The sequence below is a fragment of the Ictidomys tridecemlineatus genome, chromosome 7 (genome assembly GCF_052094955.1).
Source record: "Ictidomys tridecemlineatus isolate mIctTri1 chromosome 7, mIctTri1.hap1, whole genome shotgun sequence".
Lineage (NCBI taxonomy): Eukaryota > Metazoa > Chordata > Mammalia > Rodentia > Sciuridae > Ictidomys > Ictidomys tridecemlineatus.
The window spans coordinates 152927905-154081337 of record NC_135483.1 but is presented as its reverse complement, the minus strand read 5'-3'; the positions used below and the strand labels follow the sequence as shown (position 1 = coordinate 154081337).

Sequence of the window (1153433 nt, the reverse complement as noted above, 5' to 3'; positions counted from 1 at the left end):
CAAATTAAATTACTTCCCTAGAATTCAAGTTCTTTATATTTCTAAAGAATGAATTGGATGGTATATTTATTATCTCTTAAAACTTTCTTTTATTAAGTCTTGGCTTTTATTGTTTATTTTGGTTATATATATATATAACCAAAATAATATATATATCTATATATATATATATATATATAGATAGATAGATATAGATATAGCCAGGGTTTTATAATAAACTATGCTTATGAATCTTATCAATTTTTAAGTAACAATTTTTTAGTTATCATTTCAGATGCATACCAAACCCTGTAGAATTCGTCCTGACCATCTGAGCCTAACATCTTTATCTATCCTCTAGCTGCCCCTGCTGTTGCTGCTAAGGCTACCCCAATACTGATGCTTGTTCCTGCAATTATCTGATTCTAGCCTAATATCCTTGTCTCATAAAGTTAATTTCAAATTTCATTTCTAGTTGTTATCTGTGAAGGAAGTGTATTCTGGTAATGCTACTCCTAACAAGGCTAATGAACAGTGGTGAGAGAATAATTCTCCATAAAGGGTACCATAGAGCTCTTGGAAAGAGGATCAAATACTGAGTGCCAAACTTCAATGATCAGTGTTCCCTCAAGAGTTTATTCTGCTAAAAGTTAAAATGCTGTAATTTTAATATAAATTTTAAAGTTTTTATTGCTGTAGTTTTGTGAGGATTAAATCTGAAAATGAATTTGCCTATTATACTTATGTAATAAATGCATGACCGAGAATTCTACAGCTAACATGCAATTCTACCCTAATGCAGCAGTTTTCCAGTGCAACAAAGAAAGCACAAAAAGGAAAGTACAAAAATCTATGGGAGCACAAAAGACAAACTGAAGACCAATTTTTAATTAACATCAGAATAGTTGTCCCAGAGGAAATTACACTAGCATGTGATTATAATGAATTTTAGCCCTTCCACAATTAGGCAAGGGTCAGGTAAATTATTTACAGGTGGTGAGGATAGCATGTGTTGAAGTTGGGGAATTTGACATTACTAGTGGTCCTCAAAAAGGGAAATCCAGAGAGTGCAGAAGCTATAAAAGAGAGAATGGACAAGAGAAGTTGTTTGGGAGATGAAAACATAGGCTTTTTGATGCCATGCTAATGAATCCACACTTTGTCTTTAAAGCCCATGTTCGTAATGTTCCATGTGGAAGGTTATGGAGAATTTTTAGATAAGAAAAAACATGATAGAGCATGTGCACACACAAGCCTTTCACAGAGGGAATGAAGGTCACAACATACCTTATTACAAAAATGTTAACCAAAAAATTAATGGATGTACAAAATTAACCTACTCAGCAGAATTTGGCTCATTTAGTTATATTGTTATTCTCATTATTTTCTCTAGTAATGGTTGATAAAGTTGCTGTGCACATGCGATTAGTGAATACTGCACTCCTAGGGAAAAAGCAGGGTAAGTTTTCTGTGAGCCTCTGGTCACAATATTTTTGATAACCAATCAATTAATAATCATGTTTTTTTTTCTGTGTTTCTGTTTGAGGAGGCACATGATTGACTCATTAGCATTGAAATCAGGCACTATGTATAATTCATTCCTGAACTAAGCTTATTCAACACTTTCAATTTTCTGTGCTTTGAAAACTTGGGACAGCACTATGCTTGGAGGCTGTTTTAAGTAGTGAAGTATCTCTCTCTCACACACCCCCCCCCACACACACACAGTACAGAAATGTAAAAAGTGTTGCACCAAATACACGGAAAAGACCCTTGTTTACAGTGTGAGAGCTGTAGAAAGAAAGCAGAGCCTTGCCTCCTGTGACCTGAGCCAGGGATATGTATATTGCTGTTCTGCACATCTCCCTAAATGGACGCCAAATTCCCCCAAATACTGAATTTGGGATTACAAATAAATGTTAGAATTGTTAGAATCTCAGTGAATTTCAACAATATGGAATCTGTGAATAATGTGGAGTGATTTATATTTATAATTATTAGTTTTAAGTAGTCTCTAGTAGAATTTCTTCAAATTCAACAGGCAGACTATTGAAGAACCATTACAAAACACAAAGTAAATTTGTGTTAAACTGACCATTCATTTTCCAAAGCCTACAGTTAAAAAGTAAGAGTTTGCATAACATTCATTTATATAAAAGATGTTTCTGACATGAATAATATGTTGAAAATATAAAGCATGAATTTTCATTCTGAAACATTGAATTCAATCAGTTTTCATGAGATACTTTACATATTCAGCATTCATCTTCAAACAACAGATTTTTCTCCTAGATAAAAATCTTCCAAAATTATTGCTATGAATGATGTTTCTGATAGACAGGAAAATTATTGCTGAGTATGCTTTTTTTATAATTCTAAAACTTACAATAAAGACCAAAAACACTGAATAAATTAAAGTTTTAAATAAAAGATTATATGTTAATCAATGATTAAATTGATTAGTAAAGCTAATTCTTAGAAGAAAGTTAAATGAAAAGTGAGCAATAATTCTCATTACTTTTTCTCCAATTTTTTTTTATTCTTGCAAATTTTAGTCTGTGAAGCAATGGCTTAACTGAAATATATTTCTCCCCGTCTTCTGCATAATAGCATGCATTTTGCTATTGCTACAGTAAGAACACTAATGATACAAATTATATAGACATTAGTACCAATTAAGTAGTGTACTTAAGTAGGAGATCTTTCCCTAAAATACTGCAAAATAGCAATCATTCTGCTTAGCTGTCAAAATATTTACATTATCAAAGTAAATATTTTGTATGAGTCTATTTTTGCAAAATTCATTGTAAATTTTGGAATGCACTCAATATCCATAAATGACAAGGATGTAACAATTTCTTATTGACAATTTACTATGTTCATTGACATGTCACTTGTAACATTCTTTTATCCAATAATGATGTAAGTCCTCTTACAAAAATAATTATAAGTACTGGGAAATAAAGAATTGAAAAAAATATGAAGAATGCATGTTTATATTTTAAGACTGTTGCTTCAATTGGGATTTGTGTTTAGCTTTTAATTTTAAATCAGAAAAGAGAAATGCAAAAGCTCTTATCACTGTAGAGGAGTAGATATCCTGCTATTTCAGTGGGTATAAATATGTTCTTGGAAGTAAATCCATTAAGGAATTTTTTAAATGGGTTTTCATATAGAAGTCAACAAGTATTCTCTGCAAATCATTTCTCTCTTTATATTAGAGATTTAAAAATAAATTCAATACTTTTGTCTTCAAAATATTTATTATGTAATTCAATATACTTAAGCTGAGAAAAACAGAATAGAAAACACAAATATGAAGATTTTCTTCACTATTTCACTGTGAAACTATAATTTCATCCATATTTCTTCCTATTCCATGTAAACTATTTTTCTCTGAAAAATAGCATAAAAAATATAAATCACTAGTGCAAAATAGCTAGAGTTCCTTGAAGGGCTCTGGAAGTGGCTTCAGCAAGGAGGGGGGCCTAACTCTGAAGTTTCATCAGCTTTCCTTCAGCCTCTACATATCTTCTTTCCTGCCCAAATTAGAATTGGAATGCATCACTCAGACACATTCCTGTGGAATCTGACTCTCCATCTCCTCAAGCTCCACTGACAGACAATGAAGCCAACATGTCAAACATTATATAACCTTAAAAACCGCCAGATTAGTGATTTATGATCAATAATCTTGTTTGAGTTTGTAATCCTGGCTGTGAGTTTCACGGTATTTCTTTAGTTAGCTCTTCCCTAGTTTTCATGGAGATCATTTCAAGCATTTCTGACAATCCTTAAACCTCTAACCTTCTCCGTTTTTCTCTTTAGTCTTAGAGGGAAATCTTGCCTCTTATGTTAATAGGGGGAAAAAAAAACTTCAAGAAATTAAGCAATCTGTTTCTTTTCGCCAAGACTACTTACACAGTTGGTTGCGTACGTAGCAATTTGTTTTCTCTCTTATTACAGTAGTGGGCCTGATCCTCTTGCTGTGCTTTAGATCGTTCTCTGTGTTATTAGTGATCCCAGTCTCTCTTTCACTTCTTCCATTCCTTGTATTTTCAGCTTCTCTTTCCCCTTTGGTTCTTTCCCATTCTGTATAGGTATATTAAGGCCATTATTTTCTCCTTTTGAAAGGATTATTTGTCTTTACAACTACAAAACTCCTTCCATGTTACCTGAGTGCAGTTTAGCAGTAATTTTTGTTACTAAATGATAGGGACACTTTGATTTGTATCTTATTTACCTTTCTAGAGCTCTTTAATAGTTGTACACACTATCTCTTTGTTTTACTTGGCTTCTGTCCTCTTATCACTTTGTCCACTCCATTGAAATCTCTCTTGTAGAATCAACATATACAAGAGGAAAATATATATATGTATGATGTAAGTGTGTGTGTGTGTGTGTGATGGTGTAAATGAGATGTCCTACAAAACCTCATATGAGAGTCAACATAATCACAGGATTAATCCCTTGATCAGGATTAACTGGACAGTAACTGTAGGCAGGCATAGTGTGGCTGGAGGAGGTAGGTCCTAGGGGCATGACTTTGGGGTTAAACATTGTTTTCTTGAGTGGAGCTCTCTCTGCTTTCTGGTGCTATGTTTCCAGCTACTTTCCTCTGCCATAATCTTCTGCCATGACATCCTACATCACCTTGGGCCCCAAGGAATGGAGTCAGCCAACTATGAACTGAGATCTCTGAAATCATGAATTTTAGGATAATTTTTTCCTCCTCAAATTGTTCTTGTCGGGGTCTTATGGTCACAGCTGTGAAAAACCTGGCTAAAACTGTGTGTGTGTGTGTGTGTGTGTGTGTGTGTCCTAAGAAGATTTATGAGAGTGAAAGATTCTTCATAACATATGTTCTTTATAGAAAAAAAAAGTAAAAACCATACATTCATTTGGTTGAAGAGGCTATACAGATGTTGTTTTTTAAAAAAAGAAGATAAAAAAGATAAATTATTGCAGAAGTAATCGTGTAAATATTCATGCCAAATTTGACAGAAGTAAAACAGGTAACTTTTAGGCAGTTGATTCCAGGAAGATGGCAGCATTGGAGATCCCAGCATACATATTCTCCCCAAAACTCAAGCAGGGTTATACACACACCAAAAACAATCCCTGGTCTGTGAATTCCCTTCATAAGGAAAAACAGAGCAGGGTGAACAATTAGTCTTCCTAACTTTTAGGACACAATCCAAAGGATTGTTTTAGGATTCTAGTGGCCCATATTTCTAAAGAGACTGCTATGATTTAAATATGGTTCATCCTCTCAAAAAACTCATGTTAAAATCCAATGTCCATGGTGAAGTATTAAGAAGGTGGAAACAATCTAACTATGATGTTAGGAGGTGGGGGTTTCTGGGAGATGATTACAGTTAGATGAGGTAATAAAAGTGAAGCTCCTGTTATTGGGCACTGGGGCTTTGTAGGAGAGTCCAACACTTACAAGTGTTTCTTGCAATCTGATGTCTTGGCTACTTTGGGATTTTGTCATCAAGAAACCCATCAGCAGATGCAGGCCTTCAATCTTGGACTAGAACCATGAGCCCAAATAGACCTCTTTTCTTTATAACTTTACTCAGTCTAAGGTACTATGTTATTAGCAACAGAAATCGGGCTAAGACACAAGCATAGCTGAAATATCTGGAGATGACTAAAAACAAAGAGAAAGAACAGAGATTATCATTATTAACCACACACACAGGTACTGCTGTGGTCTGCAGTAGTCTGCTCGGCAAAATACCCCAGCAACTTCTATTACTGATAACTTCAGCACTCCTGCACCAGCTGCAAGCCTGCAGCTTTTACCCTGTGAAACTCTGTTATTTTTACCATAGAAGACCACAGTTTTGTGGGATTTTTTTTTTTTTTGCCTTTTCTGACTCCATGTACCTAAGATTTAACCTTTTCTCCATCTTCCCTGGAATTGCCTCAACCAGTGCTGCTAGCTAGTCCCATGACCTAGCATGGCTCACCATATGCACACCCCCATATGGTCCAGGCTTTCAATGAATATTTGCCTATGGTTAATCCCTCAGTTGTGCATGTACATGCAACACTAACTTAAAAACTCAACTTGAGCCTACACTTGTCCCTAGGTTCTCCCACTGGTTTTGGCCCCTGCCACTGCACTTGTGCCCACAGCTGACCCCTGAGACCACATACATGCCCACAGTTGACCTTGAATCTGAGTATGCTCACACCACCAGCAAAAACCTCCTCTGCTGCCACCTCAGTATCTCACTACTGGACATGGAGGTGCCTCTGAAAATTCCAACGGTCCTTGAACCCAGCACAAGTCGTCCTAGTTCTGGCTTTCAAGGCCCACACAGTGGCTGATATTATGGAACCCAGATGGCTGAGATGGCAAGAAATTCCCGAGGCACAAATCTTTAGCTACACATCCCTGCACTTCGCACTCCATGCTGCAGTATGATCCAATGGGGCCTTGCTTCCTCTCCCAAGAGATGAAGGTTGTATTTTTCCAAACCAGTTCATAAACTATGAAAGATGTGTCTGTTTCTTCTAATGTAAAGAAGTATATTCAAAGCTATAAGGATCACAAAGAATAAGGGCAAACTTGTATCACTAATGGAACACAAGTTTCTAGTAACCAACCCCAGTGACATAAAGATCCATAGATTACAAGATAAAGAATTTGATATAATTGCTCTCAATAAACTCAGTAAGCTATAAGAAAATACAAAAATAGTTTAAATTAAAAAACTAAGATGAAAAGTTCAAAAAAGAAAAAAAGTATTAAAAAGAACGAAATAAAAACTTTGGAGCTTTCTCAACAAAACCCTACTGGCCAGGAGAAAATGGGATGATATATTCAAGCATTGAAAGAAAATAAATCACAAATCATAAATACCTTACCCAGAAAATTGTCTTTCAGAAATGAGGAGATGAAGACTTTACCAGAGAAACAAAAACTGAGGGAGTTTATCACCACTACACTTAGCTTACAATAAGTGCTAAATAGAGTTCTCCAAGTTGACATGAAATGATGATAATTAGTAACTTAGAAACAAATTAAAGAAAAGTCACACTGATCAAGTAAAATATATAGTTAAGTTATAGCTTCTTTAATAGTGCACTGGTAGTGTGTAAATCATAACTTTGACATAAAGGTTAAAAGAAAGAGTAGTTAAAAATAACTATAGCTACAATAATTTACTCTTGGATATATAATATGAAAATGCAAATTGTGGCAACTAAAACAGAAAATGTTGAGGGCGGTAAAAGTACAGAGCTTTTACATACAATCACATTTAGGTTGCTATTAGCATAAAATACGCTGTTATAACTATGTTTTTTTTTATGAGCCTCATAGTAACCACAAAGCAGAAACTTATAGAAGATACACAAAAGATAAAAAGAAAGTTGTCAAGCACAAAACTACAGAAAGACACCAAATCACAAAGAAAGACAGCAAGAAAAAAAATTAATGGGGAAAAAATAGCTATAAAACAACTAGAAAAAAATTAACAAAATGACAATAATAAGTTCTTACCTATACTTACTTAAATGTAAATAGAGTAATTTCACCAATTATTAGGCAAAAAATAAACAAGTTAAAAAAAATTTCTCCAATTCTATACTGCCCCAAAGAGATACATTCAAAGTTTTAATGACACACTGGCTTTAAAGCAAAGGGATATGAAAATATTTCATGCCAATGTTAACTAAGAGAGCAGAGACAGCTATACATATGTTAGACAGTGTAACAGAATGGAAAGAATTCATTATATAATCATAAATGAGTCAATTTATAAAGAGAATATAACAATTATTAATGTGTGTAACATCAGAGCATCTGAATATTTAAAACAAATATTCACAGATATGAAGGGGGAAATATACAACCATATACTAACAATAATGGACTTCAGTACTCTATCATCAGCAATGGATAAATCATTTAATCAAGGAAGAAAAAGATGGACCTGAACTACATTTGATACCAGATGGACCTAACAAATACATATACCACCAACAGGAAGAAAATACACATTCTTTTTAAGTGCACAGGAAACAGTCACCCAGGGAAGGTCACATGTGAGGCCACAAGACCAGTCTTAAAAATGTATGAATATTGATATCATATCATTTTATAACACAGTAAAATAGAAATAGAAGTCAATATAGAAAGGAAAATTAAAAATTCAAAAAATATGTGGAAATTAGACACCACACTCCTAAACAAGCAATAAGTCAAAGAAGAATAAAAATCAAAATAAAAAATAATCTTTTAAAACGTAAAAATTGAAATACAACATGCCAAAACTTACAGGATGTGGCAAACGCAATTTTAAAGTGAAATTTATAGCAAAAACTTATATTAAGAAAAATGAAAAGAGCTCAGATAAGTATAACTTTACATTTGTAAGAAACCTTTTCTTCCTTGACAAAAGGAAGGACAAAGTAAATCCCAAAAATGTAAACCCCAAAGTAACAAAAAAAGGAAATAACAAAGACCAGAGAAGTCATAAATGAAACAGAGACTAGAAAAACAATAGAAAGCATCAATAAAACTAACAGATAAACAAATTTGATAAGGTTTAAGTAGGTTAACTAAGAAAAAACCAGAAAATTATTAATAATTTTAAAAATTATTTATTTAATAATTAAATTTAATAATTAAATAATTTATTTAATAATTAAAATTATTAATAATTTCAAATGATATCTCAGAAATACAAAGGATTATGAGATTGCTGCTTGAATGTCCCAAACTGGATAACCTAGTAGAAATGTATACATGTCTACAAACATAAAACTTATTAACACTAAAGCATCAAGAAATTTTAAAAGTCACAAATAAGTGGAAAAATATTCTGTGTTCCTGAAGTGTTAGAATGGCTATATTACCCAAAGCAATCTACAGACTCAATGCATTTTCTTTCAAAGTTCTAATGTTCCCACAAATAGGTGGGAAATAAGAATCCTAATATTTGATATTTGATTCACTTCCTGATACAGAGCTGGTGCCAAAAAGACCCCATGTAGCTAAAAGAGTGTTGAGCAAGAACAGATCTAGAGATTTCATTCTTTGTTTAAAGAAATCTATATCTGTAGATCATGAAAAAAAGAATTGTCAGATTAAACAACAACAACATCAAAATCAACAATGTAAGAATATAATTTTATATTATGTGACTTTACATTTTTAACAAAATTATCACATATTCAAAAGCTCTAAGACCAGCATTTTAGTCTCTAAAGGTTATAAAGTTGGTTTGTTGTCATTTTAATTATTAGAAGTCTGTAAAAATAACTTTCTTAAACAGTATTAAAGACACTAATGCAACATCATGTCTGAAGTTTCTCAAATGGAGAATAGGGTTTTCTGAATTTTATCTGACTTTTGTTTAAAACTCACAGCAAATTTTCTTCAAAGAAATTCTTAAATTACTGCCACTCAGAATTAAACAATAGGGTGAATACATAACACAAAGTGAGTTATGCTTGGTACATAATTTAGTGTAGTTTGGGGATGTGATTGACATGACCTTCTTTTCTACACATTTACATAAATTCATCTGTGAAGAAGCTACCGTGATTTATGACATATAGCATGAAGATTTTATGGTAATGTTGAATAAAAATTAGGATTTGAAGTTGCTCTGTGTCTTGATTCTTTCAAAGACTTAATTGTCATAAACATTTTGTAAGGCTATGATCAGGAGTGAGGATTCTGGCTTCCTACTTCAAGGGCAGGATTTTCTAAAAAATTTCTACTTGATAATGCAAGTGAATGAAAGTGATGGAAAACTTTGACCTCTGGGGTAATTTCAAAATTATTATAACTAATTACATAGATTATTTATTTTTTATTTTTAAAAACATTTATTTAGTTATACATGGGCACAATATCTTTATTTTGTTTATTTATTTTTATGTGGTGCTGAGGATCAAACCCAGGGTCTCACATGTGCTAGGCGAGCCCAGCCCGACATAGATTCTTAATTCTTAATATCACATATAGAATGAAAAAAATATTTATTCATTTCAAATCAACCTAGTAAAATGCTTAATTTTAGTCCATGTGATCCCCAAATAGTTAGAATATGATGTGTTTCTATTTTTTTTCTTAACCTATTCTTTTAATGACACATGAAATCGAGGTCCAAATTATTATTTCTAAATCTTCAAATATTGATCATAATACTAAATATAACTTTAAACTATAATGCCATTTCAAACTTGTGTATTTCGATCTTGTGAGACATTCTTTTAGACAACTTAATTATAATTTAAGTTTTATTCAGACCTTGAAGTATAGTGTTTAAGAGTGGGGCTTTGTAGACAGAGATGCCTGGATTTAATGTCTTGCTTTATCACTTAGCCTTAGCTTTGCAATACTGCAGTGGTTTTTAAACTTTTCACTTGTAAAAAAAAGAAAATAGTTCTTACTTTGTGTATTTGGTTGAGAAATAAGTGATAATTAGGTAAGATATTTGATTCACTTACTAATACAGAACTGGTGCTAAAGGGGAGTTCAGCAAATAAACTACCTATAAATTATTAAATTACCTATAGAATGAATGTACCTTATAAATATGTACAGTTATATGTCAGTAACAAAGAAAAACATTTTTGAAAGGGAGCTCAACAAAGTTGTTGATGCTATCTACAATTCTAACGTAATTAATTGATGTTTAGCAACTAAAAAATATTTAAATCAGATACTGAGACTAAACGTTTTCTTGTGTCATGTATTTATTCATGCTCTTGAGACACCTACTGATTATACCAATTTGCAATTCAAAACTTTAAACTCAACAATCACTTTTTCCATGACTACTTTGTATGAGAACTTGTATTCATCTGGGTGAGTATAATGATGGCAAAGTACACTTCTGCCATCAGACAACAAACCATACAGCAGTAATTTATAATAAAAACAAAATCTTAACATTGACTCATTTATGTAATGAGAAATAGAGGCAACAACTAAAAGAAGTAGATGATTTATTGAGGGAGTGTTATCCACTTATGTGATTTATATTAAAAAGTTTGTTTTCCATAACCATGACTTAAATAATAATAGCAACTCTCATATTTCAACTTTCATGGATATTTCAACATTCCTACTGTATCGGATATAAATTGAACACCTGAATCAAATTAAGTGCTGTAAATGGTTTTACTATATCCCTCAAGTATAGCTCCTATTCAGGGGGAACCTATGCCTACAGAATGATGAGAGAGAGGTGACTGGTAGACTGGGTCTCACAATGGTTTGGGAATCCATCTCACAGGCTCAGTGAGTAAGAATATAAATCATTTAGGCTCCAAATTTGCAGCAAACACTTAACTATCAGAAAGATATTTATCTGGTTTACATGTAAGACAGAACGAAAATTCAAAAATGCTTTAAATTTTCACTTACCTGCTCCCAAAACTTGTTGCAAAGAAGTTTAATAATAGAAGATGTTTTATGATTTTTGTTAAAATGGTAAATGTTAAAAAAATCCGCAGAACTCCTTTGATGGTCTTACTGTGAAGAGATGAGAATTGGAAAGAAGAGTGTTTGATTTCATTAGTAGCAGGCATTGTAAATCAAAAAATATTTACACTATTTCTTTCCCCTCCTAAAGTCAAAAGGCAGTGATGCCAAGAGAATCACTCAAAAAGGTTGGAAGTATTAGTGAGAGGGAAAAGACACTATTTGTTTTGTTTTTGTTTGGTTTTCTTGGTCTGAATGTAAGCTCCATCAAAGACTTACTGGCTTGCTTGTTTGGGAAGGACAAAGAGTTTTGAAGGGGGTGAACTACCTCAAAGTCAAGTCTTTCTCCTGTATCAACAATCCCCAGATCTGGGGCCATGATAATTGATGCTACTGAAGGAGGAAGCCCAGCCATAGATTTTCAGCGTTTTGAAACAGAAACCTACACTGGGCTTGGATTCAACACTCAGAGTCACCAGATAAATGAATACCACCAGAGTTTACAATGGCAGTTAGAGATCACAGTTTGTTTGTTTACTTATTTATTTATTTTGACCAGAAATATTGTGATTTATTGATAGCATGTAAATAGTTTTTTTTTTGTCTAAAATATTATTTTAATGTCCATTTTTTTTCTTTTTAAAAATGTTTATACATTCTTTTTAGTTACACATGACAACAGAGTCAGTTTTGAAACAGTTATACAAGCATGGACTATATCTTGTTCTAATTAAGATCCCAGTCTTATGGATGTACACATTCACTGTAGAGTTTACACATATGTACATAGGAAAGTTATCTTAGATTCATTCTCTTCTCTTTCCTATTCTGTTGAAGCTAGAACAAAGGTCAGACAGTTAGTGTAGATAGATGAATGGGGTCTGGTAGGGAAGTTGAATAGTATTGGAAGGGTAGAAGCTGGTTCAAAGGAGAATGAAATATTGGTACCTTCAGGACACATCCCCCTCAGTCATGATGAAAGTCACCTGTCTCCAGGGATATTGTCCCTCCCAGAAGGGAATTAGTGAGCATTCCTTGGGCAGCTCCCCCTGAATTGATCCCTCCTGCTTTTTCATCAACTGGGTGGAATAAAGGGTGGGGACACAGAAAGTAAGAAACTGGATATTATAAAAAGGACAAGATTCACCCCTCCCACAGATACCTAGCTCTGGGTCCACTTCTCTGAGGAGAAGTATATGTTACTATTCTTTAAATAAAACTTGCTTTCTACGCTTGCCTTGGTGTTTCCAAGGTGTCCAATCTTCACATCTGGAGAAATGGATCTATTGTCACTGGTAACAGGCGGTAGGTAACACTATCCCCTCTCCCTTCTTTTCATTCCCTTTTGTCTAATCCAATGAATTTATAATCCCCTAATTTTATATATATATATATATATATATATATATATATATATATATATAATGTTCAGAGAGAACATTCAATCTTTGTTATTTTTTTGTTTTTTGGTTTTTTTTCCCCCCGGGATTGACTTATTTCATTTAGCATGACAGTCTTCTGCTGCATCTTTCCACTAACAAAGGATATAAAGTCACTCTTCTTTATGGCTGAGTAATATTCCATTGCAGATATACACAGTTTCTTTAACTGTTCATCTGTTTAAGGCCACTGAGGTTGGTTCCATAGTTTGGTTATTGTGAATTCAGCCACAATAAACATTGATGTGGCTGTGTCACTGTAGTATGATGATTTTAACAGCTTTGATTATATACTAAGGATTGGTATAAGTAGGTCAAATGCTGGCTCTCTTCCTAGTTTTTGGAGTAATCTCCATATTGCTTTCCAGAGTGGATGCACCAATGCACAGTTCCACCAGAGTGTACCGTTTTCCCCACATCCTCGCCAACATTTATTGTTACTTCTATTCTTGATAATTATCATTCTGGCTAGTGTAAGGTGAAATCTCAGTGTAGTTTTCATTTGCATTTCTCTAATACCTAGAGATGTGGAGCATTTCAAAAATATATGTTTGATGACCATTGGTATTTCTTCTTTTGATAAGTATATGTTTATTTCCTTTGCCCATTTACATATTTATTTGTTTGAGAAAAAGTAAAAAAAAAAAAATCATTGCTTTGCTAGCAAAAGAGAAACACAGGGGACTCCGGTCTCAAAGTCTGTGATTCTGCCCATCAGTAGGAACAGGGGACTTTTAAAGAGGTTCTTCAAAAGCTACATTCCACATGTTCTCTTTTGGAATTGTAATTCGCTTGTTAATTTGGTGTCTTTTCTGAGTTCTTCTGGTACCACCACCAAAGTCTGGATTACTTCATTCTTGTTATGGATGTGTACTCAAGGACAAATAAATCTACCTAAAATGGGGGAGAAAGATAATTCTGTTTCCCATGAAATTAGGGAGGGGGAGATATTAGGGAGGAGCAGGGAGAGAGAAGAAGAGAAAGAAACATGTTCGTTTTAAAAATAAATTATAGTGGCAAGCAGCAAGGGCTATATTCAAAGCACGAAGTGGACCACTGTTACAGGGCCCCACTGTCAATTTCTACACTCTACTTCTATGGAAAAATGGATAACAACATCTCCAAGATGCTCCCTGTGAAAGAGAGTGAAGGTGGTGGAAATAACACAAAGTCCTTATTGTCTATGGGGTGAAGGGTGTGGACAGTTAAGGGTAATCAGCCTCAAAGCAGTTCAGAGGTCCACAGTAGCAGATGGCAGGTAACTGATAAGGCATACATAGGGCAAGAATCATGCTAAGACAACAATGAACAAGATAGTAAAGCATTACTTTTTTGTAAACAATTTGCACAAAAGCAATTAGTATTTTAGCCAGTCTTTGAAAACTATGAAGACAGTAAGTTATAATCATATCAATGAAAAACAGATCAAGGTTTTCGATGTAGGAGGTTAGGAGATTTGTAGGTTTATGAGATCAGGCTCAAATTAACTCAGGACAAACTTGAAACTCTAGAGTCCTTTGTGATCATTAATATTAGGCACTCCCACACAAGAACTCTTCCTTTATATCCTTCATCTTTACTTACTTTTGGTATGAGGGACACAAATGTACATATTAAGCTACAGTTAAAAAACAACAACATGGTTTTTCCTTTTAAATGTCCATGTAGGACTGAACTCCTGCCAGTTGTTTAGGAACAAGTTGGTTAAAAGTGACCTTGTTCCTATCTACACTTAAGGTCAGCTGAGATTCCTCAGAGATCACTCATGGGGATGTGTATAAAGTCTGTTGGCTCCTTTAGCTTTCCTCTACCAGTTGTGCACCTTCCAGGATGAGTCAAGGTCTTAGAAGCATCAAGAGCATTGTCCTCTCTAATGACCCACCTCTTTGCAGAATGTGGACTGGTTGGTTTCCTTTTCTCTAGGATCCTCTTGATCTCCCTGATTGGATTATTTACCTGGGTTTCAGGGCCCAGAGAGGGGTCCCTTCATTCTCTGGGTTCTAGGCTGACCTTAGATGACAGAGACCAAATTATTTGGTTGTTTTTTCCTTGGACAGTTTACTTTCTTGATTTTGGTCTCCAAGTTTTTGGTTGTCAACATCCAGCAGGCCAGTTTCACCAGTGTTAAAGTGTTTTTAGAACTTCAGTATCTATAATATTACGGTTATCCCTCTTATTTAGTCGGGGTCAGTATTAGTACTGGAAGTCAGCATTATATCCTACCTGTCCTATAGGTGATGGCTCATTATCTCAAATTAACTCAAGTTGTTTTGTTAGACGAAGTGCCTCTGCAAAACACTAACAGGCAACAGTTACAGAGTTTACAAGGAAAATACAAAATGAAATCAACAGAGCAAAAATATGTTCAGTCTGTATAATAGCTATTAACCAAGAAAAAAATGAATTTTTAATAATCTTGAATCTTTACCGAGTTATGGATAATATCTCCTGTTTATTTTGAGATCACAGTAATCTTTACAATGAAAATCTATCTTTGGAATACAACTTTAAATAATTATAACCTACTGTAGAGCCATCCTAACACGGAGAAAGATGAGAGGCAAAGCCTTAACTCGGGTCAGGCTGCCCTCTTGACAAATCTTAAAAATAATTTTATTTCTAAATCTGATCTTTGCCCCCTTTTAAAACATCATTTTACAAAGTTCTCATGCATTATTTTTTTGAGTCTCTGAATATCAGTTAACATAATACAAAATTACATCTGACACATAATCAAACAGAAAGGCTAAGAGAGCTTTTAATTTCCCTTTTGTGAAAAAGATAGTAGAATGTTTTCATGTTACATATTGTTAACCTTTGAACAAATCAAGAGCTCCTTAATACTTCAAAAAATGCATTTTAATTATTTCCATTCCACTGTAAAGAGTAACACTAATTTTATATATAACTTATAAAACACTAAGTAGCATAAATGAATAGCAATTTTGTTATTTCTATATAAATCTGAAGGGGACTATTGCTACAGACAATTTTTTAATTTGGAGGACACTAACTTGGCAAAGTGCTCTCCAAAGCTTTATATTTAACTAAGTTTAACCTTTAAAGTACAATTTAGAATCAATAGTGTATGGCAAAAATAATCACAAGTCTGCGTGGGTTAGCAAAAAACTCAAAGGACAGCCTTAAATCTCTTATACATTTAGGAAACAGTGTTGATGATCAGAAATTCACTTAATCAAAGCAAACAAATATAAGACAGGTCTTCAAATGACAAGGTGGCTCTTCTATGTCAAATACAATGTATAAAAGAGAGCACTTATTGCATCTCTTGCAGGTAAACTTACATAACTTTCATTTTATAAACTTTTACATAACACTTAGACAAGGCTTAGACAAATATAGTTCTCAGATATATACATATACCTAGTCACACATATTTAGGGTGTCAACTATATTGTTTTAACCTAAATAACAGTTGTTTGTTTAACCAGTTATAAAGTAATCATTTAAGACTTTAAAACAGGGACAAACCCTGATTCCTTTGAGATTTAGTTTCTCCAAGTAATAAAACCTAACAAACACAAGAAAATTATCTTTGTAGAGAAGAGCAGAACAATGTTTCAGATTTTGCTTCATATCAGTACATTAAAGTTCAAATAACTTTAACTGTGCTATTTACAGCCAATTTAACCACTAGAAACTTTTTGAGATTTATCTTCCACCAACCTTCTGCAACATATTTAAACATTAAAAACTTATTTATATCCTTAGTTTTGTCCTCTTTATCTTGAACTTTTGTACAAGAATGTTACTTTACCAGACAAAATATTTTTCACCCAGAAACTTTTCTTTTTACCTTCTAATTTTTCATACTAAAATATTTCCATAATTTAACTTTCTATTTCTTAAGTTTGACACCCTTTCTTAAATTCATATCCTGAAGTAATCATTATGAATGTAATCTGTGCATTTAATTTACAGAAAAAAAATTCATCCCAGGAGAGAGTTGGACAGCCCAGCATATACAAACACTGTACCTTCATCTTTTTTTCTCCCAGGTGGCATTCAAGCATTTGGAGCACAGTACATTTTTGAACATGATCTGCCTGCTTTATCATTGTCATGATGCCATCAACTTTCAGTAAGTTTCCCACTGTCAGTTGTACTCAGAGACTTCTTTCTTATACTAGGCATATTGATATGCAAGGGAGTAGGCCCTTTCCATCCTTCTTTTTAGGCTTCCTTGAAGATCCTTTTGCAGAGGCAGCCTACAAAACAAGTCCTGGCCTTAGTTTCTATCTTTTTCTTTTCTGGATTCAGTTGTTTATTTTGTCAGTCTCCCCATGCATGTAGTTTGATGGGATACTGGTACAGCAAGAATTGCTTTACCCCATTGGGTCTTCTGTGGGAACTTAAAAGGGGAAACTATTCTTGCCCCCAGGTCATAAACTAACAGTGCTGGCACCCACTGTCACATCCTTTGTGGCCAGAAGACTTCAAAGTCTTCATCTCCATGGGAAAAAGGGGCTGGAAGGTATGGCAGGGGCCAGGTTCTCTGTCACCATATTTCTACAGCCCAGGCAGCTTTTCTGGGACACCCTCCCCCCTAGTTTAGGGTTAGTGCCCTGGGCCCCCAGTGAAGATGATCTAGTGTTGCCAGGGGCCAGGGTGAGAAACAGTGCTGGGAGTGCCAACTTAATTCTTGACTTTTCCTACCTCTTGTAATGCAACTCTGTAAATGCCTGTGCATACAGAATCTCTTTTATATACTTTGCCCCTGACAGGCCAACTTTAACTTCAAGGTTATATAATAATCCTGAAAAAAAAAAAACATTTAAAGTTCAGATTGTGTCACAGTAAACTGTCTTTGTTTTAGACAGGCTTACACCTATAGGTGGCCCATTCAGCCAAGACCTCTGTGCTCAAGAGACTACTAGAAAGATCCATGCAGCATGGCCCATGTCTTAAAGGGCCAGTAACAGGTCCAAAGAACCCAGACAGTTAAGAAAGGATCACCGAAACCAGAGCTGACAGATAAGAAATTTAAAAACAGACACATCAGCATCTACAAATTTCTTCCATTTACATTACCTTTGACAGACCAACTCCAACTGCAAGATTGTATAATAATCCAGAAAGCTATTCAAAAGCCAGAGCATTACAGTAAAACATTATCTTAGACAGGCTTATTGGCAGGTTTATACCTCTCGTTGGCCTTTTCTTTAATTTACTTTACCTCTGACAGACCAATTCTAAGACTATACAAAAAGAAACAGAAAGAGATAATCAGAGAGGAGCCACAAACCATGGCCAACCAATGGGAAGCTTTAAATTGGGCAGCCAAAATCTTTCCCAAGAGAGTACCTATAGGGTCAATGCATTATTGGCCATGTCTTAAAATGGGCAGTAATAGTTACAAACAAAACAAGTGAAGGGAATTCCCTAGCCCAAGGACAACAAAATATGAGAACCTAGAACAGACCAGAATGGAAAAAATATCCCTAGGTTCTCCAGTAATGATTAAACCTAGTTCCCATTTAATCACGACTCCTACACCCAATGGTGCCGCAGATGTACCCACAAAGAGGGGTCAGATGTTCCTATGAAGAGGAAGCAAATGTGTTGAATCAAAGGTCTAAGTAATCCATACCCAAGAATTTGTCAGATGGCCAAGGGTGTCACGATTTTACTGAGTTCATTTTCCTTTTTCTAAAATTGGACCATGATGGAGAAAACTGTTCCATTCAGCAAGAGAAATTGGAGGTTCCTTCAAACAAAATGAGGTTTGGCAGCTGTTAAGGTGATCCATCAGTTTTCCCCTTGACACACAGGAATAGCTCCTGCACTTCAACCCAAGTTTCACCCACCTCCTAACTCTCCCGCAGTTGGCTCTCAACAAGCTCTCCAACAAGTAATAAGAAATGGAAGAAATTTGTACAACCTCAGCATGAAAGTGGGGCTGGTTAGAGAGTCAGACCTGCTCAAGAAAGCTGGAAGGGGTCTGCTCTCAGATCCCACCTGGGGAACCAAATTTGTTACCAAAATCTTAGTCTTTTTCCATGATGCCAACCAATAACAAGAACACAGTTTTGAGAAAAAGGAAGAAGAAGATTTATTGCTTTGCTAACAAAGGAGAAACACAAGGGACTCCTGTCTCAGAGGTTGTGATTCTCTCCTTTGCCAATTTATTGATTGGGTTATTTGTTGATTTATTGGTGTTAAGCTTTGTGAGTTCTTTGTGTATCCTGAAAATTAATGCCTCACCTGAGGTGTGGGTAGCACAGATTTTCTCCCATTCTGTGGGCTTTCCGTGGTCTTGATTGTTTTCTTTGCTGTGAAGTTGCTTTTTAGTTTGATACCGTATCCCATTTATTCATTTTTTTTATTTTACTTTTTACACTTTAGGAGTGTTGTTGAAGAAATTGTTTCTTAAGCTGACATGTTGGAGTGTTGGGACTACATCAAAGTAATCCACTTTGAGTTGTTTTTTTGTGCAGGGTGAGAGATAAGGGTTAAATTTCATTCTGCTTCATATGGATTTCCAGTTTCCACATCACCATTTGCTGAAGAGGCTATCTTTTCTCCCATACATGTTTTTGATGGGGATTGCAGTTCTTTATCATTTTTTGTTGTGAGTTGTCTCCCTGAGCCTACTGACAACATGCTGGATTACCACTAATGGTAAGCAAAGGAAGAAGCACTGAGACTTTGCAGTGTACCATGATGAAAGTGAAAGTCTAGTTTCCCTTCTGTTCCTCTTTCTTCAATACCAATAAATATGTTCAGAAGACAGCAGATCCCAGATGTCCTTGTTTTTACCTCATTGACTAAAGTCAGTTGTTTAGTTTTCCTTGAATAGTAGAAGACTCTTTAGTTGAATGAAATTGCACTGCAAAAACAAATAGAACTAATAGTTAACTGAATAGACACAGTTTTTTTTTTCCCCCTTACAGAATGTTACTGTAAAGTTTTGGACTCAGGCCAGAATTATTAAAAGAATTGAAGGACAATTCCTCCCCACACTACCCCAAGAAAAATGGTTCAACAGATCATATTTGGCCATAATTATTGTAAAACTAAAACATTCACGTTTCTCTTTAAATGGTTCTCTTTGTCTTTTAATACTGTCTCTCCAGTGTCAGCAAAAATGTGATGGACTCTCGATGGACTTCTGTACAGGGAGAGGGGAAAGAAAATGAAAACTCTTCATAAGTTTTAGTTTTAGTGAGAAAATGAGTTCTTTATGTTTCTATGTAGTCCAGTATATAATAAGGTAGGAGAGCAAAAGTCCTGGGTAAAAGATGTTTCTGGAGCATTTTGTTTACCCTCTTCCCAGGGACTTCAGCTTGAAGTCGTGTAATGTAGGTAGGAAACCAAGTGGGAATCCTAAGAATGCAAATTTTAAGATGTTATTTTGGGTACTAATGTCCTGGATCTAAATTATACCTGTGTAAATTATTTTTCCTTTCTATAATTAGAAGAAGAGCAGTTAGGGAAATTGTTTTAATACTGTGAAATTACCTTAAAGTTGCATTTTTTTTATCTTGTTCATATTAGGCATACATTCCTTCTGTGTGATAGTCTAGTTGTTTGTCTCTTCAAACTAACTAGTTTGTTTCTTCAGCTTGTGTGTGAATTGAATTGATCTTCTCCGAACCAAATAAAAGACCAGCTTCAAAGCAAGTTGAATTGCTGATTACTGTGTCACAGCATTAAGCCATTACTTGGAATTGGAAACAGAATGCAATAGCGTCTGCTTTCAATAATTTAACTGTGGAGTCCAAAGCAATGAAAATAGCCTATGCAGATTAAATTTTTCTCCCGGGTGTTAAGGGGTTATTTGTCATAACCACATCAGCTAACAAGAGAAAGACAGGAGTATCATACAAATCATGATGATCAATTTTTAATTTCACAGCTTTTAATTATCTGGAGTCCCTAACATAAAGTGAGAATACATATGTTCCTTTCATTACTGTGGTTCAATCACAAGTGACAATGTGGCTAAGTTGAAGAAATGAGTCACCTGTATTGCAATAGAACCAATTTCCATTTGCTAATGTGTTGTCAGGAAAGTCCACTGGCTAGCCTGACTGCTGTCATACCTAGAGCCAGGTGTCAGGCTAAATTAGTGGGGCCATTTTTCTCCCCTTGTATGAACTGTTGATAGCTTATAAAGAGGGAGAACAGCATTTAGATGCATCATGTTTTAATGGAAAGGAGAAAGGTAGGAAGCCAGCAGATCTGAATGCACCAGTGTTTTCTTTTGCCCTTTTAACACTGAAACATGAAAATGATGTGAAGTATAAAAACACATATATTATAATAAAATAAATAAACACATGCAATAAAATAACACATACATAAACACACACACACATACACACACACACAGAGTGAAAAACGAAAACATTTATTCCCATTATTTCTTGATGAGCCCAATCTTCTTCCTAGAAATGATCATTGTTATTAGTTTCTGGTCTTACTTTTTTTTTCCTTTTCTTTCTTTCTATTTTTTTTTTTTTTGGTCAATGTTTCACTTTGACATGTTTTGATTGATATTTTATGACAGTTTTCTAAAATTTTAGTCACTGCATAACCCATTGTTCTACTAATACCACATCAAAATTTAACAATAATCCTCTGGATATTTAAGGAACAGGGAACATATTGATCTAAAAGTAGAAAATTTTGCCATTCCTTAGATATGTGATTTTGGGTGAGTTACTTTAGCCCTTTGAAAACTCAATTTCCTTATTTTCAAGTATAAAGAAAATAATACTCACCAGTATTGCAGCAAGAACTAAGTGAGATTATGTGAGCACACTGCCTCAGTCTAATTTTAGTATGAAAACTATGAAGAACAAGAACACAGACACAAAATCTTTAGTACTATGGTCATAGTTTTGATTTTCCAAAAATAATAAAACCACACATTTTAAAAAGAATTAAAACTGACATAATACTATCAATTTTAGGGAAGAGGAGAAAAATGAACATAAATCATTAAATGAACTGATAATTTTTGACCATTCTTTTGAAAATGAAATCTTCATGTGAGTATTAACACATCCAAGCTAGGTGTGGTGGATAAATGATATTCATGCATTTCTGATGAAAACCTTTAATCATATTAATGTTCTTTCAAAATGTATGAAGAAAAATGTTTGAAGGAGAGAGGACACAAAAATTTCCAAAATTAAGCTTAAGCAGAAATATATATCCTGCACAGGTTCTGCTCTTAGATAGGATGCACATATTTATCAGAATATTTTTATAAGGTATATTTTGCTCATTTTGAAAACAAAAATGCTTTTGTAACTAGACAGTTATAAAATGCATTATGTATAATACATTTAAATATATGTAGTTGGATAATATGTGGCATAATGATAAATAACTGCATTGAAGCCTGGCTGAGTAACAAATTCACATCAAAATATCAGTTGTAGGTATAACTCCAATATCTTTCCAAAATGTAATTTCTTTTTTCTCTAGAACAACCAAAATCTCAGTTAAAGAAATATGGTGGGTAAATATAAATCTTGTTTTTATGTCTGGGCTATGTGTATCTATGTTCAGCAATTATCATATGTATGCCACAAAAACATTTGTATTTGAAGTATAATTGTATTAGATGAGGTGCAATTACATTTTAAGGGTGATCTCTTGTTTGAAATATTAAGGTATAAGTACTATTTGCATGGATGGCAAATTGTTATTATGCAGAAAATTCTTTATTGCTTTCCATAATACAATGACCAAAATGTCTGCTTAAGGAGCTAGACTCCAAATTCCAGGTCTTTTATGGAAGATGAAAGAACACAGCGCATATAGTATACCTCACAGATTCATAGCATTTATTTTGCATCCCTTCCTGATGTCAGTAGGGTTTTGCTTGTTTCTATCCTGCTGACACTCTTGCCCCTCCTCCTCGGAATCTCTTTCAGGCCTTCCTTTTCACAAGAGACTTTTTGCTGCCTCCCATCGCAGTGAGCTAAGCCTATTGTGGTTTTGACCATGAATTGGTTTGGAAATGTAAGCACATTTGAGGCTGAAGCCTAAGAAGGAAGCAGGTGCATCTTTAGAAATGGCTTCTCAATCCTGTATTTCAAAAGTCCAAATATGTGCGTTGGGGCCACTTAAGAAACTTAGGTTTCCTTAGTATATTGCCTAGGGTGAAGATAATTTTAGCATCCAAATGTGGCTACATTTAGAGTAAAAGGAAACATAAAATACACAGGATATTGGGGGAAGTGGACACAATCCAGGACTGTCTAAAGAAACTGGAACATGGGTTCGACCTAATTTTAACCTTAAAATTGCTTTTCAAAAATTATTAAATTAAAATATATAAAACAGTAACCTTAAAACTCATAGGGAATATCATTATTGTTGGCAAGGCAAATCTGTGGCAGCATCAATTTGCCTTTCTGAAAAATAGAGTATCATAATTATTCGATTTCATGTTAAGAAAAGAATACATTTCAGTATTAAAATCAGTAATGCAAAAGACAGCTTAGTAAATTTGGTGCTTAGGAAAATAATAAAGAATGTTGAAGCATTGAGGAAAATTATCATATATTTCTAAATTTTGATTTAAATAAAAGTTGGTAAAGGGTACTTTCTTATGGTACATTTTATGAAAGTCAATCTTTAGCCAAGCCACTAAGGAATTTATGTGTTACCTCTTGAAATTGTATTGTAAATTCCATATTTTGACATTTTAGCACATTTAATGTGATGTACTCACACTGAAACTTATTCAACTGAAGAAAAAATAGGAAATATTTAATAAATGGAGTGCAAACCTTGCATTTGCAATTGAAATATGGAGTCAATGTGATTATTTCTAGAATTAATCTTTAAAAATTAGATGCATTTTATGATTGCCAATTGAGTTTATATTGATTGATTTTTCAGATTTGTTCCTTTTTTAAAATTTCCTTTTTAAATGTTTAATGACTAGTGCAGTATAAAATTAATATAATTTTAGGACCCAATAGTGCATATGTAAAGTAATGCTAGTTCATCCTTGAGAAATTCATCTCTGAGACTAGGACTCTGTGTATCCCTAGCTGTGTGTGCGTGCGTCTGGGAATTATGCAGACAGACTTAGTGAGAGCCCTAACTTTACCAAGAATTCTCTCTGAGACCCTTTGGACCACCTCTTATCCATCAGTAATGTCTTATCCATCATACTTTGTGTGCTAGAATACCTCTCACTCTTCAACCTCTACCAAACCCTTCCATGATACCCAGAATCATTGACTTCTTTAACTTACGCATCTTTAGTCTCTTAATTTACATGTAATTCAGGATCTGGAAATGTGGTTGATCTCTTTTAGTGAAGACAGTTGTTATTCCTACTTTGAGAAAAACTCCCTAGCTCTTTCATTATTCTTCCTACTCATTAATTACTGACCTCTCAATCAGTTTCATGGCTGTGTAATGATGGCATATTTAGTATTTTTAAAGCATCTTTCTTTAAGCCTAGAGATGAATGGTTTTATATGCATATTAGCCATCTGCAAGCATTCTTTTGTGAAGTGTTTGTTGATATCATCTATCTTTTTTACTAAAGTGTTTCTCTTTTAATCATTGATTGTAAGACTCTAGATCCTTTGCACTTACACATACATTTCACAAACAGCTTCTCAAATTTCACTAAGAAAAGCTGCTGGGGCTTTAGAATGGCATTCAATCTACAGACTCTGGATAATTTTACCCTTATATGGTGCTGAGGATCAAACCCAATGCCTCATACATGCCAGGCACACGCTCTACCTCTGAGCCACAACCCCAGCTTCTATTGTCAGGATTTGATATGAGTTTTACTGTCTTTATAAAATGATTTTGGAAGAGATCTCTTTCATCAGTTTTATGGAAAAAGTTTGCATGAAATTAGCATCATTTACTTACACACTTCAGAGAATTCAACAATAAAATAATCCATCCTAGTATATTCTTCATGTAAATGTTTTTAATAATGAAAAATAGGTATAAGGTCATACATACTGCTCTGTAAACATCTGTTAAGTCAAGGCGATTTGTGGTGTTTTTCACATTGTCCTTACTTACTTTGACTTTTTGGTGTAGCTGTGCCATCAATTGCTTATTTAGCACCTCTATCAATAATTGAAAAATTGTCTTTTTCTTCTTATAATATTGTTCTACATATATTTTGAACTGTTTTAAACATATTTGTAATATCTTTGTTCTTTTGTGTATCAATTTCATTATAATTAAATATTCTTCTGTATTTCTTATAATGGTTTGTGTCCAAAAGTTATTATATCTGTCATTAATGTGGTCATTTTGTTCACTGAAGGACTGGCATGATATTCTGTAGAACAGCAAAATGATCAAGTCCTCTATGCACTATATTGTGACAAAGCAGGGGATTTTGTTTCTCTTGGGCACTATTCAGGTATCCTTTTGACTTTTTAATGAAAAAGTATGCTGCTTTTGATTTTTTAAATTGATGTGATTATGATAAATATACTTACACTTCATAATAAACACTCTATATTCAGTGTCAGGACTGTGTTCATCTTTTAGTAGATGTTAAAACTGACTTGGAAAGTAAGCTTGAGACTAACACAAAATCAAATTCTAGAAAGACATCCTTATTCACCCATCATTTGTTGCTACAGGTGCCAACAGAAATAAAAACATTATGTAACTAATACCTGTAACCCCTGCACAAATTTATCCCATTCCATGTGGGATTCCATATTGCTTTATATTAATTGTGTTGGTCTCTAGGAGACGTGGGGTGTTTTAGGGACTTTGGTTTGGCCTTTTCTGCTTTCATGGCTTTGCTTTATAAATCAGAGAACCAAAATGAAAGAAGCTTTTGCCAGTTGCTATGATATATGGATTCAATGATAAGGAGAAAGATAACTGAGTAAATTTGAGGACTCTCTGTATTTAGTGTGAGATGATATTGAGTCAGGACATCATTTATCAACTGGCTGCCTTTTCCCTTATTCAACCAGGTTTCCAAGACAGCATTCAAGTTTTCCTGTTACTCAGTCACTTAGATACTGTATCCGACAGCCCTCAAAATGTCAAAAAGTAACCCTTTTCTAGGTAAATGGTAAATGCTCAGACATGCTTTTGGTGAAAGGATTCAGAGTTTATCTAATGCAGTAATACTGGTATTTTTATCTCCTTTCTCAAGGGGACACAGATTTCCTTTAAATGAATGGATATCAAATCTGTGCTGTGAATTGTAGCTAGAACCTGGGTAAAAAACTGATTTTCCATCTCTGTGTCTGACATCAGTCTTTCACTTGCCAGAACACTTTCTTTTTTCCCCTTATTATGGAGGTTGCATAACGCCCTATCAGCTGAGCTTGGAACATCATGCTCTTTCAATCATCCTCACAGATCCTTGAGGGTCAGGACACCCTGATTGCTACTCTACTCTTGCTGGCCATTATAGTAATTACAATTACCTTGCCACTGATGGTTAAGTGCTGCCACCTGGCCTCTGACATGCCAATTCTATAGAAGGATGCCTAGCTCTATCTGCACACACCAGCCTGCATTGGAATCCTCCACTCAGCTTCACGGATCCCTGTGCACCCCCTCCCACCTCCCCAATGCCATCCCTCCCCCAACAATATATTCCTTACTGACTTAAAACAGAGCGTTCTGTGGATTTTCCTAAAGCTGTGGGAGATGGGCACTAAGGTAAGGTCATGAGTTCTCTGTTTTTACATAATAAATCCATCTTAACATTTTTTTCCCCTTTCTGAAACTTTTGACTTCTTTCTTATTATCCTACCAAGGCAGTTCTCAAACCTTTGCCTCATTTACTGTTGGCTATTATTTTGTACAGACTTCAAAGGGATTATCCCAGCATGGTATTATGATTTGTACCAGGTGTCCCTTTCAGGTCACTGAACCTTAAATCAAGGGTGAGTGTTCTCAGGTTATTAAATTCTTCCTTTTTAGTCTTATATTCTTTATTCTAAAATATATTTCCTCTAGCTTTTGCCAGCATACATGAGATTTATCCTACAGCTTCTTTAGGGTGTTTGCTATTTCCATCTGGACAGGGACCCACATCTTTCTGCTCAGGTTCTGCTGATGTTGATATATTTCATGGTATATGAGCAATAAATCCTGTGGACAGGAAGGTACTGATGAAGACACTGTATGGTGTATCTGCTTGCCTACAGTGGCTTTAAATAGGGGAAACTATTCTGCCCTGATGGGGTAGAGATCTGCATTCACAGTACAAAGAGTGATGGCTTCAGAGAAATGTGCAGTTGTGAGCTTAAGTACCTGTCTCACATATAAAGGTTTTAATCTTTTCCTTTAAGGCATTGACTTTAAAATTGGAAACCTGCCAGGTGCCCTAGTGCATGCTTATAATCTCAGCAGCTGGGGAAGCTGAGGCAGGAGAATCTCAAGTTCAAAGCTAGGAGGATCAAAGTTCAGCAACTTAGCAAGACCCTGTTCCAAAATAAAAATTAAAAAAAAAAAAGACTGGGATTCATTTCTCTCCTTGTTTATTTTCCCATTCCCCTCACAACCTCTTATATGTAATTTTGTATAGCAATGAGGGTACAGTAGATGGGGTAGAGAGAGAAGATGTGAGGGAAGGGGAGGGGGGATAGTAGGGGATAGGAAAGGTAGCAGAATACAACAATTACTAATAGGGCATTATGTAAAATTGTGGATGTGTAACCGGCGTGATTCTGCAATCTGCATTTGGGGTAAAAATTGGGAGTTCATAACCCACTTCAATCTAATGTATGAAATATGATATGTCAAGAGCTTTGTAATGTTGTGAACAACCAATAAAAAAAAATTAAAAAAAATTAAAAAAGGACTGGGAATGTGGCTAAGCACTTCTGGGTTCAATCCCTACTACCAAAGGGAAGGAAAATTGGAAACCTGTTGAAGAAATGTAATGTCCCTTGCCTTGCCCTCTCTTATTCTTAGATCCTCTTCCTAATTTTTCTAATTTTTTAAGGGTCTCCTTAAACACCTTCATTACTGTATAAACTTTAACTTTTATTGTTTTCCTCAAGTTGATAGTGGTTCATCTGTACCTGTCATTTAATTTTTTCAAAATTTTAATGCAGTTAAAAATTTTAAATATTTTATGGTACCCGCCCTGTTTATACGTGAAAGGTGACTAACTACATACTTCATATTCTATGGCACTTCACCCCACCATAAATTATAGCACCAGTAATTTTAATGCAACTGCGTGACAGGGTTACTATCATTCTACTTCATACCCAAAAAGTGACCTTCACTTCCTACTGACCTGAGAATGATCTAACACCCAAATCCCATCCTGGGATCCAATTTTTAGTGCTGCTCCAACAAGTGTAACCTATTAATTTAGAATAAATCTCTCTGAAAATACTGCCTGAAACAAAATGAGGATAAAAGATGCAGAGAGGAGAACAACAGAAAAAGAAACGACTTGTTCTTTTTCAAATTTCACCATGGATGTGAGTCTCCTTTTCAGTAGACTCGAGAGGTTGGTTTATTAATTTATCTTCTTTTTAAAATAGGTGTATGCATTTTAGTCAATATAACTCTCAGTCCAGTTACTTGGAATTTTTATGTAAATCCTAGAATTAGGTAGACTATTTGCAGATTCATTCGTATTCCTTTGGCAAGTGATTTTATAAATTAGGCAAGGAATGCCTGCCTGGCAAGCTTCCATTTCATCTTCTTTTCAAAGCAGACATTGATAAAAGATCATGGTGTCTAACTATGTGCTCACATTATTTCTCACCATCCTGCTTTGGAAAGTCTTAGTTAGAACATGAGATGAAATATGATTGCTAGGTATAGAAACATTTTTTAAAAAACTCCCATCTTCTCTTTTCAATGATTTCTAAGTCTATATCCTACATTTTATTAGCCAAAATTTATGTACTACATACCTCCCTATTCAAAATTTCTAAAACATAGAATGATTAAGTCATTCATCAATTGAATAAGTAACGACTATTCAGAAAAATATTGTTTGTGAAGTATTACAAAAGCATGGACTAAAGATAAATAAACAGTTATTCACATTTGGTTACGATTTCAATAAATTATGAGAATACTTTTGACAAATCTCACTGAAGCACTAAATGACAGTTCAGTTATTATTTAAGAGGAAATAAATGTTATCAGGAGTGGAGTTTTGTTTAAGTTGGAAATAAGTTTTGATGTAAATTATATATTAGTTTTACAGCAGAGGTTACGGGAGATTTTTGAAGTCTGTAATGTATTCAGCAAACTTTTCCATATAGATAGACATACCGGTTTGTGAAGTAGGAGGTTGTATTAGAAGAAATTGTGAAACCCTATGGAATCGAGACCAGCAATAATGGGGCCATACAAGTCCCAAATTCAAAATTCATAAATCATTGTATTGAAGTATGGACCCTCTCGTGAACTTTGTTACATCTTCTTAAATTTTAGAAACTTTAATAATGTTTGGAATGTTTTTAGATTTTTCTCAATCACAATTCAAGATGAGTAAGAAACAGGTAAAATTATTAAAAAAATGTTTTTACTTATAGTTACAACAACGATTTTTCTTTTCTCTTTTTTCCTTAATAGATGTCATGGTTAGAATATAAGATGTCCTCCCAAAGCTCCTGTTAATGTAGGAAAACTCAGAGGTAAAAATCACCAGATTTCAGGAGCTGTAACCTAATGAGTCCCTCCTAGTTTAATGGACAGAATGGCTGATAACTATAGGAAGGTGAGGTGTGACTGGAGGAGGTGGGTCACTGGGGCCATGCCCTTGCAGGGTGCATCTGCCCTGAGGCCCTTTCCCCATACCTTCGGCTTCCTGACCCCATTATGAGTTGAGCAGCTTTCCTCCACTGGACCTCCGCCATGATGTGCTGTATCATCTTGGAATGAAAGAAATGGAGTTCAACATCTCTGGACTGAGGCCTATGAAACCACGAGCCTCAAAACTTTTCCTCCTTATTTTGCCTGTCCGGTATTTTGGTTATATCAACACAAAACAATAGATGTTTTAGTCTGTTTTGTGCTGCTAGCACAAAATACTTGAGCATGAGTAATTTGTAATGAACAGCTTCCAGTTTGGGAGTCTGGGGAATCCACAAAGTGCCAGCAGATGGTTCAAGGGAAAGTGCCCTCTTGCTGTGTCCTCACACGACAGAAGTGGGATAGCAAGACAGTGACAGAGGGGTGAATTCATCCTTTTACAATGGTATTATATCCACCCATAATAGTGGAGTACTCATAGACTTTTAAAGGTCTCACCTCTTAATATTGTTAAATTTTAACCTGTGTTTTAAAGGGGACAAACATTAAAGCCATAGCCTTGGTTATTGGTAAAATTTTGAAACAATGTGGATTAGAATTACTCTGGAAAATTTATAAGTTATATAACTTTATATCTATTGTCTGCCCACAGTATTCTAGGTGCAATTTCTAAGGTTTTTCAGGTTCAAGAGAGATCCACAATTTCATCTTTAAATATCTTTTTAAAAAATAAAGCAGTATATTTCACAAGACTGCAATAGACACCGATTTGGCTCCTTTTTAAAAATGAGAAAAGTAACAAATTAAAATCTACATTTTAAAGCAAAGTTGGTGATTTAACCTGTTATTCTAATCATTCAAATTTAGAATAATCTTTAGATATGAATATGAATATATATTGAATTTAAATTGACTTATTTCTATTCAATATGTTGTTATCCACATGTACTTCTAATGCTTTTCTGTTAGAATGTGGAATGTATACACAATGGAGTTTTGTTCTGTCATAAATAAGAACAAAATTATGTCATTTTCAGGAAAATAGATGAAACTAGAGAGATTCATGTTAAGCAGAATAAGCCAGACTTATAAAGGCCCAACTGTTTCTTATCAGGTGTGGAAGTTAAAAAGAAAAGAGGAAGAAGAAAAGATCTTTTGAAAATGGAGGGAAGACCAGTAGGGTGGAAGAAAGAACAGTAAGAGGGAGGAGGGGAAGGGAAAGGGAGAAACTGGGGAATACAGTTGATAAAAGTATCTTATGTGCATTTACAAATATGCCACAGTAAAACCTCCCATTATGTATAATTATTATGCACCAAAACCCAGTAATATAATAAATTATTTAAAGCTAAATAACAAATAATTTGATTTGTATTTGCCCAATCTATATTTTTATGTAAAATATAAAATAAAAATCAATAGACAAGTGAAGGATTATAATGAATTGTATTTTAATTTTTTTAAAAGAGAGAGTGAGAGAGAGAGGGAGAGAGAGAGAGAGAATTTTAATATTTATTTTTTAGTTTTTGGCGGACATGACATCTTTGTATGTGATGCTGAGGATTGAATCTGGGCCGCACGCATGCCAGGCAAGCGCGCTACTGCTTGAGCCACATCCCCAGCCCTGAATTGTATTTTAAATGCACTATTATTATTATTTTTTTTGGTTCAGAGACATAGTTCATAACCTACGAGGAATAATCTTGTGTAAATTAAAAAAAAATTCAATATGACACAATGGCTAGGTTTTGAAATTTCTTAGCTAGTTTCCTTTCTCTTTTATCATAAATTTATTTTTTTTCACCTTGTTCACAAATTATTCAAGTTGATTTTGAAAATTTATTATTGGGTCAATGAATGAATTCAGAGAAAGGAACTTTTTAAATGTCCACACTGGAATTCCTTACATCAGTGAGATTCGGGGCTCATTTTCTTGGAGTTAACCCTCCTGTTGTTAAGTATGAGTGCAGTGACCCCTTCTCCAGCCACCACTGTGAGAACTAATTGGTTTGTGTGCTCCCACTGCCTATGAGAAGTAACTCAGGAACAAATTGAGGAGGAGCAGCCCCTGAACAATCTGAAGGTAAGCTCAATTCCTGGGACATGGAAAGGGTACTGCTACCCAAAGGTTTTTTCTTTAAAAGTAAAACAAAAGGTTTGTTCAAATGCAAGACAACTTAGTACCATATTTTAGACACTCAAAAATCCAGTAAATTACTTAGTAGAGAACAGTCTAAATAACTTTGTAAGAACAAAATTGCTAAATTAGAAATAATTAATGCCCTGATTATAAGGCTAGCCAATTACAAAATTTGGTGGCCTATTTACTCACATAAACACTATTCTTAGTTTGTTTTCTTGTTTTCTTTCTAGGATGCCCAGTAAGAACAAGCCTTAGCAAAACCTAATGCTTTTCCTAGTGCCTCCAAGTTTGCCTGCTCTGTATTTTAACATGTTGGCAGTATATTCTGTTACACTGTCTGTTACCAAGACAGTACATACTAGTGCAACAACTGTGGCCCAATTTCCTTTTTTAGATAAAGTGTTTTAGCTGAAAGAAATTAGCTTTAAAATATCAAAAGAATTTAGACATACTTTTTATTGGTAAATGTTTTTCAACCATAAAATACCATTTCTTAAATCCATATATTGCTTGAAATTTGTTATCAAAGACTTCCTCATTTGTAATTTGTCCTGAGCAAAAAATATTCAGTGATGACCAAGACTGAAAACTGAGTTTGGATGACCTACACAATTGACCTAAATTGTGGCCCATATACCAGATCTGGGAATAGAAGCTACCTATATTGGATTTTGATGATCTGATGGAAGTACATCATTTAATTCCATTCTGAGTCTCTGTATCTTCCTTCTAGGAATCACGTCTCTTCTCTCAAAGCCAAAAGCCCCCAGTTTTCCCAACCAGCTGCTGTTTCAGTCAGTGCTGATTCACACCATCACTGTGGTAGTTAAGGCAAAGCATCCAGACTGCCTCTCAGCTGTGACTGTTACTAAATTTCCTGCTGCCATAACCTTCTGGAGGTTCCCACAGATTCCTCCCATTCTCCTCACCAGTTCTTCATACTTACTGTGAGATCTGTCCCCACAGACTTTCTATCCCTTTCAGTGAAATTTCCACTTGAAGATAACAGAATTTATTTCTACCTTCTGTGTTGAAGAACTGAGCTCCTAATGAGAGAAGTTATAGGAAGAATGGTAATGAAGTAGATTGATAGGGAAAGTGGATGATATAATTCCCAAGAGTGTACTGTGGGTCCAAGGTCAATGACTAAACATGCCTAGAGAATTGGCCGTGGAACTTTATATGCAAATCAAAGAGTAGGTGAGCAAACTCAGTAGCTCTGTTCTTCAGGGATTACCTCCTAACTGCATAAAATCTATTCCTATAATTAAAAAAAAAATTTGTTACCTTTTGGCTAGTGATTATGAAAGTGTTGGGGAAAGGGTCAAGAAAAAGGAGCATAACATTTTTAGATAGAATTTTATTCTCACTATAAAAAGTTACTTAAGCTTTCTTAAGATTGATATCTATGAGAAATGTTATGACTGAGAAACCTATGCTTTGAGTTGAGAATCTGAACAATAGTCTATATTAATTTTAAGTATAAAATTATCACATAATCCATATCGATATTACCCCAAAAGTAGAGGCAAGAAAACTATTTTTCTGTGATTTTTTAAAAAATTTAACCCTTAAAAAGCATACAATGTGGAGCAAAAGTAATTAATCACTCATGTGGTATAACCCCTCATTTTATTGATGAGGAAATTGGGGCACATCTCTGTGTTTTAGACTGCATATTAAGGACATTTTAAGGATCTCACCTTTCTATGCAATTGCTGAATTATGTCTATGAGAAGAGGATTGCTCTTTTTGCATGTTGTTGATGGTGTTTCTTTTTTTGGTCAAAATTATTTCTATGTGCTAAGAAGTATAGTGTATTTATATAAAATAATTTGTTTATAATATCCTAAAGGCTCTTAAAGTTTAGGCCCTTGAGTTTGGTTCACTTACTAATATCCATAATTGATTGTCATAATGCAGATAGACAACTTAATAGAAATTTTAATAGAAGGAATCACAGCAGTTTTCAGCAAAATATCGCTTCCTGATAGAAATTACTACTTTTAATATTCTCCTTTATTTTTGGCAAAGTCAATTTAAATGTCATGTTGGCTTAAAAATAGTATAATTTCAGCATCACAGATTTACATCAAAATAAAAAGTCATTTCACTTCTTTCTCACTGGCCAGGGTAGGCTCAATATTATTCTTCATTGATTGAGAATTTATATAATTTATTTTTAATGCAAAGAGATTTTACTGTGTAGCAAAGTGATATTTACTCCTGACATAATGCTAATTTCCTAAATAACTAAGAGCAATATAATACCATCTTGCCTTTCCTGATATATAGAAATCACAGTTTTTTAAAAAATCTGATTATAATCAGTTTTTGTTGATTTGGAAATAATGAGTATTCAGTTTTAATCTCATTGCAGGTTTAAAAATTGGATGCCAGATGCCAGTGATTTATTGACAAGATTGGTGCATCAGGGTGGATGGGCTCACTAGTCTTTCCATTACATCACTTCTCTGGGTTGTGTCTCACAGTTGGAGGTCTCCATAGAAGGCAGGTTGCCTGGAAAAATATTATGAGAACATTTTATGGCACAGTTGAAATTCAGTCAAATTCTCTGCCACTTTGTAAAGAAGTTGTCAACACACAAAAATTACCCTCTTTAGTGTGAAAAAAATTGGCTGGCAGTGATTTAAACATGTGTTCTTTAAATTAAATCACTCTTCAATGTATATTTTAAAATAAAGAGAATCCAAAAGATATAATTACATGATTTAATTGACTGTTTTAAGATTATCCCATTATCAAAATATTCCAAGATTATTGGGTTCCTAATGGTGATCCCTTAAGTTTTAAAGTATGAGAATATTCCCAGATTACACTATAAGATTATACTATGAGAATATTCCCAGAGTATACTATTACTAATGGTTTACTAATAGTAATAGAATGCTTTGGGGATGAATGTATTTGAATCAATCAAAATAAAATAAATTGAATTTAATATAGGAGTCTCACATTTTATGGTTTACCATAGTTTGGTGGAAAGTTGCAGCAAAGTGAAACTTTCTTAGTGGATTAAAAACAAACAAAAATATTGACTATTCAGACAGCTTTTCAATCTTTCAAATGTATAGATGAGAATGAATATATGAAGTGGGAGTCCAGGTAAAGTTTAAAATTTGTTCCCCAGTCAAGTTCAGATCTATCCAGCATTATATGGACTGACTCAGTGTACCTCAGACAGATCAGAAGAAAGCAGTGGTCTTGCACAACACATGGTTACTGGGATTGGCTCCTTTACCCACCTTCCATGGGCTCTCATTTCAGGCCTTAAAAGGGATAAGGGTTCATGTAAAAATTGGAAATATTTGACATGTTACTGTAGCAGATACTTGGTACATAATACTAACTGATCCTTATGATGCTGGCTTTCACATTTAACTTATTAAAGCTAAGCTGATAAGCAAGCTACGAGCATTATGTACCATCAATGAATTACAGACAATTAGCACGAGAGAAATTTAATTTTTCTTAAAAGATTAAATATTGGTTACACAGTTAATAAAATCCATCTCAACTTAGATAACAACATATTTATGTGACTATCAAATAAATATTCACTTAAACATATCATAAATATAAAATAACAAAACAAAGACATTATAGCAAACAGATATTAACTTAATTGTACTAGACTCTTAATTGTATTAGTAAAATTGGCTCATTTTCTTTTTTGCTCTGCACTTGTTTTATATATACTTTTAAAGCTACAAAATTCTTATTTTGACTGGTCAATACTCTTACAAGATGGAAAATAAACTAGAACATAATCATGATCAACATACGCTAAGTAAGATTTGGATATTTGCCCAATCATTTTGTGTTCACATCATTTTAATTTGTTGCATTTCTTGAAACGATTCAAACTTGAGCTATTGATCAGTAGGCTAGTCTCATTTTTTCTTGATAAGGATTGTTGTTAATTTATGGATTTTTAAATGCACATTTCTTCTGTAGAGTTAGTTCTTTCTTCTGTGGAGTGAGAAGAAGAATGTCAGAGAGCTAAAACTCTATGGAGGGTTTCTAACAAAGGAGAGATGTGATCCAATTTCTTTCCTAGCTGCTCTGTGGAGAAGCAAGAGAGCTAAAAACTACTTGTCTTAGAAAAAAACTGAGAATGAGCTGGGGAACACTAAGCTGAAACCACAAGTCCCACACAGACCGGATTGCAAGAGGAATTTGCAAGTTTTTTAGAAAAAGAGAAAAGAAGAACATAAGGGTAAAAAGGATTAAAGGTAATGAACTAGAACAAAAGTTTGATATAATTATGATTGGAATCCTGTTTTGGCATTCCTTGAGAATATTTTATGAAGACTTAATCTGCTTTTCAAATATTTTTGCTTTGTGACTGGTATTTCTTAATGTGATACCTTGCCAATTAAAGTCACATGTATTTTTAAACCTTTGGCGTTTGGAGGAAATTGGCATGAATTGAAGAATTTCATTCCTAAGTAAATATTTTGGAGGATAATTTTAAGTTGTTAGTAAAAATAAGTTCTGTTTTTGCTTTCATGATATAAATAAAATTCCTAACATTTAGCTACTATGACATTTTCTATGACTCCATTGTTTTTATAGATTATGTAGTGTAATGCATATTTGGAAATTTTTGTTATTAAAATAAATATGTGGTAATAAAATATTTCAATAATGAATGTATTTCAAGTTTTCTTCTATATTTTACTGTGACTGTCAACCAGAAAAAAAAAAAAGAATATAAACCCCAATCAGCATTAAGCCAGTTGAGCAAAGAGTGTTTGCAAAAGGTATGTCACTATAAAATCTGGGAAGAAAAATAATAGAATAATTTAAGTCCATAGCATGCAAACTGTCAAATTATTTTAGGAATATATTGCATTAAAAAATAAACTTCTTATAGATGAGAGCATGAAAAGACATTTCTAATTTCTGTTGCTCCCTTTTCATTTTGCAAAGTCAAATTCTATTTCCCAGAATGAAGTTTTCTCAGCAATTTACCACAACTCTTCTAAGTGCTCTTTTATACATTTGCACAGACGTATATGCTCATAGAACAAAATTTACACAACCTGGGCAAAACTGCAGTGGTTTGTGACAGGCTTTCTTATGTTAATAGTTCTTTCAGGTTCTCCACATTAGCTTGTGAGAACAGATGTGGCTACACAGAGGAGCATGTGGGTGCTCCATTCCCTCTCATTCTTCTCTTTGGGTTGTGCTTTTTCTATGCCAATTTCTAAAAATATAGAATAAAATTAAATTACTTTGACTCTTGAAATGTAAAACTAGATTACTACTCCTATTTATAGTTTGTCTTTCTGGTTAATCATTAGACAGTTGGAATTTTTAAATTATGAGACGAAATAAGAACATTACCTTATTTTATTAAAAGGTAGCCAATTAGAACATCATTTTAAGTGAAATAAACCAGGCTAAGAAACTCAAAGGCCATATGTTTTCTCTCATATTGTGGAAGCCAGAGAGAAAACGGGGGTTGGGGGGAGATCTCATGAATATAGAAGGGAGGCAAGTAGAGTATAGTAAAGAGACAGGGGGAGTGAAAGGGAAGGAAAAGGGGAGGTCCTGGGGAATAATATTGTCCAAATTATGCTATTCCCATGTACAGAGGTATCACAATGAATGCCACTATTATGCATAATTATTTTGCACTAATTAAAAAAAAAGAAAAAAGAAAAAGAGGTAGCCAACTTGACCATTTGTATTGTTTAATAGTTGTGATTTGAACATATTCCCCTATAAACACGGGTTCTATTTCTATATAAACCACTTGATCAATTCATTCATTCCTACACAAAAAAGCAAACACTACCTTATAAGATTGATTGCTATAACTGTTATTAGAAAGAAAATGCCTGTGCATTGTTCTGCTTCAAGATATTTTCTTATGTCTTCTCATTAATTCTTCACATTTGTCCATTAAAATAAAATTCAATTAATAATTGTATTTAAATTGTAATTTGTTACTTATATTAAACTAAGAAGAATTAAGTTCTATACAATATTGTATCACTTTACTCAGGAATATGAAGCCTCACACTTAATTAGTCTCTCTTTTTTTCTTTAAATGACTCAAGCTATTGAGGAAATTATATATTATTATAACAATATTATATATTTAATATAATATGTAGTAGGAATGATATAATAAATAATGTATAGAGGTGGAATGCTAGAAAGAGAATATATTAAGAATGGATCCCTATTTTATGAATTCTAGAAAGAGAATATTTAAGAGTGGGTCCCTATTTTATGAATTCTTGTCATTTTTGATAATTTTCTTTTTATTTTGTGTTTGATTGGTTTTCCATGATTACTATATAGGCAATAATAATTTGGAAAAACTAGTTATTTTTTTCTTCACCATTACTTATTCTCATATTCATTTTAAATGCTATCATTTTATTGCCTTAAATTTGCATTATAACTTTTTGTAAGGCCTGTTGTAACATGCATCCTCATTTTTTTTGCAAATATTATATTGGTTCACTTTTTATTTTGTATTACCAACAGTGATGCTTATCTTAAGTTTCTGTAGATATTGTTTCTCAAATTAACAAAATTAATGTCTTACCACAGCTTATATGTATATTGACATAAATACGCATGTAGAGCATGTAGAGTATGTCCTTGGCTCTTTCTAGCTCTCTGGTGGAGGCCCACAATCTTTGGTTGTTCCTTGGCTTGCAGCTGCAATGTTTCCATCTCAGCCTCCATTGTCACATGCTGATTCCTCATGCTGTGTTTGTGCCTTCACAAAGCCATATCTTTTCTGAGTACCTCTCCTTTTCTCATAAGGACCCCAGACATACTGGATCAGGAGCCTCTTCTACTTCAGTGTGAATTTACCTGAACCAGTTATATTTGCAGACTGTTTCCAAATAAGGACACATTAATGTTCAGGGGCTTAGGAATTTCACATATCTTTTTGGAGGGACACTGTTCAGTACATAACATCTGCTATTAATTTTCCCATTCTGTTTCATTTTTACATGATTTACAATCGAATTACATTGTCTGCCAAAAACCTTTTACCTTCTCCTTTCATTTTTTCTTAATTCATCACATTGGCTAGCTCTGTAAAAACTGTATTTTAATGGTGACAGTGTATGACTGTTTCTATTTTTTAATCTTTTAAATTGTTTCTTTATTGTCAAAGTACTATTGGATATGTGCGAAATCATAGAAAACAGCAATATTTGTTAAACACCCGTAACATGCAATACTATTCTCTCTGTTCAGATCCAAATGTTCCCACCTATTAATGGCATACCTTGGTCATGCACCTTTATCATCATAACAGTGGGGAGCGGGTAGGTACTGCTGCTAAGGAAGAGTTTACCCAGAGGAGAATCAGTGATCAAATGCAGAAATTCAGACTTAAATTTAGGTTCTAACAATTATGCTATTATTGACGAGCACTTAAGCTCTTTCAGTATTTTTTTTTTTTACCATTGCATGCATCTACATTTAGTTTTTAATTTCAAAATAGAGTTTGTAAGAGGAGTTTTTCTCCAAGGAAAAATTAGAACTTGAGTTTCCACCTAACTCTTTTCAAATATATATTATTATTAAAGAAAAGAAAAAAGAAAAACTTAAGGACTAATTTTTTCTTCTTTGCATTTTTTTAAAAATACTTTTACATTTCATGTTTAAAGCTTAATTTTTCATTTGGGTGGTGACAGCAGGAAAGGTAGGGATTCTTACTTAGTTTCTCTACAAATGTTGCCAAATTATATTACTCTAGTAAATACTAATTTTTGGCAAATTGGGAGGCTTAGTTATTCTACAAAAATATAGCAAAAACCAAAACATGTTCCTGAATGCAAATTGCAAACTATAAATGCAGTTTACCTGGGTATGAGACTATTTAATAATTGTTTATTGTTATCATAGTTTAATCAATCTCTCCTTCATATTATCAGATTAGAGCTGATATTTCTTAGTATATTTTAAGTTCAGAGTGTATTAATCAACTTTTTAGTTATTGTGACCAAAAGAACTAATAACAACTTTCAGGAAGAAAAGTTTATTTTTGGCTCATGGTTTTAGAGGATCAGTCAGTGGTCGGCAGATTCCACTGCTTTGGGTCCAAGCTGAGGCAGAACATCTTGGCAAGAAGGCATAGAGGAAAGCATCTAACACCATGGCAATCAGAAGCAGAGAGAAAGCTCTGCCCATGTCTCCAAGTGACACTCCATGTGACTGACCTCCTTCAGTCACACTCTAACTGCCTGCAGTTACTGCCCTAATTGATCCACATCAGTGGATGAATCCATTGATGGGGTTAAGGTTCTCGTAACCAATCATTTCACCTCGAAAATTCTTGCATTATCTCAAGTGAGTTTTAGAAGACCCCTCACGTCTTAACACAAAGACAGAATGATCATTTATTGGACTTTCTTTTTGCAAACATAGTTGCAATCCACAGCTAAGCTAATAACTTTGTTATCGTCATTTTTCTTTAATTTTTTTCAATTAACATAACAAAATTATTACAAGCCAGGTGTCTTAAAACAATAGACATTTGCTGGCCCACAAATATGGACAACAGAAATCAAAACTTAAAAATCAACAGGGCTACAGCCTCTGTGAAGACTGTACTGGAGAATCCTTCCTTGTCCTCACCAGCTCTAGTGGCCCTGGACCTTCTTTGCTTGCCAAGGCATAACAGTCCCTGCTGCATGTCTCCATGCCCTTTTCTCCTGAGATGCTCTGTACCATTTTCTGCCTTTTATAAGGATATTTTTATTGGATTTAGGCCTAAATCTGATCCACTATGATTTCTTCAAGTTTCTTATCTTCATTATATTTGAAAAGAACTTAATTCCAAAAATGATCACACCTGAGATTCGGGATTGACATAAATTTTAGGAGGATACTATTTGGACCACTATAATTGGTAGAATGAACCTAGGAAAAAATCAAAAAGGAAGTTAATAAGTTGATTTTTATCAAAGTAGTATGATCATAGATAATTTAATATTTATTTCTTTTTATCTCATAACTAATATATCTAGGAAAAAACCCTTAAAAGTAGCAATATTGTTACCAGAATTATGTTATATAGTCAGTCCCTCTCCAATCATAAAACACAGGACTCGACCCACTGCCTCATACATAGTTTTCAAAAAGTTAGATTGCTTTCCCTTTAGAGTAAATAGCCCATTGCACATTTAATCTAACAGACATTCCTCATTCACGTCTATAATTTGTCTCACATTTGAGGAGCTAATGATCTTTTAAATGTGCAATTCCTCTGAGAATTACTCTGTGACCTCAAATCACTTAGCTTTTTTAGTACCCTGGTTTTCTCATTTTGAAATGGGCACAATAAAAATTATTGCACAAAGGCATTTAATGACCAAATGAGATAAAATACATGATGCTTTATGATAGGCACTATAAATGTGTGGTGCACATGTCAGTGCCCTCTTGAGCAAAGGAAATAAAGTTTAAGAAGTTAATTTATTTCAATTGTTTAATATTAAAAGAGTAACCATTTAGGACTGGGGTTGTGGCTCAGTGGTAGAGTACTTGCCTAGCACGTTCGAAGCCCTGGGTTGGATCCTCCGCACCTACCTAAAAATAAATAAAATAAAGGTATTGTGTCTAACTACAACTAAAAAATAAAATATTTAAAAAGAGTAACAATTTAGTTACCCTATTTTTCCTGTTAGTATACTGTCAAATTTTTCATATTTGTAAATATCTCAGCAAATTGGTGGTACCATTTTTATTTCAAATTGGACAATTAGAATTATTAATTTGCATGAACCAATAAAAAGAAAATTTTCAACTGATTAATTTACTCTTCAAAATTAATTTGTATTCTTGCTCCTCTTTCCCTTGCTTTTATGATACCATTACTTTTATATTATACCCATTTTCCACATAAAACAGTTGATGAAATTTCTCTTGGGCAGTACATGATAATGGTGTAAGCATGCTGTTCATCAAAATGAATTTCTCAAGAGGCACTGGGAAAATGGATTGCATGACAAAGTTTGTGACACCCTATAGTACACATATTGTAAAAGGAGACACATTTGGAGCTTTACATAAGAGGTATTTGAATCACATCACTTGGGAACCTGATACTCATCATTAATTAACTAGGTTAAACCTGCAGGGCTCTTAAGTAACAAATTCAGGCACAGCAATAAGAGAGAGAGAGAGACAGAAAAAGAGAGTGAGGGGGAAGAGAGAAAGAGAGGGAAAGGCCTAAGGGGAATCAGGAGATACATATATACTTGAAAAAAAAAATGGTAAGTCAGTAGTCATGATTTAAAGAAAAACAGTGTTTATGTGTGTACCTATACCCGTTTTGCATAATATATGTTCTCTCTCCCTCTTTCTCTCCACAAGCAAACAAACATATACACACAGATGCACACACATTTATTCCTTTTGGCCCAGAATCACTATTCTCTGTTGTCAGTACTCATTACTAACAAATCCTCTTTCCATAGGACTAATTTCTTTTTATAGAAAAAAAAATTATCAGGAATACTGAAGCATCAGTGTGAAGTGAGAGAGGTATGAGCAAGGCAAAATATAGAGTACATTTCCCTTCCCTAATCAGGACAGTTTCCAGTGCAAACTACTATTTTTATGCAAATAATTTCTAGAAGCATGTATAAGGGTTCTCCAGAGAAGCACAACCAATAGATCTGAAATCAATAAAGAGATTTTTTTAAGGAGTTGGCTCACATGATTACAGAGGCAGCAAAGTACTGAGATCTGCAGTTATCGAGCTGGCGATCCAGGCAGCCAGTGTGCAGTTCCAGTCTTCAGTCTGAAGGCCTGCAACTGGGAGAGCTAACTGTACAGCTCTAGTCCAAAGTCAAGATGAAACCTAAGAAGAGCCAAAACTTCAGTTTGAGTCCAAAGCCTGGAAGACTGATCTCAGTTTAAGGCAGTTGGACAGGGAGGAATTCCCTTTTATTTTCAGAAGGGCCAGGCCTTTTGTCCTTTAATCTTAAAGAGAACTTTACATAAAGAAGCTCAACTGGCTTTACTTAGTTCAGTCAATCAAATGTTATACCTAATCAAGAATACCCTTTGAGACACACTCACAATAATGATTAACCAAATATATGGGTACCCTGTGTCTGAGCTGACAGATAACACTAACCATCACAGAAGGTTTTCATAAATAAAGAAAAATTGAGGGCTGGCATTGTGGCTCAGTGGTAGAGCGCTTTCCTAGCATGAGTGAGGCACTGGGTTCGATTCTCAGAACCACATATAAACAAATCAATAAATAAAGGTCCATCAATAACTAATACAAATTTATAAAAAAGAAAAGTTGAGAAAAGAGTTAAAATTCAAACAAATTAATATAGTAGCTTATTAGGGGGTTTGGAAAGAGTAAGGCAAAGATTTACTTCATTCATCAAGTTACCAGTTGAGAACAGTGGTTTTGTTATCGGAATATAGAAACTGATTTTCCAATTGGTGAGAAAAATCTAAAGTTTAAAAAAAAATCTAAAGTTTCAATTAGCAAACTGGAGATTACTTACAAACTCAAGCCTTTTGTATAACCATGGTAATAATGATAACAAACAATATGATTATATCAACTAGGGGCCATTGTTCTAAATATATTCATCTGTTGTTTAATTCCCATGACAACTCTATGGAGTAAATAGTATTACTATCTACATACAAGAGTTCAAAGTGGTTAAAAAATCTTTCTTAAGATTATGCTACTCATTGTCCATATATTAAATATATGACCTTGACATAAGTAATCTAGAATCTGTGCCCTTAACCTCTCCCCATAGTGTCCTCTCCTTACTTATGCTTCAGTTTTACTTTCAAAGTTTGGATAGTTTATTTAAAAATGAAATGTATTGGGAGGCAGTACAATGTTAAGATAAAGTTAATTAGAGTGTAGCTACATACAACACATATAAGTACACTTATAAGTGTCTGCTGATATAGATGCACTGAAATCAGTGATTCTCAGTCTCTGGGTAGAGGATTGTCAAAAACATCTGAGGATCTGTCATGCTCAGTCAAGAGGTTGTGAAGAAAGCATCCATTGAAGAGAAATGGATCATCAGTGTAATCTCCATGGAGGTAGAAGGAAGGGCTTAGGAACTATGCTAGAGTTTCCTCAACTCTAGTCGTTTCACTTTCCCTTTAGTATTCTCATCAGTTCAAATTTTGTCTTGTGCTGTGCTTCTATGGAGGACACACTGAGGTGCTCACTGCCCAGAACCTCCTTCAGGAATGAAGGATGTGCACAGCTCCTGAGAATGTTCCCAGCCAAGTACAAAGAGAACATCGGGGATTGCCTTGGGTTAAGAGGGCCTCTTGTCAAAAGTCAAGTTCTTTCCCAGGACAGCTAGCATCCGATTATGACTCAACTACTGCTAGAAAGGCTTGGCCTCCTCATCTCACTTAGCACAACTCAGGTAGTTCATTCTAACCTCAGCACTCTCCAGAGGGTGAAGGTCAATGTTTTCCTGTTCTCAGTCTTGTATTCTTCACTTCCTTTCTGAAGGTGTTGACCCTAAGAACACATTTTAATATATCTCTGGTACACTAATATCATCTCAAATTTGGCTATCAGGAGAACTCTAGTCTGAGTCACCTTCCTAGAAATTTCTGCATCAGAGCTTAGATTCATCCCTGTACTTCTCTTTCACTCTAATTCTCTCATCTTTCAGATATTTCCTATTTTTCTTTTTGTTGAATACCTCCTTGCCTTTATTATTCAAATCAATTTACCTTTTCTTGGCTATGTATTATTCATTTCTCTGTGTTTTCTTCCTGATCAGCATAAAGAAGTAGAGACTTCTTTTTGTTCCCATTAAACACACACACACACACACACACACACACACACACACACACCCTTTGAATGTAAGCAGAGGAAAGATGATGAATAGTTATACCGTATAACTTACACTTTAGAATTTTGTTCTCATATACTATCTTGCCCTTTGGACAATTACCATGCACCAGAACTAAATTCTTACAAGAATCAATTGGGTAGGTAATGTATTATTATGAATGAAGTAACATGGGCTTAACATAGTTTCATCATGCTTGGGGCTCTACAGTTAATATTTGGTAGAGAAAAAGTCTATCTGCATCTTTTGGACTTCAGGCCAGGGAACCTTATCATCATGCTGCACAGGTAAGCTTGAATGGCTTCAGATTTGATCTAAACTTGCTCATGCCATTTCCAAAGTCTATTTGTTATTGAAACAGCAGTGCATTCTATAAAGATCTTGTTTACAAAAGGACAAGCAACTGTCCCTCAAGTATCTCTTTAAAGGTGGGAGGTACAGGAGAGAAACAAAAGATGTCCTTATAGTCTTGAGATGTTGAGTGTATATGTATTTTGTATGTATATAATCAATATGTAGTGGACCTATAGCAAAGCCTCAGGAAAGTGTTCTTATTTGGAGAAAGAATACATTTACATTGGTAGTTCAGGGGATGATATGTGAAAATGAAAGATTAGGTCAATTACATAGCAGGGGCTATTGAATACTATGGAAAGTTTTCTGGACATTATACCTTATATAGATATTATTTTCACATCAAAACCAGAAGGTTTTGTAAATGAACTTTTCCCTAAACTGAAGCTATAAAAAGATATTGTAGAGTGAGGATTTCAAAAACAACATGCATTGGCTTTGTTGGCAAGGAGCAAACCAAATAATATCTCTAGTAACTCCCACATGTAGAAATGGGGAAATCTCTCTCTCTCTCTCTCTCTCTCTCTCTCTCTCTCTCTCTCTCTCTCTCTCTCATATTTCTTCATTTACACCTTTGTATTTAAGTTAGGGATTGTCATATGTAAGGCTAATTAATGAATTACTGAGACAATGACTGAGAATTTCATGATTCAGAATATCCAGTTAATACAAAGAGAAACTAATGACACATGGATAAGTATTTTTACAGAAAAGAATAACAGAATATAGGGACAAAAAGAAAACAAAAAATAGAGCAAATAAAGAAGCACAGTGAAAACCAGTTTTCATTATACCACATTTATAGGGGTCTAAGAATTTAGATTTTATGATAACAGATGGTTCCTTAGAAGACTTTAATTTTTTTCCCCATCTTTTGGTATTTTTTTACCAAAAAAAAAAATTAAAGTATGAGTTAGAAAGCCACGTTAGGTTTTGATAAGAAGTATTTGTATTAGGTCATCAAAGTTAATAACCATACCAGAATGATATAGCTTATTTTATGACCACCATCTTGGTTCCCAGAGTTTTCAGTGTGGTAGACAGCCTTCCTCAGAGAGCAATACAGTCAGGACTCTTTCTGTTCAGGTAAATTAGCCCTGCACTCTAAATAAGGCAGTATAAAGTACTCCTAAAATTTATAGGTTTTCTTACCTCAGTTATTAGAAATTTTAAATATCAGTGCTATTTTTTTTCTTGATCCTAAGATTATCCTTTAAACTTCCTATTCGTTTGGATCTTTTCCAAGAAGAGAAAATTCATTTAATATCCCATTGTGTCATCAGGTTTTTCATTTTTTACCGTTTTTTTTTTCTTATTTACCATAATGATATCCTGCGGTGTTTCAAAAAACTGGGATTTATGTACTGTGGGAAATTCACAGGTATTTTCTTGAGGGATCTATAGGTTTGAAGAAAGACAGTTTGTACTACATGAGGGAAATGTTTGAAAAGATAGTTATATTTCCACTTGACAACCTTTCAAATATCCTCATTGTGTCAATTTTAATTAAATCTTAGATGAAAATGAAAGGTTATTTTTGATAAGAAACAGATTATTTTTTAAAAGAAAATATATGTTATTGAATCTACTGTTTTTCTTTTGCAGCAGTCTTCCTAATACAGGTTTTATATGTCTTAATAGTTTTGTAAGGATAGTATGAAATAGAGTAATTATAAGAGTCAAATAAAGTGGCAATTCATAGGACCTTGAAAATCATGTGACAATACTGGTATTGTTTCTTGAAATTGCAGATTAAGATAAAGGGGAAACCAACTAAATGAAATATATGTATAGATATATTTATATGCGTGAAGAAAGAGACAAAGAGAGAAAAAATATGATAAAAAATAGAATATTCCATTCATTTTACCAGGTGTACATCTGCTTGTGACTGATCAAGTGTTTTTCCTGGTTGGCAAAACTGCAAATAATTAACAGTAATTATGATGAATCACAAGAACTTGACTTGTGCATTTTTATAAGGCAGACATATGGCACTGGAGAATAACTGTGGGTAGAATCCAAAAGTCACATTTTCTGGAACCAGTGAGCACATGTCACTGCCAAAGGTACACTTTTCTAACAACTTCCCTTACAAGTAGAATTCACAGTAAGATATGAGCATGTCAAATGCTTTAAAGGGGCATAGTTACTGAAACACTAAAAGACTATAAAAAACAATGCAATGGCAATTCAGTGCACAGCAAAAGATATTTAAATTGGCCAGAGAAAATTTTCTGTTGAATGGTCCTTCAAAAAAATTACTCTCATTTAGAACAGATACTAAACAGTGAGGAGAATATGGTCACATTTGTGGTGTTTTCTTTTTTTTTTTTTGACAAAAGGGTGTTTTAATTATTAAAACATTTAAAAATTCAAATATCTTTTGTAGTAGAATGAAAGAGTAGTCTCAAAATCTGCAGTTCCTTTCATTTAGAGATTGAGTCTGCTTGCTTAAGACACCAGGAAATATGAGGCAGAGATGTTTGAGAGGAGTTCACTCAATCTTGCTGCTTTCAGAACTCAACTGTCTGGTGAAGAATCTGTTATTAGCTTAATATTTGGTGAAGAAAAATAACTCATATTTACCACAACGAATAGCAACCTCAAATTAGAAATATGATATGTTTTACATAACATAAACAACTAGTTAGGAAGCAGGTGCCCTATAATTGTGTCTTAATAGCTAGTATAAAACCATGATCTCCATAAACTGAGACAGAAACGGTCAGAATATATCTATAATTTGTAAATAAGTATTAGAATATTTTCAATAAGATTATCAAAAGTATGGCTAGTTAAAATTGTCTATGTAAATGAAATATTTAAGTTTAAATATCAACTGCTCTTCAAATACTTTATAGAGTTGAATTTATTTTTCTGAACAATATAGGTTTTTACTTTAGTCTATGGTAACCATTAGTAATTTCTCCAATCTTACACTACTTTACTGTTTGATCAGCACAATATTAAATAATTTTTATATCTTCATTTTTTTGGGAAGAAGCTGAGTAATTATTTTAGTGAATAATAAAAGACTGGTGAAGATTTTAAAAAGCATTTTTTTGTGTGTGTGAAGCATGATGATATGCTTCTTTGCCAAGAGTGTTGAGTTTTATATCCAAGTATATATATACAAGGAAATACAACAATAATATTTCATTGACTCATGATTATTTGAACTTTCAGGCAGCAACATTAAAAACACAGCAATGATATTAAGAAATTATTTTTACCTTCTATTCTGCCTTAGTAGTTATTCTATAAAAAATTTATATCTTAGAGTCCTTAAAATTTTGGTGTTACTTAATAAATATTTTTTAAAAATAATTATTTTAACTTGGGTTTGCCATTTCATGAATACAAGCCATTCATTAAGGAAACATAAATTGTCATTCTATTGAATTTCTTTAATCCAAGTATAAATTTTAAAATACTGCTGACAGATAGCTGTGCTGTTTCCATGGCTTTGTAGCTTTTAAAAGTGATCTTCTTTTCTTCCTCCTTTTGATGGAAGAAGTGCTGAGAGAATGACATTTCATTGTAATGTCTTATCCCCAACCCCAGCAGCAAAAATTCAAAGACATTAAGGATCAGTTATGTTATTCTCACAGGCTCTGAAATGAACATGCATAAGTGGTGTTACTAGGAGATAAAAATTTGTTTTAAGAAAGTGAATGCATAGGTATGGGTCACATAATTTATTAATTATGTTATTGTGAATAATAGCAGAAGGTTATCCTATAGACATGTTCACATTTTGAGCAAGAAAAATCCTCAAGGACACATTTATTATTTTTTTCTCAAACAACTCAGAGATAGGAGAATATGGTTTGAATTAAAAATAACAGTTATAACCTACATGTCAATAGCCTCAGTTAGGAGATAGAAAAGATGATAAGTGAAAATCACCAAGAAATTTCGCAAAATTACAGATTCCTATGCTTCCTCCCCTCATGGTTATGACATCCAGTGACAGAGACTGATTAGACCAGGAATGAGGATTTCTCTGCTTTACGTTATGTACTTTGTACTAATCTCACCCTAATCATGGGGTGGGGGTTGAAATTAAGTGCTAATTAGTAAGCAAGTAACCCTGTAGGATGTTAGGGTTCTATAATACTGTATAAATTCGTAAAGAATGATGTGGAGATACTCTTTTGAGAACTGTCTTTGCACTGTACTAATGAATGTCCAAAAGATGTTCACTCATTAAAGTCTGGGATTGATCTCCAAATCAAGCAAATTCTTGCATATGCTACACACTACCACCTTAAGTAGCCATCTAATTTCAAATGTTCACAATCTAAGAAGGAGTAGTGTTCTATTCCTCATTCTGTCATGCTACTTAATTTTCATTGCAAGTTCTCTCAGACAAGGTGGCTTCTTCTAAATATAACATTAAAAAATAAAGAAAGGCTAACTTTTCATTGCAACATCTCTTGAATTGAAGAGTTCTCCTCTGATCTATAAAGAAGGCAAGGTCCTTCAAACCATCTGTATTGTCAAAGATAAAAGAGAATGCCTCTAAATGAAAAGGTAGAGGATAAAATGAATGTTATCAGTAGATTTCTGACTGATTCTTTCAGTAGCCTAGAATCACTTCTCTTTTCGTGATAGAGTCTAATGATTGGAGCTCTTCAAAAATGAAAGAAGCTCTCCTTTAACACAGTTTTTGAGGTGAAAGGCAAAAATGCTGTGTAAGGAACTACTGCTCTGGGGGAATCAGAATCATTTTGGTGGATGGAGACCACGTCTACTTCACCTATCATTCAGCACCCTGGGAATTACGAAGAACCTGTAAGACAGATTGCAGAATTGGAATCCTATAAGGACCAGAAGAGATAAACTTCAGCCTAAAACAAACAAAAGAAAAAGGCTGGCAAAGGAAAGAGTAATTCTCATCATAAATGTCAGGAGGGGAGAAAGTCAACCTGGAGTGAGAGGGCAGCAGTCATCCGAGTAATGTAATAGTGTTGCTTTCAGAATAATTACATCAGAGGGTCAGTCCCACTGTCCATCTATACTAAGTGATTGGCATCAGAAAAAAATTTGTCCTTCACTAAAACTCAAGCACTGCTTTCTGACGAATTGGACTGATGTGTCCGGAGGCAGTGCTTAATCTGGATATTGGAACAGAAAGAGAAGCAGGCCAGCAAATAAGGGTAAAATAGGGGAGTAATAAAACATTGGATTTGACATTTTATGCAGGATAAAGCTGTACTTATAGCTTTGTACATAAGAAGTCAGAATTTAAAAGATATCAGGTGTTGGTTTAGGGATTATCCCAGATAGGGAAGGAAGTGTCTCCCCCTCCCCCCATTTTATAAGCTCCCTATATTACATGAAGCTACATGCCTCAACCTTTCTCTGAAAAGCCCAGAGCTGGGCTCCTATAAGTTTGCTTTTCCTCAACAGGGCAATGAGGATTCTTATTTGGCGTGAAAAAATAAAATCTGCCATCTAAAACTTCTGCCAGAAACATAAATGCACAACCCAGTGCTACCAGATATTTGTATTAAAGCCAGGCAGTGAAATGCAGGCTTCAAAACTAATTTAAAAAACTAAGTCATGAGGAAAGAGAGTTGATAGGGATCAACAATGTAATTTAATATAATTGCAGAGATAAGAAAGGACAATTTATTTTGGAAAATATGCAAGTTAAAAAAGTGAATATTTATTGGGGCAGGGGCACGGTGACACACGCCAGTAATCCCAACAGCTCAGGAGCTTGAGGTAGGAGGATTGCAAGTTCAAACACAGCCTCAGCAAAAGCGAGATACTAAGCAACTCAGTGAGACCCTGACTCTAAATAAAATACAAAATAAGGCTGGGGATTGGCTCAGTGGTTGAGTGCCCCTGAGTTCAATCCTTAGTACCCCCCTGCAAAAATTGAACACTCAAAATTCTTTACATATATGAAAATACCTATTATTATTATTATTATTATTTGTATCTATGTCGAAACAGAATGGAAATAGCTGAAGACAGTAAGCTAGAAAAGTCAGAAAGGAAAATATGATAAACCAGAAAAAAATGAAATAAAGAAGAAGAGTCCTGTGTGTGTGTGTGTGTGTGTGTGTGTGTGTGTGTGTGTGTGTGTGTAAAATAGCCATTTTTTAGGATTCTAGGTTCCAAGTTCCAACCAAAAATTACAGAGAGGAGTGAGTGAAGTAACTAATCAAACAATCAAATAAATGAGTCTCAAGTTTAAAATGAACAACTAAGACCTGAACAAAGTGAATAAAAATAGGATAAAACCCAGGTAAATGTTAGTGACATTTAAGAACTGCACAGATAAGATAGAATTGTTAATATTTTCAAAGAGCAAAGTGTGTCACATGCAAAGAAAAGAAAGAGACAGAGAGACATCAAGCTCAGCTTGAGCTAAGAATATAAAGGCAATCAATCAAACCCTCCAATGTCATGAGGGAAGAGTGATGTTGACTCCAGAACTGTGTTGCTAGTCAAATGAGCACTTGATTCAGAGAGTGAATTTTGGATGTGCAGGAGTTCATAGTCTGTTAGGAATAAGTTCTTTCTGAAAATAGGGCTTGCTGCAACAAAACTAATACAATATGAACCAAATCTAAGAGACTAGAAGTCAGAAAAGCAATCAGTGGTCTATAATAATATCAATTAAATGTGCATAATTCTAAATAAATTTTATAAATAATGTAATAGTAGAACATTTTACTTGAATTTTAAAACAATTCAGCAGAAGTCAGGAAAAATAAAAGCCAAGAAAGCAACAAAAGGTGTCAAAGTTGTTGAGATTAAGGACCATGGGTAAATTAATGTCCCATAGAAACACAGACAATTTCAAACTGTCTTTTAGTTTCAGCATACATGAAATGACTGCAAGATATACACATATTTATAGAACAAACGTAAAAAAAGAGAGAAATACAGATACCCTTGACAGATGCTATTAAAAAGAATGTAAATGAGGCCATGTTGTTGCTGGAAAAAGTAGAAATTAGAAATTAAGGTAAGATATTTAATCCACAAAGAGGATCATTAATAACCAATAAAATAATGAATTACCAAGATATAATGGACAGAATTAATTAACTACTTGACAGCATCATTTTGAAACAAAGAGAGAAAGAATTCTTTGAGACATTTAAAGAGAAACTGAAAAATCTACCAATGATTTGTGGGGATATTTCAACATCCTTTTCTTTAGAATAAACAGATAAAATCATTGGGGAAACGATCCAAGGACAAGGGCAATATGAACAATCATCTACCTGTTCGTATAGAAATGTGCGTGTATGTTTTACATGCATGTGAATGTCATATATGTATATGTATCAGTATGGTACCAAAATATTCAGATGCTTGTTTCTGTTAGATAAAATGGTACAGGATTGACATATCACCATGTACAGCCTCCTGTACATCAAAGTATCTCGAGACTACTTCTAATGCCTCATAAAGTATAAATGACATGTAGATAGTTGTTATTCTGAATTGTTTAGGGAATAATGACAAGAATAAGGTCTATACATGTTCAATAAAAAAGTAACTCTTTTCAAACTTTTGTGATTTGTGATTGGTTGAATAAAAAATGCAGAAAACATGGACACAGAGGGACAACTGTAAATATATATGTAGTAATGTAAATCCTTACCCAGAAATGAAAGATTTAAGTTGTTGTTCAGTCACTAATATTTTCAATATTAATTCTACTTGAGAGAATAAAGAAAAATCTCTTTTCTAGAGTAGAAGACTTAAAAACATTAAATATCCTCAGCATGAAAATAAATTTAGTAATAAACAAGAAAATAACAGCTAAAATTTAGCATTGTTTCACTACACCGTGTGGTATAGAGGTCTGCTCATCAGCAGCTCTCACATGCAGAGACTGTTTCTTAGATTAGTTGGGAAACAGACCAGGTGGCTGCTATGTTACTAATACCTAGGATCCAAGTTTTGATATATTAGGAAGCCTTCCTTCCTTCCTTCCTTCCTTCCTTCCTTCCTTCCTTCCTTCCTTCCTTCCTTCCTTCCTTCCTTCCCTCCCTCCCTCCTTCCTTCCTTCTTTCCTCCCTTCCTCCCTTCCTTCCTTCCTTCCTCTTCACTACAAAGTCTGTGGTTTAAGGGAAAACAACAACAACAACATCTAGGAGACAACTTTCTGAGCTAGATGTTAGGTTTTTTTTTCTTTTTTAAATCACAGTGAGACTAAATTTTACTACATTAAATGATAGAAAATAATTGAAGCTGATTAAATAGTCACTTCTAATCATAAACACTGTTTACCTTGCTGAGGAGTGATTTTCTTAGTGGCATCTCTCTATCTCACATAGAAATTTTAAGCTACAAGCAAGAATAATTTCTGAGCCAAAGGAGGCTTCTCTGATGGCTTTTGAAAATACTATTGTCCTCTTTTTTTTGTTGTAGTAATGACACACATACATATACACACAGAAATTTTTAGCAAAATAAAGATCATTTTTCTTACTCATAAAGATATAAGAATTCTAAATATTAATTGTAAAATTACAGTAGGTTAAATGACCTCTTATTACTAATTTATATATTGTAGGTTATAGACATTTTATTAATAATTTATATTTTCTTTAGAAGCCAAAAATGCAAGGAAAGAAAAAAGAATAATAAAGAAAGGAAAAACAAAGACAGGGAAAGAAAAACAGAAAGGCAATTTTGATTTAAAAAGAAACAAAAAGATATACTGACATAAACTGAGAAACACAACACCAAAGTGATCAGACTTACCTTGAATTCTGAATCTTTGGGAAATCTATTTTCAAACGTCAATAAATAAAAATATTAACTGACCTCTACCGAATGCAAGACAATAATACTAGAAAATTGGGAGTGTGGGAAGAAAAGTAAAACATACAACATAAGGAAGATTATACACAGAATAATGTTAAGACACACATGGAAAAGAAAAAATACAAAATCAAAAATAAATGCCTCTTTAATAAAGATACCAACTACAACAAAATTAACATTAGGAAGTAACCTGTGCCTAACCTATTTAAATATTTTATTCTAAACCTCAGTGCAGTGCAAAAAAAAAAATGTTGCCTCAAAATATTTACAATAGCTTTTGCTTGTCTACTGAAATATTAAGGGGAGGTTCAAAGTACAAATTTGGGTTGCCTTTTGCTGTGTTTTTACCTTTCATGGATTTGTATTCTGTCTCTTGAATATTCTTTATAAAATGGTAGCAGGTTACGGGGCTTCTCAAATGTTTCCAACTCTGTCCACATCACTTTTAAAAATACAAATTCTGGAAACTAATATGTAATGAATGACATCAGCAAGATGGGAGCATAAGAGAGCCGAGGTTTCAATATCCCTGGCTACAGACAAGATCACCTTGGTGAAAACTTCCAAAATTGTAAATAAGTTTGAGTCCCTGCATTGTCCACAGATAAAATTAAAAGGGAAAAAAAAATTGGTCTCACTTTGGCTGTATGACCCCTGTACACACACTTCCCCCAGGCTGGCTCAGTGCAGAACAGAGAGCAGTCCCTAACCGCTACACATTCTGCAGTGGGAAGGAGAACTAGAGGTGGCCATCCAGCTCGCCTAGCACTCTGAGGTACTTCTTGGAAAGCCCACACTGATCTCATCTTATGGGGAATGTAAAGGAAAAGCACACAACTGGATCACCTGGGGTCAGGTAGGCACAAAGCTGAGGCAGAGCTGCCGTCTTGGTGGTAGCTCTGCATAACTGCTAGTGATAGCATATGATTAGAGCCATCAGCTAACAGCAAGTCCCTCACAAATCTGAGCTGGTCACTTTCTTACCTGCCTGTATTCCTTAGGTGGTAGGCCTCCAGTACCAGCTTACCTAACTACCCTGCCCTGGAGATGACCACCAAAGAGGATTTCAACAAAGAGCAGGGGCAAGTTCTGCGATACTTCTTCAATAGCAGTTGGCTGGTCGCAAAACCCACTTCCACACTCAGGAAGACAGACAACCAAGTTACTAAAAGAATAAATTTCAGTGTTCTTACAACAAAAGTATTGTTAATTACTTGAGACAATTGATATGTTAGATTTTTTAATTTAGTCTACATCGTATTCATAAATGGATCCTAACTTTTACTCCAATAATATATACCTATATAAGTATGCTTATTTGATTTATAACTGAAAACACAAAAATGAAAAAACACAAGACAAAAATAACACTTCAAACGCTTTTTATGTGAACTTTAGGTTTGAAACATTTTAAATATTTTCATAAGGTCAAAATACAGACCCAGTTTAGTAAAAGTTATCAAACATAAATTTCACCATTAATTATCTATAATGTAAATAAACTTTGAGTGAGGACAGTCATTATTTTTTTATTTTCCTTCTCCCTTATCAAACTGAGTTTTTGTTTATCAATATAACTTTGATGAACTATTTTATTTATTTTTTAAACTTAAAAAATTACATATAATATAATAATTAAAGTATACATAATAATGACAAATATTTAATTCAGTGTAATTTACTATGAGAAGGAAAAACTTGTAGGGATCAAAGAGTTCTCTAATATTTCTTTGCTTAAATAATACATTAAGTAAATATTATAAAATATTTACTTAGCAAAGTTAAGTTGTGTGTAACCACATGCTAATTCCGTTTCTATCTGAATGTTTCAAATATTTCATAAAAAGTAAAAAAAATATATTGGCTGGCAACAAAATCCTGCTTTTAATTAGCAAAGAATGCAAGACTTTTTTTAGCAAATTATATATTTGTAATATATATATGCATATATATTATATATATAAATGATATAAAACAGGCCTGCATAAATGGAAGAAATAATAAACATCCAGATAAGTTAACATTTTAAACATTTCTCTTAATCCTTGCCAGTGGAGCTTGGGGGAATAAGGCAAATTTCTTTCAAAATGTGTCTGGAAAATAAGTTTTATTTTTAATTTTTTAAAAAAAGGACATAATGAAAAAGTATAGAAATGAAATGAAAACAATGAAGTATTCACACAAGAACCATGAGACACAGGAACAGAGAGACCAGAAAGCAATACCCAAGGGTTATGTCTATAAGAATTTCACTTAAAAATAAAACTGCTATGACAAATCATTGGCTATCTATTTTTGATAAAAGGCTCACCAAATGGAGAAAAATAAACTTGAATCTTTTCAGGAAATTATGTACACAAATACAATTTAAAATTAAGTTGCCACACCTCTGAATGACCAGACTTCTAATAATACAAAGTTTTTACAAAACTCTAGGAAAACACCCTCTTGTTCTTCTGGCAAGTGGGTGAATTACTAGTCATTGCAGATTCTATTACAGTAGCACTGGTGCAAGGAAGTGTCTGTGACTCAGCAGAAGCATTCTTGGGTGTACATCCCATTCTCACTGACTTTTTCAGCCTACATGTTGCAATGACCAGAATACTCTACAAGAACAACTTAGACAAAGAAACGTTCATTTGGGGCTCACGCTTTAAGGCATCTTTGTCAATAGCAGCTCCACTGCTCTGAGCTCAAGGTGAAGCAGCACATCATGGGGGAGTGGGGGAAAGCTGTCCATCTCATGGTGGAGTCAGGAAGCAGGGGGGAGAGAAGGGGCCACAGGGAAAAGGCACCCTTCCAGGGCACACCTCTGGTGACCAATCTCCTACAACCACCACCCCCACTTGCCTACAATTACCACCCAGTTCAATTAGATAGGGTGGGCTGATTAGGTTACAGCTCTCACAGTCCAATCACTTTTCCTCTGAATATTCTTACATTAATTGGACCTTTAAGGGAACACCTCATATCAAAACCACAAACACATTCCAAGGGCTCAGGAGGCTGAGGCAGGAGGAATGAAAGTTCAAAGTCAGCTTTAGCAACTTAGTGAGACCCTGCCTCAAACAGACTGGGGATGTTGCTCAGTGGATAAGTATCCCTAGGTTCAATCCCTGGTACCAAAACAATAACAACAACTACAAAAAGCCAAAACACAGAGGTCAATATGAGAAAATGAATGAATGGATGTTTAATTTAATCTTTCTATCTCCAAAGGTATGAAAATGTCACAAAAAGAATGCACACAATAGGATTACTATTTAACATTTAGAATCGATCAACTACTTTATGGAGAGCAAAGCTGATGGATCTCAATATAGACTTAAAGGGACTTTCAAAAATACAAATACAAATTCTGGAAACTATTATGTAATGAATGACATCAGTAAGATGGGATCATAAGATATCCAAGTTTTCAATATCTTTATTTGCATTAAAGTTTTATTTCATAAAAATGTTTTGAGGGCTGGGGATGTGGCTCAAGCAGTAGCGCGCTCGCCTGGCATGCGTGCGGCCCGGGTTCGATCCTCAGCACCACATACCAACAAAGATGTTGTGTCCACCGAGAACTAAAAAATAAATATTAAAAATTCTCTCTCTCTCTCTCTCTCTCTTAAAAAAATGTTTTAAGGAAACACATACATATGTAAGACCATATGGTATTAGCTTAATGCATTTGTCACAAGTGTAGATATATATGTATGTGTGTGTATTATATATACACATAGTATTTAATTATACAAATAACTTCAACTTCAGAACAACCTAGAAGCAGATATTATTATATCATGTTACAGAAGCATAACTGATATGGAAAGAAAGTGACATGAATGATCACATGTTGTACACCATGGAGTTTTACTGAGTTGAAAAAAAATGAAATTATAGCATTTGTTGGCCAATGAATGGAACTGTAGAACATTCTGTTAAGGGAAATAAGCCAGACTCAGAAAGTCAAAGGTTGAGTGTTTTATCTCATATACTGAAGCTAGAGGAAGTGGTGGAATCTCATGGAAAAGAAAGGGAGATCAGTGGAGGAGAGGAAAGGGACTGAGGGGGAAGGAGGAAGATAGAAAAAGGGAGGAACTGCAGAATGAAATACTACATGCAATATGAGTATATCACAGTGAATTCACTTTAATGTATATCTTTAATTTAAACCACCAATTTAAAACAAACAGACAATGAATAAATAGAATAAGAGAGTAGAGCAGAGAAAGAACAGGAGGATGTACTGGGCACTGAAATGAAGCGAATTAGATTCCATGTACATTATTATGACAAAATGTACCCCACTCTTATATGTGACCATGATGCACTGATAAAAACATTTTTTAAAAAATGCATGTTAGTGAGCAGTCATTAACACAGCTAGTAGGTTGAACCCAGGATTCAAACCTTGGCTTTCTGGCTCCAGAATTTACAAGCTTTACCACGATGTGTGTTTCTTTGCATATGTCAAATATGTTAGTGTGCCTCAGAGAGCTTGAAAATATACACAAGGATGGACAATATTATAAAAGCAATCAGTACCTTGAATGAACTGATGAGAATCCTATGATGCAATTAACTAAACTCTTCAAGCATAAAGAAGAAAGAGAGGAGGAAGAGGAGCAGAACTGATGGGAGAAAGAATAAAAACATAAAATATCCTAATGAACGGAAGAGTCTAATTGGCATGAATTCTGCTGGTAAAAAGAACAAAATCTATTTGTGTGTGTGTGTGTGTGTGTGTGTGTGTGTGTGTGTGCATATCCTTATTCCCTCAAGAAAAAAGCTCCCAATGAGAAAATGAATAAATGTTTGCCATTTCTTAAAAAAATAAAAAATAAAAAATAAAAAACAAAGACCAGACCAGAATCTAAATTATCTGCCTTTTATTCATGTCATCAACACTTGAAATAAATAAAAATATTAATACATTAAAATGTTTTTAACTTCAAGTTGTAGTTAAATTGCCGAGAACTTACTGCACATCCGTTAAGCAATGCTAGGAGATTAAGCAAATGCTTTCTTATTTCTATGTGCTTTTGAACAAAATATTTAGCATACCTTCTAAATTTTTAAGACTAAAATGTACCAACGTACTTTAATAGTCACTGTATTTGAAATAAAATACCATATTTTAATTTTTAAAATAGTGACTAGATTTTTCCATTTACTAATTAGTGGGTATTGAATGCTTAATTTAATGTTTTGTTTTTTCACTCTCAGGTTGAGGAGTGAAGTACTCAGAATTGCCAAGAAGAGAGGAAGAGCTCATATAAACAAATAAATAAGCCAATGAAAACTGGAGATCAAAGAAAGAACAGATTTCCTCATCATGTTTAATTTGTGTGGCTAAAGGATTATTATTTTGCTTTTTAATAGCATGTACCCACTTGGTTAACTCTAAGAACAATCAACTAATCCAATATCTATTTAATTACACGAAATCATAGACTTTGTGGTTACAAATTTTGTTTTATGAATAGAGAACAGAAACTACGTAACGACAATAAAGAAAGAGTGAGTCCTACTTCTGAAAAAAGAATTTTAAACAATGCATTAAAAAATGAATAGAAATATATAAGAACAAAAGCTTAATTAAACTACGTTAGCCTTGTGGGAACATTTAATAATAGAGAGCTTGCAATAATGATGTCAATTTTGTTATTGCTTTACTGATTCTGTGTGCTTCTATGAGCTTAAAATGCAAATGTAAAAATTATGCACTTTAAAACAGCTTGATCTATCCTGTCTTGTGGCTCTATGCCATATTTTTATATTGAAATCACTGAGTTATGAGATTTTTCAAAAAAAATAGTAAATCTAGAATATTACCTCCTCTAGGACTAGTCAGTAGCTCTTTGGCAGTATCAGAAGCCTAAGGGAAATAATTTTCTATCTGAAAGGCTAGGTGGGGATTAATGTTTTCCATTTCATAGCTCATTATCTTGAAATGGTTCTCTCCAAAGTCATGAAATATCCAGAGATTCATATGAATACTTTTCAAATAAGGCGCTTTCCCCAGAAAACATTAGTTATGCTGTGCTGGTTTACTTTGGAAGACTCCTTGATTTCCAAATAATATTTTTTGTCTTATGAAAATAAAATCTAGTTTATGTTGCTGGGAATAATTATCTTCCTATAATATTTCAACCAAAGTGTCACTTTTTTTAAGGATGATAGATCCAATTATTATTATAATAGCAACTAAAAAGACATATGTAGTGGCTAAACTGCTTTCCAGGGGTTAAATTCTTCATAAATAGAATTTTATATTCCCACTTGCAGGCATGCACACACAGTTGAATTTCCCAATTCTGTTGAAATACTTTCAAAATATATTTTACACTGTATTCTTTAATACTTAAGTTGATACTTCAGGGAATAATCAAGTATTCTTGTCTGCCAGCTTTTAGAGTAAATGATCACATTATGCTTTATGCATTCTTGAGGATTATTTCCATGATTTTCCTTTCTTTCCTATGTCTGGATGCAAGCTATCAGAACTAGAACTAGTTAGTACATCTAGTTATACGAGCTACTGCACATTTTCTAAATATTTTCCTATTCTTGAATTCTAAAACAAATATGATACAATTTTTATCCAAGATACTAGAGGATATTAGAGAGTATGTTGTTAATAAATTGCATGTTGATTGATGAATAAAGCTAGTTAACTTTCCAGGGAGCTCAGAAGTCTTTTTCACTCTTATCTCATTGACTATGGATGTTTGACAGTTTCACATAAGTGGATTCTGATTATTATTTGTCTGACTTTTATATTGAGAATGTTATTTTTTTCCTTAATGTGAGAGCAATAGTGAACGTGTTGAATATCTGAAGAAAAGCAATATATAACAAGTCACTCTATTGATGCATTTATTCACTATTCTCCCTGAGGGAAACCAGCAACAAGGATGTCAGCATGTGTGTAAGATGTGAAGGTCAATGGGATGAAATTGACATTTCGGAAGCCAAATCAGACATGTTCCCCACCCTTGAGGATATTGCACCAATTGGAGATGTCAATGCAAACTTATTCACACTACAAAATGCTAAGAACTATAAGACCTTATATGTATGGCTCAGCATGAAACCACTGAAGAGAGATACTCAAACTGCCCGAGAAAGAAAGCCTTCAAAGAGAAAATTACTTTTGACTTTGGTGTCTCTGCACCACAGAAAGAAAAGCATGTAAGGCCAAACCAGAGTGGAGTAGGACCAGAGTGAAGAGTGAGGCTGAAGAGCACGTTGGAAGTAAACTTCAAAGGGCACTAACATCTTTCTTTCTTTCTTTTTAATAATTCTGAGTTGTTTGATTGAAATATGACACATACGATGTGTTGTCCTCAGTGTATTACATCAAAACACATCATTTTGCAATATTTGTCTATTTGTTTTAGTACCAAGTTTATCAAACAGTAAACATAATTAAGCTTTTTATGTCACATTTTCAAAGTTTTTTTTCTATTCAAATCTACTTTGTGTCCATTAGAATTACATTTAAAATTGTAATTGATTTCATTTACAAATATTTCACTTAGAAGCTATTTATTTACAAACATTTTACTCATAAATATATTTTTTAGTTATAGTTGGACACATTACCTTTATTGTATTTATTGATTTTTATGTGGTGCTGAGGATCGGACCCAGCGCCTGGCACATGCTAGGCGAGAGCCATAACCTATTCCCCTATATTCATAGTTCATTTATAAGCCAGTCATTGTTAGGGGCTGGAGATGGAGTACCCCCCCAAAAAAATCTCTGTGCTCTGGAGTTTATATTTTATCTAGAAGAAGAGACAAATAAGTAAATAAGCAAATTAAAAATGAGCATGTATGATGATGTTGATAGGTAATAAGTGCTGTAAAGAAAAAGGAGGTTAAGAAATAGAAAACTGACCATGAAGCTAGAAAGTAGAAAATTCAGAAAAACCCTATAGGAGGAGATAAGATTCGAGCAGAGAGTTGAATAGGTAGGACAAAAGCATTTTAGAATAAAGGGACAAATACAAAAATTCAGTAGAAAGTACATGCTTAGTATCATGAATAACGTGAAATGAGTACAGAGAGAAGTCAAAGAAATGAAAAGGAGGAGGCACCTAGGGACCATGTTGTGTAGGGACTTTATAGCCTATGGTATGTTCTGGAAAGACACGGGCAGAATATTTTTTCTTGGTAAAATTCACTTTTAAATAAATTTAAACCTAAAAAGATACAAGGGTATTATGGGAAATTCACATGCATCCTCTATACCAGAATTCATCAAATGTGTACAATTGGTCCCATTTGCTTTTTCTCTCTCTCCCTGTCACTCAGGCTCTCATTCTCCTTCCTTACATCTGGTCTATCTATATATCTAGCTATATATATGTGATTTTATTTTTCTTATAAAATTGAGAGTAGGTCAAAGATGTTCATCCAATTTAGTTCTCTCTTTTTTTTTCATGCAGTTTACTTCTAAATATTTCAGTGTGCTTTCCCAGCAAATGAGAGAATTCGTTGATCTAATGAAATTTATCATTATGAGGAAACTTAGTTATTGATGCTATGTGATTATCTATTCCATGGTTTGTATTCAAATTTAGTCAGTTGTCATATAAAGACCTTTAGAACTATTTTTTTCCAGTTTAGAATCTAATCCACGATCATGTGTGGCACTTAGTTGTCCTGACTTTTAATTGTCCTTTCACCTAGAGAAGCTCTAAAGCTTTCTATAATCATTCTCACTCAGTTTTTAAAAACTATAGGTCAGTCATTTAATAGAACATCCCCAATTTATTCTGACCAAATATTTCCTCATGATCAGGTTCAAATTGCACATATTCTTGGCAAAAATACATGGTACCAATGATGTGTTGTCCTCAGTGTATTACATCAAAACACATCATTTTGCAATATTTGTCTATTTGTTTTGGTACCAGGGATTGAATCCAGGGGTGCTTAACCATTAGGCAACATCCCCAACCCTGTTTATTTCGAGACAGGGTCCTGATAATTTGTTTAGGGACTAGCTAAGGTTCTGAGGATGGCCTCAAATTTACAGTCCTCTCATCTCAGCCTCCAGACTCACTGGAATTACAGGTGTGTGCCACCACACGTAGCTATATCAGTATTTTTTATATGAGCTTTAGTCAATTTGTTAGATGGTACTCACCTCTTTTCCTGATTGCAGATTATGTTTCCCCCATGAAAATTAGTCATTTATTAAAGATTCTTTGAGACCATACAAATATCTCATTTCCTGTCAAAATTTTACCACCAAGGTCAGGAATAAATGAATTCCTAACTTCATTATCATTTCTATATTTATTGAGTCATAGTTTCCTGAGATATGGAAGATATTTTGCTTCTTCATTCATTCATTTACATTAGCACTGAGTTGGGAATTCCTATTTTATTCAACAAGTTTTAATGTTTGACTATCACTATTTAATTTGATGTTCAAAATATCTCCCCCTTGGCCAACGGGAACCACTTCAAGCTGGGTCAGGATCTTTTATATATATCTTCATTATTCTTTAAGCATTTCCTTTCTTTTCACAATCTTTCTTTCTTTTGTTGTTTCTTTCTTTCCTTTCTTTTGTTTTTTTCCATTTTATTAATAGACTGTATTTTTATAGTAATTTAAATTTTAAAGAAAAATTAAGCAGAAAATATAGACAGTCCACACATGTTTTCTAACTCCAGCTTCTCCTATTATTACCATCTCCCCACTGGGGAAGTATATATGTTGGTTTTTATTATTCTTAATGTTCAAAAACTCCTTCTATTTTATTTGTTCGAATTATACATGACAATAGAATGCATTTTGACACATCATAAGTAAATTAAGTATAATTTCTCATTTGATTGTATGTGATATAGAGTCGCATGGTTCATGTAATTATTTTTATACACACACACACACACACACACACACACACACCACACACACACACATAGTGTAATAAGGTCTGATGCATTCTACTAACTTTCCTATCCCCATATCCCCTCCTCTCTATTCACTCCTCTCTGTCTACTCCAAAGTATTGCTATTCTTCCCTAGCACCCTCCTTATTGTGAGTTAGCATCCACATATCAGAGAAAACGTTTGATCTTAGTTTTTTTTGTGATTAGCTTATTTCACTTAGGATGATATTCTCCAGTTCCATCCATTTACCTGAAAATATAATTTCTTTCTTCTTTAAGGCTGAGTATAATATTCCATTGTGTATATGTTCCACAATTACTTCATCCATTCATCTGCTGAAGGGCATCTACATTGGTTCAATGGTTTGGCTAGTGTGAATTGAGCTGCCATAAACATTAATGTGGCTACATCACTGTAGTATGCTGATTTTAAGTCCTTTGGATATAAACCAAGGAGTGGGATAGCTGGGTCAAATGATGATTCCATTCCAAGTTTTCTGAGGATTTTCCATAATGGTTATACCAATTTGCAGTCATACCAACAATGTGTATCTTTTTTCCATATCCATGTTGTTGCTCATATTCTTGATAATTACCATTCTTACTAGAGTGAGATGAAATCTTAGAGTGGTTTTGATTTGTGTTTCTCTAATTTCTAGAGATGTTGAACATTTTATCATATATTTGTTGATTGATTGTGTATCATCTTCTGTGAAATGTCTGTTCAGTTCCTTAGCCCATTCATTGATTGGGTTTTTTGGTTTTTGGTGTTTAGTTTTTATTACATTTCCAGTTTTCCCAGTACCATTTGTTGAATAGGCTATCTTTTTTCCAGTGTATATTTTCAGGGCCTTGGTCTAGTATGAAATAACTGTATTTATGTGGGTTTGCCTCTGTCTTCTATTTTGTACAATTGGTCTACATTTCTATTTTTGTATCGATATTGTTCTATAGAGTAGTTTAAGGTTGGTATTGTGATGCCTGCTGCTTTATTTTTCTTGCTAGGAATTGCTTTGGCTATTCTAGGTTTCTTATTTTTTCAAACACATTTTGTGATTGATTTTTCTAGTTCTGTGAAGAATGCCATTGGAATTTCAACAGAAATTACATTAAATCTATATAACACTTTTGGTAGTATGACCATTTTGACTATTAATTTTGCATATCCAAGAACATGGGAAATCTTTCCATATTCTAAAGCCTACTTCAATTTCTTTCTTTAGTGTTCTGTAGTTTTCATTGTAGAGGGCTTTCACTTCTTGTTAGATTGATTCCCATGTGTTTCATTCTTTTAAAATCTATTGTTAATGGGGTAGTTTTCCTGATTTCTCTTTCAGTGGATTCATCACTGATGTATAGGAACATGTTTGATTTATGGGTGTTGATTTTATATCTGGCTACTTTCCTGAATTCATTTATTAGCTCTAGAAGTTTTCTGGTGAAATTTTTTGGATCCTCTAAATATAGAATCATGTCACTGGCAAATAGTGGTACTTTGAGTTATTCTTTTCTATTTATATTTCTTTAATTTCTTTCATCTGTCTAATTCCTCTGGCTAGAGTTTCTAGGACTATATTGAATAGAAGTAGTGATAGAGGGTATCTTTGTGTTTTTCCAGTTTTCAGAGGGAATGCTTTCAATTTTTGTCCATTTGGAATGAGATTGGTCTTGGGTTTAGCATATATAGTTTTTATGATGTTGAGGTATGTTCCTACTATCCCTAGTTTTCTAGTACTTTGAACATTAAGGGGTACTGTATTTTGTCAAATGATTTTTCTACATCTATTGGGATTATCATGATTCTTATCTTAAGGTCTATTGACATGATGAATTACATTTATTGATTTCCATATGTTGAACCACCCTTGCATCCCTGAGATGAACCCCACTTGATTGTGGTGCACTATCTTTTTAATATGTTTTTGTATTTGATTTGCCAGAATTTTATTGAGAATTTGTATATCTGAATTCATCAGGGATATTGGTATAAAGTTTTTTTTTCCCTTGATCTTTCTTTGGTGTTGGAATTAGGGTGACACTAGCCTCATAGAATGAATTTGGAAGGATTCTTTTCTATTTTATGGAATAATTTGAGAAATATTAGTGTTAATTCTTCTTTGAATGTCTTGTAGAACATGGCTGAGAATCTGTGTGGTCCTGGGCTTTTCTGGGTTGGTAGACTTTTGATGGCATTTTCTACCTGATAATGATCTGTTTAAATCATGCATGACCTCCTCATTAAATTTGTGTAGGTTCTATGTCTCTAGAAATTTGTTAATGTCTTCAAGAGATTTTCTATTTCATTGAATTATAAATTTTCAAACTAGTTTCTAATTATCTTCTGTATTTTAATAGTGTCATTGTGATATTTCCATTTACATCACGAATTTTAGTAATTTGAATTTTCTCTTTCCCTTCATTAGGATGGCTAAAACTTTATCAATTTTATTTGTTTTTTTCAAAGAATGAATTATTTCATTAAAAAGTTGTGTACATTTATGGTGTACAACATAATGTTTTCAAATATGTGTACATTGTGAAATAACTAAATCAAGCTAATTAACAGGCATTATCTCACATGCTTATTTTTTTTGTTTGAATGTTTAAAATTTACTCTTAGCAATTGTCAAGTATGCAGTACATCTTTATTAACTATGGTCACCATATGACATATTTTTTTTGAATTTTTTCTCCTGTTTAGTTGAAACTTTGAAGCCCTTGACTAACATCTCTTCAACTTCTTCCCACCTATCAGCCCCCAGTTACTACCATTCTGTTCCCTCTCCTTCTGTAAATCCAACACTTTAGATTGCATATGTAAATGTGATCATATGACATTTGTCTTCCAATGTCTAGTTTATGCAGTTAACATAAAGCCCTCCAGCCTTATCTGTGTTATTTCAAATGACATGATTTCAGTCTTTTTTAAGGTTAAGTAGCACAGGCAGTCCTTGACTTACATGCTTTGACTTAGCAATTGTCAAACTTGATGGTGTGAAATCAATATGAATTCAGATACACTTCATCTATGTCAAGACATATCTATATTCCAATGCACTACACATTTTGTCTATTCATCTGTTAATGGACATTTAACTTGATTCTGTATTGTGGCTACTGTGTAGTAAAGCAATAAACACAAGTTTACTTCCTTCCTTTCTAATGCAAGATGTCCCAGACTTATCTCGAATTTTTCCAATCTCAGCTCTAGAATAAGTCTCTTATCCAAGATTTCCTGGTTGCTCTTAGTGATGATCACTATTACAAATACAGACTGGCTTCTTGGCCAAGTGTCAATTAACTTTTTCTTTGGAAGGCCAGGTATTTAGTGCCTTCAAATTGTTGAGTTAGAACAGTGACTGACTTAGCCCATTCAGGCTGGAATTTACAAAAACCATAACTGGCTTGGTGAAGGAGTTCCTGCACCCACTGTCTGACAGAATCACAGCATGGGGGATGGTGCGGCATGGCTGCACCATCTGAAAACCAGAACCATTGGGAATGTCAATGTTTTGTTTATGATATATGCCAATCAATATCTCTCAGGATACAAACAATAGTATTATTCTTCAAGAAATTCAGGGGGAAAAAATTGCAAATCAGGGTTCCCCAGTAAAGCTTAACAATTTCCACTAAGCACCCCCGCTCCATTCTAAAGCCACAACCTGTACAACAGCCTAGCTACAGGAAAACAATTGCTGTGCCAACAGTACAAGGACCACTGTATGTAACTTACTTAATTAAAGGAAGATTATGGTATCCTCCTCAAGGACAAGAAGCTAATAAAAATACATTCTCCCCACTAACAGACCCTCCTTTGCCTTACACAGGAATTCTTGATGATAATGGGAAAAACATAGTTAATATAAATGAAAAATGGGTTAAGGTGCAATGCCTGCCTTTTAGTTAAAGATTACAAAGATATAAGAATTGGTGTGCTTTGACCAAGGATCAAGGGAACTCTCTAAGAAAGCTGTTAACTAGGTCATATGAAAAAAGGGATTTACCTTGGAAATTAAAAACAAAATAATGTAAAATTAATATAGATATATTTTAGAGACACTTCAGAGTAGTAGGCTTTTAAGTAATAGACTTTCACTATTTTAAGTGTGTTTTAGTGGGCTTTTAGTTTAGAAGTAAGAAAGCTTACCAGTAATCATAGGTATGCTCTAAAGTTAAAGGTTAATGAGACAAGTAGAGATATGCTTTAAAGTTAAAAATGAATAACAGGTCCGGAGACACATAGTCTAGTTGTGTTGCCTAGGACTTAGTGCTTGAGGCGAAAATGTAAAAGCTTAATCATGATAGGCTAAGGTTATAGAAAAATGTTTTGAACAATGTACTCAATATCTTAGGTAATCAATATATGTCAGAAAAGATTGTAACTCTTGAAAATCATGTAAATTAAAGAAGTTTTGGGCTTTGAGGCTATTCATTAACTACCTAAAAAAAAAACACCTGTAAAAAAGGTATAAAAATAAAGGCCCCTCCGGGGGCAGCAGATTTTTTTCTGGAGGCTGCTCATAACTTGCAACCTGTCGTCCCATCTCTTCTTCTTTCGCCAACACCACTTTTCCTTCAGGACCCCTGGATCCCCGCTGGGGCTGGACCCCAGCGTTGGCTAGCATATAAACAATAGAAATTCATTTATCTCAGTTCTAGTTGTAAGAACAATCAAGGCACTAGCATATTTAGGGTCTGGGAGGGTTCACTTCCTTAATAGATAAAACTCTTCCCACTTTTTCCCCACATGGCAAGAAGACCTAACTTCCTGCTACATTCTATTTTATAAAGGTATTAACCCAATCAGGAAGGCTGCATCCCTTCTCCTAAAACCATCACTTGTGAATTTGGAGAGGATATAAGCATTCCGTTAATTGCAGAGATATTATGTCATTAATAATTTTAAAGATCTACACTGTCTTTCCTCTAGAGTACAGATTACAGTAGGCATCAATATGAAAATATAAAGATTAGTTAGGAGTTGATAGCAAAAGTTTAGGCCAGTAGTGATTGGAAGAGATAACAACAAAAGTTTTTTTTTTTTTTTTTTTTTGACACTGTCAGATAAAGCAGGCATTTAAACTGTGGAGCTGAAATCATCTACTCATTAATTGAATATATGTTATTAGAGATTTTGTAGAATCAAAGATGACTCCCAATTTTTGTTTATTGCATTTTTTTTCATGAGGTATGCTGATGCCAAAAACTATGATTTGAAGCACTGTGAAGAGAAAAGTAGAGTTCGGAGGTTGAATAATATTTCAGTTTAGATATAAGATTATGATGTGTATTAAATATTCCAGCCTGAATATAGGGAAATTGTTGACACTGGCTATATGGAGGTCTCATCTTTTTAATAGATGCTGTTTTAACATGTATCTCTGAGATCACCTAATTGCGGCTGAAAATAAAGTATAAATGAAACCTATGAGTGTTTCATTTCTATATTTTAGGAAGAGGAGAATGATCCAGATCATAAGAATGAAAAGGATCTGCCACTGAAGGAAGAAGAAAACCAGAAAAAGTTGTGTCTTTGACACCAAGGGGAAAAAAATGCTTTTTCAAGAAAGGACCCATGAAGTCTGTTAAATATTAGAGTTACAGCAAGTATTCTACCAACCATAATAGATTAAACATATTTGGGTACATACATTAAACATAAAATAACAAGCTTCCATACTGCTAAGTATAACCATTAAAAATTTTTCCCAATAAGGAGTATCATGCAGATATACTATTCCATGAAATGACCCCATGAAATTCTCATTTAGAGTCATAATGAGGCTTGTAAGCTTTCTGGAATATGGAAGTTTGGGGTCTATAAAGGCAATCTTATTTTTTTTCAGTACATCTTCTTTATTAATATTAGGATTTTTAAATACATCCCAATGTGAAATAATGACTCTTTAAAAATATTTTACTCTTTTTTAACTTTTTAAAACTTTTTTGGAGCTGTACAACTTAGAATATTTGAAATTAGTAGAGTGATTTCACAGTTGTAAATTTACTTTGTGCTGGGGGCCAATTCAATTAGCTTAGAACTTACTTTCAAATTGTTACCGATTGGATCAATGGAGTATGACAGCTTTCCCCCTTCATTTCCATGTTTCTAGGGACGAGATGTTGAAAGAAACATACTGCAAGACTAATTATGTTTGAGAAAGATAGGTTGCTCTTCTCCTTTTTAAACGTTAGTAGGCAAAAGGGATTTATTTTTAATTTACAATGAAGGGGCTACTGATTGCATTAACCAGGGACACAATGTGAACTGTTCCTGTGCAAGCTGAGTTCTTTAGCACATGTTGATTCCAGCAAAGCTTTAATTTCTCTTTTGTTTTCAGGAAAAGAATATAGATAACAGACATGAGCATTGCCTGCTCAGGGTTGAAGCTCCTAGTCACATCCACAGCAGAATCTCCTTAAATTGCCATGGTGACTTAGCATATATTAACATATTAACAGCACTGTCTACAAATGTCATTTCCATGCCTTCTTTTTAACGTCAATCAAAAAAAAAAATACTTCAAAGACATTTGATCTTGTTTTTGACTATCTTTTTCTTTTTTCTTTTTTTTGTTTTTGTTTTGTGTTCTCAGCATGGCAGTTGACCACAGGGGAGAAGTACTTTTCCTTTCATTATAATATCAAGATCACTTTGGCAGATACAATATTCCCTACAATATTTGGAAGTGATTTGGAACTACAATCTGACCCAGAAATACTTTGGGATGAAATATCATCTCTGGTAATATTTATCCAGGTAACTTCAAGAATCCTTAAATTCTATATTTATAGCTGGTAAAAGATTAATAGAAGGCACAATTTAAGATTAACAAAAATTCAGATGTTCGCTCCAATTTAGAAATTTTAGAGATTTTATAGGTCATGTGGGACCTATTATTTCTAATTACTTCTAGGAAAAGTATGTGTAAAAATCCATCTAAACTTGGCAATCCTAAGTAGTAAGAAAAGAATAGATGTCAAAAATGGAACTAAAACATGGAATTTGTTTTTCCCCACTTTCTGAAGACTATTTGATCTGGTCTTTAGAATCTATATTCTCTGGAAAAGAACCAGACACCATTTTGTCATTTTGGCCCCAAACCAGCCTGAGACAGGGAATGACTCAATGAAGAACCCACTCCTCTGAGAGAAAATGATGAAAATCTGCCTAGATGCAGAAATTTATCACATGAGAAGTGTTTTGTGAAGTGAGAAATTTTTAGACTTTTAATTTTTTAGAACTCGAATTACAGAGTAATGAGTCTTGACAAAGGCTTGATAATTTTGTGATTATTCCACTAAACCACCTAGTTTGGGAAAACATAAATTTCTTAATGTATTAAATATAACAACCCTTCATTGCTAAAAAATATATCATAATTTAGTAACATATTTGTATAGAAAGAAGTATTAAATTTAATGTATCCATTCCCAAAAATATTGACCTTGATTTCAGGAATGGTAAATGTGGAAAAATTTGTACAATTTAGAGTTTAAAAACTACTATATTATACACAAGGGCTATTTTCAAGAGATTAGTCAAAGACCTTATAGATTTGTAGACTCCTTTAAAAATTATGTTCATTAGTTTATATATGTTTTTAATTTTAGTTTAAAATATTCCATTAATAGATTCATAAATCTACTTAAATTATTCACTCCAAGAACATACCTACTTTACAAAGTAGGGATTCAAATAGCCAACTATTTATGTCTCAAAAGATTAAATTCAGAGGCATTACTAATTTTGCAAAACCACAGAAATGTCTCTTTTCATGTATGTTAACACTTCGCTTATATATGAAATTCCATTCTGTGAATATCTAAATGTTTTCTAAGAGTATATTTGAATGTTTGGAGGTTCCTGCTGTTTTTGAGTGTGTATCAGTAGGTAGTAAAGAAGCAGGATGCATTAAAGTATTGTCTCACTGACAATGTTATAGATGTTCTTTTTCTATCACTGATTGCCATTTAAACTGTGATCAGTGTGTCTGTATAGCATTTATTTGCACTACTTCAACATGTTTGTGACATTTTATATATTTTCATTTTTTATATTTTATTTGTCCAACCCAGTAGGTTTTATTTTGAATATGCATGTACATTTGCTAAAATTCCTTCTTGATTGACAGACTTACAAAAATGAGTTTTGTGTGATTTGTTTGTTGATTAGGTATGAAGTAAAAGATTCACATTTGAAATATGAAAATAAAACATTTATGTAGTGTCAAATCAAATTTGAAATAGTATGTTGAACACTGTTAGTTCTACAGAGCAGAGCAAATTAATAGCATAGTGAAGCAGTGATCATTTCTCCAGAAAATCTACCTTTGGATAAGATTTTCATGCCTAAAATATACATATTCTTAATAAATATTTACCCAAATATCCAAGAAATGTTAATTTTTTTCTATCAAATTAAATTTGATTCAGACAAACGCTCCAGTGCAGGAAATCTAATACTGTTATCTTGGATAGTGGAGGGAAGATATTTTTGTACAGAAGTAACTCTAAGATGTAGCATGGTTATTGATATTATGTGTTGACTTGATTGGGCCATGAGATGTCCAAATATAAGGGTGAACATTATTCTGGGTGTGTCTGTAAAGATTTTCCTTCTGAGATTAATATTTGAATTGGTAGACTAAGTAAAGCAGATTGCCCTTACCAAGGTAAGCAGGCCTGGAAGATAAGGAAAAATTTGCTTTCTCAGCTTTACAGATTATTGACTGGGATATTATATTCTTCTATGCTCAGCCTTGATGGTTCTCAGATATTCAAAACCAGACTGGAATCTATGCCATCTATACCATTTAATTTGCAATAATAATAATAATAATAATAATAATAATTATTATTATTAGTTTCACTTCTATTTGTCACACAATGATGAATGGTATAATTCAGAAGCTCTGGGCCATCTGAATTATACCATCAACTTTCCTGCATCTCCAGTTTACCCATGCAGAGTGTAGGACTTCTCACCTGGCATAGTGACATAAACCAACCTTGCATAATAAATTAATAAATTTCTCTCTTTTTAAATATACGAGTTGGTTTATGTGGAGTTTCTTTCTTCTTCATTCAATAATAATCAACTATCTTTTCCAAGTTCATATGGCCTATTGAAGACAGTTCTTTTGACAATAAGAACTTTTGACAAATTGACAAGTTTCGGAAGTCCATCCTCCTTGGCTAGGTCATGTGACCATTTCCCTCTGAAGACTTAGTAATGTACTGGAGTCTGCCAGAAAACAAACAAACAAACAAAAAACAAACAAACAAAAAACAAACAAACAAACAAAAAACAGCATTTCAAGTTTAATTGGAATTTCAGATAAATGGAACAAGTTTTAAAATGTAATTGTGTTAAAAATACATCAGAGTACATTGTGAAATTAAAAACACAATCATTTTTTATTAAAAAAAAATTAAAACATCTGAATGTCTATCATTTTGTGTCCTGAATCTGACAACTTTGTCTTGGACAGTCAATGAGTGGTCCAGATTCTTCCTCTGGACAAAAATGCTGCCTTCCTCTGAAAGAGGAGAGAAAACCTACCCCTCTCTATGTATGCCTTTCCTCTTTGGTAACCATTTCCTACTGAAACACAGAAATAATACCCTAGATTAAGTAAGGCCAAAATCATAAACCTCAAAGGTGTACAGATTTCACAATGTAACATATGTAAGTGCATTAGGTCCGGAGGGGTCTAGGGAAAATATTTTAAATCAGTTAATAGGGACAGCTGGTATTTAGCTATAGCCAGGTATATCCTGTGAATATGTGCCTAGTGTTGCTGGGTTTTCTGAAATTTGAGTCCAGATATTTTAATGGAATTATTCTAACAATTAAATGTTGAAACAATTTTAAGAACTAAAATAAATAATCAGCAAATTATATTCAACCCAAATACTATCAGTTTTTGACTTTCAGTGCAAAATTTTTCTGGAGACAGCAATCAAAAATTGTCTCCAAGCTGCTGTGACTGCCAGTTCCCCAACAGAAGCTTTGCCTGAGTTATGAGAGGCCAAGCTCTGTTACAAAACAAAACATAAATAATAATAAAAAAACCCACATAACACTTGAGTGCCTTGGTAGTGGTTTGATGAAGTATCTTATAAAGGATTCACTGACTTGAGAAGTTGAAAGTGATTCATGGGGTATCAAAGCTTTACTTCCAAATTGGTTAGTACTTGCATTATACACCTGGAGGAAATCAATAACATTGTGATGTTCAGGTAATGTCCCAGAACAGTCTACTTTAATAAAATAAAGATAAAAATGAAAATAAGTTACTATAATCTTTAAATCATATATGCGTGACCATCTTTTTTGATTCAATAAAATGTAATTTTCTGTTTCCAAATGTCTTATGACAATGAAACTGAAGTTTCTGATATTCATTAATTTGTTTTGAACACTTATTTTTCTTATTAAAATTTGTTTATATAGTAACATTAGTTTTGAGTGAAACTCTACCTTTGTCACTCTTTCCTCTGATGTTATACCGCTCATCATTGTGTGACAAATAGAAGTAAAACTGATTTTTTTTTTGCAAAGTAAATGAAATGTCTACTTTTCTATGTAGGTGCTAATCACCATGTTTAGCAATTTCCGGGAGAAAGTGAATGCTTTTAAAAGCATTTATCTTATTTTCCATTCAGAGTAAAGGGTATTTGATAACCGAGGTGAATTATTCTGAAGAAATGGAGGCTGGTTAAATATTTATGTGTATTTAGAATTCTGCTTTGAAATATCTCAACAATTTTATCTAGCACCACAAACTAAACAAGTACCACATACATTTCGAAGATAACTGACTTTCCTTAAGCATGAGGCAAAGATTTACTTGAAGAAAATCAATACCCAGCAAATAGGATAATAGTCCAGTAATCTGTATAACAAGGAGGTAAAAAGTTTAAGTGTGATTTATTTCATTCATGTTTTCATCAAATATCATTTGGTTCAGATTATATTGTAGAAAGAAAGTAAGTGGACACATTATCACAATCATCTGGTGATGTCAGAAAAGAGCTTTGGTACTATGCGGGCACATAGGAGGCATCAAACACAAATTATGTCTCTCATCTTTATGATGGAATCACATCTCTCTGGACACTCAGGAAAGAGTAAGAGGTTGTCACCCAGAACAGGTGAACAGGATATTTTATCCATGATAAGACACTTTTCTGAGAGGGGCACTATTAGTGTTTATGCTGGGACCTCAAAATTAACATGAAAGGCCACAGGAAAAATAGGACATACAACTGCCTGTGGATATTCCATTCTTGATGAGCTCCTAGAAAAGTAGTTAAATCATTTCCTACATGCCAGATTTATTCCCTATTTTACAAGAAAATGGTTAATTCGAAGTTTGACATTTAAACATATGCTGTTATTACCCATGGGATGTCCCTTTCAGAAGTCTTTGATATTATTCAATCTCAGTCAGAATATGAAGCACTTGTAAGGTGAGCAAGGGGTTACTTCTAGCTGAATAACAGGGCAAGGTTTTCTCATCTCTGCAGACACTGACATTTTTTCTCAGATGCTAGATCAAATCTCTACTTCTTGTTTCAGATGTGTCTAAAATGTAAACTTACTCTTGGAGTGCTCTCCATTTAAGGTTAAAGTGGGGGAAAATGTAAATGTAGCTCAAGATTGCAAGAGAAAATGAAATGGGCTGACCCTGAGTAACTAAAAGGGAAAAAAATAACAGAAATGTTATCTTTGTAAGGAAAAGATTCTGCTAGCTGTTCAATGCACCTGAATAGCACAATAAAATTGTTTTATGCCTTTTTTTTTTATCTTTTGGAAATCTTGACAAGTGTATCTGAAACATTTACTGTCCTACAAAGGAAAGAATCATGTACAGCAGTTTCCTTACACTGGTCATGTTTTTGTTGTTGGTATTTTCAGTTTGTCCTGCGGTCAACTGCAGTCTGAAATGTTAAATGGAAAATTCCAAGAATAAATTGAGTTTTACATATATTTTTGCAGTGTAGTGTTATAATTGTCTGTTCTATTACTGTTATTGTTAAAATAATTTATTAATTGAGTTTTTTCATTGGTATGCATGTGTCAGAAAAAAACGTGGAATATATACATGGTTTGGTCCTATTTATGGTTTCAGGCAACCATAGGGGTCTTGGAATGTATCCCTGCCTGAAAAGGGGAACTACAGTTTTAAACAAAATATGACAAAAATTAAACTTGGCAGAAATACAACTGTTCCATTATATTTGACACATTGCTTAGGGATGTGATACTTGCTATAAAGGCTAATAAGACATTAATATTTAATTAGGAAAATGTGCACTTTATTGCAGTTATTCAAAGACAATAGAATAATTTTAGTCTAATTTCTACTTTTAATAAGTTAATTTTAAATAGAATTGTATAACAGTCCTACTCAAATGGATTTCATGAATATTCATTTTTTTTTTCTTTGTGATACCAGGGAAGGAACCCTGGGTGCTTAACCATGGGGTCACATCCCCAATCCATTTTTATGTTTTATTTTGATACACAATCTTGCTAAGTTGCTTAGGGCCTTGCTAAGTCACTGAGGCTGGCTCTGAACTTGTGGACCTTTCGCCTCAGCCTCTTGAGTCACTGGGATTACAGGTGTTCACTACCACGCCTGGCATCATGAGTATTCTTCATAGCATGTTAAGGTTTACTTTAATATTCATTTTATAACCACTATAAAGTGGCTATAAATAGCTTCTATTTATTTAATAGGAAAAATGAGTCATTGAACACTGCTTGATAAGCTTACGATTCACTTACTAGTCATTCTTTGCTACTGGATCATTTCCAAAACTTCTTGTGGATTTTTTTTTAACCTCTACTTGGTAGAGACCAAAGTTTGGTAGTGAAGATGACACTGAGCCATTATAAAAGACAAACAAAAGTAGTTTTCTTAGAAAGCACAGTTGAAACTGAAGAGATTTAAAACTTAAAAAAATACTGTACTAAAAAACTTAATTTGTTGATGCTAAGCACTTGATGGAATTTTCATACCCTACTTTGCATAAAAATTTTCCAGAAGGAGCACTTACCAAAATTTCAAGGCTAACATATATAGGTAATGTGTTGTGGTTATGGTTTGGATGTGAGGTGTCCCCCCAAAGCTCATGGATGAGACACTGAAAGAAGGTTTGGAGGAGAAATGATGGGGCCATATATTTAACCTAATCAGATAATTAATTCCTGATGGGATTAACTGAGGGGTGACTGGAGGCAGGTGTGGTGTGAGTGTAGGAAATAGTTCATTAGGGGAGTGGCTATAGGGTATATATTTGTATCTGGATAGTGGAATCTCTGTCTCTGCTTTCTGATCATCATGTGGGCTGGTTCCCTCTGCCACAATCTTCCACCATGATGTTCTGCCTCACCTGGAGCTATGAGGAATGGAACCAGCCTTCTATGAACTAAGACCTTGAAATCATAAGCCGTCAAATAAACTTTTTCTTTTCTAAAATTGTTCTGGTCTGGTCTTTTAGTCACAGCACACACACAAAAAAGTAACTCAAACAGTCTACTTGTATTTTCCATGATTAAGCCCTTCAGAAGTTCTAGAGTTAAAATATTTTCAGTGCTTACCCTAGTGTTGAAATTTCTTAGTATATAATAATTCTAAGAGCAGAATATTGTTGAGAGCCACCGTGAAATGTGCATGGACCCTTTCAGCATTGAAGCCAGTAAATAGGAAAATCTGGTATCTGGGAACTTTCAGTGGCAATCCTGCTCATTACGACTGCCCAGATACACGTGAATTTCTAGTTAGCTCTGCCAAAAAGGTCCCACACAGCACTGGAGATGGGGTGACCTGCTGTAGCCACAGTCTCTCACAGATGGGTGTGGCCTGCCAAAATGTCAATCAACTTGTTGATTGAAAGACACCATGAAGCAACCCCTGAAACCTTATTCCTGCCTTTGATGTATCCCCTTAAACAACCCAAGCCATTGTCTAAGTGTTCTGTTTCAGCCCCTCCCAGAATTGGAAGAATCAATCTGGTGCTCACTTAAAAGCATAATTCTGACTTTGTCTTTTATTTCTTCATAATTACTTCAGATTTTATTTTCTCAAGTGGCTGGAAAAATTATTCTGGTGAGGCGCTGGCCTCCTTGCGAAGAATATTAGTCATTTTATTGGAAAATATTTCACGTTTTTGAAAAGCAATTGTGTAGGCCAATCTACTAAACTTTATAAAACTTTATAAAAGCAAAGCTCACATTGGCAACTTTGCAAAATGTATGTGGCTACAGGATGCACAGATGTTTGAGGAGACATATTCTGGTTGTGTTTCTGAGGGTGTTTTTCAATGACTAACATTTGAATTTGTAGACTGAGTTAAAGTAAATTCCCCATGCCAACGTGAGTGAGCCTTATTCAATCTGCTGGAGGCCTGAAAAGAACAAATGTTAGGGAAAGGGAGAACTAGGTCTCAGCAGATTCTGGGGCACTGAGCAGCAGAGCTCTGCAGGCTGATGGAAGCTCATTAGCATCTGCTCTTCAGGTCCTCAGGTTTTCAGATTTAAGTTGCAACTATACCAGAGACTCTTGCTTTCCAAGTTGCAGGAAATGGATCTGGGACTTCTCATAATCATGTGAATCAATCCCTTATAATAGAAGATAGATATATAGACACATGGGTAAATAATATACCATTGCTTCTATTTCTCTGGATAAGTCAGACTAATATGCATTGATATATATCCTCTTTTAATTAGTTTTAAGTTAATAATCTGTATTAAAATAAATGGTATAGCTCTGGATCCTAACTAGAATCTGACTGAGACAGCCCCCTTTTATCTATTATAGAGTATTAAAATTAGTTTTTCTTACCAATTTTAAGAACATTTTTGGTTCAGTAATTACAATTATTTTACCAATATTAGAAAACTTTACAGGTGTTATAGAATGCTTTGCCTGCATTGCTTTTTACTTTCTTTTTTCAAGGTATTGATTTTTATATATTTTAAATCATGTAACATATCATTTTGTTTTGTATAGTCATTAGCCTTTTATATTTATGCACATATTTACGCTTTTTTCTTCCACCAATTCTGTGTTTCCTGTGTGTTATACCTTTCCTTCATTCTTAAAATCTTCATTTAGCCTATTTTTCCCCACCTAAGTATTGATGGAAAGGAAATCTTGCTGCTTTTTTTTCCTAATCATTATAATTTACTTCTTTTTGGAGAGATACTTTTTTGGGGTACAGAATTTTAGGTGAGTTGCTATTTTCTTTGACAACTTTGAAGTGGACCTTTCATTGTACTCTGACATCTATAATTTCTGTCAATTTTTTTACTCCCTGGAGTCTCAGCCACATTTTTCACTTCTTCAGTGATACTCCACTACAATTTAAAATGGCATATTCATTTTAACCAAGTCTTATAGTTATTTCTTTAATCAAATATTTCAGCTCATGAACAATAACAACAAAAAATACAGAGTAGATTCAGTATGAGTGGGTAGTGTGAAGTGATTAGAGCTTGACATTTTCCTAATTTTCTGATCAAAGTATTTAAATTATACTGAATAGCACCAAGTATATAAGGTTCCCAATTAATAAGAGAAATCAATAACATTTATATACTTTTTAGTAAGTACATTGGAAACTTACTTTTGTCTTGATGTGTAGAACTTACTAAATATTTTCTCTAAGTAAGATGTGCTCGGGAAAATTGTACTAGCTTTTCCCCATCATTACACTGGTTAAATGTGACATGCCTATAGTAAATACTAAACAGAAAAATTGAGAACTAAATAACTGCAAACAACACAGCACCTCCATTATTACAATTGACACAAAAGTACACCAAGAGCTTTTACTCATGTACAAAAGGAAATTGTCAAGTAGGTGAGTAGTAATGACTAATGGAAATGTGTTTCTCAGGAAACATACATTTTTGGATTTCCATTTTCAGCTTTGTTTAGAAAAATCTATCAAACTTTTTCTATAATAAAGATGATATCCTCTCAGGCTGCATAGCTAGTGGTTTTGGCAGACAATGATGTCAGGAAGTTTGCAGGAATTCTACTCAAATCACTCAGCCAGGGCACCTTCTCCCAGTAGAAGACCCTGTTACAGAAAATGACAATCACTACCATTATATGGCCAGGGAAATAAACTTGAAGTCATACTAACTCTTGTCTTTTTCTTACACTCTAAACCTAATGCATCTATCTACTAATCCTAGAGGTAAAAGATTTTTGGATATTGGTAAAAAGAGTTAATGTTACCATGTGTCTTTAATAAATATAGACATTATGTAAACTAGAATAAGTAAATTACTTTGTAGCTGGAACCTTAATATGACTCTTCTAATTTACTATGATATCACTTGATAGTGTTTTAAAATAATGCTTTTCTTTTTCAGGGAGGTGAAACAGTTTATTATTTTCTTTAGGTTTCAAATGCCCCCCTAAACAGCTTATATACACATGAGTCCCTGTTCATGAAAAATGTGCATATGTCATAGCCCACATAAAACTGTTAAGTTGTTCTGTTTTAATTAGTTCTACTCTTAATTCAGAAAACACAACACGCACACACACACTTGGACTGTCCAAGAGCCATAGTAAAAGTGTTGGTTCAGGAATAAACAATTTATATCTCAAATAAAACATGTAGTTTAATTTCTCTCTGATTTTATACTTCATTAAAACAAGTTCTCATAGTCTGAGATGTCTTATAATTATTGTTTAATGAGTTTCTTTGTTTTTTATTGTGCTTATCACTAATGACAGTAACTTCTCATTTGCACTTATAATGTACTTCTTTTACAGGTTGTAGACTGTTTAATTGATTTAGCACAATCATTAAGGTCTCTTTGCTTTGAGTAGGATAAGTTTTCCAGTGAATTAAATTTCAATTCAAAGATTTAATAGTCAGAGGGGAAATGTGTACATTTAAAAACAACCTTAAATGAAAAACTCTATCATATTTCTTAACATGATAAAAGAAACTGAAAGGTATATGATATTTTTAATGAATAAAATAATTGATAAACAACCAATATGATACAAAAATGATTGAGTCTTGTCTGTTTGTATGGAAGGGAAATGAAAATGTGTACAAATTTAATGAGAAGTTCATCTTTCTTATGAAGTATATGAAGATCATAAAGATATCATCATAATTTATATAATGATAGTGAAAGTATATTTTGCTGTGACCAAGAATACTATAGTTAAAACAAGAAATTCAAAACCGGAGATCTCACCTTTTTAGATGACTTTAAACTTACATTGCTTGTCTTCATGCTGACAATTATTTATGATCTCTACAATAAACTGAGGCATTCCCTAAAAATGTATACAAAAGAACAACAAAATAAGAGGTATAAAAAAAGTTAGGCAACATGGATGGTTTTGTGAATTTCAAAATTCACTTAATAAATGTCACAAAGGGTAGAATTAGCAAATACAAAAGAGAAAAAAAATGTGTAGAGTGTAAAATATCCTGAGCTAATGAAGGATATCAACCTTTGAATTAAGACACACAGAAAGTGGAGTAGATTTAAGGTTTAAAGATATCCATCTAGCAAATCCTGATAAAGTTTTAGAACTCTAAAAGGAAAAATCCTAAAAAATCATTTCATAGAACAGAAAATTATATGTAAGTTATATATATAATTTATATCTTTTCTGTCTTTATAACTTCATATTTCTGAGGAGACAATTTTGAGTGTAGAAACACAATCAGTATGAAAAAAATATATAGATCTCTTCAGACACATAAGGAACTTGAGAATTTAATTCCAGAATAGTCTTTGTAAAGAAATTACTTAAGTTTTGAGAGATAAAGAAAAGAAAAACAAAGATGAGAGGTGTTTGCCAAAACTAGAAATAAAAAATAAGACCTTACTAAAAAATATGAATTTCAGGGACAATCGATTGGCTGTGTGGTTGGCAGAGGATATAGTGGTAGTGATTACTCTAGCCTAAGGTAAGAACTGTAATTTCAGCATGAAGACATCTTTGGGGTTCATTTTTCCCAGCTCAAGGTCTAACCAAGATGAGATTTGGGATCAGAACCAAAGGCCAAATTGTTAACCAGAAACTCACATTTGCATATGATCTGTGTTATCCCTTCCTTGAACCCCTTCTTGGTAACAGAAAAAAAAAATGTATAACATTAGAATAGAAAAAGTGAGTCTCAATCTCAATTGTATAAGAAATGATACCAATACTAGGCTAAGTTAATTATATAACATGTTCCACCATGTGAAAGGTTTTGTAAATGTTTATAGCCACTGAATAAAGAAGGTTATAGCTCAAACTTATCAAATAACATTGGTTGGGGCATTAGGCAAGCAGACTATAGCCAAGTGGGGAAATCTTTTCTACAGGTTTCAGCTCTTATAGCATTCTTGGCTTTCAGGTTGTTAAAAGCTAGAAATCTGCCAACCTTAGTGACACATTCTGAGAGTTTTACCCTAATGTTATGAGGATGTTAGCTCAGATGCAGAGGTTGAAAGTGAATAGCTATTAGAGGAACTAAGAAAGCTGGAGATAAACATGGCTTTCCACCTGCACATTTCCATGTCTTCACAATGGTAATATTCTACTCATCCAAGGTCAGTCTGTGGAATTGTTAATACAGATGAAACTTCCTCATAGAACTTTCCACCACTATACTACATTTAAATTTTGTTTACACCAGAATCCAATTCTGTTTTATTCATTACTAGATCAAGTTTTCCTCAGTAATAGGTGAGTAAGACTGGGTTTTACTAAATATACACTGACTCTTGGGAAATTTGTAGAGTCAGAACGTGTGTGCCTGGAGCTTTTTCAAACATATGTAGTAGCAGAGATGAATCCACCTGAAAATTAATTCCATATAAACCCTATCTTTATTCTTCATGTTGTAGCAATGATAACGGTGAAAGTGCTAATTCTCAAAATATAAAAATAACAAACTTCTTTCAAAGACCAGAGTGAAAGTTTTAGGAGGACATCTTTGAATCATATTAAAGTTCTATTTATTGGTAAATAACATTTTAATACTTCATAACTAAAACTTTCCATATATTTCTCACATATTTCTTTGGCTGGTATATTACTTATGATTTAAAAAGATCTAAAAGTTGTATGCATAAAACTATAGAAGAAATTATATGTATGGCTTAAGTTTTATGTAACATTTAGAAATTCCTTGGAAATAATGGATAACAGAATGCATTCTTATTTTTTTAATCTTTTTTTGAAAAGAGTTTATGAACAATGTGGTCAGCTGTGTCTTATCAGCACCACTCTAAATAGCTGAATTATGATCTCTTTGCACCATAAGCATATATCCTGAAAATCTGCTGAATTATAGTTTTGGTAGCTGTGTGTATATTTGCTTATGTTTGATGTGGGAAGGGAGGATGCATGGATCCTCTTAGTGTTTTCTCTATAAAAGATCATGTAATTTGTGAAACAGCCAGTTTTACTTCTTTCTTTCTGATGTGGATGTATGAACACTTCTTATTTCTTTTACTTGGTTGATTGTACTGGCTAGAAACTCCATTGCAATACTGAATAAATATGGTGATAATGGACATCCTAGTCTTGAATTTTATATTTGAGGGAAAGCATTTAGATTTCTTGACCATTATATATACTCACTTAAATATTCTATAGGCTGCCTTTATCAGATTCTAAAAATTCTCTTTGTAGGAGCTAAGGAAACCTCCCCCATTCTCTGAAGGTTAAGTAATTAACTCTACTTTCAACAAACTGACAGTTGACAGATTAACAGAAGAAAATGATGATATGAACATGGCCATCTCAGGAAAGTGAGAACCCAAAGAACTGATGAGATTTAGAAGACCATGAAGAACCTTATTCACATGGGACAGGGGAATAAGGGCTGTAGGCACTTTTGGAAGGTGGTATAAATCTTAGGAGAGATGAATGTGTGCAAAAAATAGCCTGGAGTGGATATATTAGCTCTGGATGTGGTGTCCTAGTTCTTACTGTGAGTTAATATTCTGTAAAATCGCAGAATTTGTATAGACAGGGAAATTTCAGAGAAAGCCCATTTCCTGTGTTTCTAGTGGGAAATGGGAAAAAACAGGAGTCAGAGAGAAGAGGTAGGGAATGCAGGTCAGAGAGCAGATATGATTCTCCTTTAGTTTAAAGCTTTCAGCTTGACATAGCATCTTATTTTGGGGTATAATTTTCTAAGACCAACACATTCCATTTCTTGTCCTTTGTGAGAATTTACTATAAATGGGTGTTGGATTTTATCAAATAATTTTCCCTTTAGGAATTTTCCTGTGCCTATTGGAATGATCATGTGTTTTTTGCCCTTTATTCTTCCAATACGGTGCATTATAAAAGTTGATATTTGAGGATACTAAATTGACCTTTCATGCCTGGAAGAAATCCCTTTGGTCACTGTGTACAATCCTTTGTATGTGTGGCTGGATTTGCTTTACTAATACTGTTGTTGAAGTTTTGCATTTATAGTAATGGAGGATAAAATATATATAGGTATTTTTGTAATATCTTTGGCATTTGTATCAAGGTAATGCTAGTCTCAGAGAATAAGTTAGAAAGCATTCCTCCTTTTCTGGAAGAATTCATGAAGAGTTGGCTTTATTTCCTTTTAAATTTTTGATATTCTTCACCAGGAAACCATCCTGGTCTTGACTCTTCCTTGTGAGAAAGTTTTAAAATGTTCGTTAATTTTATTATGTGATTTTTTTTTATTATAGGTTTGCAGGGCTAGAAGGAACTTGTGCCAGAATATAAATCACATTATTATTTCCTTCTTTGAGAAACTTTTGACATGAAAAGTGTTTTTACATCAGATGAATTAAAAAGTGTGTTTAGTGAAGTAGTTGCTTCATAATCTGGTGCTTGGTCCTTATCTCATCACTGAAAATAACAAGTGCTTCATGAATTAGTACCTGCCCATGGACTGCATTTTGATAACAGTGGTCTAAGTCACCTCCTGTAATATGAAGGTAGGGTAAATCAAAACACTTTGACAATACATGTACTACTTAGAGTAATATAGAAGGGATTTGTTATGTTTCAATGGAGTGTGTCAAGGAATGTGAGAAGTGGGGTATGTCCTGGTCTAAGATGAAATCTGCAGCAATGACCAGGAAAGTTCTATTAAGAACCCAGCAAATATATTTTCCTTATTTCTCTCTCCATCCCTCCCTCCCTAACTCAATTCTTTCTTTTCTTTTCTTTTCTTTTCTTTTCTTTTCTTTTCCTTCCCTTCCCTTCCCTTCCTTTCCCTTCCCTTTCCCTCCCTCTCTTCCTCCCTCCCTCTCTCCCTCCCTCCCTCCCTCCCTCCCTCCCTCCCTTCCTTCCTTCCTTCCTTCCTTCCTTCCTTCCTTCCTTCCTTCCTTCCTTCCTTCCTCTCTCTCTCTCTCTTTCTTTCTTTTGCCAAACAACGTTGATAGATTTTCTTTTACTTATTAGAACATAGCCACTACACGATTTCTTAAATTATGAACTTGGTTTCAGCTGGGCATGGATGGGTGTTTGCTACTATAATGTTACTTTTTAAAATCTTTTTTTGTTGGTGCATTGTAATTCTACATATATCAGGATTCATTATGTCATATTCATATGAGCACATAATAACTTGATCAATTTCATTCCCAGTACTTTTCCTTTCTATTCTCTCCCTACCTCCCTGATCCCATGATGTTACTTCTTATAAAGAGGTACAGTTATGTAATACAATCATGATGTTTAGGAGCCTCAACTATGGGTATATAAGAAGCATGTAGCATAGACATGATCTGGCAAACTATGCCAAGTGTTTTCTCTTAAGCGCAGTATGATTGCTTTTATAACTCATTTTGGGATTAACCTCCAGAAATTGTAGTATATCAATAAAGGACTCCAAAGTAGGTGAATCTTCCAGGGGTAAAATTTCCTTTCAAATAAGCCATATTTAATTTTGTTTGAATTTGTTATTTAAGTCATTGGGTTACCAGGCTGGGTGTGTAGCTTTTAGCAAACAAAACAAAACAAAACAAAAACAAACAAACAAACAAAAAACAACACAAGAGGGTAAATAACCATTCTGATTTCCTATGTTGATCATAAATCACTTGCAAACCTTATTAAAGAAGAATCTGAGACCTTTTTTAGTAATGAAAAATGTATAATGTCCTAGATATATTGTTTAAAAGTATAATGTTTGTTCAAATATATATTCTTGTTTGGAAAGCTTAATAATTCATTTGCACTAATATTTATCATTTATTATGTGCATGAACTTCAAGGCCACAGATAGTGTTTGTGAAAAACTAGTATTCTGTTAACAAAAGATAGAATTTTTTAAAAACTGTATTCATGCTATTATGTGTTTATATATATATATACATATATATATATATATAATTTAATCATATGTGTGTTTGTGTTCTCATTAATATAGCAAAGACATTTCATTCAAGAAATTCTATAGGTTTTAGGTGGTCAGTGCCAGGAATTGGGGACAGAGATGAATATATACTTTTTATTATAGCACAGATATCCATTATAATTCTTATCCTTTTTTTTTTTTTTTTTTACAAATAAGGGGTGTTTTTTTAGGTTCTTGGAAAACATTCTTTTCCTGAGGTTTCTGCAGTTTGAATATGATATGCTTACCTGCAGGGTTTTGGGTCTTTATTCTGCTTAGTGTTTTCTAAAGTTCCTGCATACTGTATGGTTTAGTGTCTTGTCATTAAGTTAAAAAATTTCTTGGCTATGAGTATTTCATTTTTTTTTCTTCTCTGTTCTCACTTGCTTTTCTTTCTGGCATTACAATTACATATATATTACACCTTTTGAAATTGTTTCACAGTTATTGAACATTTTGTTCTCTTTTGAGAATTTTTCTCTTTCTCTTTCAGTTTGTGAAGCTTCTATTGATTCACTTTCAAACTCCCTAATCATTTCTGTGTTGCTTCTACCTAAAATATAGCAAAGGCAGTTCTTATTTTTGTTGCAGTTTTGATTTCTAGCATTTATTTTGATTCATTCTTATTGTTTTTATTTTTCTGCTTTTATTAACCGTCTATTTTGTATGTTGTCAACTCTTTCCATTGGAACCCTTAATGTGTTGAGATAATGTCTGATTATCTCAGGTATTTTGTTGCAGTAACAGAAAGTAGCCTTCTACCCTCCAATAAAACTTTTTTATTTCCCATTATCTTTGGGCCTAACTTAAGTTTTACTAATGATTCATATTCATCAAAGTACAAATTAAGCAGTTTGGGAAATATTTAATGTCCCAAAGAATATTATATTAAATCAATATCCTCCAGAAGTTAATATCACATAGTATGTATAAACTTACTCAAAGGTCTTTTTAAATTCTGAGAAAATATCAACAGCTTATCCACTCTCAGGTAGAGTACTGTATTTCACTGCATAATCATTGCCACTGCATTAACATATATTCGTAAGTATTCCATGCATCTTAATGTTGCACCAAAGACAATTCAGTGATAAATGATGTTTAAGTAATACCAGAACAATGTTTTAAATGCTTCCCTTAATTGTCACACTTTATGTAAAAAAAAAAAAATCAGCATAAAATTCACTATGATCACAGTGAAATACAGTAACACCAACTAGAAGCAGCTTGTGGGTCTAGATTGTGTGGGGTTTCCTTTTATTTAAGAAGCTTAACATTAAGCCACATTAGTATTAAGCCACATCACTTTCACTTCTTTATTAGAGCTACTACACAAAATACCACAGAACTATACTTTCTCGTGGTTCTGGAGGCTAAAGATCTGAGACTAAGTTGTTGACAGGGTTCTTTTTTCTGAGGTCTCTTTTCCTGCTTATAGAAGGCATTCTTTGTGCATTTCTACGATCTTCTTTCCCTGTGTGTCTTTTCCTATGTCTTATAATTACCCTAGTCATATTGGATTAGGGCCTGCCTTAATGACCTCCTTTTAGCTTAATTTATCTTTTTAAAGACTTTGTCTACATATACAGTCACATTTGATGTTTTGTAGCTAGTACTTAAATACATAAATTTGGTGTGAACACAATTCAGCCAATACCAGCATCAAAGTAAAGATGTGTCTGTTCATTGAGAACAAAAACTAATCATCTTTTTATCTTAAGATCTAAACACCAATTGGGGGCATAGTAAATATCTTTAGGAAACAAATTCATGAATTCACTAATTCCATGCATTTATGCAGAAAAAAAAATAGATCATTGTAGTATCGCTCCTTTATATCCTTTGTTTTCTGTCTATAAGGAAAAAAAAAATCCAAAAACTACTGATTTGCTCCATGTACTAATGGGTTTAGAAAACTAAGTACATTAAAATTTTTCATACTATAAATGATTATTGTACATTGACAGTGTAAAATATTATTAGTGTTTTCAGGAGAAAATCTATAGCATGAAAATATAATAATATATCTATCTGGCTTTTTGTTTTTGTCCAGGTCAGGGGTCTTTCACAGGTTCTTCTTGAACTTGTTATCTCAGCCTCCCAAGTAGTGGAGATTAAAGGTATACACCACTATCCCCAGCTTGACATTTTAATTTTAATAAATTAAAATTAATATGCATATAAAAAGCAAACACACACACATTTCCTAACTAGATTTGTTTATGTGGGAAAGAAGATACTTCCAAATTTGGAACCCAGCAAATTTAGATTCTTTTTGTAAAAGGTGTATAGTCTAGAGTTCTTTTTCTGTTTAAGGCTTTTTAAGAGCCTTTGGATTAATTCACCTTTTAAAAGGTCAAAATAGAGTGGATTTTATTTATTTATGGTATGTCATAGCAGGAAAGTTCATGTTGGGGAAAAGAAAAGTACTAAGAAGAAAGTATTTTCAGATGCTGAACAATCAGCAATTTAAGCAAAATCTGTCAAAACCAGATGTTGTTTTGACAACCCATCCTAAATAGACTTGTTTTGCATTCCTATCTCTGGTTTCAAAATAACACTACACTGGAACAATGTAGTCTTCTGTAAAAGATAGATTCTACTGCAGTGTCTAAAGTTGGAACAAAAAAGTTGGAAGTCAACAAATGAAATAGGATGATTCCATTGTTAATGAATTGAATTAAATTTATTTATCAGTAGTATAGAACACAATTATCATGATTACTTCAAAAGGACAGTACTGTACTTGAATTTTAAAATTCCATTTTTAGAAGACTTTTTTAGAGGGCAATGTTTTTCTTTTTATGTTTGAAAACTGGCTAATATGAATTCTTAGTTTTATATGTTTCAAAAGCCTGAACCCCTTAATTTTTTTTTTCAAAATAAATTCTACTCCATACCATTTGCTTTAGAAATTAAAGTTTTGGCAAAGAATGTGAACAATAAAAATATTCTGTTATGACCCAAGGAAAAAAGTTAAGAGAGAACAGCTTCCTATGTGCAAAGCAGGTATCTGATAGGTTATCATTTACTGAAGTGCAAATCATTTTGGGTGAAATAAATATCAGAGAATTGACCAGGATACTTTAGAATGAATTTTGAAATTGAAAAGAACCCAAGAGAGTAGAAAGGGCAATGTCACAAGGAAAAGATATAGCAATCTATAGTTAGGCGATCAAAGCTGGGAAATCCAAAGTGATAGCTTTCCTCGGTGTGGAAAAAGCAGGCTAACCTAACAAGAAGCATTTGCACTTCCAGGGAAGGAGCAGTAGGTGTGATTCTGCTGAGCAGGTTCATAATTAAACTCAACAGCAGGTCCCAGGTCTGATCCTTCTTCCTGGGCTATAGACAAAGAGATGATGACTAAAATATTTACAACAAAAATAACACTGAAATATGCCAGACTCTCTAGAACAGTTTAAGAACTCTGAAGAAATTCAGATTTTTGTATGGCTTGGAACACAGAATTTAAAATAATAAATAAGTTTGGTGAAAAAAAATAATAGCTTAGTAGTAAAGTTTGAAGGATTTTTTTTATCAGAGAAGTATTGTGCCAATGAATACTTTAGTATTATCAATTTTAGCTATTCAAGTTATCCTGCTACATTTTAATGAACATGGACATTTTTATGTCTTTACAAAATAACTACATGTGACTACTACTCATGGAATTCAGTTGATTTTTTTCTGTCTTCCAAGCACAGATTTTTATATATTATTGGACTTGTTTTTATTTTATAATATTTATTAGATTGAAACCCCCAGCTAGATGAAAAGCTCTGGGATTTGCATTCAGATAAACACACACTTATCCAAAAACCCTGCATAATAATTTATGAAGTAAATTCAGTGATACAACTGTTGGTTGTTATAGCATTTGTCACATTTAAAAGTTCCTGTGTATTTGCCAACTCAGAATTATATTAAATATTGCTTATAGAGTCCTGGAATAGACCTATATATTTGCAATAAAATGATAAATATCTTCAAGAACGTGTATCTTATGCTGATTTCCATGATGTAAACCCACCCATTGTGGCCAATTTTAAATGAGTCAAAATTGCAATCAGCATTGTGAAGAAATATACATGCAATTGAATACCACCATATAGCCTTTCATCCTTATAGTAAGCATAACTAAGTGTAAAAACTAAGTGTAAATAATCATCAAATATAAAGTTATTTTTGTAAATGTAAAATAATTAGGAACCTCTGACATTTGAGTATGTATGATTATAAGCTTATGTCATCAATATTCTACATAATAGCTATATTTAACAACTAGCTAACCAAATTCCTGATAATTCAACAAAAAGCTGTTCCAGTTCCTGAAAGCAGATCTCTCCAATGACCTGGGTGCTTTCTTGTCCTTTCCTTATTTTTTATATGTGGATTTTGATTAGTTGGAATTTTTCTAAAATATCCATTCAAATCATCAGCTGTACCAATCATGTCCTCTTCATTTTGTTATCCCCAGTACGAAAAATTGATTTTAATAATTATTGAGCAATCATGATTTGCTGATATTGCACTAAGCCAGCATAGTCACACATATCAACTAATTAAGGTTGCTCAATGATTTAGACAGCTGCTTCTCATGAATAATCAGCCCATTGAATATTGATTCTTTGCCAATAGAGGGTATAAAAAGGCACATCTTGGAGCAGGTTTTTTAGTAAATATACAGCTCATTATGTACATATAAGGAATTTGAGGGACTTGATAAAAAACAAACAAGGGGCCACAGAACTTTAGTTGGTAGCTAAGAGTCAATCATTAATAGAGGAATGGGATCTGTCCTCATACAGTTGTTTATTTACTTAATCAATTTGTTTCTGGAGTTCTCCAAATGATAAAAACATTCACAGCAGTTTGGCTAATAACCTGCTGCTTCAGCTAAATAACAGTGTCAGAGTCTATGAGTTATAATGTAACATTAAGGAGTATAATGACAGTTATTCTCCAGAGGATGTTTCAAAATCACAATGAAGTAACAAGCAATTTGTTGAGGATCCTTCCCTGCCAGTTGCCAAAGCATTAGCATTCCATCTGCCAGATAGTAGGATTAGCATATCCCTAGTGGAGTTGTTAAGGGCAACTTTCAAAAGACTAAATCAGTACTTTGTAAAATCTTTAGGAAATCATGTTGAAGACTCTATTAACTTCTTTGTTTAGCTATATATTGTGTTAGCCATTTTTGTTCTTTTTGATTATTTATTTTAATTCGCTTCTGTTAAACAACAAATAGCAGCTAGGAACTAGAACATTTTGTTTCTACTTGAGCAATTGGAAGCATTGTTATGTCACTTTATTCCTCTTAGAAATAGCTTGAGGGTCAGCATTGTTGTAAATCAAATTTTTCAAAAGTTTATCCAAATTGAAGCATTTTGAAGAATAGAACAATACATTATGCATATTTTTCTGAGCATCAGTGTTCAAAATTCCTGATATTTTCATCAATCTGCATTGATAAATAACTGGGATCTTTAAAAGTAATTTGCAATGTAAGAAGAGATATCTACTTTCTGAAGGTGTTTTTATTCCCTGCTCTCACAATACTTTTTTTTGACAGACACTTGGTATTAAATCAAATAGCCCTTATATCATTGGTTTACAAACTGAGCAAAAATCAAGCTGCTAAAATAGTTCATATCTTCTAACACATGGGTAGAATATTGGTTTGCCAAGTGTACTCCTGTAAGATTAATGTGAGAATAGAAAGAGAGTTTCGAATGGTAGATGTATGTAAATAAATAATCCCAGGTAGCCCTATTAGGATTTTGTGTGGACACAGTCTGAGAGAAATGATACTTTCCTCTTGTTTAAATAAAAAAATTATAAACATATGGCAGTTTATAAAGATCTGTACTACTATTTCCTCATCCTCTTGCCATATCAACCTCCACCTTTGTCCCAATTTACTGTGGATGTCATTTTATCTAAAAAAAGTTCTTAATATTTGTTAATCTAAACCAACTTTTGCAAAAACAAAGTGTTGTTTTAAAACTATTCCAATATAGACACATAATTTATAGCAGTAGATTCAGGTTAATTTCTTTTAGATTGAAGACATGCTTATTTAATTGTGGATTTTTTTTCAAGTAAGCAATAACATACTATATTTTTTAATGCAAAACCAGCTTCAGTGACACCAAAGTATATAATGGTTTAAACAAGATAGTAGTTTGTTTCTTATTTTCCTAAAATCCTGATCTTTGATTGTTTTTTCCCTAAAATATTACTCAACGATGCATACCCTTCCCATTTTATCGTCTCTAGCACATGACTTCCAAGACCATTTTGCCCATCTACATCATGCTAGCTCAAGAGGAAAGCACCCTATGAAGAATCCCATGAAGACTCAGAAGTGGCACTCATCGTCTCACATTTCATTGACTAGACTATGTCATATGACTACATACAATTAAAAGAGATGTTTGAAAAGTTACTCAACTTTGTTCACATGTTAAAAAGGAACTGGATCTGATGTCAAGCCAGTCATCTCTCCCATGGTATCCTATAGAATAATATTAGTACAGTATTATGTGAAATGATGCATTCCACCAATCTATGAGACTTAAATTATTAATGTTGGCCAATGTAGTGAAATATTTCTTAATACAGTTCTAAATAAGAAATATAGTCAGAGATATTGATTACTAAGGACAGTAGAGAGAGTATATTTATCATTTTGTCTTAAGCTTCTAATATGGACACATAATTACTGAAATGTATTTCATGCATTGAGAAAAATGATGCTGAACCACCCACTATATCATCCTTCTTCAGAGGACACTCTAAAAGTCAATAAATTAGAAAGATAACTAAGGATGAAATCATTTAAATAGCCATGCAGGAAGATTTTCTTCCTATCTTCTTTTTGCTTCAGTGTATCAGGAAGGATACATTGTGTGTGTGTGTGTGTGTGTGTGTGTGTGTGTGTGTGTCTATTGGAAGGCATTTCTTTCAATCTTATGAGATGCTATTATATTTGGAACATATGATGTCCCCCAAAAGCTCATGAGAGACAATGCAATAATTTTCAGAGTTGAAATGTTTAGATTATGAGAGCTGTAAATTAATCAGTGGATTAATCCACACATCTGGATGAACTGGGTAATAAATATAGGCAGGTAGGGTATGGCTAGAGGAAATAGGTCACTGGGGGTATGACTTAGTGATTTTCGATCTTTTTCTGCTTCTTTATTGCTTTATCCTGAGCTTTTTTCCTCACCCGGCCCTTCTGCCATAACGTTCTGCCTCACTTCAGACCCAGATTAATGGAGTAGGCCATCTATGGAGTGAAATCTCTGAAACCATGAGCTCAAATAAAATTTCCCTCCTTTAGATTGTACTTGTCAGGTCTTTTGGTTATAGCAATGAAAAAGCTAACTAGAACAGAGAGTAACAGATAATAACAGATGAATCAATTATTATCACCAGACACCAGAGTAAAGTAAAAAAGTTCACTGGAAAACTTAACTCCTAGCTATTTTTTACAGGCTGAATAATCACCCCCAAATTATTTTCATCTAAATTCATGGAAACTATGACTCCTGCATATATGGTTGGGGGTGGGTCTTTGCAAGATGTGCTTATATTAAAGATCTCTAAATAGGAGTTACAGTGGATTACATGGGTGTGCCTAAATATGATTCCAACTTTTCTTATAAGAGGGTGGCAAAAGATTTGACTACAAAAAAAAATAGAAGTTAATATGATGACAAAAGCAGTGGAAGGAAAGGAGAAAATTTTGAAAATGCCAAATTACTGACTTTGAAGATAGAGAAAGGACTATGATTTAAAAAAAGAAAAAAAGAAAAGAAAAAGAGAAAGGCAGGCAGCCAGGCAAAGCAAGGAAATGGCTTAAGTCTCAAAGAACTCAAAGAATTAGCCCAGCTGATATCTTAGCTTTAGATCATGGAAACTGATTTGGGATTTCCGAATTCTAGAACAAAAGATTAAATTTATGCTGAGGTTTTTTTTTTTTTTTTTTTTTTTTTTTTTTTTTTTTTTTTTTTTTGGTGTGTGTGTGTGTGTGACTAAATTTGTTACAGAAAAATTAGGAAATGAATAAATCAGTATGTGAGCAAATCTATCTATACTACCCACAGAACAAACCAACTCAGGCTCCTTCCTACTGTGAAGATTTATTTCTACAGCAGGTGCACTGTATATGTGAAGTAGAAGTTGACGGCATCTGCTTCTTCTATATTTAAACATTTTCATAGTCAAGTGTTAGACAACAATAAGACTGAGTAAAAAGAAGCAGGAGATTACAAAAGAAAATCATGGGCAACAAATGACTAAAATCATGTTCTCTTCCTGAATAAGATTTCCTACCTTGTTTTCACTGCCTACAGAACCATTGTCTTTATAAAACGGCCATTATTTCCTCCCTAAATGTCTCTGTCTTTTGTTTCCTTCTCTGACAAAGACTCTCTCTCACACTTGTACACACTACATCTGTGGGAATGTAAGAACTGGCTGAAGTTTCCATGTTTAATTTTATGAATGTAAAATTGACAGTTCTTAGAACTCCACTCCATAACATATCAGATATGATAGTTGGCCACCAAATGTGCCCACCATTAAAATAGTATTTAGAAACTTCTAGAATTATTCAATCCTGAACTCTGTACAAGATGGGCTCTCTCTATTTTTTTTATTCATCTCTATTCTTATAAACAAACAAAACCAACCAAAAAACAACAATGAAAACCTGAGTTTACAATGCCATAGATAATCTTCAAGTATTTGCAATGACAAAAATTTGAAGACTGCATTGCATCATTTACTACTAAACAAGAATTATGGCACCTGGTAGTTTTTTTAGGTTGTGAAGATGACATACTCTATACCTAGAAGTTTGGATAAAATAGAAAGCTTCCATCCTTGGCAAAGGGCTGAACTAGAAAGGGACACTGTAGCAGGTCAAGACTGCCATATAAGCAGCTTCAGCTTACTGATAGGAACACAAGAAAGGTGGTTTATATAGAAGTCGCAGCTTATTCCACTGGAAAGAGAAACTGCCTGAGTTGAGAATATAGAGATTTCTGGGAAGTTGTCAATGGCCTGACTGTTTTGTGAGGAACCTGGAAAGAAAATAAATGGAAAGTTGGAGATATAGAATTCTGTAGGAGGCATATGAGTAGATATTTACTTACTGGCTCAGGATATGAAGATTTCTACATACCTCCCAGAATATATCCACTGTGGAAGTGGCACTGAACAACCAAATAAAATGGCTTGGGCAGTTGATGTTAGGCAGCTTTTATTATAGATGTCCAATGAACTGACATATGGGTAAATTAATAGACCAATGACATTGATCAAAATCAATGCTACAAATGGGCTTAACAGCACTGACTTCCACTGATATAGCTGCCATCTAAAGCTGATCTAGCTACTGAATCCTCTGAGTGTCTAATTATTCAGGAATAGAAAATAACATCGAACCCTGAATAGGTCAGCATTCCTTAAGACCTACTTGGCCTAGTGAAGGTATAACAATTTCAGTGGTTACCTTCTGTCTTGGAAGGGTCAGTTCTAACAAGAATAGGTATGTTTTTCCTATATGGATTTGCCTTTTTTTTTTTTAACCCACAGGGCCTAATTAGTACCACTAATATTGGATTACAGAATAGCTCATCCACAGCTTTAGAATTTCACACTCATACCATTTAACCAAACTATCCACCTCTAAAAAAAGAAAGAAAAAGGAAAAGGAAAGAATTGTAGAAATGGGCCCATGATCATGGTATTCATTATTTATGTTACATACTGGACTAGAAGCAGACAGGCTCTCAGAGCACTGTAATGTTCTAATGAAGACACAGCTGAATTGCCTTCAGAGAAAATATTATACAAGAGTAAGCATTATTCTTAATTTTGCAGTGGTTTGAGAATCAAAACTAATTTACCTTCTATATTAGCATTAGTTTAGTAACTCACTATCTTCATCAATTCAACTTTATAATTCCAGAAAGCACTTGCCCAGGAAGAAAAGTAGCAAATTAGTTTGTTAATTGTTCCTGAAATTTCCTGAAAGACCTGATGCATCATCAGTACAAAAGTACTAAACAACAATTTACACTTCTAATTGGACTTCACGGATTGTAAACCAGCAGATTACGATCCTTTATTCTAACCAAATTCCCTATTGTAAGACTTGACTTAAGGAAGACTGTAATATCTCAGTATCCAGCCTTTTTACTCTTCTCCTCTGAGAGGCTACTAAGATTCTCTTCAAGTAGTCCTCTTTCTGGTGAGAATCAATGAGGTGAATTTTGTCTTTTTAACAGGTTGTTTTAATGATATGTGGTAGCTGGCTTTCAACAGATGTTTAACTGTACAGAAGTTCTGAATACACCTCATAATGAAATTGAGCTATGTAACACACACACATACACAGACACACAAATTTATTATAATTTCTTTAAAGTTTTCCTCTTATTCTATAATTGTAGCTTAGGTATAAAGTACATAGATAAATGAATCTCAAATCCTCTGTTTGGGTAGTTGGAGACTCTAATCTTGCCCGACTGATTCTGTTTCCTCACAAGACTTTATTGGCTCTAGGAGATACTACTGAGGTAAAAACTCTGGCTAGATTTACAAATGATACAACTAAAGCAATCTGAACATATGTGGAGAATAAAAATAAACAAAAATAACAGATGCCAGACACAGCTTTTCTATGAACAGTGATAGAAAGCCTGCATTAGTCACCTGCCTAATAGCATTGCTTTTGGAAGATAAATGGTTTTCTTCTGAGATGTACAAGGACTTTACAATTCGATTAATTAATTTTTAATAAAAGTAAATGACAAAGAGTAGTATGAATTTGATACATTAGCCACAAACATTCCAGGGATGTTCATTCTCTTAATGTGACCTGAAGTCACTTCTGCTAGATAGGTTCACTTATGCACTGCTGTGACTGAGAAAATCCTCTGAGAAGGTCCTGACAGATATGACATTCCATCTGCTTGGCAGGTTTCTCCTGGTGGTGAGGAATGAAGAACTATTACTAAACAGTTCTGATTAATGACCTTTATGTCAACATCATCTATTTTTTAAAACTTAAGCAAGGATGAATTTTATTAATATTTAGTAAGCTGAATTTTTCATAGCTAACATGAGAAAACAGAATAACTCAGATGTAGCAAAAGAGTGCACATAAATGTATTGAACTAATAATTTATAAAGGGAATAGCCACTATTTTTACATAAAGAATTAAGTATACCAGGCTGGGGCTGTAGCTCAGTGGCAAAGCGCTTGCCTAGCATGTGTGAGGCACTGGGTTCGATCCTCAGCACCACATAAAAATTAACAAATAAAATAAAAGCATTCTGCCCATCTACAACTACAAAAAAAAATTAAAAAAGAATTAAGTATACCAAAATCAAAATGATATATAGTAAATATGATTTTTTTTCTCCTGAATTATACCAATGCAAATTACACTGAAAAATAAAGAAAAACTAAAAACAGAGCTATTATTATTTTTATGGCATGTTGGAATATTAACCAGTTTAAAGCCAAGTCCAGTTGTTCTCAAAAGGTGGTCTTGTAAGGAACAGCTACAACATTACCTAAGAACTTGTTTAAAAGATAAATTCTCAGGCTCTAGCTAAATCTGCTCAACTAAAAAAAATTCTGGGATAGGAACAAACTGATTTAAGAAGCCTTGCAAATGATTCTGGCATAAGCTAATCTAATTATATATACATCTATATCAATAGATAGATAGATAGATAGATAGATATGTATTGATACTGACCAGTTACTATCTATTTGGCAACTCTTACTGACCTAGACACTAAACTTATTTTTCCAAGTATGTATGTATCTAGAATCAATAGAGCCATGTATTAAAATAAAAACCTCAGTACAAAATGTCCCAGGTTCCACTCTGAAACGTGTAGAGCATTTCTTTGAATCTGGAATCATATGACTGAAGAAATCATCAAAATAAAATGTATCTGTAATCATAATTGGTGGGAAAAACTATGTGCAGTTTAACATGAAATGCTGAATCTTTGTGGGGAGAGGTTAAATCAAGGTTTGCATCAAGAATCAAAGAAAAGGGCTCAGTTTGAACACATTTAGAGAAGAGGGGAGCATTTCTCATGAGAAAAACATGTGAGCAAACCCAGAGCAAAGGCAGGGAGCAGACCAGTATTCTGGCAGAGATAGTCGTGGGACACAGTGGGAACTGGAGGGAGGCTGGATTACCAGGCCCTGAAGAAAAACTAAGAAGTACGCCTTCTTTTCAGAAGGCACATTTTGTTTTCCAGCAGAGGAGTGAAAATGCAATGCTGGTATTTTTCCAAACTTGGCCCTAATAGGATTGATTAAAACAAAGGAATGGTAGGAATTTGTTAAAACCAAGCAAGAGAGTAATAAAGCCTAAGCTGCACATATTTTAATAAGGATTGAGAATTAGAAAAGCAAAGAGAGAAATCAAAGAACAAGTTATTTTGAAAATAGGTGCATGGGGAAGTAAAGAGTAGGAGGCTCCAGTGGTCCTCTAGGTCCTCTTGACACTTGTTGTTAGTTTGATTTGTACAACCAAGAAGATAAACGTATTTGATTTGAAACACAAGTTAAAAATCTAGTATATGAACCATATAAAATTATTATTTCAATGATTTTTATACTCTAGTGATTTGGAACACATAAAACATATATTCGTATATACATGTGTGTATCTATATACATATGTGTATATATAGAGATAGGTGGGGGGCAGGGGGGAGAAACACAGAGAGGCATTTTCTCATCAAATAATGTCCTTTTATAACTATGAAAATAGTTAAATGTGTTGACACTGGAATCAAATTATAAAATTCAACTTGTTGCTTAGTCTCTAGCCAGCTACATAATCATGGGCAAGTTACTTTATCCTTCTTAGCCTCATTTTCTAAATTCTTGAATGTGAAATAATACCTACATCATTGTATTAATAATATGGTAAACAAGGAAATCAATGTAAAATAGCATGGCACATAGTAAATATTCAATAAATGTAACAGGTATGTTTGGATAAGGAAACATCAAATCAAGAGGCAATTAAATACACTCTTATTAAAGTAATAAAGCATCAAAAACTATATACAAATTATTGCATGAAACATTACTGATATCTACAATTCCCCCAAGAAACCTTAAAAAGTATATGTTAAACATATAGCATTCTGTCAGTATATATACACTTGTGAAGTATATTTTGCAAAAATTAACTTGTTTTAAGGAAATAAATTTTGAAAAAGATTTCTAATCTGTTTTAGTTATAATTCATATTTTCTCGCTCCTCAGACTGCTTTAATTTTTCTGGAAATATACTTCTCAAGCATTGAAATGACTACCCCTACATATAGCAATGTGGCATATTGAATATTTAAAGTTGAAGGAATTTAAAAGAATGGTTGAAGCAAATAGTCTCTCTTACCTACATCTTCCCTCTCCCTCCAAACAGACATAAAATCGAGGAAGGATTGTTTAATCTTCCCTTGAAGCAGGTTTGTTCCTCATGTGAGGGCTCTCTTCCAAAACCTGAAGAATAGAACATCCTTGTCTCCACAGATACCTAAATATCAAGAAGAATCTGAACAGCCTTTGTTTCTCAGTTTGTTACCTAGATCATACTCTCTCTTTCACACAGTTCTCCACAATTCTGCATTTTTCATCAAACCTACCATAATAAAACAATGAGTCTTAACTTTCTTGAGTCTTCCTTTCCTGGTGAAGTGTTCTTTGACACATAACTTATGTTAAATAGAATCATAATTTTTCTCTTATTAAATTGTCTTTTGTTATGTTTCTCCAAGGAAACTCACATGGGAAGAAGGAAAATATTTTCCTCCCTAGAGTACCACATATGTTTAGAAAATAGATTTATGTTGTTCAAAATGTTTAGTTTAACGGGTCTGAATGTTCATCCTAACGCTGTTTTGTTATTTTGAATTAATATCTATTGATACAGATTTAAAAATGTTGTTTCAAGAACATTTCTGATATTTTAAAATATTTTATTCTTTAGTAGTAGCTACATATTCAATAATTTACATCAAGTTTGTCTCAATAAATACATTAATTCTTGATTTTATTTTCCATTAACATACCTTTTAAAATGAAAAAAGGTACAGAGAAGAGATTTCTATATGATGATCATGTCACTCTACTAGTTGAATCTTTTTCTTCAGGCAAGAGATCATTCTTTGTGTATTTCTAATACTTTATAAGCCAGCAGTTTACCTGGTATTATATAATAAATCTACTTTAACATGCACACTTTTCTAAACTTTCTGTCTGCTTTTTCAGTACTCTGTGGTAAACAATTATGATGTCTCTGCCATATTTTTATTGGTGCTTCCAAACTTCAGAGAACAATTCTTGAAACATATTAGGCCTATCTCTAATATTCTAAATGCATTATTAAATTCTGAATGAGGAGAGAGGACTTCTATATATAACAATTTCCTGTCAGGAAATTTCACTGTCCCTAGTTGTATATCTTCCAAATTTATTTTCCAGCATGTTCTAGAGATTCCTGCCAAATTATATGAGCCAGGATCTTTGGTGTGCAATATTCTTCCCATGACAGGAGTTATACTTTTCCACTTGAGTTGCGGTGAGATATGCCTCTAGTTATTGATCTAGAAGCAATGAACAGAGATGGAAACACATCAAAAGAGGCCAAGGATCATTTTGCAGGGTATTAATTTCTGAAGAAAACTTTATATCTTCTCCAAGTAATGTGAGGCTGTCTAGGAAGAAGAATGGTATTTTTCTAGGCTTGTTAGAGTATACAGGGACACTTATGGGTTTAAAGACCTCTGTCCTTACCAAACAGCCTGGCCTCAGGGTCTTATTCATCCCTTATCAGGCCTCTCACTTTACATAAAACCCCTGTTAGTGCTGCTGCAATTTAAGCTTCTTTTGTGGTCTGTATCTCTGACAACTCTTATAATTAAGACCTTCATTGTCAGTGTACTCTTAACTCCTAGATATAAGGATCTCCTAAAATGCTACCAAGGACACTCCCTGTGTTTCTCAATTGTGCTCCAAGTGCTTTGGTTGCCAATTCATGTTATTTTTCTTCTTTGGGATTTTGTGATGTCAGAATCACCAAACAACAACTGCAAACTGTGCAATTAGCACCATGCTCATTCCTTTCAGTGCTAGAGCTATTATATAAACCACTGCTAACTTTCCACCTGTCTTCATCTTAACACATGATAGAAATTACACTGTACAAAATTCTATGGATTATTGTTATCCTAGTTACTACCAACAATGGAAGGCTTTGTTGACATCTGAAAGACAAGGAATCTTATTTTAGAATCCCATCCTTAACTAACTGTCTTAGGCTGAGTTCTCTAAATGTGTATCTGAAGAAAGTGATTTGGAAAAGAGTGGGAGATAAGAAAGGGAAGAAAATAGTTAACTAAAGTGACATTATATAGGTTACCACTAAAGGCAACAGGGTTTCGATTTTAAGGGAAACCTTTGGCAGGTGTCCCGATTATCTGATATAATCTTCAGGAAAATTAGCATCTTAATTCTGAGTTCACTTTTATCAGTGAACTAAGAAAATCATTTAGGGTTTAACCTCAGTTATTTTCAGCGTGTACAGCAGATGAATGAAGAGGAAGCTCTCAGATAGGGAGGACATCTTCGATATGTGTAGGTATGGCATGTGCCAAGAGGATGATGTATAAAGTTCCTATTGCACACACTGTACTAGTTACATCAAATCCAGTAGTTTACAATCTGGAGGTCATCTGGTATGACATTTCCCAAATTAGCAGAAACCTCTCAAAGATCCCAGAAAAAAACACAAAAAACATAAAACACTGATTTTAATGCTGGTTACAAGAGAAAATTTGCATGATCGTCATAACAGATTACCTTTAAGGCACTACAGTTATTAAAGAGGGTGGTGCCAATGCTCAATTAGCACAAATGATGTGAGGGATAGCATTGGTATTCAGTGATTTGACATTAGGGATTCTCACGATATCCACACAAAATAATTGTCTCAATTTCCACAGGACTTTCAAATGGCAATATGCCAACATTTAAATAGAAAAAATCTGTTAAAGAGAATCAGAGTAGAACACCGGTTTTATGATTCAATTTTAGGTTTAACATAAAGTATGCTTAAGTTTCAATTTTCCAGAAATTAGTTTAATTTTGTTATTCAAAATTTTACTAAGTTTTACTGTTTTGGAAAATTTCACCACTGCAGGCTAAGCTGCTCTTGGTGATTTAATTACTGTAACCATAAACTTATATCAGTCTGTAGTTTAAGGTTATAAGTTCACAACTGTTTTTACTTACCTATAACCATTTCAAGTGAGAAGAATCAAAGAAAAAGTCAACTCTTTCCTGTTCAATATAGTTTTTCTCGAATCCAAACATGTTCATTGTAAGTACAAACATATCACATTGATTAATGTGATATGCAATCTCATGTAGTACTGCCTAAGATTAATATTCTGGAATACATCTGAATACATAATATATAATGAATATATATTGAATTATGATTAGAGCATGTATAAATATTTTCATTTTCAGCCTTTTTTTAAAGAGAGAGAGAGAGAGAGAGAGAGAGAGAGAGAGAGAGAGAGAGAGAGAGAGAGAGAAGTACTTTTAATATTTATTTTTTAGTTTTCGGTGGACACAACATCTTTATTTTATTTTTATGTGGTGCTGAGGATCGAACCCAGCGGCTGGTGCATGCCAGGCAAGCGGGCTACCGCTTGAGCCATATCCCCAGTCCTAATTTCAGCATTTTTTAAAACTACTTTTTATTAATACCTTTACCATACAGATATGAAACTGGTCTGTTGGGTTGAAAAGTATTCCTTTGAAAGAATGCTCATGAGTTTTACTTGTGAAAGTAAAGGGGGAAAAAAAAAGAAAGAAAGAAAAGAAAAGAAAAGAAAAACACTCCGGACCAGATTCTGTCTCCTGGAAATTCTGACTTGCAAATCTTGGGCTGTGGCTTGGGTGATTGTGACTGGAACAACTGATAAAGGTAGCTTTAATATCATGATGTATAAAATTATCACTGATGATTTAGGCAAAAAGAAAATTTAAAGCATTTTTACCCTATAAAATTAGTTTGTAAGTACAATCAACAACCTCATATTTTTCAGTAAATCATAAGTGGAACCAATTGCTTTATTGAAATTAATTACCAAAGAGAACTATCAAATTCAAACTTTTTACAATATAAGTTCCTTTAGGAAAGATTAATAGTCTGTATGTTATTGAAGTTTTGAGCTGGGGATGTAGCTCCTGGGTAGAATGCTTGCCTCCCATGTCTGAGACCCTGGGCTAGATCCCCAGTACCACAAAAATTTAAAGCCTTAAGTTATGTCACTAAGAAAAAAAAAAAAAAAGCTCAGAGTTTAGCTGGTTAAAACTAGCACTGTATTATTTTTATGATCACATTTCTCTCATAGCTTATTGTAAAGAAAAGGAAATTGTTAAAATTTTAAACTAAATGCTAATATTTATTTTAAAAACAGGATTGGGTTTCTATCATTAGTGCATAGTAGTGAAAGAACAACATGAAAGAGTTCAAAAGTTCAGTTTGAATAAACATCTAAGATGTTTGAGTCTTGGTTGACTCTCAGCCAAACCACCCAAATCTTTCAAGTAGGCAAAAGTTGACTAGAATTTGTATAACACTCTGTCTTCAGATATTCTTGGCAATTTTTAAACATTGATTCTGTTATGCCAGGAAAAAAAATTAAAAAAAGAGAAAGAGAAAAGAAAGCAAACAAGAAAGTAAAAGAAACAGTAGAAACACAGCTTTGTTTTGGCTTCATATTTCTGATATCATTTTTTTATTATCCAATCAAGTTAAAAACAAATGTAAGTAATTTAAGTTAAAAGCATATACGCACATACATAAACCAGGAAATATTTTGGCTCCATGTTTTAAACAAACTTTTATTTCTCCATTATTGCTTGCTATTTCCCTCTGCCAGCATTTCTAGAAGTAATGACCTTCTTGCTTGTCTTTTCCTACCATTCATACCCCTCCCCCCAAGGAGAGAAAGCTGGGGATGTGACTCAGAGGTAGAGTGCTTGGTGGACACATGCAGACTCTGAGGTAAATCTTCATCACTGAAAAGTGAGTGAGAGAGAGAGAGAGAGAGAGAGAGACAGAGAGAGAGAGACAGAGAGACAGAGAGGACAGAGACAGAGGACAGTTTTAGTTTCATTCTTTCCTAAATATCACTGAGTAGGGTACGCTGATCAGAAGTGTGCCTCTGCTTCCAAATCTGTAGAAACTCCTTAATCATCTGTCCAGTCTTCTAAAACAACTATAGAAGTATAAAAATGCCAATAATGGTAATAATTGCAAATATTTATAAATGCTTACACCAGGAACTATTCTAAATGCTTCACATATTAAAAACAGTTAAATTTTAAAACAAATGCTGAATTAGATATAACTATTGTCCCTATTTTGTAGATGACACAAAACAAAACATAAAACCTGTTTGGAAAACCTCCTCCAATACTGCTGTACATTATAGCCATTTAAATTTCTATATAGTTTGTCCCTGAAGCCATTATCCTGGTTTTGTTTCTTTCCCAATTACCACAGATGGAAGCCCTACACCTGCAGAGCCTTTCCATCAGCACCTGGCTAAATCCAAGGCAGGCATCCTATTATTAATTTAATGTCCCTACCCAGTTTTACTTAGGTGCTCATACTTTGTTATTGAAAAGTTTTTTGAAGACACCTCTATTATATCTTCTTCTAATAGTCTGTGAACTCCTCCATGGCAGAAGCTTTTTTTTGAGGGGGAGGTACCAGGTATTAAATTAAGGGGCACTCAACCACTGAGCCACATCTCCAGCCCCCTCCCTTTTTAAAATTTTATTTAGAGACAGGGTCTCACTGAGTTTCTTAGCGTTTTGCTTTTGCTGAGGTTGGCTTTGACTCACAATCCTCCTACTTCAGCCTTTCGAGCTGCTGGGATTATAGGCATGTGCAGCCACTCCTGGTCATAGAAGAGATTTTAACTTTAACTTTTATATTTGCATTCCTAGACTCTAGAACTCTCCAGTATAATATTCTGTGATAATGGACATGTCCTATGCCTGTGCTGGCCAGTAAAATGCCCCTAGCCACATGTAACTGAAGTACTTGAAATGCGATTGATGTGTCTGCTTAAATAGATGAATGGCTGAAGGAAAAATTAATAAATTGAAATGAATGTAAGTCACTTGGGTAAATAATAGAGATGGAAAACCTAAAAGTAGAGAGATTCTTAAGAAAATTGCTTCAGCCTTTTTATCTGTCAGTATCATTTACATGAACAATTGTCTTATGGGGGAAGTAATAATAAAAGCAAAAAGTTAAGTTCAAATAGAGACAGCAGTACAATTTCATAGGCACTGTAACCAGGTTATTTGCCTCTTTTAGGAATGATTTCAGGTTAGAAAAAAGCCATGTATATGACTTCCTATATTTTCTAACATCAGTATTCATGCCTACTTGTTTGTATAAATAATTTGTATTAGAAGTTCAGATCATTATTTCAAAGTATATTTTCCATCGCACAATAACTTTCTTTCTTTTCCTTTCCTTTCTTCATTTTTGTAACAGAGATTGAACTGGGAGCACTTAACCACTGAGCCTCATCCCCAGTCCTTTTTATATTTTATTTTGAGACAGGGTCTCCCTAAGTTTCCTAGGCCCTCGCTAAGTTGCTGAGACTGGCTTTGAACTCAAGTTCCTTCTACCTCAGCCTCCTGAATTGCTAGGATTTCAGGCATGAATCACTGCACCTGGCCGACTTTCAATACTTTACATATGTGTGCAATTGATTCATTGCCTCTTGTTAGAAATCATTTCCTCTGACTTAATTATTATACAAATTTTAAATAATAAAGCACTTAAAGAAATATTCCCATTTGACATTTCTATTAATATAAAATTATTATAAATATTATCACTATTACTTTTAATCAGAACTATCTGATTCCATATTAAAAGAAAAAATGATGCATATAGAAAATAAATCATCAGCATGATGGTTTTCTTTTCTTTTTTTTAAATTGTCCAAGGTTTAGTCATTAAAAAAGGCAGATTTTAAGCATACCCTTATATTTCCATGTTCTTTGTAGTAGTGCCAATGTTGAATATTTTGTTTGATTGTTTACAAATTGCATTTACAACAAATACATATGTCAAAGAATGTGCTTGGGTTTGGGTTCAGAAAGCATGGTCCTCTTAACCTGCATCACCTCTGCTGCATTTATTGGACAAATCAGCCAGACTCTGGCCACCACATTGCAGGTGAACCTGTGGATTGGATACATCTTTGGGGTCATCTTTGGAAAATACAGTCTATTAAGCATGCCACGTGAGGGAAATTCTTTTTTTAATAGCAACAATATTCTCGGGTTTTGGGAGTTAAACACTCTATGAGATAGATTGCAGAGGGACAATTCATAAGAGCTCTGACTCTCAAGGCAGCCTCTGGGTCCAGTGCTATCAGTACATTGAGGGTTTCTTTTTTTTTTTAATTTATTTTTTATTATTAGTTGTTCAAAACATTCCAAAGCTCTTGACATATCATATTTCATACATTTGATTAAAGCATATTATGAACTCCCTTTTTTACCCCGTATACATATTGCAGATTCACATTGGTTACACATCCACTTTTTTACATACTGCCATATTAGTGTCCGTTGTATTCTGCTGCCCATCCTATCCTCTACTATCCCCCCTCTCCTCCCCTCCCCTCCCCTCCCAAGCAGCATGATGGTTTTCAAGTTATACTCTGCTTCTTAATTATTTTTTTTGCTTTGTTATAATTGCTTTTTTGCTTAGACACTTAGAATATCTAAATTGGAGGATTAAGAGGCTTCTATTTGAATAAAAGAAAGTAAAATATAAAGTTATTTTACAGGGATTTTGATTATACAAATTAAAAAATAACATCTAACTCTTGTTTGCTGTTTATCTTCACCCCTTAGCACTGTATTAGTCTTCCATGTTCTATTTTTCCACTTTTCATTCGATGTTCTGTTTTTGTTACATTTGACATAACATATTCATACCTTGCCAATAAATGATTCTATCCACTTATGATAGAATATAGCAATAACTAAACTGCCAGCAGCCATGTACAAAGGATATTAAACCATTCATTTTGATCATTCCTACTTAATTAAACATGAGTGCAGTGATAGATGGTAGATTAGTACTATGGTGCTGATAGATCCTTCTTCAAGGATCTGCTTTGCCTGACCTGTGGAAATGTATTGGGAGATAACTGTTAGCTCCCAGAACATTCAAGGAGTGCTTCAGAAGCAGAGGTTCTGCCTGGCCCAAGGTTATATCCCTTCTAGGGAGGCTTCCATCAAGTGATTGTTCTGAATAACAATCAAGTGGCCCAAACCAGGGTCACAGTAATGGGCCCTGTGAGCTTCAGTGCTCTACCATAGGGGTCAACCCAGGCAATCATACAAACTCCATCCAAACCTCCTCTGTCCAATCGAGCTTCCTTCTCCTCCCTGCCAGAGGTATTTATGCCAAGGGCTTTCTAATAATCACTTTTCACTTTAAACTGCTTCAGAGTGGTCTGTTCCAGAAGCCCCAGCCTGCCTCAATTTAAGAGCTGGCAGTTTCTTCCAATGGGCTAGTGTCCAATATGAAATGAAATCCTATAGATAGTTCCTACTTCCAGAGCAGTAATCATAATAGGAAAAAAGAGGGAGGGGATAATGGTCATTAAAGTCAAAGTAACATAGATGCTATGGTTTGCATTGTTTGATTACTAAAATAAAGAAAATAAAAAGAAAAAAATCACCTTTTTTTTTTGTGGTATCAGAGATTGAACCCATGGGCACTTAACCACTGCACAGCCACAACTGCATTCTTATTACTTAATATTGCACCACTACTGAAGATAATTTAAACTCAGACAATTCTATGTGCACAAACTGTTATATTTTCAATCTGCCTTAGTTCTTCCCAGTGCACATATTCTTTAACTCTGTTGAGTCCCCAGTTCTATGTTTCCTTTTCATTCCATAGTCCACTCCTCTTTTCTCTTTATTTTATTCCCTAGTTTCCACTAACAAATACTCCAATTTTTCAATTCCTAAAATTTAATTTTTCATCATATGTACTACCTTTCAGTGCTTATTTCCAAAATGATTTAAATACTGGAGAAAAATTGAGTAAACATCTGCATTTATACAGATATTAAATGATCTTCTTAATTTTAATCTGTTCCTCAATGCTTTGTTTGAATATTTCTCTATTTTCCAGTTATTTTTCCTGCCCTCCTCAGTAAACATTTTAACATTTTTTTATCCTCTTTTTTTAGTTCTCTTTCAAAATATTCAGTCAGAGCTTTCTACAACACTGACAAAATAGGATTTCATATTACCCCACAGACATCTCTTTTCCTTCACTCCCATTTCAATGAAAGAAATACACCTACCATCAAGACTGCCGCATCCTCTACTTGTGATCTGTATGTCATCTTGTCTACCATTTTCAGGGAACATAGTTCCTGAGTTAAATCCTCCTCTTTACTCCCCTCCTCTCCTCCCTTCCCTCCCCCACTCTCTCTCCCTCTTTTTCTCGCCCCTTCACTCTCAAACCTCCTTCTTCCATCTACACACACACACATACACACACACACACACTCACACACACACTACTGCAGTCTTTCAAGGTACTCCTCTGTTTGAAATTATCCTCACTCTTTCAATTACCATTTACTTTCTCAAATCTATCTGTTTTAGCTCACACCTTCTGAATCTGTTCTACATCTAAGTTCACAACTTTACTTCACCTACTCCTCAAATTCAACAGGTCCAAAGATGAATTTTTGCTTCTATCTCCAAGGAAACAACCCTATTACCATATGTTGCCTTCTGGCTTAAATGTGAAAGTAGGTATTCATTGTGACAATTCCTTTTTCCTTTATTTTCTCATTCAGTCTATCACTATGACATGTCATTTCTATCTTTTAAACACCAAAGACATAATTTCACTTTAGGTTTTTATCATCTATCTCCTGGGTTTTTGAGTTTAGTCCTCTTCCAAGCTGCATAATGTATTCAAGCCTTACTGCTTCTGTTTCTCTAAAAGCAACTTCAATAGTTCTACTCTTAGGATGTTTCCTGAAGTTATTAACTTGTTCCCAGTGGTGCATAGGATTTGATCTCTACTTTTCGCCACAGTGTAACCTACTTCCCCATAGTTTGCATCTTTCTGAATGTATAATACTAACTTTTCTGTTTTGGTTTTTGAACTTGTTCTTTCTGTAGCATCTCCTGGTTAACTTTTACCTATATCAATCTAAGCTTCAGATTTGTAAGTTGGATGATCATCTTTCGAGGAGTCTCAGCCACTTCCTTTCTAAGCTATGGTTAAATGATCCACATTTGTGCTCCCACAATGCCCTTCACTAACCACATCGAAGGGATAATTGCTTTAGATAATTATTGTCCATTGACTTGAGGATTTCTCAACGTATCTATAAACTTTGTGAGGGAATGAACCATGTCTACCCTATTTACAATTATAATCTCAAAGCCAGATTTATGTTTGGATTTATGATTGGTACTATTATGGTGTGGATATAAGGTGTACCCCAAAAGTTCACACGTGAGACAATGCAAGAATGTTTGGAGAAGAAATAATTGGATCATAGCCTTAACCTAATCAGTGAATTAATCCCTGATGATATTAAGCGGGTGGTAACTGAAGGCAGGTGGGATGTGGCGGGAGGAAGTGGTTCATTAGGGGCATGGCTATGGGTATATTTTGTATCTGAAGAGTTGAGATCACTCTCTCTGCTTCCTGCTCACCATGTGAGCTGCTTGCCTATGCCACACTCTTCTGCCATGATGTTCTGCCTCACCTTGAGCCCTGAGGAATGGAGCTGGCTTTATATGAACTGAGACCTCTGAAACCATGAGCCCTCAAATAAACTTTTCCTCCTCTACAATTGTTCTGGTCAGATTCTTTAGTCACAGCAGTGAAAAAGCTGACTAAAACAGGTACAAAGTAATTATTTATCAGATAATTGAATAAATTGAAAAGTGAAGAGAGACTGGAGTCTACCCAAATTAAAAAGGCACGAAGACACATGAAAAATCTCTGACCTGCCCACTTCTTTCTTTGCATAAAAAATGAATGATGTGGTTATAGAAGAAGTAGAGTGGAAAGCATCAGATTATGAAAGTACATATTTTTAGGATACTATTTTTACTTTATTTTTTTATGAACTTTTGTTGACTGGCAAACATTTGGAGGTTTTAGTGCCAGTTTATAATCAGTAAGTGTTCAAGATCTGGAGCAGCAGATTTACAAGTGTTTGGGTTAAAAAGGGATAACACAGTCAGTTTCCTTTTCTTAAACATAAATTATAGTTCAAGGATAGTAACAAAAATTACTTTGCTTGAAGAAAAACAAGAGACATTTCACCGAGAACAAGGTTATACAGAATTTTTTATCCACCTGGATAGGATACATATTGTCAATTCATCTTTCTTACAATATCTCAGCACTGCAACACACAAACACATAACTCACTTCCACATTTGATTCTTTTATTGATGAAGAGTGATAGCACTCAATGTAGGTGGAAATTTGGCCTGGGTATACAGTTCAATCTTTCCTCTTTGTTTTCTTGGGTAAACATCATATTTATCTTCACTTTGATAAAGATCTGGACTGTTGGAATATATTGAGTGAAACAGGATAAAGAAGAGGTATTCGGCAATGCAAACATATCTATAATAAATTCCACAAAAATGAAAAAATATGTATTTTTCCATTATTCCTCTACACTTAATTTTGAGAATACACATGGTATACAATAATGCATTATTTCATGTCTACCTTCTTCTTCCCTTTTTTATGTAGTTTAAATAATTTTTTAAAGTTATAAATTATACTTTGAGAAGTGGAGTTAGCAGAAAGTATAATATGAATTGTTGGAGGGGATCAGAAATGTTGCCCACTGATTTTTTTTTTTAATGGAGAGTGACAATGACAAATCCCAGAGGTGATGCTCATAATGAAAATGGTAGCAACATGTAACTCTTCCCCCAAAATTGTAAGTCTCTCTCTTTTATTTCCCTCAGGTCTGCCACCAAATGACACTATCAAGAGGATCTTCTGTAGTCTCTCTGTATACAAAAGCCCTCTCCCTGTCCCTCCAACTTTGACACACCTTTTTGTTTTTTACTGTGATTCTTCAAGTGATCAGAGGTACACACATTCACTGGTTGCTGCCCATCTCTCTCAGCTACAGATGAGCTCTAGGAGGACAAAAACCTTGTAAGGTCCTAGTTTCATATTTAGTGCCTTTTAGCTCTTGGACATAGTAGATGATTAATACCTGTAGGTTTACTAACAGCTCTGAATCTGAAAGATGAGAAGGTTAAACACTCTGTGAAAGAACATGTAGAGTCCACACAAAGTCCAAAGACCATGCCACACGCTGGAATCTCACGCAAGAGATTTATTGTGGGTAACAGGAGACAAACCCACAAGGCTGTCCCTCTGAGAAGAGCAACAGCATGTCAGCACTCACAGAGCAGCTTTCTGGACCGCAAGAGGAATTTCATAAGCTGCTTATGGGTTGTGTCATAAGCTGGTGTGGGGTTTATCCTTTGGCAGGCACATGTTCTTACAGGAAGTTAAGCAGCATTGTCTCAGCATCGAAACTTTGGAGCCTCTAGATAAATGGCTCCCAACCTAAAATGGCAAATCTGATGCCAATATTGATCTGATGCCAATACCCTGTAGACCTCCAAAATGTTACTTCCAAGGACATAGAAATATAAAAACTATAAATAGATTTTATAACAATTTTTAATCCATTCTGCATTCTTTTAAATTTTTGATTTGAGCAAAGCCAGAAAGAATTTGAAGTTATTTACTCAGTTAGCATGTAATGTTTAAAAAGTAAGTAAGCCATTTGGGGAAGAATAAACTCTACAGAGTGGTCATTGCTTTAGCCTTCAGTTAATATACACAACTTTTCAATTTTACTGTCACTCTCATACATGTTTAACATTTTCAAACTTAAAAATTGTTTGTTATCCTCTACATTTCTAAAAATATTTTGCCTAAACATTTTAAACATTATTTTCTTGAAATGTACTTTTCTTGAAATTTGATGTTCATACATTTCTGAGACTTTATCAAAATTTGGAAAACTATTGACTAAAATTTAGAAAGGACACTTTCTAGTATTTCTAGCCAACTCTTTGAAGTGAAAAATAAATGTAAAATGTTTGACCTATCTTTTAACTTTTATGTGGTTGAAGAAATTGGGTAATAAATTGACATACTATATATTGAGAATCTTGTTTTAATTATGTAATTAATTTCATTTGAAATGGCCAAAAGAAGCTATAGAGTTTTCGCACTTTAATTTTCATTGTTTTGACCAACAAACACTTAGAGATATTTTACAAACATTTGAGGAGAAAGAGAAAGAAAGAGAAGGAGAACACCTTTGGCTAAAAGAGTACAAAATGCATTTTGAATGTGTATAATACGTGTTAATCTAAAAAAATGGAAGAACGATTCATCACTATTTTCTGAAAGAAAATGGAGTGAAGCAGAGCTAGTAAGGGATACAAATTTCTGGATATATCTTGTTGCTTCCTAAAGTAGACCCTGAACCAGTTCTATCTGGAGGCTGCCCTGTGGAACCATTAGTTCAGATTTACCAAATATTCTGCTACATTTTCCAAAAAAAAATCTCATCTAATACCCTTGCATTTGTAATCTTAAAATGTTTAAATATTGAAGTTTTAATTTTTAGAAAATCTTTTGAATTGTAAACAGAAAGCATCTGAGTAGTGTCTGTCTCATCAGCGATTAACTCAAAACCTCTAGTATATATCTTCATGATCTTGCTCTGAAAGAATTCCTGATCAAAGATAATGAACTCACTTAGATTTTCAGCTTTATTCTTAGCACTGACAGGCTTCTTTTCATTTTCATCTCTTATGAATCTTGGAAAATAATTTGGGTTATGTGTGTAAATTATTTTTCCTGTAGTTAGCTAACTGTATCAGCTCCATTTTTCATTGTTTTTTTTCAAATAGCTCTCTTGCCAATTCCCATATTTGTAGAATTGCTTGTGTATTTGCTCTTTTATTCCCTTTATTTATTTGTATATCCTGAGTGAATATCCCACTGTAATTTTATAGTATAAACTTTATTTTAGAGGGTCAATTTATTAACTATCATTTTCAACAAATTTATGATTATTCTTTAAAATAGACCCTAAAATTGCCTTTATATTAATTCAGTGATAGTATTGCTTTGGAACAAAAATTAAAATGTTGTATGAAATTGTCCTGTTATCATTTTCACACACACACACACACACACACACACACACACACACACAAACATGACACACTTTTTTTGTCTTTTTCTTATATATCCTTAAGACTTCTTTTGAATTGAGTACGTAACTTATCCTCAAGATTATAAGTAACAACAGGCAACACTTAAGAAAGGGAAAATTGTATGATCACATGTTACCAAAAATTAGAGCCAACAAATTCAAAATCTTAAAAAAACTTCTTGTGAAATATTTCAATTTATGTAGAGTAGGGAACTCTTAGCTTCTAGATTATATACTGCTAGTATTCATATATATGAGCTTCAGAAATTCTATGATTTTTTAATGATATTTTCTTATATATTGTCCTGACATCCATGGATTTCATTGCTCTGTCAAAGAGTATTGTGATGTAAAATGCTTAATGTCTAAAGTAAAAAATTTCCCAGATTTGTGACACATTAAAACATCAAATTCAACAGAAAGTTTCTAATACTTCTTAGAAAATTGACAATGGAAAATTACCAAATGTTAATCACTAATGGAAGGCAGTCTATTCTAAAGATAAGAGCAACTTAAAGCCTTAATTCATTAGATGAGGTGGTAAATATAAAGTAAAGCCTCTTTTCCCTTCCTGTAGGTGATTGTACTCTTCCCCTAAAATAATTATGTGTTAATTATACTAAAAAATTATTATGATTTCTCACATTGCTACAAATTAATGAGTGCTCATCATGTATTAACCACTGTGATGAGCATGTTAAACACAATATATCATTTTGCCCTCAAAAAGTCTCAGGTGTTTCCTATCATCATCATATTTTTTCATACAGAAAATGATCTTAGAAAATTATAGAGATGATTAGTGGCTTAATCAGAATTAGAACTCTGATTCTAATTTTCTCCCCTCTAAGTTGCATACAAAAAATGAGCCTTTTTTTCCCTCTGCTTTTTATCCCCTGCATCTTGGATATAAAGCATGAGCAAAATCTTGACGAAGGCTTTCACTACTAGACATTGTAGGGCTATAATGAAATTTATTATTGCTTTTCAGGAATAGTCATGCTTAACACCAAGCATGTCAATGTTTAAGCTCCTTCATTAATTGTCACTTATGATTATTTTTCTTATTTACTTCAGGGGACTTTAGGATTGGTAGACCATAGATGAAAATAAATAGTCAATATTCATGTCTGGAATCCAGAAACATTTGTGGAGTTTGAAGAAAATGAATATTTTTAAAAGATACTGTTATGATTTAGATATGAGATGTTCCCCAGAAGCTCATGTGTGAGTTGATACAAGAAAGTTTAGAGGTAAAATAATTGGGTCTGAGAACCCTCACCTAAGCAGTGCATTAATCCTCTTGAATGGATTAGCTGGGTGGTAGCTGTAGGCAAGTAGGATGTGGCTGGACTCGGGTCACTGGGGGCATGCCTGGGGTAAATATTTTGTACCTGGTAAGTGGAATTCTGTTTTCTTGATTGCCATGTCTGAGCTAGTTTTTTCCTCCACACCCTTCTGAAACAGAATGCCAAAAGAGATTTTCCTCCTTTAAACTTGCTCTTGTCAGGTTTTTTGGTCACAATTGTGAAAAAGCTGACTAAAATAGATATTGTTGAAAAAGAAAATATAAAGTCAGTGTTGTAAACTACTGTTTATATATCAATAACCAGATATAGTGGCTTAGTTTTTAGCCCCTAAGGTGGAGAACTCAGGGCATCACGTGAAGGAAAGTTGGATATCCTTTGTAGCCCAAAGAGTTTGCAAGTTTGGAAGAAAAGAAAAAGATAAGGTGTGGAGGTGATATCCTGACTCTTAATTTTTCTTTTTTTTTCTTTTTGCAGATTAGGAATAGCTGTATTATTATGAGAAATGTTGACAAGATTGAAATGTGTTTCTTGACATAATCTGGAGATGGAGGCCTCTAAGAGAAGTCTTCAGATAATGGTAAGCTTTATTAAGTGCCAAGTGGTTAGTAGAGAGTTCTATGTGGTGATGTACATTAACAATAACCATAAAGGGTATAGGTAGCAATATTTTACGAATTAAGAAACAAGTGCACAGTGATATTCCCAAGTTAACAACACTAAGAACCCTAGAGCTAGAATTTGAAGCATAGAAGTCTGAAACTGGAGTCTATTCTCTATCCATGAAAACATGCCATCTTGAAAGGTGAATAGTGATGAAGCCTTTTTTAGGTAGGTAGCATGAAATCATCAAAAAGGTAAAGAATATAAGTGACATTTTAGAACTCAAGTAAACCTTAACCAATTAGGTGAATTAAAGGGTACAACAGGATGAAGAAATTACTGTTACTGAATTCCATTGTAATATTTTTCTTTCAGCATGCTAAAGTTATTGCTTTGTATTCTGCTATTATACACATTCTGCACAACTAAGGTAAAGAATGTGTGTCATAGGAGTTGGTCACATGACATTAGTAGAGTAAGGTTCTATAGGGCGTTGAAGCTTGCTTTGGAAAACAGAGATGATAGGAATAAAGGCAGAATGCCAGACATATAGCCCCTCACTGATAAAACTCAAGAAACTCTAAAATGATGTGCCCCCTCCAATTTCCTTACAAATTATAAATATTAAGGCAGCTTTTAAAAAATATATGGCTGACATCAAAGACATCATCAATGAAAGAAAGAATGGCAAGCTGGATGTCATTAATGTTAAAACTTTCTGCTTTGTGAAAGACATTGTTAAGAACATGAAAAGATACTGTACAAATTGGGAGAATATTTTGCAAAAGGCATATCTAACAAAGGACTGTTATCCAAAATATACATTAAAAAAACTCAAAAAATAAAAAAAAATAAAATGTGAATCAAAGTTTTAAACAGACATCTCACCAAAGAAAATATATAGATGACAATTAAACTTATGGAATGATGTCCTATATCATGTATGCAATCAAGAAAATACATATCAAAAAACCACAATGATATATCTACTACTTAGCATTTTAAAATGGCCAAAATCCAGAACATCTACTGCCAAACACTGGTAAGGATGTGGAGCAACAGAAATGCTCATTCATTGCTGATTGAAGTAAATTGGTGCAGCCATTATTGAAAGCATTTTAGCAATTTTTTTCACAAAACTAATCATATTCTTACTATATGATCTGGCAATTATACTACTGGCATTTATCCAAAGTAATTGAGAACTCATATGCACACAGAAACCTGTATGTTGATGTTTATAGCAACTTTATTTTTAATTAACAAAATTTGGAAGCAGCCAAGATATCCTTCAGTAGGTAAATGAATTAATGAACAGTGTTATATCTAAGCAATGGATTATAATTCAGTGCTAAAAATTGTATGAGCTATCACGCCATGAAAAGACATGGAGGAAAGTTAAATACATATTATGAAGTGAAAAAAAAGTCAATCTAAGAAAACCATATAGTGTATAATTCCAACCATAAAATATTTGAAAAGAGGCAATACTATGAAGATGGCAAAAAGTTCAGTGGTTGGCAGAGTTTACGGGTTGGGAGGGATGAAGAGGTAGAGAACAGAATTGTTAGGGCAGTGAACTTACTCTGTAGGATACTATAGATGGTGGATGCATTGTCCGAATAGTAGAATGTCAGCATCAAGAGTGAGCCCTAGTGTTAACTAAGAACTTTGGGTGATGATGATATATTGGAACACATTTACACAATCTAATAAATATTCCACTTGGTTGGAGGATGTTGACATTGGATAAGGTTATCCATATGGAGAATATTTTGGAAATCTCTGTATCTTCCTCTCAATGTTTCCATCAATCTAAGCTGCTCTAAATAAAGAATTATTTTTAAAGTACAAATTTCATTATGGAGACAATAGTCATAATACCCGAGACTAGGTGCTAGGTGCTAGTAATTTTATGTGTCCCCTGGGAACTCTAATGAGAAGTTGAGCTCTGTTTCTTGGAGACGGTGTTATACTCTTTGCATTCTTTTCTACTCATTTTGAGAATAGCACAGTGATTTTCTTCCATGGAATATGAAGTCGGGTAGAGGAGTAATTTTTTTTTTTTTCAAATGCAACATGTCCTTACATGCGCTCCTGCTAGCACCACCAACCCCCCCATACCCCCTTACAGGGGTGAAGTACAGGACAAATGATTTGCTCATTTGGCTGGAATCTGAAATCACAGCATCTGTTTGGACAGAAATTTTGTCAGCTCTGGGTAATAAAATCTGACTTTGGAAGAAAGATGTATTTTATTTAACTACTGACCACAAATAAAAAATTTAAGAAAATAAATTTTCGTTGGCAACTTCTTTAAAAATATCTCCCTAAATAGAACAGCTTGACTGGTCATTGGCCAGTCTTATGTGATCATTTAAAATTATTTTTGCAAAGAGGAAAAAGACAGCAAGGGATTTCAGTAAATGAAACAAAAACTGTCACAATGTAATTCCATTCCAAAGCTTTTGGAAAGATGCATGTTATTTTCTAAAACTTTTACTCCTACACATGGTTTTCATAATATTTACATTTCTCTTTTTAACTTTTCCATCTTGAATCCTGAGTACAAATACATTTCTACCCTGGAGATATTCTTTAAGAAACTTGCTCATTAATATTTAAAACAAACTAACTGTGACATGCTGCTTTTGAAATACTATAACCTGGGAGTACTTAATACTGCATTTAGAAATGGTTACTACATATTTTGATTTAAAAAGACTACACCATGCCATATGATTGTAGATTTTCTTTTGACTGTGGCAGATTTCTGTTGTTATTAAATAGGGATCTAAGATATATTGTGGCTTTCAAGATGTGATGATACATATGACTCAACTAAATGATTACTAAAGTCTATTTCTGTCCTGAAACTGTTTGAGTCTTCTAGTCCAGGAATACTGAAGATAAATGGCATTCAAGAAGATGAAAAGAAAAATTGGAGTGTTTCTTTATTTGTGGATTTTAAGCATTGTCTTAATGGTGCAATAATTCAATTTCCCTGGTTTTAATTTATAAATAATCAAATCAAAATCTAATTAGATGAGCATTTAGAAACAATTCTGGTATTTTAACATAGTATGTCAACTTAAATAAAAGAAAACTTAAAATTTCTTTTTTAATAAACACAAATTTCAGTGCAATATTTCATGATAAGTTTTTTTGTTTGCTTATTTGTTTGTTTGTTTTATGAAGAGTTTTAAAGTACTTTTAGTTACTGAGTTTTGTCCATGTAGCCACGTTTATACTCAGATCATTTGTTTCTTGGCAGAGCTGCTTGAGAAAATGTGAGATTTATATTTAAAATATTAGACACTGCTAATTGACTATTAATACATAAAAACCTTTGTATTTATAAGAAGATGCATAAGAGGGAACCAAAAATATGATTTAGAAGCATTAGTTTGTTTGAAACTTTGAAGAACATTTCCTTGTACAAAATGAAGAATAGCTATACATTATTTTTGTTTGTTTTTCAGTAGTACCAGATATTGAACCAAGGGGTGCTTTGCTACTTACTACAACTTTATACTGTTTTATTTTTATTTTTTTGAGACAGGGTCTTGCTAAGTTGCCTAGACTGGCTCAAAATTTGCCATTCTCCTCACTTATTAGGATTATGGACATGTGCCACCATGCCCTATTTTAAGAGAAATATTAGCTATTACTTAAAATTACTATTAATTAATATTAACTTACTGAGGGACAATTCTGTGCATAATATTGCGTTATGTATCATGGTGATTTCAAAATAGGTAATATAGCCTGGGTGACAAGATGTTTACTGTTAGCAAAGGAAAAAACAAAAACATCACCATATTATAAAGTCAGAATATTAAAACAAAATATAACAAAATGTAAAATAAATACTTTAAAGAATAAAGAATATGGGGCTAGAGTTGTAGTTCAGTGCTAGCATGTGTGAGGCACTGGGTTCAATTCTCAGCTACACATATGAATAAATAAAATAAAGGTCCATCAACAAGTAAAACAAAATTTTAAAAAAGAATGTAGAATATGCTGCTGATTTACTATGAAACACTTTTTTGCAGACACATTTGATGGCCAGACTAGCAATCATTCTCTGATCTCCTCTCATTTCTCTATTCTACTTTTTTTTTTTTTTTTTTTTTGGTATAGAACCTCAGTTGTTTTAAAATGTTTGATATCCAGTAAAGACCCCTGCATAACAAATTCACATTAAATCATGGGATTTCTTCTTCCTGTTACTTTTTGCTTTACAAACAAATATCAATTTTGCCTGACCATTGACAAATGAGTTTTGATGCAAAGCGGTAGATCTTGAAAAGTTTCCTTATTTTTAGAAAAGGTCACAAACAAAGGGAAGTACCTTCTTTTCTCCTTCCGGTTTTGGGCTAAAAATCTTAGAAATATAACAGGCTCTATGTGCCAGGAGAGTAGGAACATCAGGATAAAAATCTACATTCTGACAAAAGCAAAGTAAGAAGATGGAAGAATCCAGAGTTTTTCTGAAAATTCTCCAATTACTAAATCAACTGACCCTGAGAACAGTAACAACAATCATCATTACAGCAATCCCTCCTTCTGTTAAGCATTCTCCAATTGCAGATTGGGTATTGCAATGTGCTCCCATGCTATAGTGGAACTCAGGAATCCTCATCAACCTGTTAGGCAAGGAAGTCTGAGATTTCCAGAAGGCTGACTTGATGCTGTTATTTTTATGAACAACATTTTACCGACTTGCAAGTTTAGAGTGCAAATTAGTTCTATGAGCTTTCACTATAACTCTGCCTTAGAAGAATTCTCTTTATAAAATTAACTCTAGGTGTTCTAGGTCACCAATTTTTCTACCACTCTATTTTAACAGCCTGTAAATCTGTTCAGATTTTCTTCCGTGATTTCCACTTTCACTGGCCAGTTCATGTAACAGGTTGAAACCATTAATTCTGCCTTTTAGGGCTTTTAGGGTAATTTCCATTAACATGCTATTGCCCTGTGATTCATTCATCACTCATTGCTTCCCCTCCCTACCATTGCTCAGGAATAAAATATTTTGACTGGTTTGTACCATTTCTGTCCCCACGTTTCAGGGATGAGATTGTTGGAAAGTCAAAATTAATTTGTCCTCAAATCTTCCCAGAGAAATTGGCTTCCTGAAAATCTCTGTGGAAACTTTTTATAGCTAAGTGCTTAAAGAAATCAATATTGGTCAACAAAAAGAATTATACAATAGTACAAAGACCAGATCAAGGAATAAACTGGTGTTATCCATTCTTCAGAGCTGATGGGTAGAGCAAGGCATAGGCCAAGTATTTGCCTTGGCTTACTGTTGTTGCATGCAAATGCCTGATACTAGTAGGGGACTGGCTGGTTCACACAAATCACACAGCCCATGGAGTAAGAATAAGTTTTCCTCTCCCTAAGTCTAACACCCATCCCTGTTGGTTCCCAGTGTGCTTAAACAAAATGCAGTGATCAAGGGGAGGCCCACATATTTAATGCTATTCCTTTTCTTTGGATTTTCCTGGTAAACATTTCTGTTGTGTGTTCTTGACCAGTTGCTTTTTTAAAAAATTTTTAGTTGTAGATTGACACAATACCTTTATTTTATTTATTTATTTTTAATGTAGTGCCGAGACTTGAGCCCAGTGTCTCACATATGCTAGGCAAGCACTCTACTAGTGAGCCACAACCCCATCCCAGCCATTTGCTTTTGATTGTTGAACATTTCCCAAACTGTTCACTCATTTATGAAAGTAGCTTCAGCAAAGTCTGAGGTTACTTGGAAGGACAGTTGTCTGATGCCCCATTCAGAATACCCCAAATGTCTTTTCCTCACTTTGTCTTTTTGTTGCACTTATGCTATCTGCAGGCTATAAGTCAATCTTTCTTGGTACGTGTGTTCAAAGGAGCCTGCCTAGAAGGGCTGGGCCCCGTGTTACTCCTGCTTTTGTGTCATTGTGCTGGTGTGCAGCTGTCTCCTCTCCTGTTATCCTGGCGTGGCTCACATTCCTTTCTTCTGTACTCTTTGTACCAAAGGAGCATCCAAATTGTTCTCTTCAAATCCTTGGTTCTGTTTATGACTAGTTAGATTGGAATTAGATTATAAATAGTTCTGGTTTCTGTAAACAAACATCCGCTTGGGGTCACTAAAGCACAGTGGCTTTTAGATTAGGACATTGATTGATTGATAAATAAGTAACATTTCTCAGTAGACCTAAGTTAGTTTGCAGGTGTTATCTGAGGGACACGTGCCAAACTATGGCCCAAGAGTAAAATTTGGGTGGGTGAGCTACTATTGGTGACAGAGGAGTCCTGCCACAGCAGGTAATAAGGCAGTGGGAGGGGAAGGACTTGAAAACAGCAGTGCCTGGCTTTACAGGTTCCCAAGGAATGGCCATGATGCCCACAGCAACTGGAACTCTCAGGAATATCCATTAGTTAAAATGCTTTGATGTTCAAAGAACATAAAGACTCGCCTGGCAAATATGTAGCTAGCAAGGAGCAGAATGGCAATAGCTAAGGATGACAATAAAAGGGATCAAGAATAGCCTGTGCTTGTAGATTAAGATAAAGTATTCAGATTGCAGTTAAGGCACAGTGAGAGCCATTAAGAAAGTGTTGATCGGTTGGCTTGACTTGATTTGATTTGTTTCTCTATACAAAATTCAATTTTATTGATTTACAGTTGGTGAATTAAAGGACATTTCTTCCTTTCTTGCTCACTTTCTTCCTTTCTTACTTGCTAGCATCCCCCCCACACACACCTGCCACTCCTCCCCACCCTGCCCTGCCCTTCTCCTCTCCTTTCCTCTCCTCTCCTCTTCTTTCATTTCCTCTCCTTTTTTTTCATGAGTGATGAACCAGACAGGAAAGAATTAATAACACAAAATGGAGAGGAAATAATCCTCAAAGAACAAGAGTATTCTATTCATAACATGAGAGAAACAAACTGCAAGTGAGCATAGAAGCATTGGCCTTGGAGAGGGGAGGCATGTCTCCTGCATGCACGTAGGAAGAAGAAAGAATAGGTGAGTGCAGACACAGGTTCACTTCTGGAATTAGCCATATGCAGTTGAGGGATATCCGACCTGATTAATACTTCAAGGGACTTGTACAAGAAAGATGACTGAACTGGAGAACATCAATGACTTTTGGGATAGTACTTTTATTAAAATGCGAATCTGCCTGGTTTTGTGATTTTCTTAATAAGCATTCATCTCTGTGTGCAGGAACAATGAAGGTGATGTAAGTCCATAGGTGACCTTTGGATTGTTCAGGCAACTAAAGACAGAAATGCCCAAACAAATCAAATGGAAAATAGAATTGATGAAAACTAACATTAAAAGAAAGGTAAATAATTACTGGATGGGTTTCCTGATTAATGAGAAATTGGTACAGTAGATTAACTGGAAGTTTCAGTAAAGTGAAAGAGGATTTCTTTCAAATACTTCTGAGTAAGTCAATAACCAGTAGTTAAGTTATTTTACAATAAATTTAATACGTTCATAGGGCAGAGCTGATAATCAAAGTAAGGCTTCCACCTTCTATGCTGCTGTCCTTGATCATGTGCATACTCTGAGGCAGTGTACTGCTTTATTATCTGTTGGGTTCCCTTCCTTTATTTCTCATAAGGTTTTCTGAAGAAGCCGTTACTCTTCCTAGAACATCTCTGAACTGCTTGAAAAGAATCATATCATCTGTTTTTCCAGAAATTTGACCGTAGCTAGCAGTCTTTCATTTTCTTCTTCTGATTTGAAGAGGAGACAATTTATTCTGTTAAAATGCTCAACGTTAGAGAGTTTCTAGTGGCCTATCACATATGACTTAGTGTTCCAGGATAGTGTCTAAAGTAAAGAAGCATCCTCCAAAGGGCTTTTAAAGCAAAAGTTTATAAAACGCAACACCATGTTTTGCTTAATTCAGAGGATGTAGGATATTCTATCTGTTAAAGCTTCCACTCCCACGAATAATAAAATAAATAAATAAATAAAAATAAAAGTAAGTGAAAGCATAGAATGTGTTTACATTTTTTTTCTTCTTTGAGCAAAAAGAGAAAAAGTGTTTTATTGCTTTGCTAGCAAAGGAGGAACACAGGGGATTTGATTCCAGTCCCAGAGGCTGTTATTCTGCCCATCAAGGGGAACAGGGGCCTTTGAAGAGGTGATTTAAAGGGTACATTCCACATTTTGTCTGTTGTAATTCACTTGTCAATTTGGAAAATGATTGGTTCTGAGATTTTCTAGTGCCATCCCCAAAGTCTGAATTACTTTGTTCCTGTGGTGGATGTGTGCTCAAGGACAGATAACTCTGCCAAGGATAGGAAAGAAAGGTAATCTTGTCTCCTCTGAGATTAGGGAAGAGGAGAAATTAGGGAGGTGGAGGGAGAGAGGAAAAGAAACATGCCCTTTTAAAAATAAGTCACAATAGCAGAGCAGCAAGGGCTACATTCAAAGAATAAAATGGGGCACTATTACATTTCACAATTGTGAATTTCTACATTCCATTTCTATGGAAAAATGGGTGAAGACATCTCCAAGTTGCTTCCTACTGAGAGAGGACTAAGCTGGGGTAAAATTTTAAAGTATAAGTTTAAAGAGAAAATAATTTGTTTTCAATTTTCAGGTAAATAAATATTACACAAATGAACACATATAAACTGAAGTGAATGTAGTGAAAATACAGGGCTAACTCTGAAAGTGGTCTGTGATGCCCTATGTTAAACACGAGTAAAACTGCACAGTTTGCAAAAATACTATTTGAATCATTTATTTGTACAAAAATATGTGAATATGCCAATTGGTCCATTGATGCCTGAAATCTGTAGGAAAAGTCATAACCCATAACCAAGTTAATCCTAAGTTAATAGTTACACTGCTATAAATCTATTTTAATTTGTAGGCACATTTCAAGACTTTGTTGACTCTAACAATGATAAGGTATGTGAAGACCAGTGAGTTATTTGACATGAGTAATATAGAGAAACAACTTCATTTCTCTATAAACCTTGTTTGGAAAGTCAATGCTGTTACAATTATGGTAAGGGCTTCTCTAGGATCTACATCAACATCATAATTGCAGAGGTTAAATATTTCATTGCAATTACAATTATTTTCATGTAATAATACTACAACGATATTCCATCTAAAACACCATGTGTCATAATTTATATGTTTAGCCAACTTTTTGATCATGGACTTGATATTTACAGAAGCCACATTGTAAATGCTCAAGAAATGTCCTGTGTTCATTTCTCAGTGTTACTTTAATGTACGATCCCAAACTTTTTAACTTAAAATAACACATATTTAGTATTTTTGTTCAGAGTTCAGAAACCTAGTTGAGTTTTATTTAAACTCAGATCAGGCTGTCTGCAGGGTTATGTTATTTCCGAAGAATTCAGAGGAGAGCCTTTACTTTCTACCTTCAGAAGTCACCTGGATCATTGCTCCTTCCTCCATCTCCAATGTACCTTCAATATAACCTCAGCTTCCATAACCACATCTGATTTTTCTTCTTTGATCATCTTGCCTCTCTGTAGAAGATTTCTCTTGGACATACCTGGGTAACTTACAACAATCTTGCCCCATCTCAAAGTTCTCAACTGAATCATATCTGCAAAATCATTTTTTATATATGTAAAATAATTAGACACAGATTTTGAGGAATATTTGAAGCCATTGTTCAGTCTACCACACACCCACACTAGAGAACATGGTGTTATGCTTCAGAATTAAGCAGTTTTTTTATAAAAAGATTTGATGATGAATGACTATCATTACCTGTCTATATTGTAATTAGTGAAAATTGTTAATGTTTTCCATGGTGTTACAAACCTTATTCAACCTGATATTGTAATTCGTCTTGTTGCTAAAATCTTTCAACTGAGCTAACTCATTTTGAATATGAAATACTATTAAAAGTTTGCAAATTAATGTACTCAGCGTTTATTCAATTGAATGACATTCTTTGTGTTAGACATTTTGGAGAGAATGTAGATCTACAAAGATGAATAAAAAGTGATCTCAGAGATTAACAAGAAGAAACTTCAGGGCAGACATTGTACATGTAAAGCAAGGGTGGTAATGCAAATAATTACAATGTAAAGGAAATGAAAATATATGAAGGCTACAGAAAAGACAAGCAATTTTCAATGTGGCAAGACCTCACAGAGCAATGAGAAATAGGTTTTGATTTTTGAAAATGGAAAGGATTTTGACTAGTGGACATGAGGAGGAGAGAGAAAAAAAGACAATCTACAGAATGAGAACTATTAATGAGAGTCAGAAAGCACATGGTTAGAGAAGTTTTGGCAATAAGAGTAAAAAGTAAAGCCTGGGTGATGTGGATGACCAGATGTTATGGCTTGAAATGCAGGTTAGGATCAGAGTATAGAGAAATTTAATGGCATAACAAAGAGTTAGAACTCTCAGAAAAGAAGCTACTAAAAGAATAATTAAGGGAATATAAGCTGGGAATTCTGGTGCACGTCTGAAATCCCAGTGACTCAGGAGGCTGAGGCAGGAGTATTATAAGTTTAAGTCCAGCCACAGAAACTGAGACCCTCAGCAACTCAGAGAGAACTGTCTCAAAATTAGAAAAACAAAAATGAACTAAAAAGGGTCAGGTATGTAGCTCGGTGGTGAAGTATCTGTGAGTTCCATAACCAGTATGAAAAAAATGTGATTATTTTGAGGATATGCCATATTAAAGGCACTGTTCTAGGTGCTAGAGAGACAACATGGAACTTCTACTCCAATGGCAATTTAAGGGCCATGTATGCTGATCTTTTAGTTCACCACTCTTTGGCCTTACTGACTTAATTCTCTCAGTGTAGAAAGATTCTATTGTCTGTCGGTCTGTCTGACTATCTATTTATCTATTGCCAATCTAATGATATAGCATGGTATGGCATTTTATGTGCATCTGAGTTGGGTGAAATTTAAATTTCTGGACAATTTTCCTTTATCCAGAAGGGGGAAGCACAGTCCTTGTGTAAGAAGGTAAAGTAGCATTTCCCAAAATGTCTCAGTAGACAAGTGCTTGGAAAATGAGAGGCTAGTTTTATCATATTTCTTCTCAACTTTACCAAAACTCCTTAAGAGAAGTTGCCCATTTATAAATACATGAATTCCTTCAGACCAAGGATCATCTGACACTAAAGTAATTCAGGCTCACTTCCTCATCAAAGAGCATTATGGAAAATTGTTTTCCACTACCCCTTATTCCCCAGGACACCATTCCTGTGGTTTAGTCCTCCACGTGGATTTCCTGAGATACTTAGCATATTGATATTTTTCTCTTTTTTTTTTTGTACCAGGTCACTTTCACTGAATTAAACCAGCATACAAAGCCATTTGGATATAAATGTATAAAATGGTACATAAGCTTTTCTTTCTCCTATCAAATCTGTGATTGATGTAAAGGTATGCACCATAGAATGTATTTTTCTGTTTATTCTAATACATGTTCTGATTTCACAGACTTATAAATTAAGATTGATTATAGAGTTTCCACATGGAATTGATGGGATGATTCCAGGTGGTAATTTTAACTAAAAGTCCTATTTTGCCTCCATTCAAAATCAACAACTAAACCACTTATATGTCTTTCAATTTTGCTTGCAGAGTTCCTCTTCGCTTTGGACATTTTATTTCTGTTATTCTGTTTAGGTCATTCAAATCTTTCCTTTCCAATCTGTCCTTGAAATGTTTTTTCCTTTTGTTTTGTTACCAGAAATTGAACTCAGGGTCCTTCAACCATACACCCAGCCCTTTTTACTTTTTTATTTGAGACAGGGTCTTGCTAAATTGTTGAGGCAGAATTGAACTTGTAATCCTCCTATCTCAGCCTCCCCAGATGCTGGATTACAGGAGTGCCCCTGGCCTTGAAATTTTATGACTAGGGTTCTCAACCTTTTCCTTTTTCACATGGAGCTAACTGGTATATGTTTCTAATTCAACTGATTTCTGTTTCTATAATTATCCAGTATTTTGCTTTTAAATTTAATAATTATTTTGCTTGGTTACTCCAGACCTGAGGATTCTACAGAATTCTACCAGCATATACAAGCAGGTAATGCAAAATAATTTGTGGTTTAATGTGAGGACATTTGAGAGATTCCAGGTGCATTGTACATTACTTTAAAGTACTTTCGTGATGCTAGTGAAGAGACTGAAACTTGAACTGTTTCAGACTTTATTTTTTAACATTATCTAACATTATCCAGCTTCATGCTAAAGCCAGGCTTTATATATTCAAGAATTCATCATTTTCATGTATTTTTCTGCATAATGAATGTGCAAAATCTTTATGTAGATAAATATATCTCAATATCCCACAAAAACTTGCATTGTTTACTTTATTCACATCAAGATGAATGGAAACTTCTGTGCTTTCTTGCTAAATATGTGACTTACATATTCATTCTACCTTTCTGAATTTGAGTCAACTTCATATTACAATAAACAGACACATTTTTATAGGTGGAAGTAATAGGGACATCACTGAGCATTAGAATCTATGATTATTCTGTAGATGAATATCAAAGGGTCTACTAGTTAGTAGAAAATAATATAGAATGTCTTTTCCTGTTTATTCTCATACATGTTCTCATCCTTCACAAACTATAAATTAAGGTGCATGTTGCATGTTTTAATTTTTCCTTGCTCATTTTTCCACCTTATAGTCATATTTTTTTTAGTGAAACTTATTACACAATGAAATATTACCAAACATTTTAGCCAAAAAATTCTCAAATATTTATTAATACATGTATTAATTTATTAAATAAACTTAGAATAATAATATATAGAAATAATACGGATAACATTTAATAATATCTAGTATAAAAGAAAGCATTTCTGCATATATTTATATATTTCACATAAATGTATGGAATATTGATTTTAATAGAATTAGAAATGTATTTTATTAAGATTCCTTAGGCCATTTTAAAGTCAGCAAACCAAAAACATAATTAGAATTTTTCAACTATAAACATTTCTTGTGAAATACAGAATACAGTTTTAGTATTTATGCATTGATTGGCTTAAACTGTTGATTTATATTATTAAAAGGCAAATATGTTCCAGGTAGAAATGCTTATTCATTAAAATTCTGGAGAAAACCACATTATATTATGTTCATAGCTCTAATTTTTCTGTAATAGTGTATAAAGGATTAAGACAAAGAAAACAAATTATTTAATATATTTTATGCTTTAGTTAGTGATCATTAAAATTATGTGATATTTTCTTCATGTTAGCTTGAGTTCTTAGGATTGACATAAAAGTAATAATTACCAAACTGTCCAAATCTGAAAATCAAATTAACTACTTTCTCAATAATTTCAGATCTTTAGTGATTTCAATTTTAATAAATTAATATGGTTTTTCTAGCCAAAAATGAATTTCTATGAAAGTTTGTTGTATTTTTGCTATTATGACAGATTACATTGATCAGTTTTTGAATATTTTAATCAGTGTTTCAGTCCTAGAATTAACCTCAATCATAATATACATGATACATATATGTGTGTGTGTGTGTATATATATATATATATATATATATGATTTAATTTGTAATATTTTGTGGAGATATTTTTATCTCTATTTTCATGAGGGATTCTGCACTCTGATTTTCTTATCATTTTGAGTGTGTGTGTACCCTGCTGGTACTGCTGGTGTTGTCTAATCCTAGCCTCATATAGCCAAGTGAAAGTTCTGCCTTCTCTTCTGCTTTTTCTGGAAGAGATTATATAGAATTGGTGCCAAATTTTTGAATGTTTGTTAGAATTCTCTAGGGGAATCATTTAGTGGAAGAAACTTTTTTTTTACAAATTGTTTTAAATTTAATTTTTAATTTTAATTGACAATTAAAAATTCTGTGTGACATACAGTATATTTTTAAATATGTGACATCATGAAATGGCTAGTCAAGCCAATTAACGTATGTATTACCTCACATACTTATTTTTTTGTGGCAAAAATGCTTAAAATCTACTCCCCTAACAATTTTTAATTACCAAGTATATTTTAGTAGACTATTCTGATGATTTAATTTTGGATGAGTTTTGGTAGTCTGCAATTTTTGAGGAATTGGCTCATATCTCTTAAGGTCAAATTTATGTGCATTGAGATGATGATGGCATTCTCCTATTATCCTTTTAATATCTGCAGCTTCAGTCATATTTCCCACCCTCCTTTTTTTCATTCCTGTTATTGGAAATTAATGTCTTTCTCTTGGTTCTTTGTGTTGTTAAAAGCTTATCAGATTTTTTTTAAGTAACCAACATTTTGTTTCATTTACTTTCTCTTTTGCTTTTTTGCCTTTAGTTTCATTCACTCTGTTCTTTTCGGTATTATTCTTTCCATGTTTTGCTTTTCTTTTGATTCTATTTTCTAGTTTCTTAAAGGGCTATGTGAAAACATATTTAAAACTGAGGCAAAAGAAAAAATTAGCCATATTTATTATATCTTTAATTAAAAGAGGGATACTGTTGACATCATGGATTTTTAAAATTTTTAATGGTTGCACTAAAGTATTATTTATCTAAATTACTTGGATTTTGGTGGCCATTGTATTTTGTCCCTGAGACAAATGATTCACTAGCATAACTATGGGATTCGTCCTACTTAATTCTGACCTCTTTTATTAAGAAGTATTAGAATATAATATTGCTTCTGTAACATTTTTAAGCACCTACCCAATCATAGAATTAGAAACTATTTTCTGATCATTTTAGGACACTTAATGTCCTTAGTTTCCTCAGTGAGCAAACTGAGGAATGGCTCCACGGGCAAGTAATTTATTTAAAAATTATTCCCACATATATATGCAATTATTGTTTTTCAATTAAAATTAAATAATTAAAAATATTTTCCAGTAGAAAAGTACAGGATGAAGGACTTGTGGGAGAGGATGAATCCAAGGGAAAGCTCAGTTTTAGCTTAATTTACAAACTGAGGTTGCAGGAATATAAATTGGTGTTCAGAGGTCTCTATTTGAAAGAAAAAAAACAGAATTTTCATAAACTTGAACCTGTCTAAGATCAAAGTTGGATGAGGTGGATCAGGGATAAATTCCCAGCCACATTTACTCTTTCATAAACTTGAACCTGTGTAAGATCAGAGTTGGATGGAGTGGATCAGGGATAAATTCCCATCCACATTTACTCTTTCTGGCTTTCAGAGAAAACAGCTCCATTAGCTTAAGGCCAGTTTTTAGGAAAAAAAGGTGAGAGGCTGACCTGTTCATAGGAGGCAAAAGGGCAGCACAGCAGGAGTAATGTGTTAAAATGGTAAAATGTGAGAACTGGACAGAACTGACACTGTGGGCTATACCTGCTATGTTAGAGGATGATAATCACCAGCACAAAAAGAATTTCAGGCATATATATTTACTGAAATACAGACTAACATGAATACATTTGAATATCTCTCAAAGCTCTACTTTATACATATATGTGTATATGTTTGTACACACTCTAAATCTACATATGGACACATGTATATGAACATTCTCTGGCTCTCTCTTGATTGTCCTTTTGTACTATTTGTTTTTAAATTTTGATACCATTTGAAGGGATAGAAAAGCTAACAGTAGTATGAATAAAGAATAGAAGGGTGGCCAGGAGAGATTTTAGGAGGATTTTCTATATGTGACATGACCCCTTCTTAAACATATAAGAAAAATTGCTTTTATGTTGTTTTCGAACAGTTTTTCTCTTGAACATTTCAAGTAGATTTTAGAAACTGCACAATGGTGTCAATCATTTTAAGTAGATGTCTGTATCTTATTACTACAAATTTAAAATAAATATTTTATAGAACATTTAAATGAATTTATTTAATTTATACATATTTGTATATGCGATGCTGCATATTAATTTAATATTATGACTATTATATAAATATAAAAACAATTATGTTTTAATTTTCATATCCATATACCTATGTATAATTGTGACTTGTTATTCACCAACATATACATAAAAACACATTAAAAAGTTTTTCCTAGAGCTGGGGATATAGCTCAGTGGTCAAGCACTCACCTCGAATGGTTAAGAGCCTGGGATCAAGCCTATGCACTACACAAGAACAACTTCTTCCTTAACAGCCAAACATTTCACTTTGTTCAATTTCCTTTATGTTTGAATATGAATTTAAGTATTTCCATTCCAACTGAAGATAAAAATTTATACTAATAAATAAACTATTATGCTTGTATTTAAAAATTTATTCTCTTAAAATTATATGTTCCTTTGCCAGTCAGGGTATATATAAAATAGTTTGAACATCAAGGTTACATGATTTTTAAAAAATGTAATTCCATTACTGACTTTAAATCCATAGTGTCAATATGTTAAAAAATTATATTATAACTATGAATTCATTATAAAGATTTGAAAACAAAGTCCATGTATTAAATTTCTCCTGGTTATGTTATAAAAAAAAGTACCTACCCTCTTCTCATCTTTAGAAAATTATATTGTCATAAATGACTAAAATTTTTTATTATTTGAGCCTGTAACCTATACTTCAAATAAAATCTTAAAAAAATTATAATAACAAAAAATAAAACGTGGGGCTGAGGTTGTGGCTTAGTGGTACAGCACTCGCCTAGCATGTGGAAGCCCTGGGTTTGATCCTCAGCACCACATAAAAATGAATGAAAAAAAAAAAATAAAGCTGTTGTGTCCAACTACAACTAAAAAAAAATTAAACAAAATGTAAATTATTCATAACCCATGAATTTATGTAAAGTAGCGTGTATATATATTTACTTTTTCTCAAACCAACAACTAGCATCCCAGAAATAAAGAAAAATATCATCATTTAAAAAATTAAGGGAATAATGGGTACTAAGAGCTATAACATAGATGATATGATTTTTTACTAGCTCCCTGGTGAAAATATTGTGTTATTTTCTTTGTAAGTTAGAAGTCTTTTTACATACCGTATTTAATTTACAATTGTTAGCATGTTCTAACAGCTCCCCCAAGGAATACAAATATTTTCAAGGACAAGTACATATGTAGGATATAAACAACTGATATTTGAGCCTGCAAAAAAGTACTAAAATTTTAAAAGTGTGTTGACTGTTGGCTGTAATTAAATTTATGTTTAAGAATATATGCATGACTCAACTATTATGGAAAATCCTACATGCTTCCCAAATGCTTAATAGAATCTCTTAACAAAATAAATTATTCTGTGAAGATATAAGATGAATATGATTGACCTTTCTTTAGAAGATTGATTCTTTTTTCTTTATGTAAATTAATAATTTAAGTTGTCTAAAGTATAATATTTATTTTAAAATATTTTGATGAATGGAATTAGTTCTATTTATTCAAATATAATTTATTTTAATTATTTCCAGGAAAGTGGTATCATTCTCAGAATTCATAAAAATTAAAAATTGAGAATATCATATTTGCTCTATCTGAACATTTTAGAAACAAATCAAAATATTTATTATATCAAGTGTTTTACATTCACAAAATGTACTAAGGGGAAAACTGTAATAAGATAAAATAAAACAATTAACTTTCCAATATTAGAATGTTATTGAGTTTCCTGAATATAATTAAGGTGTCAAAGGAAAACACAACTTAAACTACTAGATCCTAAAATAATTAAATTTGTAATTTTGTCTGAAAAAGAATATGTAAATGGTATTTCCATCTGAATAACAGAGTAAATGTAATTATGTTTATTTTTAAATGAATTTAGAAACATGCAAAATCAATTTTTAAGAGTTCATTTAAAAACAAATGTCTGAACATTCTTGTAGAAACACGGATACTATTTGGAAAGAATGTATTTTCATGTCATTAGATTATAAATTTCTGAAAATGTTTCTGCCATACATTAAGATATGTCTTCTAATTAAAAGAGATCTTTTTGTAAATTATTAAATCATACGCCTATAATCAGTTATTTTAAAAATGAGAAGATGCAAATAAATTATGTGGAGAAACGAACAGATGTTGTGCAGAAAATTTAGCAGAAGAAAAGTTCATAGAACAAATATTAAGGGAGAAAAATGTTATTGGCATAGTCATTGTGATGGAATCAATAGAAATAAAGGTTATGTGTTTTCAAAACAAGTGAATCTTTTTATGGGAAGAATAAAAAGAAATGAAACCTTTTCGCAGATACACATTAGAGAATCTCACACAGAGAAACTTGAAATAATTTCATGTATAAGCATATTAATTGCAGCATTGTTTATGGGAATTAGAATTTGGATATAATTGGAGAACAATTACTGTGACAAAAGTTAAAATATTATGCAGGTATATTTTGACCTTTTATGTAGCAGTTGAACCTATGAATTTATGAAGAAGAGAGGTAACATGTCCACTCCTATAATCCCAGCTATTCGGAAGGTCAAAGAAGGAGGATTTTAAGTTTAAGGGCAGCCTTAAATTTAGACCCTGTCTCACATTAAATTGTTTTTAAAAGGCTGGAAATGTAGCTAAATGGTAGAATGCTTGCCTAGCATTCAGAAAGCTTTAGATTCAATCCTCAGTGGTAATAAATAAACAAAGAAATACATAAATTCCTTAGCATCATATTTAATTAAATTAAACACATCCACACATACACATACACCATCATCAGCCATGTTGTGTTTGTTTTCCAGATACATAGATAATCAGAGACATAAGACAGTTTCATTGCAGTGCAACTTCACACAGTAAATTGGGAAATAGATACAGGATATATTCTTGATGTAAGAAAAATGTCTATATACTTATAAATACAACATAAACATTCTATAAGCTTATGCTATTATGGGTGTGCATGTATATATATTATATATACTATTTGAAATATTTATAATTTATAGATATAAATGTGAATAAGTATGTGTACATATGAGCATTTCTGTGTATGTAATTATGTACATATACAGGTATATATGTGTGTGATTTTAACCCTAGATCCACAATATTTTTGCATTGTTTTTACATTCATGTTTAGATTTGTTACTTTAAAATATATCTTTCTGTATATCCTGATCCACTGTGATTGTTGATTTCCTGTTTTGCCTTGTTTAGCTGAACCCTTGAATCTTTAAGTTGATGTGTGCCTTGGATAATTGTAGTAGACTGAATTATTGGTCCCACTTCTTCCTATTCCTTGTCCTTTGAGAGCTGACATTGCTGTTCCTTCTCTTGAAAGGAGGCACATCCTTCTCAGATCCTTGACTAGAGACTCTGCTCTGCGACTCTGAGAGTGAAATGTGGAAGAAGGAGCAATGGCAGTTGAAAGTCAGGCTGTAACAGGCATCTGCTTTTCTGTTTCCCTCTCGGGCCTCTTACAATGCTGTAAGCACCTTCCCATGGAAGCTTAGCAACCAGGTCCTAAAATGAGTGAATATGAAGCAGACTAGACTCCAACACACAGGAAGTTGCAAAAGCTAATTTTTGACTCAGAATCTGAAACATGACTAGACAGTCTAGATTAGTTAAGTACAAGCTAAACCATAGATGCACGAGGGATACCTACTGTGGGATGACTCTGAGATTATGTTGTCTGCTATGAAGTGAAAATTAGTATGGTAGTGCTAGTTTGCTGGGCATTTTCTTCCATCAACTGTTGAAGTTTCTGCCATAACTTCTGACATAGCTAGTTCTCTAGGGTATGTACATGCAAAAAGAGTTTGGGTTCACCTGCTAATGGCTAAAAGAAATTCAAATGTGTGTGGTATTTAGAAGTAAGGCTAAACTTTGTTCATATTCAAAGATGTCTTTGATATCAGTTCTTTTGGTGTAAACACAGAAAGATTTTGCATAAATTAAACAAAGCATAAATATATTGGAAGGTCTCTAACAGATCAGAGAATCATGGAAAACTTCAGAATCTGTTTCAAAAACTGGCAGAAGGCAAGGCGGTAAGATATCAAGAGGAAGAATCATTATCACATCTCAGGAGAGAATCTTATTATGATGATGCTGTGAAGAGCACCCACACAGAATACTTAAACAAAGTGGAAGAATGAAGTAAGATAAATGAGAATAAGGAGAAGAAACTCAGAAGTGTCACAATTTGGTAGGATAAAGTAAGCACAGAGCTAAATGACAAATGGTGTGTCACTTCAGGACTGCCCTGGATTGAATCAGGTAGAAGTATACTAAAAAAGAGTCAGGGCCCCTCATTTTATGAACTGTGGCCCTTCTGCCTCAGAAGACCCACATGAGAGTATAACTAAGTTATTCCTTCCTGGTGAGAATCCCCATATACACTGCACAAGATTACAGAACCCCTAATCTTAACCCCTAATCTGACTGAGTGAACAGTAATATTGGGTACTTAACAGGCAAGGTGATAGCTATTCCATCCCTTCATTAAACACTCCCCTTCAATTTTTTTCACTAAAAATTTTAGCATGTCAAATTAAGGTCAACAAAAATACATTTAACTTTACACATGGGGGATAGTTAATAGTATATAATTATTCTGTATTTAAAAATTCTGTAGTATCCTTTGCTATGCTGACAGTTTATAACGAAGGTAGTATATATCTATTAAAGTGTTTAAAATTTTTTTTAAAAATAAATAAAAATTGGAGCTTAATCTATTAATTTTTAAAAACTTGTTAGATTAATAAGTCATAGGTTTCTTTAAACCAAAAGAGAAATAAAAACATCCTTTATTTGAAAGACAAATTTATAAGGCAAGTAAAACTTGACAGTTTTGATAATTAATTATTAGTAAATTTGGGGAGCATCTGGGTTCAGAGCCAAATTTGTGTATTTGTACCACATTTTCTTTATCCATTCATGTGTTGATGGGCATCTAGGTTGGTTCCATAGTTTAGCTATTGTGAATTGAGCTGTTATAAACATTGATGTGGCTGTGTCACTGTAGTGTGTTGATTTTAAGTCCTTTGGGTCTAAGTTGAGGAGTGGGATAATTGGGTCAAATGGTGGTTCCTTTCCAGGTTTTCTGAGGAAATCTCCATACTGCTTTCCATAGTAGTTGCACCAATTTTCAGTTCCACCCTCTTCCTTAAAGAAGAACAAAATTATGGCATTTGCAGGTAAATGGATGGAGCTGGAGAATATCATGCTAAGTGAAATAAGCTAACCCCCCCAAACTAAAGGTTGAATGTTTTCTCTGACAATTGGATGCTAACCCATAATGGGGGTGGGTAATCATACATGTATATAGGGTAGTAATGTCTGTCTCATTCTACCATTCTTCCCATCCCCACATCCCCTACCCTCTCCTCACTCCCCTCTGTATGATCCAAAGTTCCTTCATTCTTCCCCACCCCACCTCCATTATGGATTAGAGAAAAGAAGATAATTGAAATAGTCCAGGTCAGAAATCTCCCTGAGGTAGATGTTTAGAATGACAAGATCAACTAATTACATATAATTAGTTCAACCTGCATGAGATTATTGACATAATTAATTTAGATTTTGAAGCACCCATAAGGGAATCAATATTTATATATTTGCAAAGAAAATGTGTACAGAAATGAAAGGAATAAAGTACATAGGTTTTAATTTTAGAAAAGGGTCACAAAGTAAAATGCATAAATACCTATTTAAAGGTATTTCAGATAATCTTTCCCTCTAAGTTCTGGTCTGTTTTAGGATGAGAGTTATATTTATTTTCTATTTAGGAACTGAGAATTCACTTTGATAAATATATTGGGATAATGAATAAACATGTTACATGGAATATTCCCTATTCTGATTTTATTCAAGGGTATAAATTAATTGTACTATGATTTCTTCTGATAACTTTTTGTTTAAATATGCTACACAAAATAAAATGCAATAAAATAAATAGAAATCATTAAGCAATTTGAACTACACACCCACATTATAATGATTCCAGATAAGAAAATGATCATTGTTACTTTAAAATCTTTTTTTTTAGTTTTTCCCCTTCTTTTAGATATGAAACTTACAACATTCTTCTTTTTTAAAAAATTTTATCACCCTGTATGTTCTCTAGAAGCTATAGCTTAGTTTTACCAGTTTAACACTTTAAAAAGAGATATTTACTAAATATATTATTTGTTTTGCTTCTTATTTTTAATGTTGTGACATTAAATCATGTCTTTGAGTGTACAGTGCAAATAATCTTCTGAGAATGTTGTTTTTCTGGTGATCCATCAGTCCCCAAATGCTTTCATGTTTATTTCTACAACAAGGACATTTTCCAGTTTACACACAATACACCCAATAAAATCAGCTATTGACCTGAAATTTCCAGTCCTTGAGACATGGTCTGGCTAAGTTGCTGAGGTTGGCTCTAAACTTGCCAGTTTCCTGCCTCAGCCTCCGAAGCCACTAGTGGCTTTTAGTTTTCTTATCCTTGTCTCCTTAATTTCAAAGTTATTTAGCCAGCACCTTTTTTTTTTCATTTTATAAATTTCTTCTTTTCATAGATTTGTTTTACAGATAAATTGATTGACCACATTTGCCAATCTATCAGGAATCCCCTGACATTATCAATTAAACTTCTATATATTTTTTGGCATTCTGGTGTTGTATAACATCATATATTTTCAAATCTATTGGGTAAATACCTAAGAGAATGATTGGTGTAGTACATTGTAAGACCATGTTGAGCTTTGTAAGAAAATGTCAAACTAAATTCAAAGTAGCTATATCTATTTGCATTTTAGTTAGCAATAAATGAGAGTTCTTGCTCTCAAATCTTTCCAGTAATTGGTATTATCATTAATTTAAATTTTTTCATCATTTTAATGTTATATTACATATATCCTTATTTTAATTTGAAATTCCTAAAGGCATATATTGTCAAGGGTTTTTTCATATACTTCTTTGTCATTTTTGTAACTTGTTTGGTGAAATGTTGTTCAGATTATTTACCCATTTTTCAATTGCTTATTTTTGTTGTTATTGTAGAGTTAAGATTTCTTTGTATATTTTAGATACAAGTCCTTTATCAGATATGTGCTTAAGATATTTTCTCTGAGTCCATAGTTTGACTTTTGTTTTTTGCCACAATGTCTCTTTAGAGAACACAGGTTTTTACTTTTAATAAAGTCTAAGTTGTTAATATTTTTCTTTCACAAGTTATGTCCTAGTGTTGTATCTAAAGACTCATTGTCAAAATAAAGGTCACACCTGCTGTCTCTAGAAGTTTTATAGTACTGCATTCTATATTTGTATCTATAACCCTTTTCAAATAGTTTGTAATTCTAAGGCCTATATCTAGATATAGTTTTCTGCATATCAACTGAAATGTTCTTTACATACTAAAGCTGGTATTTAAAATGTGTCCTGAAATACATTTTTAAAGAAAAAAGTAAACTCTGGAACAATGTTGATAGTTTTCTGATTTATGCATAAAAGGGGGAGGGAAAATATACGTAGTTATATTTGTTTCTTCATACATAATGAATATAAAACAGAATAAATGTTAAGGAAGAGGAGGGGAGAGTGAGTTATGCATATATGAAAGGGAGAGATGAAACATTTTTGCTATGTGCATATGTACAATTTTGAAGCTTTAAATTCTAATTCATTCATGAAAAATATTAACAATAAAAAACTGGATATTTTATATTATTTTCTAAATATTATTTTCATTTTGTGTGAATATTTCTCAAATTATCTGTATTTCCTTTCTCACTATCATTCCTTTCCTCAGTAACAATTTCAGTTTGAGATACTACCATGATATTCTCCATGCCAACAGAAGAGTCACTGGAGATGTCTCTGTTTTGAGTCTCTCCTGCATCTTGCACATGATATCCTGACATCAGGGACAGACTTATAGAATTTTCTGTTTTATGTATAGTAACTTCACTACAGTGCAATGATAAAATTTTGGTAGATGTTCCTAAATGGACCTGTGCTCTCCCTGTAAAATTAAGTAACACTAAGGGAGACCTAATTACTTGTATATGAATAACACAGAATATGTCCATATGTCCTAGTAACTTTGAAATTTCTAGAAAAGGTCGTATATTATTGAGATATAATAACTTTATAAAGAGTAAACTGATTTAACTTTATATTTTAATGTTTAAAATAACAAAGACTAATTTTGGGTTGTATTATTGAAATAAATAATTTTATATATTATTATATTGACAAGTAAATCTAAATTTCACTATTCAGTACAGCTGAACATGCTTCTAATACTCATTATTGATACCAATCCTGATAATTATGTGCTGACTTTCGAATTTCAGTAATAAACAATACATTGTTTTATTTATAAAGATAGACATGAATGGGGCATGGGTTATGGCTCAGCGGTAGAGCACTCACCTCGCACATGCAAGGTCCTGGGTTTGATCCTCAGCACCACATTAAAAAATAAATAAATAAAATAAAGTTATTAAAAAAACAATGTTACAAAAGTTACTTAAAATAGACATCAATTGATCACATTTTTCCAAATTAAATTTTAGTTTGTAGAAAAAGATTCAAGTACAAAGAGTTGAAGTGGAAACGATGATGTTTTAGATAACAAATCCTCATTCCTATATTACCCTGATCAGACCAAGCTGCCTTACAATATAAAATCAGAACTGTGGGTGTGCTTGACAATTTAACAATACTTAGCAACAAGTATATCTCCCCCACCAAGTTTACAGAGCTCATAATTATTCCTTTAATTCTATGGTAAAACAGTAAGAGACATAAAAGTTGATCACAACTTAAGTAGCTCTCTTCAAGAGTGTTAAAGTAACATCAATCTAAAAGAATATTTTCAAGGTTATCTTGTACAAGAAGACAGGACATTGTAATCCCATACTTTTTATCTATTAAGTAGGTCTCGGGAAAGATTGCCTGTAGTGCACACAGATGAAAGAGCTAAACAGCCTTTCAAAGAGATTCCTCAAAATGTGGTGAAACCGTCATCTTCAAAGTCCTCTTATTCTCAGTGTTTGAAGCTATTATTTGTAGTTTGAACCATTTATTGTGAAAGTAGTTACAGAGTTCTCTACTTTCTGTTTGAAAGACCATTGTAAAGTCCAACGATCACTAACTTAATTCTTTTCATTTTTGTAGCCTTTGTTTGCAAGCTCTATGTATTGGATCTGAAAGACAGAACTGAATGACACACACGTAATCCAGTAAATATGCATCAAGCAATGACTACAGGTGGGACATCAAGTGCTACAACTACAGAGCCCAACATGGTAGAATCTAACTCTGCATTCTGGTAACTCTAATACTGGTAAGATACATATTGGAATTTTTTTGAAAGTATGGAAAAGAGAGCAATCATTCTTTCTAACTCAGGATTTTTTCAATTTGAGCTTTGTTTTAAAGGATGAGTTAGTATTTGCCTTGCAAAGAAGAGAACTGAATAATAGAATTTCATCCAAACTCTTGTAATTTTTTTTGATCTCTCCCTTGTCTCTTAATCCAAGCACTTGCTATTTATAATTTAGAATATAACTGTACTATTATAAGTCCTAACTCATCGTCTGATTCTGTGCATCTATAAGTAAATATTCATCCTCTGGCAAAGGTTGATGATTTGCAGTTACCAGAGAGAGTTAATTGTTATACAGGTCATATCTCTTAGGGGACCATCAATCACTCACATTGTACAGTTTGTTTTAAACTATTTCCAGCTGAAAAGCCACTATTTTTGATTTTCATTTTAGTTTTAACTTTATTAGGAGACATTCCTCCTAGAATGAATCCAAGGGCACATAACCATTGAGCAGCATTCCTATCTCTTTTTCAGTTCTTGAGACAAAGTCTCATTAAGTTGCTTGGAGCCTCACTAAGTTGCTGAAGCTAATTTCAAAATTATGATCCTCCTGCCTCAGCTTCCTAAGCCACTGTGATATTTGTGCAAGCACCACTGCACTCTTAGACTTTTAAAAATGATTGATATAAATTCACATTTTTGAAGTTATTCCAATTTTAAGTCTCATTTCAAGAGTATTTTATTGGATGTTTGGGAAAGGAAAGATTAAACAAAATTAGACATGATGCCATCTTAAAGCAAAATAATATATACAGTACTTAAAAACTCCTGAATAAGTTTATGGTGTCTTCATGAACTCTTCATTAATTGTGCTTATTGAAAAAGAATTATTAAGATCATTTGACAAATTTAAGGGAGAAAAGAATATAAAAGAAGAAATACGGAAAAAAATTGAAAAAGAATATGAGGAAAAAAGGGTAACAGACTAACTAGCTTTTCCACCTACTACTTTTCCCAAGAGGTTCATTATCAATGTTGGTCTAATAATAAGAATTTTATGATGGTAATGGGCAAATACAAACATGAATAATTTATTCCAGATATTATACATTTCATGTGAAAGTGGTCCATATCCAATTCCATCTCTGTTTCTACTGATGGATCTTTTATTAAATTGATAGGTCTCTAAAACAATTTACTTTGAAATATTTTCCAATTCACGACTTACTCTTTTCAAGTGGCTCTCCCTTGGCTCTTCATGGCATCAGTGTAAATGCTATTATTTTTCTGTGTTATTGTGTAAAATGCATAGAGATCTGGCAGACCTAACGCAGATTCCTTCAAAAGTATCACAGATACTCACAGGGTGTAAAATGAATTCATTCAGTATCTTGCCCACTCCTTCATGGAGCAAAAGAAATAAAGGTTTGTGACTGTTAGTGAAAAAGCCTATGTATTTAGTAAATGATTTGCTTTAATAAAAATATGATTTATTTTAACATTGGATTTTTATTTGGAAGAGTATGCCATGCATTCCTCTTAAAGACAGATAAATTAGTATCAATATTCAAAGTTTTCAAGCTAATCTATGGCTTGGCCCTTCCTCAGGAAGATGTAGATCACTACACCTGTCAGGAAGGTAATGAAGTCTTCGAATCCATGATTATTTATAAGCACTTACAGCTTATTCCTAAACAGAGTCAGTTTCCATGGAAACAGGAATTATCTGCTTAAGTCTGACCTTTCCTTTGCATAGTTAAGGTTTGACAGTTACGTGAGCACTGTTTTAGAAAGCACATGTAATTCTGAGAAGCTTACACAAGATATACAAAGTAGAAGGTGACTGAAAATGTTAAACTTTAAAACTGCCATTGAGGCTATTTATTTTTTTAATAATTATTATTGATTTGTAAGGGTTATGTTTAAAAATTTATTCTAATTTGTTATATATGTCAGTATAATGCATTTCAATTCATATTACACATATATAGCACAATTTTTCGTATCTCTGGTGGTACAAACATAGAGTCACACCATTTGTGTCTTCATACGTGTACTTAGAGTAATGAGGTCCATTGCATTCCACTGTCTTTCTTAACCCCATTCGCCCTCTTTTTCTCCTTCCCCTTGCCCTATCTAGAGTTGGTCTATTCCTCCCCTGTCCCCACCCCATCCCCCACCATCCCATTATGAGTCAGAATCCTTAGATCAGAGAAAACATTTGGCATTTGGTTTTTTGGGATTGGCTAACTTTGCTTAGCATTATATTCTCCAACTCCATCTACTTACCTGTAAATAAGGCTATGCAATTTTAATGTGACTTTATTTCTTCAAGTGCATGACCTTATTTCAAGCAAGTTTATCATTTAATGGTCGTCAGTAAGAGCTGGAACAAGATGGAAAGTTATTATTGCTATTATTTTTATTACCTATAAATTCTACCATATAAATAAATATTAGCAGGAACGAATGTCTATATAAAGAAACCTCTCTCAGCATATAAGAGGCACCCAATAAAAATCTAAATGTGTAAACAAATATTGGCAGTGTACTTCACACACATTACATTGCTACAAGAATCTCATTATAACTCTGGAAAGTAGATATCATTATAATATTTTTCATTCACTAAAGGATTCAGCATTCTAAATGAAAATACATGCAATGTTTAAACACAAGATTTTATTCTAGAGATTCTGGAGATACGTTTTGTCAGTTTCAACCTTTAAAACATGAACAAGAAATAAAGTGAGATACAAGAAAAATTTTAACAAAAATATTGGAGACTGTCTTTTAAATTTAGTTAATTATTATTAGGTCCATTTTTTAATGACTATCATGGTATCTTCTCCATTGAAAAGGTTATTTTTTAAAAATGTTTTTGTTGGTTTTCATATTTAAAATCAATAACTACAGTTTCAGCAATGTGACAGTAAATGAGAGAAAATGGTTTATTAAAGCTTGATGGACTAGAATTTTGTGAGATAGAATCTCAGAAAGAAGATGATTATGGTAATCATCATTAGAGCTTCATGTTCAATAAAATTTACCGTCACAGGTACCTGAAAGGAAAGTATAAAGTTTTTTAAGGAAAAGCTATTTAATTGTATTTACTAGTGTTAACTTCCAAAATGGTAATAATAGAAAACGGCAGCTATTAGAACTTGAGGGAAACAAAAGTAGATCTAAAATGAGCACCTCAAACACAAGGGCAAAAGAACCAAAATAAAATTAAATAGCAAATCAGGTGTGAAATAACTGAAATTCTAATTGTTTGACAGAATTATCTTAAAGAGTCTTGAAGGGCAACAAAAACATAATTTTATTTTTTAAATAAATATATTTTTTAAATCCCTCGTTATATAAAATGTGAAAACACATACTGCTTAACTCTTTATTTTAATAATTTGAACATCTTAAAGAATTCTATCTTTTAATGCTATTCAAAAAATTTAGACATTGTACTGACATGTTTTCTTTCCCTTCCAAGGCTATTTATGATTTTATGACTTAAGTAAATATGCTCATATATTATCCTTTATAAAGCTGAAAACATATATAAAATAAAAACTATTTCTACATTTACACATTTTTGATAATGTTTTCCCTGAGAAGAATAAAGCTTAACAATTTTAAACTTTAGTTTCTGTTTTATCTCTCTTAACTCTGTTAACATAATCTCTGAAGGAAGTAGATTTCATTGTTATAAGATTGAAAAGCTGGAAACCAGTGGACTATTTTAGTGAGGGTTTGGTTGAAATGTGTGGGAAATCTAAGCTACATGGGAAAAGAATCTGTAGTCAGACTCAGAAAAATTTATGCAAGCCTATTCTGGCTCAGATAAATTTGGAGTGGATGATAGAAAATTACTTTACCAAAATATTTTAATAAGAAAGAGTGAAAGGAAAATTCCATTAACCTCCCAAGTTTGGGAGATTACATTTCATACTCTTAAAACTACTTTAGAAAAGAACCAGGACTCCTTGGAGAAATGTGATTCCAGAACTGAGATGTGGAATAAGAACATGGGCATAAAACATCTTTTTTGTGCATGTGCTGGAAAGAAAGAAAATATTCAAAGAATGATGGAGACATACCAAAACGATACAGGAGCCAGCTTGAACAAATCTCTCTCCAAATCTGAGAAGTTCTGAGAATCAAGTAGGCAGCAAGGAAAAGATTCCAGTTGTAAGAATGGACAGGAGAGGGGATATTTTGGACAAGTCACTCTTAAATTGAGGTGCTCAGTGCTACCTTTGAATTAACTCTGTATTCCTGAGTAAAACACTCTGAATTAAATGCCTTCATTTCTATATAAAAATGTTGGTCTACATTGCCAAACATGTTTCCAGTTTTTAAAATCTACAGAGATGACATTCTGAATAGTGAGTGAGGGATACCTGAGAAACTGTCCAACAAACAGCCATTTAAGTTTAAAAAATAGGAAAAAAGCCAATTGTTTAAAGTCTCTGAGAATTTTCTTAGGGACATACAATGAAAGGAGAACGATGCATTCAAGAAAATCTATCTTGTTAAGACAGTGATCTACCACCAGCCTCCTGCCCATCCATCATAGGCTGCACCTTATGTAAAGGATTCCAGGAGCAAAAAGATGGAGACTCACCTGTAAGTCTCAGCCTGAATTGTGGTTTCAACCTAGGGGTAGAAAGGAGCAGGCTGCAGGAATTTCTCTTTCCACCTCCAGCCATCCAAGTATTATTCCAGCCAGGTGGGTGATAAGATCAGTGTTCTCTGGCTCTACCCAACCCTTACTCCTAGGGGTTTACTCTAGGTGCAACAGACCAAGAATACCTTGTCCTGTTGTCTTGTACCATAGCTCCAAGCTCACTCATATGGCCTAGATTTCACAGCAAACAGGACAAGGTAGGAATACTAGGGGACCTGCTAGTACCTACTCTTAAAGCAGAAGAGTCATTCTAGGATAAGATCACTGTCCCCGTTCCCAGTGCTCATGAAGATGTACACAGGTTCTGCCCCTGCAAAGAAAAAAGGATGGAGAGGCAATTCTCACTGATGAAGAGTTCCACAGCTCTATGTGAAGGAGCTGACTATATTTGGAGGAGGGAATAGAGCATTTCATGACCAAGTGTTATGGTTTAGATGGACTGAGACTTCTGAAACTGTGAGCCTCCAAATAAATTTTTCCTCCTCTACAATTATTCTGATCAGATCTTTTAGTCAAAGCAGTAAAAAAAGCTGACTAAAACACCAAGCATATTAGCAAAACCAATGGAGTTCATCATGGAGAGAAACTGAGGAGAAACATTCATAACTTCAAGATGCAAGTAGAAATAAGAAAAACTGATGAGCATTGAAAATTACAGAGAATTAGAGGCTGAGTGAACTAAGTGGGGCCCTCCTGTGCTCACAGCCAATCCCCAGGGTTGTATGTAAGTTCTAAGCTGCAACTACTCAGGAGCAAGTAGGGCAGAATGTGGAGAATACTTAAAAGCATTTCTTAACCACATAGAGGGCAATCAACAGAGGGTGGAAATCTCAACAGCACTAGGGCCTTATACATAGCCTATGACCAAGGACTTTGACATAGAGACAATTCCTAGGAAACAAGGTTTAAAAATATAATTACATGTATCCCTGGAAACCTGGAAGATTGTGAGCATGTCCAAGTCTATGCTTTCTCAGGAATAAATGGAAAGGGAAAACCTTCTTTACACATACTTGTCTGAACACCTGTCAAAAATAAACTCCTTTAACTCATACCATCCTCTGAGTCACAGACACATCCAATAGTGCAGTTTAAAAATCTTACTGGCTAGGGGGTACTAAGCATGACCTTTGAACAATAAATGGATTATGCTGGTTTGGGCAAATCCCTAGATAGTGAGGCTAAAAGATTAAAATTAAAAAAAAAATAAGCCAGGATACAAAAGGTCACACAATCATATTTAGTGAGAAATAAAATTTGCAGGAACTGTTCAGCTAAGTCATTAATCCATGTATAAACAGACAAGTCACAAAACTGTAACATGTCCAGTGGGTGAAGAAGATCAGCATCATGAGCTGCTAGAATACAGATCTCAAATATTCCATCATTGACACAAAGTTATGACATGCACAGAAACAAAGTCATGGTCTTAAGTGTGTGGGGGGGCAAAAATAAAAATTGTTTGGAATGATCTTGATGCTGTAGTTACCAAAGACTTCAAAGCAGCCATTATAGATATACTTGAAGAATTAAAATAGGTCATGTCTAAAGAATTAAAATAATGTATAATGACAATGTTCCAGGCATAGAAAATATCAATAAACAGAGAAATTATTTTTTCAAAGAGCCAAATGAAAATTGTGCAGTTGAAAATGTAGTAATCAAAATGAAACAGTCACTAAATAGACTCAACAGAAAATTTGAGTTGTTAAAAATATGCTCAAACTTGATGATAGATCAGTAGGGGTTATGTAATCTGAATCATGGAAAAAAACAAGGAATGAAGAAAAACAGAGTCACAGAGAAATGGAAGGGACCAATATGTTCACCAGCATGTATAGTGGGGAAATCTCAGAGAAGAGAGAGGAATGTGTGGGACATTGTATTCCTGAAAACTCCTTATATTTGATGAAAAGCATTAATCAGCAAATCTGAGAAGTCTGATGTGCTCCAAATGTGATAAACATAAAGGGATCCCTTCCCAGACACAGTGTAGTCAAATTTTCAATTCCAGAAACAAAGTCTTAAAAGCAGTGAGGAAAAAAGTGACTCATTATTGATAAAGGAAACAATGAAATAATAACTGAATCCTTGCCAGTAGCACTGGAGACCAAAGTTCATAGGTATAATATATTTAAAGGGCGGATGTTAAAAATACCATCAATCAAATATATTATATCCATCCACCCTCTCTTTCAAAAATATAGGTAAGGGGCCGGGATGTGGCTCAAGCGGTAGCGCGCTCGCCTGGGTTCGATTCTCAGCACCACATACAAACAAAGATGTTGTATCCGCAGAAAACTGAAAAATAAATATTAAAAAATTCTCTCTCTCTCTCTCTCTCTCTCTCTCTCTCTCTCTCTCTCTCTATATATATATATATATATATATATATATATATATATATATATATATCTTTCTCTCTTTAAAAAAATATAGGTAAAATGATAACATTCCTAGATACACAAAATATGAGAGAACTTATTGCTAGAAAACTTACTTTATAGGAAACAGTATTAGGCAGGTTTCTTCTGGCTGAAATCTAGTGAAACCAGGTAATAATATGGAAACAAATGGAAAGGTTTTAAAAATATTTCTAATAAAGATAATTACATAAAAAACTATAAAAGGCAGTACAAATGATCTTTCTTCACTCCTTCTTTCTCTACCTCATTTAAGAGTAGTTGCATAATTGGTACAGCCAATTTGGAAAGCAATATGGAGATTTCTTGGAAAGCTGGGAATGGAACCACCATTTGACCCAGCTATTCCCCTTCTCGGTCTATTCCCTAAAGACCTAATAAGAGCATGTTACAGAGACACTGCTACAACGATGTTCATAGCAGCAGAATTCACTATAGCAAGATTATGGAATCAGCCTAGATGCCCTTCAATAGATGAATGGATAAAAAAAATGTGGCATTTATACACAATGGAGTATTACTCTGCATTAAGGAACGACAAAATCATAGAATTTGGAGGGAAATGGATGGCATTAGAGCAGATTATGCTAAGTGAAGCTAGTCAATCGTTAAAAAACAAATACCAAATGACCCCTTTGATATAAGGGGAGTAAACAAGGACAGGGTAAGGACGAAGAGCTTGAGAAGAAGATTTACATTAAACAGGGATGAGAAAAGGGGAGGGGAGGGGAGGGGAGGGGAGGGGGGATAATAGAGAATAGGACAGACAGCAGAATACATCAGACACTAGAAAGGCAATATGTCAATCAATGGAAGTGTAACTGATGTGAAACAGCAATCTGTATACGGGGTAAAGTTGGGAGTTCATAACCCACTTGAATCAAACTGTGAAAGATGATGTATTAAGAACTGTGTAATGTTTTGAACGACCAACAATAATAAAAAAAAGGGTAGTTGCATGAAAGACATGTATATAAAATATATAATTGAACTGTATAATATAGAGCAAGGGTGTGGACAAAAGTTTATCAAATTAAGGAATGAACCAAGATGATAATAGCATAAAGAAATGAAAGAAATGAGACCACTAAAAAGGAGGCAAATATAACAAACCCTACAAACATTTATTATCTTCTTTTAAGTTCTTTAAAAGATTAAAATTTTTAAAAGTAATAATTATAACAATGTTTTGTTGAGTTTATAACATGTATAGACCTCGTGTAACTCCTTAATAAATTATTAATAGAAGGAAAATCCCTTAACTCGATAAAAAACATTTGGGAAAAATATATAGGTAATATCATACTTAAGGTGAAAGTTTGAAAGTTTCCTTTTATGGATTGGATGTACCCCCAAATTTCATGTGTGAGACAATGCAAAAAGTTTCAGAGAATAAATTATTGGGCTATAAGAGCTTTAATCCAATCAGTACATTAATAACCTTATGGGATTAATTGAGTAAGAGCAGGTGGGTTGTGGCTGGAGGAGGTGGGGCATTGAGGGCATGACTTTGGGGTATATATTTGTATTTGGCAAGTAGATCTCTCTCTCTCTCGCTCTCTCTCTCTCTCTCTCTCTCTCTCTCTCTCTCTCTGCTTTCTGATCATCACATGAGCTGCTTCCCTCTGCCACACTCTTCCACCATGATATTATGCCTCACATTAAGCCCCAAGCAATGTTACCTACTGTCTATGGACTGGCACTTCTGAAACCATGAGCCCCTAAATAAACTTTTCCTCCTCTACAGTTGTTCTGGTTGGATCTTTTGGTCAGAGCAGCAAGAAAGTTGACTAAAATAGTTCCTAAGGTCAAGAAGAATTTTAAAAGAAACTCTGGCAATTCCTCAAAAAAATACATAAAGGTAGACCATTTGTCCCATCAAGACTATTCCTAGATATATATACCCCAAAGTAAAAATAGGTGAACAAACAAAAACTAGTATGTGAATGTTCATAGCAGCTCTATTGGTAATAGTTGAAAGATGTTAACAACACAAGTGTCCCACTAAGGAATAGAGAAATAAATTGCAAAATATGCTTATAATATAATAAAAGTCTTCCATAAAAGAAATAGTGGACTGACACAAGCTATAACATGGGAGAAAGTAAGAAACTCAAATAGAGCGTTTTAAGTAAAATACTAAATACATTATGACTTCATTTAATTGAAAAGTCCAGAATCAAATTTATAGAGAAAGTATAAATAGATTAGTGGTAACAGGGCTGGGGTAGGGGAAATGAGTAAAGACTGACAAAGGATGGATTTCTTTTGAGGATGGTAAAAATGTTGCAATCTTAGATTCTGTGGCTGACTACACAGCTCAGTGAATATACTGGAATTACTGAATTGCACAATTTAAACAAATGAATTTTATGGTATGTGAATTATACCTTCAGAAAGATCTGTGGGAGTCTATGAATAACAGCCAATTAGTTTATTTGATTAATTATAATATTTTTAGTGAAACATATATATCACTAATTCTGTGCCAGACATTGTTCTGAGAGCTTTGCATGTGTGAGTAGTTTCTCTGTTCTTTATAAGAACTCAATGAAACAGGTAATAAAATTTTATTCCCATTACCAATATGAAGAAACCATGTTCAAAAAGATTTAAGTACTTGCCTAAGATTGTGCAGGCTGAAAACATGGAACCAGAATTAAAAGCCAGGCCATTTCGCTGCACTTTGTGTGGTTGTATTATGCCACTTCTTCAATTAGACCAATGTATGCAATCTCTGCAAGGAATTAAAGTCCCTTGCTAAGGAACTTCTTTAAGGTATTATCAATAATAATAATTAATAAAAATTATCAATACTTGTGTAAAGCAATTATAGCAATAACAATTATTTTCCACAATGTAAAATTTATAGCAATATTAGCATATATCAGAAAAATTAAATAAATTTAAAATAGTCTATGCTTTGTCACAAGAAGATTATTTGCTGTGTATAAAAGAGAATTAAAAAACTCAAAAGAAATGAAGGTGACCAATTTTAGAAAATAAAACTTTGTTAATAATAATTGTTAGCTTTTATAAAAGGTTAATAAAATTGAAATATTATAAGCATCACACACAGATTTCGCATTCTAGGACTTTTTTAAACTATCACTACATTACCCAAGATATTTAAAAGGTAATAAAGATACATTGAGTATCTTTATTATAACAAATTTCATAATATAAATTAATGGTCAAATCATTTGAATAAACAAATTAGCCAAATGGAATCAGAAATAGAAATAATAGCCAACTTTCAGCCCATTATAGGGTGCTATTGCATGAGACCAACAAGCCACATGGTGGAAGGCTGATTATACTGAATCACTTCCTTCCCAGCAATACTGTCTGTATGGGACATATCCTGAGCACAAGCTTGTCTTTCTAGTCATTAGTATCTCAGTCAGAACCACCATCTATAGCATTAGACTTCCATTATGGGATTCCACATAATGCTCCTCAGAGCTAGGTATCCATTCTAGTGCAAGTTCTGTGGGCACATAATTAAGGTATGCACAGGCCCCAAAAATATATTATATGCCATATCACAGATGCTGACAGCTGATAGTGGTGGGGTAGTTTTTAAAAGTAATCTCTGAGCAATAGCTTGACTGTGGCACTCTAAGAAGATGGTCTACTACCCTCTGAATACAGTGTAAACCTTAAACCAAAATTCATTGCACAGTTCTGTTTCCCAATACGTAGATGACATTTGTCCAGAAAACAATACTCTTTGCCGCGACATGCAACTAAATCATTCAGGGTCACTCAAGGAGAATTTGGGTTGGCATGAAATAATTACACAGACACAGAAAATACCTTTTTCTTGGGGTCCAATGAGGGTTTTCTACCTTAGGGATCCATTATAAAGAGAGAGATTGCACCTGAATTCTTTATTTTTATAGAGGAGGATACAGAGGGAGATTTGATGGAATGTTCTTTGCAAATAAGGCAAAGGTCAGGTTTCAGGGGGTTGAGTCTAGCTTTGTGATGTCTTGTGGTCAGTAGATTGATTGACATCTTGGCAAGTCACACCCATCTCAGTTGCTGTGTGGGAACACAGGCAGAGCAAGAGGAAAGTACACATGTGTGTAGTACGGCCCAAAGAGCACACAATACCAGGCCAATCCTCCCATATGCTCAAATGCTCATAGTTCACACACACCGACCATGGCTGGCCCGTGACAACTCCTGAAAATACTTGGGAGAATTTTTGTTTTCTTACCCCTTCAAATTAGACTCTCTACATCTAGGGGATCTGCTTTTCAGAGCAGTACCTATTGCACCAGGGCACTCAGCAACATCCCTACTGAATTTAAAAACTTCCCTTTGCCTTGTATTCCTCATGACTGTTAACTGGCAGGAAAAGAAAAGAGTTAACATTATTGGCAAATCCATTAACTCTCATCACAAGAAGTATGTCTGCTGTTACACCATGAGTGCCTGAAGGAAAACTTGGGCAGTTTAAGTAATCAACCAGGTGATCACTTTATTTGACAATTTTATCTTTAAATAGGCAAGGTGAACAACAATGGCTTCATGCAGACATGATAAATGGAGATTCAGTCACCTCAGTTAAGACAGTCTGGGTCACCCTTTCAGACAAGATACCTACAGTAATAGAATTTTTTCTTGAAAAATTGGGAATCTATAAATCGTGGTAAAGTTGGCAAAAGTTGGCAGCAGTCTTAAAATTATTTAAGATTGGGGGTATGGTGTCTTCCCAAAATTCTTTTCTCAAAACTATTCCCATATATTGTGTCTGGAGACTCCTAGCAAATGCATGTCCAGGTGGTGAAGTAATGTGAGAAATGAATTGAGCAGGGACTGCAGAAGATGCTGTTCAGGCCCTGCCTGTATCTCCCTCACTGCCAGTGCTCCCATCTCCCAGCTGCCATGCGTATACATGTCTCATGGCTCACAGGTTCTCTTCTGTCTGAAAAACTGCTTTGATCTAAGGGAATCACTTCACCAGAACAGGCATGGAAACTTATGCCCTTTGCCTAGTAACGAGCTGCAGTCAATGACTTGCTAATATGGAGTAGAAAGCCTGTCCTTATCTGGAGCTTAGACAAACCTATGAGTCAGAGTTTTTTATTCAATTAATTTAATAGAAGTACATCTTTAGATGGCTCCTGGCCCAATTTCTATCCTGCTTTTTACACATTTCTTTAATAAATCACTTGCACCAGGATTCCATGTCAAGCTCTGCTTCAAGAGAATCCTGGCCTAGGACAGAACCACTCAAAAAGGTTGGGTCTCTTAGTTTAACAAAGAAATGACAATAGTTGGTATAGTAAACAATCTTTTAAAGAAATGAACGCAGTGTTCAGAAACAAAGTAAGGCAAAATGATAAACCATACAAATGTGAACTGAAAAAGAAATTTTTAGAACTGGTGTTGTAGCTCAGTGGTAGAACCATAGCCTCTCATGTGTGAAGCCTCAGATTTGATCTCCAGCATGGGGAAAAATACATATATTTTTCTAACAGTGTTTAATTCCAGTAAAATAATAATAGACATGGATGGACAAATAAATGGTGGTGTATCCACACATTCACCAAACAACATATTACAACTCAATTTAAAATGTCTATGAATAAAAAATCAGGTTAAGTATAACCAATTTGATGTTTATTTGTGAAATGACATTGGTGCTAATTATTTTCTCCTATACAGGCTCTATTTCTCCACTTTCAGTAAAAAAAAAAAAAAAAAAAAAAGGAAGTTTCCATACAGATCTGTAAGAACATGCTGAAGCAAATTATAGAATCTCTTTTGTTTTTAGTGATTCATGATGTTTAGACAATTGTTTCATTCCCAATTATAATGTGAAGCCTGCACAATTCTTTTCCTTACTCATCATGTCAGGTTGAACTAATTATCTCATCTGTTGAACACTGCTTGAACAATCTTTGAAATGGAAAACAAAATTCCTGAATTGAAAGGTGTTGAAAAGCACACATGAACTCGTTCAAAGGCATATTTTGTTCTCTCAGTAAATGATATCCGCTCTCTTCATCTTCTTCCCTCTCTTCTCTTACCTGGAATAAAAAGTAGCCATTTAATCACACATGATTTTTAACCCTATAATATTAATATCCCCAAACGATTTTCTAAGATAGCAATGAGAAAGAACAAAATAATTTAATTTTATTTCAAAAAGAGTTTCATTATTAAAGTTGTCTTCATCAATTACCAGTTACTACTCCAGATGTTGGCTAAAACATAAGAGCAGAGCTGCACACACAGATGTAATAGAACAATTTCTTTACACTTCAAAATAGAAACACATCAAAGAGAATGTTTAGATTTTTTGTCATATCTTCAGAAACATAATGAATTATAATATAAATGTGTTCATATTATAAACCTATTTTCTCCAAAATCCTCAGAGAAAGATAGGATGGGAAAAATCATTTTACATCCCCAAATGAGAATTATGTAAACTAATGGAATAGCACTCCCTTTGTTATAAAAGAATGCATGATCATGAACATGTTTTGGAAAAATCCTTTTAGGAGACAACATCTCTCATTGCCCCTGCCCCTTGTCAAAAATAGCAAGAACAGCAAATACCAGCCCTCCAGGTAATTCTAATGATAAACAGCATCAGAATTTTGATCAATCACTTAACTCTTACCTTAAGGAATAACTTAAGCTCCCCAAATACCAAGTTTCTGTGTTAGAAATAACTAATGACTACCAAGATACAGCTCTTATTTTTCCCCTGTGGTAATCAAACTTCCTAGTCTTTTCAAAATTTAGACAAAATAAAACTTTTTGAACGTATTCATATGTGGAAGGAAATAAAAGAGTTGTTGAAATCACTTCACTCCCCATTTCCTGGGCTTTTTTGATAGAGGATGGTATTCATGGGCTTTAATTAGAAGTAGTCACAGATTCTAAGGAGAGAGGAGGCTACTACAGTTAAACAGTAGCAGCAATAGCTGTCTTGCTTCCATTTTGGAAATAATTTACTGCTATTTCTTAACTCTCATCATGAAACAAAAGGAAAATATATATTTACATTGCAGCAGATATGATGAATTTTAATGACAAATACCTGAGTTTGTATTCTGGTTCTGACCCTTTTAAATTGACTGGTGTAGGTAAAATTTAAATTAACCTCTATAAAGCACAGTTTTTTTTTCCATGGGAAAAATGTCATCAATTAAATATGTAGTAATTTGGGGAAAGCAAATGAACAAATAGAGGAAAATGCCTACCATAGTTTTGCAAATAATCTACATTCAATAAATATTAGTTTTTTTCTTCTATACTAAAATCAGCATATGGCACCTTACAGGAAAGATTTTAAATCACAGATCTATTTGTATTGTGCTGTTCTGTATTATAATTAAAAGATATATAATTTAGATGAGAAAATATAACAGATGGAAAACTCTTCCCACTTTCTTTCTTTAGCTCAAACCTCTCTTCCAAGCTGTATACTTATATTAATTGTCTTTTACAAACCTCCACCTGGCTGTCACTAAGATATTTCATGCTTACTATAACTGAATTAAATTATTGATTTCTCCCTTTAGCCCTTCACAATATCTTTTTTTGTCTCCACAGACACTACCAAATCAGTAAATGCCCCCCATCCACTCAGTTATGCCAGTTAATACTGAGAATTTTGACACCTTAACCTCACATTTGACCTGTTCAATACAAGACATTTTCATTTCACCTCACAAAAACACTTACTATCTATTTCTGTACTTCATTTTTGGTCACCATCATTTTTCATCTGAAGTATAGCAATCTTCTCCTGAATGGTTTCCTCTCTAATTGGCATTTTCCATTTTGTTTTCCACATAGCAGATATGATGATAATGTTAAAACACCTCATGCTGTTTTACTATCTTTTCTAAAACCATTCTATGGCTTACATCTCCACTTTAAAATAATGTCCATGCTCTATGCAAGACCCACCAGGCACTCTGTATTTCAGCTCCTCCCTGGATTTCAAAACTCATATCTTGCAGGTACTCCCACTACTGGTAGTGTATCACATGAGGGTGTCTCAGGTCCTCAAACATGCCAAGCACTTTTTGATGTCAGGGTGTTTATTATGTGTGCTTTTCTTAGGCCTGAAAATTGTTATTATTCCATTCTTAATATAATTGGCTACTTCTTATCTTTTAAGTCTCATTTTAAATTTCTCTGAACAAGACCCTCTGGCAACTCAAAACAACATTGTTATCTTCTATGGCTTCCTCTTAAAACATACTGTTACTCCCTTTGCTTAGGGATATATATTATTATAAGCATGGAAAAGTAGAACATTTCATCCTATCTTCTTTCTCTTCCAGGTAAGGATGGATCCTTTGGTATGACATAGTAAAGAGAAAAAAATTGATGACATACTATGTTCATTCATTTATTCAAACAAAGCGTATGTGAAGGGCAGAAAAATAAAACACTTGTTGGGCCACAGTCATTTTGTGGAGATGAATCAGAGAAAAAAACTTTAAAATAAAGTGAGAATTAGTAGAGATATGAATGAAACAATGGAAGGTGGTCAAAGGAAGTGTATTCTACACAGGAAGTACCAATACAAAGTACCTGAGAGAGGGATGTTTAGTGTGTTTGGGGAGGGTAGAATGAGTAAGAAAGAGAGAGGGAAGAAAGGAGGAATAGGTTTGGTCCAAAATGCATAAGGTTGTATTGATTACAGAAGAGACTGATTTTCATTCTAGTGTCAACATTACTTATTAGAATCAGTTAATTTTGTTTTTATTTTTTTAATAAATTCTCCTGTCTGATGAAATTGAAGATAGTATATTCTCCAATATGAAATAACCACTGCTATTGGACACTCTAATCAAAAGTGATTCCCCAAATTTTAGCATATGCAGGCTGAAGCTGGGATGCTAAAGTGGTAAACCAAAACAGTTAAAAATTGAGAGAAGATGGCCATAGAAGAGGTTGTAGTCTAGAAGAGATTTTTTAGACTGTATAGAATCTAGGACAGCTTTGGGGTGGTTGGAGGGTCATTTACTGTGAAGATTAAAGTGATATCTTGAATTATTCTCCTAACTCATTGTGAGTTCTTAATCATCTAATGATGATGATAATCTTTCTGTGTGTTTTCTAGTAAGTGCAAGAGAATGAAAGTAAATACACTTGGCAGAATTATGTGATGTTTATTGATCTGTGTTGAAATGTCTGACTTTGAATGTATCTTGACAATCTGTATAACCAAACTAGGAATATACTCTTCTCCCTACACTACAGGCAGAGTGGTGCAGAGAAGGAGTAGAACCAGGAGAGTCAGTTCTAGAGTTAGAAACCATCTTGGAGGAGTCCTCTTGTAGTAGAAACTGATATGACCATACCACTGAGGCCCACTAAGGGAACAAAACTATTTAAAAAGGGACATTTCAGAGACTTTTGTTTCAGCCTTGACATTTAAAGGACATAGAAGGTGTTACTTCCATTCTTACAAGATACTATCCGAAATAACTGAAATCAATAACTCTTCTTGGATACATAAGTGAATTGAGGTTGCAGGGCAAACAACACCCAGAAATCTGGAGAAGCAGCAAAACCCAGAGATTCACATCTAAACCAGCTGCACAGAGCAGAAGCCTCTGGGGCCATAATTTGGAAGAAACACTTAAATGGCAATTTTGACAAATTGCTGAGGCTGAGTGCACATTAGAGCAAGATCCCCACAGGAGTTTCTCATTCTCAATAACAAAACCCAGCAGAATCAAAATCTGGCATCACTTTGAAAAGATCAATAAAATTGATAACTTCAATCCAAATTAACCAAGGAGAAAAAGAGAATACTGAAGATACTGACATTAGAAATGAAAGATCTGTCACCAGTACAGAGTCCATAACATTTAAGGATAATTTTAAGAAGAGAACAAAGAACAATAAAGTCACAAATTTACTAACAGATTAAATGGACCAATGCAAGAAAAAGAGATGACCTGTATAGAGTTTAGCTGTGAAAGGTATTTGTTATGCTTGCAATAAGGAGCCAGAAGTACATCTCAGAAATCAGGATTTGTGAAACAAGGGTTAATCTTCAGGGCATGGAAAGTACAGGATTTCTGAGAAAATAAGGGAGACAGATATCAATAGGACACACCAAGCAGCTCAAAGAGGCTTCCACTGAGTAAATCTGCAACTGTTTAACCATTAAAATACTTAATGATACCAATAGATGTTAAATCATTGGATAAAATTAAAATTCATGAATAGATAAATTTTGTAGAAAAGAACTAACAAATTACAACTTAAGTTGGATACCATTTAATAAATATAGAAAAAAACAATGACAATATGAAGTCATCAATGATGATAAAGCTATGGATCAAAAGCTTAATAGAACTAGAATATTTACTCTAAGAATATGGATCCCCAAACTGCTTACTAATTAAAAGGAGGAAACAGAATCTTCTTATTGGCAAAAATCCTGACAGAGAACATTTTAAAGTTGAAGTCAGCAAAGTGGTGGTAGTTTTACATCACTAATACCAGGTTCTATGCACATCATGTGCCTCTGATACAGCAAGGGAGCAGAGCACATCCACTCAGAGGCACTCCTTCCAGAACACCTCCCTGGAACCCAGAATCCAACCATAGGACAACTGAGCAAAGTCTACAAAATACCAGGTTTCTACTTTTTAAAAATTGTACTGCCAAGAAGGTTAGGAAAGGCTGAAACTATTTCAGATTTTAAAATCCCAAACAAATATGACAACTAAATAAATTGTTCAATTCTAGATTGGTTCCTGGATCAGAGAAAAAGGTAACTGGATAAAGAATGTCCTGGATATAGTTGATCATATTTGCATATAGAATGTCAGTTATAGTATGAATATCATCAAGGGTAACATTTTCTGATTTTGATAATTAAAATGTGTCATTTAAAGATGGCCTTGTCCTTGTCCATAAAGAAAAAGTACACACGTGAAAATTTACTGACAAAGAAGTAAAATATCTGGAATTTTTCCTCAGTTGTTTAGGAAAAGTTATCCCCCATCCCCTGTGCATGTGTATATATATATATATACATATATATATATATATATATATATATATATATGTGTGTGTGTGTGTGTGTGTGTGTGTGTGTATAATACATATTTATGAACATATTATGTTTTGTTAATTCTATTACTATATTTATATAAGAATTATATAATGGGGAAAATGACATCAAATTATGAATATAAAAATATGTGGTAGTTCTCTGTACTTTTCTGTTGAAATTATATGAATATCAGAATTTAAAAGAAATTAAACATTATATATTTTAACTATGTGAGGATCAATAAGGAGGATATCAATTATCAGTAATTAAGTTCATGTGGGTTTTTTCAAAAGAAAATTCTTCTTGAATGAGAGGATATAAAATTCGGAAATTGATGAAATATATCTTAAGTATTTATTGTTAATAATGCATCCCCCAGTCTGAAGTTCAAATATTTTTATCTTTAAAATTATTGTTTTTACTTTTTGTCTATACTAGTATGAACATGAAGCAAGGAGTTTTATTTTTATTGTTGTTTAGATTTACTTTTCACATTTTCTCTTTACATATTTTATTACCTTTTTTTTTTTAGTCATCAATGAATGGAAATGTTTTAATAAACCAAGGATTTCAGTTTTTAGAGGTTATGGCTTATGTTAGGTTTTTTCCCACCTGAAATCCTTGGACTTGACATCACTAGGATTCTTGTGAATATTGTTTACTATTTCTAGTCAAATATTTTGTCTATTCATATTGACATGTTTTATAAAATTGATGAACACCCTACTATTAAAATATCAGATGGTTTGGTTTGGAAACAAATCTGCTTATCAAAAGAATAAAATCTTATTATTATTGATTATGTATAATCAGCTGTAATAATAAGCTTAGCTAAGTATAAACCAAAGACTGATTAAGCTCTTAATTAAATTCATGTTTGAAAAATTTATATTTGAGTAAGCTTATGTGGCTATATAACAAATGGAGTATAAACCTTCTGTTTGTACACAATCTCAATGGCAGTTCAGAATAAAGGCCATGTTCTGTAAAAGGGACTAACTGTGTAGCGCATGCTACACCCTGGGCTCCAGAATTTGCTATAATCTTGAAAACTTGTATTTGTGTGAATTATCCAATCAATGTTGTGTAACAACTTTCAAAAATATTGCTTATAATAATTTTTCTATGATACAAGAGTTTTTGAGTCATCTCAACATTAAGTTGTAGGTTTTCCCTTCATACTTCTGAAAAGGTGGTATTTTTTTTTTATTTCTTATTCACACTGGAATGTAGCTATTTGACCATGAAATATAGTTTTCAGTCCATATGCTGAGGGGAAAATTTGAAGATTAATCAGTGAAATCCACAGTGCAGCTCGCACATTTTTTAGTACTTTTTGATACTTTTATATGTAAGAATATAATTTCTGTTCATTTATATTTTCTTGCAAAAATCTTATTTTCATATAATTAAGGAAGTCAATATAAACTGAGCAGATCTGACACAGGAAATAAAATGCAGTTTCAATGGGCTTCATCAGTTATCAAACGACACTTATATTACTGTAGATAAACTTAAAGACATTAAGAACCAACACTGTGGTCTTAATTTAAGTCATAATGAACTTCATTGTTTAATAAAAAACAACTTTCTCTATGTCATAGTTTGCTGTTGAAAACACACTATGGCAGTGATGAGTGTCAGGCCATTTAAGAGCGTCGTTGAAATGTTGACCCAAGCTCCCTTTCCAATTTCTTTTTGGTGAAAAGAAAAAAAAATAAAGATGCTGAATCTTTTCTCTAGAACAAATAAAAATTTTCTCATAAATACAATAAGATCAATATGTTTCTAAAATTAAGAGAAAATTACCATACTATTTGTAAATTTTTTGTATAGATTTTGGTTGGCTTTAATTTAAATGTTCATATTTCCTTTTTTTTAAATTGAATTCAGGGCTCTTAACCACTGAGCCACATCCCAGCCCTAGTTTTGTATTTTATTTAGAGACAGAGCCTCACATAGTTGCTTAGCAGCCTTGCATTTGCTGAGGCTGGCTTTGAACTTGTGATCCTCCTGTCTCAGCCTCCAGAGCTGCTGGGATTACAGGCACCATGTCCAGCCTCATATATCTTTTATTGAATGAAATATGTGCTTTGCCTTGGATTAAACAATAAATCTAGACAGAAGAAGAAATATTCTATATCATATTACTATTAAGATACAAAACATACAGGTATTTAGTAATTTTAAGTCTCATGAGTCCTAAAGAGCAAATAGCTATTGGTTTTGGGAATCCTCTGACGTGTGTGCAATCTAAGCATATTCAGAACACATGCCTGGTAATCAGGAACATTCTTGCTTCTTTGCCTCTACAGCAGCAGCCACACACTGCAAAGTCTTCTGAGGTTGCTGTATGAATCCTCTCCTATCTGGCTACCTTGTTGAATTTGTGTCCAAACAGTTAAAAACATATGCTTTCTTTATTATTTGTGTCTATCCTGTCAATGCCAATGTGTATATGTAAGGGCCTCTCACAGTTGTTTCCGGTTGTGTTACTCAATAGAGGCATGAGCTTCAATCTTTAATTATCTCATGTTTGTGTTTTCTTGTTTGTTGTCCATTGTCTATAGGATTAGTGACCTTTTTTTCTTTTATCCATGGATATATCTGTATATCTCAGTAGAGTAGTAGATGTTCAACAAATGACTGTAGAATAGTATTTTAAATCATTCATGCAACTGCTCAAAGAGAACTGAATTGAAGGAAAACATTTTGTAGATGAATGACACATTTTGATATGGTATTTTAGTGTAATAGTAGTACTAGTAAAACACCAATTGTTTTCCATTGCCTTAAAGATAAAATGCAAATTAATTAGCACTAAATAGGCATTTTATAATCGAGGATGTGCCACCTTCTTGGTCCCTCTCAGGTTACAACTCTTCCTTCAGAGCAAACTGAACAGTGTTTCCAGAGCACCTCAGCACTTCATAGCTTCAGATATTTGAACAGAGTTAGCTCTATTGGTAACATTATTCTTATTACCATTTCATGCCAGATATTATTTATAGACAGAGTCTCACATAGTGTCATGCAAAATTCAAACCAAAATTTTTCTCATTTTTAAAAAACAATACTGCATGCTCCAAGTACAATTTATTACTGTTCACTCTGTGGTCTTCTGGTCTATTTTATTTGTCTTTTGGTCAGTTGACAGCTACTCTATCCTGGTACATAGTCTGCTCTCTTCACTATGATGGTAGCTGTGTTCCCACCTGTGTGTATCTGGGGCCCAACAGAGTACTTAACATGTCCTATATATCATGTTTTGTTGAATGAAAACTTTAATCACAATAAGCATCTTATTTTACCCCTTAGAATATATATTAATTATTGACATCTTTAGTATTTCCCTAAGTTCCCAATTGACAGAACATAATAATGTCCCTTAATTTCTTATAACAGAAATTTTATGTTGGATTTTAGTAATTGAGGGTAGCAGGTTTGTAAAGGTGACCCAAAACAGTAATCTTTCATTTCTCACACACCATCTGGGACACTTTTCATAACAGCTTATCTCTAGAACATAGTGTTTAAATTGCACACAAATGTTATAACCATTTGAGAAGTATTTGCAATTTCTCTAATGAAATTGAGATGAAGGAAGACACTTTGTAGATGAAGAATACAGATTTTTAATGTAATATTTTAGTTTTTTTTGATATTTACAATTGAGACATAACAATACTTAACAGATTACGGAAAGAGCAATGTAAGTGATTTTTGGAGAATTTGGGGGGCAGCATTGAGGTTTCCTTATTATTTGAAAACACCTATGTACTTCTCACTGGGGAAAATTCCTGAGTTAAAATACCAGAATTTCTTTCACAGATATTTTCTATTCTTCATCAATATCTCCTTTGTATTCTGAATGGATCACTTAGTTAGATATAGACAACATATATAAGGAATTCCATATTGACCATTTTATCTTAGTGACTGAGTAAATGTTCTTCGATAGCACACAAGTTGAGAAACATTTATGGAGTACATTGCTTGATCTCCAATGTCATCAAAATGCCATATGTTAGATCTAATCCAAACTGCCATTTTGACGGACATATTTTTGGTGGAAAAGTAATTTATAAAAACTTAAATCTCATTTCCAGAAAGTAATAATAAAATTATTTGCATAAACTGGGTGTTGTGTTTCATGCCTGTAATCCCTGGGGCAGGAGGATCACAAGTTCAAAGCCAGTCTCAGTGACTTACCAAGGCTCTGAGCAACTGACCTATACTTTGTCTCAAAATAAAAAATAAAAAGGGCTGGGAATATGGCTCAGTGTTTAAGCACCTCTGGATTCAATCCCTGGCACTAAAATAAATAAGCAAGTAAGTAAATAAATAAATAAATATTAACAATATTTGCAAAACTCTAAAAGAAAATTATTGTTTTGATCTGATTCCTAATATAATATTTCATTATTCAATTACATGTCATGAGTTAAATGGTATTTTCCATATCCTCCTAAGGAGAGAGATACCCAGTAACACAGAAAAACCCAAGGAGAAAAAGTATGTGACAACACAGACAGGCAAATTTTGCTGACTGCTACTGAAAGCTAGGAAAAGGAAGATTCTTCCCTAGATCCTTCAGAGAGAGAGTGTGTGACCCTGCTGACACCTTATTTCAAATGTCCAGACTGTAGGACCAAGGCAGAAATCACTGCTTTTTTAAAGTCCCTCAGTTGTGGTCCTTTATTAAAGAAGCCCAAGCAAACTAATACAGTGCTCAGGATCCAGGATGAAAATACTATTAATAAATTGTTTTATGTTTCAATTTCTTAAGAAAATTACACAGATAATTGTAATAAGTAGGTCATTTTGGATACTCTTTTGTCTGTACCTGCTTTAATGACAAATTCTGTTTCCTTCATATCCAAAAATATCCCATATATCCTTCTTCGAAATCATCAATGAATAATATGACTTTCAAGTGTCAGATGGCATATGAATAAAAAATTTATTTTGTGCGGTGCTAAGATAAAAAGAAATTTCTTTAAATCATCTCTTATCATGTTACAATACCTAACCTATCCTGCGTGTTCCCCACTGTTATTCATAACTCTGCCACCAACCATCTTTCTCCTGCCTTACTCCTGCTGTATGACATTTCTGTCCTTGGCTTATCCTCTTGACTTCTGTCACCTCTTCCATCTCACTTTTCACAGGTCTCCAATTTTTCTTACAATACTCAGTTTATTCCTGTTTCAACATTTCTCCTTTACTACCCAAACATTAGCTCACTCTTAAAACACAGTGTGTTCTAAAATGAAAAAGAGAGTGAGTAGCAGAATAGGAGATAGAGTGTAATTAATAAATAAATGACCAAACTTTTTAAAAAATCACCTGAGTTTAATAATATAAAATAATATTATTTTAGTTAATTATTACTTTAGTTAATAATAAGATATGATTGTATTCTCACTTAGTACTTTTTACTGATGAGATTACATACTTTATATACAGAGATATGAAATATTGTGGTATTATGTATAATAAAAATTATAATGCAAAATAAATAAATACATATATTAAGACATGCATTGACATGAACATACTTTATATACAAAGTTATAAAAAATTGTGCTCTATATATGTAATAAGAATTGTAATGTATTCTTCTGTCATGTAATCAAAAAATAAAATCATTTAAAAAAAGAAACTTAAAAATATCCCAAAACTAACTGATAACCTATAAGTTAGACATTTTATGAAGATTATTAATACAGATAGAGTCCCTGGGCTAATTGTTAAATCAAGGAAATTGCTTAATACATAGATATATTACTATGTACATTTTCCTATAGTATTATATAAGTGGGTTTATTTCCATTTCTCATCCTGCACTGGAAACTATCAATCTTCTGCATCTTTGGTAGAGTTGAAAAGAAATAATATATTGATAACTAATTTATACAAACTTTGTTATTTGGGAGTTTAATTTTCTAAAATATATTGTTTATAATTATTTTTATGCTCCTGTTTGGTTTTTTTAATTAAGTTGCATATTTTTGCCAATATCTTGTATTCTAGAGTCTTCAGACCTGAATTTCTATCTCTATCTATTAGAGAACTGAGTCTTAATATTTTTATTCATAAAGTGTGTGTGAGAAAAGCCACCTTTTAAGTTTAGTATTAGCAGCACAATATCTACAGATAATTATTACGTAGTATAGAACAGATCCTTAGATATAATAAATGCTTTATCTTCAATGAAAAAGAATCATCAATGATGTAATAAATGAAGATCTAATGAAAACATTTGTTGTATTCTAGTAATTCATCAATTAAAATTTACTAATTACAGAAGGTAAGATATATTCCTCTTACAAATCTTCATGGGCTGTGAGTGTGGCTAAGCAGAAGAGTGGTTGCCTAGCATATGCAAGGCCCTAGGTTTGATCTCTAACACTTAAAAGAGAAAAAGAAATAATCACAGAGCATCATCCTGCTTCAGTTGCAATTATTTTGGGACCCAAGTATATTATACTCATGTTCTTTCCTTTGCTCACTTTGTTAGTTCATCTAGAATGTCATTTGCTTCATTATTTAATAGCCCATGAACTATTTTGAAAATTCCATTGAATAATGTTCAGATTATTCTCTTTAATATTTTCTACTTCCATTCCATTCCTTTAGTTTCCATTAATTTTCATTATTCTACCTAAAACCTTTATAATTTCCTCAATAATATTTGTCTATTCTACCTTTACTTTATCCACCAACAATTCATTATGTTTTATCTCTTCTATAACAATGTATGTACTCTAAATTATCTCCATGACATTGTTCAGATTCTCTCGCTTCATATTTAAGGTCCAGTTACACAGCAACATATACCTGATCTCTGTTTCACTATTCTTTAATATGATTCTTCCACTCTCTAAGGTCTACCACAAATTTCTTATCAAACAAGTTAATATAATTTTTAACATTAAGCTTTCTGAGAGCATTTCCTGTACTTGAAAATATTTTTTCCTTACTTAATAATAAATCTAATTTATCTACCCTTTCACAAGTTCCCTTATATACAATAATATTCATCAGAGAACATAGTTTTGTCTTACCTATTGCAATTTGCTGAATGACTAGCAGGATGTCTGAAATCTCATAGGTGCTTAATAATTATAGGCTGAATACTCCATAATATCCTTTCAGGTCATGCTAAGATTTATTTACCTTCTGTTTATTTAAATTTTATATTGCTGCAGCCCGGCTAGCTGGGCAAAATAGCCGGGGGGCGGGGGGTGAGTGACAAGGAACTTGTGAAGATTGATACAGCAGGAGCGGGAGCCGTTTTATTGTAGGACAGTAGAAGTATATATACATTACTGAATACACAGCTTATCTTAATTAACATAAACTAGATATAGCAGTCAACCAATAAGGAATCATCATCTTAATGATTACACACAGCTTAACTTAATTGACATAATCTAGACACAGCAGATTCCTTAAGTCATTAAGGAATCTCTATCATCTCAATGGCTCACTGGCGTTACTTCTCAAACCACTCCCTCTGGCAAGATGCCAGGCGCCATCTTGACTTGTCTGTGGCTCTCAACATTATATGACTTCTTTGTATGTATCACTTCCTTCTGGGAATTTATGTATGCTGATTCGCCAGAGAAAGCTCCATCTAGGCTGCCTTTTATGTTCTTGATTTGCATGTCCAACATTTGAGTACTCCTCTGCTGGGATCCAGGAGAAAGATAGGCTTGAGAATATAGATACTGGGATCTAGGAGAAATACAGGTACTGAGAATCCTGGCTCCATTTCCTATCAGAAACTGTGTTGGTAATGTATATGAGTGTGTATGTTCACTGTAATCACTAATGACAGAAGAAGAAATATGTTTTCAAATGACTCATGTATTTTGAAGAGTGAGAACATGCAGTGGGGATGTTGTGAGTACTGTCAGGTATTTCCTTTTCTCTTGACTGATTGGCTTAATAGAACCAGCTTTTAACTTTCCTGTTCCCCAATTTAGAAGTGCATATGCAACACAGCTCAATTCTCTGTATACTTTATGCAAGGAGGGTCTAATTAACAATATTGTGATGTGAGCAGATGGAAAACTCTAAAGTTTCACATTTCTCACAAAGGTATGTAGATTCAATATTTCCTTGCTTTATTTCTTCTTTTTTTAAGTTAAAACATTTAAAAATAAAATATATTGTATATATTAAAGATATACAACAAAAGCAAAAACTGAGTAACTATATGAGGTGATAGTTTCAATAATTAATTTCACTGTAGTACCTGTTTTACTATGTATATCAAAATGTCATGATCTTATTTTTTTTAAATAAAACAACAGCTCATAACTACTGTTCAATTTTGTCTTATAAAATTCTAAAAGTGACTAAAGTTTGAGGGTGATAATTTGAAAGTCAAAATGTTGCTATTTAAATAAAAATATTTGTTAAGTTGAAGGACTTCTTTGGATTGCCAATTTTTAGAAGAATTAGAAGATTAGAAGAATAGTTCTTTTTTTTCTTTCTACTTCCCCTGAATGTTAGATATCTCATTCTGATCATTTCACAAAAGATCTAGAATTAGTGATGTCTTCAATAGGTAAAAGGATATGGCTCACTTATGCAGGATTGAAATCTTTTTAATGATCATTGCAATTTATCATTACTTCCCAGCAAATGCAATTTCTAAATATAGATATTTCTGTTGATATTGTTTCTGCATATTTAAATTATTATAATTAAAATTCTGAGTTTCATGGGACTAGTCACATTGCAAAATACCCAGAGAATACTTGGAAAATTATGAATGATAAATCAAGGCATTAGGAAACAGGGATCCCAAAGGAAGAAGATTTTGTGTTCTTTCTGTTATCTCTGTGCACCTTTGAGAAAATCTCTTAAATGGAATCATATCTATGTAGACATTTTATTTGCTTAAAACAAAAATAATATAGGAATTTTCTTACAAATATATGTTTGGTATCCTATTTTCCCAAATGCCACATAATTTACTCCTTAATACAATGTTTCTTTCCCATTACTATAAATATAAATTCTTTTTACTAATTGAAGTATTTTATAATCATTTTCGTTTTCTTTCTTAATTGCTTAAGGTACAAAGAGACTCTACTTAACTAGAACTTTGTGAGAAACCACATGGAATGAAAAGTGTCATAACTAGCACTTCAGCCTTCGAATACAACCCAATGTACTTCTGTCCCCCAGAATGATGTTGGCACCTCATTTCCAACATCCCATTAAATAACAGACTCTTTTTTCTTTCTATTCTATATAATCATTCTTGTGAAAAATTTTTTAAACGAATATGGAACACTTCATTTATTGCTAGATTTATGAAAAAAAGACTCAATAGCTATTGATTTTTCAAAGCTATTGAAATAGTAACGACTGACTTCTAAGGGTGATTTTGTGGTTCAAAGAGAGTTTTAACAATCATCCAGGCCCATTAAATTCTAATACTAAAAAGGAGTTTAACACCTTAAAGATAAACACACTTGAGTTTTGATTATCTTTGGTTGATATGGTCCCTGATTAGCCTCTTTTGAATCATGCCTTTATTCTCAAAATTTTAAAGGAAGAATATTCACACTCTTATACATTTTTGTTATAGTTTCTTGTTATCTGATTATTATGGTCACTTTTAGAAGTTACTTTTATAACATCATTTTTTTAAAAATGTGGTTCCCAGAAGTAAAATACACTATGAGTGATATCAGCAAAGCAAAATAGCCTTCTGGATTTAGTGAACTCTGGCTGATTCAAGGGAAATAAGAAAATCTGTTAAAGAAATACAGAGTAACTGAAAAGTCTACGTGGCACCAGAAAACAAGAGAGAAATAATTTTAATAGAGCTTTTTTTAGGAGTTGTCATCAGGTAAACTCAGTTTCATTTATTTTTTGTTTTTGAGTCACTGAGCTGGAGATTCAATAGCAATGACTGACAGTGCAGTCTGCATTCATTTGGCAATCCTCTTAGTTTGAAGAAGTATTTCAGTCAAGAATTTTGGCAGTAATTTTGCAGAGATTTTTGTAAAAGGAATGGTTACCAAAGAATATTATCAAAGGAGAGGAAAGTAATGTTACAAAGGTGAAGACAAGTAATATCTGATTCAGGGAGCCCAGAATTCTTCAGCCATTTTGCCTGTGACTAGGTGTTAAATCAGCCTGGCTTTCTGAGCCTGTATCTGTTGATGGCAGACTACTGACTCCACTTCAGATGAAAATCCAGTGATCTAACCCTTTAATATTTATGTAAATTTTTCTTCCTTATTGTACATTTATCAGCTTTTTACCACTAAGAATACTGACACTAAACTTATAGGCAAATGTATATATAGAGATATGCATATAGACATATATAAAATCATGTGGTTGGCTAAGAATCTAATGTCATTACTCTGTGCTTTTATAGCTTTCCCAAATCTTTTTCAATAAATATGCATTTTAAATTTTATGCTCTGTGGCATAGTAAAGCACCCTATAATTTATATTTATATATGTATATACATTTATGTCTCTGTGTATACACACACATATATATTACATATTATTTCCAGAGATGTTAATAGATATAAAATAAAAAGGATTTCATGAAAAAAAATACTTGTGATGTGCTGCATATTCTTCCTGGAGATCCATAATTTATATTTCCATATTAAAGTCTTTGCATATCCCTGATGTCACACTTTGCAAGTCAGATGAAATTGAATTTAATTCTACTTTACATGTTTTTAAATGTATGTGACTTTGGCCTAGTTATGCCATATGTTTAAACTTCCATTTTCTCAGCAATTAAATTCAACATCCATACCTTTAGTTTCAATAATAAGAGTACAGACTTAATCATATGGCTGTTTCAAATTTTGAATTTTGAACTACATCTCTGTATGATTACCTTCCCACATCTTAATTTTTTCCTATGTATGTAACAGAAGTGAAACTATCACGGTATTCTTGGGAGGATTAAATTACATGATTATATACAGATTTTAACACTGTTCCTGGCACATGTGTCTTTATTATTTGGTTACTACTAAGCTTGTCCTTATTATTGAGCCATTTGGGATACTAACTGGATACTTAATGGATACATAAGTTCTTAGCAGGTGGGGTAACATATTAAAAGTTCATTGAGTCAACAGATGATGTAGCAGTGGTAGATGAGGAGAAGGAACAGGAAATAATAGAAATGTTTCACTTATTGAAATCATTCCACATCAAACTTTTGCAATCATTCTATCTTGCACAGAAATTTGGGGACACAATCAACTATTCGCAGATAAGCTGGAACAGACACCAGGCTTTTACTTTTTGTCATGAAGCTTGGTTGGAATTATCATGGTCCACCTCTGTGTGAATATGCCCGGGCCTTCTGGTCAGGCACCTGTCCTTGCCAGGTTCCTCATATTTCACAGGGGATGTTAATCTTACCTTCTGTTTCACTGATTGTTGTAGCATATGGCCCAGCACAAACTGGCAGTAAAGCGTAGTTGCATTCCAAATGCTTGTTAGGGAGTGTGACCTTGACAGTGATGATTGATAAAAGTTGGGTTAAAAGAAATTATGTTGAGTACTTTTTAAATGATATATGTAAATCTCTCACTATATAAGTCAAATAAACTGCCTTTTAAGAAATTGAACCATGAACTTTGTTTACTCCTTCTCCCTCTTTCTGTATGTATTTTTCTTTTTAGTTATTTGAGCCATGAGTGCTTTGAAACTCATTCCCATATTCTAAGGTTATGTTTGAAGATAACGTTCAGCACATTTTTTAAGAGGATGAACAAAAATTATCTTGTGGTCTCTGTACCCAGAATATTTATTTATATTATTCTGAGCCACAATTTATCTTCAACTCATGAACACTCTGCATCTTTTATTTGATCATGTGCAACTTTAGTTTTGGTTGCAAAAATATTCAAGCCAATTCTTTGCCACCTATTCTTTTTATAAATGTATTCACTTATATTACAGGCATTTTGTGTGATATGCTAACATTACTTCTGGCACTGTTATCTTTGATAAGCTAGTTTTGAAATTTCTATTATTTTAATATATTTATTTAACAAATAGATTGAATGTATAAGGTTCACAGCATGATAATTAGATATACATATGAACTGTGTAGTGATTACCACAGTCAAATTAATTACCACATGTGGTGCATGTTAGATCCCCAGAACTTGTTCCCTTTATAAATGAAAGGTTGTATGCTTTGATCGACACCTCCCCATTTCCCCCTTCCCTAGGTGATGGCAAACACTGTTGCTATCATCTTCATCTTCAGCCCCAAACAGTATCCTGGTTTTTCACATCATAGTTAATTATTCCTGTTTCTGAAGAGAGCATGGAAATAGAACTATGATTGTACACTTCATATGATGATTATGACATTCATCTGTGCTATTTGTAAGTAGCAGTTCATTGACTTTTATAAAGTACATATTTTTAAAAATACCCTCAAATCTCTTTAGGTATTCTTCCACTGAAAGAACATGGTACCATGTACCTTTCTGTCAAATTGACCATTATATCATTGTTCCATTTTATTTCCAGTATTATGTTCTACTTTAAAGTTTGCTCTTTTGGACAGCTTTCTCTTGATTAATTTTTGCATAATATTTGTTTTGTTTGGTTTTTAATTTTCATCTTATCTGTGGTTTTCCCTCCCTCCCTCCCTCCCTCCCTCCCTCCCTCCCTCCCTCCCTCCCTCCCTCCCTTCCTTCCTTCCTTCCTTCCTTCCTTCCTTCCTTCCTTCCTTCCTTCCTTCCTTCCTTCCTTCCTTCCTTCCTTTCTTTCTTCTTTCTTTTTGGTACTGGGGATTGCATCACTGAAGTCATTTCCCCAGGCCTATTTTATATTTTATTTAGAGACAGGGTCTCACTGAGTTGCTTAGAGCCTTGCTGTTGCTGAGCCTGGCTTTGAACTCTCTATTCTCCTGTCTCAGCTTCCTGAGCCGCTGGGATTGTAGGCATGTACCCCCAAAGCCGGCTTATCTGTGGTTTTCTTAGAATTGATATATAATTAGTTCAACATTTTCTGAATATTTTTATCTTGTATTTTCAATGCTTCAGTCCTTCACATTTTATTTAATTACTCATTTTACATACATAATAATAATTACACTTCTAACATATAACATTTTAAAAAATTTTATCCATCTTCCCTAAATCCTCTTTTATTTGTTTACCTTTTTATATTATTTTTATGTCACTTTATTTTTCCTTTATTTTAAAGGTTTTCATTTTTGTACATCCAAATGCAAGTTCAAGTCACCAAGTCTGACTTATATGAGTACTTTGTTCACATCATAGATTATGCAAAGATATTAAAACTCTTCAATGACATTGAGTACCTTCTCAAAATTTATGCTATTATTTTTAATGTATGTTGACTCTATAATTTAAACTGCATAAGATATCATGTTATTTTCATTTACTATTTACCTTTTTATTTCATTCTCTTTATCTCTGAATATTCATGTTTTCATCTCAAAATATTTGTTTTCTGCAGCTGTCCTTTAGTTTTTCCATTAATATGTGGCCACTGGTGAAAAAAAAATTCACAATTTGTTTGCTTAAAACAGCTTCTATTTGCTTTCTTTTATTAAGGGTAGTTTTTGCTTTATATAATAGTCTATATTGGAAGTTGTTTTCTTGCATTTAAAGCTATCATTGTATCTTGGTTTCTAGTGTTCCTCTTGATAAATAACCTGGAATTTCTTTCTTTGAAATTTATACGTTTTCATCTTTTATACTCCTTTTAAGATGAAATGTCTAGGTATATTTAAGTGTTTAGATATATTTTTAGGTGAATTTATACTTGTTGGTTTTCATAACCTTTCTTGATGCCTGGCAACAGTTTTAGAAAATTTCCACCATTATATTTTAAAGGTGCTCTATCTCGTTCTATACCTTATCTCTCAATCCCAAGTTTCTTGATTGTAGTTCTTTATACCTGTCTCTTGTGTGTCTTATCTTTGTTTTCCTATTTTCCATCTTTTATTTTAATAATTTCAAGTTAGAATCCTAAAGTTCCGTGTATTTTTAAATTTCTATTTCTTTTCTTAAATTCATCATTTAAATTTGTATATGTAGTAGTTTAAATTTCATATCTAATAACAATATGTACCTGCTTTTGGCAATTTCCCATGTTACCTTTTCCTTTTGATTTTTATCCAAGTATTGTCTTTTTCCACATGTAGTTAGTTTTATTTAATAGTGTTTGTAATGTGTTAAATTTTTAGAGATAATGTGAATCTGCTTTTAAGAAATCTTCTCTCTGGAATTTATTGATTTTTCCTGTTCTTTATTCAATTGAAAATTGAGATGATTCAAAGATGAGACTTAGATTTTTAAAGGGTTTGTCTGTTTCTGCTTTATCTTACAGTCAGGTGTAGCCTTTTAAAGATCCCAAACAAAAATTTTGGATGTCTCCCAGGGCTCTTTCTCTTTGGTAGAATTCAATTTTCAATTGCTGTCCCCTACAGAGATTTGTAGAGTCTGTGTAGAGTCTGAAAGTAATACTCAGACATTTTGTATTCTTAGTTTCTTGGCAGTTACTTTTGCATTTGTGAATGCCATAATGAAAAAAACAACATCTAATGTTAAGTTCAACTCTCTGGATTCTTCCCCATTGTGGTACCTTGGCCCTTACTTCTCTAATGTTGCCTTCTAGTAGACTGTGTGTGTGTGTGTGTGTGTGTGTGTGTGTGTGTGTGTGTGTGTGTGTTTGTGTTGCATGTTTTACATTTTTTCCATATTTTCTAATTGGTCTAAGTAGGAAGATAGGTCTTAAATTTACATATTTATTATTTCTAGTAGATACATACTCATCAATTTATATTCACTTAATAAAATTTTATTTAAGTCTTTTAGCTTCCTAAAATCCTTCTGGGATATTACTAGTATTTCCCATCTTGGTTATTAGTATACCTTAATCATCTATTTAGAGCATTTTCTAAGATGAGAATGGAGAAGCAAAATAGGAGTCCTAATACTCTTCTGTCTGGATTACCTATGTAGTGACTCACTCTTTATTTTCTTCTGTCTCTGAGCATAGAATAATACCTAAAAAAAAAAAAAAAAAGGTTTTCTTCATGTTTTACTCCTACAATTTTTTTTCTTACATTATCTGTCACTCTACTCTCTTGTTTTCACCCTGCTACCATTGTCTCTTTTCCATTTATTTTCTGTTGTCTCCTGTTCTGGAACATTTTCGTCTCTGGTTTGTTTCTTTACCAAGTTGAAAGTTCTTATGGAGGCCCTGGTTCAGTTTCTGAAACACTTATGCCAAATGAAAGAATTTTTTTAAAAAAAGTTTTTTAAAATATCAATTGTAAAACAGAGGTCAATGAAGATCTATGAAAACACTATAAAGAATGTTTAAATTTTTTATATTTCAATTATTATATGGTCATAATGAAAATTTTGTTTCTCACAATCAGCAAACAGTTATTGAGGCTGACTCAAACAGTGTGAATATCATTTGGAAGTCAAGGAACAAAGTTAAAGTCCCTAACATTGAGAAACCCATATCTTGTGTGGAACTGGAGCTGGAGCTCCGTGGTAGAACACTTGCTTAGCATGCATGAGAGCTGTAAAAAAAAGAGTAAATAAACAAATGAATGAATAAAAAGGAAAAGAAAGAAACTCATCATGTAATGTCAGCCACAGGCATGTCCACAAATTTCTCTGAAGTTCTTACGTAGGTATTGAGTATATAAACTGTCATGGGAATGAAGAAGATGTAGAGGCTAACTGGACCTCAGAAGAGGGTAAGGCTGTATAAAGACAGAAATATTGGAAGTTTCAAAGGAAAAATGCAGAGGAAATTTCCAGAGTCAAGGTGATATCACAGAACATGTTTAGAAAATTGTCAATATAAATGTGTGTGTGTGTGTAGTGGGTTGATGGTGGCCTGTATGTATTTTTCTTGGAATATTAGATATTAGATAACTGAGAGCTATGGGTGAAATGTTAGGACAGATCATACCACTGAATGCTGAAAGTGTCTGGGAAAACTGATAAATTTTAAGGTAAAACATCATAAAGCATTTTTTATAAGTATAAATTTTCTATGATGTGATAAGTTGAAAATTACTCTTAAAATCCTCTAATGTTCTTTTTTAAAATGTATTGTGCAAGCCTAACGATGATGAATGTTACCTTTCACAGCTACTTCAGACAGTTTAATGATATGATTAGTATCTCTAAATGTTTCCATCACTTTCACTTCACCTACCAGAACTTTCTTTTTTGTGTGTTAGAATTGTTCTCAGGGCAGTTCTCAACTTTTGCTCACTCTTCAGAGATAAAATTGTCAGCAAAGAAACACCTGCACTTATCAGATTTTCTATTTTAAGAGGGATGAGAATTGTAGCACTTATCTAGATTAAGGTTCTTATACATAGGATAAGGGGACTAGTATACAGGGCTTTTCAAGCAATATGATACCAATGTTATAGGTTTTGCATGGATTTGATAATAATATCCAATAAAATATTATATTGACTAAATGGTATCAGTTTTATTCTTGCTCTAACATGGTTATTCAATGTGAGAGAAAGCAAAAAAGTAATTAAATGCTCAAAACCTGCAACCAATTTTGTCCAGGTCACAGCCAGACCCCAGATGCATATACCATGTGAAGGAAATACAAATTATAATTCGCAAAACTTCCCAAGAGTAATTTATGGGGTTTATTAAAGCCTGAAAGAGTTTTCTCATTCCCTCAGTACTTATATATGTATTAGTTCTCAGATTGTTTAAGGGAAACAATCTGCTTTTTGCATTTATTTATTCAAGAATTCTTCAAGTATTTAGTGTGATAAACTCTACTGAAGGCACTGTTTCAATCCAGTGTTTCTGTTGTCAATAGCAAGTCATTTGACAGATATAACTAATATGTCTTCCTTACTTGACCCTAACACTCATAATATACTACTTATGTGGATTTAATACCAACACACAACTTTTAGTTTTTACTTATTTATTTGTACCATGGATTGAACTTGGGAGTGCTTAATTCCTAAGCCACATTCTTGGCCCTTATAAATATTTTATTTAGAGACAGAGTTTCACTGGGTTGCTTAGGGTCTCTATAAACTGCTGAGGTTGGCTTTGAACATGTGATCCTCCTGCATCAGCTTCCCAGGCCGCTGGAATTATAGTTGTGTGCCACTGTGCCAAGCAAAACTTTTATTTTTTTGACTGATCTTTTAAAAGGATCAGAATGAGATTTATCTTTGAGATTTATCTTGAATAATGTTCCTTTAGAAATATTTTTTTTTTACAATCCCAGTTGACTATGATCATTCCTTCTGCTAACTTATATGGCTATATAGCTGCCTCTGTATTTCAAAATTTTAGACATTTTCCTCCTATCATCTTGTATGATTAGTGTTTGTGTTTAGGAGTTTATACTGTGCATTTCTGTAAGATTAGATGCTCAGTGAAATGTAGCACATACATGGTTTTAATAATACTCCCAAACATCCTTGCATGTTGAATCTATTGTGTGGAACTCAAACCCCAGAAATTCATTACTATTCCCTGCACATATTAGTTCTACAGTTTTTAACTTGAGACCAATTAAACTTAAGATGCAAAACAGAATATTTCAATATAAATAAAGTTATTTTAATAAAGAAATAACTTTATTTAATATTTTTGAATATTTTATAATACTTATAAAATTATAAGTAATATTTTATATATTAATATATTAATATAATATTTTGAAGTATTTCACAAGTCACATGAGGTCATCAACTGTAAATGCCTCTTAACTTTAAATCTTATTTCATATTATTAACTGTATGAAATTACTTTTTTTATTGTTCATTAAATTCTGACAGCCTTTAATTTTTCTGTGTCATCCTTCAAATTTTCCTAGTTTTTTCTACTGTCTTTTTATCACCAACAATAAAATCAATATTGTCGCAACCCCTCGCCAGGATTCTTCTTTCAGCAGTTTATTCAGGCCTTTACTTTTGTGTCTCTGGAAACTTCTCTCTCCCAACCCGCATCCACCAGCCTAATAAAGCATACCAAGCCCCAATGCAAAGCTGCCACGTGGACCTTTCTCATAGGGTGTTTTACAGCAACGTGCCATCTCTCCCAAATAAGGAGTTGTTTATCACAGGCCACGGCGGAGAACAGCGCCATCTTGTAATGGCGACCACGGTCCGCTGACACAGCTCACCACACAATATAATCACTTGAAAAACAAAATCAAGGACAGCAGCTTATTAAGAGGAGGGACAAAGCATTGCCACATGATGCTAACCCACCTACTCTTGATTTAGAAAGCTTAGAAGTTAAAGAAAATCATTCATGTTCCTTAATCCTATTTATTGTCTTGTGAGTTTATTAGTTCCAAAGTGACTAGATTACTTTGAACTATTTTAAACTGTAGGACATTTTAAAGAATTATAATTATGGATATCTTCACTGTAATCTCAGAAAAATAATATGACTTAAAATTTTGAAGATACTGTGTGGGAGTAAAATTTTCAATTTAACCTCTGTGATTTATAAAACTACTTTAAATAACTATCTTCCTTTCTTGTCCAATTTCATCTTTTTATACCACATTACATATGAAGTTATAATCTTAGACAAAACAAAGTTATAATCCTAAAGTTTTAATCCCAGACAAACTTACTTATATCGCATATGACAGCTTTCAGGTTTCATTGACCTTCATGGAAAAAGTAAATTGAGCCTTAATGTTGTCATTAGATTGTTAAGTTATAATTAGCAGTCTTGTCACAAGACTCTTATCCTCTGTGTCAAACCCAAAAACTTGAGCCTTAAGAAAGGAAAATAAGTTCCAAAATATGCAGATTCATACCATTCAATTACTTTGAAATAGTAATTCAATAGGAAATTGTTCTGTGACATAATCATTTTGTTAACTTCATTTTTGTCCCTTGAAAATCTTTTAAAAACAAGCTTTAGAATATACTCAGTAGTCTTAGTGAATACGCTCTATGAGAAAAGGCACTCTTCCCCAAGAGTTAATTAAAAATAGTTTTGTCTACTTATTCAAGGTCCTATCTCTGATATAAATTGATCAGGAAATTATTTTTCAACCAATGTTTAGATTATTTATTAGGTTTTATTTAATATCAGTTCTAATTTAGGTTTAAAAAATTGATAAACATACAGTTCATTATTTATTCCTGGTTTCATTTTCACAAATATCTCTTTAGTATAAGAAAGAAAATGTTAAATTATAAATGTGGCTCTATCTTGCCAATTGAGGTAAAATGTAAATGGCAGAATAGTTTTTGAATATTACCCGAAAAAAATTATTATAACAAATGAAACACACACACACACACACACAGCTGCAATAAGTCTAGGCAATAAGGCATCTCCAAAAACCTACAAAATGAATAAGTGGCCTTATATCACCAGTATCATTAGCTGCATGTGAGATTAAATTAAAGATAAAAGAAAAAGAAAGCTTTATAAGCCAGAGAATCTAGAAGTAATAGTAAGAACTTATCACAAAGGCAATATGACAGCTATCTCCTGCAGAAAGTGACAAGAAAAATTTCAGATATTTCAATTTGGCATTGAATGCAAAATATTGGAGGAAGATTAAGGATGCTGAGATGGCTCCAAATGTAAGGATCGCAGACACATTCATAAACTATGTGTCTTGGAGAGTATCTGCGAATGTTCCCAAACACAACACCAAAGAATCCAAATAGAACAGAACAGAAACTCTAGAATAAAGGAGAGAGAATTTTAGATACGAGAGAGAGAGAGAGAGAGAGAGAGAGAGAGAGAGAGAGAGAGAGAGAGAGAAAGAGAGAAGCAGCAGATAACAGAAAGTCCTGCAATGTCACTAGAAAGAGCAGAAATATTTTTAAAAAGTAACTTATAATAATAAAAAAACACAGTAGTAAAGCTATGAAAGTAAGTATATACTCCCTCTGAAGAAATATTCTAACATTTGCAGTAAAGAGAAATCAATTAAATATTAGCTACAGAAAAGGGTTGCTTTCAAATTGAATTTTAAAAGTGTTAAAAAACTATAATCCAAAAAAAACCCTGTTACTATTTACAAGGTTATTAGTGAGCTTTTTCTACTATTTGTTTCTCCTCCCTATCCCTTCATTTTGTGAGAGTTGTCTTATAAAAATCTGCCTATATAAATTTTCATAATGCATAATAAATGTAAACTATTTTGTCATTCTAAAATCCTTAGCCTTGTGTTATTTGTACAGAGAAATATATTCAATGCCCAAGAGCAGTCTTGATGCTGAAAATTCTCAAACATGTCATGGCTATTTGAAAATGTCTTGATAATAGACTAATGAGAAAAATACTCACTGATTTATTGTTTATTGATATGCAGCACTTTTCCTTTTGATAGTCTGTCTGGGTCAATATAAACTCCTGTTTTCTTGATAATTTTCCTGGATATTTCCAGTACATTTGCCTTTTTGGCTTTTGGCACAACTTGTGACTAGGTTTTTTTCTTCATATATGAAGAGGCTGTGTTTTCTCTCCCTATTTGAATAATTTTATCAAGTCTGTCTTTTTTATTATCTGAGCCAATTTCCCTTTAAAATATGCCCTTAGATTTTTTTTTTGGAATATTTTCTGCTCATTGTTCAATGTTTCTTCTCTACCCCTTGCTTCAAGAAATTCCAAGTTTATTCATGTTGATCTTCTTTGCTTTCTTCCTATTGTTTTAATCTTTTTCTTCATTGTTTTATTCTTAGCTTTATTTTTTCGTTTCATTACATTGCCTTATTAAAGGTTTGATGTTTCTGTTTGTTCTTTGCTTTCTTTCCACTTTTCACAGATTCTCTTTTTCTCCAAGCCCTGTCAACTCTTTTTGATTCTCCTTCAGCCTCACTATGCCATTTTTGTATAACCCTATTTCTGTTTTTGAATTGTCATTCTTTGAGATTTTTACTTACATATTGTTTTAGCTAGTTTATAAATAATTGGCTACATCTTGTGACCATTCATTTGTACTATTGTGACTACAATTTAAATTTAATTTTTTTAATTGTCAATTGACCTTTATTTGTATGCAGTGCTGAGAATCAAACCCAGTGCCTCACACATGCTAGTCAAGTGCTATACCACTGAGTCGAAACTCAAGCCAATACATTTTTGATAATTTTGTTGGAAGCAATAATAAACAAATACTGTGGTAAAGCTAGAGATCCAAGTATCAGAGTGCAGTTCTCTAAACTCAAAATTATCAGTTCTATGACATTACTGAATTCTATGAAATGAAAAAAATTAACTCTTTGGTCTTCACTAGTGAGTTTTAGACTGCCTTCATACCTAAAATAAACATAACTTGCATGAGAAAGCTTATTAATATAGATTCAAACTGAAATTGATCAATTACACTTGTGGCAATTTAATTTATTAAACAGAACACTTAAATGTCTACTATTTGAAAAGAGGATTTTTAAAATTGCACATGATAATTTCGTTTTATTAATTTGTAGTTAATGATAGGAGAAAATAAAGATTATTTTTTTCTTTTTGGTCATTGCTATTTCTAATATTTTCTTATTGCTGTATTGATTTTCTGCTTTCAATTGTATTGGTAAAACTTGCAACATCTAGAATTTTAACTAGGGTACCAGATTGCTTTTTACTTTCAATACACATTTTTTGCTTCTTGTGCATAATTTTAGATTATATTTAAATAATTACTTTAGAAATGTAATCTTAATACTTACCTAATTGTACCCTTCTAGGAAACAGAAAGCAAATTGATATTTTAGTGTCTGATAATTTTTAAGGTGCTCCTACCTTAAAATCAGTTATCAAAATTAAGATATCCCATTTAATTCCAGAGTATGTAGCTTACAACTAGAAAACATTCTCTGACCATGAAAACGTTTGGTAAAATATGACAAAGAAAAATGCATTAATGTTGGAAGATACTAATGTCGAGAGACCGTTAACTCAGGTTGCCAATACCATCATCACATATGGTCTTTGGCTTATGTGGTCTACAACCAAAGAAGAACTTGTTCTAATTTCTGATAATAAACTTAATTCTGCTTTCTTTTAATTTACACTTCATTTCCTGGTACATTGTAATACTTTTGGTAGCTACACTGTGATTGTGATTCAGAAGGGTAATTAAGTTTATATGGTAAACTTCTTACCCTATAATCACCCTATTCTCACTCAGTATACTATGGAATCAAAAGATAAGACATTGATTCATAAACATAACAGGATCATGTTAACATTTCCTTTCTTCTAAATAGAGTAAGTAAAATTAAATGAAACAAGTAGCAGTGGACATTTTTATCAAATAAGTCTAGAGTATAATATCTTTATTTTTAGTGCTCTGGGACTCTGAAACTCAGTTTTTATATGAGATAATCCATAATAGAAAATCAGTTTATAAAATATTTTTCTTTTATAAGGGAGACTAGAGAGCTATATGAAAAGCACTAAATCAACTATAACATAATAATAGTAAGTTTCATGAAACATAAAGTCATATTATTAATGTAAAAGAATATTTTTCAATAAGTGTAGACTTTACAATAAGCAAAAAGGAAGAGTGATACATTTATATAACCAAGCAAGTAGCAGCAAATTATCCGGAGATTCTTTCTTCCTAATTTTAATCCCAGTCTCAGTCTCACCAGCACAGGTTGAAAAGTTTAACCCATCTCTATTTGAATATTGGACTGATAAAGAACTGTTTAGTCAGCTTTTACAGCAAACAAGAGACCTAACAAGTCAATTGTCTTTTCTAATTTAAATTATAATTTTCCTGAAGCTTGCCACCTTCTAGTGGATAGAGAGATACATACTACATATTGTATACATACAGATTAATATAATACATGTTGTATACAAAATATTGAACATAAAACAGATGTACAATTTTTTTAAATTATGTCCTAGACATGTTGGGTGTTATGTTAGGAGATTCTTCATTCTATTTACATCCTCTGTTTTAGGAGGCAACCACCCTACTTAAATGCAGTGTATAGGTTCTGACCCACTTTGATGAACACTTTGTAACACATGTGTGGCAAGAGTGAAGTCTTCAAAGTCGTGGCCAAGCTCTTGAGGTCTCCTTCATTCTCCCAGAGGCACTGAAGCTCCAGCTCAACACCAGCTAGTGCTACTTAGGCTGACAAGTGCTGCTGGGTGGAAATTGCAGGGGAAACATGCATGTAGCTCACTTGCTGCCACTGGTAAGAGGACAGGGAGATGCAGGCTTTTTGTGTTACCATGCCAGTATCATGTGTTGTAGGATAGGGAATCTTTGCCCAGAATCCACCTATGCTGTTGCAGTTTAAACCAGGCTCAGCACAGACTGTAGTGTGGGTGGGACATTGCTGCTGCCTCTACAGATCTGATCTGCAGCCAATGGGTGGAGTTGGGAGACAATTTCCCTGACTAGGTTTCTGGCTGCTTGCTTTTTTCACTAGAGGGAGCAAGGTTTTGTGTGTGTGTGTATGTGTACAAGCTAATTAGCTAGCTACTGGTTCAAGTTTGCTGATTTCTCCAGTGCCCAATTTAATATATATGACAGATTAAAGGAAAACTCACACAGTTGACCACACTGTAATTCCTCCCATCCTGATGTTTCTAAATCATCAACCTTCTTCTTTTTAGCTTAAAGTTCTTTTATATTTGTTTAATTATTTGAAGAATATATAAGAGAATATGTAAGAGATCTGTAAGTGAGCAGAAATGAATATGTAAGAGAGCAGAAATGAATATGTAAAAGAGAAGGAAAGTTTGAGTCTATGCCATCTTGTCCCTGAATTGGAAGAACTGACAGTTCTCAAGGGAGCAATCAAACTTAACTGTTTAAGGCATTGATCCTTAAAGCATATCTTTTATAAAACATAAAGTGAGATTATTCCTTTGTTCAAGTCATCTCCTGGGTCCTATTTCACCCATATTAAAAACCCTTGGCCCATAAATCTTTGATGATCCAGCTCTAACTTGCCTCCCCGTCTTCACTCTTTCTACTTCAGTGGTAGTCACCTTCGCCTCTGCACCTAACCCACTTCTGCACCCTGAGCTTTGTATTCCCACCAGGCACCGTGTGATGGCAGCCTCACCTCATTCAAGTCTGCTTACAGGTCACCTTCTCAATAGGTCTTCTTTAGCCACTCTGTATAAAATAACATTTGTTATCTTTTACTGAAGAGGGCCCTCTGAAATTTCCTGAGCTCTACAATGTTATCTCTGGTTAAAAGAAAAAGAAGTCTTTTAAAACTGAAGATAAAATCTATATGGGCCTTAATCCTCTTTTACAACAAGAATTGCTTGAACAATTAAATCAATAATACAGCTTATTTGTTGATGTACAAATTTATGATTGTTTAAAACATAAATTCTCTTTTAACATGTGTGTACTGGGAAAAGAAACATAGTAATTAAAATTATGAAATGAAGCACAATAAAACACAGTGAATGCTGACAATCCTGGTGGTGTTTCTTCAGCTATGCAGAGGTTATTTGTGGACTGCAGAGCTGTTTTAATATAGAGGATACTCTTATCTCTGCCACAGCTTACCCTTGCTCATTCTTTCATACAAAATCAGTCCCAATTTCCTGTAGCTTATTTATGAACCCTTTTATAAAGAATAGATAAATAATTGAGAATGAAATTACAGGTTAGAAAATTTATCATGCATTATTGTAAGATGTAATTTTAAAGTATCTCTAAACATATTTATTATACAATTTATCAGACTTTATTATAAAATGATATAAAAATCTTTGAATATTTTTAGCTATAAAATTTATACACCTTATTATAAAATGGTATCAAAACATCTATCCTTCTCCAATTTCCTCACCACACTCCTGGTTAATTCCTTAGCATATATTTCTTAGTCTACCGCAGTGGCCTCTACAAAGACTGTGCCACTGTTTTCTCTCAGTACTGTTTATAATATTAAATACAATGAATTTAAATAAAGTTTTAATGCATAATTAAACTTTCAAAATACTTTGACATATTTTGTCCTCTTATTCTATAGAAATTCAGCTTATTTTTCACAAATATATCGAATTTTTTTGCCTCTATTCTGTTACATTATTTTCCCTGTAATATCAAATTTCCTTTACTACAATATTTGTAACATCTTTGTTGTCATATCCATTATTGATCTTCCATTCATATTTTACATATCATTATACTATCTTGTGGTTTTAGTGAGAATTTTACTATGAATATTTTAATTATAGTTAAACACTTCATTCCTAGTCAATAAAGTCTTTGATCAAAGGTATTATTGAATTATTTATCTCTACCATTCCCTCAGAATATAATATGTCGTCTCCAACAGAAACTATATTTGAGAAACTTAATCATCATATTCTATTGAAATCTACACTTGCTTATTTTTTTAAACACTTAACATTTAAAACGTTTTTAAATGTTTAATTTTGTTTTAAATTACATAGTAAAAAATTCCAAATAATGTGAAATTAGACAGAGGATATTTTAAAAAGCATATCTTCTTGATTTTACTTTAGCTTAATACATACAAACATAAATAGGCATCTATATACATACACATAAGCACACACATGCATATATACCATATGTGTGCATATTCATATATACACACACACATATAAACACATATACCTTTTATGTGAATTCTAGCTATGTAAGAAAAAATAAAATTCTACTATAAAATGTTTCTCCATGCCATATTGATATGATTTGTAGAAAATTATGTTTTTTGTCTTCTGTGTTTTTACACAAATTGAAATAGCATTTGAATAAGCATTTGGCATAGAAAATCCTGCCAACTTATTAACTCATTTTTTAAAATTTTTACTTCTTTTATTAGTGCATTACAGTTTTACATAATATTTGGATTCATTCTGACAGAATCATATATGCATTGAATTTAATTTACTCCCCCATTTTCCCATTTCTCTCCCCTCTCCCCATCCCTATTCCCCTTCCTGTATTCTACTGGTCTACTTTTAAATCATTTGTTTATTTATTTTTAATTGATACTTTATAGATATACATAAAGGTGAAATTCACTGTGGCAGATTTATACACACACATGCATTGATAGTATAATTTGTCAAATTCATTCCGCATTTTGTCCTATTTTTCTCCTCCTTTGCACTCAGTTTCCTTATACTACACTGATTTTTTTTCTCTATAATCATGGTATTCAACATCCCCTCCCTTTTTGCCATTATTTTGATCTAGCTTCCAGGTATCAGAGAAAACATTTGAGTCTAGAGGTTTTGAACCTCTGCAATTTGTTTTAAAATTTAAAAAGAAAATTGTTGAGATATGATCAAATATAAATAGAAGAAAAAATAATAGTCTAAAATTTCATATGACCACCTGTTTAGAAAAATTATGACATTATCCACCTTCATTTCATAGTATGTATTTGTCAGTTGGGATAAAAGTACATACTAAAAAGCATACCTAATTAAGGTTCATCTAAATTTGAATTATAACTATTAAAAGTAGCTCATATATCTTCATTTTCTCCTTAATTTACTTTAAGGCATAGAATTATCATTTATGGGCTGTAGTTAGAAGAAATTAAATTTTTTTAATAACTCTTAATAGGAATTTTCCTGTTAACTTTTCATAGGAGTTCCTTGAAGAGTTATTAACCATTATCAGACCTACACTTAAATCCATGAGAATTTTTAAATCCATGAATATTTTAGAATAGACTTTGTTATAAATTTATCAAATTTCATTATAAAATGACATAGCAATGAGTATGGCTAGAGATTGAGTATATGTAAATGTTTTTGTTATAGCCTGCCTACTGTTCTCTGAAAGGAGGAATATAGCACATTTACTAATTGCCTTCTGGTTTATTCCAGAACTGAATGATTTATTTGTTAAGTCTCTTTCTCTTATCATAAGTCTCTGTTAACTATATATGCACATTAGAAAAACATACATAAAACAAAGTACATTTTTAAAATTTATGTTTGTTAAGAAATTTCAAGTAAAATCTTCCCATAATTAGAAAAGAATTTGAATCCTGTGGTTTTTATTCCTTAACATAATGTTATGGTTTGGATGAGGTATCCCCCAAAAGTCCTGTGTTGATGTAGAAATATTCAGAGGTGAAATGATTGAATGATTGGGAGCTATAAACTAATTGGTCTTTCCTACTTTGAATGCACTAATAGGGTACTAACTGTAGGCAGGTGGGCATGGCTGATGTTTGACTGAGGGCATAATCTGGAAGGGTTTATATTTTCTGTGGCCCTTTCTCCTGCTTCTTGTATGCCATGAACATGAATGGAGCAGCACTTCTGTACCATTTCCTTATCATGTCTGTCTCACCATGGCCCCAGAGCCATGGAATCAGTCCATGGTGGACTGAACTTTTGTGAGCTAAAATAAACTTTTCCTCCTCTAAGTTGTTCTTATCAGGTAATTTGGTCACAGCCATGAAAAAGCTGACTAACATATATATCTGGTTGCCCATAAACCAAAATTTTCTAGTCTTTTGAAGCAAACTAATACTACCAACTCTGAAAAAAATATGGAATGACCAATAAATACTGGATTATATAAAGTAAAATAGATTTTTGTAGTAATGGAAAGTAGAGTTTTTAACATGAAAATAAAATTTATGAATGTCTAATGATGCATTCTATTCTCCAAATGCATTTAGCCAGAGAAACATTCACCTTTTATTGCTTTCTATGCACCTAACCATGATTCTATTGAACAAATATTTTCTGAAAAACTAGTTGCATAAATGCTACCCTAGAAAAGTAATATTCCTTAAGTTAGTGAACTTCATTGGTTTTGCTTTGTTTTATTATTCATTTTGGAAACCATAAGAAAGCCTTAAAGATATTTTTTTCAGCAAGTAAATGTCTGTTAATGGTTAATCCTTTCTTCTTGCTTGCATGTCAAAATTGTACATATGATATCTAACTTATTAAACTATGATTTACATTGCATTTAAATAGTAAACTTTTTATAAAGCTTTGATTTCTAATTCACATTTTTTTTCTCTTAATTCTGAAGAGGGCTCCCTATCCTAATATTTATGTGCTTCTTGACCCTGTATTAAAGAGTTCAAAATAATCAAAACATTTCTGTGCTCTTATTCGTTCCACCAAGTTCTCCAATTTAAGGAGCCCTCAACCATCCCCTGTGGCTCTGGCAGAATGAGAGGAAGATTTGTCTTTGTGAAGTAGCCTGGCAACTGCTCTATAAGGAAAGCCTGCTCTCCAGGAGAAAACACATCACTTAGTTTTGTCTCAACAGAAGGAATGAGATTCCTCTGACTCAGATCCTCTCTGGCCTTCCTGTTTCACCAAACCAGGGTGGACATCACAGTCAGGAGGAGTGAGGAGTTTCAGTCAATTGATTAGAGCTCTGTAGCCCAGGAAGAGAAGAGAAGAAACTCAGGGGTGGGAGGATTCCTTCATCAAGAAACACCTGTGAAGTTCACAGCACAAGGCACAGGCCCATGAAAACTCTGAGTTCATTTATTTATTTTTATCATTGTTGGGCACCAACCCCAGAGCTTCACATGCTCGGTAAGCTCTCAACTCTTATGCTACACTGACAGCCCAGAAAAAGACTGAGTACAATCAGAGGATGACAGATCTTTCCTCTACCATATAACACCATATCAAGAGGACTCCCATGTGTTAACAGTAGATTAAGCCTGACAGAACTACAAAACACAGATGTCCCCTGAGTAGATGTATTTTCTGAAGCCCCAAATCAGCAGAGACAAATGTAAGGACAACAATGTGAGGCTTCTAATGTTTATAAATATAAGAAACATAAAAGAGAGCTCAGCTGCTACCCAAATTAACACAAATCTTTACACTAAAGGCATATTTTCCTCAACCTGATACAACAGGTCTAGCTCTCAATTAAAAAAAAATTGCAATGGATAATAAAGGCAAGATAAAACAAAGAGACAAAGCATCAGAACTGGACATAGAAATGACATAGATACTGCAATCATCAGACAGGGATTTAAATAGCTATCACTACTACTCTCAGTATTGTAATGGAAAATTGTATGTAAGCAGAGAGATGAGAACTCTTAGGAAATAATCGAAAGGAAGTGGTATAAATTACAATCATTGTGGCAGAAATGAAGAATGTCTTTGATGGAACATCAATAAGCACAAAATTGCTGAGGAAAGAATCACTGAGCTTGGAAGTTAGGTCAATAGACTCTTTTCAAGCTGAAATGAAAAAAGTAAAGGAATGAAGACCAAGCAACACAACCATGAAATGTAAAATACAAAGAAATGTGAAGCGTACACATAATTGGAATACCACAAGAGAATGAAGAAGGCAACAGAAAATGTGATAGAAGTAATATTGACCAAAAACTTTCCAAATTAGTGATACACACCCAACTTCTGATCTAGAAAGCCCAGAGAACAGGAAAAAAAATGCACCTGCACATATGTGTATGTGGTGTGTGCATGCGTACACACTACACACACAAACACTCTCCTAGGCACAGTCTAAATTCTAGAAATAAAAAAAAATAGAAAATTTGAAAGAGGCAGAGGAAAACACCTTGTCTGCAAAGGAAGAAGTGAACTCACAAGATTGGAAACTGCACAAGGAAGAGGGATCTAAGTTAAGTATTTGAAGTGCTGAAAGAAAAATGATATGAAATAGATATAACCTGGAATCCCATATCTGGCAAAACTCTCTTTCAAAAGTGATAAGTGAATTCCCCAGAAAAAAACAAAACTAAGCAAATTCATATCTAGCAAACCAGATAAAGGGATCAAGTCTTTAAAGAAGCATGTCAATATTACACATATATGCTCCTAACATGTCAAAATATTAGTGGTTAAAAACTTAAAATAGAAAAAGATAAATTAACTATTATAGTTGGAAATATTAATATCCCTATGTCTATATACATAGACCTAAGGTCAGAAAATCAGCAAAGATAAAGACAATCTATATAGCATCGTAAATTTACCTGGTTTATTTAATACTAGAACAATGCTAGCTTCATATATCGAATCAGCAAGTGTCCTCTGTTCTTTTTTTCTGAAAGAGAATATTGAGAATCGATAGCATTTCTTTTTTTGATGTTTGTTATAATTCATTATTAAAACCATCTAGGCTTGGTGATGTCTGTTTTGGGAAGGTTTCTAATTGTTGATTTAACTTCCACAATGAATAATGAAGATCATCTGTTTTTCCTTTTGGTGCTGGTATTTGTTCAAGAAATTAATTTATTTCATCCATATAACTATCTTTGTGGATATATATTTGCTCATATTATTCCTTTATTATCTTTGAGTTTCCACAAGATTAGTAGAAATGATGTCCCTGTCATTTTTTTTATATTAGTAGTTTATATCTTCCTTTTTCTTAGTTTAACTTAGTTCCAGTTTTCCTACCATCTTTGTATCTTTTGATAGATTTGGGTTTGCTGTTATCCCTATATATTTTATGTATTCATCATTATTGATTTCTGCTATTTTATTATCTCTTTTCTTCTTCCTTTGTTAGGTTTAATTGCTCTTGTTTTATCTAATTTCCAAAAGAACAATATTATGTTTTTGTGCTTCCTCTTTTTCTGAGAGAGGATTGGAAGTGAATGATATACCATAAGTTCATTGGGCAGAGACTCTGCCATTGAAACATGCCCACAGTGTCAGCACCCCTCCCCTACAAACTAACCCTGTTTTGCTTTATTAATACTTTAATACATAGAATACAGGAGGCAAAAACTCCAAACCAAAACTAGGCTCCAAGCAGAAACAGCTAGAGGGGGACAACAGGTCCCACTCGGGGACAACTATTTCTACATAAAATCAGAGTAAGATTCCAAAATGATAGCTTAGAAAAACTCAAGCTTATGGCAGCTCTATAAGTGTGATTAAATCAGAAGTTTTACAGTGGCAAACTGAGAGGCATTGGTGGTTTAAACTAACACTTGGATTACATTGAACTTTTGTGTTGAAGCAAAGAGAAGCTACAGAGAAAAACATGGGATTAAATGGAGAGGTAGACCAAAAGGACTAGCTTCAGTCTTTTGACTCAGACTCTAAAACCCAGGAGGGCTTGCAATGAGATCATCCAGGCACAGAAAGAAAACAATTGCCACAGTTGCTCTATCCAGCAAAGCTATCATTCAGAATTGAAGAAAAAATAAAGACTTTCTACAATAAAAACAAACTGTAAAACATCTGTATAAATTCATGCATTTAGTGCTATAAATTCCAATTTAAGTACTATTGTCACTGCATCTCATGAATTTGAATAAATTGTTTTATTGCCATTTAGCCCAAATGTTTTGTCTTCAGACTTCTTTGACCTATAGGCTATTTAGAATTGAATATAAAAGTTTTCAACCCTTGGGGATTATTTAGCTACCAAAATATGATCTGCCTAGTGAAGATTACATGTGAATTTCAAAAAATATGTAGTTTCTATTGTTGTGTAAAGTGCTTTATAATGACAATTAGATTAAGCTAACTTCCCATTTCAGCTCAGGTATATAAATAATTCAGTTTGATTCAATTTACTTTCGCCATGTAGAACACATCCTGAATCTTAACAAACTTAAAGAATAAAAAACTAACAAAATATGCTCTCAGATAACAATAAAACTTAAATAACAGAAACCTAGGAAATCTTATACTATAAATATCTAACCATCTGTAAGCTAGTTTGGCAATTTCATTTTTCAATCTTTTTCTGTCCAAATCCACTAGCTCCAGTTTCAAATGACCTCCTTAAAAAGAGAACAAAGCTCATTGTTTTTTTTTTTCTTTTTTTTTTTGTGTGTGTGTGTGTGTGTTTTAACTCTTGGCACTCCTCCAGAATAGTGTTTGAAAATTACCTAACACTGAATTTTAAAATCTCTTATTTATTTATCTTTATTTCTTTAAAGTCATGAGTCTATTTTCTACCTTTAAGAAAAAGACTTTTTAAAATAAGACTTATGCAATGTATGCTCTATTTTTCTTCATCTCTCATGATAATTTGGAAGTTTTAGAGTTAAGTAACTTAAACCAATCTCCTGCTGGTTTTGACCATTTCTCTAAATAAGGTAACTTAAAAATTAACTGAAGTGGTGGGTGAAAATTTGGCTATCATTAAAATCAGTACAAGAAAAATTCAGAGTTCTCTTATGTTATGGTTTAGATATTAGGAGTTCTCTCAAAGCTCATGCATGAGACAATGCAAGAATGTTTAGAAATGAGATGATTGGGTTATGAGAGTCTTAACCTAATCAGTGCATTAATCTCCTGATAGAAATAACTGGGTTGTTTCCATAGGTAGATGGTGTGTTTTTGGAGGAGGTGGGTCCCTGGAGGCCTGCCATTGGAATATATATTTTGTCCCTGAAGTGTGGAGATCCCCCCCCCCCCCCCGGCTTCTTGGTGCCCTGTCCTGAGCTGCTTTCCTCTACCACACCCCTCTGCATGTTGGCCTGTTTCACCTTGGGCCTAGAATTAGGATCTATGGACTGAGACTTCTGAAACTGTGAGCCCCAAATAAACTTTTGCTCCCCTAATAGTGTTCTTGCCAGGTCTTTAGATTATAGTGGCAAAAACTGATTGAATCGTCTTGTAAAATTCTATCATTCTACCTGTAGTTGATTAGGGGGAAAGAAGTTCTTAATTCATAATCTCTAGCTATTTCTAAATCATAATAACAATTTAGCTTCTATAGATATTTTCTTCTGATCGATTTGCAATGTAGTACTACTTTTTCCTGAGAAATCAAGGAAGAGTAACAAATTTCAGAGTTAGGGGGAGGAGCTAATGGAAGAGAAGTATTTTAAGATAGAGGGAGAGAGCCAGGGAGAATTGACAGTTTTGAGCAAGGTCATTCCTTGAATTGAAATTCGCTTTTGAGGCCTCACTATGCAAGTTATACAAACTGTCTTTCTTTCTTTCTTCAGTTGATTTATAAGTGCTGCTATGGGCAGTTACAGTTTGTTTACAGCATGGAGTTATCTGACTCTAACATACTGCACTTGGTAATTAGAAGTCATCATGGACAGAGAAAACCACAGCTGGCCTGCTCGGGCCAGCACAAAATCCAGAGAACAGAAGGGGAAATGCAGAAAAGAATTCCTTAGGAAACTTAATAAAGAAATAAATATTTTAACTGGGAGTAAAGACACTAGAATACAACATTACAAGTATTTTACTCCAGCCCTGGCCTCAACTACTCTGAGAGAATTTTGTAAAATTAGAGAATTTTGTACAGACAATTTTGTAAAATTAGAAACTAATTTGATTAATGCTCTAAACTTATTTTGCTTTTTAAAAAATTTGATACATCAAAAGGCCTAATTAGTGACATGCTAGTTCCACCAGAAAATAGCCCATGCCCCTGCCAGGAACATTCTCACTTGGGTCATCCAAGTCCCTCCTTGAAACCTATGTACCAGGTGTGTCTCTTAAACTCACCCCACAGGCAAGTGATCCATACTCATGGACATTCACCTTCTAGATTTCTGGGGTCTACCTCCTGAAGAAGAGTGACCAGTACAGGGCAGCCCTCAAGTGGTGATGAGGAGTATGAACCCCTAATAACTAATTTTTCTAGTACCACACTCCCCACTCCTGCTCCAAAGGATCTTCTTTATTTCTAAGCCAAACTACTTGCCTCAAATTTAGCACCCAGTGACCAGGATGGTTCCTTTTCTTAGAAAGCACATACACATACACCCACATAATTTTTGTTTTTATATTTAAATATAAATACTACTTTGTATTGTATTTTAAATGAAGGACCAAGCACTAAGAACTTTCTCTTTTCAGGTAGGGCTATATATCAGTTTACAAAGATTTGTGTTCCTGGGAACACATGTAGCACCAAGCAAGGGAAGTGCTGTAGCAGGAGACAAGGATATTTCCCTCCATGTATTAGGGTTTTCTAGAGGAACAGAATCAACAGCAAGTATGATTATAAAAAGGGCATTTGTTAGATTGGCCTCCATGACCAGAAGTTGCATAGTCCACAATGGCCATCTGCAGGCTGGGATCAGCAGTGGTTCCCTAGGCTTCTTAGACCAAAGGCTTCTGGAAACTCCCTGGAGAATCAGTGGTAGAGTCTGCTTTGGAAGAGTGAGGGAGCAGGAGCTTGATATCCTCTAAAGATCGAAGCAGCAACCAAGAACCTGTTCAAGAAGAGCTAAGCTTGCAGATGCTACTGCTTTCTTACTCTTCCAACTTATATTCCATCCAAGCTACCATCCTATTGGGCAATGTTTCCCATGCTTAGGGAGGTTTTCCACTTCAGTTCTCTATCCCACATGCCAATCATTCCTAGACAGACCCTCACTGACACACCCAGAAGTCTCTTCATCACCCTCATCTCTTAATCCAATCAAGTTGACAATTCAAATTGACCATTACATTCAAGGACCTCCACCACCCCATTGTCTATAAAAAGTTGGTTATACCTTAAGAAATAGACCTTTCCACCACAAAGGGGCAATTCTAACCTAACCACACAAGGGACCCTCCTTCAGCTATTTGAAGAAAAATTTCCCACTCCACAAATATGCTGGGTCCCACAGCTATGCCTGACAGGCACACCTGAGTGGGCACTGCTCAGCTTCCTCACTAGCACAGTAGAAAGCTTTAGAGATGGGAAAAAGAGTGGCTGTATATGGAGAGAATAAGAATTTAATGCCTCTATCCTAGCCAAAGAAAGCAAGATTAATTCGGCATGAAGAATTTTAAAAAAAAGACCTTGATATTTCACTATTTGGGTTAGAACCTGAGCAAGCATGAAAACTGAGAGGGTGAAGAGTTGGAGTGGGATGCAGAACTAGGAGGGACTTGATGGTTGAGGTCTAGTCCTCTTTGTTTTTGTACTGGAAGTTCTCATCATGGTATCACTGAGAAGATAAATACCTAAGAAGGCTTGTGTCACTGAATAGGGGTCACAGTTGTTAGAGGGAAATTGTCTTCAAAGTAACCCTTCTTCTCCTGCCCTACAGTTCAGTGAATGTGGATACAGGCACTGCAGTTGACTATGCCAGCAGAAAAGTGGCTGATGTTGGAGGTTTTGCAGAATGCATTTAGGTGCCAGGCATTGTCACCGCCCTTCTAGGCACCATAGGCACAGATGTGGTACTAGTGCCAGTTCCTCAATGGCCTTCTCAGTATACTTCAGACCAGTTTCCTCCTTCATGATTTTGGTACTAAAGTTGATGTTGCAGCCTGCACCATTTCAGTTCTAAGGAATAGGCTTGTGATAAAAGGTATGCATAACTCCAAAATCTTCACAAACATGATGCAAAATGAAAAGGGCCAACCAGAGTTGATCTGCCATGTGGATTTCTTCACGAGGTCCTGTCTGGAATCCTCACAGGGCAAGTATAACCTCAGCATCGGTCCTTATAATTGTGGCTTTATCATACAAGCAGGCATGGCAATAAGCCTCCACGATATCCACACCATAGACTTTGTTGGCTCCCACACCACAGTAATATGAACCTTGGGCATCACGAAAGCTATTGAAGGCCAATTGAAGGGGTGACAATCTGCACCCATGAGAGTATACTCCTGCTCCATATCAAAACAGGTGTGCTGGTTGCTCACCACGCCCATTATCTGTTCACAAGTATGCTTTAAATTGGTCTCTCTAGGTTTTTATCATACTTGAAAATTTCAAAAAACACTAGCTTGTTAGGATCCTTAAGGAAGGGGTCCTAAAACATGTCATCAGGGACAAAATCATGTCATTATTGGAGCCTTCAGAATGAAAAGGACTAAAGTCATCAAAATTCAACTTGGGCAACTTTTCTTCATATTTGGGCTCACAGTCCAGGGTGCAGGTCTTTATGCTAAGTCTTTCTCCAGTACCATCAACCTTAATATACACAGTTTGGATTTTCTCACCCAAGGCAGGGACATATAAATCTGCTTGATACATTTGTTCAAGTGGGAACTGGGTGGCCATGGTGGAAGGTGTTCTGAATGGTGGGCAGGTGGCCATTGGTTGTGAGAGCCAGAGATGAGGTAACTGTGCAGCTTGGTTGCTCAGCACTTTTCCCATTCTCTTCTTTCTGTAAGCTGACTTTCTAATATTTGTTGTTTTCTATACTGTTGGTATTGAGCATCTCTTAAATATATTATTAATATTTGTCATGTTAACATTTTCTGAAATCTCCATTATTGCTAAATTGAAAGTTTTGATATTTATCAAGGAGAATGTCAGAGTTATTTATAATGTATAACTTATAAAGGAAGTAGAAATTCTTCTCAGAAGAGATTGAAAAACTGACATAGAAAAACCCATGTCATATAAACTACCCAAACTGGATCAATGGACATATAAAACTTAAACGGATCAAATTCAAGCAATGAAATTGAAGATTCCATCAAAAGCCTACCAACCAAGAAAAGCATAGGACCAGATGGACTCTCAGCTGAGTTCTATTAGATCTTAAAAGAAGAACTTTCACCAATACTCCTTAAGTTATTCCACGAAATTGAAAAGGAGAGAACCCTTCCAAACTTATTCTATAAAAGTAGTATCACTCTGATACCAAATACCAAAGACTCATGAAAAAAGAAAACTTCAGGCCAATATCCCTGATAAACACATTGATACAAAAATTCTCAATTAAATACTGGCAATTTGCATACAAAGACATATTAGAAAGTTAGTGTACCAAGGTCAACTGGGGTTCATCCCAGGGATGCAATGTTGGTTCAACATATGGCAATCAATAAACATTATTCAACATATCAATAGACTTAAAGACAAGAATCACATGATTATCTCAATAGATGCAGAAAAAGCATTTGACAAAATTCAGCATCCATTCATGCTCAAAACACTAGAAAACCTAGGCATAGAGGAAACATAGCTCAACATTGTAAAAGCTATATACACTAAACCTAAGGCCATTCTAAACGGAGAAAAACTAAGCATTCCCTCTAAAAACCAGAACAAGACAAAACCCTAGCCAGAGCAATAAGACAAAAGAAATAAATTAAAGGGATATGAATAGGAAAGGAAGAGCTCAGACTATCTCTATTTTCTACCACATGTTTCTATATTTAGAAGATCATGAAACTCTATTAGAAAACACCTAGAACTCATATAGGAATTCAGCAAAGTAGCAGGATTTTAAATCAATACCAATAAATCAATTGCATTTCTATACATCAAAGATATATCAGCTGAAGAGAAATCAGGAAAACTATCCCACTCAAAATAGCTTAAAAAAAATAAAATATTTGAGAATCAACCTAAAAAGAGGTTAAGGACCTACATAATGAAAACTACAGAATACTAAAGAAAGAAATGCAAGAAAATGTCAGAAAAATGGAAAGATCTCCTATGTTCCTGGATAGGCATAATCAATATTATCAAAATGGCCATACTACCAAAAGTGCTACACAAATTTAACACACTCTCTCTAAGGATCCCAATTATGTTCTTCACATAAATAGAAAAGGCAATTATTAAATTCATTTGGAAAACAATGCGGACATAATAGCCAAAGTAATACTTAGCTCGAAAAGTCACAGTATCCAACCTTAAATTATACTATGAGCTACAGTAACAAGAACAGCATGGTATTAGCACAAAAGCAAACATGAAGATCAATGGAAATGAATAGAAGATACAGAGACACACCCATATAAATACAGTTATCTCATTCTAGACAAAGGTGCCATAAACATGCACTGGAAATAGATAGCCTCTTCAACAAATGATGCTGGGAAAACTAAAAATCCATATGTAATAGAATAAAATTGAACCCCTACTTCTTACCCTGCACAAAACTCAACTCTAAGTGGATCAAAGACCTAGGCATTACTGGACCAAATTTTTTAACAAGACTCTTTAAATGCAAGAAGTAAAATCAAGAATCAATATGGGATGACATCAAACTGAAAATCTTCTTCACAGCAAAAGAAACAAGAACATGTACAGAAATACTACAGATTGAGAAAATCTTCCCCACCAATATCTCAGATAAGGTATTAATTTCCAGGATATATAAAGAACTCAAAAAACTTAACATCAGAAAAATAAATAACCCAATCAATAAAAGGCAGAACTAATCAGGCCTCACAATAGAAGAAATACAAATATTCAAAAAAATTTATGAAAAAAAAAGTTCAACATCACTAGCAATTAGAGAAATGTAATTAAAACTACACTGAGATTCCATCTCACTCCACCCAGAATGATAGCTAAAAAAGAATACAATTAACAATGTTGATGAAGATGTGAGAAGAAAGGTACTCTCATATATTGTTGGTGGGACTGCAAATTGGTACAACCACTATGGAAAGCAGTATGAAGATTCTTCAGAAAACTTGGAATGAAACAACCATTTGACCCATTTATACCATTTCTCAGTCTACACACAAAAGATTTAAAAACAACATACTAAGTGATGCAGCCACATCCATGTTTATAGTAGCTCAACTCACAATAGCCAAGCTATGGAAACAACCTAGGTGTCCTTCAATGAACAAATGGATAAAGAAAATGTGGTTTATATACACAATGGAATATTATTTAGCCATAAAGAAGAATAGAATTATGGTATTTGCCAGTAAATGGATGGAACTAGAGAATATCATGCTAAGTGAGCCAATCCCAAAAAACCCAATGCCAAACGTTCTCTCTGATTTGTGAATGCAAACACAAAACAAGGGAGCATGGGGAGGGGAATAATAGAAATAAATGGGACTGGATGGAAGTAACAGAGAGAGGAAAGGGGAGAGAAATAGGAAGGACAGTAGAATTAGTAGGACATAACTTTCCTAGCTTTGTATTTGTATACATAACCAGGGTAACTCTCCACTATGTATAACCACAAGATTAACCACAAGAGTATGAACCTAATATAAAAATTTATAGTTTATGTATGTATAGTCTGCCAAAATATATTCTACTGTCATGTATAACTAAAAAGAAAAAAAAAACATAAAACCCCATGTCAAACAAAAAAGAGGGTCTAGAATTCATTGACTCTATAATAGAGTAAATTTCTTCATAAATTAGCAAGTTAAGGAGTGTCCTCAAGAGGATGGTCCATAGGGGATGAGATGCAAATTATTAGTAATCACAAATTTTCAACAGTTTTATGTACTTCTAGACGTTAATTCTCTACCACTGGATTGGAAATTATCAAGTTCACAGTTTGCACTCCCTGTATAACACATCCTTATACTTTCAACAGAAACAAGGCATCCTAAGACGAAAGATAATTATCTCAACCAAATCAGTGCTACAGACAAAAACAATGTATTTCCATATATTAGGAGTAAATTAGGAGTTTGAATAAGATATTTTATTTGGTTCACAAGTCAAATCACAATTTTTGTTCTTTGTCTCATAATGTCATTATAATGTTTTTATACTTGCTTTAGAAGATCAGTTACTCAGTTTGTCTTTAAATCACTGTTAATAATGCTACAATATCACAATATGTTGTAGGACTGACCAGTGTTCTAATTTTAACATTGTTCAAATAACCATCATGGTACGAGGGTTAACTGAGAAATATGAGAGATCTTTCTGGGTGGATGAAAGGTTTTTTTGTGTCAAGCAGGGTGTTGGTTATATGAAAGTAACATCAATTTTGCAAAAGTTGATTTATGATACCTTTAAGATTTGAGCATGTCATTATTTGTAAGTTATACTGTAATAAAATAATTTTAATACTGAAGTTGAGATACAGTTAATGAGTAATAGAGTGTGTTCTACGTTACCTACTTTTATATCTTTTAACTTGGAAAAGAATTACTTTACAACAGAAGTATACTCAAAACAGGAAAGTAAAACATTAAAAGTAAGTAATAAAAGCAAAGACACACCTGTGATGTAATTATTCAGTTGTTACTAGTAACATAACATTAACACCTATGTCTCATTCTTGATGAAACCAATCCGAAGCTTCATAATCCTGAAGAAAGTAATAATCATTGTCTTTAAAAAGTATTTTTAACATTTGCTTGTATTTTAAGTCAAACTGTAGATTCTCTATTAGAATATATCTCCAAAACCCATCTTCAAATCAATTTTTATTCAAAAAAGAGATGTACAGAAATCATATCTTTAAAAAATCAGTTTGCGCTTCTGTTTTTTTCTCAAACATCCATATTGGAGCATATTTTTATAGGGCATGTATATTTCAGGGATTTACTGCTTTTGATCCTTTTTTTGTGTATTTAAAGCGTACTCTCTTTTCATATCATTGAAAAGAAAAACTCATATGTTTTTCTGAAAAAACTTTCATAGTTGACCATTTGAGTGCTTCCTTGATAAGGTTTTTCATATAAGTAGTATAATATTTTCTGTTAGGACATTTTCTACTGAAGATCATCAGTTTTGTTTTAGAATAGTTGTTTAAAATTGCAGTTAAACTAACTACAATAGTTCCTACACACATAAAAATCAGTGCATGATATGATGTCATCTAAATTAGCTGCCACATTATCATACAGGTTTTCTTTTCTCTTTTTTTCTTCTGTACTTCATGTTTTCAATAAATATTGCTTGGAAGTTCACAGCATAAGAAATCGAAAAGTGAACAATGGACAATGGTCTAGCCCTTTTACTCACTTAATTCTCTCTCTCTCTCTCTCTCTCTCTCTCTCTCTCTCTCTATATATATATATATATATATATATATATATATATATATATATATATTTGAGCATGTCATTAGACACTCACATATAATGTATTGCATTTAAAATTATGTATATACAAAAGTGTTTATGTGCATGATTGTACATTGTTTTTTTTTTTTTAAAGAGAGAGTGAGAGAGAGAGAGAGAGGGGGACAGAGAGAGAGAGAGAGAGAGAATTTTTAATATTTATTTTTTTTTTAGTTCTCGGCGGACACAACATCTTTGTTGGTATGTGGTGCTGAGGATCGAACCCGGGCCGCACGCATGCCAGGCGAGTGCGCTACCACTTGAGCCACATCCCTAGCCCTGTACATTGTTTAATAACAAAAGATTTAATTTTGTAGTGTGATTATAGTGGAAAAAGGTAACATTTGAATGATCTTAATATGCTCAAGTAAATTTCTATCACATAGTATTTATTATGGATAGAAAATTAATACATGCTATTTGATTATTATCAAATAGTTTCACATTTAAGTTGCTATCACAGGTTTTTAAATTATTCATTCCCTATAAATATTACTTTTTCTATGATACTTACTTTTTGTTTGTGTTTTAATTTTTCTTATTAAGGTTTCAGAGCTTTGGGGCAGATGAGTGGTTTTCTGGATAAGAAACCTGTCTCTTTTTAAAGAAGATATATTCATCCATAATAGGGTATTGGGTGCCACTTCTTGGACAAAGCCCTAAGATATCTGATGGCTGCATATTTTCTAAAAAGCTTATAAAAGGGGATTCTGATCAAAGAAGAGATCTATGAAAACGGACACTAATATTTGTAGTTTTAGAAGGTGATGCTTTTGGTCATATATATAGTGTGACCTCTCTGAAAATTGCTGTACTTTGAAAGACTCTTACAAGGAATAATTTCTCTCTTGTTATTTCAGTGTGTCATTCTTAATTTCATATTTCAAAGATTGATCACTTTGAAAAGACTATGGGAATAATTCATCCCAAAGCCTTTTAAGTGCTAGATATGTTCACTGTGCCTATCTATAGATGACAGCAAAATATTAATTGTCTTCCAGATTTTTACTTTTAACTATGCCATTATATCAGGTAATCACCAGGCTAGCACAGGTTTTAAAATAAATTCACCAAGCTTTGAACGACTATTTTGCATATGGCAAAGCCCTTATTGATTATTGTCCCTTCCCCTGTTTTTGAGAAGTCATGTTCCTCTACTGTCACTGCACTTTTACTACTTAGCTTTATATTGAATGATGGATCCTCCCTGCCTGCTGGAACACACAATTTGTTACTCAGAATCAGAAATCCCACTGAGAAAAATAACAGAATTTAAAAGTCATAAAGTGATGTGGGCTACTGTCTTCTTTTATCAATGAGTAAAGTAGGGAACCATAGGGTTTGGATTTAATCCTAAGTGATTCAAGTGACACAGGTGGTGAGGAAGACAGGAGGAGGGCTCACGTCCATTGGTTCACAACTCCCTCCTCCTGTACTTTCACTTTTATCCAAAGCTAACACATGCCTTCCACTTGATGCCCCTCATATTTCATTTATAAAACAGATGAACTCAAATAAATCTACCTCATTACCCCATCTTGTTTCACATTTCATTCTTACATCCCTTGAATCCTATAGAATGGAAAAAGTAACTTGGGAGGTTGAGGCAGGAAGATTGAAAATTTGAGGCCAGTCTGGGCAACTTATTAAGACCCTGTCTTAAAATTAAAAAAAAAAAAAAAGCTAGAGATCTAGCTCAGTAGTATAGCATACTTGGGTTTAATCCCCAGTGTTAGCACAAGACCCAGCACTAACTTGCTATATGATTTAATGCAGCCATTACTTACTGTGTTTTTTTCTCTATTTCCATTTTTATTTTACTAATAGCTCATTTTTATTAGGAAACATATATTTTGATGAATGAAAAAGAAATAAGACATGCAATAAACCTAACATCTAGATTTTTATCCTAAACTACTGGTTAGTCAGCAGAAACTTAAGAATAAAAAGAATGGATGGATGACTTGGTGACAGCTGCATTTTGAAAAGTTCACTTACATTAAAATTAGAAGTTCAGTAAACTAGATAAGGACCCATTGTGGTACTTTACACAGGATATAGTTGTAGCTTTATTTTGTTAGTTTATGTTGATGGAGATGATCAGGCAGAACTTTAGGGAGTGAAATAGGAATTATTAAGTATTGGTCAGAGAATCCAGAGAGGTAGAGGTACTAATAATGATGCATAGGTTTATAACTTGCTGATATCTGATGGCTGTGTATTATATGAAAGATGCTTACTGAGATAGGAAAGGATGGATTATTATGGGGCCAAAGTTTTTTATGAGTTAGTTTTGGGTATGTTGAATTAAAGTTGAGGAGGCTAAACCTTCAAAAGTAATGGTTAAGAAGCAGCTAAAGAGGTTAAAGGGGATAATTCCAAGAAATTATTATATTTTAATCTATTAGGTATGTTTTAATACCATGCCAACTTTTTTGAATTTTTTTTACAAGTAAGTTTGATTTAGAACATTATACTAAATATTTTGCACTTCGCTATGTAGTATAGGGCTTGACAAATTTTTCTGCAAAGAGATAGCAAATATTTTAGGTTTGTCCATATAGTCTTTCTCAAAATTACATAATTCTTCCATTGTAGCAACCAAATGTGAACTAATGGGTGTCCCTGTGTTCCAATAAAAAGTTTTCTGGATACAGGCACCAAGCCAAAATTTATGTATCCCCAAACTAGTGTATAAAGCAGATGCTGCCAAGGTGGCTGGAAATGAATATGCAAAGAAAATCAAAGGCATTAAAAAACTATTTTTCCAAAAAGATGCTTAATATTAATATATGAAAAAAGAATCCTAGTAATTAAAATTTTTAATTTAATATTCTTTTGAATATGAAATAAATCAAAACTCTATAATTACCCACACTATATAAATTTTCCAGAGGTATATAAATGAAGCAGATGTTTAAAGGCTCAAGTCTACACATGTAAGTATAAATGGAGTGGTGTATTAGGGTCCTCTAGAGGAAGAGAACCCGAAGGAGGTCTTATTTTTATTACTGTGCCTGATTTGTCAGTTAAGGACAAATGAAAATGGAAATCTCATGTTGGATATCAAGATCCTTTGACTTTTGTCAGGTCCATTCAGGTGTATGTGCTGAGTATGAAACCACTTCTGGTCAAACACCTGCAGCAGGGTGGGGCCAGGTGTCCTTTGCCTTGTAAGTCTTCTCCCTCTGGCCCCTGGGGCATTCACCTTAACTGACCACTTGCTTTGTAACAAATGCAACATATTCCTCCTGGTGTGTTTGAGCCATATCTCAAGCTCATTGCTCCCCAATGCCAACAGTCCATTCTAATTGACAACCTTTCTGGGATTGATGGGTAAGTTGATAATATATACTTCCACATAGATTTTAGATGGTGCTAAAAGAAGAATGACTCTTCTATGTCTCATTTCCCATGAACTCCTTGCCCAATGTGATAAAGCTAGAGAGAACAATGGACATTCATGAAGCATACGTTCTTGGAATGAAGCAGTTCTGGTCTAAAGAGTACAAGGAGAGAGACAGTTAGACAATGTGTTGTCATAAATTTATACTGCAGTGCATGTTGAATAACAAATTAACATAACAGAACATAGTTACATTCAAATTTTCTTTCATTCCCCAAATAAAGTGTGTTTTTGACAGATGTGTATCATCATCAATTAAGCACAAGAATCTTTATAGTCCAGCATTCCTAGCGGAAAAATGGACAATGTGGCATCATGAGTATTCAGTGAAAGTTTTCTCTACCAATTACTTTAAATCTTCATCAATAAGTTGCTATTATTACAAGAGGTCTGTGAGTGAAGTCATATAATTTTTAGGAGGAGTTCTTTATATGGACTAAAGAGCCTTATAAAATCACTTTCTTTGAGACTATACATACGGTAGGGAAACCCAGAGGAAGTAGCTATAATGTAGGTAGGCAAAGAGATTTTTGAGATGTTGACAAAACACAGCATGAGTATGGTCCAGAGAAAACAAGTTGTAAATGCAACTCAATTTCATATTTCTGCAATATTCAAGTTATTTGTGTAGATACCAGGGATGCTTGCTTTTATTAGAAATTAGAAAATGGAGAAAAATTACAAAGTGGAACCAAAGGAATGAAAAAATATATATGTATAAATATATATATATATATATATATATACGTGCATATATATATATACGTGCATATATATATATATATATATATATATATATATATATTCCACATACATTTAAGTGTCTTGAGAAGAGTTTTATGGAAAAATTAATAAAATTCATTTGAAAATGTTCAAGACAATAATAGGTAAGAAAAATCATTACACAAAAATAAGAAATACAATCATAGTATACCTTGGAAAACCTCCATTAGAAATATTTACACAGTCAAAATCATTTAAATCATAAATAAACTTTTGAAAAAATGTGATATGGAAGAGGTAGAGATTAGGAGAGAAGGAAAATAGGGAAGAGAACACTCATCTTCTGTAGTAGGAAGTGATGAATAATGCCTAAAATTTTAAAAAATATCACAGAATATCAGTGAAAACCATATATCTAGAATTTTTGAGGTAAACAGAAGAGTTCAGTTGTTAATGTGATTGTTTCAGGAAAAGGAAAAAAAAGTAATAAAGGATGATAAAAATATTTGTCAGAATTATTAGTCACAGATCAAGGTGAACTTTAAAATTTATGTATTTACTAATTTGATAATATTCATATTTAGAAATTATTCTACAATCAAGTATTTGATTTTGGCACAAATTTACTTTTTTTCTCAGTGTATATGGTTGTTTTTGCTTTATAAACCGTGTTTTCGCTTGATTTGTCTATGGCTAGACATGGTAGGGTGAAAATAGGTATATTGTAAAACAAATATAATTTCCTAAAGTAACTGGGTAATCTATGTAACCAGATCAATCAATTCAATTTGTCATTAACTCACTATCCCAAGAACTGCATAAACCTAATTAGAATTGTTTTTGTTGTTGTTGTTGTTGGTGGTGGTGGTGGTAAATATGGAGATGTCACAATAGCATGCTCTTGCTATCAGATGGTGATCTTCAAGTGCTAATTAACTGGTGCTTTTCTCCTAGATGCCCTTCTTATTTTAGGACCATCTCTGGCAAAGACATTAGTGATCTTTTCATTTTTTGGTATATCCTAATCCTTCGTTGATCTCTTTAATTCTTCAGATTGAACATCTGATGGTAAAGTGACTTTTGTGGTTGTATTGTTGAGAAACTTTCTAAATCCTAAATTCTTAGATTAATAGGGTATGCTACATTTATCTTTAAACATATTTCTATTGTTTCTTAAGTTTTGTGTTTTTAGCTTCACCTCACGAATCTCTTTCAGTTTTCCCTGGAATTTCATACTTATGAAATAGCCTTATTAATGATGACTACAGCCACAAATTCCATGACTCATCCGGCTTTGTTGCAAATGCAACTCAATTTCATATCTCTGCAATATTCAAGTTACTTGTGTAGATACTGGGGATGCTTGCACTTATTAGAAATTAGGAAATGGAGTTTTCAGGCACAAAACATTGCTCTAAACTTCTTTTTTATTTGTACTTTTTAGATATAAACAACAGCAGAGTGTATTTTAACATATTATACATACATGGAGTATAACTTATTCTATTTAGGATCCTTATTCTAGTGGTGGTACATGATGTGGAATTTCACTGGTGGTATATTCATATATGAACATAAGAAAGTTATGTCCCATTCATTTTGTTATCTTCCTAATTAATTTACTTCTAAGTGTGTGTGTGTGTGTGTGTGTGTGTGTGTGTTTGTTGACTACATAGATGTAAGGGTGCATGCATAGAGAAATGTGTATCTATACAATCTAGATGCAACATCTCTCCCAAAAGGAACAAAAAAAAATGATAAAAGTTACACATAAAATTCAGAATTTGTAAAAGTTGCAATGGTAGATCAATTATTTATTTCCAAAAATATTGGAGAAAAGAGTTCTTTAAATGAAAATTTCCCCAGACTATTTAAAAACAAGAGCTTAAAGTGTTCACTTTTAAATATCCCTTTGTCTATAGCATTTAGATTCAAAGGAATAATCTGGCCACATTTTAAGACAAGGTGTAAATGTGGCTTCATCACTAAAAACAACCTATCCTAATGCTATTTGATAGTATGTGTGTGTGTGGGGGTGTGTCATTTATGGGGTACACTAAAGGAAATGTCCAGGGGCATCCAGAGGCTCTCTTTATTTTCTCTTGTAACTATTTTTATTACTAGTCTAGAATCAAAACAGGTTTCTATGTGTGACTAATAACCCTCATCAAAATACTTTGTATCACCTTAAATGTTTGGGTGTTCTCATACACCTTGCCTTCAATTTGCCTATCCTCATTTTCACTTGAACAAAGCTTCCCAGGGTGAATGTGCAATTCCAGTTGAAGTTAATAGGCCTAATTCTGCTGCCTCTACCCAGATCCACTTGCCTGGTGATTGAATGTCAGTACCTTCGTAAAAAGAATCTGTGTGAATGTTGTGCTAAAGTCAAGTCTGTAATTAATATAGTTTGCAAACAGTGGAATTTAATTTCCAGATGTAGAGAGTCTACATTTTATCTGATAATCTAGACAAAGGAATAAATTCAAGAAAGGAACAGAATGAACCTCATTCTCACTTCTGTTTATAAAAGAGCTCATAGCCTGGAGGATAAAATGGGGGTTCATGAAATTAAAATGCTGTAGGAAAAACAATTTTTATTCAATTTTATGAGAAAATATCCTAAATCCTTTTACCCCCTCTTTGCAATATACTTATTAGACAACAGTTATTTTATGCAAATATTAAATAGTGCTTCAATGCACATTAGATTGTATTATCTACTTTATTTCTCTTGGTGATATGGGCACTTTTTTCTCCTCTTACATTCTAATTGTATATAAAATCACTTAATGCATTTTATATATACACAAGTGCTTCATAGTATATATAAAATATTTGTTTTGAATTTCAACATCTGTTATTTATTTTCTGAAAGCATAATATGAATTTTTAAGTTGCATTCATAGCATGCAAACAAAATAAAATAATAGTCAAAAGGCCCCTGGCATTCACCATAAATATATATAAGCAAATATAAAGTAAGCCAAGTGTTTTTGTGACAAAATCTTTCTGAACTGTTGCATGATATACTTTTTGATACTGTCACATTCCATTTTATATTGAAGATTTTCATAAGATGGTCTCGAGTTAAGCAGAGGAAAGCTATTTGATTACATTCTGAAGCAAGTAGAATTAGTTTTTGCCTATGCTTGTGAACAAAGGAAAATTCTTCCAAAAAAATAAAATTGAAAGACTTGCAATTTAGGAGACTTTGATCTTTCTTTTTTACATTTTTTTTCACATGTTGATCATTTGCAGAATTTGACCATTGTTAACATTATGACTATCATCCCCTGGTCATCATTTGAAACAATGAGTTGGGCAATTCTAATATAACATCTTACAAAGCCTTCATAAGTACCTCCTGAGATGGTAGTACAATCATCCACATTTCATTCGTGTAAAAACTGCAGTCCAAATAAGGGCATTTGCCATGTATAATAGCATAATTTACTGTGAACATACTTTATATACAGTTATGAAAAATTGTGCTGTGAATGAATAATTATGAATGTAATGCATTCCACTATTGTCATGTATGAAATAAATATTTTTTTTAAAAAAAGGGCATTTGCTAATCACCTTAGACCTGAACTCAGCGTTGCCTGGATTTATTTAATCTTTCTATTTTAAAGTCACTAAAACATTAATTGAACCAAATACCGAATACAAATTATGGTGGTTTATAACAATTCTGGCTCTGAGTTAAATACTCAGGATAGATCCTGTAAACACTTTACTTAGAAATTTCTTTTTATCACCAGAAAGAAGTAAATTAAGTTTAGTATTACCTTGAAATCTTTCAGTGAACTTTCTCTAACTACCTTATCTTTCTGTGTCCTAATTCTCTAAATAATCTTCCATATTAGCGTTCTCAAGAGAATCGGAAGCAATCAAATATAGATAAAAATATCTATGATTGTAAATGATTGGATCAAAAGATTCTGGAGACTCTGAATTCCCCATATCTGAAGCAAGCAAGATGGACTCCCTGGAAAGTCAATGTGGTAGTTCCAGCCTGAGTCTGAGGGCCAGAGAACCCAAATCTGCTGATGGTATGAATTCCAGTCCTAAAGAGACTTGAGACCCAAAAGCTAATATTTTAGTTTGAATGTAAAGGGAGAGAAAGACCAACATCCCAGCTCAAGCAGTCAGCAAAGAGGAACTCCCTCTTACTCAGCCCTTTTTGTTCCATTCAGGTCTTGTTTGGATTTGGCCCACTCACTTTAAGAAAAGCAATTTGTTTTACTCAGTCTCTGAATTCAAATGACCTTATCCAGAAACACCCCCACAGACATACTCAGAATAATGCTTCTGTGACCCAATCAAGTTAACACAGAAAATTAACCATCACATCCTCCCTCCCTGAAAAGTTCTGATAGATACAGAACTTACTTATATGAAGTAATTTGGGGTTCTATCCTGTTTTAGGACATGTTTCATGAAAGCAGGACTTTGATCTGCTTCTATAATCCTTTTAAACTCAACATTTAGAGCAGTGCTTTAAAAATAGAGTGTACATTTGAAAAATTGTTGTTGGATAAATGTTGTTACAAGAGTGTTTTGGATTCAGATGACAATCTCCTATTTTATAAAGTTATACCTATATTAAAACTGGCTTTGAACAATTTTATTAATTTTAAACATTTTCAGAAAACATAATTAAATATGATGGAATCAGAGAAGAGGGGACTTGCTTTGTTTTGAATTAGTCTAGATCAGTATTATCGAAAAAATGAGACGAGTTAGGCTAAGAAGTTTGAACTGGGTTTTGATAAGTTCAGAAAAATAGAAAAACATATTCTAAAAGGGAGGCAGAGTTTAAATAAATATTCATAGGTGAGAAAACATTGGAAAATAGGAGGGAGGAGATGTTGATCAAATTTGAGCAAGTAAAGATATTTATAATTTTATGAAGAATAAAAGCAAGGCCGAAGAAAGTTTGTTCTTGATATTTGAGGAGAAAATGTCTGAAGTTAGGATTTTAGGCATAGAACAATGCTTTAGAATCTGAACTGTTCAGTATTATCAGGATTTGACATTCACCTGCAGGGAAATGGGACTCATCAAAAGTCCTCCAAGAGGTTAATAGTCTAACATATGTAAAGTTTAAGAAAGTTAATTTCACTGTGATACATAACTTGTAATGAAAAAGAGATTGTAGAAAGAAAATAAATAGAAGGTGACTGATATTTTATTCACAACACATTCATTCTTCCATAAGGAGAAGCAATACCAATTATCTTCCAAATGAAAGGATCTTTTTCAATGAAAGAAATACATTCATCTTTGAGGAGATTAACATATGGTAACAAACAAAATTTGGAGGCTCCATAAGCAGGAGCTCTCATATCTCTTTATGCCATTCTTGTTCAGCTATTCAGGGCACAGCATAGAATTTCTAGACTGAAGATGAGAACAAGCACTGAGATACTCACTGTGAAATTGACATGTAAAATTTTACTTCCTGACAACAGCAACAATAAAAATTTCTTTGCATAGATCATTGTTTGTAGCTTCCTATAATTAAACTGAAAGCTAAAACATCCCTCCATTCATTAGACAGATGAAACCCATGAAGTTATTTTTCCTTCAATACTTAGAAATAAGTAATGAAATAGTGTTGACTATAGTTTAAGGTGCAGGGATATCTGCTGTTTCCATTGTAAATATTGCTTTATTTATAAAATCATAGCCATTTCCTGGTTATAAGACAACATTTTCCCTTCCTACCTTATTGCTCTGAAAAGTACCAGATGAACATTGAATTATAGTAGCTTAAAATAGCAAATAGTTAGCTTGCTCTGTGTGAGTGAGTGAGTGTGTGTGTGTGTGTGTGTGTGTGTGTGTGTGTGTGTGCATATGTTATGAACACTACTTCAGCCTAAAACAGATTAGGACCAAAAGCAGGATTGACAGAAGAGAGAATGAAAATGAAGAGGAAAAACATAAAGATTTATCATTAAAACAAAATTTGGTGTGATTTTTAAAAAAATGTAATTGAAAACTTATCTCATTCTTTTATTCAAATACATAAACAAAAGACATATCAGAAGAGAAGCAATGATTTATTATGTTTATTCAAAATCATGATAGAAAGACTTTGCACATGAATCTGCTGCCATGAGTCTAGCTACTGGAGAAAAGTCAGTCAGTTTCACATATTTGTCTAGAATTCAACTGAAAATTGGAATTCCAGTTATTGATAGGGATTTTTTTTTGTTCTCAGATCTTGTGTTCTTGAAATTGACTTTCATAAAAATACTTATAAGATAAATTTATTTTATCAATGTCTTACTTAGATTCCAGGCAAGACTGAAACGGTAAAATCATAGCAAAATTTATTAGATAAAGAAAGCAGCACTCTTCCAAGAGGGAGAAAAATGGGTCTTTTCCCAGCAGAGAGCTATAGCTCATTTCCTTATGTGTAAGGTTTTATTGGAAGAAGAGTGGTTTGTTGGACAGTTCTGCCCAAGCCTAACCTATGGACTCTGGATTGACAGGCTACATTATTTAACAGCTTAAGGGCAACTCTTGTTCATCTTGTCCTGCCTGACAGGTCCTAATTGGAGCTGGTTTTCAGAGTTTGTGGTTGGTGGACTCTGGGCTCAATCATCCTACTTTTCCTAGGACTGGAATCTCAGTATGTTCAGGGTCCTGCTTAAAATATTTTAGAAATTAGGCCCTTTTGAGCAACATACCCTTTTCCTTTGGTTCTTACTTCTGGAGTTTATCTGTCTTCCTCCTATTGTAAAAGGAATAGTTGATAAAGCTAAGAGCAGGAAAAAGTCCTGAAATAGTTATCTTGTCAGACCTTGTGGTACCACCGAGGCAGGGCTACTGATTAACTGATTTATTTTGCAGTAAGTATTTTTAAAAACCCATAATCCACACTGATGTATAATTATTGCCTAATGCAAATTTTTCATATTTGAAACAGGAAAATTGATTTTCATAAAAATACTTTAAAGAGAAATTTATTTTATCAATGTCTAACTTAGATTCACTCTAAAGGGACACTGATTATAAACTACAAGGAAAACGGAAACATAACATTTATTGTAATGAAAATGGAAGATGATTTTAAAAATTAAACAGGAATTTTCAGTTAAATGATGCTTTTTAACTTTGGTATATAGTAAAGAAACCATGATTATATGACTAGAATTTTCTGATTCATAGTCATGAAATCTAATTGAAATTATATTTTTCATATTCTAATATAAAATGTATATCTATGATAACTCCTTAATTTGAAGCCTAAATCCTCAACTTTCAACATAAATTATTAAAAAGATACAGTATTCTTTGATTAAATAAGATTTTTCAGCATTAGCTATTCTGTTTTTTTAAGGAAAAGAATAATGTACTCTATCACAACTGAAAAATTAATTTCAAAAGCACTTTACATTTTTGAGTAAATAATTCATCATTTGTTAAAAAAACAGCATGTCCTTAACTATTGCTTAAAAAGTTATTTTGCCTGTAAATAATTATACTTAAATTGCTGATTTCTGGAAATACATTGACCATAAAAATCTTTCTTAAAATGTCCTCTGGGTTAAAAATTGTAAAAACTGTGTGTGTGTGTGTGTGTGTGTGTGTGTGTGTAAAATGTCTGAGACTTATGGTATCTTGTACAAAGAGAGGAGGAACTGGTCTCTTTTTTTCTCACTTTATCAGTTAAAAGTAGTGACATTGGTGAAGGAATAAAACGGGGTGTAGTTGAATTCCCTGCCTCTGTGGAATGGCAATGAGGCCATGAAGGCATAAGGGATGCTGAAAAGACATCACAGATGACAAAGTTGCTGGCAGTGGGTGAAAGAGCAATTGCTAGTAAGAGATAAATCGTGTTCTAAGACCCAATTTATTCAGAATATCTTAGTATGTGGGAAGATGGAGGAGAAAGAAAAATAACAAGAAAGATAGCTTTGGAGGTGGTGCTGGTGACTACAGGGAGGATGCAGGACTTCTTGGGAAACATGAATGAGGACATGTAGAGCATGCGGCAAGGGAGGGAGACCAGGGAAATGGAAGTGAGGGAAGAGGAAGATGTGATGCCATTTAATCTATTGCTTCCTCCAAACTAATCAGAACCTACGTGTCTTCCATTTTTCACAGAGATTTTGGAGTTTGAGACAACAAATCCTGCCCTTGCATTTATAATCATATTTAGGGTTATGATGATACCTGAGTCAGATATAAATACAAGTTAGTAATGTAGATAAAATTCAAATGTGAACCACTCTGTAGTCTATAAAAATAGTCCACATTGATATATATATATATATATATATATATATATATAACATGTATGCTGGGGCTGGGTATGTAGCTCATATCAGGAATCATGTTAGGAATACTGCAATACATACTAATAAGAATTCTAAATAATAACATTCTTTTATCTTTAGAAAATTAAGTGATTTTAATCTTTTTTGTTCCAAAAACATTCCTTCAGTAAATAAGCAAAGAAAATCCTTCAGTCAAATAACTGTATCCAAGATTATTAAATAACAATTTGGTGAAAATCCTATTAGAGAACAGTCATTGATTTTTTAATATAAATATAAATTGAAAATGTGGGATCTTAGAAAAGATGCAATTTTATTTATAGAAAAAATAACAGATTTGTTATTTTATTTTCTTTCATAATAAAATACAGAGAGGTATTTCTAGCTGCCTATAATATCTCTGTCTTTCTCTCTCTCTCTCTCTCTCTCTCTCTCTCTCTCTCTCTCACACACACACACACACACACACACACACACACACACACTTTTTTGTTTTGTTCTGTAGTGTTGGTGATCAAACTCAGGATCTTGTGCATGTTAGGCAAATGCTCTACCAATAAGCTACATCCCCAGCCCCAACATACATGTTTTATACATATCAATATAAACATTTTTTATAGACTACAGAGTGATCCATATTTGAATTTTATCTACATTGTTATCTTGTATTTATATCTGAATCAGGTATCATCATAACCCTACAACAATATTGCAAGAGACCCACATCCAAAATTGTGTGAATATATTTGGAAGCATTATATGCAGAATGCCTTGGAAACTCTGAAGTGAGTGTGGGTGGATCAAACATGATAAATGACACAGACATTTGCGGGAAGGGACTAAGAACATCTGTGAAGTCTGATTCTGTTATCTGTAATCTATAAAATTACCTTTAGATTAGAAAGGGGATGATTTAAACTATGCCTGAATGTGTTCAATAAGCATACTGCCTCTTGGAAAAGAACAGTTTCTCCCAAGTGAGCATGCCATCTCAGGCTGCTCAGCAGAATAGAGTCTAATCTGGCTTTCTACATCCTTTATTTAAAATTGTATTGGAAATTACTGGTCTTTAAAAATCTTTTTTGGTGAACAGTGGGTTTCAATCTTCTTTCCTGAAGCTATCAGCACATCAGCTTTGCTGTGGTTCTTACTATCTGAAAGGAACAGATTTCAAAATTATCATAATTGCTCATTAACTATAGTAGGATCATGATGATTAAAGAATTGATGCATGGTGGCAAATAATTTCCTGAGAGATTTTAATTGAAGAGCTTAAAAAATATTACACACCTGAAATTACCATGCTTTCAAATTTAACCTATGGTTTTAAACATCATGACAAATGTCCTATAGTTTCCTCAGAATCTGATATATTAAAGGTATTCAAATGTTTGTGCATAAATGTGAGATTGCATTTCTAGGGTTGTCTCTTCTTTGTCTAGACAGTTTGAATTGGATGATTAATGTAAATAAGGGGCTAAAAAGTTTTAAAATGTAAAGGGACAGGTAGTGAGTATTTTCAGCTTTGGAGTCCACTTGGTCCCCATATCTAGGACTCATCTTTGTTCTTCTAAAGAACAATTTGTAAAGGACTGAGCATGCTTATATTACAATAAGAGTTGACTAATTAAAATTTAGGAGTATAATAGATTGAATTCATGCGTCATAGTTTGTCAATCCTGTTCCGAGTGATATTTTGTCTTGAGTTTTCCTGTTTACATACTTTATTCTTGTAGCTAAGAAATCAATGTGATATATTAAGGCACCATATTGATCACTGAGATGCTCTTTGGGATATTTTATTTTCAAGGGAAACACTGACTATTTTCGTGGCCACATGAGTTGTTACTGCTCCATGGCTTTGAAATGACTCAATAAAAAAGTCAGGGGGCCACAAAATTACTCAGACATGAAGGGAACACTGAACTGAGACAGTTGAGAAATATCTGCTTTAATCTATCCTATTTTTTCTTATTGGATATATGTTTTTAAAATTTCTTGGGCTGGGGTTGTGGCTCAGCAGTAGTGCACTTGCCTGGCATGCATGCAGCACTGAATTCGAGTCTCAGCACCACATATAAGTAAAATAAATAAATAAAGGTCAATCAAGAAATATTTTTTTAAAAATTTCTTGAAAGTATAATTTTTTGCTACTTCCAATCTGTCAATAATTTCCAATTGATTATTGCCACTACTTGCATGGCTGTTAATTCAGAAATGGGGGATGAGAAAAGGCAAACAAACAGAGAGAGAAAGCTGGGACCAGGTGGAACACCATCCTTTGATGGAGGAACTATGAACCAGAGCTATCTCAGTACATTTATCATGTAGGTTTTATCATCAAAAGGATTTTCTGTGAGGAAGTTTCTTCAAAGCAGGCAGTCTTAAAAGATGAAGTACTGGCAACCAATAATAATTGTTATTTTTGTGTTCATAATACTCTACCCCTGCTGCTGTCTGAACTCAGGGTTAAGAATGATTGTTCTGTGTCTTGCACATAGCCTCTTTAAGCAGGATGTGACGATAGCAAATGGGCCATTTTGACTTTTACCTTTACACAGGAAGTTCCCAACACAGGCACAGGTTCCTCCTGTAAGACAGTCAGAGATCCTAAGCCAAGTCACCACTCCCCACAGATTACAGAAAAACAAAACAAATCAGGCTAATTTTCAGCTTTTATTTTTAGTACTAAGCCATAACTCAAGATTTAATGCAAAAATGTAGTTAATCCAGGAAGTGTTAAAATATGTATTCTTTTCAGAAAGTCATTCATGAAAGTGATATCACAAAATCAAAAGATGAACAAAGAGTTGTTGATAGTAGCAACTAAATAAATTGATTAATTAGAGATTAAAAGGAAATTCAGCAGAGTGACAGAGGAATAAATAGAACAAATGTAAAAGAAAGCATCAGATAAGACAGCAGTCTTGTGCAGGAAAACATTGATGGATCATCAATTAACATTATACCTAAGTGTCTGTACCTTCAGGAGGACTTTGAATCAGCAAGTTTAAACAAAACCCTGACTAGTATTGTGTGCCACATCGTGGATTTGAAATATTATTGTTCAAGTAATGAAGATCACTTAGAAATTTTTTAAAAGATTAAGCTGTGGTTTTGGAGGGATACTCAGAGAGACTAGAAATGCAACCAAGAGGAATGCAAAATTAAAGTTAATGCAGCCTTTACTCAACTGCCAACAATGTCTAAGTACTTTACAGTAAATTTACTCCTCAGAATGAATTTTTTAGATGAGTATTGTGATTATTTTTCTGTTTTATAATTGGAGAGACTGAGGTACAGACACATGAGGGTTATAGGGTAAGCATCAATGCTGGAAATAGGACTCAGTTATCTTGTCCCAGATTTATGCTCCTAAGAACTGAATTTACTGCCTCTCAACAATCTAGATGAGAAGTGATGGGGGCACATTTATTATACTAGCAATGACATGGAGACACTGGAAAGCCTAAGATATTCAATTCACAGAATTTAGTGATACAGCCCAAATGGTGGAGAAGGAGCCTTCTGTGGTATTCTTCAGATTTTAAACTGGGGTGAGAGTATTAATAGTGAATTACAAGAGAGAGAGGAATTTGATTTGAAAAGTAATCCAATCAACATTAAGAATGTTGAATTGAAATGCTAAAATATCCAGGCATAAATTTTCAGTAAGAAGTTTTATATATAAATTCAATTATTCTGTAAAAGTCTGATGAGATGATACTTATTTCAGACTGGCCAGAATTATCAGAGATGGTAATATAAATATGTAATTGTAATAAATATCACAATCATCTATATAGTGTGGATAATTACACAAACCAGGAGTCCTCAAGAGCATATGAGCATTTCAAGGGCAGTTGAAAAAACAAGAGCCAAAATCAAGAATGCTAGGCAGATTGTGTATTAATTTACTAGTTAAGTTACAATGCTTCCCTCTTTTCCACACTCATTTCTTTTCTTTTCACTTTTCTTTTGGGGGTACTAGAGATTAAACTCAGGGGCACTTGACCACTGAGCCACATCCCTAACCCTTTTTGGCATTTTATTTAGAGACAGGGTCTCCCTGAGTTGCTTAGTTCCTCGCTTTTGCTGAGGTTGGCTTTGAACTCGCAATCCACTGGTTTTAGCCTCCTGAACCACTGGGATTACAGTTATGAGCCACCATGCCCCGCCCACACTCATTTCTCACAATACCCTAATGCTTAGCATACCCACAGCCCTTTATCTGTATTTCTTCTAATAGAACAAAATATTCTGTTCTACTTGGTTTCACATTATATCCTCAAACCATTGAAATTGTGTACATATATTGGTAGTTTTTATTTTCATGTTAGTGGGAAATAGAAGACTCTGCTACAGATGAAGAAGCAATTGGTCTGGACTAAATAATCAGTACGGTAGATAGGGTTCCAAAGCGCTCTCTGAATCATAACCTGGAAGTAAATTGATGGTACATCACTTCTGGAAGGCTTGGAATACCAAGAATGTTTCCTACGTCATTATTTAGTCTCTCCTTTAAGTAAATCACTATTAACTGAAGAAATCTAATCAAGTAATGAGCTTTTTGCAAATTTAAGCTGTCTAACCCTTGAAAACATGATGGCTTACACTACATTTGCCGCCTCTCTTGGGGGCATATTTGCCAATATCATAATATAAACAATAGGTGAATAGGAATCTTTATATCAATATTGAAAATCTAAACAAATTCAGAAAGGGATGCTGCTAGGCATCAGGAACAGGTAGAGATTTATATTGGGAAACTTTATTTCATTAATCTCCATTTCTGATCATTTGCTTTCTTCTTTCTCTTATTCAGAAAACTAGCTTTTCTTAAAACTTTCTGGATGAAATAAATGGTAATAAACATGATTTCAAAAAGCCATAACATTTAAAAGCTTGAGGCACTATAGACAGATGGCTGCAATCACTTATAGTCACAAGTCCAAAAATTCCAGGGGAGAGAATCATTAGTAGATTTACAGTCTCTTTTCTGATTCTGGAGAAATCAGTGGCTAGATGATTAGATAATATGTAATATAGCCATCTGGGAAATGACTAGGGAAAAAAAAATTTGCTGACAACCCTAAATACATTCATCCTATACAGGCATATGAGTTGTGTGTATCTGCCACTGAGCTTTTTTTGTTTGTTTGTTTTAGTTGTAGTTGGACACAGTACCTTTATTTTATTTTTTATGTGGTGCTGAAGATCCAACCCATCGCCCCAAGTGCTAGGTGAGTGCTCTACCACTGAGCCACAACCCCAGCCCCTCTGCCATTGAGCTTTAATCCTCAATAGCAAACCTGCTTTTTTCCCTACATTTTCACCATGATTTGATCCAAATTATTATTGAGTGACTTTATAAAGGCAGCATAATTAATGTTTTTGAAGGAATGTGAGGTTGAGTTTTACAAAGGAGAAGAATGAACAGGAATGGAGTATAGAAGAATTACACAATTGTGCCTATCAAGAAAGAAAAATAAGTAGAGATTTATTGAATGAAACAAGAAAGCTACTTGCAATGAAAAAGAAAAACACTGTAAAGCACATTAAACTAAAATACATTATGGTTTGGAACTATTTAAGATTTTTGGTATTTGGAAAATTATTTAATTGTTGTACTTGTTATTTAAGTGTACATTAGTTATTTGCTAGAATTGCATTTCAAAACACAAATGCTTAATTCTCATTTATGTGCAGAATATATCTGTTTGCTTGTTTATTAATCACTAAATATTTATTTCTGTATTACATTAAGTGTAATAAATTATTTTAATTCAACTAAATTCAACTGTTTCCTTTGGATATCTTTTTGATAGGAACAAAGATCACTTGGGTTACTTCTATTAATCCCTGCACTGGTTTTATGGTATGACAAAAATGCATATTATGTTATTGAACACTCATGCATGGTGGTGCTTGAAGTGAAAAGTATAATTTTTATTATGAGTTTAATATGTGATGTTCAGTAAGTTTTCTGAGAAAACAAAATTTCTGAATTACAATGAAGTTATATAAGTACACACCTTTTTGTTTTAGAAATTATTTGAAGTATTGTCTATTTGAGAAAAAAATATGGATACAAGATTTTACTTTTTTTAATTGTATAAAAATCAAGTCAATATTTTTTTTGACTTTTGCTTCTTCACTCTACACCCAAAGGAAATTGACACTGATTATAAATCCATTCTATTACAAATTTCTTCTGAATGTAGAGTGTTGTAAATAATAAACATTTTAAAATGGAATATTTTCACAATTATGTTTGGAAACATGTTGAAGATGAGATAATTACATGTTAATTCTACATGGATGAAAATTTTCTAGTGATGATATGTATTTATGTCCAACATATCATGTTTTTTTGATTTTTAAAATGTTATAGCTTAAAATTTCTTTTCAGTTGACTATATTTTCTATTTTCTTAATATAGTCCACTTGTAGTTTATTCATGATAATCTATAAAAGTAGGAGTAAAACATCTGCAAAGGCTTTATCATGATAGATAAGTAATTTTGCTCATGGAAATAATAATGATTTTGGTCTGTTTGTCAAGTATACCATGTTTCTAGATTACATAGGTTGGACATATATACACACATCCAAAAACATGTACATAAATCTTATACAACAAGAAGGAATATAAAGAGTAAGAAATAATGATATTGAAAAAGGACATAAGATTTTAACAGCAATATAGCTAAAATTTATATCCATAAATTAGGACTGGCATGTATGAGGATGTAAGAATATAACATGCATTAAAAGGTTTGTAATTTGAAGGCAATTCTTAGTAAATACAAAAAAATGGAGAAAATACCTTACATTCTATCAGATCATAATGGGATGAAATTAGAAATCAATGATATAATACAAAATAGAAGCATGGGGCTGGGGTTGTGGCTCAGCGGTAGAGCACTCGCCTAGCATGTGTGAGGCCCTGGGTTCAATCCTCAACACCACATAAAAATAAATAAACTAAAATGTATTGTGTCCAACTGCAACTAAAAAATAAAAATATTAAAAAAGAAGCTACTCTAATACCTACATTACTAATAAGTAATATGCTATTGAATGACCAATGGATAGAAGAAGAAATCAAAGGTTAAGTTAAAAAAAATACTTAGAGATAAATGAGAATAGCAATACAATATATCAAAATCTCTGGGTCATTATGAAGGCAGTGCTAAGAGAAAAGTTCATTTCATTGAGCTCACTCACAAAAAGAATGGAAAGAAAACAAATAAATAACCTAATATTATATCTGAAAGTCCTAAAAAAAAAGAAGAACAAATCACCATCAAAATCAGTAGAAGACAGGAAATAATTAAATTCAGAACTGGAATCAATGAAATGGAAACATTAGAAACAATCCAAAATAATTGACAAAATAAAAATTTGGTTCTTGAAAAATAAATAGATAAACCCCTAGCCAAGCTAACAAAGATAAAAAAAAAGAGAAAACTCAAATTACTAAAATTCGTGATGAAAAAGGAAATATCAAGGATACTACTAAAATACTGATAATAATCAGAAACTATTTTGAAAATTTAAACTGTACTAAAATAGGAAATTTTGAAGACATCAGCAAATTTCTGCAGACATATCACTTGCCCAAATTGGATCAGGAGTACATAGAAAATACAAACAGATCAATTTCATGCAATGAAATTGGAGACACCATCAAAAGCCTAACAAGAAAAGCCCAGGACCAGATTTTCAGCTGAATTTTATCAGACCTTCAAAGAAGAACCCACACAATCCTCAAATTATTCCATTAACTAGAAAAGAAGAGAACCCTTTCAAACTCATTCTGTGAAGCTAATATCACCCTAATATCAAACCAGACAAAGACACATCAAGGAAAGAAAACTTCAAATCAGTATAACTGATGAACATAGATGTAAAAATTCTTAATAAAATACAAGCAAATTACATACAAAAACATATATAAAAGAGTGCACCATGATCAAGTGAGGTTTATTCCATGGATGTAAGATTGGTTCAACATACAGCCATCACTAAACATAATGCATCATATCAATAGACTTAAAGAATCACATGATTATCTCAATAGGTGCAGAAAAAGCACTCAACAAAATACAACATCCATTTATGTTCAAAACACTAGAAAAACTAGAGACAATACCTCAACATTATAAAAGTTATATATATTCTAAAACCAAGGCCAGCATCATTCTAAATGAAGAAAAATTGAAATCATTCCCTCTAAAATCTGGAACAAGACAGGGATGCCCTCTTTCATCACTTCTATTCAACATAGTTCTTGAAACTATAGCCAGAGTGATTAGACAGAAGAAAGAAATTAAGGGGATATGAATTAGAAAAGAACTCAAACTATCCCTGTTTGCTGATGACATGACTTTATATTTAGAAGACCCAAAAAACTCTACCAGAAAACTTCTTGAACTCAAATGTATTCAGCAAGGTATCAGGATACAAAATTAATACCCATAAATCAATTGCATTCTTATACATCAATGATGCATCAACTGAAAGAGAAATTAGGAAAACTATTCAATTCAAAATAGCCTAAAAAATATTTGGGAATCAAGCTAACAAAACAGGTGAAGACATGTACAATAAAAACAGAATTCCAAAGAAAGAAATTGAAGAAGAACTTAGAAGATGGAAGATTTCCTATGTTCTTGGATAGCATAATTAATAGTGTCAAAATGCTCATACTAATGCTTCTCCTATTAAGGTTCCAAGACATTCTTCATAGAAATAGAAAAAGCAGTCATGAAATTCATTTTGAAAAATAAGAAGCTCAGAATAGCCAAACCAATCCTTAGCAAGAAGAGTGAAGCAAGAGGATTCACAATACCAGATAGAGTTTTAGTAACAAAAATGATATCATATTGGCATCAAAACAGACATGAAAACCAATGAAATAGAAGACACAGAGACAAACCCATATACATAGATTTATCTCACACTAGACAAAGGCACCATAAACATATATTTACGGAAAAACCTCTTCAACAAATGGTGTTAGGAAAACTGGAAATCATATGGAAAATTAAATCATACCAAAATGAAATCAGACCCCTATCTTTCACCCTGTACAAAACTCTACTCAAAGTGTATCAAGGATTTAGGCTTTAGACCAGAGAGACCCTGCACCTACTAGAAGAAAACATAAAGGCTCAAACCTCCATCATGTCACCTTATAACCCAAATTCCTCAACAAGACTAATAAAGCATAAGAAGTAAAATCAAGAACCAATAAATGGGACGATATCAAACTAAAAAGCTTCTTCACAGCAAAGGAAACAATCAAGAATGTGATCTGAGAGCCTACTGAATGGGCAAGAATCTTTGCCACCTGAACCTCAGATAGAGTGTTAATCTCCAAGATATATAAAGAACTAAAAAAAAAAAACTTAATACCAAAAAAAAACAAATAACCCATTCAAAAAAATGGACAAAGGCACTGAACAGATACTTCACAGAAGAAGAAATATAATTGGCCAACAAATATATTAAAAATGTTCAATATCACTAACAATTAGAGAAATGCAAATTAAAACTACACTGAGATTCCCTCTCACTCTAGTTGGAATGGTAGTTATCAATAAAATAAGTAACAATAAATATTGTGGAAGATGTGGGGAGAAAGGTACGCTCATACATTACTAATGGCATTGCAAATTGGTGTAACCACTCTGGAAAGCTGTATGGAGATTCCTCAAAGAACTTGGAATTGAACCACCATTTCACCCACTTATTCCACTCCTTGACATATACATAAAGGACTTAAAATCAGCACACTAGAGTGTCATGGTCACATCAATGTTTATAGTAACTCAATTCACAATAGCTAAGGTATGGAGCCAACCTAGGAATCCTTCAACAGATGAATAGAAAAAGAAAATGTGGTGTATATACACAATGGAATATTACTCAGCCATAAAGAAATAAGAAATTATGTAATTTGAAAGTAAATGGATGGAACTGGAGACTATCGTGCTAAGTGAAATAAGCCAATCCCCAAAAACCAAAGGTGAAATATTCTCTATGATATGTGGATGTTTACAATAGGTGGTGGGGAGAGAGATGTGGTGATTCGCTGGCTTGGACAGGGGGCAGTGGAGGAAAAGCAGGGAGGATGGAATTGGGAAAGACAGTACAATGAATCAGACATATAGTTCTGGAAACTAGAAGCTAGAGTGATTAGACAGAAGAAAGAAATTAAGAGGATATGAATCAGAAAATAACTCAAACTATCCCTGTTTCCTTTGTTCATACATGAATACATGACTATATGTGAATATACTCCACATCATTTACAACCACAAAATTGGAAAGTTATACTCCATGTATGTATGATATGTCAAAATACATTCTACTTTCTTATATAACTAAAAGGAATAAAAAACAAAAAAGTTTTCTAATTTGAGGAGACCTTAATAAATGTTAGTTGAAAATCATTTTAAAATTAAATCTTGAATTTTGAATACAATATGGGGTTTTCTTTATGATTATAAATAAATTTAATAATATATAGAAATATGTATATATAACAAACAGTATAAATTATTATTATGTAACTTTCATTAGACAGCAATATTTATAAACTTTGTCATTTTAATTGAAATATAAACATTTGATAAATACTGTTCTTAAAATAGGGGAGAATTGTTGTCAAAGCCGAATATAGTTTGTATTACCATTTATTCTTTACTTTGCTATCATTTCAATGCAAAAAAAATTTCATATTGTATTATAAATACATATGGAATCAATCTGAAGGTACATTTTCTTTAACTTTTGAGTAGTTTTGGCATTTTTCTGTTGAGAATAGAATTGTCAAATTAAGACATTATTAAGAAAATCCTAATAAGATTTTAAAAAATGTATGATATCTGAATATTTCCCTAAACTTTTATGAATTAAAGTCTTCATAATTTAGTATCATTTTATGCTACAGAACTGATTTGAATCTGGAGAAGTCTATTGATGAAACAGGAATCTTATGTCAAAATTGAAAGATGTATACAATTTATATAACTAAAATAGTTTAATTTATTTATAAAACATTTATATGTATTAAAATGCATTTCCCTTATAAATCTCTTTCTATTTCCAATCATCCTATAAAAATTCTAATTAAAATATTTCCTCAGAATTTACAAAACAGACCAAGTATTTCCTCAATTTAAAAAGTGAAAGTCGGGCTGGAGATGTGGCTCAAGCGGTAGCATGCTCACCTGGCATGCGTGCAGCCCGGGTTTGATCCTCAGCACCACATACAAACAAAGATGTTGTATCCGCCGAAAACTAAAAAATAAATATTAAAAATTCTCTCTCTCTCTCTCTCTCTCTCTCTCTCTCTCTCTCTCTCTCTCTCTCTCTCTCCTCTTTCACTCTCTCTTAAAAAAAAAGAAAGTGAAAGTTGTGCATTCTGCAGTACTTTGCCTGAAGTCATACAGTTATCCTGTATAATCATCCATATAAGTGGAAACAAAATGTTTCCTTAAGGCTACAGGAGTTTACAATTGTTATTAGGTTTGCTATAATCCCTTTATAAGTGGCATCAAACAGAAATTTCAAGCATTTCAAGTTTGTAACTTCTCCCTTGGCATTACAAACCCTTTAATAAGATACAGTAAAAGAGATAAAATGGAAATACATTTATTGTGATGCTCCACTGAATAGCCATTGACAATATTCAAATGATGTTACATGATCATTAAATACATGTGATAAAATTTTGTTATGATGTTATTTAACATAAGCATTCATCCAGTCAATATTTATTGAATATTCAGTAGGTACCCAGTTCTGTTCTAGGTTCTTAAAATTCATCAATGAACAAAACAGACATTTATTCTTTTTTAATTAGCATGTTAGCTAGATGTGACTGACTTGATATAGTAAATATGATTGACATATGTTAAATGGTAATGCATACTATTAGAAAAAGAAAACAAATCAAACCATGATGATGAGAGCAGACATATAAATGGTGTAGGTAAAGGTATTGGGTGACCATTTTATATAGCAAGACCTGGGTGAGCATCAATGAGAAGGTGATATTTGTGTTGTGACTTCAGTATTGTGAGGTAGTGAATCATGCAGATTCTCAAAGACAGCACCTCCTGGCATAGACAAATATAGCAAGGACCTTTAGTTGGTAATGTGGCTGGCATCCTGTGTTTGAAGAAGAAAAAGGCTGGTAGCCCTGGAGAAGGGTGGGCCAGAGACAGAGCAATACAAGATGAAGAGGAAGCAATAGAAAAGCTTGTGAATACCTTGCAAGAGACTTCAACACTTGCAGAAGGTAACATGCAGACCTGTTAGAGGAACGTATCACACATAAGTAATATCTAGTAAAATCTATCACCCAATACACATTTTAGGAGAATCACATGATTAGTGTTGTGTTGATACTTCTTCTTCTTCTTTTTTTGGTATCAGGGATTGAGTTCAGGGGCACTCAACCACTGAGCCAATCCCCCGCCCTATTTTGTATTTTATTTAGAGATAGGGTCTCACTGAGTTGCTTAGCACCTCGCTTTTGTTAAACTTGGCTTTGAACTCGCTATACTCCTGTCTCAGTTTCTCTAGCTGCCAGAATTATACACATGCACCACCGTGCCCAATCTTGTGTTGATAATTTAAAGTGTGTGTGTCTCAGGGGGAGGAGATGGACATGTTGGGAAGCAGGGAGCCCAATTTGGAAGCTAATGATCTAATTCAACTAAGATATGTTGGTGGTTTGAATAAAGTAGAGGTTGCAAAAAGGTATCTAATTTTAGGTATATTTTGAAGAATAAAATGTGATTTGGTGATAAATTGGATATGGAATGCTAGAGAAGTCAAGAATGATTGTCAGGCTTTGTACTGAATAACCTATAGGATGAGATTGTCATTATTGAGCTGAGGCAGACTGTGGTAGGAACAGGTTTAATGTAGGGAGATATCTTGAGTGATCAGTTTTGTAAAATAGGCTGTTATATATGGGAGATAGGGGCTATAGAAAATGGTCCAGATTAAAGATGTGGGAATAGTTGTCAAAGAGACGGTATATAATATCAGGAGATGAAATGAATCAGCAAAGGAAAGAGTGTAGTTTCAGTACAGAAAAGGACAGTAATTTGTGTCCTGGATCACACTTAAAATAGCAATGAGTTCTTGGGAAATTGGAGGAAAAGTAAGAAAGTATTTTCTGAAAATGCAAATAAAAGAAACTACTAGAAGATAGATTACACAGAGAACTCAAAGACTACTGGAAATCATCTTCTGTCAATGTAGAATTCAAGAGTAGTTTCATTGGGGTAGAAGGAGTAAACACATTTTTGGTTGATTAGAGAATTTTTGCTGCAAAGAGAAGCCATAAAATTTCATTTTTTAAAAATATGGAATAAATAACATATCATGTTGATTTGTCAGTAGAAATTATCTTGTAGGGAAGGGAGGGAGGATATCATGTAAGATATCATGTAAGGGAGGGAGGATATCAAGTAAGAGGGAGGATAATTGTTGGACCACAATCTTTGACAAGGGAAGAGGGGGTAGAATCTAGTGACCAAGCAAAGGAACTGGATTAGATAAGATCAACTATACATTTTATCATTCTATGTTTAGGATAGAACCAGAAGTCAAACTGGTTCCTATATGCCAAAATGTATTTCTACTTTAATGCAAAGTAATAATTGCGTATAAAGTATTTTTTCTTTTCCCTGTAAAAATAACAAGATCCATCTCAACAAGATAGCAATTAGCTGAATATAATTAAAATGAGTTCAATGTTTAGACGTGACACATGCATTGAAATGACTCATTCAACAAATACTTGCTGAGATTTTACTGTAACCTTTTATTCATTCCTACGTAGGTGTTCTTTCTTGGAAGGGTATGGATTGAAATAGGGCTAATGAGAGGTCACTAGATTTCAAGTCTGTGTGTAATGGCTTAAACATTTTTATGGAGATACACCAAAGAAATAAGATTCAAGTGATTATATCTAGAGTGAGATGAATTTGTAAAAATGTACTTTTAGATTAAAAGATTACAAAGTACAAATTAAACATATTTGGAATTTTAAGGCCATTAATGGTAAGAGGCAATCATGGTGTGATTTCTCAGTGTCTAATCTCTTAATAAATTGTAATTTTCTTCAAGGAAATTTTTGCTTCTTGTCTAATCCTCATTACTCTATTTTCATTTTGTACATGCTATGAATTGATTCATAAAATATTCAGACATTTTATTATCATAGTCAAAATTGTTATTTTCCAAAGAATTAAATCTCTCTCTGTCTCTCTCTCTCTCTCTCTCTCTCTCTCTCTCTCTCTCTCTCTCTCTCTCACACACACACACACACACACACACATACACAGTAATGTTTATACATAAAGTTTAAGCTACTCTTTCATAGGAATATTTTATATAAATAATATTATTAACCAGATTAAAAATGGAGTATTAAATATGTATTGTTTTCAAAGATATGTATTATATGAGTCTTATTTTGGAATAATGTGCTGGATTTTCCTAGAATTCTATTTCTCTGTTAGATATTAAATTTTATTTTAGGGATAGAATAAATACATGGTGATGTATATACCCACTTGTCCACTTCATTTGAATTTCCCATTCATTCATTAAAAATTCCAGATTTATACTTTTTGTTAAATATTGCAGTATGTTTAAAGTAATGTTAAACTTGGTTTGATATTATATTTTTTGTATATTCACTTTTCTATTTATTAATATACGCTTATAAATATGTCTACCAATTTTTGAATATCTTAACACAAGAAAATATCATTTACTGAAAGCATTTGAGTCCCCATCAGACATTTTTCACTTGTATTATCCTTTCTGACAGTATCATAGCTTCAAAAATTTTTCTCTTAAAATGAAATGTTATTATCTAGATTATTCCTATTTCACATTTCCATTTTTCTCCTCTTCAAGACATTTGCACCTTCCCAAAATTCCAGTTTCTGGGTGTTCCAATTTGAGAAGCCAGCTGCACAAAAAGCTCCTCTTATGACAACCTTTTATTGTCATACTTATTTATATTGTATTGTTTTTATTTGCATATCACAAAATAACACAATTACCATGAAGTAATTTGTTGTTCACATATTGTTGCCTCTCAATAAGCATTGATAATGAAGTATTCAATATTCACACTTACATATAAGACTCTGTTCTGCCTTACTGAAAACACAGCCTCAGCTGTGGCACCAAAGAGTCCAAATAGTAGGAACCTGAGATATAATTAATACTATATGTCTATTTTTAACTTTCTGCCCTGTCAGTTTTAGAACATTGCTTATTTAAGTGGGCATGGTCCATCAGGAATAGTAACAATAGCTGTATTGCAAATTCATTTAAAAAATGCACTGTGAGGGTACTTGCTTTTCTCTCATTTTTTGGCTTTTTATTTATTTTTATTAGTGTCATACATAACATTGGGGTTTGATTTGCTATATTATACAAGCAAGAAAAATAATTTGCTCCAATTCAGTCTCCAAGACTTCCTCCTTCTCTCCCCTTCTTGCTCCTCCTGCTCCCTTTCCTCTATTCTGCTGGTCTTTATTTTCTTTATTTATATTTTTTAATTAGTGCATTATAGATACAGCTCCATCAATGTTTATACCAGTGCAATTCACAAGAGCCAACTTATGGAACCAGCCAAGATGCTCATCAATGGATGAATGAAAAAAGAAGATGTGGTATATATTCACAGTGGAGTGTTACTTAGCCAGAAAGAAGAAGGAAACTATGGCATTCGCTGATAAGTGGATGGAAATGGAGAACATCATTCGAAGCGAAGTAAATTAGACCCCCAAAATCAAGGATCAAATGTTTTCTTTCATACATGGAAGATCAAAATAAGGGTAAAAAAAGAGAGGGATATCCCATGAATATAGAAAAGATACTAGTGGAGTAGAGAAGGGGTCCTTTCATTTCAAGGTCAGGCATACATCACCTGCACTCAACTGGCTGGAGTAAAGTTGAGGGTTTTAGTTTTTATTCTAGGGGGTTCATGTCTAGCTAAAATTTAATATTCCTTTTCTAAAGCTATGAGGAGAGTTTAGAGCAACCTCTGTTCTTTGATTATAACATTTATTTATTTTCTTTTATATGTTTCTTGATTCTAAACTTATATACTTTTTAAATAGCCATAGTGGGTTTTTATTTGTTCTTTTTAGATATAGATTACAGGAGAATATATTTTGACATATTATACATACATGGAGTATAACTTATTCTAAATATCCTATTCTTATGGTTGAACATGAAGTGGATTTATACTAGTTGTGTATTTACACTAGTTGTGTATTCATATATGCACATAGTTGTGGCCAATTCATTCTGTCTTCCCTATTCCCATCCCCCTTCCTTCCTTTCATTTCCTTTTGTCTAATCCAATGAACTTCTCTCCCACCCACCTTATTGTGTGTTAGCATCTGCATATCAGAGAGAACATTCATCCTTTGGTTTGTGGGAATTTAGTCATAGCATTGAGAGTGTTAAAAATTAATTTTACCTGATTAACTTCTTTTGAGAAACCAAGAAGATGAAAACATATAATTGATTATAAGCATGTATGAATATATTACAATGAACCCAATTAGGATGTGAAACTATATTGCATCAATCTTAGAAAAAGTGAAAGACTATGTAATATGATGTAGTTACATTACCTGTTGAGAAAATGAAGCAGGATAAGTTTTCTGGTGTTTCTAGTTGTGATGCTTTTGCTAAATGTCTACATTGATTTTTCTTATTTATTATTTTACTGGTTTTGCTTCCAAGAAGATGTTTTAAACTGACATCTGCTTCAAAAGAGATGCTGTCACCTATCCATACATTTTAATGAGGCAATAAAGGAAGGTAGAAAATAGGAAAATACTTATAAAAATTGGATTATTTAGATAGCTGGATAAGAGATGTGGAATAATTTACTGGTGCTGGTGATTCTGGTATGATTTTTGAAAGATTAGAGATGAAATAATACACTGCTGTATTATTATTATAAACCCTATGTAAGTTAATGATGTGTACATCTATTACTGAAATACATGAAAGGGTTAATAAATTAGAAATTTGCAAAGACTTTACATTTTAGGAGAGATTGTTCTCTTCAATACATACAAAGTGAATGCACAAATAAAAACAGAAGTCATAAATCATTATCAGCATTTTTATACTATTTTTAAAAATCAATTGTAAATAAAAATTGGTTTAGAGAGTAAGCCTACAGCAAACATATATATGACATGGTGTCACTGTGTTGATAGATACTTAAGAAGACCAAATATTTAAGCTACTCCTCAGGGGGCTTTTCTGACCTTTCATGTGGGGTTGAAGTATATCATCTGCCCACTGGCACTTAGTTTACTAAGAAACACTCCGTAATGTATTTCAGCCACAAATCCTCTAGGAAGTTAATAAAATAGTTCTTAGCTGCTGTTGGTTCAGCCTTACCACAAGGATTAAACTGCCCTGTTCCCTAATTGCAGAGTACAGATTGCTGCTGCAGCGTTTTTCACTGGTAATAAATAGCCCTCTAAGAAGGGCCTGCTACTGCAGAAACTTTACTCTCTGTCCTCTCGTGTATCTTTCATATACCATGTGATATGTGTCTCCTTGGAATATCACATGGTATATGAAAGATACACGAGAGGAAGAGAGAAGTTCAGCAGTGCAGGCCCTTCTTTGGAGGGGTTAATACAACATGAGGACTCATTTGGGAACAGTGGAATCATTTTTAGTATAATTGCATAAATAACATTCCCTCCCAACAGCCAATTAAACATCAGCAGTTTCACCAACAGCAAAAAATTGTTGCTGAATATACACACTTTTGTTTTTCTTTAATATTATAATTAAGGGTTTATCCCACAGTGTAAGTATTCAGACTACACCACAACAAAGTCTGATAACTTGGAAAGAGGAGGATTGTTTATATTCACATTAAACTAAAAAAGGAAGATAGATTTCAGTGAACAGTCACTGAGTTACTTTGATAAGAGCATAAATATTTGTACATAATATGAAATTATTTTCTGCCTTCCAAGGGTAAGTACATTATAAAATAAGGTAATATGCAATATGTAATATGCTCTATTCAATGTTAGAGAGAAAAATCTATTATTATCAATGACATCATCAACATTACAATAACATAATCAACAACGATATTAGCAACCTATTCAAAAGTATTACTCAGGGAATACTGAATATATTCTAGCCTCTTGTTCTTTAGCTAGCTCATTCCATCCTCTTAGTAACTCTACTATTATCTTCTTTATGATTTACTTTGAATGTAATGTTGTAATGTAACTTTTCTATCAGAGTTAAATTTTGAACCAAAAATATTCTTTTTACTCATAAGCAGGATGCAGTTTTTCTAATTTCCAATATTGGTATCATCAGGATTATATTCATTTGTTCTTCTCATTAATGAATCCACCTTAATCTGTTGCAAGGGCCCAATGCACTAGAAATACTCCAAGAAAAAGTTTGAATAGAGGAGAAAATGTAAACAAGTTTGATTGAGATCTTAAGACTTCCAAGGCATGGAGACATCGCTTAATGCACATGATATTATTTCAGTTTTCTATAAATCTCATAGACAAGTTTTTATTTTTTATGAGAAAGTGTGTATGCACCAAGAAAGAAATTAAACATATTCAAGTACAGGAAGCCACTCTCTTCTTGTGGTCTGGTTTGCACTCAGGACTAAGCATCCTTCTCATTCTCCCATACCATATCTTCAGCTTACACGGGTTATGTCTAGCTCTTATTTTTTTCCATTTCTTTCTTGTGTATAGTATTAACTCACAATATCATACTATTGGAAACATTTTTATGGCTTTCTGTATTTCATTCTAATATAACTTTTCTCTGGTTCACATAGTTGAAATATTATGTATTATTTCATTACCATATTTTCAGTTGTTTTAATGCTGTATAAAAGTGTTTGGGGGGGTACTTGGGACTTAACTCAGGGGCACTCCACCACTGAGATACATCTCCAGCCCTATTTTGTATTTTATTTAGGAACAGGGTCTCACTGAGTTGCTTAGTTCCTCACTTTTGCTGAGGCTGGCTTTGAACTATTGATCCTCCTGCCTTAGCCTCCAGAGCTGCTGTGATTACAGGCATGTGCCACTGTGCCTGGCTATAAGACAAAGCACTTTTGCTTAGCAGAAAAAATATATTGTAGAACAATTATTTTCTGTTTAACAACTAATGCTTAAAAATATCCTCAGAAATAAAAACAAAATTTGTTTTCTTATACATTACTGTAAACTAGATTTTATTATCAAATGATGGAATCTTATTCTCAGAATATTAAAAATAAGGTTTCTTCTCAATTGCTGATTTAAATGTGATGTTGGTAAAAGTTGAAGTTATAAAGAAGAGTGGGTTAGATGATGACTATTCACTTTTAAATGTGGGCTAACAGAAAAGTCAAAGATAGAACTACTCAAGTACACCTCTCAGCTCAAATGTAGCTGATCACACTGCAAAGTGAATTGCCAGCACATTTATCATAATTTATAAATATGTTGTAGAGACAATTTTTGTAATGACTCACTAAAAACGTGGACTTCTAAATCCCTACCTCATTCATCTTCCTGTGTCTATGAAGCTTCTGAAATAGGGAGTTGAAGGGCACCACAAGGATCAGAAGCAGCTGCTTGTGGTCCTGTGCTCACTGCTGATGTAGATTCATGACTTTCACTCCTCCTCCAAATTATGTAGATTTTACAGTACTGCATGTTGTCACGTAGTCTATGTGTACTTCATTTCCCCATTTTATCATATGTACTTTGTGCTTAGCAAGGTTCAAATAGCCAAAAAAAAAAAAAGCTTAAAATTATATGCTTCTTATGTACCTCTTCACATTAGACTTATTTTGGCTATAAATGTCCAAAATTTTTCTACATTAATCTATTAAACATATCTCTTTTATAAGAAATGTGCCGCTGGTTTGTTGTAATGTATCTCTGCTTAGGCATAGTATGTTTTTATTTAAATTTTTAAAAAGTACTTCTGATAAGGTATCAATGTTTTTTGATATTTGCATACGCATGGAGAAAATTGTGTTTGACCTGAGCCTTCTTGAAGAATCTTTAGATGTTTTCTAGAAAGACAAAAGAAAAAAGGGAAGGGAATCTCAAAATTAGAAAATAAATTGTATTAACATCATCATGAAAGTATGGGAAATGGAGGTGTGGATTAGTGCAAACAGTGTGCTTCAGGGAGATGTAAGGGATCCCCAGGACATTGAGTTGAAGTCACAAACCATGACAAGAATTAGGATAGTCACCTGTCTAAAAAAACTTTTGAATTTCCCTTGGTATCAAAGTGAAAATGTTTTCCTTCTTTTTTTAAAAAAATTCTTTTTAGTTGTTGATAGACCTTTATTTTTTATTTATTTATACATGGTGCTTAGAATTGAATCTAGTGCCTCACACATGCCAAGTAAGTGTGCTACCACTGAGTGAAAGACCCAGCACCCTGCTTTCCCTTTTTATAGAGCATTTCCTCTGAAAAACTTTCTCCCTGAACTATATAAAAAATACATTTATTAGCTAAATAATCCATTGTTATCAACTATAGTTGAATTTGTATAATTTGTCTCTGATCTTATTTCCTGTACCTGAAATTTTATGTAATTTCACCAATATCTCCCAACTCTCCCCTCTCCTACCCCAGCCCCTGGTAAATATCTTACTCTCTGCTTCTATAGGTTCAACTATTTTAGATTCCATGTATGAGTCAGGTCATGCTATATAGATTTTCTGTGCCTGACTTACTTCTCTTAATATGGAGCTGCAAATCACAGAATTCCCTTCTTTCAAAGGTTGGACAGTATAAAAATACACACACATACATACACAGACATGCACACACACACACACACAAATACACATTTTACTCAACTTATTCATCTGATGGGCGCATAGGTTGAGCCACATAGATGGGATATAATTTCTCATTTTTCAGAGTGTACATGTTGCAGAATCATATTGGTCATGTAGTCACATATACACATACAGTAATAATGATTGTTTCATTCTACTATCTTTCCCATCCCCACATCCCCACCCCTCCACTCCCATCACTTTCCTCTGCCAATCTAAGATAAAGCTGTTCTTCCCTAGTGCCCCCTGTGTTATTGTGAATTAACATCCACATATTGGAGAAAACATTCGGCCTTTGGTTATGTGGGATTGGCTTATTTTGCTTAGCATGATATTCTCCAACTCCAACCATTAACTGGAAAATTCCATAATTTTACCCTTCTTTAAAGCTGAGTAGTATTCCATTGAGTATACGTTCCACATTTTCTTTATCCATTCATCTATTGAGGGACACCTAGGTTGGTTCCATAGTCTAGCTATTGTGAATTGACCTGCTATAAACATTGATGTGGCTGTGTCACTATAGTATGCTGATTTTAAGTTTTTTGGGTATAAACCAAAGAGTGGGATAGCTGGGTCAAATGGTGGTTCCATTCCCAATTTTCTGAGGAATCTCCATACTGCTTTCCATAGTGGTTACATCAATTTGCAGTTCCACCAGCAGTGTATGAGTGTATCTTCCTCACCACATTCTCAGCAACATTTATTGTTGCTTGTATTCTTGATGATTGCCATTCTGACAGGAGTGAGATGAAATCTTAGAGTAGTTTTGATTTGCATTTCTCTAATTGCTAGAGATGTTGAACTCTTTTTCATTTTTTTGCTGATCAATTGTATTTCTTCTTCTGTGAAGTGTCTTTTCAGTTCCTTGGACCATTCATTGACTGGGTTACTTATTTATTTATTTATTTTTGGTGTTAAGTATTTCGAGTTCTTTATTTAGCCTAGAAATTTTTTTTATTAGAGGTGAATGTGGTAAAGATTTTCTCCCAATCTGTAGGCTCTCTCTTCACCTTATTAATTGTTTTCTTTGCTGAGAAAAAGATTTTTTGACTTGAATCCATCCCATTTATTAATTCTGGGCTTTACTTATTGAGCTTTAGGAATCTTATTAAGGAAGTCAGATTCTAGGCAGACATGGTGAAGATTTGGGCCTATTTTTTCTTCTATTGGGCACAGGGTCTCTGTTCTAGTGCCTAAGTCTTTGACCCACTTTGAGTTGATTTTTGTGCAAGGTGAGAGATAGAGGTTTAATTTCATTTTGCTACATATGGATTTCCAGTTTTTCTAGCACCATTCATTGAATAGATTATATTTTCTCCAGTGAATTATTATCTTTTGTCTTTTTCATAAATGGCATTCCAAGAAGTGTGATGTGATATAACACTGTGCTTTTGATTTTCATTTCCCAGATGATTAGTGAGGGTGAGCATTTTTTCATATGCCTTCTGGTCATTTGTATCTCTCGTTTAAGAAATGTCTAATCGAGACTTTTGCCCATTTATGATGTATTTGTCATCTTCCAACTGCATTGCTTCAGTACCTTATATATTGTATATATTAATCCTGTTTAAGATGTGGGATTCACACATTCTCCAATAATATAGGTGGTCTCTGTGTCAAGCTAATATTATTATATAATTTAAAATTGCTAAGAGAGTAGAGTTTGTGTATAATGATTACAAAAATGTAAATATGTGAGGTAATGGATTTTTAAATTATCTATATTTAGCCATCCAAAAGTATACATGTATCAAAACATATTCTCATCCTAATTATTTGTGAATTTTTTAAAAGTCAAAATGAGACATTTGTGCATTTTGCATGCCAGACATCTTTATTGAGGGCTCTGGAGCTCTCTCTTTGAACTGTGACTATCAGGAAACATTGATGTCTCCCTATTGCTATGGAAGTCTTGTAAACACGTGCTTGCCATAGAGATATGCTGGATTTTTCCTTGGATAAGGTAACTAACCTGAATGTAATCATTGCATATCCTGGCTATTTAAGAGTGCAAGAGTTTTGTTTTCAGTCACTGAGATATATTTAATTGTTGCCAGATATGCACACTACCATCTAATTTAATGTTTATTGAAAAGTAAATCATTTTCTTTATTATATTTGGGGGTAGAATTTTTAGAATAGCATAAACTTTTAATTTTGCAAAAAAATATTTTAAATTATTCCTTCAACATTACTGAAAACTTTGTGATCCTTTCTAGGTATGTTAAAGTGCATTATTGGAAAAGACTTTTGGAAAAAAATGTATAAATAAATCTATGCATCTACAGCCACAAAAAAAAATTCAACAAATATGCTAAGAACACACATTAGACTAAGGACAATCTTTTCAATAAATGGTTCTGGGAAAATTGGATATCCACATATAGAAGTAGACTTTTCTTTCTCAACAGTTACAAAAATCAACTCAGAATAGATTAGAGACTTAAATGCAAGACCTGAAACTGTCAAACTAGTAGAGGAAAACTCTTCCAGACATTGGAATGGGAAAGAATTTTGTGGACAAGAGTACTAAAAAACAGGACACAAAAGTAAAAATAGACAAATGGGAGTACAACAAACTAAAAAGCTGTCCACAGGAAAGAAAATAATCAGTAAAGCAAAGAAGAAAATATTTCACACTATACACCTGACAAGTGTTTAATATCCAGAATATATGTGAAGCTACCAAAACTCAATAGCAAGAAAGTAATTCATTTTTTTAAAAGGTTAATAGATCTAAAGAGACATTTCTCAAAAGTAGACATACAAATAGCCAATGAGTACATTAAAAGCACACATTGGTACCAACACACACCCACACATGTGCGCACGCACGCACGCACGCACTCACACATATACCAGTGATGAGTAGTTAAATATTTGCTTCAGAAAAATGCAAATCAAAACCACAATGAGGTATCATCTTATCTCCTGTATTGAGTTAACATGCACTGTTAACATGATTAACATGTATTGTTATTACCAAAAATCTAAAGATAACAACTGCTGATAAAGATGTGGATAAAAGGGCATCCTTGTACACAGCTGAGTGGAATGTAAACTAGTACAGTCATTATGGAAAAGAGCACGGAGTTTCCTCAAAAAATACAACTCCTCTATGATCCAGATACTCACTACTGGATATAAAGCCAAAGAAAATGAAACCACTTATGTTGAAGAGACATCTTCAATACCATATTCATTGCAGGATTACTGTTAATATCAGAAAATGGGAAAAAAAACCCTAAATATCCATCATCTGATGAATATATAAAGAAGATATTGTGTGTATATACAATGGAATATTATTCATCCTAAAAAAGAGTGAAATCCTGTCATTTATGGCAACATAGATGGAATTGGAGATGATTGTGTTAAATGATTTAAGCTAGGCATAGTAAGACAAATGCTGCATGATCTCATTTCTATGTAGAGTATACAAAATTAATCTCATAAAAACTGAGAAAAAATTGTGGTCACAAAGTCATGGAACATGGCAGGTAGGTATGGCAAAAGGTGGATCAATGGGCAAGAAGTTTTGGTGTGCCATTAATTACACAGTAAGATAGACTGTAGATAACAGTGAGGTACTGTACATTTCAAAACACCAGAAGAAAAAATTCTGAAAGTTTTCATCAAAAAAGTATGTGTTTGAGAAGACAAATATGTTTTACCTGACTTAAACGTGCAATTTATGCATGTATTTAAACCTTACATTACACCCTGTTAATGTGAACAATTTTATGTCTTGTATATCTATTTAAATAAATTAATAAAAAGCTCAGTGTTGTAGTGGCACATACCTAAAATTCAGTGACTTGGGAGGCTGAGGCAGGAGGATTGCAAATTCAAAGAAGCAACTTAGCAAGACCTTGTCTCAAAATAAAAAATAAAAAGGGCTGGGGATGTGGCTTACTGGTTAAGCACACCTGGGTTCAATCCACAGTACAAACAAACAATAAAAGTATCTATTGACATTTTGAATGATAATATGAATAGTTAGGTGGTTTAGAACCAAATTATGGGGGAACTACATATGACTGGTTTTCCAGGGTAGACTAAGACAAATACTTTATGATATAGTTTTGAACAGTTTATCAAAAAGTTAAGAGAACAGATTAAGTTAGTGTTTTGGAGATAGAATGTCCAGGACCTTTGTCAAATATATTTGTGGAGGCAGAATTGGCAGAATGTAATTCAGTGCCTACTGAGGACACTGTGAAGTTAACAGTGATTTGAAACAAAGTATTTTAAATTAGTTTTGTAATGAATATTAAATAGAAATATTTAGCAGGTAGTAGTTACTTCCATGCCAGATACTGCTAGAATTCTTGCCATGTGTTAAAGTTTAGATTCACAATAATCCTACAAAGTCATTTCTATTACCACATAATTTATGAAAATAACAAGACACAGAATTCAAATAACTTGCTCAGGATTACAAAAGAGATCTGAAAATGCATAGTATTTATTGCTGCAAATATTGGAATTAAACTATACATCAATTAATTAAACATAAATTAATCAATAAAGAATGATATAAGAATAGGTAAGACTTGGAGAGTTAACATGTATTAAGAATAACTGAAGCCAAATATCAATAGAAACATTAATCCAATAATATTATTGGATTATTATTAACTAATATAAATAATAACATTAATCGAACAATACACATAGTACTCATTGGAAGACTTAATTATTTAAAACTTTTCTAAGGTTGACTCAAAAGTGTATCAGGTGATAAAATAGTCCACATTTAACAGAATATGATATATCCTTCATTGGTGTGAATGAGCTACATGGAAACCAGTAAAGGAGATGCATAAGCTGATTTGAACTGTTTTGAAAAGGATTTCATAAAATCCCTTAAGGACTTTTTTCCTTTGCATATTTCTCTAGAAAAATGCTAGTAAAAATTGACTGATATCTAGGTAACGATGGACTGTGCAGGACCAACAATAATCAACACATGCATACAGGTGTATGTATGTGGCTTCATGTGTGAAAGCTACACAGAATACATATTCAAACATGCAAACAAATATGCACATCATTGTAAATGCAAACGAATATGAAATGTCATGAAATAATTCATCTGTCAAAACTCACAATTGCATCTCTGTTTTTGATGTTTCTGAATGTTCCTCTTTGAAATGACAGCAAATCCTGTAGGTTTTTAAACTTTCAATAGGTCCCATCAGTCAATCTGAGATGTCACTAATTAATCTGTTTTATGTCATTATAATACTTAAGAGCATTCTGAAAATTTAATTTTGTAGTATAACTGCTTGCAGAAATATTTAATAAAATCAATACAGAGCAGCAATCCCTATGCCACCAAAGCAGATATGTTGTACAAAATAGCATCTATTTTTCTTTTAGAAATTCTTAACCATACAGAGGATTATTTGTGAATGACATAGGTTGCAGGATGAAGAGCTTGTATATAGCACGTAAATCCTCTGTAGAACAAAAGCAATGCAAATTTGTTAAGGAGTTAAATAACACCTTCATAGCAACACATGCTTAATATTACTATGACATTCAAAAAATGAAAGTTTATTACTGATTGATGCAAAAATGGACAAATTATCTCACTTGTAATTGTCAATAAATATTTCATTTATCCAAGACTTCTTGTTTTAAAATGAAAGTAGTATTTTGTTATAGTCATTATACTTAATTTTAACACAATTATTTTTAGGGGTAAGTATAAGCCAATTGCATAAAGTTAATTGTAAAATTGTGTTAATTTTCTCTATATTTTAAGACCTTATATACACTATTAATAGATATTTTCCAATTAAATCTATAATTGTCCAATTAATAGTTTCCAATTAAAACAATCCTATAATTGAGGTAAGGATATTAGTTATACAAAGAGAAAGGATCGAAGCAATAAACATTGAATAAATTTGGTATTTTTGAGGAGGTTTATATAGAAATATCAATAAGAATAAATATAAATATATTATTATTAATAAAGTTTAACAATAAAAAATATAAAAATAAGGTGTTGATATATTTCTATCCAAATATTTGAGAGCATCACCAGCTTAACATTTTAATATCCAGGTGTTTCAAAGATAGAACCTACAAGGAATTTTTAACATTGTTAAAATGTTAACACATATCAACATTGTTATCTACAAAATTATTATAAAGATGAATTTTAATGATTACTTCTATTTCTTTCTTTTTAATTTTTTTACTTGTTTTATTTTTTATTTTTAATTACAGTCTGTTTCTTTCTTTGAAGTATATATCCAAGTGAACAGATGTAATGAATACAGCAAACAGGAAATAAATATATTATGTACAGAGGTTTCTGATACGTTTACCTTTGATCTTAATAAGAAAATATAGGGGCTGGAGTTGTGACTCAGTGGTAAAGCGCTTGCCTAGCACATGCAAGGCTCTGGGTTCAATCCTCAGCACCACATAAAAATAAATAAATAAAAGAAAGGTATTGTGTTCAACTACAACTAAAAAACAAAATATAAAACATAGGAAAATATAAATTGTGATACTTGCAATATAAATAATTTTGAAAAAAATGAAAATTGTGAAATAATTTAGTTTTCATTAGTAGAATATAACATCTGTGAATATTGAATCATGCTTCCCATTCATTATTTATTATTTTAATTGAATTAAAATGTATATTCAATAAGATATACTAATCTTTTGTGGTCAGTATGATATCAGGAAAATACACACACTTCTCTATTCCCACCTCTATCAAATTGGCTCTGCAGAAAATGTCCTCATGTCCCTTTGCAATCTCAGTGCCTATCCTACTAATAAAGTATGCATTCTTTTATGATTTTTGTTCACTCCAAATGTTTTTGATAATCTTACATGTTGTTACTTGTATCAGAATTTTGCTACTGTTTATTGTTGAGTCACATTTAACTGTATGAAAATATCACAATGTGCCCAGATTCGTTTTGATGGATATATGGAATGTTTCCAGACTTTGTTTATTGCAATTGAAACTCTGATAAAATATCTTGCATAGGCCCTTATGAACATATATGTTTTCATTATACTTGCTTAAACACATATAATAATTATTTCTGTATCACAGTATAACTATATGTTTACGTTTTAAGTTTTACTTATTGGTTCATTTTAGTTATACATGATAATATAATGTAACAATTTAAAAGGCATGGAATATAATTTTTCTAATTCAGTCCCTAGTTACCTCCCCTTCCTTCCTCCCAACACTTTTTTTGCTTCCCTCTAGTCTACTGATATTGCTGTTATTTATATGTATATATATTTGTGTATATAAACATATATATTTAATTAGTGTTTTATGGTTGTATATGGTGGTGAGACTCACTGTGGTATATTCACATATGGACATAGGAATGTTAGATCAGATTCATTCTACTGTCTTTTCCTATCCTATCCCTCTTACCTTCACTTCATTCCCCTTTTTCTATAACACTGATCCGTCACGATAATTAAGCTATGGAGCCAACCTGGGTGCCCTTCAAAGATGAATAGATAAAGAAAATGTGATAAATATACACAATATATACAATGGAGTATTAGCCATAAAGAAGAATGACTTTATGGCATTTGCCTGTAAATGGATTGACCTGGACACTATCATGCTAAGAAAAATTAGCCAGTCCCCAAAAGTCAAAAGTAAAATGTTTTCTCTGATATGCTGCAACTAATCTAAAGTAAGGTAAGGGGGATAGAAAATATATCTCTACATTTATAAGAAACTGATACACTACTCCTAAAACTGAATGTAACAATTTACATATCCAGTGGTATAAGAGTTCTTTGGGCTCCATATTTCTGGAAGTTTTTGGATGTGTCAATCCTTTAAATTGCAGTCAATTTGGTAAATGGATAGTAGCCCTTCAAAGTGGTTTATATTTTCATATATCACTTACAACTTAAAATGTTGAACATCATTTTGTGTAGCATAGGTTATTTGTAATCTTTCTTTGTAAATGTGCATTTGGTACATCTGTAGATTTTTACAGATAGTTTATCCTTTTATTTTATAATTATTTATAATTTTAGATATTAATTCTTTCACACATGTTCAAAAAGTATTTTTCCAAATTCCTATCTTCACTTTGTTAATACTGTATTCTGAAGTGGAGAAGTTTCAATTTGATGGAGTCAAACTTTTTATACACTTAGAGATTTCTCTTACTTGGGATAATTTTGTTTGCTTCTGAACATGAGGATAGCCACTTGTATTTTCTTCCAAAAATTTTTTAAGTTTTAAAATTTAGGTCAGTTATTCATCTAAAAATATTTTTTTGTGTGATGTGAGGTAAGGTTTTAAAGGATTTTTTCTCTTATGGATACTATTTATGCCAATATTACTTATTTAATATTTTCATGCCCTTGTCAAATATGAATTGAAGACATATGAGTGATTCTCTTTCTGGACTCTGTACTTAATATGTGTCTATTCTCACTTTAATGCTATCATGCTTGGATTACTGTACCCTTGTAGTGAGTTTTAAAATCAGAGGTTGTCAATGCCCCATTGTTGACCCTTTTCCCCAAATTGTTTTTAGGTATTCTAGAACCTTTTTATTTCTATACTAATTTAGGGTCATTCTGTCAATTTTTAAAGTAGACTAAAGTAGAGCTTGATGTGTTTTTGTTGTTGTTGTTTGGTACCAGGGATTGAACTCAGGGACACTGGACCACTGACTCACATCCCCATCCCTATTTTGTATTTTACTTAGAGACAGGGTCTCACTGTTGCTTAGTGCCTCACTTTTGCTGAGGATGGCTTTGAACTCATAATCTTCCTGCCTCAGCCTCCTGAGCTGCTGGGATTACAGTTGTGCACCACTATGCCCAGTCTTGATGTGGTTTGGATTGGGATTTAATTAATTTTATTAGTGGATTCATGTAGAAAAGACAAGTTAACAATACTGAGTTTTCCACTTAGGAACAAATTTCTTTCCGTAGTGTTTTCCAGTTTCTGTGTGGGAAGTTTGAGCATCTTATATTACACCTGTCCTTTGTTTCTGTTATCATTCTTTTCACTTTCAATTATTTATTGTTTACATATGAAACATCATTATATAATTCCATTCCTGTATTGGAAAATTGTTTATTTTTATTTATTTTTTATTTTTTAAATAATATTTTTTTATGAGAGAGTGAGAGAGAGGGAGAAAGAGAGAGAATTTTAATATTTATTTTTTAGTATTTGGCAGACACAATATCTTTGTTTGTATGTGGTGCTGAGGATCAAACCCAGGCTGCACGCGTGCCAGGCGAGCGCACTATCGCTGGAGCCACATCCCCAGCCCTATTTTTATTTTTTTAAATATATATTTCTTAGGGTAGATGGACACAACACCTTTATTTTAATGTGGTTCTGAGGATTGAACCCGGGTCCCTCCCATGCTAGGCGAGTGTTCTACCGCTGAGCCACAATACCAGCCCCTTGTTTATTTATTTTTTATTAGTTTAAGTTGTTTTGTATTTGTAGATTTTATAGATTTTCAGTAAGCAATCATATCACCTGATGAGTATAATAAAATAAAATATTTTTCTTTCTGTAAAATACAAAACTATATATAGAGTTAGCATTCTTAAGTTGCATCAGATAATAATTCTAGAAGGTGAAATAAAGCATTTTCTTGTTTTGTTTTCTGTTCTTTCTCTCTCCCTCTCTTGTAAAGCGTACCATTCAACTTTCTTCAATTTGCTTTCAATTACTTAAAGACACAGTGCTTCTAATTATCTCATATATAACTAGGCTGACTGTTCAAATTAATGGTAATGAACCCCGTATTTATTCATTGATCTAAAAATAAAGCCCACGTCAGCTTTTTGACAACATTTGCAAATTCAGTGTAAAAGATTATGAATGGTACTATATCGATATGTGAAACTGACCTTGAGTAATATATGCACTGTATTTTGGATGTTAATAATGCAATTTGAGAATGTTAATGGTTATTTTGAGAATATCACCTCTCTTCTAGTATTATTCTTTACAGAGAACAGCTTCTGATCCAAGAGCTGATGCAGATTACTAACAGAAATAAGCACGAAGTAAAAACATAAAGTTGCCAGAATAAAAAAGAAAATCATTGTGAAAACTTAACGTTTCTTTTGAGCAGCTTCATTCTTGGGTTCTTTAATGCATTGTTTTATAACTCAGAGCATTTCTAAAGCTTACACTTGGAAATATGAATAAAAGTTATCCATACTTTATGCAAATTAAGTTAGAAATATGGAGAAGAGTTAGATATTTCAAGAATTTATGTGAGGAGCCTAAGATTGCAACAAACATGATGCTTAAAGCCACAAATGTGGGTGGGCAACTATTCTCAGGTTCCTTTACATATTTAATTTAATTAATTTAAGTAATTAGAATTAATTTAAGGAATTAATTCTGACCCTTAAATTTTATTCCTCCTCCACCTCTGTGTTCTTGCCTAACTACAGCCACATGGTGAAAAAGTCTTTGGAGTTTGCATCTCAATAAGAGTATCAGAGAAGACCACCAGTCTTTGTTCATGTCCTGATCACCTGCAGACTCTGAAAGGCCTGTTGGCCAAGCTTCCATCACCCTTCAAGTTCTAGGTGTCCAGTTCTTTCTGCTTCCAGTGAAGGCAAGTAGACCACGTGTATGGATCACTTCTTGGGTATCAGAGGTAATTGCTAACATCAGACATCAGACATCATCTTTCTTCTTCTACTTAATATTAGTGTCAAATTATGTGACAATACAAAAATTTAACTGTATTTACAGTACACTTTCACCCATGTTCTTTCATAAGCAAGATATGAGTTAAAAATCCATGTATAATTTATCTGTAAGTTTTTTTCTTTTAGTTGTCAATGGACTTTTACTTTATTTATTTATATGCAAGGCTGAGAATCAAACCCAGTGCCTCACACATGCTAGACAAGCACTCTACCACTGAGCCACAAACCTCAGACCCTTTAAGACTTTTAACAGAAGTAAAATCACTTAAATATTAGTTTTAAAATCTGACAAAATACAATGGTCTATGAAAAAGTGACTAGAAGTAGGGTTAAGTACTTATATTTAATATGAATATAGCATAAAAATAAAAATATAATACAAAATAGTCATAAAAGACTACTTGTTATTAAAATACATAGCCATAAAATTATCTTAAAATGATGTCATGTAGATAAAATACGTAATTGTTTTGAATTCATTTTTTATGTACAATAATAGCAGTTGTGGTTTTAACAATTTCATGATGTATTTACAGTTGTGGGTTATGCCTCTAGCGGGTGAAACATGAATAAGTATAAATCACTACCTACAGCCTTTATAATTGGCAATAGTCATTTCTTTGAAAAATATAGAGAGGAAATATTTCAAAAATATATAGGAAATATAACTTAAAAGCTGATGTATTGGTGATATTGTACCCTGGATACTCAACAAATTTGCCATACACTAGTCCCATTTTCAGGTTCATCACATCCTCCTTTGCTCTCATTCTTCCTTCTGAAGGCCCTGGCCTCAGGGCCTTAGCAATTAACTCTGATACTCATGAAGTGATCCATACATGTGGTCTACTTGACTCCCAGGCCCTTGTGTGGTCCATCTATAGACCTTTAGCTTTTTGCTTCCAAAAATATTTTGTAGTATGTCAGTTGGACATCTTTTTTGGAAATGATAAATTGTGAGTTAAATGAAGTGTAAAATGTGTGCCTCTGGGATCCATATTACACAAATAAAGCTTTGTTGCAAGGTATTGCTGTTTAAAGAATTCCAAAACAGAAATAAATTTCCTAAAGGACTGTACATACATTGAGGTTCCCTTCTCTTTTAGTAAGTACCCTACCCTTACATTTCTAGTTATGATAATATGGGAGACAGATGAGATCAGAGCACAAGATCAGGTACCTTGGGTCTGCCATTTTGGTAACCAGCAGCCACTCCCTTTCCCTTCATCCCCTACCATCTTGTTATACTGCACCATTCACATATGTGCTTCATTCCATGTACTTGATACACATGGATAGTGCCTGATGGGACTCAATTGCTTCATGGATCTCTAACTGTAAATTAAGTTTATATGTACCTTATAATATAATTCAAATTTGACATAGGATAAAGACAGACAGGAGTACTCAGAGATACCAAACATTTTCATGAGTCAGTCAGTGAATGAGTTCATATAATTCTATCTGATTTATTAGACTAGGGGCAGCAAACTGCTGCCTCAAAGTCTGAGGATTTGGCCTAGTGCATTGTTGATAGAGAAAAAAAAAGAATATGTTAATGGTGATAGGAAAAAAAAACACCCTAGAAATGTAAATAAAAATTCACTTTGTCAGTTTTTCTTGATAAGCTAGACCTTATCAAAAACATCAAAAGCCCACATTGCTTATTTAGTGATAATGTCTCTTTCAATGAAAAATGTTATTTTTCTAGTTTTATTCAACCATTAACAGCCTCTTTCAGTCTTTTGTGAGGTGGTAATATATCCTTGCTGGCCTGGCTCAGTCCTGTTTTGTTTCTGTTGTCCTTTGCATTCTCAAACACTAAGATTTTTACTCTCAATGACATTCCAGTTTTGATAATAAAGTACATGGACTTGCTAATCCTTTAACTTCCTGTTCCCAAAGACATTTAGTGCAGCCACCATAACGGAGTAGGAGAGTTGTCTCAATGACTCCTAAAGTGACCATTACATCACTAAACTAAAGTTGTCTTTTAGTAACAGACAATTGAACATAAAGACCCCTGCTGGAACAGTGGAGTCCAACTCATGAATTTTTTTATACTACGGAGAGCAATAAAAGTTTTTTATCACTTGGCAAGGGAGCTTTCAGGGTGTTAGTGCAATGTTCTTTGTGGTGTGCTTCCCCTGCAGAAGTCAACATAGAGAGGAAAGCCCAGATGAGAGGCCGGGTGAGGCCTAACAGGGGATAAATGGTTATTTCCAGTGCCATTTTCACATGTATTTGAAGTTTGATTTCATATGTATTTCCCAATTATGAGGACAATATATTTCATTTTTGTTAAGTTATGTGAAATTTGCCTCTGGTAAGTTGCAAATCAAATAGATCATTTATTTTTATTCCAATAGCCTGTTCATTCGTACTTAAATATATACAAATATAATAAAAAGAAAAAATGAAGTACATTTTTTTTCTGTGAAAGAATTCAATGCCTTTCCTGTTTTCTCTCTCTTATCTCTGTTCCTTTAATTTTTAATCTTACTAATAATTACCTGTTTACACTTTCAAATACATTCACTGAAAAAAGAAAGAGACAGCATGTTTAAATTCAAAAATATGTTGAGAGAAATCTTAGAAATCATCCTCTCCAGCTATGTAATTTTATAGAAATCACAGAAAGACTCCAGTACAAAATTGTTCATATTAAGTTATAGTGTGGTACTGAATAAATTATGCCTGTATGCATTAAATTACCCTTAATCTCATTTAATATACTTTTATTTTGTCTCAACTCTCATTTTGAAAGTTGATGGCAGTGGTTGGCAGTAGAAAAGGACACATTTTCTGAAAGAGGCACTGCTCTCCTTATGACTTCAAAATATCGATAACTGACTTTTACTGGGTTACCATTGCAAAGACCTTTAATGTTTTTGTATTTTATTCATTCAATCTCTGACACAGCCTTATGATACAGGTTCTGATATCCTCAATTTATACATTTGGTATATTTTCCAAAGTAATTTAATAATCATTTTGTGTTTTAAAAATCTATTGCTTGTCTTATTTTTACTGTATATGTTTTTGTAAGCCACCGAAAATAGTCTTTAGAACCAGGAAGAATCAAATAAATAAACATAAATGTTATAAGTTATCCCTGGTCAAATCATCTGCTAAGAAGCAGAGCCAGAACAGACTTTTTTTTTTTTTTATTGGCAAATTTCAAACCCAGGAGTGGAAGGAAGTGTGAGGAAGTTTAATCTTATATCTTGAAACTACTAGTGATTACCTTCTTCAAGAAATGTAGGTTCATGGAATGCATCATCACTTTATCGCTGTACTAGGAACTGCTGAGAACCAGTCGAGGTGATGGCAAGCTGTACAAATATTTACTCTTAGGATTAATGAGCTTGGAAAAAGCCAGTTCAAATCTGTAGTGTACTGAGACTAGTCACTACACCCGATAATACACTCTTCAGGCTTATTAAAAAGCACTCTCTTGAATGACTTTTGAAAATTTTATCCCTTGTTATTAAAATGTAGCAGGAATATATGGATAATTATAAATTAGTAATTATCAGCATACTTCAATTCTACACCAAACCATAGAACACATTTTCTCTAGAAAGAAAAAAGAAAACAAGGAATAATATCTACAGTTTATTTACTCCATCATTAAAGTTCAATTGGTTCTCCATTTTCTCTGTAAGTTAATTTTGGCAAGATAAATACTCAGAATATTATTTAATCCAGATTATTCCAACCAAAAGTTTGGGTATGTGTAAAATGCATATTTCTAAAAATAATTTTTATAAGTAATTTTGTTCATTAAGGATGTTTTTTGTGAAGGAGTTAACAAGGGTAGAACTTGTAGGAGAACAAAAGTTGAATGCTATGTCTTTTCAATCAAAGTTCCCAATCTTATGACTTAGGTTATGAAAAATTATGTCATATAATTGAATGATAAAATAATCCCTAAATAATCCCAATTTTTACCTTACCTCAAGGTAAAAAAATATTGCTAGTTTAGAATATAGTAGAAATCTGTTTTGGGGACCTGTTGCAGATTGAGTTTTATGTGAAACAGATTATGGGCCAACATTTGTGTGCAGGGCGATGTGCATCAGGACAGACACCTATTATATAGGAAGGAAAGGAGCAAGATTGTCCAGAAGGAGAAGTTGAGCTATTATATAGGCTCACTAGTCTTAGTTAACCCCATTGCAGGGATCTGAAGCTGAAATGGCCTATCAGCATTATCATGTTGTCAACATCAATCAATCATTGGATCTCAGCCACCTCAGAAGGACTTGACCTGGAGGTGAAGCATCACTCCATCATTTATCACATAGTCCATGCTTTTCTCACTGATTTGAAATGCCACTTTTAATATATATGAAGTCACATGTGTGTCTGCTCATTATTAGTTCTCAGTAGAGTTTTATAGATTTCTCTATAAAGTTTTCAACTTTTAAAACTTCAAATAAAATGTATTTCATAATACATCTATTTTTTTGTGTTTAAAGAAAATATTTTATTTGTATATGTTAGTGTTTTTAGAGCTAATTTTGTTGATCTTTCTTAAAAGTTATGCCAGGCTGTCATTTAATTAAATATGTCATTTAACTAAAGTTAAATATTCAATTCTTATTTAAGTCTTTTGAATTATCTAAGTAGATTCACAAAGATCAAATAATAAGCTAAATTCTTACTACTTATATTTTTTATTAATATTTATGTGTAATATGTATTGAAAGTACTCAAAAAAATATCATGTTCTGTAAGGTTTCATGCTTTCTGTCTCTAAATCTGTTAGACATTTATGATGTGACAGTATATTTTAACTCTCTAATCTCATTACAATTGCAGATTTATCTGTATTTGGTAGCACAAGTCTAACCTTTGAGATTTGTCACACTGAAAAAAATATGAAACCTGTTGAAGGCAAAAAATAAATGTGTCTGGCAGTGACTGATGTCCGGACACTGGCCACTCAGTAAGAATGTCAGTAAAAGGATGAAAGTCCACCCTTGAATAAAAATGTTAATTGGGGTCAAAAATAGCATAATCTATTTGATATCCAAAATAAATTCATAATATTTCATTATGCAAATGACTCAACTCTCTTTCCCAGTCTAACCTTTTAGTGCAGGCTCTGGGAAGTTTTACTTTTTAGTGTGTAATAATTTGAAATGCACTTCATCTTGTTGCCATTGTCAACTTCTTGGTTGAAATCTTTAAAAAGTTGTTTGTTTCAGGCAATCAAGTAAGCAAAAAAAAAAAAAAAAATGGAGATGAATAATGGAAATACAGTGAAGATGCGCTCTTTCTGGTAAATTTTGTAACTGGATATAATTTAGCTAATCCATTTGGTGGTGCTCTGTTTCTTACTTAATATAGATCACTTAGGTCTATTAAAAAGACACCTATGTATTATGTTGAATGTCTGCAAAAGTTGACCTAGAGGATTAAGATGCTAGCAACCAGGAGTACTAGAAGTAGTAAGAATGCACCTGTATGTGAGTAACACATGGCAAAGGAGAAAGATTTTCAGAATACCTGTTTAATGATTGTCTAAACCGTCCTAGAAAGTTCACTGAAATATCAGAAAACGCATATAAGCAGAAAATACTCTCCTACAGTACAAGACTGACATAGCTCTAAAGGCTTTTCCCAGCCACAAAGTAATTTTTTTAAAAAATATTTACAATGTTCCTTTCTGCACTGGGCAGTTGTATCTATAGACTCTTTTCACAGAATGTTCTCCCTCTCTTTTCTTCATGTTCTTGGTTCCTTTTCAATACTCAGTTTGAAGCCAAATATTTCTGCCCACAAAGGCACAATCTTAGCAAAAAGACTTCCTCAACACACCATTCAATTGGTAGCCTAATACTCCATAGTCTTATTAAAGTCAGAGATAAAATGTCTTAATGCCAGTCATCATCATGTGGCAATATTGTAGTTCATTATCTATGATTCTATACTGAAACTAACGGACTGTACACTGTGAAATCCGTGTTCCTAAAATAGTGTCTGACCGAGTTTTATTATTAAATCTTCACTGAGTTACTAAAAGGAACACAGAAAAGGGAACTGGCTCGGGTAGAGGGATCACTATTACACTGCCAGAAACCAGAGACCTACACCTGAGTGGCTGTGAAAACACATTGTAGGTTGTTGGCAGTAACGTCAGAAATGTCCTTTTCATTGGGGGAAAAGCAATAAAGAATAATGGTATACAGATATAAAAGATCTTATCAGAGAATCAAACTTGATATTTTGTCACTATATTCTTAGACCTTTAAAAAGAAATATAGTTAGAAATTTCAGCAATATTTTCTGTGATTTTGAATATTATTTTTCCTGATAACATATTTACTGTGTTCTATTTTAAGATTTGAATGCTTTTTGAATGAAGAGAGCAATGCAAATGGAACATATTTGGTAGTTAGAAATCCAAGAATTAGATACATTTTGAAATATATTTCAAGGTTGCAACTTGTTCAGTATTGCCAATTATGAAAAATTATATTAATTCATCTTAAATTTTAATTTAAATAATACTTTAATGTTGCCTGGCACAGTGGCACATGCCTGTAATCCCAGGTACTTGAGAGTCTGAGGCAGGAGAATGGCAGCCTGGAAAACTTAGCAAGACCCTATCTCAAAATAAAGAAAGAAAGAAGAAGGCTGAGGCTATAGCACAGTGGTAGAGCACTTGTTTAGCATGTTCAAGGCCCTGGGTTCAATCCCCATTACTGAAAAAAAAAATTGCTTTTCTTCTTTTACTTTCAATGTTTTTCTGACATGATTTATTGGCCTTTTATTTTAAACTATATGTGCAATGGTATTGTATGATAAATATTTTTATATTTTCACTCTTAGAATGGCATTATTTATCATAGTAAATTCTATTCAAGAGAGATGGATGTTAATTTAAGATGAAATTTGACATTTTATTTTCTTTTTTCCAGTCAATAGAAGACATAATAAATATGTGAGTGTTTAGACTGAAGGGACACTTTGGCACACATTTGTATGCATGTTGGACACATTGTAGCAGAACTAGAAGTAATGCTATAGCTTTCAGGAGAATTGGACATGAAGCTAATACTTGCTCACAACTTCAATAAATATACTTACTTTAAACTAGGAAATAAAGTAACATTTTTCTTAGAGTTAAGATGAAAATACTGTTTTAACAATATTATTGAAAATGTTTTTTCAATTATTAGCACAATAAAGATTTGACCCAAAACAGAATATCTAACACTCTGATAAATAATGTTTTAGTGGATATTTATACAGATCCACTTGTGTATATTTTAATAAGTACCAGCATATTTATTACTTTTAACAGAAGTAATATTGTAAAGTTATTTACAATATTTAACTGTAGTAAGTCCATGACTTGAGTACACATTCATATCTAAAGTTGCCAATCTTTCTGAATGTTTGGCTGTTAATCGTATTTATATTTAGTTTTGCTGGGTAAGAGTTGTTTATTGAGTAAAAATATTGAGGAAATCCAAGGGTATTTGAAGACACTCATTGTATTAATTATTAATGAATGATAACAATAATGAATAATAACAATAATGAAAATAATATTTATTGCAACACAATATGGTTAGAGTCAGTAAAGTTGGCAATTGCCTTTCTCAATGACAGAAGTGATACTCATAATCATTTTATTTTTAAAACTTTTTATGACTATTATTTGATCAAATTTGGTTTTGAATACCTGCCCAGATGCCAAAGTTTGTACACTTTGAACCTACAATCATGCACACTTCAACATGACTACTTCCTCTGAGCATTGGCTTCAAAAGTAGCTGGCTAGGCAAGCATTTGATTCTGCCCAGTTGACTGACAGAGCATTTGATTCTGCCCAGTTGACTGTCCAGTTGAAAATGCTGTATTAGTAGCTGCTAGCTAACCAACTTGCTTCTCTAGAAGTGTTTGAACATAAATTATTCACAGAGGCTAGAGCCATGCAAATGCCAAAATCTATAGAGAACAGAAGACGAAATGTTAAAGGAAGCAGAATAGAGAAGGAGTAATCAACAGAGTTATTAGGAAAGATAGAAGATAATTCAGAAATTTTAAAGACTTTCAAAGTTATTGTAGTGTTTTCAGGGTTTCTATGGTAAACTTTAAATTTCTCAGTAATGCTTGAGGGCATTTTATGTCAATTATCTACCAAATGTCCCCTACATTCTGAAAATAAAGTCCCCCCATATTAAGCAGCCTATGTTTGTCTCCATTTTATGTAGGTAATTAATGAATAGCAGGACTAACACAGTTAACTATTCCCATTCCTGGTATAAATTTGTGATTCATAATCATTTATATTTTAGGGCTTATGGTGAACAAAGAAATATACCCATGTGATCTCAATAATGAATATTTAATACCCTCTCTTTGCTGGGAAAATAATTGAATTCAACTGAACTCAGTTTCATTTGGAACAAAGTACATCAGTGTATTTTAGGCATTTTAAATCCATTCTTAAAAGTAGTGCATTTCTCCAAAGCAGGGTTTTAATTTCTTCTTTATCCATGGTTATACATATTTGAAAAATAAATTATTTTCTGAGAATATTCTTTGCCATGAATTTATTATAGACACAAAATTATTTCCTTTGATATCTAGTTGGCATTGCCTTATTTTTATATGCACAAACATTTATTTTTATCAAGCTAATTTATTTTATATAAATAATTATTCCCTGGAAATCAATTTTAGAATCCAGACACATTTTTGTTCAGAAATTCAGTGGAGAATTTAGAATACTTCATTAGTAACTCATAGTAATTTATTTATATGAAAATGTCTCCTTCTTAGATTGGAGCTCTTTGTTTTTATTTGCTTACACTGTATTTCTCTGATTTCCTATTCATGAGATATTGTATATTTTATTTATCCCATGGTAGTAATTTTACTTAAAGTGAAAAAAAATGTTCACAAATATGCATATAACACATATTCTTACTTAAAACACAACTTAAATAATGCTGAAAATATAATGACTTATATTAGTAGCTGCAAATAAAAAAGTACTTTTAATATGAAAAGATAATCATGTGAGTATATTATCATTGGAGTTCTTGTAACACAGAGACAGCAAGCAGCCTCTTAATTATTCTAACTTCCATAAAGCTTTGGATTCCATGTAAACATTGGTTCTCAATTATAAATCTATTGCAAATTACATCATTATATCATTTAATTGCTACCATCATCCCCATAAAATATCACACATAAATGGCTATTTAAAAGATTGAATTAAAGCAGATTATTTCTTCAAAATAATGTATGCCATATATTCAAATTAATCTTACTTAACTATCACATTTTATCCGGCCTACCAACCCATTTCTTATTTCCTAATGTTGAGATCTTGATTGTTCCTTCCTCTGAGCCAGTCTAGAAATTCTTACTTTTAGGTTTTGTTTAGACAACTTCCATTACCTTTTTAAGCATTCAGTACTTTGATAAGTCTTCTTTCTCACAGTGCACAGACACACAGACTTTCTTTTTCTGACCTTCTGTTTGTACAATTTTTACCTGTATTTTTACACAAAATCTTTTGGAAACAAAGCATAATGCTTTCAAATACCTCTGATAATTAGTTCAGGTCCAGCATAGTGATAGCTTCCTCACTAATCAGGTAATTAATAAAGATACATAAAATTAATAGTTAATTGAATGAGAAATTAAGTTAATCTCTAGATAATATTTTCTGTGGGTGTTAGAGTTTGGATATGTGATGTCTCTCAAAAGCTCAGGTGGGACCCAGTTAACCAATGTTTAGAAGAGAAATTATCAAATTTTGAGAATTGTAATTGATTAGTGGATTGATCTACTTGATGGATTAGTAATTTGAATGGCTTTGACATGTAGGGGTAACAGGAGGAAGGAAATCACTAAGAGTGTGTCTTTGGGGTTTATACTTTGTCCCTGTCAGCAGAGCTTTCGTGGCTTCCTGTTGGCCATGTCCTGAGCTGATTTCTTCCCACCATAGTCTTCCATCTTGATGTTCTGCCTCACTTCCTGCCAAGAGCCATTTATCAGGTGTCCTTGGACTGAACTTGTGAAACTATGAGCCCACATAAACTTCTTCTCCTCTAAGTTTTTCTTGTCAGATCATTTGGTTACTAAATGAAAATCTGACTAAAACGTTGGGTTGATGTTTCTATACTCACATTAGTTTTGAGTAACATATATTCACAGAGATGTCATATGTTTTCTAGATCTACCATTTTCAGACCAGGCAAGAAGTGTTAAAATCATGGATTTGACATAGAGTCTTTCATCTATATTCAGACATAGACTCAATGTTAAGACCTGGAAGAATTGTGAGTCACATGGAGCTTTTTAATCAAAAAACCATAGTGTGAGTTTGGATCTCAAGATTACATTCAGGATCACATGAAATGGAATCACATTCTAACTGCTGGAGAACTCATTTAATTTCTCATAGTTGGATCCTTCCAATATATAATTACTATCACTTATATCAGTGCATATAGATTTTTTTCTTCAGGTTTTTATTGTATCGGGACTATAAACCCAATAGAAAATGGAAAGTTATCACTTTGGTTATATTTTTCTATCACATATTAAAATGTCATTTCAAATTTACATCCAAAATATTCTATATGGAATAATCACAATAGCATAGACTTTCTTAGTGATTCCTTTTTCAAAGCCTCAATTATTCTTTGTAATTTTTCACTAATTAACTCAATTCATTAAAATTCCTCTTAAGAACTTAAATCTATTGTTTAAATATATTATTGGTATATAGCGACATTACAAAGCTCAATAGAACTTATTTATAGTATAATTTTCTTTTAATCTTGTTTCTATCCTGAAATTTTAAAATTATTTCTATAATATTCCATGGAATATTATTGTCTTGATCTTAGTAACTGGGAGATAATTTATATTAGCACTTTATCCAAAAATAAAAAATACCCATTTCCATTAAAGATTTCTACATCTTTTTTAATGTAATTTTTATTCTAATTTGTTATATATGACAGCAGAATGCATTACAATTCATATTACATATATAGGGCACAATTTTTCATATCTGTGGTTGTACACAAAGTATAGCCACATCATTCGTGTCTTCAAACATGTACTTAGGATAATAATATTCATCTCATTCCATCATCTTTTCTATCCCACATGTCTACATCTTTAATGCAACTTGACTTATCATTTTTGGTCATGTGTTTTTGTTGATTTTATTTACATTATGCCACACAAAACCAAATAACTCTAACTTAATTCTTAAATTAAACAACTCCAAGTTCTGTATCTTTAAATATTAACAAGTGGAATTTATATCAGTTAATAAAATCCATTGTGTTCTTGAATTGGTACATGAAGAATGACTGAGGTGACTGAGGAAGTGGGAAAAATGTGAGTTTTAATTTATGTCTTGAAAGAAAAAATTGTAGAGTTCATGTATGTACATCATTTGCATTGTTACATAAATATGACTCATGGTGCTTCTACAGGCAATGTTTCTTCATTTGAGGAAAATGATATAAGACAAAAAATCAGTAAAAGTAGGGTTGACATCTATTCATCAAATTCCTGCTTCGTGAGTTGTCAGAAAAAAATCACACTTAATGATTAATCTACAACTCTATAAGTCCACATGACTAATACAATTGTTCAGCATTATTCAAGTCATGATGGGAGCTTTGTTTTCCAGAAACATTCGAAAAGACATAATTATAAACATTTTGTTCTCACTGTTGATTCTTGCTACTGATTGCCTCTTTGTTTTTATTCACTGACTCAGAAATTACTAGTCTAAACACTAGAAAAAATAAAACAGTATTTTTGCCATTTGTTGAATATATGCGTTATACTAACAGTTGAAATTAAAAATAACCACTCTTGCCAGGCCAATGTCACATGCCTATAATCCCAGTAACTCAGGAGACTGAGGCAGGAGGATGGCAAGTTCAAGTTCAGCCTGGATAACTTATGGTGCCCTTGTTTCAATAAATAAATAATAAAAACCAGACAAACAATCCACTCTTGTTCCAGAAACTATTCTGCATTAGAGATTGTGAATAAAGAGTTATATTCATTTCAGATATACCAAATAGTGCATTATAATCCTGGTCAGAGTAAAGGATAATTTTGTAACATTGTGTTATTATATAAGTATATGAATTTCCCCATGGAGATATGTAATTTTCTTTAATATAGTTACTATTTCTCAATTTCTCTGATTCAGGTTCCATCCCACAAAAAAGTAACATAGTAAAATATAGTGATTCCAGAAACATAATTGAACATAATTGTTCTAAAGGTAATAATATTTTTCTTATAATAGAGTTTTTAAAATCTGTGATATTAATGCTTGTTATAAATATTTAGATGTAATTCAATATGCATAAACATTGATCAAGTGAGCCATACATTGTAGAATTAAAAAGAAAATACCTTAAGATAATAGGAAATTGAGAACCGTCTTTGAATGATTTTTTGTTTTGTAAAATTTGGATTGGATTATTTAAGAAAAATTTATTTGCATCTAGATCATGAAAAGGGGTTCAAGTACTAATTTGTCTTTATTGTCTCCGATATTTTATTGTAGTAACTTTAACATCTTAGTTTATTTTCAGCTATCCATTTGTTTTTCAATCATGAAACATTTTCTTCTATATAAATACTGTGTTTGTCAAACAACTTGTATTCTGCAGCCCAAAGATGACATAAGACAAAGAACTTTACTTAAGAAACAAAAAATTGGGGAGAAGATTCATGGACACAAAATTTAAGAATACTAAAGCCAAATTGTATTATGCAAAATTCTTTAACAGAGTTATAGAATCCAAAAATTCTGTCTGGAAATCTCCCAAAACAGAAATACATAATTACATGAAATTATATTTTAGTTTAAATGAATGTACTCTTAGGAAGAACATAGTGTTTGGTATGCTGGATGCAAAATTTTACTTTTAAGAATTGTTGGAGAAGAGAAACAGAGCCAGTACTTGTAGAACATTTACAATATACCAGCAAATTCAAAAAGCTTTGCAGTTGAATATATTGCAGTCCTCATAACAAAATGAGCTGACATATATCTCTATATTACAGAGGCTTAATGGTGGAAAAAAATCCACTTTAGAATTAATTAAATACAGTACATAAATACACAAACAGTAGTATTTACATATTTTAAAAATACATCTTCATTTGTGTACTGCCAGGCATTTAAAAGTTTTACAGAACTAATTCCTCCAAGCCTGTTTTAAGTCTTTGTTCAAGGTTGAACCTCAATGGCACCTTTCAGAGCCCTGTAACTTGAAATTACATATTCATCATTCATCCACAGTACTCCTAATCTATCATAATCTATTCTGTTGCTGTTGTTTTCTGCAGTTCTTATCATTTTACAACATACAACTGAAATTATTATCATTATTGTCCTAGGGATTGAACTCAGGGGTACTCTACTCCTAAATTCACTGGTTTAGGAAAAGTTTTTACCTTGTGATCTTCCTGCCTCAGCCTCCCAAGTAGCTAGGATCACAAGAATGCACCACCATGCTTGGCAGAAATTATTAATTATACTTATTGCTAATGTTTATCTTCACTTATCACTGACACTTTAGGATATAAAATCATGAAGGAAATACCTATCTTTGCTTTGTTTATTGATACATCTTTGGTATACGCAACACTGCTTGGCACATACCAGATATTCTCTCTCTCTCTCTCTCTCTCTCTCTCTATATATATATATATATATATATATATATATATAATAGTAATCTGTAAATCACCAACAGATAAAATAGTACTAAATGCTCAATGTTCACTTAAGATATGAAAAAATTTACATTATTACTGATTTTTATCTGAGATTTATTTTTATATTTTTTCTAATGTAGAAAAGGCTTATATTTTGTGCATATCATGTGACATTATACCTGCCAATAGAAGTCACCAATCATCATCTAGCAGTTGAATAATCGCTCTTTCAGTTTCCAATCCAGAAATTGAAAAATCATACACTAAGCTGAACAGTGAAAACATTACCTAATTTGGAAATGGACTTTTCTGAACTTCAATATGCCAACATGTATAATGGAAATAGTAACAGCTATATGCACCCCATAGAATAATTGTTAAGAATAAATGAGAAAACCTAAATAAAGAACTTGGCACTTGGGGCTGGGGATGTGGCTCAAGTGTGTCTGCCGAAAAAAAAAAATAAATATTAAAAAAATTCTCTCTCTCTCTCTTAAAAAAAAACTTGGCACTCAAAAAATATTGTTAACTATTGTGTCAGAATAGTTAAAGGAGAATGAAGGAATCATCATCAGGATGATCATTTGGGATACACACACACACACACACACACACGAGTGAACACGCGCACGTACGCACACACTAAGTGCTGTCATTGTTATGTAATGGTTTTCCAGATTTATTCAAGTAGAAATATAATTACTGATTACCCTTTTAAAAAATTGCCTAGCATGGCAATATATAATGTACATAATAAATAGTCTATATTTGTGTCTATCTTGGCATCCTAACAAAACTACAAACATGTATCCAATGCAAACATCTGTTTTCCCCACCTATAAAATTCCACTGGGTCGTTCATCCCATGCTTGTTAATAATGATGCTTTTGAGAGCAACTGACATCAAGGATGCTAGTAATGTGGGTTCTATTTGCAAATGTGTGACAGAATCCTGGAAAAAATCTCACTTGAGTTGTACAAGAAACAAAATAATTTTTAAACTTTACAGAGTGGAAATAATCACTCTAAATGATGCCATTTTATTGTAGTCCTTCATAGTATTACAGAGAAGAACTTAAAATGAAATGTATGATGCTCTTATGCAAAGAAAATAATAGGATTGTCTTGAGAATTACTGATTCTGTTATTCTACAACATATTGGATTACATTTTTAGGGAAATTCTGCTCAGTCACTATTTTGAAACCTTTGATACCAAAAGACACAGAGGCACAGTTTAACCATTTCATATTTAAGCAAAAAGTTAAATCACACACAAAAATTGTTCCAAGCTTTCTGAACTATGAAAAAGTTAGACCCCTTATGTTTCGAGAATAGTATTTATTATCCTAGTTTAATATATTTGTCAATAATCAGTCCTTATAATACTAGATATTATACATCAGTTGCTGATGTTTTAATGCTTTAAATAAATGTGATGACTTCCTGTATAGAAAGATTGTATAAGCTACGATTCTCAAATAGTGTTGTATATTGGAAAGAACTGGAGAAGTTATTGAAAGTTGATTTTTTAATACCCTCACAACTGAATTATAATTTAGATTTAGTAGGTGTTTGGTAAAAATTTGGAAAATCTGTACTTTTAATAAGAAAATTCACTAATTATGGTTCTTTTGATGGTAGACCACACTAAAGCAAGACTCTTTTTGTTATTTCATTCAACAATATAACCTTTTATTGATGCCAGGGAATAAGTAGCTACAGTGATGACATATAGTTGTTTTTTGGATAGTAAATTCACCTGAAATTGGAGTCTGTGGCATAAAGTATCTCTTCATCAAAATAATATTCTACCGGATCTCTATAAAACAGAAATTGTACTCTTAGGAGTAGAAATCTACTTTGAAAATCATAGGTGGTATGGATTTGAGCTGAGGATTACTGCAACAGCAAGTTGTCCCAACATCTCAGAGACTTAAAACAACTAAGATTTACTCTCAACTCATGCTGTGTGATCATCATGAGGCCATTGTTATTGCAATCATTCAGGGGCACAGGATGATGGAGAGGTCGCCATTGACCATCATGTTGGCTCCCATGTCAGAGTTCAGAAAAAGGCTCTGTAAGTTCTTGCATGAGCAAGCACATGCTAGCTTCTAACTTTAAAAATTAAATGCTTATGACCTATTAACCAAAGCAAGCCACCAAACCACATCAAAATACAATACACAAGAATGGCATCTTACTACAAGCCTCCTGCAGATAGTGAGGAATATTTGCAGATAGCAGTGATGACCTCTACAAGTAACCAGATTCTCTTTTGAGAACAGCTCCTGAAGCCTGATGTCTGATCATCATCAATGAACCATTATTTTGTTGCCTAAAGACACCTTATGAGTAAGGGAAATGGGATGTGAAAAATGCTGTGCATTTTCTGACTAAACATCAGCATTTGGTCTCTTCTAACAGATGGCAAAAAATGTAAAATTTGCTGAAATAGAAAGAGGAAACTTTAGTTATTGAAAGTTGTTCTGAAAAATATTGACAAGGAAATTTGTCCTTTTCACTAATTTTTCACTAGATGATGATTTATTTTCTGACCAGTGCAGCTTCACTAGTTTTTCAGTAAACAGAATTCATCATTCCAAACTGCTTTTTGATTAGTTTAATTAGAGTTTCTGTCTTACTGTCACTAAATAAGAGAATCTTAAGCAGAGGTCAAGGATTGGCTTTACCGCAATATAATATTAAATTTACTCAGCTATTAGAGGACAAGTAATGTTTGGAAACATATTTTTTGCATAAATAAAATTGTTTTCCATCAAAACTTTAATGGACTCTCCACAGAAATTTTGCAATTATACTTCACTCCTACATAAACACTTCTTTGAAAAATATATGGGTACCATAATATTGTTCTTATAGTATCTGCCAAGACATTATTTTTTCACTGTATAATAAAAGCACATCATAGCAATTTTATGCGTTTTATCATATATATAAAGAGAGACAGAGAGAGAGAGAGAGAGAGAGAGAGAGAGAGAGAGAGAGAGAGAGGAGACACAATACATCTAGATAGTAAATTTCTCAAAAGACATGATAAAATTGACCAATAGGTACTTTAAAAAGTGCTTATCACTTTTTGGCAGATGCAACCAAAAGCCTAACCTCACCCCACAAAGAATGGCTATTACCAACAACACTAAAAATAACAAATGCTGTCATGGATGCAGGGGGGAAAAAAAGAACCCCTGTACATTGTTTGTGGAAATGTAAATTAGTATAGCCACTACCCAAAACAGTGTAGAGGTACCTCCACTACTGGGTATGAACTGAAGGAAATTAAATCAGTATGTTAAAGAGACATCTGTACTCCCATGCTCATTGTAGCACTCTTTATAATACTTAAGAAAAGGAAATAACCTAAGGGTCAATCAACAATATGGATAAGGAAAATGTGGTACATATACACAATTTAATTCTGTTCAACCATAAGAAATGTACAAAAACATGTCATTTGCAGCAAAATGGATGGAACTGGGATTACTGTTAAGTGAAAGAAATAGAAATAGAAATACAAGTACTGCATGCAACAACTCACTCATATCTTGAGTATATAAAGGTTGATTTCATGGAAGTTGAGAGTAGACCAGACCAGGGTTACCAGGGACTAGGAACATTACTAAGAGTGAAGATGGGGAAAAGTTGATTAGTGGATGCTAAATTGCAGTTAGATAGGAGCAAGAAGCTCTGGTGTACTATATTATAGCATTGTGATTATAGATAATCTACTGTACATTTAAAAAGCTAGAAGAAAGGATTTTGAAATTCTTCACCATAAAGAAATAAATAATAAATAATATTAAATAAATAAATAAATAAAGATATATGTATTTTACCTGATTTAAGAATTTTGCAATGTATACATATGTTGAAATATTTATGGTATCTCATTAATATGTAAATTTTTAATGTTTTATGTACCTATTAAAATTAAATACACACACACACACACATATATATATATATATACATATATATATATATATATATCCATTCAGTTCTTTTAAAAAAATCAATGCCTCTATGTAAGTATTTATGAAACTAACAGTTTTCATGTTCAAAACCTTAAAGTGCTGGCATTGTCTTTACAAAATAACAATTTTAAAATGCTTAATTTAAAGAGGCATTTCATTTGCTATTTTTTGAGGACTCACATATTTAAAATACGAAATATATAAAAACTATATTAAGAAATCATTTTCTTTAATAACTTATTTATTTTGTTAAATGTATGGCTAAGTTGTATAAAAGAAAGTGAAAGTTTAAATTAGATATAATACTAATATTTATGAGTTTGAAAGGATTTTGATGAACTGGCAATTACACCTTAGGAATAATGAAGAATTTATGGTTATGCGTTCTTCATGATGACTAAAGCCCATGGTGCATCCTGACTTGACACAAGAATATGGTCAGTTCTACATGGATGAGTTGATGAAATTATAATATAGTCCTTGTATATACCAATAAAATCAAAGAATATCCCTGTCATAATTTACTTGGCACAATAGTGATAATAGGTTCTTCGCTGAATTCAACTTCTCATCAAGAGTACTTGAGGATCTTCCAATTTCTCCATGTCCCTGAGTCTCAGAGACAAGGCCTTATACTTGGGATTGTCATCATAGCAGGACACCACTTTTAATGCCAAAAGTAGTGATAATTATTTCTGAAGTAAATTATGATGAAGTAAAAAGCATTTTACTGTATCGCAATCTTGAAACTAGGAAACTCGAGTGTATACACGAAAGTAGCTTGTTTCTGTTTCTCTATGATCATTAAGAGTTTAAATATACAGAACTGTTTTAACGTGAAAGGGTGAGTTGAAGTGTTCCAATTTCTACACTGCTTAATAAGAGATAAAAGTACCAACTTGTATAAAGAATTAGAGTATAAAAATTATGTACATGACATATAATCTTGGGTATACTATCTGAAATTTTTAAAGAACATAAAGGAAATAAAATAATGGAGGAAAAATCTGAACTCTGAGGAAAATTTAATGCAGACAGGCAGTAAAAGTGATAAAATTAAATATAAGCCAGATGAGTAAAACAGCAAAAAAAAAAAAGATGTAAGATTCAAACACAAATATGCTATCAACAAGAATAAGTGCAAGTTAACTAAATATTTCAATTAAAAAATAAAGATTTTCACATTAAAATAGTTCATTTATATTCTACTTACTGGAAAAAATATTTTGAATACAAAATTCAAGAAAACTAACAGTAAATTTGTTTAAAGTATCCAAATGCCAACAAAAAGATAAAAAATGTACTAACAAAAGATAAAAATAGGCTAATAAAACAGGTAATAGAAAAGGATATTAGATTGTGGCAAGAGTGTCTTAAAATTATATGTATCTAATAACACAGTTTTTAAAATACAGTGCAAACATAGACATAGGTTACAAGGAGAAGAATACACAGTCATATTGTAAACAACAATTTTTTTTCTGGAATTGATAAAACAAAGAGAGAAAAAGTTTATTAAAGACACAAAACATTCAGGAATAAAGTTAATCAAGTTGACCTTACTGACATGTAGACACATTACATCAGGAAACTGTAGAATGTACATTTTTAAGAGCGCTTCAATGCTTAACAAAATTGGCCAAATACTGGGCTAGAATACAAGCCCAAAATAATTTGAAATGAAATCATGTGGAGTATTTCATCTTACCATAGTGTAATTAGGCCTGAAAGCAGAAACAAAAAAAAAATAACTTCAAAGTTCTCAAAGTTGTCAATGAAGTTATGAACTTTAAAATAAAAAGCCAATGTTTGACAAGGAAATTACAATAGAAGATAGAAAGCTTATTATTTTTCTTTTATTCTCCTCATCAGAATTAGATGTCATTTAATCTCTCTCAAAATTATAGATATAAAGAATAAATTTAAAAATTGGCAAACCAGCAATAAAATCTAACAATAAAAAGTGCAATGAATCACTGCCTTTGTAAGATTATTCCCACAATAGGAATATAGGAAATATTTGAAAAATCCATCAATATTATTCACCATATCGACAGGAGGAGAAGATCATGCCATGAACTCAATAAATGCAAACAAGGTATTTGAAAAAAATCCAATATCCACTCATGACAAAAATGTTTATAATTAAAGCATGCTATAAATGAAGTGAAAACACTGTAATCTCACCAAAGTACGAAGTTATACAGTTCCAAAAGTCTTAATGCAAATACCATATATAATGATGAAATGTTGAAAACATTCCTTCAGATTTGGAAAGGAGACAAAAGTGATTTCTCTCATCAAACAGAATCATTAATAATGATAAAAATTAAAGTCATGTGCCCACTGATAGGTCACAATGCTAATACAGTGTCACTTTCATAATATTCCTACTGAGATCCATAACCTAATATGAATAAACATCAGATAAATACCAATATATGGGGCTTCTACAATAGAGGTGCCTTATCAAGTTCAAAAATGTCAAGGTCGAAAGAATCATGGAAACGGCTGGAGTTATGTAGTTCAGGGGTTGAGTGCTTGCCTCAAATGCATGAGGCACTGGGTTCAATCCTCAGCACCACATTAAAAAGTAAATAAAACAAATATATTAAAAAATATATTAAAAAATAAAAATCATGGAAAACTGAAGGACTGATCAAAATTGAGACCAATTAAAGAAACAGAACAAATACAACTAATTTATAATTCTAAACTGGAGTTGTTTTAAGAAAAGCTATTGGGATGTTTGATGAGACCTAAATGTGCTGAGTTTTAGATGATGGTAATATATCAATTTTAATTTCCTGTTTGTGATGGTTGTAATATGTTTATGAGAATTTTCTGATTTCAAGAAAGTATTTTTGGCTGATAGGCCTTCAGCTCTGCAATTTAATTTCAAAAACTTAAGTATGGGGGAAACTCATTGGATTGCATATGCAAATTTTCAAAAAAATTGGATATTATTTTTTAAAAACCCTAGAATTTATAAGGGAGACCTTTATTATTAAGATTATTTTACCTCTACAGATATTTAAATAACATTAATTTTAAATTTGGCTTCTTTAGAAGAAATTAGCATTTATATAGATGATCATTTCCAGGATTATAATTGAGTTAAATCAATTAGTATTTCAGAATCAACTTTTTCAGGCATAAATGAAAAAATAGGCGTTTATTTTTTAATTGCATATCTTACTTTTAACACTAAATAGGAATTTAAATATATATGTTTTAGCAATATTGGCCAAATACTGGGATATAATATAATATAATATAATATAGGGTCTTTTGCTTTCTACTCTAAAGATTTATTACCAATTTATATCCTATTTAAATTCTAAACATAACTGGATTGATATATTAATATAACCAGACATGATAAATATAAAACAAAAATAACACCTGAAAGATTATATTGTTTATGGTTAGTAAAATCTGCTCATGAAATTGCATGTTTAATTATAACTATATATTTTGGGGGTACATTTGATATTTTGATGCATTTTTTCATCAGGACAGATTTTAATTTATATTTTTATTGCTAAAATTGAAGAAAAATTCAGTAGACTGCACTGTACCTTATTAAAATAGAAATTTTTTTTTTCTGGAACGAGAAAGGATGTTTACCTGTGTTTATCAGATATTAAAACTTCACAAAGCAATCTATTAAGATTTTTTTTTCAAATGGTGTTAAAGCTGTGTATTTATTCTATTTTTTTTCTTGATAAGATTGTGCATGTACAGTGGAAAATGGAAGTTGGCTATTCACTAGAATAATAAAGCTATTATAATTAAGAACCTTAAGACAATTGAACTTCAAATGATCAGCAGGATTGGTATTGTCATGGTTATAATTACTTTTACAAAATATCATTTCCCCTTCTAATATGCACTTTGTCTGAATGGCATGACTTATGATTATCATGAAATTGTTTTGGTTATTTTAACAATCACTGCATAAATTTGCCATTTAATAAGGAATGGATTGCCATTAATTCATTGAGAATATTCTTATCAAATGTCTACTATTTCCTATCCATGGTGCATGTAGGTTGTTTAGAGTCAGATAAAGATGCTATTAAGATGATTGTAGAGAAATATTAGCACTTCTTATAATTAAAAAAATCTTTAATAGATCTAAAAACTAAAAGTGATTTAATTTTAACTTAAAGTAATTAAATATCTATTATTCATTATCTACAGTTTTTTTTACCATTGCATAATATATAAAAATAGACCAAGCATAGGCGTACACTTATAGAGTATAATAAAGTAAGAGAAACAGCCAAATATCAGCACAATTTACCTGTGATAATTTTTATGAGTGGGGCAAGCCAATTGGTACAAGTTGTGAAAGAAAATGATCATAAGTAGATATATATTATTTGAATAAATTTCTAGTCCAGGACACTAGGAGAGGGCCACAGCAGAACAGTAAAGATGTCTGCTCTGATTTTGTAAACTTTTGATCCATGGAAATTATTACTATCTCTGTGTTCCATTCTTTAGGAAGGCCCTCCACATCTCTCTACACCATTGTTACTTAGGAAGTCAAGAGCATTGTACCCTCTACAGAATTACACATAGCTCATAGGAAGGTGTTTATGCCAGCTCAGATTTATTTATGCAGTACTACATTTACTCATATCTGTTCTCCTTATGGCACAAGAACAAATGGGCCTTCCCTCTGAATTCTCTACAGGGAATTGGGTCACTAGTTGCAATGTGCTCATATTCTTCTTAGGTTTTGGTTACGTTCATACTGCATCCACAGAAGTAACATCATATTTACCAAACCAAAAGTATGCACATGTACCCTTAAATTTCCTTCCAGAGAGAACTAGAAGTAAGAACATTTTAGAATTGCTTTTTTCTTTCACATTTGCCTTCCTCTGAGGACAAGATTACACCCATCTCCATTCTACTGCTCCATGATATGCTGAATTCTCTGCCTTTTGTTTACAGTAAAACAGCTATTCATACATACCAGTGTCTCTCATATGTTATTGAGAGATTAATTAATTTAAAGAAACCTTTTAAAAAAACACCCTAGCATCTTGTTAAAATTTTTTTAATTTTTTACATGGTTAGTAAAAAGCTAAAGTATTGACTAAAAATTTTTTTTGACTAAAAAGATTTTTTTAGTCTAAGTATTGACTTTTCTTCTTTTTGGTATTTCTCCCACTAAAGTTTTAGTTCTCTGCTCCCATTCTGTTCCTGCTACATAGCATATATGGTACTAGTTAATCAAACATAAGTTAAATGCACAGACATTCCCCCAAAAAAGAACATTGTTAAAACAGGTGTCCATTGCAGTAATCTAGAAATTATAATGATAGAGATTATACAATCAGTAAAACTAAAATACTTACTATCTCATTCTTCATAGAAAATTGTTGCCAATAACTGGTAAATTAGCTCTGATTTCAATTGTTTTTATTTCTCATTAAAGAGGCAAAATTGACATAAATATTATCTAATTTCATTATGAAAAAAACTTTTAAAGATAGTGCTTATGTACAAATTTATTCAGATTCTTGTGGAGTTGCTATGGAATTATTTGCTTTAAAGACACTTTTTAAGAGTATTTTATAGAGAATTTAGAATACATTTCAAAGTAGAATACCATAATACACTTTATTTATACTTATGCTAATTTCAACAATTATAAACATTTATGATAATTTTTATAGCCCCCACTCTTAAATGTTCTAATCGTCAATTTTCTGTGCAAGAAGTGTCCAGATTTAAAATTATTTCTCAGTGTGTCTCTGAGAAAGTATATTTCATGAAGAAATTAGCATGTGAATTGGTGGACTCAGTAAAGTGAGTTGCGCTCTCCAACCTGGGTAGGCATCATTCAATTCACTAACTAGAACCAAGGGAATAAGGATGAATTCATGTTTGTTTTCCGGCCTCACAGCTTAAACGAGGCCATACCATCTCACCTTTTCCTTCCCATGGTCTGGGTATTTGAAACTCTGGCTCCCTGGTGGTCAGACCTTTGGTCAGATAAAAATACACCACTGGCTTTTCTGACTCTCCAACTACCAGATGGCAGATTCTGGGACTTCTTTGTCCCCTCCCCCAGTCCCTGTCTGTGTGTGAGGGTGAGTCCTGTTTCATCTCAGGAAAACCTTAATACCTCCTGCTAATTCTGTTCTATTTACAGATAATGTCTGTAAATATTTCTTTTTTAAAGTTAATTAATTAATTTCATACATGACAGTAGTGGAATACATTACATTCATAATTATCCATTCACGGCACAATTTTTCATAACTCTGTATATAAAGTATGTTCAAAGCAAATTATGCCATTATACATGAGCTCTCATTTTTTTTTTGCATTACAATTCTTAATACAACTTTATACCATGATTTATCATATCTCTGTTTGTATGTAAGGTATGTTGACACCAAATTCACATCTTCATACATGTACTTTGTATAATTATGACAGTCTCCTACCATATATCTGTATAATTATTCTTTTTTATAATTAGGACATAAAAATGAAGGTAATATTTTAATATCATATTGCTTGATAATTTCACAGTATATCCAAGTTGAAATTTAATTGCCACTGTAATGGACTTAGAAGTGGGACCTTCAATAGGTGAATGGGTGAAAGTTGTTCTTAAGAAGTTAGTTATCATGGGACATGCTGTGTTTTCAAGTGAGCTGTCTCTTGCAGACTTCTGTCATGGGATATTGCAACCCAGAGGCCTTTGCCAGATGTCAGTACTGTGCTTGGACTTCCAAACCTCCAGAACTGTGACAAGTTAAATGTCCCAGTCTTGGGTTTTCTGTTACAATAGCAGAAAATGGACTAAGACATTTACTATAACTCTTAGGTATTTAGCTCTAAAAGTTCCCTCTTCTATTTAGTTTTTTTTCCCCCATATAATTCATTATATGGGGGAAAAAATGAGCTGGGTCATTTGTTCTGTAGAGTTTCCCACATTTTGAACTTTGTTGGCTGAAAACTTGTATTCTTTGTTTAGCATGTTTCTCTAACTCAAATATCTCTCAAAATTCACATTTAAATACATAATTAAGTTTGATACTTTGTCAAGAATACTTTTTAGATGGTATTATAGAGCACATTAATGATTTCTTGTTTGTCTTTTTTGTTATTTTCATTCTTTTTAAATGTTTTCATTAATGCATTATAGTGATACACAATAGGGGGTTCATTTTGACTTTTTCAGACATGCATATAATATAATTTGCTCTAATTTGATCACCAGTACTTCCTCTTTCTTTCCCCCCTCCCTCCCCCATCCCCTTCCTCTACTTTATTGGTCCTGCTTCTATTTATTTATTGATGTTTTAATTGGTTCATGATAGATATACATAAAAGGTAATTCACTGTGATACTTTTACACATGGACATCTTGCTTCTATTTTTTATTAACCATCACTAATGATTATTGGCTAGATTCCTTTCTTTACTGGGTTTCAAAGTTGTGCTATTTTCTGTATTCATTTTATTAGCTAATAAGAGACAGCTTAATAGAGCTATAAAAATAAACTTTTACTAATCAATTATTTGTTTACCCTAGAGCATATTTTATATAGGAAAGGCACTATAACAGTCATTTCTTTCAAAATATTAATACTAAACTAGATTCCTACTATTTTGTATAAATTTATTTTATTATAAACTCATGAATAAAATGTATTCAATGCATTTTAATCCATAGCAGCTATTATTACCCTTGTGATGCTCAAATCATCAAAATTTTATTAGCTATAGGGAGTCTTTTTATAGTTTTTTTTAAATCAACAGAAAATATTGTTAATATTTATTATGTATGACATGATGTTCTAAAGTACATATATGGTGCAATGGTTAAATCTAGCTAATATATATCACAATTAATTAATAATTAATATCCATTCTGAATTTTTCAAGAATATAGAATATAATCATTAACTATCCTTGCTCTATGATAGATCTCTTTATTTACTCCTTCAATCTACCATTTTTTTATGTTTTGAAAACATCTTCCCATTCTTTACCCTCACCCAGAACCACTTGAGATTTTGGTAACCACCTTTCTACTCTAATGGGCAGTTTCTTGGAGTCTTTTTGAAAGAACTGATAGACTTTCACAACCTCCTCATGATTCTATTCCATAGGAATACCCCTTCTCATACATTTGCAATTGCAAACCTGGTATAAGATGCTTTCCTAGGGATTTCTGTATCTTTTTACTGAGAAATGATAGCACAATCTTAATACTAGATATGTTCATTGTTATTGCGTTATCCCTTATTTTTAGAACATTGTAGGAGGCAGAATGAGAGGATATAGCTTTAAGACAAGTGTATCAAATCTTTAAATTGAGAATCAAAATTATTTTTGTTTAATCTCATTAATCTTTTCTCTGTATGTCCTTTCAACATTAAAAGTTATTTACTTTTCCAAAAATGACACCAAGATATCCATTGCTATATCTAATATAACAGATATGCTACAATATCAGAATAATAAAATCAACAATACCATCAACAACATGGACACTTAAAACATGTTATAGTATACTTTGAAGTTCCTTTAAATCAACTTCATTTATAATTTAGCTATTCAATATATTTTTAAAATTTTTATTAATAATCTGTGTGTTTATTTATTTTAGTGGATTTTCATGAAAATTGACCATGTTCTAGAAACTATAAAAAGATTTTGAAGTGCCTGCAAGGTAGGTGAACCAGAGACCCACAGGCAGGTCAGGCCCAGCAACCTGCCAAGTGAGAGAGCTGCCACACGTGCCTGCAGGGAACGCGGACCTGCGACCCACCAGCAGGACAGATCCAGCGGCCTGCTGAGGGGCAGGCCCGTCCCCTCCCCCAGTGTCTACAAGGTAGGCAGGACTGTGACCACCAGCAGATCAGGCCCAGCGGCCTGCTGAGGGGCGGAGCCGCCCCCTCCCCCCGCACCTGCAAGGTAGGCGGACCTGCGACCCATCGGAAGGTTAGGCCCAGCAACCTGCAGAGTGACAGAGGTGCCCCTCGTGCCTGCTGGGTAGGCGGACCTTCGACCGGCCAGCAGAGCAGACCTAGGGCCCACCAGCATGGTTGACGGATCACACCAATTGGAGGAGGATCACAGCAATTACCTACCCTGCAAGGGAGATTTTTCAACTATACAAGAGCAATATAAATAAATGGAAGGAAAATTTCAAAAACACAACAGTTTCACCAAGCAGAAAGAAACGCCAGCAGTATGAAAAGACAAGTAAAGAAAGGACCACAGGCAATGCAGGTCAACTCAACTTTAGAAGAGGTAATAGCTGCAACAGATGGAATGTCAGATAGAGAGGTCAGGATATACATGCTTCAGATGATCTGGAGTCTCAAGGAAGACATGAGATAGCAAAATCAGACAATGAAAGATCACATTGACAAGGAACTACATAAACAAATCCAGGAAGTAAAAGATCAATTTCACAGGGAGATAGAGGAAATAAAAAACAAACAAATAGAAATCCTAGAAATGCAAGAAGCAATAAACCAACTTAAAAACTCAATTGAGAATACTACCAGCGGAGTGGATCACTTAGAAGATAGAACATCAGACAATGAAGACAGAGTATTTCAACTTGAAAAGAACATAGACAGCTCAGCAAGTCTGCTAAGAAACCATGAGGAGAACATCCAAGAAATATGGGATAATATCAAAAGACCAAACTTAAGAGTCATTGGGATACAGGAAGGCACAGAGCTCCAAACCAAAGGAATAAATAATCTATTCAGTGAAATAATACGAGAAAACTTTCCAGACTTGAAGAATGAGACAGAATCCCAAATCCTAGAAGCCTACAGGATGCCGAATGTGCAAAATCATAAGAGATCCACACCTAGACACATTATAATGAAGATGTCCAACATACAGAATAAGGAGAGAATTTTAAAAGCTACAAGAGAAAGGAAGCAGATTACATTTAGGGGTAAACCAATCAGGATAACAGCTTATCTCTCAACACAGACTCTAAAAGCTAGAAGATCCTGGAATAACATATTTCAAGCGCTAAAATAAAATGGGTTCCAACCAAGAATCGTGTATCCGGCGAAATTAAGCTTCAGGATGGAAGATGAAATTAAAACATTCATGATAAACAAAAGTTAAAAGCATTTGCAGCTAGAAAACCATCTCTTCAAAAAATCCTTGGCAAAACACTACAGGAAGAGGAAATGGAAAACAACAATGAAAACCAACAGTGGGAGGTAGGACAGTAAAGGTGGGAAAATAATCAAAGAGGAAAACAAATCAGGTTTAGTAGCATTAATAAACAAATATGGCTGGAAGAACAAACCATATCTCAATAATAAACCTAAATGTTAATGGCTTAAACTCACCAATTAAGAGACACAGGCTAGTTGAATGGATCACAAAACAAGACCCAATAATATGCTGCCTACAGGAGACGCATTTGATAGGAAAAGATATACATAGACTGAAGGTGAAAGGTTGGGAAAAATCATATCACTCATATGGACTGCAGAAACAAGCAGGAGTGTCCATACTCATATCAAATAAAATAGATTTCAAACCAAAGTTAATCAAAAGGGATAAAGAGGGACACTACATACTGCTCAAGGGAACCATACACCAACAAGACATAACAATCATAAATATATATGCCCCAAACAACGGTGCTGCTATGTTCATCAAGCAAACTCTTCTCAAGTTCAAGAGTCTAATAGACCACCATACAATAATCATGGGAGACTTCAACACACCTCTCTCACCACTGGAAAGATCTTCCAAACAAAAGTTGAATAAGGAAACTATAGAACTCAATAACACAATTAACAACCTAGACTTAATTGACATATATAGAATATACCACCCAACATCAAGCAGCTACACTTTTTTCTCAGCAGCACATGGATCCTTCTCAAAAATAGATCATATATTATGTCACAGGGCAACTCTTAGACAATATAAAGGAGCAGAGATAATACCATGCATCTTATCTGATCATAATGGAATGAAACTGAAAATCAATGATAAAAGAAGGAAGGAAAAATCATGCATCACTTGGAGAATGAACAATAGGTTACTGAATGATCAATGGGTTTTAGAAGACATCAAGGAGGAAATTAAAAAATTCTTAGAGTTAAATGAAAACACAGACACAACATATCGGAATCTATGGGACACATTGAAATCAGTTCTAAGAGGAAAATTCATTGCTTGGAGTTCATTCCTTAAAAAAAGAAAAAACCAACAAATAAATGATCTCATACTTCATCTCAAAATCCTAGAAAAAGAAGAGCAAAACAACAGCAAAAGAAGTAGAAGGCAAGAAATAATTAAAATCAGAGCTGAAATTAATGAAATCGAAACAAAAGAAACAATTGAAAAAATTGAGAAAACGAAAAGTTGGTTCTTTGAAAAAATAAATAAAATTGATAGACCCTTAGCCATGCTAGCGAAGAGAAGAAGAGAGAGAACTCAAATTACTAGCATACGGGATGAAAAAGGCAAGATCACAACAGACACTTCAGAAATACAGAAGATAATCAGAAATTATTTTGAATCCTTATACTCCAATAAAATAGAAGATAGTGAAGGCATCAATAAATTTCTTAAGTCATATAATCTGCCCAGATTGAGTCAGGAGGATATAGACAACCTAAACAGACCAATATCAATTGAGGAAATAGAAGAAACCATCAAAAGATTACCATCTAAGAAAAGCCCAGGACCGGATGGGTATACAGCAGAGTTTTACAAAACCTTTAAAGAGGAACTAATACCAATACTTTTCAAGCTATTTCAGGAAATAGAAAAAGAGGGAGAACTTCCAAATTCATTCTACGAGGTCAACATCACCCTGATTCTGAAACCAGACAAAGACACTTCAAAGAAAGAAAACTACAGACCAATATCTCTAATGAACCTAGATGCAAAAATCCTCAATAAAATTCTGGCAAATCGGATACAAAAACATATCAAAAAAATTGTGCACCATGATCAAGGAAGATTCATCCCTGGTATGCAAGGCTGGTTCAATATACGGAAATCAATAAATGTTATTCACCACATCAATAGATTTAAAAATAAGAACCATATGATCATCTCGATAGATGCGGAAAAAGCATTCGACAAAGTACAGCATCCCTTTATGTTCAAAACTCTCGAAAAACTAAAGATAACAGGAACATACCTCAACATTGTAAAAGCAATTTATGCTAAGCCTCAGGCTAGCATCATTCTGAATAGAGAAAAATTGAAGGCATTCCCTCTAAAATCTGGAACAAGACAGGGATGCCCTCTCTCACCACTTCTGTTCAACATAGTTCTCGAAACACTGGCCAGAGCAATTAGACAGATAAAAGAAATTACAGGCATAAAAATAGGAAAAGAAGAACTTAAATTATAACTATTTGCAGATGACATGATTCTATACCTAGCAGACCCAAAAGGGTATACAAAGAAACTAGTAGAACTAATAAATCAATTCAGCAAAGTGGCAGGTTATAAAATCAACACGCATAAATCAAAGGCATTCCCGTATATCAGCGACAAATCCTCTGAAATGGAAATGAGGACAACCACTCCGTTCACAATATCCTCAAAAAGAATAAAATACTTGGGAATCAACCTAACAAAAGAGGTGAAAGACTTATACAATGAAAACTACAGAACCCTAAAGAGAGAAATTGAAGAAGACCTTAGAAGATGGAAAAATATACCCTGTTCATGGATAGGCAGAACTAACATCATCAAAATGGCAATATTACCAAAAGTTCTCTATAGGTTTAATGCAATGCCAATCAAAATCCCAACGGCATTTCTTGTAGAAATAGAGAAAGCAATCATGAAATTCATATGGAAGAATAAAAGACCCAGAATAGCAAAAACAATACTAAGCAGGAAGTGTGAATCAGGTGGTATAGCGATTCCAGATTTCAAACTATACTACAGAGCAATAGTAACAAAAACAGCATGGTACTGGTACCAAAATAGGTGGGTGGACCAATGGTACAGAATAGAGGATACAGAAACCAACCCACAAAACTACAACTTTCTTATATTTGATAAAGGGGCTAAAAGCATGCAATGGAGGAAGGATAGCATCTTCAACAAATGGTGCTAGGAAAACTGGAAATCCATATGCAACAAAATGAAACTGAATCCCTTTCTCTTGCCATGCACAGAAGTTAACTCAAAATGGATCAAGGAGCTTGATATCAAATCAGAGACATGGCATCTGATAGAAGAAAAAGTTGGCTACGACCTACATGCTGTGGGGTCGGGCTCCAAATTCCTCAATAGGACACCCATAGCACAAGAGTTAACATCTAGAATCAACAAATGGGACTTACTCAAACTAAAAATTTTTTTCTCAGCAAAAGAAACAATAAGAGAGGTAAATAGGGAGCCTACATCATGGGAACAAATCTTTACTCCTCACACTTCAGATAGAGCCCTAATATCCAGAGTATATAAAGAACGCAGAAAATTAGACAATAAGATAACAAATAACCCCATCAACAAATGGGCCAAGGACTTGAACAGACACTTCTCAGAGGAGGACATACAATCAATCAACAAGTACATGAAAAAATGCTCACCATCTCTAGCAGTCAGAGAAATGCAAATCAAAACCACCCTAAGATACCATTTCACTCCAGTAAGATTGGCAGCCATTACGAAGTCAAACAACAATAAGTGCTGGCGAGGATGTGGGGAAAAGGGTACACTTGTACATTGTTGGTGGGACTGCAAATTGGTGCAGCCAATTTGGAAAGCAGTATGGAGATTTCTTGGAAAGCTGGGAATGGAACCACCATTTGACCCAGCTATCCCCCTTCTCGGTCTATTCCCTAAAGACCTAAAAAGAGCATGCTACAGGGACACTGCTACATCGATGTTCATAGCAGCACAATTCACAATAGCAAGACTGTGGAACCAACCTAGATGCCCTTCAATAGACGAATGGATAAAAAAAAATGTGGCATTTATACACAATGAAGTATTAGTCTGCATTAAAAAATGACAAAATCATAGAATTTGGTGGGAAATGGATGGCATTATAGCAGATTATGCTAAGCGAAGCTAGCCAAGCCCTAAAAAACAAATGCCAAATGTCTTCTTTGATATAAGGAGAGTAACTAAGAACAGACTAGGGAAGAAGAGCACGAGAAGAAGACCAACATTACCAAGGAGGAGAGGTGGGAGGGAAAGGGAGAGAGAAGGGAAATTGCATGGAAATGGAAAGAGACCCTCAGGGTTATACAAAATTACATACAAGAGGAAGTGAGGGGAAAGGGAAAAATAATACAAGGGGGAGGAATGAATTACAGTAGTGGGGGTAGAGAGAGAAGAGGGGAGGGGAGGGGAGGAGAGGGAGAATAGTAGAGGATAGGAAAGGCAGCAGAATACAACAGACATGAGTATATCAATATGTAAATCAATGGAAGTATAACTGATGTGATTCTGCAAGCTGTATACAGGGTAAAATGGGAGTTCATAACCCACTTGAATCAAAATGTGAAATATGATATATCAAGAACTATGTAATGTTTTGAACAACCAACAATAAAAAATAAATAAATAAATAAATAAATTAAATAAATAAAAAAATAAAAAGATTTTGATCTAAGTAAAATAAAATATAGAAACACTGGATAAATTAATCTTTAAAATGTTACATTTTTGCTTTGTTATAAAAATATTTTCTCTTTCTTGTGTATTTTGAATTTCTTTCATACTATACATTATTTTTTTCAATCTCCACATATAACATTTCATTAGATCATAATTGGCCTAGAAAACTATGAAGAAAATATTATAAACCACGTTTATTTAAGAACTGTTTTTTTCAAGAGTAAAACAGTTCCATTTTTTTTCCTAAACTATGCTTGAAATGTTTACTTGAATGCTACCTTTAAGAAAACAAAAATCAATATTCACATAAAAAGGGTTATAAAGATAATACTAATTTAGTGTAACTAGTACCTGGTCTTGTCTCTAAGAATTAAAATGTTTAAACCACATTAAAAGGCATTTTGTTTCCTTTAGTAACTCTCTAGTCATGCCCTGTTCAGTAGTATTTGATTTTCATAGTGGATAGACATGTTAAAGGTTATTACATTTAATATTTATGTGATGAGAGCTTTATCTTTTCTTAAATATGGGCTTGGAAGCAGGATGAAAGCTTAATGTTTTCTTAAATATGGATTTGAATATATCATAATTTAAGATGTAAGACATTATGAGGAAAATTTCCTCTTGAGCATTTGAAAATGTGTCCTCACTGATTGTAATGTGAAATCCATAGTCAGCTGCAAGCCACTCATGACCATATGGCTAAGTGATTGGACTGTGAGTCAATTTCTTATGCATATAGAAAATTGCCTTGTTTCACCATTCAGTTTCAAGAGAAATTAAATTATAGTCTTTTTCAAAATCAAGGAGAGATGGCTGAATATGTGGGTTATTTACAATAATCACATCTAAGTTTCATATTAATATAGATGATGAATACATTTCATCATAGAAAAATTTGAATTTTTATAAATTGCAAATTCTTAAGATTTTCTTTGTTACTAGTTATTTATATAAACTATTTCACCTAAAATAGTTTACATTCATAATCAATGACATTGCATACTTCTGATTTCAGTAACTGCTCACATTATTACTGTGAAAATAATAGTAAAATTGTTATTTAAATTGCAGGGGATCTTTTGTAGAAAAATATTAAGTGGTAGGCCAAGGTCTTAGATAGAAATTGTTGGTAGAGAATATCATTAATGTCTACTTAATTATTTGTCTTATTTATACTAAATTTTAGAAAAGGTTTTCAATGAGGAAAAATTGAATTTAGGCCAATAAAATATGTATGCCCAAATAACATTAAATATATTTGTAATTTTTACTTTCCCCTTTTAATATAATTATCTTGAATTTTCAGATTTGGTTGTCAAACACTGCTAACCCTATACTTAGCTATTTGGGATGTTTAATTCTATTTGAAATATCTCAATGATTTGATTAGCTGGTTGTAATTTCTTTTTTTAAATTTTGTTTTTAATTTATGCAGGGCATTTTCTGAAAAATGGTTTAGGATTAAATGCATATGAGACAGGACTAAAAGTCAATCAACAATATCTTCTAAATCCCCTATGTCCTTCTTCAGTATATCTCATCCCACACCAAGGTGTTTATGTTGGTGGCTTCAGGTTATGATGAAAGTTTAAAGAAGCTCCAAAGGGGAGGAAAGTGACTCTTTTCTAGAGTCTAGAAAACACATACTGAAGTGGGTGAAAAGTTCTTCTGCATGTCACATAATTAGTGAGGGATTCTAAGTGCCCATGTTTATATGATACCCCAGTTCTTTTTTTAACAGTTGTTGGACAAATCACTGTGGTCATTTAGTGTAAAGTTGAATTATTTTTTTCTTATTTGAAAGTACCAGAATTTACGAACAGATAAGGTGATGACAAATTTTAAATTTTTTAGTAACAATTACATCAGTTTATTGGTCAGAAAATATTTAATACAGTAATAACCAGCAAGAATAATATAAAATTATGTCTAATCAGGGTGAATAACTATAACAACAAACAAAAGGAAAAGGAAGAGGAAGAGGAGAAAGAAGAGGGGATCCCGGAAGAGAATTAAATACATTTACTCTCCACAAAACATTTTATCAACGCATTCATTGCATTCATTGCTACTCAGGATTTTGTCTGCCTATGGCTTTGAGTGATTTACCTTCTATTTGCAAATGTTATCTGAAAGGAGCTAAGTTGAACTGCTTTCTATGGAGAAATAAAATAGATACCCATTGCACAGAACCCAATCTATGATCCACAGATGAAATAGCTTTCTTTTTTTCTACAAGTTTCTTTGTCTTCTGTGTCATGTGTAATTCATACAAATTGGACTTTGCAGTATGCAATAATATATAAAATAATATGTACAGAGATTTATGGGGAAATAAACTACAGATTGTTTTATGGGGGAATTTTTTAAAATGGACTTTCTTGTATTATCATCTTTAATTTATTTTTTTTTAAATATTTTAACTTAACTCATAGTCACTTGTTTCCTGTCCTTTTCTGTTTCTTTGATAAGTACTTCATGTGCTTCAGACATGCAAGAAACAGTTTTAAATGTGAATTAGGAAGCCAGAATTTATATGACTTACATTTTCATGATTTTAGTGAAGAGTTAAAACATTTGAAATATATTTTTTTCTCAAAAGTATTGTTTTAATAAGGATTTAGACAATGAAATATCATAGGAAATGTAGAAATTTCAAAGAGATAATTTAGTATTTAAGAATGATATGAAATAAAATTAAACCATTTTGTAAAACTCATTCTCTTAAAGCAATTCTTTCTCAAAACTTCAATATAAATCTTTTATATTTGACATGAATTTCTAGATTTTATCAAATAAAATGTATTTTAAGCTGTGTAATTTTAAAAAGAATTTGGTCTGCTTTTTTAAACCACACCTCTAAAAGTTAAAGCAAAAATAGAGGGAAAATTATACTAAAGGAAACAAATCTTTTATGAATGGATTTCAACCTGTTTTAAATTAATTGCTCAAAGCTGAATTTATTTGTCATTTTAGTCTCTTTCAGAATTCTTGCAATAATTTAAACATCTCTTTTTTTGTTTTGAATAAATTTACATTAATCTACTCCCAAATTTCTTTTTAAATATTCTTGCTCTGATATATATTCATTGTGAGCCATTTAAATTCAATGTATTTTGAGGATATGAAAACAATTTTAGGACTCCCTCATAGGAAGTGACAATGGATAAAAGTTTGCACATACATATTTAAATTATAAATCAGATGTTAGAATAAAGTTAAATTTACCAGATTTGAACCAACATTGCAAACTAAATATGAATTCCTTATTGAATTTATTACTAAGATGAACAATTATTAGATATTTCTTTAATGATGTTAATTTAGAAATACTCAGTCTTAAATCAAAATCATTAATCAAATAAGATATGCCTTTATGAAGAATAAGTATGCAGATGTGGAGAAAGAAGATGAAAGTAGTGATCATATGATCCAATATTTTCCCATTTTCTAACAGCAAGTTCCCTTTCCTGTCTGAAAAATAAGATTTGAGAAATAACATTTCCTCCAACAGAGTTGATGAATCTGAAAATAATTATACTATTATTGTACACATCTGTGCAGAGAAAAATGGCTTTTTGAAAAATCTGGTTAAACATTAGTTTTTTTAAAATAATGTTTTTAGGGGCTGGGACTGTGGCTCAGTGGTAGAGTGCTCGCCTATAATGCATGGGGCACTGGGTTTGATCCTCAGCACCACATAAATGTAAAATAGAGATATTGTGTCCACCTAAAACTAAGAAATAAATATTTAAAAAAATAGATGTTTTTACTGTTTCTTCATGATTAGTTAATGAGTTACCCTGTAATAAGTATAGTTTATAAATTTTCTTTATTACATTAGATATTTCATATTTTAGATGAAATTAATATAGTACATATGTACAAGTTTCTATTTTCCGTATCAAAATATAGGACTAAATGTTTTTGTTATCAAACATTTTTTTTCAGAGTTAGAATTCTGTCCTCTATCATAAAAGGATACAAATTACATATGCACTTTTGAAGAAAATAATTTATATTTAAAGTTCAATAATTACTTTTATCATATGGAATGTTCATATAATCATACCACAAACACATTGTAAATAAAAGATAAATTACTAATTTTATAGAGGTGTAAAACTTCAGTAATATTTATGTGTTTATATGCATCAACATATTAATGTTTTATCCTAATGAATTTCTTTCATACAGAAGATTGAACCCAGGGACACTAAACAACTGAGCCACATCCCAAGCCATTTTTATATTTTATTTTGAGACAGCATCTCAAACATAAGTTGCTTAAGGCTTCACTGAGTTGGTGAGGCTGACTTTTAATTTGCAATTCTTCTGCCTCAGTCTCCTGAGCTGCTGAGATTACAGGCATGCACCACCATTCATAGCTTCCTAATACATTTATAAATGTACTTTTATTATTCTCATTTGAACAAATTCCTAAAATTTGTTATTTTCTGCCTTCAGTAAAACCAATTTTTGGAACTTACAAACTAAATAATATAAATGGCAAATTTAAGCCAACATTTCATCCATGGATTATAGTATATTATCCTATCTGTAGATATCATTTGCCTATGAATATTATCCCTTATCAAGAAGTAATTTGCAATTACAATTTGTGTGAAATGAAGCCAGATGTTAATATAAAAGGGAAATCAACAATTGACAAACATTTTAACAAAGAATTATATATTTATTAAGATTCTAAAGAACTACAAAGTTCAAAATGTAATAGTGAGGAACTTGCTAGAGAAAAGATAGAAATGGAAACATGCACAAATCATTGTGTAGTTAATGACAAAAATTACATCATTGTATGTTAGAAAATAGAAGAAACTTGTCAAAATTATTTCAGGTCCTTAATTAGTTCAAGAATAGGTAGGAAATTTGAAAATCATATCCTTTAGTAAAAAGGGAAAAAATTAGAAAACATTTATTGCTTAATATTTATTTTTTAGTTGTAATTGGACACAATATCTATAATTTATTTATTTATATTTAAATGGTTCTGAGGATTGAACCCAGGTCCTCACTCTTGCTAGGTGAGCATTCCACCGATCAGTGAAAATCTAGACCCCTAGAAATCAATTTTGACATGTATCTAAAAATAGTCAGAAAGTTGATACCACACAAACAATTAAATCTATTATTTGAAATTCTTGTTGTTAATCCCTTATAAAATTCTAGATTATTAAATTGGTTTCATTACTTTTTATAAAAATAGTAGTTGGAAAAACAAAACTTTTTGTTAAACTTTTTTAACCTATCTTAATTATCTGCACTAAAGGGAGAAAAGAAAATGATGTCACATAATTAGAAAGCCAAAAAAATATATATATATATATAAATAAATAAATATATATATTTATATATATATATATATATTATTGGTTGCTCAAAACATTACAATGATCTTGATATATCATATTTCATACATTTGATTCAAGTGGGTTATGAATTCTTATTTTTACCACATGTACAGATTGCAGGATCACATTGGTTACACATCCATGTTTATACATTCTTCCATTCTAGTGTCCTTCAATGGAATATTACTCAGCACTAAAAAATAACAAACCCATGGCCTTTTCAAGGAAATGGATGGCATTAGAGCAGATTATACTAAGTAAAGTTAGCCAATCCCTAAAAAACAAATGCCGAATGTCTTCTTTGATATAAGGAGGGCGACTCAAAACAGAGCAGAGAGGAAGAGCATGAGAAGAAGATTACCATTAAACAGGGAGGAGAGGTGGGAGGGAAAGGGAGAGAGAAGGGGAATTGCATGGAAATGGAAGGAGACCCTCATTGTTATACAAAATTACATATAAGAGGATGTGAGGGGAAAGAAAAAAAAAGAGAGAAATGAATTACAGTAGATGGAGTAGAGAGAGGCAGCAGAATACAAAGCCCATATATATTTTATTTATATGATTTTTATTATCATTTACATTATTATTAGATTATTAAAATATTTATTATCCTTTACATAATATTTAAGGAAAGTATTTATATATACTTTATACATACTATATAACATGTAAACTAAGAATGTATGAGAGGCCTATTTTTCTTTACGTCCTTTATTTGATGTGGGATTTATTGAGGTAAGCCTAATAAATGATTAAATAATCCCATCTGTGGAAACATGAAAATGTTTACTTATGTACAAAACCATTAATTTCATCAAAAGATTTGTATCTGATTATTAACAGGAAGAGTTTGAATTAAGTACCTGGCAATTCATACTTTACATAACTAATATATATATATATATTAGAAAATAGGCATAAAATCAGCCAGATGTGATAGTGCATACCTATAATCTCAGTGGCCCAGGAGGCAGAGGCAGGGGGATTACAAATTCAAGGCCAGCTTCAGCAGCTTAGTGAGGCCCTAAGAAACAGCCAAATCCTGTCTCAAAATTAAAAAAATAAAAATAAAAATTCCTGGGAATGTAACTCAGTGGTAAAGTACCTTGGGTTTAATTCCCAGTACAAAGAAAGAAAGAAAGAAAGAAAGGAAAAAAGAAAGAAAGAAAGAAAGAAAGAAAGAAAGAAAGAAAGAAAGAAAGAAAGAAAGAAAGAAAGAAAGAAAGAAAGGAGTCATAAAATTAGTATGCATTCAGTAAACTATGGTTTAGTTCTATTCTGACCAATATGCCTCATGAAAGAAAGAAAGAAAAAAGAAAGAAAGAAAGAAAGAAAGAGAGAGAGAAAGAAAAGAGTCATAAAATTAGTATGCATTCAGTAAACTATGGTTTAGTTCTATTCTGACCAATATGCCTCAAAATAAGAGAATAGGGTATTTAAGGGAACATTTAGTAATTATCAGAAGTGACTTATATACAAGTGGCTACAATTTCTTCTGCCCTCCCTCTCTATTTGTGCTTTTCAGAACCCAACCATGAATGCCTAAGGCATATTGGATCATAACCCTCTCTGTAGAGGAATAGCATTTGGATATAAACATAAAAAGAAATGTCAAAGCATTCAAAATTAAATGTTTCATGGGTCCAGCACAACTCTATTCAAACCAGATCAACTTTTATCCAAGAGTAAGGATAAAAATATTGAACTAATGGTCTAATCTGAAAACAAACTACAATAATATGAACAAAATATAAAAACCAAAAAATGTGAAAATTAATCATAATAAGTAAAATAAAGATCAGATTGAAATCTTCAAAAATATTCATCTCAGTGCTATTTTTAAAAAATGGAAAATTTAAAATATCTCCAAGTGTGCAAATATTAAACAAACTGAGATATCCATACAATGAAACTCAAGAGAACCCTTAAAATTGATGAAAGGAGAAATGGTCATACATGATGTTTAAAATCAATTTTAAATAGAGTGTGGAATGCTGAGTCAGGAAGATCACAAGTTCAAGACCAGCCTCAGCAAATTAGTGAGACTCTGTCTCAAAATAAAAATGGACTGAGGATGTATCTCAGCATGCAGCACCTCTGGGTTCAATCCCCAGTTAAAATAAGAAAGAAAGAAAAAGAGAAAAAGGTAAAACACAGTGTGTATAATAGTACAAGGATCAATGAAACAAAGAGTTGGTTCTTTGAAAAGGTAAGCAAGATTGCTAAACCCCTAGCCAAAACAACAACAACAAAAAAGACTCAAATTAATAAAACTAAGATGAAAAGTGAGATTTCACCACAGACATCTCTGGGATTCAGAGGATAATTAGGGGTTACTAGAAAACATATTCCAATAAATTGGAAAATCTAGAAGAAATGGGCGAATTTTTAAACACACGTAGCCTAACAAAACTGAACCAAGAAGTTACAGAGAACCTAAGCAAAACAATCACAAGCAATGAGATTGAAGCAATAATGAAAAGTTTTCCAAAAAATAAAAGCCCAGGACCAGGGGATCCACAGCTGAATTCTGCCAGGATTTTAAAGAAGAACTAATACCAATGCTCATGAAATTGGGGGATGGAGAAGGACACTCACAAATTCATTCTATGCAGCCAAAATCAGATAAGGACATGTCATAGAAAGAAAATTAGAGAATATCCTTGATGAACATAGATGCAAAAATCCTTAATAAAATATTAGTAAATCATGTCAAAAATACATTAAGTATGCTCATCAGGATCAGGTTGGTTTAGTTCTAAGGATGGTTCAACGTATGCAAATCAATAAACATACTTTATCACATAAATAAAATTAGGGACAAAAATCACATAATCATCTCAATAGATGCAGAAAAAACCTTCAATCACTGAGGAAATCAGGGATAGAAGAAACTTACAAAAAAAACATTATTAATACTCTATATGGTAAACACCAAATCAACAGCAAACTGAATGGGAAAAACTGAATTTCCTCAGAAATCAGAAACTAGACAATGATGTTTACTCCCACCATTCTTATTCAATATAGTATTTGAAAATTTAACCATAAAAATTAGGCAAGAGAAGAAAATACAAGGGACATAAAAGGAAAAGAAAAATCTAAATTATCACTATGCTGATGATGTGATCCTATTTTACAAAAAAATAAGAAAACTTCACCAGAAGATTTCTAGAGGTAATAAACAAATTTAGCAAAGTAGCAATATGCACAATCAACATAAAACAATCGACAGCTTTTATATAGACCAATAATTAATTCACTGAGAAAGAAATCAGGAAAATAGTTACATTCATAATATCCTCAAAAATAAATAAATAAGTCACCTAGGAATAAATCTAAGGAAGTGAAAACTCTACAATAAAAATTATTGGACACTGAAGATATAAAGAAGACAGTAGAGGCTGGAAAGACTTCCCACATTCATGGAAAGGGAGAATTAATATTTTTTAAATGTCCAAAAATGTCCACTTTTGCCAAAAGTGATATACAGATTCAATGTGATCCTCATCAAGATCTTTTAGTTCTACACAGAACATAAAAACAAATCCTAAAATTCATATAGAAGAATTAAAAAGCCCCAAATACTCAAAGCAAAAAAAAAAGCATTGCTGGAGCCATCACAATTTACAACTTCAAATTATACTCCAGAGCTATAGTAACAAAGGAGCATGATACTGGCACAAAAATAGACATAAAGACCAATGAAACCGAATAGAAGAGAGAGACAAACCCACACAGATACAGTCATATGATACATGACAAAGATGTTCCAAACACATGTTGGAGAAAGGTAGTCTTTTTAATAAATGGTACTGGGAAAAATGGATGCTCATATGCAGAAGAACAAAACTATATTCCTATCTTTCACCTTGCGAAAAGGTCAACTCAAAGGGCATCAAAGATGTAGGAATTAGACTAGAAACACTGCAACTGCCAGAAGAGAACATAGGGTCAACCCTCGAGCATAGAGGAACAGGCATTAACTTCCTCCATTAGACTGCTAAAGCTTAAGAAAAAAAAACAAGGATTAATAATTGGGATGACATCAAATTATAAAGCTTCTATACAGCAAAAGAAACAAGGGCATTAAGAGAAAACTTACAGAATAGGGGAAATCTTTGTCAGCTATTCTTCTGTTAGAGGATTAATATCCAGAATACTTAAAGAACTTAAAAATTTTAACACCAAAAAACCCTCTAATCAATAAATGGGTAAATGATCTAAATAGACATTATTAAAAGAAGAAACACAAATATCAATAAATATATGAAACAATGTTCAACACCTCTAGCAATTAGGGAAAAGCAAATCAAAACTCCACAGAGATTTTTACCTCACTTCAATTAGAATGGCAAGTATCCAAAATGCTGATGAGGATGTAGGCAAAAAAGGTACAATTTTACATTGTTGGTAGGATTGCCCATTCATTCATCAACCATGGAAACCAGTATGGAGGTTTCACAAAAGACTAGGAACATAACTACTATATGACCCTACTATACCACTCCTCAGTATTTCTCCAAAAAAATTAAAGTAAGTGTACTCTAGCAATGTGTGCATACTTATGGTTATAGCAGCACAATTTACAAAAGCCAAGTTATGGAACCAACCTAAGTGTCTGTCAACAGACAAATGGGTAAGGAATATGTGGCATATACACACAGTGGAGTTTTACTCAGCCATAACGAAGAATGAAAGTATGTCCTTTGCAGAAAAATGAATGGAACTGGAGAACATCATGTTAAATGACATAATCCAGGCTCTGAAATTCATCTGTCATATGTTTTCTTTCATATGTGGAAGTTAAGAGAAAAAGGAAAAGAAAAAGAGACTCAAGAGAATAGAAGAGAGATAGCGGAAGGGGCTTGGGAAAGGAAGGTCAGGAGGAAAAGGGAAGATATATACAGATTAAATTTACCCATTTATGCTATGTATGTATGAATATATTACAATGAATCCCACTATTATGTATATAATGTACCCATACAAATTTTAAAACAATGTATATGAAATCTGTATTTTATGTATAAACATATTTATTGAAAGATACAATAAGATTATAATAGTGATTATCCCTGTGTAGTGCATTTTTAAGTTTATTTTTAATAGGCATTTTCTTTTTTTAACTTCTCTTGCAAGTTAAAATAATAATTTTAATAATAATAATAATTTATGCAGCAAATTTATTATTACAAATAATAAATTATGCAATAATCAAAAATAAATATTTTTTTTGGAGCTCTCACAAATATTTTATGATGTTGCAAGTACAAGGAATAAAATATCAGAAACGAATCCAAACTTACAAGAGAGTATAACAATTCACCAAGGTATAGAAAAGATGCATGTTCTATATCATATAGAAGACAAGGACTTCTTTTCAAAACTACTTTTTGATAAGCTTTTTTACACAGAAATAAAACACTTTAATTATGTTTCTAATGTTTTAAGTTACAGTGTAATAAATAAATAAATATTATTTTTACTAATTTTTCAAAAATAAATATTTTAAAGGACACTTTCAAGGAAATAGCAGAGCAAAAGTTAGCCCATGCTGGAAATGTCAGCTTATTATTGACAAGAAGGAAATCTCCTTAACTCATTTCTAAAAATAGAAAATTTTAAAAAATGAATATTACAGTATCAGCATATTGAGAGAACAGGGGAGATAGGTGACATTCAAAAACTTTACAATTTTAGTTTTTTGTCAAAGATAGCCCCTGAAAATTTATTTCTGGAGACCGTTTTGTCTTTGTCTAAGATAAAATCTGAGCTGACCTCACAGCTGTTCATGCTTAGTTAAAAAAAAAAAAATTTCCCTGACTATTTGAGTGCTGGAACAGCCTTACTTTATAATTAATTTCCCCAAGCAGGTGTAATAATCAGAACTGTCAAATAATTCAAAAGTTAAAGTTCTTCCATATCCAAATAGACTATCTTCTCTTCCTACCCATACAATTCCAGGATTAGAGAAATGTGAAAGGAGAAAGGAAAATGTCGATATGGTCTTCAGTGAAACTCTCTCACATGCAGCTCCAAAGCAGAGGGAGGATGTAGGCAAAAAAAGTATCTACTGCATATACAACTCCCCTTTCAACTTCCGGACCAAATAGGCTCTCAGCTGGGCTCTTCTCCTTCTCATTCTTCCCCTCTTTCTATTATCCCTAGATAAATCCAACCCTTGGACCAGACATTCAAAGTCCTTTTGCAAGCTACTCAGATCTTACCTTGCTGCTACACACTGACTTGTATTTTTTCCTCCACAAGGAGTTACCAGTTCACATGTCCACAAAACTTCCAATTTGAGCAACATCTATCAAAATTTCCAAGTGGTCTTATGTAAGTTTTTATCATTTTATCAAAAATAAGTCCTTTCAACTTGACAGTTTTTATTATATCCATAAGTGGTTGAGAATCCAATTGTTGCAAACTTGTTTTTAAAATCTTTTTGGATAAATGGATAAATACCTCTGTTAGGGTCCGTAAACAAGTCAAGATGGTGCCTGGCACTTTGCCAAGAGAAGTGGTTTGAGAAGTAACGCCAGGGAGCCATTAAGATGATAGAAATTCCTTAATGACTGACTGCTGTGTCTAGATTATGTCAATTAAGTTAAGCTGTGTGTAATTATTAAGATGATGAGGATTCCTTAATGACCATTTGATGTATCTGGATGTTAATTGAAACAAGCTGTGTATAATCAGTTACGTGTATATATACCTCTACTGTCCTACAGTAAAGAGGCTCCCGCTCCTGTTGTATCAACCTTCACAAGTTGCTCGTCACCCCCTGGTTAGTTTGCCCAGCCAGACTGAGGCATACCTCATTTATTTTTCTATTATTGGATGAATGAGGATTAGAAAATGGAATCACCTAGTATCTTTGAATTCAGGAACTACCTCTCCCCCAAATACACATCTTGTGTATGGACCTTTCTAGGTTCTTGTGACTGACCTGTTCTCAGACAGCAGCTTCATTTTGTAGTTCTCACAGCCTCCATACTTCCCATTGTTTTGTAATTCCCAAAGGGAGCAAGCAACAATCTTATAATTCAGACAGTTGTTTCAACCTATATTGAATGATGAACAGATTTCCATGTTCTCCATTAAAAGAAATAGTAGCACCAATGCCAAAAATACCATCTCAAGGGAGCCTCCATCTTCCCCTAAATGATAAAGAAGAGCTGGTCGACACAACTAAAAAGAGTGGAAGATTTAATGCTGCATTGGACAGACTTTAATGAGAGACAGGAAATAGAACTAGCAGTGTTTTTTTTTTTAAATTTGTTCTAATTAGTTATACTTGACAGTAGAATGCATCTTGATACCTTGTGCACAAATGGAACACAATTTTTCCTTCCTCTGGCTGAACATGATGCACAGTCACACCAGTAGGGCAATCATGCATATATATACGGTAATAATGTCCATATCATTCCACCATTCTTCCCATCCTCACACTCCCTCTTCTCCCCTCACTCCCCTCTGCACAATCCAAAGTCCCTTCATCCTCTCCTCCAACCCTTACATTATGGATCAGCATCTGCTAATCAAACATTAGGCCTTTGATTTTCTGGTTTGGCTCATTTCACTTAGTATGATATTCTCCAGCTCCATCCATTTACCTGCAAATGCCATAATTTCATTCTTTTAAGACTGAGTAATATTCCATTGTGTGTGTGTGTATATATATATCACATCTTCTTTTTTAATATTTTAGTTGTAGATGGACACAATATCTTTATTTTGTTCATTTGTTTTTTTTTTTTTTATGTGGTACTGAGAATTGAATCCAGTGCCTCACACATGCCAGGCAAGTGCTCTACCACTGAGCCACAACTCCAGTTCCCAATCACATATTCTTTATCCATTCATCTGTTGAAGGGCATCTAAGTTGGTTCCATAGTTAAGCTATTATGAATTGAGCTACTATAAACATTTACATGGCTGCCTTACTGTAGTATGCTGATTTTATGTCCTTTGAGTATAAAGCAAGGAGTGGGATAACTAGGTCAAACCATGGTATGATGGTTCCATTCCAAGTTTTCTGAGGAACCTCAATACTGCTTTCCATAGTGATTGCACCAATTTAGCAGTGGTTTTAAACTGACTTTTGGGATATATTCATCATGACTGAATCAATGTCTGAATTTTAATTATTAGGAGTTAGTGATGTATTGAATTGTATTTTCAGTTCTTCCTTCTGTCTCATTTTCTGTTGCCATATGTTTTCATTTGAATTACACTTACCAGTACAATTTTAGCATGAAAGTTTGCTTCAGTCTATTTTATAATTAATCTAAGCTAATTCATTCTTGGAGAAAAATAATTTACCAAAAAACGAATTGGGGGATTACTGTGAAAGGCAAATGGATGATAGATGATCAAGATTTTACAAATGCCAATGATGTCATGTGACAGGTATTAATATCCTATGGAACAATGGTTCTGAAAAATGCTCTTCACCTAATTTTGGACCAGTTACCTATTTATAATCTAAAGTTTTATGATTCCTTACTTTACAAGTAGACCTATTAAATTCAGAGATGCTATAAATCCACTCATTGAACCTATGAAAATTCCAAGAGGTTATGATTCTGACTTTGAAAGGAACATATTAAGCTGCAATAAAATTAACAACTTTTTGTACAAAGATATGTGTCCTGTAAGATTCATACACAATTGCTTCCATTTATTTTGACCTCATATAACCAGAGCACTGAGCCAGTAAGAGCTCAATGTCAGGAAGATGAGCTGACCCAGAGGAAGCAAATCACTAACACTGGCATCCAAATTGTTGTGCATTGAAACATCATCTCAGTTTGTACCTGGCACCTCAGCTCTACTTGCTGACACTGAAACTGGAAATTGACACATGGTATTATCTATCAAAGTCTGCAAGGATAAAGTTCCAACACAGAACATAATGGAATCAGGTCAGCCTGTAATTATGAGAGTAGTTCTCTAAATTTGCATTGACAGTAAAATGACAGTCCTTGTATTCATGCAAAGACTGAACTCTAAGAACTTTGAAGTAAACACTAAAATGATTTCTTTGCATTCAAAATATCAGTTTCACAGAACTAACTACCAGTCATGCTGGGATAGATGTAAGATGAAAAAAATTATAAGTCTAATATAATAATATCTCAATTGTGTTATGGTTTTCAATTATAAAAATAATCTGTGTAGTCATAATAGAAATAGATAACATACAGTGCGTCTGCTGTATCAGGAACTGTTCTGAGTGCTTTATACATTTATTTTTTTCTTAATTTCTATATGGTAGCCAGTGTTTAAGATGGTGACTACTTCCTGGCATTCATACTTCTGTGCATTACCTCCCACATTTTACCACTTTTGTTCCATGTGAACAGTAGCACCCAGATAACACAATGATAAGTCATTTCCATAATTAGATTATTTTAAAAGCTGATTCTTGTATTTTGGGCCCTCTCTGTCTCTTTGTCTTTATTTTACCTCATTCTGGGGTATGCAAGTGGCAATTTGTGCACATGCCTATGAAAAGACCCACAATGAAAAGAACAAAAACCTCAACTCAAGCAGTCAAGAGCAAAAGAAACTGAGGGCTCCCAACAATCACGAAAGTGAGGTTGAACCTAGGTTCTCCAGCCCTAGATGAGCCATGACGTGATTGTAGCCCAGGCTGACAACCTGATTATAACTTTGTGAGCAACTCTGCATCAGAGGACCCACCTAAGCAGTCCTAGATCTCTTACCTTCAACAATTGTGTAAAAGAATGGTTTTTTGTGTGTAAGTTGCTAAATTTTGGAGTAATTTATTGCACAACAATAGTGAGTAATACATCCACAGCTGTGTAAGTATGTCCTTTTATAGAATATTCTTATGTCCTCACCATCACTTGCTGATGGGAATTTTCTTTTCCCAATCACTGTGGCATCTTTAACATCTATCTATTTCTAATATATCTAATATGTGTCTAGATCTTGAGTCTCTATTTTGTTTTGTTGATCTACCCTGTCAAGTACCTAGCAGTCTGGATTACTTTATCCTTTCTTAAGTTAAATATGGTAGTGTAAGTTCTCCAACTTTGCTTCTTTTCAGTGATTTTTTGGGGTATACTAGATCCTTAATATTTCTGTAAAATTTTATAATAGATCTGTCCATTTTGTACAAAAGATTCTGCTAGAATTTTAATTGTGTAAAATTGCATCAGTAGATAAATAGGGGAGAGGAATCTGACATCTTAACAATGTTGAGATTCTCTATTTAATTAGATACACTTTATTTTTATCAGCATTGTTTTGTACCTTTTATGGCTTCACTCTTGGATAACTTCGGGTTTTATAACATATCCACCATTAAGGTACTCAAATTTCCCTGCTGCTGTTATTTACTGTGATATTAATGTCTCTTTGTAACTCACATTATTCAAAAGAGTATTTTGAGAGAAAGTTATAATGCTCATAATCATCAAATATTACAACTGAAATGTGTAACTTCTTCATATTTTAATAAGTAGAACTAGAACCATAAAATAAAACCATACCACACAAATTTCCCTTTGAAACTTACCTGTTAAAATCTTATCTATTCTTTCTTTAGACTATTTGTACATATAATTTTTTTAAAATTTATTGATTCTTTTTAGTTATACATGAAAGCAGAATCCATTTTGATATAATTATACAAGCATGGAATATATCTTATTCTAGTTAGAGTCCCATTCTTATTATTGTACATGATGGTGGTATTCACTGTGTTGTTTTCATATATGTATATGGGAAATTATGTCAGAATCATTCCACTGTCTTTCCTTCTCCTATCCTCTTCCCTTCCCTTCATTCCCCATTGTCTGATCTATTGAACTTCTATTCTTTCCCTCACTTCCTCCTTATTGTGGGTTAGCTTCCACACAACAGAGAAAGCATTAAACCTTTAGCCTTTGGGGACTGGCTTATTTCAATTAACATGAAGTCTCTAAATCCATCCATTTGCTGGCAAATGTCATGAAGTCATTCTTCCTTATGGCTGAGTAATATTCTATTGTGTGTGTATACCACATTTTCTTTATCCATTCATCTGTTGAAGGGCACCTAGAATGTTCAACAATTCTGTTTCCTTTAAAGTGTTGAAACCCAATATTTAAAGGCTATTTACTTATTCTCTATGGATGAATTAGAAAATTTATTTGCTGATCTGTGAATTGGTATTGACTCCTGATTTTGTAGCCCAGGAGCGTGCTTTCAATGAGAATTCTGCCATTCATGGTGAAGGTTAAAAGGCACAGAAGGAGTTAGGGACAATGCTAAAATGAGAGTGAGAGAAAAAACAGTCTATAGTTATAAACCAACAACCATTAAAGTGACGGCTGGTGGCTCCTTGAGAGCCGTGAAGAGCAATGCTACAAAGTTAGGACTGTGGTGCAGGCAACAGAATGCAAGGAGATGAAAGAGTGCCAGATAAAAAGGCTTAGTGATCAAAGTCAATGGTGTCCCGTAGGCTGTGAAAGTCCTAATGAAGTTCTGTGTGCGGACACTCCAGGGAAAAGTGTTCCCTCGGTGACCCCTTCACCTTGAATCTCCCAGAACTTCTTTCGGTATACCTATGAACAGGCTCCACCTGTAATGTAAATAAATTGGGTGGATCTCAAACATATTTTCCCAAAGACTCTAAATTCCAAATATCATATTTATATCTCATTTTATTTAACCCATACAAATTCATGAGAGTTGGATAGTATAAACTTTATTTTTTAAAAGAAGGAAAATGAGACTGTAAAGTAATCAATCAGGAAAGCCATGTAGCTATTGTGCTTATAAACACCATGTTTTACTATGTGCTTAGTTACTAGAGATTTCTGTAAAGTCACTGTTGTACACTGGATAAACTTGGACCATGAATGGCAGAATTCTCATTGGAAGCACACTGCCATCCCCACCAGCAGCAGCCTCACAGGAGGTCGGCTGCCACACTTTTTATCACTTGTTCACTCCACTGCATCTTCCAACTCTGCCCTCCTGGCCTAATGAGTGTGGGACTCTGGGGCTTCCTACCTTAGAGAAGTGGGTGTCACCTCACCTCCATGATTTGGGGAGTGATTTTGTGGAAATTTACTTTTCCTTAACAATGAGGAAAATGATGATTTATTTTACATTATAAAAAAAATTTACTTTTAGGCGGACAGTGTGGAATACATTTCTAGAGAAATATAAACTGTGCCTGTTGTTAATAAATTGATGGCCTTAATTGGTTTTAAAAGATTTGATTTCTTAAAAAGTCATTTTTTGCCCATCTTAGCTACCCAGCTTAACTTTTAATTTCACACTTTATTGCCTTTATTTTTGTTGTTCTTTTCATTTGGACTGCTCAGTTATCTTTGCTATGCATGGTTAACAGCTATTTACTTTGGCAAGGAAGTCATTGCTTCAAGCAGCTACCTGCCTGACTTAGTCAATATACTGCACTTATTAATGTACTGCACTTATTAATCCAATAAAGAGTAATATTGGGGACTAGAAAGAAAAGAATCCACTCATGAAATTCTAGTGTCTTAATTAATGATTAGGAACTTAAGTGCATGGGGACAATTTAGGCTTCATCAAACACTTTTAATGGCAAGTTACATTCTTCATAGATGAAAGTGACAGGATATTAATTGTTGATTAAACAGTTATCAATAAACATCTAAGTTAAAAGCAGCAATAAGAAAATATCTTGTAGCTGATGACCACAACTTGCTAATGTTTTAGTTTTTGATTAAATTGACTATGTCAGAATCTCACCCATCCATCACATATCTTTAGTACAAATGTCACAAAGCAGATATTTTAGTTTTGCTTTGACAATTTTAGTAAAATGTGATATTCTCAGAGGATGTCACCATAGGAATGCCTTACTCAGTATGTTGGTTTTCAATTGGACTTCCAAAAACAATAATTTCATTATTCAACGAAAAAGTCTTACTTCTCCAAAAGTATGTTTTCTTCTTTTTCTGGTGCATGAACTCACAGTTATGAGTTCACATTTCTCATAGTATCCTGTCCCTAAGTTAGAAATTAAGATTCCTTTGAAGATTTTTTTGTCTTTGTTTTTTTTGCAAAAAGAATCATTAGTGTGTGTAATACTACAAGGAAAAAATAAATAAATGGAAACATAAAATAACTTTTTTTTCTCTGAGTGGTGCTTATAAGAATATTAGAAGGTTCTAGCTTTTGTAAAGGGAATAAGAAACTGCTATGGAAAAATATCTCTACAATGATGGAAACATTCTCTTTTGTACTGTGGAGGGTATGGATGACAATATCAACTCACACCTGATACGTGCCTAGTATCTAGTGGAAGATACTAGGAGTCAATTGTGAGGAAAAGCAGGCACATCTCTGGACTTCAAGTCATGATAGCTTTCTAAATCCCTAAAGTACTCTCATCAGATCATCTCAGATATAAGTATTCAGAGAACAACTAAATAATTTCTCAATGGTCCTACACAAATTTTTAAGCGTTTATCTCCCGCCCCCGCCCAATAAAATCTGACTGTTGGAAAAATATTGCTAAAATTTTGAGAGCCCGGTATTTTTCAATTCTAGTTTAAGGATGGTTACCAACAACATACGTAGATTTAAATTTTAAAAAGTTCTTCTTTGATGTGTTTAGGAAAAAAATAAAAGTACTAAATTCTTAGGGAATACTTGACAAGAGAAAAGAATTATGGACTTAATAATCATTGGTGGTAACACAAGAGCAACTCTTGACACTTATTTTTATAAATATCCCATTGCCTCATTATATACCCAGCAATTTACAATGCGATGCTGCATTTGTGTTTACCACCTTTCAAAACTAGGAGATAATTTATTTATTCTGGTGAGTTGCATCAGGCAGCTACAGAGATCATACTGATGAAAGTTATTATTCTTTGATTATGTGTTATAGATGATGTGTGTAAATAGTGCTAAAACTTTCCAGCTTCTCACTGTTGTCCCTTATAATATAAAAAGTTTTTCTCACTTCTGCATATTAATTTAAATAGTTTATCTAGTCTTTTTTTTAACCCTATTTTTGAGATATTGATAGCTTGCTTCCTAGAAAGACATAAATATATGAGAGTGCCTTTTAGACAAGTTAACATTAGAAAGATAAATTGGTTGCTACCCAATTGTGAGAAGAGTCATCGTTATTTAATCTCTTTTGTAATTCTGGAGGAGTCTACACTATTGAGGAATTAAACCCTGAATCATATAACTTGCAGGGACCATTCGACAGGAATTTTACTGACAAAATAAAAAGTAAATCTCTAACACAACCTTATAACTTAGTGTTCTCAATTCATACCTGCAACTTTCAGGGAACAACTTAATCTCTTCTCTTTCACAATGATGCATACAAGCTATATTTATCCTCTCAGAGGAGTTACATGATTTTCTTTTACTTTTAGAACATTTACCATGTGAGAAGGCTTAACACTGACTTTATACCTATAGAAAAGAGAATTCTTCAAAGACCTTTTGACAAAAAGAGATGTGATGGTCATCTACAAATCTTAGTATAGGACAACTGAGCAACTGAAGATACTAACAATATAAACAATAAATTCAAGATGTTGCATTTTTAATGATTTTTGTGTTGTATTTATTAAGACTTACAAAATAAATTCCTATTCAAGGCATTGCTAAACAAAATAGTATTTTCAAATTTCAAATGCCTTTTTTGTTATAATATATTTAAAGAAATACCTATATGATAATATTAATATTGATTTGGTGTTAATAGATATATAATAATAGGAAGAGATAAGATTTCCTTGGAGGACTCATCTCATGCCATTTATTATCATGAAAAAAATACATGAACATTTATAATCTGAAAACTTGATCCATTATACCTACATACTCAGAATGCCCACTAAGTATATAGCTCATATACTTTTGCATTATAAAGAAAGAGCTCAAAAAAAGTTAATATAAATCACAGGTTATTTTTAGACAACTTTGAAAATAAAACAATATTGATGATCTTTGATTTTTGTACTTGATCTTTATTCTGCTCAGTGTGCCTCATCTCTCCAGCATTTTCTAGAATACCATTTACAAAAGCAGAGTGTGATGGCCAGTGCCCCAGGAAGTATTTCAGGCCATACACCATATAGATTTTCTCTTTCCACTTAGAAGCGATTTTCCTGGTATTTTACATGCCTACTCGGTCTATTCCATCAGGCATATTGACCATTGGCAGGGATGAACAAAGCACTATGTTTATCATTCCCTTCGGAACCTTCTCCAGATCATTAAAGACCAGGGAATCATAGTGTAGAGCAGCAATTTGGTTGTTGTACATGAAAAGGAAAAAAAATATTTTCTTTACTCAACAAAATCTGAAGAAAGTTATTGCATAAATTCATTGGAGCGTGTAAAAAAGAGAAAAAAAATGCTATTCCTTTCCAGAATTTAGCATTATTTGCTACCAAATAAAATCCCCCTTTGGATCTGAAATTCCATATCTAATTTTTCTCCCCTAGGGAAGCTAACCTATGAGTGTCTTGGAATGTCACACAATAAGATGGTCCATGCATACTTGCTGAAGCATGCCTCCTTTAATCCTTTCCAAGACTTGCAGCAATTACAAAGCTCACACATCATACAGTTTCATTAAGATCCTTTCACTGCTCATTAACATCAGCCAGACCTGACATTACTATTCTCTATGATTACTAGAAGAAATGTTCTCTTCTATTCTAAACATTTCTAGTAGATCATACCATTTGCCAGAGATTATTGCAGACGTTTGGTGCTGTACACTATCCTGAAAGTTTGGGAACCAAAGGCACCAACATTTCACTAAACAGCAGTGTGATGCTGTGAGCATCACTTCAATATAAGATGGTTTTTACTTCCTGATTAGAACCTATTTAAATACCTTAGTTTGATATTTTTTGACTTAAAAAAATATCATGATACTTTTCTTTCATTCAAGATTGATGATAATGATGGTGGTAGTAGTGATGGCAGTGATTTTTGCAGTGCTGGGTTTCAAAACCATGGCCTCACATGTTAGACAAATACTCTAACACTGAGCAACATTCTACAAGCTAACTTTTTAAATCAACATGATTTTAACAAAAATAATTTTCACAGGAGCCTCACTTTCTACTACCTTTAAAACCACATGATTTATGATTACACTGTCTTTTATAGCTGTTATTATTATTCATGCACATCAAAAGCAGTTACAAAGATTTGCTTTCTGATTATAAAACATCCAGTCAGTCTTGGGTTTGCAAATCTAGTATTTATTGCAAAATGTTTTCCTAGAATCTGAAGGCCATGCTTCAGTCTCAACTTGACACTGTTTTTATTTTACAGATGAGAAATCTCAATCTCAACTACTTTATATAACTTGCCAGAGGTTTCAGAATTATTGAGCAGCAGAGGCAAGATTAAAACCCAGATGTGTGAAACTCTGAAGTCCATACTGTCTCCACTAAGCTTTTGATGCCAATTTGTGAAGAATTCTAGCACACGATATTGAACATCTTTTCAGATTTTCATTGTTTTTGATCAAAGACTCTTAAGAATAAGAGTTAGTATGGACCCTGAAGGAAGTAAAGTCAATTTCAAAGATGTTATTGCTATTTTCCAAGGGCAGGAAAACGACGTTTGGTTTTGATACGTTTTAAATCAGCTAACTTTCTCTCTCTTATTTGCAATAGTTTCCTAACTGTGATGTTATAGAGCATTTAAAAGTTTGAAACGAAAAGATTCCTATTGATTTTCTTTCTAAGACTTTCTAAATTTCAAATAATAACCTATTATTAGTATAAGTAACCTATTCTTTGAAGATATGGCCAAGTTCTGTTTGTTTAAACATGCCTTTAGAATTCAAAAAATTGTTCATTTCATAACTACAATTCTACATAGAACATCCTCTTCCTTTAAATAGTATTGCATCTATAAATTAAGAAAAATTAGTATGTCCCCTCCTAGTATAAATGAAAAAGCTAATGTACTCCAAATTTATCTCAATATACTATAATGGGGTCAGAATACAGTCAGTGTGAAATATGGATATTTCTATTAAACTATTTCCCAAAGTATGCATAGACATTTGAACATTTTATGTAACTTGGCAGGAAAAGGGGAAGTGTAATAGGACCATGATATTCCCTTACATTCTTCCACCATGAGAGTATGTATAACCAGGAGACATGAGATTGAGATGAAGCCGTTGCCTTGGTACTTGAGATTCTTTAACAGGCTTTGGTATCTCTTTAAAACTTTTTCTTTTATCACACAACACAATTATACATTTGTTAATCAGAACATCCTTGAGCTATCAGTTCCAGGAAGGCACTTTCATGATGAAGGAAGCATAGCAATGAGTCCAGCCCACGGAATTCACCAGTCTCACCTTCTGCTCTCCAGGAAGTGTGATGAGACAATGGGGCAATTTAATGTTCTTAATTAATGTTACAGATCAGTGGTTCTAATAAGTCAGATGGTGAATTTTTTAAAAAACATTTCACATCAAAATCAAGAACCTGATGACACTATAGAAAGTTATTCATTAAGCTAAAATTATTCCTTTTAAATCATTTTTTTTTTGTTCTGAGATTTTGCTTATCTTCTTTTTGGATGTCAAATTATTCTTTCTTTCAAGTGGCTAAAGTGAATGAAAAACTTATTTTTTAAATATAAACTTTCCTTTTATCCATTTCAAGAAAATTACAATTTGATATTTGTAAAACAGAAAACAATAACATGAAACAAGTTATATAGTGCAATTCTATTTATTAATATGAAGCACTTTTAAGTCAAAGTATATTTACTTTCCCTTTAAATTAAATTTTTCCTTCTTAAACAAGATTTTATGAATTTATTTAGCTTGAATAAGATGTTTTGCTCTCTAAAATCTTTAAAATAGCTATAAGACTGCTTTTATGGCATAAAAATTTAAAGTTAGTTCTATTATACAATAGGTTTTTAAATTGAAAATAACTCCCTAAAAATGATTGAACTCTACATAGTTCATTTATTACACTATTTTCTACATACATCTAATAAATGAGAGTAAAACTATACTCTGGCACTGAAAAACATTGGGTATCCTTTGAGCTATAGGTAGTAGTGAAAATCATGATAGGTAAATAAAAACATATATAGGAACACTGCCATAGGTTAGGATATAGATACATAATGTTTAATTTTAGCCCCTTCTTGATGTAATAGGAGCTCACAAGTCAAGGTGCAAATCTTTGTCATTTTATTTCTAAATGTATAAGTATGAATACATAATTATGGCTTCAGATGTGAAAGGAAGTAGACAATAATTTGATGACTTCATTAAAATAAAAGTTTTATGCAAGTATTGATAAAGTAATATTATTAGATAAAATACAAGATTAAAATTCTCAAGCCAAACTTAGGTTGTAGTTTGATGTACACTGAAATTACTTAGAGGGATTAATATAGAAAGTTAAATGGAGAAGACAAATTAAGGTAAAAACTTCAGGTTGCGTCCAAGTAGGTGTCAGAACAGAGAGGGTTAAAGGCCCCTATCTTCCTGATTTTAATTGCCAGGCAATTGTGATGTAACTATAATCAGAATTATTTTCTAAAGTATGATCTTGCATTTTTAAAATATAAACAATCACCTATTTTATATATAAATACTACTATTCATTGTGGTATTTTTGAGAATGTTTCCCATTCTACCTCTTGACAAAGTAGGAGGTTGAACTACTGGTTTCATATTATTTGATCATTTACAGAATTTTGGGTCAATTTTTATAGTTTTCATAGTTTATCTTAAAACTTCTTCATCTCTTGGAAAACATGCATTTTATTCAAGTTTTCTACATTGAAAAAACTCTTTGGGTTATTTCTATAAGAGGAGTTTGTTTTAACTCATGAGACATTACCTAAATGTGTGCTCCTGAGAAGTGTACTGATGTACTCAGCACACATTCCAGCTCCGTTTCAGTAACCCAGATAGGAAACTAAAAAGGTAAGTTTCCTAGATTACTTGCAACTACAGCTGTGGAGGTGATTTAAATTTTTGTAAAGTGATTCTTTGCCTGAGACTCAGAGTTAACATCTAAATCACTAGAGATGGGAGGCTAAGCCCAAGGTAACTGTTTCCTTCTATAGACTAAGTAGATGCTTACACTCCAACAGCAGTTTCCTGTTTCCTGCTTTCTGGCCCAGGCAGTGGGTTACTAGATCTTTCCTTTCTGCTGAATGCTAATTTGCTCTATCATTGTGGTGAAGGTAATTTCTAGAATCAATGACCAGATACTCCATGTTGTTGATTTTCTCAGACAGAACCCCTAGTATTTTGGTTCTTCTCTGGTGTTTGTCTAGAAGTTATTCTTAGGGACCCAATTATGAATTACCTAAAGCCCTTTCAATAATTTTGTAAGCACTCATTTCCTGTATTAAATAAATATCTCTGCTTACTTTAGATGCAGTTAATCATAATTCTCAATTGAACTTCAAACACATTAGTTCATGGGGCTCTTCTGAGGATTAAATTAGGTGATGAATACAAAGCAAGTGCTAGGCCAACAGTAAATGTTAGAAAAATTAGTACAGAACTCCCTTAAGGAATATATGGTATTTTGTTTGTTAAGTTACCTGTTTTTTGATCAAGTAAAATCAGTCATAATTTGTATGTTTTGCTAGAATTTTAGTTAAAAGTATTTTTCAATGTCTAACTTACTTTTACTTTTACTTGGGTTATTTTTTTTTTCCTATCATGTTCTGTTTTGGCAAACACAGTCAAGCCAATTTAAATATTGAAGAATCAGTCTGTGAGTCATTGCTGGAGGTGTCAGCAATAAATTTACATTATCAAAAGATAAATTGAAAAGTAGTCTCTTCTTATAACTGATCAATATTGTTGCTATAATTATTTTATTTCACTATTATATCTATACTTTTTTCTTTAAACTTTGTAATTAAGTTTCAGAAAAAAATATTTAAAACAATTTTGTTTGACTATTCGTAGGCATACAATAAAGAATTACAGATTAAAGAACTAGTTTCAATAATTGGAGGAAAAGAATAAATAAAGGTTTATACATTACCACTATTCTGAGATAAAGTGTCAATACAGTGAAAAATAGAGAACAATTATCAAGTCATGCAGGAAGTAAATAAATATATAACAAATTTATTTTATTTTATAACATATTGTTAATTTCTCCAAAAGTGTAACATTGAACAGTTAATGAATACATACATGTACATATGAATGTCACATTTTGTGTGTGTGTGTGTGTGTGTGTGTGTGTGTATATATATATATATATATATTACATATATTACATATATACACTATATGTAGATGACTTATTATCATGTAAGGGGAAGAAGTTAATTAAATGTACCCTTTATCTTCTGCCAGTGTTACCATCTGTACAAGCCTTTTCCTTGACTTTTATTTAGTTGTTTCCCCTTTCTTTTCTTTTCTTTTTTTTTTTTAACTTTTCTTATTATCCTCCACTGGCTTCCACATCACCAGGCATGGTATAATTTTAATAAGCATATGTGCATATTTTTAAAAAGACATGTTGTTTAGTATATGTGCTTTTAAGTTTTACAAAAAATATTTTTCTATAAATATTTGTATACATATTTTTTTCATTCAACATTATATTTTAAAGTCTTTGTCACATGTTTATCAAGTTCTTTTTTCTAATGTCTGTACAATGTTCCATTGTAATTCATATTTCCATTTGTCTGCATAAGGACACTTATGTACCCCAATATCCTGCTGTCACAAATAGACAAGTAATAATGGATCATGAAAATGCTCTGTTGGCATATGCTCAGTAATAGGACTGCAGTATCATAGGAAATACACAGTCATGATTTCACTAAAGGGATTTGCCCTCCAAAATTCCTCTTCTACTTTATATTTGCATCACAAGATAAGTCTGTTCTCAACTTTCTATGATTTCTCCAAAACTTAATTTTGTTTGGGTTTCTATTTCTTTCATATCAGATGCATATAACATGGTAGCAATGAAGAAAATAGTTTTTGTCTATCGAAACCTGGGCATTTTGGGTAGTTAAGATGAAAGAAAATTATAAAGAGATATTAATAATAAAAGGTGTTATTTGAGACAGATCAGAATGAACATTAATTCTATAACCTGTCTTTAATCATTTGTGGTTATCTTATCATTAGTGAATTTGAACATCTCTTCATGAAGTTCACTGGATAATTCCAAAAAATCCATAAATACTTTTCACACTGTTCTTCTAGTTTCCTATATTTTTAAAATTAATGGACAAGAATTCTGTGTATTTTAGGTTCTAATCCCTTGATGTTAATCATATTTTCCAAATCTGTAATTATTTAAAAATATTTCCTCTAATGTGTCCTTCACTAAAGTAAAGTGCAAATAAATCCATTTCATTCTTATGGACTTAAGCAAGATACCTCTTCACCTTAAAATAACAAATATAGTGCCTTTTACTCTTTTCTATTAGCACACTGAGGTCTTCTATTCATCTAATGTTCACTTTTATATAGCAAGAGGTCCAGAAAAATCTCATTTTTTCTACATATTGTCAATTCCACCTTCTATAAAATCCATCTATTCTTTACAAATTTGTTAAGCCACAACAGTTACACACTGAGTTCACTTATACTCATAGGACATCTATATGGGATACTTGGTTATATTACTTTAGTTTTCTGTTCAAATGCAAATGTCATGAGGTTTCTGTAACTATATCTTCGTAATTTTCTTACTATCTAAGTAAATGTCTTCTTTTTGTTTCAGAAGTCTTTTAGCTATCAGTGACATTAACTTTTACATAAAAACATTTAAACACATTATCAAATTCTACAACACCATTTCTGGAATATTATTTTCAATATTAGTAAATTTATAGTTTAGTTTGGGTGCCTGAACCTTTTATGGAGTTGTCTGGCTGTGGACTGAATCTCTGACACAGTGAGCCAAATAAACTTTTTCTCCTCTAAAAAGTTCTTGTCAGGTCTTTTAATCACAGTGATGAAGCTGAATAAAACACCATGCATACTTCCTATCTTCCATGTCAAACACAATCCATTTTTCTTCCTAAAAAGAGAATTTCAAGGGAAAAAACCCTGCCTTTATTTTTGATTGCTTGTGGAGAGAAAACTATTATTTTGATTGGCAGAATTATCCTGGATAACTTGGCAGACATGACTCTTATTGAAAATTACTTAATTGGGATTCCAGGTTAGTTGTTCATATGATTCCTTTATAGGAAAACTTATTGGCAGTAGACATTAAAAATCACCAAGCTTTTGATCTTAAAAATGTGACATATCATTTATAAATAGTTATTGTAATTATGCCTATCATGTGCACATACTCTTTGTTGTAGGCAGCTTTTTTTTTACTGCTGTGACCAAAAGGCCTGACAAAAGCACATTTTAATGATATACATATTTATACTGTTTTCCCACTTTATAATGTATAGTAAAGAATTAACTGGGGTAATAAATGCTTATATCAGTTTAATGCACATACATATTGAATTATATTAATTTTGCTTAATTTATTCTAGTCAATGTTGAGTGAGTATGAAAATTTCCATTAACAACATTTTAGTCCCACATGGATGAATAGATAGATAGATGATAGATTAGTTACTCTTTGGTTACCATAATTTTCCTAAAACTGATGTATTATACTATTTAATTATCCTTAATTTATCATTATTATTTTTTGGAATCCTATGTACACAATTTCTACTTATGTTGTCCTGGGCTATAGTTCTAAATAATTCAATCAGGCTGGGTTTGTGACTCAGTGATTAAGCACTTACCTGAAATGTGCAAGGCTGTAAGCTTGATCTCCAGCATTGCAAATAAATAAAAAGAGAAAAACAAAAGATATCAATAACATATTTCTAAAGAAATATATGTTACTATTTCCAGTATTCTGAAATATTTTACTGTACAATGTTAATATTTAGTATGCATGGTTAGTTCCTGATGATGTTAAATTACAAATAGGAGACACAGATAGCAGCATTTTTAAAAAGGCAGAAGTTTATCTCTTGCTAAAAAATATTTGGCTGTTAGGGTAAGTGACTGTGTTTCATAAAAATTAGGAATGATCAGTATGACATAATATCATAAGTAATATGAAGTTACCATATATATAACTATATATACATATATTATGTATATATATAGTTACTAGTCATATATATTTATGTATGACTAGTAGCTGGACTTACTGTGCTTCACCATATATCTACATTACGATTCCTTTTTTTGTTGTTGTTTAAATTTTGAGACAGTCTCTAATTTCTTAAAATTTTGAGACAGCACCTCATATTGGGAGTCTTATTGAATTGCTGAAGTTGACCTCAAATTTGCCATCCTCCCACCTCAGCTTCCTGAGGTGCTTGGATTATAGGCATGAGCCATTGTCAATGTGCCTGACCAGTTTTAGCATATTTTAAATATGCATTATACTATTATATGAATATAATTAAGTGATATAATGCATGTAGTACATGTAGGCTAAAAGATTATTTTGCAAAATAACCTTATCTAAATAAACAGATTTCTCTGTTGGTTACGATATCTTTGGTCATATGCTGATGGAGTAAAACTGCTTTTCTTCAGATAGATTCTTCCTAAGAAATCTTAACTATAAAATTTTCAGTGAATATATCAGATTGCAATGGACAATGTATACAGTATGAACTTAATCTGATTTTACATTAAATGTATAAATTTTTAGTAGTCGAGTGTATATAAATATTTTATATGCACATATGATTTAAAATGTTTTGTGAGCAAAATAACAAAAAAGTTTAAATGTTAGTATATAGTATATGTAGACTAAAATTCACTCCTATATTTTGAAAAAAAAAGTCTTTATTCAAATATTTCTATACTTCTGTACAGTTTTCTCAATGAATGATATTTGAAGCATGTATGTAAGCGTAAAAAGAAATTTTTAGCATATAAATTTATTTTTTTCTAATTCTTGATATACCTTATAGCTTTGACCTAAAACTTGTTGAAAAGCACCTAAGACGTGGATTTGTTTCTTTTAATAAAGTGCTTATTTATAAAATATCCCAAATCATTGTCCATGTTAACAAAATAGTCATATTTGGTAATACAACAGTGACATCCAGTGACCACTCAGATTAATTCAAGGAATATTATTTAGATTTTCCATTCAAGCAAAGGAAAATGAGTTAATGAATAATGATCTGTACTCTTTATTCTGTTTTCTAATGTTCAAGACTGTTTCCATAAAACAAATCTGGCTGGAAATAAACAGTCAGTCATGGATGAAATGAAAACACAAATCACAGATTGTGAGAAAACATTACCAAAACGTATGTTTAAAAAAGGATTTATATTCAAAATATGTAAAGAAATCTTAAAATTCAATATCATGGAATTTCCAATTAAAACAATATTGAAATACTACTAAACACTTATTAGAATGGCTAAAATAAAAAAAATGTATAGTGCCAAATACTGGCAAAGATATAAAGCAGTAGAAAATCTTATTCATGGCTAATGGGAACACAAAATGTTAAAACCACTTTGGAAAACAGTTTGGCAATTTCTTAAAAAGCTAAATATAGCCTTATGATTAGGAAATCATATCCTATGTATATACCAAATAAGGTGAAGCATCTCTACACAAAAAACTGTACAGATGAGGAGTGATATTGGCCAGATTATGTTGCTATATTTGCTATACTTTGTGCATGTACGAATACATAGAACAAATCTCCCCATTATGTACAACTATAATGCATCAATTAAAAACATGCAAAAATCTGTACAGAAATGTTTAGAGGAGTTTTATTCATAATTATATCAAAATGGAAGCAAACTAAATGCTCTTCTATAGGTGAGCAGATATGCAAATGCAGTACACATCCTTATGAACAGAATATTATCCAGCCATGAAGCAAATGAGCTTTTAAGTCACAAAAATGTACGGAGGAATTATAGTACATACTTCTAAGAAAAAAGGAAGTCTAAAGTACTATATGATGCTAATTATATGACATTCTGAAAAAGGCAAAACTAGTAAAACATTTACAAAACCAGTGGTTTGATCCTAGGGTTGATGGGAAAGAGATAGATGCATAATTGAAGCACAGGTGATTTTTAAGGCAGTAAGTAAAACCATTTCCTGCAATACCATAGTTTTGATATATGATGTTACATATCTGTCGAAACCAACAGTACTGTAAAAAATTGTAAACTTTAATGTAAACTACAGACTTTAATTAACAGTAGTGGCTCAAAACTGTTTCATCAATTGTAACTAATGTACCACACTAATACATTATGTTAAAAACATCAGAAATTGATTTTGCTACATATGGATTTCCAGTTTTCCCAGCACAATTTCATGACTATGCAATTTTTTTCTCCAATGTATGTGTTTGGCATCTTTGTCTAGTATGACATGACCATATTTGTGTGGGTTGTCTCTGTTTTTAAACCATTTGTCTACATGTCTATTTTGGTGCCAATACCATGCTGTTTTTGTTACAAATTTTTAAACCATTTGTCTACATGTCTATTTTGGTGCCAATACCATGCTGTTTTTGTTACTATTGCTCTGTAGTATATTTTAAGGTCTGATATTGCAATGCCTTCTGCTTCACTCTTCTTGTGTCAAATGCATCCTACTGTCATGTATAACTAACTAGAACAAATTAAAAAACAAAAAGAATTAGAAATTGTGTGTGGAGGGGACAAAGGTGTAACTTGAAAACTCTACTATCTTCCCATTTTTTTGGAAATATAAATTCTAAAATGTGTTTCTTAATTTGGAAAAAAAAATTGTCAAAACATTGATCATGTTTCAAGGATTATTCTTTCACTGAATTGAGGAATGATGGATTGTAACCCAGATATTTCAAGGCATTACCAGATATTATTATTGATAACAAAAAGTAATGTATATTAGGCAAAATGAAGTATGTATGGCTATGTGATTTTTAACTACTAAATTATATAAAAACATTAAGAAAAAGAATTTTCTTAATGTTTATTATTAAATCTATTTTATGAGTCATAATTCTTTGTTTCTAAAAATTTCAGTCAGAGAATATGGCCAATGAGTCTTCTAATCTTGAGAAAATATTAAATTTTCCTTTTGGAACAATATATCATTTATTTAAAACCATTTGTTTACTTGAGAAATTGAAGTATCGTAACAGTCAGTTGGATCTGACAAACATGGAATTACTTCCATGTTTCTTTGAAAATAAGAAAGAAAAATAGGCCCAGTGCAGGATTTTTCAACCAGGCATCCTCTGCTCTATCATTGCTTTGTAAGTCAAGTGGATAATTTCCCCAGAGATGAGCTGCAGTCTGAAGCTGGCCTGTGCAGTCCTAATATTTTTCCCTCCTTGCACAGACAATAGAACCCTTCTAATCTGAATGCTTTCCTTGCCTCTTCCTGTCCCCTTTTACTTATTCTTCACTGATGTTTTCCTATGTGAATCTTTGCATGTCTATTCTATTGAGTGTTGCCTCTTTGATGACATAAACTGATTTGGGGTACTGCGATGGTTTTATTTATCAACTCGATTAGGCTAAGGGATGTCCAATAGTTGCTAAACATAATTTCTGGGTATGTCTGTGGGAATGGTTTTTGAAGATATAGCATATGAATGAGTTGACAAAGTAGATGTGCTCTTACCTATATGGGTAGGCATCACTCATTATGTAGAAGGACCAAACAGAACAAAAAGATGAAAATATGATGAATTCTCCTCTCTTCTTGACCTGGCACATCCATTTTCTCCTGCCTTTACAACAGAACACATGTTTCTTGGGTCCTCAGACTCTAAGACTTAACACCAGCAATGCTCCTCATTCCCTGGTACTCAGGTCTTCTGCTTTGGGCCAGGATTTAAAGAGTAATAAAGGAGTCAGATGGAAGCACCTAGTTGTCTTTCTAGCTGATGCCTTATGGAAAATACAGAAGATGTTTTCACCTAGCTTACCATATGGTGGCTTTGCAAGCTAAGTATGTATTTGGCATTATTTAAGCCACTGTCTATAGTTCATTATGTATCAACAGACAATGAGAATTGTAAGCATCAAATTAACCCAATCTTGCTAATTACCTTTTAATGAATATTGTTTTCTACATGGGAGTTAATACCTAAAAACCAGCTCACAACCTTCCAGTACCACTTTAATTAGCTTTCTGTGTTTCTTGGTTTTCTGATCACTAGGAACACATCCTTACCTTTAAAGAACACATTCAAAACCAACAATCATATTATAAGGAAGAAACAGAATTTATATTATTTCAATTTTATTATATCATGTGACTACTTGGAATTTGTGTATATTCATTTCAAATGTAAAACTTCAAAATAGATTCCAAGTAGAAATAATAATATATTTTGTTAAGTGCAAATTTATCTTGTATGAAAAAAGTCTATAAATCTAATTTTTTTTTTTTTGCAGTACTGGGGATTGAACTCAGGGTCTTGCACATGCTACCTATATATTCTACCCAAATCCTTTTTAAAATGTCATTTTTGAAATAGCATCATACTAAATTGCCCAGGGTGGCCTCAAACCTGCAATCCTCCAGCTTTGGCCTTTCTCAGAGATGATAATATAGGTATGTGCTAACACTCCTGGCTAAATTTACATAATATATTTAAAAGTAAAATGCATTCCTCTTTTAAACTGTTAATTAATTATTTGAAAACTGAAGAAAAAAATAACAGATCAAGAAAATAAAATACTACAACAGTTATTGTTAGCCTGGTTTTTCATCTATGTGACCAAAAGACTTGGCAAGAACAACATAGAGGATGAAAAATTTATGTTGACTCACAATTTCAGAAGTTCAGCTCATGTTCAGCCAAATTCATAGCTGTGGGCTCCAGGTGAAGCAGAACATTATGGTAGAAGGACATGTTGGAGGAAAGCAGCTCAGGACATGGCACCAGGAAGCAGAGAGAGAGAGAGAGCTCTGCTCACCAAGGACAAAATATAAACTCCAAAGTCATGTCCCCAGTAATCTACTTTCTCCAACAACCTACCTGCCTATAGTTACCACCCAGTTAATTCATATGAGTGTATTAATCAACAACCTTCACAATCTAATCACTTCAACTGTGAATATTCTTGCATTGTCTTATACATGAGTTTTTGGGGGGACACCTCATATGTAAACCCCAAATGTTACAATTTAGTAGTTTCTTCATTTTCTCTAATAACTTAAAGCAGTAAATTTTTAATAAATTTGAAGTCAAACTTGCACAGGTTTAATAATATACAAATATTAATAGAAATTTTTTAAAAAAATATTTTAAGTTTAAAGCAAACATCTTCATAGAGTTTTGTGCAGCTTTTTTTCCTGCACATTAGTACCATTTTCAAGAGGAAATTGTCATATCTTTGACATCATAGATTATATATTTTCTATCACAACTTTCCTATCATGACAGTTATTCTTATAAACCTCATGAATCATACCAACTTTATAAATTAAAAAGCCTGTCAGATATGATAACAGAAGGTTCCCACATGAGCTAAGAAGTCATTTGGGAAGCCTGATACATGAAAATGCACAACCTCTCTGGAAAGACACACATTCCAAGACAGATTTCTCACAAATGATTGCACTGTGAAGATGAGTTCATTTCCACAATTATTTGCATTATAAGTCAAAATTAGCATAGATAACAGGATGATTGGTGTCCTAAAATCTTCAAAAATAGAATAAACACATAAAAGAAAAAAAGACCAGAAAATAAGTAGGCATAAAGTTATTAAAGACAAAAAACAATAAACCAAAAACATAAAGCCAAAGTCAGCAAATTATGATAAACAGCAGATTTGGAAGAATAGATTTGAAAGCAGAACTTCTAAGATTAAATTCAGTAAGTTCAATTACTATATTAACTGAAAGAGTTAATAGATTGATTATGAGTCTTAGGGAAATAACCCAGAATGCTGCACAGGAAGACAAATCACTTCCTACTTCATTTGTAAAATAAAAGCTAAAATAAAAGTATACTCACATACACCCACCACTCTATCTTGTTTTGCATCTTGTGCACATACTCACCAGGATTGGTTTTGTAAATGGGGGCCCAGTGCAAAATGGCAATGTGAACCCCTTCACCAAATTTCAATATAGTAATAGAGCATTGAACCAACACGGAACTCTTCTGAGAACAGTATCTTGTGAGGTTGCACAAATCACCTCTATGAAGCTCATCTATAGCTCAGCCTTCACTTCTACTTTTAGAAATGAGCTGTCTTCCAGCTAAAGTGAGTTCCTCTAACTGGTTGCTGAATTGTAGCTCCTCTTAATTACTCAAGATTTTTCTCCCCAAATTAACTTATTAATTCAGTTATTACTTTTTTTTCCCAAAGAAAATAGCAAACTAATGTTAGATTAATTAATTTTTTTTTCCTAAGGGATTGAAAACCAGGTATTGTCTTTCCCAATGTTTAGATTGACTTTTGGTGAAAATGAATTTCACCTGGATTTTGAATGACTTGGATAATTGAAAGAAAAAAATGACTATTGTCAGAGCAATATTATATTCTTTCCAGTTCAAGTGAGATTTGGCAGGTGCCCAATTTTCTAAACTGTCTAATTAATTTCCAGTATATGGATCTGAACAATACCAATAGAACTCAGAAAAAAATCGTGACTTGAAAATACTCTTTCCTGAATTGGTTTTGCTGTTAGTGGAACTGAATTTGTAAGTACAATATTTCTAACTAGCTTTGCTTTCCTGAACCTGCAATGTGAATAATCGCTGCTTATCATGACGACTCCATGGGGATGTCGAGATGTGGTTTTGTGTTACTTATTACATGTATGGTATCAATTGATCATGCATAGTCTGCTTATCTTTTCTAATCTAAGCTGAAAAACAAACTTAATTAAAATTTGTATTTTCCTTGTTTCTTTCCACTTTCAATTTTAATTGTAAGTACTGAGGATACTAATGGGCACATTGAAAATTTCCTGTTATTTCTCTGCTTTCATTTATTCTCTAAATTAAAGCCAGACTTTTCCTCCTGTCTTCTGGTAAATGCATTTTTAATTATGACTACATTATACTAAAACCAGATGTCAATTCAGTCAAAATTCATCATACCAAGGAAGAAAAATTGAGAAATTTTATGTGTCACATTAAGTGGGCAAAAGCTATGTTATGTGCCTGAATGTTTTCTTACCCCTTTGGTGAAAAACATTAAATTATAAGTTTCAAAAATTCAGAAATATTTATTTGGTTTATTTGCTGTGATAGTGGTAGTAGCGGCACATAAAAGGAAACCAATAAATAGTTGGTAAATGTTGAGCACTGTGGCTCATGCTTGTAATTCCAGTGGCTTGAGAGGCTGAGGCAGGTAGATTGCACTTTTGAGGCCAGCCTCAGCTACTTAGCAAGGCTCTCAGCAAATTAGGGAGACCCTATCTCAAAATAAAAAAAAATAATAAACAAAGTGGGGCTGGGAATGTGGCTCAGTGATTAAGTGCCCCTGGGTTCAATCCCCAGTACCCTCCTCCAAAAAAGTTGATGAATAGACAATTCTATAAATGCTCTGTTGGTCTTCCAGTGAGATGAGAGGCAGCAAATGCATTATGGTAACCATATGTTAATCAAGTTATGAAATTATTACATAAAGTATGTTCTATATTACTTCGCTAAATACTTGTCTTAAGGACAAAATATGTTGTAAAACTATAATTTTTATACGACTGAAAGCTGAAGAAATATTAAGATATCGCAATTGAATTTTTGGTATATATTTGGATATTTGGTTAATTGGAATGTTATGCTGAGATGATTAATAAAATATTACATATATAATTCATAAGTATTTATATATTCATTCCATACCATTAATGCCTTGCATTCATTTAAATCAAGTTAATACCATAATCAAGATTGTCATTGTGTTCAATTCTATTTAAGTATATGCAATTTGGAATTTTTATCAAAATTATAAGTTAAATTAAATCTAAATAATTTAAAATTTCATGTTTTAAAAAGTGTTTATTTTCCAAAGCATGAGAAATCATTCAGTAAGACACAAATTCAACATATAAATTATAATGACTATCAAAATTTAAAACTAAAAAAACACATGAAACTAAAATTTTAATACAACTTTTAAAATTCTGAGTAAGTCATGATATTATCAGTTTGAGTAGTCCGTGTTCATCCAGTTACCAACAGGAAGAATATTTTAATATTTATTATGTTACATATAGATCTACATATAATAAATTTGAGTGGCATAAATTGTTTAGTATAGAAAGTTTCCTTGCCTTCCAAGTGCAACTGTTGAAAACGAATGTGAATAATTTGTGTAGTCCTCTATGAATTTGAATCAGGTCATGACATTGAGCAATTTGGAGAAAATAATATTTAGCATTCCAAAATCAATTTTTGCTTTCTGAAAGAATGTAAAAGGATAATTACTTTGATGTTTTAAATTTTAGTCGAGAAATTCTGTTGTTCAAATCTTCTTGTACACAAGAGCAGGAAAAATGGGTAACGTTTAATGAAAAAGCCTGCAGACAGCACCTTCATTGGATCATCAAAATGAAAATTCATCAATGGTGAGACAAACCTAAATTGAGCGCCCCCGATGGAATAAATTTAGAACATCCAACCTCACTCTCTAAGACATGTTTTAAGCTTTAAAATAAATAAATAAATAAAGACAGAGCATAGTTTGTCAACATTGAAAAAAAATTATAGACAAGTATAAGTAAGTACTTGATGGAACAATGTAGAAAGAGATAATCCTTGCCATCCCTGGAATCAGGTGGAGACCAAAAGATATTTATTTTCCACTTTCCACTTTTCTGTACTGATTTAATTTAACATTTATTTTAAAGTGAATAAACATTTAATTTAAAGATTTAAAAATAATATAATTTCTTTAATTGTTTTTACTATTGTAAACTTTGTGTTTGAGGCTCAGAAAATGGAAAAATGTTGCCAGGGGCAAAATACTGTTGTTAGGCAATTACTGTTTTTAACTTAGTTGACACAAAACTGGCCATCAGTGGTGACCCATTGAGTATCATCCTGTCCCTGACAGTAACTAGGTATGGGTGTTGAGCAAGGCATTACAATGCTTTGGGATTTAATAAATGGCCTTGTAACTCTAACTTTACCTTACTCTTTAACATAAATAAAAATTTCTATGCCGCGCTGTCAACAGAGGGCAGTAATTAACCACAAATGGTCCCATGCTCTCTGTCTGCAAGAATGAATCATTTTCACAGAATATGAAGTCCCACCATCTTCCTCTCTATTCTTAAAATCTTTGATCACATTCCAATTTTCTCCCATCCAAAGACCTCAATCAAGCACCCATCTTTCTCAAAATATTTAAGTTCTTTGTGTTAGGAAAATAAAACATGATAAAAGAAGGAAGAGTATAAAAAAATATTTTCATTATGATGAAAGAGGCCTGATGAGTGGAATTCAGAATTTCATTTACTCTGCCTCTAATTGTTTGTGTGGTGGGTGTGAATGCAGCAGTGCCCACAGGAAAGCTTTCTAAGCAAGGGATAGCAACAGATTTAAACTATGCATGGCTACATATTTTCTCAAAGTGTGAAAACTTGAGTCAACTTAATGAAGTTTTTCAATTCTCAGACTCCATTAAATTTAAGATAATAATAATCACTTCAAAGGATTGTTTAAGGGTTAAAGTAGTTATTTGTAAAATGTACAACAGAATACTAGACAAGTAATAGGTACTTAGTTATGTGTATCATTGTTATTATATTACTGCTACTATCATTAGATTTCTCTGTTTTAGGACAATTGAAAATAATAATAGAGAAAATATTTCATTATATCCTTAAACATTCATCTGTATAGCTTTAAACATATAGCTGTATAGAGATACAAATATTATGCATACATAGTATGTCCCTTTCCTTTAGCAAATAATGACTGATTTCAATTTCTAGAACCAAATTTTGGAAATTTGGTATACATTTTAACTCATTAAAAGCAAAAAACAGATTAGTTTTCATCTCAATTTTTAGCTTCTCAAAAGAGATAAGTCATAAGTCAATAAAATGTACTCATACCATAATGGAAAAATGGTCAAATAACATAATTAAAAATGGTCAAATAACATAATTAACATAATTAATTAAAAAGTCCCAATGGAACTAAAATAAAATATTTAATATTTAAAGGAAAATTACACTGCTTTTACTCAATGAATTGAATATTTAAAATCATAGCCTGACATCTTTTGTCTATAAGACTAAAAAGAAATTTATACAGTGTCATTGAGAGAGTTGTCATGGATAATATCACAGGGTTAGTGACTAGACATTGATATAAAATATTATATTCAAACATTGGATTCTACTTCAAAATTTAAAAATCTATCAGAATACGCAATGAATAAAAATTTGTCTTCACATTTTGGGTATTGGATAATCCCTCAAAAACCTTCACAAGATACACTAACACAATTTTGTAGACATTAGAAAGAAGACAAGTTTACATGAAGTTTTGGAATAACTTCTTCCTAAGAATTTTCAAAGAGAGATACATTAAAAGATGAGACATTCTTCAGTTTGCTGTAGCATCATTCACTAAGTTAGAATTGTGATCATTAATAAGAGTCATTTTATTGAAGTAAAATAAAATTTGCCAAAGCAAAGTGATTTATCTTTGTCATTCTTGCTGGTTTTTAAAAATCCTACATGAATCATTGTCACACAGCTGATGCTCAATAAATATGCCCAGAAGGTATATTTATTCACTAAGTTATTTTATACTTTTTTACTTTGAGTTTTTTCTAATAAATTTTTAATAAAAATAGTTTAATAAAAATTCACACTCTTAGAGAAAATAACTTTTTAAATGTGTCTACAACAAAGATTATCTGTTTGCAATACCATTATGATTCTTACCAAAAATCAAACTCTGTCTGCCATTCATTTTTGCTTTTATAGACTGTGTCTCATGGCACCAATTGAAATAGGTAATTACAAAACCATCACATTAATGAGCCATTTCTCTTCAAAGTTCCAAATGACATGGGCCAATATCAGTTTTTTCTGTTTCATCTTAAAATGATTAGTGAAAACACAAACATACTAAGAGAGAAAAGTAGAATTATATTTTGAATTAAAAATTATTATCCAAACTCAGTTATTACATAGCACTTAGAAATATAATTGATGAGGATAGATTAAAAAGACAAATTACATTCAATTTTTAATAGTCCAGTGTCATTTAAAAAGATTTTTGGGGCTGGGGATGTGGCTTAATTGGTAGTGTGCTCGCCTGGCATGCGCGAGGCGCTGGGTTCCATCTTCAGCACCACATAAAAATAAAATAAAGATGTTATGTCCACCTAAAACTAAAAAATAAATTAAAAAACCATTTTTGATTATATATGGTTATGAACATAACCTTTGACTCTAATGAAATACAGATACATTTTCATGTACCTTTGTACACGTTACATATAATTTGTCCTAACCTTCACTTAGGTGAATTTGTATTCTGATCTAAGCCTTATTTTTTAATAAACTCAAACTCCTAGCACACTTTCTCCTCTACTCAATGCTCAACCAATTTTACTCTTGCTTTAAACTTCTTTCTGATGCTTCAAACCTAGAAAAATATTATCAGATAAGCATCTCTATTCATTCAAATTCTGTCCTTCCATATTCCCAGGGAAGAATCTTAGTGCTGAGTGATAAATCTTTTACTAGTATCAGACTATACTATTGAAGATGAGTTCGTTTGCATAACAAAATGTAGAAATCCATGGAGCTGTAGCAATAACCTGCTATTTTCTTGTAATGGGGCTTACTGAATTTGTTGGAAGTAAAAATCCATAATTGGTACCAGTGTGACAACTAACAGGCTTTCTAGAATACTTTGCCACTGGACTTCATGTCTTTGGTAATCATTTAAAACACGGATCTTTCTAACAACAGGAGATTGTTTTAATAAATAATCAAATATTTTTGCAATTAAAGAACATGAAACTACTTAAAATAATGTTAGAGAACCATAAAACATAAAAAAGTTAATTGAATAAAAATAGATCACATTCTGATAGACAAGATATACTCCATTTTTGGAAAAGAAATATATTTCTGTTTTCAGAATGATCCATGACTGAGAACAATTTATTCATAATGCCTATGGCTGGAAAATACATATGAATAATGTGTATTATTTGAATTTTGTCTTCTTTATACTTAGCTTATTTTCTGTAACTAATTTTTAAAATGGAAACTTACTAGTATTATGCTTTATTTGGAATGAACATCTGTTGCACAGCCCCATTCTATGCCCAGATGAACTTTGGTATGAAAACACCAGAGAGCCCTAAAGCTCACAAAAGAAAATTCCTGGAGGAATGGTTCCAGAGAAGAGGGACATCTAGTTAGTCTGTAGAGGATCAGTTAGTTAAAACCCCCAGATGGGATAAGGTTTGCAAGAGTTGGGTTCAGAGGAAAACAACTATTCTCAACTGGGGAGGATGTTGTCCTCCAGCAGTGCAAAAGGCAATGCTGTAGGCATGTTTAGTTATCAACACTGAAGGACAGTTGTTAAGCATCTGGTGTCCAGAAGCTAGTGCTACAGCCAAATAACCTACAATGCACAGACAACCCACTGCAACAAGGAATTAGCTCTCCCAGAGTGTTGATATGTTACATTGATGAATCTGGGGCAAATACAAAACTTAACTACTGAGAAGGTCAATAAATCAGGAAAAGTTGTAATGAGTCTATACCACTACATTATTACCTGCAGAAACTGGAACATCTCTAAAATGAAATTCTGTTCTCAATTAAGGAAATGAGAAAAGAGTCTAGAAACTGATTCTTTTTTAGTTCAGTTGATCCTCAGTGAAACATTGAGATTATAATCAAGAAAACAATGAGGATGGTTGTTGGGTCTTGTGTGCTTTGAAATCCTGGACAGCATCACATTATCTAATCAGCCAGGATCTTTGAGACCAGGATAGGAGATTAGCTCTCTACCAACAGCCTGAAACAATGGGAATGGGGATGAAGGGATAATTCTTTCTGAGGCCACGTTTACCTTAGCATTCTTAATCAATAAGACAATCTACGATGTCAATTAAATTGTCTCTCAAACCCAGTATGTACATACACATTTTTCATGCAATGAAAATATAGATTTTTCATGCAATGTGCCAGAGTCTGTCCTGAAAAGACAGATGAACCTGGGATTGGAAATAATGTTTTATCTATAAGGCTATTAAATCACACAGTGTGGTGACCTTAAAGTTATTGAGAATCCTTTTGGAAATGAAAGGATAGTCTATTCTAGAAAGATAAAGAGCTTGCTGCTATACCAATTGGAAGGAAATATAGCCCCAACTTTCCTGATCTAGATCATACTAAATTTATATAAATGAGTACCACACATTACATATATACTAATATAGTACCAATAACAATGCTCAAGAAAGATGCCATGAAAATGACAAATAAAATTAGCGATGATAAAATAAAAGGTTTAAATGGTTAAGCTCAAGGATTCTAGACTCGGATTTAATACTTGCAAGGCATTTAAGCATTCTATGTGTTATATTACAGAGTGGTTAAAATCAAATGAGTTCAAGTTCACTTAGCCCAGATTGCTAACTAACTTAGAATAGTTTTTGGTACCTAATGGCATGATGATTCTGTGTTAAATAAAATGTCACTTCTAATGAAATGTGAACTTTAAGAGAATACCCTTAGCAGAACAACGCTATCTTCATCACTCACGGCAGAACCTGGGACAGGAGACTTGGACCATGTTTGATCACTTTTTAAAAAAAGTTTTCCTTTTTATTAGTTCCTTTTAGTTATATATAGTTCTAGAGCTTATTTTGACATAATTATTACAAGCATGGAATATAATTTGTTCTAATTCAGTCCTTAGGCCTTGCCTTTTCCTTTCCTTTCCCCCCCTCTTCCCTTCCCTCTCCTTTAATGATATTTATGTTATTTTTACAGGGTTTTTTGTTGTTGTTTTGGGGTTTTGTTTTTGTTTTTGTTTGTTTTTAATTAGTGCCTTGTGGATGAAGGTGAGATTCACAGGGCGGGGGTGGGGGGTGGGGGTGGGGTATACTCACATAGGTACATAGGAAAGTTTTGTCAGATTCATTCCCTTTCCCATTCTTCCTCCTTCCCTCTGAATCCCTTTCCTCTAGTCCACTGATCTCTCTTCTGTTTTGTTTGAGCATTTTTTTCTACTGCTTATCGAATGCTCACAGGAGGCTTCCTTTTCCATCTGGACTTTTTTTCTCTGTTAGCAAAATTCTCAAAAAGGATAAAAAAGCAAATTGAGCAAGAAGCCTGAGTCCTGATTTTTTTCTTTCCCCTCCTATCTTCCACAGAGTTGAAAAAAGACAGAAAGAAACAGGACATTTTTGTCTGCTAGACACTCCTAACACATATCAATTCCTCACAGAACAGAAAAAAAACTATAAACAAAAAGGGAAATGCTAAATTGTTCTTGTGTGTTTTCTCCTGTACCACAAGAAAATTGTTGCAAGATTTATACTTAATGTTGCAAGACTTAAATTGATGTGAACATTCCACACTGAGAATGCTATCATAAAGAGGAATGTAGCTCCAGCACAAATAAAGTTTGTTTGCTGGCTTTCCTCAAGAGAAAACGAAATGGAGGCAAAAAGAAGCCTCCTCTGAGAGGGAAATTCAGAAGGCTTTTTTTTTTTTTTTTTTTTTTTTTGCCATGCATGGCAACCAGAGAGAGCTGTGTGTTAAAATTCACACATCTTGCCAAGAATGTCACCCGCTTTGTGGTAAAGGCTATTGAAAAGAAAAACCAGTACATTTAAAATAGGAATGTTTTCAGTTCCACATACGTAATATATTAGCAGCTTATTTGTTACCAGAAAACACCTTTTTTTTTTTTACCTTCCATGCACATTGACATTGAAAACTTATAGAAGACAATAGCATCATTTTATAAAAAGAAAAGAATACCTGTTCTTTAAAATAGAAAATCTGATTCTAGAACACTAGAAAAAAAATTTCAGCTTGCTTTAGTCTCCCTCTATGTGAAACATAAGATTTTTTAAAAATTTTCAATATGTAGTAATAGTTATTGAGAAACTGAATGCTTAGACATAGGTCATATAAATATTAGCCTTCTTTGTTTTTCTAGTGAGTATGTTTTATCTGATGAAAGGTCACTTGATCAAGATGTTGACCTTTAAATAATGGAAGCTATGATTAAGACTTCAGAAAGCATTCTGTGAGACTGAAAAAAAAAAACCCAAAACCCTTCCAATCATGATGAAATCTTCATGGTCCCCCATGTTACAGCCACTTCTAAATAACCATTCTACTAAAAATTATCTAAGCTTGTATCTTATTAGTAAAAAAAAAAAAAAAAGAGCTAGATAAAATAAGTAACATAATGATTCTGGTACTCAAGTTTGTAAGAGTATATTTATTCTGATATTCATATGAAAATTCAACCAATTTGAAAGAACGGAATTTTCCTACAGATGGAGTCAGCTTGCTTATGACTATTAAATTCCTGAAAACCCTTTCGTTGTAACTGCATTGCTTAACACAAATTTATTTTAATCTGCAACATATTTCAAGTTTGTTGCTGTTTAATGTTATTGTTTAATTAATCTCTGTTTAAATCTGGGACTTTCCATAAATCAATTTCCAGAAAGCATTCTCCTCAAATTACTTCATATCCTGCAATGAAGAATGTAGGAAGAAGAAAGAACTCTTCTTGAGTTCCAAGAAGAGGAGTTCTAGTGGTCTCATGGATACAGTCAACCTACTACATCTTCCAGGGGAAAAAATATGGAAGCAAGACGTGCATTATTCATTTCTTCCTAAATTATGCTTGATAGCAAATCGCCCCTAAATCTGCAGAGCTTTTACCAGCAAAGGGAGCATCTCAATCCCCTTCATGTATTGGTGCTCCATTTAATCATCTTGTGATCCAGTTTGAAAGAACAGCCCTTATTGCAAACTAAATAATCATCTAGCAGAAAAACTGGACAAGAATTATAGAATGTAAAACTGAATAACTGTCCATGAAGTCCATAAAAATTTTACTCAGCTGTCACTTGTATTTACTTCTATTAATTATATTTGCCCAATTTGCTAATGTAGCAAAATCTGGTGCTAACGGGGAAGGAAATACATTCTTCTCACTGGAAACCAAGGAGAGACCAGAGAGCAGGGCAGAAAACATCCTCAAATAAATGATATAATATACCACAGAAAGGATAGGAAGACAAGTCAAGTATTTCCCCCTTATCTCTGACATATATCTAATTGTTCCTGCTTCCCTAGGAGATGGATTAAAAACAAAAAAATCTTCATTTAGAAATTGAAAAAAAAAAAGAGACACTTAATGGTTTCAAAAACTGGAGATAAATTATTCATGTATGTCTTTGACTTCAAACTCTTAATACGGGCTTCTCACTCCTACTCCTGCCTTCATCTCTCCCTAGTTCTCTCTCTCAGAGTCTACATGTTCTCTCACTTCTATTCTCTTCATCATTCACCTTGAACTAGCTTTCTTCACATCATTATCTTGAACACAACCATTATGGTGTTGTGTAGGCCTTCCCTGCACACTCTTTCATTGAGTCTAGCCGTCATGTCTACTTTTTTTCCATCTTATTTCAAGTTTTCAAGAAAGGAAATCTGATGGGTACAATTTATGTCTACCTCAGGAGAGCCTACAAAGCCTCTATCTGCAACTACATGAGTGAGAGGGGAACATGAGTCATGGCTGAGGGGCTGGACATGAGGCAACAATATAGTCGGTGCTAATGTTATAAAATTCAGAACATAGGAGAGGAAGCATCATGGGAAGGATTTAACCCCTGTGCTTTGAATTCAGGCTGCATCATTTGAATCACAGCCCCATACACAGGACCTAGCTTCTTAGACTTGTGCAGTGAGCATACAGAACAGATCTTCAGGGTCTAATTGCGAGAATTAAATAAAGCAATTAAATTGCACACAAAGGGAAAGATTACCTCTGGCTCAAAGGTGAAAGGAAATAAGTGAGAAAGTTGAAAAGTGCAAAGAGAATCTGAGATGGAGAAAACAAGGAACTGGGGGTTAGGTTAGGAGCTCAAATGACTTCAGCATTCAAAGTGAAATTAGATTTTGCCATTTTATCAAATCTCCAGTGATCTTAGCTTGTTATGACCATAGTTCCATTAAGGAAATACCAAGCATTAATCTCAATGATAGAGATTTATAACAGCACAAGGCTAAGTAACTTCTCTAAATATTTACATATTCTGTAAAAAAAAAAATATAAACAACAGCAATAATTATAGTACTTATTGCAGGTTTGCTATGTGCTGAGGCTTGCCTTTTAAGTTCTTTCCACATTTTAATCCATTTAGTATGTTTATCAAGCCTAGGAATTATTATCATTATCATTTTAGACCAAAAGAAACTGAGGCAGAGAGAATTTAAATAACTTGGCCAAAGCTGCAAAGTAAGCAAGTAGCCAAAGAGGGTTCATAGCCTGACATTTTGATTTGGCAACACATTATCAAGTGACCTTGGATAATCCATATATATATATTTTTTTTTTTCAGAACTGTATTGACAGTGTGGGTGAAATTATTTGAAGAAGATAAAAAATCAGCTGCAAAAAGAAAGATCACTTATTAACAATGTAATGATAAATATATAAAGTTAAAAAAAAAATCCTGGAAAGCAGGAAAAAAAAGTTATTTAAAAATTCCTGTAATGTCTGAAACAGTGCAAACTGTTTCCTTCATTTGTTTCTTCACAATGGGGGCGGGGGTGGGGGGACAGCTGGCTTTTGAAGAGTTTGGCAAAATGAGACTAAATAGAGTCAGAGCTAGCATGACCTAACAGGAAGCCAGGCTACTCCCAGCTGGTGATCTCTGAAACAGACTCCAAGGCTCCCTCTCTCTTCCTAAACACACAGTGACTTTGGGCTGGATAATCCTCCAATTTACCTCACTCTTTCCCTGCTAGCAGGATCAGATTGCATTTCTTTCAGTATTCTCCACTTCCCACTTTCTTGATCTGTTTAAAAGAAGTGAAGAAGTTAAGTCCTCTTTTCAATACCTGGAAGGGAAAACAAAGTAGCCTCAAGTCCGTTTTGAAAAAATCTTTCCAAGAACTTTCGTCAGAGATTTTACTCGTGAGTACCTGGGAATATGCTGTCTAGCCCATGAGAAATAACTTCTAATTCTTTTTCTTGGGGGAAAAGCAGGCGAGGAGGACGGGGAAAGGAGAACTACCATCTCTTCCTTTAAAATGAAAATCAACTTTTCCTCAGAAACAAAGCAGACTCATGTTACAATGCAAAATTCAGATCTTAGCATTTGCCTTTAGTTCTTGAGCAAATATATGAGCAACGTTTGTTTATGTGTATCAGATCATGAACACTGTTGTGAGCAGTTGATGAGGTGCAGTTTCTCTATTATTTTAAAACTGTAAATGAATTCTTTAGTAATTGTATCTGGTTATAAAAGTTTATTTACTAACATATAAAGAACTATAATATCAACCATCTATCATCTCCTGTTTAAAGAATTTTTTTTTTACATTGCTATTAGTTGATGTTTTTTAAAAGGAAATATAAACATTATAGTTCTTATAACCTAAATCAAATATTTTTGCCTTCATTAACTAATCACTATGAAAATATTTTTATTTGGTTTCTAAGATACTTAATTATCTAAGGCTCTCTCATATTCTAAGATACTTAAATAAGAATATTTATGATCAAATCTATATATAATCATAAAAAACCTAAATATCATAAAATTGTGTCAATTGAAGCAACAGATTACATGCTTACATGAGTATTGTCTGTTCCTTTTGGTTATGAAATGATATTAAATTATGCTTCTGGTAGTAAAGAAAAGCCCAAAATATAACAGCACACATCCACAGGACTACAATGTGACAAATAGTTATTTAATTACCGAAAGAGCTCATTTGTATAAAAGAATTATCAGAAAATGAGAAACAAGAACAGTCTCTTTTGGGAAAAAAAAAAAAAAAAAAAGATAAGCAACAGCCACACTGTGACTCAGTGCTCTGGAAACTGGTCACAAAATGACTTTGTACAATATGAGATAACATAAACCCAAGGAGCAAAACCCAAGCAGGAAACATAGCCCAGAGAGTTATATTTTATATGTAAAGGCATAATGTTTATGTCAGAGAGGGAAAATTGTGACAGTATTAAGATATTACAAAGTTTTCAGACTTGACAAAATCATTTCATAAATCATTTTAAGGATTCTTTCTAATATATCATTCCAGTGCATGATTGTTGGATGTCATATTATTTGTATCTTGCCTAACTTTTGGCTCTGAAAAATTAGATGAAATGCAAATTTGGGGACTATGAATTAACAAAATGATATAAAATATTATTAACAGGATCAATAGAGACTTGCAAATATTATTGCAAACATAGATAGCTAACATAATAACACGAAGTCGTAAAGCAAGAGTAAACATTTAAATACTTTCAATAATTTGAGTATTATGTTGGGAAACCAAATTTGTCTTCTTCAGATGACCATGGAACATTGTTGGGACACTTTGGTGACACATGTGTCCTCTATCAGATATGATGAACCAGACACGCTTATTTTGGTTCCCTGTGTTTCTCTTATCTGTAAGCATTTGCTTTACTGCCAATAACATGATCAAAAGTGAAAAGTGAAGGGAAGTATTCAAAGTAAAATTTTCAAACACTCTTAGGAATAAAAACTTTTTATATTAATTTGTTAGTATATTTTAAAAATTAAATTATAATATATAGATTAAAATGGCTTAATTATGTCATTATAATTGTTTTTTTTTTTTTGCTATGTAGACAAGATTTAAGAGTTGTACTACAGGGGCTGGGGATGTGGCTCAAGCAGTAGTGTGCTTGCCTGGCATGCGTGCGGCCCGGGTTCAATCCTCAGCACCACATACAAAAACAAAGATGTTGTGTCCGCCGATAACTAAAAATAAAATATTAAATTCTCTCTCTCTCTCTCTCTCTCTCTCTCCCCCCCCCTCACTCTCTCTTAAAAAAAAAAAAAAGAGTTGTACTACAATCCAACTCATCTAGTTTTCTAATAATCATCTTCCCCAACCAACTAACCTCCCCTTTTTCTTTATTGTCTTCCTAATTTAACTCATTTAGGTAAATTAAATTGATGGGTTGCCTTTTCATATAAAAAAGATATTTTTGAATACTCAGCATCAAAAGTAGCTTCTGCTACCTTTTATAGAAATATCTGAACACTACATTGTTTTTATATTGTTGTTGCCTTGTGCACTGGGAGAAATATGAATTCTATTGTCATGAAGTTTGTATCAAAGCCCTTGTTTCTGGGTGTCCAATATCACAAAAATGAAAAAGTGCACATTTTCCCAGTAAGTTCTTTTCAGATTAGAGCATTGCTCTCTGAGATTCTTGATGCTTTCTTGGTATTACATGTGTCTACTCCAGGGACTCATTATTCTTGTCTTATCTTCACATCTCCAAGTGATGTGTCATGCAGAACTAGAACCTAGGATTCAGTTGCCAAAAGCCTGAGGGCAACATGGTCATAGCCACTTTCCTTCTTCTTCAAACCATCAATTGCAGAAAGAAGTGGTCCCATGTCAAATTCACTGTTTTCAGCTCTCTCTGACTTCTCTTTGGGATCCTACATCCTCTGTTAGTTGGAGTAATTATATTTTAAAATTGTTTTAAAACAAATAAGAGGATACCATGAACCACAGAAGAAGTCCCAATGTTGCAGTAATTCTATCTCAGTTGTTTTATCTGGTGGAATAGATCTCTGTAGAGACTTGAATTTACTGCCAACAATTTCTCAATCAATCCAAACGCGATTGAAAAAATATTGTGTATTTTTTATGAGCATGAGAAGTTGATTTCAATACTGAGAATGTGAACACATCCATCAGTAGGCATTGATAAAAATGTATGTTTTTATTACCATATGTAGTGTGCACTAGCAGCCCTATACTATACTACACACCCTTGGTGCTACCATGCTCTGCTTCCAACCTCATTTGAGCTTCCCTCCAATGCTTTTTTACCATTGAAACTTTGAACTCCAAAATAATTTGCCTAACAACATCATCTCCTTCCGCATTTCCCAATATTTAAAAATGGAGTGAATCTCAGAAATAGCATGGTTCTCCAGAGTAATGGTGTTTGTTGAAAATATTTTGATAATATTTTTGAAGTCCATTTAGGTTGCCTTAAAGTCCCAGATTAGTTTCATCCCAGATAAATGGTTTTATATAAAAATGTCACGTGTTTGTTATCACCCTTTCTTGTGCTACTGATTTCAAATATGCCCAATGCAAAGGAATAAATTTCTAAAACATGAGACATGACTGAACCTTGAAAACATTAGGATCAGTGAAATAAACCTGATATAGTAGGACAAATAGTGTATGATTTCACATACATGAATATCTAAAATTGAGAAATTCATAAAAATAGAAAGTAGATTAGAGGTTACCAGGGACAGAATTAATGGTGAATAATTGCTTAGCAGGTACAGAGATTCTGTTTGGTGAGATGGAAAATTTGGAAACAGATATTGGTGATGATTTCATAGTATTGTGAATATAACTAGTTTTTTAAATATAACAATTTTAAAAATTGTTAAAATGGCAGACTTCATGTTATATCTCTCTTACCAGAATAAAAGACTATTAAAAATTTTATTAATTAGAATTGAGAATTCTAGATTGACAATAAATCTCTTCATATTTTCTTAATTAACATATTAATAAAGTACAATTATTTTAATGTTGATTGCCTGAATAAAGATGAATGCAAGATCTTCTTGCTGGAATTTGGAACATTTTTACATCACATTGTTACATTCATAATTTCTTTTTTTCTGGTAACAATATCAGGGTAATTCTGCCCTAATGGAAGGCTTGGCAAGAATTCCCTCCAATCTCTTAAATTTTCTGGAGGAGTTCCTATAAAATTGGAAATATTTCTCCTTAAAATTTTTGATAAAATTCACTAATGAAGACATCTGAGGTTGGAGTTTTATTTGTGGGAAATTTGGGAAAGTACATAATTTAATTTTAAAAAGTAATTACAGGACTATTCAGATCATCTATTTCTTTTTGAGTAAGCTTTTTAAATCATGTTTTGTGTATTTCCAGGAATTTGTATCTTTCATCTGGTTTGCCAAATTTATTGGTATAAAGTTAATAATATGTATTAATGTAGTAATACAAACTTCTAGTTGCCAAGTTTATTAACTTGAGCCTTTTGCTTTTGTTGTTTTTTTTCCTTCTCAGTCTACCTAAAGGTTTATCAAGTTTGTATATTTTGCCAAAAAGCCAATCTTTAGCTTCATTGACTTTATTTTATTTTTATTTCATTGATTTTCATGCTGATTTCTGTTATTTCATTACTGAATATTTCTCCCTAAATATTTATTTAGCAATGTTTTAATATGTTATGTTTGTATTCAGTTCAAAATATTCTATAAGTTCCCTGTGATTTCAGCATAGATCCCCATAAGTTATTAAGAAAAGTATTATTTTGAAGTGCTTTGGTATTTCCACAAATATTTCAGATAGCTTTCTTGTATTTTTTTTTTTACAATTTAATTTTATTAGTTTAAGGGTATATACAATTTGAATGATACCTAGTTTAGTAAGACTCATTTTATGGCCCTGAATAGTATATAATTTGACAAATGGCTGTATGCACTTGAGAAGTACATGTATTATGCCATCGTGGAATAGAATATTTTATAAAGGTCCATGAGATCAAGTTATTTCATAGTGCAAACCAAATATTCAATGTCTTCATGAAATATTTTTGCCTACTTTTCCTTCTGAATATTGAGTCATAGTTACTTAAATATCTGAATGTCATTCTGTATTTATCTACTCTTCTTTATATTGTCAGTTTTTACTTCATGTGATTTGAAGCTCTGATATTGGGTATCTAGACATTTAGGATTGTTTTGTCCTCTTGATGAGTTTCCCCATCACTGTAAAACTGCTGTCTTTATCATCCCTTGCTCTAAATTTTTATTTTAACATACCTAACCTAGGATTCTTTTGATTGGTGTCAACATGGTAAAATATTTTGTATTTTTCACTTGTGTTTTCACATAAAAATTTGGGTTTTTTTTAAGGCAATATGTAATTGGTTCTTGCTATTTCCATCTCTCAAGCAAAATTTGCCTTTAAGTGGGAATGTTCGCACCATTCTCCTTTGATGGGAAAAGTTGCATGCCCGGTTTTAAATCTCAACATTGTTATCATTATACTGTTGATTCTGTTTTCATTTCCTGCTTCACTTCATGTGTGTGTGTATTGCCTTCTTTTAGATTGAGAGTTATATATGCTGCTATTTAATCTTTCATGGTGCTGTACTTTCTGTAATTATTTAATTTTAATGGATGTTTCAATTTATTATGGTCTACCTTCAAATGATATTAAGTTCCTTCTCTTATAGTTTGAGAAATTTCACACAGTCTACCTATATTTTCCCTCCCTGGCCTCTGTGTTATTGTTGTCAAACATTTTGTTTTCACATACTTTATAACCAATGCACCACAATGTTGTTATATTGATTTCAAACACATATTTTTTATTTGTTCTAGTTATACATGACAGTAGAATGCATTTGACACATCATACATAAATGGACTATAACTTCTCATTCTTCTCGTTGCACATGATGTAGAATCACAACAGTCATATAATCATATATTTATGTAGGGTAATGATGTCTGATTCATTCTATTATCTTCCCTACCTCCCTACCCCTTTCCCTCCCTTCCCTTTTCTCTACCTAATCCAAAGTACATCTATTCCTGTCCCCTTATTGTGAATTTGCATCTGCATATCACAAAAAAATTTGACTTTGAGGTTTTGAGGATTGGCTTATTTCACTTCTCATAATATTCTTCAGCTCTATCCATTTACCTGCAAATGCCACAGTTTCATTTTTCTTTAAGGTTGAGTAATATTCCATTGTGTATATATACCACATTTTCTTTATCTATTCATCCATTTTCTTTATCCATTGAAGGGCATCTTTGTTAGTTCCATACTTTGGCTATTAAAGTTTTTATTCAGAATACATTTAGATTTACAGTCTCCTTTTTCATTTATATAGATCTTCATTTCCAATACTGCTATTTTATTTCTTTCAATATTCTCTCCTCTTTCAAGATTCTAGTTATATATAAACTAATTAAAATGCTTTATGTTACCTCACGGTTCACAAAGGCTCTGTTCATGACTTTCAGTCTGTGTCTGTTTGCATTTTAATTTGCAGTCTCTATTTCTTCAAGTTCACTATTCCTTTCTTCTACCATACTTACTTGTTTTGTAGACACCATCTAATGCGTTTTTCATCTCACATATTATTGTTTCCCTCTCTAGAAATTTGATTTGGTCTCTACATTCTAAACTTCTACTTAATGCACTCAGTATTTTCTTTAGCTTCTTGAACATGTGGAATATAGTTAACATTGCAGTTTTCATCCTTCTCTACTAACTCTAGTTTCTATGTTATTTCTATGCATTTTGACTCTTCTCATTGTGGAGTATATCTTAGTGTACTTTATATAGATAGCAATTTGAATGTAGATAACTGATACTGTGAATTTTACCTTTTTTGGTACTATATATCGTGTATTTTTCTAATATACTTGAGCTCTGTTTCTGGGTTTTACTAAAATTGTTGGAAAACAGTTTAGTATTTTGCTCTCTTGTTGTTAATCTTTGTTATGCAGGAATAAAGCAATGTTTATTCTATGGTTAATTTTTTTCTACTACTGAGGCAAACAACCTTCTGAACTCTCAACTTGATGCTTCAATAATTGTGTTTCTTTGCAATTTGTGACCAAGAACTATTTCCAATTATATGTGTGCTCCCCATGTTGTCCTCACAAGGATGAAATGATTCGTCATCCGGACTTGAATGATTCTCTGTCATGCACACTCTAATGAGTATGTGGCTGAATGCTTGAGGCCTCCGTGAAGATCCCATGCCATAGTTGCTGTGGCCTCCTTAGACTTTGTCTCCTAAACTCAGGGAGACCACTGGGTTCTCTCAGAGTTTGAGCCCCCTGAAATTTAGTGTGAAACCTCTCCTCAGGCCTTACACCAGAGATATAGGAACATAGGGATAAACTTTGTCCTTCCTCTCTGTTGGATCTGTTCCCTCCACTGACCAATATTATTTTATATATTTTGCTTTTGTTTTCCTTTTTGTTTTCAGATGGCAGGATGAGTCTAGTTCATGTTCATCCATTTGGAATGGAAGTAGTAGGACTATTTTTTTTTAGTTGTATTTTAATGATACCTTTAATCAACAAGAAAGGAATAAAATGAAATGAAACATTTTAAGAGCACAGGTATTGTGATATATTTGTTTGCCTGTATAAAAAAACAATATTTATTGCCTGCTATATATCACAAGAACTACTTCATGTGACTATATATATATCATATCGTGTGCTTATATAAGGAAACAAATTTTCTGTTTCTATGAAACGGTTATTTCATCTGAAATAACTAGTTTATTTACTCATTGTGTTTTTATGATAATAGTTATTAGGTTTTTTGTCCGTGCTGTTGTTTTGGTTTTTTGTGCCCAGGGATACTTAACCAGTGAGCCATATCACTAGCACTTTTTATTTTTTATTTTGTGATAGGGTCTCACTGAATTGCTTAGGGCCTTGCTAAATTGCTGAGGCTGGCTTTGAACTTGCAATCCTCCTTCCTCACCCTCCTGAGCTGCTGGGATTACAAGTGCATGCCACCATGCCTGGCATGATAATTGCTATTTGGAAAGCTATTTTATTTGATTTTTTCCTGTTTTAGATGACAAATGAGTTCTACATGCTTAAAATCAATCAAGCTGTCACTTCCTCAATAGGTACCATAACTACGAGTGCTCAATGTTAATTCCTTGGAGCCTAAAAGTTTTATCAGGAACTGCAGATTGCAGTTCCTGATAGTTTCCTGTCACCATTTCTCCTAATTATTACCTCTTCCCTGCTCCTCAGCTATTTCTATCTATAGAAATCTAGGGAGAGTAAATACAAATTAAAAAGTTCTTTTCTTTAAAAGGAGCTACAGTTTTGGCTTATTACTCAAAAGGAGTACAGTTTGGGTTTGCTATTATAAATAACAATTGAGACAAGTAAAATAAACCTGAATAACAAAATTATTTGCATAATTTGTATTAATGTTGGGACTTGGTTACATTAGTTGTGTAAGAATGTGTACCTTATTCAGTTTCTTATGTATCTCACTTAAGTTTTGTATTTTTTTAAAATTTTACATTTGTTCTAATTATTTATACATGAAAGCAGAATACATTTTAATTCATCATAATTACAAATGCAGTGTAACATTTTAATTCTCTGGTTGTACATGGTATAGAGATGCACCATTGTGCAGTCGTACACATACCTAGGGTAATAATGTCCATCTTATTCTACCCATTCCTCATTACCCCTCTTACCCTCCCTTTAACCAATTCACCCCACCCCCACCCCCAATCATAGATTAGCATCCACTAGTCAGAGAAAATATTTGGCCTTTAGTTTTCTGGGATTGGCTTTCTTTGCTTAGCATCTTATTCTCCAACTCCATCCATTTACCTGCAAATGCCATAATTTTATTCTCTTCTAATGCTGAGTAATTATTCCATTGTGTTGTGTTTATATACCACAGTTTCTTTATTCATTCTTCTATTGATGGGCATCTAACTTGGTTCCACAGTTTAGCTATTGTGAATTTAGCTTCTATAAACATTGGTGTTGCTGCACCACTGTAGAATGCTTATTTTAAGTCATTTGGGTGTAGACTACTATCTCTCACCATGCACAAAATTCAACTCCAAGTGAATCAAGGACCTAAGAATTAGACCAGAGACCTTGCACCTAAGAGAAGAAAAAGTAGGCCCAAAGTTCTGAAGTTTTAATCTTATTGAGCAAGTCTATTTAACTGATGAGAAAGAAAACAGGTACTTAACAAAGATGGCAACCTTGTTGTGGAACTAAGCCGGATTATAAATTTTTTAGATAAACTTAGAAGTATTCAGGCCTTCCTATCAATGCTGTTAATTTTATTCTGGTTTCAGACTTCCCAGAATTAACTTATTTTTTTGTGTTTTATTAAGGAATTGTTAAAGAACACACCAACTGAGGGAAGACATTTAATCATAGGTTGTTTAGATTAGCCTCAAAGTCACATAGCAAGGGAGATCTGTTTTTATATGTGGTCAACTCTGAGTGAAACTCTTTTCAAACCTTTTAAAGTTTGCAATCATTAGTTAGCTATCTCAAAAAAGTGAAAATATTACTGAGGCACCAATATTTTCTGTATCACACTTATGTTCCTGCCACCAATTACATTACGTGCATTGTATTTTTTTATCTACTTATTTCGAGGATAGAGAGATACAAGTGACTTCCTATCCTTCCTAATAGGTTCTGAAAGATTCACCTGTAAAGGACAGCAGTGAGTGGTGGTCCATCGGAGGTCTTCAAGAACGTTTGTGAAAAAATATATGTTCATGTATTTATTTGTACTTTAAAAGGGAGTTCACAGCTTTCTTAAAATCCCCTGGGAGCTTGTACACCTGCATAAAACATGTATCTGAAATGTGTGTCAATGTCTCTACAAAAGAGTACATATAGTTATATTCAGTGAAAGTGTCAAACAATAATATACTAAAGAAGGCAAGATAAACATTTCAAAGGTAGATAAAATTGACATGAATTCAGGTAGGTGTGAGATAAGATATTTTAGAGATAAGAAATCTTCAAAAAGAGAAGAGACTATGCTTTTGAAAGCCAAGGAAAAATATTATATCATTTTAAAATCTCTGTCAGTTTTGATTTCATTTTAATAAACAGATTCAATTTTTAATATCTGCAAAGCTGAACATTAATTGTATGCTTTTTTTGTGGGGGCGGGATTCAAGGGATTGAACTCAGGGGCACTCATTCAACCACAGAGCCACATCCCCAGCCCTATTTTCTATTTTATTTAGAGACAGGGTCTCACTGAGTTGCTTAGTGCCTTGCTAGTTGCTGAGGCTGGCTTTGAACTCGTGATTCTACTGCTTCAGCCTCCTGAGCCACTGGGATTACAGGTGTGTGCTACTGTGTCCAGCTAATTATATGCCTTATAATATATAATTTTAATATATTTAATACATTAGATCCTTTGCAGGACACAAAAGTTTATAATGTGATAAATTTTTATTCACTTATAAATTAATATGCTTGTTAGAATTTGAGGTAGCTTAAAAAAAAATCAAATCTCTGTTCTACAACCCCAGAAAATTGCAATCAAAGAAGTTAAGCAGGGTATTTAACAAGAAATTTCATCTTATTATATGGTTATATTCTAGGTAGGATTTGAATAGGAAAAAAAAGAAATGCTAATTTTAAAATCTAACCTTTATAAAAATGTAAAATAAAGAACATTCAGAATTAGGAATATAGAGAAAAATAAAACTATTGAATCTTGTGAATTAAAAAGAAAGTAGTACCGATTGCTTATCATTCTCAGGGCAGCTCATGGTTCTGGTTCTTATTCTTTCATGAGTCTTACATTTTACTGTCTGAATGGAAGTGGCTGAAGATCAACTTAACAGCTCTTGGAAGAGCGTGACTCAGCTGGCTGGAGCTCCCTGTTCCTTTAGAGGGATGATTCAGAGAAGTTGACCTCAGGATGTGATCTGAACAAATGGGTGTAGTCACCACCAGCTGTAGTTCCAATCTTGAACCACACTCAGACAGATCCCTCCCAAATACTTTCCTTTAGAGGACAATTAGAATTCTGTTTTTTTTTTTTCTTTCTACATTGACCTTGATTTTTATTATGAGAAATGCTCTCATAGGATTGAAAAACTGGATTACTATTGGTTTGCCATGTCTAGTATTCTTAAGGATAAAAACTGTAGTTAATATTTGAAGACATAACAATTTTCTAGTAAATTACCTGATTTATCATTTATCTATAACCAAATGTTCTACAGACATAGCTTCATATATATTGAGTATACATTTTTCTCCTTTTTCCCTAGCAGACATAATACAGTAATATTTTGTAGAAAATTTCTATATATGAGCTTTTTTGTTTGTTTCTTTGTTTTGTTTTTAAGTCCAGCAACTTCATATGTATTCTCTATCACTCCAGGAATATGAGTTAATGTTTTGTTTTCCATTTCTCACACCACAAGCTGAGATAATAAGAAGTAAAAGTGGAGAAGTCTCCAAAGTATCTGTCTAAGCAGAAACAAAAACGGGGATGAAAACAGACTTTACAGGAAAATAAAAAACTTGGCCTGGCTTTAGCTATTGATCCTTGTAATAAAAAAGGTAATATCAACCTGACTTAAGCCATAACTCAGAGGTTTAATGTGAACACTCACATAAAAGTCCACACTATCTTTCTATGTCTTTACAAATAGGTATACCTCCTAAAAATAGATGTTAACTCTATGTGAATTAGTAGATTGATTTTAATTAACATATTAATTAACTAAGAGATAGATAATTTGATCATTATATATCCTATGCCTATCTTACTGAACAATAAGATAACTAAAAGAGCTAATCAAAAGGCAGGAAAGATAGCCATAGGCAGTCATATTATTCTCATTCTTAGCATGTATAGCAGAAAAGCACATTTAATATATTTAATTCTTTTCGTCCTCCCTTTAAACCAAAATTTATTTTATACATTTGAAAGTTTCTAATTTCCTTCAATTTGAAGCTACCAGCGTTAGTAGTCGAGCAGAACTGTATTTTTCACAAATCTTCATTTGGTTTATTTGTTTACTTTCTCAATGAATACAACAAAGCGGCATAGTGCAAAGAACTCTGAATTGAAACATATTGAGTTAATTTCAAAATTAGAGTCACCGTGATGAATAAAGATGAATTAATTTTAAAAAAGGAATACTACCTTCTTTAAAAATAAGTCTTATGCATTTAAATATAATATCCAGGCAAAATAATTCCACATTTTTTTTTCCACTAGAGTCTTAGTACTTATGGACAACTCAGGTATAATAAAATAGTATTCATTACCACAAAGAAAGTTTAGCATTATTTCCTTTATCATGTGTTTTTATTTTATTTCATGTTCATTATATTTTAGTAGTAAACAATGGATAGTATGTCACATTCTCTTCAGACCTCAGTCATAAATTTTAAAAAATATGTTTACAAGTTTACATTTCCTCAGTTCTTCTCATTCTCTTTTCACCGGACACACCCCCAACACACCTACCTCCTTTACTACTTCTATTTTCCTTCTCCACATGCAGGGCTGTCACTCATCTCTTTTAAACTGGCCAAAAGAATCAATATTCCCTACTATTACATAGGAACAATTATTTTTTCTTCATCAAAAATATACATCCCCAAAATAAGAAAAATGAATGTTGTAATCGATAAGTTTTGTGACTTAGATATTTACTAGTAGAACATTGGCCCCCCAAACAGAAAATTAAAATTCCCTAGATATGGTTTGACTAAATGCTCATTTCTAAATTGTAAGTAATCGGAAATTCCTTATGAGGAGTCGGGAAGAAGATGTTTGTGAAGCTTTCAGTTGCCTAACTTTGGAGTTTTGCGTTGAAGCTCTGCCAGTATGCAAATGCAAGACTTTGAAAAAAAAATTAATCTCTGAGTATCAGTTTCCTCATTAAAAATACAGGATAATTCTGACACTTATCTTTATCTTTTCTTTTAGCTCTAGTAGTATATAACTGCATGACTTGCCTTTGTTTTAGTTTTTGATATAAAAAAAAATTTGATTCATGCTGTATGCCATTTTACTGTAACATCAAGATATTCACTCTCCCTGATATTGTTGTTTCCTTCAATGAGATTATGTTTATTTCTAGTCTTATATTATGAAAAACAAGAATTTGTATATTCATACTGAACAGCTTTTAACATATTCATTCTTATGAGAAACTTCCTTGCTTTATAAAACCAAACCTGACAACTACTTGTATATCTAAAAGAAAGGGAGGATAAGCTTTTTTAATCAGTGAAATGATCATATTTTAAAATATAAACTGTTGTGTTTTCACTCCTAGGAAATTTTACATTAAGCAATTCTCCAGAAAATTATGACTTCTTGTTAAAAAAAAAAAGTCAGATCCAAAAGCAGTTTTCCTACTTGACTAACCAATTTTTTGGTATATGTAAATGATCAATAAAGTCTGCAGTTAGTTTGGGAATTTGTTTTTTATTTTATTTCTAAATAACACTATGTTTCTAATATTAATTTACTTATCAGTTGCAGATTTTTGCTTCATGTTTCCCATATTTTATCTTTAGTCAAACTTTCAAAAATTAACCTGAATTTTTTTTTTAAATCAGTATTTGGCAATATTTTAATGTCAAAACAAATTTAAAGACAAGAAAAATGAACTCTGGCCAGGGGTTTGTAGTACTAATTTTGTCATTCCTTCAAGCACCTTCAAATTAAAAATACATACATATATATATATATATATATATATATATATATATATATATATATATAGCAAGTTATTTAATAGCTTGTTCTTAAAAGCAAACAAGAGAATTGTAAGGTTACATTTGATTGCTGGTAGGAAAAAAATAAGGAAAACTACAGGACACACAGCTTAAATAATGTGGCACTTATTATCCCACTTTATATAACATACAGAACTAGAATGCTTCAAGAGTGGTTAACTCATATAGAATTCAGGTTCTTTCCATCTTCTTCTTTCCATCATTCATAGCAAATCTGTTTTACTTTAGGTCAGCCTTGCTCACTGTTACCTGATGTCCACTTCAGTCACAGGCATAACATGAGACAGCACAAGTCAAAGGAGAAACCATGTCTCCTGTAGCCACATTTACATCAAAGATCATTCTCAAAGGGGCCTAATCTAGAACCCTGCAAGTCTGCATATTTCTCTTCACATCTCATTGACCACAGATTTACCATGTAGAAATATCTAAACCAATTGCCAAGAAATGGATAACGATTAATTAATAATGATTATTCCTTAGGGGGCACAAACTATTCTTGCCTGAGTTGAATTTGGATGCTTCATAAACCAAAACACAAGATGACCAAGACATTTTAAAAAGTTGAAGAAAACTGTCTAAAATGTATCTATGACTTCAAATAACTAATACAATGCCTTATAAAACTATCTTTTTTTTTCTCTATGAAGACCACTTTTCCTCTATGAAGATCATTTTCATTGATCTGAAAGTACACATTCATTTTTGTGTACAGCTTTCAAAATTTATGTTGCCCTGATGACTTTGCACATGGCTTAAAAATATAATTTTCTCTGCTTAAATAAATGTGAATGCATGTTACATAGCTTTATAATTATTTATCAGTGTGATTTTATTAGGTTAAAGGATCATACATAGTTCTAAACAAAATACATATCCATGTAGGGAAAATTTTCACTCACTGTTTAAATTATGAACCATTTAAGTTTTAAAGCTTAATAGAATCATAGAAATTATATCACAACAGGAATATACCATAGATTTTTTTAAAGAGAGAAAGAGAGAGAATTTTAATATTTATTTATTTATTTTAGTTTTCGGTGGACACAACATCTTTGTTTGTATGTGGTGCTGAGGATCAAACCCCGTCCGCACGCATGCCAGGCGAGCTCGCTACGGCTTGAGCCACATCCCAGCCCCATAGATTTTTTTAATGTAAAATGCTCTGAAATACTAAAATGGTTGCAAAATACACATAGAAAAAAAAAACCTATGAATGCATTTAGTATGTTGCTATTGACACATTTTATAATAAATATAAAAAGAAATTCTCCATACTTTAATGTATGTATCATGACACTTTTGGGTTGTGACAGCCTCTCTAAAATACTCTCACTATTCAGCCCTCTGTGGGTGTCTGTGCAACCATTCTTCTATAGACCAGCAGTTGAGCTGACTCTGTATAGATATTGCCCCTTTGGCAAATCAGCTGTGGCCAGATGTTGATGTCACTCTTGTATTGTCCATTCAGTAGGAATGACAATAATCAGACTTTATGAAAGCAGAATATAGGCAGTGAGGGCAGAGGAAAGGAAGAAATATTTAGTTGAATAATTATTATCTTCTCTAATAGAGGATTAATTTATAATCAAGATCCATATGTTCTCATTTATTCATACAGTTTAAGATAATTTTAACATATATTTTTGAAAATATGTTACCAGTGACTTTTTATTTTCTGTAGAAAAATTTTTAACTGATCCTTTAATTCATTGATTTTTTCACAAGTATTCATTAAGTTTATTAAGTAGCAGAGAAAACAGATACAAATTCTACATATAAAAATCATATAGTTGATTTAAAAAAAGACAGAGGGTATACAAATAGTTACATAATGTGATAGGAATACATGCAGTGATGACTTTTTAAAATTTGTTCTAATTAGTTATACATGATAGTAGAATGTGTTTTGACATATGATACATAAATGGAGTAGAAGTTTTCATTCTTCTGGTTGTACATGTCCGGTCATATAGTCATATATGTATATAGGGTAACAATGTCTGTTTCATTCTACTATCCTTCCTACCACCATATCTTCATGCCCCTCTTTCCTACTCCCCTCGTTCAGTCTCCTTGACCTAATTCAAAGAAACTCTATTCTTTCCTAACCCCCATAACCCTTACAGTGAATTAGCATCTGCATATCAGAGAAAACATTCAGCCTTTGGTTTTGAGGGATTGACTTATGATGCTCAGCATACTACAAGTGCAGTGATTTTTAAAAAGCATAAAAGGTAACAGAACATAACCATAGAGGAATTTTGTCTCTGGTCTCCAAAGAAGTACTTTAAGGAGACATCATTTGAGCTGAGATGAGACACAGTAGCAGTGTTTCCTTTTCATTCATGGCAGTCAATGAGGGCTTGATCCTGAAAGTTAGAGGAATATGGTTTGAGACACATTTACAAATGAAAGACCAGGAAGATTCCAATTCTGAACTGAATTCTCTTCCCTGACATTTATACATTATAACCCTAATTCACAGTGTAACTGTGTTTGGAGACAAGACTTTCAGAAGGTAACCAGGTTAAATGAGATGATAGATTGTGGTCTAAATCCAGTGGAATTAATGGTTTTATTAAAAATAGAAAAGAGAGAGCTTTCTCTTTCCATGCACATGCAAAGGAGAGGGCATGTGATGACTTATTGAGAAGACGGCAACCATTTGCAATCTAGGAAGAAAACCTTCACAGGAAACCAAATTGGCCAGCACTTGTATATAAGATTTACTAGCCTTTAGACTTTGAGAAAAAAAATTCAGTTGTTTAAGCCACCCAGTCCGTGATATTTTGTTATAGCAGTCTCAGTAGAACAAGACAGCTTCTGTGTGCTTTCTACACAAGGTCCCTTGTGTCCTTCCCTGGTCAAGAGCCACTCAAACTCTGCTGGCTGGTTTGGAGATGATAGCAAAGGAAAGCCACCTTCAACAGGGTCTGATTCAGCATTCTTGTGAGATCTCTAATTTGGACTATTTCACTGAAGTTTGCCTACCTTAAGTATGTGGGGGATTTTATCAATTTTTTACCAATTTATTATCAACATAAACTTCTTCCATAACACTGTATGTCCAGAGTTCCAAACACTGTTTCTACAACATGGGTTGGAATATCAGTTCGTTGTAAAATGATAACTTTCTTTATCAAGACTTTGGTGCCTTTTTCCAATTCTTACTTGCCATTTTTATCAAAACAAATCATACTAATTCCGTCAATGTGTAAATATAAACTATACTAATACTGATTTTTTTTCACAGATATAGTTAGTATAGGATAAGAATTAAAGGCTTTTGCTTCAGTGAGATATACCTCCACTGCCATTTTCAAGGTTCTTTTCTTTTTGGAGAATTTATTTTATAATTTTGAACCACACTGTCTCTTTCCTTTATAAAATTAGAATAAGATAAAATTTCCTTAACGTAACTAAAGGAAACAAAGGAGAAAAACTAAATAATAATAAAACTAATGGAAGCTGCTATTTGCATTACAATTATTATAAATATATTGACTAACTATAATTTACCTACCAAATGGTATGAAAGGCATCTGGAGAGAAAACCCAAACAAGGCATTAATATACAATATGAAAATTGATTCCCAGATAATTCAAGAGTATATAATTATGTGCTTAAAAGTGATCTCAAATAAAATAGAATTTGCTCTTTACAACTGTTGTTTTCAGCCAAGATTATTCTAATGTGTGTATAAATGGTTTCTATTTCTTCTAAGTTTGTGGGAGAAAAAATATGATACTTCACAGATTTTCAAGTTTCTTGTTTAGACATTCCTTTGCATAGTCATGTTCTAGTTTATTCATTCAGTCTTGGACTACTAGGTGAACTTCTGTACCCTATTCCCAGGTGCAAGAGGCAAATTCCATGTTTTCTTAGTTTTATGACCCACATGCTTCATTAACGTTAAGATTTGGGCTGAAACTCAATTCTCGATATACATGTGGATGAAAAGTGTGTGTAGAACTACTTTTACAGTAAAAAAATATAATCACTATGGAGTATAGAGATTAAGTTAAGAAACTCACTAAATTTAAGCTTATATTAATAATCTCAATAAAAACTTCTATCACTTAATCAATTGTACTTTTAAGATTAGTGATAAGAGAAACTGATTTTTATTCTGGATTTCCCTTGGTGATATTGCCTAACTATCTGTTTTAAGCCACAATTAAGGTATTATTTCAAGAGAAAAAAAGTATTGAGAGATAATATATTTGCTAACTATATTTTCCTAAATTGGACTTTGGCCTCTACTCCGTAAATCTTTTTTTTTTTTTTTTAATTCATTAAGGATGCTCTGGGTTGATGCAATCCAGGATCTTGTTCTGCCTCTAGAGTTTGCCACCTAAACATTATCAAAAAAGAGAGTGTGTACCTCTCAAATAAATTCAATATCCCTGCCCATTTGATTACACTGTTTTATTGTCATGACACAATAGCCTAGCAGATAAGAATCCATTCTGAAAAAAAACAGTAAATCCTTAAAAAAAATGTGTAATATTTTGTAATGATATATTTTTATACTCCCAGTATCATTTTTAAAATAAATGTGACATATATACCATATTTCCAGAACTACAGTTTTATCTTAATTTTATGTCTTGGATAAATAAGCTTGATGCCAAAATAATGCTTATGGTGCTGACTCTAGGCCCAAGGAATGTGGGATCCAGGGGAAAAGCTAACAGAGATAAATAAGGCTCTGTGCTGACTTGTTAGACTGGTATGTGGTAAATGTGCAGTTACAGTCTCAGATCTCTCCTGGGAAACTACCCAAACATTTGCATTCCCACATGTATTTTTTTTTTAAGATATACTTTTTTCCTGAGAAAAATCTGGCTCTCAGATCTCTTCTTGAGATTTTGCATGTTCTCCATTCAGGAACATGACTTATGTCTACTAAGAAATATTTTTAACAAAAAAATCAATTTTCAGACTCCTTATTGTGCATATTTTTGAATTTTCAGTTAAAAATACTATTTCTACAAAGTATTTTCAAAACCATTAAAACAGAGTAAGAAATTATCAGAATCACCACTTACTTTGCTATCTTTCTCTCCATACCACAATCATTTTCTTCATCCATTTTCCTTGATATTCATGTACCACAAACTCACCCAAAATGAAAAATGAATACAGGGGGAAAAAAAGGTACAGAGGTTAACAGTAAAGACAGACTGCTGAGTTTTCCTGGACAGAAGCATAGCCCCCTGGAGACCTGCCAAATTGAGTAGATGGAAGTAATAAACACAACCAGGATCGTAGTATAGAACTGCTGAGGAGAAAATGGAAGGATTCTTCATGTTATATTTTTCATCATTGTTGATTTGATTTAGTTTTTATTTTTCTTTTCTTTTTCTGCTTTTCATTGGTAGACCACAACAAAACAGCCAAAAATAAAATTTCTTTATTTTAGACATAAGCAAAGTACTTATTGAACCTAAAGATTAATCATAAACTTTTTATGTTTAAAAGTATATAATGAATAAAGATAATCTGAAACAGAAAATTTAAGGTATATTAGTACCATGTTTATAATACATATGTGATTTTTCTAAATAAATTCAAAGATGACAAAATAACATATGTATACAGAAATAATGATAAATAAATAACTTCCTATCAGTTGTATTGTGCCTTTCCCAAAATAATGGGCCATAAATATAATGGTTAGATTAATTCCAACATAACATAATATCAATATTCTGCTAGTCTTTTTCAGTCTATATGACTTTCTTGCTCTTTGGACCATCCCATAAATTCTCGTTCACATAAATATCCATTGCCATTCCCTTTGAGTTTTTCTCTTCTAGGCACTAAAGCAAAATTCCAAAATATTTTCATTCCAGTGGATTTGAACCCTCAGAAGAACATTCATTTTACATTGGGATGTATATTGATTCACCTTATTCCTTTATAGTCTACCAATTCTTGATTCCCGTACCTAACCAATTTAAAAGGAAAATAAATCTCAATTTGGCTGTAAATTCTTTCTAAATCAGTGTTATTTTTCATATTTTTTAGTCCTTCTAAGAGTTTGAGGTGATATTCTCATCATTAAATTGACTATGATCTTTTTGCTTTTACAGTGTACACAAAATGGTATCAAGAACTACATGGGAGCTAGAGATGTAGCCTAAATGTAAAGCAGGTTTTTAGCATGCATGAGGTTCTGAGTTTAATTTTCAGCACAAAACAAACAAATAAAACACAAGGAAATAAGAATTACTTATAAAATTATGGTAGCATTTATTAAATTGTTGCTAATATTTATTGAGTTAGTTATCTTTCTAATTCATTTTCCTTTAATGCTCACAAAACACTGTGAGGTAGAATCTCATCATTTTATAGGTGAATAAATAGTGACATAGAGAGAGAGAGAAACATACTTCATCAAATTTATATAACTAGTAATTCACAGAACTGATCATTTAAAGTTCTATGTGGTTAGCTTGTATTAGTTTGTTAGAACTGCAAGACAGGTATCACACACAGATAAAACAATCAACAGAATTTATTTTCTAAATTATGGAAGTTAGAAGTTGAGGTGAAGGGTTCAGTAGAGTTGATTTCTTCTGAGCCCTCTCGATTTATAGATGATCCTTTCCTCTGTTTGTGCATCTGTTTCTACCTTCAGTCACCTGAAGTATTCATAATTAGCTCTCTGAAGTTATTTCTTCCAAATACAGCCACTTTCTAAGGTCCTGGAGATTAGGACTTTAATATTAATTTGGAGTATAACACAATTCTGTCTGTACTCCAGACCACTCCTCTAAATCACTAGACAAACATAAAAAGGGAAAGAAAACAAAGAGGGAGAGAAAAGGGAGAAAGAAGATAGGAAAGGAGAAAGAAAGAGGCTACTTTGAACACAGCTTGGGAGATTACTTGGACTGAGCAATGGCACGTGATTTCCACATGGGTGATAGCCATCTCCAGTGCAGTGACATACCAGCAAACCACAATCACCCTGAAGGCAACTGGAGGAAAAGTTGGGCCAATTTCTGTGAAGGTAGCCTTGTATGGGAAACTGAGCATGAACTCTAAAGTCATAGAGATGTGGATTCAAACATTAATCTCTAGTACTATTTAGTGAATTTACACTCTGTTTCTGAGTGTCAGTTTTCTAAGATGCGTATCCTATTTCTTTTAGGATAGGAGTACAGTTTGGTATGAGTTGCCTTCCCATAAAAGAGCTCATATGAACAAGTGAAAAATATCAAAGTCTTTTTTCCTTTCCATTTTCAGCTCCTTGCTTAGTTTCATTAAAGGCCATTTTTTTTTCTTTCTCATTAAGCAAATTCAGAGCATAAATTCTGAAGAAACAAATAATGCATTTCTTTTGACCGACTGCCTCTCTTCTAAGCATACCTTTCCTTAGTAATCTCTCCACATACTTACCATATCTCTATTGCTTGAATTTCAACAATCATTATTTTCCTTATTTGACTTGAAAAAAAATGTATCACTCAAGTAAACTTTTACACATATATTAAGTGTACTACATTTGTAGAACGTAAAATTATGTTCACAAATATTTAAATTTCTAATTTAAATATTTCATACATTGAGAAAATTGGAATAGACACAAACATAAAAGAATAAAATTGAAAAAAATTGATAGCTTTATTCCCTTACTTGTCTCTTATTTCCTTACTTTTTGGTAAAACTGACAGGAATAATAAAGCTGCATGCATATAAGAATAGAAAACATTTTAGTGGTGGAAGCTAAAAACGTAAGCAAATATATGAGTAGAGGTAATTTTATTTAAAAAATAAAGCAAGAGTTGAACTCTGTGGCATACATTTTTAATACCAGTAACTGGGGAAACTGAGACAGGAGCATCTCAAGTGTTAGGCCAGCCTGGACAACTTAGTGATGCTCTGTCTCAAAATAAAAATAAAAATAGCTGAAGATGTTGCTCTGTGGTAAAGTGCTCCAGGTTCGATCCCTAGTACCAAGAAAATAAGGAAGGAAGGAAGGAAGGAAGGAAGGAAGGAAGGAAGGAAGGAAGGAAGGAAGGGAGGGAGGGAGGGAGGGAGGGAGGGAGGGAAGAGGGAAAGAAAGAAAGAAAGACATTATTGATAAGAATGTAACATGGTGCAGCTGCTTTGGAAAACAGTCTGACCGTTCATCCGATTGTTAAATGTAGATTTACAGTGTGCAATGGTTTGTATGTGGCTTGTCTCCAAAGACTTCATGTGTTGAGAGCTTGGTCCCTAGGATAATGATTGGGATAAATTATATGGAACCTCTAAGAGGTCCTCCAGTAGAAGGTCCCTGGTAATTAGAAGAACCGGGTGAAATAGATTAAGATAGCTCTCATGGGATCCTGAACTTTTGTGAGAGCAAGTTGTTGTGACTAAGACCAACTCCTGAAATAACCCTCTGGCTTTATTTGGCAATATAGTCTTTCACTGCTGCACGAGCTCCTAACAGGATGCCATCAATCACTAGGCCCTCACCAAAGACCAAGTGAATGAGACTGCCTGATCCTGGACTTTCCAAGATCAAATATGTGAGGAAAAAACTAAACAAACAAAAATATTTTCCTTGTAAATTTATTTTGCCTTAGTAATCTCACTACAGTAATGAAAAAGGGACACATATACCATTAATCCAACAATTCTACTCTTAATACCCAAGAGAAATATAAACATATGTTCACACCAAAATCTCTGCAAGCATCATTTATAATATCCACAAAGTGGTAACAGCACAATGTTCTTTAACTGAGGAATGGACAAAAATATTGTGGCATATCAATATAACAATATTTTCAGCAGTAAAAAGAAATGAATATATATATATATATATATATATATATATATATATATCACAACTTTAGTGAAGCTTGAAAATATAGGCTAAGTGAAAGAAGTCATAAAAAATATATAATTTTATTTATATGAAATTTTTAGGCAGTTCATAGAGACAGAATGTAGTAGAATGATAGTTTCCTACTGATGTGGAAATATTACATATGTATGAATGTATATATCTTATATATTTACAAATGTGTGTGTGAGTGTGTGTGTGTGTGTGTATATATATGTTTATTTGACTGGGAATTTATATCTATAAGATATAAAATACTCCTACAACTCACTCATGAAATGACAAAGAACCTAAACAAAGCAGATTATGAAGATAGTGACAGAGAAACTTGCGATGGTTTTCCTTTTAAATATTGTACTTAAAGATCTTTTGGAAATTTTGGGGAGAAGGGAATATCTGACCAGAGTCCTGAATGAAAGACAGAGTCTGTCATTCCATGACGTTGTAGAAGAGTGTTTCCAGAACAGGAAGTAGCCATTTCAAAATACTAAATCTAGCATGAGTTTGGTTTATTTAAGAATCAGCAGCTTCAATGGAGCCGAAATTTTGTGTCCATAAAGCCAAAGGAAAATAGAATGATAGGAAATAAACTTCAACAGGTAACTGGGAATGACCTATTATTCAATAAGCTGTCCACCTTTCCCATTGTGAAATGATTCTGCCTCATGATGACGATGATGATGATGATACAGCAAAACATCTCCAAGCTCCCATTATGTCTCTAATGGCCCTCAGATAGGTCCTCATGGAAAAGCTGTAACTATGTAATGTGTCCAGAAGTAAATGTATCCCTAATATGCACACCAAATAGGACTTATTCGAAAGTTCCTTATTGTATGACTAGCACAACTCACTCAGGATAACCTTGAATTCTCTGTCCTTCATATCCTTTATCAGCTTGGTTATTTAATTTAATCAATATTTAACTCAAAAAGTCTCTCATTTTTTTTCTATCCTCTACTATCCCCTCTCTCCTCCCCTCCCCTCCCATCTTCTCTCTCTACCCCATCTACTGTATTTCATTTCTCTCCCTTGTTTTTTTTCCCCTTTCTCTTCACCTCCTCTTATATGTAATTTTGTATAAAGATGAGGGTCTCCTTCCATTTCCAAGCAATTTCCCTTCTCTCTCCCTTCCCCTCCCACCTCTTGTCCCTGTTTAATGTTAATCTTCTCATGCTCTTCCTCCCTGCTCTGTTCTTAGTTGCTCTCCTTACATCAAAGATGACATTTGGCATTTGTTTTTTAGGGATTGGCTAGCTTCACTTAGCATAAAATCAGGTGTAACAAATGATATTTGACAAAGTTTTTAAAAACTTTTGAACTTATGAGATCTTTAACTAAGAATACTGTGTTCTAAACAAGACCAGCTACTGATTGATCATCAGTGTTGGGTTCATAAGCACCATTAAAGCAGCGTCCATACTAAGAAACCTAAAATAATACAGATTGGATTATTTAAGAGTTATAAAATTTGAGAAAAAATAATTTAAATTGATTAACCATAGATTTAAAGTGATGCTATAGTTTCCTGGACAGAGCAATATAAACCAAATGAAAAAAAATAAAGTAAAAATATTATGCATCTGCAGAAAAACGTAAATGTTAAGTCAAGAAACATAAATCAAAATATCAAGGAAAATATTTCAATTGTACTTTCTAACAGATGGACTCTGAGAAATAGAACTATTTGTGACATCTAGTAAATGTTTTTCGAAATCAATGAATTTCCAAGTACACTAGTGTGAGGTGATGCACAACCAGAAAAAATAAATAAATAAAAAGACAAAAATCCCACAAAACCAAGTACACTGAGTGTTACATCCTGACAGTCACTGAAAACAATATAATATGTGACTCCCCCCATAAAAAATTTTTCAAACCTCATATCTGATAAAAGGCATATATCCAAAAGAGTAAAAGAATTCTTGAAATTCAACAATAAGAAGACATACAATTTACAAATGTAAAAGAGATTTGAACAGACACCTGAACAAAGAAGATATAAGGTGGCAAATAAGCACATGAAAAGATGTTTATCATTATTATCAGGGAATTGGGACTTGAAACAATAATGAAGTGGAAGAAGAACCTATTAGAATAGCTAAAACCTAAGAAAACAGCAGCCCAAACACTGGCAATGGTGTAAGTAACAAAGTCCTCTTATTGCAAATGGAAATACAAAATGGCTTTGCTATTTTGAAAGGCAGTTCATCAATTTCTTACAAAGGTAAGCATAGTTTTAACATATGATCCAACAATTACTCTCCTAGATATTAGTCTGACTGATTTGAACTTATGTCCACACATACACACTAAACACATATTTATAGAAGTTTTAGTCATAATTAAGAAAAACTGGAAGAATCCAAGATGGCCATCTATATATAAGTAAGCAAACTGTGGTAAAATAACACAATGGAATATTACTTAGTGGTATAAAACTAATAAAGAGCTATTAAGGTATAGAAAGATATCGAAAAACCTTAAATGTATATCACTGATACTAGAACACCATCTGAAAAGACTTCATTCATACTATGTGATTACAATTCTTTGACATTCTGAAAAAGGCAAAACTATAGAGGAAATAAAAAGATCACCAGAGATTAGAAAAGAAAAAAGGATGTGTGAATGGGGGAAGTATAGGAATTTTTAGATAGTCAACTATTCTATGATACTACATAGATGAATCAATGACATAGTGCATTCCTGGATCAAGACAACCAGGAAGAACACACACTGTGACAAGAAAATCATACTATATTACAAATGTATGAAACTACCTTACTGAAGTAGTTAAGGGGGTTAGTATAGCTCAAATAATTTAGAAATGAGTGGAATATGCAAATGTAAAGGGAAAAGGAACTGCACATAAACACTGCACTGCTATTAACAAATTTTTTCTTATGAAGGTATGGATTAATAATTCTAATACTGGCATACATATGTATGAGAAATGAACAATTAAGTGGCTGAGTTGATAGTGATAGTCTTTTTTTCTCACTGTTGGAGTAGGAATTTATAGATTAATCAAAAAGGTAGGTTAGAATGATTTATGTGGTTATAGAATAGAGATATACATAAGAAGTCATGTTTTGCTTAATATAGATGAATGTTTCCACGTAGATTTATTCATATAATTTGTTGTGTTTTGAAATAATATTATTGAGATCTAAATAATGTATCAATAATTGCCCATTTTTAATATGAATATTTTGGTGAGTGTGTTAGTTTCTCATTGCTGTGACAAAATACCTGACCAAAAAGACTAAACTGGGGAAAATTTTATTTTATCTCACAGTTTCAGGGTTTCAGTCCATGGTTGACCATCTCCACTGCTTTGGTACTGAGATAAGGCAGAACATTATGGCAAAAGGATGTGGCAATGGAAAGCTGCTCACCTCATGGCTGCCAGGAAACAGAGAAAGAGAAAAGGGTTCGGGATAAGGTATCACCCCTAAGGGTACTCCCAAGGACCCACACCTTCCAAATAAGTTCCATGTCCTGCACTTCACACCAACTCCTTATAGTTCATTTAGCTATGAATCCCTCAATAGATTAAGCCATTGATGAGGTGAGAACCCTCATGATCCAATTATTTGCCAAATCCCCACCTTTGAATATTGCTGCATTGAGGACCAGACTTCAACACTTGAATCTTTAGGAGACATTTTATATACAAACCATAACAATGAGTTTGAATACATGGAAACACCCAAGATAACCATTCACCCCAATCAAGGTAATAGACAAACAACACCTCTCAAAAGTGTTTGTGTATGTCCCCTAGTTTCTGTTCTGTTTATTGTAAGAATAATTAATTTGAGATATACCCTTACATTTCGAAATATTAAACACTGTTGCTTATGGTAATCACTTGTACAGCAGATCTCTAGGATTTATTCCTCTTGCGTAACTGTAATTTTGTAACCATTGAAAAACTTCCATTATTTTCCCAATCTGCAGACTCTGGAAGCACTACTGTACTCTGTGCTTCTATGAATTTGGTTATTATAGAAAGTAAGTGAAACTGAAGAACTTATGGAAAAAAAATTTAAAGAAAAATCTTCTGGACCTTGATCCTGACAATGGTTTCTTAGATGTAAGATTAAAAAGCATATGCTACAAAAGCAAAAATAGACAAGAGAAACTACTTACACCAAAATTTTCTACAAAGGAAGCAATCCATAATCAGTAGAATGAGAAGACAAGCTATTAGAGGGGGGAACATATATTCTTTCTTTCCTTTTTTTGTTACTTTTTAAATGGCTTTTTTTGAGATATAATTCATGTAAAACATATAATTCACCCATTTAAAGAGTTCAATTTAATGATTTTAGTAGTATAATTACAGGGTTTGAGAACATTATCCAATCTCTCAATGTGAAATACCATTCAAGTTGAGAACATTTTTTAAAACCACGAAAAGAAACTAGATGAAATAACATTCCCTCTACTTCTCTCACCCAATACCATCATCCCTCAACAATAAATAAATAAGATTTGCTTATCATTGACACCTCATAAATTACTAGTTTTTTTCACTTACATAATATTCACTGGATTCATCCATGTTGTAATATCATCAGGACATAACTCCTTAGTATTTCATGGTATAGATATAGCCCATTTTACTTATTAATTGTCAGCTGGATATTTGGATTGATTTCATTTTTTGGCTAATGAATATTATTGTCCTGAACTTTTGTGTGCATGTTTTTATGTGAACACATAATATATTTCACTACTTAAAAGTGGAATCTTTGCCAATGCTTGTTATGTGATTTTTTGATCACAGACATTGTAGTGTGTGCGAAGTGACTTCTCATAATTTTGATTTTGACTCTCCTACTAATTATATCAAGCATCTTTAAATATTTTTATAGTTTATTTGAATATCTTCTATAAGGAAATGTCTGTTCATACCATTTCCCCATTTTTAAAATTGGGCTACGTATCTTTAAATATCATTGAGTTGTAATAAGAATTCCACATATACAATAATATCTGTATATATGTGAGGGATTAGTTCCAGGACCTCTTAGGATACCAAAATCTATAAATGCTCAAATGCCTCATATAAAATGGCATAGTGTTTGCATATAATCTCTATATCTCCTTCTGTGTACTTTAAATAATCTCTATATTATTTATAGAATCTAACATGACATAAATGCTATGTAATCAGTTCTTATACAGATTCCTTAGGAAATAACAACAAGAAATAAAAGTCTGTAATGTTATTATTATAGAGAGATTTTTCTCAAATATTTTCTATTCACTGTTAATTTTTGATTGAAACATTTGACTATATTTTCATCATATATTGTTGATCAGATATATCATTTTCAATTATCTTTGCTTTTCTTCAGCCTCTTTTTTTTTCTAGAGAAATTATTTTGTAGGAAATGTTTCTAAACTTTATTGAATCCAATTGGGTTTTTTCCTTTGCTATTTTGCTTTTGGTGTCTCGTTTAAGAGACTTAGCCTAACACAAGATCACAAAGATTATTTTCTATGTTTTTGAAACATATTGCAAGTTTTATTGTTGAATTTAGGTCATTGATCTATTTTGAGTTAATTTTGTATATGGTAATGGGAGGGGTCTGATCTCATCCTTTTATATGAGCCTATTCAAGTATCTCAGCATCATCTGTGGCAAAGATTATTTCTCCCCCTGCCCTGGAATATTCTTTTCCCCCTCCTTGTCAAAGTTCAGATGATCATAGGCATATGGGTATTTTTATTGACTCTCAATTCTTTTCCATTAATGTACATGTGCATCCTATATTATTGTCATACTGTCTTAATGACTGTAGCTTTTAGTTAAGTTCTGAAATCAAGGTGAGTCTTTTCATTTGTTTGGAAGACTATCTTGATTATCCTTGATCTCTTGAATTTCCACATGAATTTTAACATTATCATGTCAATTTCTTTAAAAAGCAAAACAAAAACTGCTGGAGATTTAAAAGGGATTTCACTAACTGCAGATCAAATTGGGGCAATCTGCCATCTTAATGTTAAATTTTCTTATCCATGAACAAGGGATATATTTCTGTTCATTTAGGTCTGTATGTGCATTTTTACTAGACTGAATCCACATCCCTTCATAACTCAGACATGTATAGGTCTTCTTTTACATTTAACTCTGCTATCTATAAGAACAGAAATAAATGGGCAAGGCACAGTGGTGCATACCTGTAAACCCAGGGGCTGGGGAGAGTGGGTCAGAAGGATAATGAGTTCAAAGTCAGCCTTAGCAACTTAGTGAGGCCCTAAGTAACTTAGCAAGACCCTGTCTCTAAATAAAATGTTAAAAAAAAATGGCTGAGGATGTGGCTCTGCATTTGAGTGCCCCTGGGCCAAATCCCCAATTACAAAAAAAAAAAAAAAAAAAGAAAGAAAGAAAAGAAATGATGGCTGCATTTCTTCAGGAGAATTCTGAGTGCAATAAAAGATGTTGAATCTTCCTCCTCATTTGGAATAATTTATTAGACAATGAGTTACATTAAGTTTTCTCCTGATTTCTGAGTGCTTCTTGTATAATAAAACTTACTGAAGGAAAAAAAAAAAAGAAATCTTACAGACCTTATAAGATCTTATCTCTTGAAAGTTTTTATAGAAACTTACATAATGCTCATCATCCTAATTTTATGTGTAATATGTAGAAGTATACATGTACTTAAAGCATATAAAAATGTTGGAATAAAATGTACAAATTTGATTAATTGTCTCTAAGAAGGAGTAATGGAATAAAGAAGATGAAGAGGGCTAGGACTAATGTGTTTTTGCCATAATAGAATTTTAATGTTTGCCTGTTATTATGTCAAATATGTATGCATCACAATAAATATAATCATACCTTAGTAAAAGTTTATAAATATATATATATGTATATATATACATATATATATATATATATATATATATATATTCCCTAAGACTAAATAACCTGGCTGACCTTGAGATCACATGTGGTATTGAATAAATAGCAGGTTTGAAGGTTTGAACTCACAGTACAAAACATTAGTTGAATGGATATATTTAATCCTCTCAGGAATTTGTAATGAAAATAGGAATTATAGTTGTTGCTGATCTGTATCTATGAGATTCTATAAAATATATATGTAGATTTTTTATTTTCTTGATATTTGCCATTCAAATACTATCATTGATTCCATGGTGTTCTCATGTCTGAGGTGCAGTAAGATTTTTAACTCGCTCAGAGGTCTCTGGCAGTAAGTCTGATGCTCAAAAACACTGAATTTGTTGATACCTACTCAAACTTTGTTGTCATTATCATAAGCAGAGAGTTTTAGAGGCTTCAGTCCATGATCAATTGGCCAGATTGATTTGGGAAAGGTAGCACATCACTGCAAGGGTGTGTGCCAGAGCAATATCATTAACCTCATGGCTGAGAAGCAAAAGAGAGAGAGAGCATATTTTAGATTATATACCTGATAAGAGATTAATTCCAAAATATATAAGAAACTCCTTCAACTCAATAAAAACAATAAATAAGTGAATAAATAAATAAATAAATTGAAGATTGTATAAAGAAATTGAACATGTTTTCCTTCAAAGAAAACATACAAATGGATAAAAGGTATATGATAAGATGATCCACAACATTAATTATCAGGGAAATGAAAATCAAAGCAATAATGAGGTGCTGCCTCATACTTGTTTATATGACTATCATAAAAAATTAAAAGGTGAGGTGTTAATGAGGGTATGGAGAAATTGGAGCCCTAGCATACTTTAGGTGGAAATGTAAAATGATGAAGCAGCTATAGAAAATGGTATGGAGGCTCATCATAAAAATGAAACAAGAACATGAGAGAGAGCCTACTCAAAGAATAAAACCTTTTCCAGCTACTCTTCCAATAGGGAATTAATATCCAGAACATACAAAGAACTACCGAAAAAAAAGACAACAAAATACAATAAATAACCCAAATAAATAAATGGGAAAAATATCTAAACATATGCTCAAAAGAAGAAATGCAAATGTCCAACAAATATGTGAAAAGAATAATCAATGACTTTAGTCTTTAGGGAAATAAAATCAAAACCACAAGGATTTCATCTCATTACATAGAGAATGGCAATAATCAAGAATACAACAACAATAATTGCTGGTAAAGATGTGTGAGAAAAAGCATGTTTATACACTGTGGGTAGGACCACAAATTAATACAACTCTAGAAAGCAGTATGGAGATTCCCCAAAGAAAGGGGAAAAACACGAAGCAGGTATCCCACCCCTGGGTATTTATTCAAAAAAACTAAAATAATATATACTATAGTGATACATACAGACCAATGTTTGGAGCAGTACAATTCACAATAGCCAAACTGCAACCAGCTCAGATGCCCATCAACAGATGACCAACTAGATGTAGACAATGGGGTTTTCTCAGCCATAAAGAAGAAAAAAATTATTTCATTTGCTGGTGAGATGAAAATAAAGAACCTCATGCTAAGTGAAGTAATCAAGACTCAGAATGTCAAGAGTCAAATGTTTTCTCTCATAAGTGGAAGTTAAAGAAAAGAAAGGAATAAAACAAGATGTCACTTGGACGCAGTGGTGATGCCTGTAATCCCAAGGGCTCTGGAGGCCGAGGCAGCACCTCATTATTGCTTTGATTTTCATTTCCCTGATAATTAATGTTGTGGAGCATCTTATCCTCAAGGCTGAGGCAGGAGGATTGCAAGTTCAAAGCCAGCCTCAGCAGAAAGCAAGGTGCTAAACAATTCAGTGAGACCCTGTCTCTAAATAAAATACAAAATAGGGCTGGGAATGTGACTCACTGGTCTAGTGCCCCTGAGTTCAATCCTCAGTACAAAAAAAAAAAAAAAAAAGGGAGGCCAAAGGAGTAAAAGCAGGGAAGAGGGCAAGGCATTTGGAACTATCACAGATTTAAATCTACCAAATTATTCTATGTCCATATACCACAACACATCCAGCATGCACACACACACACACACACACACACACACACACACACACGCACACATTTAATGCATTAATTAAAATACTAACAGCAATAACAGAAGTAGAACTAGCAGATCAAGGGAGGGAAGAGGGGAGGAACAGGGAAAGTACTATACAATGAGATGGATTTAATTTTGTGCAAGGCAACAATGAATCCCATTATTACGTATAATTATAATGCACCAATGAAAACTGATTTAAAAGTTACTTAAAATGAAAATAGAATTATTAGATGATCTATCAATACAATTTCTAGGAACATTCTAAAAACAGTTGATATCAGAATCATATCTGCATTCCGATTTTCATTACAGCATTATTCAAAATAGCCAAGACAAAACAACTCAAGTATTCCTCAATAGATGAATGGAGAAAAACATCTACTACATAAGCAATGGAATATTATTCAGCTTTAATAAAGAAGAAAATCCTGCTATTGCATCAATGTGGATGCAACTTGAGGTCATTATGTTAGTGAAAAATCCAGCCACAGAAGAGGACATAGATATTTTTAAATATAGTGTCCTCTTCTACCTAAGACAGTATACAAAGGCATTTCTTTTACTGTCCAAGAGAGGGCCTAAAAGAAGTGACACCCAGTAACAATGAACATACCAAGTGCCCAGAACTTTTTTTTTAGCATCAATCTCCAATGATAGGAATTAGGTCTCTTTAGATAAATGGCTGCCTCTGTAACTGGGATAGAAACTAACAATATGAGCCCAGAGCATCTTGTAGCAACAGAAAATAAAGAGACACTAAAAAAATTGAAAACCCACATTAATGAAGCTGTGGTAAATAAGTATAGGAGCCAGATCAATGCTTTCATACTGGCCAAAGCTGGGGGACAACTTGAAAAAGAATATAAATTGTATTTTAGGATGATATAAAATATAAAGCAAATATCCATTAATTCATACAGATAAAAATAAAGCTTTTAATAATTTAACAAGTGGAAGACACCAAATACCTGCTCCAGAAGAATATCAGACAATTTTAATACATACTCTGATCTCAAGGAGAGAGAACATAACTCCCCACTCCTGAAGTGTGATGTATGTAGTGATTTCTTTCCAAAGAGAATAGTATGGACAAGAGAGAGTCAGAAATAACTCCACATTGGAGAAAACTAACAAGCATTGCCCCAGCCAAGTGACCAAAGTCAATATCAACAGTCAAAAATCATGTTGGAATGTTGCCCCTTGGTATGATGTGATAAAAATAGCCTATTAACTCTATGATCTTCTTCCCCCATACTTACAATCATAGTTTCATTATGAGAAAAATATCAGACAAATTTGTAGGTGCATCCTACAAAATGCCAATTCTGCATTCTTCAGAATTGCCAAGAACGTTTAAAACAAGGAAAAGTCTGAGAAACTGCCACAGCCAGGGGATCCTTAGAAGAGATGACAATTGAAAGTAATGTGGTATTCTGGATGGGATGCTAGAACAGAAAAAGGAATAGTGGAAACTAAAGAGATCTGCTTCAAGTAAGGACATCAATTAATATAATGGATTAATATTGAGTATGCTAATGGTGACAAATGCACCATATTAATGAAAGATGTTAAGAATGTCAGGGAATAAAATAATTTTTAAAAAAGGACTAGAGATATGGCTCAGTGATTAATTTTCTCTGGGTTTAATCCCCTCTCCAAAATGATGATGAGGATGATGATGATGATGATGATGATGATTATGATGTCAGGTTTATAAAGTCTCTATACACTTTTTACATGTTTTTTTATTATTATTTTGTAAATCTAAAGCAGGCAAACTGTGTTAGATAACACCAGGAATTTAAAATGAAATGTTTGTGTGGGATATATCATAACAGGGTTTGAACATGCTGGGAAAATGGAATAATAATGGAATACCTTGGAGAATGAAAGATGAAACTGGTTGATCTAGAGCTCACTGGGCCTTTAACCATCTTGTAGTCCAAGGGAGTGAAATCTGAGAAGGAAACACATTTGAGTATGCCTAGCTACTGCCTCTAGAGAAAGCCATTGGTCAAGTAGAAACTCCAGCCAAGGTGTGTGCTCCTTTATAGTAGATGAAAAGACGTTTAGTTTACCAAGGCATCTGGATTTCATTGTACATTGGAAGTGACTACAAAGGAAACGCTAAGAATAAAAGGTTCTGGTAGAAACTATGTAGAGCTACCACATTTTGTTTAGATTTATTCAGAGTTTTGAACATCCTCTAAAGAGCCCTACAGTGCTCAAGGTAATTCATTTGAACAAAAGAAAATAAAACAAAGATATGAGGTCAATAGAAAAACACTGCTGAGTTGGATAGCATCCTGAACCTGACACCAACTGGCAGCTGAATGTTGGCCTAGAGTTTAGTGGGAAATGTGGAGCAACTGTCAGTGGTGAAAGAAAAGGCAGTGGTCCAGGATTCATTGAGAAACACTGAAGCTGGTACACTAGTGGAAGAAAAACATAAAACAGTTATGCTGTTAATATGAGTATGCTGTAACAGAAATGGCATAGATGATCACATTTGTAAAATGTGATTATAAAATAATAATAGTAATTCATAAGTTGATAGTGAAAACAATTAATATTCCCCCTTCAAAAGTATTGAGAACAAGCATACAAGGACTTTTAAGAGAGAATATTTTTTACCAAATGTGTCATCTAGACCTCCTTTGTTTCAATCAAATGGTTGCCCAACAGAAGACCACTTAGAAATGATTTAGACTGAAATCTAGTATTATTATACATCAACTCTAGCAGACAGACAGACCTATGAAACTGTTGTACTGTTTATTAGTTAAAAGCATTTCGCATACCTTTCCTAGCATGTCTCACTGGATCCAATGTTATAAAAAAGCAAATGCCTATCTTCCAGCTTCCCACCCAACTTTGTCCAATTTTCTGTAAATGTTTTATAAAAAAAAGTCTATTAAAAGAAAAATAAACATTTTCAATTGAATTTTAGATAATTTATTTCTTTACATATAAAGACATATCCTCAAAATATTTACTCTGCAACCATAAAACCCCCATTTTTAAAAACTCTTTGTCAATAGATCCTATGCTCAACAAAATTGTTTATATTATCATCCTCACAATTGTTTTAGCTATAGTGTGCTGTAGTATATAGACAGTGCTTTGCCTGTTGACACTCTTCCTTCTGGAAGCAACAATCCCCTCCTTCAGGGAACTACGCTCATTCACTCCACCCCTAAAACATAATTCCATACACACTTGCCCATGTATTGCATTTTCTTGTTCCATATTCCTGACTGGTTAAGGGTTCACTAAATTTTATTTAGGGCCCATAAAATCCATGAAGTTCTCCTGAAGTGCTTCACTTCAAATGTATTAGGGTAAAGTGTGGCACTTTTACAAATTGAAACTATGAATTGTTTGACTCTAGTGGATATAAAGAGTATTCACACTATTTGGATGGATGAAACTTTGTGGTTTAAAGTTTCAAAAATGGTAAATGACCTTGTTTCCAACTATGTAGAAAAAGTTGTGCTGCAGTGGGAGAATAAAACTTTGCAAATCGTTAGCAGCAAGAGGAAATAGCAGTAGTGTCCTAGCTCTGGTTGTTTCTGTCATGCAATGTGTACCTACCCTCTAGTCCCACATGGGTCCCATTTTCTAGAACAAAGTCTAATTACCTTTGACTTAAATTTGTCCAAGTTTACTTTGGATTCTTGAAACCAAAGACTTAATGACTAAACTTAGTGAAGACGTTAGGCTTCCTTTTTTAGAGATAGTAACTTGATAGATTTGGAGTCCTAATTCTTGAATTCTTCACTAAGCACTCAACCTCTACCTAATTTGAGCCATGTAATGAAAAAAAAAATGCTACATGTTATACTCAATGTATAACAGGATTGCACACTTTAGAATCAAATGGAAATAGAAAAACTGAAAAATGTCTTCAAAAATAAGATGATAAAAAAATAAGATGATATCGAGAAGTTTAGTAGAAAGAGCCTTCACAATCACATGTGCATATATTATACATGTGTGTATATGTATGCAAGCATACATATTTTGTGGATTCACATAGTGTGCTATGACAAGATATATAATCCTGCCACTGACTAAACATCAGATATATGCTAAACTTTCCCATGTGTCATGAGAAAATAAATCATACATTTCACAGTGATTGTTTAAGGAAGCTTAAAGTAAAATTGAATTTATTACTCTTTTATTTAAGACTGCCTAAATTCACTGGTATACCATTCCTTCGCATAATGGTGCATACTGTGTCTCTGACTACAACAAACCCAGAGAAGTCTCTAAATTGCTTTGGGTGGAATATCTGACCCTGTCCTTGTGTTTACTGCTTTCCTTCCTGACTCTGCAGGAGTCAGTGGCTGAACATGAGCACGTGTTACCTCTTTCCTCTTTTTCTGCTGCATGAACATTACACATTTCCTTTCACCTTTAGTTTCAAAGGAGAGTTCATTTTGTTTTTAAGAGCTGCTTGTATTTTCCCATTATTATTTTGCTCTGGATCTTTAAATCATCTGGAACAGGAAAAGCCTCACTCTCCTGCTGAAATCTGTTTCCGTTCAAGGGTAAGAAGGTTAGTTCACTACTTATAGTCACTTTTCTGTGAGACTCTTAAAACAGATCAGTCTAAATTGGGGAGGATGAACAGGCAAAGGGGACTGGCTGAAATGTTAATCATTTTGGGGGGGGGGTCTACAGTTCTGTCTGTCTGGTAGCTCATAGAAAACCTGGCTAGGAAATGAGTTATAAACAAATATGTCGCAACGGAAACAAAGTCGGAATTTCTGAAAATGTGTTTCCTCTTTAAAAGAGGGATCAGAGGAAAGGGAGAAAGAACTATTAACTGAAAGTTGCATTAAGAACATAACAGAAAAATACAAGAAAAATAAGAATAGCTGTAAGAACTATGGAAAGTATGATTGCACATGAAATGGATCTTAATACACACAGCTGTACAGATTAGCAGTTACCCATGGCTCTTAGTCACTGCCCCTTGAAATTGTATTTTCAGTGTTGAAATATGACCTATATAATTGAATATTATTAACTTTATTTACTAATAATGTTTTTTTTCCATAAATTTAAATGTATCCTACACATTTTAAATATGATTCATGGCATATATGAGTCTTAGAGATGTACATGCGTATGTATTTAAAGTCACAGAAATTTGCATTCCAGCAAGGCTAGAGATGGGCTCACATTAGCACTGTATTTACTGGTATGTTTTGATTTTGTATTTCAGAGACGATTTATGCAATGAAGAAAGAACGCATATTTTGGGCTTCTGTATGTCTGCTGCTTAGTCTTGCCCCTATGCCTCTTAATGCTGTTCCTGAGGAAGATGAAGAACATACAAATATCACAGGTAAAATGTTACAAACATTTATCTTGTTTAGTTGGTTAAACTTCTCAATTTTTTTTTTCTTTTCCTTCATGTAGAAATTTTTTCTTTTTAAGTTGTATTTCCCTCTGGACACCTCTTATACGTGATATGATTATTTTTTAAACTGAGTCCAAAATCAAATCACCAGAGCAAGAAAGTCTCTGGGCTACAATATTAAACACTGAAGTCGCTCTGAAATATTGCAGGGAGCAAAGTGCTGAAGAAACACCATGCCACCATTTAACTGGGAGAAAGTAGTGTGGGAAGGAAAAGGAAACTACAGATACTGGAGGTTTCAGCCATTCTCTCCTTATTGCCCATATCTCCAAAAAGAGAATTTCAGAAAGGAAGCTAATGTAAGAATCTAGTCTGGAAGAGTTCCACAGGACCTTGTAATGAAAGTTAGTTCCAATCCCCAAAACACTCAGTATAAAAATGAACACACTTATAATGAAAAATAGAACAAGGAAAAGGCTGTATAGCATTTGTTATCTAGATTTATACTGTATATAAAAAGTTATATTTTGTAGCAAATTAGTAAATTATTGACAGACATCTCAAACTATTGGTAATAGAGAATATTAACCTTGTGATAGCCTCTATCATTTATTTTATAGTTTGTGATAGACATTTCCATAAATACATATTTCAATTTCACATCTCTAACCACTTTAAATTAATGATTTTCAGTGTATTCCCTTTCAACAAAGATGTATGAATACATTTTGTGTGTGCCTGAAATGGGTTGGTTCAAAGCAAACAGTAATGATTGAAACCAGATACTTAAGAATCTCACAGTTTCAGAGGGGAACCTGGAGGGTAGACAGGCCATTTCTGTATAATGTAGTGCACAAAGCGAAAGAGCATGCAGAAGCTGCTGCTCTTGATACAAAGAGAAAGCAACTCATCCAAACTTGGTGATCTGAGAACTTGGCTTGGAAATACAGTGTTATAAAAATTTCCTAGATATTCAAGAAAATAAAAACCATTCTATTCTTTGCACAATAGGAATGTGGACCTTATGAGATGATTTTTAGTCCTTTATTCAACTCTTTTCTCAAATGGGAATGAGATAAGTAATGACATCCTGAAAGTTAGGGGGACAAGGGAAGTTGAGGACAATATCCCAACAAGATAAAGACAGGCAAGCTCATCTTGGGAGGTACAAAGAGAATGGGTCCCAGTGTTCTCTCTGTCCAGTCTCCCTCGAAGGACTGAGAAAATGTATGCCAGTTATGTAGGAGCTGCCACAGTCAGGCAGGAAATTATTGCTGATGCCACAGTCATCCAGGAAACCAGAATTAGCCTGTCAATAATTAAGTCAAATCTTAAAGTCACTACAAGGTAGCTTGCTGACCTAGATGGAAAGGAAACGATTTTGATTATAGCATAGACTTGAAGACCTCCTGGCTTACTTGTTACATAGTCTTAGTTTTGTTTTTTGTTTGTTTTTTTCTGTTTTATTTTTCATTGATCTTGCAACACCATGATACCACATCTGAATGAATTCAATTTTGGAGATACACCTTGTCACATGATGCCAAGATCATACCATCACTTTATAGAAATATATTGTTTCATTGAAATAAGGTATTATCATTTACAGAAAAATATACAGAATTTGTACTGATTTTTTTAAGCCTTTGGACTAGGAGACACAAGATTAGCCAAACACATTTAGAGAAAGGAAGATATGTTTCAGCAGAATCAGAACTGAGCAGGCCTGTGTTCACAGAGGTGGTTTTCCATTCATACCTTTGTGAAATTAAAAGTTATTTAAACCCTCTGAACTCCAGTGTTCCAAATCGTAAATAAGTGTTGTCATAACTTACTTCCACATGGTTGGAAACAGCATAAAGGCATCTGGCACACTTTCCTGGCAAAGAGAATCTATCTGTATTGTTCCTTTCAATAAAAGTTGAAATCTTTAGTCAGAGAGCCAAATGGCAGGTGGCCTCTGTTACCTGAGAGCTCTAGATTCCCAGAGGAGTGACCCAAGGATGAGAGTTCTAACAGTCAGGACATGACATTTCCTCAGGCACCAAATAGTTTACTGAGCCTTTGATCCAACATCCCAGGACACATTCTCAACTGTGGAACACAAAATACCTGGAATCAACTATAAAAATAGTTGAATGCAAACAATAATTTTATTTGTGTGGCTACCCCAGATTCAATTACTATGATATTGCCCCTGTGATCAGAAGCAGATAATCCCGACTTATAGACATTTTCTTCAGGTGTCAATTTCAAGTCTCATGAAAGCTAGCCTTAATTCCCTCAGATAGGCATCCTGTTACAGACTTGCAAGGCACTCTGAATCTCCCAAATATTTATGTGAGTCTGCAAGGTTTACATACTCCATGAGAGGGGTTGCTGCTATCCAATCTACTGTTCACTTGCTGACATGCCACAATGCCTAACAGATACATGATCAGCAAAGGATTATTAACATTCAAAAAATTTATCTGAGTAAGCAATGGAAAACAAGGAAGACTGCCATCTCTTTCAAGTGGAGTGGTGAAGCACTGTGTGTCAGACAACACACAGAAATAATCCTCCATTTTAGGGATGCTGTGTTTAAGTATGGATCACAAAGTCAATGCATGAAAAGGTATTCTAATACAAAACTTGTGTTAGAAATGCCTTAAACTGTGCATGGCAGTAAGGAATAATAAGAGGAATGATATTAATAAAATACAGTCAATTAAAGTTGATAGTGTTTCTTTAGCCATTTGCTATGGAGTTATCACCTTTCATTATTGAAACTATTTTTATTTTTATAGAGTAAATTTAAGAAAAGTATAAATAATTGAGCAAAAATTTTATAATTAAATCATGCCATAAATAAGTCATAGAGGTATGTGACAATATCACACAGATATTAAGAATGAGTGAGATATGTGCTGTAAAACTGCTTGGGAGTTAATGCTACATCCATCACTTATAGTGTGACTTTGAGAAATATTTGCTTAATTTATGCAATGCTATTTTATAATTTGTAAAATGAAGATAATGTCAATCTCAGAAACTTGAGATCATCAAATGATATGATTATTTTAAAATCTTTGTATTAGAATATCTTTTTGTGTGTACCTCTTTGTGCTATGTAATTACTCAGTAATACTAGCTATTGTTGTTACAATAACTACATAAGAACGCTTTGGTTTGCAATCTTTTACTTTGTGGTACACTGACACACTCTTGTGGTGAAGTTATTGAATAGCAGGCTGAATCTGGGGCAGGTGATTCCAGATGAGAGCTATAAAAGATGTAGCTGGATGATAAAGACTATCAACTATATTGAGAGAAAGCAGTGTAACTATTAATGCAAATGAATCTCATTTAAATCTTTGAGTAATAAGAATGTTTTTCCTGAATATATTTGGAAATGTGGGTATTATGTGTTTACCTGTGTATATCAAAGATGTTGATCTGTACTAAAGGAGTCTACCTGAAACACTGCTTCAATTACTGGAGTCTCTAAAGTTCTAAAGTCATCTTTATTTGGGAGTAAGAATCCATAGTATTCTATGAGAAGACCTGTAAAAATTTCTGAGTTAACAGTTTATAGCTATAAGATTCAAAACACCAGGTTATTTTTATTCCTGGTTCATTTCTTTAAAGTATTTAAGCAATTCTGAGGTCTGATTCTGACATCAGATATTTATCAAATCAATGAGACAATTTTTTTCAGTACCCCCAAAATGTGTGCAGAGCATATAAGCTCATAGTTCCAATTCTTTAAGTTAACTGTTGGTCTCCTGTAAGTCAAATATATCAGTTTGGGTCCTTAGGCAAAACTCTAGGTTTTCACAGCTTAGCAATTCAAAATATGAGTTATAGCATTCTAAAATTCTTAAGACAGGGAATATGAACAGAATTTATAATTATTTATAAATATATCATATCAAATATACCATTTCACAATTATAACCAGTATTTAAAGGGAGAAAATATTTTCTCCCACAGGTCATTTTTTCTTACATATGGATATTGATCTATGGAAAATATATTCAGCAACCTTCTGAAATACAAATTCTTAATGTTTTAAAATATATAGGAAAATATTTTTGCATAAAATTTTTAAAAAATAGAAACATCAAGGACGAATAAAAGTATTTATTATGAGAAGTATGAATTTTAGTGCACATCATTAGGTTTCAGAAAGTGTGTGTGTGTGTGTGTGTGTGTGTGTGTTACTAGGGATTGAACCCAGGGTTGCTTTATCAGTGAGCTATATACCTAGCTTCTTCTATTCTTTATTTTGAGGCAAGGTCTTCTTAAGTTGCCAAGGCAGGCCTTGAACTTGCAATCCTCCTGCCTCAGCTTCCTGCCTGCTCAGAAACTCTTAATATGCCACAGAAACCTTTGGGAGACAATATTGATTTATCAGAAAAGTTTATCAGCATAAAATATTAGATAAAGAAATAGAAAAAAGCAAATGAAATTAAAACTTGTATACATTAATGAATGGTTAATTCATTATGATGGAATTATTTGCAAATATTACGTGTATTGATTAAATTTGATGACACCATGCTATAAGTAAAAAATAATCAAAAACTATATTGGTAGCTGAGTATGGTGACTTATTACTGTGATCTGTGACTTGAGAGGCTGAAGAAAGAGAACTGAAGCAAGACTGTCTCAAAATTTAAAAAGTGATAATAATAAATTTAAAAATGGCTATTTGTGTCTCAGTGGTTAAGCACCTCTGTAGTAGCAAAAAAAAAAAAAAAAAAAAAAAAAAAGCACAAATACAAAACTCTTTGGGCCAATTGAATAGAAACCCAGAAAAGCTGAAATGCAAATGTTCAAATACACAGAACTCAAATTTAGTTAAAGGTTTGACCAATATTATAGCTTATTAATAAGGGAGTCCACCACAATCGTGTTTGGTGCTGAAAGTTTCCCTCTCTCATAATATCCTCTGTCACATATTAGTTCTATCTTATCAAATTTGGGGTCTGAAAAATTTATTATTCTATCATTCCTGTAGTTCAATTTATTTTATTTGAAGACAAAATGCCAATTCTGTTATCAAATAGATCAAAACAGTGATCAAAAGTTTTAAAGGTTGTATTGGTAGTTAAGAGAAAATTTACATGTCCATAAATAATCATTGTCACTTATATCAAACAGCACAACAATACAAAATTCTGATAGAAATCTCTGTGTGTGCGTGTGTGTGTGTGTCTGTGTGTCTGTGTACAAACACTCAATACATAGACAATATCAGAAAAGTATTCTATAGCATTCTTTGGTCATTATTCGGTTGTACCAATCACAATTTTATTTATTTATTTTTTAGTTTCTTTTCAGTTTTTAAAAATGATAAATGGGATGATATGTATTTTCTGTGTATAACATGATGTTTCAGGGTTGGGGCTGTAGTTCAATGGCAGAGCACTTGCCTTTCACGTGTGAGGCACTGGATTCGATTCTCAGCATCACATAAAAATAAACAAATAAAAGTAAAGCCATGCTGTCTATCTACAATTACAAAAATTCTTGAAAAACATAACGTTTTAAAGTATATGTGCAATGTGGAAGGATTAAATCTAGCTCATTATATGTGCAGTGTGGAAGGATTAAATCTAGCTCATTAATCCATGCCTTACCTCACATAGTTACCAATTTTTTTGTGGTGAGAATACTTTACATCCACTTTCAGCATTTTTCAATAAGAAACTACATTATTAGCTAGAATGACCATGCTGTTCAATTGAGCTCCTGAATTCACTCCTCCTGACTAACTAAAATTTTTATGATTTGACCACCAGATCCCCAACCCATCCCCAATCAACTATAATTTTAAAGCTATCTCACTGGAAAATTCTGTAAACAGAACTAGGTGTTTATTAATAGTACTGGACTTGATAAAAATAATGTAATTTAAAAACTTTCGTTGTTTTCTTTTTTGTGAATATCCTTCCCATAATAGGAAGTATTTCTGTGACTAATATAAGTAAATATTTAGGAATCAAAATTATAATTCAAGGTCAAGAAATTTCTTCATTTCATTTAAAACAGAAAGATTTGTTTTTACTTTTGCAACATTACTAAACATTTTATTAAAGATGTTTCATGTGTAAAAAGTGACACATGTATGGATTAGGAAGAGAAACTAAAAAAATTGCCCATTAGCATTTGTCTTTAAAACCTGAGTCAAAAGCAGAGGTCTCTATTCCACTGAGTGAACACATTCTCTTAGTTAAGTTGCCTTATTGTCACTGTTGAATTCCATGTCTATCAACTGGTAAATATTTAACTAATTATAATTATCAAGAGTCTAGAAAAGATATACTATATTTTCTTTAATAGTTGATGAAAAATAAACTTTAACAGTTGATAAGGTGAATCTCATTTAGTTAATAAACCTTTACCTTTTGGATAACTAAATAACTTGTCATGTTTTGCAATGAGCCTGCTTTATTGTTGTCATACTTTCCCTAAAATAGGAACATATTTAAAAAAATGAAAAGAAAAGAGAGAACATTATTATGGCTTTGGTGGAGGAGTACATGTTTTTTTTTTTTTACATTGCCTGTTTTATTTATTTTTCCATTTTTACCTTCTAGATACTGAGTTGCCACCACTGAAATTGATGCATTCATTTTGTGCATTGAAGGCAGATGATGGGCCATGCAAAGCTATGATGAAGAGATTTTTTTTCAATATTTTCACTCAGCAATGTGAAGAATTTGTATATGGGGGCTGTGAAGGAAATCAGAATCGATTTGAAAGTCTGGAAGAGTGCAAAGAAAAATGTGCAGTTGGTAGGTTTCTGACCCAAGTTCTTGGTGGCTACTGAGTCTAATCATAGAGTTGATAATCTCATAAAAAAAGTAATGGGATGTTATTGTAACTTTATCAAAAAATTATATATATATATATATATATATATATATACATACATACATACCTATTGGATAACTAAATAGCTTGTCATATATATATATATATATATATATATATATATATATATATCCATATTTTGGGTTTTCATGATCAAATTCTATTTTTAGTTTTCATGTTATTATTATAAGCTGATTAAACCTGTTTTATTGTAGTCCACTAGTCTATATAATAGAGTGGGAAGAAAACACTTAAGGCTACGGGACAGTTTAGACTTGCAATAAAATAAATGTTATTCAGCCTCTCTTCTTAGCTATGAGTTGGTAGGAAAAGACCTCTCATCTGTGCTGACTTAGTTGTACACAATGATCTTACAGCTGTTTTCTCTTTAGACAATGAACCTGAAAATTCAGTTTAAGACTATCAAGGTACTAACTAGAAAATACTGGTCAATAAAAAAAAAACAGTTGGAATGTTTTCATCTCAGTTTATTCTTCAGATAATTGAAATATAGAAGAATCAGAGTCATTTTATTTCCCCAGCTTCTTCCACAATACTCCCCCATGGCATGTTCTTCGTATTTGCCGGAACAGTTGTGCTATATATAGAGGCAGCATCTTCAGTTAGTAACACTAGATACCTTGTTTTGTGCAAAGCAGCAGCTGTACATTCTCTCACCATAGATGTCATAGGAATGTCACTAGCACAGATCAGGCAGCTCAGTGGTCCTCAGTGGTACCATTGGGATTTGTGACTACTAGGTCCTTTTTCAACCATAAAAGATTTCTACACACTGTTTTCTCTTGTAAGTGCTGGGGCCAAGTATCCTGTGTTGATTTGAAAATCATTATTGGTCATCAGGTACCTTGGTTAGAGGTCTAGTTGGCCCATTTCTTTTTAATTCTTTTTTATCTTGGAGCCAATTTATTTTCATCAACTGGTCTTTTCTCTGACACACATCTGTTTCCTTTTTTTTTTCTAATTCAGAAGTCTTATTATTCAACATTGTGCAAAAGATTTTTTACTTAGAAGTTATCAAATATAATCATTTGTCATTAGTAACATTCCATCTTCTAATCTTTTAAAACATCATAATGGACAAGCACACAAATAAATGTAAATCTCTTGTCATCATTCATTATCTCTTCAAAATCCACTTTTAATGGATTAATATTGTTGTATGAATCCCTGTGTTTTTTATACAGTAGGATACTAGTTGTGATATAGCTGGTGTATAGAAAAAATGCTGCTAGACTTAAAAAAAAAAAAAAAAACCTAAGGAAAGAGTTCTATCTTGAGCCTTGATGGATTAAGTAGAGTTGGGTATTCATTTCGAACATAAAGAACTTTAAAAAAACTGCATAAAATATACAAGGCAACTGTTTCTAAACATTAATCAAAAGGTAGTACAGGATTATAATCACTGAGAGAAATACATGAGATGAGCCTCACAGTCTGCCCTGCTTTCTGCATGAAATCATTCTAGACCACTGTTAAGGGGAGGGAACCCAAAAGCAGCACTGTAGAAACTTTGACTGAAGGAGATGGAGACTGGGGGATTAGGAGGCTGGGGAATGTAGCTTTAGTAACAATATATGGAAGACAATGAATTTGCACAGAGGGAAAATAAAACTCAGAAATCTGGATAGAATTCCCTCTGAGTTTGTCTCTTAATAAAATTCTGCACTTATTTAATAAAAATATGATTAGTTTGAGGAAATAATTATCATGGATGTATTAATAGAACAATTCCAGAAACCCCCCATAACTGAAAACTATGTAGAATTTAATTTTATAATAGAACTAAATTATACCTAGAATGAAGAGTACTTTGGATTTTCCCCCAACAAATCTTTAAGACAAACCTTTAGGCATCCAGCTGATCCTCAAGTGACTTAACTACCCATCAAAAGAATCTTCAACATTCTTTAAATGAAGACAATAAAATCCATCCATCAGTAGTATGGTAGTTTAAAAAAATTATCATCTGTCCTTGCAAATAATGTTAAACGTTTAAAAAAACATGCAAATTGTGATCCATAACTAGGAGAAAATAATGACTCGATGAAATAGGTAGAAACAATAAAGGTGACAAAGGTAGCAGCTAAGAATGTTCAAATAGCTATTACAAATACATTATAGAATTTGAAGAAAGCATGAACATAATATGGGAAAAAACTGAAAAATATAAACAAAAGAACTAAATGGAAATTCTAAACCTGAAAAATATAATATATAAAGTAAGAAAGTTTAAGTCCACAGAAGAAAATATCAGTGGACCTAAAGACAATGAAAGAAACTGTTAAAATGAAGCACATTTGATCCACTCCCCCACCCCCTCCAAAAAACAAAAACAAAAAAGATAAAATCCCTGTAATTTGCAGCAACATGGATGGAACTGGAGATCACTGTGTTAAGTGAAATAATACAGACACAGAAAGACAATCACCACATGATCTCTCTCACATATGCAATACTAAGAAGTTGATAATCATAGAAGTTCAGAGTAGAAAGGTGTCGCCAGAGGCAGGGGACACTAGCAAAGCAGAGGAGGGTATCCTGGGAGAGGTTGAATAGTGGGTCTTAAGTTACAGTTAAATAGGAGCAAGCAGTTCTGGTATGCTACTGCACACTAGGGTGACAATAGATGACACTAAGTGCTGTATGTTTCACAAAACTAGAAGAAAAAAATTTGAAAGTTTTCATTCTAAAGATATGATTTATGTTTGAGAAGATATGTTTAACTTCCTTCAAACCTCATATGCACATATCAAAATAGCACATGGAAACCCATTACTATGTATAATTTTATGTCTTTATTTATTTGTTAAAGTATATTTCTTAAATGTGGTGGATTTGTGGTTACAATAATTGGAAAAATAATCTTTGAAGGAAATGAAAAGAATTTTAATTCTTAAGATATTCTGTACAAGGATAACCTAAGTGGTAATGAATATATTATCCTAGTTTGTTAAATTCAAAGTCACAATATTACACCATAAACTCTTGCAATTGATACACATGTATTGTTTTTATTGCAGGTTATCCAAAGAAGATATCAAAGAAGACATTTAAAAAAGGTGAACATTCATTTACATACATGTTAATAGAATTTGTGCAAAAGGCATTTAGATATTCAGTTCTTAGGTTTCTCTGATACAAGGTTGATCATACATTTATATGATGTTTGAAATGGTGTTCTGTTTCCATGGATCTGATGAAAAATAAGAAATAATTTACATGATATTTGGTGGAAGAGGTTCCAAACATTGTATTTGTTCTTATTCTAAAGCATCATGGTATTTAGAGCATTCAGAATCCAGAGCCACACATGCTATTTTAACATCTTCCAATAATGACTTAAGTGTTGCCTCTACAGTAAATTGCCTTTCCAGTTTAGGTATTTACTCTCCTATCCCATGTTAATCTCAGCATTGTGTGGCTTTAGCAAATTTCATTCAATCTCTACCTGAATGGATGCTTGTCTCTGAGTTGTTAATAGGTTTATATGCAAAAAACAGTGGTGCTATGTAGCAACTAATAATTACCTTTGTCAGCATTATTTTCTGTGCATGAACATCTTTGATTTTGTGGTTTTTAAAAATAATTATTTATGATTATTTATAAGAACTGAGTATTTTTAGTGAATATATCATAGCAGGACAAGAAACAACATTATAAACAGATGGAAAAAAAGCAATTTCCTCTTCATATAGGTTTAGAAACTGATTTATTCCAGTTACTATTTATGGATTTTTACATTTAAACAATGAGAAGAAGTTATTAACTCAGAATGTAAAAAATACAAAATTTAAAGTTCATTTTTTTATTTAATTGTGGAGGAAAGAGTTGAAAATTTATAACTTATTGATATTCTTTAGACATAACTCACTGACCAAAATTTGAATCCAACTGCACAAATTCAATGGCAAAATTTTATAAGCAACATGAATATGCATTTATTTATAATTTCTAAAAAATGCTACTTGTAGGGAAGTAATGACTATCACTTCAAGTAAATGAAGTTTTAACTGTCTGTAACTTCAAAGAACACAGCATATTTAGAAAGGGAGTTTTATTTACAAAATATTTTCCAACTTCTATGATCTCAACGTTTTAGTATTCCATATATGAGTGAGATCATGTTGTGCTTATTTTTCTGTGCCTGGTTTATTTTCATGAAAGGAAATACCAACATTGAAACATTGACTTTTCCCAAAAACAAAATTAGAAAAAGTATATGCAGGTAAATTTTTTACTATAAAATTTTCTATATAATGTCTTTAATAATTCAGAATCTAATTATTCTTGATTGATAAGAAGCATGGAAAGTAGATAATAAAACTCTATTTACATGAACATTAAAAATTATTAAATGCTAAAACAAATATATAAGGAAGACCTCAATCAACTTGAAATTGAAGACTCTGTAACATTGATATAGTTGCAAAGACAGTAGACATTCATTTCAGTGCCTTGGAAAAAGTTTGTTGGAAAGCAATTTCCAAATATGTAGGTCCAAACAAAAGTTCACATTAGAAATTCTATGCTTATGAAAATTTGTATATAGCTTAGAAATGTACTTTTTGTGACACTCAATTTTAAATTCAAGTTATAGCAAACAAGTGTATGCAATTTTTAAAGAATGGTACTTCTTTTATCTACGGACATGGGAAACTAATTTCTTGCTTTATATCCATATTTTAATTTGTAGGCCTAAGAAGAATTATTTTACATGTGTGCATTTTCAACTGTGCACTAAAATAAATTCATGTCTGCCAATGGGGCCACATATGAACAATAAGAACTTTCAGATGCAGAATTTGTTAATTGTATATCAGCATAAATTATATTTAATATTTTGTTCTTTATAATCAATATTTTATGCACTTCTCTTAAACATAAAACTTTTATATCCTCTGTTAAGAGTATATAAAATTTTATAAGTACATACCAATTAAAACAAATCAAAATGATAGTAGTTGAATGTATTCTTTCCTTTCCCTTATAAAAAAGTACTATAAAATTTTAAAGAATTGTGGCTTAGTGGTAGAGCACTCGCCTGGCACATGCGAGGCCCTGGGTTCAATCCTTAGCACCACATATAAAAATAAATAAATAAAGGTATTGTGTCCAACTACAACTAAAAACTAAATATTTTTGAAAAATTAAAGAATTTTTTGTATTTCCTTCCCCCATATGTTTCACTTAAATGTAAGTCATAATATCATTCACTTCAAAAAACAGGTATATTATGTGGAACAAAAAAAAGATCAACAGCAGGCATAATGAAGGAAATGCAAATCAAACCACAGTGAGTTTTCACCTTGCTCCTACGAGAAAGGATATTATCAAAAAGACAAAGATAACATTGTTATCAGGAATGTGAATTTGTGTGGTGCTATGGCAAACAGTATGGAGAGTCCTCAAAAGTTTAAAATTAAAGATAGAAATAATGCATAATCCAGAAGTCCCACTATTGGGCATACATAAAAGGTAAATGAAATGTATATGTTGAATAGATGGCTACACCCCCATGCTGACTGAGGTACTATTCACAACAAGCCAAGATATGGAATGAATCTAAGTGATCATCCACAGATAAATGGACAAAGAAAACATGATATGTTCTAAAAATGCAATATTATTCAATCATAGAAAAGAATGAAATCCTGTCATTTACCACAACATTGATGGGCTTGAAGAATTTCAAGTAAATAAGCCAGACACTGAGAAACAAACACTATGTTTTCTCACTCATATATATATATGGTACCTAAAAATGCTGACCTAAAAACAGGGTACAATAGTGGTTACCAGTAGAGGCCAAGGTGATTGGTGGGGAGTTATTGGGAAGATGTTAGTCAAAAAACACATAATTACAGTTGGATTGGAGAAAACTTTGTAAAGACCTATCATCCAGCATGGTGGCTATAGTTAGTGACCACATATTATAATCTCCAGGAATGCTAGTAAAACAGGTATTAAGTGTTCCTAGTACAGAAATTATAACCATGGAAAATCATGCATGTTAATTTTCAGCATGTATATATGCTTTAAGGCATCATGTTGCATGTATTAAATACATGCAAATTTAACTGTCCATTTAAGTAGATACTTCTGAAAAATAGGAGAAAATAGGGAAATCATACTAAGATTTACTTTAAAAAAAAGAGGTGATAAACATAAATTGACTTCAAATTGGTACATTTAGAATTCATAGATAATAGCTTTAAATTATACTAAAATAGGAATTTTATGTTGAAAATAACAACTTTTTAATAGGGGACTGCTGCTTCTCCAGATCTGCAACTGCTGTAGATATCATTTAGATTACAAAATAATTACTTTTTTTCATAGTATATTACTGGTGGGCATTGGTTCCCTGAGATAGAAGAACAAGTTACTGTAAGATATCAAAGCAATATTTAGTCACTATAATACTGGAGTTACAAGAAAAACTGGAGAAACTGGAGCTTTGTTCACAATATTCAAGCCCAATGAGCTTGGTGATCATATTCATTTGAGAATCAGCTAGATTCTCTTTACAGAGTATGCATGTAGAAAGAGCTTGCATAGATCACAACTTTTGTGACAGCTGTGTTTAGCCTGGTTTGGAGCACTATCAAAGAAGTGGTATTAGATTTTGTCAAAGCCTCTTCAATCCCTGAACATGTATTTCCTTTCTGCCTCTGCACTGTTGGAATCATTCCAGTGCTTGCAGCAATGGAGGATGTCATATCTACCACAGATATCAATTTCAGCCTAAGAATTCAGGAACTTCTAAGAATAACCATGAAAGCTTCCGTACCCTTCAAATCTTCTTTTCCAAATTTTAAAATTTAAGTCATTCTTAATGAAGCAATACATGGTACTGCATTCCCTAATGATACCCTACACCTCAATAATATGAAAGATTCATAGACCTTTCCTAAATATTGATGCACAAAGTTCAATATAAATAATTTAACCAAAATTTACCATCCTAATTTGTAATTCGAAAACAAGGACAGCACATGATAAAATAACCCCACATCGTTTATTCACTCCATTCATGAAAAAAACCGAGTTAATTATCTATTGATTTATTGTGAGAAATGCAGAGATTGAAAAGCTAATTTAAAAACTGTGTGTGACAATGGTTGTATAATCATTATTCTAAATACTACAATAGAATGGTGAATAATTTGCACATTATATAGTTTTCAGAAAAGTGAGATTTGTACTTATTATTCTTCAAGTTTACTCTTTAAATACCAGCTAGTTATTAATAAAATTAGTGAATATAACTAAATTATTTACCAAAAAATACTACTTTCTGATATTTTTAAAATTTTTAGAAAAGCCAGATTTCTGCTTTTTGGAGGAAGATGCTGGAATCTGTAGAGGTTATATTACCAGGTATTTTTATAGCAATCAGTCGAAGCAATGTGAGCGTTTCAAGTACGGTGGGTGCCTGGGCAATCCAAACAACTTTGAATCGTTGGAAGAATGCAGGAACACCTGTGAGGATGTTTGTAAGTACATTTCCATCTCATTTTAAACCATTCATAGGCACCCTTTAAAAATAAGGCATCATAGAAGACATTCAGATTTATCTAGGGTTTGTTTTAGCCATGTAAATGAAGATAGTCTTGTAATGATTAGATCTGAAAGAAGTTCATTATTGATTTTGTTTTTTAAACAAAGCATAGAGAAGTAAGACATTTAAATTGTTTCCATAGATCTCATATTCTTTATGGAATTGTTTCCATAGATCTCATAGATCTTTATGACACATTATCTAATTTTCCTTACACAGAATGGTATAGTATAATTTTGGCATAAATTGTAGGCCTACTGAAATATTTTATTCTTATCAAAATTTGGAATCAAATAGTAAATTTGAAATAGCCACCTTAAATCAATAAGTTTTATCTGCTGATTATTAAGGAGATGACTTACACATTAACTGTTATGCTTTTTTTTTTTTAACCAAGAACATGGAAACATTACCTTATGTTACATTCCCTATTCAGTATTTGTTAATTTAACATAACAGTGTGAGTAAAATTGTGCTTTGCTTTATGTGTACAAATACAAAAATATTACAATATTCTCATACTGGGCTGTACTTTTTCCAGTGAATGATTTCCAGGTGGATGATTATAGAAAGCAGCTTGATGCTATAAACAATATCTCTGTGACTTCCCAACCTACCAAAGTTCCCAGCCTTTGGGGTAAGAATCTCATTTTTTTATTTCAGAAAAATACTAAAATAGTAATAGTGAAATGGATTGTGTATTAGAAGTATTCTTTGTTAAAAAAATAAATCCTACTTTTTAATTTAATAATGGGCATGTTAAAATAGTAAGATTCTAAGTGTGTAAGACTTTTAATCCTATAAAAGTGATAATTTTCCTAATCTCCTAAGTATGTAATTTCCTAAGTATGCTTTGAAGTAGGCTTTTATGTACCACATAGAAACTTTCGTATGATATTTAATTTGGTGCCAATTTTATGGTATAAGATAGTACTAGGGATTAGCTTCACTATATGATGATAAATCATTGAATTGAAAGTGGCATGTCAAAAGTGGTCTAAATTGAGCATTGACCCTGGGCAAGTTCTCTGGTATTAGTCAGAGGGCACATTACAAAATGTGTTTTAGTAACCATCCCCAAAAGGCATATCACTCTGGACAGAAACTTCTTTTGAACTTCTTCAGGATTCCCATTTGGATTCTACCCTGTTCATATATTTATTAGATTTTTTTAAAAGGATAAATGAAATGTTCCCTCAAACACAGAGCTCAGAAAATAGTGAGAGTACTGGAAAACAACAGAAAACACAAATATCTGGACAGTTAGAAACACACTTAAAAAGCAGAAAATTAACAGTATAAAGTTCTACCTAAATTTTAAAAATCACAAGTTCATTCAGAAATTGAGGATTACACTTAGAAGCAGTCCATCTAAGTATGTCAAATCTAAACTTCACATGAGATGCAGGTATTTCTGTGGCTATTAAGATTATAACCTTAGTAGAAAAATAAATAAGAGTTTGGTCCAGGAGTTAACTACCCTGGTCATGTGTTTGATTGTGATGGGATTCACAATCAAAATATCATTTATTTATAACAAAAAAAATAGTAGGAAAACAAAATTTCTGCCCAGATGTATTTAAAGCACTGCAAAGGTTGCTTGAGAGTTGTCTGGAATGAGGTCTGTCAACATCCAGATTAGACCCACAGCTACCCAATCACCTGTGACTATTGCTTTAGTCTGAGAACCACACCTTGGGAGTCACAAGAGAATTTGAAACATGCTTATAGAATGACTGGAAAGTGTAAGGAACTCGAGATCTAAGAGGAAACATTGTATATGTTCTCAAAACCTGAAATACTCTTAAGTCAGGTTGTGTCTGTACACTTCTCACCCTTTAGTCCTGCCCAATCTAGACCTCCAAATCAACACCCGCATCCCCACCTTTCCATGTCCTCCTGATTAATGAGGATTAGTATTTGAAGTCTAAAGCATAACTATCTCCTTGCAAAATGTTTGTTTGTGTTGTGAGATCTTCAATAAAGAATGGTTGTCTCACATGTTAGCAAATTCTTTAAATCATAGGTAGTCAGGAGTTGTTTAATACATAAGAGGTCATAAAAGGAATGAAAATTTTCTCTGGGAGTTGAAAGATGTGCTAAATTCAAACTATCTTCAAAATTTTTGATGTTATAATCAGGAAAGTGCCCTTAACACCAAATTGACCTATGTTTTATTTTTTAAATATTGCTTTCCTTATAATGAGTATCTTTGTGTTTATTTTTTTATCTGTAAAAATAAGTGGTTTCATTGCATTGTTTATTTCTACCAGCTCTAAATCTCAAAGATGTTTTGTTTTAGACACTTAAATATTAAATGTCAAAGGAATTTTAAATTTTATTGTTTATAAAGATGTGAAAGTTTATAATGACAAAATTAACAGGCTTAAAGATATATGTGATACAATAGGTCTACAAATGTATGAAATCGTTTTTCAATACTTCAGTATTTTCTGTTTGAGTCCAACACCAATTAAAGGGGAGATATTAAATCAGTTATCATTAAAATAAGTAGAGTAGTTTAGGAAATAGTTTTCTTTTGCCTCTATGTTTAATGAAGTATAAAATTCATGATTTTTTGCAAATGTACTACCACGAAAAAATGTGGAAATGAAGAAAGGGATGCGAAGGTAATTTAAACAGGCTTTAAATACTCTGATAGATGTCCATTCTATGCTTTCATGAAGAAGCATATAGAAGTGTAATAAATAAGTGGTTATAAAATAAATTATTAACTACGAAAGAAGTAAAAAATGACAGTACAAATTTAAAAGAAACTATAAATAAGGATTTTATTTAAAATAATAGGCATTTAAAATGTTTTCATAGTAATTTCCTTTAAAATTAAGGCAAATTCTTCCTTCATTTGTTTAGAAAACTTCTAAAATTTTAATTGTGTATATTTGCCTCAAAAAATCTATATTCGTTTGATACTTTTTCCTCTTTTTCTAGAAGCATAAGACATATTCTTTTCTTTGTCTTTTGTTTTGCAATCTTCCTAACCTAAAACATGAAATAATATTAAAATAACTACTTTGAGAATTTTTTATAGTAAGGGTGGCTTGGCATGGGGAGCTTAGCAATGAAGCCAGGGTTGCATTCTTCCTAAGACCTGCAAGATCCCTGGCCTTCCCTGTGCAGGATGCAGAAGGCAGTGTGGGGATATCCCTCCTCTCCATTCAAAACCAAGATAATCCCTCCTCTGCTTCATCCAAGGGGTGTGCTGATGTCTATAAAGATCTCCTAATTTCCCAGCTCAAAAAAAAAATTACATTCATCACTGCTTGCAATAATCTTAATACATTAGATGATAATTTAAGGAAATTCAGTTCTTGGCTTAGGTGAAACCTTGTTATTCAAGGTTTTTAACAAATGTGTAAGGATCTTTATATCAGTTTCTTTTGAAAAGATGTAAGACTTACAAGTTTCAACTCAGTGTGAAGGAATTATACAACATAAACAGCATTCTTTAAAAAATATTTCCATTAAATAACAATCCTTACAGTATTTAAATATTCTAAAATTTAATTATCATCAATCATTTAAGTGGGATATTTGCAATTATAATTTCAAATGTTTCTCTTCATGATACTAGAAAAGTGTTTCAGAAATTTTGTCTAGTGTTTATCATTACTAGAAAATGGTTTGGTAAACTATTTTTAAATTTCTACTTATTCATAACTACTAGACTATTGTATGTTGGTTTGAGTATATATTTTTTTAAGTAATTGCTCAACTCAAGGTTAAGCACAGTTGAGGTTTAATTTTTTTATTTATATATTTCAATTTTTTTTTAATTTTTACATTTCACCTCTACTTACAAGTTATTCCACCATTTTGCTACCAGACTATATGGGTGATTTTGAAGACTGTGCCTTACTCTTCCTTAGAGACCATTTTTTAAATGATTTGTAAATGGAATGTCGTGGCGCATGTGTATAATCCCTGCAACTCAGGAGGCTAAGGCAGTAGGATCCAAACTCAGGGCCTCCCTGGGCAACTTAGCAGGACCCTTTCTCAAAGTAAATAAATAAATAAATTAAATAAAAATGGCTGGGGATGTAGGTCAGTGGCAAAGCATCCCTGCATTCAATCCCCAGTACAAAAAGAAAAAGAAAGATTGTAAGCATATCCTGGAGTACAAGTGAGAGCATTATTTGATTTAATCAGCTGAATTAAGAGGATATTTAGCTACAGCAAATGTGTCTCTATATGTGTGAGAGAAATATTTCTAAAGCAGTTTCTCTAGATGAGTGCAGTTTATGCATAATCTTCTGAATGAAAACATATCACAACTTGTTCTTCTCCACTTCGCCCCTGTGATTGACCATATGATATTGTAGCTCGAAGATATGGGTTCTAGGTCTGGGGTTGTGGCTCAGTGGTAGAGCGCTTTCCTAGCATGTGTGAATCACTGGTTTTGATTCTCAATACCACATAAAAATAAATAAATAAAGAGTTTGTGTTCATCTACAACTAAATATATATATGTTCTAATCACTACTCTTGCACTTAATAGCTGTGTGGCCCTAAGATATTTCTCTAACCACTTAGAGTCTTACCTTCCAATTGTAAAATGGGCATAGTAATGGTCAATGTACAGATCTCTCAGGACGATGCCTGATACTTTGTCAACTATTACAATAATACTATTACCAAGTATTAGTATCCCCCTTGTATTTCAGAGAAACACACTTAATTCTCCAGACCTTGGTTTCTCATCTGTAAAAACAACTCTGTAAGTTCCCATCTATAGGAGAAATAGATATTTCAAACACTTAAAAAAATCTCTAATTATTCAGGTTAACACCTCAAGAAATATAGTCTCAAAATCACAACTAACTTTTAAAGAAGATTTCACACTACAACTAAATAAATCTATGCATGGAAACAGCCAGTTCAGATGTGTTAATTAAAAACAAGTTGAGATCAGTGGCATGTAAAAATATCATGGGATGGCAAAAGCAAAAGCAGAGTATTTGTATCATTTTTGTTCACCTTTTTAATATTTCCAACTTTCCACACATTCCAAGTTCTGCCATTGTTTTATTTCTATTGTTCCAGTTTGAACACTTGAAAATGTAATTTGATCACTTTTTTTTCTTGTAATCATTCAATACATTTTATTGCTTTTTCTAGTGAGGCATTCATTTCTGTTTTTTTTTTCCATTTTCAGTCTGGTCTATTTTGTTCAGATTGTGAATCTGCTCCAAACTCTACTTAGTTTACTCAAACAATATAAATCTAAACTGGGAAAATAGGGACAGTAAAAGGGAATGCTAAAAAGTTTAAAATATGTGGTTAATTTAAATATACATGCATTGGCAGCAAAGCCGAACTGTCATTTTGGTAAATCTATGAAATGTTTTATTATTTAAAATATGTATATTTTAATGGGATGTGATATGCTTCCAAAATAAACATGAAGTAATATTGGCTCAGGCAAACCAGGTAATATAGACATGAGAGAAACAGTTATCACGAAGCTCATATGTAATGGAGATATATTATATGTGAGTATAATATGTAAGAAAGTCAGATACCTGATATAAGTCAATTAAATGTATTTATGTATACATATATATGGAGAGAGAGTAATATATAAGATGAATTATGCATGATCTTTTGGACATCACTGTTTTTGTTCTGCACATCCATGATTTTATGATAAGGCTATCAGAAAGTTTTTATATTTTTGCTTCATTATAGAAAAAGCAAAAGAAACAAGAAAAAATTTTACAGATGCATTCTTCCTGTGTTCATTTAACCTTATATACTTGGTTTAAATTTGTTGGCATTATCTATTAGCTCTCTACCCATTCCAGATTTTCTCCCTTAAATATAAAAATTTTCCATTGAAATTTCTGTCTATTCATTATCATTAAACACAAATGGTCATCCACTTTTCAGTCCATGAGATATTCTATGTGGTATCTCTCACCTAACACTCACTGGCCCTCCTCATCTTCTTATCTATGCTGAATTTCACTAACTTTAAAAAGAAAGACGCCTTCTTCATCTTTCCTCTGGCTTCCTAGTGTGGTTCTTTTAAATGCTTGTATTATTTGATATTGTGTTTGCTTTACCTCATTGACTATATTACAAGTTTTGTGAAGGAAAAGATGATGTGTTATATATTTTATAGCCTACCCCTTCCCCAGCATTTAACCCAGTGTTAAGCACATAACAGATGACTTACATTTTTTTTGTTTATTAATTTTGTGATCCACAGTTACAAAAGAAAGAACAAATGATGGTTGGAAGAAAGCTGATCATACTTACCAAGTCTTTCTGATCACCTTCTGCATTTATGTATCCATGTCCTTATTAGCATTGGATAGCATTTTATGAATATGTTAATATTTGGGCTTTTGACATTTATTAATATTTATATAGTATCTATGATGTCTTTGATAGCATGCCATTAATAAAGTTTTAACATTTGCATGCATAGTTAATATAGTCCTCCCACTATCTTACTGGTAAATTACTAACTAGCAAAGAACAACTAATATTCTTAAGTATTCATATCCGTTCTGGGCCTTTGGGGTGGACCTGACCATTCATGGAAAAAGTGAGTTATTTTCCCAATTCTCACAGCCCCCTTTGCTTCTATACATCAACTCTTAACAGCTGCCTTGGGACTACATCAACTTTATGATATTTTGGAAAAAATCATCTTTGGGTAGACTTCAAAAGCCTGCTGCCAACCCAGTCTCTGGCATTTGCTCCCTGACTGAGGAAAGGAACACCTACCTACTTCATCCAGGGCCACATTGATCCATGCCAGCCACCAAGTCAAGGGAGAATGATTGGATGTCATGTTGAAGACCATTTTTGCTACCTGAAACTCCCTCTCTTGCCTGACTATATTCGATGTATGATCTAGCGGCCAGATATCATATATGTGTGGGGAAAAATGACATAGAAAGAAAATAAAAGCATATACATATATTCATATATAAAAATACATTAAAATTGTTTTTGATTATCATTGGCCTTCTGGAAGAAGATTATGCTGATAAAGAACCTAATCAAAAGCCAAATACCAGCACTGATAGAGTTGATTCACAGATTTGCAACAGAATATTCCCACATACTTGGCCTTTTCTGGTGAAGATGTGACTGATTACATGTAGAGGAATGCACAACCATTTTGGGGGAAGAAAACACCCCCAAAGAGTTACACGTTCATCTGTATATCCCAGCAATCATGAGCATGCGGACAATTCAGAAAAAAACCCGTTTCACCACAACCCACCTACAATTCCAAAGGAGGATCCTGCTTTTCAAATACATTCGTTCTCAAACCAAGAAGCATAAAAACATCCCTCATAATCTCAATATGCCCGCATAATAAATCTGGTGCCTCCTGCTGAATCTGGCAAGACAACTTTCCAAAAATAGAAAATCCTTTGGAGAGCATCCATCAGGACTTCTGCTTTCTGGCAGGAGTGCTGGTAAAAAAAAAACCAAAAATGTAGCACTTCATCTCTGCCAAAATTGAAGCCATCCAAATGCTATCACCCTAGGTGACCACTGCCTGTCTTTCTAACCTCTTTCTTCCTGGACCATCTTGAGTCCAACCAAAGATATGTTTTTGTCCCAGTTAGTCCTCCAGAAAAGAGTTTCTCAACCTGAATATACTTTTAAACAAGAAAAGAAGAACTTTACAGCTTCTAAAGTGTAAACTCCTAAAGTTATAAACTATTATACAACTATTATTATTATTTATTAACCAAAATTTATTTACAGAGTAATACAATCCAAACTACTAGAAAATAAATTACTACTACTAATTTGATAAGACATGTTCTGCCAAAAAGTGAGAGAGAGAGAGAGAGAGAGAGAGAGAGAGAGAGAGAGAGAGAGATCCTCATTGTAATATAAATTTAGTATAGTATTGGTGGCAACAGGGCAGGTTATGAATGAGATAGGAATAGTTTAGAAAAGTTCACGTGACTCTGTTGTGTGTAATTCTCTGAATGCCATTTTTCTACTTGAATGCAGGAGTGAATTTGAGAAGCACTGATATAAAACCTGTTCGTTCGGAAAATCCCAACTCTACATTTTATAGGGACACCATGGAGTGGTGTTTCTAGCTTTCATTCATAGCTAATGCCATAAAATGGATCAGTTTGACTGGTGGAGATATGATCACAGAGGTCATAAAAGCCTGGAACTTTTGGTCTGTTATCTAGAGTCAGTCCAGATTGAACATGCCAATATAAAGTTCTTGCCTTCAAACACTGGAACACTCCAGTTGGCTCAGTGCAGTCATCCCCAAGACTTGTTCCCCACCGCCTTGTTTGGAGATCTATTTTAATTATTTATCTTTCTCCTGTTCAAACTTGATAACCTCCAATCCAGGCATGTGACTATGAGTAAGACACATCTAGGACACTGTAGACTCTTCAGTGAAGAGGCCATTTGTGGATCAGATATGAGTCAGAAATTATACCAACTTTCTCTTTAGCTGAAAAAAAAAATCATTAAAACGTGTTTGTTGAGTTAAATTTTTTTTAATTTTCAGATTAGTTCTCTGAATAACATATAGTGCTTAAGAACACTGACTTTATAGACAAAGATGTGTTTTTAAATTCCAGTTCTTATTTCTCCACTTGCTCTGTGACCTTAAAAAAAAAAATCATACAACTTCTCTCAGGCTCAAGTTCCTCATTGATTATAAGTGGATATTTGTAAATATTTTAATAATACAAACATTTTAATCCCATGTTTCACACAAAAAAAGAACTCAGAAGTATTAATTTTTGAGGTTGTGTTTGATGATATTGATAATGATAATCATGACCTAGTTCCATCTCAGACTTATAGCAGAAAAAGAAATAACATAATGAAGGAGTATTACTTGAAAATGTTATTTATAATTTTAATATAAAAAATCTTTAATCTCCAACTGAATTATCTTAATATATTTCAAAGTATTGTTATCTGAAATAACATATAGCACTTGAAAACATCAAACAAAATTAAAAATACAAGTTTATTGTTGCACATTTAGATTTCATTTCTGATTAGAAGACTTGTAAAACTTGTCTTTCCAACTCTATGACCTGAATTGCACATCTGCATACTAATTTCAGTTCAGTTCAACAAGAGTTGTGCATCTTCTGCATCATAGAAATTATAATGAAGACTGGAATCATAAGAATAATAAGTACAAGGTGGTTTTGTTCTCTATAGATGTAACTGTTGAATAGAGGAGGGATTTTAATCAATAAATGATTTAACTGTACAGCTGTTAAAAGAGATTAGAGTCACAGAAATATTGCACATTCTTTGAGTAATGCCAAAATTAAAATTGTGTCTTCTCAGAACCTCTTGAGTCATCCATCTTGGATTTTTTTTTTTTTTTTTGCCAAGATCCTGGCTAATTTGTGGGATTGTTAATTCTATCTTTCTTTAGGGATTTTTCTAAGTAAAGCCAAAATGAAAGAAAGACACAATAAAATAATAAATTATGAAACAATTATACTTTATTTTATAAAGATGTTTCATAATATTATAAAAATAATCCATCTTTTAAGTCACCTAGTGTAGAAACACTTGACTTATTTGTTGCTCTCTTTCTACCTACATTGAGACTGGTGATTTATTTTATTCCTTCTGATAAAATAGCAAGAGTCACTTTATAGTCTTCTCTATTGAAAATTACTAGATTCAACCAACACATGCCTAGATGAGTGTGTACATTAAGCAAGATCAGAACTTTCATCTTTACATAATTTCAATGGTTAATTAAGGTTTATTTGATAAAATCCAAATATATTAACATTTCAATGGTTCATTAAAGTTTATTTCATAAAATCCAAGTATATTAACATTAACCTTCTTAATGTGGCCAAATCAACTTTTCCAGTCTTACATCCGACTGTCCTCTTCTATTTATTTTGTTGGCGAAGTAGCCTAGAGTTTGCATCATATCTGAAACAACTACAAACGATCCAACCGTTGTGGTATTGCTTTCTTTTACTCATATACCCATGTATCTCCACTGCTTATTAAAATCCCATTCTTCCTTAAAAGACAATCAAAGAACTAAATGAACATTAATTTTCACATTTTATTAAAATCTTAGAGTTTTTAATTTTGCAATCCTAAAGTTTTTTAATGTATATAACACATATTTGTCTTAGAAAAAAATTATATTCAAAGTTGTTTGATAATTCATCATTTTAGTATTGTTTTCTCTTTTTATGGTTTGTTTAGAAAAATCCTTGAGTGGTCATGACTTTGTGAACTCTGTTCATGGATTAGGCAGTATCTAGGAAAAGAAATCCACCCCAGCAATTTTCTACTCAATTTCTCTTTTCATTTTTCATCTCTGGAGGCTTTTCTATCTGGGCAAGATTTCTTACAATTTAGTCCCTGTGACCTTTTGAATTCAGATTCCCTGTCACCTTCTATATTTCACCCTCAGTTACGTAGTCCAGCACAAACAGAAAACAAAAATAATCCCTGAAGTGACTGGTTTCTCAATTCCTGTCCTCCTTTGAGCATGGTATGGAATTAAATCCCTGCCAGTTTAATACCGCTGGCCTAATGAATGGTGATAAGTTCTTTTCTTTAGCACAGAGAGAATGGCAGATTTACTATTTATTCCTACTCAGAAACAGATTTGTACAGATCTCCAGCCTTTCATTTACCATTTGGGGACACTGGACTCCCTCTAAGGCCTTATCTTTATTATGTAACTCAAATAATGTAAATTCAGATTATCTGTCTGTCTGTCTGTCTATCTATCTAAATTGGCCATATTCACATTACAAAGAAACAATTGCTGTCAATATTCTAGAATATTTCATTTTATTCTCTCTTCTACTTTTTTTTTTATTAAACTCACCATGAAGTAGAGTAAAAGATGAGAAGATGTTGTTGGAGGAAACCCAGCAATATAAAGTAAATCAATCTATTCTAAATTAACATAAATTAATTTATTTTGCAGAATTGTAACGTCTAAGATCATTATCTATTAAAACTCTGGAATGATTATTTTTCCCACTGAGGGACACCATCTCAGTTTTATGCTTCATGGAAAACATATAACATTTTTCATTCTCATTTATGTGTGGCTTTATATATATATATATGTGTGTGTGTGTGTGTGTGTGTGTGTGTGTGTGTGTATGTGTGTGTGTGTTTGGTGTGTTGACACAAAACTAAGTCATTTTATTCTTTCTAAGGTGCATATTTTTCAACATGTTAACATGGTTGTAATTATGATGAAGCTTTGAATCAATCATGTATTATAGTGTGATTTTTTTGTTTATTTGTAAATTGTAAATAAAATAATGCATTTTAAATTTAATGTCGCCTTAGATTCTGTGTAAGTGATCCTTTGTCAAACCTCAGAGAACTGTAAAGAATTACCTGTTCCATTTAGTATACTTCTATTTTCGTTGGTGTGGGGAGGAAAAAAAAAGTGGTGCAGGGCTGGGGATGTGGCTCAAGCAGTAGCGCGCTCGCCTGGTATGCATGCGGCCCGGGTTCGATCCTCAGCACCACATACAAAGATGTTGTGTCCGCCGAAAACTAAAAGATAAATAAAATAAAAATTCTCTCTCTCTCTCTCTCTCTCTCTTTTTTTTAAAGTGGTGCATAGTTAATAAAGGCACAGAAGGGAGGTCTTTGTTTCATTAAATAATGTTTATGTACTTTTAAACATCATCATAGGCACATAAACTTGTGTAAAATTTTATTGAAAATTTCAGCAACACTTGCCAGATTATAAATTGAACAAAATTTTTGTACTATTGCACTTTTAGAAATATATCCTCCAAAAGCATCTGGCCCAGGACAGAGACATTCATGAGCCATTGTCTGGAACTGAAAATAAAAGATTAATAGAAGTAATCTATATATCCATGAGAAATGAATTAGCTAAATAAACGTCAATCCATTCATAACATGAAATACTGTGCACAGATAAAATATGTAAACATATCCACAAAATATTGTCATGTAGAATAATGAGATGTAAAATAGTGTATTAATATAGTTTTGCATAGGCAAATATTTTGGAGAAAATGTTTACCCAAACATTGAGTATGGTTGAAGTGCAAGAATCAAATTAGAAGGAACTTTTGTTTTACATTTGTTGTACTATCATATTATTTGAAAATTTAAAAAGGCAATTTATAATAATTGTTTAAATTCATTTTTCTCTTTATTGAAAAATTATATGGGAAAAATCATAAAAGAATGACAATATTCAATTCTTTAAAAATAAAACCTTAAAGAGCATGTAAAATGAAAAAAAATAAGACCCTACAATAAACATTCAGAGTGAATATAAGATTCAATGCTTCCTGTACAAAATTCAAAGTAAATTTACATAAATCACTTTACTTGTGAAACTGAATCTGATACACCACCTTACATTTTAGCTAACATACTGGATGACTGTTATTACTGACAGGAAAAAAATGTGGGGTAAATCTGAATTCTGAAACCTATCAAAATCCTTCTACACAGAAGTTATTCAACTTAATAATAATGATAGATTCAAGATAGAATGCATTTGGTTACTAAATTATCTTTTGAAAATTAATAATGGTGAAGTTAATGGCTTCATATTGTATCTTAAATTTCTGTGAATAATTTTGATCTAGATCAAAGAAATCACATTACACAATTACTTCAATCCCTGTATATTTTCTTTTATTGTAGATTTTATAAAAGTCTGAGTTTTGAATAGGTGATTTACTACTTCTAGAATACTTTGTTAATTGAAAATAGTCAAGCTTATCTCTTCGTAGGGTGCAAAAAATTCAATTTCTTTACCTTTGGAGACTTAACTGAATTCTAACAAAGGACTCAAAATTCCTGAGGCTAGGGTATTCTTAAGAAATTATACACTTCCTTATTTTAATTCTACTGTGGTTTTTTCTATATTAACCCAATGATAGTCTTATGGGTCAGAGTTAAAATAGATCTTAAATACATTTCAGTTATAAGTCATGTTCTGAAGAATATTTACCTTGGAAAAACTCTCAAATGGATGATAATTATATTGAACTTTTAAACAATATCCTCAGTGATTAATTTTAAATTCTAAACCACTATGGAAATATTCTTATGTCTATACTTAGAAACTTAGATTCTAAGGTTAAGTTATTAACTTAGTCAAAGCTGCGTTGTGTTTGATTATTTGTGTAAGCAGCGATGGAAATCAGAGCAAGCCAAGTGCCTTTATTAGGGTCTTTGTGTTGGTGGTGGCTGGCATCCTCCGAGAGGAGCAATGCACATCTGCACACAGATCTAACAGATCCCGGGCTGTTAGAGGCAACAGCTGGACACTCTCAGAGTCAGAAGTCATAAAAAGTATCTGATGCCTTGGATAATTTAACTGGTAGGGAAATTTTCTCTGATGGTATCTATACCATTAATGGATTGTTCCCAAACCACAAGCCTGCCTTTCTCCTGCCCTGTCTTGTATTATGGGGAATACTTTCCCTCTGACTTCTCAATAGGTTTAGTCATTACTAAACATTGTTGGATTGCTGAATGGTCAAAACAACAACAACAACAAAAAAAAACAGAAGCCATGGTAAATGTCCCCACTATACCTGCAGCATGTCCTCCATGGATTCACCACTGCTGAAACAGTCTCTTCTAGTTATAGTTATCAACTAGTGTTCCTGGCTCGTATTCTCTGATAGCAGTCTCCTTTTGCAGTACCACCAGCCTAGGGTCCATAGGCCCATATGTACTAGGCTAGCATGCCCCCAGTTGGGAACCTGCCTTGATTTTTATTTTGAGGACAGAATTACTACACATTGTTGTATTGGGGGAAAGAAGGAGGTGTGAAAATTTTCTTTATCTTGAAGTAAGTCCTTAAAGAAGGCATTGTTGCTAATAATATTTGTTGATAAACATATTCTTAACAAATTTACAAGTACATTCACATGTTATCTGCAACTTACTGTGGGCTGATACATTTTATGTACAAAATGCTAAAGTGAAACTGATGTATAAGTCATATTATTTTATAATATATATAGAACATAAGCCTCCTGAGTGCTTGTGAAAAAAATAAAAAGAATAGAAATTTCCTATGTTTATCTAATTATGGAAATTGCTTCTACCCTCTTTGCTTTCTTTCTTAATATAGGTGATGGCATTGAATGCTAACTTTTGATAACCATTTTATATTCTATAATATGACAATTTGATAGTCCACTGGAATAGTTTATGTGATAGTTAGACCTGATTACAACATACCTCTCCTGAACTGGTAGAATTCTCTCACATAAACCATTCACAGGAAATGTCAATATTTTATAGAATGTTTAGAACATATTTTCACCAAGTACATCTTAACTTTGACTTAAGATGATACATGTAATTTCCAATAATTTAAAATAGCAGATAATGTATTTTGAATAAGTCTAGACTACATGATTATAAAGAATGTTTTCATTCTACCAATCCTAGAAGTTTCTTTTAAAAGCAGTGTTTATTTATTTGGCATGTACTCATAAGAATGAAAGTCAATATACTGTAGAGATACATATATACACGTTTATAGCAGTGAACTTCACAATAGTCAAGTTATGGAACTAACCTAAATGTCTGTCAACAGTTGGATGGGTGAAGAAATTGTGGCATATATATATATATATATATGTATATATATATATATATATATGAGAGTTTTATTCAGCTATAAAGAAGAACAAATTCATGTCATTTTCAGGAAAATGAATGGAACTGGAGAGCATCATGTTAAGCAAAATAAGCCATATTTGGAAAGTCAAGAGTTGTTAGTTTTCTCTCATATATGCATGCTTGAGGGAAAAAAAGGGGAAGAAGGATCTCATGAAACCAGAGGAGAGAGTTGAAGGATACAGAAAAAGGGTCAGGTGAAGAAGGGAGGACAAGGGGAAATACTGGAAAATGAAATTGGTCAAATTATGTTATGTGCATGCACAAATATGCCACAATGAAATCCATTAATCTGCATAACTGTGTACCACACCTAGTCAATGACTGAATAAGAAAACTCTTAATTGGATTATAATTCTTGAATTTCACTCAAAATATTGTCATTCTAAAACTTTTTGTATATTTTCTTCCCATTGTATTTACTCATTCACAAATTTTCCAGTCTTTCTCTATTCCTTGAATTATTATATCAAAACACTCTAATCTACTAAATATCTAGAAATCAGGAAATAGCATAAAATGCATTTATTGAATTCAGATTTTTTTGTTTTTGTTTTTGCTCACTTTGCTCCATTTTACTTCTCTGTTTTACAGTCTATTCATCTAGGGTTCATTTGCCAAAGGACTGCTTCTTGTTTTAAACACAATCTATGTACCTTTTTGGTTACTATTTCCTCAAAGTTCAGTTTTCTGACAATGTTGAACATGTGGCAAATCTTCATCTACATGTGCTGTATCACATCTCACATTTGGCAAAGGCACTAAAGTTTTCTAACATTGATTCACCACCACTAGGCAACTTACCTATGCACTGCCTTATTTATATCAAGCAGTTTAGCTGTTTAATATAGAGTGCCAGTTTCCATTTACTGATAGACATTCCCAGACAAGCTAAACACCACTATTAAACTAAAACTAATTCTTTTCATTGCTTTACAGAAGTGAGTGGGGTTTTATTATTATTATTTTCATTACCCTAATTGCATTTTTTCTTTTGTTTTTGAAACTAATTAGTCCCATTGACAGATCAAACTGACTGTCTGGTCCATGTTGTACTTTACTCATTAAAGCAATGTTGCTTCCTTTTCAAATACATTTAGCTTATTCAGAACTGATGCTTCCATTCATGAGAAAAATGTTGTTATTGAAACAAACATCTCTTCTGGGCTTCTTCCTTGAAGTGTAAAATTTACTACACCTAAATGTCTGTACTTGAAATTGTTATTGCATTATCATGTTCAGAATGCTTTTAGTTAAGAGAAAAAACTTTTCTCCAGCTTCAGTGCTTGAGTCACACAGTGAATGAGGCAAGTGAGACTTTGCTCATCAAAATTGTTTTCCTAGTTGAACATACATGACCAAAGTGTATATAAACTTTCATAGTTTAATATATGAATAACTACACACATAATTTTAAAAATTTTAGAAGTTATTAAATAGTGGTTGTTTGGGTTATGCCCAGCTACTTTAACCATGCGAGACTACTTTGGCCGTTCAACAAATATGTCACATGCTTCAGCAAATGTTCATTGGAGAAAGACCTCAGTATTATGTATATCTGCAGTTAGTTAGGCATTTTTAGCAACTTGAAGTCAAAAATTTTATTAATGTATTACTTTTATTCATTAAGATTACTACTTTATTTAGACATGCCACAAAGCTAATTTATAAACCATATATAATATTCTCTATTACATACAAAATACTTACCATGTTTTCTTAATGTTTTTAGAATTTCATGGTCCCTCATGGTGTCTCACCCCAGCAGACAGAGGACTGTGTCAAGCCAGTGAAAAGAGATACTACTTTAATTCAGTCATTGGGAAATGCCGCCCATTTAAGTACAGTGGATGTGGCGGAAATGAAAATAATTTTACTTCTAAAAGAGCATGTATTAGGTCATGTAAAAAAGGTAAGAAGATATTCTTTCAATTGTATTTAGAATAGCAACTGTATTGAAATTATAAATGAACTTTAATTATCAAAATATGAAATTAGTTCCTCTTATTTTACAAAACAAATTATGGTGATTTAGTTAATAAATATTCTCTTCTCAACTAAATTTAGATAATGTCACATGATACATTAACCATAATTCCTCTTGATGTGTCATCATTGAAAAATAAGCAATTAAGACAAATTCATTAAATTCATTCATTTTCTTTGTCAATTTCTTATGTACTAAGAATTTATTTTAAGGAATTATACCAAAATTCCTTTAAGCTTTCTGGCAATGTACAAAGTTTTAACATATATACTATTTTTTCTGAATATAAAATGATGTTTATAATGGAGTAAAAACTATGAAAATATAAAAAAGATAAGAATCATCCATAATTCCACCAATCATTTAAAGCCACATTTCTACTCTGCTAAATAAGTTGAGCATGGAATCCTTTGTGAAGAACATGGTTATCAGTTTTTGCTAACTCTTTTTTTTAAATTTTTTATTCTAATTTGTTATATATGATAGCAGAATGCATTACAACTTGTATTACACATATAGAGCAAAATTTTTCATATCTCTGGTTGTACACAAAGTATATTCACACCATTCATGTCTTCATATATGTATGCAGAATCACTTTCTTTTAATCTGATCACCTTTTATTTTCTTTTCAAATTAATAGGAACTGAACTCAGGGTCCTCTACAACTGAGCGACATTCTGAGCTTTTTAAATTTTTTTAAAAATTTTGAGATAGAGTTTCACTGATTTTACAGGCTAGCCTCAAACTTGGATCCTCATTCCTCAGAAGCTGCTGGGATTACAGGTGTGCCTAGCTAAACTAATAACATCTTTAGGTTCAATATTAGAAGAAATTTTGTTCCTTATCATTCATAAATGTGTTGTTTTTCCTTTTTCAGGTTTCATCCAAAGAATATCAAAAGAAGGACTAATTAAAACAAAAAGAAAAAGAAAGAAGCAGCCAGTAAAAATACTATTTGAAGAAGTTTTTGTTAAAAATATATAAATATTATACTATGAAAGCATTAATTCTACTAAATATTTTATACAAAGCATTTCACTATGGCTTCTATTTTCCCCTTTGCTAACATATTGTTAATGGACCTGTTAATTAAGTAATTTTCTAGTCTTATACCTGCTATTAATCCATTTGTATCAGAATTCCTCTTCTAATCTGGTTGAATTTCTTATTCTAGGTACAATTTATTAACTAGCTAATGTGAATTTATTCTATAACTTGAGCCCTAACTATTCCTCATTTAACTACAAATTATCATACTACTAATCACATAAACTTAGATTTTTCCCTCAGTTTATGACCATCTATTTGAGAATATGTTTGCACTTATTTGTAACAATCATGTATGAGTGATATCTTTTATAGTCTATGACCAGATTCAGAAATGCAGTTATTAAAGAACAAGCAAACCTTTGGGTTTCACATATAAAATGGTTTTAAAACACCTGATTCTGATAAAGATCACTCAACTGAGCATTGAGAAATCACCAATAATAATACAATTCTGTCCTGTGCTTCCATTCATTGGCATGGCTTATTCACCTTTTGCACCTATCAGTACCTTCATCAATAGTGAGCCAAGCTGTCTTTGAACAAAGAACAGTACACTGCATAATTTGCCTGCCTGATTTTGATTGGCTTAAAATTTCTTTTGTCTATGACCCATTCTATCAGTAAAATAGTTGAATAATCATGTGTTAAATACACTTCATGTGATAAAACTTTATGGAAAAGAAAAGTTCTAATGGCTAACACAGGAATTTTTTGTATGTACTTCCTAATCTTATAACTTGATAAACTGTTCTCTCACCCAAAATAGTGAGAATTTGAAACCTGTATTTAGTCATTAGGTTTTGCACACAGTGTAACCAATAACTAATGCTCAAAAAAAGCTATTTTTGTGGCAGGAAAATTATTGGCAAAAAAGAAAATCTGAGTCCTATGCACTCAGAGTTTTTTATTAACATTTCTTTGCAGTTATAGCCCTATCCTATATTTAAACTTGTGTCTTTCCTACTGTAATGAGCACACTCCCTTTGGCACTCAAAAGCGTCCTGGACATTCACCTTCTATAACTTTCCGTGAAGTCTCTCATGGGCACTTGAACTTGTCATCTAGAAATAACAAACCACTTTGTCCATTTGGTTTTGTTACTTTTCCTAAGCTATTGAATTATCATTCTCTCTCTTCCTCCACACTGAAAGTTTTAATTCAATTTAAAGTTTTTATTTTTCCTCATATAAAAACCCACAAATCCTCTCCAAATCTACTTCTTTCCTTTCCCATCAAGTTCATCCAACCCCTACCCTTTTTACTCTCTACTCTATCCTAGACCATCAGCACTGAGTTAATTTTGTAGAAATTTAGTATATTTCTCCACTACTCCATATCTTAACACCACAATCCCACCTCCACAATTTTGATATATAGTTTTGAATTTACCTAATAAAACTACTTTAATATCTTTAATCACTAAGCTTATAAGCTGATTTTGTATTTTAAAATGTGATGCTCTCCAGGACCTTCATCTAAAGTCAGGGTTTGGCTGATGCCATCTTCAGAGTCACTGTGTTTCAAGAGAGAAATGTGAAAAGTTCTAACATACAATGTACAAAATATCAACACAAAATAATATCAAATTTTTTGGTTGAAAAAAAATTTTATAGCATTATTTTCAATGTTTGGTACATAAATAATTGTCATGAACTGTGTCTTTGCTATAGAATTTGAAACTTCAGGAAATCAAAATTTCTCATGAAATGTGCTCTGCTGTCATTTGTTCCTGGATAGCAATAGTTAAATAACAGAAGTGTTGTTAGGTCAAGTGGCTAGTTGCCGCCTGGAACATAAACAGCATGTTGGTGATTTAACTCATTTATTTTTTATAGCAATGACAATTCATTAGTTTATTACTTAAACAAGAAAGCATACACTGAGATAGTTTGCAGTGTTTAATACATGTGAATATTGTTTTTACTATATTTTAAATAAGAATTTCCAACATGATATTGTCTTCCTTTATTTTGTATTATTAAATGCATCTAACTGTGAATTTTATACAGAATTACATTATACAGAACATATGTGCATCTTCTTACTTTGTTCTTTGTAGTCAGAATTAAGTGGTCATGCTGAAAATCAATTGCTCAAATGATTTTATTTTTTTCATTATAAGAAGTAAAATTTATTATTCTAACCAATAAACTTGACTGTTGAGAAATTTTTTTATTATTTAAAAATATTTGGTGGTTTTCAAGGTTTTTCTTTTGTTCTGTGGTGCTGGGAATTGAATATAGTGTGCTTTATCACAAAGACACAGAGTCCTAAAACAAAACAAAACAAATCGAAAAGTTATTGCCAGAGTTCCATTCTGCTTTTACTTCTTTAAAATGTAATTAGCTAATAATCTCCATTTCATTATATCCATATATTATGATTTCTTACTTGTCATAGAAATATTATCTATTAATACTACACCCTAACAATTTCTATATATTCTGTTTTCTCTGCTACATTTGTATTACATCAGTCATTTCACATACAATCATATAAATATAAACAAATGTATCTAAAAAAATCATACAATTGTATATTATATATATGACTTCTAGTCCTAACTATTGTAGTTAATCTGGATCATCTTCATGACCAAAAAAGCAAGAAAGTGACAATATTTGCAGACTATTTAGGAGGATTATTTATTTTCTAGTGAACTTTTCCTGCTCTATCATGCTTATGTAAAATTAACATTTGTACTTGAGTTTTCCAACTCTTGGCAGTCAGTGCTTGCTTAGGGACCATAGTTTGGGGAGTGATTGGCTTCCTGCATTCTGCTATGCAGAACAGGACACCTTGCTCTTGTCAGGCCCAAGCTTTGAGTTACTCATACCACATAAGTATTGTCTTAGCTAAAATTATCCAGAGCTTTTTTTAGAGGAAGGATTTTTTTATGATTATTAATACAGTGGACAACACAGTAGGCTCTGGTTGTCTAATGCATGATCTAGTTCAGGTTTTTTACTGTTAAAAATGCTGACCTCTCCATTTCTCAAAGGCAGCATTTAGTATTATAGATGTCAAAGTAGCTACCAAACATTTATCTTAAGGCTTTACACCTGTTTCTAACATTATTGCTATTCTTGGCTCCCTCTTCCTCTGGCGGGGGTGGGGTGGGGGTGGAAAGTGATTCCAACATTTCAAGTTCACAGAGCAGATATCCTGCTGCTGAACAACATGCACAATTAAGCCAAACATGAGAGACACTCACTGCACACAGCAACAAGCCCCACTGGAAGCCTCAATACTTCAACAAATAGAACTGGAGAGACACAAACCCTAGCCAACCACCAGGACCCAAGTAGGAACAACCACAGGAGAACCCAAGGTTTCATTCAGAACATCTACTCATGTATCAAAAACAAAGAGAAATCCCTAGAATAAAAGAAGATAACTATACACACAAAAAAAAACGTGTATAAAATAGGGAGAGGGATACATTTCAGCTGATGTGCAAATTTAAGACCTCTTAAATATGAGAACACAGGCAAATTCATCTACTCTCAAAATCCACCATCCCTCAACCAAGGAATCTATAATATGAAAGGGGATGAAATTTCAGAGATGGATTATGAAGAACTAATTACTTACATGTTCAGTGAACTAAGAAAAGATACAAAGAGAAAAATAAGAGTTCAAATACAGGAGATGAAAGACCTACTTAAGAAAGAAATAGAGATATTGAAAAGAAACCATTCAGAATTCCTGATCATGAAAGACTTAATGAATCTAATTCAAAATTCACTTGAAAGTATCAGCAACAGATTAGGTCATGTAGAAAATAGGATTCCAGACCTTGAAGACAGAAGTTCAGGCTATGAAGATAGGATATATGAATTTGAATATTCAATATGCAATGTGAGAAAAATAAAATAAAAAACAATAATCAGAACATATAATAACTCTGGGACAGCATCAAGAGATCAAATCCAAGAGTCACTGAGATAGAAGGGTACATGAAAATACATGCTAAAGATATTAAGAATATCTTCAGTGAGGTAATAGCAGAAATTTTCTTACTTTACAAACAACATAGATGTTCACATACAGACAGCATATACAACTCTAGATAGACAAGATAAAAAAGAACCTCTCCAAGATACATCATAACAAAATGCCTGACATAGAAAATAAAAACCAAATATTAAAACCTACAAGAAAAAATCACCAGGACACATTTGAAGTCAAATCAGTGAGGCTCATTTCTGACTTCTCAATCCAGACCTTAAAATCAAGAATGGCCTGCAATAAGATATTTTTATTTCTAAAAGAAAACAATTGCCAGTCAAGATTGCTATATCCAAGCCAGATATGGTGGTGCACTCCTGTAATCCCAGTGGCTCAGGAGGCTGAGGCAGGAGGATTGCAAATTCAAATCCAGATTCAGTAACTTTGTGAGGCCCTGAACAACTTAGCAAGACCCTGTCTATGTTATATTTTTTAAAAAATTATTTTTGACGTTAAGTCCCAGATAGACCTCAATACTACAATGTTGGGTAATAGCCAGCATAGCCAATAGAGAAGTCATTTTATTTTTTTATTGGTTGTTCACAACATAACAAAGCTCTTGACATATCATATTTCATACATTAGAATCAAGTGGGTTATGAACTCCCATTTTTACCCCAAATACAGATTGCAGAATCACATCGGTTACACATCCACATTTTTACATAATGCCATATTAGTGACTGTTGTATTCTGCTACCTTTCCTATCCCCTTCTATCCTCCCTCCCCTCCCCTCCCATCTTCTCTCTCTACCCCATCTACTGTAATTCATTTCCCTCCTTGTTTATTATCCCATTCCCTTCACAACCTCTTATATGTAATTTTGTATAACAATGAGGGTCTCCCTCCATTTCCATGCAATTTCCCTTTTTTCTCCCTTTCCATCCCACCTCATGTCTCTGTTTAAAGTTAATCTTTTCTTCCTACTCTTCCTCCCTGCTCTGTTCTTAGTTGCTTTCATTATATCAAAGAAGACATTTGGTATTTGATTTTTAGGGATTGGCTAGCTTCACTGAGCATAATCTGCTCTAGTGCCATCCATTTCCCTGCAAATTCCATGATTTTGTCATTTTTTAGTGCTGCATAATACTCCATGGTGTATAAATGCCACATTTTTTTTTTATCCATTCATCTACTGAAGGGCATCTGGGTTGGTTCCACAGTCTAGCAATTGTGAATTGTGCTGCTATGAACATCGATGTGGCAGTATCCCTGTAGTGCGCTCTTTTAAGGTCTTCAGGGAGTAGTCCGAGAAGGGCAATAGCTGGGTCAAACGGTGGTTCCATTCCCAGCTTTCCCAGGAATCTCCATACTGCTTTCCAAATTGGCCGAACCAATTTGCAGTCCCACCAGCAATATACAAGAGTACCCTTTTCCCCACATCCTCAACAGCACTTGTTGTTGTTTGACTTCCTAATGGCTGCCAATCTTACTGGAGTGAGATGGTATCTTAGGGTGGTTTTGATTTGCATTTCTCTGACTGCTAGAGATGGTGAGCATTTTTTCATGTACTTGTTGATTGATTGTATGTCCTCCTCTGAGAAGTGTCTGTTCAGGTCCTTGGCCCATTTGTTGATTGGGTTATTTGTTTTCTTATTGTCTACTTTTTTGAGCTCTTTGTATACTCTGGATATTAGGGCTTTATCTGAAGTGTGAGGAGTAAAAATTTGTTCCCAGGATGTAGGCTTCCTAATTACCTCTCTTATTGTTTCTCTTGCTGAGAAAAAAACTTTTCAGTTCAAGAAAGTCCCATTTGTGGATTCTTGTTATTAACTCTTGTGCTATGGGTGTCCTATTAAGGAATTTGGAGCCCGACCCCACAATATGTAGATCAGAGCCAACTTTTTCTTCTATCAGACGCAGAGTCTCTGATTTGATATCTAGCTCCTTGATCCACTTTTGAGTTAACTTTTGTGCATGGCGAGAGGAGGGATTCAGTTTCATTTTGTTGCATATGGATTTCCACAGATGCTTCTGAAATCCAAAGGATTATTAGAAATTACTTTGAAAATTATATTCCAAGAAACTGCAAATTCTAGTAGAAATCAACCAATTTCTAGAGGTGATTTCAATGCACCCCTATCGCTAATTTCTAAGCACATTCAATCTGCCTAAATTGAACCAGGAAGACAGAGAAAACCTAAACAGGCCAATATCAAGTAATGAAATCAAAACAACAATTAAAAGTTTTCCAACAAAGAAAAGTTCAGGACCAGAGCGTTTTTCAGCTGAGTTCTACCAGACCTTTAAAGTTGAACTAAATCTAGTATCACTCAAATTATTCTATAAAATAGAAATGAAGAGAACATTCCCAAATACATCCTATGAAATTAGTATAACTCTGATACCAAAACCAAACAAAGATACATCAAGAAAAGAAAACTACAAACCAATAAGCCCACTGAGCATAGATGTAAAAATCCTTTATAAAATATTAAAAAACCATATTAAAAAAATACATCAGGAATATAATGTAGCATCATCGAGTGGGCTTCACCACAGAATGCAAGCCTTGTTCAACATATGCAAATCAATAAAGGTAATTCAAAATATAAATAGAATTAAGAACAAGAATCATATGATCATTCCAACAGATACAGAAAAGCCTTTTATGAAATCCAGAACCTCTTCATGTTAAAAAAAAAAAAAAACTGGAGAAAGTAGTGATAGAAGGAACTTATCTCAACATTATAAAGGCTAGATATGACAAACCTAGAGTTAATATCAAACTGAATGAAGAAAAACTGAAAGCTTTTTCTTTAAAATCATGAACAAGACAAAGATATCCACTCTCTCCACTCCTATTCAATACAGTCTTTGAAACTCTAGCCATAACAATCAGGCAAGACAAGGAAACTAAACAGTCATGAAGAGAAAAGAAGTAAAATTATATCTGTCTGTTAATGGTGTGATCCTATATCTAGAAGACCCCAAAACTGGTTAAAGATAAGTGAATTCATTAAATAGTAGAATACAAGACCAACACTTGTAAATCAATAGTTTTTCTATCCTCCAACAGTGATTCTGCTGAGAAAGAAATCACAAAATCTATTTCACTCACAGTAATCTCAAGGCAAAAAAACAAAACATAACAGAACAAGAACCTCAGAAATTAATCTAATCAAGGAGGTGCAAGATCTCTACAATGAAAATTAGATAACACTGAAGGAAAAAAATTGAAGGAGACCAGAGAAGATTCAAACACCTCTCATATTCTTGGATAGGAAGAATTTATATTGTCATAATGGACATATTACAAAAAATGTTATATAGATTACAAAAAAAATCTCCATCAAAATACCAATGACATTCTTGGTAGAACTAGAAAAAAACAGTCCTAAAATTCATTTGGAAGAATACAAGGCCCAGAATAGCCAAGGCAATACTGAGCAAGAAGAGCAATGCTAGAGGCTTCACAATACCTGATCTCAAATTACACTACAGAGTTATAGCAACAAAACCAGCTATGGCATTGGCATCAAAACAGACATGAAAATCAGTGGAATAGAATACAAGACACAGAGACAAACCCACATACAGTTATCTGACACTGGAAAAAGGTGCCAACCATATATATTGGGAAAAAAAGGATGGCTCTTTAACAAATGGTTCTGAAAAAACTGAATATCTATATGTAGAAGAATAAAACTAGTAACCTATTAATACCTGCACAAAAGTCAAATCATCATTTATTTAAGACCAAAGAATTAAATCCTAAATTTTGCAACTTCTAGAAAAACAAATGAAGGGTCAACACTCAAAAATATTGGTGAAGGCACTGACTTCCTTGACAAAACCCCTAAAGCTCAAGAAATAAAACCAAGTATCAATAAGTAGGATGCTATCAAATTAAAAACTTCTGTGCAGCAATGGAAAAAATTAAGAGCATGAAAAGGGAGCCTACAGAATCAGAGAAAATCTTTGCCATCTATTCCAGTGACTGGATTAATATCTAGAACATATAAAGAGCTCTAAAAACTTAACACCTCAGATTCCAAATCAATAAATAAATGGACAAAAGAATTTAACAGACATCTCTCAAAAAAAGAAATGCAAATGTCCAACAAACATATGAAAGAAAGATTCGATAACTCCAGCAATCGGACAAGTGTAAATCAAAACTACACAAGAAATTTATCTTACTCTAGTTAGAATAGCAATTATCAACAATACAAATAATAATAAATGCTGGCAAGGACATGGGGAATGGGTACACTAATATGTTGCTCATGGAACTAGAAATTGATACAACTACTCAGGAAAGTAGTATGGAGATTTCTTAAAAAATTAGTAATGGAATAACCATACTACCTAGCTCCCCCACTCCTGGCTATTTATTCAAAGACAGTAAAATGCGCATACTATAGTGATACAGTCATATCAATGATTATTTCAGTGCAATATATAGCTAAACTCAGATGCCTATCAATAGATAAATGGATTAAAAATGTAATATATATTATATATAAATTATATATATATATATATATATATGAATGTAACAAGTGTGTGTGTTTGTGTGCGTATGTGTGTATAAACACATGCAATGGCTTCTTAGCCATAAAGAAGAATAAAACAATGACATTTGCCTGCAAAAGAATGGAACTGGAAACATGTTAAGCAAAATAAGCCAGACTTATAAAATTAATGGTTAAATGTTTTCTCTCATATTCAGAAACTAGCACAAAATAAGGAAAGTGGGAGCAGATATCATAAAGATATTGAATAGATCAGCAGAGTAGATGAAGGGGATGGCAAGAGAGGGAGGAGGGACAGGAAAGGGGACAAAATCACAAGGAATTCTACCTTTGGTATATATAAATACATATGTCATGAAACACCAATCTAAAATAAATAAGTGAGAGAAAGACCCATAAAGTAAAGGAAGGAGATCAGGGAGAGGGAGCAAGAGAGAGAAAGAGTTGGCACCAGGGACTGAAATGGAGTAAATTAAATTTCATTCATGTGTGATTTTGTCAAAATGAACTCAACTATTATTTATAAATATAATGCACTAATAAAAGAAAAAGAAAAATAATTCTGGTGTTCAGCAAGATTAATGTATATAAGTTCAACCTATGAAATCAAAAGCATTATATATATATAAAATTTAAAAATATTTTGCAGTCACAATAGAAAGAACTCAAAGGTACCTAACAATAAATCCCATAAAATATGATTTCTAAAATATTCAGAAAAAATCCATAGAGAAAATTCACATGTTATTGAAAGGCATAAAAATGAATATTTTCCTATTAAGCATAATCTTTAGAATTAGTATTCAAAGCCAAATAAGACATCAATAAAACTACATTATGAAGAAACTTGGTATTTAAAATACAATAAGCCATTTTTTAAAATACAGTAGTGAAACAAAATTTTAAAAACATCTAAGAATAAAAAAAGCCATAGAGATGGAAAAAAATGGGTATTCAGTAGCACACCCTGAAGTTACAAAAGTTCTTGGAAAATAGAAGAAATAAAATAGAAGAAAAGTGGTAGAGAAGGAAAGGACACTGATTTGTTCCATTATTAAAATTGTCATCAAAGCCAGCAAAGGAACTCCCCCACAGCACACCCCATCATAAACACACACACACAGACACACACACACACACACACACACATACACACACACACACACACACAAATTTCAAATACTAACAACAAAGAGAACATTCCTAAAGGAATGGAAAAGAACACAGAGGAATAATTCATATACAGAAGTAGAAATAAAAATAAATTCTAATAGCAAGAATAGAAGGAAGCCACAGATGATCCCATGAGGAACTCTAAAGTATAAGGAATAGCTGTTAGAATCTATTGTTAAAATTCCTTTAGCTAATAGCCCTAAGCCATTGTGAGAAATCCTTTAATACCAGTTAGTGTTTCAATGATATTTATGGAGTGCTTTGCTGAAAGACAAAATTAATCAAATATAGAGATGTTGAATGCCTTTACTTCACCTCAGGCTTTGGAGGAAAGTTTTATAGTGTGAACTAAGAGATAGTTGTTTCTTATACAAATACTGAGATTAATTTGGTGGATGAAATTGTTCTAATTTCCCTGTCCCCACATTTCCTCATATTAGAATGCATGTATTGGACTAGATTGCCTACAAACAAAACCTCTTGCAGTTTGAATATTGTACAATTCTATGAGAATGTTATTTTAAAGCATCTAATACCAATATTTGGTGATTCCCAAAATGTTCTGTAATGGCCATTGTTGATTTTCCACATCCTAGAGTAAGGGAGTCATTAAGCAGTATATATTCAAAAGTAGCCTAGGGTGATACAGCTTGCCATCTCTAAAATGTTTATACTTGCGATTTTTCTTTTTAGACCCTAATTAATTTCCAAACATCAAAAGATTATGTGATAAACTCCCATGATACTATTTAATTCACTTTGACAGATTCCAAATGCCTTAATATTGGGGCTTTGTTTTACTACCAAAAAGCATTTTCTGAAGCAGTGAATATGTGCACCTCCACATTATATATTCTGGAGAAAATAATTCCTGTGCAGCTGATTTACACCAATTGATCAAAGCATTTCAGGCTCATGAAAACTTTTTAAACAATTTTAAAAGAGTTGAGTCTCTTTTTAAACCATTTTTTAAAAAAACTAAACAAGTTTAATTAAAAATAAATTAATGAAAATCAGGCTTTTCTAGTAGAAAATCTTTTATTTTGATCCATTATTTGTCCTAATAACTTTATGTGTGTGTGTGTGTGTGTGTGTGTGTGTGTGTGTGTGTATGTATTTGTAGTTGTCAATGGACCTTTATCTTATTTATTTATATGTGGTGCTGAGAATTGAACCCAGTGCCTCATGTTAGGCAAGCACTCTACCGCTGAGCTACAACCCCAGCTCCTGTCCTAATAAGTTTTAAACAAACTGAACTTGAAGCCAAATTTAGCCAATTTCTTTCAACATTAGTGATGGATTATTGTACTTCATTAATTTTTAATAATCACCAAGTCAGCTATGAGCCTCAATGTCTTGGAGGTTGTAATCCAATTTTAATCTGTATTTTTGCAAAGTCTATAATACAGATATACTGAAATCTCCTTTTAAGTGACAGGAGCTCTCAAGTTAGAAACCAGAGGAAACTCCTACTTCCCTCTTCTTAGTCCTTCAATCAGAAAGCTAAGAACTTTGACCTTCCAATAGTCTTTTATTTTTAACATTATCCCCACTCTCAACAGAATGTTCCACAAAATTTGTAAATCACTCTAGGGAAATGTCCAAAGAGTTTCAAAATATGAACAGCTGTGAGCTACCTAAATCATCCATTTTGCCAAGAAATTGCTATTCCAGAGATGAAGAAATAAACAATTACAATTTTTTTTTTACTGAAAATATCTGCCACTGTTCATTGAGAAAGTCTTTAATATTGTAAAGCTAAATATAAGTTACAAAACTTTTAACTGTTTATTTTGTTCACTTTTTCACAAGCTATACACATACAGACATTTAATTAGGGAGAAAATCTTCAAAATTCAGTCATCATAGCTTCTCTCATTTCTACTATCTGCCAATAAACTGTCAGACACAAATGAAGAATGGGAGAAAAAAGTCAAACACCAGATTAGATATACAAAGTATACTGGATCTGGATTCAAATCAACTTGAATTTGAGCATACAGGCTGTTTTAGTTAGCTTTTATTTTTGTCTCTGTGACGCAAGAAACTGACAAGAACCATTAAAGGAGGACAAGTTTGTTTGGCTTACAGTTTCAGAGGTTTCAGTCCACAGAGAGCTAACTGCATAGCTCTGGGCCCAAGGTAAGGCAGAACACCATGGCAGAACGGTGTGGAGCAGCTCAGGACATGACAAGAAGCAGAAAGAGAGCTCTGCACCTCAAAGACAAAATATCAATACCAAAGGTATGTGCACAGCAACCTACCTCCTCCAACCTCCTCTTATCTGACTGAGTTCAGTTACCATGCAGTTAATCTACATGAATGGATTAATCCATTGATTGTGTTACTGCTCTTATCATGCAATTATTTCACCTCTAAATGTTCTCACATTGTCTCACATAGGAGCTTTTGAGGGATGCTAAATATCCAAACCAAAACATAGGCTTTTATATTTTTTTTGAGCAGTAACAGTATACCTTTTTATTATGTTGTAAATTGTTTTAATTAGTTATACAGGAGAATGCACTTTGATATCTTTTAAATATTCACTGTTTTGTCTGCAAAATGACTGAGAAAATAAAAACAGCAGCACAAGTGCAAAGTGCTTAGCATACTGTCCACTACATCTCAGGCATTCCATGAAATGGTAACCGTTGCTATTACAAGTTACTAAATGCTTAATGGTTAAAAATTTTAGAATAGTCTCTTTGAGCTATAAGAACTATTACTCAAATAATCTAGGTAATTAAAAGTTAAAGGAGGAAATTTGGCAATTTTTTTTTCAAGAGAGAGAGGAGAGAGAAAGAATTTTTTTAATATTTATTTTTCAGTTTGCGGTGGACACAACATCTTTATTTTATTTTTATGTGGTGCTGAGGCCCAGCGCATGCCAGGCAGCGCATTACGGCTTGAGCCACATCCCCAGCCCAAAGAGGAAAATGTTTTTAAAAAATTATACACTTAGAGAATTAAAACTTATATATTTATTTTTGAGATAATTGCATAACAGGTAGTAGTAACATTTTTAATATAAAAAAATTAACAAGGGTAAAAATCAGTGAATGGGGGCTGGGGATGTGGCTCAAGCGGTAGCGTGCTCGCCTGGCATGCGTGTGACCCTGGTTTGATCCTCAGCACCACATACAAAGATGTTGTGTCTGCCAATAACTAAAAAGTAAATATTAAAATTCTCTCTCTCTCTCTCTCTCTCTCTCTCTCTCTCTCTCTCTCTCTCTGTCTCTAAAAAAAATCAGTGAATGGTTCTTTATATTTTTCTAACGAACGTATGCAAAATTCATTTAAAAATATTTAAATGTGTTCCGTGTCTCTAAAATATTTTTTTTAATTGGGAATTGAAATTAGGGGTGTCTTACCACTGAGCTACATCCCAAGTCCTTTTTATTTTATTTTTTTGGAACAGGGTCTCACTAAATTACAGGAGCTAGCCTCAAGCTTGTGATCCTCCTGCCTCAGACTCCCAAGTTGCCCAGCTCTAAAAGAATTTTATTTTGAAAAATGACCTCTATTTCTTGTGCTATTTCCCTAAATATTTTGAACTTTATCTTTGTGTTCATGTGTGAATAGTATAAGAAATCACAATACGAAATAGAAAACTAGTCAAGTGAGTGTTGATGTTTTAATATCATCGTGCTATTTTCTGATTTCCTTTTGTCAATATGGAATTACGTACAGGAAGCCCAAACAACCTTATTATCTGGTTTATCATCTATATAATTTTCTTCTAAAGTATCTGAAATAGTTTGCCACATTAAATATTTTTTTAAGTAATGGGATATGAGCATGTTGTAAAGGAGAGGTTTAGTAACTCAATGCTTTACAAACAAGCGTCAGTTCTACCAGTTCCCAATTGTGTCAAAAGCTCTAAGATTCTGTTCCCTCACCTGAAAAGTGAAAATACAACTTTCACAGGATTAAATAAAGAAAATACCTAAATCATATAACATATTTCTGAAAAAATGCCAGTCATAAACATTATTAGTATTCTGTCTCAACTTCCCTTAAAATATAACAAACCCAATATTGCTATTAGATATTATTAGATACTTAAAATATATGAGTTAATCTAATACACAATTGAATTCTTGTTTTGTGCATCAATATAATTAATCCAAATAGAAGAAAGTCTTCTGGCTATAGTATTTTTATTTTCTGGAAAATCACAGGTGCCTTTAGAAATTAATTTTAAGAACATCATATGTAAGGGACTATGATTAAAATGTGGACATTAACGTCAACTAATACATTATAATAAGACATTAAAATATTTCTCCAGAAAATTTCTTTGTACTTGCTTCCTTACCTTAGTCCTACCTAGCTCAAAAGCATACTTTTAAAACATGCTTTAGATTATATGACCCAGATACTAAGTAAAACAAATCCCTTACAATAGTTCACTTTTGCCCAACATTATTTGTCCTCTCCTTCATGTGGCAACTCTTGTCTTGCTTAATGGACTCAAAACTCCAGAATAAAAAATTCAGATGCAGCACTTTTACAGGTTTTGTTTACCTGTATCAGTCTTTCTTTGAGACTGGGTACCCCTCCCACATACCCTTTAATTGATCAGATGCCCTTAACTCCTAATTGCCTGGGAGAATTATCTGCTAGAAGCTACCAGCTGACATATACATTGAAAAATATGATGCCATTTTAATTTGTGTCTTTGTTTACACCATGTTTTAATAGTTAATATTGTTTGCCTTTGCAATATTTTATGAAGTACCTATTTTCACTGTAAATGAACTGTTGTTTTAATTATATAGTCTACCATAAATACCCATCTAGTGTCACTCTAGCTATAAAATGCTTTGAAATGTTTTCTTGGTCATCTTCCCTACTTGTTGGAATCTTTTCATTACAGAAAAAGAGAATTCCATTTTTATTCCTGTTAGCAACATTTTGTAATTTGAGAATATTTGACACTAGAGGGCAGGATGAGACTGTAGATATCTAATTTCTCAAATCTAAGTATAACAAGAAGGATCTGACACCTTCTCAAAGGTCTGAAGAGTTTTGTGAGGCAAACACATATCATTATCCTTTCATATAAGCATTATATATAGTTATGCATTCTTTTTTTGCTTTCTGATGTGCTCATGCTCTGAGTTTTTTTAAATTTTATTTTTTAATTTGTTCTAATAAGTTATGCATGCTCTTATATTTAAAACTCACATTGCCACAGTAAAATTAATATAATGTAAGATATAATAGAGTGGTGTTAAATGACATGAGTAAGTTTTTGAATAAAGTAGAGAAAAACATAAATGGCTAATACTTTCACAAATTATACAATTACTATGAAAATAGTTGAATAAAATTATTAGTTTAAAACAAGATTAATACCATTTGAGATCTTTTGAATCTAATGGTTAAATTATTAAAGAAAACTGTGACTTGTTCAATTAAATGCTACTTCAGTGAAGGTGTTAAATACTCATTTGAATCAATCTTTTGTTTTCAAAAGCAAGATCAATATACAGCAAATAAGAGGCATTTCAGAGCAAATTCACAGAAAATTCAAACCCAGAGATGAAAAAGCATTTTTTTAAATGTGAACTAACAACTATCTTAGAAATAGCAAGAATTATTTTAAACTCCTCTGGCAAAGGAGATCAAAGTCTTCCCAGAGAGTTACTCACTCTAAGCACTTATTTACCACTTGTCACTATGGATATATATGGGCTAAGATGACCATATTCATAATTTTGTCTAAACCAGAACACTTTTGAATGTGGAAGTATAAATTGGGACTTATCCTAAGAACCAAGACTGACAATCACCCTACCAAAGAGTGTTTAACCTCAGAAAGTTCATTTAAAGTAAGCATTTATAATTTTGTTCTATTTAAAACTCATTTTAATTGATTTATTACATATTTCATTTGCCAGTAGTAGTTCTTTATTCTACCAATAGTCAACTTTCAAACATTAAAAAAAATCTGTATGCTGATTTCCCCAAAAGACACAAACCCATCAGAGATTAAGAAGAGCAATTTTTTTAATAGGAAACATTTAATCAATTTTTTGATGTTACTTGACCCTGCTGGGAAACAAAATACTACATATCGACAAGTAAAATTGTTCTATTTACTATATATGGATTAGATATATTGACTTTCTCTGCCTCCCTTCCTCCCTCCCTCCCTCCCTCCCTCCCTCCCTCCCTCCCTCCCTCCCTCCCTCCCTTCCTTCCTTCCTTCCTTCCTTCCTTCCTTCCTTCTATTCTTCCTTCCTTTTTTCTTTTCTTCCTTCCTGCTTTGTACTAGGATTGAATCTAGAGGTACTTTACTACTGAGCTATATTCCTAGCCCTTTAATTTTTTTTTTTTGTTGTTGTTGTTGTTTTTAAGACAGGGTCTCACTAAGTTGCAGAGGCTGACCTTGAACTTCAGGTCCTCCTGCCTTAGCCTCCCAAATCACAGGATTATAGATATGCACCACTGTATCTGGTTGGACTGCTTATTTTATATTTAGTTTTCTACAATTTTCAAATTCTTACTTCATAGTGAATATTTTTAAAACAACAGTATTATTTCCCTTAAAATGATAAGTTGCATACATAATTAAAGTGAAAAGCTGACCTTTGATTTTGGTAATAGACAAGAGCACAATCTTTCAATGACCTAGCCATTAGATAAAGATTCTTTACCAAATGCGATTAATTTATCTTTGAGAAGTAATGTGAAAAACTGCTAACATCAATTGCTAGGTAAAATGGTAAAAGATCAGGCCAACTTGTTTCCTAGCTAGAGTAATTTTTTGATGTAAAGTATTATGTGTTTCTCTTCAAGTCATTGGTGTGTGTGTGTGTGTGTGTGTGTGTGTGTGTGTGTGTGTGTGTGTGTGTTTTGCTTGGGATTGAACTCAGGGCCTTGCACAAGCTTGGCAAGCTCTCTCCCACTGAGCTACACTTTCAGCCCTACTGCTGAATTTTCAATAATTCAGAGTGTACAAACTTTTATTAGGTGAATTAAGTATCCCGATATTAGTAATGACTTTCATACTATTTAGAACACAAACAAATTATTAACTCACAATATCATAACCCAAAATCTTAATAACAATTCTGTTTTAAATGCTTTCTTTGACTTCTTATTTTTGCAATTTCACAGGGATGGCCTGTCCATAATATATTTCATGTAAAAGTGTTTCATTTTTGTTTTTGTTTGCTTTTCTTATTTTCACAGAATTGTGCCATAGGGATTCAAAATAAGTGGTCAGCTTAGTCAATAAAAAACTAAGTAATTACACCATATTTTTGGCCTAATTTGATTAATTTTGTCAAATCAGTAATTCAGAGATTTTGAGTTAGCATCCTTTTGACTGTAAGGCCAGTGCATTTTACATGGTAGCCTGCATTCCCTATTGAGGAATGATGGCACTTATAGGTCTATATAGGACAATGAGGGTAGGCATAAATCCTGTGCATGGGATTCTGCAATGGAAATGTGTGATTGCTGTTCGCACCATTCTCCACTCCTACAGAAAACCCTATTGAAAGTGCTCTGCATAGTCACATGAAGCCTCTGTTGGCAGCATCAGTTGCTAATTGCAGAGAATCTGGCACTTGAGCCCTCATGTGCTTGTCAAGTATTCTGTAAATGACTAAATAGCAGGACACATTCTGTTTTTCCTTAACTCCCTAAAACACAACTAGAACAGGGTCTGACTCAAAATACAGGCTTAGTCACTCAACCCACCTCATTGATCATTGAAATATATTTTCTTAGTTCTGCCAGTTTTTTTCAAAACACTAATCATGTTTAAGTGTATATTTGAAATATTTTCCACGTGTATCTTTTCACATAATTTGGTATACTCAGATGAGCTCTCTGAAAGTCCTCCTACCATTATTTCTTCTGAAGTTTGTAAAAGGCCAAATCCTTTTAATTAATTATTTTATGTCTTATCTAATATCCTTTCCATTCCTTTTTTATTCTAATTTGTTATACATGACAGCAGAATGCATTACAATTTATATTACACATATAGATTACAATTTTTCATCTATCTGGTTGTATACAAAGTATATTCACACCATTCATGGTAAAATGCCAACTCTTAATGATCTGATTATTGAGATGTCATTTTCCTGTTGTTTCTCGTATGAATGATATTGACAGAAATTTATCCAAGATCTTCATGGATTACAACCATTGTGAATAGCATTTGACAAATAGTAGAGGAGAAAGAGCATTGGATTACTAATCTTACCAACAAAAACTCTAAGCACGGATTTTACTTTGCTACTATTGGGCAAATGTAATGAATGCAAAAAAGAAATACTGATTTCACATATTTACTTGAAATTATTTTTTAGTTTTTTAAAATAATTTCAAAAACTACACTTTGATCCTTTTGCAAGGTTTCAGATACTATTCTTACCATGGAAGATGCAAAGACAAGGCCTAGGATTGCATAAATGTTAAAACCTAGTATTTGATTTTGCTGTGAATCTTAGTGTGGGAACACCAAGCCTATAAAACTTTGTCAAGACCACACCAGAAAGGATCTGATCCAGTTCTGGAATTTCTTGTCTCTTGGTCCAACCCCAGTGTTTTCTACTTCTTTCTTAGTAGCTCCCTGAGCAGAGTACTAGCTCCACATCAGAGCTCACTACAGCTTTCACTTAAGCAATATACACACTGGTTTTCTGATTGAGGAGTCCTGGTGGTGTCAGTAATGATTTGCAGCACTGAATTTTCTCCTCATTGGCTGAGTAAAACAGCTTAAAAAGAAGTATAGCTCAATGACTCTCCAAAGCAGAGCAAAAGTAAGCTCTTATTTCAAAACATAATACTATAAAACTAGATAATTTAAATTATATGGTTATTTTTTATATCCCAGTAACCACAATAGCAGCATAAACTCAGTTGCCTAAAAGTCTTCTCTCTTAGCTATAATTGATAGCAATTATCAACTATATATCGATTTTAATGTTTTTACCATGTTTTTATATGTATTTTTAAATCAAATTTGATCACACATACCAAAAAAAAATTAACAGATTCTGTAATAAATTTTCTTCCATAGATCCAGGTAATAAAAATGTCAACAGGAATATTTCAGAAACATGATGTTCTTTAATTTCAGTTGCCTTTGCTTCTATTCTTAGTCTACAAGAAGTCTGGGCATCTCATTTTGGTCCTTAATTGCAATAACTTTCCTATATCTCTGTTCCTATGATCGCAATTCAATATAATTTGAATGACCATCATAGCATCTGATATATTTCTAAATGTTATGAAATTTGTTGATTCAAAGTCTTAAAGACAGAAAGGATGTCTACTGTTAGATATATATATTTTTTCTAGTTCATAGATGAAAGAGATGCCAAGATTAATGAACTTTTAGTATTGTTTGGGTTTAGGAGTTAAAATTATCATTGCATCTTATACAGGGTTATATTAAAAAAAATGACAAGTACATTTAAGTTTAAAACTTTTTCCCCAGATTTTATTCAACAAATTATTAAACATATTCTGGGCATAATTATATTTGGGATTTTTTTCTTAAAAATTAAATTCAGTATATATTTTGCATTACTTTATAATGTTATATGATAAAATATCATGTTTTCTTTAAAGTTACTTTAAAGTTTAAAATATTATAATTTTTACATCATAGACAGTGAGAGTTACACTAAATATTTTAAAGTATGTGCAATCATCTTAAAATTATGAATTCTAAAAAAATATTTTCTCTAGTATTTTGTTAAATATATAGTTTGAAAAAATAATGCATTCTATATGCTCATTGGTTTATGACACATAAATTTACATTATGGAAAAAGTTTTTAAAAGTTTAAAAAGCTGCAAGATTAAATTTCTTGACATAATTAGGGAATGTTGAGGATTAAGATTTACCTATCAGTGCTCCAAATTAGTGAGTCGGATTACAGAATTAATTCTGATGAATGTTGGTTTTCTTTTTTTTCCATGCTCACTTTATAAAGATGTCTTAAAAGTTTACAAAGCATCTTGTGATGCTTTGTAAACACTAATTCAACCTAGAAACACACACTCTCTCTCTCTCTCTCACACACACACACACACACACTCACACACACACACACTCACTCACACACACACACACACACACACACACACACACACACACACACACAGCCTCCTAACTCCTTTGATTCTTTTATATTCAGATTTCTTTCAAATCACAGCCAGCTTTGTTTGGCAAGTTCTAACAGAACTCACACAAGGTGAAAGCCAGCCAGCTTTTGCTGGTTAACAATGTAATCATACAGCATATGATCTCTGTCTGTTCAGGCTGCTTCTTGCTCTGGTCTCAGAAAAGAAAGGAGTGCTGCTCCTTTCCTGGGGTATGCTATTTGAGAAAGAGAGTAACCTAACACTAACTGCAGGCGGGGTCAGAGTGATGTAACAGGAAGCTCTGATGTTTCCCTTCTGCTGCTGATCACTTACAATCTGACAACACTTCTAATCTACTCAGAACAACTCCTGTCTCTCCAGCAGAGTGTCACCTCCTGCCTTGGACCATCAGGCTCTGCTAACCAGAGCTCACCCTGCCTGCAGGATCACATTGCATGGCTTTCACTCTTTCTCACCTTGCCTGGGAGTAAATCTCTTTTGCGGAATCTCAGAAAATCAAATTCCATCCTGAGGCTATTTCACCAAGAATTTCCTTAGGAGCTGTGCTGGGTAAGTGCATTATTCAACATAAATATGTTTATTCTGAGTAGTGTTCTCATGTAGTTTCACAGTGTTTCTACCAAGAATTTAGTAAGTGGCATTGAAATAATGTTGAAACTGTCTCATTTATTTCACATGTTAGAGAAACCACAGCATATTAAACAAAAGTGCACACAAAATTTATTTACTACTGCATATTGTTATTTACAGTGATATTCTAGAAAATAAATTCACCAAATAATAAAAATCTAAATGGATTAAAAGGCATATTTTCTGAACAAATACCTTTTTCAGGGAACAATGCCTTTTAAAATTAGTTCTACTCTGAGCTGAACTTGAATCATGACAGCTGGAAAACATTTCTCCCCCAGGAAGGGTCTTCAAACTTTCCATATAATCAAAGTTCTAAGAAAGGAGTGAAAGGGGTGAGTCCCACTCTGTGCTTAAACTTCAGGTGGAGTTAAAAGTAATTAATTTAGATTCATTACATTTACCTCCTATCCGCCTTTCACTTCTATTTAAACGTGTACCTCTAGTATTGAACTAATGGAATTTTCATTGTTCATTGCTGCCAAATGTGTTTAAATCTCTTTTGTTAACCCTAAACTGTTTCCGTTGTATTTGGATTAAGGGAGAATTGCAAAGAGGGAAAAGAAAGCACCCTAGAGTTAATTAAATGTAGATATTAATTCTTAATTTTAAAACTGTTTAAAAGAACTTGACCAGTATTCCTCTAGGAGATTTTGGGGAGAGGGTAGGATATCGAGATATCTGTGGATAAAGAAGCATAACAGGACTTTCTCAGATGAATTTATTGGGTCATTAAACAGAGAATTAAATTATGTATTAAAAAAAGAACTTCCAGAATAAAACTTACTGAAATGTTGAGATGAGACATCTGCGAATGCTCTTTCCAACAGTACAGACTGTCCTGCACAATAGAAGGAACTAATGTCTATGTAGTAAGTTGTTGGTATAGAGATTTCACAAATTTGTTGAGAAAGAAAGTGAGATATCAGATTTGGGACTAAATTATGTTGATTAGCATATTTTAAAGTAATACATGTTCTTACCTTAATGAAATTATGTTCCACGAGTTGTCCTTCACTGGAAGCATCCTGGGCTCAATCACTCATAGTCTGGCACAGTAACAGTAGACAATGGATTCATCCTGACTAACTTCTTGGTGACTTTTTACTTGATTTTCCCACAGATTTTTTAACATAATGGAATCTTTAATTAATTTTATATTTGTGATTTCTAAAAGTATTGTGGCTGATTTCTCTCCTCTATTCAATCTTTAATTCTACTTTAATGTTCCCTGACACATGTGTAGAAATGGGAGAAGTGTTTTTAGAATATGATTTTTTAGTCTTGAGATAATTAAAAAAAAGAACTGGAAACAGCACATGAAATAACCCAATGTTAGTGGTTAGTAACAAAAATTAAAACAGCATTATTTTAAGTCTGATTATGTTCTTAAAAGGTGGTATTACATTAATACCATATTTTACAATAAAGTAACTCCTCAAACTTTTCTAATAATTATTTAACTGTTAACCCAAAAGACATAATGTTCTTGCATAATTTAATCAAATATACATATCTCTACTAATAGTATAATTCATAATCTTTGCTATCCAAAATATTGTTGAAAAACATATGTAATGAACATTGAGGGTCATTAGGAAAAGACTTATTATTTGAGTAAATAACTGGAAGTTTGAAATAAGCATTCATATTTTCATATAATTAAGTTTGTTGTTTTTAAATTGAATGTCAGAGTATTAGTGCATGTTTTTATCCATAAAGTCAATTTACTTTTCTAGATGGTATTTTCCTATGGCGTCATAAAATCAATACATAAAGTCTTCTACTAGTTTTAAATATGTAAAATGAAACACAGAATTGAGAAATTCTATAACAATGAGAGCTAAAATAGATTTAACCTAAATATTCTATTTTTAGGAGATATGCTTTTGCTTATTGTTTCAAGATCTTTTTTTTTCTAATGTATTTTATCACATGCCAAAGCATTATTTTATAATTTAAGATATCAAGATTCATTTACTTTGAAAGAAAGCAGAAAACAGAAAAATCTGAAAAAATTATAACTGGATCTGAACTTCTAAAAATTATTTTAAATGAATGGCAAAGATATGTGCGCTTTACTCACTGGTGATTCCTAAAAAATATATTCTGGTTTAAATAGAGTCTACATCTTAAAACATATAAGAATATTTACATGCACCTGTATATACTGTACTATGATTTTAATGAAAATTGGAAATAAATGTCAGTAAAAACTTAAAAATATTATTAAGACAAAATATTACTTTATATGCTTCATATTGGTGTTTAAAATTTATTAGATAAATACAAAACAAAATGAACTTTAGTTAACAACATTATTCCATACTTCTAACTTAGATCATATTTGGAACCCACGTAGCAATAATTTGTTATCAATTTCACGTCTATGTTTAAATTTTGATAGAAATAATTTTTGTACATTGTTTCAGACCTTTACAGAAAATGAACATAATTTTAAAGGATCAATATAGTTACTCACTAAACAAAACTTACATCATACTTTATGACTTTGAATGGTTCTTGGAAAAAATAATTCTGCTTTTAAAAATGTAATGACTGTGATGTCAACTTTTAAGAATATAAATATATTCAAATCACATATTTGTAGTCTTTAGCTTTTCTCATCTTTGTTTAGAATTAAAGATGCTTTAGACCGACAAACATAACCATATTATTACAACAGTTTTAATGAAAAATACTCAGAAAATCAAGTTCATGGTAAGTCTTAGTTCTTGACTTAATCAGAATGTGAGCCATACACTTAATAAGATGAGCAAATAATACACAGTTATTTAAAACCATTCTCTGTGTCTGGTTTTGAAGTCTGTGAGTGAAATGCAAACTGTTATTTTTTAGAAACATATTTTTTACCAAAGTATTTGTACTATGCAATATTATTGAATTATGTCAAGAAATCTTGTCATTTAATATATGAAAACTTTCTGATGCAGTTGTATAGAAATAAAAATTTACAAGAAATACAAGTTAAGTTCGGCATATGAACCAGATACCTTAATTCTTTCCCATTTACTCACATGGACATCATTCCACCAAAATTATTTCATCAAGAAGAGTTATGCAACTCACAGATATCTAGGTAGTTTTCACACCATAATTTTAGTTTATCTACTTCTAAATTGGTATATAATATTGGAGATATATAATTTTAGCATAAAATTGAAAAGATAACAGGTAGAATACAACTAATAGTAAAAATTTGGGATATAAATGTGATACAAGCATGATATAGGAAAAAAGAACATATAGACAAGATATGTGATAATTGAATCAATAAAACTCATTTAACTAATAAGAAATATATTTTTATGTCCCTAGTAATTCCAATTTAAACAAAAAAGTTCTTAGTAAATTTATAATTTTTTACATCTAATTAGGATTATAATTTTTTGTTAAACCAGTTTAGATCAAATAATCTCTGAATTTTTCATATTTGAATAATCTTAAAATTATTAATTTATTTTAATTTACTAATCTGTCTTATTGAAAAAGAAGAAATGTATTTAATTTTAAATACTGCCGAAATCTTACTCCTTTCTAATAAAAATAACATATTATTTCTGACTGTGAACTGAGTAAGGATATATTTCCTAGGTTACTAGATAGAATTACTATCAGGTTATAAGTCATAAATATTTCCTAGTACATATATCTTCTGTACTTTTCTTCAATTAGTTTCTTAACAAAAGGTTTTGTACAAAACTAACATGCTAATATATTATTGTTGACAAAAAGGGTCAAAATAATGCATTTATTTTAAAAATGTAAACAAGCTTTATCTTTTTAGATTCTCATGATTTTAATTAAATGTATTCCTCTTATATCTTTTTATCAATTAAAAGGAAAAAAATCTCAACCCAACATAAGCAAAAATAAATAATAAATAACTTCTATGATATAGTAAGTTTGTAAGTTCTTATTTTATTAAGATAGTTGGATAGAGTCCAGTTTTCAGAGCAACCTTATTCCCATTTTAAAAAAATCTTTATATGGTATAAACTTTTAAACAAACTTGTAGTCATGTATCTATTCATGTTGAAGTTAATCTGAGCTCAGTTGTATTTCTCAAATAAATTACAGTGACTTCTGTGTGTATCATTTTAAAGATTAGTGATATGGTAATATGGCAACTGAATGAGTTTTTACAAGAGTGTTCTCCTTCTTAGTCAAATGGAGGATCAATAGTCCATTCTTGAACACTTAACTTTGGTCTTATCAATTCAAGCTTACATAAATGTCTTATCCAAGTATTGATTTCAAAACTTTCACAAATGAGTCCTAATTTGAATCCATGTTCATTAATCTACCTAAAACCAATTGTTATGGAGATATGTTGCATATATATCTCAATTTTACTTCCATTTTGAGGGTACTTTTGTAAGTTCCATAAAAGAATATATTGTCTTTAATATGAAATGAGTATTAAAAAGTATAATCAATTCAAAACTATATATTTTTTTCATAATTTTTTAGATTTTTTTCATTATGTGAGGCAAAATAGTTTAACTTAATTAGTGGAAACCTAATATTAGAGTAACATGATTAATATTTTATTAATAAATATGCATGTCTCTTAAAAATTTATCTCAGTGATTTTTTTGGTGGGTAAATCTTTTCTAAAAATATGCCAATATACTTAGTTAGCTAAGGAAAGAAAAGCTTACATGTATGTTTTAGAAACTCAGGTACATGTTGTTTACAAAAGTATAGCCTACTGGACTTTGGTTTAGCTCACTCAAATTTGAACCCTGAATTCACCACCTAATAGCTCCATTTCACATCTATAAATGTAATAATCATACTGCTTTATAATATTTCATATGTAATATGTGAAACCATACATGAAACATGTTTAGCAGAACATTTAGCAATTAGTAGATATCAATAAATTTTAGCAGTCATCCTAAAACTTTTGTGAATAAGACTGGGCATGTAAATGTTTTTCTATGCAAAAGTTTATTCACCAAAACCAACATACAGACAATTAGAATACAATCTACTCATAAAAAAAGAGTAAAAACAAGTGTGGTGTATAACTATAGATTCAGAATAGTCATCCTTTTGTTATGATATAAAATATGCCAATGCATGATAAAACTGATGCTGCTGATTTCTATTTCTACAGAAATTAAACATTTAGAAAATACCTTCATATTAACAATGGTAGATGATATATTATGTAGAAATTGTTTTTTCTATTTGTATGCATGAAACCCAATGACTTGCATGCCCAAAGTCAAGCCTCGCAGGCAAACTCTGGTTTTAACATAGCCTACTAACTCTAAATTCTAAATATTTTGACCAACTGTTGTCTATTTTCTATTATTTGGCCTCTTATTACTGATGTTATATGAAGTCAAATACCAATACTGATTCACTAAATGTAATCTTTGGTAAAACAAAATGGAAAAATAAATTTTATTTGTTACTTATTTGAATTTTGTGCTAAATAGTATGTAAGATGTGAATTTAGAAGACTGACAGGACATTTATGTTGTGACTACTGTAACAGCTGTGGAAGCTCAAAATAAAAACTTTGGAATGATCCAATAAACTCAATTTTTAGAGTTCCAAGTTTTTCTTGGATTTTTCTTTTTCTTTTCTTTCTTTCCTCCCCTTCCTTTTCCTCCTCCTCTTCCTCCTCCTCCTCCTCCTCCTCCTCCTCCTCCTCCTCCTTCTCTTCCTCCTCCTCCCCCCTTCTCCTCCTCCTTCTCCTTCTCCTCCTCCTCTTCCTCTTCCCCCTCCTTCTCCTCCTCCTCCTCCTCCTCCTCCCCCTTTTCCTCCTCCTCTTCCTCCCTCCTCCTCCCTCTCCTCCTCTTCCTCCTCCTCCTCCTCCCTCTCCTCTTCCTCCTCCTCCCTTTCCTCCTCTTTCTCCCCCTCCTCCTTTGTAAAAGTGTCTATATTAAAGAGACTTTTTACTTCTTACTACTATTGCCTAGTGGTAAACACATATTTTCTTATTTATTACTCTTCAAAAATGTAAAGAAAAACTACCTGTGCAATAGAATAACACAGGTTTGGAAGACAATTTACTCTAAGTATTTGTTTTTTAATATCTATGAATTTAATTCACTTTGGGATTGTAATTAAACTACAAATTCTTTCTCAAGAAATATCACACTAATTACATTCAGAGAGACTCACATTTTTTGAATAGTTGCATGAGTTTATGGGATCTCCCTTTTTGATGGATCCATATGTTTTCCTTTATGTCACCCATATAGGGCTTTTTCAGAATTACTCTCCTTTAACCAAAGTAATATCTGTCATCATTGTAATTTCTATTCCTGTTACAATTTAATACTGCCAGAGAATACCTACATGCAGTTATTTCTATTCAAAGATGTTAGGATTAAACAGCATAACATACCATGGGTTCAAATTCAAGGAAATCATCTTTGTTAAAGTATGGAAAATCAGAGTTATGTTAGAAGCAATAGAAAAGAAGATATTTCAGAATATCATAACCAAGGCACATGTAACTGTGAGCCAAGTAGGCATTCATTGTATTGCTTTTTATTTCAGAAGGTTCTTAGATGATTGTTCAAAATATTAAGGAGAGAAAATAACTGATTTATCAAGTGTTGACACTTCTGAAAACACTCTATTTAATACACTGGCTACTGACTTTATGACAAGATGAAAAAGTAGAGTGGCAACCGCAGCATGGACTGAATTCCTACCTGGATCTGTGTTCTTTGTGTGCGTGGTGGAGGGAGGTGATGTCCTCCAGAGCAGAGGGTGGTCCTGATTACCTCACCACCAGTTCACGGCCTGGAACATCACAAATGCTTGTGAAACTGAGACTCATGCTCATAAACTCTTTGCTAATCTTGGTATATTTATTTTGAAGGATGTAGGGTGGATGGAATCAGTCCATTAAATATAAACATATATTAACTTGATGATCAAAAAGACAGTCTCTTCTAATAACTTTTAAACCAAAAACATGGAACATAGTCTGGCAAATGCTTTGGGCAGTTATAAACTTAAGAAACATAGCTGTTGTTAGGAATTGAATTAATTAAAAATGAAATATATTGAGAAATCTATTTTGAAGATTTCAAAGCAGTTTGGATATATAGACCTTAATATTTGATCATATCTACTTTGAAGGCCTTCCTTTTCAAATTGATGAAGCTAGACCACCTAGTCACAGTTTTATTCTTAAGAAAATCACTTTGTAAACACACCTATTTTGTTTTCATAATTAATAATTCCTTATCATTAAATTGATACATTCATATTTAACAAACCAGATTCTATCCAGCCTATTTGGTTCAAAATTAATGTATCAAAATTAATAAGGAATTTATATTTGAGTTTTGATATAACACAAGTATCCTTTAAAAACATTCAAAAAGTGGATAATTTTTCAGACAAACCTTGAAAGCTAAGTTTATTCACTGAGTTCTCAATGGTCTCAACTCCAATACTATGAAGGAACCCATGTTCAATACCTTTGATGCTACATGCAGCTGCTGAAGCTAGAGATCTAGGTGTGTTTTAAAAAATATATTTAATAGACTCTTAATTAAAAATAGTAGATTCCAGCTCAATCTGTCCTCAAAATGTTTTATTGAGTCTGACCTTGACATAAGTCTTGAAATGGCATGTGCTTTAAAATGGAATAAAAGATGTGAGCTCTTTACATTTGGACAACACTCAGTTCTAATTACCCCAAATAATAAAGACTTTAAGTATTGTCCTCCATCCTCATCTACATTTTCTTTTTAGAAATAATTACATAATGATATAACTTTGGAAGATAAACAGTCCTTAAATATAATATACAAACTTTCCTAGATGGACTTCTATCACAATGTATCAATTCCAATTGTGAAAATTTTTTGGAATAAAATAAATTTTCAATAAGCAACAAAGATCATTGTGTATTGCCTCACATAAGAGTATAACTAAAGTTTTTTTAAAAAGTGTACAACAGATGTCAGTAAGAGAGTACTAATGAATGAAGTAGCTGAGTATATTTCCAAGTTTATACTGCTGCCCGTTCTGTAATATTTCTAGGTATTTCTTTATAGCAGTCTCTACTTGATAGACAGCTGAATATTTGCATTATATTATTTTGTATGCAGCACACAATATATGCTGCAGGTGCAATCCTGTAGGTGCTAGAATCATTGCATATTTCCAAATATAAAATAATAAAATATTCATCACACATGCACCATCATAGCATTTGAATAAGAAAAAAATCCTAATCTTCCTTATTCATGGGGCCTGTACTTCCTAGATTACAAATATTAGGGTTTCTTCTTCCTCTTGTTGAGTTCCTCAGTTCTAGACAAATTTCCTTCTTGCTAGAACTTCTGATATGAATTGGCACAAATTTAAAGGAAGGTAAGTTTATTATCTAAAAGTGGTTTCTTTGGGTGGAGCACAAAATATTCTCCTCGTAGATATCAACATGCTTAACTCCTCCACCCCCTCATAGTGTTGCCAAGACATAACCATTTCTATGGGGCCTACACTACCCAGTATTTAAAATCAGCCTACACTGGCCCTGTCAGAATTCTCTTGCCCTCTTCATGGATTTTAGTTTGCTCCAAATTCTTTTTATAAAGATAAGCACTTTGCTGCAAACCACTTACTACAATGTACATATTTGTAATATAATTGCTTATTTTCTGTCCATTCCACTAACATGTAAGCTCTACAGGTATAAAGATTTCCAACTGTTTTTTCTTACTGTATTTCAAGCATTGGTATAAGTGCCTGCACATAATAGGTGCTTAAACTTTGCTTAATAAATAATGAAATGGATGAGTTGGTATTTCTTATAGCAGTCTCTACTTCATAGACACCCGGATATTTGCTTTGTATAATTTTTTATGCAGCACACAATAGATGCTGCAGGTGCAATCTTATAGGTATGTACTAGAATCATTGCATATTTCCAAATTTAAAATAATCACAAACAAATGACCATTTTATAATTTTTAGGTCAACCTAATATTTATCCCTTCACTGTCTTTGTAAGAGTGACTTTTCTAAATAGTACAAATGGGAATGTTGCTCAGTATTTTAACACAAAACGTTGAAGCCTTTCCACAAATGGCCAACAATGGCTGGAACTGGCAGAATTTCTTATTGAAACTGGAAATCTTGCCAACTGTTGCCTCCCAACAAAAGCCATGCTCCATAACTTATTGCCTAGTGGACAGTAGCACAGAGAATCTATAAAAGGAAAAAAAAAGACTAAGTTGAAAGAAAGTAAATTGTTTAAAATGTATATATGGTAGAATACAAACTCTAATTAAAAAATGCATATTTGATCACTAAATATTTGAAAATAATTCTTAAAAAGTAGCTGTCAGTGGCCTTTCATCATCGTGTAATTTTGTAAGTTTTGAAACTTCAAGTCTAAGGACTAATTTATAAATTAATCATATATATTTGTGACTTAATATAATCATGACTTGTTCAAGATTCTTACGATGAACTTCCAAAAGATATATTTTGTGAATTGACACAACTCACAACTTATCACAATAGCCATCTTTAGCAATTTAGATTCCCCATTTTTATTTTTGAGAATCAAAGAGCTAACTTTATTGTTTTCTATTAAAACAATTTCAATCATTTATTTATCAATATCAAATAATATATTTGTGATAAAGTTATGATTGCAAAACAAAGAAAATAGTATCCTAAAAAAGATGTATTTGTTTTAAAAATTAGTCTGCACAATTTGTTTCTGGTGTGCAAGAATTTCTGTTTGTTTTTGTTATTTTTTTCACTAATATATCCTAAAATCCTATAGAGGTGCCTACACGTATGTATGTAACAAAACAATCTAGTATCATATGGCACATAATCTTTGTCCCAAGTAGCTTAAAATAGAAAATAATAATAAAAAATAAACTTGAGTCTAATTATAATTTTAAAGGAAGAACAACAATTTCTAATTGTAGTGGATTTGGTGAAATGGTAGAAAATACGAGTAAAACTAAATTTCATGTAAATAAATCCTTGACAGATTTTCAGGTCAATTACTTTACTATTATAGTTTGAGGGCAAAGATTTCTAATTTCTCAGTTTGCAAAGCCTCTCCACACTCCCCCAAGCTAGTACTGGTACCTACAGTGACAAATGGGTGCTCCCAATATTCTTGTTCAGAAAAAGGCATTGCCAAATATTTGTTCCCTCTCATCAAGATTCAGCACAGGAAGCAAATATTCTTAAGAGCCTTCTCTAACAAATACTATTTGTAGGTTGCATAGTCTATTATAATGGTCTAATACTAAATTAAGTATACAAACTTTGCTATAAATTTTAAATATTTTCACTACTTAAATTCCCTCCTCTCTGCATGGTTTTGTTTTAGTGGTCTTTCAGCTTTTCCATATGTTGGCTCACCATGACTATGTCAAATATCTATTCCAGGAAATCGGTACTAGGAATAGAAACATGGCTAGCTAGACTTTACCATGAAATAGGACCTTAATTTAATTTGTAATTCATGATCTTGCCAACAAAAATTTTTAGCAATTCTCTGATAAGTCTCATTTTAATTAGTTCCTTCTTATAACTTGTTCTTAACTTCAGATGTTTCTAAAGAATTGTTTACATGTATCACATTTTTACTCACTCTTTTAAGCAAATATGTGAAAGTTTTACACACCCTACATTTTTCTCCCTTTAAATACATCTAGAACACCACATTTTGTTCCAGCTGTGGTGATGGAGTCTTTGGCAGATGGCAAGGGTTAGAGGGCTTGGAGATTCACACGAAAATTGAAATTAAAGGAAAATATTAAGAGTGGAGCACCAACCAGGAAAACTGATAAGGTTTCAAAAAATTCTCACCTCGAAGATAGAAAGTTTTCATTGTAAGAATAAAGTTTACTTAGTAATTATTGCTGTGTCGAAAGACTGATATAAAACCAAGTTGAGGCTGAAATGTGGAAGTAAAAGAAATGAAAAGGGGATTGAGCAGAAAAAAAAGAGAGAGAGGAAAAGATACAAGAAAAGTCTACCCAAGAAGAAAAACTGGTTTAAATAAGATATTTTCTTTGTTAGAATAGTTAGGAAATAACCAGGCATGGTGGTGTATGCCTATAATCCAAACAATTAGGGAGGCTGAAATAGGACTGCAAATTTGAGGCCAGCCTCAGCAACTTAATGGACCCTGTCTCAAAGTAAAAAATAAAAAGGAGTGGGGATATTGCTCAGTGGTAAACCATGCCTGGGCTCAATTCCTACTATTAAAAAAAAGAAGGAAGGGAGAGAGGGAGGGGAGAAATGGGGGAAAGGAGGGGAAGGGAAGAAAAGGAAGGGAAGAGGAGAAGAGAGGAGAAGAAAGAAGCAGAAAGGAGAAAAGAGGAAAGGTAAACAGGATAGTTAGGAAATAAAAAAAAAAAAATTCCAGTGCTGAACCACATCTTTTAAGATGGCACAATTCTTCCATACATGACCATGGCCAAGGAGTACTCTTAAGGGATACCATTTCTAGTTGATGTGTAAAAGTCATTCGGCTGCTTACTCTAAAATTTGGGATGAAAAACTTCATCTGCTCTTTTGTTTGGGAAATGGGGTTGAGTGTTAATCCCAAGAGTCACTCCTTGGGTCAAGAGCTGAGAAGTGTTTATTAAGAAGTCATGAGAAGCAAACATCACCTCTTGGGTGGTAATCATTGCCTTCATGTTCGAAAGATGGAACCCAGTTGCTCAAGATAATGACTCTACTTTTAAGTGGAGGGGTCATAGACTCTAACCTACTGACAAGCCTTAGTTTTTCAGAACAGTTTCCAATGGTCAGCCCAGAAATTGAGCTACATTAATTCTATCATATATAAAGGATTAGAGCTGTTTGGTAAAATGAAAATCCCTCATTCTAAATCAAGCAGATCACTCTGGAGCACACAGATGAAGGTGGCACTCAAATAATTAATGGGAGCCCCACAACAGTTTTCTCTTTACTGAACTCTGTATATTGTGAGAATAAGACATGAAGTTCAATCACACAATGACAAAATAAACAAGTGAACAAGGCGTGTGTTTAAATCCAGTGATGTTGTGGTAAAACAACTAAATACTAAGTATTCATTCTTATTGAACTACCTATAAATATCAAGACATTTATAACACTTGCTCTTTGTTTTGTGACTTGGGAGCATACTTTTCCTGTCTGAATTATTCCAATTTAAAAGTCTCAGGAACTTGTTAAGGGTACAAAATACAACTTTAAGTCAAACCTTTGCCATTCTGACTGGACTTGAGAATAAATACACACACACACACACACACACACACACATACACACACACACACACAGAGAGAGAGAGAGAGAGAGAGAGAGAGAGAGAGAGAGAGAGAGAGACATTCACACCCATATGCTTTGATTCAAGGGTCTGTCACAATTGGTGTCCTAAAATTCCATCCATGTTAACTAGGAAAGTAACCTGAAATAAAATAGAATTTGCCAACCTAAATCATATTTGTCATATATTAAGTGTACAAATTCTTCATGTGGCAATATCTCTGAAATCATATAAGGGGTCTAATTTTAATATTCTTATAAAAGGAAGTAAACTTTTGAATTGGATCAGTATTGTGTGAGGCAGCTCCTTCTCCCACCCAAATTCCCCAACCTGCCCCAAATATGTTATATTTTCATATGTTTTGACTCATGGATTCAAAGCAAATATTTGATTATAAAGTAAGAAATCATACTATGTATACTTTTCTATAAATTGGTTCTATTTTTTACAGTTCTTATTTTTGAAATATGTATGCAGCATATATGCACTCTTTAAACCTCTTGAGTAGAACCCAGCTTGTACATCATATTCTTCTCTGATAGACTCACACATCCATACAGAGAAGTAAACCATTAAACTGAAGTTGCATTAATTATTACCTTGCTTTATTTTATGGCTTTACCACATATATATATGTGTCTCTAAACAATATATTAGCTTTATTATTTTTTACTGTTACTTTTATGAAAGTGAAACCATCAGGAATATGTTCTTTGGGGCTTTTCTTCTTTCATTCAGCTTTATGTTTTTGTGACATATCATTGTCAAAATGTGCAGCTATAGTTCTTCTCTTCACACTGTTGCTGTGTTTCCTTGTATGAATGTATTGGACTGTAATTGTCCTTTGTCCTGCCGAGGGACATTTGGATTGCTTATGCCATTTGGCTATCAGAAACAAGGAAGCCACAAACATATTTTCTACATATCTCCAAGTATTCAGGTTTCTTGAATTTCTTTAGGGAATATATTTATGAGAGAAATTTCAGGATCCCAGCTTTCCATTGTGCTTGGACCAATTTATCCTCCCACAAACAGTTCGTGAGGTTTCCATTGCAGCAAATCCTTTCCAATGTTGTGTAATATTGTCAAACTTTCTAATTTTTGTTGGTCTGGTGGACATAATATAGTATCTCATTGTGGTTTTAATTTGCATTTCCCTCATTATGAATCGCAGTGATTTTGTATGTAAAATGAATTAAAACTTTCCTCCAAAATAAAACATTTGTTTCTAATTGAGTAGTAATGACTTGGACTGGAATTGTGGTCAAACCACTTTTTGCTTATAATTACTCAAGAAAAGGATGATCTCTTTTTTGTTGTACAGGGAAGGGAAAGAATATGTTTTATTGTTTTGAAAACTGGGAATAAATGAATGGGTTTCTCATCATGAACAAGAATACAGATGGATAAAGATGGATAACGTCTAAAATTATAGCTCTAACTTTCCATTTCCCGCTTTTCAATAAACTCATCAAACATCTATCAAAATCTCCTTTAAAAAGTAAACAGAAGAAAGTAAATAATTCCGTGTGTGTGTTTGTGTGTGTGTGTGTGTGTGTGTGTGTGTGTATCACTTTAAAAAGTACTTAAAAGAATTTATGGAGCTTACAGATCTCCTGTACTTGACTGTGTCTCTCTTCTTCCTGTTATAAAATTATTTCTTATATATCAAAACATTATAGAAGACATTGGAGCTTATCTTTCACTTAATTCTTCATTTTGGAAAGTACTTAACCACATTTCTAGCTATTAGCTGAATTTAGCCAATGTATTTCTTCAAGGTTTTGATTTCCTCAATAAATATACTTGGGTATGTATTTTTTCTTTTGGCTTAATTATTGTGCTTCACTATGGAAACATTACATGAAGAAGCTTTATTATTATAATTATTATTTTTTGCTGTATTCTTTTCTGTATTCCCAGGATTTCGTTGATTGTACTTATCAACTTTAGTACCAATCACTTTAGTCAAGCATACTACTTGAAAAAAATTAACTCTTTCATGTTTTCCATAGTTATATTTATCATTTTCATTGCAGTTTTAACGATGTTTCTTTATAAGCTCTCTTTTAGGGTATCAATCTCTTTTATTTATATAGTTTGATACTGTAGATACTGATATTTTTGGAAAAAAGCATTAATACATGCTAACACATAGGCTATAGTTTGTTAATACATGCAACACAGTTATTGACCAAAATTAATTCTTCAATAAATTTACCAATAATCAGAAGTGACCATTTATACGTCCAAAACTAAAAAGGGTAGGAAAAATTCTTTCACAGCATTTTTGTCTGGGATGAAAAACAAAATCTTTGAACTGCACAGAAAACAAATTGTCCTTTGGTCAATTTCTATTTCTAGTGGCTTTTCAAAGTTGGGAAAATACTTAAAATAAACTTCAACTTTGAACCCACTAAATTCCATATGTATGCCAATAAAGTCTGAGACTGACAAGGGTTTTTATTTTATCCCAAAAAAGCTTTTAGAAACCCAGCTTCTAAATATATTATGTTTATGTTAATTTGCAAATACATCTCTTCAATAAGACCAGATTGTGATCCTAATTACAGCATATATTTGTTTATAATCATACATAATAAATTATTAAAATGTGTAAAGTATAGAACTTATAAACTAAATAAAATGATTTTGGTTCTTAAACCATTTTATTGCAGAAGCTCTTTTTAATGATGTTTCTCAATATTTTGGAGTGTTCACATAAATGTTCCCTTTGACTTTATAGAAATCCCTGACAATAGCACAGATTAATCTTAGGTGTAGCAACACAAGGGTCAAGTCAATAAAAGATCAAATCACAATATAAGTTAATTGAGATAAATAATTTATAAGTCACACCTTGTCATTTTTTAAGTTGTATAAGTCCAAATATCTTTTTAACTGTAAAGCAAGGTAAACTAATTTATAGCAATACTTTGTTTTTAATAATAGTTTGTCTCAAAAGATGTAAACAAAAGACACTTATATAAAGTCAGTCTTTGTTTAGCAATGGATGAATTTAACTTGTTGCTCACACCCTATGTGTAAGGAAAGTTAAAGCTTATTTCTGTCACTATCTACCCTCTAATTCCTTCTTGGACCAGGTCTCTAACCATGCTTTGCTTTCATTAGTCCACTCAAACCATGTGAACTCTTCCTCCAAGTACCTCCTGCCTCACAACTACTGGCCAAGTCATCCCTTCTAGGAACAGCCCTTCTCTGAACATTTCCTGGCCGGCTCCCTTATTTTAAGTCATTACACAAATGCAGCCTCTTCAGAAAAGTTTTCCATGACCATTCTGTCTAGTATACCACCATCACACTGGTCTCCCTATACTCCCTTAGCCTACTTTATGTTTCTTCATAGCACTTAGTACCACTGGACCTTTATATATTTGTTTCTTATTTATTTTCTCCTTATATCACAAGTTCTATGAGGGCAGGAACTGCTCTATCCCTAGCCTATAGACTAGAGCCATTTGTACATAGATTCTACTTCTTCCAAGATCTTGAAGGGGAAACATATGCCCTCATATTTGTGCCCCTTAGAGTTGTCAATCTTAAGAGATAAGATGCCAAGAATAAAGTTTATAATTTCTTACTAACTTAATGGTCACCTAAATATTCCTTATATATCTCATCCTAAGTTTCCATTCAAATGCAGCATTTAAAATATATGTTTATGGTTTTAACAAAGAAACATATTAGGTATACCCTTAAGTTGTATTCTGTAAAAATTCCCTATCTACTAGTGATATCACCAAATTCACAGGCATGTTCTCTTGTCATCCAGGGCCCTACGATGATACACCAACTACTTGTGCTGCTACCTCTCAAAAGTTTGGATGGCCCTACTTTCAGGTATTGCATACATTCCAAAGAATACTCATGACTAATGAAAATAATTTGCAGATTTCCAATAAAGTTAAGGATATTAAGAACATCTTAGGAACAGTAAGAAATATTTCAAAGAATGACATATAGTTAGCCTCTGAATAAAAGGATAATTTGAAAAGCAATCCAACAAAACACTGATAAAGATGAAATTATGAAGATCTGTCAACTTTCAAAATAGTTTTCTTGGGACATTGGAGAGTAGAATTAACTCCATGTTCTTGTTCCTTTGGTCAGATGATTTAGAGTCTTAAATCAATTTGAATGTATCCTACCAGATTTAGTATTACTAGTAATGAGTAATATTAGCCACATACATCAGGAATATGCATTATATATATAATTTATAAATAAAACTATATGCATACATATATGTATATAAAGAGGGAGAAAAATTATATTCAGTATTATAAGATAATAGAGCTAGTTATTCATTCAAGCTACATTTCTTTTTCCTTTTCTACAGGGTTCTTTGTTTTCTGACTCACCCGGTCAATGTTACACTTCTGTAAATGTGGTTAAAACTCTCAAAATTGTAATATAAAAAGATACCTTATTTATCAAAAGGGAATAGGAACATAGAGTGTGAATTGTTTTAAAAATTTTAAATTCCTCTCTATACTATTTTAATTTTCCCTGGCGAAGCAGTCTCAATTTCAGTCCTTGGCATGAACTACAGGCTTCAGGGCATTAGACTGCTGTTGCAGACAGATTTGTCATCCTTCGGCATTTTATTAATTGTGCAGTTTTTATTACACCTGATTGCCCTATTCCTTACAAAATTAAAGTAGATTTCCTGTCCAAATTTATTTTTAGACTGGGAAGTGTTTAACAAGTCAATAGCTTATTGTCCTGATAAATTATAATAACATTAATGAAAATAAGGACTACTAAATTATCTTAAATTCAAAGCCATATGACATAATTCTTTTTTTCTGGATTTAAGCTGTGATTTTTCAATTCCTAAGTTATACTGTTTAGACCCAAAAATAGACTGTGTGTAATTGTTCTTTGTCCCACAGCGTGTCTTTGGGAACTCATCACTGTTGTTCTATCCTTTTATGTGTCAGCTTCCTTTGTACATTACATTTCACATGACTCACTGTTCCTTAGTGCAAGGTTTGAGTGCTCAAAATGCCTACTTATATCTGACAGATTTTGCTTCCTGAACTTTTTTATGTGATGTGGTGCCAAATCAAATTTTATAAGGTCCCCATTTTGCTTAATGAAGATATGTAGGAAAGAGCTTATAATGGAAGAAAATTCATTTACTAGGAAGAGCTGATTTTGACCTCCCACTTTATGAACCACTCATTTCTTCATGTGCAAATTAAGATGATTATACAATAATTTTAGAATATCTTTCCAATGTATAATTGTAATCTATATTTGGTCATTTTAAAAGAAATGCATTGGAAGTGGCTTAAAAATAAAAGGTGCATATTTTAACTGCTTTCCCTTTATTAGCTTCTCTCATAAGATTTTCAGAGCTTTGATAAGATTTTTTTGTGTGTGTGAGAAGTGAATTGGTAACATCATAATTCTCTTTTATTTCTAATGACTGCAGTTTAAAATGTAAGAGAATCTAAATTCCAGCGAGGAGGAGGTTGGGAAAATCATCCTGACAAAGATTAAAAATATAACTGAGAAGCAGGATTAGTTTACCATTGCAAAGAGGCATAGAACTGAGACTAGAGTCAGGACTCCTGTTCTTAAGCTCATCTACCATGGTTATGGAATATATGGCAATTCACTGAGTCTTCCTGAACTCCTAATCTCTAAGTTTATAAAATGAGGAAATTCTACTATACATTTCTGGTTGGAGCATTTGGAATATCTGACCTAAAGATTTGAGCTGGAAACAAAATATCATTTGAAGTTCTGATAAATAATGTAATTTTTAATATTTCCATCCCTCTAGCTTCAAGTATTTTTATAATGCTTTATTTACATAATCACTTAACACACTCTAAAATTTGATAGATGGATAAGAAATGGGAAAGAGGAAAAAAATGACATGTCTTTGACATTCTCAGGATTTTCACTGAGCTAACTAGTCATGCTGAAAGTTCTTTCTAATGTCAAGAGAGTAAGGATATTATCTTTCTAATAAATATCTAATATTTGAGAGTTCATTTTCAGATTTAAATCTTAATTCAATTTAAGTTGAATTTCAGATATAAATTTCCCCAGAACTGAAAAGTTATATCAATCCTCTTGATTAAATAGTTTATCCTTTCCAGTATTAATGTCTTGAAATTGAATTAAATAATTATATTTGCTAATTTACATTAACAAAATTATTTGGATTCTGCACTTAATTTGTTATTTGTTCAGTTGACTTGAAAATTATTTATTACTTTGAATGTATTTGTAGACTATTTTGAGCATAATTAGCATCTTTATAATAAATTTTAGTTTGGCATGCATAGCTACAAATATCTCTTCATTTATAAAATTTTATTTTATGACTAAAAGAATTATCTATTTTCTTTGAAAGGGCTCTGTATTATGGTACGAGAATTGCCTGGTTCTAAAAGGTTGGGCAAGACTTTCACAACAGGGCAAAATGAAAGTTGTCCCAGAAAACAATATGGATACTTCAGAGAATCAGGTGTGGGTCAGTCCGATTAGAACAGTGGGAAGTAAACTAAGGTAAATATATGAGAAAAAAAAAAGAATAAAAAAGGGCAGAGGCCTTTGACTTAAATAAGACCTTCCTGAAACCCTGCACTTAAGGTTCTTTGTGTGATTTTGTACTCTTTTTCTTAAAGGGGACTTCTATGAGTAGGTTGGTTTGAGTCCAGTCAAAAGCCATAGCATACAACACCTCAGGCTGTCAATGAGCTGGCAGCTATATATATGCTTTGGTGAAAGGGTCAGGGAGAGAAGGGACCTGGAGCACCCTGGTAAGCAATGTAAAGAACAGCCTCTGAGAATTGGCCTGGTTTATATCACATCTTTCTTCTAACTAAGCCTTTGACCTTAGCCTGTCACATAAATAGAGTGGAGTTTGGTTGCTACTTCTGCACATTAAGATCCATATAAATCTAGAAACATAAATCCAAGGTTGTCTTAAATAATTTCTAAGGCCCTCCATAATTCTAGTTCTTTCTGTTCACTTTGGCTTTATCTCTATAATGTAATGGCATATTTCACATTTTATCCTGTCCTTTGATTTCTACATCCATATTTTTGTGAGAAAATAGCTAAGTTAAAGAAGCCTCTATGGATATGAACTCCTCTAAACTCTTCTGGATCTTCTAGTAGACTTTTAAAATCTCATTAAGGAATGTACTGTTAATAAAATTTACTTCTATTTAAGCAAATTATGTATTAAAATCTATAACAAGTTTATTATGTTTTCTTCTGGAGTGTAGTCTCTTAAAAAACTGCCTCACTTACTTCTGAATTGACAACTTTTTAGTCACTTGGTTAAGTTAATAAACTGACTGCCTCAGTTTCCTCAAAGGTAAAACTTGTGTAATCACAGTAACTACTTCATATGTTTAGAAAGTTAAATATTACTTTTTAATGTATTATTACATAATATCATTTGCCTTTTCATTTCCAGATTTTGGTGGCTACTCTATATGTTGATAGAAAGATAAAGTCGAGGTATAAGTAGTTAATGCTTAGATTAGTGCTTTAAATTTAGTAAGTCTTCCAAAAGTGATCCCTACAGTTATTATCAATATCATCATAATTATTAATTCTAATAAAATTATAATGATAATGCAGTCTGGAAGAATTTTATAAAAATATTAATTTATAGCCACTGAGCATGAAATTTTAAACTAAAATTTTTATCTATGTTCATGTTTTGTTACATATAAGTTTTTAAGCAGGGGAAGATTTTTATGAGAGATTAGAAGAGGTTTACATAGTAGCAATTCAGACAACTGCAAAGAAAACATAGACATCACAGCAGAGATTTTAAAATGTCACCTGCTCCCTGTACCTTGTGGTAATCCCAGTGGCTCTGGAGGCTGAGGCAGGAGGATCATGAATTCAAAGCCAGTCTCAGCAATTTAGCCAGGAAACAATTCAGCAAGACTCTAAATAATATGTAAAAAAGGGCTAGAGATGTTGCTCAGTGGTCAAGCCCCACTGGATTCAATCCCTGATACTAAAAAAAAAAAAGTCACCTGCTCACCTAATGACCTCTCTGTACCTTTTTCTTTCTGGTTACACCTGTTCTTTAATCCCTTCTTTTTGTGCATCATTAGTTTTCCTCACTTTTTTTTCAAGGGATCATCTAAAATAACTCTTAATATAAAAATATATTTCAGTAGAATAAAATTCTGTGTGAAAAGGGTGAATAGTAAAGAAGAATATGATTTCATAAAGAGAAAGAAAGTATAATTTCCAAATGTTAAGAAGAGCAAGCACATTCACTTATTTTTCATAAATGTGGTAGGATATTAAACTCTTCATGTATTTGTATTTCATTGGGAACATTTAAAAGAATGATACATCAGGTATAGTTTCAAATGTCAACATTTAAAATGTGCCAAAAATTACATGCTTTGCAACTGAGCTGTCAATTGAAATGGGTAGAGTTCTTCCAAAGTTATTTTACAAAAGGTATCAATTAAAAAAAAAACCTAAAGAATACTGCTTTATACTAGAGTACTTTTTTCATCTTTGTTCTTTCCCCCCATGAGAAACACAATTAAAATAATTTGATCAATAACATGTATATAAATTTTCTTATCATGGAAATCAATGAGTAATAATGTCATGCCTTTCTAGATACTATGCATTTGACCAGAACTACTGACTTCATTTTTCAAACTTGACTTAATTATAGGATAATGAAGTTTCAATACAACATATAGAAAAAGGAAAAGTGCTTGTTGGTAATACTAGAAAATGAATAAAGATGACCTTGAAAGTGATGGGCTGAAGATATTGAAAAGGCTTCACTTTTGATATTAAGGATAATAAATTATAAGGAAGTTAAGAAAGACCAATTGCAACTGGGGGGTGTATAATACCATGTGTCATAATTTCATGTGTGATATGACTATCAGCATAGAGCTTGTTTTTATTTTTGATAATAAATTATACGTGTTCACAAGCACAAGCTGTTAACACTTATGTTGTTATAAAAGGTGAGAAACCTCCACAATCTTTTTTCAAGATGGATTGACACATATAATAAACATCAGTTCAACCCAAAGTATTTAGTAAAAAGATTTAATCAGATCCCAAATTTTGCTCTATGGGATTCATTCAGTCTTCCACTAAGGAACTGACATCCCAGGCCAAATTTTAGTCAAAATTCATTAGACCCCAAGTGAATTCTAATAGTCAATAAATAAATAAATCTAATAGTTTAGATTTTCCGTATGTAGAAAAATCCACATTAAAACAAACAAATAAAAACTCTTTGTTTGTTGTGCTTAAATGTTTTATTTTTGTCTTGTTTTCCATTGTGTCTCCAGGCCTTACTTCAGCTTCCTTTCAAAGCAAGTTAGTTATCTGTTAGTAATATATCAATTTTGACAAACTATTTCCTGTTTCTAAAATATGTAGAACCCATTGTGAATACAATAAAGTTAAATTTTCTCTCTTTTTCTCTCTCTCTTTCACTTAATCCTGGGGATTGACATCAAGATCTCATACATGCTAGGCAGGCACTTTGCCAAAGCTATACCACTTCCTGTGCCACTTATTCACTGATACAACAGAGTTACCAATCTGACCATTATTAATTTCCAACCCGCTCTTCTGCACTGATGATCTTTATATCTTTCCAATAGCATCCAGTTTCTGTCCATATTTCTCCATTAGTCTTTGGATTCTTATGAATGACCAGATACCTATTGTCTTATTGCTCTGATATATAGAGTCCTACTAATATATTTTACAAAAAATTATTTATGCTTCTACTGCTTATTAAAAAACAAGCCGGCACAGTGGCACATGCCTGTAATCTCAGCAATTTGGGAGGCTGAGGCAGGAGAATGACAAGTTCAAAGCCAGTCTCAGCAGATTTGCAAGGCACTTAGCAAGTCAGTGAGACCCTGTCTCTATATAAAATTAAATAAAGGGCTGGGGATGTGTTCAGTGGTTAAGCAACCCTGGGTTTACTCCTCAGTACAAAAAATAATAATGAAGACAAAGTTGCATTTATGCATTCATGTTAAAATGAACAAACTTCTATCTAAATCATTCAAGAAATGCCTAGGACATATGAAGAAGCAAAGGGTGTGGCTTAGAAGAATGCTCCTCATTTACTGTATTTTTACAGGAAGTTCCTGCTGTGGCTAAATGTTCTTTGCTCTCTCAGACTGCTGTAGATAGCTCACAAAGGAAAACCCAACACAAATATTTGCAGCTCCCTCCAAAACACTCCTGCCAAAAAGAAACAGTCCTTGGATTTAAAGGAAATTTATGATTCCATAAGCCTGGTAAATGGACCTGCCAAATTATATATTCACATTTTGTAGTGGCTGTTTGGAAAAATCAATTTCTTTACAGTCAATACAATTTTATGACATTTTGTTATTATTTTCCAGTCTTATGTCTTTGAGGGTCAAATTCATCTTTAAAAAAATTTTAGTATTGAAACAAGGAAGCCACTTATTTCTTTCAAAGTTCTATTTAAACAGTATAATCTGAATTGTAACCTCTATATTCTCTATTGGAAATCTCTTCCCCTGGTGTCATCTCTTGGCATGGACTTCCAAAAACCCTATATTCACTTCTTTTAATAGATTAGCTTTGTAGGTTCTTAGAACTAGAAGGAAACTTACAGTACTTTGATACAACTTACATCATTTATAAGATGAAAAACTGAAAAGCAGAAAAATTAAGACATTAAATGAAACACAATAGAAACATGGGGTCAGAACTTGCATTAGTGTCCATTTTTTTCATTTCATTCATTTATATTGACTATTCAATAAATTGCCCACAAACTAATCATGTCTCCTGAAAGTTATTTATAAACAACACTCTATTTTTCAAATTTAATTTTTCACCATGTTCCTCCGCACATTTTTTTATATATTAAACTTGGAACTCAATGAAACAATCTCTGATATTTACTGAAATATCCTCTGAAAGAGATTTCAGAAATCTTGCAAATGCCCCAAAGCAAATTGCCATTTATTATTAAGCCTGGACTTTGGGAAATCATTCCATTTTGTATTCATGTCCATTTCAATGTCCATCAAATTTATCAAGTTGTTTTCTAAGTTAGAGTACATAATATGCTGATTTATCTTAAATTTCAGAATACTTATTGCTGCAAGATCTCTTATGGAGTATTGTTCATTCTTATTTCAATAAGAAGTATGATTGACATTTATATTGAAAAATTTTTACCCTATTAGAAAACATTCTGAAATTGCTCTCCACATCCTCATATAATAATGGGGCCACTCAATTAGCATAGCCCGTACATGTACTTACACAATTTGTGGACACTCTGAATATACCAAGTCTTTTAATTCCTATTTTGTTGTGTTTTTCCCTTTATGCAGCAAGCTGTACTAATTTTTTTTTAGCATTTGAGCCTTAAAAAATAGTCAAATAAGTGCATTAGAAAGGAGAATGAAAGAAAGGAAAAGGGAATAGGAATAGGAAAGACAGTATAATGAACTGGATATAACATTCCTATGTTCTTTTATGAATACACAACCAATGTAACTCCACACCATGTACAACCACAAGAATGGGAATTTACACACCATATTATGTATAATATGTCAGAATACACTCTACTGACGTGTATATCTAAAAAGAACAAATTTTAAAAAAGAAACTAACCACATAATCAATGTTTATCTTAAAAATGATTGAGGAAACATCTTTTCTATCACACAAAATGAGGCTGGAATTGTTAGCAGGAGTATCAGCTAGTTTTGCATTGGTGATAAATAAAGTACAGACTGCTTACTACATGTAATTCTTTTAATTTATTGTTTTTTTTAAATGTGCCTGGACCCTTATATAAATATATGTAAATTTATATAAAAATAAATAAATGTGTGTGTGTGTGTATTCCCTAAAATACTTCAAATTGAATTGTAGTAATAAAGAGCACTTTAACTGTGGATAGAGTTGCCTATCCACTTTTTATATTTACTATATGCTTTCTCTATGTTGGTAATAGATTTTTGAATTCGACTTCAGTCCACCTGACTTTCCTCTTACTAGTAAGATGGAACCAGGATGAGATGCTTCCTCCAACCACCCTTCCTTTTGCCTACTTCCTGCCACTCTTCCACCAGCATCCATGCAAAATGCTTTTGATTTTGCTGCAAGAAAGAGGAAATTGTTTTGTTATGTGGGACCTCACTTGTGGTGATGTGGACATGAAGGGTGGCATGGCATCTGTCCTTCATGGGACACTTGAACTTATTTGGAGCTTCTAGGGAGATGAAGATGAAGGAGCTATTTTTAAAAGAGAATTAGTAAAACTCTGAAGAAGAATTATGTTGATGTAAGGGCAACTTAGTAAGGGTAAAGTCAAAGGGAATTTTCAACCAATTCCATGCAAAGCTCTGGTATCCCGAGAGTTGATGACTTTGAGAGCCATGGGAGATAATGTCAGGATAAAGTAGAAAACCATATCAAGAGTGAAGTCACTTAAATAGACACCCATGCATAAAAGATGACAAATGAGGTCAGACACTACAGAGAATAATGCTTAGTGGTCCTATAAAAGAAAATGGCTTGTGAACCAACCCATCCAATAAATATTCAGTATGCTGCAGTCCCGTGCTCTCATGCGAATGTGAAAGCAGGAATTTGTGAATTATTGATAATATGACTTGATATTCAGAGGACGATGGGACCTAAAAAGGTTTAGTCACAATAAGAATTAGGAAGAATTTTTTTGATGGAAAAATGTAAATATTTACAGAGTATAGAATTGAGAATAGGATTTAAAGTTTTTGAATTTATGAAAACATTATGTAGACTATGGGAGTGCAAGGCTGATTTAAGCATTCTTTTGTTTTACATATGAGTCACCTGGCAACAAGAATGTATGTGATATTTCCTGATGAAGTTATTTTTAGATGGGAAAAAGTGAATATAGCTACATCCATGTGGGTGGTCTTGCTGCAGATCTTCCTAATGCTAAGGATTAATCTATTTCTGGCTTAGTTATAACTATGAAAGGCAACAAACATGTGAATTCTTGCAAGTCAATCATGATATAATAAACCAGCATTCAGGTAACCTGTAGTATGTTTAGGGGAATCTGTCAAATAGCTTGAAACCCTTAACACAATCCAGTCTCCATATCCTTGCAGAACTTTCAATATTCAGATGTGTAAAGTCTGCCTGAAAACAAATCTCTAGACATGTCCTGTGTTGTATTTATGCTTAGGTAATCCAAGACAAGATATGAGAAACTAACTCTCTCACCTTCTGCTCTGAACACTAGTCTTCCTTTATACCTCAACTTTATTCTATCCCATTTTTATACATTTAAAAATTTTTTCTCCTTCTTACATGAGATGCCTTTCAAAGACACCCTGAAATGTAAACTCATGGTACTTCTCAGTGATTTTAGACTCACAACTAAGTTGTGTGAGGCCATAATGATTTGTTTTCCTCCTGGCAATAGTTGACAAGAACTTATATATAGTTTATCTGGTTTCAGTTTGTTCTTTTAATAGATTTTTTCCTGCCCTGAGGTTTACTATATCTGTAGTCAAATACATGAAGATTGCCACAGTCACCATTTCTACAGTAATCTTCACCTCAGGGTCAGATTCTCTAATTTTTTTTATTTCTAATAAGAAATATGATTATGATTATCAGGCTATTTGAACTATACCCTTCACAAATTTCATTATACTTCCACTTGAAATATGAAACCATGGTTTAAAAATAACAGATTTTTCTATGGTATGGATTACAAATATTATGTCAGAATCTTATGAAAGAACTATGATCTTTTTCAGAACTAGATGATTAAATGATAAGTGATTCTTTTAATCAAACTGATTTTTGATATGAAAGACAGAAGTTTCTCTTACATTCATTATCTGGGAAAGCTATTATCTTTTAAACACATGAAATACTAGCAGATTTGCTTACTTTAATCTTCTACATAAAATTTTTTAATGTTCTTATTCTGAAGACTCAGAAATGTTTGTATCTGTTTTATGTATTTTGGAGTACTTTCTATTAGGAATTTGTAGTTTAGTTTGACAGTAGCAAACTGCAGGCTGAATGATTCGTAGAGCAAACAGAGGTTAAGACAGTATGAGAGCCAGCTTCTGCTTCCAAAAGGATGAGCATGTGCACTCCAGAACTAACAGTTATTAATCATAGATTTTTAAACTGCTGTGAATAATGACAATCTCATGCATTATGTGTTATGTGTTTAGGCAGACATGATGGCATCTTTAGAGATAGTTTTATACCCCTCACACATATGAGCTCAGGAAAGTCTTTTTAAACACACATTATTTTAACCTCACATAACAGAAAATATTTTCTTTTCTTAGCATAAATTGTGCTTTTGAAAACTAAAATGCATATCTTTGTTCTCATCTTTGAATAAATAAAATGACATACTAATGGATAAAAAGGAATTTAAAGTGAGATACTGTTTGAAATACCATTAATAAAAAACATTTATAAAATTCTTGAAATTTTTTAACCAGCTTTCACTTAAAGTCAACTTCTCAGAGCTGGCCCAATCCAGTGGTTTTAGTTTACTAAGGGCTGCCATAATAAGATGTCTCTGAAGAAAGGGCTTAGATAACAGGAATTTATTTTCTCCCCCAGTTCTTGCGATTGCAAGTCTAAGATAAATGTGTTGGCTTGTTGGGTTTCTCCTCATTCTTCCCTTGCTTTGCTGTGGCCATCTGAATGCTACATACTCACATGAGTTCACCTATCCCTGGTGTCTGTTCCTCTTATACAGACACCTCAAATTGCATTGAGCCTCACCCTATGACTTCCTTTAATTACTTCTTTAAAAGGTGCTTTCTCAAACTATAGCCACACTGGGGGTTATAATTTAAATATACAAAGTTTGGAGGAACAGAATTTAGTTCATAACACCAATAATTTCTAAGAGATTATTTTAAAGAACTTGAAATGTTCTAGAATATTAGCAAAACTCAAGAATGATAAAAAAGAAAACACATTTCTAAATCTGAATTTTACTTGATGAGATTAAATAACAATACACAACAATAGGTTAGCAGATTACCTGATCATTCTGATTTCAGATCAACTGAATACCAATTTTCCAAATATTTTCTGTGAGCTGTCTTAAATGCAAGAGGAGAAGAAAAGGATGAATAAACTTTGGTTTCTTTGGGAAGGTTTAAATAGCAATGGAAGTAGATATTTAAATCATGATTAGTTTTATTACTCCCATGAAAAATTTACAGGCTATGAAGAAAAAGGAGAGTCAAAATCAACATGATATAATGTTATTAGTAGACAAAATATGAATATACAAGGAAAATTAAAAGTTCATATTATCTTCTAGATTTAAAAAAAAAGGTCGTGATAAATATTGGCGAGGATTTGGAGGAAAGGTTTGACTCACACTTTGCTGGTGGGACTGCAAATTGGTACAACCACTCTAGAAAGCAGTATGAAGATTTCTCAAAAACTTGGGATGGAACCACCATTTGACAAAGTTATCTCAACCTTTGGCATTTACCCAAAGGACTGAAAAGCAGCATACTATAGTGACATGGCCACATCAATGTTTATAGCAGCTCAATTCACAATATCTAAGCTCCCAAACCAAACTAGGTGTCCTTCAGCAGATAAATGAATAAAGAAAATGTGGAATATATACACAATGGAATATTATTCAGCCAGAAATAAGAATGAAATTATGGCATTTGCTGGTAAATGGATGGAACTGGAGACTATACTGCTAAGTGAAATAAACCAATCACAAAAAAAAAAAAACCAAAGGCCAAATGTTCTCTCTGATATCAAGATGCTAACAAACAATAAGAGCAGGGGAGGAAGAATAGAAGTTCATTGGATTAAACAAAGGGAAATGAAGGGAAGGAGGAGGGATAGGAATACTAAAAACAGTAGAATGAATTGGACATAACTTTCTTGTGTTCAGAGATGAGTACAAGACCAGTGTCATGTACAACCACAAGAATGGGATGTTCTACTCTATATGTGTATAATATGTTACAATACATTCTACTGTTATGTATATACAAAGAAGAATAAATTTTTAAAATTAAAAAAAGAAGAAAAAAAGAGTTGGGTTTTATGCAATTCTCATCTCTTCTTTTTGGAATTGTCCATGAAATTACATCCACAATTTTACTTGATTTTTGGTTGTTTGATTGGCTGTTTTTCGGTTGCCTGTCTTAATATCAGTGTGGAGAGTAACTTTGGGGACCCATGCAGACAATAAAAATCAAGACATTTTTAAGTGACCAGAAATAACATGGATGCTTCTAAAATTTTACTGAATGAAAGTGCTGGGGCAAAATAAGGTCAGAACAAAAGATTCTGCAAGGAGACTCTGAGAACCTGATGATTCAAACCCAGTCCTGCAATATTTGACCTCAGATGAACTCAGTTGAGTCATCATTCAACTGCACAGAAGCATGCTTGATCACACTGCAGATTGGCAAAGATATTATTGGGGGTTTGTTTGTTTAAGGGATAGGGTTTTGCTGTATTGCCTAGGTTTGCCCCAAACTCCTGTGCTCAAGTTATCGTCCAGTCTCAGCATCCCAATATCTGGGACTACAGGTATACACCACCATGCCTGGCTAGCCAAGATACTAAACAATTGAAATGTAGGTGATTTTGGTAAGGAAGTAAACACTAGACACTTTGAAATATGAAAGAAGTGTATCATATGGGTAACTTTATATTTTACAAACCATTACAGTAACAAATAACTCTAGGAACATCCTCTTTTCTATAGTGATTTTATACTTCATAATTTAAAATTGTTTACCACATAACTGCCAGGCACAGTGACACATGCCAGTAATCCCAGCGACTTTGGAGGCTGAAGCAGGAGGATCACAAGTTCAATTCCAGCCTGGGCAACTTAGTGAAACCCTTTCTCAAAATAAAATAAATAAACAAATAAAAGGGCTGGGGATGTACTTAGTGGTACAGTGTCCCTGGGTTCAATCCTATGCAATAAATAGATAGATAGATAGATAGATGATAGATAGATAGATAGATAGATAGATAGATAGATAGATAGAATGAAGTCACATAACATAGATTGAAATAAAAAAAATGAAAAGTATTTATTTAAACTTCCTTATGTCCACCCTGCTCCAGTGTCCTATTGAAGCAGAGTTCATTATAGTTGATATTATTTTAGAATTAATATATTAGCATAAGCATTGTTATATTACTACTTACTCATCAACAGTCTCTTGGGTTCTGTAGTTCTTCATGACAGGTAAAACAAATGAAAAATTATTAAGACATCTGTTTAGTAGGAGATAAAAGAAGCTTCTATTATTTGTAGCATAGGCATATGTCTCATAAAACATTTCAAGTCTTGATTTCTTTTGGATTTAAATGCAGTACAACAATAGAATTTCTCTGACATAAATTTTACATGTTGTTTATTCTGGAAAATGTTCCAGAAAGTGGTATTGCTGGGTTCCATTTATGCTTTCTTTTCTTTTTTTAAAAAAAGTATTGCAGCTATGTTACTTTAAATAGACCTTGGGACATCAACTATGCCTTAATCTATATTAAGTTTCCAAAATGTTGCTTTGGGAGCATTTTTTTAAATCCACTTGAGTTTAGAAAATAATTCTTTATTTCAGGTACAAAAAATTCAACTTCGAACTAATAAGAGAGCTTTTATTCAATATTTTTTCAATGTTTATCAAATATATACTGGCTAAAGAATATATAGTCCAGATTACTTAAAATATATTTAGTGCATTGCATCCTTCAGATAACTCAAAATCTATCCCTAGCTGAACTCAAATAATCAGATTAAAGGGCCATATCATATTAAATTTATGTAGAATAATTTTTACTGATGAAAGTGATAAGAAACAGCCCTTTGAAAATTGTTAAATTTTACACTGTTGGATTTAGATGAGAAGCATATATATTACATTATAGAACACCCTCCTTTTGAGGATCCTAGAAGTCCTGTTAGCAATTAGTTTGGAGCATAATAGCACTTTTCCCCAGTTGTTGGATAATTGCCATCCTATCAATGATATACTTGGTAACTTGATCTGCTAAAATGGTTGGAATCAAAATTTTAGACCATCCCTAACAAGTAAAGAGTTTTGTTTATGAAATCCATGACATTGTTAGTCTTATTCCTAGCTCCATTCCATGTCAACCTTTCTATTTGTTTTCTTTTGCCTTTTCATGTATGTGAAACTACTTATGTTAATGAGTTTTGTTTAGTTCAATGAAACAGATGAGTATACTTAATTGGGCCTATTATCAGAAAAAAATAGGGAAGTTGGGAGTAAGGGAGATATTTTATGTCCTTTAACACACTATGACAGCTGTATGTCATTCAAGATGAAAGAATTTTGAATAATTATACACAGAAACAATAAGGGCTGAATGTTTTGTTTAACCATTACTTAATTAACTACCCATGATTGTTGCACTATTTTTGAAACCAACCAAATTGAAAAATTTAGCTAGCTAACATAAGCATCACCTCACATAAATTTTGTTTTTGGTGATGAGAACATTTAACAGCCACCCTTCCAAAATCCCTCAAGAATACAATATTACCATTAATTATGTTCACAATCTTATAAAATAGGTCTTTTGAACTTACTGCTGTTATGTGACTAATTTTTATTTTTTAACCCAAATCTCCCCAATTTTTACCCTATCAACTACTAAGGTTCCTTGTTACCACCATCTACTGTCTGCTTCTATGAGATCAACTTTTTAAGATTTCACATATCAGCAAGATCAGGTGGTATTTGTCTTTCTGTGCTTGGAATATTTCACTCAACATAATGTCTTCCAGGCTCATCCAGGTTGGCACAATATTATAGCTGAATCGTGTTCCATTGTGCACATATGCCACATTTCCTTTATCCATTCATCAGTTGGTGGACACTTGAGTGGATTGAGTATCTTGGTTATGGTGAATAATGCTGTAGTGAACATGGGTAGTATCTCTTCAACATGCTGATTTTATTTTCTTTGGATATATACCCAGTAGTGGGATAGCTAGGATCATATGGTAGTGTATTTTTAACTTTTGAGAAAGTACTTTTTTCTATATTGGCTATTATTCCCACCAAGAGTGTGCAAGGATTTTCTTCACTATGTTAGCTTTCATAGTCATTCTGACAGGTGTGAGGTGACATCTCATTGTTAGCTTTCATAGTCCTTCTGACAGGTGTGAGGTGACATCTGATTGTTGGACAGGATTAGGGAGATGTTGAGCAAAGGACACAGAATTACAGTTAGATAAGTATAATAATCTCAAAGATGTATTGTGCAGCATGGTGACTGGAGTTAGTGATGCTATATTTTATTGATATATCAGACTTTCAAAAAGAATTTTTAGCCAAATACTTCATAATATGTTCATAATTTTAAAATGTTTTATAACCTAATGTCAGATTGATGTCACATAACTACTACTTTCCTATCAGAAACACTATTAGAAGCTGCAAACATTTACAAAAACTTTGTATAAACCAGCATTGTGGTACATGCGATAATTCTAGTGATTTGGAAGGCTGAGGCTGAAGGATTGACAATTCAAGGCTAACCTCAACAACTTAGTGAGACCCTCAGCAACTCAGTAAGAATTTATGCCAAAATTAAAAATAAAATGGACTGGGGATATAGCACAGTGGTACAGCATGCTTAAATTCAATCCCTAGTTTTCTTCCCCACAAAATGTTTGTATATTATGGCATACATTTCAGATCTATGTTCTTCTTCTGATTCTTCAAAATGATTTGTTTCTCAATAATTTCCAAGCAGGCCAATTTTTAAATTTGTTTTATTGTGTATGGTAATCATTTTCTGTTGACAGATGTGCTTGCCTGTACACACTTTGGATAGGCTCACTGTTCTTTAGGGATCCATTAAAACACCTTTTCAAAGATAAGCATGTAAAATTAACTAAATGTCCCAACACTTGAGAAGCATTTGTTTAGATTTGCCTAGTGTGGAATTGTTTATATCTCATATCCTACCATCTGATGTGCTCACACTTTAACCAACAGAATTCACAAAATCCTCTTTCTCAATATATTGCTACCACGACTTTACATTCTGTGCTCATAGGGCTTTATTTATGGAATTAACATTTAAGCCCAGAGATATTATGAAACCAGCAGGGTCTACTCCTGACTAAACCAATCAGTCAAAAAAATAACTTGCAGGGCTGGGGATGTGACTCAAGCAGTAGCGTGCTCACCTGGCATGAACAAGGTGCTGGGTTCGATCCTCAACACCACATACAAATAAGATAAAGATGTTGTGTCCACCAAAAACTAAAAAATAAATATTAAAAAAATTCTCTCTCTCTCTCTTTAAAAAAATAACTTGCAATTCATATTATCTTGAATTAATATTTTAAAAGTATATACATATATATATAAATATATATGTATATATATATACACACACCCACTATGTATACATACATATATATAATTTATATATATATTATTTAAGTTATATTATATAATAACTATATACAAAATAAATGTACAATTTATATATATATATATATATATATATATATATATATATATATAAACTGGTTAAAGTATTTATATTAAATTAAATGGCAAATTTACACATACATATATGCTTTTTGTATATATATATATATAAATAGTATACAATTTATATAAACTAAGTTATATATAAAAATATGTATGTATATACGTAAATTTTATATGTATATATCAATTGTAAGTAGAACAGCAATCAGATAAATAAAGCACAAGGTTTTAAGCATAATACATGACAATAATCATACGTAATAACATGACAGGCTTTCTCCCTGCCTTTTGTCTTTGCCTATAATGGTTCTCTTATTTGGAATTTCCCGTTTTTTCTACTTATTCCTGAAGGCCAAGCTTAGATTTCCCCCTTCTCTGAAGCTTCGACCTTATAAACCTCCAGATCCAGCTATCTTGGATAACTTTTTCCCTGAAATATTACAGTGATTCATCTTTTTAGCACATACCAAGATGTAGTAGTCCCCCCTTGTCCATAGTTTCAGTTTCCACAGTTTCAGTTGCACATAAGCCAAGCTAAATGGAAAATTCCAGAATTAAACTATTCATGCTTTTAAATTGTGTGACATTTTAAGTAGCATGATGAAATCTCACACTGCCGTGCTCAGTCTGGCCCAGGATGAGGATCCACGTGGGCTGTTCCTTTGTTCGGCTCATCTAGGATGTACATCCTACTTGCCCATTAGTGACCCATGAGTCACTTATGAACTGTGTTGGTTATCAGACTGACTGTTGTACTGCAGTGCATATGTTCCAGTAATCCTTATTTTACTTTATAATAGTCCCAAAGTGTAGGGATGCTGCCAGTTTTATTGCAGTATATTGCTATAATTGTTTTATGTTGTTGTTACTGCTGTTAATCTCTTTTTGTGCCTTACATACAAATTAAAATTAATCATAGGTATGTGTGTATAGGAAAAGTATAATATACATAGATTTCAGTGCTATGAATGGCTTCAGGCATCCACTTAGGTGATGAAACACATTCTAGACAGAGAACTACTTTAATTTGAATATTCACTGTGTATAATTTGCCCTCTGCCCTAGATTGCAAATTGTCACAGTTTCTCACAGTAACTATAATATAATACTACTGAGAGAAAACAATCAATGAAAACTAATTAGTTATTGATTAATGTAGAATTATTTACTAAGAGTTATTTACCACGTGACAAATATGAAGATGACCTAGATTTTGAAAATCTAAAGGCTATTTACATTACATAAATATCACATTGTGTTTTATATTAGGATCTTAAAGCTTCAATCATGTCTTACTTTTTATAATAGACACCTTCCTCCTCACTTTTATCACAAAACAAAGTGCTTTACAAGAACATACAACTCTAATAATTCAGATACTATTGCATGATTTAATTTACATATATAGTCATGTCTTTTATGATGATTTACTCAATACACTGAAAAGCAAAATTTTTATCTGAAGCTAGTAAACATTTGAAAGTGTTAACAGAGATTGTCTTAAATATTTAATCTTAGTGATGAAGAAAGTACAGGGTCAGGGAATAAGAGAATCTGCAACGTTTGCCCAACTCGGACACCAAGTGAGAATAGTGCCATGGGCCAAAGTCACTCATTGAGGACTCCTCCAAGTCTACCCTGTGGCCTCTCTCTTATCTTTTGGATGCCCTAAGAGGAAAGTCATTCACATCCCACAAAACTTTGGATTTCAAGAAATTACACCTGCTCAAGCTATTCTGACTAAAAGGAAATGCAGAAATGTGTGGAAACTAGGAAAGGGCTATATCTCACACAGATGAAATGCAGTTCTAAAACTGGAAGATTCCAGATTAATTCTCACAAGTTTCAGTTTGTGAATCTTTTTAATTCACTGGCATTGAATCTGCCAATACTGTCTCAGCTATCTACTTCCTGTCACATCCCTGTCTCTCAATGCCTCTTGTTAGAAAGGTGCTGAGTCTTTCTCTGTGCCCAAGATACTGTTATCTCCTGTAGTCCCATGGCTCACCCTCACTCACATCTGCTTCTTTCTGCCTGTGTCTGGCACAATACTCATGATATCTAATTGCCTCATCCCATATCCTTTCTCCTAAGGTTGAGCACTGATTCCACATCTTGACTTTTCTCTAGGTATCATTTTCATTTCATTATCAATCATTAATCAATTCTCTCTTAATTAAAAATTTGAGAGAAATAAATTGAATCAACTCATCCATTTAACACTAGATGATATCATAGCTGATTTTCTACCTTGCAGATTGTTGCTTTTAGATAAGGTGTCTTGTCTGGCTAAGCAACTGTTGTAGAGGGAGAGGTGGTTTCACCTGGAAACGCTTTAATCTCACAGACACTGTTATCAATGGGGCTGGTACACACTCATGAATGAGAATCAATTCAATAGTATTTATGGCAATGATTTTGTGTGTGTGTGTGTATGTGTGTGTGGGGGGGGTTGCTGGGGATCAAAGGCAAGACTTAGTGCACGGAAAGCATGTGTTCTACCATTGAACTACATCCTCAGACTTTATAGTAAATGTTTTATTTACAGTTATTTGTAGAAATTACGTAATGCTAAGATATTGCAGTTTTTATAGGGTTTACCTCAACTATTTTAAAATTACCTAAACTGCTTTTGGGGGGCTTTTTACTATATTACTTTCAGTATTTCCAGATATAGCTACCTCTAAAAAGTGAAAAGGGAACTATTTAAAAAGGAAAAATCAGCAGATTCCAATTATAAAAAAAGATCATGATCTTTAGATTTTCATCAGTAACTGAAGTTTATCCTTTCATGCCCTCCGTTCTCTTACTGCACTCCAGAAAAAAAATGACAATTATTTACTTATTTATTTATTATTATTATTATTATTACTGGTACTAAGTATTGAACATGAAAGGTTCTACCACTGAGCTACATTCTCAATGTGCTTAATATTGTATTCTGAGGTAGTTTCTTTTAAGTTGCCCAGGCTGACCTCAGGTTTATGAACCTCCTGCCTTAGCTTCTTGAGTTTACAGGCAGGTGTCACCATGCCCAACCCACAGATATTTTTTGTCAATCTTTTCCCTATAAGTTTGTAAAAGGATGCATCAGAAAAAAAAATATTTTGGTGCCATTAAACTCTGTGGCCTGACCTGTCATACACACAAAACAAAATAAAAGACCTTTGAGACATCTACTATGTTCTCATCCCCAGGTGTAATGACCCAAACTACCAGAGCCCACTTGGACCTCTCAACTGTGGTAATTTCATTCCATGATCCAATTCTCAATTCTTCTTCACTCCGAAAATCATTGCCACATAAGCTATGAAACTGATGTCCCTCCTAAAATCAGCAAAATTTTACCTTAGCTCAAACCAGATTGTTCCTTGTGCAGAAATCCTATTTGGTTTATTTAGTCAATGCTTTCTTCCTGTGTCTAAAAGAGTTTTTCAACTTTTTTGCACTTTCAATCCTTTTCCATCGCCCTTTTGACTCCTTCCTTTTCTCTCAACAATCAGTGTTATAAAAGGACCAGAAGTACACAGTATACGGCTCTCCTACTTTAATATCGCCACATGTTTGCATTCAAAATCAGGGTTCTATATTTTCCTCTTTCACAATTTTCAAGTAGGGCAGGTACCATCCCTTCCCTTTTCCAAGGTGGATTGCCAATGCTGCTTTGCATTCTGTTTCCTGTCATTTGGGGGTAATTTTAATATTCCTGATGTCTTTTGTGCATTCAAACTCTTCCACAAAATGGGTCCCCTTAATATATTAAAATGTTCATGTCAATCTCATCTAAAAATAGCACTCTAATTCCACAGGTTCTCCAACACACACCAACCACTAAACCTCTTCTCCTTTTAAAAAGCTGAACTTCTCAGAATAATTCTTTGTTCTTATCATTTCCTCCCTCACTCCTAACCCAACTCCCTTGGTCTTTTGCTCCTCAGCATTAATCCAATCCACTTCTTGTCAGTCCATTACGGAAACACATGTTTGTAGGTGTTAGAAGACAAAGAGCAGAGTCTTTAACAAGTTATCTAAACTCCCAGTTTGATGGGTCCATGGTTCTGCCCCCTTCTGCAGCCTCATCTCATACTGCCCTTCATACTGAGAGCATTCCCACGTGTTACCCACACTGTCCCCTCCCACTTCACAGTCCTCTACCTGCTGCCTAGTCAGTGTCAATGTCAACTTCAGATTCAAGTAAAACACCACTTCATCTGAGAAATCATCCCCATCCTCTCTATATTAGATAATATTCTCTATATTTGTATGTTAATTGATTCCTGCTTCCCTACTATAACTTTATAAGGACGTTCAATTTAATCTCATTTATTTATTTATTTCTGAGACAGGGTCTCATTAAGTTGCCCAGGATAGCCTGGAACTTTCCATCCTTTTGCATGCCTCCCCCCAACCCCCACCCGCCCAGTGGCTAGTATTGCAGATATGCTTCACTGCACCTGGCCTACTCTCCTTTTAAGTGCCATTATTTTACCCGAAACTAATTCAGGGTCACATACTAGTGTCACATACTATCCCAAGCACATATTAGAGGCCCAAAATACATTTATTGAACGGGTGAATATGAACATTCAGAGTACAAAATGTCATCCAGTAATTTGTAGATCATGCTTTGGACAACTGCTATCCTCCACATGTATGCAATCACTGTGCTCAATTTATATTACTTCAAAGTCAAATATTTTCTACCAAGTCATTTTTTTGTTTAACATTATTTGCATTATTTTAGAAAGAAAATATTAGAACTTGCTTATTTTCTGGCAGATACTAATATCACACTAACATCTTCTTCACTGGTCTAGAGAGCAAACAAAACATTATACTCTTCTAGGGTTACTCCTGAATCAAAACAAATTTGAAAAGCTGACTCAATGAGGGAGAAAAAAAGGACTTGATGTTATAAACACTTTCCCAGGAAGATCGGGGCTATTATCCATCATTATTTGGTAAACAGAGTCAATTAAAGGCATTCACATGTAAAACATTCCTTTACAAAATATAAAAGTCTTTGGGAGAGGGGAAGGGAAGAGGGGAGGAGGAAAGAAGTCAGGCCTCTAAGAGAACTGTGAACATTGTATGTGATCTGAATTAACTTATGTGTGCTCCCTTTAAAATGCAATTGCTACTTGTTTTTAGGAAGAAGTAAATCCTATACTTCTCTGAAGCACTGTTTTAATTACTAACTACCTAGAGCATGGAGAAAGAGAGAATGGGATAAAAATGGCAAAGAAAAACTGCACTTAAAATTTTTACTTTCCCTCACCTGGCTATTCCTTAGGTGTCCCAGGAATATAATTATCTCATTCCACAAAATACAGTTAGTAAATTATTTCATTTCTTGGACTTAAATTTTGCTAGTACCTTCTCTGAGGTGTGGAATTTTGTACAAACATTACAGTAAAAGCCAAAGTCATTCTGGATCATCCCAAGAGCAAAAGCCAAATAGCTGCAGAACACAGTTTTTAATTTTTGCTGTGTTTTGTTTTATTTCCCATCTGTATACCACAGAGGACTACAGCACAAGGCTATATTGAACTCATTTATTTATTTCTAAGATAGGTTCTCGAGCTTCTGTATCCTCACTTTTTAAAAGAAAGATACATACAAAATATAATTTGGGACTGGTATATATAGCTCCATGGTAGGTAGAGAGAGCATGGGCATAAAGCCCTGGGTTTGATCCCCAGCACTGTCACAAAATAATAATAGTAATTATTTTATGAAAATCATGTTCAACATCTTTGGATTTTATTTTTAGGTTCTCTGTTTCTTTAGTAACGTTTTAAGTGATTTTTAAAATATATTATCCTGCTTATTAGGAATGTCACATTACTCATTAATTAAGGCATTGGGAGGAGAAAGGCAAAACTCAGCCAAAATCAGTTTTTTAAACATTTAAATAAACATGAAAATAGCAATCTGTTGCAAAATGTAATATGTTGCATGCATAATCTGAAGTAAATTTATGGGAAAAATTCCTTTTAGTTTGTACTTCAATGCTTAATAAATTTGCGTTAATATATATGTCTTGGATGTAACACATTTTTTTCTCAGAAAATAGAATTAAAGAAGAAAAAGGAAATCTAGTGTAATGTCCTCATTATTACAATCTAAAAAAAATGAAGTATGTGGTTTTGTTCAAATGATATAAAGCTTGCTTGGTAACAAACAAAGATAATATGTGGAGGTCCGGATATTAGAAAACTTAATGTAGCTGGGCAAGAAGCCTTAGAATCACACCTGTTGTTGCTAGAATAGACTTCCTTCTGTCTCCTCTGTAATCCCCAGGTTTGGTTAAAATTAGAACCTGCATTTATGCATATTCAATGTAATGCTGTTTGAATTTTTTAAATGCAACATATTACTTAAATACAAGTCTGTTGCTAAAGCGTTAATGTCAAAGCTTTGTATATTTATATTTACTTGCAACATATTCTTTAGCTTACATCCAAAAACTTTTTGTTTTATTTTTTAAATTGAATTTTTTCTCTCATAATATAAAGGTCATTGCATGATTTGTTTTAGGATTAATGGGTAAAAGTATTCTACTAAAGTTTTGAAATGTGTGCTATGGTAATTAAAAGAAATATCTCATCTGAAAATGATTAAAATCTTCCCGTATGGTTCCTATGATGTTATCTTCTAATATTTTCTATGTTCTTCACAAGTACAAGAAAGCCTTTCCTTTGAGAAGTTTAAGTGTTTTTACACATGTACAAAAAGAATCATCTTAACTAATCTTTAGTCACTATGAATACATTTGAATTGATATGGCCAGTCCTTGTAAAGTATTAAAACAATGTTAATTATTGTGACTGTGGATACATATTTTGTAAATATATAATCATTACATTTATTCATTCATTTAAAATGTAGTGATAATTAATGCATACTATGTGATTCCCTGGGGACAATTATTGGTAAGGCAATACAGCAAATGCTCTCAAAGCATAAAAATTTTTAAAACAGTTGTATCTTTATCTTGTATAATAATGTACATAGAAGGTGCATAAAGAAGATGCATTCAGCCTATACGTAGTGCAGACAAAATGTGAAATGAAACTAAACAAATGAGTAGCTCCAATAATGTTTCCTTGTGCAGATAAAGCCAAAGCTGAGTTTTAAAAAGATAGTCAATAGTTTGATTCTTCACAGAACACTATCAGTATGATTGTACAAAATAATTCTATTTGCCAAAATGTTATTTTCATACGTCCATCTAAAGATTTGTCAGATAAGCTGGGTGCAGCAGTACACACCAGTGATCCCAGCTTCTTGGGAAGCTGAGGCATGAGAATGGCAAGTTCAAGTCAAGCCTGGACAACTTAGCTAGATCCTGTTTCAAAAAGAAGAAGAAAAGGCTGGGGATGTAGCTCAGTGTTAAAAAACCCTTGGGTTCACTCCCATTATTGCCCTCCCCACCCCGCAAAAGATTTGATGTTAAATGGCTAATTTATGCATTTTAGATGTTGATTCTAGCACTCTTCTTTTATAGGAAATAAACTGGGGGAAAGTGTCCTATATTAACAGTTTTAGCTTGCGCTCTCTCATCTACAAATACAAACATATATAAGAACACACACCCCAAATGTCAATAAACCACATCTTTACCCAAACATTTATTGGTCTTAAATACCAACCATGTCACTACAAGCAAGTTTAAAGACCATAGATTTTAAAAACTGAATAAATAAATCAAGGTTAGTTTATCAATACTTCCTCCTTTATTTATTTATTTATTTATTTATTTGCTTCTCTTTATTTTCCTAACTCATACCTTAGCATCCTACAGAATCAGAATTCTCTCAATTTTTTAATGAATATTTTTCACGGGAAATTTAAATTTTGAGTGGAATTTATTATTCTGTACACCTCTACTGGTAAAATAATTTCTTTCCAATTTTTAAAGGTGCATGATTTCTTACCAATAATTTTCATGAAACAGTGGCAGCTACATCAAAATATACACACTATTACTGAACAAAAATTTAGTCTTTCTTGATCTTCACAAGTCACTTGAGATGGTAAACTGGTAGTTTTACACACACTGGTTTTGTTGCTTTCCCTGTTGGGCAGGGTGGTGGGGTGGTCTACTTCAAGTTTTGACAGGACATTCCATGAGTAGGTGACAAAGCCAGTTACTTTACAGCCACATATAGAAACTATTTTATATTAACATTTAAGATTAGTTTTTCCAAAATGATTCAAGCGTATGTGCACAAACATTGAATATGTTCTATCTTAGCCCCTTTGCTGTAAAATCTTCCTTTAAAGAAAGCTTGGAAAAGTTGGCACTGTTAAACATTCATGTAAAATTTTACTCAAAATTACAAGTCTTATAACTGGGGCCAAATTAAAGCAATCCAAGACACTCCCTTTCTGCTGTGGGGAGAGACACCAATTAAGATTGAGCAGTTATCATGTCTCAGACATTGAGAGATTTGAGTGTGGAGATTATCACATTTACTCTCATATCATAACTATGATATAGGGTACCATCCCCATCCCCATCATAGGGCTTAAGAAATCCAGGTAAGGTTGCAGTTTAGGTTACTGCCTGCATTCATTCCCAGTTAGCAAGCAACTCAGCAGGCGTCCAACTCCAGAGCCATTCTGTGCAAAATCTGTGCTCTCTGCCCTGCATTTCACTTTCCACTGGTTCCCCTTTCCCCCAAATACAAGTCCATCCCCTACTGTTGTTTCTTTAAGGTATCATTATCTGCTGCCACAAGTGGCATAATATTCAGATAATTGTACTGACTCCTACTGCAGAAAGCTTCATGTGAGTTTTCCAGCCAGACTACCCCCCCCACTCCCGCCCCAATTGTTTTTGCAAGCCTGAAAGATTTTTGTCAAGAAAACTCCTTACTGGAAACAGACACACACTGTGTTATAAGCTACACATTTCTGCAGTTTTAGAAATGTAGCCCAGAATGCACAGGGTACATTTTGACATGATCAACACAAACCTCGGGACATTGTGGTTATGTTTATTTGCTCTTACACACACACACACATATATATATATATATATATATATATATATATATATATATATATATATATATATAGAGAGAGAGAGAGAGAGAGAGAGAGAGAGAGAGAGAGAGAGAGAAACTTTTAGATCAATTAATTTATTTTTTAATGAAATGGGGTCTAGCTGTATTGTCCAGGCTGGTCTCAGACTTTTAGACCCAAATGATCCTTCCCTATCAGTTTCCTGAGTAGCTAGGAGTATAGGCATGGCACAATTTAATTTATTTTAGGTTTGTTTTGTTTTGTTTTAGTGTTACAAAAAAAAAAGATTTATTTTCTGTTGTAATTTTTTTTTCTCATACTTGGGGAAAAATATCTACTTTGCTGTACAGATTTTTACTAGATGTCTTCATTTAGCATGGTGACTGGGGAAAGACGTTGCTTTGTTAGTTTCTTCAGGATAATTTGCATTTTGAGGAAAATGCACTGTCCTAAAATTTCAGTAAGGGAGAGGGCAGTCAGATTAGGAAAATGTTTCCCTGTTGTTGTTAAGGCCTATTAGACCCTGTCAAGCGTGACAGGGCATTTTTTTTTCTTTTTAATTTTTTTTTTTTTTTAAATTTAACACATCCTGCTCCAGTTAAGGCTGAGAATCAGAAAAAGTGCTTGGCACAACAGTTTAGCAGGAAAGAAAGCTATTTTAAATGTCTTTTGGGAACATGTTTGTGCAACAGGAAAAAACATACAATTGAGTTGATAATAGCACTCCCTAAAGGTTGGACTCTCCAAAATGGATTTGCCATCCTTTTCACAGGGAACGTGTTGTCCTTAAGCGGCAGTTCTCACTTAAGCACAGCTTAATTCAGCAAGAAACACTTTCCTGTGCAACTCCTTTTGCACTGGAAAATCTATTTTTACATTACAACCCAGACTTAGTCACAGGAGTAAATAATTAAAAATATGTTGTGTTTGGTCTGTGCTTCATTACAGGAGTTCATAGAGTGCGTCACGGGACAGTGTCTAGCAAATGTCTCAATTCACACACCCAGGTTCCTATTCCTTAATTCCCCAAAGAACCTCAGGTTCCTCAAGGGCTGATACCATTATTACCTTTACCTTCCACTCAGCCTCGTTTGTTCTTGAATCCATCCATGCCTTTGTATTCCTAGTTCTTCATCCCTAGAAAGCTCTACTCTCTGTTCTCTGCCAACATACACTTACTCTTTGAATTTTTAAATACAAATGTTTTGAAATGTGCTATAATTTAATTCACATATACATTTTTCTCCCTGCTCAACATTAACAGGTATTTGTGGGCAAAATGTCAACTTTCTTTAATATTCTAGTATAAGGTTATGAGCATGAACTTCCCATGTCAGGGTACCCTTTTGCTGATCTCTAGAACTTTGAAGACAAACATTCCTGTATAGTTTTTCTTCAGGCTGTCTGAATTGCACTCAGGTATTACCCACCACCTCTTTCTTCTGCCATATTAGTGATTAGATTCCACCCAGATATACATCATGATAGAGTTAAGAACCTCTTTAAGTTTCTTACAGTTATCAAGTTCTCATGTTCTAGTAAGTAAAAACATTTTAATAGTTCTGCCTTTGAAATCTGCTTTTTTGTCTTAGTTTGTGCTGCTAAAATAAATTATCATAGACTAACAATGAAGTTCTAGAGGCTACCAATCTGAGATTTAGGGTGACAGCATGGCTGGGTTCTTGGTAAGGACATTCTTCCAGGGTAAGTCCTCCATGTACTTTCCTTGGTAGTACACACCCACCCACCCACACTCACATACATGAACACATACAAATCTCTTGTCTTTTTATCTTTTTTAAGGTCACTAATCCTATCATGGTTGTTCCACCCTCATGTCTTCTTCTAAACTAATTACCTTCCAAAGGCTCTATCTCCAAATACCAACATATTAAGTCTTACAGCTTTCATATGTAAACGGGGAGGACACAAACATTCAGTTAGTATTAGGGCTTTGCCATATAAAGGAGGTGGGAGGACACAAATATTCCGTCCCTAGAACTTTCCATTTCCATTGCTAGTCCTACTTCTAGTTCTCGTGATTATTTCTTTCCCTTACATACTTCCAATTACTTGAAGAAGACTTTTAATCTGTCTCTCCTCAACAGTCCTTACCTCTAACTTTGAATTAATACCCCTTTGTTATTAAAATGAAAATCTTATTAAGTTGCTCTATTGTAGATATATAATTTCCTATACGTATATATAATGTCTTGTTCATCATTTTCGATAGTTTAGCGAAGCTAAAAGATACATGTCATCCCTTCTCCAGTTGGTGCACCTGGCAGACATCATTGAATCAGAGACTCTTTCTTACTGTATCCACACCAACTTTAACCCGCACAGCACCACAGTTCTAGATGCCGCTACCAATAAGTCAGAGCAGGCATTCAAATAAAAATTTCTATACTAGAGCATTAAACCAAAACTTTTCTCATTCATCATTAAATAGCTCCCATCTTCCTGGGAAGTCTCATCCTGAAACTCTCAAACACCTGGTACTTCCAAACTCCACATAATGAATGTCATGTTCTCTATAAAGACCTTTCTCACACACTCATCTCTCTCTCTCCCTCTTTCTCATCGCCGTCCCACATTCACTCCTGTACTTAACCCACGTAAAATATATAATTTCATATGATCAATTTAACACTAAAAATATTTATTGACAATATGTAGCACTTTATTACTTATAGGGGTACCTATTTGTCCTCCTGCTATGTTTTAACTGAGAGCAGAAATCATAGGGTTTCTAGAATCCTGTTATTAAGTAACCTTTGGAAAATATTGGGATATATTTACACATGTATATACGTGTGTATGTTTACACATATGTGTGTATATATATTTTGATAAATGAATGAATATATGAATATATTTTAAAATACTAAGAAAGTATTCTGTTTAATAGATGTAAAAAATGAGTTACTATTGTGAGATACACGTTCACCTATTCAAAACCAAAGAATGGACTAAGAGACACAAGGTACAGCAAAAAGCCAGGCTTTGCTTTTCTAATGGTCTTGCAATTCTGGGTGTCCTGTAAGACCCAGTGTCAAGGGGAGCAGGCACACACATATTGGGTATAACCAGCTTTTTATCCCCTAGAGTATAATGTTCCTCCCAAACGGTTCCTCATTAGTAGAATACTATGAGATTTACACTCTTCCCAAATGTCACCTAGCTTTTACCATCTCATAATGGGTTAAATATATAAATATATATTTATATATATATAAATATATATATTTATATATATATAAATATATATATATATTTATATATATATATATATATATATATATATATATATATATATATATATACCTTCAGTTGTTCCCATCTCCCTTTGTTTCTCTTGTGGTCAGAAAGTCTTCTTGGGGTGAATGCACTCTGACATGTATACACAGCAGCTCTACTTCTTTACCTTAGGTACTCTTTCTTTCTTTCTTTCTTTCTTTTTTTTTTTTTTTTTTTTGTACTGGGGATTGAACTCAAGGGCACTCAAACACTGAGCCACATCCCCAGCCCTATTTTGTATTTTATTTAGAGACAGGGTCTCAGTGAGTTGCTTAGCACCTTGCTTTATGCTGAGGCTGGCTTTGAATTCACAATCCTCCTGCCTGGGAGTGCAGGCATGTGCCAAATTACTCTTAATGAAGAGATTTCTCTCTCCGTTGGTCAGGCGGACCCCTTCTCCCACCTCCTGATTGTCAAGGGGTAATTCAGGTGCCTGCACTTTGGCTCTGCACATCCTCAGGCTATGGTGCTGTTGTCACTTTCCCTTCTGCTCTATTTGCCCTCTGGCTGCCTTTCTTACATCCCAATTTTACATTTAAGGTTAAGTACTATATTCTGAATATTGACCACTGGACTTGCTATTCCTCATGCTATTGAAGAACACATTTCAATACAATCATTTTGTAGGCTTTTTAATAAAAATAGGAGGCATTACTTTTAAATAAAATGTGCATTTACCATAGAAACACATTTTTTCTTTCTTCTTCCATATATGGCTCTCTTCCTTTTCTCTCCCTCTCCTCCGCCTCCTACCACCCACTCCCCTTCTCTTCCTCCCTACTGCCTGTCTTTCTTGTCTCTCCATTTTGTAACTTCTCTCTCTCTTTTTTTCTTCCTTGACTTTTTTTTTTATCTTGCAATAACTCCACAGAAAAGAAATTATTGGGATGAAAAATTTCTAACCTGTGTTAATTTCCAACAAACAAGCAAAGTTTGATATTTCTCTTTTCCTTCTTGTAATATTTCTCATATGTTTTATATTGTTGTTTATAATAACAATTAAAATGTCACAAATATAATGAAAAATCTACATTTTGCACATAAATTGTCAGTTTTTCACTGTATTGTGAAAATGAAATAAACTCTAAAAATGTGAAAAATAAAAGCACTGATAGAAGAAAAAAAAAGAGCAATGACAGATCCTGTGTAAGCCTAGGGGAAATTTTTAAAGTATATAATTGACAAGTTTGCCTTAAGGACATGTAATTTTTTTAAAAAAATGTAAATTTATTTGTAAAAGAAAATATATTTTTACATGAATGAAAAATAGGTTCTTAAAAAAACAAATTTTGTGGAAAATTTTTCTTCACAAATCCATACAATTTTATACATATAAAATCCATTAATTTTTGTTGTTAAGCATGAAATAATGCATCTATTGTAGGGACAATTCAGCTTTTATATCCATGATATGCTGTACTTAAGCTTAGCAAATATTTTAGTCAGTAGATATTATTTTATAACATGAATATTAACTGTCTCTAACAAAGGAGAGTGGAGAGTGGGGTAGATGTTCTAATTACCTTAATTCTTCCTTAGCTATACATGCCGCTTTTGCACTATTGATTTTTAAACAGCTTTATTAATATATAAATCACATAACACATAGTTTACTCACAGTGTAAAGTCCAATGGTTTTAATCTATTCATGGGTTGTGCAATTAACACACAATCTATTTTTAGAATAGTGCCCCACCCAAGGAAGAATTCCTGTGCCCATTATTAATTACTCATGGCCATCCTTCCTCAATTCCAAGCAACTACTAGTATAGTCTTCATTTATATAGATTTGCATACTTAGAACATTTCATATAATATATCAATAAAGTATTTGGGTTTTCTTGACTGGCTTTTAGAATGTTCATTTTGCAGCAGGCATTAATACTTTTTTCTTTTATTGCTGAATAATATTTCCAGTGTGTGGATTTATCACATATTCTTTATTTGTTCATCAACTGAGACATTTGAGTTATTCCCACTTTTCAACTATTAAGATCAGTTAATGCTAGGAACATTCATCTACAAATGTTTGTAGGTATGTTTTAATTTTTTCTTAAGTATATTTTTTAGAGGTACTATTTCTGGGTCATATAATAATTTTAAATTTAACATTTAGCAAAACATCTGAAGTGTTTTTCAAAGTTGCTGCAACGTTTTACATTTCTGCCAGCAATGTATGAAGGTTACAGTTTCCCCACATCCTTTCTTACACTTATTGTTGTATTTTTTAATCATAGCTGTCTAGTGGAGATGAAGTAGCATCTTATTGTGGTTTTGAATTGTATTTTCCTGATGACTAATGTTGTTGAGCCTTTTTTCAAGTGCTTATTGGTCATTTGTCAAATCCTTTGCCCACTTTTAAATTGTGTTGTTTAACTTCTTATTATTGAGTAGTAAGAGTACTTTGTATGTTCTAGATAAAAATCTGTATCAAATATATGATTAGCAAATATTTTCTCCCATTGTGCAAATTATTCTTTTTTCAGTCCTCTGGATCAAAACCAAACCCTACTGAATGTTAGGCAAGCTCCATACCACTTTGCTACATTCCTATCCCCAAGGGTGGAGATATTTTTAAAAATGAGACTGTCTCTTTCACTTTCATTGAAGTCATTTGGATTTTGGTGGTGGCTTTCTAATTTGTTTTTGTGTGAATGTATTTGTGTGTGTGTATGTGTGCCTGTCTGTTTTGGGGGGTTGAACCCAGAGCCTCACACATGCTAGATAAGAGCTCTACCACTGAGCATACCCTAGTCCCTCATTTTCTTGTTGGTACTATTTGTATGAAGAATTTATGATCTTGATGTAGTCTAGTTTGTTTATTTTTTGTCACATGTGATTTTAATGTTATATCTAAAAATGCAGTAGTGCCTTAAACAAGGTGATAAACATGTTTTTGTCTAAGGGTGGAATTTACTCTTTGAGCTGGGAATAATATCTTGTCAGAGGCATGCATTAGCTGTGGATTAATAATAAGTATATATTGCAAAGTCTATTTCATATTTAGAAAAAAATTACATTATAGATATATATGGATCTAAAAGTTGGTTCTGAATTCCTATTGGCTGGGCATAGATATCCTTTAGTTCTGAATAATGATGTTCTGCTTTGGTGAAAAAGAAAACAATCTGTAGGTATTTTGATGGTATGGTGGGAGGAATTTGAAGTCATCTTACTTTACAGGTCAGGAAATGGAGACCAACTAAAGTGATTAACTCAAGAATATTCATGTTTTTCAATCATAGTTGGAATGCAAGATGAAACCTTCTGATTCCATACTCCATAATAATTCCACTACACTAGCACTTCTCAAAATGTTAGTCCTGAATGCTTTGGCTACAAAATCCATTTTAACAGGTATATTGATGAGGAATTCCAGAATTGTAGCTGACTTCAAATATGGCCACATTCGAGAGCTCTAATAATGTTATAAGATTGTCTACTAATCCTCGAATCTCAGCTAATTTTTTCCTGTTTCCCTGTTTGTCTCCATTTTTTGAATAGGTTTTTTCCATATAATAAGAAGGATGAATAACCCAATACTCATGAGCCCTATTTGCTTTGAACTCTAGGGGAAAGAGAAAATCACCCTTAATAACACTGATGGAAATGTCCCAGGGACAATCCAGATGGTGTAACTTGCACTACCTGTCCATGGCCAAGCCAGCCTAAATCAGAGGACTGTGTTAGTCCTGACATTCCTCACTTCTCACCTCAATGACCAGGAAGGCAGTCTCACTTGAACCTGAGGGAATGGATTCTCTATAGGAAAATAATTCATTTTATCAAGGAATAAAATAAATGTGCCATAAGAATTCCTGTCATTAATTTCTTAATGTCAAAATGTGCTAATAGGTGCTATATAAATTTTATTTTAAAAATGATTGAAAAGCTCCATATAACAAGAACTTTGATCAGAGACTAAAATTAAACTTAGATCATAGGTTTAAATTAAAATTCTAACAAAGTTATATATTTTCTCTGGAGTTCCTTATGTTACATGAAAGAAGACCAGCATAGAAAGACGTGTACTACATGAACTCATTTACACATAGAAACTAAAATGTTGATCTCATACAATGGCGGTTACCAGAGGCTGGGAGAACAGATGTGATGGGGACAGGGTATAAGGTTGATTGTCTGGAATGAACAGTTATCACTGTTAAGTTATATATTTCGATAGAAGCAAAAAGCTCTGGAGTTTTGTTGCACATTATGGTAAATCTAGATAATGATAGTGTATTTTGTACATATTTTAAAAAGCTAGAAGAAAAGATTTTGAATGTTTTCACCTAAAAGAAATGATCAACATTTCAGGAGATAGATATGTTACCCTGATATGAACATTACACAATGTATACATATAGGAAAAAATCATATAATATCCTAAAAACATGTATGATTTTTATTTCAGTTAAAATTAAAAATTTAATTAACATTAAATTAACATTAATTTTTTTTTTGAAATTATTGTTGGTGGAAGAAAATAGGTTTCCTCCAAGAGTTGTACTCTTGACTTTGTGGAAGGGAAATATGTGTAAACTTGTAGTTCAAAGATTTGGAAAGATGTATTTTGTTTCTGTTTTTTGAGCAATTAATTCTTTCCATATTAGATCTCCTGGAGGGAGAGTGTTCCATCAAGTACAAAGCATTTTTTTTTCAAGTTCCCTCCCACCATTCGGTAATTGGGCTGATATTTGGACACTTGCCTCTTTCAAATAAAAAGAGAGTGGCCAAAATCACCGGAAAATGGCTAATTATGCCCACAATGGGAAAATTATTCCCATGAGTAAGTACTTCAGAGTGTAAAATGAAATCCCAAACTTAATCACAAAATTATCTCTCTTTAATAGTTATTCAACTATCCAACCTGGAATGTTCATTAGATAACAAGTCAGCATAGACTCAATGTGAGCTTTTTGTTGTTCCATTACAGTGTTAGTAAATGCTATTGTAGTTCATTTTAAATTAGAGTCAAATCCTGGAGGATTTAGAACTTATTTTTAATAGGATTTAATAGCATGCTTTATTCTTTAAACTGTCACTATTTATTATAATATGCTCAAAATTTTGCTAAAGCTTCATTTTATGAAGGCTCAATGTTAGGAAATGTGTAGTATTCTTAAGTACTACACATTAAGTATTAAGTATATTTTGTAATACTGTTAAGGACTACACATTAAGTATTAATTAAGTACTACACATTAATATTAAGTAGATTGACATCATATTTGGGACTATACTTAATTTCTGCTTTATTTGATTATTTTATAACTATGTAAATGAAAAGAACCATATTATTTCTGCAAAAGATTAAAAAACTACAGATGTAAATTGATTACCTTCTTGTAATAAAGCATTAATTTTTCACTATAATGCTATTGAAATTATGGCAGGAAATCAAAATATGTTTAAGCTTCTTTATATTTTGTTATGGTTTAGGTCTTAAACACCCCCAAAGGTTGTATGCTTAAAGCTTAGTTGCCAGTTTTAGGGGCTTTTGGGAGGTGGCACAAGTGGGGCCTTTGAAAGGAAATGAGGTCATTAGGGATAAGTCCTTGGAGGGCATAGTGGGAAGTTGGCCACTTTGTTCTACCATATGCTTCTATTGTAATATTTAGCTTTGCCATTTATCCAAGTCATGTTGCTAAGTGAAATGATTTAAAATCTTTGAAAATGAAAGCCAAAATAATTTTTTAACATTATTTATCTCAGGTATTTTGTCACAGTCAAAGAAGCTGACTAACACACATTTCTACAAATTTTAATATGATACAACAATATAGCTAGCATTTTCTGAGTTTTAAGAAGGTCATATACATTATCTCATTTTCTCAGTAATTTTCAAGTTTAGGAATTATTTTACAGATGAAAAAATATTCATAAAGAAGTTGTCTGACTTGCTAATATTTGGATGAGTTGGATATTAAGATCAGAAAGTCTAATTAGTATTTGCAATACAAATATTGCCTCTACTTGTAACTGATATCATGTATCACCCCTCTATTATGCCAATTTCAATATCTATCTGAAAAAAGCTACCAATATTAATATTTTTAGCATGGGAACCTTAATACTTGGTATTAAATTCAAGTGTCTTCTCTAAAACAAAATGCTTGTGGGGGGAGTGGGGGCGGGATATTGTTTAAAGTTCATCAAATGACTGAGTTCCAACACTAATTTTGTGTTGGTGAAACCATTCCTTATTAAAACTTATGAATATATTCTAAGGACAGAGTTTAAAAGTAGTGAACTAATACAATAAAATCAGCATAAGATCATCTCTCCAACTTGATATTTTTATTGAGAAAAGAAAACTTGATTAACATTTTACCCTGATAAACATGACTTCACTTCCATCTCACTGAAAAATTAGAAAATGCATGCTCAATAAATAGTGTAGGATGACTAATTGAATTTTTAAAAGTATTTAAATGTATTTTTATGCACTCAAAGTTGAAGCAGTATATGCAGTTTTTGTTTGGGTACCTTACCAGAATGGCAAGTCTGAGTTGTCAAGCCATTTACCAATGTAAGTTTAAAACAAAACAACAACAAGACCATTACACATGACCACATCAGTCAGGAAAGGAATTAAAAGAAGAAATTTTGCAGGGAGAAGTATAAATCTATCTACAGCAAAATTAAATGAGAAAATGAATCAGTAAGACTTATTGAGTAAGTACAGCAAAATGTATCCAGTATTTTTAAAAACCTTAATTGTCTAAACCTTAACTGTGTCCATTCTCCAAAGTAGTAAAATATAAGGCAAAGGGTGAGAGAATCTGAGTTCTGAGCTTGGAGTCAGCCACAGACATCTTTGTTACCATGACCAAATCACTTATATTTGTATGTTGGACTTGTCTGTTTCATTCAGTAGAAATTGTCATCGTTGTGATTATACATTATAGAGTGATACAAATAATAAGCTAGTGCTTCTTTTGAGACAAGTTAGGAGACAAGTTCTTTATATCTGGTAATTTAATATGTCAAATAATTAGGAAACAAGATCTTATATAGGAGACAAGTTATTAGGAGAGAAATTCTTTATATATCTATCAGGTAATTAAATATGTAAAATAATTCAAGAAGATGAGTTATGATAAAAATCATAGGCAACATTGACTGAGCCAGATATTAATTGACTTTATCTCTTTTATAAGTCATATCAAATTTCTAAAATACCCAGTACTTATACACCTATTTTCAGGTTATGAAGTCAGCTTAGATAGTCTAAGTATTAAAAGACCTGGAATTTGAAGCTGTTTCTTTGATTTTAGTGTACATCATCTAACAAGTATCAATAGAAAGAAGGAGCCCTATTAAAGGTCAAGTTCAATTGTCATTTTCTCATGAAGTAAATGAAGCAGAATAAAGTCAAGTTGATTTTATCAAAATACTCAACCTGGAAAAATCACTGCTAGTTTGTGTGATTATCTTACACTGTGCTGAATATATTATAAAGGTCAGAGGAATTACTGGTTAGTTGGGAAGCATAAAGATACCTCTTAAATTTGATGAGAAGACATAACTTTGATCAAGTCATGATTTATATTCATTTTTCTTCCAGGTACAACAAATTAACATGAATTTCATAGTTGGAAATAACAAACACTAATTATCTCACAGTTCTATAGATTAGAAGTTTTAGGTGTTTCAACTGTAGCAAGCAAGGACCACATCAAAATATTGGCAGAGCTGTCTTCTCTTTGGAAGTTCTGGGGGAAATTCTATCTGAAGATTTACTCAGGTTGTTGGCAGAATTCAGTTCTTGTGATTGTAGTACTGAGGTCCCCATTTCCTTGCTGGCTGTCAGGTTAGAGGCCCTGTAAGACTCTATGGGTCTTTGCAAGTGCACTCCTATATCACAGAACCATGAACAATGGATACATGCTTTCTCACGTTACCAAAGTTTTTAAAATTTTCAAAGATTTTCTGCTTATTCTCATTCTGCTGCATCTGCTGCATGTTTTTTTTAATGACTCAGAAAATTATAATATGATTGGGAGAATTAAGAATACCTATAAACATCAGGTTTCTACAATTTGATTAAATTCACTTGATAAGTAATCCACTCAAAAAATACTTTTCTCCATGCCCTCTTTCTGCAGTCACTCTGCTAGGATTTGGAGCCACAGAGATGACTATGATGTCTGCCCTATTCTTACTATGTACACAATCTAATGACAAAACAGGCACACAAATAAATAATTATGTGATTGTGTTTTCAAATATATATTTAAATAACTTGCTCTGGGAGTTCTAGGATAGTAGTCATGCCTGGGAGCATTGCAGAATATTTTGCTGGATTCTTACTAGATATTCCTTTTAAAAATGGTCTGGCCAGTCCCTACTGACAAATAATTATAAGTACATTCAGGTTTCAGCATGACCCAGTAAGGATGATGCATTCATGTTATAGGTTTCAAATCTGACGGGCCAAGAATTTCCTTGGAAACATAGTAAAAATGTGGACTCCTAAGTTTTTCTCCTAAATATTCTAATTCAGAGAGGTTTTGGTCTGGCCATTCTAACATTTTTCAGCAAGTTTTGGTGGTGATTATGATTCAAGTGACCCATGAATTCACATTTTGAGGAACAATCATTTAGCCTAAAATAATATGTCTCAAATAACATAAAACAAAAGAAATATAGTTTTAGTTTTTTGGTTTTGTTTTGTTTCTATAAGTAACAGATCTTTAAAAAGAGAAGCTTCTTTTTATTTTGCTTTTGTTGAAAGTGTGAGTGGCGCTGCATGCGGTGTTTGACTGAAGCATTAAAACCTTAGACTGGCATTTACTTTTCAGACTTTATTAAAAGTAAAGTCAGTTAGTAACTTGCAATAATAATTCTATTACAAAGAATGAGGTTTTGCCAAAAATAAACATTGAGAAGAAAATGAAAGGTAACCAGGTTTCTGCACCCTGACTTTTTTTTTTCTTCAGAGATACAATCTATGATAGATTGTGTAGACAGAAGAAATTTCCATTTGCAATGCAGGTGTGGATTACTGAGATCAGAAAAGACTGTTTATCCTTTATTTTGATTCAGGAGAATTGCAGCTTGTATAATAAGCCATAAGTAAGGGAAGGCATGCTCATCTTTGCTTACACAAAAATTCAGGCTACTATGGTAAACTAGATACGTGTGGGAAATGCTTCTGTTGGCTAAGTTTATGGTAAATGGATAAATATGTGAAAAAAAGAATATGGCTTCGGGCCTATAAAAATCTAAGACGTTTCAGAAATGGAAGAATGGAAGATGAACCTTTTCTTTCTCTTAATCTTAGAGTGAACATACTTTTAAATATGAGGATTAGGTAGCAACTAAAGATAAGAATTATTATCAAGAAAAATAATTAAAAGTATATTTTGGTATGCATGTACAAAATTTATGTTTTTGTCTTCTGATAAATTAGTATCACACCAACTAATTGTTTTTGTGTAGAATAAAACATTTGTGTAGAATAAAACATAAAACATACACTATAGTAAGCTAAGAATGATTACCCTCTTAAAACTTCTGAATTTAAAAAGTAAATCCATGAAAAAAAAATAGCCTAGTAGAGTGAATCATGGTAGTTTGAAGAAATGGTAAGTTTAAAAAAGTTCCTAGGCAGCTCTATATCAACTCATTCTCTCTTTTCCCCCTCCTTCCCTCTGCTAGGGATGGGCCTTGTGCATGTTAATGAGCATGCTACTACTGAGCTACTTCCCCAGTCCTAGGCAGTTTAGTTCAAAAGTTATTTCATTTTTGAGATATTTTTCATTTCTCAAAGTTGTTTTTGTGATGAAATAAATATTTTTTTAAATGTTAATGTTGAAGATTTGGGGGAAAATTTTGTTTACAAATAATAATATATATGTATTATTCTGTTTATACAATAAACAAACCGATCTCATGTTTTGCAGTAGAACCAACTGTTTCACTTATTAAATTTGGGAAGGGAAAATTAAAAAATAAAACTTACAGGATCCATGAGACTAGTGCTAGCATGATAAAAAGTAATTACTCCTAGTACCACTATGATTACAATTTCATGTAGGAATATAAATCAGAATTTCCTCAGTTCTGAAAAGTTCTTTTCATACTAAATAAATGTTAGTCCCCTTGGAAAAGTCTACCAGCAGACTAAATCACTTAATGACTTCTTTTCATTATTCACTTGGCTTCTTCCAAAAATGAAATGAAAACTACTGGATATCATGTGGTAACATGCAGTTAAATTGCAGTAAATAATTTAACATCTGAAAGTGAAAAGTGATTGAGAACCATTTGTTTATCAGCTTTAGTTAGTTAATATCAAATGTATTCTAGCAAAGATAAATTTGCAATAAGCTAAAGTAGAAGACAGAACCATTTACAGAATGAACCATTTAGCAGAATTATGAAAAGAACCAATGACTTAAACCTAGGAAAACAGTTAAACATACTTCTGAGAATAATCTTGGCATTATTTCTACTAACTAACATGAGATTCAGTCTGAGTTGAATTTTAGCTAATTTGCAGTGGCATCATCCACATGCCCAGTCATGATCCATACAAAATTGGCCTAGAGAGCCCTTGGTGAAAGAGGAGAGTCCTTCTTAATGACCACTCACTCACTAAGGGTGTCTGCTAGAAGGGAAACTTTGATAGATCCTTTTTAGAATAGATGAGTAGAGAGAATAGGTTAGCATCACCTAGGGAACTGGACGTTGATGAATCTTCTGGAGAATACAGGTGTTCACTCTCTGTGTGAATGAATATCACCCAAATTTGCTGTTCTACCATTGATAAACCCCAGACTATAGATATGCCCTGTTGATAAGAAATGCAGCACACAGTACAAAATACAACCTTGCTCCTAGCAGCACATATTCCAGATTATTAGGGAACAGGGTGAAGAAAGAAAGCTATATATATGTTAAACCATTTGTATAATATATACATTGTGAGTTGATAACTTCCTTTTCAAGTATTAGAGCCAGGATGACAAGTAACCAAGACATATTTCACTAAGATATTTTGGAACACTGATTTTAAAATCTAATAGGTAGGCGACAAAAATTCTCTCAAATATGGATAAAATTTTCTGAAATATGTTGGGTTTGGGAGACTTCCAAATTAATTTTTAAATATTTTCTCCTTTAATTTTTTTGAGCCCATGTACAAATTAAAGGTAATTTAGTTCTGATTTGTAAAACATGATTTCCAAATAGTAATATTTGTTTGTCTTATTCAATATTTAAATAATATTTATATTTAATATAATATTTAAATACACATACTTTTATATGGAATAACTTATAGTTTTAATATGAATAATTATAAAGAATGTCACACTTTTTAAAATAATAAGTTTAAAATAAAATATATCTGTGAATATATATATAAGAGAAATAAATTTTGAATACAGAACATATAAAGTATATTTTTATGTTAATCTAGCAAATAATGATGGATAACTTCTCAGATTATTTGGTTATATTGCAAGAGAAATAGAACATAGCTGAAAATAGACCATAAGTCAGAAACTGCCAAGATGTCATGACAGAATTCAAGTTTTAATGATCATAAAATTGAGGTGTTCAATATGATTCCTTAGTTCCAGCTGAAAACCCACATTTAAGAGTGGAATTTAATCAAGGATTTTAAATAGCTTTAATTTATAATTCTTTTACAAAAAGTCCTAATATGTTATCACTGACATGCTGAGAATGTTGGGAGTAATACTATTTCTAACTACCTTCAACTCTCTTTAATAAAAAGTATGCAAAAACCAAAACCAAAAAAAAATCCTCCTTTCTTTAGCATTTTTGTTAATATGGAGTGATAATTAAAACTCTACTAAGAAAATTATATATATAACAAAACTTATTTTTAAAGACAATATTATGTAGGATCATTGAAAAATGGATATAAATACAATTAATATAGATACATTTTCCTAAGTTATAAATTCCTGAGGAAAATATTTTAGTAATTCTATGAAAAACGAAAAAATGTAAATGTTAAAATTTGATAATTTTTGTGTGAAAAGAGCATAACCAGGCTTAAAATCATTTACCTATAGAAATATGTACATTTATAGATCCATGGATTTTTATTATATATCTATAATTCATACTGAAATATTAATTACTTGAAGTGAACATGTTATTTTATAGTAATGCAAATATATTATAAAACATTTTTAGAAATTGGAACAGGTTAATACAATATCATTTTAGTAGTATTCACTTTGAAGTATTTGATTTATCAAGGAATAAATTTGGCTCATTAACATACTAGTAAATTATTATAAAATTAATCAATATTTTAGGTCATGACCCTTGGATTTAAGAAAGTCTTCAAGAAAATGTTGAATACAATTCAAGAGAAAATGTGATTTGAATCTGGAGACAACTGTGTATGTAAGTATTGGGAAATTAGATTTTTCTCATGGTAAAATGTAATAAAAACTAAAACAACAACTCATCAATTATTGCATTGCATAAACTTTGGTTTATAGTTTTTCATATATTATTTCACTCTTTTTAAATATTTGAGATTAATAAAATGTTGCCTGATTTTTTGGTTATTTTTTTAAGATAACATAATAATAAAAACTAAGGATAGCTGATAGAAGAGTACAAAATTTGGAAATTGCTACAATTAACAAGAAAAGCTGCTTCAGGTGAGTCTTGGTGGGTGACTAATGGCATAGGTTATATGTTGTAATTAACATTGTACACACACAGCATGTGATACAAATAATAAAACATGACCACATGGAAAAGGTTTTTAAATTTCTTATTTTGATTTTAGCTTTGTAATAAAATTTATGACAAGTTTCTTAACAGAATTAAATCTAAGCTGATAGTTGAATGTCAAATTTCTACTAAGGAAATTTTGTCAATTTTGAAAATAGTTTTACATATTTGGATCAACGAATAGTGTAGTCCATGGCTATATCATGACAATTCATGTTTCATTAAAAAAAAAAAAAAAAAAACTAGTATGTTGCTCCTAGATCTTGTGAAGAGTAAACATTGGGAACCATCCCCCAGCAATGTCTGTCTCCTGAGAAGTAAGCTAGTGGGTGGGATTTGAAAGGTCATTTTTCATTAGCTCATAATTGTCCCTACCATTACAAATATTTTCATTTGATATTGTCCATATACTGTAATCTTATTTCAATAATGTAGATGACTTAGGAAAACTTCTATTTTCTGATTTAAAAAGAATTAGTTTTCTATAATGAAGAATAATTGCTACTAACTATAAGGATATTTTAATGACATATGGATGTTGATTTTCAAAAACAAATTTCATCCTTAGATGAATAAAGCCAGTAAATTATAAATTAGACCAATGTTTATAGAAAATAAAGGTAAACTTTAAAATAAAATGTGCTATCAAAATTTATGTTATGGTTTTCACTTGAAATTCTGTATTTTGATACTTCACTAATTTTATTCCAATTTGGTCAAAATAAAGAAAGCAAGATCTTTTAATCACTCAAAAATATATATGTAAGAAGTTTTCCTGATTGTAAGTTTTTTAAATTAAGAAAAAATGTATTTAATTAAGCTTCTTAGTACTTTAAATCATGATATTCTTAAACATTTGTAATACACAAAACTATTAATCAAATCAAAGTAAAATTACTGCACAGCTATAAAGTAAATCTTCTTTTGAGAACCCTCTATGTTTATTTAATAAATATTGATGAATTTTGTTTCTTTAATTGTCTATTTGTAGTTTGATTTATATTACATAGCATATTGCTTCTGGACTCTGATAATGGAGAAAAAGTGTGTCCTGTATTTTCTGTTTTTCTTGCCTTGTTTTATGGTAAGTACAAGTTCCTCTGATTGATCTATTTTACTTCTAACATATTTATAATTAACAAAGTTCAATAGTGAAATTAAAGTTATTATTTGATGCATAAATTATTTTCATTTTCCACCCAATCAGTAGAGCAATTATTTCTTCCCTTTCCATGTGTTCTACTAGTCTTAATGACAGATAAAGAATGATTCAGCCCTGGGGCAAAGAGGAAGAGTTTGGAAGACCAATGTTACAAATGTGTAAAATACCAGGGGGGAAAAAAATGGAATGGTTGTATACAGTAAGGTTGTGCATAGCAGATGAATTACTTTTAGTCAGATTTGTGGATTCTGAGTTAGAACTTTTAAAAAGCATATTCCAGTTCATTGATTTCTCTTCATTCTACCAATTGATTGAAATAATGATTGAAATAATTCAGAACCATGCATTGTATTTTATTTTCCTCTTCCATTCACTCAAATTAGCAATCTTCAGTGCTATTTGAGGCAGGTTGTGTTTGTGTGCATGTGTGTGTGTGCATACTCTTGTGTACCTTTCAATACATGTGCTGAGGATGTGGGGTCAGAGGTGGTGGTATACAAAAGATGACAAAAAATCAATTGCTCTCCTAAAAGACCCGTAGACTTCATATATTTTTTTTCATTTATAGAAATGTTTTATTTATATTTTTATCTACCTCAAATTAAAACAATGACTCAGCTCTTTTCTCTTTGTATGTATGAAAAATCAAGATACATAATCTCATCTAATTATGTGCCAACAAAAAATTTTCTGTAGTGTTTCCAAACAAACCTTACAAAGACTTAAAGTAACTCAAGAAAAATATGGAAAATCTCAATGAGGAAAAAAGCATTTACATTTCAAAACACTCTCAAGTCTAGGAGCTTTCTAAATTCTGCACTTCTCAGATGTTATCTTACTAGAATTCAAGAGAAAGGACACCTGTTTCCTCAGCTCACACCTTCCATTGAGCTTGCCAGTGAGCTACCCAGGCCAACACTGGTGATCTGCAGGCAATTCTGTAACAGAGTACTGATCTGATTATTGTAATTTAGGGCATTGTGACCTTTTCTTTATAATTTGACCACAGACAATGTATAAGCCTGATTTTTATTTCAAGAAGGAATAAAAATGATATCGATCTATGCAATTTCTACAGACTTCTTGAGAAGAATGAGTTCTGTGGCTTTTAAAAATATTGTCTCCAGCTGGGAATATAGCTCAGTGGTAGAGCTGTAGTCTTCCAATATATTAGACCAGTCTAGTATAATTAGTATAATGTCTATTATTTGTGAGACTCTGGATTTGATCCACAGCATTGCAAAAATAAAATTATGTGGAACTTCTAAGTGTATTGGCTTGCTGTTCTGAATTTCCGTTTGTTGCTTCTATAGCAAAACTGTGCGTATTATAGCAGTTTTATTAACAACAATTAAAGTAAGACAACTCAACGAATTTTAAAAAGAGTGAAAGAGTGAATGAGAAACAGTGGCCAGGTGATGGTGAAACTTGAATGATGCCACCCAGTGAGAGAATATTATAATTTCCACTTTGCTAGATTTTACTATTTTTAGTGTCTCTTTAAATAAAGTTCTACTGAATTGGAAAAATATCGATATGTCTATATAAAATATATATATATGTGTATATATATATATATTATATATAGTTCAAGTCTTTTACTGATATATATTCAGTTAAAAACTCTATTTACCAATATTATAAATTAACTTTCCAATAGTTTGATTGTGAAAAATATAACAACTAGCAACAAATATTGAATATTTTCCATGTGCTAGGTACGTCCTTCTATTAAATTGATGCTCTTTATCCTCTCTTACAATAAGAAGCTGAGGTTTGGGAGATAGGGGGAATATATCTTGCCGGCATTCACAGAACAGGTAAAATTGGAGGGATTTTGAATATAGCTCTGTGTATATTTCAGAACACATGTTTAGGCTGTCCTGCAGTCAGCTACCACAGGCTCTGCAAAGCCAACTCTGCCTCCCAGCTCTGCCATTGGTGCCATCTTGATTGTTTGAAACTGGACATGGTAGAAATATAAATTCCAAAGAAAGTGACTAACACTAAAAATTGGGGCTTTCCTCCCAGAGAGGCTGTTTATCATTCAGAACATCACTGTACTTGCTCTTTTATATACTACAAAAATATTTTCACAATTTTGACATTGTTGTTGTTTTAATTCCTTAGATTCTTGTCACAGCAGAAGTTGAAGAAGAACTCTCTGATGACTTAATTCAGTTGGGGGTTACTAGAAATAAAATCATGACAGCTCAGTATGAATGTTACCAAAAAATTATGCAGGACCCCATTCAACAAGCAGAAGGTAACCATGACTATTTAATTCTAAATGCATTTGATGAATTTAAAAGAAAATTTCCCTGTTATGTCATTCTAGGCTCTTTGCATCTATCATTGAATTGAGTTTGTTGCTTGTTTTCTGGTATATATGCACTTTTAACTATTTATTTATGAAAATATTTTTGCAATACATTCTTTTTAAATATGTTTTTTAGTTTCAGATGGACACAATACCTTTATTTTATTTATTTATGTAGCACTAAGGATTGAACACATTGCCTTATGCATGCGAGGCAAGTGCTCTTCCACTGAACTACAACCCCAGCCCTGCAATACATTTTTTTAGAAAAATCTAATAAAAATATGTGAATGATCTTTTTAGAACCACTTTTTATGGTTTAAATATATTTAAAATATCAAATATGTATTAATATTAATGCAATGACACAAGTCTCAAGTCAATGACAATTCACCTTTAGTTCATGTAATTTGTGTCTTTTTTTTTTGCAACCTGATAGTAACTTGCATAATAAAATGATGAATACAGAAGTTTTTTGGTTTTTCTTTAATAATACTCATGCTTTGCATAGTACATTTGCTAGCAAATTTAATGAAGTCTAAGTGCTCTTGTTTCCTTTAGGATAGTCTTTTGTTGTTTTGGTAACTCACAGAGGGACTAATAAGCAACAGGCATTTGTCTAGATCTGAAGCTATAAAGATAAGTAACAGAAATATAGTTGCCATAATTAGACAACAAAAACAGGCCCTTTATTTTTTCTGACAGCCATAAGGGTTATTTCCAAAATATAAAATGTGAAACTCACAGTGGAACAAATCAAAATATAGTCTATTTAGATGATCCAATTTTTTAAAAACCATCAGGGGAAACAAAGATTCCAACATTTTGATGTTCTAATAGATTGTATTTACATATGAATGAAATGTTAAAAGTAAAATATGAATATTTATAATTGTCAAATTAATTTGCTTAAGAAAAAAGGCATTTTTTCATGTTGAGCAACTTTTAGATTCAATTTAACTGAACAACATAATGTATTAATCTTTGCAGAAGTATTGGGATATTATAGCTGCACCAATATTCTTTTTATACTTGTCACTAAAGAGTATGTTTTAAAATATGCCAATGACAAATTATATGATTATGTCAGATAATGAATCCAAGTTCACTGCCTAATACATCTTCTTAGGGCTTCACAGTGCATTCTGTAATCCATGAAAAATAGAAAGTCTTGGAATAAAGAAGTGTCTTTCTTCTATCTTTGTATTTTCAAAATCTATTTGGCCACAGAAACTTTCTCATTGGAAAACTTACTCATATCTTACTCAGATGCCATCAAACACAACAAAATTCTAGACCTTTCATGCTTCCTGTATTGAAGCTATACAGATATTGAAAGTATTGAAGTTAATTAGATAGATTCCTGCAGCAGTGTCATTGGCACATTTGAGATGATTTCTAAAATTATATAGAAAAAAAATTTATATTCTATAAAATATATTCACGTGGTATTATATGCTTGCAAACTATTTAAAAATAACAGAAGAGAGAACTGTGGTCTGTGGTTATCCAAATGGCTTTTCTTACGAATTGCTATCATTTAGACATTCAGGCCATCAGAATTTTTATACTCTCATGGGGGCTAGATTAATTCCAAGATCTCTTTGCAAACATCTTATGTTTCTGTGCAAACATGTTAATGTTAAAATTAATGCAGCATTCCGGGGACCACCTCTATCTGACAATTCAAAAAAAATCTCTTTTTTGGATTACATAATGTTATAACATGGGAAAATTGACCAGTTGATTTTTCTGTGTCTTTAAAAATATCTATTTATTTTTAATGTAAGAGATTCTTCCTCTTCACAACGGAGAGAAATGTGACATCAATAAGCATTCTGCTCCATTTGAAAAGACAAGGAAGGAAAAGCTAGATTTGGAAGAAGGGCCTAAATAAGTACTTTTCAGAGTTAAAATGGTGAAGCAGAAATATTGAATAGATTCATTTGTTTGCTTCAAGAAATACTTTCCCCAAGAATACAATTCTAAAATAGTATGTTTTTTTGATTTCATACTCACAAACACACTTATTTCTAAAGCTCCTTTAAAAGTTAGTTTTTCCTATAATTACTTGTTGAAAAAGTCAAATAATTGCTATGAAATTCATGTATGTTCATTTTCTGTACATAAGCTTTTTTCCACATCAGTGAGAAACCATGCTGGAGACTTCATGTCTTCGTGTTCCTAGTTATACCCGAAGACATGAGCTAGTTATCTCCCATTATATTTCCCCTTTCAGGCATTTACTGCAACAGAACCTGGGATGGTTGGCTATGCTGGAATGATGTTGCAGCAGGAACTGAGTCAATGCAACACTGCCCCGATTACTTTCAGGACTTTGATCCTTCAGGTAAAAGCAGAAACTTATATACAAATCTCCTTGATACCTATCTAATAATAGGTTAATTAAATTGTTGCTTTCTTTTTTTTACTATTCAACTTTAAAGAAAAAGTCACAAAGATTTGTGACCAAGATGGAAACTGGTTCAGACATCCAGCAAGCAACCGAACCTGGACAAATTATACCCAGTGTAATGTTAATACACACGAAAAAGTCAAGGTATGTGATGGTCATGAACTGAAATTCACACTGGCAGTCTAAACAATTGTTTAATAGAACATTGGAGAAACTTTAGTCAGTGTTCCACTGCATTATAAAGCCATTTCATAATAAATTTTGAGAAGAACAGTGAAAAAAATATCTGTGGAATGAATTATTATTGATTCTGTCATTACCCTGAGGAAAGGGTACTGTTAGGTAATAGTGTATTTACAAGTCAATGTCTCAGTATTGGGGTTTCAAGTTTTCCAAAGAAAACATACCTTAAAAGTGTAAAAAAATGTGGGGGTTGGGTTCTCATTTGGGGAGAAATTCTAGAATTACCTCAAAAATTGTAAGTAAACAGGAGAAGCCCAGCATGGTTCAAGCAGTCCTGTGTCCCTCAGTGAGACCTTCCTTCTGACTGACTAGTAGTCCACCCTCACTTAGGCTCTCACTTTGAACACTATGCATTAAAATCAAAGTTAATTCCAGTTTGTCATAATAAAAAACTTTATAGAAAGTGCCTAAATATATTTATACTGGCATGTTGTATAAAAACAACTTGTCACTCTGAATAAACAGCAAATCCTGATATCTCTTTTCTTTTTCTGCCCTTTGCCTGCTGAATGACCTTGGGAAAGCCATTTACTGGCTCTTTGACTCAGTCCCCAAAAGTACAAAGTTAGATAACAATAGATTTCCCCTTATTGCTTTCACAAGACTTTACTTAGTGCAAGGAAAACATTTAGAAGAGTAGAATATAATAAGCACTCGACAGCTGCCACCTATCATTATATTTAGGTCATGTACTCCCTGCTTATTCCAAAAGTGTTTGAAGAGAATCATAAGAATAAAATATAAGATGGTAGGTTAAAGTAAATGGAAAACAGAAAAGGAAGAAAAAATAAAAAATAAACACCATGAAATTTTTTTTTCAAAAGTGTTTGTATCGATCAAAATATCTCATAAGCTGCCATATTAAAAATTGCCTCTCAACCTCAAATTTATCAATGAAAAAAAAAGAGACCCAGTGGGGAAAGAAAGCTTTTCTGGCATTTAAGTCTGAATAAATCAAATCACCTAGTAGCATTTGATTTTAAATATAAAATGCTAGTTTCATGTTCTATGTGACCTAAATCAATAGAAGTATTACTTTATAGATTTAAATATGGTTTCTAGCTTTGTAAATAAAGATGCATATCATTTATAAATTTTGATAAGTTCCTTGATACATTTATATAGATATTCATTATTCTAGATGCATGTAAGTACCTATTGGCTTGCAAGCAATCATTGTCAGACTATTAGATCACCTGCTTTCAAGAACAAAATCTATTCAATTGAATTTGAGCTTCTACACATGTAGGAATATATATGCTTATATATATTGATATCTGTCTAATTTTTTATTCACATAAATCATAGACTGCACTGAACTTGTTTTACCTGACCATAATTGGACATGGATTATCTATTGCATCACTTCTTATCTCACTTGGCATATTCTTTTATTTCAAGTAAGTACATTAAAAATTATTTTATAATTTATCAATTGTATTAGGTGAATGCAAGTCTTGCATGTTTATGTCATATGGTGACAATATATAAAATATAGATGTCATGTTTAAAAAACTGAATGTTTAAGATCAATTAAAATAATTGGATTTATTTTGACTTTGTAAAATATAAAGAGAGGAGATTGATGAAATATCTTAACCCTAATTTTACAAAGGAAGATTAGTTACATAAGAATCAAGTGAAGTAATGTGAAGGGAGTCATAAACAACTGGATTTTGCCCTAAGAATTTTCAAATGTTATAGGTTTAGTTGCTCAGCTTCTCAGATAGTTTTATTATCAGTATACATGTGTAGAATAGCAACCAGAATTTTGTGTGAATACTGGTACTACTGTTTATATATATTATTGAAAATATAATTTAGCTAGTATATTATTATTATTATTATTTTGTGGTACCAGGGATTGAACCCAAGGCCTCACACATGCTGGGTAAATACTCTGTCACTGAGCTACTACCCCAGCCCTTGAAAATATAATTTAAACATAGTATGCTTTACTTTTTTTTTTTTTTTAGTTTGGGGGAATCATCATTAAAATAGTTAGATTATACTTTCAAATTTACTGGTACTTCTTTTGAGAGGGAAAGGTGCAGTGGCACCAATTTCTTAAATCAACAATTGGTTTTAAAGTTTATAGTAAGGCAATATCTATACCTTTATGTGCATGTATTACATTATACCTTTACTACATTCTTCATAATTTTGATCACCACTAGTGATTACAGAATGAGTGTGATGAATAGTCAGGAGCTGTATTTCACTGTGTCTTCATTGCCATTGTCATCATTATGGCCTTCTTCCTTGTCTTCTTTCTCTCTTTTCTCCCTTTATCATCACAAACATCAATGATGATCTTGGAGCATTAGCATCTACAAGTGTATCTGTAGTAGTAGTACATTGAAATAAGACAAATTTAGACATTATCAGATAGTAGGATTTTTTTACATATATGTAACTGCAGTCTTTAAACCATTTGTATATCAGCTATTTGAACTATATTGAATAAAAAACCCAACAATTTATGAATATGCCTCTTGGGCTCAATGTTAGAGTATGTAGAGATTGCATCAGAATCACCAGTTTTATAAATTTATAACTTCCTAAGTATCTTTGACATCAGCCATATAAGAATACTTTCAATAGCAGTATCTAGGCACCATTTAAAACTGAAAAAGAATCCTACTGTCAATAAAACCAATTAAACATTTATATTCTTTTTAAAATATAACATTTAATTGAGCAATTCTATCAAATTATATCAAAGTCCAAAAGTGTTTTTATCCTAAAATTTGGAAAACATTTCTTAGAGATTTAACATTTTCATACTGTATTTTACAAATTACTGAAAGATTTTTGATCAAAACAGACTGCCAATTCTCAGTCACTGACTTCATAATTAGTATGTCACATTAGTTGCATATGAAGAGCTTATTAAAATTTTATGCCTATACACTTGAATGCAGGGTTAGCTTATAAAATGTTTTTTTAAATTAATGCTTTGTTTGGAGTAGAAAATCTTTTTATAATTGTCTAAAATTTTTTAAATATCTCTTCTAAAGAATGGAAACAAAGTTTCTCAAAGCAACAACTTTGAAACAAAATTTTCAGATCTACAGTAATAAGTTAATAAAAAACACTGCAATGGACATTTTCAGCCATAACTTTTCCCATATTTTGCAATATTATTTTAGGCTACATTCCAGAGTTTTGGAATTTCTTGGTCAAAGGGTATATATCTTTTTATGGCTCTTGAAATACATCATCTTAAAAGTATCTCAAAATCAACATGTTCAAAAGAAATTTGTAATATTGACCTCCTCCAAATCCAAGTTGGCTTTCTTCCAGAGTGACCTATCTTCAGCCATGACACTTCCAGAAATGCAGTTGCATTTATAGGAGATTTAGGAATAATTTGTATTGCCTTTCCCTCCTTTTTTCTCCCTAAAATCCTCTTCTTAGACCTTTTGAAATACTCCCAATCTAACCCAGCATACTGAAATTCATCTCTACTGCAATCACCACCAGTCTTGTCCTAGGTAGCCTTAGTAAATCTACTTCCTTCATTTCATTCCCAAGCAATGGATCCAGAAAATTTTCAACCATTTAGATTGAAATAGATCTCATGTTGTCATTTTTGCTTTAAAAGTTTTGAGAGTCTATTACAATTCTTATAAAATCAAAATCACTAGCATACCTTGATTTATCTTTGTGCCTGCTCCCTAGTGTTGTAAAATGATGCTAAACTTTAAATGAGGCTAAATGATGCCAAGCTTTAGCATCGTTTCCTCAGTGAAATTTTCTTAAGTTCCTTTATTATTTCCAAAATTGCAATGAATTACAGCGGACATGGGGTGAAATTCTAATACCATTTGGGAGATCACCATCTCTTCAAATTAAAAGTGATATAACTAAATGATCTCTTTTTATGTTGTATGTAATAAGCCAAAATACCCAAGTAAATTAAATTTCTAAAAAATAAATTTACAAAGGATAGCAATTATATCACATGCCAAAACCAGTAGTCAGGGAACAATGATCTCCTAGAACTCCCTGTGGTATCTCCCCAGACCAGTTTGAATTTAGTAAAGATAGGAGTAAAGTCCTGACCAATTCCATAGAGTGCAATGCAAAATTAACAAAGCTTCTTAATGTATAAGATTCTAGACTTTAATGTGATAAATGCTCACTTTGAATTAGTGAGACAATGGTGAACTACCAATGACAGCAATGCTACCAGCCAGACTGCATTAGTACACATATGATGCTTAATTCCGAATCTCTAATCAGAACACTCAATCACCCCATTCTCAGTGCAATAGGAAAATACTGTTCATAAAAATTGGTTTATCAGGATGGTGAAGAAATTGAAGAAAATAATATAAGCTGATCACAGCATACAGAGTGCACAACATATGACTTCAAGAATCCAAATGACTTTAACTGGGAATGAAGTTTGCATAATAACAAAGAGAGATGAAAATATTTGAAAACAAAAGAAAAGTAAAATCAAACAGCTAAACAAAATATAATGACAGAAATTATATGCCAGCCTATGAGACATGTTGAAGTGGGTTATTTCTATACTGGTTCATGGCTAGACTTGATGATCTATAGTGATCCTTTGAAACTCAAGAGTTTATGAATGAAGCACCTATTTAGAATTTAGGATGAGTTATTTCTTAAAATATATAATCTCAGTAACAGGAATCTTGTATTTGTGAAGGTATTTTTTAAGCTAAAAGCAATTTACATAGGTAAACTTTTACATAGGCAAACACCATCATTGATTAGAAGTTAAATGAAAATCTGGAGATATCTATATATAGAGAGAGAAGTGGGTGGTGAGGGAGGGAGGTGGAGTCTTGCTAAATTGCTCAGTTGGCCTCAAAGTAGCAATTCTTCTGCCTCAGTCTCCTGAGTAGCTAAATTATAGGCCTGTGTCACCATGCCTGACTGGTTCAATATTTTTATATCCATATTTATAGACAGTTTATTCAAAAACAAATGCTATTCAAATAATATTAACAAGGCATTTTAAATTTCAATTGAAGGCTAAAAGCTTGAAATCTCAGAATTACTTTATCTATAGAATTTTTTTTTTAAAGTTGAAATTGTTTATATACCTGCTAAGTACATTAAAGATACAATCTGTAGACACTTGCTTATTCCTAAAGGGAGTCCAGAAATTTAATGTCATTCCAAATGCTGTCCATATATTCCATATATGTTGCTATTTAGAAAAAGAACAAGTTTTTTTTTTCAAAATAAAATAAAGATCCCTGTATGAAATAATATATGAATTGTTATTTGCTAAGTTTTCCAAACTTAAAAATCATGTATATAGCAAGCTAAATAAGCAAAATCTTATTAAAACATATGACAGTCTTGCCAATAAAGCAAATTTGTGCCTTGGTTTTCATATAAAATAAAACATAGTTTCCATCATCTCATTTATCTTAAAAGTTTATACTGAAATTACAAATAACTGCTCGTTTTCTATAGTGGAATAAAAATGGAATCTTTCAGTGGTGATCTAGTACAAGTACATACTTGAATTTGGCATAAAGATTTTAATGGATATTTTAAGACATGATTAGAACCATATATGAATCTTGTTATCATCACTTACTTATAGTCGTCTTAACCTGATTTTCCTTTTAAGTAAGCTTAATTTTTTTTTAAATAATGGGTCGTGCTATTTCTAAAATTATTGAACAAAGTAGACTTACACAATCCACCATTTAGGAACTGTTCAATAAATGGTAGGCTTTCCTAATGTCCTCATTAGGCTGCATCAATCATCTAGGCAAATGGACTACATTTCAGAAGTCACCCAGCATTACCTCTATATGATAGTAATGCAAGCTAAAACAAATAAACAAAGCCCTAAGTGCTATTATGGAGCTACAAAGAGAAAAAGTGAGGGAAGAAAGAATGATTCTGACTCACAGAATAAAAGGATTCCTGAGATGATACTATCATAGAAACAAATGCTTTGATGAGGGGTAGAATTTCAACAAGTAGAAATTGTAAACCTTAAGCTATGAAAAGATTATCCAGTCTAATACCTAATTTAAATTATTTCCTAAGTAATTACCTATCTTTTCCAGTATTCCTTCCAATCTTTCTATTTGGCTTTGTCATTTTATTTGAATAAACTGTCTTTTTAAAATGGATAATTTTAACAGAAAAACCAAAGCTACAAATTATTTTCTTTTTTATTATATACTCTCAGGCCTTAGGTAAGACATCAGAAATGCTCTTCAGGTCAGACCTATGAATGGCATTTAAAATGCTTTTTATATGTCTAGACACCCCTGCCAGAAAGTGTGTTCTCTACATGCACAACTGCTCCCAGCTCCTGCCATACCATTTACTTGTTTCATATGAAGCACATTCTTTTGCTTCTCTAAACCTCAATTTAGCATGTTTACAATGCAGATGATGTTAGTATCTACTTCATAGGTGATAATGATTGATATAATAGCAGTATAATCAGTGCAAAGCAGTACTAAGCAGTGTCTGGTTCAGAAAAGTTATCTATAAGGCTGGGAAATAGCTCAATGGTAGTGTACTTGCCTAGCATACATGAGGTCCTGCATTCAATCCCTAGTACCACCAAAAACAAACAAACAAACAAACAAACTTATCTACTATTGAAATTGTTATCACTCTTCCTTGTTAATCCCCTAAAATGTTTTAGAATAGATATTTAGCCCTGGCAGGAATATTATGCCAATTGTATTTTTAAAAACAAAAGTAAAGTGCAAAGTATTTAGTTTTAGAAGCACCATATTTAGAAAGAAATTGTTATAATAATCATGAAAAAATAAGTAAATATTGAAGAAAACTTTTTGTGAGCCAAATTGACAATAATTAGTCAGAGAAGTTTAATCCAACTTATTTATGACCACAAAATACCATGCAGTTGACCCTATGGTTGAATACACATTAGAGAATTTTGTAGTCTTTGAATTTAGACACTTCTAATTCTTCATGCACAGAACCATCTACTGAAACAAGGAAAGCTACTAGGTTGAATGGGAAGAATTTCACATAATTAGCTCCAGAAGATTTTTGTCTCTTTATATATCCCAGGGTTTAGCATAGTACCTTCCACTTAGTAGACACACTCAGATTTGTGGAATGAAGATGTGAACTGGCTTTGGAGACGATTTTGAGGACTGACTTTCTCATGCCTTCTCTGTGACCTTCAATAAAACCTTTGAGTTTGTCTGGCCTTTTTCAAATGCAACAACAAGAGTAAGACTAAGACTCTAAAATTCTAATCAGTAGAAGTGACTTGAGTGAAACAAGCTGGGAGACTGCAGCTAAACTGAAGGATCAGAGCCACCTTACTAAGTGCTCAAAATGAATGGCTCATTAAGCTCCCCAGGGTATGTTGGTCTGCTTTTTGTCACTGTGATAAATACCTGAGAGAAACAACTTAGAGGAGGAAAGATTTATTTTGGCTCATGGTTTCATAGGTTTCTGTCCATGATTGGCTGGCTCCAAGGGAGAAACATCATGGCAGAAGGGTGTGGTGAATGAAAACTGCTCAGCTCATAGCAGAAGAGAGAGAGAGAGAGAGAGAGAGAGAGAGAGAGAGAGAGAGAGAGAGAGAGAGACTGAGGGAGAGAGAGAGAGAGAGAGAGAGAGAGAGAGAAGAGAGAGAGAGAGGAGAGAGAGAGAGAGAGAGAGAGAGAGAGAGAGAGAGAGAGAGAGAGACTGAGGGAGAGAGAGAGAGAGAGAGAGAGAGAGAGAGGGGGAGAGAGAGAGAGAGAGAGAGAGAGAGAGAGAGAGAGAGAGAGAGCGAGCCCATAAGAAATATCCTTCCAGGGTATATCCCCAGTGACCTACTTCCTCCAATTAGGCCCATCTCCTAAAATGTTCACAACTTCCCATAATGCCATCAAATTATTAATTCGTCGGTGGATTAATCCACTGATGAAGTTAGGGCTGTCATGATCCAATCACTTTCCCAAAGCCCCACCTCTGCATTATTGCAGCATTGGGACCAAAATATAGGAGATTTGGGAGGTCATTCCAGATCTCAAAAATAACCCAGGGGAAACAGTAATCACCAGCTTTATTCCAGTTTACCTGAAAACAGTTCCTAGATGAGCTGATGTTTCACATAAAGTCATTGTGCATAAAAACAAGAATCTATCACCATACTCTTTTTGCTTCTTAATCCAGCTCCTCATGCTGCAGTCATCCTTGTCTAGTCTTTGGTAGAAGAATTTTTTTTTCTCCCTTTGGTAATTGAGGGTCACTGATCCACCCTAATAAAAAAACAAGAACTATACAAAATGTTGACTTAGGGTACTGTTTGTTATTTTGTGTTTAGAAAGGGAAGAGAAAAATCTACTACTCATCCATGCTTTAAATTAGAAACAGAGAACATGAAGCGCTATTCACCAGATATACTTGTTTTATATTAGAGCCAATTAAAGGAAAGAGTCAGAGCAGGAGATAAAAAGAAAGAGAACAGAAAGGGAGGGAAAGAGAGAGAGAGAGAGACATAACTTTGGGGTTTGCCAAGCCCTGAGAGGCAATGACTCTTACTCATAATAATCCTTGGAAAAACAAAGCAGAACCCTTTAGATAAAATAAATAAATAAACTTTACTGGAATTAGTTACAAATTATGTTTTAATTACTGTTTAAAATCTGAAAAGCATAGCAAGACTTGCTCTTACTTTCAACCCAGACAAAACTCTCTATCTTCTTTCACATGAAAGAGAGCATATAATATTTGATTTGTATGGGAAAAAAAGAGGAAAAGAGGTTCTTTTTCTTTTTGTTTCTTTGTTTTGTGTGTGGGGTGTATGTGAAAGAACATCTTTGCTCACATTTCATTCTTTTTAAAAATTTAATTAATTAATATTTTTTTTGTGTGACGCTAAAGGTTTGGACCCAGGACCTTGGTACATTCTAAACAAGTACTTTACCACTACACACATCTTTGCAGACATTTCAGACACTGATTGTAAACAATGTTAAAGGCAAGTTGCATATTTGCACTTATAGAATTAATGATATCTTTTCTAGGGAGTTGCCAAAGGTATCAAATAAAATTCAGCCAAAAAAAATTTGTATCCAGCTTGTAGACCAGAGCTTTCTCACCTTAATTGTTAAAATAACCCTTAAGGACTTGTATTTATGCTTTTCAAGACAATTGATACAAACCCTCACCTCTTTTCTTAGATTATATCTGAATATATTTCATCAATATTGTGAACTGTCATCACAGTTCTACTTTCATGTATATTTTTAGTTAAAGCAAGTATAGTTCTTTCTCAGAGCCATAATTTTTCTCCTGACAACTATGCATGATTCAACCTTTAAGTTCATTTTGAGCACAGCTAACTAGTTAAGAGAATCCTACATTGACTCTCTCTGTACAAATGACTTTGATGCGTCTGTTTTGGTAAATCAGAACCTGGAGATCTGCACTGTCAGAAGTTTAACAGGGCTGCATTCAAAGTAGTTCCCTGAATAGTATACTTCTCAAAGCCTATTCACCATTATTCTTATTTTGTTAACTCCATGGTGTGATTTTTCATTTAGAAGTTCATTATGCACTGAGATCCTGATGAACATCCTATTCTTTTGTGTGCATACCTTCCAGGTTTCCATCAGCTTAACATGGCTGTTGCTTACTTAAATATATTTTTTCTTATAATATTTTGTTAAACCATACTTATTCTATCTCCAAATTAGTTATTTGCAGTCAATTACTGAAAAAGTCATCTTCTTCATACTGAATGTAATGAGAACTGAAAATATTCCTATTAGGTAATGTGAGTGTTGGTTGGAAAACTTTTAAATTGAAATTATATAATAAAATAATTTTATTTCCACATTAGAGTATGAGATTTGAAATGACAGAGGAGGGCAATAAGTAATGGGTTTGCTTTAACAAAGCCCATTCTGTTATAAGGTAAAAGGTATTACTGGCCAATAGAGGAAACTTCAAATATGGAAATATAAAATAGAAACTGAATGAGAGAAGTTGAACTTACTTTAAACAGTAAATGTATGATTTAAAGATATAAGTGTATGTTAAAGGTGACATATGTCCATTTGTATTAATATTTTCATAATATGCAACTTATTTATAGTACATTTCATCTATTTTTCTTAATCAAATTAAAACACAAGTACTTCTGGGCTCAGTGAGACATGTCTATAATGCCAGCAACTGAGGAGACTGAGGCAAGAGCATCTCAAGTTCCAGGTTAGCCTCAAAAATTTAGCAAGGCCCTAAGCAAGTCACTGAGTCCTGTCTTAAAATATAAAGGGCTTGGGATATAGTTTATTAATAGAGTGCCCCTGGGTTTCATCTCCAATACCAAAACAAATGAACAAATAAACAAATAAAAACCATAACAATGTGCCTAAGTTTTAACAGGAACATAATGACAATAAATCATTTTAACAAAGCTGTTAGTCTATTTCTTGACACAAAAACTGTACACTTTTTTTTCAACACTTTATAATTTTAAGGAGAGACTAGAAAAGAGCACCGTTTTCTCCCAAAAATTATATTTAACAATCTGTTTTTTCAGTTTTGCATACATAGTTACTTTTCTCAGATCATGTCCACAGATATGACCACATGTGAGAAAAGAAGTCAAATAAGTCCCCAAGACTATAGCATTCTATCAGTATTTAGGATCTACAAAAACTAGGAATGACTGGATATTGTGCTGCTAAAATATGCAGATGGGAAGTGAAGATGTCAAAAACTGAGAAGGTCTTAAATCAAAGAGACATATATATAAGAAAAAATAAAGAATACAAAACAGTGTTCCAGTGGTAGGCAGGAAAGAAAATGTAACCCAAGACAGTATGAACTTCAGAATAAAGAAGTCATTCTGTAAACTAGGTTATTTAAATTTAATTTTCTTCATCTATAGAATGTAAGGATGGGGGGAACAATGTCTTATGACACTTTGTTCTGACCCCTCGAAAAATTTAAGCTCAGGACTTTGATTCAGGGTGTTTCCTTTGCTTATAATAATTTTCTCTCCTATCTTCTCTCGTTTTAGCTCTATCTTAAGTATTCCCCCTGCCACCACGCCCCAGTCTTTGTCTCTCTGATGATCCTGTTTAATTTCTAAAAAGCACATACCAACATTGAGAATCATGCTATTAAATTTATATGCCTATTTGTTTTTCACGTTAGTAAGAATAATATGATGTCAGGGTCTTGAATTGTATAATTCCTGACAGTTTCCCCAGAATCTAGTAACAGTTCCCAGTAGATTAGTGTGCAACAGTAAATAGTAACTAAATAATTAAGTAGATAAAAGTCTATGGCTTCCTTTAAAATGTCAATATTCAAATTCAACAGATCACCAAGAGTAGGATCTTGAGCGACTTACCTGAATTTCATTAAAGGATAACGATATTTTACAGGGTTATGAGATAAGATAAAGACTTTAAACTCTTTATTCTGTACCTGCATTGTAATAAGGGCTCAAGAAATGTTAGCCCCTATTATTCTAAATTTTGCTTCTAACAGGGTGTTCATTTGATTGTTTTTAGGGTATAATGATAATGAGGGTTCAGAAAGACTGACTGTTTCCTGTTTTCTCTGTTTCCTGTCTATTGGGAAACTAGAAACAGAACTGGTAAGAAGGCAATTCATAAATGGAAGGACTGCAGTTAGCCACAGAAAATGAACAGGGCCTTTCCCCATTCAGCCCTGCACTCTCATTTACATTGAATCAGAAGCTTTACAAAGCAAGGACAGGGAACAAGAGGGCATTATGGAGGAAGTGCTACCATTTCTCCTCCAGGGGGATTGTCTTGTAGTACCTTGGTAGAAACACTCATGCTCTTTCTAATCTGTCCATGGATCACAAGTAACCTCCAAAAGACAGCAATTAGAAAAAGTTCATATGTATTCCTTGTCGAACAGTCAAATGACTCTATCAGCTGCAGCTTCCATTCAGTAGACAAAGCATAGAAATACTGATTTTACTCTTTTAGTAAATTTGTTGCTTTCTGCCTGTTCTTTCCAGTAGTGTTCAGACTGGTATGAACTTTCCTTTCAAATATATGATTTGTGTCTTCTTGGAAAAAAGACCTGCACATTTATTTATTAAATAAGATCAATTAGAATGAGAAAGCAGCACTTTGTAAACTGGGATATATTTGTATTGCTTGTATTCACTCCTTTGATGATGTGTTTTGCTCATAATTAGTGTTGACAAAAGCAGTTTTGAAATTTTTAGATCAACTCAAAACCAAATGGAAAACCAATGCAGATTTTGTCCTTAATAGTAGCAAAAATTTTGAAGATGAAATAGTATAATGTTTAGGGTCATCATAATAGCAAATGTAGTAATTTGGAGACAATTATGGAAGGGAAGAAATTCTTTACAGAAAGTAATTTAGGTTGCTAAATCCATTTTATTATATGGAAATTATCTTCTTAATACTAAATTATCTTCTTAATACTAAAGTCTTGTGTTTTGTAACAAAAAAATCACAGTGTCTTTATTGTTTTGTTGAGTTACTTAAAACATATGTTTTAGTATAGAGACAATTTTATATTACTTGATGCTATTTTTACTATATGTGACAAAAAAATGATTACTGTATTTGATTAAGATCAGTCATGTGATAATGATGTCAGAAAATAATAGCTAAATTAACATGGAATGCTCTCCATAGGTTGAATGTTATGCTGATCATATGGTGTGATTTATATCACTTAACCTTCAAGCTATTTCTATGAAAGTTCCTACATTATAGATAAGGAAACTGAGGATTAGAGATTTTAGATGACACAAATTCATCCTGTAAATAGATGGCAGGGTTTGGATTCACTCTCAGGTCAGGCTTCGAAACCCACTCTGAATCACACGTCCTGACTTGATGCTACCTGTTTCTAATCATTCCAAAAGATAATTCAAAAGGCATGGTTACATTATATAATGTAATGATGCTGTTGATGCCCTTGCACCAATTGCCTCTAAATCTGCTGGCTGAAATTGCATATTGAAATGTTTTCTAAAATAATTGCATGCAGAGAATGTGAAATGGAAATAATCCAGACCATGAACCATATTTTCTATTTTGCGGTTATGCTAGAATAGAAAGGAGTATTGTAAAAATTGAAGAAAACAGAAAGTTTTGTAAAACATTCTCTTAGTGTATACATAATTGCCTTAAATATTTTGGGTAAAAATAAGGACATATAAATTTTAAAATAAGTAAAACTTGTTACAAGATAATACTGAAAAATACCCCTGGATTTCAGAGTCTCATTTAAACATATCATGTGTTTACCAATATATATTTTTGCTTTTCATTTATAAGTTAATTTTTTATACCAACTCACTTACATACACTAATGAATATGTTTATAGGGAAATGATATGCATCCCTAGAAAAATCTAAGCCATTTTACAACTGTACACTGATGGAAACCATATGTTAGATAGCATCTGTTTATATTTATTGAAGTTTCACCAGGCCTAGAGGCAGAAATGAGAGAAGCTAAAGCAATAGGTTAATGTTTTGGATAGTAAGCTATATTTTCACAACATGACCTGACAATGATTTGGCAATGGTCCAGTTTATCTCAGAAATCTGGAAAACTACATTCAACGTCAAGGTCTCCAAAGCAGATGTCTGATTTGGGTTGTATAGAGTGGATTATCTAGGATGATCATAGTGTTTGGATGATTTCATAAAATATTTAAATACATTTTCAATTTCTATAATGAAATGGTTTCCAGAATCCTGTCTTAAATATTTGCTTAGTTTTGATATTAAGTTTTAAAACAATTTTAAGTGTTTTAATATTTGCCCATAATTACAATGTTTAAGTCTACAAAACAGAAATGCACCAAGAACCTTTTCCTACATATTAAGAAAACAAAATGTCATTTTTGTTTGTTTCTATAATTACAATAATCATGTCTTTAGAAGAGAACATATACCAACAGCTCATTTTTAAGTCCTTACCTTTTGAGATAGATTGAAGTGAGAGTAGGATCATGAGAAAGTGAGAATTCAGAGAGGAACAGAAACAATGAGTATATAGAGAAGGGCAGGACATTTAAGTGTACACAAAGCAAATTTAAATTATTTTTAGGAACTGGGGTTGTAGCTCAGAGTAGAGTACTCAGCAAGCATGAGACCCTGGGTTTGACCCCCACAAAATAAAAACAAAAATAAACAAACAAATAAACAAATAAATAAAATTGTATTTGACTAACTATAGGTAACATTTTATTTTAATTTCTTCCAATCTTCTCACATGTGGATATTAATAATATAAATTGTCACAATTAAAATATAAATATTGCTTGTATTATAGTTCTCAGCCTGTGTCTTTCAGCTCTTGGTTTTGCCTTCATGTATTGCTACTTTTATGTTTATTTTCCTCTACTTTGATATTTATTTTTCTTCATTCCAATGTATTCCTTAAAAATATTTCACATTTGCTGTCTAAGCAAAGTTTTACAGTATTCCAGTCATAAATGGAAAATTATGAAATTTTTGTTTGCATGCGCACACACACACACAAGCGCACACACACACACACACACACACACACACATCTTAACCAATGAACCTAGATATAATGGTGTTGAGGAGAAAAGGGCAAAATAGCTCAGTTAAAGAAGACATTTTTCCCTGTGATGGTAATTGAGCTGCTTAAATTCTACTCCAAAAAAAAAGTGCATATTTGAATGGGCAAGCCCTTCGTCCCTAAATAATACTTGGCACTCTGTAGACATAGAGTAATCTCAAAGCAGGCATTTAAAAATAAGAGCATGTGATCAAATTTTATGTTCACAATGTCCATCATAGAAGATGGTAAACCACATATAACATAAATGATTTGGAAAGTATATATATTTTATTAGACATTTTCTACTATTCCTTCATTGAGAGTGAAAAGAATTTCATTCTTTCTTTTATTGTGGAATTTTCTCAGCAATAACAAAAAGAATTCTAAAGTTTTTTCTTTTCTATAGAATATCAATAACTTTTTATAACAAACTTGATTCCTACCTGCCTTTCATTACTACTATACACTTAGAGTCCAAGGAAAAGGAAATGACTCTTTAATATGATACTAGCAGTACTCAGCTCTTTCTATTTTGATGGACTCTAGCTAGGTTTCATAGACTTGCTGGTATATGACTGTACTAATCACTCTGATGATCATTCTAAGAGCCATCTTTTCTTTGAAACCTTTCTAAGAATTCACCACTAGTACCATCCAACTTTGTGGAAAGCATGTATTGTCAGTCCATAATCCTGATTTAGATTGCATTTGCTTCCATGGTCTTTAAAATATTATAGCTCTCTATAGAATCGCAGACATAAAACTGGAAGAGATTCCAGAGATAATATAGCCTAAAATTCATGTTTTAAATATAGAAAACCTTGATATCTGATTCTAACATTCTAAGTAGATAGCCATTTTAGGATATCTAGTGATAAATTGGGGTGAAATTTTCTTAAAGATTTCATAGTAGGTATTTTTGACTTAAATTGTACAGGATGGATTATCGAGGATGACCATGTTCACAATACTATTTTGTAAAATATACAAAATGAAATTCTATGTGTCTGATAATGAAATGATTCCTCATGTATCCTACATATATGTTCAGACTTGACATTAAGTATTCAGCTTCAAGTGGGTTTCAGTCTATTATCTTAAAATGTTACCTGTAACAAGCCTTCAAGAGATGTCTTATGAAGTAGTGCTTGAGTCTTACTTTGAGTATGGGTATGATAGTCATGCAGAAAAACTTGGGGTGGATGAGAATCCAAGCTAAAAAATAGTGTTGTTTATCATTAATGATGACATTTAACTTGAAATCTGTTTCTACATAAACATGGACAGTTCTTCTCCTTTGTTTTACATAAAAGGAACTTCAGTAAAAGATGGTGCTATTTTAAAAACTTATGTGTATCTGGGGCAATGCAGAAAAAATTAGCAAAGCACAGAAGACCTTATTGGTTGCTGAGTCTACATTTTTATCAATTCATCTATTTTAAATGCAATGATGTCTTTTTTGTGGTTGGTCAGCATAATTATTACCATCACAACAAAACAAGGAGAATAGGTACTGCAATGAAAAGCACATTATCTGTGTGAGAATCTAACAGAGACATCCAAAATATTCAAATTAATTACTGACATAAATTTTTGATAATTTATCTGTACTGAATCTCAGTTTCTGCTTTTGGGAAGGGAATTTATAGGCTAATCATGCTCAGATATTAACAGAAGAAATTTATGTACAGTTTTTATATGGGAAATTTTCAATACTTACAAATGTCTAACTCTGCTAAAGTAACACTTTGCCTCTAGGTTTGAGGCAATTACTGGTTTACTTTAATTAAGATTTTATCTTGAGTGAATCTTGGGGAGATTACAAAATTAGAGCAGCTTCTTTGAATTGGAAATGTGTTTTATTTGAATGATGTTTAATATAAATTGTAGAAACATTTTATGATGTCAAAACACGTTGTTTCTCTTGCCTTGTAGGAGTCTAAGTTGCCAAAGGATTACCTTGCACAAAAATCTGTTCTTCTCTTTCGTTTGTAACTCTATTGTAACAATCATTCACTTCACGGCAGTGGCCAACAACCAAGCCTTAGTGGCCACAAATCCTGTGAGTAAAACGAAGCCTACCTTTTAGGTTCAAGGGGCTGGTGGGGAAGCAAGGGAGAATCAATGTGGGGATGAGTGTCTGGTGCACGTAGCATGTGTCTAAGTAAACAGGCATGTATGTTTTCAGGACTGACATACAGAGTATACGTAGCTATATTACAATACAGAAAGATAATGTATTGCTCAATATTCCCTAAAATATAAAAAGCAAATAGTAAAAGGAGTAATATATCTATTTCAATTATTTATACATATTATATAGATTATCACTTCATTTTATGGCCATACTCAGTGGAATGATGACTTTATGACACTTACTCCATCCAATGTGAAAAAACAATCAGTGTGACTAACTTTGCATAACTAGAAACAACAATATATGAAAATAGGAACTTCAATTTGAATTGTACTTTTTGTATCAGGCTGACTTTAAAAAGAATATAAAACCAGGAATATAATGAATGATACATGTCCTATTTCAATTAACATAAAATTTTAAAAAGATCTATCAAACCTTCATTGTCTCAAACATTCTAAGATTGTTTCCTTGCAAGTCATTTTTTTAAAAACATAAGTTAAAATTGCCTTATATAATTGTATATATTTTATGCAAGCTATGTGCCTGTGTATGTGTATTTTAATTAAAATATACACAATGATGACATATAAATTCAATTTTTATGATTACCTAATTTCATAATGTTTGTAGTTTTTACTATAATTTTGGATATGGATTTTTTTTTTTTGTGTGTGTGTGTGTGTGTATGTAATGTAGTGTCATTGTGTTTGGGTGTGTGTTTTAACATTATCTAGTTACTGAAATCAGATAAGGAAAGGGATTTTCACTCAATGGGTCAATAAACAACACTCTCCTATGTGTTTTATGTGTGTTTTTAGGGTAATTTCCAAAGTTCTAAAATTCCCTTCATTGTTTGCTCATGTGCATCCGGATTGTTTAATCTTGTGTATGTTCCACCCTAAAATCACTAGGTTAGGAAACACACTGGGGTAAAATTAGCAATATAAAAAACTGGCTAACATCCTGTCATTTTAGAATGAATTTCTCTAGGACAGGAGATTCAGAGTTTTGTCACAGAGTTGTAAAGCAAATTTCTAAACCTTGTATGTTTGTTACAAAAAATGTTTTGTTTAATACACGAAACACAAATTACAGTCTAATTATTTTAATATCTTCTTGGTAAAATGTATTATTTATTTATATCATCAATGCCATGTGTAGCAATGTATTTTTCTAAAACATGTTCTAAATTCTTATCCAAATAGTTTATAGATTAACATTTTGTTGAAATCAAGAAGCCCAATTTAAAATGATTGTGCTGTATACATGTAGTAAGAATTGTAATGCATTAGACTGTCATTTATTTTTTTAAAACTCAATAAAAAGAACATATATAAAAAGAACATTAATATAACATTCACTTCTACTGTATTACATGTATGTTAATGCAAATTTGTTTACTTTGACAAACAAATATCTAAATAAAAATAAAATAAAATTAATATCTAAAAATCATAGAGATAAGATTTTGAAGCTGAGGTACATTGTTTCTATAGATATAGTTGAATAACTCCCTTTTATCTTTGAGAAGACTTTAACACACTATTATATTTCACATAAAGCTGCACTATTTAAAATTTGATGTCATGCATTCTGCACATATACTTAATAAAGAAATGGGTTTTATATATTTATTTGACAGGTGATATGGTGTACAATAGTAAAATTGGAATTATAAGAATCATGTTTAGAAGGTAGTTTTGATTGAGGTTATGTGTATTAGCAAAGCATTTTACTTTTCCTCTACTCAGTCTTTTATTAATAAAATATGTGCCTGGGGATAATGCCTACCTCACCAAATTGTTACAAGGATTAAATAAAATATGTAAAAATATTTTAAGCTAATTCCAATGTAAATGTTACTATTACTAGTCTATGACACCCAATATTTATTTTCCACTACTTTTCATTTTAACTTTGTTTGTAAAGAAAGATTTTTATTTCAAGAACAATGATAGTTTTCCCTTAATATTCATTGAATTTAAGACTGGAAATCAGAGTTTATATGGATAATTAATTTGCCATATATTGCTGTGGGAAGTTTAAGTTTATTCCCTTCATCAAGGGAGTAAACTCTCTCTTATGCTTTTGTGTTTTCATTATCCAATATTTGAACCTCCCTCTTCTTGTTTCTGTAAGACTAGAGGAGGGAAAGTGGAAACCTCAGGAAAAGAGGAAGAGAAACCATATTTTTTCTTCTTCATGCCCACACTAAGCTTTCATATTTTGTGTTTGGATAAGGTAGTCAATTACCTCATTAGAGTATTATTTAATAAGTACTTTCACTAATAGCATGCAACATTTAGATACTTTTAATAGATTGTTTTTAACATTCTTAAATTTTTTTCTGACAGAATGCAACAATTGAGAAATTCATAATTAAAATAGATATAAAGTACATGTGAAATATTTACACTTATAATGACATAGTCACTAGAGTGCATTATGGAAACACAAATCCATGAATGAAGTGATTTGGAGTTTACAGAATTTTCTGAGAGACATACCATTACATATCTTTAGAGTCTGTGGCTAAAAAATTTAGAATCACCATAAGTATAAAGACTAGCATTTACAAATCTTAACCATTAACATGTGAAATTTTTGTGAAGAGCAGAAACTCTCATGTTTCCTAAAATAGAGTATTGCTTTACATGTTGATTCACAAATAAAGACAGAAAGATCATTTCCCTCTTCCCACAGGTTAGTTGTAAAGTGTCTCAGTTTATCCACCTTTACCTGATGGGCTGCAACTACTTCTGGATGCTCTGTGAAGGCATTTACCTGCACACACTCATTGTGGTGGCTGTGTTTGCTGAGAAGCAGCACTTGATGTGGTATTATTTTCTTGGCTGGGGTAAGTGCCCCTACATACATCTGCTGATTCAACTGTTTAAGACAGATTTGAGAGGTGTAAGGATTTTTTTTGTAATAACAATATAATTTAATATACCAGTGAATAGTTTAGGTTGACTGAATATATAGTGACTAAAAAGTAAAATGAGAATCATGAATTAGGGATCTAGTCTCTTCCTGGTGTCAATAAATGAATAAAGCCATGAAAAAAAATGTATTTGTTTTCCACATAAACTCTTGACATGGAATTGTTCCCAAAGCAAAGCAGTGGCATACTCTGGTGTATTTTAAAAAGTAGCTGAAATATTTTAAAATGTATAAAATGCACAAACTGAATTCAACAAGACTAGTTTCCCAAAACATGAGTAAAATAACTTTTCCTTATTTACCATCTGTTTAGATCAAGTTTAAGGAATAGATACCACTATAAAGAGGTTTGTGTATGCATAAACACAATTTTTAGAACATTCTAGATACCTTTATCAAGCATTTCTTCATCTGATTTTGTAAAGCTATGATTTAGAAGGTTAAAACTATGCATAATTGCTGGTATAAAACATTTTTCTTCCTTCTTTTCAACAGAAAATGACTTACTATTAGTCTGTCTCTCATAGTAGATATTCTTATCAGGCTCACATTTTTCCATTTTTGATTGTATACTAAATATTAGCCAATTTCATCTCTTAGACAAAATATAAATACTGGATTTCTTCTAGGCTTTGGCATTCAATCAGCACATTTATGGACTTAAGCTCTGAGGTCCACCAACTCAAAATGACTTATATTAGAAGAAAATTTACACCTACATACACACAAACACAAAAATAAAAATACATAAAAGTACATTGTACTTATTGCTTGACCATACAGGTAATATTTACTCAATAAACATATAGTGGTCAGTATTTTTTTTTTTTTGCTCCAAGAATACCTCTGACTTTCATACTTTATGACTATTTTAGGAGTTGCATCTATAAAGAAAACTGCCTATTTTTAATTTTGGTCTCTTGTATCTGTAGGATTTCCACTGATTCCTGCCTGCATACATGCCATTGCCAGAAGCTTATATTACAATGACAAGTAAGAGACTCTCTACAGTTTCTATTAGAGTTAAATGAAACATAAATCTTCAACATAACATCTTTATTTTTTCCCTTAGTTGCTGGATCAGTTCTGATACACATCTCCTTTACATTATCCATGGTCCAATTTGTGCTGCTTTACTGGTACGTAATTAAGGTTTTCTTTAACTCAGCACTGCTCATATTTGTGAATCTTCTAGCTGTGTTACATTCTTCAGGGTCTCCATTGTCAGAAATGGAAATGATGTCCTCACGGTGCTTAACTGACTAGGGTCCACTGGAGTCCTTCTATTTGAGGTGTGGGCAATAAAGGCCACACCTTTTTATAAGGGATGGCAATGTAACAGGGACCAAGCAGGAAGTAGACATCAGAGCTAGACCTAATGAGGGGACAGAGTGTGTTAATGGAGTTGGACAAGTGCTGGAAAGAGTTACAGGACCAATGCTGGCTTTGGTTTCAGGAAAAATCCAGCATACAACCATAGCATCAATGAGAAGGAGCAACAGAAGAAATACTGAAGCTTCTCCCTCCTTCCATAGTCTGATCTTTTTTTTTTTTTTTTTTTTTTTTTTTTTTTTTTTTTTTTTTACCAAATACCGCCAATGTCAGAGGGCAATAAAGTACAAATGAAAATATCATCCCCAGATGTAAAATCCTGGGGCACAGAACAAGAGAGAAGATGGGTCTGATAAATTAGGAGGGCAACTAAGAAAATATCATTCTCAAAAGTATATAATAATTAAGAGGATAAATTCTGATAATTGATTGCCTGGGTTTAAATTTCACTTGTACGTCTATTTGCTTTGTGACCTTAGGCAATTAAACTAATCATTCTGTGCCTCAAGTCTGTCATTCTAAGGAACACAAAAAATGGTGACTTTTATAGCAACAATTAACTGTCTGAAAATGAACAAAAACAGAAGAAATCCCATTTGTTATATGTATGAGCACACATACACATGCATGCAAACAAATAATGAAGGAAGCTAAAAATCTCTAATGAAAATTATAAAACTGATAAATAAATCATAGAGGACACACACACACTATTGAAAGATATCCCATATTCATGGATATTTACATCCAGATGATTTTCTACAAAAGTTCCAGGAGCATAAATTGGAGAAATGACAGTTTCATCAATAAACAGAAATGGGAAAAGTGTATAAACAAATGCAGAAGAATCAAAGGAGACCCCTACATCTCACCATATGCAAAACTCAACTAAAAATATATTGAAGACCTAAATGTAAAAAAGCTTTGAAATGCTTAGAAAAAAATAGGAAAAACACTTCAAGATATATATATATATATATATATATATATATATATGCAAAAAAAGCAAAACTACACAAATAGGATTACATCTAAGAATCTTTTGCATGTCAAATAAAGCCATTGATAAGTTAAAGACAGCCTATATGATGGGAGAAAATGCTTCCAAACTATTCATCTCATACAGGATTAATATCCAGGCCATATAGAAACTCTAATAACTCAGTAGAAAAAATACAAGTCTAATTTAAAAGAGGGCAAATTATCTGAAAAAAATATTCCTCCAAAGAAGATATACAAAGGCTAGTGAGCATTGAATTAAAAAAAAAATTGACATCACTAATCATCAGGGAAAAGAAAATCATAACAACACTTAGATATCACCTCTCCCTAGTAAGAGTGACTATCATCTAAAATACAAAAAAATAACAAATGTTGATAAAGACATGGACAAAGGGTTTCTCATACACTGTTGGTACCACATGAAAAAGAATATGGAGGTTTCTCAAAAAACTGAATTACCATATGATTTGGCAGTTATATTTTTGGGCATATATTCAAATAAAAATGAAATCATTGTGCTATACCTGCACACTCATGGCATTTACATACATAATAGCCAAGATACAAAATCAATCAAATTGTTCACCACAGATGAATAGATAAAAAAAAATGTAACATATGTTCACAATTGAAAACTCTTCAGCCATAGAAGGATGAAATCCTGTCTTTTGCAGCAACTCGGATAGCACAGAAGACATTATGCTAAGTGAAATAAACCAGGCACAGGAAAACAAACACTACATGTTCCCACTCATTAGTGGGAAATAAAAAGTTGATCCCACAGAAGCAGAGAGTAGAATGGCTAGGAGGGGTGAGTAGGGGCAACAGTGGGAGGGTGGATATCAAAATATAGAGGAAGGAAAACATTTCTCATGTTCTATTCACCATAGATTATCAAGAGTCTATAGCAATTATTATACACCTAAAAATAAGTAGGAAAGAGTTTGGAGGTTCCCAACACAGAGAAATGATGATATTTCAAAAACTCAAAATGTTAATTACTCTGATTTGATCATTAGATGTTTTCAAATTATGATAATATGCCATAATCAAATGTACAAATATTAATTATCAATTTAAAAATAATAACAAATAGTGATTTTTTAAAGATTTTAGAAGTATTAAATGTGTTAATGTATAAAATATGCTTAGCCTGACGTGTAGAAAGCACATACCAAGTGTCAAATTCTGGGTTTGTGCCTTGTCCCACAAGAGAGTCAGTTAAAACACCAATACATTTTTCTTTTTAATATTCTTTAAGAAAATTTCAAAGGCAGGTGTACTTTCTTTTCTTGCACCCTCCACATGCTAGGGACATGCATGACACACTGTGTTGAAGTGTACTCTGGTACTGCATGGCTTTGTATTCTTTGTACTCAAAGAGCCAGCTCTGCATCTTGGCTCTACCCTTGCTGTGTATCTCAAGGCAAGTTCTGCTTTGTTTTGTTTTTAACCTCTCAGTGACTTTGTTTCCTCATCTATAATGAGGGAATAAGAAGCATATTTCACAGGGTCTTGCAAGGATTAAATAAGATATTTCCTGCTAAGAGATTAGAACAATGCCCCAAATACAATAAACTGGAAAAAAAAAAAAGTTTCTTCATTGTAATTTCTACATGTTATCATGGTTCTGTTCTTGCATTGAATTGTCTGTTCTAAGCAGAGCTCAAAGGAATTAAATGGGTTGTTAGGGCCACCCATGAGTTTCTAGAACAAATACAAGAAAACATTTTATTCCAGAGATCTGACTGTACAGAGAATTATGTGATCCAAACTCCTAAACCAGGAGAGATTTGAGAAGTTAAAACACCTAGCAAATGCAAAATGTAATAACAGCTAACCCAATCCTCAGAAAATCCTGTTCACATCAACTTCAGGAGAGAATACATCGCATTGTCATGGTAAAATTTAAGAATATAGCCCATCAGGCTGCTCAGCAAGAGAGGAAGTGAAAATTCACTCTATTTGCACAACATCTTATTGGCCTAAAACAAGATTAGGAGCCTGTTTTTCTACCAGTTTAAATTATCCTGCCCTTGTTTAAACTGCAGGGCCCCCCACTGGTTCTGCCAATTCCAAGGTCCTGGGCGGGGCTCTAGTAATTGTTCATATGGCCCAAAGTCTTTGTACAACTTTTATAAATAACATATTTTAACCACAATCAGTTTCTTTCCATTGAGACTTCTTCTATCACATTTCCCTTGAGCTGGGTGGTATTAGAGTGATTGCAACACTTTCAGATCCTGCCAAGGGGAAGCTGAGAGAGGATACGTTTAATTTGAGTTCACTGGGAGATATGTAGGTCACTTCAGGGCATAGTTAAGGAATTGCTGGCCATCCTTGTAGGAGCGTGGCTTCCAGGAACCCTTCTATAGACACTGCGCAGATTCACTCTGCGTTCTTCCATGACCCTGAGGTGGTTTGCTAATATGAAAATGTCTTGTTTCTATCTTGCTCTTGAACTTTATGGGTATCAAAGTAGAAACAGGCTTCTCTTTATAACTAGGTTGGTTCCAAGTTGGATAAAATTCAGAAACAGTTCATCTGAAATTTGAAATTCTTGTTCCATTTTTGTTCATAATACATAGAAATATTTACAGAAAATAAAATAGGATATGATAATTATGTGGAAATGGTGTGGAGAACAATGTCCAATTCACTTTAACAAAACTTCACAAAGTCACTAATATAAAGATTAACTCCACTGTCAATTCTCATTTCTAGTTTCATGTTTTAAATAAAGACTTGTCACTTAAGAGAAGTCTTAGTGTTTAAAAAGCTTTTGTGGAGCCCAATTGTAATATTTCTACTGTATTTTTTTAACAATTTATGAATGTATTTATTAAGATTATAAAATATTCTGCAATTTATAAGCAGACAAAGGACATTGTTACCTTTTCTTCTTTGGATTAATAGTGATTTCTTTTTGGTTGAAACTTTCAAATATCAACGAATGCTTGGACGGGGCTGTAGGAGGAGGAATAGAACAGCTGGCTTGCCAATTTGTCATGTTTCAATGTTACACCTGTTCAAATGGCTTACTCTGCTTTTGTCTTTATTCTGCCTTGTGTCTTTTCCTGTGTTTTTGAACGTGTTCCTTTTCACAGATGTGTCATCACCAGGATTCTAGTGAGCTGTGTACTTTTGAAGCATATATTGCCATTGAAGTGTCCCATGGCATAGAATATGTTTATGCCTGATTATTTTTGTAACAGCTGTCTTAAATTAGCAAATGCTATGCTATTCTTTTCCATACTAAATGAGAGATTACTGTTATTTTTCTTATTTTTTTAAATTAAGGTACATGGATATAAATTATATATTGTTCTATAGTTTGAAAGTTTAAGATTATAAAATATAGGACAGATGATTGAAATCAGGGTGAAAACAAAGGAAAGACAAAAGCAATTAGCCTCTATGAGGCTTTTCTGAAGTTCATATTCAGAATCCTATGAAAGGTATAAAGGATAAGAGTAGAGGAAAAGGACAAAAGTAAACAGTATTGACTTGAGTCAGTAAAAGAAAGAATGTGATATTGGAGCAGGGATTCTTTCCTGAGTTATCTTATCAAATTTTATGTCTCCCTTTCAAAGGGAGTGTTGTCTCTTGGGGAAGTTACTGAGGATAAATATGCAATTACAGAAAGCAACTTTAGAAAGTCTCATGGGATGCCAAGCGCTCTTGTTTCTAGGGTGATCTGGGGCTCATGATGTGGCTTCCAATCATGACTTGGTCTCTGCATGACGCAGTCTCCGCATAAGGATAAAGAAGACAATATAGCACTATCTTGGAGTGTTGTTTTAATAATTAGTGTTACGAAATAATGTTATAAAGATTATTATTATAAAAATAAAGGAAATAAACTAAAAATCTGAAAATTGTTATTATGGTGTATATTTGGAAAATAGATAAATAACAAGGACACTGATAAACAGGTGACATTTATAAAAATTAACTCTTGGCCAGGTGTGGTGGCGCACACATGTAATCCCAGAGACTCAGAAGGGGCAGAAGGATCACAAGTTTAAAGCCAGCCTCAGCAAATTAGTGAGGCCCTAAACAACTTATTGTGACCCTATCTCAAAATAAAAAATTTAAACAAAGGACTAGGGATGTGACTCAGGGGTTAAGTGTCCCTGAGTTCGATCACCAGTACAAAAAGAAAGAAAGAAAGAAGAAAGAAGAAAGAAAGAAAGGAAGGAAGGGAGGGAGGAAGGAAGGAAGGAAGGAAGGAAGGAAGGAAGGAAGGAAGGAAGGAAGGAAGGAAGGATGAACATCTGTTAAAATAATTTCTCATTTAAATTGAAAATGTTAAAAACCTTTAGTTTTTGGATCACAGAAAAATCCAAAAGCACTGCATCAGAAATTAAGCTAGGAAAAACCACTCAAATATTTCACAATGGAATGTGTTCCAAAATGATTCTATCGTTATGTTTTCAAATATAATTGATGAAAATCGATGTAATTATAGATCACATTTTGAAAAATCACAAATTAATATCAATCTATTATGTTGTAAATATTTTTGTTGTTGTTGTTGTTTGTTTTTCAGTACTAGGGATTGAACCACTGGGTGCTCTAACACTAAGCTAAAACCCCAGCCTTTTTATTTATTTTTTTCATTCATTTTGAGACAGATTTTTTCTAAGTTGCCCAGGATGATCTTAAACTTGCCATCCTCCCTTCCTTAGCCTCACTGAGAGCTGGGATTACAGACATGTGCCACCCTGCCCAACTAATATTGTAAATATTGTAAGATTTATAAAATTGGAGCACCAATAATGCTTCTCTATATTAAATGTTAAAATAGTGCCATTTTTGGTTTTTTAGGTGAATCTTTTCTTCCTATTAAATATTGTACGTGTGCTCATCACCAAGTTAAAAGTTACACACCAGGCAGAGTCCAATCTCTACATGAAAGCTGTGAGAGCTACTCTTATCCTGGTGCCATTGCTTGGCATTGAATTTGTTCTTATTCCCTGGAGACCTGAAGGAAGGATTGCTGAGGAGGTATTTGACTACATCATTCACATCCTTATGCACTTCCAGGTATGGCATTTAACATCAGTAAGCAGTTTGAGAAATTTGTTGTTAAATTTGAATATAGCTTTGGTTTCATTGTTGACTGCTAATGGGTCGAGTTAGTTATAAATACATGTATCTTTTTCATTGGGATTCAAATAGAGTTCTATTTTTCTCTTACAGGGTCTTTTGGTCTCTACAATTTTCTGCTTTTTCAATGGAGAGGTATGTCAGTTTATTTTATTCCTGTTGTCATTTGATATGTATTTTCCTTAAAAATAAGATAGAATTATAAATTCCCTAAGAACAATTATTTCAAATTCCATTTCTATCAGAGAAAAGAGCTATAATATTTATTATTGTAAGTGAAAACTTCCTCCTCAAGACATATTGGAGAAAAGTCAACCACACTTTAAAATACTTTATCAGTGACTTTTATTCATCTAGTTTTCTGACCTACCAACAGATCCTATTAATTCTGGACTTTGCCTCAGGTATGATGTAAGGTGATACTTCATAGAAGATGGACTATAACAAGAGAGAGAATCCTTTTTTTATTTTTGCCATTCCCTGCCCTCACATCCTGACCTATTTCACAGTGTAGCTTTTGGAAAAAGCTTTAAAGTGGATAGAAAAAGATGTAAACAAACTAAACTCTCAGTTGTACAAGGGAAAGGTGCAGTGGTTGGGAAATTTAGAATAGAATTCTGTAATTGCTATAATCCATAACATGACAATGTATTCTGAATACTTCCAGATTTTTACCTATGGCTTTCTTACTTGGGAGTTTGAGAATTTAAAATCTGATACTATATTACATACATATGGATATTGTTGTAACTCAGTGGTTCCAACTTTAGTTTTTCATATGTTTCTAATCTACTTGACAAATTTTAACCTGTAGGATTTTGGCAAACTCGAGTACACTTTAGAAATCCGGACAGTAACTGAATGAGAAGTGGACAGTTGGTAACTGGGAAGCTTATCATAAAGCTTCAGATGGGGAACCAGATGGCATTAACCTTAGGAGAATCAGTCCTAAAACACAAATCAGCATTGGAAATCATGGTACATGTCATAGAAAACCATGAAATATTGTTTTGCCTGGCTTAAATAATATTTCATGTATTTCTCTTGGCAAATAATGCAATTCATTGCTTATAGATTAAAATTAAAATATATTGTAATTTCAAAATATGCATGTTTAGTGTGTATATCTATACTACTAATAATGGTATGTGGAATGTCAGCACATATTAAGTGCTTATTTCCATGATTCTGACACACTGAAAACAAGATGTTGCTATTTTCTCAAAGTCAATGAGAAATATGGATGGAACACTATCAGGATAAACAGATACATAATTTGTTTTGAAAATAAGATTCATAAAGTCTTTGTTATGTACCTTTGTAAATGTACTAGAGTACATATGGAGCTAGACAGTCCTCTATGCTGTCAATATAGGATGTAACATTTAGATAGAGATGAGAATGATCTGGACACATGCCAAAGAACGTGCATGAAACACAAAAGGTCTACCTCTATTCCTACAGAAGCAGATTTTATTTTTATAATGTGTAATTTTTAAATAATCACTAGCAAAATATTTGGTGATAGGAGACAATATAGAATAAACACAGCGATGCATTAAAAACCCAATGGCTGCTATATTTTGGGAAATGCTCTAAATTTGGGAGTAGGTGTTTAATCTTTATTAAAGGGAAGTAAAAACAAGTTTTTCTACATTAATTTCACAAGGATTAATGTAAACTAGGGCATGTAAAGATTTTTGTGCAATGTTTCACCATCACTAAATCCTTAGTATATTATAGATCCCTGAAAAGGTTTGTCAAACAACTTATTTTCAAAAATACATGTACAAATGGCAACATTCATCACATTGGAATCAGAATCTCAGATTGGCTCTTTTATTTAGAAAGGGTGCCCAGAGAATATAAAAACTAATGCTCCACACTCCTGTTACACTTTATCTGTATAAGCAAAAGAGACACAGGCCCTTGATCTTCTGCCATATCCTAAAATTGAGAACATTTTGGCACTGGAAAATTATAATAATAATAAGCCTTTGAACCAGGTTCTTGCCAAATCCTTTGGTTCTTCACAACATCTCTAATATCTGTCCCTTTTTCTTTATCTCTGGAGATACAATCCCTGTTTGAGTATGATTCATCTCTCATCTTAAGAAATACTATAATCCCTCCTTTTTATCTCCTTGCCTCTAAGTTTTTCCCACTTTCATAACATGAAGAAATAGTGCCAAATCCACTTTGTCTGGTTCCAACTATGTCATGTTCTTAAAACCAATCTACTCAGGCTTAGTTTCTTTCTTGCTTTCCACTTTAGGTCCAGTGGTTTGCCTTTAGCCTAAAATTGTTGGCTTTTTTTTTCTTCTACCTTTTATTTATTTTTAGCCAACATCTTCCTATTGGTATTTCTCAATAGTTAAACAACAGTGGCTTTACAAGTGCTCTGTCCTCTTTCCTCTCATCCCTAGTCCACAGAGACAAAAATGTGCACTATTAACGTGAATGAGAGACTGGCCATCAGAAGGATATATTTAACAACAATGGAAGGTAGATTTTTTTTTTAAAGTGAACAAAAATATTTTCTGAGAACAACTGAACTCACGTTTTATAATGAGAACAAGTAGATTTCTGTGTGAAGCTCTATTAAAATTTTTAACTGATTTAGATTAAGGAGCAGAGACTTAGATCCTTATCAGGTATTAATTAACAAGCATATAAGGTTGTGATGTTATATTCTACATATTTGACTAAATTACTTGTATGATGGTAATAAATAAAACAACAAAAACATACTCAAATCTTTAATAACACTTCATTTATGAAGTGGCCACTTTAATTTTCTGTTGAGCCAGTGTGATCTTGTATTAGAGGAAGCAGATAAAAATGTAACATCCTAATAGAGAATAATATAAACAAACAGAAGACTGCAAAATTAAAAATAAACAAATTAGGTTTATTTTTAACTTCAGTAAATAAAAACCCATACTTCAGGACACTGACCTTCCATGGTTTTTGTGATAATTTAGTTGCAAAGAAGAAATAGAAGGATGGCCTTTATCAAATATATTTCAAGGCAAATCATGCAAATATTTCAAAAGCTATCTTGTCTTTTAGAATTGAATTTAAGCTTTCCTTTTGGGGGCTCGCAGCTAATATATTTCTTGTGGTCAGCTTCTCAAATTTATGTAGAATCTTTTCTGCAAAAGTGTGCTCTACTCTCTTTTCTTTCCACCTGAAGCTATATTTCTGTATTCCAACAACAGTCCAATAATAACAGTAAATTGAGGAGGAATCTATAACATATAAAAAGAATCATAATAAAAATAATTTTTATCTGCTATCTTTTATGGGTTAAATATGAAGTGTTCCCCAAAAGCTCATATGTTAAACAATTCTAGAACTTTCAGAAGTTGACTGATGTGTTATGAGAGTCTTAATCTAATCAGTGCATTAATCCAGTTGGATGAATTTATTGGGTGGAAACCATTGGCTGTGGCTCTGGGATATATATTTTGTCCTTGGTGAGCCCAGTATGCTCTCTCTCTGCTTCCTGATACCATGTCCTAAGCTGATTTCATATACCACACCCTTCTGCCATGATATGCTGCCTTACCTTGCATCCAAAGCCATGGACTGAGATCTCTTAAACCATGAACTTTTCCTCGTATACATTGATCTTCTCAGGCCTTTTGGTTAGAGTAGAGAAAAAGTTGACTAAAACATCATCAGAAATATTTAGAGAGTCAAATTTTTTTTTTGTTTGAAATCTCTGTTTATTTATCTAAAATGCACAATCTAAAACTATCGCTGCATCCTGCACACCAAGGGATCAGTAAACTGAATGGAGATGTGAACTGGCTGAGAAATTAAAAGTCTGAAATAATTAATAAGAATTAAAAGACAAAAGATACAGAAAAATAGTTTCACAGCAGGGACCCAGCGGATGGAATAGGCTCTGAGTCTGTTCCCTAACAATAAGTGGGGTTCCACATGCTTTATTTATAGGGAAGCACATCAAAGAAATTTATTGTGAGAAAAAGATTTTTGAGGTAAATAAGAAGAAAGAGGCTGTGAGGACCAATTGGCCTGAATGGAGACTTATCACTTGTGCATTAATTGAAGAATTAAATAATTCCTGCCTCCTCCAGGCAACTAGCCACTCGAGGATATTTGGGTGCTCTGATACCTCTTTCCACCTCCAGGGAGTTTTATTTGAACCTAGGGCTGTCTGAACCAATACATTCTGCAGTATCTCAGAATTATTTTTGAGCAGGACTTGTTAAGGCAAGCCTAAGTGGTCTGAGATCGGTGAGATGACACTGAGAGTTCTCCAAGGGGCACACCTCTGCTTACACAGGGCTCAGACAAGCCCACAATTCATTCATAAAACTATTTCATTTGTCATTTGATTATGTTCTTGAAGATATTAAATATACAGATATTATTTTTAAAATTTCTTGATTCAAATTTTTCTTTGGAGGATTTAAAATGACTAAACCAAGAGCAAAGTATCATTGTTTTTTGCAAGACAAAAACATTTATTGTCTAAAAGTGCTTGTGTTTTCAAAGCACATTTACCTGAAAATGAATTATTTCCTCAGTTTTGTTTATCATATAGAAAGAAATGAGCTTGAAAGTCTTTGTTAATGAACTTTGTAATAACATAACTTTGAAACCCAAGTTACAGCATTTGACTTATAATTTCTAAATCACAGAAGCTAAATGGAAATTTTAATAACTCATTTTGAATTCTAACTATAGAAATTGTTCACTCTGAATTTGATGCTTCCTTTTTATTTTCTACATTCTAAAACATAAAGGGACAGTACAACTTTGTGTTCATTTTAAGTGACAGGATATAAGAGACTTTAACAGGACTCTGAAGATATACTGGCAATCCCTATTTGCTACAGAATGTAATTTTGAGAAGGAAACACAACGAAGATTTAATAATGATTTGCATATAAGAATATAGTCAATAGAAAGTTGAGGGACTATATATAAAGTGAATATATAGAGAATTGAAACAGTTACTGAATAAGTATGTTAATAGTATGTGAATTACTGGAAAATTATTTTAATATGCTCAGAGTTCCTTTGAGGAAATAGTCACAGGGTTAAAGACCTGTAGAGAGCTTGGAGAAGACCAAACAATGCACACTTAAGGTAAAAGTAGATAGGGACAGAAGGATTGGGCTACTAACCTTGAAGCAGGATACCCCAAGCCAATCTACACACATATCAGTCCTGGAACGTCCAGTTTATCAAGTTCAAGGTGTATTTCAATATTCTTATTTGGGCCCACTGACTTAATATGAGGAATACTGGCCACACTTGGTGGTGAACACTTACAATCCCAGAGACTCAGGAGGCTAAAGCAGGAGAATAGCAAGATCAAGGCCAGCCTTAGCAACTTACTGAAAATCTGTCTCAAAATAATAAATAAAAAAGAACTGTGGATGTAGTTCAGTATTAGAGTGCCCTTAGGTTCAATCCCAGTACCAAATACACACACACACTTTTAGGGTCTTAATGTAAACTAAAACACAAAATCACTGTATGTGACCCATCTAGACTCAATCTCTAGCTCAAATCAGAAAATAAATGTCACTAAATTAAAAATTCACTCATGGAAAGGAGGTTCCAAATACACAGAAGTGCAGAAGTAAAATTCCTAAACTTTTTTTCAAAGTATTCATCCCATCTACAACTATCTGTCCAATACTTTTCATTCTTCTAGGAAGTAAGCTCCATGTGAAATGAATACCCTGCTCTTTCATTTTCAGAGTGTAGCCCAATTTCTGGCATATGGTAATCATTAAATAAAAGATTGCTATTTTTTATATTTATTATATCTTATGTTTTATTTGATGGCAATAAATATGTAACAATTATTAATAATTCAAAGACAAGGCATGAAATAAAAATATTAGAGAAGTATTAAAATGTAATAACAATGTTTCTTAATGTCAACACAATTTACTTAATTTTTAACTAAATAAGAAAATGAAGCAATATTATTCAGTAACATCAATGTTTTTTCAAGAACAACTTTTCTACATCATATTTTATTATTATATTCTATATTATATTTAAAATATTTTGCTGTGTTTTAAATATAATATCTTCACTTCAATTAATGGATTTCTCTTGTTTCTTTTTGATGGATAGGTTCAAGCAATTCTGAGAAGAAACTGGAATCAATACAAAATCCAATTTGGAAACAGCTTTTCCCACTCAGATGCTCTCCGTAGTGCATCCTACACAGTGTCCACAATCAGTGATAGTCATGAATGTCCTAGTGAACACTTAAATGGAAAAAGCATCCATGATATTGAAAATGTTGTCTTGAAACCAGAAAAATTAAGTGATATAGTTATATGAAAATAGAGGCATCATTGCCTGATTCATGCCAATCTTAACTCAAGGATTTGGACCTGTGATTTTACAGCAGAAGACTTCAATATTAAATGAATTTCTCTAAAGCCATAAAGACAGCCTTCAACTTAAAGGAGAATTGTGTTGATAAATTTTTGACAACTAGCTCTATGTGGGGAAGAAGGCCCTGATTTATATAGTTTGCCAGTAAATACTTTGACTATGGCAGATTTCAAACTACCAACTTGACATCACTGAATGTGGAACTGGGAAAAATGATAGGCACAGTTGACTCTCATGAGCTTATGTGGGTCAGCTGCAGCACATCACTGCAAGAACTGACAGATGAGTAAGACCAAAGGTTCACGTACACATTGGGTATAACATTACTCTCGTCACCTAAGGAGATCTAGCTAAGTTTTCCACACTTTGAAGAGAAAGTTAGTTTTTACATGTTGGCTGTTTAAAATCTTAATCCCAGTGTCACAGGTGTAGTTGATTTTTGCTTACCCAGAAAGCATTCTAACCCTTTTTTGTAATACCTTTTCAAATGGACCAGACAGAGTTAATTACCCCTGTTGGCTTACCCTCTTCTCCCTATGAAAAGTAACAGAGTTTCTATGAGCTATTCATTTTCTGATACATCTTGATTATATTCTATGGCATGTCCTTTTTTGAGACTTAGTGAACAGGCTGCATGATATGTGATCCTACTTCTGTATCATTAGGGAGACATCCTAGTTAATGCTATAAAACACCTAGCAGCTACTTCCTGCTTTGCTATAGGAGTGGGAGGGAATCAGTTTCCCTGAATCTGTAAATAGAAATCTTTGCCCCTTCCATTTCTACTGTGTAGACAAATTAGCAATCATTTTAGATGAAGGAAATCAATGAAGGATTTCTTATTATCTTGGAAGTTTGTAAAAAAAAAAGATTGTTGTGAAAAATGAGCTTGTAAATACTCCAGTATTTTATTTTATAGTCTCAAATGCCCACTACCTAGGTATTTTTTTTTTTAAAGTAGATACATAATGCAACAATGTATACATGTTAATATCTGATACTGTGTCTGGGCTGACTTCATAATAAAATAGAGTCTGGTATTCTATATTTGGTAAATATTTTAAGGACAACCAGATGCCAGCATCAGAAGTTTGAGAGCAAAAAATAAAATATAAACATCTATGGTAAATATAAAATATTTATTTTAAAAATGAAAGGCCATTATCTTATTGACATATTAGTTTTGTAATTCATACCCTAATAGTGGGTGTGCTTGACATATTTTCCTTCCATTTCGATGATGAACTCATAATCTAGTAATTTTCAACAGCTACTGTAATAAATGCCAATTTACTCTCCGTATGGGTTTTACCACATTAAAGTACTATTTTACTGACTTATACTATAAGATTAAATATGGGTTTGGAAATGTCCCAGATTATTAAAGAAAAGAAACTAGAGTAAGACATATATAACAATGTTTTATTAGGGAACAATTGTCAGACATTTTTTCAATAATTAAATTAAGATGGTAGGAAAATTTGCTAATGAATTAAACTGACATTTAAATGGGATTCAGTTTTTCTAATGTTATTTTCACTGGAATCTCCAAAGAACAACAATGACTTCAATTAGTGAACATCAATTTTAGGACAAGTTTTTATGTGGTGTGTTTTTTAAGTGTGTCAACTTTAGATGGATTGAAATAATGATTTATTATCATAAGTTGTTTCTTAAGCCATCGATAATGTTGAGTTCTGAAGTCATTTGAAATTGTCAAGGAAAATTCTCTAAATTAGTAAGAATTTACATACTAAATGGTCTGGTAAATGCATTTATAATTTATCTATGCATGTAAAGGTATCATTAAGTTAGTTTCAAATTTACAAATTTCATAGCAAGCTGTTATAAAAAGGAACGCAGGCTGTTCTGAACTTTCAACTGCCTAAATTATACAAAATTTCCACTTAATAAATTCAATTTTAGCTATTTATTGTCAAAGACACAGATTCATGTCTTTTGCAGACAATGTCCATGTATTTCAGCATTCTTCTAGACAATCTGTCAGTTTCAACCCTACATGGCAGTAGAAATGTTGAATTGTCAGAGAGCATGTTAAAATGATATTGTAATTTTGAAGTATTTTTATTGTGCTTTGATCTTATTTAGTGTGGATGAGATTGAGATTTCTTTTATTGCCAAGGTTCATCTGATATACAGTGCTCAGATGTACCAGTCAATCTGTGATTAATCAGTATTAGTTTTATACTCAAATATTTTAAAATTAATATTTTTAAATAATAGATTTCTCTAAAGGTGAACTGTTAATTAAGATCTTTGTATCTTACTTGTAAAGAAAAATAATTCTGATATTTTTAAGAAGAAAACTTCTTTGGTATATAAAAACTAATTTGGGGAATTTCTAGCTTTTAAAACATAGATCTGACATTTTCCTGCAATTGTGAAAGTCATAATTTAATTTTCTAAAAATTCTATTTTGTCATTTTTTTCAAAAGTTGTTTTCTAGTGAATTCATTACAAAACATCCAATCTGAAATTTATTGTTTGTTCAAATGTAACCTAATGTACATGGAATTTCTGGTTGTAGTGCTATATGTATTGATCATAAATTTTAATGTGAATTTAATTTCTCTTGGTTTTAATCTGCTAATAGAAACATTATCTGTAAAAATATTCAAGGTATTATGATCAATTAAAACAACTCATGTTATACCTACTTAAAATGTCTCTGTCTTAACTTTATGAAAATATTAAAATTACAAGTTAAAGTTGACTTTCACTCATATATAATAGAGTGCTAAATAATTCAATTTCTAAAAATAAATTTTAAAGTGATCAATGGAATAGCTTTATTACACTCCTTAAGATCTTCAATAAACTAGTAAGTGAATTTAATAAACCAATTCAGAAAAAGTTATGAATTTATTCTCAAGTTAAGAAAATACAAATGAACTATAATTTATACAAATTCTTTCTTATGCCCATAGGAAGGGGAAAGATGCCCAAAATAGGAAAATGTGTTGGAAATTGTCTCCTTTCTCCACTATATTCCACTATGTGGTTTTGTATTTAACACTAGAAAAGAAGAAAGAGAATTATTAAAAGATTTTTTAAATTAAGAAGGCATAGTCATAATTTTCACAAATGGAAAAAAATGTATGAGGACTTTTGTTTAACTCATTAATAAATGATGAAACCAGTAACACGTTACAATCTTTTGAAGGACAATTCAAATTATCATATATATTTGAGAATTTTTAAAATGCTGCAATGAACTTATAAATAAATGCAAAACTGCTCTATTAGTTACTTTTTACTGAATAATTTCTATTTCTGTGATCAAGAGTAATATACATTTTTATCAGTTTTATGCAATTAACATATTAGTAAAAATAGCTCAAAATAATCAAAGGTAGGTATAAATCAGGATGGCACACCAGTAAGCATTAGAAAAACACTTTAATAACTCATATATAAGTAAATAATAAATTGTGGGTCATCTGATAGCTCTGAATTTAATTTGTGTGTGTGTGCGCGCGCACACTTGAAGGCGGGGAGATTAAATATATATATATATATATATATACATATATATATATATATACATTTCAAAGATTTTTGAATGTTTTCTTATAATTTCTCCTTTTTTGTGTTTATAATAGTTTCAAACAATATTCTTGATTCAAACTACTGCTAATTTGATAGGAGTTGACTCGATTATTTACATGGCTATGTGGGAGTGTTAATGATAACATAGACATTCTAAGTTTGTTTCATAAATCTAAAACTATACTGAATTTTTTAACAGCTTCATTGAGATACAGGTCACAAACCACATAACTCTCTACATACTTATTAATGTATTAGTAAATTTTAGTATATTCACAGATACACGTTGCCACCACCAAAATTTTATTAGATTTTTATGAACTTGAGAAAAATATATATTTTTAATCTACTCCTCATCTGTTCCCACTTCCCTGCTCCCAAATCAGTCCTATGCACCATTAAACGATTTTCTGCCTCAATAGATTTCCCTACTCTAGAAATTCATACTAATGAAACCATATCATATATTATCTTTTGACAGACTTCTTTCAGCATCCATATGTTTTTGCAACTATATCTTATTTTATGTCTGAATTATTATTTTATTTTATGTCTGAATATTATTTCACTCTATGGCTATGCCATATTTTATTTATCCATTTGTTTATTGATCTGTGTTGTTTCCAATTTTGGATTATTAGCAATAATGCTGTTATAAACATTTATGTTAAAATTTTTCTTTGGACATACATTTTTATTGCTCTTAAGCATATATCTAGGAGTAACTCCCAGACTGTTTTCTCATACAGCTGGACAATTTTATATCCCCACCAGCAGTGTGGATCACAGCAGAATTTTGATTATTTGACATGCTTCCCAAAACTTTTTTATTACCTATCTGTTTAATATATGTGAAGTGGTATCCTGTAGTTTTAATTTATATCTTCTTCGATGGCTAAATTTTTGGAGCATCTTTTGATGTATTTATTGGCCATTTGTATATTTTCTTTGTCTAGTCAAATAATGAAGAAGACAAGTCTATTCAAACACTTGTGCATTTTTTAATCAAGCTGCCTTTTTATTACTAAATTGTAAATTTTTAATATATATGGCTGGTACAGGTCCCTAATCTGATAAATGTTTCTCTCATTTTTATGGTTTATTTGTCACTTTCTTGACAATGTCCTTTGTAGCACGAAAGTTTACAATTTCTATGAAGTACAATCTATTTGTTGATATTGTATCTAAAGTCTTCTCCCAAACTCAAGGTCCTGCAATTTCTTCTAAGGGATTTATAGACTTTACATTTTTAGTTAAGTCATTGGTCCATTTTGAGTTATTCATATATACTATGGTTGATGTCCTTTTTTTTCTTTTAAAGGTAACTTCTAAAATACCATATCATATAGTTACAAAGGGAATCATTTAACATCATAATATCAAAAACTGAAGAAAAAAATCTGAAAACATACTGCCTTCGATATTAACTTGAAAAAACAGCAGAAGATAATTTAGTTATCATAATAATTCATGAAAATAAGATTGAACATTAATTTTAAGATAAATACCATGCTGATATCAAGATAATTAGAATTTTCAATATTCAGGAAAAATTTAGTCTGTACTGTCTTCAAGAATGGTAAACACACATGCCTGTAAGAATAATAAGAATAATAAAATGCTATGCTAATACGTATAATATATAATAAAAATAACATCAGGATAACATAAAAACAAAGTACTTTTATTTCTTTCAAAAAATCCAAAAACAAACGAATGAACAAAACCAGGTAAATAAAGAAACTAACACAAAAACAAACAAAAGTCTCAAGTCATTCAGAGGTGAAAAGTAAAACTATTTAATAGTATTAAATGTGTACCAACCAGTCAGAACACATGCTTCCACTGTGTTTTCAGACTATCAGCCCCAAAGCTATGTCATTTTGTCAAAAATTGCTATGTGATATAAATTCACAATATTGAGTTAAAGGTGTTATCTTAAAACAGATGTTAGGTTATAAAACATAGAGTTTTCAAAAAGCATAACATGAACAACATTATAGTATAAAATGAAATTCCTCCATACAGATTTTACAATTTAAATGATATTTATAACACAGTTCAGTTTACTTTCAAAAAAATGTTTTGAACTAAATCCTTTAAACAACATTTTTTTTTTTTTTTTTTTTTTAGTTTTGTAGTAATGGGCATGAACCCAGGAGCATTGCCTCTTAGCCCTTTTAAATTTTATTTTGAGACAGGATTTCACTCAGTTGCACAGTCTGGCCTTTACTGTGTGAAATGTCTGCCTCAGCCTCTCCTGTAGCTGGGATTTCGGGTGTATGTCATTAAGATAGACCGCTATTTCATTTTGAATCTATGAAAACTACAAATCAAAGCTATAATTCAAACTGTGCAAATAATCTCACAACCCAGAAACAGATGTGGTTACAAAAATTGTTGAGTTAAATCTGGTATCATTGCTCCCAATTACAAAATAAAATTTTCTGTTTCAATTGGAACTATATAAAAAATAATCTCAGTTGACACCAAGACAACTCCTCCCTTGGATCAAAATTCCCATGTTAATTTTCCAAAAGTGTTGTAAACATTCTGCTAACTAGCTTCAAACATTCACCTCAGCTTAGAGCATGCAAGGAACAAAGGATGAAAACAGAATAGCAAAAGAGAAAGTCACTTCTATGTCAACTTGTCCCCATATGTACTGTGTGGCCAAAGCACTGCAACACTCACAGTGGAGACTTGCAGTCTTCCAACTCCAGAGAGTTTCAGAAGTGGGTACTTCTGGCTGCCCACCCATGCTCCACAAAGGCAAGATACGCCCTGTGAACAAGCAACTCATTGCAATTCAAACACCAGGGATTTTCTTCCTTTTATTCTTATTTTTTTTAAGTGTGGTGAGATAAAGAGCAACTTTGACTGAACCCAGTTAATATTGAGAGGATCATCACCTCAGAGTATTTAAAACATCTTCTCTTTATTTAACAACAATAACAACAACAAAAACAAGCAAACAAAACCCTACTTGATCCAGTTCTACACACCCAGGTCACTTCTTAGACTGCAATTGACACTCTAGCAAGTATTCCATGAACTCAGGATGACCATTCATCACAGTTTGCTAAAGGGGCTAGGTATGTTGCTTGCTGTCATGGCATTAATTCCAATTCAGCATTTGCAATAATAGCCTCAGATCCATGAAAAGGGATCTCTTTTTATCTCTGCACTAGAGATCCCAGCTCTCGCCTTACTCTAGCTTGACTTCCTGCCTTACTATGAGGAGCTATTTGAGTCAAGAAAAAATGTCCACCTAGAACTTAAGCCTACGCTTATTACCATGTCTTGGTTACCTAGGTTCTCGGAGATTCCAAAGTAAATGGTTTATTCATATACCCAGGAACTTCATGACTTTTTGTTTGTTTTCTAAATTCCCCTTCCCAATGATAGACCACACCACTTCTATGTGCACGCTTAGCATTAGTGAGTGGCCATGTGATAGCTGTTTATATAGACAGGTGGACAGAACTCAGATGTACAGGCTGAAGTGTGTATTTAGGTATACATGCAAAGGCCCCATCTGTGCAAGGAGAAGCTGTGAATGAATTCAAAGAGAACTTCTGAGGGCCAGGTACCATTTCATCCAATACTAGCATGCATATGCACAAATCTCCAAGGATTCTGAGATTTACCAGAATTTGAAATAATTTTTCTTAAATAATTATTTGTCAGATATAGGAAGTGATTTAATTGTTTTATGGCTTCCTTTATATATATGAACTATGTCAAATATATTAGTTCCCATTTGGACTGTTAAAATAGGCTCCCAAAATATTGGGGAAGAGACCAAATATTTGTGCCAGCTAAACGCATCCTGCTTTGGTAATAAATATGTTCCTGTATTAACATCTGATCTTCTCTGGTTCCTGATTGAAAATACATATTAAATTGTTCTTATGTATTAACTATTAACTGTCTTTCTTTATTACTTTCTTTGCTTCTTTCTTTATTTGTCATATTTCCATTTTATGCTTTCATTATGCATATCAAACCTCACATTCACCTGCTATTTTCAACAGATCACAATTTAAAAATTTTAGCAACAACCATGAAAACAGGAAGTATTCTACACACATTATCCAAATAACTATATATTTTATATAATATAGAATTCTATATAAAATTATCTATATTCTATATTATATGTTCTATATTCTTTATAATCTATAGTTCAAATATTATACCTTCGTGGCTTGTGAAGCATAGTGCACTCCTTAAAATAACTAACAAGTTTGACTTGTTAAATGAAATCACACTGAAGCTCCCCCAGAAGTCATACGCTTCTTCCATTGATATATTTTAATGTCAGATTTCACTATTGTTCTAAAAATCACTTGAAATTCCTTATTCCCTGGCATTAAAATAATAATAAATATCAGCTGTATCCCTAAATATTGAATTAAACATCAGAGTTTGTGGGACAATATTTCTTCCCCTGGAGACACTGATTCTCAGGAAGACTCCCCCCCATTCAAAGGGTCCTCTTGCTTTCTTCTGCACAGAATATATGTAAGATCTTTTTCTCTCTGCCTTTGTTCTGCTATCCAAATGCAGACATTATACATGATATACAGATTCTAATAAAATTCACAAGTGTTCCCTACTTTCTCCTATAAAAAGGCAGTCAATTCTGTTCCACATTAGATGGATTTGCCTTGTCTTCCATCATTTTAAATTTTTCCATCTTCAGCTACCTGTAGACCTATCTCTACCCCTAGCAAAAGTTAATAGTGAATATTCAGCTCTTTGCAGAACCAAAATGCTTTTGTTGATTCCTGCTACCACTGATTTTTTGCAGATGCTTACACCCCACTAAGAGGCTCACAGTTTCTTTCTGTGTTAGTCTCATTTTTCTGCACCTGCTCACTGTTCTAGCTCTGTGTTTCCTTCCCCTCCTTAAAATAATAAGTTATTTATTATAACTTATATAGAACCTCTATATGATGAGAGCTTGACACATAGTAGGCACTCAATGAACATCTGTTCCTCTTATTTGTCAAAAATAAGATATTTGAATCAAAAGGACAAATGTAATCCTCATGTGATAAAAAACAAAACAGCCTTTGAAAATTTGTGTCAGTGTCACACTGTTATCAGTTAAGACTGAAAATAAAGTCCACTTGAGGTTATCACACTATACAGGCCAAAAAGAGACAATATAGAAGAATATATAATAAACCTCTACAAAAGACTTCTTACTGCCCCTTGATAATCAGAGTCTGAGGAAAGAACCTGGCAAATAAAAGATCCATAAAGCCAAAACATCATTTTAAAATAATGGCTTTTGAAGGAAAAAAATGACAAAAATTTCTATTATACAAGGTTCCATCTACAAAATATGGATATGTTCCTTTTACAACAGTCTATTGTCTCTTCAATCATGCGATGAAAAGTAGCTCATCCTTTTGTACTCTGATCATTTCCTGTTTGAGTAGACTGTCCACAGTGACTAAAACTGAAAGAACCCTCTCTGTGTCCTTTCCATTCAACTGATATCGCTCCGTGGCTTTTTCAAATAGTGGCTGGGTCAGATCCCAGATCCAGAAACATGGAACTGAGTGGAAGCCACTGTCCTGACTATGCTCCATGACCTGGATCTGTTTTTCTGAACTTTGAGTATCCCTTTCCTCAAATGGGGCTGGCAGTGACTACATGAACAGAATGCCTGCAAACTTGCCATTTCTGAGGTTCTAAAGAATTAAACAGTGTCAAATTAATACATAAATTAAGAAATAAGCATTCATAAAAAATACAGAAAAAGATTTAAAATACAGTGAATACAAAGGTTTTGCATGCTGACGCAGGAAAATACGTAGCACTGTTAGTAATTTCCAGTAAAGGACTGGATCAGCTGTGCCTTAACTGTCATAGGTGTTAGACTATGAGGCCCTGGGGAAGAACAATTCATTCTGTCTTCCAGAACACATTTGATTCACATCCTGTCTTTCATGTTGTTCTACAGTATATCATATTTATTCAGATTACAAGACAAGCATTTTTTTAGATGTACCGCAAACCACTTATCTTGTAAGTTTCTGTGGATAGAATTCAGAGGGTCCATGAACTTGATGAAAAGAAACTTCATACCTTTATGTTCATTATCCACTGGCTGATATCTAGTATCTCCTCCATTATGAATACAGACAAAAAAAAACCCCACAATATCTGAATAGTGAGCAGTGTAATTAGATATAGTCATATCACATTGTGATGGTTGAAACTATCTGGAAATTAACTTTTCGATCCTCAAATTAATATTTCAAAAGTGGCATGTATTAAACTCACTCATTCATCTTGTTAGTTATAGGTCTTATAATGAAGCTCATGTATTAATATACATGAATATATTCTTAATATTTGGGTAACTGAATTTTAATATAAACCATTTCCTTAGTGATATTGTTTGTTACTTTTGATATTTAAACAATATTCTGATAAAAGTGCATAGGCTTCATCTTATTGCCAAAGGAGACCAATACATACAAACAGTAAGAGCCACAGTTCAGAAAAGCATTGGTTCTCAAACTTGAGCATTCAACTGCATCTCCTGGAGAACTTTTAAGAAACTTATTAGTGAGCCCATCTCCAGAGTTTCTGATCCTGTGGGTCCTGGGGGAACCTGGATTACAAATAGATTCCCAGGTTATGCTAATGCATCTAGTCTAGGGCCTATACTTTGAAAATGACTTCAATAGCATTTTTTGGCAGAAAGAATGAGTAGCTCTTAAATCCAAGACCTAGAATTGTTTAAAATATTATGATAACAGCAAGCCAGGTATTAGTTTAGAAAAAATTGGAGATAATATTTAATAAAAATAATGATGAGATTATTTTTTTTCTTTTTGCTATCAGAGAGAAGCATATTTATTTTAGAAAGATTTATATCTCAATAGGATCGTCTCTTCTCATAATGATAACAACAAAATTGATAGAAAACACCAGCAAATTTATTTAGAATAAACACAATTTTACATTGATCCAGGAGAGAAATCTTCAAGAGTCAGAGAACTATATTCAAGAAACCAAACCTGAGTAAATGTGTCTTTGGACATTTTCGAATGTACATCCTTCAGGACTCACTCCCTGTAAGTGTGCAGGTATATTAAAGAACTCATTCCATTCCTCTTATTCCTATCCAGGATGCTCTTCAGAAACTTGCCCAACGTAGAAAAATGTTTAAATTCCCTTGTGGAGATCTTAATGTGAATTGATGAATAGTGAAAGACTCTTTACATCCATAATTGTTTTAAATTCTAAAGATTGATTTCACATTCATAATTTCGTTAGTTCTGTTTCAAATTAGATTAGCTGCCTCTGGGGTCTTTCATTTTCTCTTGAGCATATTTATTTAACCTCAGGCAAAAACTTATACAAAAATAAGTTATATGCTGATAAACCCTTGTTTTATATATTTTTTTCCTTCCTGTGAATGTGGGATTTTAATTACCATTAGTTCTTGAGTTATATTTGGTTAATGGATTTGATTATATAATTTTTAGCTCTTCTAGTAAGAGACAAAGTATAAAGTTGAAAGAAAGAGTTGGTGTGGCTGTTGATCAAATATGTGTGATATTCTTTACATGTTTGGCTCTAGAATTTATGTATGGCCTAAGATCCTAAACATTCATTCTTCTGGATTAACATACACTTTTTTTTTTTTTGCTTATACAGCCATTTCACTCAGGCTTTTTGAGCATGTTAAATGAAGAAGGAATATTTGTCTGAACACAGAGTGTATGAAAGTGAAAAAAAAAATGAGAAACAAGCATTAATGTGTGCTAGGTAAAAGGAAATTTGGATACTCAAAAAAATATTCCCAGGATGGTGGACAGCTGCCAGAGGTCAGAGGGGAGCTATGTTGCTAAGTATATGGGAAAATCAGCAATCAAAACAGGTTCACTGAGTTCAAGTCAGTCCTGCCAAATTTGACTGCAGGCCTTTAGAATTTGAGAATCCAAATAAAAAGCCACTTTGATTTCTCAAAGGATAAGGTCTGGATCATCTCACCACTAAGCCTTATTTTTTTTTAATTGACCAAAAAAAAAAAAAGAGCAGGGAGAATGACTGAAATATAGATGCTAAACTATAAAGTATATAAAGAAATTATAAATTTCTTAGTTTTGTTTCAAAATAAATAAAACTTTCATTGGCATCCAAGATCTTCAAGGCATTCCAAGACTTATTCTACCTTAAGAGAAAAAGTTGTTTAAAAAGTACTAGTTGAATCTCTGTTATGTCTACCCTTTCAAGTATACACAGAAGGGTAAACAGTTATTAAATAGTTAACCGATAATATCCAATAGCTTGACTAATTTGATATTGTTCTCTTTTACATGAAAGGTCAGAAGATGACAATGTTGCTATGAAATATACATTAACAGTTGTTTTAATTAGGATTTTTTTCTCATTTTCCTGCCCATAAGATCTACTTTTTAGAGTGACTACTTTCAATTAAGCTACACAACAATAACCTCATTGTATCTTTTCAGGAAGGGAGAAAATCTCCATGTTGGTGAAAATATTTTGAACTAATAGATATATCAAGTCCTAAGAAATCTAATAGAAATCATTGATATCCCAAGAGAGATTTATAGTACATTTTCTCATTGTGAAGCTGTGAGTTAAGCTAATCAAGTAACTAATTTAGGGAACAAATATGTCCTAAAGGAGTTTCAAAAAACCAATTCCTTTTCTGGATGCCTGGTAAAAATTTACAGGAGGAGCAAAATACAAGAAAAGAGAATGTATCAGAAGGTGGAGGACAGGGGGAGGTGAGCAGAAGTTGCAAAGGAGAAACAGGCTGGGTCATAGAGTGTGCAGTTGTGTTAATAATATGTCATGGTGAGTGAACACAGGTAGTCTCATAAAGGGAGGTGTACAAAAGGATTCCTAAAGTTTGAGCAGAAACGAAGACAGAAGATAGTGACATGTGTTAGAGAATGCAGGGGAAGATCAGGATTATGAATTCTTCTTTAGACATATTAATATGAGATGATACTGGGATATCAACTTGATATTTCCAGTAGACAATTCGATCATCCTTTCTGTCTCCCTTCCTCATTCCTTTCCTTCCTTCCTCTTCCTCAACTCTCCCATCTTTTTTTTTCTTACCCTTAACATAAGTGATAGTTGAGGCCTTGACAATTTTGGGATCACCCAGAGAGATGAATATGATTTGAGGAGGGGATCAAAAGCATCCAGTAAATAACCTGAACTTAGGAGATAATTAACAAGTAGTCAATAAGATGACAAAGATAAAACTTATAAAAGTAGAAAAGGAATCTGCAGTCTCACCAGTAATGTATGAGTGAAACTTTTTCCACACATCCTTGCCAACATTAATTGTCACTTGTATTCTTTTTTTTTTTAATTGTTGGTTGTTCAAAACATTACATAGTTCTTGATATATCATATTTCACTCTTTGATTCAAGTGGGTTATGTACTCCCATTTTTACCCGTATACAGATTGCAGAATCATCAGTTACACTTCCATTGATTTACATATTGCCATACTTGTGTCTCTTGTATTCTGCTGTCTTTCCTATCCTCTACTATCCTCCCTCTCCTCCCCTCCTCTCCCCTCCCCTCTTCTCTTTCTACCCCCTCTACTGTAATTCATTTCTCCCCCTTGTATTATGTTTCCCTTTCCCCTCACTTCCTCTTGTATGTAATTTTGTATAACCCTGAGAGTCTCCTTCCATTTCCATGCAATTTCCCTTCTCTCTCCCTTTCCCTCCCAGCTCTCATCCCTGTTTAATGTTAATCTTCTTCTCATGCTCTTCCTCCCTACTCTTTTCTTAGTTACTCTCCTTATATCAAAGAAGACATTTGGCATTTGTTTTTTAGGGATTGGCTAGCTTCACTTAGCTTTAATGCCATCCATTTCCCTCCAAATCTGCTCTAATGCCATCCATTTCCCTCCAAATTCTATGATTTTGTCATTTTTTAATGCAGAGTAATACTCCATTGTGTATAAATGCCACATTTTTTTTTTATCCATTCGTCTATTGAAGGGCATCTAGGTTGCTTCCACAGTCTTGCTATTGTGAATTGTGCTGCTATGAACATTGATGTAGCAGTGTCCCTGTAGCATGCTCTTTTTAGGTCTTTAGGGAATAGACCGAGAAGGGGAATAGCTGGGTCAAATGGTGGTTCCATTCCCAGCTTTCCAAGAAATCTCCATACTGCTTTCCAAATTGGCTGCACCAATTTGCAGTCCCACCAACAATGTACAAGTGTGCCCTTTTCCCCACATCCTCACCAGCACTTGTTGTTTGACTTCATAGTGGCTGCCAATCTTACTGGAGTGAGATGGTATCTTAGGGTGGTTTTGATTTGCATTTCTCTGACTGCTAGAGATGGTGAGCATTTTTTCATGTACTTGTTGATTGATTGTATGTCCTCCTCTGAGAAATGTCTGTTCAGGTCCTTGGCCCATTTGTTGATTGGGTTATTTGTTATCTTATTGTCTAATTTTTTGAGTTCTTTGGTATTCTTGATAACTGTCATTCTGACTGGAGATTACCAGTGAAACTCCACATCATCTACAACCGCAAGAATGGGATCCTAATTAAAATAAGTTATACTCCACGTATGTATAATATGCCAAAATATACTCTACTGTCATATATATCTAAAAAGAACTAATAAACAATTTAAAAAGTAGAAAATAACAAAATTAATGTGCCAGAAAAGTTAAAGAAAAGAGTTTAAAGAAGTCAAGTTGTGGGCTGGTGATATGGCCCAGTGGAAGAGCACTTGACTAACATGTACAAGGCCCTGGGTACAATTCTTAATACTACCAAAACAAAAAGTCAAGTTGTTAAACTTTGCAAATTTTGCATAGGCTAAAAAACAAGGGAATATTGGTGACCTTGGTAAGTGCCATAAATGTGAAATATTTGAATTTATTCATTAATTTATTTATTCAGGAAGAATTATAAAATGTTGCCTATGTCTTGGCCTTTTGAGAGAAATATCAATAATAAATATCATCGTGTATGTTGCAGTAAAATAAGACAAAATCTACTCAAAGTTTTGCTACAAAATAGTGCCCTATGGGAAGACTATGGGTTACATTCAACCTTTCCATTGCAATCTTCTCCTAAGAATTGTTTCTATTAAAGACACCTTTCATATGAAATCTATCACTTTCTGGTCCATAACCTACTTTTAATGAATCAGACATGTACCAAACATGGATCTTTGTCCAAATGGTTACTAAATATTCATCTAGTGAATCTTCAGTTAGTGAAATGTGTACTGAAATATTTGCCAAATATCACCACTCCCCTCACATTATAAAAAGCCACACATCATTATCTAAAAATCCTGGATTCAGCAGAAATTGTGCAAATGAATTTGTAAATTTGTAAGTTTGAAAAAAAACATTTCCTGAATATTTTAGCTAGTAATTCTTAAAAACAAATGACATATCCAATCATAGTCAATGTAAAAATCTAGCCCCAGATATAATCTCACATTTTCACTTTGGCTTTGTGACTCCTAGAAACTTTCATGTAAAGCTTATATAAGTAAATTGGGAATTATACCTTCCTTGCAGAGTTATGAATTAGGAGGAAATGAAATGATATCTAAGAAATAGTTAAGAAGGAGACTGGCACAAAAATGTTTGACAAGATAAATGTTTAAAACAAGATAAAGTACCTAGTGAAATACGAAGCAGCTGTTTAATAAACCTAACCTTAATGTTTTCATTGAAATGTCCTTTAGTAATTAATATCCCACTAAGTGTTATAAATACCTAAACTAACTCAGATCATACAAAACTCCTAAAAGAGATGGGCATGGTGATGCCTGCCTACCCCAGCTATTAGAAAAGCTGAATCTAGTGGATTGCTTGAGCCTGGGAATTTGATGCTAGCCTGTATGGTAAATTTCAAAAAAAAATTCCTAAAAATTATTGACTTATTCCTGAAGAATTAAAGAAACAAAACTTCACTAAGTAATTTGGCTAAGGTGGAAAGTGCCAGAATTATAATTTGTGTTCTAGTCTTTCTTTTTAAAAATTTAATTTTTTGATTGGCACAAAATATTTGTACTTATTTATGAGGCATACTGTGATGTTTTGATTCATATATGCATTGGGTAATGATCCACTCACTGTAATTAGCGTATCTCACTGTAATTATCACCTCAAAAACTTTATTATTTCTTTATGGTGAGTACTTTCAACATCTCTTCTAGCTTCTTTGAGGTATACAATGCTATCTTTACCCTGTTGTGCAGCAGAACACCAGAACTTATTTCTCCTATCTAACTGTAACACTGCACCTATTGACTAAGGCCTCCCCTCACTCCTTCCTACACTCCCCTGTCTCTAGTTACTACTACTCTACTCACAGCTTCTATGAAATCAACTTTTTTAGATGCCTCAGATGAATGAGATCATACATGCTGGTGAATAGACAAAAAGTGCACTTGCCCTCAAAGAAGTGAGTCTTCTAATATGAAGTCTATAATGGCCAAGAGATCTGTAAAGCATTAAGTTAATACAAACACACTGCAAATAAATTCTAATAATAAACAAACTATGTTTTAAGTGAAAGAGAAATCTGAGTATCATGAAAAAGAAAGAAAATTCTTTAATTAATTAGTTAATGAATAAGTGTGGTTGGAAAGTTTTAAAGGGTATGTACATTTGAAAAATATTATTTACACAATTATATTATCAGATAATCTGTCCTGAAGTTTGTGAACACTTCAAAAATCCAGTTAACTCTTTTTTGGAATGTAGAAAAGAGGCTTTTTCTTATTCTTTTCCCCAAAACAATAAAAGTTCTGTGACATGAAGATCTTAACTTAAAAAAAAAATGCCTCTTCATCCTTGATTCCTATGGTTCATTTATTTTTGTCTCTAAAATGTAACATGTCTTTAGGTGTCTAGATAAGAGACAAGAATGAGATAGAAAATCAAGGTTCTTAATGTTCATCATGAATGGACTTTAGGAGTGGTTGTGTGTGGAAGGGGACAGGTGGGATAGAAGGGAGAAAAAGAATGAATGAGATGAAAAATGAAATAACTCCATGGCAATAATGAAGAGTATCTTTGAGGGCCCAAGTTTTAAAAAACAGAAAAAGTGCAAAACAAAACAGTACATTTAAAAAATTAAGTTCCTTTAAAAAATATTGCTAAGTATTTTGTTCAGTGTTTTGAATGCAGAAAAGAGGATAATTGAAACAGAGAATGTTTCTCTTTGATTTAGATATTCTAACAGTTGCTACAAGCCATTTTAGAAAAAGTATTTCTAAATCTCCAACTATCAAAATCATCTCAATCAGGAGTAATTTTGTATTTATTATTATATGTTTTACATTGAATTTTTCTTTTAGGATGCCTAAAATTGTCATTTGTACTCTGTGTAATTATTGAATTTACAATTGAGGAAAAAATTACTTTTAAAAATTATACAACACACACACACACACACACACACACACACGCACGCACATCTTACTCTTAGGTACCATACATAGATGAATGCGGTGCTTCAGAAAAAAAAAAAATCAAATAAATTAAAAACCAAATTCACCCCTATCATCATGACTTTATTTTCCCCAAATGATCAGAAATAGTGCTAATCAAATAAATACAATGAACATTTGCATAGAAATATTTTAAAGGAGTAGTTTTTTAATACAGCCTAGGCACCACCACTTAGGGGTTTCAGAGTTTACTTAGCAAGAATTACAGCTTTTCTTTACTGAAGTCACTTCCTGATAAACAGCCAACATGAAGAAATAAATAAATATAAAGCGGTTTGTGAATTCCAAGCTTCTTGGCTCGTCACAATTGGTGTGTTGTTATCTTGGCTCAGAGACAATAATTATAATTACTTTCCTCTAAACAGATGAATTCAATCCAACTCAGAATTTTATAAGTTTATAAAGTTGTTGGAGTAAAATGTAAGTTTAGCAATGAAGACAAATGCAAGTAGAATATTTTTCAAATCCTTCCTTTTTCCCCACCCGCCCTTTCTTGTTTCATCAAATTGGATTCACTCCCAATTTTAAAGAAATCAGAGACAGAATTGTACTTTCCCAGCCACTGTTTGTCCAGTGAGTTAAACAAACACATATGTAGCTAGAAAACATCTTTTCTTTTGTATATGTGGCATTTCATCTGTATTAAAATAATGAGATTACTTTTTGCTTAAACAATGTGGTTATTGCATTATTATAATTATAAATAATATATGTACACTTATACTGGATAGGACTTTGTAAGACATGTTTAAACAAGATTTTAATAATTATGTTTAGTTTAGAATTTTCCTAGATTTGAACAAATAAAAATTGTTGATTTTTATATTGGCCTATTTTGAAACAATATTTTAATTCAATAATATAAATTTAAAATTATACTTATATGTTACTGTCCACAGTGGTCAATAATCCAATGTATCCAATGTATCTTAAAATTATTTAATCTATAAAAGGGAGAAAGAATCAAAAAGGGGGTTATATGCTGAAACAGAGAAAAACAGAAAAACCATATATATAATAAGAAATACGAGGAGCTTGAGTCCTCAGCGAGGAATTTCAAGTTTCAAGTATAAGAGAATGTAGAGTTTAGGTAGATGACTTCTTTTTTAATCAAAGGACCGTCCATGTGAAGAAAAAAAAAACTGCATAATGTGACTAATACTTTCACCAGGGAATCATCTAACACGGTAGATAAGAGGGTACAAATGAAATCAATTTTCTCTCAAAGGAATACTAAGGAATATTTTGCAAGATTTGATTCTGAAAAGAGTGAGAAGAGGAGGAGACAGGGAAGACTGAAATTTCATGCCTAAGGGCCTGGAAAGAAATCATACAAGAAAAGGGAGAGTGTGAGAACATTTAAAGGAAAACAGATGGGCTAAGGTCAAATATGGATAATCGCCACAGTTACAGGTTATTAGAGCTCTTTAGACAATCATAACATGTGTATTGAACATTTTCTGTCTCCTATACTTTTCTGTACATGATGCCTCATTTAGCTTGATAGAGAAGAGGTATGGACATGTAAGATGAAGAAGAAAAGCTGAGGTCAACCAAGTAGTAAATTATAATTTACACCTTTAGAAAAAAAATGGTGAACCTATTAATGTCATTTATTTAATGCTACTTTATGCTCTGAATACATTTTCTATTCTTTGTTTTTAAAAAATCTTTACAATATTTTTTTTTCAGACAGGATATTATGTTTCCATTGTGCAAATGAGAAAACTGAGACTCACAGAGCTTTTGAAACTTGCCCAAGATCACACAGTTGGGAAACAACAGAACTAGCATTCACCTCAAATACAGCAGGATAGAACCACTTTATATATTAAAACCACTTCATATATTAAAAGAGTCTACCTCAATAATAGCTTTTTGAAGTAGGGACAAAACTCAAATTCTGTAGCCACTTATTCTGCATTTAGTGCTATGTCCTATTAAAAAATAAATGAATAAAAATAATGTATGAATTCTATGAACTAAGGAAAAGATAAAGTTAGGTGAATACATATATTTAATAGATTCTATGCTCAGGTTCTCTCCAGAACACTTTTCCATTCAATCATCATGACTTCTCTAATTTTATAATTTCTCTCCCACACTTGATTTTATATTGCCCAAGATTTAAAAACAAGAAGTTGGATATAAAGTCTAGGTATTTTTTTCCCCTTAAATGGAGCAAAGTGACAATAATAAAGGCTGCTATTTTGAGTAATGAGTCTATATCCCAGGACTATTCTCAGTATATCACATACAGTAACAGTCCACCCTGACAATGACACTATAAAGGGGGGTGTCATAGTATTCATTTGATTGATGAGTGAAAAAAGAGCCATGAGGCAGTTGCCAGAAGGTTATAGAGATGAAGAGCAAAGATACAGGGAGGTAGATACTCTGCCTCTGGTGCTTGTACTCCTAATCAGCACAGTGTGCTGACTTGAATAAGTTCACATACTGCCTTGCAAATCCACCATGATTTTAGAAACCTGCCAAGGTCAGAGCAGAGATAATATTCCTCATGTAAAGAAACTGAAAAATAAAAACCAGATAAGGGGCCACATTTCAGGTGGTTTCCCCATCCCCATCAATAAAATAAAATCAAAACATGAAATTATAAATTCTATGCATTTTGTAGTATATACTAAAAATAAGAGATTTTGCAAATATCAGAACAAATAGTAGTTAAGTTTAAACACAAGCTCTTCTTGGCGTCTCTATTTTTATTTTTGTTTATTTGTTTATTTGTTTGTTTGTTTAAGACAGAGTGAGGATCTTGCTGTGTTGTCCCAGCTGGTCTCAAACTCATGGGCTCAACTGATCTTACTGCCTCAGCCTCCCAAGGAGCTGGTATTACAATCATGTGATACCTCAATAGCAATATTTTTTATCTCTAGCATCAAAATTCCAAGGAAGCTTGCAAGAATGTCTAATTTCAGACAATCAAAGTGTGGACATACCTAAGTATTCAGAAAATGTTAGGAGAAAGAGAATGAGATTACCTTGTGTTCTTTAGTACAGTCTTGAGAACTGTAATTCTTGAAAATACAAACACAACGAATCATTCCAGAATGTTGTGTGTGTGTGTGTGTGTGTGTGTGTGTGTGTGTATTCAATTAAAACTTTATGTGGGACTAACAACATTAAAAAGTGACACAATTATTCTAAAAACTTTCTGATAAAAATAGACTGATAGAATTGAAACCTGACACATAATATTTGGACTTTTATCTAGAGTTAATACTTAAATGCAAACAAATACTGGACAATGCAGCAGCTCACATATCACCCTTCAATTCTTCCTGGACTTAGGCACTGTGATAAGTTCTGTGCATAACTTTAATTTCATATACTCCAATTAAAGTTATTCCACTTTTAGCTGTTACTAAATCAAATTAATTTTCTGTCTCCTAGACTTTGCACATGTCCATTATGAAAAATATATTCTGGAAATGATGATACCACCCTTTTTCTTAGCTCTCCATATCCAAGAAAATATGTTTTTCTATGAATATTAACATGGCTATCAGCAAAACACCAAAAACTGAAGGAAAGGAAGAAAAGAAAAGAGATGTCATCAAGAAGCTGTTAATGGTATCTGTTCTTTATGTGAAGAGTAATTCTCTCTTTCTTTCTCTTACCTTTCATCCATTACTATTTCCTAAAATCTACTATAGTTGTGCAGAGCTTACATTTTGTCAATATCATTTTTGAGACCAATTCCAAGAAGATATCTCCTATTCTCTGCAACAATCCTGAAAAAATTAAAATATTTTCATCTCTTTCATTTAATAAATTAATAGATGCTTTCAAATTTATTATTTATGACTATTAGGATTTATTTGACAAACCACAATATGCGGGCTAACTGAAAAAATAATTAAAACATATCCTTCAGGTGTGTCTTAAATGGTTAATAATTTTCTCCAAGATCTCAGAGGAAAGTGGGGTTTTTGTTACCCACACAATTCATTGACTGACACACCACGAATTAGGGCAAATGTCATATCCTCAGAATAGTCTTTCCAAACATTATCTCTAATGTTTTCCCCTATCCTTTAGTCTTTATTTATCTAGATACCTACAGTACAGTACAAGGGAAATAAAATGAAGAGTTAATACAATTATGAAATATTTTTACTTTTAATAATTTTAAGATAATTTTGGAAACATCTGAAAATCACCTTTATTTAAAATGCACATATTACTCTAAAATATATGAATAGAACATTTTTCCTCCTAGGAATACTTTTGCTGGCTTATTTTCTTCATCCATCATGATGAACATAAATAGAGGCTTTATTTTGTTTCCTTTTGACATGAAGAACTGAGGCACCTTGCAAAGATTTGCAGCTGGCAGATCTTTCCCTAGCTTAATGAATATTCATCGCCATTTGCAAAGATAGGATGACAAGAAAAACTCTCAGTTCTTTCAATACATAACAAAGTTTGTCTCACTTCTAATGATTGCTTCCTGGTTTTAAACATTTAATTACACTGGTAGGCAATTAATGGGGAAAAAAAAAAGAAAAATCTTCCTTGCAAAGGAAAGGAAGAAAAAATGGTTAAAGATAAATGAACTAGTATAATTTTAAAAGTGACTTACGAATTGAATTTTAAAAATTATACAGTTCCAAAGAATATTTTGTTTATTCTGGAACTGCATGTGACTCATAAAACAGCATATCACATTCAGATTAGTATTCATCATCTTAAAAACACTTGAAGGGTTTCTGAACTGGACTACAAGAATGTTCACTCTGGACTTTAGCAAAAGAAACTACTTGAATAGTATAGTCTTATTTATTGAAATTAAGATGTGCTCCATTTTCAACAGACCCAGATCTCAATGACATTAAATGTCCTTATTTGCTCTGCTTAATAGAGTCTCCAGGTAAATTATGATTACTCTGTGAGATGGGAAGCGTTCAAAAATCTCCTGCTGCATGGACATTGTAGCTCAAGTCATTGAGGCTTTTCATTAACAGTACTGTTGAATTCAGAAAAGAAAGCTAAATGCACAAAATAACAATAAACAAACAAAAACACTGTTGATGTTATGCAAAATTAAGTATAATTCTCATTTAATGCTAAATAAATAAATATAACAACAACCAAAGCCAAGTATCTACAAACAAACAGGTTTTCATTTTACTTTTCTTTTGTCATGAAGTCTTAGGTTTTATTAAAAAAAGAAATGAGATGTTGGCTCGGCTCACATAAAATATACAGAATGTAGTGTATAGCAAAAGAGGAAATTTTTGAAATCTTAAAAGTTTAGTTAAATATATGGCATTACTGTTAAAACAAATTCTATAAAATGATGAAAATGTTTGTTAATTCAAAAAATAGCTCTTTAAATTAGATGACCATTATATCTAAGAATAAATATAGTCTTTTATGTCCTTGGCATCTCAGACACTAGACAATTCTTCAGTGTATGGTATTTAACTACACTGTAATTCTTTAGAAATGCTATGAGGCTGCTAGGTGATAACACACTTTCCTGGGCACAGATGCACAAGCGTGCGCGTATACACACACACACACACACACACACACACACACACACACACAGAAATACAAGGTCTTTGGACTTTCCTGAATAGTGAAACAACAAACTATTTTAGTTCAGACACTTTATACTGGAGAAAGCTATATTTAGAATGAATCACATCCTGGTCTTCAAAAACAATGGGATAAAACTGGGTACTAAATACAAGGGCAATATTTCCACTGTGAACAGGAAATGTGTGTGTGTGTGTGTGTGTGTGTGTGTGTGTGTGTGTGTGCGCACGCGTGTGCAATATTCAGCAAAAAAACTGTTGATGATATGTATCTTGTAATCCATTTCTTCATGTGAATGTCTGCTTTCAAATAATTCCAAATTCTTTACTCTTATTTCTTTATTCTTTATTCTGAAATCTTTGATAAATTACTTACTATATGACAATATTTGTATTTGTTTTCAATATATTCTTATTATTAACAAATTTAGGATTAGCAGGTTTACTATTTTGTACCCCTTTATCTTTCTGACCACCCCTGAAATTTCTGTTCAAACCTTAGAGAAACATGCCCTTTTCCAAATGAAAATGGAATTTCTGTGAATCAAATGGTCCAGGGCATTGCAAACTGATGAAAGAGCCCTGCTGCTTTTGAACTTTCACCACTAAAATCAGCACACACAGAGGGTTCTGGTGGTCACTTGTTTGTATTTCTCTAAATGGAGATAGTGGTGTCTAGATGCACACTCTAAATGATTTTTCGAATTAAAAAATACAAAGAAATCTTGCCAAATCAAACCTCTAAAAATAACATAGATTGTATTGAGTGTTTTTAATATCAATATTATATCTCTAGTTTTTACCCTTTTTTATTTTTACTGAGAGAAAAGATTAAAAGTTAATGAGAAAGGTGTTACTAGAAACCACTTGAGGAGAATATTTCACTTTCATTTAAAATGATTTTGTAATGTGAAAAATATACTTCTAAAATTAATAGAAATGTTTTTATTATATCTATAAACTCTTAAGAATCAAGATAAATTATTTTTATTAAAGCTACAAAGATTTTTCCCAATGTTTAGATACTAGAAGTGAAAATTACAAAATTACATATTATATATACATATATACACGTATACATGCATATTTATGCATGAGTCTATATGCATACTTACATCCATAATTCACTAACTTAATGGTAAAATCATTGTGCTTGAGCATTTCATTCTTAAACATACATTCATGAATATATTGCTATTAAAATTGAAAATCCTTTTCTGAAAAAATTTGTTAATTTGATTCTGACATTTGAAAATTTTAATTACATTTCCATTTTCCAGATAATTATTAAAAACATGACAGACATGGTTAAAATAAGAATATTAAAAAATTTATTAATTTGTTATTTATAATACTCTCAGAACTTATATTTTAATAGCAAAAAAATAAAACAACACAATTTCCTTGTAGAAACTGATGAATCCATGCCTGCTGCAATATCTAGGTTAGCTTTTTGTTACTATGACAAAATGCCTGAGAAACATCAATCTTAATGGAAGAAAGATTTAGTTTGACTCACAGTTTCAGAGGTTTCAGTCCATATTCACCTGGCTTTAGGCTTCAGGTGATGCAGAACATCATGGCCCAAGGGTGTCGAGGTGCAAAGCTGTTCACCTCATGGAAGCTAGAAAGCAGAGAGAGAAAATTAAGAAAGGGGTTGGGGACAGAAATACTTTATGGTGTATGCCCCCAGTGGCTTACTTCCTCTAACTAGGCCCTACCTCCTACAGTTTCCGCCATATCCCAACAATGCCAACAGCTATGAACCTATCAATAAATCAATCCATTGATGAGGTCAGATCTCTCATGGTCTAATTCTTTCCCCAGAGCCCCATCTTTGAACATAATTGTATTAGGAACCACGCTTTCAAAATAGGAACCTCTGAGGGACATTCCAGATCCAACCCTTAACACTGTGTTATAATATGGTTTTAAATTATAGACATGAAAATAGACAATGGCTTTAGAAGATTGGTTTTGGTTGTTTAAGTAATTAAGATAATATTTCTCAAAAAAGCCTTTCAACCATGGTATTGGTGTATGGACTCTGGTTTTAGATCAATTAAAATGAACAACAGATTGCATAAAGCTCATCATCAGTAATCAATTTCCCTCACTGAGCAATATTAACTTTCTGTCTTTGTACCAAGAAGTTGTGGACATGTTATTTTACATGACATCATAAACATGAGTTAAAATTTAAGACATAAAAATCTAAAGTGATACAATAATAATTAGAAAACACTGAATATGACTCAAATATTTAAGAAACTAAATATTTAATTTGTAAGATAAGTGGGGGGAATGAGCTAATAAGAGAAAAGAAAGAAAATTTTATTTGGTAGTACTTTTCTCTCTATAGGCATTTAAAAATTAAATAGAGTGCAGTGAGATGAATAAAGACATACTTGAAATGTATATTTTAAATTGTGTCGTTGATTGTACCCTTGTGCAAATGTGGCGACACTTGCAGGACTTAATAAGGTGCTTGCATGTGCACTTTTCTGACAGATTTGTGGGGTAGATGGAGCTTCTTAGCATATACTTTCTCTAAGAATAAGGTCCCAATTCAGAGAAAGTTCTGTCATTCCAGCAGGAAAAGAACTGTGTAAATTTTGGCTCTAATGACCATTTTAGTTACTAATAGACAGTGAACCACATTCAATTGAATAATTTTATGTTCTATGACAGTACTAAAAATATATTTCATCTATATTGGGGTAAGAACTAAGAGTACATGTCATTTAACAAGTTGCTTGAGAGCCTATTATATGATCCTATACCAACACTTGAACAGTTTAAACTTGGTAGGAAATGGGGAGAAAAGAAATAGATGTGTCAATCAATAGTTTAATACAGTGTATTGAATTAGACAAGGAAAAAAATTATAAAATTTTGTAAGTTATCAAATAGGAAGAAGCCTTCCTAGAAATCACTGAGCTCAGTTCATCCATTGTTTTTGTGCCAAGGACACTATCTAATATGATAGATGAAAACTTTAAATGTCAAACTTAAGATTCTGGTAAATGAAGAGATGTCAAAAGATGTGCTTTCCCAACTAGACAAATCTTTTTTAGCCTCCTGAGATCTCACACTGATCTGTGCATGACAAGTCATCTTTAACCAGGAGGAACCCTGTCCAAGCATCAGAATCAATCCCCACCAAACCTTCAAGAAGTTATAATGTATCAATTCATACTCTATTTGTCACCTTATTCTGGCCCACTTCTGCTTTATTTTGGCCCTGATACTTGGACCCTCCCTTTGGCTGTTGTTTTCTGGGCTGAAATCTTAATGATTCTGCCTGTTATCAATCCAATTTTCTCAAGTTGGTCTTGGCCAGGTTATCTAAGAGAAGTCTTGGCTCCATTCTTTCCTGGTAGTACCCCTATTTGGATGTTGTTTCCCTCAGGCAGAATCTAGTTAATAGATAATAGAATAAAAAAAATCACTTTTATACCCTTTTTAAAATTTTAATCTATCATTTAGATAGTGTCCTTGGCACAAAAACAATGGATGAACATCTTGTTCCTCTACAGTTCTTGCAGTCCTACTCTCATATCTCAGGCCATTTTGCCAAGTCCAGATTTCTGGCCTGGGCTACACTTTGCTGCCCTCTTCTGACCCACAGTCATTATAGTTTCCATTTTACAGAAACTAATAAATGTTTAGGTTTCTAAAACTCTTAAGGCTCCTGTTATTATCATCTTGTATATCCTTGCCTATAGAAATAATTGCTATTTCTATGAGATTTAAGAATATATATACATTCTTAAATATATATATATATGTATATACATATACGTATATATATGCATCTTATATGCATAGATGATGGAATGAAGCACTGTACTTTTCTACATTTAAATTAATGGTGGTAAAAGAAGCTTATCATATTTCCATGATCATCTTAACTATTGCAAATTATTCCAAATGACTTCTAACTAAACAAGGTGAAAATTTAAAGTGAAAACATAAATAGACATGCATTAATTATTATAATCACATATTTTTCTAATTTTTAATGAATATTCTGAAGTAATATTCATCTACTTGACCTATGTTTATGTTTTTTATGTACACTCTAACATTTGTTAGATTGGATCATTTATATTCATTCATTTATTCAACAAAAATTTGTGTTTGCTCTGGAGGCTGAGACAAGAGAACCGCAAGTTCAAAGCCAGCCTCAGCAAAAGTGGGGCACTAAGCAATTCAGTGAGACTTTGTGTCTAAATAAAATATAAAATAGGGCTGGGGATGTGGCTCAGTGGTCAAGTGCCCTTGAGTTTAATCCCTGGTATCAAAAGAAAAAAAAAATGTGTTTGCTCTATTTCTGACACTAACTTGGAGTAGGGAAAGCATCCATTCAAAGAATTTAAGTCCAGGGGAACAGATACAGGTGTCTTTAAGTATTTTCATTTTAAAAAGTAAGTGCTAAGGGGATATGTGAAAAGTTCTAGAAAATGGTTAATTACATGTCTATAGAAGAAGATTTTTTTTAAAAAAGCCTTCCTCTACATTATACTACTTTATCAAAGAAGAATAGAAGATACAATAACAGACAAAGAGGGAAAACATTCCAGGCAAAGACAATGACACTTTCAAAGATATGAAGACATAATATTATAGAATTTTTCTTCATGACTCTTACATTGTAAAGAAATTCTGGGAAGAGTGGGAAATAACACTGAAAAAAAGAAAGTATGAGTCAGTTTATGAGGTACTTGAATTCTTAGCAAAAGACCTCAGATTTAAACTTGTAGACAATTAAGCAACAGATAATCATTAAATGAGTTTTAGCAGAGGAGTAATGTGGCTAAAATTCTATTTTGGAGTTGAATCTGTAATAATGGTTTGACTATGGACTGAAACAGAGAATGTTAAGAAAGTGGCAACTAGAACAGGAAATATAAAAGGGAGAATAATTGAGCTACCTTAAGAAAGTATAGTGAGTTTTAAATAAAACAACAAAGAAGGCCAAAGCAAGGTGCAAGACTCCAAATTAATAATAAATTTATGACTGTAAGAGAGGTTTTCAGACATACCTTTGAAATTTTCTAAATTTTAAAGACAACAAATTTTCAATTTTCTTAAAGCCTATCTAATATGACAGCAGTTCAAATTCTCAGGTCTGCCTTTTGTCTGCTGAAATTCAAACTTTAACTGACCCAGGTTCCCTGTCATCTGTTCTTATTTCACTTATCTCACTATTCCTGACATCTCTTATGTAAACCAAAGTGAATTTCACTTCCGCCTAAAATCATTGTGTATTTTGCTACATCTCCTCTTCCATCTCTATTAATTGAATTTTTATAAATTTGTATAAATCATTTTAATTTTACTTCTTTCCTTAAATATTTAGTTATGCACGCATGTCCTCTATCTCTTCTCAGTGTTATTGCATTAGTATAATAGTTCTTTAGTAAAATTATTAACATCTTTTAGCTGGGTATATAACTCATGCTTTTTTAATTCCTCTATTTTCATACTACAATATACTTGAAGATGTGATTCTATTTTTTTCATCCACTTGTATTTCCATACACAGGTCTTCATTCAAATAGTTTTTAAAAAGTAATAACAAGATGAGAAAGAAAGAGGAAAAAGTACATATGGGAGGAGATAAAATTAATGTCTAATTCTAAAATAATCTGGACAATAATTTAATACAATGAATTTAATAGAGAAATATCTCTATTGGCAGGGAGATTTTATTATTTTGATTCTTAAGATCTCATTAGGTAACTCTTTTCTGGCATGATTAATCCCATATATTATGTGATAGTGCTAAGAAGTGTAAGTGAAATTCAAGGTGAGTTACATAAGATCACCTTGGAAGCACAAACATCAGATCATATGTGTCTAATGAAGAGACTATTTATAGCATCAGAGTTCAACATGAAAATATGTGACTGTTGTGATGAAACACTATAGCACCAGGTTTGATGAATGAGCACAGAAGCACATTCTCATACAAGAACAAGAAAGCCCTAGGGGTCCATCAAGTCAGACTGATGCACCATTCAGGCACTGTTTTCCTTATTCCCATGATCTCTCTCTCCTGCATTCTTGAGCAGCACTAGCAACAGAAGCTCATTTTGCTAAGATATGTCTCTGGGCAGTCCATCTGAAGTACACTCTTCCTTTCTGTATTTATTTTATCTCACTTTTTTCTCAGATATTAATATTCAATATCTCCTCCTTCATTCCTTATGTACACTTCTAAAATCAAGGCCCTCTTTCAGCTTGATGAGAATTGACTAGATTGGTCTAAGAGATAATCACAAATGCTTCACAGTTTTAAGATTTTTACAAATGCTTGAAAACTTTAAATCACTAAAATATTACACACTACTCTTCTGTTTCTCAGTTTAATTTCTTCATAGCTGTCCGACATTTATTTTAATAGATAAAAGTTTCATATTCTAAAAACTATAAGGCTATTTTAGTGTGTGTGCATGTGTGTGTGTGTGCATGTGTGTGTGTGCGCACGTGCGTGCACAATGCTATACATAGAACTTGGGGCCTTGAGCAGGCTAACCTTGACTGTACCACTGAGCTATACCACCAGCCCTATATCTGATCTGTACACTAAATCATAAAAAGATTGAACTTTTGCTTTGTATGATTGCACAACAATTTTTTAAAATAAAAGATTATTTAAATAACACAGTTTGAAAAATTTATACCCTCATTAAATAAACCTGGGCCTTAAAATTGGAATATCTAATTTATTATATAAAATAATAGACATTAATTATAGTTTCTTAAATATATAAAAATTATAATAGACAGGGAATAATGAAAGTCAATTTTGTTTGCCATCTCTGGGATAAGACAAAGTAGAGTATATTGAAACATTTAAACTTCATCTCTTATGTGTTAATTCTTAAAAATGAGACTGAGATTTAAAAGCAAATAGATCTAAATATAAAGATTCAATAAAACTGGATATTGTGTATAAAATACGGTTTAGGGAAGTTATACTATCTTTGATAATCTTTTATATCTATTGTCAGATCAGGCAATGTGCAAAATAAAACATGCTTTCTGTTTTATAGAATGAAATCCCTGGCAGAGAAATTCAGTCAACTATCCCATGTTGCATAGCAAAGAAAGATTAAACTGGGTTGGAATCCATGCATTTTGGATCCCAAGACCATGTAATCACTACATTTCATAATTCATTTTGTTTTTTCCTTTATTTTTATTGTGCTTGAAGCAGTTCTTTTTTAAAAACTTAGAGAATAATAATATAAATGTTAAGTTATAATTACATTTTAAAATCATAAAATCTTTAGAAATTTGCATTATGCCTTGTAAATGAATAAAAGATTAGTAATGAACATTTGTGGTGATACTCATTCTTAAAACATAAATTAAGCATTATTTCTCAGAAATACATTTTTTAAAGATATGAAGAGAGGACTGAATGTTTTCCTAAGAAATGTCTGACTTCTGATTATTTAACTTGGAACAAATAAGTTCAGTTTTCATTCTGTGCATCTCTTTTTAGAGATGTTCTCAATGGTAAGTGTAGGAATGAAGAACATGGCTTTAGATTTCCCAAATCTAAAAGAACTTAAATAAGATTAGATATTTCTGAAATATGTTAATGATGCCTAAATGGACAGTTGTTCTAATAGATTTTTTTTCCATTGCTTCATCCTTGATTTAACTATCTGGAGCTAATTACAGAACCCATAGTAGAATAAAGACTTCCTGCTCCCTGTCTCTCCTGTTGCTTTTCACTGGTACCCACCAGTTTCAGCCACTTTAGTAGGCAGTATTATTCAGTCTCCATTTCCTCCACTCAGAGTGACTGCTCTGATCTTACTTATTCCCCTCTTTGAAATGACATCCAGAAGTTGCCTCCAGGCAGAAAACTGACAACACTGGGGTCCATCACTTCCTTTATTTTTGGTATTATAATTTTGTAATCTTTTTTCTTCAAAAATGGAAAGCAGTTTGTGTACTTCAGAATTTTAATTAAGGATGGTGGGGTGCCAGTTCAACCAATTATTCTGTTATTTATGAGAGCAGAAGTTACCCTTATAGATTTCAAATGTTCAGGAAAATACTCATCCTTGATATGTTCCCACTATGTAATTATAACATTTATTAAATCCGATTAGTAGTTTACTTCCCAACAACTGTCTGTTCTTGGGCATATATGTCTATTACTTTTATTCTTTGCTTTTTTAAAAAAAATGAATTCAGATGCTTTATTAAATCATTTCCCTGAGATTTCTCAGACAGGATTTAGAATCTAGGTATTTTAATGTTAATTTCTGTGTTCTTCCAATATGGCGAAACGATGAAGGATGTAAAGAATGGACCTAGGGAAGCAAGGAACATCTTCCTGAAAACGTAAAATTTTGGCAAGCTTAGACCTCAATGTACACATTCTTATTCCATCATCAGGCTTTAATTCTGACAGGCTAAGCTACAGAAGCCATCTGGAGAAGAGAAAAGAAATCTCCCCACCCATCGCTTCCCACTGACTTTAATATGACCCATGAATACTGTTAACAAACACCAGCTGTCTTAACTCCATACAACATTTTACTCTTTTTTTTTTTTTTTTTTTTTTTGCCTTGACTTCTCACAACACTTTCAGAAGAAAAGGGGATTGAATTCATCCTTGATATCCTGATGTACTGAACTAAAAATAATTATTTGGATTTGCTTTATTTTTATATCTTTAATTTCATTTTCATTCTTGCAAAGGGTTTGAAATATCAACCAAATAATAATGATTAATAATTGCTGAAGTTTAGAAAACAGTATTTCAGATATGAAATATTATTAAAAATGTATTGAAGTTGTATCTAAGATAAATCATATTCCAGAATTACTGAATAATGGACACTTCATTTTATCTTAATATTTTATTTACTGCATTAGCAAAACATACTTTTGTCCCCCTCAGTATAACTTCGTAATGTTTTTCAAACTGTTTACAACAGTCCCTTTGTCCTTATAATGAGTGGGTTGAATCATTGAAGTCTTTCTGGTTTCTCATAATTAATAATTCCACAGAGATAATTCTGTTGAAGGAAGTGTGTAGGCATCAGTGCACAACCCCCACCCTGCCCCGCCACCTGCCACTTGACTATTTCTCAGTGAACACATTCAGGGGCTGGGATGCTCTCAAGAGAATCTGGCCTGAAGTTTTTCCTCTGTTAGATGGCCTTGTGTCCTTGAGGAATTTGTTAAATATATATTGAAAACAATTAAGTATCTCTTTTTCTCTCTTTCTCTCTCATTCTGCATGTATCAATGCACACGACAAATAACTGAGTAAAAATGAAATATGATTTTAATCTTATGTACATCTTCCCAGTATTCAATGATGGCACTGATTTTTATTATTCCATCAGGGGAAAGGTGGTGCTTGGGGTTTCTTCTTCAGTTAGCAAGAGTCATTTCAAATATTTTTTACTTGATCTTTCTCTAATAGCTCTCACTCCACAGATCAAAAATCCATGTGGGTATTGGGTCCTCTGTTGCTAACTTATATCTTCATATAACTCATTACTTTCATAGGTACAAGTTGCATTCACATACCCACTAGGTCACTATGAGATGGACTTAATACCAATAAATATTTATTCCTTATCTTCAATAGTTACCCTCTCTGAAGAGTGCACTGTAATGATTAAGGTCAGTTCGAAACCATTGTTCTAATAATCCCATAAAGGGCAAAGTATTTCCATTTTTTAACTCACAATAGTTCTGAAAATGGGTTTCTTTGGGAAAAGCAAAGAAGAAAAATAATAATACACAGTTGTAGTCAAACCTCAGGTCTCTTTTCGAGGTAACTGGCCTCACTTTCAATTAGGAGGTTCTGTCTTTGAATTACAAATAAATATAAAGTGGCTAAGTTTTTGACATTAGGTGAGATTATACATATTTTAATCACTCAAGTCATATATACTAGCAATTAGGCCATTGTTCCATTTAAATTCACCTTGCTTAAGTAACAAAGTCTAGGTGCATATCCTAGACTTGTTATCATTTCTTATTTTTTGGAAGTACTGGGGATAGAACCCAGCTCTATCACTGAAATACACACAAGCACTTTTATACTTTTTATTTTGAGCCAATGTCTCATGACATTGCCCAGGATGACCTTGAATTTACAATCCTCCTGCTCAGCCTTCTCAGTTGCTGGGATTATAGGTGTAAACCACTGTACTTGGATAGATTTGTAATTTAAAAAAATCAATAATATAGCAGTATGTTGTCCATATACTTCAGTTCTAGAAATTGAACGATTAGCTGAAGCTACAGGAAAAATTACTCTGATTGTGACCCAAGCTCTTCTGTATATTATTGCAACTATGCCCACCTGTTAAGCACTACTACTATCACTTAAGCACTACCATTAACATTTTGGCTTTTCCACAATCTTGCTGAAATCAAGGAATACATTTTTGGACCAGATCTTGTATTATCATTCAAATTTTAGAGAGCAAACTCTACAAATACTTCCAAGATTTTCCAGTGCATTAATAAAAGGCATATCCTCTGAACCTGTGGGGGATAGGAGGAAAAGTGTTAAATTTTACTCTAACATTCCCATCTCCCTAAGCCTCCCTAACACTCTCCTTTGTGTTATTCTAAAAGAGATAGCTCCAAGGAACATTCTGACATCACCTAATTGGACAATGGAAATTCCTGGGTCATTGTCAGTCAATCAATCAAAGTAATCAGCCACTCTACACTGCTGCTTAAAATAACATACTGGTACAAGAATCTTGATTAGGTTAATTAATATTGATAAAAATTGATGGAAGTATTATTTTAGAAGGAAGGGTATTGGGGAATGAACTCTTGAATCCTTCGCCACTGAGCCACATTCCTCAGCCCTATTTTGTATTTTTATTTAGAGACAAGATCTCACTGAGTTGCTTAGCGCCCCACTTTTGCTGAAGCTGGCTTTGAACTCACAGTCCTCCTGCTTTAGCCTCCTGAGCCACTGGCATTACAGGCATGCACCACCAGGCCTGGCTGGAAGTGCTATGTTTTAACTTCTTTGGTCTAATACTCTCAGAAAAATTCTCATATATATTCTCTAAGTTTCTGCAAATAAAAATTAAGAACTTTATTAATTGTAGAAATCAGTGCCATTATAATGAATATAAGCATTCTATTCCCAGGTTAGACTTTTATATGAAAACCAATAGAGCTATTTAACTTACGGTGCAATTTTTCACCCACAGTATAAAATTTGGAGTCTCAATTTTATTTATAGAAGCCTTGGGACTATTGGAAAAGATAAATAATTTTAGGATAATTACAGAAATTATCATTGTCAAATTGTCTGACAATGACTGAAATGAATAAAAATTGTTTAATGCTTCCTTTCAAGTCTCTTCAGTTGAGTCAAAGGCAGTCATCCTAACTCTCCACTCACCTTAATTTTATTCAATTTTGATTACACAGCAGATCCTTGGTTTCTGAAAATTCTGTCTTCTTTTTTTTTTAATATTTATTTTTTTTTTAGTTTTCGGCAGACACAACATCTTTGTTTGTATGTGGTGCTGAGGATCGAATCCTGGCCGCATGCATGCCAGGTGAGCACACTACCGCTTGAGTCACATCCCCAGCCCAGAAAATTCTGTCTTCTGTGGACACTTCACACCAGATTATCACAGAAAATAACTTGAATAACTATTTCTTTGCTGTATGGTTTTGACTACCAAACTTCAATTTTCTACTAGCAATTAAGCCATTGTTGCATTTAAATTCACCTTGATTAAGTAACAAAGCCTAGCTGCATATCCTGTATAGATTTGTTTGTGGTACCAGGATCTCTATCGATCAGTATTTAGATGGGAAAATAAGCAATTCTGGAACTCTAGTGGATAATGACTACTTAAATCTTTAAATTGGTTGGAATGCTTTTGGCATTCCTGAAAGAACAAATGATATAAATGGTTCTGTAAAAGTAAAAGAAAAAGAGAAAAAGGTTTTGATTCAAAGATTATGAAGCTGCCACCAAGTCTGAGGCTGAGTTTCTGTAGAGTTGCTATTCCCTCTGCTTCTCTTAGAGGAACCTAAGAACTTTCTATCTTATAAACAAATTAGTGCCTCTGAGCAAGACATCTGGGCTCTGCACTCCCACTAACACTGTGAAAACGTTTCCAAGATACTGGATCTCAAAGCTACCCCAACTGGCTCTCAGAATCATCTCATGTGTCCAACTCTTCCAGATACCATAGGAAAAGTTGAAAGGAATTGGCTCTTTTTTCCTTTATCTCCCCTTAATACCATCTACCAGCATAACATAATAGGAATTAGGGAGTATTAAATTAAGTTTCAATCTTCTAGCCTCAATGATAAACAAAAAAATATAAATGGATAATAATGACAGGAGAAACTGTTAAATACAGAGGAGAGTGATTCTTAGTTTGAATTACATCAAAATCGAATCATTTCTAATATGGCAAAATAATCACATTAATGTCATATTCGGTGACTGCCATCTGGGCACTAAAATAAATCAGCCCATCTAGATAGTACTGGTATATTCAAAAGTGCTTATCAGCTTTGAGTTATATCCAGCACATATAGTTATAGAGCCTCTATAAGTATAGCTGTAAGAAACAAAGGAGCTAGTAGAAAAGGGTCATTTCAATTAAAATTAATCAAGCCACAGGTATTTAAATCTCTGACAAATGCTTTTGAAGGAAGTACTATTTCTTCTCCATGAGATTTCCTCTTAGCCCTTATGTTTGGGATATCCCTATGAAAGTTGCATAGATCTGGGGGCATGGAGCATTGCAATAATTAGCTTTTAGAAGGTAGTTTTCCTGTCTTTTGGACAGCTATAATGGACTACATACTGAAAAGACAGAACCCAAGCTTTTTGTTTTTCTTTTTCCCTGACATATTCTCTGTGTATACTGTTCATTATTCTGTGTATACTGTTCATTTCAAATAACCCTTAGCCTCAACTGTGATCTATGATTGACAAAGGCAAGAAACTATTAATGTAATGTTCATCAGATTATGGGGCCATTATTTCCTTTTTTATACAATAGAAATAGTTTCAATAATGAATTTCTACTTTATGTAATGTTAGGTTCTTCATTTGGTAATTTTCTATTTTTTTAATGAATGAGATCAGTGCAATGAACTTTCCTCCTCGCTCTCCTTTCTTAGTGTCCCACAGATTTTATGTGTTGTATTGCCATTCTCATTGTCCACTAAGTCCTTTTTTATTTCATTCCTGATTTCTTCTGCTATCCATTGGTCATTCAATAACATATTATTAGTCTCCAGACTAGAGTAGTTTCTATATTTTATATTATCATTGATTTCTAATGACATTCCATTATGATCTGATAGAATGTGAAATATTATCTCTAATTTTTTATATTTGCTAAGAGTTGCTTTGTGGCCTAATAAATGGTCTAGTTTAGAGAAGAATCTGTGCACTGCTGAGAAGAAAGTATATTCAGTCATTGATGGATGAAATATTCTATAAGTCTGTTAAGTCTAAATTATCCATTTTATTTTTAGTTCTGTATCTTCTTTAGTTTTTGTTCAGAGGATCTATCCAGTAGTGAAGTAGGAATGTTAAAGTCACCCCATATTATTGTGTTGTGGTCTTTTTGATTCTTGAATTTGAAAAGCATTTGTTTGATGTACATAGATGCTCCACTGTTTTGGGCATAAATATTTATGATTGTTATGTCTTGTTATGCATAATTCCCTTAAGCAGGATGAAATGTCCTTCTTTGCCCCTTCTGATTTAACTTGGGCTTGAAGTCCACTTTATCTGATATGAGGCTAGAAACCCCTGCTTGTTTAAGTGATCCATGTGAGTAATATGTTTTTTCCTCATCCTTTTATCTTTAGTCTGTGGATGTGTTTATCTATGAGGGAGTCTCTTGGAGGCAGCATGGTGTTGGGTCTTGTTTTTTAATTCAATCTGCCAGTATATTTCTTTTGATTGATGATGAGTTTATTCCATTTACAATCAATGTTATTATTACATGTGATCTTTATTCTCTATCATTTTTATTTGTTTCTGGTTTTTAATTTTAATTAATTTATCTATTAATAAATGTGTGTGTGTGTGTGTGTGTGTGTGTGTGTGTGTGTAGTTCCTCCATTTTCTGGTTTTCATTTTTATTTTTCACTCCTTCTTCATGAAATATCTTATTGAGTATGTTTTGTAGTGTGGGCTTTTTAGTTGTGAATTATTTTAACTTTTGTTTATCATAGAAGGTTTTTATTTCATGATCCATTCTAAAGCTTAATTTTGATGGATGTAGTATTCTTGGTTGGCATTCATTTTCTTTCAGAGGTTGGCATATATTTATCCCAAGACCTCCTAACTTTGAGGGTCTGGTTTGAGAGGTCAGCTGGGATCTGGACTGCTTTTCCTCTACATGTTACTTTTTATTTTCTCTGGCAACCTTTAAAATTCTATATTCTGTATGTTAGGCATTTTCATAATAATATACATTGATGTGGGTCAGTTGTACTTTTGTATATTTGAGATCCTGTATTTGATTTTCTATTACATTCTTCAGGTTTGGAAAATTTTCTGATATTACTTCATTGAAAGTTTCTGTATTCCTTTAGTTTGTATCTCCATTCCATAATCTGTCTCCAAAAATCTTAAATTTAGTCTTTTCAAGTTATTCTATATTTTTGTAAGTTCTATTCATTGTCCCTTAGCATCTTTTCCTAATGGCTAACTTTTTTTCAAGATTATATATTTTGTCTTCTTTGCCTGAAATTCTGTCTTCCAAATGATCTAGTCAGTCGGTGATGCTCTTTCAGTTGAACTTTTAATTTGGTTTATTGGGTCCTTCATTTTGAGGATTTCTGATTGTTTTTTCCAGAATCTCTGCCTCTTTAATTGAAGTGATATTTCACTTTCTCTATTTTCTCTCTGATTTCACTCCTTCACTTCGCATATCAGTTTAACTATGTACATCCTAAACCCCTTCTCTGACATTTCTTCCACTGTAGCATCAATGGATTTTATTATTGGAGTATCTTGGTTTGTTTGAGGTTATTTGTTTCCTCACTTTTTTATGTTCTTTGTCTGTCTACCCATCTAACAGTATGTATCTGAGGCAGTAGGGTTTCTACCCTGTGGACTTATAGTGTCCCAGAAGTTTTCCAGTACCTCATTCTTTAGGTGTATACAAGTAATAACAACAACCAATGCAAAAAATATACAGAATTAAACCAAATAATTCCTACTATGACTTCTACAATGTTAATTATCACAGCAAACAGAAATCATATTATCAGTTATTGCCTACAATAAAAACAGGAAGTTTGCAAAAGGGTTTACAATTTCAAATGGTAGACAGGGAGAGAACAGAAGTGATATAGGATGTGATGATTGTGAGGAGAAAAATAGAAGTAAAAAATTAAAAGCAGAGTGAAAGAGCAAACAATAGATATTTGCTGTCAATAGAAGAAAAGAGAAAAAAATCAGGAAATAGGTGAGTGAAAAATATATAATGTAAATTTTTTAAATTAAAAATAAAGATAAAAGAGTAAATATAGATAGATAGATAGATAGATAGATAGATAGATAGATATAGATATAGATATAAATATATCTCAAACATCCTGGTTCTTTAAAAAAAACTAATCCTTGTAAAGTAACTACTTTCAGAAATGAGAAAAAGAATATGAGTATGCATAAATGTCCATATACCATTAAGATCACAATTTAACAGAGAAAAGGAAGGGAAGAAGAAAGAACAACAGCAACAAAATCTAAATGAAAAGTTTAAGAATGATTTCCAATGGAGTCCAAAAGATTCTCAGCTTCTCTTCTCAGCATTTTCAGTTGAGGTCATCTGGAGTGTGATGCTCCACCCTCTGGGTTCTTCAGTGAGAGAACTAGTCTTGTAGGCAGAATTCCTGAGGGCAAGGTCTAAGCTTAGGTGGGCTCCACTCTCTTGAATGAATGCCAATTGGTCTGGAGATTTTAGATCCGCACACCTCTAAGACCCACTAATTGCTGGTCCATGCTGGAAGACTTTATCCCTGGTATTTCCCCTGGGTTCCACTCATATTGGGGAGGAGCCAATTTTTAGTCCTCTCTGTCACCTGCAGCCTCCATGTTTCCTGGTTATGCATTCAGTATCCAAACTCAATCTCACCCACCCTGCCCTTCCAAATTCCTAGCAGTTGTCTCTCTCCAAGCAGGTCCTGGAACAACCTGATCGGAGGGAAAGGGGTAGACCTGGGTGGGTTTCCATGACTATTTGTGCCCTGTGTAAACCTTTTTCTACATTTGATTTGTCCTGATTACTTAAGCACACTGTATGTTATGCAATGTGTTTTCTGTGCCTGTATTTGAGGCCAAACTCAGGTCTACCAGGATTCAGCTCCCTCCGCTGTGGGTCCCTGTGCTGAAGCACCAAAGTGATTCCTTCCTTTGTCCTCTGCACACAGCCTGGAGATATGGAGGCTTATTTCCTGCACAAGGATATTCTGCAGTGTGCCTTTCAAGTCTGTTAGGCAATGTCCTTGATCTCTAAATGCTCAGTACCCAGACATGCCTCAGGCCTTCTAAAACTATCTGTTCCTTTAATTCCCGTGTTCCTCCACTTTGCTCATGAAGGACCACTTGGTTGATGCTTTTCACTCTGCCAAGGTAGCAGATGTGCTGCTGGAATTTCTTCTTTATTTTAATATATTCAATCTCATGAGTCCCTAATCTGCTTTGAATGTACAGTTTTAAATTCCAATAAAGTCTTCACCCCTATTCCACCATCTTGAAAATTCCCAGGAGGAGGTTATTGTTATCAAAATTTCTTCTCCCGTTTTCATGGAGAGTTAATAATGGGTAGTATTTACTACATTTTCACCACCTCCACCACCACTCCTTGCCCCCCAGAAGAGAGAAAAGATGTAGTCCTCAGTTTCATAAATGTTTCACAAAGAAAAGCAGCAGATTCTCCTATAGCCAATGCAGGTGTGTTTTTGTAGTTGTGAGGAGTAGGGATGGCACAGGTATTTTATGGCACTAATTGTCTTAATGGTCACCGGCCATTCTGTTCTCTTTTATGAATTATACAAAAAGGAACAGATTAGATTCCCCTGCTTCCCTTTGATTATTAGTAAAGATTTTTTATTACTATAAATAACAAAATAAAATTTCAAAGTATCAAACTTAATTACCTGTATTATATATATATGGACAAGTTATTATGACTTAATACAACAGGATCACTTGATTGTATGTGATCATTATGCTGTTTGGTTGTCTAATGGTCTTAGAAGCTAGTAATTACAAAACCTATAAGAGTAGAAATAGCACAGTTTATAGCATCCTAGAGACTATGATTACCTAAACAAAATTACTATATGATGTTTTTAAGGAAATATATGAAAATTAAGGAATTATGGGAGAAGTATGACTTAAAAATCCATCAGAAGTTTTCAGAATACAAAATTAAAATTGCCATTTTAATTTAACTTTGCTATCTAACTTTGATTACTGATCATTTCCAAAAGCAATTGCTTAATTATGGTATAAGAAATCTGTGATCCTTCTACAAGATACAGCCCACTCAAGTATATAGCTAGAGATAGTATGCACTTCATTACAATCAGTGAATATAATATAAAAAACAATTCAGAAATGATTCTATTTTTAATCAAATATGGTAAAGCTTATTCTTTCCTATTAAACTGATAAAACTTTACAACCTATGAAAATATCTTTGTACAGAGTTCACCTAGAGAAATGTTCAGCTAGATCAATATATAAATCTATTTCATTAATTTTAGTCTAAATTATCTGTGTATTCTTGTGGGCTCTACAGAAGGCAAATATGGACAGAAACAGCAAAACCTAAAAGGAGAACAGGGCAATCTGAATTATGGTTTCACTTTAGCACATTAACAATTTACATATTAAGCATATTTTCCTGTTTTAACCTGGATATTTCCATCTATTTTAATTCTGATGTTATTTGTACTAAAATGAGAGAGAGAGAGAGAGAGAGAGAGAGAGAGAGAGAGAGAGAGAGAGAGAAGAAGAAGAAGAAGAAGAAGAAGAAGAAGAAGAAGAAGAAGAAGAACAGGAGAAGGAGGAGGAGGAGGAGGAAGAGGAGGAGAGAGAATCCCTAATATACAAATTAAAAAATTAAAATACAGGATACAGTAAAAATAAGATTTTTAATAAAAACATCTAAAACTTGATTATATTTCATTTAATGATTAAAGAAAAAAAGTGATCACAGAAGGCCAATTACAGTAGTTCAAATTTATGCTTTTTGCTTGCATGTTAAGCCTACTACATTGGGAAGTTTTCATTATTAAAATCAAACAAACAAAAATATCCATGTGAACAAAGTTTTACATAGAATTTAGTAGAATCATACAGCAAAATTGAGGGGTGCCCTTTCTACCTGGGAATACTTTTTCTAGTATTTTAGCTTCCTTTTCTGTTAGATTAAAAGCAGAAAGGGACCTTGTGCAAGACGCACATGCATCCAAAATCTTAATCGTGACATAATTCTTCTAAAATGTCTATTTCTATGAACACATTTTTGGAAACATGTAGAGATGCATACATAAGTTTATATGTGAATATTTGTGATAACTCTGTTCCTAAAGAAGAAAAATTAACAATACTTGGTGAAACTTTTTGCTTTAAAAATGATAAAAATAGCTTTTCCTCAATAAGTAACCATTATTTAGTAAAACAGGCAGTTTCCTGGATTGATCTTGAACTAATAATGTAATAAGCATTTTCATATGATGCTTGAAAAACTGAGATTATTTGTTTTAGTTTTTCTAAGACTCAAAATCAAATCTCATTTATCTCTTTATAAAACCTAAAAGCTGGCTCGATTGGATTTAAACAGTTTGTTCTAATTTTATTTATTTACTCAAAAACTTTTGCTGGAGAATTCATTAACTTATGGGCACTGTGCTCAATATTGAGGATAAAGAAAGAAATTAAGAGTCTTATTCTTTAGAGAAAGGTGTGCCTTTTGAGATATGTTATGAAGGATTGGAAAAGAAGTGGTAAGAAGTATAGGGATTATTATTATATCTGTCTTTCCTGATTGCTCTACATAGACACATGATTTGGTTATGGTACACAGAAGTCACTCATTGAATTGAAAATACTTTCAAGTAGATATGTACTTGGTTTAATAATTGCTTTATTTTTGTATTTAAAAAATTTTATTATGTATTCTGAAATATTTCATGGGAAAATCTCTTCCTTCTCTCAAAATAAAAGCACTTATATTGCTCTGTGAATATTACATAATCAAAATAAAATAACCATGCTGAATCTTTTGCTAACACAGATCATCCACTTAGATAAGGCAAATTATTGACAGATTTAAATTACAAACTCTGGGATTTCCATGCATACTGTTTTTTTTTTTCAAAAAAGGAATTTTATTGAGTGTTCTCAGAAATAAGGACTTGCCCATAAGGAGAAAATATTAATTTTATCTTCTTCTTTTCCAATTAGTACTTCATTGATACATAGATATGTATGCTGAAAAGTGTTACAAGGCACAACTCAGATGTATAATAATATGCTTAGCAAAGTAACAATTTACCCACATTTTATCCTTTCTATCTTCTGTTTTAAGATAAGACTTCTTATGCAAGAGGACATTATAAAAACTATTGCCTTTTTATCATGGCATTAGTTTTTTTATTAATGTTTTACCATATGCATTATTTTATTGAATATCGTGTATGCTTTTAAAAATTCAAAGTTGCTAAAATACAGATATAATTTTGAAATGAAGAAGATAAAACCAGTAAGTTTTTAAGTACATACAAAACAGTTAACATATATGAAATTGCAGGAAAATTGGTCAATCCTAAAGATAGTTTCCAAAATTTTATTTATTAAATTGGCAAAGAAATAAAAATAATGAAAACACCATAAATTGCATTTGTAAATCATAAAAAGCATGTCATCTCTATGCTAAACTATGTGATAAAAGCAGAGATCAAGGCACATATATGTTTACTATTAACTACTTGCTAAAATGAAAATATACTAACCATTGTTAGTTTCTATGCATTAGATAGGTTCTTTTTTATTTATTTATTTTTATTGGTTGTTCAAAACATTACAAAGCTCTTGACATATCATATTTCATACATTAGATTCAAGTGGGTTATGAACTCCCATTTTTACCCCAAATGAAGATTGCAGAATCACATCGGTTACACATGCACATTTTTACTTAATGCCATATTAGTAACTGTTGTATTCTGCTACCTTTCCTATCCTCTACTATCCCCCTCCCCTCCCCTCCCATCTTCTCTCTCTACCCCATCTACTGTAATTCATTTCTCTCCTTGTTTATTTTCCCATTCCCCTCACAACCTCTTATATGTAATTTTGTATAACAGTGAGGTTCTTTAACTTCATTGATAACTAGGTTCCCCTTAGGAAAATTGATATTTATCTATCAAGAAGAGCATAATATTTCTTATGGGAACATTGCCTCCTATTCTAACAGAGTTCAAATGAGAGTTTGCATTCTCATGTGGCTTATACCCAAAGACACGGTTCTCAAGGAAGACTTTAACTGTATCTCTCCACTGATAATATTGAATTTTGAATGAAAAAGAAAAAGTCTTGATTTCTGTCTTGCTGGTAAAAATGAAAATGTGGCAATGAAAATCTGCTAATGGGAAGGTGGTCAGCCCTGTGGAGAAAGCCAGTAAGAGAGATGAAACCAGATCACAAAGTGGAGAAACAAGACATGAAGAGACAGCTGGGGCAGCATCCGAGTCCCAGTCTTTTGCCTCAGCACCAGCCTTTCCAGCACAGTTTTGTGTCATGAACCAAGAAATCCCTTCTTTTGCCTGAGCAAGTTGAAATTGGGTTTCAGACAAGATTGGATGTATTCAAACTGGTATGGCTGTACACTGAAGTTGGGTTTTAGTCGTTCATCCAAAAGAGCACTGAATGATTTTATTGTTCAATATTGCAGCCTTTAAAAAATCATTTTGAATCAACTATTGAAAATATTGCTAATAATTCTGAAATGCAAGTTGTTTTATCTAATATAATACTAATTCTTTTAAAAGAATGGATTTATCATAACCAGATAGGATTTTAGTCACATGGTTAAAAGATAAAAATCATCAAAATTTAAACAAGAGTACACTGTGCATCATCCTACGAAGTTATCATCCCTAAAAACTTTTCCTTAAATACTTTTAGTAAAGAGGAGTTAAGTAGGTAAAAAGAAAGAAAGAAAAAAACATGTGAGACTCCCATTTAAGGAAAAAAAATCATTCGGTTAAAATAACCTTTGGGAATTATTTTTAAAAGAGATTTTTTTAGAGCAGTTTTGGTTAATAGCAAATTTGAGAGGAAAGTAAAGTGAGTTATGATGTACCTTCACCACATGTGCACAATCCTCTCCTATTACCAATATCCTGAAAAAACTCATATAAAAGGTATGAAAAAGATAGAATATGAATGAGACAGGAATCAAGGCATGCCATTACAAAAAAATCAATCAATCAATCAACAAAACACAAAGGGAGGGTTTGTGAAATGTAGCCTAGCTTCTGCAAGACCCTTTGTTCAATCCCCAGGACCAAAACAACAAAAACAACAACACACACGCACACACACACACACACACGAGATAAGAGAAGACAAATGCAGGAGAAAAGAGGGAAAATAAAGTTACAAGACAGACATAAAACAATTAATAGAATGCTAAGTACTTCTCTACCAGTAACTACTTTGATAGCAAATGTATTAAACTTCAAATAAAAAAATATAGAGTAACAATGGAAAACAAAAACAACAAAGTAAAACCCAGATTTTAACTACATCCTGTCAAGAAGAGACTCATTTTTGATTTATAGACACACATAGGCTGAGAGCAAAGTTTTTAGTCTTGAAATTAAAACAAAAGACAAACATTATACAATGACAAAAGATCAATTCACAAAGAAAAAAAATAACAATTATAAATACATATGTACACATCATCAGAGCACCCAAATATATAAAATTAACCTTGACAGAACTGAATTGGGAAATAGATATCAACACCATAATAGTAGCACATTTCAATATCTCTCATTCAATAATGAATAGAACATCTAGAGAGAAGATCAATAAGGAAACAGGGGACTTGAATAACATATAGACAAAATGGCCTTGCCAAACATATACAAAACACGCTCAACGCTCAACAACAAGAAGATGATGTACATTTATCTTTAATCTTAACAAAATTATGAAGATTAAAATTATAACAATTATCTTTTTCAATCAAAATGGAACAACACTAGAAATAAAACTGGAAGTGAACAAATATGTGGTATCTAAACAACACATTCTTGAACAACTATTATGTCAAAGAAGATTTAAAATTAAAAAAGAGAAGGTAGACATTATAACTGATGCCATAGTAAAACAATGTTTATAAGAAATTACTATAAACTATTTTACTCCAACAAATTAAATAATCTAGAAAAAGTGGAAAAATTACTAGAAACAAAATCTACAAGATCAACTCAAGAAAAATGAAAATTCTGCACAGATCTATAACTAATATGGAGCATGTCTATAACTAGTAATCAAAAGCCTCCCAACAAAAAAATGTCTAGGACCTGAGGGCTTAGTGAATTTTACCAAATTTGTAGAGATATAATCCAATTTTTCTCAAACACTTCCAAAAAATTTGAAGAGGAAGGGACAATTCCAAACTTATTTTATGAGGTCAGCATTACCAGAAAAAGACACTGAAAGAAAATTTCAGACCAATATAGCTAATGAATACAGGCAAAAAATTGTCAACACACTACCAACAAACTGAATTTAAGAGCATATTAAAAGAAATACCAAACAAAACCAAGTGTGATTTATTCCTGGGATCCAAAGATGGTTCAGCCTACAAAATCCATCAATGTAATTTACCACATTAACAAAATTATATGATCATGTTGATGAATGGAGAAAAAAAAGTTTGACAAAATTCACTACCCTTTCATAGTGAAAAAACTTAACAAACTAGGAATAAAAGGAAATCGCCTCAGTATGATAAAACCATATGTGAAAATCCCACAAGCAACTTTATATTCAATAGTGAAATACTGAATGATTATTTTCTAAGATCAAGAATAAGGCAAGGATGTCCACCCTAAAATCTTCTATTCAACACATTTCAGAAAGTCTTAACCAGAACTGTTGGGCAAAAAAAAAGAAAGAAAATCCATTTATATCTGATAAATATGGAGAAATGACAGTGGAATATGATGGACATTATTATCCAAAGTACACGTATGAAGACACTAATTGGTGTGAATATACTTTGTATACAACTAGAGATGAAAAATTGTTCTCTATATGTGTAGTAAGAATTGTAATGCATTCCACTGTCATATATAAATTTAAAATTTAATTTTAAAAAATCTGAGAAACATGGAGCAAAATTTTGCCTGTTTACAACTGACATGGTCTAATGTACAGAAAATCCAAAAGGTTTCATTAAAAAATCTGTCAGATATAATAAACTGATTCAACAAATATTTATGATACAAAATTAACATGAAAACATCAACTGCATTTCTATATGCTAACAGTAAGCAATACAAAAATAAAATTAGAAAACATTTTATTTATAGTAGCAGCACAAAGAATAAGATACTAAGTAGTAAACTTGTTCCATAGGTGAAAGTTATATACATTCAAAAATTTAAAATATATATATATATATATATATTAAAAGAAGTAAAGAAGATACAAGTAAATGAAAAGACATTTCATGCTCATACTCATAGTTTGGAGGACTTAATATTGCTATTATGCTCATAGTACCTAAAGTAATCTACAGATTCAATGAGTCTCTGTCAAAATCCCAATGAATTTCTTTCTTTCTTTCTTTTTTTGTTTTGAAGAAATAGGACAAACATAATAAAATTTGTATAGAACCACATAGGACCCCAAGTAGACAAAACAATCTTGGGAAAGAAGAACAATCCTGGAGACCTCTAAAACATATTTGACTCTAAAACATATTTCAAAGCTAAAGTAATCAAAAGAATAGTGTATAGCATAAAAAGAGATATACAGACCAATGAAACAGAACAGAGAGTCCTAGATAGGCTTACATGTATATGATTAATGGTCTGAAGATCAGGGTAAAGAGAGTACACTCTTGAGAAAGAACTGTTTCTTCCATCAAATAGATCAAGTTAAAGTGGATATCTGTGTGCCAAATAAATAAACATATAAATAAATAAGAAAAAAGAAAATGGTCTTTTATACTATACCAAATTATCAAGTCAAAATTGATTAAAGACTTAAAAGCTGAAAGCTTAAAACTAGTAGAAGAAAACATAGGAGCACTTGGCAATAATTTCATGAATACCATACCAAAAACACAAATAACAAATACAGTAATAGACAATTTTGGATTACATCAAACAAAAGGAACAATGTACAACAAAGGAAATAATCCAAAAAGTTATATAATCAACAAAATTAAGTGGAATCCTACAGAATTTTTAAAAATTACAAACAATATATCTAAGTAGTTAACAAAAATAATATAAATAAAACTCATGCAACTTTCAGGCAAAAAACAAGTAATACAAATGAAAAATGAAAAAAAAGGACTTGAGTAGAAATTTTTCTAAAAAAGACATAGAAATGGCCAATAGATATGTACAAAGATATTTGACATGACAAATCATCAAGAAAATGAAAATCAAAACCATGAGAAATCACCTCACACCAAATAGGATGGCAAACATGAAAGAAAACCAAAAAATTACAAATACTGCTGAGGCTGTTGAGAAATTAAAACCCTTGTGCACTTTTGGTGGGAATGTAAAATGGTGTAGCTGCTATGGAAAATAGTTTGGAAGTTGCTCAAAATATTAAAAATAAAACTACCATGTGAGCCAGCAATCTGATTTCTGGGAATTATTCAAAATTGAAACCAGGATCTCAGTGGTATCTGCATGACTATAACTATTACAAACACTTAGTGCATTACTATATTCATTGCAACATTATTTTCAATAACCAAGATGTAGAATCAATTAAAGTGTCCATAGTTGGGTGAATGGATAAAAAATTGTGGTACATTGATAATAACAACATGATCCAGTCTTATGAAGGAAAGAAATTCTGTCACATGCCACAAGATGAGCCTCAAGGTCATTATAGTAAGTGAAATAAGTAATCCACAAAGGACAGATCCTACATAATTATACTATTATTGAAGAATCTATACTCATCAAACTCACAGAAGCATAGTAGAATGGTATTCACCAGGGGCTGAAGGGAGAGAGAAATGAGGAGCTACTGTTCAATGCATATACAATTTCAGTCAAGCAGATCGGCTCTACAACACTATGCATACAGTTTAACAACTGCACTGTACACTTAAAAAATTGTTAAGAGTATATATTTTGTATGATACCTATGAAATCCATTAAAACATATGTGTTTTTATGACACAAAAAGTGTCATGATTACTTCATTGGTCCCCTATATTATGTCCTTCAAATCATCATTGAAGATATCTAAAAAGAGTCAAAGTCATGTTTACAAACTATATGTTACTTACAATTTCCAATTTTCTAAAATGGTTAAGTTTTATGGGTTATGTTGAATTTATTTCTTTTTAAGTCTATATTTACCTAGTTTTTCCTCTAAGCACCCCTCTCTCTTCTAGTTATTCAGAACAACTTTTTTAATCCATTTACATCCTATTTTTCTTTGTCTTCTTCTTGGTTCGTCATGATTTCTTACTGGCACTGACCTCCCTCACACAATATTTTTGTACTCTATTTTATTATTTTACAATGTTTATGTAACTATAAAATCTGTCTATTGTCATATTTATATAACATTTTTCATTTCACATCACATAACTCTTGGCTATTTTGCAAAAAATATTTCTGTTCCTAGTTGAATTTAAGCTCTTGTACAGTCTAAAGCTTCAATTGGGAATTATTTCCTCCTACTTAATTTCTTGAATTTATAGTATAATCTGAACCATTACTTTACTGAAGTGTATACTCAAAATCAGGAAAAACAAGTCTATTAAATGCTTGCTAATTGTATCAGAAAAGTCATCACTGAAACTTCAGGAAAGAAACAGAAGAGAGATAAAGGTCTAGTGATATGATCCCCACACAATATTTCCACTCACACCCTTTCTCTCTCTATTCCCACCTACCAGTGTGCACCCCCCACTTAAAAAAAAAAAAAGAAAAGAAAAAGAAATGCTTTCAGTGAAAGAAAGGTAATGTGGCCAGTTATTGAAAGAACCAGGAGGACTCAGCCCTGCACTATCTTAAGGAAACAAATGTGAGAAAAGATAAGAAAATTCAATGAGAAGCAATAGGAAGAACCAGAGAAAATAGTCTAAACAACAGAACAGCACGTAAGAAAACACACTTAATAGGAGGAAGCAGGCACAGTTCTTGAGAGGTAATTAATAAAAATCAGAGGCCATCTAGGTTTCTGAATTTGGAAATAATATTTTATAGAGTAAAATTTAAAACAGAAGCAACCATATGAACAAATTTCTTCCCTCTCAAAACTTTTCACTGGGGCCCCTGTAATGCTAATTTTTCATAAGCATTGCCCATACAATTATACTGTGCTCAGAATTACTACCCAGGACAACTTGCTTTAAGTAAACCCCAGAGTATATTTTCCTCTGAAATCTCAACCTCACCACTGCTACAGGAGAATAGTCACAATTTGACCTTCCATAAATACAGGGCTGGAAGACTGCCTCAGTTAGAAATGCCTATGCTCCAACCCAAACTCATCCATCTAGCCCCAGTCCTCCTGCACTGCCATGGTGGCCTTTTCTCTGTATCTGCACAAACAACATTCCTTCCCACATCCTTGGTGATCCTGCTGTATTAAGCATCATCTTCACAGTTCTGTCCTCCTTGTTTTGTTTTGTTTTTGTCTCTATTACCCTTGTATCAAATTAATTTAAAAATACACAACAAAAATATGACAAAATCGCTCTCTCAATATTGTTTTCCTATAGCATATTCCCATCTGTTTCTTTTTCATGCTCAAGCATCTTGAGTTTTCTATGTAAATTATCTGCACTTCCCTTTCCTCATTTATGTTTACATGCATTTCATTGTGACTTTTCCCTGTTACTAGGAAACTGCTTTCAATCATTGCTAGCAACTCCCTGGATTCAAAATGCAGTGAGCACATTTAATTCATTCTTTGCTTTCACTCTCCTCTCCTCCTCTTTTCACTTCTCATGATGCTATTCAACAAGAACATTTTGGGGTTACACTGTGATTTCCAAGATACTGTTCTCTATTATTTGTTTTGTTGTTGTTGTTGTTTTACTCTGAATTAATTTTCCTTCATCATTCCTTAAAAATCCATGTTTTGCTCTTCTGATCTTACCTCTTATGTCCTAATTACATTCTCTAACTAAAACCTGTATTTCATTCTAGAATCTTTTCAGAAATTTAGAGTCATATTCCCAAATTCCTGCCAGACTTCAGCACTTGGAAGTCACATAAGTGCTTAAATTTCAGCATGGCTAATCCTGAACTTGTCATCTCCAAGCCTGTTTTTCTTTCAGTTTTCTTTATTTTAGGCAATTGCATCATCTAATCCTCCTGGCTGGGAATGATACTCAGTACTCTACCAAAGCTTTCCACTAAATTATTAAGCCCTATAGATTCTGTCTTCTAATTATCTTCTAAATTGGACAACAGATTTAATGCTTTCAATGTATCTGTCAATTTATCGTGCATATTTTTAAAATACTTGATGTTAAGGACAAAATGACATGGGGTTTTATGTCAAATCCTCCCTGTAGTTCTTACTAATTGTGACTCTTCAATTCATTTAATACTTCTTTAATTGATATAAAAAGTATCCTTCTTACAGGTTTAAATTAAATCATGCATATAAATTCCTATTCCTGGGTAACCACTCAATATTATTATTATTATTATTATTACTATTATTATTTCATTATCATCATTAGCTTATGGGGTTCTCATGGCAGAAAAGTGGAAGGGTAAGTGAGTGTGCACAGAGATCACATGGTAAGTGAGGAAGCAAGAGAGGACACAAACTTACTTTATAACCACCATTTTCCTTTTAATTGATTCAGTCCTGTGAAAACTCACTACCCTAAAATGTGTTTGTCTATTCATGAGGGCTCTTTCCCTAGGACTCAAACACCTCTCACTAGAATCCATTTCTCAGTTGGAAGATTTAAGCCTTAATACAAGTTTTGGTGAGAAAAGGTCAGTTTAAATGATAGCAAGGACTCCTTCTCACTTTGTGAAAAACAAAAAGATCAATGAAGAACACTCATTCAGTTATTATAAAGAATCTCTGCAGCTCTGAATGCAAAGAACATCTTAAAATGGAAAATTATGATGAGAAAATTATGATGAGAAAAATATCAACAGCACTGCAACTTCTAATACAAGAGCCACCTTGACTAGAAGGAAATACAGTTCCCACTGGACACAGGCTTTTACATGGGTAAATGTTTTGTCCCAAAACACAATAAAAAAGTGCCATGATCCTATAAGAAATGCATGTCAATCAGCAGGCAAGGCTCCTGGGATTATAGAAGGAATGAGGGGACCAACTTTTTTTTTCTTTTCTTCCTTCCTTCCTTCCAATGGTATGCATTGTTCATGATGAGAGTACTAAGGTATCGAAAACCAGGATCATAAAACCAATATATTCCTAAAATTTTGCATTCATAATTTTGGAAGACATAAAAATTATAGAGTTACTTTGACCTAATATATCTTACATCTAATTTACTCTTTCTCCTAATAACCTCTGTGTACATAGTCAGACATGTATATAAACACAAATGAACCTTTTGTTTATATACTTGAAATAATCAAGGAACAGATACTTTTTATATTGATACTAGTTTTGTTGTTTCCATATGTAGTATCCTGTTCTAAGAAACAATTGGGTGGGCTCAGCAGGTCCTCCTGGAATATATTGTAATCATTTTATCTGGGGGTTCCCATTCATTGGGCGAATGTTTTCTTTATTCATGAGAACACTTTGTCCGGCTACAGCACTGAATACCCCTCTCCTGACTGATATGCAAAGCATCTGTATTGTAGGGAATATTATCTCTCTCTGTTCAGAAAAACAAAATGGAACAAAGTTTATATCTTCCAGAAATAAACAGCACAGTTCTTTATTCTGGCCACTATATTTGTGGTGCTCAGGATGTCCCACCCTCAATCAATCAATGATAACTTAATAAACACTTCTTAAGTATTATACCCTTGATGATGGTGAACCAGACAATATAAGTAACCTAGGTGTCTGAAAAAGGTGTTTTCTCTACTACTTTTACAACTAGCCCCACGCATGTTTATTTGAACTGCTCTAGTTTCTGTGCCTCCCTCTTCATGCCATCCATAAATGAATGGTATATTCATTTTATGCTTCCAGGTATCCTATATTTCAAGGAAAACTTTTCTCTAAGGTTTTATTTGTTTTACGAATCTCATCCACTTCCAAATCCTCTATTTCCATATTCATTCCTTTCAAATACAAAGGACTTTCTCTTATTTTATTATCCACTTGCCCTAAGGGTGGACCTCAGGCCATGTGGGTTGGAATAGAATAGCTGCACTGTATAGACCGGGAGAACATTTGTTTTATTAATAAATCCTCAAATCCCTCAAACTATAGTGCACAGCAGGTACCGTGTCCCCTCCCCCACCTTTATAACCGAGTTTGAACAACTAAGATATTAAAGAAATAGAAGATAAAAAGTGAAAGTTTTGTTTCTAAGGAAAAAATATTTTTCTATTTCAGATAAGGAGGTAACATAATCCCTACAGGTTAGGACTGTTTCTGATTTTACTTTCCAACCTACTATTTTCCTGGGATAATGATCAAACATCTTATTGGAAACAATTAATAACATGATGGAAAAATTATGTTTCTTCATCTATCACATCAATAAAATTTCAGCATTCTTGGCTGTATTATCACAAATGAGAGTAAAATAATTATAGATAATCAAAGAATGAACATCATGATAATTTTGTTTTTAATATGTACTTAGAAACCATGACCAGCACAATAAAAAGTTGCAGTTTTTCAGATATTATTTGCTTGCAATGACTTCAAAGTAGATCATTCCCTAGCCATACAGGAACTATGGGTAAAAAAAACTCTTATATAACCATGTGACTTTTAAACCTACAGGAACTAACCTTACATAGTCACTCTCAGCAAATATAAATAGTAAATTAAATGTACATGTCCAAGAAGAAATTATAGCACTATGGAAGATGGTATAAAAGGAATGCTCATTTGGATATCATTGAGAAATAACTTGCATAATATGCACAACAAATACTCTTGAATTAAATTAACTCTGAATCATCAGTGAGGGTGCCATAAATAGAAATTGCTCTGGACTTCACATGACTGAATGGTTTTATATAGAAAAAAATACAAAATGAAGAATCAATGAGAAGAGAGAGATAGTAATTAGAAGGTATTCCAGAAGAGCTAGAAAAATAGAATAGAAGAAAGTACTATGGCTGCGAGTGGCAAAAGCAATGCGCCATATGAACATTTGAAATTATACAAGCAGAAAGGAAGCTCACTAATTAAAAAAGGTATTAAGAGTGTTTAGAGAGTTCATGTAAATAGAGTACACACTATCATATCTGAAATGATAAATAGCATCTAGCCATATATCCAATAATTAATTACCTTCCTTTGTTTGTTTTTGTTTGATTGTAATTTGGGCCTCAAGCATGTTAACCAAGTTCTCTACACGGGGCTATATTCATAGTCCAGATTGTCATTATTTAATTTTTTTTAAATAAATAGACCAATTCACACAAATTCAATATTTTTATTACAAAAGTCTTTGGACTAGAGATTTTTAAATCTGTGTTAAACATAAACAAATGATATTTTATGGTATAAAAATCAATACTTAAATACTACAATTTGTGAAGAAGTTAGAAAATATCAACTTACTGCATAAGAAATGTAAAATAGATTGGGACACACATTTTTATTTTTAACTGTTGGCCAGGAAATTTTAAACTTACAACATCCTCTAATATAAATAATGTTGTTGCTGTTAAAGGTCTCTTGTAAACTAATTGTGCTTTCCCACATGGCTTGATCACATTTTAGTTACAACTAAAACCACATTAATATTCTCTCTGTGTCCATGTGTACTGAAGCATTTAGAGTACAGAAAAGCCAGTCTTCAGGAGAGCGGGAGGTCCCAAAGACAAATGACAGGCCAAGAATCAATGATCTGTACTCCTTTTATCTCCTGCTCCCAATGCAATGTAGCTTCAGAACAGCTGAACCATTTGAATAGAGTGCATCTTTTTCTAAAACCGACTTTCTCTCTGCATCTCATTATGCATCTTACCACAAAGAATCATTTTAGTAACTTCCTATTCAAAGTTATTACCAAGGGATTTTTAAAAAATATCTAATCAGATGATTTTCACAGGCTTGCTTAGCTAGATACCAAATGTTAATTATCATCAGACTTTATATATGGTTTGCCTCAAACTTTAGAGAAAAAGAATGCCTTTGGATGTAGAAAAACAAACCAAAATGAAAAAAAAATGGAACTCAGAATATCTGATTTATTATTTTTTTTTCTTTTCAAGTATTTGCTGATTTTAAAAAGTCAATGAATTAATACACTTCCATCCTCCTGGGTCTATGGTAAAGACTCTTCCCCACACAGTTTTTAAAAATCAGTCTTTAAGAAAATTGGCTTTAAAAGTGAAGCTTATAGGGCTGAGAATATAATTGAGGGGTAGTGCACTTGCCTATTATGTGTAAAGCATGGTTCAATTCCTAGTACCAAATAATAATAATAATAATAAAGTAAATTTTATGAGGCTGGGTTAGATTGGAGCTCTCTAAGACACTAGTTGTCAAAGTATGAGAAAAGTACTTCTTCCTGTTAGTTCAGTAAGTACTTTCTTTTTTAAAATTTTTTAAAATTTTGTTATATATTACAGCAGAATGCATTACAATTCATATTAGACATATAGAACACACTTTTTCATATCTCTGCTTGTACACAAAGTAGAGTCACACCTTTCTGTCTTCATACATGTAGTTAGGGTAATGATGTTCATCTCATTCCACTGTCTTTCCTACCCCCATGCCCTCTCCCTTCCTCTCCTTCCCCTTTTCCTCTATCTAGAGTTTATCTAATTCTCCCATGCTGCTCCCCAACTACATTATGAATCAGCATCCTTAAATCAGAGAAAACATTCAGCATTTGGTTTTGGGGGATTGATTAACTTCACTTAGCATGATATTCTCCAACTCCATCCATTTACCTGCAAATTCCATGATTTTATTCTCTTTTAATTCTGAATAATATTCCTTTATGTATATATACCACATTTTCTTTATCCATTCATCTACAGAAGGGCATCTACTGGTTCCACAGTTTAGCTGTTGTGAATTGTGCTGCTATAAACATTAATGTGGCTGTGTCCCTCTAGTATGCTGTTTTTAAGTCCTTTGGGTATAGACTGAGGAGTGGGATAACTGGGTCAAATGGTGGTTCCATTCCAAGTTTTCCAAGTATTCGCCATACTACTTTGCATATTGGCTGCACCAATTTGAAGTTCCACCAGCAATGTATGAGTGTGCCTTTCTTCCCATATCCTCGCCAACACTTACTGTTGTTTGTATTCTTAATAGTTGCCATTCTGACTGGAGTGAGAAGTCATTTTAGAGTAATTTTTATTTGCATTTCTCTAATCGCTAGAGATGTTGAACCTTTTTTCATATATTTGTTGATTGGTTATCTTCTGAGAAGTGTCTGTTTAGCTTGTTAGCAGACTCGTTATTTATTTATTGCTTTCCTTATGTTGAACCAACCCTGCACCCCTGGGATGAACCCCATTTGATCATGGTGCACTCTTTTTGATATGTTTTTGTATTTTATTGCCAGAATTTTATTGAGAATTTTTGCATCTATGTTCATTAGAGATAATGGTCCAAAGTTTTCTTTCTTTGATGTGTCTTCGCCTAGTTTTAGAATAATATTGGTCTCGTAAAATGAGTTTGGAAGTGATCCCTCTTTTTCTGTTTCCTGGAATAAGTTGAAGAGTATTGGTATTAGTTCTTTTTTAAAGGTATTGTAGCACTCGGATGTGTATCCATCTACTCCTGGGCTTTTCTTGGTTGGTAGGCTTCTTATGGTGTCTTCTATTTCATTGCTTGAAACTGATCTGTTTAAATTGTGTATATAATCCTAATTCAATTTGAACAATGTGATCTGATTCCTCTATCTTGTGGCCTTTTAAGAGTCTGTCCTTATTCTATATGCTAATCATTTTCATTATAATGTGACTTGGTATAGATCTGTTGTAATTTTGTATATTTGGTGTTGTGTAAGTCTCTTGTATTTGATTTTTCAATTCATTCTTCATGCTTGGGAAATTTTCTGATATTATCTCAATTGAAGATATTGTGCATTCCTTTGGTTTGAATCTCTGTGCCTTCCTATATCCCAATAACTCTTATATTTGGTCTTTTGATGTTATTCCATAATTCTTTGATGTTCTGTTCATGTACAGAAGATCACACATCTTCACTGTGTGATCAGCTTTATTTTACAGATTGTATACTTTGTCTTCATTATCTGACATTCTGTATTCAAAGTGATCTAGTCTGTTGGTGATACTTTCTATTGAGTTTTGTTATTTGGTTTAAAGTTTTCTTCATTTTAAGGATTTCTGATTTTTTTTCAGAATCAATATCTCTTTTTTGAAGTAATCTTTTGCTACCTGTATTTGCTCCCTTATTTCTTTGTTGGTGTGATCAATGGATGTCTATACTTACTCCCTTACTATTTATTGGTGTCATCAATGGTTACCTGTATTTGCTTTCTTTGTTGAAGTGGTCAATTTTTGCCTGTATTTGCAAAAGGTCATTCTTTAATTCACAGATTATTTTAATTATGAACATTCTGAACTCCTTCTCTGACATTTCATCAACTGTGTTATCCATGGGTTCTATTATTGTAGGATCCTGATTTGTTTGGGGCACTTTCTTCCCTTGTTTTTCATGCTGCCTTTGTGTCTTTCTTTCCTGCAGTGTGGATCTGAGGTATTATACTTTCTGCCCTATAATTTTGTAGTATCCATGCAGATTACCTGTACCTCATCTTGGTGTTGGCCTTCCAAATGCTTCTGGTGTCCTACCCTGGATGCTACTGCAACTAAAATTGGTGGCAGCAATATCAGTGGTAACTCGAGATGGGGGAGGGGAGGAGGGTTCCAAGATGCAACCTCTTTCAGAGATGAGGCTGAAAGGATAGGCTTTATACTGGCTTTGGGATGCCTGCTCCATCATGCAGCTGTCTCTAGGCCCTGTCTGCTGTCCCAAAGTAGAGGTACTATGTGGGGAAGTCTACGGGGATGGCTGAAGTTTCTCAAGATGGACGTTGGTTAGACTGGACGTTGGTTAGACTGGGCTCCCAGGTGGGGGGGGGGGGCAGAGGGGACACCCAGGCCTATGCTGGGCAGGGCTCCCACACAGGTAGGTCATCAGAATGGCCTGAGCTCTGAAGGGTCTGCAGGTGATGGGACGGACCCAGGCCTATCCCGGGCCCTGGCTCCTGCACAGGTTGGGAAGGCAGATATGCGCCAGGCCTGAACTCCAGCAGGGGTCTCAGTAAGTACTTTCTATTGCTAATGATATTTAAACTGCACAATTTTAAAAACAAAAATTATTTTGTTTAGAGTGTGATTTGATAAATTTTAAAGATTTTGAATTAAAACATCCAAGACATTAGCACTTCATTGACAATAAGAATATCGAATGGTGACTTTCTCAAAGGATTTTACCAAATGCAGAGAGCATGTGACTGAGCATGGCCCTGATGTGAGGAATTAAAAGCCAAAATAAATCAACAGGTTTTTAGTTATTTTTATGCCTCCATGTTTTGGTAGCTCAATAAGTATTTGGCCACCCAATATGCATTTTTATTGAATAAAAAAATTAATTGAATGATGAATGGAAAGATCAATAATGAAGGCAGAATAGAATTAAATTATAAACTATAATTAGTCATTCTATCTATGGTGTCAGCATTTGTCTCAAAATGAAAGAAAATTTCAGGTATGAACGTTAAAAAAAAAAAACAAAAAAACAGAACATTGATTGAGAGCACAAAGGAAGAGAACTCTAAGAAAACCTATTCAGGCAAAAGAGCTCAAACAGACAGCCAATTTGACCAGACCTAAGGGTATGCTAAGGGAAGTAGTATCAAATAAAGTTCAAACATTCCCTGAAAATATATGCATATTTTACCAAAAATCAATTATATTAATTTAGAATATGCTCTTTACTATAGGACCTTGTTTCATAAATTAATCTATTTCTCAAACAAGGGAGTATGAGCAAGCACATTTTTCTTTGTATTGTTGACTTAATGATTATTTTCCTAAGTATACTTGAAACAATGAGTTTTAGAGAAAAATGGAATTGGACTATAGAAGGCATTGAATATCAGATCCAGGAATATGATAAGGTCCTTATAGACTGAGCAACCATTGACTTATTGCCAAAGCTGTTCTGTGCTACTGAATATGTTTAAGAGTGATTTTACAAAGGTAAACTGTTGGCATAGATGAGAACCATTGTTTCAGGACCTGTCTTAACTTTACTATTTCTGAACCAGTATGTTCAGAAGAGTTAAGTAGATTTCTACTATTCTTTTAGAGTATAAACTGCTTTTCATTTGCATGATTTATTTAATTTTCAATAAAGTATTGAAATAGTGACCAAAATAGACATCTACCTTAAATGAGAATAGCCTATTTCTCTCTACCTATTGTGGAACTGATTGTCTTCTCAGCAACCAAACTTTGTATCTATAGAGTCACATCTCTACCTCTAGATAAGCTAAAATGTTACAGTATTGTTGACAGATATCTAATGAAGAGAAAATTTTAAAAAATGAGAGTAAAGAAATGTTATCTAATGTAATACCTTTTATTTGGTAGGTATAAATGTATTGCAGCACAATAACTACCTAAAACCCAGACACTCTTTAGGTGTCTGTGTGTATAAATTTTTATAAATATTTTTACTTTATAACCTTAGAAATATTTTAAAATCAACAACAATCTTCCTACTAGAAGAAAAATTTCTACTTTTTAAAATTATCATTAACATTTCAGCAAATATCTCTGATCATTGTTATTTTTGTCTATTTCATTCCATATATGACAGATTTGTTTGCATCAGTGGGTAATTAAGATAGGTTGGTCAACAGCTCCAGAAACTAGAACTATTTGACTGAAATAATTTATGTCACAACATTTAAACTTCTGCATAAGTTATAAATTTACTTCAATTTGTTTTCAGATGTTGTTTTCAAATGAAGTAATTTCCTGAAATTTTAGTTTTAATAATATTCCTTGCCTAATGTAATTTTTAAAAATTAGGAACATTTCATACCAATAAAGCAATTTACCACTCTTCAGCCCATATATTTTGAAGGTAGGTTAAAACACATGGGAATTAGCACCAGTATTCCTGCCTGCTTGTTTCTACAACTGCATTATAATATTTCATTTGAAATTCTAAGGAAGTTAAGCTTTTGAGTTTTACATGTAATCTTTTCCTGATTCATATTTTCCTTTGTGAAGGACATAAAATTGCAGCTATCCCAAAGCAGAAATTTGGTTCTTCAGCTAGGAGCAGTGGCACATGTCTATAGTTCAGCTACTTGGGAGGCTAAGGCAAGAGGATCACAAATTCCAGACCAGCCTCTTTCCCTGATAATGACCTTCTTTAACAATGAAACTCTGAAAGAAAAAATGACAACTTTTTTGGCCACTAAGACAGGTATTCAAAGCCAATTTTCCACTTTAATAATACATTGCTTTTTGGACAAATTATTGAAGGATAAATTTTAGTTATTTTATAAAAACTCTTGTCCTCATAAATTTCAACCTAAAGAATATTTGAAAAATACAGTTAACATGTTTACTATAACAAGTATGAATACAACATTATAATATCTGGAGAATATTCATTGACTCATAAAACTTTAAATTTCAAATTGATTATGCACAGACCTAAAACAAAATTTCACAAATTTTAGAGGATTGGTTATATACAGAATGTATTTTATGCCCAATATTATGGTTAGAATTAAAGAAGAAAATACTAACATTTTTATTGTTTGAAGTCATGAAATAAAGAAGTTAAACCTCTTCTAAGGTAATTTCATTTTTAAAAGAACTCTAGACTATCCGGTATAGTTAATAATAGAATGTAAAAAACAAATCAGAAACTATACATAATTTACATAAGTAGTCAGGTGTAAAATTAATTTGTCATTAAGAAATGAAAGTTACACCAAGAACACTATTTTATACTCACATAACTAGCAAGAATTTAGTATAATAATACCAAATAATACCAATAAGAATGTAGAGTAATTTACACAAACTTCTTAAAAATATGCAAATGAATATTATTTTATATCACACTTTGGCATTATCTTTCATAGTTCATTTCTGCAATGGTCAGGATGCATCTTATATGCCATGGTAATGGGTAGAATAATTTCCCTTTTATAACAACGACAGATGGCATTCTAAATGTCATGAATACTCTGTAAAAAATAAAATATCCCAACTATAAATTGTTTCAGCTAGAGAAATTCTTATTATAATAAACAAAGCATATATGAAAGTGTTCACAACAAAATTGTTTCAAATAATAAGAACTCTTAAAACAAGAGTTCATTATCAAGGGAAAGATAACACAACTTTGAAAAGAAGTATTATATAGAATTACAGTAAAAAATTTTAAAACACACTGTAAAGTGGTAGTGAAAACAAGTTAGTGTTACTTGCATTTCATGAATGGCTTTCACAGGCATAATTATAGTGAATGTTGATAATACTTAAGAATCAGCAATAGTCAATCTAGAAATGTATACATACAAATACAAAAACAGAAAAAAAAAATCAAGAGAGAAGCTGCTTCTAGAGAGAGGGATAGTATATAATTTAGTAAACCAATTATGTTGGTAAAATTTTACTTAAAATGCACTAAGTTATGTAAGCTTGTATGTTTTATATTATTCATTACATCTACTTGAGAGTATTAAACATCTCATAATATATATTTTTGTATTTAAAAATACTAATTTTGTTTAAGATTATGTGACACCAAAATATGCAAATGACAAGGTTCTACAAGTGTTCAGATTGTGATGTCATAAAGCAAAACATCTAAATGATTAACTGAATTGCTCACTTGTCTACTCATCAATTTTGGAATTTTTTATTGGCCATAGTTATCTATATAATTCTTCTATTCTGAGTTGCATTTCTAAGACATTTGACTTATTATCATATTATTTAGAATTCCAATGTATATTTTAAAATGTCATGTTTATTGAAACAGTTAAGTGTTTCATGATAAAATTTCACACTGCATGAAAATGAAAGAGTACAAAATTAAAAAGTGAATCTTCCTAAACTCATTCTTCTAAGGCAGATAGATCCTGGGAACAAATTATATTTTGTAAAATCCCATGAATTTTCTCTGCCCAAAAGTAAATATAAAAGTATCTTTTGCAAATTCAAGTAGGAATACACTATAAATAACTTTATATTTTTTTTATTTCTTGCTTATTTTTTCTTGATGACCTTTAATATCAGTACTAATAAATACATCAATTTGACTTATTCCTGGCATAGTATAAATGTTGCCAGATTATCTGTTGGAGAAGTTTTGACAGGACTAGCCTGTGAAATATCTGAACCTGATATTGTTTATAGATGTAGAATTTTAAAGATTTTTTTCCCTCTGAGCTCAAGGTTAGTAACTTATATTTTCTTATAATAAGTTAATCCTTCTAAAATTTTAAGTATTTTCACTAATATTTTTATCAATTTTCTCTTATTAGTGATTCTCTAATAACTGATTTTAAATTGTTTTTATGCTTTCTTCTTTTGTTTCCTAATTGTGCTAGATGATATTATGTCTGTTCCCACAAAAAAAAGAAAAAAAATCCACTAATTATATATGTACCAAAATAAGCAAATAAATATGGAATTAATTTTGGTTCTAAATTGTATAGATTAACACTATGAATTTTCAATTTCTACTTAAACATTTCTACATATATCCCACGGAATATAGGTCTTAATTTCATATGTATATAAAACATAACTATATAAAGTATATATTGTATATAGTGTGCACACTTATGTGTGTGTTTACATGTGAGTATATCCTAGAAAAAACATACATGCTGTAGATTTACTGTGTTTCTTGAAAAATCACTTTTCTTGCTTTTTTTTTGGTGTGTATGTGGGCGGGGAGGGTACCAGGGATTGAACTCAGGGGCACTCAACCACTGAACCACATCTCCAACCCTATTTTGTATTTTATTTAGAGACGGGGATCTCACTGAGTTGCTTAGCACCTCCACTTTTGCTGAGGCTGGCTTTGAACTCAAGATTCTCTTGTCTCAGCCTCTCCAGCCTCTGGGATTACAGGCTTCCACCACCATGCCTGGCTGTCCTTGTTGTTTTTTAATTTGAATATCCAAATATTCATTGATGTTGATTTGTTTCGCTAAGTCAAATTTTGAATGCATTTTGGGAAAAAAAGAATTTTATTTGCATAATTTAAATTTGAGAGGTGCCAAATAAGTGAAAAGAGAGTTGTTTTTTAGCATTCACTACATATTACAAAGTGATAATGCCTTAGTGTCAATGAAAGTCATTGTCTATTAAGTCCCTTGATGTTCTAACTTTTTTCTGTGGGGAAAAACCTGAGAAAAGTGAATTAAATTTTGAATTAAAATAATATTTTTTTTTCTTCTATTCTAGAAGGTTTTTGTTTCAGGATCTTTGATGCAATGTTACACAAATATTGACCGTTATGAAGTTCCTCTGCTGTTTTATTTATGATTTTTTTGTTTGGAATTCTATCTTTGTTGATAGTTTTGTTAACCACCATTTTAGATTTGCTTGTTTCTCATATATTTCTTTTGTCATTTTTCTTGCAATGTGTCTAAATCTCTTAAGTTTTAGCTGTACTTCTTGTACACAGTGGAATTTTCTATCATATTAATTAAGAGTAGTCAAAAGATCTGACTTTGAAATCGGTTTTAATTGTACTAAATCCATATTCTATTATCTACTAGCTATGGAGATTTTGCCAAGTTATGATAAACATATGAAGATATAATGAGACAATAAATTAAAAACTATTTAAATAAGTAGCTGACATCTAATACGCACAAAAATTGTTTATGTGGTATAATATTCTACTTTTGCATGCCATCTAAGAGGATTTTTTGCTTTAATTTTATTTATTTATTATAAAATTCATTTATACTCTCTCTGACTGTTCCCTATTCAAGTAATTTGTTTTATCATTCAATTATGTTCAATTGTATATAAAAGTCATAGAATTCACATCTTGATATATGTGATCGGGATTCATAAATTATGACCCAGGGACCATACCTGGGAATGTTCTGTTTGCATGACCTTTGAGCAAAAATATTGTTTATATTTTTAAAGAGGCATTTTGAAAAAAATATTATATGAGGCTCTCCCCAAACTTATTGGATTTTGGACACTCACAATAAAACAAACAATTAAAATCCATAACCCCTGATTTTAGAGCCTTACAATCAAAAGACATGGAAGGAGTATTCTTTTATTTGAGTTAGTATTCTGCAGCCTTTAGAGCATTTAGGTTTAGATTGAAAAGGTTCAAATGCTATCCCTAACTTCTATCACATACATTAATTTGCTAGTTGCTCTGAGCCTCAGTTAACTTATCTATAAAGCAGAAATATTAAAATAGTTAGCTCATATATTTTTGTGATGATTATCTTTGCACAAATATATAAAAAGAACTTAGAAGATGAGTAGAACAAAGTAGAAGCTATGTAAGTTTTGTTGATCATTGTATTTTGTTGCCCTTTAAAGCAATGCATACCATTAGAGATGAAAGAAAATTTTATAACAACTTTAAAATGCTTAACATAAAATTCATTATAACTAAAAAAGGAAATAGATAACTCTATAGTAATCGTAGTTGGAAATTTTACCCCATTTCATTCAGAAATTACTGTAATATGCAGCATTCAGGGTCATGTTTTTGAATACTTTTAAGAAATACGAAGTGAAGGCCAATAGTCAGTCACTGTTTTGCTATACATGCCCTTTAATTTTTTAAAAGCCAGAACCCTAGAAATCTCAATACCCAGAATGGTGACCAACACGGGTCCAATACAAGTTTTGCCAATGAGAAGCAATCATGCAAGATTTGCAAGGAAAAGAGAATAAAAACCATTTTTTGCCTTCAGAGAAGCATTGAGCAAACATGAATGCTTTGAAATATACAAACATGAGACTTAGCAGGTGACACCTAAGAATGTGTTTGTACCCCAATTCTGCAAACAACTCAATTCAGTGGAGTTGACAGTTTATCTCACTATCTATATAATTAATATTAATACTTCTTGTAATATGTATGTATATATGAATACTATTAATACTTCCTATAATATATATATGTATGTATATAATATATACACACATATAGTTTTATATATATATATATATATATATATAAAATTTTGTTTCATTCCTGGTATTCCTGTATTTCTTGGACACATTGTGGCTTTCTTGGACTTTGCCACCTACCATCTTCCACTAGTTTTACTAGATTCTAATTTCTTATTTGAATTGCCTCTTACTTAAGACATTTGAAGAGACTTCTATTTCCCTTACCAAATCCTAATGGTCTATATTTATTAACAAAACTTCTAGACTTGGTTTCAACAAAAGTATTCATTTTTATTTTTATTAAATTATTCATGTGCAGATGAAGGTTAATGTTCAATGGTAAATGTATAAATTGTAATACTATATGATCATATTCCATAAATTTAGAAAGCATTGGAATGATAGTAAAAATTACATTAGAATTTGAATTTTGCCATGTATAACAGTTGCTTATTGCAATTTTATAAAGCATAGCCCCCTCTAAATTTTGGCTTCTATTTAATTTACATTGTTTACAATAATGGAGCTATTCATCATGAGCTACAATATAAATGATGCAGAATTAAAGTTTGAAATTGACAAATTAACATTATTACACCATCAAAAATGCATATTTTAGCAAAGCTGTCCTGCGGTATCCATGGGAAATTAGTTTCATGACATGACTCTGTGAATACCAAAATCTACAGATACTCGAGTACTTTATAAAATGTGGTACAGTATTTGCATATAATCTGTGCACATCTTCCCATATTTAAATCATTTCTAGATGACTTAAAATACTAAATACAATGTTACACAAATAGTTTCAGTTGTTTCACTATGCTATTTGGGAGAAAAGTCTCTACATGTTCAGTTACAGGTGCAATTTCTTTTAGAACATTTTTGATTCAAGGTTGGTTGAATCCAGTAATAGGAAAGACAAAAAAATTGAAGAGCTATTTTTAAAAATTCATAGTTTACAGGAATGTATAAATATGAAAAACTATTGTTGCAATCTCTCATTTTGATAAAAATATTTTATATTTAATTTTCCAATATTTTTACTTATTTTAAGTAAGAAGAAGAAGGAGAAATAACATCTATGTTTATTTATTTGTAATCAATCTTTTATTTTTCAAATCTCTACCACTTACACACAGGTAGTAAGTCAATTCTGAATAAAATTAGATAAATTTGGAATAAAATATGATAGGTTGTTCTGCCAAATAGGTAGTTACTGAAACAATAATTTTTAAGGTATATGTCACCTTCTTAAAAATGTTATATTTAAAGATATCTCTACTCTTTGTTTATAATAAGGAAAAATTAATAATAAATTAATTTTTCCTTATTATAAAAAAAGAAAATTTCATAAGATAAAAGGGAACTTGAAGATAAAATGTTAGAATTTTCAATATTCCGTACCATTTATGAACTATATAAAGCATATTGAAGAGTTATCAGCAATTTAGTTAGCAATATATTTTAGAGATTTTGAGCAGAAAATATTGTTTCATTGAGGTGACTGTTAAACAGTTTACATTGTGAGCTTTCCCTCTATATTTATCCATGGAACAATATAGATGTTTATCAAGTAGCTCTGACAAATGAAATATTTGAGGCACTATATTATATTTTATCAGTTTAGGTAAAGGGTGTAAATTGTGGGAAGCATTGCAATTACATGCCATTCTTTGCTTATAAAATGAATTATTAATGTTTCCAATTAGTATTGTATAATCACAGATTCTTTCTGCATATTGGCTATGTTGTGTTCTTGGCATTTTCAATTTTTCCCTTTATTTATTTCTCTAAACCATTTTATCTCCTTTAGTTCAAATTCTACTGGGAAGCCAAATAATCTTCACATTCATCTCTTACCATATTCAACTTACATTTGAAGAGTTATTAAGGCAATTTTACTTTTGTTAGAAGTTACATGTGTGTATCAATCTGTTGAAAAAAAATATTTAAATTTTTGGATAAAGTGGCCTCTCTTTTACGCCAGTATGATATATCCAGGGTTGGAAAAACAAATGTAATGAAAACTGAAATTATAATAAATAGGTCCTTACTTCCACTTCTCTCAGCTTGAACATACTTATGTATGTTCAAAAACAAAAGGAAGATCTGCTATTTTTCTATGAAAACCAAGCTTCCTGATCAAATGAATCCTATATGTGAATGTAGGGAAAATAAAATGGTAGGAGACACTGTAGAATATAAAAATATTGCCCCATTTTTTATTGTCAAGTGTGTGTATTTAAAGTAGAGATCAGTGGAGACAGTTAATTGTAAATTTGTGGATGTCTAATTCATTTTGATCAAATTTATCTTGAACCTGTCCTCTGATTGAATTGCATATGTCATTCTTAAATATTATGTACTAGTTGCAAGGGGAAAATAATACAATTATGAAGACTGTTCTACAAATATCTTGTTTTTTAAATTCAAGTTCTCTTTTTTAATTAGTAAAAAACTTTAATTTGGGAAACTAATTTCTATAGTTATTAATACTTCCTGTGATATATATATATATAATATACACACAAATAATTATATGTATGCACAGAGAGAGACAGATAGTGTACACAGAAATCTTGAGACTATTCTTTTTTTGTGTGTCTTCAAGTTGGCTAGAAAAAGACTGATCTCAAAGATGGGCTCAACTATGCTTGTCTGAATTCCAGTCTAAACTGCAGGTTGAGTCCATGTCTGCTCCTGGTGTCTTCTAAATTTGGACCAAGAGGTTAGCTGCCACATGTGCATCTCATGTGGATGGAGGGAACTTTTGGAGAGAATGATACATATGCAAGAGAATATCAAGTGCTTTCTTGAATTACATTAAAATCCTACAGGGTAAAGCATATCACATAGTTTACCTCTAAATCATGGCACTGAAAACTGCAAAGTCAAAGAGTAAAAGATGTGAATGTACAAAGTAATATAGAAGTGGGGCCAGTAATTCAACAGAAACACCATGATAGGAAAATTTCGAGTTAGAAGTATGTATGAGTATTTTTAAAGTCTTTAGGAACTAGGTATTTGTTGAGAATCAAATACAGTTTGATAATTTTCCAAAGGAGCACACTAAAGTGACACTGATCTCTGATAATCTCTTTCAGAAAATAAGGACAAAGAATTTGCTTCCTAACTTATAGTATGATGCTACAAAAGAATGACTACAAAAACCCTACAGCTACCATCACAAAGTTGGAGGCTATCTGCTTTGCCCCTGTGATCAGGAATTAGCATATTCCCCTATACTAGAAATCCTAGAAAATGCAAAAAGACAAGAGAAAATAAGTGGTAGACAGATCGGGAAGGAAGCATAAGACTATCTTTGTTCACAGGTAACATGATGCTCCATATAGGAAATTCCAGAGTTTAACAAAATATAAAAACTCTTGGAACCAGTGAGCATTTACAGAAGAACATGGGATATAATTTTAATATACAAATATTTACTGCTGTCCTATATGCTGCAATGAATATTTTGAATTTGAAATTTAAAGCACTGTACCTTTTATATTAGCACGAAAGAAAAGAAGAACTACTTAGGAGTCTAAAAAAATGAAAATGCATACAATATCCCAATGAAACAAACTATACAACTTGATGAAATATATATAAAAATATCTAACTAAATGGAGAAATAAATACTTTTTGTTCATAGATATAAAGACACAATATTGTTGATGTTAGGGCTCCCCAAATTGATCCCTAGATTCAATCAATTGTAATTAAAATCCCAGCAAGTTGTTTTGTGGAATCAAAATACTAATTCTTAAGTTTTAATGGTCTGAAGTTTTGGAAAGCCAAAACTCCAGAATAGCCAGTAGATAAAATGAAGAAGAAGAATAAAATTTGAGGACTGACACTACACAACGTTAAAATACAATAATCAGGAGAGTGTGGAACTGGTGAAAGAACAACCCATTCAATGAACTGAAAAAAAAAAATGTCCAAAAGAAGCCCACACAAACATATCCACCAATCTTTGATAAAGAAGCAAAGGTAATTCAGGGGTAGAAAGATACTTTTTTCAAACAATGGTGATGGAAAAACCTATATATCTAAATGTAAAAAAATAATAGTAATAAGTTTAGACATTGGCCTTACACATTTCACAAAAATTAACTCAAAACAGATCATAGACTTAACTCTAAAAAGTATAAAATTGAAAAAGTATAAAAATTCTAGGTGATCTTGAATTTAATGATGAGTTGTTAGAACACCAAAAGCATGATCCAGAAGGAGAAAACTGGTAAATTGAACTTCATTAAAATTAAAAGCTACTCTGAGAAAGACACTGTTAAGAAATTGAAAGACAAGTCACACATTAGGAAAAAATATTTGCAAAACACACATATCTTGTAAAGAAATCAATGTCTAAATATGAAAAGAACTCAAAATTCCAATTTTAAAAAGGTGAAAGATCTGAACAGGTACCTCACCAATGAACATAACAAATGGTAAATGAGCATAGGAAAATTTTACATCATTGAAGAATTGCAAATCAAAGCAATGAGATATCATTACACATCTATTAGAATATCTAATATTCAAAAAAGTGGCAAATCAAATAATGACCAAGATACAAGGGAATAAAAACGTTCATTCATTATCAGAAGAAATGTTCCCCTGTACAACTTTGAAAAACAACTTGAGAGTCTCTTACAAAACTAAACATAGCTTCGCCATACAATTTAGCAATTGCACTCCTTGGTATTTACACAAATAAATTAAAAACCGAATCCATGCAAAAACAAGCATATGAATTTTGATAGAGATTTTTTCATTATTGCCAAATACTGAATGCAACCAAGACCTCTCTCAAAAGAGGTGAATGGATAAGCAAACTATAATGCATATCAGGCAATGATAAGAATTCTATCCTAAAAACTTCAGAAGGAATACAGAACTACTGAATGTTAATTTTAGCCAAAAAAAAAAAAAAATCAGACTTCTGGTCTCCAGAATTGTAGGATAATAAAACTATGATTCTGAAAGCCATTAAATTTGTGGTAGTGGTTGCCACTTCCTTATACCTCTGAAATATACATATTTTCTTCAGGAGACCTTTTTATGTACATGAAATCTAGACAAAAAAAATCTTTCTGTCCTACTCTCCATTCTTCATCTTCATTTAAAAGTGTAAGAAAAAAATCAATATATTCATCAGAAATTAATTTTGTTTCTTCAGTTATTTGAAGCACATTTTATATTATCACAGCTTAGAGAAAAACTCAATTCTGTTGTCTGTCATGCTTTGTTACAGATGCTAAAGTGTAGAATGTGAAGAAAAGGAGCATAGTGTGGTATGATGAGTAAAATAATCAATTAAGAATCATAAGATGATGTTTTGCTTTACAGATATTAACTAGCTACATTAGTTTCCAAGGATACCACAGTACATTGCCATATTTAGTGGCTTAAAATAGAAGAAATTTTTCTCTCTTACAATTCTGGGGGTGGAAGTCCAACTTGTTGGGATGGTTGCATTCCCTTGGAAGATGCTTCAAGAAAATTATTCTTCACCTGGTGGCTTTAAATAGTCCTTTGCTTAGGGCTGAATAATTCTGATCTCTGCTCTGTTTTTACAAGGACTTCTCTTCTGAATGTCCTTTCCTTTTCTATTCTTATATAAAATCACTTGTCATTAGATTTGAGGCCCATAATATCCCCCAAATAATCTCAGTTTGAGATCCTTGTCTTAATATATCTGAAAACACTCTTTTATATTTAGGGACACTGCCATTTGTTCTATTAAACTGCTCTGTGTTCCTTAAATGTATGGACTTTTCTTCATGATGAGAGAGAGAGAGAGAGAGAGAGAGAGAGAGAGAGAGAGAGAGAGAGATTGATTTAGACTAGTGTTAAGATAATTTTTAGTTTTCATAGACTCTTGGTTGCAAAAATTGTAAAATTTGAGAATAACTAGTATTGGTGAGGATTTTAAGAAGTAATGTCTCTCATAGGCAGTTAGAGGATTACAAATTCATACAGTCAGTTTGAAAAAAAATTTATGTCTCTCTACTAAAGTTTCAGATAAACATTGTCCATAAGACAGTAATTCCATCATAGATATAGACCTATGTGTCTAAAGCAGAATACATGTACAAGAACATTTTTATTCTTGGCCAACAGTAGCATGTACTGCAGTGAATACATGTATCCATAAATGCCATAAACATACACTCTGATGCACTCCAATGAAAAGTAGACCAAATTAAATTACTCTATTAGGAATTTATAGAGGATAGTAAAATGGTAAAAAAAAAAAAAAAAGTAACAAAACTGTTATTTAAACCTTGAATTTTTAAAAACTTTGAGAAAGTGGGCTTTGTGGTTGTGGAGAGGCATGGAAGGAACTTCCAGAATGGGAGCAGTCTCTTATTGATTGGGATGGTCGTAACAGGGGTGTTTTCATTCTAAATGTTTTTCAAAATGAATCTGAAAGTATATTCATAATCTTTTGTCATACAGGCGGAATCTTACAATAAAAACAATAAAAGACTGAAAGAATTACTAGTAGAGGGGATGGTACTCTATGCTTTGACAGTTGCTAATTGTGATGGGAAGGAGAATAAGGGGCAGCAACTACAGAATGGCAGAGGTAAGAGAAGTTTTATTTATTTATTTAGTTCAGAGAATGTGGACACTTTCCAGTGTGTCAATAAGAAAGAGGAAAAGAAGAGGGAAAAATAATGTTTAATTTTTGTCTGAGAGTCTGATGAGCTCATCTATGATCCTCTAAACATCAAAATGCAAGACATAAAGTAATGCCAAAGATGCTCCCTGTGAAGTTATCATAGAGTGCAGTTGCCTTGGTCTTAAATGAAAGGCTGGCCCAGCACATAAGGCTCAATCAAAAAAACACCACATAAGTCTCCTTCCTCTTGCCTGTTATCTAGAAATACATATCAGTCCTTCCACAGAGTTCCAAATCTAGCATGTGCTGAGATAGTGCTGAGATAAATAATAAGGACAGAACATATGATGGGTAGGATTTAGGAGGAGGGGAAAGGCAGGCTTTTGCTGTGAATGAAAGGACAGAATGGGGAAGAGGAAAAAAAATCCCAACAGGGGCAAGAAAGCAGGAAGGGGAAAATGAGTTCTTGTGGCCATATGGAAAGAGGTAAAGATTATCAAATAAGAATTTAAAATAGGCTTTTGCACTGTCTGTTCTTAGAAAATTGAAATATATTACATTCATTAGCCTGTCAGTAAGCAGTAATGAGGTTTGGAAATTTTAATGCAATACATTAACTCAATTGAAAACAGAAGTGTCAATTTGACTTCCATGAATACTGAAAGGATATTCATCTGCAATGGAAGATTGGTGTAAATATAATTTTTAACTCAATATACAAATTCAACCTCTGTCAAATTGAGCCAGCAAACTTAATTCTCTTCTGTAGAATTAAATATCACAATTTTTGAAATAGTTGAAAACAGAGATAGCAATCAGGTAAGCCCCCTGAACCTGACAGAGATTTTTCTTTTAACTGTGGAATTGAGTACTACACTACTGAGCTATATAGCAATAGCCTTTTGTTTTCTGTCTTGAGACAGGGTTTCATGAAGCTACCCAGGTTGTCTTCAAATCTGTGATCCTCTTGCCTCGGACTCATGAACTGGAATTACAGGTGTGTGCCACTGCATCCAGCTGAAAATTATTTGATTATATATTTTTCATTCTTATATTTGTGTTCTTTTAATATTTTTTTCTTTTTGGAAAAAGATTTCCAGTCTTTGTTCAAATTAAAGATTCTTAGTGGAAGAGTCCATTAGCAAGGTGTTGCTTTTCTATCATATATTCATTCATTCAATAAATATTCATTGGGCATTATTTGCCAGAAACTTATCAAAAAAAAAAAAGACAATACATTGTCATACATGTGGGTTGGATAACATTGTAGAGAAGGGGGTTAATGAAAGATGAACACATGCTTTCAATATAATATGGTGAATCAATGATCAAATAACTATTGGTCCCTGAAATGAACTAGTTAAAGGCACCTCTCCTAGATTTGCAGAATGAGGGGTAAAGTGAGTAAGGAGTATGTTCATAAATCTAATTTAATTTTAAAGTAGAACATACAGTAAAGTTTATGCTGCACAACAGGCAGTATGGAAGTATTTTTCCAGGCAAAAAACAATAGAACTTTTGAGTTAAATTGGAGTGTAGAAAAGCACCAAGAGGGAAAACAGAATATACTAGTTTCCCAGTGCTACTGATACACAAATATTGAGAGAAAAAGTGATAAATTATGTCATCGAGTTAGAGAGGGACTTCATCTTTAAGTCTTCGCACATGATATTAATGATAATAGTTTTTTACTGCTACCAAAAGAAAAAAAAATGTTTTAAGCAGAGACATGACATGGTCAGATATGTTTGTTAGGTAGGTCATCTGAGAGCTGTGTAGGGGACAGAACTGATAGGAAATATTTGCAGCAGGGCAAATTGGTGGTGGTGGAGCCATGCAGCTTTGGAGCAAACCCGGAGAGAGTTGATGAAAATCTGAGTTCAAGACAAAGGAATGGAGACAGAGTGGTTGAATCAGGAATTCCTCAGTTCCTAGTGACAGGAATCTATCCCACAATGCCACAGACAAAAAGGGAATGAAAAACCCAGATGCAAGCATAAATTAATAAAGAGTTCAAATGACACCATTGTGCCATGCCTGGTTTCGTATCTCAGGCATGCTGCCCCCAATTTAACTATTTTTAGGCATCATTTTCCTCTCATGAGGAGAAAGAGGCAATAACATCTCCAGCTTCATAATTTCACAATTCCAAGCCCAGATGAAAGAATTTTTTTGTAATTAATTTTATAAAACCTTGAGATTTTCTGTGCCTGTAACCCACAAAGAAACCGTGAAACCATGAAGAAATTATGGTGACAGATTATACTAAGAAGAAATAGTCAAGGGGATCTAAGTTTTCTTGCATGAAAGAAAAGGCATTTAGAGACTAAGCAAAGTGAGTTTTCACCCTTGAGTAAAATATCCAATAGAACCTTCTAGCAAACTTTGGATAAAGTGAATAAGATGAGCTAAGGCTCTTTTACTCAAAAAAAAAAAAAAATCCTAGTTAAAAAAAAAAAAATGAAATGAAATAAGTGAAAATCAATGGATGTAAATAAAATAAAAGTTTGGATCACAGAGGGGATCTGGATGGAGGGTGATTATATGTATTTGATTACCAGGAAGAATGTGCAGAATGAGAAACATGGTATACTATAGACAAATTATTGGTTTCTAATAATTATTATTGAATGGTGATCCCCATTCGCTGTGTTACTTTCTCACAACATCCCTGTGAGCTTCACTTGAAATAGGCAAAAACTCAGGCCCCCGAGATTTTACAAATTGCCTAAGTTTACACAGCATGTAATGCAGGGTCCAAAATTCAAACCACGACACTCTGTCGTAACAGTCCAAATGACTCTGCAAAGAATTTCATACTGGTAAAACTTGATTTGACACTTTATTTGCATTGCTCTTTCTGCTTATAACTTCTTTTCTAACTCCTGAATAAAGACCAGGCTATAAGATGATCCTTTCAGTCATTCAATATCATCTGATAGTCTCCAAATCTTTGGCATTTTTTTTCTTCTTTTTTTTTCCTTTTTTTTTTCTTGCTCAGAACAATATTAGAACAATAATGCTTACATTTTAAAATCATTGTGGGAAGGGTACTCCTCAGCCCTTTTTACTTGTCACAACTTATTAAGACAAACTCATCAATCACCAATTCAATAAGTACAAAAAGGTTGGGCACTCATTAATACAGTGGCCAAAACTACTCTTGGGCATTTGATTTCTTAATTCAACAGTTTGTTAGATAAAACAGAGTGAGTTACTGGTGTCACATCCTGTAATGCTGGGAGAAGCTGACAGTGCTATGTAGGCAGATGTGGAATGCTTCCTTTGACAAAGTCACCATGGATTATATTTATGAATATACATTAATAAGATAGTAGTCATCTACAGGTGCAGAATCCCAGAACTGTGAAAAGTAACTTTGTGAATTCATCTACCTTTTTCTAACTTTCTAACAGAAATATTGCAATCCATAGAAAGTTATGAAAATTTCACCATTTAAAAGCCATTTATTGATACTTTGGCTTTTAAGTAAAATTAAAGTTACAAATTAGATGTATAAAACCTGTTTGTTTAGGGTTTATGACACAACAAAAAAATGAAATATGACTGCATATAGATAGTGGTTAGCTTGAGAAAAAAATGAGTAGAAAATGGCAAGGAATATTCCTTGGGTTTGTAATGCTGAAAGTGAATTGGGCGTCAGGTAATTTTAATTCAAGTGATTATTTCATTTGTTTTAGGGATTGAGAATTTATTCCTTATTTGCTTTGCATTCCACATTCCCATGAGGGGTGCACTTTTGCCCTCCCTGGGACCATTCTTGGTCTATAGTTAGATTAGATCAGAGGCAGAACCGTGTACTGTGTTTCCCCAGGCCACCAAGACTCGTCCTCACCAAGATGCTGTTGCTTCAATGCTGCTGGAACCTTCTCTCCTTTCTCTACGTCTATTCTGTTTTTCTTTTCTACCAGAATTTTACTAGCTTGAGAATATTAAAAAAAAATAATCCTGGAACTCTAAAGCTCTCATTTCTTCATACTTGTTTTTTTTTTCATATCACACATTTCTCACAAATTAATATATCTGTTAAGATTTTTTTCTCTTGTCACTTCAGTGTGTTTTCATAAATCACAATTATACCAAAGGCCATAACAAAAATATACTAGCTTCCTAAAGAAAAATAATCCTCTTTTGCTCCATAATTACAGAAAAAAAAATTGTTACATTTAAACTGGCCCAGAGTTTAAATATAATGAAACATTCACCTTCAGAACCTAAAATAATGCAAAAGACAGTAACTCCCTGGGGGAAAATTCATTTTCTAAGACTTTTTTGCTAACTAATACAACTTCCTTCAATTTTTTTTGTAATACAATATAGCTTCTGTGCTTCATTTCATTCACAGACAACAAAACAGACTTCCCCTCACCAATGACATTCTTCACATTCTCTCTTCTGAATTATATCTTATGGCAATTTTCCCCAATAGCATTAATCCTCCAATTCTTTGTATAATTAATTTATTTGATCACATGTATTTGGGAAATGTAGTAAACACTTGAAAATTCATAGCAAATACATTAGTGTTCCTAGAATATTAAGCCCTGGAATTGCATAGATAAATCAATATCACCACTCAGATGATTTTTATACGAAATTATCAAATTAACAATATTTCCAGATGTAACTCGGGCTACCAAAGTAAGTCTTAGAAAATGGTATCACCATCTACCGAGAAAGCCAAGGATAAGACCCTACATGTTATCATTGGCACATCCTAATCTCAATGTGGCACCCAATGGCCCAGTCCCTGTTATTATCTCCACTCTCTGACTGTGGAGAGACCATCTCACTTTGAAGGTACAGGTGGTCAATAAGAGTAATGCAAGCACCTACAGTTGCTGACAGCAACCTCCAGCTGATACATAGCAAGGAGATGGGGACCTCAATTTTAAAACTCCAGGGTTTATAAAAACCTTACTGCTCTGTTTAGAATATAAACAAGCTTGCAAATGGGTTTTCCCCCAGAGTCTACAGCTAAAGACTCATTAGAAAACCCTGAGTTTAGTTTCTTGACACCTCAAATGATATTACAGACACATTGTGCTGGACTTTTGATCTACAGACCTGTAACCAAATAAACAGATACTGTTTAAAAGTTGCTAAATTTATTATTTTGTATTGGTTCTTTAGGATTCATTGTGACATAATTTATAAAAGCATGGAATATTATTTTTCCAATTCAGATTCAGTACTTCCCCTCTCCCTCCCTCCCCCTGTTCTCTTCCCTCTACTCTACTGATTTTTCTGCTATTTACTTATATATATATTTTCACATTAGTATCTAGTGGATGTAAATGATGATTTTATGATAATTTTTTTACATAGCAATAGAAAACCAGTAAAACCCTCTGAGCTATCCGTTCTTTAGCCAGAAACTACAGCATTCTTTTACAAATTCAGTTCTATCATTGTCACCCGACTTCTGTTCTAAAACCTCAAGTGATTTCTCACTACTCTTAAAATGTTAAAAAATAATTTATGTCCTTAACTCTTAGCTCTGCCCACCTACCCACCCTGATACTATATCACTTTTTTTTTTCTACATGCTAGGCACATTGGTAAATTTTCTTTTCCAGAATCATGAGCCTCTCCACCTCCTGCTCCCTTCCAGGGTACTCAGCTCTCTCAACACCTATTTCCTTGAGCCAGTGCTTACTAATAATAGGGGACACCATCTACAATTAGGTCATTTGAGGAGGTTTCTCTACCCTGCAGGTCATTCTTGCATTCCTTCTTTGTGCCATAGCACACTCTACCCCCTTAGCATTTAAATGAAATTGTTTATATGTAATTTCTCAAGTACCATCTATAAACATTCTTGAGTATTACATTACAGCATATTATGTCAGCAGAGCTCTGTGGAAAACAGTAGCTTCTAATAACTTTAAGTGAACACAAAATAGGAAAGTAGAAACTCCGGAGTAATTCAGTAATTCAACTGCCCTCTTCTTTTTCAAGCCATCCTTTATGTATTGCCACAATGATCTTGTTAATATGCAAAACTTGATGGTTGCCCCTCATCCTATAGGCTCTTTTTTTTTTGAAAGATAGTAAGAATGAAACAGACATTATTATTACTGTGTGTATATGTGACTGCATGACCAATATGATTCTGCAACCTGTATACTCAGAAAAATGAGAAATTATATCCCATCTGATTCAAATGTAAGCTCTTTAGTGTCTTCATGAGGCACACACCTTTTAGGAAGGAAACATGGTGGGACAACAGGTATAAGTAAACTGTCCTTCTAACCTTAAATACACCAACCCAATCAAACCTACACACACCTTCAGGCATACCATTCCCAAGCTTGAAACCCAGAATTTTGTGAATTATTATATTTTCACCTTTTAATTTCATGCATCACGGTAACTTCAAGTTAACTAAAGATTCTACAGTTTCATTGTTGCTGCTGCTTCTGTTTAGCACTGTTCCTTGAATATCATATCAACTGGAGTCTTTAAATCATTTTTTACTTTGATGGTGTGCATGTTTATGGAATTCTTTCAAGTAAGGCCTGAGGGTGGCAAAATACCTCTTTTCCCCTTTTTACCTTAATGCCAATATACACTGCTTTTATTTCATTCTGTTTCTTTCCAAAAAGATTAGTAGCAGTGTCTTTTGTGAATGTGAAGTGAGTAGTTACAGAAATAAGAACATTTTTATTCTTGGTAAGAATTTCCTTTGAAAGAGGAAGTCATTAGTAGGTAAACAATGCTGCCGAGTGTTCTTACAGTCTTAGGGCATTGTGACAGAACTTCGAGGCGACTTTAGAAAAAAATAAGACCACAAAGTGAATTAATTCTTCAGAAAATATCTTTAGAAATGTTCTCGTAACTGATAAGTTTAATGAAAGAGCAGAAACTTATCAGGCTAATAGCTGAACATTTTAATTATAATCTGTGAGGTATTTTATAAGGAGATAAACATGATAATCATTGTTTTAACAAATTGACAGTCTTCATCTTTGGAATTCTGTAACAAGACTAGCCATAGTAAAATGATGCCAAACACAAAATACACTAAATCCCATATCCCTATTCATATGAATTTTCCCTCAGACATGGAGTGAGCAGAATTAAATGACTAATGGCAAAAGCAAGCCACAAAGGGATTTATATACATCAAATATAATTTTGTTAAACTGCCAAATATTTTATAGATTTTATGAAAGATATGACGATAAAATATTCATTTAAAGTAACATAGCACATTATGTGTTTATTCACAATTATTTTACTACAAAATACAATGTCATATTTTCTTCTGTCATGTGTTCTTTAAGGATTTAGGTCATAGAAATTTGGTTCTAATGTGGGACACATAATTAGAGGAGCATATTCCTTACATGCTAAATTTGAGAATAGTAATTTATTTTAAAATAATGATAGCAATAGTACTGGCATGTGATCATATGTTACTATGTAATGAGTATCAGGTTAGGAATCTTCTTGTGTATGATTTCAACTAACATCACAAGAGGAAAGTCCTATTCATTTCTTTATTTTTTGAGCAGAAATCACAGTTCTGAGATGAAGGAACTTCCCCACAGTCAAAGAGTTTGGAGGCAGAAGAACTGAGATTTTAACTCAGAATTATCTGTTTCTGTGTCTCTGGTGTTATTACTATACTATGTAGCTATTAGTTTATTGATATTCATTTCTTATTTTTCAATTTTTTTATTGGTGAAGTCAGGTTTCTATATTTATTTTTCTTCACAAAAATGGGAAACTAAAAGTTATTATTGATTACACAGTAAATAAATGCTCAGCACCACCTGTTGGACATCTGAAGAATAATAGGATTCTCCAGCTGACCTCTTGAAGTTATGAAATTCAACCAAGTATGGTTTGTTAGAATATCTACAACATGATTCATTCAAGATTTAAAAGTGATTACAAAACTGAAGTATTTCTGTATAAACTACTTGTAATACATTTCAAGCTTTCAAAGCACCATGAAAGATGATTTTATGCACCAACTTAATTGTGCCATGGCTGCCCAGATATTTGGTCAAATATTATTCTCAGTGTGTCTGTGAAAGATTCTGATCAGACTAATATTTAAATCAGTAGACAAAATAATGAAAATTGCACTCACTAACATGAATGGGCCTCATCTAATCAGTGAAAGTTGAAATAGAACAAAAATATTGAACCTCCCTTGAATAAAAGGACACTTCCCTGACTGACTGAAAATGGAATATAGTTTTTTTCCCTCTTTCTTGACTTAAGCCTCAAAATGAAAGATTGGGCTCTTTTTCAGACTTAAGTCTGCCAACTTTCAAACTAAAATTTACTCCATCAGTTCTCCTGGTTCTCAGGCCTTTGAACTCAGACCAGAAGCACTCATCTGCTCTCCTGGGCCTCTAGCTTGCCAAATGCAGACCTTGGGACTTAGCCTACACAAGCACATGAGTCTATTCCTTATAATACATCCCTCATGTATCTATCATCGATCCTTATCTCGTTTCATATGCATGTTTATGTGCACAAACACACATATATACACTTCCAATTAGTTCTGTTTCTCTGGAGAAACTTGACTGATAGAAGGCTCTTCTTTCCTTTTATTTATAGCTTCACATTTCTTTAAACAAGAAACATATTTTAATGAAGATTAGAAAGTAAGGTTCTCAACTTCCTACTTTAAAAAGCAAGGCATGATTAATCTTCCTTCATGACTAAGCTCTACCATCAAAGCAGGTGCCTCCTTCAGAATTGTGACAAAGCAATGAAGGCCTGGGAACAGGAGCTACAGGCTTTCATCACTGACTTTGGTATCCAAATCACAGGTCTTTTCAAGGATGGCCTCAGTTTTAAAGTTAAATCAGTGTGATGGTATCTAAGAAAATTTCATTTCTAATTGTCTATGAACTATCAATCATGTGTTTAAAGTCCACCTCTGTACTTGAATGCTTTCTTCCTATCTTTCTTGTCACTTCCCAATATCCTCAACCTCATTCCTGTCAAGACCTTAAACTTTTCGCATTGGCAGGGCTCCTCTATGAAATAATAACATCATTGCCTTATAACGTTCATGGAATCCCAAGTCTCAACTCAGACCTACTAATCAAAATCTGGACCATAATAGGTTTGTGTATTAGTCTGTTTATTATTATTATAACAAAATATCTGAATTTACATACTTTATTAGAGAGAGAGAGAGAGAGAGAGAGAGAGAGAGAGAGAGAGAGAGAGATTTAAATTTAGCTTATGCTTTTGGAAGATGAAAGTCCAAGAGTAGGAAGCTCCTTTGGCTCAGCCTCTGGCAAGAACCTAACAGCAGATGATATTTTGGTAGGAACATAATGCAAGAGACAGAGATCACATCACCAGACAGGAAGCCAGAGAGGCTAGGTTCCCACAACATTTTCCAATTGCATGCCTAAAGATGACGAAAGGATCTCTAACCAGGATCCACCTTTTTAAAGATTTGACTATCTCTCACATTGCCACAATGAGGACTAAGCTTCCAACAGCTGAACCCAGGGGATAATCTCCAATCATATCCATGCCATAGAAGTCTTTAAGTGATTGATTTGAGAAAAATTGCTCTAGTCCTACTCAAAGCTACTATGCTTCAGTGAAATAAGTAATGAGATGTAGTGGCACTAAGACTTCTATTTTCACATTTTTATGGAGCTCTTTTAGACCATCCACTCTGAAGATAACTTACTGATGCCACATTCCCGCTTTGCCACTGCTAGTTCTGTGTCTTGGTGTCTGATACTTAACCTTTTTTTGAGAATGAGTTTCCTCCTCTGTTAAGTAGAAATAATCTTCAGATGTAGTTTTTAGAATTGGTTTTCTTTTAACTGGATAACATATATAAAGATGGGAAGAGTCTCTAATTCAAATGCTAGTATTGCCTATTACTGCACATCTCCCCTAGCTACACATCCTTGATTTCAAACTTCAGTAAGTATCTTCTTGTAAGACAATATGTGTAATTAATATTTCAATATTTTTCAATTTCTCTGACTTTTTCTTTTCTGCTTTAGTTTTCTTTTCCCTTTTGTCCTTATCTTCTTCCCTTCTTCCTCCCTTTTTTCTCTTTCTTTTTCATTTCACTTCACAAAGTTGAATGACTCTTTGTCCCTCCCACCCACTGTCCACACCTTCCATGGTATAATCTGAGGGATAGTTTAGAAGAGTCATGTAAATGTTTGGCTCTGATTTTTAATTCAGTTATAAACCAAAACTAGAAGTGAGAGCACTGTATCATCTCAAAATTTGAAAATATAGACAGTGGGATAAATTTATTATTCTGTTTAGAATGGATCCTCTCCATGGGCAAGCCTTGTGGAGAGAGCATAGTAAAGCTAATAATAGTTTCAATAGACAATGATAGTCTTTGAAGTTGGACATCAGTCAGACAAAGTCTCTTTGTACAAACTCTCCTAGCCATGTGGTCAATAACAAGTTTCTTAACTGCTCTGAACATTATTTTACTTATTTGCAAATTCTTTCAGGTTTCCTACAAGTGTTGTAAGAAACAATGCATGTGAAGTGCTTAGCATAACTCCAGAAACTTATTAAGTATTAGAATTTTAGCTCTGATATCACCATTTTTATTAACAGTGCTAATCAAGGAGATAAACAGAGACAAATTACTCTCAGTGGTGAAGACCAAATAAGCAAAACTAAAAGTAATTAAAATTGTCTCTTTTTCTTGGAACTCTGTTCCTTTCTAAATCTTTCCCATAAAACTTTCTTCCTCTTGCACACACTAGTGTTTTACCTCAACCTCTCTCTTGCTCTGTAAATTTCTCCTCTCGTTGAAATTCTTGCTTCTTTACTTTAGTCTGTTTTTCCTTCTTTCCACTCCATCCAGGGCATTTTGTCTTTTTGGAAATATTAATTAAATATTTTTTTCTGGAAAAAACAATTCCATGCAGATATAGGTCATTAGTATATTTTTAATGTTCATCTTTGTATGTGTTAGCTCTGCAAACTGGCATGTTTGATATTTTAGTGATCTTCAAACTAAGTATCTCTTCTCCAGCCAAATGTGTCATTCATCATACCCTTGGCTAAGATGTTTTCATTGGCTCCTGAGTGAGATGAGAATGATTTCTCTTGCTTAATGCTTTTGTAAGCTTTTTGTTTTATCTTTTCTGTGCAATACCAAATTGTAGCTTAAAAATCTGTTTTTGAGAATATTTGGTAGCATATGCAAAAAGTAATTTTATCTTCATGCATTTTCTAGCCCTTTATTTTTCTTACACTTATATTTTATTGTAATACTCCCAGTTGTGTCCAAGAAAATATTGTATTAGGTTTATGTAAATCTTCTTCAATTTTTTCACTCCCTAGGATGAACTCAGAATATAGAGTTTAAATAAAAAATGGAAGGAGGCATCCAATAATGTATAATTATTTCCTTTTAGAATTATGATGAAGATGAAAGTGTCATTTCATGTTATGTAAAAATAAAGTATATAAGTTGAATTTGAGTTGAAATGTATTCCTTTCCCTTAAAGCTTTTTGAGAAAAAGAAGATTGTCATATTGTCATTTGTTAATTTGTTGCTAATAATTATGTAGAAAGTCCAAAATTAAATGGCTCCTTGGGAAGGAAAATGGGAGCTAAGTCATATTGGCAGAATACGGGTACAACAAAACAAAGGAAGAATTAGCCTTGGGGGTTGCAAAGTCTGTATAGAGTTTCTTCTTTAAGTATTACCATGTATTTTTTAAATAGAAGAATTTCCATAGGAAGAATTAACTTTCTTACTATGTCAATTATCCTTTCTGACTGACCTCTCCTGATGTTTCTCAGATATAGCTGAGAAATAGTTAACTGAGTCAGTGCTTCATTCACAGGAAGTCATAATTTAATGTTCCAAAATATATTTTATCTAATAATTTATCTTAAATATTATAAACAATAACATTTAAAATAAAATTAGATATTTCTCTATAAAAATTGTCCAGAATGCCTAGAAACCATGATTAGTCTTGTAACTATTGTTTCCGCTGTTGCTACTTCCTTAGGATGCATTACTTTTCAGGTAACCTTTTATAACCAAGGAGGAATTCTCTGCCAAAGGTCTGGTTATGTTTCTTTCTCTTTCTAAAGCAAAATGTCATTGTAAGTGTAGAGGCCCCAACTTAGCAACACTTCCCATAAATAAAGGAAATGGTTTCTCATCCCAAGTGCTTCAGAGCTACTGTTTAAGGCAGTGGAAAATCTGCAGAGGAAATCTTTTGAAGTTAATCAGCAGCAGCTTTGGGTGGAGACCTATAATAAGTTCTTACTTTTCTGCATCAGTTTCTTACTTAAGTAACTTGAAACCAATGCCAACTGGAATGTTATAAAATGCTGTCCATGGAAACACAACTAGGTCTTGTATGTTTCAAGAATTAGATTTGAAATATTTATATTCCCATGCCTCATGTTTCCATGCACAAATTACAAATCGCATAAACAAAATGGCAACAACAATGTTTACATTAGATGTTTAAATTAAAACTAAAGCATATCTTGGTATCACTTTTGGTTACGATGTTATTCTTGTGTAAAATATTTGACTCCTTTCCCAAGTATAGCCAAGTCTTCCAAAGAAATTAAAAACAAGGAAATTAATTCATTCCATTATTAATAATGTGATTGAATGAATACAGCTCATGACAAATTATAAATCTGATATAAACATGAATTTAAAATGATGACACTTTTCTTAAATTTTAAATTGCATAGCTCTTACTTGTTTTATATAATATTTTAATTTGATAAATATATTATACATAATGCCTCTATTTTTAAATATCCATTTAAGTTATATTGAAGAATTTCTGTAAATTTTCATCCATAAATAAGATTTGTATAACTATGGATCATTTGTTAGAAAAGAAGTGTGGATTTAATTCTGACAGTTACCAAGAGAACTGAACATAAATAAATTTTAATTATCCTGAACTGTATTAGAGTTCTCCAGAGAAAAAAAATTAATAGGATATATGTGTATCTATATCTATATAGATCAAGGATTTATTATAGGATTTAACTCATGCGATATGAAGACTAAGAAATCACATGACTTACTGTTTGTAAAACTTATGTACCAGAAAGCCTGTGTTACAATCCAGTCTAAGTACAAAGGTCTGAGAACTGGGGTTGATAATCCTTTAAGTTCTGGTCCATTATTCAAGGGCCAGAGAAGCTAAATATCCCAGCTCTAGTAAAAGAACAAATTTGGCCTTCCTTTTCCTTTTTGTTCTATTCAAGTCTTCAATGGATTGAGTAATGCCCAACTGTTTAGATTAGGATGATCTCCACTCAGTCTACAAATATGAATGCTAATCTCTTTCAGAAACATCTTCACAGACATACCCAGAGAAAAATTTCTTACAAGCCATCATGTTAACTCTTATCTCAGTCAACCATCAATGAACCATAAAGTTCAATGGAATCAGCTAAAACAGAAATGAATTATACCAAATTGGAAAACCGTAGTTTATAGTCTTTAAGTAAATTAAAATACCTTTTTGCTTTTCTGTGTAAAGAGCAAAATATGTTTATTCTTAATGTACTGTGATTTATAACATAACAGATCAAATCAAACCATTATAATGTAGTTTTCACTAAGACACAAGTCTTATTCGTTGACACCCAAACCTGGAAGATAATAGCTAATACTACACACTTTACATGTTGACTATAAAGATGTTTAAGGAGGTTCTTTTACTTGGAATATTTGAAGAATTTATTGAGCTCATGATTCCCAGATATGTGCAGTTTAAAACTCTTAGGGTTCTTCTGAAGATCACCAGTGATCAAATCATTGCAAATTACCAGTCAAATTTTCCTCCACACTGACACCTGACTTAGCAGTCGCACGTAATATGGCTGATCATTCCTTACTCCCTGGCTGATCCCCTTTACTTGGATTCTAGGCAGCACAATCCTCTGGTTCTCCTCATAACTCACTGGATGTGCCTTTGGTATGAGTTTTCCTCATCTCTCTAACCAAAGGTAATGAAGGGATTCAGGGATCTGTCTTTATCCTGTAACTTCTAGCTAAATTCATTCTCTATGCAACATTTTTAATCATAGAGCTTTCAATACCATCTACACTCTGACATTTCACATATGTATATATCTGATCTAGTTCATGCCTCTCAACTTAATTACTACATTTAGATAGCTGCCTGACATTCTCACTTGGATATTTATAGGCAAAACAACCTTAACTAGTCCAAAATTGAAAACCTGTTGTATCCTTCCAAATTTTTCTTCCCACCTTCTTCTGCATGTAAAATCTGGCATCCTGTCTTCTGATTGGTCAAGTCAAACACCCTGGGTTAATCTTTGACTTCTCATTTTCCCTCATACTTACCTCCAATGCATTAGCAAATCCTTTCTGCTTTCCCTTCATAAAACGTCTAGAATTCAAGTACTTTTCATGGGACTTTAAATTTCAAACTTCACATTTCAAAAATTTATTGATAGTCTCAATAAATTTCAAAGGAAATTTACCTAGCCAGGCATGATGGTGCACACCCATAATCCTAGCAACTTGGGAGGCTGAGGCTGAAGAATTGTAACCTTCAGGCCAGCTTTAGAAACTTAGCAAGATCCCATCTTAAAATAAAATAAAAATGCTGAGGATGTAAGCTCAGTAGTAGAGCATCCCCAGTAGAGCATCCAACAACAAAAAATAAGTCAGCTCAGGTTATATGCTACTTACTATCCACTACAATTTTCTTAACATTTTAGACTTTTTGAGTCGTACTAAATTTTATTTCTCAGGATTCACTGTCATGGGGCCATACTTTTCAAGTTACATCTCCATGCTCCAAAGGTACCTTGATATTTAGTAGTGTTCATTCACAAAGTGGATTTTGCTTTGATTAACACCAGGTTCTAGTACATAGGTCTTTTTTTATTTTTTTCTTTCTTTTTAAATAAAATAAGCCACTTCTGCTCTTTTGTATGAATATATTTTATAATATAGAGATAGAATTTGGGTTAGACATAAATAGGATTTTCAAATATTGAATTGCCAAGATACAAGAAAAAAAATTTCTACATTTATTATAAAGGTATATTAGTCTATTATGTTAAAAATGAAAAATTATTTTAATAGAAAATAAATAAAATGTCTATATATAAACACACTCTTAAACATTAGGTGGTCCAGAGACTCCATATATAATAATTTTTTTTGTCTTCCAATAACTATGTTGGCTAGAAAAGAGGATCTTTGTGATGTTGAAAGCTGACCCAGATTTAACCAAATTGCTATTGATCCTCATTGTCATCATCCTTATAGTTACATAGGAACTGTAGGAATTTATCTAGATATATGGCAACTCTCAGTTCAGTGATTAAAATTGCCATGTAAAGCCAAGGACTCTTACAGGTTAAAGGGCATCCCAGAATGTTCAAATTGGCTCAAGAATGCTTTAAAAGCTATCTCCACTCATATAACTGACTGAGGTGGTAAATTCCTAGAATAGTAAGGGGATCATGGTAGAAGGAATGAATGGAAGGAAACATCATGTTCATTCTGCATAATGGGAGGGAAAAAAATCCAACAGCAAAATGTGAAGATGTGTTTGAAAATGTTCAATGCAAATTGATATAAATAAATCGTCTAGCCTCTAGCTCTGACCACAAATAGATGCATATGGTGAGTATGCAAGACAGAGTTAATGTTTATCATGTAGCTAATTCTTTTGGTTTCTAATATCAAAAGGCTTCTATAGCCAGTGTACATGTATTGGATTCTAGATGGCAAGAGCGTGGACCTTAGTAGCTCTTTCCATTTGGTTGCAAGGCAGTGCTGGTCACAGAAGGTAGTAATGGAGACCTGGGCCATGGAACATGTAAATAATGTGTAATTAGTCTGGAAAATTAGTCTGGACTCAATGCTCAAGTGCTTACCTGATATGTTTGGGTCCAATCTCCAGCACTACAAAAATAATAAGTGATCATCCCTAACAATTACTTCAAATGTTACACATCCTTTATTTCCAGGGATTTCAAGCATAGAATGGTAGTAACAAACTCAACTGTTATTGCGGGAACTTAGCCTACAACAGCTAAAACAGGTCTGGAATATTGTAAGCAAGCAAAATAGTACCCAATAATCCAAGAACAAATACATTAATGCTTGAATGGATGCATGGTTTTAGTGAATAAATGAATTAGTAAACGAATGAAGAACACATTCATCTTCAGGTACTTAACAGCCCATAAAAGGAACAGAGAGGTGGTAAATTGATGCTATAAACAATACACTGAAAGTAAGCCATAAGTGGTATAGTATGGTGTCACAAAGAACGGGGCTTTACTCTTTCTGAGAAAATCATTGAAAGGGCAATGCCTTAATTACTGCTCAACCTGCTCACAAATGTCTGAGCCTATTTTGTATTCCCATCGAAAAGCATTATTTCATTTTGTTTCACTAACAGTTTATTTGGCCTTCCAATGAAATTTTGGTTTTGGTTTTGTTTATTGTTTATTGTTAATGTACTTAAAAAAATCAAATATCCCTGATTATAAATGCTGATCCAGGCCACAGAAACTCATCCTCGAATACATTAAAATGAATGATATTTATATTTATTCCTTTTCAAAAATTATGTTGCTTCTAAGGTATGTGCTTGTTTCTCCCTTAACATTTCCAAAAAAAAAAAAATTTTGAATTCTTCTGACTTCTGTCACTAACGTCTGAGTTTAAGAGTTAAGATAAAGATTAGCTCAGATACTAGATTCTGTGATCTGCTTCACTGTAATAAAGTAGTAAATATAAACAGACAATTATTTTGGCATTATGCTAGATGTAAAACAGTACAGAATAAAATAAGCCTACATGCAAATTGCTAAACTTTTTAATGTAAAACAAAGGCATAATAATTCCTTTGAAAAGCACAGACCCACTCTGAAATCAGGAAAAAGCAAAATAATCATTTCTAGCAAGCATAGTTTTGAAAAATTACTAATAACAAAACTGGGCTGGGGTGTAGCTCTGTGATAAAGAATTTGCCTGGCAAGTGCAAGGTCTTGAGTATGATCCCCAGCACTGCAAAAATAAATAAATAAAAAGTGAATGATAAAATGAAGCCTTATAGAAAAAGATAATTAAAGAAAATATATCTGATCTGGAATATATATATATATATATATATATATATATATATATATATATATATATATATTAATTTGAAACAAGCCAATTTAGTTCTAGAGGTCAACTTTTAAACAGATGTTACCCCAATTAAACTGAATGACTTTCCCATGCCCTTAATTATTACTTGATTTATATTCTTTAAATATAAACACTACCACCTGCTTTTCATATTTTTAGTTATGTATGTATCTATTCCCACAATAATAGCTGGGGTTTGTACCTTACAGATTTTTAGTTTTCCAGATATTTAGCACAACATGTCATTTAGCACAATATATTGTTAATACTTGTATATCTTGTTAGCAATGGTTTTTCAATAAAAGTTTACTGACCATATTGACTAGAAAATCTCATATTTCATTCATTCTTCCTTTGCTCAAGGTGACTAGTATTACTCAGCCAAGCCTTCTCTCCATTCCTGGCATAGGATGAGTGTGACTCCCTTGCCCAGTGACTACTGGTTAGAAGATTGATACTGAAAGAAGACTGCACTATAAGCAGAAAGAAGAGGCCTCCCCCACCCGTCATTTCTGGTAGTGCCTCTAGCAGTGGCTACAGAAGAGGCGATAGTTGACAAGTAACATATCTGTCAGGCCACAGGTCCAGGAGCAACAGCCTTAAGGGCAGGACAATGGGCTATGAGTAATGAAGTTATACATGCTGCTTCTCCAGCTTTATGGACTAGCATCATCATAAAGTTCATCATGAATTTTCACCTTCTTATTTTGACTTTTCAATCTTCTAACATCTTTGTCACCAATTCCTGGCATAAAATTACCTCTATTTTCCATGCTTTGATTGAATACTGATGTGATATACCTATCAGAAGACATATAATGATCTTTATGAGAGAATTTAGGTAAACTCCAATCTTCTTGGTTTGATTTAGGGAATATTGTCCTTTAAGATCACGCTTCAGATGAGAATTCCTCTAAGGATAACTGATCACCTTCTTTCATTGCTCTGTATTAGTTTAAAATTGTAAGCCCAAAATCAGAGCCTTTACCTTGCTATGTTACTGTACATATTAACCACAGCATTCAATGGAGTTAAGATGGGATTCAGCCACCTTTACACAAGATACACTCTCTCATTTATTCACTCACTCAACAGATATCTTTCACATACCCACTGTAATGCTCCCCATAGTCTTTGAGGTGAGTGATAGTAAAATACTTGCTTTCATGGAGTTCATCTTTTGTGAGGAAGAACATACTGAATAAGTAAACAAATTTATTAAAAAAATTTTAATTTCTAATGTGTAATTTGTATAATATAATTTTGGATCATTAGATAATGTTTTATAGTGATCAACAGAATGCAAAATTCTATCAAATATAACTTTCCCCCTCTACAATCCTGCTCTAGTCTATGTACTCTCCAGTCTACACAACTCTAGACTATGCAAAAAAAACCCCAGAAAAATCCAAATAGAAATTCCATAAAAGCAAAACAGAAATACATTCTATAAAATTTCTAACCAATGCTCCTCAAAACTGTCAAGATCATCAAAAACAAGAATATTCACAGTTTAGAGGTTCCTGTCACAGTCACTATTCCAATTTTATGAGGGTAGATTTGCCACTTTGACTGGATTTTGGTATTGGATGATACATATTTTCATAGATTCTGCATTTAGGGCCCAAAGTAAATCAATTCTTTTCACATATTTTAGTGTTGCAATCCGTTCAAATGCATTCAACAGTTAAGTCTCTGAAATCAGCACATATTTAAAGCAGTCAGCACAGCATCTACAATTATTCTTAATCTCTTTTAATCAATTAATCAATGAATCCATTGCACCAGAAAGTTCAATTCCTAAAGGTACACTGTTCATTGGCAAAACATTATGCTTATTATTAACAGGACAAAAAAATACATGAAATATCCTGGAGAAGTCTTTATGAACATTTTTCTGAGGGAGGAGGAGAGACAGGAACTGGACTTTAAAAATAATTTTCCACTATTTACCTGGGACAGGCAGTCAGAAAAAGTAAGTATAGGAGGTGATAATTGATCAGTAATAACAGTGATAAAGAGCCTGTCATGTAAAGAACTAGGTAAAAAGAATTCCAAGCAGAGTCAAAAGCAAGTCCAAAGACAGGGAAGCTTACATCATACTGATTCTCTTTCAAAGTACCTTTTATTTATTTGTATAGTTAAGGTTTTATGGAGTCTGCAATTCCCATAGGACTTTATTTTTAACATTGTTTTTGGCTATGTGTATGGAAGTCATACTTATGAAGTGGAAAGAGGGCAAATCACAGAATCACAGAGCTGTAGGGACCATGAGTGTCATGTAGTCCAATTTTCTCACTCTTTAAATGAGACAAGTGAGGACAAGAGTGGCTAAAGGAATGAGGTTACATAGTCTCTGGCTCACTGAGCCAGATTATTTCACCTTCTCATAACAAAGTTCAAAATGGATCCACATGATTCAGCTTTCGTATTCCCACTTTAAATTATTAATAATAAACTAGCCTAAACAATTTGGCAGTATGCTTTCAGAATCAGTTTCATTTCTCAAGTGAGTTTATTAACAATGCATAATCCCTATTGAAATTTGCTATTTAGAATAGGATCAAACAGTGCCATGTTTTTTCATTCACTGGAAGAAATAGAATAAATAAGGGAAACCTAAAGTTAGAGTCTGGCCAAGGGTGAAGGCAGAAATAAGCACATTATTAGAGCAGCAAAAAAGTTAAACTAGTGCATAAACAGAGTCAAAATATATTATAAGTAAATTAGACTTTCTCACATGGCATAGTTTTCTATTAAACATCAAAGAGTGTTATTGATTTTTTTCTTCTATGAAGTTGGAAAAGGGGAATTCTAATTGCTAGATCTGGCACCAAGAATGATCCTAAATTGTCTATTACAAACAAGCAGTATCAAAGAGGAAACACTTTGTAGAAAGTGCCTTATCACTGGAGAAGTCACTCATTTGGGGACATTTCCTACTATTGTCATGATTTTCTAGTCTACTTTTCAGCAAATTGAGAGTGGTTAAAATTTTATGTTGAGAATGATCTCTTTGGACATACATAATTGTCTTTTCAGGGATAATTGCAATACAGATTACATCCTCAATCATAGCCTTTCCCAAATAAACTTACTGGAAACTTTTTTTTAAAGATGTTTCTTTAGTGCATAGCTTTCTAATCTCTCAGTTTATTTAGGGGGATATGAAGAATATACTTAGGGTATTTTTTTTAATAGCACTAGTTCATGGAGGGAGAATAATCTGCTTCAAAATAGTGCATCTGAGTAAGACTCTTGGATGAATTATATAACTAATAAAATAATTAATATAATTACTGTATTACAAATTGATTTATAGAATACTACACAAAAATCGGAATCAATGTATGTGAACAATTCTTGGAGGAATGTGTTTTTGACTCCTATTGTCCTTATTTCCTCTCTGCCCCAACACTGTCCTTGAGTCTTCCGATTTGACTTTCATCCTCATCAATCTATTACATTTTGTATTCAAAATAACAAAAATCTTGGTATCCTCTTTCTCAAAACTAAGAGCAAATATGCTAATTTTTTAGCATTATTATACAAATTTTTAAATAATTTTATTTACTGCCAAATTTTTTTTTTTTTTGCCTTGAATTGAAACTAGGGACATTCTACCCTGAGCTACACTTAAGTCTTTTATATTTGAATTTGTGACAGGGTCCCACTATGTTGTCCAGGTCAACCTCAAACTTGCAATCCTCCAGCCTCAAACTCCTAAGTAACTGGAACTACAGGCGTGCCCTACCATGCCTGGCCAAATATTCTTGTTTGTCTTCAGATATCTCATTCAATGATCTTAAGGTGTTGTCAGCCTCATCTCACTCCCACACACTGAGACTCCATGCTAAATTATCTACTTCTTTTGGCTTTATATCTACAATGTTGAAAACTTAGGGAGAGCTAATATAAATTTCTGTATAATTTAGCCAAGAAGTATCATTTTATGGGTAACTGTGTGTTCATTGAATATTTCTTCAACATAACTATTTGAATTACAATTGATGGAGCAATTGTTCTATTCTGTACTCACATTGCTTTGGAAAAGACAGACCAAAGGTACATCTCAAAAACAAGCCATTCATCCCTCTTCTTAGAAGTTAAAGGAGATTTAGAACAGGCGAGGTTGTAGTTGCTATCATAACCAGAGTTTTCCATTCTATTCAGTAGAAGCAAAAAATTGGCAATCATTATTTTTCCAATTATAGCAATTTTATGAATTTTTACCAAGACCCAGCTATGCTGTGGAAACTAGGTGATAGTTTAAAAAAGGGAAGGAGGAAGAAGAGGAGGACGAAGAGATAGCAACTCAGTCTTCTCCCATAATAAGTAGCAGTAGCTTGTGGACAAGTTTCCCACAGATGTTTGTTGTGTACTATTTAATTTTCTTAAGAAAATTGAAGACCTAGATGAATACACATGCAATGATTTCGGTGTTTGAAGGCAACGGTATTATCTCAATTATCAGGTGTATTACTAAAATGGCAGTAGTAGGATTAATTTGAGTATTTTTAGGGTTTCCTTTAATATACTGCAAGATAGCTGATTTGACTCCACCAGTTCAGAGTCTGACAATGGTCATTATTTGGTGCTCTATATTCATTATTTAAAAATGTATTGTGTAACAATGCTGGTTGTTTATTTACGTGAAAATGAAACAATTTCTATCCAAAACATCTATATCCCCAGTTTTTCATTTCCATTCCATTTCCATTAAAGAAAATCAATGTTCTGAATACTCAGAAAGGATCCAGTAAAATAAATTTTGGCTTCACTACACACATTTGACCTAAGAGATCTCAAAATCCAGTCTCATAAATTGGGCAACATGAACAAGAAGCTATGAACCATGATGAGTTTTCAAAGTTGCATATGAATTAGAAACCAGAACCTCAAAATGAGACTCTGAACAAAGTCCAAAGCGCAAATCAGATAATCCTGTTTACCAATAGGGAATCGAGATGTCTGCTCTTGTTTGGAGACTCACTGCAAAATCAATAAGGAGCCAGTTCATGTGTTTATCTAGGCAAATCAAATTTAACTTATTTCAGTTTGTTGTTTTGAATCTCAATTTTCAGATTTTCATGTTTCATTTTAAAGAAGTTAGCTTTTAAACTTATTTTTAAATGATTTTATATACACAGAAAATGTGCCATAATCCAAAGAATTCCAGTATACCATCATGAAGTTCCCAATCATTAACAATGTAGATAATTTAAAATGTATATTTTCTCTCTCCTTCTATATATTGTAATACATAATTTTATATTTTATGTTATTTGAATATAGTACACATGTAATTTCTTTCTGAACTACTTACAGAATAGGTTGCAGACATGATGTTTTATTAGCACTAAGTATTTCATTATGTATTTCCTAAAAGATAAGGATAATTTCTTGAATAATCAGAGTACATTGAAATCATATTTTATCATTTGAGTTGATTTGGGGGAAATGCTCTGACTGTATTGAAGATATATTTAGCTTGTATACTTACTTATATATCTTCATAATTGTTAATGAATATTGACAATGAATTTTGAAATTGATATTCAAAAAACAGAGACTATTTTCCATTTTCTAATTTTCTTTACTGAATAAAGCAGATTAGATTAACTATTATGGCTATATAGGAAAAAGCTCTTTAACTTTAGGAAATGAAGTTATTTTAGTATAATCATTGTAGCTAAGTTTCTTTTCATTCATTTGTTCATTCATTAAGCCATTAGTCTTGAACTTTTTTTTATTCCATGTTCTATATGATGAAATGAAACTTCCTCATATCTTCTTTTTTTCCAAAAGAGGTACAAGATAGTGAGCCAAGCCTGCAATTTAGACAAGTCCTGTGCTGATCTAGCATTCAATGAATAATTTTATTTGGTATGCACATGTAGCAACCACTAACTGGCCTTAATAATTATACCTCTCACTAAACTTATTTCTGACAACACTATGTGTGTGTGATACATTCAGCTCATCACTTTCCTCACTCACAGCTCACTTCTTAGCATCCATATCCTCCACTGACTGATTTGCAATTATACTTTTTGCTGCTCTTATGCAATCCATCTGTGATCCTTATAAATATTGCCTCCTTTCCTCCCCAACACTTCCACCTGCATTTCTCAACTGGCTTTTGGACCTCAAGAAACTCTATGAATTCTATTTTTTTTTTTTTTGCCTTTCCAAGTAGAACACTCTCAATTCCATCCATTGTGAATAGAGTCTACTTCTCATTTTTCCTTGCCCTTCCACCACCAAGGTTTTCTTTTGCTGCTTCATCCTTCTCTCTTCCTTTAATTTTCAAATGCCCTTCAACATTTTCTTCTTCTGTTATATTTCCTTTTCATGTATATGCCAGGACAGTACTATTGCTGCTAATTTAATAACTTTTTCTACTCCAGTGTTTGATTCATTGATTCACATATGCTGTGTACCACAAGCATGTCCCTGTGCAGCAACTCAAAGTCTGTGCTCTATTTTAATTTTATAGGACATCTTTTTTTAAAAAACTATTTTTGTTGTTGTTGTTGTTGTTGTTGGACACAATACCTTTATTTTATTTATTTTTATGAGGTGCTGAGGATCGAACCCAGGGCCTCACATGATCTAGGTGAGCACTCTACTACTGAGCTACAACCGCAGCCCCAGGACATCGTTTTATAATAAAAAAGATCCAGAGTTTTTATTAAATGTGATATTTAAATCCAACCTTTACCAAAGATAATGGTACATTCTTTGTTTAAAATTTAAAATTGTAATGACTTTTTCTTTACTACATAAATTAATCTACTGTTATTCATTTGGAGAGATAGAAAACCTAAATTTACTGTTAAATATTGATAAAATAATATTAACTTTTAGGGCATTTTTCCCATACTACCCCTAAACTTTCACGTAATAAAGTTATTTTCTGTTCCCCCTGAAATAAATTTTAGTATTTGACATATATAAGGTTGTCAGATTTAGCAAATTAAATATAGCATGTACAGTCAAATTTCACTTCAAATGAATAGCAAATTCTTTTCAAGATAGGAATGTCCTATTGAAATATTAAGACATAAATATACTAAAACTTATTCATCATTTATTTGAAATCCAAACTTAATTTAACATCATGTAACATTTATGGCAATAATAAATATATGCATCATAAAAGCATAGTCTTATTTGCTTATTTCAATAATATAACAAATAAAGAACAATCTTTACCTTATTATCCCCAACTATTTCACACCTAAATACCTCCCAAATGGACTGGTTGTCTAACAAATTAGCACAGCTGTAATTTAGGTGGACAGAAAGCTAGTTCCAATAGAAATATACATTGGGTGAAATGTTATGACATTGTATTCATTCTTATCGAAGCTTTTACCATGGAGAACATCATTTTAAATAAATTTCATCATTGTGAATTTATAGTCATATATCTCTTCTCCCAGGTTATTAAGTTCATGAAAAACATTCTTCTGAGGTTGCTAGGAGCTAGTATTTGTTTTCTACCCTGAACATTTTAGTAACTCAATTCCAGTAAAAAATAAACTAATTAGTCTATTATTTCATGCTAACTCCCTGGGAATAAATAAACACATCAATGTTTTCAATTTTTTTTAAACTTTGCTTTGAATAATTGGGACAGATAATTCAGTAACCCTGAACATTTTATGGGTCATGTATTCTTTTTGTGAACTGGTGAAAGTTAAGAACTTCTGTTGTTTCATAAAAAAAAAAATGCATACACAGGCACACATCTCCTTATTAAAATTTCAGATCTTCTGAGGACCACTCATAGGACTCAGGTAGAACTGCACAAAATATTGAGGTAGTGCAATTAATGCATTTAATATTAATAATGACCTATGTATTACAGTGTTACAATTTTATTTTCACCTGTTTTTTCAGTCAATAATTGATTCCATATATAAAGTAGCTTGCATAATAAAACATTCATATATATACACACACACATTTTTAATTGCTATTTATTTTCTCAACCAACAATAGCAAATGAACAGTTAATAACTCACCTTACTTTATCTGTCACTTAAGTAAAAATGAAAGAGTAGCGAATTTACAATATTATAGTTTAGTAATTATTAAGAAATATACATTTTAATATAAGTATAAGGAGTAAATTCTCTGAAGGCTAGAAGGCTATTTTATTTTCTGACCCATTCTGTCTGTTTAATTAGTAATTGTAAAATCATCTCAACTAACTTAAGAAAGCATCTATTAGCTACATATTTGTTCTTCAAAATGTATTAATTAATAATATTAAATTAAGGCACTTTTCTTGGCCTTTAAAATAATGCAGAAACAATGTAGCTAATTTTATTAATATTACTTCCAGGTCTTTTCAAGTGAATTTTATACTGCTTTAAAATTTTCTAATCTACAAAAAATAAATTCTTATTTTCTCATTTTAGTATATATTTTTAATTTTAATACATGTATTGTCATTTGATGGCAATCCACTTACTTCTAATTCTCTCCTTTTTTCTAAAATCAGTTAGTTTTGGAAAATTGAATACAACCTAAGTGCATAATCATCCAATAACCTAGAAAACCTATTATACTCTCTTGCAAACAAATAGGTCATTTTTCTCTAATGTTTTCAGAAGACTGACAGGGAGAAAGGAAAATTGAAAAAGAAGGATGCTGAGTATGACCAATCCCATGAGGTAGGTCTTTGCTCCAGTTTACCTCAGTTTTGCAGCGATTCTTACCCTTTGCAGCTGAGATGGTCCACAACATATATACAGTAATTGCCCCTGGATGGAATTCACAGATTCAGAAGATGATAGCCCCTAATAAGATGTCTGTTCTTTTAGTACAGGTACGTGAACATTTATGATGATGAACTATAGACTTCGGGTCTCATATTCTTTGCTGTTATACAAAAGATGGTATCTATGTATGGATATTGCTTTGTCAGTAACTTAAAGGAGTCTGTGACCCAGAAAATGCAAAGACATGTGCTTAAAATACCTGAAGGTAAATTGCAGAAGGATCATGCTTATTGTCCACTTAGAATGTTAATAAATTATTATTTGCCACATGATATGAACATTCCACAATTGGGACAGTCATTTAATCAAAACTCACAGATCATTTTCAACTTGAATATGGTATATCACCTGTGCTATTTTCTATTTTGAAAAGAATATTTTAATAAAATCATCTAAAATGTCACTTTTCACATTAATATGCAGAATAAAATATGGAAAACATTAAGCCTCTCTAATATAACATATATTTTTCTGTCATGTAAAATTGCATCTAGTTTTATACAGTATTTTTATCATCTCACATTAAACTTCTATTACAATGTAAAAAAAAACAGTGAGACTTAAGTACTTGGAAAGCAAAGCATAAATGAACTTCAAATGAACTTGTTAAGGAAGCCATGTCATGAGTCAGTATAAAAAGTTGATGACTGGTTGTGTATTTGTGGTGGTAAATGAAGAGAGAAAAATATTTAAATTTAGATTTTTTAAGTTCAGAGGATGAAAATTCTTCCATAAATTTGTTTTAAATAGTACAAAACTGTTCTTACATTGAGTTGAAAAGGCATTAACATTAAAAAATTATATTTATATGCCTCCTGTATATTAGCTACATTAAATTACAGCTTTAAAAGTCCTAGTCTATATATATGCTGTAAAACTGATATAATGAAAATTACTTTACCTGTGTTTAATCTACTGTTTGATCACAATTATAGAACTACTTGGAGTCTGGGTTCTGCTTGTTAGTAGTTCTGCAAAATAGCAAAATAGAACTCTAGCAAACAATTTTATTATTATTAAAGAAATTTTATTACAAATGTTTTCAAAGTAAATTGAAAAGCAACCAAAAGTAAATATCCCAATCTCCATGATTTGCACTCTAGCAATTTAATTTATACACATATGATAATTACAAAAAGAAAAGATGTTACTGTAGATTAAAGTCAGTCTCTGTGATAAGAAATCAACTACCTTTTAATCCTTCCTTTCATTGCACAATTGCCTGTGGAAAATGGATACAATTCGTGAGGATGGAGAGCTATAAATCACACACAAAAAATAGGAAATGTACCTTCACAGCACTAAAACAATACAGCTACAATAGTAATCCTTTAAGAATGAATGATCCAGCAATTTTGAGGGGTCATAAACAACTGAAAGCATTAACAGTTGTTCATTGTCTTCCTGAAGAATTTCCAGTTAAGATTCCAGCTGGCAGCTTCAAAAAATGATTAAGATTATCCCTTTATAGGGATTCACTCTGATTCTGAAAACACTTTTTGAAGGGCAACAGTAGGAGGTCTGTATTTACATGGAGAGTGCAGTAAAAAGGCACTGCCCTCTCAGTGCACCTGGCTGTTACTCACTAGTAGTTTCCTTGCACTGGGTTAAAAAAAGGTACACTGGATTTCCTAAAAGTACCATAAGGTCAACATGTTCAAATATATTTAAACTGAATGAAATATCTTTTCCCCCAAACATGTTGTCCTGACTGTATTTTGAAATACATCCACCCAAGTCCTAGTAATAAGACTTGAAAATAATAAAAGAAATGTCTTCTCTATGATGGCTTAACCAAAACTCTATTCCTTAATATTTGGAGAATGTAAAGTGGCCATTTCTACTTAGCCCACCATTTCTATTCCACTCATGATTCCTTCTTTTATTCGCCTTTGCATGTTTTAAATTGTGCAAGAAATATTCTAGATTTGAGTTTGAGATTTGCATTTAAACCTTAGTATTGTCCTTTAATAGCTATGTATTTTGGGCAATTTATTTAACCTGCCCGAGTTCTAGTTGTCTTGCATACATACTAGAAGAATATAATTGAAAATGTAGGGTTAATTAGAAAGTTGATAAATCACTGAGTACAGGGCCTGCTACATAGTAGATGCTTATTATAGTAGTCATTTCTACTAGTAGTACTACCCAGGAATATTAGACTGACCTGTGGTAGCCACCGTGACTTAGAAACTTGTGTTTGCAACTGTAATAATAAGTCAGAGTGTTACCTCTCACCCTTAGATGTAAGACATGATTTGACTACTGACAAGATATTCAATTTGTGACACAATAACATTGTGGTTTTCAGAGGAAGGCCTTCTTTATTAGCTGGATATTATAAGTTACCAATTATACATGAAGTGGAAATATGGTTGGGGTAGAGTATGTGTTGTGCAATGAAAATTTTGTAATCATAGTTGATTTTTAAGGTTCCTTGTGTACAATCTTTAATTGACCATGTAACATTTTTATTTTATTATTCTTATACTAAATTTTTTTCATTCAGTATTAAAATATAAGGGAATTTATCCTTCGGTAAAAGGGCAATGACAATTGTTTTGCTTTCTTGACTTCTTTTTGCAACTTTAGTTTGAAATAGTTGTTTCTAACCATATACAAGAGTCACAGAAATAGTTCCCTAGGATATTAAGAAATATTGTTTTATTTTGTGCATAGACAACAGAGGTTTTGAGATGATTCAGATGTCCTGGCCACATGCCTCATTTCCTATAACCACTTTACAAACTAAATCCACTATGGACAGTTAGCTAATGATTTAGCTCAAAACTGGTTCCATTCAACAGGTCTAACTAGTGATTTTTTTTTCTTTATTTTTAAAATATCATTAAAGGAATTTCTTAAAGCAGCAAATTTTCAAGCAAAATTTTAGTGACCATTAAAATTAAGTCACTTGCAGACATAGTGAGACCATGATCTGAAAAATCCTGTTCAGATTTTGTTTCCTTCCCTGCAATAAACTTCTGAGGGGTGTTTTACCAGAATGAGCAGTTTTGTTTACTTTGAACATGTAAAATTATTTCATTCTGAGAGGATATATGCTTTCATGTAACAAAAAAAAAAAAAAGAAAAGAAAAGAAAAGAAAAAAAGAAAGAGAGAGCAGTAAGTATGTAATGGAGAAATGATCTGAGGTCAAAGGCTAATTGTGGATCCTCTTGCCCTTGCATGAGGCTGCTGAGACCTGATTCATAGAAGCTTCCTAAAGAGGCATACAGCTGCTGCATTGGTACAGGAAGTTAAATAAGAGAGTCTGTCACTTTCTTCTTAGTTACATAAGCATCTAGAAAGATAATCTTCACTTACCCCTCAATTTTTATCTTAATCTTTTATTTTAATTTTTTGAAAATAAAGGTTTTCCTTTGTTTACTTCGTTGCCTAGGAGGTGGGTGATAGAGGAAATGTGAACAAAATGAAGACTGACGGGGAAAAAAAAAAACAGTGCTATTTTTTTTCCTATTACTTCAAAAATCTAAAAATACATGACAAAAAAAATTCAATGTTCAAGGGAAAGGACAAGTTATTATTTTGAGGATGAAGCACCAAAAAGAAACCTAGGTAATACCAAATACTAAATACAAATTCTTTTCCTATCCACATATAAATTAAGTTACACAGACTTCTTTAGTCTAGAAATCTGGTTTAGGTTATTTTTTTCTCATATCAAAAACATGCATTATGGTTAAATATATTTAACTATTAAAATTATCTTGCAAGATACAACTAGAAGTCTAAGTGATAATCAGAAAGAGGACTGAGTGGTATATTTTATGACTATGAGGAGCCAATCAATTTGCATTCAATTTGTTTACTCTGTAAAAATTACTTACATTTTAAAAATGAGAAAATTGAGGCCCAGAGACACAAAAAGTAACATCAACAAAACCGCACTTTAAATGGCAATATTAAACTAGTTGTAAGAATTCTTTTGGAGTAAGTCAGACAGATGAAACAATCCCAATCCTTCCTACCTGAATAGCAGTGATGCTGTGAGCTGGATAAATGACTTGACCTCTGTTAGCCTCAGTTTCCTCCTTTGTAAAATGGATATGATGAAACCCGCCTTGACTTGCAAGGATTTTATAAGATAATGTTGGCAGAGTGTTCATAAAGTGTCATAGCTCAGTGAATAACTACTATTATTGCTCTAGATCTGTCTGACTCTAGTGCTCCTTCTCTTATCACTCTGACATTTATTCAAATTAAGTTATAGAATATATATGTGTATGTATTTTTTTAAATATTTTTTCTAGTTATCAATGGACTTTTATTTTATTCAGTTATATGTGGTATCAAGAATTGAGTTCATTGCCTCACACATGCTAGGCAAGTGCTCCACCCTTGAACTACAACCCCATACTCAGCTAGTTCATCATTAGTGAAACATGCTTCCTGAAAGATCGGCGATGAAAATCTCCTTGATCATGGTTCAGAATAAGTCTCACAACGCTTTACAGTTTGAAAAAAGGAACTCAGGGAGACAGAATAATTAGGAGCAAAGATCCCAAGCACAAAATCTGTAAAAACAAGCTCTAGTTAGAACTCATCAGCACGGGCCAACGAGATGCAGAACTGTCTTGGATCTTTAGCATGTTATTTTAACAGTCAAATCTCCCCACTACCTCTACCACATGGGGTAAGACCCTGCAAAAGTGGAGACTTGAAAGTCTGATACAATACTGCTGTCAAAGGTGAAGAAATGGACCTGGTCAAGAATTTCTGGAAACTTCCCTTGGATCCCCAATAGAAACTGGGATGCAGGAAGGGCATGCTGTCATTCTCCTAATTCCTACTCTCCTTGTTTCCCTTGAAAGTGTTTCTTTCCCTCTTTTCTTTCTTTTTGAATAAATTCCTGCCTGCTGCCATGTGAAACTTACTTGAAACTCTTCAGGCAAGACTGTAAAACCCTGTGTTTGCACACCCCAAAGGGAGCTTTGGCTCTGCAGGAAGATCTCTCTCTCTGTAACACCAGAAATGTTTATCTATAGTTCTATTTTTAATATAGGAGAGCACTAATTTCTCTTTTAAGGGTGTTTTAGTCATCATTTAGTCATCCTTAACTACCTGGAAAATTTTTTTTTTCTGGCATAAGGAGTCAAATAAAACCACACAATGGAGGTGTCCTCTAAAAAACTGATCATCATAAAAATCAGTAAAAATCTGAAGAACTATTTCAAAATAAAAGTACAAAAATCTGTTTCCAAATAATGTCACAAAAATCATTTTTAAAAAATGACAAATGCAGTCCATGTTGATGTATTTTATAATGTTACTATAAAAGACAGTAATTAAGACAAAAATAGTTAAAATTTGGATACAATTCAAATATTAGATAATTGGTATTTATAAAGTAATTTTCTGAGTTTTTGATTTCTAAAAGAATGGAATATAAAGGAAAATGTATAATGTTATGTGGATCATGGTGAAAGGATAAATTGATAGGTATTTGAGTCTATAACAGAGAAAGAATGATATGAAAGTAATATTTGGATAAGTATTATGTATTAAGACTATTATTGTTGTGTATTGTCTTCAATTATATATTGTCTGGTATTTTCTAGAACAAATATTCTAGTCCTAAATTCTTAGAGTGCTGCAGTTAAGGTTTTTTTTTAATACTTTATGGTGAGAAAACTTAATTTAAGTTATTTCCATATATAAGAAAATGTGATGAGAGAGATTGGAGATATTGAATGTCACCTCAGTTCCATTCACACTTTTGAACTGAATATTGAATCAAATGATCACTTAAGATAAAATTATTAATTCTGAGAATAAATCCTTAAAATCATTATTTTCTCCATTTTGCAGATGTAGAAATTCAGACTCAAAAAGTCAAATGTCTTTGTCAAGATCTCAGAGCAAGGCAAAGCCTAAATGGATACATGCTAACTCTAAATCCAATGTGCTTTTAAAATCCTCTTACACACTAGAGACACCCACTGAAATAAATATTTCATACTGTTATTTGTTACAATTCTTAACTAATACTCAAGCTCATAAAATTCAGAGAAAATATCCTGAAAAAAATGACATGATAATAGTGATTATAAAAGGGAAGATGGTAGCCACAGCTTTTGGTGACTCCAAGTTAAAAAAAAATAAATAATAAACAAAATGATAAAGTAATTGAGTATGGGAAAAAGACAAAAAAATCATATTTATATACATAAAAGTTATTCAATTATTTATATACATAAAAGGATCAATTATTTCTGTTAGGAACAAGAAGATTTTTTTTAATATAGTCCAAAATAGAAAGTGAGGAAAATATGATAAAAAATGTCTCCTTTTTTGATATTTTCTAAAAGAATGATAAAAGAATTGAAAGACATAAATTACGTATCCGATGTGACTAAGAGTCAAGAGACAGTTTTCTAAGGAAAACAGATCAATGCAACCACCCTTTCAGGTCATTTATCTATTTATTTATTTAGATGTATAAACAACCTTTTAAAGAATTTTAATGCGTATTTTAAAGTCTGAAGAGAGGTCAGAAGGACTAAGTAAGAGGTGTTGCTGGGCAGGAAATGGGTGGAGAAGCACACTTGAAGGGAGGATCTCTGATTAGTGTGAGATGGTATTTTGATTTGTGGGTCTGAAGAGCACACTCCTGTAATATAAATATACTTTTAAATTGAAATCTAAAATCTTATGTGAAATGTGCTGGTTGTCATGGACTTTCATTTATTTATCTTTATAAACAAACCCAGCCCAGTTGTTCAACTGTGATTATCGACAAGTTTTCATACATTACTCATTCTTTCATCTAAATTCTTAGGAATATAAAATTCTCAAACTGCCTTTGCTGTTTTAATTTCAGTAATACACAACTAAGAAATAGGAGACACTTATCAAAGTTCACTTGTTTTTCTGTAACTATTATTATTATATCATTATTATCATTATTACTTATATATTGTTACTGGGAATTGAATCCAGGCTGAGCTGCATCCCAAGTCCTTTTTAAATTTTTTAAAATTTTTAGACAGGGTCTCACTAAGTTGTTGAGGGTCTTACCAAATTGCTGTGGCCAACCCCAAACTTATGATCCTCCTATCTCAGACTCCCAAGTCCTTGGGACTGACTACAGGTGTTCAGCACCTGACCCAGCTAATAGGTAATTTTAATAGGTTTTTTAAAACTCACCAGAGAACCTTCTGAAAAGTTATGAAAATGAGTTAGAAATATTTAAGTCATTTGTGTGTGTGTGATTGCTTTGTTCTTTGCCTGTTATTAAAAAGGCACTTTGGTTATTACTCATTCCATTGTTAGTTGAATGAAAAACTCATTTCAAATTGATAGCTGTCATATATTAACTTACTCATACAAAAGTTTGTTTTCTTCATTTTAATCATTATTGTCATACTCATAGTTATTATTTAAATTAATGTCACTGACTTTAATGCTTATCTGTGGTAAAATCTGCTATTGTTCACCAACACCTACCCCCACCCCATCCACTTGTATTTTTCATGAGACCCAAGTCTCCACTTTTTAACTAAACACAGAATCAACTAAATGCCAATAAAGAGTTCATTTCCTGTGCTGTCTACTAGGCATGGGCATGTGGCTAACTTCTGACTAGTTGGATGTAAATGGAAATGCTGTGTACAACATCAAGTCATGCTCAGAACAGAAAGGACCTTTTTACCTTTGACTGGAATGAGGGCCTGACAGTAAACCCATCCTGACTGTGGAGAAGACAGCCATGCCCATGGTGAAGCTAACCATACCCTAGCCTGCCAGAGCAGACTGGTAAATTTTAGGAAATGTTGCACGTAAGTGGTAAAACCATTGGTAGTTTAAAACTGGCTGTGGTTAGGAATATTTACATCACAAAAATCAAAACATGGCATACAACAGTGATTTTTTTTTCTTTTCAGACAGCAAATGAGAGAAATGAGAGAAAAACTCTGGGTCCTTGTAAAATAATAGTAACATATAACAGTTTTGGGCTATTTAAGGCCTAATCTATTGCATGACTGAGAAATACACTCTAGATTATTCAAGCTGCTGCTGTGTTTATTATTTTATAGCTGGTGTGTGTGTGTGTGTGTGTGTGTGTGTGTGTGTGTGTGTGAGTGTGTTGAGAAAGAGAGAAATAAATGATAAAAAAACAGTATAGGCCAAAGTACTACAAAAATACATTTTTCACAAGGCTCATGTGATTGGTTGATTGAGCATGAAGCTCAAGAAACAAAGTTTGAGTTTTCTTGAAACCAAGGCATAAAGGAAACAAAGGTGAGTTGTATAATAACCATTTCAAAAAAATTAAGAGAGCATCTGCTTAAGAGAAAAAAATTGGTACAGAAAAAAATTAGTATGGTATTATCTTAGTTCATTTTGGTTACTATAATGAAATATGAGAATAAGTACTACTAATAAACAAGGTTCATTTTGATCTATAATTCTAATCCAAGGCCAAGGGACCTCATCTGGTAACAGCCTTCTAGCTATCAGAGTCCTGAGGTAGTTTAAAACTTCATGGCATAACATGTCAAGAGATAGGGAACATGTTATGTATGTCTCCTCTGGTCTCTCCGTCTTCCAATAAAGCCACCAGTATTCACATGACTACCCCATCCTGATGGCCTCATCTAATCCTAATGACTTCCCAAAGGTCCTACCTCTAAGCACCATAGCTGAGTTAAGTTTCTGTCCTCTTAGCATCTCTCAATGTGAATTAATTTTCATCACATGAAGTCTTGGAGGATAAAACAATATCCAAACAATACCATAAGCCTACATTTACCAAAGAACTTTTACCAATCCTTGTTAAAACCCTAGAGACTATCAACAAAATATGTTTCAGTAAATAAATTTCTGAAGCTACTATTCCAAATTGTAACTTTCTGGAAGTCTTATTTGACTAAAGAATAAAACTCAAAATACATGATAAAATTTGTAGATTAATTATTTTATAATGCTATTTTTAAAGAAAAATCTTGTCATGAATATGGCGACCTATTTTTTTCAACCAGATAATTTTAATGAATAGAGGATATGTTTCTAAATGAAATCTATTATCAAAAGTGGATATATTTAGGAGAGTAAATTATTATTAACCTTGTGCCTCAGATTAAGATAATTCTGGGTTTGGAGTAGCAATGTATTTGACACACTTGTTAGAGTATGCAGTTTTAAACTACATAAATAAATTTTATTGAACAATATAAAAGTCTCCTATGATTTTATCTCTCTAAAGTAAATATTGAATTTTATTTAAAATGTAAATCTTTATAAGTCTTAATTGATTACTGAGCATGTTTCATGAGCAAATCAATCTGGAGTAAATATTTTCATAATATTATTTTTATTAAAATAATATGATATTAATACCATGTGTCAATTTGCCTGGGCCAAAGATGCCAAGGAAAATTGACACATGGGTGTCTATGTGATGGTATTTCCAGATGCAATTAGCATTTGAATCATGGACTCAGTAAAATAGTTTGCACTCTCCTTTTTGTCTTAGAATCATCCAATCCCTTAAGGGCCTGAATAGAAACAATAGAGGAAAAGGAAAGAGCCTGCCCTTTCTTGCTTCCTTTTGCCTTTTTGCACCAGAACATTGGTCATCACCTGCCCTTGGACTGAGATTGACACCAATGATTCACTTGATTCTTGGATATTCAGATTTGGACTGAGTTATACCACCAGCTTTCCTGAATCTCAGTTTGTAGAGAGCATATTGCAGAATTTGTCTGTTTCCATAATCACATGAGCCAATCTCATAATAAATCTCTTCTTTGGTTCTGTTTCTTTGGAGAACACTGATGAGTACAGGAAACTAGCAAATGTTAGAGTTTGGGTCTGGTTTGACCTGAAAAACTTTGCTTTATAAACAATAACAGACTTCTTAGTAGCCCCAATAGCTTCACAATGTAATTAATACCTCTAAAGCCGCACTGAAAATGATCTGTCCATTTATTTCTAAGAGCCAGAACTTTATATACTTTTAAAAAATAGAAAAGTATGTTTAGGTACTCCTACCTGCCAATGGATGATCTGTTGTGATGGAATTACACTGTGATTCTGTCAAAAGTTTCTCATCATAAAAATGAAAAGATTCAAGAAAATCCTGGGTAATATTAATGTTCTTAGATAAGGCAACTTTCACAAATAAATTGTGTTATTCTATATTGTTATTTTGAAACCCAACTAGATAGCATTTTAGGAGCTACACCTATGTGGTATTTATAGCCTAACATGTCATGCAGAGTCTGATAAGTGTCAAGAAGGTGTCTGCCTGGTGGTGTGTCAACAGTTAGTTGGGATAGAATAAGTTAAGTGAAAAAGGTGTTAGTATAAAGCTGTTGGTAACAAGAACAATATTTGGTTACATTCAGGGGCTTTTAGCCTAATAAGTTATAAGTTAAGGATAACAAGAGTTTTAAATATGGAAAGGAAAAAAACTAGACTGACTACTTTCATGTTGAATTAGTATTGATATGGACTCAGTGTATTACATAGGTAGATAGATGCAGAGACAGGAAGATCACATTTGGCTCTGTGTTTGTGTGTGTGCATGTGTGTGTGTGTGTAATATCCATTTGTACCAATATATATATGTATGTGTATATATATGTACATATATATATATAATTTATAAAAATTAAGTTTGATGGAGCTACCATAGCAAAATACTACAATCTGAGGGACTCGAAAAACAGTAACTTATGTCTCACAGTCCTGAAGGCTACAAGTCTGTCAATGTGTTACCAGGTTTGCCTTCTCCTGAGGGCTGTGAGAGACAACTTTCTCTGAAACCTCTGGTGTTTGCTGGCAATCTTTGGTGCTCCTTGGCTTGTAAAAGCATCACCCCAATCTCTGTCTTTATTTCTACATGGTATTTTCTCTGTGTCCATGTCTCTGTGTCTAAATTTTCCTTTTTAATAAAGGTAGTCATATTGAATTAGGGCCCACCCTAAGAACTTCATTTTAAATTAACTAGTTATATCTGCAACAATCGGATTTCCAAATAAGAATATTCTGAGGTACTGGGTCCAGGTTTGTAACATGAATTATGGGAGGACACAATTTGATCATAACAAATTACTTTGCCCTTCAGTTAGATTTCCTGGGTTATAAGGATCAACCACCATCTTAAGCCTATTAACAGTTTTTGTTGTTGTTGTTGTTTTTCTCTAAACCACTGCTATAGTTGAAATTAGTGAGAACTGATTTCAACTGTAATCCTGAATTGGGAGCACATATTTACATGACATCTTACATTTTTCTAGGTTAGTTCTGGGCTTTATTCTTATTTTCAATGCATTATGATTTTTTGGTTTTCTCACTTTTAAGTGATATTGCCCAAATCTGCTGCATTAATTAATAAAAATTAAAATTTTTACAATGTAAATTTCAGTAATTGTCTCTCCAGTAATCTCTATTTTCATTTACTGGAAGTTCCTTTATAAAACCACAGGAAAGCCATCTTTCTTTCTTAGGAGTGTCAGGAATTACATGAATGTTTTAACATACCTTGGATAGTTACCCATCTGCTATGGTTTGGAAATGGTTTGAGAATGTCCTCCAAGCCTTCCTGTGTTAAAATTTAATGCCCATTTTGAAGTGTTAAGAGGATGGAAACAATTCAACTCTAGCGTTTAGATGTATGTTCTTCTAGGGGTTACTAGGATCAGAAAAAGCTATGAGGATGAAGCCTTCATGATTAAATACTAATGTTTTTTTAAAAGCAAGAAGGAGCAGCAGGCAGGCAGGCAGACAGGCAGACAGGCAGACAGGCACACACACACACATGCATGTTCACACATGTTCCCTGTCTCTTGCCATTGTGTGTCCTTAGCCACTTTGGCACTTTGCCAGCATGAAGGCCATCGTCATATGTCTTTATCACCATTGGGCCAGACTATGAATCAAAATGAACTTCTTTCTTTTTTTTATAAAGTTATCTAACTTGAGGTATTTTGTTATATTAATGAAAATTGGAATTATATACTGTCCATAACATCACAAATACAGCCAAACTTTTCAGTGATGAGAACTGTCCCATCTGTTTTAGTACAACAGCAGTTGAAAGTCTTTTTTTATGTAATCAGTATTGCAAAGAGATAATTTACAATGACCACTGGGAATCATTCTAGCACACATGTTAAATATATTACTCAGCAGTAAAAGTATTTAAATTTTTCATCCCCAGAGAGAAATCTAACAATTAGGGAGACCATGCGGTATTCTCAGGATGAGTATGAAATCTTCTTTGATGTTAAGGCATAGTGATAAAAGTAATTAATCACCCTTTTTCTTTTAATGCTCTCCAAAGAAAACTTACTTATTGACAAGACAGGTCAGTTTGTATGTGTGTGTGTGTGTGTGTGTGTGTGTGTAAGAGAATGACAGTAACCATCCTCTGAGTTAAGTAACCATTTGGACCTCTTACTATAATCAGGATAATCCCTTATCTCAAACAAAATTATGATTTAGAGAGAGATAACCTATTGTTGGAAATCAGCAATGAAATAATGAAACATTCTTTCCTCTATCCTCTATCAGAAACGGGCATTTCAAAGTACAAAGTGTCCTTTATACTCCTCCCAAATTGAGGCTGCTAGACTCATTGTTCAAAACCTGGCAGAACATTAATAAATAAATCCTCTCACTCTGACTGTAGAAGAGGAACAGTTAGCAACCAGGACCATCAGGACAGAAAGCCACCAGCTTTGTTCGAGAAGCCTGGCAGGCATAGAAGTGTTGTCTGGCCCCAAATAACTCTTGCACTTCCAGCCCAGAAAGACTCAGCATTTGAAGTCAAGGATTTTTTCCAGGAAGCCACAATGAAATTGGATTTGTCATGAAGTGTTAAAAAAGTAATAAAGCATTAACAAGGATTTGTTAGCCAAATTTATAATGCAGCTGTGAGAACTGAGGAAATGGGGCTGGGCAAGTATATCCTGATTGGTAATTAGAGAGGAAAAGCCCAAAGCACTCAGCTCAAAAGGACAGACTGAAGGGTGGTGCCTCTGAAGCAGAGTCTAGATTCTGGAAGCCTGTGGGGGCAGGGGACACTTGTGGGTGATTGCAGAATGATGAGACAGAAAGGCACAGGAAAGTTGAAAACCACACCAAAACCAAAGAATAAAAACCTTGATTTGCTCCAATTTGCTTAGAAGCAATCCACGCGACACATGAATCTCCAAAATATGCTTCCTCCAAATGAGGAGAGGTGTCCTGTGCACATTGAACACACCTAGAAGGAATTTCCTTTGTGGATTCCATGAGGCTATCTGTGTCAAGGCCAGGAAATTAGAAGAATAAAGCTTGGGACTAATACAGATAAATCCCAAAGAGCTTCTTACTTGTGACTTGAAACATTTACTTGGAACATATTGAAACACAAGTTTGTATCAACGATTGTAGTCCCAGATCCGCTGGAATCAAATACAACATAGAAAGAAAAAGCAGCCAGGAACAAGCAGGCAGCTAGGCCTGGTGCTCTTCTGTTGAATACATACAACTTCACAGACCATCAATATCAGACACCCCTAGTCTAACTACTCTTATATTGGGGGTTAATATCCAGGATCTCAATTTTAAAGGGAAGAAACATTCAGCCCATGACAGGAGATAATTAAAATTAAATGAAGTCATAATAATGGGGCTCTAATCAAATAAGACTGTTGTCCTTGTAAGAAGAGTAAGAGATATCAGAGACAGCAGAGATGTGTGCACACAGAGAAAGGGCCATGTGAGGATACAGAAAGAAGGGCCAAATATAGGCCAATGGGAGACAGACACCTCAGGAGGAACCAACTTGGTTATCACTTTGATTTTAGACTTCCAGCCTCCATAACAGTGAGAAATAAATTTCTGTTGCCTAAACCACCCAGCATATGTCATTTTGTTACAGAATCTCAAGCAGATTAATACAACAAATATATAGTAAACATGTTGCCATTAGAGTCTTAACAAGTGCTTGTATATAGAAATCTTCTTGGGGTCTGGAAATAGCTAGACTAAAAAACTTTGAGCTAAAGTTTGACAGATGAAGATATCATGTGGAAGAGAACCAAGAAGCTTAGCTATTTATCCAGAACTGAGGTCACAGACATATGGCCCCAATCAAACCATCCCAACCATCTCCCAGTCATTTGAGGCAACCCAGCTGAGGCCTCTCACATTATGGAGCAAAGATAAGCCAGACACATTCTGCCCAAATTCTTGACGTACAAAGTTATAAGAAAATAAAATGATAATTGCTTTAATCCCTTAAATTTTGAGTTCCTTTGTTACACAGCAATGGATAAATAAAACAGAAACTAGCATTAGAAATGAGATGCTACCATAACAAATACCTAAAATATGTAATATTGACTTGGTAACTAGGTGGTGAGTGTGATGTCTCATATTAGTCAAGGTTCTCCAAAGAAAAAGCCACAAAGAGATTTGCTTTTAAAGATGTAACCATGTAATTATGGCATAAATCAAGTCTGAAATCTGCAGAGCTAACCAGAGACTGGAAACACAGAGAAGAACTGATATTGCAGTTCAAGTCCAAAAGCAATTTGGAAGCAGAATTCCCTTTTCCTCAAAGGATCTCAGTCTTTCTTTTCTTAGAAGCCCTTTAACTGATTGTATGGTGCCCACCCACATTATGAATGGTAATTCTCTCTACTCAAAGTCTACTGATTTAAATATTAACAGAACAGGAAGAAAACAAAAAAGAACTAGAAGAAAATATGAACACAGCATCCAAGAACTGTATGACAACATCAAATGGTCTAACATATGTGCAACTGACATCCCAGGATCAAGAAAAAGAACAGAAAGGAAAAATTATTTAAAAATATAGTGGCTGAGAATCTTCTAAAAGTAATGAAAAATAATAAATCACAGAGGAAAACATTCAAAAAATCCTAAACAAGGTTCAAAAAAAAGTAGAAATAGAAGAATAAATTATACCCTAAACAAACAAAAAGAATGAATTAAGAACTTAAATCTGTAAGACTGAAAACAAAATAGTAAATAGAATCAATAAAACTAAAAGCTAGTTATTTGAAAAGACCAAAATGAGAGAGAGAGGGAAGAAGAGAGAAAACCTAACATATCTGTAATAAGAATTAAAAAAAAATAAGGATCATTTCAGATCCCCAGACATTAAAAACAATAGTTTAGTAATAACTATCAACAAATTTGCCAATAAATTTGAAAATAAATAAATGTCAATAAATTTGATAACTTGGCTTATTAAAGGAAAATTCCCAAGAAGACATAAACTATAAAAAAAAGTTCACTAAAAAAGAAAGGAATAAACTTTCATCACCCTATATAAATGATCACTAGGTTATTATCAAAAGACCACATTTTAAAGACCATAGAGTTCTGTTCCAATTTTTAATCTCTGCTATATAAAGAAGGAAGGACAAAAGGAAGAAAGGAAGGAAACAAAGAAAGAAAGAGAGCCAGCCACAGACAACACGTTCTATTGGGCATGTCTATGGTCCAGTAAAATTTTATTTATAAAATGAATGAGTAGCCCTCAGCCCATAGTTTGAAACCCTTATCCTATATCTGCTAATTCAATAAATGATTATCCAATGTTTATTGGCAGGATGATATTTGCTAAAGATACAAAACTGAGCATTTAGTATCTAGTCACTGATACAAATGTACACCTAGACAAGGAAAATGTAGTACAGTAGGCCAGGGGTATAGCGCAGTGGCAGAGTGCTTGCCTAGCATACACAAAGCCCTAGGTTCAAACCCGAGCCCCACAAAAATATGTAGTATGGTGACTCTAATCGTGAAAGCAGTGAAAATTATGACAATCATATAGGGAAGACATCTAACCTAGATTTTAAGGCTCAGAACATTACCAGGAATAAAACATATCTTAGATAAGAAATTCACTGGAAGAAGAAGGGCATGCAGTATCTTATGAACAAAATAACAGTTGGTACAAAATGCCATGAAGATAAGAAATCATGAAGAATTCTAGGAATCAAAAAATATATCAGTATATATGAGATTTGAAAGGCAAGTTATAGAATAGCATAAATTGGAACAGAGTCAGTCTGTCCCTACCAGTTGTAATTTTAGAAAAGAAATAATACTGATTTGAACTATGGAGGTGGAGTGGGGATAGCAAAAAGGGCCAAGTTTAACAAATTGGATGGGTAGAAGGATAAGAAAAAGCAAGAAGGAAATGAGAAAAATGAATCCAGGATTCTAGTTTATCAAAGCTGAGTCTGAAGCTACTTTCTGGAATAAAGAACACACAAAGAATGATCAAACCATGTGTCTTCAAAATGTTAGATCATTCAACAAATATGTGTATCAGATATCTATTATTGACAGGAACATATTGTGCATATTACAGATCAGTACTTTCTGCTGTTTCTTGAATCCAATGAATAGTGTACTTATCTCTCCTTCTCCAATAGTGAGTGATATCCTTATAGGAATGTGTTCCCTATGCTTGCTATATAGCCAACAGTGACTAGTAATGTGGTAAGTATCTGGGAAAGTACTCCCGATAAATTCAAGCATTAGAAACAATTGAAATAATATGTCCACACTTCCCACGAAAATAACTGTTTTTTTTAAAAAAAAAGAGTTTATAGTTAAATATTTAACTCTCTTTAATCTCACTATTCATCTGGCCACACCACTGGCTGAAGATATTTAGTATAGTAATTTAAAGATGTAAATATCTAATTCAAAATATTTGGGCCACATAGAAGGGAATTGAAGATACATCAGTGGAAACTGCCAAACTTTTATATGGAAGAGATTTAAGGGAATAGGATCAGGGGAATAGCTTTGACTGAGCATTTGCATAACATTTTATACAAGAAATGTCAATTGTTCTTCTTGATGAAGTCATTTCTGTGCCAGTCTGTGTGTGTGCATAGGTGGAGTCAGAGGAAATACCAATGAAATTGGGAAAAGACAAAAATTCCCCTAAGGCCCACCTTGACTCTCTACTGAGTGGCTTACTTCTTTGATTTTGATTTGATTTTGGAAACATCATCACATCATTTTACTTTTGTAGAGTAGCCTTTAGGTATCAGAAAATTTCAGAACCAAGTACTATAATTCCTTCTTTACTAAACAGCCACTGAAGTAGAATAACTTTATAAAAACTTAGGAATATTATTAAAATCTGGCTAAGTTATAAGCCATGTCTGAGAAAACGCTTACAAATGCTGTGAATGGTGAAGACTGTGTGCTGATTGGATGATTAAAAAGCTGGCCTATTTGGCCAGGCCTCTGAGAATATCTTTCAGGTACATATAAACCAAGGAATTGGTTAAAGCCAAAAAGGAAATAGCTCCCCACCACCCATGCTGTGCTATAACTGAATGGATAATGGATTTAATAATGAGTAATAATGAACTCAGTCACAGAGAAACCAGAATACTCCTGGCACTGAATGAATGGCTTTTACTGGCTCTGCATGACCTTTGAAAGGTGATTCCTGCCACCAGGGTAGGCATATCAGAGAAAAGTTGGAATAATGGTAGAGCAGCTGGCTCCTTTCAATGGAGCAAATAGAGTTCCATGGAAAATTTGAGCCGTCGAAAGGCATGCTTTTTAAAATAATGTTCCTAAATCAAAGAGAGAATGAGTTAAAGTGATTTCTGGAATGATAAAGCCCACAGATAATTATCAAGGAAGACAATATGAGTTTGATCTGACTATTAACATTGATCACATCCACTGTAATATTAATTATGACCTCTAGTTTACTAAAGTTTAGCTTTCATGCCATAAAAAAGAGGATAAGTCTAAACTACCTTTTTAAAAGTGAAGTAAATACATTCCAATAGCAAATACTTCAAGTGTGCTATATTTAACTATCTACATTCTAACATTTCGAAGGAAAAGACAAGAAAAGAAAACCTGACTTCAAAACTACATTCCTAATTGGAGAACATAATAATGAGAAGAATTCACCAACTGAAAGTGTGCAGAAGCTGACCTTGACCAAAGAAAATCCAATGTTAAATAAAGATCTCCAGCAAATAGAAGCTAATATGCTACTGAAGTATTGGTTAGTCTCTTCCTGAACTGAGGTAAGATGAACAATAGTACCTAAAGTGGATTTTAGTTCATATCCAAATAGTATGAACTTCAGTAATTAGAAAAAAAAATACTCCTATAAATATACTTTCCCAAGGACCAAATAATACTTTCTTTCCTGTTAGGCTATTCACTAATACAACATGATTTAAAATACTATTTCTGAAGATCCTTGTTAGAATAGGGGAAACTACTGTTAATAGTTTAACACTCTTCTGGACAAATAAAATGCCACCATGGTAAGAGCCTACGTGAGAGGTAAGAGCTAGAAAAAAAAAATTAGATCAAAAGATTCCATATAACTTATGTATTGCCTAAACAAAGCTGTAAAATATATACTATACATATAATTCCAAATTTTATAATTCTGGAATGACTGCAGAAAGAAAATTACAGCTCTTCCTGAAACAAAATTAAAATTTCTCCTGTCTGCTAGAATTTGTCAATCACAGCTCAAAAATTCAACTTTTCTTGAAGTATCTTCTTCCAAAGTAAAGGCGTACATCATTTTATTGCACTTCCCTTTACTGTACTTCACAGATATTGTGTTGTTTGTTTAACAAACTGAAGTTTTGTGGCAACCCTGGCTTGATCAAGTCTATCAATGCCATTTTGCCAATAACTTGTGTTCATTTTTTAACTCAATGTACATTTCAGTCGTTTTTACAATATTTCAAACTTTATTTTTATTGCCATCTGTTACTGTGATATATGAGCTTGCTCTTACTATTATAATTGTTTTGTAGCACAAACCATACCCATACAAGACAATGAATTTAATCCATAAATGTTATATATGATCTAACTGGTCCACTGCCTGGTGTTTCTTCTCCTTGGGCTCCTCTGTTTCTAGAGACATAACCATATTGAAATTATGTCAGTTGTAACCCCAAAATGACCTGAAGGCATACAAGAGAAATGAACCACACATCTCTTCCTTTATGTAAAAAACTATAAATGATTGAGCATTGTGAAGAAAACATATCATAAGCCCATATAGGTGGGAAGCTAGGCCTCCCGCACCATGTCAAATTGTGGATGCAAAGAAAAAATTCTTGAAAGAAATTAAAACATAAAAGCACATGACTAATGAGAAAGCAAAACATGCTTATTGATGATTTAGAGAAAGTTTTTGTGGTCTGAATAAAAGATCAAATCAGCCACATCATTCCTTTAACTCAAAACCCAATCCAGAGCAAAGCCCTCAACTTCCTCAATTCTATGAAGGCTGAGAGAGGATAGGATTCTGTGGAAGAAAAGTTTGAAGCTAGCAGAGGTTGATTCATGAGGTTTAAGAAAGGAAGCCATCACATAAAAGTGCAAGGTGAAGTACAAGTGCTGATGTAGAAGTTGCAGCAAATTACCTAGAAGATCTGGCTAAGATAACTAATGAAGATGGCTACACTAAACACCAGATTCTCAATGTAGAAAGAATAGTCTCATATTAAGAAGAGGTACCATCTAGGACTTTCACAGTGATAGGGGAGAAATCAATGTCTGTATTCAAAGCTGACTTGCTTTGGGGGGTCTAATGCATCTGGCAACTTTAAGTTAAGTCTAAGGCTCATTTACCATTCTAAAAATTCTAGAGGGCTTAATAATTATAATACATCTACATTATATAATACATCTATATAATAATTATAATACATCTATAAATGGAGAAAAAAAGCAAAGATGACAGCAAATCTCTGTATGATATGGTTTGCTGACCATTTAAATACCTCTATTCATATCTCCTGGTTCAGAAAAAAATGATTCCTTTAAAAATATTATGTCTTATTGACAATGGGCCTATTAACCTAAGAGCTCTGCTGGAGATACACAATAAGATTACTGTTCTTTTCATGTCTACTAATACAACAGCCATTCTGTAGCCAAAGGAGCAAGGAGTCATTTTGACTTTCAAGGCTTATTGTTTAAGACTTCCAAAGAACCTGGACAAAGTAAAATGGAAATAACATTTTAGATGCCATTAATAATTTTTTGATTCATGAGAGAGATGGTTGAGGTTCATAGTCAAAATATCAATATTTATAGTTTTGAAGAAGTTAATACTAGTCTTCACTGATGGCTGAGGAATTCAAGACTTCAGTGAAGGAAGTGATTATGAATGTGGTGGAAATAGCAAGAGGACTAGAATTTAAAATGCAGCCAGAAGATGTGACTTAATAGCTCAATCTCATCTGCTTTAATGGATGAGAAGTTACTACAAGAAGTAACTTCTCATCCATTAAACATGATAAAAGTTTAATGCATGAGAAGTTACTTGTAGATGAACAAAGAAAGTGGTTTCTTATGACACTGAATCATTTAGAATACTAATTAAACTTGGTCAAAAAAATAGCAGCAGGCTTGAAAAGACTAACTCCAATTTTGAAAAAAACAATTTACAGTGGATAAAGTGCTAACAAATGGAATTGCATGTTACAGAGAAACCTCTCACAAAAGATGAATTGATCGATATGGCAAATCTTCTTCCTCACTTTTTAATAACCCTGATCAGTCTGGAACATCAACATCAAGGCAAGATCAGCAAACAGTTACAACTTGCTGAAAACTCAGATGATTCTTTCTATTTTAAAACAATAAACTATTTTAAATATATACACTGCCATTTTATACATAATGGTACATAATGTTATTACACACCTAGTAGACTACAATATCAACATAATTTTATATGCATTAGAAAGCTTTAAAAAGTTGTGTGACTCACTCTTTTTGCAATACTGTCTTCACTGCAGTGGTCTGGAACTGATTCTGCAATATCTTCAAGCTACGTCTGTAAGCAGTGTTGGTCCTGAGAAGAGAGAATGGCTATCTAGAAAGAGTACACCTTGCCTAAGATCTCTCCCATAACTCATAGTTAAAATTCTCAACATTTTGGAGCCAGCTACTTAAGGCAATATAATGTTTTGGGAAAACAACTTCTGATAATACTTATAAGTACTTAATGCTTTATTATTTAAAGAGGAATAATTTATACATAGCTCTTTTTAATCCTTATAACATCTGACTAGTGAGTATTATGTGCCCCAATTCATGTGTAAAAAATGGAGATACATGTCTTCATAGTGCTCTAAATTCACTACCTTTATTAGTTTAAGAATAGTGTTATGACTCAACATGAGTCTTTCTTCGTCTGATTCCAACCCAAGACCTATGACCTTTATTGTGTACTTCCTCTTACATAACTAATATAGTCAGGCACTGATTTATAGGATGAACTCATTATTACCCATCATGCCTTGGCAGAGACTTCAGGGGTTGCATAAAACCAAGGCACATATTTTAAAAGACAATGAGATACCACTAGTAAAGACAAGATGTAGGCAGCTACCAGTATGTGAAATAGCACAAGAATTCTGAACTTCTAGGGGAGAGCATGCACCAGAATGACAGGAGACAACTACTCCCTCCAGACATTAATGCTGGAACCTCCTTAGGGCAGAGGTAAAATGTACTTTTCTTGAAGTAAATATTATGTATCTTGATAACTCATTCAGCTGCACAAATGATGTCAAGGCACATGTTTTAGTTAGCTTTTTTATTGCTGTGACCAAAAGACCTGATAAGAACAGTTTTAGAAGAGGAAAAGTATATTTGGAGGCTCATGGGTTCAGAGGTCTCAGTCTATTGATGGCTGCCTTCACTCCTTAGGGTCAGAAATAAGGTGGGACATCAATGTGGAATGGAGAAGTGGAAGAAAGCGGCTCTAGACATGGCACCAGGAAGCCAGAGAGAAAGGTCTCCTCTCCAGGAATAAAATATATAGCCTGAAGGAATGTCCCCCAATGATCCACCTCTTCCAACCACACACACACTACCTGCCTACAGTTACCACCCAGTTAATCTCTATCAAGAGATAAATTCAATGATTAGGTTAAGACTCTCATAACCTAATCATTTCATCTTTACATTTTCTTGGATTATCTCACACATGAGATTTTGGGGGACACTCAATATCAAAATCATAATAAACTATCATTCATTTGGTTAGCCAATGCTTATAGAGGGCCTATACCATCTTAGACATGGTTTTAGTGTGATATAGTAGTGAAAAGACAAAGCCATTTCTACTGAATTTTATTGGATAAAGAAAATCACTAAGACCAAGTCAAATTTAAATAAAAAAAAAAATGAGACAATGTAGAATGCAGAAAAGAAACTTGTGGTCACAATTTATCCAATCAATTTGTTTTGGTATATTATTACTTTTAAGGTTTTCCTTATGCAATTTCTATGCAAAGCAAATTAACTGTGAATGATTGTGCAAGCTCAGCTCAGTGCATATGAGATGGTATTTTCTACTACTTGAACAAGTCTGGTGGAACAGAACACTCACATGACAAATTAAGTGAATTAACTTAATTACTCACAGATAGGCAGCAAGGGATAGCAAAAGCCTAGGATTTAGGATGAGCCTGTCTCGCAGGGCTCAGGAAATCTGCTTACAATAGAAGAACCTCATCTGCTTGTGCTGCATTTGCACCAAAGTAGAGGGACTCCAAAAGGCAGCCCAAAGATGTTTTATACCACTGGGGATCTATGACATGCTGGGCTAAAATCAGTGAAGGACATGCTGTCTCTAGGGACAGCAGAATCAGAGCCCGGCTGTTCTGGCCAGTTCTTCTTTATCTCAGGATATTGCATTCCCAGCACATTCTACAGTTTCTCTTGAGAACTACAAACAAAGAAACCCAGGAGACCCCGGGTGGTCCAAGGCCACTTGGAGAGCTATCCTGTACTCTAGAAAGCTCATTCTCTGGCAATGATAGTTGTTCAAAACTGAGTGTCTCTAGACTTGCTGGTCATATCATGAAGAAGAAGGTGGTAATGAATACATTTTATTAACCTAGGCAAATGAATCAGACCCAAACACCAGATTACCTTTTTTGTGATGAAGAATATACTTTGGAAGTAAGTGCTAATCTAAGGGGGGAGGGGGAACTATTGAAAATAATCCAAAATAACTAATATATCAATAGAAAAATTGCACGTCATTTTGGTCATACTAGAGTTACTACCTAATAGGATCACTCAAGAATAATTTAATTTTCTGGAGTATGTACTTTAGTTTGCTTTGATATTTAGAATTAAGGATAATAATCTATGCTATATATTTTTTTCTTGTCCATTGGAGATATAGTTTCTTTACAGGAAAAGGCTCTGATTTTATTGCTCTGAATGATATTAACCAGTTTTTCCCCTAACAAGGTAAACTCATGCCAGCATGTCTTTTCTAATAGACTATTTTTCAAATGCTCCTTGAACCACATTTGCCATCCTATTGATTCCCTACTTAATGAGTTAAATAAACATTTGACACATGCATACTTAATGTTTGTAGAAAAGTCATTTCTGACTTTAAAAATTATACTCTGAGCTGGGCGCAGTGGCGTATGCCTAAAATTTCAGTGCCTTAGAAGGCTGAGGCAAGAGGATCTGAAGTTCAAAGCCAGCCCCAGCAACAGTGAAGTACTAAGTAACTCAGTGAGACCCTTTCTCTAAATAAAATACAAAATAGGGCTGGGGATGTTTCTCAGTAGTTGAGCACCCCTGAGTTCAACCCTCAGTATGCCCTTACTGCCAAAATTATATTTCAACATTGTAGTGATAACAGAGGAGTTAAAAATAGTGTCAGGACTTGCTGATAAATTGGATATGAGGAGTGAGGAAAAGAGAAATGTGAAATATAACTTATAAGTTTTTCAGATTTTAAAAGACATTTGTGAAAATAACTTAATACTACAAAACCCAGAAGTCTCCTGGGGTACATTTTAAAGCTATGAATGAATTAATCTTGCCTGTTTTACATCAAAAGTAAAGAGATTCTGCCATTGTCTCAAATATCATCCAGCAAGTACTGTAGGAGCATTTTAAAACATTTTAAACTTTTTTATAAAAGAATATTCCTGGGAAAATTACCTTTAGCCATGAATAAGTTGGATAATGTTTTTAATGGCAAAAAACACACTATTCATATTTTGGCTGGGAAATAGAAGAAATTAAAGTCTATTTTTAAATTCTGTATAGTATTACATTATTACAATTTTTATGTAACCCCAAATATAGTACATAAAGGCTAGTATCCAAAGATGATAATAGCTGGTAAATATATCCTTATTTTTATCACTTTATCATTTTTTATAATTTTATCATTTTATTGTTGAGAACTAGGAGTCATTTCTTATTTTCTATGGGAAACTTTTTATTCAGGGTAGTAATAAAAACGTTTTTACATTGCTTTATTCTGCTTAACATGGAAGGGAACACTTTTTAAATGTGTTATCACTTTTATTTAAAATCACATTTATGGAAAAATAATACATGATAATTTTTATTTTAAAATATAAACAAAAAATTAAAATTGTTCATTTTAATGATTATAGTTAACTATTGATTTTAATGCCCCTAATATGTTTTGTCATGCTTCAATTTATGGATATTTTCCCTAACTAAAATGGGTCTATCTTCTTAGATTGATATCAAATTACTCACAAACTTAGTAGTACATACAATGAATATTTATTTTGTATGCATCTCATTTGGAGGTTCATCTCAGATTTCTAGCTGCTCAAGTCTGAATAGCTCTGATCACCTCCCCTTGGCTCTGTGATGCATCTAGGTGTCAGTGGTGATTGTTATGTCTGAATTCATCTCAGGGGAATTACTCTCCTTCATAAGGGCCCATGTACTAACTTAGGCATGGACTTCAAATTACAATGGCAGAGATATGAAAAGCAGTAAGTAACATTATGAGAAGTTGCCTACAGTCTAAATTAAGAACTGGCACACTGTCACTTCTACCTAATCCATTTACCAGGATAAATTATCAAGAGTGAGATTAATATTCAAAAGAACATCACAAGAAATTGGATGCAGGGAGAGAGAAGAAATGGGGCCATTAGTGAAATGTTTCTACTTAGTACTTTCTGTAACTTGATATTTTGTGTGAATATTTTATGTTCAATAAACATACCTCTACTGTTCACTTGTAATGACTACTTAGTATTCCAATATATAGGTGTATCACAATTTATTTACCAATTTTATAATTTGTGGTTTAAGGTTATTTATAAACTTTAACAAAATTTGACTTCAAAATTCTTAAGCATACCATTTTGGTTTTAATTTTTTCTTAGACCAAATTTCTAGAAGTGAAGTTTTTAGAAATGAATGATGAATCATAATTTTTTAGACTTTTGATTAGTATAATGGCTGTGTTTTCTAACTTATATAAATAATATTTCAATCATAAATAGGAGTGAACTTTTTAATATGCATTTTATTTAAACTCTTTAAACTAGATGTTGTATATATTGTCATGTAATTCAATGTTTACGTATTTTTGTAGATGATAACTGGAATAATGTTTCTACTGAAATTCACTTACTTGTAAAATTTAACCTTTTCTCATATGGTTATTATCCCACTGTATTTCTCCATTGGTCTATTGGTCTAGCAATCATGGATTTAAGGTAGATTAAGAGTCTAAAAATAGTTTTTGAAAAGATAAGAGAAAAATATTTTAGACTTTGTAAGATATACAGTCTCCATCTCAAGTTCTTACCTCTGCTATGTGGCATGGAAGTAAATAGTTTTTGAAAAGATAAGAGAAAAATATTTTAGACTTTGTAAGATATACAGTCTCCATCTCAAGTTCTTACCTCTGCTATGTGGCATGGAAGTATTCAGAGACAATACATATGTGGAAATGCAGGGCTTTGTTCAAATAAAACTTTATTTGCAAAATCAGGGAGCAGTCCAGATTTGGCTTGAGGAATTTAGATTGCTGAATTGTGGAATAAATTGTGATCTTAAAACAAATATTCCTAAATTTTAATGGCATATATCTAGAAAGGATTATTTTTCACTCATGCTTTTTGGGCAAGACAGGGGAGATGTGCAATCTAAAATCCAAGTCAGGATTCATGGAAGTTCAACCTGATGGCTGTATATTAATAAGGGCTTCCAGTATGACTACAGAATTGGAAAGTATATTTGACAAATTCCTCAAAGTTTTTTGATACTGAGTCAAATTTTTACCCCAACACTAACACACGTAACTTCATTCACATATATTGACCAAAGCAAGTTGCAACCCCTTCCCTAACTTTTAATAAAATGGAACAATATAAACCATTACCTGTCTAGAAGGCTGGGAGCCAGAAGTATTAATAGCTACTGGTATCAGTTTTGCCAAAATTGTTTTCTAATTCATCACTGGTATATTGGTCTCTTCATTTAATAAAAGCAATTTACTTTTTGGGGGGGTAAGGGGGAGTGTGCTAGGAATTGAACTCAGGGGAACTCGACCATTGAGCCACATTCCCAGCCCTATTTTGTATTTTATTTATAGACAGGGTCTCACTGACTTGCTTAGCGCCTTACTTTTGCTGGGGCTTGCTTTGAACTCACGATCCTCCTGTCTCAGCCTCCCAAGTTGCTGGGATTACAGTTTTGTACCACTGCACCTGGCTATTAATATTTTTAAAATGAGTCTTCTATGCATGTGCATATATACTTTCAATCTTGTATGTATCATTTTGTCATGAATTTTGGTTGAATTTTTACTTTATATTATATAATTTCAAAATTTTATTTTTATGTCAAATATTCCTTATGGTAAAAACTTAGTGTAAATCTTTAATAAATAGAAAATTTATTTTAGTACATGGTATAAGGTTCTACTTCTTTTAACTTCCAGATGGGAGGGGAGGGGAGGGGGGATAGTAGAGGATAGGAAAGGTAGCAGAATACAACAGTTACTAATAGGGCATTATGTAAAAATGTGGATGTGTAACCGATGTGATTCTGCAATCTTTGTAATGTTTGGAACAACCAATAAAAAAAATTATTTGGACTAACATTTAAAAAAAAAGATTTTGGGTTTTTAATCCTTCTTATTTAATTAGCTAAAACACTTTTTCGATTTTGTCATGACATAGTTTTTATTATTTAAAGGGAAAATTGGCAGAAGATAAAATAACCAAGTAGAAAAATACAAATATAATGCTGAAAGGGAGGAAAGATATATTGCCCATGATTTCTATGCCATACATAACTCTTCATTAATATATTAGTAGACTATTCTTTTGTCACAATGGCTTTATAGCGAAACACTATAAAGCCTACACTTCTGCCTTGTGTGGACTGCTATTGCTTCTAGGCATCATAAAAAATAATTTGCCCTTTTAACTAGACTTTTTATGTCTAAAGCCAAAACCAGTGGTGTCAAGAAGCACATTATACATGTCTCTATGGAGTATTTGTGATTTATCAGTTAGTTATTATTTATATTTTCTCTACTATTTTATAAGCTCTTAGTTCTTTAATTTTGGCATCTAGAAATTTTAACAACTTTTCTGGCATATAATTATCTCTATATACATAGTATTGAATGAATAGAAGTCTTATACTTTAAAATTTTCAAAAATTTTTTAATATATAATCAGAAGTTATAATAAGGAAGCATTTATGTAGCATGACTAAACTTTAGTTGCAAAGATAGTTGAAACAATCTGGCAGTGGTGACTTATTTTATATTTTCTTGAGCTACAGTGAATAGGAAGGCTAATGGAAGAAATTTTATCATAAGATATTTTATACACAAGTGACTAAATCATGTTGAATACAATCCAATACAGATCCACTGTATGCCAAATTCTTTTCAGAGCAACATGCTATAGAAGAGCTCCGTGTAAAATAATCCTAAATATAAAATTATCAACCCCACTTTAGACTTGCTGTTTATTTATTTGATATCATCCTAGAATGGACTTAGTTTTGAAGAAAGAAAATTAAAACAATGCACAGACTTTTAGAACAGGTTATCTCCTAAAAGTTGATCAGGTCAGTTTACATTGTTTAAACATTTCCCCTTAAGTACACTGTACTGTGTGTCTTTAGGACAACACATAGGTTACTTTAAACTAGAATGTTACCAGACTATCTAACAGTGGACTACTGTTGCATGTCTTTACAGTGAAGCTTACCAGATTTTAAATCAATCCTATCTTTTAAAACCATTGTGAGCCCTGTGACAAATTACTTCATAGTTTCTTCATCTTCAGTATTAAAATCAAATACCAATCTTATAAAATGGCTGTGAAATTAAATGGGGACATGAATGTGTGCACAAGTTGCTTTTCCTAAAGTAAGTGCTGAGGTAAGCAGTTCTTACTGATATTGACACTGTTTGATGGAAACATGCAATCTGAAATCCAAATCACAACAGCAGACCCACTTTTACTAGAGTTCAGTAGTAGTCACAGGAAAGCCTATAGTTTTTATGAAGTCTCTGTGGGCAGATCAGCTGCGGGGCATTTGGAATATAACATTTACCCTAAATTACTGGTTTATTATAAAGTCACCATCTTTAATCTGTAATCATGCTAGAATTAAAAAGACAAGATTTTTATTTATTCAAACTTCAGAATATAAATATTATAAACAGGGGCTGGGGTTGTGGCTCAGTGGTAGAGCACTTGCATAGCATGGGTGAGGCACTGAGTTCCATCCTCAGCACCATATAAACACAAATAATAAAGGTATTGTATCCATTTACAACTAAAAATATTTTTTAAAGTAAATAAATAAATATTAAAAGCATATTTTTAAATCTAATTTTACTTTCTTTTTCATTAGCTATCCATTGCTATATATACTACCACAAATTCATCAGTTTAAAAAATAGATCTTTATGACCTTGGAAATTCTTTGGATTAGAATTCCAGGTTGTCTTAGCTTGGTCCTCTGCAAAGCAGCAAATTTTCCCCCACTTTGGAAAATTCTTTTAGTATGATGTCAGGTCTTCATGGTTCACCTTCTATATTTACCACACTCCCTTAAAAGTTTTATATATTGTTACAGTGATAGCTCTCTATTTCCTTTTAATATTTACACATTTCTTTGCTTTAGTCTTCTACTTATGTTGTCTTATCCATATGATAAGCCAATCCTCATCATACCTTTTGCTTATTCTAGCATATAATAACCTTTATATGTGAATTAACCCTTATTTTGTTTCTAGATATTTGGATTATTTCAATTTCTTCTTTCTCTAATCATGTAATTTCTAACCATTTTAAATCGATTTATTCTGGTTTTTGTTAACTTCATTATTTGCTTACATTTTTAAAATTCTTTTCTAATACTAGATTAAAATTTTAAATCTATAATATGTTTATTTCTTTATGTATTCTCATGATCTATAGGACGGTTATTATGATCAATATTTTTTTTCTTATAGAAACCATGTATAGATAAAGCTTAGTTGCTAGAGTGCTTGCTTTATGTGCATAATAAGGCCCTGGGTTCAATCCCCAGCACCACACACACACACACACACACACACAAAAAAAATGTTTAGAATTTGATTATGAAATGATTTTCGTAATATTATTTATTTATAAAATCTCCCCTTAAAATCATACGTTAATAACTTGAAGAAGATTTTTTATTTAAGAATTCTATGTACAATATCTTTATTTCTTCATGTGTTGAATTTACTGAAATGTGAATATTTTATAATTTTATTTTACTTATTAATACAAATATTACTGAAAATCACTTTCAAAAATTTATATTTATTTATATAATTAATAAAAAACTTGTTTAGTATTTGCTGAGACATATTCACATATTATAAATATTATAAACATTTACCTTTCAAAAGTTCAATTAAGTAGTCAGGCTGCAATGGGGCTGGGGAGAAAGGGTTGGAAAGGGGGAAATTAAAATGCGCAACTTGTGGTTCTTACTAAGATTGAGCTATTTTTCTCCAGTGAATTCTCTTTTGATTGTTATAAAACATTAGATAATGTCTAGAGTTTGGAAAAAGCTTGCTTTGACTATTTTTCCAGGATTCTCATTTCTCTTACAGGGGAGGTTCTGGGAAGTATTTACTCTGCCATTCCTTTTAACCAAATAAAGGGATTGAGCATGGTGAATTTCTTAGAAAATAAATTATATCCTAAAGCAAGTTTTCCAATATTAAAATCTTTGAATGCAAAGAGCATTTGAACGGATATACATTCTCCAGTAGACAATGAAATAATAATCTCTTTTGGCTGTACTTTTTTTAATGTTAATAATTAACCAAGCTCACTCTACAACATTCATACCATTACCTACTCCTGAATGCTAATGTAAGCATAAGGTTCTTTAAGAACTGCACACCTTTTATTATTTATTAAATCTTCAAATAAAATTATTTGTTGAATCACATAAAGCAGTCTAAGAATACATTTATGTGACTATATACAATATTACAGCTTCAAATCCAATTCAAAATCACTGAGTTTATATTCTGGTTTTAAACTTCTGACTTTTGGATTATCTTCCAGATTCTTTTTGAAATCTACCAAGATTATAAATATTTTACTAATATAAACAATATCACCAATATACAGAAATTTTCCAGGTTTTTAATTGGGATTTTATGGGTCTGTGATTATATTTTTTTAAATGTTCGGCTAATTTTCCCCAGAACCGCATTCTATTTCCACATACTTTTTGCCAATATTTCATTTTATTCCCATGATATTCCCTAATGGTTTAAGGGATATTGTGTATATTCATTTTGTATTCCTTTATAAATTTATTCTTATTGTTTTTACCAAAAAGTCATTAATCAAAATCACATCAATTTGTAAAAGCAATATATTAGTGAATTTTCTTATTTTTAGATAATGTATGCTTCATATTGAAAACCCATGTATTTGTTTTTTGGGGTTTCAAATTCTATTATCATTATTAAATAACTATTAAATATTCATCTATATATCACATGAAATGTTATTTCCTATAGCCTAATAAAATAATAGAAAAGTAGAGATCTATTCTACAACTTGATGATGATAGTTAAGGAAAATACATTTTATTCTTGAAAAAAGGCTACACACAGTATTTTAAGAGATTTTCCTTTATAAAAATAACTTTGTGAGGTAATGAGTATGTTAATCAGCTAGACAGGCCATCACACAATGAGTAAATATTTCAAAACATATTGTACACGATAAATACAATTTTATCTGTCAATTAAAAAACACTTTTTAAAAAGACAAAAAAAAGTAGACAAACATGAAAATGAAAATTTAAAGTAGATGAAGTAGAAATGCAAGGGAAATGATTTAAAGAAAAAAGCAAGATAGAGTGTGGTTTTGTATTAATATAAAAGTATGATGCAAGTGAGTATAATAGGATAAATATTGCAAGTTGAAGGAATTAAGAAAAGGAAAAATAACAGACTAAAGTAGTTACAGGCATGCTTCCGAGAGTACAGGGGACTTGTGACTAAATGCTGGCTCCATCAATTCCAGTGAGTAAGATTGGGCAAGCTATTTTATTTGTGTGTGTCTCAGTTTAAAGATCTTCAAAATAAGGATAACAATAGAAAATTAATCAAATCCCTTGTCTATATTTGTAAAAGCAAGGATTGTTGTAAGAATTTAATTAGAGAATAAATACAAGCTACACAGAAGAATAATTGCTAAGATAATAAATGCTGTTTCATAATAGCTTTGTTATTAAATGCGGTCACTATGATAACCTCTCTGGATGAAAAGATGTTTTTAAATTGCTAAAGATCAAGACATATATATAGGGTAGTTCTAAGTTTGTTACAACATTTTAGGTTCTTATTTACATTTGATGTCACCATAAGTGCACAGTTCTTAGCTTTATTGTTTGTTGTTCTTGCTGCATTATGCATAGCTCTATGACTTATAACCAGTTTATTCCTTATTGCAATACACTGCTTCCCAAAAGAGATGCTAAAAAATATTTACTGGTTACTGGTCAAATTTTTCAGTTAAAGTTTTGAAGGAAATTGAAAAGGAAAATGTCTTTCCAGAGTAGAATCCTCACCTATATTTATTAGTCTTCTTAATGTCCCCTAAAAAAAAAAATGCTGAATGCACAAGAAAAGTATATTAGAGGAGTTCTTTCTCTGTGGAACTCTGAAGTCACTAAAGCATGTAAAAATGATTAAGAAAAGTTATCATCATATTCAGCAAAGGTATTTCTATTAAATCTGGATTTGCAACATGGTGATGCTGAACCATAGTATTCCTTCATTGGTGGCTTCTTTTTATTCCAAGGTAACAGTAATGAATTTTTGCTGAAGTCTAAACTCTTTCAGTCAAATCTTTGAGCAATCAATTCCAAGCATATTGCCTGGATTTTGATTCAGTACTTCACCATGAGGTAACATGAGCTTAGGTCAATGTCCAACAACTATGAGTTTTAAAGTTTAAATTCTGATGAGTAATTTTGAACCCCTTCTAACCTTTCTGAAATTTTCCTTCCAGAAAAGGTTTGATGTCTTTTTTTTAGGGATCTATACTTTTTCTTTTAAGGAAATAATAAACCTGTGTTTTGAACAATAAGATCAAACTATAGAATCCTACATATCCCTAGTAGGACATTCAATTTTCTTCTCTGCTTAAAATATTCAAAATGGAAGTAGTACAGAATTTCAAGACTTGAAATGCAATGTATCAAAATAGGGTCATTTTTCCATAAGGGTATATAACCTTCTGTAAATTCAAAATGAGTATAAATACAATGCTTTATGAAGTTAATCTATGTAAATTTGCCTGAAGATATTTTTTCAGTAATTCTCAGGAGATAAAATGCTTTGAGCACAGGGTGAATTGCATTTGTATGTTTATGAAGCTGATGCTTCCTAGATCATTTGATTTTGCTGATCAAATTCATTTTATTGAAAAATAGAATTAAATCTGCTACAGTAAGTGCTTTTGGATGACATGGATAATAAAATTGAAGGTATATTATATTCTTATGTCTATGATTGTGACTAAATTTGGATTTTAACTCATGCCTTAGGCATGATGAAATTAAGTTCAAAATAACCGTGAAAAGTTGAATAAAAGATCTAAATCAATGAAACGCAGTAAGAAAGTGTAGTGTATTCTTGGGCTTTCTATGTAGAAAATTTTTAATTGAGTTTAAATAAATCAAGGTAAATCTCTATAGAACCAATGACTCCATTCTTCTGACCCTCTGTTCAGGAATGTATGTATATAAAATCAGTATCTCAACTATTGATATCCATCTACTTCAAGGCCTCAGAGTTTCTGTGACACGCTCAGAATTCTAACAAGAATAAGCACGCTTGGACCTTGTGAACTCTTCCGTATAGCTTTCCACCTATTGGCTTTTTCTGCAGTTGACAAATAAGAATTGAATTTATGTTAGGCTGTGTGGATGGAAACTTCTAGTATATGCTATAATTAATCCACATCACAATTCTATGAATAAGTAGTATTAACCCATTCTTAGACATAATAATAAGTAACTTGCTCAAAGTTCTTAGTGGGAAATTTCAGAGCTGTGTTATTTTCTCTTCAAAGTCGTTGGTTTTGCACTTGAACTTCAGATGGACTTTAAAAGTAGGAAGGTTCTAACACCATTAGTCACATTTTTATCAGAGAAATGTATGGTGATTCCTAGGCAATCCAGATGTTCACAGCAGCTGAAGCAATATTTCTACAAACTCTCATTAGAATGCATTTTAATCTTTGTTTTTATAGCAAAAAAATGCATTTTTGTTTAAAAAAACAAACCCGAGAGATATAAATCTATATTGTTGTTGTTGGGTGCAGTGGCTCACTTCTCTAATCCCAGCCACTCAGATGACTGAGGAAGAAGGATCACAAGTTCAAAGTCAGTCTCAGCAACTTAGCTAGACCCTGCTTTAAGGAAAAAAAAATTCAAAACCACTGGGGATGGGATACTCAATGGTAGAACACCCCTGGGTTCAATCCCCAGTACCAATAAATAAATAAATAAATAATATCTATATTTCTTATTCTGGAGAAAGTACTGGTGCTAAATAGTGTCATAATATACTGTACATAGATACTATATTATATAAATACTACCTAATATAACAAAAGCTGATACTATGATATTCTTGTATTCTTTCTTAAGGGTTATAAACTTTAAAAAATTAAAGAGAATCATCAAAGATGGAATACCATTAACTACGAAGGACAAAAGAATACCTCATCATCAAAGCCTTGCACATATTCATAACTTCACACTCTTCTCCAGATCATTCAATTCTTAGTGGTAAGTGAATCAAATGTTCTTTCTTCTCTTCTCTTACCTGTCCCAGATCAGCAAGCCCAATTCCCAACAAAAGTCAATGTCCACTGTTTTAAAAGCTAAATCTGGGAAGAAATAATAACTTACAGTGGAGTTTACAAATAGAATATAAGCTGTCTGTAAGAACAGCATATGAATGACCTAAAAAAAAATCTTAAGTGTTGGCTTTCCTTGGCTTCTATAACATCCATGAACCTATTGTAAACACCATCATAGAGATCACTTCTCCAATGTGTTTTTATCTGTATTGGCATTCTGTCTTCCGTTGTTTGGCTTCTTACAGTAGGCTGAATAATAGCCACCCAAGGATATCAGGCCCTAATCCCTTGAGACTGTAAATGTTACATTTTGAAAAAGGGACTTTGCAGATGCGATTTAATTAGGATCTTGAGATGGAAAGATTAAACTGGATTATCCAGGTAGAACCTAAATGTAATCACATGTGTGGAACCAAGCCAGGGAATGCAGGCAGTCACCAGAAAAGGAGCTGGAAGAGACAAAAATTGATTCTCCACAAGAGCTTCTGAAGAGCACAGCCTAGTAGCCTTGATCTCAGACTTCTGCCTCCACAACTGTAAGAAAATTAATTTGCTGTTTCAAGTCACCCAGTCTGTGGTAATTTGTTACACTGATCACCAGAAACATATACTCCCCTATGAGGAAAAGAAAGTTATGATTTTCATCTTGTGACCCCACTATGTACAACACTATTGTTCTAGGACAGAAGACCTAAATCTTGACTACAATTCAGAATAATTCCCCACAACTTTTTTTTTTAATTAATAATGCCCAGACCAAATCTCCCACTACAGAAATTGATTTAATTGCTCTGAAGTAAGGCTTAGTATCCCATCCCCAGTGGTTTTGAATTTTTTTTTTCTTAAAGCAGGGTCTAGCTAAGTTGCTGAGACTGACTTTGAACTTGTGATCCTTCTTCCTCAGTCATCTGAGTGGCTGGGATTAGAGAAGTGAGCCACTGCACCCAACAACAACAATATAGATTTATATCTCTCGGGTTTGTTTTTTTAAACAAAAATGCATTTTTTGTGTGTTTTAACTCTCCCTGTTATTTAGTATGTAACTTAAGTTGAGAACCAGAGATATCAAGAACGATTGCATATAAGGAGAGTTAGGAAGCTGTAGAAACTAAGATTATAAACTCTGGAATCAGATCCTTAGGGGTCCAGACCCAGCTCTATTATGTGCCAGCTGGGCTAGTTAGGCCAAATTGCCTCTCTCTCAATTTCTTCTTTTGTTAAAGATGAGGTGATAGAGTTAGCTGTATCATAGGATTATTAATTATTAAATGCATTATGCATGTTTTTACATATTAATGCCTAGTCCATTATAAATTCTTTAAAAGTGTCAGATGTCAATGTTAGAAATTAATTTCAAAATTCTGTAGCCAATTATTATTTTGAGAGTTAATTAGGAAGACTAATGATTTTAGTCAAAAATAAGTATTAATAATAAAACTTTCCTACATGTTTTTAATACATTATCTCAATTTTCTAAGTTCCTGAAGTTCTAAGATACAAATTCATACTCGGTCACCCAAAGGTTTACCAAGCATCTTCTTAAAACTCCTACAACTGGATCCTTTGACTTATACAATATGTTCTCTTATAATGTAATTACATTAGAATTCCCTTGTTTAAATTGGACCGCTCTGGATGGTAGAGAATGGAGCAACACTTTGTATATAATAAAGTCATGCCAATCTTTCCAAAGAAGTTTTTTTTCTTTTCTTTTCCCCCAAATCCCCATCTGTTTTGCTGATGTGCCAATATCGGGGTCTGTTTCTCATAATGTCATTTTGTTTGTGAGGATGTCTGTTCCTGAGAGTTCACAAGCTGGCTGACAATGAAAAAAGTGATCACAATGAAGCCAGGAAATATCCTGAAAAATAAAGCAAAAGCCAAGAAAGACACTGCGCCCTGCTGGCCAGCTGCTCGGAGATCCTTCTCAGCAGAGCCGGGACAGCAGTTTTGGACATTATGCTGGAGTACCTCCTTGGTGGCTGAGGAAACTTCCAAAAAGTGGCCACTCAATATTAGAACCACATCACAGCTGCTGATGTCCCCCTGCCGCACCCAGATCGGTTTAAACAAAACAACTCTTTGTGGGAAAACTGTTTCATTTTACAAAGGAAAAAAAAAAAAAAAAGCAAACAAAATGGCAAATGACATATACTTGCTAAAAAATCTTTTCTGAAGCATCAACAAAGAAGAGGGGAAGAATGGATAAAAAGCAAAACTTATATGCTTCTATTAGGTATTTATTAGTTTTAGGTCCATATTTAATTGAGAAAGGAAAATCTGAGAAATGCCTAGAAGATAAATATGTTTGTTTCCCTCTCTTGATATTTTTTGCACAACTGTTAATTTTATCTACTTTATTGAATGCTGGGTAGATGAATATATCCAAAAGGAGAACATTTTTTCCTCTGTCTTAAAATTTACATCAAAATTGTTAAAAATTCAATAGGTCACTTACCAATACTAGAGTTTTACAGATGATTTCTAGTTTTAAAAGTGGATCAACTTTACTAATCTACATTTTAGATGCTACAAAGATAGACAGGTATACAACCTTTAAAGTTCTGCCTACATGTGAAAATTTCTTGTGGGAAAAAAAATTTCTTTTAAAAATGCTAAGAATATTTAGCCTCAGAATCTCTATGTGTTATGACAATAAACAGAATCTTTCAGATCATTTTCTATTTTTACTCTTGGAGAAAGCATGGATGTTATGCATTTACATTGGCATTAGATCAAGAGTTACCCTTGATTTAAACACTTTTTATTCTGATGGAAAATAGAAGTTTTTTTCCTCTGAGGTAACATAACCATGTGATTTCCTCATAGGAGGCGGTGGACAGACTTGTGAAAAATGCCTACAAAGCAGACTGTGAAAATTCCTGTAATAGCAGATTACTTGAAAGACTGCAATATTTTAAACTTCTGTGTCATTGATAACTACTGCAGAAAGCATAGATGATTCTGTAGAGTACCTAAGAAACATGCAAGCCCCGTGTGTGACAATCTAACCCTGAGTACACACTGCAGGCCATCCGTGGGGGGCAGCCATACAGCTGGGCTTCCATCTGGCCATAGGAAAGCCAAGAGGAAAAATGAAGAATGTGATTCCTGTCAACCTCTGTTTAATCATTTTTCAAATATAAAGAAACTATAGAATATTTTGATATAGAAGATATAGAATGGGGGGAGAACATATCAAAAAAATTACCAAACCTAACTTTACTATTAAATTTCCCAGTGAGTTCTAAATATATGCAAATTAAAGCACCCATTCAGGAATTAACTGTAAGTTTCAGAAGCTGTAAAATTCCATTTTCATGGAGATATCATGATGCTCTATATCCCTCTGCCCTCCCTCTGGCTGTCATTCAGGTGATAGACAGGAAAAGGAGAGTTCCAGAATCCTGCCTTTTCCCAGCGAGGCATAGCTTTTTCAGCTTGAGGTACAACAATTGTAGGAAATGGTGAATGATGGAAACATTTTCCTAGAAGCGGAGTTTGAAACCTAGGAGAGCCACTCCTATTTGAGCTATAACTACTTACAGAGACATGAATCGGAGGAAGCTTGCCACATTGCAAAGGCCTAAACAGACCAACTTGACAGAGGACTAGATTGTCTCTTCCTGAAAGTGATGGACTAACACACTCCCAGGAAACACCTTCCTCTGACATTTTCTGAGCTTTGCCTCATTATTTATCTACTCCCAGGATTCACTGGAACAAATTAGAACCTACATTAAAAATAATAATAATAATTATATATATATATATATATATAGAGAGAGAGAGAGAGAGACAGACAGAGAGAGAGAGAGAGGAAGCAGCTGCTAATTTGTTTATAATATACATACCATATATGTATACAACTTTGCTTTTGCTAGCATTTCTTACAAAATGACAAGCTTCAAAGGAAACAACTTAAAGATACCCTCACATTTTAAAATGCTGAAAGGAAATTCAGCTGCTGAGAGATGGGAAGCAAAATCTGATATCCTGCAGTTTGAAAATAAATCAATCCCATTCCTTATACCTGAAAGTTTCAGTGTTCAAATAAGAGCAAATTCTTCAGCTTTTGTCAGGAATTTCATTTCCCAAAGAAGTAAATTTCCTCTGTGGCCCTTGTTTAGTTCTTTAAGTGTGCAAAAAAAAAAATCACATATTAAAAGCGATTTATATTCAAAATGACTTAACAATTGACAATCATTGTAGTAGACAAGGGTGTCATTTATAGAATAGAGGTAGGCAGAGTTTTAATTACATTTTTTAAAATGCAAAAATCAAACAATTTTCCCTAATGAACATGTGTTTGGGAGTAGAGGGAATATAGGGATTATAAATCACAAACAAAAGCTATTTCATTTCGGCTGAGGAGTCATGATTAATAATTAACAAAAGGTTGAGGATATAGTAGATGAGATTCAGGTTAGGAACTTTCATTGAACAATGATAATGAGGATACAATGCATTTCCTGAGGATTCATCTTTGATTAGAAGTTGTAGGAAGCATTTGGTCTTTAATTTTAGTTAGTCCTAATCCCCAGGAAGTCTCCTCTGTGTTAATTGTGTTGGTATTTTTAGACATATTAAAACCTCTGAGAGTGAAAATGGTAGATGATCTGTCTTCCAAAAACATGATGTAGTTCGTAGATATTCAGAACTCATCAACTATTTCTTGCCATTCCATATCATTCTTACTACTAACAGTCTTCAATTTATAATGCAATGTTTAAGAGCAGGCTTTCTTAGGCATATGAAATACTTTCAAATCTTGATTCTACAAGCACTAATCAAGTTACTCACTTTCTCTAAGAAACCATTTCCTAAAGTTTAGCATGGGGGTAATACCTTCCTAATTAAAGATAAACAAACAGAAAATTAAATAAATGATAAATAAATAAATAAATAAATAAAAATAAATAATAAATAAATACTATGCAGAGTATTTAGTACTTCCCCTGCTACATAGTTCACTTTCCTCATAGGTATTCTTAAGTTTTCCAGAAACTTTTAAAGTCTATAAAACAAAGGATGTTGTCTTTATTATTTCATAATTGCTCTTGCATGTTTCTCCTCAAAAATTTATGAAATGAGGCCTATTTCCATACTTAAACTCTTCCAAATTTTGCATGGTAACCACTTGTTGAAAATCTTTACTAATACAATTGTGTCCAGATAATTACAGTTTCAGTGTTCAAATAAGAGGAAATTCTTCAGTAGTTGTTGGGCTTTTCATTTTCTCAAATAAATAAAATAAAATAATGTATGACTCTCTAAACTTGGCCATTTCATCTCATAAGAATTAGATGTGTATTCAAGGTCCAAAGAGGGTTACAGACCCTCTCTGACTACATAGTTCCAATTTTCACAGAGAAGAACAACCCATTTTGGTACAGAGATTGTTATTTTGAATATAGCATGCAGTTTGCCAGAGCAAAATAAAAAGTCTGTGAAATAAGATTTTCTTTTATTTAAACACTTCATTCACATTTTCATAGAATTCCTTATAACTGTCAATTCTGACAAACACAGGTAGTGTACATTAAGAAAATGAGCTACAATTATTTCTAAATTTGTGCAGCATAAGAACCTTATGGAGGCATATTCCATGTCTATTAACAAAGACCAACCTGGCAGACATATATTGAAGAAATGCAAAAACGAACAGAAGCAGTAGAACAGGGAGAAGGGGACAAAAGGAGGATTAAACCATTCTTCTCCCTGACCCCATTTTGTTTTGTATTTTTCTAAAAACATGCAATGAGCTTCTACCATAGGAACCAGGATGCAGGCTGAGAAAGAAATAGTGTAAAGACTTAAAAAGGTAAATGAGACCTCTGTCCTTAATAATTTAGTTTCTGTCAAGAACTGGAAGATGGGCATCTGTACAGAGGAGCAAAAAAAAAAAAAAAAAAAAAAAAGATGTATGGGACCAAGGAATCTACATTATATTTAATTGGATCTTGAGAAATAAGTGAGCAAGTTCTGAAAGCAGAAAGATGAAAACTTGCACAAAGTGAAAAAACATACAATTTTGCCTAGAGATGTGAAAAAGCATCATGTACTGATAGAATTTTAAGAAGCCTGAAAGAAACAGAAAGTATGGCTTGAGACTGAGATGCACATGAGGACCAAAGATGAAGGTGGGACCTAATAAAAAGTGCTCATGTATCTTGCCAAGAAAGCTATTCTTCTCTTATAGCCAATGAGAAGCTACCAGAAAATTTTGAGGCAGAGAATGAAGTGTATAGCAAGAGACTAGAGAGAGAATGTCTAATTAGGAAATCATTGCATTTGTACAGAACGACCTGCTGCCTAAAGAGGGCAAGAGTATAAATGGAGGCCTGGGCCTCTGCCTCCCCTGTTTCCTCCTACTACTCTCCAGTTTGCCACAAGGGACCTCAGGCAGAAAGCAGCCCACCACCATCACCTATCATCCCCATAACACTCAGAAAACAAAGACTTTGGGGGCATAACTGACCACTGCAACTCCTTATCCAACCCCCAGAGAAGAAGCCCTGGAAGAATCTTGGGTTCCTGGAGTGTTGTCTAGATGGACAGAGGACACAAGGTCTACTAAGCACATTCCCCTTGGGTATACAGATTTCTCACCCATAGGAGCTTGTCAGGGAGAAGGCCAGCATGGTTGGGAATTACACAAATAAAATAATAATACTTGAATTCGAGACAACAGCAAACATACAATTATCTATTAGATATTTATTTCCCACTGGGGTTAACATTCAAGGCTTTCCATCACATGCTTTTTATTTCCCAATATACATTCCATATATCTACAATTTTAGCAAACTTCTCTGCCATATTATTTGTATAGAGCCTTTAATTTTTTTTTTTCATGACTGGAGTTTTCTCTTTTTTTCCAGATTTATTGAGAAATAATTCACAAAATTGTATATATTCAAGGTGAAAAAATGTAGTGTTTTGAGATATATACGTATATATAGATATATAGATAGATAGATAGAGATATTTATACACACACAAACACACACACACACACACACACCTTGGGAAATGATTATCACATTCATATTAATATATGTCCCTTACCACATTTGGTTACCATTGTGTGTGTGTGTGTGTGTGTGTGTGTGTGTGTTAAAGACACTTAAAATCTACTCTCTTAGAAACTTTCAAGTGTACAATATGTTATTATTAACTGTAGTCATCATGCTGTATGTTAGAGCCCAGATCTTACTCACTTTGTAACTGGAAGGTTTTACCCTTTAATAACATCTGTCCACTTCCCTCACACTCAGACTCTGGCAATTATCCTTCCACTCTGTTTCTATAAGTTCAGCAGAGTTAAGATTTCACATGTAAGTGAAATCATCAGTGAGTATTTGGCTTATTTCACTTAGTAGAATGTCTTCCAAATTTGTCACATCAGTACAATGACAGGATTTTATTATTTTATGATTGAACTGGTAGATTATTAACCCCCTAATGACCACAAAAATAGATTTATAAGATCTAATTGACTACTGCCCCTATATGTACAAGCACCTTGTTACTTTCTTGGGGTGGCTTTTAAAAATATAGTGTTTTTCTGTATAAAATAATTCTCACGGGAATTACTGAGGCCTAAACGAAAGTTCCTGGCATTGTCATTGGGTATAAAAACTTTTCCCACAACTCAAATCCATTAAAATAGCATATGCTGTTAGATATGCCTTGTTACCCCTTGAAACTAGAATATTTTCATAAAAATTGTACTTAAGTTTCACATGAAAACAATGAATGTTTATGAAAGTGGTTAATTTACTGTTAAACTTTATCTTATCAAAGTTAACTACAAATACTTGTGATAAAAATGCATACTACTTCTATTTAAATGATAAAATAAAGAAGCCATTATTTTCTATTCAATTGAGGGCTGATTGTTTTAAGAAAGCCATGAGTGTGAGTGAATGAGTGTGTATGAGTGTGTGTGGAGGGTATTGTGCATGCGTGCTTCTCCTCAGAGTTTACCTTACATGTGAGACAAATAATGACAATAATAATTGCCATTTGATAATACAAACTTTTATAGATCCCAAGCTGAGACTGCAAATATTTATGAAATTAACTCAGTTTTTGTAACTAGAATATATAAACACCCTACTCACAACATAGCTCAAGAAAATAAATTCTTCAGGATAAAATGAAGAGATTAAGGTAGCTAATAGATTCCTATTTTCAAATACATATAAATACCCAAATTCACTGTGAGAATTTTCAACAACAGACTTGGGGCTTCTACATGCTGTGTGCTATTTTCAGAATATAAAGCTTAAGCTAGTACATCTGTTTAATACTGAAATAGCCAAAAGGAATCCCCAAAGACACAGTCTGCTTTTTCAGGCAGCAACTTTTCCTTTTTGCCAAAGGTTTATAATCAGAGAAGTTTTACCCGGTCCAGGTGTGGCCTTGAATACCGAAATACAGCTGCAAAAAAGCTAATGTGATTTTTTTTCCCCTTTCCTTTTACTCCCTAAGTAATGCAGCAAATATTGCCTTTTCCTCTCTTGAGGGGGATTCATGGATTTATGTTTTGAAAGTCTTTCCTCTTTCTGTTGCCTAGCAAACATGCTGATGTGGCCAGATGAAAAATAAATGTAAGTAAAAGCTAGACTGAGAAACTTGATGATTTTGTGACATGGTCAAAGCTTAAGGTAAATTATATATTATACATAGTATAAATTTATTACTACTTATCATTCTACTATGCATTCTGTAGAGAAACTTTATTTCAGTTTATTGTAAAATTGTGAATTATGCATGAAAAAAAACATATTTGAGGATATTTTAAACATGCTAAAAGCTACAGAGTTTGAAAAACACATGAATTGTGGGCTCTTCATGAGCTAACACAATCTTGCTTAATGGAATAATAACATTCTCATTGTATTGTCTTTTAATATCCCCAAATGCTGGCTTGAGATATAAAAGAAAACACAAGCTGCAAATGTGTCTATCAACAAATGTTTATTCAACAAACATGTATTCTACCGTTACTAGGTTCCAGCTTCTACAGTGTGTGTTTGAAATGCTGAGGCAAACACCCCCACTGAATTCATTACCTACTAGAGAAAATAAGACTGTGAATAAACAAAACACAGTAATTAGATATAAACAAACTGCAAGAACCTAAAGACGGTAGCCAAACTCCATTTGAAGGATCTTTTGCAGGGCTGATGAAATGATCAACTCTTGGCCTGGACTTCCCACTACTAAATCATCATCTTGGGGGTATGCCTAGAAATTTGTACAACATTATGCAAGCACCCCAAGATGATTCTAATGCACAGAAAATTTAGGATTACTGAAGAAGAATTCATATGTCTAGAAGATTTGGGATGAAGTATTTGGATGAAGTGACTACTGGGAATCAAAAAAGCATACATCAAAATATCACATTTGTTTGCCAGAGTCCTATTGGTAGATGGAAAATCCGATATAACTTGTATTATCTTTTTAATATCTGTTCAACAATAATTTTTGAGCACTTAGTCTATGCTAAGTGTCTGACATATGTGCTAAAAATGGGCTCAGTGGCATGTAGCCTCAGAATTAGGAAGAAGAGAGCACGTCCTTCTCACCGCACAGTGGAAAGAAAAGAAGAAAGAAAGTCCTCCCTATCAGCCTACTTCCAAGAAAGTGGTGAGAGGAAAGGGCAGAACCATGAATGCCCGGTTCTTCTTGCCCAGTTTTCTAATCTGTAAAGTCTTTCCACTTCTCTTAAGAAGAAAAAAACTTAGGAAAATACAACAAAATGGAGAACCTTTCATATGGAAAGAATCAGCATGTGTAGGAAGTATTTTCCTCTCTCATCAATGGTGTCTTGTAACTGGGACTTAGAGAAAAGGTAAAAGTTTTGCAGATAATGAAAAATGATAGTGTGAGATGACAGAAATAAAGCATGGAATGGGAAATGCATTCAAATCTGAGTCTGATTAACACCCGAATCCATTATATAGCTTTAGAGGACTTTAAGCCAATGTATAGAGAGACCAGCATTCTCTAAGATGACAACTCTGAGATCCGTATATGATCTGGAATAGAAAAGGATTGGTACTAAGTAAATTAGTTTAGAGGATGTGACAATAAGTTAAGATAAAAATCAAAGGCCAGGATGAAGATCACAGCAAAATCAAAAGCAGAAAACAAATTTTGCTAATTGTTCTATAAGATAATGAATAGGAATCAGTGACTAATTTTGTCTGGAAGGGAAGTAAAAGAAAACAAGATCAAGTATGGAATTATAGTTTTGACATATTTGATGTAAATCAACATGATATTAAAACATAAGCTTTATATGAGAATAGATAAGTTTTGTTTCAGAAATTATTGAGCCATTATACAGCTTAACTCCTACCTTAGTTCAGTCAGGTTGCTGTACTAAAATACCATAACATGGGTGCTTATAAACACTAGAAACTTTTCTCCTTGTGCTTCTGGTGGCTTGGAAGTTTAAAATCAAGATGGCAGCAGATTTAGTATATGATGGGGGCCCATTTCCTGGTTTATAGTGCATTCTTGCTATGTTGTTGCAAGGTGGAGGGAGCAAGGGACTCTCTAGGGCCTCTTTTATAATCCTATTAATGAGGGTACCACCTTCAAGCCCTAATCCTTTCCCAAAGGCTCCCACATCCCAATACCATCACCTGAATGGTGACAATTTTAACATATGATTTGAGAGAAGCACAGGCACTCATACCACAGAAACCTCCAAGACCTAAGACCCTATCTTAGATTCAAGCTCAGGCTTGCTGGATCCCTGTTTTTTGGCAATCAGAGGACGCAGATCCTTTTATTTTTCTCTTGGACAGTTTCACAACCCTTCCTATCCCTTAGGAAAGATTTAATACTGACTGTAAATATATGCTTATCAATATTCTCTTTCCAAGATGCCTCTAATCTCAGCAGCTCAAGAGCCTGAGGCAGAATGATCATTAGTTCAAGACCAGCCTCAGCAATTTAGCAAGGCCTTAGGCAACTAAATGAGACACTGTCTCAAAATTAAAATAATAAAAAAGAAGAAAAAAATGGCTGGGGATGTTGCTCAGTGGTTAGACGCCCCTGTGTTCAATCCCTGGTATAAAAGAATCCTCTTTCCTTGGGGTATAAAGCAAACAAAGAATAACAATAACAAAATTAATAAAACCTCATTACTTAAAGGATATCAAAACATAGAGAAATATTACGAGAAACTCTTTTGAGAATAGAAAGAGATAATTAATTCAAAAGAGATTTGAGCCATGTATCTATTCAATTGCCATCTTTTCAAAAAAGAACAACCCCAGCAATGTTATATAAAATAACACTCCCTCCCATAGTTTTAGACAAACATATGGCTCTCTGTCCCTTCAATATGCATTATTCTTTTTCACAGTATTTATTGTATTTATAGCATTCACCCCCTTAATTTTTTATCATTGCCTTTTTCAGCATGCAAACTCCATATAAGCAGGCAATGTAGTACTGTGAACCTGTAACGTAGTACAGTACTGGGCACTCAGTCATTCAATGATATATAAAAAAATTAGTTGAATGAATCATTATCAAAATTATATTATAAATTTACATTTTCCAGTGTTGCTGTGCTGAAAACCTTGCTCCCTGTTCCAGAAGCTTTGAGTTGACTACTTTATTTGCAGCACTTGTCTGGACACAGGGTCTCTTCTAAAAGTAACTGCATTTCATGATCTGACTCCAACATCTACAGTTGATTTGACCTGAGAACATCTATTTTGAAGACTGAAATAGATTTATGACATATTCTAATGCCAAATAAGGAGCTGGGCCAGTCAAATCTCTTTTGGGAATTTCAAATGGAAAACATAAAGAAAACAAGGCAGTTAGCAGAAGGAGCTAAAGCCAGGAGATGATGTGAAATAGAGTGAAGACCATAAAAATTGAGGGATGTTAGAATGCATTGAGAAAAGGAAAGACCAGGAATCAACCAGTAGTAGCAGTATAGGGGCAATGGACAGATATACACAATGCTGAAAAATAATAAGAGAAATTTAGTATTGCCCATGACACAAACAGTTGTGTCTCTAGGTCTGCCACAGTTACTGATCATTTTTAGGTTCCAATTCCATTTCAATAAATCTTTATTTAATATAATTGAACCTATGAAAAACTCAGTTGCAGTTACAGGGTTATTTTATTATTAATTTTAACTAGCTATAAATAAATTTTGATAGTCACAAACCTTGTAAAAATGCCATGAAATATTTAGTTTTCTGCAAAATATAGTGTAACTTAAAAATCACTATATGATTCGATTAAATGAAACTAGAAAATGAATCACATCTATTCATAATAACATACTAGAATGAAGAGAAAGAAATGAATAACAAGTTGGGAGACAACTCTTTCTCTGAGGTTAATCTCTATTATTATTTTTCCTCTAATTCCTTCCTCGTAGGCTGGACTGTCACTTTCTTCCTCTTCTCTTCCCCACAAAAAAAAAAAAAAAAAAAAAAGATTCAGAAAAATATCGGTTTACCTTTTGCTATCATTTAAGCATAATTCAAACACATTACATGTTTTTATTAGCCATGGAATTCAATGTTTGAGTACAGGATAAACTTCATCTCATAATCAGTGAAAAATATATTTCTCTAAGATTATCTTTAAAATGATAAATTGCTTCATGGTTCAGTCTTTGCAATGATTTTTTTGCCCTTTAAATACTTGAGAGTATAACTTAATCTATGTGATAAATTATTGAATCATCTACTCCTAAAAACTTCAGAAATAAAACTCTTTAGCATAATAATGACCTTAGAATAGACAAAAAGTTTTTGAACCTTGATTTCAAGCTTACTGAGTCAAGGCAAAAATGGAATTCAAGCTCTATATTAAGTAGCAGATGTTTTATGAAGTGGACAAAAATCCATCAGCTAAAAACAAAGTATACTTAAGGCAAATTGACAAAAATAAAAATATTGACTTTTACACCTCTTATCTTTGTGACATGGTGATTTCCTAGCTCTTGAAATTACCATTCTTGTTGTTCTGACATCTCTTTTGCTTGCTTCTTATTAAATGATCCTTGGAAACTAGCTGTGATACTAACAAGTAAGACAACATTGAAAATACAATAAAATTTTTATTTTATTGAAAAAATAAAATCAGACTGTTGCCTGGAGTGGGAAACTCCTCTATATGAGTTTTTTAATTAAAAATGCCCGGTGTCCAAGAATTGAAAGTACAAACTATGCCATTCACCCCTGGAAGATTTTTTTCCAGTAAAAATGGAAACTATGTATTTTTCAGCTGAAACTCAAAAAGGAAAAAAAATGCTAACTTTCTTTAATGCATAGAATAGTGAAAGAAAATAATTTCAAAATAGATATATGTATAGTATGTGTGTTTCACATCATTTGAATAAAACTACAATTTGAAGTCTGATTGCTCTCATGATTAACAGTGAGGAGTTAGTCCTTTATGTGCTTGTATCTGGAATTTCTGTCTCTTTGCTAGTTTAATTAGGAACAAATTCCAATTTTACTGAAGCCAGTTGGAATTCATTGGTAGGAACATTAGATTATGTTAACTGATATGAAGCCCTGTGCTCCTGTTCCGTCTGTGTTTAGCTAAAATGCCTTGTACTGCTTTTCAGTCCCCAATACCCATGGGCTGATCCATCCCTACAGAAATGAACTGCAGTAAACTCGCTGATGTCAGAGGTGAGCCTGGCTGACATCACTGGGTGTGACAAAAGACATCTCAATTTGTCAACTTTAAATGTCATTCTTTTATGAATAATGTGTGAACACCAAAACATTTTTATAATCCTGTTTTTATTTGCTAGAAGAAAATTTTAGAGAAAAAGTACAAGATATGCTCGTAGTAGGTAATCAAGTTCAGGTCAGCTGCAGAGGGGAAATAACTCCTAACTGGAACAAAATATATTTTATGCCTATTCATTTACATATCTTAACTCTAACATTGCTCCTCTATTTTGTGAGCAGAAATCATGCAATAGTTGCATTAAGTATACAGGGATATGGATTAAAGGTGTGCTTTCTTATTTGGCAATATAGAAGACAGGCCAGGAAAAAATTCCTTTAAATATCATGACATAGGGGGTTACATGCAGTGATACAACTGCAGAGTGGCCTCACCTGAGCCGAATGAAAAAATGAGCTAGGGAAGGACAGAGGGAGCTGCATTTAAAGAGAGAGAAGAAGAAGGAGGGGGGCGGAGAAGAGAAGCAAGAGAAGAATGAGGAAGAGAAAAAGAAGAATAAAGTCTAGGACAGTGAAATACCTGGGAGTCATAAAAGTACAGGGAAAATGTGGGAGCATAACAGAAATAAAGCTGAAGAGATGAAAAGTGATCTGCCACAAAATCTCTTGTTTGCTACATTATTTCTGTTTTATCCTCAATTTGACAGACTTCACAAAATCTGCAGTTCTTGAGGATGGTCATACGTAGTACTTCCTCTTAGAAAGTGAGTTTCACATTCTTCTGTACAGATACCCTATTTTGATAATAATATTATAAAAATTCCACAAACCTCACTGACCATATTACTCCTGGACCATTTCAAATTATAACTACCAGCTGTATATTCTCCCCCATAACAATAAAGGAGACTACATCTAGTCTCTTTTTTTCCTTCAATGTTAAAGAAGTTGGTTTTGGCAGTTGCAATTATCAAGGACAAAATACTAGTTTCAAAGGGAAGTTAAAACAGAGAACTGAAGAGATAAACAATGTCAACTGACAATCTTCTGTCACCTCCTTCTCCTTTTCCAAGAATCGTAGCATATTTTGTGTATGACAGAAAGATACAACTTAAAGTTACATCACAGTCTTTTTTGCTAAGAAAAAAAAAAGTTTTATCAAAAGACAGTCAATCCAGGGTAGGAAAAATGAACACTACACTGAGTGTTGTGGTTCCCTTGATGTAAGTACCAGTTTTGTCACTAAGCAATGATAGAACTCTGTTAATTCAATGAGGAGAATCAGATTATAGGATTTTAACATTCCATCTGCAGTCTATATATAGAATGATATTATGTCAAAATTAACTGCAATCTCAGAATTTGATATTGGGCCAAAAATTCGAAACAAATAAGAAACAACATCATATATATATATATATATATATATATATATATATATTATGTCATATATGGGAAGCATCCACTTCAGTATTTGTTAAGTATGTCACCACTGAAAGATGGTATCTCTCAAACTTAGTGAGACTCCTGGTTCTGAAATTTTATAAAAGCACTATATTGTGATTAACTGTAATATTCTCAAGTCAATACCGGCTTAAAGTGTTTGTTATATTGGAAGTATGTTTCCATTCTTTTTTCTTTTGGGAAAAGCAAAATTCATACACATTGATATAATTTTAATTCTTAGTGTATGTGTTCACATGGTGGGGAGAAAATCCAGAGATTCATATAATACTTTAAAATAAATCAGTAATTTTAAGAAATAACTTTATTAAAAAGATAAATTGCTTTTCTGATTAATTTATTTGAATTTTTGAAATCCAAAAATTAGTTCATGTATATATATATATAACCCAAAGAAAAATATTTTCACAAAGCAGAAGTCAAAAAACTTTTAGACTCATTTTAAGTTTCCTCGAATATTTAGTATTATTTCTTCTTCTTAAAAGCAAAATAACACTGCCCCCTCAGACCAGAAGACCCACAATGAGCCCAAACCCTGGACCAGGACCACCTCCACCCACCTGTGCAGGAACCCAGGGCCAGGGTACAACCTGGTCTATCCTGCCCACTGGAAGACCCGCACAGCAGCCCAGGTTCTGGCCCAGGACTGCCCCCAAGACTAGGGTCAGGGGGAGCCCAGGCCCAGGTAAGGCCCAGGTTAGGCACAAGTTAGGCCCACACAGCCCACCTGGGAACTTAGGCCTAACCCACCTCCATCTTTGAACTCTGCAGCCATCACCATAGCCCTCCCCATTAAGTAACCTCTACCTGGCAACAACAGACAGGACCTAGAAGCAACTGCATCTTGGAAAAGACATCCCAAAGCCAGTGTAAGGCCCACCCTTTTAGTCTCATCTCTGAAATAGGTTTCATCCATCTTGGGACACCCCCACTGCTATCTTGAGTTACCTCTAATATTGCTGCTACCACCTTTAATTGCAGTGGCATCCATGAAGGACACCGGCAGCATCTGGAAGCCCCAAACCAAGGGACAGTACACATAATCTGCATGGATACTAAAGATTGTAGGGCAGAAAATGTAATACCTCAGATCCACACTGCAAGAAAAAAAGACACATTCGCACATGAAAAAACAAGGGAAGAAAGTGTCCCAAACAAACCAGGATACTAAATAACAGAATCCATGGATAACAGAGAAGGAGTTCAGAATATACATAATTAAAATAATCTGTGAATTAAAGAATGACCTTAATGAGAAAATACAGGCAAAAATTGATCACTCCAACAAAGAGATAAGAGAACAATTACAGGCAACCATTGATCACAGGAACAAAAAGATAAGGTAACAAATACATACAGGTAGCAAAAGATTACTTCAAGATAGAGATAGATTCTTAAAAAAAATCAGAAATCCTTGAAATGAAGGAAACAATAAGCCAAATAAAAAACTCAGTAGAAAGTATCACCAACAGACTAGATCACTTGGAAGACAGAATGTCAGATAATGAAGACAAAGTATACAATCTGGAAAATAAAGTTGATCACATAGTGAAGATGGTAAGAAACAATTAAAAGAACATCCAAGAATTATGAGATAGCATCCAAAGACCAAATCTAAGAGTCATTGAGATAGAGGAAGGCACAAAGATTCAAACCAAAGGAATGAACAGTCCCTTCAATGAGATAATATCAGAAAATTCCCAAACATGAAGAATGAATTGGAAAATTAAATACAAGAGGCTTACAGGACCCCAAATGTACAAATCTACAACAGATCTACACAAGTACACATTATAATGAAAATTCCTAGCATATAGAATAAGGATAGACTCTTAAAAGGCTCCAAGAGGGAGGAATCAGATCACATATATAGGGAGGCCAATTTGTATCTCAGCAGATATTTCAACCCAGAACCTCAAAGCCAGGAGATCCTGGAACAACATATACCAAGCTCTGAAATAAAATGGATTCCAACCAAAAATCTTATATCCAGAAAAACTAAGCTTCATATTTGATGACAAAATAAAAACCTTTCATGATAGACAAAAGTTAATAGAATTTCCATTGAGAAAGCCTGCACTATAGAGAAAATCCTCAGCAAAATATTCCAGGAGAGGGAAATGTAAAACAACAATGAAAATCAGAAAAGGAAAGAACTACACAAAAGGAAAGTCCAGTCAAAGGAGAAACCAAGTCAAGTTAAAAAACAAAAATAAACCAAAATATCCAAGAATACAAATCATAATTCAATAATAACCCTGAATGTGAATGGCCTAAACTCATCAAATAAAAGACAGAGACTTATAGATTGAATTTTTTCAAAAAGACTCAACACTATGTTGCTTTCAAGAGACTCATCTCACAGGAAAATACATCCACAGACTGAAGGTGAAAGGGTAGGAAAAAAATGCATCACTCACATGGATCATGTAAACAAGCAGGAGTTTCCATTCTCATTTCAGATAATGTGGACATCAAACCAAAGCTAGTGGAAAGGGATAAAGAAGGACATTTCATACTGCTTATGGGATTCATACATTAACAAGACATAACAATCATAAATATCTATGCTCCAAATGATGGAGCATCTATGTATGTCAAACAAACTCTTCTCAAATACAAGAATCAAATAGACAACAACACAAAAATACTGGGTAACTTTAATAAATCTCTCTCACCACTAGATAGCTCTTTCAAACAAAAACTAAACTAAGAAACTGTTGAACTCAATAATATAATCAATAATTTGAACTTAACAAACATATATAGAATATTCCACCCATCAACAAGCAAATAAAGTTTCTTCTCAGCAGGAAATGGATTCTTCTTCAAAATGGACCATTTGTTATGCCACAAAGCAAGGCTTAGCAAATACAAAAAAATAGAGATGCTACCCTGCATTGTATCTGACCATAATGGAATGAAATTAGAAATCAATGATAAAATCAAAAAGAGAAGCTACTCCAACACCTGGAGATTAAACAATACACTATTAAATGACACATGGGTAAAAGGAGACATAAGGGAGGAGATAAGAAAAATTCTAAGAGGCAAATGAGAACTCTGATACATCTTATCAAAATCTCCAGGAACTATGAAGGCAATGCTAACAGGAAAGTTCATTGCATGGAGTTTATTCATTAAAAAAATAAAAGTCAACAAATAGAAGACCTGACATTACAGCTCAAATACTAGAAAAAAGAAGAACAAACGAACACTAAAAGTAGTAGAAGACAGGAAATCATTAAAATCAGGGTGGAAATTAATGAAATTAAAGCTAAAGAAACAATTCAAAAAATTGACAAAACAAAAACCTGGTTTTTTGAAAAAATACATAAAATTGACAAACCTTTAGCCATCCTAATGAAAAGAAGGAGGGAAAAAACAATTTAACAAAATTTGTGATGAATACAGAAACAGTACAACAGACACTATTAAAATACAGGAGACAATTGGAAACTATTTTAAAAATTTATACTCCAGTAAAATAGAAAACCTCAAAGATACCAACAAATTTCTAGAGGCATATGATCAACCCAAAGTGAGTCAAGAGGACATACACAATTTAAACAGATCAGTTTCAAGCAAGGAAATAGAAGATGCCATCAAAAGCCTCCCAACCAAGAAAAGCCCAGGACCAGACGGATTCACAGCTCAGTTCTACAAGACCTACAAAGAAGAATTAATCCCAATAGTCCTCAAATTATTCCATAAAATAGAAAAGGAAGGAACCCTTCTAAACTTATTCTACAAAGCTAGTATCATCCTGATACCAAAACCAGGCAGAGATACATCAAGGAAAGAAAATTTCAGACCAATATCCCTGGTGAATATTGATGCAAAAATCTCAATAAAATTCTGGCAAATAGCACATAATAATACATAAAAAATAATGCACCATGACCAAGTCGGATTCATTTCAGGGATTCAAGGTTGGTTCAACATATGGAAATCACTAAATATAATTCATCACATCAATAGACTCAAAGATAAGAATGATATGATTATATCAATTGATGCAGAGAAAGCATTTGACAAAATACAGCACCCCTTCATGTTCAAAACACTAGAAAAACTAGGGATAGTAGGAACATATCTCAACATTAAACATGGTTTTTGAAACACTAGCCAGAGCAATTAGACAAAAGAAATTAAAGGGATATGAATAGGAATAGAAGAACTTTATACTTAGAGGATATAAAAAACAAAACAAAACAAAGAAACAAACAAAAAAACTTCACCAGAAAACTTATAGAATTAATCAATGAATTCAGGGAAGTACCTGGATGTAAGTAAAATCAATACCCATAAATCAAATGCATTTCTATACATCAGTGATGAATCCTCTGAAAGATAAATTAGGAAAACTACCACATTCCCAATAAACTCAAAAAAATAATATAAAATACTTGTGAATCAACTTAACAAAAGAGGTGAACAAACTCTACAATGAAAACTACAGAGCACTAAAGAAAGAAATTCAAGAAGCCTTTAGAAGATGGAAAGTTCTCCCATGCTCCTCAATAGGCAAAATTAATATTGCCAAAATGGCCATGCTACCCAAGCATTTTACAGAGGCAATGGGATTCCAATTAAAATCCCAGTGTCATTCCTTATAGAACTAGAAAAAGCAATCATGAAATTCATTTGGAAAAATAAGAGACCCAGAATAGCCAAAGCAATCCTTAGCCAAAAGAGTGAAGCAGGAGGCATCACAATACCAGACCTTAAACTTTACTACACAGCTACCGTAACAAAATCAGCATGGTATTTACACCAAAATAGACATGTAGACAAATGGTTCAGAATAAAAGACAAAGAGATAGACCCACACAAATACAGTTATCTCATTTTAGATAAAGGCTCCAAAAACGTACATTGGAGAAAAGATAGCCTCTTCAACAAATGGTGCTGGGAGAACTGGAAACCCATATGCAGCAAAATGAATATAAACCATTATCTCTTAACCTGTACAAAACTCAACTCAAAGTGGATCAAGGACCTAGGAATTAGACCAGAGACCCTGAACCTAATAGAAGAAAATATAGGTGAAAATCTTCATCTTGTCATATTAGGTCCTGATTTCCTTAACCAGAGTCCTAAAGTACAAGAAATATAATCAAGAATTAATAAACGAGGGTGAATCCAAACTAAAAAGCTTATTCTCAGCAAAGAAAACAATAACATGAAAAGTGAGCCCACAGAGTGGAAGAACATCTTTACCTCATGCACATCAAATAGAGCACTAATTTATAGGAAATATAAAGAACTCAAAAAACTTATCTCCAAAACAACCCAATCAATAAATGGGCTAAGGAGCTGAACAGACACTTCCCAGGAGAAGATATGTGTTCGATCAACAAATATATGAAAAAATGTTCAACATCTCTAGTAATCAGAGAAATGCAAATCAAAACTACTCTAAGATTTCATCTCACAGTAAGAATGGCAATTATCAAGATACAGACAACAATAAATGTTGGAAAGTATGTGGGGAGGAAAAGTCACATTCATACATTGCTGGTGGGACAGCAAATTGGTGCAACCAATCTGGAAAGCAGTATGAAGATTCCTTAGAAAACTTGGAATGGAACCACCATTTGACCTAGCTATCCCACTCCTCCCTCTATACCCAAAGGACTTAAAATCAGCATTCTATAGTAATGCAGCCACATCAATGTTCATAGCAGTTCAATTCACAAGAGCTATACTCTGGAACCAACCTAGATGTCCTTCAATAGATGAATGGATAAAGAAAATGTGGTATATATACAAAATGGAATATTACTCAGAATTGAAAGAAATAAAATTATGGCATTTGCAGATAAATGGATGGAGTTGGAGAATATCATGCTAAGCGAAGTAAGCCAAACCAAAAAAAAAAAAAAAAAACAAAGGCCAAATGTTCTCTCCAATAAATGGATGCTGATTCATAATGGGGGAGAGATGGCATTGGAAAAATGGAGGAGCTTTAATTGAGCAAAGGGAAGGGAGGGGTGTGGAGGGTACTTGGGAGCAGGAAAAATGGTAGAATGAGATGGACATCATTACTCTAGGTACATGTATAACTGCACATATGGTGAGATGCTACATCATGTTCAACCAGAGAAATGAAAAGTTATGCTGCAGTTGTGTACAATGAATCAAAATGCATTCTGCTGTCATATACACCTAATTAAAATAAATAAATAAATTTTAAAAAAGAAGTTAAGCAGAAAGAGTGCCACCACCCCCCCAAAAAAGCAAAATAAGCTATAAAAAAGAACTGCATAAGAAAATACATGTCATTAGAGAAACTGAGGATCATCAAAACATATATGACAGTAATAATCTTATTTTATAAGACAATTAAGTAAGCCTTTTCTGTGGAGTAGGGGTATCAGAAAATAGAGTTAAAGGACCAGATTTTGGAGACTTAGCAGGCACAGATTGAATATACTGTAAAGTGCTTAAAGAGCTTATAGGAATGATCCAGATATGTAAAACTTGGTGTTGTGAAGGTGCATAGGGTGGATCTGACCCACAATATCTGTAAAACTACTGGTTATAAATAAAAGTGAGATAAAGGTTGAAGAATAGAAAATACAGTGTTTAATAACTGGAAATTCCTAAATAAGGTTAAAAATTTTGCTTTGACTTATATTACAACTTTTAAAGTTCAAGTATGCAGTTTACTGAAGAGTTTCAAGTCAACAGTGTAAAAAACAAAAAAAAATAATTTCAATTTTTCTCAGTAACTACCTTCCAGCTATGCTATGTTATTATACTTAATAATATTTTGGCTAAATTCCATCCCTTTCTTGTTCCATTTGGCTATTAACACTGCCTTGTTTTATTTTTATGTCTATCCTCAAAAATTCATTCTTAAACTTAATTCCTTGACTGTGTGCTTCTATCTTCCCATCCTACAGTCCCCACATTGGAGTGTAGAACTGAGTCCTGATTGCTGAAGATCCAGAGGATGACCAGATGGCCTGGCTCAGAGACAATTCTTTCTTCTCTAGGTTCAAGTGTCCCCCAGCTGAGAGAAGAAAGGAGGCTAGAGAAGCCCAGTGTTTTAATGTAGCCACTCACATATTGGTAAAAGGTTTTCTAGACTCACTACCATTCAGTCCAGTTGATGCTAATGGTGTCTGCCCACATGGTTGATACATGAGAATTTTCTTGGGGAAGCATTCACTATCTCTGCCCTCCTTGTAGCTGAGGCAGAACCACCATGTGGAGTTTCATAAGGGTACAATTTGGATAGAGAGGGGCCAGCTAAGTGGAGGGTTGAATGCTGAAATCCTGTCCCCATTCTGTGTCTCAAGGCTGTGTCCACCTGTCTTGGAGCTTTGGTCTAACTTTCCCAAAGACTCTAAGATGAGAACTCTTCCAGGAGATGTCTGTATCTGCTTTTGATATACCCTTAATATGTTTGCTAAGTTGTATGTGACATCAAGTGACCACATGGTTTACCTTTCCTGTCAAGCTAGAGGAAATGTCAGAGTCTTCTTCCACAACAACATCATTGGGTCCTTTAAGCAACACAAACAATCAGAGTACAGGTGAAGTCATGCTCATTTTGATTGCTCCAACTACTGTTAAATCTGTTCCAGAAAACATGCATTACACAACCCACTTTTCTTTCCAATAGTAGTGGGAGCAGAGAAACAAAATATTCTGTATGCCTGGAATCCCAAATCAACATTTAAGGACTCCCTCACTCTATGTTCTGATATTTGTGTTACATAAGAGATGTCCTATATGCTTGCATCTTATTGTAAGTCCAAAGAATGAGATGCCAGTATCTCTATCAGACACTTCTAATCTTATTTATCTTGGACTCTTTCTTATGTGGTTTTATTCTGTAAAAAAGCACCTATTCCCTTGAATAACAGGGAATAAACTTCTTATAAAATCGTATTCAGCCCACAAAGCCAAGGAGCTCTGCCATTCTCATTTCTTTTTTTATTGAGATGGAGAAAAAAGGTGTTGTTATATTATTGGGGTTTTGACCAATATTCAGTACACACACCCAAAGGGGGCTTTCTTTAAATGTAGACTGATTGAGGGACATCTTTTGTTCTCAGATTGGCCGTTAGCCAATTCAAAAATAATAGTAAAAATTCTATTTGACACCTCATGATTGTCTTAACGATTACAAGATGCATGTAATAAGGCAAATTATTAATTTCTAGCCTTTCCAGTTCACTAAATTCCTATATCTTTGATAGAAAACACACACAGAATAAAACTCAAATTTAAAAATAAGAAATATCTTTGACTTACATTGTTACATTTGAAACTACTTTTCCTGAAGATGTCTTCTCTAGATCTGTCAAGCTCATTACCTTTTGACTCTGGTCTGCCAGTGGATGCATTACCTAAATAAATGTTTTCTCTATAAGAAGAGAAAAACATAAGAAAAAAGATCATCCCAATTGCTCAAAGCAAAATAAGCATATCCATATTTTAACAATAAGAGTCATCAGAGCCAGAGGAGCAGAACAAGAGGAAAATCTAAAAGATGAGGGTTAGTGCTAAAAGCAGAATAGCACATGAAGGTAAATAAAATAAAATAAAGGAATTTAAGGTAAGAGTGAAAAGAAAAAATGTCTGGAGCAATTGGGAAGTGATAGGAGGAAAGAGGCTGTGCTTCCATCTTGCAGGGTTCTGGTGGCTACAGCATACATGATCCTTGTGATTTAAAGGAAAAAGCTGGAAAAGCTAGAAAGCAAAGAACACAAAATATTTCCACAAGGTCTCTCTCATTTGTCTCCCTTAGGAACTAAAATTCTTACAAGCTCCTCAATTAAGACAAAAATTAGACAACACAACTTAAAAGATCATCTAGCAAAAATGGTTTAAAAAAATTCTCAGAGAATTTATCATTCTCCTAGAATATGAAATTTTGATCATTCGTAAGCCAAACTCGAAGGACATGTTTGTCTTCTAAATCATATTTTCCACTCCTGTTCCTGGGAAGGGGATGGATGTTAAAATGGATCAATTCAAAGGAGTCTGGAAGCCAGGTGTTTTGGCACATGCCTCTAATCCCAGCAGCATGGAAGTCTGAGGCAGGAGGGTTACAAGTTCAAAGCCTGCCTCGGAAACTTAGCAAGGCCCTTAAGCAATTTAGCAAGACCCTGTCTCAGGTTAAAAAAATAAAAAAAGGGCTGGGGATGTAGCTCAGTGGTTAAGTACCTCTGAGTTCAATCCCTAGTCCAAAAAAAAAAAAAAAAGAGTCTGGGAATCATGGAACCAAGAAGTAGACTCTTCTGAGTAAGATAGCTCCCATCTGGGAGATGTCTAGGAATACATCTTAGACAAATTATGCTCTTAGCATTGGGCAACTTTCTTTGCCTACCTTTTTTTGGATTTAACATTTCTTACCATCATAATAATAACTTTAATGTGTCAATTTTATAGCGGGGGGACGGGGGTGGTTCTAAAGAAGAACATGGCCTGAAAGGGAAAATGCCTTGAAAAAAAAAAAACTAGTTAGTAAAGCTAGGAAGATAGACTCTGAGAAGCAAGGACAAAAGGAAAGAAAAAGCATTTGGATTGCTAGTGTTCTTTTCAGGTTCATGCCACAGACACCTTCTATCAGAAAAGAAATTATAGAGTATGTTAATAGCTTCTAAGAATCACAGCTCTGTCCCAGTTTTTTGCTATTCCTAAGGACTAATTTAATTATTCCTTGGATCAATTAAATAACTCAGTGTTCTCATAATAAAATTTCCTTTTGGTTTTCCACTAAGACACCTGGGGGTTTTGTATAGACTAAGATATCCGAGTTGTTTTCTATTGCTTATGACTAAATTTACTCTAATATTTTTCTCTCAGTCTCACTAAGGTGAGGCCTTCTACTTAGCAGTTAAGGTCCAATTTTTAATGAATTGCAATAAACATGGAATTTGATTTCTTCTTAACTCTAGCCAAAGAAAATGATTCATGAATGATGATCTTAGCTACTCAATAAATGTCCATAACATCCAATAAAGCATAATATGCTTAGTACTGTAAGTAGAGTGCTTTGGGCACTAGTCGAAAGAAGCAAGCAATTAAACATGAGCTTTCAAGACTGTGCCTTTAATACCCTGGATTTCCTGATCTTGTTTGTTTAAATATCCCTACTACATCAACAGATGTCTCATGGAAAGAATATATAAATGAGAGAATGTAAAAACACATTTCAAAAATGTTGAAGGTATTTACTTGGAATTATGTATAAGAACTCCATAAAGTTTTCAGGCCTTTCTTCCTTTAGCCTTTAGCTATCCAGTATAACAGTAGATCTGTGGCAAAAATTATCTGCACACAAACTCCACAAATAGCTATTGAGAGAACTGCTTATTTTGAGTGTAGGTGGGAAAAGTTTGATTTGACAGCATTGACAGAACAGCCACAGATTTCATTGTGTTTTTTTTTCTTCAAATACAGCTTGATCTATTTTTTTTTAGATTTTTCTTTCTCATATCCTTTTCAAATAACTACAGAAATAGACACGAGAGAAGAACTTTCTGTAGCAATTCTCTAAAGCTCTCACTTAAACCATAGACTCTAAGACCCTATGCCATCAACAGCTGTGATCTAATATATCTTGTGAATTTAACTTTCTCCCTACCTATGTCTAAAATACTTGCATTTAAAATACACAACTTCCTGGTGACGGAAAGTAGTAAATATTATTAACAAAAAATATTGTGATTTTGAGAATTATCATGATTTGAGTATTCCCATGTTTCTTTGAATTACTGTTATTTTCCATGTGTTCCAGTGCATTCTGGATTTAAACTGCCTAGCACATAGCAAATGCTCAGTAAACACTTCTGTACCAAGTGAAAATCATCATCAGGGAAGGACATGTTTAATCTGTTGTCATACCTCATGCAGGTTATACAAATTCAAACAAAATATAAGAAAAAACAATTAACTATTTCGGTTTATTCCAGGTACAAGTTTTACTGTACTCTTTACTGTCATTAATGCCTTCAAATAAATTGACGATGTTAAGAATTAAGCACTATCTCAGAAACTGAATGCTTTGCCTATGATATTAAACATTACTTTACCTGATAACTGAATCCTAAAAAGAGGGTAAAATATGTTTACAGAATAGTAGCAAACTGTTGAGTCTGTTATTTTAAAAAGAACATATTTTGATAAGAAATGCTGCTCTGTATACTATAGCTTTTTTATTTTGAATTTCAATGATTGGCCAGTGACCAATGAAGAAAATTGCTTTATTTTGCTTCCAAAAATACATTTATTATTTTTTTTCACTTTCAGATGGAAACTCTACTAGAAAATAGAATATATCTCTCAGTAATCTGTTAAAATTAGAACAAAATTTTCTAATACAATGCATGTTTTTAACTGTTAAGTAGCATACAGAAAAATTTCCCAAATGCATACATCCACTAGATAATAGAAGGAATAAATTTTGAGAAAGATGATAAAGGTAGGTTTTTAGACTGAATAATGAAAGTTGAAATAAAGATCATGGGACCAAATTCTTGGAAAGAAAAATAGTACTTATTAATTAATTAAAAGTTTTGAGCCATTATTTTGAAAATATGTTTAAAAACAATAGAAGTACTTCTATAGTTCAGAATAGTCAAAAAACAATTTAAGACAAAAAAAAGTGAAGAAAGAGAATTCACAAGCAAATGAAAAACCACTATGTTAATCAAAGCTATATTGTTGAATTCCCAATAACAATATTTGCATAGTTGCTAGAAAAAAGGTCAGGAAAAATGATAATCTTATGTCAAAAATTATTTCAGGATTTGATCACTACTTTGTAGCCAGAAATAAACTGTATCTTATAGTGATCAGAAATTTTAATTTTAATTATAACTGGCTTTTATTTAAAATATGATATAACAAAAATTTTATAGCTAACACATAGATAAAAGTAAAAATTTTATATATAAGTAATAAGAATTAGATCATAGGTTTTCCATAAACTCTTATAAACATCTTTTTTCTCACCAGTGATTGCTTATTTATATTTTAATGTTGACTTTAAATTTAATAAATGGGCATCATTCTATTCAGAGTCTTTCTATGTTTCAATTTTGCCACTAAGTAAATCGCTCCTTTTGTATATAATTCATTCATAACAAATATGAACTACCATTAATGGAAAAATACAATTAAATTCTGTTCTTAAGATATAAAACAAAAAGAAACAAAAAAATAAAATGCATTTAGTTAGAAATAAACAATAAGTGTATTACACTTGGTTTATGTTTCCATTTTAGATTTGTTGATCTCTTGGAAAGAGAAATGGAAGGTACTGTCTTAGCCCAAAGCTAGAAAGATAGAAGTGTCATTACATTATGTACTATTACTTAATAAGTAATAAAGGATAAAATGCTCCACACCAAAGCACTATCTGTACCTCACTCTGTTCTGGTTGTTTGGCATAGAAAAGGAAAGGAAGTAAGAAAGATAAATAATTATATTCTTTTACAAATTTGTTAGAACTTTATTGCATTTAGGTGATGGAATATCCAAAATGTTCTTTGGCTTCCCCATCCTTGTAATAATATCTCACTGAAGACACCAACAATCTTTTAAATAATAAATCCAGTGGTTTCCACTCAATCTTTGTCTTCCTTGTTCTTAACACAACTTCACATAATGACAACTTCTAAATGTTGGACATCTCTTTGACTTATGGCTTCCATAATACCATTTTTTTCTTAGCTTTTCCTATCATTCTGACAGTACCTTTTCAATGACATTTTAATGTTACTCATAATACCAACCCAGAACATTTTCTCTATTAATAAACATACTGATGATTTCAACTACCTCATATTCGCCTATGACTTTTATAACTCTATTTAAGAATCATTTGCATAATTATCTTCTAGATGTATTGCCTGATTTTGTTTCAAACACCTAAAGCTCAGTTGTTTTTAAGAAAAAAAAAAGCAAATTTAAGGTTAGCAATTTTTTCATCCATTTACTGGCCTAAATCAAGAATCTAGCCTACTTCCTTTTCTTAATTGCTTTAATTTCCTATTCTTCAAATGCCTGTCATATACTTTTAAAATATCTTTCAAGTCTGGTGCAGCAATATAGTATATATTTTCATCAACTTGTACAGTGGTTGTTAATTTGTCTTGCAACCTTAATACCACATAGTTTCAATTTAGGCATATTAAAACCAATGCAATCTTTCTAAAACAGAAAATCTGATCGTATTCCTTCTTGACTTAAAGTCTTTCATTGGCTATTCCTCAATGATTCTCAAACTCCAAAGGCAAACTATGGCCTAAATGATCTTTTTTCTTCTACTTACCTTTACAAAATAAGGAAGGATATACTAAGTTCAGCAACACTATCAATCAGCAGTATGTAATGGACATCAATAGACTAGTTCTTCCAATAACTGCAAAATACACATTCTCCTCAAGTTCACAAGGAACATTCTCCAAGATAGACCATATTCTAGGCCATAAAACATGCACCATCAAAAGAATAAATAATCATACCATGTCTTCTGTCAGACCACAGTGGAATTAGCTGGAGATCAATAATAAAATAAACCTAGAAAATCCTCAATCCTAGGAGTTTGAACAAACCATATCTAAATAATGCATAGGTCAAAGAAGAAATCAAGAGAAATTTTTAAATATTTTGAACTAAATAGAAATGAAAGCACGACTTATCAAAATTTGTGGAATGTAGCAGAAAAGTGCTTAAAGGGAAATTTATAACATTGAATGTACCTATTCAAAAAGAAGGTCTAAAATAAATAATCTAAGCTGGTACCTTGGGAAACAAGAAAATGAAGAGCAAATAAATACCAGTAAACTGAAGAAAAGAAATTGAATCCACCATTTTATAAAAGGCCTTATATACCACAACCAGTTAGAATTTATCCCAAGTATACAAGGATGATTCAATATTCAGAAACTAACTAATGTAATCCACAATGTCAGTAAACTAGAGAAGAAAAATCATGATAGTATTAATAAATGTAGAAGAATCATTTCATAAAATGCAACATCCCTCATGATTGTGAGAAAAAAATCAGCAAACTAGGAACACAGGGAAAATTTCTTCAACTTTCCAAAGACTGTCTGCCAGAAACCTATAGCAAAGATCACACTTTTAATGGTTAGAAAGTTTAAATTCTGCTGCTGAGGTCAGAAACAAGTCAAGAATGTTCCCCCTCACCACTCTTTGTCAACTCTGCATGGAGAGTCTTAGCTAATGCAGTAAGACAATATAAGGAAATAAAAGTATGCTGACTGGGAAGGAAGAAATAAAACTATCTTTGTCAGCAGATGACGTGATTATCTACAGAGAAAATCCAAAGCGTCACTAGAACAAAACAAAGCAAAAAACTTCTGGAACTAATAAACAGTTGTAACAATGTTGAAGTATATAGGTTAATAAAGAAAAGTCATTCACTTTTCTATATAATAGCAATAAACAAGTGGAATTTTATATTAAAACACACCAGCATTCTATTTCATTGCTAGACTTCTAAAATTAAATACTTTGCTAAAAATCTAACAACATATGCACAAGATCATGTGAGGAAAACTATAAAACTCAGATGAAATAAATGAAAGAAGAACTAAATAAGAAAAGAAACATTCCATTTTCATGAATGCTAAGACTCAAATATCATCAAGATATCATTTCTTCCTAACTTGATCTAAAGATTCAATGAAATCCCAAATTAATATACCATAATTTTTTTTACAGATTGACAGGCTGATTCTAAAGTTTGTATGGAAAAGTAAATGGCCCTGATTATCCAACATAACATTAAAAGAGAAAAAAAATAAATGAATTGATCAATAGAATTCAATATTCAGAAACTAATTATATAATCCACAATGTCAGTAAACTGAGAAGAAAAATCATGATAGTTTTAATAAATAGGCCCAGAAATAAAGCCATATAAATATAGTCAGTTGATCTTTGGCAAAGGAGCAAAGGCAATACAACAGAACAAAGACATACTTTTCAGCAAATAGTGCTCAAAGAACAACTGCATATCCAAATACAAAAAGAAAAAAAGAAAGAAAATCTAGACCCAGACCTTGCCCCTGGATCACAGTTCTAGATATAAAATGCAAAGCATAAAATTCCTAGAAGATAACATAAGATGATTTTGTAGATGATTAAAATCAACAATGAAATTTTAAATGCAGCACCAAAGATACAACCCACATAAGGAGGAGTTGATGAGGTAGAGCCCATTAAAATTAAAAACTCTTCCCCATGAAACACACTATCAGGAGAATAAAATGACAAGCCACAACAGGGAGATGATATTTGTAAAAGATATATCTGATAAAGGACTGTTATCCAAAATATACAGAGAACTCATAAAAGTCAATCATAAGAAAATGAAATACTTGATTTTAAAATGGGCCATATGCATTAATAGTCAGATCCCCAAAGAAAATATGAAGATACAATGACCATATAAAATGGTGTTCCACATCGTATGTCATGAGGGAAAAACAAATTAAAACTTCTATTACACACCAGAACATCAAGGATACTAAATCCTGGCAAGTAAATGAAACAAGAGGAACTCTCATTTATTGCTGGTAAGGTACAATAAGGGTACAACTTGGAAGACAGTTGTGATTTCTTATAGAACTAAACATACTCTTAACACACACTCCAACAATCTCCTTCCTTGGTATTTTTCCAAAGTAGTTGAAAACATAGCTATCCAAAACTCTATGCACAGATGTTTATAAGCAGCTTTATTCATAACTACCAAAATTTGGAAGCAACCAAGACACCCTCTGTGGGTGAAGAGATAAATAAACTGTCACAGATCCAGATAAAGGGATGTTATTCAGCATTAAAATGAAATGAGCTCTGAAGCCATGAAAATACATGGTGGAAACTTCAATGAATTTTACTAAGTGAAAGAAGACAATCTGAAAAGGCTACATACTGTATGAGTCCAATTATATGCTATTCTAGAAAAGGGAAAACTATGGAGGCAGTAAAAAAAAAATTACTGATTGCCCATGGTGAGTAGGGAGAGAGGGATGAATAAGTGAAATATAGAGAAATTTTCAGTGAAACTGAAGCTATCATGTATGATACTATAACAGTGGATACCTTTGTCCAAATACATTTAATGCATAATTCCAAGAGTGAATACTAAATTAAGTGGTTAATTCTGAGTGACAATGAAGTGTCAATGTAGGTTCATGAACCATAACCAATGTACCACTCTGGTGAAGGCTGTTGATAATTGAGAAGACTGTGCATGTATGGGGATGGGGAGTATTTGGGAAATTTCTGAACCTTCTGCTCGTTTTTGCTATGAACCTAAAACTTCTCTAAAACAAATAATAAAGCCTATTTTTAAAATAAAATGAAAAAGAAGAAGAAGAAAAAAAAAAAACACAAGCATCTTGCATGGAGAAACTGAGTTTCCCACACTTGCAAACAGAAATGGAACAAAAGCTAGCATTTTGCAAGTCAGATTACTTGGAAACATCCAACGTCGTCCTGGAGAACATATTACAGAAACATTATGTTTATATGATGTTTATATGCCCAGGAGTGTGTGGTCTCAGTGGTCTTATAAAAGATTTTCTGAAGGCAACCAGAATGATGAGGGCACAAAGCCAAGAATACAGCAAGGAGAAGCAGCAGTGCTAGCAAGCTCTGCCTAACTCCACACTCTTCCACATGTTCCTCCTTTGTCTCTTCCATAATCACTCACTCCTGTCTTGCAAAGACCAAAGTCGTGCATTCATTGAGTGCCTGTGTGCAGTGAAAAATTATGGCCAGAGGGGAAACAACTGACTAGAATTCTATGGCCTGTAACTGGAAACTTTGATGTGATCATCATCTTCGGGAAGCCAGGCTGTGAAATGCTGAGATAGTCCCTAAGAAGTCTAGATAAAGCTTTCAAATCTGCAAAGCAAGGGAGAAACCCCTGTACATTAAAAAGAAAACTGTTACCTTTTAAGTGCTCTGTCTAGCATAAAGACACCACTATAACGCTGCTCAATATGTATAAGAATTCTTAGAATAATAGACAGGCAAATACAGAAAGAGACTAAAAATGAAGCAAGCAGTTCAACCTCACCCCAAAGCAGGAATTCTTTCTCCAATGCTTTAAACCACAGTTTATGCACACTGTGCCTGATGTATGCAGTGACAATGAGCTCATTCATTTAGAAAGCATAATATATTCAACTGTGCACATGTACCACAACAAACTTCTCCTTTGACTTTGACATTTCCCAGATACAACTCTAGGTACCAAGGATACACGCATTATAATAAATTTATTCCTTAAATTGGACTCAATTCCATCTTCCTTTAACTTCCATTTGCTGATTCTAATTCATCCTCATAGGACTAAACAGAAGCCCTAAATTCACTTTATCCTGTTAACCATTCCCAGCTATTTCAGTTATGGTTCATATGACTGCTTTAGAGAATGTTCTTAATCTGGAGGGCCTCCCTCATGTCTTCATGTCCACTTGCAATGTAATATCCTAAAATTTGTATTCCAGATATTGTACAAGCAACTTAGAATGAGGTAGAATCAATACTTTCCTCCTGAGTAGTATGATACTTTCTAATAGACCTTCCTTTCAATAGTTACAGAATTTGGTTAGAGTTCCTCTGAATGCATTCTGGTACTAGGATAGCAAACTAATATGATTGCAGATCATATGACATTATTCTAATATTAAAAGAAATGTGAGATGGAAATGTTTTAAAGGTTAAAAGCAATATGTGAGTATAAAGCAATGGATATTATTACTACATCCCATGATAAGTTTTTAAATAAGGTTTGGACTAGAATTTACCTAAATGACCATGACTACAGACACCAGTGGAAAAATACTTTGCACATGGGTGACAAATGAGCCACAACAATGTTTTAGTCTCTCAAAAGAGTGCCTGTTGAGAGGTTAGAATGAAGGCCAATTACTCTTGTCAGATGAGTTTGCTAAAGTAAATAAATCTTTGCATATTAAAATTGAATAGGTATAAAAAGAAATATTTGACCATGATTTTGTTCAATTTTCATGGGTTTTATTGATCTGAATAACAAAAAAAAATATGTGTTTTGGCATGTTATTCTTTATGCAAACTCTCTGGAAGGTTCTGGACTTCAGGAAAACTCTGCAACAGTGTTCTTAGCTTTAATTGACCAATGATTCTCCTGGGGACCTTGAAAAATTACTGGATGAGGAAATTTTTCATAAGTGAGAATTTCACTCCACAAGGGACAAGTAACATAATCTTCTGATGGGATAGTAGAGAGATTCTCAACCAATGCTAGTATTTCTCCCATTTACAATTTTCCCCCAAAGTGTCTTGGCATTCTTTAAAAGAGTTAAGAGACAGAAATAAAGGCCAATGCCAATTTGGCTGATGGCAGAAGAGTAGATTTTGCTAACTGCTCAAAAAGAGGGTGGTTTTTCAGTGAGAGTACAAAATGACATATGCTGAAAATTTTTCAGTATTTTAAAACTAAAGGAGAAATATGTATCAAACAGGCACACGTATATAAGAATTTAATTATCCAAGACATTGAGTTTCTTTTTTAAATTTTTTTTATTTTAACCAGGGATTAAACCCTGGTTAAAATTTTAAAAATGTAGTAGCCTCAACTACTGAGCTACATCCCCAGCCCTTTTTATTCTTTATTTTGAGACAAGGTCTTGCTAAAATGCTTAGGGCCTCACAAATTTTCTGAGGCTGGCTTTGAGCTTGTGTTCCTCCTGCCTCAGCCTCTAGAGCCACTGGGATTACAGGCATGCACCACCATGTCTGGCAGTCCATGAAAATTCTTCAACATAAAAACATTTAAAAAAACATTTTAAAAAAGCATAATTGCCTTCAAAATTGGTCTTCAGGGAGCATATTTAACAAGAAGTCTTATTTTTTCCTCTGTTCATACACTAAAAAAGTCAACACATCAACACACAAAATAATAAGAGGCTTTTTTGGTAATGAAGCCAATAGTTGTGAGGATCAATTATAAATGGAAAATTAGTGCCCAATAATCAGCCAATTAATCAGTATTTCAAGATTGACATTGGTGTGCTTTTATTCTAAACACTTTACCACGTCAAGACAGATGCTCAGTCTTCACCCTGAAGGACTGCAACACAGAAAAGACCTATGCAGCCTGAAACAGCACTACATTGCTATGTCCCCATTGCCTTCAGACTTTCTAAGGTCACCTGCAGGGAGCATGAACTTTCTGGTGTTCTTTAATACTATTCACATTCTAATCCAATATGGATAGGAATTTATGGAATTATAAAGATAGAACAAAAATCTGAGGGCTGCTATTTCTGTTGGCCTCTTGCCCCCCCTTAATAAATGCTTGCTCCCCCATGGCTGTCCTCAGCTCAGTTTGCTATATTTCACAACAGCAGTGAAGTTTTGTTCTCACTTATGTTGGGCTACTCTCCAATGATTTGTCCTTTCTACTTTGTTTTGTCCTGGGATCAGCGAAAAGGGTGGTAAACTATTACACCCAGAAACCTAAGACTAGGCAGAGAAGGACATTGTTTAAGGAAACCACAAGGAAATTGTACACTTTTAAAGTATGTTCCCTTTTCACATTGTCAGGGATTAGCAGGTATCTACTGGCAGGGCATTGGTGTTCACCTTTCTGCTTTCTGCTTCGGTCATCTCTGGATAATTTTCTGCTTCTGCATGCAAATCCTCTCCCCAAGACTACATTCATATTTGACTATCTTCAGTGCTGATAATAACTCATTAGGTCAAATCCAAATACTCTTATGGGACTTCAGGACTTCTGCAAAGTGACAAGACAAAACCCATCAACTTACATACTATTGTAAGTCTAGTTCATATTCTCTGCCTCAAAATGTCAAATTTAGATAATTTTAAACTCATGTTTTTACATTGATGACCAATGGAAAATACTATGTATATATTGAGTATACACTATATCAGGTAATAAAAGTTAAAATTAGCTTGATTTAGCAATTTCACAGTGTGTGTGTGTGTCTGTGTGTGTGTATTTCAAGATGTATTATATAACACAAATATAAATAATTATTTGTCAATTAAAGTAAATTGATTCACTGAAAGAAAATAACATGATATTTCAAAAAATCAGAAATGAAGATTAAAACAAGACTAGAGAACCCAGAACAAAAGAAATATAAACTGTAACACATATAAAAACAAAATTGGTCCCTAGGTGAAAATATTTAAAATTATCCAAAAGATACAAATATTACCATTTATTTCATTCATTCTATAAAAATGTCCATCATTTTCCTTCTCTGTGACATGAACTGATCTAGATGCTGGAGATACAAAGAACCAGAGGCACTCTATATTAGAAAGAGTTTTGGTCACATACGGTCGGTAGTGTTTACACATCTCTGTTGAAGCTAGAGTTTTAGATGTCTCACAAAAAAAATATGAAACTCAAAGAAGATGTTGACTACCATCTGATGTTGATTACAATTTTGCAAGTTGCTGTCCTGAAAAAAAGTTTTAATATGGGATTCAGTTTCTATTTAAGCCATTGGTTAAATAAAATATTTTTTAAAAATTCATCCAAAGACCTGGGGTTGTGGCTCAACCATAGAGTGCTCACCTAACATATGCAAGGCCTTGGGTTCGATCCTTAGCACCACATAAAAATAAATAAATAAGTAAAAATATTGTGTCCAACCAAAAAATAAGTATTTTTTTAAAAAATCCATCTAAAAATTTCTTCCTGAAAATTATTCATGTTCATGCCTGTTTTTAGTATATTTGCTTCATGGGTTGAATTAGAAATACCTGATCCTAAAAACTATGTGCATCCACACAGATGAAAGAGTCAGTAAGCAAGACAGAACATGTCCTGATCACATTTGTTTTTTTGTCTGGGATAGTGAACTAGCTGTGGCAGAGTTCCCTTTGGTAGAGACTGTTCCAACCTCCTTAAAAATTTGGCTTTCAGTCTTATATATCAGTAACATCTATTCTACAAGTAAAAAAAATCACCCAAGACAAATTATTTCAGCCATCTGGATTTTCTCCACTTTAATCCCCAAGTAATACACTGTGAAACACAATGAAGGCATGACTGCTGTCCATCTCTATATTTCACTCAGAGTACTGTCTGATTCAGTTTATTGAAACATACCTCTTGAGAAACACTAGGAATAGGAAAAAAAATGTATGTAACAGCACAAAGAAAAGATAGAGCACAGTATTTGGGTGAATACTATTTTACATTCTAGGTAAAACTGATATAACCTTAAAATGATTAAGAGGGGCTACACATGTACATAACTATTGCTCCCTAATTTTACAAAATTTTCAATTTTTGTGTTTATGTGTAAGCAAGTTTCTACTAGTTTTGAGTTCATCCAAATAAAGACTTTATGTAAAACATTTTTCTTCTTGTTTTGTGACTTGGTTGTGAAAGCTCATCAAAGAGTATGAACATGCCTTAAACTGATTAAATAGAGGGAAACAGCAATATTAGAAAGACTTTGTATGGAATATCTCAGGCTATGAACTTCAAATCATCTCAGATATGTGGGTTGATGCTACCACTTGCCACAAGAAATAACTATAGTGTAATGGTTAATATCAAAATCTCTGAAGACACAAATCTCAGTACTTTCAATTTTTAGCCAAGTAATCAGAGTCAAATTACTTAAACTTCTATTCTTCCAGCTGTTTGGCTTTTTCTTCCCAGTTTTACAGAGGTAAAATTAACAGACAAACATTGTATATATTCAAGGTAAACAATGTAAAAATTTGACATGCATATACATTGTACCATGATCATGTGCCATGAACAAATTAATTAATCGACATGTGTTCTACTATATGTGTGTAGGAAAGGGGTAAAGACAGGTAACATTTTCTTTCTTAGCAAGTTTCAAGAAATCAATAAAGCATTTTCCATATTTTCACTGTTGCATTATAATTATACACAATGATGGGATACATTGCTACATATTTATTTATGCACAAAATATAATTTATCCACTACAGCATTATAAGGAGGATTAACTGACATGTTACATATAGAACATCAGAACAATATCTGGCAAATAATAGGTTCTCAATAAAAGTTACCAAATAAAGAAAGTTAATTGAGTACAAGACTGCAGCTCCTTCACAAACCATTAGAATAAAAATTAAAACTTACTTCCTGCTAACAGTGACAAAACAACATTTTTCTACTTAAGTTACTCTATTAAAAATTATATATATATTGTCTTTCATCTTTGGAACTCACACCTGATCTCTCCTACATTCTTTTTGGAATTACTGAAGAAATTACTTTTATATTATGAAAAAGCATCTTATAAACTTGTTCCTAGGGAAATGTTTGTTATTTCATCATCCAAAATTGTCTGAATGGATCTAAGTTTTGAAGAAAATTATAATTGACAGACATAGAATATACACTATAGAGCATTAACTCACTTTCACTGATAGAGAGAGACCAGAGGTTACCTCAAAGAAATTGTCACTCGTCATCCAAGCAGCCAAAACAGAGGTTAATAAAGGGATCTCACAAGCACTGTTAGGACAGGAAATATGTTGCAGAGTCTAACAGTGCAAACATGAAAAACAATGAATGATTTCAAGTATAAACTGCAAACCAAAAATTGAAAGAATATTCAAAAAATCTTAAAAGTGCTGATTTTTCAATAGACCTACCTTGTGTGATATCTGCAAGGGTAAGTACTAAAGAAGACTTATTTACCTTTCTAAGCAACTCCAGAGAGGCTAATGTGCTATAAAAATCAACTAACAAATAAAATAGACATCGCTGCCTTACTTTAACTTATTTAACTTTACTATTATTTTGCTACAGAATACAATTAACTTAAGAGAGTATGTAAAAATATAATCCTTTTCTGTTCTTCTTGGACAGAGAACTTAATATTGTTGAATAGTAATAACTACCACAGATACATGCCACCAATATCTATCTAAACTAACAATTTATTAACATGTAAATGACTCTCACTTATTTTTGTTAAGAAGCCTATCCATAGTTTATTATGCCTCAAAGTAGAGTTTCTAAAGTGATAACATTAGCATTTACTTGGTATGATTGTTTAATATACCTCTCTCTCTCTCTTTCTCTCTCAAGGTCCTATCTCAGAGTCACACAATAAAAAAATTATAGGAGTGGGCATATGACTCTGCATATTCTTTTTTTAAAGAAAAATCACACTAAAGAATTTTTGTATACCATGTACATGGAAAATCATTACTCTGGATCTTCATTGTTCCGGAAACACACAAGGACAGTATAGTATCACATTCTCAGAACAAAAAAAAAAAAAAGATTCTTTTTTTAAAGAGCCTTAGCTATGTTTCATATGAAAACATTTCAACCTTCAGATAAAGAACATGTATTAAAAGCATGCATCAAGATTCACATCCTCACAGGTTGTAAAACTGACAGGTGGAGAAGTATGTATTGTTTAAAGGCATAAAAATCCAAAGACAGAGAAAAAAAGGGAGATGAGTTAAAAATAAAATTCTGGTACCTAGAAAGCAGGTCAGTAAGTGAATACTATCCAGCCACTCATCAGAATGACTCAGCAGAGCCAAAAATTCTGAATGCAAATTTGGCAAGGAGGAATGGCAAGACTGAGTTCACATGTGCTGTAGAAGGCCCAGATGTCCAGGACTCATAGCAATAGATGTCTCTTGAAGCAAAGAGAAAATGGAGGAATTCATAGATTTTTTTTAAAAAAAAAAAAATCTATTTAAAAAAAATATTTGAGTAGCCTACAACAGTGTTTGCTGCCTACACTTTTGTCCTCCCCCCCCCACCCCCGGCTATGTTCTTCTAAAATAATATCAGAAAAAACTACAAGAAAACATGCCCTTCACATAACTAAAAGACATAAAATATACAAGCTTCAAAATAATTATTAAAAATTATCTGAAAAGTAAACATGCACCAAATTCTAGTAATGTTTCTGTCACAAGCCTCTGTGATGAGCAAGGACACTTTGGGGAAAATTTGTAAGGACATAAAGATGCATAAAATTTTCAAGGTTAATCCAAGGTCTAAGATTGATCCAGTACTATGATCAGGAGCCTGGGGATGTAGCTCAGTGGTTGAGAATGTACATAGCTTGCACAAGACCCTGGATTTAATCCCCAGTGCAGCAAAACAAAAACAAAACCATGGTTATAAAGGGGAAATTTATGCCTAGATTGAAACTGCCAGAAAGATATTCTTATAGGACTGCATTTAGTACAACCCCTTTGAAAAGTAGTTTGAAGATTCTTCCAAAGACTAGGAATGGAATCACCCATATGACTTAGCTATCCTACTCCATTTACCTAAAAGAACTAAAAGCAGCATACTATAGTGATGCAGGTACATCAATGTTTATAGCAGCACAATTCACAATAGCCAAACTATGGAACCAGCCTGGGTCAATGGATGAACAGATTAAGAAAATGTGGTACACATACATTAAATTTTACTCAGCTATAAAGAAGAATAAAATTATGTCACTTGCCAATAAATGAATGGAACTGGAGAACATTTTGCTAAGTCACCAAAATTAGCCAGAGAGTCAAGGGTCAAATGTTTTCTTTCATATGTGGAAGTCAGAGAAAAATAAGGGGGAAAAGAGAGACACCATGATTTGAGGAGTGGAGGAGGGTTGGGGGGAAGGAAAAGGGAGGAGCAGCACAGTAAGGTTCACCATATTATGCTCTGTGCCTAGGTGGATGTACCAAGGTGAATTCTACCTTTAAATATACATATAAAATACCAATTTGTAAAAACAATAAATAGATGGAGAGAAGCTGGTAGAGGAGAGAGAATAGGTTGAGGGAAAAGGCAGAAGGAGGAAGGAGATACTGGGGATTGAAATGTAGCAAATTATAACATATGTTGTTAGGTCAAAATGAACCCCACTTTTATATATAGCTATAATGCATTAATCAAAATCATAAAAAATGAAAGGTATTCTGAGATGTGAAAGTACTAACAGAAACAGAACATATTAACTAAAAATCAACTAAAGAAACTTGATATTGATGAGCTGAGAAAAGAGCACCCAAAGAATTAAGAATCAAATGACTCCTATGAAAGAGGAAAATTAAATTTAAGAAATTTCTAAAAAGTAATAATGAAAACACTACTTACACAAAAATACAATTAAGCAGCCGTCAAAATACATTATAAAACTAAATACATATTTTTAAAAAGTAAAAGAATTTAAACAAATGTCAAAAATTCTAGAAAGAACAAAATAAACTAAAACATGAGAAATCATGAGCATAGAAATTAATGAGCTAAAAAACTGGAAAGTAGAAGACTTGACTAATTAACCAAAATCCTGTTTTTAAAAAAATTAACTAATACGATCAAAAAAAAAAAATCCAGGAGATACAAATATACAAAATGCAGAATTAAAGAGAACTGCAACAGAAAAATGTTTAAATAAATCATGAGGCAGATTTTCAGAACTCTTTGAAAACCTACATTAGATCCTGAATTTTCATGGAAATATAGATTGACCAAAGGACTCCATTAGAGATAGAAAGATTAAACAAACAAAAAAAGTAAGTAGAAAAGCAGGATTAGCCCACACATGTTCAACCCGAGCACACCAATGCATTTGAATATATTATTTGGGGAATTCTTTTAAATTTTTAAAGAACAAATAGCCAATTGGTCAATAATTTTTTCAAATGATTCAGAGTTTTGAAAATGAAAGAAAACTTCCCAATTTTCTTTTTTTCTTCCTTTGCTTTTCTTTCTTTCTCTCTTTTGTTTTTCTTTCTTTCTTTTCTTTTTTTTTTTTGTTTGTTTGTTTTGTTTTGGTTTTTGGCAGTGGTGAGGACTAAATTCAAGGTTTCATGAATGCTAGGCAACTGCTCTGTCTCTGAGTTGCACCCAAAAGCCCTCAAATATTTTTAACCAAGCAAGTATAACATTGATATGCAAACTTAACAGTATAAAAATAGTCAATATCATTTATGAATATCAGTACAAAAATATTAAATAAAATACTAACAAATAGAATTTAATACTACATTAAAACAACAATGCCACATGACCAGGTGGGATATTCTGAAGAAATGTGGGTTGGTCCAGTACTGGAAAATCCACCTAATATAATATACCAGGTATATTCTCAAAGGAGAAAAAAACACTGTATGATTTTTGCATAAATGCTGAAGAAACCTTTGAAATATTTCTTAATCCATTCCTTAGTTTTAAAAAATACTCAAAAACCCCAGGAATTGATAGCTGTTTTTTAACAGGACAAAATATAGATTACCATAACTTAATCCTAAAGCCAACATCTGACTTAAGGCACACTAAAGATTTCTAACAAGGCAAAGATTCTCTCACAATGTTCAATCCCCAGTACTGCAAAGGAAAAATGGTAAAGAAGGTATTATAACATACCTGCAAAACCTACAGAATTAATAATTAAACTAGCTTAACCAAAAAAGGTTTAATAAGAAAGTAGGAAAAAATATATGGAAATCAATTGTGTTCATAAATGCAAATAAAAATTAGATAAATTACATAAAAGTAGAAAATTAGAATGGCAATAAGATTCAGTAGAAATAAACACATAAAATATGAGACTAAGTGAGGAATTATATGTAATTTCTGAAAGACAAAATGTAAATTTGAATGAACAGAAAAATATACATTGATCTGGGGTAGAATGACTCACCAACATTAAGATTTTTCTTATCCCTAAGTTAATAAGTTTAAGATATTAGGAAAACACTATAAAGGAAAATCTAAAAGGGTGTTTGTTCCTTTAAGTTATTAGAGTATACTAGAAAGTATAATTAATAGACAGACCAGTGCAATAGAATAAAGAACCCAGAAACAGAATTTTGGTTTTTTTGGTGGGGAGTACCAGGGATTGAACTCAGAGACACTCAATCACTGAGTCCCATCCCCAGCCCTATTTTGTATTTTATTTAGAGACAGAGTTTCACTGAGTTGCTTAGAGCTTAACTTTTGCTAATGCTGGCTTTGAACTAAGGATCCTCCTGCCTCAGCCTCTGGACCCACTGGGATTTTAGGTGTGTGTCCATGCTCAGGTATATGTAGTATTGACAGACATTTCTACATGGGTCTCCCATTTCTTCATGGTTCATGCCAGCTACTGTTTCAGACTATCTTTCAAGGATGTTTATAAAGCAAATAGCATTGGAGAACAGAGATAGTGTCTCCCTCCCAACAGAGAGCAGATTTGTTTCCAGATGACAAAATATAATGTCTAACAGATTAATAAATTTATTTGACTATAATGATAGGAATTTATATTTTTGTCAGTGTTTACGGATGAGTTAGTTAAAGATACGTAGAAAATTTAAACAAAATTTGATGATGTTTTTTCAAAGAAAACAATAAGTTGTATAATAAAGGAAATATCATTCAATAGCTAGTTTATCCTTAAACAATATTTACAAAAGCATAATATATCAATACGTATTTAGTTAAACAAAACATGCTATTGTTTAATTTAAACAATACACATATATTTATTTTGGTGTCATTAATTTAAAAAATTTGAACAGTTTACCTCTGAAGAATCTAGTCCATGAGTATCATTGCTCAAAAAAGTAAACAATCATCTCCTTTTATAAGAAATCTGAGTTGACCCCAAGGGAAGAGATCAGTATTGACAATGGGATCTGCAGATTTTTAAAGTGGCCTTCATTTTCACACACAACTACTAATAGTATGTTAGTATAATCTCTTCCAATTATTTTTAGAGTATTTATTGATTCTAAAGTGTGTTATTTTACTTTTCCCATTTATTCTATTGTTATAAATTGATAATGAGGATTTTATCTCAGCAAGGACTGCTTTATTATTGATGACAGAAAAAAAATCAGGAAAGTAGCCTCAAGATAAGGCAAGGAGGGAACAGCTAATTTAATTATGTCTCTTCTAATGAAATCCTATGGAATCACTGAAGATATCACTGAAATGATGAGAAATTACACAGAATATGCTTGTGAATATAATATTATTTTAGAAATTTACTCTATTTACCTTCAGAATATAAAACTCTATATAGTAATTGAAAGTATAGCCCCTGCTCCAAAGCCCCATATTTCCAATGTAACTTATTTTATCTCTCTACATTAAAAAATATAAAATATATATTATTCATAATTATGAGTAAACTTCATTTCCCCTGTACTTTATTGCTTAGAATAATCTCAACATGTAGTCTTTCACTATGAAAGCAAGTTTTCAGGTATGAATTTTTCAGATTATAAACTACTTTTATCCTTATATGCCAGGATGGTATTTTTAATTTTTTTTTTAAATACGACACTACATTCACTGATGTAGTAGCAGGTGATGGCTATTAAACAGTATGGCTATATAGACCTTAACACCTCCTTATTAGTCTGACCTGTAGGTAAGGTGACCATACTTGTCTTTACTCAGGATAGCTCTAGCTTGTTCCTGTGGTCCTGACATAGCTAATATTATACACTTTCATTATCAAAAGCATCCTAATTTAAATGAAAATTATATTACTACCCTGGTTTATATTATATGTGCAGTGACAAATTATTCCTTTGGAACATCAGCTACCACATCCATTGATAAAAGAATGGCCTCCTGGTCATAGTGAACATAATTTGTATTTTCATTAACATCAAAAAATTCTGAGGGCTGGGGCCATAGCTCAGTGGCAGAGCATTTGGCCAGCACATGTGAGGCACTAGGTTCAATCCTTAGTACCGCATAAAAATAAATGAATAAAATAAAAGCATTCTTTCCATATACAACTACAAAATTCTTTTTTTTTAAATTCTGATAGGTATTCTTGTCTTTACTGAAGATCTTTCCTTCTGCACAAAAGTAAACTATTAGGATAACTTGCATATGGGACCTTGCCCCCTCTCACAGAAAGCCTTAGACTACTGTAGGTTAAATAAAGATATAGTTTTTTAAAAAAAATCTTTTCTGGAATAAAAACTTGAAGATAAAACTTTTTCTTGGAAGAACATGAAGAGAGACATCAGTCAGTCTTATATTTTTCCTATAAGGAGAAATCTAAAATGACTCCTGGGAAACTTTTTATTTTTGAATGGGCCAGCCTCTGTGTGAGCCCAGATTGCATGATCCATAAAATGCACCCCTGCTGGAAGTTGATGGAGGGTCCAAAAAAGGCATCAAAGCGAAGGCAAAATTTGAGCTAAGTTCCAAGTGTAGACAAGGTACACAGTAACTGCAGGGGTGTTTGCCAGAGGAAAAGCTGGCTGCCTCTCAAGAGGCCTCACAGGGTAGTACTCTTTACCTTGGTAGGTTTACTATGGCCCATGAATTGGACATGCTTAATAACCTGATTTTGTCAGCATTCCAAAAACAAATCCACTTTTCAAGAACAAGTTTACATTATCCAAGTTCCTGAGATGGGTTTAAAAAAAAACCTCATAATATAACTTTATTTGCAATGTGAAATTATCGTAACAGGAATGAAAACACTTGAAGACCATATGAGCAATGTATTTTTTCTTTGTAGGCACACACATGGAAAGAAATTATAATCAAAAGATTGTTTAATAAATATTGAACCAAAATTAATAAGTTAGATGAATCCAATGTTTAATGGCATTAGGCTCAGAAAGCTGATGAATTCATCTTAAAATAGGAGTAGGTTTGCCAACAAAGTCAGTATACTCAAAGTCTGTTGGCTACATGTCCCTCTCTCCTGGGCAATGCCTGGATGAAGACTGCCAGATTTGCCCTCATGACTTCGTTTTTAAAGGTTCCCTTCCCATGACTCACCAGCTTACATCAAATTGAGACTTTTTTTATTTAGATATCTTAATATTTTATGTCAAATTGCACTCAAGTTATAGAGCGAGTAAAATCTTGGTTTTTTTTCCTGATTTTTAAATGTTTAAAATTTTAAATCATTCATACATGTTATAATTTATAAAATACAACATTTCTTCCAACACTCAAAACTCCACTGCCCTTCTAAGAAAGGCACACATGGGCATATACATACATGTTAAGATATAATATGAAAGTTTTTCTAAATCTTCCATGATTTAGAAGAAAATCCTACCTCCAATTCTCCTCCATCTAGGTTGGCAGGATGGTGAATCCTAATCATCAAGGCTCTTGCCCATGTTCACAGGGACTATCCCCAGGACTCTTAGCAAATTCGACCTCTGATGCCATAGTCCTCGTTCATCCTAGTTCCCTTCCAAGGAGTCCCTCATCTTTGAGGATCTGAAAGGAAATACATCGTACTTTCTCACAACCTTACAAGTTTTATATTACTATAATTTTCAGCCCACTAAGTCAGCCTCTTTTCATTTCCATATCCTCTTATTTCTCCCAAGTTCCTCCTTGCCTAACTTAGACTCCATGGTTACATAATTCAACCTTTCTCTGTGGTTAAAAACTTGTGGTTTTCAACTCCAATTAATGCCTTCATCTCACCTGGAAAAACTCCAGTCACGAATAGCCAGTTAATCTACCCCTGTACCTAGTAACTATGCGTAACTGAAACACAAATGCGCGTGCGCGCACGCACACACACACACACACACACACACACACACACAGAAAATTATACTGGCCCACTTAAATTTATTACCAAAATCCTCAAATGGTCTGTTCATGCTGCCTGGTGATTATACTACATGTTTTTAGTCAATTTATATTTCACTGTTTCAAAATCAACACACCCTAAATCACTTTGCTTCTAATGTCATGTAAAATTTTCAAAGAGAAATCTCATGTTTCCTACCATTAAATCTACCCAGGTATATAATTGTAACCTCAAACTCTGTATTTTATATTTTTGTCTACTCGCTGAAGTGGACAAAAAGCACTTTTTCCTACCAGAGTTCCAGTGGTCCATCCAGTTAATTTTTCTCATTTTTCTTATAATCTCAAATACCATGCTTCCCCTCTCTTGAATCATCCTTTTTCCTGTCTCTGTGGATCATTTCCAGAAAAAAAAATGCCCCATGCATTTATATATATTTAAATATTCATTTCACTTCCTTCCCCACTATACCCATCCACTGAAACAACTCTATTCACCAAAGTTCTGTACAGCCAGATCTCCGTCCTCATCTTGCTTGATTTCACTGTATCATTGTCACTAGAGATAATTCTATTCTTTTTTGAAAAACTTTCAACACTTACTTTCATGACATACTTACCCTAGCCAGAGTCAGCACCAATTGCTCCCCATGTCAGGCTTTCTGCTAGATCCTTCTGCTCCTCCTACAGCCTACATGTTGGGATACTCCAGATTTAATCCACAAGTCTCATCTTTTCTCCTTTTACAGTTATTGTCTGGGTGACCATCCCAGGGTTTTTTTTTTAACAAAATCCAACAAATATGACTTCTAAATTATCATATCTACTCTTTTCATTTCTACTTAATTCTAGGCTCATTTCTTTCATTTCCTACTCAGCTTCTCCACTTGGATCTCCACACTGAATTTTATTTTTCACACACATCAGCTCCATCCCCAAGGAACTCCATGTCATCTCATTAAATGGCAACTCCATTTACCCAGATTTAGGCCCTGAGCCTTATAAGAAAAGATTCTCTTTTTTTCACACACAAAATATAATCCAAAAGCAAATGCTATCGATTTTATTTCAAATAATATAACAGATTAAAGAACTCATCACCCTCAAAAATACCTCCTTAGGTCAAGAAACAATTATTTCTTGCCTGAATCACCACAAGAAACTCTAGGATTTTCTCTAGTACACCAAAATTGATTGTACTTTAAAGCCTTCTGTTATTGATATTCCCTTGGTGAGAATGTTCTTTCTTTCTTATATTGGCATAGCTCAACCCTTCATTTCACTTGACCTCCTAATATAATATCACCTCCTCAGATCTCCCCTGACAACCATAACCAAAATACCAAGTCCTGCCACTCACTCTTTATAACCTTAATATGATAGATTGTTTTCAAAGATGTATGAAGTAATTCTTCTTCATGTGGAATACGCCTGTCAGTGTCATAAGTGTGCCACCCTTACCAAGGGACAAAAGCTATATCCTCTCCCTTTAAATCTGCTTTGGTTTTATGATACCCTTGGGCCAATGGTGCAATGGAAGTTCTGCTATATGATTTCCAGACCTGGGTCTCAGGAGCTTCTCTTTTGACTTTAGAAGTAAGTTGCCCTGTAAAGAAGCTCTGTCTAAAATATGAAGTGATGAAAAACACATGGAGTGAAAGCCACAGGGAAGAGAACCGCAGCACCCTGGTCAACAGTCAGCACTAAGCCCCTAGACATGTGTGAAGCCATCTTGGACACTTGAGTCCTAACGGAGCTCCCTTGTATGTGAGTGTAGAGTCACATACACAACATCACTTGACTTCTTGCAGGTTTCTTCCTGACTCCAGATCACACTTAGACTCTAAACACTTTGCCACTATTCACAAACTTAAATAACTTTAAAAGAGCTTTTATTAAGGAGGTTAGGTCCTTTTTACTTAAAGGATTGTAACACAGTGTGCCGTGGGATAGGAGTGATAAGAAATACTTCTTTTAGCTGAAAAAATACAATATAATCAAAACTGTCAATCATGTCATTATCTTAGCATTGGATAGATAAAAGAGAGACTTACAACTAACAGAAAAGTAAGCATTCAAAATATAATGATGATAGGTCAAATGAACAAGAAAAGATATAGCTAACAGATTTTTAAATACAAGTGGAAGAAATGATTTACAGTAGAGGGGGTAGAGAGAGAAAAGGGGAGGGGAGGGGAGAGGAGGGGAGGGGGGATAGTAGAGAATAGGATAGACAGCAGAATACATCAGTCACTAGAACAGCAATATGTAAATCAATGGAAGGGTAACTGATGTGATACAGCAATCTGTATACGGGGTAAAATTGGGAGTTCATAACCCACTTGAATCAAACTGTGAAATATGATATATTAAGAACTATGTAATGTTTTGAACGACCAACAATAAAAAAAAGAAAGAAAAATCATTTGGTATCATTTGGAATGAGATTTACATTTTTTCATAAAAATCTTTAAAAATAATTATATTTTTTAAAAATCAAACTGCCTATATGTTAACAACATTGTACATTTGTCAGGTTTTTAAAATTTCTCTTCAAATATGAATTCAGTGATAACCAATTATTGTAAATCCTAGAATTGAAAAAAATCACTATTACTGGCATTTTTTACTAAAAAAACTGATCTGAAAATTAGTGAGTTGGTCTATTTATTTCATAACGTCTCACTGCAACTATTCAACCTATTTTAGTTCTATAATTATATGTTAGCAGTATAATTTCAAAAATCCATTCATTTTATGAATGTCTTCATAAGACATTTTATGTCTAAAATATTTACTTGAACTTTTAAAAATTATCATACTTTTAGGATGAGACTTTGTTCTGCCTTATGTTTTTTTAACATGAGATCTTTGGTAGCATACTGATGGGTCAGGTTAGATTTCCCCGGAAACAGACTCTGAGACAAAATTTAGCATGCAGAATGCTTATTAGTGTGTTAGTCCATTTTCTGTTGGTATAACAGAATCCTGAGAGTAGGTGATTTACAAAGAAAAGAATTTTATTCAGCTCATGATCCTAGTGACTGAAAAATCAAAGATCAAGTGGCCACATCTTGTGAGAGCTTCATGCTGTCAAAATATAGAGAAAAATATAGAAGTGGGCACATGTGAAAAAGACAAAACTCAAGGAGCCAAGTAACTTCATAATAACTCTTACTTGCAAGAATGATACCACTTCTAAGAAAGACATTAATCCCCCTTAATAACCTAATCCACTCCTAAAGCCCCCATTATTCCATTTTTCAACAGTACCATAATGGCAATCAAACTTCAACATGATTTTTGGAGGAGAAAAATGATAGTCAAACCATAACAATTAAGAAGCGGTTTTATAATTAATACTTGTACAGATTTGAAAGAAACTTGGCTGAATTGGGTAAAGGAAGGAGTAGAGCTGAAAAGAGGTCAAACAAAAGACTTATCTGATCCAGCAGGTGTTATAAAACTATAAAGAGCCTTCAAAATTGTCTACTATTAGGCCAAAATGAGAAATCTTTATATTCATGTATCTATTTATCATTAGATATGGACCACAACAGTAATGGGTCCATTCTTTGACCTCTTTGGTTAAAAAAAAATCTTCTATATTAATAAGTTATCAGGATCCATCCAAGTGAATCATACACTCTGAAAATCTATCTCAGATGTGTTGGCTGAGACCCTTTAGGAAGAAAAGGCAAACCCATCCCTGAAATATATATCTGTTATTATCAGGCTAATTCCTGGCTTATCCATAGAGATAAGGGTCCACTCTTTTACTACCTGTTACCAACTGAGTGGTATCAAGGGACATGGAGCCTGAAGTGGGACAAAGCCATATCCCATTATGCTTATTCTTAGCCTTAGCCTCTGTCAGCACATACTTTGTGACAGACTACTCACAGTAAGTTAGATTCCATGCTGTTGGATCAATGTAAAGTTTCTATATCTTCCATCACAACCCTTCACCCATGCACTTGTCAAGATGGCTGATGACAAATTCTGACTGGTAACCAAATGTTTTTATCTACTTATTTTTCATTCTTACTTAGAGAGTTCTTCTGACTAGCATTAATGTCTGATATAAAGATGTTCAAATTATACAATTACTCTACCATATACTATTAAATGTTTCTCTCCCAGACCCCACTGTCTTCAATGTTCCAATCTGTCTCCTTCAAGGCTCCTGAACAGCTGGTAAAGCCATTCTCCACTGTCTATAGGTCTATATCCATCTAACCTTGCGCCATCTCTCCTCCTACACAAAGAGGAAATGCAGATGTGACATCCAAACATCTGCCCCATGAGAGAATTTTCCCTGTCCATTGTCTATCAAAAACACCACTCACTGTTGCTAAGTATAGTTGATACCCATTTGCTACTTGCAGTCATCTACTAATCCAATCTCTCTTTGATAGGAGACTTCTGAAATGGCCTCCAATGATGCCTACCTCTTACTTTTGTGTTTTCCTCCCCTGGGGTCTGAACATAACTTGTGATTTGCTTCTAATGAGTAGAATATTGCAAAGGTGATGGATTAACATAAAGCTTCCATGTTTACAATACATAAGAAAATAAATTCTATCTTTCTCGCAGACTCTCTGTTTGGTTGGATTTTATTGAAGACATTGATACATTGGAGCCTACTTGGCAAAAAGCTGGAGGTAGCCTCCAGCCAAATAGCCAGCAAATAACTGAGGCCATCTGTCCAACAATCTTCAAGGAACTAAATCCTACTGAAAAACACGTAGGTAAACTTGTTAACCAATCTTTCCCCACTTGAGCCTTTGTATGACACCATAGCCCTGGGCAATATTTTGCAGTATCATGAAAGACTAAGTGGGAGAAGATGCTAAGACAGGTCCAGATTCCTGAACCACAGAAACTGTGAGGTCATAAATGTATATTGTTTTAAGTTACTACATTTGGGTAATTTGTTATGCAATGATCAATTAATAACATAACATTCATGAACTAAGTAAAGGGGTTGTTTTTTAAATAAATGAAAGCAGAAGTTGTGATTTATATATGATTTTGAATGACAGACTAGAGGTTTTTCTCAGCTGTTGAAGATTACTATCATCTAGGAATGGTGGGATCATCCCACCTACTGGTTTAAAATAACCAGTCTACTATCAGTATATTTAATGGATAAATATGAGAATTGTGTTAATGTAGCATCATACTTATACACAAGATAAAATGAGGGTTTGAGTTAAGACATAGCAATGAAAATGACAATAAGTTACATAGAAGAGAATGGATCAATATTCATTAGTCAGTATTAAATGCAGAAGGTTAGAGAAAGTAGTTCCTTTGATATCTCATGGGTAACTGGGAATCTGGTAGTTGTCTAACAAAATTTTAAAAAGCAGGAAGAGTTACTGGCTTAAATCTTTAACATTGCTGGAGTTGGAAGAACAGGATTGTCGTGGTTTGGATCTAATATGTCCCCCAAAAGCTCATGTGTGAGACAATACAAGAACATTCAGAGGTGAAACTATTGGGTCATGAGAGTTTCAACTCAATCAGTGAATTAATCCCTGAGGGAGATTAACTGAGTAGTAACTGAAGGCATGGAGGGTGTGACTGAAAGAAGTGAGCATTGGGGGCATACCTTTGGTATATATATTTTGTATCTAGTGAAGGAGTCTCTCTCTGCTCCCTGATCACCATGTGAGCTGCTTCCCTCCACCACACTCTTCCACCGTGATGTTCTGTCTCACCTGGAGCCAGCTGTCTATGGACTGAGACCTCTGAAACCATAAGTACCCAATAAACTTTTCCTCCTTTAAAATTGTTCTTACCAGATCTTTGATCATAGCAGGGAAAAAGCCAGCTAAAACAGGATGTAGAACAAAATATTTTAACCAGAAGTTTAGAGACTCTAAATCGGGACTCTGGGAGATAAATTGAGATTGTAGATATTGATTTGGCAAGAATTCATAAAACAAGGTAGTTTAATGGATGGGCTGGGGATGTAGCTCAGCAGTAGAATGCTTGCTAGCATGTGTAAAGCCCTGGGTTCAATTCCTAGAACCACACCAAAAGGAAAAAAGTAAAATGTTTAGTGGAGAATCTTGGTAAAGAACAGATTGGATAAAGGAAATAACTTCAAGAATTGTGATGGTTAATTTTGTTTTCACTTGACTGAGTTGAGTCATGCCTTAAAAACTGGTAAAGTTTATTTCTAGATGTTTCTTTGAGTGTATTTCCAGAGAAGATTGGCATGTGGAGAAGACATTCCTGGAACATGAATGACATCCAAATGGACCAAATAAGCAGGATAATGGAGCTGCTCATGCTCCTCTAGGCTCAACATTCTGAGGCAGTTGTGTTTTCCTGCTATTCCAACTGTGCATATCACACTCCTGAGCCTTTGAATGCAGACTTGTACCAGTGGATCTCCAGGGATATCACAGACCTTCAATCTCAAACTGGGGCTGCATCATTGGCTTGTCATTTGTTCTGTGGTTCTGACTTATTGGACTGAGCAGCCAGCAGTTACCCCAGCTCCGGGCAGTAGTGGTCATTGTAGGACTAGTAAATCTCTGATTAGGTGAGTCAGTCTAATAAATCCTTTCCTATAATTATATTATATTATCTCACATAATTGTATTTGATCTCTTTCTATGGAGAATCCTGACTGATACAAGAAGTAATCCACATGAAAAGACAAAAGATGAAAAAAGGGGATTAATCAAAGAGAATAAGAAGGTTATTTTGCATGAAGTTTAAGAGGGAGAGAGAATTCAGACTGGAATTAAAAATGAGAAGGACTGAAAAATTTAATTCACTCTGGAATTTAAGAAATTAAAAAGTATTAACTAACTTCAGAAGAGAAAAGAGCAACTGGATTGTAAGAGGTTAAGGATGAGTGTAAGGTAAAAAATGGGGCAGCAGGTATAATTTGTTGGGGTAATAGATGAGGAAGAAAGTGGAATGGGAATCATATTGGCAAAGGGAAGTGAAGGGAGGTGAAGGTTTGAAGCCAAGAGATAGGAGGTTCCATCCCCCCTTGTCAGATGGCTTCCACTTCAAGGCCAAACTCATGAGAGACTGGGTAAGCAAGGTTGGTGTCTGAGGAGCATGGAAAACACTTAAAATAGCTACTATAGAAGAGTGAAAAATAACATTTAGAATATTCTTAGTGGAAAGAATCTGTCTACACTTAAGTAGTGCATGCAACTTGGTCAGTTATGCCTGCAATCTTACTAGTAGATGACCACATGTTCAAATACAGTCCAAAAATAGTAAAAATTATTTATATATTTCACCCTAGTTCCCTTGTGCTCATCCAAAGTCCACATTCAACAGACACATGATAATCCTCACTTTTGTTATTTCTGTAGTTGAGGCATAGCACATTAAATGCCATTCCTGACTCAGACCAGGCCTTTGTTTTACTACTCCCTTTGCCTGCAGTGAGCCTGCCCCACATTTTTAGGTCCTAGCTCACCATGGCAAAATGTATACAGTCTTTCTTCCACCTATTTCTCAAACAGTAGAATGTAACACATTCTTCATTATGCTGCACCCTGCACTTGCACGATAGATGTAAAATCTGCCAAAGAATATCCTATTTTCAAATATAATATATTCTAGAAAATTCGTACTAAGACAAATATGGAAAAGTCAAACAAATGACTGCCAAAAACTAAAGATGGAAACATTCTCAGTTAAATACTTCTAATTACCTCTTTTTAGTTCAGTGGCTGTGAATCCCAGCAGATATTACTATGCCTGTTGCAGAGTGCAAAACTCAACTAATCGATGAAGGCTTTCAGCATTTTTTGGTTGGAACAGCATAATAGCATTTTAAATACCTTCACCAGTATCTTCAAATGTCATGTATTTTGCTCACATAATAACCCTTCTATAAAACTATATAGATCATGACATATCCTGGTTAAAATTTCTATAGTCTAGCACAGAAGGCTGCTTGATCAACTTGACCTCTGAGCTTCTTTATCATTATTTTTCCAATCAGCCCATGCTCCTGATACATCGAGTATATTCACAACGTACTAATTTAAAATACACACACACACACATACACACACACACACACATATTATATATAAATTATAGACAGATCAGCAGAGAAAGGGGAGTAGCCAGAAGAAGGGGTCGGGGAGGTAGAGGGAGAAAGGTTGGAGACTGAATAGAAGTGAATTATATTCCATGTTTTTGTGATTACATCAAATTATGTACTAATATTTTATATAACCAAGAAGAATTTTAAAATGCTTCTAATACCTATTTAGCCTCTTAACCTAGAGAACAGAAATTCATCAAGTCCCAGTTTACATCTTCTCATGTCAGTAATTTTTTTTCTTAAAGCAACAGAAGTTTCTACATCCTCTGTGCTCACTCCTTATAGTGTGTTCTCTAAGTCTGAAAGAATGGTAATTAACTGATATTGGTTTTCTCCCAATTAATTGCAAATAATATAAATTGATTTAATAATTGATTTGGGTTTTCATTTTTTTAACAAGAATCACAGAACAAAAGCACATATGTGTGTTGATTCTATCATTTTATTCACTGTGTTCAATGGATATATACTGAACCTTAATTTTGTATCCATTTGACTTAAAGGGAGAATATGCAATGGTGAACCCAAGGTATATAAGCTTTACTTTATAGAATTTAGAATTTGGTAGGGTAGAAACTATGTACAAGGTTGAGATTACCCTGGTTCTTTATATACTAAGTATGCTCCCTAAAAGCAAAACTAGTAGTTCCACATAAAAATCTTATAATCTGACCATTGTTAAAAATTTCAAAAAAAGAGATAAGTACGCAACTTTTTTAAGTAATGATCTATACTTAGAAGGCACAATGTACTATCAAGATAGATATCAGCATGTTTTCCATTGTGTTGGAACATATCACAGAGAGTATAAATTGCCCTGAAGATATAAAATATTTCAAGAAAATAATATCTTAACAGATTACTTCAGTTCCATCTTCAATATATTCAAGTTTGTCTCTTTGTACATGAGATTGCAGGTTATAAATATTCCCACTATTATAATTCTTATTTTTGGTTCTATATTTCTTAGAAACTGGCAAAGGCCTAAAAGAAAAAAAGCCATCTACCCTAGCACCATTCTAACATCTGTCATAAAAATAAAGAATAAATATATGATAGTTTTTGCAAAGATAGAGACAGATTTTAGAATTTTCCATCGCTCTTAAAATCCTGAATAGAATTACACAAAACTGTCACATTTTCATACAATGCCTATAAAATCTTTATGCTTTAGGACATGTGGGGTGTTTGAATAAAATCAAAAGAATGATTGTCACTGTGATCACTAGAAATATCACAGGGTAACTTCCCACCTTCCTCGTTTGCAAAGAGCAATTCTTGATTTACAGAAAGAATTACAAAGTAACTGAAAAAGACAGGACATATTTAAAGAACCAGTTTTACTTTCCACTTGAACAAATAATGCAAATGTTCAATGTCAATTCCCAGGAAGGCAAGCAGCATTCTCCCTGATTGCCTACCTTTCTTATTAACCTGTACCCTAAGTAAGACCATAAGCTACTATATTTTCAGTTACTCCAGAAAGCTTCTTGGTGAGGGGTTACAACCTGAAATTGACAGTTATCTTAGCTCAGATGGAGAGATTCAAGGAAGGGAACTTCTCCATCTATTCATGCAATCATATATTCAGTAAAATAAGTCTTAATCTAACCTATATAAAGATCACAGTTCAAATAATTAAATTTAGCTATGATTTAATATTATCTTAACTTTAATGTTAATTATAAATTTTAAATAAAACTTTAAATTTTAATTATAATGGGTAAGGAAAAAGTTTTGAGTCAGTTACCAACTTCATATTCACTACTTTGGATCTAATACCTTCACCAAATAACTATGATATACAAACTAATTTTAATCTACATATGATATGTATCCATAATTACATTTAACAATGATATCTTATTTATTTTTTTATTTAATGTACTGGGGATGAAACCCAGGGTCTCATGCATGCCAGGCAGGCACTCCACAACTTAGCTATACCCCCCAGCCCAAAACAATGACAGCTTTTTAAAATAAGAATGTATGTATGAAGATTTTTAGCTTTCACTATTATAAAATTAATTCTCAATATTAATAGTACTCCAAAACCGATTTGAGAAAATGAAGATAAGTCTCCTTTACAGGCTATAATTTCCTCATCTGTGAAATTAGATGATTAGATCTCTAAGGTCCATCCAATCTTCAAGCTGTTTCATTTCCAAAAACAGAAGTACAGGAATCTGATCTCTGTCTCTGACTTCAACACTGATTCTCCTTGTGTTCTTTTATTGCTTTTGCCCCCAGAGAACTTACCTTTAAGAAAAGTACACTGATATGCAGTATGCTACTTGCAGCAACAAAAAGTGAAAATAATTAAGATATTTAGTTTCTCAGTGGTACTTCTATTCATAGACTCAAAGAGTCAAACTGAATATAATTAAGCCTATCTAATAAAAACAATAAAAAATAAATAAATGTTGGTACCTGCATCTCCATGAAATCTTAGTACTCAAAGTATCACAATACTGTTTTATACTTGGGTCAGGAATGTTACAAGATATCCTTAAAGGAAATCTATTAATATGAACATATTCTTAATATGCCAAAGACTGTGACTGATATCTTGCTGATTGCAGCTGGCCTTCTGCCACAGGCTGACCTAGAAATAAAACAAGCACTAAAACAGGATAGAATAAGATCTAAGAAAGCTAAAGCAAGAAAAAAAAAATTTCCTCTTAATGCCTAGGATTTACAAAAGTAATTTCAAAAACATTTAATCTTCATACAAATGGGAACACTGGCAATCCATATCCCTGATAGTTTTTTCTCTTGGATCCAGATTCTTATGCAAATCTCATTTCAGCTTTATGACATGTCACCATGCACCTCAGTTTAACCACTTCTGCCTGGGCTTGCTCTCTTTAAACTAAAGATACTCATACATATGACAGCATCAAATGGAAAAGAGTCCAAGAGGATAAGGACAAAATAGTAGCAATGATACCAACATTCACTCCTTAGAGAGATTTTTTTTTTTATTGAATCACTAAATGTAGGAATTCATCCACATTCTTATTGTACCTACCACAGCACCTGCAAAAATATAGGTACTCATCCCATGCATCACCAACACCTGATGTTATGGTTTGGATGTAAGGTGTCCCCCAAAAGCTCATGTGTGAGACAATGCAAAAGGGTTCAGACGAGAAATGATTAGGTTGTAAGAGTCTTAACCCAATCAGTGAATTAATCCTCTGATAGGAATTAACTGAATGGTAACTGAAGTAGTAGGTAGGATATGGCTGGAGGAGATGGGAATTGGGGGTGTGGCTTTGGGTATGGCATGTGGAGTCTTTCTCTCTCTGCTTCCTGATATCATGTAAGCTGCTTCCCTCACCCACACTCTTCTGCCATTACGTTCAGCCTCACCTGGAGCCTTTAGGAATATAGCTGGTCTTCTATGGACTAAGAATGCTGAAACTGTGAGCCTTCAAATAAACTTTTCATCCTCTACAGTTGTTCTGGTCAGATTATTTAGTCACAGTGGCAAAAAAACTGAGTAAAACACTTGAGAACATTCTCAGTTCACATAACTCTGAGAGCATAAAGTCACATATATCAGAGGGTAGACTGTGCCATAAGCAGCCTGGACCCCACCCTGCTGACTTTTGCCTTCCAGAATTATTCTATATTCCCAGCACTTAGGATCAGCATTTGTCCCAAACTTCTGACTGTATAACCTCTTGGACACTAGAATCCTGCATTGAAAAATCAGACTAATTTGATTGATGTTTCAATATTTGGCTTTATTTTTGCCAGTCCCATCAGCTCCCATTTTCTACAGTGTTAGCAACTGTCTGTGCACTTCCCAGGATCCATAAATCTATCCATAGATTTATGGTATGAGTCCCTTTATTTTTGCCAGATGGGCATCATGGTAGATGGGCATAGTAATAAGATATTGGAAAGGACCATTTCTGTCTCAGTTTCTACTGAGGTCCAGAATAGCAGGTGCAATTATTTAAACTTTGTCCTATGAAACACCAGCTCACCTAAGTGTGTTTGCACAAGAACTGACTGTAAATCAGTTTGGTTACCTAACCTTAGACTTTCACTCATCACTGACTTTTAGAATATAATGGAGAGGCATATGCATGTGTTGGGAAACAGAAAAGGATTTCTTTGAAAATCATTGCTAGAGCATAAAAGGAAATACTTGGGGTCACGTTTACCCCATGTCTTAAGACTTAAGTGAGCAAGACTCCAAAGTGATCATTTCTACAGGAGTTTGATATATATCCCCTTGGCAAAACCTAGTCTAGTCTCCTACTCCAGCCTTATTGTATAATAGACAAGAAATTTACAGCCTGTGGTGATAGAATATAGGGCACTCTAAATAATCAATTGATTCATCTCACATTGAGGTCCTTGCTGGTCATATAAGTACTTTCCTATTTCTTACTCCTCAACCCCTCCATATACTCCCTGGCAGGGGTAGCAGAAGTCCAGAGAATGGGGCAGGCTCTCAAGGGAAGGTCTAGGAGGCTAGGAAAATTGTAGCAGGTCAGAATCCCTGTAGGCAGCCCCCGAGAGGGCAATGCATAAAGATGTGAGAAGAAAGCCCAAGTTTCAGTGGAGACCCCCAAAATTAAGAGATGCCGCCAATGAGGAATGTCTGCCAAAGAAAGATGAAGGAATAAAGCAGAGATAAGGCAAGAATAGGCTATGTGGGCTGCAACCATCTAGAAGCCCTTTGGAGAGAATATCACAATGCCATAAGCTTCAGATACTAGATGTTGAGCTAGAGGACTTCTTTCCCCAGATGGAGTTGGGTTTTGCTTTGGTCCCATCCCTTCTTTTCATCCTACTATGTCTCCCTTGTGTGCCATTTTGCATTGTGAGATGGGCATGAGTTGGTGGGAGAGGGGAGAGCAGCAATGGAATGTTATGGTTTATATATGACATGTCACCAAGAAACCCATGTGTGATGTTCAGAGGTGAAATGATTAGATTATAATCTAATCCACTGATATGGACAAACTGGGTGGTAACTGTAAGGTAAGGTGTTATTGGGGAGTGTGTCTGGGGATGTGCCTTTGGGGTTTATGTTTTTCCTCTGTAGCAGAGTGCTCTTTCTCACTGTTCCTCCTGCCTGCCCCCACCCCCACCCCATGTGCTTCCTGGCTGTCATGAATTGTTCAATTTTCTTCTACAATACCCTTCTACTGTAATGTTCTGCCTCACTTCTGACCAAAAGTTATAGAGTTGGCTGACCATGGACTGAACCTCTGAAATCATGAGCCAAAATAAACTCATCCTCCTCTATATTTTTCTTATCAGGTATTTTGGTCACAGCAATGAAAAACTAACTAAAACAAGAGGATAGAAGAAATTTAAGTAGAAATGATAATAAAGATTAAAATCATTTTTTCAATTCACCAAATTGTTTCACATATTTATCAAAACAAAATATTGTGTACCCTTACCAGCACTGTAGAAGCCATAGATGTCATTTATTATCCAAGATCAAAGCTTAATAATTGAATTTCTTTGGAAATTATAATTTATTTAACAATTTTTCTAGTGGGACAGACCTATATTCTGGCTAATTTTCCCTTAAATGTGTACCCCATTACTCCTCTTTTTTCTGTGTGGCTTCCTTTGAGGTATCCAGTATGTCTTATAGCTAAACTCTGTGGGTAATTAACAAAACAAAACTTGTGTCATGTGTTATTTAAAGATTGGGATTTAGTGCTGTATCTTCTTATAATCTTAGAGTTTCAAAAGCAAATAACCACTGTGCATTCATTTTGTTGGTGTGTGTGTGTGTGTGTGTGTGTGTGTGTGTGTGTGTAATATGGGCTTCAGAACAGTTTTTTCTCTCTTTAGTATCTGAAGCATAGTGAAATAAAATGATAAAATAAATTTCTCAAGTGAGGTTTTGAGATTACCTCAGTTGTATCAGAAGATATGCATGATCTACAAGTGCAAGTTGAAAAGTATTTGAAATCTGACATTCTCACTTTGGTAAATTATTACTATGTATATGAAAGTCTCAACACATCTGGATATACACACTAAAACATGTTAATTATAGCACTGTATAACATCAAAAATATATACCAGCAACAACAAAAGAACTAGAAATAGGCATATCCATCAATCCATCAATATGAATGGTTGAGTAAATTATACTGTATCAACACTATGGAAAATTTGAAAGTTATTAAAAGGGGTTAAACTTATTAAAACAATTAACCTGAAAAGAAGCCCATATTTTACTTAAGTGCAAAAAAGCTAAGGTAATCCCATTTGGCCAACATTAATTAATTTAAAAAACAGCTATATATGTGATCATGTCTTTATATTTCCTATTTTTATATTTATATTATTATATAAAGCAGGACATGAAACATTGCCTTGCTAGGTGGTGATGCTTATAATGAGAGAAGAAAATTACAGAGTATTTGTGTGTGTGTGTGTGTGTGTGTATATATATATATTTCTTTTTTGTATATATCTCTCTTTTAACTTATACAGACAACCATGCATTTTAAAAAATTTTAAGAGTTGAGAACCAATCTGACAATATTACACTTAAAAATTATGTGTATATACCCTTGGATTTGTTTCCTGTCACTGTTTTAACAAATTGGAACAAGCAGTGGTTTAAAACACAAATTGATGAGCTGAGGCTATAGCTCAGTGGTAGAGTGCTTGCCTAGCACATCTTGAGGCACTGGGTTCAATCCTTGGCACCATATAAACATGAACAAATAAAATAAAGTCATCCTGTCCATCTACAACTACAAAAAAAATTTAAAGATCACAAATTTATGACATTACAGTTCCATAGGCCAGAAGTGTGAAATATGTCTTTCTAGGCTGAAATCAATATATCCTTAGGGTTGTATTCCTTCTGTAGGCTTTAAGGAAAAATGTATTTCCTTGCGTTATCCAGATTCTAGAATCTGATTGCATTCCTAAGCTTGTGGCTCCCTTCCACCCTCAAAGCTAACTATGTGCTGGACAGTCAAGTCTTTCTTATATGGTTAACCCCCACCAAACCTGGGGCTTCTTTTGCTCCTTCTTCCTCTTTTGAGGACTCTTGTGATTATGTTGGACACACTTGGATAACTCAAGCAATCTCTAAACTTTAAAAACAGCTGATTAGCAGAAAATTGAATTCCCCTGTGCCTGAAAATCTCATTCAGAGGATTCAGAGATTAGAATAAGATATCATTGGGGGCCCATTATTCTGTCTACCCTCACACATGCAAGACATTATCTCTTTGTTTGGTGGAATAAGCACAAAAAATGCCCTTAGAATGTCAGATAATTCTTCAGCACGGTATGTACCCTCTGACTTCCCAATGTTAATCAGCATGAATACCATGTATCTATATAAACACTCTCTGAACCTTTCATGTTTCTCTTAACCTTCTCATATAGCATTTCATTGTATTAATTCATCCCAGTGGATGAAGTAAAAACAAGCTTTATTTGTTTTAACACTAATCCCTTCAAATGAAATCAATATGCTTCAACAAGGAAATCAAATTTGTTCTCCTTGAGTTTCATGGAAAATCTGTTTGGCAGTAGATCTGAACTCAATGTATTTGGTACAAGTACATGTCTACATTGAGTTTTCAGTGAACAACTAGAAAGCTGGCTGAAAAGAGACTAGGTTTTGTAGTAAATCAAAGTGGAAGACAAATGTAAATAGTGTAGTTTGCCTGGGGTTAATGGTATAATCAGTTTCTCAAGACTGAATGCAATAGACCTCCCTCTGATCCTCCTTCTCTTCCTCCCTCCCTTCCTTGTCTTGTTCTTCCTTTATCTTAAATAGGATTCTCATGAGGTAAGACCTAAGACAGGGATTCAGGAACAGGATTTTTTTTTATGAATATTCTCTGCAGGGAAAAATTACATGAGAGGTAGGGAAGGGAAAAGAGATAGCAATCATGTGACCTCAGGTAATCTAGTCTAGAATGCACATTACACCAACAGTCACCTCACCTGGAAGCAAGAGGGCTAGGTCTTTGTTCCTTGGTCTGTTCAGTCATGACTGCTTCAAGGTGGGGCAGGCACATTACCTCACAATACCTGTGAGGATCAGGTTAGCCAACTATAGCTCTTGAGAGTTAGGACCATATTTGCACAGCTGGGGGCTGTCTTCCTGACCAAGTAAGAGAGGATCTGGAAGGAACACAACCAACATCTATATCTCTCCCTCCTTCCTCCCTCCCTTCCTTCCTCTATTACCTTTAATTCCTGCTTTTGTCTTCATCACTAAATTTTCAAATATTCAAATATCTTGTTGAAAATAATTTCTCATAATCTTTAAACCATGCAAAATGCCATGTCTTTTCAAAGCTGGCTGATAGGATTCCTGATATCTGCAACTAAAGCCTAGTTGACATTATGTCTACAAAATCTTCCATTGCACATTGGATAAACTATGTATTTTCAAAACATTAGAATCAAGTCTTGGTGGCACAAGCATAACACCCTGAAATGTAGCCTGTCAAACTCTGATTTCTGTCTAATCAATTTTCTAGATGTCAGCTCTCCACAAAAATGCTTCAATTTTGAGCTATCTTTTACTTAAATCATGGTACTAGGCTGATGGATCAATGATAATGCAATTGTCTGAAAATTGAAGTAGTATATCTTTGAGAATATTTATGTTTAAAAAGTATGTATATTCAATAAGATAATAGAATTATTTTACAAGCAAATTCTAAGCACACTTTCTTTATCTGACTCAAAAAATTGAGCCCATGGGCTAGGATCTGGAAGGAACATAACCAACATCTATGTCTCTCTCCTTCCTCCCTCCCTTCCTTCCTATATTACCTAGGGATGTGGCTCATTGGTAGAGTACTTGGCTAGCATGTGCAAGGACCTGGGTTCAAACCCCTGTACTGTAAAGAAGGGTAAAAAATGAGCCCAGGCATTCTTAAATCTTGGTGGACTATAAATTCATAAGAACATGATTTACGTACATTTTACAGTAGGAAAAATTAAAACCCAAACTGAATATTAGATTACCCAGGAGACTACAAGTCATTAAACTTTAGTTTCACATTTGTTTCCTCATTTTACAAAGGTTTAACAAGGTGACCTAAAAAAATACCTTCCAAAAATAAAAAAAAAACCTTCCAAAATTAAAATTCTATGACTAAATGACTGCTTCTAATTTGGAATAGTGAACAAAGTAGTACTCACTTAGGACATCATATAATGCTTCAGCTGTTTCCACTCTGAAATCAAAGGATAATGTGAAACAAATGTGATGCTTTTCTTTTAATTGAATCTGAATAATCTTACCAAAAAATCTTTTTCTATAATTACTCTATCAAATGTCATAATACATAAAATATAGGAAAATTTTATTTGGAAATTCTTACAGCTAATCACTTAGTTTCTTTTACTGACAAAATAATAATTTATAGTAATGATAATTCTTTATAGCTCACATATCTTAACAAACTTTGCAAACATTACCTGCTCATAAAAATTCTAGAAATTTTATTCCACACTTTTACATGTAAGTTGGGGATAAGTGCTTATGGTGGTATAGTATATCAAATTTAGAAACTGGGAAACCATGCTTCGAGATCCATGTGTTCTTTACACTGTATTGTACATGACATGTCATCGCAAGCTATAGTTTGACCTTGTATAATAAATGTATTTCACAGGCACCACATAATTAGATGAAGAATTAAAGAAATATTATGTTCGAATTCAATCAGAAAAACTTAATGATTTGCAAATGTTTTCATCGTCTTTATATAAACTATGTTATTCTCAAGTCAATTATATATGCATTCCAACATTATCATGCATAGAACTAGGTGGAAAATCTTGTCAAGTAATAACTTCTCAGATTCCTGGCTTTCATCTTTAAATACCGGCACTTCATCCTGCTTCCCTGGTCTCTCTTGTTGATCTTTGAAGGGAGGTTGTCTGATTCTTCAAGTTCTGTCCTCCCTGCCACCCTATTTGATTAAAAGTTTTTTAAAAGCATGTGCATGTTCAATTCTTCCGTGAATAGAAGGCCTGAGTCCAAATGACCTTTTCTAGCAAGGTTTAAACAACATCATATAAAACTATTGCCATCCTGCATTTATTCTTTTCACTTATTTTGTTTCACATGCCAGAATGAAAATGAAATCCAAGATCAGTGTAAATTTTTCTCTGTGTTAAAAAAAAATTGTCTTCGACTTAATCTTCAGATAAATACAAATGTTAGTGTTAAACCCTATTCACAGTGGGTACCTAACAAATTAAGAGGTTAATCAGGAGTTTGGAAAAGTAGATATAACAGTTTCAATCTACAGTGAGTCATTTTCCTTAAAATTCATCTATTTACTCTTTATCCTACTATACAAAGTTCCTAGAACATGTTCTGTAGTTTTGTATCTATTTCTCCTTTTTTGTAAAGCATACATATTAGCAAAAGTGTCCTTTACTCTCATTTGAGCATAATTCAGACTGAGAACTATGTGTATTAGCCAAATATTGTAGCCAGGTAATAAGTTTGGTTTTGGGGTTTGGGGGAGTTTTGTTTGTTTGTTTGTTTGTTTTAGGGCCAGATCTCTTGTGCTTCACTGCTGACACATGGTGAAGACCCACACATGTACATAGATAGAAGAGGGTATCTGAGGTAGATTACCAAATAAAAATTGGTGGCTGAGAACAAACAGCAAATTTCCATTACCATTACAATTACTTTGCTTTTATTTACCTTCCCCCAATGTTTAAATAGTATAAATATTCTAAACTGTCAAAATATAAAAAAGAAAAATTTTAAACCTAATCATCCTAAAATTTATAATAAAATGACAACCCTGAGAATCATTTCTTAACCCTGTCAGAAATTTTTCTTCCCATAAGTTTGTCCTTTTATGAGTTAGTAAATTATTTAATTGAACAGGGCATGTATTAGCATCACTGATTGGATTTCCAGGTAGATGATTTCTGAGAAAGGAATTGTTTATTTCCAATGTGTGCCTCCAACAAAGCATCACACATTTTAACAGGCACTTATTGAAAGATATTTCCTATAAAATACCAAGAAACACATCATAAACAGGGAGACTTTTTTTTAACTAATCACTGTCCTGTAGGATGTGTTGAATAAATCATACATCCAAATGTGAAGACACATTTCAGGGTTAATAAACATGTTTTTTGTATGACCACAGAAAAAGATCTTTTAAATTACAGAATACTGGCTTGTAGATTCAGCACTGTCAAAAAAGAAGAAAAATTTATACCAATGTCCCAAGAATACAGTAAATTGTTGCCCAACTTCAGTAGACATAATATTGGGGTGTTTTGAATGTCAGTCTCAGAATCTATACACTAAATAACATGTATGACTGTACATAATGAACCTGATTTTCTACCTTCAGTCTTAATAATTTGATCTTCAAAAGCTTGTAATTTGTAAAAACCAGGAAAATAAGGCATAAAGATTAGACTTACAGAAAAAAATATCTGAGGTTTTAAACAGCTAGTTCATTAAATGTTTTAAGTAAAACCAAGGCTGTTCATCATGAGAGGAATATGTTATAAGTTATGTTTTTATATATGATGATCGACATGAATTTGTCCTCTTCTATTCATTCTCCTTGGCCTTCGGCAATATTTACAATGGTGTAGAATGAGCTAGCCAGATCATAATTATGGACATAAAGAAAAATGAGCTGCTCAAATAGATCTCATGAACATGACATTAACTTTATGATCAGTAGTTCTCTTATGTTTTTCCTCTCTCTCAAGGACCCACTTGAGATATAAATTTATTTATATAGCTTGCATGAGTATATAAAGCTAAATATTAACTGCTTTTGAACATTGCTTCTGAACTAGGTGTCAATCTAAGTAAGAAATATGGTGGGCAGGGTGCTCTTGGCATATAATAGGCAGAGGCCAAGGATGCTGCTATATACATCCTATATAAAATGCACAAGACAACTCTCTGCAATAAAATATAGCCAGCCAAATAAAAAATGTCAGTAGCACCAAGGATAAGAAACTGCTTTAGAGAGATTACTTTGTGCCCTTTGTCTCCCACAGATCACTCTTACTGGGAAATACTTCAAATCAGTTAAGATAAAGAGACCTCATAGTACATAGTATCTTAATGGATAGGGCCATGGAGAAGCCTCTGAAAAGACCATTTAATGTTATTGTACTCTTAAAATGTTGTCATTTTGACAACATGGACTAAACTTTAGAGTTACAGTAAAAAAAAATATTTTAAAGCTATATGATGGAAAATTCTGCAGTTATATAACACATTTTAAAATAATTTTATATGGTGTATAAAAATGTCCATGACCTGAAAACTAAAAAGAATCAGTATTTTTTAATGTATGTTATATAACTCCATTACATATGTTTAATGTATACATACATATGTATAGGTAATACATACACACACATATATATATATAAATACAAATACATATGTATGGGCGCATGCGCGCGCGCGCACGCACACACACACACACACACACACACACACACACACACACACATATATATAGTTGTATTGGGGATTGAACTAAGGGGCACTTTACCACTGAGCTAAATTCTCAACCCTTTTTATTTTTTTATTTTGAGAGAAGAGACAGGAGACTTAGTTGCTGAGGGTCATCAAGTCTGGCCTTAAATTTATTATCCTCCTGCCTCAGCCTGCCAAATTGCTGGAATTACAGGCATGCACCACCACTACAAAATGCATACTTATTTTAAGATGGGGTATCTCTTTGTTGCCCATGCTACACTCAAACTTGTGAACTCTAGTGATTGTCCCTCCATGATCTCCAAAGTAGCTGGAACTAGAGCCAGGAGCTACCACTCACTCCAGGATCAATTACATATTTAAATTTTATCAGTGATGTAATTTAAAGGTGATTTTAATTTACTTACATAGACTTTCTAGACTTTTTTTTTTTTTACCTTTCTTGTTTGTTCATTTGCCTCTGCCCAAATTGAGAAATTGGTGTCACAACCAAACTGAACTCATTACTATGCCCACATGACAGCTTTGCAGAATCTATTCCTTTGTGGTCTGGGGGGAAGACCACACCAACAAAAATCACTTTTTCCTTCAGAACTTCTTATGATTGAGTTTTATGTGATTTATTCCTTCCTGTTTATTGGGTCTCAGCTTGAAAATCACCTACAAAATTATGAATTAATCTTTTAATCTAGAGTAGTCCAGTAGGTTCTGAATCACAGATCATTTCTTGGTCATATTTTTGTTTCTTCCTTTTTAATACTATTAATAATATATTAGTGTTTAAAGATATTAGCACTATACAACAAATTAGGGAAAATTACAGATTGGCGGGATTGTAAATAGTTTAAGTAATATTTAAACTCTCATTCCTTAACATTAGAAGTTAACTGTGAATCATCTGGTCCCCATTTAAGCAATTTTTCAATTGTCCACAATAATTGGTCTAGTCAATATTATTTATTTTTTATTACTTCGTTAGTTTCTGCCCTGATGATAAATAATGATTTTCATGATTTTCAAATTCGTTGTCATAGATTTATATGTTGTGCTGTCTTACGATCCTTTAATAACTTCAAATATTCTGACTTTGTGCTTTTTTTCCTTTTCTGTGTCCCATTTTTTCTTTTATGTTTCTAAGAGGTTTATCTACTTTGTTGGCTTCTTCTGAGAATAAGCTGTGAGACCTATTCATTCTTTCTCCTTCATCATCACTCTTGATCTCATCAGTTTCTACTTTGATCTTTATGAATGTTTTCCTCCTAATTTTAGCTTCATTAACTACTTAGTCCCACTTGATTCCTAGATGCATGGGTTCTTAACTTGTGACTGCTAAGTGAGTTTTAGATGAAGTATTTTTTCTTCTCCTTGTTTGCTAGATCATTTATAACTTCTCCATTAATTTCTCTTTTTACTCATGAATTAGGAAGATGTTTACTAATTTTCAAGTACTTAATATTTCAATAATTTTTATTATTTCTATTTTATGCTACTTTAAAATCTTAGTCTTATAATTTCACCATGTGTATTATGTTTGTATTGGAGTCCCTGGAATGTCTTTCCCCATAAAAGTTGATATTTTTCCCTCTTTGTATGATAAATAATTTTGGATCATATCCTTGACATTTTGAGCATTATGTCATGAGATTCTAGAGCTTCTAAATTCTGTGGAGAATGTTGATCATTTGTTTTATCAGAAAAATGACCTTAAGAACACAAGTTTCAACCTACATTATATCAACTGTAGGTCCAATATCAGTTTGGTTGTCGCAGCCTTCATAGTGCTATTAGGATTCATCCAACTTAAGCTCTAACCAATAAGATTAATGGTTCATTTGTTACAGTCTTAAAATGTTCAGGTCATATTTCTGTAGGAACAATTCAGGAATGAGCTCAGGAGTTTGTATAAAATTTTAGGAGATCATTTTCCCTAAGATCCTTCCTCTCATGAGCTCCTAAGTGCTGGTAAGTTCCATGGGGATCCCCTTTATGGTCTGTCAGTCAGAAAGCTAGGATTTTTTTTAACCTAACTCAGGTTACACATTGCAACACTTATGTCCAGGGTCAAATAGAAGGAGGAGCAAATGATGAAAAAAAGAAAAGAAAAAAGTAAACTTACTGACTCACTGACAGATTCTAATCTCCTCTCCTACTCAGTTAACTACAGTTAACTTTTCAAAGTATACAAATTACTGCTTTATGCACTCTGATAATGGTTAATTGGAAAGTGTGAAATACACCTACTTTGCTACATCTGAAATTGAAAACCCAAATCTTTTTAAAAAGGGTTAAAATGTTACAAATACTTTGAAACCCATCCCATCCCATTCTCCTTATTCCCATGGGTGCAACCATATGATTTTGAGATGAATTTATCTGGCATATTGTTTTAATCACCACATTATATAATATTTTATCTATTATGTAATATTTATCCATTCCCAAACTGATGGGCATTTAGACTGTTCCAATATTTTGATCTTATAATTAAGAGAAGTTTTAAACATAATCACTTCATTACTGCATCCGAAAATATGTTTGGCATTATAAAAAAATATTTAATTTCACCTATAGTATAAAACACTAATTTGTTTAATTTCTTTGGATTTATAGTATTACAATTCTTGCTATCAAGCAATATTTTTTAAAAAGCTAATTTTCTACAGAATTGCACACTATTACAGTACAGTTTACATGACTACAGTATTAAGAGCTGACCAACCAAATCTAGTCTCTTTTAAGCAGCACCCTGAAGGACAAAAATATAGTCTAACTAAAATAATTTCACAATTTAAGATACATTAAATCCCAAAAGTAAGGAACTACTATAACTAATGTAAAACTTTAAAAAAATACCTTAATTGGCAAAAATGTAAGAAACAATAAGCCTGCTGAGTTAAGAAGGTGAGGGCAAAATGCTCCAGAATGGAGTGAGAACCATGTGAATAACATTCCTAAAATAAAGTATGTTACCAAGAGGAAAATGTGGAGTGAATCAATATAAATATTAGTCTGTCTTTCATTACCATAATAAAATTTTTGAAGCAGGCTGACTTTACAAAGAAAAAAAAAGGGGTTTTTTTACACAAATTTTGGAGGCTGAAAGTCCACAAAGCATCGTGCATGAAATTCTGGCATCCCAATGATGGATGGCAGGAACACACACAGGAGAGACCATTTATTTTCACAGGAAGGCACAAAGGCTGGTCCAGGATCCAGCTTTTATATGAATTGCCTTATAAGAACTAATCAGGGTCCTATAAGAAATAATACATTTCTTCTGCAGTCATGCCCCCCATTGACCTAAAGTCCTGCCATTAGGCTCCCCCTTTTAAAGGTCCATACTACCTCCTAATACTGACAGAGAACTAAGCTTCCAACACATGAACCTTAAGGAACAATATAAACCAAAGAAATATATATATATATATATATATATATATATATATATATACCCTTATATGACTACAATATTATTCATTCCTTTAACTAGCAAAGCAGAATTCAGTTACATTAGCATTAGCATACCTTGCATTCACATATTATTACTTGATGTTTAAAAATTGATATGATGGGAAAAATGCATTTGAACCATTAGATTTCTTTTATCCTGAATCATTTCCTTTGAATCATTTCCCTATTTAAAATTATACATGGAATAATTTGTACAATAAACATGTGCTGTATCAGAGTAGCCTTGACTACAAAAAATTATGGTCTATGTTACAAATAAGAAATGTTTGGAGAAATTATGTAAATAACCCAAGGTCATATATCAAATATGTAACATAATTAGGGCTTACATCAGATTTTTTAAGTCTATGGGACAATTCCTGAAATGCTAAATTATAAGGCCTCTAATGATTTATTTTAAAACATTTTCAATTATTTTCTCAGGAGAAATTGTGATTGGGTATAATGTTCAATTTCTATAGCCTATCGTAGTTAGGAAACAGATATATAACTATGAAATTATGGTTCTTTTTTAGAATGATGTTGGAACCAAAATATGACTTTCATTAATTTCAACAAGTAGTTTGATAAACATAACAGCAGTTGAACATCAAAATAATAACCAGTATCTTAACTTGTATATAGCTATCCACATAAATGTGTTTTGTGTCAAAATCATGGATGCTTAAACAAATTTAAAGAGATAAATCAACGCAGTAGGTCTTTTACAAGACTAACTTCACAGTTTAATGCAGGGATCAACCAAAGAGTAAATATTTTTGTTTCTGTGGACCATATGGTTTCTGCTGCATACACAGCAGGCCCTCTGGACTCCACATACACAGATTTAAGCAACCATAGAGCTAAAGCTAAAATATTTCTTTATTGCATGTACACCATATACTTTTCCATTGTTCCCTAAACAGTACAATATAGCAACTATTTACATAGTACATAGATTGTATTAGGTATTAGAAGTAAACTTGAGGTGACATAAAACATACAGAAGGTTGTCATATATATATATATATACATATATATATATATATATATATACACTAAGCCATTTTATGTAAGGAATTTGAATACATGTAGATTTTTATAATCAATGAAGAGGTCCTGGAATATCAAGGGATATTATAATCAAATCTGCCATTGTAGTGCAAAATCCACCACAAGCAATACATAAATAAACAGGCATAGCTATATTCCTCTAAAACTTCATTCACAAAACTAGGCAGTAGTCGAGTTTTAACTCAGGGAGAATATTAATGTTAGATGACCTCTTATTCAGTGAGAAGCAAAAACAAGAATTTTATTTAACTCTTCAGCATTCATAAAGAACATCATAATAATAAAACGTTCTGTTATCTGATTCAGTGTCTGTATATTTATTTGATCAGCATCAGATGCTACTAATTAGAAAAGGATCATTGCTGTTATTACAGTAGCAGTGAGAAAGAGAGCCATGCTGCATTATATGAGAGCTATTATAAATGATGTGTACATTATCATAATGAACAAAATTATCAAGTATATCTCCACAGAGCTTAATAAAGGAAGTGAATATTCTAATTTCCCACATTCATTAATAACTTAACTACTAACTCATAGTTCTTATACATGAAACTATTTAAATTATAAAATAATTTGAAGAAGTATATTAAATGCTTTTTTCTCTCTCTGCCTTTAGATGTATATACATATATGCCAATAATTACATACGGATAAAGAATAATTTTTGAAAACAGTCACATTTATTTTATATATTAAAAAATAGTTCTGAATTAACTAATTAATTTGATTAGCACTGAAATTTAAAGTCTTATTTATTAATAACCTGAAAGAAAACAATTCCTCCTTTTAGAATAAATTTCAACAAATATATTTTTTCTGTTCCTGCTAATCTAGAAATACAAAAGTGATGACAGAAAAAACAAATTAACATTTTTCCAATTCTACAAGTATTAAAACCCATGGCTGGAAAAACACTTAACAATTTGGTAACACATTCGTGATGTGAAAATCAAAAGAAATCATTATCGCTATAGCATTTTAAAAGAATGTTATCAACTCAGGAATAACAAGAATGCCAAAGAAAGAATTGTTTCTCACCATTTGCACACAAACACATGCACACACACAAAAAAGAAAAAGAAACACTTAAAAACAAAGAGCTGGCTCATGCCTCAAAGGAAGTGCCCTCCCTCCATGCTTATCAGCTTGTTTCTACTTTATATTTTAGTACCCACTAGACCATCAACCTCACATACATGGGTATAGAAGAAATATAAACTGACTCATCAACCATATAAGGAAATAAGCAATTCAAAGTGACAAGCATGGAAAAACCAAAACAAGAGTTAAAATAAAAGGTTCCTATTCTCTTAAGAAAAGACCGACTGTTCTTTGGCCATATAAACAAGTAACCATTGATCTAAGTGATCAATAACAACTTCACACCAGTACACATGCCTCTGTGCTTTGTCCAGTGATAGTGGGTTCAGCTCAGGATTAGCAAGCAATAAAATCAACTTTCTGTTTAAGATGCTGAGTGATGGTCCAGGCTTTACCAGGTGGCTTATGTTATGTGAGAAGAAAGAGGAAAGAAGGAGGGAAGGAAAATAGGATTTTTAAAAAGTGCTTAGAAGTCTTATGCTAAAAAATATATTACAGGACAAAAAGGACTTCCTGGAACCAGAAGGCATGACTTTATTTTTAAATTTAAAAACCAACGGAGTGAGAAAAAAAGAGAAAGAATGCAATATAAAACTGAACTTTGTGGTTTAGACAGATTAAGTATGGAGGCAGCTCATGAAACTAAGCAAGTACATAGGAAACTAAAATGAATGTCTGGACAGTTGAATCTTCTAGGTATTATATAGTTATCCTTTTCTTAAGAGAGTAAAAAAATGTATATTTAATTGAAAGTTTAAAGATAGGTACATTGAAAATGATAAGACATTGCTGAAAGAAATTACATTAGATAAAAATAAGTGGAATATATCCTACATTTACAAATTGGAATAATAAATACTCTTAAAATATCCATTGCTACCCAGGATAATTTTCAGATCCAATGCAGCAAAAGACAAAATGATGGCACATCTAATTCTGCAGATCTCAACAGGCTTTGTTTATGATTTTAGACTCAAGCAGAAGCATGGACCAAAAGCAGTTGAGAGTTCCCTACTCCACCACAGGGCCAGGTTACATTTATAGCCAGAGAAAAGCAAGGAAATGCTATTCACAAAGGAAGTGAGACACAGAGACAGCCCAGTTGTTTACAGCTCCCATCTCTTATTTGAACATGGTTTGAACAGTTGACCACTGTGATTAGCTGAGACTGCTTTTACAAGTGTAGGTTACAGCCTTTTGATACATCAAGGGAGGAAAAAGTTCACTATGTACAGGGTAACATTAAAGCCAATTTAAAATGTATAGAGGCAGCTTCATGCTAAACTTAACAAATGAAACCCCTATTAAAATTCCAGTGGCACCTTTCACAGAAATAGAAAAACTAATCCTAAAGATCATATGTGACCACAAAGAGACTGAGTAGTCCCAGCAATCTTGAAAAGGAAGAACAAACCTGGTCTTTACTTTACCTGATTTCAAACTGTATTGACAAACTGCTGTCATAAAAACACTACATTAATGTTATAAAGATAGACACACGGACCAATTGAACAGAATAGAGATACCAAATAAATAAAATATATTTTTCAATCAGTCTTTGACAAGGACACCAAGAATACCTAATGGGTAAAAATAAAGTCTCTTCAATAAATGGTGCTGGGGAAGTTGGATATCCATATACAACAGAAATTTGAGCCCTCTCTTACAACATATACAAAAGTCAGCACAAATGGTTAAGGACTTAACGTATAAGATCTGACACTGCAAAAGTACTACAATGATGTTTTAAATATCTATAACACCAAAAGCATAGTCAACAAAAGCAAAAACAAGTAGAATTACATTAAAATAAATAATGACTGCACAACAAATGAAATAATAAGTAGAATAAAATGTCAACTCATAAAACAGTAGAAAATATTTGCAGAGCATAAATATCTGATAATAACTTAAGATAGAAAATAAATAAGGAATCTTGAAAGTTAGCAAAAATCAAATAACTACTAGAAAATGAGCAAAGGACCTTAATAGACAGACACCTTTTCAAAGACTTACAAATGGTCACCATCACCAATTATCAGAAAAAAATGCAAATCAAAAACACAATGAGAGAGTACCTTATTCTAGAAAGAATAACTATTTTCAAAAAGACAAAAGATAAAACATGTTGAAAGGTTGTATTGTAAAGGGAACCTTGTACCCACTGGTGATAATGTAAACTAGCACAGTTATTATGAGATGCAGCATAGAGCTTTCTCAAAATATTAAAACTAGAACTACCGTATGATCCATCAATCCTACTACTGGGTATATCTCCAAAGGAAATGAAATCAATATCTTTAAGAGGTACCTGCACCTCCATGTCCATTGAAGTATTTTTCACAACAGCCAAGATATAGAAATGAACTAAGGGTCCACCAATAGATGAGTGAAGACACTGTGTTACATTACAAATAGAAGAAGGAGGAGGAGGAGGAGGAGGAGGAGGAGGAGGAGGAGAAAGAGGAGGAAAAGGAGGAGGAGAAGGAGGAGAAGGAAATTCTCCCATTTGCTACAACCTGGATGAACCTCAAAAACATTGTGCTAAGTGAAATAAGTCAGATAAAGAAACAAATAATGTATGATCTAATTTACATGTGGAAATTTTAAAAGTTGGACTTGTAGAAGTAGAGAGGAGAATACTAGTTGCTAGGAATGAAGGGGTTGGAAATGGGAAATACCTATCAAAAGGTGAAAACTTTTAGCCACAACATGAACCAGTTTTGTAGATTTAATACACAGAATGAGTGGTATCGGATATCTTAATTATATTGTGACAAGCATCATAAAATGTATTCATATATAAAATATTATATACATTGAATATATATAATGTTTGTTAATTAAAATTAAAACATCAAAGAAAATTCTGGTTAAACATAGTAGAATTAACATATATCTACTCCTTCCAAAAACCCTACCAAAAAAAGAAAAAAAAATAGTAAAAGACTCCTAAAGCACAAGAAGTAAAATCAATAATCAATAAATGGGATTACATCAAACTATTGAACTCTCCATAGAAAAGGAAACAATACAGATTATGAAGAGAGAGCCTACAGAATGGGAGAAAATCTTTGCCACCTGCATCTAAAATAGGGTATTGATGTCTAGGATACACAAAGAACTCAAAAAAATAAACACCAAAAAGACAAATAATCCATTCAATAAATGGGTAAAAGAACTGAAAAGAAACTTCACATAAGAAGAATTTCTTATATATAAAAAAAATGTTCAGCATCTCTAACAGTCATAGAAATGCAAATTAAAATTACACTAATATTTCATCTCATACCAGTCAGAATGGCAATTATCAAGAGTAAAAGTAATGTTAGCAAGGATGTAGAGAAAAAGGTTCACTCATATATTGCTGTTGGGACTGTAAATTGGTGTTACCACTCTGGAAAATAGTATGGAGACTCCTCAGAAAATTTGGAATGGAACCACCAGTGACCCAGCTATCCCACTCCTCAGCTTATACCCAAAGGACTTAAAATCAGCATACTACAGTTAGACAACCACATCAATGTTCATAGCAGGTCAATTTACAATAGATAAGCTATAGAACCAACCTAGGTTCCCATCAACAGGAGAATGGATAAAGAAAATGTGAGATACAGATAGAGATAGAGAAAGACACACACACACACACAAACACAATGAAATAATATGCAACAGGAAAAAGGATGACTTTATGACTTTTGTGGGTAAATACACAGATCTAGAAACTATCTTACTAAGTAAAATAAGCCAATCCCCAAAACCAAAGGCCAAATATTCTTTCTGATATGTAGATGCTAAACAAAGGGATTGGATAATAGTTCATTGGATTAGACAAAGGAGAATGAAGGCAAGGGATGGAGATGGGAATTGGAAGGACAGTAGAATGAATCAAATATAATTTTCCTATGTTCATATATGAATATACCACCAGTAACATCACATCAGGTACTACCACAAGAATGGAATCCTAATTAGAATAAATTATACTCCATATATATAACATGTATATGTATAACATGGCAAAATATACTCTGTCATTTATATCTAAAAAATATATATTTTTAAAAGATTTCTTATGTCATCAACCTGAAAAGACAAAGAGAACAAGAGAATTGATAGTAGACAAGAAATTCAAGAAAATTTTGGAAGGTGAATATCATATAGAAAATCATAAAAGACAAGAAAAAATAATTAAACTTCAGCCTACAGGAGAAAAGCAAACACAAAGTAACTTAGTTCGTGTTTGAGTTTTAATAATAAGCATGTATTAAATTTTCAAATTGAAAAATAATATTTAAAAATCATAGAAGTAAATGTCTTGGGATATGAGAGTAGAAAAAGCTAGGAATATGCATATATCATCAGAGGTTATGTTTGAACAACATCATAGAAACTATTCTACTTCATCTATCTTAAACCCAGTGTTATATGTTTAATAAGGAATTAATGAAATTGATTTATCCCTTAACATGAAGAAGTGTGTTACAGAGCTCCACCACAAACCAATGAAAGTTTGTCTTATGGTCTTAGTTTCCAGGATTAATTTTACTCACATTGCATATTAGAGTATTTAACTTCTATTGCATACATTTTGTTATTAAGAATTATGTAGATGATCACCAATTCATTTTGTACTACTTAGAATTAGTAAAAATACTTTAAGAAATATTTGAAGCTTTGTACAAAGATTTACATACCATTTTCATTGCAATATTATATATGATACAAAATTTTGGAAAATGTGCAGTTAGAAGATACTGACTGATTGTGTTATAATAGCCATTTGAAATGAAACTAGAAAAAAATGATATGGGAAAATTTGTGATATATAATTATAAAATATGTGGTTCTGATTAGTATTCTTTAATTCATGTACTATATAAGTGTATCTGTATGCATGTATGTATATCCATTCAGAGAGTGAAGGAAAAAGAAAAAGACTGAGAGAATGCAATAGAATGTTTAATTCTGCAGACCAAAATAATCAAAATTAACCATTTAAGAACATGTGTGCTATTATTGTTTGTGTAAGAATTTCCTAAACTATGAGCTGTATTATATCCCCATTCTTTCTCATTATCTTTTTTTAAAGAGAGAGAGAGAGAGAGAGAGAGAATTTTTTAAATATTTTTTTTAGTTTTCTTTCTCACTATCTTGAAGGCACATTGATTGCCATATTCTTTCTTGCACAATTTATATATCATGGTCTTTCATATCATCTTCGTCATTTCAATTTCTAAACATTTTTGCACACTTTCATAACACTCACCTGCCAAAGCCTTGAGATGTTTTTACCATGTCTGTAACTAACCTGGTAAGTCATGACTAAACCACACAGTATCAGGTAAACTCGGCTCATGACTAGCTCTAACTAACCCTAAGCTCAGTCTAGTGGTCCTGTTACATTTGCTTAGCTAGCATGGCTCCTATCTTTGTAGCATGGTCATTTCAAACTTTACCTGTCTCCTTATCACATCCTCTTTCCTCAGAAATTGACCTCATCAGATAGGAACCCTCTCACCTTCTGATCACCAAAAATCTATGTGCCCACTGTACCTCTATTTGCCTGTCAGGAGAGAGGAATTGCCCTCTTTCTACTCATATGCTCTCCCTTCCTTCCTCTCTCATCATCTATCATATCCTGATCAATCAATTTTCTCTCATCTCCTCTCTATCTTCTCTTTCTCTCTTAACTCCCTTCCATCATACTGAGACAGGCTCAAGTCATTCACATGATTGAAATAAACATCCTCACTTAACCCCACACTCCTCTCCAGACTCCTCTTTCTATACTTGTCAGGATCAGACACTGCAGTAACCATTCCTCCTTAAAGCATCTTAATCACCCTTCCCAACAACTATTGCCGAGATGGGCAGACTAGCATTTAATAAAATAAAGATAATTTTAAGAGTGTTAAAACTATGACTTTTATCCAAGATAAAATGAATACATATGAATTGATTTATTTGCCTCATTATTTAAAAGGGGGAATACAAATGTGACAGCCAATCCAAACAAGTAAAAGAAACACAAATTTACATGGATTCAAGGAATGGTGGCATGAATTTTAAACTGGATTGAAAAACTGGATTCATCCATTAAAAAAAGGAGAGGAATGAATTTCATCTCTGCCAAGCTGAATTTATTTTCATGTTTATAAATAACATTTCATTTCTGCTAGACTGAATTTATTTGCATACATATAAAGAACCATTTGTATGACTCTTGATGTTCTACAAGTAAACATTTATCTCAACAGCAATGTATAACTCTGGAATCAGACAATTTTAGAGGCTCCAGCAATCCGTCAAAAGATACCCAGTGGGGCTGGGGTTATAGCTCAGCAGGAGAGTGCTTGCCTCACACTTCTGAGGTATTGGGTTCAATGCTCAGCACCACATTAAAAAAAAAAAGAAATTAAATTTTAAAAAGATACACAGTAACCTCTTTTATTAATATTTATTATTTTTAGTTTTAATTGAACAAAATACCTTTATTTTATTTATTTATTTTTATGTGGTGCTGAGGATCGAATCCAGGGCCCTGCACATGCTAGGTGAGCGCTCTACCTTTGAGCCATTACCCCAGTCCAGTAACCTCTTTTACTAATATCAGCATTTAAAATTTTTTGTTAAATTCAGTAACGTTTTACAAATCATATAAATAAATGGCATGTATAGGATTTACACCCTAGCCTTAATGACCTATGCAATTGCAATTTTTTTCTTTCTCTTCTTCAAGTGTCTTAAATGAATTATCCTTAGACCCTCTCCCTGTGTATATTTCATCTCTTTCTCAAGTCTCAAACCCAACCAAGTGATAGCTTTCCCTACCCCTTTGAAAATGCTCTCATTTAGGTTGCCAATAAATTCTGTATTCCCAAATCCAGTTAGTACTTAGTCCTTTTCTAATATCAGAAGTATTAGGCAATATTAGCCATGCCCTCTTTTTGAAATATTGTTTGACTTTTCCTCCCATGATAACATCCTCTCCTAGTTTTTCTCCACCTTAAACAATTCTTTTGAGGAATTTTTTTGCCTGATTCCCACTTCCATCTATTAGTTAGATAGATGGTAAAGTTTGAGGGGTTGTTCTAATTCTTCTTCCTTTTAGATGCTGGCTTTTCTGTGTGGGCTATTTCACTTTACAATAAACATTTTCATGAGATATCCAAAACTGGAATATCCAAGTTCATCATATCCCATTGTACAATTGATATATCCACTGTATATTCATTGAACAAATACTTTTTGAATATTTGCTATATGTCATTTATTTATTACTTGCTAGTGCACCATTGGGTCATAGCACTTTTGACTTCTGACTTCACACACAAAAACCATCTCTATACTGTGCTTCCCCCAGTTTCCTATCATAGTAACAGAAACTCTATTCATCAAGTTTCTCAATGCAGAAAACTCAAAGTCATTTTGACCCTTCTCTCTCCCTACTATGTTATACCTATCAGATCCTATTAATTCTACCCCATTATTATGTTCCAAATCAATATGCTGCATCTCATTCTTATTCCCATCCCAAGTTAGAGACATCTCTTAAAAATTGGCCTACATTCATTTCAAATGCTTTTGCAGAATCCCATTGCTCAGAGAATTGAGTCTCAAATTCTCAAGATGGACACTACAGATGTTCCTCTTTCTCCAAGTCACCATGCTCTTCTCTGGTTACTTTCTTTTTACTTTTTTCTTTCTTTTTCTTTTCTTTTCTTTTTTTTTTTTTTTTCAGTACTCGTGATAGAACCCAGGTCCTTGCAAAAGTTAGGCAAGGGCTCTGACACTGTGCTATGTCTCTAGCCCACCATGTTGTTCTATAAGACATTCAAATATGAGATTCTTTCTCTTGTTGGAACATTTCTTCACAAACTATTCCCTCTGCTTAGAACACTTTGTCTTCAATCTTGTATTTGCAAATTCCAATTCATCCTTCAGTCCTCAGCTTGAGTTTTACGTTTCAGGAAACTTTCCTGATCTAAAAACCTACAAAACATCTTCTTCTTCTATTCTACGTAGAATTGTGGACTTCTCCCTTGTACTACTCATCAAATATTTGACCTTTTGTTCCAAATTTATCTTTTAGGGACAATATTCATGTTCTTCACATTCTTGGCACATGATAGGGGCTAAGTACTTATTGAATATATGAGCCTGATGTTTGCTTATATATAACATGCCTATGAAACACATGCAAAAAGCCAGGGCTGAGGAAATGATCCATATGACAGAGCATTTTGTGGAGTGCTAACATGTTTCTCACTACTCCCCTGTATTTTACAAATTGATGTCTTAATAATTTTTTGTCCCTTGGTGTGGGCACATACCCTACCACACACACACACCCCATACATACTATAACTTGCATGGATTTGGTACTTTGAACTAGAAAATGTCTAAATATATGATAAAACTTAGTAGCCAGAAAGACAAGTAACATAGCAACTATTCTTAAGCTAATGCAATCATCTTTAATTGGATAGTCTCCAAATTTCAAATGATTTGAAAATACCTTGCACAAATTTTTCCTTGAAATATATTTGCAAACTTTATAATGTGAACAAAAACTAAAAGTAGCAATGCATGATCTAAGTATTCCATGGGTGTTTTGGTGGATGCCTTATCATTACTGTCTTATATTCTTTTATGCTCAAAGCTCAAGTTGTATCAACCATAAATTAGTCTAGAGAATAAAACTTTAAGTTGATAATCAAAATTTGTCCATTAATGGAAAACTTATATCAACTTCCTGAAGAGTATAGATCATTTTGTTAGTAGTCCTCTGGCTTACTGCAAAGCAAAGACAAAGGACCTTCTCTTTAGGCATATGTGCTTATTCAGTTCCTCAGGGTGCATTCAGTGCTGTTTACCTTACAGTCTTCTATGTATCTGCTAGCCCTCTGTACTTAAGGAAGCACGTGCCATACTGCATTATAACTCTCTGGTTTTCCATAATCCCCAGGTAATTAACTCTGTGAAGACAGAACCAATTTCTGTCTTCCCTATAATCGCATTTCAGTTTTCTAGAGCAATACAATGGCATAATGCAAGTGCTCAGTAAAATTGATCAAATGCACCTAGTGAATAAGATAACATTATGTAAACATTATGCAAAATGTAAACTAGCACAAATTCCTACATAAATATTCAATTCAAGTGATCGATTAAAATATATTCATACAATACCTTACACATTATATGTCATGAAAGGTAACAAAGTGGGTATTTTTTAATGATTTTATTGTATATGGTTGTTTTCAAAAATAAAACAAATAAATCATAGGTTGTACATTATAGACTGCTGGATTTCAAGCACATAATCAAATATAATGATAACTCCTTTAAAAGTTAAGAGAAACTTATAGCATTTCAGTTTTATTCCTTTTGTTTAATAAAAGACATCATCTGTTTTCACTAGATGTTGGGATGCTATCATATATGCCAAGAACCTGATCTTACTGTTGATGAAAAAGAATAAGTTAGAGGCTATATCCTATTGATCACAATGTTTATGAAAAAGAAAAAAAGTCCTAATTTCAAAGACCTATCACCATTTTTACAAATACAGGCATTCAATGCATGGCTAAGTCATTCATTATGCAGTTTTTCAGAAATGCATTCTTATAAGAAAATTTCTTGAAATGTGATCAAATAAGCTAGTAAATACAGTTGATGAAAATCTGAAATCCTAATATCCATTTTACTTATCCATAGACATATGGACAAATTTTCACATTAGTCAAATGTCAGATACAAAAGGACAAATATTTTATTATTCCACTTACTTAAGGTACATACAATAGTGAAACCCACAGATAGAAAGTAGGATGAAGTTCACCAGACACCAAGGAGAGAAAGTTATGGATCATCATCATTAAATGGATCCAGAATTACAGTCTGGGATAATGAAAATGTTCTGCAGATGGATGGTGATAATTGTTGTCCAACTATGTTAATAAACTTAATAATATGGAGCTGTACAATTTAAAATTATTAAAATGGTAAATTTTTCAAGCATTTTACCACAACAATAAATAAATAATAATTTTTTAAAAGATTCATTATTAACATATATTGAAAAATGAAAACTATTTATTTTCATATAACTAACCTGTTCATAGCCAATATCAAATAAAGAATTTCCTGTTGGGATAATGAGAATGGACAAGGGCAGCCAGAAGTAAAGGTGAAATCATTCTAATTTATTAACAAAAGTCATTGATGCCATAATTTGTTCAGTTGTTTGGTTTTCCTCGATTTTAAACTATTTGCCAGACCTTTGTCTCTTTTGTTTTTGTTTTTGTTTTTTGATTTTTTGTGTGTTTTTTTTTGAGGGGGGGGTACCAGGGACTGAACTTGGGGACACTTGATCACTGAGCCACATCCCCAGCCCTATTTTGTATTTTATTTAGACACAGGGTCTCACTGAGTTTCTTAACACCTCTCCATGCTCCTGCCTCAGCCTCCTGAGCCACTGGGATCACAGGCATGCTCTACCTTTCCATACCTTTCTTTCTTAACCAGACATACAGCTACCTGGTTAGTGATACTTTTAGAATATTTGAGGATAACTGCTAGAAGTAAATAATAAAGGTATGGCATGGATGCCTCAACAAATCAGAAGACAGATCATGGTTATTATGGTCCAAGCAATGTAGTGCCCAACAACATAGATGAGGAGCAGGAGGAGAATTTTACTGGTTGGTGGTCTGGAGATGACAGTATACACAAGGGAAAGAGGATGACCATTAATGTTCAACCCATTGAATAAAAAATAAAAATAAATTCATGTAGTCATATATAAACCTGTTACTTTTTTGTTTAAATTTGGCCTACTTCCTGAAATTCTTCCCTTTTCATGCCTGTGTGCTCATTTAGTTCCACTTGGTAAGGATAGTATATAAGACTCTTGCACTCAAAAAAGTTGACTCTCCATATGCTCACTAGTTTCACCCCTTTGCTTGAATCAGAAATTTATTAAGTTCTCTGAACTATCACATGACCTTATTATTCCTCTCCATTTGAGAAAAATTTTTTTAAATCCTGAGTACAGAATCTACAGTTGATGTGGAGCAGAGCTTTTTTTTTTTAATTTCTAAAAATTATAAAAAGTTACTACTCTTGAAAAGGGCAAATTTTTACAGAAAATTTATTTAATAAATGGTATCTACATTGCAATTGAACATTATCACTTACCAGGAGTATAGTTAAAACTCATCTTTCCTTCAATAACTACTCCCCCGCGGACTGTAAGATTCTTTGGAGCCTCAGTTTTATCTATAAAGTGGTAAATACTATGCATGCCTCACCGTTTTGTTATGAGATTTAATAGCTTTTGGTGAACATAACATCTAGTTCAGTGCCACATACACTATGAGCATTCAAACAATATTATTAGCCAGTAATTTTAGTACTAATTATATAGATTCCTTATCCTCAATACAGACTAAATTAAAACGTTATCTTAAAACTTAACACCAAAATAACAAATAACTAAATCGTTAAATGGGCAAAAGAACTAAACAGACACTTCACAGAAGAAGAAATACGATTGGTCAACAAATATATAAAACTATATTTAATATCTTTAGCAATTAGAGAAATGTAAATTAAAACTACACTGAGATTTCATCTCATTCCAATCAGAATGGAAATTTATCAAGAGTACAAGGAACAATAAATGTTAGCGAGAAAGATCGAACCCATGGCCTCCCACACGCTAGATGAGCGCTCTACTGCTGAGCCACAACCCCAGCCCCTCAGTTTTGAATTTCTTAAAAAATTCTTTACAAAAGAATTAAGAAATTCTTTTAAGAATCCTTTCTTTATAATTTATCCAAGCTTCAAAAATGTATTGTTAGCGATTTCTTAGGCTTAATATTTTTTTTACCACTTATATTGCCAAAATATTTCTTGGGTAGTACAAATTCTCTTCATTCTATTACATCTATGTTAGTTCCTTTTTCCTTAAATAAATTTTACAAAAAGCAAAAAAAAAAAAAATGTTAGCGAGGATATGGGGGAAAAGGCACACTCATACATTGCTGGTGGGACTGCAAATAGGTGCAACCACTTTGGAAAGCAGTATGGAGAATTTTAGAAAACTTAGACTGGAACCACCAATTTACCCAGCTATCCCACTTCTTGGCTTATACCCAAAGGTTTTAAAATCAGCATACTGCAGTGAAACAGTCACATCAATGTTTATAGCAGCTCAATTCAGAATAGCCAAGCTATTAAACCAACCTAGGTGCCCTTCAACAGATGAATGGATGAAGAAAATGTAATGCATATAAACAATGGACTATTACTCAGCCATAAAGAAGAGTGAAATTGTGACATTCCTCAGTAAATGGATGGAACTGGAGAATATCATGTTCAATGAAATAAGCAAGTCTCAAAAAACCAAAGGTCGAATGTTTTCTCTGATATGTGGATGCTAACCCATAACAAGGGAGGGTAGGGAGAGGAAGCATAGAAGTTAATTGGATGAGACAAAGGGGGATTAGGGAAGGGAAGGGGAATGGGAATAGGAAAGATGGTAGAATGAATTGAACATAACTTTCCTATGTTTATATATGAATACATGATCAATGGTAACACCACATCACATACAACCAGAAGAATGAGATCCAAATTGCATTGGGTCACACTCATGTATGTATAATATGTCAAGTTACACCCTACTGTCATGTTTATCTAAAAACAACATTTAAAAAAAGACTTCTTTCTTAGTCAGTATGGTCATGTGGATATGGCCATTAGTCAGAGCCAAAAGTTACAGATGCTTTGGAGAGCCAAGGAACACATACTGATATGAGTCCACATTTGCTCTGGGAGACCTCAGTCTCAGTTTTAAATATTTAAATTGAGAAATATCTTTCTTACCAGCATTCCTTGCTTCCTGCCCTATAAATAAAACATTTAAATATTTTTCTCTTTATTCATAGCACTGACTTCAAAAGTAAAGGAAGAGTTACCAAGAAAATAATTTAAGAAATCTGAAAATCTTAACAGATATGGGTTCTCTGCACTGCATTTGGTAATGTTCACCTGTGTCCATTTATGAAAATAGTGAGATTTCATTTTAAGGTGGGAGGTTACATACAGTTCTGACTTGTAGGTAATAATACTAATTGTATAAATCACAAAAAAAAATGTTTTGACTCTATTTATAGTAAACTTTAATAGGAATTTCAAGATACAATCTAAGTTCTAATCTTTATGTTTTATCAGGGCTCTAACTTATTTTTCCTAAATGGAAGAATCTCTCAAATAATTGTGTATATTTTTAGCTTTTTTGTGATGGAAAATTTCAGAAAACATAGATAAGTAAAAAGTATAAAATTATGATTTATATTCTACTCATCTTCAACCCTTAACTCAACCTAGATATTGTTATCATATTATAAAGATTAATAGTAATTTTTTGATATTATCAATTTCCTAAACAATGTTTATATTCTTCAAAATGCCATGTATTTACAGTTTGTTTGAAATAGAATCCAAGTAAATGCTGAACACTTTAATTAATTATTACATGTCATCTTTTCTTCAATAGTTTTTCTCTGTCATTTATTCCTTGAAAGTTATTTATTGAATAAACCCAGCGTATCTTGTAGGAGAGGTTAACCACTTTGGATTCTACAGGTCACTCATCATCAATTCACTGTTAATCAAGATGCTGGGAATCATCTTTATCACATCCTCCCAAATTCCAATGTTACCTGAAGATAAACTTTGATCTCCCTCAGGCATGTGACCAGGCATTAAATTTCTATGCATTTCTTAATACACACTTAAAACAGGAATCCTCAGGCTTATTAGCTGGAGAACAAAAACAAACAAACAAACCCACTCAAACTACAATAATTTGGACTGTCCATAATTTAAATGCAAAAAAAGAAAAAAAAAAGTATTCTTTGTACAATGTCTCCCAGCTGTTTCAAAGCGCCCTTGGAACTTTTCCTTTTGTACATAAAATGTGTAGTCACTCATTTCATTTGTTCCAGCTTTTTATTAAGACATGATGAGAGGCCAATTCCCTTGTTTGCCACAGCTGTGAGACTGTTGACCTCCTTTTAGATGCTGGGGCTCCCACCATGCTGCTCTCCAAATGTTACAGGGTTGGGTGGCAGGGAGGAAGTCACTGTCTGTTTTTGTTGTTGTTCAGTCTCCTGGCATGCAACAGCAGTTCAGAGACCAAATGGTAATTTTAAGAAGATTTTACTGAAAGGATTTCTTCTTTTCCTTTCTTTTTTTAATTGATTCTTTTTAGCTATACATGACAGTAGAATATATCACGGCACAAATTATAAAAGCATGGAATCAAGTTTGTTATAATTCAGGCACCCGTATTTTCCCATCCCCTCCCTTCCTCCCACTCCCCATTCCCTCTCCTCGACTCTATTGATATTTCTCCTGTTACTTATGTATATTTTTAATTAGTGTCTTGCAGATGTACATTATGTATAGTCCCACATTCTCGCCAAAATTTATTGGTATTTGTGTTCTTGATAATCGCCATTCTGACTGGAATGAGAAGAAATTTCAGTGTAGTTTATTTTTTAAAATTTGTATTTCTCTAATTGGTAAACACAATGAATATTTTTTCATATATTTGTTGACTAGTCATACTTCTTCTTTTGAAAAGTATCTGCTGAGTCCCTTAACCCATTTATTAATTGGGTTATATGGGATTTGGGGGTGTTAAGTTTTTTGAGTTCTTTGTATATCCTGGATATTAATACCCTATTTTAGATGTAGATGGCAAAGATTTTCTCCCATCCTGTAGGTTCTCTCTGTACAGACTTGATTATTTCCTTTGTTGTGAAGAAGCTTTTATACTTGATACCATCACATTTGTTGATTTTTAATTTTACATCTTGGGCTCTATGAAGCTTGTTAAGGAAGTTGATTCCTGAGCAAACATTTTGGAGTGATGGACCTATATTTTTTCTATCAGATAGAAAGTTTCTGGACTTATTCCTAGGTCTTTGATCCACTTTGAGTTGAGTTTTGCACGGGGTAAGAGATATGGGTAAAATTTCATTCTACTACATATGAATTTCCAGTTTTCCCAGCACCATTTATTAAAGAGGCCATTTTTTTTCTCCAACATATTTTTTGCACCTTTGTTTAGTATCAGAGAACTTTATGTGGCTCTGTGTCTCTGTGTCTTCTACTCAATTCCATTTGTCTTCATGCCTATTTGGGTGCTAGTACCATGCTGATTTTGTTCCTTTAGCTCTGTAGTATAATTTGAGGTCCAGGATTGTGATGCTTTCTGCTTTGTTTTTCTTGCTAAGGATTGCCTTGACTATTCTTGGTCTCTTATTTTTCCAAATAAATTTCATAAATTTTTTTCTAGTTCTGTGAATTTTGATGAGAATTGCATTGAATCTCTATAGCACTTTTGATAGTATAGCCATTTTGACAACAAGATTTCTGCCTATCCAAGAATATGAGAGGTCTTTCCATCTTCTAAGGTCTTCTTCAATTTCTTTCTTCAGTGTTCTGTAATTTTCATCATAGAAGTCCTTTACCTCTTTTGTTAGACTTATTCCTCAGTTGTTTTTTGGATTTTTTTTTTTTGGAGGGGGTATAGGGGGCTATTGAGAATTGGATAATTTTTTTATTTCTTTTTCAGCAGATTCATCTGAAGTAGAGGAACACAATTGATTTGTGGGTGTTGGCCTTGTATCCTGATACTTTGCTGAATTCTATTATGAGCTCTAGAAGTCTTTTGGTGATGTTTGGGTCTGTAAAATATTAGATTATGTCATCAGCAAACAGAGATAATTTGAGCTCTTCTTTTCCTATTCATATCCCTTTGATTTCCTTCTCTTGCCTATGTTGGAAAGGAATGGTTAAAGTGGGCATACTTGTCTTCTTCCTGTTTTTAGAGGAAATGCGTTTTTCCCCATTCAGAATGATGCTGGATTTCTCATAATTTGGCTTTATAATGTTGAGGTAGATTCTTTCTATCCCTAGTTTTTCTAGTGTTTTAAAAATGAATGGGTGTTGTACTTTCTTGAATTTTTTTTCTGTGTCTACTGACATAAATATGTGGTTCTTGTCTGTAAGTCTATTTATATGATGGATTACATTTATTGATTTCCATATGTTGAACCAGTTTGCACTGCAGGGATACTTAATCATTGTGCACTATCTTTTTGAAGTGTTTTTGTACGTGGTTTGCCAATATTTTCTTTAGAATTTTTGCATCTATGTTCATCAAGGATATTGGTCTGAACCTTGATGTGTCTTTGTCTGCTTCTGGTATCAGGATGATGCTGGTTTTGTAGAATGAGTTTGGCAGAGTTCCCTCCTTTCTATTTCATGGAATAATTTGAGGTGGGTTGGTATTAGTTCTTCTTTAAAGGTCTGGTAAAACTCTGCTAAAAATCCATCTGGTTCTGGGATTTTCTTTGTTGGAAAATTTTAGATAGCTGCTTCAATTTCATTATTTGAAATTGATCTGCTCAAGTTTTCTGTATCGTCATGGTTCAATTGAGGTAAGTCAGATGTCTCTAGTAATTCGATAATATCTTCAGTATTTTTTAGCTTTATGGAGTGTAAATTTTCAAAATAGTTTCTGATGCTCTGGATTTCAGTAGTATCTGAGGTGATATGTACTTTTTCATCTCAGATTTTGATAATTTGAGCTTTTTCCTTTCTTTTGGTTTGACAAAGGATTTATCAATTTTGTTTATTCTTTCAAAAATCCAACTCTTTGTTTCATTGATGTTTTGCATTTTTTTATCTCAATTTTATTGATTTTAATTATTGTCTGTCTTCCATCGACTTGGGTATTGATTTGTTCTTCCTTTTCTAGGGCCCTGAAATGTAACATTAGATTATTTATTTGTTATCTTTCTATTTTTTTAATGTATAAGCTCAATGTTATGAACTTTCCTCTTAGAACTGCCTTCATTCTGTCCCAAATATTTTGACATGTTGTATCAGTATTCTCATTTTCTTCTAAGAATTATTTTTATTTCTTCCCTGATTTCTTTTGCTAGTCATTAATCATTCAAAAGTGCACTATTTAATCTGCAGGAGTTATAGTGATTTCTTTTTTTTAATCTCATCATCAACTTCTAATTTCATTCCATTATGATCTGATAGAATGCAAGGTATTATCTCTATTTTTTTGGAATTTGCTAAGATTTGCTTTGTGACCCAAAATATAGTTTCTTTTAGAATATGTTCCATGTGCTACTGAGAAGAAAGTGAATTTAGCCACTAATGGATGAAATATTCTAAAGATGTCTATTATGTCCAAATTATTAATTGTATTTTTTTGTTCTATAGAATTTTTACTTAGTTTTTTTTTTGAGAAGACCTCAAAGATGTAATGAGATGTAATGAGAGAAGCATATTAAAGGCACCCAGCATTATTGTACTGTAGTCTGTTTTATTCTCTTTTTAAATTTATTTATATATGACAGCAGAATCCATTACAATTCTTATTACACATACAGAGAACAATTTTTCATATCTCTGGTTGTATACAAAGTATATTTACACCAATTCATGTCTTTATACATGTACTTTGGATAATAATCATCATCACATTCCACCATATCATTTATAACCCTATTTTATTCTTAATATTGGGAAGAGTTTGTTTGATTTATATAGATGTTCCATTGTTTGGGGCATAAATATATATGATCTTTATATCTTGTTGATGTATGATTCTCTTAAGCAATATGAAATGTCCTTCTTTGTCTCTTCTAATTAATTTTGGCTTGTGTTAGAGTCTCCGACGCTGCCCAGCTGGCTGGGCAAAATAGCCCAGGTGTGTGTGTGTGGGGGGGGGTGACGAATAACTTGTGTAGATTGATACAGCAGGAGTAGGAGCCATTTATTGTAGGACAACAGAGCTATTTATACATTCCACACAGCTTATCTAATTAACATAAACTAGATACATCAGTCAACCAATAAGGAATCTCCACACTTAATGGCTCGCTTTTGTTACTTCTCAAACCACTCCCTCTGGCATTTTGCCAGGCACCATCCAGACTTGTTTAGGAACTCTAACATTCCCCTGGCAAAATGCCAGGTGTTATTTTGACTTGTTTACAGACTCTAACAGGCTTGAAGTTTACTTTATCTGATAATAGAATTGTAACCCCAGCTTGTTTACAATCCATGTCAGTAGTATGTTTTTCCCCTCCTTTCTCCTTCAGTCTATGGATATCTCTGCCTGTGACATGATCCTCTTGGAGACAGCATATTTTGGGGGTCTGGTTTTTAATCCAATCTGCCAACTTACATCTTTTTTTCCTAACTTTATTTTATTTATTCATTTATTTTTTTATGTGGTACTGAGGATAGCCCCTCATGTGTGCTAATCAAATGCTCTATCACTGAGCTATAACCCCAGCCCCACTGGTTTTCTTTTTTTTTTTTTAATTTATTGTTGGTTGTTCAAAACATTACATAGTTCTTGACATATCATATTTCACACTTTGATTCAAGTGGGTTATGAACTCCCATTTTTACCCCATATACAGATTGCAGAATCACATCAGTTACACTTCCATTGATTTACATATAAAGAGTTTAAAACATTTACATTCAATACTATTATTGAGAAATGAGTTTTATTTCCTGTATTTTTTATTTCCTATTAGTGTTTAAAATGGATCTGATTCTCCTTTGATTGAATCTGTTCACAGTCTCTTGATACATTTTCTGTATGGTCAACTTTCTTCAAAATTGCATACGTCATCTTTGAGGCCTGAAACTCTATCTTCAAAGTGCTCTGGTCTATTGGTGAGGCTTTCTATTGAATTTTACGTTGACTTTTCGATCCCTTCATTTCAAGGATTTTTATTTGATTCATTTTTAGAATCACTATCTCTGTATTGAAGTGATCTTTTACTTCTTGTATTTTATCTCTGAATTTACTCCTTACATCATCTTTTAGCTCATAGAACAGTTTAGCTTAACTATGAATTTTCTAAATTCCATCTCTGACATTTTCTCCATTGTGGTGTCAATTAAGTCTGTTATTAAAACATCATCAGTTGTTTGAGATGATTCCTTCTCTTGCTTTTTCATATTGTTCATGTATAACCATCTATTCATATAGTTTTGACTTTTTTAAGTGAAAGATTATTATGTGTGTTTCTCTTTCTTAAGAGTCCTGTGTTGGGTAGATATCTAAATTATGATATTTTAATTCAATGGATGACTTCTGCTGATTCCAATATCAGCTCCACTTTAAGAGATACTATTGAGTGCTACTTACTGTAATCACTACTGAGCCAAGTCTTGTACATTCAACCTTGTAAGAACAAAAACTTGTTGCAATTTTGTTCTCTGTGGTTCCTCAAATTCTTGTATAAATTTATAATAAAGTCCTGGAATGGGTCAAAAAAATAGTAGTTAAATTTAGTAAACTTACTATCAATTTAAGCAAGTACCAAAATGTGGGAAGGAGAAAGTTTGTGCAAATGAGGAAGGGAAAAAGAAGGAAAGAGAGGAAGAAAGAGAGTATGTGTGAGAGAGAGAGAGGAGGAGGAGGATAGAAGATATTAAAAAGGTAATTTACTCCCATCTAAAAAGGAGGAATAGATAAATTGGTGTCATTGGAAGTAGCAGTATATAAGGGGATGAGTAGGGAGTACGAGAAACAAATATAAACTAGAGCTGGGAAAACAAAGATAGGAAGACTGATTACAATTTATGCTTTTAGCCATTAGATGAAATACATTCAAATGAGTTGGAGATACAATGTTGGTGATTGGGTTAATAATTTTCATTTAAGGTAAGGAGTCATAAAATCAAAGTAGGGAGTTTAGAGTTGTTTATAGTCTCAGAGCGTGCAGTGTTGTGAGTTGGCTGACTCTAATGTTGCAGAAGTTCAGGATGAAGGCTCTGATGCGTCCCTGTGTTTGCTGTGGGTCACAAGTATATCTGTTCCTCTCTGCCAGATTCTTTTCACAGTAGTGAAGATACTGTCTGTGTCAGCTGGAACACTGGTTGTGAGTTTTGCACAGGTGTTCTGTGGTGAAGTAGTATTCCCCTTGCCACCTTCGTTCTCTGAGGTGCTATAGTGAAGGGTCTCTGGTGGTTGACCTGGACTCTAGTTTACACTTTTCCAGATTATGAATGATGGGCATTGATTCCCTCTACTTAATAAGTCTGGTGCAATGTCCCACAGTATCCACAAGTATGCCCTGTCAATTTCCAGTTGTGATCCCTGTTCAGGCTGTGTGTATCTTATTCAGGCTAGTATCAGGCCCTTCCTGCTGCTTAGTCTCTAGCAATATCCCAATGAGTCTATATGTCACCAGATTTTCAGTAAGCTTCCCTTTGGTATGGTTCTGTGATCCTTGGGGACTGACCCTAGGCTTCCCACAGTGCCTCCCTCAGTTCCAGTGGTTGGTGCCTGGTTCATCAACTTGCCTTCTTTCAGGACCAAAGCTGCATTATTGTGGACTCTGAGTCAAGGGAGCCTGCACAGAGGTTTTCACCGTTGTCTGGTTATAGAGGCTGCGCAGGGCTATACCTGCACTTACCCTACTAGGCACAGATGCCCTCCACCCCACTCCATTCTCCTTATTTGCAGTGAGAGGGGGAGGGGAGGGAGGTTTTTCCAAGATTTACACTAGTAGTGGTCCTTCTATCAAGTTCTTTCTTGCTAGATTCTTAAGAGGGTCCACTGCAAGGGGCTTCCCACTGGTTTAATTTGCAGCTGCCTGGACATGGTAAGGTGTTTCGCTGATTTAAGAGAATGACTGGTCGGCTATGGACTTGGTAAGATGGCTGTACCTCACCTCCCACCTTACTCAGGTTTCCTTTCATGATTCAGTTTTAAGCAGTGTGTACGGTTTTAAGAAACCCTCTTTATTTAAATTTTGTATTTTTTTCCCAATAGTTTCTAAGTGGGATATCTTAAAGAAAATATCCACTCCTGCCTCTCTCTTTCTCTCTCTAATGCCTCTCCCCTCACCCACAGGTTCAAGTTAGTGAGTGTTGTTTTGTTTTCTACTCTGGAAACCTATCTTCCAATCTTTCCAGAACTCAGACTATGTGGTATCAAGTCAAAGAAAATTTATCTGTCACCCACCTCTCAATTCTGCCTTTATTCAGTGCTTTCTTTCCATCGTGTGAGGAGATCAGGACTTACTGATCTTGGGGAATCCCTTCTGTAACTTTCAAGTGTACTTATATAGGTTCTACTCCTACCTTACACCATGCACAAAAATTAATTAGCTTAACATGAGCAGTACCCAAACCTAAAAGCTAAAGCTATAAAGATTTTGAAAGAAAATAGAGAATAGCTTTAAAATTTTTGTAAAATTTGTTAAAGAGGACATTTAAAAATTCAAAGAAAAATTAGAACTTTATCAAAATTTTCTACTCAAGAGAAAATACTATTAATAAAACAAAAAGGCCTGCCACAAACTGGGAGTAATTAGTATAAAATAGATATCTGTCAAAGATATTCATGCAAAATATATAAGTAACTCCTATCATTCAATAATAGAAAGTCAAACAACACAATTTAAACTTGGGCAAACCATTACCAGAACTTTTATGAAGGAAGATATATGAATGACCAATAAAGTCATGAAAAGCTACTCAATATCATTAGTCACTAGCAAATTAGTCACACATTAGTAAATTAAAACAACAATGAAATTAGTTCACATCTTCAAGAATGCCTAACATTTGAAAAATTCAAACTACAATTTTAGTGACGATGTGCAGTAACTAGAACCTTATGTTTTTCTGAATGATGATATAAAATTATCAGTCACTTTGGGAATATGTCTGGGAGCTTGTTATAAATTTAAACATATGACTATTCATATTATCTAGCAGTCTCATTCCTAGATATATAACCAATAGAAATAAAAATGTATTTTTACAATAAAACTATACAAGAATTTCATAGTAGCTGTATTTATGATAACCTTAAACTGTACTGCAGAAACATCCTAAAGATTCATCAACAAGTAAATGGATCTAAAAAATTTATGGTGGAATCATATATTGTAACACTATTCAGCAATGAAAAAGAGAAGCTAAAAGATAAAACAATAAGGTAGATGAAGCTCAAAACATGGTGAACAGAAAAAATACAATCACAGGAGCACACATTAATTTTTGTTATTTAGATGCAACACTAATGTTACCAAGTTAAAAGAAACCAGAGAGTTGCTGCCTGGGGTTAGGAAGGAAACTTTAACTAAACAGAGGCACCAAGATATTTTCTGAGGTGATGGAATGTTCTATATCAAACTTAACCCTTAAAATTTGTATATTTTATTTTAAATGTAAATCATAACTCAAAGATTTTTTTGCAGAAAAGTACAAGTTATATGCCAGATAAACTGAAGTCACTATAATGAATAGTGAGTAAATAGTGGCAAAAACAGATATAGTTACTACTTTCATATACCAAACTCAAACCTACAATTAGGAGATTAAACAGAATATAAATACTCCAATAACACAAGTTGCAGTCACAACAGCTTGACCTTTAGAGAGAAAAAACAAACCCTGTAGTTTAAATTCTTTTTCCTCGTTCTTTATTTTCCCAGATTAAAGTGAGTCACCCCACAGGATGTGTAACAGTGGCAAGTTCTCCCTTCAGAAAAAAACACACACGTCACTGAGTGTGGCTTTACCCTCTAAACCAGAAACTTACATCTGAACACAATAACCACTGGTCCAGACTGGGTATTTTGGTACTAAATAATACCATGAGCAGGGGCATCCATAGTCCTGTGCACCACGAAAAGCCCAAGTCCAATTCAGATCTATTTCTGCCATCATTCTTTAATGCCTGCTTGACCTTCCCAGAGATTTGCCTCAGCTCCTAGGCATTTATGAGCCACAGTTTGCTTCCGTTTCTGAGGCATTTCAAGTTGTAAGTGAACACTTAACCCTGGCCATATTTAGGAAAAGCAGTGCTTTTTAGAAAGATATGTAGCCTCTGATAGTTATAGTTGAGGTACTAAACGATCCACCTAGAAAATGAAAACTGCTTAGGCAGAATACATAATAAAATACATAAAATCTTGGCTGTGCATGAAGGGACAGTCAGTCACCAGCTAATCTGAGAAATTCCATAATCCTTGGTCTTCTGTAGCTGATTTCATAACCTACTTTTTTGGTGTTGTCTCACTTAACATGTTGGTCAGTAGAGCTGCTGTCCATGTTCAGTACACTAGCCACAATATGGCTTTAACAATACAATGCAAATACTTTGTCTAAGCCTTTTATTAAATATATTAGTGGGATAGTAAGCCTGTTTCCTCATATTACATAGTAGTTGTTATATAAAAATTTCATAAATAATATGAGCTATTCTAAAATCAACTCTAAACTACACTCAATCCAAACAAAAACAATACCCACTCTCTAAACACATGTCCCCTTCCCTCCAAAAAATTAAAATTGAAAGGTGAGTGACTTCACCTGAGACAGAGATTCAACCAAAAGATTTATTGGAGGGCTTCCCAATAAATTTACTGGGGGGGTGAGGAGAGAAAGAGAGCAGAGAGGAGAGAGAAAGAAGAGGAAGAGGGCAGACAACATGAGCTTGCATTGGCGGGGTGACTCAGGAATGGGTAGTGGACACTGTGTCCCAATGGGGATTGGTCAAGAAAACTTTTGAATTTGGTGCTCTTCAGCTTGGCGCCCTTCGGAGAAGAGGGGGAGGGGTAAGCGATTTCATGATGTTCATGGAAACTTAACCTCAATGGGGATTCTCCCACACACCCAACAAAAATCATGTAAAGAAAATAATTATTTTCCAAGAGAAGCAGGAAATCTAAAAACATGTGACATTGATGCAATATTCACTCAACAGTTTATATTGTCTGTTAACTTTTAGGCAAAAATATACTGGCACTGAATTCAAAGTTTTTCCCACAAACAACAGTGTGTGTCCTTCCTGTGCATCTGCTAAACTAAAAAGACTTAGAATAGCCATCCACAGTCCAAGTTTACCTGAAAGGTAAATTCAAGCGTTTGTGTCATCCCTTGATTGCGGCTCATAGTTGTTTTGGGTTTGGTTTTTTTTTTTTTTTGCATTTTTTTTTTATCGTGTTTGGTTTTGTTTGTTTTATTTTGTTCTTTTAGCTTCCCTTCATCAAGGTTTGGCAGAAAGAAAAATAAGAAAAAATGAATACCACATTTTTAGCTGGTGTACGCAGTTGCTGAAAAATAAATAAATTTTCCCTTGAAGAATACTGGGTCTCTGCTGAGTTTTCTATTTAATGGAAAACTTCATTTTTTTAGTTTTAACATCAGAACTTTATATCAGCTGACAAAACACAGAAAGAAAAGGAAAGAAGTCTTTTTGTGTTTGTTTTGTTTTTTGTTTTCTTTTTAAACAAATGGTAACTTTCAGTATATCAAGAAGATGAGGAACAATATTTCCTCATTTTAAACATTGCCTCTGGGAAACATATAGGTATATTGGAAAGAATGGAGCTTTCAAATGAGAACTGAATTTCAATGCTTGACCTTTCCCTGATCAAATACATGCTTCTGTCATAGTCTACCACTTTTCTAGACTTAAGGCTGCTTATTTGTCAAATATGAATAATTAAAACTGGTAAGGTTGCTCTGATAAGAAAACTCAAATGAATATCCTGCCCCAGCAGCTAGCTTTCTGATAATGAAATTTTAGTTATATTTTTCCTCTGATTTCACTTTTTTTATTATTAATTATTTAAATTTTTAAAACTGTCACTTGCACCAATTACAAATTACTATGAATACCATCAATATTAATTTTGATGGTTATTAATATTTCAATTAATATCATTAATACTTTAATTATCATTTTTAGGATTCCACAGTTTTGTCTGACAGATATTTAGAAACACAGAATCATTCATCTTAACCCTGAGTTAAAAAATATTTTTATTTCAAAGTGTTAAGTACTAGAAATAGAAACAAGCTATAAAATCAAGAAATAAGTCTCCTAAAATAAAAACTAAGACCCGTCGTGATTGCTGGATCAAGGTCAGGAATGATGTAGGAAAACCTAGGTGAGTCTTTAATTTTCTTTTTTTTGTTGTTGTTGTTTGTTTTCTTACTTCCATGAGCAATAAAGATTTACAATAAATTTTAAAAAGACATTTCTTGAAGGATTCCTCCAGTCTAGATCACAAGAATATAGTGCGCTGAGAAAATAATAATCACATTTCAAGGATGCTTTATAGAGTAAATACCCTTGAGTAAAATACCAAATACAAGAGAAGGTAAGGAAATATGTTCCTTATAAAACACCAGATATTACAAAATCTGACAAAATTCTCTTTGCATAGAAGCCATGTTGTACATTTACATGTAACAATCATGATGGTTCATTCTAAACAAATATTTACAACTACATGATCTAAATCAGAACACTTTTGCCCTGGCTTCTGTGTTCCTTCTTCTGGTTCACAGAGCTCCCTAAGGCCTTACCTCACAGCACTTTACCTGGTTCCTTAACTACTCTAATATTGATTCTGACATACGCAGTTTTTTTATGACTTCCCAGTGACTCAAACTAACATATTTTCCCCTGGGACAAAATAAGAATAAAAGTCCATCCAAATTGATTCAGGTTTTTCTAGAGAAACTATATGTCCTGAGTATGTTTTTTGTTTCTTAGGAACCAGCTGAATACATATAAAGAATTATTGCTGCCCATGATTGTGGCATATTTTTATTACATGCCTTTGATTGGTAAAAAGCATCAGTTGATTTTTTTAAAATCTTGAAAGATCTTTGTATGGAAAGCAAAACTTAAAACTGTGTTTTAACTTATTATTTACAATTAAAAATATTTTACTAAGGATTAAGAAAAAGTGAGACACACACACACACATACACACACACACAATAGAATTTAATTGTCATAAAAAAATAATAAAATTTTATGGCATTTCCCAGTAAATAGAAATGAAATACATAATGCTAAGTGAAAGTGAATGTTTTCTCACTTAGGGAAAAAAATGAGGAAAAAAGTGTGAGTTGGCTATCACAAAGATTTAAGGAGGAATAGTAGAAAAGAAGAAGTGGAAGGAAGAAGGGACAGGAAAGGGGAGGAAATGCAGAATGAATTTGACAAAATTACTATATATATACATTTATATATCATAGTAAATTCCAACTTTGTGTATATTGATAAAGCACAACAGATAGATAGATAGATAGATAGATAGATAGATAGATAGATAGATAGATAGATAATATAAAGACCATTACAGTAGAGGAAAAGCTTCAGCAGAGTTCTACCAGACCTTTAAAGAAGAACTAATACCAATCCAGCTCAAATTATTCCATGAAACAGAAAGGAGGAAACTCTGCCAAACTCTTTCTACAAAGCCAGCCTCACCTTGATACCAAAAACAGACGAAGAAACATCAAGGAAAGAAAACTTCAGACCAATATCCTTGATTAACATAGATGCAAAAATTCTTCATAAAATATTAGCAAATAGCATAAACACATTAAAAAAATAGTGCACCACAATAAAGTGGGATTCATCGCAGGGATACAAGGACGAATCAACATATGGAAATCAATAAATGTAACTTATCACATAAATAGCCTTAAAGACAAGAATCCCACGATTTTCTCAGTAGATGTAGAAAAATCATTTGACATGGAAAGCACCCATTCAGGTTTAGAATACTAGAAAAACTAGGGATTGAAAGAACATACCTCAACATTGTAAAGACTACATATGACAAAGGACAACATTACTCAGAATGGGGAAAAATGGAAAGCATTTTCTCTACAAGACAAGGATGCCCACTTTTACCACTCTTATTCAACATAGTCCTTGAAACTCTAGCCAGAGCAATCAGGCAAGAGGGGAAAAGATATGAATGGGGGGAGGGGTGGGAGGAGAGCTAAAATTATCTCTGCTTGCTGAAGGCATGATTCTCTATATTTAGAAGCCCCCAAAAACTCTAACAGGGGGCTGAGGTTGTAGCTCAGTGGTAGAGGGCTTGCTTAGCATGTGCAATTGCTGGGTTGGATCTTCAGCACCACATAAAATAGTAAATAAATAAAAAATGAAGTTATGATGTCCATCTACAACTAAAAACATTTTTAAAATAGATATTATTTTTTAAAAAAAAAACTTCACCAGAAGACTTCTAGATCTCATAAATGAATTCAAAATGAATTCAACATAAACCAAATGCATTCTTATACTCCAATGATGAATCTGCTGAAAACGAAATTAGAAAAACAATTCCATTCACAATATCCCCCACCCTCCCCCCACCAAAAAAAAAAAAAAACCTTGGGAATCAATGTAACAAAAGAGGTGAAGGACCTCTGTGATGAAAACCATAGAACACTGAGAGAAGAAATTTAAAAAGGCCTTATAACATGGAAACACCTTCTGTGTGCTTGGATAGGCAAAATTAATATTGTCAACATGGCCATACAACAAGAGGTGCTACAGAGATCCAATGTAATTCCCATCAAAATTCCAATGATTTTTTTCACATAAATAGAAAAAGCAGTCATGAAATTTGGAAAAATAAGAGACTCAGATTAACCAAATCATCCTTAACGAAAAAATTGAAGGAGGAGACATCACAATACCAGGTCTTGAATTATGCTACAGAGATATAGTAACAAAAACAGCATGGTATTTGTATCAAAACAGCATGAAAACCAATGGAATAGAATAGAAGACAGAGAGATAAACCCACATAAATACAGTTAGTTATCTCATTCCACTCCTCTGCTTATAACCAAAGGTATTAAAAACACATGTTAGAGAAAAGATACTCTCTCCAACAAATGGTGCTGGAAATCCACAAGTTGTAGAATTAAATTTAACTGCTATCTCTCACCCTGCACAAAATTCAACTCAAAGTAGATGAAAACCTAGGGATTAGACCAGAAACCCTGCATCTGCTAGGAAAACATGTAGGCCCAACACTTCAACATGTTGTCTCAGGAAATGACTTCCTTAACAAGACTCCTAAAGTGCAACAAGTAAAATAAAAAATCAGTAAATGGGATGGCATTAAATTAAAAAGTTTTCTCACAGCAAAGGAAGCAAGAACATGAAGAGAGAGCCTAGAAGATAGGAGAAAATATTTGCCACCTACATCTCAGATAGAGTATTATTAATATCCAGGATATACAAAGAACTCAAAAAACTTAACACCAAAAAACAACAACAAAACACAATCAATAAATGGGCCAAGGAATTAAGCATATACTTTTCAAAAGAAGAAATATTAACAGACAATAAATATATAAAAAATTATTCAACACCTCTAGCAATTAGAGAAATGCAAATTAAAACTACATGATATTTCAACTCACTCCAGTGAGAATAGCAATTATCAAGAATACCAGTAACAAAAAAATGTAGCTGAGGATGTGAGGGAAAAGGTTCACTTATACACTGCTTGTGAGCGTGCAAATTGGTACAACCACTACAGAAAGCAGTGTGGCGATTCCTAGAAAACTTGTAATGGAATCACCATTTTGGAATAGAACCACCATTTGATGCAGATATTCCACTCCTCTGCTTATACCCAAAGGATTTAAAATCAGCATACTACAGTGACACTGACACATCAGTGTTTATAGCAGCTCAATTCACAATAGCTAAGCTATGGAGCCAAATTAGGTGCCCTTCAACAGATGAATGGATAAAGAAAATGTGGTGTATACACACAATGGAGTATTACTTGGCTGCAAAGAAGAATGACTTTATGACATTTGCTGGTAAATGGATGGATATGGAGCCTATCATGCTATGTGAAATAAGTGAGTTCCAGAGTCAAAAGTGGAATGTTTTCTCAGATATGTGAAAGCTAATCCAAAATAAGGGGAGATTGAAAAAAAGAATAGAAAAAAGTTCAGTGAAGTAAGCAAAAAGGAATGAAAGGAAGAAAGGAGGAATGGGGTAGGAAAAAGACAGTGGAATAAATGTGACCTAACTTTCCTAAGTAAATATATGAACGTACTACAGTGAATCTCACCTTCATGTATGTCCACAAAGACACTATTTAAAAAACAAAAACTATAATTAAATAACAGAAAAATCAGTAGAGTAGAGAGAATGTAATTTGGGGGGTGGAGGAAATACTGGGGACTGAATTAGAATAAATTATATTTCATGATTTTATACTTATGTCAAAATGAATGCTATCATCATGTATAATAAGAACCAATAAAAATATTTTAATGTAATCAAGAACAAAATATATTTTATCTAAAATTGTCTTAATCATTTATTTCAACACAAATATAAAAGTGGCTTTAAATCTACTTAAAATAAGAATGTCGGGTTTTACTTGATCATTTTTAAATTAAATATAGATGGTCTTTATCACTTCCTTCTCCTGTTAAGTGACACTTAAACTGTGCTCTCCAAAATTCATATGTGGCAGTCATAGCTCAAAGTACCTTAGACTGCAACCTTATCTGGAATAGGGTCATTGGAAATAAAATTAATCAAGATGAGGTCATACTAGAGTAGGGTGGGTCCCCAATCTGATGTGATTGGTATCCTTATCAAATGGGAAAATCTTGACACAGACATGCTCACAGGAGCAATGCCAGATGTGATAAAAGTAGAGATCAGGGTGTTTCTTCTACAAGTCAAGGAATGCCAAAGGATGCTAGAAAAGTCCCAGAAATTGGGAAAGAAACAGAGGACATATTCTCCCTCACAGCCCTCAGAAGGAACCAAGGCTTTCAATACCTTAATCTCAGAATTCCAGCCTTCACACTGATAAAGTTCTGCTGTTTAAGCTTATAAAACAGTAAATGTCAGTTCTTTATGCCACCCAACCATGGTACTTTATTATAACAGCCCTAAGAAACAAAAGGCCTAACTAGAAAATTTCTTCTAAGTACTTAAGTTACTGTTGTAAATCCAATGAACCAAAAATATAAGTTTTCCTTAAATGAATTTCCGTACATATTTCAAAAACAGTCTTCACTGAACCAAACCTTCTGCTCTTCTTACTTGCTATAGTCATTCAAATATCTGAAAATAATACTTTTATCATGATCAAAAATTTAAAATATCAAAATTTAATTTCATGGGGCTATTTTACTACATCAAACATTTACTTTGTTTCTAAGTGTGGTGACACTCGACTAAACCAGTCAGGTTCACCCCAGTGAACTGGGCTGGCAATGAAATGATCACACAGACAGAGAAAATACCTTTTTCTTTGGGTTCAGTGACAGCTGCTCTGCTCCAACTCCCACAAGGGAAGCAAGGTCAGGCAGAGAAAAGAGGAAGAAGCACGTTCTGAAGCCCTTTTATTGAAGGAAAAACAAAACTTGAGAAATTTCCATCCCGAATGAGGTAAGGGGTCAGGTTCTGGGGGAGTTGAGTCTAGCTTTGTGATGTTTTGCAGTCAGCAGATTAACTGACATCTTGGAAGGCCACTCCCACCTCATGTGCTATGTGAGGATCATAGGCGGAGTGAAAAGGACACACTCATCACCAGCGGAATCAGAGAGGCAATGTCAGTCCAGTCCACTCATGTCCACACACATAGCCCATGGCTGGCTCATAGTTCACACAGACAGCTGATGGCTGGCTCCCCACATCTAAGTGATTAAGCTTTCCTGACCAAGAGGACTGTTTCAGTTCAGGCTGGTATAATGAAACTAGGAGCTTTATAAATAATAAGAATTTGTCTCCTCTAGTACTGGAAGCTGGCATTTCAGGATAAAGGCACCAGCAGGTTTGGTATCTGGTGAGGGTCTACTCAGTCTGCTTCCTAGACAGAGCTTTGACATGGCAAAAGGGACAGAAAGGCAAAAATGGAACACAATTAGTTCCCTCTAGCCTTTTCATAAAAGCACTGCTCCACTCAGGAGGGATGATCCTTCATGAACAAATCACCTCTGGAAGTCCACACCTCTTAATACTGTTGTTCTGGGGATTGAGTTCCAGCACAGATTTTGGAGGGAACACAAACATTTAAATCATAGCAGGGAGAATATAACCTCAGGCAGGCTCAGTTATCATGATCTTTTCCTTAACAGTTTGAATTGATGAGATTCTGCACCCCCAACCCAGGTTTCCAAATGAACATTTGAATGATCTTTAAGTTCTGTATCTTGATTTTTCTCTTAGCCACTATTCTATAATAACTATGGTAATAGTTATCTATTTGATAAGGCCAGTGGTTTGCAAGAATCAGCTTGTTAGAAAACAAGCTTGAAAGGGAACCCCCGAGAAACCCAAAATCTAATTGTTCTCCAAGCTGAGGCAGGGCCTGCATGGGACCCAAGAAATGTCTGAGGTACTCATTTCACAACCATATACTGGAATGCCCCCAATCATTTGTGGTGATTGAACACTGACCTCTTCCACTAGTGTCTGTCTGTGGACTTAAACTGCTGAGATATATGCCTTAGAAAGATCTTGAGTATCAGTTTAGAGTGTGGGAAAGTTCTCTGGCAAGGTTACTGAAAAGATTAGGGCTTACAGAGGTAGTGGCAGAAAACAGAAAGGAGGACAGATGGGTTTATTTGCAAAGTTGGATAACAGTTACCCAGAGAAGAGAGACAGCATATCCAAGTTACTATTGCTCAGACATTGTTTACTGTTGCCCAATGAAGAAATGCATTTAATAGCAGAAAAATGTTCTTCCCCTGTGCTTCCTGGCACACAAACCTACACCTTAATGATACCAAAGTGTAACAAAATAATACTTGCCTTTACTACCAACAATCTCTAATGTATTTATATTCTATTGTTTCAAATTTTAAATATTGGCTGTATAAATTGATTCTATTATCCCCATTTGAAAAAAAATACTAATTTATGGTAACAGCTTTCTAGCTTGACAAAAGAAAAGAAAATCAATGGATAGATTTTCAAAATGGAGAATACAGAAAATGGAAGAAAAAGAACATTTTACAAAACAAGAAACCAGTATTGCACGTATTAGGGACTTCTTCGTGTAATGCTTCAATTACTCTTTATAATCAGCTAAATAGAAAGTCTGCATTCCAGTGTTATAGATGAAGAACTAAGCCTAATAAAAATTATGTTACTTGGGCTGGGGTTGTGGTTCAGTGGTACAGCACTCGCCTAGTACATGCAAGGCCCAGGGTTCCATCATCAGCACCACATAAAAATAAATAAATAAATAAAAAGGTATTGTGTCCAACTACAACTGAAAAATAAATATTTTAAAAATTATGTTACTTTTCAAAAATTGTATGGGCAGAAAATGGTGAAGGGTTTCAAAACTCAAGTTTTTATTCCCGTTAAAATTTAATATTTTGTAAGGCTCTTTTTTAAGTTAACTAATATGAACCTTGCTTTATATCTAAAATAAAAAAGCTAAAAATATAGGAAAAGAGTGCAATTAAACTCATGGCTGTCTGCCTAGTCTATGAAGAGTAGTGTTTTGTTCAATTTGTTCTACAAATAGATTTTTTTTCTGTCATTTTGTGTGTAACAATTATCATTCATATGGAAATAATAAGCCAAGTTATAATTCTGTTTGTTCTGTAGATGAGTAGAGAATATGAGATCTGGATTTTATTCTCTGGGAATCATCCATTTTCATAGAGTTTTTAAACTCCAAGAGACTGTGGAGATCATCTAGTGAAGACATCCAAGTTCTTCACTTCACAAGGAGAAAACTGATCTCATCTATTTATTGGCAGAACTGGGTGTGTAGGAAACTCTAGTAAATCATGTGTTCTTCCACTTAAACTTTCAATTATTCTTCAACTGCCATCTCAGCTCTCCTTTGCAAGTATTACTCTTTTAAGAAAAATTTTTTAAAAGAAAAAGTATCTCCCTAATCTTCAGATCACAAAATAGAAGACAAAGAGGGACACATGCACAAGGCGAGTGACAGGTGGAATTGCTAAAATCCTCCTTCTTACTCCAACGTGGTCAAAGGTGTTTTTTTGTTGTTGTTGTTTTGTTTTGTTTTTCCCCCACTCATTCTTTAGTATACACAGACTGGATTATCCCCATATGAAGGCTGCACTACTCTGTCTCCAGGTCCTACAGAAATTAGGTTGCTATGTCTCTCTTTTTATATTGGTGATAACTAGGCAGCATCCCTTAGAATTGCTTTCTCCTTCACTTTTATGTTGTTCTTTTCCCTTCCCACTCCATAAAACAGCTTTATAAGTACTACATGTTTTTTGTTTGTTATGGCTGTCTCCCCAAAGGAAGTCCATCTGGAAATAGGGCCTCCCTATTGCTCTTAGCATCTGTATGCCATGGAAGGGTAGAAAGTTACAGGAAAAGGGTAGCCCAGAGGATAGCATAGGGGGATTCACATAGCCCCCAAGGAACTGTGTGCTTCAAATCCCAAATGTGAACAACTCTTTTCCAATCACTTCAATAAATGGAGTTAAATTATTTGGGGCAGAAAGCTTTTCATGATTACCCAATATGTCATAGGTGTTTGCAAAATAAGTTTGTATACCCAGGATGTATTAAAACAATTGGAAAGTTAATACTGATGAGTGATTATTTCAGCCAGTTAATATCCAACTCTATTAGGGTTCATCACAGAAAAAGAATCAACAGGATTGAGAAAAATGTATGATAGAATAAATCTCTAAATATTACATATTATATAGATATTTGTCCACTAGATCTAGGTAGATATGTAGACAGATATATATTTAGATATATTCACCTGTATACATAGCTAAACACAAACAGATTGATTTTAAGGAATTGGCTCACACAATTGAAGGATTAGGCAGATCCCACATGGACAGGCCGAGGTGGAAAGCTGAAAACTCAGGTAAAGGCCAACATTACTATTTTGAGTCCAAAATCCACAAGGCCTCAGACTATGGATTGAGACAATGTTTCTGATGTAGATTATAGGAAATTTTTTTCTTTGGGGGGAAACTGCAGTCTTTTAGTGATTCAACTGATTTTAGATTAGTTTCTACAATGTTTTTTAGGGAATCTTCTCTACCCCAAGTTTAATAATTCAATCATATCTAAAATATATCTCCACAGAAATATCTGGATGGATATTTAACCAACTGGGCACCACAAACTGGCCATTGTACACATAAAATCAACCATTGCCCCAACTCTTAACTTTGGTACTCATAGAGTAATTAGTTATTGTTCTAATTCTTTGTTTTAAACTGCATCACTGTAGGGTGCCATACACATTCATTTTAACTGTTTAATTAATTTTAATGGCTAAGTCTGGCAATGCATACCTAATTTTTATAAATAATTGCTTCATTTTGCTTAAAAGAAAAATTGATGGAAGTTTTTGTTTTGAAAGTTGGTATTTGTACGATGAGGAAGAAAATTAAAACTACATTTTGTTACTGGCAGTCTGCTCAATTTAGCATTTAAGCTTTGAAATTTTAAATCAAATGTATATACAGAGACCACAAATTTAAAGATTTAAATCCAGCATTACTGTATTCTATAGGTTATATGCTTTAAATGATACCAGGTAAACTAATTCTGAAAGAGAAAACAAAGCTACTTCATATGACTGTACTACAACATGCATTTCAAGGTAACAACAGAATTATCATCTAACTTTATTTTCCAAAAATTCCCAGAGGACAAAATAAATAAATAAAAAATGTAGCAAAATGTATGTAATTTCTATAACATGCACATAGTTACATGAGTTTGTATGAGGAATTGTATAGGCACTTGCTTGCTTGCCTTCATTCTTTATTCATAACCAGCAATGGCAGTACCTACTCCCTGGCTCTGACCTGTTTTCAGCTTGTACATTCCCTCTGGGAGGCTAAATGTTCATATGGAAAGTCAGCAGAAATGTAAAACTGCTAGTCCACAATCTAACTGAGTTCTGCATCTCTCAGCACAGAATAAATCTCAAGTGGCTATGCCTCTTGTTGCTAATCAGTTTCTGTTTCCCCCTTAATTAGGAAACATTTTGAACATTTGAAAAGAAGTTTGTACCCATCAATCACCCAGACTTAACAAATGCTTCATTTTTAATTGTTACAGGAACCCTGGGGCAGGAATGAACAACAGCAGAAAAGATGTAAAGAAAATTCCTGTCCCTTCCTGTCCAGTCTTCTTATCTGAATTCCTTCTCATCTTCTTACCTTCCTTCCAGAGATAACTGATCTCTTGAAAGAACATTCATACATTCAACCTATCTTGGCTTTTATCCTATTCATCAATTAGGAATATAGAATCATTAAAATTATAGCTATTGCTTAACATGACTTTAAAATTTATATATATTTGTTGCTTCATTTTAATTTAATGTTATTCCTTCAAATTTTACCAAATTTGAGTTATGTAGACCTGAATCATTTGCTTTAATTGCCAAAGAGCAATCTTAAATAAGTATATCATAATTTACTTAATCCATTTCCTATCAATAATATTTAAGCAGCATCCCAATTTTTTTAATAATAGTACCACATGGAATAACCTGATACATGTCTTCTTATGTACACATATAAGAACTTCTCTGGAGTATTTTTGTATTCATAGCCCACTTCACTTGATATTCTCTGAGTCTTTTTGTAAAAGCATTGACCAGTTTACACCACCATGGATAAGGTACAAGAGTTTATTTCACCACATCTCCAAAATCTGAGATTAGTCAAAAGCTCAGATCAAGGGCTGGGGTTGTGGCTCAGTGGCAGAGCACTCACCTTGCTCGTGCAAGGCCCTGAACTCAATCCTCAGCACCACATAAAAATACATGATTAAAAAGAAGGTATTAAAAAAAAAAAAAAAAAAGCTCAGATCAAGATTTTATCAGAGATCTGTTAATGGTGGATGTGAAACAGTATTCCACCTTCAAATCCATGAGCTATTCAGATTAAAGATCCTTTCACCCATATGCCCCTCTGACACTCCAAGTTCTTTCTCATAGAATTTTCAGTTCATACTAGTTACCCAATTTTCAATTAGTCAATTTATCTAATTCATTGTGAAAAGTCATTTTTGTTCTAAGATGTAGATTTTTATATTCTAAATTATGTGCTATAAATTGCTTCTCTTAGATTATTATCTTTTATTAACTTTCTTCAGGTTATCCTATAGCACAGAGCCTTGTATTTCACCATGTCAACGTTATCAATGACTTTCTTTGGCTCTATGCTTACTGTGGCTTTAATTGTGGGAAGGAGAGTGCCAGGGTCTCTCTGTGTTGCTGAAGTTGACCTCCACTCCTGAGCTGGAACCATCCTCCTGCCTCAGCATTCTGAGTAGCTGGAACTATAAGTATTTCCATGGCACCCAGTCAGATGGCTGTTTAAAATAAAATACTCCTCTATATTTCTTTTCAAAAGATTTGAAAAGAATTTTCTCACATTTGGTTTCTTAATCCCACTGCAATCTATTTTTAATATGGTGTGAATTTTAAGCTTTTAAACAAGAATAATTAATTTGAAAGAATCATTTATTAAAAAGTTTCATTCACAACTAATTAGTAATGCCACCACTACTGGGTACTTAATATATGCATAAACTTTTTTCTTCATTCTTTATTTCGTTTCCATTGGTTGATTTCTCTAGCCCTGTTCAAACAGTAAGATAACTGAATAATTAGAATTTATAATTTGTTTTAATATCTGCAGAGACCTTCCTCTAGTTTTTCTTTTCTTTTCTTTTTTTTTTTAAGCTTGGGTATTTCTGACCCTTTCCTGATTCCCAAGAATTTTAGAAGGTTTACTAACATTGTATAGGATTTATATAATAATTTGGGATAATTTATTTCTTTGTACTATTAAGTCTTCCCATCCATTCATGTAATTTTTCATCATTCTCTTATGTCCGTCCTATAGTAAAGATATAAGTATTTTTCAGTTTTTATTCCTCTTATAAATTTGGTCTTTATTTCTGTAATAGTTTAAGGATGTTAGGAATGACGAAGAATCTTTGTATATTGATCTCTATGTATCCAGCAATGTGCTAAATTATTACTTATTCTAATAATATGTCTCTATAACATCATATTTTACATAAATTAATATTACAGCATCTGCAAATAATGAAAATTTTGATTCTTACTCCCTGGCTCTGACCTGTTTTCAGCTTGTACAATTCTTATTCTTCTTTCTATTTTCATTGTGTAACTACAAACATCTAAAAACTCTTTTGTGACTCCCAATGAAAGGAGATTATGTAAGTTCCCTTCATTATTAGTGATTTCTACAGGTTTCTTAGTAGATACACTTTGATAAATGAGTAAGTTCCCAGTTTATTAAAACGTTCATCAAGAATAAGAGCTGTTTTATTGAATTTATCAAACATTTTTATCTTTTAATATACTAATTCGGTAATCGTACTACTTATGCTAATAAGTAATAATGGACTGGAGCTTTTATTTTATGCACTGACTTGTTCTAGCTTTGTCATGTAAAAATAAGAAGAAAAAAATAGTTGACCTTTATTTTTGTACTTACTATGTGTCAGACACTGCTCTTAGCACCTCTTATCTTTTGTCATTTCATCTATTCTATGAGCATCCTACTCTATTTTCTAGAAAATTTAAAGTTAATAATTACCTATTCCCCTATAGTTTGGTAAAGTATGGCACTAACTAGGTCTTATGATTTTTCTTTTAAATAGATTCTTGGGCACTAACTGATATCATTTCCTTAATTAATATATTAGTTTTCAATATCTGCTTCAATCAATTTAAGTAAGGTGTATTTCTCTTAAAAATATTCATTAAACCTATGTTTTCATATTAAATTATTGTAAATGATTTACAATGTAAATTTATTTTATCTCTGGCATTTCCTGATATTGTTAGAGGTTTGTTTAACTTCTTAATCTCTCCAAAGAATAAACTATATTATGCCAATTGCCTCTATTATGGCTTAGTTATCTAGATTTATTTATTTCTGCTATCATTATTACTCCTTCCTTTCTCTCTCTCCTTTCTCTCTTTTTCTCTCTCTTTCTCTCCCTCTTTCTTTCTCTCTTCCTCCCTCTTTTTCAGTTCTGGGAGCTATACCCAATCCTGCTAGGCACGTGCCCTATCACTGAGCTGCTTCCTCAACCCAGCTCCTTTTTCCTTTCTTATGATTTACTATTTTTCTAACTTCCTAATAAGCATTTTTAAGTTAAATATTTAGCTAATACATTTATAATGTTTTTTCCCAATGTAGACATTTAAATTTTTCCTTGTAGGTATAATTTTTCTGTCGTTTATCATTGTATTTCTATTGTTTTCAGAGCTAAATACTTTATAACCTCAATATAATTTTTAAGCTATGAAACATCTGGAAGAATATATTTGGGTATTATTTCCCAATTTAATTACACTGTTCTCAGAGAACGTGAGTTGTGTGCTATCACTTTCTCTGTGGTCCAGTACCTGAGCAAATTTCAAAATATATTCTATGGATAGACTTCTGTTGCCAACCAAGATGAAATGAGCCTGTACGAGTCTTCCTCTCTCACTAATTACAATAAAAAATGCTGGACAGAATACCAAAACACCTGTATGAGGACTCCAAAAAGTAAAGAATAGCAAGAATATTGAAGAGATAAGTTTAAACTCAAAGACTGTCCTGTATGCAAACCGTGAGTTTCCTGGGATTTTTTTCCTCCAAGGTCTTCAGACTTCAACCTAAGACTGGGCCAAATCATAAGATTATACATAAGCGTAGATGCAAAACCCTGGAGCAAAATCCGTTTTCTAGCCAGAGAACTGAAGGGCTTCTGTGATCCAAGAGCAGAGCTGGAGTGAAATCCCAATATATTCATCTTTTTCCTGACTCAATCTGTGAAGGCAGCAGCAAGGGTGTAGATTCCTCAAACCATAAGGATGCCCATCTCTCTAGATGGAGGAAGGAAAATGGGACTTTGTGAAAAATGTAAGAGGAGACACATTTTTATTTTCTGTGTTTCACCTCTTCCCCACAACAGTGTGGAAGACAACAACTAAGAGGCCTTTTTTTCCAGATAGAGGGACTGGGAAAAGAGAAGCCAAAAAGTGTCAGAAAAATTCCTAAGAGAATTCAACTGGGCAATTCCTATGCTCACCCTCAAACTCTGCCTAGACTGAACACAAACAAAGAACTAGAGCAATGGTTTTGAAAATGGTCCTGTGAACCAATTCCAAAGTCCCAGCGTCATCCTGACTATATCAGATAATAGTAAAGACTTCAGAACCTGAACTGACAGTGGGCCCACCACAGAGGGCAAGAGAGAATCACAGTCTGAACCTAAGTGGCTTGACTGACCTGTCAACAAAAAATTCAAACTCTTTACAGGATTTTAACAAGAGACAGATTCTTACAACACATTACTCAAAACTGTGAAGACAAATGCCAAATTGCTCAACATAGAAATAACTAGGAACATTGAACCAGCTTTTCAGGAGAACAACAATCAACAGATATCAAAATGAAGATGACCAAAATGTTAGAATAAAGATTTTTAAAGCAGGTACTATAACCATCCTCCATGAGATAAAGGTGAACACTATTGAAATGAGTGAAAATAAAGAAGTTTTTAAAGCCAAGGTTGATGGTGCACACCTGTAATCCTCGCAACTTGGGTGGCTGAAGCAAAAGAATTGCAAGTTCAGAGCCAGTCTTTCAATTTAAAGAGACTATTACTCAAAATAAAATAAAAAGGGCTGGGGATGTTGTTTAATGGAAGAGCACTGGCCTACCATGAGTCAAGCCCTGAGTTTGAACCCTAGTACCAACAAAATAAAAAGGAAGTTCTTCGTGGAGGAATAGAAATTGTTATTAAAAAGAGGAGGGCTGGAGTTGAGGTTCAGCAGTAGATCATTCACCTAGCACATGCTCAAGCCTCAGAACCACATAGAATTAAATAAAATAAAGGTATACCAAAAAAAAAAGAGAGAGACAAGGAACAAAAATGGACATTTTAAAACTTGAAATTTTAAAAATTTTAATATAGGCTCGGGCTGGGGATGTGGCTCAAGCCGTAGCGCGTTCGCCTGGCATGCGTGCGGCCTGGGTTCGATCCTCAGCACCACATACAAACAAAGATCTTGTGTCCACCAAATACTAAAAAATAAATATTAAAATTCTCTCTATCTCTCTCACTCTTTCTCATTCTCTCTCACTCTTTAAAAAAAAATTTAATATAGGCTCAATAAAAAAAATAGAGACAACAGAGGGAAAAGTCAGTGAACCTTAAAATAAATTAGTAAAAATTATATAGTAAATAAGGAAGAAAAAAATTGAAAACAGTGTGACCTGAGCTTCTAGCACCTACGGAAAATACATTGATAATACCATAACATCCAGCATTTGTTTTACTGAAACCTGTGAAATGAGGATGTACCCAAGTATTTAAAGAAAATAGTAGATAAAAAAATGTCCCCTAAATTCCTTGGAAAACCTTAAATCATTTTAAAAAATAATTCAAGAAGGTCAGAAAACTCCAAACAACCTAAACACAAAGAAAGGACTTAAAGAACATTATACCAGGGGCAGAAACTAGAATTTTAGGAACAAGGGAAAAGCATAAAAAATGGTAAGTATCCAAATAAGTACGATTTATTATTTTCTCCTCTTTGTTCATTGGAATATGTATAATTTTGAAAAGCAAGTTTGGACTTGTTTTAATATGTGAAAATTTTCATGTATGTACATTCAATACATATGACAGAGAAAATGGACTGAGAACTTGTAATAGTTTGGTTGAACCAAACTGTCAACCAACTTGACTTAATTTATAAGTATTAAAATCATGCTAATCATGTTCTCCAAACATTAGTAATGGAAAAATATCTATAAAATACCTAAGTATTTGAAAATTCAAAAATCCATGGTTCAAACAAAAAGTCTCTTGGAAACTCAGAAAATATTCTGAAATAAATGTAAACACAAATTGACAACATAAGGGATGAAAGAGAGGATATTCCTACAGACTATGCAGATATTAAAAGAACAGTAGGAAAATGGTACAGACAACACATTGTCCATGCTTTCAACAGCTTAAGTGAAATAGACCTTCCTTGAAAGGTCTAAAATTCCCAAACTCAATTACTAACAAATAGTCTATGTCTGCATCTATTAGAATATTGAAATTATGATTGTAAAATTTCCAAAAGTGAAAATTCTAATTCAGATGCTTCCACTGGTGAATTTTATCAAATATTGAACAAAGAAATAATATCAATTGCACATAATCTCTAGTAGAAACAGAAGTGGGAGTAGGGAGAACATTGTCCAACTCATTTTTTTAATGATACCAAAACCAACCAAAGATAGGGGATAGGAAAGGTAGCAGAATACAACAATTACTAATTGGGCATTATGTAAAATTGTGAATGTGTAACCGACATGATTCTGCAATCTGCATTTGGGGTAAAATTGGGAGTTCATAACCCACTTCAATCTAATGTATGAAATATGATATGTCAAGAGCTTTGTAATGTTGTGAACAACCAATAAAAAAATTAAAAAATTTAAAAAAAAAACAACCAAAGATATTACATGAAAAGAAAAACTATGCAGCATTATTCCTTGTGAGCATAAACATAAAAGATTCTCAACAAATTGAGGCCAATAACATATAAAAAGATAATTTGAAAATTAAAATCATGAAACATAGTAGTACATGTCTAGTAAAATGTTTATAAAACAAATTTTAAGTCTTTTTTAGTTCAAAGTCTATTTTTCCTTTTATTAATGCTGCAGTGGATCCATCTTTGGCTGCATATGCTTTTCCTTTCAATATTTTCAACTTTTCTGTGTAATCATGCTTAAGTATACTTCTAATAATCAGCCTATAATTGGATTTTTCAAATCAAATTTTTAATGACCTATCTCTTAAGAAGTAAATTTAAATCATTAGCATTTGTTATTATTACTGTTCTGTTTGGACTTGTTTTTAATATCTTAGTTTTATTTTATTTTATTTCCCCTGTTTTTTATTTGCTTATATTCTTCCCATTTCCTTCATTAGAGCAGCAGAGTTCTTTGCTGTTTTATGTTTGGTTTACATTATGTTACTTTTCTTACAGTGCTTATTTAAGAAAATATGGCATGTATTCTTGACCTAGCAGAGTGAAAGTTTAGTCAGTATCGGTCCAGAAAACAAAGTCTAACCTCCAATGATTAATCTTTGAATTTTCTATTAAGTTAATCTCTTTTTAAGCATTCAAAATAAATCATCAACATTATTTTTGTGACTGTTTTTAGCATTCATTGCTTCTGTTTATTAATCTGTAGTTAATCAATGGCTTTGCAGAAAAGGTAATCCATGAGTTAATCACCTTTTTTTATTCTTGCATCTTACTCTGTGTTTTCTATCCTTCTTTGTAAACATACATCATTTGATCTTTCTTTTAGTAAGGTACTGTGAGCAGTAACATTAATTACAATTATCAGTCCCAATTTTTCTGAAGCGTTTTTTACTTTGTTCCTACTCTTCTCCAACAAAATGTTACTTGGTCCTAAGTATCAGAAGTGCATCTCAAGTCTCATAGTTGAGTCAAAAACATTAAACAACCAGAGTCTAAAGGCATGTATTTTTCAAATCACCCACCCCAATAAGATTGCTAAAAGCAATACTACCAATATGCCACCTTCACTCCGGATCCAATGTAACATGAGAGAGAAACTGAGAAGCAGACTTTCGTGGCATGCTCCGTTCATGAAAAAAGGTTTGATTTCTACTCAGACACCTCTCTATGTAGAAGAAATGGTATTATCTCTCCCTGAAGCCAGGAAGGGGGAAACAAACAGAATCACTGAAACAAATTCAGGTTCTTCAAATCACCACTTTTCTCAGGTATAATTATCTCCTAGTTAAACTTAGCCACACTATTTGGCCAGAAGAACCCAATGTGGAAACAGAGACAAGAGAAATCATGCTAACACACATCCATGAGGCAGCTAGCACTTCCACTATTTGGCTTCACAAGAAGTGAGTTGTTTATAATCTCTAAAACCTTCAGTGCCTTATCGTTTTACCTCTGTGAAGCTGTGGGCACTAACTATGGAAAGTGCTAAAGAAGAAAGGAAGAGGGCAGAACCAAAGACAGATTTCCAACCATAGACAATACAAGAAAATACACACAAAAGACTCTGAAGAACTCAATAATCAGCATTCCTTTGTAAAGTTTTGATTGTAAAAACTAATAGGTTGTCAGGCATAGCCAGAGACGTAAGGACAAAGATCTCCAGAGTCCTATCACTGGTGATTCTTTTGTTGTTTTTGTTGTTCTAATTAGTTATACTTGACAGCAGAATGCATTTCGATTCATAGTACACAAAGAGAGTACAATTTTTCTTTTCTCTGGTTGTACACAAAGTAGATAAAACCCCAATAATATTATAGGTATACAATTTCAAGTCTCCGGTTTTGGTTTTGCTTCTACTGATGGTGCCCTAGTTACCTTCTTAACTGAAGGTCTTGTATCATGAATGAAGTCAATGTCAAAGTCTGGCATTTGTAAGGTTTTCAATTTCTCTAAGATAACAGGAGTCAGAGGACTCCTTACTACTACTTAGACTGGTAGCAAAGTTCAGCTACTCCCCATTTCACAGATGAGAGCAGACTTCACAGGTTTTGTCTTTATCGAAGTTCCATCTCCATTTAGATAGTAACATTCTAATCTTCTGTTTGTAAGGCCCAGAGCCTATTTCAACCTCCCTACCACAGAAAATCCTATGAATTCAAGTCCTTCTTATGGAACTGGCTTAAAAATTCCTCCTCATTTCTGCAACTTGATTAGTTTCTTTCTTTAACTATATGGGGAAAAAATGTTTATATTATCCCATCATTTCTATGTAGTGTCAGATCAAAGTGACAAATGTTGAAGAATCACTGTCATTCGTTAATGCCACATATTCTTTTTACATATGGTAAAACCAATATATTTTTTAAAAAATCATATACACATATTTAGCTTTTTATTAAGGTCACATTATTGAAAATTTTTCAAATTTTAAGCCTTGTAGCAAGTTCTTGGATTAAAAAATGGCATTTTGTTACTTAAAATGTTAATCAAAAAATTAAACTGTCTCTTGAAGGCTTATAAACACATATGTGCATTTACACAAATGCACACATACACAAGCTAAATCATAAACAGTTTCAAGTATACTCTGTTTGTCTCAAAGATTGTGCTCCTGCTTCTCTTGCTTGCCTTCATTGAGTCTCTCAACTAATAAGAAGGAGAAAATGTGAGTAGTGGCTAGAGTCATATTCTGAACAAGCAGGTTTCAACTCCTGTTATTTCATCACTGAACTCCTCCCAAAAAAAGTTTGGCAAGAGTCATTCTGAGATCAGCACAGTCACAGAAGAACAAGTTCAGGTCATCTGACTCATTCCACTTATAACTAAAAGTGTATCTGAACCCTCATTTCTAAGAGAGGAAGTTAGTTATAAAGTATTGTAAAACAACTGTATTGTTTCAGTGTCTTTTTTAGGAGAGACAAGGTAGAAAAAGAAGAAAATTCTTAAATGTAAGAATTTCAAAAGAAAGGATCACATGATCCATGTAAGCTTTACTGATAAGACACTTTTTAAAATTTTTTATATTTTACTTCTAAAATACAAAGTAATATTTTAGTTAGTAAAATCTTTGTAGTAATTTTCTACTTCAGAGATCAAAATACTACACCCCCCCAAAAGTTCTAAAAGCAAAGTGTTAAACATGCAACTTTCCCTCTTTAGATGAAACCTTGTGCTCTTTTCTTGTAGGTAAATTGTCATTAGAAAACTATTGTTTTAAATATATTTACATCACACAAAAATATTATAGTAAAAAGCACTCATTGATATAACTTATCAATTTATATATTTCCAAAACTATGCCTTAAAGTTTCTACCAACATTTCTGCCTTAACTCAAGATAATACTGAACATCAGCACTTCAATTTTATTGGAAGAAAAATATATAATCCAGAGAGAAACAGAGAATTTTTCTTCTTTATATTTGCTGCACGACAAATCCACAGGCATAAGGAGGAGGGATGAGATTTGTTATGGAATTTGCTGCCACTGAAAACATTAGCAGAACAATCAATGCTATGTGTTCATTCAGGTCTTCACTTACACTCTTTTCTTCATATTTCCTTTCCTCATCTTTAATCCTGTTGCCTTCTAGTTCTATGATTAAATATTGCCTTTTCTTTTTTGTTTTGACATCTTTTCTACTCAATTATTTTGAAGGCTAAAGATCAGCATATTATACTGTTGCACTATCACCTTCTCAACATATTCCTCTTTTTCTTTTAAGGACTATTATTTGCACTGAGTGACTGATGACAGATACATAAAGACTAATTCTGTGCCATGCTTGGAGGGAAGTTGATTGTCATTCTTTTCTTGTCACATATTTATATCATTTTTTTAAAATAATGAACTGTTTCATAGGTTCTTAAGAAAAAAGTCTTCCAAGGATGATTAAAACATTTTTATAAAAAAAACCATCATATATTGCCCTGAAAAAATGACAGGTGTATATTAATAGTGCATTTATCTTAGTTTCTGTGTACTACTTTTAAAGAAACATTTTAATTTTTTATTAACAGAAGAATAAATGTAAGGAGAAGAAAACAACCAGGTACAGGAGTACCTTCTAATGAAGGGCCATTAGTGACAATGGAGCCATTTATTGACAACTTGCCATATTCCAGGCTGTTAAACATACTACACATATTACTATATTTCATTCTTCCAACCAGTCTTGCAACTGTGAGTGTTTTCACCAAAATTTAATATTAAGGAAACAGAACGAGAGTTAGGTAGCTTCCCCAAGATCACATAGCAACACATGAACCTGAAGAACAGATCTGTCTCCAAAGACAATGTCCTTGTTGGCCTGGTCATCCATCTACCAGATGGAAAAGAATAGAGAAACAGCTATGTGGCTCTAGATCACGTGGAAGACGGAAAAACTAAAAACAAATAAAACTCATCAAGAACACCGTAGAATAATGCATCATTAAATTCTTAGTCAATCACAAACAGAATTTTTACGTAAAACTAATAAATAACAATTATGATTCTTCATGATAATGTGAAGTGTTAAGTGTCTTTCTGTATGATAAAATAATCAAATTTAATCCTTTTATAATTCATGATCAACACTTATATTTAAGTCTGAATAATGGAAAGATTTACTAGCTGTTCAGGACTTTAAACTTCAATCAGTAACACATTTTTCTTCAATCCTTGAATGTGATTTCAGAACTATTTATGAGTTTTAGAACTAATCTTGAAGTTTAAATCTTTAATGGTACTTTTTATAGAACTGCTGAACAAATGTCACAGTTATTTCATATTTTCCCATATTTTGATATGCTTTTTAAGAAAAGCAAAGTGTCCTTCCGAGGGCATAATGACAAAAATGTCCATGGGTGTTACTAACATATCAAAACAAGACTGATTCATTATCATGTAAAATATACAAACCAGTGAGGAAGAACATTTCCTATATATATTTGTTTAACCATAATCTAAGGGAGTTCTTATTTGTACTGTATTGAAATTGAAACCATCCAGGGAACCTCAGAGTAACAATAGAAAGAATGGGACTCTTCCTTTAAAGATAATTTTCTCCCATCAGGAAATTAAATGTTTCTTCTGGCAGCAAGTAAAGTACACGGAGGAATGCATGCTCACACGTATACCTCTTCAAAGCTAATCACAAACAGGGGTTACCCAAGGTTCACACCAAGGGAGGGGCAGTCTCATTCCTACACATTATTTGAGCATATAAACCAATTTAGAAGCATGAGCTAGAAGATGGTTGTTCTTTCAGGAGAGTTTAAAAAAAAAAAAACAACTAGTAAATACAGTAAAGTAGAACTATAGCAAAGCTCTAAAGAAAACTATTGTTTTAAATATATTTACATCACACAAAAATATTATAGTAAAAAGCACTCATTGATATAACTTATCAATTTATATATTTCGTCGTTAAGAGAAGTGACGTCTGTCTTAAAGATTATCCAAGTTATATTTTTATGTGTGTACAAAGTTGTATGAAGGATATATCTGACCCACAGTACCTCCAAGTACATGCAATAATGAGCCACCTAATCACACTCATCTAGGCAGAGGGGTCTAAATGAAGAGGAAAGACCAATGGATTCTGAATCAGAAAAGCAGCGAGTGAAGGTCACTAGTGGGTATATCAACTTATAAATATTCTATAATATTTCTGGACCTCAGTTGCTCCAACTATAAAAACAAAGAGACCAATACTACCTGGCTTACAAGATTGTTATGAGTGCAGAATAAATAATGCATGTGAGATAGCTCTATAAAGTTTCTACTATTGTACAAATGTAAAATACATTATCGGTCATATCTATAAGGAGGAAAAAACCATAGCTAAAATTTAGTCACATGGAAGATGAAAGGGAACACATAACAAAAAATGTCCATCATCTTCACAGAGCTAACCCAAGTAAATTAAATTTTCCTGCAGTGAAATCCAGTGAGCTAGCCCACATGGGAGGGGATCAAGCCTGACAGGCACTAGAGAGACATCTAGTGTCAGAAATAACAAAAGAGCAGAGTTTGTGATTAAGTTTTATGTGTGAAAGGACAGATCATTCTGTGTTCAAAGAAAACAATATAAAAATTAAAAATTTTATTTGAATTTTTATAACAGAAGCAGACATTTGTAAAGAGGAGCAGGCATCATGGAAGTTAATTCCTGGAACTTCTTTTTAAGATATTTGCCATCGACTTGCTAGGTTAGAGTTAGTGCAGAAGTGACAGCTGAGGGGTCTAGATAGAGGATAAAGGAGAATTTATTAGGTGGAAATTAGTGAAGAAAAACAATTATAGTTGCCTCTGTGGAAATGGTGAGGAAAGGCTGTAGGCAGAGGCTGGATGAGAAGGCTCTGGGTTATTATTAGATATGCACCTGCCAGAGAAGCAAGTTGGTGTATGTTATTCAGTTGGCCTCACATAGGTAAGGACACATCAACAGTAACTATATACAGATATTTATTATAAGTCAGGAACCTTCTAAATATCTGGAATGCATCAATTAACAAAACAAAACAATTCCCAGGCTTGGAACTTATACTTCAGATCAGAAAAAGGCAATAAGTAATAAACATAATAAGTAAGTAAAATACATAGGAAATAATTGGTATGGAATAAAATGATTAGGTTATATGAGATAAGGAGTGCTTTGCAGAGAGAAAAGAGAATGAAATTTTGCTAAAGTCACTGTATACCTAATCTCCCAACCAAAACAAATAGGAAATGAGAAGGTAACTTAAATGTACCTTTAGAATAAATACTAATTCTTTCTCTTCCCATTTTCAGTACAATTTTATAGTCACCTCTCTACATTAGATATAGGAGTTTTGTTTAGAATTAAATAGTTTAAGCAACTACAATTGTGTGTAAAGATAGTTTTCTGCAACTCAGTGACCTTACCTAAAGTTTTTCTAATTGCTTTTGTTGCAACTTCTATACCTATTTTAAGCTCCCAATCATCTCAAAGGTTTCATTTTCTTAAGTGATTGGGTTACATGATCTGAGGCGGAATAGTTCCCTAACAGCCATCTACAAGCTGGGGAGCTGGAGAATCAGTAGTTGCTCAGTTCAAGAAGCTGGAAGCCTTAGAACAAGAGAGGTCAATGAGTAGTCTTAGTCTGAGATTGAAGTCCCCTAAGAGTCAGTGTTGAGACCACATTCAAGACTGAAGAAATTGGAAGACTCCAAATGATGTACACAATTGATGGCAGCAATAAAAAATGCACGTGCTCAAGAAGTATTGAATGGGCACCACCTGCAATTTTCCTTTTTTCTGTTTTTTGTTTCACCTGGGTCTCCAGCTAATCAATGCTGCTGACATGTTAAGGGCAGATCTTCCCACCTTAATTCACCAACCCACAGGCCAATCATCTCTGAAAACACCCTCACAGACACAACCATAAGTGAGCTTTGGCAATTTTCTAGATGTCTCTCAATCCAATGAAGTTGACAACAAAGATTAATATCACTCCTTTTCCTTTTATTTACATATTTGATAGGATCTATGGATGTATCTTTCAATACATGAACAAAAGAATATTTCAATTAGCTTCTCTCCTAAATTCTAATAATCACTCCATTATAGCAATGCTAAACAAAAGAGATAAAGAATTCTTATTTCCAAAATAAGGATTTCTTTTTTTTTCTTTTATGGAAATATATGGTAAAGATGCAATGCAAGTCAATTCTGGTGTTTGAAAACTTTTAGAAACATTTGTTAAGACTGGGTTAGTGTTTTACATTTTAGAGGGGACTTTGAAGACAATCCAGCCTGCTCATTATGCAGAGATCTGGAGAAGAATGTGTTCTAATTTTTAAGTATGAATTACGGTTCCTTGATTTAACATAATTCAGAGTTACACTAGTAAATTAAAAGGGAACTCAAGCAAAGTTTTAAAATGTCATTAAAAATTCTATATTGTTTTCTATGATTTATGAACTAACCTTACATGTAACTCTAAAGCAAATAAAGAACCAGGGTGTCTGAAAACAAAAAAAAAAGAATGGGTTAGTGTTCTTTACAAAGAGTCACTGAATGGTAAAACACAATACTTTTTTTTTCCTGTACCTGGGATTGAACCCAGTGCTTAACCACTGAGCAATATCCCCAGCCCTTTTTCTTATTTTTTATTTTGAGATAGGGTATCACTAAATTACTTAGGCCTTCCACAACTTGCTGAGGCTGGTCTTGAACTTGCAATCCTCCTACCTCAGCCTTGGAGCAGCTGGGATTAAAAGCTTGCACTACTACACCCATCTAAAACACAATACATTTGAGTAATATACAGTAATTGTTATTGTACATACCAAATTAAGCAGACAGTTGTTAGGAATTTTTATGCTGGTAATTTTGCTCTGAAACATTTTGAAATGGTAATATGATTATTCTTTTTCTATTACTTTGCCTCCATTGCAAAGGATATTTTTGTTCTTCATATTGTTATTTATTCTACATCATTATCTTTTTAATTGTATGTCATATGGTACTTTTTATAGCTCTATTAATTCTCAAAACCTAACAATACATATAATCATGTTCTGCTAGAGAATGAAATAACATGTATTTGTTCTTTTCAATAAACCTGCTATCATAATTTTGCAATAAATCCCAGGATATTTAAAGTCCAATCTCTGTACCCACAATTAGTTGTAAATAATATCTCCTCTAAATGTTCTGGATTTACTTTGTATTATGATAAAAATTTAATAATATAACTTTAATAAACATAAGAGTTTTCTTCATAAAATACTAGTATACATATTCTCTACATAACATAAAAGTAATAAAAATGTACAGAAGTTCATATAGAATTATATTCTCATTTTTCAGTATCTATAGGAACCATACTTATTGATTCAAAAATCACTGACAATAAAGATTGCCTACAATCCTGCATCACCAATTTTCCACTGGCCTCTGGCCATGTAATGGTCATATCCAAAATTTAAAAGTCATAGTCAGAATTACCTAACTATGTGATGAAAGAACTGTAATACTTGTTCACTTTTCATTTTTCCACTGATACAATAATCATCAAATATTCCAATCCTTTCCTCTTCACCCAACAAAGAACCTGCTTATAATTTTAATCTTTTAGCATAAACATGCACATACACACATATTCATTCACACAGAGAGAAACAGAAATCAGTACAAAAATATTAGTTGAAACTGTGATTAGTTAGTTGTTATTTATTTGAAAGAGGAGATTGATTTTTAATGTCACTTCATTTTTAGTTCCTGATGAGTAGAAATGACACTTTTAGAAATGCATACTTCATTTAAAATGTATCACAGAAATATTGTGTTTCTGTGCATCTTATTACTGTGAGCTACATTGTTTTAATTTTACTCACTCTCCTATGTAAGACTCTAAACTGTCATTAAAAAAATAACTCATATCCTATGCATTACACATACAGCCATTCATAATGTGGCAATGTACTATGTGCAGTTAAAGGTAATTGTCTTAAAATGTAAAACCACAGAAATAAATCCCCCAGGTTATCAGAAATGCTCTTTGGAGCTGCTCTTGTCTTCATAACAGACACTATAAATCCCTGTATGAAGGTTCTGTGGCTGAGCCAACATATGCATTTGGAATCCAACTGAATAACATAAAGACTTTCCTAAGGCAGATTAAAGGTCAAAAATCCGAACATAATTTGGAAGCTGATAATAAAGATGTATCTTTCATTTTGCTATATATTTCAACTATATGTCCATGAGATGAGCCCTAAAATAAAAAGAAAACCAGATTATCTGAAGTTAAAATTTCAGCCTAAGACCAGATAATTTTCATTTGAAAAGCCCCTTAGTAAGAGCTATATATCCATAATTCACTTCATGTTGGATACTTATATTTTTGGATAAATGGAAATTTTAAAAAACTGAAGACATCTTGTTAGTAAGATTTTCTGGTTTCATGTCTATGATAAAATTATTTAATAATATGCTGGAGTACATTTCCAAATAACATCTCACTGCTATCAAGGAGAAGCATGAACAGTCAGGATGTAAACTGTTTAATCTCATTTCATTCTCACAACAATGTTGTAAGGTAGATAAAATCCCTCTATTCAGATAAAGAAATTGAGACTAATAGAATTTATGCAAGGTCCCAACTAGGGAATGTTAGCTGGAATTTATTCTGAGTCTGTAGTCTGGAAAGCCATTAAACATTATGCATTATTGGTACCTTGAAAGGAAAGTATTATTATTAAATACACTCTCTGAAAGCTCGTACATATAACCAAGCCTTGACCCTATGCCCATAAGAGGTCATATAAAGTTGAAAAATAAGTCACAATGCAAAAAAGAAAGGTCTGTCACAAGTGAAGACATCAGAGAACATATTTCCAGTAAACAATCAATAGATACCTAAAATATTGAATAAAATTTTGCATCAAGTGCTGGACATGTAGCTCAGTGGTAGAGTGCTTGCCTAGCATATGCAAGGCCTTGGGATCAACCCCTAGCACCAAAAGTACATTATATATATAAAGTTTGAGAACATATATATATATATATGTTCTCAAACTTTGTGGGACAAAGTAGCCCATTGAAAAGAGCACCACAAACTGCCTCAGCTCCACCACTTATCCAGCTGGCAGATTTTAGTCAGAACTCAAGCTCTATTTGCTTCTTTTTCTTCAGGGAATAAGAAAACCTATTTCACATCCTCACATTAGTGAGGATGAAATGACACAGTGTACATAAATTTGCTGAGACTCAGGATGTGCTATAAAAGTATTATTATTTCCAAACATGATTTTCAAAAATAAATCATAAAAAATTATTTCAAAAATTTAACACTGAAGTTTGTAAAACATGGAGTTTGGGGGGTTGACACATATTTTTTAACTCTTACAAGCATATATAATGTAAAATTGGGTTAATTAAATTGTTCCTTAATACATGTCATTTTAATAATGGCTGCTACTTAACGGGCTATTGATGTTAGTAAACTACAAAAGCCCGCATAGTTCAATTGAGTTGCGTCTATATTTTGGTCAATATTGTACTAATATGGTAAAAGCTTCTGATATATTATTAATTCGAATGACTATATATTTATGGTACTTTTATCTCAAACGTGTATTCCCTTTAGAAAATTATTTTGCAAAAACTCTTGGTCTGCTAAAAAATGCTTTTGGAACCACAAAATATTCACCAGTTCCACCTTTCAAACCAGAATCCCAATTATAAGCTGAAAGTATCCCCTAAACCCTTTAGTCCACCTACCACAATCTTACAAAGAATGAAAGCAGACCTGAGGTTAAGTGACTTGCCAAGGTTTTTTATATTTCTGATTCTTAGTCCAGGGACATTTTCATCAAACAGATGCTTTCCATCCCCCATCCCCAAACTTTTTTTGAATTATAGACTCATAGGAACTTAAAAAATAGAAATATTACACAGAGAACTGGGTATCTTTCACCCAGCTTTTTAAAATGATGCACCTTATATAATTGTATTATAATATCAAGTCCAGGAAATTGACACTGTTACAACACTGTTAATTAAACCACAAGTGATATTCAGTTCACCATTTTTACAAGCATTCATTTCTTTCTATCTCCTTGTTGTGTGTGTATGTAGTTCCATGAAATTTTATTGAAGGTGCTTTGTCTAATGCAGCTAGTGGCAGGAAAGCACTGATAGCCGGATAAAATATATTGCTGAAATGACTGGATTACTTTTTTCTTATTCTAAGTTTTCATGTTTTATAAACCAAGTTCTTCAGAATTTGACATAACATCTTTTCACCTCTGATTGGATAAGCCTGAAAAAATAAATAGACTAAAGATTTCATGTCAGTTTTCCATTTCATGATTAAAGAAAGCAAATAGGCTAAGGTTAATATTAGAAAATTGGTCACATTATTTAATACTCTCATCCTTATTATGGAAAGGAAAGCAATTAGATGATCACATATTCACCAATTTGTAACTCCAGAAAGTACTATGCTTCAGGCCTTTGTGGAACACACGTTGCACTACAACTGAGACCTGTGAGAGCTGTGTCTACTCTGCACAATGTAAGGGAACAGGTGGGTCACTACTCACATTACCTCTAATACTGGATGCACTTAATAGTTTCGTTTGTCATGGAAAACAGATGTGTTGTAAAGAGAGTGAGTCAATCTATACTAGGTTCTTTCTATAAAAATCCAAGCTGATTTTATAAAGGCACATATTGATAATAAAATTTTCACTGCCTCTCTCAAGCACAAGAAGAATATAAAGATTATTTGGGGAAATATATTTTCATAAATTTTATTGAAGGTTTAAATGGCAAAATACATTATTATTTTTTAATTATTTACAGAAAGGGTTAGATATTCCTCTTCTAGACACATCTACATTTATATATTATATGTGTGTGTGTGTGTATATGTGTTATATATATATGTGTGTGTGTGTGTGTACACACATATAGTTGTATATGGACACAATACCTTTGTTTTGTTTATTTATTTTTATGTGGTGCTGAGGATTGAACCCAGTGCCTCACACACAGGCTAGGCAAGCACTCTACCACTGAGCCACAACCCTAGCTCAAGACACATTTACATTTCAGGTGAATAAAACATATTTATTGTGTTGACTGCTATAATAAGAACAACTACATTGACAGTTATATGTTCAGGGGCTAGGGCTATAACTTGTTGGTAAGACATTTGCCTAGCATGTAGGGCCCTGGATTCAATCCCCAGCAGCATACACACAAAAAAGTAACAAGTAAAATATATGTTCATGAATAGATGTTTAATGTAACAAGACAATATTATTTTATACCACCTTCTCATAATTTAAGAATAACTAAACTCCACCATAGACAGTCAGTGAATTGTGGGGTTAAAATTCAAAAGCATTGATCTGAAACTAGTTTTAGTTTTGTGATATTATCTCACTGTACCTGCTTTGAAGGTAGCTAATAATACAATTAGTCACACAAATAGGCTATCAATATATATCTTTTTGCTATTTTTTATAGCAGTAATAATTTTTCTTAATATCATGTTGAAAATAAAGAAATACATGCAAAATAAAATTTTAGGAAAATCTATACTCACAAACAGAAAAATTTGATAACATAGATTTATTATTCAAATAATTTATTTTCATTAATTAATAATAAGCTCAACAATTAAATCAAGGTATTAATGTACTATTCAGTGAGACAATGTCCTCATAATAAAAGGTATTTTCATTCACCTTTTATAATTTAGAATGAAAAACTTTTAGCTTAAACACAGAAAAAAAATTACCATCACCATCTTACAAATTTGCCTCTTTTGAAAACATTGACCCAAGACTGAATCATTAATCCAGTTGGAAGACTATTCTCACATTCAGAAATGACTCTAGCAATATAAAGAGTAATAAATATAGTCCTTTCACTTAGAAATACTGAGCACTGAAATTTCTGCTCTCAACCTAAAAGTCTTAAATGTCTGATGCATTGACAAACCAAACCTATAACTCGTAAGATGATTCATGGTCCCTTAAATTCTTGCTTATTATTCTTCTGGCCTTAAAAATCCAAGGCTACATTTTGTCCTGTTCTGTAATTCTATCTTTAACCTAATTGATGACCATTTGATTCTGTTTACTTCTTAATGTCTTGCTTTTATATCCTTACTGCTCAAGTATACAGTCTCTAATGTTATTGATTTTCAGAGTCATTTGTCTCTACTCATTTTAGCTTTAATATTAGCTTCCACATTAAGCATATGTTTTATATTTATGACACTTTACCCTCCATCTTTTGCCTAAACATGTATATCAACTGGTTTCTCACCTGAATATTCTCTTAATTGTCAACCTATGAATGATTATTGACTGTCACTCTAAAGCACAAAAATATTACCATGTCGACTCCTGCAAGTTTACACAACACAAATATACAGAATTCCATACTTAGGTAGATGCCAAAATACTACTGAATATAAACATGAAGAAATCATTAAAAAAAAACATGTGCTTTAAAACATAATTTCACTTTAAAATAAGGACATATAACATTGAACATGTATCACAAAAAATAGTTTAGATTATAAATCTAAATAATACTCTTTGAATTAAGGTCAGGGTTAAAGAAAGAAAATAATACCTGAAGAAAAGCAAAATATATGTGTACTTGTGTTTGTGTGTGTGTGTGTGTGTGTGTGTGTGTGTGTGTGTGTGTGTTTAAATGTTCAGTCCATGAAAAATTAGGCTGAGAAGGTTATGAGGATTTTTCGGCTCAGCATGTTTTTCTCTAATATAGGCAAAGTACACAGAATTCGGCAAGGTATATTCAATCAACAAATATTTGTTGAATTAAAAAATAAGTCATTAAAATACTACATTTACATGTTAATCATCCACTAATTATAAAGTTTTATTTGGGTACTTTGAACTTTACTTCCCTCTTCTGAGGAATATGTTTATTATGTCTAAACACCAATGCAAAAATAATCTCTTAGAGCCAGGTTCTTTAGTCATAATATTATTTTTGTTTAATATTATTAGAATCTATATTTGCTTAAGAACTGACAATGTTAATATTATTCTGTTCTGAAGAAATGTCATTAATTGTCACTAATATGAACTTCTCAACATGGGGCTTTGTGTAAATAAGACATTTATAGCACTTTTATTTCTTGCTACAATGGGTTATCCTGTTTATGCTTTTTTTGTTTGTTTACTGTTGAGATAGTAAACATTAACAATAATATTTTTAGTTATTTAATTTTTTATTCTATGAAAGATTTTAAATTTTGTTTTTTATTTGTTGGTTCTTTTTAATTATACATGACAGCAGAATCCATTTTGATATAATTATACAAGCATTAAATATATCTTATTCTAGTTAGGATCCCATTCTTATGAATTTACATGATGGTGGGATTCACTATGGTGTTTTCATACATGCATATGGGAAAATTATGTCAAATTCATTACATTGTCTCTCCTTTTCTTATTAGCCTTCCCTTCACTCCATCCCCATTGTCTAATATACAGAATTTCTAGTCTTCCCCTCACTATCCCCCTTATTGTGGGTTAGCTTCCACATATTAGAGAAAACATTTGACCTTTGTTTGGCTTTAAGGACTGGCTTATTTCACATAGCATGATAGTCTCCAGAACCATCCTTTTACCAGCAAATGTCACAAAGTCATTCTTCTCTATGGCTCAGTAATAGTCCATTGTGTATGTATACCACATTTTCTTTTTCCATTCATCTGTTGAAGGGCACCTAGGTTGGTTTCATAGCTTATCTGTTGTGAATTGAGCAGCTATAAACATTGATGTGGCTGTGTCACTGTAGTACTATTTCTTTCTTATTTGTGCTTTCCTGAAAATAAAAAGTTTTTAAAAATCACACTGGAAAAAATTTCATAAAAATGCAAGCATAGTTCATGTTTTTGAAAATAAAAATTCTTATATTGGACTATATATGTAAGGTCTTATCTTTTCTAACATTTTATCATTCTATGATAATAAAATATTTTACCACTAATTCCTCAAGAGTTGACTATAAAATATCTTCATTTTAAGATTGCAATACCTAAAACTCATATTTTATTAAAGGTTAACCACATGCATATTTTTAAGTCCTTTTGATATTTGTATTTCTTAGTAATGAGGCAAATTCTACACATTCTATAAAATATAACTAATTTTTTTCTTATTCTTCCCCTTCTTTTACTTCTTTCTCATGAATATCCTATAACTGCCTATCCCATGACTATTTCATAATTTCAGTATATCCTTCATGAATCTAAATTTATGGCATACAGATATTCCTGAAATCATTGTACTTTTATGTTAGCAAACTGAGGATAACAAAATAATTAATAACTGTGAATCCCCATAGTATATGGAAATCGAATAATATTTAGTAACATTTGTATTTCTCTTTAAAATATCATTAAAATTATTATGCACTTTTTAGATTATTCTAGAGTGTTTTCTCAGAAGTTTTCATATCCCAAAGTTAAATGTGGTCATACATTATGGCAAAGCTCTTATTTAATACAATGTTCTTAATTAAAAATCATACATTATTATTACCAGCTCCTAATCATAATAGCTGGACATTTGCTATATGCCAAGAAATTTGCATTCATCTTGACATTGACTCTCTACCCTCCATCTTAAAGAAACAGGCTAAGAAGAGTCTCATCATTTGTTCAAGTTGGATAGTGGACAGATTACATGTTAAATATAGGGTTATATAGCCTATTGTATGTTTATTTTTGGAAGGAGTATTATATCCCATGTTTCTATAATAAAAATCTTCAGAATTTCACTCAGGACTCTATTTATAAATAAAAGAAAATGCTAAATGCTTAAATTTTAAAACTTTAAGCAATGTAATACATAGTGAGCACACCACATTTAATATATTCTTTTTTCTATTTTTAAATAAAACCTAGACAAATAATCTTTAGTCATAAAATAAGTGCTGGTAATTTTGTTAACCTGTATCTTAGAACATGAATGAGAACTCTGGAATGATTTTCTTTCTTGTACCAAAAAGGCTTTTGAGATTAAATAGCTTTACCATGTGAACTGTCAGGCCTTCACCATAAATTTCTCATATTTTACTTTCTCTAGAACTAGTTGATTAGGAGATGAATTGGACACTTGGGTAAGAAAGATTCACAGAAAGATTTTTACACAACTAAATCTTCCCATGGACATGATCTATAGAGTTTTATTTGGATTGTAATAAAAGAGTGTCCTGTTAGTTATTCCCAGCTTAAGTTCAATGCCTTAATACATGATTGAGATACAGCACAGGTAGAAAATAAGAATAAATGAAGTGGGGAAGAGAGAGATTATAACTGAGAACAGGTGATAGGAAAATGAGAACATCAGTGTGCAAAGTAGTAAATTTTAAAGAACTAAGGAATTGGTGACAAACAAGGGACGGCAGTCAAGGGAAGAGTCTTAAGACTAGAATATCTGTAAGAGAAGTCCATAAGAAACACTAATTTATATTAAAGGCAAGCTTTTCCAACATTCATTCTTACATAGGGCCCTTCATTTCTCTTCCACAGTTGTTGATCCTCTGAGAAATTTAGCAACTAATTGATCTATATCTCTTCCTCCTCTAAATAGTCAATATTAGTCAAGTATTAATTTTAGCCTTTAGCAATACTACCATTTGGAGAACCAGGAAGTTGGTAAAGGTAAGATAGCAGAAGATATTCTCCAGAGAGCTATCCTACCCAAAATAGGGATGGAGGTCACTAAGAGAAAAAGCTCCCTAGAGAGAAGCTGAGCAAAAGCCAAGCAGACTACACAAAAAATGTCATTAATTCTAGTGGTATTGACATAAAAAGAAATTTTCTGACTCAGTAAGAAGAAAATAGACTGGTATGTCATAGGAAGTCAAAAAAGTTCACAGTAGAAAGTAATCCAGGAACAGAGTATTAAGACAGACAGCAAAAAGAAATCACTTTGATCTGGTTACTTCATTAATATTGTGTCATTTTTGTTTGGCTTCTTATTATAGAATGCCATAGAATAAAGCATATATCATCCTTATGGGCTATAGTATCTAGTGACATGGCTTAAATGTAGTTAAGTGTCCAATTCATCTTTGGTTGACTAAAAAGAAACATGACACAATTCACACAGTGTCATCTCAGTTTAAAAATAATTGTAAAGAAAATTATAAAGGTCTGTAAATCTTAAATATTTAGCCAGTACATCTAGATACTAATTTCTCTGCTGTCATATACTTAGAGCAAGAATGTGATTGCTTGACTTTCCCCCACCCCCAGGTGCTGAGAATTGAACCCAAGTCCTCAGACAATAATAAGCAGGTGCTCTACAACTAAGCTACATCCCCATCTAGAGCAAGAATTTGAGTTGAACATATATTCCTCTCCAAAGGGACTAGACATCTTTTATTTACAACAAAATCTAAGATTATTAATATGTAAGAACACATCCTAATCCCACAAATGAATTTAAATATATGCTACAATATTTTGAAAACTCAGTTGTCATGTATGAGTAAATGAGCTGTCAGAAAAGTGAACAATTTCTTTTGGATGAAAAGTATCCAAAAAAAATCACAAATATATAATTTGAACTCTTTAGCCAGCGTGTACCCTTATGGTACCTTGTGTCTTAGAGCCTGAATTTTCACAAGTCATTCACTAGACTAGACAAGTTCTAGGCCTAGAAAATAAGAAATAAGTTTAGAGACCTCTCCTTCAAGTGAGAACCTCAAGGAAACAATAGCTTCTGTGAGTGAACTCAGGAGTGATATTTAAAATATATAGCATTTACCATAATGCAAATTGATAAAACTCAATATAAAAGTAAACATTTGAATTATATTTTTATTCTCTTAGTAATCTAAACCTTTAATGTATATCTCATGTATATAGTACATATGAGTCACTAAAATTTTCCAGTGATTTACCATGCATTTATGTTTAAAAATCATTGTTGTATAACCTGTTTTCATAAATTTTCTTTTGGATAATCTATCACCTCTTAAGTGGTACTGCATAATTTGATGTAAGAAATAATAATAAACTCATTAAAAAATCAAAACAAACCATCAAATTCATATAATACAGAAAAATTAAGTGCAATTTTGTTGATACTAATAATAAAATTTTGCATACTTGTAATACCTATATTCAATTAAGCCATGGAATCTATTTATTGCATCAGATTTAAGTAAATTGTGCCTAATCTTTCAGGCCATATAAGAAAGACATATCATGGCAATTAAAAAGATGAGTTCTTGTCAAGGCCTCATGCCTGGGCCATTAATTCAGGAGATATCAGATGAGGAGTGATGGGGGAATGAAGAAAAGACAGACACTCAGAGAGAGAAAGGTGGGGCCACATGGTTCAGCCAAGCCCTAGGGAGGCTTGACTGACTAGCTCAGTGCATTTATTATATAGGGTTTGCCATCAGAAAGTTATCTGTGAGAAAGTTTTAGCAAAGCAGGCAGTCTGAAGGACACAGCCAAACTTGTAGGACATTGAGGTCATCTTGTTATACCCAGAATTCTCTACCCCAGAGAGTTGGTATCTGAATCTAAGGTTCTGACTATTACAACCTCATGCCTTTGTAGGTAGTCACCCCTGGCCAGCATTACCATAGCAACTAGAGCATCGTGAGATGCACTTCTACATAACCAGCTCCCAGTGCTAACACAACCATAAGGGAATCAGAGATCACCATTCGAATCAAATCACCACTTTCCAAAAGTTTGTTTCAGATTCCAACACTATTTTATATGTTTAAAAAACTATTTATGCCTTATTCATCTCATTTACAAAATGAGGGATTGTAATTTTGACATGTACATAAATTAATATTCACTTCAAACAGTACATGGAGGAAAATAAGAGCTATGTGTATCTCCTATTTTATTAATAAAACTCATGTTGTAAGTGAGTTTTAAAAAATGCCTATCATAGAATGGAGATGAAATTAAACATGAAGTAGAAACAAGGAAACCACTCCATGCCCAGTCTTCCCCTGTTTCCTCCCCTCCTGTTGCAAAATTACACATCATACCAGCTGAGCCCAGGGGGCCCTCCCAGTCTCTGCTTTTCTTCACTGTCTTTCCAGATTTTTCAATGTATAATATTCCCAAGGTGGTTAGGATTTCAATAAGGGCTACATAGAACAACTCAGCTGATTGCTAGATGGCAGTGGATAACCACAGCTTTGGGATCTGAATAATCAGCCACTCATCTTTTGGAAGGCCAGGGCTGTTCCCGGGGATGTCATCTGCTCAACAGGAACCATCTATTTGGTGCAGTCTGGGAACATCTGAGAATGCAAAGTAGCATGTTGGAGCCATGTCTATCTATGTTTAGGCCAGGGGCTGCTAAGCACCAAAAGTTAGTGCTCATATAGCTCAAGGGCCATCCTTTTGGGTTTTCAGCAAAACCCAATGACAGAGCCTGAAAAAAATGGGACTTTAGGAATCTGATTATCACAATGGATCCTGACTCAACATAGAAGCAAACTATCGGCAAGAAACTTCTAAAAGATATATTTCAGGAAGAAAGTACAGTGGTCCTAGAAGAGGGGTTGCAATGCAAGAAGAAAAGAACAAAGAAAGTAGAAAATACTTGAATAAGTCTAAATAAACATTGACTAAATAAAACAATAATAATAGCATCCATTTTGGGGTATGAAAAAGGCAACCAAGAAATAAAATATTAGACAGCCAGAGGTTGCTATATGAAAGAAAAAAATGAATGAAAGGTAAAGCATTTTTAAGATTCTTAACATTTGCAATTATTTTCAAGATTAATAACCAAACTTTTGTTCTTCATAACTGTTGGGTCAATGAAAACTCTTACTAAATTAGTAAGAGTCTGTCTTGCTAAGAAATGCTGCTAAGAGTGAGCATTAAGTAACCACAAACATAGGGGAGAAACCTAGTAAAGGAATAAGTCAGAAATAGTATAATCAGCACCAGGCTTCCTCCACCTTAAACCTAGTATTTATATTCATAAGTTTCTTACTTTTAAATCACCTCTTCTACAAGAATGCCCAATTGACTTTTAATGACCAAAAAAGTATAAATCGAAAAAATAAATAGATAAACCAACTCTTGCCATATATGCCTTTCCCTTCTCAGCCACCCCACCCCTCTTCCCAGAAAGCATTTTATCACATAATTGAATAAAATTTTTCACTAAAATATAAGATTTAGAGGTTTGAAAGTAGGGAAACTTTAATTAATTTGGAATTCCAGGGCAAAACAAGTAGGAAAGAAATCTTAAAGGGCAGTCAGTTAATTTAATCTCATCACTTTAGGGATGAAGAATTTGAGGAATATCAAGGTGATGTGATTAGACTAGATCTAAAATCTCTTGGGTTCTGCATAAAACTATTTGTCATTAAGAATTTGTTCTACCAATCTTAGTTATCAATTTTTCTCATTTAAGAGAATATTTTGCAAATACATAGAGGAAATAGATTGATAGGGGCCATTATCGTTCATTATGCTTGTAAAGAAAGACCAGACACATACACCATCTGAGGCCCCCTCTGAATCTAACTCATGCAGGAAGGATGCATCAAAATAATCAGCATAAATAACCTATGTTTAAACAAATTGGTGCAGTTGGATAACATACTGATGCAGCATCAAAATTTGCTCAAATAAAGGCATAAACCTGGGACAATTATTCCTATTGGAAAAGGTAAAAAGGTCTATGTTGACATACAACCTGCACTGGGGACAAAGAAAATGAGAGAAGAACAATGAAAATCTAAGTCAGCTCCATTTAATTTGTTGGCCATGGTATAATGATCTTTCTTATAATTTTTTTTTTCTTTTTTGTCAATTAGCTTATCACCACAGTCTTTCTTCTGAAGTGGCTTAAGTCAAAGGATACATTTCAGCCCTACATTCACAAGGAGAAACTCTTTGCAGAATAGTATATTTCACTTCTTTTTTTTTTTTTTAATTTTGAGACAGAGTCTTGCTTGCTGTGTTGCTCAGGCTGGGCTCAAACTTTGATCCTCCTGATCCTGTGGCTGGAATTACAGGCAGACACACAGAACCCAACTGTGACTTCACTTTTTATTTTATCTGAGCTTATCATCCTTCCTCGAAAGCCCTGCCAAGTTTTTGTGCTTAAGGAAAGATGCAATGCCCATTCTGCTCAGGACTACTATTACTAGTACTTACCAATATTTGTAAAGAAATTTACATCTCAAAGTATGTACAAATTCACTAAAACAACTCTATGATGAAAGTAAGAAGGTATTTCTGTCTATCTGACTGAGACACTGGGCAAGATTCACACACATCCCCATCGTACCATGGCCAAAAAGGGCAGAACCAGGACTAAAACAGAGATATCTCTACCCCAATTCACTGCTTTCTCTTTTCTGGAGACCAGTCACAGATGCTTATACCATCATCTATTTGTGTCACCAAAGAGATGTTTTCTGTAATAAAATAATAGCACAGAAAGGAAAACAAAGGAAAAAGGAAAGGAAAATTAGTTGTAGTATTTCAGTTTTTTTCTGAATAGTTTCTAACATTAAATTTCTCAACTAAGTATACACATCTAAAATATGCAAATTTTTATCCAACACTGAGAAATTTAATAAAAATAAAATGTATATGCCCATGAACTACTTTAGTTTGAGTTGTTTTCCCAGTTTTTTCATGCTTTATTCAGCAGTAGTCAGAAGTACCCACATCAAATGACAGCCAAAACTTTTGACTTTACAAAATAGTTTGACAAATCACTTTACTCTCTCCAAATTGTGGCCACTTCCAAATGCCACCTTTATCTTAAGGGTCCAGGATGTCTGAGGAAGAGTAGAGGTCTGCTCAGCATTTTTCTCACTGTAGGAAACTGTAAAATTCCACAGGCTCTTATTTAGAAAAGGAAGACAAACTGAAGGCAAGAGACAATATATTATTTGTTTTTAGTGTTTCTTACACTCAAATTATTTGACTTGGGGCTGCAAGAAGCAAAGAAAGATAACCCCATATGAAGCTCCTCCTAAACTTCAAAACTCTGTTAAGGGTTTGAAGACAGATGTAGGATGTCTGCCGACTTTGATAAGAAACTGTAAAAGAAAGGACAGAGCCTTAGGAAGTGGAAAGATACACAAAATTGTATTCATTACTCAGCCTAGCAAAATTATGATAAAGAACAGTTGCACCATTTATGTGAAGTGAAAGTTAGGTAAAATTCTAGAATCCAGAGCATATATATTTGTCATAGCAGCAATCTGAATTTCAATAACAAGACAATTAGATATCCTTCTTTTGGGGGGATTTTTATCAAATTTGAAAGTATAAACTTAACTTTCATTGAAGTTACTCCATAATAATCTCTAAAATACTAAATCATGTATAGGAAAAGTTATAAAAATTTCATTAGAAGCTTTCTTTTATTAAAAAGAAATCCTTTCAATTTTTTTAAATTATACTATTCTCTAGGGATTAAGCCAAGTGTATGCTTCCAAGCCTGTTTCTCTCTGATGGAGCAGGAGGCAACCCGTAATCTAACTGTCAAGGCTTCTTGGAATTCATTCCCAACTTTTTCAATGATCCACTAAAAACATTTATTAAATGACTACTGTGAACTAAGCATAGTAGTTGTGATATAATAATGAAAAAAAATGCATCCCTTTCACGTTCTCCACGTCTAAGGCTTTCTCCTTGAATACTGGCTGCAGCACTGAAACCCCGCCATCCTTTACTCTTGATTGACAGTAAGTAGGGATCAAAACACAACAGGATGCATTTATCCAGAAAGATTGCATATATTATTTAAAGCTACAGCTGTTTTCCTTAAAACATCTAACTTTTAAGAAAACAGGTTAAAATAAACTCAAGATTTTGCTGCAACCTGTATATTTAATTTACATCGACAATAAACAATTCAAACTTCCAAAATTAACTGTAACCTTAGGAATTTTCTTCTTTCCTTGAATTTATGAAAGAATTATAAAGTATTTGTCTTTTTATTTCAAAGTAATTTATTTACTTGCATTCTTTTTTATTTTTATTTTTTATTTTTTAATTTATATATGACAGCAGAATGCATCACAATTCTTATTACACACATAGAGCACAATTTTTCATATCTCTGGTTGTATACATAGAGTATTCACACCAATTAGTGTCTTCATACATGTACTTTGGATAGTAATGATCATCACATTCCACCACTATTAATTACCCATTGCATTCTTTGTAATTAATAAAATGTCTTATTTTGATTATTCTTTGAACTTTATAAATATCAAAAAATTTATGCACATGAGATTTGTATATAATTATTGCTTAAAGAGCACAATGATTCTAAACACTTCAGTAAATATCAATATATTTAAATTTTAATTAAAATTTTAATTTTTAAAATATAGTTTAATATCTGATTTTAAAATGTAAATTTAAACATATTTTTAAAACTGTAATAATTTTTTTTTGGTACTGGGAATTGAACCTAGGGGTACTTTACACCTGAGCTATATCCCCCAGTAGTCCTTTTAACTTCTTATTTTGAGACAGGTTCTCTCTAAATTGCTAAAGTGGGCCTTGAATTTGTGATCCTCTTCCTTCAGCCTCCCAAATCACTGGGATTACAGGAGCGTACCACCACACCCAGCTAAACTGTACTAAACTTTTTAAGAGCAAATTACCCATATAAATTAAATCTTTGTTTTTCATATTTTCAACTAAGTTTTATTTAACTTAAATATTAAACAGTAAATAAATATTAAATTACCTTCTCTGCTAAAAATGGTATAAAATTACATTACAACTTAAAAGTTTTAATATACTAACCCAGCTATCAAATTATTAATTCATTAACATGGAAATATATTTCGGTATTAATTTATTCTAAACACATGTATTTAACTTTAAAATTTTAAATTAAACAGAAACAGAATTACAGATTTGAGTATTACTATTTGAGTATTACTCTTAATTTTTTGTGTATTACTATTAATTTTTAACTTTATTTTTTAAAAACACGTAACAGAAATATCAAAATAATAGACTTTGCAATAGGGAGATTTTTGGACTAGTGAGATTAAAAAAAAATGTTGGTTTGACATTTTCACACAAATTTTCCTGATGATTCATTGTTTAAAATTATCAGAAAAGAAGTTTGGCATATTTGATTTGAAAAAGTGGAGTCCAGAGTTATTAATATATATAGCTATATATATTCTTATTAATATATATAGTGTGAGAACAGATTATGGCTATAATCTGAAGTTCAGAATGGAAAGAAAGCTTTAGCATCAAGAACTGTGTTTCAGGAAGAGCTCTTTAAAATACATACAGGAAAGAGAAACGCCCCAGTTTAGGTCTATTTTATACAGGGAGCCAGAATGTAGTCACCTAGCCTTGTGCCAAATAGAACTTCTGGTTTCTGGTCCTGTCACAATCCAATCTAAGTTCTAACAAGTCAAGCTCCTCACTTAACATGGTGATGATGCTTTAAGGATGTGTCCATGATAATTAATTTCCCTTGGTTGGAAAACAAAAGACAAAAAAAACTTTCTAAAGAAATTATCTAAATTCATTTATGTAAACATAATCTTGGAATGTCCGGTTTCCCCTTCTCCTCCCTCTTACCCATCTAGGATGGACACAGAATCCAGGAGCCAAAGGGATCTGACATGAATAAATCAGACTGATTTACCTAGGTATATAGCTTACTAAGGAGTAAGCCTAGCATCTATGAGAACTTTGTTCATTCACTAGCACTACCAAAGAAAGAAAAAGGAAAAAGGAAAGGGAAAAGAAACAAATCAAACTGATCATGTGACAAACACGTGGTGAAGAATTTCCCACTGTGAAGTCAATGGAATTAGAGAGCACATTACCTCATTTCTGTAGAAAACAAATTCTGAAATATAAGCTCTAATCTTACAACACTCTGCCTGCATCTTCAATGAGTAGTTAGTTTGAAGAAAGGAAGGATAAGGAAGAAAGGTAACATTTTTGTCAGTTTTGTAGTAAAAACTGAAATACATGAAAGAGGAAAAAAATTTTTAAAAATTGTGCACAAAAATTTGGTTAATGTCACAGGCCTGTAATCCCAGCGGCTTGGAAAGCTAAGGCAAGAAAATCAAAATTCAAAGCCAGCTTCAGCAACTTAGCAACTCAGTGAAACCCTGTCTCTCAATAAAATACAAAAAAAAAAAAAAAAAGGTGGAGATATAACTCAGGGGTTAAGTGCCCCTAGGAAATCCTATAGCATGGCTCAAGGGAGAGGAAAGAGTAATGGAGCCTCACAGGGACCGTAGCTGTTGTCCATCTGCCCTGGAATTCTTTCTTACTTTAATGGACATAAATTGATGAGTTACATCCATTCTAAACAAAGTATCTTTACTTTGTAGAATATACTGACATGAAAAGGAAAGAAAAACTCCTAAGACAAGTGACAAATTAAATTCTTGAGTTTTATGTCATTTAATCTAATGTATGAAATAGGATATGTCAAGAGCTTTGTAATGTTTTGAACAACCAATAAAAATAAATAAATAATAAATAAATAAATAAAAGAATGTCCAATTGCTCTACAAGAATAGCCAAAGCAATCCTTAGCAAGAAGAGTAAAGCAGGAGGCATCACAATACCAGGCCTTAAACTATACTACAGAGCTATAGTAACAAAAATGGCATAGTATTGACATCAAAATAGACATGTACACCAATGGTACAGAAGAGAAGACACAGAGACAAACTCACATAAATAAAGTTATCTCATACTAGACAAAGGTGCCAAAAACATACATTGGTGAAAAGATAGTCTCCTCAACAAATGGTGCTGGGAAACTGGAAATCCATATGCAACACAATGAAATTAAACCATTATCTCTCACCATGCACAAAACTCAACTCAAAGTGGATCAAGAACCTAGGAATTCGACCAGAGACCCTACACCTAATAGAAGAAAAAGTAGGTGAAAATCTTCATCTCATTGAATTAGGTTCTGACTGACTTAACCAGATTCCTAAAGTACAAAAAATAAAATCAAGACTTAATAAATGAGATTGATACAAACTAAAAAGTTTCTTCTCAGCAAAGGAAATAATCAATAATAGGAAGAGAGAGCCCAAAGAGTACAAAAACATCTTTACTACATGCACATCAGATAGATCACAAATTTCCAGGATATATAAAAAACTTAACACCAAAAAAGTAAACAAACCAATCAATAAATGGGCTAAGGAACTGAACAGACAATACTCAGAAGAAGATATACATTCAGTCAATAAATATATGAAAAAATGTTCAACTTCTCAATTAGAAAAAAGCAAATCAAAACTACTCTAAGATTTCATCTCATGCCAGTCAGAATGGCAATTATCAAGAATACAAGCAATAATAAGAGCTCACAAGGATGTGGAGGAAAAAAGGTACACTCATATATTGCTGGTGGAAAACAGTACAGAGATTCCTTAGAAAACTTGGAAGGGAATCACCATTTGACCCAACTATCCCATTTCTCTGTCTATACCCAGAGGACTTAAAATCAGCATACTCTACTGATGCAGCCACATCAGTGTTCATAGCAGCTCAATTCACAATAGCTAAACTGTGGAAGCAACCTAGATGCCCCTCAATGAATTAATAGATAAAGAAACTATAGTATAAATATACAATGGATTATCACTCAGCACTGAAAGAGAATAAAATTATGGCAATTGCCAGTAAATGGATTAAGTTGGAGAATATCGTGCTAAGCAAAGTAAGCCAATCACAAAAAAAAAAGACCAAATGTTTTCTCAGATATGTGGACTCTGATCCATAATAGGGAAATGGGGAGGAATGAAGGAACTTTGATTGGGCAAAGGAGAGGGAGGAGAAGTGTTATGGGGGCAGGAAAGATGGTAGAAAATCATTTCCATAGGTTCATGTATGTCTGCACATATCGTACAATTCTTCATTGTGTATAAGCAGAGAATGTAGTGTTTCATTTGTATACAATGAATTGAAATACGTTCTGGGGTCATATATTACTGATTAGAACTAATTTAAAAAATAAATTTTAAAAAAAGTGACCAATGGGTCTAGAGAATAAACCATATGATAAAATTAAAACAAATTTGGAGTGGTGAAAATAAGAACCACAATAAAATAAAATTAATTCAAAGACTATTCTGTAGTTCTCAGGGTGGGATTTGAACTGCCTTCTAACCTATTAGTTCTAGGTTGTTAAAAATTTGCAAAACGATAGACTAGTGAGTTAATACAATATGTGCAAGCTGTGAAAGAAGGTCCTTTTTCACTTTTTCATATCTTAACTGTGGCTTTTTTGTTATCTACTTATATTTGAAAATTACTTAACTATTACTAGAGACGAAACCAACTGAATTCTCTGATTCCAAAGCCCATAGTTGGTTATTTTTCATGATTTTCTTCTTTAGATCCCCAAAGTTCCGTCCATCTCTTAGTGGTGTTAACAATCCTAATTTTAATACACCAGAAGGCTGGGACTGTAGCTCAGTGGTAGAGCACTTGCCTAGCGTGCATGAGTCACTGGGTTTGATACTCAGCACCAGATAAAAATAAACAAATAAAATTAATACACAGAGACATGCACAGAAACACTACTGCCTGTTTATGTATTCTCAATACTAAATAAAAGAGAAATTGCTGAAAGCTTTCATTTGTTACTACAGAGCCTAATTCAGTAAATATTTTCTTGTCCAATGCCTTACCAGTAAAAATATACTCTAATTCCTAGGTAGCTGGGCAGTGCTCAGTATCTGGTAAGATAGAAATGAAGTAGGAAAGAATGAGACTGGGGAAACAAAGATGCTTGAGAAGGAGTGTGTGGATGTGTGGATGTGTGGATGAAATACCTGGAAAAGAACCAAATCATTAAAATGTTTGTACCCCATGTGAATTCTAACCAGAGTACACCAACCCCACATAGGAGATTTAAAACTCAGATGTATAGGCTGAATATGAATGTGAGTCATTCCCTTCCATGGTTGACCCAGGACTTCAGGCTTTAAACAAAATTGCTATGGCAACAAGGATGCAACTCACTTAACTGTTACCATGACTGAATGTAAGTCTGCTGGCAATAGTGGCCAAGCATGATGCCTGACAGGAACTAGCCAGCTACCTGGTAATTGTTCCATTAAACTGTGGCCTTTTCTTTGCCAGGGAATTTGTGTTCCAAAAATTCTTGCCTCCAATCAAGACTTCACATCTTAAATCAGTGAGCTAATGAGCAAAGACATTAACCTTTATTGAATACTCAAATACCTTTTTTAGAAGCATAACTGCAGTAACAGTTTGCCAACAAGACATTGCAAGATTGAGATGCTGGCTGACTTGCAGGATATGGTATTTTTTCTAAATTGACTTATGGCTTTGTCTCCCAAAATGCACAAGCCTTAGTATGAAGGAGAAGAGGTAGAGAGGAGTCTCCTGTATATAAACTTCTTGATAAATTGTTTCCTTTAGAGCTTAAGAATTTGCTTTTCTATAAATATCAGTATTCAAAGAAAATGTGTGCATCAGTATACTCAATAATGGTTTCTGCTTCCTAATAATTTTTATATCATCCAGTCTCTAAGTAAAAAGCTGAAAATTGCAACTCTCCTATTGGTTGACCATTTTGACACTATCAGGGATGAGTAGGATTTCTTCCACACAATGAGGACTGAGAATTATTAAGATAAAACCCAAGGGAGTAGCATACAGTAATAAAAATCAGCAAATATTCTTCAAGCCTTTATACAAAGAACCACTAAATTATACAGAAAATGAAGGACTGAATCACACTACTACAGAAAAACTTCCAACCAACTAGTATTCTACCAACATTTAAGAGGAACATAAAAAAATGTAGTGATAGTTACCAACCCACTATATATTATTCGCAGAAATGACAACTCTAGCCTGTTCATGTAATTCTTCACTTTCTGAAAACACACCTTCAAATGTATATGTGTGCATGCATATGTATAATGTGCACATTTTCATTCTCCTTTTTCTTGTTTATATTATTACAGAGTGGTTATAATTGCAGGAGTGAAATATAAAATTTAGTTCACAGACTGGCAAAACAATCTCTATCCTTGGTTCTATGAGTAATGTTTTATCCTTTCAAAAATCTTTTTGCAATCTTAATTCATCAGTCATTTCTGCTAGTTAGACCTAAAGAACTCAAATAGAGATTACATACATTAACTTCACCCATGGCTTTATGGTCAATATACTAAAAAATCCATAAATCAAACAGTTGTTCAAATTCTTGCATACAGAATTATTTAAATCTAACCAATTATTTTCTGGTCAAAATTAATAGATTTTATTCCAACCTACACTTAGCTTGAGAGAGAACTGTAATATAATATTAACAACTAATATGGACTGAAGCCTTGATACACTCCATTTAACATTAACATGCACTATAATTTAAATAATGTTGCCAGTAGAAAATCGACATTAAATAACTGACTAAACATCATACAATTAATAGATAGTGCTATTATATTCTTAACTATTAAATACGGATATTGTCTCCTTAAAAATCAGTCTACTCAAGGGATTTACAAAGAAGCCTTGAGGAAATTTTCTGAGGAAAGACATAAAACAGTCTGTGATGGCAATATATGATGACATTGGGAAATTCTCCTTGACCATGATAATCTACAGTGTCAATCTTATACTCCAAATCCCCAACATCTCAAAATACATGTTCTTAAAAATATAAACAACTACTAGAAGAAAAATTTTAAAAGGAGTGCTTTTCAGTGAACCAGAAATTATAATGAACTGTGAAAGAAAGACTAAATTATATTTTTTATATATATATATATATATATATATATAGAGAGAGAGAGAGAGAGAGAGAGAGAGAGAAAGAGAGAGAGACCAAAACACATAAACAAGTTTTGTTGCTCTGAAGTACAGTAGTTCAGAATATTATAAGGAATAAAGAATTTTTGCTTCAGTGGTGGCCTGGGGCAAACAGAAGGAACAAAAATATGAGCCATATTGTCTACAGTTTCCCACATGTTGGTCTGAAGAAAATAACAAATATGAATTTAGCACATGGGGTAGAGGGGCAGGATATAAGCAAGAAGTGAAACCAAACATATGAGTCCATAGATAATAATCATCAAGCAACCACGAAAAAAACAAAGCTAACAGGTAACCTACCGATGGATGGAGACTGCGGCAAAGGTAAACATGATACATGCAAAATAGTACTTTAAATATGTACAATTCATATGCTCAGAAAGGTAAAAAACAATAATGCTTCAATTAGAACACATTATCTAAAGAACCTGGATATTAATGATTACTCTAGAAATCAACTTTACAGTGGAAAACCTTGGCAACCACTACCTCAGCCCACTGAGTGGGATTAATATTTCTAGTGACACTATGTTAACAGCATTTATCTCTCAATATGATATAATGGGAAGGCCAAGGTATGGAACTCCATAACATTCTTTACAAAAACCATAATCGCAGACTAATAATGGCAACAACTTCATAAAAATTAAGAATGTTCTATAAAATCTTGAACCAGTACTACTCAAAACTGTCAATGTCAGGGGGGGAAAAAGCCTAAGAAATTGTCATATAGTTGAGGATGTGAAGGAGACATCACAACTAAACACCATTTTATAGAAAGCCGGGTGGATTGTCAGAATAGAAAGGAACTCTAGTGTAATCCAGATAAAGTCAGGAGCTTTGTTAAAGTACTGAGCAACACTGATTTCCTAATTTTGCAAATGTACCCAAGTTATGTAAGATGTTGACAAGAGGGAAAACTGGTTGAAGGGTAGGCAAGAAATTTCTATTATTGCAACTTTTCTGTAAATCTAAAAATATTCCAAAACTAAATGTTTGTTTTTAAAAACCATAGTGAACTCTAAAACTGAGTAAAGGGACCATCAAACAGAAAGAAAGGGGAAGAATGCTCTGACATTCTAACATTAACGCTTATATGATACCATTTGTTCTACAAAACCTTCTGTTACAAAACATCTGGATTCTGATAAAGTACTATAAACACAGTCTTAAATATACCTTTATTAACTTTAAAGTTTTAACTAGTACATAAAAATATTAAAATTATAAAAATTAGCAGGGTACCATGAAGTGTTCAATACATGTATACATTGTATAATGTTTAGTTAAGGTGAAACACATTTATCTCCTCAAACATTCGTCATTTCTTTATGAAAAAAAATTCCTTTTTTTTTCCTTTTTGAAAAAAAATACCATTATTGCTATCTCTAGTCCAATACTGTTCAATAATACTCAGAGCTTCTTAAGACTTAGTACCACTGATCAAGCCTTCCCCATTCTCATTCCATCCCTGACATCTCATAACCATTATTCTACTCTTGACTCCTACAAGATCAACATTTTTAAACTCCACATATGAGTGAGACCATCTGGTACTCTTTTCTCAGTGCCTGACATATTTGAGTTTATAAAAGTTAAGATTTTGGGTGATAATAAAAACAAAAGCAAATATTTAAAATCTTAAAATACTTTATTAAACTAAAATCAGAGAGGTAACTTTTAAGGACTTAATATTGTCCTGACTGGTTAAAATTAGTGCTAAGAATTTATTTAATAAGATAAATGATTTCACATAAGTTTGTGATTTGAATTTATATTACCATTTCAATCTGAGGGTCCCCAGGCCAAAGACCTAAACTTAGTGATGGTTTGGTAATTACCCCTTTACCCCAAGTAAAAGTAGAGAAGAGAGAGGAATATAGTGGAATACAGAGGTTTCTTTCCTGACAGCTCCATGTCATGAAACCAAGAAAAGCAAACTGGCAGCTTTTCTGCATAAAAATTAGAGGGGACTTTACTGGAATTTAATACTTGACACTCAAAACAGATCAGTGACACAGGAGATCGAATACAATAAAATAAGGAAGAAATCCTCAGTGCCACAGCTGTGGCAGCAGTTGGAAGCATAAGTCAGAATGGTCCTTCTGTGAACACAGTAAAGCAATGAAGGAAGTAAAGGAGCCCTCATTCTTGAGAGGACTAAGGTTTATCAGGTACAGAGAGTTTAGAGATCAGAGTTACTGCCTAACTAAACAGTGAGGTGCACTACACAATATCCTTGTACAGGAAAGAAGCCACCATCTTTCCTGGCTGTATATGGAGGACAGCAGAAGGAACAATTTTGCAGCCTCGGTATGAGGATCAGGAGCTGATGGAGCTGATTTCTGACAGACCTGAGTTTTGATAAAAAAAAAAAACAAGCCAGGGAAACTCACATAGCACAACAGAGAGTGTGCCTAAGTGACCAGGAAAATCAAGCATGGAGACAGGTTTACACAGGGGAAATGTCATGGAAACCCACCTGGCTTCTCTCTCTCTCTTTCCAATCTGGCTGCTTGCAGGCCCAGCTGAGAGAGAAGTACCTAACTGCGAATTCAAAGGGGAGGGTAGATTGAGTTTGGAGACTGAATCATCGACCAGGAATTGTGGAGTTCACAGGCAACAAAGTGGGCTAAGAACTGGCTCCTACACCACAAAAGTGGAACCCAAAGAAGATTCCTGGAATATAGTCTTCCAGCATAGACCAGCAATTGCTGGGCCATGGGGGTGTAATGATTTAAAATCTCCAGATGAACTGGCAGTCAGAAAAGTGACTGCAGAATACCTAAGCCTAAACCCTGCATCCAGAAGTTCCACCTCTAGAATTAACTCTCTCACCTCAGCAATGCCAATCAAAGAGTGGAGAAAATATCATACTCCAGACAACCCTACCTAAGTGCTGAGAAGGGAAGCTGAGAATCTTTTGAGCTCCAATGGAAACAAATATTCAATTTTTCATTGAGATTTCTTCTTTTTACTTTTCTTTTTTCTCACATTTCTATAATTTTTGAAACCAATTATTTTACATGAATGAGTTTATTGAGGACTGGGATATCTGATTAGTATATTTCAGTTTTGTTTTGTAGTCTTTTATTTTTATTTTTTTATTTCTATTTTTATTTTAACCTTTTTGAAATTTTTACCTTATATTTTTTCTCTCACTTATTTGTTTCCCTTGATTTTTTCTCTCTTCTACAGTTAACAGCCAACTTCTATTATTCCCACTTTCCCTCTTCCTTTAATTTTTTTATTTCTATCATCTCTTCTTCTTCCTCATAAACATCACATCTGATACAACTTCTGTTCTTTGTCCACCATTTGAAAGTATAAACACTTTTGCAAACTTACTGTCTTTAATAGGCAATTATGGAATCATCTCTGTTTATTGTGACAAAATTTTAGATGACTTAGTAGGAGCTATTTAGTTTAAGGCTACATATTGTTTGCATTGGTTGCTGTTATTATTTGTCTCCCCCTTATTGGTGAGGGACTGGTAAACTTCAGGGACACTATAAATCTAAAGGGTAAAAACTTTACTGCCTTAGATCCACACTGCCAGATGGGTAGACAAACAATGTAAAGAAATAAGGAAAAAAAATCATCCCAAACAAACCAAAATTCTCTGATACCACAATGGAAGAAATGTCAGAAAAGGAGTTTAAAATGTGCATAGTTAAATTGACCTGCAAAGTAAAGGACAATGTAAGGAGTGAAACAGAGAGAAAATTCAGGGGGCAAAAGATCACTTGAATAAAGAGGTATTCTCATACATTGCTGGTGGGACTGCAAATTGGTGCAACCATTGTGGAAAGCAGTATAGAGAGTCCTTAGAAAACTTAGAATGGAACCACCATTTGACCCCGCTATCTCAGTCCTTGGATTATCCACAAAGGACTTAAGTACAACATACTACAGTAATGCAGCCACATCAATATTTATAGCAGCACAATTAACAATAGCTAAATTGTGGAATCAACATAGATGCCCTTCAATGATTAAATGGATAAAGAAACTGGTATACATACACAATGTAATATTACTCAGCATTAAAAGAGAACAAAATCATGGCTTTGCAGTTAAATTGATGGAGTTGGAGGGTATCATGTTAAGTGAAGTAAGCCAATCCCCAAAATCTAAAGGCCTAATTTTTTTTCTGATATATGGATGCTAATCCATAATGGGGGGGGGAGAGCATGGGAGGAAAGTAGAAACTTTAGATAAGGCAAAGAGGAGAAAAGGAAAGGGAGGGGTAAAGGGGTAGGAAAGATAGTGGAATGAGATGATCATCATTACCCTAAATATATTGAAGACACAAATGGTGTGACTCTACTTTGCGTACAATAAGAGACATTAAAAGTTGTGCCCTATATGTGTACTATAAATTGAAATGCATTTTGCTGTCATGTATAACAAATTAAAATAAATAAATAAATTTTTAAAAATTCAATAGAATGTAGAACAAACAGACTAGACCACTTGGAAAACAGAGTTTCAGGCAATGAAGACAAAACATAATCATGGAATAAAGTTGACCATGGAGAAAAGATGTTAAGAGACCATGAACATAAACAGAACTTCCAAAAAATATGGGATAACATGAAAAGACTAAATTTACGATTTATCAATATAGAAGAAGGCATGGAGATACAATCCAAAGAAATGCACAATCCTTTCAATGAATTAATATCAGAAATTTTCCCAAACCTAAAAAATTAAATAGAAAATCAAATACAGGAGGCTTATAGGACCCCAAATAGACAAAATTAAAAGAAGCCCACGCAAAGGCACATTATTATGAAAATGCCTAACATACAGAATAAGGATTGAATTTTAAAGGTTGCCAGAGAAAAATAACAGATTATATTTAGAGAGAGGTCAATTTGGATCTCAGCTGATTTCTCAACCCAGACCCTCAAAGCTAGGAAGTCTTGGAATAATATATATGGATCTCTGAAGGAAAATGGATGCCAACCAAGAATACTATACCTACCAAAATTAAACTTTAGATTTAAAGATGAAATAAAATCTTCCATGACAAACAAAAGTTAAAAGGATTCACAACTAGAAAGTCTGCACTACAGAACATTCTCAACAAAATATTCCATGAAGAAGAAATGAAAAATACAAGTGAAAATAAGCAAAGGGAAGAACTACACCAAAGAAATAGTCAAACAACAAACTAATTCAAATTAAAAACCAGAAATAAACCAAAATTACTGTGAATATAAATCATATCTCAATAATAACTTTGAAGATAAATGGTCTAAACTCATCAATCAAAAGACATGAACCATTGGTTTTAAAAATAAGACCCAACATTATGCTGTCTCCAAGAGACTCACCTCATAGGCAAAGACATCCACAGATTGAAGGTAAAAGGATGGGAAAAAAACATATTATTCACATATGGCATGGCTCCCTCATCTCTCTCAGAACCATAGCCATTAATTACAGGGACACTGGATATAAGGGAGAAAATAATGGAAGATTAAGAAAAATACACACAGAAATACTTAGGGAGAAAAGATTGGGGCCCAGTAGGAAAGCCAAACCCTGGTGAGGCTTGACTGATCCCAAGCTAGCTTGGCAAGTTTATTATATCAGTTTCATCAAAAGGTTATTTGTGGGAAAATTTCAGCAAAGCAGGCTATCTGAAGGATTCAGGACTGATGAGACATTAGGGTCATTTGTTTTGCTCAGAATTCACTACCCCTGGGAGAAGGTACTGAAGTAAAGGCCTCTACTGATAATAGCCATGCACCTTCCCACCTGCCCCACTGGCCAGCATTAACATAGCAACTAGGGCATCTAGACTTTTGGATAGTTAGCTCCCAGTGCAAATGTAACCATGGGAATTTTAGAGGCCATAATTTGATTCAAATCACTGCTCTCCACACATATATTTCTCACAAACAAGCAGGGGATTCTATACTCATATTAGACAAAGTGAACTTGAAGCCAAAATTAATCTGAAGTGGAAAAGAAAGACATTTCATACTGCTTAAGGGAAACAAGACAAAACCAGATAGTCTCTTTCTTGCTGACAAATCATACTGCTTTTTTCCAACACAATGAAAATTTTATAGACCAGACCCATGGTTACACTGTATTTTCTCAACAAACAATTCATAATTAGTATTTACAGAAGCACACTACTAGGTATACTTATTTATTATTATTAGCATTTTTACTGTATTTTACTATCTTTTAAATATGTTTTTTGTGATTTGCCAGATTTTATTGAGAATTTTTGCCTCTATGTTCATCAGGGATATTGGTCTGAGATTTTCTTTGCTTGATGTGTCTTTATTTGGTTTTGGTATCAGGGTGATACTAACTTCACAGAGTAAGTTAGTTTGAAAGGATTACCTCCTTTCCTATTTCATGGAATAATTCAATAAGTATTGGTGTTAATTCTCCTTTGAAAGTCTTAAAGAACTCTGCTGAGGATCTATTAGGTCCTGTGATTTTCTTTGTTGGTCAGCTTTTGACAGTAATGTTTAAAATCAGAGCTGAAATCAATGAAATCGAAATAAAAGAACAATCAAAATAATTAATAAAACAAAAGTTGGTTCTTTTAAAAAAAATAAATAAAATTGATAAACTCTTAGCCACAATAACAAATACAGAGAAAAAACTCAAATTAATAAAATTCATAATAAAAAAGGAAATATCATTAAGGACAATACTGAAATACAGATGATAATCAGAACCTATTTTGAAAATTTATACTCCATAAAATAGAAAATCTTGATGACACTGACAAATTCCTAGAGACATATGACCTACCCAAACTGAATCATAAGGACATAAATAATTTTAACAGATCAATTTCAAGCAATGAAATAGAAGACTATTTGTTATTCTTTTGAAATTTTAAAAACCATTAACAATAAAAAAAATATGAGGAGATCCTCTAAGAGAACGTTCCTGCTATTAAGATTTTTTTTTGGGGGGGGGGGTAGATAAATGTATTAAGCACAAACAATAGATCGAATTGTTAGTTCCACTTCTCTGGTGCAGTTAACATTGTGTTTGGGCTCAGCTGTGCACATCTGCACTGTTGATCTTCACCAAACAAGTTATATGAAAGAATACCTGGGGTAAAGATGGGATTTGATGCTCTGTGGAGAAGAGAAACCCCTCCATATTCATCATACTCTAGTATGCTCATTTTTTCTACAGGGAGGTTGCAGGTCAGTAAGTGCACTCTAAGGGCTTTGTTGAACCAAGCCACTGCACAGCTGGTTATGGCAGCTCTGGAACCAATCACATGAACTATTTACTCTTGTTTATACCAAGACTGTGTAAATATATATATATATATATATATATATTTCATCTAGACCAGCCACCTGCCCTTTCAAGTAAAAAAAAAAAAAAAAAAGGTGATCAAGTGCAAATTTTCATGATTAAGAAGCTGTTTCTCCCACTCAAGCATGGGCTGTTTAATTGCATTTCCACCCAACTATGTTCTTCTGACTACAACACTTCCAGCTCCATCAACCTTTTCAAGTAAAAGGATGATAATGTAAAAGTGATGACATGTATCACTAAATACCCTGAATAATAAATATCTTGAAATCTGTTTATACAAACTGAAAATGACAATCAGAAAAACACAGTTTAATTCAATGAAGCCTATCAACTATGAAGTGCAGGAAAAAGTACATGAAAACACAAATGAGAAAGCTAATCACTGTCATAATCAGTTGTAATAATATCTTTAATCCTCAAAACATGGTGAAGAGTGCACAGAAAGTTTTTATGATGACCACAAAAATCTCCTGTGAAAGAACAAGTAAACACAGACACATGTTGCACAAACAAGACAGAGGGGAATTTTATTTTAGTTCATTCCTATCTTCATTTTGGCCTAGAAAAGGTAAACCTTAACCCCAACTTTAATCTTTTCCCCTTGCCTTCAGTCACCCTTTCTGTGGCCATAGTAAAAGATTGTTCAAATTGTTGCTAAGCTATTATCTAATAGTTCAGCATCAGACAGAAATTCATTATTCGCTAGGTGTGATGGTGCATGCCTGTAATTCCAGCAGCTTGAGAGGCTGAGATAGGAGGATTGAGAGTTCAAAGCCAGCCTCAGCAAGTTAGCAAGGACCTAAGCAACTCAGTGAGACCCTGTCTCTAAATAAAATTTTTAAAAAAGGGATGGGGATGTGACTCAGTGGTTGAGAGTCCTGTGGTTCAATCCAAAGTGAATATACTTATAAATACATACATACACACACACACACACACACACACACACACACATAATTAAGTTCTTATTACTTTCAAAAGCCTTTGAAGTTCATTTTAACAAACATCTAAAGTCTGAAAACAATAGGAAAATAGTGATTCCAAATTCCAAATTTAAAGAGAGATTTCAGGACAACTGAGACCACAAGATGCTGAAAAGATGCAACATAAACGGTTAACTTGAACAGTATTATTTTTGAAAGGTAGAAAGTGGCAGAGCAGTAAATTTTCTTTTGGGGGGAGCGGGGAGAGAGACAGAGAGAGAGAGAGGGAGAAAATTTTTTAATATTTATTTTTCAGTTTTCTGTGGACACATCTTTATTTTATTTTTATGTGGTGCTGAGGATCAAACCCAGCACCCTGTGCATGCCAGGCAAACGCATTATCGCTTAAGCCACATCACCAGCCCGAGCAGTAAATTTTCTTGATCTCAGTCTATGATCTACTCAAGTGTAGTGCTGCATTGTTCTCAAATTTACATTTGCTTGAAAAGTATCTCACTTGGTTGACTAGGATAGAGTTAAAATATGTACATTAAAATTAATACTGTATACTAAAATATATTTATACTTTTATAAAGTCAATGAAAACTATTTTCAGTAATTTTACAATATAATTAATTATTGTAAATTAAAATTTATAATATTTCCTCATTAAAAACAGGTTATGTAGACTTCGTTCACTTCATCATTATTAAAATAAAATCTGATAAAAACATAAATTTAAAACATGATATTCACTTAAATTATGTTTTAAACATGACTTTTATAAAATAGTCACAAAATAATATTATTTTATGCAAGAAAAATAATCTGAATCAAAATGGGGAAATACATTGTCTAGTTAGTTCCCAATTGCTAGAAATTGAAAATGCTCACAAAATAAGAAATCATGAAAGCTACAAACTGGAGTATGTCTGAGCTTGTATATTGTGAACAATATATCCCATTAGAAAATAAACAATATTTAATAGTGCTATAAAGTGTCCTCTTTCATCTTTAGACATAGAATAGAACATGATTTAGTTTAAAAAATTTCTAAAAGATTTTAATGAATTTTTAATAGAATTACAACTCAAACTCCATAACTTTTAAAGTCAGAAATCATCTTGACCTTTCAATGGAATCTAATCTCAGATGATTCAATTTACTTAAACCTTAAGGACACATAACCCTCTACAGAAGGAAAGGTCCTAGAGAGGAAGGAATAAACTTTCAAAGGTTAGAGAGAAACAGTCATTTTATAAACATACTCCTCATATGTTTAATTAAATTGAAAAGCAGCTTGAATTTTTCTCATGCTATACCTCAGTTACAATCATTATTACCCAAGTTCAATTATTATTATAGAAGCCTTTATGGGCAAAAATAAATTACTCAATCAAAACATTTAAAGCTCAAAAGAAAATGACTTGTCATCCCATAACAATCAAAAATCTTAAGAATGTCAATTAGGGGGCTATGGTTATGGCTCAGCGGTAGAGCGCTCACCTAGCACATGCAAGGCACTGGGTTCAATCCTGAGCACCACATAAAATAAATAAATAAAATAAAGTTATTGTGTCCAACTACAACTAAAAAAAAAAAATCTTTTTAAAAAGGAATGTCAATTAGCCGGGCACCATGGTACACGCCTGTATTCTCAGTAGCTCAGGACCCTGAGTCATGAGGCAGAAGGATCTTGAGTTGAAAGCCAGCCTCAACAGATTAGTGAGGCACTTAGCAACTCATGGAGACCCTGTCTCTAAATAAAATATAAAAAATGGCTGGGTACATGGCTCAGTGGTTAAGTGCCCCCAAGTTCAATCCCCAGGATCAAAAAAAAAACAAGAATATCAACTAAAAAGCATAATAAACTCATAAGTAGACACAAAATATTAATACAAAAATATTGAAACTCAACTTCTATACAAAAGTTATAATTTATACCTATTAATTTTTGTCACTTAGGATAAAAATGATTATTTTCTATGTGGACTAAATATGCAGTATGTTGTTTTATCGAATTAATGGAAGTACTTATATATTAACAAAACAAAACTTGTGAAAAACAAGTCAGCAAAAACAAAAAACAAAAAGATTGTTCTTGAATTTTCACAATGAACAAAATTTAGCACTTTTATGGAGCATCCATTGGCTTCCTGAAAACCTCCATACACACTTGTCCTGCGGTGTGCTTCATTCTCCACTTAAATATCCATTCATCTTTGAATTGTCCTCAGAGATGACTTACTTGGACATCTCCTCTAAATTAATTTTTTATTTCCTCTTTGTTAACTTCATGGCCTGATCCTAATTATGTTTATTCATTTTCGTATTTGTGAGTTGTGTAACACGATTTATTACCATTTTTGGTGGGGGCATACCATATTTTGTTTGCTGCAGGATTCTCAGATTAGTGTTTATGGGAAAAGTTATTCTTTATTGTTAAACTCTTCAAGTATGATTACAAAAAGATGACTGCAATAAATAAGCTCTGAGTGAGTTTCAGTCATGATTCTGGTGCTGAAATTGTTACCCTGTAAAATGTACCTTATAAACATTATTTCTGCTCAGGTCTTTAACATTCTTCTCCCAGATTTAATATTATAACAATAGTGATCTCAACAGCTCACAAATTAAAGCTGTAATCCTTGACCATATTTTCATGAGGTAAAGTAAAATATTTGTGCACATGCTTAATTCATGTTGTTACTTTTTCTTTACTACGTTGCTTGAATTTTCTAAGATTGTGACTGACATATATAGAAACTGCATTAGAAGTTTTTATTTTATCCATAGACACCTGTGAAAAGAATATGCATGGAAAAACAATTCATTTACTTCAAAAAAAATCTATATTTACCTTTGGAAAATAAAAATGCATTGATTGGGAGGTTGAGGCAAAGGATTGCACGTTTAAGCTTAGTCTCTCAACTTAGTGAAATCCTGCCCCAAAACAAAAAGGACTAAGTAAGCAGCTCAATGATAAAGCAACCCTATGTTTAATCCCAAGTACCAAAAAATAAAAGAGAGAGAGAGAGAAAAAATAAAAATGTTGGAGACTTTTAAGTTATCTTAGAGATATGAATAAGAAAATTATTGCACATATTAAAATAGCAATTTTTTCATTATTGACAGAAAAATACCTAGTATGCAGTAAAAAAATATAAATCAAGAATATACTGCTTAGAATCTTACCAAATAATTGATAAATACAAATGCAAAATTAAAATATACAATTTAAAGAAATCTTAAGAGATTCAAGATCCTACAGAAGATTATAAAGGAGAAAAATGCAATTACATTTCAAAAGTGCTTCAATTTTAGGCACATTCATTGGATGAATCTAAAAGACAACAAAGTAAAGATCATATAGACAGATAGATACATATCTAGAGTTCAGGAAATGGTCTGGGGTTGAGATGAGCATTTGAGTCATCATCAAGTAAAGAGAGTTAAAGCATTGAGAAGAGTGATGACATCTAAGAAAAGAGAGAGTGAGGACAAAGAGGGGAGCCCCAGCCTGAGACATAAACAACTCAGTATCTAAAGATCTGGCGGTGGATGAGGACCAACAGAGATAGTCATGAAGTAAGAAAATCCAGACAAGGGTGCTATGATGAAACCTGAGAGGAGCATTCCCAAGTAGAGGGTGTGAGCAATTTTGCAAGGCTGCCCTTTCCCTGGTGAGGACAGAGAAGAGCCCTGGGATGCTTTCAGCCTTGACAAGGAAAGTGTCACCAGAGAGGTGAGGAACAAAGCTGGATTACAGAGTTAAAGAGTATCTATGGAGTCAAAAGAATAGATAGTAAGAGTAGGCTATTCTTTGGGGAATATTTTGATGGGAAGCCTAGCATAAAAAATGTTGTCAATAGCAAGGGAGGAATATGGGAATTTGAGGTGAAGAGAGATTTTATTTCTAAACTGGGAATTACTAAATCATATCTATATTCAGACAGGATTCCGAAGTATGAGATTGATTATGTCAGAATGCATCATTACCCTCAGTACACGTATGAAGACATGAATGGTGTGACTCTACTTTGTGAATAAGCAGAGACATGAAAAATCATGCTCTATATGTGTACTATAAATTGAGTCACATTCTGTTGTCATATATAACAAATTAAAATAAATAATTTTTTAAAAAAGCATGCAAATTGAAGGAAAGAGAAAACTAAGTTTTCTCCTATAAAACTTAAAAACATGGGATTTCCTTTTAGTATTTTTAAATTCATTTCTTCTGTTTATGAATAAAATAGATATTGGATTGGAATTCACTTACAAAACCAATTATGTTTAAGAAACTGTTCAAAACTCTAAAGATATAATGATGAATAAAACTCTTACCTAAAGCGGGTTGCCTTCTAGTGGAAGGTAAAGACCAAAACTCAATAAATAACTACTAAGTAAAACAGTGCCATTAAAAAGTAATTAAGAAACTCTAAAAGTAGTATGTATACTGTAACAGAGAAAGAAAAGAAGACTTTACTGGGACAAAAATAAGACAAATTATTGTGTGGCCCAAAGGGAACTGGTGATTCAGGGTGAGCTCCTGCAGGATTAGCATTTCTAAAAGTGTCCTCTGAAAGAGGTGGACAGGCTCATTGTTTGAAGGAAGAGGCTAGAGTGAGGCTTCCCTGTCCATCAGTGAAAGGTAGCTGAAAATAGGGAGGAATGTTTTTCTGTTATTTGGGGCAAACAGGTTCAAACATTTCTTCGATATAAATGAAGTGAGCTGAAGGAATCAATGGCTCTGTGTTGAAGAACACGAGCCAACCATGTCATTTTGTGATCCTATTCTAGACTGACACTGAGATCTGAGAGGAAACAACCACAAAACCAATACTAATGGTGAGGGATGGGAAAGAGACAGAGACAGAGGCAAAGATAGAGACAGAGATATAGAGAGAGAACAGATTTAAAAAAAATGACTCCTACACAAACTGAGTAGCAATCTTAAGTCCCAAAAAATGAGATTTTAAAAGTTAATGCTAAGAAAAGACACTAAGAAAAACAAAATAGATAATTAGTAATTAATAATTAATTATTTAATTAACACTATCAAAAATTTAGTCTAGACAAAATTAATCTTATAGTATAGACTCATAATAACTTTAAAACAAGCATGGTTTGGGTGCTTAATTTTTTAATTATTTTTTTATTTATATATAACAGTGGAATGTATTACAATTCTTATTACACATATAGGGCACAATTTTTATGTCTCTGGTTGTATACAAAGTGTATTCACACCAATTTGTGTCTTTATACATGTACTTTGGATAGGTGCTTAATTTAACAACTAGAAAAATACAGTCATTTAAAACAGACTAGATAATTTAAAACAAAAATAGAATTGTTTAAAAACTAACTGGACATGACAAAAGAATCAACTTAAAAATGAATATTAGAAATAAATACATTGAAAAACTTCCAATGGCAAAGTAAACTCCAAACTAAACTCAAAGAGCATCAGGAGATTAGTGGATGACTCGGTCTTACCATGGCCCATCTCACCTTGTTTCTGTCTTAACTATGGCCTCTGAGCTGTTTCCCTCCAACTCACTAATATTCAGTTCAAGACATAGCAAATCTAGCCAGCCTATCCACATCCAATTGCTCATATGAAAAGTGAATAGCATCTTATATGAAGAAATCCCCAAGAAAGCAATCATGTTGACTTGTAACTAAGTACAAATAAAGGGGAATTTAATAGAGGTGAAAAAGAAAACTTGAAACAAAAAGATAATTTATTTTGTGAAGAAATGCAATTTTATTGGTCTCTCTACTAATTTATTAATATACTAAAGACATTATCAATGTATTTGGACACAAAATCAAATCTATTTATAAGCCAAGTAAAATGTTTGCTGGAGAATTTCTTTTCCATTAGGTCCCTTGTTTGGTTTCTATCTACAATTGCCTTTTAACCAGGTTGTACAGCTACAGTAAAAAACTGACAGAGCCGCAAGGCATACAAAACATTTTGAATTGGCACCAAACTGCCAGCTTGTCTCCTATCACTTTTTGCCCCTCATATCTTCCTCAGAACACACTCTTCCCTCCATTAACACTAAATAAGCCTAAGGATGTTCCCTCCCATGCCAAATACTCTTCTATCACCTCCACACACAAGTTCTTCCATCTGCTAGAATTCTTGTATTATCTGTTTTTTTCAGACAAGAACATATACCACCTTCAGATCTCAGAGGGAATGCTATGATTTTTCCCATGACTCACTAAGACACATGAACTGCTTTTCCTTTGCTCCCTCCCTGTAAGTGCCTTTTTGTCCCTATTAATTACTTTATTGAATTACAGTTTCTGTTATAGAGGCTTAAGTTCAGATATCACCCATTACTGGCACATAAAAATGTCTATTACAACCAAATTATGGAATCGGCCCAGATGCCCATCAATAGATGAATGGTTCAAGAAAATGTGGTATGAATACACAATGAGTTTGACTGAGCCATAAAGAAGAATGGAATTATGTCATTTATTAGTAGATGAATGTAAATGGAGAACATCATGCTAATTGAAATAGGCCAGACTCAGAAAAATCAAGGGTCAAATGTTTTCTCTCAAATGTTTCTTGTTTTCCATAAGCTAAAGCAAAATAAAGTAAAGAAAGTTGGGGAGGTAAGATCATTTCAGTAGAAGAAAGAAACCAAGAGAGAGGGAGGAGAAGGGACAGGAAAGTGGAAGAAATATAGAATGAATTTAACAAAATCACATTATATGTATATATAAATATAACACAGGGAATTTCACCTCTATGTATACATAGAAAGCACTAAACAAAAATAAATAAATGAACAAAAATAAATAAATGAGCAAAAGGAACATCAGTAGAGTAGAGGAAAGAAAATAGGGTTGAGAAAAGAGGGGAGAAAAACGGAAGGGTAATGGGAATAGAAATCAAATTCCATGTATGTATGATTTTGTCAAAATGAACCCAGCTAATATATGCTAACCTCAAGGCCAACATCATTCTAAATGGATAAAAATTGAAAGAATTTCCTCTAAAAACTGCAATAAGACAGGGATGCCCTCTTTCACCACTTCTATTCTACATAGTCCTTGAAACTCTATTCAGAGCAATTAGACAGATGAAAAAAATTAAAGGAATACAAATAGGAAAAGAAAAACTCAAACTATCCCTATTTGCCAACATGACTGTATATTTAAAAAACCAAAAATATTCACTAGAAAACTTTTAGAACACATAAACGAATTCAGCAAATTAGCAGGATATTAACATGCATAAGTCAATTGCTTTCCTGAACTTCAGTAATGATTCAACTGAAAGGGAAATTAGGAAAACTATCTCATTCACAAATAACTTCAAAAAAGTAAAATATTTGGGAATCAATTTAACAAAAGGGGTGAAAGACCTCTATAATGAAAACTACAGAACTCTAAAGAAAGAAATTTAAGAAGACCTTAGAAGATAGAAAGATCTTCTAGGCTCTTGGATAGGCAGAATTAACATTGTCAAAATGGCAATAATACCAAAAGTGCTATACAGATTTAATGCAATTTCTATTAGAATCTCATTGATATTCTTCATAGAAATAGAAGAGGCAACCATGAAATTCATTTGAAAATTAATAGACCCAGAATAGCCAAAGTAATCCTTAATAAGAAAGAGTGAAGCAGGAGGCATCACAATACCAGACCTTTGATTCTCCTATAGAGCTATAGTAACAAAAACAGCATAGTATTGGCACCAAAACAGACATGAAGACCAATGGTAAAGAATAGAAGACACAGAGACAAACTAACATAAATACAGACAAAAGCACCATAAGCATATATTGGAGAAAAGATAATTTCTACAACAAATGGTTCTAGGAAAATTGGAAATCCATATGTACCAAAATGAAATTAAACCCTCTCTCTCACCCTGAGCAAAACTTAACTCAAAGTAGATTGAGGACTTATGCATCAGAATAGAGACCCTGTGCCTAACAGAAGAAAAAGTAGGCCCAACTCTACATCATGTCAGATTAGGAACTAACTTCCTTAACAAGACTCCTAAAGCGTAAGAAAATAAAATCAAGAATCAATAAGTGTGATGGAATCAAATTAAAAAGCAAAGGAAACAATCACAAGTGTGAAGAGAGAGCCTACAGAAAGGGAGAAAATCTTAGCCACCTACACCTCAGAGCATTAATCTCCAGGAAATATAAAGAACTCAAAAAACTTAACAAAAAAAAATAACCTAATCAATAAATGGGAAAAGGAATTTAAAAGATACTTCACAGAAGAAGAAATACAATTGGCTAACAAATATGGGAAGAAACTATTCAACATCACTAGCAATTAGAGAAATGCAACTTAAAACTACACTGAGATTTTATCTCACTCCAGTCAGAATGGCAATTATCAAAAGTATAAGTAACAATACATGTTGTTGAGGATATGAGGGAAAATGTACATTCCTACACTGCTGGTGTTACAGAAAACTGGTGCAACCTCTCTGGAAACCATGTAGAGATTCCCCAGAAAATTTGGAATGGAACCATCATTTGACTCAGTTATCTCACTCCTCAGCATATACCTAGAGGACTTAAAATAGTGATACAACCACATCAGTGTTTGTAGCAGCTCAATTCACAATAGATAAGCTATGGAACCAACCTAGGTACCCGTCAACAGAAGAATGGATAAAGAAAATGAGATACATATACATAATGGAATATTCATCAGCCATAAAAAGGAATAAGATTATGGCATTTTCCAGAAAATGGATCGAACTAGAGTCTTTCATTCTAAGTAAAATAAGCCAATCCCCCCAAAAAAAAGGTCAAATGTTCTCTCTGATATGTGGGTGCTGAGTCACAATGTGGGGGTTGAGGTACAGAGGTTTACCAGATGGAACATGGCACAGTGGGAGAAAGGGAGCATGGATGGAAATGGGAAAGACAGTGGAATTAATCAGAAATAACTTTCCTATGTTCACATATGAATACACCACCAGTGCAATTCCACATCATCTATAACCACAAGAATGGGAAGTTATACTCTATGAATGTATGATATTATGTAGAAATACATCCTACTGTCATGTATAACTAAAAAAGAATTTTTAAAAACTGAACTCCCCTATGTGTGACTATAACACTCTAATTTAAAAAAGGTCTATTGTATCTTAGTTCAAAAAGTCAAGATAGATCATAATGGGCAAAAGCCAGTCTTGTCTATCTACATCACTTCAATGGTGGAGCACTTACCTAGCAAACTCTCGGTTGAGTTAAATCTTCAGGACACACACATAAACACACACACACACACACACACACACACACACACACCTATTCTTTCATATTGATAGGAAAAAGCTAGTGGACAAATATGCTACAGAGTCCATGAGATCAGAGTTTCTATCCCCAAACCAATTTATATGAAATATTTAATCTCTAGTAAGGTACCTAAGCTACTTAATCAGTAAAATAAGATAAATAATACCTGGAAATATTTATTGCACACTTACAGTGTTCCAGGCCCAGTTCATACATTAATTCATTCAATCTTCCCAACAACTCTTTGAAGTAAATGTGATTAACCTACTTCCCAAGTGACAAAATAAAGTACAAAGAGGCTAGATAATGTCATCAAGGTTGCATAGTTTATGAGCTATATAATCAGAACTCAATGTCAAGTATCCTCGCTCCCGCACCCATTACTTAAAAAATGGACATGTACTGATCCTCTACCACAATGTTGCCATAATATGAAGATAAAAGGGATAATAATTCAGGTACCCAGCTACATACACATAAAAAGTACATAGTACACTTTCTGAAGATGATTGGCATTCTTATAGTCATATTAACAGCCTAATTTTGCTTTTTAGCTCCAATACCAATTATTAACAATCCTTTGTTTCTATTTAATGCTAAAAAATGATGAACTGGAAATTGCTTATGGTAAATTTGACCTGAAAATTTCATTTTACATTCACCACCTTAAAATTATGTCCAATTGATCCAATTCAATTAAATTTTAATGCTTTAAGTGAAATACTTGTCAAAGCATTGATTGATTTTGCTTAACAAATTTTTCCCTTTTCTATAATATATCAAGGTCTCCTGTAAGATCACTACCCAAATTAATTTACAATTTTGGAAGTGTTGCAACTGACAGTCAGCACTGAAAGCATAACTTCCCTTCTCAGTTATTATTATAAAGTCTTTCCAAAGTTTATTTCAGCAATGGGTCAGAATTAGAAAGCTCATGTGATCTGAGGTTAGAGGTGAGATAATTACAATAGAATGGTGTGTTGGAAAACCATGTGGCTGGAAGTGCAAGGGGAGACAGGGTTGTTGGACTCTGTTACCAAACTCCCTGGAGAAATCAAGTAGCCCAATAGCCTCATCTAAGATAATTGCAGCGCTGGAATCTCTGCCTGAAGAGTTTTATTCCCACAGTCTAAGGGTGTGCCCTCTTGGAACAAAATATATGTACTGTAAGCAAATGGCATAAATAGCACCAGGAATCCCTTTCACAATAATTTCTATGGTAGGAAGGAAGATATGAAAAGATGGAAGTGTTTCTACAATCTCAAATTTATACTTGCAACTCTATTAAGTAGCTGTAACCAGATTATCAGTGCTTTATTTTAGAGATTGAAAGGGAAATGCTTCAAAATATTTTTGTAATACAATCTACCCAGAGTAATCAGTTATTTATGAACAATATATAAATAAATTCTCACATGGAAACAAGTTAATCCTAGATAACATGAAAGTTATTAGTAGAACTGTCTAAGGGTTTCAAGTTGTTTTGGACCAAAATCATTAAAAAGAAAACTGAACTTAATAACAGTTCACATTACTAATTGAAACATAAGGACGGCAAATGCCAGACTAGTTATATCATTTAACTTAAGGATTACATAAAGCAAACAGAGATATGCAGTTCATATGGTAGCAAGACACCAAATTTTGACTGGAAAAGAAAATGAAGCAGAAGTCAGGCAACTTGGATTCTTATACCAGCTGTCACTAAGTCTATATCATGACACTGTAAAACATATTTTTCTCTCTCTACCATTTGCCTTTTAAAATTAACTAAACGTTATCCTACAATTTTAATGCAAAAATTCACTCCAATAAACAAAATACGATGTTACACTTATTTTGAAGGTCTAGTTAAAAAATTTTCAAACTCATAAATGAATTTTGGGGGGTTGTAACAGGTCTAAGCTCTCCATTTATCACTCTCACTTTCACTATTTGGTTCCACATTATTTAATGTGGAGAATAATAGCAAAAATCTCAGAGTGTGGGTTTGAAAGTCATAAAAATCATATGAATTATTAAGAATATCTTTTTGATAGTCATAGATTTACTATTAGGTAAAAAAAATCTTATTTTCTAAACAATCATTCTCCTATCCTATCTTTGTCAATCATTTAAGTAAACAATCATTCTCCTATCCTATCTCATCAATCCATTTAAGTAAACAAGAAGCTAGAAACATCGCATTATTACTCTTTCCTCCTCTGCATCATATCCCAGCACCAAACAGACATCAGCTTGTCATTTTATACACAAATGTCAAATAGGATACTTTCTCACTCTCATCTTTCCCACTGCCCTCATCAATACCTTTGCTATGCCTCAACTGGATTATAGCAGCAGTAGGTCCACTAGTAAATTCCCTTCTTCTGTACTTGTCCGCCTTACACAGCCACCACAGTAATTCATCCAAAACACAAGTCTGAACCACAAAATCCCTGATTAACCTAATGTGAATGACTTCCCATTGAAGACAGGTTAAATTACAACCTCTTTAATAAGTTACTCAAAGGCTTCCATGATCTAATCCCAGACTGACTCTCCATGACAACAGATATTGTTTTTATCTTACTCCCCAAGGTACCCACAGGACCCAGCAAAGTTTCTGAAAAATATAAAAACATCACTTAATATTAAACAAATCAGATAATAAATATCACTTGATAAACTTTTTTTTAACTTCAGATATAAACAAATAACTCCTCCATCAGTCTCATTTCTGCCACTCCCTCTTTAGCAATTTGTTCTCCAGCAAGATCAAAGGGCTTCTAATTCCCATGGAATCCAGGCTGATCTAACCTGGCAGTCTCTTCTACTAGTTTGTCTGTTTGGCCTCGCTCTCCCTTCCCTGGAACACTGGCTACTCCTGGAAGATTCCCCAATCCTTCTCATTACATCTGGGTTGCAAAAATACCTGTGAAAAATCTTCATAACTGAACTGAAGACAGCATGAATTTAGATTATTCTTTTTTATTTCAATTCAATTTATTTTAATTGATATATAAGACCATAAAAATTGTACATATTAATGTAATGCCCTGTGATATAATTATACTATTCTTATTCCCCAAAATTGTCTCATGCCTAGCATGCAGAATGCATTCTATACTCATAGCTGTTATATAATCAATGAACGCTAATTCTAATCTGAATATCATATTACAATATTTAATATTAAAAATGAGCTAAAAATCACAAAAGCTGTTTTTTCATAAATGTGCAGCATTCAAAAAAACATTAAAATGCATAAATTCTGATTCAACATCTTTAAAACCAGTTTGCTAGTCCTTAATTTGCCACAATCAAAAACATTCAATACCCAGTTCAGTAATGCGTATTGAACTTGGGGCCTCCTGCATATTAGGCATGTACTCTACCACAGAGCTACACCCTTAGCCCTTTTTAAATTTTATTTTAAGACAGGGTCTTACTAAGTTGCCTGGGCTGGTTTCAGACCTGCAATCCTTCTTCCTCAGCCTGCCACGCAGTTGGGATGACAAACATAGCTCCACAATTGAATTCTAATTAGAAGTTTATCCATTTTGGTTGATAATCTCTGACAAATCTATCTTTGAGTTAATTATACCATTTTTTAAAAAGCTAAAAAATAAACTTAAATTATGGAAAGCAAAACATTAACTTGCTATTGTTATTACTTAATATGTTTTCATGTCACTCACAAACATAGATGTGATTTTTATTTGATGGTTCTGCTGAGAACTTCACAGTTGCTAATCACTGATTTACCTAAACACACATAAAGATGAACAGATACACTGATGAGAGTTTAGTCATACTGAGGTATGAATTTATAGTAAGCTGACAGTATTTTAAATGGCTTGATATATGTACACATACAAGTAATATGCATAAGAATGACAGACTTTATACATTACTTTCACATGTAAATAGAATATGTGATTTTTCTAGTAAGTCCAAATTTAATATTAATTTCTTTCACAAGCAGTCACAAAAGATAATATTAATTAGGGAATCTTGCTCTTCTGCTTAATGGACATATTTTGTATTAAAGAGCATAATGTAATTTGATATTTTTCTCAAAATACCTATTAGTGGGAAAAGCAAAAGAACATTGCATTATTTAAACAGCTGATGTTACTAATAAAATGTTTTTTGAAAGTATTGTTATGGATATGTCTATGTGCAAGGCACTGAAGTTAACTATGGAGCTAGAAATACAAAGATTATCTTTTTAAATGATTTCTACTCATAGAAGAGGTCATAACTTATAGGGATTTTTAATGGTGTGATTATATAGATCTGAATAGGGGAAAAGGAGTTTAAAATTTACTTTGTAGAAAAAAAACGTAAATTGTGGATCATTTATGAGCTTTCATCCAATGGATCACTAGAAGTAATATAAAGAAAGCTTGAAGAGAAAAAGATCAGACAGGACACAACTGTACTGGTTTAAGAATAAAACAATATGAGCTCATGGCTATGCGATTAAATGTTAAAAATGGGAAGATGATGACCTATAAGAACTTCTTTTTTTAGTTGTTATATATTATGAAGTAGTAACAAAAATATTTTGATTCCTTACAGGAGAAATTTTCTCCTGGGGATGTTTTGTACCCACAATATTTTGATTAGATTTGTACTGCATAACTTACTGTGTTGTATTTTAATTGTATATTTATATGTCTACCTCCTTAACTAAATCACAACTTCCTTGAGAGCACGGACGTGATTGAAATCATCTTTGAATTTCCAATGTTTAACACATGACTGCACAGAAGTAGTAATTCTCTGTAAAAGTGTGGTTGAGGGTGTTTTTCATTAAATTACGCAGTGTTGTCTCTGTAAGAACTCAAAGGGGAAATGTCCCCATTTTCTCTACTACCATGTCATAAACAGTGTTTCCTAAAGACACTGGGTTGTTTTCACTTCATGAGCAATAAAAAATTTTAATCGTGCTTTCTTCTTTCACATTGACAGAAATCAAAAAACTAATTTATATTCTCCAATAACAAGTAGAATTCCAAGGTCTTTATTTTGCACAAAATGCTTATTTTTTCTTCTATATGTCTACATGCTTTTTCTCTCTTGATTTCAAATTATTTTTCTTCAGTCATTTACTTTTATCTAAATCCCTTTAAATTCATTTTACACAAGCTAGATTAAAACAGTTAACCAAATGACAGTTATTCAACAAATATCTTTTCAAACGCTCAAAATGGGATTTATTATTAAATTTAATTCACACATACTTTTCTTTGTAAAATTCTAATCTTAGATTAAGTAAATTAGTTTGTGTTTAACTTTCTAACAACCACACAAGTTTGCCAACAAAAGTTATAGGTCTACCAATGAACTCAAAGTTCTAGGACTACTCGATTGAAGTATTGTATTTGCAACACAGTGCAGGAAAATAAATTTTTCTAGGGAATAATTCCAGTCATTAAGCAATTTACTAACATGAGATTTTAGAATTTTGCCATTCAGGAGTATAATTTATATTTTTTCATGAAAAATAACTGTCCTCGAACTTCTCTGAGGATATGTGGAGTCATTTGAACTTTTATGACAAATGTCCCATAGTATTCAAACTTTAATAAGTTTAAACCACATGAGGGGAAAAGAAAAACTGTGGGAAACTTGAGGAGTGTGGGTGGGGTGGAGAAGCACTGACATTTCTTCAGGATTCCCAGAAGCTTGCATGAAGCTTGCTGATATGTGTAATAGCTAAGGCATTACAAACAATAACAAGTGCTTCTTTTATAGGTCATAGTTCCTACTATAAAATTAAGCTTTAAATATTAAAAGAAGGCAGCAAAACTTTTCAGATGAATTTAATTCAAAATAACTTGTAGCCAAGGCTCATATTTATATTGAATAGTTTTCATATATATTCCAAAGAATAAAATTTCTAGGTTATTTGCTGTCTGTATATATAGCCAGGAGTAAGAAGGAACTTATATATTAAACTACATAATATCAGTATCTTGCTCTCCATGTTATCCTTGTGAGAGTTTCAGAACAGGAAGAATTCCATAGCTTATGTCAAGGCTTTAGAAATTTGTTGTAGCATCAGTTCTTCATAAAATCTGTCTTATGTTCATAAAACAAAACATATGCATGACCCATTTGATACTGAATTTGGGAAGTTCTTTCCTTAAGTAGTTGCTGGATTCTTGAGGATTGGTCCTTTATTGTATTTCCAAGCTAGAAGAAACAAATTCAGGGGAAATTATATTCTTTCTGTTAAAGAATATAACACAGACATCCAGATGTAATCTTATGAAGAGCTAAACTCTAAAGAAGAGATTGTACAAGTTTTCCTTTCCTGAGAAACTTCACAGAAGTCAGCAATACTGCACTTTGCAAAGGATGTCTTTTAAACTTTTACTCTTTAACTGCCTAATAGTCTGTGGAATCACAAAGTACGTGAAAGAGTTGCACTCTGTCCCATAGCTCTTTTAAAAAAACAGTGAAATAAGATGCAGACGACAACAAATTGTCAGAGATGGCAGACATTGTAAGAAAGAAAATTCAGCTTTTTCTCCTAAAAGTTTGTTTTCCATTCTGGTAACATGTTTCACCATTCTACTGAATCATTATCAATAAAACAAAGCTTTGCATAAAACATGATAGCTAACCCAGGCAGATTAGTTAAATGAAATTTATAAACAAATCACTCAGATTTTTTCAGATGTTTTGCAGACTGATCATCTATTAGATGTATAAAGATTTCAATATTTTCATGAATTTAACTTTTATTATTTGAGTATGTGGTCCCGTCAGGTCACATTAAAGGCTGATAAAGGAGTTCCTAGATGGGTTAAAAAAAGACAAGTCTCTTTATCATGAGAATTCAAGGGGCTTCTTTTCATACAACTTATCTTGGGAAAAGTCTGAAATATATATTTAGCAGAACTCTTACCCCCTCTTGTGACAGCTAAATGAAATGTAAATTCTCCTAAGAATATAGATGGGGTTTCTAATTTCTCAAACCTATATCATAAGTCTTAAAGAGAATTCAGCTACAAAATGATTTCCAGTTCTTAAAAGAATTAATGGGAGAGATTTATCATGAGTTAGTGACAATATAAAAATTTCATTGGGGGGGAGGGGCCCAGGACTGTAGCTCAGTCTAGAGCACTTGCCTTGCACGTGTGAGGTACTAGGTTTGATCCTCAACACCACCTAAAAATAAATAAATAAATAAAGGTATTGTACCAACTACAACTACAAAAAATATATTTTAAAAAACTTCATTTTTGTGTGTTTCCTTTTTTATTTTAATTCAAGGCATATTTTTAAAAGTCTACATCTCTTGTTATACAAAACTAAATTAGTGTTTTATGTGTGAAAAAAAGCAAAAAAATTCTTCACATTGATTTAACTTTTAACTGTGATAACTAACTTCCAAGACTCACACTTTTATTGAATATAGTACTCCCTGATTATCTGCAGTTTCATTTTTGTGGTTTGTTACTCATGGTCAAATATGGTCTGAAAATATTAAATGGAAAATTCCAAAAATAAACAATTTTTAAGTTTTAAATTTTACATTTTTCTGAATAGTGTGGTGAAATCTTATCCTCTCTCACTTATTTCCTGATATAAATCATCCCTTTGTCCAGTGTCTTCATACCATATATGCTACCCATTTATGGTCTCTTTGTAGTTATCCTAGTTATCAGATCAACTGTCAATTTACCAAAATTTTTGTGTTCAAGTAACCTTTAATTTACTTAATAACTCAAGTTGTGATTCTGATAATTATATATACCAAAGAGAAGGCATAAAATGCTTTCTTAAAATAAAAAATGGTGCACGTGGAATAATATTTTGAGAAACAGCAAGAAAGACCACATTCACAAAACTTGTATTACAAAATATTGTTATTATTGTTCTATTATTATTATCAATTGTTGTTGTTAATCTCTTAGTATGCCTTAATAATACTTTATCAAGGTCTGTATGTATATGAAAAAACATGGCATATACAGAGGGTTTGGTCTGTCTGCAGCTTCAAGGAATCCACTGAGATATGTTAGAATATAACCCCTATAGGATATCAGGGACTACTGTAGTATTTTGATATGACCAGAAGAAATAATAGAAGTAAAAGATTGTTGTTCTAAAAACATTGACCCAGTTTCAAAAAAAGGCTGCCTGACACTGATCTGGAGTCTTAACCCAGGTTCCCTTTTGGCTTCTCAGTAACCAACTGAGGAGAACCTGCCCCAGCCTCAGGGCTGAGCCTTCATCTCCCTTTGCCAAGAATTCCAATGTTTTTAGTAGAGGTGAGGAACCAGTATGCTCTAGCCTTATTTTAATCAATATCTTCTATTCCAGTCTATCACATTGAGCCTATTATATGCCCTATCCAACCTTTTTTTTTAACCAACTCTTAGTATTATCACAGGGAAGAAAAAAATACACACACACAAACACACAAGTAAAGTAAATAAAAGTACAGACATTTGCTTCTCACATTCAGTAGTTGTATTTAATAGGGTACTCCTGGAGATATGGTTTTTAACCCAAAATAATGATAGTATTTTAAGCACCGCAGTAAAACTATTGCACACCAACTTTATTATGTACTATGTGAATAACATCATCTGTCTTATCTCATTCAACTTTCATGATACCCTTGTGATGAAAGCTTAATTATCTTTGGTTTATAGATGAAAAAACTAAGGCTTACAATGAAACTCACCCAATGTTCCATCTGTGATGGGTGGCTCCAGTTTTCACAAACAGATTTATCTAGTTCTAAAGCCAGGTTGCCTATTTATCAAGGAAGGACATCTTTTTGGCCAAGATTTTTCAGGTAGCTTTTAGGCCTCAATTAAAAATTGTTGAGTTTTCTTTCTATGCCTAATGATCTTCCCAGTGAGTTGGGAACTATGCTCAGTGCATCAAAAACAGAAAAATTTCTCCGAATGAACATGTGAATATGAGATCACTGGACCAATTTTCACTTTGAGTCCCAGGATTTTCATTACTATTATTTATGGTCTTTTATTGGGTGTTTTACTGCATGATGAAATTCTGTGGAGTACTAGCTGAACTTTGTTATCCCATCATTAGAATCATTTGAACATTCACTTAAATTTATTCACGAGTTATTAATTGAAACCTACTATACTAATTCTGTGCTAGACACTGGGAACATAAAGAACATTATTGTCATGGTCCCTGCCCTTAATACACTTAGAGTTTATTAAAGAATGACATATAGGAAGAAATAAACCTTTCAGGACCATGGGGTAAGTGCTATAACACAGGTGAAAAAGCAAGGAAGGATGGAACACAACCATGGCACCACTATTCCCAGGTGACAGCTTCCCAGGAAAATCGAGGCCAGCACAAGAGGGGATAAAAAGAAGATTTCAGGCAGAGAGAACAGTAGGTAGAAGAGGACAACCACTCCAGATTGGTAAGCAACAGCTTTACATGAGATGTTTGATCAAGGGAGCAGAGAAAGATGGAGGATACACATGAAGGACTTTAAGCCAAATCGAGGAAGTGGGCTTCTCTTGAGGGAAAATGTAATAAATTGAGCAGCAAAAGAAGGGCATAATCTGATCTGCATTTTTGATATACCACACTGGAGAATGGCCAGGAGGGGGCCAGCCCTGGAGGCAGGGAGACATACTAGGGACTGTCCCAGAAACCAGAAGAAGCAGGGTCCTAATTGAAGGTCATAACTGGAATGATGCTGAAAAATGGGCAAACTTTTAAAATATATAAGCCACAGAATTTTTTAGATATTTGATACAAAGAAGGAAAGAAAGGGGGATTTGGAAATTGTTCAGAGCTCTAGAGAAAGCAATAAAGAAGAATGTCTAGGAGAAAGGAGAAAACATGAGACCATTTGCTATTTCAGGAGAAATGAGTTAGCTTGAATTCTTAAATCCAGTGTATAGTTTGAGGAAATTGAAGCACGTTTAAAATAAGTACTGTGGAGAATGAGAGCATGGAATGACCAGCAAAACAAGGCTAGTGTGGCACCACTGGTAGCCCAGGAGCACAAGGAACATGAAGAAGAGCCAAACCCATTGTGCAATCTTCAACACCCTTGGTCAGCTGTCTACTTTCTGAGGCATGCAGAAGACCCAGGAGTGGATCCAGGGTTGGTGCTGTGTTAGTGAATAAAACTAAAATTCAATGGAGCAAGAATTGGGAAGATGAGGATTGGAGTCAGAATCAGATTCCATGTTTCCAAAGCAGGCGTGGTGGAGTTACTGAATGGAAGAATTAAAACTACTGTGGCTTTGAGCCTGCGATGCACATGGTGTCATCTGAGGAGCTCTGTTAACACAGAGATGCTGGGAGCTCACCTCCAGAGATTCTGATTTACTAACCTGGAAGGAGGCCAGGCCTTGAGCATTAGGACAATGAAAATTTCTACAGACAACTGTAAGTTGGAGCCAAGGCTGAGAACCATGACAATAATGATATGAGATGAAGATCTGGTGGTTAGACTTTAACATCTGAAAGGAGGAGTAGTGAAGAGTGATAAAAACACCCAGGATGTAGCTGCTGGAATGGCTAGCTAAAGTGCTATGGAAGTATAGTCACTAAGATGTTGAAATCCATGTCATCCACATGGACACCATAAGTCAACCATAGTGACAGCAAAACTTGGAGTTGAGAAGATTGTGAGTCATTTTCCTAATTTAAGTTAATATTAGATTTTAAAGACAAGTAAGAGCCAAATGTTATGATTCATTTACAAATTATATCACATAACTCCTGATATGAACCTAAAAATTATTATTCAGTATTTATAAAACAAATATATATGTTTTGGGTGTTTTACATATAAAGTATAAAATGAGATAATCTGTAAAGATAAACTTGTGATATTGAAAAAATAAATTTAGATGATTTCATTGACCTCCCCAGGGGAGAAAAAAGGAGTTTTAGATCAGTGCCTGATAAAGCACTGTATGTAGGGGGGAAAAAAAGTCTTTAGAATAGGCAAATGATCTCTTATGGGTGTGGATTATAACACAAATTAATGTATGCACGTTTTCAAGAGATTTTGACTATTATTCTTTTCTGATGTTTACCTACATCAAGCCATGTTGCCAAGGATAACCATGGGAAAGTAGAAAATTTCTAACAGGTTTTACTTGGTTTTGAAGTACCTACTCCCAGTTCCCATCAGCCAGTTGGTCCACAGGAGAAAAAAAGTAAATAATACTAGATATGATGTCACAGTATCACAAAGCAACGACTTATAATTAGTTTAAAATGTAATTATGTGTCTCTTTTCAGGACCATTCATTCCATTCAGCAAGACTATCATACTGAGTTCCTTTAGGCATTTCAGTGAATAGATTCTTTTGGTTGAGATTCAAGACTAATTTATGAAGTAGTTAACATAATTCTGGAATTTTTTCTTTGAATTTTAACTAAAAGGGCCCTTTGGAATTAGAATATATTTGTGATGCCTGCTTTGTTTTTTAAACTGTATGTTACTTTGGTTTTTTAAATGTTTATTCTCTCTTCAGAATTTTGTTATAATTTTGTCAATTTTGTTATGTCTTTATTAATTCACTAATAGACTATGAACATGACTGACCAGAAACAGATCATTGACCAGAATTGTATAATCTAATTTTCCAAGTATGTTTCAGCTATGTAAATATAATTGTTACAACCAAAAAGTACAAATATTTCTCTAAAGTGGTATATACAACTTTTGTTCTTGTATTCACTATAAATTTGAATAGGATTTAAAGAAGGTCTAAAAAAGACTTGATTATAACTATAGTAGATATATTTAGAAATACAAAGGAAAATGTGTTAATTATGTTAAGTGGATCCACAACAAAACCAGAAAGATAAACTCTGGACTATCCAAGCAAATGCCATATTTGACAAGGGTTACAAGCCTAAGGTCATGAGTATTGTACAGATGCTGTTAAACCCTCATGTCAAATATGTAACTTATTCTGATTCTATGTGCACCAAGTCTACTTCTGGCTATTTGTGGAAAAGAACACTCTGGTCAGAGGGAAGGACTGTTGGGTTATATTGGCTGTCAGATTCCTTACTGTCAAATAACACTCTGGCTTTCTGATTTATATACTTCAGTCTCCTGTGAGTTTCGTCAGTGTGACTCATCCAGCACATCTGACTAATTGTAGACTATTGACAAGATTGAGCCTCTGGCCCTATAAAGCTGCAGTAAAGTCACCAACATTGCAATTCCACTTTGTGTGGCCTTTGGCTTCATGGAATGTGACCAGCTGGCTTCTCTGACTTCAACAGTTCCAAACCCTAAAATGGAATTCAATTTACAAGAAGAAAGTAGATACAACACAAACAGTAGATAGGCTTTCCCCTGTCATCTAGAAATTTTAATGTGGTCAACTTATGAACAGAAAAGGGGAGAGAATATAGTGTATTTGAAGCAAAAATTTTGAGGTCACTTCATGGTATTATGGCATATAACCAGGAATAGACAAAACTTGCCGGACACAGCATCCTTCCCTGGTTGTTTGAGTCGCAGAAAGGGGCATGGAAATAGACACAGGTACCAAGAGGAGAATGAGTCTGAAAGGATGACTTTAGTAATAACAGAGAAAGCCCGGGATCACCCAATGCTGCATTCTGCCAAGTGGTCAGGAGTAAGGACATGAGAAGGCTGGATGGCTCCTGCTTCTTCCTGTCACAATCTTCACAATCTCCACCTTCACATTCTCCACTCTCACAAAATAACGTGAATATAACTACTTTCTGTACAATACCACATAAGCACAGTAATGTTGACAAAGAAGGACGTGGCCTTGGAGCAACTATTAAAAGAGTTTATAAAATGGAGGAAAAAAAGGAAAGAGAAAACAGAGCTTGAACTCATGTCTTTTAAGGTATAGGAACCCCAATCACTAATTGCCACCAAACAGGGAGCAGGAATGATGAGTGGTCAAAGGAGCAGGTACAGGAAGGATTGGTCCTGAGCATGTGAGCTGAAAATTCCTCTAATGCTTAGGCATAGAGGGAAAACCCTCAGGCTTTGATAGCAAATAAACCCCAGTTCAACATCAGTTCATCCATAATTAGCTATATGGTTCCCACTTGGTCATTAATTTCCTCATTTTTTAAATATGGATAGTAATTTCCACTAGAGATATTTTGCATGTTAAATAAATGCCATAAAACAGTGACTGGCATGGATCAGGTCCTCAAAAGTGATGGTTGTTATTATTAAATAAATAGCATAGGGAATTTGTTTGTAGACCATACATTCTTTTGTTTAAAGAAGGATTTATCTAAAAGAGCCAGATCCCTATGTTATGCTTAGTCATGATGTACTTAGCATTTGTATCTGTACTAAAAAGAGCTTTAAAATATTTTACTTATGAATAATTATTTTTTTTTTGCTTACTTTCATGGTCATTCTAACAAGAGCTTAATTTCACTCTAGTAATGTGAGAACTGTATTGCTCTCACATGTACCCATTCCTATCAATACTTAAGAGTTTCTAAGAACATTCATTTGGGATCGGTCTAGTCCTATCACATGTGTATTCAACCTGTTATGTTGAGATAAATATTCTTGGTCACTAGATCATTTATTTCCTTGTCATGAAATATATACTAGTTTTTTCATTTTCTAAATATTAATTTTATTCAACATCACCATCCCCTAGGATTTAGAGTCTTGCCAGAAGTTGCATAGCATCAGATTATTTCATCATGGAATTGTGAAATGAGGAATTGTTCTGCCAGAGGCTCCTGGTAGACAGTAAATCTAATATTTTCTTAGTAATGTATGTTCTTAGTAGCTTGTTTTTAAGACAGAAGGATAGAAGGTCACTGGGCAATTAAACTTGAGCAAACCTCAATTCACAATGTGATTTTACTTAGCTTCCATTCTTTGATTATTATTTCCCTCACATTTGCATTTATATTTAAAGAGATCTTTAAATAGAAAGAAAAGTCTATACTGATGAAAACTTTACAGGCTTTATCATCAGAAAATGTGAGATTCATGCTCTGGATCAAACAGATTCTGGCTATTCAGTGATTTTAGTAAGTTATTTAATCATGTTCAGCTTCAATTTATCATCTGTAAAATGTAAATTATATATACCTCCAAGAGCTGCAGAGAAAATTGGATAAAGTTTCTGCAAATAGCCTGGATTCTAAGTATTCAACAAACTCCACTTTCCTTCTTCTATCTTTTCTTTCTTCCCAGGTATAATAACCACCTACTTTACAGTTGCTTTTAGAATAGGAAGAACGTGGTCAATTTAAGGAAAACCTGCATGAAAAGCACAACTGTAGCTAAAATGCCATCATCAATTGTCTGCACTTGAAACTCCAATGGCTGTCTTGATTACAGAGAGGATTTATATACCTCAAGAGTTGTCAGGATGAGAAAAGAGAGTTTTTCCAAGATACTGGCTTTTGAAGCATCTTCATGCTTGACATTGAAAGCAATCAGTAGCTGGGCATGGTTGCACCCGCCTGTAATCCCAGCAGCATGAGAGGCTGAGACAGGAGGATCCTAAGTTCAAAGTCAGTCTCAGCAATTTACCTTGTCCCTAAGCAACTTAGCAAGACCCTGTCTCAAAATTATAAAAATTAAAAAAAAAAAAAAAAAACAGGCTGGGGATGTGGCTCCGTGTTTTATAAGTGCCCATAGGTTCAGTCTCTGGTACCAAATAAATAAATGAAGTGGTCAGTAAACATTTGGTTAAAGAATATTCATTAAAGACTTAATGAACAGATGAAATTGAGTGTGATTGTTAAATTGATTCACACACATTCATACACATGCAAAATTATTCATATATTCTTAAAAAGTCAAGGAAATCTGTGTGACTCTTCCACTTGATATATTTTCCTTTTGGTTTGATCTGAACAAACATGAAAAGTTACCTTAAAGTAAATACAAAGCCAGTAGTTTCAAGTGAGAAGACATCCATCACTAGTTAAATAAATTTTTACTATCCATTCTGAAAACACAATTAGCAAAACTTTTTCCATCTTTGACAAGTATATGCTAATGGATAAGAATTGTTAGAATGTATAAAGATTTGCTTACAGTTTTAAAAACAGAATTCTATTATATTAAATTATATGGACTACACTAACTTCATAAGTATCATCAATGTCTCATTAAATTTTGAATTATTCTTATATTCTGCTTCTTCTGGTGAAAGACTTTGGAAACTCAATAGCATCACTGTATGTAAAAAATTTAATCTAATTATATAGTCTCTTAAGGGAAGGAGGAGAGGAGGTGAAAGGAGGTGAAAGGAGGAAAGAAGGGAGGGAGGAGGAAGCCTCATATATATTGCTATATATATATATAGCAATAAAAAAGTGTGACATCTTTGATTCCAAGAGGACACAGAATAATGTGTCTTGGAGACTCTACTAAATACTCTCTAACAAATTGTTCCTTGAATTTGCAACATTTAATTTTGTCCTCAATACTAAGCACTTCTTTAAGTATGCTGAAACACCTGCTCCATAATTCAAAGAAACCCTATAATGAGTATAACTACGAGTACTTCCAAATGTGTGTTTAAACAAAGAATTATATGTGGGTCATTTTGTATTTAATCAATATTTGGATTAATAAAACATCCGTAAAATTGTTAAATAATAAGGCAGAGATACAGACTTTAAGTTGACAACTAAGTTTAAAATTCTTTGAATTAAAATATAGGTATACCATGTTTTGTCATTAGACTTCTAAAAGCAAGTGAAACATTTTTTAAACAGACAGCTACTAGCCACTTATGTGCAGTACCAAGAAAAAAGCAAGTCCTGTTTTAAATTTTAAGGCAAACAGCAGGTCACCAACAAACCTCAATGGATTACTTCTAAAGTTACTCAGGGTGGGGGTAGGGAGAGGAAGTAATGTACCACTGACCCCCACCCTCAGAACCATGAGCTCTAATTGTAAGCACTCCACCCACACACAGCTGCATGGCCCAATTTAAGCATGTGATCTTAAAAGGAAAACGTTGGGGGAAAGCAGAGAGATTGCACAACTGCGGAGATTTTGCCAAAGTGCTCCACAGTTGCCCTAGACACCCCAGTTCTGGGTTCTGGCTCTCAGACATGCAGAAAGGGCTTTCCTTGATCTCTGCAAAGCCAGGAGCAGGGCGGCTTTAGCAGCCAACTGATTCTCCTGGGTCAGTTAGACCCAAGTTCAACAGCCTCATAACATCTGGGCTGCAGCAGAGATAGACTTCTCTTTGTTGTTGTGTCCAGTATCAGGCCAACACAAAACTAAACTAGCTGAATCATATTCTTTATTTTTATTTTTCCATGTATAATTTTCCCAAATGAAAACTCTGTTTTAATCAAGCTGTGTCAGTAGACTTCACTTTCTTTCTTTTTTTCTTTTTTTTTTTTTTAAGAAAAATTATTTGGGGGGGAAAAAAAGAAAAATCAAAGAAACAACTAATATCTGATGGTAAACTATTAGTAAATATAGCCTTAAATCGAAAATATATATATATTTTTTTTCTTCATTGGAGAATGGTAAAAACCTTAAAAGCTCAACAAAAATTTAGAGAAGTAAAAAAATTCTGAATTATTATTATTCCTATGAAGATGAAAAACAAACCTTTACTTTGTATTATACTATGGCAAAAGATACTCAAGAGTTTTAATATGCTTGAATTTTTACAAAAATCTGATTGTCAGTTACTCTCTTTTAAATGAACAGAAATATGGGGAGTGAGGAGAAATAAAAATTAGGAAGAGGGCTGAGGATGTAGCTCAGCGGTAGAGTTCCTACCTAGCACGCCCAAGGTTCTTGGCTAAATTCCCATCCTAAAGAAAAGGGGAGGAATGGTAGAGATAGAGATAACATCTGTTTTCTTCAATGTTGCAGAGACACAGTAATGGTCCTGGTTATGATGACAACCACTCTGAGAAAGACACAGTGTGCATTAAGACTTTTGTGGTCGATTTTTCATGACCAACAGTTAAGGATGAGAATTAATGTATGAGACTATTCTTGGGATCCTAAGAGAGAAAAAAATGCACAGGCAGCATAGTTTTCTGATACAAACAGGAATTAGTTAACATAGATACCCAATGTAGTATCCAAGTAAGAAAGTGCTCTTTAGAACAATTTTTCTGTACTACTTTTGCTTATTAACCCTGATATTGCTTCAAGTATGAGCTTTTCCCTTGTACTTTGATAGATGGATCAGCATAACTCTGCTCTAAGTAATGAGTAAATAATATATTCCTTAAGCCTCCTCAGCAGACTGTTACCTCTTCTTGCTTGAATCCAAAATGGAAATGGTTCCTGTACCACAATACTTCCTATGCACACCATTAATTTTCCTCTGGAAATGAAGCATCATATTTTCATGGCACATTATGCCAAGGGCATGTAGATTACAATAGGTCCACTATGTGCAATAGTTTACTTACATGATGTGGTCCTTCCTGATCATGACCATAAAAATATATAAGATGCAGCAGTTCACCGTACCTCCTTTAACCAGCACAGTTTAAAGAGCCCAGTAAGGAAAGATATATATATATATATATATATATATATATATATTTGGTCACTGAATAAATAAGCTATGGCTTCTCCAAGCAATGAAATAAAATGTAGTTATTAAAAATGAAGATTCTGATAAATAAAAAGGTGAAAACTTTCATAATATAAGTTAATGTCTAAGAAAAAATAATATTCAAAATTATATATGTATATTTATATATATTGCATGTATAAATATACACATATATATTGGCCTGCAGTCTTCAAAATATACTGAAAAATATGAATACAGAGAACCAAAATTTTCACTATGACTGTGTCAAAGTGGAAAACCACATATTATCTTTTTGTTATTCTTCTACTCTTCAGAAGTTTTGGAATTTATGAAGTTTTTAATCTTTTTATTAGAATGGATTTGAAAAACATTATGCAAACTCCTTAGGTGGTTTTTAACAAGTACAATATGGCACACAAAACCATAATTGTAGATACCTTTAGAATACATACTCAATGACCCAAGTAAAGCTTTAAAACAAGATGTACCCATCGACCAAAATTACACAAAATAAAATCTGCATGTGAAATGAGTTAGTTTTCAAAGGACACAAATTTTTATTTATGACAAAACTTGAACCACAGCATGGAAATCCCCTTTTCTTTTGAAGTATGAGAATACAATTAGAAATTTTTATCATATAAAACAGAGGGGAACAATTTTAATTATAAAGAACATTTTAATTGTATGTTTTGAGAAATTGTACTATTTCTTAACATGACTGTTTTTAATTTAATGGTCATTTTCCTATTTAAAAAAAAAAAGTGGGGTCATCATTTCATAAAGAGCAAGATAATAGGGCCACTTTCATGGGTATTTTTTTTTTCAATATTTAAGGACTTCTGAGTACTTTATGCTGAAATCTAATCACTTATCTCCAGTTCTGTCTGAAATATTATTAGCATAATATTCTCCTAGCACAGCTCTACCAGCTTTTAACCTGCCTGACACTTTTCCTGTATTTGTGCTCTGTTTAACACAAGCAAGCCCACAGCTTCCTGAGTGATGGTGATAGTTGTATGCCAGGCTTTGCTGTGAGCTACTCCAATGAAGGGGAAGACAATAACCTTTGACCTGTGTAAAGTAGAATAAAGCTTATCAGATCCTCACCAGATATCACTAAAGGAAATGGGCTGAGAAGGCCACCTCTGGTAGGAAACATATATTTTAGAAAACTGTCACTGCTAATCTTTTTTGTTATGGCACCAGAAAATCACTTCTGCACATTTTAGTCCTTCTAGACAATGAAACCCTACCAAGGTAAACTGAAGAAAGTAACAAGAAAAGCATAACAGATAATAAATTACCTTCTTGAAATCACTCTGGTAAATGCTGTTTGCCAAAACAATGTACTCACTATAATTATTGGAAATGAAATCTGAACTCCATTATGTGTTTCAAAGGTCAGGACAAATGCAAAATTTTACAAACTGTTTTATCTACATTTAAATCACAATAATTATTAAGTTTAACATCAATTGAGCTCTTGGGAAATTACGTTAAGCAGAATATTGGTAGGCACACATTTAACTCTTCTTTCCCTACCACACCCCTCAGTTGCAAACTCTCCCATCCAAGCTGTCCCAAGGCTCCTAAACTGAACACCTTCCCACACTGAAAAGAAGAATGAATACAATAGACAAGGAAAATTGGGACAAAATAACAAAAGCATTCTCCAAGTTAAGAAAACAACTTCTGTTCAATTTCAACCTTTTGTTAATATAAGGAAAATTGGGAACAGTCTTACAGTTCTTTTGTTTTTTGTTTTGTTTTGTCTTGTTTTTTAGAGAGAATACTAGAATTCAGATTTATACACAAAAGAAAACAATTTTAAAATGTTGGCAATATATTCAAAATTTCTTTTCCAAAAACACTGTGCTAGACAAACAGAAGAAAACAGTTCAGGTGAACTTGGCCCATGAGCCACTGTTTTGCAGTTTCTAGTCTAAATTGAAGTAAATGACACACAACAGTCAACCTTCCAGTATCAAATTAATTTTGTGATGAGTAAGTAAATTGTGTCTCTGCTTTTTGTGATTTATATTTTTGCATCATGAACCAATTTGGGTAAAATAATTTCTAGAGGTTCCTACTACTTGAATTGAAGCCAGATAAAACCAGAGAGAACTGTAGTAGAAAGGAAATACAGAATGGGAAGTTTAGGTTAAGTACTTTGGGTAAAAGAGAAGAGGTGCATCCAAGACTGTGGTGATTTCCAATTCTATTTGCTAAATTAGTAAACTATATTAGGATTGGGGCTGAAACTCACAACCATAAAAGTACATGCTTGTCAACATGTTCTTCACTCATATGTCCTTCAAGTACAAACAAAGTCTGATAGGGCAACAGGTAACTGAATAGGGATATGTGTTTCAGGTTCAAGTTTTCTCATAACTTATAAAATCTAAGACTGTAGAAAATTAGATATATCATTAATGCCTGGGGATCATTAGGAACAAAAGAGAGGTAGAAGGTACGAAGCTGCTTCAGAGAATGTATCAAATATACATCAAATAAAGGCCAATGGAGAGTACTTTAAATATCTGACATTTTATCCATATTTTCTATTTTTTCACTTAATCAAGTCTATGAATAGTCAAAATTGGCAACTCTATCTAAACATTCACTATCTTAAGAATATTCACAAGAGAATTACTATAAATTTCTGAATTTAAATGTAGTATTTGTGATAAAGAAAGCCTGATATTAATGTCTACATGTAATATTTTTAAAATTCAATCAAAAAAGAGTAGTGACATCAGTAAGACATAAAAATAGTAAGCTTCAAGACAATCCCTCCCACAGAGACTAATTTGCTAATACCCAGATTAATTCTACTTATGAGAAATTCAGAAAACAGTTAAGAGGTTCTTGTATCCCAAGCAAACATGAAACCAGCTTCATCAAAGCCAGTACAAAAATTCATACAACTCTCTCCTCACTATGGTCCTTCCCCAGGGAATAGTGCCAGCTGATCAGGAGGAGACTCTCAGCTCTGGCCTGTCTCTGTGTAATGGCTTGTCAGGGAAATGTCCAAAGGATTGATTTCTTTTTTACCTGTTTTCAGAGCACTGATGAGACCCACCATATTCTAGATGCCTGGGGATTATTGGGAACAAAAGAGAGGTAGAAGGCATGAAGTTGCGTCAGAGGATGTGTGATACATCAAATAAAAGCCAGTGGAGAGGAGTGAACTTTCCCTGAACAGGGAAAGAAGAGTGGGATATATATTCCAACATTTAGAGGAGCCTCCTGAAGGACTAGTGTCTAACTTTTCTTTCAAATCATGGAAGATCCTGGCATATTTTCAATGCTTAGATGCTACCAAGAAGAAAGAAGAGTTGAGTAATATGCTGAGGACCATAGGATAGCAGAGGCCAATACAGCTTGGTGGCCTCTCAGGAAAAAAGAAGAGTGGACCAGTATCCAACGTTGCAGCTTTTGTGGGAGATGCATAAAGAACTGTTTCTGTCAAGCCCAACTCTAGATGCTAATAAGACCTAGCATACTGTAGATGCCTAAAGGCCAGTAACAACAGTAAAGAACTGGGCAGCAAGCTATTGCTTCAGAGGACCTGTGGGAAAGCAGATGAGTACTAGAGAGAAAAAGAAATGATGAGCTTCTGGAAAAAAAGAAGAAGGAGGAGGAGGAGGAGGAGGAGAAGGAGGAGAAGGAGGAGAAGGAGGAGGAGAAGGAGGAGGAGGAGAAGGAGGAGGAGGAGAAGGAGGAGAAGGAGGAGAAGGAGGAGAAGGAGGAGGAGAAGGAGGAGGAGGAGGAGGAGGAGGAGGAGGAGGAGGAGAAGGAGGAGAAGGAGGAGGAGAAGGAGGAGGAGGAGAAGGAGGAGGAGGAGGAGGAGGAGGAGGAGGAGGGGGAGGAGAAGGAGGAGGAGGAGGGGGAGGAGGAGGAGGAGGGGGAGGGGAAGAGGAAGGGGAAGAGGAGAAAGAAGAAGAAAAAGGAGGAGGAAGAGGAGGAGGAGGAGGAGGAGAAACCACAAAGTCTCTCTAAACAGGAATGTATATGCAAAAAAAATCCAGGGGAAAAAATGTACTCAAAGAAAATGTTTCAGAAATTCTCAAAACCTCTAGCCTGTCTAATGGCTGAGGATCTTTACTTGTATAAAACCAATCTATAAAAACTAGTAGAGGCAGCTATATTTTCAAGTGTAGAAAAAGTTCTAAGGACCATGAATAAAAAGGTGAAATGGCCAAAGATACAAACTAAATTTCTAGAAAATAACCTTAATGAAAAGAAGGTATGTGAATTACCTGACAAAGAATTCAAAATAACCTTCATTAAGATGCTCAATGAACTGATGAAAATGATACATGAATACAATGAGAATTTCAACAGTGGTGAAAAATAAAAAAAGCCAGCCAGAATTTTTGGAGCTTAAGAATGCAATAATCGGGGGCTGGGGATGTGGCTCCAGCGGTGGCGTGCTCACCTGGCATGCATGGGGCCCCAGTTCGATCCTCAGCACCACATACAAACAAAGATGTTATGTCTGCCGAAAACTAAAAAATAAATATTAAAAATTCTCTCTCTCTCTCTCTCTCTCTCTCTCTCTCTCTCTCTCTCTCTCTCTCTCTTTCTCTCTCTCTCAGAAAAAAGAATGCAATAAGTGTATTGTAATTTTTACTGAAAGCTTAGCAGTAGACATAGTCAAGAACAAAAAAGAATACAGAATAATTTTAGACTACCTAGTCAATGGAACAACAGAAAAGAAGGAAAAAAGTGCAGGGGGAAAAAAAAACAACAAAGGTCTTGTGCAACACCATGAAGTGGACCCATATATGGATAATGGAAGTTGCAGAAGAGAAAAAGGGCATGAAATTTATTTTTTTTTCTAATGGCTAAATAGACAAATTTAGAGAAGGAAATAAACATACAAATTCCAAAAGTCCAGTACACTCATATTAGCATGGTCCAAGAAATTTCACACCAAGCTACATTATAATCAAATTTTAAAAATTCAAAGACAAAGAGACAATTATGAAAGTAGCAAAAGTAAAGTAACATATGTAAAAGAAAGAAAACCCCCTTTAGACTATCAGGGAATTTCTCTGAAGAAACTTCGCCAACCAGAAGTGAGTGCTTTAAAAAGTAAAAATTAAAAACCAGCCAAAAAAGAATACTATCAATGGTGAAACTATCTCTCACAAAGAAAGCAAAGACAAAGACATTCCCAGATAAACATAAGCTGAGAGATTTCATTGCCATCAAAACTGCTATGCAAGAAATTCTAAAAGCAGTCCCTCAAGTTGAAAAGGAAGTATAAGTATAAAGATAAATGGAAATAGTAAATATATAGGCAAATACAAAATATTATAATACTATTAACAATGGCAAATTAGTCACTTTTAATTATAGTATAGAGCTAAGAGACAGAAGGATAAAATTACTATAAAAATAAAAATGTTAAAGGATACACAATACAAAAAGATGTAATTTGATACATCAAGAACATAAAATGGGAAGGATCAAAAATATAGTTTCTGTATACAATTGAACTTAGGATGTTGTCAGCTTAAAATAGATTGTTATAAGGCATTTTATGTAAGCCTCATGGTAACTACAAAGAAAATGAGAAATACAAAATAAAGTGAAAAATGTACAACATTACAATACAATTAATGAAACAAAGACAGTAAGAGAGGAAAAGAGGAACAAAACAGCTATAAGTTAAACAGAAAACAATTAGCAAAATACCAATCATTAAGTCCTTCCAGGTCAATAATTACTTTAAATGTGTATAGACTATATTCACCAATAAACACAGAATAGCTACACAGGTTAAAAAAAAAACAACAGATTTAGCTATCAGCTGTCTACAGATGATTCTCTTTAGATTTATGGACACACACAGGTGAAAATAAAAGGAGGGTAAAGATATTCCAGGCACATGAAACCAGAAGAGAGAAGGAGGCCATACTTACACCAGACAAAATAGACTTTGTGTCAAAAACTGTTACAAGAGACAAAGAAGGTCCTGAAGCAATCATACCAGTGTTAGCCCACTAGAAAGATACAACATACATAATGCATCAACATCAGAGCACCTTACTATACCGAACCACATATTAACAGAACTGAAGGAAGAAATAGACAGCAACACCATAATAATATAGAACTCAAATACCCTACTTCCCATAATGACATAAGATCAATAAAGAAAGAGAGGGCAAGAACAACACTATAGGCCTAATGAACTTAATAGACTAAACAGATAAACATTTTATCCAACAACATCACAACAAACATTCTTCACATGTTGTCATGGAACATTCTATTGGATCACAAGTCAGGTCACAGAACAAGACTTAGCAAATTTAAGAAGACTGAAATTACTATCAAGATCTTTTTCCAATCACAATAGAATGAAAATAGATATCAATAGCAGAAGGAAAACTGGAAAATTCACAAATATATAGAAATTAAATATTTGCTCTTGAACTGCTAATTCAAAGATGAAACCCAAAAGCAAGTTAGAAAATATCTTGAAAGAGATGAAAACAAAAACTCAACATAGGAAACTTGTGATATACAACAAAGTCAAATTAAGAGGAAAACAATAAATATCTGAATCAAGAAGAAAAGAAAAATATCATCTCAAAACACTTAACTACTCTGAAGTAACTGTAAAAAGGACAAATTAAGTCCAAAGTTAGCAAAAAGAAGAAAATAATAAGTCTCAGAGAAGAAATACACGAAGTAACTACTAGAAATACAATGGGGAAAAAAAAAAAGAATGATCTTGGGAAAATATAAGCAACATCAACAAACCTTTAGTTAGACTATGAAAACAGATTCTAATACATAAAACTGAATTGAAAGAAGAGAAATTACAACTGATAGCACAGAAATACAAAAGATCACAAAAGACTACTATGAACAATTATATGGCAACATTGAGTAACTTAGACATAAACAGTACTTGGGATTGAAATGGAGCAAACTATGTTATATGCATTTATGAATATGTCAGAATGAACAGCATTTTGTATAGATGTAGTGCACTAACAAAAATTTTAATAATTCACATTCTTAGCTTAAAAAAACCTATCAAGACTGAAAATAAAGAAAATCTGAATAGTCGAGTATTGAGTAAAAGGACACTGATTCAGTAGCAAAAAGTCTCCCATCAAAGAAAAGCTCAGGACCTGATGATTCTACAGTTGAATATTTTTAAACATGTAAAGCAAACTGAATTTAACAGAGCATTCAAAGGATCACCAACCATGATCTAGTGGAACTGATCCCAGTGATCTAAAGATAATTCAACGTGTGCAAGTCAATAATCGTGATATACCACATTAACCAAATGATGGACAAAAACTATGTGATCATCTTAATAGACATAAAAGGACTTGAAAAGTTTTTTAAATTCTTTCCCAGTAAAAACTCTCAATAAATGGAATGGAACGATGTACCTCAACACAATAAAGACTATATATAAAAAAAACCTACAGCTAACCTCATCCTCGATGGTAAAAAGTTGGAAATTTTCCCCATAAGATAAAGAACAAGGTGAGGGTGCCTACTCTCAGAATTTCTATTCATCTTAGTACTGGAATTGCTTCCCAGAGCAATCAGGGAAAAGACAGAAAAGGTATCCACATTGGAATGGGAAAAGTTAAAATGTCCCTATTTGTAGATGATGTTATATATAGATCATAATCATATATACAGAAAATTCCAAAGATTCCACAATATTATGTTATAATAAACAGAGTAAAGTAGCAGGACACAAAATCAATGTACAAAATTCTGTAGCATTTCTATTTACTATCAACAAATCATCTGAAAAAATTCCATTTATAACTCTAAAACTAAAATTCTTAGGGATAAATTTAACCATGGACATGAAAAATTGGTACACTATAAACTATGATGTGCTGATGAAAGAAATTAAAGGATACATAATAAATAAAAATATATCTCATGTTCTTGGACTTTAGAAAAAATAATGTTGATAAAATGTCCATACTACCCAAGTGATCTACAGATTCAATAAAATCTTAACAAAATCCCAATAATAATATTTTTCACAGCAATAGAATAAAAAATCCTACATGTTGAATAAAACTGCAAAGGAACCTGAGTAGTCTAAGCCATCTTTAGCAAAAAGAACAAGGTGGAAGTATCATACTACTGACTTCGAAATAAGCTCAAAAGCTATGACAAACAAAAAAGCATGGTACTGGCACTAAAACAGATACATAGATCAGAGGAACAGAATGGAGAGCAAATAAATTCAGACGTTCATCATCAACTGATTTCTGGCAAAAGTTACAGGAACATACCACAGAAAAAGGACACTGTCTTTAATAAATAGTTTTGGGACAACTGAATATCCACATGCAGAAGAATGCAATTATACCCTTATTTGATACCATATACAAAAATCAACTTGGAGTGGATTAAAGACTTAACTATAAGATCTAAAACTGCAAAACTACTAGAAGAAAATTTAGGTCTCAGCAGTGATGTTTTGGATGTCTCTGAAAGCACAACAATGGAGCAAAAAATAGGCACATGGGATTATTACATCAACTAAAAAAATTTCTTACAACCAAGAATACAATCAACAGAGTGCAGAAACAACCTAAAGAACAGAAGAAAATACTGAATAAACATACATATGATAGAGTTAAAATCCAAAATGCATAAGGAACTCAAATACATCAACAGCAAGAAAAATCATGATTTTTAAATGTGCAAAATACCTGGACAACTCAGAAGACATAAAAATGGTCAGCAAGTATATGAAGAAATGCTCAAAATCACTGATCATCAGAGAAATACAAATAAAAATAACTATGACATATCACTGTAAATCTGTTAGAATGACTATTAAAAAGATGAAAGATGGAAAGTGTTATGTGAAGAAGGGGAAATCTTTATACTCCATTGGTGGGAATACACATTAGTGGAGACATGAAAAATAGTCTGAAGTCTCCTCAAATATTTAAAAACAGAGCTACCACATGACCCAGCAATCCTACTACTGGATATATACACAAAGGAAATGAAGTTGGTACATCAGAGACATCTGTGCTGCCATGTTCACTGCAGCCCTATTCACAGTAGCAAAATATGGCATCAACTTAAGTATCTATGAATGGGTGAATGGATAAAGAAAATATGGTATATTATACACACTTGAATACTTTCCAGACTTAAAAAAATCCTGCCATTTGTATCATGAATGAACCTAGGGTACATTATATTAAGTAAGATAATCCAGGCACAGAAATAAAAATCCTGCATGACCTCACTTACATGAGCAATCTAAAAAAGTTGAAGTCACAGAAGTAGTGAGTGATGTGTAGTTCACAGGGGTTTGGTGTGGAAATAATGTTTGTCAAAGCATACAAAATTTCAGTTAGAATGAAGGAGTAAATTCAAAGGATATACCATACAACATGGGACTATAGTTAAGAACAATGTATTTTATTCTTGAAAACTGCTTGGAGAGTAGACCTAAGTATCCTTATTGCAAAAAATAAGTTCCTGAAGTAATATGTTTATTAACATTAATTAACTTGATTTATCAATTCCACATGGTATACGTATTACAAAAGAACATATTGTACATATTATGTACAATTTTTAATTTGTCAATTTAAATAAATAAATATTATATACATAAAATGGAATATTATTCAGCTATAAAGAAAAAAGAAGGTAAATCTTTCTTATGAAATCACATTTATGAACCTTGAGGACAAGTAAAATAATCTAGTCACAGAAGGACACTTCATGATTTTACTCATAGGAGGTACCATAGTCAAGCCTATCATGGAAGAAAGTATAATGGTACTTTTCAGGAACTGACATGAGAGTTGCTTTCTAGTGGGTGCAAAGTTTCAGTCATGCAATATGAAAAAATTCTATGGTATGACATTGTATTTATAGTTAACAATACTGTGATGTGTAGTTATGAGAGTAAAACGTTCCATAGTTATATAGCAACACATCACTTTATTTGAAGATATAATCGCAATCCCTTAGGGTAATTAAAAGAATAATCATTGGAACAACATTTGTATTAACTTGTCTATTTTTTTCCTAAAAGACGCAGGTAGAAACAATTCAATCTATGTCATGTAATATATAGTAGTTGACATATTTTGACTATCTTACAAGTGTAAAATGATGGCACAAACCCTTTTATTTAGACACCCCCTACAATCTGAACTTTACTCCATTCTGATCTCTTGGGTTCCAGGACAGTTAAATTCTAAGTCCAAGTCTGGCACACAGCTATTATCAAAATTTCTAGGATTTCAAAATAATCATGACTTTGAGATCTTAATTCTCTCCATCTGTGCATTATTTTTGTAACTTGTGTCTCTGTGTCCAGCCTGGGATATAGTGCTACCAGCTTGGTATTTCACATGCTGCCAATAGCTTTAATACCCTGCTATTAAACTTCTCTGAGGCCTTGTGCTCAGCCTCTGATTTCCCAACATTTAATAAAGGCTTTTTTGTTTAAGGAACAAACTTAGCTCATGGGAAAAGGTGGAGAAAACGGTATAAGGTGGATTTTATAGTGTAAAGAACACAGCTTTTATGAAAAAACAGACCTAGAAAATAAAAAGGTATCAGTATTGTGCTGCTCTACTCCCTCTGCTTCTCTTACAATTTAGGAATATAGATCCCAAGTCAGACTACTTGAGTCTAAAACCTTGTTCCATCCCTTACTAACTATGTGACTTTACAAAAACTAAAGTATTTAAGTTTCACTCTCTCCATGTGAAAAAATGAATCAAAGTGGTTTCTCCTAATAAGTCTGTTGTGATACTAGAGATGTAAAGTGCTGAGAATATTCCCCATAGTATGTAGTAAGTGCCTCATATATGGCCATGGTATTATTATCTCTCCTTATTCCTGTGTCTACACTGAAACACTCCAGCTCATCATGGCTGCCATTTCTTCTCCCTGATTGGCTCATTCTATTTGAGCCATGAAAACAATGATGTGGATGTAGTTAATATTGGGTAAACTTTCCACTGATGGCTCAAATAATAGTTGGCCATGGCAAGGATTATTAGAGAAGAGACAGGCACATGCCAAATTCACACAGGCAAGGGATTCAATTTTGGACTAGTTATCCTGAATCTATATACTACATATTACTTAACACAGTTACTGGCATTAAACTGCTCTTTTTTCCAAGAAACTGATGACACACACAGGGTTTAAGCCAAAGTGACTTATTTCTACTTGCAGACTTTTCCTTCTACCCTATGCCTCTAAATAGCACTTCTATAATGAATTATTGCATGTCTTTAACCACTAGTTTTCTCAAAAGTATAATGTAACTTATGTAAATCAGTGTTTCTCTAACTTTCTTCATGCATCTATGGAAGATAATGGCTCCCAGGAGATAGATTCTCCCATGGACTATACTACAAATGATATGGAATGTAGATTACAGGTGATTACTGGTAGTTTCTCTTCAGTTTCACCCCTTTTCCTTCAACTCAAAAGAAAGAAAAACACATTGATGAATAAATCAAAAACAGGTAGATGATCCCTAAGACCTCTGCCATTCTCAGTTACAACTCAAGGAAAGTTCAAGACAAATTCAAAGGAACTCTTTAGATAATCTAAATGATATAAAGTCATTGTTTCTACAGTTATCTAATAGCCTCATAATGTTAACTAAAAATTTAGATAAATATCCACAAGAATGAGTGTTTCATATGTCCTGGAAAAAAGCATAAAACAGTCTTTTGGACTGTTTGAAGGGATAAAACACATAAAATTATTCCTTATCTAATACTATTTTCAGAATCATTTTATGATATGTTGTCAAAGATATGCAGAGGTTATTATTAACCCCAAATACATCCGAATTTTTTTATTATTATCATTAGTTCAAGAAATAATTTATGAGATATCTTAAATATAAAAGAATAATTCATTTCTAACATCTTTCAAATTTACCTCTGGGTCATTATTGAATATGGGCCTTTCCTTCAGACAAAAACTTTGGCCCTGTTTGCCAAAGAGTTTCACATAAAACAGACATAAATATAAAATTATTATCCATCTAAATTATTAAGATAAAAATTTGTTTTATTAACAAAAACATTTCATAGTTTCTATTATTGTATTCCAATATTTCTGCAGGGCCAATTACCCTCTCAGGCTATTCTCAGTAGGCACATCCCTACATTTATGGCAGAGAGAACAATTCTTCAAGCACAGGATTTCCTGTTCAGTGGCTGCAAAATTACAAGAACTTTAGTTTGGAATAAGTTTGAGCCAAGTACTTAATAGTAAGGAATAATAGCATATATTTGACACACTCCAGTTAAAAATTCATTCCTATCTACAGAAATAATTTTCATTCATTTTTTATTTTGTCTTAAGGAACTTAACTTTTATTTCTTCAATTCCACAATGAAAATGATATATTCTACAAATATATATATATATATGTATGTATCTTAAAATAATAAAATCTCTCCATTGAATAACTCTATTGTTACAATGATAGCATAACCAACAGATTTTGATCTAGGCTCCTTAAATTTTCCAGTTAATTCTCTTCTTTTTTAAAAAAAATAAAAGTAAAATTTATGATTAAGTTTGACTCTAGAAGAATAATTCAGTATTTAATCAGTGAACAATATAGTTTTTACAGATATGAAACCTGAAAATATTAGGCAAGTATACTAAGTAGAATCCAAGAACAATCCCAAAAGGGTTATAATTGTATTAGTTAAATAAACCAATAGGTTGGAATTCCCCAGAAAAATGCTTAGGTACTAACATATTTCAAGTAAAATTTGAAGTTATTATAAAAAGTAGTGATGAGGATTTTCCAACTAAGGTAGTCAGAATTCTAAAACTGTGAGCCCAGTTCCTATCTGAACTGGCTTCTAGACCATATGACACTTTTCTCAGCAAGGAATCTCATTAACAGCAAATAAAATAATAAAATGGTAAATGAAGCAGGCATGGTGATGCATACCTATTATCCCAAATGTGTGAGGCTGGGACAGAGGATTGCAAGTTCAAAGGCAGCCTCAGCAACTTAGCAAGACCTGTCTCAAAATTTTAAAAAAGGGATGGGGATGTTGCTCATCCTCAGTACCAAAAAAAAAAAAGGCAAATGAAAAATGCTTTCAATTATATCACATAATAAGAAAACTAAAGGGGGTCTATTTGTTGATGAGCTAATAATGACAAGGTTATAAAACTTTCTACAGTTCTCTTTTCATTTCCTTCATGGTTGTAATCTAGCTACCACAATTCCAGATATCACTTCTCTAAAGGCAGAATCTGGAAGGTGAAGAAACAACAAGAGGTAGAAGACTATGATAAATTCATGTTCATTCTCCTTTCTTACAAGGACTAGAGATAACTTTCCCAAGTATTCTCCAACAGAGCTCCCTTCTCATTTGTCTCAACAGTTATGTGGACATTTCTGGACACAAACTGGGAAAATGGACTACTTATCTAAAGAAAATGAGATTCTCATGATTAGTCAGACTGCTTCCAAGTCTGCACAAATACATTTTATATTATATTAACATTAAAAAGGTGTGAGTCTTAGCAAAATTTAAAAAGGAATAACTTCTGTTATGTGTAATAGAATGGATAAATTTCTCAAGACCTATACTAAATGAAAGATCCAGACTCTACAGGCTACATACTGATTCAATTTATGGCATTCTAAGAAAGATAAAACTAGAGGGACAAAAATAAAATCAGTCATTAACAGAGACTTGGGATGGTGCATGAAGATTTTTAAGAAAATGTAAATATTATCTGTCTTAAGTGTAGCAAAAGTTCCATACCACAAATTTTTCCACATCCATAGAACTGTACACCTTAAAAGGGTTACTTTTCCTATATGCATAATATTCTTGAATAAACCAAAAAAGTTGGAGGCTTTCTCTTGTATAGATAACAGCAGTATGTATTATAACTCCCTCTCTAAATAAATCTCCATAAGACTTTAGTCTAGTTTGAAACTTAATCTGTGAATCAAGAATTAAATATTTTGTTTAAAGACATTTCTCCCCAAAAGTAGCCTAGTCCTGGAAAATTATTTCAATAGAGACTAGTTATAAAAAAAAAAAAAAATCCAGGTGCTCCAGAAAGTTCCTGGAATAATCTCAGCATTTTTTTTTTTTTTTTTTTTTTTTTGGCCAAAATCTGTTTCCCATGGTCAGCGGTAACACATGGAGCCAGACTTGGCCAGAAAATGTTCCTCTGGCTCTGCTCTCTGTACACAGTATTCAGAATCTCATGTGCCTTTAGAGCATGGCTAATTAATACAAAATTGTGACCTAATACACATAATGACAGTCATATTTCAGTATAAAAACTTTAAGAAAATGTTAATCTTGCAAAATAACATTGCATATAAATTTCTTACATTGAAAACTTTATTTTAATTTTAAGGTCCAAGTCACTTTATATTGTTTCAATTTTATCATTATTACTCTAGTTCAAGAAAGCAAAATATAAATTACTTAGTATCTTACAGTAGTTAAACCCAATATTTAATCTTATTAAAAGAGACATAGTGTAGATGATGCCTCTGAATTAATACTTAAGTGATCTTGGATAAACTTTTATGCACATTTCTAAAACACATATTAGCCATTGGTATAATGCTTAAATGAGAGCAGGGTTGGCTCAAAGGAGTGAATGCAGTAAACACTAAAACTAGATAACTTGACTTAAAAATTTATAAATGAGTTTCTACAACAGTACTCTTTTTTTATTTGTTTTAATTAGTTACACATGACAGTACAATGATCTCGACATATCATACAGTTGAATCAGATGGTATATGATTTCTCATTTTTCTGAGTGTACAAGTTGCAGAATTACATTGGTCATGTAGTCACGTATATACCCACAGCAATAATAATGTCTATTTTAGTACTGTTTCTTGATTTGGTTCACATGGCAGTGTTTTTGCGAAGTTAATAGCATGCTAAGTAGACACAACAGTGAATTTCAATAAAATCAGGAACTTGAACATGTCTATAATTTTAAACCTCTTGACAAACATTTAAGTGTTTAAATATTTCTTCTTTGCTTTATCCAGATATTTTGGAATTTTATAGAAAAGTTAGGAATGATAAATAATGAGACTAAAATACATCACTCAGAATTTTTATTTTAAGTAGGTTTTGAGAAACAGTCACTAGACATTTGAATGAATATTTGTGATTTTGAAATAAAGGCCAATCTCCATTATCTATTCTAAATCTTGAACAGCTATTTGCTACTGCTTTGCATGAATCTACTCCCTAAATGTGGTCACTCTTGAAAGGTCATACAGAGATCAAGAGTACCCCATTATTTTAACTTTAGCTTTAAATTGCCTAGTAACTCCCAGGTTTCCCAAGCTTTCCTAGTTGAAGATTCAAACATGATACACTAACAAACACAGAGGTTCTGCTGAGTCACCAAACTTAACCTCTTTAAAACAAAGCATTTCTATTAAAATAACTTGTTTGGCACATCATTAGGGTTGTGCTATTATTAGTTTCAAGCAAACAGATGTCTTCCTGGATAAAATCCAAGCAAGGCATCCTTTTTATTTTGGCAAGCTGGTAACATGTTAAATTATACTTTTTCCAGCTTAGTAACTTTTTAGCATCAGTAAAAGATGCAATCTTGCAGTTCCATTAGAATTGAATTCCTAACTTACCCTTTTACAGTAAATATTATAACAATTTTGATTCCTTACAAAAACAAGATAGTAAATTCCGTCTTTCCTAAAGATGTAGATATACTACTAGACAATGGCATTAAAAGTATAAGACCACAATATTTGTAATCATTTCGATATCACAATACCATTCTCTTAAAACTTAAAAATATGCTAATGTTCTTCCTAAAATGTGCCTAGATGTCAAATCTTGAAGTATTCCCCGACAGAGCCACCATATGCAAAGGACTCTAAAATCTACTATACATACACACTGCAACATTTTTCTTTTAATCTAGAGCAGAAATTTCCTGTTTCATTTTCCCACATAAGTGCACAATTCAGCAGTGTTTTCTGTAGTAAAAGTAATTTTTTAAATTTTCTATTTAAATGATTTTACATAAAAATTTAGAAGTGTTGCTGAGACAACCATTTGTCCCATGTACATTCGGACCTTCTTACTTTCAGTAACAGAACACCTCTGAACTCATGTGAATGCAATTGCCCAACTAGATGTCATTTTCCTAGCCTTCGTTGTCAATATGAATGGCGATATGGCCATATTCTGGCCAATCAGATATGAAGGGAGGTGATGTGAGCAACTTCCCTATTATATCCATAAAGAGAAGTTACTCTCCCCACCCTTTCCTCCTTCTCAAGGGCTGCTGCCAAAAAGCTAGCTTCAGCCTTTGGTCTTGGAGAATGCAAAGTTAAAATAACCTTAAATCCTGAAAAGCCACCTAAACTTCTAGAATGCTTCCTTATATCTAGAATATTCCTAGAGATACAGTCTAATATGAATCACCATATATTTCATTTTCTTTGCTACCTCTGCTTCATCAATTTTATGCATCAGTGTTTATAATGTGGTTAATCAGTATAAACACAATATGTAAAAATGTTGCTTTATCTGCTAGCGATCCATTTGGGATATTTTTAATCCTTGTGGTTCAGCTTGGGATGCCTCTGTCATCATTCAGTCATCCAAAATTCATGTTGAAATGTAAGCTTCACAGCAATAGCATTAATAGGCAAAGTCTTTTGGGGGTGTAATTAAAAGTGATAACAGCTTCACCTTCATTGGGTTAGTATCCTTGTACAGGGGCTCCATGTTGAAGGGAGCACCATTCTGCCCTTCCCTGCCTTCTGTAATGTCTTCCCCCTCCCCTTGCTGTACCACATTCACTACATTAGATGCAGGGAAAGTAAAGTTCACTGACACCAAACCCAAAAGCATCTTGATCTTGAACTTCCCAGCCTCCAGAACCATGAAACTTAAGTTTCTATTTTGTAACAAATTAAAGTCTGTGGTAATTTGTTATAGCAGCACCAACAGGCTAAGACACCAATTTTTTCCACATGAATACAAATATCACAGTCTCTTCATTCAGTACTACACTGCTCTATCATGAAGGATGACTGTTTCAAGCTGGACATGTGACCCATACCAGGCCAAAAAGCTTTCCTAGCTGTTTTTGCTAAAACTGCCAGGAAAAAAAAAATAATCATTTTCTGCATTGGAACTTTAAGGGTAAGTACCATGCAAGTTTGGAGACTCTTAAGGCTCTTGACCATCAAATGGGGTAAGTCTGCCTAGAAATCAATGCAACACAAAAGAAAATTGTTTTAGTCAACTTTCTTGCTGCTGTGACTAAAGGACCTGGCCAAAACAATTGCAGAGGAGGAAAAGTTTATTCGAAGGCTCACAACTTCAGAGGTCTTAGTCCATAGAAGGCCAGCTCCATTCCTTGGTGCTTGAGGAGAGGCAGGACATCATGGCTGAAAAGTGTAGCAGAGGGAAGCAGCTCATATGGTGATCAGAAAGCACAGAGAGGGAGACTTACTTGCCTAATACAAATACATACCCCAAAAGCCATGCCCCCAATTAACAACTTCCCCGAGCCACATCCCACCTGCCTCCAGTCACAAAACAGTTAATCCCATCAGAGATTGACCTGCTGATTAGGTTAAGGCTATAACCCAATCATTTCTCCTCTGAACCTTCTTGCACTTCTCACACATGAACTTTTGGGGGACACCTCACATCCAAATCATAACAACAACAACAAAAAAAAAGAATGAAGGAAAGAACGTCCTCTGGATTTGATCTTTTAAACCTTTGCATCCTGCTATGCTAAAACTAGATTAGATGCTCCCTGGGTTTCCCAGTTTTATGGGCCAATTTTCATTTGGGCTAAAAACGAATTGAAACTGTGTGTGTGTTTGTGTGTGTGTGTGTGTGTGTGTGTGTGTGTTAACATACCATCAATTCATTCAACAGAAAATATCTGTGATCTTTGTATTCCTGTGGATGAGGCTGGTATATTTGTCTGTTGGTGCTGCTATGACAAATTATTGCAGACTATAATTTATTACAAAATAGTATACATTTATACAAAATAGTGTATGTATGTGTGTGTATGTATGTGTGTGTATGTATGAAAATATATATATATATATTCTCTCCATATATATACTTTATTTTTTTTAACCAGGGATTGAACCCAGGGATGATTAACCACTGAGAAATATCCTCCCCAGCCCATTTTTGTTTGTTTGGCTTTTTTCTGAGGCAGGTTCTCAAGAAGTTGCTTAAGAGCCTCCCTAAATTGCTGAGGCTGGCTTTGCACTTATGATTCTCCTGCCATAGCCTTCCTAGCTGCTGAGATTCCAGGTGTGCACAACCACAAAAAAACCTGGATTTCTATAAATTGCAACTAAACAACTCTTCTTAATTTTTTTCCCTTTCCCCCACCTTGATGCCAGGGATCAAACCCAGGACCTCATACCTATGCACATGCCAAGCAAGTACCCTACCACTGAATTATACCCCTAGTCCCTAAGAAACAGTTGACTATAAAATAGGTATTAATTGTGATCATTTTAATGACCAGAAAATATCATTGACTTTACTCTAAAAATAGTTCTTAACTTCAAAGTTATCCACATGTTTCCAAGAATGTCAGTTGAAGATTATTGCTAATCTTCTTAATTTACATGATCATTTGGGTCTATTAAAATAAAATCTGGGAGAAATTTATCTTCATGATACCAAGTCTAATTAACACTTTTAGCCTATTACTTCTCTGCTGTCAGCCAAACACACAAATACTCTTCCTTGACACACATTGACATAAACAGGTACTCTAGTATATAGAACTTAATTTAATTAATAGTATTATTTGAATTATAATGTTTTCCCCTCTCTCTTAATAATATGTATGACCTCTATCTCTATATCTCTTTTTTGTTTTAACTAATGAAAGAGATGTGAAAACTTTCAAACACAATAAGCTTTATTCAAAATTGACCACTCAAATTAGTTCCACCAAGTAAAGACTCAGGAGTCTTTGGCTATTTCCAATGACTGTCAATTCATTCAGCAGAAAATATCTGAGCAAACTGTGCCAATCAAAGTTTGAACATTGAGCATACAGCACTGAAGAAAGCCATCAAGCTCTTACTCCACGAGAAGTTTGTTTTCTGAAATGTACTGAATTTCCTCCCACCACCTAATAAGAAGTTTCTTGAAAAGAAAGATGGATCTATTCACAGTCATTGTTGAATGACTTCCTAAAAGTTATGAACCCTGAAGGGAAACTAGTGTCACAGAGTTTGCCTCATTGGACAGCTGACATCACCTGAAGCCTCTGTCTACATCTGCTTAGTGCTCACAGACCTTGAGGCACTAATCCCATCCTGTCACTGTTCACCCAGGACAGCACCAACACAAAAGTCCTACACTAACCTCTCCACTACCCTGTCCTCCTCATTCCCACACACCAAACCCTCTTCTCTTTCCCAACACTTTCCTTTGTACCCTCTGGGGTTTCTTCTCTTTTTGTCTTTTAATTTACTTATGTAGCAATGAATAAATATTGTTTATGTAGAAGACAGTGTTCAGCATGAATTTAATTTCCGTTGTACTGTTTTTATGAATACTGAGAAAAATTGTTCACATAACAATGTGGGATGGGACAAGTAAAAAGTTTGGTATTAGCAGCATAATTCAACTATTGAACTTCTTTCACATTATATGTCACAAATAACCTACAGCTCTCATTATATCATAATCTAAATCATATTATGTCATAATCTATCACAATCGATTATATCATAATCTATCAGTTCCCCCAATTGTCTTGAAAGCAAAGAATTAGAAAGCCCCCCAGAGTTTCCAAAAGGTTTCTTTCTGAGAATTAGATACATTCACTCCCTTAACATCGATAAATAATTTTCATTTTGTCTGGAGTCCCCATAAATTTATACCTTGAGGTGATGAATATCAGATTAGAGATAATATATAATTAGAGATGATATATAAGATCTTATAAAGTGATAGAAATGTGGTTGAAAAACTAAGTGGAAAAAAAAGAAATGCATGCTATTTTAACTGAAGTTTTCAGATTGGTTAATATTAGGAAAGAATGTACATAGGAAGAGAGGATTCAAACACTGAATCTCTTAAAATTATTCCAGGCTCAGGTACTTGGAAAAGTTTCTATGGACCTTAAGACATACACATATTTAAGTTTGAACACTGATGATCCACTGTCCCATAAAATTCCAACTTTGGAGTAGATTAGAAAATCATGAGCCACCATATTCTTTTGTTCTTTTCCTTTAAATATCCATAATTCACCAAAATATATTATATATTCACTATTTTAACTTCCTCATCTTCCACTTGGTTCTCAATCATACTTAAACAGTAACACATTCTTATAACTTCACTGAACCAGCTCTAGTAAGAGCCATCAGTAATTTCCTAACTCACAAATGCATGACTTTTCATTGCTCATGACTAGATTTCTTTATGGTATTTGATCCTGGTGACCATTCCACTTATCTTAAACTTCACTACTCTCTATACTTATTGATTTATTGATGTATTCCTTCCTGCCTGCTTGTTTTCCAAGACCCTCCTTTGTTGTGCTCCTAAAATTTTCTTTGGCAAGGTTTCTTCTCTTGGCCTTTTTGTTCTCCTCATTGAACAAATTCTGCCCAGATGTTCTCATCCACCTTTCTGGTCCTTTCTACATCATGATAACTTTTATATCTCCAGCTCAAACATTTCCACTAAATGCACATGCTTAACAACAGTGTTTGTTAGACAGCCAAAATAGGAATTCATTCTCTTTCCTGCCAAATTTGTGCCTGTTCCTCAGTCCCAACTAGTTATGAATATCACCACCAAGGCCCTAAGAAAGCCCTAAGAGTCCTAATTCCTCAAACTTCTGCTTCAATAATTGACCAAGTCTTTTTAACTATTGCACAAAAACTCTATTTGTATCTTTAATTCATTCTTTTAACAAATATTATTGCATACCCATTATGTTTGGGGCATGATTAAAGTTATAATAAATAGAGATTTAAAAGTAAGCATGCTCCTTATATCTTTAAATGTTTTGAATATGACTATGTATGTAGATGTACACATGCACATACATATATATTCTCTACCTTAGAATTATGCCATATAAAAGTTTTTCAATACAAATTTTTAAAAGATTGTTATATAAAAAAGAAGAGGATTTTTTAGATATATCTATTTGCCCAATATTTCTTTACACGTTTTCCCTACAGCCTGGAATAATCTAATCTCCCAAAATTTCTACAGTTTGTGTTGTTTAATATTGGCTTTATGTCACTTAACTGATTAATATTCTGAATATATTAACTTTTAAAATAATTTTTACTATGAGAAATAGCACTGTGAAGCAGAATTTTTCTATAAGTTTTGAGAAGAAAATCCAAAGAAAAATTACAAGATTATAACTGACAATCATTAATGAGAGGCTCAAAATACTTCAGTAAACTCAGATTACCTTTCCATTGAATATCACTCTGTTCCTTTTCCTTGTGTCTTAAAACTTAAGATGTTGACCACCTTAAAAACAAATGTCTAATATTGCATGTTTTAATACATTATTATGTATTGTTAATTGAGAAATACTTCAGCATGTAATGTTTTCCTTTAAAAAGTAGTAAGAGTGTTATTAGGCAAAATGACAAATCTTATACATAATCAGGCAGACAGAAATGAATAGGAAACAACTTTCACAAACACTCATCTGTTTCTACCTGGTGAAAGTATGACTCTGGTCATGTTTGCCCTATTTAATTTAAGTGAAGCTTACCTTCAGAAGAATCAAGGTCAAGTCCACACAAAGCCAAAGCAAATGATGCTACTTGGAGTAGTGACAGGGGAAAGAAATAAGTTAAAAATATCTAGCTTATGAATTACCCAATGCATCCTCTTAACAAGAAAGCTTATCAGTCACCATGGCATTAAGCTACTCAATTATGGCTCATATCCTTTAAAGCATATTTATAAACTAGACAACAGAAGGTGGAAATGTTATACTTTTGATCTTCCCCGTCGGCCAAATGTCTTTCATAACCACTAAAGAAAAAAGCCACTGACTGAAAACCCAAAATACAGATACAGGAAGCAAACCCATTACTGTTATTCCTGTGTTGTAGGAAATTGCTTTCTTTTTCTATTCTATTGATGTAGATTAGCCTCAAAACTTAATGAATTTAAGCAGCTGACATTATTCTGAATAGGTTAAAAAGTTGGGTAGACAATAATAGTTACAATGCACAGGACTATTGCATCATTGTATTTACATTTTATATCATCCTCCTTTGGAAAAAAAATAAAACCGTGTTTATGTACAAGGAATGATTGAATAATTGTTAAGCCCAACAACATTCAGGTTCATAGTGATATACTGACACCTAGTGGAATAAAAATAGAATTCCAATGCTGCCAAGAAATTTGTTTTTAAGCTTTTCACACTTAACTTGTAGAATAAATAATATTCTCTCCCTCTCCCTCTCTCTCCACATATCACAAACATATGCAAAAACACAAGATGGCCTTGATGCCAATGAAGTATGAAATTACTTGAAATCAGACACTATCAGAACTCAAAAACATCTCACCAAATTCGGAGAAGTGGCTTATTTAAAAGCAATCAGTATTCTTTATTTTTACTTTTGTTTTAATCAAAGTTTTTAGCTAAAATAACTTAAAGAATCAATGTTTAAAACAAAAGTGTCCCTTGTCTTTCAATGCCTTATTGTCCCTTTGACAGTGGCAAAGGTGTGTTAGTGATTTTAGTTAATTCTTTTTATTTTTATTTTTTTATTTTCCGGGCTGAATGCTCCATTCTGCAGGACCATCTCCACAGTCTGTATATCAGGATAGTCTGGAGTGGGGGCAGGGAAACAATCTACCCACCACTTCCTGTTTTCCATTAGTCTCCCAAGGACCTAAAATCCCCCAACATTTCCAAGCCCTGGTTTTACCAGGTTTAGAATGAAGATCCTGCTTTTGGAGCACCACCCTCAGCCCTCAGGCTGACAGCCACAGGTCACTTTGAGGAATGTGAGGCCAGAAACGCACAGCCTGGTATAAGATGAGGTGCTGTCAGTTTGTACTCACATGAGATTGTCAGTCCTTCTGCTTCTGGGATGATGCAAGTGCCCAAAGGCCCCCAAAAGAGCTGTGGCCACGCTCATCTGAGGTAGTATATAAGAGAGATCGAAAATAATTTTTTTTCTTAATTTCAGTCTCTATCTCTGATTCAACGAGAATCTCTAAAAACTAAACCAAACACATCATATAGTCTATCAGTTTCATCTTATTCAAGATAACAAATCTGTAATTTTCTCAACTGCTCCAGTCTGGGCTCTTCCACTGGTGCACAATAATTCTCCTGGAGATTTCCCTCTGCCTATATCTCCTGTATGATTCACTGTGTTCTATGTCTTTCTCGTAGCGGTGTATCTCTGTTTGGCTGGAGCACATACTCTAGTAGCATCCTGAGGGAAGGTAAACAAAAGGGAAAAGAGATTGATGGGAGGTAAATATTTTAAAATAGTGTATGTCTGAAAATGGTTTTCATCTGCCTAATTCTCAGTTTGGCTAAGAATAGAACCCTAGGTTAGAAATCATTTTCCTTAGAATTTTGGAGACATTACTTCAGAGTTGTTGATAAATGAAAAGCAATTCTGATTGCAGATCCTTGAGTCTCTCTCTCCCTATTTTCTCTGTCTCTATCTCTCCATCTGTCTTCCCTCCTCCTCCTCCACCTCCTCTTGCTCCTTTTCTTTCTCCCCATCCTCTTCCTCCATGGGCCTTGACAATGAGCACTCAAGTCCAGCCCACAGGCGTGTACTGCTGATCTCCAGTTATGCAAGTAGGGTGCTCCCCTGAGTGGTTCTCCTACTTATTTGCTCACACTCAACAGACAGATTAAACTTGAAGGGCAATTTTGGTTAGTTCTAGCAAATTTTTTAAAATTACTTATTTAATTTTTTCATCCCATTTCTTTTCTCTGGTCTCTTTTTGTAATTTCTATTATTCTAGATTTTGAGCTCTAAGATTCTCTTACAATACTTTCTAACTTGAATTTTTCTGGGTTTTTTTTTTGGTGATATTGTTGATGGTAGTAGTGGTGAGGTTTAGCTAGGTTTTATTGTTTACTTTCTTTCATGGGGCAATTTCAACAACTCTTACAAAATTCTTGAGTTTTCTTTTGTCATAATTTAAATTGCTACAAACTCTTTTTCATCCTCTTAATACTTCTTTCTTATAGCATTCTATTCTTTTTTTTATGGGTTCAGTAGACATCTCTGAAAAGATGGTGCAAAACTTTTTATGTTTTTCTCACTGCAGAGTCTCTTATTCACAGATTTTTGCTTTCAGGAGTTGATCTCATTTAGGCTAAATTTCTAATCCTTAGTTTCCAGCTCATACTTCAGAGGGGACAGTGAGAAAACCCCAGCATGAAACTATGGGCACAGGGGTGTTAGAGTCTGTAAACAAGTCAGGATGGCGCCTGGCATTTTGCCAGGGGAATATTAGAGTCTGTAAACAAGTCTGGATGGCACCTGGCAAAATGCCAGAGGGAGTGGTTTGTGAAGTAAGGCCAGCGAGCCATTAAGTGTGGAGATTTCTTATTGGTTGACTGATGTATCTAGTTTATGCTAATTAAGATAAGCTGTGTGGATTGTATAAATACCACTCCTGTCCTACAATAAACGGCTCCCATTCCTGCTGTATCAATCTACACAAATTGTCACCCCCCGGTTAGTTTGCTGCAGCCGGACTGCGGCACAGGTGCTTCGTGACTGTAATACTACAGATGATCTGATCATCACCGAGCCCCTTTCATTACTGTTCATATTGTGAGCTGGACAGATTTTCTGAAGACTCTTCCTCTCTTCTTGGAAGGTAAACGCCTGACCACCAGAGCTACAGTTTGGGTGTGGAATGCCCCGGTGTTGAAGGGTTAGTCTGTACAGTACCACTATTGAGATACCTTGATCCTTTAGGAGGTGGGAACTATTGGGAGGGCCTTAGATTATTGAGGTGAAGGCATACCCTCAAAGGGATTTTTGTTTGTTTTTATTGGTTGTTCAAAACATTACAAAGCTCTTGACATATCATATTTCATACATTTGATTCAAGTGGGTTATGAACTCTCATTTTTACCCTGTATACAGATTGAAGAATCACATCGGTTACACATCCACATTTTTACATGTTGCCATACTAGTGACTGTTGTATTCTGCTGCCTTTCCTATCCTCTACTATCCCCCCTTCCCTCCCCTCCCCTCCCATCTTCTATCTACCCCATCTACTGTAATTCATTTCTCTCCCTTGATTTTTTTTCCCTTTCCCCTCACATCCTCTTATATGTAATTTTGTATAACAATGAGGGTCACCTTCATTTCCATGCAATTTCCCTTAAAGGGATTTTTGGACCCCATTCTCTTCCTTTTCCTTTTCCTCTTTCTCTCTTTCTTTGCTTTTCTTTTTTGTCATTCACCCCACCACCACCACTGCCCTTTAGCTTTATAGGCAAGAGGTGAGCAGTTTTACTCTACCCTGTCACTTCTATCCAGAATGCCCACCAGAGGCCCTAAGTAGTGGGACTGTTTGCTCTTGGACTACAACCTCCAAAACTATGAGCCAAAATAAATCTTTTCTCTTTTTTAAAAAATATTTATTTGTTCTAATCAGTTATACATAACAGTAAAATGCTCTTCGATTCATTGTACACAAATGGAGCACAATTTTTTAATTCTTTGGTTGTAACCAAAGTAGGGTCACACCATTCATGCAATCATACATGTACCTAGGGTAATTATGCTTGTCTCATTCCACCATCTTTTCTACCCACATGCAAATCTTTTCTCTTTATAAGTTAATTGCCTCATATATTTTGTTATAGTTATGGAAAGCTGAATAACAAAACTAGTGATCTAGTTACAGAGTAAAGTGGCTTAAATGCAACCTCTAAAATGTGTTATGTTGACTTCAGAACATTTTTTTCCAGTCTGATAGAACTACTTTCATTTATGCTTGGTATCCTCCAATAGAAAGCCCTTCTTTTCTACTTCCTGCAGAGAAAAAAAAATCTCTGCTGATTTTCCTGGGTGGAGGCAGTTTCGTAAATGTTCACAGTGGGAAATGGGAACTAAAGAATAACTCCTTCCTAACAGCTTTCCATCAGCTTCCCTTATTTTAAAATATCATTAATGGCACTCTCTGACTGCCCATGGTAACTGTGCCAAATCTTTAGGTTCTTGGAAATCTTCAGAGTAAATGATTCTGTCTCACCTTCTCGATACAGAAACTTTCACCAGATTGTTCTCGTTCCTGCCACTCATCAGTCATTCCATTTTCCAAACTTATATAGCTATTGTCTCTATTCTGGTTCCTTTTGTACTTGTGGGAGTACTACACCCACATATATCCACATTTGCACAAATATGCGCACGCATGCGCGCACACACACACCCAACAATAACTTCCCTTCGTGTCTTAGTTGATTTTCCAACAAATCCAGCCTACTAGGTCACCTTCGTGAAGCCGTACCACCAAAATGAAACTGATCTATGAACCCTTGTTCAGTATATGTCCACTCCTAATCCACCTGACTATAATAGGAGGTGGTGATGCAGGCTGCCTCCTATCAACAAATATTGTAGGAGAGAGTTACTGAGAGGCAGGCATGGATGTGCAGTAGAGCTCTCTCTTCTTTTCTTTGTCTTACTTACAGCAACATTATCCAGGCCTACATAGAACTATACCATTGGAGTGCAAGAAACAACTTTTGGAAACCAAAAGATAGGATAATATTCCCATAGGGATATTTACTTCAAGTCATCATCTCATTTTGAAATTTCTCCCAAGACTTAGGTCTAATTATCATACACTCTTCCTGAATCTGAAAGCACATGCACACTATACACACAGAGATACACATTTCAAATCCTTTTGCCTAGAGAATGTCATATTTTTCTGTTTATAATCATATGCTATGGCCCTGTCCTGAGAATGGAAGGTGTTGTCACTTTTTACAAAGGCAATATTTGATAATATATTTAAACCACAGATCAGCTAAATTCAGTTCCTACTATGCAGATGAGCATAGTGCCAAAAATCATACCAGAAAAAACACCACCTGGATGGTAAAGAGAAAAGATAAACTAGATTTTTCCAGGTTAATGACTAATCAAGACAAAATAAGATGCAATTTTATTTAATATTAATTTATTTTTTTATTTACATAGATCCTATATTGAATATTTACACTGGTGACACTCTGGCTCATGAAGTCTGCAAGAAAGATTCTCCGGTGAATAAGATACTCAAATTTACACATAGAATATTGAAAGTTGTACATCTATTTAGAGAACTCTCAAGATGTTTTTTATTTGATTTTCTTTCAATATGGTAACTAAGATAATATTTCCCTATATTTATAGGGAGATTAATGAATGCTACTGAAAATTGTATAAGAAATCTTAATTTAGACATAACTTATATATGTCTTCAATAAAACATGTTGAAGTTATCCTTCAATGACAAGTAACAAAGAAAATATTCTGTAACAACAAAAGGCTCACCTTTCAAGAGGCAGAGGAAGAGTATTTTTAAAAAGACATTATAAATATTAGATTGCATATCTGCTTTATATGCTTGGTAAAATTCATGAAAATATGTTGTCTATTAAAAAAAGGGGAAAATAGTGATATGATAACTGTCTGCAATGAAAAAAGTGCCTGAGACGAAAGGAAAATTATGTAAACAACAGGCAGATAGCAAATGAACAATAAAGTGTTATAAAATAAACATGTTATATAATAACTTTCAATGCATTAGAATGAAGAAAAATATTAAAAGTTCACTTGAAAGCAGAAGAATCAGAAAAAAAACAAGAGACAATAACAGATAAATACAACCAAAAATTAACAAATTCAGCTATAAAACATAGATATTTTGTGTTCCTTCAAACAATAACTGGAGGACTGGGGCTCAGAGGTAAATCACTTTCTTCACGAGTGTGAGGCACTGGGTTTGATCCTCAGCACCACACAAAAATAAATAAAGATACTGTGTGTTCATCTACAACTAAAAAAACTTAAAAAAAAAAAAAAAAGAAGCAACAGAACAGAAGCCATAACCAACAACATCACAGATGAAGACATTGCACTGGCCAAATGCCAGGAAAATTTAATGAAAAACAACTTATGAAATGATCTTGCTTGGAATCTTAAACACAAAGAACATACAAGCTTGCAGGAATAAAAGGACTACCAATGTACATAGATTGAAAATTCTGGTTTCAGACTTATACCCTGTATATTATGGCTCATTTGCCAAATATATAGCAATTATGTTTATGGTTAAAGAAAAAGGAGATGAATTTAAGTATTTTATAGCCAAGTAAAATGTCATTCATCTGTGAAAGCAATTTTGAGACAATTTGGATTATTCAAGAATAGAAAAAGCATTTTCCCTGCAGAAATTATTCAAGAAGTTGTTCAGACCACTAAAAAATTGAACCAGCTAGATGGTATAAAAGGACATATGTCACCATTTCAACATAAAAATAACAAGTCTGGTTCTTTCTAGTATAATTCTCTATTGTTTTAATCACTAATCACGAATAGTAGATAAGCTTTCTGAATCCTACATAAATGAAAATGACTTTCTTTTGTCTTTATAAATGTTAAATAACTTAGAAAGATAAAATTATTTTGTCAATTTTATTTTCTCTCAGAACATCTGCAAGACTTTTAGTATCATATAATTAAATGAAAAATCTAATACTTATCTAGTTTTGCCTTTTTGCACCTATTTTTGCATTCTGTGAATGGTCAGATTTTTTCTCTTTATCCTCAGCATTCTGAAATTTCTCAGCCACTTATCTAGGTATGAACCATTATTTATTCATATTGTTTAGCACTTCATAAACCCTTTCTATTTGAAAATATACTTCTTCTAGTAAATTTCCTCTATTATAGACAATTTCCTCACCATTTTCTTTTTTGAAATCATAATAATCTGAATTCATACATCTCAAATTAAACTTCTTCCTTTCTTTTAAATATTTTTTTCTTCCTTTTAGCTCTATATTTGGATCAATATCTTTCAGTTTTTCTATTGAACATTTTATTAGTCTATCATTTTAAAAATAAACTTTTTCAAACTCTTTCTTATTCTGATTATTCTTTTCTTTTAACCCATCTTCACCTTGTCACTAGTCAAATTGCTTTAGCCTCCTCATCTCTTCACCCCTTTTGGAAGCTCTCCAAATTTTTAACACCAACTTTCCATATTCCCCAAGGTTTTTGTTTTATCCTCCAGATTTAAATACATAACTATCTTTTGCCAAGATTTGAAAGACATAGTGAAGCTCTAGAGAACATTGAAGTCCAAATGCAATCATAGTTGTGAAGTCCTTTACATATTATACAGCAAAGATAATGGAGGTATGATGTTTCTTGAATGACTCAAAGGTATTTCACTGGGAAAATCTGTTATGAGTGAACATTTCTCCTGAGCACCTCAGAGATCAAATTTTGTGGCCCTTCCTTTTACACTGTTGGTGACATTGTAAATTAGTACAACCATTATGGAAATCAGCATTGAAGTTCTTCAAAAGACCTTATGACCCAACTATCCCACTCCTCAGTTTTTATCCTAAAAAATTAAAGTCATCTTACTACCAATAATATATGCATACCCATGTGTATAGCAGTACAATTCATAATAGCCAAACTCTGGAATCAGGCTAAGTGTCCATAAACAGAGGAGTAGGTAAAGAAAATGTGATATATATACACTGCTGAGTTTTATTCAGCCATAAAGAGAAATGAAATTATGTGATTTTCAGGAAAATTAATGGAATTAAACCATTATGTAAAGCAAAATAAGCCAAATTCACAAGGTTAAGGATCATATGTTTTCCCTGATAAGTGGAAAGCAATGGCCTCATATCCACTTTTTGTTACTGCATAAGAAAATTACCAAAAACATGTTGCCTTAAAAAAAAAATGCCTGTTTCCTAATTTACAGGCTTGTAGGTCAAAAATCCAGGCAAGTTCATCTAGATTCTCCACTAGTGTCCCGAAAATTTGAAAATCAATTTGTCACTCAAATTGTGTTCTTATATAACAAATCTATGCAATAATATACTTTCAAACCAAACCCATTTAGTTTGATGGACGAAAACCAGATCCTTGATGACATATATCTAAGGACCACCATTTTCTTGATCACTGTCAACCAGAGGCCCCAGAATTCCTTGTAATGTGACCTCTTCCATCTCCATCTTGATTACCAGGAAGGTAATAACTCTTCCATTCTTGTTTCTCTTTTTGCTACAAGCTAGAAAAAACATCTCTGCCTTTAAAGGATTCTTAAAATTGGATTAGTCCAACCCAAGTTATCTCTCTTTAACTCAAACCAACTAAATTTTAAAATTTTCTTTAAAAATGTTTTAATTGGTGATTTTTTTCAACATACTATGATTTTTAACTCATACATAATAAATTAAATAATAAGACAAAAAACAACAACAACTGATTAGTAACTTTAATCACATCTGCAATGGCTCTTTTGCCAGGTTACATTACATATGAATATGGGAAGAACTTATACAATGGCAAAAGACATTGGGTCAATTCTAAGAGTTGTGCATACCTCAGCCCTTTCTAGTTCTCTTCATTGCAGTAGTTCAATTTTTTTTTAAGTTGAAAAAAAGTGGCATTACCTATCCAGTTTGGCATCTTCAAATAAAAGCCCCAACCACTAGTAGCAAGTTGTTCATTTATTTATATTACACATAGTAGCACAAAAAGTTGAAGTGTGTTTTCTCCATAAATGATTCAATCATCTTTGGTACCCTCCACTCTCTTTTATCACAAAAGAAAAAAAACACCTTAGTAAAATATAATCTAGTCTGATTTAATAATTTAATAGTCTTCTTAAATAAGTGACATTTGTTTTCAAAGAAAAATTGCATTATCTAGAGTTAAACAGGTTTTGTTAATACTATTGCACAAAGGGAGAGAGAGCAAACTCAACTTCGGTTAATAAAATACAAGAGTTTTTAAGCATTGGGATGAGCTAGTGGGAAAATACTGGAGGGCATTAGGAAGGAGGTTGGTCTATGTAAGTAGGCCATCTGCATTTATTAATTGGCACCTATTCAAGTTAGTCTCCTATATTGCCACAAAGTCCAGGATTTAGGAGCCCTATCTTTCTTGATGATTTTATTTCAAAGGGATGGCTCTAAGGTTCTTGCCAAGAAAAAAAAAAAAAAAAAAAAAAAAATATATATATATATATATATATATATATATCTGGGTTGTTATACTGGCAAGAGACTTGGAGAATATTAGCACCTCAATGAGAAAAAAAATTGAAAGTTTTCTACAGTGATATTCGAAGACCAGGAGACCAGGAATCTACATTGAGGAAGGAGCTTTCTTTTTTTTTAATATTTTTTTAGTTGTAGTTGAACACAATACGTTTATTTATTTATTTTTATGTGGTGCTGAGGATCTAACCCAGTGCCTCGTACATGCTAGGCGAGTGCTCTACTGCTGAGCCACAACCCCAGCACCAGGAAGGAGCTTTCTTAAAGTTTAGTAAAGTTAAATGGAATGTTAAGACTATCTTAATCACTACTAAGGATAAAATGCTTCAAATTCCAGATTTCCACACAATCTCTATTTCTCCCCAAATATGTATGTACAATATAAGGAAACTGAAGCTTTCATAACCCTGTATCTGATAACAAAAAAAATGTCCCCTAGATTCCTGCTGGTCCCTTCTGCAATGTAGCCAGTCTGAACTGGTCCCTGTTGGTGACTGATCCTATTTGACTTTTTTAAAAGATGTCATATTGGTACCTCCCACTGGAGTCCTTAGTCATGACTACATGCTTTCAGTCTTGAAGTCAGTGAATTCTATATTTTTTTTTGTCAGACACCAGTATTCTGCCTTTCTTTGTACCTTTTCACTAGAGTTAAACACAAACTACTATATTCATGGCACATCTTTAATACTTCAGAACCAAGGCATTACATCCAGTTTATTTATCAGTCTTCCACAGGTAACTCTGCCTATGGTTACCATGTGTTAAACATAGCAAAAAGCTAAATATTCCTAGTAGATTACCTCTCCATAACTAAATTCCAGAAGTATACTCCCCCCCCACACACACCTCTCAACCATCCCAAACCCACCTCAATCCATAACTCCACATAGTCACACCCAAACTTGTGCACATCTTTGTTGAACTTGGCAACTGACTTCTTCCAGTGGCTTCTGTTACTCTTCTTTCCACCTTTCTAAAGTTAGTCTAACTTTTTACAACTTAAATGGGAGCTATAGTAATCTATTAATTTCTGTCTTTCACAATCAATTGTATTGACAAAAAGGCTAAAAGTTAGTACATGAAATTCAAGTTTATCAATCCTAGAAACTCCTCCTATATTTGTTTCTAGCAGTGACCAGCTCTTTCTTCCCTCAGGCAATATGTCTCAAAATATATTTTGGAGGAGAATTTAGGAAGAAAATTAACTCTCAAATTTAATATTTGTAAAATATATCCTCTGTTGCACACTGTTGAAAGATAAAGCTAACATAAGGGATAGTCACTTGGCAATAAAAATGCTTCCAAAGTTTTAACTGACAGATATAAAAACAAACGTCTTAGAGCGAGACTGAAATTCTGTCTAGCAATCTGTGCCTTCTCCTAACTTTCATGAGGGCATGAATATTGTTATTTTTTTCAAGCCCCCAAAATGAAATTTATGAACCTGTATTCAAGTTATATAATGACTATTGTGTCTTAAGCACACAACTTTTTGGAAAAATGGTGTTTATCATTTACACATGGATCAAGTATCACTAATCTAAGTAAAACACAGTGGCTTTAACAATTATTGTCATGCTGATTTTTAAATTCTTAACTATGTATCTATTTATATACTATATATGGCATATATTTGTGTATATAAATGCCATATACACATATATATAACCATTTATATATATTATACATACACACAGTGGAGAGGGTGATGAACAGTGATTGAAGTGCCTTAACTATGAAACACAATCTATCTTTTTATACTGGAAATATGAGTTATAATTTTAAGAATTCAAATAAATTAATAAGTATTAATATAGAAAATTAATTTAATTGATAATTTTTGTTCTCAGTATGAGATTTTTTTTCAGTGTATTTTATTTTACTTCAACATCTAGTACCATTAAGTTGATGTTAATGTTGGAAGTACAATAATATGCATATTAATTGTTATTACTCGAATAGAGGAGCAAAAACAATATTTGGTGAGTTAAAATGTTAGACCTAGGGACAGATGGTGTTTATCCAGGTATCTCACACATGAAAGCTGCCATTTCCATCATCTATTTTAGTATTGTGGTTATCCATTTTCTTTTTTCCTGATCTCAACATAATGCAGTTGTGGCTTCCTCCCATGATAAAATAGAACCAATATAATTGATACTATCTCTTGCTTTTAATTTCTTAGATTCCAGCAACATGGCTTCTTTCTCAGTAATTATGGCTCAAATGTTGACCAGTACTTTATTACAGCTCTCCTTGTGGTATGTGATAGGAAAGCTCAGAGATGACTTACATGATTGGGTCAACCTTGCATACCCTGAAAATACTAGAGGCTTATAAACGTAGAGGGCATGTACCCATAAGTCAGCAGATTCTCTACTACCAGCCCCAAGTCCCAATCTCTATTCAAACATGAAATTTAGAGATTTCTCCTTGCTTTACAACACACATACACACACACACACAGACACACCACACACACACACACACACACACACCACCCCATCTTACAGCTCCCTAGGGGTTGGCCCTGCTTTCTACAGCCCTGCCTATACACATTGTGAACACTAGGGAAATGTTTACGAAATATGGTGAAGTCCACAATTACTTCAGGCTTTCCAAGGAAGATGATGAATCACCATTCGGAGCCCAAACTGTTACTGGGCTTGCAACTGTCGTAATACACAAGATTTCATCAGCCCAGCAGAAGGGACGCAAGAGATATGACAGATAGGCCTTTGACAGCCAGCTTTCAAGCCCGTCAGTTGGTTATTTGAAACACTTCTCAGTCAGGAGCCTCACTTCTGAACGCAGCGCAGGCTCTAGGAACTGCAGAATCCACACCCTCCTGCACCCATGTCTGGAGCTCCACCCCAGCGCAAGGCACGCTGGGAAGCCACCGAGGCTAACCACCATCACCAAGGCAACCGGCTCGCAGCACGCGGTTGTCATGGAGACCCTAGGGTGCCTCCGAAAGCCTCGCAGAGAAGCCGCCTCCGCCTGCACCCAGGCAGGATGCTTCGCGGAGGCTCCCGGCCCTCTGAAAGGCGAAGACTCTTGAACGACAGCCTCAGCTGGCAACAAGACCAGGCGTTGAACAGCAGCATGTACCTCCTACGACAGATGGGCCCCACCGGCTTCCTGCTGAGGGAGGAAGAGCCAGAGAACAGGGATTTCCGAGTAACTACCGCCCCCAATTCACCTCGGGTCCCCCCCAGGCCCACCCAATGAATTTAGCCACTGCAGACACTCGCTGCCTGGCCCGAAAGGTGTATCCCTGCAAGTGTCCCAGACTAGAAAATGTACAAATTACAGAAGGAAAAAAATATTCATCAGATTAGTTTATACATGGAAGTTAGGACCCCAAATTGCCTCCAACTCTTGTAAGATAATGGCCCTTGATCTTCAGGCTGAAAATGTTTGGTTTTTATAGACATGTTCGTTTTGCATTTGTACGTTCTGTTATTAGAAACCACTAGCCCAGTAAATTAGGCAAAATGGAAATCCTAAAAATCATCTTAGGTAATGTAAATATTTACTAAATAAATAAAATCAGTTTCTCTTTAAAAATATAACAAGGCCTGGTTAAAGGATATTAATAAATGGTGGTGGTTTGGATAGATCTTAATGAATAAAAGTTATTATTTTGCTGAGGGACCCATTCTCACCAGTCAGAATCCAGTCACCACACCACCTGCCAGGTGGTGAAATTTTTAACTTAAGGCTGAATATATTTTACAGTACTGAATATAACTTATTAATCTATTCTTGTCCAAAACACTTTTTTTTTTACTGTTGCTTATAACATTTGCTTTAAAACTCTTCTGTCCAATAGTTTTGGTGAATAAAATTAGTTCTCTTGAATAAAATGATATTCCAAATGCAAAATAAAAATGAACAAATAAAAATAGAAAGTAAACTACCTTACAGAGAGCTTTTAACTCCACTCCAGCTAGAATGTCCTTACAGTTAAGAAATTTATAGTTTCAGGCGGGTGGTGTTTGGTTTGGTTTTTTTTGTTTGTTTGTTTGGTTTGTTTTGTTTGGGGATTTTTTGATTTCATTTTATTTTTATGATTTCAAACTTTATTTTCATTGGAGTACATATTATTTTAAAAACTGTCTTAATTCACACTGTAAGTCGTTAACTAAGACAAAGAATATGGAAGTGAAAAATTAGCCCATAATGAGGGGTCAAGAATTAAGATTTCCCAGTAGACTCAATTCAATAATAGACTGAGTTTGAAGTTACCTAAACCAAATTACCTCTTCAAATCTCTTTTAATCAAATTATATACCAACTCAGTTTTGCTCTCTCAAAATTACCTGGAATGTTTTAAAAGCATACCTTTCCTTTTTTAAAGGTTTTTCTAGGAAATCCTCATGTTTGTAACTGTTCCACATTTCTGAAAAAAGGGGAGCTTTGTAAGCATATATGCTGGTAAGTGACTTTTTAATGAAGATCATTCACAAAGGACCATCTTGAAAGATTACATATTTTGTGATTTTTCATGGTTTAAATACAACAAAACTAAACAAATTTAGTGTTGAGGAAATGTAAAGATAAAATGCTCATACCTTTCTAATTTGTTCTTCAATATTTCCTTTCATTCTGAAAACTAAGTTTAAATTGGGAAACATTTAATAATGTTATTATTTTAAATTTACAAAAACAATGTTTAGATTTTCATTATGTGTATAAATGTAAACTCTAACTACAAAACTGGGTGGGGGAGGGGGATGCCTGATTCACACCACTAATGATAATTGTATGGTTCATTTTGAGACATTACTGTGCTTTAACAAATTTGTGTCTCCAAAAATATATTTTCTTAAAAATCAAAAGTGTTTTGTTTTCTTTATATAGTCATAGGATTGGAAAGTACTCACCCTTTTTCATACTGGTATATGTTGGTCAAGTTTAATAAAGTTTTCCTGCTCAATGAACATTTAGTTATGAAGCCTTAATGATAGAAGTAGGACCCTATTGAAGATCATTTTTCTCAAATCTGAAATTCAGAACGTATTTGTAGGCTAATTAACCCCATAAATGGAAACAAAACAATCTCCATTTAGTTTAAATCCAATTCAATTCGTTTTGCCTGACTATATTTTTATTAACAAATAATTAATTAGAAATAATTTATAACTGAATTTGAGGGGGAAATAAAACCAAAAAAGTGAAATTCTGTATATCATATATATAATGCTTTTCTTCACAGAAAAATAAAACAATATATATCTTTTTTTTCCTAATGCTTTTACTCACAAGTTTTTTTGCTGTTTCATTTTGGTAAGTTTTTATTAAGTATGTAGTGACAGGTTATTTGCGCCTGTTAACATGAAGATAAAAATATAATCCTTTCAACACTTGCAATTTAGTATTATTATTATACTTACAATAGGTTTTTCCATTCCTATTTTATGTCCATTTTTATTTTATTTTTATATTCTGTTCTGATTTAGTGTTTGAAATTCATTTTGTACAGTATTTTAACCATAAACTAAATGGAATCATAATTCAATATTCAATATGCAAAAGTATATTTAATATATTTAAATAAAAGAACTTAAAATGTATTTCCCACTTTTTAAAAAGTCACATTTCAATTGGTGAGACTTGAAAATATTTTTGTATTATCCATTAAAGTGGTATTTGTAGAAAAACAATTGCTTGACGTTCTATCCAGAAAATTCCTTTGTTTTCAGGAATTTTTTTAATTTTTTTTTTGTAGTTATACATAGACAGCATACCTTTATTTTATTTTTTATTTTTAATGTGTGCTGAGGATAGAACCCAATGCCTCACATGTGCTAGGAAAGCACTCCACCACTGAACTACAGTCCCAGCCCCTGTTTCCAGGGAATTTTAAAGGTAGTATGATGAATATGTAAATTTGCTCACTCTGCTCTCTCTGAAGGACTGTATCTTATAAGAAACACATGGACTATCTAATAAATCTCTTCACTACAGATGTCTTTTGTTTACATTAATCATACTTTTTCATATGTTTACTTTAAACCATAAATTTAACTACTAGGATAACAGAAATTTGATGAGCTTTAAATTTATTCATAACATTTTCAGCGGTGCAAATTCTGTAATGCTATATCTATTTTAAATTTTTGAAAACTCTGTGGTCTTGTCAAAAATAAATATTTTACTTTTTTCTACTTGTGAATATTAGGGTCTTATTGAAAAAATTCAAGCTTCCAAGGAATCATGAATGTAAGTGTTCTGTTTGTTGTTGTTGTTGTTGTTTTACTAATTTAAAATTAACAAATAGAAGAATTTTTATTTAAGCATAATATAAACTTAGATGCTTATTTTTCAGGAAAATCTGATACCTATTTGTAACCCAGCTTGTTACACTTAAAAGAGGTGGAACATTTATCTTCTTTAGTAGAAAACGTAACTTTATTTGACATTTCCAAAATTAAAGGCACTTAATTTAAAACAGATAAAACAATGGCCAGTTATTTGATAGAAAATAACTTTCCTAATCCTAAGCAAAGATTCACAGTATGTTTGTACTGAAAGCTATTTTTATCATGAGAAATATAAAAATGCAGTTTTTCCAATCCCACAAATAGATAACATGATATATAATATCACTCAAAAAAGTAAACTAACCAAGCTGGGCACGGGAGTGCATGCCTGTAATCCCAGCGGCTCAGGACTGAAGTAGGAGATAGTGAGTTCAAATCCAGCCTCAGCAAAAGCAAGGCACTAAGCAACTCAGTGAGACCCTGTCTGAATAAAATACAAATGGGGTGAGGATATTGCTCAATGGTTCAGTGCCCCCGAGTTCAATCCCCAGTACCAAAAAAAAAAAAAAAGTAAACTAACTGAACTTGTTTTGAAAAAAAAATATTTTAAAAAAGTAGTTTTCATGTCAGTACTTAAATAAGAGTTTACAGTCAGGCATATAATTACATAATCTTAAATTTTAGAGTCCTCAAAATAAAAGAAAAAGAAATACAGTTACAGATCATTTAAATTTTTATATTTTATAATAAAGCTACTATCATTATAACTTGAAAGTTTTCTCTGCAATAGAGGAGTTGATTTATCTATATTAGACCCATCTAATTTAATAAATTTTAAAATTTATTAATAAATGTTCATAAAATCCCTAAAAAATTTAAGTGGTAAACAGTTTTCACATTTTTTTCAATTTAAAAGTTCTATTTATACACACTCATGTCCTACCCCCTACTATTATAGAAAAATATGTTAAAATTATATTAGGAAATAATTTAGTATTGGTGTTTCACAAGAATTTTCTTTTGTAGTCTCACTTTACATGCTCTCTCAGATATTCAATTGTACCTACTAAATTCTACATATCCTGTTTCTCATATGTTCTAACGTGGCTCAATCTTCTTCAGCCTTTAGCTATATTTCTGTGCAGCTTTACTGTTTTCAGTTGCTGAACTTTGTACCTCCTCCTTCACACTCTAGACAGAAAAACGTTTTTATAAAATAATCTCAATCTCTTCTCCCTTTGAATCCCTTCATATGTGATAACTGGGTTGTTCAATTTCATACATATTTGCTCATCCATCCATACAAAGTTAAATGTTGACCACCTCTCCAAAGGCTTAGTTATTCTTAGCATTGTGTATCCAAATCATTTTCCCAAGTTTCTATACTGAGAGGGTTCCAAATAGAAATAAATGTAAGATGAGCCAAATAAGTAATTTTATAGCCATTTGGTAAGAATTTAAAAGGAACAAAGAGGAAATAACTTTAATAACATTTTAACTTAATGTAATATATCAAAATATTATCATGAGAGCATGTAATCAGAGTAAAGATTATGAGCCATGTTATTTTTGTTTCCACGCTATCTTTTTGTTTTTATACTATCTTGGGTGTATGTTACACTTACAGTGCATCTCTGCTCAGTCATTATATTTTTATTGGAAATATTTGATCTGGATGGGGACTTCATAAACTTTTCAGTTGAAAAACAGATTCACAAAATACACATTGTTACAAACATTTATAAAGTTTTCGTAACTTTATAAATGTTATAAAGTTGTAAATTTAAAGTAAACAAAATTTAAAAGTCAGTTTTTCAGTCACATTAGCTAAATTGAAATGCATAATATATAGCCAATGGCCACTTCATTAGATGATATAACACCATTCAATAAATTCAACAAACATTTATTGTACTACATATCTGCCAGAAATTTCACTAGGTACTTTTTTTTTTATACATTGGGCCATGTGAATTGTTAATATTTAGATTTTTTTATCTACAAAACAGCAAGTTCTTATGTACCAATCTAATATTTTATGTTACATTTTCCTTTGCACTTTTTGAAGACAAACTATTCTTTTTATAAAAACCAGAAGGGAATGTTTAAAAGTTTAAATTAATTATGTATATTATTTTTGAAAATGTATACTTCCTACTGAAATAAAGATTTTTCATATCTTCTATATTTAAAATAAGTTTTAATTAGTTAGCATCAAGAAAATCCTAAATTATACACAGTACAGGAATGTTCAAAAAAAGTAGAAAGCTTAATGACCTTGAAGTTTATCACATAAAATTAAAGCAATAGTAAATATGCACAAAAATTTAAATAATTCAAAGAAAGCTATGAACAGTTTTTAATTGGGATTATATAGAGTACATAAATAAGTGTGGAGGGGGTGGAATTAATACTGAAGGGGGAATGCTTTGAACATCATTTATATACTCTTTCTAAAAGGATTTGGGGAACAATAATTTTACACATTAATGTTATATATGAGAAATTTGAGATCTTTTTTCTCTTTGAAGCTTATAAAAAATTATTACAAGGAATATTATTGTGCAAATATCAATTTTTAACACTAAATATTCTGTTTCCCATACATTCTCAAGAAAACCTAGATTTGTCACCTCATAGTTTCTTTTAAATGCTATTTTTTTAAATTATTTATGGATTAAAAATAAGATCACATTTAAGGGAAATTTTCTAAGTGTATATCACAAAACTATAATAAAATTCCTCAATTGTATTTTGCTTTTATGAAAATATATAATTATAAAAGATTATGTATATATACATATGTAGAATATATATATATTCATGTCTAATAATATTTTGGAATTTTGTGTTCTGCTTTTATCACACAGAATTTCTGTTGCTTTGTATTTTCAAAGCTATATAATCTCTGCTTAAAATCATCAAAAGCTAATATTATATTTTTATTATACCACATAGAACAGTTTCTGAGCATCTCCTTTTATGAAATTGCATTCTTTAGCATTTTCTCTGCCGTATAAAATCTTCATTTTCAAAACATAATCTTTTGTTCTTCATTTTTCTCTTCCTACTTTTAGAGAGCAGATGTTGCTGTGTCTCTGTGACAAATAGTCTTTTTCATCCAATTCTACTACTTTGGGATTTTTCACTAGCTGCTTTCCAGTTAGGTTAATTAAAGTATCTCCTCCCATAAGGAACAGAGGTCTCATATTGAAATATAACATGATGTCTTCAATATTTTTATTCTTAACTTAAGGTCTTTCCAGGAAAACAAAGCTTTTCATTATCTTATAAATCATTTAATATATATATATATATATATATATATATATATAATAATGTATAAGATGATTGGAATTCAGGAGATTAATAACAGTTAGCATTTAAATTATGGTTTGTTAAAGAAAGAGAAAGGTAGAGGGAAAATTAGGATAGGAGTAGGCCAGGAAATTAAAAATCTAGGATGTTCTGATCAAAACTATAGGTTCTTAGAACATATTCCTCGTGAGAACATCAGAATAGAAAAAAATCAGAATTCAAAGAATGCATGTCCCCAAAGGTACAAGCAATATAGTACCTATAGCATCCCAAGGCAAACTGACCAACTCTGTGAAGAACTTGGCCACTAAGATGTTCTTGGACAGGGAACAGTAGGCTGAAACAGGAAAACAGGCACAGTTGTCTTGCTCTCTCATTATCTGTTCATCTAAAGAGGAGTAATTTACACCAAATACAGTGACGCAGCCACTTAATGTTTATAGCAGCTCAATTCAAAATAGCCAAGCTATGGAACCAACCTAGGTGCCCTTCAACAGATGAATGGTTAAAGACAATGTAGTATATGTACACAATGGACTATTACTCAGCTATAAAAAAGAAGGAAATTATGGCATTTGCCAGTTAAATGGATGGAACTAGAGAATATCATGCTAAGTTAAATAATCCAGTCCCCCCTGCAAAAAAAAAAAAAAAAGTCAAATATTCTCTCTGATATATGATGCTAACCCATAATAAGTGAGGGCAGGGAGGGGAACTACAGAAGCTCATTGGATTCAACAAAGGGGAATGAAAGGAAGGGAGCAGGGATGGGAATAGGAAAGACAGTAGAATGAATTGGACTTAACTTTCCTCTATATGAATACACTGTCAGTATAACTCCACATCATGTTCAACCACAAGAATGGGATCAAAATTGTAATGGGTTGTACCCCATGTATGTATGATGTCAAAATACACCCTACTGCCATGTATATCTAAAAACAATTTTTTAAAAATACCTATTTCTTGCATCTGTGCCCTATTTCTTTTCATACTTTTGTATGCAATGAAATATTAGCTTATGGACAAATGAACAGATCAAAGAGTAGGACATGATTATGACACCAATCTGAAAATAAACATTATCATATCCAAAACTCTTATAATACAGTTTAACCTGACCCTTTTCACTAAAAGAAAAAAAGAGAGATAATTTTTATTCTTTTTATAAATGGTTCTTTTCTGGCATTTTTGTTATAAAGGAGTACAAAGACAGGGTCAATGTCAGTATAATAATTCAACTAAAGCTTTTTGATATTGGAAAGAAAATTCTAACTTTCAGCATAATTTATTACATCTATATTTCCAAATTTGCCACTGAATTCTACTACTTTGGGATTTTTCACTAGCTGCTTTCCAGTTAGGTCTTGTAGAAGGAGAAATAAATGACTTGCTACGGGGAATACATCAAGTTCAAACTCCCCAACCAGGAACAAGTGAAAATGCACATGTGAAAGAAGATGGGTATATTAAACAGAAGGAAATTGATTCAGAGGATATCTGCTCTATTTGTCAAGAGGTGCTTTTACAGAAAAGGCTGCCTGTCACCTTTTGCAGGTGACAGTATTTTCTCTTGTGATTCTAAAAACTTGTGAAAATTTCTAATTTAACATGTTTCTAATTTATTGCATTATAATACATGTTGATGGAAAAAATAGAAATCTTTACCTATGACTGATATGTATACTTCCTTAGTGTTCTTTTGTTTCCTAATGTATAGCTCATGAGAGGTTCTATTCTTACTCTAAATATTTCTGAACTACATTTTAAGAGTGAAAATTTGAAACATTACAATTAGTTTTCCCTCTATTTAAGTAATTAAAGTAGTATAGTTTTTCATGTTTTTGTTTCATGCACATGAATAAATGACTTGGCTCAGGGTAGTACAAATATTTTGAATTTATTTTGAAATTATAAAAATTCTCAGTTTTTAAGACTTCTATCTTTAAACTTAAATAGTTCAAATTTTGTTTATGCAAAAATATGTTCATTGAGAGGCTCATATTCATACTATTCTTCATGACACTTTAAAGTTAGACTTAAAGAAATTAGGCATCTATTACTACTGAAATATTTCCTTCTTTTTCCTTCTGGTTATTTGACAAAATTTTCATCAATATTATAGTTTTTAATGTGTATATTTCTGTTGTATATTGTAAGATAATTAGTTATTTCACCAAATATTATTTTTCTCCAGTAGATATTTTTTAGGGGTTCATTTTAGCAGATATTGTATGTTTTTAAAAAAAATTGTACCCCTGCTCTCAGTGAAGTATTTTATTTAAATAATAATTATCATCATGATTTTTCTTGGTGTGAAACTATATTCATTCCCACTCTACAAATTTCGATGCAAATTCCATTTTACTGGGATGAGAGAAATTTATGTTTGGATTTCTGATACACTAAATTAAAGATAGTAAATTAGATTTGTGTGTGCATGTATGTATAATCAAGCTATATCTAGGAAATTATTTCATAGTCTAATTTTATAAACATTGTAGTGCAAATTCTTGTTTATATGAATATATACAATGTATATATGGATATAGTTTTCTCTATGCAAATGGTAAACTTAAATTTTATTTCTGATAGATTTGGCTGTGGCAATAATTTCCATATAAAATGCATGAAGATCTTAGCTAATTATCAGAATACAGTATCAAACACTTCCACGTTGAAATGTCCTCTGTGCAGGAAGGAGTTTGCACCACTGAAACTTATTTTGGAAGAATTCCAAAATGCTAGCAAACTTGTGACTGCAGCTGAGAAAGAACGACTGAACAAACACCTTGGAATTCCCTGTAATAACTGTAAACAATTTCCAATTGAGGGGAAGTGTTATAAGTAAGTATCACTAGTAAAATTAGAAGTATGAGAAAAAAGTTTTGTTTTCTTTCTTTTTTTTTTTAAACAAAACTTTAGCATTAGAGTACCTATCTTTAATATTGCCTTCTTCCTCCTACACATACGGCATTTTCCCTATGACAGCTTATTTGGGATTTCTAGACCTGTGATTCCCTTTTATTTTCTTCACTTTGCAAAAGTAGTGGCTTTGCATTCTTGTCTAGGTTGAATATGAAGTAGCATCCTGTCTTAGCAGGATGCTTTGGCCTAAATAAGGTTCCAAGTACAGAGCCCTGCTGGATCTCTCACTCCTTCTAAAATGCTTTGGTCTACCAATGAGGTCATTGCTAGAATCTCCTAAAATAAAGCTAAAAAGATATTGACATCTATTTACTGAATTTTTAATTCAGTTCTATCTATTCCAAATTGCAAAGAGTACAGATATTTTTCTTTCATATCTTATACCTCAACAATAGCAACAAAGCAAGATAATTAGAATGCTAATAAATTTTACTGCTATTATGAGTAACTCCAAACTTTCCTACAATTTCCACAATTAAACATCAGCTAATTGCTATGCATTGAATATTGTGTTTTCTTAGTTAATTTTTTTTAATATTTTATTTTTTAGTTGTAGATGGACACAATATCTTTATTTTTATGTGGTGCCGAGGATCAAACCCAGGGCCTCACACGTGCTAGATGAGCGATCAACCACTGAGCCACAACCCCAGCCCTAAAATTTTTAAGTTAATGATATGTTAAGAAAATATTTTCTTTCAATATTTATTAAAAACTTTTCTGAAATGCATTTACTTTTCTGTCTTCTTTGAATTACATTGTGATGAGCCCAATTTGAATTATATGTTTTAAATTTTCTCATAAAACCATAAAACATTTTTTTACACCTCAACTACAAACATACCTTTATCTTTTGGATTTATTCCTTGGTTTTCTGTATGTGTCACACAGAAAATCATTATCATTAGTGAAAATCTTTATCGGAAAATTATTAGCCTGATAAGGCTCCAAAGGAGCACTGCAGCTTGAGGAAAAAAGGTGGAATTTTGACAGATATTTAGCAGGAGATGTCCAACTAATTTAAGGAATATTGGTTAAAGAGGATTCTAGGAAAAGCATGAACACAGCCAGTGTTTGTGGTTGGGTGTAAAAAAAAAAAATCCTATAGGAAATTAGAGAAAGAGATGACTGAAAGCTTTTCATCCAGGACAGCATCATGAAAGGGGCATGTGGTAGGTACAATAGTGGTAACCTATGTATTTCAATACCCTTATGCCAAGAACTTTTAGGTTAGACTACAGGTCATAGGGGAATTAGGTTGCAGATGGAATTAAGGTGTCTAATCAGCTTACCTTGAAATAATGAAATTATCTTGACCTGCGTAAACCCACTATAATCATAAACTATCTTAAAAGTGGAGGAGGGTGGCAAGAAATTCAGAGGGAAAGGAGGCTGTTGGAAGAAAGGCAGAGAGATACTCCATTTCTTGCTTTGAAGATGGAGCAAAGAACAGGACAAGGAAAGGTCAAGGAATGGATTCTTCCCTAGAGTTTCAAAAAATAACACAGACTTGCCAATGTCTTGTTCTTAGCCCATTGAGGCCCATGTCAGACTTACCTTACAGAACTCTAAGATAATAATTTTGTGTTGTTTAAGCTAATAAAGCTTTGGTAATTTTTACAGTAGCAGTACAAAACTAATACACAGTGAGACTTGAAATAGACCTTGTCATGTTTGGATGGTTCCCAGAAAGTTTTGATAAGAATTTTCATGAAAAGCCATCACAATAACTGGATTTTTTATTCTTGCACATTATGGTGTTTTGCATTTGCAGGTGTACCGAATGTATAGAATACCACTTATGCCAGGAATGCTTTGATAGCTACTGCCATCTTTCTCACACATTTACATTCCGTGAGGTACAGTATCCATCTCAAATCTAATATAATGTTTAATTTATTTTGTTGTAAAGCTAAGTAAATCAAAGAAGAAGAAGAATAGATAACACTGTAATAAAGATTTTTTTAAATAAAAACCTAAAACCACATACTCAGGAGAACTCTTTGTTGCCGGGGTACAAAAGGTACAAAAATTGCACTGGTAATTTATTAAAACCAAGCATCTGATGACATAAATAAATCTTAAGAAGAGGACTGTAGCCATCACAGTTGAAAATTAGTTTTAAAATATTTCAGCCTTATAAATTGGCTTATCATAACATCAGTAGTAAACTTTATAGTTTTCTCTTTAAATTTTTTAACCAACAATAATGCAACATGGAACTTTATAAGATCATTTGAACTTAAAAGTATCTCCTAGTGCTGAATAATAATGCTAGCTTTTCTTTCAATTATCATGAATATTTTTACCTTAAAAATAATGTCATCATTGTAGCTGTGTAGTATGTCAGACTCAAAGACTTGCTAACAATTTGTAATCTTTAATGTAGTAAAAAAAATAATAGATATGTCTAAAAATAATGAGTATCATTCACATTATTATCTTATTGATGTGCAGCCTACTAATTTTAATCCACAAAATAAAAATCCCATGACTTACAAAGTAACATGTACTTTTTACATATTATAGAAGAGAAACCAAAGATGGAGATCATTAGACAAGAGACTGGATGAAGGTATAAAATATTTAAATGTTAAAAATGAGATAGAAGAAGAAGAGATGCTACATGTTCAGGAAAAGCAAGGGTGAGATTATCAGTAAAAAGTACATTTCTTGTATGGCTTGGAATTTTTGAATAACTTTTCAGTTTGAAAAAATTTGTATTTATCCCTTGATTTAATACTTATATAGTATTTACCATATTCTAGGTGACATTGTAGCATACAAGTGGAAAGCAAGACTCTGAAGTCAGACTATTTGAATTCAATCATAGTTCAACCACATGTTGTCTATGTAAATTTTGGGCGAGTTACTTCTCTTGGCTATATCTTCCTCACCTTAAAAATGGAAATAATTATAAAATCAATCTCATAAGATATTTTATTATGAAATAAGTTAATACACATGTAAATAGTCAAATAACCTTGTCTATTATTAATTCTATCGGATTGTACTAGGTTGAGGACACAGCAGTTTTCTCAGCAAATAATCATCTAAATAGATGTTAAACTAAAACTATCATAAATTATATAAAGAAAAGATATAAAGGGATTTGATATTGGCCTCTAGGAGAGGGAGGTGTTTGCTGCTTCATTCCACCCTTTTACCTGTCTACTTCAGACCATGAACAGATTTGTCATATTTCAGAACATAGATTGGACTGTTTACAGTGGATGGATCTCCAGAACTTTTATCATATTCTTTATTAATTTAATAAAATTGAACATTAATAATATTGTTAATAAATTATATGCATTGTAAAATATATTCTAAAGAGACTATTTTAAAGGACAGGGTAAAATTGAAATTATTTTAAAGTTCTAATGAATTAACCAAATAAAACTTATGCTTATTCTCATTAAATATATAGATATACATATAATATACCCCCCATACACACCACTACCACATATACATATATTCACATATACGTAAGTTTCTATTCAAACCTCAGTGGACATTTAACTTATGTCCAATGGGTATAGCACACATTTTGGAGACTAAAGCTCCGGTGGGACATATATTTAGCTTATTCAAAGGCACTTCATCTTCATATCCCCTTCAGGTATCACATTTCATCCTATTGATTTAATTGTATAACTAAGAATTGGATTAGAAGATAAGGGAATAGAAGGTTTAGAGAGAGAACATTGGAGTAAGAAGGACATTCTAGGCAGAGAAAATGGAAAAAACAAAGGAAATAATTTCAAGTTTAAAAAAAGGGGGGATAACCTTAGGAATACTATAAACAAACATGTTTAACTGAAATTAGATGATCTTTATGAAAGCAATTTTATAGCATGATGGGAACACATCTGAACAGTAATGAGAAATATGAGTTTTTATCAAGAATATATGGAGAGGGCTGGGGATGTGGCTCAAGCAGTAGCGCGCTCTCCTGGCATGCGTGCGGCCTGGGTTCGATCCTCAGCACCACATACCAACAAAGATGTTGTGTCGGCCAAGAACTAAAAAAAATAAATAAATATTAAAAATTCTCTCTATCTCTCTCTCTCCTCTCTCACTCTCTCTTTAAAAAAAAAGAATATATGGAGAATATTCTGAATGACTTTTGAATAATGGGAATGCATCTGGCCTTTTAACTCAGCTTTTGTTTTTAAATATTTGTGTTATCTATTTTGCCAGTTGCTAATAGAATCAAATTAGGTTCATTATCAATTAACATATCAACTTCATTATGATGGTTAGTCTAACAATATTATAGTAAGGATATACCCCAAGGGAAAATGAATTTCCTCACAGATTATGATTACCAATTTAACAGAGTAGCCCAGAATATGTAATGTGGTTTACCTGTACACCCCACTTCCTACCAGTTAACAAAGTAAATTGGATTTAATTTTTCTAAACATACACGGAGTGTTGACTCATACTGAAATAATTTGAGTATGTAGCTCTTATCAAAATTTTGTTCTAGTTTTGTAATTCAGATTAATATATAGATATAGATATACATATATTTAGACTAACTATATTAAACTTTGTTCTTTATATTGTTGGATCCATCATCTTCAGGATAGATATAATAGACTTTTTAATTCTACAATGTATGAGATTTATTATCATTGGTTCAAGAAAATCTTGGGTTCTGTCGCATTACTTATGTAGAAAACCTGTAATATGGATTACTTTCAGATCTGTAATCACATATGAACATTCAGGTATCTCTGCATTTTCTCCCTCAGTCAGGTTTATACACCAAAACACGTTGTAAAGTCACTACCTCTCCTACTAATTACAAAAAATAGTAAGCTGCTTGCTCCAGGGTACCAGTGTCGACTTTGTTTGAAGTCATTTCATCTTGGTCAACATGTAAGACTGCTACCATGTATTCATAAGGTAAAGTCACAGCATTTTATTTTGACTTCCCCATGGGACCAGTTTTCACAAATGAAGTGACAATTTAAGTTTCTACTTTCATTTTTCAAGTTGTACTATGTGCAGAGATGTTCAGATTGCACAATAGAGGTAGACAAGCTGCTGCAGGAATTTCTGAGAAGGCAACTCTGCCTCCTCATGATTAGGACTCACTTCTGTTTATGCTGTCTAGGAAAGATGAATGGTATTAGGTTCATTATCTGCTTTGATTATCTGTAAAAAGAAACAGAATGCTAACATTTTGTTATATATTTTTATAATCCTTTAGCTGAAATAAATACCTAAAATGACATAGTTAATTATTTCATATAAACTCACTACAATAAAAGTCTTAGTATTGCATGATTACTATTTAGTTGATAACCAAGTTTTTCCCAAAATAAAATTGTTTCAATAAATACCTTTGGGGTCACCCATACTTCAAATAGCTGATAACTCCTTTTACAACCAAAAATGTGATTTGTTATTTTACATATTACTATTATCAGATCAATTTTTAACTCCAATTGGTTGAAAATTTCTAATAATTTTTATTCACTAGAAATAATTACATACCATGAAATTAATAGCTTGAATGGTGAATTTTTTTACTGACTTGATATTCATACAAGACTTTGCATTTTATTATTGAAAATTGGAGATAAGTCCATAAATCATTTGTAAGTAAATTTCAAAATATTTTCATAAAACTTGATAAATTAAAGTTACCTTCAATATTTTCTAAATAATTTTAATACACAATCATGAAGCTGGGAAATTTTATTTAAAAAGCAGATTTTAAACATGATAATTATACTTATAATTAACTTATAATCTAATTAACTTATAATCTTTTTGTTTTAAGTTTCATAGGAAGTGTATTGACAACTGGTTATTCCACAAGTGCAATTCATGCCCTATTGATGGACAAGTTATATATAACCCTTTATTATGGAACAGTACAGCAATGAATGGACAAGCCCATCAGTCTGCTTCAAACATAGACATCGCCCATCTGTCAAAGCAAGAAGAACCAAAACTTTTTGTTCCTGGTACTGGATTAGTCCTAAAGACAAATGAACTTAGAATCTTACCTAACATATCTCAATGTAGTTTTGAAAAGTTAAATACACTTCCAAGTCCAATAGATACTTATCAGAACATAACAATAGATGATCTATGCTCAGTCAAATTAAGTGATTCAAATTCAAGAAAATTAATCTATAAACATAAAATTAGCCAACATTTCCCCAGTCATCTTCAAGATTTACCCACTGGACCTTTTGGAGAAATATCTCAAACATTCCTTCCTTCTATTGCAAAAAAGAATATTATGTGTCCCACTAGAATAGAAAGCCCATGTAACAATGAAAAGTGCCACGCTGGTCAAAATCAAAAGATGGCCAAAAGCCGTAAACATATTACCCTTGATCCAAAGAAGACTCTTGGTACTAAAATAAGGGAAGACAACAGGAAATCAAATACTTTACTTCCAGAAGATTTAAATCTTATTATCAATTGGGGTAAAACTAAACTTAGTTCACCTAAAAGGTATAATAATTGTATGGGGAAAATTAGAAAAAGATGTAGTCATCTATCAAGACAACCTGTATCTCGCCCTTTAAATACAAAAAGTACTGAGCTATCTCTAATAATGGAAGGAGTTCAGTTGTAAAAAAGTATTTTTGATTGGCACCAGAAAATATTTCAATATTCAATATAAAAATGTTTTATTTATAGAACATAAAAACATATACACATTATTGACAAATGTATATAAAATTCTGTTATCCTCTTTCCTATTTGTCTATGAATAACTTACCATGCTTAAAGGAAATTACCCCATTACTTACAAGACAAGGCACTGTCTTAATGAATATGCTCAGGATATTATAAATTATGAATAATTATTAGAGCTTTCATATTTTATTTTACACTGATTAAATTTCTTATAAAGATACAGATTTTCTCTGCTTTGAGTCACTGCTTTCAATTGTTCCACTTGAACATAACAACATGTAGGGATTATTTCCAGGTACTTGTATAGTTTTGTTTTGTTTTACTTTTTGCCAATAATTACCACAAACCTATGGAAAATCCAGATCATGGTTTTATGGTTTACTTTATTTCCTTGAAGGAGGTTCCCTATACATGAAACAAATGTCAATTATAATGCTATAAACATTTATAATGTTCTTACCATTTTAAAGAAATTTATGTTCTATAGGTACTACCAAATTTTTTGATACCATAATTATTTAAGGAACTGTTTTTATAAACCCATTCTATTCTTAAAACAACTATATCTTCAAAATTCATTTGAAAAATGTAACCCTTAGATTCTTATTTTGTTTAAATTTTAATTTCTATGTTCTATAACTTAGTGAATTTCAAATATCATTTTTTAAATCAATGATATTGATTTTTATTATCTGTAAATAGGGAAAAAAACTTACATGGTATTTTTTGTCATGGTGGTAATGAAATACATAGTTTTATGAAACAAATTTTGAAGACATCAAGCAAAGCTCTATTAAAATAGCATTTGAATTTAAATAAATGATTAATTTGAAGTTAATCAGACAGAAAGTAAATTACAAAAAAAAATGTAGCTTAAAAACTTTACTTGAGAGAAAAGGAGTTGTGTTTAAAATTGAATGAAATTTTTTTCTTGTTTTTGATGTATCAGCAATCTAGGATTTTAACAAATTAATTGCCTTGAAAAATAGGTTTAAGGAAACTGCAAAATAATTTTTCAATTAACCAAATATTATTTATGTTCTAATAGTGCAGTTTTCTTTTTAAAATCATCCCTTAAAAGTGAATAAAAAATGCTTAGGAAGCAGAACACTTAAAGAGCTATGAAAGAATTTGGGATACTAGTGGAGAAAAACCAATGCCCCCAAGTTCATTTTTTATAAGAAAATTGTAATAAGGACACTATTCTTGTCAGGATTGTTAATTATCATCCTGCAATTATTTCAGTTTCATTTTTCAGTAATATATTGTATACAAAGTGCTCATGATTATGCTGAGCATGCTGGAGAATGCCTTTGTAATCCCAGTGACTTGGGAGGCTGAGGCAAAAGTATCCCAACTCCAAGGTGAGATGCTGTCTCAGAACAAAAAATAAAAGAAACGAGGAATGTAACTCAGTGATATAGCACCACTGAGTTCAATTCCCAGTATGAAAAAGATAGAAAGGAAGGGGGGAGAGAGGAAAGGAGGAGAGAGAAACAAAATACCCCTAATTATGAAAGTAGAGTAGAAGTTTTTACAACAGCAATTCCTTATGACTAGATGAGCAAACTTTGCTTAGCGTTAGGGTGACTAAAAGAGGAAGTTAACTAATTTTGTTTGTTTGTTTTTGTTGGTGGTGGTCAAAATAAATTTTACAAAGTGTGTCCCCTATTTGTGAGGAAGAAGAAGTGGCCCCAGTATAATGCATATCAAGGGCAGTAGCAAATGACCTAACAATCTAGGAGAAGATGAGAAAATTGTAGATAACTGGTCTGGGGCGAGTGGATGACATTTGGTCTAGGGCATTGCCAAAACTCTACCTGCTGGGAGGATTTTCTCTCCCTGTTTTTTAACACTACTCCTATTAACAGAGAGCTGTTGCCATCCATCTTTTAGTATATACCCATATACTCAGTTGACCCATCCAGAAACCAAATCTAAATTTTTTGCTCCTCTGTTACCTCTTCACAGATGTGAGCCTAAGTAAGGTCAACAGTCCAACACTGGTGGATAACGGGAGGCTGGACTCTGCTCAAGGAAATTAACTTCAGTAAATGTTGGGTTTTGTAGATTCCCCATAGATAATAATCATCTGATAAGACTCCTGGACTTAAAAAGTATATGCACTCTAGTATGTCTACATCTCTGAATTTTTAGGTGCACCTAATGTTATGGCATTCTGGTATCTCAGCTTCACTTAGGAGTCATCCTGTAGTGACTATGCACCATCACCTGGAATGTTTACAAAGTAAATAAACCCCATTTCACAAGAATACTCTCAAGTTAGAAATTCTCCTCTGCCCAATATTATTTTGTGACCTTCTGATTAAGTACACTCAGAATTCAGATGCCTAGGTTCTATTTCTCAACACTTGCCAATACACAGTAGCTAGGATATGCAACTTATTTCAAGGTTTAGACCTTATTAGAACAGGCACATCCCTGGCTGGGTTATGCTATGATGGCTAATAATAAAATGCAATCATAAAAAGAGGTAAAGGTAAATCCTAAAGAAGAATATATGATATTTTATAGGGGAAAGGATTCTTCATTACACTCAAGCAAGAAAGATGGACTGCTCCTGTATTTTCAGAGTTCAAAAGACTCTGGACGCAAATATTTCAGGGTCACGCACCTAGGTATTCTCTTTTTCAGGTGTCCAGGTCCCTGTCAGGGGCAAGAGGGGGCAGGGAACAGGCTCATTTTTTCTAATGGGACTCTGGTCTTGGCATAACCTGCCTAATCTAGTTGAGCATCCTTGGGGCAGACACAAAATGGCTATAGTTAAGCCCCTTCACCTAGACTTCCAGCAGGCTATATTGTTTTATGTTGTTTTTAGTGTAGCCAGGTCTAGGAACCATCTACATTACAGTTTATCAAGGCCAGAAACACACTAACTCAGCACATATACTCAAGGTCATAAATATTAACTTGTGAAAATGCATCTCCCCTTATGTAACCTGTTGGCAATGTGCCTTATTTGAACTGTGCATAAAACAGCCTATAAAAATAGCTTGGGGGGCTGGCCAAGGACTATGGCCACCTCCAAATAAAGGATGACCAATATCCCCAATGTGCCTCACATCTTCTTTCAACTGCTGGATTCTCAAACCTTGGTTCCTGGATGTGAGCTTTGCTCTCCCTCTAACAAGCATTTGACCTTATGTGGAGCTCTACTGCACAACTAAAGTCTGGTCCTCAGCTTCCTCTGCCTTCCTGAGGTGCAAAAATGTTTCTGCTCACTACTAGGAAAGTCCACTGGCTTTCATGTTTGGTGTTCCATTGCCCACCATCTTTCATTATCTTGCTCTAGGGTAGGTAGGGATTAACAGTAGCCATCTATTCCCATTGTCTTTGTAGTTAATATTTGTCCAGTATTTCTCAAACACTTCTCACCAACTACTACGTACCCTCCTCCTCCAATGGAGAGTTTCAATAATTGGACATCTTACCTTCTTGCACAGAGATGTCTGTGTTCCACCTTTCGGAGATGGGCTCCTCATTGCAGCTGGGCTAAAAGTGCTCCAGTTCCCACGATATCAGCTGCTTTTTCAGACGTCTTCCATTACCAATTGTAGAAGGTTTTTTCTTCCAACAGCAAGTGGCTGAACAGAATTCAGTAGGCAGACTCTGTGTTAAGCATTGACACCCGAGAAAAGGGGCCTGCCTCTTCCTGTTTAACATTTTGATGTTTTGTTCATCTCTCTTCACCTTATTCCCTTTTTCAGGGGAAAGCAAACAAGATTTGGCAAAGGAAGAAGTAGAACCGTTAAGTCTTAGACATACTCCTGCCTCAAGCAATTATGGGATAGAGGTCATTACAGGAAGGGTATGCACTTGGGTTAGGTTGTGCTCTGCAACCCAGGCAGAAACTGAAGAAGCTGACAGCTGCAGTCTATTGGCTGATAGCATTCTCAGCAGCTGAGATAACAAAGCCTGCCTTGGAGACTGATTAGGCAATATATCCACCATAAACAGAAAATTAGACAATTAGGTGGTGATAGATCAAGGAGGAAAAATAAATTCAAATTATTTTTGTGGTAGGTCTTGTACACCTGGTTCCTTCCCTGATATTTTCCTGTGAATGACATGATTCACTCTTCATTATGGATGAACATTCCTATATGGCCCCTTCTTTATAGCAGGCAAATTTCCCAAAGAAAATGAAATCCAAGAGGCATCTTAGAATAATTTCACTCGTCACTCTTTTCAAAATTTGAGCAAGTTTCTTTTTCCCTTACTATGAAAGTGAAATTAACAAAGTCTTCTTCCATCCAAAGCCCTTCTTCAGCTATGTAGGTTTGTAAGTTATCCCTAGTTTTTATTTCCATAGTCTCAGGTAGGGGAACAGAACTAATGAAGCATAAATCATTTTTCATTTTTAAGTTTTAAATATTCTCCTCAGATCAAACTGGGAGAAAATAAGATGTGCATGTGAGTGCTATAAAAATGAAAATATGGGAATATTTTCATATATTCCCAGTGAAGCTTGGGACTGATATATTGTTTGTAGCATCTAAGGATTGGTTATGGCCTCATGTTTGTAGCACATGATGATCTAATCTTTCTCACTTGCTATGTTATAGTTTATTGACAAAGCTCAGAGAAAATCAGCAATTTTGGTATTCCTTTTTCCACCAATCATCTATTTTATTTTTCTACCTAGCTAGGGCTAACATTAGAGTAAATATTCCAAGAGATTTACAAAAGTCAATCTAAAGTCTAAATAATTAATATTAAAACTATTTTGTAGCTTTGGCATTTATACTTTTTGTGTCTCAGTTTCTTTATTTAAAGAATATAGATGATTATGTCAATCCAGTGTACTACACTTATGATCTAAAGAAACAAATACAAATATAAGTCTCAGTTCAATATAGGAATTTAGTACATTCATAAGGTAGCACATACATAATTAACATGGAGATTTTATTTTCTTTAGAAGGGAAGCCAGGAGGAGCTGGGACTCTGGCTCAGCAATAGAGCACTCTCCTAGCACAGGCAAGGTGCTGGGATCTATCCTAGGCATCATGTAAAAATAAATAAATAAATAAAATAAAGGTATTGTGTCCAACTACAACTAAGGGGAAAAAATTTTTTTTTAAAAAAAAGTGAAGTAAGGAGTGTGTCTTGGAGTAGGTGAGATTTTAGAAATTCTTTTTTTTCTTTTTGTTAATGTAAACTGGGTTTTTTCACATTTTTTAATTTGTTATGATTAGTTATACCTGATAGTAGAATGCACTTTGACACATCATACACAAATGGAATATAATTTCTCATTCTTCTGGTTGTACATGATGTAGAATCATACTGGTCATGTAGTCATATATCTACATGAGATAATAATACCTAATTCATTCTACTATCTTTTCTTCCTCCATACCTCCTCCCCTCCCTTCACTACCCTCTACCTAATCTAAAGTACTCTATTTTTCCCCTAGCTACTGCTCTTATTGTGAATTAGCATCCGAACAGCTGAAAAAACATTCGGCCTTTGGTTTGGGGGGGGGATTGGCTTATTTCGTTTAGCTTGATATTCTCCAGCTCCATCCATCTACCAGCAAATGCCACCATTTCATTCTTCTTTAAGGTTGAGTAATATTCCATTGTGTATATATACCACAATGTCTTTATCCATTCATCTGCTGAATGACACCGTTCCATAGTTTAGCAATTTTGAGTTGAGCTGCTATAAACATTGATGTGGCTGCATTACTGTAGTATGCGCTGATTTTAAGTCCTTCGGGTATAAACTTAGGGGGATTTGAATTCTATTATTCGGACTAAATTTGGTTTACTAAGTCTAATTTTAATAGTATTAAATTTTATCTTCACTTCTACAAGGAACAGGAATTGTTTCCAATATCAAGAAGAATAATTTGTTTATTACAACTTGCCTCTATGTTTCATCATAAAAAAAGAAAATGATGGACCCAAAGTAAGATTGTATTTTGAGAAACCAGTGTTTTAGAAGACAAAAATACATTAAAGATCATTAACATAAAATTCACTTTTAGAATTTTTTACCATTTTATTTACACATTAAAAAAAATAACTGGATACAGTGGCACACACCTATAATCCCAGTAAATCAAGAGGCTGAGGCAGGAGGATGGCAATTTCAAGGCAAGCTTCAGCAATTCAGTGAAGCCCTAAGCAACTTATCGAGACCCTATCTCAAAATAAGAAAAATAAAAACGACAATACACTAAGAATTTATGTCACTCCAGTCAGAATGTCAGCTATTAAGAATATAAACAACAATAAATATTAGCGAGGATGTGGGGGGAAAGGCACACTCATACATTGCTGGTGGGACTGCAGCCAATATGGAAAGCAGTATGGAGATTCCTTGGAAAGCTGGGAATGGAACCACCATTTGACCTAGCTATCCTACTCCTCGGTCTATACCCAAAGGACTTAAAAACAGCATACTACAGGGACACAGCCAAATCAATGTTTATAGCAGTACAATTCATAATAGCTAAACTGTGAAACCAATCTAGATGCCCTTCAGTAGATGAATGGATTAAGAAAATGTGATATATATATACATGGTGAAATATTTTTTATTGATTTTTTTAAAAAAGTTAAATGACAGTGGAATGCATTACAATTCTTATTACATGTACATAGCACAATTTTTTGTATCTCTGGTTGTATATAAAGTATGATGACACCAATTTGTTTCTACATACATGTACTTTGGATAATGATGTATATCACATTCCACCATCCTTGCTTATTTCTTGTCCCCTCCCTTTCCCTCCCACCCCTCTGCCCTATCTAGAATTTATCTATTCCTCCCATGCTCCCCCTCCCTACCCCACTATGAGTCAGCCTCCTTATATCAGAGAAAAAAATCGGTATTTGTTTTTTGGGGATTGGCTAACTTCACTTAGCATTATCTTCTCCAACACCATCCATTTACCTGCAAATGCCATGATTTTATTCTATTATTGCTGAGTAAAATTCCATTGTGTATATAGCAGCACAATTCACAATAGCTAAATGTGGAGCATATATACAAAGTGGAATATTACTCAGCATTAAAAGAGAATAAAATCATGGCATTTGCAGGTAAATGGATGGTGTTGGAGAAGATAATGCTAAGTGAAGTTAGCCAATCCCCCCCAAAAAATACCGATTTTTTTCTCTAATATAAGGAGGCTGATTCATAGTGAGGTTGGGAGGCGGAGCATGGGAGGAATAGACGAACTCTAGATAGGGCAAAGGGGTAGGAGGGTAAGGGAGCAGGCCTGGGGGTAAAAAAGATGGTGGAATGAGATGGATATCATTACCCTAAGTACATTTATGAAGATACGAATGATGTGAATATACTTTGTATTAACATTAACACCCTCTATAATTGTCAATATTCATAGTTTTATTAAATTATCCATATAATAATGTGAAGCTACTCATTTTTAAAAATTAGAAATATAAAATAAACAAAAGGAGTAACAATGAGAAAATTACCCATAAAATGTTAACAATTAAACTTTTTGTATTTATTGGTTACAAATCTTTCAGAAATTATCTAAATTAGAAATTTGGGTCACAAAATAGTATGTATTACACAATGTTGGATAACAGAGATAGAATTAAGCTGAAAACCTCAGCAAAGTACTTTCCATGTAAAACAAAAGTATTTTCTGATCTGAAATAGGAACACATAAAAGTTTTTCTAGAATATTTATTCCATGTTGCTTTACACACAATTGTGCTCTTTAGTATGTTATTTAGGAAAGGATTTTAATGAAGCTATTCAAGAATAATAAGCCCAGAGACTCCTGGGAATGTAATTATCTGGTTTGTTTTGAATCAGACAGTCTGCAGTTTGTCTAGTGTTTTAATAAGGTCTACAAGGATTAGAACCAGTCAACATATGAATTATGAAAACCCTAATCAACCTGAAAAGGGAAAAAAGACCAAATCATATGGGAAATGGAAGAGTCCTTACAAAACCTTGGAATATTATTCATAAGCATATCTACTATAGACTTGAAAATCAGGAAATATAGGGTTCAACTAAGAAAAGTTTGTCTGCGTGTACTTCTCAACATGTGAGCCTTCCCAACAGAAATAGGAAGGTATTATGTATAACTAAAAAAGTGGATAACAGTGAATTGCAATATTTTGAGAAGCAACACAGGTAGTAAAACATGAGATCTTTAAGCTTAGCTCTTTCAAAAAGATAGTTACCTCATTTTTTCCTATGAAATTTGTCATTGTATATTTGATGTTTTTCCATGTGTAATCAATTTTTTCAACTTTTTGGTATTTAGCCATCATAAATTGCAACAAACTTCTAGACAATTTTTCTGGGGTCAAACCCTGACAATATGCATCAAAGTGCACTCTACTGTCATGTGTAACTAATTAAAACAAATAAAAAATGTAAAAATCCTGATAGAAGTCTACAGTCCCCAAATAAACTAGGGCTCAAAATAAAGGAAAAGAAAAAGGAATCTATATTTTGATGGAAAGGACAAATACAAATACAAGATCATTGGCAGTTTCCTCAGAAGAAATTAGCTCTCCAATTGATTTCAAAGTAGGCTATTATCTCACTGTGTATCCTGATAAGTATAGCTATAAAAAAGTGGCCAAAATGTTGATTTTATGGACTATGTAATGCAATGTTGTGGCATAGTTTAATATTTTCCAATATATGGTTCAAAGGAAGGGTCCCTAATTATTTGTCACAATCATTAGTACTAATAGGTGAATCACTCTTGATAAAGTAAAATATCTCCTCTAACTTCCTTTCCTAGAATCTATATTTCCCATAGTTTTTCCCACATCAGTTTTCCTTCTAGAATGAGAATGTGATGACCAGCTCACTAATGTCATCTGCTTGGCAGATGTGTTTGAGATTCAGAAAATCTTTTGTTACAAACTAGTTCCATGTGAGCTTGGGTTCCTGGGTGACTCATTCTGGAGGCACATCATCCCTAACTCTCCAAAGTGGAAACCTGGCCCTAGAACAAGGGCAGCTATAAACTGGCTGGCACCTACAGGGCTCCAAGCAGAATCTCTAGCTCAATGCCAGTGGTGGGGGTTATAATGTCCCATTAGAAGTGACCAAAGGTATTTCAACTAACATATTAACATAAAAGTTAGGGTGGGCTATAGCTCAGTGGCAGAGTACTTGCCTAGCATGTGTGAGGCACTGGGTTCAATCCTTAGCACCACATAGAGGTAAATAAGATAAAGGCATTCTATCCATCTACAACTACAAAAATTTAAAAAAAAAACCATAAAAGTTATAAGAACTATCTAAAAACATGGAAGCCAGAACAATTCTTAAAACTAAAACTCCCAAACTGCCTGAACTTAAATATTGCTCAATTGACTAAGCAGAGGCTCTCAAAGACGTAACACTGCAAGTATAAGCAGCCTTTGGGTTATCAGCTTTAGTTATCAAGTCCAAATAATATTTGAAATGGGTGAATACAGGAGTTTTGTACTAAGAGTTTTGAGGAGTTGTAAATTATTTTGCATCTACTGAACTCTTTTAATCTCATTGCATGAAACAATTTATCCACACTCAGCTTCAACAGAAAAAAATGTGAACTATAGAGACATTAAATATATAGATATCTAATTTATAAACAGGTTTATTTTACTATGGAGAGTGGAATGATTAAAAAGTAATGAATATTTATTAAATTAAATGACAATATAGGAAGCCCTTGCATTTTACCAAATATTAAACAGCACATCAAGTATGCTTTTAAATTTATTTTATTATCTTTAATGAACTATGTTGAACATTTTACAAATCTTCAGACTGTTACAGTTTTCAGCAGTAAATATAGTAATAACAGCAATAAATACACTGAAATATGAGATTTCTCTGATCAAAGAATACAAAAGAAAGCAGTTGGAAACAAGGACAAAATGCAGACTCTAGATCTGAAATAGAAATTAATACAAATTCCTTTACAATGTTGGTGTATGGAGAGGTGAGTAATCCATACCTGATAAATGAATGTGTAACTCTGAGCTTCACTTTCTGGGAAGTTTTGAGGGTCATTCATTATTTGGCCCCCATATCTCTAAAACCCTACAATATGTATTGATACTAGAGAATTCAAACACACAGAAGGCGATCTGAAAGTGATTGCTAAAGCAAAGAAGTGCTTTTTTTCCCCTCAACATCTGTGATCTTTGTGATAGACTGTGTATTATAAAAGGGCATAATCCCTATACAACTGCATAAAGTCATAAAAATTGATTTTATAAAGTCTCAAGATCATAATATGTATTCAAAAATACATATAGCTGTGCTTTAGTAAAGGAATCCAACAGTTGAGTGATAGTTTTGCCTCTTATATCCAAAGTATATACAAAGGATCCACAAATGTTAACAATTTGTAATCAAAATTACCTAGGTTTATATTTGCAAAAGGCTGTTGGTTTTTAATTTAAAAATTTAAGAAAGTAGTGAATATTGTTTATCATCACTTGGGCTAAGAAAAAGTAGATGGCTTCCACTTTTTTAAACAGGAAATTTGTAAAGTACTCACAAATAAGTCTTTTTCTTTGATCACTAGAAAAGATAAACTGCCTATAATTCCCAATTGAAAACAGTATGTGCAGTGTCCAAAAAAAAGGGGGGGCGGGGTTTGTTCTGAAACCAAATAAATAGTTCAAGAAAAGCCCTTGGGATACATTGTTTCATTTCCTTTACACAGAATGAATAAAATAAGTGGCAAACCTGAATGGTATACCTATACCAATAAATCTATTTTACTACCAAGCTGAGAAATGAAACATTTTTACTTAAAGGTGGGGAAAAACATACATGCAATATATTGAGGAGGTACAATATTTTGCTATATTGTTTCTAACTTCATTCCAACATAATTTATTCCAACATAATTTATCAACATATGCTGAATTTTTTTAAAGGGATTAAATACACAAAAGAAATATGACTTACATGCAAAATTCATTGTTCCAACATGAAACACTAGATTAATATTTTTAAATAAAAACTGCACATCTTTTTAATTTGGGTAACAAAAAAATGTACACTTAAGAAATATGTTATTATATCCTTCTAATAATGCAAGTCTGTATCAAAGGCACTTCCACAGAGCATTAACTCCTTAACCTTTTCAAAAATCTATTTCATTCATGCTACTTTTACTGTATTGTTCTGTATATGACCAATAAAAAGCCTCCTCTAATTGTGAGCCTTATCGGTATTTAAAAAAAGAAAAAAAAGTAAGCCTACATATTACCCAACACATTCATCTCTTCTATGGATCAGGGTACTATGTAGCAAACATATGTTCAGGTCTTTAAGTTCTTTGGGATACCACAGAAAGGGAGGAGTTATATGACAGAGTAGATGTTTCAGAACTGGTTCCAGGAGAATAATTGGATGAAGTCTACTCAGGAGGGAAAAGCTGCTGTGTCTCATGGTATATCTACCTACAATTTTACTAAAGCTCCTGTGGCTGATTTCAACTCTTGACTTGTTTAAGTGGCTTGAGTCTGTATGCTGCTTCTATGTTGAACAGTAGAGGATATGAAATAAAGCAATTTAGTTTCATTTTTCCCCCACCAAGAAAAAGGTAACACCAGATGGGTCTTCATGCAATTTTTTAAAAATGGGATGGGACCTTTATTTTTTTTTTTACGTCTTATGAATGATACCTCAGAGCTGAAGACACATAATTAAAAATAGATGTTAACCGTGTTCACACTGCATTCTTTGCTATGATGAAAAGGACAGGGATATAAGACTTCCAAAACTGTGGGGGGAAAGCTGCAAAAACTACAAGTGATTTAAGGAAAAGCTTACATTTGCCCTGAAACGGAAACTGCTTTCCTCAAACATCTTTTTAAAATGTCAACATTTGACACATATAAATATCCTGAAGATATATTTTTTTTAGCCTCAGGAAAATGGCATTTCTTTTTCTGCTCATTGACACAAAATGATTATTTTTCTCTGCACACTTTGTTACTTTTTTTAAAAAAATTATATCATTTTAAAATCAAGTTTTATAGCCTTAAGTGACTGAGTTTGGATTTTTAGAATAAAAGAAATAAAACTCATTTGAGCCTCCATGTTATCAGTGAGCCTTAAACTAAAGTAATAAGTCTACTAAGTCTACTTCATTTTTAAGGAAAAAATAAGAAACCTTAAAATTCAAATTCAGTTATCAGGCTTTCATTTCTCAAATTTCTATGTAACTTTGATTTATTATGTGAAGTTATATCCAAAACGTTGGCACTTCCCCTCTCCAAGGACCAAGAAGCTTCTTGCCCATCTTCCATGAGTGTAGGATTTACTTTGGGGATGACACAATATACATGCTATTTATCTCAAAAAAGAAAATGTTCTCTAGTCTCTACAATAACATCAGTGAAAATGTTCATGTGGTGGCTTTTGAGTGCAGGCAGAGAAGGACATCATAGTGACATTTTACAGGGGTGATGCCTGAAGAGGACAGTTTCATTTCTAAGGGATCCATGGGGCAGTCACCAAGGCAGAGGTGACAATTTGGGGAACAGCTTTAGAAGTACACATTTTACTATGTTATTCTTAAGAGTCAGTACCAAATTGGCTAACATTTTCAGATACTAATATCTTGATGCTATTTTACACCTTGAAAGCTTGGATACTTTAAATTCATCACTCAAAAATTACAGAAAAGAATAGGCCAGAAAAGGCATTCCTCAACATCATTCCCTCCGATTACTGAATTACCATTTTACTATTTACTCTGCTCAGGGCATGTCCAGGGCCAAGAAGAGGTCACTCAGTCTCAACTTCTTAAGAAGTTCATACTGCAGTTTATAACAAGAAGCAAGAACGCACAGCACAAGACAGCAGAGACACAACCACCTTTGGAACTAATTGATGGGAATTAGGGGGCGCTCCTCTCGCTTCTTCCAGATGTTAGTCTTGCTATCTCTTTTGGCTAGTGGTGGTCTGCCCCGTCTTTTAGTGGGAGATATATTGGCTTCAAAATCTTCAACAGTGCTTTTTCTTCCTGGAGATTCTTCCCCAGGGTGCTCCATAATAACCCCACTCCCTCCATCTAAGATGTGCCTTAAAGCTGGGTCTTCTGGGGAGCAGACGGTGGTGCCACTCTCGCTGCTGCTCAGGTCTAAATCTTCTAAGTACAGGATCTTGGGCTGATGCATGCTTTTGATGAATGTTTTCTCCCTCTCAAGCTTTCTACTCGAGTGATGCTCATTCATGTCCACCCCAGAGTCTAGACTCGTATCATTGCTCTGGGTTCTCTTGCCCTTTTTCAGGTCTATAAAGGAGTGCCTCACTTGTGCTACTGGCTTTCCATCAAGAGACACAAACCATGCTCGGGGATGGGGGGAGGGCTTTCCTTTGGACAGTTCCAGGAGGGTCTGTTCTGAAATCCCTTGAAGTTCCGATGAAAATGGAGTCATTACAACAGCTTCATTCAGTGTTCCAGGAACAGAGACAGATTCCAGCAAGCTGTTGGAATAGCGACTCCAATCCGAGGTCTGAGAAGGCAAGCTCTGTTGACCTTCAAGGACGATATCCTCTTCCCTGGCATCTGGGGTCTGTGTATGGGAATGCATTGGCATTTTGGGCAATGTCTGCGTAAAGTTCTCTCTGTTTACTGGTTCCATCAGTTGGCCATAAACTAACTGGCCCTTTCTTGGCAAAGTGGCTGACTTAGCAGCATGTAACTGCTCTGAAGTGGGGAAAAGATCAGATGTTTGAAGGATGGCAATGGGCTGGCTATAGATATGCATAAGCTGCTCAGGAATGTGGGAACGCCCATACCCCTCCTCATCACCTGTGAGATACCTCTTTTCCTCTTGAGCATCACCTAAAGATGAAGATAGATTGTTGCTGATATGTTTTGATTGTTTGGTCCCAACATTGGGCTCCAAAGACTGTGCTGGATTTCTTGAGTAATTATTTTGATTGACTGATAGAAATGAAACATCTTCATTGTAGATTTTGAAGTTGTCCCGGGTTTTTACCATGGAAACTCTTTCATCTGCTTCTGCCTTTGATGGTTCTTTTTTCTGAGGGCTGTAGGAGGAGTTTTTGGCATTGTATAACTGTGACTTGTCCTCAGCTTTTAAAGCAACTTTAACTGAACTTATATGATTTATGTGTGTTGTTGAAGTTGTCTGATCTCTTTTGAGGACCTCCAGTTTAGTGACATTTCTTTCTCTTTTCTGTGGAGTAACACACTTATCCCTAAAGAGGAGGAGTAGGCAAAAGTTATGATCTAGAAGGTTAACTTTTTAAACACATCACAATATGTAGTGCTATTGTTAGAATGTATTTATATTTCTAATCTACATATTTTAAAGACTAACCTATTTCTACAAACTTTATAATGCACAGAATACGCTTTAGTGATACTATAATTTAATAGTTTTCTGGATTTATGCATATTGATTAATGTTGTTCTTACCTGCAATAACAAAGTAGAACAGCAAAAAATCCAATGACAATAACTATTGTTCCTCCTAATATGGCTGTAAGAAACACTGTGTGATAGGCAGTTATATCCTTGGAATCCTCATTCAGACCTGAACCTAGATGGTTCAACATAAACCAAGAAACAAAGAGAAAATTTTATTTTAGGTCAAATTTTCAAGTATGTCACATGCTAGATAAGGCAGCTTGAATATGTATGCACACTTTTGTTTGCTTCCTTCTGATGTCAGAATTCCCCGTGAATTAGCATGAAGTATGCTTTCCCTACCTTTTGAGATTAATCAACTGGTTTGCTTTGACCAATGAACTATGAACACTTTAAATTGATGGTATAGCTCTACCCTCTTGCTAAGGCACTTTAATATGTGAATAGCATATCCCAGAGTTTATGTAACTAATCCTTCAAGCTGAGTTCTGGAATGAGAAAATAGTTTAAACTGAACCAAGCCAAATGCAACAGTACAGCAGTCAGCCTAAAACACTTCTACAAGCCTGGTGCAGGGATGCACACATATAATCCCAGCAGCTCAGGAGGCTGAGCCAGGAGGATCTCAAGTTCAAAGCCATCCTCAGCAAAAGCGAAGCACTAAGCAACTTGGTGAGACCCTGTCTCTAAATAAAATACAAAATGGGACTGGGGACATGGCTCAGTAGTTGAATGCCCCTGAGTTCAATCCCTGGTACTCCCCCCAAAAAACAAACAAACAAACAAAAACACTCATATAATATGGAAAGCAAATGAATGTTTGCTACTGTTAGCCACCGAGAATGCAGGTTGGCTGTTACAAAAATTGGAATCTGGATACTGAGACGCTACTAAAACAAAAACCTAAAATATATAAGAATGGCTTCCAGAACAAACAAAAAGCAGGGAAAAAAATTGTTTCAGAAGGCAGTAAAAATGGTGATTTAAGATAAAAAACAGTAACAAAATATTTGGTAAAATAAACCAGGAAAAAAATATTTCTAACTAATGTGGGCTTTGTTCAATCAGGTTTTGAGACAGAATGTTGTGAGTATTGATTATTAGTTGCATTTAATTAAAAAAAATTTTTAAATATATTCAAAAAATACTAAAGCAAGCAAGAATGTAAAGAACAGAAAAGTCAGAAAATCCTGGGACTTAAAGAATTAAAAGTTGCAAACTCCTTCTGTCTGGGCTCTGCAATAAGAAGACACTGTGATTCCAGGTAAATTGAACCCAGCTGGGGCACAGTAGACCCACTATCCTCTTGTTCTGAGGGAGCACACACCTGCAAATGCTGTGTAATAAGTTTCATTGCAGTTTCATTGCAGCTGGCTACTACAATAGGATAATCAGTGTAGCTTAATAAATTCTGCATAAAAGTGAATTCTACTGAGAACTAATTTATGAAGACTTCATTTTCCTCTGAAAAGTGTACAAGAAGACTAGGTCGTTATCAACTAGATTGTAATATGTATTCAGGGTGATGGTACAGCTGATTTTCTGATAATCTCTACCATGAGAAAATGTCCAGAATAAGGACCTTAAGTACACCAAGGACACTGGAAGAAAGTGAAGGACCACAAGGTCTTTAAGTCTATCCTTTACATTTTGCATCATCCAATTTTAAAAAAGTAAAGAAATAACAGCAATATTTAAAAGATTTGGAATACAGCATTGTGGTTATGCATATAAACCTTGTATCCAGAGTGTGTGAATTAGAATCCTGGCCTTGCCATTTATGTTTCCGTGGTATTGGCAAGTTTCTCTTCTTTGTGTCTCATTTCTCTCATCTATAAATCAGCAATAACAAAAGCCATACATAACCAATGTGGGTTGTTGCAGCTTAAATGAGTTAATAGTTATGAAATACTTAAATCTGTGCTTGGCCCATGGTAAGCACTCAAGTGCTAGCCATACAACACCACGGTTGTTACAGAATGAAATGTTAAGGTTACATAACAGGCACTTTTGTATTAGCTACAGATTCACAGTTGGTGACTAAAAATAGTGTATCATATCTAACAATAAATACAGTATTGTTCAATGTAATTTCTCTTAAAAAAAAAAAAAAGAAACAAAAGTGGCTTATTCATATCTGTAGGACCAAGAGCTACAACAGAAAAAATATCAATTAGGCAAAAAGCAATTTTGTTCCTAAATATACATGAATATGTATATATATGCCTTTACAATAGAGTGCCACTAATAATTAACACTTCGCAGGATTCTAGCAGAACTGGTTCTGGAAATAAGAGGTTGGTATTGTTGGACTGGCTCATATCTTACATGTATGACAACAGCAGAAAGTGTATGTCTGCTCATGTGCTTATTAGGTACATAGAAGAGGTCAGAATGCTAAAAAAAATCACATATTAATTCAAATATATATGAAAATGCATATTTGAAACATTAATAAGTGGTTGTTTATTAAACTCTGCACTCATTCACCTATTTTCCTTTATCAGTCTGAAAAATTACTTTTAACCACTTAACCATTTTTCCCCCCAAGGAATTCTAGAATTCTATTTTAAAATGTTAAAAACAAATTCAGTATACATTTAACCAAATTGTAACCAAAGTAACTCCAGCATACCAGACACTAACCTATCATGGGACTAATTTTGGCTTTACAGTAATATATCCTAAAATATTTAGGGACATTAATGATTGCAACATTAAAAAATATATATTTAATCTCTTCTGTGGGTTCCTGCCTCAGAGCTCCTAAAAACCCTTGGGATTTCCTAGGTTATAGGAGTCATTTTGTTCTAATGAGATAATTCCTGGTGGGCTCCTGGAAGAAGGATGATCACCAGAGTGAAAGCCCAAACCATAAGGAAGATAGGAACTTGTAGACCAGTCCCACACCCAGCCTCCAGAGTTTTCAACTCTCCAGAGTTCTGTGAGCTAGCACAGAAAATTATTAAACCTAAAAAGGAAATTGTGGGAACTCCCAATCTGAAGCCAAGTCATACAGAAGTGTAGGAAACCTGGGGAATCTGCTACTTGCAACTGGTATCTGAAGTGGCGGCAATCTTGAGGGATTGCCTGTGGTGTATGAAGACAATTCCAAGTAAGTACTGTCAGGATGGTAGTGTAGTACATGCAGAGAATGTTCACTAATAACTAGAGAGTCATAAGGTGTAAGGAAACCCCCACACACAATTTGTGTCCAAAGTGTTCTGTGGTAACATTAAAAAAGGACAACAAAAAGTTGATTTCTCCCTTTTCAGGGATGACCACATCTGTTAGCCCTAACATTCATATATTGGATCCTTAGCTCCCAGTGTTACCATATTTGGAGACAGGGCCTAAAAAGAGGTAATACAGATTAAGTGAGGTCATAAGGATAGGGTCCAATCAGATAAGACTGGTGTCACTGTAAGATGAAGAAGAGACACCACAGAAGTCTGTTTCCATGTATGCACAGAGGAAAGGCCGTATGATGACTTAATAAAAAAACTATCATCCATCAGCCAAAAAGAGAGGTCTCATCAACCCTGAGAGCACCCTGATCTTAGGATTTCCAGCTTTCAGAGTGTGAGAAAACAAATTTCTGTTGTTTAAGCTGCCCAATCTGTAGTATTTTGTTATAGCAGCCAGAGCAGATAAATACAATATCCAACTCACCCTGTTTAAGAACAAAAAAAATGAATACTCAGATGAATACCTATTTCTTGCTTACTTAATTATGAGCAAAGTCAGAGATATTATCAAGTTATACATCTAATAGTGGAGTGTTGCTTTTACTATTATGTTTGCAGAATCGATTTTTCAAAGGCATTACTAGAAGGTGTCTAAGTGAGAATCCCATAATTCTATTTTAGTACTCTGTCACACACAAAATCTTTTACAATAAATAGATAAGCTAGAAAAGAACTTCTGGGCTGAAGGTTTAGCTTAGTAGTATAATGCACAGGATACTCTGGGTTCAGTCCCTAGCACCAGAACAGTTTAAATTGAACTTAAACTGTTTTTAAAAATTATATTGGCTTTTGTAATTCAAATGATCACATAGAAACTAGTCCTTTCGGATATATATTTTAGTGGAAGTACACTTTTCTGTAAAACTCGAGTATTCCTGGGTTATTTTTTACTTAAAATGAAATAACTAGATTTGAGTTTAGGCATTAAATATTAATTGTTCTTTTTAATCAATATTTCATTATCGTTGCAAACTGAGAATAGGATAAGGCCAGACAGCTGGCCAGACTGCATGATATTTTACAACATGAAGAACAAAGGTAACCACCCTCTGATTTGTGAATAAACAATCTCATAAGCACTAAGTTCAAATAGAAACAGAAAGAATATCCTTCTTGATCATATATGGCTAATGGTTCACATTTCATCTAATGGAATACTAAATATATTGCTTTCATTTTTTAAAAAACAGCCATGTTCTCTTGCATGTTTTAAAATTCAAATGTTGCCAATGTTAAGTGAAAATCAAACTGGATTAAAAACTTTTTAGAAAAAAACTCTGAAATAATAAAATCACTCTGTTAGATTAGAGAATACTACAGAGAAGTATGTGTAAAATGTCATCCACATCCTGGATCAGAGTGTGTACTGCAACTATTTTTGACTAGCATGAAACAGCCAGGGAGTGGCTGCCTCTCAGCTAGGAGCCAAAGCACTTCAAAAGCCAAAGGAATGATCTGTGATACTCGATTGAAGATGGAGGAATTATATATGTATTTAACGTTCAATCCCAAGTCTTCCCTAAAACAACACTAAATGTTTTGCTTTGTTTTGATCCTATAAATACACAATCTACAAAGATAAAAGAAAATTGAGATAACAGACAAGAGCAACAAAATGTTGAAAACTAGAAAGTTGACATAACAAAGCTTGGTGTAGGGAAAGCCCTGAAGCAACTCGATTTCTGCCAGCAAACACCCAAAGGCCCAGAGAGCGGTAGCAAGCCCACCATTCAACCCGTCTGGACGACAGCAGGTTTGAGGATCTTTCTTTATTCATGAAAATTTAATGGACAAAATAAGCAGTCATTCAAATTTTTGAGAAATTTACTGAATGAGATTAATGTAGAGTCTTCTTAGGTTCAGATTATTTAGATCATCTGATACCATGTTAAATGGAAGAAAATGAGATACTCATTTATCCTAGAAAATTATAGTTCTTCCCTAGTGAATAATTCTTGGTTTGTGGCCACCAGCCCCCACGCACCTTCTGTTAAAAATGTCAGGTCAATTTTCATTTGGTTTATCACCTATATTCTCTTCAAAACAGTCTGGAGACACTATTCTCCAAGAGCCCTTTCTTCCCCCAGCTCCCACCAGAGATGTGCTTACTACCCAAGCAAATTCTTCACCCCTAGGATAATCAGGAATCAAATGAGAAAAAATGCTGGAAAGCAGTGGATTTGGCCAACACACAGCAACAACCTGGCATGGACAGCAGAGAGTCCCCTAACCAGCCCCTGTGGAGTGCAGAGATTCTGCCTTTTAGCATCTGGTTGTCAACCTTCCCTAAGACCCTATAAATTCCCCATATGCTTTTAAACTTGTTTTAAATTATCCAAAATGTTTCTGTTGCTTGCAACGAAAAGCATCAACTGATCTAGACAGAATTTATTCATAAAAAATGTTAACTAAGAAATATTTGATTTGAATAAACTTCATTGTTTGCAGACTTATGGGACACTCTATAAGGGACCTTAGAGTTTATGGAGCTTAATCTTCTCTTCTGTGCATGAAAAAAAAAAAAAGAAAAGAAAAAGAAAAAAGAAGAAGAAAAGCTGAAGATGAGGAGATTAAGTGCTTTTCCCAGTATCAGACAGACAGCTGGTAAGTGGCTGAGTGGTCTATGAATATCAAATCCAGCATGATATCTAGATTTTTAAAAATTACTTGTTTGACTTTCACAGTACCTCTAGTTCCTGGAAGTGGAGCTGCTATCCAGTAGCCCAAATGTGGTGCATCATAAGTCCAAATTAAGTGATTGTTATATTCTTTGACCATTCCCCGGCCATGGTTTACCCAAGCACCTGAAAAGAAAGGTAAGCAAAACACTAGTTAGCTTCTATTATGTATCTTTAGGGTGATAGGAATTGGTTGACAGTAATGTGAAGAATACAGTACTTTTTGAAAAATTATGAAAACCATGACAATATATTATCAGGTAATGCATATTAAACATTAAACTATATTTAGAATCTATTATAATATGTAAAATAGAATTATTTGAATGATTTGTTATGACCAAAGGAAAAAAAATCATTATAAATAAACTAAGAATGCAGACATACTTAGAAGACTCATGACTTTCCAATTAGTGCTCAACTTGTGTATGCTCAGATATCTTTGAAGGTTATAAGTAGTGGAATCCCAATTTAATCAATAAATGATAATTGGTCCTTTGTCCTGGGAATTTGATTAAAAACTAACAGTGTATGTTTTATGACCTTATCAAGTTATTGAATATTGTTTTGTTCTAGTACTATTGGTATAGTTCTTTAAGAACTTTTTTTTTAACTTTAAAAAAAATGTCATCTATTCTAGTAAAATCTTGCCATCTAGAGAAAACAATTCAGTAAAGTCCTTACCTTTTATGAAGTTTTATGAATGTACAAATTTCATAAAAAAGCTATTATAAGTTTGTTGTATAGTTATATATTTGTATTTTGGTGTATTGACTTGTTATAGTAAATATCAATTGAAAACAATGTCTATTTTATTTTTCAATTGACACATTTGTATATATTTATGATAATGTGATACATGTAGACAATGTATAAACATAAATTTCTCAATTGCCTTAATCAAATTTTTAGATAAGCTCACATTACCTATCAGGAAAAAAAACTAAGAGGATAATTATTGATTTTTTTGTAAGCAAGTAATGCTGTATTTTTTCCTGTACATTATATATTGGCACCAATTCCCCCATGGTTATATTAATCAAAGTAAGGCCGACTTTGGTCACTAAACTTAGTGCATAAAATTATGTTACTGAAAACCTATAACTGTACCAAATTCTAAGACAAGATATTCAACAGAAAAATATTCAAAATATATTCACCTAGCTAACGTACCTGTGTTCATATCAAATGTCCAAGCAGGTATGCGATCCCCCACATTTATATCATTTGTATGTAAAAGGGGAAGAGAAACTTGAATGGAGCCATCCACCTTTAATTCTTTTCCTCCAGAATATATTTTCACACATACTGCAGCAAGAGGAGTCAGTTCAATATTTTCAAAACCTAGAAAAGACAGTTTAATAGAATCATGTACAAACAAAGGTTGCAGTTATATAGTAATTATTATGGATCTAAACTATCTGATTTCTCCATTTCACTCAGGGTTATGCATCCTTTTGGGGTGGGGGTGTTGGGGATTGAACTCAGGGGCAATTGACCACTAAACCACATCCCAAGCCCTATTTTGTATTTTATTTAGAGACAGGGTCTCACTGAGTTGCTTAGCAACCTTGCTTTTGCTGAGGCTGACTTTGAACTCACAATCCTCCTGCCTCAGCCTCCTGAGCCGAGTTATACATTTTAATGTCAAATAGTTAATGAATCCACATTAAGTATTTTTATAATGTCATTTCAAAATACTTTATATATATAATTTATGCAATGCAACACTGACAAATCAGTAGGCGTCTCAGTTTCCTAATTTTCTGATTCGTCTGATTTAAGGGATCTTGAATCTAACTGAATGTTTTTAAAAATGAACTAAAAAATAAACAAACATGCCCAAATAAAGGCTCTACTGTACCATACCATTAATCCAGTTACAGGTTTGCAGCATCTGGACCTGCTCCTCTCAATACCATCTGTTTCAAGGAGGGCCACAACGAACAGTCGTGGCTGCACTACTTAGTAAAAAGTATTCTTATTCAAAATGCAATTATTAATCGCTAGGTTTGGCAATTCAACATAAAACAAAATCACCCACAATACCATTTTTTAATGAAGGTGATATGCTTTGATATGTACTTACTAATACTATAATAAAAACAATTAGTATAACTGAGATTAAGAAACTTAGATTTTAAATATTAGTATCACTTAATTCAATGCCTCAAAAGTAGGAGAAAAGCAGGTTAATAGAAGGTTGATTTTACTGTTTTCCTAAAGGGTTTTGTTTTGGTACCAGGGATTGAACCTGGAGGTATTCAATTACTGAGCCATATCCCCAGCCCTTTTTATTTCTTATTTTGAGAAATCACTAAGTTGCTTAAGGCCTCACTAAATTGCTGAGGCTGGCTTTTTTTTTTTTTTTTAGAATTTTAATATTTATTTTTTATATTTGGCGGACACAACATCTTTGTTTGTATGTGGTGCTGAGGATCGAACCTGGGCCGCACGCATGCCAGGCCAGCACGCTACTGCTTGAGCCACATCCCCAGCCCCCTGAGGCTGGCTTTAAACTTGTGATCCTCCTGCCTCAGCCTCCTGAGCCACTAGGATTATAGGCATGTGCCAACCTGCTCAGCTGCTTTCTTGATATTTTAAAGATTTGATTATATAATTGGTAGGATGACTTCTGAAATATCAGGAGCTATCTACAGACTTTGACTCTGGAGGAAAAAGCGTAGAAACTGCATTTCTTTTGATTTTGAAATATAAACAATGCCCAAATTATAAGATGTACCAGAATATGTACAGTAAATAAAAATATGGTTAGATGTATAATGTTAAAATTCCAGTTTTAATTTCTATAAATAACTAATTAATTATTAATTTTCTAAGTACTTTACTAATACATGAGAAATAGAAAAATTATACTTTTTACATCTTATTGGCTTTTGGTCTAAACTTTTTAATCTTTGACTTCAAAGCTTAAGTTTTATGCACTCAGTTACTGTTTATTATAAAACCCCATAGGTACTACACATTAATATGGATCACAAAAATATGGTAAGTACATGATCTCTTTTTGTATCACCTACTGTATATTTTTAATTGCTTGTTACTATCAAAAATCTTTGTTTCTTTAATCATGGTTAGCTTCTCTCTCACCTGAATGTAAGCACATGACAATTCAGAAAGGCAATGAATTAGGTGATCTAGGAAGAATCCCAAGGAGGGACTTTTGAGCTATAGCCATATGGTAAGGAGCTACCCAAGCAAAGACCTCAGAGAATACCCTTCCAGGAAGAATAAACAAGTACTAAGCCCCCAAACCAGATGTCATCCTGGTAGGTATAAGAAAGAGGTGGCCCAGGGCTTGGAAGGCAAAAGGAGAGAGAAGCCATAGTGCAGGGCCTTGGAGAATATGGAAAGTAGTTCATTCTCATATTACTACTACGAGACCTGGATCGTAGCCACCAACTGCATGTGGATATTTAAATTAAATCCATTTCCTTGTTAAATCCTGGTCATATTTCAAGGCTCAATAACCATATGTGGCTACTGGCTACCATGCTGGACAAAGCAGAACATTTCCAGCTGGGCAGCACTGCTCTATAACTTGAAAGGGCAAATACTGAATCACTGAAAATGTTCAGTTAAATATAACAATTTGTTGTAGTAAATTTCTTGAAATACTAATATCAAATAATCATAGTGAATATGTCATGAGCTTTGTAATGTTTTGAACAACCAATTAAAAAATACAAAAAAAATAATCATAGTGATACCATACATATTTTGTAGACTAGTTCACTTGTTAGTGATCTAATGTTAGCACAAACCAAGCATTATATAATCTGCCGAGTAACTATTTCAAGATACATATTAAAGTCTGTCAGCTGGCTTTCTGAAGTCCCTGCTTCAACCCCATCCCTCAGCTCTATGTAGTCAGTGGCTTCACAAACTATGAACATTGACGCCCCATTTGAGATAATGTCAACTCAAAGGAGGAAATAAAAGGAAATGTGTGAAAGACAATGAAAAAGTCAAAAGAAACTTTTGACTTACAGAGCTCTAGAACTGCACAGTCCAACAGAGTAGCCACCAACTGCATGTGGATATTTAAATTAAATCCATTTCCTTGTTAAATTACTGGTCATATTTCAAGGCTCAATGGCCATATGTGGCTACTGGCTACCATGCTGGACAAAGCAGAAGAACATTCCCAGCTGGGCAGCACTGCTCTATAACTTGAAATGATAGTGACATTCTCAGGATAATCAAACATTTAATGAACAATTTCAAAAGCAGGTAGTAGAGAATGTTAAGACACAGAACTCATTTTGACCCCTTCCCACTGTATCCAGTGAGTCTTGTCCATAATACACCCAACACAACTGGAGCTTCATTGCCACCATCCTATACCTGCTTTCATTTTGAGCATGCTTTAATTTATATCTAGGGAAATCTTGTCAGGTATCTTAGATTGGCTTCCTCAAAAAGCAGACCATCAGATAATATGAGCTTAGACTGTTCATTTGGAAGGTAATCTCAAGAAGCATCTACCATTCAGGAAGTGGAAACATCATACTGAAGGAAGCCGACACAGGACATGTCAATAAGCAGATTATCACTGTGGCAACACCAGCTCAGTCCCACTAGGGACAGAAGCCTAGCTGAGAACTGTCCTAGCCAAAGCAAGGAAACCACAGTATTTATGTATCATGTGTGCAATAGGAGATAAGGTGATAGCGGAAGAGTGGGGATCATCTGGCAAGGCACTGATACATCAGCTATGGCAGGTTAGAAAAATACCTATGTACCCCAAAGGTCCATTTGCCCATCTTAATCTCATTTATACTGCTCCTCAAATGAAATGAAACAAAAATTTGACATAACCAAAACCACCAGAATTATAAATTGTTTGAGGTGATTATACTCAGTGGAATTTCAATTGTGTTGCAATAAGTAGTAGAAATCATGGAACAATGTGGATATATATATTCTTAAGTGTGAAATTCCATCATTGCCTTAACTTTTAAACCACAACTAATATTAGTACATTAAAGTTATTGACTTTGGAAAAGATGTATTTTCAATATTTATTTGTATTTTACCCACAGAGAATAGCTAATATATATAGCAAAAGAAAAAAATTACAATATTTACTCCAACCCATAAACTTAATAATCTTTTTTATATCTTAATAATCATGGACACTTCTCATCAGTTTAGTAAAATTGAATAAGAAGTCAAATTACAAAAAGATATGTATAAATATCTTTGAATCTCTATTTGTATGTGTATTTTTTAATTTGCTATGTTTTATAATAATCAGTTATTTTCTATATTTTGCTTACATGTTTTGGATCAAATGAAATTTAAGGAACTAAAACAAAATTTTCATTAACTTGAAATAATGCACAAAGACTTAGGTATAATTGTTTTTTCATTGAATAAATGGGAGTTGCTTATAAATATTTAACCCAATTTGTTTCAAATGTGACATGTATTCTCTAAAGTTGAATATCAAATTTTTATTAACTATCTAAACATCCAAATACATAATGTTTGGTTTATGTGTAACTATTTCTTATAAATGGTATTACATTATGTAAAAACTAGAAAATACCTGGTTTATTGAGAGTAATTCCAGTGGTATACAGAAAATTGTCCACTTTCAAAAATTGTTGTAGAACTGTAAGAAAGCCGGTAACATTGCTAATATGATGGTTGTCAGGAAGCTTAATTAAGGCTTTTGAAAACTGAACACTTGGTTGAGATTTGGCATCTGGAAAAAGGAAATCTCATTAACAAACAGATAAAACAAATGCATGTTAAGTATATCACCATTGGTCAGAATTTCACTTGAAAGGAAGTGGTTATAATTATTATTAAATGTCACTATCATGTCCTCACATAATTATTTTAAATTCAGAACTAAATAAGAAGTTGTCCCTTTCTTCAGATCACACAAAAGCACCTTTGTACTGTTTGATTCTTTTGCCCAGAATTTCTTCATCATTTTTTGGATTTCACTCTAAGGAACCACATACTGACCCTTTTTAGTTCATATGGTTCACTTGGGGTTTCCTTTATTTTCCAAAAGAATGGACAGTGTATGCCAGGAAGGCTGAAACCAGTCAAAAGCATTTTATTATTCTCTTGGCCAAAGTGATTTGTCCAAAAATAGGCCTTTCCCCAAGCACAGTAATGAGATATAATGTGAGTTTTGCTTGAACATGGTGGGAGTGGGGACTTGGTTTACCTCTACAGGATTTTCTGTGAACAGAAATATATCTGGGAGTAGCAACAGCTGTCTTGTAACCAAAAATGAGAGCTTTTTTAAAAATTGAGGCAACATTCATACAGCGGAGAGTTTAGAAACAGAGAAAAACTAGTTTTCGGTAATTTCAACTGAAGTACTGATCAAGCACATCTAAAGTGGGTCCTACTAGGGGAAGAGGGCTTCCCTTGGGTGCAAGCTTGTTTAGGACTATATTATCAGCTCTTTGCAACAGAAGGTGTCTTTGATGACATTTGGCCCCATACTTAGGTGGGTAGGTTCTCTATTAGATACCCAAGCATTCATTAAAAGTCTTCCAAATACCAGTTCCTCAATTTATAAATATTACCTTATTTCAATAACTTTGAATTGACTATCTTCTAACCTTTATCAACTGAGAACTCACTAACAATACTGATATTTCTATAACCAATACATTTAATTAAGTAAAGGACCAACTCCTAAATAAAATTAGAAATTATTAGAAACATCAGCTTTTATTTTGGACTTTAATAAGATCACTGATAAAAGCAGAAGAAATAAGTTGAATTATTAATAGAATGGGGAAAAAGCAATTTTTAAAGGGTTGTGTGATATTAAATAATAACATAATGTAAACTAATTCTCAAAATCACTCTCTAGTTGATTTTTGATGTGTAAAGCTAGAAAAATAATGCCCAGAAAATAGAGGTTAAATAAAAACTGCACAATCACATATAATTGTTCCCTTATTTAACAGAATAACCCAATACCCTCATATCACTTACAAGTACTATCTACAACTTACTCTTAAAATATGTGGCTTAATTGTGTTAATATACCCTTGAAAATGAGCACTGTATGCAAAATATCCAGTTGAGCATCCTGAAGGATTCCCAAAGTTTCTGATTCATCCTTTCATCACAAATACATTCTCATGCCAAACACTTTATCACTGTACAAACTGAAGAGCTTTCTGTTTATAAATTTTATGAAAAAAAAATGAAAATGTACAATGTCTACAGAAGTTTTAATACCACCAGAAACACCCATCCTTTCTTGCTTGCCTTTACCAATAGGTCCCCTCCCAATGGGACCTGCCAAGGGATACCCAGTACTGTCCAGACAAATGAGTCCTCCTCACTGCTTGGTATAGAGGCCAAGGAGTGGACAGGACATGCTCAGACAGGTCCAATGCATGGATTCCAGCAGAAAGAACAATTTCTAATAGGGTTTGAAGAAGCCCATAAGGGGTAAGAAAGTGTAAAAAGACCAAACTGAATAAACCCAACACATAAGTGGGCTAGGGAGAACCGTATTTTAATAGGGCCCCAGCAACATAAAACGTGACCTCTGAAGATATGTGATTCCTACTTCTTCTGATTCCTCCACACACAATTCCACATCCTCCATTCTGTCATACCCCAGCAGAATTAGTGGTTCAAAATTCTGCCAAATTTCTTGACAGCTCAGTAAGAGATCTACCACCTCACTCCAAGATTAACCAGGCCCAAGTTCAATGTCCCCGCCCTCCCCCCTAAATAATAGTATTAAGTTTTCTCCTAAATACCAATTAAAGGGCCTGGGGAGTTCAGGTAAGGACCAAAGGATCATCTTCATGGTTGGAAAAGAAGAACAGGAGGACTCAGCTTGAATCAGTACCCAAATAAGGCCATTTGCATTCTTTCCTTTGGGATATTCAAGTAGGGCAAGCTATATCTGCCTAGCAGATCCACTACCCAGTCTGAGACCTCTCTCACCCAAACAGCAAGGTTAACCCAAGGGACATAAAAGGAATGACCAGCAATCAGAGAGCCCAGATGGTCTCTGGAACTTTTTCCTTATTTCACCAGCCACAATGCCCCAGTGAGAGAAGTGTTGTAAAGTGCAGACAGACACTGTTTTCAGTATTTTCTAAAATCAACTATTCCCGTTTGGGTGTTAAAATAGTAAAAGAAAAAAAAAACAATTCCCAGAATTATGTTTTCTATATCTATATAAAACACATAATATAGTTTTATACTAAGATGAGAATCAGTTCAGATTATAGTCAATACTAATCACTGACCAATTTAGGTTTTTTCCAAGTTATAATCCATATTAATTCACTTACATAATAATCATTTCAAGTGTTAAGTAAGAATTTCTGTACTTACCAGCTAATTTTCCAGTAATCAAAACAGTGTCTTCAAATAGCCATATATTTGCTTGGCTTTGTGGGAACAGTGAAAGTGTAATTGATGAATAAACTGTGAAATATAGCACAATTAAAACATTTAATGTAGGGGAAAAACTGAAACCAATATAGTTCTATCATCAGAAAGTCCTAAAAAGTGGAAAAAAGCAAACTACTTGATGGGAAGAGCAATTTAAGACAAAGGAAGAATGGATATGAAATATGACAGAGAAAAATAATACAAATAGAAAAAATATTGACATCACTATTTTATTCTATTGGTCTTTTCTATTTCAAATAGTTTGCACCAAGGTGACTTATGAAGTTCTATAATGGGACTCAGATGCAAATGATGAAGTGCTTAAATAACTGTGCTATTTTCTCTGTATAATTGTTATTCAGTTCTTAGGATTTTGAAAAAAACAAATTTTGGCTTCATGACTCAAGGTTCTTTAGCTAGAGATATTTATGACATACCTACTCTTCACTTTTAACTGTCCACGTAAGAGCACAATACTCTTCTGCTTACAAGTTAGTGTGTCAAACGAACTCAGAGTTGGCAGAGGAGGAACCAATTTAGCACACAGAAAATGATTCACAGGCAACTTTTAGTAGTAATGCCGGAGGAGTAAAGGTGGATCATTTGAAACAACTTATTTTCTCCATTTTTATTGGCACATTATAATTACACATAATGGAATTCAATATACTATATTTGTACATGCACACATCATAATTTGATCCATCTCATTCCCCAGGACCTTCCCTTTCCTTCCCATCTCCCTGCCCCTAATTCATTTGGTCTGTTACTGATATCATTATTTTAATTAGTATATTATAACTAAATTGTTTCAAGATTGGGATCAAGAAACTGGGACAAAATAAATCTTATAAATAAGAAATCAAAAAAAAATAATAAGGCACACGCCTGTAATCCCAGTAGCTTGGGAGGCTGAGGCAGGAGGATCATGAGTTCAAAGCCAGCCTCAGAAAACATCAGTCGCTAAGCAACTCAGTGAGGCCCTGTCTCTAAATAAAAAAAATACAAAATAGGGCTGAGGATGTGACTCAGTGGATCAGGTGCCCAAGTTCAGTCACTAGTACCAAAAAAAAAAAAAAATGAGTTTTGGGATACTATCAAAACCACAACTTCTCATTTTGTACTCTATGCTAGGTGAGCATCTAAAATGAAGAAAAATAATACAGTATCCTCAAACCTCTTAGAAGACAAAACACATTTACATGGAAATAATTTTAATACTTTTAGATATTTAAAAGACAGTCAAAGGAAATAAGAAAAAAAGGGAAAAATGCTAAAAGCATCCAATGATGGGTGGAAATAAAATGAAATATACTTCTATTTACTTGCACAGAAAATGACTTGCCAAATGAAAGTGTGGTTTCAATTTCAGGATACGTTAGGATTTGAAGTAGTGGATTTATTATACTGGAGAGGAGGTGGAGAGGTGGTAGCTTGGACCTCAGGAGGATTACAAGCAGGGCCTTAACCCATATTTGTATACTTTTTTTGTAAGAGGGATTTCCCTGACAGCTTCTTAAGACTACAAAACCTGAGGAGAATCTTTCTAAAACTCACTAAAATAACACTTTGATTTCTTTCCACTTAAAATTTTTTTCTTACTATAAAAGGGATATAATCTCCATGGTAAAAATGTTAAGAAATATAAAATGATGATTATTGCAAAACCCCAGAGATAATCATTAATATTATATCCTTTGATAATTCTTACTGTGATTTTTAAAATAAGTATAATATACAGAATATTTTCACATTGCTTTTGTCATTTAATAACATCAGCACTTCTGTCTCTAAACAGAGTCTTTTCATAATGTATCTAAGGCCACATGTCTCATTTGTTAAAGCATCAAGGTTTACGTAAGCCGCCCTATATTACGTGCATTAATATTATAGATTTAGATTTCTAATATTATTATTACAGAAATATTAGAACTAACATTCTGGTGGACGAATGTCTGTCCACTCTATTATTTGTATGTTTGTTTTCACAAGAGATTCTAGTAAGTTTGTTGATAAAGACTCTGAAGTCATGAATGCTACTACCTGTTGCTTCCTTACCTGCATTAATGCTCTCCTTTACAAATCTATTAGTTCAACCAAAACGCATAATGCAAGTTCCCCTGACACTAATCTAGGTGCAGGTTTGAAACTGGAACTCACTTTTTAAAAATTTGTTCTAATTAGTTATACATGAGAGTAGAATGCATTTTGATACATCAAACATAAATGGAGTATAATTTCTTATTCTTCTGGTTATACATGATATAGAATAACACTGGTCGTATGACTATACAACCTAGGGTAATAATGTCCAATTAATTCTATTATCCTTCCTACCCATAACCCTCCCCTCCCTTCACACCCCTCTACTTTAATCTAACTGTATTCTTCCCTCGCTCCCCACCACCACCATTATGGACCAGCATCCACATATCAGAGAAAACATTCAGCCTTTGGTTTTCTGGGATCGGCTTATTTTGTTTAGCATAATATTCTCCAGCTCCACCCAGTTACTGGCAAATGCCATAATTTCATTCTTCTCTACTTTTTAAAAACTTTTCCATGGTGAAAATCTTAGAAGTGTGCATTTGGTGTTCAGCTCTTGGTTTATTAGGAAGGTACAGCATGCTAATTTGTTAACCAATCATTTGTATTTCCATTTTTGAACACTGTTAGGTCACCACATGGTCCATTCACCTCATTTAGGGAGGGCACTGGCACTTGCTTACTAATTTGCATAAGTTCTTCCATAGCAAAGACATCATCTCTTACTGTTTCACATACATTTCCAATCTCAGTGGCTCTTTATGTACAGGAGTTTGCGGGCCTTTTGCTGTTGTGGCTTTTTGATGTACAGGAGTCTGAGCCTTTTGTTGTTTAAAAATGATGAATTAACTTTTATGACATCTCTTATTGCTTTTAATTTAAACAGATAATTCCTAATTCAAAGTTCAGACAGGTTTTTTTCTTTATATTTAATATTATTTGATTGCATCTGCTCTCTTTGAACAATGTAGGTTGGCATATGGATCCAATTAACTCATTCCAAACAACAGTTAACCAAAACAGCTCTATACCATTGATATTTCACTTTTCTCAATGATTTATAATGGTTCCTTATCCCAGAATACATATTTAATATGTTCAATTTGTATCACAATACAATTTCTTAGTCTGGAATGGCAAATGGCCCCTAGCAAATCTTTTTTTTTTTTTTTAAACAAAATGAATTAAGACTATAAACCAATTTAAGGAGAAGTGAATCTGGGGTTGTGGTTCAGCAGTAGAGCACTCACCTACCATGTGTGAGGCCCTGGGTTTGATCCTCAGCACCACATAAAAATAAACAAACAAAATAAAGGTATTGTGTCCAACTATAACTAAAAAATAAGTATTTTTTTAAAAAAGTAGTAGTAGTAAAATCATTACCATATTCAGGCTCCCTAAAAAGAAATATATTTTTCCAGTTATCCAGGATTTTGGCTTATTCAGTTTTTTGGTAGTGGTTGATTTGTGTGTGTGTGTGTGTGTGTGTGTGTGTGTATTTTTATGTCTGTCATATTTGGTAGTTTTAGTTTCCTAACACACATAGCTGTTTTAAATTTTTTTGTTTGTGTTTTTGGTAGGTTGCCCTAAATAACCTTATTTTATTGAGAGAGATTCTTATTATTTTCCCTAACTGGTTACTATTGAAATATAAGAACATATACTAATTTGTACAAATGCTAATTTTGTGATCAATAAATCTTGAAATTCCATTGATTTTAAGAATTTTAAGATTGATGCTCTGTAATTTTCTAGGAATATACATATAGATTCAAATATTGATATTATAAGACAGTAGTTGTAATCTGTTCTATTACTATGATACATAAAGTTAATAGTTAGATTCAAATATTGATATTATAAGACAGTAATTATAATTTGTTCTATTAATATGATACAAAAAGTTAGTAGAGTTTAACATATAGTTATCATTCCACAATCCTACAAGAAAAGAAAACTACTTGGTTTTAATAGGATGTTACACTTAAACAATGATAAACAACTTTTTACTATTCTGTTTTAAGAATGTTTCCTTTGGAGTTACAGGTAAGATTGGTCTATAGAAGAAAGAGAACACATACATAAGAGCATCTATTGATATCACCTCTATTAGATCTTAGGATCACAGTACATTAGTTTTGTGAAAGATTTGGAGCACTTTTAAAGTAATCTTTGAATCAGGTTATTTTTACTTAGAATATTCTGGGCCTACTTCATCAGAAACCAGTATAATCATTTGTGTATCAGAAAGTTACTCATTTTATTGAACTTTTTAAGCTTACTGCCAAATTTGGTGTGAAACATTTTGTGACTCTAAAGTTTATATGTATTCCTCTTCTTTTCCTTGTCTTTTATTGCCTGTTTTCTGTTTAGGTTCGCCAGATACTGTGTTTTCTTTTAAATTTCAAAGAATCAGTATTTTGTCAATCATCTCTTTTTTATATTTTCCTGTATATATCAATCCACTTTAATCTTCATTAGTTCTTTTGAATCATTTTACCTGGTTTCTTCTTTCATTATTGTTTTTCTGTTTATTGCATAAATAGTGTGATTAAGTTCTTTCTTTGGGGAAAAAAGCATATATTTAAAACACAAATCACGTTAAGCTCATTTCTATTATGTTTTTCCGGTTATGACTTTATTCAAGTTTTACTTGTGCAAATCTTATTTTTCATTTTGTTTATCATTAACAACTCAAGAATTCAAATGTTTTCAATATGAAACCAAATGAATTATCTAAATTCTAACAAGAACCCTATAGTAAAAAGAAACTGAAAATATAATGGGTCATCCTTCCAATCAGTCAGGCTTGCATTTCAGTATCTTATGTGGCACAACCTTCCAAATATCCAATTAGTCACACTAAGCCCTGCCAATGTTTTCTTCAGTTTGTCTCTCGTATTCCCCTATCCTTTTCACTCCTTCTCCTAATCTAGGCTGTTGTCCCTGTACACCAGGAGCGCTGTCACAGTTTCTTAGTCAGGCTATCTGAGTCAATTTTAACACTGTTGCTTATACACTGTTGCATAGATCCAGTTTCTATATTTAAACTCACTGTGCTCAAGAATCTACAATAACTGCCTTACTATTTAACATACAAATCTAAATCTTTTGTCTAATCTTTTCCAAAGGTTCTTCCATCATCTGTCCCCACTACCTGGCCAACCCTGCTTTTTACTAATCCTTTGAAAATGCCAATCAATCTATTACCACCTGCAGACAAGCTGTGTACAGAGCAGAGATCATGTTCACAATTCCTTTAGGCTTCTTTAGAAGAAAAATGACTTCATGATTGCTATGGTTTGAATATTTATGCTCCCCCCTCCAATTGTACTGAAATCTAACCCCAAGGTGATAGTATTAAGAAATGGGGCCTTTTGTGTGGTAATTAGGTCAAGAGAGGAGAGCTTTCATGAATGAAATTAGTGCCCTTTAAAAATAGGCCAAAGGGAACTCCTTTTGGCCCCTTCCACCAAGTGAGGGCACAGTGAAAAGGTGCCATCTACATCCAGAAAGCAGACCCTCACCAGACACCAACTCTGCTATTAGACTTCCCAACCTCAAGAACATGAGAAATAAATCTGTGCTATTTACAAACCACCAATGTTCAAATTTTGTTATAGCAGCCCAAACAGACTATGTTTTCTTCACTGGCCTCCCTTCTTACCTACTTCCGTAGACTTCTCTAAGTGAAAGTCATTTTCAGTTTACCAGAACAAGGTAGTCCCAAGAGAGAAAACACATATCATTTACATTTAGTGAATGCAAAGCAATTTAAATGCTTACTTGGCATTCTTCCAGTCTTCCAAGGCAAAGCAGTCAACACGTAGCCATCTTTGTAAGCAATAATGGTTAAGCTGAGGCCTAATTTATAGGGTACTTTTATCAACACTGCTCCATTGTTTTTAGTTACTGTGGAATTTGTCTTCGTGTAGTTTACAAATACTTCAACAACTGCTTGACTCAGGTATTGACGACTGATGATGTCATTCACCTGAACTTTCAGCATAAATACAGACACTAGAAGAGAAAAAGGCAGAAATTGTAACCTATTAGATCCTACAGTGCATGTCACTGTCCTATAAAATGTCCCTCAAGTCATTCAAATAATAGTACAAAAATGGTTAAAGAAATATTTATAAAAGGATAAAGAGAAAAAAAATTCAACAAATTGATTCTTCTTCCTAAAGCTAAATAGATTCAAACACTTATTTTTAATAAGGCACAGTATTTTCTCCATTTTTTCTATTAAAAGAAAGCAGTACCCATTTCTTTTGACACATATACTTTTACCGTTTCACTAATTCTAATGAATCAAGTTACAGAAATTTAATACTAATTCCAAATGCAGTCCAAATTCTTAGATAAAATGCATCTCAATGCCACAGAAGTGCATAACTAATTCCTCTATTTTGTTGTTTTCTCTGGAAAGCAGGGGATGCTTTTTAGTTCCTAATATACAAAGTATCAAACAGAAATTATTCCCTAAAATACCAAAAAGTACAGAAAAATTAACATAAATTGAAGAAAATTAGAGTTAAAGCAGTCTTACTCAAGTAAAAAATCTTGACCATGTGTTCGCTGGCTTTACTAATGAGAGCGTCCTGCTAAAAAAGAATTTGTACCACACTAAAAATGCCTTTGCAAGCTTGCATCACAACATCTTTGCCAAGCAATCATACATGTGCCTAGAGTAATGATGCCCATCTCATTCCACCACCTTTCCTACCCTCAACTTCTTCCCCTCCCCTTATTCCCCTCTACCCAATCCAAACTTCTTCCATTCTTCCCTTGCACCCCCAATATGGATCAGCATCCACACATCAGAGAAAACATTTGGCCTTTGGTTTTTTGGAATAGGCTTATTTTGCTTAGCATGATATTCTCCAACTCCATCCATTCACCTGCAAATGCCATAGTTTTATTCTCTTTTAATGCTGAGTAATACTCCATTGTATATATATGCCACAGTTTCTTTATCCATTCATCTGTTGAAGGGCACCTAGGTTTGTTCCATAGCTTAGCTATTGTGAATTGAGCCGCTATAAACATTGATGTGACTGTGTTACTGTAGTATGCTGATTTTAAGTCCTTTGGGTATAAACCAACGAGTGGAATAGCTGGGTCAAATGGTGGTTCCATTCCAAGTTAAGAAATATCTTTTAAGGACTAACTATTTTGCTCTGTATTTGCATAAAGTGATTTTCATCTAACATTTTTCTTTTAACCAACAAAAGCATATCAGATAAACATATCCTAGTCAATGTTGACTATGCTACGATATTAATTTTAAAAAGGCCATTAAGCCTTGTCTATTCTTTGTTAAAATACACTGCACTTTATATTGCTTTTGAATAATAGGCATTCTAAGTACAAATAGAAAAAATTAACAACCACTCAGTCCTAGGGAAGGTACAATGAAGAAAGTTAAAAAATAAATTAGCTCTGATCCTTTAAAAACCCTCACTAGAGAGGCAGTGTTATTTTCTTCCTTTTTACATATATTGGTAACAGAGAGGTTTGACTATTGGCCACAGCTAACCCATAGCAGATGGGACAGGCATAAACTCAGGACTGCTCTCGTCAAAGTTTGTGCTCTTTTTTTGTGGTGGGGGCGGGGAGGGGTGGCAGGGACTGAACTCAGGTGCACTTGAACACTGAGCCACATCCCCAGCTTTATTTTTTATATTTTATTTAGAGACAGGGTCTTACTGAATTGCTTAGGGCCTCACTTTTTTGGAGGCTGGCTTTGAACTTGCAATCCTTCTACGCCTCCTGGGCCACTGGGTTCACAGGTGTGCATCACCGAACCATGCACAAAACTTGTGCTCCTAAGCCACTGCACTGTCTGTTTATGTGCTTTCAAGCAATACTAGCCCCAGGTTGTAGGGTGGGGAGAAGAATTGATTGAGAAAATGTAAGAGAGGGAATCCATCAGTCTTTAAACTAAGGATCCATCAGTCTGTGTGAGGCTTTGCTAATTTCCAGGACAGCCAATCTCACATACAGTCCTGTACTCCACAGTGAGGTTTTGGTCATGATGAGCTACATGAATGCCAGTGGGTTTCTCAGATTGTAATACAGGTGAAGAACTCATTATTTATGGACAACATGGCCACCATAATGTCAGAGTACAAGGCTTTCCTTGTGTGTTTGTGGATATGCTGTTGGAAACAAACCATCTGGGCTGCCAATGCTATAAAAGCATATCACATACAATTGTGTACAATATGTAATGCTTGATAACAGGTAACAAGCAACTATGTTTCTGGCTTATGTATTTACTATGCTATTTACATTATTTTAGAATATACTCCTTTGACTTAGAAAGTCTTTTTTGAGATAGTGTGTCGTGTTATGCTGACAGCAGACTATCTCACATCTACTTTGTCCAATGGTTTGTGTGAGTACATTCTATAATGTTCACACAATGACAAAATCACCAGATGATGCATTTCTCAGAACATTCTTGCCATCAAGAAATGTATAACTATATACTCAAAGTAAATCTAAGGAAGAATTTCAAGACAAAATATAGAAAAATGAAAGATATCCACAATTCTATTTTCTTTCACATTTTTAATACTAGCCATGTGGGAAGTCAGATTATTTGTGAGTAGTCATTACTATCATTACTTTTAAGATTTTTGGTAGAGTACTTGCCTCGCTTGTGTGAGGTCCTGAGTTTGACCTCCAAAACCACCAAAAATAATAAAAATAATGGAAAAATAAATTTAGGAATGTCTGGTACTAAAAAGATCAGTTGAATTTTGGGTCTTAATATCATCTGGTCCTCAACAATTTTTTCCATCATATAAATGCAACTCATTAACTAAAACCATGTAATAATTTAAAATCATATATAAAGAACTGGGAATATATACACATTTCTGTACAACGCCTCTTATACATAATATCACAAAAAATCTCAATATTCCTTTGTAAAATATATTAAGTTCATTCTGCCAATGAAGAAATGAGGATTAAGACAGGTTAGGCAAGCTTCCCCAAACCACCAAGAACTCCAAAGCCATCTTTGTACCTTATAACACTGAGGTTTAGGGTCACATTACTAAAATTAACCCAAAGAACATAGGATCGTGATCATCACTGAGAGCTTCAATTCTTATTTGACATCAATTAATAAGAAAAAACAAAATGTCTCCTAGCAACACACATACACACTTATAACAACCTATGGCCTCAAATTAAATGGGAAATAAAACTCTTGGGTAAAAAAATAAAGTGTTGTATTGTAGATGACATGATGAACAGTTGAAAAGGTTCATCAGGCACAAAGAACTGTGAGTACAGAATACAGTACCCAGCCACCCATCCCCTAATCCTCTAGTCAAATTTTACTGAGCCACTTGCATAAAGTACTCTCAGGACTTCAAAATGTGAATAAAGACACACAGAGGCTGATGGTTCTAGAGTTGAATATCCTAGAAAGGCCACAAGATCCTACCATTATGCTTTGCACTCTGCCCTGGTCCTCTCCTACCAGAGCCTGGGTTGTGCAGTCCTCTGGCAAATCTGTGAGCTCCACCATAATCCTTCCTATGAAGTCCCTTTACTTACTGTAGCAACACTCAGTTCCTGTTGCTTGTTCCTCAAGCAAGTCCCTTAAATGATACATACAGTGTATTTTATCAGCAGGCCACTCACTTTTCTAAGAAAAAGTAAAAGAAAGGAAGGATAATATTAAATACTTTTCTTTGACATAAGGAGGCTGACTCATAATGAGATAGGGAGGGGGAGCATAGAAGGAATAGACAACTCTAGATAAGGCAGAGGGGCTGGAGGGGAAGGGACCAGGCATGGGGTTAGCAAGGATGGTGGAATGTGATAGACATCATTATCCAAAGTACATGTATGAAGACACGAATTGGTGTCAACATACTTTATATACAAAGAGAGTTATGAAAAATTGTGCTGTATATGTGTAATAAGAATTATAATGCATAAAAAAGGTATTCAGTTTGGGGTATTAGAGCTCTAACTGGACTTGTTTGCATTTAGGAAAGATTAATCCATTTCTCTTCGTTGCGGTAGAATTAAAAAAAATTATTTTAGTTTTATCTACATTAATATTAATTTGTAACTATTTTTATCATAAAACAATGACAGCTGAAGAACTTAAAAAAATAAAAACCATGACAAATCAGTTGAGAGAGAGGTTGGACATAACTGAAAGTTAAGGGGGGAAATAACTAAAAGTTAATTAGTACTCCTTATTTAAATTTGATAATTGTGTTATTCAAAACAAATGTGCTTAAAATGGCTTCTTTGACAGCATATCAAGAAATGAGATTCCATGGGGAATTTATTAATCAATTTGCTTCAAATATCAATTTCAAAAATTCTCAGTCTTTGGAATCTCAAATTCCCCAAGTGTGGTAAAACCTCAGTTAAATTCACAAAATAACTGCATGCTCCATCTGTTTCATCCTTGAAAAAATACAGTTGCCAAAATAAACCACACTCAACTCCCGACAATCTGAAGCTGTGTTTGATTCATAAAATGTTTTTTAAAGGTTTCCTGATCCAGAATGTACGATTTTATTTTTTTTAACATACAATGTTGCAAATTTTATGAGAAAACAGATTTAGAAAAAAATTTTACAAAGGTCAAATTTTGATTATCGAAAATACTCTCCCTCTCTGATGGGATCCCCTGTAGCTGTACCTTTGATGGTTCAGGAGACAGTGCCTAATGGGAGATGGACCACCAGGGTCCTTTCTAGTTCAACTTGGAAAAAGATAATTAGCTTCTGTCCTGAAATTGTTTCCTCCCCAATCCCATGGACACCATAAAAGCAGAAGAGACCGACACATACACACATATTTTATGTGAGACACGCACAAATATCAGGCCCAAGGCCAAATATTACATATGTTAACCAATTTCATCCTAACAAACCTGCAAGACATTTTCCAATGTTAAAGCAAGGAAACTGAGGATAAAGCTGCAGAGTTCACAAGTTCTTCCTAGTCCACATCCCACTGTCTGTGCTCCACACTCTCTCATTGACTTGCTCTCATCATACTTACTAGTGCACTCATTTTCCCTCAATCAATTCTGAGAAGGAAGTGCTCATTTACTATCTCTGAGTCTCTTTTCCCCATTCTGGAACCTGGTTTATCACTCACCCCAGTGCAAGGCATAGCTAAAGCAGCATGAAAAAAATAAACCTTGGTCAAAGCAATTAACGAGACATGAACCTCACTTTATCCTTCAAATAGAAAGGAAAATTATAAGAATTATGTGCTCATATCTTAAATAGGATGCTTCTGACTTTTGTGGTGTCAACAGTTTGATCATGCAAATACCACTAGCAGCCATAAGCAATATATATCCACAATAATTTCTTTACTAGTTTTCTCCTCCAACAAAAGTACTTTGACATTTAGACTGGGCAGATTCCATGATTAAACATGTATTTCAACCAGAAGTACAATTGTCTCCGTAATCTACCTACTCTGCTCCATTGTGTATTTCAGCTTTTTATGAACATATTATTTTCTCTGTCACTTAATTATAATCATTATGTTTTGCCCACAAAATCTTCTTTTCAATATGTCACCCTTGGTTTAAAAATGGTTCAATATCAAATGATTTCAATTGCACCCTTAGGAAACATATAATTTAAATGTTGAGTAAAAATAAAATACATATCCTTTGGTTGCTGGTTACTATTTATCACATGATTAGAAGAAACATTATTATGTAGTTAGAATCACTAAGATTTGAATAAAAATGAATAAGTAGGTATAAAGGAATTTATTTTATATGTGTATCAGAACCAAGACTATAATGATTTTGCTATTTAAAAAAATAGGTCAAAACTCAAAGTTTAGAAAGGATTTTTAAAAATACTGCTAACTATATACTTGGGTGACAGCTACATCTTTATATGGGATGGACTGATAACATTATAACCCCACCTCTTTTCAAGAGAATCTGACATCAAACTATTATGCTGTTATCATTGTGTAGGTTACAACTGCACATATGGAGAAACGACCTCATTTTCAGATTTCTGCTACAAAAATCTAACTTCTTTCCTATCTGTGTTGCAAGCATCTCACTTAATAATCATTTAATAATGAGATTATTGCAGATGCTTACAACATAAATAGAACTTTTTTTCCTCTTTAGGAACCTACTACAACTTTTTATCTCTATAGGAATAAAATGCTAAAATGGAAGCTTTCATAAACAGATAAACAGACCACGGGTCAAATTTCTAAAAATAAATAGTTTGATGAAATAAATTTAAAAGTCTTTACTAAATTTTAAGTACTCTAATGAGGACTAGGAAAAATGAAGAGCACAAAAATATAGCTGAATAATGTATTTTTCTCAGAATAATTAGAAATATTACTTCCATGAATTCACTAACGAATATTTAATGACTACCTACCTTGGGTCAGACCTACAGTCTGATTAACAGAACACAGCCTTGCCTTGAGGACAATTCATTCATGAAAAAAAAAAACCTGCATAATTTCTAACAATAAAGGAGTTTAAAAAGTAATGTTGATACACACGTAAGAACTTTTTATAGTATCTAACATAATCTATGAGATTTAGATACTAGTTTAGTATCTAAATATTATGCATATTCTAATATGCATAATTCCTATAAGTATCCAAAAATATGGATCTAATATCTACTATGAAATTGGTCCATGCTGGTTTTCTGAACAGGGAGAATGTCTATTTTTTGTTATTGTTGTTCCAGTCAGTTACACATGACAGTAGAAAGCTCTTTAATTCACTATGCACAAAAGGAGCAGAATTTTTCACTTCTCTGGGTGTACGTCCGTTTTTAGTTCAGATCTCAAATTCAAAGACCTGCCAGGGGTGTGTTTTGCTTTTTTCCGTATTTGTCTTTTCTCTCCATAGAGAAAGCTTTTTGAAAAACAACAGTGTTTTAAACTCAGCCCTGTGTTTTGTCAGAGTTCAATAAGGGATGGCAAATAAAGACAGAAGAGAAAAGAGACAGGGAAGGAGATGAAGATGAGGAGAGAAGGAGTGACTGAAAGGAGAAATGGAGAGGGAGGAGAACGGAGAACATCAGAAATGACCAGTCTCTCCTCTGGAAGAAAATGACCACTGTAGAATTTGCCCGGGAGCCACCTGAAATTACAGGCAGCTTTACGGTGCCAGTATGATGTGCGAAATCATGAGCTTATTCCCACAGTTGCCAGTGAAAATATTTTACTTTACTACAATGATCACAAAAATAAATACATGTTAAGATTTCTCTCGATTTGGGAAATTAATACAACTTTTCCTTCTTTTTCTTGAGACCATCTAGCCTGGACATTTTAACTAGAGAATGCATAATAACAAAATTTCTTAAATAAATATAAGGAAAAGAATCACAGTGAAGATTAAATTTTATCCTTATTATTAGAAAACAATACCCCCCCCCCCCAAAAAAAAAGGAGTTCCACAGGTCTTTCTCTCAGGGTACTAGTACAATTTCCTTATTTAATTGGAATGAAAGCTGAAGGTTTAGAGAAGAGCCAAGAACAGCAAAAGAGATTATGAAAAGAGAGGACCTTATAATTATGCATTCTGTAAAGCAGAGAGGGAAAGGACTTAAGCAGTTTAATCTTCACAGCATTTCAAATAGGGACACACAAGCCTCCTTCTAAAGGAACAAAGAGTGCTGAATTTAAAAAACAAAAACCTCAGTAAAGTATAAAAGATTCCTTTTCTTTACTTAAGTCCCAGAACTGGATCCGAAATTCTTTTTAGCTTTGGAGTTTAAAAAAACAAAAAAGTGTGCATGTTTGAGGAGAAAACATTTATTTGCAGTAAACTATTATTCATTTCAAAGAAAATGTCAAATCAAAGAGAATAGGGACATAATCTCCAAAGGCGAAAAATACTATGGAACAAATAAAATACACATTTTCCTCATTAGAACTGAAGGCTTGAGTAAGTGTGATTCATCAAAACTAATGAAATGGTAACATAAAAGAGTCTTTATAATTTAAGAACTAGCACAATGACAGACAACTAAAAAGGAACAAATGAGAGCACTGAGCCATTAGTATTTGGACCCAGATGCTTCTTGCCTACCCAAAGGATCCTTTTCCTCAATGAAAATAAATAATCTGATTCAAGGTCCTACAACATATTGTCCAGGCTCACTCCACAGGCATTTCTCATCCCAACTATTTTTCTTCCCAATTTTTCACCCTGCTTTTAATAACTTATGAAATTACTTATGAATGTATTTAACACAGGTGTTTTGTTGTTGTTGTTGTTGTTGTTTAATATGTTTTGGGTTGTAGATGGACACCATGCCTTTATTTTATTTTTGTGGTGCTGAGGATTGAACCCAATGCCTTCCACATGTGAGGTGAGCACTCTACCACTGAGCTATACAACCCCAGCCCTATTTAACACAGGTTTGTTAAGTACACTGAATGTGAAGTCACAGAATACAGAGCATCAGAAAACTAAAAAACATTTTGTTAATTAAGGTATTTGAAAAAGCATTAGTCATGGCTGCTATGGAAGTACTAGATACCTCAGTCAAAATAAGGTATAGAAAAGGGTTCTTTTGTGGAGACCAAAGTAGATGTTTTTTTATGTTATAGTGATTTATGAAATTGAGTTTTGAAGGCACGTGGGAGAACTGTGAATAGGGTAGCCCTCTGAAATCTGGGAACTCAGTCACCCATCCTTAAGACAGCTCATTCATCGGCTCTGCACCGAGGCCTTCTCCAGAGTGGGAGGGGATGTTGGGGGAACTGGCTCTCCTCTTCCTTTGAACTAACAGGACTCAACTCAAAACAGAGTGTTCACCTAAGGTCAGGGTGATTTTGGCATCACAAATGAAGAGAGAGAGGAAGTAGTGAGCCTTTTCATCTGAATTAATTCAGAAAAAAAAAAGACCAATCCAGTTATGAATAAGATTGGAAAAAAAAAAAAGACAGAAATAAGTAAACTGAGAAAACATGAAAAAAACAGATATTCTTTACTAGAGGAAGGAGAGGAATTTTCCAATTCATCCAACAAGCATATACTAACTCACATCATCTACCCTAAGAATGAATGTCCTTGTCTGATGACGTGCCCCACTGTCTCTCTGGGCTTATTTCCCCTTCTTTACCCTGACTCATGCTAATCCACTGTAGCCTCCTTAAACTTCCCTGAACATGCCAGTCATGCTCCCACTTTGGGTCTTCACACAAGCTGTTACTTCTTCCTAGAATTCTATTCTCTTAAGTATATAAATGGCTCATGCCCTCATCTCCTAAAGTCTGTCAAAACGATCCTTCTCATGATTCTTATTCTCCCAAGCCCTTTACCCTGTGTTTCAGAAGTCCCAGACTACCGTCAAGTTGTGACTCACCACAAGATCTCATGACTGGATGACAGGTTATACCCACAGCTAAGGTTTATTACAGCAAATTGTAAAGAATAAAACAGGAGAAAGATATGAATGGCAAAGTTCTCAGAGATCAGCATAGGATTCTGAGTCCTTCTCATTCTGGGATTACAGACCACGTTCTCTCTAGTTATAAGTTACAGGTACACATGTAAAGTGTCTCTGTGGAAGGAAGGCCAATCAAGTCTTAGGGTCCAAGGCAGTCATAAGACACATTTTTGTTATACAGCAACTCATAGTAGAAACACCGGACCCTGCATAAGTACCAGGGGCATATCATAAACTTGCTAAATAATCCTGAGAAGTCTTGACATGCTGAAAATATGCCCTATTGCTCCAGACATATAAAATCATCATCATCATCAATTAATAACGTAAGAACACATCCAGGTCTACTTCCCAAGGAGCTAGCTGAGGGCAATCATGGTTCCAGGCTGCATGACACACAAAAACTGAGCAACCAGACCTGCTATATTAACACTCTCCTCATCCTCTGATCCATTTTTCCATAATTACTTCCACATTATCTTCTTTACACATTATAATTGACTCATTATGATACTTTTCTGTCTCCCCAACTAGAATGGTAACTCTGCAAGGTCATGAGCTTTTTCATTTACTGTGATAGCCTCAAACATCAAGACTCATTTTCTAATGAATGAATAAGTGAACTAATAAAAGAAGTCCTTTCTCAAGTGCCTTCAGTTGGGACCACTTGATTCAGAACCATTTAATGACGGAAAGGAAGGATGTTAAGTATGAAAAATGAGGTAGATAAGCCTTAAGCAGGGAGTATAACAAGGAAAAACACTGCATATGCCACCATTTCTGTGCACGGACTATCTATAAGTTATGTACTTTAAGCAAAGTGAAAATTTTTAAATTCTTTACCACTTCCTTCAGCAACTTCAAGAAGATTATTAACTTGTGATTTTGAAAAATGACTTCAAAATACAAAATTAGGAGAACTGTTGTTGCTTTCCTTAGAAAAACAAACGTGATTACATTTTATCAATTAACTACTACATGATTTTAAATAATTAATTGAAAAAACATTGGAACCAAAGTGGAAGCTAGCAATAAAAATGAGAACAAGCAGTACAGCTGGGGGTGGGGAACTAGTGCTAGACTTAAGTTTCTTAATAAACTGCTATTTAAAAGGAGTCATTCACCAGGAATCTCTGAATAGTACATTTTCCCCTCAGGTATTTCAAATATACTGATGATAGAATATGTGGCAAAGACAAAAAGACCTTTGGGGAATCAACAATTACTGAATGTTACCTCTCATGAATCTAACAATGTAAGTCTGGTTAATTTTCTTAGCTAGGGTACAATGCCCCCCTTGGGGATGAATTAAGAGTGAATTACTTGAATTGAATACAAGTACTCTAGACTCCTTTGCAACACAGTGACACAGTGTCCTTAAGTATGCCCAATTTAGTGTGATTGATGGATAGACCAGAGAGAACTATATCATCTCCAGGCCAAAAGGAGAATCAAGTGATTGCTATTTGCATAATTAACACCCTGAAAAAGGATTTAGCTTCTAAAACTGTAAATGTTACTCAAAAACTATCCCCCCACCCAACAATTTTCTCTCAAAGTTTCTAAAAAGGATGCAATATCTCCAAACAGCAAATAATTGTAAAGTATGAATCTGTTTTGAGTACATAACTTTAAACCAAAGAATCTGGAGTCACAAAAGAAGTGCTTACTCCAGTCCATGGTAACCCTTTTAGCAGAATGAGCTTTAAGGCGAGTCTGTCTTCCAAATGCAAAGACCAGTGCCGTGCACCACATGCCAAGAAAACTTTGCCCTAAGCTTGACATCTCTAAATTCCCAGTCCTCTGTATTCTATAACAGTGTTTTATTTACCATTGGCATAAGCTGCATTCAAATTTCAAACACATTTAATGTTTGAAAAATATAAAAATGTAACAAAAAATGATGTTGGTCTCAAAGAATGTGATACTTAAAAATACATATTAGCACAGTGCCTGGAATTTAGTTGTTTTCTTCTTTTAAGTACCCATTTTTAGTGGTTCCACATCTTAATGCTGAAAAGAAATAGTGTAACTAGTTTTCTCTCAGAATGTACACAGATGTTTGGCAATCATATCTAAACTGAATCACTTGAACAACAAAAAAATTATAAATAAATAGTGTAAATGCCTTTTCTTAAAAAAAAAAAAAAATCACATGCCTAACATTTGAGCCAGTTTCCAAACTATTCTCAAAGTCACCAAAATGAAACAACAAACTCACAGGAATGACAAAAGATATTTTTAAGTTTTTCAAGCAAATACAATGATACTAACATTTGCTGGACACCACATAAACTCAAGAGAATTTTCAACCTCAACATTGGAAAATAATACACTCAATTCAATGGTATTACATTTTTGTGAAGTTGGGTTTTCAGTGACTGCTCTGAGAGCAAGCAAACACTATAGTAAAATGAAATATGAACAGAAAATCAGAGTGGCAGGATTCAGTCTTACACAAAGTCATACAGTGCTTGACACATGCATCACATTAAGTAACAGCAAATATGTGTTATTTGACTACTAGGTTATTAAAAGTTTTTTTAATAATAAAAATAAGAAACTTACTAGACACTAAGGAAACAGAATCAAAAAAGTTAGAAGTCTCTGTGTTTATGCAGTCTTTATTATCCACACTTTCATTAAGCACCTACTACATACAATTTCTGTACTAATCATTGAGACAGATAAAAATCAGTTGCCTTCAAATACAAACATGAATCAGTTGGAGAGATTCATAATGAATGCCAAGAAAATTACAGATAAAATGTTTGAGAGTTCAGACTATACAATTAAATTATACTGGTTAACAAAGTTAAATGAAAAATATGTTACATATGAACTTTTAATGAACATCTTGCTAAAAGGTACTATTCACTTTATTGCCTTAGTAAGAACATTCTGGAAATGTTCTTTTTCTTTGAAGAAGTCTAGTATCATAAATATGCACTTACTTAACTATTTTCTGGATGCATGACTGATTGAATGAGTAAATAAGTGAAATGTTGTAAGAGAATCTTCCAAAAACTCAAAATTAGCAATTCCTGTAACATGTTACTATTGTTACCTTCTCCAGAATACTCAATTCTCTTGGCTGACGATAGCACTGCTGAATCCTGACCACATGTTAGACTAACCTAGGGACTTCTGCTGTGCTCCCTGGCCCCAACCCAGTCTAATTATGTCAGAATCACTGCAGATGGGGTCCAGGGAATTGTATTTTTAAAAGGTCCCAGATGATTTTGGTGACTGGCCAAGGCCAAGAACCACTGAGATATAATAGGTCAAAGGCATAAACTGTTAAGAGCTTCTTGACATGTATTGCTAAAATGCTTTCCAGAATGTGACCAATTCAAACTATAAAGAGGAAAGTATTCCTGTTTTATTTTACCATAGTCAATGTATCCACCTGGTTACTCCTGTCTCCCTGGGGAGTGAATGTGAGAATGATTTTAATGCTTTACTGAAAGTTCTTTCTGTTTTCCTTTAACTTACCTTTCATTCACAACATTGCTAGTTGTTTTATTTATTTTTTCACAACACCCTCTTGGTAAGTTGAGAAAGTCCTTAGGAAGAAAATCAAATATACAAACAAAAGCCTGACAAAGGACAATGAGAACCCAATAGATATTCTTTTGTTATTTTGCAATTCCATGGGTGAATTCACATACTTCATTCACAGTAAAATAAAGTGGAAAGGACTTAATAAAACATTCATTTTTCCCTTTTACCAAAGTGTTCTCTCCTTATTCTATCTGCATGCAAAATATGTTTAAATCAACGAAAGAGAAAATGGAACTTACTTAGAAACTGCCAGACACACACTTCAGCACATCATTTAGAAAGGGTCTAAAACCTGCTGTCAGCATTTCATTTGAGCAGATGATTGAGACCCCTATGCTGAGAGAGTGGTTAGGTTTAAACAGAAGGTGTCTCAGCATTCTCCCTAATGTTTCTTGAACACCTTAGTATAATGTAGCATTTTTCCATGTAATTTGATATATGAAAGGAGCACTGACAAGTAACTAGAGACCCAGGTGCCATAAGAACAGGGTGTGCCTGAGACATTAGCCCAGCAGGAACAGTATCCTATATTGGCAGACACCGCTAGTGTTAAAAGCAGCAATAAAGAAGAATCAGACAAAAAAATAAAAATTTGTTTAGGATCTGGCAACTGATGCAATATTGAAATTTAAAATGTGCTGAAATTTAAGCAAAGTAACCATTCTTAAACTTATTCCTTCAATGAAAAATATTAAATCAAAAGATCTTAAAATAACAAAGCAGGTATGACACAATGCTTATGTTGTACATATTTTGTATGAAAGGAAAGCCCACTGGTAGCACCTCAATAGTCTCAAAAGATAAAATAGCCACATTAAATTTACTCCAGCAAACATTTATTGAGGCTGATCAGGCATTAAGAAGGTGCAAAGCCCAGCAGAAGCATATATCACAACAGCTTCTGTTTATTCAATACCTTGTCAGTACCTACATTAAAATTTTCATGCATTTTAGTATATTTACTCTTCCCTGATTTCAAGCCTAAAGAAGTTAAAAATCTACTGGGAAGAGCACATTTAAAAAATGAGATGGACATAGTGTTAATGGGTATACAAAAAAAGAAAGTATTAATTCTGAGGAAATCTGTTATATTTTCCGTTAGGAATTAGTTAAGATTGAAGTTAGAAGAACACATTTTAAAATCTAGAGTTTGGGCAAGGACATATCAGGAAAAAAATAACAACATGAGAAACATTACCAAGGTCTTAAAATTGAAAAATAAAGAAAAGAAATGTGGGTTAGTGTAATGACAGCCAGATGTAGCAATAAAGATAAATTAGTCTGGGAGCAATGGGAGATGACTGGATTCATTCCACCACCAATGCAATGAAGGTGGATCAGTGCATGACAAGATCTTCCTTTTATAAAAGGACTTCTATGGGAGCAATTTGTAAAATGAACTCACTAGTAAGAAACTGGAGGTAGCTACTGAAATAGTTTAGAAGCAAATAAAGTCAAGATTAGAGCAAAAGCAGCAACAGAGAAGAATCAGACAAAAAAAATCATTTAGGATCTGGCAACTGATGCAATATTGAAATTTAAAATGTGCTGATAGTTTTGTGCTTTAACAACTAGAAAACTGTAATATTACTCAATAAGTAAATAATACAGAAATGTCTAGCAAGGTGACAGGTTGTCTCTGATGGTCAAACAGAATAAAATAACAATAATCTCTAATCTATGAATTAGATAGTCTAATGGGAGGCCAAAGTCAAATCAATAGGCCATTTCAACCGAGCAGACTGTGCTTCAGTGACTCAAGGGCTGTGGAAACACATAGCACAGACAAAAAAGCCAGACCAGCAGGATCCAGAATGACTCCTCATAAAAATGAAAGCAGACGCCACAAAGTCTCTCCTCACCTTAACTAGCAGTCTCTCCAGACAGTACAGAGTTCTAGGCTGGTAAGCAAAGACACCAAGGTCTAAAACAGCAGAGGACAGGAACTGCAGATAGGAAAGCCTCACTACGGCAAGGAAAGGAGGGAGGAGCATGAAAGGTAGAAGCAGCATCTGAGCAAAAGCCCCTATAATGATACAGTCATCCACTGTGTTGGAAAGAAAACACAAATGAGCTTTCAAAGTTTGCTCATCCCAGTGACTCTGACATAACACCATTTAAATTCTCTCTCCATCTTATAGCACAACAGTAATTCTTTAATCTTTAATGCTATTGAGAATCTAGTTAATCTACATGATCTCTCCTTATACTCCAAAAATAAAAAATCCCATACTCATACAAATATTCTATGTGATAATTCATCCAACAAAGACTCCCATGAACTAAGGTTCTAAGTATTGCTAGGGATATCATCACATTTCATGGTTCACATTTTTTCAAACAAGAAAGGGATAGATTGTTTTAACTACCACTGCTAACTTTGTGGATAAGCTTTGTCATTCTCTAATAGAACGGCTCTTGCCATAGACTATAGAGCCTAACAGCCAAAGTTCTAACCAAGGACCATCCCCATTACCTGGATCATTGTGACAAGTTATACAATCTATTTGAATTTCATAGGTAAAATTTAGGCAATGACAGCATCTAACAAATATGCCTCAGAAGAGTAATGAGAGAATTATATGAAATAACATCATCAATGTACACAGAACAGCACTTAGCCCCAAAGTATGTATTACTAGATTTTGGTATTATTATTCCATACTTATAAGTATTTATGACTTTTGAAAATACATCTCCTGATATTTTTGAAAGGATGTTTTGACATTTCCAAGGGTCTCCTCAGAAAAATTAGCACTTATGTTAGTGTGAATAATTTGACTCTTCTGGAAATTTTTCTTTCATTTTAAGGAAGTCTATAGAAACACTATTTCTATGTAACTAAACCTCAATAAAATACTTTACATAAAAGACCATTTATGATATAATGGAATGAGAATGTTGGTATTTACTAAAAAGTCTTAGAGCAAATTTTGATAAATGATTCACATTTGTGAGTTACCAAAACATGTGATTTGTTTTTATTACTTTTTTTAGGCAACAATATTAATCTCATATTTAAACATCAATTTAATTGATCTGGGATGAACTGGAGAGAAAAGAAAGTCTAGTTAAGTAAGAAATTTTATGTATTAAACTAATATTAAATACATAAGAAATGTTAGCACTAGGGTGGATTATAACACTTTTGCCTGGTGAGTCATTATGTTCTGGGTAATCTCATCTATTAGATCATTTTAAGTCTCAAACATTTTAGGCACCATTCTTCCCAATTTAAAAATGACAAATAGGGGCTGGGAATGTGGCTTAATGGCAAAGCACTTGCCTAACATGTGTGAGGCACTGGGTTCGATCCTCAGCACCACATAAAACTAAAGGTATAGAAAAAAAATGACAATTTGCTCAACATCTCATTCCTAGACAGTCAGGAAGACAGTGCCTTGTCAAATAAAAATATCCCTTCTCAAGTTGAAAAATTGGGGCACCCCATGATGTGACAGCAACCAATAAGAAGATTCTAGAATATTAGATGGACTTTCACATAGTTGTTTTTGCTAACTCAAATAATGTCCCAAGGTGTATTGGGGCAAATTTATTAAATACCAAGTAATATAGTCTTTTTCCACCCCCAAATCTAAATATAAGTTGCTCTGAAGAAACTATATAATAGTCTAATTTTTGAAGGTGTCAATTCAAAGTATGCTACATACAAGAAAAGAAATTCCTACACTCCCAAGATAGGGATTGTTCTCTAACCATTGTAATATCAAATATATATATATATATATATAAATATTCTTCTTCAATATATGACAATCCTGGGGCCTTGGAATCACTGGAAATGTTTGAAAGTTGATTAACCAATCATTGGGAACCTGTCTCAGTAAGACAACCAATCAGTGACTAGCACACCTAAGCATAAGCCAATCAGGAATGTACTCATTACAGTGATCTGCTTCTGAGTACCAATCCAACCAGTCTCCCATGAGAAGGCAGCTTCCACAGCCAACATATTCCTACCATCACCATGGGAAATCCTCCAATTCCAATATTCAATGCTTCCTCAAAAAAAAAAAAACCTATATTATAATCCACAAGAAAGACTGCCTGACCAGCAGAGCTCTCCCTATGAGCAAATAAATAATAATTCAGTTTTATTTTTTCAAGTATGATAGTCTCATTCTATGACACACACTGTGTTGTTCCAGGCCTTAGCAGACACTGAATACAGTATTTCCTACATTACTAAATAATTTGCAAACATTCTTCCAAACCTAGAATTAAATCTCTCACACCAATACTATGTATGACATGAAATAATTTGCCTTATAGATCCTTTTCATTTTGAATGCTTCTAAGGCAATATTACTTCATACATAATTTAAAAGAATATAATACATATTTAAACAGAGATGATGCAACAATTATAAATAACTAAAGATTGAAGAATTAAAAAGCATGTATGCTTTTAAATATTCCGATATTTCTCAAAGCTTTTTCAGAACTAGAAAAACAACATGCAAAGTTTTAAAAATTGTATTTTTGTTGTTGTTGTTTTCTTCTGTAAGCAAGTTAGATTTCATGTTAAAGATAATCTTGTTAAGTATCTGGGGAATGAACCTGGTCTACATTCTTCTAAGGGGAAATCCTTGAGCCAATATTGAAACCAACAATGGAGCAGGTTACTGGGCCCCAATCCAAGATCAGATTAGTGGGCAGCAAGACCTGGAAATCTGCATTTTTTTTTCAAGGATTTAAATCATTTCATTATGTTTCTATCTTACACTTTTGCTATGGTTTAGATATTAGGTGTCTGCTAAAAGCTCATGGATGAGACAATCCAAGAAAGTTTAGAGAAGAAATCATCGGGCTATAAAAGCCTTAATCCAATCAGTGATTAATCCCCTGATAGGATTAACTGGGTGTGGGTTGAAGGCAGATAGGGCATGGCTAGAGGAGTGGGGCATGCCTTTGGGGTATATATTTTGTATGTGGCAAGCCATTTCCTTACACCACACTCTTCTGCCATGATGTTCTGCCTCACTTCGAACCCCAAAGAATGGAGCCTGCTGTCTATGGATTGACACCTCTGAAACTGAGCACCCAAGTAAATTTTTCCTCTTCTAAAATTGTTCATGTTAGGTCTTTCAGTCACAGCAGTAAAAAAAGCTGACTAAAACAACTTTATACAAAAATAAATTCCAAATAGGTAAAGATTTAATTATGAACAGAAACCGTTTTAGAATCAAGTTCTGAGATGGTTGTTTCATTGTTACATCCGATTAGATAAGGAAGTATTAAACTAAATAGGTGAATGTGATGATTAGTAAATATTGCTAAATTAAGATGTAAAAAATGCTGCCACAAGATTCTAAAAAGCAACATTAAAGCATGTCAGATACTAGAAAAAGCAATGTACAAAACATATAAGCTAAAATATTTCTACTCAAAAGAAAGAAAGAACTAAAAAGATAACTCACACAAAAGAAAAATGGAAGAGGAATAATGGGGAGAATATACTGTGCAGTTACCTCCAACCAGAAAATACAGAATTTACCATTTTTTTTTATTGTTTAGTTGTTGATAGATATTACTTATTTATACGCAGTGCTGAGAATCGAACCCAGTGCCTCGCACATACTAGGAAGGCACTCTACAACTGAGCTACAATCCCAGCTCTTTGCACTACTTTTATTTTTATTGGTTGTTCAAAACGTTACAAAGCTCATGATATATCATCTTTCATACATTTGACTCAATTGGGTTATGAAATCCCATTTTTACCCCAAATACAAATTGCAGAATCACATCAGTACATTTTTACATAATGGCATATTAGTGACTGTTGTATTCTGCTACCTTTCCTATCCCCTACTATCACCCCTCCCCTCCCCACCCATCATCCCTCTCTACCTCATCTGCTGTTGTTCAATTCTCTCCCTTGTTTCCCCCCCCCCTTTCCCCTCACATCCTCTATGTAATTTTGTGTAACTTTGAGGGTCTCCTAACATTTCCATATGCTTTCCCTTCTCTCTCCCTTTCTCTCCCCCCACTCGTCTTTGTTTAATGTTAATCTTTTCCTCATGCTCTTCCTCCCTGTTCTGTTCTTAGTTGCTCTCTTTATATCAAAGAAGAAATTTGGCATTCGTTTTTTAAGGATTGGCTAGCTTCGCTTAGCATAATCTGCTCTAATGCCATCCATTTCCCTGCAAATTCTATGATTTTGTCATTTTTTATTGCTGCGTAGTACTCCATTGTGTATAGATGCCACATTTTTTTTTATCCATTCATCTATGAAGGGCATCTAGTTTGGTTCCACAGTCTAGCTATTGTGAATTGTGCCGCTATGATCATTGATGTGGCAGTATCCCTATAGTATGCTCTTTTAAGATCCTCAGGGAAAAGTCCGAGGAGGGCAATAGCTGGGTCAAATGGTGGATCCATTCCCAGCTTTCCCAGGTATCTCCATACTGCTTTCCAAATTGGCCTTACCAATTTGCAGTCCCACCAGCAGTGTACAAGTGTACCCTTTTCCCCACATCCTCGCCAACACTTATTGTTGTTTGACTTCCTAATGGCTGCCAATCTTACTGGAGTGAGATGGTATCTTAGGGTGGTTTTGATTTGCATTTCTCTGACTGCTAGAGATGGTGAACATTTTTTCATGTACTTGTTGATTGATTGTATGTCTTCCTCTGTGAAGTGTCTGTTCAGGTCCTTGGCCCATTTATTGATTGGGTTATTTGTTATCTTATTGTCTAAATTTTTGAGTTCTTTGTATATTCTGGATATTAGGGCTCTATCTGAAGTGTGAGGGGTAAAAATTTGTTCCCAGGATGTAGGCTCTCTATTCACCTCTCTTATTGTTTCTCTTGCTGAGAAAAAACTTTTTAGTTTAAGTCCCATTTACTTATTCTTGTTATTAACTCTTGGGCTATGGGCATCCTATTAAGGAATTTGGAGCCCGACCCCACAATATGTAGATCATAGCCAACTTTTTCTTCTATCAGATGTAGTGTCTCTGGTTTGATATCTAGCTCCTTGATCCATTTTGAGTTAACTTTTGTGCATGGTGAGAGAAAGGGATTCAGTTTCATTTTGTTGCATATGGATTTCCAATTTTCCCAGCACCATTTGTTGAAGATGCTTTCCTTCCTCCATTGCATGCTTTTAGACCCTTTATCAAATATAAGAAAGTTGTAATTTTGTGGATTGGTTTCTGTGTCTTCTATTCTGTACCATTGGTCCACCTGCCTGTTTTGGTACCAGTATTACTCTGTTTTTGTTACTATTGCTTTGTAGTACAGTTTGAACTCTGGTATCACTATACCTCCAGATTCACACTTCCTGCTTAGAATTGCTTTTGCTATTCTGGGTCTTTTGTTTTTCCATATGAATTTCATGATTGCTTTATCTATTTCTACAAGAAATGCCATTGGGATTTTAATTGGCATCGCATTAAACCTGTAGAGAACTTTGGGTAGTATCGCCATTTTGATGATGTTAGTTCTGCCTATCCATGAACAGCATACATTTTTCCATCTTCTAAGATCTTCTATCTCTCTCTTTAGGGTTCTGTAGTTTTCATTGTATAAATCTTTCACCTCCTTTGTTAGGTTGATTCCCAAGTATTTTATTTTCTTTGAGGATATTGTGAATGGAGTGGTATTCCTCATTTCCATTTCAGAAGTTTTGTTGCTGATATACAGGAATGCCTTTGACTTATGCATGTTGATTTTATATCCTGCCACTTTGCTGAATTCATTTATTAACTCTAGCAGTTTCTTTGTAGACCCTTTTGGGTCTGTTAAATAAATTATCGCTATTTGCGGATGACATGATAATATAAGTTCTTCTTTTCCTATTTTTTTGCCTTTAATTTCTTTTGTCTGTCTAATTGCTCTGGCTAGTGTTTCAAGAACTAAATTGAACAGAAGTGGTGATAGAGGGCATCCCTGTCTTGTTCCAGATTTTAGAGGGAATGCCTTCAGTTTTTCTCCATTTAGGATGATGCTAGCCTGAGGTTTAGCATATATAGCTTTTACAATGTTGAGGTAAGTTCCTGTTATCCCTAGTTTTTCTAGTGTTTTGAACATAAAGGGATGCTGTATTCTGTCAAATGCTTTTTCTGCATCAAGATGATCATATGGTTCTTGTCTTTAAGCCTATTGATGTGGTGAATAGTATTTATTGATTTCCGTATATTGAACCAGCCTTGCATCCCAGGGATGAATCCTACTTGATCATGGTGTACAATTTTTTTGATATGCTTTTGTATTCGATTCACCAGGATTTTATTGAGAATTTTTGCATCCAAGTTCATTAGAGATATTGGTCTGTAGTTTTCTTTCTTTGAAGTGTCTTTGTCTGGTTTTGGGATCAGGGCGATTTTGGCCTCAGAATGAATTTGGAAGAGCTCCTTCTTTTTCTATTTCTTGAAATAGCTTGAAAAGTATTGGTATTAATTCTTCTTTGAAGGTTTTATAAAACTCCACTGTATACCCACCCGGTTCAGGGCTTTTTTTGGTTGGTAGTCTTTTGATGGCTTCTTCAATTTCTTCCTTTGTTATTGGTCTGTTTAAATTGTGTGTGTCTTCCTGAATCAATCTGGGCAGATCGTATGACTTAAGAAATTTATCGATATCTTCACTATCTATTTTATTGGAATATAGGGTTTCAAAATACTTTCCAATTATCTTCTGTATTTCCGTAGTGTCTGTTGTGATATTGCCTTTTTCATCCCATATGTTAGTAATTTGAGTTCTCTCTCTTCTCTTCGTTAGCATGGCTAAGGGCCTGTCGATCTTATTTATTTTTTCAAAGAACCAACTTTTAGTTTTTTCAATTTTTTCAATGGTTTTTTTGTTTCAATTTCGTTGATTTCTGCTCTAATTTTAATTATTTCTTGTCTTCTACATTTGTTGTTGTTTTGCTCTTCCTTTTCTAGGTTTTTGAGGTGTAGTGCAAGTTCGTTTATTTGTTGGGTTTTTTTTTTTTTTTGAGGAAAGAACTCCAAGAAATTAATTTCCTTCTTAAAACTGCTTTCATTGTGTCCCATAGATTCCAGTATGTTGTGTCTGTATTGTCATTTGTCTCTATGAATTTTTTTATCTCCTCCTCTATGTCTTCTGTAACCCATTGATCATTCAGTAACATATTGTTCATTTTCCATGTGATGTAGGATTTTTCCTTCCTTCTTTTATCATTGATTTCCAGTTTCATTCCATTATGATCAGATATGGTGCATGGTATTATCTCCACGCCTTTATATTTACTAAGAGTTGCCCTATGGCATAATATATGGTCTATCTTTGAGTAGGATCCATGTGCTGCTGAGAAGAATGTGTATCCACTTGATGCTGGTTGATATATTCTATAAATATCGGTTAAGTCTAGGTTATTGATTGTGCTATTGAGTTCAATAGTTTATTTATTCAGCTTTTGTCTAGAGGATCTGTCTAATGGCGAGAGTGGTGTGTTGAAGTCACCCATAATTATTGTGTTGTAGTCTATTTGACTCTTGAACTTGAGAGTTTGTTTATGAATGTTGCAGCTCCACTGTTTGGTGCATACAAATTGATAATTGTTATGTCTTGTTGGTGGATGGTTCCTTTTAACAGTATATAGTGTCCTTCATCCCTTTTGATTAACTTAGGTTTGAAGTTGATTTTATTCGATATGAGTATGGCCACTCCTGCTTGCTTCCGAGGGCCATGTGAGTGATATGATTTTTCCCAACCTTTTACCTTCAGCCTGTGTATGTCTATTCCTATCATATGAGTCTCCTGAAGGCAGCATATTGTTGGATTTGTTTTTTTGATCTAGGTTACTAGCCTATGTCTCTTGATTGGCGAGTTTAGGCCATTAACATTTAAGGTTACAATTGAAATATGATTTGTACTTCCAGTCATGTTTATTTATATATTTATTTTAGTTTGGCTAGTTTTTACTTTTTGGTTATTTTTCTCCCCGTTTACTAAGATACCTCCTGCTGTTAGTTTTGGGCACTATTTTTCAATTCCTCTTCTTGTAGTATTTTGCTCAAAATGCTTTGCAGTGTTGGTTTTCTGGCTGCGAATTCTTTTAGCTTTTGTTTATCGTGAAAGGTTTTAATTTCATTGTCAAATCTGAAGCTTAATTTTGCTGGATACAGTATTCTTGGTTGGAAACCATTATTTTTCAGCGTTTGAAATACATTTTCCAGGATCTTCTCGCTTTTAAAGTCTCTGATGAAAAATAAGTCATTAACCTAATTGGTTTATCCCTGAATGTAATCTGCCTCCTTCCTCTCATAGCTTTTAATATTCTCTCCTTGTTCTTTATGTTGGCTATCTTCATAATTATATGTCTTGGAGTTGGTCTATTGTGGTTTTGAATGTTTGGGGTCCTGTAGGCTTCTAGGATTTGGCAATCCATTCCATCTCTCATCTCTGGGAAGTTTTCTAGAATTATTTCATTTAATAGGTTGTCCATTCCTTTGGTTTGATTCTCTATGCCTTCTTCTATCCCGATGACTCAAATTTGGTTTTTTTATGACATCCCATATTTCTTGAATAGATTGCTCGTGGGATTTAAGCATCTTTTCTGTGTTGACTATATTCTTTTCAAGTTGATAAACTTTGTCTTCATTATCTGATGTTCTGACTTCTTGATCTAGTCTATTTGTAATATTCTCGTTTGAGTTCTTAATTTGGTTTATAGTTTCTTGCATTTCTAGGATTACTGTTTGATTTTTTTAAAAGATCTCTATCTCCTAGTAAAGCTCGTTCTTTGCCATTTGAATTTGTTTGTTTAATTCATTTTCAAAATATACTTTTATTGCTTGGACTTGCTGTCTCATGTCTTCTCTAATATTCCTTTCCATCTGAGTTAGGTATGCCTTGAGTTCTTTCCCTATCCCTGTTTCTGATGCTTCTAGGTCCTCCTGTAGAATTAAGTTGTCCTCCATTGTTTGTACTCCTTTTTTCTCGCTTTTTTCATGATGTTCACGCTACTTTCCAGCTCTATTTGATTGCTGTGTTTCTGCTCTCTTCTATAAATTTGTTTTGGTTTTTTTATATCTCTGTTGTCTCTCCTTTGTATTGATAGACTACGCTTGCTAAAGTGGATTCTGCTGGGAAGGAATTCCGACGGCCGAGCTCCAGTGACGTCACCTCCCTGCTATGGCGGGCCCCAGGCTCCTTACTGAGGTGTCCAAATGGAGGAGTGGGACTGGACTGTCTCTGGTTGGTTTTAGCTCCTGGACGCCGGCAGCCGGGCGATCTCCAGCCGCCCAGTCATGCTGGCAGCTGGCAGGCGATTGGTCGCTGGCGGCCGCGCGGTTTCCAGCTGCTCAGTAGCAAGGGCAATGGGCCAGCTGTCGCTGGTGAGCAGGCGATCTCTAGCTGCCCAGTCGTGTGGTGGGTCGCTGGCGGGGGATGGACTCCAGCCGCCTAGTCAGGAGGGCCTGGCCTCTAGTCCCCTGGTTTCTCCTGCTAGACCAGATTTCCCCTGAGTGATGCCTCTGGGCAGTTCAAACTGTGCTCTGGGCCTGCCTTTGTTGGGCGTGGAGGGTGGCTATTGAGAAGCCCCCCTCTGGCACTCTATTGTTCTGATTTTTTCCACTTGCCCCTCCCCCGCGCTGGCAATACAGGTTTTGTTTTCCCCGCTGATGGGAGGGGGAGTTGAAGGTCAGGTGTCTCTAGTTTTCCCCGAGTCTTTATGCAGGCTTGCTCTGATAATCCCTCCCCCGGAGAGCCTAGGAGAGATTTTATGTGAATTTCCCGCTGTATGGGAGATGAGCTGAGTAACACACACCTGTTTTATTGTTGCAATCTGTGGGAGAGTGGCGGTGGTTACTTCAGCTCTCCAGGATGGTGGCCGCTGGTTTCCTTGGTGGAGTTTCCCTTGTGGGGGAAATCCCGAACTCAGCCTGGGGCTCCATGAGTGCTCAGGCGGCAGAATCTGCAGCAATCTCCCTGATTGCTGGTCGCTTCTCGGCAGCTCCCCGCCATTTGTAGCCGCGGGGCGGGCTGAGCGGATCAGTCAGCCCAGATCTCCGGTCGCACAGTTGGCTCGTGTACAAGACTCAATTACCAGACCTCCGTGCTGGAAATCCTTCCTGTAGGTTTTGGTGCACCCCCATTTTGCTGTAAGTTCCTAACAAGATAGTTTTTGTCGTTCTAACTTGTTATTCACCCGCGCAGTGGCACGGTACACAGGGTGTGACGCACTCTATTCGAGGCCACCTTCGTTAGTTTTTCCACTACTTTTGAAAGCTATTTGGACACATATAGAAACATAGAAACACTGAAAAATGTATACCCCATACAAGCCAGTATCCCATTTCTTTTTATGAACCCTAGATAAATTCTTATACACATCTAAAGAGAGACACCTACTAGATTGATCAAGCTTCCTGCATAATAAAAATAAATAAATAAAATTTAACTGTAGTCTATCAGAGTGGCTTATTTACGTAACAAAATGTTATGCAAAAATATCAATTAAAATGCTTAATTTTGTTTCTGGCCCTGTGATGAAGCAGTACCTCAGGACAGAGGAGAATGACACAGCAAAGCTGCTCACATCGTTGTGGCCAGGAAGCAGGGAGAGAAAGGGAACAAGGAGCCATGGATCCTTTCAGGTCAGGCCTCCAGTGACCTACTTCCTCCAACTAGACCCATTCTACCGAGGTTTCTGCCACTTCCCCCCAAAAATCCATTCAATGAATCCATCAGTGGATTAGTCCACTAGTGAGGTTAGCACCCTCAATTTCCAATCATTTGCCAAAAGTCCCTCCTTTAAATACTGCTTCATTGGGCTGGGGATGTGGCTCAAGCGGTAGCGCGCTCGCCTGGCATGCATGCGGCCCAGGTTCGATCCTCAGCACCACATACAAAGATGTTGTGTCCACCGAGAACTAAAAAATAAATATTAAATACTGTTGCATAATACAAGCTTTCAATACAGAAGCCTTTGGGGCACATTCCAGGTCCAAACTATAATAATGTATATGTACAGCTATTATAATTTTTAAACACAAAAAAGATTGACACCCATTTCAGGACAGTTATTAATTCTGAGTAAGGATAGAAATGGAATGAGAATGGGGCTTGATTCCATCTTTAACTTCATTTCTTATAAATGAAGGAGAAAGGGGCTGGGGTTGTGGCTCAGTGGTAGAGCATTTGCCTAGCATGTATGAGGCACTGCGTTTGATTCTCAGCACCACGTATAAATAAATGAATAAAATAAAGGTCTATTAACTAAAATATTTTTTAAAATGAGGGCGAAAGAAATGTGAAGCAAATATAACAAAGGCTAATACTGGATTAATCTTAACAATTAAGTACCTAGGTATTTGTTTGTTTGGAATCTTTTATAGTTAATTTTTAAAAATAAAAATAGTAGTAGTTGGGGAAATAACTATCATGGTGAATATGTGAGAAAATATAAATCAAAATCTTAGTTTCTATTTCCTTAAGTTCTACCAGCTAGCCTTATATTTAGAGACAAACAGAAAAATAAAATTCTCCTTATTCCTTTCTAGTCACCACCATTTATGTAGGTTCTAAAACTGTGCTGATAAAAAAAAAATCAAATAAGAAATAAACAGCTGGGAAATTAGTCCCTTAATAGTTTAAAATTTGTCTTTCCTTCCCTTTTTCCTCACTGTACTTTAAAATGCTAATAGAGCATATTATGACAACTTGCCATCTATTTATGTGTATGCCTTCTCCACCTATAAATATTACAGAGAAAATTAAAAAAAAAAAAAACCATGCTCTTCAAACTCCTTTCAAAAAGCCAGAAATTCAGTGCTTAGTATATGTTCACTTGCATTTGCTGTGTTGAATTTGAATATTGCACTACAGGCCCATTTCTCTGCTTCAATCTCTTCCATTTGAATAGTTTGGTATAACATTTTTAAGGTGCCATTATTGGACCTTACAGACTTCAAAAGAAATTACTAATTGCTCTGGCTAGTACTTCGAGAACTAAGTTGAATAGAAGTGGTGATAGAGGACATCCCTGTCTTGTTCCAGATTTTAGAGGGAATGCCTTCAGTTTTTCTCCGTTTAGGATGATGCTAGCCTGAGGTTTAGCATATATAGCTTTTACAATGTTGAGGTAAGTTCCTGATATCCCTAGTTTTTCTAATGTTTTGAACATAAAGGGATGTTGTATTTTGTCAAATGCTTTTTCTGCATCTATCGAGATGATCATATGGTTCTTGTCTTTAAGCCTATTGATGTGGTGAATAGCATGTATTGATTTCCGTATATTGAACCAGCCTTGCATCCCAGGGATGAATCCTACTTGATCATGGTGCACAAGTTTTCTGATATGTTTTTGTATTCGATTCGCCAGAATTTTATTGAGAATTTTTGCATCCAAGTTCATTAGAGATATTGGTCTATAGTTTTCTTTCTTTGAAGTGTCTTTGTCTGGTTTTGGGATCAGGGTGATGTTGGCCTCATAGAATGAATTTGGAAGAGCTCCTTCTTTTTCTATTTCTTGAAATAGTTTGAAAAGTATTGGTATTAGTTCTTCTTTGAAGGTTTTGTAGAACTCCGCTGTATACCCATCAGGTCCAGGGCTTTTCTTGGTTGGTAGTCTTTTGATGGCTTCTTCTATTTCTTCCTTTGTTATTGGTCTGTTTAAATTGTGTGCGTCTTCCTGTCTTAAACTGGGCAAATCATATGCCTTAAGAAATTTATCGATATCTTCGCTATCTTCTATTTTATTAGAATATAGGGTTTTAAAATACTTTCTAATTATCTTCTGTATTTCTGTAGTGTCTGTTGTGATATTGCCTTTTTCATCCCGTATATTAGTAATTTGAGTTCTCTCTCTTCTTTTTGTTAGCATAGCTAAGGGCTTGTCTATCTTATTTATTTTTTCAAAGAACCAACTTTTAGTTTTATCAATTTTTTCAATGGTTTTTTTTGTTTCAATTTCGTTTATTTCTGCTCTAATTTTAATTATTTCTTGTCTTCTACTACAATTACTGTTGTTTTGTTCTTCCTTTTCTAGGTTTTTGAGGTGTAGTGTGAGTTCATTTATTTGTTGTTTTTTTCTTTTTTTGATGAAAGAACTCCAGGATATGAATTTCCCTCTTAAAACTGCTTTCATTGTGTCCCATAGATTCCGGTATGTTGTGTCTGTATTATCATTTGACTCTAAGAATTTTTTTATCTCTTCCTTTATGTCTTCTGTAACCCATTGATCATTCAATAACATATTGTTCATTTTCCATGTGGTGTAGGATTTTTCCTTCCTTTTTTTATCATTGATTTCCAATTTCATTCCATTATGGTCAGATATGGTGCATGGTATTATCTCCACACTTTTATATTTACTAAGATTTGCCTTATGGCATAATATATGGTCTATTTTTGAGTAGGATCCATGTGCTACTGAGAAGAACGTGTATCCACTTGATGATGGTTGGTATATTCTATATATGTCAGTTAGGTCTAAGTTATTGATTGTGCTGTTGAGTTCTATAGTTTCTTTATTCAGTTTTTGTCTAGAGGATCTGTCTAATGGCGAGAGCGGTGTGTTGAAGTCACCCGTAATTATTGTGTTATGGTCTATTTGACTCTTGAACTTGAGGAGCGTTTGTTTTATGTAGATTGCAGCTCCATTGTTTGGTGCATACAAATTGATAATTGTTATGTCTTGTTGGTGGATGGTCCCTTTTAACAGTATAATGCTCACCATCTCTAGCAATCAGAGAAATGCAAATCAAAACTACCCTAAGATACCATTTCACTCCTGTAAGATTGGCAGCCATTATGAAGTCAAACAACAATAAGTGTTGGCGAGGATGTGGGGAAAAGGGCACACTTGTTCACTGCTGGTGGGACTGCAAAATGGTGAGGCCAATTTGGAAAGCAGTATGGAGATTCCTGGGAAAGCTGGGAATGGATCCACCATTTGACCCAGCTATTGCCCTTCTTGGACTACTCCCTGAGGACCTTAAAAGAGCACACTATACGGATACGGCCACATCAATGATTATAGCAGCACAATTCACAATAGCTAGACTGTGGAACCAACCTAGATGCCCTTCAATAGATGAGTGGATAAAAAAATTGTGGCAGCTATACACAATGGAGTATTATGCAGCACTAAGAAATGACAAAATCATAGAATTTGCAGGGAAATGGATGGCATTAGAGCAGATTATGCTAAGTGAAGCTAGCCAAGCCCTAAAAAACAAATGTCAAATGTCTTCTTTGATATAAAGAGAGCCACTAAGAATAGAACAGGAAGGAAGAGCATGAGGAAAAGACTAACAGTAAACTAAGACGAATGGGGGGAGAGAAAGGAAGAGAGAAGGGAAAACATATGGAAATGGTAGGAGACCTTCAGTGATACACAAAATTATAAGAGGTTATGAGGGGCAAGGGGGTGGGGGGAAAAAAAGGGGAGAGAATTGAACAACAGCAGAGGAGGTAGAGAGGGAAGATGGGAGGGGAGGGGAGGGGAGGGGGGATAGTAGGGGATAGGAAAGGTAGCAGAATACAACAGTCACTAATATGCCATTATGTAAAAATGTGAGTATGTAACAGAAGTGAGTCTGTATTATGTATTTGGGGAGTTCAAAACCCAATTGAGTCGAATGTATGAAAGATGATATGTCTTGAGCTCTGTAATGTTTTGAACAATCAATAAAAAAAAAAAAAAGAAATTACTAAAGTAAAATTTTACTAAGTCTTTCTCTGATGACAAAGCCTGAGGGAATAATAGAAAACTGAGTGACAGGGTTCATATCTTTTATTTATCAGGCCCTCAATTTAGACACAGCTGCCTTATTGACCTTTGCCACCCTTATCAATTCCATCTAACTGATCAAGAAGTAAAAGTTTATCCATCAATCTAACCATCCAAAAAGCTATTGCTATAAGCCCAACACAAGGGCAGGGTTGATACTGTCTTCCTGCTATTTGCCAAGCACTGGCTAGAAGCACAGGGCAAAAGAGGTCATTTAACGTGACTGAATCCTTTGTTTTCAGCTATAGCCAATGTGGACTAAAAGTAATTCCTAAATAATGCTCCCATTTCTTTTTGTACCACCAATTTTTTCAAACCATCGTCTGATTTGTTACTTTAATTTGGACATAATCTGTATCACAACTAGGAATTTTTAGTAACTTCTGATGAATCCTATTTGGCCTTTATAATTCATGACTTTCTCCTTCGTGTAGATACAGAATGAAAGGTAAATAAATTCTGAACAGTTTTCTCTTGAAGTACAGTTTCTAATCATGATGAAAAAAATATTCTTTTACTTATGAATATTGACAACATTTGAAAAATTTTTGTCTGGATGTAATCAGCTTTGGATTTCACAGAACATAATCTTCTAGATCAAATCAATATATTAATCAATCAACTGCCTCCATTAGGATATTAATGCCCTTCTCTTCTGTGGAGTGGTAACTGCAATACTAGAGAGAAACATAATTGACAACTTCTTTGAGGTAAGTGTTCAAAATAAAAAGATTCCAACTACTTTGCAGCAGAATTCACTTCTCAAGAGACTATTCCAAAACATACCATTTTAATAGATATATGATAGGACCCAACACAATGCCAAAGCTAGCAAGGATAAAAGAGAACTATAAAACATTCTGGTTTTTTTCCCATAAAGAAGAAACACTCTCTTTTCAATAAAAAGTTTTTCAAAGCACCACAGCCAGCTTTTCTTGTATGCTGAGAACATTTTAGTGCAAATTAAGAATTTATAGACAGAATAATAGTAACAACAACAACTACTCTTACCTGGATTCTTTTTTGTTGTTTTAGTTGTAGATAAATAAATAAAAATAAAGGTATTGTATCTATTTTTATGTGATGCTTAGGATCAAACCCAGTGCCTCACATGTACTAGGCAAGTGTTCTACCACTAAGCCACAACCAGATTCTGCCTTTCTTAAAAGCCAATTTATCTTGTCTTTACAAAAGGGACCAATAAAACAGTGAAAAACTGAAGCTTACAGATGAATATTTCACTAATTTGTGTTTTAAAATATATTTTCCTTTCTTGCTTGATCTAGGTGATGTTTCAGAGAAAATATGGTTTCTCAGTTGTTTTCAAAGAAAAACAGTAATTTTTTTCCACATATGCTTACTATAAGAAGTTACTTTTCCTATTTTTTAACCCTATTTATTCGATCTTATAAATCAATAAATTTCATAGTTCTGAAGAATATAATTTTAACAAAAATTACTCTCAGTAATTGATGAGTACCCATTGAGTTCTACATATTTTACATACATACATCATCTCTAATATGGCAGTTTTGCATGTACATGTGATTAACTCCATCTCTGAGTTCAAATCGTTTTCCAAGAATAGATTTTCTTGAACACATTTTGAACTCTAAATCTCTAAACACCAGAACCCATCCATGCGCTGGCTACGAAACCACATAGCCCTAGAATGAGTTCTCTGCGAGTAATCAACTACAGAAGCCCAGGAGAGATCAGAGAACCTGATGCTCTGCCTCCCAGCCCAGGACCCTCTCATTTCACTTTAAGGCAGACACATTGGCCTTCTTGCAAGTCTCAAATTCACCCACTTACTTCTTTCCTATCCAACCTTACAATCATAAACTGATATTTAGTTAGCCACCTAGTTTTTTCTTAATTGCCAAAAAAAATTATTGAATGACTGACGGTTGGCTTTTGTGGCAAAGAATAACTTGGTAATTATTGATGACTAACTAGTGAAATGTACTCGTTTGTAATGAGATTTAGAAATGTATTTTTATAAGCCAGAGGCCCTTGAAGAGTATTTAAGGAGAATTAAAAAATTCTGTGTGGAAGAGAGACACCTAAGGACATCTAAATTAGTACTGCCAAGTGAGGGGAAAATGAGAGTGAGAAAAAGGAGGGGAGCAGGAGTGAGAAGGCATGAGGTTACTGTCATGGACTGAAAAGTGACAAAACTAAGTGCTAATAAGAGAAAAAAAATAAAGGTAGAAATGGGAACAAAAATATAGAACATGGGGAAAAAGTTACTCTGAAAAAGTGTTCCAGATTTAAGAATTGTACTTTAGTTCACCAATACCAGGATTGACTGGTTTAACATCAGGTTGACTAATAGCGCTAAATCTCAAAGCATATTTTGGTGTTGTGCATCACCTTCTAAATTATTGAAATATCAATATTTTTGCCAGGAACTCATAAATCTGAGAACATATTTTAAAATTCTGGAGTCCTTAGTGTGTGTCTAGCATTGAGAGAGGCATGGAGATACTGCAGAAGACCAGAGATAGAGCTCCTGGGCCTTACTCTAACAAGACAGCACATATGATTCCATTTAAACATATTTTGCACTGAGTGTTAGATTTGCTGGGATATAAAGTGGTGAATGAATACATCTATGCTATGAAGGATTCCAGAAGCTCAAGAGAGTCAAAGTAAACATACCAGAAATAATTAGAAACTAATTTTAAAAACATATTAGCAAATACTGAATTATCAAATAGAGCATGTTTGTGAGCTAGTGAGAGAAAGATAATCACAGACAAGAAAAGCTTCTTGGGGAAAGGAGGGCTAAGTCAGTTTTTGCTGGAGTTAGGGCTAAATGCAGGTGGGAGAAAAATGTGTCAAAAGATTTAAAATTTGCTTAGAGTGAGGACATCTGTGGGAAATAATATGGAAAACTAATTAGGTCTTTGGCTTTAATAATTAAGGAAATCCAATAGTAATTTGATGAAGCAAAAAATATATGAATTTATCAGCTCATGGAATACCTGGAAGGGTTGGCAAAGCAAACCATGCTGACAACTGTCCAGCCTGATCTTGGGAAGGACTGAAATCAGGAGCTCCACTTCTATGTGAGAGTCATTCTTTCTGTTGTCCTTGGCTCTCTCCACTTGGTGGGGATCGAGGCTTACAATAGCTCAAGGGTTTTACCTCTTGCCATCTCCTTCATCAAAAATGGAAGAGTAAGCATGGCATAAGAAGAAAGGGAAAGAGAAGTACTGAAAAGAAAGTTCTGATACCCACCATAAAAACTACATATAGCATAACTGACCAAGAGGAAATGACCAAAGAACAAAATAAATTGGAGCCTTGGCAGACAGTAATGTAGCTAAAATGCTACCTTTATACAATACTCAAGTCTCACCGCATATAACTTAAATGTATTATTTGCACAAATACAAGTCAATCAAAGTGAACCTTAAAAATCTACCAGATGGGCTGGGGCTCAGTGGTAGAGTGCTCACCTAGCATGTGGGAGGCCCTGCATTCGATCCTCAGCACCACATAAAAAGTAAACAAAATAAAGGTTATTGTGTCCAACTACAACTAAAAAATAGTTTTTTAAAAAGAGGCATGCTGAAGCTTTTAGGGATAAAAAAAGTTTACATATGTGTATATATATACACACACACACACACACACATATACATATGCACACAAAGTTTATATCTCTATCAAAATGTATATTTCTATATATATGGAACCAACCAAGTTTCAGTTGGTTCTAAAATAGTGTGTGTAAGAAATAGCAATAAAAATAAAGCAAATGACACAATTTTGACAGTTGTATCTTGGTGGAGAATATATGGATTACCACTACTCTATTTCAATTTTTCAGTCTATTTCAAAATATTCATTAGAAATAATTGGAGGTAGGTAGAAACCTGATAGAGACTTCAAATTTTAATGGCAATTATATATATATATATATATATAAAATAAATCACATTTTCTGAAACAGCAGTTTCAGGAAGATGCATGCAGAAAGGTCATGATTTACGTTGGAAGAAAAAAATGGGGAGATCAACAGAGTATTATACCAGATGGAGAGGAGACCTGGACAGGGAAAATGACCATGAAAATAAAACAGCAGGAAGATACACTAAAAACTCTGTGAATGGATACTTAATATGTGGGAAGAAGACAGACCCAGTGATAATTCCTGGTTCTCTCCGTGAGATGACTAGAGACACAATGGAAACAGAGAAGGCCCAATGGGGGAGCGAATTTGTAACGACAGTGTCATTTATTAAATATATTTATAAATGGCCTCATCCACATGAATACAGTTCACTCTCTCAATGGTGGCTATGAGGTGTCATCTCCCACTTAGCTCTGAAAGCCTAAAAAGACACACGTCACACAAGTACCCTGAGAATGCTGGGCCAGAGCCCAAGGGAGAGCAGCCACAGTCGGCCCATATGTTCCCCGTTAGGCCACCTGTTCCCTGTCTCAGTTCCCCCAGCCTGCAAGATTTACAGAATTTCAGAGATTTTTTTTTTTTAATGAAGAAACTGCATACAGGTTACTCCTCCAAGTGGTAAGAGGAAATATTGGTTGTATTCACAAAAATACATACATCAATGTATATAGCTTAAAGTGAGTGTGATAACTTTATTATTTCTATTATTGGGTGTGTGTGTGTGTGTGTGTGTCTTTGTGTTGCTAGGGATTAAACCCAGGGCCTCTCACATACCAGCCAAGCATTGTACCACTGAGCCATTTTTGAAACTCATTTTAGGTTTGCTTTCTTCTAGGAAAGTCAAGCAAAATTACTGTCTCCAAAACTTGTTTCCACAGTAACCTATATATCCTTCTAATATAGTTATCATACTCATTTTCATTTGTCCCCACTATTCTCTGCAAACAGTGATAATGTATTTTATTTCTATATATTTGATACCATGCATAATGCCTGGCAAGGAGTAAACACTTGATGACCTTTGTTTAAAAACATTTGGGGCTGCTGGGCATGGTGGCACATATCTATAATCCCAGTGGTTCAGGAGGCTGAGACAGGAGGATCCCGAGTTCAAAGCCAGTCTCAGCAACTTAGTGAGGCCCTAAGCAACTCAGTGAGACTAGGTCTCTAAATAAAATACAAAATAGGGCTGGAGATGTGGCTCAGTAGTTGAGTACACCTGAGTTCAATCCCCGGTAATCCCCCCACCAAAAAAAAAAAAAAAATGGGAGGTTAAGCCTGTATCTCAGTAGTGAAGCATTTGCCTAACACGTGCAAGTGCCTGGGTTTGATGCCCAGCACTGTAGAACTAAATAAAATATACATTTTTTAAAAATTAAATGAATAAAATCATTTAAATCTTCTGTTATTGCCACACCCCTATATAAACCAGCATTATAATGTGCTGAATTCAAGTGAATAGCAGTTCTTCCTCCTGTATATATATTTTTTAAACCAGCATTGCTCTGTATCAAGAACTATATACTTTGGCCACATCACTCCTGAGGACCTTCAGCCTTTGCCCTATGAAAATCCTTTAAAAATCAGCTCAAGTGTGAGGATGAAAAGATGTATTCCATCCCCCAAACATTTATTTATATGGAGTCATTTATTCAATAAAAAAATGTATTGGTATATAGCCCCAAACAAAACAATTATGGCACTTGGCCTCATCTGGCTTCCAATCTAGAGGAAAAGACAAACATGGAAATATGGAACAAGTACCTAGCCAAAAATTAATTATAGACCTTGATCAAGTAGAAGGTGCTTATGATAGAGGAATCCAGTTCAGACTGGAAAGTCAAAGAAAGAAATGTTTTAAAAGAAATGGCATTTAAATAATATCTGAAGTTTGAATACAATTATCCAGATGACTGGGGTATGTCTGGGGGAAGTTGCTGGATGATAGAAGAGTCACAAGCAGACAAACAACCTGTATAAAGGCCCTGAGGTACCTGTTAGTCTCGGATGTATCACTCTCAACACACAGAGAATTTGAGCATCACGGTGGAGAGAGAAGCCAAAGCCAAGACTGAAATAGCAAATCATACAGAGCCTGACAGGCCATGTTAAGGATTCTGACTTGGCTTTCAGGGTAATGGTTCTCAGTATACAAAATTTGTACTTTAAAATAATCACTGTGAAAGGAGGATAGATCAGGGGAACAATTCCATGACTTTCCTGGGGAGTATGGATGTGAGCATCCAAAACAGACATGACACAGTATGTAGCTATTTGTATCAGTATTTCCATTGTATAAAATGTAAATGAATTTAATATTTGTTTTTTTTCTTGATAGTTGTAGATGGACAGCATGCCTTTTTTTGTGTGATGCCGAGAATCGAACCCAGTGCCTCACACGTGCTCTGCCACTGAGCTATACCCAGCCCAGATTTAATAGTTTGAATGTTAAAAAAAAAAAAACAGACATGAGGGGACCAGTTAACATGCCAACCTGCAGGGGCAATGAAAATTAAGAAAACTCAACAGGTGAGGAATACTGAGGGGTAGACTACTAGACTTGTTAAATGAGTAGAGGAAGGTAGAGCTGGTGGCAAGAACGCACCCTTTCATTGGCCAGTGAGGCACATCACTGATTTTTAATGACAGTAAGGAAGGAAGCACTTATTCTGTATGATGTGGTGGGAAATCAAGAGTCCAGTTTTAGATGTGATGAAACAGATCCCTGTGATATATCCACACAACGAGTTCTAGGGAACCTTAGCGTATAGCTGATATTTAAAGCAACTTTAGTGGATGAGATGACTTCATGATAGGGAAACAAACAATATTAAATTGGAAAAAGCTACTTTTTCTGCTTTTTTTAGAATATAAAGATGTTTTAATGGTTCATATATTATAATGCAAACATCTTATGGCTCTAACAATACCTAAGTACAAATCTTCAACATAATTATTAGGTAGCAAATCATTTAGGTGTTATAGAGTTTATACTGTATTGATGGGAAAGGAAAGGGAGCCAACATATTTCCATCTGACATTGTCAAACCTCTCTCTAAGCCACTGGATTCATGATGTCCCCCCACACACAATCCCTTTATGAAGCCCTAATCCTAGAGCCACTCCTTACATACAGCAAGCATAATGACCACAATAGGTCTTGGATTTTTCAGGGATACCAAAATCTATTTTCCCCTCATGTCTTTGCCCCATGCTGTTCTCTGAATCTGCAGGTTTCCAAGTCTCAACACACTATTATTTACTTTTGAAATATCACAATAGGTGGAAATACAAATTTCTGCATTTGGATTTTCAAATGAAAGAAAGACTCTTCAAGATAGAGCTAGTCCTCAAAACAAGGAAATCCTTCACTCTGCTTTTCACTCTTCATAGTATCTAGCTTTTCCAAATGCAATCAGTTACCACTGAAGCCAAGAGAGGTGTGAATCAAAAAACTACGAAAAATATGGGCTCTACTGAGTTTAAAGATATTAACTCCAAAGTCTGAAACGATGTGACAAAAACAGTACGTTACACTACAGATCTAAATCACTTTTAAGCTTTTTAAATTACTTCTTGGACCCCAAAATTGTTTAAAGACCAAAGTTTAATATTTGTTTCAGCAGGTGGGAAAGGTTTGGGTTTTTATACATGCCTTCCTAGGGATTACAACCAAGGTAGGCATGCTAAAACTATTTGAGACTTATCAATACATCTCAAGGAAGAGATGACTGGGAAAGCCATCAGAGCCCATATTAATCATTAGCTTAATCTCAACAACCTATGCTTCAGTATGGTAGCCAAGAGCAAGACACAGAGTTTCTGGGTTGACTGCCAAGGAACTCTTAACACAGGGTTTTTCAGCTATAAGCTATCCCACTGGTTTGTTACATAATAAAATCTGGATATAAAGCAGTTCAAAGTCAAGTGATTTATCAAAAGATATTTATTACATATTGGTGGCCTCTGTGCAAACAGAAAGGGAAAACTAAAGGCTGAAAGGTTCGGTATTGCCTAGGTACTACATGCTAAGCTTCACTGCTTGCCAGGATTAAAGCCTTCTCATTGAATTGGTTATACAGCCTATTTTACCCATCTCATCTGCAAAATAAGAGAAAAACCTCACACATATAAAACACATATAATAAAACACAGAAATGCTATTTGAATCAAACTGTTGTTTTTTGTTTGGGTTTGGCATAGCAAGGATTGAACCCAAGGGTGCTTAACCACTGAGTAACATCCCCAGCCCTTTTTGTTTTCTATTTTGAGACAGGGCCTTGCTAAGTTGCTGAGGCTGGTTTTGAACTTCTGATCCTCCTGCCTCAACCTCTTGAGCTGCTGGGATTAAAGGCATGCGCCACCATGCCCAGCGAAGTGTATTTTGAGTGTGAATGTTACCTTTGCTCTTTTCTTACCGAGTCCACTGACAAAGGCCTAATTAGCCATGGAGGTTTTCTTGACCTTTTAGAAGCTAGGAATTCCTTTGAAAAGCTCATAGACACTGAACACTGGACAGCTTCAGATTGTAAAATTAATTTCAGGGTTTTTATGAACCCTATTCACCCCCTCTGCCCCCCACCACCACAGGTTCCCTAGAACCTCTACATTATTAGACATAAGGAAATAGGGAGGACCTTACACATCCAGAAGAGAAACAAGATTCCCTGCTTAAGAATATTTTTTACCTCAGCAAACTTGACTTACCTGACCCCCTCTCATCACAGTGATTTGTAGTATCTCTTCTCTAGGGCTGCCAAAATCTTCACTTCCCACATCTTTACTTCTGTATTTGCCAAGCTCCGTTGAATCACAAGACTTTTTCCCCATTTGAAATATGATACAGAAGCAATTTTTAAAAGACCCATTCTTTTGGTTCACAAACTTGAATCAGGCAGTAATGAAAGTTTGAAATTATGAAAAAGCTCATTCTCTACCATATTTGCTACAAAGGAAACCATCAAATTATCCTTAACTAAATTCTATCAGACTTTGTAACTGCCAGGCAACACCACAATTTCTTTCAAGGATATGTGGTGGCTTTCATCACACACTTTTCAAACGTAGCCAGAGGAAAGCATTTAGGAGAAGGCAATTTCCATCTCATTCTAGTTCCTAAAGTTCAAGAAGGCTTATCATAAAGCATAGATGGCAGCAGAAATCTGCAAAATGAACACTTCTGTTTAAAAATGATTACATATTTTATAATTTGGACATTGCTTCATTGTAAGCAGCATTAGATGAGATATGTTATCTCATACCTTACCATAAAATATTTTTCTCATAATTATAATGACAAACTTAACTAATATAAAGGCACATTTAAATTTGGAGACGTTCAAATCACAACATTCTTGGTAAACCTCTAGAACGTAACAGTACAAATATATCATAAAATAAACTCTGAGAAGTACTTACAATGTGACATGAAACTATTTATCTTTCAATGTAAATATTTTTTTAAATACCAGTTTGTTGAAATAGAAATAAGGTGACAAGATTTTAACTTCAGGTACACACATTTAATTAACCATAATCTGTTTCACAGCATGCTCTTGTCACGGAACCGTGCATGGTTCGTTCTACTTAAATAATTAAATAAATTCTACTACACTCATTATTCTTGTTGACATCTTTCCCTTACACAAAAAGAATGGTCTCCTTCTATTTCATTTTGACAGTAAATGGATATTCTTTTGGTAAACTTGTTTCAGCTCATTTATAAACAAACCCCACTAACACAAATGTGAAAGACCAGTATCATATGTGTAAGTTTTTGAGGAAATGTAATCCACTTAACTATTCTGAGCCGCATTGTGACATCCCTTAATTTCTATCCTTTCCCCAAATATAGGGGAGCAGGCAAGTGTGGAATGGGTTACAGAATCCAGTGAGTCACAACATCCAAGACCTCTGTAGTCTCTATTCACCTTCTGGTTATAATTAACACATTAGGAAAAATAAATCTTCTATCAAACCATCTGTTTCTGTTTCTGTCACATTCCTATTTTTAAAAAGCAGAGGAGTCTGTAGATGGGAATAACATTTTAGAAAGGCCAAACGATATGGAGTTCTGTAATCTCCCTAGAGCATATAACTCAGATGGAAGCCAGAAGCCTAGCAGTATAAGGGACGTGACTATCAACTTCCACCTGGTCAAATCATCACCTTTTAAACTCCACAAGCATTTGAGTCCACAGATATGAATTTTAATTTGCCTAGCCAGGTAAGTGTTCTAAATTTCAGCAGAACTAACCAGTGAATTAAAAATATTTTATAAATAATATTTCTTTACTGAAAAGTACAATAATTGATAATACTTGTAAATGTTTATTTAAATGTTAAATTATTCCCTAAAGGGATGTGACATAGAAACCTGATGAAGAAGCATATTAAATAGAAATTACTTATAAATCAAGTTAATTTTAAATCTTATCTTCTGTGCAAGACAGAACCTTAATATGGAGAACTTTGACATCGAACTCAAGGTTTCAAGAGTCACGATCCATTACTGAGGCACAATACAGTCTTGGCTCATTAGGTCATCGAGGCGTATTTGACATGTTAGCAATGATGGAAACTGATTGCCATTTCCTTCAAATCCACTGCCCTACATGAAATGGCAATCAGAATCACTCACTCGTTTTATGCCCAAGTGAACTGGCCTTTATATTCACAGACATCACCAAGAAGTATTTAAGAAGGCAATCTAATGATTATGATATGGATAGTCATAAAAGAAAAAGAATTGAAAAGGCACAGAAACCCGATATGGCTCAGACATGTGGACTGTGCTTACACAAAAGGTCAATTAAAAAGGCATCTCCAAACAGAATCTTCAAAGCAAACAGAAGCTGTTTTCTTAAGCTTCCATTTCACTACACACATAAACACATAGCTCTCACAGTTTAGACTCTTCCAGGTAAGTATTCTAACGCACACTTTTTTCCAGTTACAGGTGGAAAATATAGCACTGATCTCCCAGCTAGAGCAATTTGGAAAATGGAAATTAAGAAACATTACACTAAGCCAAGTAAATGAATGACTAAACATTGCAGCTAACCTAGTCAGACAGAACTTTGAAAGGGAGTCAAGTTCAATATTTATATACTTGGGGGCAGAGTTTTGTTTCATAAAAATATTTGGTACAGTTTCTGTTCAGTCATATTAAAAACATAAAACCACCACTAAAACAAACTGGACTTAAATTCAACCTGTAATCAACACCAAAAAAATTGCTCCTTTTCTTTGTTAAAATCCTGGAAAGAAATCATATTACCCATCTGGAAATATGACCTTCACAGCATGAGTACTTTTAAAATAGAACTGTCAATGTCTAATCCCACTTTTCCTATTGGTTTCAAGTTCTTTAAAGAGAAAAAAAGATAAACAAATATTTGCATAGGTGAGGAGATTTAAATAGGGAATAAAATAGTGGTTATCAGAGGCAGAAAGAAATGATAAGATGCAGGACATGGGTACAAAGTTGCAGACATGTAGGGGGAGTAGGTCCAGAAATGCAACATTATAATATTGTATTGTATCCTGGGAATTTACAAAAAGTAGGGAGAAAAGGAAAGAAAAGGCTAACTATGTGGTAAGGATAGATACATTAATTTATTGAATATAGTAATTATCTCCTTATATCAAGACATCATGTTACATACCTTAAATGTACACAATAAAATTTTTCAAATAGGAGCTGGGGCTGTAGCTCAGTGGCAGAGTGTTTGCCTAGCATGTGTGGAGTACTGGGTTTGATCCTTAGCACCACATAAAAATAAATAAATGAAATAAAACAATTATTTTTTAAAAAATTTCTCAAATAAATTTAAAAAGTTTAAATCAAGTTACTTTTTAAAACCATACAGCAAGGGGCTGGGATTGTGGCTCAGTGTTAGAACTCTTATCTAGCATATGCAAGGCCCTGGGTTCTATCCTCAGCACCACATAAAAATAAACAAAATAAAGGTATTGTATCCAACTACTTCTAAAAAATAAATATTTTTTTAAAACCATACAGCAATACTCTATATATTAAAGTTAGTATGAAACATTAATTTAAAGTTAATTTCGAATTTTTTAAATTATATTTTAATTCTGTGTATTACACTTCATTATTTTTAATTAATAATTTTATTTGGTGACTCAGGTCCCACCTACATGGAATATGGGGGGAAATCCTTTTAAACTTCAAAAGTATACCACTTGGCCAAGCAATTCCACTCCTAGGCTTTTATCCACAAGATACAAAAACATGTCCACATACAGACCTGTATAAGAATACAGTAGCTTCACCTACAATAGCTAAGGCTGGAGACAACCCAAACACCCATAACAAAGGAAGCAATAAGCAACAACTATCGTGATTCATAGGATGGAATACTACCCGAGAGTAAAAAGAAACTACTGAATGTGTTCTAGTGAATGAAATCCATGAAAATCATGCTACGTGAAGAAGAGCTGGATACAAAAGATAACATCCCATCTAATTCCATTTTTTGAAGTTCTAGAAAATGCAAAGTTAATCTCTGATGAAAACAATCAGAACATCAGGTGAGAAGCAGAAACTGCCTAGGAAGGAGACTTGTGGAAACTTCTGGGTGATGTAAATGTATGTATCTTTTTTTAATATTTATTTTTTAGTTGTAGTTGGACACAATACCTTTATCTTATTTACTTATTTTTTATATGGTGCTGAAGATCGAACCCAGGTCCTCACACATGCCAGGCAAGTGCTCCATCTTTGAACCACAACTCCAGCCCCAAATATATATATCTTAGTGGAGTGATGGATACCTGGGAATCGTCATTGTTGAAAATGTGTAGTTAAGGTATTAACTACACATTTAATTTCCAATATATTTTACTTCAAAAAAAATCATGTAGAAATAGGTAGAGATGTGGGTGAAATAACATGGCAAAATTTTAATCATTGTTAAAACTGAGTTACAGGTGTAGTCTTTTATTATGCTATTCCTTTTGTTTTCTATAAAGTTTAAAAATATACATCACTAAAATACACAATCAAAAAATTTTATACCACACAAATATACTTACCAAGAATTTTTTTTTTATTTTTTTTTTTAGTTGTAGATGGAAACAATGCCTTTATTTTATTTATTTTTATGTGGTGCAGAGGATCGAAACCAGTGCCTCACACATGCCAGACGAGTGCACTACCACTGAGCCACAACCCCAGCCCCAAGAATTTTTGTATGCAGAAGGCATTCCTAAAGATCTATGGAGATCCCCCGTGTCCTATGCTTCATGTGGAGAATTTTAAATGTAGCTCATTATTTTCTCCAGCTCCCCTCACCCCAACTCCTAGCATGCCTCCCACCTAATGGACCATCAGAGTGAAAATATTATGGTTGTCTCAACTACTACCAGCCCCCAAATTAATTCTTCTCAGACCCTAACTTACTTATTTCTAGCAAATATGGTACAGATGGAGAAATCAAAGCTGCTAGATATGCTGGAACAAACAAATGATTTAATAGATCCCAGTCTCAATATTTCTTTATTCTCACTATTCTCTGAAGACAATGTTTGTTTTGACAAGTTATAGACATGAATTTTCAGAATAACGAAGTCCACAGAACACTAACCAAGGCAGATGATCAACTTCTCTACTATGGACAAGTACCAATCAGTGAATGTGTCTTAGTTTTCTAAGTTCTTCTAAGCTTTGCCTGAGAAAAATTCTATAGCTTTCACCTGACATGTCCATAAAATCAGAAGCACCACACAGAGGCAAAGGATAAACCCAGGCTCAAGCACAGGTATTTAAAGGTATAATACGCTATAATACCCTCCTTGGTAATAAGAGGATATTAAGTGCACCTCGGTAAAGAATCTTCATGACAGGACCTAGTAAGAGGTCTCAAGTATCAGTATCAATTAATTCTCTATAGATAGCATAAAATAAACATTGAAATTAGGTAAAATTAAGCACCCAAAATTTATATACTTTATCACCTCTACTACAAATTTTTGTTTGTTTTTATTGGAATTTAGCAAAAAATTAATAAGAAAGTTTACAAGAAGTTAAATATTTAGAAAATACTGAGAAAGTAAAAGTGTTCATTGGTACCACAGCATATTCATCCATCCAGCAAACCATTAAATGTCTGCATACCAAATGCTCTTAACAGCAGTGAAAAAAGTCTATGCCATACAGAGCTAACATTCAAGTAATGGGAGACAGGTTGATAAGAAGGGCTGAGGTTAAGTACCCAGGAGAACAGAATAATCAGGGTAAGGTCAGAAGGATATGTAGATTACCATACCTGGCCAGGAAAGCCTTCTCAGTTACAGTGATATTTGAGAAAACCTGAAGAATGTGAAGTTCCAGAATTCCAGGCACCTGAACCTCTTTGCAAACTTAAGAGACATGGAGCCAGTGTGGCTACAGTGGAATGAACTGGGAAAGCACTGTGGGAGTGGGAAAGAGAGGGCAACACAGGATTCAGACCACTCTAGGCCATTTTTAGATCTGGGCATCTAGCGTGAGAGAGATTGTGAGCAGATTGGAGGATTTTAAGCAGAAATGATCCTATTTAATGCTTTTTAGAAGATGACTGTTCTGTATGAGAACAGACAGGAGGGGAACAAAGGTTGAAATGAGGAATGAGAAGAGACTATAACATATTCAGAGGGGTATGTTAACTTCACTTATTAATACGCTCTTTCATTATTCGACACCATATTCCAATAACTCAAACAGCAATCAACTGAATTGCTCTCATTTGCACTGGACAGGGGATTGGAGTTTTTGAAGAAGAAATAAGAGACATATGCTGTTTTTCAGGTTCTAGTTTGACCTATTAGACAGTGGTTCCTTACGTCAATTAGCGTAGTAGGTAAATAAAACAAAGACTGCTAGCTTCCCGATCATCCTTTTAAAAAACTCAAAGGATCAGAAAAAAAAAATATTTTATTTTCATACTGGATTCAAAATGTTCATACTGCTATTATTCATAGCTCTCATCACAACATACATATAATGTTGCAGTGAAAACCCACTTAACTTATATTCCTGAAAGATAAATTGAAATAAATATATTGCAAACCATGAAACCCATTAACACTCTCCAAGACTTCTGTTTCATAGTTATTTATAAAATCCCTCCTGTAATGAAGACACTCAATCACTATCTCCAGTTTCCTTGGTTTAGCATGTCTAACAGCAGCCTCGCCCACACCATGTTATTATCACTTTTGGGTACTAAAAGCTGGTTAGGAAAACCAACAAACACTGAACACCTTTCAATTCTTTCAGCTGCGCTTGAGTGTTATTAATTGGTTTAAGAGGGTGTCAGAAACACATGCTTTCCTGCACACTTTGGTGATTTCATCCTATGCTCAAAGCACTTCCATAAATTAAATCATCCTGGCTATGTCATGAATCGCAGCTGGCATGCCTGAGTACTGCTCTTTGATGATGAGCAAGCAATACAAAATAAGATGCTGAATCCACTCTTTAGAATTTCATTTCCAGCATCTTGTATGATGTTACTCGGCAGGATTTTAAAACAAAAATAAACGTTATGATATAGTTCACTTTGGTTTTGAAAAACCTAAGCCCACTAGCCAGAAAATTAATGGCTTTTTCCCTTTCCAAAAAAGCAGGCTACATCTATAGCCAGGAAGGGAACTGGGCTGGGGGCTGGGTAAAGGCTATTTAAATGGATAATCCAGCTTTTAGCTTACCAGTAGAGATTCAAAGGGGGAGTTGCAGGCTGCAACTGAGAGTCTGTTACAGCCACATACACTGCACCCCTATTTCTTCACCCTCACTGGATGTGTCAAGAATCTGCCTCATTTAAGTTCTACTAACAAGTAAAGAGATTCTCCTCTCTGGGGGCAGGCTTGTGCTGCACTAATATTGTTCCATACTATCTTATCTGTTCCCACTCTCCTTTCCCTTTAGTTACAAACTCCTGTTTCATTTTTATTTCATCTTATTGTATTGGAGACAATTTTTTTTTTTTCAAAATGCCTTAAACCCTTCCTGGGATAAGGAGAGAGAGAAATAAATCAAGATTTCCTTCTCCGGCTCAAAATTTAAATATAGCAGGCAAGGAGAAACGGCGAAAAGGGGTGTGTGGGTGTATATGGCAAGATTTCTCGGTATCTAAGAGAAAATGGATAGAGGGGGAAAAAAACATGCTAAAGAGATCTGAAAGCTGTGTATGTGTACACAATCATTCCCAGAGCGGAGGGAGAAATTCGGGAAGAGGGGAGGGAAAAGAAAAAGATCAGTCGAAGCAGTAGCCCACCCCGACCCCTCCCAACCCACTGCAGCGCTCTGCGCTTCCCAGAAAGCTCATCCCCAACGAGCAGATTTCCGGCGCTGAGCAATGGACCAAAGGGTGGACAGGCAGTCTGGGGAGGTCGGGAAGGACGGGGATGGATAAGGACAGGCTAAGGGATGTGTTCTGGCTAGGGAAAGAGCGAGGACGCCAGCGAGGCCAGATGAGACCGCTTGCCGAGATGGAAAGGCAGGCCGGGACTGCCAGCACCTACCTGGAATGGTCAAGGTAGAAGATGCCCCAGGCACCTCTGGCCTCTCCTCCTCCGTCTCCTCTCGCTGCTTTTGCTGCTGCTGCTGCTGCTGCTGTTGTTGAATGAGGCTGAGGTCCGAGCGGCTGAGTTCGGCTCTGGCGGCCGCCGGGACCAGCTGTGCCTTTAGCAGCACCGCAGCCAGGCCGAGAAGCAGGGTGCAAGGGACGCGCCGGCAGAGTCTCGCCATGGCCGAGAGCCAGAGGGCCGCGGAGGCATATTGCGGGGATCTGGTCGGCGGCCGGCGCCAGGGCTGCGGGCTCCCGGCAGCGCCCGCCCGATCGCTCGCTCGCTCGCTCGCTCGCTCTCTCGCTCCCCCTCGCGCCGTCTGCCTCGCACACCCTCACCAGGAGGGGGAGGAGGAGGAGGCCCGGGAGGCGAGGGGGCGGAGGGGACGGCGGGGGGCGGAGGGGGGGCGTCAGCATCCTCGCGCACGTGACCCGCCGGGAGGGGCTAACCAGTACCGCGGCCCCGCGCCGGGCTGCCACCGAGCACTGAGGATGCTGGGGTCGTGCCCTGAGTGGAGACAATAAGGCGAGACTTCTGGGGGCTAGAAGACCCTTTAATCCATACTGAGGCGGCGGGAGATTTTCCAGAAAGTGGAATAAAATTGCTCACACCTGACCTCAAAGTCAGAAAGAGGTGGCACCTTGATTACCTTCGTTTAACGCTTAACAAGGCATCAGCGGATCCCAAAGCCTAGGTCCCTTCACCAAGTAGGTTCTGCGACGTCAAGGTCTTCTTACTTAACCAGAAGTTATCTTGAGGTTCCACGGGTTTTAATAAACTTCCTTTTCCCGCCTGAGCGAGAATTTCTTTCTACATCATAAAATATTCCTAATTTCTTCTTTCCTAATTGTAACCTCCACTTTTCATTTGCTCAAAAAAAAAGTATCTTAATCAAATACTTAACTAGGTGCTTACTATGTGCCATCATTTAATCAGGTGTTTGAAATAAGTAAAATACAATCCCTGCCTTCTAAGAGTTCACCTGTTAGGGGAGAGCAACTTATCAACAAAACATGAGCTAGTGTAGTGGTTGCCTTTGAAGAAACATGGCAACATTCAGAGGTTGCACAGAACTGGAAGGAATTAACTAACGTATGGAAGAGGGTTATGAAACACTGGGAAAGGTAGGATGTAAAGAAGAAGATGAACCAGGCTCTCCCGTAATCCTCAGCCTCCTGAGATAGCAACTCAGGAGGATGAGGTAAGATGGCAAGTTTGAGGCCAGCCTCAGCAACTTAATGACGCCACTCAAACCTGTCTCAAAATAAAAAGGGCTGTGAATGTAGCTCAATGGTAAAGTAGCCCACCCTCCCCTGCAAAAAAAAAAAAAAAAAAAAAGGTTCTGCAGCTTCTTGGTCTTCTTACTTAACTAGATGTTATCTTGCGGTTCCTGCCCCCCCCCCCGCAAAAATAAAAAGAGTTCCACACAGATAGGAGCAACCAGGTCATCTAAAAGTGAAATTGTGTGTGTGTGTGTGAGAGAGAGAGGGGGGGGGGAGAGAGAGAGAGAGAGAGAGAGAGAGAGAGAGAGAGAGAGAGAATATGCTAGAGCGAGAGCTTGGGCGCCCAGAGGTGTATAATAGTAAGGTGTACATGGAAAAACATGGAGCCTTGATTCTAACAGAGGACTGTTTAAAATTGAAAAGGAGAGGGGAGACCATGTCATTAAGAATAATAGCAAACTTCTATACTTCATAGTACTAACTGTATCCGGCACTGTTCAAGTACTTTACATTAACTCCTGTAATTACCATGGATACTTTATAAGGGAGTTAAAATTTACATCGCAGGTGACTATGAAAGATCTTAAACAGGGAAGATAACCACTACCATTCTTGCATTTTAGAAGGATCACTTTGCTATCATATGGAAGATGGATTCAAGGAGGATAGATTGAAGGAGAGCAGGCTAACAAAACCACAGGAGGAGGACCTGTGAGACTGAAAAGGAGAGGAAAGGAATGAGAGAGATGATATGGCTAGTATTAACAGGGTAGCCAATTTGGGTAGATGGAGGAAACAGGGGTCTATTATGATACCCAAGTTTCCAGATTGAAATCTTGGGTGACTGCTTAAGGTATTGCCAAGCTTGGCTGGTGGTACAGACCACAAAATAGTTCAGTTGTCTTGTATTTGTAGTACCTGTGGGATATCTGTCTGGGACATCATTCCATTTACCATCACAGCCAATTCAGCTGATTGGCAGATGGGCTTTTTTTTTTTTTTTGACCCTATATCATTCTTATGTGTGTCCCTCCTAATATTTCCAACTTGCTGGAAAGCAACAGAATTCTCAGTAGTGGAAAATTATTATTTTTTTGGTTAAGGGTATGAAAATAATGCCTATATAACTATGAAGTAAAATAATAACAACAATAGGCACATTACATACATTGTTTCATTATATCCTCAGAGAAGCTCTTCAAATTAACTCTCGTTATTTAGCAGATGGAAACACTGAAGATCATAGAGGCTCTGTGTCTTGCCCAAAGTTACACTAAGTGTATGTGACTTCACCTTTTTGCACTGTTTGAAACTTCTGTCATGAGCTTGTATTAAATTTTTTTAGTGAATAAAAAATAAACTATGTGGGTCAAATATGATTTGGAAAGTAGATAATAAAGTGAAGCCCCTCAAACTGAACACTCTTGTTCTGTCATAGCTTTGCCTCTTGTCTGAGTAGGAGCTATCCACAGAGGGTGTTTCTAGCAGAATGTAGCAAGTCTTCCATAGTCTCATCAAGCTATTTTTGTTGCATTCTTTTCCAAGTTATCGCTGCACCTGGAGAAAAGAAAGGGAGAAATAGAATTGGCTCCCAAAACTTGAGTGGTAGTGGTAAGGAAAGGAATGCTGGCAGGATTGTGATGGCGAAGTCATTCTCATATTTTAGCAGCCGTATTGGGGGTAAAGCCATTGAAGCACAGCCCCTAGTAGAGGGTGGACCTCAAATTTTCAATGTGTAGGGCTTGGGTTGTGGCTCAGTGGAGGAGAACTTATCTAGCATGCGTGAGGCACTGGGTTTGATCCCCAGAACCACATGAAATTTTTTTAAAATGAAGATATTTTGTCCACCTAAAACTGAAAAATAAATATTTTCAAAAATTCTCAATGTGGTGGACTACTTAAAGAGATAATACTTTTGTCAGTAAAAAGTTTTTAAATGCTCTTTAAATGCCCCATTACTCATGTGGTTGAGGCTTAATGTCTAAACAGTGAACAAAACTCATTATCTGATGCAACCAAAGCATTAAAATAGTTGGTTGAGATACATAAAAATCAATATGTTGAATGTATTTAGACCTCTTATTTTAACTTAAAATAAGTAAACCTATTCATTCACCAGTATTTTGATGTAGGGCCAAGAATTTCTCTTGAGTATTTAACCCCATTCTAGAAGCCATAAAACACAATTGTAATGCTTCCCTCTCGTTTGCAGTTTTAGCCTAAGTGGGAAGAGGACACTTGACAAAAAAAAATGAGTGCCAGGTCCCTTGAAGTTCATTTATTTTCCCTAAACATTTACAATTTTGCTGGGCATGATGGCACACATTTAGGAGGTTGAGGTAGGAGGATCATGAGTTCAAAGCCAGCCTCAGCAAAAGTGAGATGCTAAGCAACTCAGTGAGACCGTGTCTCTCTGATGAGGGTAAAAACAAAGGGACCTTCAGGAAAATGTATCCTGTTAAATACATGTACCTCATCTGTCAGTCTTCGTGTTTACAAATGGACGAAAAATGCCAATTAATCCAGAAAGTTCTTTTCAGGTGCATAATCCATAATCATGTCAGGTTTAACACAATGTAATCATTAATGTTAGAAATTTTTCATTCTTAACAAGAATACTGCAAAAGATCAGAAAGCAAAGTACACTACTATAAATATAATTCTTACCTGCTAAGGTCTTTTGGTAACTTCCCATTGCTCTTAAATAAACCCCCGAATCTTTAACATGATATCAAAGCCATTTATACTCTGTCCTCTAATGACCTAAGTTCCTCTTTTAATATTTTCTACATAACCCCGCCCCCCACACACACACACAGACACACGGGATTGGGGATTCTTCTATTCCTTTGAACTAGACTTATATGAGTTGCCCCCAGACCTTTATAGTTGCAGTTGCCTCTGCCTGGACCTCTGTTCCCTCCCCCACATAATTGGCAAGCTCCCATAGAGCCTAAAGGGTTTATCTTCCTCTAAACTATGTTTTCTGACTAACTTTGACAAGAGCCCCTGCTGTGGGCTTACATTGCATCCTACGTTTCCCCCTTGTAACTCCATTATTTTAAATGGGTGTTTATTTGCTTGAATCCAAACAAGTGTGGGTTTCCCGAAGGCAAGGACCAGCATGTTTACAGCTCTATCTCAAGCTCCTCTTGCAATGCCTGACACTGTTTGATTACTTGTTTGGTTGAACCAGTTATACACTTTGAAGAGGCAGGACTGTTGGTTAGGGATGGAGGACCTCAGAACCTGACTCCTCTGTTATTCACCACTTAAAAGTTGTGTAACTCACATAAGATTTGAGCCTTCAGTTTCTTGACTATATAGTCAGAGAAATAACAGAACCTAAAAAGAGGTTATAAAATGAGATAACATAAAGTACTTAGTCATAGACCTCTTCAGTATATGTCAGCTACTATTTCTTTCGCTGAAGTGATGTATGGTTATTCTGTTTCATTTTATATACATTTTATGTTGATATAAATGTTTATGTTATAAGCAGCCAATTATCATCTTACATGATAGTTACATCTATGAAGTCACAGCAAACACTGAATCAGCTATATGGAGCCATTGTTCCCAGGGCTCAATGTGAGGCTGAGTGAGGTTCCTGTGAGCCTCACCTCACATCATCATCATCAACTGATCAATATATCATCTTGTTTTATTTGTGTTTCTGTTGAAAAGCATCTTGTTTATTATATGTTATTGGGTTCATTGACAATAAACTCACCACCAACTTGTGCCTGAACAAATCTATCACTTGGGTTTTCTCTGTAAGGTACACCACAGCTTTTTTATGGTTAGGGACACTAGACAGCACTCCAGCACTATGCTTGGGTCCATTTTACCCCACAAAATCATCAAAACAAAACAAAAACAGAAAACAACCCTGAAAAGTGTGACACTGAAGAGACCACACAAAGGACACTTTTTCTCCAGTATGAGAGGAAAAAAAAAAAAAAAAAGAGGAGCACCTCATCTGACTTCAGCTGGGAAGGTCCTACATGTTGGGCTACAAGTGTTTTTCACAGTTCGGCACATATTCACGAATAACGTGAAAGTACTGACTTGGGAATTACAAATACATCTCAGCAAATATACAGAATTGTGAATAATGAGAATAGACTGCGTTTGTGTGTATTTGTATGCAGTAGATATAGCATTTCTTTTAGTGTAGAAGGGTTAAATAGAGGAGATTATAGGGGAGTCAAATAATTTTGGAAAAAATAGGAAGGGTACCAAGAATGAAGACATAATCATCACTGGCAGAGAGGTTCCAAAGTGCCCACCAGAGAATGAGGAATAAGGCAAAGCCCCAACTTTCCCCTACCTCCTATGGGAACCCTTTGGATGAATCTGTTTGTCACAATAAAATAGTCTATGGTCTCAAAGATGGTCAAGCACAGATGTCTAGAACCTATGATAGTCCGCCCCATACAATGAGAAGCATTTTGCAGATGTGATTCAGTGTAAAAACCTTGAGACGAAGATATTATCCTGGATTATCCAGGTGGGTCCAGCCTAATCACAAAATCAGTTGTATTTCCACACTCTTATAGTGAACAATTCAAAAACAAGACAAAAATAAAAAAGATGATTCCATTTACTATAGCTTCAAAAAGAACAAATGTGTAGGAATCAATTTAACAAAATAACTACAAAACTTGTATTCTGAAAACAATGACATTATTCAAAAGTCTTAAAGAAGATAAAATTAACGAGAAAAAAGTTGTACATTCATGGATTGGAATATTTAATATTTAAAAGATGATGATATGCCTCAAATTGATATATAGAATCAACAAAATGCTTATTAGAATCCCATCTAACACCTTTTTGTGGCATGTCAATACATACTTATCCTAAATTTCACATGGAATTACCTGGAACCCTGAATAGCAAAAAACAATCTTGAATAGTAAAAACAAAGTAGGAAGATTCACATTACCTGATTTCAAATTTTATTATAGTAATTGTAATGCCAACACTGTGGTATTGGCTTAAGGATAGACCCACTGATCATTGAAAAACTATTAAGAGTGCAGTTTTTGTCACTATTCATTTGACACAAGTCAACTGATTTTTAACAAGAATACTAAAAAAAATTAATAAAAGAGAATAGAATTTTCACCAAATGATGCTGGGAAAACTAGACAGCCACATGAAAAATTAAAAAAAATAGACATTACTTTAACACCATTTACAAAAATTAGCTCAAATTGGATCAAAGACGTCAATGTAAAAGCTAAATTATAAGATTCTTAGAAGAATGGAGATACATCTTTATGACCTTACATGCAGCAATAGTTTCTTAAACATGAAACCAAAAGCCCAAGCAACAAGAGAAAAAAAATTATAAATTAAAATTTAAAACTTTTATGCATCTAAGGATACTATTAAGAAAATGAAAAGACAACCTACAGAATGGGAGAAAATATTTACAAATCATAAGAGTCCAGTGTTCACAGTGTGTGTGTGTGTGTGTGTGTGTGTGTGTGTGTGTGTGTGTGTAGTATCCATATCCACACAAAAACAAAAGGTAACCCATTTTTTTTTAAATTAGCACAGGGCTTAAATAGTTATTTTTTCCAAGTAAAATATAGGAATGGCAAAAAGCACATGAAAAGATGCTCTACATTATCAGTCACTGGAAAATGCAAATCAAAACTTCAATGAAAGATACCTCTGCACATCACCTAGGATGACTATGAAAATTTAAAAATAAAAAAAGAAAGTGAGTGTTGACAAGGATGTAAGGAAATTTAAACCCCCATTTGTTGATGATTTAGAATGTAAAGGGGTGCAACCACTTTTGAAAACAGTTTGATAGTTCCTCAAAAGTTAAGCATAGAGTTACCAAATGATCCAGCAATTCTAATTCTACATATATATATCCAAAAGAAATAAAAACAAGTATTCAAACAAAAACCTGTAAATATACACTCATAGCAATAATATTCACAATAACCAAAAGGTGAAATAACCCAAAAGTCTAGCAACAGAAGAGTGGATAGATAAATGTGAAATATCCTAACAATGGAATACTATTCAGCCATAAAAAATGAAGTACTGATATCTGCTGCAACATGGATAGATCATGAAAACATGCTAAGAGAGTGAAGCAGTAGCAAAAGACCACATATTATGATTCTATTTACATTAAATATTTATAGAAACATAAAACAGGTCAAGAATTGTTTAGGATTGAGGGTGGTGGTAGGTTAGGAGGGTGATAGTTTAAGGTCATGATGTTTCTCTTTGGGGTGATGAAAATATTCTAAAATTGTGCTGGTGGCTGTTTATATCTGTAAATGTACAAAAAAGACATTGAATTGTACACTTTACAAGAATGTGTACAATTGGATGAATGGATGAAATATGAATTATGATTCAGTGAAACTGCTTTAAAACAGAAAGGAATGGGGCTGGAGATGTCGCTCCAGCTGTAGCACGCTCGCCTGGCATGCGTGCAGCCCGGGTTCGATCCTCAGCACCACATATAGATAAAGATGTTGTGTCCGCCGAAAACTAAAAAATAAATATTAAAAAAAATTCTCTCTCTTTTTCTTTAATATATATATGTGTAAAACAGAAAGGAACCAGTTATGAATTTTGAAATTTTCAATAAATGCAGATTGCAGAAGTTGCTAAAATTGAGAAACTGTCATTGCTCTAGAGAAAACAGAGGGTATACAAACTTGTGTTTATACCTCAGAAAATTCCTTTCAAGAGGCAAAGTATGTGACTCAAAGATTCTCACAGACATCAAAACAGAAGCCAAAGAAAGAGATGAAATTATTTATGAAAGAACAGCAAAGGAGCCTCTTGAGTAATGGAGCAAATACCAATGTCATACACAGGAGACTCACAAGTTTTCTGTGAATTTTATATCAACAGAAACACGCCAGCTTGATATGAAGCAAAGAACAGGGAGAGAAAGAAATGAAAGGAGGATGGTCAGAATATTACTCTTACTGGCCAGAATATTCTGATAACTCTACTCAGTTGCAAACACGGGATATAGTTCATGGGGAAAAAAATGAATCGGACAGTGGGGTCATGAGTCACAGAAAATTATTCACAGGACTTAAAACTAAATGGACACAGCAGTTGAGGAGGCTAAGATAGGAGGATGACGGGTTCAAAGCCAGCCTCAGCAACAGCAAGGCATTAAACAACTCAGTGAGACCCTGTCTCTATAAATAATACACAAAATAGAGCTGGGGATGTGACTCAGTGGTTGAGTGTCCCTGAGTTCAATCCCCGGTACCCCTCAAAAAAAAAATAAATTAAATTGAGGTTGCCCAGTGTTTTGAAATTACCTGAACCAGTGACCTTTCCTCCCCGCTTCTAATTTCTCCTTTTTTGAACCAGAATATCTATCCTTGCATTGTACACCTGTCCCACTGTTGTATGTTTGGAGCAGATAACTGTTTCTCTGGCAATACAGTCCACAGATAGAGAAAAATATGTCCTCTAGGACAATGGATCACATCCCAAGCTTCACCCATACCTAATTCATGAGATAGGAGATGTTTGCGTTAATGAGATTTAGATAGGATTTTGGACTTTTCATTGATGCTTAGAGACTTCTGGGAATTTGGAGATTTTGTGTGAGAGATTGAGGTGAAACTTTGAGAGCCAGAGACAGACTGCTGGAAAAAATAATGCTCCCAAAGATGTCCAAAATCTATTTCATTAACCTCCCACAACAAAAGGCAATTTTTAGGTAATTAATTATCCAAAGCATGATAGCATGAGGCATATTTAGTGAACCAGAATGCAAGTAATTAAGGGGAGGAACACGGAGTAGGTAGGGTGAAGAGCTGCATCTGGAGAACTAAGATGTGAAGAAGGGATGACATCTACCCAACTCATAAAGCAGATTCTCAACTCCATCACTGAATGGCTGCTCTACTCAGCTGCTATAGGGTTCCCTCAAGAGGGTAGGCTGTCCTCTAGAAATACAGGGAAATTAATTCCTGGTATGTCATATTTATTACTTGCAAGTCACTGGACACCTGTGAAATACTTGAGAAAAGACCATAGAGGTTCAGTTTGTGCTAGTCATTTAGCACCACTTGGTGGTGAAGTATTGAGCTCTAGTTTAGTAGTAAAGGTTCATATTACAAATTCAAAATTGGCATTACCTAGACGAAGGATTATTTTTTTTTTAATTTTTGGTACCAGGGATTGAACTCAGGGGCACTCAATCACTGAGCCATACCCCCAGCCCTATTTTGTATTTTATTTAGAGAGACGGTCTCACTGAGTTGTTTAGCTTTGCTTTTGCTGAGGCTGACTTTGAATTTGTGATCCTCCTGCCTCAGCCTCCCAAGCCGCTGGGATTACAGGCATGTACCACCGCGTCCAGCTGGAAATTTATTTTTTTACAAACTCTTTTACCTTTTATTTCCTTAATAAAGTATACCAAAAGTCTCAAAATAATTTACTTATCTGCTAATTAGGTGATAATATCCCTAATTTTATAGATGTTTATGTCCCTGATAATTTCATCAACCTTTTTAACTGCATTATTCAAAGATGAAAAACATTTATAAGCCATGTATCATATAAAATATCAACAATAATTTCTATTAATCTGGCAAATAGCACAATATTTCAAATTAAATACTGCTACTAATAGACATCATTTAGCACTTTTGTGAATGCTTTATAATAACTATTTAATATTCTGAATATGAGATTGTCTAAAGAGTAATCCCTAAAGATTTCAACACTCTGAGAAATGAAGTAATAGAACTTTAGTCTTAATTACTTTGAAGCAAATTAGATTTTTCAGAAAATATGGAGAAGGGTTATATAGTTCAGTGATAGAGTATTAACCCAGTACAGGCATCTGGGCTTGATCTTGTAACACACACACACACACACACACACACACACACAGAGTAAATTACTATGTTAAGGCCACATTTAAAATCTAAACACGATTTTTTTTAAAAAAAAGAATATTTTCTTAGTTGTAAATGGACACAATACCTTTGTTTTGTTTACTTTTATGTGGTGCTGGAACCCAGGGACTTACACATCTAGGCAAGCGCTTTGCCACTGAGCCACAACCCCAGCACATCTAAACCCTATTTTTATTAAACTAATTTATGCACTTTTTTATTCCTCAGAAAATAGAGATGACAAGGACAGGAAGCAAGGATGCAAAACTGAATCTAAACATGTTGCTTTCTAGAAAGTGAATAAAAATATTAATTGAAATAATCACATTGCACCAATTGGTATTTGAGCATGCCAGACTATTCACTTGATGATAGAGAATCTATTTTATAAGTTATGCCTAGTAATCTAGGCAGCATCACATAGCAAAAGGTGTACTGAAGCAGGGGTTGGAATATGTAAGCTTTGGTTCCAACCCTGCCAGTTAACTGCTTTGGACAGGTAATGAACTTTCTGGGCATCATTAGCATTTGGAGGGATTAAGGTAGACTCCTTCTATTCATAGTTCTAATTCACAGCAGTTTGACTGTGATGTGCCTAGGGAATGTTTTGTTGTTTTTGTCCCATTTGGAGTTCATTGAGGTTTCAGGATTGTAGATTGTTATTCTCAAAAATCAAATTTGGAATTTAACTTCAAATAATTTGTCTATCCTATTTTCTGAGACTCCTCTTCTACCCAGCTGGATTGTCCCACAAGTCACTGAGACTATTTATTTTTTGTAATTTTTTTTTTTTTGGTGTGTGTGTGTGTGGGTGTTTCAGTTGGGATACATTCATTCTATTCATCTATCTGTAAACTCATAGGTCCTTTCTTTTATTCTATTTTCTTTAATTCCCCATCAATAGATTTCTGATTTCAAACATCACATACTTTTGTAACCCTAAAATATCTAATTGGGTCTCTTGTTAGTTTGCAAATCTCTCCTAAAATGCCCATCTCTTTACTGATGGTGATCATGTTTTCTCATAGACTCTTTAACATAGTCATCATTATTACTTAAAGTCATATCCTATCAATCAATTGTAAGTCTGTTTCTATTGGCGGGTTTTTATCAACATTGTAGGCCATATTTTCTCACATCTTTCTGTTCCTTCCCACTTACATGCACACTCACTGGGCTGTGGATTACACATTTACGGGGCTGTGTAATTTTACGCTAAAAAGATCTCTTCACCAGCAGACAGTTCAGTTACGGGTAGTTCACCTTAAAGCTGGGGAGGCTTGGCTTTGTGCCTTGTCATTTTGAGCCTAAAATTTACCTTAAAAAAAAAAATATATATATATATGTGTGTGTGTGTGTGTGTGTGTGTGTGTGTGTGTGTGTGTGGTTATCAACAGACTTTTATTTTACTGTTTATATACAGGGCTGAGAATCCAACCTCACACATGCTAGGCAAGTGTTCTAACCCCTTAGCTACAACGCAAGCCCTACCTTTTGTTATAAGGTGAGTTAACTAGTCTTGGGTTGTAGAGCTTCCTCCTAAGGAATAGACTCTTTGAGGTTTCAATGGAAAGATGGGCTGTTCCAAGCCCCTGTAACTGGGTAAGATCTGAATGCCAATCTTTCTCCTCATGTACACAGTAGCTGGAGTAACTGCTCTCCTCCTTCAGCCTGCTGTCTGCTGTTTTCCTTTGGGCCCCTTGGTGCCCCCCTCACTTGAGCATGCCCAGTTCCAGGTTAGCCAAGGATTTGTGGGGAAGCGTTCTCCCCCTCTCCCTGTAGCTCCTTTCTTTCCTGGATTTTCCTCCTCGATTTCCAGCCGCAATGGCAGTCCCAGCACTCCATGGAAGGAGAACAGCTCTCCCCTCTTCTATGAACAGCACAGGGAGCAGTCTCAAGGGAAATGTGTAGCTTCCTGCTTTAGGAATCAAATTCCCTCCAATTTCTGTTTGCTTCAAGGCACTTAGATCTTCAGAGTTTTGTGTTTTTTTCCTATTTTGTTCAGAATTTACCATTGTCATCTGACCCAAGTCGTTCTGCCATTATTGAAATTTGAAAGCCCTTTAAATTTTAAATGTTTGTGATTTTACTCTGTTTTTGTCCTATCAAGTCAATTAAGTATGTAGAAATATTAGAATATCTGGGATCAAGTGTCTTGATTATATCTAGCTTATGTGCAAGTTAAAAGATAGAATCAATACAGGGAGTATTTTGGATACAATCTGGCAAAAGTGTTTGGTAAGGCAACTTCATCAGGTAATTCTGAACCTTCTACGGTTTGGATACTGAATGATCCCCAAAGGCCCGTGTGTTAAAGGCTTGGTCCCCATGATGGTGCCATTGGGAGGTGGTGAAATTTTTAAGAGGTGAGCCTATTGGGTGCTCCTTAGGTCATCTGGGGTGTGCCCTTGAAGACGATGGTGGAAACCCAGCCTCCTCCTCACTCTTTTGCTTCTTGACCATGAGGTGAGAGCTTTTGCTCTACCACATCATAACAGTCATAAATGAGTTTGCTCAGGAGAAGTGTATTAAGTAAGGAGACAAAAAGAAAACAGAGCACTAATTTTGAACATTTAAAAGAGGACAGGATTGGCAAGTAGCTCCTTGCCCCTGGGTCAAAGAAACCGGGTCAACCAATCACAGACTGAAAACTCTAAAACCATGAGCCAAAATAACCTTTTTCTCCTTTTAATTAATTATCTCAGATATTTGGTTATCGTGAAGGAAAGCTGATTAACAGAGATCCAGTTATGATTCCAGTAGGATGTTCATCAGGAGTTACAACCTCAAATATCTGGAGTGGTCAAGCAAATTAGGCAAATGACTAACCAGGGACTAATCTAATGTCAGAAACAATACCTTCTGAGGTTTGTGTCAAACTAAAAGTTGCCTGGCCATCTTAGAGCAATGTTACTCAGTTCCAATGCTGTTTTGGAGAAAGAATGCAGATGGTGATCTTCCAGAATGTTGCAGTTTTTAGGAGAAGCTGGAATCTCAATCATTTGAGTAAATTTCTCTCAGACATTAATGTTGCCAACTGGTTCATTTATTTTTAAAGTACTTAGCAGCAAAACAAAATGCATAATGCCATGGCTGGCCAACATGTGACTCTGCTCCTAACCCAAGATGCTTTCTGGGATTATTCTACCCGATTTCTTGGTGCTTAATCCTGCCACTCCTTTTTCCTCCGTATGTCCTGGATCTGCCTTCCCCAGTTTTTTCTTTACTCCTTATCTACAGTATAGCCTTAAAAAAATTTTTTTTTTCCTCTCAACACATAAAACTTCTCAAGTCCTTTTCGTCTGTGAAATAAGCTTTGGCACCTTTGGTCACACCTAAGCGGAAGCTATAACCCTTTCCCTTCCATTCTAAGCCCAGCAAAGCTTAGTTTACTTGTGTAATTCCCATCCACCACTTGAACCACTGTAATATGGCTTCTGTGCTTCAACCCACAACCAAAACCATTCTTGGTAAGGTCACCAATAACCTCCTATTCTCCAAACATCTTGCTTGTCTCTTCATGGTACTTTTGTCATATTCTGCCTTGATATCCTTTGTACCTCTAGATGGCACTTACCATCCTGCCTTCTTTTCAAATGTTAAAATGCAGTGCTCCACCATCTTCTTTGTCTCTCTACTTTATACATGTTTTTTGTTTGTTTGTTTGTTTTGGGTACTGGGGATCGAACCCAGGGGCACTTAATCACTGAGCCACAACCCAGCCCTCTTTTGTATTTTATTTAGACACAGCATCTCACAGAGTTGATTAGCGCCTTGCTGTTGCTGAGGTTTGCTTTGAACTTGTGATCCTCCTGCCTCAGCCTCCTGAGCCTCTGGGATTATAAGCATGGGCCACTGCACCAGGAACATACATTATACATTTCTCCTGAACATTCCCTTTTACTATTACCTTTATTAAAATTCTTAACTTTGCTTCTCTAGATTTGATCTTTTGCCAGAGTACCAAGATTTATGTTTATAAGAACCTGCAGGAAATTTCCATCTGGATGTGCTGTAGGTATCTCAAACTTAAATGTACCTTTTCCCCTCCTGACCTTCCTGATATTCCCCCAAATCTCTGCTTCTTTACCCCATTTCATATCTCAATTCAAAGTCCAATCCATCCCCCAAACCAAAAACCTATGGATTTTAGGCAATGCATATATCCAAAATATGTTTCCTCCTTTCCATTCCCATTTTTACCCTACTGGGTTAAGGAAGCCCTTATTACCTCCAGTTTTGGAAGTAACAGGAAAATATCACCAGTCACTGTTCTAAGTCTTGTAATGTTAGTACATTAATATATGCAAGCCCTTCGTACACATTTAATGTTCCAAAGACAACACTCCATAATGAAGTTGCTATTCAGATGTCCATCCTATAGGGTACAAGAAAAAGATGTATAGAAGCATTAGGTGGCTTGTGTAAGGAAAGACAATAATTTAATTATTGTTAATTAAATAAAATTTAATTTAGTTAAATTAAATAAATTTAATAAAATTAAATAAATTTAATAAAATTAATTATTTCAAAGTTACCAAGACTGACATAATTTTCTCAATTTAAGTTTTTATAGGTGTTCCACTTCAGGGACAATGGGACAAATAAGAAAACACACCCTACCTACATATCCAAGTCTACTACTTGCTCTCTGTGAGATCTTAATCTGAGTTGATTTTTCAAATAAATTGAGGAAAAATATATTATCTAAATATTAGCTGATATGTAAATTGTAATAAAGAATGTGAATAGAAATATCACCAAAGTAAAACAAACAAAACAAACCAGGTGTTTCTTACTATACTACCAGCTACTTCTTAGAAATAAGTGGTGCAGTCTCCTCTTCTAAAATGCATGCATTCTGTCCTTCTTACCAACGTGGCTGCAGATGACTGAATTTTGTGGTATTTCAGGCCTGCATGTAAATGAGTCTCTAATTATCAGCTTGCCTAATTAATGATGTGTCACCATTATACACCACTGTAGGGTTCAGAAATGTTTTAAAATTAACCTGGGAAAAAAGAAGTCTGCTGCTTGAAGTTCTTTTCCTATTCCTCAACTAATAAAGGGGAGGATGATAAGACTGTTATTTGATAAGTAAATAACATGTGTCTTTGATAACTCCCATTCTTGTATTCTCTCATAAAATCCTAACAACCTTAGACTCCGATACGTCTTGGGTATAGAGAGGTTAAGCTTATGGTAGGACAGAATTTTCAATCCAAGAGGTTGTTCAAACAATTTCATATGCTATCTCCTTTGATCCTAAACAGCAACTACTAAGTTAGGACACAAAAGATTTTGCCCATTTTATAACTCACATTCAGAGCAAACATTTGCATTCTCACCAAGTTTAGGGGCTGTAAATTTTACATATTAATAAGAACTACGGTGGTCAGCATAGGTACAGTTGCTGGCTTAAGAGAAATGTCACATCTAATTTAATGTATAGTGTTAGAAATGAGGACAGTGGTTACTTTTGTAAATAGAGAGAGTACGTCTGGAAAGGGACAGAAGGCAGCTTCTGCAGGCCAGCAATGCTCTATTTCTGAACTCATTTTTTTTTCAGTAGAAATTTATGGCTATGTATTATGCTACTTCAGTGTAATTTCCCAAGAATCTTAACACTTCTTTATTCTCTGTGCATTACATTACAAAAATACTTTTTATTATATGGGGAAATAATTCAGTTAGCTTCCTTGTCTAACAAACCAGAATTTTAACATTTTCATATGGCTTACCTAAATGCAGGACTGGGGATAAAGCTCAGTGGTAGAGTACTTGCCTAGCACACACAAGGCCCTGGGTTCAATCCCCAGCACCACAAAAATAAACATAAAATAAAATATTAAAAAATTAATAAATACATTTAACATGTTTTTTTCCAATTACCCCAGTTTTTCCCCCAAATCACATCTGTATACCCATTTAGAAACTTATAACCTAATTTGTTCTTAAAAATTTATTTTGTTTCTTAGGAACTTCTGACTTTATATGAATTCAGGTATCCAGAAAGTTTCTTATAGAATATCCTGTCTACCAAATCCTAAAAAATTCTTATGAACTTCATTTTAGTTGAAAAATGCTTCTTTTAAAAAGTATCTCTCTCCCTAATCGCTCCTTCACCGCCCTCCGACCCCCAGCTTTGTTTTTTCTCTTCTTAGAGGCTCCATGGTATTTTTGAGGAGGCCCATCCTTTTTCTAGTCAGATGGTTCCTTCTCATTCACATGTGATTAGTCCAGGCCACACTTGTTATCCTATCAGTTTTACAGAAGCAGCCATGACCATAATTTTCCTCACTGACAATAAACACATCCACTCCAGTCACAGCTAACTACCCCCACCCTCTTCCTGGAAGAGTCTCTGCCAAAAAAACCCAGTCATCTCAAGGCAATCCACATTCAGCAGTATTTATTTATTAAGGAGAATGTAAAAACAGATATTTGGCATCACCAAATTCAAGGAACAAGATCAACCTGTTTACTACTTGGCTAAGACTTGCCTTCTGACCCTTTGCATCTGATTCAGGGAAGTCTGAAAACTTTTCACTGTGATTGGCTAGGCAAGTGGCAAAATGCTAGTGATCAGTGTTGACAACTGGATGTGGTTAGAGCCAGACAACTGTTTTTCCCTTTAATCAAGTAAACTTCTTTTTGCAGGAAAGAAGACGTGTCAGGCAGTTTTCTTCATAAGAATCCTAAAAATATATAAATGTTCAGTATCCATGAAACCATGAAAATGGCCAATTAGATATAATAATGTGTATATACTATATCTAAGTATTACATAAATATTGTATATTTTATATTTTGGATGATTAAGCCAAAAATTTGTCACTTTTTTTACTTAGTCTTTTCTTACTGCTATACTAATTTTTCCATTTCTCTTTCATAGTTTTAAATGATTTTAAAAAATTGATTAAAAAAAAAACAATGGCATAACTACTGCCGTATAAAGTTGCAGCTGCTGCTAAAACTAACCTACCTGCTTTGTCTCTGACAAGACCTCTCTAATGGCAGAACATATGTAGTCATCAAGTGCAACCTAAAATCTATAATCTATACCTGAGTGTAGATTATACACATATGTAGTTTTTAAGCATTTTGTTTTTAAGCATTAAACAGATACTAACAAAATGTCATGTTTATGTTGATCTATAACTTCCCATGGTAACTTTTATTGGAAATTGCTTTAACAATATAAAATTGATCACTCTCCACTTCCTCAGTGAAAAGCAAACTGCTGTATGTTGTATAAAAAGTATTTTATTTCAAAATTGAATGAATAAAAATAGGTTTTGTAATATTTGTTCTTGTATCATAATTAATTTGTTTTTGAAACTAAAATATGAGTGCTTTTTAACAAATCATATCAATTTTAAGAACAAATGATTTTTTGAATAAAATAAACTTAAGAGAAAAACCATCAAATATGTTATTCAAAATGACCCAATAATTCACCAATCTATTTGTAGAAAGTTATAAAATGACAGCTTATATTTCCCTTACCTGAAATGCTTGGAACTAGAAATGTTTCAGATGTGGGAATTTTTGAGATTTGTTAATATCTGCATGAAAATTACCAGTTAAGCATCCTGAGACTGAGCCTCAATGTCACTGTCAGAAAGTTTCAGATTTTGGAGCATTCTGGATCTCAGATTTTGCATTAGGTATACTCAACCTCTGCTAGAATTAGAGATATATATTACAAAATTATGAAACAAAAAAGAAATATATAGTTTATTTGTTTTTTAATTTTTTAGTTTTAAATGGACACAATACCTTTATTTTATTTATTTTATTTTTAGGTGGTGCTGAGGATTGAACTCCGTGCCTGACACCTGCTAAGCAAGCACTCTACCACTGAGCTATAACCACAGCCTAGAAATGTACAATTTTAAAGTCATCTGATAATGTAATAAAAAAGATCCATGTAATGAAATTCAGACATAATTCAGTTTGTTTGGAAATCAAAGGATTCTTTTTTTTTTTCCTCTCCTTTTTTAAGTGGTATTTAGGATCAATCCCTGAACTTAGTACATGCTAGCCAGGCACTCAACCACTGAGTAAAGGATTCTTACATTTCAGGCAAATAAATGTTTCCCTTTCTAAGGGTATATTTTAACATTAGGCTCCCATGTGCATGTGTGTGTGTGTGTGTGTGTGTGTGTGTGTTTCCTTTAACACTGCTAAGAATTTTAACTTTTAGAGAGATGTCACCACTTTGAGGTCACCCCTTTGATGCATTAGTGCTGGCTCATGTTATTAAAAAAATAAAACATCATACAAGAAAAGAATAAAGTCCATACACAAAGGTGGCACCATACGCTCAAGTTTATTGTACAGTCACAAGGTACACATGGGAAACTAAGCAGAACACTGTATCAGCTTTCACTAACTCAAACCAAGTTAGCAAATGACAGATTTGAGGAAAAAACTCATTTCATGTCTCACCCAATGTGGGTGATCACAAGAGAAGCTAAATAAAGATGATTACTTTCTGTGTTACTTAGGTAGCAAATTATTTTAATATATACAGCTTCCAAGTTACCTTAAGATATTTCAAAGTGTTTCAAAGCTGGTAAGGAACAGTTCATATTCAGCCTGAAATAAACCATAGAATGGAGTGTTTAAGGGCAAATAACTTCTTTGTACATCCACAGCAGAAACATTCTTTCCCACTAACAGAAATACTACTAAATCTCTGCTCTTTAGGCTTACTAAATTAATGATAAATTTGATATTAGCTAGGTTTGGTTACATTGTTATATTGCACTTGATAACAATGACAACGAAAACCACCAAAGATTCAACACCTTTTCCAAGAAGTTCATTAGGTATCAGAAATTACAATAAAATACAAGAACATATTCCATGCTGCATATCCAAAAGTTCATTGTTCAAACTCATCATTCGACAGGTTAAAAGGAAATTTTTCCAAAGCACAGATATATTAATTAATTTCATTTACTTTTTGGATCCCATAATTAATTTATCAGATTTTTTTGTTGTTATTTATCAAATTACTAGCTATGCAATTTATCCAAGAGTACAAACAAGCTGACACTGAGATAGGCAATGGCCACACCACAGGTATAACAACAACCTCTTCTTGTCCATCCGGCTCATCAACAGAGTAACGTATATCAACTTCACATTCTGTTTGCTTTACAAAAACTAGCTGATTTGCTATATACTATAAATGTGCCCCATAAATCTCTTCTTAGGGTCATGATTCAATATCAAAAATCTTTCTCAGCTCTCTTAAAGAAGCCAATATACTCTCTTTTATCAACACTTGGATTTTCTCTTTATATAAATATAAATATGATATTCACGAGAATTAATTATGAATAAGTAATTTCATAACACAGGCATAAATGTGGCAATGACATTCTAATTTGTTTACCTTTTACAATGACAAAGAATTGATCAGAATTTTTGATAATTGATCATAAAAGAAAGGAAAATGAAAAAAGTGACCCTCACACAAATTTTCTCAAAATACCAATTCCAAAATGAATACCCTAAAAAAGAAACCAATATCAGTATCAATATTTCTCAACTATGGCAAATGGTTTTAATATCTTCTAACTCATTTTTTAAAAATTCTCAGAATAATGAGAATTTTCTACTTTGAAATTAATTTTAATTTTCAATAAATCACAAATACGGTAGTATTTGAAATGTTTGACAACTAAAATAGATTCCATAGAACTATTTTTTTTATTATTATTTAGTCAAATATACTCATGTGCCACTTTAGGGTAATAATCCCAACATTTTCCTCAGAATAGACTTTCAAATTATACTCCATATTTTTGTAGAGATATATGTGTTCATTTTTGAAAGAAAATCCATACTATTACCTAATACTACATTTCATAAAAGCAATTTAAAACATCTTGTTAATTTCCAACTACAGCATCTTTCAATCTCCAATAGAAATTCCTTGAGATAGAGTTCATAAAAGGAAAAGACTAAATGAAAGCAAATACTAATACCTACTGAAGAATGAATTTCTATTCAGAGTGTATTTTTATAAATGACAGCTCTTAGATGGAAAAACAAATATGGAAAAAGTTGCTATAGACCAACTTAGTGACTGCTTGGTGGTAGGCAACAATTGGCCCTAGGATAAAAATATTTTTTTCTTAAAAGAATTTAAATTTATTGGCAATAAAAATACTTATTGCATATGATTGAGATCTTTCAAGCTACTAATAAATTCTACATTCCAAAACCCATTAATTTTAAAACTCACTAAAGCTAAATACAAGTTTTTTTCTGTGTTCTAACTTGCATCTAAATGTGGTTCTACTTTGTGAATATATTCTCCAGTTCAGATCATTCACTTGTGCTTATATAACACAATATGGCAAGATAAATTGCAATTATTTTTAAAATACAGAAAAAAATAGTCAATTATTTAAGGGAAACATTTATCATTGCCTAATGAGGACAGCAGTTAAAAAGCTACTAAAGTCTTAATTTCTTGAGTACAACATGATGTAATTGCACAAAATAGGGATAATTAAAAGTCATCCCTAGGCCTTGAGGAACTGTGAATAAATCATACATTCCACCAGAAGATTCACCACGCTGCAGGCATATAAAACTACAACTTGCTGCCTATGCTGCTTTTATTAAAAAAGTAATTTCTGTTAAAAAAGAAAAAACTTTAGAAAGCTTTAAAAGGTTTTCAATAAGTTGAACAGCTTATAAAAATACCTTTTTGTAGTTATTCTGATAACTGAGACTGGTTTTGCACATTACCTTGATTAAACTGAGGAACCACCCATGGGAGTAGCGTCATGCTACTGCTAGAAGTAAACCATGGAGCTACCTGAAGAGTTTTGATCTCATGAATTTCTCATGGGGTGGGAATGGGGACTCAGGTTCCTGTCTGTAATGAAAATGATCTTGACCCGTTATTGCAAGAATTTTAGAAATACAAGGAAAAATACATATATAGGAGGAAAATAAATTAATAACTAAAGACTCCACTCTAATCTAAGAACATACTATTAATAAAGTAATAGTCTTTCAATTAAAATGCTTTCTTTAAGTGTATTGTAAATAGCCAGATGAAAACAATGGGATAGATGTGCTTTGGAAATGATTTCCAACTTCGTATGGCTTTAACCATCAGGATATTGAGCTGAAATTACACTATTACATACACAAAAAGGTATTTTTGAATACAGACTACATTTTTATATAGGTTGGCTTAAAGGATTTCTTGTAGGACTTAAACTATACAAATTAAAGTAATAAAACAGATTACGGATTAAATATAAATAAAAATTAATCACATGTACCCAATTTTCATATTAAAACATTGTACCGTTATTATTACAGAAAAAACTTCTCCCCAGGGCTGGGGATTGAACTCAAGGTCATATATGCTAAGCACATGCGCAACCACTGAGCTAAACCTAAACACCCAGTTTCCAGGAAATAATTCTGGTGGTATCATAAATTTTTTAAAAAGTTCTACTATGTAACAGATATTAAAATCCAAGTTCAGGTAATTACAAAGCTTTTAGTAGCTTTACAAGTCAACTGTAGTGTAATATGTATTAAGTACCTGTACAAAAAAAAAATGTGAATGCTAAGGTCCAAATTTAGATTACTTTAAAACAACAACAATAAGCAGCAAAACCCAAAATACTAAATCAGAAATGAAAATTGTAATAGATACTATTTTATATAAAGTAGTAAGTGAGGCACTACCTGTCTTATGTACATTGAATAAAAACCATCACGTGAAATTTTATTATTTAAATATCTAGGGCAATGTATGTGTATGAACCTGTCTGAACTTATTTATAAAGAGAAGGGCAACAAATATTGCTCTCAATTTTGTGGTTAGACGGAAGTCACTGAGTACCTTCAGCAGAAGTCTTATAATTTTATTCCTCATGAAGGAAATTGAACTCTACAATCAAGCTGGTAATTCTAGTGATCTAGGATGCAGTATTCAAAAATCACAGTTAAGTTTCTGAGTTTCCTTCACCATTTTCATGAGGTTGAAGCTGTTCCCTTTCCTGTTCTTCTTGAGGTGGCCGAACACGTTTAAAAAAGCCCATCTGTCGGTTGAAGTAAAAACATTATTTTCACCTCAACATAGAAAACTAATAATATTTTCCCATATTTTCCTTAGTGCATTATAATTATACCAAATAGTGAGATTTACTGATATATAGTCATAGGTGCACACAATATAACATGATAATTTGTTCAATATTATTCCCCAGTATCTCCCCTTTCCTAGCTCTCCTCCCTCTTCCTAGTTCCTTTCCTAATTCCTACTGGTCCCTCTTCAATTTTCATGAAATCCTCTCCCCCCCAAAATACTTTTTTTAGTGACTATATTATAACTAAGAAGATTTACATAAAACTGTATGCAATTTCTCTTCCTTTAAATAAGTCATAGCATTATGCCATTTTCTTCCTTCCCTTGTTTCTTTTTAATCCTTCTTTCTCTCCCTCCCTCCCCATTTTCTTCTGTTTTCTTCCCTCCTTTCCTCCCTCTTTCTAAGTCCATTACGTACCCTGTACATTACGAAAACTAAGACAGCCAGCAACAGCAATCCTGCCAGAACTGCTAAAATGATCACCCACACAGGCACAGGCATGGGGGCTGGCTGGATGCCCCAGGTGACATTAGTGGTAACCTGTCAGGAAAAAAAAAAAAGATCTTTAGTCTTAAAAATAATTTATAGACGACTAAGTACTTGGGTGATGTTAAATTTTACAGTAGTCACATTGAATGCTTTTTTTGCATACATAATTTGGTGGTCACATGTTTGGTATCAAAGTATAAATATACACATAAAATTCTCAACAATAGAATAATTTCCAATTACATTTAAAATGATTTCTAAATATTCCAGTCCAGCCATTTACGTATGATGGCTGATCTCATTTTCAATCCTAAAAAATCTTCCAAATGCCTTCACTTGTTGCAGTGAATTTCACACTTTCTAATTTAATGGGAAGAAAATATCCTTAAAAATACCCCACATAATTTAGTATATACTAAAAACTCTCTTATATAAGACAAGATGTGACAGTAAAAGTCTAGTTTTGATAAATCTAGGTTGGAATAGTAGAATAATACTATTTTTAAAAAGGTTATAATCCTATCAAATAACTCTTCCATTACTTTAAATATCAAAATAGTTGAAGTGCCATTAAAAAATAAAAAAATGTTTTTAAACAATTAAGGTCTTTGAATGGAGTATATTTATCCTGTTTCCCTAAACCAATAACTTACTAATGTGGAGTTGAAGATATCCTCAATTGGAAGGTTTTTGTAAGGAAACTCTATGACATTAAATGAAGCAGATGACTTCAGAGAATACGAATGATTCTGGTTTTCTTTCTGCATGGAAATAACACAAAGATGATTTTCCAGATGTCAGACCTTTTTGATTTCTTTGGAAAAAAGTGGATAAATATGCTGTTACATATGTCTACTTACATTCATAAAGGTCTCAGTCCACAGTAAAGACTTTACGTACAGGATTGCACTCTTGCCTCTGTCTAGTCGTCCAACCTGGCAGACAATCCTCAAGCACTGAGCAATTCCACAACCCTGTCAAAACAAATGATTTACTTACCCCAAAAAAGAGGCATTCCATAATCTCTGCAACATTTAAATATTATACATTGTATTTTATTATTTTTATGTAAAGGCCAAAGAGAGATTATCTAGATTTGTTTGTCTTGTGGAATTAATGCTTAAAATAATTAGACTAATAGTTAAGACTGATTTTTGTAATGAAGAGGTTGGTTTTAGTGTGATTGGTTATAGAAGGATAAAACCTATAACTTAAAGACTTGTTTTTACAGCTAGAACTCAACATTCCTAAGGTAACACAGAGCATGAAAATCAGATCACAATATCCCAGTGCAAAAGAAAAGGAAAGCAAGTGAATTTTTAGTGGTTATTGTATGTCAGGCCTGTAGAAATCTAATAGCAAGCTGATGACCTCTGCCACACTTGATGTTTTTAATCAGTAACTTGAAGGCTGGTAACCAAAGAAAACAAATATATATCACCTTCTGTGTACCTGTCACAGTGCATTAAACAGATCACATGCATATACCTCATAGCAATTGCTATCTAATAAGTGGTACCACCAATGAATGGACAGGAACAGAAGTGAACTCCCTAGATCTGACAAAGGGCATCTACAAATTCCCACAGCTAACACCACTCTTAATGGTGAGACACTGGATATTTGTCTCTAAGACCACAAGCAACACAAGGATGACTTCTCACTCATGCCATTCCAGTCAACATTGTATGTAAGGTTCTAGTCAGGACAATTAGGCAATAAGAACATAATGAAAGAATGAATAAAAGCTCTCTCTTTGCAGCTGACAACATCTTATATATAGAAAACACTAAATAATACTCCCCAAAACTAATAAAAGCTAACAGGTACAGAAAAGTACAAGACACAAGATCAACATAAAAATATAAGCAATAAAAAAATCCAAAAAGAAAATTAAGAATTAAAAAAAAACAGCATCAAAAAGAACAACATACACAGGAATAACATAACTAAAACCTACATAAATGCAAGAATAGTACAATGAAAACAACAAAATATTACTAAAATCAAAGAAAAACTAAATGAATAGACAGCTAGTGTTCAATGATATAAAGACATGATATTTTAAGATGGTAATACACTTCAAGTTTCTGATCAGGCTCAACAAAACTTCTCTCAAGATTTCAATGACCTTTATTTGAAGAAATGTACAAGCTCTTCCTACAATTCATATAGAACTGCAAAAAAACCCACGGAGCCAAAACAATCTTGCAAAATAAAAAAATATTAGATGGTTCACAATTCCCAAATTCAAAACTTACTGTTGCAGAGCTATGGTAATCCAAACAATTTGGCTTTGGCATCAAGAAAACACACATGGGACAATGGAATAGAACTGAGAAAGCAGAAGAGGGATTACTAGGGACAGGGAAGGGTGTGACATTAGGGACAGCAAAGGGAGAAGAGGGACATGATCAATGCACAATGTGTGCATGTATGGAAATATCACAGTGAACCTCAATAGAGTTAATATGTGTTATAATAATGCAAAAAGTAAAATGGGATTGTAATAAACCCAAACATATCTATGACCACTCTATCTTCAATAAGGATGCCTAAGCCATTTATCTTTTCAATAAATAAGGCCCAGACAACTAAACAATCACATGCAAGGAATGAATTGGAACCCCTACCTCGTGCAACATACAGAAATTAACTCAAAACAAACAGATGTAAATATAAGAGCTATAGGAGTAAAATTTAGAAAACTAGAAAACCTAGATGTAAATTTTATAACCTTTTCCTTATTGATGGTTTTATAATTTTGGGAGGGGTGGTACCAGAAATTGAACTCAGGGACACTCAACCACTGAGCCACATCCCCAGTTCATTTTAATTAGGGACACAGTCTGTCTCACTGAGTTGCTTAGAGCCTCATTTTTGCTGAGGCTGGCTTTGAACTTCCATCCTCTTGCCTCGGCCTCCCAAACCAGGGATTGCAGGCATGTGCCACCATGCCCAGCTATGGTTTGAAAATATAAGCAACAAAAGATGACAAAGATAAACTGAGCTTCTTATATTTAAAAACTTTTGTGCATCAAAGGATGCCATCAAGAAAGTGGAAACTCACACAAAATAAGAGGAAATATGTGTAATCATATATCTAATAGAGATGGTATCCAGAACATATAAAGAACTCTTTGCGACTCAATAATAAAAGATAGGGGTGAAAAAACAATTTAAAAGTGGACAAAGGATTTTAAGAGACATTTTTCCAAAAGAGATATACAAATGAAAATTTGTATATTTTGCTCAGCAATGTTAGTCAATAGGGAATTGCAAATAAAAACCACAATGAAATAGTGCTTCACACCAAATGGGATGAAAAATTAAAAACAATCCAACAAAAACAAGACAATGACTAGTAGAGAAATTGGAAGCATCATATACTGCTTGTTGAGAATGTAAATGATGCAGACATTTGTTTTGTTTTGAGACAGGTCTTGCTATGCTGCCCAGTCTGGTTTTGAACTCTTAAGCTCAAGTGATCTTCCTAACTCAGCGTCCTGAGTGCTGGGATCCACTTTGGAAAACAGTTTCTTCAAAAAGTTACACACAAAATTTCTATATACCCCAGTTGTTTCATTCCTAGGTTTATTCCCAAGGGAACTGAAACACATGTCCACATAAAAACTTTTGCATGAATATTCACAGCAGCACTATTAAAAACAGACAAAAAGTAAAAACAATCTAAATTTCCATCAAATTAGTGAATGAATAAACAAAAGGTAGTATCTACACAGTGGAACATTATGCAGTTATAAAAATGAATGCAGTACTCACACATGCTACATCAATGAATCTTAAGTGCAAGAAGCCAGACACAAGAGGACACATATATCCACTGTCATAATTTGACATGTTAGTATTCCAGAAAGAAATGGGTAAATGTGTCACAGGGCTATCTGGACAAAAATCATTTTAGGAACTGCAAGAGCAGTTTTCAAAATCTGGAGGTAGAAACATGCTGTGGTGGTTCAATAAAAAGCCAGGTGGACACAGAGAGAAGGTGGGCACGTAAGCACAGGGGGCCGGCAGAGAAGGAGGCAGACTCTAGTCATGATAAGCTTAAAGGCTGTGTAGGCTCTGGGGTTTTTTGGTTTGTTTTTAATTTTCTTTTTAATTAGATGGGAAGGCACTGGAGTGACATGACCTGACTTATAGTTGAAAAGATCACATGGATTCTGTGTGGTGAATAAACTGCAGAGGGAAGAAGGAAAGTACTCAGAGATCAAGTGAGGGTTTAGCAATAGTCCAAACAAGAGAAGAAGGTGGCTTGGGTTAGGTTGTAAAAGTGGTGGAGCTGTTGAGAAGGGGTCAGATTCTGAGTTATTTGAAAATAGATATAGACTGAATTGGCTGAAATGTAAGATGTGCGATTTGAGAAAAAAGAGAAGATGCAGGTTTGAACAGAGAATGGAGTGGATATTTACGCAACATGGATCACTATGGAAAGAGCAGAGTTCAGAAAACTCCAGGGTCTATTTTTATTTTTTTCTTTTGTTACAGCATTATAATTATATATAATAACTGGGTTCATTTTGACACAGTCATACCTGCATGTAATTTGATTTAATCCATTTTAGTCCCAGGAACTCTCACTTTTCCTCCCTTACTCCTTCCTCTACTCTGTTCCTCTTCCTTTCACTCACTCATTTGTTTTTGATTGGTACTTTATAGGTATACATAAAGGAGGAATTCACTGTGGTATATTAATACATGTACACAGAGTAAGTCTGTCAAATTCATTCTGCATTTCCTCCCCTTTCCCTTCCATTCTCCCTCCCTCTTGATCTCCTTCTAACCCCACTGGTCTTCCCTATATCTTTATGATATTCGACTTCCCACTTTTCTTCGCTTACTTTGTTTTAGCTTGTGCATATGAAAGAAAATGTTTGACCCCTGATTTTCTGAGTCTGGCTTATTTTACTTAGCATGATGTTCTCTAGTTCCATCCATTTACTGGCAAATGCCATCATTTCATTCTCCTTTATGGCTGAATAAAAACTCCGTTGTGTATATATAACACATTTTCTTTATCCATTCATCTATTGACAGGAATCTGACTGGTTCCATAAATACCAAGGAGTGGGATGGCTAGGTCATATATAGTGGTTCTATGCTGGTCTTTTTGAGGAATCTCCATACTGCTTTCCTGAGTGGTTGTACTAATGTGCAAATTCATCAAGAAGTATGATGTTGCCCACATCTTCACCAACGTTTACTATTATTTGTATTCTTGATAATTGCCATTTTGATTGGAATAAAAAAAATATCAGTGTAGTTTTGATTTGCATTTCCCTGATTGCTAGAGATGTTCAGAATTTTTTCATGTATTTGGTGGCCATCTGTGTTTCTTCTTCTTCTCTTTTTTAAAATATTTATTTAGTTAGTTGTAGTTGGACACAATACCTTTATTTTATTTATTTTTATGTGGTGCTGAGGATCAAACCCAGGGCCTCGCACATGCTAGGCGAGCGCTCTACCACTGAGCCCCAACCCCAGGCCTGTGTTTCTTCTTTTGAGAAATGCCTGTTTAGTTCTTTTGCCCATTTCTTGATAAGATTGTTTTTTGATTATTTGGTTTTTTGTTTTGTTTTTTTTTTTTTTTTTGGTGTTGAACTTTTGGGTTCTTTACATATTCTGGATGTTAATGCACAGAGGAATAGCTGGCAAAGATTTTTCTTCCATTTTGTAGGCTTTCTTTTCATGCTCTTAATTATTCCATTGCTGTGAAGAAGCTTTTTAATTTGAGATGACTTTCCACTATTGATTATTGGTTTTAATTCTTGACCTTTAGGTCTTCTTAAGGAAATCAGTGCCTATACCAATATGATGGAGTGTTGATCCTGTGGTTTCTTCTAACAGTTGCAAAGTTTCTAGTATAATTCAATTCTAATTCAAAGTCTCTGCTCCACTTCAATTTGACTTTTGTGCAGTGTGAAAGGAATCTAGTTTCATTTTTTCTACATACAGCTATCCAGTTTTCCCAGCACCATTTGTTAAAGTGGCTACCTTTTCTCCATCATATATTTTTTGGCACCTTTCTTATTTATCAGATGGCTGTAAGTGTGTGGTTTTGTCTTTGTCTCCTCTATTCCATTCTATTGGAATTCATATCTATTTTGATACCAATACCATGCTGGTTTTGTTACTATAGCTCTGTAGTATAATATGAGATCAGATATTGTGATGTCTCCTGTATTACTCTTCTTGCTCAGGATTGCTTTCCTTTATTTTATTTATTTTTATGTGATGCTAAGGATAAAACCCAGGGCCTTGCATATGCAAGCTGTACCACTGAGCCACAACCCCAGCCCCAAAACTGTCATTTTGACAATATAAATTCTGCCTATCCAACAACATGGGAGGTCTTTCCATCTTTTAAGGTTTTCTTCAATTTCTTTCTTCAGTCAGTGTTCTATAATTTTCATTGTACAGATCTTTCACCTCCATGGTTAGATTAATACCCAAGTTTTTTTGTTTATTAGTCATTGTGAATGGAATAGTGTTTCTGATTTCTGTGTCAGCAGAATCATTGTTAGAGTATATGAAAGCTATTGATTTATGAGTGTAGATCTGGTATACTGCTGCTTTACTGAATTCATTATCATCTCTAGGAGTTTTCTGGTGGAATTTTTTGGGTCTTCTAGATGTAAGTTCATGTCATCAGCAAACAGAGATAATTTGACTTCTTTTTCTGTGTGTATTCCTTTAATTTCCTTCTCTTGCTTGATTTCTCTGGCTAAAGTTTCAAGAACTACATTGAATAGATGTGATGATAGACATCTTCCTCTTGTTCCTGATTTTAGAGGAAAAGCTGCTTTTCTCTGTGCAATATGGCTTTGTCAAATACAGCTTTTAAAATATTGAAGTAAGTTTCTTCTATTCTTAGTTTCTCCAGCATTTGAACATAAATCAGTGCTTTTTTTCATCTATTCTGATAATCATATGGTTCTTGTTGTTAATTCTATTTAAGTAGTGAATTATATTTATTGATTTGCATATGTTGAACCAATCTTGCATCCCTGGTTGAAACCAACTTGGAACATGGTATATTATCTTCTTGATATGTATTGAATGCAGTTTGCTAAATATTTTATTAAGAATTTTTGCATCTATGTTCATTAGGGATACTGGTCTATAGTTTTCTTTCCTAGTTTTTCTAGTTTTGGTAGCAGGGTTTTACTACTTCATAGAATATATTTGGAACTATTCCTGCCCTTTCAATTTCGTAGAATGATTTGAGAAAGACTAGTGTTAGTTCTTCTTTAGAGGTCTGATAGAGCTCGGCTGACAATCCATTTGGTCCTGGCCTTGTCTTTCTTGGAAGATTTTTTAATTGATGTGTCAATTCCATTACTTGATATCAGTCTGTTTAGGTTTTCTATATTTTCCTGGCTCAATTTGGGCAAGAAAATGTGCCTAGAAATTTGTCAGTGTGATCTGGATTTTCCAGTTTATTGGAGTGTAAGTTTTCAAAACAGTTTCTAATGATCCTTTTGACTTCAGAAGTTTCTGTAGTAATATTTCCTTTTTCATCTCTAATTTTGTCTACTTGCATTTTCTTTCTTTTGGTTAGTTTGGCTAAGGTTTTATCAAACTTATTTATTTTTTTGAAGAACCAACTCTTGGCTGGGTGCAGTGGTGCAAACCTGTAATCCCAGCAGCTCTGGAGGCTGAGACAGGAGGATAGAGTTCAAAGTCAGCCTCAGCAATGTCAAGGTGCTAGGCAACTCAGTGAGACCCTGTCTCTAAATAAATACAAAATAGGGCTGGCGACATGGCTCAAAAAAAAAAAAAGAACCAACTCTGTTGTATTGATCATGTGTATTTTTTTTATTCTCAATTTCATTAATTTTGGCCCTGATATTATTTCCTGTCTTCTACTGATTTTGGAATTAGTTTGTTCTCCATTTTCTGAGATCTTGAGGTGGAACATACTCTTATTTATTTGAAATATCTCTAATTTTTTAATGTAGGCACTCAATGCTATAAATTTTCCTCTTAGAACTGCTTTCATACTGTCCTAGAGATTTTGATGTGTTTTATCTCTGTTTTCATTTGTTTATAAAAATTTATCCTCTGATCCATTCCTCATTTTTAAAAATATTATTCAGGGCTGGGGTTATGGCTCAGTGGTAGAGCAGTTGCCTAGCATGTGTGAAGCACTGGGTTCAAACCTAAGCACCACATAAAAATAAATAAACAAAATAAAGGCATTGTGTCCATGTGCAACAGAAAAATATTTTAAAAAAATAAATAAATAAAAATAAAAATAAAAAAAATAAAAATATTATTCAGTTTCCATGTGTTTATGGGGTTCCTATTATTTTTCTTGCTGCTGATTTCTAGTTTCTTTCCATAATGATCTAATAGGATACATGGGATTATATCAATTTTATAAATAAATTTTATTATGTCAAATTTATTTTTGTATTTAATAAGTCTTACATTACAATTTAGAACATGGGGTATTTTAGAAAAGGTTCCCCAGACTGCTGAGAAGAAAGTAAATTCAGTTGTTTGGGGTGAAATTCTGTTGATGTCTAGTAAGTCTGTTTGATTTTTAGCATCATTTAGGTTGGGAATATCTTTATTGAGTTTATGTGTGGATAACCTTTCTATTGGTGATAGGCATGTTTTAAAATCCCCCAGTATTATTGTATTATGGCCTAATTGGTATTTAATGTCAAGAAGGTATTTTTTTGTTGTTGTCGCTGTTTAATACAATTAGGTACATTGACATCTGGAGTATATATACTATCTTTATGTCTTCTTATAGGATTGTTCCCTTTACTAGGATATAATGGTTTATTTTGTCTCTTCTTATTAATTTTTGCTTATAATCTAGAATATAAAAATAGCTACTATTGGGCTGGGGATGTGGCAGAGGTGGTAGTGCGCTTGCCTGGCATGCGCGGGGCACTGGGTTCGATCCTCAACATCACATAAAAATAAAATAAAGATATTGTGTCCACCTAAAAAACTAACAAAAATAAATAAATTTTTTTTTTTTAAAGAGAGAGTGAGAGAGAGAGAGAGAGAATTTTTTAATATTTATTTTTCAGTTCTCGGCGGACACAACATCTTTGTTGGTATGTGGTGCTGAGGATCGAACCCGGGCCGCACGCATGCTAGGCGAGCGCCCTACTGCTTGAGCCACATCCCCAGCCCAATAAATATTTTTTAAAAATAGCTACTATTACTTGTTTTTGGTCTGCATTTTCAGGAAATATTTTTTTCCATCTTTTTACTTTCAGTTTATGAGCATCTTTGCCTATAAGATAAGTCTCTTGCAAACAGCATATAGTTAGATCTTGTTTTTTAATCCATTCTGTCACTCTATACTTTTAACTGGGGAGTCGCAAGCATTTACATTCAGTTGTTATGGATAAATGGTTGTTATTTCCTGACATTTGTTGTTATTGTTATATTTAATTTGGTCTTGATTTTCATTTCGTTGGTTACTCTTCTATGATCTTGGTCTATTTTGCAGTTTAGGGGCTAGTTTTTGAGTTCTTCTGTACAGTATATCTCTAAGTATTTCCTAGAAAGCTGGCTTAGTTGTCATGAATTCTATTAGTTCATGTCTATCATTGAAAGTTTTTATCTTTCTATCAATTCTGAAAGATATCTTTGTTCAATACAGCAGTCTTGGCTGACACCTGTTTTCTTTTAGAGTCAAGGTATAATTTTAGAATAAATTTTACTATTAGATGTTTAAGAAAAGTTCTAATTGGTAGTTGGATATTGGATTTTAGAGTTTAATACAGAGGATTAGGTCAGAAATATAATTCAAATTCTTGTGCACCGGATAGTATTTACAACCATGAGACTCAATATGATCACCTGGTGTAGCACTGTCCAAAAAAACTTTCCATGATGACAGAGTCATTAATATAGAGATATGTATGCTGCTTGATAGAAGAGCTGCTAGCTTCACAGGACTGTTGAACTCTTGAAATGTGGCTGGGATCAATACTATCAGTAGTATAACCAGCACAGATCAAGTGAGTGAATGTAGGTAAAGCAGAGAAGAAGGAGCAGCTAGAAGTGGCAGATTGACAACCAGAAGAGAATAGCATCCTAGAAGTAATTAAGTGAGCCAAAAGTGAATGAACTAGGTGAACATGAAGAAGGAACACAGAATTGATATAAAAGTAATTAATGATTGGTACTCAACATAAACACTCCAAAGCTTCTTTAGTGGTGGTGGTTTGCAGGTCTGCTAATTTTCAAAGTTAATGATGAACTCCTTTAAAGCATAGTCACAGCATGATCTCACTCAACAAAAGTTAATCATGTTAGTTATTCTAACATATTTTCATTGAAGTCTTCTGGGTTCTTTCTACAGTATTATACTAAAACCTCAAAGATCAGGATGAGACAAAGAAAGAGGTCAGTTAAAAGAAGCAGAATCAGAAAAAATAATTTGGAACATAAAATATTCTTATCAGCAATTGACAAATCACTTAAAAATTTGGCATTAATTTGACTAGGAAAAAGAAAATAGGAGGACTGAACAGTTTAAAATATATGTAGTTCTTTCAAGCACAGCTGCTGTTATTTTTGAAATGTTCTTTGGCATCAGTCCTTTAATCACATATTTTCAAATGTTTATAGTTCATGTACTTGAAATGGCACTTACCAAAGTGTGAACATCTCCTTCACTAAGGGCGAGATCTCGCTTTGTGATGAGATGGTTCCGGTCACCTTGCCCAGCAATTGTGTCATTCTTCTCAGCTGTTTGCAAAGATGAGATCTGTATTGCATTGCAAAAAGGTGATAAATAATAATGGAAAACATTTTATATCGACATTTTGACAAAAGGTTCTTATATACAATTATGCATGAAAATTTGGTGTGACAGAAAATTCACCAGTTAATATGTTGAGAAGAGTGAGGACAGAAAATATAGTCTTTAATGTGTCTTTAAAAAATTAGCTATCCCTAGCAATTACTGTCTCTGTCATTGCAAAACTAAAAGGGAAACGGATGAAAATACATAGAAACACCCTGAAATTCTAAAGTACATCTGTGATGAGTATTAATTTTGAGCATATTTTTTAGTTTTCTTAACTTTCCTTGAACCATGTTGGGCAATAGCTTCTTACAGAAATTTATGTTCTAGGATGATGATGACTATGTCTTAGAGCATATTTTTATATTCTATAAAATGATATTTTCATAGGTCATGTAAATTAAGAAAATCATAAGCAAAATAGTATATCTTATTCCAAAGATAAAAATTCCAACAAAAGAACAGTCTTCAAACAATATTATACACTGGATAAACTAAGATGTGATATATCCAAGGTCAAATCAACTCACTTAGAATATCTTCCAAGGCTTAATAAACACTCCATAAATGTGGTTCACTAGGACTTCATAGAATTCATTATTAACCATTTTACAAATAATCTAATTCTTAGTGTATTGGTTATGAATTATAATATTTTGGCAAAGCCTATGCAATAAAATACTGTTCTATTCATGCATTTCACAGGTTTAATAAGAAAGCAATAAAAAGTAATCATGATGAAGAGGTGCTTAATAGCTTGGTTACCTTGATTCTCAAAGGGTTGATCTCCATATCTGAAGTACAGTTCATTGGCCCATCGATGTCATAATGAAGGATGTACAACAAAGTGTTGTTGTTATATTTATAAGGCCACTGAAGATTTAGCATGGCTTTGCTGAATGAACTGGGACCATTGTTTCTCAGCTAATGAGGAAAAGAAATGTAAATACCCTAGGCAAAAATTTATTCTATAATCCTTCCCATGTGCCAACTTCAGAAATCATTTAACAACAGGATTTGAGTAACAGCAGAGTTGCCAAAAATAGACTCTAAATTACAACATAATCTTATACAAAGAATATCAAACTCAACATTTGTCTCTAGAGTAACAGGTATCAGGATGAAAATATAAACAAAAGAGTTAAATATTAAATATTAAAGAGTTATTGATAATAAAAATTTTCACCCTATGGAAATAAAATTGTGATTATTAACTGTAGGCATTTTCAATTTTTAGTCAGAACTGCAAAATGCCCATGGGAAAATACCCAATGACCTAATTCTTTTATTCAAGTAGAATAAATTGGTTTTAAATAACGAATTATATCAATTACCTTCTTTAAACACTTAAAGCTTTTTATCTACTGAAAACAAACTTATAAATAGGGAAAAATTCAAAGAAATATAGGTACACCATAGGTACATACTAAATCTATCCAGGGTTTACATAAAAATTACATATCATTGATTTTAAAACATAGCTTAGTTGTTCTCTTTGTTGGCTCTCTCACTAGGTTTCCCTTAAATCCAACAGCTGCAAACCTCATAAATGTGCTGAACAACTGGCCCAACATCTTCTTCAGTCTCAGGGTTCTCCTTGTGCTCCCAATTTGGAATCGGAAGAAAGATATGATCAGGACTTGAGACTCTAAACAATGACCAAAGAAAACCTACCATGAATATCAAAATGATATGGTCAGTTCAATTTCAAAACTATGCTGTATTCAAATGAATAAAATTAGACCCAGTAACAAAGAATATTAAAAGGAAAAACTAGAGAATGCATACAGATACCATAGCTGCTATTATTAAATCTACACATAACAGGTAAATTGGAAAGTCAATTTGTGCAAAATCTCAGTAAGCTTATTTTGAGGGTATTATTGTCATGTCTTGTTTCTTTTCAGAGGACTGGCAAATAAATATTTGGGGCTTTGGAACATATCCAAGATCTTTTTAAAACAGAATCTCCTGCCTTAGTAATGTACCACTAACATGGAGTATTTATGATCCAAAAGAAGGCTGAGCTTCACAGTTACATTTCAAAAGCAATCATGTCAATAGGATACTCAACTTAGTAATCATACTGACCCTCTTATCTCAACAGCAGCTATAACAGCAAGGTCAACTCTGTAAGATACAACTGGGCTTACTTTGTCAAAAAGATTAGAGCTGAAAAAGAAAAAGAACAAATTTAGAACAGAATTGGACAGAAACATCATCAAAATCCTATTGAGGCAAACCCAGCAAAACTAAAAATGAATAGATTCAAAGCAACAAAGAAATGAAAACCTTCTAAGTCAAAACAATTATTTTCGATAGCATTTAATTCCCAGAAGATGATCAAGTTTTATTTCTTAATGTTTAATTTTGTCTTACAAACTCAAAATTGACAATATTATTCTTAAAATGTAAATGTTGATTTTAAAAATCCTATAAAGTACTGAAGTTTTAATCTATACTATTCAAAAATATTTAAAATATATTATATAATATATCTGTAACACATTTCCTCAATAGTTATTACAAGGTAACACAAGGTACTTTCATACCTTTGGATTTGTAAATCAAATTTTACAGAAGTATCCATCTCTGATTGCTGGTGTACACTGAATCGAAGACCAGCTAAGAGCTGAAAGAGAGGAAAAGATGGTAATATTAGTCAAAGTCTAAACAAAAATGAGAAATTTCAAATCCAATGTCCAAATAAAAACCAATGTCCTAAAATACACTGTTTATAGTAAAAGTGAACACAGATAATTAAATATGGCTTTCTGTTGAATCTCTTATTTAAGATAAAATCCATAAGGGAATCTATTTAACAACAATTACTAATAATAATTACACCTCCTTGTGATATTAATTATCTTTCTAAAATGTGCAAAAGTAAATGTTTGTTGATTCAATTAATTAATTAGGCACAATGATTCGGTAATCGGAAGCTAACAACTGAACTGTGTTAATGGGGTAGGAAGAAAGAAGTGGAGGGTTTACCAGAGTAACAGGAGCTAGTTAAAAGAAGCCTAAGTCTGGCCAGAACCAGAATTGCTCCTCCTCTCACCTTTCACAAACCCCTCAGGCAACAAACATCCTAATTCCTGCCTGTCACAAACAAAGGAGTCAAGGTAAAGGAAAGAAGTCTTCTTGGAAATAATACAAATGACACAAAAAAAATGGCACCTCCTGGGAACTGCCTCCTGCTTTCCACTTTGGAAAGCCTGGAGCTGACAACTTGGAATGACCAGGAACTCTCTACACTGAATGGGCTGGGAGTGAAAGATCTAGAGAAAATACGGTTGCAAAAAAATTAAAAAGATGTTCTGTTGTTAACGACAACTTTGAGTACATACAAAGTAAAAGGACTGATCAGAGTATTTGTTCAAGCCCTCTTCCATAGACAACATACACATAAAACAATAATTTTTAGAGAAATATACACTTCAAGAAATATGAAATGTTTAGCTCCAGAGTGACACAGATCTCAAATTGCCAATATTAATGTGTCATTAAATAAATTAATTGTATTGTAAAAGCAACACTACGTAGACTGTCATGTTTTCCTTTATACTGAAATATAAGAGGTATATTTTGTTTCCTTTTAAATAGGTTTGGGAAGAGAGCCATTGGGTGTTTGCTTCTTTTCAAGCTCCTATGCTTCCTGCTCCACCATCTGAAGGGGCCTGATCCAACTCAATTTCCCTTTGATCTTCTGTGTGGGAACTGTAATACATGGCTTCAAGTTAATAAGTAGATTCTATCTCTCCTAAGAAGACAGTCCTGATATTTGCCAGAGTAGTTTTTGAGGATCCATTAAAGCATCACTTTAAAATACCAAAATTAAAATTTCAGTTCCTTTTTTTTGGTTTTTGTTTGGGTTTTTTTTTTTTGTTTGTTTGTTTGTTTCTTGCTAGGGATTGAACCCAGAGCTTTCTACATGCTAGGCAAGCACTCTACCAACTAAGCTACCTCTCCAGCTATAACAGTTCTTAATCCATGTTCTCATCCATTTACTAAACTAAAGGCAGCATCAAAAGCAGATTATTGAGTGCGGTACAATAGCACAACTCATTATTTTAGTATCTTGTTCAAACTGAAAAGAACTCTGTTAATTATGATACTCAAAATCAAAAACCAAATTAAAGACACCGTTTTGAAATGTTTTTGATCTTGTTGTTTTAATGCTATGGCCCAATGCAGAGAACAGCAAAGTATTCTATAATCCACTAGATTAAAGTGTCTTACTTGAGTTCCAGCCTTCATTGGGTTCCCCAGGTCACATACCACTTGGCGGGTTTGGTTTTCTGTCTTAAATGCACAGGAAAGTCTTGCTAAGTCCTTTGTTAGACAAAGAAAAAGGACGTGAAAAGGAAAATAAATTAATGGCTAAAAAAAAAAAAAAAAGTAGAAACCACAAGATTATAAAGTTACAACTGAGTATCATGCAGTTAGATATTAAATTTATTTTTTTAGTGAAAAAAATAAATCTCCACAAACATGGAATAAGAAGTCAGAACTGTGTGTGATTGCCACATATAAATGCAAAAGTGTTTCTGAAAGATCCCTAGAGGACTTACATACATAATCATAGTTCCTCTGACAAATAAATTGATGGACAGGCTTAGACACTTTATCTTTCTGACCTCATTTTCAGGCACTTAGCAAGCAATTTTTAAAATGTCGTATCAATGCATTATGTAAAGCATTAGGTTTAAAAGGAATTATATAGAATAGGCACTCTATTGTCTAGCAATTCAGCCTTAGGTAGAATGGCTAAGCTGTGTTTCACTAAATAGGGGAGTAGCTCATTAATGTTAATAAGACCTGTGAGTGCATTTCAATTTTTAAAGAGGTAGCTTGCTTACTTCACTATTTCGGACAACCCCAATGAAATCAGCCTGAGGTGGCATGGAAATGATGAGCTCAGCTTCATAGGCACCTTCTCCTTGATTCTGAGCCTTAACAATCAATGTGAGAGGGTTGTCGTCTCCAATATAGATCTTCTTTTGATCACTGAAAGTTAATATGAATTTAAACAGTGAAAAAAGACTACATGGGGAGCGTATGGCTGTTCAAAGAAACAAGAGATAAATACACAGACAGCCCCAACATGTTCAACAGTGTCTCAAGATATTTTAAGACTTCTTCACAGTTCAATAGAAAACAGAAAATAGCATACTGGGAGCAAGTCCAACACTTCTCTCTGTAAAAGAAAACACTAATGCCATGATGCCACTAATAAATCACTGGCTTTCATATTTATTACTGAAGTAATTTTATATCTCTGCATGTACTTTTGGGGTGGAGGGGAAAGGATGGAGACTGAACCTAGGGCCTCACACATACTAGGCAAGCACTGAGTTTACATTCCCAGCTATTTTTTAAATTTTGAATCAGGGTCTCACTAAATTGCCCAGACTGGCCTCAAAATGGTGATTCTCGGGCTTTGGCCTCCTGTGTAGCTGGGATCACACGTATGTACCACCATGCCTGGCTCAGCATGTACTTTTTTTTTTTTTTTTTTTTTTTGTGGTGAAGGGGATTGAACCCAGGGCCTTGTGCATGCAAGGTAAACATTCTACCAACTGAGCTATATCCCAGCCCTGCATGTAAATTTTAATCCCCTAATTATTTTCCAAAAGCATGATTTTTACAATAATCTTTTTAATGTATATGCTATAAAACATGGTAAGGATGTGCTTGAGTCAAGAGCATTCCTACAATGAAGTATATCTTCAAGATGACATATTACTTTGTGATAGTATCCAAAGCTAAATGGTCACAAATCTGTCAAGCTAGGCAACTAGTAAAAACAAAGTAGATATTTTTTTAAGTTCAAGATTAATAGCTTTATTATTATATAAAATCATGTATTACTCCCTAATATAACTAATTCTCATTAAAATATTAGTACTTTGAATAGGAAAATGTGCTCTGTGATTTGAATTTCTTACGGTAATGTTTATTGTTTGGAGCAAAACTTACCTATTTACAGAAACTTCTAGTTTGGGTTTACAGACATTGTCTTCACCACAGTCAAGTAGAATATGAGCCTAGAAAAAAAATATTTATTTATCTACATGAAAAGAAATGCAGGTTGCATATGCAGTGTATATCAGTACATATGTGTATAGGCATGTATGAACACATGTGTATTTATATACACTCATCAACTTGTTTGTATACCTGAATTAAAAAAACCATTTATTTACAAACAGGTCAGTGTAGCTTGTCAAAAATGAGAAAAAAGAATAATATTAGTAGGATATAGCATAACATTTGGACTTTTTTAGTTTTATCTCACTTTAATTGCTATTTTGAAATAAAATCTGATATAGAAGTAATGATTAAAAATTGAGAGATTCATTTTTGTTTTGTTTGATTTGTTTTTTGCAATACTAGGGGTTGAACCCAGTGCTCCTCTACCACTGAGCTACATCCTTGGGTCTTTTTTATATTTTGTTTTGGGACAGGGTCTCACTATATTGCTAGCCTTGAACTTGTGATCCTCCTGCCTCAGCCTCCTAAGTAGTTGGGATTACAGGTGTGCACCACCATGCTAGGCTGAAGGTTTTGACTCTGCTTACAACTAAGTTGTGTAAACTTAAGCAATATAAACCCCTAGAATTCCTCACTAAAGAGTGTGCCTCTGTCAATGTCTTGGAAATATGGCTACAAAAGAATAAAGAAACGGAAAATATACTGGAGCCATACAACAGGAGGACCAAAGGGGGAAAGAACTGGTCAAAATGATGCAGCATGTCCATGGCCATTTAGAAAGAAATAAAGGAAAAGGAACCAGAAGTGTTAGAATGACCAGAATAGGTACAACAAGAAAAATCTGAACTTTTCCTTATCCAGGTCTGTCCAGGAGAATGTGCTGGATAGAACAGTATGGAAAAAACCCAAAGAGAAATAATGGAAGGTGCAGAATATGTTGGATAAGATGTGAAAACAGGAATATAAAAATTGAGAAAAGAAGGAAGGAAAATTCTTGGTTTGTCTACTCTTAATATCTAATGGGCTTCATACCCAGCAGCAGATGAAAAGAAGAGAGAAAAGGATTTAAAGGAAAAGAATGATGAAAGGAATCATTTAAAAACAGGTGATGATTGCATACTTCTAAGTCACAAGGGAAGTGCAGTTACCTGGAATAGAATTACTTGATAGGAATGCTAATTGCCAATTTAATTGGGATGAAACCCCAAAATATATGGAATTAATTCAATTACTAGATGCAAGCAGTTGCCATAAGCATCAAGAAAAAAGAAAAGGTCAGGATTGTTAGGAGAATTTATGGTGATTCTGTAAGTCACACAGACTGTGATAAATGAACACATGGCTAACTACCACTTTGCAGGGTAGGAAAAGAACTAAGCTGGCACTGGAGCTGTGGTTAAAACATTATCAACAGGAACACAGCATTCCTGAATGACTACAGAATAATTAAGTGACAATGTATAGAAGAAAAGCAACAAACAAACAAACAACCAAGTTACCAGAAAAGATAGTTTCAGAAGTGGAAACCCACAAAGCAATGTCTTCTATGTCCAGAGAACCAAATCTCTACGGTTATATACTTAATATCTCTCCTTTCTTTTTTTTTTTTCCAACTACTGGAGATTGAATCCAGAGTTGCTCTACCACTGAACTACATCCTTAGCCCTATTTATTTTCATTTTGAGATGGGGTCTCACTACATTGCTGAGGCTGGCCTGGAACTTATGATCTTCCTGCCTCAGCCTTTAGTTGCAGGGATTACAGGCATGTGCCACCATACCTGGAATTATACTTAATATCTTGGACTAAGCAAGCATATGATATACATTTGAATGAAAAAAAATGGGGGGAATAACCATTCCTTCTGCAGAAACCACTGAATCTCCTACTGCAAAAAAGGAAGCTTTTGATCTGCACTAATATAAGTAGCCACGTAGAAGCCAAATGTGGCCCTTGAGCACTTGAAACTTGTCTTGTGTGACTGAGAAACTGATTTTACTTAAAAAAACTGATATTGAAATCCCTTACTGAAAAACTTTTAGTATGTTTAGAATAACTTGAGCACATATATCTTTTTCAACTATAAATTATATGAATTCTAAATAAAAAAATTTTCAAAAAAATTTAGCATCTGGATTTATATATATTATAATTGTACAATATGTTCTGAATTTTGAAGAAAGTAAAAAAACAGAATGTAAATAGTTTGCTGACAATTTTTAAATCGCTTACAAGTTAAAACTATAATATTTTGGATATTGTTATGGCTGAATTATATTTGCCCAAATTGTATGTTGAAGCTCTATTCCTCAGTACCTCAGAATGTGACTGTATTTGAGATACATTCTTTAGAGAAGTAACTAAAATGATGTCATTAGGGTAGGCCTTAATCTAATATTACTCACCTGTGCTTCTTAAATGATGAGTCTAGGATACAGACACATGAAAAGGAAACACCATGTGAGAACAGAAGAGAAGGTGAGCATCTATAAGCCAAGGAGATAGGCCTTGGAAGAAATCAACCCTCGTGACCCCTTGATCTTGGATTTCTAGCCTTCAAAATTGTGAGAAAATGAACTTATGTTATTTAAGTCCCCCACTCTATGGTACATTGTAGTGGAAGCCCTAGAAAACTAATACATACCTATTATTAAAATTAACTTCTAATAAAAATTAACTTTGAAAGATAGCACAATACTGACGGACAGACCTTAAGAGGCATAGACGTCCACTACTAAATTGTTAATCAACATAACACTGAACACCTACCAAATTAGACAATATAAACACAGAGCTATATATAACAGGCTCTCTTGAAATAGATAGTATAAAATGGCATATGATTATTGATATACAAAATGGATTCTTAAAATATAAAAGTTACAAAAAACTAAACATTTTTTTTAAAAACTTGCTTTATGCTGTAGTTATATAGTCCTCTCAAATTACCCCCTAAAAAAACCAAAAACCAAATGAGCAAGTCATGAGATCCTTTAAAGGAAAATAAAAAAGAAATGACGAGGGGCTGGGGTTGTAGCTCAGTGGTAGAGTGTTTGCCTAGCATGTTGTGAAGCACTGGGTTCAATATTCAGCACCACACAAAAATCTATAAATAAAAGTTAAAAAAAAAAAAAGAAAGAAAGAAAATAGAAAGGTCAATCTATATTTAGTTTAAAGAATTTTATGGGGAAAAAATATCAATCCAAAAATATGAACATGTTATAAAAGGAAGAAACAGAAAATAACAATATTTAAATATATTTAAATACATGTTTTTCACAAGTTTTTCTAAAATTAAAATATCAATCTGAAGTCTTATGTTCTTGTACTTAGCCTATGTACTGAATGATTATATACTATATATGCATATTGGTGTAATGTGTAAATACATATATACCTATATACACTTTAAAAACAAAATGTATATTAAAGATGTATATCAAAGGTATTTAGCAAAATACTAAAACGCTACGTAAAGAATGGAGTTTTGTTGTTTTCCTTGAATTATTTTATTATTTTATGCATATGAAATGTGACCCTGGCTTTTTCTGCACACAACTAAGGTCAGAGTGGATTTAAATATCTCTGACAGGAAAGTTCACATTTCTACCCCTCTGACTTATTTAACTAAACATCTACCAACATTATAAAAGCAATCCCTTATGATATTTAAGAACACAAATTATAAGAACTTAATAAAGATCCCAGTATGTAGCAGGAGCACACTGGGAGAGACAGTACCTGTCGACTGAGGTTAGCAGGGGTGAACTGGTTCAGGATGGGACGCAAGCCTGTGGCATCAGCGGCCGTTCTATAATCCAACCGATACTCCATAAAAATAGTAATTGGAGTAAGTTTGTCTCTAAATTCAGATTCATCCTAGAAATGGAAAATCTTCACATTAAAGATGGTATCAACTTAAAGTATCTAGAGAAATCTACAAATGCACAACACAAAGCCAGCTAATTCTATGAAGCTAGTCTAATTAATACCTCTACTTTTCCTCATTCATTTAAATTAAATGGCATTGAAGGATATACACTTACATTCACATTTTGCTTCTGTGACATCTAGACATTGTGATATGTAGTATTTTCACAATGATTCAATTATATATTTCCAATATAATCTCTTTTTGACCCTTAAGTTATTTAAAACTACATTTCCTAGGAACTCAATTTCCTAAGTTATCTTTTTGCTATTGGTTTCTAAAAACTGTTGCTACCATTTGGATGTTAAGTGTCCATGTGATAAAGGCCTGGACGCTAGGGAGGCACTACTGAAGAAGTGGGGAACCCTTTAAGAGGCCTGGCCTAGCTAGTGTCAGGTCCTCAGGTCACTGGAGATGCCCTTGAAAGGGACTGTGGGACCCCAGTCTCTTTCTCTTGCTCTTTGCTTTCTGGCTATGAGGTGGGTGGTACTGCCCTGCCTCATAACTTCTTTCAGAATTACAGCTTCACTGTAGTCCTAAAAACTTCAGGGTTGCTCAACCAATCATGGGCTAAAACCTTTCAAACCTTTTCTTCTTATACGTTGATTACCTCCGGTATTTCTTATAGTGATGGAAAGATAACACAAGTACATTGTGATCACATACCATATTTCCTATGATATCTCTTTGAAATGTTTAGATTACCTTTATGGCCTATACGTGTGTTGAGGGGCACAGACAAGTCAAGATGGCACCTGGCCCTTTGCCAGGAGGAGTGGTTTGAGAACACCAGCGAGCCATTAAGATGATGGAGATTCCTTAATGACTGACTGCTGTGTCTAGATTATGTTAATTAAGTTAAGCTGTGTATAATTATTAAGATAATGAGGATTCCTTAATGACTGATTGCTATAACTGGATGATGCTAAATTGAGTCAAGCTGTGTATTCAGTTATGTATAAATACCTCTGCTGTCCTACAATAAGGCCGCTCCCGCTGTATCAACCTTCACAAGTTGCTCGTCACCCCCAGTTATTTTGCCCAGCCAGACTGCTGCATACATAGTCAATTTTATTCCTGATCAATTTCTACATTCTCTAATTATTGAGTTTCAGTGCTGAATTCTACATGGGTCTGTGAAATAAACCTGTTAACGATTCTTAATCTTCTAAAGCTTTAGCGATATGTTTGCCTTCTTTTTAAAATTTCCATCTTTTATCTGTGGAAGCAGTTCCCCTAAAATATTCAGATGAATATGAACCACATTCTTTTGTAATATGATTAAGGGAAATCCATGAATATTAGTAATAAGAACTACCTTTGGTTTTTAGATTCATGCCAGACTATGATTTTACAACATGTAAGTATCTTATTAAATACTTACAACAAGAGAAGAAAATTGATATTATTAATACTCCCTTTTTAAGGATAAAGAAATTTGGGTTTTGATAAGTAACTTGTGCAAGGTCACATATTGAAAAGAAGTATTTACAGGTCACCCTGACCTCCGTATAGTCTTTTCTTTGCATCTTCTCTTGCTGTAGTCAAGATGCACCTCCATCCTAAGGACACTTTAGCTTCATGAAAGTGTCTAGACCTAATGAAGGAGTCTCAGATTGCAGAAGGCCCTGGAGAGTCTGAATCCCTAAGCTGGTGCCTGAAATTCCTACTCACCCTTTCCCCAGTGCCCATCCTTGCCAGCAGCTTAGGCTCAAAATTTTGCTTTCAACTCACAATTCAGATTGAGCTCAGGGGTTTAGTTGATTGCTGACTCTTTGGACCCTGGAGATTTCCTTTACTGTCTTGAGTCCAGCAATATTTAATAAATATCCTTATCATAATTCATTCAGTAATATTGTTGTTGAAAGGCCATCTGCAGTCTGCCAGAAGTAAGATCCATGACTTCGACTGTCAGGTTTGACAACACTTGAAAGAGCCAGATTTCCTTAAGCATATTTTTTTTGTGCTCTTCACTTTGGAAGTCATTTAGATGAAAATGAAAAAGTAACAATTAAAAAGAAAAGATAACAGAACACAGATGATCTCTTACCCGCAGATATGCTATCAGCTCTTCACACTGCATCTGTCCCCCTCTAAAAATTGTCATGTTCTTGGAGTGACCCGGGGACCTGTTATGGAGAAACAGTGCTCGCCGAATTGCTCCCTTTTGCTTGAGTTTATCCAAAAGAAGCTCCACCTGGAAGTCTATATAAATCAAAGGATTTATAACCAATGTATTCTTTATGGACTTACCTCGGTCCTAGACATCTAGAATTTTCATGTCAACAGAGATATTTATTTCTGAGAAGTGATCTGCTTCAGATTCATTAAAAATATCTTTTAATGAGGGACACTACAACATATTAACAATGAATAAATTTACTATAATAATTAAATAATTAAGCCAACCATCCCCAAAGCAATATCATATGTAATTCCAAATAACAATGGCAATAAAATATAAAAGGAAAAATTCTTTTAGTTTAAGCTGTAGGAAGTCCAGAGGGTGAAATATATGTGAATTAAGACTTTCACTCTCGGAGGAGGACATAGCTCAGTGGTTGAGTAATTGCTTTAGTGTGCCTAAGGCCTGGGTTCAATCTCCAGCATGGGCCAAAAAACAAAACAAAACAAAACTTCTGCCATTAATCCAAGTGACAAGACTCTGTTGATTTTGATTAAGTACTCATTAATTGGAAACCACGTCATATTAAAACTATGGTAAACAATTTGTACCAATTGAAATTCCTGCTTTGAACGAAGCTACCATATCAAATGGTCAGAAAAACCTGTCCCTCATGAAGTAAGTGACTGTTTGATGGGTTAAGAATCACGTAAACATGACTGTGCAGAATCGGAAGCACAGTTGTTACAATTACCACTTTCTAAAATTCAGTTCTTTAAGTAGTTTCTTAAAAGCAGATGAGAGTATGAATTTTTAACACAACAGCTCTCTTTTCAAGTTTCTTTAAATACTGATTGACTTTCATTTCAAATTTAGGTGAAAACCCAGGGTTATTGTGATTCATGTTTGGTTCTACTCAGTCACACTGCTCACCTTGCAGTCTCTCAAACACACAGACACACTCCTTCCTTGGACTTCTTCTTTTTTTTCAGTTGTTGATAGGCCTTTATTTTATTTATTTATTTTTATGTGGTGCTGAGGATCGGACCCAGTGCCTCTCACATGTTAGGCAAGTGCTCTACCACTGAGCCACAATCCCACCCCTTCCTTGGGCTTCTTGAAATTGCCATTTCTTCTGTGTGAGCCAGTCTTCTGTTCCTGCAGGTCTCTATAGAGAAGTTACCTGCAGTGAGGTCCTGCTGGACTCAATCACATGAACACCTGCCCAATGGCTTCAGTCCTCCTCTTTGCTTTGTTACTCATTAGCACCTGTCACTATCTGATGCACTGGCAAATTCTGGCAATATTGATTAATATCCCTACTCTGCTCTCAGGATCACATCAATTGTTTTAGGAAAGGAAGTACACTCTGCTGGGTAGATTAAATTTAGTGAAGAAAACATTTTCTCCTCACTATTCCTAAATCATCTCTATTTCTAAGATTGTTTGGTATTTCCCAGAAATATAAAACTAGATATCTCAGTCTACTGAGATATCTATCATCTACTCATAACAAGGATACTCATTCCCCTCAGAGTTCATCTTACATCATTAAATGCTTACCTTTCTAAAAGCTATATTTATATATAGTGCATTATATTTGCTATTTTGTGGGCTAGTTTGCACACAATGTCCATTAATAAATATATTATTTCTCAAATGTATTTACTGGCTTAATAGTTGCCAAAGTAATTAGGTTGCCATCTTAAATGTGTTTAAGCATAAACATTCAGTTTAAAAACAATAACAATTTGAGTAACTAAGTATCCTAAACATTTTTAAGTGCTGTATATGTAAGAGTATTAAAATACTTTGATTTTTCATAGGATACTTACTAAGTTTCCTTGGAAGTGCTCCTTTGCCATCTGCCTTTAAACAGAACCTGACATTAAAACTGTAGGAAAAGAAAATATGTACATGTAAATCCTATAATCCAGCTTAGATATATGTAATATCATTCAAATCTCACATTTCTTATACAGTCATCCCTTGGTATCTGTAGGAGATTGGTTCTGTGAACTACCCTTCAACCTCCACAGATACCAAAATCAGTGGATGCTCGTTAATAAAACAGCACAGAATTTACATATAACCTACAGATATCTTCTTTCATACTTTAAGTCATTTCTAGATTACCTTTAAGTCATATCTACTTATAATACCTAGTACAATGAAAATGCCATGTAAATAGTCATTCTACTGTATTGTCAAGGAAGACACAATAATATAGGCAATAATAAGTAAAAACAAAAAGTGTGTACATGTTCAGTACAGATGATAATTTTTTTTTTCTATATGCAGTTGGTTGAAACCAAGAATGCAGAAATGGCAGGTGCAGAGGGCTGATGGTGCATAGTTAAGGCCAGGAAGCCCTACATCTTTCTTCATATCTTAATATTGTTCTTAAAACATGAAACTACCCAGACTAATTTAACTCATTCTTCAGTAATTTAAACATGTTGCCTTTCAGGGTACCTCGATGAGAAAAATAATTTCCTAACCTCCATTCAAATTTACAGAACCTGTTGATAAATCTAAATAAGGGAAATGCCAGTTAGATTTAAAATAATGTCTTCTATAATTAAACAAAAAAAAAAAAGATCCACTGAAGCATCCTTTAATTACCAAGCTTCTCTAGAGGATGTGCTTTACAATATCTTAACAGGTCATGAAATCAGTGTAGTTGGCTGTATCCAGCATCTTAAAAAAGTGAATACAATAAAAAAAAGTTGATGTAAGTAATGGGTTTATAGGATTATGGTGCAAGGTTTAGTTCTAGCTGGGTACCATGGTCAAATTTAGATGAAAGCTAGTACTTCAATTAGTGCAGTTGAAGCCTTCTAATTATTAGCATAATTACAAGCATATTATTAGCATCTTCACAGAAACATAAAAAATGAGTGAAGGAAAGAAAGGCAGTAAAACTAAAAGCCAAAATCTTGAAAATAATTTGATTAACAATCAATAAAAATTAAGAGCAATTATTATAGAATGATTAATGTAATCCCATGAATAAACTAAAGTTTTCAAGATTTTAATGACATAATAATTCAAAACAAAATCAGGAAAATAACTATCATTAGCTCTTTTTAAATAAAATTTTCCTGGCTACCAATCATTTTCCTCTTCATCTATAATTCTTTGCAATTTTTCTGTGCAAGTAAAGAATGTGAACAGTGTTCCTCTAAGTGATGTTAAAGTACACAGGGCCAAAAACTTACAATAGTTAGTTTTGTATTTATTTTCACATATGAGAAAGATATTGTCTTTTCCATTGTGGGCTTTTTTTTTTTTTTTTTTTTTTTTTTTACTTGTAGATGGACCCAATACCTTTATTTCATTTTTTTTTTCTTTTAATGTGGTGCTAGGATTGAACTCAGTGCTTCACGTGTATGCTAGGCAAGCGCTCTACCACTAAACCACAACCCAGCCCTCTCCATTGTATTTTTAAAATACTTTGAGATAAAATATGAGTCGGTTTAAAGGAAACTTAAGAAAATTATAATATAGGTAGAAAGAAAATATAGCAAAAATCCTGAGTATCAAACACATGATAAACTTGGAAAATAATGGGGCAGAGAAGTCAGACACTATACTTATGAAAAAATATTATATTTTTCTTTGGAAACCAGAAAAGAAACAAGTAAAAGATCAAAATATAAGGGCAAAGTAATTTTACCATACAGCCATACAGATTTGAAATCTGAAAAAGAACATTATCTTTTAAAGATTTCATTTAAAGGGTTAGGTTTATGGCTCAGTGATAGAGTCCTTGCCTAGACTATGGGAGGAACTGGGTTCAATTCTTAGCACCACATATGAATAAATAAATAAAATAAAGGTCCATCAACAACTAAAAGAAAAAAATTTTTTTTTTAATTAAAAAAAAGATTTCATTTAAAAGGGCCTGTTTAGAATGAAATTTTTATAAAATGAGTTCTGAGATCTTGTCAGCTTTTTCTTCTTTTTAAATATATTCATTGACCATATATAATTCTTTAAAAACTAATTTTATAGTAATTTATTGAGTATTTCTGGAGCATTCTAGAAATTTTCCTTGGAACACTATTTCTATAAACATGGCTTAAACATGGAGTGTATCCACAGAAACTGCTTTAGTAATATTTTAGCCCTGCCATCTTAATTTTTAATTGTTCTTACAATAATCAAACCATTAATCATAATTATTATTAAACATATATCCTTACCAGGAAACTTTGAGAGCTGTCCCAGGCAATGGGCAGGTTTTATTGTCTTGATTTAAAATGCTAGGATATACTTCAAGGCCAGCATTTACGGTGATAACAGGTCTGGCCCTGTTTTTAAAAAAGGAAGAAAAAAGTTCAAACTTAGAAGCAGAAACTTGGATTGATCCCAGCATTTTAAGTTCACATTCACCATGATACAGTAACATCTAAAGCATTCTTTCTAAGAGCAAAAAACATTGAAACAAACTTTAAGTGTGAGATGACCAACTGCCTCAGTTTGCCCCAAACTTTTCCAATTTCAGCACTGAAAGTCCTGCATCTTGGGAAATTGCTCAGTTCCAAGAAAAGCAGGACAATTGGCCAACAAATCTGAACTCAGTCCATTAAAGCAGAATGCTTAAGTAAGTTACAAGGTCCCTACTTAATGCAATGTAATATGAGTGTCATAAATCCATCTGTATTGACATAAGATAATCTCTAAGGTACATCCAAGACGTAACTGTAGTAAAAGGAAAAAAAATCCCACAATAAAGAAAGAATGCCTACAGACACACATACATGTATGTACATGATTTCTTTTAATACATGAGTATTTTTTGTAGGGCATACCTAATAAACTAGTAATTGACATGAGAAAATATATTTTTATTCTATGACCTTTTTGCATTGTTTGAATATGCACCACATGCATGTATTACTTCATTAGCAGCAATTTTAAAGCTAAAACAATAAAATAGAGGTTAAGCACTCCTAATTGAAAAAAATCCAAAATCTGAAACTTTTTGAGTACCAACATAATGCTCAAAAAGTTGTGGATTTTGAACCATTTCATATTTCTTATTATAAGGGATGTTTAACTGGTAAAGTCTATGTAACTATTTCAAAATCAGAAAAATTCTAAAATCTGAAACATTTCTGATCCCAAGAATTTCAGATAAGGTATCTGCAACCTGTAAATATAGTTTTCCAAATTTCAAATATCCAAGTTTACATCTTGTACAAAAATACAGTAGACTCAAGTCAATGAGATTAACTCAAAATGACAAATCCCTGAAATCTGTAAGTACACACATTCCCCCAAAGCTGTAATTAGGTTGAGCCATCACAAACTCTACCACCTAGCATCGATGTTAGGTTTCCTACCATGCTTAATCTCCATCTGTAGAAATATTAAGCTACTTGAGATACCAGTTGATATTCTATGAGAATTGATGAAATAGAGAAAACTGGTAATATACATGAAGCTGGGAAATAGAGAAATATGAATTTTTACACATTTTTCTAACAAAAATATTCATGTGGGGATCCATTACATAATCACGGTGTTCACAGCATACTGGGCCACAAACACCAGTCTGGTTTCCTACCACTTACAGGAAAATACAGCCTATACATTTGATGTGGGGAAGGGGCTCACAATGGAACCCAGGATCTGGTACCTGCTAGGTTAAGTGCTCTACCACTAACTACATACCAGCCCCTATCCATACAGTTTTTAAAGAGAAATGAAAAGCATAGGGGACTGTCTCTGAACAAAATTTAAGGACAATGAGCAAAAACTCTGAACATTTTTCTAAATAAAAAAGTCTATACTGTTCTTTTCTTTGAGACTTCCTTGTATAAATACTCTTTACCCATAGCAAATCCTGAATAGAAAGAACAAACAAGTTTTATCCTTACTCTAAGAAAATTAAAACTGAAATTCAAACACTGGGACTTAACTAAAAGAATTTTTTAAAATTCAAAATATTCCCATAGTACAGAACATGAAACATACCTGTATAACACAGCTCGATCTACACCAAAAGCTCCTACAATTAAGTCTTAAGCAAAAACAAAAGAATATGTTAGTAATGATAATTGTTTTTAAAGCTTATGTGTCATTCTAGAAATGCTTAATGTACATAAGATTTAAATGTTTTCTCAAAACTAAAAGGTTCTAAGATAAGATATATGAGGATAAAACACTGGAAAACTATAATAAGTGTTCATCATTACAAATGCTCATCATAAACCAGACTTTCATTCAGGTAGATAAAAACTTTTTGTTGGCTATTTCATAAAAAGAGCACCAAAAAGGAAGTGTATAGCCAGCAAACATATACACTCCCCAAAAGCAAAAGCTTTACAGATGCCTGTGTATTTATACTTTTATTATAAAATTTTTCACCAGTTCTCTTGTTTTAGAAACAAAACCAAGAAAGCACATATATATATGTTGAATATGATAGCAGGCAGCACTCAAATCAGCAAGAATAAAATAAATTAGTTTTTATACATAAAAGCATAACTGGTCAATGATTTAAAAAAAAAACTGAAACCACAGATGCATTTTACAATATATCCAAGTTCAATCTAAGGAAACCTTTTCTAAGCAGAGAAGCATACAAGAGCAAATAAAGACAAACAGATTGAATTATATGAAAATTCAAAACATCTTTATGCCAAAGACACAAACATGACAAATTGGGAAATGTATAAAAGAGCTAAGGACTTAAAAATTGTCAATATTTAAAGCACTGCACAAGTTTAAAAATGAAGGAATGAAAGAAAGAGAAATTGCGTCTCAATAGAAAAGGAGAGAAAAAAAAAACATAAAAAGGAAATTCCAAAAGTAAGTATACAAATAAACAACAATGTTTATCTTCATTAATAGTTAAAAACTGTTAATTGAAACAAAATAATATTATCTGTGGCTCAGGAGGCTGAAACAGGAGGATGATGAATTCAAAGCCAGCCTCAGCAATGGTGAAGCATTAAGCAACCCAGTGAGACCCTAACTCTGAAAAAATACAAAATAGAGCTGGGGATGTGCTCAGTGGTCGAGTGGCCCTGAGTCCAATCCCAATCCCAAAATAATAATAATAATAATAATAATAACAACAACAACAATATAATACATCTACTAGGTACTCCAAATTATTTTAAAAGAGGTGCAGTATGGAAAAATGATTATTTTTTTACTGTTAGTGAGTGTTTTTGAAAAAGTTGACAAAAGCCATTTTGTAGAGGAAATGGGATTATTTTTTAAGGCTGTTCATAAAGTGTACATCTTTGACATACCAATTCTAGAATTTTGCCCTAAGGAAATATTCAGTGGTATGCAACAGAATTACATGTAAAGATATAAATGCCCTCAAATAAGGTAAAGTTAGATATGATATAGCTATTTATTAGAGAGACACATAAAATTTATGTTTTAGAAGAAAAATAGGGGAATTGTTTCTGATACTTTAAGAAGACAAAATATATAATAAACAGTTTACAAAACATGATTCTGCTTTGTTAAGAAATATGTATGAATGCAAGCCAGGCGTGGTGGTGCATGCCTCTAATCCCAGCAGCATTAATCCCAGGAGAATCAAGGGGTTTAAAGCCAGCCTCAGCAAAATCAGGCCCTAAGCAGGTCAGTGAGATCCTGTCTCTAAATAAAAATGCAAAAAGGGCTGGGGATGTGGCTCAGTGATTAAGTACCCCTGGGTTCAATCCCTCATACCAAGAAAAAGTAATAATATGAATGCATAGGAAAAATATGCTTTGCTGTAGTTTCTAAAAGTTCTTTTTTTTTCTCTCTTTTTTTAAATTTTTTATTTTTTTTTATTGGTTGTTCACAACATTACAAAGCTCTTGACATATCATAATACATTAGATTGAAGTGGGTTATGAACTCCCAATTTTACCCCAAATGCAGATTGCAGAATCACATCGGTTATACATCCACAATTTTACATAATGCCCAATTAGTAATTGTTGTATTCTGCTACCTTTCCTATCCCCTACTATCCCCCCTCCCCTCCCCTCCCTTCTTCTCTCTCTACCCCATCTACTGTAATTCATTACTCTCCTTGTTTATTTTCCCATTCCCCTCACAACCTCTTATATGTAATTTTGTATAGCAATGAGGGTCTCCCTTCATTTCCATGCAATTTCCCTTTTCTCTTCCTTTCCCTCCCATCTCATGACTCTGTTAAATATTAGTCTTTTCTTCCTGCTCTTCCTCCTTGCTCTGTTCATAGTTGCTCTCATTATATCAAAGAAGACATTTGGTATTTGTTTTTTAGGGATTGACTAGCTTCACTAAGCATAATCTGCTCTAGTGCCATCCATTTCCCTGCAAATTCTATGATTTTGTCATTTTTTATTGCTGCATAGTACTCCATTGTGTATAGATGCCACATTTTTTTTATCCATTCATCTATTGAAGGGCATCTGGGTTGGTTCCACAGTCTAGCTATTGTGAATTGTGCTGCTATGAACATCGATATGGCACCATCCCTATAGCATGCTCTTTTAAGGTCTTCAGGGAATAGTCCGAGAAGGGCAATAGCAGGGTCAAATGGTGGTTCCATTCTAAAAGTTCCATAATAAATATTTTATTATAACATATAACTGGAAATAATGCCAATTTATAGATAAGAGTAAACTTTATGTCTTATTTCTAGAAACCTTTCAACATACCTGTATATTGAGCTTCTATTAACTATTTCAACAACAAAGGTGATCTACATTCTCTTATTTTTTTAGAATAAAAAGAAGACCTACTTTGATCCTGGATTCAATGTAATACTCCAAGTATATAAGAGCATGAAAAAGGTTTTGCTTGTTCTAATGGACTAACCCAGTGAGCAAGTTTGGGCAAATGACTTCCTCAATCTCTTCTCACATATAGAAAAATGGCCTCATAGTAACCTAACTTAGCTTGTGTCCCCTCACAGGCCTTATTAAATAAATTATTTACCTTTTAAAAAAATCACATTAATTAGACAAGTCCACGAAAATGCTACATCACTAAGCACAAAAACAATGGCTAACATTTAGAAACTTGGAATGAGCACTTGGTTTTTGTTTATGGCTTCTACAACATTTTTTCTGACATTTTATTATAGATCTCAAGACAATGAAACAGACTCAGAGTTAAGTGTTTCATATTGTATGCCACCAGGAAACAGCTGCCTTTCTTCCTGTCCCCTGTACTGAGAACAGTGTCTTCTGTACAGGGGAGGCCTGATCAATGCTTGAAATATTCAACTGAAATAATTTGTAATATAAATCAAGAGAATGGCAATGAGTACCCTTGGCTATTTGGACTGAAAAAGTGCAGGAGCCACACGCATTTACAGAAAAGCACCTGGATATCCATTCTTGTCTATGTCTGTGGCTCCCTTCATGGAATAGCCAAAGCTTGGTGGCATGCTCTGTGCAGCCCACTGCCCTTCGAGGATCTGAGATGGCACTGTGTTCAAGCCCGTTGATCTTCCATTGAAAATATAAACAATTCCTTTTTTATCTTCACCCCCATAGGGAGCAGCAATTGCAATATCTGTGGGAGGAAAGGAGAGCGAGGATGAGAGAAGAAAAGAGAAGGGTAACAGTGATTCAGGAGAAAGGGGACAGGGAAGATGGGCAAGACAGAGAGAAGGAAGTCTTAGTGTTTACAATTATTTACATAGTGATCTTAATATTTATAGAAAGCTACTGGGGAATGAGACTGATCCAATTATGTTACGTGCATATACAAATGTGCCATAATAAATCCCACTATTAAGTATAATTATAATGCACAATTTAAAAAACTGAAAAAAAAATTTTAAGAACCTTTTGATCATATTAAATATTGATTCAAAATTCAACAGAGTACTTTCTATTCAACGGTAACGATTCTAATTCAAGGAGATTCAAGCAAAACTATGTAGAAATGACATTAATTCAGAGCCGGATATTTTTGGATCTGACCCTGGGCAAACCACTTAACCTTTCTAGACTTAAAATGCTTTATTTTTAAAATTAGGAGGTAGAGAAGGAGATGGGTATTTGTCAAAGATTCATCTAAAGTTCATTAGTTCTCAAATTTCTAGCTTATTTAGATATGCATAGCTTTTGTTTTTCCTAAGCAGAAGTAAATCCAGCTCAGAAATTTGAAGGTTATAACTTCATCCTGATCTTGCTCAATTTATAATGAAATGACATAAACAAATAGAATTGAAAATTCTTAAAAAAAAAAACTCCAAAATATCAAATGGTCACTATAATCTTCATAAATTCGAAGATATATTATAAACCATCTACTTCTCTGTCTCTGCTGCTACCACCTTAGAGAAGCCCTTGCCAGGCTCTGCCTGCACCCCTAGAGTAGCCACTCAGGTGGCCTCAAACTTCTAGTCCTTCCCCATGGCTCATTCTCTTCAAAGCCAGCCAGTGTTAACCTTACTGTCTCAGATCCCCCTTCTTGATAGCCTTCAATTATTTCTCAAAGCATTTAGAATAAGACCTCAGTCGTGCCTGGTATGTCTTCTGCTCACTTTGAAAATCTCCCTCTCCTATCCTCTCTACCCTCCTCCTTTCTGTCTCACCCACTCTTCCCAGCAATCTTGGCCTTTTTTCTGTTTCCTAAACACACCAAGTTAATCTCTGGGCATACCTTTGCTGTTTTCTCGTCCAAACAGCTTTTGCTCCACAGCTTTTCAAGCCTTGCTGCTTCTGCTTGCCATAGATCATAGATGAAATGCTATCCTGTCAGTGAGGCCTTTCCTAGAAGCTCTAAGAGGCTGAGTACTTGTCCCTCAGGACCCCTACTGTATTGTACTATCTTGGAACTCTTGGAACTCCCTATCACAGTACTTTGTCTTAAAAAAAAAAAAAAAACAAAGCCCAGTCACACTACCTGCATTTCCTCATTTTTTTGTTTACTTACTCTATGAATCTCCATAAAACAAGCTTCATGAGATCAAGGACAAACATCTGTCTTGCATCTAATAGTCCTTCTGTACCTGCCACACCAAATAGCCTCCAGTTCCTTAATGTATCCAAACTGTTTTATTCCTCCTCAATGACAACCCCTCAGACACCAAAGATACTTTGATCTTTCACCCATTGTATAAGACCATTATGCCCACTGTGATAATCACATTCCAGTGTTTATTTTTTTCACTACATAAAGACATGGGTGGGTTCATGCATTTTAAAGAGGGAAAATGTATATGTGAAAAAATGGGCTCATTTTCAGCACCTACCATAACATTTGTTCTTAATGGGAACTAAGAATGTACCATTCTTTAAAATTCAGTATTTAAATTATTTAAGAACCCCTCTGTTATTCTTTTTGAAGTTTTAAAAGGTAAATATAATTGCTAAATTAATATGGGCATTAAAAAGTATTTATTAAAATATAATTTCCCAACAAAAGATGGCTCTAAAGTTAAGATATTATTATTACAAATTATCTTTAATTTTCTAATCCCTTCAATATTTTATACATGCTTATTATCTTTTCCCTTGGCTGTCATTTTTGAAAAGCACTATGTTTTCATGCAATCAATTTTCTCCTTTGATCATTTTAGTTGCTCTCTTCTGGTTGTTTTTTTTTTTCTCCCCCTGCTTTTCTGAAAAGATGTTGACAAAAACTGCACAAAATTACCCTGGAGCTATGTAAAATCGTGGAATATAACTTTATTGTTTTGCCTTTCATAACCTCTTGATAGTACCCAGTGTTTTCCTGATGGGGATAGGTAGAAAGAGTGGGATACAGAAATACAGAAGCAATGACACTTAATGTTATCAGCCATGAACAAAAATAGATCCAGGTTATATTATAATTAATGATATATTTACACAAATCCAGCTCCGACAATTTTCCACTAAATTCCTTATCTTTCAAGAACTACTACTTGGGACAATAAGACCTAAGGTAAAACCTTGGAAGACTATCAACACCCTCTATGGTATCTCTCTCTGGAAGTAAAATCTCTTTATAAAATCTTTCTAAAACTTCAATATTTTTAGCTGTTGTTTATATTTGTTGTGTTGGCAGATCATATCCTATTATTAAAATCTAATAAGAAGGATGAAATAATGACTGGATCACAATATCAAGGAAACTTCCATAAATTGGTTAGAATACCCTTGACAGAAAACAAGTCCAGGCTTTCCCAGAAAGCTTGGGAGACAGAGGCCCAGTGATGTAGCAAACAACTCATCAATTTTATGCAAAGCAGAACCTCAAATATGGGTCTATACTTTCTAGGTAGTAGTTGTTATCAGTAAGTAACGGTTTGGCGTGTTTTACTGTATTCTTTTCATGTTTTATTATGAGTCGTTTAACTCAGCTTTATTTGGTTTATGTGAAGTTATCTTGGTGTCTAAAATCTTCCAGATTATTTTAGGAAGCAAAGTGTGCCTCTGACCTATTGTTCACTAATATTGAATATTTCTAGGGTTAATCAAGATGACACTTGAGTGGTATATAACATACAACTACCCATGAGGCAGGACTGGAGCCCAGAGTCAAACAACACTTTTCTTTCCACTAGAGAGTAAGTCATCTGTACTTCTGGAGTGTTTTTCTTAATCAATTTCCTTTACATTTTGGGGAAGCATATCCCTGAACACTGTTGGTTATACAAACACACCAACAATTCATCTCTCTATCCTGTGATCCCTAGAAAGATTCTTAATAGTATTTTTTTAATCTTGGTAACTTGTGGCATATATTTCATGTTTCTGAAAAGAGTTCTATGGTAAAAGCCAACTTTGCTTTTTAAAGATACATATAGCTATTGAAATGATACTATTATAAAAACAATGGACCTTTTACATGTCCCCATGAAGAGACAAAGAGCCTGGCTCAGAAAGTCTTAGACACAATAAAGTTATGACTTTAAAAATATCAGTGGCAACTCATACCTATGAGATTAGAGTTAGAATCAGCACTGCCTTGACGCTGTGCTGGGAGCATTATTTTTGGTTTTCCTTTTTCACTTGTAATTAAATGGACAGTAGAGGGCACTGCCGTTTAGCAGGAGGCAGAGAGAAAAATCAGCAGCTGGCACTAGGCTCCACAGGAATAAAGCTTTCTTCCAGAAATTAACCATCTGACACTCTAACTTGAAGCTTCATGAATAATACCTCAGGAGAGCTGATTTTTTGAAAACTTCGCTCTGATCTTTAACGAAAAAAAAAGACAACCTGACTTTAAATATCCTATCTTTCTAGGAAGGTTCACTCATGAAAACTTCTCCAGATGGGTGCTAGGACTTTTCCCAGATGGACACAGAGAATCAGGAACCCACAGTTGCTGGATTTCAATCTTACCATTGAAGCCGTCCTGGTCCAGATCTCCCAAAGGAGCTATGGCACTGCCAAACCGTGCAAAGACCTCAAACCCATTCAGTTTTGTAGTCTGGAATTCTCCGGAAGCTTTCTGCAGAGACACGGAGACCTGCCCCACCTCTTGGAGTTTGCCATCAGAGCCTCGATCCATGAAAAGTGGTGCTCCAATAAACACATCTGCATAACTGAAAGCACAAAATCTTCTCACCAGAGCAAGACTGGATTCCATCTCTTAGTAAGCATTTTCTTTCTCATTAAAACACTGCTTCCCTCTTTGCACCTCTCTGTGCTGAAGTACAAAATTATCACAGCAGTTATTTCAAAGTCAAACCTTGCTTCAGCTCTTTTAAAAATCTACAAGTAGTTCCTGAGCTTATTATTATTTTTTTTTGCATTATAAACACAATTGAAAAAAATTGTGGCCAGCATAGAGGTTGCCTAATATTCATGATTAAGGTTGCTTCGAATTAATTCCACAAATAGAAAGAAAATTAGCAGGAAGGGGATCAAGAAACAAAAGAAAAAATGTTTAGTTTTAGTAGAGCATTCATAAACACGAGAGGAAACAGTTTCTAGAAACATTTTTTTAAACTTACTCATCCCCATTAATGTCAGTGGCAGCGACAGAAAATCCGAAATATGCAGCCATCTGAAGACAAGGACAAAAATGAAATGTTTATACTTCATTTAACTGGCTTAGACAATATTTATTATTAATATTTACACATATTATACGTCCCACATTGAAACTCTTACTCTTTTCTCTGCACTAAGGGCTTCAATCTGAGTCTCTTTTGTTTATTACACAACAAAGACAATCAGTTAATGAGTCTTGTTTATTTTGCTAGATTTATGGGAAAAACATTCCACACACATGATTCCAGTATCTTCAACATGTGCCCAAGTATAGTCAATTTTCCTTCCCAGTTCTATTATCTCACTTCCTCTACATTCCCCCAAAACACAACAGTCAGACACACTCACAGAAAGACAGATGGTCACAGACAGACATTTAAATTAAATACACACACACACGGATGCCTATACAGTAAGGATAATTGACAATAGCTATTAATGATAGATAATAACTGGCTTTCCAATATGAAACCACTACTATAGAAAAATTACTGTCTGGAAAATATACAAAGGAGCTCATTTTTGTCTCATATTTCACTTGATTACTTGTCAGATGGTTTTGCTTTTCAAGTATACATGGTTAAATGGGTGTGGGCTTACTATGGGCGTATAGGCATAGGTAAAAGAAATGTCTTTCCCACCACAGGGGACTAGTGCCCATTGCAGTCAGAACAGCCTGGCTAGAAATAAATGTGAAAAGTAAGTTCTAAAGACAGGCCCACATGCAAAACAAAATGAGGACAAAGGACAGGGTAAAGATGACTAAGGTGAAGAAAGAATCCATACACTGAAAAAGGAAAGTTAGGAATGCTTCAAAATTTTAATTTGGAAGTCTGGAATTTTCCTGAAGCTCTCTGTAGAGACATGGAGACCTGCCCTACCTCTTGGAGTCTGCCATCAGTGGCTTGATCAGAGCATCTTATAAGGGAAATTCTCAGATTATCTATTTTCAGTTGATATAGGGTAATCAAGAAAAGTGAAAGGTGTATTCTGTATTTGATGACAAGATCAGAGCTTGTGTGGTTAAGTACACAGAGTTTGAGGTACCCTGTTGATGTGTAACTGGAAAATAACAGAATAATAGTTGCAGGCTTTTGTGTTTGTCCTGAAAGTATAAAGGACGGCATTTACTCAGGGGAGTTTGATCCTGAGCACTGTGGTTGAAATATTTTCATTGGATTCTCACAACTATGCCACATGCCCACCTATAAATTAAAAAAAAAAAAAAAAAACTAAACAGTTATGAAAGAATGTTTTGTGCAATGTAATAGCAAACAAATCATGGACAACCCAGGTCTGTACTCATCCAAAGCCCATGTTTTCTAGCCCTTCCCCCACATAATAGCTGGAAGGAATGAAGGAAGCTTCATGAAGATATGTCAGCATCCAGAGACACAAGTGTACATCAGACAGGACACACTGTTTGAGCCAAAGAAGTCACAACAACAGAAGGAGACAATCACCCCTGAAATAACCCTAAACACCAATCAACTACAGGCCACTCGTGTTGCACAGCCACCTTGGTAGCCACACAGATGGAAGAGGTTTCTGGAGACTAGGGTTCTAGTTCCTCAGCCTATTAATCCTCTCCCAAAACCTAGCCCTCAGCTGAGCATGTAGGCTGGAATCCTAGAGCTGCAAACCACAATGAGGTATTTTTTTTTTTCTCTACTTACTGTTTGTTTTTTATCATTGCCAACTTATTATTTAATTCTGAGATATACAATATTATAAAATGCCTCTACTTGTAAAGAATGCCTAGTACTTAAAAGAACTACACTTTAATTGAAGAATATTTTATTTCATGTAGTACAAACCAGGTTTGCTTATAATATCTATAATACGTAAAACTGTGCCATGCTGTTTTGCCTCTAATAAAATTAAGATATAGATCATTCCTTACAGGGAACTGAATATCATCAGTAGAGAAAAGTTTTTCTGAACTTCCACAAAGGAAGTTTTTGTAGTTTTATGTGTGTGTAATTTTATTTTTTATTTCCTTAAAAAAAAAAAAAAAAAAGCAAACAAACAAACAAAAAAGCCATAATAATCAATTACAAAAGTTTTGCTTAAATTACTTGGCTAAAGCAAAGGTTAAATATATAAAGCCTATCTTATATCTAAAAATTAAATATTATAGAATCATTACTCCATTTTGATATCACAAAGCAAAGTTTTAAGATATTAGGGAATGTTGAGTGAAAAAAGCAAGACATAAAAATCTAAATAAACCACTTTTTGTTTACACACACACACACACACACGAGAAATATACTATAATGACAGTTTGATGGATTATCTGTTTGACTGGATGATAGATATCTCTTATATTTCATCTTCCACAATTTCTCTAATAAATATGTACTTTTGTAAGGATGATGTTTTTAAAAGCATACCTGCTCACCAGTAAAATTGTGCAAGGAGGACATGTTTTTCCCATCATAAATATAAACCTGTGTAGAAAAAAACATAAGCACATGAAGTATAGTAAAATAAAAGGTAACACACAGATTTTTAAAAACAATTTTCATCTCTCCTACCATGCCCAGAGTTCTTGCTGCTCTTGGAACTCCCGAAACAAAGTCTGAAAAGTACAACAAAAAATAAATAAACGAACATGTCTTCAATTTTAAGACCAACATTGGAAACTGAAGAAGCAGCTATCAGAGAGCTTAAAGTTTTGTTTTATAACTTTAGTAGAAAATGAGAGATTTTTAAAGAAATTGATATTTCAGGGGCTGAGGCTATAGCTCAGTGATAAAGTACTTGTTTTGTATGTGTGAGGCACTGGGTTCAATCCTCAGCACCACATAAAAATAAATAAAGATACTGTGTGTTCATCTACAACTAAATAAACATTTTTAAAAATTGATATTCTATAATAAAGAAATAGCATTTTAACTATTAAAATCAAAATCTGAAAAATGCAGAAATCATCTCAAGTCCTCAAATATATGCACAGGAACCCTCAAATCATTGTAATATTCCTAAGCAAGAATTAAGATAATGTAACCCATGAACTAAGAAAAGTTATGCTTAAAGTAATGAAAAATAATATAAATCAAACTGAAATGGGGTAGAGGTGGCTGTGGTACAGAAGTATGACCAAAGTTGGGCAAAGTCTATCTAAGACTGCGGCATTGGGCTTTGAAGAAACACAGAGGAAGGAGATAACATCTTACAGATCTTGTCCAGAGCCTAAATAAAGAAGGAATGCTCCAAGAGGTCAAATTTGCTGAAAGCAAAGAGGAAGGAGCTGAAGAAATCACTGACTGTGGGTGGGAAAGACACCAAGGCCCATAGCAGGCCTTGAACAACCAACAGAGAGAGAGTAACAGAGACCCAGAGTGGGACTTTCCTCAGTGTACTAACTCTTACTAGTGTCTTCCATTTAAATTCCATAAAAATAGTTTCAAATTGCTGAAGAATCTCAATGTCACATGTTTCAAACGCTTGATTTAAATTCTTTAAAGGATTAAACATAGTTCACATGCTTCATACCATCTATGCCATCACCGTTGAAATCTCCGACAGCCACTGAGTAACCTAAATGGGAACCAAAGGTGAGACACCATGAGAGCAGCAGTTAACAGCGTACTTGTTAAGTAAAATTGCCTTCAAAATATGATCAAGTAACTCCTTTAACTAGGTAGGGTTTTATCTTTTGACAAATAAATTTTAAATAATTCAGCTGGGCTCAGTGGCACACACCTGTATTCCCAGCAGCTCAGGAGGCTGAGGCAGGGTAATGGAGAGTTCAAAGCCTGCCTCAGCAAAAGCAAGGTGCTAAGCAACTCAGTGAGACCCTGTATTTAAATAAAATACCAAAAAGGGCTAAGGATGTGGCTCAGTGATCAAGTACCACTGAGTTCAATCCCTGGTACCCGCCCCCCCCCCCCGCCAAAATAAATAAATAAATAATTCAGTTAAATACTCAAGTACACTATCTGTATTAGAAAAATAGGACTGTTTTATCCACTTTACAAGAGTCTATTAAAATCAGGGTAAATTTGCAGTTCATCAAAAAGAGGAAACAAATAACAGATTCTCTCAATCAGTAAGTACTAGTTCTGTTGAGTATGATTTATTTTCATAAATAAGAGAGAAATTTAAAGAGAGAGAACAAACGTTAATAAATCCCCAAGACCCAGGGGCTGGGGATGTGGCTCAAGCGGTAGCTCGCTCCCCTCGCATGCATGTGGCCCGGGTTCGATCCTCAGCACCACATACCAACAAAGATGGTGTGTCCGCCGAGAACTAAAAAAATATTAAAAATTCTCTCTATCTCTCTCTCTCCTCTCTCTTTAAAAAAAAAAAAATCCCCAAGACCCAAACTGTAGTTTAATAGTAGCTAAAAGTGTAGTAGTCAGACCACCTGGGTCTGAATCTCAAAACAGCAAATTATGTGTGACTTGGGGCAAGTGCTTTTGTCTCTCTGTTCCTCAGTGTTCTCACCTACAAAATGAGAATGACAGTAAACTTTCATAGACTTATGAGGACTAAATGAGCGAATACACACAAAACATTAGGAATGCCCGGACCATAGTAAGCACATCTGAAAAGTTAGCCACTGTTATCACCACATAAACAATCACATTTTCCAATGTCCATCACTGAGATGTAACACAACCTAAGTATTCAATAACAATTTGAAATTGTACATTAATTATGCTTTAAAAAATCTTAATCTATTTCACATAAAAGATTTTTATTTATTTTAATAATAGAACAAATATAGCCCTTTTACCTACCCAAATAACTGTCATCAAAAATTGCTTGTGCAGTCCGAGTGGCTAACTGATTATTATACTTGATGCTATAAACGTTGGGGTCATACTTAGATACAATTTCTGCCACTTGATCCGAGATAAGCTGACCTGTCCAAAAAAAAAAAAAAGAAAAAAGAAAAAAAATATATATATACACATACATACATGCACATAAACATATATATGTATGTAATAAATGATCTTCTAATAGGAACTCTATGATATAGGCAATGAATACTACATACATTAAATAAAACAGTAGTAGATATATGTACATCTAATAATTAGTCTTAATCCTCCTTTATAATGCTATATTTGAAGTCAGAGATTCTTTAACTTAAAACTTTTACTGTTCAAGCCAATACGTAAAATTATTCTCCATTCATAAAAAATTAAGAACACAGATTTGGTCTTAATTTACCAAAAATTCAAAATAATGAAATCAAGAACTATTTCCCAACCAAATCTGTAAAAACAAACAACTACTGCAAAGATTAAATACTGTTACCTTTATAATCAGAATAATCACTTTATTGATTTAACTAGTTATCTGAATGCCCTTATGAAGCAATCTGGATGGGTGAGCTCACTTTGCCTCATAACCTTAAATTATTAGATAGACATGGAATCCAGATGACTATACAAAAATCAGACAACCTCCACCCCAAGAAAGGTTGGCTGATTTATTAAATACCACCTGCCTAAAAATTTTGATTTCTGCCGTTTTAGAAAGAAACACATAAGAGCTGAAGTTTTTGATGTGGATCTAATTTGTTCTGTCATATGGGGCAGCACTTTCTACGAGCTACTAGTTTATCCTCTGTGCCTAAACAATATTGAAAACATAGAAAAAAATTCAATAAATGTTTCTTGAATCAAAGAACAGAAGAAAATGATAATCTGTTTAGAACAAAACATTACCATTTTTTTATACAGAGGCAATTCCAAGATCTATTAAACAATTCATTCTAAAGTACCTATTTATCCAGGGTGAAATCTGTTGATTTTAATCTTATTAAAATAAAAGATTCTCTGCCAATTCACTCAGTTTTTAGTCCCATATTCTAGACCACTTATAATAAAACTCTAATAAATATAGTATCTATTTGTCCTAATATATAATTAAACGGAAACACAAAAATATAGGATGTAATAATTCAAGGTATTAAAAGAAGAAGTCATTTAAAAACATTCACAACTGTAACACCTAAAAAGAACTGCAGTCCTGAGAATCACAAAATCTAGCTTCCCTCACAGTTTTAGTTCTCAGGCATGACCATCAGCTGCTTCCTTCCCCTCTACTGAATGACACACCTAGTACAGAAGAAGAGGAAATCCATGTTTGTTTGGTTGTTTTTTCTTACTGGTGGGACAAAAGGCATGGCCTCCTGCATGCTGAGCAAGTGCTCTACCACAGAGCTACAAAACCCCAGGCCACAAGTCCATAGTTTTATAACTAACAGGAAAGTATTAACATCCTATTACTTTTTCATATGTATTTTAGAATACCGAGTTTTGTTTTTAAACAGTAAAACTCAATTATAATATTCCTAGATCTCTTCCCAATAGACAGATAATTCATGGAAATTCAAATTTTGCTGTTCAGGGTAGTATGTCTCACATATACTTTTCTTCATCTCCTCCTTTGATTTCCCTTTCAACTTTTCATTTATTCCTATTATCATTCCTTCTTATTTCCCTTCCATCCCATTTTCCTTCAGCAAATCTCTCTTTGGCTTCTCTGTTACTTTAATGCAAGCGAATGAGGTTCCTACAAAGAACCAAGTAAGGAAAGCATAATGCAGAACATAAAAGTAAAATTCAGAAATTAAAAAGTACTTTCAAATCCATTTATGCATAGGTTTTCCAATTCTTCCAAACACTGACAGTGTTTATATATCAGAAGAATAATAAACAAGAGTTATGATCTTGTAAATAGCATTTGGGGCAGAAATTATCATGTCAATATATTGACTAAATAAATAATTGTGATCTCTAATGATAAATAAAACATAAACAAAGCAAATAAACAGATTCAGTTAACTATTTTCAAACTGTCAGCAGTAATGATCTGTTATTCATTTGTTCAAATGGAAATTTAATTAGGCCTCCCCAAATGATTGAAAAATATAGTTTTCTCTTTGTCAATGCCAATTTAATTATACTTTTAAAAAGATAATAATAAGATCTTCTGTTTTAAAAAGTCCCCAACACTTAAGAGATTAATCTTGATGTCAGTGATTAATGAGAAAATAAACATTTAATTATTCTAATGAGCAATTTCAAAATACAATTAAAACTCTGAGCTGTCAGAATGCCACAATTTGCCTAACCAGATTGGTCCTACTCCTACTAGTGGTTGTGTCATGGCTTCCAGAATACAGACATAAAGAAATACACACCACATAAAATCAAAATAAGTTATTTTAAATCTTATATACTTTACTTTATATTTTACTTTAAAAATATTATTTTCTACTAAGAATATATACATATTTATAATATTTCTTGCTATTTTCTTTTTTAAAAAGTTACATAACTGAATATTTATAAACATATTACATTTTACATTTCTTTTTTAAAACAGTTTGAAACTTTTCATAGTTGCATGATAAACTAGGTGAATCAGAAACACACAGGCAGTATAGCATAATTCAAAACATATTAACCTACCTTGCCAATAAAAACTACCAGGACCACCAAGAAGTACTCTGTCAGCCTAGATTGAATCAAACAACAAAAGTATATATATTTAAAACAAAGAGCATTAGAAACAGAAATCAATGTAATAAGCATAAAAAATACTTATGTGTATTTATACCTATTACATATAAAAGCCAATAATATTAAAATGTTCATATTCATCTAATTTGGTTTTAGTGATTTTTGTAACTTTTATTTTAAAAATTAAATATGAAAACATCATTAAATATCATTTAATGATATTTAATGCATGAAAATATGAAAACATTTTTTCTGTAGAACTCGGCTATTTTCTATGTTTTGAATAATGTACTAGCTCAAAGAATTATTGGGTTATAATAAAAAAAATCACTTCTTATTACTATATATGAGATTTGTGACTTCATAAGGAAGTTTTTTTTTAATATCAATGAAGAATTTTCTGCTAAAAGAATATTATTTTTAGTGTCTCACATCAGGTGTGAAGTTAGAAGGTAAATTTCTACAAATTATACTTGACTAGCACTTCTTATATCTATAGCAAACTGTAAAGCTTTAATTGGAAGTATTCTAAATTTGAGCACAGTATTTTATTCACTCCAAATGCACACATATTCCTTTCAGGCTCTCAACAACTTCATGCCCCAACTATATAAAAACGGTTCCAAATTGTTCAACTTAAAATATATGCTTTCTTCACAAATGGGTTTAAGAAAGCAAACAGTTAATTTAGCAATAACTTGTGCAGCATGAGAATACTTCTAGGGGAATGGTTGTATAGGCATAGGTATAGAAAACATAAATTTTTTAAAAAAATAACTACTGGAGAAAATATATCATGCAAGTTTAAGCCTAATGTTTATTAATATACTTTATTTCTGTTTGCCTTCCTTAAAGTTTGAATTATAACTAAAGTAATATGAAACTAAGTGAATTCAAAAATCAAGTACATAGTAAAGAGAGTTAGCAATAATTATTAGCATCTAGTTCAGAAAAAAATTTAATGAAATAAAACAAATGTAAAATATAAGAAAATGCTTTATTAGTACTCCATCATCCCACAATTTTAATTTCAGTTTGTTTCATAAATTTATGGACTTTTCTTTGTTTACATTTTCCAAGAAAGCTATAAAGTAAGCTTTCCAAGGAAGCTCTACTCTTAATTAATCGATATATTTTTACAACTCTCTAAAAGGAATTACTATTTCAATTTGATCAACAAATTGTTTACAAAACTCACAAATAAAGAATAAAATAAAAAATTATAAAGAAAAGTACTTGAGAAAAACTGAAAATATAAAAGAAAATTTTATTTTAGAAAAGAACATAAAAGCTAGCAATTCTGAAGGGTATATTAGAGCCTTGGATATGAGATGTGCTACAATTAAGAAATCACATCAGCTTCCCTGGGTACCTATAGGCACATAAATGGCAAACATTGTGCTTCTTGGCTTTTTTATAATTGTGTAATAAAGTTTTCAATTGATAGTTTTGTGAAAAAAAAATTTCAGTTGAAAACAGAAACTTTATTCTATAGGTTCATGTAAGTGGAATATTTAATATTAAGTCACAATAGTTACCTATCATTTACTGAGGAGATTCTTTACTTCCCTCCATTCTCATTGTCATGTCTATTTGATGCCTATTTCAAATAAGCAATGTTTACTAGGGAGGGAATAATATAAGGCAAGAATGTCAAAACAAATGGGTTGTTTTATTAGCTATTTCCATTAAGCAGGTAATAACTATAAAGACGCTGAAGTAATGACAAGTTTACTTTTAAGCACAGTTTATTGATAAGGTAGATCCGAATCTCATTCAGTTTTAAATAAGAACTTACTTTAGTAAAATCAATGCTGAATCCTCCTTGACAAAATCCCTGTCCATCAGCATCAATATTTTCTAAAATAAAAAGATTGGAAATATACACAAACCCAAAAACAAACAATATAAACAAAACATGAGAAAGTCTGATATCACCATAACTGCAAGACAATGTGCTAGTTTCTGTGACTGGTCAATCACGCAGGCACTGAGCCATCATCCTATTCTGAAAAGGTTAGTATGCACGTTTATCAGCACCATTTCCTCAGATTTGGAAACAAAGAGACACTGAATATCTGGACCAGTTTCTGGGTAACAGAAAGATCAACTACAAGTGTGAATTTCAAACTTCTTTGTTTTAACCACAATCCACAGCAAGATTATAGTTTATATGACAACACACTATACACTGTGTATAAAATAATGTTAAAAATGTAATATAAATAAAATTTCACAAAATAGGGGCTGGGATTGTGGCTCAGTGGCAGAGTGCTTGCCCAATCGTGCATGTGAGGCACTGGGTTTGACCCTCAGCACCACGTCTACAACTAAAAAATTATTTTTAAAAATTTCACAAAATAATATTACTATTGTTACATATAATATATTCCAATATTTTCTACTTTGTATTTTATTTTACTTTTCAAAAAATTACTAGTTATGTCCCACTATATGTAAAACACAAATGAGTTTTCACCTGCAACTTAAAACTTGCCATCTGAAATTACTCTTTGTTCCTGTCACTCTACTCTTGCTAGGTCTTTGAGAAGTTATGAATAACTTAGCAAAGGCTGGGCTCAATGGCGCATGCCTATAATCCCAGAAGCTCAGGAGGCTGAGGAAGGAGGATCCTAAGTTCAAAATCAGCCTCAGCAACTTAGCGAGGCCCTAAGCAACTTAGTGAGGCCCTAAGCAACTTAGTGAGACTCAGTCCCTAAAACAAAATACAAAAAAGACCTGGGGATGTGGCTCAGTGGTTAAGTGCCCCTGGGCTCAATCCCCAGTACCAAAAAAGTAAAAAATAACTCAGCAAAGAGATACATACATTCCTTGCACATACATTTCATATACATACATTTTATACTAACACTAAAAATAAAAGCTATATAAAGAAGATAGTTGAGAATTTCAGAAAAGGGCAAGGCCCAAACTTAAAACATTCTATGAAGAACAAAATATGAAACTGGTGCTCACAACATATTTAAAACTGGGATCTAATTAGAGTGAACATCTTTAAACATGACATCTTCAAGTATTTCCCAACCAAAGTTGTTTTGCTCTTCAGCAGTTATCTTTCCCTTTTTGTAGTTCTCAGAAAAGAAACTAACTTTGAATTATATAATTAGCCAATTAATTTAAATTAACTTTAACCATGAGTACTACTCTACCAAGAATAGAAGTCAGGATGAATCTAAAGACTTTCTCCTTGATTTATTTATTTATTTTGTGGTGCTGGGGATTGAAGCCAGGGCCTTGTGAATGTGAGGCAAGTACTCTACCAACTGAGCTATATCCCAGCCCTCCTTATTTTATTTTAAGGAGAGCAAGGAACAATGGAAAGCACCATCCTTCAATTATCAAAGAATTCTTGCAACCAATGTTACAAATATACAAAACTTATTACTGCATTAGCCACTCAAATATAGGAACCAAAAGTATATACATTTAGTCATAAGGACAACTCCAAAGAATTTTGTGTAAAATAATCCCATCAAAAATTTTGAATCCATTTCTAAACCTGGGAAGTGCCCCAAGATTACATACTGAATATCTAAATTTAAAATCTTTTTTTTAGAAAATAGCCACAAGAGTGTAATACTACCCCGATGTAAATTTTTCTAACCAAAAGAGAGTGGGAAAATGTGGGGCTGGGATTTCCAGTGTCTAGTGAATCATACCAAGGAATTCTGCTCTAACCTCAAGTTAGCCATTTATTTCCTTTATTCCAGCTGCATCTGGGGAACTATTTCAGGCTATTTATAAAGACATTCTTTTCTGATTATCATATGTACAATTCACTGCTTTGTTTTCCCAGAACATCCAGCTAAAACACATTACTGTTCCTTAAAATTGTCTTAACAGGTACCTATTGAATGGAGTGTTTCCAACAATCAAAAACCTTCATGTTGAACATATTTCAATGAAGGCTTTGTTTTGTTTTGTTTTACTACAGATGATTAATACTTCTCTCATTTGTTTCACCTTGCAATGATACTATAGGAATGAATATTATTGATTACAATAGTAGTATCAGCTAGTGCTTACGAAGCTCTCACTGTGAGCCAGATATGATGTTAAAGTATTTTACATAGAATTTCCTTTTAAAATGTTTACAGCAATCCTAGAAGATATTATTCACAGTTTGTACAGATCAGGAAATTAATGTTTAGGGAAATTAAGTAACTTGACATGCTGAATTGGCTAGATCAAATAAAGAGTTACAGATCTGAATCCAGGTGTGTCTACACTACTATGTTCTACTATCTCAAATCAGCAATGGACTTAATATTCTCTAAGTACTGAAAAAATGGAAGGAACTGGAAATCCAAACTGGAAAAAAATCTATGTTCAAATAATATTATCATCAAAAAGTGAGCAGAAGGAGCAAAGAATTCAGCTTTTGCATGGCGTTGAAAGAGTATTTATTTACATCATGTGATTTGTGGCTCAGGCACGTCTAGAACAGATTGGACATCTGGTCTATTGAATAACGCCAAGAATGGTCATAGACACAGTTATGAAAAGCCAGAAGCAATTGTAATCAGTAACAAGGAAAATTGAGAGTAGATAGGGAAATTCCTAGTCCAGAGTGTCCACATAGGTCATGCTAAGAAAAAATCCAATCAACCAACCAAACCAAAACACAAATAGAAACCAACAAAAAACCCTATAAACTAAATACAACTAAGACAAGCAAAGTTATCAAGAAGTTGGTAGTATAGCCCTACAAAACCCACATCATCATGAAAAATAGAGGACACATATATATGTATAAACTGTACCTCTGCCATGCTTTGTTGGAACTAGTGTTTTACCAATAAGAAAATAAGGGTTCACATGGATTAAGTGAATAACCCATAGCTGTAGGTTAATTATTACCAGAATTGGAAATTATCACTCAGGTTTTCAAGCTTTTAACTTTTGAGATTTTTCTCTGGATAAGCTGCCCCTCTTAATTTGAGCCTAGAGGCAGCTCAGCATTAAAAAGTTTGGATCAAAGAATATGTACAACAATCAAGGGTAACTGATGCCAGGCCTGTTAGGAAAAAAAATATTCACTTTGCTGTTGTGTTTATAAGATTGTTCTCCAAGCTTTTCCTAAGATTTGAGGTTTTATTATTTAGGTAGGAGTTCAGTAAACTTTTTCTATAAAGAACCAGATAATAAATATTTTAGATTTAGGGGCCATACAGCATGGCAACTATGGAAATACTCAACTTTCCCAGATAATATGCCAACGAAGGTGTGTTGCTCTATTCCAATAAAACCTTATTTACAAAAACGGCCACAAGCCATAGTTCCCCAGTCAGATTTAGATGTTAAATACCTTAGAAAACAAGGTTTTGAATTACTTTATAATTTCTATGCCTAAACCAAATAATAAAAGCATTATGTGACAGATCCACAAGGAATCATTAGGATGCACATTTTCAGGAGGTTTCTGTTTACTGTCTCATTTCGGGAATTATCCAGACCTATTCTCTTGAAAGACACAGGATGGATTCCTTGCAGAAAAGCTGTGTTTTAAACCAAAGCAACTGAAATAGAAAGCATTTTCTATTGTTAGTAATGCAGGAGAAAGGTTCCTTTGGAACAAGACAGACCTAGGAGGCTATGGGTACCGCTCAGTGGTACAGCTTGTGAACATGAGACCCTAGGTTGAAGCCCCAGCACCAAAATGAGAGAAAAAAAAGGCAGTTCTTAATTCAAATCCTCATTTGACCACTCAGTACCCATAAGAAATGAAAAATTTTTTTTTCAAGTATCTGAATCTGTTTCTACATTTCTCAAATGAGAATAAGAGTGTTTGTATGTGTGTTATATAATTGATAAATTATATTCTGGCATACAATAGTTTGCTTCTTCCTCATGGCTATAAACTTATCCTCTCAGAGTAAGAACATTTTTGCAATACAGAAATTACAAATTTTTTCCTCAGATTTTCTCTACACTACCAAAAATAACAGTACCATGAACAAAAAAACAACACAAAACCAACAGGACAGATGGCAAAAAACTCTGAGGATGAAGCTTCTGAATCCCTCCATCCTGTATAAGGTGTTCTGGGACCTAATTTTTACTCACACATTAAATGGATGGGGGGGGGGACAGGGACGGGGACGGGGGACATTCTTTTGATGTTTACTTTCCACTTACAATAAGTACAATCAAGGTGGTGAGATAAGAAATAAGTATTTAATGAAATAATTTGCAGTTTTCTGGAGATTCAACTACTTACAATTTTGGGGACCAAATAGTTTCTTAGACCTGGTGCCACATGTTGCTTTACGTGGAGAAAAGGAATCTAGCAGGAAAAGTCTTACAAGTTGAACTTTTGTTATGAATTCTCTCTATTCAACTATTTGGTGACCAAAGGGACATAAAAAGAAATAACTTAAGGGCTAGGGTTACACCTCAGTGGTAGAGCGTTTGCCTAGCACATGTGAGGTACTAGGTTCTATCCTCAGCAAATCAAAAAGTTACAACTAGGAGATGTGATTTAGCTGGCAAGAAAAAGAGATCTGACATACTATATTCAAACATTTATATCTCAGTACCCCACTATTGAGAAAGTTGTGCTCAATGGGCCAGGAACTAAAAATAAATATAATAAATAAATATATTATGACAAAAAGAAAGAAAGAAAGAAAAGAGAAGAAAAAGAACTAACTTAAAAAGGGCTCCAGGTAAAAACACCATACAGCAGTCCACTTTTCTTGACATGGTTTTGCCTCCCACAGATTCAGTTACCCTAAGTCAATCACTATCTGAAAATATTAAGAGGAAAATTCCAGAAATAAACAATTTATAAATTTTAAATATCTTTTACCACAAGATATTATTATAACTATTCTATATTATTAGTAGTTATTATTGTTAATTTCTTAGTGTGCCTAATTTATAAGTTAAATTTTATCATAGGTATATATGAAAAACATAGTAGCACAGAGGATTCGGTTCTGTTTTTGAACATTCATGAGAAATCCTGCAATGTATCTTCCACAGACTAGGTATTTTGATCTTTTATTTTTATGTTTCTTGAATAAGATTTAGAATAGCAGTTAATTGAACAAAAGGCAGGGGTGCAAAAAGACTGGAATCTCTAAGGGGAAAAAGAGGTGCAGAGTTTGGAAAAGCATAATCAAATGTATAAGAGTTTGAAATCATGGTCAGTCACAACATTAATTTCACTTAAAATTTCAATTAATATTGGTGAAAAGCATGAAACTTTTATATCACCTGTTTAGTAGCTAATTTACCTAGAAACTCCAAGTAAGGATTAAGAATTTAGACTTAAGACTCCTAAACTATATAATCTGGCTCTTTAAGACATATTTTTACCATCATTATTAATGTAAAGCAAAGGTTCTCACACTTTGGTATACGTCAAAATTACCCTGTAAAGCTTATTAAAAATGCCTTGGCCTAACCTAGACCTACTGAATCAAAATCTTTAGTTGTAGGGTCCTTCATCTCTGTTAAAGAATCTCAACTGAGCACTTTTTGACATACCACGATTGAATTCAAGAGTTACAAAGTCAGATATTCATTACTAACAAAGGAAGGTGAAAGGAGTTCTTAGAAACAATAAGCTTATTTACTTCATATTTGCAGTTGCTCTCATTAATATGATGCTTTCATTTTCCTCTCATAACCTGCATGTTTTATCACACATATACACCCACACTCACACACCGATTTTTAACAAACTAGGCTCCCACCCCTCTTGTTAAAGGCTGGTACAATTTCCCCGTACATACTTGACCTGCATGGAGCATACTCAACAGTCTTTGTTCCATCTTGAAGAAAGCAAGTTCCAACAGGCTCTCTCTCCTGTTTCAGCTCAGTCCTCCAGTGGTACAAGGGAGCACAGGCCTGAAACCAAAGGTTCAGTTCATGATACAAAAAGTCTCCAAAAAATTATAGTATTGCTTTTTAAACCTTAATAAAAATTAAGCCAGGCACAGTGGTGCATGCCTATAATCCCAGTGACTTGGGAGGCTGAGGAAAGAGGATCACAAGATCAAGGCCAGCCTGGGTGACTTAGCAAGATTCTGATTGAGAATAAAATAAAAAGTGCTGGGGATATAGCTAAGTGGTTCAATCCCACTACTATTAAAGATTTTTTTTAATTAAAATTAAGATTAATCAATCTATCCTATCATAGTAGTAGATAATAATTTTAAAAGTAATATTTTTCTCATTTACTTCTGAAGACCATATTTGTGGTCCAAATATGTGTATTCAAAATAGCCAGAAAAGATATCATTTCATATTTCTTTTATTGATTCATTTATTTGGTACTGGAGATTAAACCCAGAGGCACTTAACCACTGACCCACATTCCCAGTCTTTTTTTATTTTGAGACAGGGTGTCACTAAGTTTCATAGGGCCTCACTAAGTTACTGACGCTGGACTCAAATTTGTAATCTTCCTATCTCACCCTCCTAATCCATTGGGATTACAGGTGTGAATCACCAAGCCCTGCAGTAACATATTTCCTGATGCTATGTGCTAATAAGCTGAAGGTCACAGACCAAATCAACTTTTGAACTCAGTAACACTCAGTGTATTAAGGATACACCCCTAAATTATACAGTAAATAGATTACTGAGTAATTAGAATTTGCAGTGCTTATTTATTTTCCAAGTAAATCATGAACTTTTTGTTTTCAGAATTCTAATTTCAATATCATGTAGAAGCCATAAAATAATGCACATCATTTGGTGCACATAATAATGGCACCAAAATCTACGAAAAGCATTGACAATTCAATTTACTGAAGAAGTGTAATGGATTTCTATAATACTCCTTGAAGCAAAGTGCTAATGTAAATACTTGACTTCAACACCCTGATAAAACTGCAAGTACGAATTTTTACTTCTGCACATGTGACGCTCTATAGAAGCTGATTTGATGCTACTTCTTCTTTTTGCTTCCTTGCTCTTCTTCCTGCATAACATGCCCCCCTTCTCAAGCCCATCCTTCGTCTCAAATTGTTAAAGTCTTGATAAAAATTCTCCTCTTAAATAAATTTTTCCAAAAATTCATTATCACTTGAAAAACAAAAGACAGTAATAAATACTAAGCAGGTAATTAAAATAGGGGAGGAGTCTCCAAGGAAATGATATTAAAGCTGAAGTATGAATAATAAAGAGTTGATTTTGAAAATCAACAAGATGACTGTTATAAGCAGAGGACACACAAACACTAAGGTACAAACAGAAATGACTCTATAGATGGAATAAATGGACAGAAAGACCAGTGTGACTGAAGTATGAAGATGGATTGAGAAAATGCCAAAGAGAAAGGCCAAAACCCAATTTGGGGGATGCTGATAAGTCAGGACAAGTTTCTGACATTCATTCAGAAAGTGACAGAAAGTGCTGGACTGTTTTCACCAAAGGGAAAGACTCCGATTCCCTTCAGTCCTTCTATGTGGAACAGACAGTAGTTGGAGCAAGAAGGTAATAGAGAGACAAGAAGAGCTAGTGATCTGGCCCAGGTGAGAGTGGTGACGGCTCACTACAGGGCAGCCGTGATGAAGATGAAGGTCTCCTGATGGGTGTGGGATACATTCTGAAGGCAGAATTGATAGGGTTCCCTGGTGGATGGGAGAGCCATGCTTCTCAATTGCTGGGAAGATAGATAAGTTTGTGTGCTGCTGTGTGCTTTTTGATGAAGGGTAACAGGAGTCCTAATTGCACCATTTTCATTTTCAATAATCTAGTAGACATCCAAAGGGAAATGCCAAATAGATAGGAAATGTGTCTTTAAAAGTCTAGGAAGAAGCAGGTTGTGGTGGCACTCTCTCACCCGTAATCCCAGCAGCTGGGGAGGCTGAGAAAGGAGGATCTCCAGTTCAAAGCCAGCCTCAGCAACAACGAGATGCTAAGCAACTCAGTGAGACTCTGTCTCTAAATAAAATACAAAATAGGGCCGGGGATGAATGGCTCAGTGGCCAAGTGCCCCTCAGTTCAATCCTCAGGACAAAATAAATAAATAAATAAATAATCTAGAGAGAACTAAGAGCCAGAGATACAGATTTGAAGGTTGTAACCTATAGTTTGTATTTACAGACGTGGTACAGGATAGGAGCCCCGAGGTAAAAGGTATGGTTAGAGAAAAGAAGAGGGTCCAGAATAGAGCTTAAGGACACCTCATCATTTAGGAACTGAGCAGAAGAGGAGCCATGAAAAGACAATGCAAAGGAGCAGCCAGTAAGAAGAAAAATCAGGAAAGTATGGTGTCACAGAAACCAAGGGAAGAAGTGTATTTTTAAAAGGTGGGAAGTAGGGGCAGTGACCGTGTCAGATGGTGCTGAGGGGCAAGAAAGACTGGTGGGGGGAGGGGAATATGTATATATCATGAACACATATACAAAATGATGTACCAGTGGATTTCAGTGATCTGACAGTCAATGAATGGTGAGCTTAGCCTTGCCTACCCGAAAGGAGTGGCTGAGAAGAGAACGAGAGGAGCAGAAGTGGAGACAGTTACTGGAGAAAGCACTTTCCATGAGAAGAGATGCAGAGAAATGGGGCAGAGGCAGAGGGGAAGATGGGGGAAGTAAAGGGAAAACTGTTTGCTGTATTTTTTAAAAAAAGAAGGAGCACTAGAGCTCTCTTAATCACAGGCATGCTACTCCTCAACTTGAGTGGATAGAAATAAACTGACGGGAGCTATCAAGTGGGGCATGAAAAACGAACAACGCAGAAACAAGGGTAGAAAAATCAGGAGCGTGGTATCCTCAGAGGAGCAGTCTTTGATCACAGCTACCTTATTTCACTCCATTCCGTGTGCTTGACAATGCTGAATTTCACCATGAGCTTGAAACCATCACCCTTGCTATCCATCTCACCTAAAAAGAAATATCACAAAGACTTACCAAAATTTTATCCTGTTTTGACCTCACAGATGCTCCAAACCACTGGTGGGATTTAAATTCCAATGGATCATCCTTGGCATAATCTCTGTTGCCTAAAAAAAAAACAGAATCTTGTGAGAGATGAAAAACTAAATATTTTGGTCTTAGTATAAGAAAGTTTATTTCTGTCCAGCCAGGTTAGGAATGGTGTACCTTTGTTTAGTCAAATACTATATTCAGCAACCCAGAAAAACAAGATCCAGGGTTGCTCTGAACCCCAGCAAATATCCTAATTCACATGTGAAAAGTAACTGAAAATGATATTTCCAGTTACTAAATCATTACATACAACAAAATACTGTGATCTCTTATTATACTGCCAAAAGTTCTTTCTATGGCTTAAGGATATTTATGAAAAATCAAAGCTTATGAAACTCTTTTGTATGACACAGTTTGTAAATGACAAGGCTAAGATGAACACCAAGGACAGTATGAATCAAAAAGTTACAACCAGGAAATGCAATTTAACTGGCAGGAAACAGAGATCTGACATACTACATTCAAACGTTTATATTTCAGTACCTCACTATTGAGAAAGTCATGTCCAATGTGCCAGGAACTAATAACATAAAGCACTGTGGAAGTGTATAAATCCTTTCCTCAGAAAAACCCTAGATCTATTCAAGGAAAAAGTTATGAAAGTTTATGCACAAAGTATTCTGAGAAGAGATTATTTTTAAAGTCAGGTTTGTTCCTCTTAAATCTGTTGTCATTATTCTTTATTAATAAGTGTTTAAATAACTATATTGGACATTTCAGCAGACAAATATCCATTTTAAGAACGCCAGCCAACATGTAAATGTCATCAAGAGGTTTAGTGCAACCACCACCCACCCAAGATAGTGAAATTACTCACTAGTGGTTACGTTTGTAACTACTCTAACCACCATAGAACTAATAGTGGTTATGGTTATTCAATTCTATTCTGAAGACTTAAGACTAACTAAAGAGTTATAAATAATTATGGAGAATTTCAATAATACCAGGTATCCTATGTAAGGTGGAACCTGTAATGTTATTCACTATATTATTCTTTTAGCTTTTTCCTCTTCTGAAAAAAAAAAAGGTGTCAGTCTCCAAAGGCCTCAAACTGGAATCTAAACTACCAGGTTTTTTGGTCAGGGATTGCGAAGGCACCCTTTTTTAAGCAGAGAGAAGAAAGAGAAGAAATGGAAGTAGCTAATATGCACTATTGACCATGAAAACCAAGTATTCCCTTGGCTTGCCTCTGAAGCCTGCACTCTCTGTGCGTGAAATAACACACAAGTAACCTATATACCACCCGAGAGTACATGTGCTCCCTTACATTTCCCATCTTCCCACAGTTTAATGCAGAACTTTTAACTGTGTTGTCCCTAAGCTAGGAGAAGATAAAGCAGTTCCAGTCAGTAAAGAGTATTTGAGTCCTCTATGTTTTCTCTCCCATCCATGAGGCTGTTAGTCAAACTGCTAGATGAAAGCATCCTTGGTCCAAGTCTTTGGGTCACCCAGGACCCCTGTTAGATGGGGACATGAGCAAGCAATAATCTCTTTCCTTTCTTTCCTTTTAAGTACTGAGGGTAGAAACCAGTGTCTCAAGCATACCAAGCAAGTACTCCACCACTGAGCTCTATCCCAGCCTTTTTTGTATTTTATTTTATTTTGAGGCAGGATCTTGCTAAGTTGCTGAGCTGGTCTTGAACATGTGATTCTCCTTCCTCAATCTCCCAAGTAACTAGGGTTACAGGTGTATGCCACTACATGTAGCTAAGAAATAAATGACTTATTTTTAAGTAACAGACTTGGTGCGATGTTTGTAATTGCAAAATGTTTTCACTGAAATATAGCCTAGCACAAACTGCGTAGTGTGTACTAGACACATAATGCTATTTCCAACAGAGCCTGAATAATAACCACAAAGAAACATAGCCCTTAAAAGAACCAGATTCAATTGATAATGTTTTAAAATTTTTAATCAAATATTCACACTTATAGGGACTGGGGATTTAGCTCAGTTGGTAGATCACTTGCCTCACATGCACAAGGCCCTAGGTTCAATCCACAGCAACAAACACACACACACACACACACACACACACACACAAAGAATTCTATTTAAAAAAAAAATCATACTTACCAGTTACTTAATGGGAATTTTTTGTTTATTCCAACACAAGATAACTATGTTCTCTCACTTTGTTGTGGGCTTTCTATTCTTTTCTGTTTCTGTTTTATTCTATTCTATTCCAGAAATAAGAGTATTTCCCCTTCACATCAATGAAGCAGGAGAAACAGAGTATGACTGTGAAAAAACAGCTGACCTTAGAAAGAGTCCCCCCCACTAACTTGTATCTGAAGACAAAAAGCAACTCCATAAACTAAGAAAATCACAGCAAGTTTAAAAAGGGAACTGAGTTTCTAAGTTAGTGTACTTGAACCACAAGTAACATTCTTACAATTGCTACCTCCTGCTTTTGCTTTTATTTAAAACACAGACTTTTCAGCAATATGAAACTACTAAGATGTCCAAGCAGAAGTAAGACTTTTTTAAGAGTAGAAGAAATCATAGGTTGAACAGAACTGTCACATCAAAGAAGTTCAAACTAAGGCTCCATATATTTTCTTATACTCTAAAATTTCCAAGGTTAAAAAGAAAATGTACAATGGGATAGACCCAATATCACTACAAGATAGCTATGTGTGAGAGCACACATGTATCTTTTTCCCCTTAATAATATGTGAGAAATGATAAACTGATGTCATCATTTTCACTGTGGTTTAGTAACCCGTTACACAGCCATACAATTGTTTAACCAATCCCCTGTACCTCCTTCTGTTTCAAATTTGGGAATATTTCTGTTTTGATTTAAGAGACCAATATTCTCTCAAGTCACATCTACATCCTCCTCCATTTTACACAAGACCCTCAGCAAAGCATGTCATTCAGGGCAGGCATAGATTCATTGCTAGATTAAAGCGATAAGCTCCCCAAGAATATGGCATGTCAAACAGAATAGTGGATACGTTTCTGTTAAGTTTCTAAAGTATGTTTACTTTTATATGTAAGAGTTCCCTTCTTCTCAGTCTTCAGTCTGAAAGAAGTCATGCTCAGTCTTTTTTCAGAGGCCTTTTTCTCTTGCCTGGAAAACTTTATTCCTTCCATTCTAGATTCAAAGTGTACCTGGAAATTTAGCTGTGAGTGTCCACTTGTGACCTCACTGCATGATGAAATGGGCGTCTACCTCTCAATGTGTCTATGACAAGACACAATCATGGAACCTGCAATTATAGTGGACAAACTGTAGACTAGGGATGTGTCAGGAGTTATGGGGAAAGAGGACAGAGCATAAAGGAGAAAAATGCTTTGTAGGCCCGAAAACTTCATGCAAAGAAAGGAAGAGTGGTTAATACTAAAGTTTTATAGAGAAGTGTGCATTGTTCATTGTGATTAGAAAGAAACACCTAAAGAAGTCGTTGTCAAGGGCATCTGTGCTATGCTAAGAAGGGGCTTCATGGGATTTTTGAGTGGCCTCTATGCTAAACAATATTTCTCCAATTATTATATCACTAAGAAGTTGGGCAGAAGTTCCTGCTTTGCAAATTATTATTTAATTACTTCCCTACCACTTTGAAAAACTGTCTCCATAAATATTTTTCTGAACAAATATACTTTTCTCTAAATGTGTATGTAGTGGCATAAGATGCTGTTGTGCCTTGTCAAGTAGTTTGTGCTCATCAGAGGTACCATGCTCTATTTTCGGTTTTTTAAAAGACATGGTTAGAAAACATCCCTTGCTATAATGATTATTGGACACCTGTCTTTGAAGATATCAGGCTTAGCATAAGCTAGAAAGTGTCATAAAAAATAAGAATAAATTTTATTATTATATTTTTGCTTTTATATGCATTCACAAGTATTATGGAACAAAAAGAATCAATAGTTATTTCTACATGGTAATTAATAAAAATGAAGACACACAGAGGTGGAAAAGCATCAGACAATGTAATTCTCTTTGATGAAAAAGTAAGTTTAGCCAGGCGTGGTAGCACACACCTATAATCCCAGTGGCTCGGGAAGCTAAGGCAAGAGGACTTTTGAGTTCAAAGCAAGACCCTGTGTCAAAATAAAATATTTTAAAAAGGAGTTGAGGATGTGGCTCAGTAGTTAAGTGTCCCTGGGTTCAATTCCTAGTACCAAAACAACAACAACAATAAAAAAACTTAAAAAAAAAAAAAAAAAAAGCATCAGGACTAGAGTTGTAGCTCAGTGGTAGAACATTTACCTAGCCCGTATGAGGCACTGGGTTCAATTCTCAGCACCACATAAAATAAATAAAGGTACTGTGTCCCCCTACAACTAAAAAAAAAAATTTAAAAAAGCAAAGCATCACACAATGTGACTCTTTTTAATAAAAATGTAAGTTTAAAAAGCTCATTCCAAAAACAATGTACCAAAACCTAAATTCCATCTGTAGCACCATGGTGGGCAGGGATGAATTTTAAAAGTAAACTTGAGGAATTTGACTAAAACTTAAATCTGCTCAAAACCAACAGCCATATTTTAAAGCACCGTGTAATTAAATATGTTTTCAATTACATTACCAAATGAAAGAAGTCAAACATAACTGGATATAATGAATTAGCATGCATTAGCACCCAAATTTATTCAACAGTCTTCAAAAAAGAAAAAAAAAATACACACACACACAATCACACACTGTTTTCAATGCCTCCAGATTCAACAGTCACAGCCTCAAATTAACATCTTTTCATGAAGTGCTCAAAAGGAAGGTTTTCTTTACTAACCAGAATTTTCTTTTCAGCTATCTTCAAATATTTGATTCAACATCAGCAAAAGTTTCCCTCAAAGGACGTATGAACAGAATGGGTGGGAGAAAGAAAAGGAAAAACTCTCTCCAAACAAACTGACAAGAAGTTCATTCATGACCTGCCTGAAAACTGGAAGCTATTCTGGGACACATGAGTGAAGTCAATATTTTGAGTCAGCCCTGAGGTCACCATTTTGGGTGATGTTGGAACTCCCCAGACTGCCTGGGGTGTGCCACCGCCCTGGAAAAGGAAAAGGGATACAGATAACTGCAGAAGTTCCAGGGCTAGAAAAAAAAAAAAAATGCTTTCTTCTGGCAATGATCAAGATTACAAAGATTGCTGTGCAGAATGACACACCATGTTGGAGGGCATTTCACACAATGACATAAAGGAGAAGACTCTGCCCTGTGGAATAAAAATTAACATGAGATTTTGTACTCTCACTTTCAAAAGTACAGAGGAAAATGTTGCTAGAGAAACTTGAAATTAATTAGCAAGTCAATCACTAGAGATTTGAAAATTTAATGTCTATATCTCAGCTTTTGATATTTTTGACTTCCATTTTATCAGACTCCTATGGCTAAATGCTTGAGGACAGAAGCAAATGAGAAGAGCAGACTTCCTTATTAGCAGCCAACTCTTCTGATTTCCTCAGGATTTCAAAAGCCATTGTCAAACATTCAGCATTCAACTTGCTGGAGAATTACACAGGGAATATTTATTTTAAAAAAAAAAAAAAACTGTACCAATGGTACAGAATAGAGGACACAGAGACCAATCCACAAAATTACAACTATCTTATATTTGACAAAGGGTCTAAAAGTATGCAATGGAGGAAGGACAGCATTTTCAACAAATGGTGCTGGGAAAACTGGAAATCCATATGCAACAAAATGAAACTGAATCCCTTTCTCTCACCATGCACAAAAGTTAACTCAAAATGAATCAAGGAGCTTGATATCAAATCAGAGACTCTGCATCTGATAGAAGAAAAAGTTGGCTACGATCTACATATTGTGGGGTCGGGCTCCAAATTCCTTAACAGGACACCCAAGTACAAGAGTTAAAAACAAGAATCAACAAATGGGACTTACTCAAGCTAAAAAGTTTTTTTCTCAGCAAGAGAAACAATAAGAGAGGTAAATAGGGAGCCTACATCCTGGGAACAAATTTTTACTCCTCACACTTCAGATAGAGCCCTAATATCCAGGGTATACAAAGAACTCAAAAAATTAAACAATAAGAAAACAAATAACCCAATCAATAAATGGGCCAAGGACCTGAACAGACACTTCTCAGAGGAGGACATACAAACAATCAACAAGTACATGAAAAAATGCTCACCATCTCTAGCAGTCAGAGAAATGCAAATCAAAACCACCCTAAGATACCATCTCACTCCAGTAAGATTGGCAGCCATTATGAAGTCAAACAACAAGTGCTGGCGAGGATGTGGGGAAAAGGGTACACTTGTACATTGCTGGTGGGACTGCAAATTGGTGCAGCCAATTTGGAAAGCAGTATGGAGATTCCTGGGAAAGCTGGGAATGGAACCACCATTTGACCCAGCTATTCCCCTTCTTGGACTATTCCCTAAAGACCTTAAAAGAGCATACTATAGGGATACTGCTACATCGATGTTCATAGCAGCACAATTCACAATAGCTAGACTGTGGAACCAACCTAGATGCCCTTCAATAGATGAAGGGATAAAATAAAATTGTGGCATTTATACACAATGAAGTATTACTCTGCACTAGAAACTGACAGAATCATGGCATTTGTAGGGAAATGGATGGCATTAGAGCAGATCATGCTAAGTGAAGCCAGCCAATCCCTAAAAAAAAAATGCCAAATGTCTTATTTGATATAAGGAGAGCAACTAAGAATAGAGCAGGGAGGAAGAGCATGAGAAGAAGATTAACATTAAACAGGGACGAGAGGGGGAAGGGAAAGGGAGAGAGAAGGGAAATTGCATGGAAATTGAAGGAGACCATCATTGTTATACAAAATTACATATAAGAGGAAGTGAGGGGAAAGGGAAAAAAACAAGGGAGAGAAATGAATTACAGTAGATGAGGTAGAGAGAGAAGATGGGAGGGGGGGATACTAGAGGATAGGAAAGGCAGCAGAATACAACAGACACTAGTATGGCAGTATGTAAAAACGTGGATGTGTAACCGATGTGTGATTCTGCAATCTGTATACAGGGTAAAGATGGGAGTTCATAACCCACTTGAATCAAATGTATGAAATATGATATGTCAAGAACTATGTGATGTTTTGAACAACTAATAATAAAAAAAACTACCTTGTTACCTTAGAGCTAATTTTTTTCTTCTTTTTTAAAATATTTTTTAATATTTTTTAAATATTTATTTTATTTATTTGTATGTGGTGCTGAGAATCGAACCCAGTGCGTCACACATGTTAGGCAAGCGTGCTACCACTGAACCATAAGCCCAGCCCTTTTTACTTCTTTTTATGCCTAAATAACATCCATCCTTGGGAATAAGAATTTTTGAAAAGGCCAAAGTGAGGAAGAATGGCAAAGCATTAGAAAAACTAGAGAGTAAACTTTTATTTAGAGGCTAAATGCAGTTTTAGTCATTTGGTTTCCATTCATTTCTATGATTCCTATGATTAATAAAATTATTTAGGTCTCTGGAAAATTTGAGTTTTTTGCTTAAAAAAAATATAAAAGCAATGCCATCCATATCAGTCCTTTAATAAAATAGATAATTTGCAGACTTCCTCAAGCAGCTTTTTACCTTAGACATCACTTCTGCTCAGTTGTACTTGCTAAAACAAATTTGCTTCAAAGAAAAGTTTCCCAATAGAGCTTATTTATTTGTGTAAAATTTGACAGGTCTGAGGAAAAAAATCTCTTTGATCATGCATTAAACCATAAGTCCTGGGTACCTCCTATGTCCAATGCTAAAAATACAGCAGTAAATAAGAGAGATTAGATCTTTGCTTTTCAATGAAAAGAAATAATAAACAATTATACAAGCAATAAGATATTTTCAGAGAGTCTCAAACACTATAAAATGTATTTGAGGGAAAATAATGACGAGGTAGTAAGATAGCTACTGATTCCATGAATTCACCTAATAGTGTAGTGAAAAAAATGTCTTTCCTCAAATTGGAGCTGCTAATATTCAGATATTAACATCTCTGACATCTGAATGTGTATTTTAGTCAATGGGGAAATAACATTTGTAATTAGTATTATGTTTTAACACCCATGACACCCTTACATTTATAGTCAACAAAGATGCCAAGAAACATCAATAAAAAAGAATCTTTTCAACAAATGGTGCTGGAATAATTGGATATTCCTATGCAAAATGATTCATTTGGAATCCTACTTCAGAACAATACAAAAAAAAACTAGATGAAATCTCAGACATTTTAAAATATTAGAGGTAAAATTATGAAACTCTTAGAAGAAAACAGAGGAATAAATCTTCATGACTTGGGTTAGACTGGTTTAGGAAATCAAAAGCTTACTGATAAAAGAAAGATTGGACATGTTGGACAATGTCAAAATTAAAATTTCTGTGCTTCAAAAACACTATTAAAAAACTGAAAAGGGGCTGGGGATGTGGCTCAAGCGGTAGCGTGCTCGCCTGGCATGCGTGCAGCCTGGGTTTGATCCTCAGCACCACATACCAAGAAAGATGTTGTGTCCGCCGAAAACTAAGAAATAAATATTACAAAATTCTCTCTCTCTCTCTCTCTCTCTCTCTCTTTAAAAAAAACTGAAAGGATACCATTAAAAAACTGAAAAGATATTTGCTTATCACACACTGGATAAAAGACTTGTATCCAAAGTAATAAAAACAAATACAAAAAAAATACAGTTTTACTTAATAGAAAGCCTAATTAAAAATAGGCAAAGGACTAGAAGAACAGACATTTCTCTAACAGGAATATAATAATAAGCCTAAGAAAAGATACTCAACTTAATTAGTCAATACACACCAAAACCATAATGAAAAATGACTTCACACTCACCAGGACGGCTATTATAAAAAAGAGAACAAGTGTCTCTAAGGAAGTAGAGAAAGTGGAACCCTAATATATTGCCATGGGAAGGCAAAACAGTCCAATGATGTTTGAAAACAGTTTGGCAGCTTTCAGAGAAGTTAAATGTAGATTACCATATGACCCAGAAATGTTACTCCTAAGTACCTAAGAAATATGAAAATATATACCCACACAGACTTGTACACAAATGTTCACAGTAGCACTGTTCACAGTAGCCAAAGAACCCATATCTGTGCATAATGCAAAATGAGGAATGAACAAAATACTTATCCATTAAACAAATACTACTCAGCAACAGAAAGAAGTAAAGGTTGATTGGGGATTTTATAGTTACACATATATATGAAATATAAAAAGAGGATATAAATACACACAAAAGATTAATGTTGCTTAGGGATAAAGTACAAATGGGGATAAACTGATACAAACATAACATTTCTTTTTAGGGAGATCAAAATACTCTGGAATTAGACTCTAGTAATGATATGAAAGTTTAAAACATGATAAAATTCATTCAACTGTACATTTAACATAGGTGAATCTTATTGTAAATTTTAAATATTAATGCTGTTTTAAAAAGTGATGAATTTGGCCAGGTGTGCCTGTAATCCCAGCAGCTCAGGAGGCTGAAACAGGAGGATCATGAGTCCAAAGCCAGTCTCAGCAACGGTGAGGTACTAAGCAACTCAGTGAGACCCTGTCTCTAAATAAATACAAAAAAGAAATGGGGAAATGGCTCAGTGTTAAGTGCTTCTGAGTTCAATGCCTGATACCAAAAAAAAAAAAAGAAGAAGAAGAAGAAGAAAGTAATGAATCTTGTCATGTGGTGGAAAAGCAGCTGCAACATCGAACAGAAATGCATGTTTATGATAAAGACCAATTTTCCAAATTAATAAAAAATAAACAGATTCGGAGCTAGAGATGTATAGCTCAGTGCAGAGCACTTTCCTGTCATGCTCTAGGATCTGAGTTCTATCCCCAGCAGCAATAGCACAGTATCACCACCTCTACCACCACCACCACATGCATACAAACACACACACAGAGAAAAAAATAGAAATAAAAAAGATTATATTTGGGCTTGGCATATAGCTCTGTGGGAGAGGACTTGTGGATTATTCAAAATGCCCTGGATTCAATCCCCAGCACTGCAAATTAAGTAAATAAATAAACAGATGTGTTAATAATATAATAGATCAAGAATAAGAATAGATAATACAAAACAACAACAAAAAATAATAAGTACGTAAAAAATCAAATTGACCAAAAGAATAGAAATATAAATTAAACAAAATAACTGTTTGACTTGTTAGATAAAAAAGACAGTATCAAATTTGGTTCAAAGATATAAGCTGTATCAATATCTTCCTACTTGATAAATATATAAGGAAGTCCTAAAAATATTTCTTTGACTTCTAAATTTTATATTTAGAAATTCATTAAAGAGTCATTTAAATATAAACTAAAACTAACCAGAATGTTCAGCATGTTCAAAGTTTTTAAAGTAGTAAGGCAGCAAAATGCCTAACATAATGGGAGACAGATTGAGTAAATTATGACTTTATGTATTTATACACACACACACACACACACACACACACACACACGTTATGGTTCCTAATTTCCTGGGTAATAGGATTTAGATGATTTTTATTTTATTTTTGCCTCTTAGTTTTCTTTTCTTTTTCATACTCTCATCAATAGACACACATGATTTACATAATGTTTTAAAGATTTTTTTTTTAACAAAGCAGTTTGGAAATAAACCATTAATCTTCACATGGAAAAGCTTAGTTAGGAGTGTTCACATTCTCTCTTAATTAACTTTATGTTTACATTTTCAACTCATACACACAAAGGAATTTTAATTCATAAAATCCAAGAACATTTCAATTAGAAAAGCTCTTCCTTGCATTTTTAAGCATTAACTTCCTAGGAATCTGATGAAGGGATGATTTACTTTATAAACTTCTAAAATGTTTTTAAATGCTCTTAAAAGCATAACTGTATTGATTTGTTTTATAAACATCAAAAGTTCTTTGAACTACTCTACAAGAATAACTATATTGACAAAGGCAAGAAACAAAGGTCCCTAAATCCAATGTGTTTCAAATCACAAACTACTAAAAATTTAATCATAAATAGATGTATTCTGAAAGCATAATCCATAGACGTGAGAAAGTATAATTAATTTACACAGAACTATACAAAAAAAAAAGTCTTGTACATAACATAAGATACAGATACCTTCTAGAAATGAATGAAAAGCATCAGAAAAGTATATCCAGAACAAAACAGGTTAAGATTTGTTTCACTGGGATTGATATTTATTTATTTATTGAATTATCACCACCACAGAAACAGAGAATCAAAATCTCCCTTCTTCCTTGAGTAAGTCTACTGGTTCTGCTAGAATCCTGCACAAAGAATACAGGCCTTTTGAAAGCACCCACTGCTTTATCAATGCTGGTTTGTTTTCTCCTACTGATGAGAAGGAAATGGTCCTGAAAGCATCTAACATTTTAAAACAAAAACGCTTTACTGAAAATGTAAAAAAAAAAAAAAAAAAAAAAAAAGAAAGAAAAAAGAAAAGAAAAAAATCCAATCCAATGTTAAGTATTGAAGAATGGGTGAGTCAAATCAAAGACCAAAGTGCACAGCAAAGAAGTCATACTTTAAAGGATTGTAAAGATTTAGTTTCAGCAAAACATTGAAAATAAAATACTAACTGCAGGAATGTTAGTTAATTAGTGATAAATAAATGGGGCTAAACCATTTCTGAGGCGCTCACCAGTTCTCTAACTACATAACTCAGGATCAGGAGATTACAGATTATATCAGTAGAAACATTTTCATATAAAAAATCCTTAGTATAAATTTATGTTCTATTAACAAGGAAGGGAGACTATTTTTATTCTTAACTTTATAAATTTACAGAACTGTTGCAATAGTAGAAAACTGTAGATATAACTCTGGAAGACAAAATTCACCAAAAGGAGGGAGTTAAAGGAGGCTATTTTAGAGTCAATCTGAGTGTTTTAATGGCAATGAGATGCAAACTGTATGGCTCAGAGACTAGAAAGCCACTTATTCTCTATTAAATGCAAAGTCTTGTAATGTGCAGAAAACACTCCACAGCATCTTTCTTGACAGAGAACTAGCGCTGCCAGTCCACCCACAGCCTAAAGCTCAGCCATTCTGAAGAAGTAGCTAAGAGTGGCAGCAAGATATTTCAAAAAAGAATCTGACCTCTGACCTTCTCTAGGATGGTCCTGGTGGGCAAAAGGTGACATCCGCACCGTATCTGGCATATAGAAGTAGGACCTTCTCCTATTTTTAAAGGACATGTTTCACAAGCATACCATTAACCTGTATTTTTAAGCAAAGAGTCTTTGGCAGGTCCAGGTAATATATATTTTCCTTTCCCAGGGAGACTGGCAGTCTATCTTTTTTGGAAAATACATATTGTGGAGAAAATTGGGCAATGATCAGTCTGTTAGTAACATCCGCTTCCTTTAGAAAAGGAAAATATGTTGCAAGGGCAGGATTTTCCCAAATGTCACAATAACAGAAGTTAAAATGTAAGCCAATATATAATCCATTTAATATCCACACCCATAATTATCTTTATGTCTTTCCTCTTCCTTAATTATTCACCTTCCCTTAGTTTAGCTATAAGCCTGATATAAACCATCCTTTCTTTACATGTATGGTGCTTCCTGTTTACAAAATACCTTCAAAGACATGATTTCCTTTGTCTATTCAACAATGTGAGAGGTAAATATTATGGTTCTTTGACAAATGGCAAAACTGAGGCTGGCAAACATAAGTAAGTCACCTGCTCAAGGGTCACCTAGTAAGTATGAGAGCCTGAATCTGAGCCAGCAGATTTTTTTTTTTTTTTTTTGGCCTGGAAGCATCTTTCAGATTAAACTAATGTCAATTAACAAGATATTTAAAATGGCCTTGTGGTAGATAGAGTAATCCTCCACCCGCTGGCCAAAGTATCCAAATCCTAATTCGCAGAAACTTTCTCTTGATTAAGTGACATTAAATGGAAAAAAAGAGAAAAAGAAAGACTTTGCAGGTTTATCAAATTAAGAAACTTAAAATGAAAGATTATTCTGGATTATCTATGTGACCCCAAGAGGGAGATGGATGATTCCATGTTAGAGTGATACAATACAAGAAAAACTCTGGAGTCACTGCTGGCTTTGATGATGGAGGAAGGGGACACCAGCTATGGGACACTAGTGGCCTCTAGGACATGGAAAAGGAAAGGAACTAAGTCTCCGGCTACAGCCTGCAGAAGATATGCAGCATTATGAACAACTGATTTTCACCCAGTGACACCCATCTTGGACCTCTGACTTCCAGAACTGAACATAACAAATTTGTGTTATTTTTAGACATCTAGGGGATGGGGGTGTAGCTCAGTGGTACAGTATATGCTTTCCATGTGCAAAGCCATAAATTCAACTCCCAGCACCAAAAAAGAAAAGACACTTGAGTTTGTGCTAATTTATGACAAAAGCAATAGGAAACGAAGACTAGCACACATACACAAAACTGAGATTAGACTGCTCTAGTCTGCTACATGAATAGTGTCCATATTGTTTGTTTTATATAACAGCCCAATATAGTTTCAGAATACATTTACTTCCAAAAATATATAGATCATTAATTCCTAAACAAAATCATATGCTAATCTGTGGCTTCAGTTCTGTTTCCATGTTCAAATTCAGAAAAATTGTGATTTTTCTACAGATCAGTCATTTTAGCCTAAAACAACAACAAAACCATGCCCCAAAATTATCTTTTTGTTTTCACTAATTCTATAATGCCTCAAAATTCTAATTATTATGACTATTTGGGGGGAAAAATCAGTTTTCAGATATTATATAGACCTTGGTTAAAAGTCTACAAATTATGAGAATTTACTGGATAAAAGGGTTTAAATTCCAAGAAGGCAACTGCTGTGATATTTCAGTCATTGCATAAACATGTAAAATAGGAAACCGGGCCTTTTTCTTTTTCTTTTTCTTTTTTTTGCATCCCAGTTGTGGTTTTGTTTACATAGTATGTCAAGAAAATCAGAGAGAAAAAGAAAAACCCAGAAGATAAGTAAGTGGTAAGACAGAAGAGCTTAAGAGAAAACTAACAAAAATATTTCAAAGCCAAATTTCACAAATCCAAATGATAATAAATTTTACATTGAGGTTTCCATTTTTTTATGCTTGCTAAAATATAAACACTATTCAGGAAGCAAAGCTGAAAGTAAGCTTGCCATCTTGGATTGAACTCTGGAGGTGGGGGCAGTGTCTAACAGTACATTTCTATTTATGAATTGTTTTTTTCTTAAGGATGCATACATGTATAAAAAAATTCTAGAAGGATAAATTGCTGTGATAAAAGACATTGCCTCTGGGTAAGCTAGTTTAAGAATCCTGTTTTTCATCTTATCCCCCTTTGGACAGACTGAAATTTTTATTATCATGTACATATTTTATTTTTTCAATAAATACAATATAATCTGAAGCCAAATTTCAAAAAACAACAACAAATTTATCTTGAAATATACAAAACTCATGTTATTGAAAACAGAAATATATCAAAACATTTCATCTTATCAAAATTGAACTGCATTTCATTTTATTAATATTCATATTGTATTAGAAGATAAATCCTCTGACCCAGAATATTCTGAATAAGAGGTATTTTTCTATTTGTATTAAAACTGTGCCTGTTTATAAAACTCTGGAGGTTTTCCAAGTTTTTGTCACATGAAAAAATAAATAGAGTTTAATGTTGATAATTTCAAATGGAAAAGAACCATCGTGACTTGGTTCCTCTTAACAGGATTAATGACTGATCGTCATTTGGCACTCATCCCTCACATGGAATGGAATAGTCTACATCATGATTCCTGTTTCACTGATATAATTCCCAGAAATAATATATTTTTGAACCAGGAGGAAACAACAATATGGAAAAAAAATGGATTAATTTTATTCAGGCTTATCGTAAAGCATTCTAATCAAAACAACAAATCAAAAATCATTAAAAAAAGTTGTATAAAACCATTACACTAGGACTAGGGATAAGATTTAGTGGTAGATGGAGTGGGGGCAACTATTAGACTAGAAGAAATGTCACATTATTTCTTTGAGGATTCATTGAATTCATACAAATGTAAATATGTCAGCATACACACATACATATACACCCATACATGCACTTTCATATATCAATATAAATGAACAAAGAATTATGGATATTTAGTTTCAATGATATAAATTAAAACTTAAATTATGCAATTTTTCTCCTTACTATCACAATCCTGACTCTGAAATTTTTCCCTGAAGATAAAATTATCCTGTTACCAGAAAGACAACATACAATTTTCCCAGTGAATTCTGAATAAGAGGGATTTTTGTTTGTTTGTTTTGAGTCACCTAAATCTACTTGAATATAAAAGATTCCTCAGCTGGTTTCTGTAGCACAGCCCAAGGCTTGGAAGAAGTCATGATCAGGGAGCTTAATCTTCCATAATGATCAGTAAGTCATACTTCAATCTGTCTGGCCGACAGAGAAATGACAAAAAGCTTTCTGGGCCTATGATCTCCTTTTTCTTAGAAGAAATGCAAAACCACATTAATAGATGTCCCTTAAATTTTGCACCAACACTATCAATTTAAATTGGAAGACATCTAAAGCAATGAAAATGATATATTTTTTAATTAATTTATTTATTTTTAATTAGGTATATGTGAGAGCAGAATGCATTTTGATTCATTGTACACAACTGCAGCACAACTTTTTATTTCAGTGGTTATACAGGATGTAGCATCACACCATACATGCAGTCATATATGTACCTAGGGTAATGATGGACATCTCATTCTACCATCTTTCCTGTGCCCATGCACCCTCCCCTTTGCCCAATCATAGTTCCTCCATTTTTCACATGCCTCCCCTCCCCGCTTTATGGATCAGCATCCATTTATCAGAGAGAACATTCAGCCTTTGGTTTTGGGGGATTCGCTTATTCACTTAGCATGATATTCTCCAACTCCATCCATTTACCTGCAAATGCTATAATTTTATTCCCTTTTAATACTGAGTAATATTCCATTGTGTGTGTGTGTATATGTGTGTATATATCACAGTTTCTTTATCCATTCATCTATTGAGAGGCATCTAGGTTGCTTACACAGTTTAGCTATTGTGAACTGAACTGCTATAAAGATTGATGTGGCTACGTTACTATAGTATGCTGAGTTTAAGTTCTTTGGGTATACACTGAGGAGTGGGATAGCTGAGTCAAATGGTGGTTCTATTCCAAGTTTTCTAAGTAATCTCTATACTGCTTTCCAGATTGATTACACCAATTTGCAATCCCACCAGCAGTGTATGAATGTGCCTTTTCCTATACATCCTCATCAACACTTATTTTTGACTGTATTCTTTTTATTTGTATGTGGTGCTGAGGATCGAACCCAGCGCCGCACGCGCATGCCAGGCAAGCACACTACCGCTTGAGCCACATCCCCAGCCCCTATTGTCTGTATTCTTGATAACTGCCATTCTGACTAGCATGAGATGAAATCTTAGAGTAGTTTTAATTTACATTTCTCTCATTACTAGAGATGTTGAACATTTTTTCATATATTTCTTGATCAAATGTATATCTTCTTCTGAGAAATGTCTGTCCTTAGCCCATTTATTAATTGGGTTGTTTGTTTTTGTTGTCGTTGTTAAATTTTTTGAGTTCTTTATACATCCTGGATATTAGTGCTCTAATGTGTGTGTGGCAAAAATTTATCCCAAAACGTAGGCTCTCTCCTCACCTCATTGATTGTTTCTTTTGCTGAGAAGAAGCTTTTTAGTTTGAGTCCAGAAATGATGAAGTTTTAATGCTTTCTTATGCTACAAAATTATGGAGGAAATCATACACAAATTATTTGTTCTTATACAACTATCCCTGAGGGTCAGTGGTGATTATATTCATTACTTTATTAACACAACGAATATTACTTTAAAAAAACATTTTAAAAAAAAACAAATAATGTAAATTAAAAGAACAGGCCACAGTATCAACATTTACCTGTTGCATCAAATTCAATTGGTTGGCACCGGCGGCTAGAAGACCAGTCACATTTGAGCACTTGCCCTCCTTCTACAATTCCAGGCTGGGTAGTGTTTGCTTTGGGAGCTCCCACCAGAAGAAACATCCTACTAAAATACAAAAGGAATGGACAATATTTTAATTGACACCAAGCATCAGCAATATCTTATAATTTATGAGGAGGAATCATTCTCTTGATATTATCCACAACTACTTTTTAAAAACTACTCACAGAAGGCATAATTTTCCTTGTTCATTTGGTATTCTCTTACATACATGTACCATTTGGTCTACTTCATCTAAAAAATATCACATGATAACTTCAGGGCTACATTCATTTAAAAATGCACATTGGTCAAATTGTACACTTTAAATATGTACAAATTATTGTATGTCACATATCTCAATAAAGCTGTTTCAAAAACGTATGCTACCTAAAGTCAAGGAAGTTTTATGTCAATTTATGTGATCTGATATTCATTTTTTGAATTTAAATATAATTTTAATGGTATATAAAAATTGTGTATATTTATGAGGCACTGTGATACATTTTGACACAAGTATACTTTATGTAATATTTAAATCAGAGTGAACATATTTATCTCCACAAGCATTTTATCATTTCTGTTAGGTGAAAACATGCACATTTCTTTCTTCTAGCTTTTTGAAGTATAGAGTACACTGTTATCTATAGTCACCCTACAGTGCAACAGAACACCAGAACTTCCTATACCTAATTGTAATTTAGTGCCCTGTTATGTACTTTCTATATTTTGCAGAGCAAAATAAATAAGTCTACATAGATTATTACAAAGTATGATAATTATAAATATTACCATTTTTCCATTTTTAAAAAATTATCTTTGTTTAGAACGATTGTATCTCGATTCTTTCATTTAATGGTGACTGAAAAATTTCTCTTCACAAGAGTAATCTAGTGGCTTTCTGGTCAAAGACTATGTATGACTACTATTTCATTTTTTATTAGCGTAATTATTAGCGTAAAATAAATTGAAGACAAAATAATCAGTAGCCAAAAATCTTAAGTATAAGAAAATGCTGTCTTTTGTTGTGTTTTATTCATTCAAAAAAGGTGTGAATTGAGTATCTCCTCTACATAAAGGCAGTGCAAACTAGGGACACCTGCTTTCAGTGGGGTGCACATTCCCTTGGAGGCAAGAAACTAGCCAACAAAGAAACAAATTACTCATATTATAATGAAGAGAACCAACAATTGGCCAAGAAAGATTATATGGGAATAGGGAGAGGAGATCTTCTTCAGATAAAGGAAAGTTCTCTCTAAGGGATGAAGGAGAGCAGAGTTCCTTAAGATAACAGGAATTTTTTCTAGGGAAGCTGTCTTTAAAGAATGAGGAAGAGAAGCCTCCTTAAGAAAAAGCAGTCAGGGAAATGATCTTCCAGAAACTCACAATAAATTGAGGTAAACAACCGGCTGGGGTTGTGACTCAGTGGCAGAGCGCTTGCCTAGCACATGCAAGGTCCTGGATTCCATCCTCAGCACCACATAAAAATAAATAAAGGTATTGTGTCCAACTACAACTAAAAAGTAAAATGTTTTTAAAAAAAAAATGGATAAACAAGATTCTAAAGTGGGCCTTCAGGAGCATCAGGGTGAAGGAAGAGCAGAGAAGAAATGTGGGATGAGGGAGTGGGAGGAAGTGGTTGATGCGGGAACCCCAAGCAAGACAGAAAGATCCCAGGCAGGAAAGTATTTAGTCTGCAGGAGTTACAGGAGAAAAGGTGTGGCTGGAATGAGAACAAGCTGGGAGTGGCACAGAAAAACAGTTTGGGAGTCTGGCACAAGTCATTTGCAACCTTAAGAAAACTAAATTTCATGCCCTTTGGGGAAAGCATTAGGAAGGGAATACAGCGAGGTATGGTGGTACACTCTGGTAATCCCAGCTACTCTGCAGGCTGAAAGAGATCACAAGTTTGAGGTCCAACCTGTGGCTATGTAGGGAGACCCTGTCTCCAAAAAAAAGAAAAGAAAAGAAAAAGAGAAAGAAAGAGAAGAATCATCTGGGCACAGTGGCACACGCCTATAATCCCAGAGGCTCAGGAGGATCTCAAGTTCAAAGCCAGCCTCAGCAAAAACAAGGGCCTAAGCAACTCTGTGAGACCCTGTCTCTAAATAAAATACAAAATAGGGCTGGGGATGTGGCTCAGTGGTCGAATGCTCCCCAAGTTCAATCCCCAGTACCAAAAATAAAGAGAAAAATAGAACAAGGAAAGCAAGAGATCTGCAACAGTGCCGGGAGGTGACAGTGACCTGCAGTAGGAAGGTGGGTGGAGAGAGGAAGGTGGGCAGATTGAAGAAATCTGCAGTAGAATAAACAGGGAGAGTGGGTGGCTCTGAAGATGGGAGAAAGGGATATTTCTTGCATGCATGGATTCGAGGGAAGCTTATAGAGTCTAGGAGTGGAAGGCAGATTAAGTATTTACAGGAAATCATGAATTTAGCTCAGTATGTCAACTTGAGATGTCTGAGATACCTAATTGGTAGCCTGGAGCTCTGAGGAGAGCTCTGCCTGAGAAATAGTGTGCTGACAGTATCAGATCATAAAACAGATGAGTTCACCCCGGAGGAGCTTTAGAGAGAAGTCATCCTAGGAGAACACTCCAAAGAGGAACTACTCTCAGGAATTCAGAGGAGAAAGAGGATACAGTGGAGACTCTCAGTCTTCTAAAGAAACTGATTGAGATGCAGAGGAAGAAAAAATAGGATATGGGTAGACACAGCACTAAGTAAATGCTATGTCATTATCATTCATTTCCTTAAATGCTGAGTATATTTACAATTGTTTTCCCCTTTTGTGAAATTATGAGCAAACCTATATTTTAAATGTGAAATGCACTAATTTTAATTTTCTTAAGTTCAATTTCAATTTCATTTATTCTGGACAGGAGCTACCGAATTTCATCTAGACTAGACAAATAACTGGCTGTGTGAATTACTAGTTATAAGCATCTTCCTGTCTGACACTTATCTTGAAACCTGCAAGTTGAAAATAAAAATGAAACTCACAAGCAAACCACGCCCTGTTTAATAAAGCTTTATGTAGTCATATTTGGCATCAATAATACACCAATGCTGGGTCTCTTCCATTATAACAAAATAATTCTGGTTAGGAAATCAACTTAGTTTTCATTCAGTAAGAATCTTTCATAAGTAAAAAAAATTAGGATTGAGTAAATGAACTGCCACCTACTCCTACTCCTGACCCTTACCCCCCACACGCATACCACAACCCCCTTATTCTTTTCCTAGAGCAGAGCCGATTTACATAGCCAAATTACATATGTATGTGAATTTACATTTATGTAAATATATAAATTATATGTATAATGTTCTTTTCTTTCAGTAGGTTAAAACTTTGACCACAGGGCTGGTGATGTAGCTCAGTAAGAGAGTACTTGCCTAGCATGAAAGTCTAGTGCTAGTTATAGCTCCACCACCATTAAAGAAAAAATGATCACAAAAATCACAAAACTGTCCATCATTTGAATTAAATATTTTTTTCCTGTATATCTTGAGGAAAAATAACATTTCACACAAGTGTGCATTTCGAGGGCTATACCTTGAAAAGGGATTGGGTCATTTATGCAGTAGTCCTAAGAAGGGTAATACACAGGTATGGACATGTTTTGAGTGTTGTGGACCATACCAGGCTCCAGGAAGTTAGGACTAGATTACAGAATCTGTCTTTAAACCTACATTCAAATTAATTTCTAGATTGATATCAATTATCACTTTATAGAACCATTTATAATGTTTTGTCAAAAGTATTGTTCCCACCTTATGATAAATTGCTTCTTCGAATATAGGGGGCTCTAATTCACCCTTATGCCTGCCACATATAAGTTCATAATGGAGTAACAAGCAAATTTAATAATTATAGTTCTCAAACTAATCACATATTTTTAAAAAGTAATTTTCCAATATGCTCTAATATTCCTAGGATGTAGAAACCATCCTCTACTAAATGTCCAACCATTTAATTATCCTTAAAACAATTTCCCTATTCAAAAATTTTATTCAAAGACAGATACAGTGGTGGGAGCAGTGACACATGTCTGTAATCCCAGCAGCTCGGGAGGCTGAGGCAGGAGGATCAAGAGTTCAAAGCCAGCTTCAGCAAAAGCCAGGTGCTAAGCAACTCAATGAGACCCTAAATAAAATATAAAATAGGGCTGGAGATTTGGCTCAGTGGTGAAGTGCCCCTGAGTTCAATCCCTAGGTACACCGCCCCCGCCCCCCCCAAAAAAAGACAGGTATGGTGATGCACACCCATAATCCCAGCAACTCAGAGGGCTAAACCAGGAGGATGAAAGTTGGAGGCCAGTCTCAGCAACTTAGCAAGGTCCTAAGCAATTTAAGAGACCTTATCTCAAAATAAAAAATAGAAAAATCACTGGGGGATGTAGCACAGTGGTAAAGCACCCCAGGTTCAATTCCCAGCACCCAAAACCAAAAAAAAAAAAAAAACTAAACTCTATTCAATTTTGGACTCTAGATATCTTCTTTACTTGGCACCATGAGACAGAAAGAGCTGGGAAGATTTTAAGCCTTCAGCAAAGACAGAAGAAAGGACGCAGTAGGAGAGTCCTCGGAATGAAAACAGCACTGTGTTGGCAGCACATAGCTTGAGTTCCTTGAATAAGACCACAAACAAGGCTGCCGCTTTTCATCAGACCATTTGCACATTATAAGCATGAAATGACAGTAATTAGATGTACTAATATGGATGCTCACCCAGCTTTCCTAAACATACCTTCATGTGTAGTCTTGTATACTGGTGAAATACACAAAAAAATAGTAGAATAATATCAAAGGAATACCTAAATGCTAGCCTACTAGAAGAAAACAGCAAAAGATACTTTAATTACTTTTAAGATATTTAAGCATTTTTTAAAAGAGAGAAACAGAGAGATGGAGAAAGTAAGACTACCTTAGACATATGTTAAAGTCTTAAGAGATAGCTTTGTAGTGAAAAAAATAAATATTTGCATAGAATAAAACATACAGAATGGTAAAAGATGTTATCTGAGAAAATTAAGGAATAGAAAAAGCAATACATGTTGCAAAAATGAAAAGCCTGTTTATGAAATGCTTTATTTAAAAAAAAAATCAAGTAAGTTTAAAGTTCATCTAAGAATGTGTAATATATGGCTATAACAGCTGAATTCAGTTGAGAGAGGTAACAAACCAGAAAAAAATGTTCATACTATAAACAGCACAGTCTGATGGAACGTTTGGCATTAAAAGCTATAAATACTGCAAATCAATTGAAGAAGTCACTTTAAATCTCTGAGTCCCTGGTTCCCTGTTCCAGTGAATGCAAATAACAACGTCCACTACAATTATTTACAAGAAAAATTTTCTAAAGGTGAATAGCAGACAAATGCAAACTTAGACAGTCCAAAAACATCCTAAAAATACAAGATGATGGCATCGGAACTATCAATGACAATTAATACAATTAATAAACTATTCACTAACAAAGTAGAAAATATAAAACTAAAAATATGTTTCGAAAAGCCAGTTTTCTCAAAGGGCTATTGAGTCCAGTAACTCAAATGAAGGAAAAACTGATAAAGGATAGAAAATTTAGCTTACAACATTTTTCTGACAAAGTGGACAGGTTGAGTGTATGCACAGAGTTCCAGAAAGCTGACCAGAGATTTCACTGATGAACAATGAAATCATCATTCTATGGCTATATACAGTTATTCATCTATGGCTGAATAACAACTTCAATTTATGTCTTCAACTTTTTCCTGACAGACTCCATCTCTCTCCAAAAAATTTGCCCAAGAATATTATCAGGATCCCCGTCCACACCATTCTTTTGCCATGACTGGATTCCTAAGCTTTAAGTGACTCCTTAGGACTCCAAAATTAAAGTTTATATCCCCAGGGTATGTTATTAATAACATGCCAAGAACTGCTCAAAGACAAGGGGGGAAAGTATAGCAAGGGAGAGAGTGCGGGGAAGAATGAGCAGGAGGAGGGAGACAAGAGGAAAGGAACAAAAGAGGACAAGAGAAGAGAAGGGAAAAAGGAGAGGGAAGAGGTGTAAGAAGTAGAAAAAGAAGTGAGAGACAGACAGCAGGATCCGAAAACCAACCAGGAAAATGGCCTTTGGATGCACTTCCCATCCAAGGAGCACTTGAAGGGCAGTTGCTTCAGGGAATGTGACCCTGGCTACCAAGGGAGGGCAACCTGCCAAACCAGGACAAGGACATTTTTCAAGCCCTCCAAATGAACTGAGTTATTTGGCTGCTTTCAGCACTGACCTTTTCAAGATAAAACATGTTTTAATATATTTAGCTCCATTCTGAGGTGACCAATGAGACTTCACCAAAAGGAATTTTGGGAAAAATATATACCATACATGCATGTACAAAGCCATGTAGATAAAGTAGTGCTGAATGTTGTCTCACAGCTATAATTCCAGTTTCAGATTTACCTTCATTTAAAAAATATACTAGAATCAGCAATTGTATGATGTAAAACAGAAACAGTAACTGAAAATCCCATAGATTTTTCCTTTCTCTAATGTCCTATGAACCTGTGGCCTTAATCAGGAGTCATCTACCTAGGATTTGCTTTCTAAGTAATAAAGACTGTAGCCCCCACATAGGTGCTATTTATGATGAAAAAAAAAAATCAGCCAGCAAAGCCAAAGCCACACTGAAGTTTATGAACTGAAGTCATTTTTTAAAGTGTCGTGCCAACGTTTACAATGGTAAAGGGAGAAATGAAATGAGAAGTTTTAAGAAGTGCACACAGATTGAGGCAGACCACAATGGCCTTATCTGGGTTGACAAGTCTGGACTCCTCTGGCAGTGCAAGCACTTTTGAAGGAACCTGAGTGGCAGAAGAACTTTAGGATCCAAATGGATGTTTCTGAAATATAAAACTAAAAGAAACATATACAATGTCTGATACATCCCTTAGAGCCACATGATGGTTAGAGGGAGAAGGGACGACCTGAGCACCAGGGGCCACACCTGTGATGACTAGAGCCGAGACAAAAAAAGGCAGTAACAGAAGTGGAAAGCGGAGAGGGACACCAGGAAATCTTAACAGAGGAGGGACCTCTGAGACCTTCTGCTGGTGACTAAGCACTGACTAACGCTGGAGGAGTGCAGTAGGAGAGAAAAAGAAAAATAGAAAATGAGAGGGAGGAATATGAAATTATTTCCAGGGCAACAGTGAAAATGATGGCACCACTAATAGAAGCAGAGGTACCACGGAGATCTCTTGGTAAAAAGGAGCTCACATTTAGTCAGAATGAATTAAGATGGGCTCATCAAGGAGAAATGAGCCACAATCCACTGGAAGATCACGACTGAGCTCTGCTTTTAGATCTGAGATGCAACCAGGGCAGCAGTTTTGTTTTAAAACTTTCCAGGTATTGCCATGTCAGGACTTCCAGAGGTTTAAAAGTAAATTCTCCTTCCATAAAATACTCATCCATCCCTTGTCCTGCAATACACAGTAACTATAAAAAAGAGCCATTTGTTTCTTTTTTAAAAAAAAATATTTTTTAGTTGTAGATGGACACAATACCTTTATTTTGTTTTATTTATTTTTATGTGGTGCTGAGGATCAAACATTCAAGGCAAGCGCTCCACCACTGAGCCACAACCCCAGCCCAAATCCATTTGTTTCTAATGAAGAAAAAACCAAAAATTTGAATTTAGTGCTATATAGCACTATTTATGTGTGTGTGTGTGTATAATGTACAACACCATTTATATATGTATGTATATAAATATATATGTATGTATACATATATATATGTATGTATACATACACACATATATTTAAAATGAGGACTTTATATACTACTTGGAGAATGAATATGTGTACATATGTAGATATGTATGTGAAATGAGACCCTTATGACATACTACTTTGAGAATACATAAGGAGATTGCTTTCTTTAAAACTTCATCATGTGGGGCTGGGCTTGTAGCTCAGTAGTGGAGTACTTGACTACCATGTGTGAGGCGCTGGGTTCAATCCTCAGCACCACATAAACATGAGGATATTGTGTCTATCTAACACTACAAAAATAAATATTAAAAAAAATCATTATATGGAGCCAGGCACAGTGGCACAAACCTGTAATCCCAACAACCTGGGAGCCTGAGGCAGGAGGATCAAAAGTTTGAGGCCAGTCTCAGCAATTTAGCACAGCCCTAAGCAACCTGAGGAAACCCTGTCTCAAAATAAAAAATTAAAAGGGTTGGAGAAACAGCTCAGCGGCAAACCCTTCCTGGGCTCAACTGTCATTAAGTGGGGGAAAAAATCATTATTTGTGGAAAAAGTTGGGTGGTGGAGAGCAGTAAGCTGGAGATGTAGTGTAGTAGTAGAGATCTTCATAGAACCCTGGGTTTGATCCCCAGCAGGCAGGGATTGGAGAGAGGTAGGAGGGTGTACACGACAGGATGCAGTATTTGAAGACATAAAGCAAGTGGGATTTGAATTACACAGGCTATCTTTTGCTCCTTCCTTATCCCTATCCCACACCAAGCTGCTCAAATAACTTAAGACTAAACTCTTGGCTTCTATTTCCCTGTCTATATGAACTAGTTCATGGCCTTTCCCCTACTTCCCCTGGTGGTTTGTACTGAAATAAGATATAAGTAAAAGTGCTTTGCAAATTGTAAAATAGATTTACCAATGTAAAATATCATTATAGTACTTCAAACCTAGTATTCAGTTTTTAATTTCTCCAATTATTCTGCACACACACACACACACACACACACAAAAACAGGATTGGACTGGGGTTGTGTACCTCAGTGGTAAAGTGCTCACCTTGCACATGAGAGGCACTGGGTTCAATCCCCAGCACCACATAAAAATAAAATAAAGGTATCGTGTCCATCTACAACTAAAAAAATATTTTTAAAAAAAAAGGAAAAACAGGATTACAGTTCTTGGCCTTAATCTGATCTTTCAATTTTATGTAAATATAACAACATTGTATCCATAAGTCAATGTGTACAAAAAGAAAACTATGCAATGCTAATAGTTTATTGACCATGATTTTTAAAAACTATTTTTACAAATTCCAACTTCAAACCTAAGACTCATCTATGGAGCAGTATTTTGAATGGCAACCTTAACATTTCTGCTTAGTACTTCATTTTCCCTTCTCTTTAATAAACATCGGCCCACAACAACAATAATATGGAGATAATTCAATAATAATTTTTCTACTACTTGTGTATCTTAGTTCATCTTTATCTTAGTTTAAAAAATAAGAAGAAATAAAAATAAGGTATAAAACAGTTCTATAGCTTGCATAAGATATTTGGACACTTTAAACTATAAGGGGCAGCAGTAAACTTCATAACTGTTGCTTGCTCACTAATTCTTCCTCCTATGCAGGAAAGAAATTCCTTAAATAGCAAACACCTTTTATTATGTGTTTTTCCCTCTTATTAGTTTATGATAACACCAAATAACAATAATAAATCCAACTAGCAATATAGTAAATGACATCCCATGTACCTTGGATTCAATGCTTATTAAATTTAAAAGTGTGTTTCTACAAAATTAAGCATAATTTTAAAATTAATCTGTGTTTAATCTGAAAAGATAAGTAGAAACCTTTGTTTATATATTTTATTTTTAAAAAAACTTCAAATGGTTTCCATTTGCTTCATTTTTTAATTTAATTTTAATACTAGAGTTTCCTACTCTACTAGTAACAAAGTTGCTGATGAATACTTTAAAATATTACATGAACTTAAACCCTATTTCAATTTTAAGTTACCATTAAAGGCCAACAGGTGAGATTATATAAACATATGAGGTCATATAGATGTACGAAGTCCTAGTATATTCAATGATCATAATGACTGGCCAAAGATTAGCCACGTGCCTTGCAACAGCAAATATCATCAATAGTAAATATTATTGTGTTTTCCATAATAATAATACTTAAAAGTGTGTCCTCTTGTCAAGTATCCCTACACTGAACTCAAGGAAATTGTTGCAGAATATCTGCAAAACACTCCATCAGTTTTGAAGTATTTAAATGCTTGCTTTTCACAAAAGACACATTATACATTTAATTATCAGAAATTCTAAACAAATTAAATCTAAAGGTGCATCCTTAGAAGCAACTGAAATGTATTATACTGTCAGAGGATTTGTACTTTAAAATATCTGTGAACAAAAATTTTTAAATGGTAAAACTAGCTAAAATGATGAAATCAAGAAGTAGCACACTGGTAGAGTATATTCTTAGCATATATGAGGCCCTTTCATCTAATCTCTGGTATTCCCTCCTCCCCTAAAAAACATTACATAGAATGTGAAGTTGTAAATGCTATCTGAAGTTATTATCATTTTTACCACTTTGGAAAAATCTGTGCTCAGGTCATACAAGAACCACTGTGACTGGAAATGACAAACAAATCTAAGTCTGCTACATGAAACAATGCCTAGTTTCCACTAACTGCATCCAATCTAAGTATTGTTGCAAAAGTTGTTATCAAAATGAATGATACTCAGTAACATTCAGAAAAAAAATGACAAGAACAAATCCTAAAGAATATCCTAACAGTCATAGAAAAATATGTAGACTACCCTCAAATTAGGCATGAATGTATTGGGAAAATGGTCTTAAGTACTGACCATCCAAATTATCCTGTACCTTCCTCCTAACCTCCCAAAAAAGGATACCTAACAGAGAAAACGTAGAAACAAAAATATGTTAAAACTTCTAAAAACTTAGATCCGAATGTACAGTATCCCTCTTGAAAAGATTTAAACACCATAACTTATGCAGTGAACACTCTTTAAATCAGTATTTCTAAGGCTAAAATGGGAGTGGAGTGGGGGTGGGGTGGGGGTGAGAATGATGTCAGTGTTCAGTAGAGTCAGAGACAATCTGCAATCCAATAATGAATATATAACTGTTTCAAATCCTGAGGGTCGTTGCAAAGCGGAACGCTGCCAATTTGAAAACATAACTGAATTACAAAAATAATGCAGCATTCAAGCGACCTGCAGCGAGTGAAAACTCAGCAAACACTCTTGTTCTTTCTGAACAATGACCTAAATAGCGAATCACTATAAAAAGCGCAGATGACACATTCAATTCATCTGTTCAACTCAAATGCTCAAATGTCTGACAGTCCCAAAGATAAGACACAATGAATTTAATACAACAATATGGTCACTTTAGTCATCAGAATGTCTGGAAAAGGAGTGAGAAGAAACAGAATCAGACTAAGAGGCGGAAAGAGTGGGGGAGGGAGAAAAGAATGGGTGTTAAATCTGTGAAGCAGAAAAGGGCTAACTGGTACAGGAGAAAAAGAAGTTGGGAGATGAAATTAACCAAAACAGAAGCTGGGCGAAGTCCGACAGGACCAGTCTTTGTTGATTTCCCACTTTTCCTAAATTTTAAGAACAGATCTGCTTCAAAGCTCTCTCTCCTTCTGCCCCCAACCAAATTTAAGAGATGGAACTGGGTGTCGATCGTTCTCCCACTCCGGATATAAGCCACCCGGAGTTGGTACGGTTGGAACACACAGACGCCGGGGTCCTCGGGGGAGATGAGCCCGGGGGTGGGGAAACGCAGAGTGGGTGCGCGGTGGGGGAGGGGGTGGGCTCGCGTTCCCAGTGCCGCCACTTACGAAGACGCGCTGGGCACGAAGAAATCTACCGCGAAGCCGAAGTAACTTCCCTCCGGGCCAGAGTACTCGGCAGGACTGTCCACATCTAGGTTGAAGGCGCCGCAGAGAGGCAGAAGGAGTCCGGAGGCGAGAAGCAGGAGGCGGCGGGAGCAAAGGTGCAGCCGCCTTCGCACGGGAGAATCCATAGCCAAAGTGCGCCCGGGACGCCGAGCCCGGAGCGGCGGCCGCCCCTCCCGGGGCGCACGGTGCCAGCGGCCCGCCGCCTGCGCGCGCCCAAACTTGTCGGCCGCTCTCTTCCCAGCTAGCCTGGGACAGCTCTGGGAGAGGCAGCGGGGGGGCTGTTTCCAAGAGGCTGCCCTGGAAGTGGGGCGCAGGGTGCGCGAGGCGGGGGCGGCAGCGCGTGTGCCCCTCGCCTCCTCGGAGCTCGGCTCAACGAAGCGTCACGGGCTGGGGACTGCCAGGGTGAGCGCCGCACCTCGGGCCTGAGAGCTGCGGCGGGCAGTGGGAGGAGGCAGGGCAGGAGGAGGAGCCGGCTGGGGAGGCCGAGCAGCCCAGCCCCGGGAGGAAGTTGGAGGGGAAGAGTCGTTCTCCGACTGGAGAGAGCCAAAAGCACTTCCGTGCGCGCTGTCGCAGCCTGTCCCAAGAGCGGGGCTCCCGTGCCGTCTTAATCCCTTAGAGCCCGGGTTAGCGGCAGTACTCCTTGACGATGGCCTCAAACCGAGAACGCAGAGTTGAGGTCAAGTGATGGTCAAGTGTCCTCCCGCGTTCACAGGAGTGGCAAGGCACCCCACGTCCCCCGGTCGTGCCAGGAACTTCCCTACGACTTTTAAGAATGCTGAAAGCTTTATCCGCTTCTCGTATTTCTACTACTTAGCCTGGCAGACTCTCACCAGCGAAACTATAATTATTTGTCGTTTTCCTCCCCATTCCATCCCACACACAAACACTGAACATAATTATAAAGTTCCAGAGTGCTAGCACAGCCTCTCACAAGCGAGGTGTGTTAAAACGGAATTGCAGTGGCTGACAAAAAGATTGGTGAGGCAGAGAATCGGTAGTAATCATTTTAAAGCAAATCAAAATAGTCGAATTCCCGGTTTGTTAGTTGAAGTTGTATAATTTCAGAAAACTGATTCGATGACTTTGGATAGACATACTTTGAGAGCTGGAGGAAGGAATATGCACCACAGAAACAAAGGCCCCTGGTAGTTCCCTTGCTGTTGCCAACACTGGACTGAGAGACTTCTGCAAGACAAAAACCCTGACATTTTTCTTTATACTCTCAGTTGCTACCACCTTGCCAAGCAAATAATAAACAATAAAATGGCGCATCAGTGAATGAATGGCAGATAAAATGATGAGTAAATTTTGCTCAGAGAAGTGACTTTCCCATGTTGTGCATCACTTGTTAAAGAATTTGATGAAAAGGATAAAATATAAATAGGTTATGTGGACCTGATTTTACAAGTACTGGAAGAGAAATTTCAAAGTTTTCCCTAGTGACTATTAAAACTCAATCATGGATCAGGTGCAGGGGCATGCTGCGTCCCTGCAATCTCAGCACTTGGGAGGCTGAGATTGGAAGATCCCTTAAACTCAGGAGTTCAAAATCAGGCTGAACAGCACAAGCAGACCCTATGTCCGAAATAAATTAACAAAAATCCTCAATCTCAATCACAATATGCATTAAGCTAATAACCAATACATAATATATATGTATCTCCCAATTTGAAGTTTAAACATTACATTAAGTATCATCATTTTTAAATTTTACGAAAAGATATGCAGCAAAGTATTTGGTATCTTATACATCTTTCTCTTCAGTGTTTCCTAATACATCCAAGAGTCCATGAATATGTACACCTAAACTCTGGGATCTTTTATACCTTAAAAATCTGAGAGGCTATCCACATGGAGGTCCATCCAGCTAGGGAAGGCGGAAGAGTTTAAAGTGAAGCTAGCTGGAACCCATGTGGCAGTGTGCCTGTAATCCCAGTAACTCAGGAGGCTGAAGAGGGAGGATTATAAATTCAAGGCAGGAGATTACAAATTCTCAGCAATTTAGCAAGATCCTATTTCAAAATAAAACATAAAAAGGGTTGGAAACTGGGAGTGATGGTGCACGCCTGTAATTCCAGCAGTTTGGAAGGCTGAGGCAGAAAGATTAGTAAGAGTTCAAAACCCAACCACAGCAATTTAGTGAGGTCCTAAGCTACTCAGCAAGACCCTGTTTCTAAATAAAATATAAAAAGGGCTGAGGATGTGGATGTTAAGCAACCCAGGGTTCAATTCCTGGTACCAAAAGAGAAAGGGTTGGTAATGTAACTCAGTGGAAAAGTCCCCAGTAACACACATACACACACACACACACACACACACACACACACCTGGCAAATTAGAATGTGGGTAGACCCAGTAAGCTTCCTTTTCCTCAATTTTTTTTTTTTTTTTTGTACCAGGGTCTGAACTCTGGAGCACATTACCACTGAGCTGCATCCCCATCCCTTTTAACTTTTTATTTTGAGACAGGGTCTCACAAAAGTTGCTGAGGCTAACCTCAAACTTGTGATCCTCCTGCCTCGGCCTCCCAGTCACTGGGAGTACAGGGCACCACTGTGCCCAGCTCTCCTCTTCAACTCTTGATTCTAGGGTAGAAGTCCAACAAACTAGGAAAACATGAGGACCAGGGAAAGGGAGGAACAAGGGAATGGTGATACAATGTGCCCACCAAAACTTAAGGGAATAACACATCCTCAACTAGGTCTGCAAAATGCTACTAAAAGCAATTATTCTTTATGACTTTATTTCAAATTAAAGGCCTTGCAAGTCAAGCATTTTGTATTAGAAGAAGAAGAGGGGGGGGGGAACAACATGCATTTATATTAGGAGACAATGAAATAGACTAACCCTCATCAACCAACCTGGGGTTATAAAGGCAGGCATCTTTGTGTGACCATGCTTGAGCAGTCATCCACACAAGTGCCTTGCAAAATGTATTATAGAGCATATCAATTCAGCCAGCACTTATTCAAAGTCCACATTGTGCTGGGTACTTTGTGCATGGACAAGGAAAAAATATGTTTTGTTCTAAGGGGGGAAAAAGCAGTGCCCCACCTCCACCCATACAGCTCTACTCTAAAATACATACACTGCAACAAGTTTCCATCTTAAAAGGAGAAGTGCCTAAGATAGCTACATTAATACTGACTGCTCTTTTTACAGAGGAAATAAATATTTAGGTAATAAAAAAATTTGGTTTTGAATGTTACCCTCTGCCTGTCTGTCCTTTAAAATTTTTGGTTTTGAATGTTACCCTCTACCTGTCCTTTAAAATCTGCTGTCCTTTAAAATCTTGTGTAAATTCAAGTGTCTAGGTTCAATGTTTGGTTTCACCAAGTTCTAGCTGTGTGACCCTAGGAAAATCAATCCAACAATTCCGTCCCTCAATTTTCTTATCTAAAATGGAAATAATAATTGTACCTATCTATTAGAATTGAGCAGTATTCATTGCCACTAATACTCAGTGCAGTAATAATAGTTAATCTGGATGATTGTTATTACACTGTATTAGTACTCCTACTATTTAGCCAATGCTTCCTTTAATGACCATAATCAAACTGAGGCTCCATTTGGCTTTCCTTTGTATACAAAGGAGCTCAGTTCAGTTACACCAAGATAATCTTAGAGAAATTTCAAACTTTTATTTCCTGAATAATAGCAAGGGAAATTGAGCTATAACGCACAGAAACATTTCTGAAATGCCTATCTACCACCCTGCATTTCTGCAGAACCTTTAATTCATGAACCCAGTCCTAGAGTTTGTATTGCTTTCTTTGTTGAACTCTCTCCTGCCTCTCCACTCCCAAATATTTATTAGGAAATTGGCATGGCCTCTCTCTCTGCACCTCTAGCACTAGTGCTGCCTTTTCCCTACCTGGTATGTATCAGAAAACATCCCAACCAGTATCATGATCCTTAGATGAGTGGTAAACAAGAAAAGGCAGGCAGGAAACTTGTCTCCTTTCTGGACCTTTTTCCTAAACTACCCATCTGAGTACCTGTCCTGGATTCACTGCATTTCTCATGCCCTGGGTGAGCTTATTTATTATTGAGCTCTCAACTATCACTTCTTAACACTCTAGCTCACAAAAGAGCTTTAGCTGTATTAAAATACCTACCATTTTTCCAGAGCACCATCTTTGTTCACAGAGCTCCATCTTCCTGGAAAACATTAGCCTCCCTCTTTCACCACTTCCTTCAGCCCCATCCTCCTGTCACATACAAACCTACACACTCTCCTCCACCTGGCTAGTTCCTGCTCTTCTTTCTAGACTCACATCAGACATCCTCATGTCCTCCAGAAAGGTTTCTCTGTGTTATCTTTCTATCCTTTGAGCGCCACCTGGGGCCTTAGGAATTACTTCCATTGTCCAGAGACTTAATAACTAACATTTCCATTTAACTGTTCACTTTATGTTGGGCATTGTGCTAAGCAATCTTTGTATATATTAAGGTACTTTTAGTCACAAGCCTTATCAGGTAAGTTCTACTAGTATTCTCAATTTAAAGATGAAGAAATTGATTACTTAAAAGATGAAATAATTTTCCAAAATCACAAAGCTAGTGTGGCATAAATCTTCATAATATCAAAATATATAATGTAACAGTACAAGAATGAACAAAGAAAAAGAAGGACAATATATTTAAAGTAATCTGAGAATTTACTTAACAAAGTCTCCTTTCCCTAAATCTAACTGATTCCCCACCACCACCACCAACTGAGGGTTAAACCCAGGGGCGCTTTGCCACTGTGCTATATTCCCTGCCCTTTTTATTTATTTTATTTTGAGATAGAGTCTTGTTAAGTTGCCCAGGCTGGCCTTTAACTTGCCTCAGGCTCCTGGGTCACTGGAACTACAGGAGTTTACCACCTCACCCAACTTTATTTGAAATTTTTATAGCATTTTTTTTTTTTTTTTGGTCTATAAGAGGTCTCAATGAACTGGGCACAGTGGCACATGCCTATAATCTCAACAGCTCAGAAGACTGAGGAAGGAGGATTGTGAATTCAAAGCCTATCTCAGGAATTTATCAAGGTCTAAGCAACTTAGTGAGACCCTATCTTTAAATAAAATATAATGAAGGTCTTCGGGATATGGCTCATTGGTTGAGTGCTTCTGGGTTCAATCCCCAGTACAGGGGGAAAAAAAAGTCTTAATCAAATTTTGTCATTGGTTGCATTCATCAAAATAAGTTCTAAGTGCCATGTTTGTCCAAGAAGTTATGAAAGTAGACCTGGATCAATGTTTTTATTTAAGACTAAAAATGATAGGTTTTTTATTGTTGTTGTTTTGTTTTGTTTTGGTTTTGGTTTTTTGGTCCTGGGGATTGAGCCCAGCGATGATTTAATCACTGATCCACATCCCCAGTCCTTTTTATCTTTTATTTTGAGATAGAGTCTTACTAAGTTACTTAGGGCTTCACTAAGTTGCTGAGTCTGGCTTTGAATTTTGATCCTTCTGCCTCAGCCTCCTGAGCTGCTGGGATTACAGGCATGCATTTCTGCACCCAATTAAAAATGGTTTTAATTTATCAAAGTACTGCTATCAAGAAAGAAGATATGAGTTCAAGGCACTGTGTTCAATCCACAGTGACACAATAAAAAGAAGAAAATACACATTAAAACGTATTGTTTCTATTAGAATCAAACTTCCGTTCTAAATAGACAGCCATATTTCTTCCTATATATGCACATTTATGAAGTGTTTTCCTTGGAGTTCTATTGCCCTAAGAGTTCTTTTTCAAACAATCTCTAAGGGTTTGGTTAAGTTATTGTTCCTGGAGGTTTAAAGTGGATTATTGAAATTCTTCCTTAGGGAGCTATGGCTGTAGCTCAGCGGTAGCATATTTGACTGGCATGTGTGAGGCACTAGGTTTGATTCTCAGCACCACATATAAATAAATAAATAAATAAATAAATAAATAAATAAATAAATAAATAAATAAAAAAAACGAATAAACAAACAAACAAACAAACAAATAAATAAATAAAGGTCTATCAACAACTAAAAAAATACTTAAAAATTTTTTTAAAAAAGAAATTATTTTTTAGTCCTACAGTAGTACTATGTCTAATGTTAGGACAATTTTACCCCAGCAGGGAAGCAGAAGTACAGCAAGTCAAAGACAGTATTTAGATGACATTTATTGTAAGCAAGGGTGTGGGGGGCCACCTCTGAGCTATTTGCATAGTCTCTGCTTGGCCTTGAAGCCAAGGAGATTTCTGTCTGGTATTGCAAGTCATTTTGTGGCTTATTATGCAAAAGTACATAACCTCAGTCTTTGCTAGGCTATAGAGGATGCTTTGTAGTAGCTGTGGAGTTTGGTGTTACCCATTGGGCTTGTGCAGCCCACCCCTTGCCTTATTTGGTGAAGAATATTCTATAGAAAAGACTTTTGTGTATCCCCCATATAAATATAAAAGACGCAGGCTCACTCTCTCCTTCCAGTGTAGAAGCAAGACTCTTAAGGTCACAGACCCATCGTGCCCTCGCATTTCAAAATTATTTCTGTGTTGTGTGATTTTTCGCCAGCTCACTACTCACAGGGGAACGCGGTATATCTTGCCTGAGTGGGCCACAGGTGAGACAAGGGAAAAGAAAAAGAAAGTGAGATACACCCTGGAGACTGGGGTGGGCAGATTGACAAGGGATGGAAATGCACTGACAGAATTTGGCTTTGGATTTTTGTTAGGGTAGAGGTTACTAACTTGCAGTGGCATGAAACCTTGGAGTAGCAGGTAACTATGCCTCTTAGGGTTCAGTGCTCATGCGGCTGCTACTGCCCATTTGGGGGAAGTCATAAAAATGTGCTGTGTAAAAAACTGACAGCATGTTCCTACAAAAGGGCCATTTTGCCCTTTCTAATCTAGTGCCATTCAACAGAAGGTCATGTTATGGTCAAATGACCCTTGTGGTAACTTGTGGGCATGTGTGTGACCTTGGGGACAAAATATGTGCACATAAATGTGGGTAAAGAGATTGGTGGTACCATTTGGTGGCTCTGAGTAGTCTGCCCATCTTCCTGTGATGAATTCCTTCCATCACCCCACTCACACGAGGGGAGCAGGAACTTATTATGTCCATATAGTATCATATGATGATGATTGAGTACTTTGGGTCAATTGCCCATCAGAGGACCTTTTAAATCAGTCTCTCTCTCTCTCTCTCTCTCTCTCTCTCTCTCTCTCTCTCTCTCTCTTGTTTTACCATTCCTGTTCATCTCTAACTTCCTCCCTATCTATGATAACACTAGAATGAAAGATATGCAGGGAAGTGAGATTCAAAGAACCAGAATAGAAATCACAAACAATAGGTAACTTTCTGGGGGCCTGGGGATATAGTTGTGGGAGAATTCTTGCCCAGTATTCAAGTGCCTGGGTTCAATCCTCAGTACCACACTCACCCCCAAAAGATAACTCTCATACCCTCCAGGCCCTTGAAAATCTGTACCTGAAACTGAGCAGCACATCTCGGGGGCTGGAAGCTTCTGAAGGCTATGCACCTACGCAGATCTCCTTTATTACAAGTATTCCATGCTCATTGCTTCCTCAGTGCTCCTGTCCCCAAGATTCTTTCCTCCTCCCCTTGGAATGCCATTCTTGTAGCTGCTGTCCTATTCCAACTGCTCCCAAACATCAGCAGTCAGCTTAAGATTTAAAGCTCTTCAGGGAGCTTTAAATGGCTTTTCTCCTTTCTTTTAAAAATGGTTTATATTTCCAAGTCTAATCCACTCACAGTCTAGAATCCAATTAATTTCTTGTATGTACTTCCTGGTGGTTTTGACAGCATTTGAACACATTCTATTTAACAGTAATTCTTGACATCTACAGGTATATTGTCTGATAAAATTAACACTTCCTTAAATATAGGGGGTAATTTAAAAAAAATTTATATACTTCCATAATATTGAACACAATGCTGAACCGATATATTAAAAAATCAGTAAGAAATCAATGAATTGCTACAAACTCCATCAGGAAAACAAACATGTTGATGGTATCCATCATTTAATATACAGTGTCCAGCACAATTATTACCAAATAGCAAGAGACAATTATATATTTATTGAAGGGTAAATGAAGGGAAGTATGAATTAAAAAGAATTGGTTGGGGGGCGGGGTTTGTGGCTCAGTGGTAGAGTGCTGGCCTAGCATGTGTGAGGCACTGCGTTCAATTCTCAGAACCACGTATAAATAAATAAAACAAAGGTCCATTAACAACTAAAAAAATATTTTTTAAAAAAAGCAATTGGTTAGATGGTTGTGTAGCTCTGTGCTGGGGTGCTTGCTTAACGAATGCTTGAGGCCCTGGATTTGATCCCCAGCACCTCAAAATCAATCAGCAATTGGCATCTTTATAAATTGAATGCATAAAGTGAAGATAATAATAAGTTTTCTTCCATAAATGAGTACATTGTTTTGAAGAAGTAGAAAAGTTCAAGAATATCTAGTAAATTCATTTTACAATAAGCAGCTATTCACATCCTGAAAGTGTTTCTTAGTTTCTGTAGTGTTTTTTCATTCCTTGTTGCAATTAGGATTAGGGTTTGGGATTTATGAAGGAAACAAAATTAATCACATATAGCAACAAATGTCTTGTGTATTTCTCTAGTGTTTTCTGTGCCTCACTGCAAGAATCTGTGTTCTCCAGACAGACTTTCTGAACGTTAAGGTCATGATTTGTGACTTTTGCAATTTCTTTTTAAATGATCAATTTGGAAGAAAGATCATGCATCTTAATGCATCAAAACAAAAACAAACAAACAAAAAAACACAGCCTCTTCTTACATCGTAACAACTGAAGGAGACTTAATTTGCTTTGAAAACTGGAATGAAGTGTTGAAACCTCTTATGGGTGCTAATAATTTCTCATTTCTCATTATATCACTTTTATATCACAGGAAAGAATCAGGTTTGGATGAGGATAAAGCTAAGTTATCATTCTATCATTCAAAAGCTAAACTAGAAAAGCAAAGCATTAATGGTATGTTTAGAATCAGATAATAGAATTTTTAAAAAATAATGTATCAAAAAACCCCTAATTTCTAAAATTACTCTTTTACACATGTCATGACTCATAAAAAGAAATCATGTGGGATAATCTAAACTGTTTCTGGCACTTGATAAATGATTGCTAATACTTTCCTCCAACTAATCATTTTGTACAAATATAGTCTTGCTGTTACTGGATCTTATAGATCCAAACTTCTAGCAATTATTTCCTTCAGTCTTATGATAAATGTAAATACTCATAATCAAAAGACCTTTTTAAAACTACAATCTAAGAAGTTACACATATGTTTATTTTTTCTTTGGAAAAAAAAATGACAAGAATATGAGTCATTAATGGCAAATGCACATTTTATATAATAATGTATATTTCCTGAAATTATTTTTGCTACATACTTTAAGCCTACTATTGTTAGTAACATGTCATCTAAATAATTATTGCAATACTTTGCTAGTAAGTAAAAATAATATTCACATTTCAAAAAGTCTAGCTAGACATGTCTACATAAATGCATTTTTTTTTTCAGGAGAAAATTTAAATACCAAGAGGTTCTGGGAATATAGCTCACTCAGTCGTGGAGAATGCTTAGCATGCACAAGGCCCTGGTTCAATCCCTAGCACCAATAAAATGAATTTGTTTACATGACTCTTGCACTACTTTTTTTCCTATATAGAGAAACATTCCAGTTAACTGGTCATATTATAGGATATGTTAATCATTCATTTAATCAAATATTTATTAAGCACACACCCTCAATTATGTGCCCAAGATTTCAATTGGAGCTTGATCTGCCAAAATAAATCACATACAATCCCTCTCATGAACCTAGAGTTTGCTGGAGGTAGTAGTATATGCCTACTGTCTAAGCTGCTTGTGGGGCACAAGAAGATCACTAGTGCCCAAAAATTTGAGACCAGTCAACACATTGGGATTTTCCCATCTCAAAAAATTAATTAACTAATTAATTAAAAACCCTAAAGTTTGATTAGAAGAACACGTAGATAAATATTATTAGTTAACATAAGAATGCTATGTCCCAAGTACTCTATTAAAATGCTTTATATGGGATTGAGGTTATAGCTCTGTGGTAGAGCACTTGCCTAGCACACTTGGGGAACTGGGTTTGATCCTCAGCACCACACAAATAAATAAATTAGTTAAATTAAGGCATTGTGTCTATTTACAACTAAAAATATATTTTTTAAATGCTTTATAGGGGTGCTGGGGTTATGGCTCAGTGGTAGAGCATTTGCCTGGCATGAGTGAGGCCCTGGGTTTAATCCTCAACACCTCACTAAAATAAATAAAATAAAGATATTGTGTCCATCTACAAAAAAAAAGTTCTTTATAGGAAAAAATTTAAAATGCTTTATATGAATTATGCCTTATAATAACAATATAGTTGCTGAATGAGTGTAATTTTCTATCATTATACAGATGAGAAAAATAAGTGTACTGATTTTAAAATGCTGTCTTCAAGAGGAACCTATTTTTCTACCCCTGGAGTGTGAGCAGGACTGACTGAATTACTTTTAATGATTAGAATAAAGATAGAGCGTTGGGGAGATCTTGTTGAGTAGATTATACAAAGTACCCAGGTTGGGGTTGAAGTGGTGGCTCAGTGGTAGAGCGCTTGCCTAGCATGTGTGAGGCATTGGGTTTGATTCTCAGCACTGCGTATCAATAAATTTTTTAAAGGTCCATAATATATACATACATATATGTGTATGTGTGTATATATGTGTGTGAATATATGTATTTATTTATATATATATATATATGAAATTAAGTGTGTATGTATGTGTGTAATATGTATATAATTTTTTAAAAGGTACCCAGGGTTCCTTCACTTGTCTAGGTTTGGAAACCAGCCACCATGTTGTGAAAATGCACAAGCTGTCTTATGGAGAGGTCCACGTGTGAAGGTGAAGTCTCCTCTCAATTGCCAGGTAAGTAAAGCATCTTCATAGTAGATTCTCCTTCCCAAGCAGCCTCTCAGCTGACTGCAGCTCCTGCCAACATCCAACCCTTGGATACTGACCCAGAACTATCCATCTAAGCAGCTCTTTAATTTATAACCCATGGATATTGTAAGGTAACATTTGTTGTTGGAATCAAAATATTTTGTAGATAATTTGTTATTAAGTAGCAGAGAGTTAATACAAAGAGTATAAAGAAGTTAGTAATTTGCTAAGATAGCAGAGTTGGTATGTATAAGTGGTATCATCCAGTTTATTATGGCTAAGGTGACCACACAACTCATAGTCCAGCTGGGACACTTAAGACAGTAATAGATGGACTAGTAATAATTATTAGTTAGCAGCAACATTGTTATTAGCATATAACATTTATATTCTGGATCTCTCTAAAACAAACTGCAACATAGGATCACTAACTCTACTCTTTACTGCTACACAACTGTGTTTCCAATGTAAATATGTATATAAAATGTAACCAGTTCAACAATGGAAAGGATAGTACACCTGTTCTGATAAAGAGTGCTAGCTACCTATTCAATATTCATTGACCTTGTCTTGTTTTGTAATAAAATCCCTATGTCTTGTGGTATTAATAATGTGTCCAGATAATTCTGTACCTTTTAAATTATTCACTTGAGGAGTTTTCTAAAATCTCCCAGTCTTGCTTCCTCTAAAACATCAAGCCTAATTAAGGATCTTCACCTTTCAAACAAGATGAAAATATGGTTTTTCATTTTCATAAAATGTTAAATACTTGGATTTAACAGGAAATGATTATGTTCCTTAAGGAGTTAGGCACAGAGCTCTTATTACATAATTTGGTTTAGGTTTAGCTCATAGAAACAAAGAAGAATTAAATGTTTGTTACATGTTAAACATTTTTGTGAAGCAACATGGTATTTCTACAACTATTTTTTTATTGTTAAAAAGTGATAGCAACTAAGGAGATGGCTATATGAATTAATTGCACTATTAGACATAATAAAAATACTTTAAGAAGTTAACTTTTAGCCATGTATAGACATGGTACATGTCTATAATCCCAGTGACTGGGGAGACCAAGGCAGGAGGATTGCAACTTAGTAAGACCCTGTCTCAAAATAAAAATAAAAAGGACTGGGGGTATACTCAATTATAAAGCACCCTTTGTTCAATTCCCAGTACCAAAAAGAAAAAAAAAATCTAAGATAAATATATAAAATGAAAACTTCAAGGACTGCCTAACAATTATGGTGGGACCAAAATTCGATAGTGAGTGATGCTTACTAGGAAGAACATAAGCTGGCAGGGTGTGTTGGTACATGCCTGGAATCCAGTGATTTCAAAATCTGAGGCAGGAGCATCACAAGTTCCAGGTCAGCCTCAGTAATTTAGTGAGAACTGATCTTAAAATAAAATTTAATAAGGACTGGAAATGTAGCTCCATGCTAAAGCACTTGGCTAGGCATGTTCGAGGCACTAGGTTCAATCCCCAGTACCACCAAAATAAATAAATTAAAAAAAAGATGAACATAAAGTAAGGCTCTATGGCCATTTGATAGGGATGTAATATATCAGTGCCATCCAATAGAACTTCATGCAATAATGGAAATATTCTGTATTTATACTGTCCAAATGTTTGTATTATCCACCTGTAGCTTTTGAGTTCTTGAAATATGACTAGAATGACTGAGAAATTGAAATGCAGTTCTTAAAAACTGGCACTGTCACGTGTGGCTAATGTCTCCCAAATTGGACAGATAATTACAAATGGAATTCATAGAAACATGAAAGAATCAGATTCAATGCCAGAGCTACAAAATTTGGTGGTTAAACGCTTTTTTTCCATTTCTGCTTCATTTTTCATCAAAATTTTCCATTTCTAATATTTGGAATTTTTCATTCACTAATTTAAGCATCACAAAATAATAGCGTTTCATGTGCAGCAGAAAAAAACAGAAGCTGTTTTGGCATCCACATTTCTGACTTTCTCTCATTTCCTTTTTACTGACTTCAATAGTTCTTCCCTTCTGGGACATCTCCCATTTCAAATTTGATGACAAGGTACCAGGTTGCAGACCAAGCCCTAAATGCAGGGAATTCAGGTTTACCAGCTATTCCTCTGCTCAAAGAGCAGAGCCACAGAAACTGATGTGGTCACACAGGCACAATGATGGTTTAAGTGAGATTAAGTTCATTTTAAAGTGATATCAGTGGTACATCTAGGATTGCAAAACACAATTCATTTCTACTATTACAAGTGTTCTTCTCAATGTTTTCAAAGATTCTTAAAAGGACTTAAGCCAAGGCTGAGTTCTCAGTCTCAGGAGCACATTACCTTCTGCATCTGATCTGTTCATTCAACCTTGCACACCCACTGTTCTCACCCAGTGATGCAGCATGGCCTCTTCTAAATTATTCCACAAAGAAACTCAAATACAGGACAGTTACAGAATTTATTAGAAAGTGCTGAGGGCCATTGTCAAGTAGGAATGACGCTTCAAAATTTCCTTGCCAGCGTACCCCATGTTAAATGGATTTCGCTGTTGACTTTGCATGTAAGGTGACCTTGCTCAAGGACCAAGGCGGATCCGGGTTTAGAGCTGATCAGGTTCGAGGAAGTATCCCGCTCCTTAGGGTGTTCCTGGGTTAAGACAAAAGGAGTTTTAGGGAAGTTAGAGGTTGAAGATTATTGCTGCTGGGAGTAGGGCGTGCCTGCTGCCTGAGTTCCCGCTGAATTCTCCTGGAGAAAAAGTATTTAGGACGTGAATTGTGCGGGGGGGGGGGGGGGGGGGGGGGGGGGGGGGGGATTGCCCCTGAACCTGTGTGGAGGCGGTGTGAGATCGGGAATAAAGAATTGCTGTTTGAACCCACAAAGCTGTGTGGTGGCTCGTGATTCTGTGCCAAGCCGAGACATTGGCATTTGGCAAGAAAGTTTGAGCACAAAGTTGGAGACTAATGTTTGAGGCTAATGCAGTGGAGGACAGTCAACCACTTGCAGCTGAATATTAGATATCCCTATTCCATAAAGTCCTCAGCCATTTCTACCATGGGAACTTCTCACCCAGCCTTGTGACCTCATTCTGCTGCTTGCACCCAGCTCTTCCATGCGTCTCCTCAGCCTTTGTGACCATATCCTGCTGTCTGCACCCACCTCTACCAGATCTCCTTCTCCTCTCATCCCCAGGTCCCTGTTTCTTGTCTCGGGCCAAAGCTATGTCTAAATTTCTCTCACATTTCATGCTGAGCAATTCAGACATCTGTCTGTTTTGTCCAATTTTATACAAATTGTATTTAGGTTTTATATTGCCAGACATAAAATTTCAAGTAAATAATTAAATTAAAAATGTTCTTACCCTAACTTCACAGGATTCTTGTTCCATAATATTTAGGAGCGACTTAGGAGGCTGAGGCAGGAAGACTGCTTGTGCTCAAGAGTTCAAGGCCATTCTGGGCAACACAGGGAGACCCCACCTATATAAGAAAAAAGTCATGTAACTGTACTGATAAAAAAGTAATTGAAAAAAGTTTGATGAGCATATCTGTATGTGTGTGTATGTGTGTGTGTGTGTATATTATATATATTATATATATATATATATATATATATATAAGAATTTAGCCAATACAGTGAGAATCGAATACATATAGGAAGTAGAATTTAAAAGAAAAAATATGTCTAATTCCCAAAGAATTTTTCACATAAAACTCTTGGTACTTATGTAGGGGGAAAGGAATCCCTAAATGTGCCCCAAATTTTTAAGTTCAATATAAATCAGTTATCTTGATTATATAACTTTAAAACTATCTCCCTAGTCCTTCTTCTATTGCTTAAATCTGTTTTTAAACCAACTGTGAAAATTATATAATTATATATAAATATATATGATTAAATTAAAAATGTTCTTACCCTAACTTAACAGCATTCTTTTTCCAGATTTTCAGATAAAATTTTCTTTTTCATATAATTATATGTTATATAATTATGTATTACATAAGCTACATGCAATACATATATAATAATATAATATATATAATAATATAATATATATTAGCATATATATTATATTCTGTTACTTAAATCTGTTTTTAAACTAACTGAAAATTATCACTGGCATAATATTCTTTTAATTGTTCTAATTAGTTATACATAATAGTAGAATGTATTTTGACATATCACACATAAATGGACTATAGCTTCTCATTCTTCAGGTTGTACATGATGTAGAGTTACACCCATCATGTAACATAGGGTAATAATGTCCAATTCATTCCACCCCCATACTCCCTCTTCCCTTCACTACCACCTGTCTGTCTAATCCAAAGTACCTCTATTTTTCCCTAGACCGCCCCCACAACACACTGTGAATTAGAATCACATTTCAGAGAAAACATTAGGCCTTTGTTTCTTTGGGATTGGCTTATTTCACCCAGCATATTTTCTAGCTCCATTCATTTTCCAGCAAATGTAATAATTTCATTATTTTTTAAGATTAATATCCCATTGTGTATATATACCACATTTTCTTTATCCATTCATCTGTTGAAGGGCACCTAGGTTGGTTCCTTAGTTTAGCTACTATGAATTCAGCTGCTATGGACATTAATGTGTCTGCTTCACTGTAGTATGTTGTTTAAAGTCTTTTCAGTATAAACTGAAGAGTAGCATAACTGGGTCAAATGGTGGTTCTATTCCAAGTTTTCTGAGGAATCTCTATACTGTTTCCAGAGTGGTTGCACCAATTTGAAGCCTTACCAGCAATGTATGAGTGTAACTTTTCCCCTTCATCCTCACCAACATTTATTGTTGCTTGTATTCTTGATAATTGCCATTCTGACTAGAGTGAGGTGAAATCTCAGTGTACTTATTTATTTATTTATTTTGTTGCTATATTTTTATACCTTTATTTTATTTATTTATATATGGTGCTGAGGATCGAACCCAGTGCCTCACATTTGCTAGGCAAGCGTTCTACCACTGAGCTACAGCCCCCCTCAGTGTAGTTTTGATTTGCATTTCTCTAATTGGTAGAGATGTTGAACATTTTTTTCATATATCTATTAACTGATCGTATTTCTTCTTCTGTGAAGTGTCTGTTCAGTTCCTTAGCCCATTTACTGATCAAGTTATTTGGATTTTTTGGTGTTAAGTTCTTTGGGTTCTTTGTATATCCTGGAGATTAATGTTCTATTTGAGGTACAGTTGGCAAAGATTTTCTTCCATTCTGTAGGCTCTCTCTTCACAATATTGATTTTTTTTTTTTTTTTTTTTTGGCTAAGGAAAAGCTTTTTAGTTTGATTCCATCCTGTTTATTGATTCTTGATTTTACTTCTTATGCTTTAGGGGTCTTATTAAGGAAGTCAGTTCTTAAACCAACATATAGAGATTTGGGCCTACTTTTTCTTCTAGTAGGCTCAGGGTCTCTGTTCAATCTCTTAAATCACTGGGATTATAAATGTGGGCTACTGCATTCAGCTTACTTGCATTTTTATTAGTCAGCCTTTTTCTTCAATACTTTAGCCCATTTCAGTTTCAATCAAATTCTCCTATCAAATCTGTATCCCTAGGAGGTTGTGAAAAGTCTGCTTCTTCTTTTGATCCCTGCCCTCATAATCCATTGATTAATGGGTTATGGGGAAGAACAGAAATAATCTTCTTTCGTGTGTGTGTGTGTGTGTGTGTGTGTGTGTGTATGTGTGTGTGTGTGTGTGTGTGTGTGTGTGTGTGTGAGAGAGAGAGAGAGAGAGAGAGAGACAGAGAGAGAGAGAATGTTTTAGTGTGTTTTGCTGTGACTAAAAGAACTGACCAGAACAATTTTAGGGACAAGAGATTATTTTGAGGGCTCATGGTTTCAGAGATCTCAGTCCATAGACAGCAGGCTTCATTCCTTGGGGCTCAGAGTAAGACTATATTCTTGGCAGAAAAGTGTGGTGGAGGAGAGTGGCTCACATGATGATCAGAAAGCAGGCAGAGAAAGACTCCACTCACCAGATACAAATATATGCCCCAAAGCCATGCCCCAATGCCCACCTCCTCCAACCATACCCTACCCACTTTCAGTTACCACTCAGTTAATCTCCATAAGCTGATTAATTCACTGATTGGGTTAAGGCTCTCATAACCTAATCATTTCTCCTGTTAACCTTCTTGCATTGTCTCACACATGAGCTTTTGAGGGACACCTCAAATCCAAATCATAACAGTGTTATATGCTCTATTTTTCACACAAGCATTTAAAAATGCATCTGTCTTTACCTGGGACAGTGCATAACGATGATGATGTCAACTCCAGTGGCACTATACACAGGGCAATGCACAATTACGTAGCCACCTGCTTCAGGTCTCTTCTGTGCTAAAGGAAATCTTAGTAGGTTGTCCTCTTAAAGGGTTGACTGAGGACTACTGCTATCTGACATCCTTATATATGAAGTATGATGCCAGGATCCAAACCTGACTTACTGAATTCGAATTTCTGTGGTGGTAACCTGGGATCTTCCTTTTTAACAATTTCTAATGGGAAGTTTAATGTACACTAAGGTTTGAGTATTTCACCTTTTTAATTACCTATTGTGACATCACAACCTCTTTCCCCAATTCTAGTTACATTAGACAACAATTTATTATGTTTCATGATTCTATGTGGGTTGATTAGAAGTTTATCATCTGGTTTCTCCTGGTCTCACTCAAGCCACATCACTGAGGCATGTAAGACTGGGAAAGTCCAAAATGGCCTCCCTCCTGTATTTGCTGTGGTGCTTGCTGTCTGCATGGCACCCCAGTTCTCCTTCTCATGAATTCTCATCTCCAGCTGGCTGGAGCATCTTGTAAGGAAGCTTCCCAAGATGCAAAGATAGAGCCGCAAGGTCTCTTTGAGTCTAGGCTTGCTTATCCAGAATTCCACCACTTAAAAAAAAAAAAAATATATATATATATATTTAGTTGTAGTTGGACACAGTACCTTTATTTTATTTATTTGTTTTTATGTAGTGCTGAGGATTGAACCCAGTGCCTCGCACATGCTAGGCAAGCACTCTACTGCTGAGCCACAACCCCAGCCCCCCTACCACTTTTATTGGAAAAGCAAGTTATAATTCTAGACCAGGTTCAAAGTATGAGAAAATAAGCTCCATTTATTTTGTGCTAAAGGAAATCTTGCTAGGATGTGCAAAGCATTTGTAGCTGTATTTATTTCTTCTCCATGCCACAGCACTTATACTTTGAGCTTTTACTATGATATCTACAAAGATTGAAATGGTTATGAAACTTCTAGAATATGGAATTTATGGACTTTGATTTGAGATCAAAATTTCTGCTAATATTTGCGAGGAACAGGCTGATTTGCTTTCAGGTCCTAAAATCATGATTGTCAATAGCATGGTTAATAGAATCATCAAATGTAAAGGTCCATACTCAGCAGAGAATATTCAGAAGTTAACAAAAAGAAGAACAAGAACAAGAGATAGTGATGAAGCTCAGTGGTAGAGTTTTTCCCTAGCACACACAAGGTCCTGGTTTTAATCCCGGCACCATGTGAGAGAGAGAGAGAGAGAGAGAGAGAGAGAGAGAGAGAGAGAGAGAGAACGTGCACGCGCTAGAGTTGGTAGCTGCCTTTCCATTGTGGACCTTCTCAAAACCAACTGTGGATGTATTTAAGAAACATTGTTAATACTTCAACAGAATTGTGTAATTATTCACAACTATTTTTATTCAGTACTTACTTTCCCATTGAAAACTTCAAAATATGAAAAATAAAGTCAGAATTAGCTAATGCAAACTTAATTTTCTCTTCTGCCATAGCTTATCCTTGAGCCATTCTGATAACAGCAAAAGATTTCAATTAAACATAAAAAATAGTAAACAGGGTAAAGAAGGATTGAAGCCAGTCTGAGAAGTTTGATACAGAGTATGAATTAAAAGCTCATTTCAGGAGGAAGGATTGAGATATCAGACTTGCCAATGGTTGCAATGCTTGTTTTGAGTTAGTAACAAAGAAAGGGCAACTGTCCAACACACAATCTTGGCTCCAAATATTTGCCACTGTATTTGCAAACTGTATACAGCATCAAGAAAACAGATTTAAAATGCATTCTTGGAGAGTGACCTTTGAGGGGGCTTAAATAGCAGCGATTCTCAAGAAAAATACTTGATTGAAAAAATCAAATAAACCACAAAAATATCATTTAAAAGATATATTTTTAATCAATTAAAAGAAACGTGATTAATATGTATCCTGCCTCAAGTTAAAACATTTTAATATATTTTCCTGTATTTAGCACTTTGTATTTTTTTTTTCTTTTGGTTTAGATTGAAGGAAAATTTGCCAAGGTTTGTGTCTTCCTGAGTCAGCAAGTAAAGTTCCCATTACTCTCCCAACTGAATGAGTCATCAGCCTGGCTTGGGGAAGTCACAGAGTCCTGGATGTCTGGGCTGGAAGAGAAACAACATTACAGTCAATTAGTCTAGACAGTTTAGGGGACAGCTACTTGGCCATTTATGGTATTATTTCCCCCCCCACACACACACACACATACACCTTTTTTTTTTTTTTCCAACTGGGGGAGCCTAGAGAGCAGAAAGTCTCCTGGGAGTATATGTAAGGTTGCCAGATTTAGCAGATAAAAATACAGGATGCTCAGTTAAATTTGGGTTTCAGATAAACAAATACTTTTTCACTATATCTATATTCCATGTGATATTTGGAACATATTTTCAACTTTAAAATTTTTGCTTTTCTGACATTCACTTATTTATTTTTTAGTTGCGGACACAAAACCTTTGTTTTATTTATTTGTGTGTGTGTGTGTGTCATGCTGAAAATCGAACCCATGCCAGGCAAATGCTCTATCACTGAGCCACAACTCCAGTCCTCTGACATTAATTTTTAATTGGGCATCTCATATTTTATCTGGCAACTCTACAAATATGCCTCATGCACCCACCATTTATTATACTGCAAATGTCATAGAGATAGTCTATTTTCCTGAGATTTAGACAATGAAATTTGCTATTTTTCTTTCATCTTTTTTTTTTGGGGGGGGGGAGTCATGTAATTACTGTCTAACATCAGAGAAAGACGTAAATGATCACTGACAAAAATCCCTTGGAGCAATATGGCTCAGACTTTCATGTGCATGTGAGCCACATGAAGGTCTTATAAAAATCCCAATTCTCATTCAGCAGCCTTGAGTGGGACCTGACATTCTGTGTCTAACAAAACTTCCCGGAGAGAGCCAGGATTCTGGTCCAATGCACCACTGTTGTCAGTAGCAAGGTTTTTAATGTTTCTCAAATTTTTCTGTATATAACACTTTCTGGGGGAGTTTTTGAAATTCTTGATGATCATGCTCTTCCCCATCCAAATACAATCTGAAGCCCTGGGGGTGGGAGTCCTGTGTCAGTACTGTTTTTTTCACTCTTCAGCTGCTTCCTATGTTAAGAACCACAGTCTTTGATCAATCAGCTCACTTGTACGCTGATTAACATTTGTTGTTTATCACTTGAGTGAAAAAAAAAAAAACCTTAAAATACTGGCAAGCTGGTTGTTACACACTTACTGTCATCTTGAGAGACTGAAGTTTGAAAAACACCACAAGTCCTTAAAAAAGTGTCCAATTCAGTTGTGCTTTCTAAGCAATTAAGAAAAGCCATAGATTTCTATTATTTTAACTGCTATAATAAATATTTTCCATTAAATGTTTTCCAGATTTGGAAATTTTATATCTGTAACATCATGATTGTTGGAAAATACTTTTTCCATGAGTCTAGAATAATTTATTTTTCTTAATGTCTCTAATGGAAACCAAACAACCTCCACCTCAGAGTTAGTCTGGCTTGGAAAAGACCAGAATTTATTATCTGTTACTCTTTGTAAGGCTTGGTTAGAGTCAAGGAATGTGAGTTAAGGAAAAAAATCAAATCTTTAAGTTTTTGTTCTTTTTCACATAAAGATATGTCAACCAGAATGAAAGTTTTCTTTCAAAGCAACTGATACAAATATAGCATGATATAACACATACTTACACAAAACAGGATTGCTGACATAAAGTTGGCTGGGGGAAACTTCTTTGTGTGTGTGTGTGTGTAGTTGTAGATAGACAGAGTTGCCTTTATTTTATTTATTTTTGTGTGGTGCTAAGGATGGAACTTAGTGCCTCACACAGACTAGAGAAGTGCTTTGCGACTGAGCTACAGCCCCACTCCTGGGGGAACCTTTCATAAAAGTTTTGTTTTTTAACCAAGTCCTTGTTTTCCCCCCTAATTTTGTCATTTCAGTGTCATCCGTTTTTAAGCCATCTTTCTTAAATCACAATCTTTTATGCAGTCTTTCTGAGATTGAGGAAAGCTTTATGTTGGAATGCTGGAGCCCATAGAATATTTCTTTTACTTTTTACTTTTTTTCTGTTTTCTCTTTGTCTCCTTCAATCGTCAGGCATTCTCTTCTCTTCCCTCATTCATGCCTACACATTCCATCTCTTTACTGCTCAATCCTGCACCCCAGTGCCCCACCACTCCAGAATCTGTGACCAAAGCTTTCACTTGATCTACCTCTCCCCCCACTGCCAGAAGCAGCTACCAGGAGCTGGAAAAACAACCTTAAGTCCATACATGCCACTGATGCTGGGTGGCCCCATTAGCAAGTTGAAAGGCTGCCAACTTGAAAAGGTGACTCAGAAGAGATACAGAGAACAAGACTATTTAGAGGTGGATGACATATTGTTCTGCAAACATTTAACTGTGGGTCTTCAGGGTGCCTTTCAGAAAACTTTCTTCCTGGAGGCAGGTGAGGGGAAAGTGGAAATGACCCCAGATCTGTCCTTCATACAAAGTCAGCTACTGAAATGTTTCTTTTCTAAACAAAGGTAGTTTGCTCTTCCTGCCAGGAAAGGCTCACACACATTTTCTTAAAACACAGCCAGCACCATAAAAGGACTTTATTCAATAAAACAGTAACTATGTTAATAATTGTTAAGCAGTTACTATGTTTTTATATGAATTTGACCTTTAAATCTTTATAATAGCTAGTACAAGTACTATCATTACCTCCATTTTAAAAATGAGAAAAACAAGACTTAGAGCATAATGGCTTACCCATGGTCACACTGGTAATTGGGTGATGAAGACAGGGTATGAACACAAACAAATCAACTTAAAGATCAAACTTCAAGTATAGCTCCGCAACTATATATTTAAATATATTTAGAGCCTATTCTACACAATACTGTCTCATAGTTCTTGCAGGAAATAACAATCCTAAAGGACCTTAATTTTAAGCATTGTTGAAAAGTAGATGCATAACTGTTGTAGTTTCTTCTAAACTGATACAGTGGTTAAAGGGGTTATTTGAAGTGCTTGATATTAAATAATAATGAATCACAATAAGAATGTGATTCTGTTGTCAATTTTCTTTCAATTTTTCTGACTGCAAAAAAGTAAGAAAGTAAGACTGTGAACATTGCTAATTTGTGTTAACATCACTACTCATTTGCTAATATTTTTAACAAAGAATGTTGGGCCATTTCTAAGATTTACTTTCTATTTATGGAAAATTATTTGGGTTTATTTATTTAGTTTGGAATATACATTCTTTTAAAATAACATTTGCATGCCTTTTTATAAAAAGTATATGGTAGAGTTGTTGGAATATGTGTCAAAAAACCATACTAGTGATAATATAATGATTAGAGTCTAAAATACTTCAAATAAAACAATGAGAACAAACCCCAAAAGGACTCTGAAGTCTTATCTTCCTTAGTACTATGAAAATATTTGAATTAAGAAAGACATGAAAAGTCTAGCCCTCAAGATAAAAGAAGGTAAACTGTTGTTGAATTACTCTGGATTCTAGATTCCCAGACTTCTAAAACATGGGAACATTCTCTACTCCTCCTCCTTGTTATGAGGCAATATTGTATTGTAGAAAGAACTCTGCCTCACTTTCAGAGGCTGCAGGTTGGATCATGCTCTGCCATTAACCTTAGGCAGGTTCTAACAATTTCCTTGAATGGAATTTCTCCATCAAGAAATAAAATATTAGCTGTGTGTTGTGACACATACCTGTAATCTCTTCTGGAAGCTGTGGCAGGAGAATTTTTGACACATCTGCCAACAACTCTACTATGCATTTTTTATAAAAAGGCATGCAAATGTTATTTTAAAAGAATGTTATCCCAACCTAAATAAGTAAACCCAAGGCCAGCCTGGGCAATTTAGCAAGACCCTATCTCAATAAATAAGTAAGTAAGTAAGTAAGTAAGTAAGTAAGTAAATAAATAAATAAATAAAATGAAAAGAGTTGAAGATGCATCCATTAGTAGAGCATGCTGGGTTCAATCCCTAGTGTTGGGGAAAAGAAAAGAAAAAAATCTAATGAAATAGTTTCTTGTAGCCTTTTAGTCTATGATTCTACACTCAATATATCCTCAATCATCTTTAAGATGTTTTCTAGGCCCTACAGAGACCATAAGTAAATGTATATATGAAATCACTTTGATAATCTTCCCCCTATGTAATTAAACATATGTATTTATTCATTTGCCTTTTTTTTCCCATAGAACTTATCTAGAAGAAGCTTTGTGTAGGTCTGTATAAATGACTTATGTTATTTGAGAGAATATGAGCAATGCAAATTTTATGAAGCTTTTGTTATTAAATTTCAAGGCTTATTGGGATGGGGGTGAAGGCTCTTTTTTTTTTTTTTTTTTAAGTCAGCTGCATGTTAGGACCTGGTTTTATTCTGGGAGAAAATGAGGCTTTCACTTCCTTTACACCATTCAAAGAAGCAAGCTTAAATTCCAAGAATGCCTGTGGCAATTACCAGGCACTGCACTTCCCCCTCTGTTTGTTTATTTTTATGCTGGGAACAAAGTACAATTAATTACCACTGGTCACCGCACTAGAGTGTAATTATGTCCTGAAAGGATGACCAAGCTGCCTTCTCCTATTGAATCACTGTGTGCACAGAGATCCTTTTCCAGAGCTGCTCACAGGCATGATCAGCTCAGTACTGTTGCTGGGCACAGCCTGGACTAAAGAAAGATGGCCCAGCTGTAGTCAGTACCCTTGAAGTTTCCAGGTTCAGGTTGCCTGACAAAAACTCAAATTACAGAGAACACAAAGGGCAAAAAACACAATATCAGTTCTGCCTAGCTACACATGCAGTCGACTAGCTATATAACATCATTTAAACACACTAGTTTTATGATTCATTTTTTTTGTTTCAATATTGGTGGTTCAACCCAGGGCCTCACACATGCTCCACAACTAAGTGCTCCACAACTAAGTGGTAAGTGGTAAGTGCCCCACAACTAAGCTACACCCCCAGCCCTTTTAAATTTCTAAATTTAGAAACAGTCTTGTTAAATTGCCCAGGCTGGCCTAAAACTGGCAACCTTCCTGCCTCAGCTTCTGAATTAGCAGTGATTACAGACATGTGTCACTGCACCAAGCATAATCTGTTCTTTTTTTTTTAATTAGTTCTTTTTAGTTATATACAATATTAGGATTTATTTTATCATAATTACAAAACATGAAATATAATTTGCTCTAATTCAGTCCCCAGTACTTACCCTTTTCTTCTTCACTTCGCTCCCTTTGTTCCCTTTCCTCTCTATATTGATCTTTCTGCCTTTTACTAACAGTTTCTTACAGTTTTTTTTTTTTAATTAATACTTTGTGGCTATAAAGGTGAGATTCAAAGGAAAGAACAGTGGAATGAATCTGACCTATCCTCCCCATGTACATAATGATTCACTTTTTTTTTTTAATTTTTGGTTGTAGATGAACACAACATATTTATTGATTTATTTATTTAGTACTGAGAATCGAACCCAGTGTCTCATGTGTGCTAGGCAAATGCTCTACTACCGAGCCACAACCCCAGCCCAGTGATTCACTTCTAATAAACAACTTTTCGAAGGTTCTCTTTTTTTTGGAAGAGAGGAGACACAAACTGCCCTATAATCAAGAAATTTAGAAAGGGGATCTAGCACATTCATTTGTTCATATCTTAGCACCTTGCATCAACCACGATGCCCACATTTTATTCTTTTAGGTATTCACTAACATTTTGAGCAGTTTATGCGTAGGATAGAGTTAGTGTCACTGGAGGAGGTCCAGGAAGGTCTTAAGAGGGGTATCTCAACTCAGAGCAACAGGGTCCTTAATGAATGTCACAGGACAATATTTCAAAATGAGTCAGAGGCACAAGCAGAGATTTATTAAGGAAAGCAAGGAATGCAGATTCAAGGGAGAACAGAGCTTTTTTGAGAGTGAGACACTCTTTGGGAGTCTCAGGTTCTTTTAAAGGAAACTGAGGGAGGGAGGGCCATGGAAGGTATGTGAGGATGACATCAGTCTGGTGGTCAAAGATCATTTATGGTGGTCTGGAGTTCTCAGAATCTCTAGCATGACATTTTCTCCATTGTCTGATCAATAGATCATGTTTGGAAAGTATTCTCTATTATGGGTTATTCTTTTTCTTTTTTTAATATTACAAGTTTTTAAAAATACTATACCTCCCTTTGCACGTGTTAACACATTGCACCGGGCAGCCCTCGTAAATGAGTGAATTTCCAGTAACTGTTAAGATTTATAGATTTCCCAGAAATTCAGGAGTGACAGGCCTTGGAGAAAAACTGACTTGGGAAGAAAATGTGTGAGAAACTTTCACACGTCTTCCAGATTCAGGTTAGTTTCCTTTTCTTTCCTTTTGTCTCCTTACTACCTGCCTTTTATTTCTTCTGTCTCAAGGGAACATAATGAAAGTGTGTAAAGAGAAGTAGGAGATGTTAACTGCATTGAGAGTCTGTGAGTGTAGAAATAAGTACCTGTAACATAATACTAATCCACAGGAAGGGCAAAACAACAAGCTTGTCATTAATGATCTTTGTAGATCCTTGCCCTGGAGACTATGTTATTTGAAAATGATGTATGTATTTGTATCTTATTTTTTCAATGTTCAACAGATCAAATCTCAAAAGAAAAGTTTCAAATAATTCTGACTCAGTGACCTAGATGTGGCCCAAAATAACAGTGTTTCTGTGATTTGTTTATTGCCAGCGTTGTAGATCAATAAACCCCATCAGACTTTCTCTTGTTTAATTCAGAGCAATTATCTATTAATTGACTGTTTGCTAGGAATGGTAAAATAGTTAGGAAGAAGAGAGCTAACAAGACCAGGATTCAAGTTTTTTAAGACTGAATACCCTTCAGCTCGAAACAGATTGAATTTGCATCCCCTACCCCCAACCACCAAATTAGGAAGATACAGATGTTGAAGGAAGCCCCAATTCCTTTGGACATGTTAAGAAGACTCCAGGGACTGGGAAGAAGATGACTCCTCTGAAATTCCTTTGGAAATCACTTGGAAGGAAGTGAAAACCTGTAAGATTTCTGACTTTTATCATAATGCATTCCTTCCTCCTTTTAAAAGTTTTTCTTATCTCAAAGCTTTTCAAAGAGAGAACTTTTGAAACAATTTTCTTTTGTCTGCCTTAAAATCTGGCTTCGAATAAGACATATTTTCCTACAGTTTGACTCCAGATATTTCTGAAGCATGAGTGTTATGGCCTAGCCTCTTTCCTCAAAGGCATGATAAGAACTGTCAGTAACAGACTCTCTTCTTAAACATCCCCTGCATAGTTAATGATCGATCCCCACACTGCAATCTCATGAAGACTTCTGCCCATTCATTCAATAAGTACACAACAAGTCCCAAATAATTCAGAAGTTTAAATAAAAAGGAATGACCTGTATCATTTGTTGTCACAGCTGCTGAGAGGTCTGCTTATTTAGTAATTTATAAAAAAATCTTTCTGTTAACCATACCAATTTTAAATGTTTTTTGTGGTCAGGCGTGATGGCTCATGTCTGCATGTCTGTAATCCAAGCAACTCAGGAGGCAAATGGATTGCAAGTTTGAGGCCAACCTCAGCAATAGAAAGAGACCCTGTCTTAAAATAAAAAGGACTGGGTGTTTTAGCTAAATGGTAGAGTGCTCTGATTTCAATCCCCAGTACCAAAAAGTTAAACAAACAAACAAACAAAAAACTCACTTTTTGTTGTGACTTATTAATTCCCTCTAGAAAATCAAGGATTTGATGTTTGTTTTACATCAATGTATGATTTTCATTAATATGCTCACTCTTAAGAGACTTTACCAAGTCAAAGGAATAAGGTTTTCCTGTGGAAATCATTAGCTTAGATTCTGACCTGCAGGGAGCTAGTGTGGCTTGATGTTTATAACACAGAACATGGGACATGTAAAGGCAGGAGACCTCAATTTACTTCACTTGTCAATGACTCTATTTTTCTATTCCACTTATCCTATTTGATCATTTTTCAAACCCATTTGCTCTTTTTTCATTGTGATTTCTTTTTTTTTTTTACCTTGTGTTTCTCTGCCTTAATTCATGTGTTTTATTTTCCAAAGTACTTTGTTAGTAGCCTATTTCATATTATTCTGTTTTCTCAAATTCTTAGAGATACTAATTATAGCACTTGCCAGCTCTCACCCATGACAAATTATTTCCTTATGTGTCTTAGAATTCATTAGAGATTGCTTTTTTTTTTTAAGAGAACTTCCGTGGCCCTACTCAGAGTGTGCTTTCATTTGTTTCTACCAACTGTCTCTGGGTGTGGTCCAGAATTCAAAGGTTCAGGAAGAGATATCACCTTGCCCTCTCTGGGATTGTAGATAGATTTTTTTTCTGGTTCTCCATTCATCTCCTTTGTAAATCTTAGTTTCTGTAGAGGTCCTAGTTTCAAATCTCTATTTTAACTCTTCTTTCTGTTGAGTTTTAAAGTCTAACTCCTTAGGTCTTAAGGCCTCTTTCAACTTCATACCTACCCTGGACTAAAACTTACCCACCAAGGTTTAGTTTCCTTTTAATGCTTGGTGTTTTCCTGATCATTTTGCAAGCTCACCATGGCATTCACAATATAATTTATTTTATTTTGCTGACAGTTCTAGATACTGGTAGGACAGGTTCTCTATTAGTCTCCCACATTCCCAGAACCATTTTCTTTTGTCGTGAAACATGGGTACCTGTATGTATAAAATAAAGATAATGATAGCATGTACCCTATACAGTTTGGGTAAAGATGAAATGAGGATTTTACTCCTTTCGTTAGTCAGCTTTCTGCACCTATAGAAAAAAATGCCTGAAATAATCAGCTGTTAAATGGAAAGGCTTATTTTGGTTTACAGTTTTGGAGGTTCCAGTCCATGATCGTTGGTCCTGTTGCTTTGGACCTGTGGTGAGCAGCAAATCATGGCAGGAGCATGTGGTAGAGCAAAATCACTTCCATCACCAATCAGCAAAGAGGCAGAGGAAGAGTCTGAGGTCCCACAATCCCCATTGAGGGCACACTCTCAACAACCTAAGGTCCTCCCAAAGGCCCCACATTTCAAATGTTCCATCGTCCACTAGTAGCATCCCACATGGGCCTTCAGGGGACATTGAAGATCCAAACTATAGCATTCTGCCCCTGGTCTCCAAAGGTTCATGACCATCTCATGATGTTAAATACATTGAATTATCCCTCCAGCTCTCTAAACTCTTTGCTAGTATACTTTCATTTAAAAGTCCAAATCCATAGTCTCCCATGAAGCTCAAGCCAAAACTGAGCTGTGAACTCCTGGGCATACTTGAATCATGGCTGCAGTGGCCTCTGGGTGCATTGCCCTTGATTTCTGAACACACTGGAAAGAAATCCTAGGGAAAGTCCTGAGTGAGCAGGAATGTGAGGTTTTTTTCACAAAGAAAAATCTTTTTTTTTTTAATTATTAATGGATCTTTTTATTTTCATTTATTTATATGCAGTGCTGAGGATTGAACCCAGGGCCTCACACATACCACAACTCCAGCCCCACAAAAGAGTTCTTTGAAACAAGTTTGTATTTTTTCACTTCGGGCCTGTGATGGGTGGGATGGCTTCACAGATCAAACAGATTCACAGATTCCTGATGGGCTATACTGAGTGAAATATGCTGTCAACTTATCTAGACACATTTGTGTTTTTCCACAATGTCAAAACTTACTGAATAACAATAAATTCAAAAACTACATCAATTTCATCTATTTTAATTCACCAGTCATACTTCCCATGGTAGTCAGCAATGGGGCCATCACAAGTTTTTTTTTTTTTTTAATTCCATTACAATCTTAATTACTAATATCTATAGCACCAAAATTGTACATCCGTCTTTATGCAATGACGTATAGGTTACAGAATGACTAGCAAAAGGTTAACTGTGGCCTATTTAAAACCTGTAGTGTTTCGGGGCACAGGTAAGATGCATATTTAACTATAGGTTTTAAATAGGCAGAAATGAAAGCAAAGGCAGAGAGCTGAGCTGGATACAGAAGAGTCATTGCAGTGGCCAGGTAAGAGTTAAGAAGCCAGCAGCAGAACTTGTTTAAAGCACACAGCTGTTCAAGGCAGAGGTGGAGCTATTGGGGAACATGGAGCTGTTCAAGGTGAGGGTCCAGATAGCAGATAGTTTTAAAGTGGAAGGTATCAAGCAGGAAGATGGAACTGAGCTCAAGCCCCAGGCACAGAGTCAGGAGTTTGTTTCTTGCCTGTCAGTCTTGGGACTGGTTCACTGGGTGGTCTGATAAGATTGGTAAGATGATGGGTCACTATGTGCTGCTGTACTACCATCTTAGGTGACCTACCTTTTATGTGTTTTAGGTCAGGGTCCTTCATCGTTCATTAGTCTGGTGTGTTTGATAAGATCACAAGCCTGGTCTCTTTGATTTTTTTTTTTTTCTTTTTGTGGTACTCAGGTTTGAACCCAGGACATGTGAGGCAATTGCTTTACCACTGAGCTAAACACCTACCCCTTTAAATTTTTTTTTTTTTTTTGTACCAGGGATTGAACTCAGGAGCACTAGATCACTGAGCCACATCCCCAGCCCTATTTTATATTTTGTTTAGTGATGGATCTCACTGAATTGCTTAGCGCCTCATTGTTGTTGAGGATGGCTTTGAACTCTCAATTCTCCTGCCTCAGGCTCCCAAGCTGCTGGGATTACAGGTGTGCACCACCACACCTGGCTAAATTTTTTAAATTTTTAGACAAGATCTCACAAATTTGCCCAGGATGGCCTTAAATTTGTTGTCTTCCTGATCAGCTGCTCAAGTAGTTGGGGTCATTGATACATTTGGCTTTGATATGAGTCTGATACATTCATGCAACCAGTGTCTCTGATGTAATCTGATAAGTTCACAAGTGGCAATTCTTATTAGCACAATTAATTTCTTTATCAGCATGCACCTTAGATTATGCTGTGCAGCTGGGGATTATTCTTTTTGCTAGATTCTGTAGGTAATCTATTTATCCAGACAAATTGCTGAATCATTCTGCTTTAACACTTGCACTGAAAATGGTGTAGCTTAGGGCAAACTCCTTCTTATAAAATAGAGTAACTCAGAGCAAGGCACAGCCTGAAACTGCTGTTCTATATAATGAGGAGTAACTCAGAGCAGGGCACAGGCTTGTATCCATGGGGCCCTACAGACTTCCTTCCTATTATCCTGCTGCAAAGCGTTTGGCTTATAACCACACCCATGTTGATCAAAACCTTACATGCTCTCCTTTTCTAGTCATGCTAGAATTTTTTCCAAACCTTTCTGTTATGCTTCTTTTGGCTCCTGATTGTCAGGGTAATTTGGCTAAAAACATCCAGTAATACCCATGCTGCAGCCTCACCTTTTTTTGTTTTGTTTTGTTTTCATACTGCTAGAAATCAAACCTAAGAGCTTTGTATATACTAGACAAGTGCTGTATGGGACCTACATTCCCAGCCCCTAGGCTAGCACCTTTAAGCCTGACCTCCACAGTGTTTCGGGGCACAGGTAAGATGCATCAGAATTCTTTGATATGGTATAAGCAGATAGCATCTAGTGTAATTTACAATGGAAAACACATTTCCATCTGAAACATTAGCATAGCGTTTACTATCCAAAGTGCTATCAGCATTCTGGTATTCTGAGCTCTTATAACAGAATCACCTGTTGAGCTCTACTTACGGAATTTAGGTTTTCTCTAACCAAACTTCCAAAGTCCTCCTCCTAAAAAGAAAAATTCTTCACATTGATAGGTAAATAGCATTGGCAAAGACTGCTCACATTACTATTTTTTATTAGTCCATTTTTCTTTGCTCTACCAAAATACCTGAGATAATCAACTGATAAAAATTGATTTTGGCTCAAAATTTGGAGGTCATAGTCCATGATTGATTAGTCCTACTGCTTTTGAACCTGTAGTGAGGCAGCAAATCATGGCAGGAGTGTGTAGTGGAGCAAAACCACTTACATCACCACTCAGTGAGCAAAGAGGCAGGGAGGAGCCTGAGCTCCAACAATCCCCTTTGAGGGTACACCCCCAATGACCTAAAGGCCTCTCAAAAGGCCCCACCTCTCAAAGACTCCACCACCTTTCAATAGCATTACCTGGGACCAAGCTTTTAACATGTAGGCCTTTCTGGGACATTCAAGTTCTAAAATTATGGCTGCCACTGAGGATAGTAAATTGAGAGTAGAAAAAATTACAAGAAATCAAGAGAGTTATTGAAAAGCTAGAAAGACTAGTGATAAACAAGAATTATTTTGCAGTTTCTAGGATAAAGCGCCAAATAGTAGAAGCTAAATTTGGATATTGCAAATTCAGTCTCGTGAAGTCCAATTGTCCAAAGCTTCCAAGATGGCACCTTGAACACTGCACCCTGTAGGGTGGTTTAGTGTGTTCTTGCATAGTGGAAAGTGAGAGGGAAAAGCCAGAGGGCAAACAAAGGAGCTAGTGCTGCATGAGCCTCTTTTATAAGGGCCTCATCCCTGCCCTGGGGTCGGCCAAGGTAAGATACAAGTTGATGTTTCAACACAATAGTGTTGTTGGCTTCATGTGCAGCTGGTAATTAATTTCCCTATTTCTCCACTTGCATTGAATGTCCTTGTAATTAAATTTAGAATATCTCAGAATGTTTCTGTTATCAAAGTTAAAATTTATTTGTTATAATATAGATCAATTGGAAGCTACTTAATGCAGGCACACTGACTTTTCCTCCCTTTTCTTCTTTTTGGGCAATAATTGTATTCCCATGTCTGGCATAGTACCTGATGCATGATAAATAAACAATAACATTTACTGAATTAATGAACATGTAGAGGGCATCCTTGTAGGAAATTATGGTAATAGAACACATTACAAGACAAGGTTTTTTAGAATGAGCTGGTAAGGATAAAAGACACATGGATTTGTGGGACCTCACATCTTTCCTGAATTGTCTTTGCTATGAGTAATTGCAAATTGGAATACACCAATTTTCTTGTAATTATATATTATTTGTCAATTTTTTCCAAGTCTATTACACTTATTATTTTTTAAAATATTTTTTAGTTATACATGGACACAATATCTTTATTTTGTTTATTTATCTTTTTTATGGTGCTGAGGATGGAACCCAATGCCTCACATGTGTGAGGCAAGCACTCTGCCACTGAGCCACAACCTCAGCCCTATACTTATTATTTTATCTTGTCACAGGTTGTAGGCACAGTTGAAATGCTCATATTTTACAAAGTAGGAATCTTGAGAAAAAATACTCTTGTTTTGCTATTAGGTATGAAATTCCCTTAAGGATAAAAGTGTATGAGTATTGTTCCACACTCCAGGTTAGGTGGTCTTAGTATGGGACTGAACTGCTCATTAGGCATAGAGTTTAGACTGGTTTTCAGTGGTCATCTCTAACACACTGTCCTGTCTCCCCATTGTACTGCAAGCTACTCCATAGCAGGGGTCCAGCTGGGTTCCCTGCATAATATCAGTACTAGTAAATTATGTTGTTTAATGATTCACTCACTTAAGGGCTCTGTTCCAGTAAGATCTGACACAGTCAGAAGCATTTGAGCTTCCATTGGTTTCAAAACAGGAATTATAATTCATTTTGGCCAAGAGTGAAATCATCATAACTCATGTTCTTTTGATACACATTTTGAACAACATCTTGCTGACTGGAAAGATGCATATAATCCCTCAACAGAGCGATTGCTTATTCAACACTTAAGTTTTAAAAGGAAACAAAATTTCAAGTATTTAATTTTGATCATTTACCAGTCTGTTTTTAGCAGATAGGCTTGTACTATGATTCTTTTGAACACAGACAAGTTTTCTGACCAGGACACTGAGTTTTTTTCCCCCTTAAAGATCATCACTTAGGTGTAAATTTCTCATTTTAGATGTTGAGAAGTATTCGTTTAAATATGAGGCACTAAACCTGAATTCTGATCCTGAGAGCAGGGTGTATGTGTGTGTTTGTGTGTGTGTGTGTGTGTGTGTGTGTGTGTGTGTGTGTGTGTGAGAGAGAGAGAGAGAGAGAGAGAGAGTGTAAATCTTTCAGGGATACAGAGATTAACAGAGGAAAGAACAACAAAAACTGACCAGTTGTCTAGCGAATATGGAGTTCGGGTGAAACAGGAAAGTACCAAAGAATAGAATCAGAGGCAATACCAAGTAAAATAATAGGAACTATTATGACTAGTACTAACATCTGTATAGTACTTACTACACACGAAACACTGTTACATGGGAAAAGTATTTTCCTGCTTTCTTAGGTTATAGGTTTAATGTAAACTAAATTAAATTTAGTTTGTTTTATGAAGGGCCCTTGCTCAATAAATATTGTCCAATAATAATGACATTAGGTTTCCCAAAACAAAGCAAATGGGATAAGGAATGAAGGATTGAGGGCAGATATGGAGATGTTTCACTGGGTAAGGATGGAGAGGAGCTGTTAAAATAAATTAGAGCATATCAGACTCTTCCCAGATTTTGTCCAAATTTCAAAGATAATTTCTTCTTTTCATTAAAATAGCCATCAAAATACAGCTGAATGATGGTGGCACTATAAAAATCTATCTGTGGGGGTGTTGCTTTCTTTACCCTATGCTTCCCTAGCTTGGTCCAACCTACAGAATGTTCTGGGACTGCTGATATGGAAGCAATCACATCTCTGCTGGCAGTAATGCTGGTGGATTTTGTTTTCTAGCATTGGACTTTGTATGAGGGAGTCTTTCTGGAATTTTGTGCTGGTAGCAGCACAGAAGGCAAATGTCCTCAATAACTGAGTGCTGTATGTACTTACTTCTTTTCATAAAAATTGATCTTGATTAGGGCTAACTCAGCATGTCTCCAAAAACAATCATTTAATTGTTTCTGACATGAATTTAACCAAAAGGAGATTTCATGTTCATGCTAATACCTTCATGCCACACAGTCTATACTATGCTTTCCTAGCTTAAAAAAGAGTCTTAGTATAAACTGGACTTTAAAACAAACAAACAAAACCCCTCAATGCCTACATGGGTTGGCGAATGGGAATAGGGAAGAAGGAAAGCCATGTGCATGCGAGACTTCCATCACTTTTCTTTTTGGTACTGGGATTCAATGACTGAGTCACATGTCCAGCCCTTTTTATTTATTTATTTTGAAACAAGGTCTTGGTAAATTGCTTAGGCTTGGTACGTTGCTGAGGCTTGCCTCAAACTTGCAATCCTCCTGCCTCAGCCCCCTGAGTCCCTGGGATTATAGGGATGCGCCATGCCCAGATTATCATCTTTTTTTTACTGATGAAAAAGCAATCAGTAAAAACTAGAATTAGAGGATGATATTTGCTACTGTGACTCTGGAAGGCTAAGGTTTCATTAACAATGTAAATATCTGTTGGTTGTGTGGGATCTAATGTCACAAAGACATTTTTCATTTGCAAGTTATCAAACCAAGAATTGTCTATTTACAACAAATTATTGGAATTGCTATAGCAAGGAAGTAGAGTATTGGTTATGGAGGTTTATATAGCACAACAATATGAAAAGGACCAGGAACATTTTTCATTACAAATATCTGGGTTACAGAGGGAGATCATCTTTACTACTTACTGTGTCAACTTGGACAAGTTTTTTTTTTTAATTAAATTTTTTCTAATCTCTTTTTATCCAAGTTTCTTTTTCTGTAAAGTGGAGATAATATCAGTTCATTCTTCATAGACTTGTTGGGATGTTTGATTGGAAAACATAACCAAATGATTTTGATGTTGTAACCCTAAAACAATAGGCTAATCATTTACCCTGTCATAGAATAAGACAAGTGAAAGTCCTCCCCAAGGGACAGGTCTGACTGTGGTAAGCAAGACCAGAACATACCTGGTCACCACAGTGATCCACTGATCATATAGCCCACTTCCTTTTCCAAAACCCGGAAATAAAATGTCACTCATCTTCCAGGGAGAGAAGTGAGTGACAGAGCAGAGAGACCTGAGTTATTAATCCTGCTAAAGTCCCTCCACAGGAGACATCAGGGTTGGTCTTCATGAGGATTTCACCTTCAGGGTGAAAGCTGAAAGGACAGTCTATATTCAGCTAATGCCAAATCATATTTATGGAACAAGGAATAGGAAATTGATTTAACACAGAGGAATTTAGAAGTGTACACGAATGTAATAATGATGACAGTTATAGCAACATATACTGAATTTTACAGTGAGTTAGAGCACTGTTCCAAGATTTTTTATTGTATTTCTCAGTTGTTTTTTTTTTTAAATAAAGCTGGTATTTCTCCACAAATCTGACTCCCTAATCTTTTCTCTGAGTTGGTTTTGAGTTAGAAGGAGAAACATATTATATTTATTGGGTTCCCAAATTCTAAAAACCTATTATGTTGAAAGTTCTGGGAGATTACTGCAGGTGACACACTAATGACTAATCCTGTTTTCCTTAGGGATGTTGAAATTTAGTGAAAAGAGTGAAACAAATAACTGTAAAAACAAGATGAATATTTAAAATAATGGAAGCAAAACAAAGTGTTTTGGTAAATTCAAAGGAAGAGAGATTACTATTATCTGGAGATATCAAGAAAAAAAGGGATCTGGATGTGCCCATGCCTATAATCCCAGTAACTTGGGAGGCTGAGGCAGGAAGATTGAAAATTCAAGGCCAGACTCTACAACTCAATGAGACACAGCAAAATAAAACCAATAAACAAGCAAAAAACCCAATAACCTCAAACTCATGGAAGAGATGGTATTTAATATGGTTATTATTTTAACCATTATTTTTACCACCTGGGTAAGGGAACATGTTTATCAAAGAACAAAGTCACGAAAGTAGACAAGCATGAGTTTGATGTCAGAGGAACAAAGACAGTGAGTCATATTTGTGGAAAACTAGCAAATTCTGTGGATGCCCCCTTATTCATGGTTTTGCTTTCCATGGTTTCAGCCACCCTCCAGTCAACCATTGTTATGATTTGGATATGAGATGCTCTCAAAAGCTCCTGTGTTAATGCATGACTATTCAGAGGTGAAATGATTAGAATAGAGTAGCTGTAACCTAATCAGTCCATCCTAGTTTGGGTGGCAACTGTGAGCAGATGGAGCATGGCTAGAGGAGGCATGTTACTGGGGGTGTCCCCTAAAAGGGTTCTTCTTTCCTTTGGCTTCTTCTTTTTGTCTCTTTACTTCCCAGCCACACAGTATCTTGAGCAACTTCCTTCGGCCATGTCCTTTCACTAAGATGTGTTGCTTCACCTTGGGCCCAGAGCAATGGACTCAGCTGACCATGAACTAAATCTCTGAAACTGAGCCAAAATAAATTTGCCTCCTCTAAGTTGTTCTTGTCAGTTGGTATTTTGATCATAGTGATGCCAACCTGTTGAACACAACCATGGCCCAAAGTAATGCATAGTAAGATATTTTGAGGCATATTAGGAGAGAAATCAATTTACTGTGGGAAATTGGCTCAAATGATTATGGTGGCTGAGAAACTGGACATGCTGATGACTCAGAAAAGTTGGTGGTGTAATTTAGCCCAAGTCTGAAGGCTTGAGGAAAGCTAATGATGTAAATCCCAACACCATGCTGGGGAAGAAAAAAATCAGATAAGCTGTCCCTGCTCAAAGCAGGTAGACAGGAAGTAAAAAGAGAAATTCCAACTTCCTGTACCCTTTGTTCTTCTAAGGCACTCAACAGATTGGATAACATACAACTTCACTGGGGACAGGAACAGCAGTCTACTGAGTTCACAGGTTTAAATCACACCCTCATTTGGAAACATCCCACAGACACACCCAGAAATAATGTTTCACCTGGGTACTCTATTGTCCATCAAGTTCACACATCAAACTAACCAATGCAAGTGATAGAACATTTAGCTCAGACTTGAAATAATGAGTTTGAGGTACCAATGGAACATTCAAGAAAATAACTCTGTCACTTGTGGCTGCATTCTGTACTTCAAGTGGTGTAGAAATATTTTAATATTCCCATTTTAAGTTATCATAGCAATTCTGTGCTTTATTAACTTTATTATCTTATTTTTCTTAACCTTTCTCAGCCTGACTTTCCTAATGTGTTGGAAGGAAAACCTCATAGACTTGTGAAAGGTAGATAACATGTATACTGACCTTACACAGTTCCTGGCACGTGGCAGGTACTAAGAAGGGATAGTTAACACCACCATCATTATCCAGATATGTGTCCAAATACAGACTCTGTCATTTACTAGCTATGTGATTATTTAAAACTTTGATTAGCTCATCTACAAAATGGGAATAACAAAAAACTATTGCATATGGTTGTTATAAAGACATATAAAATGATCTGTGTATAGACCCCTTAAGAGGCCAGTACTAATAATTCCCACATAAATTTGTTGTGAAGGAAGTTTTTAAATGTAAGACATTCATCATGGTGGCTGGTATACATTCAAGACTCAATGAATTTTAGCTATCATTACTATAATTACTACTACTGCAATTGCGTTAGGTAGACATTTTCTGTCACCCCTTCATCATGAGATCTTTGAAAATCTTCTCATTACCTATGTCACTTAGAAAATTAGATAGATGGGTAGATATAGATACATAGATGTGTTAAAATACAAACCGAAGATCTCTGAAGGGAAGTTTGCTGTGTGTATAAGAAACATAAGGCTGTTTGGACTTAAAGTTAGTATTGAGTAATATGTACAGAGATAATTCTTGAGAACCCTGAGGGACTAAGGAAGAAAGAAGTTCTGATGAGTTCAGCAGGTATTTCCTCATAACAGATGGGAGAACCCAGGAAAGGACACAAAAGGAGAGATCAGTGATCCAGAATGATACTTGTTGCAGTACCGAGGATGGACAAAGTTACAGGAAAGAGGGACTTGTTAAATAGTGCTAAATGGTACATAAAGGCCAGAGAAAGAGGTAATCTTTGCCAAGTATGGGGTAATTGGTGACCTTTGAGAGAATGGTTTCAGAAAAAGAACTATGGGTGGAATCCAAGTTCCAAGGAACTGAGGAATGAGTGGGTGGTAGGAAAATGGAAGCTATGATGGCAGCCTACTTTCTAAAGACATTTTCCAAAGAAAAGAAGGAAAAACAAAGGGCAGTAACTGAGAAGGTGGCATCCAAGGGGAGGATGTTTAAATGAAAACACCATCCAGAGAGGTTCTCAGTAGAATAAGATCCTAGTGAAAGCCAGCGAGAATGGGCATAGAGCCCAGGCTCAGCCTCGTAATGGCAGAAACTCACATCATCTTCTTTGGAGTTGTGAATAAGGAGTTCTAAGAGATATTGAGACAGAGAAAGTGAAATCACACAGGTCTTCATCAGATAACTTGGTTCTTACTTATAAATGATAACGTCACTTTTAAATTCTGAGAGATTTCCCAAAATGGTATGGCAACTGAAGGATAGGGGAGCCATTATAGCAGGTTGAGAGCTGGTTAGAGATGCATAAAATAATTCCTGGGAAGTAATGTGAGCTTAGTTGAAAATAGACACATTTAATTGCTATGGAAACAATGACTTTCCCTAAAAATGTTCAGAGCAAAATAGCATATTTTTCATTATTTTGACCTTGAAAATACTAAGACAGGAATGACAGAAGATAAAAATGGCAAGGGATACCGTGTGGTGGTGGTTTAAGAGTATATTGCTTAAAAACAAACAAAAAAGGAGTATATTGCTGACATGACTTGGTACATTATGACATGACAAATGAAGCTAGAGGATAAACTGAAAGAGAGTTCAAGACATAGATGCACACCATTGAATTAATAACAAGTTCAATGATCATAAAGAAATGGGGGACTTGAAGCCAAGATCAGAATACAGATTTTTCTGGAAGTGAGGCAACATCAATGAGATGAGGTCTAGGGAGGCCTTGCCAGGTGGTGGATGTGAGAGTGGAGCTTCTGTTTGAGGACGTCCAGAACACAGCAAGGAAAGACTGTGTAAGAATATGGCCCAGGGGGTATACACAGGAGCTTTGCAGTCAGAGAGGCCTGGCTCCAAGTCCCAGCTCTGCCATTCTCTAGTGGGGTGACCTGTGAAGGTTATTAAACCTTTCCACATCGGTTTGTTTTCTAATCCATAAAAAGGGAGTCATGAGTTCTTATTTTTTAGAACTGTTGTGAGGATCAAATGAGATAATACATAGTGTTTTGCATTTGACACCTAATAAACATAGTTTTTTAAAATATAACTATAATATAGTTTTTATTAATATGTTACTTTCTATCATCTTTGTTTATCATTGATGTGGATTAAGATGGAGAGGATGATGGTAGATGGGGTACAAAAGTCTATGGGGAAGTCACCAAAATTTTGAGGTTAGTGGATGACTGAGTAAGAAAGATTAGAAAAGCTAATAAAAATATGTACTATAATAAACATTGAAGATCAAGAAAGAAAGAAAGAAAGAAAGAAAGAAAGAAAGAAAGAAAGAAAGAAAGAGAGAGCAGCAGCAATCTCTGGGTAGAATTGCTCCAAAGTTTAAGCCATTGACTTAATGATACCCTTAAAAAAAAAAACCAACCAACCACAAACAAACATATTCTTTCTTGTTTGTTGGCGTGTACTCTTAGGCTGGTTACTATTATACTCCCAATATTGTACAATCAGTTTCAGATATTCTTAGGGAACAAATTTAGGACAATATTGGTGGATCTCTCTGGAATGTGAAGGGGCTGGCACCTACTCATTTCTATTGGGGATTAAGACAGCAGGGAAGTACTACTCTATATTTTGTTATACAAATGATGTTGCAGGGGGTGCTCTCAGAAGATTCCTTATTATGCATATGTGAAGTATTTTCTAGGGAGATGTATAATAGCTTCCAAAGAGCACACATTTTAAACATTTAGGTAAAAATGAGATTAACACTTTATATTATTAGTAGCATATAAAAATATTTCCTTCGTTTTACCCAGATTTTGATATCAAACTTTAAATATTTGCTAACCTGTTAGATGAAAAATGTATCTTATTGTTCTTTCAGTTATTCATTTTCCTGATTACCAATGAGTCTGAGTATCTTTTCAATGGTTTGTGGGTCATTTCCTTTTAAGTTTTATGAGTTTCTTGTTCATAACTTTTGATTATTATTCCATTTGACTGTTCATGCTTTCCTAATTTGTAAAAATTCTTAATGGAATCTGGATTCTAATCCTTTGATTGCTATTCATGTCTAGCTTTTAAATAGATGTCTGTTATAGAGATGTCTGTTAATTTGCACATAACTTTTTGCTCCTTTGGATTCATAGGCTGGTTTACTGATAGTAACTGATTGATCCATTTCCAAAGGCTACCTTGCCCAAAGTCAATTATAGGAAGCCCTCTACAACGGTGTTTTTTAAAGCATGAGGAAAGAAAGCCTTAATGCTCAAATGCTTTCCACCTCATGAGACTGATGACATAGCTGAAATCCCCATTAGTCATTCCTTAGGGACTTTCTGAGAACTTGGATTTTAACTGGGTGACCAGTGTTATTATCTTGTTGAGACAGGATATTAGCTTATTAACACATTAACAGTGATTATGTTCTTTTATTAAATGTTTTGCTACTCTTTTCTACAGGGTAGAAAAATAATGTGGAGGGAATAAGATGTACAGATCAAGTAAGGAATGTTTGAAACACAGTGCAAGGTCCATGCTATTAAAGAACTTTTATGGAGGGCTCTAAGCAATGAGGAAGAAGTTTCAAGGCAAATTTCTCTTTCTCAGGAAGAGAGAGAGGAGAAAATCAAATTAAAATTTGATTTTTTTTTCCCTAGAATCTTCAGCCCTCTAGTATTTGGGCTATTTGATATTGATATTAAACTGTGATAGTTTCCCATTGAAATTAGGTGCTACTTTGGTTACTCCCTTTTAAAAAATAAACTTAAATAATCAGTTTTACAGTTATGATTCAACAAATCCTTTTGAACTTCCCTCACAAAAGAGTCCTGTGATAGAAAGAATCCTTTGAGATTTAAAATGAAGGAATTACAAAGAAGGAGCATAAAATGCTTGTCCTCCAACTGGGGATGCAACTCAGTGTAGAGTGGTTGCCTAGCAATGTGGGATGCCTTGAATTAGGTCCCCAGCACCACCAACAAAACAAACAAACAAACAAACAAACAAACAAAACCCAAAACCTGCAAACCAATGGTGTGTTAGGATTTACCCTATTTTTTAAAAGTGGTTTTAGTCAAGAAAGTAGATGCTGATGAGTTATATGTAAGCTCTTATGTTTTGAAACACATTTTAAAAATTTGTATGTGAAGCTATTGCTTGTATGGTGGCTGACTAAAGTTCTCAATCAAAATGCTAAACCATGAATTTGGTCATATTGTTAATAACAAAGGTTGGTGCCTTGGTACACACCTGTAATCTCAGGAGGCGGAGGCAGGAGGACCACAAGTTCAAGGCCAGCCTGGGTGATTTAGACCCTGTCTCAAAATTAAAAAAGAGCTGGGATGTGGCTCAGAGATAAAATCCTACTGGGTTCAATCCCCAGTATCAAAATAAATAAAAACAAAAAGGTCCCAGGGTATAGCTTAGTGGTAAAGCATCCCTGGGTTGTCCCCAGTACTCCCTTACCAGTCAATCCCAAATAAGCTGGTCTAAATATCTCCAAATATAGTTTCAAATCTTCTTAAAAAGGAGCTTTATTCCTTTTTTTTTTTTTTTTTTGCCTTTATCCCAGTTCTGTGGTCATGAATGATCTAGTCTCTAGCACATTTCTTCTCTGGCTACTTCTTTAAAAGTCACTAACCAACCATTCACTATGAAGAAGTTAGGAGAAGAGAAAAATTTCCAAGGGTGAGAATGGGAGCAATATTCATTCATTATTTAATAAATATCTACAGACTGCTTATATCAGTCTAACCACAAGTAGCTAGACCAACCAAATAATCATAAATATGACCACAGATGAAGTTAAGTGCTATGAGGTTCTCTATAACGAAAGACTGAAAGAAGACCTGAATTAGAGGAAACCTTTCAGGAAGAACCAAAACACAATCTGGGAACTGAAAGAGGAAGAGGGGTTAAGAGGTGAAAGAGTGGGTAGTTTGCCATGGATAGAACATCATAGCTATGGCAGAACACACTTTTAGAGCTTCTGTTGCAGGGGGAAGAGCAGTGTTCAGGAAATTGTGAGGGAAGGGGATGCATCCACAAGTTAGGGGGATTTGGTAATGATGTTGTTAAGTGCAGATAGTTCACCTTCAGCAACCCAAGACATATTGGTTGTATTTGAACTCATGATCCCATTTGAGACTTGTCTGCTCTGCCTTTTTCCTCCCTTCATAGGCTGCCTTATTATTAAGACAGCAGAGTACTTCTGAAGGACAGGCCCAGGATTACATGAGAAAAGACTAAAAACAAATAACAACAATGAAAGATGGAGATATGCAAATGTTTGGTCATGCTGTGTCCCAAAGCATGATACTCAGGAAAAAAAAAAAGATTATTACAGTCCATTCCTGTGCTATTTAATTGTGATGTATAATATTAGAGAGTACACACTATCAAATACTAATGTGTACAACGATATTTAATCCTCACAAACAGCCTTACTATGCCCATTTTGAAAATGAGAAAACTGAGACACAAACTCAAGGAAGGATGGCTAGTATTAGCAAAGGGAGACGGGAGCTGACTATGGGCAGTCCAGCTCCAGAGGCCACACAGGCTCCTAAGCATTCAGTATTCCCTGCTCATTAGTCTGATTGGTGAGGGCCTTGTTGTTTCATAAAACCTGCTCTATTTTCCAAGTTCCATTCATTGATTCGTTCACAGCTTTTTTCTCTTCAAACCTTTGCTGTCACTTTCCTGCCCTCACTCTGCTGATGACTGTGTGTGTGTGAAAGGTGGCTGTCTTTCCTCTCTACTATTCTCTTCCTCCTTCTCAACAAAGTCCCCCATGACACATCAGGAAAGTAAAGTCTTCATGACAACATGATTTACAGTCACTGAATTAGCATAATAGGGGAACTCTTGATGGAACTGTATAAGGGCAACAAACACTAAAACTACCTTTTCTTTGACCCAAAAAAAAAAAATGCAAATGAAAACATGACAGTAATTTTGTGGCTAATGAACATAGAATACTGAAGATATGCAGCAAGCTGCCACGTAACTCTAGACTCCTGAAACTGGTAGTATAAAAACACCTCTAAGGCAGCTTTGAGAAGGGATTATTCTCAATCCTGTTGAAATTACCACTAAAGTAATTACAGCAGAAAAAAGAGGGACCATTTTCAACACAGTTGCAGAATTTTTATTTACATTAAGTATTTGTCATTTTCTTGGCATACTTTTTTCCTTTCTTGGTTGAACTTTATGAGAGATTATGTTTCAAGTCGGCTTCGCTCTCATTTGAGTTCAAGTCAAATTCCACAGTGTTTTTTTTTGGATAAATGATTTTCCCTGAAGTTAAAAGGAGTTTCCTCCGCATGTATTGAGATCTAAAGAAGCAGGATTACCTTTTATCACTCATATCACTCCTTTGTTCCTACCCCTAGTTTTCCAGATATTTTCTTTCTCTATTTCCCTTAGCAGATAACAGAGCACTTTTTTAGAACTTTCCACGTGCCAACCACTGTTCTAAGCACTTCACACCTTTTCACACCTATCAATATATGGTAAAGTACAGGTGTCCAGATTCAAGAAGTTTGGGAGACTGATGCTGAAGTATGTAGATTTCTTCTAAATGCTTCTAGTCTCTCTGCAAATGGGAAACAAGGCTGTACACATTTTTACAGTAAAGGAAATTGAAGCACAAAGAAGATAATCAGTTTGCTCAGGATCACAGAGCTGCTATGTGATTTTAACCTGAGCATTCTGACTTTACAGTCTGTTCTCTGGTCTTCATGTACTGATGCAAAACTCCTCCCTGGTTAAATTAAACTCTACACCTCCCCCTGCCTGCACTTAGGCAGCTGTACACAACTGAAGAAAAACAACCATGTTCACTGTTTTCACTTCAGACTTACACTTTGCAAGAACCTGCTCTATTTTCCAAGTTCCATTCATTGATTCCTTCACACCTTTTTTCTCTTCAAACCTTTGTTGTCACTTTCCTGCCCTCACTCTGCTGATGACTTGTATGTGTGGGAAAGGTGGCTATCTTTCCTCTCCAGCCTAAGGGTCAGGGTGACACTTTGATAATAAAAGACAGGCTAAAAGAATAAAGCACAATAGACTTATTTAATCAAAGTTTCACATGACTTAGGAGCCTTCAGAAAGGAATATCCAAAGACCCAGAGAAAATGGTACATTTTTCTGTTTACACTGAATGAAGGATCAATCAGATGAAAAGGATATGATGTAGTGGTAATTAACTGAGAGGAAACCCAGAAAGACCTGTCTGTTCAGATTCTTCTTGGCATTCCTTCCTCTTGGTACAGAGCAGGGCCCCTTCTGGGATGAGGGTCTTAAATCTACTATTAAACAAGATAGTTCAGAGAATTTATGGCTAGCTCTCATACAAAGGTAGTGAAAGTTAATATTTCTAGGATTTATGGTTGCCTTTGGGGAAAAGGGGTTTCTAATTTCTATGACCCAACATAGGGAAGAGGAATTCTGGTTCCTACAAAGAAGAAGGGTAGGAGAAATTCAACAAGTGACTCTGAGGTCATTCCAATGTTCTTTAGTTCAAAGTACTCCACATGTCAAAGTGCCATACTTTGGGGAATCATTTTCTAAATCCCAATACTTGTTTTCCATTTTGTTGAGGAAATGAAACAATTAGAAGAAACCTTCCATGTGTGTCCACCTCTACATCTACTGACCTACTGGCATTGGATCCCATATCTTCTGCCTACCCTTTTATCAAGGATCAATGTCTCCTGTCTAAATCCAATAGTCTCTTATGCACTGGATTCCATGATCTTGTCCCCTTACCTTCTCTAACATCTATCATTTATCTTCTCTCCTGTATCAATGTTCCTATACTTGATAAATCACTCCCAATTAAATACAGATATTCTGTAATATGTATTATCTTAAAATCAAAAGAACTTTCAGTTTCCAGTCCAGCATGGAAAGAGTTGGAAGTTGACACCCAAACAAATAAAAACCTGAACTTAAAATTCATCAATTTTTAGATCCATTAGAGAAGTACAATCCAAAATTGGGGAGACAAGTAAATTCAGAGAATCAAACATACCAGAAGGAGAAATCCCAGAGAAGAACTTCCAAGGGAACCACTACTGGCAGGAAAATCGAAATTACCCAATTGATGGAAGCTCTGAGTAGACTTCAAATCTGAGAGTTAAAAATGACCAGGGAACTCATTTATGGAAGAACTCCCACACTTGTACCTCCAGGGTCTCAATTGGTTCTCACAGTAAATATTAAAGAAAAGTCTCATGCTTCCAGCAGGGGGAAAAGAAAAGGATTTTGAAGTATTCCAAAGTAATGTGTTCTTAACATTCTGACCTTAATGGGAATCTGTTTACCTGAGCTTAACTTGCTGAGGTTTGATCAGAGCAACACTGACCTATAGGAAGGAAAATACCCAACTCCAGCTCACTCTACACATCTTGTTCTACCTATGGGGAAGAAAATTGAGAAGCACTTGTGAAATTCACATTTCAGAGACACAGGCTTTCCCAAACACTGAGACCTATTCACAGGACTGTAGAACCTTCCCTCTCTCCACACACCTCACCATCACACAACTCAAGGCCTCTTTACTGCAGTTCTTTTTACTCCCTATGTTCTGTCTTGCTACCGAGAAAAAATTACAAAACACATTAAAAGTAAAAAATTTTAAAAGCAAGATCAGTTTAAAGAGACAAAAAAGCATCAGAACCAGATTCAGATATAGCAGGGATGTTGGAATTACCAGATCAGGAATTTAAAATAACTATAATTAATACGCCAAGGACTCTTATTGATAGACAGTATGCAAGAACAGATGAATAATAGAAGTGGAGAGATAAAATTTTATAAATTAAAAAATGCCAGATTAAAAAACACTGTCATAGGAAGGTTAAATAAAAACTTATTTTTCTTGTTCAAAATTGATCTAATAATAACTTCTGCAAAATAAGAGCATTGATGTACTAAGTTATATATGCATAATATGTGCACATATACACACAAACATATGCATGCTTATGCACAAGTAAAATTAATAATAGAATTGATATAAGGGGATAGGAGGAAACAATTATGATTTGTTTGCTTTAAAAGGTACATCAACTATCTCTGAAGTGGTATGCTGTTATTTTAAAATGGATTTGGTTAGTTGTAAATGTACACTGCAAACTCTAGTGACCACAGAAAAAAGTCAAACAAAATTAAGAAAAGAGATAAAATGGAAGAATAGAATGTTCAAATAAAACTACAGAAGAATCAGGGTCTGGCAAGGGCCTAATGGTGGATGGCATCGGAGCAGGAGCACATGTGGTAGCCAGAGATTTCATCACCAAAACAGGAAATCAGCACGAGGGGCCAGGTTCAGCCCTTTTAATGAGAATCCTGTCTTGAGAACTAACCCAGGGTTCCATGAGAACTACCTTGACTCCTCTGGAGGACAGTAAGAATGATCTTACACTAGGCTCCACCTCTTAAAATTTCTCTATACTGTAACACTGAGGCCCAAGTCTCTTAACAAATGAACTCTTTGGGGTGCAAATCCCATCCAAACCATAGCACCAAATATACTCCTTCCTCCACGACCTTTGAATTTGGGTTCCCTTTGCCTGGAATGTCCAGAAGCCTGAACTGTAGGATGATCCCAGATTATCTGTAAAAATTTCTCCTTATCCCCTCCCTCTTGTCTTCTCTGGCACCTCTTTCAAAGAATTTTTTTTTTCTTTTGCAAACCAGGGTTGCCAAAAGAGGAACCAGCTTGTGGATCAAGACAACATTACAAACTAGTTTCTTGATGAGATCCTTTGATAGTCTAGATTAAGCCTTGCCTAATGATAATTCCACCCTTGGACCCACTAGAGCATACTGTAATATCTGGGAAATTATTCAAACAACTTGTAAAGTTACGTTAATGGAAAATCTCTCTACTGGCATATTTTAATCATAATTATTACTGAAATTTAACGTGGTCTAAAGATATAATGATTAGTATTAGAGAAGTGTAATTAAAGGATGGATATGGCTTAATCTTTTCTTCAGGAAACATTACTGTGTCACATAATATGAATAAAAAGAAAACAGGGAAAAGGAGACAAAAGAAAGGGAGCACACAATTATAAATGGTCTGCCCTTGAGCTAAGTGCTTCACATACATTTTCTTCTTCAAAACCGGGCATCCCCAGGGTGAATCTTTTTTTTTCACACTTTACAGATAAAGAACGTCTGAGGTTAAGGTCATCCAACTATTAAGGAGAGTCAGAATTTTTAAGTTGGCTTGTGTTACTCCACAACCTATTCTCTTGCCATTTTCACCATGCTGGGTTTGGTCTTTAAATCTTTCTACAACAAATAAGTCTTGTCTATTGAGTCAGTAAGTGGAGCCAGAAACCAAGTAGAAAAAAAAAAAGAGTTCTTTTCAGTCTGCAAATGTCAAGGGTGATAATATGTAGTTGCATTCTTACCATCCAGCTTTAAAATCCTGCAGTTCAGGCTTCTGAAAAAATATGAAGGGAAGAAAATTGCCATCAGCACTTCTACCAAATTAAAGAATGATGAAATGTTACTGCACATAGTCACAGTATCTCACTGGATTTCCTGGAATCCGATCTATGATGGTGAAGGATATGCATCAATTATGAATAGGAAGTATTAGCTCACCTGTTCTCTGTTCTTGCCAGATGCAGTGAAATTTAGTATCTAACATAACCGATTTAGAGTCCCCCGATCCTGCTTTTTAATGGACAAATAATTTTGAAATAGCATATGTCTAAGAAATTATGATTATTCACTTTTACATTTAAAGCATACACATTAAAAAGATTTTTAAAAATATACAATTTCATATTTGTCCCAGGAGAGCTTAAACTATAGAAAAAAATCTAGTTAATTTATTCAAGTCAACATAATTTATTAAGTGCCTTTGAACTCTGTTGGATACTATGTACAAAGAAAGCATGGTGTACTCAAACGTTTTAGTCCATAGTCTTTAAAAATCCTTTAGGGACCCCTCTTCTTTTGTGAGCTCCCAGGCAATGCAAAAGCTATTTGGGATGAGCTATATTCTGGGCACAAAGAAGTCATTTAAGTTGGCCAGCTCAACCCCTTCATTGAGCAAGGAGAACTGAAATAAGGGCACAGTATTCTTTCTCAATTCTTTGTACAGCCAACCTACATTTAATCCTTTAAATATCTTCCAAATTATCTTGCACATTATTTTTAATCTATGCCATAATAGTTTTACACATTCCCAGTTATTTAAAGATACTTGGATGTAAAATTTTCTAATAATTCTTCTGAATACATGTATAAAAATTTAACATTCTAGCATTTTGTTGGGACACCTGTGCTACAAGGTTTATTGCTATTCTTGCTCCTTCACTTTGATATCTGCCATTTTCCTTTTACATTCAATGTTGACTTCGTTTGTTGCTGAAAATGTCTTCAGTCTCATTCAGCATTTTGTGCTATGCCAAGAACATGTTTTAGTCGATATGTATCTTTTTGTTTCTATTTTCTCAAGAATTTGCAATAGTAGTCATTCTCCATTTGGGGCCACCAGAGTGTTATGCTTCCTTTCCTATAACAAGGCTGTTATTCATGGTGTTATATCACACAGTTGGAAGATTCCAAGAAAAAGTTTATTCAAGCCCAAGTCAACCACACCTTCCCATACTCATATACACCAGTGTCTGTACATGGATGAGGAAAACACTTGGCAAACTCAGCTACAATGCAGCTGGAGAAGGAAGAGGAATGACACATTGGCTATGAATTTTTACTTGTGAGGCCAAAGGGCCCTTCTGCCTGCACTTCTATACCCTCTAATCCACTCTGGGCTTCTAAATGTCCAGATTCAACAAACCCTTATCAGTATTGGCAGCCATACCTTGCTTGCATGGTTTCTGGCATTTGGGTGGGGTATCTATCCATGCTATGACTACCAAGACACGAGCAATTTCCAGGGACCCTTCTTAGCAAGGGATCAGGACTACTAGGTGAATTTGTTCTTCTTTTATATCCATATATCCAGTTATAGGACGTACCACTTTTATCAGTTTGTGGTTGTGCATAATTTTGGTGGTACAGATTGAAGAAGCATAAACACTTCCTCTTCCTGTGTTCAAATGTCAGACCACAAAACATATTTACAGTACCATCTTCTACTTTAATGAGAAATATTCTTGAAGAAAATCCTAAAGTAATGGTTCAAAGACATAAACAATTGATAGAAATTAACTTAAAATTTGCATGTTGTATGTGTAAAAAATTCAAGTATATATTTTGCATATTAATATTACACATGCATAGTTTATTTAAAAAATTTCCTTTATTGTTAATCAGTATTGTTTATTCTTTTTGGATTATCTAAATCAATAAATATAAAAGCATTTCTCTTATGTATGGGCTCAAATTATACAAGTTTGAATTAGACATTTTTAATAACAATTCTGTTTGTAAGTTATTGCTGACTCTAGCTCATGCCATCAAATACAGAAGAAAAAAACAAATTCTCAGTTTTGTTAAGCATTTCAACTTATTTTCATTTATTCAACACTTGTGCAGCTACTTTGTGCCAAGCACCACTAGTATTAGGGATAACAGAAGTTTAAAAACAAAAAATCCTGCCAGATGCAGTGGTGCATACCTATTATCCCAGTGAACCAGGAGGCTGAGGCAGGAGGATCCCAAGTGTTTTTAAGTATATATGAGTATGCCGCAATGAAACACATCATTCTGTATAAGTAATATGCACCAATAGACAATACTAAAAAGATTTACAAAATAAAACAATAGGATTAAAAATAATCTTAGCAGAATCTAAAAATCTGGTCATTTTGGAAAGAATTCCAAGCCATGAGATTACTTTAATCTTAGCAATGTTGACTATGAAAGTTTGGTTTTGAAGTTTAAAATCCTAAATCTCGATTATGGTTTCCTTATGCCTAGAATATTTTCAACCATTAAATCAGAAACTTCTCACCACTCTTCCTATCTTCGTGTTTCAATTATACTGAACTAGTTTAATAGTCTTCAAATGAGCCATGCTCACACTTCTGTACTTCTGCTAATTCTGTTAGAACACCATTCTCACTCATTTGGCCCATTTCAACTTGCATTTCAAGTTTTAGTTAAAGGATTATTATTTGTGTGATCCTGTCTTGAATCTCCTTGTTACTTTTTGCATATGCTCTTCCAGCATATTGTGTATATCATTGTCACACTGAAAATCATCCATTTATTATTTTTTTATCTTCCCCATTAAGCTGGGGTCTTATGGGGACAGGATCTATCTATCTACCTATCCATCCATCCATTGTACTAGAATTGGACTAGGGGTGCTTTACCACTGGGTCACATTCACAATTCCTTTTTTAAAATTTTGAGATAGGATCTTACTAAGTTGCTGATTCAAGTGGTTTATTCTTTGTACTAACCAATTTTCCATGTGAAGCAAGAAAGTTGGTTTCATGCAATTAATGGTATGTACAATGACAGTACATTATTAATGGGGACACTTTGATCATTTTAATCAAAATGTTCTAGTTATAAGAACTCCTGTGACTAGTTTCCTAAGAAGGAAAGCATGAGTAGATCTAGCAATACAATGAGTATATTTGTTAAATGGCTAATCTGCTTGCTTTAGGAGGTCAGTGGTATCCTTTTGGTCATGGAGTTCAGTATTCATATTGAATGGATCTGTTGTAACTTGCAGATCCATTGCCCAGAAGTGAGTAGACCCAGATACTCTTCTAATTAAATCATAGTAAAACTGCTTGTTATACTGGTAATCACAATAGCCCCACAGTATATTAGCTAAGGTTAGGAATCATAAAGAGCTATTCATATAGAGCTCTTAGCAAAGCTCTTTAAACTGACTGGGATTCAATTCTGTTTCTGATGCTTACTGACTATGTGATCTTGGGTCATTTTCTTAACCTTTCTGAGCCTCATTTACCTTTATTGTAAAATTTGGATCTGTTAGCTTTCTGTCACTTTGACAAAATACCTGTGATGAACAACTTAAAAGAAGAAAGATGTGTCTCATGGTTCCAGAATCTATGGTCACTTGGCCTTGTCACTTTGGGCTTGTGGTAAGGCAGAACATCATGGTGGGAGTACACAGTGGAACAAAGTTGCTGACCTCATGGGAGCTGAGAGGCAGGAAAGAAAGAAGATGGACCAAAGTCCCAATATTCCTTTCAAGGGCATGACTCTAGTTACAAAAAACTCCCTCCACTAGGCCCCACCTCCTGAAAGTTCAACCAGCTCCCTGAAGCATTATTAGGTGGGGACCAAGTCTTCAACACACGATATTTAAGATCCTAACCCTAAGAAGGACTAACAGGACTCAGATCAAAGGGTGGTCTATGAAGAATACATAGACAATTATGGAAAGAATTTAATTTAGCACAATGACTGGGACACAGTGCTCAGTAGATGTAAAAGTGCTATCATCATCACCATTGTCAACTGTCATTATGATCACTATTAATTCTTCTACATGAGATCATTACTCTTGTTCAACTCTGGTTTGGACCCAGTAAAGAAAAATAAAATCTAAACTTAACGATTTTGATTATTAACAAAATTCAAACAGATTAAAAGAAACTTCAAAGCACTTCAAGTGTCCACAATTATTCTAATATCTTCAGTTTTCACAATTGCATTTACAATAAAATGTGAATATAAATACACACACACAATATAAATATAATAAATTTAGAAATTTAGGACATTGAGCCATAAGAGAAATTGTTTAATATGTTAAAAGAGTGTGAATATTGCTATATAGTTGGATTCTTTTTTTTGGGGGGGTGGTTCTGGGGATTGAACCCGGGGCCTTCCACATGGTAGGCAAGTATACATACCCATCAAGCCTTTTTAAAAAGTTTGAGACAGGGTCTGTCTCATTGTGTTGCCCAGGATGGACTAAAACTTGAGATCCTCCTGCCTCAGCCTGCCAAATTGTGGGAATTACAGGTGCACCTATTTTTGGACTTTTTTAAAACCCAAAATTAAAATGTAAGTATTTTCCTATCTTTAAAACTATATTCAGCTGAGCATGGTGGTGCATGCCTGTAATCCCAGCAACTTGGGAAAAAGGGCTGGAGATGTAGCTCAGTGGTAAGTATCCTTGGGTTTAAGCCCAGTACTGGGGAAAAAAATATCTCAACCATAATGGGGAACAATATTGACTTGTAGAATTGAGTGATTTTAATTTTCTTTCTATATTTTCCAAAGTTTATACAATAAGCACATTTTAAACTTTTAAAGTAATTTTAGGTAAAGATTTTATCTTGTCTTTCATACATATGAACACATAAATATACATACACAATTTTTTCTTTAGGATATATCCTATTGCAAAATAATATAAATAACATAAACAAAGCAGAAGTGATATACACAAAGCAGAAAGCCAACTCAATATATGAAAATCAACTTAATACTCCATATTAACAGAATAAATGACAAAAACTATATTATGCCTCAATGCAGAAAAAACTTTGGCCAGAACTCAATACCCTTAAAAAATTTCAACAAACCAGAAATGTGAGGAAACTATCTCAAGATAATAAGCTGGACTGGAAATGCAGTGCAGCTGTAGAGTAAATGTGCTTATTAGGATGTGCAAGGTTATGGGTTCAATCTCCACTGCAAAACAAAACAAGAAAAAAGAAGGAAAGCCATATATGAAAAGCCCACAGTTAATGTACTGAACAGTGAAGGACTAAAAGCTTTTCTGTTAATATTAAGAACAAAAGCAAAAAAATGGCCACTCTTACTGCTTTTATTCAACATAGTACTAGCCATTCTAGGCAGAGCAGTTAGACAAGAAATAAATGGCTTCAAAATTGGAAAGGAAGAAGTAAAATTATGTTTGTTAACAGAGAACATGTCTTTTAAAATTTTTTTTTTAGTTGTCAATGTACAAAATACTTTTATTTTGTTTATTTTTATATGTTGCTGAGGATGGAAACCAGTGCTTCACATATGTGAAGCAGGTGCTCTACCACTGAGCTACAACCCCAGCCCACATAACAGGATCTTATATGCAGAAAACCATAAAAGATTCCAAACCACGCCCCACCGATTTCAGCAAGTTGAATGAAACAAAATGAACACACAAAAATCTCTTATTTTAATATTCTAACAATGACCAACCAAAAGGAAATTAAGAAAACAATCCCATGTGCTACAGCATTAAAAACGTGAAATACTTATAAAAAAACTTATTTACCAAGGAGGTGAAAGACTGATACACTGAAATTCTGCATATAAAAATTCAAAAGGAATTAAAGATCCCAATGTAAGAACTAAAACTCTGAATTCCTAGAAGAAAAGAGAAAATCTTTGAAACACTGGACATTAATATGACACCTAAAGCATAGGCAACAAAAGCAAACATCGACAAATGTGACTATCAAATTTCTGGGCATCAAAACAAACTGTGGTATGAAAAGGTAATCTGTGGAATGGAGAAAATATTTGCAAGTCATATATCAGAAAAGAGGCTGATGTCCACAATATAAAACAAACCACTATAACTTCAATAGACAGTTCTCCAAAGAAGACACGCAAGCCTGGTGTGATGGTGCACACCTGTTATTTCTGTGGCCGAGGAGACTGAGACAGGAAGATCACAAGTTCAAAGCCAGCCTCTGCAACTTAGCAAGGCCCTGTCTCAAACTAATTAAAAAGGGCTGAGGGATATGGTTCAATGGTTAAGCACCCTTGTGTTTAATCCCTGTTACCAAAAAAAAAAAAAAAAAAAAGAAAAAATTAATAAAAGACATACAAATGATCAATAAGCATATGAAAGGAGGGAAATGCAAATAAAAACCACACTGAGATATATCACCTTATACCCATTAGTATGGCCACTATCAAAAGAACAGAAATTAACATATATTGAAGGGGATAAAAAAATTAGAACCATTACACACTGGTATTTGGAATGTAAAGTGGTGGAGCCATCATGGAAAATAGTATGAATTGCCATGACCTGTTACCAGAACTAGTCGCTGAGGGGGATGGAGAAAAGACAAACAAAAAACAAAGACAGAAAAAACTGGGGCTAGATGGTTCAGCCAACTTGATGGAGGAAGACCGACCATGAGGAAGCTCAGCATACATATTATATAAGTTTTATCATTAAAAGGGTTATTGTGGGAAAGTTTCTTCAAAGCAAGTAGAGCCAAGGTCATAAGTAAGAACAGATCAGTTATCAGCATGTGACCATAACTTTTTACCCCAGATCATCTGGTGCCTGAAACTCAAGGTTAAGAACTGAATACCTCTGTGGCTGGCACAGAATCTCCCACTGAACAGGGCGTTACCATAACAACTGGACTATCTCCATTGGCAACTTTGAACTGAGAGCTCTCCAGAGGGGCATCACCTCTGTCATAGGATAATTTGAAACCCATAATTCAGTCACTACTTTGACAATGGATGTTCCTCAAAAAGTTGAAATGTATATTAGAAACTTTCAGGGTCAGGGTTTTTACATCCCTTCCCTACTACCAAAGACAACTACTGTTAATAGATCTGTGACTTTTTTTTTATAAAAGAAATAGATGCACTATACTTTTACAATTCTCTACTTGACTTTTATTTATTTTTTTGTGGTACTGGGGGATTGATTCTGGGGCCTCACACAGCTAAGTAAGTACTCCACCACTAAACAATACCCCAAGCTCACCCTACTTAAAAATTACTCAATAAAGTATCAAGGTCATCTTCTCATGTCAATACATAAAATATTTCCAAAGGAATGAACACTTTAATTTCAATAATCTCATTAACAAATAGTCATTGCCTAAATATATAACATTAAGGGGGAGGGTATTTAGTGAGTGAGTTCTTGGCCACAAGAAAACAACACTTTATAATAAATGTTAAGATGTACACTTAAAGAAGGTAGAACAAGCATGTGGTAATGGCCATGTAAACTTTTGGTTCCCATTTTTTTGGCAATCAAAGAAGCCTTCATGGGAGTTCATCTTCAGAATTCAAGGATAGAAAGGATTTTGGAATGTGGAGACTGGAAGACTAGGGAAGAGGAAGACAATATTTTCAAATTGAAGCTGGTAGATAAGACATACAATATTGTAGTATGTGATAATAGCTACCAGATTCTTAATGTCTTTGTTCTAAATACTTGCTACTATGTACCTAGGAACTACCCTTCTCTCCCTCTCATATATATATATATATGAATGAGAGAGGGAGAGAGAGAGATTTTCGCCTCACAATTGAGTAATAAACATTTTAATTACTACTTTCTATGGAGGTCACTCAAGATCAAAAAAGTTAAATATTATATTGTGAATTATCTGACTAAAGAAATGATGAGGTAGGAAAGAGAGGCTGGGACCAACCATTAAAGATGGCTTTAAAGAATATTTAGATTCTCTTTAGTAGGCAATTTAGAGCCACTGAAAAATTATAAAAAGGGAACACTCATGGCTAAACCTAGGCTTTAAGAAGATAAATCTGGAAATACTTTAGATGGATTAGTTCTAGAAGAGAAAGGAACGGGCTAGATTAATTATGACTATGGTGACCATATGTCATATTTGCAAGGGCAGTCCTAGAATAAGTATGAAAAAAGCCTTCTTCCTATCCATAGTGCCATTTTCACACTCAAAAATGTCCTTGGTTTGGGAGATAATTATGTGACTAATTTTTGAAGGGAGATGACAGGCTGGATAATATAGAATAGTGGACATGTGAATGAATGGAAATGAGGATGAATAATGAAATCTAAGTAACAGAGAAAAAAGAAAGGAAAAAAAACAGGACAAAAGTTTTAAAAAAGAAAATGGTGATTTGAGTTTGGAATCTGAGATACTAGCAAGATATCCATGTTGCTGTCTAGTAAATAGCTTAGTGGAAATGTGAGGCTGAAGAGATACAGCTACCCATAAGGAAATTATTACTGAAATCATGTAAGTGAGAATGCCAAGGGACAAGAGAATAATCAAAGATAGCAAAAAGCCTGCAGGACAAGGAAGCTCTCTTTAGAAAAACCTTCAAATTATAAGTACCAAATGAGGTTAAAGAGAGTTTGTAATTACTTGACCATCTTTAGCAAGGTCAATATTACCAAATGCCCAGGTGGAATGCTGCATTTGGGAGTAGCTGGTCAGAAAAAGGGCAACTTCACAACCTGTATCCTGCTAATTACTCTTTCATGCCATTTTTTATCAACTTTATTCTTGTGAATGTGAACTTACGAGTGGTATGTTATAAATGAATATTTAGCCCAGGACTAGAAGGATTGATACAAGAAGGAAACACAATAGTAAGCAATAAGGGTCACTCAACTGAATTTTCTGTCACATATGTAAGAATGTTACTATTTCCCACATAATTTTCCATAGACCATCAATCTCTTAATATTCTCTCACAATATCAATAATGACAGGAAGACTAAAATACAGAATTTATCTTTATGTTATCACTGTATGCAGAACAGAATGGTATAACTGCCAAGTGGCTTCATGTCAGCATGTGAAAACCTCTGAATTACTACTGTTTCATTTACATAAGGATGTACATCCCACCCAGGAAAGGCAGGTACCCCAAAATAATAATATACAGAATTGGAACATATATATGACCAGTTTAAGACTGCTGTGATGAATAAAGTGCATTTAAAAGGTTTATATTTTGTATGGCAAATTCATATTCTTTTGCCTTAAAAATAAAGTCATATGGAAGCATAACAAATGCAAAAGTGACTGAATGAAATTTAAATTAGCAGGAGTACCAGCATATTTACCATGCTTGTCTTTTTAAAGTTTTGATGCTTTAGTAATTACCAGTAACATCCGTAATCTACTACAATTTAATTAGAAACAGTGACTTCAAAGTTTTATGCACCTTTTCCCTTATTTAACAAAATTCACTTTTCAGAGGAAAAATTGTATATTAAAGTAGACCATGTATTTCTTCACATATCTTAAAACAAATGGTTCAGTCCACTGAGACTGTATTAAACTGATGAAAGAAAAATACAGCAAGACAATAAATCTTCTCAAGCAATTTAAATACATCACAAACCTTAAGCCTACTGTCAAAGAGACAAAGTACAGTGACTCAGCTACAAATCTGAAAAGTAGACAATGTGTTTTTAATACCTGCTTGGAAAAGAACTGTGTACGTATCCAGTTAAGAATCCAGAATCTTTGCCAATATTGAGAAACAAATTCAGGCAGTTGTTGGAATTTGCAAGATGCAGAATTTATTATTCATAAAGACAACCAATTTTTCCAGGTTGGCACTGAGCCTTTCAAATATAAACAGATAATTTTAATATAGTCACCATGGGAGCTTGCTCTTTGATGGTAAAGCACATTCAGTTATAAGTTGTGGAGAGTTAATAAATGACTGGCTAGAATCTTGCCAGACACTATTTGATATTATTAATGGTCTCATTTGCCTTTTTGAAAAAGCATTGCAATATTCATGGTAAAAAAATTTCTAGGTCAGGTGTAGCCTGTAGTCCTAGCTACTTGATAGGCTAAGACAAGAGGGCTGCTTGAACCCAGGAGTTCAAGACTAGTGTGGGCAACATAGAGATTAAAAAATAATAATCCATAAAACCTTACTGGCAATAGGTTTCCAGCATATCAGTCTACTTAGATGCTGAGTAGTTTTTTCTTTCCCAGGATCAATGTACAGCTAAATGATCATATCAATGATGTATTCTGAGGTTGAGACAAAATAGAATGTCATATTGTTTGTTCCTTTAATTTCTGAAACCTAGTTTTCAAGTCTAAACAAACTAAAGGTTTATCACTTTGAAGTGTTTCCCCTATATATAATGATGCTCCTATGAGACTGTTGAGCTAAAAAATTCCTATCATCTAGTGGTGTCATAGCTGTTGTAATGTTAACACAAGGCATCACACATATGTTTACGGTGATGCTGTTATAAACAAACATACTGCAATGGCTGCTGCATAAAAATATGGCACATACAATTATGCAAAGTATGTAATATTTATAAATTTACTACACTGTACTTTAGAGTATATTCCTTTTTATAAAAAAAGTTCGTAGTAAAACAGTACACTGGCAGCATTCTTATGTATCTTGTTCACATCTAGGTGGCACTTTGATCAACCTATACCATCTAGATTTCTATAAGTACACTCTTGTGATGGTTGCATGATGATGAAATTGCCTAATACATATCTCAGAATGTATACCTGTCTTAAGCAATGCATGATTATATTTTTATATTTTCTTTAGTTATCCTTAATATTTTAGTTTCTATAAAGTTTAGTAGGATTTTAAATATTTTTTAGTAATTATGGTGACATTTATATTAAAAAGACCTCAGAAAAGACCACATTTATTTGGGAGAATTTCTCTTTTTTTCATAGAATTAATTTAAATACTAGTAACATACTTTGAACAATGGATTCCAACAAACATATATAAAAATAAGAGTCTTTCAGCGAGTCAATAATAGACTTTTTTGCTAATTTCCTCTCAAGTATCTTTTTTTTTTTAGTGCTGAGGATTGAACGTAGAACCCAGAGCAATCTAAGTACAAGCTATACCCCCAGACTTCCCCTGAAGTTCTGGACATTTATATTATACTGAGTTGTTTTCATGAGATTTAAACATTTCATACTATCTTCCTATATAAAGAATCTCTACTCAAATATTTAAAGTATTATTCATATTGACCATTAAAAAATAATCCTAAAAGAAAAATCAGATGATTCTTTTCAGGCTGTCTTAAATTTCTTAATAAGAATATAAACATTCTCAATATTACCAAAGTTCCTTCTATCAAGCATTTTTTTTTTAATGAAAGTAGAATAGTACTGATTAAAAAACAGGTTACTTGGGTAAACATGCTGATCTCTGGCAAACAATTAGCTATGAGTTTTACTGCACTCAATGCTTACAAGAGAAAAGTATCAAATCAATAACCTCAATGGCCATGTTAAGAAATGAAAAGCAACTTAAACTTTAAGTAGAAGATTAGCATAAAAATCGATAAACAGAAAACAGTAAAATAGAGAAAAAAAATCAATGAAATAAAAAGCTAGTTCCTTGGGCTAATGAAAAGCTGACAAACCTCAAGCTTACCACTATCTAATCTATAGATACTCAAAGGTAAGGGAAATTATAAACCACTTTATGCTTACATTTAAACAACTTAAGACAACAATGGATAAGTTCCTTAAAAAAAAAAAAACCTAAAAGAGCTTATTTGAGAAGAAATCATCTGAACAGTCCTATATCCATGCAAGATATTGAATTTGTAATTTAAAGTCTTTCCATAAAGGCAACTATAGGTCCAAATAGTTTCACTTGTTTAGTTCTACCAAATATTAAAGAAATGATAATGTATAAATACCTTCAAGAAAAACAAAAAAGAAATTCTTCCCAATTTATTCTGTGACAGCATTACCCTAATCAAAAAACCAACCAACCAACCAACCAAATAAACAAAAAAACCCCAAAGACATCACATTTATAGACCAATTCAGCAATTATAAACATAGATATAAGTATGCTAAATTTTATCAAATCAAATCCAACAATATATATATTAAAAAATACATCAGATTCAAGTGAAATTTATCCCAGGAATTCAAGGCTGATTTCCCCATATTAACACATAAAAAAATTTGCAAATGAAAACATTTGACAAAATCCAACATTCATAGAACACAAAGCAAAAAAAACCCAAAAACTCATCTTAATAAACAGAAGGAAACTTCCTCAATCTAAGGCAGCAATGAAAAATGTACAACATCATTATTTAAGGTACAACACTGAATGCTTTCCACTTATGATCATAAACAAAGCAAGAAGGTCTGCTCTTATTACCTTGAATTCAACATCTTACTAAAGATTGCAGCCAGTGCAGTAAGACAGTTTGACTACCTGTTTTTCTGTGAAGGGACAAATAAATACTAAGTTGGACTGTGTAAATTCTTTCAGTTTCTGTAGCAGCTAATGCCACTGTAGCAAGAAAGCAGGCATGGAAAAGAAAGTTCATAAACAAATGTGTATGGATATATTTAAAATTTTATTCCCAATAACAGGTTGCTGACTTATGAAAAGAAATAATGTATCCAGATTGGAAAGAAAATCATTTTTATTTACAAATTACATGATTGACTATGGAGATGTGAAATCTATTAAAAATAGTTACAAGAACTAATAAGTGGGCTTAGCAAAGTAGCAGGATATAATCAAAATGCAAAAATCAATTGTTTCTAGAGCTGGGGTTGTGGTTCTGTGGCAGAACACTTGCCTAGTACATGTGAGGAAATGGTTCAATCCTCAGCACCACATAAAAATTTATTAGGTATTGCATCCATCTACAATTAAAAAATACATTAAAAATCAATGAGTAACTATAAATTGAAATGAAAATATTTATAATACCATCAAAAAATAAAAGTTAAGAATAAATCAGGTACATGACGTCCAAGTTGTACTGAAAACTACCAAACATTGTTGATAAACATTTAAAAATACCTAAAAACACACACACACACACACACACACACACGCGCGCGCGCACGTATATAAACATATTTATTTATTGGTCAAAAGACAATGTTGAGATGTTAATTCTCTGTAAATCTAATTTGCAGATTTAATACAAGTCTAATCAAACTTCCTGTTTTTGTAGAAACCAACAAGTTGATTCTAAAATACAATGGAAATGCAAGGAATCTAAAATAGCCAAGGCAACCCTGGAAAAGATTAATACAGTTAGGAGGATTCTAACCTAATTACAATAGTTCATTTACATAAAATTATAGTCATCAAGATGGTATGGTAATAGTATAAAGACAAATTTAAAAAACTGAACTGTTGATTGATGATCAGATGACTCTTTGCAAAGGTGCAAAAAGAATTCAGTGGAGGACAGTCCTTTTAACAAATGGTGCTAAATCACTAAGATTGTTTACCACATTTAAAAAAGTGAACTTTGATTCATATACTGGACTACATACAAACTCTAACACCAAATATATTACACACCTAATTAAAATTGACCACATCAAGTGTTAGAAAGGATGTGGAGCAAATGGAATTTTTATTAACTGATGCAGGGAATATAATATGGCATAACTACTTTGGAAAACATTGTGGAATCTCTTAAAAATTTAAAACATATGAACCAGACACTCCATTCTTACTATTTACCCAAACGAAATGAAACCATATGTTCATACAAAGACTTGTATGTGAATGTTCATGTAACTTTATTTGTAAGAGCCAAAAGTTGGAAATAACCCCACTTCATCAACAGATGAATGGATAAACTAATTATTACAGCCAGGCAAAAACAGTACTAATTTACAGGAATGTACTACTAATATTTGCAATAACATAAATAAATCTTCAAATAGTTATGCTAATGGAAATAAAAAAATAAAAACATTATTATTCCATTTATATAAAATTGTAAAAAATATAAACTAATCTAGGATAATCAGTACTTCCCTAGGGATGGGGCGTTATTATTTGCCTCTGGACAAGTTCTGACAGTCAATTTTGCAGGAAGGAAAGGATTAAAAACGGGAATGAGGAATCTTTTGTGGGGCATGAATATGTAATTATATTGATTGTGATTATAGTTTCACAGGTAAATACCTTTGTCAAACATAAAATATGCTTCTTGCATCAATTATATCTTAATAAAAATGTTCAAAGTTTAGTAAAGATCTATAAAAACCTACTTACTTTTATCAGAGGAATCAATCAGATATCCAATTTACCCCAATGAAACATAGATTATTTTACACTTCAGATGTTAAGAACTCACCTTTCTAGCTCACAATTTGAAAAATTTGTTTCATTTAAAACTGTGACCCAATTCTCCATGTCAAAGCTATTACATGACAAATTGCAAAATATTATTCTAATTTTCATAGAAAGGCTCATTCTCATTTCTATAAGCAGTATGTAGACTTTAATGTACGAATCCAACTAAATCAGATGTAACAATGTAAGTTCAAGAATAAACCTGTTAACAGCAGTGTACAAGAATAAACCTGTTAGCAGTCTAAGTTTACTGTCAACACCTGAAATACTACTGGCTCACTTTAGTTTTTTTTCCTGTGCTTTTATTATTTGCCTCTGGACAAGTTCTGACAGTCAATTCTGCATTTGGTCTTCTAAATCTTCAACTATCAAAGCCAAGAAAGATGAAAAATATGAAAAGTCTTTTGAAAACCATGAAATTCTATTCAGGAAGAATGAACAGTGATACATTATGAATTTAATAATCTTATTAAAACCTAAAAATAATAATAATAAAAATCCCTGTACTTCTTTTTATTTGACTTCCAAGTAATTTCGTTGAGGTCTAAACAACATATAATGTTCCTGTTAAATTTAAAAACATGTTATTTCTTTTTTTTTTTTTTAAGAGAGAGAGAGGGAGAATTTTTAATATTTATTTTTTAGTTCTCGGCGGACACAACATCTTTGTTGGTATGTGGTGCTGAGGATAGAACCCGGGCCGCACGCATTCCAGGAGAGCGCGCTACCGCTTGAGCCACCTCCCCAGCCCAAAACATGTTATTTCTAATAAAAGTATGTAAAGGCAGGTAAGACTTAATAAAGCTGTCTGGCTACAAAATATTATTCATTTTCAAATTCTAACAGGCTAGTAGGGGCTGGAGTTGTGGCTCAGCGATAGAACACTCGCCTAGCACATGTGAAGCCCTGGGTTCGATCCTCAGCATCACATAAAAGTAAATAAATAAAATAAAGGCTAGAAAAAAATTCTAACAGGCTAAATCTGTTCAAAAAAATCCAAATTTCCATTTTGTTTTTTCCTGTTTGCGAAGGTACTTTATTTTGGTGAAGAATGTGGTGGTGGTAAAATGTTCACCATTATCTATATCCCATTAAAATAACTGGATTCTTTTAATTGAAATGTCAAGGAATACTCTAAAAACTATCCTTTGAACATTTAAATATTCAGTAAACATTTAAAAACAATGATTAAAAAAGATATGCTTCTCTGAACATAGTAGAAAAACATATTCAATATATCATTTTGGGGCTGGGGATATAGGTCAGTGGTAGAGCAATGCCTACTTGGCATGCATAAATTCTCGGTTTAATACCCAAGCACCACCAAAACAAAATTTCACTTTTTTATAGCACTTCCAATTTTCCATGAAAAACTTAGGTGCTTCTTAAAATTATAAAGTACTCTGGTATGACTGTCTTATTACCCTGAAATTCATTCCTTTGCAAACTCAAACTCAATAATCTAAAAACAACAACAACAAAAAAAAGCAATAGATGTGTACTATCTGGTATCTTCTCTTCCACAAAAGTTCACCTTATTGCATTTTATATTTCTTTGAAAAATTGTTTATATAACCAAACTGGAGGACGAGACAGCAAAGACATCTCAATAGGACTCACTGGTTCTTTTGAGAATTTTATTGTAGGGACTATGATTGAAATTAATTGTCCAATTCTCAATGTCTTCTGGTGAGTGACATTCTCCAAATTTGAAAGAGCTATGTGTTTTACGTGAAAGAGAACTGTATTTTCTTTCTAAAAATGTTATATTTTACATTAATGTATTTAAAAATAATTATTATATGGGTTCAGCATGATTATTCAATATTAATCAAGTTAAGATTTTATGATATCCAGTTTTAGTACTCATTTAAAAAAATTTCTGGGGTCAAAAGTGTAGTTCAATGGTAGAGTACTTGCTTAACAGGTATGAGGCCCAAGGTTTGATCCTCAGTGCTAGGGGAAAAAAAATTCTTCCTCTCTTCCTTTTATATGTTCATAAACTCACAGGTAAAAGTGAAAAGTACATTTATGTTCTTGCCCAGATAAATTTTTGATTTCGTGTAAATGATTATTAAGAAAATTAATCTAAATCCATTTTTACTTGTCCTTATATTCCCATATTTTTATACAGCATTATTTTTATATTTTTATACAGTAGTATGCTGTATACACAGAGGTATATTATTATTAGCATGTTACAGAACTACCTACCACCCCTGTGAGTGCTTTTCTGGTCTTTTAAACATGAGGTGTTAGCTCACTTTTTTTTGTCTTACGGATTACTCAGCTGTGCTAATATTTCTGGCACTGCTAATAATGATTTTGCTATCTGTTTTTAATAGAGAATCAACTTTTTGCCTTTCATCCAGTTTTGGCTTTTTATGCATCCCAATCATCAGAAACCTTTATGATAAGCCCATTAGCTAGCAAACTTCCTTAGTTGTTACACCAATGTTGAATTAATTAAATATAAAAATAAAGTGAAAAAATTAAAAAGAAGTCTTTGCTGCCAAAAGTTTCCTAGGAGAGAAAAAGGGTAGGTAGGGGTCAGAATTTCTGGTGATTTCTAAAGGGAACATTTGAGATAACTGAGGTTTCACCCCTCCAATCAGAAAACTGCTTTGGGAAAAATATCCAGGGACTAGCTCTACCACTCTACCGCTGAGACACAACCCAGCCCCTAGTTCTTTTTAAGTTCTACATTTCTGTCAAGAAAAACAGGCTGAAGCTATCAGTGAAAACTTCCCTGCAGATGTCAGAAAATACATCCAGAGAGCAAAAAACAGTTAACTACTACTACTATGTATCCATTAAATTTTTTTTTAAAAAAGAAATTAATTTTTATTTTCCATCTACGGGGGGTAATCAGTGCAAGAGATGTAGGAATATAATCTAATCACTCTTAGTATATCACAGTATATTAAGTATACTTTATAGAGTGAACCACTAATGAGGCTAATTAAGCTTGTATACAACTGATACACAATGTATCTCCAAAAATTAACTATCAAAAAGTGATTTAGTTACTAAGGTTTTTACTTTCACTACCTATTCAGCACTGTGTAAAAATTCAAGGATAAACATTCCTGATATAATGGATTATACTTCTCACACACTAAACTTTTCTACTTCAAACAAAATAGATATAATATATACAACAACATAATTATGAAACAAGTCACATAATTACTAATTATTATACATACCTGTAACTTGAGTTTTCAGTTATTTAGCTAGTTTCAATTTATACATTTTTTGATACATTTCTATACATGCTATAGTTATAAGATACTCAAAATAACCACCAATTAAATATGGTAATGCATAAAATTTTTTAAATATATAATAATAAAAGTTATAAAAGTTATACTGAATTACTTGTCACTAAAATAGTTTCCTAAAACAAATATTAAATATCGTTTAAGGATTTCACAGGTGAAATAAAACACTGCTGCATATTTGGAAGGAAAATTATGTATGGTCCCTTGAAAAATACTAGTATACCCTAGAGGTTAACTGGCAAGAAAAATGCCAGTTGTTTTTTCAATTATAACAAATAGCAACTAAGATGGGGCTAAGGAAACTAAGTCCTAGTCTTTAAGTCCCATAGGACTGGTTAAATTTTACATATATCTGTTTAAAAACCAGATTAGCTGCTGCAAAAATATGTCTCCAGGGACCAAGCACAAAATAAAATTCTTTGTTTGAAAACTATCACAGTATTTTCACAAAGGGCATCTTAAAAAAACATAATCAATAAAATGTGAATGCAAAAAGCATGAAAAGTTTGCTTGTAATCTGACTGAAAAGGGACTCATTCCAACTAGTAGCTAAGCACTACTTCTGCTTTGCATAGTTGTGATTTCCTCTTCTAAATCGTATACTTAAATCAGGAAGAGACTATGTATTAAAATTATGTACGATAGTTCACGCTATCTATAGTGCTCCCAAACATCTTTTCTGTGTAAAAAAGGAGACACCTATCAACTGAATTAATAAAAAGGCATTACTTTTTCTTTTCCGATTAACAAAAAGCAATTAACAATAAAAGGACAACATCATTCTAAAAAAGAATATAAAAATGCATTTTGTGCTAATATTTCACTCAGATTTGTTTCTAAAACTTTGTAGGATGAACCAGTGTGGCCAAACTCTATTTATAAAGTTTGGTGTCTCATAATTTTTGGAAACTGAGAAACAAGTTGTTGCCTTTATTCAGAAAACACAGCTATCCATCAGTGAAATATATGCTTAAGAAAGGATAAAAATCTCAAAAGATTCTGGTAGTCCCTCCTCTTATTTTGTATTGATCTTCACTGAAACATGTTTTTGAGTATATGAACAGGGTGCTAAGTATCTGGAAGCAGTAACATAACAGTATTTATATCAGAATCAGTTCTATACTTAATAGAGTGAAGATTTGTAGTCTCTGATCCTGAATGTTCTTTACCCTGAACAGGAACAGAACTTACCACATAATACTATTAGTTATCTGTATGAACTTCTGGTATAAACTCTTTTTGTGTTAAAATTTGGGGTTGGATGCAAAGCTTTCTTAATCATCTGCTACCTCTAAACCTCGATCCTACAGTTTTTCTTTTACTATCACACTCTAAATCACTTAGCTGTTAAAGCTGATTGATTCAACTATTAAAAATACATTGCAAAATATGTACTTGTTCATGTATGGTGGGGCTTACAGTATCCAACTAGCCATCTGTGCAAAGACAAGGTAAAATTTACAACATACCTACTTTGAATTAGATTCTGGCAAACATAGGATCATTATAGGCTGTAATATTTGTTGAGTGTAAGATATAAAGAGTGGAGGCTCATGGAATCTTCTAGAGGTTAAGGATAAAATGAAAAGCTCTTTATGTCTAGGAAAAGATCTCATTTCACAGAATATAAGGAAATAATGTAAAGTCATATTTTTTTCTCCCCTGTGGAAAGCTTTATCATTAAGTTTCTGATTTTCTAAACCACAGTCCTTTTAAAATGAAGCTAAAGTTCCATTAATTGATAATTATATTACAGAAATATGTTAACAGTGGGAATTAAATATAAAGAGAAATTTGGAAGAAAAACTATTTAAAAATTAAGATTATGTAGAAATTGGGTTTGAAAAAGGACAAGCTCAGATTATCTGTATAAATAGAGTAACTATACTGTGAACTATACAAATTTCTATTGACCTCTGAAATGTACTAGAACTTTAGAAGCAGATTTAATTTTGCATTTTGCTCTTCTAAGATTATGTGCTTTTACATTTTCTTTTCTACATATGTCTTTATAATGGAAGAAAACTTGGGGTAATATAGATGAAGTTCATCCAAGAATTACAAACTTGTAGGAATCAATAATGACTTTCATACTGAAACAATTTCTCCTTTAACTCACTTCAAAATGACTTATTTGCTGTAATGTTTTAGTGATGCTTTAAATCAAACATTCAACCCCACCCAGTCTTTTGTTTGTTTAAATGGGTCTATCTTACATGTAAAAGAAAAATAAAAAATTAGGGTTGAAAGTAACTGAATTTTAACTCTCAGTTGTTAGATAAATTCTTAGAAATAAGAATTGACAGCGTGGGGGTAGAGTTTTAAAAAGACAGACAGGAAATAAACTTGGCTCATGATTTCCTATTTGAAAAATGTGAATTATAGTGCTAATATTCAACAGCTACAAAGTAAATTTCTTTATCAACTTTGATATTATCATTTGACAAATTTTATAATCATGTTTTCTTAGGTTTTACAATTCACAAGCGCTTTAGACCTCATTCAGTCTTAGCTTTCCAATGCAAATGAAAAAAACTAATCCAGAGATTTAAAAATGAGAATAAGGCCCAGGTCATCTGATACTTCAGTAAGATTATCTTAGTTGCTTCAAAATCCATTTATATTTGTAAATAACAAAAGTAGTACTGTAGTATGGGAAAATATATAATATAATAATGGTAAGTTATCTAGTATTAAATATGTCATTAACAAATGATGTCTATTTTAAATGTGTTATCACCCTAATTTTTCAGGGAATCTCAATGACAGAGAAACTCAACCCAAAGATTTCTGGTGAATTTCTTTAGATTCTTGCAAATGGACTTATCAAACTTAAGTATGCACTATTTTAACACCATGGACCTCAACAATTCTGATGTAGTCTTTGAAAGTGATATTTACTTAGGCTAATGAGCTATCAATTCAGAAGTTATTTTTTATATAATATTACCTACAGGCTCTTCTGGAAGCTAAGAATTAGTTGCTAAACTCATTGTTAATACCATCAATACTATACATGCTTCTACTGAAGTTTAAAAAGAAAAAAAAAAATCAAGTGTCTGTGCCTTATGTGATACTATAACAGATATTCAGTTAAATTCTTAAGCTAGAAATGTTAAGAAAATTTTCAAATAAAAACTTTAAAAAAAAAGGACCATATTTGGATTTTAATGTATGATGGTCTTTATTTACAACTTTATTGGCAAAAAAGAAGAGGGAAACAGTTTAACACAGGGCATTGTAGCTGATCCTGTCAGGTTAAAGAAGTTCCATTTTAAATGTCCATCCAGTTGTTCAAAGATACAATACTGAATCTGCATATGCAGTATCCTTTATGAAGTACAGTGCTCATGTTTTAGGCAGTCTTTAAAACATAAATTCAAAGGAAAGGAAACCACTCATTAAAAACTGCATCAAATAAGGGGTATTTTAAATTTATGTTGTTCCTGGTAATAATACATGCCCAATGAAAACCAAAAGCTGGAAAAGCAGTTACATTTCCTACTTGAGTGGACAGTTACGACAATCAATCATTTTCTGTAATGACCATTATATTTTCAATTTATCATGAACTACTCTGAACTTACTATGAGATGTAGTCAAAGTCAGAAGAGAAGACGTAGGGAGATTATTCCTTTTTTGGAGGAGAGTAAGCCCTCCAGAATCAGCATGGGAAATAAACATCCTGTTGATTCTAGGTGGAAAAAATTAATGTAGTCAATTTCAACTCATGCTGAGCTGACTTAAATATTTTCATTGACTTGTTTGGTGTCATTCTTCTAAATCAAGTGTGTTTAATTCTTCTTCTAGTTCATCCAAATCTTCACCAGTAAAAAGATTTTCATCAACAGGAACAGCATCGATGGCTCCATTTTCCTGTCCCTCCCCTTCGTTGTCTTCTTCCAAATCACTTCTTTCACCATTTTCAGCTCTACCTCCAGAAGCTTCACTTAATTTGTTTTCTAAAAATAAAAAATTGAAATCAGTGTGGCATAGAAATAGAAAACACTATGCTCCACTAGCAGTTGACAGCTTAGACTAATACTTCTCCTTCCTTTATCTGTACCACCCCACTCTGCCCCATGAAAGCTGTTCCTGGGGATCACTGCAGCTAGAACTGATTTTTCTTTTTCTAAGCTTACTTGTAATGATTCTTTATGTATACTGTAAAACACTGTGTTTACTGAAGGAACCTGAAACCTTAATGATTTACATACTTAAAGGCAAGATGAATCTTCTACAACTCTGTATTCCCTACATGACCAGGTTATTAGGTTTTAAAACAGTCAACTTATACATAATGTGTTTGAATAAATTGCATGGAATCAAAAATGCACATAAACAGCTATCTAGCTTTTGGTTTTGTAAATAGTAGTTAAATCACACTAGTTGTAATGCTGAAACTAGAAAAATTTCATCATGTAACAAACTGTTATAAAAGAGCCTAGTATGGATAGGGATGCAGCTCAGTGGTAGAGCACTTGTCTTGCATATATAGGGTCCTGGGTTCAATCCCTAGCACCATAAAAAAGATCTTAGTACTATGTAACTATTTTTCCTTATAGTAAACGAGAAAACAAAAATGCTGTCTCTCTTGTTCAAAGACATTTACACAAAGACAATTTTTAACGGCCTAATTTAGATTTTAGCTATTTCAAACACTTTTGATGTAGTCTTGGGGATTATAAACTCTGAAATATTACTCTTGCTTTTACCTAATATTACCCAAGTTCCACTTTTAAAAGGAGCAAATCAGTCTTTATATTGGAAAGACAATAGTGACAGCATTCTTAGATCTCCAGAGGGCAGACTAGTGTTTCAAGTATAAGCTATGTGCTTTTATTATTATTATTATTATTTTTAAAAAGGTTTAGCCTTTCTATCTTGGCTTCTGCTTCATTAATATGAAACATGTCAAACTTTACTCCTCTCTAAAAATCCCTTTCTCAAGGCACAATTAGACAAAAATTATAACAATCTTTCTTTCCAAATACACTGCAGACAGCTTTTCCTCCATTCTTAATCATTATTTATCTTTATAGCTATTTAACTAAGCTCCTTTAATTTAACAATTTCTCCTCCCCTATCAGATCTCTTTTCTCATTTAGGCTTCCTATACCCTAAAAAGCCCTTCCTAGGACCTCCTTCTTAAAGTCAAAAGTGAGTGGTACATAATGTTAAAAATTGGCACCTTATTCCTATAACTCCTTTACTATCCATAACTAATAACTTATTTATAAATATAATCCTCTTTGATTTTTCTGAAACTCTTATTTTGTAATTTTTCTCTGAGCTCCTCAGTATCTTTTTAAAGTATTTCCTCTTTTGTCTATCCTAAAATAACGCTGTTTGCAGTGTGTTCTGGAATGTTATCATTCTATGTGCTATGCCTAGATGAGCTCATTCACTCAGACACCCATACAGATGGCTTTCAAACTGTTTTCTTCTGCAAATGGTCACAGAATACAGACAATGTCATTTGTGTTAACAAAAAGTTAAATTCATGAGGTTCCACACTAAACCTATTACCTGTATCTCCAGCTTTGCTTCTGGTCCCCTTCTAGTTTCAGTTAATTGAATCAATATCCCCCCAACCACTAATTTCTACAAATTCTCCTATTCACTGATAGTTTTATATATGGCCAAACCCATGTTTAAGTTACCAGTCTGATACCTACACATATCTAATTTTTCCAAGCCTGGTCTAATTCTCTTTAGGTAGCTTTCTAGTTCTTAGTATTCTGTAAAAGGTAGCATACTTACCATCTTTGTCTGAAGCATATGTGCTGAATCTTTCAAGACTGGCTACAGTAATACCTGTCTCATCTACATCTCTTGGGACGTACAGGCTTAAATCTATGTCATTTACGCTCACAGAATCATCAACCTTTAACAACACATAGAAAAGAAAGTTGGTACAAATAAGAATAATTTTCACACAGAAGGCGTCCTACTAGGGAAGGGGAAGGTACATGGGTGGGAAAGGAGAGTGGAGAAAATCAAAGCATGTTATATACATGTATGAAAATGTCACAATTATACCCGTTAACTTATACAATTATGATGTACCAATAATTATAATAAATAGTTTCCACAAATTATTATTACTTCTAAGATTTATCTTAATGAAATAAAATTATCACTGATGTCAAATGAAAACAAATGATCAACTGTTATTTAAATTCATTTCTTTTTCCAAACTTCTCTGGGAAAAGAGTAGCACTGTCAAATTTGAAGTCTCCTTTGGCATTACATTTTTAGAGTATACTGTTCTTCCAATAATCTCCCTACGTCTTCTCTACTGTTTTATAAAAATTACACAAAAAATAAACAGTAAGTTGTTTGCTATTACTGAAATTCTCTACAACCCAATGGCTGCCTTTGTCACAGGCTCTCTACTCTACATTTTAGGTAGTAACACTGTCCCATGATTTTAAGCATAAAATATTAAACACAAAGGCCTTATTTTTTATTTTAAAGGAAGACTAAAACATATCTTATAGCTAATACTACAGCACATAACTATATACAAAATACTGTCCTAAATTCATAAAATAACTACAAAATAATACAAATTTATTAGTTTATTAATGGAATAAACATTTAAACCAAGGCATGCTGGCTTCATTGTTGGTGCTCTTAACCATTCTGCTTTATTCTTTCTATTGTTTCTTTCAATTAACATGAGCAGATGAAAGCAAAACATCCTCTTACCTCATCACCACCTGATCCTTGAGTATAACGGGTATCATCTGCTTCCTCATCGTCATCATTGACCAATTCAGGACGAAATTCAAACACTTCCCGGCCACTGATCTATTGAGACACACAAATGTTATCAACTGAGAAGAAAATTCAAACATTTCTTGGTCACTGATTTTAGACACATCCATAAAGACAAAATCTTGCATGACAGGAATTATAAAATCGAAGAAACAGTAAAGGATCAATGTGTGTGAGTTTGGGACATACCACGAGAGCTTTCCCTGCTTTGAAGTCAGCTTTCCTTCTTTCCATATCTTGTTCGAGTTTGTCAATCTTTTCTTGTCTTTTTCTTTTCTTCCATGCAAGAAAAGACTCTAGAGTGATTTTGGTAACATTTGGACCTAGGGCAGAACGCTGCAAAGACAGAGCAGTTTTCTTTTAATGAATTAATTTCTTGCTTATGAATATCCTAAACACACTGAATATGGAATAAACTAATGCCCTTTTATATTACATGGCAATGAGCAAAATCAGTGTCCAGATATACAAATATTTAAAACATACTACTCTGAGCTAGATTTCTTCTCAACACTGGATATCAAAAATAAAACTTGTCAAGAAAAATTGTTTTAACATGAACTAATTATGAAAACCAAAAAGCACCATAGCAATATCCAAATTTCACTTGTTGAGAAACAAAACTAAACCAAAAAATACCACTTGCTTCTCAGAGGCAATAATCAGGTAATAAATATACAGAGAAATAATACTTGCTAAACATCTGCCTGGTATTCAATGTTAAAAGCTTTACACACATATGCTAACACATTGATCATCACCTATAAGCAGCATTTAAAAGAAAATTTATCAAAGATGAACAGCTAACAAGTAGTGGAACTAGGATATAAACAATTCCAAATACACTTGATTCTAAAGTCTACATTATAATATGTTGAATCCTATATCAAATATGTTTACTTAAGAACAAGGTATATAATCTCAACATTAAGCATTTATTTGACTTAAGATTATCCATGATGAGACAAAATGTATATATTTAAAAATATATAATGCTAAATCTAAGACTTCCAATAATTTCAAGTAATTCCTGATAGGCATATCTGTTAATTCACAGACTAAAATTCTATTTTTGCTGAGCCAGGAGTATTAGTAGATCCTCCCACCCCCGCTTTTTTTTTTGTGTGTGTGTGGAGCTGGGGATTGAACTCAGGACCCTATGCATGAGAGACAAGCACTCTACCAAGTGAGCTATATCCCCAGCCCTGCTGTAGAACCTTTTTAATCATACTTGTTCCCCCCAATAAGATAGCATTTTAAGTCCAGCAATGGTATACAAAATATAACTGAAAAGCTGGAGGTGAAATGTATCCTTCCATATATATATTAATAATTAGTATAATGGTAGGAAAAAAAAGATACAGACAAAAGCATTTAGGACTAACAAAGTTTAATCAATCTGAGATCTGGTTAAGCATTTTATATAACTCCATCTTTGGTTCTCAAAAAACTGTTACACATGATTGGCTAATGTTTATGGCTAGATTTACATTTTAGACAAAGAATAATTAAAGTAGGGCAACTTAGGAGAAAGGCCACAATATTTTTTCCCTGTCATAACAACATGCTATTGCCCCCAAGTGGTAAACATTAGAAAGAACAATACACACTGCTCTAGTTTTTTTGTTTGTTTTAAACAGTTGGAAAAAGACACTAGTTACCTCTCTTTCGATTAGATCTTCTAATGATATTTCATCTTCTTTCTCTTCTTTCTTTTTATCCTTTTTCAACACAAATCCAGGAGGTAGTGCATGACGATACATGCAATTATCACCCCCTCCAGGGCACACCCAAAACCAGCCATACTTGTTATTTTCAATAGCTTCAAGGAAATGCTTGCACACCTATAGAGACAATATTGTTTAGAAGTAGTGGCTTGATGTAGTCCATTTCCATGGTAAATGCTTAAGTACATTCCATTGACATTTTAGGACTAACTACGTACATGCAGAACTATGCCTAAAAATTTATCTTAAAATATTTGATACAATGACAAATTCCCTACAGAGAAAATTCATATAAAGCACATATTTTAGGCAATGTTCTTTCTAATTATACAAAAGAACTTGTTGTTGTTGGGTATGGTGGCATACACCTGTAATTTCAGTGGCTTGGAAGGCTGAGGCAGGAGAACTGAGAATTCAAAGCCAGACTCAGCAACTTATCGAGGACCTAAGCAACTTAGTGAGAGAATAAAATGTAAAAAAAATCTGGGAATTTGGCTTAGTAGTTAAGTGACCCTGGGTTCAATACCCAGTACCAAAAAAGACTTTTGTTTCAAATTAGCATATATAAGTGGTCATGAAAATATCATAATTATGTTTTGATGTTATCTTTCCTAAACACTAGAGTTATACAGTAATGACAGAAACATTATATGAATTACATAACTATTTCATATTGTGAATCACAAGAGAACAAGGCTCAATAAGAACACAAAGGATAGCCACCCTTCAAAACGTGAATGGATACAAGATGCAATTATACTGAAGCCTCAGGTAACAACCTTTGCAAATAATGAAAATTAACAAGTGATGTTCTTTTCCAAAGAAACAGTTGTAATTGAAGGTAGTATTTAAAAATTTTTTTAGCGTAGCAAGATTTTTCACTTTAGTAGTACTAAATATGTGGACATGAATGCAGTCTGTGAAATAATTTCACCAATTTTTAAAGGTACAATTCTTAGTATCATAGATCTACTACATACCAAAAACTCATATTTAACCTGGCAATTAAAAAATTTTTTTCCTCATTATTAAAACCAAACAAATTATTATTAAAGTGGGTTAGTTTAACAGGTTTCCCACCATTCAGTATACACAAATATAAGACAATAATTGGGGGGGGGGGATGGGGCGTGAACTCAGCTGTGCTTTATCACTGAGCTAAGCTACATCCCTAGTCCTTTTTATTTTGAGACAGGGTTTCCCTAAATAGCTGAGCTTCTTGCTAAGTTGTTGAGGTTTGTCTTGAATATGAAATCCTCCTGCCTCAGCCTCCCAAATTGCTGGGATTATAGGCATGCGCCACTGTGCCAGACTTCAAAAAAACAATTCTTATCTGAATATATGATTATATTCATCAATATTTGAGAAAGTAAGATCACCCTAGAAAATAGCATTTAGAGGACTTTAGTGGCATGGTTTTTTACTTTCCAAATAAGAATCGAATTTTGTAAAACATAACTTGTAAATTCTAAAAATAAAATTTGATGTAACTTATATTGACAAAATAAAATTTTCTAATAATCCAACAAAAAATTGTAATGATACCTTGACACATAATTCTCCCTAATAATAATTACCACAGCAACTCAATTCAAGAAAAGGACATACTATTTGAGTTTTTGGTTTTTTCTTTTCCGCCTCACCGTGCTTCTTGTTCACTACTTCTTCCAGCTTTTTTTCATCCCAATTATCCATAGTATCTAAAAGAAATATGAAGATTAAATATTTGTATCTACTGTTCCTACTAACATATACCTCCTCAAATAGAGAGGGAATATATTGCATTGTAAGACTCATATCCTAACATATTTTTCTTTAAAACATCAAGGGTAGGCATAAAACAACATTATTAGAAATTCACCAATGCTTCCTAAGTAGCTGAGGCAAATGAGAAGGTAGTACTGTAGAAGAGTGACAAATTCAAAATAAAATTCCTGGCTTTTAAACATCTCCATTTATTTATTTATTTTTAGTTGTAGATGGACACCACACACACACACACATATTGCTGAGAATCAAACCCAGTGCTTCACACATGCTAGGTGAGTCCTCTACCACTGAGCCACAACACAACCCCAGCCCACACCTTCATTTATTTTATCAAAGGAATAAGGAAGTAAAATCAGATTTTGCAAAAAATAGCAAACATAATTAATTATTCTTTACAAACAATATGATGAAGATTGTTACATTTAAGTTACTAAATATCTTAACAACAAACCAAAAGGAATAGGTATTTATTTTTAAGAGAATATTAAAAAAAATACCTTTTTCAAGTTCTTCATCTCTTGCATCAATGTAAACACTTCGTTTCTCACATTTTCTCTCCAAAGTCAAGTCATGAGAGAACTTACATTTATCTCCTTTAGTACATTGTCCTTGCTTGAAGAATGCACACACCACAGATTTGGGATCTGCACCTGTATCAAATGGCATGTGAAATTTGCATTACAATCTGCTGGATAATAAAGTACAGATTGTATTTGATTAGGAAAATATTTCCTTACAGTTCTTTCTGTAGCATTTTGTATCTATTTCTCTGTTTTATTCTTACTAAAAGAGGTGCAGGGGTGGGAACTAAACATATGTTATTACATAAATGTCATTTGCCTAGCTGGAGTCAATGAGGCAGGACTTGAGAAACAAACATGAGTGCTGCCAAAAACGTATGACTTATGCTTTATACTTTGCCTTGACTACTACCAAAGATTAAATGTTATAAATCAACAAAAGGACTGTTTAAATTCTTAATTTTTCTGATGTGTGGTACTAACAAACGGAGTTATAGTTGTATAATGACATAGCTAATGAACAGCAAAACAAATCCAGAGTTGTAAACATCAATTACACTTCATAAAAATAAAACCTCCAATATATAAGTTTTACCTTTGCTTATTTTTTGAGCAGCAACTACAGGTTTGAAAAGTTCATTCAGCTCCTGCAATTCTTTCTTTTTGTCATCTTTCTTCAATTTCTTCTCAGCTTCACTTTGTGCTACCTAAAATATTCCCAGGTTTAAAAATGTAAATTTGATTATTTACAAAACTGTTTTCACCACACAGTAGTCAATAACATAACAAAGACATTTGCATACATCTGTATCTATAGAATGGTCTTTCGGTATATATTGAATATTGTGGTTAAACTATTAAAAAGAATTACTAAACCTTGTAATGAATTTTTTGGTCTAAAAATGGTACTATGTCTAATTAAAAGCATATTCAAAAGCTTAGGGCAACAAACATTAAGCATTTACAACAATGCCTAACATTTTTAGTAAATGGTTTCCACTGAGATATTTTTTCTATGAAAACAACCCAAAGAAGTATGAGTACATTTTGAAGATGAGCAATGCAAACCTTCTGAAATGTACAGTCCCACGCACAATTGTTCCACCCAAAACATTACAGTGTCGCTGTGAAAAAAAAAAAAAACTAGACTAGGTCATAGCAGGAAATTAAAACAACAACAACAAAACATAGTTCTAGGCACATGATTTACCTACCTAATTGATTATAGAGGATTCATCCAAACATTTATATATCAGGTCCTATGTTAGATGACAAGGAATATAAAGTTGAAAAGACAAAAGATGCTTATTTAAAGAAGCTCAGAATCTAAGGGAAAGACAGACATGCCAACAACTATAATATAATACACATGGTGCTCTGGGAACAAAAAATATCTATATACCTACAAAAATTACAGTTGATAACCTTATAGATGAGCTCTTCTGATGAGCAAGAAAGGAATGCAGAAAGTGCCAGCCAATGAAGATACAGGGACTAGAGGAACAAGGTATGAGAAACAACAGTGAGAAATTTGGACTTTACCAGCAGGTGACAGGGTACAACTTAGTTGGTTTAAAATAAGTAAGTGACAAGAGCATGTTGTTGTTGATTTTATATAAATATATATTTATTTTTAGTTGTCAGCAGACCTTATTTTGTTTATATATGGTGCTGAGGATCGAACCCAGTGCCTCATGCTAGGCAAGCGCTCTACCACTGAGCTACAACACCAGCCCCAAGAGCATGTTTTATTTTCAAAAGGTGAGTATGGTAGCTTGGTGGAAGACAGACTAGAAATTCAAGGTTGAAGAAGGCAAAGAGCCTACTGCAATTGCTGTAGGTAAGAAAACACAAGAGTTAAAATAGTCATTAGCAGTTAGGATGGAAAAAAGAAACAAAGAGCTACTTAGGAAGCAGAACTGATAGGACTAAGTGACTGAATATGAAGTGTAAAGTAGAAGGAGTCTAGGATTATCATGTTTAATTAGTGGTGTTAAGACAGGGCATACAGGAGAAACAGGTTTTAGGATAGGAGGTGGAGATGAGCTCAGTTTGGGGCATACTCACTAGGAAATGCTTACAGAGCATCTGGGTGGAGTTATTTAGAAGGGAGCTTCATCAGACATTGATAATGATTCTACTGAAACTAAACAGGGTTTGATTTGAGATAAAGAATTTTAAAATAACAGGTTATAGATCATAGTTGATTAAAATTTTAGTGTATGAGATTACTCAGGACAGCATAAAAAAGTGAGCAGAGGATGCTTTCTCAAGGAATACCTGTTCTTAATCAGTCAACAGACCCTATGTAGCCCATGAAAGAGAACAAGAAACACCAAACAAATTAGTAAAAACCAAAACAAAAGGGGTCAAAAAGAGGAATTTTAGGAAAGTAATGGCAAATGCTATAATTAGGTCAAAGACTTCCTAAATTCTGACTTCGACCAATTAAAAAGAAAAAATTTAAGTCACTTTGTACTTCATTTTTTTGGTACTGTGGATTGAAGCCAGAGGGGCTTTACCACTGAGCTACATTCTGTCCTTTTTATTTGAAACAGGGTCTTGCTAAGTGGCTTAAAGCCTTACAAAGGTTGTTAACACTGGCCTTGACCATGTGATCCTCCTGCCTCAGTTTTCTGAGTTGCTGGGATTATAGATATGTGACCCTGTGCCTGGCCACTTCACTTACTTCTTCTTTTTAAATTTTTAAATTTGTTCTTTTTAAATATTCATGTCAGTAGAGTGTTTTTGAGATATTATAGATACATGGAGTATAACTTTCTATTCTTGTGGCTATACATGATGTGGAGTTACACTGGTCATGTATTTGTATGAAAAAAAAGTTATGTCTGATTCATTCTACTGTTTTTCCTAATCCCATCCCCTCTCCCTTCCCTTTAATGAAAAGTATTCTTTGCTCAATAGGCTCACCTCAAACATTTGTGAGGATCAGAATAAGAATACAATGGAGACTCATAAATCACTTAAAATACTTAAAGTTAGAAATCAAGTCAATATTATAAAATATGGTTTATACTCCTACTTGTCTTATGACTACAAGAAGAGGCTCAAATTAAAATGCTCAGGCTCTATGTGGGAGAGTTTCACCACACAGCAGTATTGTAGAGTTAGCCCCTGACTCCTCCTCCTTTTCCCATCCAGTTTCATCCTTCCTTGGGAGTGAAGAGAGGTGAAAAGTGCTGGAGAGATGTAGAGGATTCAGAGATGTGAGCCTAGGACACATCCTCCTTTTGGCTACCCCAGGCATACTGCCAGCACAGCAAACTCTAAAAGGACATGTTTATGGGGAAGGAGCCTTTAAAGGTCCTGGAAGTAGGCTCAGTTTTGTGGGGAAGCTGTGCTTCAAAATCTGGGTAGACACATTATCTCAGACTCCTTATCCATAGGAAGAGAAATGTCTGGGGCAGACACTGAGTAGGGTCATCCTCTGTGGTACAGGGCTTACAGCAGTGCACCTAATGTCCAGGACTACTGCTCATTTTCTAAGTTATTAATGATGGTCAGATACTCCATCTTCCCAGATGGTCCTGTTACCTAAGACTATATCAAAGTTATAATACTGAATGTATAATCACACCTAAATACTACCATACATTTTGTGACTTTGCACAGGTCTACGAAATCTGAAATTACCATTCAAAAACACCATAAGAAAAGAAAAGTCAAGGGAGAAAGAACAGAACTGAAAAATGAAATTTCTTCTCATTTAACCATGAATGGAATTCTAGAAGGAATAACTTACCTTCCACTGAAAGAATAACGACTAGTGTCACTAAATAATTTAAGATCATTTAACAAAATAGGATTCAACAAAAACTGCATAGTGCTAGCATAAAAGCAGACATATAGACCAAAGGTACAGAACAGAAGACAGATACAAAACCATACATCCATCTACTGTCATCTGACTCTTAACAAAAGTGCCAAAAGCATAAATGAAGAAAAGACAGCCTTTTTAACAAGTGGTGCTGGGGAAACTATTTATATGTAGAAGAATGAAATTAGACTCTTAACTCTTACCCTGCACAAAAATCATGGATCAAAGACCTAGAAGTTTGATCAAAAACTGCACAACTCCCAGAAGATAATGTAGTGTCAATACCCCAGCATATAGCCGCAGACAATGAATTTTTCAATAGGACCCCCGAAACTCAGGAAATAATGTCAAGAGTTGACAAACGGTATGAAACCAAGTTAAAATGTCTCTGCAGAACAAAGAAAAAAAGAATGTAAAGATAGAAACTATAGAAGAAAATCTTTGCTAGCTACTCTTCTGATAGAAAGTTAATATCTACACTGTATAAAGAATTCAATAAACTATACCCCAAAGTCAACAAACAATCCAATTAGTAAATGGGTAAATTAATATTAATAAAATATATTAACTTAACATTATGGATTAAACAGACATTTCTCAAAAGATAACTATGAAAAAGATATTCAACATCACTAGCAACTAGTGAAATACCAATCAAAACTACACAGATTTCATCTCACAACAGTTAGAATGGCAGTCATCAAGAATACGAATAATAAATGCTGGAGAGGATATGGTGAAAAAGAAACACTACTATGCAGGAAGCCATCTGTGAATTACATGAAGGTCTTCTCCTGGTATGGTAGCCAGGGAGATTTAGGTTTGGCACTGTGAAATCTCATGGCAACAGATTGCCTAACGCATGTGACCTTTATCTCCGCTCTGCTAGGAAGATACTCTTAATAGCTCTGGAGTTGGGCATACCTGTTGGGAACTGAACAGCCCACATTTAACCTTTTTCGGAAGGCCTTTGATATTTCCAGATATAAATAAAGCAGGCACAGGCTCCAATTTACCAGAGTATAGAAGCTTGATCTGCTGATTGGCTTTCCCATCTTGCCCCTGCTTTTGAAACTACTTTCTGTGTTCTGTGGTTATTTTTCGCCCTTCTATTTTTTCTCAGCTTTTATTTCTCAGCCAATCCATTCCACTGAGGGGAACCCCATTTCCACAGCCTACGTGGGACGTGGGCGAGACTACTACACTGTTGGTAGGATTGTAAATTAGTACAAGCACTATGGAAATCAGTATAGAGGTTACTCAAAAAACTAGGCATGAAACCATCATATGACCTAGTGATACTACTACTCAGTATTTATCCTAAAGAATTAAGTCATCATCTGGGCTGGGTATATAGCTCAGTTGGTACAATGCTTGCCTCAAATGCACAAACCCTGGATTTGATCCCCAGCACCACAGGAAAAAAAAAGAATTAAAGTCATTATACTATAGTGATACATGCATAGCCATGTTTACAGCAACACAACTCATAATAGCCACACTATGGAACCAGCTTAGATGTCTATCAATGAGTAAGTGGACAGAGACAACCTGGTATATCTACACAATGGAGTTTTATTTAGCCATAAAGAATATATAAATAAATTATGTTATTTGCAGGAAAATGGATAGAACTAGAGGCCATTATGTTAAGCAAAATAAAGTAAGATGAAATCAGAAGGTCAAGGGTTTTATGGTTTCTCTCATATGTGGAAACTAGAGTGGAAAAGGAAAAGAAAGGTGGGAGTCTCATAAAAATCAAAGGGAGATCAGTATAGGAAAGAGATTACGGGATAGGAGGAGGGAAGTGCTGAGAAGTGATATTGGCCAAATTATATTGTTATAGTATATGTATATATAAACATGTAACAAATCCTATCATGTGCAACTATAAGGCACCAATAAAAAAAGGGTAAAGAAAAAAACAAGAAAGGATTCAAACCTATGTTCTGTTATTGTATATATGTATGAATATGTACTCAACTCCAAGATTTACCATAAGGTTGTCCCTTAGTATCTGTGGGTATTGATTCCAGGTCCCCTGCCCAGGATACCAAATCTGTGTTGTGTTTTCTAGTTCCTTGAGCAAAAAGTCTGTCTTGTTCAATACAGAGCCTCTTAGTCCTAATTAGGCACTATATGACAGCAACAATATAACAATTGTTTTAAACATTTATGACCTGTAGTTGGTTGAATCTGACAATATAAACCTCTGTATATGGAGGGCTGATTGTACATTTTTATTAAATCAGGTTAAGTTAGCTGCTGGGAAGAGCAATAGATTTTGACTCTAGAATCAAGCTGAAAGAAAGGTGAAAGGAAAGGGTTGAGGCATTGATTTGCAGACAGCAGGACTGAGAGAATCTGGTTTCAGACAGAGGTTAACATCTCACAAATATTTATTCTGATACTCTCTCATATGAAAAAAAATCTGTAAACATGAGAAATCTCTTCTTTCCCACATTTAAAAAGAAAGTACTTCCAGAAGTTAAGGAAAAGGAGATAGGGACATTAAATAAAAAGAAAATCAACAAAGGCACCAAAAACATACACTGGAGAAAAGATAGCCTATTCAACAAATGGTGTTCGGAAAAACTGAAATCCATATGTAGCAAAATGAAATTAAACTTCTATCTCGCACCCTGCACAAAACTCAACTCAAAGTGGATCAAGGATTCAGGCACTAGAACAGAGACCCTGAGCCTAATAGAAGAAAAAAACTAGGCCCAAATCTTCATCATATTGGTTGGCTTAGGACCTGACTTCCTTAATAAGACTCCTAAAGTACAAGAAGTAAAATCAAGAATCAATGGGATGGAATGAAACTAAGCAAAGGAAAACAATAATGTGAGAGAGAGTCTATAGAATGGGAAAAAATCTTTACCACACACACCTCAAAAACAGCACTAGTCTTCAGGATATATAAAGAACTCAAAAAACTTAAGACCAAAAAACCAAATAACACAATAAATGGGCTAAGGAACTGAACAGAAGAAGAAATATAATTGATCAGCAAACATGAAAAAGTGTTCAACATCTCTAGCAATTAGAGAAATGAAAATCAAAACTACACTAAGATTTCATTTTACTCCAATCAGAATGGCAATTATCAAGATTAGAAGCAATAAGTGTTAGTGAGGATGTGGGAAAAAAGGTACACTTTAACTTTGCTGGTGGGACTGCAAATTGGTGCAATCACTATGAAAAAGAGTGTGGAGATTCCTCAGAAAACTTGGAATGGAACCACCATTTGACCCAGTTATCCCACTCCTTGGCTTATACCCAAAGGACTTAACACTACAATGACGAAGTCACATCAATATTTACGACAGCTTAACACACAATAGCTAAACTATGAAACCAACCTAGGCAACCTTCAACAGATGAATGGATAAAGAAAATGTAGTATATATATGCACAATGGAATATTATTCAGCCTTAAAGAATGAAATGATGGCATTTGCCAGTAAATGAATGGAGCTGGAGAATATATCATGCTAAGCAAAATAAGCCAAACCCAAAAAACCAAAGGCCAAATGTTTTCTCTGTTATGTGGATGCACATCCATAATAGGACAGGGGGTACCGAAGAATGAAGGAACTCTGGATTGTGCATTGGTGAGTGAGGGGAGGGGAGGAGAGGGGAGAGGGTGTGCAGATGTAAAGGACAGAGGAATGAGACAGACATTATTACCCTAAATACATGTATGATTACACTACTGGTGTGACTCTGCACATGTACAGCCAGAGGAAGAAGTTGTGCTTCATTTGTGTACAACGTGTCAAAATGCATTCTACTGTAATGTATAACTAATTAGAACAAATAAAAAGAAAAATCTTTAAGGAATAAAGACTCCTGTTTATAAATCTCAAGGAATGAAAGATCTAAGAACCTGAAGCAAAAGGGCTAAATCTGCTGGGCACAGTGGCAAATGCCTGTAATCCCAGTGGCTCAGGAAGCTGAGGCAGCCCTAAGCAACTCAGAGAAAGGCTCATGTTTTTAATGAGTTTTCAACGAATAATATAATTTTGAAATTTATAGAGAGGAATAAATAAACAAGAACAATGACAATGACAATAACAAAAGACAAAAAGAAAAAGCAGAATTCTGGGGAATGAACTGCCTTACAAGTTAACTGTATATTATAAGTACACTAATAAAAAAAAAATCAGCATGATACTGATTTAAGTGCAGACAATTAGAACACAAAAGAGAATACAGAAACACATCCTAATATATCTGAAACTTTACTATTTTAATTCAGTAGGATGAATTATGCTGGCTATTAAAGAAAACAAATTCAAGAAAATATAAAATATATTTCTTTGACAAATTGTTGACTGAAAATAACATAGGAAAAAAATTAGAAAAAGCATGTATAATCCAGAAGAAAGTGATAAATTTCAACCATATTTTTAAAAAACCAGACATATACAATATAAAAATAAAACTGTTGTACAACAAAATAGAACTGAAACATCACAAATTATCTGCAATATTGACAAAGGATATCCCTCACAAATTAACATAAAACAACCAAAAAAGAAAAACAACAAAATAAAGAATTTCAATAGGAAAGTCAAAAATGTGCATACCCTAATAACCAATAAGCTTATGAAGATAATTTCCAGTAGTGAGGTAAATGATGTGAGATTATCACTTCTTACATTTTATATTGGAAAACATTAAAAGAACTTTAGTACCCATTATTTATACACTGCAAATGAAAATGTATTATATAGTCTCTATGAAATGTGATTAGGCAAATTTATTAAAATTTGAAATCTATTCTCTTGATCTAGAAACATAAAGTCTTTTAGTAGACTATGCCACAGAAACAAAAGAACACAAACTCATGTAAGGACATGTGTTCAGATAAGGACATATGTAAAAGTATCCTTCTTGTAGAAGTGTTCTTAGTGTCATTTTGTTTCTAGTTAGCTAGAAACAAAATGATCACTTAAAAATAGTGAAACAGATATAATATACCCATACTGTAGAATAGTATGGGTATATTACAGCCATTATTAGAATAAGTTAGAGCTATATTAAAATGGCTTGGAGGTTATTTACATCCAAATTGATCAATGGTTCTGCAGATGTAAATAATCCTGACTTTAAGGCTGGTGTGATGGCTTTGGCTAACATTCTACAGATTCAACATCAGATGATTACCAGGTAATGCTTAAGGCAATTCACATTTTGATTCAAAAGTCCCTAAGACAAGATGCAGTTGCTAAAGCAAATCAAACAAAAGAGGGCTTGCCTGTTGTTTTAGATAAAAATATTCTTGGCTTTGACACAGGAGATAGTTTTTAATGAAGCTGCCTAGATTCTGCAATTGCTGCATATAGAAGAACTAAGAGAGCTACAGACAAAAATTAATAAAGTCATAGTAGCTGTTCTGGCAATTATTGCTGATCCAAAGCAGACCACAGACTAGTTAGAAGATGAACATTTTAGGATTTTAGCTTCTTACTTACTTAGTACAAGTGGGATACATGTAAACTTCCAGCATGTATTTGGAAATCAAATGTCACCTTTTCAAGGGCGGAATCCTAAAATATTGACTATGTTCTAAAGGTTTAACACCATTGCTTTTTTCTTCAAAAAAGTTTTGAAAAATGGAAAAAAAATGGCTTATAGGAACATCCAAGAGGTATGACCGAGGAAGAAAGGAAAGATGAAAAAAGAATTTAGGATTCCATTTTGAAATACAATTTTAACATCAAATACCTTTATTAGGGTCAGATGCTAAATAACGTTACATCTGTTAAGAAAATAAAGAAATTCAAATTATTTACCTGACGTGGATTTTGCTGACCAAATTTAACTTGGTGAGTGACAGCCTTGATAAACTTCTGTTGCTTTGCGCCTTTCTTATTCTTCAGACCAAAAGTTTTATCCTAAGTGAGAAAAAACATAGAATTATCTCAGGAATTCCTATTATTATTTCTCCACTGCTATTAAAAATCATTCATTTACTTATTGATAAAAATACTGTTAATTGTGACATACCAACAAGTGAAACACTAAAATATCAAGCCAAGGCAAAATATGACTTCAAAACATCACACCCGGATTCTTTATAATTCAATACATACAACAATCATTAAATTTCCTACTATGATGTTTTATTCCACAGTGTATTTCAGAATTTAAGTTTTAATGGATGTGTAGAGTTGTTATACTGGGGTAAGTTCTACAGTCAAGTTTAGGAACATGTTTAGGATAATGAATAGGATTCTTTATTCTTTTTTTTTTTAATATTTACTTTTTAGTTGTAATTGGACACAATATCTTTATTTATTTATTTTTATATGGTGCCGAGGATTGAACCCAGGGCCTTGCACGTGCTAGGCGAGTGCTCTACCGCTGAGCCAAAACCCCAGCCCCAGGATTTTAAATTCTTTTTGTATTTCTTATTGCAGTGCTGGGGGTTGAATCAAGGACCTCAGACGTACTAGGAAAGGGCTCTACTACTGAGCTATAGCCCCAGGCCCAGATTCTTTCTCCCTCCTGTTTTTTTTTTTTAAGAGAGAGAGAGAATTTTTTAATATTTATTTTTTAGTTTTCGGTGGACACAACACCTTTATTTTATCTTTATGTGGTGCTGAGGATCGAACTCAGTGCCCTGCACATGCCAGGAGAGCGCACTACCGCTTGAGCCACATCCCCAGCCCAACTCCCCCTATTTTTTTAATTGGTGCATTATAGTTGTACGCACTGATGGGACTTGTTTACATATCTGTACATGCATACGATACACAAAACATAATTTGGCCAATATCACTCCCAACATTTTCTCCTCTCCCCGTGTCCCATAGTTTGGGCCCTTTTTTCTATTGATTTCCCTCTGATTTTCAAGAGATCTACCCCCATTTATTCTTTTTTCTCTCTAGCTTCCACATAAGGGAAAAACACACGACCCCAACCTTCTGAGTTTGACTTATTTCAATTAACATAATGGTCTCTAGTTCCATCCATTTTTCCTGAAAATGACATAATTCTTTTTTTCTTTATCAGCCCCAGAGTCTTAATTATTAAGCACATGATATCTCAAGAGGTGTTAGCAGAGGGAATATAGCATGCAGCACTTTAAAATCTTAGTTTACCTCACAGTACTCTTTTATCAGAGTGTGCTAAAAGAAAATTCATTGCTGATCATATTTTGGGGAATACTGTCAAAAAAAGAAGACACATTAAGTTCTGAACTAGTTGTTGGGGCAATAAAGTTCCTCTCAAAAGAAATTACATTTAATCAAGAAATCAAGGGCTAGGGATGTGGCTCAAGCGGTAGTGCCCTCATCTGGCATGCGTGCGGCCCGGGTTCAATCCTCAGCACCACATACAAACAAAGATGTTGTGTCCACCGAAAACTAAAAAATAAATATTAAAATTCTAAAAAAAAAAAAAAAAAAAAAAAAGAAATCAAACTACTTAAACGTGTACATTCCTAGCTGTTGCTAAAATGAAAATTGCCTAACTATAAAGTGACACTTTATCTGAATCTGGATTATTACTGATAAGAGTAGCTATCAATTATGGAATGCTTATTATGCGGTAGGTACTAATGGTAAACCTTAGCTACTTGTAAGTATACAGTACAAAAACATCCAGAAGCCATTGCATAAGTATGTGCATATGTGTATACATCTTTGGGGGTTGCGGTGGGCTAAATAATGTTCCTCCAAAATTCATGTCCACCTGACCCTTAAATATGACTTAATCTGGAAACAAGTTTTTGCAGATGTAATAAGTCAAAATAAGGCCATACTAGATTAGGGTGAAAACTAATCAGATAACTTGTATCTTTATAAGATATAGGGAGGGGGGGGAAGGAAATGTGAACACAACAGAGATTAGAGTGACAATTAAAAGCTAAGGAAATGACAGATTACTGGATGCCACCAGAAACTAGGAAGAGACAAGAAAGGATTCTTCCTTACAGAATGTTCTGTGAGAAAATAAGCCACCCAGATTTTGGTAATTAATTACAGCACCCCCAAGAAACTAGCACAGTTTGACCCCAACATTAATGACCAATATTGCAGGAAACCATCAAACACTGGTATCTGAAATCTTTTTTGTGTGTGTGTGTTTTTTTTTTTTTTTTTGTATTCTCTGTTTTGGAAGGAGCTTCTGGCCTGGAGGTAAATTAATGTGGCTACAAGACTGGAGAAGAGAACTGGTAGAGGAAAATGTTTCTTTGAGTTTCCACAGTTCCCTTAGCGGCCATTTTCCAGGCCCACATTTTTACTCCTCCTTTCAACTAGTCTATGCCTACAGTTCCAGAGCACAGAGGCCCCTAGACCTCTATTACCCCATAGTATATATCTGTTTGTCGTACGGAGTCACCTTGCTGAGGCATAGTATATAAGAACTCTTAGTACGTCTAATACTCTTAATATAATTTTCAGCCTCTTGCCTTTTGTAGTACCTAATGTCACCCACTATAGAGTTTTTCTACAATTTTGCATAGCAAATTCTTGCTTCTCATTGGTACACTATAGGTGAGTACTCAGTCTTGACTGCTCTGCTCTACTAAATGAGTTACCTAGTCACCCATCCGCTGCCATTTTTCACATGTTGAGAATCAAGATTGTAGATGTTTCTTAATTTTAAAATGGAATTTGTAGTTTTCTTTCTCATTTTCTATCTTTTTATTCATACTATATACCCAAACTTTGCTTTCCCTACCTAAATGCCTGCTTCATATTTTAATATCCCAACATGCTATTACAAAATCCTACCTAAATTTTTTTTTTTTTTTGGTACTGGGGAGTGAATTCAGGGGGTGCTTAACCACTGAGCCACCTACCCAGCCCTTTTTTGTATTTCATTTAGAGACAGGGTCTCACTAAGTTACTTAGGGCCTCGATAAGTTCCTGAAGCTAGCCTTGAACTTGCAATCCTCCCTCCTCAGTCTCACAAGCCACTGGGATTACAGGCGTGTGCCACCATGCTCAGCCCTATATGAAGTTTTGATAGCCTACGTGTAAGAAAAAAAGGAAGCAGATACAAGCTAAAATTCTCTGCATCAAGTGTTTTACAAATGATATCCCTTGTTTTTATACTGAAAGTTTAACACTGCATCCAATTTGAAGATGGTCAAGGGTTATAGTGATATATGGAGAAAGACAATCACAGTTCAGCAACCAAGTATGAAATGTGATGCCATTTTCTTTTTCTTTAAATAAAGGTAAGTTATTAGGACAGGAAAAGGAAACTCTAGGGAAAAATATTATCAGGCCAGGCACAGTGGCACATGCCTGTAATCCCTGAAACTGAGGAGACTTGAGGCAGGAGGACCACTAGTTCAAGGCCAGTCTCAGCAACACAGCAAGGCCTTTTGCAAGACCCTGTTTCGGGGGGGGGGGGGCGCGACACTTTGGATGTAGCTCAGTGGTAAAGTGCCACTGAGCTCAATCCCCAGTACTGCCCTCCCCTATAAATGATCAGTATCAAAGTACAATATCTATAGATGCTTTGAAAGGGAACAGTAAAGGTGGGCTTCAACCCATGCCCTACATGCAATTACACAGAATAAGCAAGCTATGAATAATCAACAGCAAGCAGCAAGGTAGATACTGATATATGAAACTTGGAAAAGAAAAGAGTCCCTAAGGGGACCTGGCCTGCTACAAAGAAATGTATACATGGAAAAGTTTCTGGTAGAGGTGCATAAGTTCCAGAACTCTATGCCCCCCAAAAAAGAAGTTTTCAGGTTTAATTACATTGCTTTAGCACATAATTAACCAGTCTAAAGAGATAATGAATGACTTGCATTTTGAAAGTCTCTAATTAGAGTTCAGAAATTATTTTTGAAAGGGAAAACATTCATTTAATATACACTAAACATATATTCCTGAATATATACCTTATTGGATTTTCTTAACTTAATGATATACTGTTATTTCTTTTTGTAAATACACAAACTCAGAAATATTCAACAATTCTTTTGAAGTTACACTGCTAACAATGGCCAGGCAATACAGTGCAAAGATTTAAGAGAAAAAGCTCTGGAATCAGACTGCCTGAATCCCAATCCCAAATACAGATGGGTCAACAATTACCCTCTTTGCCATAGTTTTCTTAATAGAAAAGTGGATCTTTTTTTAACCTTTTAAAAGTTAAGGTTCACAAAGGAGAAGATGTATAGCATAGTGACTGTCAATAAGGACTTAAGTCAAATTTCCTGGTTTAAATCCTAATTCTGCTTCTTGCCATTTTAGTTACTTCGAGCAGGTTACTTAACCTTTGTGCTTGTTTCCTTTACTATAAAAATGGGAGTAATATTTATTTCACTGAGAGAATTAAAGGAGTTATATACAAGCTACATGTGGCTTATATGTTTCCTTTCTCCTTTCTCCAAAACACTGAGAACTGTGTCTAGACCTGTAAGTGTTAACTATGAGGTGACCTTTGATGTTAGTACCAAGTTATATTTGACTTTAAGCAAAGTCCTTCCTCTTTCCACCATAAAAAAATTATGTACTTCCAAGAGAAATGTGGTTAAGTTGTAGGGCAGGTTGATATGCAACAAGTTTTTCATATAGCACTCTGTAGGTCTGGAATATCAACAGAACTCCTTGAAAATAGGATGTTTATAATTTGGACTACTTCAATAAAGCTTTTTTCTTGAACATAGAACAGAATCTTATCCAAAGACTAGCCTGGATTTTGGAGTGGGGGAACACTAGGTAGGAAAAGAAGGTTATGGTGAATCCCAAATCAGGTTAAAATGAAACTTGAGAAACAGTGGCCCTCATTGGATTAGTAAGGTTTCAAAAGTGAGGCTTTAGAGAAGAAACAGTACATGTTTGTTTCAGTAGATGACTTGGAAACCAAGTATGAACAAGTTTAGAAAACAAGCTGTAAGAGGGCCAGCATTCCCTCTATTCCTTAAAAAAAAAAAAAAAAAAAAGTAGTGGAATTTGAAAAAAAGGAAGCAAGGAAAGAGTAGGTCAACAGTGAATACTGTTCGAAATAACCAGGTTCTACTGCTTGGAATACTAAGGTAAGCAGAGACTGGCATAGTTTTAAATCATTCCTTCAACCCTACCCAGGCACTATCTAATGAATTTTGTTGTTCATATATGCAAAGGATATTCTGTAATTTATTAATTTAGCTTCAAGTAATCACTAGTTAATCTCAGCTAAAGTTCTTCATTAACAACCAATAATTTCTTTTTCTTCATTCTTCATACACATAGATCCCATTTCCATAGGTCTCTATCACTATTTCTTTGCTGCTATCGTCCTTAAGTAAACATTCTCTTCCTCTTTTTCCTTTGGTGCTGGGGAACTGAACTTAGAGAGGCTTTACTGCTGAGCTATATCCTCAGCCCTTTTAATTTTTCAAATTTTATTTTATGGTACTGGGGATTGAACCCAAGGCACTAAAACCACTGAGCCACATCCCCAGCCCTTTTTATATTTTATTTAGAGACAGGATCTTGCTAAGTTGTTTATGCCTTGCTAAGTTGCTGAGGCTGGTTTTAAACTTGTGATCCTCCTGCTTCAACCTCCAAGCTGCTGGAATTACAGTTGTGTACCACTGGCCCTGGTCTAATCTTTTAAATTCTGAGACACGGTCTTGCTAAATTGCCAGCCTTAAACCTGCGATTCACTGGGACTACAGGTATGCACTGGCTCTTACATGAACATTCTTTATTCACTTGCCTTAAACGCTCTTTCCAGAATCAATCTTGCTATTGTTCAAAGCTGAATTTAATTTATTATTACATTTTAGCTGAAAGAAAACACATGGTATATACCATTTGGGACCAATGTGTGAATGGCTAATAGAACTATAAGCCTCTTTGGTATACTGATTTCAGAAAGAAAATAAGTATTCACATAACGAATTCATAAATTTTGAGTAGTTTACAAGAGAGAAAGAAAAAAAAATTAGTCAATATAAAAAAAATATTTCCAGTGGGCAAGAAATAAGAATCCTATAGACCGTGCAAGTCAGTCTGCAATAATTTCCCTAACTAGCTCTTATTTGTAATATAGTATTAATAAGACCTGTCATATATAGAATACACATGCTTTAAGGTGGATACTTTTCATGTAGTACGCTCTGAGCCGCAGCCCCCCTCCCCTTTCCCACAAAACTGTTGAAAAAAATCACATGGTCAACTAACTATTTGTTTATCATCTAATTTAGCTTGGAGAATAGTAGTTTGGATAGGTCATGTATGTAACTTGTCCAAAATTACAGAGCTAGGAATTTGAAATACAAGACACAAAACCCAGGTCTATAGGACTCCAAAGTTAGTGCTCCTTTCACTAAATTATGCTACTTCTCAGGCTATAATATGACTTAGTGATAAAGCACGTGCCTAGTATGCACAAATTCTTAGGTTCAATCCCCAGTACCATAAAACATACAAAAAATAGAAAAAAAAAAACTCTCTACTTTTCATGCATCTTTTTACTTCCTTTACTTAGTTTTCGAAAGTTGCATGTTGTTGCTTTTCTCCAGTAAGCAGCTACACTGTTGGCAGTTGTACCAATATTAATACAGAAGAGGGGATAGGTAGGTAAAACAACCATTTAAAGTCTATTCAAAAGCACCTCTAAAGGAGCAGCGGGTGTTGTTAGCTCAGTTGTAGACTGCAAGCTTAGCATGGGTAAGACTGGGTTCAAATCTCAGACTCCCCCCCCCCCAAACTGCTGAAAATCACGTTCTACTTAATTATTCATTTGATTTAGAATTTCAGGTCATAGTAGTATAAACCGGACATAACTTTCCTATGTTCATATATAAATATACCACCATTCCACGTCATGTACAAGAATGGGATCCTAATTAGAATTTTATAGCTGTGTGTGTGTATGTTTATGAAATCTTTCAAGTTTTAGATGTTAGCAACTATTTAAAAATTAAACAGTATGTGCAGAAAACAAACAAGTGTATCTTACCTTAATTTATATGGTTCGGTAATAAAAATACTTTCCAGCTGAAATTTTACAAATCCATACAAAAACTAATAATGTAGCATTCTAGATGAAACTGATGGGGAACTGAGAGCTAGCTTGCTCTATCTCTACATATGCACTTACAGTCATGGAGACATGCTAGGGCTTTAGGATAGTTACACATAAAACCAAACCAAACTATTAGGATTTTTTTGGTCAGTAGATATAGTTGCCTTTTTGCATTTTTCTTTGGTGATATCTTCACTAATGAAACCTTAAAAATAAACATTTTGGCTGGAGTTAGAGCTCTGTGACAGGCTCAAGTTCCTGGGTTCAATTCCCAGCACCAAAACAAATCAAAATCAAGCCACCTTGTTACAAGATGAATGGAGCCATAACATACTGTTTATCAATCTTAGAGTTGATGGTATCCTCTCAATAACTTCCATGCACAATTCCTTAAAAATATTTTACCAATTAAAAATACAACATTTATGTATGTAATGTTAAAAATATAAACAGTAAATATGTATGTACTTAAAACTCTATAATGTATGAAGTGTACCTTAAATTTTCACATAACATTTATTATCATATGGGAGTTTTACTTTGAATCAATGGTTTACTAGTTAACTCATTAACTTCATCTCAGCAAAGAAAACCTACATGTAACAAATGTCCTTGTTTACAAAGCACTGAGTATTATTAAATTATGGTCCCCAGAGATTTACCTAAGTGCTATACCACTTCCTGACAATTTTAAAGAGTACAGGTTCTATTCCATGGGAGAAACTTAGCCAAGGTTATTGTAATTCTTCACAAGCATTTCACTTTAATCAGCAGACTAAAAATTACATGAAAATTGACCAAGTTCTGATTATATTTGTACAACAAAACCACAAGGAGTCTGACTGCTTTCAAGGCCAAGATAACCGAATATTAAGAAAGAAATACCTCATTGGGGTTATATAATATGTTTATGGAATGCTAACTACTGATCATTATCTTAAGGAAACTGGTACTGTCGTTGGAAAACAGGTGTACAACACTTAAGAACGTCAATACCGTTTTTCGGCCACTAAAGGGCTACAGGCTCAATGCACTAAACATATATACATCGTATACACGCATACATATACATATAAGTTGGGGCATGGTGTTTAATACACCTAATGACATAATGAGTTTTTCTATTTAATTCAAATTGTATATATCAAGTGCGATGTGTGAGATGCTGGGCTGTGATCTAAAAGAAACCTGCATTCTTCTGGGAAAGTTCACAGGTGGATCAAAACAGACACCAAGTTGTAATTTGCTGGCTCGAAAATAATCAAACGCACAGCCCTTCGGTGGTAGGTAAAGAAATAAGAACACAAAGGCCTGTCGTGAGTTGGCCTTCCAGAAAGACTGACCGGAGTCTGTTCGGCGTACGTCTTTAAACTCAACTCTAGAAACGTCCCCGATTCTGAGACTAGCAAAGGACAAAACCCATGGGTCACTTCACACCCGGTGGATGAAGGAGGGAGGACGTGTGTGCAGAGAAGCAAAGCCTAGGTGTGGGGGCGCCAGAAGCGTCACTATAGCAATGAGAGGCAGCGAGCGTCACGAGCGGCTTGAGAAGGGGCAGTGAGCCCTGGAGCAGAAGGCAGGGACACGTGGCCCCACAAGACGCGAGCAGGAGCCCCGGGAAGCGGTGAGCCTGCTTCCCGAAGGGCTCGCGGCGTGAGTGGGGGGAGGGGGTGGCTACTCACCTCGATAATCTTCTCCTTCTTTTTCTGCTCCGCCTTTTTGCTGCCCCCGGCCTGAGCCTGTTTCTTGGGGGGCATTGCGGAGACAGGTGTAACTGGCCAGACTTAAGTGGGGATGGATACCCTCAGGAGATCTGGCACCACGGCAGAAGGAGGAAGACGCGGCCGCCTTCGCTGCCGCAGCGCACGGAAAGCGAGTAGCTCATTCGCCGCCGAAACGCGGCCTTTGCGACAGGTCGGTGTCGCGGAGCATTGTGGGTAGCGAGGAGCTGCGCCCGGAAGCGAAGCGGCGCGTGCGCTTTTGCCGCCTGTGGCCTGGAGCGGGCAAGGCGGGACGTGGGAAAATGTTTATGCGTCACACGTGACACTGGCCCTTCTCTAGGTTGTGGCTGCGGGAGGATGAAGATGAGCTAGAGGGCTGGGTTCCTGCGTATCAGTGCTCCCTCGGCGCCGTCTTTCTCTAACGTTGACGATTCTTATTCATCCTCGCTTTGGGTGTGCACTGTCCCCATCCTGAGCCATCACCGAGTGCCCGCAGCAATTCGGGGCTGCTGGGTGCGCAAGTTTACCCAGTTACCTTCTTGTACTTTGGCGGGGATAGGGCTGGACAGCTTCAGGATAGGGGCGCCTTCAGATTCCAGAGAAGAATTATGAAGAAATGGAAAAACTCTTCTGTCATTTGAAGAATGCCAGGGATGGTGCCCCAGTGAATGGGGCACTTGGACTCCTTTGAAGTACCGTAATTTAGTTATTTTCAGACTCTAGGAAAATGCCTAAGCGATTCCTAAAACTCCTTTATAATGTGAAAGTTAAAAAAAAAAATCCTAGTAAGAGCCAAATTTACTGGGTAAATTCAGAAATTACTTGGTACATTGCACACATTATTTCATCTTATTATTACAACTATAC

The 1153433-nt window shown here is 33.6% G+C and overlaps 6 protein-coding genes, 2 long non-coding RNA genes and 1 pseudogene across 14 annotated transcripts; 3 read left to right on the top strand and 6 right to left on the bottom strand.

Moving 5' to 3' along the window:
- Nucleotides 1-33754: 33754 nt before the first annotated feature.
- Nucleotides 33755-35148, bottom strand: LOC144365333 (uncharacterized). Its single transcript, XR_013423643.1, has 2 exons — nucleotides 34950-35148; nucleotides 33755-34273 (listed from the first exon to the last, which is right to left on the bottom strand). It is a non-coding gene; the product is annotated as an uncharacterized LOC144365333 (long non-coding RNA).
- A 158471-nt stretch (nucleotides 35149-193619) lies between these two features.
- LOC101966892 (glutamine synthetase-like) lies at nucleotides 193620-304155 on the bottom strand (annotated as a pseudogene).
- Nucleotides 304156-322246: 18091 nt separating this feature from the next.
- Nucleotides 322247-393484, top strand: Tfpi (tissue factor pathway inhibitor). Of its 4 annotated transcripts, none has more exons than XM_005324392.5 (8): nucleotides 322252-322511; nucleotides 359022-359144; nucleotides 365747-365944; nucleotides 369065-369103; nucleotides 373364-373540; nucleotides 374147-374242; nucleotides 390026-390205; nucleotides 391161-393484. In XM_005324392.5, exons 2-8 carry the CDS (start codon nucleotides 359036-359038, stop codon nucleotides 391265-391267), a joined length of 906 nt encoding a protein of 301 aa, XP_005324449.1. In that variant the 5' UTR covers nucleotides 322252-322511; nucleotides 359022-359035; the 3' UTR covers nucleotides 391268-393484. The 4 variants fall into 4 exon arrangements, with proteins under 4 accessions (XP_013213663.1, XP_005324449.1, XP_040150500.1 ...); XM_040294566.2 differs by lacking the exon at nucleotides 322252-322511 and adding an exon at nucleotides 358205-358349; XM_040294567.2 differs by lacking the exon at nucleotides 322252-322511 and adding an exon at nucleotides 358213-358341.
- On the bottom strand, nucleotides 393242-804252 carry LOC144365583 (uncharacterized). The gene is made up of 4 exons (XR_013424198.1): nucleotides 804131-804252; nucleotides 685736-685902; nucleotides 533542-533646; nucleotides 393242-393603 (listed from the first exon to the last, which is right to left on the bottom strand). It is a non-coding gene; the product is annotated as an uncharacterized LOC144365583 (long non-coding RNA).
- Calcrl (calcitonin receptor like receptor) lies at nucleotides 411309-512044 on the top strand. 2 transcript variants are annotated; one of them, XM_005324393.5, is made up of 16 exons: nucleotides 411309-411691; nucleotides 427870-427937; nucleotides 469300-469390; nucleotides 469568-469653; nucleotides 470721-470813; nucleotides 473022-473157; nucleotides 475451-475561; nucleotides 475659-475771; nucleotides 477179-477270; nucleotides 492368-492494; nucleotides 495276-495429; nucleotides 496448-496508; nucleotides 496588-496654; nucleotides 502680-502898; nucleotides 503055-503096; nucleotides 509091-512044. In XM_005324393.5, the coding sequence occupies exons 5-16, from the start codon at nucleotides 470763-470765 to the stop codon at nucleotides 509301-509303; spliced, it is 1386 nt and encodes a 461-aa protein (XP_005324450.1). In that variant the 5' UTR covers nucleotides 411309-411691; nucleotides 427870-427937; nucleotides 469300-469390; nucleotides 469568-469653; nucleotides 470721-470762; the 3' UTR covers nucleotides 509304-512044. The 2 variants fall into 2 exon arrangements, with proteins under 2 accessions (XP_005324450.1, XP_021581452.1); XM_021725777.3 differs by lacking the exon at nucleotides 427870-427937.
- Nucleotides 804253-853659: 49407 nt separating the features above from the next.
- Nucleotides 853660-870076, top strand: Zswim2 (zinc finger SWIM-type containing 2). Its single transcript, XM_005324394.4, has 9 exons — nucleotides 853660-853921; nucleotides 855105-855181; nucleotides 856929-856969; nucleotides 861678-861885; nucleotides 862924-863175; nucleotides 865031-865115; nucleotides 865786-865901; nucleotides 868023-868176; nucleotides 869060-870076. Exons 1-9 carry the CDS (start codon nucleotides 853757-853759, stop codon nucleotides 869867-869869), a joined length of 1908 nt encoding a protein of 635 aa, XP_005324451.2. The 5' UTR covers nucleotides 853660-853756; the 3' UTR covers nucleotides 869870-870076.
- Nucleotides 870077-879668: 9592 nt separating this feature from the next.
- Fam171b (family with sequence similarity 171 member B) lies at nucleotides 879669-951341 on the bottom strand. Its single transcript, XM_005324395.4, has 8 exons — nucleotides 950938-951341; nucleotides 904513-904746; nucleotides 898621-898713; nucleotides 895832-895990; nucleotides 891430-891600; nucleotides 890266-890382; nucleotides 884379-884502; nucleotides 879669-884158 (listed from the first exon to the last, which is right to left on the bottom strand). The coding sequence occupies exons 1-8, from the start codon at nucleotides 951161-951163 to the stop codon at nucleotides 882814-882816; spliced, it is 2469 nt and encodes an 822-aa protein (XP_005324452.2). The 5' UTR covers nucleotides 951164-951341; the 3' UTR covers nucleotides 879669-882813.
- Nucleotides 951342-969439: 18098 nt separating this feature from the next.
- Itgav (integrin subunit alpha V) lies at nucleotides 969440-1058276 on the bottom strand. Of its 3 annotated transcripts, none has more exons than XM_021725779.3 (30): nucleotides 1057661-1058276; nucleotides 1045952-1046079; nucleotides 1028944-1029035; nucleotides 1025815-1025929; nucleotides 1019850-1019911; nucleotides 1018001-1018046; nucleotides 1015310-1015435; nucleotides 1014060-1014104; nucleotides 1013099-1013142; nucleotides 1012955-1013011; nucleotides 1010519-1010571; nucleotides 1009905-1010107; nucleotides 1005946-1006137; nucleotides 1002595-1002640; nucleotides 1000818-1000925; nucleotides 998445-998503; nucleotides 996535-996689; nucleotides 994295-994432; nucleotides 990539-990606; nucleotides 989419-989566; nucleotides 988799-988891; nucleotides 987109-987188; nucleotides 986648-986728; nucleotides 986099-986204; nucleotides 985322-985480; nucleotides 984404-984517; nucleotides 974613-974726; nucleotides 974406-974513; nucleotides 973681-973803; nucleotides 969440-973215 (listed from the first exon to the last, which is right to left on the bottom strand). In XM_021725779.3, the coding sequence occupies exons 1-30, from the start codon at nucleotides 1057843-1057845 to the stop codon at nucleotides 973120-973122; spliced, it is 3144 nt and encodes a 1047-aa protein (XP_021581454.1). In that variant the 5' UTR covers nucleotides 1057846-1058276; the 3' UTR covers nucleotides 969440-973119. The 3 variants fall into 3 exon arrangements, with proteins under 3 accessions (XP_021581454.1, XP_005324453.1, XP_040150498.1); XM_005324396.5 differs by having other exon boundaries at nucleotides 1045952-1046082; nucleotides 1057661-1058271; XM_040294564.1 differs by lacking the exons at nucleotides 1019850-1019911; nucleotides 1045952-1046079; nucleotides 1057661-1058276.
- Nucleotides 1058277-1126366: 68090 nt separating this feature from the next.
- Nucleotides 1126367-1152764, bottom strand: Zc3h15 (zinc finger CCCH-type containing 15). The gene is made up of 10 exons (XM_005324398.3): nucleotides 1152528-1152764; nucleotides 1143651-1143752; nucleotides 1134604-1134715; nucleotides 1133985-1134137; nucleotides 1133326-1133417; nucleotides 1131652-1131834; nucleotides 1130180-1130326; nucleotides 1129922-1130023; nucleotides 1128971-1129094; nucleotides 1126367-1127169 (listed from the first exon to the last, which is right to left on the bottom strand). The coding sequence occupies exons 1-10, from the start codon at nucleotides 1152600-1152602 to the stop codon at nucleotides 1126979-1126981; spliced, it is 1281 nt and encodes a 426-aa protein (XP_005324455.1). The 5' UTR covers nucleotides 1152603-1152764; the 3' UTR covers nucleotides 1126367-1126978.
- Nucleotides 1152765-1153433: the final 669 nt, after the last annotated feature.

Coding starts and splice junctions, on each gene's coding strand:
- Calcrl (XM_021725777.3), top strand. CDS start 470,763: ATGGAGAAAAAGTGTGTCCTGTATTTTCTGTTTTTCTTGCCTTGTTTT. Junction 475,772..477,178: donor ATACACACGAAAAAGTCAAG/GTATGTGATGGT, acceptor CATAAATCATAG/ACTGCACTGAACTTGTTTTA. Junction 496,509..496,587: donor AGCTTATATTACAATGACAA/GTAAGAGACTCT, acceptor TTTTTCCCTTAG/TTGCTGGATCAGTTCTGATA.
- Zswim2 (XM_005324394.4), top strand. CDS start 853,757: ATGCTTCGCGGAGGCTCCCGGCCCTCTGAAAGGCGAAGACTCTTGAAC. Junction 853,922..855,104: donor CAGAGAACAGGGATTTCCGA/GTAACTACCGCC, acceptor CCTTTTTTAAAG/GTTTTTCTAGGAAATCCTCA. Junction 868,177..869,059: donor TGCTACCATGTATTCATAAG/GTAAAGTCACAG, acceptor TTTTGTTTTAAG/TTTCATAGGAAGTGTATTGA.
- Fam171b (XM_005324395.4), bottom strand. CDS start 951,163: ATGGCGAGACTCTGCCGGCGCGTCCCTTGCACCCTGCTTCTCGGCCTG. Junction 898,714..904,512: donor GAAGACTGGAAGAATGCCAA/GTAAGCATTTAA, acceptor TATATTTCACAG/TTTATTCATCAATTACACTT. Junction 895,991..898,620: donor GATTACTGGAAAATTAGCTG/GTAAGTACAGAA, acceptor TCCTTTTTCCAG/ATGCCAAATCTCAACCAAGT.
- Zc3h15 (XM_005324398.3), bottom strand. CDS start 1,152,602: ATGCCCCCCAAGAAACAGGCTCAGGCCGGGGGCAGCAAAAAGGCGGAG. Junction 1,134,138..1,134,603: donor TGCTCAAAAAATAAGCAAAG/GTAAAACTTATA, acceptor CATTTGATACAG/GTGCAGATCCCAAATCTGTG. Junction 1,133,418..1,133,984: donor AGATGAAGAACTTGAAAAAG/GTATTTTTTTTA, acceptor TATTTCTTTTAG/ATACTATGGATAATTGGGAT.
- Itgav (XM_005324396.5), bottom strand. CDS start 1,057,845: ATGGATTCTCCCGTGCGAAGGCGGCTGCACCTTTGCTCCCGCCGCCTC. Junction 1,013,143..1,014,059: donor CAACGGTGATGGCATAGATG/GTATGAAGCATG, acceptor TGTACTTTTCAG/ACTTTGTTTCGGGAGTTCCA. Junction 1,013,012..1,013,098: donor CAGCAAGAACTCTGGGCATG/GTAGGAGAGATG, acceptor TTTTCTACACAG/GTTTATATTTATGATGGGAA.
- Tfpi (XM_005324392.5), top strand. CDS start 359,036: ATGAAGAAAGAACGCATATTTTGGGCTTCTGTATGTCTGCTGCTTAGT. Junction 359,145..365,746: donor AGAACATACAAATATCACAG/GTAAAATGTTAC, acceptor TTTACCTTCTAG/ATACTGAGTTGCCACCACTG. Junction 365,945..369,064: donor CAAAGAAAAATGTGCAGTTG/GTAGGTTTCTGA, acceptor TTTTTATTGCAG/GTTATCCAAAGAAGATATCA.